At 33.7% G+C, this 930225-nt stretch overlaps 3 protein-coding genes and 4 long non-coding RNA genes across 29 annotated transcripts; 5 read left to right on the top strand and 2 right to left on the bottom strand.

The window, feature by feature from the left end:
- Positions 1 to 24876: 24876 nt before the first annotated feature.
- Positions 24877 to 796121, bottom strand: LOC126741664 (voltage-dependent calcium channel type A subunit alpha-1). 15 transcript variants are annotated; one of them, XM_050448203.1, is made up of 39 exons: positions 795945 to 796121; positions 553494 to 553721; positions 479624 to 479729; positions 457933 to 458072; positions 436735 to 436835; positions 411403 to 411558; positions 411121 to 411344; positions 399514 to 399617; positions 398883 to 398998; positions 388936 to 389097; positions 367960 to 367992; positions 349335 to 349550; positions 343304 to 343518; positions 343019 to 343231; positions 320447 to 320662; positions 320185 to 320387; positions 319831 to 320133; positions 307493 to 307759; positions 293250 to 293393; positions 290263 to 290464; positions 284949 to 285113; positions 195416 to 195526; positions 174883 to 174966; positions 174288 to 174317; positions 125829 to 126011; positions 125649 to 125737; positions 125446 to 125596; positions 116970 to 117097; positions 116706 to 116908; positions 105570 to 105763; positions 104779 to 104811; positions 83050 to 83231; positions 76917 to 76926; positions 75549 to 75667; positions 66025 to 66176; positions 65171 to 65383; positions 46350 to 46540; positions 41717 to 41988; positions 24877 to 33220 (listed from the first exon to the last, which is right to left on the bottom strand). In XM_050448203.1, exons 1-39 carry the CDS (start codon positions 796097 to 796099, stop codon positions 33181 to 33183), a joined length of 6054 nt encoding a protein of 2017 aa, XP_050304160.1. In that variant the 5' UTR covers positions 796100 to 796121; the 3' UTR covers positions 24877 to 33180. The 15 variants fall into 15 exon arrangements, with proteins under 15 accessions (XP_050304160.1, XP_050304146.1, XP_050304145.1 ...); XM_050448189.1 differs by lacking the exons at positions 76917 to 76926; positions 83050 to 83231; positions 104779 to 104811; ... (1 more) ...; positions 553494 to 553721; positions 795945 to 796121 and adding exons at positions 154387 to 154431; positions 232826 to 232936 and having other exon boundaries at positions 479624 to 479734; XM_050448188.1 differs by lacking the exons at positions 76917 to 76926; positions 83050 to 83231; positions 104779 to 104811; positions 553494 to 553721; positions 795945 to 796121 and adding an exon at positions 154387 to 154431 and having other exon boundaries at positions 479624 to 479734.
- On the top strand, positions 143567 to 147263 carry LOC126741676 (uncharacterized). The gene is made up of 2 exons (XR_007662269.1): positions 143567 to 144068; positions 146834 to 147263. It is a non-coding gene; the product is annotated as an uncharacterized LOC126741676 (long non-coding RNA).
- Positions 234768 to 264907, bottom strand: LOC126741677 (uncharacterized). Of its 9 annotated transcripts, none has more exons than XR_007662271.1 (7): positions 264702 to 264907; positions 259013 to 259378; positions 256142 to 256507; positions 248793 to 249158; positions 246288 to 246653; positions 243107 to 243472; positions 234768 to 235134 (listed from the first exon to the last, which is right to left on the bottom strand). It is a non-coding gene; the product is annotated as an uncharacterized LOC126741677 (long non-coding RNA). The 9 variants fall into 9 exon arrangements; XR_007662270.1 differs by lacking the exon at positions 234768 to 235134 and adding an exon at positions 237471 to 237641; XR_007662272.1 differs by lacking the exon at positions 234768 to 235134 and adding an exon at positions 238513 to 238683.
- Positions 481007 to 483547, top strand: LOC126741683 (uncharacterized). Its single transcript, XR_007662283.1, has 3 exons — positions 481007 to 481314; positions 481604 to 481806; positions 481866 to 483547. It is a non-coding gene; the product is annotated as an uncharacterized LOC126741683 (long non-coding RNA).
- Positions 520958 to 544203, top strand: LOC126741672 (uncharacterized). Its single transcript, XM_050448211.1, has 3 exons — positions 520958 to 521393; positions 538753 to 538942; positions 543681 to 544203. The coding sequence occupies exons 1-3, from the start codon at positions 521238 to 521240 to the stop codon at positions 543923 to 543925; spliced, it is 591 nt and encodes a 196-aa protein (XP_050304168.1). The 5' UTR covers positions 520958 to 521237; the 3' UTR covers positions 543926 to 544203.
- Positions 796122 to 916393: 120272 nt separating the features above from the next.
- LOC126741673 (uncharacterized) lies at positions 916394 to 917606 on the top strand. Its single transcript, XM_050448212.1, has 3 exons — positions 916394 to 916437; positions 916517 to 916812; positions 917308 to 917606. Exons 2-3 carry the CDS (start codon positions 916722 to 916724, stop codon positions 917568 to 917570), a joined length of 354 nt encoding a protein of 117 aa, XP_050304169.1. The 5' UTR covers positions 916394 to 916437; positions 916517 to 916721; the 3' UTR covers positions 917571 to 917606.
- Positions 917607 to 928211: 10605 nt separating this feature from the next.
- On the top strand, positions 928212 to 928782 carry LOC126741684 (uncharacterized). The gene is made up of 3 exons (XR_007662284.1): positions 928212 to 928328; positions 928369 to 928627; positions 928692 to 928782. It is a non-coding gene; the product is annotated as an uncharacterized LOC126741684 (long non-coding RNA).
- The last annotated feature ends 1443 nt before the right edge of the window (positions 928783 to 930225 follow it).

The following is a 930225-nucleotide window of genomic DNA, read 5'->3' as shown; positions in this document are numbered from 1 at the left end:
TTGGATTGCTTTAAAAATTCTGCATACCTTTTATCAAGCATTGTCTATACCAAAACTTACCCGTTTGTAAGATATTTAATATTTTATCAAAAAATCGACGTTTGCACGTCTCCACAAAAACAAAAATAATTCACTAATTTGGGATCCTATAAGCCAAATCTTTTGTAGGTTGTTAGTGCATACTTACACTTACTTTATGGTCCTATGAGAATTCGATATTATTCTACAGGGTGTTCGCAATACTCTATCCAAAACCAGAAAATGTAAACAACCATATCTAATTTTTTTCAAATGGAATGACCCATATTTTTTTATTTTAAAATGTTCATAATGTGATAAGCTTTCTTTTTTGTTAAGCATGTCCTGTACCTATAGTTATCGAGTTTTTTACACTTTTTCCTAATTTCGCCCTTAAAATCCACAATAGTCGCGTTTTAATTTAAAAGAAGTTTGCTTAGTTGGCCATGGAAATAACAATTGCACAAAAATCAAGCAATTACTTTGACAGAAGATTTAGTATTGTCAGTTTATCACTAAAGCGAAACATTTTTGCATTAAAAATGAATTTTTCGAAAGAGGATATGGTGACAATGATTGACTGTTTGGGTGCAAGTGAGAAAAATTGTTTACTGGCAAGCAAAGCTTATGCACAGAGATATCCGGATGCGGAACGACATCCAAATCGATTGACATTTGAAGGACTAAAGGAGAGATTTGAAAGAACTGGAAATTTAAATTATGAAATGTCACAAAGACAAAAAACAGGAGCAAATCCACAAAATGAAATGCTTGTTATGCAAGACCTAGTAGAAAATCCGCATGTCTCTTGTAGGCAAATTAAAAGTCAGTTGGACATTAAAAAATCCACTGTTAATAGAATCACCCAGAAACATAAATTTCATCCATATCACGTACAGCTTGTACAAGAATTAAGCGATCAAGATTTTGCTAATCGCCGAAACTTTTGCCGCTGGGCTTTGCATCAAATCCAATTGCAACAGGACTTTTCTGACTTTGTGTTGTTCACTAATGAAGCGACATTTCATAAAAATGAATTTGTAAACCGACACAACTTCCATTATTACAACGATGTAAATCCAAGGCATGTGGATACCACTGGATCATAAACATAGATGGTCACTTAATGTATGGGCTGGTATCATTGGGACAAAGCTTCTTGGACCATATTTCTTTGATGGGGCAGTGAACGGTCAGAACTTTCTACATTTTTTGCAAAATGAATTCGAAGAAGAGCTGGATGATTTACCGTTACAAACAGTAAGACGAATGTGGCTACAATTAGATGGAGCGCCTCCTTATTTTAGCCGTGTTGTGAGGGCCCATCTAAATGACCATTTTCGAGATAAATGGATTGGCAGGAGAGGACTAGTTGCTTGGCCGGCCAGATCTCCTGACCTCACAAAACTCGATTTTTTCTTGTGGGGGTTTGTGAAAAATCGGGTTTATCAAAGGCCTGTTACCACCAAAAACGACATGAAGCAAAGAATTCGAAATGTTTTTCAAGAAGTAACTAGAGAAATGTTACAGAAAGTAAGCAGTTCTTTTGTTAAACGCATTCGTTTGTGTGATCATCACCAGGGTGGACATGTAGAACATTATTTATAGTTTAATGTACATACCTTTTTTTGGTTTCGTCATTTGTTATTGTTATTGTTCACAATTTTAATTTTTTTTATTTAAGGAATATTTTTTTGTTGATTTTTCGATTAGTTTTAAGATTTTATTATTTGGTAAATTTTAAACAAAATTTCTTTTCTGTACATTTTGGTATCATTAAATTTGTTGTAATTTAATAAAATGTCAAATTTAAAAATGATTTTCAATCCGTTCCGTTTACTATTTTTAAAGTTTAAGGTTTAATAAATTGTTTTTTTTCAAACGACTTTAAACGTTTAGCAAAATCTTTATCAGATAATTCTTGCATAATCTGTAGATACCTACATAAAAACATGTGATTCTGTTAACAGTGGATTTTTGAATTATCTAACTGTGCTTGCCAATAAACAGTAAAGTTACCTCAATTGCATCCAAACAGTTGAAACAGTATGGTGAAAATATCCTCTTTCGAAAAATTCATTTTTAATGCAAAAATGTTTCACTTTAGTGATAAACTGACAACACTAAATCTTCTGGCAAAGTAATGGCTTGATTTTTGTGCAATTGTTATTTCCATGGCCAAATAAGCAAACTTCTTTTAAATTAAAACGCGACTATTGTAGATTTTAAGGGCGAAATTAGGAAAAAGTGTAAAAAACTCGATAACTATTATAGATAGGTATAGGACATGCTTAACAAAAAAGAAAGCTTATCACATTGTGAACATTTTAAGATAAAAAAATATGGGTCATTCCATTTGAAAAAAATAAGATATTGTTGTTTACATTTTTCGGTTTTGAATAGAGTATTGCGAACAACCTGTAGAATATTATCGAATTCTCATAGGACCATAAAGTAAGTGTAAGTATACACCAACAACCTACAAAATATTTGGCTTGTAGGATCCCAAATGAGTGAATTATTTTTGTTTTTGTGGAGACGTGCAAACGTCGATTTTTTGATAAAATATTAAATATCTCACAAACGGATAAGTTTTGGTATAGACGATGCTTGATAAAAGGTATGCAGAATTTTTAAAGCAATCCAAAAATGCAATAAAATATAGGGTGTTCCATTTAATTTAAAAAAGTTGTGTATCATATCACATTTATGAATCACCCTGTTAATCCAAAAAATATTTTTATGTCGTGCAACTTAGACAGTAAAGTAACTTTGTAGAAAATTTTTTTTTGTATCACTGTATAAGGAGCTATCGTCCGTTATCGCACTAATGGGACACCCTGTATATATATATTTATTTACATTGTATCAACTCACTAGGTTAAGTTATCTATTATGTACATTTATTTTGTAAAATAAGGATTCCCGTAAATTTAATAAATTAATAAATAAGTTATGTGATCCCGTCTTCTTAACCCATAAACAAAGCGAATGCAAGAATTTTGTATTTTTTGCAGTTTGTACCTACTGTGAACATCAAGACATGGTATACAAAATTAGAATAATTACAATGCGATAAAACGAGAGATAAGATTTACTTCCGTGCTGGGCATATACCAGGCGGCCAATGGTAATAAATCTCGGTACTATTACAGTCTTCAATTAGAAGAGGACAGGTCTACATACTAAATCATTTTGTTTTTAAAGTAAGTACTTCTATAACGCCGTCCTGTCCAGGGTATACTTCGGTTACTCTACCTAGTACCCACAGCAACTAAGGTGTTTATTATTTTTAATTAAAAGTAAAGTGTTTTAATGTATGTTTCTATTAGATTCGTTCCAGTTTGAACGTTGCTGCAATGAACGCAAATAGCCGCCCTGTCATCTCTTCCAGAAATCCCCGTGCATTTTTTGTACTTTATTGATTTAGTTGATTTGATTTTGAGTGCGACAGGCCTGGATGTGGAAGGGTATTCACAGCCTGTATGAACAGAAAATGCATGGGAGTTAATGAATTTAAATTATTTGGGTTGGGTGAGATGAAGGAACGTGAATTTAAGAGAGCGTCCATCTGGGTTAGAAATGTATAAACCTCATCATATGTCAAAATTTGTTCGCCAACTACCCTACAAAAATATGTTTAAACCGACTTAAGGCCAGCTCCAGATAGACCATTAAAATGAAGCGCTCCAGGGGGACTTAATGCCAATTTATTAAAATTGAAAGAGCGGCGTACTTTGAATGTTCCCATAAAACATTTTTCTACCTACAAAATGGATAACTTGAAGAATATATGTGCGTCGCCGAGCGGAATATAGGAAAACCCATGTAAATTTTAAGGGGGTCAATTATTGGCTTCCCTGTACATTTTATAGAAAACATGTAAAATAACTTTTTGAAGAGACCAATCTGGCAAACCCTTGTGCAAAGTTTCAAAAAATGTTAATAAGCAAATCTTAAAATATTCAATTAAATGTAATTGCAGAATAAGGAAATTTTCGGTTCAGGTAAAACCAGTCACCAGCCACCAGCAAACAATTTGTTATAAGGCTTTGTCAAATCTGACGTACAGCCGAATACAAGAAAAAATCATTGGCTAACAACATTATTTGATAGAATACTTTAGAAAACAAAATATGGTGATTATCTTTCACTTCTAATAAAATATTCAATCTTGAATTTTCATTAATTTTTGGACGACCTATACGATTTTTTACTTTCCATGTTTCTCTTAATTTTCTTTCAATTTTACTTACTGTACAAGAAGTAAACGGCCTGTCCGGATATTTTGCATTAAATAAATTACAAACTTCTTCTTGAGTAACTTGTTTATCTCCGTATGCAATAAAAATTTAAATTTAAATTCGTTGAGTTTCATTTAAAAGAACCATATTTACTTTAATACATATTTGACAATTTACTTACCATGACAATATACCGTTTATACCTTAGGTAATGCTTGTTTTTTTATTAGATACTTACAACAATTTTAAGTGCATTTGTTGCATATTTTTTGACATACCGGGTGGTGCGGCGCCGAGCGGAATATAGGAAATTCCATGTAAATTTTAAGGGAGTCAATTATTGGCTTCCCTGTACATTTTACAGAAAAAATTTAAAATAACTTTTTGAAGAGACCAATCTGGCAAACCCTCGTGCAAAGTTTCAAAAAATTTTAATAAGCGAATCTTGAATTATTCAATAATGTTTTTCCTGTTTTGCAGAAAAACAATAATATGTACATCTGTGATATAAACGTAAATGTACAAAATAAATCAGTTGACCAGCAACAAATAACAAACCTCAGCATACGATTTTACCTACCCTAACAACCCTCGCAAACTAAAATCACCTCAAACAAAAGGGCGGCATTTTTCACAGTGCCCGGGACGACAGTTTTCACTCGACTGTCCATTTGGCATAAATAAGGGATAGAAAATGGACAAAGCGTATTCTGGATTGGAGATCGACGCACGAAGCCTGTAGGAACAGGGGCAGACTACTAACAAGATAAACGAACGATATTAAGAAAATCCGTGAAAATCGCATACAGGAAGCACAAGACCAAAAGAGGTGGTAGACACTAAGGAAGGCCTTTGTCCAGCAGTGGAGGCGTACGGCTGTTTGATGATGATGAGTTGAGGTTGGCTCTATAGGTGGTGAATTAAAGTAGCAAATTCTCTTGTTTAAATTTAATTAGGTTTAAAGCAGAAAAATTTACTTACTCAGATAAACCTCCTTTAAAACCTTAAGAATAACTAATAATTATAGGCATAACTGTAGTCTTTGCTTCTAATGCATAAACTGTTATACAAGGTGTCCAAAAAGGGTAGTAAGCAATGTGATGTTTGCATAAACCAAATACACCATATTTCTATGAACATTTATTTATGGCAAATTAATGTACAGTCAATGGAAATTTATGAACCAAAAACAATGTTGTCTAAATGGTGTTCGTTGCGCTGTATGCACTCTTCAAATCGAGAACGAAGATTACTGAAATTTTACTTTAATTGATTTACGTCAGCTGGATTATTCTCGTAGACCTTACTTTTGAGGTAATCCCATAAGAAATAATCAAGTGGCAACAGGTCCGGGCTCCTAGGAGGCCAGTTAATATTGCCTCTTCTTGAAATGACTTTATTGGGGAATAATTGTTGAACAGCTTCAATTGCCCGATTTGACGTATGGCATGTCGCACCATCCTGCTGAAACCATGTTTCTAAGTTAAAACCTTGAAACTGTCGGAGAGATAGTGCAAGAAAATCTTGTAATATTGCACAATACCGCTCGGTATTAACGATAAGGATCCGTCCATTTTGTTCTTCAAAAAAATACGGTCTAAGTATGCCATCAGCAAACATAGCAGCCCTAAGTAGCCCTAAGTAACGACCACTTTGGGGCATGCAGTGGACATTCGTGTTTTCTGCGAGGATTAACGTCAAACTAGTACCTGCAATTTTCCTTATTTACGTGGCCATTTACATGAAAATTAGCCTCATCACTAAATAAAATGTTATTGACATCGACGAATCGTTCCATCATTTCATTGACAAATTCTAACCGTATATTGTATGTAATCCCTTGGATTTAATTCTTGCACTAACTGTATCTTATATTCATGCAGATGCAAGTCTTTGGTCAAAATGTTATGTAAAAATTATCTTCATTAAAAATGTAAAATTTAAACATGAATGTAAAAAAATGTAAAAAAAGTAAAATAGTAACTTATGTAAAAATTATCTTCTTATCTTATTTGAGAGTAGTCGTGTGACTTCGCTTCCGTACAGATAAGGTTGGATTCTCTCTGATTGATCTCGACTGATTGACGTACTCGTTTGATGTTTTCTGCACTTCTTACGATTCGTGGGCCGCCTGGATTATGAATTTTCATCCAACAACTGTGGATCCAGTAGCTTCAAACATTCTGATTCATTTTCTAATAACATCGGGGCTAGGTGATAATTGAATATCATGTAATTGGTAATGAGCGCGATGTAGACGGCGTGCTGTCACGATTGAATTATTGTTTTGGTAAAATGCACGTACACAAAAAGCGCGTTGCTCTCCGGTAAACGGCTCCATTGCAACTGAAATTCCTTGAACCCGTTTACATTTTGACTCCTACCGTAAGTGGCGGTGTTGCCACGTCTGAGATTAAATGCACAAAGTGCTGATACCCTATTTGGACACCTTGTATATAGTTTTTTAATGAACGTTTTTTCCTAATGGTTTTTTCTCCAAAGTGATAAACCAAATATTTATAGAAATAAAGAAAGGACTATTAAAACATCTCTAAGTAACAAACTCTAGTAGCAGATAAGGTTTATTATTTACAGTATTAAATTTAAGGCATTACCTTGTAGAAAAAAAATGCCTAATACTAAAATTACATATTAAAAGCTAAAGTATAATAATATCGCTAATAATCTCCCTAAAGGCAAAAAAATATTTAAAAAAAAGGTTTTGTAATTTAGGCAACAAGAATTTATTAATGAATGTGAAATATTTGCACAAACAATAAATATTTGAGTTTTAATTCATAATGTTTACATTTTGGGTTTTCTGCAAACCATGACGCACAAAATCGTAATAAGGATCTCTATCTTAATTAGTTAGAAATTAAAACAACAAAGGTAACCTAAATATGTTATGGGAAACTTTAAACAAACTAAAAATAACCGGTATTTGTTGTTAGTTTTACAATTATATTCATATCACAGAACAAATTTATATAGGTAACAGTAACAGCTCTAATGCGTATCTAAAAAAATCACTCAACAGCAAAAACAAATAGTAATAGTTAGTTGATTATTTTTGGAGAATTTTTTTTAGGTCCTAAATTATATGTTCATATAGCTTCTAAAATAAAATAAGAATCACACAGTATTTTTAGCATTTTTTGTAGTTTTTAATCTTTTAATTGTTTTCAAGGTATAACTTATTAAGTAGCAAAAATGTTTTGTGAACATAAGTGTGCAAATGCTACTTAAATTTAATAGTATTATCAGGACGAAAATAATATTACTATTAAGATTATTTTATTTACTAACAAATTAATATCACTTATGAAAATAACTAATTATAATAATTATTTAAGGTCTCCGACTCTAATCACATTAAGTACGACGAGTGCCATGAACATTTGTTTCATTTGTTATTCCTAAGCAGTAATTCCCACAAATTATTCTCATGTATAGTTTTTAAAATGAAGAATACATGCTGGTAGTATACGGTTACTGTAACGGAAGTTGCAGCAGTGATTAAATATCCAGTTGAACCGAAATCAAACATTACGTGACAGATGGTTATTGGGAACAGTTTTTAATCACATACAATGCATCAAGTGATGACCATAGTGTAATACTGGATAGTTTTGATTGATTACCATCAATTAGGGTTTGTAGAATTTTATTCGTCACCATAACATCACTTTGTTTAACACGCTTTATCTATAACCAGTCATTCTGTGATCATATGAAGTTCTGAAATTGACACATTACTCGACGTAAGATGCTGTTAATAGTTTAACGTATTTTTGAGAGCTCTAAAAACCATAAACAGCATTTAAACGGAGTTTCCAACACCTTGATTTGGTGAATGTTTGAAAGGGACCAGCTCGTATGTGTGGTTAAAATTTATTTACATGCTGCAATTTATCTTAACTTAAAAAATATTCGGCTTTAATGACAACCGATACGATTGTAATATTACGATGCATAATCCTACAATACAAGAGATGTAACTGAATTTTTAATTAAAACTTTTTCTGGATATTGGATTAGATGAAGATACTCAGTTTTCTCGAGCTTTTGCTTACCGCATTTAAATTCCTTGGAATTATAGAGACATAGAAAGAATCTTTGCAAAAAAATCGCTAATGATCTAAGTAATAACCATCATATTAATGGAATCAGTCACATTATCAAACGGGTTAGATGATTATGACAACTGTAAATGTGGAAATCTTCACAATCATTGTGTAACAATATTTTAGTATTATTCTGTTAAGAGAAGTAGACTTTAAGTAATTATAACAAGAATTATTACAAAACGCTATTATAAGAAGAAAGAAATATGAAATGCTTAATTCATGTCAGATATTGAAAAATTGTGGTATTACTTTCAGATTTAAAATGTTTGTAATTTACTCTTTAAGCTTACTATTTTTTATGATGATAAAGCGAGATTTGCTTTATTGGTTTCACATATATATGAAAACAAAAATTTGCCAGCAAAATAAAAACAAATAATAAGATTAAAAAAGTAAAGCACTATATCCATTTAAGTTATGCGTAATACACTGTTAAATTAATAAGTTTGAAAAATTGGAAAGCACATTCTCGATTTTATTAAAACTTATAAAATAAATATCACCTCTTTCTTCTCCCCTGAGAAGTCTCCCTTTGGAAAGACTATTAACTTGAATAGGTTCAGTTGACTACCTGCTAGGCATAGGAAAGGGTCTAGAAATAGGTTTCTTATCTAAATATTTTATTATATTAACTAGTTAAGTTATCTATAATATTGACATAACAAAATAAAAAATATTAGCCCTGGCTTTAATTAAAATAACAGACTAACTGATACATATAATATTATAGAAAAAAACTGTGCTTAGAATATGGTTATAGCAAAGCCAAGTCAAAAAAAAAATGAAATATACAAAAAAATTAATTGAAATATTTGTATTAATTGATTAGAATTTGAACTGTAAAATCCATACCAAATTAATAAGAGAACATTTGGGCAGAAGCGAATTTATATATTAAAATTGGTAAAAGATGAAAAATATATTTTCAAAAGTGAACATTTTCTAGTGAGAAAAACGGCATACTTTGACAAACACATTATTTGACATTTGTGTATAGTCTGACAATTTATCATGGTAAGATACACGCTTGATTCAAATACTGTGCTTGCAACTCGTTGAATTTAGGTAAAAATTGAATTACCTACGACCAAAAACTATTACAGCCATAGAAGAAGTAAAAAATTCGGATAATATTGTTAATGTAACAACAAGTGTGCTAGTAAATTATTATTCTTGAGAACTCAACTTTTTTAATTTTTGAGGAATAATTGCGATCTGCGTCCTTATCTACAAGGTTATGCCGGCCATCTGACCATAATTGAAGCAAATTGAACATGATCCTAAGTCTTTTAAGACAATAATTTTTTTCAGATGTAACTAATTTTTGATTCAGTTATATCGACATGATATACTCTAGAAAAGTTGGCATCTACAAAATTGGATTATCTAGTTTGCTTTATAAGGTGGTGGTATCATCCGACCTTATTTTTTTTTTAATATTGTTATAGTTGAAAAATATGTTAACGGATTAGTGGACCCTTAAGCGAGCTATCAAGAAATGGATAGAAAGAATTGCCTAAAAATAATATAAACAAGAATTGCATTCCACTAAGACCCTGCGACAAAGCCAAAAATTCTGTTTCGCCATGTGTTTTTTTGTCGTTTTTTCTTTGACAATGAATTATTAAATTTGATAATTGAAGAAAGGAACAAATACGCAGCACAAAAAAATACTGAACTAAATTTAACAATATCAGAAATTCATGTGTTTTTGCGTATAATGTTACTATATAGTTATGGAAACTACCCCAACAAACGAATCTACTGGTCAAGTAAAGAAAATGTTCCAAAAAAAGTTCTGAATAGTATGCAGTTGAAACGTTTTAAGACAATATTAAAATTTATTCATTTCAATGATAATTCCAAATTGCCATCAGATGGTAGGCTGTACAAATTGCGACCGCTCATAGAAATGCTTGATTAAAGTTTCAAGTCACATGGAGGACTAGATGAACACCTTTCATAAAAGCGATAACAGTTATTTTGTGCCTGTGCATGGTGCCTTATTACTGCAAGCATTATGCGAAACAGTTGTTATAGTCAAAACCCATAAGATTTGGCCACAAAATTGGGCTATGTTCCAGTAATGGCTGCATGTACAAGTTTGATGTATATATCGGAAAAGACGCGAAAAAACAAAAAAACTTTGGTTTGGATGGTGACGTTGTTACGTTTCTACTAGAACAGGTAGGTGTACCAGAAAATCAAGGATTTAAGGTTTAATTTGACAATTTTTTATTGGTTTATCCCACAAAAACTATTGTGCTGTAGGAACCATCCGTGAAAACCGTTTAGAGAAATGTCCAATTAAAGGAAAAAACACTGCACCAATTTGGAAAGAGGGGCATATAGGTATTTTAGAAACAAGCAAACCCTTTTGGTCCAATGGAAGGACAACAAGCCTGTGACGGTCGATACTAATTTTGAAAATAATACTATTGTAACTACTTCCAGGTAGAATCGTATCTCTAAAACTAAAAAAACTAAAAAAACTAAAAAATTACAGCCAAAAATGGTATCAATACATAATAGGAGCATGGGAGGAGTTGATACGCTTGGGTATTAAGTAGCTGCTTATAGAACTAGAATACGGCAAAGAAATGTTATTGGCCATTAGTTGTCAATTTTTTGGACGTGGTAAACGGTTGATTGCTTATGAAAAATCTTCGACACGATGACAGACACGCGAACAGCCTATTAGTTTTTAGAAGATATATTGCTTTGATGTTTTAAAAATTTTTTGGTATAAAGTCATACTAAGGAAGAATTTCACGTCCTCTGTGCATTTGAAGAACTATGCACACACAAGTATTGAATTACCTAAATCTGAATAATTTACTTCCAGTTCATCAGTCAGGCTTTAGGTCTGCTGATAGTACTACTCCTACTCTTTTGAACTTAACTGACAACATAATAGGAGCATAAGATAAAAAATTGCGGTTCTTCTAGTCTTCCTGGACTACACTAGGGCTTTTGATTTATTAGATCATGATTTACAATGTGTGTTAAACTAAGATATCCGGGCTTTGATGAAACTTCTGTCTCCTATTTTAGGTGCTACCTCACCGATAGATAACCGCGCGTACAAATTGGTAACAATTTTTTTTTGCTGAGACATTTATATCTGGGTCTATATTTGGACCACTTTTGTTTCTTCTAAACGTTTTTGACACATTCCATTTTTGCATTATTTTAACCCCAATAAAGCAGCAGAGGCTGAAGCATATCTTAATGAGGATCTTAAATCTATAAATCATTACTCAAGTAAATATAACGATAAATCCTGACAAAACAGACGTACTGCTATTTTGCATAGAAAAACGAAGAAAATTGCTAAAAGATAGGTTGCACTTGAAACTGGGTATACAAATTTGGAATTTGCTACACATACGGATGAGTTAAGGTTCAGGGATTATGTGAGGAGGTTAGTTCAAAAAAGTTATGTGAAAATGAAAGTTCTTTATGTTAACAGATTTATTTTAGACTTTAGGATAAAGAAAAAACTGTGAATCTATAGTTTTGCCAATTTTCTATTATTGTTATATAGTGTACTACCCCTGTTAAGATTTAATTACAAAAAATTTACTGCAAGTTATACAAAATAACTGTTGTCACTTCATATTTGGTCTGAGGAGATGTGATCATGTTTCAGCAGAATTTAAACAATTAAAGTCGTTAAATATGTCGGGTGTGGTAAGACACCATTATCCTACTTCTCTAATAAGGTTGTTAATGTCAAACATTTCTATATATAGAAAAATTTTTTATTCCTAAAAGTTAGTTTTTCGAACATTCTTTCATAACCGTGAACTTCGTTATGGAATTCATCTTACTATGCCGCAAAATTATACAGCACTATTTCAGAAAGGTTTTACCTATAATGCGGTATCTTTGTATAATGCCTTGGATCAATATAAAAGTTTTTGGGTTTTAGTTTAAGACTTTTGAGTTTAAGTTTGAAAATTTGCAAAATTTGCAAAATACTTAGTAGAATTTTGCAAAATTTTAGTTTTTCTTTGATTTTGAATAAGAATGGTTAAGTGTAAGAATAGCATAAGGCTCGCCATTTGTATTATTTAGCCTTTTTGTATATACTTAGGTAAATAGATTAATGTATATGCATGATTAATAAAAGACGATTTGTTATTATTATTATTATTTTTATTATAATTATTATTATATCCGTCCTATGTGCATTTTGTGGAAAAACAAATAACTTTATCTGCCTAAAATGTAATGTGGTTTTGGATCCAAATACATTTTTACAAATACCATACTGCGTAGGTTTAATATTACAAAATGTTTAATTAGAATTATAAATTAACTTGAAGTTTAGTTCGTTTTTTTTTCCAACAGGATGTTGCCACAGAATAAGAACTGGTAAAAGCAGTGACTATCAAAAGACACATTACCTGAAGCCTCCTGATCCAAGGAGAACAAAAATATTAAATATTGGATGCTTGGTCTTTATGAAAGGATTACTTGACACCATTAAAGTCATTTTTTAGATCGATGATTTATTCGAATAAATCACATATTATTTGATGATTAAATTTATTTAAAACAAACTAAAGATAAATTCTGAATTAGGGTTAGAAAAGAGAAATACTTTCAAATTATCGATATTTCTTTATTTTATAACAAATCAGCCAAGTTTCAATAAAATCAGAATATAGAGTAATATACTTTTAAATCTTTCAATTAAATACAGAGGGATCAAGGAAACGAATTTTTAAACCATATTTTATTTGAATGGTTATGATTTTTTTAGATGTCTGAAAATTGGGTTTATCGAATGCGCTTTTGCTTTTGTAGCCAAGAAAAAGAGAGTAGTGAATTTGTTGCATTTTTTAAAAAATTACTTTTATCACCAAACCTTTAATTATATATGGTAGAAAAAATATACTCTTTTAAAAGCTTTATTTGCCAGTAAGATTAAAGACAGCATAGAACGAAAAAGAAAACAATATATTCAGCTTTAAAATAGGCTGAGACATATTTGAGACTATAAAGAACACGAAAAATGTAGTGAACAAATTGAAAAGTAAAGAGATACCAATAACGAATTACGAAAATTGAAAATACAGGAACGCTCAAATACAAATAACATGAAACAGCTCAAAATTACAGTTTTATCTTAACCTATGATAACGATCAAGGGATAGGTTCTTGGCAAGGGTGTGCAAGGTGTATGCAAAAATATTTAGTAAGACTAACCGAAAAAGTTAGAAATCCAAAAAAAACTTATTGGCATATATTATTTCATATGTTAATTTAGTTTGTAGAGTAGATTTTTCCTCGAAAGTCTGATCAAAAAGTGTATACTTAAATACTAAAACCCTTGGAAGCAAGTAGTCTAGCATAGAAAGGGTGCAAACAGATAGCGATCTTGATTAGATATTAATCAAGAAGGTAAATTGATACTTTAGATAGATGATTTCAAGATTAAAAGTGATTTAGGCACAATTTAGCATTTGTCAATCAAAGAAATCAGGTAATGTATGTATGTTGAGGTTTAATTTAATCAACCTTATTATAGTTCAATAAACAGATGATTGGGTTCCTTGAAAATCGGTAACGTAGACCTGACAGATTAGATTTTGATAAGTCATATAGAGTAGCATTGTAGGAAAAGCTCACAAATTTGTCGAGAATAGAATAGCCTTAAAGAGTCTGCTCGACTTATTATTTTGCCAATTGTAAAGTTATTTTTAAAAGCTTTAATACTAATGTTGAAAAAATAAAAGTCCCATTTAAGAGACATATTATTTAATGATTAAATTTATTTAAAACAAACTAAAGATAAATTCTGAATTAGGGTTAGAAAAGAGAAATAGTTTCAAATTATCGATATTTCTTTATTTTATAACAAATCAGCCAAGTTTCAATAAAATCAGAATATAGAGTAATATACTTTTAAATCTTTCGATTAAATACAGAGTGATCAAGGAAGTGAATTTTTAACTCATATTTTATTTGAATGGCTATGATTTTTTTATCGGACGTTTTATATATATGTACGTTGTGACGTATTATACAGGGTGATTGATGGTTGATGGTACCTTAGACGTTTACGGAGAACGGAAAATAATTTTTTTTTGAAAATTTGGCAACATGGGTTTTAGCTGATGATCTAACGATTACAAATATTTTTAGCGATGCAGCGTTGCCGCTTATACCAAAAAGTAGTAGCAACTTTGTTATTTTAAATGGAATACCTTGTAAATTTTTTTATTTTCCGATCCGCTATCACTTTATGAGTGGTTTTGTATAAGGTATTCCTATACCTATCTTTAGTGGTTTTCGAGAAATTAATTATTTTCTTTATTTTTTGACCAAAACATAGCTCCAAATAAATTTGTATTACTACGGCACTGGAACGCGCAGAACCTTGAAATTATAAACGTAATTTATGGAAGTATTGTACATTATTTTTCACTATGAAAATTTGTTCTACGGTATACAAGGTTGCTCAAAATTAGTGATTTTACCGATAGATACAAAAATGGTAAAAAGTGCATTTTTTTAAATGGAACACCCTGTATATTATAACATATTCTAAAAGGAAATTAAAATCCCTGTCTAAAGAGGTATTATGTTCCTATATGGAAGTAGTTCAGTTTCGGAAATAAAAGCAATTTTCTGTAAAAATCGGAATATTTTGACATATTTGCTTTAGTTGGCCATGAAAGGTCATGATGAAACAATGCTATGCTATTGATGTTTGACAGTGACATTTAGTTGATTAATAGTAAATACGCTTGGGTGTTTTTTTTAAATAGTGACCTAAAAATTCATTAAAATGGAAAGAAATAGTTATTCAAATGAAGTTTTGATGAATCTATTTATTATTCATGGACAATGTGACAAAATTGTAGCAAGAACATGCAGAAAGTTCAATGAAATGTACCCGAATTTACAAAAAATGGATAAAAGAAAATTTGTGCGAATACAAAATAACTTTATACAATTTGGTTCACAACTTAAAAATGATACAAGTTTGCCCAAGCCTGTAACGTCTGATGAGGACAACATCGTGAATGTTTTAGCCTACTTTCACGCATATCCACAAGCTTCCATCCGGAGTGGAGCAGATGATTTAGGCCTAACTTATTATTCTGTGCAAAGAATTCTGAACGACAATAATATGCATCCCTTTAAATATTCAAAAGTTCATCAGCTGAAACCGGATAATTACCAACGTCGCATTCAATATTGTGAGATATAGTCTGGCAAACGAGTCTGCAACAGCGAAATGAATTTGTACCTAAATTTAAAAATGGCCAGATTTAAGTAGACAAAAGCAATATTCCTCAGCAAAGGATAAATTTAATTTATAGTTGGTTTATAAATTAAAATTAAATCTTATGCCGAGCAATATTGCTTTTCTACACTTCTTCTCCAAATCTGGCCATTTAAAACTTTGGTACACATTTCTTTCGCTGTTGCAGACTCGTTTGCCAGAGTGTACTTCTGACACGCACTCAAGAGGATCCAAACTTTCTAAAAAAAATAATATGGACAGACGAAGCAAAGTTTTCTAGAGAAGGTATTTTTAATAGAAGAAATCAACATTTTTGGGCTAATCAAAATCCACACGCGGTTAAGGAAATGGGGTTTCAAGAAAAATTTAGTTTTAATGTTTTTTGTTTACCAAAAGACAATCAAATAGCTTTTTTTATTTACGACGGGTCATTAAACTCCCATAAATACATTGAGATTTTGCGCTCAGTAGTAGAAGATTTTCTGGAAAATTTAACGCTTGAAGATTATCGCACTTGCTGGTGCCAATTGGATGGGGCACCTGCTCATTGCACTGAGGAGGGGACACGTGAGTTATTTGAGAAATTCGATGACCGCTGGTTTAGGCGTTTGGGACCATGGGACTGGCCTGCGAGATCACCTGATCTTACACCACTTAATTTTTACTTTTGGGGTAATTTGAAGCAAATGGTATACAAGACACCGGTAAACAGTAAACAGGAACTACGTCAACGAGTTATCAATTGCATTGGTCAACTAGATCCTTCTGAAATACAAGCAGCGACAACATATGCTGTACAACGCAGGATTTTAAATTGCTTAGAAGTCAATGGCAATCATTTTGAAAATTTATTGTAAATTACTTATAATCTTGTATCATTTTTAAGTTGTGAACCAAATTGTATAAAGTTATTTTGTATTCGCACAAATTTTCTTTTATCCATTTTTTGTAAATTCGGGTACATTTCTTTGAACTTTCTGCATGTTCTTGCTATAATTTTATCACATTGTCCATGAATAATAAATAGATTCATCAAAACTTCATTTGAATAACTATTTCTTTCCATTTTAATAAATTTTTAGGTCACTATTTTAAAAAAACACCCAAGCGTATTTACTATTAATCAACTAAATGTCACTGTCAAACATCAATAGCATAGCATTGTTTCATCATGAACTTTCATGGCCAACTAAAGCAAATATGTCAAAATATTCCGATTTTTACAGAAAATTGCTCTTATTTCCGAAACCGAACTACTTCGATATAGGAACATAATATCTCTTTAGACAGGGATTTTAATTTCCTTTTGGAATATGTTATAATATACAGGGTGTTCCATTTAAAAAAATGCACTTTTTACCATTTTTGTATCTAGCGGTAAAATCACTAATTTTGAGCAACCCTGTATAACGTAGAACAAATTTTCATAGTGAAAAATAATGTACAATACTTCCATAAATTACGTTTATAATTTCAAGGTTCTGCGCGTTCCAGTGCTATAGTAATACAAATTTATTTGGAACTATGTTTTCGTCAAAAAATAAGGAAAATAATTAATTTCTCGAAAACGCTAAAGATAGGTATAGGAATACCTTATACAGAACCAATCATAAAGTGATAGCGGATCGGAAAATAAAAAAATATACAGGGTATTCCATTTAAAATAACAAAGTTGCTACTACTTTTTGGTATAAGCGGCAACGCTGCATCGCTAAAAATATTTTTAATCTTTAGATCATCAGCTAAAACCCATGCTGCCAAATTTTCAAAAAAAAATTATTTTCCGTTCTCCGTAAACGTCTAAGGTACCATCAACCATCAATCACCCTGTATATACGACACTTGATGTATTAAAATAATTCCATAATAAATTAGGTAGCAATATAACTGTATACTGTAAGATTCTTATTTTAGTTTTAGAATTTTACTTTTGATAAATTTATCGAAGATAAAGGCTCATTGAGTGATTTTCTTTTTTTTTGAAAATATGCTTTCATTTTTTACACAAAGACATACTAAAACTTAAAACCCATAAATTACTGCTTACATCATTTTCTCCGATTTTATAGTGGTATAAAGCACTTAGGGAAGAATTACATGTAAGTATTTATATTTCAGAATTATAACAATGTGTAAATCTTCATTATACGGGATATAGAAAATTAATTTGGGGTTTAAGTATAGTTTGTTATAAACTTTTATCAATATTTTCTGGCTTTATTATTAAGTATTTTTTAAGATTTAATAAAGCAGTGGTTATAAATTTATTAGTCCTTCTGGCTAAATACAATAAATATTTGAAACTTATAGCAGATATTCAACAAGAAGAACACTTCTTTAATTCAAGCATTTACATATATCCCGCATAAGTATGTTTTAACGATTAAATATTAAAGTTTAAATTACTATTATTTGGAATTATTTACAAGGGGTTTTATTAATATTTATTAATAGGGCGGGGGTTTTTAACAATAACCTAAGGGTAATTAAGAGTACTTGGCCCCAAATAATTATTTCATTTACACAACTATATTCTTTCAGTGACATACAGAAGCAATCTTCAGAAGTAAAGAAATATTAGAAAGTTTTAAATTTTGCGTACATAGAAATAAATCGCAAAACATACTTAAAATAAAATGTAAATGCATTAGGTCATGCAGATGATGTGTTGACAAGAATAGGAAATTTTGTATAAGGTCTTTTGGCAACACTGTCAACATTGTAGAGTAAATAACCACTATGCTTACTGGTCTTCTTCTTAGTAAAGTCGCGTAAGTCTTGTGGATAGTAATTGTTCTGATTGTTTTAAATTATATTACCCAAAGTACTTACATTTAGGTGTTAACAACAGTACATCATAAAATAATAAATAGAATAATTTATTATATTTGAAAAAGATTAAATAAAAAAAAATGAAAATAATGTTGAGGTGTGTATCTTGATATCATTTAGCTTATACATTTATGTATTTGGAATACCGTTCTTATCATTGTTTTTAACCGGATCCAGCGCTGCCAAATTTAAAAACAACTAAACATTTTTAGTCTTTTTCTGTCCCTCACTCTTTTGCCTTATTAATGTCTCTTTAGCTAATAAAAATAAATGCCTTAAGACTCATCTTCTAGTTCGTTTTGCATATGCCTTTGTAATTTGCAAAATAAATAAGTCAGATATTTCCCATCAACCTTAAATGCCTTTTTATCCCAGTTGTTTAACGAAAAAAAACAAACATTTCCGAACAAGATAAAACTTAAAGAATTTTAAATTTTTCCTCGAAATTTTCAATTTCCTCGAATTTTTAATTTTTTACAACCTGTTGTTAAGAAGTTTGGATCCTTCGGAGTTTCAGACACAACCTAGGGACATAACCAGACATAACCTACAACATTAATTGTTTTTGCTTGACTCAAATTAATTTCATTATAGCCCAATCATTTGAACCAGATGAAATACTTGCTGCAAAAGTAAGGTTAGATCAGATGATCGTGGTAACTCAAAAAATGTGACTGTTAAAATGAAGGCTCTCAAAGTTCATGACAGAATATTATCTTTACAGTTTTTACTCAACTACTTATTTTACCAATTGAGTATCATCATTCCTGTATTATCATTAGAATCATTACTAAATATGTCAACTTGTAAAATTGGTCACATGCAAACTAAATAAATCAGATGTTTTTCATCAACCTTAAACTACCATGAAGCAGGTTATTAGCATAGATAGCAATGATTTTTCATATTTACCCAGATCCGATCAATTTACTTAAAAACTAATTTCTTAACGAATGAGTTTTTCTTTGACGCCATCAGTCTATATACAGTCTGCAAATAGATCCTCTAATGAAGGTGTTACCCAGAATGTTTCAGATACAACCTTGTAAATGGTTGATAACAGAAATGATATGTCGAGTAATTATTTGTTTAACTAAATTCCATTGTATTATATTAGGCAACTCAAGACGTGAAATATTATAGAGAAAACTCTCAAAATTCTCCAATGAAGAGAATTCTCCTGATATCTTTGTTTGATGTCTCTAATGTTGACACTAAAAACTTAATATATCTAAAAGCTCCTTTCTTTAGGATCATTGCCTGATTACTAAACTTCTGACTTAGTGTCTAAAGAAAAAAGTAAACTATCTGCCTGAACGAGATAATGCCTGAAAACCCATAACCATGTCTAACTCATCGCATTTTAAATATTCCTAGTCATATTACGACTATTGACATACAAGTTTATTGGACATAGATTTAGTCTAGAAACTTGAACTTTAACAAGAATGCCATGAACTTAAACTACTTTATAGGTAATACCTCTGATCAATCTGCTCAAAGAGATTTTTCTCATGGAGTGAATTCCTTCTCGAAGCAATCAGTCTAGTATGCAAAGTCTGCGAATAGAAACCGTTTTTTTAACGATCGTCCTTAAATACCCTACATTAAAAGTTTCAAATGTAACTTAGAGCTTGTCAACAAAAAAGATTCAAGTATTAAAGAGTTTTTTTTGGATTCATGAAATCCAATTCTATTATAGCCGAATTGTTTAAACCAGAAAATCGATTTCTATAAAATTAAGGTTAAATTCAGATAATTGATGATTTAGATAATAGATCAGATTCGAGTATTGAATATGCAACTTAGAAAGTTATTATTATATTAATAATTCTTAAAGTTCTTTGATAAACACGTATTACTAGATACTCAGATCGTAACTTAGGATTTTCTATCTTGGTTGTTTCTGTTTGTTCGATCTGAGAGTTACCATTCTTTTTACTGGCACCTATGTCTTTAAGTTTTGTCACTAGAAATTCTTTTTACTGCATATTTTTTAAAAAATAATCATAATTCGTATCTTACGAGGCTAGCTGATTAATCAAGGAAAATAAGCATATTATTCCTGAGCCAGAGTAATAATCTTTGATGAGATAATTTCGTAGTAAGACATTTCAGCTTATTGGATATATTCCTGTAGGGCAGACAAAATCGTTTTAAATATTTTTAACTGATTTAACAACGGGAATATCATTCCGATTAATGGATAAACTCAGCTCGGAAACAGAATCGGAAATATATCGGAATATCAGAGATTAATAATAGTGTCAATAATATGTAACTGTAAGTAAGCAAATAAAAGTAATTAATAGGTGATACGTCTAAACGAATAAATTGAATTCAGAAACAAAGATTCGTTGATTTTAGATAATAATCTAAAATAGGAAGTCTACTAAAGTTTCAGGATCTACAAGCATGAAAAGTTATTAACCAGTACGCCTTTTACCTATCACTTGCATTGATTTCAGGAAAGACATCTTTAATATGTGTTAAGCGAGAAATCGCCATCTCACCCAAATTTACCTAGTCTCAGGAAAATGTACTATTATGGCAAAAGACTAAAGAGACTACTAGGACGATTAGTCAATATAGCATTTGAAAAAAAATATCCCTGGTCTCATACTTTGGGAGTTGTTAGTGGTCCATCAGAAGAGCCTAAATTAACAGATGTATATGTTACCGGACAAACCCGATTTTAGGATAAACTAGTTTTTCCTAGGCCAAATCAGTTTATCCGAAAAGCGATAGGATGAACTAGCTTATCCTAGCCTAAACTAGTTTTTTCTGAAATAAACTAAGTATGATTAGGAAAAACTGATTTGTCCTACTCTAACTACTTCGGACCGCGATTTAAATAATCCAAACTCGTTAAAAGGTAGCTGCTCCGCTTCTTTGGTTCGCCGATCATAAGGATTTAGTTTGCACACGTACGTTGACTGTTATGGAGCGATCGTATTATTGCAGAATCGTTGGGTATTGTGCATGTGTCTATAAGCTAGACATTTGGAAACATTTTATGATGTTTGTCGATCTAAAGTTCGAAGTGTATTTCTGTTATCATGGATGAGGCTTCATTAAATGGACACGTCAAAGTCAAAAAGAGTGGCGAGAAAGATTCTTGGTAGAGGTTTTATTATCTGAGGATGAAAAATCAACTTATTTTAATGTTTTGATAAAGGAAAAGTAATTGGCACCTATACTACAAGTGGAAGAGCCTAAAAAAACTGAAAAGAAATCACCCTTGCAACAATGAAGCCTGAAAAGATTTGATGTGGTGGAAATCTGAGGTGTAAAGAAACTTACCTCATGAAATGAAGGAAATACAAATCATATAAGGTATTATCTCACGGCTGATGAGTTATATGACGTTTTTGACGCAGCTCACATAGCAGTGGGGTATAGTGGTCGTGACAGAATGTTGGCTGAAACTTCTAAAAAGTATGCGAATATTACAAAAGAAATGATATGTCTTTTTTATCTATGTGCGTGGTATGTCAACAAAACAGTCCAAAAAAAAGAAAGCATTAGTCTCCAAACCGATTTTGCACTCCGAAATGAATAGTTGATGCCAAGTCGATCTTATTGACTCCCAGAGACAGTCAGATGGAAAGTTTAAATTCATACTGGTGTATCAGGACCACCTAACAAAATTTGTTTTGCTTCGTCCATTAGAAAGTAAGAGAGCCAGCCAAACAGGTAGCCTATCATTTAAATGATCTATTTTTAACTTTCGGAGCCCCATGCATTCTACAATCTGACAATGGCCGAGAATTTGTTAATCGTGTAATTTCAGAAGTGACAAGCTTATGGCCAGAGCTCAAAATCATGCATGGAAAACCACGACATAGTCAAAGTCAGGGATCAGTCGAAAGAGTAAACCAAGATTTTGAAAACATGTTAAGTGCTTGGATGAATGACAGTCAGACAACTAAATGGTCAGAAGGACTAAGGTACATACAGTTTATGAAAAATCGGGAATTTCATTCTGGAATTAAACAGTCGCCTTATAAGGCAATGTTTGGTGCAGAACCCAAGGTTGGCCTCTCTACTTCTTCACTGCCTTCGAAACTGCTAAAGAACATTGCAGACGAGGACGATCTTCGGAAACTGTTTGATGGACATGAAAATGAAGGTAGTGATAGGCACGAAGATAAGGATGGAAACGAAGATATGAGTGGAGATGATGATGACATGGATGGAACCTCACAAAAAACTTTAGAAGCACGTTCAAAGTTTGCGTAAAGCCTTGAAAAACAAGCGAAAAAGATGAAAGCAACCTCTCAGAAGTCGCATCCACCAGCAAAAGTTGGAGATAACATCATCATGCCTACTCCTAATGTAGACAGGGCTAAAGGAGATCTTCGGAACGTTATTGGAGTTATGCTTGAAGCATCTGATGATGGATTTTATAAAATTGGGACTAAGCATAGTATCTTACTAGAATTATATTGCAGGTAATTATTTTCTTGCGGTTTTTATTTTATTTAAATTAAATATTTTCATTTCAGAAATGAATTTGATATCTGCGCTCAAAAGTTTTTATTGAAAGAAGAAGTAATCAAAAAAATTGAACTTTCGTTAAGAATCGCAGAGATCAAAAATTCAGTTGGAACAGGCCAAGGTTTCTTTAAGTGTAGTTGCACCAAGAAGTGTACGTCGAATCGATGCCTTTGCAAGAAAAATAACGTTCTCTGTAACTCGAAATGCCATAATAATAGTAAGTAATAATAACAAGTAATAATAAACATTAGTAAACGAGTTAGTAATCATAGTATTTTCTTTAGTTAGTAGTAAAAACGTTACTTTTGTGAAGAGACTGTATGTAGACGAAGATAAATCAGTTTTGCCTAATCACAATTAATTGATTTTAAGACTAATCAGTTTAGACTAGGATAAATTAGTTCATCCTATCGCTCTTCGGATACACTGATTTGGACTAGGAAAAACTAGTTTATCCTAAAATCGGGTTTGTCCGGCAACATATATAACTCCCTCCCATCAAACGACAAGGACATCAAATCTTGACGCATGTTCAAGGTGTACTCTGATTAGGGTAAGGAATTATAAAAAAATCTTCCCTTAAAAATTGCTCTTTTATTATTTTCTATGCCTTTAACTGTTAATTTTTTTAAATTTTATTTTCTTTATTTCCTGAGCAATATTAAAATCATTCATTATAATATAAACATAAAGTGCCATCTGGTCTTTGCATATTTGACTGAAAATTGGTACCTACATTGTCAAATGACAAGAGAATTAATTTATGATATTTTCCTTCAAATGCAAATTCTAGAAAGATGTTCCAATAAATAGTTTAGGATTTGAATGAATTTAGCGCTCTCTTACTTTGACATTGTTACAGTGGTGCCTCTGTGAAATTAAATTGTATAAAATAATGATAGTCCCCCCAAGTTTTGCTATAAAATTGTATGTAAGACCTTCGGTTTCGCTTGAAAATATAATACAAAAATTTTTCGACTATCCCAAAAATGGATGAAGATTAAAAAGTTCAAAAGACCGATGATCCGCGAAGTTAATTTGTCGGTATTCATGCTAGTTAAAAACATACATGAAAATGTTTGAGAAATTATTGTAATATATCTCGTGAACTAATGCATCATGCAAAAATCAGATTTATCTCAATTTAGTAGGTTTTTCAGTTTAAAGAACTTGCGGCAGTAAAAAAATAATTTGTTGCCCCCTAAAAAGTAAAAAAAACTGCGTTTCGGTGATTTTAGCGCCCTCTAATTTTGTTCTCCTAGGTTTTACAGCTTTGTTACATGATACCAAAATTGTAAGAAATTTAAGTCTCTTTATTTCTTGTTCTATAAAATATTCTGAGAGACTCACGGTTCGGCTAGAAAATTGAATCAAAAAACTTTTTGGCATTTCTAAAAAACTAAAAGGGAGAGAATACATATCTGCGAAATTCAGCTTTTCTTATAGACTTTCGACTCCCAACGTATGAGACCAGGGACTATTTTTGTCATTTTCAAATGGTTTTTTGATTGTATTAATAAGAAGCTTTTAAGCGTGGTATTTTTAGTAGATCAAAAGAAAGAGCATTACCTAGAACTAGAAAATAATTCTTTTGAAATTTATTTTTTTGAGCTATTTAAAAAATTGGATCTAGGAGACTGCTGTCAATGACAGTTTTTTAAGCTCAACGTGATTAGGATGTGTTTCCACGGAAAGTCTTCTTGCAGTATATTTCAAATAATGATCTTTGATCTGCTTTTAAAATACAACGGTATACCAAAGTGGAAAAAGCTTTGAAAAAAACAGGTTTTTAATGATTCTTAGGGAGAAAAACACCTTTAGTAAAATATCAAGATTTTTTGAAAAAAAAAAACAATAAATAAAGAGTGTACCAATAAATAAAGAGAAGCATGATTAATAATTCTACAAGAGATCCTTTTTACAAAATGATTTTAAGCAACACTGTCAATATTGTTATGTAGTCTTTCCTATAGAACGTCTGTCAAATAACGTCAATATTGTAATCTGTTTCTTAAAAGGATGATTCAAAACTATAGAATTAAATATTTAAGGGTTATATATTGTCTTAAGAAAAGACATCTGAACATTGAAGCCTATGACTCTTATCCTAATTTAATCATCGTGTTTTTTAGTGCATTTTGTGTCACTAAGAATCAGCAAGTAATTTACATTTAGTATATAGAGCAACCAATTGCAAAGCAAGCAAGCTGCTGCATATAGAAATATCCTGAATACAAGAAAGTTATTACGGTTTATAGATAACAAAATTAAAATCTAAAGCCAACATGTATGTTGGTGTCGAAAGAACAGCAGTCAAGTTTGAAGAAGAGGGACTTCAGCGCGTTAGAGACAAACGTTCAGTTAGCACTCGAAATATTGTCCAGGCTATGGATAAAAAGTCAACCAGCAGACTATCGGATTTAATTTTATCAATAGTTACTTCATAAAATCATCGAGCAACCTATTTTTTACGGTTTGTTCTATATATAAATAATACCTGCTATGAGAGACAATGTTATATTCAATAATAAGAATAACCATATTTGATTGGAAGAGAATCCACATTAGAAATTTTCAAAAAATCATCAATAACACTGGTGTGCATCGTGCAACTTGTAAAAATGCTCTTGTAAAATAAAAATGGCAGTATATAAAGTAAAACATAATGTCCAAGTTACATAAAAAAGGGAACTTAAAGGAAAAGCCCCACAATTTAAACCACAAAGTCATTGACTAGGTTCATCAACTGAAATATGCTTGTTTAGTCGAATATTTGTTCATATCAGAATTAATCCAAAGCATCTAAAGGCTATAATCTAACTGCAAAGAAGAATTACATTGGCATAGGTTGTATAAGGAGCTCTAAGAGGCATCTTTAAGAGTAACATATCTAATCACTTAAAAAAGACCTTCGACCAATTCGTTCTCCCAGTCATGACTTACGGGAAACATTCTCCTTTACCCAGGTCACTGCAACCAAACTCATAGTAGACCAAAGAAAAATGAAAACGTCGGTATTGGGATGACTCTTGGCAAATAATAAAGAAGACAAGCGTTATCGAGCGCACAGCATTGCTCAAGTGAACCTGGACTGGCCATATGAATAGATGCGTGGTAGACAGGAGCTGACAAGGAGTAAAGGCAGACCACACAGTGGACAAACGATGTCAAAAATATCGCTTGCAATTAGCTACAAAAAGCTCAGAACCAACACAACTGGAACAATTTAGGAGAAGCCTATATTCAACTTTGGACACAGAAGGCTGGATGTTGATGATGATGATCCAAAGGCTGCATTACTTGGTATGGTAAAGCATTAAGAAACCAAAAACCAAAGTAATCCGCCATTGTCCTTATATCCGGAAAATAGGAAATAATGTTGGTTCGATTCTTGGTAGGATAATGTAGAAAATCGACCAAAACTCTGAAAGAGAAGACACTTAACAATATTAACAGTTAAAAATGTATAAAATCAAGAAAATATAAGAATATTGAAACTACAAAATAGTCCTTAAGACTAGTCATAGGATTGTTCTCAAGCAGAAGTGGCATAAGCCATATTTAATCCACAGATTTCATAACATTAAGACGTAAGTACGGACATTAAAACACTCTTACTCAGATTTTGAGTCAAATCTATCAAGCGCGGTAGCTTTTTAAGCAAGTTAATAGTATGAGCCTCTTAGATTAGTTTTTGATGTAGATAAACCATAAAAGTTCGACTTTACTTACACGAGACGTCAACAAACTTGAATGCACCCTATTTCTCCTTAAAGTGTAAGATTAACCCCCCTGCGTCTTTAAAGAGTTTAGAGACAGCTAAGTACACAAAAACTAGTTTGTAATACTATTTTGTAATAACTGAATACCAATCATGTTTTGTAAAAAAGTACTATCCTCCGCAAAAAGAAATAAGTTGATGCACATATATAAAAAGGTAATAAGGTTCCAGTACAGAACTCCATACAACCCATAACCATTTGAAATTTTGTGAAAGCAGCTACTGAGGTATTTATCAAGACTTATTAAGCAATTAAATACTTAGGATCATTTATCTATGATGTTCCTTTAAGAAAATCTTGCCAGAACTAGTGAACATCTGTCAGTACACGTAGTTGTGGCATAATAGCCTACCGATAGATTGTTCTGAATAGGTTCGCTGGTATTTAAATACTGGATTGGCAAAAGAGGTCCAGTTTCTTGGCATCCTAGTTCACGTGATCGATCACCTCAAATAGTTTTTTACAAAAATATGTAAAGTCTCTAGTTTATAAATCACCAGTAGAAACCGATGTCTGACAGATGATAATTTAGCAAAGTATGCTATAAGCAAGTGCGTCGTTTAAATAAGTTTAACATACTTAAAACTGATACCTTGGTGGTAGTATGTAAAATAAAGTACACAAATATAAAATTAAGGATATTATTTCCTTAATATCAAAGCTGCATAGGGTTGTAATACTCTCCAGGACTATTTTCAAGAATTGCTTCCTATACTCTAGTGTCTTAAGTATCTTAAAGACATAAATAACCCTCAAAAGATTGATCCTCTAGTTTTAAATCGCCCGTGTACAAGTAATATACCGGTTCCTAAGGTTTATAATATGCTATAACTAAAATGTTTGTGTCAACGAATCAAATTTAAAAAAGAAAAGTACTGAAAAGGATTCTGAACATTACAACCTTAAACCAAATATCTTTTATATTATATATTATTAAATTTGTAAAATAACTTTGTTAAGATAAAAGCAGTATCGAACATGAACAACATTGGCACGATTGCAAAAAACCCCTACCACATATTTCAAATACGTATAAACTAGTTGCTATTATTAATAGTTGATCTTAACTAATACAAAGACAAAAATTTTTCAATATACATGGAAATGTAAAATTAATTATACTAAACTGTTAATAATAACAACTAACCTATAAAATGCTTTACATAAGATCGAAAATAATAAATCTAGCTTAATATTAAATAATTAAAGTTAAATAGATTGGCAGTAGTTAAAATTTTAATAATTTTAAACTGTCTTTTTATAAATTATATTTATACTCTTTCGCGCGCTCAGCTATCAAATACTATTTATAGTTCGAAACACTGGGATTATATTACATTTTTAAACATAGGGTAATGGTGCCCCAGAACAATATCACAAAACAGCTAATAATCTAAACAATAAATTATTTATGTTATAACCAAATTTACCTAAAATGTAAAATTAATTTAGTTTAATAAGTATATAATAACATTAAGCTTTGTAGCATTTAACACACATATTTTTTTTTTAAATATTTTTAAAGGGTTTCGAAAGGCAACATAAAACTTAGAACATAAAAATTTACATAGATAATATACAGACTGATGTTGAAAGCGAAACTTTAAAAAGTCATTGAAAGGTTTTACGAGTTAGTTAAACTTCTCGGAACTTAATATTCTCTGTAAATGTATTAATATTTTAATTTATAGATGACTTATATTAAAGTTATGCTTTAACTTAAAAGAGATTCTATGAACGTTTGAATTTTGTTTGGTGAAGTCAGAAGATAAAAGCGCAGAATAAAGGCGCCCATCTTGGTTTGTAAGAAAAGAAATCATTAATAAAAGGGCTATGGAAGGCTAATGCCTATTTTATAAGATGTCATACTCATATAATTATGGTGATTAGATTTTTCAGAAATAGAGATAAAAATGAGGCGCTTCGAGCTTGCACTGAAGTGTATAAAGGCCCTATTATTTATGTATTTTTTATGGCCCGATTTAGTGTATCTGGGAGCCTTGCTATTAGTAATGCTGGTAATGAGGAAGCAGATGTCCTTGCTAGACTTCGATCTACGAAGCTGCCGGTATGTCCCGAACCTATAATCGACATAACCTCATCTCTTATCATTAAAAAGTGTGCTAAACAGAAAAACCCTCTGAAGATCTCAGACCCACCTGATATGAGATAGACTAAGGCAGAACTAATACGGGACTAGAATGACTAGACTAGAATGCATTATTGGCTTGTTTAAGACTATTGATCTCTGATAATTTCGGAGCAAAATAAAGTATCATCACTAGCTCCCTTAGCTGTCTACTGATCCATAATTTAATTCAAATACGCTTTGTAAACTCGACCCTCTGAAAAAGTCAATTCATCAAACTAGTTATCGTAATATTTTGGGAATTTTAGTTGAGTATATGCCGTATTTTTCACGAAGTTTAATTATTATATTATTATGTGCAGAGAATATACTTCCTTTTTATTAATCCTGGTGGATACTATCAGAGCGGTCAAGAATCCTGATTTTGCGTCACACTTCCAATAAACCTTTCTAAATGCAATTAAACTTTATCATACTTGCTCATAAGCCTTCGTAGAGAAATTCTTGCTTATACCACATTTAGCCTCGTATTAAATATATTTTCTAAAATACGAAAAATATTTGCTAAAGTTAAGGTTAAGACAAGAGAATCAATTATATACAAGGCATTTACCGAGACGAAATGTTTTGCAACAGCTTTATTAGCTTAGTTCAAAAATAAATTCATTTCAATTTTGCTTTACATCAGCACGATTAGCAAATCTTTGGTTAGTCACGTCCGTAGTTTTTGAGTAATAAGTATTGTTCTAGTGAAGAGATTCTAAAATTACCATTATTTGACGTTTTCAACACAATGCCACTAAAAAACTTTTAAATATTGAAATAATCAACCTTGTTGGTCTTAATCCAGCAATAGTAGTAGCAAAATAAAATTGGTTATGAAATGACTGATTTTGACTAAGATTCTTGGAACCAAGTTGGCTTTTTTAGTTTAGTTCTGAAACAATTCATTGCACAATTGTCAATCATTTTTCAAATATGACTCTATTTGTTCAATTATGCTTCACATTAGCACCATCAGCAGAAATCCTTGCTTATTCAGGTTCGTAGTTTTTGTTTAATAAGTGTGTGCTAAAACAAATATTATTTAATGGTTTGGCCTTTCCACCGAAAAAAAACACCGTAACCAGAGAGGTTAATAGACCAATGGTAAATAAATAGGTTTGGTTAGAAAGTGACTAATTTTAAATAAGACTCTAAGAATCTTTGCGCCATCTGCACTTTGTTTCTGTTTCTTGAGCTCGGTGAAAAATACTCGCCGAAACAGTTGTTAATTTTGTATAATGACTTTAAAATAACAATTTTTAAATGTCTATACACATGATTTGTAAATGTGTATTTTGATTAAGTCTTTAGACAGGAAAGAAGCTTTCTGCTGAATTCAGTGCGTTAATAAAAACTCTCGCCCTTGTTTCAAAATGAGTACCTGTGGCGCAATCTAACAATCATACTTTAAAATAATAATTAAGGTATCTGGGACTGAAAAGGTAAATACTTTAAAATATATAAATTGAAAAAAAATCAAAACTTAATTGATAGTCGTACAAAAACAATAGTCTATAATATCTGAGGAATTCAAAATTTTACAATAGCAGCTTTAATTGCTTAACGGCTCACGCAACTTCTCTATTCTTGTATAATTATTCTATTCTTGTACTTATTCCACAATTCTTATGACATCTTATCACTCAACGGAATTTCTTTTTTTTAAATTACCTTAAATGATAATTTGCTTAAATAGTTTTTTTTGCTATTGAGTATTAATCATGGCGCAATTAGTTATCTTACGACATAGAAACCAATCAAAACTAAACAATAGTATAGGATAAAAATAAGAAAGCTGAATGGTTTAATGCCATCTATAACTCGGGTTACATTTTTTTTAGACGACTGGCCGCTATCAACGTATGTAAAGCTACTAAAGAAATCATCTGCGAACATCTGCATCACGTGCGAGGATTTCTGGACTATCAGCCTTATGAGTCATGCACTCAAGACTTTTCCAAAATTATACAAGCTAGGATTTACCAAAAATGCAAAGAAGACATCGATGAAATGCAGCTTGGAATCTGCAATTCCCTAGATACACGTAAAGCCCTTATCACTCCACAAGTTCTGACCTAAGAAGGCTGTAACGTCTACATTTGTTTCTTTGACTACATCAAAGAGGTTTAACGTTGTCAACATTGAAAGCTGATCACCGCCCTGAAATAGGTATAGAATCATCAAATAACCATAGATTTAGACTGGAACTAGCATGCGGAAATCAAAGTCTAGGATCTGTGTGGTAGGACTGTATGCTCTCATTAACTCTCTTTAACATATATACGCTGAAGCCTTCAGCTTGGACCTGGGAATACCAATAAACGGCAAATACATCAACAACCTCTGTTATTCTAATAATACTATGCTGCTGGCAACCAGCCTAGGAGACCTATGGTCAGACCGTGTGATAAGTGCGAGCAGGAAGTACGGCCTAGACCTAAATATCAGGAAAACCAAATTCATGAAAACCAACTCAGACTCAGAGGTACTACTGGCAGGAAGATCGAGAGATTCGTGTACCTCGGAATCATCTTCAGCTCGCCATGCTGAGGAGATCAGGTCCCGGATGTAAATTACACGGTCCATACACTTCAGAATAAGACCCTGCGGAAATCTGATTTTAGACACCATGATGTGGATAGTGAGATGTTCTCTTGCTGCTACTATGCAGAGTCGAGATCTGGACCCTGACGCAGGCTGACTGAAAAAAAGATCGAAATTTTCAAGATGTGGATTTACAGAAAAATATTTTGAGTGGAACGTGTCCTCGCAAAATATTGCTTAGGAGAGTAAGATCGTATCTCGTGGCTAAAGAACTTCCGACAATAGCTTGGAGAGCCCTCAACAAAATTATGATAGCCTTGATGATCGCCAATACCAGCACCGGATAACGCAGCGTAGAAGAAGAAGAATACTTATTTTCTATATAATGTTAAATATGTTAAACACAGTTTTGCTGCAGGCTTAACAAACTAAAGACAGAAGCAGAATTCTAATCGAGATCGATTTAAGCTCTCCAACCGCCTACCAGCCTAAACCATTGGTTAAATATGATAAACTTAACAAACTCTATCAAAAAAGATATTAATCATGTAGTTCGAAATGAACCTTACAAAGTAGGTCTGACATCATTATCACATTAAATAAATAAAACATAAAAGCTCTCATGGAAATGTACACTAGACCCTTCATACTATCGTTTCGCAGACATAAGATTAGCCTAAAAGATAATTCTAAGTCTAAGTTTTGTCCCACCGTGAAAAGAATTGGACAAGCTATCCTCGGAACTACTTCATCCCAAGCTGAAGGTTTCATAAAGTGTAAGTCTGGACTACAATAGTCTAATAGTAAAATGGAGGGCTGTCCGAATAAACCATTGTTTTAAAACTTAACCTGGGTATAGGAAACGTATGCTATACTTGATTTTTTGTACAATATGAATTACCACTATTGTAAAAATATCTTTGACGCATATTGAATTTCCTTTATATTTATAATAACCATACTTTTTTGCAATCTTTTGATTCAGATTAGAAAGTCTATATGTGATTTTTAATGACTTGCCTAACTATGTCTAAGACTATATTGCCTAACGAATTACCCAAAATACCCGAATAATGTGCTATATATTACCGTTTAAAGCATAAAAATATTTATTACAATATCTATTTTAAGAATGAAATAATGGTAACAAGATATTAAAACTACATTTATAATAGAAACTTAACAAAATGCCGCAGACCTGTAAGCAACGGTTAGTAATTTTATTTATAAGTGATACGAACATGCTTTTTACATAAATTAAATGGCTTTTTGAGCAAAACTCAAGAAATTGTATAGAGAACTGGACAAATTCAATTGTAAATACAGTGAAAATAATCATTTAATTTATTTAATAAACATGCTCGAAACGAACAAAATAGAATTTACTACAAAAGCGATTCACAATAGACGCCAAAATTCTTCGCTTGAGCATTTAAAGCAAATGTTCTTCAGGTTTTCGCTTGTAAGGCGTTGATTCAATTCCATGGCCGAAAAAAATCAATAATGTTAACCATATAGGGCTTTGAGTAGGTTGAATTAGAACAAAATAGACCTTATACTAAGATTTTGTTCTAATCTTGTTTAACTCAGACACCATAAAAACGCACTTTACTATAGATAGAATTAATTTTTAAGAGTTTTTGGGTTTAACTATTCACGCACACTAAATTCAGAAATACAAAACACGACCGCGAACAAATTTTTGTTACTCTCAGAGAGTATTCAGTTTCTGCTAGCACCAGTCGTCATCGTCCGAATCGGAATGGCGCGACCTGAAAATAAAAATATTATTAGAAAGTTTTATTATATTCCTTCAGAAATTTGCATAGTCAATAGATTGGTGTCAATTATTGATATGGCAGAAGTAATTTACAAAAAAATACAATTATAAAAATTAATAACGAAGTATATACAATGGAGCAGCTAAACGCAAGGGATGTGGATGAGGATTTGGGAGTAGAGTAACTCAACAATCAGTAAGTTACAGTTGGTTTACAAAATGACCTGGACACTGAATCAATAACTGCACTTCTCCAAATAATTCAAAATTTAGAATCTGAGCCAGCTAGTAAGTCTGTGTAGTTATGCCTATCTAGATACATCACCCCAACACAATACTTACACACGTATTATGTGCAAAACATGAAAACCAGCCAAATTTAATTATGAAACAAGAAGCGGACGTAAGCGAAAATTTATTGATTAGGGCAGAACCAAAAAATTTTGACCAGGCGGGAGATAATGCTAAAAGTTGCAACGGCTTAAAGATAAAAAGAAGCTGGCAAGAAACTGCAATCGCACGAAGAGGCAGAAAAAAGAAAGAAGGAAAAGCATGAAGTCAAACACGAGAAACAAACAGTTCCGCCAAGACCAGCTTAAGTTCTGACAAATCCTCTTCTAGAGGGCAGTTTACAGGGCAACACCAAAACCTCAACCAGCAGGAAACACCGCAGAAGTTGCCAGCTACTGAAGGGGCGTAGACCAGGCAAGGCATACAAGGCGAGAGGCGAAACAGCTGAAACCTTTTACCCTAGCCACGGCTCCTCTCGTTGTCAAGAAACCACACGCTCAGGAGACCCAAGCCGGGCCATCAAGAAGGTGACACACACCACAGGCGGTCCTAGCAAAAAGAGGAAAAGCATAAAAGATACCTCATAAGAAGGCCTAAGCCTAGGCAATAGGGCAGGTCTATCCCTCAAAAGGATGACCAGACACGTGTGTCTCCCCTTCTAAGGAGGTACACCCAAGGCATATATAAGGGAGAAATGACCCACCCATTTCTGGCTCCTACAGCGGGACAATCAACAGAGTAAACCCTCAGCAGGACTCCGTGCCAAGTGGATATCAACCCCTTGCTTTCAATAGTCGCTATCGATATTTCGTGGCGATAGTCACGTGGGTTTGTACTCTGTGTCACAATCGACAGCCGTTCGGATATATTCTGATATTCGACTAGGAATTTGGTGATTTCTAAAGAAATTTTACTTTTTGTTTGGTAATTCCCCTAGATATTATACCAAAACATTAAAAATTATTCTTGTTTATCTTCGTGGGGTTTATATTTTTAGTTTCTATCTGTTTCCTTTAAAAACAAATACGGCTTTTTATTATTATTAGCTATACTATGTGTATTAATTAATTTAGGCCGTATACTTTAGGTAGGTATACCTTATTAGTATACTTTATTATTTTGATAATTGTTTTTGCTTGTATAGAGAGAGAACCTTGCTTGTATGTTATTTGCAATACTTATTTTTATATTGTAGTTTCATTACCAATTTTGCGACTTGAAATGTAGCTAACATATTAGCTGCTAAAGAGGAGGAGCGGTTGGTGCAATTAAGCAGCAAATTGGCAGAGACGTCAGATGAGGGAGAAAGTTATTCTTTCCCTAATCTATTTAGAGTAAAAAAAAATGGAACAATTTTTATTAAATTATATTTTGCCCCATCGAACGCCATCGAACAAGGAAAAAATCTTATATATGGCAATTCTAAGTCACATAAAATTTTTATGCCACAGGAACCTACCAAAGGGTTTGAGGCCGAAGCCATAATAAATAAATTAAAATTTAGATTTATTTTACGTTTATTAATTTTTCTTTGGCCTTCGGAGTAGTTTAGCAATATGTTCCTAACCTTAAACTAGACGTCTCGACGTATCGCTTTAAAGCGATCAATTGTGTCGCGTTTTGAGGACATTTTTCGAGCATAGAGTTCAGGACGTATGGAATAAAATCAATCAGTGAACTTCTATACGCTACAGAATCCCGCTGTAGGTTAGTTTTAGGTCGGCCAGAGAAGGTGGGAATATAACCAAAGAGGAGGTGCCTGAGGCTTATCTCTGAGATAAGGAGGACCAAGGCCGAGCTCCACTTCCGAAACTCTGGTCTTACAGAGACTAGCTGGTTTCTGGTCACAGCAGAGGAGAAGCCTTCGAGAGACTGGCTTCTGAGCTCCTGCCACCACTGATCGAGGGCAGCCACATCTTCACTGCGGTAAAATCATCTGACGCCCTATGGCCGGTGGAGATCTCTTCTTCACTCTAAGGATACTGGAGCGGCCAGATTTAAAGTATGTCAGGGAGATCCTTGACATACAAAAAAAGGGATTAAACTCCCCAGCTTGCTACATCTGAGGACGAAAGGGGAGACCAGAAGGTTTAACCTTCACTTTATGGTAAGCAGGAAGGTTGCTACTTGATTCGAGAAGGCCAGGTGAACACTCTTCTTCGAACTGGTCACTGTTCGAGCTATCTCAGCCGAAACCTCCAAGCCACCAAAAAGGAACCTTAAGTGAGCTATCCCTACATATACATAACATAATCGAGATGCCGCCGCCGAATTCGCGCGCATTATGACTGGTAAGATTGGATAAATTGTATTAATACAAGAGCCTTACTTTTTTAGGAAACAAATAAGAGGGGCCAACCGGATTAAAAATCATAGCCTCTAGCGTCTAGGGAGCTTCAACTGACAGCTTTGCCACAAGTATATTCTAAATATACTGCGGCAGCTCGGCCTAGAGTACATGGTAAGCGACACAAAATACAAGTTAATAATATGTAGTTTATATCTTCAGTATGAAGTTCCCCTGACGGAAGAATTAAAAATGTTAATAAGATAAAATAGATATAGCATTTTTCCGCTAATAGCAGGAGGTGCCGCAAATGCGCATCATTGTATGGGGAAGTATTGTAGACACTAAAGCGAGAGATACGGCATTATTAGAATATGTAGTTTTGGAAAATCTTGAGGTAGCAAGCGCAATTGCGAAACCGACTTTTTTTAATTGAATTAAACAAGAGATTATCGTCATAACGCTGGTCACATGGTTATTTGTGCATAGGGTCAAACACTTGGGGGTATCACAGGACATAGCTATGTCCGACTATAGGATGGTCTGATTCGAAATCGCCTCAGATAAAAATCTCTTTCACACACAGCTCGATTTCTGAAGCTACTGGGCTCTGACAGAAACAGGAAAACGGAGAAAGGATGCTTGGAGAAAGGTGAACGATAGACCTCAAACAAAGAAAACACTATCGAGCTTCTTCGCAAAGCTCACTTTTTTGGAGAAGGAAATGTTGGCTTATTGCGAGGAACTAGACTAGAACTTCACCAAAATATTTACAAACGAAGCCATAGCTTGGGCAGTGGATAAGTTTAGTCCATATAAGGCTGCGGGGCCTGATAGAATCATACATATGATGCTGCAGGTAGGCTTTAAAACTACACTCCCATACTTAAAGAGAGCTCTTGAGGCCAGCATTGCGATGGGGTATATTCCATTAGAATGAAGGGCGGCTGATGTGGTCTTTATTTAAAAACTAGGCAGGAAAGATTACCGCCAACTAACGTCCTTTAGGACAATAAGCCAGTCAGTCATTTATAATGAAAACTATAGAAAGGCTTATAGACAAGTATATAACAAAGGAGATTCTAAGAGAATCATAACTACATAAAAATCAGCATGCCTACATGAAAGGAAAGTCGACGAAAATGGCACTTCTTAAAAAAATGATAATAGAGAACTAATAAGAGTAAATCATCTACTTTATATGGATGACTTGACAATTCTTATGGCAATACGAAATCAACTAGATCAGATAGACTAGATATAGAAATGACTTTTGGACTAAATAAGTGCCGAAATGTGAACATTATTAAGGGTAAACTACAACCAGGTGATTTTTAAACAGAAAACGGTCAGATAATTAATGCTATTGACGAAGAAGAATCTTACAAATATCTAGGAATGAAGCAGGCGCAAAGAATAGACCATAAAGAATGAGCTGACTACTAAATTCACGAAAAGAATACGACTCCTTAAAACAAATTTTAATCGCAGAAACTTATTTAAAGCCATTAGTACATACCGAGTGGTGCGTCGCCGAGCGGAACATAAGAAAACCCAAATTTTAACGGGGTCAATTATTGGCTTCCCTGAACATTTAACAGAAAAAATGTAAGATAACTTTTTGAAGAGACCAATCTGGCAAACCCTCGTGCAAAATTTCAAAAAATTTTAATAAGCGAATCTTGAATTATTCAATTAAATGTAACTGCAAAATTAGCAAATTTTCGGTTCAGGTAAAACCAAACGGGCACCGGTAAAATGAATATTGTCACTCACGTGAGGAAAAGTGTCAATAAATCAGTAACAGTTGATATTTGAAAACAAGTATGAATTATTCAATCGACGAAAAAATAGCCATAATTAAGTAGCACTATGCAAGAAACAGTTTTAGAGTAGTATCTGAAATGTTTTCAGTTTATTTCCCCACTAAGCCCATTCCGTCCATTTCAACTATTAAACGTATTGTCAATAAGTTCGAGTCCAAACGTACCGTAATAAATAATTGTGAATGTTCAACTCAGGATATCGAAAATAGAGCCGAAGAAAGAGAGAACAGAGATATGAATATTCTACTGAGTGTGGAGGAAAATAAGATGCAACAAGACAACAAGATACAAGGTTAGTACGAAGGTTCTTGGGCAAGAGATAAATAAACATCTTACAACGGTATTGCGCACTAAAAAAATACAAATATTATTCGTATAAATTCGAAAAACATCAAGAGCTGCAGGAAGGAAATGAAGAGCGAAGAATCGCATTTTGTTTTGAATTGATGGAAAGAGCAAATAATGATAGGATTTTTTTTTTAAATATTTGTTTTACCGATGAATGTACATTTACACTCAACAATGAACCAAATGTTCAGAATTGCCGGTATTGGAGCCAAGAAAATGAACATCGCTTTGTTCATACTCGGACACAATATCCCCAAGAAACAAATGTATTCGTGGGAATTATCGGACACCATATCATTGGACTCTTTTTTATGGAATATAACCTAACAGCTGAAACCTATTTGGACTTATTTCAGAATCAAATTGGACCCGCCTTGGAAGAAGCTGTTCAGGAAGATCAAATGATCTGGTACCAAATGGATGGTTGCCCGGCCCATAATTTTAAAAAAGTTATTGCATTTTATTTTATTTTATTTTATTTTATTTTTCCACACTTAGTAAAATATTAAGAGTTCTGTTCTTTTTTTTTCGGATATATTTTTGATCTTCTTAGTTAAACATTTACAATTATTTATTGCAATGTCTTTGAACTCGAATTTACTAACAATAGGTTTAATGGTTGAAATGGACCAGATAGGCTTGATGGGAAAACAAATTGAAAATATTTCAGATACTGCTATTGGTTTAATTATATTCTAAGTATGATAAAATTATTTTTTTATAATCGATAATAATAATTGTTATTGGTTTAACTTCATCGTTATATTAAATAAAAGTTTAGATAAAAAAGTAATGTTAACGTGTCTTACTTTGAATGTATGGTTGTGAGATTGATAAAACGAAAAAAAAGCATTTCTTGTATTCGGCTGTACGTCAGATTTGATAAAGCCTTATAACAAACTGTTTGCTGGTGGTTGGTGTCTGCTTTTACCTGAACCGAAAATTTGGTAATTTTGCAATGACATTAATTAATTGAATAATTCAAGATTCGCTTATTAAAATTTTTTGAAACTTTGCACGAGGGTTTGCCAAATTGGTCTCTTCAAAAAGTTATCTTACATTTTTTTCTGTAAAATGTACAGGGAAGCCAATAATTGACCCCCTTAAAATTTACATGGGATTTCCTATGTTCCGCTCGGCGACGCCCCACCTGGTATAGATTTTATTATATGTAAATCTTTGCTTTATTATAAACCACTATTTGTGCTTGTATTATATATACCTCCAAAATAACCGGTGAGAAGTTTGAAAGATTCTTTGATATGCTATTACAATTAGACATAACTGGCGACTTTCTGATAATTGGCGATTTCAATGTGCCCAAAGACACCTATGTTAATTAATTTTTTGAGTTAAAGTAATATGTTAAATTAGTCTAATACGCTGTTAGATTTAGTGTATTGTAGTGTTGAATGTAGAGTCAGCCAAGATGAATTACCAATTCTCGGTTATTGAGATTTAGGTATACAAATATAATATATTCTATTTTAGGGTTATTAATTTGTGGTTGCTTATTTTTATACAGTGACTGCCTAAAATTCCGCATAAATTCGATAAAAATTAGAGACATGATTTTTTGAGAAAACACTTGGACCCATCGATTTTTATTTTAAGTTGCGTATTATTGTTATGTATAGGATAGTTCACATAATATGCTTTCCTTTATAAGGAGCATGTGAAGCGGTTTTTTTATAATCGATGAACTGTCATACTTTTTTTTTCATAAAATGTATTTTTTTTCTTATTTTGACAAATAAACGATTTTGTATTTGTATTTGTATTTCACATAAATTTTTGTATACAGGGTGGAACAAAAAAAATATATGACGTCATCGGTCATTTTTTTAAATGGAATGTTATTTTTTTTATTGCATTTATGAAATATAGGCGAAATTTCAAGCAAGTTTCGTACAACACACCTTATCTCAAAACTCAACTGTTTCCGAAATATTTACATTTAAATAACAAGAAAGCAAATAAGTACGTCTATTTACAAATTAATGTCAAATCGTGGAGAAAATTAATGTTATAAATACTAATAATTGTTTTTATTTTCATGGTTGCACTTGTAAAGAATCTCCATTTTCGAATGTCACTGTCAGTTCGAAAATTAATAGTTTTTATTAGAATAGCTTATGGCTAATTTAACGGAAACCCAACGAATTGAAATTTTGATGATGCTAGGGTATGGGGATCGAGTGCGCACACAAAAAGAAGTAAGTAAACTGTTTAATGCCAAATACCCAAACCATTCTATTTCTCAGTGAACAGTTAGTAGAATAGAGCACAAATAACTTCAGGACATGTTAGGGATTTGCCAAAATCAGATCGTCCAAAAATTTCTGAAGAAACAAAATAAAATGTTCTGCTCTCCGTCGAAGAAAATTTAAACAATGCAACTTTAGAAATTTCAGTTGATAATAATACAGCCGGATTGTCAGTAAGACGCATCTTAAAAGCAAATGAATACCACCCTTATAAAATTAGACTAATACACGAATTAAATGAGGACGATCCTTATCGAAGAAACCGATTTTGCCAGCAAATGATGAATATTTGCAATAATAACCGTCAGTTTGTGTTACGAGTTTTGTTTTCGGTTGAAGCAACTTTTTGTTTAAACGGTGTCGTAAATCGCCAAAATTATCGGTACTGGTCAGTGTCAAATCCACAGTGGGCAACTGAGGCTCATACACAGTATCGTAAATCTATTAATGTTTGGGATGGTATCGTGGAAAATAAAGTAATAGGGCCATACTTTTTCGAAGAAAATTTAACAGGACAACGCTATTTAAACTTTCTTCAAGAAGATCCTTGCTTTGGCTGCCCTATACCCAGACGAACAAGACCCTGCTGTCCCGACAGATAATTTGTGGTTTCAGCAAGACGGCGCACTGCCACATTTCTTTCGAGTTGACCGTAATTACTTGGATACAGTGTTCCCAGGAAGATAAATAGGACTAAGAGGGCCAATAAAGGAGCCGGCCAGGTCACCAGATCTAAATTCCTGCGACTATTTTCTATGGGGGTACTTGAAGAGTAAAGTTTATATTGAAAAGCCAAACAACGTAGAAGATTTAAAAAATAGAATTAGATATGAAATTAGACGTATATCATCCAAAATAATTGATAGTGTTTTACATGAGTTTGTAAACCCTCTTGCTTTCTACCAAGAATGGGGATCGGTTTGAACACTTCATACATTAATAAGAGTTTTCACAGTTTATAACATTATATCTTTCATGTTTTCTTAATTTATAAATAGACGTACTTACTTGCTTTCTTGTTGGTTAAATGTAAATATTTCTGAAACAGTTGAGTTTTGAGATAAGGTGTGTTATACGAAACTTGCTTGGAATTTTGCCTATATTTCATAAATGCAATAAAAAATATAACATTCCATTTAAAAAAATGACCAATGACGTCATATCTTTTTTTTATTCCACCCTGTATACAAAAATTTCTTTTCTTAAAAAATCATGTCTCTAATTTTTATCGAATTTATGCGGAACTTTAGACGGTCACTGTATAGGAAGCTTAAAATTATTGCTATAAATTGTTAAAATATAGTTTATACTATGATGTCGCGGAGAATATTTAAGTTTTAATTTATGTATGTCTTTATTATATCTTAAAAATTGTTAAAACATTATTGTAACCTTAAGCTCTGTAAATGGTTTATACTGTTGGGCTGTACTGTTAAAAAATAAAATAAAAATAAAAAAATAATGCTTACCGTGAAACTTTGGGTTTATACCCATTAGGCACCGGACTAGGCAGCATTCTACCTCCTCTCCCCAGCTGAACCGCTTGCTCGAAGCTGAGCGGCACTTGGGGATTATCCCCCACCATAGTCCTGTTATGGGGATTACTAGTGTTATGGGCGGGGCCGGAGAGGGGCGCCATCGGGGGAGGCACAACCCAACCAAACTCCCTTAGAGGTTCTCGATCCCTCGGGAAGCTGTGCGGGTGTGAGTGTGGGGTGGCGTGCGCCGAATGAGTTTGTATCTGTGACAAATGAGTTATATATTATACTAGTTTTAGTTCTTTTTTTAAATTACATGCTATTAGGATAAATGATCTTTTTTTAAGAAATACAGTGACACTAAAGGCCAAACCCTATGGTACCCGAGTAGTGCCAGTGCTACGAAGGTATTTGTAGATATTTTTTTTTAAAGTTCTGCAAGATGTAATATTCGGAAAAAACGTGCTATAATAGTTGATTCCACAGACTTTCACTTCTCTATAAATATAGCAACGCTCTAGGAATTATATCGGTGAGTTCGGAAAAGCATTTACTCTAATAGTATCGATATCACATATGGAGTCAAAACTTCTAGTTATCTCTGGTTCTCCGATAAGAAATAAGGTCCTCTTCTGGACCAAATCAAGCAGCCTTAAGTGTGTTTTGGTGCAAAGCTTCATATGTGACAGCAACACGCAAAGATGGACAAATCTGAGTTACGGTGTATATAGCCTTTTCCTTTTTAAAGACAGCATTAAGTTTTTGGGAAACCCCTTTTGCTATTCCTACTACATGATCATGAATATACATATTGCTTTCAACCTTCACACCTAACAAGCGAACTGACAAACATAGCGGAAAAGTAATCCTGAATAATAAGGCTTGGGGCGAATGAGGTAGCCTATTTTCTAAATACAACAGCCTGAGTCTTAGCTGCGTTAAACTTGATTGCACTCACCCCATTCCAAAATGATATTAAGATTGGAATTAATAGTTGCTACCTGGTGACGCACCGCGAAATAATTGTGAATTTTTTAAAATGCAGGTATAAGAGGCAAAATTCGATAATCACTTCTCACGTATTACCAAACCTTCATGGTTGAGGTAAGTTTACGTTACGTCTAGCTTTGTAGGCATTGCCTTGCGCAATACTGTACACAAAATGCATATCACATATTTCTCTGTTACTGTAATTTATTTGAAATGAAAGTTTTAAGAACTCTCACGTATAGAAAAGTCACTATAAACTGGTATAAATTACCTACTAACATTAACCAAACTAATATTTTATTTACTGGAAATGTGTACAAATACGCAACGATATCATTAATAAAAATTTGACGGTTGAGTGTATTTAAATTTTGACCAACAATCGACTTTATTTCTTGCATTCTTTATCTTTTGATATGTTTTTCTTAGGCAACAAAATTTAAATAAAAGTTCCCATATTTTTTTGAAGTTTACTTTTTACTTTTCTGTATTTTTTATTCTTTTTGGCATTTTATAAGCATTTTCGGACATAGGTTTATAGGAGGTATACTGATACATTCCTTAAGAAGATCTGTCACCAACGATACACAATCACCTGGGGGGATGCTTGGGAATAGGTTAAAGACGTCAAACGAGACTAGAAAGATTGCGGGTGGTAAAGGCAGATCTTTTAATTCATCCGCTAATGGTGAAGAATTTTTTATTGAAAAGGAACTCTTAAAGTAAGTGAAATAGTTATCACTTAGTAAGTGAAAATTTTTTATATCGGCCAAACAGTAAAAGTAACATTGTAAAGAGATCGAAAAGACTAGAAAACGCAATCTTTGCCCTTCAAATATAAAATCTAATTTTGCTAGACACATACAATTTCAATAGCCATAAATTCGATCCTCTTTTAGACAACAAATAATTACATTTTTGCCATAAAAGTAATAAACTAGATTTACTAGAAATTTTAGAGATAAATAGAGCGATACAGAATAATGGTATTACATGTGTCAATGATCAAACAAATCATTCATCCACACAATTTTTTTAATTCTCTAATTTTTAATGCTAATTTATAACGCCTTTTCATTCTCTCATATTAAAGAGTCAAAAACATTTATATTTTATTTTTAAGTATTATTCCAGTACCGCCATCTGTAGCCAACTTATTAAAATCTATTTTTGCAAATTACGTGTACCATACTTTAGTAAGGCGCACGCCATCGTTTGAGAATTGATATGGTTCTTTCGTTCTCATTTCTTGTTTATAAAACAATTTTCGTATTATAATGATATAATTTTAAAGTTTTTGTAAATCCATGTTTGGTTCCATTCTCACGTATCTTAATGTAAGTTTTACGTTTTCAACGTCCAATTATTTATTCGTTAATTAATTAAGATTTTTATCATTATTGTAGATGCCATTTTTATTAATTTTTAGTCGTTTTAAACTTTTAACCTTGTCTTTAGTTACCCATGGACTTATATAAGAAGTTAGGATTTTCGTTTACTAAGATTAAAAGCTATTGGTAAAAGTTATTCTTATTTTAGCATCAGTACTGAGTACATCCTAAACAGACTGTAGGTGACATGCATGTATGTGGTCTTTTTTTATTGTTTTCAATACTAAACTAAAAAATTGTGTAAGTTAATTTAGCTTGCTTTTTCTTTTTATGTAGTCAAGAATATCTATAATACATGATAAGGCAGATACAGTTTTTTTCTGGAGACATCATAGCTTCTGCTTATAAATAACGCCTTTACATAGCAAAGAATTTTGCTTGATAACAATACAATCAAGCTTTACTATAGCAGACTGAATGCAAATGTTCAAATAGTTTGCTTTTGTATATATATTCTAATAGTTTGCTAGGATAGTTCAAACTCTTAGAGAACTTATAGTTGTTCTGTTGTTCCGTAGCCCAAACTAATAAACCAGTGTATTTCTGCCAGTATTTTCCCGGATATACTTAAAAGAACGAAAGTGGTTTCTATATTTATGGATACGAGAGGAACTAACAAATAACTGCCCAATTTCTCTTCTTCCCATAGTTGCTAAAACTTTTGAGTCAATTTCAAAAGATCAATAAACCATCTATTTTGAAAAAAATTATCTATTTACAGACTCTTAATTTGGTTTTAGAAATCTAACATTGGCAATAGATAGACCCACACAAAATATCACGGAATGATAAGAATTGGGTATGGATTGATATACGTCTTTTTACGACCTCACCAAAACAATTCATTATGTTCCTCATGAAATCCTTATTATATCATTTGAATGTTAATAGTGTGAGACTAATTGAGTCATACCTTCAGAGTCGTTGCCAATATGTTTATTTTATGAACAGTGTGTCAACTGAGAGGAGCATGGGTCATGATGTTCCACCGGTTTCTGTCCTTGGTTCTCTGTCATTCCTTATATACATTAATGCTCTTTCAAACGTTGCAGATGATACGAGTACTGTTCTTGGGTACTCCGCTTCTGATCCTGTATTGGACATGATAAACGATAGGCCATATATAATAAAAATCTTCATAAATGCTTTTTAGACTTTCCCTAAATGCATCGAAGACCAACAAGTTAAATTTTAGTTTAAAAAGAAATTCACTTAATATACTAGGTGTAGTCTTACACATAAAATTTCTAGGAGTTGTTTTAGATCATAAATTAACATGGAGAGATCATAATATATATCACCTATCAGGTAGCCTATGTAGAATACTTGATGATAAGATCTTTAAGGGCTATTACATCCTCGTCTACTATTTTGTCTGCCTACTATGGTTACATTTCTGCAAATATGTGCTATGCAATTCTGAACTAAGACAGTTCTACCAATGCATAGGAAATCTTTAGGCTTCAACGAAGATGTATCAGGACTATGGTTGGGATAGAGTTATAGGGATTGTTGTCGACAGTACTTCGGACACCTCCATATACTTGCATTTCCTTGCTCCTATATCTATCAATGTTTGGTTTACATTGTTAATACCATGTCACAGTTTAGAACTTATTTAGATATACACCATTACAACACCAGACATAGTAGAAATATTATCACAGACTATCATAGGCTCCCTAGAACCAGACGAGGCTCTGACTACTGTATCCAGTTCTTTATTGTTATTATGTCCATATAAGAAATCTTAATCTCAAAACCAAGATATTTTTTAGGAAAATTAAAATATATTTGGTAAATGGTGCCTTTTATTCTTTTGAGGAATACTTGGAAAGCAATTTTAATTTTCTTTGACTGATGATTCTATACGAAGGTTTGTTCTCTTACAGGTGTTCTGTTTGTTATATTTTATATAAATTGTGTTTAGATTTTAATTATGTTTTATATTTATTTGTATATATATTTTTAGTCATTAGACTTATTATATCTTGACTTGTACAAGCACATACTATATATTATATTAATAAATATTTGATTTGATTTGAGTTTTCAAAATTTTTCTTACGACCAGAATAAAATATGGGGTAAATATTTTTTTCTAGCTATCGGGAAAAGGTAAGCATGTTAATAATTTATTAAGAACTATATGAAGAAGCACAGTTTTTCAACAAAAAATTTGAAAGTATGGATTTTTTATATTAGTTTTTTTTTGATAATAAAATATTAAATATTATACTCACATGCGTCGGACTGGCATTGAGTTTCGGAAAATTGATGGTCCCTGGCTTCAGTTGCAAAGTGGACGGTTTAGAAGGCGTTGGTGGGAGTCTCCTGCCCTGCCCCCTCCGGCCGCCTAGCACCGGATGGCTATGCTGAACTGACCCCTGGTGAGCTGCGCTATGCTGCATCGGTATACCTACCACAGCACCGGCTGTAATATTAGAGAAAAAGCGGCTGGTGCGGTTAGAGTTTTGGGTTGTGCACATTTAGGGTTAAATTAGTATGAATTACGTGCAACTAGACAGCTATGCATTATCTAAATAAGTGCGCATATTAAAACATCTAATCACCATATTATATTACAAGTCAATCTATCAATAAAATTACAAAGTATTATTACAAAAGTCAAGAATCAAAAAGAAAATATATTACATATGGACGCATCTCTTAACATATACACGAATTTTATAAATATACCTGGACTGCTAATGCATATGGCCACAATACTCAAAAATGACCACCGCCTTGTGTCCTTTTGATGTTGGTCACTCTGAATATTTTTAGTGCTGCCAACAAGAAATATATTAAATAACGGTAATGAAGTTGACAACGCTGACGTTTGACGTGTGAGTATAGCGAATTGCCTAGTTTTTGGCGATTTGTAAACGACGCTTGGGCATATCTTCTGCAACAGGCGATATAGCTTCCTCCTTATTTAATACGCGGATAATGTATCACAATCTTTATTTGGTTCACTGTTTCTCAAAACTAAATTATTGTGAATTGTCTGTCTGTGTTTATGAAAGAATAAACAGTTTTCGAATGCATATGTTGAGACGCTTAACATAGACGTAAACGTTATCTTAACCGCTGTTTGACAGCTCTCCAAAAAGTGTTTTCGAAATAGGTGATACGTTTACCGCTAACCAAACATCAACAAAAAACTTTATTTCCAAGAAATTCGTTTTCATTAAATCAGGCAAAAATTATTGTGTATTATGTTCTATTTTGCTGGATCAACATAGGGATTATTTGCTAGGGCGTCCATTAGAAGTATTTAGTCATCTTCATCATTAAATCTTGACCTACTTCTATTGAATTTTGTCAAGACACTGGAATTTAGATTTGGGTTAATCGTGGTCATACAAAATAAAAAAATAAACAAATTTCATTTTACTTTTTCAGACAAAATGAGACTATAAAGTTGAATTACTAATTATTATTATTTGACAATAATGTAAACAACATTAATGCGCATGCCTTTCGCTATGTTAGGTATTAGGATTTATAAGATTCACGATTATCAGAATAAAAAACAAATATTTTAAAGTGCATGAATCTATCCCAAGTTAGTTGAAACTTTGTCTCATTTTAGGTGAGGATTAGTTTCTTTTATTCAACGTTTAACGAAATTCTTAAAGAGGTACAAGAAAAATCACAAATCTAACACCTCAAATTCTTAACTAAATGTAACCTTCTATTTTGTATTTTTGTAAACATAACCTCTAAAAAACTTTAATTGTTATGTTTCCCTACAATTGGCACAACTAAAAGTGAGTGACCAACATCAAAAGAATACAACCACGCAAAATGGGGGCCTCTTAGTAGTGGCCATTTACTTTTCATTGAATTGGCAGTCCAGGTATATTTATTAAGTTTGTGATTTTGACTAACATCTATATTTCTTTAACATTAGAACTGAGGTACTTTTAGAAAGAGTAAAGAGCCTTATTATCAATAACCAAATAGAAGTGACACAGCGTTAAAAACATTTGGATTTAGAGAGCCAGCAAGGGATGGACCTTTAGGAGTTGATGAAAGCTACGCCCAATATTTTTGCATAATTTGGGTAGATAAGATAATCATATCGTTTATCGTTTTGCAAGTGAAAAACATGACAGTTTGATACTAATAACACAAGAACCAGGAATACCCAAAGATGCAAACGGAAAGCTAGGATACAAATCAGAAACTAAGAAATTGGACAGAATATATCAATAAGTTGCTTAAAGAGAATACAATAGGATAAATAGAACCTGTAATGGAAGGTGGAGAGTTTCTAAATCTTTTAAAAATATAATTAAAACATACAGCAAACATGGGAAAGAAGTAGGGTCGGTTGAAACAAAAAAAATCAGTTTCCAGTTGAAACAATAAAACAGGTGAACGACGATACCTTGGATATACTACTGGATTTACTTAACGAAGTATACAAAACAGAACATATACCAAAACTGTTGTGAATATAAAACATTATCTTTTATAACTCAAGGTTTTTTAAAAATAATATTTGGATGCAATAATATAAAACTAGAAAAAGGAATAGATGACAGTCAATTTGGGCAAGCAAGAAACAGACTAGATACCAGAGAGGCGTTATTTGCACTAAATATGTAAGCACAGAGGAGTCTTAAAACAAGCCTTTGCTAAGGTAAAACACAAAAGACTAGTTAAAATTCTTAAAACAACAGAGACTAAATCTTTATTAGAATCAGCGCGCACAGATAATAGTGATCAATGAACGAAGCTCAGAAATAGAATTAAGAAGAGGAGTGAGACAGGGATGTGTTGTTACTCCTGCTCCTCAATGTGTACAGTGAAGCAAGTTTTGAAGAGGCACTATCATCTAAGGGTTAAGGAATATTAATAAATGGGAAAGTAATAAACTATATAAGACTTGCGGAGTGAGTGATTTTGGCAATTGGGCAAGCTCCGCGGAGGGAACCAGTACATTTTGCGAACGCTCAGACCAATAGCAGATATACAGGGTGGCCCATTAGAAAATTAATTTTTCGTTGCGCCGTAGATCGTACCTGTGTAGTGGGAGAAATGCGACCGTAGAACTGTCGTATAGCTCATATTTGGGAATTTAGTAACTTTGCCGCAAAACACGGGAGAGCAGCGTGTTTTTTGCGTTCGGGCGTATTATGAAAATAATCATGCGTACGTAGTTGTTCGTCGAATTTTTCGTCGACATTTTAGACTGCATGACATTAATGAGGCTCCCAGTTCAAATCTAATTAAGCAGCGGGTTAGAAGATTTGAGAAAACTGGTTCAATACAGAAAACTCGAGCTCAAGGTCGACCAAGGACTACACGAACCGTCGAAAATGTTCAACGGGTGACTGAATCGGGACGTGCTACACCAACAATGTTGACTCGCAAACGGTCTTCAACTCTAATGATTCCGAGGACGAGTCTGCAACGAATGTTATATCTCGATTTGAAACTACACCCTTATAAGATCCAGCTAGTCCAAGAATCAAAAGCTTCGGACCTGGAAGCAAGAATGACTTTTGCAAATGTAATGTTGGATACTTTTCAAGACTTTGAGAGTATGCTCTTCTCCAATGAAGCTTACTTTCATCTAAATGGATTTGTGAATAGACAAAACTGTCGTAATTGGAACTCCGAGAATCCGCGCGTGAAATATCAAAAACCACTTCAATCTCCGAAAGTTACTCTTTGGGCTACAATTACTAAGTGGGGAATTATTGGACCTTTCTTCTTTAAAGATAATCGAGGCCGAGCCATTACTGTGAATTCGGAACGCTACACAGCAATGTTAAGGAATTCTTTAGCCACATATTTGCAAAACTCGCACCACTATAACCTAAATACGTGGTTTCAGCAAGATGGAGCTACTTCCAACTTGAGTATTGCAGTGGTAAGAGAAATGTTTTCCGCAAGACTGATTTCTCGCAGAGGCGATATTTCATGGCCTCCTCAAAGTCCGGACCTTACTTTAGCTGATTTTTTTTCTAATGGGGACACCTTAAGAGTAAAGTGTATTGTAATAATCCTACAACTATTCCTCAACTTAAGAATAATATCCGACAGGAAATTGGATTAATCTCACAAGAAATCCTTATTAAGGTATTCCAAAATTTCCGCACACGATTGGAGGAGTGCCATCGCAGAGGACATCATTTGGACGATTTAATTTTTAAAACATAAATTCCCATATACTCTCTATATATTTCAGTCAATAAACAATACCAAAACATTGTCGTTATTTTTTACTGAATTTCTTAAAAATTAATTTTCTTATGGGTCACCTTGTAATAAGAAATATAATGATAGATTTAGAAACACAAAAAGAAGTGTTGGTACAAGAATTTCATGGTTAAGAAATTTATGGGTTACTTAAATTTACTAAGTGTAGCTCAATCGAACTTTTAAGAGTCGCGGCAAATAGAGTAGAACAGCAATGATGATATCCAACCTCCGATAGCAGATGGCACTAAAAGAAGAAGAACGAGAGATAATTGTGCATGTCATTATGGGAGCGGTAAAGGACCAAATTATTATAGGCATTATAGACTTGCAACTGCGCAAAATTATTTCTACAACATTCATGATGCTGGGGCCCCGTTATTATACATACACATTTACGCTGGAAATCAGTCAATATATGAACAGTGCCCCCACACTAAGAGTGAATGAGAAAGTGGAAAAGGGATACAACAGTAGCATAGACTTATTCTGAAATTCTGAAAGGTTCTTGACTAAGTTTTTCCATAGCTTACTTATGTTTGAATCAAATTATACCAGCGTCAATGAAGACTCCAAGGAAAATTATAGAAAATTCTTCACGTTTAGCCACGTGATAGTTCATTGTCCTCGATCTAGCACTGTTTAATGATAAAAACCAGAATCAGTTGCTAGATAAAAGTTTGTTAGATAAAAACCAAAATTTCACTCTAATATAGATGTCGGCGAATATTATCATGTAGTAATATCAACTTGTAGTAGAATCACCAAAAGAGTTTAGCAAAGGAAGTAACATCGAGCATCGACAATGTCACGCACTTAAACTCTCAGGATGAAGATTATCAAATTTTCGTCGAAGCATATAATATAATACATACAAGACACCAGAAATCAGTGAGTAGTAGATCTATCTACCTGACGACTAAACTTATTTTGAAAAAAATGATTATCGAATTCAGAAAATTTGTTGATTTGTTGATTAAGTAGTTTTTTAAATAAAATTCGATAAATCGAGATATGTCAAAGAATATATTTTTATTTATAAGAAAAATATGACGTAAAACTCACTTTTACTAAAATTTTATGTATTATACTAATAATTTTTCTACTCTATTTATGGTGATTCTAAGCTGCTACGCATAAATTTGGGATTTTAAAGCTAAGAACAAATATGGTTATTAATACAGTACCTCTTTTAAAGGTTGTTTGGCTTAAAATAAAGTAATAGATAAAGCAAGGCTCAAAGCTGCCTTATTAAGCCGCGAAATTAAAGCCGCAAGTATTGACAATAAAACAATTGTTCTCAAACTAAGCGAATTTATAGGGTAACCAGCATAAATAGTGTAATACTTATCACCAAATATTCAATATTATACTATTGGAGTACTGCTCAGTTGTGTGGTCACCATATTTTCAAAATCACACAGTTTCCTTGGAACGTGTTCAACATAAATTTCTTTGAGTATGTGCTTTTAGGAAAACCATGATTACAGAATGACGGTACAACGGTTAAGCTTGCCTTAACTTAGTGCTCGCAGAGAGATATTTGGCATACTGTTTATGTTTAAACTTGTTAAAGGCATGTTGGACTGTCCTATTCTCTCAAATTCAATTGGTGTTAATGTAGCGTACCAATGGCTAAAACATCAGCCAATATTCTATATTCCCTTTCATAGAACCTTGTATGGTGTAAATAATCCTATTGATAGTAATTTGACCCTGATAAATTATCTTGATATTGATGTATTTAATTTATCTTTAAATCAGCTAAGGGATTACCTTAATCCAACAATTAAGGTTATATATATTTTATTGTTAATGATTAAATTGGATAGTATTTAGGTATAGGTCATGTACCAGGTTACCTCTAGAAGGATTTCTATTTTTTGTTTTCTCATTAGTATATCAATTTATTTTTTGTTATTTGCTTTTTTTAGATTGTTATTTAAATGTTAATCAAACTTGGAATTTTTGTAACAGCTAATGGGGTTTTCATAAATAAATAATAATTTTCTATTTAAAATTTAAAGTAAATTATTGCATATGCATCAAAATTGTCACTAATATATTAATATAAAGAAAATAGTTAAAAATAACCAGACGTAAAGGGTACTTCAATAAGATTCATAACACTCTAGTTGCGAGTTATGTTTGACAGTCATACATAATATGACATGGTTATGACACAGAAAATCTCCCGGTAAAAATGAATCTCTTATAGAAGCATGCTCTTGGTGTGTTTAAGCTAGTTTCCTCTCAGACAATAGGTGCCGCCACTAATTTTCCTGTGAATTGAGATTGATTTTCCCATCTCATAGAGATAGAGCCGTTAAAATGTACAGTATGTGCCGTACATTTGATATTTTTTCTGATTATTATATTTAAATTAGTAGGCTCGAGTCGTTCTACCGTCTGCCTTTACAGTTCAATTTGTTTATGTGACTAGTGAAAACAGGCAGAAACAATAATAACAGGATTCGAATCTGAGATCGCACGATCGCACACCTAGCTAGTTATCTCACCGTTCCACCAGAGTAAGCGTTCCTCATTATTTGGTATTTTATGTTTCTTTATACCATTACAAAAACATATTTTGAGAAATGCCTGATTCTAATGATAAAAATAATAAATTTCAAATCCAGCAAAATCATTTCTTCTCGAAAGAGAACGCTGCAAAATGTAGCCTAAGGTGGTAAATTGGGATTTTATTTGGAAACATGTTTACTAATCGTAAAACACTAATATCAAAATGGCGAAAGTTTAATTGCCATCATTCGTAAAATGCATCCAATGTTGGGCAGAAATAATATTCCTAATCTTATAATACTTGTTCTCCTTCAAAACAAAACATCACACATTAGTTCTGCTTTAAGCAAGAAGTTCCATACCAACTTCGATATAACCCTGGTACAAGGATTTGCTGATTATTGTAGACTCTTCTATTATTTTCTTTCACACATTCGAGTATTGCAAAGATTTATGTCTATAGGACCGATGCAAAATTCCCTAACATGAAGGATGGATGAAATAGCTTGTCTTTCGTTGGTCTTTAATCAGATCAGTTCTCCACAAATCTTACGGCCTCTGTCGCTTCACTTTTTTTAACTTCGAAGAGGGAATGAAAGTTATATCTGAGAATTATGTTATCTGATTTAATTTTTAGTATTTTCTCGTCATAGATTACCTATCCCAATTCTTTAATGTCGACCACTATTTTTTACTAAAAAATTAATTCTTTTGTTTTAGATCCCTACTAGAACTGCCAAGTATAATAACGACAAAAAAGGCTCCCTGAGTATTGCCACTGCCTCTTAACTAGATCTAAACTGATTGTTTTTTTTTCTCAGATAGCTTTAATTCAGTTACCAAAAGTGACTGGGATTGATGCGTTGCTAAGTGATATGATTAGAACATCAGGACGATTTCTTTCTTATCAAGTGGCTTTAATAGAAGTCTATTTAGGTCGCTTAAGGTTATTTCACCATTTCCTATAACCTGCTACAATAAACGTTATTATAAATAGCACTAAAAAAGGTTTGGAGGTTGCATGTCTGTAATTGATTTATCAAGGGCAGTGAATGTCATCATTCTTCAATATGATGGAGCCCATATTTCTTTAACTTATCTGCAATTTTCTTTTTTTCCTGCATCCGCGACTCTATATGTGTAGATTGCATTAGAATATATGGCTGATGCCTCTTCTGAGCGTTACCAATCTGTTCTCTTGAAGTCCTTAGCATCTAACTTTAAAGATGTTAGCTTTAGAAATTGCGTATTCTAACGGTTTCATTCCATTATTCTTTTTGGCACTAATAATTTTTTTATGTATATTACTAATGAAGCTATCAAAAACGAATATCTCCAGACAAAAACAGAGTACCAGAAAAAAAAACACCAAGATGCAAAAGACAACAACAACAAGGTTAATTGAATAAAAGTAAATACAAACGACTAAGTAAAAAATCATACACCAACAGCAAAGAGAAGACTTTACAGGGGCATTACGGACCAAACACACTCCACACCATAATAAGCACGCCAACTACTACATTTCCAAGGGCTTTCTTAAATACATAAAGAAGAGATATAACCTATGATCAGCTTCAGCGATTTTTTAACATCGGAAGTTGCTAAATTCATATTAAGCATTATCCAACCATTGCAGGGAAACACGAACTTAACTGTACGAAACTCAGCTCATTTCGTCAAACTCTTTTAGGCCACTGACGTTAGACTCAGCAATAGGATAGCTTTTATGTTGAGAGCCTATATACATATTTGCTCATCGGAGAATTCCGTAACAGTATTAGGGAAATACTGTTAAGGAATGGAGCGAGTGTTTTATAGATTTGTTTTTGTAACTCCTACATTCAATTCAAAAATAGATTTTGTGCTCAAGACGAAGGACCTTCAACGGACTCATCGTTATCTTCAGTAATAGCCAACACAACATGTGTTGGTTATTATTATTCGCTCGATTACGATGTAAATGAGGATGTACTCCGTCTACTGAACCAGACTGATCAAACCCGTAGTTTATTCTGGCTATTGTTGAATGGTAGATGTTTTTACCAGGATGTCTCCTGTTAAATTCTGCTGCAGCTTCACGAAATGTTCTAACTCCATCGCCAACTAGCCGCACTACTTCAACTCTTTCGTTTAAATTATAATAACCCATAATTGTTCGACAAGCAGTCAAAATGAACTAAATGCATGAAAACTTTGACAAACTGTCAGGAACATTTTCTTTTATAGCATACCTGGGTAAAATTCCCACAAAATAATCAGCGAAATCGAGTTTTAAAGTGATAACAATTGGCGCAGTCGGTAGGATCCGTAAAACGTCAACAGAACAAGAGAATTCTAACTGTTAACGGCGGATTCCAATCCCTTAAACAGATAACGGACCATCTTCAGGACTCCCAGAGAACAAACAAGGCATCCTTACTCATTGGCACAGGCAGTGGAACATCGTTGGAAAACCTCTGTTTGTTCTGACCAATAGAGAACAAGACAACTCCATACATCTGGCTTTAATATTCTGCGCCCTGTTCGCAATTTCCTTATCCCAAACATTCCTTACCCCTATAAACAACACCATAGGAATCTTTCTCCATGAAGAGGGAAACATAAAAATTTCAAATAACAAATGGACTCTTTTAGTCTATAAAGACTTACTTCCAATAAAAAAAGCAATATCAAAGAACGAAATTATTTAAAACCATCTATTAGATAATTTTTACAATGTACAGACCCCTAAAATGACTATTTTTAAAACAGAAGTCTAAACGCACATAAGTCTTCTTAGACAAATTTCCGACTTAGTAAATTTAAAATTTGAGGAAATCATTGGCGACACCAAAAAAATATTTCTTCATCGAAAAACGTGGTTTTATAAACGAAATTGGTACCATCTGGAAATCCATTACTGGTAACCTAGATGCCTCTGATGGTGAATACTTCAATAGTTGCATCGAAAAAATTGCCCGTGATGAAACGCAAACTGAGTCCCTGATAAAAAATCAAATATCGGTTACTACTTCTGTATTTAAGAACTTTAATTCAATAATACAAAAGTTCCAGATCGACGAAGAAACGTATAACAAAAATTCTAAAACCGTCAAAGATTCTATCGCGAATCTTACTGATACTACGGGTTATTATGCCGCGAAAATAGAACTTCTTGACACCTGTGAATCTCTTATGGAGAGCTATGCCTTTATTGAACACTCCTTAAATGATATTCTAAATGCCATCACTTTGCCCGACTAAAAATTCTACATAGTTCCATTATCACACCAATTGATTTGATCAGCTCTCTTAAATAAATCTCTCAAGCAATAAATAAAAACAATCTAACCTTACCAGTCTATTCATCTAATACTGCTCAATATCTCACCATAATTGAATTAGAAGCATATCAATCTGACTCGAAAATAGTTTTCATTCTTAAAATTCCTCTTGTAGAACCAGAAACTTATACCTTATTATTATGTTATAGAACTGGATTTCATCACATCATTTCAACAGCACAGAAACATATTGCGCGAGATGATGATTTGATGCTTTACGTATCTTTGCAAAATTTGGAACACTGTACAAGCTTAGGACGAAGCCAGAAAATCTGCCTGGACACACTACCTCATCCAATCGATAGAGATGCGATTTGTGAAGCACAACTCTTGAAGCAGAACGCCCAACTATTACCAAAAACCTGCCAAGTTAACGTTCTCTTAGCCAAAGGTTATAACGTCCAAAATATAGACCAAAACTTATGGTTAATTTCACTGTCTGATCCACCACTCCTCACCATTAAATGTATAAGAAGAGAGCCCTCCTCTAGTATCGCTAATCTAAATAGTATGCTGCAACTTCAACCCTCTTGTACAGCCTTCATTGGTAGCACCAGAGTTCAAGCAAAATATATTATTGAAACGTATCAAAATATCATCTATAAAAATCAGCCTGTACTTATTCCTTACAAATGTTGTGAGCATTTTCCAATTGTCCTTTCACCCTAATTGTCATTTTCGTTGCCATTTACATTTTGATAAAATGTAAACGCGAGAGACAACCGATGCTAACGATGAGTACCACTTCGACAGGTGACTTTCCATCTACCTCGAGAATTCACAACCGCAAATTTCAAAGCTTTAGACTCAGCGACATCCTCCCCAGAAGAAGACCTGCCGTTCATCCTGATGACTCCCCCGAAGACTCCACAAAGTTGACCTCATAAGAATGGGTTTTAATTAATTATAAGTAGAAACTAAGGAATAGGTAGTCACCGTTAGATTGGGTTTTAAAATATTTTTTTATTTATTTTATTCTGGTCCGTGAGCAGAAATAATCCGCTCGGTGAGCGATGATGCAGACGTCGCTTTAAGCTTACTCTTTCCAGTTCGGGTTGACAGTTGTATTTTTTAATAACCCGCGGTTTCTGGGTCAATTTGATCTTGAAAATTTCCTTCTCCTCCAAATCTTTACCGTATAAAGATGTTCTTATAATCCAAGTCTAAGTGTAAACTCTTTTTTTAGGGACCACGTGAGTCCATCAGTAATGGGATTTAAAAAAAGATGTTACGGTACCCCTAATTGTACCATTGTATTGGGGCTGTGCTTTTGTATCAGTTTTATTTGGTTTCCCCTAAGCCCTTCGTTGTGATATGTAGGACTTGGTAAGTCACCACGTGCAATTTTCTTTCTAAAGTACATCTTCTTACACTTATCAACCTCCTAGGATTTCACCGTCTACATCTAACTACAACAACCGCTAGTTTCGAGTCGAGAAAGCATAAAATAGCTGTGTGAACTTATGTCGCACGTGTAACTAAATTTTTTACTATAAGCTAGAAGGGCTTACCATGAAGTAGAAAAGGTATGTTCTTTACTTGTATTAATGTTTTTTTTTGTTATTTCGACCATTTAAGAAGTATTTACATTTTTCGTTGACAAAGAATCAAGAGGGGTATTAAAAATCTGTGTAGTTTATTTTAATTTGGTTATTCGGATTTCTACTTTTGCGTATCGTATCCTAAAACACAATAACCTGTAGGATCGACATACACATGCTCAAGCTCCAGCCATGGTGAATTTTACCAGCCAGCCACCATTGAACCACCCGTAGTATCAAACACCAGTAACAAATCACCAACTACCAACTTACAATTTTCACAGGACAGCGCCAATGGTAACATCACCATAGGCCGTTACAGAACTTCCGTCAACAAAATTCATAAATAAGACCTAATTCAAGTACTTACAATTGATTAACTTAAACTTCGAGGAACTTTTTTTATTGTGTATCTCTTATTGGAAACTTTCGCAACCATTTAAAACTATTGTGCTAATGTAAAACTTTTGTAACTCTCGAAACACTGTTCATTTTCACCCTGTAAATAAAATACTGCTATTGTTTTTTTTATATTGCCTTTTATTGACAACCCTACTAGACAAATTTGGAGTGAAAATCGAGTAAATATAACGTATTTTGCCCAGTCTCATGCAGCGACTTAGAGTTTAACTTTAATTAGCAAGCTAGCCATAAATCTTTTTTCATCTAAGTCGTAAGACATCTCGTCTTAAACATCACCAAAGACTTACTGGAGAACGGGGATCTAAGCAAACCAATAAAGACAACTATTAGGAAAGTCGCAGAAACCACAAGAAAAGAGTCACAGCAACTGGAGGATCATACAGAATTTTTAAAAACTTCGTACATCAAAGGAACTTCGAAGAAAATCGGAAAAATTTAACATGAATACTGCCTTCACTTTGAAGGCAATTATACAGAATGCCTGCTACATCAAGAACTAAGAATACCAAGTCCCCTCCCCCTTTGAATGTAGAGAGTCATATATAAACGCGACAGTGGCCACTGGAAGTCAAGACAAAAGAACATAAAAGTGAACACAAACTGGAGAGGTTTTTAGCATGTTTAGCACAATACGTTTGGTCGATTGGTTTCCCCTAAGCCTTCGTTGGGATATTTTTTTTATGGTAAACACAAGCACAAGAGGAAAGTCCTATGTCACTGTTGGAGTGGTGCTTGCGCGAAGATATTTGTGGGCATTTATTTTGAATCGCTGTAGGTTGTATGCGTCGGGAAATATGTGAGGTGGAAGCCCGTTCCACAAAGAAGATGTTCTCCAGATGAATGAGTCCCGATACAGCGACGTCCTTGAGATAGGCAGGTCGACTCGATGTTGCTGAGCCGCAACTGCTAGACGCGTCCTTCTTGCCGGAACAGCCCTGGGTGGAATCAGGCCTGCCAGCTCAGAGGAGCACTTACCGTGATAATAACGGTAGAATAAACAGAGATTGGCCACCTTTCTCCTATGCTCCAGACTATCCAGAATCTTTGTCAGTTCTGTCGATAAGACGAATGGCTCTCTTCTGTATAGAATCCAGCAGGTTCTATACAGAAGGTTCCATACAGGAGCTCCAGACATGCGAGCAATACTCGAGGGAAGGGCGTATTTGAGCCTTATAAAGAGTCAGCAGCTGTTCTGGTGTATACAGTTTTTTCGTTTTGAAAAGCACTCCGAGTTTTTTGGAAGCCGCCCTGGCGACCTCGGCAACGTGGTCATGCCAGGACACACTGTTGGTGACCTCGACTCCTAGAAGATGTAAAGATGATTTCATTGGCAATGTTTTCCCTGCCATAACCAGCTCCGGGCCACCAAGGTTAGTCTTCATCATAAATACTGCAGCCTGCGTTTTTTTAGCGTTAAAATTGACCAAATTGTTATCGCCCCACTCCAAGATTGCTCTAATATCGTTGTTGGTCGAAGCTACTTGTTGCTGCCTAAGATTCTGAGAACTTGCGGCTGTCGTTGGTTTGGCGGACTGAAATGTGCAAATAAGTGTGCTATCGTCCGCAAAGCTGTAGATTGGATTGACAGTGATGATGTCTTGCACTAATTTCCTCCGGTCTAGCTTCGGGGCTCTTGCCGGTTTCCTGATTTACTTTGTTGTTGATGTTTTTTTGGCGCCTATCTTTTCTTTCTTGGTCGCATCTCTCTTGTACTGCACTGAATTTTGTCCGGTCTAGCTGCGGGGCTCTTGCCGGTCTTCTTGTACTGCACTGGATTTGTCCGGACTAGCTGCGGGGCTCTTGCCGGTCTTAGGTTTGTTACCTACTCGCTATTTTAGGCGCCTATCTTTTTGTTCTGGGTCGCATCGAGGTGCATCAGAGTTGTTGACGGCCCGGGTCGAGAGGATTGACTACACGGGATTTTGGTGTGCTTATATTTATAAGGTAGGAGGTGGGCTGCTATTGGTCACGAGTCCAGCAGCAGTCTCCGCCCACCCAGAACGATCTTGATGCGGCCGTCTAGAAGCGGTCGGATTAGGATACCCTTGAGAACGTTTAGCGTTTGATTTACAAACGGAGCGTATTTTATTTTCTGATGGGTGTGTATGCGCCCGGTTAGTCTTTATGCCACCGAGCGTTCACTCAATCGCGGTGTTAAGGCTAAAAAACTCCCTTCCAGGGTTTGTTTTCGCGCCATTTCAATAAAAATTTGCGGATCTCAGGATGGTCGAGAGCTTTAACACGTTCCTTGAATTTTGTGTGTCTGGCGACAATAAACTCCTCTATGGTACTCATTTTAAGGTCAGTTCTTATATCTGAGTTTCTAATATATTGCGGAGCATTTGTGATCAGCCTAAGCGTCTTATTTTGAAATATTTCTAGGTAAGCCATAGTTGATTTAGGGATCTTTGAAAGGACACAAGACCCATATAAGAGCTTAGGTCTGATCACCTGCTTATACAAGAGGAGTTTATTGTCGAGAGACATCTTACTTTTCCTGCCCAAGAAAGGGTAGAGGCTTTGGACTAATCCATTGCACTGATTTATTTGGTTTTTAATATGATAGACAAAGGTATTTTTATTGTCAAAATGTACTCCCAGGTACTTCACCTCACTCTTCCAGGGGACCATCCTGCCCAGCACCGTTAAGTTCGGAATATCACGGTCCCATTTTTTGGTGATAAGGATTGCCTCCGTTTTATCCTCATTTATTTTAATTTTCCACCTCTCGGCCCATACCGCTATTTTATCAATGTGGCTCTGAATATACGCTGTTATTTGGTCCAGGTACTTGCAGCTCGCAAGGACACAAGTATCGTCCGCAAATAATGCCAGCTTAGAATAGTGATCGTTCTTTGGGATGTCTGCCTGGTATATATTGTACAGGGTGGGTGCCAAGGGGGAGCCCTGTGGGACTCCAGCTCTGATTTTTTTAAAATCTTGAGTGGTGTTATTAATTTGTACTGTGAACTCCCTGTTTTTTAAAAAGCTTTGAATAAATTTAGTTATACCCGGAGACACCCCAAATGTCGCCATTTTGTATATCAACCCGCCATGCCACACTCTATCGAAGGCTTTCTCGATATCGAGCGTGATCATGGCAGTTGAATACTTGGAATTGAACGAATCAACTAAACTTTGCTGGATCCTTGCAAGCTGTATTTCTGTTGATAGGCCCTTCACAAAACCACACTGTTCTGCCGGGATTATTTTTAATATACTTATTTCGTCTATTAGTTATTTATTATCTTGGTCGCATCGAGGTGCTCTAGCTTTTGATGGCTCGGAACGCGGGGAAAGACTGAATAGGATGAGGAAGCGTTGGTTGTATTTATGCACTGGGTGGGCGGCTGGGATTGGTTGGATACACTGGTTTAGGACACGCCCACCCAGCTCATCGGTTTTGGGCCGGTGTTGTGTTTTATTTATTTATGTGTTTTTTTTTATATATGTTTTTTTTTTATTTTATGAAGAAGTAAAAGTTTAAATTAAAAATTTCAAGAGAGTAATAATTGTAATGCTGGGTTTGACGTTAATTTATTTAGTTTAGAGATTAGATTATTTATTTTAAGATTTATTTCGTCCTCCGGCAAGGATAAAAGAGATATTAGAGTATTGTGCTGTACTGGTATTTCAATCTGTTTGGCCCCCAGGTCGGGTTGTTTTGTTGTTTCTGTCCTCCCGGACACCGGGCCCGATTTTTCTTACTGTTAATATAATTCGGATTTTTGGGGCAGCGCCAATAGCTAGCCGGGTGGTCGCCGCCACAATTGCAACACTGGGCCGGTGCTGCATGTTCTTTTTTGCATTCTGTGTATATATGATAGCCTTTGCACTTGTGACATCTCAGCCCCGCATTGCAATTGCTCGCGGCGTGACCAAATTCTTGACAGCGATAGCACTGCCCCACCTGTCTTATATTATTGACTTTAAATGTTCTTAGGTGCTCGACACGGACCCTTATGTTCAGGAGGTTATCGATTTTTTAAATGTCTTCTTGGTCTTTGCTGATTAGGAACCGGATGAGATCTGTTTTCCTTTTTCGGCCTGGGCCGGTGTTAAACCAGCCCATTTCTTCAGGCTCAAATCCCATCCGGTTTAGTGCCTCTTCTATCTCTCTTAAGTCGAAGTTCCTGTCAAATCCTCTCAGGATCAGGTTCAACTTCCTGTCCTCCTCCAGGAAGAAGGAGTGGAACTCCACCTCCCTTTCCCTGAGGAGAGCAGTCAGGTTTATGTGATCCCGAGCCGTTTTTGGAAAGAGTGCCAAACCTAGCCTCTCTTTTTGTACCTTTAATATATTAATTTTATTTTCCATGATAATTTGGTACTTTTTTGCCCAGTTAGTAGTGTCTCTGATGACAACTTTCGGTATTTTTGGGCTGCTAGGTTTAGCACTCGTCCCTCTTCCTGCAATTGAGAGATTATTCAAAGGCATATAGAGAGGATTCTTTTCAGGTAGTTTGTCCCGCTTTCCCAGATTTTCATCCGCCGTGTCATCTGGGAGCGCTAAGGGACCAGGTTCTTCGTCTGAGTCTGTGTCTGTGTCTTCTTGTGACATCTCCTCCCCTTGCAGGGAGGAGACGCCTGTATCATCTTTAAATCTTTTACTAGGATTTTCTTCTTCTATTTTGTTGTCGTTTTGCTGGTCCCTCAACACTCCCAGCTGCTCGGCAAAATTTTTATTTTCATCTTCCAATTCTTCGTTTATTTTGAGTATTTTTTCCATATTATCATTCATAAGTTGCAGTTGGGAATTGAAGACACGGTTTTGTTCTTTAAGAATTTCTATTTCTTCTTCAGTGTTTTTAAGCTTGATTTTTAGTTGTAAGTTTTCTTCTTCGAATTTTTTGTAATCTTCAATTTCCATCCGCAACACCCTGATCTCCGACTGGAGGCCATCACAGATTGTTTTGTAATTTTCTGAATTTTTGTGTTTCTCTGTTTCAGTATTCTGATCGGGATTGTGGGATGGGGATGGGGTTTTAGAATATCTTCTTTCAAGAAGAGGTTTTTGGAAGGGGTAAGGACTGCCTGCTAGAGACTTACCCCGCTCTAGGTTTTCTTGTTTTCCTCTTTTCTCCGTTTGTTCGGTGTTAGAGGGCTCATTTTAGATGGGTTGACATCTCTGTCTTCGGTGGTTTGGCCCCCCACTGACTATGGGGGGCAAATTGACGCTGTTGTCCGCCGTTTTGGAAGGGTTTTATTCTTCTTTTGCTGCTCAAGTATGCTTCTGACGCTTCGTTGGCAACTAATGAACTAACTCATTCACAGTGGTTCCTAGCAAATCGTTGATATATACCAAGAAAAGGGTGGGGGATAGAATGCATCCTTGAGGGACTCTAGCGTTAATGTTAAATTTGTCGGAGAGGTATCCATCGACGGCTATTTGGATTGTTCGTTGTTCAAGAAAACTTTTGATCCAATTTAATAATGAGTTTTGTATGCCGATTGAGGAGAGCTTGGTTAGTAGTCCCTCATGCCACACTCTGTCAAATGCCTTGGAAATGTCAAGAGCTACTGAGCGGGACTCGCCGTGCTTCTCCATGGCCTCCGTCCACAAGTGTGTGACGTAGGCCAGAAGATCGCCGGTGGATCTAAGCTTTCGGAAGCCGTATTAATGATCGCTGATTAGTCCAGATGATTCCAGATATCTTAACAGTTGTTGGTTGACTGCTTTCTCCATAATCTTCGATATTACTGGAACTAGTGCAATCGGGCGGTAATTGGAAAGCATCGTCTTCTTACCTTTTTTGGGTACAGCTTGCACTCGAGCAGTTTTCAAGCTTGTTGGAAATTGGCCCTGCTTATACGACTTAGGACTTGATAAGTCACTACGTGTAATTTTGTTTCTAAAGTACATCTTCTTACGCTGATCAACCTCTTAGGATTTCACAATCTACATATAGTTACAACAACTGCTAGTTTGGAGTCGAGAAAGCATAAAATAGCTGTGTGACCTTGTGCCGCACGTGGCACGTGTAACTAATTTTTTTGCTATCAGCAAGAAGGGCTTACCATGAAGTAGAAGAGGTATGTTCTTTACTTGCATTGGAGAGGTTTTCAGCATAATACGGTTGGTCGAATGGCCACAACATACATTGGAAAGAAGCAATGATTTTGTATCAGAAACAATTTACATTACGCAAAACCAAGTCCTGCAGCCAGGCCAGTGATATTCCTAACATCTGGACACCCCTACTATCAAGATCTAATACTTCACGCACCTCTAGTATATAGGCAAATTTCTTATTGTTAGCTCACACCTGATAACGGTTGGAAATGCTTCTCAACCGAAAGGGCGTACTAAATTAAAAGTAAAGATAATGTTCAATTCAAGTCCTTTGAAAGTCAAATAAGTTTTCATCTATTCGAAAAATTGGGAATCAAGTGTTATTGTATGATAAGAAAAGTAGTGAAAATGTTAAAATGTTTTGCTTCACGTACTCTGATGCGTTACTAATTGAGGTTTTGTATGTCACCATTTGAATTGATAGATTGAATGGTTGTACTTTACCATCATTAAAATATAGTCATCATGATTTTGATAAACACATTTTTATTCTTCCTATAAATATTTTTTGTTAAGTTCCTTCCATGAGGCTTTTGACAATATTATTTAAGTATTAGTTAATATTTGTAATTACTAAGCTGTAACTTCCCAAGTTTATGCGTAGAGGTTAATTACCTTAGTTTAATGTTAAAAGCTACAACACATACAAGATACTACACTAAATGCCTATTACTCATACATGGCTGTTAATAATTATCAGCTATGAACATTTTCAACTTAATTATCCTATAATAAAGCAAATAATAATAAATACTTAACTCTAGTTCAGTTTTATTAACAACCTGTATTCAAATTACAACACAGCCAAAGCTACCTAATATCAAGGCATTGTGGAACAAAGGCCGAGATGCCAAGGTCGAGTTTTGCATCTGAGAACCACTATGTATTACCATTTCGCGTTGTCAAATTTACAAAGTTCATTAAAAGGGATGATTCATAAACATTATTGGGTCAAGAAATACCTATGAATGGCGGCCCTTGATGATGATGAGTGGGATGCGTCGGACTCGGCGACCTCGACCTTTGACACAGACTGGTCGTTCCGTATGCCCCACCTCTTCTCGAGGACCTTAAAGGTCCGTATCTCGGATTTTGTCGCCCGTACCCCCCGTTGGTGGGCGAAGGCAACCGCGCGGGACTTGTTGAAGCTGACCAGGAACCTAGTGCAGAAAATTCTTAACGACACCTTTATGAAAATCCTTCTTCCATTCAATTTACGAGGCAACAGAGAACTTTAGGTATAGTTTGTTGGAGTAGTCCATCAAAAAACCTAAAACAATCCTGGTTGCCTCGCTTTAATCAAGTAAAGATAAAGATTATTCCAAACAGTCCAAAAGTCCTAGGACCAGAACGGGCTCTTAACTTAGAAACAAAAACTTGAACAGATTTTTATTTTAAGGTCGTTTCCAATACATTTTAAATAAATTAATTTTATTTTCACTAAAACCCATATATCAGTTTTTAAACGACGTCATATTGGAAGTTCATTTGCTGTAAAGCCGTCAGAACATCATAGGCTGTCATTGATCTTATTATATCGGAAAAAAGCAGAACAGTTGTCAAGACATTATTTTGCTGCTTAGGGGTTGTTCATCTTATTCATTTCGGTTCTTTTGCGCTCTAATAATAGAATCATTACGTTTCAGTTGTTTAGTAAATTTGGTCGTCCTTCCGATTAATATAACATTATTTACGTAACCCACCAAATCTATATTTATTAAAATCAATGTTTGGGACGTTAAAATTTCAAACCGATATACATATTTTATAAATTTTCTATAAAACTACCGTAAAATGATAATCTATATAAAAATACCTCTAGGAATTCTCTTTGAAGAATGCCGCTGATGTTCGTTTTTCACAATTTCCACCACGGTATCAGAAAATCCAATGTCGTGGTGTAACTGCCCAGTTTGGTGCCTTTTCCTCGGTGAAGGACTACGTTGCAGTGATGGAGAGTTTCCTCTTCTGTAATGATATAATTCATTTACTCCAAAAAAAAATGTCAAAAAAATTAAATAATATAAGTCTTCAAAGGTTATGTTACTGACAAAAAAAATTACGTCATAAAATAACCCAATTTATTTATTTGTAGATACTCATATTTATTTTGTAGAAACAAGCCAAACAAAGGTTCAAAACCGATCTAAGAACAAGCAAAAGAATCAGCTGGTGCAAGTTTCGTGAAGTCAGACTGATTATTTAAGTTCGCCAGACTGGTAAAGCTTTTAGGGTCAAATAGAACACTAAATAAACACTAAAGAGGAGATACTGTAGCATCTCCTTATAAAGACGATACGGCATGCATTATGCCGAAAACTAATTTAAAGTAAAAATTAAACATTATTTGAACCGAGATACCGCGAGCCCTTTGAGACAGCCTACTGTATTTTGTCCAAATAGAATAAGTCCAATAAGACGTTAGTTGGGTCTAGATGTCATTCCTTCTCCAGTTGAAGATTATCTTCCCAGTCATACGTTCCACAGAAATAGAGGTCAGCAAATCTGACAAAAGACTACAGCTTTCTTTAAATCTTACAGGCTTACTAGCTTAACGCCCGTAATAAAAACTTTAGAAAGAATAAATGATATTTAAGTCTATGCAAAAACTTTTCTCTTAATACTAGTGACATTAAGAGACAAGTTCCTGCATAACAAAAAAGACGCAAATTGTATGCTGTAATGGAAAAAATAGAAAAAAAGATTTTTTTTGCGGTGCTTTACAGAGCACTGTATTATAGCACGCAATTCTAGACTTGCGACCAATGTACGGTTCTCATTGAATTTGAATGTATTAATTTTTAAATTTAATTAGGTTACTATTTTTAAATAATTTTTCTATTTCGGAAATCGTCATAAACAGCACTCCTACGGTTTTAAATCGTATTCTTACCAGAACTGTTGCCGCTAGAACGACTTCTACCTCCAGTTTAGAAAAAGGAACAAAAAGCAAAAAAACAAAATAAAGGTATACATTATTTTTTGCATGTGAACAGAATAAGCCTTAGTTTAGTAAACCTTAGTTTTAAGATAAGTTTTTAGTTTTTTTTCTGGTTTTCTTTTGTCTCACTTCAAATAATTGTTTAGGGTAGGTACAATATGTCTTTACGTATTTCTCAAATTAATGTTAGATCACTAGTTCCGCATTTGGACGAGTTTAAGACTACCATTTTCAACAATAATTTCGACATTGTTGGTGTGACTGAAACTTGGCTAGGTCCAGATATACCAAACAATAATATAAAACTAAATAATTATACCTTAAAAAGATGCGATAGAGCGTATGGCCGCGGGGGCGGTGTGGCTCTTTGTATTAGAAATCAATTTAAAACTGAAATTCTCTTTTCTGAGAGTCATGAGTTTTTAGAATGTATCTGGGCAAAAATTACAATAAAGAAAGAACATTTTGTTATTGGAATAATTTATAGACCACCTAGATCAAATATTCAGCAGTTTTTAAACAGAATGGAGGACCTTGTTTCTAACTTGTTTTCTTTGTATAACAACATATTTTGTATAGGAGACTTTAATATTGATATGTTACAATGCGATAATCTTTTCACAAAAAAGTTAGTTTCGATGTTTGAGCCCTTTAATTTGAAACAAGTTATAATGGAGCCAACCAGAGTCACGAAATCTTCTAGTTCCCTAATTGATTTAATAGTCACTAATTATGACCAAATTAAATGCACTGGTGTTATCAATTCTAATTTTTCCGACCACTTCGTAGTCTATTGTGAGATACAAATGGCCAAATTAAATTATAAACCAAGAACTATCATTTCTAGAAATCTAAAAAATATAAACTATAACCTATTTAAAAATGACCTTCAATCGATACCGTTTAATAATGTTTCCAATATCGTTGATGTCAATAGAAAAGTCGTATTTATTAACAACGCTATAACTAGCCTATTGGATATTCACGCTCCTCTTAAAACAATTACATTGCATAAAAAATCCTTCCTACCCTGGATTACAGAGAATATTAAGAAAATGCAAAAATTAAGAGATGCAGCTCTTCAGCAATTGTGAAATTATGAGGTATTTAACATAATTAAAAAAATAAAAAGTAAAGCCTTTGGATCAGACGGTCTTAACATAACTCTTCTTGAGCTTTGCTGTCCTCATATTTGTGAATATATTACACACATAATAAATAAATGCTTAGAAACTAACTATTTTCCCAATTGTTGGAAGGAAGCCATTGTCTTACCCCTTTCAAAAATAAGTAACCCTACTGACTATACACATTTTCGATCCATTAGTGTGCTACCAACTATGTCTAAAATATTAGAACGCGTATTGGATGTACAAATAAGGAACCATATTAATAGATTTTCAATATTACCCATTAAGCAATCTGGATTTCGCAGTGGATATAGTTGCGCAACAGCAATGGCAGATATTACCGATGACATTTTTCGTGCCCGAGATAATAACAAAGTAACCGCTCTGGTATTGCTAGATTTTACTAAAGCCTTCGATTTTTTAAATCATCAAATATTGGTAGCCTTACTGCACTACAAAGGATTCTCAAATCATGCTATAGTTTAATAAAGTCATTTTTAAGTAATAGGTCTCAAATGGTAAAAATTGATGCAACCTTTTCAAGTCGTCTTTCAGTTCTTAATGGGGTGCCTCAAGGTAGTATATTGGGGCCACTACTATTTAGTATTTATACAACATGCTTTCCTCAATATCTTGAATACTGTAAGTATCACTTCTATGCAGATTATACGCAGTTGTATCACTCCTTTGCACCTTCTGATTATTTAACTGCTTTGAACCATATAAATGCTGATCTTGATGCACTTGTTAAAGTCTCTAGTAAGCATATGTTAAAATTAAACCCTAAAAAATATGTAGTTATTCTCTTTGGAAGTAACGTTCAAATAAGGACTATTTATGAAGAATTTTCTTTGTTTGTTGGACATCAAAAACTTCAAGTAGTTGAGAGCACCAAGAGCTTGGGTTTAACACTCGATTCACAGCTAAAGTTTAGTGGACACATATCAAATAATCTTAAAAAGTCGTATTGTGCTCTAAAAACCATGTACCCTCATCGACATTACTTAGATCTGAATATTAAACGTGAGCTATGCGACTCTCTTGTGTTGTCAAATTTTAATCATTGTGATGTGGTTTATGGACCTTGTCTAGATGGTCAAGACTCCTATAGAGTTCAAAAAATGCAAAACTCTTGTATTCGTTTTATTTATGGCATTAATAGGCAATTAATATGCGTCATGTATCACATAAGCTTAATTATCTTAAGTGGCTTAAAATGTTTAATAGACGTAAGCTACATTCCAGTGTGCTATTTTATAAAATTATTAAATACCGCAGTCCTCCCTACCTATACAACAAAATTACATTTCGGACAGACATTCATCACTTAAATTTAAGAAGTAAATCTTTAACTATTCCTAAACACAAAAATCAATTTTTCAAAAAATCATTCTCTTATAATATTTCTCATATCATGAATGCGCTACCACCCGATATAACTGATATTTCGAATTCCATTTATAGATTCAAAACAAAAGTAAGGCAAATCTTATTGGATAATCAGTGACATGCATATTAGAGCTAGAAGATTTATTTTTCATTTTTCTTGTTTATAAATTGTAATTGAATGGCTAGTATTAGATATATTCTTCCGTATTTAATTGTTGTATTGTTGTAATCTGTACCAAATCATCAACTACCTGAATGTAATGTATGTACATTATATCTAGTAGTTAGTTTAATTTATTAGTTGTTAGTTTAATTCGTTAGTTTTATTTAAAAAGTAGTTTAGTTTAAAAAAAAATTTATGTTGTAGCTATGTAGGTAGAACAGAACCTGCATTTTCAATGCAGGAGTCTGATACATTAGCTTTTATTTACCTCAATTATTGAATACACCTGTAAGTTTATATTCTATGTAATTTCCATGGTAAATAATAAACGTTATTATTATTATTATTATTATTATTATTATTATTTATAAAATAATGTTTTTTAACAACCTGTACACACTCGGTAGATCATTCTCGACAGAGGCATTCACATCAATTCAACGGAATTAAAGTCATTTTTTTTTTTGTTACATTTAAAACATTATCAAAACATCAAAATCTTAACTTTACTTTATCTTAAAATGCGGTGGCATTTAGTTTATCTTTTGTACAACTAGAATTTAATTTGATTAGTGTCAACCTCTTTTTCTTCTTCAATCCATAAAACCCTAGTGGATCATTAAACCCGCCTTCCTTTCACCTAATACAAGAAGTGTAGCAGAAACCCGACCGGCTAAAGAGTGTTCATCCAGAGAATTATAAGTACCCTTAACATACTTACATAACATAATATCACACTACGTACAGTACATCATAATTAACAAAAATACAGTACACTTTTCCCTCCTGATATACGTATCGAAGCTTATCAAAACGATTTGACCAAGACATGTTGATTAATATACTAAAAGCCAATGTTTCTGTTGTAGGGAAGATATTGAGCAGACTATGTCATATAAATATTAAGGACATGCAAAATATGCAAGGCAGGGATAACCAAACTTATGAGCTCTCTCGTCACATATGATGAACCTGGGTAGCCTTTGGTAAAAGAAATTATATATTTAAGGCGGACTTGCCCATGTAACTCAAAAGGAAAACCTTTAATCAATGTGTGCTGCCAATTTTTAATTATTGCGCAGAAAAATTGACACTTATAAAAGGTTGTAGATAAGCTCCACGTAACTTAGAGGGTTATGGAACACCAATTGTTAGGTGTCTCTCTTATACGTGATCACAGATGAAGAAATACACATAGAACAGGGACAATCGACTCTGTAGAAACGATTGCCTTATTAAAATAGCATTGGGTCGGACACATTACCAGATTATCTCTCAACAGATGAACAAGACGTATTGTCGAGTAAAGGCCAAGACAAGAAGATTTTCGCAGTAGAGGACTCCCACCTACCAGATGAACTGACGACCTGAAGCGTATTGCTAGCAGTTGGATGCAGGACGTACAAAATAGGGACAAATGGAAATGACTGAGGGAGATCTATGTCCAGCAGTAGACACTTGTGGGTTGACCACGACAGGCTTACAACATGCTAGTTTCCTTATTGAGTTGGATCATCCGCCTCGCCAGAGAGCAATGCCGGCTCGACTCTCGGAGAATGTCGAACGAAAGATTGAAATAGAAAGTAGGTGCCCAAAAGGAAGCTGGCTGTTGCCAAGACTCTACCGTCTGATCACGGACGATCTTCAATATACGACGTTAAATACTAAGGCTACATCTGGACAGTAAACTGTCACTGAACATAACTAAACATATAAGCTAAGATCTGAACAAAGCTATTGCCGTTATGTGGCAGCCGCGAAGGATAGTCTACAAGAAGTGGAATACTAAAATAAATATCTTGCAATGGTCTATGCTTATACTGTCATCAGATTTAGAATCATTTTCGATTCGGTAGTATAATAGCATGAACTACAGTTTAAAAGGCAGCAAATACTTGATGCTAAAATACTAGAAACTAAGGCTCGACTTCAAACGTCCATCTTTGCATAATAGGAGCAATAAAACAAATCTCTGATGCAAAGTCGAACGTCCTGCTGGAGTTTCCGAAACTCTTGGGAATTCATAGTGGTAATATTAAATGACAAGGTCCTGAACAAAAATCAGCCCACAAACCTTAAGGTCGGGTCAACGAATTCCCTGCATGTTGTAATTAAAAAGGTAGAGGAAGTTGCGTTATCTCTTTGTTGTGTGGTGCTCTACAGGCTAGGAACATACTAGTTTCCTTGATGAGTTGGATCAAATCTGCCTTGCGAAAGAGGATCGCCAGCTCGACTTTAGAAGAGTATCAAACGAGAGATCGGAATAGAGGGTAAATGCCCAAAAGGTAGCTGATTGTCGCAGAAACTTTGGGGTCTAATCATGAATGATCTTTTAAAACAACTCAAGGGGAAAAGATTTAATTACAGGGATATACTGACGACGGTTTGGTTATAGTTCCAAGAAGTCAACTGAAGTACTTTGTGAATCCATGCAAGGTCATTTGAATCTGGCTAGGAAACCGGATTCGGAAGATACATTTTATAAACAGGAGAAAACTTAAGAGGGATTATGATAAATGCTATGTAGCAAAAACATCTTCAAATAAAAAAGGAGGTTAAATACTTAGATGTACATTTGGACAGCAAACTGATATGGAGTAACTACATAAGGTAGGTTCTAAACAAAGCTATTGCTGTTATTTGACAATGTTCAAAGAATAGTCCCCAAGAAGTGAAATATCAACCTAATATCGTAATGGTCTATACTGCTGTTATCAGATCTAGGATCATTTAAGACTCAATGGTATGGTAGTATGGATTACAGTAAAAATAGCAACAAATGCTTAGAAACTGGTCATACTTTAAACGTCCGTTTTTCCGTAACAGCAACAATAAGATCAACTCCTAATGCAATGCTAAACATTTTACTAGCAACGACTTCTGCAGCTTTCTCTGTAATTTCATATTTTAGGCTCTAACACCCTACGTAAGAATGAAAAACAGCAAGGTGTAAGAATATTGAAAAGGACCCATGCTAGTTTCAGAGGTCCTTCTCGGTCGAGAAGTCGAGAAGAGAGGCCACGGTTTAAACTTAAGAAAAAGAAGGTCAATTAAAGTAGATATTTTTACTATAGAACAACGTATAAAAGGGCTTAGAAATCTCGTTTAATGACGGCTTTAAAATAGCTTGTAAAGAACCCATGATAAACATATCAATGCAGCAAAGGCTATTCCACTAGTACTGGCCATTGTAGAAGTGCTCTTATAGCCATGTATACTCTCACAGCCAAATATGCTTAAATACCTTTAAAGGCTATAATATAAGTACCAAGGGAGAGTGACGGACAAACTTCTCAATTGCCCAAAGGGATCAAAATCATTCTGGTCTGTAGCAAAAGCAGTTGGTCAAGGTTTCTGTAGGTCAACATTTCCACTATTGAATAGGGAAGGTGATTCTATTGCAATGACCTCAATAGAATAGGCAATTGAACAGACTTGTTGGGTCTGATATTCACCTGAACTTTACCGTGGACGCAAACCATCGACTTTGAAAAAAAAATCTTTTTTGATGCCAATAATAGTCTTTCGACGCAAAGATCTTAAAAAAGTTCTCAACGGAGAACATTAACATTAACAAGGCCATCGGACCTATTAATGTTCAAGAATACTTGAGAATACCGCCATTGGTATTAAAAAAGTGTGCGGTCGTGCTGTCACTACCGTTGTGCAAAATGTTTTCTCTTTTAAACAGAAAAGGTCTCTTGTCTAGAGACTGCAAACTTGGGCGGATTCAACCGATACCCAAAAAAGGAAGAAAGACGGCGCCCATCAATTACTGTCCGATTGCTTTAGTCTTGGGAATCACCAAGGCAATGAAGAAACTTGCCAACCAGCAAATTTTGAAATACCTGTAGTCCACCAACATCATTAGCAACCGACAGTATGGTTTTCGAAAACGCAGGTGGACTGGCGATCTATTAGCCTACGTCACTCATGTTTGGCCTGAGGCTATCGAGAAATATAGTGAATCTCGTGCAATCAGCACGAGATGGTTCTTATGGTTTGCCACTAGCTATCGTTGCTAGGTTTGGAAACTTCTTCGAGAACCGATCCATCTAGGTTGTCGTTGATGGACCCACCTCATCAAGGTTGTAAACTAACGCCGATGTTCCTGTTATATATCAATCACCTTTTCCACAAGACTTATGACAAGACTAAATCATAGCTTTGCTGATGACAGGACATCCGTGTCTTCCTTCAAGTCGCCCAACTAGATGATTTCAGCCGATACCCAGTGCGATAGGCGTCGCCAGGTAATAACTCTTAATGTCGACCTTAATATTATTTTGGATTGGGGTGAGTCCAATCTGATTAAATCTAACGCTGTTGCTATTATTACAGAGAAAGCTGCCTCAATCCTCACTTTGCCACTGTCTTCGTCAGTTTGCTTGTTAGGTGTGGAGGCAATATGTCTTGGCATGATTATGTAGCGAGAATAGCCAAGCGAATTTTCAAAAACTTATGGCTCTCTTAAAAACGAAAAGGCTGTATACACTGCAAGAGCTTTTAACGCTTTACAAGGCTCAGATTTGTCCATCTTTTGAGTTTTGCTCTCATATATGGACGTTTAACGCATAAAGAGAAGATAGCGACCCTTACTCTGTTTTATCGATACCATCACGGTAAATACTCTTCCGAACTGGCTCATAGCATTCCACCTAGAGCTATACCTCTAAGATCTACTCGTTAGACAGATGCGACTCATGAATATCCCGTGCATTTGCAGACGCCTAAAACATTGCTATCTTAAGACTCCTTTTTATGGAGAAGTGCACGTCTGTTGAATCAACTCACAATGCACGTCTTTCCCGCACATAACAACTTGCAGAAGTTTAAGAAAAATATCCATCCCTTTTTAGTATTGGCGCAACTCGTGATACTTGAGTACCATAAGGTTTGTCCTTTTGCCAGTGTATTCCGTAAAAAAAAATATATATATAGCAAAAACTTCTTCAAATAAAAAAAGGGGTTAAATACGAGTCCATCTAAACAGTAAACTGGCATAAAGTAAACATGTTAGCTAGGTTCTGAACAAAAACGGTTCGGAGCGGAAGTAGTTTTCTAAAAGTACCAACAAAGAACGAAGTAATAAAGAGCCTTGCATGGAAAATAATTATATACTCTGGCAAGTGGCCTTAAAAGCTATATAACTACTAAGAACTAGTTCACAGCTGATAGAAGAGTGCAGGAATATGCCGAATGAGCTAGAGAGAAGATAATTAGTTTGATTATGCTAGATCCCAAGACCCAATAGATGAAGTGGAACGAAAGAGTATTAGTTCACAAGACTTGGACTAGCACGTTATTCGCTAATATAGACCAGAAATAGCAAGTGCAAAGAAGCCAAGAATTTATTGTCAGACCCTTCTAGACCTAAATAATTTCTAGCGGATCTGATTAGAGTTATCAGAAGTTACAATAGACTTAACCCTTACCGGCTAAAGGTGAACTAGGTTAAGGAAAGATATATGAGTAGCTTTATCTGGAAGGGATTATCTTTTTTCTGGCTGCTTAAGAAGCATGAATGAAGATCACCATTCAATTATATTCAATCAGAATTATGATGACGTTAGAGGGATTAGTATAAAGGGACTTTAGCTCAACATATTACTACAATATTCATTCTGTAATCAATTTTATGTAGATAGTAACATTCCTTTAGTTATATTTTTAAAGATGTACAAAGCACCATATATTTTAACTAAATGAGGATTTACCTGATACTGGGACTTCGGCGATGCGAATTCCCAAAAGCAGAAGGGTGAAGGTGTTGCTGGTCGCCTGTACTATCACACGAAGGTCTCCGTGAGCCCAGTACATCCGCCAGCTCCGTCATCTATTAAAATCGAAAAAGAAAATAACAAAAAATGACCAAGTACTTTTTTCTTTGTACCTTTAATAGGTTTTAGCTCAGAAAAATAGAAACTTATGTATTTTATATAAAAATCTGCAAGAATTGCTTCAAAAATTTTGAACATTAATAAAGTTCGATTATTTTTATTAATTTTTTTGTTTACTTTCTACACTTATAAGCTAAGACTATTTAAACAGATTATTTGCTAGATATAATCGAATTAAAACCTCATTCATATAACAGACCGCTTGCATGTGCAAAAACTTTTTTAAAAACATGCAATAAATATAATAAAATGAGTAAAAGACATGCAAGTTGTGTTTTAAAATGTTTTAAAGTCAATGAGAGGTTTATAAGTTTAAATAAAAACCTTAGATTTTATAAATCTCTCAAAGAAAAATAATCGTGTAAGAGATGGTAAAAATAGTCCGGTGCTTATACAAAATTTAATAAAACATAGAATAAAAAGAATTAACTACAATTATTAGTTAGGTGCATAAAGTTAGAAAAGGTGAATTTTATACTCTAACTAAACCAAATACCACATATATATTTAAACATGATTGTTAGTAAATATGTTGTGTAAAATAAGTAGGTTATTTTGTTTTTCGTTAGTATGTTAATAAGAAATATCAATCGAGATATCAGCATGCACAGCCGTAGGTTCTCTCTATTAGTTCAGTTCCAAAATGCGTTTAATTCTCACACGCATATGCTAAAGATTGGTGTAGTGTGTTACGGTTGCATACAACCCTATTACAGCGTCACTCTTTTTCTTTTAAAGTCTTATATTATCTTATATTCTATTCATATTGTAGGGAATGTTTCCTAAAAAACATTTTAAATAACAATATTTCTAACCTAAAAGATCTACAAAACATTATCTAAGATACTCTAAACACCAAAAGCGAGCGCTGTAATAAAGATTGCCGGTGAGATTAGTAGGTAAGTATTGAAAAACATTTAATACGGCACTGGCTATGCTTTCTCACTAAATAATACCTTCTAGGACTTGTTCTAAGACTATTACATCAGTTTTCTGATGGATCTGTAAAAAATTATCAGCATGGAGCATTTATTTCTGGAAAACACTATTTTATATTATTAATCTAAATTTCGGCTATATCAGCACTATCTATAATACAGAGAATTCTAAACTGTTTTTCTATTTATTTTTTAAATTAAAACTTGGCCTAACTATGTTTACCATATATTTGCTCAAGATGTTCACCTTTTTGTTCCTGAAACAAACAAAAACAATAATGAGTAAATTAATTCATTTTGCAATAGTTTTTATTTTTATGTATTGCATGGGGTTTATTAAATTAATTATAAAATATAGAATTATTAATATTCTTTAAGTATTTTGCTCTAATTTGCACTGGACCTATAAAAGTAATACATCATTTGACGAAAGTTAAAGATATTAGAATATTTAAATAAAATAATTGTTGTATGAATACTAAATGTCTTTTCTCAGACTCATCTGGACCCATTTTATAGCAAATCTGATTGGGTCTGACTGGCACCTGTACGTATTAGTGGTTTGGTGATAGAAATGGATCATCACCTGATAGGAAAATGCTAGGCTGAGGGAAAACACCTTAGGATTCCCATTTCTAGAAATGGAGAAATTGGGTAATTTAAGCTAGGAAGGCTCTCTTTCATTAAAAAAGAATAAAGCTAGACAGGGTGGTTGAAGGTCGTCGAGTTATAAAGAGTATAGCGATGGTGTTACCGCGGTTGATGTAAAAGAACTTTTAGGGACACGCTAAATGAAGCTAAAGAAGAGAGGTTAATTCAGTTTTGCTTAAAGAATGGATTTTCCAAGTAACGCCATGTTTTTGCAACACCCTTATCTATATACTTGTATATCTCCAGATGGTAAATATTGGAAGACTGATTATATTACAATAAAAAATCGTTGGAAATTATCCATGAGGTTGTGTAAGACGTTACCAGGCTCAGATTGTGGCTCCGATCATCAAGTCCTTATTTATTTATTCAATTAAAGTCTTACAAAAACACCAATTCAAAGGTAATTACACTATAAAACTATACTTAAAAAGGGAAAAACATGCAATAGAAAAACAAAAAAAATTTTATATAGTATGATTACTATTAATTTTTACAGAGATAATTGCAGATTAATAATTTTATGTAGACAAAGTTATTAAAATAATTAAAAGTAATAGTTTCAAAGATATAAGTTTATGTGGTAGATTAAAAACTTGCTAAAGATAGAGTCATTGGGTGGAATGCATAAAAAGTAGTAGATGCTAATGCTTCGCTAAAAAAGATTCTAAAAAGTTCTCAAAATTGACAAGACACTTGTCAAAACTCGTTTTTCTATCAGTGTGTCTATTAGTATTAAGTGTGTTCATGTAATTCGGTTCGGATTCAAACTTTTTAAAAGTTCAGTGATTATAATACTGGTTTAACTATGAGTGATTCTTCAGATTCCGATGCAACAAAAGAGATAGGACAAGATAAAAACGAACAAGTATTATTTATTACTCTACTTGAAAGTAATCAAATTTTATTTGATAAAAAGATGACACCAAAAATTAAAAACGAAAAAGAAGATGCACTAAAAAAATTAACAATGGTTTTAATAAAATAATGGGAAAAAACCTAGACACAAAACAAATTTTGAAAAAGTTTAATAACATGAAAACAAAAGTTAAGAAAATAGTTGACTTGAAAAAAACTGGAAACAAAAGAATTGTACTGACGGAATGGCAAAAAAAAATCTACGACTTATGGAATGAAGGAGAAAACCCAGTTCTACACAAAGTACCAGGTGCATGTTAGGCCGGTGTAAGCAATGAGATTGATGTTTTCTTCCAAAACAGTGAAGATGACTTCCACAGTTCTAAATCTGGCTCCAAACAAGTTAAAGTCATGACACCTAAAGGTTCTAAAGCAGCTGATAAGGAGGAGACACTTATTCAACTACAAAAGACCTGTCTACAAAAACAAATTGAAGCAGCCGAAGCCCAAATTTCTGCTTCTCGAGCTCAACAGTCTTCAGCCGAAGCTGAGGAACGGGCCGCGATTGCATTGGTAAATTTTGCCAAAGCTGGTGGGCAGTTAGTTGACCATTTAATTAGACGGGACATGTTGGATTATTAACAGGAATATAAAATCTACGTATAAACCCATAATTTAAATATAATATGAGCTGTAGTATCCATTTATTTCTTTTATAGTTTGATATTTTGTCACAAACTTAAAATTGAAATAATTAGTTTATTTAGTTGTTACTTTTTTATACTAAGTTTATTATTGAACATTTCATAAGTTACCTATTTAATATATAATTATCATAATATTAATAATAACTTAAATTATTAGGTATGTTAGTTATCATTACGAAATAAAAACTCAGCAACTTCATTTCTGCGCTGTGTACCTTGATTTCGAATTTGTGCTTGATTACCCTCTGGCATTAGTTCATTTGGATGCTGAACTTCCATCTCAATTCGATCAAAATCATGGTATGGATCTTGTAGATATTTAGCTATATTGTGAAGTACAGATGCACTCACAATATGTTCCGGAATGTTTTCAGTTTTTAGGCGAAAAGTATACTGGAGCATTGGAAAACGCCGTTTTAACTGACCAAAGCAGCGCTCTATGACACATCGTTCCTTTGCATGAATTAATATATAATTTTCTTGCATTGGTGTAGTTGGATTTTTATATGGTGTCAATAACCACGGGGCAACACCATATGCTTCATCACCTAATAAAGCTGCTTGGTGCACATTATTATACATAATTCCATGCACTATGAAGTTTCGCCAAATTGGACTATCGTGTACGGCCTGGCCAAAATGCATCCACACTTGTAAACATTTCTCGGGCATTACAAGTAGCTTGAACATTTATTAAGCATACCCCTGTTCTGTTCACGTATTCATCACCGTGAATAGATGGTTTTCTTATTTTTACATGGGTACAGTCAATAACACCTATAACTCTGGGCATTCGCTCACCACGTGCTCCCTCATTAATAGCAACTCTATGCAATTCCTTAGTGTTGGGGAACTTTATCCAATTGTTTCTTTTTGAATAAATTGCTTTAGATTCCGTGGCTAAAGTTCTGGAAACAGTGCTTTGATTGGCGTCTAGATAAACAGCAACTCCTTGCTGAAATCCAGGATCTCTTGTAAGAAAAGTTATTTACATTTTTCAAATTACAAAGTCAATTTACTAGAAATACCTAAACTTCTCAAAAAAACCTCAATTTTCGGTCGGTGACAAGGCTCTACCCCTTGTTTCCACCGATTCATCTTGGAGAAAATAATGTCCAAGTTACTCTACATTTTCTCTGTTAAATCTAAAATACCAAAGCGTGATTAGATGATTGGGATAGAAAAATCTATTAAATTTATGGTAATTACCTAAATAATTTTAGATATAAATCGTCATAAATCGTCATAATTATATTCTCTTCTTTGTTTGTATACTTTTTGACGATGAACATTCATAAAAACTGCCATTTTTTACTAAAACACTTTGATTGCTGGAGCCAAAGTTTGTCAAACAGCAACTTCATTTAAACTGTAGTAAAAAAAAACTGTAATAACTAGTAAATACTTCCAAAGCATAGCACCTTCTTCTTCTTCTATGTATCGTGTACATAGTAGTATATGCTACAGAAAGTAGTAAATGCTTCATTAGTGTAGTATAAACTTTAGATATATAGTATATACTTGAAGCATTAGCATATACTACTTTTTATGCATTTTTCTACTACATTATACTACTTTTAATGCATTGCAAATTTCATTAGTAAGCCAGGACTCAGTAATGAGAACAATATAAAATTCTTCTGATAGGTTGCTGGTATAAAATTCCTTAGTTTCTGTCCTTAGTCCTTTCATGTTTTAATAATATAGAGATAGACAATTATTATATACTTAAAAAAACTGTAATTTAATATTGTTTTTATCTTTTTTGCATTTTAATGGGGATCGACTTCTTAGCATACGTTAAAAGACGAATATGCCCAGCCAATGAGAATCGAAGATGGGACCGAAAACCGATTGATACCTTCGTTTACGTCCATGAAATTTCGCGTGCGAATTGCATATTACTTTTGTTTTGTTATCCCTTACCTAGATTGCACATTTTATTTGTTTTGCTTCCTGAATGATTTACTTATCATCGATAATTATTATTATATCGATTTTGCGACTATTTGAGTGCTCACAATAATCATAGTGTTTGGTGTTATCTATAATATTCGGTTCTATGCTAATTTTGAGTTAAAAACAAACATTTTAGTGTTTGACTTCCAATTTCTAATAAATTTTCTAGTGATTTTTTTACTATATGATTTCTTTTTTAGCTGCTGCAGTATCTGTTTACGATAATTATGGCAACACTAAAGTAATATATAATTTTTTTAGTTCTAATCTGAATTATGTATTTTCTAGTCAACATGTATGCAATCTGCAAAGTCTGTGAGAAGGAATTTTCAAGCATATCGGTGAGAAACAGATATCTTAAGAAGTTTCACCAAGAATTTGTTGAGCAGGAATACAAGAAACACATTACATGTCCAATGTGTACCAACAGTACCCAAGCATTTTCTTATATTAATAGTTTAAACAAACATTTGCTTGATATTCACAATAGAATGATTAAACAATTATTTTTACATTTTAGGAATTTTGAATAATATACCTCTTGGAGGGCGTAAAGTAATAGGGAGATCGATTCTGATTGTCAGACCCGAAATAAATTTAAGAATGGAGAAGAACATATATTATACAACAGGAGCGACATTAAAAGTAGTTTAAATTCTTAGTCATCAGACATAATTGAATATTTTGTTGTTTACTTTTAGGATTCAATAGCTCATGTAAAAAGGGAAATGACACAATAGAAAGGCCAAACTTGGTAACAAGATGTAACATGACATATTTGATAAGGAAATATAATGTTGACAAAAAAAGATAGCGTTATGATATGGTAGCCACTGCTTTAAAAATGAATGGGAAAGGAAAAAATGGCCAAGGGAAATATTATGCATTTGTTTTCAAGAGAATTAGTATGTGTATATGTACAAGGTGTCCAAAAAGGGTATCAGCAATGTGATGTTTCCATAAACCAAATACACCATATTTCTATGATCAGTTATTTATGACAAATTAATGTATAGTCAATGGAAATTTATGAACAAAAAACAATGTTGTCTAAATGGTGTCCGTTGCGCTGTATGCACTCTTCAAATCGATAACGAAGATTATTGATAACCCGTCCACACATTTCCCTTGATATTAATCTTATTTGCTCTTGGATATTATGCTTTAATTGATTTGTATCAGCTGGATTATTCTCGTAGACCTTACTTTTGAGGTAACCCCCATAAGAAATAATCAAGTGGCGACAGGTCCGGGCTCCTAGGAGGCCATTGCCTCTTCTTGAAATTACTTTATTGGGGAATAATCGTTATACAGCTTCAATTGCCCGATTTGACGTATGGCATGTCGCACCATCCTGCTGAAACAAGGTTTCTAAGTTAAAACCTTGAAACTGTCGGAAAAATAGCTCGGTATTAACGGTAAGTGCCCGTCCATTTTGATCTTCAAAAAAATACGGCCCAATTATGCCATCAGCAGACATAGCAGCCCATACGATTACTTTGGGGCTATGCAGTAAACGTTCGTGTTTTTATGTAAAGATGATCTTTTGAGAGTAGTCGTCTGACTTCGCTTCCGTACAGATAAGGTTGGATTCTCTCTGACTGATTGACGTACTCGTTCGATGTTTTCTGCACTTCTTACGATTCGTGGGCGGCCTGGATTATGAATTTTCACTGTGGATCCAGTAGCTTCAAACATTTTGATATATTTTCTAATAACATCAGGGCTAGGTGATAATTAAATAACATGTAATTGGTAATGAGCGCGATATAGACGGCGTGCTGTCACGATTGAACTATTGTTTTGGTAAAATGCACATACACAAAAAGCGCGTTGCTCTCCGGTAAACGGCTCCATTGCAACTAACATTCCTTGAACCCGTTTACATTTTGACTCCCACCGGTGGCGTTGCCACGTCTGAGATTAAATGTACAAATAAAGTGCTGATACCCTATTTGGACACCTTGTATAAAGATTACAATTAATACTTATAATAAATTAGAGAGTTTTGGGAGTTTTAATAATGATGTAAATAATGAAAGGCCATGATCGCCTTATTTATATTTTTTTAGTCTTATTACATTTTTTGTAACTCTTTAGGTACTTATTAAGCACCATTATTTCAACTTAATAAGTATAATATAGCCCCAGTACAGACATTATATAAAAACAAAAGCAGCATTTAGGATAATTTAAAATACTTACCGTAAAGATCTATTTCGCTTCGTGCTCCGCCTGGCTAACGAAATTAAGGTGTTTTCCTCTTGATGATCAGAATTATCTTGGCCCCCCATTAGGGGAGCACCTTCAAGACTAATGGAGCCAGCTCTAGAACCTCCCAGATGTCCAGCCATAGTATCCATGAGACAATCGAATAAAGATGCTTTCTGTTTTTGAAAATTTTATAGTTCAATAATAACTGTTATTTTCGTCGGTAATGAGGATATTTTTCTAGTCAAAAAACCTATCCTAATAATTTGTAATTTTGCTAATTAAAAAACGCAAGCTGTTATGTAAAAGTTACTTTTTAAAGGGTATGTTACCTGAATATTTTTAACATTGTCGCAGAAGATTAAATATATTTATTAAAGATTCTGTGCAAAAAATTGTTGTGTGTGATAAAGGATATAAGTAATAATGAAAATTTGTATTTTAGTGCTTAATTAGTAAATATGTGTTTCTATTTTAAATGCAATATTGGTATATATACACAAGATAAATATTTTATAAAGAGTAACGAGAAAAAATATTAAAAATATCAAAATTAAACGAGAGTTATATTTTATATTTACCTAATTCAAATTATACATATTAAATAAATGTGAATTAGTCCAAAAAACATAAATATCTAAGGATCTCGGACAACCATCTTTTTATTTAATTTATAGCATTTAGTGGTCTATTTATACATATGGCTTAAAAACAAAATTTGAAAACTATGTCGAGGGTGGAAATAATTCCAAAAAAGCAGATCCTAGTTTTCCTTATAAACTAACATAATATATAGTGTATATCAGCCAAATTGAATAAATTCCATAATAAATAAATGAGCGTATTCTCGAAAAAAAGCTCAGACACGTCAATAGGTGTTTTTACTTACCTATTTTTTTCAAAAGAAAAATATATAGGGTAAATATATTTCCAACTGTTTCGGAGATATTAGGTATTTTCCGATTTATTGCAAAAATTCGCTACAACACACTCAATACTTATTTCTCATTTCAGTTTTGGCAATGGGGACGTAAATATAAAGCATTCCAATTTTTACTTATATAAGATTAAAAAAAATTAAATAAAGTTATGTTCTTTACTTTGATTGAAAAAGCTTGGCCTTGGAAATTATTGACTATTAGCAATAATTATTAGTATCACAGTCATTTCAATTTCGTTAACTGCTTATCAGAAGAATAGTTCATTTAACAGAAACGCACAAAATAATAATTCTACAGATGATTGGTTATTGAGACAACAAACGAACAGGAATGCAAGTTGTCCGCCTATTCCATAAAAAATTTCCTTCTACATTTTAAGAGGTGATTAGTAAAATAGAAAAGTAGTTTCGCATGTAAATGAAAATCCACATACTTCTGGTTAAAAAACAGCGCCAAAATTCAATGTTAGCCATTCATCAATTATTCGAACATTCAAATAAAATAAAATGCTTTCCTATAAACTAATACCACCTCAGAAACTGATAGTATATGATTTTGATGAGAGAATGGATTTTTGTGAATAAATTATGGCAAAGTTAGATAACGATGAGATCCAATCAAAGCCTATTTTGTTTTCTGATGAGTGCACCTTTACACTTGGTCATGCTAATTAACAAAATTTCCAATATTGGTTGAAGGAAAATCCTCACTGGATGAGAAAACAATATACCCAACAGTCTGAAAAGGTTAAAGTCAATGTGGGCAGGAATTGTTGGTCATCATATCATAGGTCCGATATTTATTGTTAGCAATTTGAATTGATTCATGATAATTATTTTAAACTGCTTCAAAATAGTGTGGTGCCAACTTTGAAAAACTGATATCACTGGTTTAGTAAACTCACAAGTTTCAGCTACTAATATCATATGATTTCTACAAGATGGAGCACCCTCCTCCATTATCAAGTCAATGTCCGATGGTCCGATGGCAATACATCAACCGAATATTGTTAAGTCAGTGGATAGGGAGACGAGGACTGATGGAATGGCCAGCACGATTCCCTGATCTGGCACATTAGAGCTCTTTTTATGAGCATACTTTCAAAAAATTATATATAAAACTAAATACTCGACTTAGCTGCCTTAAAAAGACGAATAACGGTTGCGATTAGTTCAGTCACGCCTAAGATGTTGAGTAACATTAGAAGACATTTCTATTTAAGATTAGGACGTTCGTGGTAAAGTTCATATTGAACATCTTCTATATTTACATTAATGTTTTTTTTTTGTTTAACTGACAGATAAACTTTATTACATATTAGTTTTTGTGGCTGTTATAATGAATTTATGTAACCAAATAATTTTTATTTTATTTTAATATTCATTTTTGCAATAAATCGGAAAATACTTAATATCTCCAAAATAGTTTAAAATTAGTATAGGACATTCTACATGAAATATATCTAGAATAGTCTAAAGAATCCAAAAACTGAGTAAAACATACCCTGTATTTTTCTCACATTTAAAATAAAAAAGCTGATATTGATTTGACACCACTGTTATACGAAGTATCAAAAGGCTTTTTCGAAAATGTCCCTATTTACTTATTATGGAATTTATTCCATTTGGCTGATACACACTGTATACACAATGTTTGCAAGAAACATTAATTAGATTTATTGTATGCACTTCTTAATGGAGATCTTTCTTAATGCATATGACCTAAAGACACTAAGAAATAATTATCAGTGAAAGTTATTTATCTTATACCTAGAATATGCTGATCTTGCAAATAATATCCTTAATCCATTCGGGACGTAGGTCGAAATCAATAGTTACTTCCTCTAGCCAGAGATGCTAATGAATCGGATTTTTTGTTAAGAATTTGGCATTTTTTGGCTTCAAAAATTTTCATATAAACAAAAAATACTAACGGTCTGCAAACTGGAAAATGCTAAACGTACCTGTACGGCATACGTCCTGAATGGGTTAATATGGCTCATTTAAATAGGAAACAGAAATAATTCAAATAGCTACTATCAATCAAATCTTTTTTTAAAGCCCAAGAAAGCATAATTCCTATTACTAAGCTCTAGTTGGAATGATCTACAAATAAGACCTTCGACATAGTTTGATTTGATACATTCTTTTAAAATATTTAGTTAAAACCTAGATTTGGAAAACGGCCTTGGTTCAAAATTCAAATAAAAAATTTACGCTAAGAAGTACATCCGGAAAATAACTGCACTTAATTTTTGTAGGATTAAAAAAAAACATTTTTATAAGAAGAGCTTTCGAGATATTTGACTTGTACATGAGTAAAAAATTCTTCGATATAGTCGCCATTTTTCTAGGCAAATCAGAAGATAATTTTTATATGCTATATCTACCTCGAAGAATGTTTCCGCTAGCCCTTTTGCTCTTTTCTTCACTTCCTTTTGACTTTCCCGTTTATTAAAAACCTATTTCAATCCATGTTTAATTTTAAGGAAGTAAAAAAAAATAAATAATAGAATGTCCCAGATCAACGGAATATGGGACGATGGTTCAAAATGTCCTATTAAAATAAAGAAAGGTCAAAATTTTGAGATAAAAAAAAACGTCTAATCTTGTTTAGCTCGCGGCAGTTCTTGTACGTACTCGTACTATTCCATCAGCAAAGCTTTCGCGTCATTAAAAAATTTAATGGCGCAAGGTTTGCACTTGGAAAGAGATTGCATCAACGTAGAAATACTTTTGCGACAAGAGTTTCGAATATACTGACTTTAAATAGGACTTATTTTAAGCTAGAGGACACAAGATCAGTTGCTAACATGCAGAACTCACTTTCACGACTTCGTAGACATGGTATTCCTTAAGATAAAATAATACAAACACATAATGACGATCTCCTATGTTTTATACTTTATTAGGTGAATTAGAACCTTAAAACCATAATAAAATTTGATCAGTTTTCTAATCCCTTCAAGAATCTTAGTTTAGCAATAATACTAATCAGAATTTAAACCTAAGCATTACTTAATTGTATTTAATAATAATTTACCTTAGAAGCCCTTTTGACTGTAGTTCTTTAAATTCCTCTCTAAAAGTTATGATTAACTTCAAAGCACTCCTTATTCTAGGAAGTCATTTCCAATCTCCTAGACGTGGTGCTACCATCTATTTCCTAAGCCAGACCGTTGTATTTATTTCATCTAACAGACTACGGTTTTTCCTTTACTCTTATTTACATACTATACCTTTGTACGTAAAAACTTATACCTGTATAATTTTACCTCGTCTATTTACTTCTCAACTCCAATGCACTAATTGTTCTTAAGGCGGCCAAACACTTTTAAGATATTAACTTTTTTGTATTTAATGCGTAACTGCTTCTTTTATCGGAATTGCCAAATTATGAAAGCCTTCGTTTGAAAAAACGGTGATAAACTCACTTAATTAGAAAACTCGTGTGATGTTGGTTTATTTAAATATACTACTGTATAATTGCTACTTTTTGTCATGTTTCTGTACTCCAGACACCATTTGTATAGCTAAATTAATTCCGGTACCTATTCATATTTTAAGTATTTTCCTATTCAGCTCTTCAGGTTAAATATTTGCAATGCTTTTATTTCAATTAATTCTAACTAGAATTTATCATTTTTTAAATACGTATTTATATTCCCATGGTCCTTTTTAGCCCCTTTTCCAGTGATTCTTTAGAAATTAAAGCTCGTGATGGCTTTCTTACTCCATTGGAATCCTTAATTGTTTCTTTTGCTGGAACATTGACTTGTTTTGTTTACCAGTAATTCATTTTGTTTCATATTAAACCTTATATCAGAGAATTCGTTGAGATCACTAAGAGGGCCAGTGCTGTCCACCATTTTCCTGTTAGTTTTTATGGAGCTTTTGGTACGTAATAGATTAGCTATCTATCTTTTAGAGATTATAGTTTAAATACCTTAGAGAAATCTGTAACAACCGTTAATCAGGCCTCGAAGCTTTAGTGAAATTATTTCGTCTTAGGGGCAAACTTCTTACTTTTCTATGAAATTGTTGTTTCATCGTTTAAGACATTTAAGAATGAATGTATTTGGGAAACGGCCTTGATTAGTTTATACTTATGAAAGAATTGAATGTCAAAATAAGGTGAATAATTTACTGAAAGTTACTCGTGTGGGGAAAAATGTGTAAATAATAAACCCCTTAAACTTTTATGCAATAATTCTAAAATTGTTCCCACAGTCATTCGTTCGAAGCGAAGATTAGACCCTAATTCCTACAAGGTTGGTTATGACTCAACTAAGATGCGATAGACTGCCTGCCTGTAAAGTTATTCGAGTAGATTTTGAATAAAAAATTATATCAGAGAGATCAGGAAAACTAGAGAGCACCCCATTACTCGTTTATTATCAAAATGTGGGAGAACTTCGTACTAAGCTAGATTCTTTAAAATTGGTTGTCAACAGTTCAACGTATAATATGATAGTATTAGTAGAGAGTAACTTAGGTAGTGTTTTTTTAGATAGCGAATTAGAATGTGCTGTTTATCATTTGTTTTGTGCTGAAATGTTTCGCATAACTAGTAAGAAATTAAGGGAAGAAGGTATTCTTATGTATATACGTAAATCTATAGAACATAGGAAAATGTTGTACAGCTATTTATTTTATGTAATGTTATGAGGGTTTAAGATTCTTAATTGCTGGGCTTTATATTCTACCAGAGATGCCAGAATTATTTTATAGAATACATTGTGAATCAGTGAAGAATATACTACATCCATCACAAAATATCTATATCTTTGGCTCATTGGAGTAATGATGAATATGGCTTACAGTTTGAGTGGCCGGGAACGTCTAATGAAGTATTATTAACGCATTATTTTGGATTTTTACAGCTATGTCAGTTAAACAGTTTGCCTAATGAGAGAAATGTTTTTCTTGATCTTGTTTTTTCAAATAACAGAGTGCAAATGTATGCACTTTATCGGTGGATCCAATTTTGACTGAATACATCATTATGGTTATGAATGCTCGGCAAATGTGTTATTTGAAAGAAAAAGTTCTGACAATCTCTTATTTTATGATTTTTACTAGGATTTTAAACATGCAAACTATGTAGGTATTAACAATTTTTTAGGTGGCGTTCGCCGAGTCCTCTCTTTTAGCGATATTAAGTCTCATTTGAATTGTTCTTATGATATATTGGGAATGGGAAATGCTCTCTTTGTTCCTCTGTGTCCCTAGCACATATCCTAATTTATTTTCTTTTAAATTGAGATACTTGTCTTCCAAAAAGAGAAAGTTAAGATACGAGTGTAAAAGAAAGAGAAAAGTTTGCTGGTCTCAATGATGTTCAACATTGATTTAGAGTTTAAAAATAATCCAAAATATTTCTGGAAATATGTTCGAGACTTAAAATCCACTCAGAATCTTTCCTCAGTCCTTGTTTTATAATGGAAAATCTGCAGATGATGGACGATCCATTGTTAATGTTTAAAAGTTACTTTAAAACTGTCTATACAGGGTGTTCATTTAAAAACTTCCCACCACGGATTTATCAAAAACCACTGTTTAAAAAAAAAACGCCGAAATACGTCAAAAGGTTTGTTAAGGGGGACAACTTTCTAACCTAAAATTACTTTACCCCCTTTCACCCTCTGCCCCCTTAAAAATTTTAAATGGCAAGGGGTATCGAGTAATAGCTTGTTTAAAAAATCTTTTGAAGTCTTTTATTCTGACGTTTGATTTTTTTAAATCGGTCGATTCGTTTTCGAGAAAATTAAAAAAGTCTTTACTTATCTTAATTTGTTTAGATAGAAAACAAAAACATGAAAATATCAGTTTTTATTTCAATAAGGGTTCAAAATGTTGCCCATTAGGGTTTGCCAAATCTACAATTCGTTTATAATTTAAAACGGAAACTACCAACATAAACAGCAATTCCGAAGATTAGACGTGGAAAAAACTAAATAACAACCTGAATTGTTTTCCGCATTCTTTTCATCAACACAGATATCCTGGGCGAACTGTATTTATTTATGTTATACCTGCTAAGTTATTTATAGTTGCTGAGAAAAATAAAAAAAAATATTTTGCAATCAGTTACATTTGTGAAAGTCTTGGAATAGTGAAAATTTATTTGTTGAATTGAAGATTTTACTTCCAAAATGGTTTACAAACTAGCCGAAAGAGTGGAAATTATTCTAATTTATGGTACCCAAAATCAATGTGCTCGGCAAACGGCCTTCATATTTAACGCCAAACATCCGGAGAAGATAACTTCGCATAGGTATGTTTTGGACCTTGTTACTAAGTTTACGAAACTTGATCTGTTGCAAATAAAAAACGTGATCATCGGCGAATTTTGGATGAAGCCGCTCAAGTTGAAGTTTTGGGTCATTTTGGAATAAATCCTAATACTTCATTACGCAAAATTGTTGCTGCCACTGATATTTCATTAAGCTCTGTTCACGCAGTTACCAAACTTCATAAATTTCATCCATTCAAAATAAAAAAAATATTGCAAGAGTTAACCGAAGACGATTTCGATAGGCGAGTTGAGTTTTGTAAAAAAATGACTGAAGCGATTAATGATAATACTATTAATGTAAAGAATATCTGCTTCAGCGATGAATGCACATTTTATCTAAATAGATTTGTTAATAAGCATAACTGTAGATATTGGAGCAATGAAAATCCTCATGCATTTGGAGAAGGGCATACCCAGTACCCTCAAAAAATGAATGTATGGGTAGGCATTTTAGGAAATAAAGTAATTGGGCCATTATTAATTAACGGAAATTTAAATGGAGACATTTATTTGGATATGTTGGAAAATACCATCAATCCGCTTATCACGGAATCCATTGAAAACCAAATCGATGATGATGGAAACCCTATACTTGATGAGGCTGAAATATATTTCCAGCAAGACGGCGCTCCTTCTCACTATGTTCTTCCCGTTCGGCAATGGCTAGACGACGAGTTTCCAGATAAATGGATAGGGCGAAGGGGGCCTATAGAATGGCCTGCTAGATCTCCTGATATAACGCCGTTAGACTTTTTTTCTATGGGGTCATTTGAAATATATTGTGTTTACTCCCCAACCTGAAAGTTTGGATGAATTTCGTCAACGCATCATCGACAGCAGCTGCCATGATATCCCACAACATGTTTTTGAAAATGTCCATCAGGAATTTGAACATCGCCTATGTCATTGTTTGGCCAAAAACGGGCAACATTTTGAACATTTATTGATATAAAAAATGATATTTTTATGTTTTTGTTTTTTATCTGAACAAATTAAGATAAACAAAAATTTTTCTAATTTTCTCGAAAACAAATCGACCGATTTAAAAAAGTCAAACGTCAAAATAAAAGACTTCGAAAGACCTTTTAAATAATAGCAATTACTCGATACCCCTTACCATTTAAAATTTTTAAGGGGATGACCCTGGGGGGCAGAGGGTGAAAGGGGGTGAAGTAATTTTAGGTTAGAAACAGTGGTTTTCGATAAATCCGTGGTGAGAAGTTTTCAAATGAACACCCTGTATAAGGAGCAGCAATAAAAATTTTGGAATGAATGTTAATGCATCAACAAGAAATCTTTGTCAAAATTTAAATTTTGCAGCAATTTAAGTTCGGGGTATTTTCAATAGGATTTGTTGCTTGCCTAATGGATATACTTTGGGTCCTAATGGCAAAGGTACCAAATGTGCTTTTAAAAAAGAGTATTTGCACAATTGTTAAACTTCTCCACATTTTGTTTAATATGTTATTGATAACGTCTGTATTTCCTGACATATGGAAAAATAGTTTTGTAATGCCTGTTTTTAAGAATGAGGAAAGAATTTAGTCAGCTATTTTCAAACTCTTTGATAGCTGGGTAAGTGGTCAATTGAGGTGGATGTGCCGAAATTTAGTCAATATGCATCCGCGTGGCTTTTTTTCGATCGACAGTCACAAATTTGTTGTTATATCAAAATAGGCTAATCAATGCCTTGGAGGATTTTAAACAGGTTGACTCAATTTATACGGATTTTTCAATGGCTTTTCAAAGGATCATGGGCTTTTTTGTGTAGGTTGTTTGATTTGGGTTTTGGTGCGATTAATCTTGATTGGATAGCTAGTTTTGTGTTGGGTCATTTGCATAGGGTGAAACTAGAATCTTTTTTGTCTGAAGCAATTTTTGTTACATCAGGATACCTCAAGGGGGACATTGTTCTCCAATTTTCTCTATTTGCAAATACTATTTTTAAGTGCTTTCAGAACAGTTTTACTTTGGCTTTTCGCAAAAATACTTTATCTTTTTATACTATATTTTGGATTTATTCTCAGGTATTGTAAGAATTTTTCACTGAATACTATAAAGAGTGTAGTCATCATGTGATCATAGAGCTCGCTGAATTGTTTTAAGCTAGAATATGTCTTCATAGTTTGGTCACCTTATAATACACAACTATTTATTGCTGATAAAAATTATGCATTAATTGAGAGTAGTTCACATCTGGTTACGTTGGCGGAATATGTCGGGAATGATGTTCGTACAGGGTGTCCCATTAAGAATGTTCCTCGGCTGTATCTCAGGCCCCAATAATCGTAGAGCGTTGAGAAAAAAAATTAGTATAAAAGTGGCCCAAAAAAAATAGCTGGAAAATATTTTGAAGTTCATTGGTCAACCGCTAGAGGGCGTTCTAGCTACTTAAAAAGTTTAGAGTCTATTTTTTCCAAAAAACCTTTTATAACCTGCATCCCAAAATATTATCGAAATAATCTACAAAGTATTCCTGACAAAAATGTTTTGACAACCATTTCTGTCAAATGTCAAATAAAGTGGTGGGGAGAATTTCTATCTTAAATGAGAAAAATCGTAAGAAGTAGGCTTTGGCTGCACCGATTTTTTTAAAACAACTTTTATTTAAAAGCTCTTTTATTGCTTTATTTTTCTATCAAAAAGATATTATTGGAAAATTTTCTTAAAACCCGCTAGGGGGCGTCTACTTCTAACTTACGCTATTCGACTGATTACTTTAAGAAACTCAAATGCAACCGTGTGTGTTTTTTTACGGTGTTAAGAGCGGAGAATAAAGCTTAATAATTTAGTAAAAACCGCATTTTGATATCACGTCTCTAACTAAAGTTACAAAAAAAAATGTGTTTATTAGAAAGTGAAAACATCAAATATGGTCGTTAAGTTCTATTTACCAGCCGGGTTAAAAAAACTGGTATCTAAATGAATCTTTGTGTAAAGAAACAATCTTGGTATAAGAGCTCTTTATTTTTACACAATTCCGGAAGGTGGCGTTGATTTACACTTCTTTATAAAGGAGTTTCAGCGGGAATAAATCTATTCAGTATGGGAAAACTATGCATAGGAACGTTTTAAATTTTTGGACAACGTAGCAACAAATAATACAACATGGTGTGCTAAAATAAGTTAAAAGACTTATATTGAAAACAATACAGCAACATATTAGTTGTGTTCATAAAGGAACTAAAAATTAAAGTTTATATAAGACTATCGGTTAGTACTTTATTCGAGTATAAATACACAGGTAATTAAATTATGCCAATTTTAATAATAAGTTGGCTTTGCATTTGTTTAAAAAACATAAAGGCCGGTGACAACTCTGTGACAGCTACTTAAAAGTATTCGGTGGTCTTATAAATTTAGTTATTTATTTCGATCAGAGTTTATTCTTTGACTTTAATTTAAAATGCGTCTGTCTTTGCAAGAGTCGGTAAATGTTATCAAAATTTTTTATGAATGTTTTGAAAATGCTACTATAGCTGCAAGGCTGTATGCTCAACGTTTTCCTCAAAACCGGCGTCTGAGTAGAGGCATATTTATTCGTTTGGCCCGTCGTTTTCGAACAACAGGTAGTGTAGTCCATCCAACCTACCGTAGACAAGGTCGCAGGAGAACGGAGGAAAACATAATAAATTGTTTGGCCTATGTAGAATTTGATCCGCACTTAAGCATCAGAACTATTTCAGGCGATTTAGGCATACCTCATTCTGTAGTTCACAGAATTTTGCAGGAACACAGGTATAACACAATTTTAAAAAAATAAGTGCCTAGATACTTACTTAATTTATTTTTTTTTGCATATAGATTTCATCCATTCCATATGGTACTCCACCAGGCATTAAATCTAGAAGACTATGACAGAAGACTAGATTATTGTCATTGGATGGAGAATATGTTGCTCGAAAATCCAAATTTTCTCAACGAAATTTTATGGACAGACGAAGCAACGTTCAATAGTGACGGAGGAGTTAACAGACATAATATGCACTATTGGTCTGAAACTAACCCTCGTTGGATGCGCGAGATCCAGCATCAGGGAAGGTGGAGTGTTAATGTCTGGTGCGGTGTAATAGGATCTCAGGTTATAGGTCCATTTTTATTTGATGAGAGCCTAACTGGAGAACGATATCTTGGATTTTTAAGAAATGAGCTCCCAGCATTATTAGAAGAGGTGCCTCTGAGTATAAGAGCCAACATGTTTTTACAACATGACGGATGCCCGGCTCATTTCGCGGTACAAGTGCGAACGTTCCTTAATCAGCGGTACCCTGATCGGTGGATTGGCAGAGGTAGCTTTTTCCCTTGGCCGGCAAGGTAATTTTATCGTTATAGAAACATTATTAGATTACATTGCATATACTTGCACATCGCCAGATTTAACCTGCCTTGACTTTTATTTATGGGGTAGAATAAAAGCCATTGTATTTTCTTCAATTCCTACCGATAGAGAAAATATGAAACAGCGAATAAGGGGCGCTATTCGGAGTTTACCAGCCGCAGAAATAGAGGCAGCCGTGGAATCAACCCGACGAAGAGTTCAAAATTGTATAGAACAAGACGGACGACAATTCGAATACCTCGGCAGGCATTAGATTAGTGTAGGAATTAAAATATTATTATTTTTTCTTCCATTTAAAATAAGCAAGATTTTTATCTTTTTTCAGTTTAATCGGTACCAAGTGCCAAAACTATCAAAATATTTTTGTCGTGTTACAATGACGCGTCGACGTTGATAAATATTTAAAACGTTCCTATGCATAGTTTTCCTAGTTTTCCCATAAACATTGATTTATTACCTGATTTATTACCAATGAAACTTCCTGTGTAAAGAAGTGTATAAATAAACGCCACCTTCCGGAATTTCAAAAAAGCTGGTATACCAAGATTGTTTCTCTACATAAAGATTCATTTAGACACCAGTTTTTTTAACCCGGCTGGTAAATAGAACTTAACGACCATATTTGATGTTTTCACTTTCTAATGAAAACATTTTTTTTTGTAACTTTAGTTAGAGACGTGATATCAAAATGCGGGTTTTACTAAATTATTAAGCTTTGTTCTCCGTTCTTAATACCGTAAAAAAACACACATGGTTGCATTTGAGTTTCTTAAAATAATCAGTCGAATAGCGTAATTTAGAAGTAGATGCCCCCTAGCGGGTTTTAAGAAAATTTTCCAATAATATCTTTTTGATAGAAAAATAAAGCAATAAAAGAGCTTTTAAATAAAAGTTGTTTTAAAAAAATCGGTGCAGATAAAGCCTTCTTCTTACGATTTTTCTCATTTAAGATAGAAATTCTCCCCACCACTTTATTTGACATTTGACAGAAATGGTTGTCAAAACATTTTTGTCAGGAATACTTTGTAGATTATTTCGATAATATTTTGGGATGCAGGTTATTAAAGGTTTTTTGGAAAAAATAGACTTTAAACTTTTTAAGTAGCTAGAACGCCCTCTAGCGGTTGACCAATGAACTTCAAAATATTTTCCAGCAATTTTTTTTGGGCCACTTTTATACTAATTTTTTTTTCTCAACGCTCTACGATTATTGGGGCCTGAGATACAGCCGAGGAACATTCTTAATGGGACACCCTGTACATAACCTAATTAATGGTTACATAGATTGTTGATTGCAGTTTGTTGGAGTGCATAAAGTTAGATTTACCAGCTAGGATTAGAAGGGGGCTCTTTAAATCTTTCCGTATTCCGCTTTACCTTATTAATTATGGTCAAAATTCATCCATAGATCGTTACTGTAAGCTCATAAATAGTTGCATTATTAAAGTGTTTGGCCTGTTAATAAATTTATTAAGGAAGCAATTGAATAATTTTGTTATTTAGTTTTAATGTTTGAATCTTTTAAAATTATATCTCGGTTTATATATTACATATTTTTGTAATTTTATTTTTTTTTTGTAATACTACTAACTTTTGAGGATGAATTTTGGGTTGGGTTGGGTTGGGTTGGTTTGAATTACTACTTTCTCGTAAGTTAGCTTGTAGAATGCTGTTATTATATTGTTAATTTATGTAATTGGATACCCCGTCATTAATAAATAAATAAATAAATAAAAAATAAATAAAACAGAATAAAATATTTATTCAATACAAAATTTACATTTCCTAATAACTCAAATATATGAAATGATACATAAAAGAAAAAATTATATACAGGTTGGGGAATTGAAGATTACATATTAATTAAAATAATGGCAATATCGCTTCCTCCCGTCGATAAGGAGGACCTAGAAGCAAGAAGGGGATAAGTCGCCATTTTATAGTCGTTATAAGTCCCATGAACTTATACTATTATTTAATTATACTATTGTTTAATGCAAGAACGGGATGAGTATCTTCACAAACAACGAAGTTGCCAGCACCTTTGAGTTATCTCCTTCATTAATTTATGGCAAAAATGGGATAAGTCGCAACGCCATATCTCAGTAACAATGCACCAAATAAACTATTATTTTTTTTGGGCATGGCGGTTGAATAGTGGGGTGATATCGGGCAGTATGTTGCTCTACGCGTGGCAATGTAGTGCATATTAAACACAATAAGAGCACCGATCGCTTATTTGTATCATGCCTTTACTGGTTGCTTATAATGTCAGGTTATAATTCAAACGCGTCTGAGCCCTTCCAGGATTCAGGAAGTGAGTACCGACCTAAATCTTTAGACAGCGAGTCTGTTGCAGTACATTTAGAGGGATCTAATTAGAAAAATAAGCAATACAAATACTGCAAATAGGCGATGAAAGAGGCAAAAAGCATTAAGGACAGGCAAAGAAATAACAGAAAAACAAAACGAGCAGACGGCGAAGCCTGCGTTAATACTAAAGGGCACAAGTTCAAATCAGGCAACAAAAGCTGCAAAAAGGCCTGTTTTGATAAGTTTACTACCGAGGAAAGTAAACGAATTTTTGACTTAATCAATGGATTAGGTAAACAAGTCGCAGCATGGCTACGGAAACAAAATCCTAAAAATCGAGAAATAATTTTTAGAGACAAAGTGAGTCTGCAACAAACATTTCATTTCATTTTCTATAGGTATTTGTATTTTTTCTAGATAAAGCTGCCTTTTTCTGAAATGATAGTATGTAAAATAGTGGTATTTCATCTACATGGAATTGGCAAAAATTGGCTATAACGCATCCGTTTCTACATGTCTGCAAGTGTTACTGAACCACCCAATTTGCAAGGAAAACATTATCGCAGGCAAAATGTGATCTCAGAAAATATTATTCCATATGTGAGTAACCACATAAACACTTTTCCAAAAATACAATCACACTACGCACTATAGCCGAGTAAAAAATAAAAGTTCGATCTATCTTTAGAACTAAATATTAAAATAAATATAAATTTAGTATTATGAGTTAAATTAAAATAAGTTAAAACGTACTTTAGATGAAGAAGAAAAAAAAATTGCGAAATTTTATTGCAAATAATATAATTACGTCCAACAAAGTCGCATACTAACGTCGTACTGATAAATAAACGATGAACCAGGTGAGTAGCAGAGTGTACGAAAACATGCGTACGCATTAACATATTATGCATTTAAGCCTCTCTATACGTAGTGATCGATTCCCCAACCTGTATACATTATTTTATTCATAGATTATTTGCTGTAATTGGGAGCAAAACAAAAGCAACTTCTGCAACTACTCCCAACAAAGTCTATGGGGAGACTATTATGTTAATAATAAGTAAAACTAAATTAAAAATAATAATTATAATACAAAATAAAAGTAAAGTAAAGGTTTATAATAAAAAATCAAGTATAAAGATGCAACGATAAAAGTAAAGAGTGGTAAGCTCATAAAGAAGGATAAAGTTGCATGGCATAACAAATGTGCAAGAAAAATGGTTGTCTCGAGATCCTCGATAGAAGTCTTTTCTCTGGTGATGAATCAAAATAGTATGCATTAGTTATTTTTAATAAAAGTATTGCATTCATATTATGTTTAAAGCGAATTATACCATAAAATACTTATTTATGATTCAGATCAAATTCTAGCAGTAGAACTGTATTTGTAGTTTTAAAATGAGTATGTCTGTAATGGTTAGGAATGTAATATAGCCGCATGCAGAACTTGCAATAAGTAAGTGGGAACCATACTCGACTAATATATTTTTAATAAAGTAAGCTTAAATGTGTAAAAGTTAGCCAACGTACTAAATAAATATGACCAGATTGCTATTAGAAGTGGGAATAAAGAGAGAAAAAGTAACTATATTACTCATGCTAGAAGTAACTATATACTCACTAGAAGAGTTAAAAAATCTAATTAGGAAAAATACCTAATAACATACGATTTATAATCATGCAAACAATGTTATAAACAAGAAACAAACATACTAAATATCTAAAGAAGGCTAAGTAAAAAATTTTATAATATTGATCATTTAAAATGCAGCAGTAGACTTAGGAAACCTAAGCCTTTACCTTTACTGTAAAAATCATTTTAATTTTTTAAAATAATTAGTACTCACTTTATTTATTATCAGTAGATTTTAGATAATTATTTTGGTTAAATATTTATAGGTTCGATGAAGATGACAGATCAGGAGAGATAAGAAAACGAGGTAAAGAGAAAAATTATACAATCCTATAGAAGAGTAGTACAGATTTTTTTAAAATATTGCTATTTTTCGACTTTTTTTACTTTTATAAATTCAACGTTGGAATTCTAAAAATGAATATCTAGGATGGGTAGCTAAAATTAACTGTGAGTGTCATAAGCTTCAATTTCTAGCAAATATTTTAATGATATAATTTCTAATTGTATTTGAAATAGGTTTTGCTAATCTCGAACGTTGTGATTTTTATTAGATACAACATTATTTTATACATCAGATACTGGTTTATCCAGTAATTTCGTATAAGTTCCATAATTTTGTCTATAGTTTTAAAGCAAGACTAGTTTCACCCACTTTACCTAATTGCTCATAGACCAACAAGATTTGTGATAAATCGCGGAACTGCAAAAGATACAAGGACAAATATTAAATATGATGGAACCAATAGAGGAGGCTACTTATGGTTTGCAAGCTGTAAAAAGATTTTTGACAATGTTCAATAATCAGAAATACGAAATATACTACAGGGAGTATCAACGCGCTTGACTGTTTTTATTAAAATGTTCTACTAAGATAGTCCCGCACAAGTAATAAATTGTTAAGGTAATATTGGAGAAACACAAGATCATTATCAACAAAAATTTATAGGTCTTTAGGTTAAATAAAGTACGACAACACTCTGAAAACTCCCTACTTGCGCTTGTCACTGACACCGAACATAAACTAGAATAGAAGGATCACTCTAAGCGCCGCCCAAAATGTTGCCTTTCTCACTCGCTTTCTGATGCTACTCTTTTTTGCTGCCCGGTGGCGACTGCGTTATACAGGGGCGTCTTCAATATTAGAACTATAATAGCGTTGTGCGGAAATTTTGTACTTTAAAAATGCCGGTGATATGTTGCGTAGATGGCTGCAGGAGTAAAAGGGGATATATATTTTTTTTAAAATAAAAATGGATTAGTTCACAGAAAAAAATACACGCTTTTCTTCAGTATTTCTTAAATATCTCGGAAAATTGAGATCCTACAAAAAAATCTAATAAACAAAAGTTGGTTTAAAAACAAAAGATTGGCTTTTGTTTGATTTATCTAGGTGCTATAGGCGCTAAGATACAACTGTGTGAACATAACCCCTTTTTTTAGATAACAAAATATAATGACGTAAAATAATAACGTGAAATAATTAAAAAAAAAAACGTTTTTTAGACAAATATCTAGCACATCTTTTTCAAGTATGTACTATCAAAAACTTAAAAAATAAACTTGATTGTAAGTCATTAGCATAAAAATTAAAAAAGTTAGGAATAAAATAAAAATAATTAAAACTGCATTTTTTTCATCATTAAGGGTTGTTTTTAAGGGTTTAAGTTTCAAAATATTGATGTGTACTATAATCCCCAATGTAAAACTATATTTATCTTGCATATTTATATGAATTCTAGGTTGTAAAACACCTATTTTCGTTTTATTTTAATTTTAGTGGTTTGTTCTTTCATCCCCTATTTTAAAAGCAAATAATTAGGCATTTAATAAGTTTTTTTTATTTAACTGCCTTTTTATATTTCACTGTTACCGAGTTCCATATGCTAAGTGTTGTTATCACATTATGTAAATTTTATTAAATATTTAAAAAATGGCTATATGAACGAAGTTATTATTAATTAAGTGTATGTAATATTAGGTAGGTAGTATTACACGCTGCCCGCCGCGATGTATGGAAATATTCCTTATTAAAAATGTTTCAAACACCCCCCGTATCGTAAAGGAATGCCGCCGAAACTAAATAATGATTTACGACCGGGTAAAAAAAGTCGGCACTGTTTAGAAGTCCCTACTTCAAACGGCCGCAAGAGAGTGAACCTACTGTCTTGTTCTTTATACTGTGTCACTGACAACGAAAATGCGATAGTGCGGACTAGGAGATACGCTATCATTCTCTTATTAACTAGATATATTTAAGATGTGATGCAAACGTCGAATTCTTATAATATCTTGGACGGGCAAGAAAAACAAATATTTCAGTCCTAAGCAAGATTAAACCTGTAACATATATTTTTAGGAAACAATCCGAGCCGAATGGACTGATCTAGTTTTCAAGTTAATAAGAAAAATACAATTGAGAGAGAACTGACGCAGATGGCAACCAATTATAAGAAGGGTGGTCAATAACATGAATAGGGAATGAGATATTTAATAACCACCATGCATTATTGGGTGTAATGTTGAACTAAGAAAAATCCTAAACACGTCAAGGCACTTATTATTGGCAGGTTGAGCTTAACATGGAGTAACGTAGGAGTGAATTGAAAGAAGTATCCAAAACATTAATAGGAAAATTATTGATCTTGTTAACCAGCTTTTAGTAGTAATTAAAGTTTATTAAGAGAAGGTTTTGTGATTAGGTGGAAATATGTGGTAACATCTTACATTTTGTGACATATTTTCACATTGCGTCAATCTTAGTATTTGGCATAACTGGGTACAAACATTACTCCAAAAATTGTTTTAAGTGAAGCAATTAAATCGGGGTTTATATGCAAGAACTACAGGGAACTTACAATAATTGTGGAGTTAACATTACACTCGTACTTAAAAAACTGCAGAAAAAGAGCAGTTATCTTATTGTTAATTCATGGTTTGAGTTGAGAAATATTTTAACAACGCCCTTTCTTGAATTAAACTAATTTCTTCTGAATTCATTTTGACGTCAATGCCTAGAGGTTACCGTTAAAAGCTGATACCATATGCATAAAGTATAAACTCCGATTAAATTTCGAACCCTTAACTCTTTGACGCTGATCCTTCGAATTTTTTGATCCTTAATCCTTACTAAAATCCATTATTAATAACCACTTTTGAAAACTCACTAAGTAAACTACCGAGTAACAAGTCACATAGTCGCGTTTAGTAGTGACAATTAGTTGAGTCGTCATCCCAGATGTAGTAGTAATTTGATTCGCGCATCGTAGTCGCAGTCGAAGTGAGGAGTTGCTCATTAATTATCCCTGTTCTTTTTTACCCCTTACATCTTAATATTAGGCTCCCGTTCTCTCTCTCTCGCTTTTTCTCTTTATAATTACAGGCCCAAGAGTTGTAATTGTGTCAATCTAAGTCTTTGACTTAACTAGATATAAATATTACTAAAAAATTATAGTAAAGTAATTAAATCGACGTTTCAATAAAACATCTATGGAGATCTTTGCTTAAAATAGTTGTGCAGCTAATGATATACTGGTACTTTAGAAATCTAAGAAGAGTTATGCATTCCTAGAGGTTACTAGGGCACCCGGCCAAATTTAGTTTTGATAGTCTAGTTGAGACGTCTTTACATAGATGTAGTAGTCTCTTACCACTTACATTCTTATGCCAGATGTTTCCCTCCATCTTCAGAGGGTCCAGATGTCTAGCATACTCTTCATTAAGGCAACTGCTATACATTTAAATATATCGATTTTAAGTTTAGGCCCTATCGGGCGTTTCTCAGATCCCAGTCTAACATGGAAGTCCACCTTCTCGTTTCCTGCATGGCCTAAGTACCCAGGCTCTCACAGCAAAAACTTCAGGCAGAAATATAGTAGTATGCTCCCGCAGCGATTATGCCCTGCTGGTATTTGGTAACCTACCGCAAAGCTCTGCACCAGATATAGTTCATGCTGGAGTTATCTGTAGACCAGATGGTCTCCTTAATTAGCAATATAGGCCCATTGGAGGGCTACCACTCTTCTCAGCCTGCGATGTAGTTCACAAAATACTTGCAATGTACAGTCTCAGGTGCCATACAAGTCACTGTCCATCAGAAGGAAAAGGCACTCCTGTACACCAGATTTTTTATGACCAGTCTCACCAGCCCGTATTTCACCAAGGCCATATAGCCTATCCGCACTCCTCATTGCTTCGAATTGCACCACCCTTTCCAATGGCGAAAGAGCCAATAGCATCTCTATCGCTCTAGTTGCATAAAACCTGTTATACTGAGTCACGCAAGGTGTTGGACTCTATCCAGTTGGGCCCGGATTTTGCCTTCTCTGTGAATGACCTCCAAACGATAGCCTCGTATGTGAGAAGAGGTTTGACAATATATCAAATGAATCCACTTAAGAGTCTTATGGGACAGATCACAGGTGTTGCGGAAAACCCATAATCCGCAGATGACCTTCTTAATTCTAATATCTACGTGATCGTACTAGAAGAGTTTGGAATTTAAAGTGATTCTCAGAAATGGAACTGTCACAACAGATGGTGCGCCAAAGATCCGTCACTTCGTTAAATAGTAGCAGCTCTGCGTTTTTGTGGTTGATCCTCAGACCCTCCGAGAGACACTATTTGTCTACCATATGTAGAGGCACCATTTGTCTACCATCATGATGTGGCGGCGTCCTTCCACTGGCAAAGGATTACCAGGTGATTAGCGTAGGTCTATATGTATAGATCGGTCCTGTTTAAATGTTCGATTAAGCTGTCGACCACTATCCAACGTTTTGACAACCTCGCCATTGAGCTAAACAGATACATCATGCTTCTTGCCTTTATCCAACTCACCAAATAGGGCTCTGAGCTATGGCACTTGAGTGTTTGGCAGATAAGCGAAATGGGCATTATCAAACGCTCCTTCAATATCTAGGAACGCTCCCAGGCAGGCCTTACCAGTGCCTAGAGCACCCTCCACCATGAGATAGACCTATACCATCTTACGAGGTGATGTAAGACCAGGTTCGTGGATTTTCCTGTCTGGTAAGCGTATTATCCACAGTGGTATTTTGACCAATATGCTTTCTTTTAGATATATGTCAATCAGCCTCTCTAATATATTTCGCAGAAAACTGGAAAGCTGATTGAACTGTCTATCTCTTTATATTCTTAACACCAATAATTGTAGGTCCAAGAATTGCAGTCGCAGTGGATGTTGGTCGTTGTCGCATAGATGCAGTGTGTAAATCGAATCCCGAATTGTAGGCGTTGTCGAAATTAGTTGAAGAAGTTGCTCGGAAATATCTTTAGTTTACCTCAGTTCCTATGTCCTAAGATAAGTATATATATCGCTGTCTCTACTCTTGGTAGCCAGCTACAGATCGAAGTGTTGCAGTCGCAGTTGAAATAAATTATGTCTTAGTTGCCGATATCGAGTGAATAAGTTGAGTCGCGAGTCGAGTCACAGTTGCAACCAAGTTGAGAAGTTGCTCACAAATTCTCCCTATTCCCTCCTATCCTTTATAACCTAAGATGGATGTCTTTATCTTATGCGCATGGTTACCAATTAGAATTCCATACTCCCTAATATCGCAAAAAAAATATAGAACATTAGAACCCTCCATAGCCATAATTAAACCATTGTGTACCACTCTATTCGGGAGATAGAATATATATTATGTACCACTATACTGTCATGACCTTATATCTTTTAACAGATCATAGTGAATCTACCAATTAGTATTAGAATATATTATAATTTTAATGATCTCAAAAAAATGAATTGCAAAATTCTGTCCATAAATCTGTCATCCTCTTTTACTCTCTTCAATGCGTTTTCAAAACTTTATAAAAAAAGTGCTATTTAATTACTTTATTGTCAAAAAAGTTAAATTATGTGAAAATATTAAATTTATACAAAAAATAGCCTTTATGTACTAACAAGAACTCCAAATAAAGTAAAACACATCTAACAAAAATAACTACGGACGGATACTGTACTATGAATGAGAATCTTGAATTTTCTAAGAAAAAATACAAATTAATGGTCAAATACGTATACGAATATCTTAAATTATGATTTAAATGATGTGCCAAAGTTCACACATATAACCAAGATGCATAGAATTCATACGAATGTGACCATTTAAATACTTGAAAAACTTGTGAAAAGTGTGAATAAAAATAAAGTGAGTTTTAATAATTTATACTACCGCAACATTTGCAGATGGGCTATTTCCAAATCCCTGAAATGAAACAAAAATGACAAACATCTGTCTGGTAAAAGTAACTTTGTGTTTGGAAATTGGTTTCCATCTGTCTGTAACAATTGTGTATTGGTTTCTCATTTATAATACTTTATATACTTTTAAATATTTATTTCTTAGATCAAAAATGTTTTGTCTTAAAATATACATAGGAAAATATTTTGATCTAGGAAACTTTATATGAGACACATCGATTCGAGCTTATAAATGGGGGAACTACTAGACATAAGTTATTTGTGAAAGATAGAATGTCTAACTCTAAAAAGTGTTACTAACTTTAAGGAAAGCTATACTAGCAAATTTTTTTTCATTTAATTATTAAGAACATAATATTCGGGAAGTTTTCTGTCTAATATAGCTTTCACTGCTAAGGATTCTTTCTATTTTTTTTTTCACAAAAGTGTTTTGTCTAAAATAATCCATATATTTTTTCTATGACGGAAAGAGTCACACAAAAAAACACATATAATAAAGAAATCATATCATAGGAGAATGAAAACCATGAAGTGTGGTATGACATGTTAAATTTGATAAAGTAAATTAGCTTATTGTACAATAACATTAATTAAACAAATAAGTATATAAGATGTTTAACTAAAAATGTAGCAGTCGTACCTGAAAAAAAGTTTATTTTTTGTAAAGATATGTGTTAAAATGTGAGTGAATCGAAAAAAATCCTATTGATTAATTAAGTTATAGTATGCTAGGTCTTAACGGATTAATAATAGTTAACTGACCTGTCCTCCAGTTCGTGCACTTCTCCAGGTATCCAATATGAGAAGTGCAGCGTATATTTTACCAACTGTCATTTTTCCTGTATTCAAATCACAATTGGGCGGCACCAGTATGTTCACCATGTTTTTAGCTTGCAAGGGCCAGATATTTTTGATTGTCTCTCGAAGTTCCTTGTCAGCTTGGTCCATCTCTTCCGCTAAGTTAAAGATTGAAGGTTAATATTTTTTAAATAAAAAACATATTAGATTAATGTAATTAGATATTTGTTTTTAAGGCAAACTTAAATTGAACGAGATGAACATCGGCTGTCACAAGAACGGAAGAAATATAAAAAATAACAGAAGACTTCTATCGATGACTATATGAAAGCAAAGTCACTCTACTGCGAGGTGAATCAAACAGAAAAAAACCTTTTATAAAAGGTAAAAACACAAAATCTACAGCATCACAGAAACATTTAATAAACTGACAAAGGTTACATGTTTCGCTCGAGTAAAGCTTCTTCAGATCTATAATAATTAAGATGATGTAGTCCGAAGAAAGGAAAATTCAACAAAAAATTACCATGTCATACACAAAACACCTAACATATAACTAAATAAAGCTTCCAATAACGTGGCACTATATATGTACAAAGAACTTACCTAAACAATCAAATCACCTTATACATTTCATAATTAAGGTTATTAAAAAATAGGTGGCCATCAAATTTAAACCTTTCATTAACACAGGACAGATCTGGGCTTTTAAAACCTCCAGCAAGTCTTGTTTTTTACTTTTATTGCACTGATGAAGTATTTTTATATTTTGGTCAGAAAAATTATGTTTGGAGTCGAGGAGGTGATTAGCAAAAGCCAATCTGGTGACTGTGATATCGGTATTTTTAAATTTATAATATTGGGCCTTGGGTTCACTAATCCTAGTAGAAATCTTCCTACCAGACTGGCCGACGTAAACTGCAGGGCACTCTTTACACCTTATCTTATAAACTCCCGGTAAAGATAGCAGGGGTAGTTTATCTTTAGTTTTAGTTAGATGTTTTTTTAATGTATTATTGGTTTTGAAAGCTGGGGTTAAGCCAAAGGGAGAAAAAAAAGCGGGATAGTTGAAACGAAATTGGTCCAAAATAAGTAAACGACCTAAAACTATTAATATAGTTTGTTTTTTGTTGGATTAAATTAAATGATGATTTATACTTATTCACATACTGAAAATACATTTTATATATAGGTTTAAGAGGGAAAAAGTTACTGACTGCTAATTGTTTAATTGTAAAAAATTCTTTTTTAAAAGCTTCACGAGAAAGTGGGATATTAAAAAGTCTGTAAAACAAACAAAGGAAAGCAGCAAATTTATGTGAGGACCATGATATTGAATTATATTGTATGATATTATCTGTTGTTGCTTGTTTTCGGAATATTTCAAAGGATATCTTATTTATTTCCTTTTTAAGTAATAAATCTAAGAATGGTAAGGTTGTCTTGTGTAACCAAGTTACAAAATTTTCTGTATTTCTTTTATTTATCTATAGAATTACTTGGTTCTTTTTCCAACTTAAATTAATAATTTTCAAGATTCCTATTGACAACTAAGCTTTGCTCAGTAAAGTTAGGAAAGTTTCTATTTTGTTTATAAATGCGCGACCGCGTTAATTATTAATTTATCACCGCGTTAATACCTCAGCACCGTTCGTGTCCGTACCACCACTACTGTTACCGCGTTTACTAAATACCGCGCATGTCTGTGCTCTATATAACGCGATGCGGCAGTCCGTTGAGTAGCAGATAGTTGGCAGTTGGCAGTTAAGCATTTGTCGGGTCGACGGCAGTTAGTTGGAGTTGGCAGTTGACCAGATCAGCAGTCAAAAACGGCAATCCTACCAAGCAGAATACCACAAACCACCCAGAAACGGCGGACAACAGCGTGAACTCGTCCCCCATAGTCAGCGGGGGGCCAAACCACCGACGTCAAAGACGCCAAAGCACAACCGAAAATGAGAAGCGAGAAGAACTAGAGCGGGGTAAGTCTCTAGCTGGCACTCCTTACCCCTCCCAAAAACCTCTCCTGGAACGGAGATACTTAAAAACTCCTTCCCCTTCCTTAAATCCTGTCCATATCATGGAAGCAGAAAAACCACCTTTCAGTGCAAAGGTGTACAAAGACATCTGCATAGGCCTCGAGATCCAGATAAAAACCCTTCAATCGAGCATTGAGGACAAGAATTTTAAATATAAAGCTCTGGAAAGTGAAAATGAATCACTTAAAAATAAACTAAAAACATTGAGGAAGAGTTCGATCTCCTCAAGGAAGAAAATTCTGTTATCAATGCTCAATTGAGGGAAATGAATGACAACATGGAAAAAATTCTTGAGATAAATGAAAAGCAAAAAAAATACAATAAAACTCTTGCCGAGCAACTGGTAGCGCTGCGGGACCAGATAAACGAAGACCAAAAAAATCCAGAAAAAGATCTAGAAAAGATGCAAACATCTCCTCCCCGCGAGAGGAGGAGATGCAGCAGTCTGAAGAATCGGAACCAAACACCGACACCGAAGAACCTGGTCCCTCAGCGCGCCCAGGGGCCGCGGCGGGACGTGACACAAGACCTGAAAAGAATCCACTGTTCATGCCACTTAACAATCTATCTATTGCAGGAAAAGGGAGGAGTGCTGACCCTAGCAGTCCTAAAATTCCCAAGGTTGTCATTAGAGACACCACAAACTGGGCCAAAAAATACGAAACGATAATGAATAATAAAATAAACATACTTAAGGTACAAAAGGAGAGGCTGGGTTCAGCACTCTTCCCAAAAACTGCACAGGATCATAGAAACCTGACTGCTCTCCTCAGGGAGAGGGAGGTGGAATTCCACTCCTTCTTCCTCGAGGAGGACAGGAAATTAAATCTTATTTTAAGAGGTTTTGACAGAAATTTTGACCTTAGAAAGATAGAGGAGGCACTGAACCGGATGGGATTCGAGCCAGAAGAAATGGGCTGGTTTAACACCGGCCCAGGTCGAAGAAGGCAAACGGATCTCATCCGGTTCCTGATAAACAAAGAACAGGAGGATGTCTACAAGGTCGACAACCTTATGAATATTAGGGTCCGAGTGGAGCGCCTCAAAACTTTCAAAATCAACAACATAAGGCAGGTGGGACAGTGCCATCGCTGTCAGGAATTTGGGCACGCCGTGAGCAATTGCAACGCGGGGCCGCGTTGCCATAAATGCAAAGAAAAACATATTTACACGGAATGCAAAAAAGAACGAGCAGCACCGGCCCAGTGTTGCAATTGCGGCAGCGACCATCCGGCAAGCTATTGGCGCTGTCCCAAAAACCCCAATTTTATAAACAGTAAAAAAAACTACGCAGATGCGCTAAAAAGAGAGCCCACATCGGGCCCTGTACTCAGGGGGGCAGAGAATACAAAACATCTGGGTTTGGAGGCCGAACAGGTGAAAACACCTCTGCAAAATAATACTTTAATAACTCTTTTATCCTTGTCGGAGGATGTAATAAACTTAAAAATAGATAATCTAATAACTAAAATAAACAAATTAACTTCTAACCCGGCTTTCAAATTGCTATTATAAAATCTTTCTCTTTTCTAAAAAACATTAAAAAAAAAACATATCTAAAAACAAAGTAAACATAACTGGCCCAAAACTGACGAGCTGGGTGGGCGTGTCCTAGATCTGTAAATCCAACCAATCCCAGCCGCCCACTCAACCTATAAATATAACCAACGCTTCCTCATCCCATTCAGTCTAGTCCCACGTTCCGTGCCATCACAAGCTAGAGCACCTCGATGCGACCAAGAAAAAAAAGATAGGCGCCAAAAACATCAATAACAAATTTTATCAGGAAACCGGCAAGAGCCAGCGAAGCTACGCCGGAGAATTCAGTGCGAACAAGCAAGAGTAGCAGTCCTCTGAGAACAGTCCGACCGAGAAGACCTACCGCAGCGCCAACAGTAACCGACCGAGGTAAGCCCCACAGTACCGTACAAATAATAGAAGAAATACTACCACAAAATATACGAAGCCCTAAAAAAATTAAACTTCACGAAATAAAAGACCTTATAGCATTACAGCTAAACAGAAAAGCACCAGGTTAGGACAATATAAATAATAAGATGCTAAAAAAGCTACCTGACAACACACTAATGGATTTATTAATAATATATAACCAATGTCTTAACCTGTGCCATTTTTCTGAAGCTTGGAAAAGGGCAATAGTGACAATGATACCAAAACAGGGGAAAAACTTAGCAAAACGGGACAGTTATCGACCCATCAGCCTGTTACCAATAATTGGGAAAAATTTTGAAAAAGCGGTACTTAACAGGCTGAGAGAGGAAACGGAAGAATTAAAAATAATCCACAAAGAACAACATGGCTTTGTCACTTAACAGAGATGCAGCTGGCGAGAATTCAACAAAGGTTAGTAGACTCATTTAATGCAAGATATTCAACCGCCATGATCACACTCGACATCGAAAAAGCTTTCGATCGGGTGTGGCATGGCGGATTGATACACAAAATGATAAAATTCGGTATGTCCGCCGGTATGGTGAAACTAATTCAAATTTTTTTAAGAGGAAGAGCTTTTACATCCAAAATTGAAGATAAAACTCTACCATATAGAGAAGTGAGAGCGGGAGTGCCCCAGGGCTCCCCGCTCTCTCCAACACTTTTCAACATTTACCAGGCGGACATACCGAAAAACGATCATTACAATTAGCATTATTCGCTGATGACACCTGCGTTTTCGCCAGTTGCAAATACTTGGACCAGTTAAATGCTTATATACAAAGCCACATAGATAAACTGTGCCTATGGGCAAAAACATAGAAGATAAAGATCAATGAAGATAAGACGGAAGCAATTCTAATCACAAAAAAGCAAGATCGCGACATTCCAAACTTGGTGGTATTGGGCACAGAGGTTCCCTGGAAGAGCGAGATTCGCTACCTAGGGGTTTTTTTGATAAAAGAAATAATTTTACTTTTGACATAAAAAGGCAGCTTAATCAATGCAATGGCCTGGTACAGAAACTTTATTCCTTTTTGGGTCGAAAGAGCAAGATGTCGATTGAGACTAAATTCCTCGTTTATAAACAAATCATCAGACCTAAACTCCTCTATAGCTCATGTGTGCTAACAAATATCACAAAAACAAACCTCATCAAACTAGAACGATTTCAACATAAGACACTAAGAATAATTACAAATGCACCTATATACGCAAGAAATATAGACATAAGAGAGGACTGCCGCATCGAGACCATAGAGGAGTTTATAAAAATGAAACATATTAAATTTAAAGAGCGCATAAGGTCCCTCGAGAACGAAGAATTCAAAAAATTCCTACTTAAATGGCGAGAAAACCGACCATGGAGAGGCGTTTTCTCTTAAACGAAACCCAAAAGGTGACCCACAAATGTAAATAGCTCACCGCATAATCGACCTCATCCAAAATGCCATTTGACGGCAAAACCCAAACGACACCGTTTAAAATGCTATGTTTTCTCCGCTACTAACTGCAAAGTAAACGATCATCAGCTTTCGCTTCGGGGAGGCGTGGCCTCCGCTTGGGCGAGCCACCAATCCGAGAGCGATCCAAACCTATAAATATAACCCACCTTTTCACATCCCGACAGTCGATTCCCATGCTCCGAGCCTTATAAACCAAAGCACTCTGATGCGACCGCATAAACAAAAGATAGGCGTCTAAATCTCGGAAAATAAATAATCAGAAGACCGGCAGGAGCCACGCAGCTAGTCCGGAAAACACCAGTGCCAAGATGATGATGACAATACCGTACATCGCTCCGCCGCCGCCAGCTCCTTCACTCCGCCGCTTTTGTCAGCATGTAAGTATAATAAGTAAGAAGGTAGGCAAATCCTTTTTTCCTATTCCTAGTGTCCACAGGATATATGGGGTTGCGTGCCGGACCGTTACGGGGTAACACTGTGTATTCCTTAAAAAGTGCAGAGGGCTACGTGTCGGACCGTCACGAGGTATCACCCTGCTTTGGATATTATCCCATTATTCCCAACCTGACAATATTGCCAACTTCTACTTACATAATTAAGACCGCGTCTACCGACATTTTAAACAGAGTTAGCCAAGGTTACGAGCGACCGCATTTATTTTCCATATTAGACCGCTTAATTAGCCTGTGGTTGACTTACCGCTTACCATTCCGATTAATACCGACCGTTTCATGCTTTATTTTCTCTGAGCTGTATCTGATCCGTTTATTCACTGCCATAAATTACCATACCGCATTTACATTTTGCTTACCGACATGGGTTCTCTTCATTGCACTCCTCCTCTTCTCGCACCGTGTCGTATTGAATTTGGCCGTATATAAGGCTTATTGAGAAGTTTTAGTAAGGAGATGACATGTTGGGTTTGGGGATGAATAAATGTAATTTTGTTTCAATGTTGCCTATTGTTTTACTCACACAGAAGACCCTGGATTACTCTCCACTGTTTAAAGGCTACCCGATAGGCCGTGGTCCCTCATCCACATTAAACTTGAGGGTGGCGCCCGAGATAATGGTTGGACAACCAACTACAAACTTTATAAATAACCCAGAAGATCAAGAGGGGATTTAAAAAATTAGTAAGCGCCAGTAAATACCGTTACACCTGTTCCTGTTCGATTGTGAACTGAATTTTAGAGTGAAGAGAGTTGACATAATTATGGAAATTTGTAAGCTCTACCTCACTTCTATTCCAAATCATACACATATCATCCATATACCGTTTATAAAAGATGATGTTACTTTTTAAATTACTGCTCATTATTTTTGTTTCTAAGTTACTAAGAAATGGCGATAAATAAGAGCCCATTGCTACTCCTTCTTTTTGTTTAAAAAAATGGTTGTTAAATTGGAAAAAAATTTGATCTAACACAGTAGAAAGAAGTAAAAGTAGATTTTCCATCAAGAGTGAATCAGGAACCTCGAGACCCTTGAGAAGCTCTTTGACTAAAACCAGACAATCAAATGCTTGGAAATAAGTTTTTCACGTCTAGCGATATAAGTTGGGCTGTATCTGAAACGTGAACATTCTGAATGCTCTTGGTAAAATTCACTGAATTTATTAGAGAATATGGCGCTTTGAAGTTTGATACATTTCTAAAAAAGTTATTAAGCCAAGATGATAACTGGTAACAAAGGAAGTCAACAAAACCAAAGATCTAATTGGCATGCTAGTTTTATGGACTTTTGGCAACCTATATAATAGAGGGGTCTTAGGGTTCATGGTATATAGTTTTTGTCTTGTGGAATGAAAATATTCTAAGGTTACCAAGGTCATGTCTAAGACTTTTTTAAATTTATTAAAGAATGGACCTGTGGGATCTCTCCTGATCCTTTCAAAGTAATCTGTGTTTAGAAAATCCAATATTTTATTTATGTACTCGTCCTTTCTTAACGCAAGTATGGCTTTTGTAAAAACTATAACGTTGTCCCTCATTTTCTTTTTTATTGATCTTAATATTTTGTTATTGTTTTGATGTATTCTTTGTCTATTGTTAAGGAAGCAATTTTGATTTAAAAAGAAAATTACTCTTGATCTTAAAATGTTCTTGCTTAATATATCGGTTGACTGCTGAGCATTTTCAGCCTCTATAGCCAATGTTTCCCTAATGCACCCTACAGACTTCGTTCTTTTTCATCCGTTCACATCGCCGCGATTCAGAATGTCATGTTGAATCGCTGAATTTTGCTAGCCACACACTGCGGGCAATCCTGGCAGTAAATTTGTGTTCGTCTTGTGCTCAACGTAATTCACTACGTCAAGAAGAGAAAACAATTATTAGCAGTGGCAGCGGCGATTGCCGTTTTAAGTAAAGAAAGTGAAAAGAAAAAACGAAGATCAATTTGGGTGAAAAAATGGCTTTTAAAACAAAGGACTTTTTCGCATGTTAACTTATTATCAGAACTTAAATTAGCACCCACATTGGTTTAGTTACTTAAGGATCGATAAAGAAACATACTTAGAATTGTTGGGGCTGGTGAGTCCTTATATTATTAAACAGGACACCCAGTTAGGGGAAGCCATTCCTTCACACGAAAGACTAACAGTAACTTTGCGTTATCTCGCAACAAGAAGATGATATGAAGATGCAAAACATGTAAAAATAGTTTTCCCCCAAATAGTGGTTCTTTCTATTATATTTACAAAGGAAGTAACAGTCTCGTATTAATGGCAATAACAAATGCCAATTACGAGCTTATTATGGTTGATTTTGGAACAAGCGGCAGAGTTTCTGATGGTGGAGTTATTGAATATACTGAATTTTACAGAACACTATTAAATAAATAATGAGTTAAAAATACCTGAATCATCTAAACCACGTAATACTGACAAGTTACATCCTTACGTTTTTATTGGCGATGAAGCATTTGCTCTAAGGAAAGATTTCTTAAAGCCCTTTAATTAGAAAGAACTAGAGAGGAAAAGACATATATCTGATTATAGATTATCTCGAGCATGACGTGTAGTGGAAAATATTTTCGGAATAATGGCTGCAAGATTTAGAATTATTCTACAAACTATAAATTTGAAACTGGAAAATACTGAGAAAGTAGTTATGGCTGCTTGTGTTCTACATAACTATTTAAGGGAAAAAAGAGGTGACTATTATACACCTCAGCCTGACCAAGAAGGACTAGAAGTTGCTGCTGCAAAGGATTTTCCAAATTTACAGAAAAGTCACAACAGACACGCGTCAGATGCAGAAAAAGCAGTTCGTGAATTGTACAAAAACTATTTTTGTAGTGAAGGTGCCGTTCGATGGCAAAATAATAGAATTAAAAAAAGTTATATATACACCCTGTATATATATATATATATAGGGTGTCTCACGACGAATAGACGCGATCAATATCTCAAAAACTAATTTTTCAAAAATTTTGAAAATTTGGCAACAGGGCAGAGTCGATGGGGGCCACACAACTAAAATATTTTGACAGTTGTGACGTTTCCGGTTATACCGGAAGTAGGTGTCAACTTCGTTATTTTTAATGGAACACCCTGTATATTTTTACATTTTTGGCTTCCACGTGAAATTCTAGGTATTTTTTGTGTATAATGTCCTATACCTAAGTGTAACCGTTTTTAAGATATTTTTAATTTCATGTGAAAAACTATGTTTATAAGCCCTAACATAATTACCGATTACTCCCTTTTAGTAGAATTTATTTATTGGTTAGTTTTGACCGACGATGCAACACAGCCTTACTTCGGTTTTTGTTAGTTTTGGAACGGCCGACGGTACTAATCGCGGCGATGTGAACGGATGAAAAGGAACGAAGTCTGTGGGGGGCATAACACATCGGTCGGTTCTAGCACAGTCTAACATCTATATACTTTGAAAATACTCTTATACGTTGAAATTTATATACTTTGGTTCTAGTAGGAAGATTATATTTTAAACATTTGTCGTTAAATTTTAATTCGACTTCGGAAAAAGAAACACCACTAAGGTTCATAAATCTATCGTGAAAAACATGACTAAAATTACTTCTGCGATATTCGTCGAAATCATTGAGTCTAAGAGAAGTTATATATTTGTTTTTATGGTTACTTAATTTTTTTATGTAATCTATTAAAAATAGTAGAGCCGAAAGTTGTTACTTCATCTCTGAATTTACAATCCAAAGAAATAAATTCCGCATAAATTAATACATTGTTAAGTTTGAAAAATAAAAAGTTCAATTTTACATTGACGTAGTTTAAGTTCCTGTAGTGGTCTTTGATTTCTTCTTTCAGCCATTATTTTCTAGCCAGGTCTAAGGCTTTTCTACCTGCATAAGTCCTTGTTCTGCATCGCAAAGAAACGAAATTTGGCGTAAGGTGAAAATGCAATTATTTCCAAGCATTCCACTGGCTGATTGTCTGGTCTTAGTCAAAGAGCTTCTCAGGGAGAAACTTGATTCACTCTCGGTGGAAAATCTACTTTTACTTCTTTTTACTGCGTTAGATCAAATTTTTTTTCAATTTAACAACCAACCTTTTGTTTTAAACAAAAAAAAGGACTAGCATAAAAAACTAGATTTGCTGGAGACAATGGAATTTAGTAGAGCTTTTAAAAGCCCAAATTTGTCCTGTGTTAATGAAAGTTAAATTTGAATTTGATGGCCACCTAGTTTTTAATAACCTTAAATAATTCTAGACTTTCTTATTTATATGTTTATTTATATGTTAGGTATTTTGTGTATATGGTAAGTTTTAGTTAAATTTGCGTTTATTCGGGTTACATCATCTTAATTATTATAGGTCTGATGATGCTCTAGTCAAGCGAAACATGTAAACTTTGTCATTTTATTAAATATTTCTATGATGCTGTAGATTTTGTGTTTTTACCTTTTATAAAAATGTATGACCAGCATCTTTAGGAGAATGGATAAATTTTTCGAGAGAAAAAAATATATTGTGGGCTTAGAAGTCTGAGGTATAACTGTGGAGTGAGTGTGAGTGGAGAGATTAAAACAGCTATATCGAAAATGCCAAAAGGAAGTTGTAAAAGGCAAAGATAGGATCATATTGCAAATGTGATATACTGATAAGGGATTATAATCGATCTCCTAAAGATACTTTAGAACAAGTGCCCGCAAGAAGGTGATGTACTTGATGTGAAAACAAAACTCAGTAATAACACATCAATTAGTTTACTATCTGTCATATATAAAGTGTTTATAAAAATATTAACAGAAAGACTAACCAAAAAACTCCACAGCTATCAACCCAAAGTGAAAGCTGGTTTTAGGAAAGAATTTAGCACTTGAGATCATCTACAAGTTATAACAATAATCATAAAAAAGGCAAATGAATACAACCTTTCTCTTTGGATACCTTCTATAGATTGACTCCATCGAAACAGGGGATAGTCTTAAATGCGCATAACTGTCGAGTAAATTAGGCTTTAATTGAGCTTTAAAATATTGAGTATGCTCTAATCTATTAGTTCATGGGATAAGTTGGATATGTGGGAATATTTTCATTAAACAGTAAAGATAATTTAGCAGCAGTACGCACTGTAATTTTATTGCAAATGAATAAGAACTGCTATTGAACTATTGTGAAGGCATTTATATAACTATATATAAAAAATACGTACCTGCTCGCATTTTTATGGCCAGATTTTCCCTAATTAATGCAAATAAGGTGGTGGTAAAATAGACTTTCCCGTCGTCATCTACAGGCATATTCATGCGAATGAGCTTTTTGTACGCCAGCCGATTTGGACACTTGTTGCCAAACCCCAATGGTGGATCCATGTTTTTTAACATATCATACATTTCAGTGAAATGAATTTTTCCCCTAAAACAGTTTGCAAATATAAAAATAATAAATAACAAGGAACTTAATTAACGATACTTACGTAGCATTTGGATCATATTCTGCCCATATTCTTACAAATTCATCTAAATGATGTGCCCCCAATATCGACGAGTCTCTTGTTAAATAGTCAAAATTATCCATAATGACGGCAACAAATAAGTTCAACATCTAAAAACGTAATATAAGTTATACTAATCGATCATGGAAAATAATGACAATTATAGAAGATTTTGTTTATTGTACCTAAATTTGGATTTTTTTTATACGTTGAAAGACAGTAATTCTCATAGATGTCATGCTTGTTGCTCATTATATTTAAGTTAACCTCTATGGAATTCTCATTAAACAAAAACGCATTTCCACTACTACTTTCTTACAGATTTTATTAGCTCCAAATCTAATACGACTGATATTTGTTCTGCTCTACAGGGTGTTTCAGAACTATGGGATCAAACTTCTGGGGGTTGTTCAGTGCAATAGAAGAATCCATTTGAGTATAGGAACCCATGTCCGGAAATGCGTCACTACGCCACTACGGCCCTAAGACGCGTTAAAATTTGTAAAAAATATTAATTTCCTAAATAGAATCTGCTGCATTTATTTTTACCTTTTGTACATGATACATAACAACAATTGTTTAAAATCAACGCTTATCAATGTCAATTCTCAATGTCATGTTTAAAAATTTTATAGCTTACAATTTTTAAACATTTATTGCTAATGGAAACCTTTACCAATCAAGAATTGGCGGATATGCATTTGACATACGGAGCAACAAACTGCAATGCACGAGCAACATCGCGGTTGTATCATGAACGTTATCCAGAACAACAGCATCCTAGATACAAAAACTTTATTGCGGTTCATCGGCGGCTCGCTGAGACAGGCATGTTTAAGACCAAGATACATGATACTGGTGTTGCTTGAACCGTAAGAACAGTCGAATTTGAAGAAGAGGTGCTTCAGCGAGTTGCCGATGAACCATCAAATAGCACACATGACGTCGCTAAGAATATGAATACGAGTAACGCTTGTGTCTGGCGGGTACTACACGAGCAACAACTCCATCCTTACCACTTCCAGAAAGTTCAAGGTATGACTGCAGCCGATTATCATCCTAGAGTTCAATTTTGTCGGTGGCTTCTGGATCACATTATTGCACTACCAAATTTTTTACGATATGTTTTGTGGACCGATGAAGCCTCTTTCACAAGAGACGGTCTTTTTAATAGTAGGAATAGCCATGTTTGGGACGAAGAAAAGCCTTATGCAATTTTTCCAAGAAAACATCAGAATCGTTGGTCTGTCAACGTATGGGCAGGCATTGTTGATGATTATTTAATTGGGCCATACCTTCTACCGAAACGGTTAACAGGGCCTATTTATCTGCATTTCTTGAAGAAAGTTCTCCCAGAACTCCTTGAAAATGTTCCACTAAACGTTAGACAGCAAATGTGGTTTCAGCATGATGGAGCGCCGGCTCACTTTGCTTTACAAGTACGCGAGTATTTAACTCAGCGGTTTGGGCACCGTTGGATTACCAGAGGTGGAGCAGTTTCTTGGCCTCCTAGGTCACCCGATTTAACGTCGCTCGATTTTTTCTTGTGGGGACATGTAAAGTCTTTAGTCTACGAAACTCCGGTAGAATGAGAGCTAGACTTAATTGGACGGTATTAATAACAGCAGCATTTGAAATCATTCAAAACGAGGATCAAATTTTTAGTGTAGTCCGCCGAAATTATGTGCGGCGTTTAAATCGGTGTATTGAGGTTGGAGGAACATTTTGAACAATTGTTGTGATGGTATTATTTTATTTATTTTATTTTATTTCAATTACACCACTCCACAGAAAAAATTCCAATTATTGAGTGGGGGAAAAAAAATACAATATTATACAAATCACAATCCAAAACTAGAGAAAAAAAAAGAATACATTATTAATAGCAATAGTTTCCTACAATATTATACAATACTTGAATAAAAAATAATTTTGTTTATGTCTACTATCTAGGAGAAGCGTACTCTTTTAATTTCGGACAAACTGCAGTTGAATATGTCACATTGATCCTGAACAGAATTAAAAGTGCCACATGCTCTAGGTCTAGGTCTAGATAGGTAAAATGTGTCAGAATTTCTAGATGATATGCAGGGCACATGTCGTAATAAGTCTGGCGAATCAATTTTATTATTAAGAAGTTTAAATAAAAATTTCAGATCAGCAGATTTTCGCCTCTCCTCAAGACTACTAAAGGAGTACCTTTCTAGTAGGCGTTGATGTGAAAAACCAATTTCTGGGTACACTCCGTCACATTTATATGAAAGGAACTTTAAGAATTTACGCTAAACATTTTCTAGTTCATGTATATGATTCATATAAAATGGTGACCACACAGAAGAAGCATATTCCAGTATTGATCTCACATAAGAAAAATACAAAATTTTAAGACTATAGATATTATTAAAGCTATGTGCGTTCCTAATGACAAAACCCAGCATTCTGTAGCTCCGATTAACAATGTCCTGAATGTGTGGCTGAAAGGAAAGGGTGCTGTCGAATGTCACCCCCAAATCCTTGAACTCCGTTGATCTCGGGACAGTCTCACTGTCCATAGTATAGTCATACATAATCAGGTTTTTCTTCAAAGAGTAAGAAACAACTTTACACTTGGCAGCATTAAGAGGAAGATTGTTATTTTTGCACCATGCATTGAGGAGATTAATATTATTTTGCAATTCCATACAATCTAAGATACTATTGATGCCATAATATAATTTTGTATCATCCGCATATAACAAACTATTTACAGTGAGCTGTTCCGATATACTATTAATAAAATAATGTGTTGAAGAAGAGCGGCCCCAATATGGAGCCCTGTGGAACTCCAGACGTTGCAACTATCTGAGCCGAACTACGGCCATAACATTCCACGTGCTGAAGACGACCCGTAAGATAAGAGCTAAAAAAGTGTATTAGGTGAGAAGAAAAACCGTAGTTTTGGTCAAGATTATTTAGAAGAATACCATGATCCAGTCAAAAGCCTTCGAGAAGTCTGTATAAATAATGTCAAACTGTGACCTGGCATTTATTGACTCAGATATATGTTCTGTAAGACAAACTAAGTTTATGGTGGTAGATCTACCTTTCATAAATCCATGTTGACGATGATCTATAAGACCCCTCATTAAAGGAAATAAGGCCGAATGAAGAACACGTTCAAAACATTTAGAAAAGTTGTTGAGTATTGTAATTGGCCGATAGTTCTCGATGAGATTTTTATAATTTTTTTTGTGTACTGGAATTATCTTTGATGACTTCCAGAGGTTCGGGAAACATTCTTGTTTTAGAGCCAGATTAAAGAGAACTGTTAACGGTTTAACAAAAATACAAGCACAATCATATAAGAGAAAAGCTGGTATTTTATCAGGGCCAACTATTGATTTTGGCTTGATAGTCTTTAAGGCTAGTAAAACATCATTTTCAGTGAAATCAGACAAAATTATGGACTGTACATAAGGCTTTTGAGTTATATCAATATTATTTTGCGGCGATTCACCAGTAGTGTAAGAACTCTGGAAGTAATCGGCAAATGCATTGGCAACACCCTGAGGGCTACTTAACAGCTCTCTTCTCTGATCAAACATAGATTGTGGTAACGAGCTATTTTCTTTTGAGTTCTGATTTAACTTCCAAAAATTATGAGGTTTTATTTTTAACTCATCTTCAAGCCCTCTACAATATTGCTTATAAGACAGATCAATATCTCTTTTAATCTTAGAACGTAATTATTTAAATCTGGCTAAATCTTGAAGATGACCAAAACGTTTAAATTTTTTCCACTTGTTATGTTTTTCTTTTAGGGATTTCATTATCTCTGCGATAAACCATGGCGGATAGGTTCGTGATCGTTTTACAGTTTTTGGAACAAGCTCATTAAGACAGGAATAAATTTTTTGATAAAAGAGCTCCAGGGCATTATTGACATCCCCAGCGACTCCCAAATCACTCCAATCAATTCCGAGGAAGCTATCATATAAAACTCTAAGATCAGCTCTCTTAAAATTATAGAAAATATTTTCTACTTTACAAGTATTACATTTCTTGCTCTTGACGTCATTAATTCTTATGAGTAAAGATGGATGAACTGCTTCCTCCTCCACCAAAGAATCAGAGCAACCCTCCACTGTGCAAAGCTCAGAATCAGACGAGATGACAAGATCCAATATCCTACCTGAATTCCTAATAGAATTAATTTGATGCCAGTCGCAAAATTCCAAGAGGTGAATAAACTGACTTAGTCTACTGGATGAGGCAGAATTAACTGAATAAGAAGTAAACTCGGGGATATTAAAGTCACCCAAAACAAGTACTCTTTGATTATATAAATAGGTTAAAGTAGATAAATATTCAAAAATATCTTCATATACCTGGGAGTTGAGTCCGGGCGGTATATATGATAAAATAATAAACAAGACAGAAAACCAAGGAATCAACTTAGTTCCTACAATCTCGACCATATTAATAAGATTTTGAGGTAGCTTTAAATTTAAGTTAATGACTGTAAATGTTTGCTTCACGGCGAAAATAACACCGCCACCCCTCTTCTCTCTCATCTCTGCATAGTTACGATCACAGCGGTATACCGAATATTCATTTGGAAATAGTTCTGACGAAAAAATGCCATCATTCAGCCAAGACTCCGATATCGCAATAACATCGAAGTCCGTCGATACAACCGCGTTAAAAAACAACTTAGTTTTTGAACGAAGTCCCCTGGCATTCTGATAGAATATACGAAGGTCGGTGGTACATTCGCTCTGTGATTCCTCAACCGACTGCAGCCGATGACGCTCACGAGTGTCGCGAGAGGAGGAGGCCGCGATGTCCGTCCTCGGTAATTGCTACAGGGTGCCCCCAAACACATCCGATTTATATTTCGCATTGGCTTGTTTGAATGCGTAGCAGGTAGAATAATTCCACACTGCATGATTAACTGCAATATTTAATTTATATTTATTTTTTATGGAAACGCAATTATTATATTTGTAATTACTATCGATCGCTGCGACAGAACAAGCTTTAAGTTCATGTGCCCCTGCGCAAAGTGGACAAACTGTATCACCCCTGCAAAATTTCACAGAATGACCAAAACTGTTACATTTAAAACAGCGTGTTATTGATGTTGAATCATAAATAATGCAATTGTCGAGACCTACAACGATTTTTTTAAGATCTATCAACCGCTTATATGTAACATTATCCAACTGCAGAACAGCTTGGAAGATAATTGCATTTTTTCTAGTAGGCCATATTTTAAGAACGCTCATCCTAGATGTATTATTAAAAATAAACTTATTTTGAGATTTTAAATGATTTTTAAGAACTTCCTTAGAGTAATCTTCAGATAGACCAACCAATCGTACTAATGGCATAGTCGCTTTAATTTCACGAATCTCATATTCTTCAGCGAGTTTCTGATTGGCCAAAGTTTTCATTTTGTCTGCATTATTCGCTTCAATCGTAACAAGAAGACCACCATTTGAAATGTGCTTAACATGACTGAAGGTAATATTTTTATCGGATGGCTTGATGCGATTTAAAATATCCGTCTTCGTATGACTGTTATGTTGTTCAGCATTTTTGGGTTTTATGATAAGCTTCCTCTTTTGGTTGCTTAGCGCGTCGGCGTACGTGACTTGGTTGAGTTTCGGTGGATTGAAGAATGGTAAGTTTATCTTCAACAATCTGCAAGATGGATTCTTTGAATGAGGAGATATCAGTCTCCATGGACTCTCTGATGGTATTTTTAATATCATCCAGTGGAAAGTGGCGGCAAGATGGACAACGCCAACTCAATCCGGGAACCGTAGTTATAAGATTTATAGCGTCACCCGGTATTCGCATGCATTCAGCATGGTACCGTCGCTGACAGGGACCTGCACAGCCTATAGGCGGCTTGTTTCGAGACGAGCCCGCCGCCAAGTTGCAGAAACCACACAAGGACATCGCCCAATGTGTGTGAATTAGAACATTGTTAGAACATACAGTAGCGGCCAAAAGTAGAGAAACTTTTGATTATTTTTAAAAAAATATTGATAGATTACTTTTTAAAAATATATTTTATTGTTTTAGGTGGAACACAAATACAACATAAAAAATAAATAACTAGTGTATAAGAAAATTATTTATAAACCCACAAAAAATTTTTTTTTAATTTTTTAAGCGGTCAAAAGTAGAGAAACTTAAGCAAAATATTACAAATACTTAAAATAAACCTAATATTTGGTAGCAAAACCTTTGTTTTTAATAACTTCTGCACATCTTCTGGGCATCGACTCGCAACAATTTTACAATTTTTTCTTCTGGTATTTCCTGCCAGGCCTGCGATAATGCGCAAAACAGTTCTTCTTTGTTTTTAAATTTTTCGGGATATTTACGCCTAACATCTAACTCCAATTGTTCCCATAGGTTTTCAATGGGATTTAAGTCGGGGCTTTGTGGAGGCCAGGCTAAAACGTTGAGCTGTTCCTCCGCAAAAAAATCTTTAACAATTTTAGCTGTATGTTTAGGATCATTATCCTGTTGAAATTTCCAAATTAGTGGAAGGTTTTCTTCGGCGTAAGGTATCATATGATTCTTGAGGATCTGTAAATATTGATATCTGTCCATAATACCCTCAACTTTTATTAGCGGACCTAGTCCATGCCCAGAAAAAGAACCCCATACCATGACATTACCTCCACCATGTTTTATGGTTGGCCTAGTGTATTTAGGATTGAATCTTTGATGTGGGGGACGCCTTACATACTTTATTCCATCCGACCCAAATAAATTAAATTTACTTTCATCGGACCAAAGTATGTTTTTCCATTGGTTATAAGTCCAAGTGGAATGTTCTCTAGCAAATTTTAAACGAGCATGCCGATTTTTCTTGGAAATGAATGGTTTCTTTGCCGGTCGTCTGGCTTGGAGGTTTCCTTCGCCTAAGCGTCTTCTTATGGAACGGATGGATAGTGAAATGGAAGGGTTTCCTTTCTTAATATCCACGGCAGTAAAGAAAGGATTTTTTTGGGAACATCTTCTTATTACTTTATCATCTGAAGGAGTAGTCTTTCGCGGCCTTCCGGTCTTAGGTTTAATTAAAGAACCTCCACGTTCTTTGTACATCTTGATTTGTTTAGATATAACACTTTTATTAAGCTTTAAATCAATTGCAATTTGATTTTGTTTCAATCCATCTTGATATTTTTTTATAATTAGTTCTTTTAACTGAACTGACAAATGAATACCTCGTGGCATCTTACTCGACTAATACTAACACACGACTAAAATATTATTCTCTTTATTCAAAAACTGTTTGTTTAGGAATGATCGGAAAAAAAGTTTCTCTACTTATGGCCGCAAAAAAATGAAAAATATTTAGGTATTTTCGTCATGTGTTAAAGAATGTGTTTATTTTTATATCATTATAAGTAACTTAAGGTACCCAATGATTTAGTGATGAAATTAAAACTTTTTATTTAACCTATTAATTAATTTTTTAAAAAATTAAAAGTTTCTCTACATTTGGCCGCTACTGTATATTTAGGCAAATAAATAAACCACGTAATTTGGGTTGAATATGTATGAGGAAAGTGATAGCAAATCACTTACCCATTAGGAGTGGTCAATACTTAGATTTTCTACAAAAATCTGTTAACCATAAAACACTCGCACAGGCTTTACTTCCTTATTATTATTATATTAATCATAAACACGCGTACTACGCAAAGAAAATTTTGTTTGTATATACAAAATTTTCTAAAAATTTTCTTTCTTTTTTAAATTTTTTAAGATTTGTATATACAAAAGGTAAAAATAAATGCATCAGATCCTATTTAGGTAATTAATATTTTTTCAAAATTAAACGCGTCTTAGGGTAGTAGTGGCGTAGTGACACATTTCCGGACATGGGTTCCTATACTCAAATGGATTCTACTATTGCACTGAACAACCCCTAGAGGTTTGATCCCATAGTTCTGAAACACCCTGTAGACCTAGTCTGATCAGTAGGATACTAGTTTGAAGGAAAGAGGTTCAGATACAGAACAAGGATTAAAAGTATCCCGAAGAATTTATATATCTTATATTTATAAGAATATTTATATTCTCGTAGTCGTGAGTGATCGCATTTTTGTAGTGAAGTGTGTACATAATTTTTTTTGACTATTTGCGATTGTTTTAATTTACACTAATGAATGGGAAAAAATACTACGATATATGATTTTCTGATTAATATCTAATCCCTTATTAAGTTTAGCAAAAAAAAATAATAATAAGAATATAAATATATATTCCTGGTTAAATTCTAGGTGAGAGCAGGGTATTTTTTATTAAGATGATATAATAATTTTCCAGAGTACGATAGTAGCAAAAAAAAATTTTAAGCTTTTAATATATTTAATATTATATATATACATCCGAGTTTTGCTACTGCCTTTCAAGGTTTTAAATGTAGTTTTACCAAATTAGTACTTACCAGAAAGGAGCAGAAGAAGATAAATGATACAAAGTACATATATGCTAAATTGGATCCACATTCTTTGGGTCCTTTGCCAGTATCTGGATCACAGTCTTGTCCTTTTACACATGAAAGCATTATACTAGGCCAATTTTCTCCTGTTGCACACCTGGAATAAATTTCATAAAAAATTTGTTATTTGCTACTTAAAAAACATTTACCTGAATAGTAACATAAGTCCCTGTATAAAGTCTCGAAAATTGTTGTGGCGGGTTATCGATTCACTGGGCAGGTTAATGTTTCCGAAAACCTATTAAATTGGATTGAATGTGAAAAGTAAACATAAAAATCTTTCACTTTAATAATTTCAAAAATAAACAACAATAGAAACATATTTGTACCTGCATCCCAATTATGGCATAAATAAAGAACAGCATTGCTATTAGAAGACAAACATATGGAAGAGCTTTGAAGCTTTGAACGAATGTCCAAAGTAAAATCCTAATCGTGTATCCTTGACGAAGGAGTTTTATCAACCTGGCGGCGCGAAAAAGTCTTAAAAAACCTACGTTGATGAAGTTGTCCTGAAAGTTAATAAGATTGGTTAGAAAATGAATCATTAAGGCAAACTATCTCAGAATACAGTTTTATATTAAATAGTTTCAAAAGTTTTGTTTTATTTTTTTTTTCTAAAGCTTGTACTTTCTAAATAGGTCCCTAAAATATTCTACAAAAATACCTACATGAACTATCTAAGAAAAACTTCAGAAATAAGCTAAGATAATTTATTAGATTCTATTTAATTGGACTATTTTTTATACATTATTAATAAAATTGGGCAAACGTTAATTTTTTTAGGGACGTTGAACTGGTGGATGATGTAAATCTTTTCAGGATAATAAAAATTACTGTAATATACACATGACAACGTCTATTTTAATTATTCCGAATTGAAAGGTATAACTGGAAGTAGATTTTAGAGACAGTTTTAAATCACGAATCTTAAATTATTATGGCGTAAAGTTTAATATGTTGAAGTACCACTATTATATATCATTTCAACGACGCTGAATAATACAGGAACTCTATCACAGTCAGGGAAACTCAATGAGTAGTACAAGTAAACATGATATTCACTAACCATTGACATCTTGATATTTTCTTAAACTAGGACCATAACAGGCTTTATTAGGAGGTATTAACTGAAGTGCTAAACTTGTCAACCTAGAGTGCTGCTTTTTGAAAACTGTTAAGTCATTATTGTCCGCAAAAGTTTTGAGAATAAACTTAGTCTGACAGCAATTTACGTTACGAAATTGAATCTGTTCGATGATCAGCAATGGAATGCGGAATAAAACTCTAAAAACTCTTCTTAGCACACACTTCTTCAGTTATAAAGAACTTAGGTTGCTAACTTTAACCTGTGCTAGACCTATCTAGACTAAGAAAGTTTGAACTGAACATTGATCTCAATGAAAGAAATTTGTATTCTTACTGCAATTCTGCATTCTGAATGCATTACTCAGTAGGCTGGAGCGAAATTTTTTTTTCATAATTCCTTAAAGCCTATGTGTAGAAAAGTTGCCTTTTACTACCAGTATTCACCAAAAAAAATCTCAGTTCAATCAACCTAAAACTTCTACTGCCCAAACAGCTTTAAAAATTGGAATTTTCCCAATAGTAAAATATATATATATATAATTTTTTATTATTTTTAATAATATCTTATTAGTAATTATTACTGGATATTTACGTAAAGAAGGTATTACAAAAGATTCCCAGAACCAAACAGCAACTCAATATAACGACCCTGAAACAATACTACATGTTCTTTGACACCGCGTTGCGCCGGCTAAGTGCCAACGAGGCAAACAAAGATTAAAGTAAGATAGTTAAAAGATAAGGGAATAATTACTACAGAGAATTCATCAAAAATTGTCGACCGCAGTAAAATTCGAAGAGAAAGGGCAAAATCTCGATCTGACCTCAAGAGAAAAGATAAAGAAAAAGGTTCTGAATTCGTATATGGAATATATTTCGATGGAAGAAAAGACCAAACGTTAGTTCAAACTAATGAAGAACGAATTTCGTCCAACAAAACGAAGATTGAGGAGCATATAGTCCTAGTTCCAGAACCAGGATCCAAATACATTGGTCATTTGACACCTGCATCTGGCAATTCGCAAAGTATAAAGAGAAGCATTCTAGAATTTTTGGAGCATAATTTTGACATTTCTAATTTATGGGCTATAGGTTGTGATAGTATAGCAGTAAATACTGGTAATAAGAATGAAATTATTAGACAGTTTGAGCTCTCGCTAAATCGATCCCTACAATGGTTTGTTTGCCTATTACATGTAAACGAACTACCTTTAAGACATTTGCTGCAACATTTGGACGGAAAAACCACTGGCCCCTAAAGGATTTCGTGGCGAGATAAAGCAATTAGAAAAATGAGAAACCTTACAACCTACAAATTTTAAAAGGATACAAATTACTTTGCCTGAAATTAGTGCTAATCAACTTAGCACCGACCAACAATACCTATATGAAATTTGTAATGCCATTTCAAAAGGTAACATCTCTTTGAACTTGTCGAAAAGGAATCCTGGTAAAATGGCTCATTCCAAATGGCTTACGACCGCAAACCGGATTTTACGAATGTATGTCTCCACAGAGAAACCATCACAAAATATAAGTATTCTAACAGAATATGTCATGAAAGTGTATGCCACCACATGGTTTTCAATCAAAATCCAACCATTATGTCGTCATGGGAGCAAGCATCTATTTGGTATGATTGAAAAATCAAGATTTTTACCAGAAGATTTAATAAAAATCATAGACCCAGTAATTCAAAGGAACGGCTATGTTGGTCATCCTGAAAATCTCTTATTGGCTATGTTGGTTGCAAAACAGTGAGAGGTCTCAGAAAATTATTCAAGTGTAGGAAAACAGCAAACCAACAGGAAATTGGTTTCAGAAAATAGGTTTGATTTAAAAAAAAAAAGTGTCAGTTGCTGTATGTGGAAATACAGCAAGGGATTGATTTATAAGAGCACGAATTGCTTCTAGAGCTAGTTTGCCAGTATTCGAGTCAAAAAGTCAATACCTTCAAGTTTTTAATGAAAATTAATCACAAAAGTACAAATAAGGGTGAGAGGGTGGTGGAACTCGATATGCAGCTACCTCCACGAGGTGAGTTCTGGGTTACTTCTATCAAAAATAACAGATTTTTGATAAAAATAAGCGAAGAGCTGCATCACGGCTATAAAAAATATTTTCTTTAACTAATGAAATTTCAAGGTCAAATGGGCAGTAGAAGATGGCAATATTTTAAGCCACTTATTTTTTCTAGAATAGACCATTATACTAGGCAACTTTTTCACATATAGGTCAACTGATTTAAGGAATTTTTTTTTCGATGCCGTTTTCACTCAACCCTATTACTCAGCCATTTTTTGAATCCTATGGATTTTTCCTAAATTCTCACTAAGAAATAGTATACACCATTTTAGAATGGTGATACAAGTCTTTTGTATACCATTTACGTCCTCAAGCTGTTATTTCACTGGCAAATGCTGTTTTTAAAAAATTGTGTTTGTTAAAAGTCGCACGATTTCAATTCAGGAAATTATTGGCAGTGATCGATGTATTAAAAGCAATTGTTGGTTAAAAACCGATGAGAAGTATAGGTCAATGAGGTGGTCGATATCGTGTAGCAAACGCCAAGTTCCCTCGACGAACCAAAAGCGTTAAAAAACTAAAGTTAAACTTTTCCAAATTTGGTTTTTCTGGGAGCCTATACTCCCTCCTTAATAATATATTTCGAATGATGAATTTTCAGCAATTTTTGATCGTGTAACTTATGTGTACCAGTCATATCCACATACCGTCATTTCAAATGAAATAATTTCTCTAGCTATTCAGCGCCGTGACATGTAAACAGCAAAGGCTATTTTAAATAAGTTTTCTGAACTTTGGAACAAACCTCGTATGTCGTTTACTATGATTAATTTACGATAAGCAGATAATGCACTACTTTTTGTAAAGAGCACCAATTTTCTTAAGAGTTATCAAATATAATCATTATGAAATAAACTTAGATACAAAAATTGGATACAAAAATTAAATAGTTTAGCAAAATTTAAGTTAATCTCATTTTTTGTTAAAGAAATTTGTTAACAATATTTATAGGACACCCTTTGTAGTGAATATTAAAAATAATATTGCAAATAACCGGAATAAATTTTGGAATTCTATTAAGAATCAATTTGTAATATAACTGAAAGATTTGTAATACACACATTCTTTTGCGGACTATTTTCCAAGATCTTTTTCACTCGCGAGATACTCGCAGCATTAAATAAATTGAAGCAAAAATTTACAACTGGTTCGGATCTCATTACTGCAGTTATTATTAGAGATTGCAGACATATTTTCACTAAGGCTTAAATTATTTTGTTTAACTTGTCTTCTTACATGCTCTCTCCCTGTTTTATGGAAAGTCTCCAAAGTATGCCCTGTATTTAAAAAAGGTGATAGACGTGATAGGCCTGCATCTATTATTTGTAATTTCTGTAAGGTTTTCGAGTTTCGATTTCATAATATATCTTATGGTATTCAGAAAATTGCCGAAGCCACAAATATCGATGGTCAAGTTGATGTCAACTACTTTGACTTTACAAAAGCTTTTCGTCAGTTGGATGGTAGTTTACCTTTGAGTAAACTAAGTAACCATCTGTGCTTAGGCCATTATTCTTTAATTATTTTATTGATAATATGGTGGAAAATCAGAACGCTTTAGGATATTATAGTATTTTCTTAAAAATCCTAAAAGATCTTCCTGGAAATTCTCTTTCTGCACTGGTACTTCCCCCTAACTCCTCTTTTGCTAGAGGAAGTTTTCCCTTTTGGCTTAAGTTTGCCAATATAATACTCGTTCACAAGGGTGGTGACTCTCGTGATCCGTAGAACTATAGACCAATTTCATTACCTTCCACTCTGTCCAAAGTAGTAGAACGTCTAGTTAACATACGGATCACAAAGTTTTTTACTGACTTCAGCATCTTAAGCAAAAATCAGTTGAGCTTTGAATAGCAAAACACCACTGCAGATTCTGTATTCCACTTTACGAGGACTCTTCTTAAATCCTCGAACCAGCGCATGTCTGCGGCAGCGGTGTTCTCTGATTTATAAAAAGCGTTCGATTATGTCAGTCACAGAATACTGCTGTCTTTGCTTAATAAGTATGGCTTCCAAGGTGAGCTTGCATGGATTAAGTATTATCAAGTATTATCTATCAGACAGGACATAGTCGGTCTCTATCAAGGGCAGAGCATCGGGTAGCAAAATCAGTACTTGTGGTATTCCTTAGGGGTCTGTGTTAGGCCCAACTCTCTTCCTGATTTAAATCAATGATTTGCTAAACCTTGATAGTTCAGGAGTGATTGAAGCGTTTGCTATGGTCACTGGACGTGAACAACCGCGTCGATCTGCAAAATATTATTGCTCTTGACGTTCAAAAAATGGTGTGATGCTAATCAACCAGCTCTTAACCCAAGGGATATGCGCTTGGAAAGTATTGCCATTGAGACTAAAATTTTGAAGGTTGTTAAAGATTCTGAACATCTGTGCTTAAACATAGATTACACGTTAAAATTCGACTCCCATGTGAGCTGGCTCCTGGTTGCTATAGCGTAAAGGTAACTGCAAGGGAACTTGGTCCCGTTATTGCACAAACTAGTTATTTTGCCTTGGTGCAATCACATTTAAAATACTGTATTCCATTCTGGGGTTTCTGTACATAATAGCTTTTTAAATGCTTTTTTGTAGAACAAAGAAGGGCTGTTGGGTCATTGTGTCTGGTTTATCCACATTCCCATTGCAACCAACAATTTACTGAAAATAAAATCCTCACCCTAGCAACTCTTTTTGTTTTGGAAATAGTGTATATTGTTCAAACATTTTTTTTAAATGGCAGATCTTATTAAACACGACAGGAACATGATTTATGTTTGCCTATTCCTCACTTTAGTTACATAAAGGACACCATTATTTATATGGGCATTAAAATGTATAACCACTTACGCGTTCGTTGTATTAGGAATTTGAAAATGTTTTGACAGAAGTGCAAAAACCATTTAATTGACCATGCGTTTTATTCTGTTGATGAATATTTTTTGTTTAATCTCGAGTAGCATCTAGTCTCTATTAAGCTTTTAAGATTCTGTAATTTGACTAACAATTGTATTATTTCTGTCATTGTTAAATGCTGCTGTCCTTGTGAGTTCTATACATCTATATTGTTTTATTGTATATCTTATAGAACTTAATATTGTAGGTATGTCTTTTAAGCTTTGTCAATAAGATGATATAGGTTGTAGTTCTTGAATATTCAGTATATCATCTATCTTTCTCTCTAATATGCAGTGCTTTCATTTCAAAATAAACCATCCTCAATAGCTTAAGAAATATGAGCCGGTATTTTTCGTCAGTGAAGAGGTCACAGTAATGTACTGCAAGGGCAAATTGTGACAAATACTGAAATAAGATCATGGTTTCGAGATAGTCGAAGAACCTCTATGTACGACGGCGCATTTTGGAATTTCCTATTGAACCAGAAACTGCTCCTATTACGGGAGGGATGGTTTGGGATGACCTAAGCTTAATAAGCCCAGGTTAATTATAACATTGCAGTTACTTCGAGATGCAATGTCAAAAATGTCCAATGTCCTACGCGCGTTTGCCCAATATTTTCTCTCTTCCTCTGAAAATCATGGATTCAAACAGTAGTACAACCGTGTTCCGAACATAAACGGAATATTTCGTGGTTTGGTCATTGAAGTCAGCAAGAATGAGGATTTGTATCATCCTGCCTTGATGTTTTCTGTGCAAGCTTCTCTACCTCACATTTAAAATACCACAATATAGAAACACAATCTGCCTCAATTTAACTTTGGGACGGCCAACTTTCCACTTCTGTAACATCTAATATTGACTGGTCTACGGTGGTATGTCGTAAAAATGTTGATGCATGCTATAGCGAATTTTATGATATCCTTAACAACACCTTTGGTGCATTAACTCCTTTGAAGCATAATTAACAATATTTTTAAAAATAGTTAGTAATCGTACTGATAGCTATCGCCACAAATTTAATACAAAACAATAAAATATTAAGCTCGAGAGGCATTCAAAATCTATGTCATTAGAAGCAATCTCTAAGGACCCTCTCTCTTTTTGATCCTTCAGAGCAAGGAGAAGCCAGTCTTTAGTGGGGGTACTGCCAATATTATTTCAATATTTGCATACGTATATTTGCGTATAAAGATTCTAATCGAGCAGATGAAACCTATTCTTACTCTTATTCCTCGGATTATGTTGAAGTTTCCCCGTCAATTTCTGCTGATAAAATTGCAGTTGCAGATGAAATATTAAAAGGCAAAATGATCGCTGGCCCAGATGAAATTCCCGGTTTCATAGCTAAAGATTGCATTTATTCTGTGTAACCCCTTATAACATCTTTTTAACGTAATCCTCAGAACTAGCCAGTTTCCTTTTATTCTCAGTTTCCTTTTATTTTATTTAAACTGCCAAAGTACTTACAACATACAAGTTACCATATACAAGAAAGATGACCTACAGAATATTGAAAATTATTCTCCCCTATCTATTTTATGTAACTTTCCAAAATCTTTGAAATAATCATGTACAATTTTACATTTCTTCAGTTCAACCGAAACTATCGATAGATGAACATGGTTTCTTTACCAAAATATAACCAATAAGTAATCTTTGTACCTTGTTCCGCTTTCTCTCCTCTGCCCTTGATGAAAAAAGTCAAGTTGATATAATATACCGGGTGGTGCGTCACCGAGCGGAATTTTAAGGGGGTCAATTATTGACTTCCCTGTACATTTTATAGAAAAAATGTAAGATAACTTTTTGAAGATTAATTGACTTTAATTGACCCTCTTAAAATTTACATGGGATTTCCTATGTTCCGCTCGGCGACGCACCACCCGGTATACTGACTTCAGTAAAGCCTTTGACCAAATAGATCACTAGATCTTATTGGAAAAGTTGAGAAAACTGTTAACTGCTTTGTTATCATCCTATCTCATTGGTCGTCAATAATTTGTCGATATTGAAGGTTACAACTCAAAATTCTTTATGCCTACCTCTGGAGTTCCACAGGGGTCAAATCCAGGTACACTGCTATTCAACCTGTATGTCAATAACGTGATTTCAAGTATCTCTTGCTGCAAACTAGCCTATGCTGACGATTTGAAAATCTTCTGGCGTGTCACGGACGAGATGAATTGCTTATTGCGGCAAAGCAATATTAACCTGGATAAGGATTGGTGTGATCGCAATCATCTAAGCCTTAACGTTTTTAATTGCTATGTTATCTCTTATCATAGAATCACAACTCCAATAATATTTAACTATACCATTGCCAATCTCACTGTATGCAGAACGAAATGGTTTACGGACCTAGGAATTCTTTCCTAGCAATCTCTGGTTTGGTATACATCTTAAGAATGCCATATTAATTTCCGTAAATATATGCAAAGGTACTTTTTACTTTTAGAGAGGATTGTGCCTATCCGGTTAGTGGTTATAATCACAAACGTCTGTTATCTTGGTTGAACTTAGCTCTTGTTTTGAGGAGAGAGACTCACTCTGTGGCATTCTTCTGGAAATTGCTTGCAATGGTCACATAGATTCTCCAACTCTTCTTGGTCATATTTCTTTGCAGGTGCTGTGCCCTTCCTTTAGAACAAATATTACTTTTGCTCTTGACCGTGCTAGAACCAACGTTAAATATCTAGATCCTATTTTTATTATGTGTAAAAACTTCAACAATACAAATTGCTTCCACCTGTAAGATCTTTTAATGCTTTCTGAGGCAACTAGTTTTACAAGTGATCTTGAGGATTGTTACACAGTGATTGTAGGTTAGGTTGATGTTATCTCTTTGAATAATTGAGTCTATAGTATAGTTTTTTTGGTTAGTTTTTAGTACTTTGTGTGTTATAGTTTACCATTGCTAATTTTGATTTTCCTCTTCTCTGGCCTGTTGGAAAATAAAGATAAATAAATAAAAATAAATATTTCGCCCATCGGACACCTTTAAGATTAAAAGGTAGGAATGGCCTTAGGCCCTCCAATGAAGGCATAACAGTTGAATGATGCTCTGCTGTTTACCTGGGATGATTTACCTTAGAATCAAATCATCAAAAGCAAAAAAAAAAAAAAAGCAATCAAATCAGAAAATGGCAGTGACAACACATTGTTAGATTTGGTTCAGAGTTCTAAAAATCCAGATGCTTGTTATTTAAATTGGTAGTAGTGCATTATCAATGGTGATTTTGCTTGGGCTATATAAACCTGGAAACTTGTTAACAAAATGGTAGAAAGATGGCATGCATTTTAATTTAGAATATATCATGAAACTTTTCTTGAAATAAAGGAATTTTAAGTTAACTGAATAACCAAAAAAATATAAATAAGAAAATTCAATTGAAAGTATAATCTATAAAAACTTTTAGGATGTTATTTAATTTCTTTCTAACAATATCTTAATAAGAACGTCCTCTCCTTTTAAACGTGTTGCCCCAATTCTCTTAATAATGTATGGAAAAATATTATTTGTTGCTTATTGATGGTACTATTAAGGAATAGTACTAGAGAGGACAAACGAATTTTTAAAATGTTTGAGTTATTTTTAGTTTGATATTTAAACTTAAAAAGAAATTCAGATTTTACGAAAGAATTATGACTGAAAGTACGCTTTATTAAATAAAATTTGTTAAATGGCCAAAAGTCATTACATTTAAGAACTGTACCTCTTTTAAAAAAACTTATTCTTATTAATAAAAAAAATGGTCATTAATTCTTTACCATAAAAGCAGCATGCTAGTATACTTTTGACGTCTTCAATAACGAGAAAATATTGCTGCAAATTCTCTGAGATTATAGAAAATACTCGATGAGTTTCTCTTGATCAATATTTATATTCTTCATAACATTTAAACGTGTATGTTATAACATTTAAGTGACATAAATGTGGGCCTAGGTAACCTCCATTTTGTATTCCTCTTATATACTCTTATATTAGGATTATTATATTAGAGCATATCATAATAGGGTCATGTCATCCGACTGCAACACGAAGGAGGGAAACAAGACCTTTGAGTTCCTTTCCATTGCACAGTTTTTTGAATGTTTTAATGACATGAATGTTCAAATAGATATAGCAAGTGACTCTACGGAAGACACAAGACATTATGTTTTATTTATTAACAATCTCCACGCGAGAGGATGAAATGAAATGAAACATGTCAAATAGTTTGACGTCGGCCTTGAACAATGCCTGACCTGGCATTGGTCAAGGTCCTGGTGAGAAATACACCTATTAACGCCGTAAACGTCAATAGATAATTTTGCCAACAGTATTACCTCTTCTCTGGATATTAATTTATCTGACTTTCCCTAATGACTAGGCTCAGAGTTTACAGAGTGTCCAAACCAGGGCCAGTAAACTGAAAGCCCACTAAGTGTAGCGACCCAGGAATGGCTGCCAGATATGATTTATTGGAGGAGAATTTGATACAGCTCTAAAATCAGGGGTTAATAAAGCAACAGTGCTTTTAAATCAGCAAGCAAAGCTCTGGCAAGAAAAAACATCTAATGTCACCAAAGTATAATTAGGGCATAAAACCTCTACATTGTCCACACTTGCAAGTCTTGCAATATACACATATCTCTGTATCATCATACTATTGGTGGTCAGGTTAACAATCTTACTCCGACTTTCGTATTCTATATCGCCATTGTGACCAGAGTAGAACTACATTTTTATAAGGATCAGTTTCTATGTCTTTTTTAATATAAAAAAGCTTTTTCTAAAATAACCTTATTTTGACATGAAACTTATAATTAAAAATATACTTTTTAAAAGCTTTATAGAACCAAATTTATAATACTTTTTGGAAGGCATTGTGTAGAATAGGATAAAGTTAATAAAATAAACATTATTATGGTAGATTTGCATCATTTTACATTGGAATCAAGTTTTTCCATGTTATTGTATTATTAGATTTAAAATCTAAGAATGATTCACTTACTGTTTTCATAATGTTTATCTACTCTATAACTTTTTTCGGGTGGTAAACGGTGCTAACTCGATGACATGATAGTGAGTGATTCGCAAGCACAGTCAGTTTCACAGCCTTTTCTTGATTTTTACCGACCTTAATGGCATCTTTGTTAAAGTTGTGATTCACTCGACTTTTGGTAATTTGACTTAATTTATAATTCCATTGTTCATTCATGGAAATAATTTTCGGTGGTAGGTTTTAACTAAAGTTTGGACTTAATACTTTTTCGGTTTGTTAGGGATTATACTGATTTGCTAGTTTGCTGGCATACATTTTTACTATATACATATAGATGTATATACAGTGCGAACGTAAAGGTTGGAATAAATTCATTTAAAATTCAGGGGTATGTTCAAAAAAAAACGCTCGGACATGTCGATTTTTATTTTTAACTGCGGGTTTTCTTACTATAATTTTATGTATACAGGGTGGCCCAAAAATAAGTTACGGTCATCAACGTAATTTTTTTAAATGTAAACACTTATTTTTTATTTTAGATTTAGGTTCTACATCAAATTCTAAGTACATTTCATGTACCATGTCCTATACCTAAACTCGACCGTTGACGATTGAACACAATAAAAGGCTATTTTTGGAAGAGTTATTTATATCAAGCAAGAATACATAAAAATATTTTAGTTAATTTATTAAGTGTTGAAAATGGCTGCCACGAACCTCTTGGCAATATCCCAGTCGATGCTGAAATTCTTGTAAAACGTTATCGATAACAGAAGGTTCTATCAATCTTATTTCTTCCGTTATTCTAATTTTTAAGTCTTCAATGTTGTTTGGCCGATTAACATAAACTTTGGACTTAAGATACCCCCACAAAAAAAAATCTAAAGGAGTCAGATCCGGCGATCTGGCCGGCCATTCAATTGCACCCCTCCGACCAATCCAACGTCCAGGGAAAACGGTATCCAGGTACTGGCGCACGGGACGAGTGTAATGGGCTGGAGCTCCATCTTGCTGATACCATAAGGAATTATCTAATATATCCGGGTCTTCTGGATCGGGGTATAACGTGGCAAGGCATGGAACCAAGTCATTTTCTAAAAACTCTAAATACTTCTTACTATTCAAGTATCCTTCAAAGAAAAAGGGCCCTATAACCCTGTTTTCAATCACCCCCGCCCAAACATTTACTTTTTAAGGGACTTGGCTGTGGCACTCCATCATCCAGTGCGGATTTTCAGTAGCCCAATATCGGCAGTCTTGCCGGTTTACACTACCATGAAGACAAAACGTTGCCTCATCAGAAAATACAATTTTTTTTGAAAATTGTGGATTAGCATGGCACAAGTCCATAAGTCTCTCACAAAATTCTAAACGCCTATCTGGGTCATCTTCATTTAGTTCATGAACCAATTGAACTTTGTAAGGGTGCAATTTATTTATACCTAAATACTTAACGACGGATGTCTGGGATATCTGATTTTCTAACGCAATATTGCGAGTCGTTTTATGGCAATCTTCTTCAACTGCCAGCAAAACATTTAGTTGCTTCTCTTCTGATATACTTGACCGACCTTTCGTATAATTATCCCTGACATGACCCAAATCCCGATATTTCTGTTCTATTTTACTGACAGTACTTTGAGATATACGTGGCCTATCAGGATACTTGGCATGATAAATTTCACAGACTTCCATCTGAGTGCGCATCCTGTTTCTGTAACCAATCATCATCAAAATCTCTATTCGCTCTCGCTCACCACTAAGACGTACCATTTTTTGAAATTTTAATTCTATCTTTTGATAAACTTAACACAAGCAAAACTTTGCTTAGGCATCTAAATCAAACTAAATTCACTCAAAATTATTTGATGTCAACAAATTGTGAAATGTTAACAATCAAAAACACCAACCACAAATGTAAATAACCAAACAATAACTGATAGGTTGCTTGATATAAATAACTCTTCCAAAAATAGCCTTTTATTGTGTTCAATCGTCAACGGTCGAGTTTAGGTATAGGACATGGTACATGAAATGTACTTAGAATTTGATGTAGAACCTAAATCTAAAATAAAAAATAGGTATTTACATTTTAAAAAATTACGTTGATGACCGTAACTTATTTTTGGGCCACCCTGTATACATAAAATTATAGTAAGAAAACCCGCAGTTAAAAATAAAAATCGACATGTCCGAGCGTTTTTTTTTTGAACATACCCCTGAATTTGAAATGAATTTATTCCAACCTTTACGTTCGCACTGTATATTTATCAAATACAAATTCCTGTATGTTTTCCTCTTTTATAATAAATGACTCTATCCCAATATATAAATCCTTTAACTTATTCATTACATTACATATTATAAGAATGGAATATTATTTTTTTTATATTTTATCAATATTGCAAATTCAATATAAAATATAGCAGCAATATAAATGAAAGATATAAGTAATATTACGTGAGTATTACTACAATACAGCACATTGATGCAATATTACAGTAACATACTCCATGAAATATTCCTATAATATTTCAGCAATGTTGCGGATGCAATGAAAAAAGCGGACATTAAAACATTACTGCAAGACGCAATATTGCAGATGTAATATTCCTGCAATATTTCTGCAATATAATTTGCCGACAGGGATAAGTGGGTTGCATCGAAGGCTTGTGTTCGTTAAATGTTAGCCACAATAATGTTTTTTTTTTATGGAAGTTGTCTAGTCTGCTTTTGAATCTTTTTATTGTCTGCACTCACAACAAGTTCTGGAAGAGAGTTCCATGTACTAACAACTCTACTGATAAGTAAGTGTTTTCTTTGCAGGATAGTAAATTTTTCTGTTTAAAGTTTTTTGAAGTGCTGTCTGGTCCTGTCTGTTCCTGGTAACTTAAATGTGCCTTTTACAGCTCCATAATAGTTGCCCTGGAAGATTTTATAAGTTTCTTTATCTTTTTTTTCAGAGTTGTTAAATTGAATAGTGTTTTTAGAAATCAATCATCGTGTGACTCAGACTCTTTCCAAGAGCTCTGTGTCTTCAGGTTTTCCGTTACTACAACCTCCAAGTCTCTTTGCTCATTTACAGCTCATATATCTGTGCTGTTGATATTATAAATAACTTTTGGGGTTGCTTCTTCTTATATGCAGAATAGTGCATTTGTCGGTGTTGAGTTTTATAGGCCAGTTTTCAGTTCAGGATTTTACGGTTCGTATGTCGGCTAAGAATTTGTCAAAATCAGTCAACGGATTGCAGTAAAACTTCCTGTCATCTCTAAAGGCTTGACTATTAGTTTGCTACTTTTTATCTAGATCCGCATTTTAGCATTTAAATAGGACTAAACCCTAAACAACGCCACTAAGTACTGCCTTTTGCTCTGAAAGCTATCTATTGACCCTTGCTCTAAACATTTTAAATTTGTGTGTGCCCTCCATGAATGTCAATATTCTAGCAGAATGATTTAACTTGTGAAGGATCATCATAAAGCATGCCTAGACCCTCACTCGGAAAGTTCACTACGTTTAAGCCCCAACAGGTGCTTTTTTTTAATATCGCATAATAGAAAGCGGTAAAAGAAGTTAAAACTCGAATCTCAGGTATTCGAGACCAGTGGATCAAACCTGCTCCTAGTTTATGCCGACAATTAATGCGTCATATAAGTAAAAGAACTATTTTACGAGGTCAAAACAATATATATGCATGTTTTAAGAGTAGGCGGAGCTAGGAAAGGACAAAATATGACCATGGACTTTAAAAATATAAAACATTTTAAATACTTAGGGTCCAAATTTACCAAAAGTAAGCTAACAGGTGCTTATACGCTCTAAAGGATATACTAAAGTCCAAATACGTGATCAGGAGAATGAAAATCAAAACGCACCAGACCGTGATAAGACCCGTGATGATGTATGACTGCGAAACCTGGACTCTTACAGTGAAAAATGAGGAAGTGATTGGAAGATTCAAAAGAAAATTGCTCAGAACATTTTTCGGATCGATAAAAAACCAAGATACGCAAACCTACTGAAGCTTAAAAAAATATTTAATTAGTCAGATCTGATCTTCAATTAACCTCATAAAGGCCTAAAGGTTTATATGGCACGTACTAAAACAGCCAAATGATAGAATGATCCCCTTAATATGAAACAGAGCATAAAAAAGAAGACGACAACTTAAAAGACCGAGATTAAGGTGGTTTGATGATATAACATAGGACCTCCGGAAAATAGGCATCGGGAATGGCCTGTAATCTACAAAAAACCGAGACAAATAGAGATAACTTCTTGCTTCAGCGAAGTCCAATCAGTGGCTGGTAGCTCTACCGAGTAAGTAAGTATGTAAGATGCACTCTATGTACTCCCAGGCAACACTCTAAGATTAGCTTCCTCCTCTTCAGATTCGGGCAACCATATAATTTTTTTCTGTCACTATTCAAGCATTAATTCTGGGCCTGGCAAAGCAGAAATTTTACTTTTCAAATAGCTGCCATCTTACCGACCCACTCATACTATTATCCTATACTATACACATTGACGGAGGATATGTTTCCACAAATATGTAATGACCATCGTACCGTAAACGGATATTCATTATCCGTTTGTCACTACATTTATTACCGTTCCTTTCATTGTATGCTGGGTTTCATAAAAATTATTTACCGCTCTTTCTTTAATACACGTTAAGATACCGTCATTTGCGGACTTTGCTTCATTCTCTTCAAATCTGTATAAATTTTCACATTTTATTTTTTCAATATTTAAATCATTTATTCTTAATTCTGTATATTTTATTGAGGAAGTGTTTGAAAAACTTGTGATAGCCTATTAGGATAAAATTTAATAAAAAACAAAATTTAAAAGATAGAACAATTCATCTTATCGAATAAAATTAATTGTGCTATTTTTATATAAAAGTATTGAAAGATACTAGTCCTAGTACAAATTTGGTTACCACTTGTACTACTACTATTAGCAGAAAAAAACGTCACCACAAACCAAGGCCCTAATTTTATAGTCACTTTAGACTAAAGAATTTCCATCGACAGATACCCCGTATATGTAAACTGTCTTAAAATTATATTAGTCTGACCAGGATATTAATAAGATATTTTTGCCTCAAATTAGTAAATCTTACATCTTCTTTCTTGAAAGAATTTGGCCATTTAACAAGTTATTTTAATCGATATCCTGTAAAATATTCAACTAAGTAAATTCTATCTAGTAACTAAATCAACTATTCTAATCTACAAAATAACTAAAACATAGAACTAAAAAGTTTTTTTTTATTGTATTTACATAAATAAAATGTGTACATAGTGTTTTGGTGTAGTTTGGTGTTCTTTTGTGAGTATGTACTTACCAAAACACTCGTTATTCCTTACTTTTTTATGAAAACTATCAGAGATAGAAATGAAGAAGACATGCATCATGCAAATTACTGATGTTACAGTTTTGATTCCAAGATTTCAAAACAGGCATTGCAATTATTTTAGAACATAACGAAAATATCAATAATTTGTAAAGAGTATAGATTATTATATATACCACTGGCTAATTTCTTTCGCAATACCCATACATTAGGATGCAATAGAAATTCATAGTTAAAGAAAGAACGATAATGCTTCACTAGTAGTTGTTCGAGAAGAAAGTACGAAAAACGTTATCGTTCTTCTTTTTAACTTGTGACTTAGATATTCGATTATGATATTCGATATATGATTTTCACACCTCAGATCTAAGTTAGCCAGACGTCGATACCCATCCTAATGTACTAATAAATAGTTTAATATAATTTTTATTGCTAATTAGATATGTATTTTATATACTCGCTCTACTTAACTTAAAGTTCTTTACTTCTAAATACAAAAAAATCAAATGTAAAGTATTGATAGACCTTATTCGATCCAACCTAAAAGTATTACAATAATTTCAGATTAATAAATAAAGATTCTAATTGTGAAGAAGCAATCAAAGCTATTTCCAAATGTAAGAAACAGATTCCTCGTGCTTGAAAAAATTCAGGCACTGTTCTGTACTTAGTACCACAGTTAATCAATTTTATTTTCTTAACTTCTTTCTGTAGTTAGGCATTCTGTATCTTAGGTATTAGTAATCATGTTGGAAATTGACACAAAATAAGTTATTTATCTTGGTTACTCTAGAATTTCCGCTACCTAAATTTGTTCACCTAATGAAAAAATATCAGGTGTTCTATGTGATAAGCATTATGACGGATTGACTACAAAAAAATACAGTATGATGATGTCACTGAAATACATCCACAACCTATTCCTTGTACCTAAACCATCAAGTTGTTTAAGACAATCAAAGCAGACCTAACATATATTTCAATAGTTTTGACACAGCATAAAGATACCAGCAGTCGCACTTCAATAAAAAATACATTGGCTTGAATAAGCGAGTTCGCTGCATGTGTACTAACGCAGGCGCGGCATAGTTGCTTATAGTAGGGATGCCGCTGATACTTGCCACGGTCCACGCGGCTTTTGCCTTGGCTAGAGCCGGACTTAAACATTTTTTTAGATATTATTATCTTGTAAAATAAAAATACCTACATAGTACAAATATTTATTTTTTAATATTAATAAAGTTCATACATTAACAAAATATTTAAACAAAAATAAACCTCGCATTTCTACATCTACCAACGACGATATAGAAGAAACGAAGAAAAGAACGTGCAGGAAGTTAATTAGGTATGTACCATAAATTTAAGAGACCATTCTTTGAGTAATTTCAAAACAAAAAGTTCATATAATGGCATGGCTAAAGATGCTATTAGTTCGCTTATATTTTCGAGCGGAGTGCGACTGCTGGTTTCTGTATGCTGTGGTTTTGATTTGGATTTGTTAATTAAAGTTGGCAGCATGTGTAAAAAGTCTTATTAAGCATCAACTGTCAGACTGTCATTTAACTTCATCTCTATTGTGATCTCTATGGCATATTACCCCGACTACAGTTGGTTTGACAGTGCTATATTTTATCACCCTAAAAATCTCACTGATGTATTAAAAAAAAACAAATTTAGTGGTAAAACCGCTAATTTGGCAGCATTGGCTAAGCTTCCACGCGTCTCCAGAGATATCGTGCGGTGTGCCTACTTGCGTCAATCCGGAAAAACGAAGAATAGCTGATTTTCGCAGCGTTGCCTATATCGTTAAAATAATTAGGAAATTGTTGGGGTTTTATTTTCACTTATTATTGGCCCAATTATTTTAGTTGCTTATTAATGGCGCAACCGCAAAGAGCTCCAATATAAAAGTCCTTTAACCTCTCATATCCAAACGTCAAATTTACTCCATCTGTCAAATAAAAAATTTAGCGTCCTTTTTGGTTTTTGCGTCTAGCCGAGCCTCGTTCCAGAATTGTTAAATTTAATTTGATCTAAACAAGAAAAATAATCGCAATGCCACGCGGAAGAAAGTTTGATATGAATTCGTATTCACTCAAAGATCAAGTTAAGGTTTTTGAAGCAGTCACCACTTTGCTAAATAGCCCGTAAGTTAATATTTTAATTCAGAGTTTTTTGACAGGTCAGAAAATCATGCGTTATACCAATATTATTATTATTATTATTATAATTTTTGCCTTGCGGCAATCACACTCCCGTTTTACGGGGAACATTCACTTATCCCAGATATCTAAGATATCAAAAGGATTAAGCTCTGAGGGGACCCTTTCCAGGTTGTCGGGCTCTGGATGGTGTTCGGTCTTCTGTACCCATGAACTTTCTGACGACCCGTGCTGTCCCCAGTACCACCGCTTTTTGCATGTTTTTATAGTGGTGCTCACTTAGTCCCAGTTGTTTAAGGTTCTCTACAAGGGTTTTTGGTATAAGTCCATTTGACGAGATTATTATCGGAATTATTTGAACATGCTCCATCTCCCATTGCCGTCTGATTTGCCCTTCAAGATCTCGATATTTGATGATCTTTTCGTTGTATTTTTCTTGAAGGTTCTTGTTATTAGGTATAGCAACGTCAATCAGCGTGGTTCTCCTTAGTCGCTTATCCACCAGGATAAGATCTGGTCTATTGTTGACAGTTCTTTGGTCGGTGAGAACAGTTCGGTCCCAGTACAATTTATACTCGCCATTTTCAAGAACTGGCTCTGGAGTATAATTGTAATATGGAACTTTGTCCGTCCTCAAGAGGTTCAGTTTAACTGCAAGTTCTTGGTGCAGTATTTTTCCCACGCAGTCATGACGTGCCTTATACTCAGTTTGGGCAAACGTTTGATATCCTCCCGTTATGTGTTATATGGATTCTGTCACTTGGCATCCATATCGACATTTGTCACTCTGTACTGAAGGATCCGAAATAATGCACTTCAAGTAGTTTCTAGTTGGAATAACTTGATCTTGTATGGCCAAGAGGAAACCTTCCGTTTCGGGAAACAGTTGTCCTGAAGCTAACCGGTAGTTCGACGCGTTGGTGTCGACATGTCCCTGGCTAACCTCGTTGACGTGTCTCCCGTGCAGTGGTTTTTGTGCCCATGATCGATGTTTTTCTTCATCAGTGATGTGGTGACTTTCGATTTCGCGATTCTTCAGCTTCAGAGGTGTAGAGTCATCGACCTCGCATATAGCACGGTGCAGAGCGGACGATCTAGCCTTTTCATGAAAGAAATTTCTCAGAACTGAAATATGTCGGTCTAACTGTTTGCCAATGTCTGCCAATCCTCTACCTCCCTGATGTCTTGGTAGCGTAGTTCTTTCTGTGGCACATCGAGGGTGGTGTTTTTGAGCCTTAGTCAATAATGTTCGTGCCTTCCGTTGCAAGTTCTGGATGTCCGTCTTGCTCCATCCCACAATTCGAAAGGAATATGTTAGTGCTGTACAGGCATACGTATTCAATGCCTTAAATAGATTCTTACTGTTGAGGCTCGTTTTCACTATGTGCTTTACTCTTGTTGTAAACTCAGCAGTGAGTTTATCTTTCATTGTTCGGTGGTCTATTCGCGCTGCCTGCACCATTCCCAGGTATTTGTATGTATCACCCTCTTCCATGGCATGTTTGGCCATCCTGCATCTCGAAGGATCCCGGCTGCATCTTTCCTTGTACAATGTTGTTAATACGACACTTATCCAGCCCAAACCTCATTCCGATATCAGCAGAGAATTCCTCCACGATGTTCAGCATCTGATCCAGTTGATTACTAGTGGCACCCATTAGCTTTAGATCGTCCATATAGAGCAAATGATTGACTCTTGCGATTTCCTTACTATTCTTCTTAATAGCAAAGCCGTAAGAGGTGGAATTGAGTCGAGATGATAGAGGATTCATGGCTAAATAGAACCAAAGTGGACTCAGAGAGTCGTCCTGGAATATACCCTTACGGATCGGTATTGTGTTTGTCTCAATACTCTCTCCAGTAGGAAGTTGTAGATGCATAGTTGTTCTCCATATCGCCATTGTGCTCTCCAGTAAAGTCACAATGCGTTCATCTATTTTATATATCCTAAGGACATCAATAATTATATCAATATCATATTATTATTATTATTATTATTATTAATTAGTTGCCGCCTTGCAATATACATGCATAATATCGATATTTTTAAATTATGATGTCGATATACTTGCGTATATGTACAATATTGTACAGCGATATTTTAATACTTTATTGGATCATAATAATATGTTGACATATACAGGGTATATTAAATATGTAAATGAAAATACAGAGGATATTACAACATTATAAACAATTTCTTATTTCGAAAATCATATAGAAGAACATAATCATATTGTACCACAGAAATTAATAGTTTAAATTTTCCAAAATTTCTAAAAATGAAATACCAAAAAAAATTAACTAAATCAAAGTTTCAATAAAAAAACTTATTTATTTTGGTGACGCCGTCTAACTTTGGCTCTTCGGTGTACAGGATTACTCTTGAAAATAAATTAAAGAAAATTTAATTACATCCATTTTTGTGTTTCACTTACTGTGTAGCCAGAAAATTAAATTAAAAAAATGGCTACAGAGAGGGATACAAATTTTTGTTTTTAAGCTTTCCTCATAGACCACTATAACTGACAAAAAACAACATCTATATGGATTTTTTAAAATCATAGACCTTTTTAGGTGCCAGATTTACTCTAATTGTTTAGAAACTTTTGAAAATACTGAATATATAGGGGAAAACTTATAAAGTAATAAGATTCTCAAACTAAACTCAAAAATAATAAGATTCTAAAAATTAAAATAACCCATTTAAATATGTTTTTTAAGATATTAACTTTCTCTATACTTTATAGGGACTTCCTTGCTCAATGCTATCCTGACGGAGGGGTAAGACTAATGGAGGTGAGAAGAAATCTTGAAAGGGCAATCATAGCCAAGCAGAATGCGAAATGTCCTAACACTAGGATCCATCTCATGGAGTTGACGGTGGATCATTCATTTCCAAACCATGGAATACGCTGCAAGTGTAGCGCTGAACTGGCCGAAGAATTATTCAAGACCATGTTGAAGACCACAGAAGTGAACTTCATTAACAGATTTGTGGAAGGGCCCATATTTGGAGGCATATTCTATGGCGTGGCCTTCGTTTTCTACATGTTCTGCATTTATTGGATCGTTCGCTGGTGCAGGTTCATTTACGGCATTCAATAAGGAATTCTATTTAATTGAAATTCAATTTATTGTTATTTGTTTATTAAGATATTTATTATACTGCTCTGGTTACTTAATTGTTTCAATTATTTGTAATCTATTGTTTATTTGTTTATGAAGATAATGATCTGGGAGTTCAGTTGAACTTAATTATCTAATTTAGTCAATATATAATCACGTTATTGAGTTCGTGTCATGTTTGAAAAAACTTGTGAGGTTTTCCTGACATGATAATTATCGTGTATTGAAACTTTAAAAATAAAAACAAATAAAAATATTTATTGCTCTTATTAAAAGATTTTAGTTCTATAAATTTATGAAATATACACTGTTTTGTAACCAAAAGATGCTAGAAATACTTATTTGTAAGTTATAAAACTTTTTTTAATTTTAAGAATGGACTTATAGGAAGTGAAACTTGTTTTGCAATATTCCGAATAATTTTTAATTCTTACGTCTTTATCAATTCGGTCCGTCTAATAATTGACGATTGCTATGGTTGGTCAAATAATAAGCCCCTCTAAAATTCTGCGATTTGAATCTTTATTGAGATTCGAATTTTACGAATGGTACTAAGTTAAAGATTTGTATTGGTACTAAATCTAAATGTTTGACGTTAAGTATCAAGTTTATAAATTTCCAGATTCTTTGAATGCGCAACAACCTAACATAAATGTGGGTGCAGAATCCATAATGTGAGAGAAGACTTTTATAATAAGATGTTTTTTTATCAAGTGGTAGGAGGTAAGCTTTTTGCAACATTTTTTAAGTTAAGTCTTAAACGGGAGACTTTATGTCCTAACTGCATATTGATGCAGTTAGGACATAAAGTAGACACAAACATAAAGACAATAAGACATAAAGACATAACTACGGTACGAAACTATACAGGGGGAATCGTTAGGTCGTTTTATGAAAAAAAGTTCCTATGAACGTATGTCGGAAGTTGCTATGTTTCTGAGATACAGAGCGATAAAAGTTCAAAAAAATAACGGTATTTTAAAAATACTATAACTATCCTTAAAACGATTTGGTTGAAATTTGGTGCAGTTATTTGAAGTTATAAAACGCTTATTTAGCTGTAACTAGATTGAAATTATTAGGTCCAGTGGCGTGTCAGTGGGCCACCACATGCTTATTGTTGAGAAAAAAACAAGGCCAATAATTGTTTTGCAGCTTTTTATTTATTTTTGTATTAAGGCAACTAAAAATACAACTTTTTCGTATCTTATATTATCTTCATATTTGGCTTTGTTTTCAAAAGAAAAAATTAAAGTATCTTTAACTCATTCTAAAAATTATCCATGGACGACAACATGAAATAAAAACCAATTAATTTGATAAACAATTTCGACCTTAAAGTAAATGAGCAAAATACATGATTGCTAACGATTTATCATTGAGTATCTGACACGCTCAAAAATACCTGGAGTATCCCTTATGATATTGCAATTGACAATTATTCTGGCTTGATTGTTGTCAAATTTACGATTCAACTTCTGTAACTCGTTGTTTCAAATGTAATAATTTTGGGCATTCTAATAAATTCTGTAAAAATAAAATTGTTTGTCCTCTATGCTCAGGCTCACACGAATTTAAAAAATTGCAATGTCTCAGAAGATAATTAGTAAGTACAAGTGTAGTAACTGTAGTTTTGTAAAAGATAGATTTAAGTTAGACATAGACACCAAACACGCTTCTTGGAATTACAAAAATTGTTATTCATATAAGCAAATTAATGCAAAGTATAAATTTGAAATATTTGGGTCCACTCTGTAGCAATCATCAGGTTCACACCGCTCTTCCTTCTCGCTTTACGACACTCTCTCGCTTCAACTTAACTCTTATGGCTGCAGTGGCTTTCAGTCGATCGAGACCCGGCAGCAGCAGCGTACTGACGACCTTTGCATCTATTATCAGAATACCAATGGCCTTCCCTCGAAAACAAAATCTTTTTTCAATTCTGTACTAACGTGTACATATGATATTATCGCTATTACAGAGTCTGGGCTGAATGATGAACTTTTTCCGAACGAATACACAGCATATCGCTGTGACAGAAACTACGCCGAGATGAGTGAGGATAAGGGGGGTGGTGTTATATTGGCGGTTAAACAAACTTTTTCTGTAGTAAACCTAAAATTGGTTCTTTCTAACGATTTGCGTAGCATCATAGAAATCATTGGCCTAAAAACAATTATTAATCACACCAATCTTTTTATTATCTTAACTTACATCCCACCCGGACGTTTTTCAGAGAGTGTTTCAGAGGATTTTGAGAATGTTTTTGATTACATTTCAACGCTAACGTACCTTTACAATTCAAAAATTATGTTTCTAGGAGACTTTAATATTCTAGAGTACATTTTGTATTCGAAAGGAGCTAATCCGTCATTTAGAGTTAACCAACTTAATAATTTGTTAGAATTTTTTGATTGGAAACAAATAAATTTTATTGAAAATATCCAGGGACGGTTCTGGATCTCGTTATAACATCTCGATCAGATCTTTGTAAAGTACAGAGATGTCATGATTTCTTAGTTAAAGAAGAAGATATTCATCCAGCCTTATTGATTGAGTTTAGATTTAACCTTGACAAAAAATAAATAGCGGTAAAGTTGTAAATATTTTTTATAATTTTAAAAAAGCAGACCTAAGAATTTTATATTAGAGCTTTCTTAACATTAACTGGAATATATTGGAATCTGTGAATAATATCAATTCGGCCGTCGAACTTTTCTATAATAAAATTTATAATTGTCTTGATAACTGTGTCCCTAAAACTGCCAGGCATAAACGATCTTATGCACCCTGGTTTACCTCTGAAATTATTGAATCAATTAGAAATAAACATAGCTCGTGGAAGAAATATAAGCGTTTTCATCAACAATATGATTTAACTAAATTTAGAGAGCTGCGATCGAAAATCAAAAAAGATATTGAACTGTCACACAGACAATACTGTGTTAATCTTGAAAATAATTTATTTTCCCAACCAAACAATTTTTGGAAGCTAATTCAAAGCTCACAAAATAACAATTTGTTACCTCAAAATATGACTGACCAACAGGGAATGATTATGTATGATCCTCAAGCTATTGGAAACGCATTCGCAGATTTCTTTAAAAGTGCGTATATTTCTTCTACTGCTACACAACCTGGCAACAATGCTCAAAACATATTTGCAAATACCATCATTATATCCAGATTCACGGAAGATAAAGTATTACGAGCTCTTAAAATGATTAAACCAAAAGCAACTGTTGGACCCGACAAAATTCCTGCTTTCCTTCTCTGTGATTGTGCCATAGCTTTTGTTAAACCATTAACTTTACTTTTTAATTTAGCGTTAAAACAAGAAAGCTTTCCTGATCTTGGGAAAATATCTAAAATTATTCCTGTACACAAAAAGAGTGACAAAAATCTTATAGAAAACTATCGCCCTATAACAATAATTAATAACTTTTCTAAATGTTTTGAGCATGTTCTACATACTGCTTTATATCCATCAATGAAACATCTGATTGACAGTAGACAACACGGTTTTATGAAGGGCAGGTCTACCACAACAAATCTAGTTTCTCTTACTGAATTTATAACTGAATCAATAAATAACAACTCTCAAGTCGACGTCATATATACGGACTTTTCTAAGGCATTTGACCGACTCGAACATGGCATTCTCGTTAACAACTTCGATCGAATTTATGGATTTTCTTCCGGCCTAACGAATCTTTTTAGATCCTACTTGAGTGACCGCCCCCAGTACGTAGAATGCTATGGTCTAAGCTCGGCAAAGATTGTTGCCGCCTCTGGAGTCCCACAGGCCTCAATTTTGGGACCGCTTTTTTTCAACTCATTTATTAATAAAATATCTGATGAACTTTCTGTAAATAGTCTATTATACGCGGACGATAAAAAAGTTTTTTATAGAATTAACAGCATTTTGGACTGTATTTTACTTCAAAGTGACTTAAACAAACTTAATGCATGGTGCAAAAATTATAACCTGCCTCTAAATGTTGCTAAATGTAATGTTGTTTCTTTCAGTTTAAAGAAAAAAATAATTATTTATGACTATACCATAGACAATGTCACAGTCCCTAGATCAACAGTTTTGAATGACTTAGGTGTAACATTTGATAGCTCTCTTTCTTTTCAGCCACATATTACAGATATTGTCAAACGTAGCTACAGAATGCTAGGTTTTGTAATACGTAACTCTCATAACACTGCACAACAAATCGAAGGTTATTTTATGTTGACTGAAATATTTTTATTGTTGTTTACTAATTCGAGGCATCTGATTTCGAATCTGTCGTCAGTTTTACTCTAACAGCTCGAGTTGTTTAGATATAGCTACGTTCTTCTCATTTATCTTTATTTTTGGTTTTTTATCTATTATAGTCGCGTTTTAGATAAATTATTGTAATTTTCATCATGACTTCGCTAAGAAGGGTCTGCATTAACGATCCGAATTGTTTTTGTTATATTTGTGGTGAATATGTTTTTCAAAAATTTCGATTGAATATGTCAGACTTTGTGAAACGAGCGTATTTAGAGTGTTTTGGTTTTCCTTTGGAAACAGATAACAAGTGCTGGATGCCCAATATTGTGTGCAAAATTTGTGTTGAAGAATTACGTTTATGGGCCACTAAGAAGAGACTCTCTTTTAAATTCCAATCCCCAATGATTTGGCGTGAACCTTTAAATCATCACGATGACTGCTATTTTTGCGTTGATAATATAAAAGGAATCAACAAGACGAACCGCTCCAAATGGATTTACCCCACATCAACATCAGCTGTGAGGCCTGTAAGGAGCTCAAAAGATACATCTTTACCATTACCATCTACATCTACAGAAAGTTCTGATGAATTGAATGAACTGAGTAGCATGAGCGATGACGAGTTTTTTTCAGAAAATCTCTTTGAACCAAAACCATTCGATCAAAGTGCACTTGATGATGTAATTAGAGACCTTGGACTATCCAAAACTTCGTCTGAATTATTGGCCTCCAGATTAAAAGAGAGAAATCTTTTAACTAAAGAAACTAAAGTTTCTTATTACCGCACTCGAGAAAAAGACTTACTTCCCTTTTTCGCTGAGGAGGATAATTTTGTATTTTGTACTAATATTTCTGGTTTAATGACTGCCATGGGCTTGCAGAAATATGAACCAATCGATTGGCGTTTATTTATTGACTCGTCAAAACGGAGTTTGAAGTGTGTACTATTGCACAACGGAAATAAACTAGGCTCCATACCAATAGCACATTCAACTAAAGTTAAGGAAGAATACCCCACAATAGCACTGGTCATGAACAAAATCAAATATAACGATCATAAATGGGTGATTTGCGTTGATCTTAAGATGGTGAACTTCCTTTTAGGACAACAAGGAGGCTACACTAAATATCCTTGTTTTATGTGTTTATGGAATAGTAGAGCAAAATCAGAACATTGGTCAAGAAAAGAATGGCCCTCTAGGGAAGCACTACTTCCAGGTAGTCTTAATGTTATAAATGAACCTCTAGTGCCACTAGATCGTATCATATTGCCACCCCTGCACATTAAACTAGGTTTAATGAAGCAATATGTTAAGGCATTAAATAAAGATGGTGAATGTTTCAAATATATTTCAAGGAAATTTCCAAGTCTAAGTTCAGAAAAACTCCAGGCAGGTATATTTGATGGTCCACAAATTCGCAAGTTGGTAAACGATCCTAATTTCACCAGCTCAATGTCAGAAATTGAGAAGAATGCATGGGATTCCTTTGTTTGGGTTATCCAAAATTTCTTAGGTAATAGGAAGGGTGATGATTACATTGCGCACGTCGAAGAGATGTTGTCACACTTCCAGCGACTTGGATGTAACATGAGCATCAAAGTGCACTTCCTAGACAGCCATTTACACCATTTTCCTGAAAATCTCGGTGACATGAGTGAAGAACAGGGTGAACGATTCCACCAAGATCTTCGAACCATGGAGGAACGATTTCAGGGTCGCTGGGATGCACATATGTTGGCCGATTTTTGCTGGAGTATTCAGAGTAGCAGTTCATTCAAAACTAGTAGAAAATCATATAAAAGAAAATTCCTGAGTGTATAGTTCTTGTAATTAAAAATGTTTGTACGTTGAGTGTATTTTTAATTCCCAAAAAATACTCCCTCCTTTTAACTCAAAAACTAGAGCTGACACATATAAACTGATGACATTATTTAATATCAGCATTAAAAATAAGCCTAGAATCATAAAAATATTCCATGCAACATACATGCTGTTGGGCGGTGTAATTTTAATAATATCCTCAGCCTAAAAATCTTATTCTTCTCATATGTCAGATCCATACTTAAGTATGCTTCTCAAGTTTGGTCCCCTTATTACCAAAACCATATAAATGAGATTAAGGGTATACAGAGAAAATTTCTAAAATTTCTTTGCTATAAATGCGATGGAGTGTACCCAGAAACCGGTTTTCCACATGCACGGTTACTGGAAAGATTTTTCTTTCATTCTTTAGAAGATAGAAGAAAATCTGCTGATTTGCAGTTTCTATATAAATTAGTGAACAACTTAATCGACTTGCCAGAATTATCACAAAATATGTATTTTTTTTTCCCATTCAGTAATTGGATGTATTTCTGTTGAATGGCGTAAATAAAATAAAATAAAGAGCCGCACTGTATACTTATACAACGTTAATATCTTTTCTATGGTTTATAAGTGGTCTGTCACTTATGGTAATTAAATGATAATTTAGAGTTATAGAGCCAGCAAAGTTAAGAGCAGATGCAGAGGCAAGTATACAATTTCAATACTTAATCTGAAGGAAACTATAAGATGTTTGTGCTAAGTGAGCTCAATCAAAGATTGTATCTTGTCCATTATCTCACAGAAGCTTAACAGATTTTTTCAAAGTTACCATTATAAGATGAGTTGGCTATAGACATGTATCTTTAATATTAATTTTTTTTCTTTACCTAAACTTTTCAATGTAGTAGTAACTAACTCGACAAATCAAAAATATAATATAACCTTAATTCGTGCATACCTTCATATTAAGCTCTAATAAGTAATAGTATACCATATATAAACTTTAATATAATATAACTAATATTTACTATATTATATTTAATTTACGTTTTTGGTTATGTTTAAAATGCAATGCCTGTCGAAACCAGAGAAAACAAACCTTTAAAAATTTTCCAATAAGGGCTGCGACATCTAGCTCTTTAGTCTAAAAATATAAAAACACTATAAATCTAAAAGTACTATCATTGTGACTAACATTATATCTACTATTAGTGCAGTTCAAAAAAACTGACATGCTAAGACTATACCTTGATGACATTACGTATCTATAGGATTTTTACCCAACTTTCTAGAGTCTAGTTGTCTATTACTGGCCCAAAGAAGTATATAGATATTGTCAAAAATATACTGTTTAATTAAAAAACACCTAAATTCTATGGGAAAAACTGTAAAAACAAAGGAAGATAGATTGCTAGAGTTGTAAGACTTCTAAAATTTAATAGGTTTGCCTAAAGGTGGTAATTTATTTTACAGTAACTTAAATTAAAAAACCAATAAAAAGAGACAGTCTTAAAGTATTGGTGATTTTTTAAAGATTTAAAAGTCTAAAATTATAATAAAAACCACTACTGTCAAAAATAATTTCTTAGCCAAAAAGGTAATATTTGACTTTGCTTCTCGCATTATCCCCAAAGAAGTAATTAGAAATTAGCTAAATGTTGAATGAAAGTGTGTTGAATATAATATATCTTCACTGTAAGTTCAAAGAGGGACTTAATTCAACAGATCTTAAAACGCAGAGGAACTATGGTTTCCTAGAGAATCTCAAATATCCCTATTCGTTCAGTTGTTAGTATCATATATTAATAAAAACGAGTCGCTAACAATACTAGAAATTTTGTTTTCAAAAACGTTCATCAACATGATATTTTAAGGTGGAAAATACGTTTTACGAAAAAACGAATTCTTGATTGAATTCATCAAGTGCGGAGATTTATGAAAAAAGGTAAACGAGGAATTAATTTTGTAATTTGACTTGTTCTAATTATTGATTTGACTGGATATAGATTTCAAGTCAATAACACTTAAAATAACAATTATTCATGTGTTTGCTTAAACAATATGGTAAAAATATCTTTATAAATGTACAATCGCTAATAAGCAATCTTTGACTATATGTATACAAGCATTTTAATTTAATCATCTGTAGGTATTTTAAGTTACAGTCTGGAGAAACTTATAAAAAATATATTTTTTTCTTTTAAAAACTGTTGACATAAAAATAAATATATTTCCTAAAAAAATTATTTGTTTTATTTCTCCTATAAAAATAACTATTATAATCCTTGGAAATTCCAATATCTTGCATAAAATTATACCGAATCCTTAATAAGGGCAATAAAACCCATTTATGGTCATAATCTCATGATAGTGCTACCAAAATGGCAATAATATTATCTTATATAAAATTTCAGGTACTTTGCGCTATAAATAATCGAACAGGTTTCTCAGATCAGGTATAAAAGGACCCACCCTTTGGCAAATCCAACTATATCCTCTGTAACAGTCCAGCAGTAAAAAACCCTTTAAGATGTCCGACGCAATTACCTTTAACAATAGTTTTTTAAATGTGAATCACCACACCTTTAAAGTTAGTGCAGTGAGATTCAACGGAGACGTGTGTTGGGCTTGTGTCAGAAAACAATGTCCGGCCAGAATTGAAATCGACAGAAACCATCGGAAGTTCGACTGGAAGAATTACCACATTCATCTGGTGATAGTCCCAAAGAGTCAATTGATGGTGCAATATTCATTAGCCAGGGGACTTAAAAGGAAAAGAAGTGAAATGGAGGGACAGAGCAGTCCGGATAATACGAAGGGAGAAGAGAGTGCAAAGAATACAGAGCAGCAGAAACAATATTGGATGGTTCCGCAAAGACCCAAGGCAGAAAACCTGAGGAGAACCGTGCTACGACTGAATTTTTATAAGGAAATAATGAGAAGAAAGTATGCCAAAAAATCGTAGTTTCTTTCAAGAGATTGTTTTATTAATTTTTTTGTAAAAGTCGTTAGCATGTCTCAAAGGAAGCAGCCTGGGATATTCAATGCAGTATTAAATAAGCAGAATGTTAAAAAATTATTGTTTGTACAAATGTTAATTAATTAGTTGTTGTTAATAAATTATTTGTCTAAGAAAAACTTTTCGTTTTAGAAAAATCCCAAGGTAAGCTTGGGGGAATCGTGGTTATGATTGAATTTTTTCTATAAATAAGAATTAGAAAATAATACAAAATTATCTAACAGTGCATTTACGATGAAGGGAAGAAATCTATTTAAAATTAAGGTGATTCTTTCTTCTTTTATTTTTCGGACACGTCGATTAGTATTGTCACTTGCGGGTTTTTTTTACAATAAAAGTTGTCTATACAGGGTACTTCAAGTGGAAACTGTAGCGTCAAAATTAATTTTTTTAATGGAACAATGTATATCTTAACATTTTACAATATTCTACGATATATTCTGTATACTTTTTGTATAGCTTACCATATCTTACCAAGTCAGCGGTTTGTTAAATTTGACGTAATAAACTAATAAAACATACGACATTAACAAATAAAAATGTATTCAATATTTGTTGCAACTGAATTTGTTGACCATTTAGTCTTATTTCTTGTCGAATTCTTTGCGTTAAATCATCAACATTATTCGGTGTATTCACATAAATTTTGGACTTCAAAGAGCCCCATAAGAAAAAATCTAATGGGGTTATATCCGGTGACCTTGGTGGCCACTCAATCGGTCCTCTCCATCCAATTTACCTGTTAGGAAAAGTTGCATCAAGAAATTGTCGAACGGCTATGGGAAAGCAGGGAGGTGTCCCATCTTGTTGAAATCGTATGTCAGCATCTTGGAATATTGAATGCACTAGAATAAACATTGGCTGCTTTGGATTGAGCGCAACATCTACACAAGGGCAGAGAGGATATTTTGTTGATAAACTTAGTATTCCATGTTGCCAGTGATTAGTAAATTTTAACAGAAGAAAATAAAGTGATATAATAAATTATTATAATTAGGAGAATTCATTCTTTATTATAAAGCACAAGAAAAAGTGAAACTCGATTTTCTACTATATTTAGACTACTAATAATTAATATTTTTAATTTAGATTCTTTAAATCACCAAATGTTCACACACAGCGGCCAAGTGCGCTCGTTTACTTTTGGATGGTGCACTTTTCGTACTGTATTGGTATTACAAGGACGTTTTGAGTGGTTTCAGTGAGTTTTTTTAATTAATATTAAAAGTAAAAACTCCCTTTTTGCTGAAAAATTAAAAAGAATTCTGAAGTGAGTCACATATATTGGAAAAAAGAAAATTCAAATCGTTCCTTGCACAGGCGAGTTATGTGTCAATGGTGTAATCCTTCTAGTTCTAGGTTATAATATTATAAAACACGGCATATTTGTGAAGTATCTATTAAGTATTGGATACCAAAATATTAGTAAAAATGTGTAATAAAGTATATCATTATAATCTAGCAAATTTATTGCCTATTCAAATCCGAAATGCCGCAACATTTATGTGTGCGAAAATAAAGGTAGTAGCAACCAAAATCGGGAACGCAGCATATGTCGTTTGCCAGCATCATATTTATAGTCGTCGCCCATTAATTATTTAATCAATATAATGCTCGTATCTCCTGGAATTTCAAAGGAGTTTTAATAATTTTTTTTCTAGATATTAACAATGGATAACTAAATCGGTTTATAGTGGGTATAAACCGCGACAAACTTTTTTTTTGTAAAAATTAATTAAAAAGTTGACTTTTTTCTGTTATATATAATAAATATTTAAACGGATCTGAGATGGTTGCAAACCTTACAAACGAAAGTTTTTTTATTAAAAATTATTGAGTTAGATATTATAAACGGTTATAACTGCCACATGATATGGTTAAAACTTTTCCTTATAGCCGTTAAATAGCCCTTTATATTTTTTAACATCTAACAATTCAATAATTTTTTACTAAAAAAATTTTGTTTTTAGAAGTTTGCAACCATCTCAAATGCGTTTTTATATTTATTATAGAAAAAAGATTAATTGAAATCTTTAGGGAGCCTTTTTAATTTCTTTAACATTCGTAAGTAATATTCAACAAAAAACTTTAGCTTGTAGAGTATATATTAAATTATATTATTATATATACTATAAATCGATTTAGTTATTGATTGGTAATATCTGCAGAAAAATATTAAAACTCCTTGGGAAATTCAGGAGATACGGCCATTATATAGATTAAATAACAGCGGCTGCGGACTATAAATAGGTTGCTGGCAAACGAAGCCGCGTTCTAAATTTAACCGCGTTACTGAATATCGATCGGAGCGATTCAGCAACTTCACAGATCTAAAAAAATATCTAGAAAAACAACACAAAGTGGCAACATCGGATACGTCCATTGTAAACATAGAAGTATTCTACGTTGCCAAGTAGCTTTTTTTTATTAACTTTTTTGTCAGGAATCTTTGTTGATTACTCTCAAAGTATATACGATTATTCAGTAAATAAACGAAACTTTCGAAGAGTAGATTTTTTACCTGTTACAAGATACAACACATTAAAAAAATATGTAATGGATTAAGAACATTATATGATAAATGAAAAATTGGAATGTCGATTTGATATCATTGTCTGAAAGATGGTGAACTCAATCAACCTCGCCTATGGTTTGCAGCTAGGCTTATTCTAGGCATTCAATGTTCAAAGGTGTTGATAGTTAACGTTAACATGAGGCCTCCTTTTGTTATTTTTAAGCTCGAGATTTGTTTATTTCGTCTCTCTATACTCACATCGCTTAGATGTATCCACCTTCTTACTTCTTTTCAGGAATACACGGTGGGTTGATCGCCGACTGACAGTGGCACAAATGATGATTTTTATAAATTACGATGCGGATTGTTGACTTTAAGATGTCGCATTAATAATCAATCAATAATTAACTGCAAATAATTGGGTTTACCTAATCTGTAAATAGTAGGTCTTTTTATGGTTGGTTTGAGTAATCTGTGCAAACTATGATCGGGATATTACTATAAATGGGTTGTATCACCCTCATTAAGGGTTGGGTCTGATTTTAAGCAAGATATTGGAGTTTCCTTTGAATATAATAGTTATTTTTGCAGAAAAAAGGAGTAAATATAAGAATGTATTTAAAGTTATGTAGTACGAGGTGAACGGACCCAGAAGTACTCGTGCCCCCAACCCAACTCAAGCCAACAAAGAAAACGCAAAAAACCAGGAAATAAATTATTTTATTTTAAAGCTCTATACACTATTCCTAGCGGTGTCTAATAAGTTTAATACCCCTGTCATATTAAAAAAATGTCTTACCCCTCAAAACAGCCTTTTACTGCTGATATCACTTCTCCAGTGTTGGAAAATCTCTGACCACTCAGCCATTTTTTGAAGTTTAAATACAAAAAATAAACCGAGGAAACTCAATCTGCTAAATAGGATGCATGAGGTAGCAATTTAAAATTTAATTCGTTCATTTTGGCCATTGCAACAACGGATTTTTTGCTTGCAAATGCGACCATTTTAGCTCGTTTTTCGCTCAAACGTGGCAATAAGTTGGCATAATACTTGCCGTTAATAGTTTCACCCTTCTTATGATAGTCAAGGAAAATTATCCTATGCACATTCCTACAAAGAACGACGCCATGATTACTTTGGTTGTTCTTTTATCTCGGGTGTAAAATGATGGACCTACGTTTTATCCTTGGTTATGGCACAATGCAAAAATTTTGCTTCGTTGCTGTGAAAATTCGCGAACTGAAACACTTAATTGAAACATCTTTACAAAATTCTTTTTGCTCGAGTGTGAACAAACGCGGCACCCATCTTACTCATAGCTTTTTCTTGTTTTATTGCACTTTTTGAAAGGCATTCTACGTCTGCTAACTCGCGCACTTTCAGTCGCCGATCATCCAGTATGACTTTGTGGATTTTCTTTATCGTTTCTGGAGTCGTTACCTCATTTAGACCACTGCGATGCTCGTCTTGGCAGCTCGGACAGCCTTGTTTAAACTATGCAACCAATATTTTATTATGACAGACGAAGAAGCAGACTCACCCAGAGTAGAATCCGGTTCAGGTTTTATATTAATTGGGCTTTGAAATAAAAGTGTTGTACCACACAACGATGACCAATTTTATCACAACGTTCACTATTGATGGCTGCCAAACAAATACTAAACAACGTGGCATCTTAAAACTTGAAACATATGCTTCTTGGATTGTGTACTAATACAGTAGCTAGCGCTATCTTTAGATCAGCTCGGGCACTTCTGGGACCACCTTCGTAGGCCACGTTAATACTGACTCGCTAGCACTGCTTTCCTTAGGTTTTTTTGCCTTGGGTCTTTCCGGAAAATTCTAGCAAATATTGCTCTCTATTCCGTTACTTGCTTACATGGTGCTGATCTTAGAACATTGAATGCACAGAGTACACTAGAATAAACAATGGCTGCTTTAAATTGAGCGCAACATCTACACAAGGGGCAGATATTTAATTGATAAACATGCTTAGTATTCCATGTTGCCAGTGATTACACAATGTTAATAGAAGAAAATAAAGTGATATAGTAAATTAAAGTAATTAGTAACTATATTTACATTAAACACTAATAATAATTAATATTTTTAATTTGACTTCTTTAAATCACCAAATTTCCACACACACACAGCGCGGCAATGCTGTAGTATTTGGCAACTGCGCTTGTTGTTTACTTTTGAATGGTGCACCTTTTCTCCAGTATTAGTATTAAAAGGATGTTTTGTGTGGTCTCAGTGCGTTTTTTTAATATTATTAAAACTAAAAACTGCCTTTTTGCTGAAAAATTCTAAAGAAGTCTGAAGTAAGTCATATATATTGGGAAAAAGGAGATTCAAATCATTCCTTTCAAAAGTGTCAATCGTGTGATCCTTCTACCTCTAGGTTATAATATTATAAAAGACGACATATTTGAGAAAGTATCTACCGAGTATTGCATACCAAAATTAAGCTTTTTCTTCTTCATTTCTTTTAGGAAAATATTAATAAAAATATGTAATTAAGTATATTATTATAATCTATCAAATTTGTTGCTTATTAGAACCCGAAATGCCGCAAAAATGAAGGTAGTGTCTAGTCGATATCGAGCAACCAATCGAGAACGCAGCATATCTCGTTTGCTAGCAACATACTTATAGTCCGCGCTCATTGTTATTTAATCAATATAATACCCGTATATCCTGGAATTCCAAAGGAGTTTTAATAATTTTTTGTCTAAATGTTAACAATGGATAACTAAATTGATTTATAGTGGGTATAAACCTCGACAAACTAAGGTGTTAATAAAATTAATTAAAATGTTTACTTCCAAAAGATTTGAATTAAACCCTTTTTCTGTAATACATAATAAATATCTAAACGGATTTGAAATGGTTGCAAACCTCTACAAACGAAAGTTTTTCGATTAAATCTTATTGAGTTAGATGTTATTAACGACAATAATTGCCAAAGGATATGGATAAAACTTTTCCTTATAGCCGTTAGGAGTTATAGCCCTTTATATTTTTCCACATCTAACAGTTCAATAATGTTTTACCGAAAAAAACCTTTTGTTTGTAGAGTTTTCCAACCATCTCAAATGCGTTTACATATTTATTATATATTGTTAAAAAAAAGATGAATTTAAATCCTTTGGGATTGACGTGTTTTTATTTCTTTAAGATTCGACTTCTTAAGTAATTTTTTACACAAAAACTTTAGTTTGTAGAGGTTTATAACTACTATAAATCGATTTAGTTATTGATTGCTAATGGACAAAAAATTATTAAAATGCCTTGGGAATTTCAGGAGATACGGGCATTATATCGATTAAATAACAGCGGGCGCGGACTATAAATAGGTTGCTGGTAAACGACATATGCTGCGTTATGGATTTTGGGGTGTTGGATATCGATCGGACGCTAGCTTCACACATATGAAAAAATATCTAGAAAAAAACACAAAGTGGCAACATCGGATACTTGCATTGTAAACATAGAGGTATTTTACGTTGTCTGCGTCAATTTTGTTAGGAATCTTTTTTTTGTTCTGAAAAACTTGTTGATTACCCTTAAAGTATATGTTATTAGCCGGCAAATGAACGAAACTTTTAAAGAGTACATTTTTTACCTGTCACAACATAGAACACGTTAAAAAAAATATGCAGTGGATTAGGAAAAATATATATTAGATGAAAAATTGGAAAGTCGATTTGACATCATTGTCTGAGAGATGGTGAACTCAAACAACCTCGCCTATGGTTGGTAGCTATACTTATTCTAGATATTTAATGTTCTAAGGTCAGCCTCTTTTGGATTAGGAAATAAAACAACTAAAGCAGGGATAAGTTTAAACTGTAGAAAGTCTAAGTAGTGCATTAATTTTTTGAGACCGCCGGGTATGGTACTCTTGGATCCAATGAAGATTTTCGGTTGCCCAATATCTGTAATTTGGTCTATTAACGTGTCCATTTAACGTAAGGTGGCCTTATAAAAAAATATTTCGAATGAAATTGCTATTGTCAATATTATCTTCCAGAATCTGCTCACATAACTGCATTCGGCGTTCAAAATCGTCTTCTAACATTACACGTATCACTGGTACTTTATAAGGATTATATTTATTTGCACGAAGTATTTTTGCCACTGGCCCTACTGATAAATTCCAATTGCTGGAAACCGTGCTAATCGCAACATGAGGATTATTCTTCATTTCTAATAGAACATTCAGAGTAGTATCTTTAAATACAATTTTGCTCACGGTGGTTCTAGTAATTGCAGGACGATCAATTGCATCAATTGCATTAAATGGATTACAGACTTTTTGTTGTGTATGCACCCGGTCCCCAAAATCATCATGACATCAATTCGTCCTTTCTTAGATAAATGCATTTTATTAAAAAATTATGCGTGAAATGACAAGTAATATGACAATTGTACTCACAAATGCATGACAAACCGTTATCAAGTAGGTTCTAAAATTGGAAGCTGTTCGAAAATAATATGGTTTACTGTATAGACATTTTTTATTTTAATAAACGCGCAAGTGACAATAGTAATGGAAAAATAAGAGAAGAAAAAGTACCTGAAATTAAAATGAAAAAATTAAATTTAATATCTTATGTTTCGAGTCTCTTAATGTAGTCTGCTAGGTAAAACAACAACTATTTTTCCAGGAAATTGCAATATCTTGCATAAACCCATTTATAGTATTAATCCGTTTATAGTTTGCTTATAAGGGTCAATGTCTTTACTCAGGTACTATTAAGATAAAAAAAAAATTTTATATAAATATTTTGCTCAAACTAACTATAAAAAGACCAATATTTCGGCAATTTCAATTGTTTCTTTTGTATGCGTCCAGTAGTAACAACCTTTTAAGATGTCCGGTGCAATTACGTTTAACAATGCTTTGCCTTGGGTCTGTGATAAGACACAATAACTGTGATAGAAATGACAAAAACATCACATCACATGTATCTTACAATAGTTCCACAGAACCTGCTTATAGCGACATTTTTAAAAGGGGGAGGCATTGAAAGGAAGAGAAATTAAATGGATGGACATAACAGTTTGGACAATACAAAGGAAGAGGTGAGTGTAACCACAGTCTATAGATTACAACAAGTCAGACCACTCCCCGTTCCTCACCTCGCCATGCATCGGCTGGGTAGAACCCAGGTTTAGTTTTCGCAAGTACGTTAACTTGTGTGCATCCGTTTTGCGAGAGAGTTTTTGCTTGTAGCGTTTTAGACAATAATTTGGTTACATACTACTTGTATAAATATAATTACCCAATAATAAAGTAGTATGTATTTCATCCCTATATGTTAAACATTTTGTTCTGTATTTTGTGTTTTACATTTTTATGTAAAACATTGTAATGCTTTTGCATTACAATCTTAAAAAATAGTTTATTGTTTATTTTCTCCCCCTAATGTTACTGGAATAGTTTTAGCCGATTTTACAACCTATTATCCCAAAAAAACACACTTCACTTCTTTTTGTCGGCCACCAATGTCGGCGTTTAAGACCCAGTAAATTTTGATATTTTAACATATTTTATATATATTTACTATATCCACAAATGAATACAAAGTATATAATTTACAAAACTACTTATTTAGCGCTTATTATGATAATTGTTTGTTATTCTTTTGCACTTTTGTATTTTTAAAACGACCTATTTCAAAAATTAAATAACCCATACCGTATTAAAATTATTTCATATTTTTTAGTGCGGTTAAATATGTTTTTTAATTGTTTATTTATTTTAACTTTAGATTTATTTTTTGAATATTCATCTCTAAAATTTCAACAAATATTAAGTAAAAACTTGTATTTTTTGATAAGACTCCTAAAAATGTAGCAAATTTAAACAATTCAACAAGTAAGGTTTTTTTCAAATTCACTTTTTATATATTATATTTGACTTAAAAGGCAGCCATTTTGAATCCGCCATATTAAACGCTTCCAATTTATTTAAAAGTTCAAATTCATTGAACTGATCAAAACTTCTAGATACACCAATTTTAGAAAAGGGAAACTCAAAAATATTTTAAAAACTGTCCTTGTTATCGAAAGCCAAGCACCTACAAAATTTGAAAACAATCTGACAAGTAGAAGTTATAGTTTAAATAGAATTCTTAGATTTGTTATATACATACATACAAACATTGCTACATAAAGGCAAAGAAGTATAGCTAATATAAAAAATGTGTAAAAACGTTAATAATTAAGAAACACTGTCATATAAACACATTCTATTCCAGTCCTATAAAAGAAGTTCTTATTTTATGACTTAAAATACTTTTTATGAATACTCCTCGTATAAAAATAATCAGCGCGCCTCAGAATTTGCTTTCATCGATATTTACGATAAACCCTGGTAAACGCTCGTACGCAGCAAACAGCGGGATTCAAGGTCAATTTTGCTTTAACACGGGCGGTATAGGAAGTGGTCTGACTTGCTGTAATCTAAAGACGGTGGTGTAACCAAGTAAAGGAATAGTAGAAGCAATATTTGCTAGAATTTTCCGGAAAGACCCATGGCAAAAAAATCTAAGGAAAGCAGTGCTAGCGTGTGTAGCGTGGCTTACGAAGGTGGTCCCAGAAGTGCCCGGGCTAATCTAGAGATAGCGCTAGTTACTGTATTATTAAGTACACAATCCATAAAGCATATGTTTCAAGTGTTAAGATGCCACGTTGTTTAGCATTTATTCGATAGCCATCAATAGTGAACGTTGTGATAAAATTGGTCATCGTTGTGTGGTACAACACTTTTATTTCAAAGCCCGAATAATATAAAAGCTGAACTCGATTCTACTCTGGGTGAGTCTGCTTCTTCATCTGCAACATTAAAATTATGGGTAGCATAGTTTAAACAAGCCTGTCCGAGCTGCCAGGATGAGCATCGTAGTGGTCGGCTAAATAAGGTAACGACTCCAGAAACGATAAAGAAAATCCGTAAAGTCATACTGGATGATCGTCGACTGAAAGTGCGCGAGTTAGCAGACGTAGAATGCCTTTCAAAAAGTGCGATAAAACAAGAAAAAAGCGGTGTCTAAGATGGGTGCCGCGTTTGTTCATAGTCGAGCAAAAAGAATGTTGTAAAGATGTTTCAATTAAGTGTTTCGCGAATTTTCATAGCAACAAAGCATAATTTTTGCATTGTGCCATAACCAAGGATAAAACGCAGGTCCATCATTTTACACCCGAGATAAAGGAACAACCGAAACAATCATGGCGTAATTTTTTGTTGGGATGTGCGTGGAATAATTTTCCTTGACCATCATGAGAAGGGTGAAACTATTAACGGCAGTTTTAAGTATTAGGTATTATGCCAACCTATTGCAACGTTTGAGCAAAACAATAAAGCTAAAATAGCCGCATTTACAAGCAAAAAATTTATTGCAATGGCTAAAATGTCCTAAACTGCTTTACGCCTGAAACATTTTCTGGAATACCACGAAGACGAACATCAGAAAGCTTTAGGTGTTTCTGCCGAATTCAAATATATTCACTAAAACAGTTCTTTTAGTATCTAAGCCGACTCACTCAAGCTTTATTTTTTTCTGCGAGTAGTGGGGCTCGGATAACTGGCAACCTTTTCCCGAAGCGTAATTACTCTTTCCTATATTGAAATAAGTTAAAAATCCTTTAATCCAACCTCAGTACCCATATGCTACAGAGAAAAGAAGTATATGAGCCAAAAGTACCATAGCACGCAGTTGCAACTGAGAAGACCGGCAAGAGCAATAACAGCTAGTCCGGAAGAAACTAGTGTAACAAAGGAATGGCTAAAATGAACGAATTAACTTTTAAATTGCTTCCTCATGCACCCTATTTAGCAGATTTAGTTTCCGCGGATTATTTTTTGCTTTTAAAAAATGGCTGAGTGGTCAGAGATTTTCCAACTATGAAGAAGAAGTGATGTCGGCAGTAAAAGGCTGTTTGTATAGAGCTTTAAAATAAAATACTTTGTTTCCTAAATTTTTGCATTTTCTTTGTTGGATTGGGTTGGGGGCACTGGTACTTCTGGGTTCATCCTCTTACATAAATTTAAATAAATTTTTTATCTTCTCCTTTTTAATGCAAAAACAACCATTATATTCAAAGGAAACTCCAATATTTTGCTTAAAATGAGACCCAACCCTTAATGAGGGTGATAACACCCATTTATAGTAATATCCCGATCATAGTTTGCACAAATTACTCAAACCAACTATAAAAAGACCTACTATTTGCAGATTAGGTAAACCCAATTATTTGCAGTGAATTATTGATTGATTGTTGTTGCGACATCTTAAAGCCAACAATTCGCATCGTAATTTATGAAAATCATCATTTGTGCCATTGTCAGTCGGGGATCAACCCACCGCGTATTCCTGAAAAGAAGTAAGAAAGTGGATACATCTAAGCGATGTGAGTAATGAGAGGCGAAATAAAGAAATCTCGAGCTTAAAAAGAGCAAAAGGAGGCCTCACGTTAAGGTTAACTATCAACACCTTAGAACATTGAATGCCTAGAATAAGCCTAGCTGCAAACCATAGGCGAGGTTGATTGAGTTCACCATCTTTCAGACAATGATATTAAATCGACTTTCAAATTTTTCATTCAATATATAATTTTCTTAATCCATTACATATTTTTTTAATATGTTTTAATTTGTAACAGGTAAAAAATGTACTCTTCAAAAGTTTTGTTTATTTGCTGGCTAATAATATATACTTTGAGAGTAATCAACAAATTTTTCTGAACAAAAAAAATTCCTGATAAAAAAGTTAATAAAAAAAGCTACTTGGCAACGAAGAATACTTCTATGTTTATAATACAGGTATCCGATGTTGCCACTTTGTATTGTTTTTCTAGATATTTTTTCATATCTGTGAAGCTAGCATCCGATCGATATCCAGCAACCAAAAATTTAGAACGCAGCATCGTTTGTCAGCAACCTATTTATAGTCCGCGCCCGCTGTTATTTAATCGATGCACCGTATCTCCTGAATTTCCCATATTTTTTTTTTAGAATTAGAATTTTAATAGTTTTTTGTCCAGATATTAACGATCAATTAACTAAATCGATTTATAGTTTATATACTACTATAATATAATATATACTCTACAAACTTAACTTTTTGGTGAAAATTACTTACGAATGGTTAAGAAATAAAAAAGGCTCCCAAAGGATTTGAATTAATCTTTTTTTATGATTAATATAAAAACGCATTTGAGATGGCTGCAAACCTCTACAAACAAAAGTTTTTTAGTAAAAAATTATTGAATTGTTAGATGTTAAAAAATATAAAGGGCTATTTAACGGCTATAAGGAAAAGTCTTATCTATATCCTGTGGCAGTTATAGCCGTTTATAATATCTAACTCAATAATTTTTAATAAAAAAACTTTCGTTTGAAAGGTTTGCAACCATCTCGATCCGTTTAAATATTTATTATATATAACAGAAAAAAGTTAACTTTTTAATTAATTTTTACAAAACAAAAGTTTGTCGAGGTTTATACCCACTATAAACCGATTTAGTTATCCATTGTTAATATGTAGAAAAAAATTATTAAAATTGCTTTGAAATCTCAGGAGATACGAGCATTATATTGATTAAATAATTAATGGGCGACGACTATAAATATGATGCTGGCAAACGACATATGCTGCGTTCCCGATTTTGGTTGCTACTACCTTTATTTTTGCACACATAAATGTTGCGGCATTTCGGATTTGAATAAGCAATAAATTTGCTCGATTATAATGATATACTTAATTACATATTTTTACTAATATTTTGGTATCCAATACTTAATAGATACTTCACAAATATGCCGTCTTTTATAATGTTATAACCTAGAAGGATTACACCATTGACACCAAGCTCGCCTGTGCAAGGAACGATTTGAATTTCCTTTTTTCCAATATATGTGACTCACTTTAGAATTCTTTTTCATTTTTCAGCAAAAAGGGAGTTTTTAGTTTTAAAATTAATTAAAAAAACTCACTGAAATCACTCAAAACGTCCTTGTAATACTAATACTGTACGAAAAGTGCACCATCCAAAAGTAAACTAGCGCACTTGCCAAATACTTTTATCGCGAGAATCTTTCTGGGCAAATTTACAGCGTTGCCGCTGTGTGTGAACATTTGGTGATTCAAAGAATCCAAATTAAAAATATTAATTATTATTAGTGTTTAGTGTAAATATAGTATAAAATCGAGTTTCACTTTTTCTTTTGCTTTATAATAAAGAATGTAACTCGGTTTCTCCTAATTATAATAATTTATTATATCACTTTATTTTCTTCTGTTAAAATTGACTAATGAGTGGCAACATGGAATACTAAGTATGTTTATCAACAAAATATCCTCTCTGCCCCTTGTGTAGATGTTGCGCTCAATTTAAAGCAGCCATTGTTTATTCTAATGTATTCTGTGCATTCAATGTTCTAAGATCAACACCATGTTAAAGTGCTATCCAGAAAAAAGCATCAATGTAAGAAAGAGATCATTATTCCGAGTCTCGGACTCAAAGAACCGCTAAGCATGATTGAACTCAGCTGGGCCTACTGCAGGAACGAGTACTCGATCCAAAGAAACCGCGGGAAAGGCAAACAGGAAAGGGCGGTATTTCCCCGAAAAAATCAATTTTGTTATAGTTGGATCTTTCAGCATCTCCAGATGAAAATCTAGTTTTATATCACACTTAGGATAATAATATTAAAAATCGTAAAAATTTTGATAGATATCTATAAGTCAAACACTATCTCCATCAAATACATCTTAATTTCTAAAACCAAAACAATATCACAAAAATTTTAAAAGAAAGACTGGGCTTGGCGTGTTTTCTCAAAAGCCCGTAGTATCACAGACATCTAACTAGCATCTCAGGGAATGGGGAATGAGAATGAAAATATTATTTTCGAGGATAGAAAATTAAATATCATTCTCAGAGGTTTTGATCGATATTTCAAAAGAGAGGAAATTAACGAGGAACTAAATTTGATGGGTTCCGAGGAGATAGGGTGGCTAAACACAGGCACCAGCCGCAAAAGGACTAATAACCTAATTAGATGCCTAGTCCCCAAAGGCCAGGCAGTTATTACTATTTGGAACTAACTAGCAATCTTTATTTTACAACTTTAACCCATTAGCGCCCAGCATCATCATTTGATGATGCCAGAAATTGGTGGAGATGAGAGCGCCCGAGTAGGTTGGCGATTGCCGACGGCTGTCTAAAGCATTAGAGCAATGCCTACGCAATATTCTGCAGGTGGTATTTACTAGTATTTGTGTTTACTTGTCCGGCGAAAATTACGTTGTTTCTTAAAGATTTTGACCAGAAAGACCTTCTATAGGCCCATAGGTCATATTTCCTTTAGTAGTAGGGGTAAGATACATTCTTTAGTGTGCTTTACAACCAAAGAGATAATATGATATTTCTAGTTAGGTTATTACATATTTTTTTAAATTATATAGACATAGTTTTAAGAACTTAGACGATGCGGTGGAATATCTCTATTCTAACCAAATAGATGCTGATATTGCGCTATTACCTCCCGAGGTCGATGAATTGACGGACGTAGACGATATCGACGATGGTGACTTAGGGTCGATTGATATCCAGGACGTTCCAGGGGTTGTGGAGATACAGGTAGAAGAACAAAATGATCGAACAAAGAACAAAAGAATCGGAAGATGATCTACCGCTATCAAATTTCATAAAAAGGAAAAAGGTTGCATGCAGCACTAAATCCTGGACACCAAAATGGACTAAGGAAGAACCCATGTATGAAAATATTGAAGAACGTTGTGCCGAAGCTTTCCACAAAATAAAAGAAGAATTCCAGGAATTAATACCACTACCAATATTTGAGAAGTTTTTTGATGACGATCTTTATAATCTTCTTCAAACAGAGACCATGAGATACGCCCAACAGACGCCCAACAACTTCGGAGGACTTCAAAAAAATTTTTTTATCAGGGTTTTGATTTTTTCTGGCTATCATGCCTTACCAAGTGAAAGAGACTATTGGTCTGAAAGAGAAGATTTGGGTGTTCCTCTAGTGAAAAATGCGTTTTCCAGAAATGCCTACAAGAAAATAAAATTTTGTCTTCACTTTGCTGACAATTCCCTTGCAAAAGATAACAAAGACGATAAGTCATTCAAAATAGGGCCATTATTTGGGGGAATAAATACTAAATTTCAACAATGAGGAGTTTTGCATACATTTCTATCGATTGATGGGATGATTGTAAAATATTTTGCACACCATGGCCTAAAGCAATTTATCAAAGAAAAGCCTATACGGTTTGGATACAAATTATGGGCACTTTATAGTGATAATGGGTATTGCTACAACTTTTCTTTGTACTGCAGCAAGGATAATAAATCAACAGCAGAGCCGAAGATTCCTCTAGGGACAAGAGTCGTAACAAGTATGCTGGAAACTGTAAAAAATCTTGAAAGACACATTATTTTCTTTGACAACTTTTTTACTAGTTACAACCTCTTGTGTAGCCTAAAAGAAAATTGCTTTCGAGCTACAGGAACCATAAGGGAAAATCGATCAATCAAGTGTCCCACCAAGTCATCCAAAGGACTTGAGAATGAACCGAGAGGAGCCTATGACTGGCAGTTTGACAGTAGCCAAAAAATTCTTGTAGTCAAATGGAATGATAACAGGTGCGTTTCGGTGGCAACCAACTTTGATACACTTTTACCAACCACTATTGTACAAAGGTGGAACAAAAAAGAAGGTGGTCGTGTTCCAGCTGCACAACCTCTTTTGATTGCCAACTACAATAAGCATATGGGAGGGGTGGAACACCATGTGGTTGCTTCAAAAATATCACATATCAGTACGGGGCAAAAAATGGTATTAGTGCCTTTTTACTCGAGTGATAGACATGTCGACCGTAAATAGCTCAATTCTCTATAATATGATCTATACCGGAAAAGAAAAAAAAACCATAAAAGAATTCACGATGGATGTGGATTTTCATACCTAAAGATTGGTCATGGAAGAAGAGTAGCCTTTAGTCGTCCCTTGAGTTTCAAATACGTCTCGAAGTAATGTTACAGAAAACGTAAAATATGATGGCAAGAGTCACTTTGTAGCCAAGAGAGAAAAGCAAAGAAAATGTCAATTTAACACATGCCAAAGTAAACCCCGCACATTTTGTTCAAAATGTAATGTCACGCTTTGTGTACCTTATTGTTTTAACAATTTTCATTAAAAAAAAATAGTTTTTTAATTCATGTTTCATAAACACTTCTGATTTTTTTATCAGTACATTAGTTTCATCTTGTAATATATGAAGTTTTTGTATTTACTTATTTGTTTTTTTTTATATTTCAATATGGGATTACATATATTATATAAGCCCAGCGTCCTCATATGGGACGGTCATGAGGACGGTATGAGACGGTCATACATGAGGACGGTCTATTTTTTGACCCAATGATCAAAAAAATTACCCAAAAATCAAAAAAAAAAATTTTTTTTTTTATTTTTTTGAAACAAAAACAAACATGTTAATCAGAACTCAAATAGAAATTCAAAAAAAAAAAAGTTGGGCCTTAATGGGTTAATTATTCTTTCTTTCGTTTCACCTCACAATTTTAACAATAATTCTTGTTTTTTAAATAAATAATAAGTAAATAAATCAATAAAGAGGCCAAGTTCAGCCAACCTCCTCTGTTCGTATGAATTTCATGGGTCACAAAACTTTTCGCATTCGGACTTGTATCCAACCCCAGACCGCCACCAAGTAGACACGTTTAAGGTTAGTTCAGGGAGATATGTATTAGGCCTCTGACAATGTCCTACAAGAATTGAAATCAACACAAAGAACTTTAGGAATTTTATTTTAACGTACAAATTTTAAACAACATTCATCTTACGATACCTCTGCAAAACCCACTAATGATGACATATCTAATAGAGATGAACGGAGCATTGCAAACAATACCGAGCAGCGAAAATAATATTTTCTGGTTCCGGAGAAAACCTAAGGCATACAACCTGGGGAAAGCAGCGCGATGATTTATTTTTTATACGGCAATGCTGAAAAAGAGGCCTGCTAAGAGAGGAGTGGCAGGAATGGGCCTACATTGAACAAAAGAACTTTTTAGTATACATAATAGTCAACAGAGCTGGTGCAGGGTTCTGTGGTGGGGCCATAACTGTCTTCCAGGCTGGAGTCTTTGCTGTATTAAAATGCAGACAGAAAATCCTGAATTGCGGACACCGCAATACCGTGAAATCAATCTGCTTGGATAGCAGGGTTGCTATTAAGGCTATTACGGCTAAAAAGGTGAGCTTTGAGCTCATACTAAAGTGCATAAGGGTTCTGGAAGAACTGGAAGATGGGCTGCAGGATTCAGTTCAAGGTTTGCATGCCTGACCACTCATAGTGTACTGAAACGAAGAAGCGGACTCTCATGCTATCATCAGTATAGCCAAATGAGTAGCTGTTGCATTAACAAAGAGTCCGCTGGAAAAGTGAACCCTCTGCCTTAGAATTCAATGTATTTATTCATTATTTTTTGTAAGCATTGTGTATTCTTTTATTTTAAAAGTAACATCTTGACAATCAAACCTAATCACATCCTTAATCACAGATTTCAGAAATGCGATTTCATGAGACTGAAAGTCTTCTCGAGACCGGCTTATTACCAGTCAAATAGAGCAATTCCAGAAACATTTCGAATATAAATGGACGCATTTAAGCTGATTTATTTTTAAAAAATTAGGTTTTATTCCTAAGCAAAATCGATACATTAACAAAAAGCAACGTAGCAGAGTAGATAAATGATTTGTAAGTGAAATAAAGGCTACGTAAGCATAAAATAAAGTCTACGAGCTACATCGGTACAGATTTGGAACAAATTTGTAAGAAAATGTAAAAAGGAAAGAATGTAATGACTAAGTGGATCAAAACATCAGAAACACAAAATACATATACAAAAGGATTTATTGCTTATTATAAATATAATTTTTTACATAATAATATAATAGAAAATTTTATAGAATATGTTATCCTTAATTCTAGAGGACAATTGACTGAATTGGAAAAGATTCGTATACAAATCAGTAGAAAAGGATAATCCAAAACGAAAAAAAATATTAAATTTAAGTAGGATTGGGTTTATGCGAGATGCAGGCTATTAAATGATTACCTTGTAGGCTAATAATATAGGAGTTAATTAAAAATGTAGAAGGTAATAATGCTATAAGTTATCTGAAGCCTTTAATGTACCAAAGTTTGGATAATCGTTATCTAAAACATACTATAAAACAATGTATTTTATTTATTAATTAGGATTTATGACGCACAAAGTTACTGTAAAATATTACCATGGAAATGTAGGTACTGAGAAATGTTAGAAGATCAAAGTTAATGAATGTTAAAAATACTGTTAATTATATTTTTAAAACGGTTGATAATGTAAACGTACCCTGTCTTTTGTCATTCGCTCTGCTCGTTCCTTGAAGAAAAGACACATTTAGTAACAAATACACAAAAAATCATAATATAATATAATACCATGTAAAACACAAATTAAAACGATTTTAGTTTAAAGAATTGTTTTCCAATATTAGCCATTTAGACACTCATTAAAAATTGATAAAACGAAACAAGTCTTTAAACCTATTAAAATATATGTTGTGCAAAATATCAATAAACAAATTTTCAAGGACATTCCAAAAATGCATGTTATTAAAGAAGGCTGCTACTATTTTTTTTTTTAAATGTTAAATGTTTAATACAAAAAAAAAACATTATTAGCAGCAGCCATCTTTCAAAAGTATTGCTCTGTTGCCATTTTGATTGCAAAGTGTGTGCAGGACGCCGTGAGTGCTCAGCAGCGCTGCGTATCCAAATGCTATATCACAAATATGACGTTTTGTACCTTCCATATTAGACGGCCGTAAATCTGTCAGTGTCATAATGGGTGTCAAATAGTGGCATATTGTAAAAATAAGTAAAAAAATTCGTTGGATTATAGTATATACAAAAAAATGGCTCTAACGTTTAATCAGTATACTTACGCCGAACTCGACGACCATCGCGTCTACTATACTGCCAATGACGGTGACAAAATCAAAAGTATTCCATGGGTCTTTGAAGAAATTCTGTTAAAAATAAATAAATTTTTAATATTTTTATTTATAATTATTATAATTAGCTAATATAATATTATAATAGAGGCAAATTTGTAAAAAAGTTATGAAACTTTGATGCTAAATATGTAGTTAGTTTTATAGTGTTAAAAATCCATAAAAAAATTAACTGAATAATAAAATATATCTTTGCGTAAACTCTCCAATACAAAATTTCTGAGAATGCCTAAAATAGTAAGAAAGCGTTCCAGGAACTATTTTGCAAGTATGACGATCGCGGCGCGAAATTTAGTGAGTCTGCTAATTTTGATTTCGGGAAGCACATCGGTCGTTCTATCAACCTTTGTTATTTCTTTGTCACGTAATATTATCGTGTAATATATCGTATTTTCATATCTTCAGTTAAACCATTAAATTTGTTTACGAAACAGCCCGAGAGTTTTATTTGTTAGTTTATATTTTTGGTGCCGAAACCCGGGAAATTTGTGGTTTGACTGAAGTATTTAATGAGTTTTTGGTAAAAATTAAAGGCGCTTTTTGGACTTTTACGGCATAAAGTTAAATAAAAATGGGTCTCGAACTTCGTAAAACGTATCGTGCTAGTTTAATGGAGCTTTCAAGCACTGCGAAAGCTATGCTGGCTTTCAAGGACTTGTTACTTGAAACCTTAGTGATGCATCGATTTTTACTGAACGAATTAACCCTTAACAGACGTTGTGGAGTCCCAGGGATTCCCAGAACTATAATACCACGTATTCATCTTTAGCCTTTTATCCTAGCGCGGCGCGCTTTTTAGTAACTTCCTACTATGGCCTCAGCAACATCATGTTAGCGCGACAAAATTGTCAGTCACTCTTGAACCTGCGAACCAAGCGCGTGGTAGTCCCTGGGACCTCACAACGTAGTTTTCGTAACTTTTTTAAGAAATGGCAACTCGTCGGAAAGTAGTGCAATTGGGTGATCTCGAGTTTGAATAGACTGTTCAGGCGTGGTATGATGAATTGGGCAGCGATTCTTCTGATCTGGAAGAAGATAGTATCGAAGATGGTGAATATGTTTTCAGTGCACATAGTACAGACAAAAGGCTTCCAATGAGAATCGCACTAAATTTAGAGACACAACGAAATTAAGATTTATGTATTCCTTAGTCTCTTGTACTTGATATCTATATTCAAATCAAGTAACGAAAGTATAGAAGCTATGTTCGTCACAGATGGAACTGGAAGGGAAATATTCCGACTGGTTTTTTCAGCCCGTAGGTTTCAAGTGCTTCTGACATGTATTCGATTTGATACACGCAACGAAACAAAGGAGCGAATGAAAGTTGATTCAGTGGCTGCAATATCAGAAATGTTCAACAATACAAAACAAACAGAAAAATTTCAACAAAAACTCACAGGCTGCTTATATTTTGGGTGGAAATGTTACGGTAGATGAAATGCTTGTGGGTTTTAGAGGTCACTGGCATTTTAAAATGTACATACCCAGTAAACCTGAAAAATATGGAGTGAAGGTGCAATGCTTAGCTGATGCCAGAACTCATTATGTGTACAACACCTATATATATTGTGGTAAAGGTATGCGACACTTCATAGGACTGATGGAGAGAAGAAGCTGGTTATTCCTACGCAAGCTGTTGTTCGCCTTTGCAAACCAATCTTCGGGACCAACATGGAATGTCACGGGTGACAACTGGTACAGTTCAATTGAACTAGTGTATATTTTATTAAAAAATAAACTCACACACTAAATAAAAATTAGCGTGAAGTACCTCCTGAATTCCTTTCTTTCAGAACAAGAGAAGTAGGGTCATGTCTCTATGGCTTTATCAAATCAATAACTTTATTATCAATCCTACCGAAGAAGGGCAAAGCTGTTATCCTCCTTTAATCCATGCACCACACTAAAAATTTTGACCCAAATACGGGATTGCAGGAGATAAATGAATTTTACAACAACACGATATCAGATGTCGATGCCGTGGACAAAAAATATTCCAAGTATTTGTGTAGCAGACGTACAAGATGATGGCCAATGGCGATATTCTATAGAATTGTCGATATGAGTGGATTGAATGCATACATAATTCATCAATCTCATAAAAACAGGTAGGTGTTATTAAGACTTGAATTTCTAAAACTGCTGGCTAAACAACTATATGTTCCTCTTCTTAATCAAAGAGCCGCCAACCCTCATCTACCAAGCCAAGAGATAAATATATTTATGAGAGAGATATATAAGTATAGATTAGATAAATATATAAAGATATTTTCTTTATTTGTTTTTTTTTAATAGAATACCCTTTTTGTTTTATGTTAAAATAAAGTTAATTTTCTTCATAAGTTTTTTTATGGAAAGACCTTTTTACCCTAAAATAACAAAAAATATAGAAGAGTGTTGCTAACTGTCATAATCGGTTGTTAGAAAACTGTCCCAGGGAGAAATTGTTGGAGTCCCAGGGACCCCACAACGTGGTTTGTATCCCAAAAATCTCATCACGTCAGTTAAGGGTTAATGCACTTGATCGGAATTTGAATTGTGTATACCAACGGCTATTCTCAACGATTACCGACTCTGACATTGACTTTGAATGTGAAAAAGTAGCAGAATATCAAGACTTGGCTATAAAGAGTGTGGCAGGTATGGAATATCGCCTAAAATTACAGAACGGGGTGGTATCCGAGCCCGCTGCAGATTTCCAAGGACCAACGCAACAGGAAAATTGTACATTGAGTGTGGACGGTAACGCTCAAAATACAGGAATGCTCTCGGTAAGGTTGCCTAAATTAGAGTTACCAATTTTTAACCTCCTCAGACCCCAGGTATCATATATGATACCTGAGGATTTAATTTTTTTTGCGGCGCGCTGAAGCAATTAGCCGCCATTTCCTAAATAAATAAATGATACATAGCCAAATATGCGCACACATTTTTATTTTACCGACGCACGCTGTAGTGGTGAGGTTAGGCTAGTGTATTGTTTACATTTGCAAGTGCACGTTGCATCATTATGCCTTTTGACCAAAATAAGAGTAAGCAATATTGTTCTTGCTTTTTTATTGTTACATATTGACGGCAGGTAACACATAGAACATGTGTAATAAAAAAATTCTCTCTTAGTAATCTAATCGTGCCGTAAATGGTAGCCTTAGTAAAGGTATCACTAGTGATATCTTGGGTCTGTAAAACTACAAAAATAAATGAATTGCTAGGAATTTGTGTGTTAAATATAAAATCATATTTTGGGTTTTTTTAATTATTTGCCTTGTTGAACATCATTATTTCGTCACTCGTCTATGAAATAATTTTTAGGGGCCTTAACCAGCTTCGAGCTAGAAGACTTAGCTCTTAATCTGGACTCAGACCAATCAGATATCGGCGATTTATCGTCGGAGAGTGGGGATGAAGTAGATGTGGACTTGGATTTGGTTAATATTAACCTTGATCATCAGGATGGATTAGAAAGTATAGAGGATATGGAGATGGCAGAAAATATGAGTGATTCTTCGAATGACGAGCCTCTTGCCCATTATTTACCAAGCTATGAAAAAACTTGGTCCCGTGTCCGGGAATTTGAACCATTCCAGTTTAACTTTAAAAACGAGAACATTTCCATTCAATTAAATCAACCAATTATGTACCTAAGAAAATACATTTCTGATACTTTCTTTGAACAAATGGCACTTTTCACAAATATGTGTGAGGTTATTGAGACAGGCCGTTCCCTTGAAACTTCTGAATATGAATTGCGAAAATTCTTTGGAGCTTCCATGTTGATTGGAATTTATGGTCTACCGAGAATAAGGATGTACTGGGCGCGAAGTACAAGAGTACCCATTGTTTCAGACACAATTTCAAGAAATCGGTACTTTATATTGCGATCACGGGTAAAACTTGTAGAAGATCAGAGGGTTACCAATGAAGAAAAAATAATAGATAGATTCTGGAAAGTAAGGCCTTTATTGGACATGGTGCAAAGAGGATGCCGTTTAAATGAACGAACGAAAACAGTGTCAATAGATGAAGAAAATATTCCTTTTCATGGCCAAGTACAAATGCGACAATTTGTTAGGGGTAAGCCAAATCCAGTGGGATTAAAAAATTTCGTCATGACAACACCGAAGGGAATTCCGTAGGACTTTTATCTCTATGAAGGAAAAGGATCATCGCTATTTAAAACACCAGAAAAACTAGACGTAGGTGGCAGAATGGTGCTGAAGCTGACCGAAACTTTGCCGATAGGAGTATCAGTGTATACTGACCATTATTTTGCTTCAATATCTTTGATTGATGTTCTTTTGTCAAGACAAATAACTTTGGCTGGTACAATAATGGCTTCTAGAATTCCCAAAAACGCAATTCCGCAAACTGATAATCAATTAAAAAAATTGGATCGTGGATCACATGACTCAATCACATGATCACTCAAGAGAGGAGATGGAAAAATTATTCTGACTAAATGGCTTGATTCGAAACCAGTGCATTTTGCTTCCTTCTGCTCTGGTATTGAACCCCTGGGTAGTTGTAAAAGGTGGCCAAAGACCAAAAATAAATACATTAGAATTAATCAACCCGCAAAAGTTGCCGATTACAATGAGAATATGGGAGGCGTCTATTTATTAGAAAAGGTCATTGGAAAGTATGCAATGCGTGGACGTTCCAAAAAGTGGACAGTACTTACAATTTATCATTTTTTGGATTTTGCCGTAGCTGCGTCTTGGCTGGAATACCGACAAAATGCTATTGCAGAAGGCTTGCGGAGAAAAGAAATCTTAGATTACCTTGACTTCAAATTATCAATTGCCAAAACTCTCGTTTATACTGATATTCCTCAAGCAGATTGCGAGCAAAGTGATTCTGATGAAGAGCAGGTAACGCCCCGAAAACAAAGGAAAATTTAGCCTATTCCAGATAGAAGAGAGAGGAAGCAGGGAAACACTCATCTACCAGTATTTACCAAACACGACCAGAAATCCAGATAAAAATGTCGATATCCGAAATGTGGTAATCTGACATTTGCTAAGTGTGCCTCATGTGACGTATATCTTTGCTGCTCCGTTGAGTGAAACTGTTTTGCTCTTTTTCACCAATAAAGTTTTTTTTTTGATACTTTTTTTGTATTTATTTAAACCCAAGATATGAAATATGATACCTTACTTTTTACAGTAAAAAATAAAAAAAAATATTTTTTTTGATATTTTGTTGTTTTTTGGGCCCAACACTTTACAAAAAAGTACCTGTTTTAAAAAGATATGTTTTCATTTTACCTTGGGTCTGAGGAGGTTAACGGTAATATTACTACTTGGCCTGTATTTTGGGAACAGTTTAAAATCGCGGTGCATGATATGATATGATGAACCTAAATACCCAGGCAGTTCGTGACACCGCCGCTACCTTTTGCGCTTTCCCCGAATCGCCAGCAACAATCCAACACCAGAAATATCTTTGAATCAGCTGTTCAAAGTAGAGAGAGGTTGATACCGCTAAAACTTCCTCTTCTTCCTTGTTTCCTAAAAGAGCAACGGCGGAGAAACGTCACTCAAACAATGACAACGTAAACATAAACAATGAATTAGCTGGGACTAGGAACTCTGGAGCAACGGATGTTGGGGGCGACCATCTGCAACAGGGATTTACTTTTGGACAAAATCGAAACCGTACAAATACAAATCGTAATCGGTTTTAGTAGAAGCGCACCTTCGAGGTCATTAAAATTTTATAGGTGCAGTAAATAAGGAATATTTTTATCTGGGACGTGTTAAAATGGGAGTGACCCCTGGTTTTATTGAAGAGCACATTAAAAAGTGGTGCCCTCAGATTAGAGACCTTAAAGTAGAATTGTTGCCAGTTAAGGGTGAGACTATTTCTTTTAAGATAAGCATCAATGGCGATTGGAAGGATGATCTTTTAAGGCCGGATAACTGGCCTAGAGGGGTTATCTTGCGAAAATTTTGGTTAAATAATAAACGCAAGATAAATTTTCATCAAAATCAAATGAATCAAACCATAATTTAGTGCGGGATGGCCCTTCTGGTTCAGGTGTTTGCGTGTATTATGCTAATACAGGTGGTATGAGAACTAAAATAAAAGAATTTTAGCAGGCACTTAGTTACTGCTGCTATGATATTATTATGATTGCAGAGACTTGGTTAACATCTGAATATTCAGATGCTGAAATTGGAGTATCAAACTATGATTTATATAGATATGACCGTCAAATCGGTACGAATCCTATCAAGGCTCGTGGAGGTGGTGTATTGATTGCGGCTAAAAAGAGTTTATGTACACATAGAATTGCTATCCCACCTGTTGATGTGGATGTTTATCAGATCTATTTGACTTTCACAATAAATAATCAAAGCTATGTTGTTGGTTTCATTTATATACCATGTCCATCTTCACTTCAAGCCTATTTAAGCCATTGTGAATCCGTTGAACATGTATATAGTAGATATTCGAGTAGTTTGTTTGTCTTGGCAGGTGATTACAATTTACCACATGCTAGATGGGAGAATGATGATCTTACTTTGGTAGTTGTCTGGAAAATGATTTCTGTGCTTTCTCTGGCCAACTGCTTTAGCTTCTATAACTTTTCTTAGGTAAATAAGGTTTTAAATACCAATGGGGTTGCCTTGGATCTCGTATTTAGTAGCTCAGATTTAATTAGTTCAAACGTCCAATAGACAAGATTTTTGAGATTAGCTTACACCATATAGCAATTAGTTTTGACCTTTGTTATGCAGAAAATTCTGATGATATGATATATAAGAAATATTTTTATAATTTTAGTAAGGGATATTACCTGGCAATTAACTATTGTCTTGCTGGGATAGACTGGAATCAATTTGGAAGAGATATCCATTGATGTCATATAGGTACAAAAGTTCTTCTTTTTCATCTTGGTTTTCTTTAAAGCTTCGCAGTTTGATTATAAGAAAGAAACAAATTCACAAAAAGTGTAAAATTAGTGGTCAACAGCAGGAATATGATGAATTTGTATTTTTGAGACATCAATGTGTACTTAAGAGAGTTGTGCTATCAACAATACAATAATAAGGTGGAAATGAATCTCGCTGGCAATTCGGGGTTCTTACTGGTCATATATTCAGAATAGAAAAACTGGTTTTAGCCTTCCCTCCAGAATGACATACAATAACAGGATTAGCATAAATATCTCGGATACTGCAGATATGTTTGCAGAATAGTTTTTATCCGTCTACTCGGATGAGCAAGTCAATGACAAACCATCTTTGGATTTTGATAAATCAATTTGTCTGAGCACTTTACCTCTGTCAACGCAGGATGTTTATCAAATTATTACTTTCTCTAAGAATAAGCTCTGCGCTAAACCCGATGGGATTCCGGCATTCTTCCTAAAGAAATGTGTTTGTGTTCTTACGAAACCGATACTGTTCATTTTTAATAAATCTCTAGATACTGGTTCTTATCCCACTCTCCTTGAAGTTATCCAAAACCCATTTTTAAATCTGGTAGTAGAAATAAAATTTCCAGTTTTTTGAAACTTCCAGAGTTTTAAATCTTTATTTAATCCTAAGCAATTTGAATTTATAAAAGACAGATCTACTGATGGTAATTTAGTGCTGTATGTCAACTACCTCTACCGCTGCTTGGAGAAGGGACTTCAGGTTAACTCGATATATACATATTTTTCCAAAGCAAAAGCTTTCGGATTAACCATGGGGTACTCTTGCAGAAGATCAGTAGATCTACAGTAGATCTCGAGAAAAAAAAAAAAAAAAAAACAAGATTTTTATTGTTGTTTTTTTCCCGATAACGGGTAATTTTTTGGTTTATTTGGTGAACGTATATGTTTTTTGTAATGTTCTGTATCTGATGATGGCTGTTTACACAGCCGAAATGCATAATACATTTACCTAAGTGTCCCACATGCATTTTTCTTGGAGATTAAGACTTCCCCTATTTGTTATCCTTTGACCTTAATTTGTTTTTTGATTAGTGCCACTTGAATAGAATGTCCCTTAATATCAATAAGTGCCATAAGATTACTTTTTATAAGCAAAGAAACCCTATTTCTTTCCCTTATAAAATAAACAATGTAGCATTTGGTGTCAAAACAGAGGTTTCTGACTGAGGAATATTTATTGACTCTAGGTCGTCTTTTAAAAGTCACATCAATCAGGTGACCGGTAGGGCAATTAAAATGCTAGGTTTCATCCAGCGGTCTACAACTGATTTGTCTTTGTTTACCTTTAGATTACTTTATTGCTCTCTTATTAGACCCATCTTGAAGTATGGCTCAATTGTGTGGTCCCCCTCATATAACTGCTACATTGAGCAGATTGAAAAGACTTAAAATAAATTTTTAAAGGTGGCTGCTTTTAGATGCGGTTACAGGAGACAGGAGTATTACTATCAGTGGGTCAGGGATAATCTGAACTTACCCACATTAGAGTCATGAAGAACATTACTCGACTTATGTTTTATGCATAAGGTTTTAAATGCTACTATAGATTGTGCCGCGTCTTATCTCTTTTTAAACTTAGGGTGCCTTCCAGATTAAATAGACAATCAGAAATATTTTCAGTCCCATTCCACCATACCAATTATGGTATTAATAAACCAATTACACGAATGGCTCGAATTGCTAATGGTCTGTCGAGACAGGTAAGATTTTTCGACTCTAAGATTACATCTTCATGTTTGTATGGGTATGCTATGAAACAATTTTTTAAATGGATTTCGTAAATAAATAAATAAATAAATAAATAAAATATTGATAATAATAGTATAAAGGATTCAACGAAATTGGCATATTTAATAAGTTATCTTTCTTTTTGACTTGACGCACTTGAGTTATTTCTACTTGACGCTACAATTATCTATAAAAAACTAGTATGCACAAATGTGATATTCATTACTCAACAAATTTGCCTTTATTATAATGATAACATAAAATAATCATATGGACCAAAAATCCTCTTAAGAATGTGAGCTCTTCAGCGAGGTTCATTTACCTAAAAAGGATATTAAAAGTTGAAAACTTAATTCAAATATTTCATATATAACGCATACTTTAACTTATTACTTTAAAAACTTGTAAGCATGTATTTCTGGGTTTAAAATAAGTTTTTCCTGTGCTTCCTTTAAATTCGTTAGTTCTTTTATGCATCAAGAATATGATAAATTTCTTGATGTTGTTAGCACGCAATCTTTAGTCAGTTGTGTTATTACTGTTATAAATGCTATTATTGTTTTTTTTTATAAATTGAACTGAAAGTTTTGAGCAAGAGGTGTGTGGCTTAGAAGTAAGCCATATAACTATGTGGAGCTAACTCCCTCATCGGTTTCCAGTAACCATAAACGCGAGCGCAACATATGTGTATTGCAAGCTAACCGGCTATACACCAAACATCAAAATTTGTTTTAAACATTATATTATACTCGCCATCGATAATTGATCTTGGTCACCTGCCAAAAACCAACTTTCCACCTGTCAAACAATGCTGTTTACATTGTTTGACAGGTGGAAACTTCGTTTATGACAGGTGACCAGAATCAAATACCGATGGCAGGTACAATAATACACTTGCCATGCATTTAGTCAATACCAAACAAAAAATTCCCTATACTGATCTTAGTGAAGAGTACCGCCCTAGCTGCCCTCACTGTACATCCACCTATATTGATAACGATACGTAAAGTTAAAACCAGAAAAAAGAACTTAATCAACCTTGTTATTTACTTATCTGTGCACACTGTTATTTGAAAATAATATTACCCGTACCTCCTAAAACTGTCAAGGGATTTTCTTAAATATTTGTCCGGATATTAACAAATAACTAAATTAATTTCTGGAAGTTACAAATCTTTACAAACGAAGATTTCTTTTGTGAGAATCTAATAAATAGTAAAATATTAAAAAGGTCTCAAAACTAAAAAAAAAAAATTCGTAAAAACAGCCTCTCACTTTAATGATGTCAAATTTACTATTGACATTATGTAGATTGATATTTATGTAGATTGATTTATGAGGGTTACAATCCTTCGTTTATAGAGGATGTCATGCAGGAAGAAAATTCTTTGTAGTATATATGGGTCAGTGGAAGACTAGAAAAGCACCAATTCATAGAAAACTGGAAAACATACACCGTCAACCAGTGGTAAAATTAGTATAGGAGAAGAATCAAACCGGCAGAAAACACCTTGGAAGACACAAATTGCGCTAGAAAATTAACCTGTCGGCATACTTAAGAACCCTAAATATCTCCAATGCCGATCAGCTTATGTTGGACAAAAACCAATGAAGACAAATCAAAAAGATCCATCCGGGGTTGTTAAAGCTACAGAGAGAGAAAGAAATTTTGCAGTAGTTGCGTCAATTGTAATCGTTCGCAAAAAAATTGTTTTTTTTTTTTTAAATAGCAAGTACCCGAAGCTGATATTTAACTCGCTACTCAATACATGACTTATATGGTACCTTTTAAAATTCAATATCCTTTTTTTTCAAAGGATAAATGAGATGCTTGCCCAGGTCTATGTGATAAATCAATGGCGAGGGCTGAAAGTGATCTTTATTCCAAAATTAGGACTACACGGACCCCATGCGCCATAGATCAATCAGCCTCATTAGTTTTCGGATTACCGTCTATGCAACAATACGCCTCGTGAGGAATGTGCAGGCTGCTCTGGGAAATATAAAGATTTGTCTTGGTGCGTTTATGGATATTAAAGGAGCGTTTGACAAGACTGCCGTACGCTCGAAAACCGTGGCTTAGAATCCTGTTTGGTTAGTTGGACAGAGTATCTGATTAGATGGACACCATATGCCCTTGAAGACCTATTATCTACAAAGGGGTTTGAGACCCAGATATCGGGCAAAAAGGAGTGACAGAGAGGGCTCCAATAGGTCTGCATTTATAAACAGGGTAACAATTTGATACAGAGATGGTTCCAGAATGAACGACTGTGATACTAAGATTGCTTTCTGAGGTCTTATAAAAATGGCGGTTAAAAAGCATATGAAAATTGGGAATGAAAAGTTGCAAAGTAGGCATTTTTTGATACGTATTGGAATAAACTGTCACCAATAAATTTGGTATGTTGGACTTGATCATTAAAGTCATCAACACTTCTTAGAGCAAAAACCATTCTACCTATCTTCTCCTTGTGTATTATTATTCTGGTCGATATAATAAACCATCTCTACAGCAAAAGGGTCTACCGCCAGTAACAGATAGATAGTGGTGTCATCAGCAAAAAGGATTTAAAATTTGTTGGAGCCCACAAGGAGCAGATTATTTCCTGCTTTGTTGACTCCACACCACTACAGGGTGTCCAAGATAAGAATCCTAAGCATGGGGATCTCGGTACCTGTTGGAGATACAGCTTCGGTTAAATTAGGAAAAAGTTGTGCACTTTGAAGCGTATTTACATGCCGTCCAGAAACTTCAAAAATTTCCATGGCCTGCTGAGATATTTGGAAAAAATGGAAATTTGCTAATATCGATTTTATTTTTTCCTGGCTTTATTTTAAAAGATATCAAAAAACTATTGACACTTTCTCATTGAGACTTTTGAAGTAGTACGTGATGGCGCTTTTAAATTTTATATCCGACGTTTCGTTTCCGAGAAACCACCATCAACTTTATTTTTTTAAATGGCGCGAAAAGAAAGTACACCCTGTATCTGATTCCATTTTTTATTACAAATTCAACGATATATCACATGTTACATTTTTTTTGTTAGTTAAAAGGAAAAATACAATTTTTCTTTTTTTTTAAACGTATTATTAAGTAGGCTTTGGAAAGAAATGGTTTGATACTTTGACGTAAATACCTTTTACCCTGTCACATATTTTTTATTAAATATTAATTGCCGTTGTTGTTACCGTGATTGTCGAGGTGTTGTTTGTTGGGTAATTATTGTTATTATTATTTACTGTTGTCGTTATTATTGCTAAAATTGTGTTATTATCTTCAAATATGCCTGGTGGTCATTATAGTCATGAAGAGAAGTTTGACATGCTGTCGTGCTACATTTTGTAATACAAAAATACTGTAAATACAGCAGCAATGTATCTTAATAAATTTCCAGATAGAAAGCAACCATGTAAATCCATTTTATTAGAGTTGGCTCGAAATTTAAAAGAATATGGTTCGTTTAAAAAGCCTGTTTTATCTCGAAAAAAGGAATCTCTTGAAGAAACTCAAAATAATGTTTTACAAGCAGTTATTGAAAACCCGAGATATCAACCAGGCAAATTGAAAAAAATGTAGGAGTGGCAAAATCTACAGCTCAATTATTTTACGTAAAAACAGATATCACCCCTACAAATTTAGAATTTGCCAAGGACTTAAACCTGGGGATTTCGAATGACGTCGGCATTTTTGTGAGTGGTATACACGTGCCTGTGAAGAGGATTTTAATTTTCCATCAAAAATAATATGGTCCGACGAAAGTATGGTCACTAATAATGGTATCTTTAACCGCCGCAATAGTCATTACTGGGTCCAACAAAATCCGCGTGTTACGAAAATATCTAGACATCAACAGGGTTTTGGGTTTAATATGTGGTGTGGAATTTTAGGAACCAAAATACTAGGTCCATTTATTTACCATTATTCATTAACAGCAGAACGATATCTTAATTTATTGCAAAATGATTTAGAAGACTGCTTAGATGATTTACCTCTGAAACAAGTCAATAGCTGTTGGTTTCGACAAGAGGGGCTCCTGCACATAATTCTGGGCAAGTTCGACAGTACCCTTTGCAGCGTTTTCCTGAAAAGTGGATTGGAACCTCCAGTGAAGTGTCTTGACCAGCGCGATCCCCAGACTTAACCCCTTTGGACTTCTTCCTTTGGGGATTTATTAAAAACCGAGTCTATCAACGTTCTTTTGGAACTGAGCAGGAGTTACGAGAATGTGTGACGGCCGCTTTTCAAAGTATTACGCCAGAGATATTGCGTGATGTTTTAACTGCTACTGTAAGAAGATCATACTTATGTCTAGAAAATAACGGAAACCTGTTTGAACACCTGTTTTATATCAAATTTATAAATTGCGTTAATTTATTTGCTTTTTTCGTTATTTTTAAAATGTATTCATTATTTGTTGCATATCGTTAGAAAAATCATAAAACATTTATCTATTACTGGTTACATTTTTTTACTTATAAATAGTACAATGTACAACGCAAATCAATGCTTCATTTAGCTTCATCACTCTGTAAATAGATATTAAGAAAAATGTGACAGACTTGGTAACAGGTATTTACATAGGTCAAAGCATTTGTTTCCAAAGCTTACTTAAAAAATATGCTAAAAAAATAGAAAATTTGCATTTTTCCTTTCAACTAACAAAAAAAAAGTAATAAGTGATACATCATTGAATTTGTAATAAAAAATGGAATCCGATACAGAGTGTACTTTCTTTTCGCGTCATATAAAAAAATAAAGTTGATGATGGTTTCTCGAAAACGAAACGTCGGATATAACATTTAAAAGCGCCATTACGTACTACATCAAAAGTGTCAATGAAAAAGTGTCAATAGTTTTTTGATATCTTTTAAAATAAAGCCAGGAAAAAATAAATTCTATATTGGCAAATTTCCGTTTTTTCCAAATATCTCAGCAGGCCATGGAAATTTTTGAAGTTTCTCAACGGCATGTAAATACGCTTCAATGTGCACAACTTTTTCCTAATTTAACCGAAGCTGTATCTTTAACAGGTTCCGAGATCCCCATGCTTAGGATCCTTATCTTGGACACCCTATATCGGACGCTTTGATACCTGTCACTGATGCCTGTCAGTAAAGTATAATTCTAAGAGTTGGAAACTCTTTTGATTAAAATTATAGAACTTAAGCTTATCTAGAAGGATTCGATGGTTAACACAGTCAAAAGCGTTGCTGAGATCACAGTGATGTATAGTTTAAAATATAAGTATAAAATCGAATATTGGTGCTATTCTGTTACCATACTATTTGAAAAAAACAGTTTTTGTTAAACGTATATTGATGTCATGATTTTTTTTATATAGTTACCTGCTTGCAGAGAGACCGAGACAGTTTCACTACCTCATGAGATGAAAATTTCCCGTAACTAAATTTTTATAGAGGAAGTAGCCCCAAGCATATAAACTTTTTTGAATATCGAGTTTTTCTGATCCACATATATTTATTCAAAAATATACTTTATGATACATTAGTTAGAATTATTCGTGAATATAGTGCCCAATTTATACTCGTATTATCAGCAAATTTGCTAAAAGTTGAACTTTTGCTTAAAAATTAGCTGTTTTTGCAAATTTGCTTCTTACTTATGAAGCAAACAGCAACATAATAAAAATTCTTAGCCAACCAGATTTCTTTGTTCTAATTAAACGTTTGACCGAAGGAGGGTGGATATTATTAAGGTTTATAATGACTATGTTAAAACGCGTTTTTAACTAAAAATTTTAAAAACTATCTAGTGGAGGTATGATATTTAACTATGAGAACTATAGGAACTTTTACATTTATTATACCATAATTTAGAGTTATATTTTTAACACAAGTAAAAATATTATAGTATGCTCAAAGAAATAGATGCATACGAATTTATATGATTCAATACTTCATAAGTTATTTAAGCAAAATATGCTATTTTTTCTAGGTAATTTGTAATGGAGCGAGTATATTGGAAAGGGTGGATTTTATATATCTTTATAGAAAGATATATAAAAGATAATAGATATTTATAGAGGGATATCTTTATAGAAAAAGAAGCTTATTTTAAACCCAGGAGTACATCCTTAAAATTTAAATTTTGTATAAGATATTTAGGGTGTCCTGATTTGTTCGTCCTCCGATAATATCTCAATAAACTGTCATAGACCAGTCGGGAAAAAATATTTATTTTAAAATGATCATAATAAAAAGCTGGAAACAACTTTGTTTTAAATTTTGTATGTTTTTAAAAGTTCTCTTTTTATATTGATAGCCAAAGTATTAGAATGGTTACAAATATATTAATAAATATTTAACTTATCCTTATCTAAAATTTTTCCATAAATCCCCATAATTAATCGCAACATTATCGTGGAGAAATTATATTGTTTTTACTTGAAGAAGAATATTAACCTGACTAAACCTTTATATTTATTAATTACACAATATATTTTCAAAAATGTTCTATAAATATAACAATGAAACCATAATCTCAAATCACATATTAGCAAACAATCAAATCTACCAACGATAAGCCACCACCTACCCTTAGGAGGAATTGCATTTGCAGGTTTTTAATTTTCTCAACCTACATTCGATAATTTAGAAGGGGTACAGGTGCATAAGGGAAGCCATGTTAGGACTAACCCTCATGGCGGAAAAGATTCTGGGATGTAAAGATAAAGTTATTCGTATGATATGTGAACTACAGAGAGACCTTCGACCGGATTCAACATGAGAGATTAATACATATTTCGTAGAACACAGGACTAGACAACCACGACATAATGACAATTCGCAACAAATACTGAAATCACTGTAACTGCAATCGAATAACAAATGGCAATACATCTTATATTAATATTGAAAAGAAAGTAAGCCGAGGTTGCCTCCGTTATTTGCATTGTATATGCAAAATATGGTTAAATAATCGTTAGAAGACCGGTATCATAAGAAGATCGGTATCATAAATAACATCATAAGGTGTAGGACAGTGTAGTCATTGGAAAATCCGAGGAACAGCTGCAGGCATAAATTTAACGCCTTTGAAATCTGGATTTACAGACGAGTGCTCCCTATAGCCTGAGCAGAATAATGAATGCAGAAGTTTTAACTGGAATTAACACCCGCCCTCAGTTGACAAGTTTTATGAAGGTACAGAAAACAGTAAATCCGGAACATGCAACTAATGCAGCATGAGGAGTATGAACAACTACAAGTAATACTAACAGGAACAATTGAATGTAAACAAAGTACAAGGTGTTCAAATAGGGTATTAGCACTTTATTTGTGCATTTAATCTCAAACGTGGCAACGCCGCCACTTACGATGGGAGTCAAAATGTAAACGGGTTCAATGAATTTCAGTTGCAATGGAGCCGTTTACCGGAGAGCAACGCGCTTTTTGTGTACGTGCATTTTACCAAAACAATAATTCAATCGTGACAGCACGCCGTCTATATCGCGTTCATTACCAATTACATGATATTCAATTATCACCTTGCCCTGATGTTATTAGAAAATGGATCAGAATGTTTGAAGCTACTGGATCCACAGTTGAAATTCATAATCCAGGCCGCCCACGAATCGTAAGAAGTGCAGAAAACATCGAACGAGTACGTCAATCAGTCAGAGAGAATCCAACCTTATCTGTACGGAAGCGAAGTCGGACGACTACTCTTAAAAGATCATCTTTACATAACATTTTGACCAAAGACTTGCATCTGCATGCATATAAGATACAGGTAGTGCAGGAATTAGAACCGAGGGATTAGAATACACGGTTAGAAATCACTGAAAATCACGGCAAGCATGATGGACCGATTCGTCGATTTCAATAACATTTTATTCAGTGATGAGGCTCATTTTCATGTAAATGGCCACGTAAATAAGCAAAATTGCAGGTACTGGTCTGACGTTAATCCTCGCAGAAAACACGAACGTTCATAGCTGTTCAACAATTATTCCCCAATAAAGTCATTTCAAGAAGAGGCAATATTAACTGGCCCTCTAGGAGCCCGTACCTGTCGCCACTTGATTGTTTCTTATGGGGTTACCTCAAAAGTAAGGTCTACGAGAATAATCCAGCTGATACAAATCAATTAAAGCAAAATATCCAGGAGCAAATAAGACTAATATCAAGGGAAATGTGTGGACGGGTTATCAATAATCTTCGTTCTTGATTTGAAGAGTGCATACAGCGCAATGGACACCATTTAGACAAGATTGTTTTTGGTTCATAAATTTCCATTGACTACATTAATTTGCCATAAATAAGTGATCATAGAAATATAATGTGTTTTTGGTTTATGCAAACATCACATTGCTGATCCCTTTTTGGACACCTTGTATATAGAGAAAGAAAAAGTGCTGGCTAAGAAATATAAGGGACTGGATAAACATGGTTGGTAATACCCTGATCCACTGAACCCAACATAGAGAAGTTTCCATAGTGGTAGCCAACCCCAACAGAGACAGCACCTGAGAGGATATTCGATATTAGAAAGATCCTACGATAGAGCTTTAAGATAAATTTACTGATTGTTGGTTTAGTATTTAACCAATGCTGCATTTTGTACTACCTAAATACAATAAGATCCGAAGAATAAGTGAGTGGCCTTTCTGGTCATAGAGGAACGATTCAACACTGTTTGCTAAAGTCTTTTTAAGAACTTGCTCTGGTAAGAGAGAACAACCAACACATGAATGCTGAAAGAATAACTTCCCTTCCTACAAGAGGAGATAAAATTGAGGCAAAGTGTAGAACTGCGCTAAATGCTCATAAAAAATTGACGTTTATTCTCTTCTATGGTTACTTTTGCTTTGATGGTCTAATAGGTAGTCCTTGTGCAGAAAGACTTTAAGATTCTATCTCTTTGGGCCTCCAAGAGATGTTAGAAATCATAATTAAATGGTTGGAAAAAGAAGAAATATTTACTAACCTTCAAAAAAATTAAGAAGCCACACATGGCTTCTGGAACTGGCGCATATTCTGCATCAGCTCCAGAATATTTTAAAGTGTGTGCAAGTGTGTGTGGCTGTCAAAACAGCTTCAGAACCAGAAAAACTAAAGAAGTGAGGCAATAAAACGATAATTCAGTTCAGCACTGAATCAGGAACTAGGAACCAGATAAGGGAACCGCTTTACCTTAAGCGGAAAATACAAAAAAAACGTTTCTCCCAATCAACTGCTCTATAAAAATTAGAAGAACTTGTACAAAGATTATTTACTTAACGTTATATTTTTATAAACTTAAAAAAACTTAGTCTAAGTACTGTATTAATAAAGGATTTAGGTAGGGTTATGTAAGGATATAGCGATGTTTGTTTTCGTCCATATGTCGTCTATATCAATAATATATGAGGGGCTTCACGCATTGGAGTAATTTAGGGAAATTAGATTTTGTGGTTTTTGGAACAGAAGCCATAGACCAAAATATCTTAAAGAAACCATGAATTTTAATTCAATAAAAATATTTAAAAAAAATTGATCATAATGAGGTAAGTTTGGTGAATAGTATCAGCGATTGTTCTACAAAGTTTTACCTTGTACTTGATCTGTAGTAAAGCTAAATAGCCAAGTTAAAACTGAACCTCTAACACCCAGATGTTGGAGATAAGATCAAAGTAAGGGATTAAGAAGCCGTTCTGTCAAAGGCCTTCAAAGAGCCCTAGTATAGACATGTAAGTTAGCAAATATAATCCACCAATAAAAATTCAATCTTTCTTAGCAGGACCGCACTTATTATAATGGTTTTCGCTACAAAAAATCCATGTTATATTTTACCTATTTAAATTAATCAGAATTCTAAGGAAAGCGGAATATATTGGGATTACTCTGGACAAAACGCTAAACTGGAGCTCACATTTTATCTCAAGAAAACAATCAAGAAGTCAAAATTATCACCTTAGGAATCCTCCGAAATAAACCTAAAAGCATAAAACTAAAGAGCCTTTAAAGACTGGTTTCCCTTACTATAGCTATGGGTGCTTATAGAGGGACACCAACAACTGCCATAGAGGAACTAAGTATTTCCTTCCAATTCCTCCTACTGGAAGATGCTTTTAGCACCACATATAGGCTATACTATGCATCAAATTGCAACAAGAAACATAGGACATTGAATTGTATGCAAGGTGGCTGACAAATCAGCAACAAAACCTTCATATTTACTCAAGTAGGCATAAGAAACCATAATACATAGTCTGTTATTATGTGACAATAATGTGATTGTCCAGCACTGGTGAGAACTGGGCAAGTTATCCTTCTCCTCGCGCAAAAAAACACTTTTCTCAATCAACTGCTTAAAAGAACTTGTATAGAGAATACTTACTTAACGTTAAATTTAATTAAATCCAGGAAAACCGAGTCGCATAGCAGATGAATGTGTTACCAACACAGGATTTAATCGGGGTTGGGTTGCAGGGTTGTTTTTCGTCTTCATACACTTAACTCTTGTCAATATCGTGAAGAACGGAATAATTTAAGGAAATTAGCAAAAAATTTGTGGTTTTTACAACAGAAACCATTAATCAAAATATCTTGATGCAAACACAAGTTGTAATGCAATAAAAATTTGACATTTCAAGTATTAACTTAATCCAGTGGTACTTAACAAGCAGAAGTCAATATGTCCATTTTGAGAGTGGTAAGTCCCAGAGTTTACTGATGACACTTGGCGTACCGAAGGGGTCGGTCCTTGGGCGCATTCTCTTTCTGATGTATGTCAATGATCTTACCAGCTTGATCTTAGTTGCTAATTAGTCATGTAGGGACTTAGGAAAACAAAATTTAAAAAAATTATACCATAATCAAGAAAAGGATTGAATCATGAGGACTGATTTGACAATGAGGTTCATCTGGTGGATATTATTAGAGATTGTTCCATAAAGTTTTACCAATTGAGTTCGATCTGTAATAAAGATAGACAGCTAATTTAAAACTAAACCTCCAGCACCCAGTTGCCGCTGCTTAGATTAATACTATGGTTAGTTCTATGAAAGGCTTTTAAAGAATCCTAGTATAAAAATTCAATTTAATAAATACAATCAATCAATACAAATTTATTCTTTCCTAGAAAGACAATATTTACTTTAATGGTTTTTCCTACAAGAAATTCAGGTTCTTTACTTGTTCAAATTAAATAAAATTAAAGTACCACTAGAGGGTGGTAAGACTATCAACTTGAAAATTATTTCCATTCATTATAATGATCTTTCCCGAACGCGTTACAATAAGAGGCTAAGGAGATAGTTGGAAGAGGAACATAATGGGATACCCTGTTTAAATTTGCCCAAATTTGTCAAAAAATAAAACGAAAGTCCATCTGCATCTATAATAAGCAAATCATTTCAAGAAGTAAAATACATGACGGACTTTGGTTTATTAAAGTAACTACAAAAATCAAATATTAATCGCAAAAAGCCTTTCCTGTACTTTTTTTAACAAATATTATTCTTTTTTCAACAAATCGATTAAATTACATGAAAAGAGTAGAAAATCAACAATATAATCAAACCTATGTATATGTCTACTTACTATGAAGGAATTAACATAAAGTATAGGGTAACTATTGGCAGATAAATAAATCAATTTAAAATATAAAATAACTGCCTAATCTCAATAAATTAAATAAGCAAATTTTAAAGTTAAATAAAACATCAAATTTGAAGATACAGTTACTGCTAAGTAAATTTGCGCAATTAAGAACAGCATCTAAATAGTACTTCATCTAAAAAAATCCACAAATAAATTAAATAAGAAAATATTTACCTTAAATCCAAAGGCGATTAGCTTCAATATGGTCTCGCAGAGAAAAAAGAACGTAAAAAGTATGTTCATTACGGCCAATATGTCGGACAACAGTGGCGGGGACTGATGGTACTACAATAAAAAACTTGAAAATGTAGCGCTTTCTCTAACTACTCAAAAAAAAAGCGTAAAAACTGCCTACCTTTGAGACAGGAACTTATTGTATAAAAGTCGGCAACTCATCTGAGAGTCCTGATTCCAAAAGTGTTGTGTTATGTGTGAAAATGGTTTTATTTCCCAAATAAGTTTAGTCTTAAATATAAATACACAAGAAAAATCTACTTTTCTTAATTTACTCTAAAACTAACAAACATTTTCTAAATAATCTTTGAGGTAAAATGAAAGTCCTTCAGTCTCCCTCCACATATTTATTAAACATCAGTCAGTTACTAGAATTCACGACCTTCGGACACAGCGGTGTCGGTCATCAGGGGGTACTGAAAGGAAATATATTTTGAACAAAGAAATAAAAAAAACAGACACTGAAGAAAACTTAAAATTAATATAAGGTACACTTACAAAAGTTTGAAATTGATATAAGTTATACATGCCAGGTTTTAAGTCCATGTCAAAAAACGCTAATTTTTATTTATTTATATTCTATTGTTGGCAAGGATAAAAAGAGATGCCAATAATTGGGCCGAATAGTATGATTAAAACTTTTCCAATTGACATTCTGTATATTATACAATGTAATTTGAAAGTTATTCCCTCCTAAGGAGCTCCTTCGAAAAAAGCTTGTTTTAAATATGAGTTTTCTTAATTTTTGAAAGAAGGGTCAATTTTCTTGAAAATGTACGTAGAATATACGTAACGTACGTAAATATACAGTGCAAGTTTTAAAGCAAAATTGACAAATGAAAATTTCAAGATGGCTGCTGGGCACCATGTTGAAAAAAAAATTTAATGGAAAGGGTGGTCTTGTGGCACATCATTTTGAATCTCCTGACGAGTAGTTTATAACCCTACAATAAATATTCAATATCTTTACCTACTACAAAATGGTGGTACATTTAATAATTACCTGAATACATTAACATTTAACTTGATATGTCGAATAAATACATTGAGTTCAATTGGGAAGATGCTGAAAAAGGTTGCCTTGTACTTCTTGACACAAGAACATTCATCCGAAATTTCACACCGAACATTTTCAAATACACTAACATCGATATTTCTACAAATATTCGTTATTGTCTGTTGTAAATTCAATACTAAAGCAGGTTCAGTTTCGTACACCGTTTGCTTTAAATAGCCCCATAATAAAAAGGGTAGAGGTGTCAGATCTGGCGAGCGAGCTGGCTATTCTACAGGTCCTCGACAGCCAATCCAACGACCGGGGAAATTGTTATCTAAATGGTTCCGAACTTGTCTGGAGTAGTGTGGTGGAGCTCCATCTTGCTGGAATACAATATGCATATCGAATTCATTAGGATTCGTTTCGACAATTTCGGTGATTAGAGGGTCAATAGTATTTTTCAGCATATCCAAGTACAATTCCCCTATTAAATTTTGTTCGATGAATAAAGACCCTACAATATGGTTTCCCAATATCCCTACCCAAACGTTTATTTTTTCTGGATATTAAGTACGAATTTCCCGGGAGACGTGAGGATTGGTGTCACTCCAATGACGATAATTTTGTCTATGAACACTACGGTTGAGAAAAATGTACATTTATCACTAAAACAAATACTATGGAGATAGGTAGGATGCCGTGCAATGGTTTCCATCATAGTTTCGCAGAATTCTGTTCTTCGATGATATTTATTTCTTTTCAAAAGTCTCCATACAGTAGAAGGACAAACCTCATGTTTATTCACAACGGAGGAAGTTGAATGTTAAGGTTTAACTATCATCTCACCAATTATTTGAATTTGCTTTTTTCCGAAATGGGCAGAGATCCTGGGGGAATTTGTTGTACTACCAGAAGTTGTAAATTTAGATACGAGTTCCCGTAAATATTTTCTAAAAATAAGACGATTCGGGAAACGATCGTTGAAAATCCTTCCGGTTTTGTGAAAGTTACGCGTCGCACCGTAAATAAAAATCGCTTCGATTTTTTCTTCCAATGGACGAGAATTGACCATTTTAAACTAATACCACTAAAACCGAAAACTAAATGAGAATATTTTAACTGCACAATGATATTTGTTTTCGTATTGATATTTTTATCACTGTCAACAAAAAAAAAACCAAACTTTTATCGAAATTATCGCTGTCGCTGTACATACCACAGAGAATAATAATTATTTGTAAAGATATGCATGTCAGTGTTTTGGTATTCAGGTAATTATTAAAAGTACCACCATTTTTTAGTAGGTAAAGATATTGAATTTATATTCTAGGGTTACAAAGTACTCGTCAGGAGCTTCAAAATTATGTGCTACAAGACCATCCTTTCCATTTAATTTTTTTTTCAGCAGAGATATTACTGAAGGTAATACCAGTCTTATTTATTAAACGTCTTATAGTAGCAACAGTCCCTACAGACAGGAATGTTGCTATAAAAGTAAATGCTAATAAGTACCTTGAATCTCCTTCAGCCTTCAGAACAGGAAATCTGCAGGTTATTAAAACCTTATCATCAGAAAACTCTGTTGAATATAGCAAACCGCTTATGCTATAAGACACAACAAAATATTCAATGCACTTACTGACTACCGAGATGACAATAGATACTCCTCTTATCCTACAACATATCTACAACCATACAACTTCAAGTGTAAGAGTTACGAGAAGACCAATAAATTGCGTGGCACAGACTTATGTCGCTGCCGCGTCTCTTCTATATCATTTAGTTGTCCAACGTACACAGAATCGACGTGGCGCTGACAATCGCGATCTTGCCCTTGCCATGTCGTTTTCCAATCTCTCATGGCGTAACAGACGTGTATTACCATTTATATATAATAATTTTCTTTATATGGAATTAGGGCACATTCTAATAAACACATGGTCAGGTACTCCCTGATACACTCCCTGATACTTTTTGGATTTGAATTATTCGTCCTCGTAACTATTCCATCCCTTCTGTGTACATACATTGATATACATACATGAAAATTCCAAAATGGCGCCCAGCAGCCATCTTGAAATTTTTATCTGTCAATTTTACTTTAAAACATAGTATTCATTCATGAATCGCATTATCTTAAGTTTCAATATTTTGAATTAATCCGTTCAAAAAGTAAAGAAGTGGAAGACATTAAAGAAAAGCACTGTATAATAACGTTTTGCTAACACATTTAAATTTCTACTTCTTTTAACCCAACCTAAGTCGACCACCAATTTGAATGCGTACAAAAAAAAAAAACGATTTTTAAACGAGATTTAAAACTGAAATCGCATATGACATTAAGCTGCATTGGCAACGTCTTTGAGTCGAATAAATAGAATGAATAGATGAGACCATTTTACACGAGAAGAAAAGAAGAAGATTTTGTTTTGACATTTGAATTTTTTTCTCATGAAAGTCTAATGGAAGCACCTTGTCACTCTACTTGGTGTAGTTTTCTCCCAAGCAATAGATGGCGCATTGATAAATTATGGTAGACAAGGTGCTTAGCTGCCATATCTCTGTTCGTAAAATTAAAATTTCCTTTGAAACCGTGACTTTATGTTAATTCATGTTTGTTTATAACAGTAAATGATAGTGATTTTTGCAAAAACTGCTTTTTATTTTATGCTATTTTGTCCATTTTTGTTGCATAATTCGCCTAAATTTAAAAATATATTGTGCAGAGTAAAGACTATTAAAGAATAATGTATTTCTTTAAAAGAAAAACTCTCTGTAAACAACAGTCAAATTTTAATCCACAAAATATAAACCTCTAAGCTAGCGCTTTCGCCAAAAACCAAATAGTTTCCTTTTAGCCTAAAGAGGGCACTGCAAAATACACACATCAAGATGGTCTACGATACAGGGAGAGAGAGCCGTTCTATTTTTAGACAAAAAAAATTGTTTCCAAGATAAATCGTGATTTATTATTTGGTGGAAATTTCTTTCAATATACGTTATTACATTTATCATATTAAGTTATTTATATTGATATTAAGTATATAGTTAAGGCGTATAGTATAGTAAGTATATCTTTAAGGCGTATTTGGAAAAATTAAAAAATGTAACCAGTGCAATTTTTGCTGCAGTGCTTGGAAATTAATTCAATTGTACATGCAACATAGATAATATGCAAAGGCAACATCTTGCTGTTGCATCAATAACAAGCTGTTGGTATGATAGAGGGTGACGTCGCAACAGCTGCAAATTATACCAAAACCATTATAGGAAGGTGATGTGAGAGAAAGACATACCAGTCCAACGAGAGCAGCAGAATCTATAAATGATAAGTTTATTCGCCTTCAAGTATACAAAACTTGAAAAATTATTACCAACCAGCTAAAAAGTGAGCATCCAAATGTTCATGGTATAAGTGTCACTGCTAAAACAATAAAAAATAAATTTTGTGAAAACCATGTCTTTGTCAGACGTCCCATTAGAACTTCAGTACTAGAAATCTTTACCTAGAAATCGCGCAAGGAGATTGAGATGGGCCGAAGAACATCAGAGTTACGAAGAGCGTGTTTGGGCATTCTATTGACCGCTGAATCAAGGTTTACGTAGTAATTTGAGAAGGGTAAAGGTGTGGTCTGGCAATACATCTCGTCTGCAAACTATTTAAGAATTTGACAGGTACCGACGCAAAACTTTGATGGTTTGCGCTTGAATTTTTATCGCTTTTCGAATTAATCTGGTTCCCATTGAAGCTTTTTTATTATCAAACGAATATCGGGATCAAATTCTGGAACACATTGTTACAGAATTAGGTAAAAATTTTATATTTATGCACGACAATGAACATCCGCATGTTGCGAGAACGGCTAAAATGTTTTTGGAGAAGCACAACATTTAGGTTTGATATGGGCTGTACATTCCCTTGATTTAACTACTATCAATCACGTTTGGTGTATGTTCAATAGGCATATTTTAAATTAAAGGATAGTGTTCCAGGTAAGGTAAGAGTTGCAGAAATCTAGGTTCGAAAAGAGCAATGGCTAAAAATTGATCAAAACGACATTGACATTTTTAATAGGAGCGTGCCAAGCAGATGTTGAGCTGTTATCAATAGCAGGATGGGCCACAGGCTCTAATAACAAAAACTTTTTCTCTTTTACTCTCTTTTTTTTGCACCTTTTAAAAACCAACATTATATCAGACATATTTTCTTCAATCTACATCAATGTGTACAAAAAATATTTGCGAGATTACCACGTATAAGTAAAATTACACAATAACTTCCCTAAATAAATATATAATAAAAGAAATTCACAAAATTTGTAAATATTATAATCATGTAGTAGCGATGTGGTTAATAATGAATCAAAACATAATCGTCTCAAGTACCCTAAACTAAGCTGTCATTTTAAACTCAACCTACTCGAACCAGTGTCTTACTTTAAAGGAATCAAACCCAACCAAGTGCAACCTAATGATGATAATTCAATACTATGCTGGGCCAGTCTAATATTATTTAAAAAAAAACTAACTATATAGCGAATAATATATAATTCTATTTAATAAAATAGAATAACGGCTATGTACTTGTATAAAGAGGAAAAGTACATATCGTCAGATATTCTTTTCTTGATAAGTACGTTTCAGGCTACGCTCTTTCAGAAGCCAAGAGAGATTAGAAGTAAAGTAAGTTATGTATAAAAATTTCTACGTGGAGTAAAAATTAATAGTGACTATATTACATTAATAACGAGATGACCAAACAGGAATGAGTTATTGAGATAATTAAGAACTCAAGAAATCTTAATCATCTTGAAATATCAGTGCTAGACAATTCAGATCACGTGACAACTTTACTGTCTACAAAGTTTGGCACAAATTGAACAAAATCTTGACCTAGCCTTTGCGCAACCGAGATTCGCAATAATTATTAACTTCCCTGTTTGAAAACCAGACAACATGATATTAGACCAAAAAAAATAAGCAAAAACATACAACATTAATATACTGAGTAGAGCACCAAGGTAAAAACGTTTTAATTTGAATGGTGAATACCGTTTTAATTTGAATGGCACATACTCACTCGAATTCTAAAGTGTGAATTACTTCCTGTAAGACTCGAAATGTAAGTTCGAAAGTCAGTTTAATCAATTATTCATACAACATGCACATTATTTTGCATACGACTTGGATTAGAACAATTTGAACCTGGACGGCTAACTAATAACTAGTAATTCTTGTTAATAAATTCATTATCTAGATAGTACTAGTTGTAGAAACCGTATTAACCAGCCTTAACTCAGTTGTGGCTCCACCGGCGAAATCGAAATTAGTGTGAAAGCATGACCTTATTCCATTATTTCTACCAGTTTACCGAAGAAGATACGATAGGTTTTTGAACTTACTGTGGAACAAGAAGTAAACCAGAAAGATGATCCAAGGCCAATTAAATGTCCATAAAGATGTAGATTTAAGATACATTCGTTTCAAAAAGAACATGTCCGGCCTTTTATTACAAACTTTAATGTAAGTTTCATGAAGATGTCATTATCAAAATATCTCCGAAAGCTTGTATTTTGGCCCGATCCTTTGAACATCGAATACGTTTGAGATGTGATGAGTAGAATGATAGAACTTGTTCCGCACTCTACAAGGAATTGATGTCAGCTGCCCAAAAGGAAATACCTCAGAATTCAGTAGTATACCTAATCAGAAATATCAGTACGATTGAATTGAAGGTTAACAGGAATTTGTAATGGTTGGAAAGAACGTTTAAAAAAAATATTTTTTTTTTATAAAAGACAGCTGCAGCTTATTAACACGTTGACTGCTACTGATGAAATATAAGGCTAATTCAATAACCAAACGATTATTAGAATTGTTCGAGGTCTTTGTGAGACGCCCAGAAACTAACTGAGGCAAAGTCTTCACTGCCGAGTAAAATTCTTATTTAAGGTCCATACGTAAATGACGCATATGTACGCCATGGCCGTATGGTAACAAACTATAGTCGGCTCGTTTTCCCTAACGTAACGGATTATCTCGGAGTATAAGTGGACCGGTTAAACAATGAATTTCTTATCGCCGTATTATTCACTATTTATATTGAGTACCCAGAGGTTAAAAAAGGATTTTAAATTCTGGGAAATGTACTTAACCCAAATATAGTGCCGAAAAAATAGGTTAAGCGGATTATTGTACCTGAAAGGTGATAATTTGCCTCATTGGACAAATAAATACTTTGGTGGTCTATTCTATTCCTTTTGATATTTTGAAGTAATATTATCAGGCAATTAATTAAATTTACTTTGTGATTTTTTAATTTTTAAATTATAGATTCGCAAGAAGATAAACATATTGCTAAATATCGGCTTCTATATTCGGGTGAATGTCGTTTAGTTTTACAAGTACAAAATTATTTTAAACAAGAAAAAAATAACATGACATCTGTTTTGGCAATAAAAAAGCGGACATGGGATGCATGCCAGATCTCAAGAAGCACTTTACATAAGATTTGCAATATGGACGAAGAAGAACTGGACAAACCAAATAGAAGAATCTGTCGACATCCAAAAAGTCTGGCCTACCCCAAACAATTAAGAGCGAAATTACAACCATTATTTATAACATGTATAAAAGTAAACAATACGTGACGATGGCTGTCGTACTACAAATAATAAAGGATAAAGAATTCTAAAGAATTTGGAATTTTCGTTACAAAAAAATGAATAATCTGACAGTACCGTGTGAACTTTCACATGTAGTGACAAAAAGATCAAATTTTCTGACAAAATATCTAAAAAATAAAAATTTGAAAGATCCCAAGCAATTTGTGTTTCTAGATGAAACTTGGATTTTTGCCGAGGGGAACTCAGCAAAATCATCATGGCAAGATGGTAGCACGCAATGCTATCCCAGCAGCAGTTCTAGTTATGGAAAAAGGTACATTGTACTACACGCAGGAAATGACGAGTGCTTTATCTCCGACGCTAGTTTGATTTTCTCTTCGGCGAAAAAAACAGACGACTACCACGGAAATATGGATGCCGATATTTTTGAACATCTGTTTGAAGAAAAACTCCTCAAACGGTTGGAAAATCATTCTATTATAGTTTTGGATAACGCCTCATACCATTCCAGAGTAGAAGAAAAATTTTCCACTAGCAGTTGGAAGAAAGAGGAAATAAAAACGTGGCTAGAGCAAAAAAATATTGCTCATGACGATATATTCTTAAAGGCTGATTTTCTGCGGAGATGTAAAACGTACAGGTATGATAAGAAGTACATCATCGATGAGATTGCTCTTCAATATGGGTATGAAGTTCTGCGATTACCGCCTTACCTTTGCCAATATAATCCAATTGAGTTGATTTGGGGTATAGCAAAAAACTATTATGATAAGCACGCTTCCAAAACAACCGATGAAGCCAGTGTCCTTAATTTATGGAAAGAATCCTTACATCAAATAAAGGAAGAAACGTGGAGAAAATCTATAAATCACACAAAAAAAATTATAGCTAAAAAGTATCAAACCGAGCAAGTGATAGACGAGGTACGACCCCTAATTATACGCCCAGACGACTATTCAAGTAGAAATGAATCTAATTATTCTAACACTGACATATTAATGAATTTAGTTACAGACTAAACTTCCTTTAATGTTATAATTTTTTAATGTTTATATTTTTGCTCCTCTGTTTATATTTTTTAACGTTTTTTTTAAATATAATGAGTCTTTTTAGCCTATTTAGGTCTTTCTTTTAATTATTTTAGTAGAAAATAAAATATTATTACTTACACCCATAGAAATTAATACTAATACCCATCAAATTAAAAAAAATCTTATAAAAAAATAAATTAAAAAATTGTTTGAGAGCCGCTGGTTTCTTAACCGAAGGAACTTTTATTACTTATGTGTAGGGTAAAGCGTGCCGACTATAGCATGACGTTCAGGAACGTCATGGGCGCTCAACGTGTTAAGTTCTGTTACCTGTTCAGAAGCTTAAATCGAAAACGCAATAAAATTTGGCTAATGTTGAGAAATAGTATGATGGTAATTCTTGTTGTATTTTAGACGCCGATAATATAACCAATAAATGATACATCTTATGCAATACTATAACCAGTTGTCCCTAATGATTATCGTTTATTTAATACAATATTTTTCCTCTAGGTAAATTTTGCCGTATAACATCCTTTAATTAATAATTTACTAATATACATATTTTGTGCCAATTTTACAATTTGCGATTATATGTCAACCAATAATACTCTTAATGTCTTAGAAACCTAGGAATGCTTTATGAAATTCATGATCACTTGTTTAGTTTGCTTGATCTGCTATTGTTTGCCTCTTTTTCTTTTACAATTTACTTTTTTGATGAAAAGTCTTTGACTGCCTGCCATTGTTTGTATGATTTTATGCTTATTATTAGATTTAGAATATCTACTAGATAATAAATGCAAACTAATTATGAGAGAAAAAAATCTCTCACTCGCTTTTAAAGAATAAGAAAGATACCGTAATTTGCGTAATTATAATGAAAAATATCGTAATAGAATTTCTTTTCACTCCAAGAGATTTCAAATAACTAAAGAATAAAATAATAAAAAAAAATCTAGTAAGATAATAGGCTAGATGAGAGAATAAATATAATAAGGGTTTTGTAAGAACAGTACTTTGTAATAAATTCCGAGACCGTTTTACCACTATAAAATATAATATATAGTATATAATTTATAATAATATATAATTTATAATCAAAACTCTTTATTTTACTTTCGACATGTATTTCATTAACGATAAAATACGCGTTCATCAGAATATTAAAAATTTTAATCTTCTCTCTAGAAGAAACCCAAAGAAGCACGTGAAAGTAAAATAAAAAGTTTTGGTTAATAGTGAAACTGTTATGTGATTTGAGTGTCACACCAAAAGTTCCAACCATAGTACTACGTGTAACAAATATTTAAATAAAGGTATATTTGGAAGTTTATGAGGAAGCAATAGCTAATTCTAAAAAGTTGATGCAAAGCAAGTGGTATTAGAACTACGAGAATAAACAGCTATTATTTAAATAGTACCGCGCGTGGACCGCTCACGCGAGTATATCATGAGTATTCGCAGAAGATACTAAGACCGGATGCATAGGATCAGAAATATTATTTGTAATGTTATCGATATAAAAGTTGAATCTTAAGTGCACTGTTAATTGAGCACTAGTGCGATACAAGAAATATGACTATAGCTGAATAGCCGCTTTATGATTTCACTTTACCTGGCACAATTCCTATTTCTACTCGTGGAAAATAAAGAACCCGGACAAGATTAATCGAGACACTGGGTTCTATCTTTTACTTATAAGCTTTTAGCTCGTAAGCATCAAAGCTCCGCTCACCAGAGGTAAGAACGCCCCTCGGTGTATATTTTCAATTTGCCAACAAACACCTATTCACGCTCTGCTAAATGCTAGCAAGAGGTCTACAAGATCCACCTCTTTTATCACTCCTGTTTGAACTTGTGCGACCTTCACGAATAAGATTAACCAGACTAGACGAGACAATAACTTTGCTCAGGTGTGCAAGGCTATCTACAGCATTTATTGACATGGAGAGACTAATGGAGACTATAGGTTAATCCGGGAAAACACAAGCGATCATTTTTACCAAGAGTCGAAATCAGCACCACGGTAAACACTGAGATGGAAAGATGTTCATCTAGACAAGTGAAGTACTTTACATCGCTGACTAGTTGAGACAGATAAATAGAGACATATCAAAAGCAGTTCGAAAAGATGTAAAGGATTATACCAACAAATGAATAACGAGGACTAATTAAATAGTATGCAAGCATGAAAATGCTTAAAAAAAACTCTTTGGAAAAACGGAGTTTAATAAACTGGAGAATAAATCCACTACAAATTAAAAAAAAATCATGTATATCATAAAAAACTTTTATTATAGCTGTACAGTGAAAAATCAAATAAAAAGGATCTCCAGACAATCCTTAATATCCTTAATTAGGAATCAGAAAAGCTGCTGGAAATAATTACCTTGGAATGTAAGAAATAATTATTAGATATAAAGAACGGTAAAGCTCCTGGTGAAGATGGCATTGTGATCGAGGCAGTCAAGGAAGTGATCAAGTCAAGGAGCAGAGATATTACTGAAGGTAATACTAGTCTTATTTATTAAATGTCTTATAGAAGCAACAATCCCTACAGACAGGAATATTGCTATAAAAGTAAATGCTAATAGGCACCTTGAATTAAAACTTAAGTCCTATTAGCCTTCAGAATAGGCAATCTACAGGTTATTAAAACCTTATTAGAAAAGCCCGTTAAATATAGCAAACCGCTTGTGCTAGGGTTTTTGGACTATGAAAAAGCCTTTGACTCTATAAGACACAAGAAAATATTTAATGCACTTGCTGACTGCCAAGTTAACAATAGATACTCTGCCATCCTACAACATATCTACAACCATGCAACAGCAAGTGTAAGAGTATATGAGAAGCCCGATAAATTTAAGGCTCAATTCACACTGGACGTTAGGCGAGGACGTGCCACAGACTTAGTGTACGACCACTCATAAAGCGGGTAGCGGAGAGAAAGGCGGAGAGTACTTCGGATACTGGCTACTCATGTCGCTGGTTTAGTAGCTTATTTTAATTGTACTTAACCAAAACTCAATACGAAAAAACCTAATACACGCGAAAATATCTCTACCGAAAAATCCAATGAAATGGTAGGACTCGATACATACCTGTGGTTCCCCGCGCCTTTAGGTGGCTCATAATAAATCAAATTCATTAATCTATTATGCATTTGGGGTATGACAAAACACTTGACAAGACCAAGGAAGGTGTTTTGCAAGTAAAAATTTTCGTGAATTCGGTATATCACAAAATATAAATTTACACTTACTAGCTACAGGGGTCATGTTGAGCTAATGGTCAAGTGGAGCGCGTCATGAGTACTCTAGAGAAATATGCTAACCGTTGTTGAAACTAAGCAAAGATCTTGGCAAGATGCTATTGGTGAGATCCAGCTGGCACTGAATTGCACGATAAATGGCGTTACTAAGGCTAGTCCATTAGAATTGTTAGTTGGTAAGTTAGCACAACCACTAGAATAAAAATCTATTAATAAGGAAGATAAAAGTGAAATAGATCTTCAGGACACTCGAGACCGTGCCTCAGAAAATATGGTTAAAGTAGCAGCTTATGATAAGATTAGATTTGATAGTAAAATGGCTAAAGTAGTTGGTTATAAAGTGGGAGATTACGTGTTACTTAAAAATAAAGAAAGATGCTCCGCTACCACTCGTCTTTTCGCCATGCGCTCTGCTGTATGTATGGCCATACATATTCAATTTAAGGCAATTGAACGCTCTGCTGTCCTCGTCGATCTGCTATCCACCTTATGTGTGGCCGCACACTTATGTCACTGCCACGTCTTTTCTATATAATTTAATTGTACACAGAGTCGACGTGGCGCTGACGATCGAGATCTTGTAATTGCCATGTCGTTTTCCAGTCTCTCGTGGCACATTCTGATAAACACATGGTAAGGTACTCCCTGATACTTTTTCATTTGTATTATTCGTTCTCGTAACTATCCCACTACTTCTGTGTATAGGGTGTCCCATTAAGAATGTTCCTCGGCTGTATCTCAGGCCCCAACAATCGTAGAGCGTTGAAAAAAAATAGTATAAAGTGGCCCAAAAAAAAAAAAAAAAAATTGCTGGAAAATATTTTGAAGTTTATTGGTCAACCGCTAGAGGGCGTTCTAGCTACTTAAAAACTTTAAAGTCTATTTTTTCCAAAAAACCTTGAGCATACAGCCTTGCAGCTATAATAGCATTTTCAAAACATTCATAAAAAATTTTACCACCTTCCAGAATTTCTAAAAAGCTGGTATACCAAGATTGTTTCTCTACATAAAGATTCATTTAGACACCAGTTTTTTTAACCCGGCTGGTAAATAGAACTTAATGACCATATTTGATGTTTTCACTTTCTAATAAACACATTTTTTTTTTAACTTTAGTTAGAGACGTGATATCAAAATGCGGTTTTTACTAAATTATTAAGCTTTGTTCTCCGCTCTTAATACCGTAAAAAACACACATGGTTGCATTTGAGTTTCTTAAAATAAGCAGTAAAATAGCGTAAGTTAGAAGTAGACGCCCCCTAGCGGGTTTTAGGAAAATTTTCCAATAATATCTTTTTGGTAGAAAAATAAAGCAGTAAAAGAGCTTTTAAATAAAAGTTGTTTTAAAAAAATCGGTGCAGCCAAAGCCCACTTCTTACCATTTTTCTCATTTAAGATAGAAACTCTCCCCACCACTTTATTTGACATTTGACAGAAATTCTAGACAAAGTATTCCTGACAAAAAAGCATTTTTGTCAGGAATACTTTGTAGATTATTCCGATAATACTTTGGGATGCAAGTTATTGAAGGTTTTTTGGAAAAAATAGACTTTAAAGTTTTTAAGTAGCTAAAACGCCCTCTAGCGGTTGACCAATGAACTTCAAAATATTTTCCAGCTATTTTTTTTGGGCCACTTTTATACTAATTTTTTTTTTCAGCGCTCTACGATTATTGGGGCCGGAGATACAGCCGAGGAACATTCTTAATGGGACACCCTGTACATACATTGATATACGTTACGTCTCGCGACGTCCGTGCCATATCCTTGCCACGTCTTCGCGACTGTTCGTTTAGTGTGAATTGCGCCTAAGATTCAACGTAAAGTTTGACAGGGAGACACAATTTGACCTAAGCTGTTTACCACGCTTTTGGAATATATGTTCAAAAACATTGAGCGTGAGATTCTAGGTATTATATATATCGATGGAAAAGATCTTAATCATCTTAATCACCTCCGATTTTCCGACGATATTGTATTTATATTAGCTAGGTAGAATGATTGTATTGATATTGCCTAGGTAGAACTGAAAAGATGCTGTCAAAGATGACATCTGCCTTATAACTGATTACTGTAGACAAAACAGCCAGCAAAAATATCTAGAACCTACATTAACAATTTCAAAATTGTATGATTTATACCTTACATATTGTGCAGAAAATATCTTCAAAAATCCAGTTAATTGATTAATGTAGAGGCACATCTTTTGTATTAATTTTAATTATAGTTTTCGCAAGCCTAAAAAATATGTTTGTGAGACCTGCGCTACCTACTATTTGAAAAAATTTGAAAATAGGCTGAATCTCACAGAAGAACCTATGAAAAGACACATTGCAGAAAAAGAAGCTATAAGAAAAAAAAACAGAATGATAAGAAAAGTGGCCATCCTGTTTTATGTTTCGATCTGAAAAATGTAATTACGTGCCCAAAATATTTTATTAAAAACTATTTTTATCTGCAAAAGTTGACTATGTACAATTTAACCGGTCATTTATCCACAACAAATAAAGCATATTGTGCTCTGTAGATTCAAACCTTTCAGGGTCGAAATCATAATTGCCTGACTAGTGCATTTACAAAAATTATCGAAAAAGTTGTCGATATAACTTTAGTACTTGGAGTGACAGCTGTGTGACCCAAAATAGCAACTTCCATATTTATTTTTTCGTTTTAAATTTACTTAGAAATCAACCAAATCTTCAATGTTTAACTATGAAGTTTCATATCTGGACATGAAGCTGTACAGAAGCTGGATATTATTCACAGCCAAATTGGGAGGCACATGGCACAAATTTTGCTTTTAGATTTTATAAGGGAACTGAAGGAGAAAAAATTAGTGCACTTCAGACCACACGACTGAAGTAAAACTACTTTACCTTCATTCTTATGTATATTCAAGCACAATTTCGTTACGTAATTTTTTCTTACTTGATGGTCCTGGAGCACCACTTTCATATTCAGAGTCTGTATCACTTCCTGCCATAATTTCCTATTATTTACCCGAAAATTAACAAAATATGAACTTTAAAATAAATTTATAATTTTATTCACTTTAAACGTAGAATAATTAATACATTGAACAACAAAAATTAATTTATAAAATTGTTCAAGAACCAAATGAAATTACAGAATAATCAAGAAATCACCGTTCGCGTAATGCTAGCAAATTCGCAAACGAACTACTGATTGAAATATATATGAATCTATATTTCAGAAACCTTCTAACGACAAGGGTTGTTGTAGTTGTTGAAGTTGGTAGTATTAGGAAGTTTTTATTGTTTTTTGGTTATTAAATTGTTCAATCAATAGAAATATATTATAATGTCGAGTAGTTCGGACGAGGAACCTGTTACAAAATGTAGGAGAGGTATTTCGCATGAAAATACTTACCAACGGAATGTTATACGTGAAGCACGTGTAAAAGTCGAATGCTACGTAACATAAATACAGGAAAGCAAGTCCCAAAAAATCTATTCCAAGTACGATAACACGTAATTGCTCCAGCAAATGTTACTTACTTTGAAAGAAGAGATCATATACCAAATCTGGAATTACTTTTTTTTAATGGAAAATAAAAATACCCGAGATACGCATCTTCAAGGTTGGACTGAAGTAAGAGAAATTAAGCGTAGGCGTCCAGGAAAAGGCAATCCCTCCATAGAACAAGATGATCAAAATATAGTAGAAGAAGATCTTTCACATGTAAATGAGAGTGCACCAACATTCAAAAAAGTTACTCCTACTGCTATTAGAATCAATAGCGAACTTAAACGTGTGCGTAAAATTGTTTTTTTAAAAGTTCATGAAGTTTCTGCTGATCGAGTTTTTAGTTGAAAATAGATCTCCTTCTGATATGCGAGGTAAAAATCGCAATGAAAATGCTATTCCAGGGGACATTTGCATTCAAGCATATAAGCCTGTTTCAAAATTTGAAGTAACGGTAAGTAACTCATTATGGAGGAACTTTGAGAAAATACTTAGATGCTAGACTTAACATTGTGAAAATGTATAAAATTTTTACAAGCCATAACCCTCACTTAAAAGTTATTGTGAAATACAATTTTTATTATCTTTACTTTAAAGAAAATGTTGGTTATTCATTTAGTCGACCACAATTAAATGTATGCAGCAAATGTGGAAAGTGCCAAATTAAAAGAATAGGTTTAAGCGGAAATGCCGAAAGGAATATGGCAGCAGACTTAACGTCCACATGATGAAATTCTATACCAGTCTAAAAACGGCAAGTGAGAACCAGGACCATAATGTAGTGGATATCTTTTGTATACACGATTTAAAATCGAATAAAGCAAAACTTTACTATACCATGAAGAAGAGGCTAATAAATCCCCTGATGAAGTGTATTCATTTCTGTTACATTACATACTAACTATAGTACCTAATACTGTCACAAAACTTCTTCTATTTAGTGATGGAGCGGCAAGACAAAACAAATACCACACAACTATGCGATTTCTAATGAATTTGTGCGACAGACGTCAATTTGAAAAAATCAAACATTATTTCTTTGTGCGCGGCCATTCATTTCTGCTATGTGACCGCGACTTTGGATCAATAAAGCGTCTTTTAAGAATAACCGACCGAATATATACACCTAAAGAGTACGCAGATCTTATTGTAAGAGCTAGCAAAGTTGGTCGATTTTCTATACATGATGGTCCGCACTAACGAAATTATTATTTTCAAAAATCAAGGGCCACAGTCATATAAAAAAACAACGAACTCCAATGAAACTTCTGGAAGGGGAATTCCTAAAGATCAAAGAATACCTTTCAAGATATCAGCATATAAAGAGCTTGTCTATAGCATGGAAACCCCCGGAAAAGTCATCGCCAAGCCAATTGATGGTATTACCTGTTCCACTTTTACTCTCCGATAAAGTAACTCCACTTCAGAGCTGCCAACTCAGAAAGCTTACCTTGCTGGTAAAGTTTCAATAAATAAGAAAAAAACTTAATGACGTGCAAAAGCTTATGGAATACATCAAAGGATTTGAACATTTCTATGAAGAAATTCTTAGATGGCCGACTACAGAAGCTGAATGTGCCATGGACTCAGAACGTGAATATGAATAAGGCCTTAGAACTTAATGATTTTTTAAAAATATATTTAAGTCAAATTTATAACTGTAAAATTAGGAATAAGAAAATATTTTTCAAAAATAAAAGAGTTCTAATTCATTTATTGCAAAAACTCACTATAGTCTTGGACCATTAGTAAAGGAACAGCGTTGATTGAATATTTGGGAAGATACGCAACATTATGGGCTAAAGCGTGACCGCAAATATGCGTGAAAAATATATGGCGATTCTCTCCAGTATGCGCGAAAATAATTTCGTCCGTCGCTTCCAACCCCTATAAACTGTTTATCTATGGTCGCTTCTCATTAGTAATCGGCCGATCATCCCTGAGTCGTGTGGGAGAGTTTTTGCACAGGTTCGTGTTTGCCGTATTGCAATTTGGTAGTTGTTAAAAAATTTTCTTGTATATCATAATCACAAATAGATAGATATATGTAAATGTGTTTAGTTTGTGAGGAAATGGCTCCTTTAGGCAAAATTAATCAGTGTGCGTATCGTGGGTGCAGTAATGTAAGAAAATGTAAAAACAACGTTCTCAGTTTTTTCAAATTTCCGATTTTAAAACCAGTGTTGCTTAACCAGTTGATAGAAAATATAGGCAATGCGGAAACATATGTTATGGATGAAAATTTATTAAAAAACAAAGTGGTTTGCGAGAAACATTTTGACAAAATATATATTGCAGTAAGTAATAAACGAAAGAGACTTTTAAAATCAGCTGTACCAATTTCATGGAAAGGTATTATTTTTGATATTTAACTGTTTCCTTTAAAATTAGTGTTATAAATTTACTCTAAATTATAGAACCGGCCTCTAGAAACACAATTTCTTTGCCTGATACCTCATGTAACGCTCAAAGCCTTGAGAGTTTAGATGCAAAAGTTTCATCAATAAATTGAGAAAATGGTAAGTAAAGAATATTATAATATTACTTAAACTTGACACTTTATTTTTTACAGGCAGATTTTTTTTTACTGTTGTATTAAAAGTACATGAGTGGGTATACTTTTAATGCTCATTCTCGTGCTCGCATTACTGAAAATATTCCTGTTTGCCCTTTTGCATATTTTCAAACCCTTTTACAAGTTGGTGACAAACCTTACCTATTACGACAATAAGTATTATAATATTATTATAACTATAATTATTATTATATATTACTTACATATAGACAGGATAACTCTTTTAATGCATAAATGTAAATGGACGATAGATCTCATCATTTTAGGATAAAAAGTTTGTTTGTTTTTTAGCAAAATTTGGAAATGCCTATTTATTTTAAGAAAGCTTCGCTTTTCAAAAAAAGTTCTACAGCAAACAAATATTTCAAATTTAACAGGCCACCTAATTTGCTAACTAGAAGATGTTAAGGACGTAAAGATGCTTTTTATAGGATATTACTTTTTATTTATAGGGTCCGCTAATTATTTTTTGGTTTGAAACTTTTTTAAAGATTTTAGATATTAGAGTAAATGTTTCAAAAAGCAAATTACAGAAATGTAACGTTACAGGGAAACAATACAGAAATTTTACACAAATAAATATAAGCTATTTGCAATACTCTATCCTTGTAATGTTTTTGTTTTAGCGGACACCATCAAAACTTATTCCAGAAAGAGAAATCCAGCAGTTGACGATGATAATGATGAGGTAGATATAAATTTATTTATTTATAGTGTTAAGCGTTTATGTACCACCCCCGAAAACCCTGTAACTGAAAGAAAAGAATTATGTAAAATAACAAGCCCAGAATGACAGGCAAATAAACTATGTCAAATATCAAGTCCCTCATCCACAAAATCCGATACAAAAAAATAGTTGGGTGCTGTAAATTTTAAAATAGATATTTTAAAAAACCAAATTAGGGCTAAAAGAATGCAACATATCCGTTTAAAAATAAAAAGAAATGTAAATACAAATATTTTTAGGGTTTAGGGGAGTTGCTCTAGAATGGTTAAAATTTTGTTTTGTTAGACAGAAAAAAGTTTCTTTGGCCAAATGGCAGTTTGTCTGAACTTTGTGTAGTAAGCAGGGTTCGTTTCTCGGTCCTATTTTATTTCTATTGTATATAAATGACCTGGCGTCTCTCCAGATAAGAGGATTCTTCACTATTTTTGCAGATGACACCACTATCTTATGGGCAGACAATAATAAAAGCACATTAACAAGAACAATTTCTAAAGATTTACTAATGATTAAACAGTGGTTTGATGCTAATTTGTTGTCTTTAAACATAGATAAGACTAAATTGTTAAGTTTTTATGTTCAGGGCAGTTCATGATTCCCAACAAAGAATTGGAAGTGAATAATTTTAACAGATTTCTTGGAATTATTATCGATCATAAACCTAAGTTTTATGGAGATATGTCAGGAGGCAAAAACTGGCTATACTCTATTTCAGAAGTGTGTAGAGCAATAAAACCTCATTAGGTATGCAAAAGTGGTACCTGGTGATCCACCAATATTTTATGGCACTACCTTTGTTGGGTATTAGTTTCAATGTAAAATTCTTTCTTTTCGTTGATTGCAGGTAGTTCCACCCGGTTTTGGGTCAATTTATGAGTTTTGCCCATTGTTACCCACTGATAAACATTGAAAACGGTTCGCCAAAGGCGTGCAACTGGGACTTGTTTTTTACCTTATAATTAATGTACTTAAATGCTATTTTATTTTAGAAAGTTACTTTTGTTTAAATGGAATAATATATTTTTTTCACAAATTTATTGAACATAATATGTAGAGTCAAACAGTTGAAAATGTCTTACGAAATGTCTTACTAAATGCTTTACGGTTATGCTTTTCCCAGGCAAAATCCATATTTTTTAAAGTTTTCCATAAAAGTTTTCTACTTATCAACGGAATACTGTCATCTCGGCCAAGCTCCATTAAAATTTTGTCTAGGGTGGGTATTTCCTTTTTAAAATAAAAAGAGAGAACTTTTCTTCGAATTATACATTTAGCATTTTCATCAAGGACTTTTGTAGGTCGTCCTGGCTTTTGCTTGGGAGATTCCACTTGACCTGCTACTTTTCTTTCCCGCAACAATTTGAAAATGGTGGACTTTCCAATTCCACTCATTCGAGAACATTTTTCAACAATTTCTTGCACAGTAAAACTAGGGTAATCGTGTTTTATGCAATCATGTATATTTAAAATAATAACTTTTTTACTCAGCGATAGTGGAGAATTTTTAGTACATCTTTTCGTTGGACTGAATACCTCCATTTTTTAAATATTGGGATAATAATATTGTGATTACACTACAGCGTAGCAGTGACTACTAACGTTTAAAATATGATTTAAAAGTGTTTATAGTCTGTATATATTACCTGACCCCATTTTTGCATGTTACAAAGCGTTAAAAGATAGGTACCTATACAAAAGGATTAAAAGTATTTATTTAGTATTTAATCTCTTTCAAAATAAAGGCATTTAATCCGTGAAAATTAAATTCATAAATATTATAAGTACCTGCGCCTATGAACTACCACGAAATGTAGGCAAACAGAACGGAATTCCCCAGTTTATTGCTCTATACACTTCCGAAATAGAGTATAGACGATGTTATGTTGTTAGAGTGGTTTTAAATGAACTGAGATTGATATCTGCAAAAACGGTCTATTTTTTTTTGTCGAAAGTTGGAACTTACTTTCATACAAAAATACCTACACTATGGAATAACGTTTTGGAGTTGCATTAGTAAACGGCTTTTTGACTCGATGTTTGTTTTTAAAAAACGAGCCATTAAATATATGTGTCATAAATCTCCACAGGACATGCAGACCCCTATTTAAAGATACTTTCCTTGTGTTGCTTGTTTATTGTTGAGTCCGCTTGCCTAATATACAAAAAATATAAATTGTATCTTCAAAATAATGGCTCCTTAAAACATTATAATATCAGAAAAAATACAATATTCCAATGCCCATCCCGAAAAGTGAACTAAGAATTCTCTTATTTACTTGAGCATAAAAATTTTTAATAATTTTCCAAATGTCATAAAAGTCTCTAGAAGTTCTCCTCGCTTTAAAAAGTCCTTAACGAAACTTCCTAAAAGCAAGTATTTTTATAGCATTAGAATTTTTTCAAGATAGTTAGGAATAGGCCAATAGTATATAATTAATTTTTAGTAAAGATGTAAAGGTTAGAATTTGTGATGTTACTCTAAAAAAATTTTAAGTCGTCTTGCTTTGAAATTGAAAATACATTTTGTGTTTATACTAGTATGTTGAACCCACTATTGTGTATTGTTTTTAAATTATGTGTTAGTAATATGTCGATTAATGTGCCTATTTTATATTATAGAAGTACCATGTCAACAAGTAGGTACCATGTATTTATGAATAAAGTATGTTTTGAATTTTTTGAAATTCGAAATTGTATTTAAAAGAGAGAGAGGTATATAATATTTAATAAGGATGATTCCAACTACTCACTAGAAATTACCTCGTTGAAAAAGTAATTAAAAGGGTTATTCAAAACTGCAAGTGGCCAACATGGCGTCGACAAGAAGAAACAAAGTTGATTATGACTCTCTAAAGAAGGAACGTCGTATTTAAAAGTTAAAAATGTTAACTTGTAAATGAGAAAAAGTGTTTACAACAATGTATAAATGATTTTATTTTATATTTTTAAATAACGTCAGAAAAAAATAAAAAACCATTTTGCCAAATTTCACCTTTTTCTTGAATATTAGGAAGTATTTGGCATTTTTCCAATTTTTAGATTGCATTTATTCAATCATTGCATTTATATTGCGCAACTCTCGCCTAATTAAACCATTTACTGCTTATCCTTATTTTAGACATCCAGTATAATCGCGATGAGACCCTTCATACTGTTAAACAAAATATTTGTTTTTTTTCTTATTAACTTTTTCTAGTTTTAAGAATTAGTAATTAAGTGTTTGCCTGTATTGCAAATTAAAATATGGCCTATTCTATATATTTTATAGTGTTGTTACACCCTTATTCAAAACCTTTTAAATTTTGCGATTTTATTTTTATATTAATTTCAGTTAAAGGTATCTATTTTTCAATATTTTTGTCCAAAAAAACTGTACTTCACAGATCTCACTACCCTACACAATTTTTGAGATATTGGCTGGTTTCACAAACCCGTATTGTCAAAAATCACATTACGGGCTACTTTTTGCAAAAAATTATTGACTCTAAAAAACTATAGTACCGTATATAGATATTAAATCTTTAATTATTTAATTTACTCTTTATATTTACGTGAAACCTACCTATATCATTACCTTTATTTAATATTTTTGTTAATTTTCTAATTAATAAATAAAAGCTTCTTGAATTTTTGTTTTGTTTTTATTTATTTATTTTTGTCTGAAAAAAGGATTTTGGTAATTAATTTATTATTTGTTAATAAAATTTAAGTTGTAAGAGATAGCACCTTCCAACAATACATTACTTGACCACCACATTTATCTAGTTATTTTTGCGAGATCACAGCGCATTTAAATATCGGCAATAACAAAATAAATAAAACCGCTGTTATCATCATAGCCCTTGTCTTAAAAAAATAACAAAACGGCCGGGCGCCCAAAGATTCCCGCGTCGTTAAACTGCAAATGGTCAATATAGCGCCGACAAAGAAAAACAAAGTTGATGATGGCTCTTTAAAGACAGAACGTCGTATTTTAAATTTAAAGGTGTCATCGTATAGGCGAGAAAAAGTGGTCACAATAATTTATTCATTTAATAAATACTTTTGTCATATATTTTGAAATAACGCCAGAAAAAAAATAAAATGATTTTGCCAAATTTAGATTTTACAAAGTATTTAGATTTTATTATAAAAGGACACTATATTGCTCAACTTTCCTCTAATTATACCACCTCTATTGACGTCCTGTATAACCGTGATGCGGGGTCTTTAAACAAAATGTTTTTTTTTTGTTACTAGGTATCTTTTTATAGTTTTATGTATAGTTGTAACAACTGGTAATTGAGAATTTTCCTGTGTCGCTTAAAACTTAGAATGTGGCCTATTTTCTATTTCTATTAACATCCTCACTCACAACCCCTTACTTTACAGATCTCACTACGCTGCACAATTTTTCAGATATTGAATCACATGATAAAATGGGTTACTTTTTACAAAAAATTATTGATCAAGAAGTTATATTACCATCGGTATTAAGTCTTATGAATTATTACAATTATTCTTTATAATATTTTTGTGAAACCTACTTATATCTTAAAATTTGTTCCATATATTTTTTGTATATTAGTTTTTAGTTAATTAAGTGCAACGGGCCTTTTATTTAAAAACTTGACTCTCTTGAATACAAAATGGAGGAAAAATAATGTTTGTTGGAATTATAACTTGTATTAAACTATGTTCGTAGTTTTGTAAAAATAGCTTTTTATATATATTTATGTATTAATTTTTGTCTCAAAAACATATTTTGGTAAGTAATTATTTGTTTATAAAATTTAACTTTTAAGAAATTTCAATATGCCTCCCCCCTAAGTATATCACTTATCACTTGACCACCACATAAATGACACCGTGTTGTATGTTCAAAAAAATAATAAAAACATAGTTGACAGCATCATCCCATATCTTAAAAAAATATCTAACACGGCCGTAACCGGAGATTCCAGCGTCGTTGAAAACCTGACTCAAAGAAGCCAAAAGCCAAGTCCACGCAGCTAAAATAAATCGTTCCTAGATTTCCTAGACGAAACTGAACGGCAATCCGATAGTCGACCGGGTACACTTTTTAACACAGGATTGCGTATCTTTCCAAATATTCAATCAACGGGAACAGGCTTCTAAGTAACATCAAAATTAAAAAATAAAGAATAAAAAAGTTCTTAGGGCGTAAAATACTTTTTTATTATACTTTATTATCTTAAAATGTAAGATTTTGAAAATATAAGCTTTCTGAAATAAATAATTCATATATTCCATGCACTGGTTATGAGAGAAAGAGAAAATAAAAATATGCGCGAATACGGCTCTCTCTTGCTCCTACAGTAATATACAAACCATAACTATCTCTTTCTAACTCCACTAACTCATATCTCCTTCCCACTACCGTTCGCCGATCACACTTTTTCTAACACATTCGCCAACTTACTCCCCAACTCAAGCGTCCGTAATGACGTTTTACATCAAAAATCCATTTGCAATCATTTTGATGAAAGAAAAGGACTTTATGGATTATGGAGACTTTTCGAAATAACTAAAGTATACATTCAAAAAGTTCGTTTTAAAGAAGTCATACAGACAATGAATTTGTAAAAGTTTAGATTAATTCCGATGTTCCTTGTCGACGAAGCAAAAAACTGCAGCAATAAAAGCTTCACTTAAAATTGTAATTCTTACGCCGAAAATTCTTTCAAGCAAGAAAGAAATCATTAAAAAAAATAGCAGTATTTTTTAAAAATGATGCCCTCAATGCCACAGATTGACCAAGATTTTTATAAAGACATATTAGGTATATAAATTTAAGTATTCAGTTTTAAATTTTTCGTTTAATTTACATAATTATATGTGTATGTAGTTATTATTTTGCAAAGATTAATTTCACAAGGTTCTATCTGCATTTATGATGTGCAGGTTTTAGTACTAGATAAAGTTTTATCCAAAATAGTTTAAAACTATATTTTATTTAAAAAAAAACCCAATTTCTCCAATTTAATATAATGAATTTTACTATTAATAGAAACTTTGGCCTCGAAATTGTTGACTGTACAGATACACCTTTGTTAATCTTAGGTTAAGTGCGCGAGATGCGATAGAATGATTGGTTGTTTGAAGTGGAATTGAGATGCAAGAATGACACAAGAAAAATAGACCAAAATATATAGAATAGCGACCCAGAGAACAAGCCTTCAGAAACCAGGTACGACCATCAACCAAATGATGTAAAACTCATCCAGGACCGGAAAATTGGAAATTATTGAAAGAAGCGTGTGTTCAGCAGTGGACAGCGCAAGTTGTTTGATGACGCTCGATGGGCGTGATATGCACACATACAAGTGGCAAAAGAAAAAAAGCAAGTTCGCCAACTGCTCTTCCTTAAACATAGATCTTTCCGTATCTTTTCTAGGCAGGTGAGTCAAGATTGTTTAAGATTATTTTGGTTTATTATTATATTAAGATTGTTTAAGGTTTTTTGACATGGAATTAAACTTTGGGGCGTATATCTAATACCAATTTTAAACCTTTTATCCCCTTGATGATGGACACCACTGTGTCCGAAACATGTCGGGAATTTCAAAAAACTTAATGTTTAATAAATAAGTGGAGGGAGATTGCAGGATTTTCATTTTACCTTAATCTACGATTCCACTGCAAGTAAGGACTATTTGTTCACTACTAAAACTTAAATTGTTTATTTTAAGATTTGAACATAAAATTATTCAATGTGGTTAATTGGTGGGGCTAAGAAATGTAAATTGAGCTTACTGGACACTGAAATTAACAGCTCACCTTGCCCTTTTTCTAAACTTGTAGCGTCATTCCAGACATTTGTAGGTAAGTATTCTAACCTTTAAACCTAACTTGACTTTTAGGGTAAGTTCCATAACTTAACCGGTTCCTCCGGTTGTGCCGGTTATTGTTCCATAACTATACAATTTCTGAAGTTTGGTGCAGTTATGAAACGCGGTTCCTGAAAATTTGTTGCACATGTCAACCAAAACGACTGATAATATTTTTCGGTACCTTTGGTTATTCCTACAGATATCGTGGATTAAACGTATGAGTTTAATCTACGATATCCGGAAATCCTGTTTTTGTAGGTAATGTTATGAAGTTTTGGTTTAATTTTTTCGTGTTTTTTCCTGTTTATGAAATTTGATCATTTGATTATTGAATGTTGAATACACTTGACTGCAATTCAAATCCATGATTTGATCTTTATATAATGGAGCTATGTAACTATATATATATTTTTTTAAAGGACAAACTCCCAATTTTGAAAAAACACTTACGCACAGGACCCATTTCTTCATCATCCCTACTACTAGAGCTTTCATCACTGCTTAGAAGCAGAAGCTTAAATGTACCAACAACATTTGCATTTGCATTCATTATTGGTATTATAAATTATAATAGGTACCTATAACACAAAAATGGAATTTATAACCTAACATCAACCAACGAAAACAAGACCAAGAACCAACAAGAGATCAGAGCGTTCCATTTTAAACCGATATTTTCATAAACCGTAAAAATACCGCTTCTAACCGACGATTCATCAAAGTTCTTTAAGTTCCGTAACCTAGGAACTTACCCTGAAAGAACTTATCAGATAGTTAACCAACCCACCTATAATTTAAAAGTATGCTATTATGTGTTGATTATTGTTATAATTATGTTTTCTCCAAAAAATAGAATATTTAAAAAAAAAATTATAATCTTATAAATATAATAAAATTGATATGACTTAAGTGATTATTTAGGATCACCTTATAAATGGAATTTATGTCTGAGGTGCGGTTAGTATCACCTTTTTTTAAAAGCCAAAGGTGCCACTTTCTCTTCTAGAGCAAAGAAAAAATATATTTTCAGATAGATTGTTATTTGACACCTAAGACAAAGACAAGGGATTTTCCAGCCTCGTTGTGATCTAGGCATTCTTTATTCTCTTATCTTGTTATTCATTAGGATCGAATGTTATTTAGCACTTAAAGTGAACCTGGGGATGACAAATGGGGTATCTACTTATTTCCTCTCAGGGTATGTTTTTTTTTTCTTATAGTAATCTATTTAATTACATTTAAAAATAATGTATAAAACACTAATACAGGGAAGAAAATAATTGCATGAATAAATACTAACCTGTTTGAATGATGTAGAAAAGTAGTATCTTTATCAATAACTTATTTTATACCATAGACTAAATAGATATGAATTAATTTAAATTCTATAAGCGTTCAAATTTTATAACTTTATATTTAAATTATAAAATTTTAAATAATAACGAATTTTGAAGCTTATTTGGGAAATTAAATCTGTGTAAGCGTACAGCTGTAAATTAAATTTTTATAACATACAATTTTAGTGAGTACAAATGAATAAACAAATAATTTTAAAATTAATCAATATACATACAAAATATTGTTAAATCGATAACCATCTTTGCAACTATACACTTTTAAAAATGTATAATTTGTAAACCTTATAAATACCTATTTATCTGGTGTTGGTGTAGAATGTACCACAAATTGCGCATGCTCCAATCAATACCAAAAAGCTGAAAAGAGTTAAAGAAGAAATACAAAGAGCGGCTACAAAGCTGGTGGCTAAAAGCGAAAGTGCTTAAAAATGTTTTACAAACATGCTCGGCTACGTTTGCTTAAAGCAAAATTAAAAATGCCAAGGGTGCCGGAATAAAGGTTTTATACTTTTATACTAGGTTTCGTTGAATAACTTTTTACTTTTATTTGGTTTATAAGATTTGTACAGGTTAGGCTTTGAACTTCAATAGCTAAGTACAATTGATTATCTTTAATGCTTTTGTTTGCCAGCAGTAGAATACGGAATTCTTATTAACGCACTAAATGCAAAATAAAAACCAAATATATCCTACAAAATTATGCAAATAAAAAAATAAGGTAAATATTGTTAATTATTTCAATATCATAGTAGTTTTAATCATTCCGGTTAAACAATTTTAATTTGAACTAATATCAAATTTATTTTAAGGCTCTCTCCTTTAAATTCCTTAGTTTTGTGCTAGTTACAGTTTATTTTATATAATAGTTACATTAAATTAGACCAAATAAAAAGTCGGTGGAACCGTCCCAAAATTTTGCATTTTAGTAAAATGGTGATAAGTGTTTCGACATACATAACATCATTAGACCTCATGAACTTGTTTAAGCGCAAAAAAAAAATAATGAGGTCTGATGACAGAATGGTGACGGAGGACTGAAATGCGTCCATATTTGAATTTTAAATCGTTAACAAACAACTATTTTGGTTTAATTTCCTTAAATATTGAATATCGAGAAATGAAAATAAGCATTGTTTAAATAATGCTTCCACGCTATTATTACTGTTTAAATAATGCAAGCTTATGACATGTTAACATAGATTTAATAGAAGAATATTTAATTTAAAAACGCAAGCCCGTAAACATTCTTTAAACATTTCCAAATCATTACTGTCGTTTTTGTAATATAGTCAACATACCGAGCATATTACAACCCAATACAAGATTTTAAATGTTCTATAAGATATGTTAGTTCCAAATATTTAAATCAATCCTAAGCTAAAGATTACAAAATGGGAAAGTCTTTATTTCCAAGAAAAATGCATGTAGGTCATTTAGTTAAATTTATTATGCATTTCGTCATCAGAAACAAAACATCACAAAAAACATATATACGTTCAACAAATAAAACTCAACAAAAAAAAAACAACTTTTATTGTTTGGTTGTTTTTATTCCCGATAACGGGTACTTTATTTATTTTTTTTTTTGAGTTTTATTTGTTGAACGTATATGTTTTTTGTAATGTTCTGTATCTGATAATGGCTGTTTACATAGCCGAAATGTATAATACATTTAACTAAATGACCTACATACATTTTTCTTGATGATAAAGACTTCCCCATTTTGTAATCTTTATATACACATTCTCCTACAAAATATGGACTTCTATTCAATTATTAAATCCTAAGGTCCCCACGATGATGATTGATCTAATATGACACGAAAAATACAATTTGCTATTTAATGAAACTTTTATGTCTCCTGCTTTGCTTACTCTAGTTAGAGTTAGCGATGACATAAAACATATTTACAATAGTCAATGGCACCCCAAGTCAACATCATGTTGGAGTAACTTAAATCTTCAGAAGCTTTTACTTTAATAAATATTCTTAAATTATCAGCAAACAATTAAAATATTGTTTAATAAGCAATCCAATAATAATAAGAAACTATCTTAAAGAAGGAAACATAAAATAAGATTTCCTTTAAGCTAAAGTTACTAATTCACTGGATCTAGTTACTTAGAAAAATAGACAGAAAAATAGAAATTCAATAGCATACACTTTTAGTTATACTGAACGGGAAATTATTATAGCATACACCGTTTATCAGCGCACCGCTAAATCATAATTGTTAAAATCTATTAATCGCGCATGTCCTACACATATTTAATATATTCTGGGCTAATATTTACCGGTAAGGTGAAGCAGAGACGATTGACTAGCAATCAGGTTAAGAACGACGCGAGTGCCGGGTCCTAACTATTTTACGAAACCTAAAATAAGGACCTTTTAATTTGTATTTGGTTGTGAGTGCAAGGCTTATAAAGTTAGTAGTTATATAAAGGGATGTTCCTATCTACAGTGAAGACAGAAGATCATTGGTAAGTACCATTTACTTCAAACATTTAAAACCATGTGTCTATACAATTTCTTTGAACCATTTCATTTACTAAAAATACAGTCAACTATCAGATTTTCTTATTATATCTTCATGGTCGTGCATTAACAACAGTTGAATGGCTAAATAAGAAGCCAAACTAGATGTCTTAATACTTTACTAAACTAGAAATGTAAAGCACGGCGCCCACTGAATCGGCATCGACCGTCTCGGCACGGTCGGTACAATCGACCGGATTTGCTTCACATGTATTTAAATGGGGCCGCGCGCACTGAAATCGGTTCGGTACGTTCGGTCGGTTCGGTTTTCTCCGGCGACGATCTCATATTGTGAGGTGGGCAACTTTTACTGATTGCACCGAAAGCCTGCGACTATTTTAGCATTTTTTCGCATAGAGTGAGGAACTGTTTCAAAGAATTTTAAAAACCGTTGATTTGATAAATATGTCAAACGAAATTTTAATTGAACCTGTTCGCAGTTTTAGAATATTGTATGATAAGCAAATCATATATTATCATGATAATTTAAGGAAAGAAAACGCTTGGGAGGAGGAATGCAAATTAACTGGATGTTCTGGTAAGTGTCATTTATTATATCTTAAATCGGAGTTTTCGTTATTTACTGTTTACTAAGTTGACATCATTAGGATTCAGGAGATTTTAAAACTCTGTTTTAATTATCTGAGGATGCCAACTTGGTCGGCGAAATGTGCGAGTGTGAAAGTTCTTGTTTTGGTGTTAACTGGTGTACAACTCTTGCTTTGAATATAATTTATGTTTTTACAAAAATACAGAAAAAAGATAGCTTATTATATAGTTCACGCATTTAAGTGCACGTTGGAATGTTATGTAATAATTTATTTTATTTGACTCTATATAGGGTGTCCTACAACAAATGCCGGCTATCTATATATCGTAAAGTAGAGTTCAGAAACTTTTAAAATTTGACAGTATATCAATGTTGAGGCGCAATTCAGCTAAAATAATTTTGAGATGGTGCAAAAACCAGTTCTCGTAATGATACAACCATCCTCTTTAAATTATTTTCTAAACAGTGGGATATCAAAAAATTAAGAGGGCGGAGGCATGATACCATACAAAATCACCCTGAACATATTTTCATTCTAAAATATTTGAAAAACATTGCTTCGTCCTTCAGCAAATCATAAAAGAGATGATGATATTCCCCGAAATCTCTTCTTTTCAAAAAAATATGTACCCAAAATCTCCTACACTATTCTATCGCTTCTGCTTCAGCACAGGCTACTGCAATCATAACATCCTATTCAGAATCTCAGGAACTGCTCATTTTTTTTTTTAATCCTTAAACGGGAGCTTAATCACAATACTTCTATATGCTCGAATAGTCGAACCACTTTTAAACGTCGTCGTGTCTTCGTTCTGCCGATTGTATGAGCACTAGTTACCGACTGAACAGACCGAACGTGCCGAACCGACCGAGCCGATCCGATTCAGTGGGCGCCCTCCTTAATACTTTCTTTACATTTCTACACCATGACTAATGGAAATTAGGATTATTGGTCAATTACTGACTGTATGCCAATCTGGCTTAAGATGAAAATTGAAAATTTTATTACCGAAACCTCCTAAGCTTTCAAATACAGCAACTGCCGTAGTTTACGATGAATATAATGGTTATATGTTCAAGATATAAAGAAGATTTCAAGAGCTCCATCTGACAGGTGCAAGAAATTCTGACAAAACTTCCTCGGTATTAATCGTAAACCCGTTTCCTTTTATGTCAATCAGAAAATTCAAATGAATTTCAAATAACTACGCTAGCTTTGTGCGGTGTTTTTATTAGTTCGCCTTGAAAATTCGATGCATCAAATGTCATTAGCGATAAATTTATTGCTTTTTAATATTTTAAGATAATTTTTTATACCTGCTAATAAAAATAATCGATTCAAACAATATTTTCCTAAGCCTACCCAAAATTTGACAACATGACCTGATTAACGCTTTATTGTTTTGTCCCAAGAACGAAAGCAATTCTTTCAAGTTAAAATTGTTTCGTGCAACTGCTCGTAGAAATTGGATTTGTGTCCACCAACTTCTCCATCAGAAGAAATTCCTCATAGGATTCTTTCTTAACCGTTGCTTATTAATAAATTTATCAATCATATTCAAACCTTCCTAGATTTTGTCAGCCATAGGGAATTGGTGAAATTTGTAATTCAATCTTTGAAAGACCCATCTTTATTTAAAAAAAGGAAAAAAGCGACTTGGCTACACCCCGACCCACCTCGCCTTCTAAAATGCACCTATGCGCTAAACCCTACATATAACTTCGCCCTCTAAAAAATAATCTCTTAAATAAACTAAGATCCACATCTATCAAATCTATCTATCCTAGCATCACGTATTGAAGCTCTCGAGGATTCTAGAATATATTATACCGTCTTGTTAACAACAAATCTTAAACACCTGTTAACAATAAGAGTGTAACGAATATGGACTAAAAACTAACCTAAAGAAAACCAAGCTAATCGTAGTTACAAAATTGCCACCACACGCCTAATATAAAGTATTATTTTATTCTTAATATCCCAATCATACACATTCATGTCTCATAAATAGGGGTATAACTCAAACATTTCTTGGGCTACAAAAGTTCTTCGTATATGAAATTATTTATGAGGAATTGCTCTAACTGTAGGTGGAAACCTCGTTCAAATGCCTGGAATAGTTTTTTAATTATTCAAGATAGAACCTAACTCGGCAGTATCTTGATTGAGTTGGGTGTCTTGATGCCCAGGCAATGTACGAAATGCCCCATTGAGTTTCTCGTAAATATATCTGGTAAATTTGATCCTTAAGAGAACCTCGGCCTGTTCGATAAACTGTTCTTAGGAAAAACCAATTTGCTTTCTATTAAATAATAGAAATGATTTACTGATTAAAGAGATGTGTTTCGGTTTTCATAGAGCATGCACGAACGTTTTCACGGTTTAATGGTCACACCTAATAAACTTTTAATCCGGCAATTAAATGAGTAATTTTTCATACTCGAAATTTTTCATTCTTAATTAAAAAAAGGTTTTTTAATAAGTAACCATTATCATAGGATCCCATAAATATAAAACTCTCACTGCAACCTTGTGGCGTAATGAGTTTAATTACACCTATTTCTAGTTGTGTATAAATTACCGTCCAATATACATAGAATTATAGGCGACGGGAAAAATTGTAAGGTGTATTTTGTACGTCGATCATTATATAACGTAGAGTTATACAAATAACAGCTTTGAATATGGACATATCATCGTATAATCAGACAGATGGATAATCACACTACACTAGTCTAGTTAGCAGAGTAAAGACTCTTGACTCGCATGTCTAATGTTTGCAGATGATTTTTTAATCTCTATCTAATAGAGGGGATGTGACTGGGACATTCTGGGACACCGTTGACGTCTATTTCCTTTAGAATTACTACAGGATGAATTCAATAACTTCTTTCAGGCATTTGACGTCATCGAACTCTGTCGGTTACTTCAACTTCCTGTAAGTAACTTCCTGAACCATGCAAACCCGACTTGGGCAAACACATCAGATAGAACAATCGGGTGACCAAAAAGAGTTATAAAAATGAAGATAGAGATAGCCAGATCAACATTTATGAAAATGAAAAAGTTATTCAGAATGTTGCAAATTGCAAAAAATTACATGAACAAATTACAAGCCTTTAAAGTGTGCTGCTATTGTAAAATGTAACATATTAGCTGGAACGAGAAAGTCACTAATGCCAAATTATAAAAACCAAAGCAGCATTAGTGCAAAATCATAAGACATTATAAAAAAAAAGAGAGCTTCAGTATCTGGGTTATATAATGAGAGGACAGAAATACAGATGTCTCCAACTGATAGTCCAAGGAAAGATTTGTGGAAAGTGGAGTATTAGCAGACGCCGTGTATCCTGACTAAAGAACTTAAAAGAATGGTTTGATTATAGCAATGTGCAACTGTTCAGAGCTGCAGTCAACAAGGTGATGACTGTGTGATGACAAGGCGATGAGAGCCAACCTTTGTTAGAAGATTACAAGAAGAAGAAGAGGATACAAATAGAACTACAAGCAATGAAAACAGTTATTCCTGGCGTAGCCTTTATTATTATGAGATATCTCATACGGGCTTAAGGGTAATACTCAACTCACCGTTTACTCAGTTCCCTAAAAACTATCAAAAACCTGAATCGCCTGGACAAATAATGACCCACAGCGCTATCAAATGGGCAGCGAGTGAATTTGGTCCATACAAGACAGCTGGGTCAGACGGAATAATCCTAAAGATGCTGCAGTATGATCGGAACTCAACTGAAGCATATTTTCTAAGTCAGAGTAGTAATGGAATATATACCCAAGACATAGAGAGCGGCGAATGCGGTCTTTATTTTCAAAAGCCATATTTTATACGCCTATCAATCAAAGTTTAGAGAGCATGATTGACAAATATTTAACTGAGGTAATTTTAAAGGCAAATCCACTTCATAGGAATCAACACTTCTATTCGGAAGAGCGGTCTATTGACACTGGTCTACACACCTTAGTTGCAAACGCAATAATAAGGAGGTCGCATTAGCCTTCTTCTTTGACTTTAAAGGAGCCTTCAATAAAAAGAAAACCAAGGAGATCTGCAAGGCCCTATAGACCTGAAACATACCGGTTTCATTAGTCGGTTGAGTCAGATTAGCGCTGCGAGAGAGGACGCAGCTCAGCTCTGGGAGATTAACGGGCAGAGATCGTAGTGGATGGTGGGTGCCCGCAAGGGAGTTTCCGGTAGCCAAAGCTCTGGACTCACAGGCAAATTCATTGAGGGAGTATGTGATCGCATACAAGATCATTCAAAGATAGTACCTAAAAACGGGCCTGGATACTTTGCAAAAAAAAAGAAGAAATCTTGCCTTGGTAGAAAATGAGATATAAAGACTACTATCCTACACTAGCTATATACTGCTGTGATCAGACCTCGATTAATATATGGTTCAGTGGTCTGGTTGACGGTAACTAACTCAAATGCTCAAAAGCTAGCTAGTCTGCAAATGCTAACCGATCTCAGAATTACAGATGCGATCAGAACCACACCAGATAGGGCACGGAATTTCCTCCTAATTTTGCCTAAACTGCCACTGTGGATCGGGAGGCAATGGCATCCTATGTAAGGATAAAGGATAGTGTCATATGGCCGCATGATTCTAAAGTAGCAAAGCATATATTCATCGCTAAACTGGTGAAGAAGCAAATACCAATTCTGCTGCCTCTCAATGCAATGCCAGAGGACACTATATAGCTAGAAGGAAGAATGGACTAACACAAAGGCTCGATCTCAAAGAATTTGTAAATATAATACACAGACAGTTCAAGAATGGCTCACACACAGCTATTAGAAATTGGAGTATATCGCAGTGATGCCGATCTAGAAAAAGGCTATTTCGCTTCGAAAATAATCGACAGTCTTCAAGAGGAGATGTTCGCCATTCTAAAGGTGGCTACAACGAAAAAAATGAAAAAGAAATCATTTACTCCAATAGCCAGGCTGCCTTAAAGGTCATCCAAGTACCCAGGATCAGTTCCATGCCAGTCCAAGAATGCAGGGATGCGCTGGACACATTGGGTAGAAGGAAGGCAGTCCGACAGTGTTAGGTTCCGAGGCATAGCGGAGTGGAGGGCAACGAGCGGGTGGATGAATTCCAGACTCGGATCATCTCTTCCACCGATCAGCCTTGGGCCCTACCTTGGACTAAGTAAGAGACACTTTTTTCATATCCTGGATCACTGGGCATGAAAGAAATGAAGAAAGGGCTAGAGAAAGTTAGAGTAGGAACAGCGACCAGGCTAAAGAAGCTGCTATCAAGTCTAACTAAAGCTAAAATGGAGGTAATAAGGAGACATAACAGGTCACTACATATTTTAAATATGATGCTCATTCCACTGTGCCCTAATTATGTCGTATCGGAGGAAACGGCATATCATTTTAGAGAAGAATGCGAATTTTGGCCTAGAATCAGAAGAAAAAGCATGAGTTCCGCCTTCCTGCCATGAAACGAACTAAAGGAGCTTAATTGGAAAGGCCCTCTCTTTTTCATTAGGAGGAAGGGTCGCCTGCTTAGGGAGACTAGGGATGCCAGCGGTAATGACGGGGCTTCAGTAGTTGGCGGAAAGGAACTTATAGGCCTTTCTGTTGGATACTGTTCCCTCACATAGAGTGTTATCCACTACTAGGTAACACTCTCCATTGGGCCTATCTTGGACTACTTCAAGACCTTACAACCGTAATAAATTAATCAACCTAAAAGTGGATAGCTATAATTTTATTTCTAAAAAACTACTTCCAGGGCTAGAGAAAGTCTTGGAAAAAACATCCAAATATCTTTTCCACTCATTATTTCAAATTTAATTAAAACCACTTATGCCCGAGGACATTAAATGTGTGAGCTTGTACAAAGAAACCATGCTCAGTTAAGAAGTCAAAAAGATTTTCTGCAGCGTATCGGATGGGTATCGGAACTTGGCAACAAAAAAAAACAAACTTCACCAGATGACTGCGAAAGTTCATCAAGATTCTCCATAGTTTCCATAGCTTTAAAACAAATTCCAAACAGATGGCGATAAAGATTTTTTCAATAATTCAATGTCAGGAGTTCAAAAATACATGGCCAAATAATCTTTATTAGCCAGAAATTCGAAGACCAAGATCTAATAGAATCAAATGTGAAAAGTCATTGAAAATAATTCCAAAAAAGTTTTTTCTCAACAAAGCTTACTAAATTTGGGTTACGAAAGAATTTAGAGCAATATAATTTAATATATGTTTACAATAAATAGGCAATGATGAAATAAGAACTGTCCATTCTCTTATTTAAAAATCCATAAATAAATTCGCATTAAAATTTCAACTTTAGGACAAAAGTTATTTGGAAAAAAGTCATAAAATCTGCTAGAGATAACCTTTTTTTGTATTGATGTTTAAGAAAACTGTGTTTACACCTATTTCAAATATCTTAAATATAAACCATCGGAAGGCAACTTCCTAAAAGGTGCTTACGTTAGTTAATTATTGGATCACATAAATGTGCATTATCCAGTATTTAGTTCAACAAAATAGATTAAAAAGGTTGAGAAAATTCCTTTTTTGAATATCATCTTTAATATAAAGCTATGCATTTGTTGCTATTTTAGTCAAATTCGTAACATACGTACAACGAAGTTTGCAATAATGTCACAAGAATTAACAATAATTTTTTTATTTATTATACCGCATCTTAGAAAAATAATTTTTATTTTCTTTAAACAAAAATATACACGACTGATCAAATTCTTTGTTGGGCGCCAAAATGCATTAATAAGCAACTGAAATTTATAGGCAAAACCTGAAGTTAAAGAAAGAACGGCAAAGCTTCGGTGATTTCCCATTTCCTTACTTGGGCGAAAGAGGAAATGCAATACTACGCACGTATTGGCCTTTTCTATATTCGGTTTTGGTCGAACCTCTAATAAAGGGGTAGTAGTAAAAAGACTATCGTTCTCTCTTAAATTTGTATCTTAAATTTCTTAGTGCAAGTTAACACGTTTACTTCCGCACTCGAGATTTAAGACGGCCAGACGTGTATACTTAGCCCATGTAATACGAAATTTAAAATTTAATAAAAAAATAAAGCAAAGATTTACGATAAACGTAATTTTCAATTCAAGATAAATATAAATCAAGAAATATAGTATAAAAAAACTAAAGCAAGTTCTATGTTAATTTAATAAACTCTAAAAACATTGTAGCTACACAAATAATAGTTTAATATTTAGAACGTCATAGCTCGAACCTAAAAACTAAATGATATAAATAGATTCATTAAAAAACGAATATGAAAACTGGCAAAAAAGCATTAAAGTTAATCGATTACTACGGAGCGCATAAGGCCTCTAATTCTTACCCTTACTCCGAATGCAAGTATCTTCAAAAAGCATTCTACCGTGAACATTCCGGTGAATCCCCAGTTCAAATATTTTAGGCTATGGGTGTATGTGTCAGACTGATTGTTAAACTGTTGACATACATAAAAAACATAGCAACATAAATTATCACATATCTAGTATCTAAATTGATTTACTAAATGGTTAGGCTACTCGATTGTTCGATTTATTCGATTCGTTTGCTCTAAATAATAACTTACATCTATTTACATAGAATAAATGTAACTAAAAAATAAAACATCTAAGTATCCTTTCTTTAATTTAGACAAAGATTTTTTAATTTTATAAATACATGCGATTAGCATACATATAGTAGCACAATTATGACAATAAAAAAAAACAGGAATAATTGAACTTTTTCAAAAGCTCCACCATAAATGAGTACCCTTAAAAAGTACTTGTAACTCAAAATTAAGATTCTTCCTTGAAAAGTATCTACCAGAGTCTAATCTAATAGGCTGAGAGGCAGTGTTATGTAAATATGCTTTCTGAGGCCTTGTACACTTTTGATGACCTTAATTCTTTTAATAATATAAAAGTTTTTGATTTAAATAAATCTTACATCAAGACTGGATTAAAAATTAAAAATAATGTTAAGATTACCAATTTGTTTTCTGTCTTTCGATTTTGATTAAAACAAAACCATAAATAAGCAATTCTAACTACGTAGGATGGTTCGTAGGAGTTTTAGCTGCCTATTCGTTGACAATGTGTTACTTATACTAAAATAGTTTTACAAATTAATCAAACTAGTTGTAATGAAAGCAATTTATTTTTAGAAGTTTAGCAGAGCGCTTTCGGCATATGAGTATACGTAAAACACTACAGTTAAAGGTTTGTACTACCACTCTGACAGATTCGCAAAATATTGATTTTAAAGTGAAGTTGACTGTAGATTAACCTATTTTGACATAGTATTTCCTGCAATCTAGGAACCACAATATAATGTAATTAAAACACAAAGGAGACTAACGTGCTTCCCTTTTTAAATACTGTTCGTCCTGTTTAGTGTTCTGTATAGTCTTAAGTGTATCTAAATGTACTATTGTTCCTTACAATAATTTTCATACCACCAAATGTGTTCCCACTATGGAAAACTTCTGGGCTTAACTGACAAGTGAGTACATTCCATTCATTCACCTTTAACTATAATGTTTTTTACGCATATAACACCCAACTCATTTTCAGTTAGCACTGATGATTGCTCATACGTCGAAAGCGCTCTGCTAAGCTTCTAAAAATATATTGCTTTAAATACAACTAGTTTAATTAATTGGTATTATCCTTCGAGCAACACAGCTACTTACCTCTTCAAAAATAGTTATGGCATGATTCATGTGTAACTTTCAATAATTTCAAGTGGCGACATCGCAGTTGACTTCGTCATAAGAATGAGTAAGACATGATCTTGGAACTAAACACCCATTAATGAAATAATCGAAAAAAGTCAAGAATTATACCCTTAGTTAAAAAGGTAACAATATTGTACAGGGTGGCCATTTTATTAGGGGCCTATACCTTTATTCGGAATCTACAGGATGTGCAAAAAAAATTTCTTACAGAAGCGTTTTCGTTTTAAACGAATTGTTTGAATTTTCCCGATAGTTCCCATAGAAGCCGAGATATAGACCTTCAAAGTTTGGGTTTTTTCATTTTTCGGGTATACCCCCCCGTATCGAATTTTTTCACCAAAAATTGATTTTTTTCGAAATCAAACTAAGTATACCAGCGTCTTATTTGGGTCACCTAGATTACGAAAACACCGGGTTATAACAGGATCCGAGCAGAACTAAGGGAATGAGAGCACTTTGAAAATCCTGAAAAAGTCGTTTTCGACGTCCGTTTTTGAGGCCAAAAATGGGTATCAAAAATGCCATATTTCGGCTACTGTAAGAGCTACGACCTTGCGGATGGTCTCGTTGGATTCAGAATGACGAAACTAAGACAAAACCGTTGGAATTTTTCCGATAGCTCCCATAGAAGCCGAGATATCGACCTTCAAAGTTTGGGTTTTTTCATTTTTCGGGTATACCCCCCCGTATCGAATTTTTTCACCAAAAATTGATTTTTTTCGAAATCAAACTAAGTATACCAGCGTCTTATTTGGGTCACCTAGATTACGAAAACACCGGGTTATAACAGGATTCGAGCAGAACTAAGGGAATGAGAGCACTTTGAAAATCCTGAAAAAGTCGTTTTCGACGTCCGTTTTTGAGGCCAAAAATGGGCATCAAAAATGCCATATCTCGGCTATCGTAAGAGCTACGACCTTGCGGATGGTCTCGTTGGATTCAGAATGACGAAACTAAGACAAAACCGTTGGAATTTTCCCGATAGCTCCCATAGAAGCCAAGATATCGACCTTCAAAATTTGGGTTTTTTCATTTTTCGGGTATACCCCCCCGTATCGAATTTTTTCACCAAAAATTGATTTTTTTCGAAATCAAACTAAGTATACCAGCGTCTTATTTGGGTCACCTAGATTACGAAAACACCGGGTTATAACAGGATCCGAGCAGAACTAAGGGAATGAGAGCACTTTGAAAATCCTGAAAAAGTCGTTTTCGACGTCCGTTTTTGAGGCCAAAAATGGGCATCAAAAATGCCATAGTTCGGCTACCGTAAGAGCTACGACCTTGCGGATGGTCTCGTTGGATTCAGAATGACGAAACTAAGACAAAACAGATGGAATTTTCCCGATAGCTCCCACAGAAACCGAGATATCGACCTTCAAAGTTTGGGTTTTTTCATTTTTCGGGTATACCCCCCCGTATCGAATTTTTTCACCAAAAATTGATTTTTTTCGAAATCAAACTAAGTATACCAGCGTCTTATTTGGGTCACCTAGATTACGAAAACACCGGGTTATTACAGGATCCGAGCAGAACTAAGGGAATGAGAGCACTTTGAAAATCCTGAAAAAGTCGTTTTCGACGTCCGTTTTTGAGGCCAAAAATGGGCATCAAAAATGCCATATCTCGGCTACCGTAAGATCTACGACCTTGCGGATGGTCTCGTTGGATTCAGAATGACGAAACTAAGACAAAACCGTTGGAATTTTCCCGATAGCTCCCATAGAAGCCGAGATATCGACCTTCAAAATTTGGGTTTTTTCATTTTTCGGGTATACCCCCCCGTATCGAATTTTTTCACCAAAAATTGATTTTTTTCGAAATCAAACTAAGTATACCAGCGTCTTATTTGGGTCACCTAGATTACGAAAACACCGGGTTATAACAGGATCCGAGCAGAACTAAGGGAATGAGAGCACTTTGAAAATCCTGAAAAAGTCGTTTTCGACGTCCGTTTTTGAGGCCAAAAATGGGCATCAAAAATGCCATATTTCGGCTACCGTAAGAGCTACGACCTTGCGGATGGTCTCGTTGGATTCAGAATGACGAAACTAAGACAAAACCGTTGGAATTTTCCCGATAACTCCCATAGAAGCCGAGATATCGACCTTCAAAGTTTGGGTTTTTTCATTTTTCGGGTATACCCCCCCGTATCGAATTTTTTCACCAAAAATTGATTTTTTTCGAAATCAAACTAAGTATACCAGCGTCTTATTTGGGTCACCTAGATTACGAAAACACCGGGTTATAACAGGATCCGAGCAGAACTAAGGGAATGAGAGCACTTTGAAAATCCTGAAAAAGTCGTTTTCGACGTCCGTTTTTGAGGCCAAAAATGGGCATCAAAAATGCCATATTTCGGCTACCGTAAGAGCTACGACCTTGCGGATGGTCTCGTTGGATTCAGAATGACGAAACTAAGACAAAACCGTTGGAATTTTTCCGATAGCTCCCATAGAAGCCGAGATATCGACCTTCAAGGTTTGGGTTTTTTCATTTTTCAGGTATACCCCCCCCGTATCGAATTTTTTCACCAAAAATTGATTTTTTTCGAAATCAAACTAAGTATACCAGCGTCTTATTTGGGTCACCTAGATTACGAAAACACCGGGTTATAACAGGATCCGAGCAGAACTAAGGGAATGAGAGCACTTTGAAAATCCTGAAAAAGTCGTTTTCGACGTCCGTTTTTGAGGCCAAAAATGGGCATCAAAAATGCCATATCTCGGCTATCGTAAAAGCTACGACCTTGCGGATGGTCTCGTTGGATTCAGAATGACGAAACTAAGACAAAACCGTTGGAATTTTCCCGATAGCTCCCATAGAAGCCGAGATATCGACCTTCAAAGTTTGGGTTTTTTCATTTTTCGGGTATACCCCCCCGTATCGAATTTTTTCACCAAAAATTGATTTTTTTCGAAATCAAACTAAGTATACCAGCGTCTTATTTGGGTCACCTAGATTACGAAAACACCGGGTTATAACAGGATCCGAGCAGAACTAAGGGAATGAGAGCACTTTGAAAATCCTGAAAAAGTCGTTTTCGACGTCCGTTTTTGAGGCCAAAAATGGGCATCAAAAATGCCATATTTCGGCTACCGTAAGAGCTACGACCTTGCGGATGGTCTCGTTGGATTCAGAATGACGAAACTAAGACAAAACCGTTGGAATTTTCCCGATAGCTCTCATAGAAGCCGAGATATCTACCTTCAAAAATTGATTTTTTTCGAAATCAAACTAAGTATACCAGCGTCTTATTTGGGTCAACTAGATTACGAAAACACCGGGTTATAACAGGATCCGAGCAGAACTAAGGGAATGAGAGCACTTTGAAAATCCTGAAAAAGTCGTTTTCGACGTCCGTTTTTGAGGCCAAAAATGGGCATCAAAAATGCCATATCTCGGCTATCGTAAGAGCTACGACCTTGCGGATGGTCTCGTTGGATTCAGAATGACGAAACTAAGACAAAACCGTTGGAATTTTCCCGATAGCTCCCATAGAAGCCAAGATATCGACCTTCAAAATTTGGGTTTTTTCATTTTTCGGGTATACCCCCCCGTATCGAATTTTTTCACCAAAAATTGATTTTTTTTGAAATCAAACTAAGTATACCAGCGTCTTATTTGGGTCACCTAGATTACGAAAACACCGGGTTATAACAGGATCCGAGCAGAACTAAGGGAATGAGAGCACTTTGAAAATCCTGAAAAAGTCGTTTTCGACGTCCGTTTTTGAGGCCAAAAATGGGCATCAAAAATGCCATATCTCGGCTATCGTAAAAGCTACGACCTTGCGGATGGTCTCGTTGGATTCAGAATGACGAAACTAAGACAAAACCGTTGGAATTTTCCCGATAGCTCCCATAGAAGCCGAGATATCGACCTTCAAAGTTTGGGTTTTTTCATTTTTCGGGTATACCCCCCCGTATCGAATTTTTTCACCAAAAATTGATTTTTTTCGAAATCAAACTAAGTATACCAGCGTCTTATTTGGGTCACCTAGATTACGAAAACACCGGGTTATAACAGGATCCGAGCAGAACTAAGGGAATGAGAGCACTTTGAAAATCCTGAAAAAGTCGTTTTCGACGTCCGTTTTTGAGGCCAAAAATGGGCATCAAAAATGCCATATTTCGGCTACCGTAAGAGCTACGACCTTGCGGATGGTCTCGTTGGATTCAGAATGACGAAACTAAGACAAAACCGTTGGAATTTTCCCGATAGCTCTCATAGAAGCCGAGATATCTACCTTCAAAAATTGATTTTTTTCGAAATCAAACTAAGTATACCAGCGTCTTATTTGGGTCAACTAGATTACGAAAACACCGGGTTATAACAGGATCCGAGCAGAACTAAGGGAATGAGAGCACTTTGAAAATCCTGAAAAAGTCGTTTTCGACGTCCGTTTTTGAGGCCAAAAATGGGCATCAAAAATGCCATATCTCGGCTATCGTAAGAGCTACGACCTTGCGGATGGTCTCGTTGGATTCAGAATGACGAAACTAAGACAAAAATGGGCATCAAAAATGCCATATCTCGGCTATCGTAAGAGCTACGACCTTGCGGATGGTCTCGTTGGATTCAGAATGACGAAACTAAGACAAAACCGTTGGAATTTTTCCGATAACTCCTATAGAAGCCGAGATATCGACCTTCAAAATTTGGGTTTTTTCATTTTTCGGGTATACCCCCCCGTATCGAATTTTTTCCCAAAAATTGATTTTTTTCGAAATCAAACTAAGTATACCAGCGTCTTATTTGGGTCACCTAGATTACGAAAACACCGGGTTATAACAGGATCCGAGCAGAACTAAGGGAATGAAAACACTTTGAAAATCCTGAAAAAGTCGTTTTCGACGTCGGTTTTTGAGGCCAAAAATGGGCATCAAAAATGCCATATCTCGGCTACCGTAAGAGCTACGACCTTGCGGTTGGTCTCGTTGGATTCAGAATGACGAAACTAAGACAAAACCGTTGGAATTTTCCCGATAGCTCCCATAGAAGCCGAGATATCGACCTTCAAAATTTGGGTTTTTTCATTTTTCGGGTATACCCCCCGTATCGAATTTTTTCACCAAAAATTGATTTTTTTCGAAATCAAACTAAGTATACCAGAGTCTTATTTGGGTCAACTAGATTACGAAAACACCGGGTGATAACAGGATCCGAGCAGAACTAAGGGAATGAGAGCACTTTGAAAATCCTGAAAAAGTCGTTTTCGACGTCCGTTTTTGAGGCCAAAAATGGGCATCAAAAATGCCATATCTCGGCTACCGTAAGAGCTACGACCTTGCGGATGGTCTCGTTGGATTCAGAATGACGAAACTAAGACAAAACCGTTGGAATTTTCCCGATAGCTCCCATAGAAGCCAAAATATCGACCTTCAAAGTTTGGGTTTTTTCATTTTTCGGGTAACCCCCCGTATCGAATTTTTTCACCAAAAATTGATTTTTTTCGAAATCAAACTAAGTATACCAGCGTCTCATTTGGGTCAACTAGATTACGAAAACACCGGGTTATAACAGGATTCGAGCAGAACTAAGCGAATGAGAGCACTTTGAAAATCCTGAAAAAGTCGTTTTCGACGTCCGTTTTTGAGGCCAAAAATGGGCATCAAAAATGCCATATCTCGGCTATCGTAAGAGCTACGACCTTGCGGTTGGTCTCGTTGGATTCAGAATGACGAAACTAAGACAAAACCGTTGGAATTTTCCCGATAGCTCCCACAGAAACCGAGATATCGACCTTCAAAGTTTGGGTTTTTTCATTTTTCGGGTATACCCCCCCGTATCGAATTTTTTCACCAAAAATTGATTTTTTTCGAAATAAAACTAAGTATACCAGCGTCTTATTTGGGTCACCTAGATTACGAAAACACCGGGTTATAACAGGATCCGAGCAGAACTAAGGGAATGAGAGCACTTTGAAAATCCTGAAAAAGTCGTTTTCGACGTCCGTTTTTGAGGCCAAAAATGGGCATCAAAAATGCCATATTTCGGCTATCGTAAGAGCTACGACCTTGCGGATGGTCTCGTTGGATTCAGAATGACGAAACTAAGACAAAACCGTTGGAATTTTTCCGATAACTCCCATAGAAGCCGAGATATCGACCTTCAAAGTTTGGGTTTTTTCATTTTTCGGGTATACCCCCCGTATCGAATTTTTTCACCAAAAATTGATTTTTTTCAAAATCAAACTAAGTATACCAGCGTCTTATTTGGGTCACCTAGATTACGAAAACACCGGGTTATAACAGGATCCGAGCAGAACTAAGGGAATGAGAGCACTTTGAAAATCCTGAAAAAGTCGTTTTCGACGTCCGTTTTTGAGGCCAAAAATGGGCATCAAAAATGCCATATTTCGGCTACCGTAAGAGCTACGACCTTGCGGATGGTCTCGTTGGATTCAGAATGACGAAACTAAGACAAAACCGTTGGAATTTTCCCGATAGCTCCCATAGAAGCCAAGATATCGACCTTCAAAATTTGGGTTTTTTCATTTTTTGGGTATACCCCCCCGTATCGAATTTTTTCACCAAAAATTGATTTTTTTCGAAATCAAACTAAGTATACCAGCGTCTTATTTGGGTCACCTAGATTACAAAAACACCGGGTTATAACAGGATCCGAGCAGAACTAAGGGAATGAGAGCACTTTGAAAATCCTGAAAAAGTCGTTTTCGACGTCGGTTTTTGAGGCCAAAAATGGTCATCAAAAATGCCATATCTCGGCTATCGTAAAAGCTACGACCTTGCGGATGGTCTCGTTGGATTCAGAATGACGAAACTAAGACAAAACCGTTGGAATTTTCCCGATAGCTCCCATAGAAACCGAGATATCGACCTTCAAAGTTTGGGTTTTTTCATTTTTCGGGTATACCCCCCCGTATCGAATTTTTTCACCAAAAATTGATTTTTTTCGAAATCAAACTAAGTATACCAGCGTCTTATTTGGGTCACCTAGATTACGAAAACACCGGGTTATAATAGGATCCGAGCAGAACTAAGGGAATGAGAGCACTTTGAAAATCCTGAAAAAGTCGTTTTCGACGTCCGTTTTTGAGGCCAAAAATGGGCATCAAAAATGCCATATTTCGGCTACCGTAAGAGCTACGACCTTGCGGATGGTCTCGTTGGATTCAGAATGACAAAACTAAGACAAAACCGTTGGAATTTTTCCGATAACTCCTATAGAAGCCGAGATATCGACCTTCAAAATTTGGGTTTTTTCATTTTTCGGGTATACCCCCCCGTATCAAATTTTTTCACCAAAAATTGATTTTTTTCAAAATCAAACTAAGTATACCAGCGTCTTATTTGGGTCACCTAGATTACGAAAACACCGGGTTATAACAGGATCCGAGCAGAACTAAGGGAATGAGAGCACTTTGAAAATCCTGAAAAAGTCGTTTTCGACGTCGGTTTTTGAGGCCAAAAATGGTCATCAAAAATGCCATATCTCGGCTATCGTAAAAGCTACGACCTTGCGGATGGTCTCGTTGGATTCAGAATGACGAAACTAAGACAAAACCGTTGGAATTTTCCCGATAGCTCCCATAGAAGCCAAGATATCGACCTTCAAAGTTTGGGTTTTTTCATTTTTTGGGTATACCCCCCCGTATCGAATTTTTTCACCAAAAATTGATTTTTTTCGAAATCAAACTAAGTATACCAGCGTCTTATTTGGGTCACCTAGATTACGAAAACACCGGGTTATAACAGGATCCGAGCAGAACTAAGGGAATGAGAGCACTTTGAAAATCCTGAAAAAGTCGTTTTCGACGTCGGTTTTTGAGGCCAAAAATGGGCATCAAAAATGCCATATCTCGGCTACCGTAAGAGCTACGACCTTGCGGATGGTCTCGTTGGATTCAGAATGACGAAACCAAGACAAAACCGTTGGAATTTTCCCGATAGCTCCCATAGAAACCGAGATATCGACCTTCAAAGTTTGGGTTTTTTCATTTTTCGGGTATACCCCCTCGTATCGAATTTTTTCACCAAAAATTGATTTTTTTCGAAATCAAACTAAGTATACCAGCGTCTTATTTGGGTCACCTAGATTACGAAAACACCGGGTTATAATAGGATCCGAGCAGAACTAAGGGAATGAGAGCACTTTGAAAATCCTGAAAAAGTCGTTTTCGACGTCCGTTTTTGAGGCCAAAAATGGGCATCAAAAATGCCATATTTCGGCTACCGTAAGAGCTACGACCTTGCGGATGGTCTCGTTGGATTCAGAATGACGAAACTAAGACAAAACCGTTGGAATTTTCCCGATAGCTCTCATAGAAGCCGAGATATCTACCTTCAAAAATTGATTTTTTTCGAAATCAAACTAAGTATACCAGCGTCTTATTTGGGTCAACTAGATTACGAAAACACCGGGTTATAACAGGATCCGAGCAGAACTAAGGGAATGAGAGCACTTTGAAAATCCTGAAAAAGTCGTTTTCGACGTCCGTTTTTGAGGCCAAAAATGGGCATCAAAAATGCCATATTTCGGCTACCGTAAGAGCTACGACCTTGCGGATGGTCTCGTTGGATTCAGAATGACGAAACTAAGACAAAACTGTTGGAATTTTTCCGATAACTCCCATAGAAGCCGAGATATCGACCTTCAAAGTTTGGGTTTTTTCATTTTTCGGGTATACCCCCCGTATCGAATTTTTTCACCAAAAATTGATTTTTTTCAAAATCAAACTAAGTATACCAGCGTCTTATTTGGGTCATCTAGATTACGAAAACACCGGGTTATAACAGGATCCGAGCAGAACTAAAGGAATGAGAGCACTTTGAAAATCCTGAAAAAGTCGTTTTCGACGTCCGTTTTTGAGGCCAAAAATGGGCATCAAAAATGCCATATTTCGGCTACTGTAAGAGCTACGACCTTGCGGATGGTCTCGTTGGATTCAGAATGACGAAACTAAGACAAAACCGTTGGAATTTTTCCGATAGCTCCCATAGAAGCCGAGATATCGACCTTCAAAGTTTGGGTTTTTTCATTTTTCGGGTATACCCCCCCGTATCGAATTTTTTCACCAAAAATTGATTTTTTTCGAAATCAAACTAAGTATACCAGCGTCTTATTTGGGTCACCTAGATTACGAAAACACCGGGTTATAACAGGATTCGAGCAGAACTAAGGGAATGAGAGCACTTTGAAAATCCTGAAAAAGTCGTTTTCGACGTCCGTTTTTGAGGCCAAAAATGGGCATCAAAAATGCCATATCTCGGCTATCGTAAGAGCTACGACCTTGCGGATGGTCTCGTTGGATTCAGAATGACGAAACTAAGACAAAACCGTTGGAATTTTCCCGATAGCTCCCATAGAAGCCAAGATATCGACCTTCAAAATTTGGGTTTTTTCATTTTTCGGGTATACCCCCCCGTATCGAATTTTTTCACCAAAAATTGATTTTTTTCGAAATCAAACTAAGTATACCAGCGTCTTATTTGGGTCACCTAGATTACGAAAACACCGGGTTATAACAGGATCCGAGCAGAACTAAGGGAATGAGAGCACTTTGAAAATCCTGAAAAAGTCGTTTTCGACGTCGGTTTTTGAGGCCAAAAATGGGCATCAAAAATGCCATATCTCGGCTACCGTAAGAGCTACGACCTTGCGGATGGTCTCGTTGGATTCAGAATGATGAAACTAAGACAAAACCGTTGGAATTTTCCCGATAGCTCTCATAGAAGCCGAGATATCTACCTTCAAAAATTGATTTTTTTCGAAATCAAACTAAGTATACCAGCGTCTTATTTGGGTCAACTAGATTACGAAAACACCGGGTTATAACAGGATCCGAGCAGAACTAAGGGAATGAGAGCACTTTGAAAATCCTGAAAAAGTCGTTTTCGACGTCCGTTTTTGAGGCCAAAAATGGGCATCAAAAATGCCATATTTCGGCTACCGTAAGAGCTACGACCTTGCGGATGGTCTCGTTGGATTCAGAATGACGAAACTAAGACAAAACCGTTGGAATTTTTCCGATAACTCCCATAGAAGCCGAGATATCGACCTTCAAAGTTTGGGTTTTTTCATTTTTCGGGTATACCCCCCCGTATCGAATTTTTTCACCAAAAATTGATTTTTTTCAAAATCAAACTAAGTATACCAGCGTCTTATTTGGGTCACCTAGATTACGAAAACACCGGGTTATAACAGGATCCGAGCAGAACTAAGGGAATGAGAGCACTTTGAAAATCCTGAAAAAGTCGTTTTCGACGTCCGTTTTTGAGGCCAAAAATGGGCATCAAAAATGCCATAGTTCGGCTACCGTAAGAGCTACGACCTTGCGGATGGTCTCGTTGGATTCAGAATGACGAAACTAAGACAAAACCGTTGGAATTTTTCCGATAACTCCCATAGAAGCCGAGATATCGACCTTCAAAGTTTGGGTTTTTTCATTTTTCGGGTATACCCCCCCGTATCGAATTTTTTCACCAAAAATTGATTTTTTTCAAAATCAAACTAAGTATACCAGCGTCTTATTTGGGTCACCTAGATTACGAAAACACCGGGTTATAACAGGATCCGAGCAGAACTAAGGGAATGAGAGCACTTTGAAAATCCTGAAAAAGTCGTTTTCGACGTCCGTTTTTGAGGCCAAAAATGGGCATCAAAAATGCCATAGTTCGGCTACCGTAAGAGCTACGACCTTGCGGATGGTCTCGTTGGATTCAGAATGACGAAACTAAGACAAAACCGTTGGAATTTTTCCGATAACTCCCATAGAAGCCGAGATATCGACCTTCAAAGTTTGGGTTTTTTCATTTTTCGGGTATACCCCCCCGTATCAAATTTTTTCACCAAAAATTGATTTTTTTCAAAATCAAACTAAGTATACCAGCGTCTTATTTGGGTCAACTAGATTACGAAAACACCGGGTTATAACAGGATCCGAGCAGAACTAAGGGAATGAGAGCACTTTGAAAATCCTGAAAAAGTCGTTTTCGACGTCCGTTTTTGAGGCCAAAAATGGGCATCAAAAATGCCATATTTCGGCTACCGTAAGAGCTACGACCTTGCGGATGGTCTCGTTGGATTCAGAATGACGAAACCAAGACAAAACCGTTGGAATTTTCCCGATAGCTCCCATAGAAACCGAGATATCGACCTTCAAAGTTTGGGTTTTTTCATTTTTCGGGTATACCCCCCCGTATCGAATTTTTTCACCAAAAATTGATTTTTTTCGAAATCAAACTAAGTATACCAGCGTCTTATTTGGGTCACCTAGATTACGAAAACACCGGGTTATAATAGGATCCGAGCAGAACTAAGGGAATGAGAGCACTTTGAAAATCCTGAAAAAGTCGTTTTCGACATCCGTTTTTGAGGCCAAAAATGGGCATCAAAAATGCCATATTTCGGCTACCGTAAGAGCTACGACCTTGCGGATGGTCTCGTTGGATTCAGAATGACGAAACTAAGACAAAACCGTTGGAATTTTCCCGATAGCTCTCATAGAAGCCGAGATATCTACCTTCAAAAATTGATTTTTTTCGAAATCAAACTAAGTATACCAGCGTCTTATTTGGGTCAACTAGATTACGAAAACACCGGGTTATAACAGGATCCGAGCAGAACTAAGGGAATGAGAGCACTTTGAAAATCCTGAAAAAGTCGTTTTCGACGTCCGTTTTTGAGGCCAAAAATGGGCATCAAAAATGCCATATTTCGGCTACCGTAAGAGCTACGACCTTGCGGATGGTCTCGTTGGATTCAGAATGACGAAACTAAGACAAAACCGTTGGAATTTTTCCGATAACTCCCATAGAAGCCGAGATATCGACCTTCAAAGTTTGGGTTTTTTCATTTTTCGGGTATACCCCCCGTATCGAATTTTTTCACCAAAAATTGATTTTTTTCAAAATCAAACTAAGTATACCAGCGTCTTATTTGGGTCATCTAGATTACGAAAACACCGGGTTATAACAGGATCCGAGCAGAACTAAAGGAATGAGAGCACTTTGAAAATCCTGAAAAAGTCGTTTTCGACGTCCGTTTTTGAGGCCAAAAATGGGCATCAAAAATGCCATATTTCGGCTAGTGTAAGAGCTACGACCTTGCGGATGGTCTCGTTGGATTCAGAATGACGAAACTAAGACAAAACCGTTGGAATTTTTCCGATAGCTCCCATAGAAGCCGAGATATCGACCTTCAAAGTTTGGGTTTTTTCATTTTTCGGGTATACCCCCCCGTATCGAATTTTTTCACCAAAAATTGATTTTTTTCGAAATCAAACTAAGTATACCAGCGTCTTATTTGGGTCACCTAGATTACGAAAACACCGGGTTATAACAGGATTCGAGCAGAACTAAGGGAATGAGAGCACTTTGAAAATCCTGAAAAAGTCGTTTTCGACGTCCGTTTTTGAGGCCAAAAATGGGCATCAAAAATGCCATATCTCGGCTATCGTAAGAGCTACGACCTTGCGGATGGTCTCGTTGGATTCAGAATGACGAAACTAAGACAAAACCGTTGGAATTTTCCCGATAGCTCCCATAGAAGCCAAGATATCGACCTTCAAAATTTGGGTTTTTTCATTTTTCGGGTATACCCCCCCGTATCGAATTTTTTCACCAAAAATTGATTTTTTTCGAAATCAAACTAAGTATACCAGCGTCTTATTTGGGTCATCTAGATTACGAAAACACCGGGTTATAACAGGATCCGAGCAGAACTAAAGGAATGAGAGCACTTTGAAAATCCTGAAAAAGTCGTTTTCGACGTCCGTTTTTGAGGCCAAAAATGGGCATCAAAAATGCCATATTTCGGCTACTGTAAGAGCTACGACCTTGCGGATGGTCTCGTTGGATTCAGAATGATGAAACTAAGACAAAACCGTTGGAATTTTCCCGATAGCTCTCATAGAAGCCGAGATATCTACCTTCAAAAATTGATTTTTTTCGAAATCAAACTAAGTATACCAGCGTCTTATTTGGGTCAACTAGATTACGAAAACACCGGGTTATAACAGGATCCGAGCAGAACTAAGGGAATGAGAGCACTTTGAAAATCCTGAAAAAGTCGTTTTCGACGTCCGTTTTTGAGGCCAAAAATGGGCATCAAAAATGCCATAGTTCGGCTACCGTAAGAGCTACGACCTTGCGGATGGTCTCGTTGGATTCAGAATGACGAAACTAAGACAAAACCGTTGGAATTTTTCCGATAACTCCCATAGAAGCCGAGATATCGACCTTCAAAGTTTGGGTTTTTTCATTTTTCGGGTATACCCCCCCGTATCGAATTTTTTCACCAAAAATTGATTTTTTTCAAAATCAAACTAAGTATACCAGCGTCTTATTTGGGTCACCTAGATTACGAAAACACCGGGTTATAACAGGATCCGAGCAGAACTAAGGGAATGAGAGCACTTTGAAAATCCTGAAAAAGTCGTTTTCGACGTCCGTTTTTGAGGCCAAAAATGGGCATCAAAAATGCCATAGTTCGGCTACCGTAAGAGCTACGACCTTGCGGATGGTCTCGTTGGATTCAGAATGACGAAACTAAGACAAAACCGTTGGAATTTTTCCGATAACTCCCATAGAAGCCGAGATATCGACCTTCAAAGTTTGGGTTTTTTCATTTTTCGGGTATACCCCCCGTATCGAATTTTTTCACCAAAAATTGATTTTTTTCAAAATCAAACTAAGTATACCAGCGTCTTATTTGGGTCACCTAGATTACGAAAACACCGGGTTATAACAGGATCCGAGCAGAACTAAGGGAATGAGAGCACTTTGAAAATCCTGAAAAAGTCGTTTTCGACGTCCGTTTTTGAGGCCAAAAATGGGCATCAAAAATGCCATATTTCGGCTACCGTAAGAGCTACGACCTTGCGGATGGTCTCGTTGGATTCAGAATGACGAAACTAAGACAAAACCGTTGGAATTTTCCCGATAACTCCCATAGAAGCCGAGATATCGACCTTCAAAGTTTGGGTTTTTTCATTTTTCGGGTATACCCCCCCGTATCAAATTTTTTCACCAAAAATTGATTTTTTTCAAAATCAAACTAAGTATACCAGCGTCTTATTTGGGTCACCTAGATTACGAAAACAACGGGTTATAACAGGATCCGAGCAGAACTAAGGGAATGAGATCACTTTGAAAATCCTGAAAAAGTCGTTTTCGACGTCGGTTTTTGAGGCCAAAAATGGGCATCAAAAATGCCATATCTCGGCTATCGTAAAAGCTACGACCTTGCGGATGGTCTCGTTGGATTCAGAATGACGAAACTAAGACAAAACCGTTGGAATTTTTCCGATAACTCCTATAGAAGCCGAGATATCGACCTTCAAAATTTGGGTTTTTTCATTTTTCGGGTATACCCCCCCGTATCAAATTTTTTCACCAAAAATTGATTTTTTTCAAAATCAAACTAAGTATACCAGCGTCTTATTTGGGTCACCTAGATTACGAAAACACCGGGTTATAACAGGATCCGAGCAGAACTAAGGGAATGAGAGCACTTTGAAAATCCTGAAAAAGTCGTTTTCGACGTCCGTTTTTGAGGCCAAAAATGGGTATCAAAAATGCCATATTTCGGCTACTGTAAGAGCTACGACCTTGCGGATGGTCTCGTTGGATTCAGAATGACGAAACTAAGACAAAACCGTTGGAATTTTTCCGATAGCTCCCATAGAAGCCGAGATATCGACCTTCAAAGTTTGGGTTTTTTCATTTTTCGGGTATACCCCCCCGTATCGAATTTTTTCACCAAAAATTGATTTTTTTCGAAATCAAACTAAGTATACCAGCGTCTTATTTGGGTCACCTAGATTACGAAAACACCGGGTTATAACAGGATTCGAGCAGAACTAAGGGAATGAGAGCACTTTGAAAATCCTGAAAAAGTCGTTTTCGACGTCCGTTTTTGAGGCCAAAAATGGGCATCAAAAATGCCATATCTCGGCTATCGTAAGAGCTACGACCTTGCGGATGGTCTCGTTGGATTCAGAATGACGAAACTAAGACAAAACCGTTGGAATTTTCCCGATAGCTCCCATAGAAGCCAAGATATCGACCTTCAAAATTTGGGTTTTTTCATTTTTCGGGTATACCCCCCCGTATCGAATTTTTTCACCAAAAATTGATTTTTTTCGAAATCAAACTAAGTATATTAGCGTCTTATTTGGGTCACCTAGATTACGAAAACACCGGGTTATAATAGGATCCGAGCAGAACTAAGGGAATGAGAGCACTTTGAAAATCCTGAAAAAGTCGTTTTCGACGTCGGTTTTTGAGGCCAAAAATGGGCATCAAAAATGCCATATCTCGGCTACCGTAAGAGCTACGACCTTGCGGATGGTCTCGTTGGATTCAGAATGATGAAACTAAGACAAAACCGTTGGAATTTTCCCGATAGCTCTCATAGAAGCCGAGATATCTACCTTCAAAAATTGATTTTTTTCGAAATCAAACTAAGTATACCAGCGTCTTATTTGGGTCAACTAGATTATGAAAACACCGGGTTATAACAGGATCCGAGCAGAACTAAGGGAATGAGAGCACTTTGAAAATCCTGAAAAAGTCGTTTTCGACGTCCGTTTTTGAGGCCAAAAATGGGCATCAAAAATGCCATATTTCGGCTACCGTAAGAGCTACGACCTTGCGGATGGTCTCGTTGGATTCAGAATGACGAAACTAAGACAAAACCGTTGGAATTTTTCCGATAACTCCCATAGAAGCCGAGATATCGACCTTCAAAGTTTGGGTTTTTTCATTTTTCGGGTATACCCCCCCGTATCGAATTTTTTCACCAAAAATTGATTTTTTTCAAAATCAAACTAAGTATACCAGCGTCTTATTTGGGTCACCTAGATTACGAAAACACCGGGTTATAACAGGATCCGAGCAGAACTAAGGGAATGAGAGCACTTTGAAAATCCTGAAAAAGTCGTTTTCGACGTCCGTTTTTGAGGCCAAAAATGGGCATCAAAAATGCCATAGTTCGGCTACCGTAAGAGCTACGACCTTGCGGATGGTCTCGTTGGATTCAGAATGACGAAACTAAGACAAAACCGTTGGAATTTTTCCGATAACTCCCATAGAAGCCGAGATATCGACCTTCAAAGTTTGGGTTTTTTCATTTTTCGGGTATACCCCCCCGTATCGAATTTTTTTACCAAAAATTGATTTTTTTCAAAATCAAACTAAGTATACCAGCGTCTTATTTGGGTCACCTAGATTACGAAAACACCGGGTTATAACAGGATTCGAGCAGAACTAAGGGAATGAGAGCACTTTGAAAATCCTGAAAAAGTCGTTTTCGACGTCCGTTTTTGAGGCCAAAAATGGGCATCAAAAATGCCATATCTCGGCTATCGTAAGAGCTACGACCTTGCGGATGGTCTCGTTGGATTCAGAATGACGAAACTAAGACAAAACCGTTGGAATTTTCCCGATAGCTCCCATAGAAGCCAAGATATCGACCTTCAAAATTTGGGTTTTTTCATTTTTCGGGTATACCCCCCCGTATCGAATTTTTTCACCAAAAATTGATTTTTTTCGAAATCAAACTAAGTATATTAGCGTCTTATTTGGGTCACCTAGATTACGAAAACACCGGGTTATAATAGGATCCGAGCAGAACTAAGGGAATGAGAGCACTTTGAAAATCCTGAAAAAGTCGTTTTCGACGTCGGTTTTTGAGGCCAAAAATGGGCATCAAAAATGCCATATCTCGGCTACCGTAAGAGCTACGACCTTGCGGATGGTCTCGTTGGATTCAGAATGATGAAACTAAGACAAAACCGTTGGAATTTTCCCGATAGCTCTCATAGAAGCCGAGATATCTACCTTCAAAAATTGATTTTTTTCGAAATCAAACTAAGTATACCAGCGTCTTATTTGGGTCAACTAGATTATGAAAACACCGGGTTATAACAGGATCCGAGCAGAACTAAGGGAATGAGAGCACTTTGAAAATCCTGAAAAAGTCGTTTTCGACGTCCGTTTTTGAGGCCAAAAATGGGCATCAAAAATGCCATATTTCGGCTACCGTAAGAGCTACGACCTTGCGGATGGTCTCGTTGGATTCAGAATGACGAAACTAAGACAAAACCGTTGGAATTTTTCCGATAACTCCCATAGAAGCCGAGATATCGACCTTCAAAGTTTGGGTTTTTTCATTTTTCGGGTATACCCCCCCGTATCGAATTTTTTCACCAAAAATTGATTTTTTTCAAAATCAAACTAAGTATACCAGCGTCTTATTTGGGTCACCTAGATTACGAAAACACCGGGTTATAACAGGATCCGAGCAGAACTAAGGGAATGAGAGCACTTTGAAAATCCTGAAAAAGTCGTTTTCGACGTCCGTTTTTGAGGTCAAAAATGGGCATCAAAAATGCCATAGTTCGGCTACCGTAAGAGCTACGACCTTGCGGATGGTCTCGTTGGATTCAGAATGACGAAACTAAGACAAAACCGTTGGAATTTTTCCGATAACTCCCATAGAAGCCGAGATATCGACCTTCAAAGTTTGGGTTTTTTCATTTTTCGGGTATACCCCCCCGTATCGAATTTTTTTACCAAAAATTGATTTTTTTCAAAATCAAACTAAGTATACCAGCGTCTTATTTGGGTCACCTAGATTACGAAAACACCGGGTTATAACAGGATCCGAGCAGAACTAAGGGAATGAGAGCACTTTGAAAATCCTGAAAAAGTCGTTTTCGACGTCGGTTTTTGAGGCCAAAAATGGGCATCAAAAATGCCATATCTCGGCTACCGTAAGAGCTACGACCTTGCGGATGGTCTCGTTGGATTCAGAATGACGAAACCAAGACAAAACCGTTGGAATTTTCCCGATAGCTCCCATAGAAACCGAGATATCGACCTTCAAAGTTTGGGTTTTTTCATTTTTCGGGTATACCCCCCCGTATCGAATTTTTTCACCAAAAATTGATTTTTTTCGAAATCAAACTAAGTATACCAGCGTCTTATTTGGGTCACCTAGATTACGAAAACACCGGGTTATAACAGGATCCGAGCAGAACTAAGGGAATGAGAGCACTTTGAAAATCCTGAAAAAGTCGTTTTCGACGTCCGTTTTTGAGGCCAAAAATGGGCATCAAAAATGCCATATTTCGGCTACCGTAAGAGCTACGAGCTTGCGGATGGTCTCGTTGGATTCAGAATGACGAAACTAAGACAAAACCGTTGAAATTTTTCCGATAACTCCCATAGAAGCCGAGATATCGACCTTCAAAAATTGATTTTTTTCGAAATCAAACTAAGTATACCAGCGTCTTATTTGGGTCAACTAGATTACGAAAACACCGGGTTATAACAGGATCCGAGCAGAACTAAGGGAATGAGAGCACTTTGAAAATCCTGAAAAAGTCGTTTTCGACGTCGGTTTTTGAGGCCAAAAATGGGCATCAAAAATGCCATATCTCGGCTACCGTAAGAGCTACGACCTTGCGGATGGTCTCGTTGGATTCAGAATGATGAAACTAAGACAAAACCGTTGGAATTTTCCCGATAGCTCTCATAGAAGCCGAGATATCTACCTTCAAAAATTGATTTTTTTCGAAATCAAACTAAGTATACCAGCGTCTTATTTGGGTCAACTAGATTACGAAAACACCGGGTTATAACAGGATCCGAGCAGAACTAAGGGAATGAGAGCACTTTGAAAATCCTGAAAAAGTCGTTTTCGACGTCCGTTTTTGAGGCCAAAAATGGGCATCAAAAATGCCATATTTCGGCTACCGTAAGAGCTACGACCTTGCGGATGGTCTCGTTGGATTCAGAATGACGAAACTAAGACAAAACCGTTGGAATTTTTCCGATAACTCCCATAGAAGCCGAGATATCGACCTTCAAAGTTTGGGTTTTTTCATTTTTCGGGTATACCCCCCCGTATCGAATTTTTTCACCAAAAATTGATTTTTTTCAAAATCAAACTAAGTATACCAGCGTCTTATTTGGGTCACCTAGATTACGAAAACACCGGGTTATAACAGGATCCGAGCAGAACTAAGGGAATGAGAGCACTTTGAAAATCCTGAAAAAGTCGTTTTCGACGTCCGTTTTTGAGGCCAAAAATGGGCATCAAAAATGCCATATCTCGGCTATCGTAAGAGCTACGACCTTGCGGATGGTCTCGTTGGATTCAGAATGACGAAACTAAGACAAAACCGTTGGAATTTTCCCGATAGCTCCCATAGAAGCCGAGATATCGACCTTCAAAGTTTGGGTTTTTTCATTTTTCGGGTATACCCCCCCGTATCAAATTTTTTCACCAAAAATTGATTTTTTTCGAAATCAAACTAAGTATACCAGCGTCTTATTTGGGTCACCTAGATTACGAAAACACCGGGTTATAACAGGATCCGAGCAGAACTAAGGGAATGAGAGCACTTTGAAAATCCTGAAAAAGTCGTTTTCGACGTCGGTTTTTGAGGCCAAAAATGGGCATCAAAAATGCCATATCTCGGCTACCGTAAGAGCTACGACCTTGCGGATGGTCTCGTTGGATTCAGAATGATGAAACTAAGACAAAACCGTTGGAATTTTCCCGATAGCTCTCATAGAAGCCGAGATATCTACCTTCAAAAATTGATTTTTTTCGAAATCAAACTAAGTATACCAGCGTCTTATTTGGGTCAACTAGATTACGAAAACACCGGGTTATAACAGGATCCGAGCAGAACTAAGGGAATGAGAGCACTTTGAAAATCCTGAAAAAGTCGTTTTCGACGTCCGTTTTTGAGGCCAAAAATGGGCATCAAAAATGCCATATTTCGGCTACCGTAAGAGCTACGACCTTGCGGATGGTCTCGTTGGATTCAGAATGACGAAACTAAGACAAAACCGTTGGAATTTTTCCGATAACTCCCATAGAAGCCGAGATATCGACCTTCAAAGTTTGGGTTTTTTCATTTTTCGGGTATACCCCCCCGTATCGAATTTTTTCACCAAAAATTGATTTTTTTCAAAATCAAACTAAGTATACCAGCGTCTTATTTGGGTCACCTAGATTACGAAAACACCGGGTTATAACAGGATCCGAGCAGAACTAAGGGAATGAGAGCACTTTGAAAATCCTGAAAAAGTCGTTTTCGACGTCCGTTTTTGAGGCCAAAAATGGGCATCAAAAATGCCATAGTTCGGCTACCGTAAGAGCTACGACCTTGCGGATGGTCTCGTTGGATTCAGAATGACGAAACTAAGACAAAACCGTTGGAATTTTTCCGATAACTCCCATAGAAGCCGAGATATCGACCTTCAAAGTTTGGGTTTTTTCATTTTTCGGGTATACCCCCCCGTATCGAATTTTTTCACCAAAAATTGATTTTTTTCAAAATCAAACTAAGTATACCAGCGTCTTATTTGGGTCACCTAGATTACGAAAACACCGGGTTATAACAGGATCCGAGCAGAACTAAGGGAATGAGAGCACTTTGAAAATCCTGAAAAAGTCGTTTTCGACGTCCGTTTTTGAGGCCAAAAATGGGCATCAAAAATGCCATAGTTCGGCTACCGTAAGAGCTACGACCTTGCGGATGGTCTCGTTGGATTCAGAATGACGAAACTAAGACAAAACCGTTGGAATTTTTCCGATAACTCCCATAGAAGCCGAGATATCGACCTTCAAAGTTTGGGTTTTTTCATTTTTCGGGTATACCCCCCCGTATCAAATTTTTTCACCAAAAATTGATTTTTTTCAAAATCAAACTAAGTATACCAGCGTCTTATTTGGGTCAACTAGATTACGAAAACACCGGGTTATAACAGGATCCGAGCAGAACTAAGGGAATGAGAGCACTTTGAAAATCCTGAAAAAGTCGTTTTCGACGTCCGTTTTTGAGGCCAAAAATGGGCATCAAAAATGCCATATTTCGGCTACCGTAAGAGCTACGACCTTGCGGATGGTCTCGTTGGATTCAGAATGACGAAACCAAGACAAAACCGTTGGAATTTTCCCGATAGCTCCCATAGAAACCGAGATATCGACCTTCAAAGTTTGGGTTTTTTCATTTTTCGGGTATACCCCCCCGTATCGAATTTTTTCACCAAAAATTGATTTTTTTCGAAATCAAACTAAGTATACCAGCGTCTTATTTGGGTCACCTAGATTACGAAAACACCGGGTTATAATAGGATCCGAGCAGAACTAAGGGAATGAGAGCACTTTGAAAATCCTGAAAAAGTCGTTTTCGACATCCGTTTTTGAGGCCAAAAATGGGCATCAAAAATGCCATATTTCGGCTACCGTAAGAGCTACGACCTTGCGGATGGTCTCGTTGGATTCAGAATGACGAAACTAAGACAAAACCGTTGGAATTTTCCCGATAGCTCTCATAGAAGCCGAGATATCTACCTTCAAAAATTGATTTTTTTCGAAATCAAACTAAGTATACCAGCGTCTTATTTGGGTCAACTAGATTACGAAAACACCGGGTTATAACAGGATCCGAGCAGAACTAAGGGAATGAGAGCACTTTGAAAATCCTGAAAAAGTCGTTTTCGACGTCCGTTTTTGAGGCCAAAAATGGGCATCAAAAATGCCATATTTCGGCTACCGTAAGAGCTACGACCTTGCGGATGGTCTCGTTGGATTCAGAATGACGAAACTAAGACAAAACCGTTGGAATTTTTCCGATAACTCCCATAGAAGCCGAGATATCGACCTTCAAAGTTTGGGTTTTTTCATTTTTCGGGTATACCCCCCGTATCGAATTTTTTCACCAAAAATTGATTTTTTTCAAAATCAAACTAAGTATACCAGCGTCTTATTTGGGTCATCTAGATTACGAAAACACCGGGTTATAACAGGATCCGAGCAGAACTAAAGGAATGAGAGCACTTTGAAAATCCTGAAAAAGTCGTTTTCGACGTCCGTTTTTGAGGCCAAAAATGGGCATCAAAAATGCCATATTTCGGCTAGTGTAAGAGCTACGACCTTGCGGATGGTCTCGTTGGATTCAGAATGACGAAACTAAGACAAAACCGTTGGAATTTTTCCGATAGCTCCCATAGAAGCCGAGATATCGACCTTCAAAGTTTGGGTTTTTTCATTTTTCGGGTATACCCCCCCGTATCGAATTTTTTCACCAAAAATTGATTTTTTTCGAAATCAAACTAAGTATACCAGCGTCTTATTTGGGTCACCTAGATTACGAAAACACCGGGTTATAACAGGATTCGAGCAGAACTAAGGGAATGAGAGCACTTTGAAAATCCTGAAAAAGTCGTTTTCGACGTCCGTTTTTGAGGCCAAAAATGGGCATCAAAAATGCCATATCTCGGCTATCGTAAGAGCTACGACCTTGCGGATGGTCTCGTTGGATTCAGAATGACGAAACTAAGACAAAACCGTTGGAATTTTCCCGATAGCTCCCATAGAAGCCAAGATATCGACCTTCAAAATTTGGGTTTTTTCATTTTTCGGGTATACCCCCCCGTATCGAATTTTTTCACCAAAAATTGATTTTTTTCGAAATCAAACTAAGTATACCAGCGTCTTATTTGGGTCATCTAGATTACGAAAACACCGGGTTATAACAGGATCCGAGCAGAACTAAAGGAATGAGAGCACTTTGAAAATCCTGAAAAAGTCGTTTTCGACGTCCGTTTTTGAGGCCAAAAATGGGCATCAAAAAAGCCATATTTCGGCTACTGTAAGAGCTACGACCTTGCGGATGGTCTCGTTGGATTCAGAATGATGAAACTAAGACAAAACCGTTGGAATTTTCCCGATAGCTCTCATAGAAGCCGAGATATCTACCTTCAAAAATTGATTTTTTTCGAAATCAAACTAAGTATACCAGCGTCTTATTTGGGTCAACTAGATTACGAAAACACCGGGTTATAACAGGATCCGAGCAGAACTAAGGGAATGAGAGCACTTTGAAAATCCTGAAAAAGTCGTTTTCGACGTCCGTTTTTGAGGCCAAAAATGGGCATCAAAAATGCCATAGTTCGGCTACCGTAAGAGCTACGACCTTGCGGATGGTCTCGTTGGATTCAGAATGACGAAACTAAGACAAAACCGTTGGAATTTTTCCGATAACTCCCATAGAAGCCGAGATATCGACCTTCAAAGTTTGGGTTTTTTCATTTTTCGGGTATACCCCCCCGTATCGAATTTTTTCACCAAAAATTGATTTTTTTCAAAATCAAACTAAGTATACCAGCGTCTTATTTGGGTCACCTAGATTACGAAAACACCGGGTTATAACAGGATCCGAGCAGAACTAAGGGAATGAGAGCACTTTGAAAATCCTGAAAAAGTCGTTTTCGACGTCCGTTTTTGAGGCCAAAAATGGGCATCAAAAATGCCATAGTTCGGCTACCGTAAGAGCTACGACCTTGCGGATGGTCTCGTTGGATTCAGAATGACGAAACTAAGACAAAACCGTTGGAATTTTTCCGATAACTCCCATAGAAGCCGAGATATCGACCTTCAAAGTTTGGGTTTTTTCATTTTTCGGGTATACCCCCCCGTATCGAATTTTTTCACCAAAAATTGATTTTTTTCAAAATCAAACTAAGTATACCAGCGTCTTATTTGGGTCACCTAGATTACGAAAACACCGGGTTATAACAGGATCCGAGCAGAACTAAGGGAATGAGAGCACTTTGAAAATCCTGAAAAAGTCGTTTTCGACGTCCGTTTTTGAGGCCAAAAATGGGCATCAAAAATGCCATAGTTCGGCTACCGTAAGAGCTACGACCTTGCGGATGGTCTCGTTGGATTCAGAATGACGAAACTAAGACAAAACCGTTGGAATTTTTCCGATAACTCCCATAGAAGCCGAGATATCGACCTTCAAAGTTTGGGTTTTTTCATTTTTCGGGTATACCCCCCGTATCGAATTTTTTCACCAAAAATTGATTTTTTTCAAAATCAAACTAAGTATACCAGCGTCTTATTTGGGTCACCTAGATTACGAAAACACCGGGTTATAACAGGATCCGAGCAGAACTAAGGGAATGAGAGCACTTTGAAAATCCTGAAAAAGTCGTTTTCGACGTCCGTTTTTGAGGCCAAAAATGGGCATCAAAAATGCCATATTTCGGCTACCGTAAGAGCTACGACCTTGCGGATGGTCTCGTTGGATTCAGAATGACGAAACTAAGACAAAACCGTTGGAATTTTCCCGATAACTCCCATAGAAGCCGAGATATCGACCTTCAAAGTTTGGGTTTTTTCATTTTTCGGGTATACCCCCCCGTATCAAATTTTTTCACCAAAAATTGATTTTTTTCAAAATCAAACTAAGTATACCAGCGTCTTATTTGGGTCACCTAGATTACGAAAACAACGGGTTATAACAGGATCCGAGCAGAACTAAGGGAATGAGATCACTTTGAAAATCCTGAAAAAGTCGTTTTCGACGTCGGTTTTTGAGGCCAAAAATGGGCATCAAAAATGCCATATCTCGGCTATCGTAAAAGCTACGACCTTGCGGATGGTCTCGTTGGATTCAGAATGACGAAACTAAGACAAAACCGTTGGAATTTTTCCGATAACTCCTATAGAAGCCGAGATATCGACCTTCAAAATTTGGGTTTTTTCATTTTTCGGGTATACCCCCCCGTATCAAATTTTTTCACCAAAAATTGATTTTTTTCAAAATCAAACTAAGTATACCAGCGTCTTATTTGGGTCACCTAGATTACGAAAACACCGGGTTATAACAGGATCCGAGCAGAACTAAGGGAATGAGAGCACTTTGAAAATCCTGAAAAAGTCGTTTTCGACGTCCGTTTTTGAGGCCAAAAATGGGTATCAAAAATGCCATATTTCGGCTACTGTAAGAGCTACGACCTTGCGGATGGTCTCGTTGGATTCAGAATGACGAAACTAAGACAAAACCGTTGGAATTTTTCCGATAGCTCCCATAGAAGCCGAGATATCGACCTTCAAAGTTTGGGTTTTTTCATTTTTCGGGTATACCCCCCCGTATCGAATTTTTTCACCAAAAATTGATTTTTTTCGAAATCAAACTAAGTATACCAGCGTCTTATTTGGGTCACCTAGATTACGAAAACACCGGGTTATAACAGGATTCGAGCAGAACTAAGGGAATGAGAGCACTTTGAAAATCCTGAAAAAGTCGTTTTCGACGTCCGTTTTTGAGGCCAAAAATGGGCATCAAAAATGCCATATCTCGGCTATCGTAAGAGCTACGACCTTGCGGATGGTCTCGTTGGATTCAGAATGACGAAACTAAGACAAAACCGTTGGAATTTTCCCGATAGCTCCCATAGAAGCCAAGATATCGACCTTCAAAATTTGGGTTTTTTCATTTTTCGGGTATACCCCCCCGTATCGAATTTTTTCACCAAAAATTGATTTTTTTCGAAATCAAACTAAGTATATTAGCGTCTTATTTGGGTCACCTAGATTACGAAAACACCGGGTTATAATAGGATCCGAGCAGAACTAAGGGAATGAGAGCACTTTGAAAATCCTGAAAAAGTCGTTTTCGACGTCGGTTTTTGAGGCCAAAAATGGGCATCAAAAATGCCATATCTCGGCTACCGTAAGAGCTACGACCTTGCGGATGGTCTCGTTGGATTCAGAATGATGAAACTAAGACAAAACCGTTGGAATTTTCCCGATAGCTCTCATAGAAGCCGAGATATCTACCTTCAAAAATTGATTTTTTTCGAAATCAAACTAAGTATACCAGCGTCTTATTTGGGTCAACTAGATTATGAAAACACCGGGTTATAACAGGATCCGAGCAGAACTAAGGGAATGAGAGCACTTTGAAAATCCTGAAAAAGTCGTTTTCGACGTCCGTTTTTGAGGCCAAAAATGGGCATCAAAAATGCCATATTTCGGCTACCGTAAGAGCTACGACCTTGCGGATGGTCTCGTTGGATTCAGAATGACGAAACTAAGACAAAACCGTTGGAATTTTTCCGATAACTCCCATAGAAGCCGAGATATCGACCTTCAAAGTTTGGGTTTTTTCATTTTTCGGGTATACCCCCCCGTATCGAATTTTTTCACCAAAAATTGATTTTTTTCAAAATCAAACTAAGTATACCAGCGTCTTATTTGGGTCACCTAGATTACGAAAACACCGGGTTATAACAGGATCCGAGCAGAACTAAGGGAATGAGAGCACTTTGAAAATCCTGAAAAAGTCGTTTTCGACGTCCGTTTTTGAGGCCAAAAATGGGCATCAAAAATGCCATAGTTCGGCTACCGTAAGAGCTACGACCTTGCGGATGGTCTCGTTGGATTCAGAATGACGAAACTAAGACAAAACCGTTGGAATTTTTCCGATAACTCCCATAGAAGCCGAGATATCGACCTTCAAAGTTTGGGTTTTTTCATTTTTCGGGTATACCCCCCCGTATCGAATTTTTTTACCAAAAATTGATTTTTTTCAAAATCAAACTAAGTATACCAGCGTCTTATTTGGGTCACCTAGATTACGAAAACACCGGGTTATAACAGGATTCGAGCAGAACTAAGGGAATGAGAGCACTTTGAAAATCCTGAAAAAGTCGTTTTCGACGTCCGTTTTTGAGGCCAAAAATGGGCATCAAAAATGCCATATCTCGGCTATCGTAAGAGCTACGACCTTGCGGATGGTCTCGTTGGATTCAGAATGACGAAACTAAGACAAAACCGTTGGAATTTTCCCGATAGCTCCCATAGAAGCCAAGATATCGACCTTCAAAATTTGGGTTTTTTCATTTTTCGGGTATACCCCCCCGTATCGAATTTTTTCACCAAAAATTGATTTTTTTCGAAATCAAACTAAGTATATTAGCGTCTTATTTGGGTCACCTAGATTACGAAAACACCGGGTTATAATAGGATCCGAGCAGAACTAAGGGAATGAGAGCACTTTGAAAATCCTGAAAAAGTCGTTTTCGACGTCCGTTTTTGAGGCCAAAAATGGGCATCAAAAATGCCATAGTTCGGCTACCGTAAGAGCTACGACCTTGCGGATGGTCTCGTTGGATTCAGAATGACGAAACTAAGACAAAACCGTTGGAATTTTTCCGATAACTCCCATAGAAGCCGAGATATCGACCTTCAAAGTTTGGGTTTTTTCATTTTTCGGGTATACCCCCCCGTATCGAATTTTTTTACCAAAAATTGATTTTTTTCAAAATCAAACTAAGTATACCAGCGTCTTATTTGGGTCACCTAGATTACGAAAACACCGGGTTATAACAGGATCCGAGCAGAACTAAGGGAATGAGAGCACTTTGAAAATCCTGAAAAAGTCGTTTTCGACGTCGGTTTTTGAGGCCAAAAATGGGCATCAAAAATGCCATATCTCGGCTACCGTAAGAGCTACGACCTTGCGGATGGTCTCGTTGGATTCAGAATGACGAAACCAAGACAAAACCGTTGGAATTTTCCCGATAGCTCCCATAGAAACCGAGATATCGACCTTCAAAGTTTGGGTTTTTTCATTTTTCGGGTATACCCCCCCGTATCGAATTTTTTCACCAAAAATTGATTTTTTTCGAAATCAAACTAAGTATACCAGCGTCTTATTTGGGTCACCTAGATTACGAAAACACCGGGTTATAACAGGATCCGAGCAGAACTAAGGGAATGAGAGCACTTTGAAAATCCTGAAAAAGTCGTTTTCGACGTCCGTTTTTGAGGCCAAAAATGGGCATCAAAAATGCCATATCTCGGCTATCGTAAGAGCTACGACCTTGCGGATGGTCTCGTTGGATTCAGAATGACGAAACTAAGACAAAACCGTTGGAATTTTCCCGATAGCTCCCATAGAAGCCGAGATATCGACCTTCAAAGTTTGGGTTTTTTCATTTTTCGGGTATACCCCCCCGTATCAAATTTTTTCACCAAAAATTGATTTTTTTCAAAATCAAACTAAGTATACCAGCGTCTTATTTGGGTCACCTAGATTACGAAAACACCGGGTTATAACAGGATCCGAGCAGAACTAAGGGAATGAGATCACTTTGAAAATCCTGAAAAAGTCGTTTTCGACGTCGGTTTTTGAGGCCAAAAATGGGCATCAAAAATGCCATATCTCGGCTATCGTAAAAGCTACGACCTTGCGGATGGTCTCGTTGGATTCAGAATGACGAAACTAAGACAAAGCCGTTGGAATTTTCCCGATAGCTCCCATAGAAGCCAAGATATCGACCTTCAAAGTTTGGGTTTTTTCATTTTTTGGGTATACCCCCCCGTATCGAATTTTTTCACCAAAAATTGATTTTTTTCGAAATCAAACTAAGTATACCAGCGTCTTATTTGGGTCACCTAGATTACGAAAACACCGGGTTATAACAGGATCCGAGCAGAACTAAGGGAATGAGAGCACTTTGAAAATCCTGAAAAAGTCGTTTTCGACGTCGGTTTTTGAGGCCAAAAATGGGCATCAAAAATGCCATATCTCGGCTACCGTAAGAGCTACGACCTTGCGGATGGTCTCGTTGGATTCAGAATGACGAAACCAAGACAAAACCGTTGGAATTTTCCCGATAGCTCCCATAGAAACCGAGATATTGACCTTCAAAGTTTGGGTTTTTTCATTTTTCGGGTATACCCCCCCGTATCGAATTTTTTCACCAAAAATTGATTTTTTTCGAAATCAAACTAAGTATACCAGCGTCTTATTTGGGTCACCTAGATTACGAAAACACCGGGTTATAACAGGATCCGAGCAGAACTAAGGGAATGAGAGCACTTTGAAAATCCTGAAAAAGTCGTTTTCGACGTCCGTTTTTGAGGCCAAAAATGGGCATCAAAAATGCCATATTTCGGCTACCGTAAGAGCTACGAGCTTGCGGATGGTCTCGTTGGATTCAGAATGACGAAACTAAGACAAAACCGTTGGAATTTTTCCGATAACTCCCATAGAAGCCGAGATATCGACCTTCAAAAATTGATTTTTTTCGAAATCAAACTAAGTATACTAGCGTCTTATTTGGGTCAACTAGATTACGAAAACACCGGGTTATAACAGGATCCGAGCAGAACTAAGGGAATGAGAGCACTTTCAAAATCCTGAAAAAGTCGTTTTCGACGTCGGTTTTTGAGGCCAAAAATGGGCATCAAAAATGCCATATCTCGGCTACCGTAAGAGCTACGACCTTGCGGATGGTCTCGTTGGATTCAGAATGATGAAACTAAGACAAAACCGTTGGAATTTTCCCGATAGCTCTCATAGAAGCCGAGATATCTACCTTCAAAAATTAATTTTTTTCGAAATCAAACTAAGTATACCAGCGTCTTATTTGGGTCAACTAGATTACGAAAACACCGGGTTATAACAGGATCCGAGCAGAACTAAGGGAATGAGAGCACTTTGAAAATCCTGAAAAAGTCGTTTTCGACGTCCGTTTTTGAGGCCAAAAATGGGCATCAAAAATGCCATATTTCGGCTATCGTAAGAGCTACGACCTTGCGGATGGTCTCGTTGGATTCAGAATGACGAAACTAAGACAAAACCGTTGGAATTTTTCCGATAACTCCCATAGAAGCCGAGATATCGACCTTCAAAGTTTGGGTTTTTTCATTTTTCGGGTATACCCCCCCCGTATCGAATTTTTTCACCAAAAATTGATTTTTTTCAAAATCAAACTAAGTATACCAGCGTCTTATTTGGGTCACCTAGATTACGAAAACACCGGGTTATAACAGGATCCGAGCAGAACTAAGGGAATGAGAGCACTTTGAAAATCCTGAAAAAGTCGTTTTCGACGTCCGTTTTTGAGGCCAAAAATGGGCATCAAAAATGCCATATTTCGGCTACCGTAAGAGCTACGACCTTGCGGATGGTCTCGTTGGATTCAGAATGACGAAACTAAGACAAAACCGTTGGAATTTTCCCGATAACTCCCATAGAAGCCGAGATATCGACCTTCAAAGTTTGGGTTTTTTCATTTTTCGGGTATACCCCCCCGTATCAAATTTTTTCACCAAAAATTGATTTTTTTCAAAATCAAACTAAGTATACCAGCGTCTTATTTGGGTCACCTAGATTACGAAAACAACGGGTTATAACAGGATCCGAGCAGAACTAAGGGAATGAGATCACTTTGAAAATCCTGAAAAAGTCGTTTTCGACGTCGGTTTTTGAGGCCAAAAATGGGCATCAAAAATGCCATATCTCGGCTATCGTAAAAGCTACGACCTTGCGGATGGTCTCGTTGGATTCAGAATGACGAAACTAAGACAAAACCGTTGGAATTTTTCCGATAACTCCTATAGAAGCCGAGATATCGACCTTCAAAATTTGGGTTTTTTCATTTTTCGGGTATACCCCCCCGTATCGAATTTTTTCACCAAAAATTGATTTTTTTCGAAATCAAACTAAGTATACCAGCGTCTTATTTGGGTCACCTAGATTACGAAAACACCGGGTTATAACAGGATTCGAGCAGAACTAAGGGAATGAGAGCACTTTGAAAATCCTGAAAAAGTCGTTTTCGACGTCCGTTTTTGAGGCCAAAAATGGGTATCAAAAATGCCATATTTCGGCTACTGTAAGAGCTACGACCTTGCGGATGGTCTCGTTGGATTCAGAATGACGAAACTAAGACAAAACCGTTGGAATTTTTCCGATAGCTCCCATAGAAGCCGAGATATCGACCTTCAAAGTTTGGGTTTTTTCATTTTTCGGGTATACCCCCCCGTATCGAATTTTTTCACCAAAAATTGATTTTTTTCGAAATCAAACTAAGTATACCAGCGTCTTATTTGGGTCACCTAGATTACGAAAACACCGGGTTATAATAGGATCCGAGCAGAACTAAGGGAATGAGAGCACTTTGAAAATCCTGAAAAAGTCGTTTTCGACGTCGGTTTTTGAGGCCAAAAATGGGCATCAAAAATGCCATATCTCGGCTACCGTAAGAGCTACGACCTTGCGGATGGTCTCGTTGGATTCAGAATGATGAAACTAAGACAAAACCGTTGGAATTTTCCCGATAGCTCTCATAGAAGCCGAGATATCTACCTTCAAAAATTGATTTTTTTCGAAATCAAACTAAGTATACCAGCGTCTTATTTGGGTCAACTAGATTATGAAAACACCGGGTTATAACAGGATCCGAGCAGAACTAAGGGAATGAGAGCACTTTGAAAATCCTGAAAAAGTCGTTTTCGACGTCCGTTTTTGAGGCCAAAAATGGGCATCAAAAATGCCATATTTCGGCTACCGTAAGAGCTACGACCTTGCGGATGGTCTCGTTGGATTCAGAATGACGAAACTAAGACAAAACCGTTGGAATTTTTCCGATAACTCCCATAGAAGCCGAGATATCGACCTTCAAAGTTTGGGTTTTTTCATTTTTCGGGTATACCCCCCCGTATCGAATTTTTTCACCAAAAATTGATTTTTTTCGAAATCAAACTAAGTATACCAGCGTCTTATTTGGGTCACCTAGATTACGAAAACACCGGGTTATAACAGGATCCGAGCAGAACTAAGGGAATGAGAGCACTTTGAAAATCCTGAAAAAGTCGTTTTCGACGTCCGTTTTTGAGGCCAAAAATGGGCATCAAAAATGCCATATTTCGGCTACCGTAAGAGCTACGAGCTTGCGGATGGTCTCGTTGGATTCAGAATGACGAAACTAAGACAAAACCGTTGAAATTTTTCCGATAACTCCCATAGAAGCCGAGATATCGACCTTCAAAAATTGATTTTTTTCGAAATCAAACTAAGTATACCAGCGTCTTATTTGGGTCAACTAGATTACGAAAACACCGGGTTATAACAGGATCCGAGCAGAACTAAGGGAATGAGAGCACTTTGAAAATCCTGAAAAAGTCGTTTTCGACGTCCGTTTTTGAGGCGAAAAATGGGCATCAAAAATGCCATATCTCGGCTATCGTAAGAGCTACGACCTTGCGGATGGTCTCGTTGGATTCAGAATGACGAAACTAAGACAAAACCGTTGGAATTTTCCCGATAGCTCCCATAGAAGCCAAGATATCGACCTTCAAAATTTGGGTTTTTTCATTTTTCGGGTATACCCCCCGTATCGAATTTTTTCACCAAAAATTGATTTTTTTCGAAATCAAACTAAGTATATTAGCGTCTTATTTGGGTCACCTAGATTACGAAAACACCGGGTTATAATAGGATCCGAGCAGAACTAAGGGAATGAGAGCACTTTGAAAATCCTGAAAAAGTCGTTTTCGACGTCGGTTTTTGAGGCCAAAAATGGGCATCAAAAATGCCATATCTCGGCTACCGTAAGAGCTACGACCTTGCGGATGGTCTCGTTGGATTCAGAATGATGAAACTAAGACAAAACCGTTGGAATTTTCCCGATAGCTCTCATAGAAGCCGAGATATCTACCTTCAAAAATTGATTTTTTTCGAAATCAAACTAAGTATACCAGCGTCTTATTTGGGTCAACTAGATTACGAAAACACCGGGTTATAACAGGATCCGAGCAGAACTAAGGGAATGAGAGCACTTTGAAAATCCTGAAAAAGTCGTTTTCGACGTCCGTTTTTGAGGCCAAAAATGGGCATCAAAAATGCCATATTTCGGCTACCGTAAGAGCTACGACCTTGCGGATGGTCTCGTTGGATTCAGAATGACGAAACTAAGACAAAACCGTTGGAATTTTTCCGATAACTCCCATAGAAGCCGAGATATCGACCTTCAAAGTTTGGGTTTTTTCATTTTTCGGGTATACCCCCCCGTATCGAATTTTTTCACCAAAAATTGATTTTTTTCGAAATCAAACTAAGTATACCAGCGTCTTATTTGGGTCACCTAGATTACGAAAACACCGGGTTATAACAGGATTCGAGCAGAACTAAGGGAATGAGAGCACTTTGAAAATCCTGAAAAAGTCGTTTTCGACGTCCGTTTTTGAGGCCAAAAATGGGCATCAAAAATGCCATATCTCGGCTATCGTAAGAGCTACGACCTTGCGGATGGTCTCGTTGGATTCAGAATGACGAAACTAAGACAAAACCGTTGGAATTTTCCCGATAGCTCCCATAGAAGCCAAGATATCGACCTTCAAAATTTGGGTTTTTTCATTTTTCGGGTATACCCCCCGTATCGAATTTTTTCACCAAAAATTGATTTTTTTCGAAATCAAACTAAGTATATTAGCGTCTTATTTGGGTCACCTAGATTACGAAAACACCGGGTTATAATAGGATCCGAGCAGAACTAAGGGAATGAGAGCACTTTGAAAATCCTGAAAAAGTCGTTTTCGACGTCGGTTTTTGAGGCCAAAAATGGGCATCAAAAATGCCATATCTCGGCTACCGTAAGAGCTACGACCTTGCGGATGGTCTCGTTGGATTCAGAATGATGAAACTAAGACAAAACCGTTGGAATTTTCCCGATAGCTCTCATAGAAGCCGAGATATCTACCTTCAAAAATTGATTTTTTTCGAAATCAAACTAAGTATACCAGCGTCTTATTTGGGTCAACTAGATTACGAAAACACCGGGTTATAACAGGATCCGAGCAGAACTAAGGGAATGAGAGCACTTTGAAAATCCTGAAAAAGTCGTTTTCGACGTCCGTTTTTGAGGCCAAAAATGGGCATCAAAAATGCCATATTTCGGCTACCGTAAGAGCTACGACCTTGCGGATGGTCTCGTTGGATTCAGAATGACGAAACTAAGACAAAACCGTTGGAATTTTTCCGATAACTCCCATAGAAGCCGAGATATCGACCTTCAAAGTTTGGGTTTTTTCATTTTTCGGGTATACCCCCCCGTATCGAATTTTTTCACCAAAAATTGATTTTTTTCAAAATCAAACTAAGTATACCAGCGTCTTATTTGGGTCACCTAGATTACGAAAACACCGGGTTATAACAGGATCCGAGCAGAACTAAGGGAATGAGATCACTTTGAAAATCCTGAAAAAGTCGTTTTCGACGTCGGTTTTTGAGGCCAAAAATGGGCATCAAAAATGCCATATCTCGGCTATCGTAAAAGCTACGACCTTGCGGATGGTCTCGTTGGATTCAGAATGACGAAACTAAGACAAAACCGTTGGAACTTTCCCGATAGCTCCCATAGAAGCCAAGATATCGACCTTCAAAGTTTGGGTTTTTTCATTTTTTGGGTATACCCCCCCGTATCGAATTTTTTCACCAAAAATTGATTTTTTTCGAAATCAAACTAAGTATACCAGCGTCTTATTTGGGTCACCTAGATTACGAAAACACCGGGTTATAACAGGATCCGAGCAGAACTAAGGGAATGAGAGCACTTTGAAAATCCTGAAAAAGTCGTTTTCGACGTCGGTTTTTGAGGCCAAAAATGGGCATCAAAAATGCCATATCTCGGCTACCGTAAGAGCTACGACCTTGCGGATGGTCTCGTTGGATTCAGAATGACGAAACCAAGACAAAACCGTTGGAATTTTCCCGATAGCTCCCATAGAAACCGAGATATCGACCTTCAAAGTTTGGGTTTTTTCATTTTTCGGGTATACCCCCCCGTATCGAATTTTTTCACCAAAAATTGATTTTTTTCGAAATCAAACTAAGTATACCAGCGTCTTATTTGGGTCACCTAGATTACGAAAACACCGGGTTATAACAGGATCCGAGCAGAACTAAGGGAATGAGAGCACTTTGAAAATCCTGAAAAAGTCGTTTTCGACGTCCGTTTTTGAGGCCAAAAATGGGCATCAAAAATGCCATATTTCGGCTACCGTAAGAGCTACGACCTTGCGGATGGTCTCGTTGGATTCAGAATGACGAAACTAAGACAAAACCGTTGGAATTTTTCCGATAACTCCCATAGAAGCCGAGATATCGACCTTCAAAGTTTGGGTTTTTTCATTTTTCGGGTATACCCCCCCGTATCGAATTTTTTCACCAAAAATTGATTTTTTTCAAAATCAAACTAAGTATACCAGCGTCTTATTTGGGTCACCTAGATTACGAAAACACCGGGTTATAACAGGATCCGAGCAGAACTAAGGGAATGAGAGCACTTTGAAAATCCTGAAAAAGTCGTTTTCGACGTCCGTTTTTGAGGCCAAAAATGGGCATCAAAAATGCCATATCTCGGCTATCGTAAGAGCTACGACCTTGCGGATGGTCTCGTTGGATTCAGAATGACGAAACTAAGACAAAACCGTTGGAATTTTCCCGATAGCTCCCATAGAAGCCAAGATATCGACCTTCAAAATTTGGGTTTTTTCATTTTTCGGGTATACCCCCCCGTATCGAATTTTTTCACCAAAAATTGATTTTTTTCGAAATGAAACTAAGTATACCAGCGTCTTATTTGGGTCAACTAGATTACGAAAACACCGGGTTATAACAGGATCCGAGCAGAACTAAGGGAATGAGAGCACTTTGAAAATCCTGAAAAAGTCGTTTTCGACGTCGGTTTTTGAGGCCAAAAATGGGCATCAAAAATGCCATATTTCGGCTACCGTAAGAGCTACGAGCTTGCGGATGGTCTCGTTGGATTCAGAATGACGAAACTAAGACAAAACCGTTGGAATTTTTCCGATAACTCCCATAGAAGCCGAGATATCGACCTTCAAAAATTGATTTTTTTCGAAATCAAACTAAGTATACTAGCGTCTTATTTGGGTCAACTAGATTACGAAAACACCGGGTTATAACAGGATCCGAGCAGAACTAAGGGAATGAGAGCACTTTGAAAATCCTGAAAAAGTCGTTTTCGACGTCGGTTTTTGAGGCCAAAAATGGGCATCAAAAATGCCATATCTCGGCTACCGTAAGAGCTACGACCTTGCGGATGGTCTCGTTGGATTCAGAATGATGAAACTAAGACAAAACCGTTGGAATTTTCCCGATAGCTCTCATAGAAGCCGAGATATCTACCTTCAAAAATTGATTTTTTTCGAAATCAAACTAAGTATACCAGCGTCTTATTTGGGTCAACTAGATTACGAAAACACCGGGTTATAACAGGATCCGAGCAGAACTAAGGGAATGAGAGCACTTTGAAAATCCTGAAAAAGTCGTTTTCGACGTCCGTTTTTGAGGCCAAAAATGGGCATCAAAAATGCCATATTTCGGCTACCGTAAGAGCTACGACCTTGCGGATGGTCTCGTTGGATTCAGAATGACGAAACTAAGACAAAACCGTTGGAATTTTTCCGATAACTCCCATAGAAGCCGAGATATCGACCTTCAAAGTTTGGGTTTTTTCATTTTTCGGGTATACCCCCCCGTATCGAATTTTTTCACCAAAAATTGATTTTTTTCAAAATCAAACTAAGTATACCAGCGTCTTATTTGGGTCACCTAGATTACGAAAACACCGGGTTATAACAGGATCCGAGCAGAACTAAGGGAATGAGAGCACTTTGAAAATCCTGAAAAAGTCGTTTTCGACGTCCGTTTTTGAGGCCAAAAATGGGCATCAAAAATGCCATATCTCGGCTATCGTAAGAGCTACGACCTTGCGGATGGTCTCGTTGGATTCAGAATGACGAAACTAAGACAAAACCGTTGGAATTTTCCCGATAGCTCCCATAGAAGCCAAGATATCGACCTTCAAAATTTGGGTTTTTTCATTTTTCGGGTATACCCCCCCGTATCGAATTTTTTCACCAAAAATTGATTTTTTTCGAAATGAAACTAAGTATACCAGCGTCTTATTTGGGTCAACTAGATTACGAAAACACCGGGTTATAACAGGATCCGAGCAGAACTAAGGGAATGAGAGCACTTTGAAAATCCTGAAAAAGTCGTTTTCGACGTCCGTTTTTGAGGCCAAAAATGGGCATCAAAAATGCCATATCTCGGCTATCGTAAGAGCTACGACCTTGCGGATGGTCTCGTTGGATTCAGAATGACGAAACTAAGACAAAACCGTTGGAATTTTTCCGATAGCTCCCATAGAAGCCGAGATATCGACCTTTAAAGTTTGGGTTTTTTCATTTTTCAGGTATACCCCCCCGTATCGAATTTTTTCACCAAAAATTGATTTTTTTCGAAATCAAACTAAGTATACCAGCGTCTTATTTGGGTCAACTAGATTACGAAAACACCGGGTTATAACAGGATCCGAGCAGAATTAAGGGAATGAGAGCACTTTGAAAATCCTGAAAAAGTCGTTTTCGACGTCGGTTTTTGAGGCCAAAAATGGGCATCAAAAATGCCATATCTCGGCTACCGTAAGAGCTACGACCTTGCGGATGGTCTCGTTGGATTCAGAATGACGAAATCAAGACAAAACCGTTGGAATTTTCCCGATAGCTCCCATAGAAGCCGAGATATCGACCTTCAAAGTTTGGGTTTTTTCATTTTTCGGGTATACCCCCCCGTATCGAATTTTTTCACCAAAAATTGATTTTTTTCGAAATCAAACTAAGTATACCAGCGTCTTATTTGGTTCAACTAGATTACGAAAACACCGGGTTATAACAGGATCCGAGCAGAACTAAGGGAATGAGAGCACTTTGAAAATCCTGAAAAAGTCGTTTTCGACGTCGGTTTTTGAGGCCAAAAATGGGCATCAAAATGCTATATCTCGGCTACCGTAAGAGCTACGACCTTGCGGATAGTCTCGTTGGATTCAGAATGATGAAACTAAGACAAAACCGTTGGAATTTTCCCGATAGCTCCCATAGAAGCCGAGATATCTACCTTCAAAAATTGATTTTTTTCGAAATCAAACTAAGTATACCAGCGTCTTATTTGGGTCAACTAGATTACGAAAACACCGGGTTATAACAGGATCCGAGCAGTAATTTTTTTGAGTTTCGTCAATAGAGGGTGTTCAAAAAATGCTAAACCGACTTTAACACCAAAATTTTAAATGGGACATCCGTAAATTTTTATATTCTTAGGTTCCTTGGGAGAAATAAAGGTAATTTTCATAATTACTACCTATCCGAATTTTGTATAGTCTAAACAGAAATTAAACTTGTATTTTTTTTTAGCAAATTTATGTCCTCAGCATACAGTATTTTGTAATGCTGGTAATTAAGATTTTTTAATCAAATTCCTACCACGATTTAAGACTACCTCGTATTGATCGACGATGAGCGGGTATTTTTAATTTATACAGGGTGTCTTAGGTAATAAGATATATATTTAAATTTTCAATTCGCAATATTTCACTTTCTTTAAATTAAGAAAAAAAAAACTATTTACTTCTGTGAAATATCTATAGTAAGCCGAGACACAGTAGTCTAATGCACTCAAGTGCCTGGAATTAAATTAAAGATTCTTCCAGGTAATTAAGTTGTACTCTCTTATTCTCTGTTTATCTCTTTCTCAGATGATTACATGCACTCAACTACCTGGAGTAAACAAAAGTTTTGTTTTAACTTAATTTTTTCTCATTTTCTCTTTTTCTTATGTGAAATGCATGAAAAAATTTAAAAATTCTTCCAGGCAGTTATCTTGGAGTTTCTTACTCTCTCGCTTTCCCTTAGAGAATTAAGCACACTTAATTGCTCATCAGCTTGAAATAATTTTTTAAATAAAAAGGGAAGTTTTCCTAACGGTTTGATAAAACTTTGCCTAAATTTTAACAATTTTTGACGAAGTTTTAAACGTTCTTATGCTAAAGGTGAAAAACTGGAAAATTGTTACGATAATCTTTGACGGCCCGTAAAAAGTTCTCTAGTTGTTCCATCCACTTAAAATACACTTTTAAATAAACAGTGAAGTTTTCTTAATGTTTTGGTGAAACTTTGAGTGAAAACATGAAGTGAAAAATTCTTCCAGGCAGATAAGGAGTTTCTTACTCTCTCTTTATTTCTCTAAGAAAATTAAATACACCCAATTGCCTAAAATAGTTAAAAAAATTGTTAGGCAAATGGGTTGGAATTTATTACTCTGTTCTCTCTCTGTCATGTAATCTAATGCACTCAAGTGCCTGGAATTAAATAAAAGATTCTTCCAGGCAACTAAGTTAAAAAAATTAAATGATTATAAAAATCGGTTATACATGACATGAGTGAAAAATAATCATTTTATTAGTTCCATAAGTCTTTGTGAGCAACTTTTGTAAACACATTGACAGACTTCCAAATAGTCGGAAACTTGCAAATTCTAAACGCTAAATTGAACTACTTAGGGCTATTAACAATAGGAGTTTAATCAATGTTATGGCCTGCTTACGTCAATAATTATTGTAGAAGAATAGGTAAAAGCGTATCAAAATTTGTTATATTTGAAATGCATGTTTAGATCTTGACTTTCTAAACGAAATTGAAAAATTATTAAATTTTATCCCTACAGAACCTACCACACGGGTCAATCTTGATACCAAGTACTTATTACAATGCAACAGGTTTCCACGGAAAACTCGATGTTCAATTTTCACCATGGTAGCTTTTCTAACATTTATTGGAATCGTGAACATGAAAGCAAAGTGGTAAAAATTACTTATCAGTCAAATAATACTTATGTATATATTTTAAATCTTTTAATCCAGCCTTGTGTATAGAACTTTAAGCGAGTTTAAATTTTAAAAAGCATTATATTTTTATTTAAAAAAACCCTTTTATAATATAATCTTAATAGCAAAGACAAGCATAGTTACACTTGCCAATGGTTTTATAGATTTGATGCAAAATTATGAGAACTTAAATAATGAGTGCACGATTCGCCAAGGTCACAGAGGCATTCACAGCTGTGTTTTGGTGTCCTATGTTAACCTTAACTCTTTATATTAATTTATTTGTGTTTGGTGCATACAAAACTTCAAATTAAATAACCATAATAATTAGGAAATAATGGGTTAAGTTTTAATATTCAAGAAATATCTGCATATATATTTCTTACGTCCGCATGTATAAGTAGGTTATGCAAATAACGTTTCTAATCCAAAAAAGTAAAATTAGTTTAATCTAAAAATACTGCAAGCATTTTATGTTTTAAAAAGTTAAAAATTACAATGTATGTTTTCTCTTATATACCTATGCCTTAACTGGAAACACAAAATACAAAATATATCCTCGTCCTAATTTTTGATAATATTTTCAAAAGAGAACCAAATAATTTTCTAAGATCTCTCGATAGCATATTGTAAAACATCTCTTATTAACTAAACAACAGTTAGCCGAGTTAAATTCACTGACATAAAAAAGTAAAAGGGGAATAGTAGATAAGTTTATTGACTTTAATCTTATTAATAGAAAAAAAAGACTCCCAAAAAAAATCTTGGAATGATGCAATTAGTTAGTGAGTTTTAGTTAGTGAAGCAGCAAAATAAGAGTTTGATATTTTTGCTTTATCTTGACATAATCTACATGTTTCTGTTTTTCCTCATTTTCTTGAGACGATATCGCTAAAGGCCAAGTCTTAGAAAGTCGACAATCACTTCAATCTCGTTTTTCTGCCTTATAACGATTTTTTGTGTAATTAGGCGATTAAGAGTTTTTTTACCTTTTTGTGTCTCAGTAAATTCATCCAGTATGACTTTTTCAGCCTTTTTTTCGATGTTCTGAGTCCTACAGTGATGCCACAGAATAGTTTAAGGCCACAGAAGTCGATTCTCCACCTTTGGCAAGCTTTTATGTAAATTCGTTGATTACCGCGCCTTGATGTCCTTATACCCATAGTAGGGCAAATCTGTTACTGTTTGCTAATTGTTCTGCGTAAGTTAATTTTGCAGGATACTAAACTAAACCCGCGACTCCGCCCACGTGGTACTTGATTATAGTGGCATGTTAATTTTGAAAGGAATAGGAGAAGCTGATGAAAATTAATCATATGCTCGTATTCGATTAAGACTATGCCTAAAGTGCCCCTGGGGTTAAAAAAAAATTACGTCAATCCTTGCAGCTCAGTGATAAGTCCCCACACGAACAGATATTTACTTTTATTTAGTAAGGGTATCCCGAAAGTAATGGGACATAGAACAACAGTAGATTCCTTACGTCAAAAAAAATGTGATTGAAGTCAGCTTGCCTTATCCTAACTTTAATAGTAACTGAAATACAGGGTGTCCAGTTGACATACTGACATGAAATTTAAAATATACGAGTTTAAAAAGAAAAATAACATTTCTTATACAGTTTTCGTGTTTTCGGTAGAGGACGCTCGTTGCGTTAGTTTTTACTTTTTTAGAACCCCTAACTTTTTTTCAGTCCTGTATATCGGTTTAAAAAGGATAAAAATAAATTCCTTTTTGAATTTTACATAAAAAATCTATACTTTATTAAAGTCGCTAGGAGCAACCATTTTCGATATAATTACCATTTTCCAAAAAAATATTAAGAATAATATATACTTACTACTTTAAAAATCTTTGGCAGTTGGCGTTGGAGACAAGTGTTTGTATTATTTATGACAAACTTTTTGAATGTCATATAAAAGTTTTAAAACAAGTAAAAAAGTTTTTCTCTTAAGTTTAATCATTTTAAGTAATGGCTAGGCATAATTTATTTACCGATTTGGACATGCGTGATATGCTTTGTGCTTACGCGTAAATTTTAATAAACATGCAAGACGCAGGCATCGGGAAATATTTCCAGATAGACTACAACCAAACCATAAATTATTCCAAAGAATTTATAGCCGACTAGGAGAAACTGGATCATTTCGGCCAAAAATTCGGCCTGTTTTGGACAGAAAGAAGAAATTTTAGTCCGCGTAGCAGAAAATCCCGAGTTAAGTACTAGGCGAATAGCGGCAGCTACGAGTGTAAGCAAATCATGTGTTGGGAAAGTATTTTAGAAAGAAGGCCTCTATCCATACCACTTTACACCAGTTTAGTGTTTGATCCCATCAGATTTGCCAGCCAGAATACAGTTTTTTTAACTTTAGAAATGCTCAAATGTGAGATACTGAAAACCCGCCTTCAGTTGTCAGTCGTCATTTCCAGCATGAATTTAAAGTTACCATTTGGTGTGGTATTATTGGAAACCATATAATAGGCCCCCATGAACTACTACCTAATTTGATTGATACTCTACTTTCATTTTACGGACACTACTTTTGCCAGCGCATTTTTTTCGACAGGTACGCAATTACCTTGACGAAAAATATCCCGAAAATTGGATTGGCCGTGGAGGACCTTTGCTTTGGCCTGCGCGTAGTCCAGGCTTAAACCCCATGAACTTCTGTGTTTGGGGATACTTGAAATCAATTATTTATGATAGTCCTATAAATAATCTAAATGAACTAAATGTAAAAACTGTAAATTCTGTAAATATGTTAAAAAAATTATAAAAATCTTCTTTTTAAAATACGGCAGTCAAACGTATTTCAAAATGCATTGAAGTTAATCGAGGGCATTTTGAACACTTGTTATAGGAGCGTTATTTGTATGTTTCTTTGCTTATTATTGTTTTTGGTGTATTTGTTTGAAAATAAAATATAAAAAAATAAATAAATATCATTTACTTTGGTTATGATATAAGAATTAACAAAAAAGTCATAATATTTTTTTTTAATTATTAACTATTCTAATTTTACATCAATATCTTAAGGTATTAATTTTATTTTATTTAGGATTGCATTGCTAAAAATCTAGTAAACTTCACATATTATGAAAACCTTAAAGTGCGATTATTTCGAAAATGGTTGCTGCTAGCGACTTTATTAAGGTATATATTTTTTATATATTATTAAAAAAGGAAATTAGTTTGTTACTTTTCAAACCAATATACGGAGCTGCAAAAAAGTTAGGGGATTTCAAAAAGAAAAGAAAAAGAAAACACGAAAACTGTATACCAAATTTTATTTTTCTTTTTAAAAGACTCGTATGTTCTAAGTTTCATGTCAGTATGTTATTTGGTTCAGGACCTGTGAGAAAAAAAACGATAAATCAAATAATATTTTGACACCCTGTATTTCAGTTAATATTAAAGTTAGGATAAGGCGAGTTGACCCCAATCACAGTATTTTGACGTAAGGAATCTACTGTTGTTCTATGTCCCAATACTTTCGGGACACCCTGTATAGACAAGCGCTTTTAGGGCATCTTGGCTGTCTGAAAAATGGTATATTTTTTAAGCACATTCAGAGATATTTTTATTGCTAGCGTGACTCCTACTTGAAAGAACGTGGAAGAATGCTCTAGGAATGCTGATATGTTACACCTAGATCTGTTTTATATATTAATAGTTTTTGTCCTATACAGAGTAACGATTTGAAAACGAACAGCATTGCATAATTTACATATCAAGGATGACAATTTTTGAGGCATTTGTTCGTATTACTTTCACCCCCTGACCATCAGTGCACCTAACACTAAAATTTTAAATGGCAACCTCTATTTCTTTTAATATTTTTGTGTTCCTTTTAATATTTTACATAAACTGCATTTTTTTTCAAAATCGTGACTTATCCTCACAAATGAGTGAAATGTAATGTAATATCTAATTTTATTTTAACCTTTTAGTGGTCGCGCGCGGACTCTCGCTTCATTTTAAAATGTTTTTGGTTATTGACTAAAAGTTACTGCCCACCTCGGGCTGCGGTTCTCAGTACCTTAATGAAATAGCATTATTAGTGTACCGCTAAACTCGGGAGCGTTCAGTTGTAGTGCGTTAGAGAGATATTTATATTTGCGGAGTATCAGTCCGCAGTGACTAGCGACGTGTCAAAAATCGTTTTTAGTAAATAATTATTTTATTGCTTAAAGGTATGTAAATATTGCCTATTTTCAATTTATTTACTAATAGTTTACTTTTGTTTAACCTTCAGAATGGTTTTGTATGAAAAGGAGCAAGACAGACTAGAAAAATCAATGCAGGAATGTTTGGAAAATGACTTTGAAGACGAATTGCCTCTGGATAAATCTGATGATGAAGAAGAACGCGTCGTCGAAACAGAGGTTTATGATCCTGATAGTGAACAGGATATTTCGGATACTGAAATTGAAGTAAATGAATACAATAAAGTTCCCTTTTTTATAGGCAAAGACAAGACCACAAAGTTGCGAAAGCATTGTCCTTCAAAAGCGTTCCGAACACCGGCCGAAAATTTGGTTACGCATTTGCCTGGTCCCAAAGGAGATTTAAAAAATCAAAAATCTCCAATAAAAATATGGCAACATTTGGCAGCCAGACAAGTTGGCGCTAATAAGGGCTGTCTTTGATAACTTCGTGCAAAAATGTAAATCTGGATTTACTCCATTTCATTATGTTACTGTGGATGAAAAACTAGAAGCCTTTCGCGGTCGGTGCAGTTTTCTCCAATACATACCAAGCAAACCGAATAAATATAGACTAAAAGTGTTCGCTATGTGTGACTTAAAGGTGTTTTATACATGTAAAATGGAAGTTTATGTGAGTAAACAACCTGAAGGCCCTTTTCAAGCTAGCAACTCTCCAGATGCTGTTGTACAAAGATTGTGTGAAACAATTAGAGGTACTGGTAGGAATGTAACAACTGATAACTGGTTTACCAGTTACAGCCTTATAGAGAATTTAAAGCAAAATTTTAGACAAACTTTAATAGGAACAGTAAAAAAAAATAAAAGATTCGAATTTTCACAACCCATAAATCGTCGAGAAAAATCATCAATGTTTGGATTTAATGAAACATGTACACTTGTATCATATATAACCAAGAGGAGTAAAAATGTTTTGCTAATGTCCAGTTTACACAAGGATGATGCTTTGGATTCTGAAATTGGAAAACCGGAGATCGTTACAATGTACAATCAAACTAAAGGAGGGGTCGATAGGGTGGATAAGTTATGTTCAGTTTATAATTGTGCCCGCGCTACTCAAAGATGGCCAATGATCATATTTTATAGTATGTTAAATGTTGCCGGAATAAATTCATTAGTTGTGTACAAAGCTAATGATCCAGATGCAAAAATAAAGCGTAAAGAATTTTTACGACAACTTTTATTTAAGCTTATTGAAGCTCAACTTAAAGCTCGTGTAGAGATTCCAAATACATCAAAAGTTACCAAACTTAGAATCCACGAGATCCTTGGAACAGAGACTTCAGAAAATCCAGTTGAAAATGTACCAAATCGACGCGGACGTTGTATTTTATGCGACAGAAAAAAAAATCGTCCTACCCGATATTTTTGCAAAAAATGTAATGTAGCTGTATGCTTAGAGCATGCTATCACCATATGTCCAGATTGCTTTGAAACAGCTGAGTGGGAAAATTGACCTTTTAGTTTTAGGTTTTTTTAATCTCGTTTATTTTTTTTTTCTTATATAATTACTCGCCAATTATGTTAAAATAAAAAACAAACAGTTGAAATAAATGTTACTAACGTTAAAATGTATTTTTTATTCAAACAAAAAATATTTTTAGTTTTTAGCTACAAGTGGTTGCTGCGAACTCTGAATCCGCAGCGACCACTATTTTTTTGAAAATGGGCGCGACCGCTAGGTTAAAACGGATTACATTCATCGCTTCATAGCACTTCGTTTAAAAATGTTTTTACTTACCAATACTATGTTATTTTCTGACTACTAGTGTTCATTATTTATTTCATGTTCTTCTAGAATCAATGAAAATATCTGTGAAAGTTAATTTGATAAAATGTTATTTCCATAGTTTAAAATTATTAGTGTAGGTTCTTAAAATCATTTACACTATTGTTAAACGCGTAAAAATGATTTTCATTTATGAAGCTCAAAATCATTGCTTTGCAAGAACGGCAACCATATTTAACGAAAGACATCATGAAAGAAATGTTAGACACAAGTACATCGGTGAATTAGTAGCTATATTTGAGGAAACAGCGAGAAAACAGCCTCATGAGCCAAGACTGCTCAATGAGGCCGCTTAGATTAAGGTGAAGCTTCTTGGTGAAGTTGCTTTGACTCCCACTACCTCCCTTCGTAAAATTGCAGATCAAACTAGACTGTCGCGTGAGTCAGTCAGGAAAGCATTGAAGCTTCACAAATTTCATCCATACAAACTTCCAATTACTCAAGAATTAGGGCATAATGACCCAGATCGACGTATTGAATTTTGCGAAATTACGACGGACAAGATTATTACTCAGCCCATGTTAATAATAAAGAGTATCTGTTTTAGTGACGAATGCACTTTTTACTTAAATGGCAAAGTCAATAGACAAACCTGTCGTTATTGGAGCGACTTCAATCCTCATATTATTAGAGAGGAACATACGCAATAGCGTCAAAAATTAAATGTTTGGGCGGGTATATTAGGCAATAGCATCATCGGTCCCTTCGGTCTACATCAATGGAACACTGAATTGTAAAATTTATGCAGAAATGTTAGACACACTATAGAACCTCTTATAGTTCGTGAAATGGAAAACAGTTTGAATACTGGCTGTGCTTGTGCTTGGAGAAGAATAGAACCCGTTTTGAACAATTCATAAAGTAGTAAATTTAAGGTTTCCAGGATTTCATTATTATTTATTATTTTATTTTTTAAGGAGTTACATTATTTAAATGTACATAAAATATATTTCACTCATTTGTAAGGTTAACCCATATTTTACCAGGGCATGAAAAAACATAGCAATATTTATTATGTACTAAAATAGGTTAGAAAAGAAGATTATGACACAAAAAAACAGTTACATTCAAAAACCATAAAAAAAGAGTATGTTGCGTTTTCGCATCATTGGCTAAATATATGAACAAAAAAAACGTAATTTTACTTTTTATGGTAACGCTCAAAACAATCGGTATGGAGGGGCACGTTGCATTTTTTACATAAAAAAATCGTTTGACTACTACATATTTTGCATCTACGTCTGGGGTCGAGCGATTTACTGATAATATGACCGATATTATCATATCTTTCCTCAAGAACTGCCCTAGGGGTAGTAATAGATGTACGCATGGAAGATTCAGTTTTTATTAGGCAAAGAGCAATGTACGATTTAAAGTCTAGTTGACTAATATTTTTGTCACTGACAATGTTATAAACCTTCCAACAATTGACTAAAGTGCTATCTATAGTGTTAACGAACAAAGGCCACCACTACTTTTTTCCAGATATCCCTATTCTATAATTGGCTATTCCGTTATCATGGAGATCTAGTCCCCCCATGAATTTGTTGTACATCTTGATAACATTAGGTTGCTGAATAGAATTGTCTTTTTTTGCTTTACGGTCATACCTTTTAGCTCTGTATAATGGTTCGTCATTGTAATGGTTACTTATTACTGTGACCACTGAATTATCGTTCCATCTAACTAATAAGACCCCACTGACAGTGTCATGTGCGGAAATGTAGTAGCCGCGTTTTTATTTAGAAACACTTTTGGTCCCTTCTAAAGGACAGCGGAGGGTTCTGTTTTCCCTTATAGTTCCGCTCGCAAAATAATAATTATCGGTAAGATATGAAAATATTTGAAACGAAGAAAAATAATTATCAAAAAATACTTGATGCTTCATTGAATCATTCACTATAGACAATAAATCAATAACAACTTGCCCACCCATACCTAATACAGATTTTTGTTTATCTGGATTTGCTCCTGCGTACTCCTGCGTATGGAATAAACTGATATAAATAACCGTCTGACGAACAAATACACCATAATTTAAAACCAAATCTAACGAGTTTACCCCTAATAATAATAAACATTTTGCAGGAGTGCCTGCCAAAGAAAGGAACCATTTGTTCGTTAATGGACAGACAGTGTGAAAATATACCAAACTGCAACATTTTCTGATTTATGAGATCAAAAAATGGCCTAAGCTTACAAAACTTGTCATTTTTATCTAATTATGCGTTATCTGACAAATTGAGGTTTTTTTTATATTGTAAAATTTATTTCGACTCATACATTTTTTCACAATCTCTATCCCCTTGTCTTCATCAGTTGACCAATATAGTTGTGTTTGTGGTAGTTTATGATAACCTGTAAATATTAACAGTCCTATAAACTTCGTAATTTATATTTATCCAACTCAAAATCATGTCGATTATTGTCTTTTGCATATTTTTCCGAAAATTTTACAATAAGATTTAATACTGGTCATCAAAGAAAAAAAAGAAAATGTCTAAAGGTGACTTTCCGTGGAGTAAATCTACCAATTTCTCAAGCGCAGGGCCTTCATTCGAAATAGGCTGGAACATCATAGGAATTGAACCCTTTTTCCATTTTGGTTCCCTACTTTGAAATTGGCTGGTGTTAGACCTTTCGATTTTCCGTTTCTTTTTTGCCAAACTCTCATCATCAGACGAATCCCAGTTAAATTAATTATCTTGTCTTATCTGTAATTCAAATGTGCCCGCTATGTCCACATCATTTTGGCTGTTTTTTTCGTTTACAGCAATAACATCGTCATCTATATTTTCTTCGTCAGTCAAGCTATGTGGTTCTGGAAGAATATATACAGCATCAATTTCAACTAAAATAACTTCCGTCTACATAACAGGCCTAACAAAATACTTAGTAGAGCTTACCAACATCTCCGGAATGTTCTGCTTCCAATTCATCTACTACTTCATATAAAGCACTCTCCAGCTCTTTTTGCGTAAGAAATTTAGGCATGTTTTTCGAAAATACACATACACTTAGCACCGATTAAAATTCAATATTACTAAAAACTTTCTTACACACAAACCTAAACCGCAATATCTCTAGCTGATACCGTTGGCAACTCAAGCGCTATTTCGACCAAAATACAGATAACGTATTAATTTGGAGTCAAGTATTTTGGAATTTGTAACATTTTTTTGTTGTCAGTAAAAAAAGGTAAATACACACATGTATTAGCAATACGATTCAGCTAAACAAATCTCGCCTGTATTATGCTTACCAATAATAAACAATAATATTCGAAAGTATGTTTAGGCATTAAAATTTTGCTTGAATTGGAATAAAAATTTAAAAATCAAAACACTGGTTTATTTATTGAGTGTATTAAAAATATTTTTAATTCAACCTTAGTAAATACTATAGTAACGTTAGATATTTCAATTTTTATTTTGTTTATATTATAAAAAATTAATATGACTGTTGCGTTTTCGCATCATGGGTAAAAAATGGGTTAAGTCAGGATTTTCAAAAAAAAAAGTGAATTTAGTTTATGTAGAATTTTATAAAGAACACAAAAATCATAAAAGAATCGTAGAGGTTCACATTTAAAATTTTAGCGGTAGGTGCACTGGGGGTCAGGGGGTTGAAAGTAATACGACAACAAATTCTTCAAAAATGGTTCCCCTTGATATGTAAATTGACGTGTTTCACTTAATTTTCATACTATCATTGGTAGAGGCAATATTACATGCTGTTCGTTTTCAAGTTGTCACCCAATATGTGGAGGTCGACAAACATCACTATAAAAGACGAATCAGATTGGAATTCTGCTTTAATTGTATCAGTTAGTTTTGTCATAACCTCCATCTGTATGAAAGAAAAGAAGTTACTTTCCTATCTAACTGGCAAACTTATCCTATTATCTGCCTGTAGGTCTTTTAGAAACTTGTGATGACCAGACAAATTTCCTGACTTTGAATTGCGTGACTATAATTGCACGTATCCAAGCATTTTGTTCTATGTACGAGTATATGCTTGCAGCCGAAGAGATCAAATAAAGCTTTTATCGCTCCCATTTTTTTCCTGACAAGCAAGCCTTTTTAATAATGCTAACTTTTGCTAAACTGTTATTTCCTTTTGTAATTTCTTTTATTGTTTTTGTTGGCTAAACAAAATTACCTTCTGATAGGCTTTTTAATAATTTGGTAGCATCACCAGATAATAAGTTTTTAGAACCCCATATTTTACCAAGGAAATGTCAACAGGCTCATACTGCTAAAGCAATAATAGAACTCTTGAGGACATCTTTTTACAACTCTGACTAAGGCGGAGGTCTCATGAACATCAATGGAACTAGTTAATACTGATTTAATCCATTGTGGCTAAGAATAAAGAAGGCTCTTGATAGCCCAGTGAATTTAAGCCGCAGACAAAAATAATAGAAAATTACAAAAAAGAGAAAATTACGGATACAAACAACATAGAAGAAGTATAGAGGCAATACTGCAAAAAACTGTTTTCTACTGATAAAGCCGAAAAATATAGCTTACTAAAAATTGATGAGGTAGAAAAAAAGTCCCCAATCTTAAAAGCTAAAGTAGAAAAAACCATAAGCCTTACAAATCATCTGGTGATAATGACATATTCACCGAAACAATCAAAGCTATGGGTGAAATTAGTGTTGATGCAATTTGCGAATATATATACCTGATTAAAAGCACTTTTTTAAAGAAACAACAATATACGATCAAATATCAAATAATTCTAAATTAAAAGTTTGATTTCTAAGCCCACTACACTACCAACTCAGTTGATTTGAGGCATCATGGATTTAGAGGTTAAAAATAATAAAAAGTGATATAATATTGTTGGAAACCTACCAAATTATTATAAGAGATTTTGTTTACTAAAAAATAGAGGATAAAAGAGCTGTTTGAAAATTTTATATTGCTTTAAGTATTTTTTAATTAGTAAATCATTAAGAGTGCCTGGACGTAGCCAGTTGGCAGATCTCCAACGTCTAAGCTAGTGATTGGTTAAATATCAAAACCTAAAAATTACATAAATTAGTAAGTAAGTTTTAAAATAAAACTTAACACAATATCTAAATCATCAATAGAAAACTACGAAAAAATTGAATATAATAAAACTTGAAAACTGATAGAATCTCCTTAGTAAACTAGTTAAAAGACAAAATCAATTAAAACTGTAATGAGTAAGAACACTGTAACATCAAAATATTATTTGCATAACCTAATAGAATATGTTAACCGTTTCGTCTATAAATATTAGTATGAATTGTTTTGTATGCATCTAACACAAGCTGCCGACTTTTTATATTAAAACCCTAATTTATCAACGAAATGAAATTACTTCTATTATGATGTAAAAGAATAAATGCAAAACTTACCTTCATCATAAGTAATAAAGTATTAAAAACAATAAGCATCATAATAAAATACTCAAATGGTGTTGACACGACTATCCGCCAGATTTTGTACTTTAAACTGCTTCTTTTGCTGGGCATGTACCGTTCCAGGGGCCTTGCCTGGATACAGAAGTCTATGCAGGATTTCTATGAATAAAATTTAATAATTATTATATAAATCATATAAAAATTTAAATAAAATGATTTATGATGGCTTCCAACAAAAATTTTGAACTCTTCAGGATATTTCGTAAAAGAAAGTAAAAAGTAAGCAAGCTAGCTTTCTGTTGTATATTTCTGCTTATTGTCTTTTTTAGGATCAGGCGGTCAGAACAACATTTTAAATTTACATGCCAAACGAAGACTAGCAAATAAGAAATATTCGATCTAAAGATCCAGTTCTAATTATATGTTATTTTAACTTTAAGATAGAATATATAAAAAACAATAATATTCAAATTGTAGGTGTAGGCTATGGTAAATATGGGTTAGGTATTAGAACCAGCCGAGGAGAACATCTAACAAATTTTGCAACCGAAAACGATATGGCCATTCTAAACATAATGCCCGCTGTTTTTTGATAAGGACCAGCTCAGACAGACAACACAAAACCAAATCTACTATAAGTTCATTAAAGATAGAAGAATACTTTACAAACGTAAACGCAAGACCAAGAATACAATGTGGATTCGATCATAAATTGTCATGGCCTTGTTTTAAGTTAAAACTAAAAAGGATCAAGCCTCAACAGACCCACAAAAGATTGAAGATTTTAAATCCAGAAATAATTAGAGTCATATATATATATATAGCCATAAAAGCCTTTGTAGAAAGAACTAGAATCGAAAAAGATCCTTAAGAAAAAGTACTAGTAGTATTTTTGTAGAGAGAAGGCGAATCAAATTTATCATACATGAGAACGAGAGAAAATATCAAAATGTTAAGGTTAATCAGAGAAATAAAAAGAGCAATTAAGGAGGAAAAAAATAATTATATAAATGGAGAATGCGAAGAACTAGAAAGGCATGCAAACTGTTCCCATAATCCCATAAGCTTTATAATAAGGTCCGATATCTAACCAGAGAATTTAAAGTAATTACACAAACAATAATGCGACTAAGATCCAAAAGAAATTTAGTGAATCACCTATTAGTATGCAAGAGATTAAAGTTAATTGGGAAGTTTTCCTGAAGAAATATGACATTCTTAAGTTGGCACATAAGGATGCTTAGAAGATTAGGAGTACATGAAGAAATACCTACACTTAGATCTCAAGTATGTTGAGCTAAATAAACCAAGTGAGTCACAAAGTAGTTTATTCAGTGAAGCAGAACCTGCCACGTAAGCAAAAATTTATCTTGCTAAATATCCAATTTAAAGTTTGCGATATCGTTTTGGTCACGATTGCTCCTAGGCCCAGACATTAATCCAGGAGACAAGATCCACTACTTACTGCAGGTCACTGAGAGTTTTCCAGCAGTAGGGGAAAATGAGGAGCAAATTGTAGGTTTTTTAATTTCTAGGTTTGGTCGTGAAGACCTACAATTTGAAGTATACCTATATAATAGAATTGCTTAAGTTGATTTCAAATAATGTAATATCAGTTAGTAAGTTATAGCTGCTTTATATGTTAAATTAAAAACTCAAATGCGTGCATTAGAGGATATTTTACGCGTTGGGCAACGTTCGCCGCGTAGTTCAGATTTTACATCCCCACAAGGTAATTTGGAGGGAAATCAGGAACATCCAGAAATGGAAGTTAAATTAAAAAGTTTAATGTCATTTTTACAGAATAAGGTCGAGAATGACCAGAGAATAAAATTAGCTTCTGAGGTGTTTGGTATAGAGATCACATCGAAGCTTAGAGTACAGTTCTATAGTAGTGTGCCCATAGCAGCAGGTCTAATAAATGTTAAACAAGAGTGTATTTTTTATGAAGGTTTTCATGAATTTTCTAATGGTTTTAAAGGATAATAGTTTTTATTTGAGAAAAAAAAGTCAATTTTGTGTGAAAATATTCTTGTCTTATTTGTTTGAGGCTAGAAAATCAAGCTTGACGATGTAGAGTTCGTGTAAAATATGTCGTTTGCAGTAAGCAGCATTTTTCTTTCATGTGTCCTAGTTTAGAATTAAATGCAGGGGCTTAATGGTAGAGTTTTGTTAAGGGCATTGATTGACACGGGTTGTCAGAGGTCATTCACTTTACAGACTACAGCAGGATCCTCTTACATTGTCTTTTTGTGGGTTCGTTAGCAGAGCAGCTTGATCATTGTTATAATATTACTAATTGAGTAAGGGCAATTTCATCTTAGTCAAGAAGTTTTTAGACCAGCCAGTCATATGTCCTTATATTATCCCAGTGTTTTATCGCTACTGGATTAGGAAGCTAAACTCAAAGGTTATAGAGTTATCTAATCAGCTTAGTAATCTGAATGATAGTTATAAAATTAATATGTTGATAAGTTCAGATATAGCGGATATTCTTTTTACTGATAGAAAACAAATGTTATCTTGTGGTTTAGTGGCAGCCGCAGTCTTTCTGGGTTGGACCTTAATTGGTAGTGTTCCTGTCTCTAAAGATATCACACTTTTTCCTAGGGACGTAAGTTTACCTCAACTGTGGGATATGGATGTTATAGGTATCAGAGATCCAGTTGAGAAGAAGTCACAAAAAGAAATGGCCTTGGCTACAAAAGTGAACTTCTTAGATACTATAAAAATGAATAGTGACGGTAGATATGAAGTTCGATTGCCATAATTAAAAGGTCATCCTCTTTTTCCAACTTTGTACCGGGTTGCTAAATCTAGATTGCAAGGTACTGTGAGAAAATGAAAAGAGAGCACTTTGGTCGCATAATTATAGCAAAATTTTTGAGGAATAGTTAAGTTACCATATATTTTAGGAGGTGTTCATAGTCACTTTGTTGGCACCCAAAATTATTTTCAAAAACTTGATTGGCATAAGATTATCGCCTCTTGTAGTATAGATAGAATTAAGTGGTATTTTAATCCGCCGTCTACTAGTTGGTGGGGCGAGCTTTCGGAGCGAACGGTGGAAGTTTTAAAGCCAATTTTTCGTAAATCCTTGGCCCAGCTTGTCTAAACTAGGAGGATTTGATTACATTACTTTGCGACTGTGAGTTAGTTTGATATCAATCATCGACCTTTTACGTATGTTTCGAGTGATGTTGATCTTGTTCCTTTGACACCTATGATATTATTCTCGAGGGAGATTATAAGCTGTGGCGTTCCGGATGTTGACATTGTCGATTCTGAAGCATTACGTAAGAGCACGACTCAACCAGGAGCTTTGAAATGATCTTAGATTGAGATTTAAAACTGAATACTTGGGACAGCTAGGGTCTTGGAGCTCTACGAAACCTAGCAGGCAGATTTCTATAGGAGAAGTAGTTTTTGTGCAAAATGATTTAGGCAAGCGGATCCAGTTGCCATTGAGACGAATATTCGTAGATGTTTTCCGGATGAATGACTTTCGTAAAGGTGCAGTGAAATGTCTGGAACCTGTTGGCAATTTTAAAATATTTATATATTAGTTGGATAAGTCCACGGATTAAATGTAGAGATGTCAACTCATTAGGTTTTTAAGGCATATGAGCCATTCAGCGGAAAAGTGGTCTAACTCCCTTAAAGTAGAAATTTAGAAAATTGATATTTTGCATCTGGATGAATTAAAAAATCACAGTAACATATTCTTTACTTTTTTGTAGATATTTACAATAACCCTGTACTAAAATTTTATATGGTAAACATTTTTACTGATTGCGCCCATTAATTACATTTTTGCCGCCCAATATCATTCTTCCAGTAAGTTTTTTTCAAAAACTTGGAGAGTTATATCACTTTTCCTCGTAAAAGTTAACCAAATTTCACAAAACTGATGAACCAAAGAAAAATAATAGCTGTAGTATGTTTAAAATAATATCTATTACTGATAAAAGTGTTCAAAAAATAAAGAGCTTGAAAAGCAAAACATTACTACTACTTATCTTACATACTAAACTTACAATAAGGAGAGTAAGAACAAGTTATTAAACAAATTAATCTGCATCAGAATCGGATAATGGACCACTGTCAACAGCATCTTCTTTTGTCAGTAAGTCCAGGAAGAACTGACGCTGAATCGGGGGAATCCACTGAAGAAGTTCTATCATATCTTTTTTCTTAGCTACAGTAACTGATCTACACACTACGTGCCATAACACTAAAAAAAACCTGACTAAGCAAGAAAAAGCGAGTTTAATAGGACCTGGTGGCGCGACATCGGAACAGCGTGGTGCCTTGACTTATACCACTATTCCAGCGAACGAATCCATTATGTTGAGAGGAATAACGTTCGGAAGCTCTTATCTTAGCTAAGTTAAAATTTTGACTTATATCAGTTTTCGACTGAATTTATTAGTCCAGTAGAAATATAATTAATGGTATAACTCAAAAATTAAAAAATATTGACATATACCACTTTTCCTCTGAGCGGCTCATATGAGTGTCTGGGTATATGAGTACCTTTTTATGTTAAAGCGTAATTCAGGTGGGAGGATATTAACTCCATCGACTGTTTCTGTGTTGGTTTGGGAATCGACTTCCAGATCTGGCGGTGATGGCGAGAATACTCATAAATAGAGAACACTAATAAATCATATCTATGAAACGTGTTATTTGTGAATAAAAGCGGTTTTAAGGTAAATTTAGACTCGGTATTAGAACTTCAAACAGGGAGTTTGGTTTTTTGTGCAAGTGTATTTGCTCGAGTTTTTAAATCTGTACAAGATAGGGAATAAAGAGAGTAAAAAAGTAATCGAGTCCTTTTATTACACGAACCAGCGATTGCAGAAGTTAAGACAAGTAGTTTTAATGGATGCAACAGTCACGATGGAAAAACTGATAATCGAAAACGGAGTTGAAGAAGAAAGACCCATGCGAAGATCTTTAAGCCGATGGGTGGATCAAACAAAAATACTGATTAATCAAGGATTACACGAAGCGGATCAACAAATCAAGGACCAAGAAGGAGAGAAGGGAATTATAAAAGAAATATAAGAATTTGATGGTGTCACTACATCTTATTAGGACTAGGGAGGGGGAGTCAGGAAACCTTAACACACGAAATCAGTTCCAAAGAGTCTAAAGAGAATTATGGTCGGCGGATGTTTCCATTTTTTTTTTACTTTCTTTACTTGCAAAATATCACGAAGAGCTTCTTCTTTAATAATTTTTATAGATTTTTGTAATTTCTTAAAGTTAAACTCTAAGAAATATCTGTGCATGTATACTTTACCTGGTTCTTATCTATTTCTCCACTCTGCAACTCAGCCTCGCCTTGTTCTTGAAAGGTGATGATAATTAAGGCAACGAAGATGTTAACGAAGAAGAATGGAAACACAACGAAATATACAATGTAGAAAATGGACATTTCTATTCTAAAGTTTTGGATTGGCCCTTGGTCGCTATAAGTGGCAGCCATGGAATTTTGCAGTACTCTAGAAAATAATTATAAAGAATTAAAATAAGAAGTAAAGCTTTAATAAATAGATGAATTACGTAAACATTATTACGGATTCTTATCATATTTCGTTTAAGTATGGTATATTGTATACTATTTAAAGACGTCTACAAAATACGCTTAATATAATGAGCTTCTAAACGAATATACATACCATCAACAAACCGTTGAATTTTTAGTTATAGAAAACTCTCAGATCTACAGGGTGTTAAAAATGAAACAAAAGTTTTTTTTTGATAACTTAACTACTATTTTATGCATCAGGAGGCTTTTTTAAACGTACAAGAAAAAATAATTTTTGCAGTGGCGTTCTTAAGGGGTTTATGGTAAATATTATTAAAAACAGTACGCCACTGCTTTGGGCTGCTTACTATTTGTCAGTGTATATTCATTGTTGTACTTGGACTTAAAATAATTTGTGTCTTTCTTACTACAATTTATTTATAAATAGACAAATCTATTTTTCATTTAATTTTCTACAGGATGTTATAACAGGGTGCAATTGTACAGATTAGTTCATCGATTTCCTCAATTGTGGATTGGAAGAGGAGATGCCGTTATTTGGTCTGCAAGTTTTTTTTACGGAAATACACTGGCACAAAAAGGCAAATTCAATACTGTAGTGCCAATGCTACGAAGGTCTCTATGGATATTTTTCTCAGAGTTCTGCAAGTTGTGATGTTTGCGAAAGACTATATATATCTTTTATAAGACGTATGACCCTCCTTTGAATGAAATCAATTAGCTTAAAAGTATGGTTGGGTGCAGAGCTTCATATGTAAGAGCAATACTCACAACATGGACGAATTTGAGCCTTATAAAACGTTAAAGGTTGTACTTTTCATTTTAAAGCTAGCTTCAAGTTTTTGAGAAGTTTAATTTTAGCCATTTTAGCTATTCCTGCTGCATAAGTATGCCAAAACATATTACTTTCAACCTCCACACCTAACAAGCGAACTGGTAAAGACAACGGCAAAGTAAGCCTGCACATAATAAGGCTTTGGGCGGCAGAGGTAGGCTTCTTTGTAAATACAGCAGCCTGAGTCTTAGCTGCGTTTAACTCAATCAGATAGCCCTCACCCCACTCCAAAAGTATGTTAAGGTCAGCATTAATAGTTGCTACCTGGTAATGCCTATAGTACACTGTCTCGGCTGAACTTAAACGAAGATAAAAATGTTATCAGCAAAGCTGTAAATTGGATTAGAAGTTTTGTCAAGAAGATCGTTGATATATAGTAGAAAGACAGTAGGGGATAAGATGTATCCCTGAGAGACACTAGCGTTAATTTCATTTGAGAAACTTTAAGGTGTGTTCATCAACAACAACCTGGATGGATCGGTTATTAAGGAAACTTCCAAGCTAAGCAAGTTGGTGGTAAATTATAAGAATACAGTCTGTTTCAGAGGTTTTCATTCTGGACCCTATCGAATGCCTTTGAAATATCCAGTGATATTGCACAAGATTCACCATATTTCTCAATATCTTTGGTTCAAATATGCGTGACATAGGCCAATAGGTCTCCAGTAGATCTGTGCTTTCGAAAACCATATTGACGGTCGCTAGCAATGTTGGTGAACTTCACATCTTTCAAAATTTGCTGGCTGACATTTGGGTGCATCCGATCTTAATTTTTTTTTCTTGGTAACTCTATACAACCTTTGGTGGGTTCTCTATTGGTCCAGGTCCATCATAATCTCCTTCCAGTCATATGTCTGCATTGTCTCTGGGTCTTTTAAAATGTTGTCCCTCCATGTTATTTTCGGCCGCCCCAGCGGTTTCTTCCTTGCTAAAATTCCTTCTTCTACCTTGAGCAGTCGGTCATTAGATGGTATTTGCGCATGTCCAGCCTATCTCAGATGCTAGAATTTTATTGATTTTCCTTATGGGATGTTGTTTGGATTCTTGACGGGGCCGAATATTCTTTTCAGGATTTTTCTTTCAGCCCGCTTTTGTACAAGCTCATTGTGTTTCATAAGGGTCCACGTCTCACAGGCATATCAAGTGATCGGTTTGATTACAACCTAATACACCCTCAGTTTTGACACTCTGGATACCGTTCTGGACTGCATGGAAAAGTAACACCTATTGCCACATACGTGCTTTAATCTTTTCGTTTATGTCGTTGTCTGAGCATATCGTGGCTCCAAGGTACTTAAACTGTTTGACCCATTTAAAGTTACAGATCTCAGTCATTAAATATTTTGTTCCTGGTTGGTTATCAGGTAATGCGCATGTATTATTTTACTGTATTTACTCGATTTCTTCTTTGATCTTAATATCCCAGATTTCTTTTCTTTAGGATTATCTGAAAACTTTGAGCTGAAGCTGTACAAGCCAATAAGACTAAGTGATCCACAGAAAATAATTCGAAGGATTCCAATGTGATATAAAAGTTTAAAATTGTTTGCCTGGCAGCTTACGCATTATACAGTCATTCATTGACCAAGACACTTACGATTTCTGTATTCAACATCTTATATTTTTAATACTAAAATGAAAAATAAGCATGACCTGTCCTTCGAATCTGAGACAAAATGATCATTTAAATACACTTTCTAATATTTAACAAGAATCTAAGGACATATCGACATGCTCTCCGTTACTCCCAGTATTAAGAATTTCATTTAATTGCGATATTTAATAAAAAAATGATTAATATAAATGTTTTATCTTTAAAGTTGATTAAAAGTATAAAAGATTTACCCTTTAAAGTTGACTCTAACTGTTTAATAAATATCATGTAAAGTGAGATAAGACTTACTGGGGCCATCCTTCTCCAGTCTGTACAGCAAATAATGTTAACATCGCCATGCCGACGTCGTCGTAGTGGAATTTTTGTTTTAACCAAACGCGCTCCTCTACCCTTGGAACGTCACTATCGTCTTCGTAAACAAAAAATTGCCCTCTAAAAAGAAATTTATTTGTTAAAAGCCTATCCTAAGGAAAATAATGTTGGCTTTATTTATCTAACATATCTTAAATATATAAAAAATTAAACTTATATTGACCAGTGAAGTCAACCGAGACTGCTCTGTATGCTTTGGTTGAAAAGTTCTGGTTGCTGTGGGTGTCGCATTAATTAAAAAAGAAGTTGCTTTAGCTTTAGAAGGTTTTTTTCAAGAAAATTATCGAATGGAGATCAGAGCAGTAGCAGACGTTCACAAGAAAGCTGCCTATTTTCAAAGCTGTGGTTTCTTCTAAGACAAAATACATTCAGACTATTCAAATATAGAAACAGAGCTAATGATCAATCTTGATAACATATAGCTCAAAGATAGGAAAAACCTTGATGGCTATAAGGTATGTAAGCCTTTGCAATTAAGACAGAAAGTTTATTATTTTGAAAAGAATAAGTTGAACGTAAAACAAATACATCAGAGAGGCCGAGGTAAATAAATCCTTAAGCATCATCACCAAACCTAACATCCTGCCCTGGCTCTATACTGCTGTTATCGGGCCTAAGCACTTACGGCTCGTTGGTAAGATGGAGGCAGTAAAAACGGTGATAATACTATCGAATCTACTAATTCTATTAAGGTTAGAATATCTTCATAATAGGAGAAATTAAATGTACTACTGATTGTAGCACTGAACATCCTTCTGGGGTTTCCACGCTTCCTCTATTAATTTAAAAGAAGGCTTCAGAATTTTACAAAGAAAGAGGTTTATGATCATCTACCCTGGGAGAGGAACACAGTTTTATAGCCAACGTGGTAGTAAAGATTCTGATTTCAAAGCAGTCGAGTCCAGGCATCAACATTTACCTTCTTTACAGTAGGAATACCAAGCAAAGAAAAATAGCTCAAAGTAAAATGCCAGCGTTGACATAAGCTGGTAAACCGATGGCTCATATAGAACTGTATCAAGAGCCGAAGCGATATCAAATGAGCTGAAGATCTGTTATCTAGAGCTGTGATTACTTGGTTGCTTACTCGGTACAGAAGAGTTATAGCGGATCTGATTGCAGTCATAAGAAAAAAGTGTGAAGTCAATCGACAACTACATTTTAGGAGTGGTGTGCCGCTGGTTATAATCTCCTTAATAGATGATTACCATATTATAGGCGAGTGCGAAGGGTGAGCTAAGCTAATAAGAATAATTAATTTGGAATCTGCATTTCTAGCAGAGGAAGAAGTAGATAACATTATCTGAGAAAGCCGGCGTTCTTATTCAAAGATAAAAATAGATATTCAGTTTAAAAGAAATATATATTTGGACAAGATATGCTTGATTATTAACATGATATTATACAGGGGGGTGAAGTCTAGATTGATACAAAGCCAACCGAACTGCTAACCTCATCTGCTTGAGTGGTGACAAGCTTTTGTCATCCAGTGAAGAACCGTTAAAATAAGAGCTGAGCAACTTCAATATTAAGCAATTTGTTAGCGTGTTAAAGTAAAGGCCAAAATTCCTGTTTATGTTATGAAATGAACACAGAAAGCGCAAGGCCTTTATGTTACCGGCAACCCACATTTCTACAAACAAGTAGAACGAGAGCGCAGGTAAAGGGGTGTTAAGGATCCCCAAAGTGGATCAGGATACCGAAAGAGACCAAGGCTGTAAATAATCACCTATCATATCAGAACCCTAGCAACGACTTATAAATAAGGAGAAACTTAAATTACCCTACAAACGCAGGCTAAAGAAGTAATCGAAAAATTCTACTAGACCGTAATTATAGATGTTAATGCTAAAATTGGGGCAAAAGCAAGATAATTGTAAAACTTCACTGGGAGATCATGGGTTTGGAATAAGAAACAACAGAGGACAGTCACTGGTTAACTTCATGCAATAAAACAACTTATATGCGATTAACAGCTTCTTTCAAAAGGCTCATTAGAGAAAATGGATAACAATGAGCCTATCTCAGGGCTAGCCTGTGTCCATTTACAATTATAATTTACATTAACGAATAACAAATTTTAGTCATGGCAAGGTGATGTCATCTTTCTCAAATTATTCATTAACCTTTTGGAATACATTTTTAAGCGTGCTAAGACAAAAACTTTGATATTAACATTAATGGCGAGAGATGAGCTATCTTCGCTTATTAAGTGCAGACAAATTCAATAATGTTAAAGAAACTGGAACTAGCATCCAAAGCAGTTGAGTTGAATATCAACATCAGCAAGACCAAGTTCATGACAAATTTAAATAGCAGTGAACATCTTAAATATTGAGCAAATATGGTCCTATAACTACCTGTGTCCCCGAAAAATGATTGAGAAAAGACAATCGAACTTGTAAAATCGGGAGAAGAGTAGTTCTTACCTAAGCAGCCTTTGGAAACTAATAGCTCTAGATTTCAAAAGAGTAGGGTCTATAACAAGTGTATGTTAACATATGGAGCGGAAATCCCGACTCTCATACAGCAAACGACAAACAAAATAAGGGTGACATAGAGAATCATGGACAGAGTTATGTCGCGGCTCTCTTTGAAAAATAGGATTCCGAATGCGGAGGTCAGATGCAAAAGTAGAGCTACGAATGACATGGTAAGAATATCGAATCCTAAATAGATCTGGGTATGCTATGTGGCTAGAATAAACGATGGCATATGGACGACAAAAGTAACCGAATGGAGACCTAGACATCTTTGCACTTTGCATTTGAGGCAGACCGCTCACTAGATGATTAGACGATCTGAAGTATGTTACAGGAATTGGATGCATGCAGCACGGGATAGAGAGAAATGCAAATATTTACGGGAGGCTTATGTTTACCAGTAGGTGATTAAATGGCTGTTTGATGATCATGATGATAAAGGGAGTTCACTATTTCAAATAAGTCAGTAACATAAGTGTATGGCTATGGCAAATCTTTTACGGAGGGTAGTTTCTCTTTTAGATAGATACGAGTGGTAAAACATGTTTTTAGATATTACATTTAATTCATGAAGGTAATTATTACTTTTTACTATGCTGCAGATATCGAAAATATCCTTGACGTAGTTTTTAAATTCTTTTTTTGGCATAGGATATTGCTTTTTTTTTTGTTTTGTCATCATCTTTCATTTCCCTACTTGGGAAGAAAAAGATCATAAAATGCTTAATATGGACTAAAAACAGTCCCAAAATTTAAAAATTAATACTCTCTTTAAAAGCGTAATATTTAGTAGAGAAAACAGATTATAATAAAATTAAATTATAGTAATAATAGGAAATTCCATTTACACCAAAGGGACATTTGCGTTGGTCATCAAAGGGAGGATGTTCCAAAAATACGTTGACGTTAAAGACGAACAAGATTAATTTTTAAGTAAGGAATCATCTAGATCAAGCCTTTTGGATTTTTTGTGTTATGATACTTTGATAATGCCATGATTTTGTCATAATCTATAAGATAAGATCTCTAGAATTTGCTGTATATTTTATAAGCTAAACTTGCCTTTTACTTATGAAAGATCCAATTGCTTGTAAAATCAAAATTGGACTTTAATCTTTAAGAGATCTCAGGACTGGGTTTTGGATAGGACGTAAAGTTCCTTTGGTAGAAGGACTTAGATAAATAACTAATAAAGTTTCTGTAAGCTACTTCGAAAGGTGCTCTGAGCCCTTGGTTTTAGATCATAAATGAAAAATACTAAAAGATTTAAATCTAATTTAATTTCAGAAATTTATATTAATAGGTATGACTAATTAAGAATAATTTCTCTATCTGCATACGTGGATTATAATTGATATCTGTGAGAAAATGTAAAACCTATTAGGATTATACGCGGAAGTTAATTAGACATTATTGGGTAATTGTTTAATTAGTTTAAGTAGATGAGGGTGAAAGTTAAATTATAAATAAGTTTTCTGCAAAATAGGACTTAGGTATAGAGCTTCTAGATAAAAAAAAGAATGTGGTGAACCTTATCGAATACATTTTTATTTTTAAAATGTTTAGTTTAAGGAAAATCATGCAGGACTAAATCAAGGCCTTTTTTAAGTCTTCAATTTGGTTTAATAAGCAGTGGAAGGTTTCCACTAATGTTCTAATAGGTGATGCAGGTGTTTATGTCCAATATATTGAACATATGACATTAAATTATTAGTTTACAAGATCTCTAAGAATAATTAGCACCAATGACTTCATCAAAAATATTTCAAAGATGTGAGAACTATCTATGATAGCATAGCTTAGTAAACTAAATTTAAAAAGGATATCAAGATTCACGAAAAATCTGTACCGGCATCAAAATGCAAAAGCAAAGGTTGGAAATGAAGTAACAAGCGATTAAATTTTAAAAATAAGTGAGACAGAGTTTTTTTAATTAACCTTTTCTCGGAGGCTTTTTTTAAGAAATAAGAAGTACTTGAGGATGCAGAGATTGGGATCAGAGTGATTGACACTTAATAATATTCGATATGCTGATGACGCAGTTTTCACTGCATAAATTACATAACTCGTCAGCATAGTAGGCCAACATAGTAAAGCCATGTGGTTAAATATAAATAGCAAGAAAACTATATTCATGGTAATAAGAAGGGATGAAAACGCTTTTACACTTCTCTAACTTTTCACTAACTTTTGATGGAAAATCAATAGAATGTGTGAAAGGTTTTACATATCTTCGAACATGGCTATCGAAAAAGTATACATCAAACGCTATATAGAACAGGCTCGCGCAGCATTTATAAAACTGTAAAAGATATTTACGTGCACGGATTTTGATCGGGAGCTTAGGTTGACATTCGTAGACTGTTACATCTGGCCGGTTATTCTCTAAGGAGCTGAGGGTTGAACTCTTAAAACAAATGTGATTAGCAAATTAGAAGCATTTAAAATGCGGGTGCATCACAGAATTCTCAAGTTTAAGAATGATAAACAAAGCCACTCGTCATTCGTTGTTCGACACTATTAAAAAAATAAAAACAGCTTATGAAAAATACAACTTCCTACAATTAATTATCGAAGGCAGATGAAGAATTGGGACAAAGAAGATATTATAGCTTCTATATGTAAGACAATAGATAAGTTTACATAAGACTTCAAAATATGTGGTCAAATTAGTTTCATTATTCTTGGATTTCTTGAACAAAACAAAGATTGTCCCATGGTTGCACCTTTGGTGTAATACTAATACTTTTCCCCATATATTGACCCCCATTCATAGTTAAAAAGAGCCGAATTTTCTGATTTCAAATATATATAGTTTAACTATGTTTTATTAAACCGTTTCGGAAATATCGGGCTCCAAACTTTAAAAAAATTATATATTGAAGATCTTGGTAAGCGCTGCATTGTTATTGTTTGGCGTTTTTTTTTTAAGATAAATGAATTGAGTAGAAACAATAAAAACAGAAGATTTATTATTACTAAGGTGATATTTAGCATCTTTTTGTTGACAAGGATGCATTATTTTAACAATTGTTAAAGTTTAATTTAGACGTAATTATAACTATAACTGCTCTATATGATCACCACCATTATCAATACAGTTTATATAATCCTGCTCAATTTTGTGTATTGTATTCCTTATAAATTGTCTATGATTTTGATTGATATCATCTATCGCGGTAATAATTTTTCTGCGGAGCTCCTCGACATTTTTAGTTCTCTGTTCGTAAACTTTATTTTGCAGGTAACCCCACAGAAATGAATCAAGAGGTGTCAGGTCTGGACTGTTTGGTGGCCAACGAATTGGCCCAGTTCGTCCAATCCACATGTTATATCCTTCATTTAAAAATCTCAAAACAGGTAACACATTATGCGGTGGGGCACCATCTTGATGCCAAACTATTTGCTCGTATTGCCTTATGGGTAGATCTTCAAGTTTAGCTTCAATTTGATAAGTAAGCATGTCAAGGTATCTCTCTCCCGTCATGTTGCCGTTATAAAAAATAGGTCCTATGACCTGGTCATTTAAAATTCCACACCATACATGTAGAGATTGCCGTCCTTGAAACTTAATTTCCCTTGTTATTCGGGGGTTTGTTCTTGACCAAAAGCGAACATTTTTTCGATTGTAAATGCCCGCGGTTGTGAAGGTGCACTCGTCGGTCCACAATTTTTTTTAAGAAAAGTTATTATCTTCTTCTTTTAGCACTAGCATCTCTTGACAAAATTCCATCCGTTTATTTCTTTGCTCTACACTTAAAGTTTGAACAGGTAATATTCTATAAGCAAAATATTTATACTTTTTTAAAGTTGAATAAATTTTTTTGGCCGATCGATCAAAGTAAATTCTGGCATCTTCTATGGAATTATTTGGGTGTTCTAAAAAGAAATTCAACATTTTTGAAGGGCAATTTGAGGGAGACAAAGGCCCGAACATGATAGCGTAGATCTAAATGTATTCAAAAATTAGTAAAAACTTACCTACCTTCGAAATATAGCAAAATATGTAATTCTTCTTCTGGATCGACAAGAACTGTCCGAGGTTTTCTTCGTAGAGTTTTTCTGATGCAAAATGCTCGTTCTATATTTTTAAACGTATTTTTTGCCGGAATGGCACGTAAAGGAAAGGTCCGACGATATTCCTCTCTGGCGGCATTTGCGTTATTATTATTTTTATAAAATATACGGACGATGTCACATTTTTCTTCATCACTGTACGGCATTTTTTAATATTTATGGGTCAACAAACAAGAAATGACAATGTCATCTGAATGATTTGTTTTTTAATAAATGTCAAACAATAACAATGCAGAGCCTACCAAGATCTAAAATATACTATTTTTTTAAAGTTTGGAGCCCGATATTTCCGAAACGGTTTGATAAAACATAGTTAAACTATATATTATTGAAATCAGAAAATTCGGCTCTTTTTAACTATAGAAGTCATATACAGGGTGTTCCATAAGAAAAAACTGATCATCTGTCAAAATTTGACGTTCCTAAACGAAAAAAAAAAATTTTGACATCGGATTCAAAAATTTAAAATAAAACCCTAAAAGTTTTGTATTAATTTTTTTTTTTAACTTTTCGCATTACCCCTGTAGGGGGGGGGTCAATATATGGGGAAAGTCCCTGTACAGGGTGGCCAAATAAGCGAGGTAAGCGGCTGTATCTCAGGACCTGTACATCTGGCAACAATGGAATTTTTGTTATTATTATAAACGTGGCTGTGAGAAAATTCTGGAAATTATTTTTAAGTTCCGTATTTCACCGCAAGAAGGCGCAACTAAAAATTAAATAAAAGAAACGTCTGTTTCTCCGAAAACTTAAGTATTAACTTATACTTTTGATATTATTTTTAGTAAGCCTAGATAATTTGCTATAATTTTGGTTTTATGAATCATTGACGTACGAACGATAGTAGGGGTGGGGGAAGCTATTGAAAGTGGAATCATGTAATGTGGAATCATAAATGTAATCAAAATCAGTGTAAATTCTAAACCACTTATTCGATTTAAGCGATTGAAAATTTATTTGCAGGATGAATGTAGCTGCTTTAAAAGTCTGATCTCATCGCTACCCTATAGTTCTTAATAAAACCGCCAGAGGGCGCAATTTGTAACAATTCCAGTTTTTTTTATTTTGCTCCAAAAATTCAAATCGAATGGTAGATTTTTGACATCATATTTAAAAAGTAGATAAAATTTGCAAAAATACTGTGAAAACCGCACGATGATATCTTTGCTTGTTTAAAAGTTATAGCGAATTAAAGTCTTTTACGCACCGAGTCCAAGCTTATATTAATATAACTGATGAGGTTGGACAGGGGTGATGCAATGATTTTAATACAGCTTGATTACTCTAAAGCATTTGATATGCTAAATCATGAACTTTTGATTAATATTTTACATTATTTCGGTTTTAATACTACAGCTACTAAATTAATTTTATCTTTTTTAACTGATAGAATACAACGAGTTTTAATTGGAGAAGATAAGTCTAGGGTGGCAAGAGTAAGGTCTGGCGTCCCACAGGGTAGCATTCTGGGTCCTTTGTTGTATAGCATTTTTACGTCGGCTTTTATGGATAAATTGCAATTCTGTAAATACCATCTCTACGCCGACGACACACAATTATATTTGTCATTTAATGCTAGTAATATTGAAAGAGCTAATTTTTGTTTGAATGCTGACCTTGCCCTAGTAAATAGAGTCTCGATAGATCATTCTCTTAAATTGAATCCAGCCAAGAGCGTGGTAATGTTATTTTGTGGTGATAATAGCAGAAGGGCGGTTTTGGATCATGTCCAGCTAATTCTTAATGGAGAACTTATCCCTTTTCATGTCTCAACTAAAACTCTAGGCCTAATCATAGACGTCAAGCTAAAGTTCACAGATCACATTACAAGTTGTCTTAAGAAAGGATTTTCAATGCTAAAAAAACTTTACAAGCATAGATCTTATTTGTCAAAAGAAACAAAAAAAATTTTATGCGACTCATTAATTCTATCCCATTTTAATTATGCAGATACAGTATATGGACCATTTTTAGACTGCGCTAACTCTGCAAGAATTCAAAAATTACAGAACTCGTGCATAAGGTTTATTTATGGAATTAGACGTAGGGAAAGGGTATCACATAAATTAGTCGATCTTAAATGGCTTAATATGTTAAATCGCCGAGAGTTGCACTCCATATGTTTTTTTTATAAAATAATAAAATTTAAAGCACCACCATATCTCTATAATAAGCTCAGATACCGTACTGACGTTCACAATATAAATATTCGTAGACATGACCTTTTGTCTATACCTTTACATAAGAAAGAAATCTTTAAAAAGTCATTTTCTTACAATATTGTGTCCAAAATTAATAAATACAAAATTTGGGATTTTTCTAAATCTACATCGGCTTTTAAAAAATCGGCTTTTAAAAATGGTTCTTTCATCTAAACAAAATAATATTTAATGCATTGAAATAATTTATGTTATTTCTTTTTAATACTGACATCAGTATATCAGTCAGTAAATCAGTCGCCCTGGTTTTGCTCTCTTTTGTGTCGGGATTCCGTGTTTGGATCTGGCGCGCGTTTGGAAATATAAATTTTTATATGTATATTTTTCTCTACTATAAGAGTCTACAACAGAAATATAGTTAATATACCTGTACCCCTCGTTCCTCCTTTCCTGCCTCCTATTAGTAAATAATAAGTAAGCTAGGATAATTTAGATTTCTTTTCTTTTCGGTTAGTTATGGATGTAGGGTATGCATGCTACTCGTACAGTTTATAATGCGGTTCGCGATATTTTTTTTAAAATTATAAGTGTAATATTTAAGGTCTTAACAGCTCCTTCTTCTGAGGGTAGCTGAAACATGACCTTTATTTCCTCTTTACAGATACATGTTGAATTAATATACACTGATGGATTTCTTTTTCTTTGTATTTATATTCTAAACTTATTTATATCTATGTGAGCATATGTAATATCTTATGAGGAAATATAAACAGTCTATTATTATTATTATTATTATTATATACCGCCATCTAGCGCTCGGCCTTAGAATGGAATGTCTAGTTAACGTATAGTAGGCGGCAAAAACAAAAGAAACTTTTAAAAAGGATTGTATGGAAACGTCAAATATTTATTAGACGGCCAGTTTAAATCTGTTTTCAATTATCTTTGCTCGATTTTTCTCTTGCTTGATTTTTTGTAAAATGCCTTTAACAAATAATGAAGCTGTGGATTTGATTGCGGTTTTCTTTGAGTGCTTTCAAAATGCAGCAATAGCTAAAAGACAGTATGCCCTTCGCTATCCAGATCGCCGTCATTATGGCAGAAGAATTTTTCCATGGTTGGTACAGCGACTACGCGATACTGGGAGTTTTAGGCTCAAATTTAGAAGGCGTCGCTCTACTGGAAGAACTGAAGAAAACATTATTAATGTGTTGGCCTACGTAGAGTTTAATAGGCATATTGGAACTCGTGCGTTATCTTTAGATTTGGGAATAGCTCGAACTACTGTTAAAAATATACTTAAAGACCACAGGTAATACATCTTTTTAATATAATTTTCTTCTCGAATATAGGCATTTCTTTTTATTTTAAGGCTACACCCTTTTCATATAATCCTACACCAAGCTCTAAACGAACATGATTTTGAGCGCCGAATTGATTTTTGCCAATGGATACTAGCAATGATTCGCGAAAACAGGGTTTTTTTATCACGGATTCTGTGGACCAATGAAGCCACTTTTTGTAGCGATGGGGAAGTCAACAGGCATAATATGCATTATTGGTCGGTTGAAAATCCTCGTTGGATGCGAGAAGTCCAGCACCAAGGCCGCTGGAGTGTAAACGTGTGGTGTGGCATTATCGGAATGAAAATTATTGGTCCTTATTTTTTTGATGGCACATTATCCGGTAATGTTTTTTTTACAATTTTTAACAAATTCCTTGCCTATTTTAATGGAAGATTTGATATTGGAAGTAAGACGGACCATGTATTTCCAATTGGACGGGTGCCCAGCACATTTTTCCCGTTTGGTGCGGCATCATATAAATAATTACTTTCAAGGGCGCTGGATCGGAAGGGGGAGTCTATATCCTTGGCCGGCCAGGTCACCCGACTTAACATGCCTAGACTTTTACTTATGGGGTCGTTTAAAAGATATTGAGTACCAAACTCCACCTACAACAAGACAGAATATGGAAAACAGAATCCGTGGTGCAATAAATGAAATATCAGCTGCTGAAATCGAAACAGCATTTTTATCCACCCAAAAAAGGTTGGAAGCTTGTTTGGAATGTGATGGAAAGCAGTTTGAACACCTATCGAGGCATTAAATATTAAATATGTTTGGGTTTAAAATCGGTTCTTTTCAGGATCATAATTTAAATATAAAAAGAAATTCGTTAATAAAACTATTCGCCTTAAGAAAGTCACATAAACTTCCAGTCATTCTGTGATACATAGGTATTATTAATTTATAATTTATCAATCAATTATTACTTTCATAATTTATTAACTATAACAACATCAACAAATTACAAACGATTAAGGAATATAACTTTATCAGCTATAAGAAAAGAGAAAAAAAATTACCTGAGTTTGTTGTGCAATAGAAATAACCCTCGTCAACTTTGGAATGCTGTTCGTGATCTGAATGTAAGATCGGGCCTGTATAATATGATTCCTAAACCACTATTGAATCCAGAAGATATTAAAAAATTTTTCGCCCCATTTCTTCAAAATGTATCATGTTGTGACGAAAAGAGTGATTTCTATGAAAGCAATAAATTTAATGAGAACTTTAATTTTACTTTTAGATTGGCAAAAGTTTCTGATATTAATAATATCTTAAATAACATAAAAACAAATGCAAGTGGTGTAGATGGAGTCTCTCCTTTAATGGTAAAATATTGTAGTCCTTTCATTGATAAATATATCACGCACATAATAAATTGCTGCTTGGAAATAAATTATTTTCCTAATCAATGGAAAGTATCTATTGCCAAGCCTTTGCCCAAGGTTCTTAACCCCACTGACTTTAACGACCTTCGACTTATAAGTTTGTTGCCAACTCTATCAAAGATATTTGAAAGATTTCTTTATAACCAAATGTATAATTATTTTATTTCAAATAATATTATTCCCAGCAGTCAATGTGGGTTTAGAAAGGGGTTTAGTACCTCTGTGGCTTTGGCCAATGTCACTGATGACTTATTCCGCGCCTCAGACAAGCAAAAGAATAGCCTGCTTGTACTTCTAGATTTTTCTAAGGCGTTTGATACAATCAATCATCGGCTTCTTGTATCTAAATTAAAGTTTTATGGGTTTGATTTCCATTCATCCTCAATTATAGAATCATATTTGGATAACAGGTTTCAGAAAATTAATTCAGATAATACTTATTCAGAAGAAGTAAAAATTTTATCAGGTGTTCCACAGGGGTCAATTTTAGGCCCACTATTATTTTTGGTTTACACATCTGATATTCTTAAAGCAACTAAATATTGTAAAATACAAGCATTTGCAGATGATACCCAAATTTATTGTTCTTTTAAGGCTAATGATTCTGCGGTTTTTAAAAGATTTGTCAATGAAGACTTACATACCTTGAGTGATTTTTGTAAACAACATAATTTAAAAATAAATCCTGTTAAATCACATCTTATGATATTTGGCAATAAAAGTAAAGCATTTTCTTTAAAGAATAATCTAAATATTTTTTTAAATGATAATAAATTATCTTTTGTCGACTCTGCTAAGCATCTGGGATTGATATTGGATAGTGAACTTAGATTTAGAGAACATGTCAAGAAACTCATTCAGAAGTCTTATATGGCATTAAAAATACTTTATAGTAATAGACATATTTTAAATTTTAATTTAAGAAAAATGTTATGCGAGTCACTTGTTCTGTCTACTTTTAATTATTGTGATTATATATACGGATTTTGTTTAGATGTTAGTAGTAAATATAGGATACAAAAAGTGCAAAATTCTTGTGTTCGACTTATATATGGCATGCGCAAATTTGAATACATTTCTCCATTGTATACTGCTTTAAACTGGCTTAAAATGGATTATAGGAGAGTCTTACATTTTTGCATTTTTTGTTTAAAAATAGTTAATTATATTGACTCACCTAGTTCCCTTAAAGAACGAGTTGTTTTTCGTCATGATGTCCACAATGTCAACGTGTGATTTTCAGATAGATTGTCTATGCCACATCATCAAAGTGCAATTTTTCAACGCTCTTTTACTTTCAATTTTGTAAAATGTTATAACGCACTTCCAGTGCCTCTCAAGACAATGAATATAAAAAATGTCCAGTTGTGTAAACTAAAGCTAAAAACCTACCTTTTCGACTTGCAGGATAGTGGTTGTATATTCCCGCCTAGATAGTCATTAATATTTTTTTTTTAAAACTTTATAATATATCAAATCTTAGACTTTTTAAATTCAAATTGTTAATTGGATCTCCATTCTTTGTGCTTTGAATAATGTTGTTTTCTATTTTTTTTATTGAACTCTTCTCTGTAATTTTAATTAAGATACTTATTTTATTTTTATCACGCTAGTTGTCTTTAACTCATTTACTGTGTGCGTATGTGGTTCAGTAGAGTAGCTAATACAGCTAGACTGCGCCACTTATGCATACTTAGTTAATAAATTTATTTGTAAATAATGTTTGTAACTTTTGGTAATATAAGACATTATTATTATTATTATTATTATTATTATTATCATGGTATCCTAGTTGTGGTAATACTAATTAGAGATTTTTAGGCGAGACACTAGATGGCGGTACGTAAGTTTAGGCTCGGTGCGTAAAAAACTTTAATTCGCTATAACTTTAAAACGAGCAAAGATATCATCGTGCGGTTTTCACAGTACTTTTGCAAATTTTATTTATTTTTTAAATAGGATGTCAAAAATATACCATTTAATTTGAATTTTTGGAGCCAAATGAAAAAAACTGGAATTATTACAAATTGTGCCCTCTGGCGGTTTTATTAGGAACTGCAGGGTAGTGATAAGATCAGACTTTTAAAGCAGCTATATTTATTTATCTTGCAATTAAATTTTGAATTGCTCAAATCGAATAAGTGGTTTAGAATTTACACCGATTTTAATGATTCCACTTTCAATAGCTTCCCCCACCCCTACTATCGTTCGTACGTCAATAATTCATAAACCAAAATTATAGTATTTAGGCTTACTAAAAATAATATCAAAAGTATAAGTTAATATTTAAGTTTTCGGAGAAAAAGACGTTTCTTTTATTTAATTTTTAGTTGCGCCCTCTTACGGTGAAATACGGAACTTAAAAATAATTTCCAGGCCACTTTTATAATAATAAAGAAAATTCCATTGTTGCCAGATGTATAGGTCCTGAGATACAGCCGCTTACCACGCTTATTTAGCCACCCTGTACATCAAAATTATTATAATTAGCGAGTATGGACAGAGATCAATTTTTCTAGAGCAGATCTTAAATCGAATTTTTGACTTTGATAAATTATTTGAATCTAGAAACATAATATTTCGAAAACGTATAATCCTTGATAGGAGACCCGTTATATGCAATACTTATTTTAAATATTTTTCCTAAATTTTTATATCAAGACAAAGAGGTTTCAGTAATTTAAAAATATTAGGTATACTTACTGGCAAGTCGATCTAGTAATTTTGCTACTATCTGTACAGTGAAAAAACTTTCCGTTAAAGAGTTGCACGGCGATGACCGCGAATATAAATTGGAATAATATATACACAATTAGAATATTTATCACATTTTTTAAAGAGTTTACTAAACAGTCAAAGACCGCTTTAAGTTTCGGCACTCGTTTTATTGTTTTTAAAGGCCGCAACACGCGGAGCACTCGGAGCGACTTGATTGTTGAGAGGTTGGCACCTGCCGCTCCTCCTCCGCCCCTGCAATAAAATCATATAATTAGATCTTAGTAACGTCTTAATTAAATGTTATAATATTAGTGAAGCATAAGAATCAAATGTAAAAAACATACAAAGCAAATAATTGCAAACATCTAATTAGGTTTTACATCAAATTCAAAAAAGTAGTCCATTTTTCTTAAAGAGACCTCTTAATAACAAAATTCAGAGATTGGAGGGACACAAAGTCAATGGTCTCAGATTATGTTTATTTTTTAAGAACTACGTGTTTCGCCCTAAAGCATCATCAGATCGGTAAAGCTATTCGTTTAACATCACAAACATTTAAGTTAAAACACAAAATAAATACATAAAAAAAAAATTTTGCTGACGTTCACATTAAATCTGGTTTCAAAAATAAAAAAAAAGGTTTAATGTGAACGTCAGCAATATATTTTTTTTATGTATTTATTTTTTGTTTTAACTTAAATGATTGTGATGTTAAACCAAAAGCTTTACCGATCTGATGATGCTTTAGGGCGAAACACGTAGTTCTTAAAAAATAAACATAATCTGAGACCATTGACTTTGTGTCCCTCCAATCTCTGAAGGTTTTACATCAATCTACTCGTTTTATAAATATTTAAAAAAATAAAGTATTCAGGGTGGCTCAAATTATAGCTTCATCATTGTGCTCTTGGAGACCGTAAAGATTCTTAGAATGGAGTCTGTTTCAAGACCAATGATCCTTCAGAGGTGATTTTGGCAGACATATTCCAAACACATTAAAACGCTCTTTAGGCAGCAAACCGTGTTTGGATAAAAGTTGCACTAAGGCAGTCAACAAAAAAAATGCTGCTTATCGTAAATGGCGTTAAGCCCTGCAAATCGTGTCAACTTTGTTGCCTTGAGAAATGCGTACAAGCATACGATCGATACCTACAAAGAAAAATATAATGAAAGAATGAAGAACAAACTTCTGATTTGCCCAGATTGATCAAGCTCATTTTGGTCTGTAGCAAAAGCAGTTAGTCAAGGTTTCTGTAGATCAAAACTTCTATCATTGACTAGGTAAAATATTTGTGAAAGTTTGTAGGGTGAAATGTTTGCATCAAACTCTATCGTAGACCTACAAGGCAAAACACCACCAACTTTGTCAAGAAGGGCATCTTTGATTTCAGTGGTAGTCTTTCTTGACAAAGTTTTCACAGACTTGAACATTACTTTACATTACTTCCATTAGGTCACTAGCCCTAATGGAATACCGCCAATATATGTATGCGATCGTACTGACACGATCGCTGTGTATTTGTGTGTCATCATCATCATCAAGATATTCCTTATAATACAAGAAATCCCCATTTGCTTAGAATTCCTTTACATAGAACAGCAACCTTTAAAAAATCTTTTTTATATATGGGCATTCGGATGTGGAATGAACTACCTATTTATATAAAGGAATGTTCGCCTAAAAAATTTATTATAAACTTAAAAAAATATCTCTTAAACACGCAAATTATGGTAACCTAATGTGACCGTATTTTATAAAATGGTATTTTTGTTTTAATTAATGTTCTGCACACCTGATCTTGCTAATTGCAAATATTTACATTAAAATTAAATTCTCACTTGCCTGTTATCTACCCTTCGTGCTCGCCCCTATACCGTTCTCGCTCGTCTTTGGATTCTTTTATTTTTTTTTTTGTTTTTCTTTTTGCCCAGCTTCATAGCCACTCGCTAGTTCATTGTAAAATGCATATATTGTCCCTTTTGATTTTGGTATGGACCTTATTGTAAATACATAATATTACGTTTTTTAGAAAATAGTTTATTTAGGAACACGGGTTGTACAGCACATGTACAAGTAATCTATGTACTTGCATGTGTATCGGTTTTTTTTTTATAAAAATCGCGTTGCACTCCGATTACCAAACAAATTGTTGTAATTTTGAATTATTTGTATATTCATGGAATTTAGTTTCGTATATTCTGTAATAATGTTTAATAATTTTGAATGGTAATAAAAGTATTTTTTTTTTTTTTTTTTTCACCGTTGTGTAAACTGATTTCTCTTTCATACAGAAAAGATCTTTTCCCTGGAGACTAGAAACTTGCGCGGCTTCAACCGATACATAAAAAAGGAACAAAAGGTGGCCCATCAATTATTGTTCGAAGTTCCGGCAATCTTGAAGGTAATATAGAAACGTGTTAACCAGCAATTGAAATACCTGGAATCCGCCAAGATCATTAGCGACCAATATGGTTTTCGAAAATACAGGTCTACTGGCGATCTGCTGGCCAGATCATGTTTGAATCGAAGCTACTAAGAAATATGGTAAACCCCGTGTAATAGCTTTCGATATTTCAAAGGTATTTAATAAGATCTAGCATAAAAACCTCTTATACAAACTGTATTCTTATGTAGAAACGTATCATTCCTTTTTCTCTAAGAGACCAAACAAAAACAAAGCAAAGGTAAGAACACAAAGTCACGGTCTCATCAAATACATATAATTTGTTCAAAGCTACACGTGTTTCGCTCCTATCGTAGCATCATCAGGCCTAAAAAATACATTAAGATATTTTTCACAAAAAGAACGCTTATAAATTATGATAAAACTCATTACCTAGACCTACACAGATCACATTACAACTAACAACAAAGGAAAGCTAGGTTAAGTTAACAATTCCCACCATAGATAAAAATGTATGCTTAAAAAATAAAAAGTAAAAATGTAAAATGTCACCAGTGGGGAACGATCCAGCAACCTTTAGCTTTAGTTGTTTTTTTCCAGTCCAGTTTTTTGCATTTTGAGCACTCATGCAAAATATCCGCTGCCTGAGTTAAAGAAAAACCATGTGAGGAGGCCAATAAATGATTTGCAAACGCCGATTTAGTTTCAATCATGTCAGTATCCCTGTACCTGTCCACCAAACTTGTATGTTCCTTTATTCTGTTTTTTTTTTAGGAAGTTTTCGAATGAACACCCTGTATAACAATCTTAATATTTCCTTTTACTCATGTAAAAGGAAAGGGAGATGGGCGCGGGATGGCGTACGAGTAAAACAGTAGTGATAGTCGCTCCGTGAATTTTGCTTTTAAAGTGCAGTTTTTTAAAGTACCTAAGTGTTTATTGGGAAAAACTGTGTTGGCCTAAGCATCCCTTGTTCAGTGATCCAAGTTTTAGTTGGTAAACTATAGTATTGCAGCTCCAGTGCTATTTTTTTATTATCTCTTGCCAAAATGGTTCTTTCGTCGACAGATCTACGTGAAATTAAGTCAGTTGTTGCTGCTGTTTTTACTGAAAAATTCCTCTCTGATATAGCAGAAAAAGTTCTCACAATGGTTGAACAACGTTTTGATGATAGATTGAAAACTCAAAAGGCCGAAATTGAGAAAATTAGAGGTGGTCTGATAAAGTTACAAAATGAAAATGCCAATCTTCGACAACAAATAGATCAACAAGAGCAAAGTGTGCGCAATGACAACATCCGTATTTTTGGTTTACAGCCTGAGGAATCCGAAAATCTGCCCAATAAAGTATTGGATTTATTTAACACTAAACTTAAATTAAAAATTGGACACAATGACCTGAAAAAATGCCACAGAATTGCTTCTAAAATTCCTAGCGACTCACCGCCGGCAGTTATGGTGCGATTCTCGTCGGAGGCCGCTCGTATAGCCGTGCTTAAAAATCGAAAATATCTAAAAAATACGGGTGTGCAAATTAAGGAGGACCTAACTAAATCTCGGTTAGTGCTATTCAAAAGTGCTTCTAGTTCATTTTCACATAAAAATACATGGATTTTGAATGGTAATGTGTATGTTAGAGCGGAAAATGGTACAGTGCACCGCATTAACTCAAAGATGGATATTCATTCAATTAAAAATTGACGTGATTAACAGGTACATTTAAAAATTAAAATTGGTCATTTGGTTTACTGTACTTTTATATAAGTATATGGCTACATATATTATTTATAATTTCATGCGCGTTTACGCTTTGTGTTTATAACGATAAAATGGTAGAATTTGTATTTTTTTTTAACTTTGTTTTTATAATTGTTTCTTTGGTAAAAACTTGTCTTAGGTATTAAAAATGGGAATGAGAGCGACTCATTCATCATTCATCTGTGGTTCTTAACCTCTAACCATTTACTTTTTTTATGTTAAATAATTTTTATTTGTATATTATTTTTATATATTAATTTTTTATTTTTTATTAATTTTTCTCTTTTTGGTATAAAAAGATATATTATAGTGTCTGTTATAGTGAGGTGTTATATATTTTATAGGTAAATGAGAGTTGCACATTTAAACGTAAGATCATTGCATACAAGGTTCAATGAATTTAGATTCCTAATAGAACATCAAAATGTAGACATTATCTTTTTATCTGAAACATGGCTCTCCAATACCGATAACTCATTGTTGTTTCAAATTCCGGGATACCAATTTTTTAAGAAGAATCGCCAGGGTAGAGGCGGGGGCGTGGCGGCTTATGTAAGAGACAAGTATAAAGTTAATATTGTTTCATTTGACTTTAATATTAATGCTCAATTGGAACTTCTTTTCTTAAAAATAAAAATCAAAAATAAAAATTATGCTTTTGGTGGTTTTTATAAGCCCCCTACTCTTAACTTTAATAGCCTAATTTCTGATTTTGATAATATATTTTCTTTTATATACCCGTGTGTTGACGAAGTTTTCTGTTTAGGAGATTTTAATATTAATCTTTTAAATTTTAATAATCCTCTTACATCATTATTTGAAAATTATAATCTCACTCAAATAATTGAAGACCCAACTAGAGTCTCAGCTACTTGCAGCACTCTTCTTGATGCAATATTTGTGTCTAATGTGTCTCTGATACATAATAAAGGGATCATTTGCGCAGACAATGTCTCAGATCACAATTTGGTTTTCTGTGAACTAAATTTAAACAGGGTACCCATAGTTCCTAAACTAATTGAGTACAGGTGCTTTAAAAATTTTATTAACCAACTTTTTTTACAGGATTTATATTTCCTACCATGGGATAGCATTTTATATCAAAATAATATCGATAGTAAGCTAGTAATTTTTAATAATTTAATTCAAACACTTTTTAATAAACATGCTCCTTTTAAAAAAGCAAGAATTACTAAACCTAAAGCTCCTTGGCTAACAACTGAGGTACTTCTTTTCCAAAAACAACGCAATGAGGCATTAAGGAAATTCAAGGCAACAAGGGATATACAAGATTGGGAGAATTATAAATTTCTGAGAAATCATACTCTGGCTACAATTAGAAGAGAAAAAAAGAAGCACCTTAATCTGTTGAGTAACGAAAAAAATAAACGTCAGCTTTGGTCGTCATTAAAAAAGTTTAACATTTGTAGAGATAAAAATAATACCAATATTCCGGAACACCTGTCTGATCCAAATCAAATTAACATCTTTTTTTCTCAATTTCTTCAAAATTCTGCGAATTGTGATGAACAAGTTCAGTGTTATAATAATGGTGTATTTGATAATAGCCTGCATTTCACACTTAATCTTGCAACTGTTGAAGATGTAAGTAGAATTTTAAATAGTATTAAGTCTAATGCGACTGGTGTGGATCAGATTTCACCAAAAATGTTAAGGTATTGTAGCCCCTTTATTGATAAGTACATATGCCACATAATAAATTGTTGTATAGAAGCTCACTATTTCCCCGATCAATGGAAAATTTCGATTGGTAAACCCTTATCAAAAGTTGCTAGCCCAGAAAATTATAACGACTTGCGCGTTATAAGTATACTTCCAGTACTTTCAAAAATATTTGAAAAGGTACTTTACCATTAGATGGTTTGTTATTTTATTGATAATGACATTATTCCGGCTACGCAATGTGGTTTTAGGGAGAACTTTGGTACCTCTGTAGCTCTACTAAACGTACTGGATGATATAATGGACGCTATTGATAAGCAACAGATTGCTGTTCTGGTGCTTTTAGATTTCTCTAAGGCGTTCGATACAATAAATCATGCTTTTTTACTAGCTAAGCTTAAATATTATGGCTTTTCAGTGGAGTCTATATAGTTAATTGAGTCTTATTTGAATAATAGATTTCAGACAATATTTACAAATAATTCTTATTCTAATCAGGCTCACATTTTGTCTGGAGTGCCCCAGGGTTCTGTCCTGGGACCTCTGCTTTTCCTTGTATATACAGCAGACATTCTTAAGTCCTTAAAAGTTTGTAAGGTGCAAGCGTTTGCTGATGATACGCAGATATATACAACTTTTAAACCTGATAATCTTAAAGAAGCGGAGATTGGTATAAACAATGACTTAAATATAATAAATCAATTATCTAAAAAACATAATTTAAAATTAAATTCCTCAAAGTCTTGTATTATGGTTTTTGGAAATACAAATAAAATTACAAATATTAAAAGTGTAATAAATGTTCATGTGGAGGGCTCTAAGCTTTCGGTTGTTGAAACTGCCACAAATTTAGGCATTGTGATGGACAGTAAGTTGAGATTCAAAGAGCATGTTAAAAAAATTGTTCAAAAATCGTTTGCAGCTTTAAAACTCTTATATAGTAATAGAGATATTCTTAATCTAAGTCTTAAACGCAGCCTATGTGAGGCCATGGTGCTCTCTAATTTTAACTACTGTGATTATGTTTATGGTTCTTGCTTAGATAATGATTGTAAAATGCGCATACAAAAAATTCAAAATGCCTGTATCAAATTTGTTTATGGCTTACGTAAGTATGATCATATTTCGCAATATTATAAAACAATTAACTGGCTTAAAATGGACAATCGTAGAATTCTTAATTTTTCCACTTTTTTGATAAAAATCATTAGCAGCCCAAAGGCACCTGCGACTATAAGGAATAGATTGTTGTTTAGAGCAAATGTACACAGGTAAATGTTAGAGCTAGAAATAAGTTAACCATGCCGGTCCATAGGAGTTTTTTTTTCATAGAGGTTTCAGAGATCGTTTTCTTACAATGCTGTTCAGTGCTACAATAAAATACCTACAGAATTTGTTGACCTTCGTGCAGATAAATTTAGGAGGAAATATAAAATTTTTCTTATGAATATTCAAAATATGTATCAAATTTGCTGTTTTTTATAGAAGAAAACTTTTTTTGTATTATATTATAATTGGGAATATTTCTTTAGATATAACATGTTGTTATAATGTTACTTCAAATACACCCTGATCTGGTTCAGTGGAGTAGCTATATAAAGCTAGACTGCGCCAGGTTCAGGTACTTTGTTTTTTTTTTCATCAAGTTTGTAATGAATTTGAATAATAAAAGACATTTATTATTATTATTATTATTAATGGCGAAACTTAAAAATCTTAAGTACCATTCCTTTGCTCAGAGTGTGTATAGATGGCATTGGGTACTGGCTATCTAATAATGGTTTCAGCCAACCATCTACGCATTGTGTTTAAGGTCTTTACTCTTTATATTGTGATGCGGCAATTGTTAAGATAACTATGTATTTTGTTATTTAGATAAGAATTGATTTATCATTATTACTAATTTTGTATTAAGTATCACCTGAATTGTGTGACCTTATGATAATGTTATTTTGTAGGTATTTTGTTATCCTCTATTTACAGAACCTTACTTGGAATCCTATGCCATTCATCGTTATTTTATAATTTTAGTAAACAATAATATTTGTAATTTTAAAGTGACTAAATTCAGCTTTTCTCTCTTTACCTTGGCTGCAGAGTGCATATTGCATATGCTTCAAAAGGTTTGTATGAACATTTCACTATACGTTTATATTTTATGTTAGTGGTAAACTTTTTAAGTATTTTATGATTTTTCAGTATCAATATTTCTCTTTAATTTCAATAACTACAATTTCATCTATGAAAAAAATGAACAAGAAGGATTTAAGACGGGCTTTAGTACTAATGACCAGTTAAAACCCCTTAAGAACACTAATAAAAAAATGTGTGGAATAGAATATACCATAACATCTGATGTTCGCCTATTTCAAAAAAGGCTTTCGACCCCGTAAAATTCTAATCAATATTTAAGGGACTAAACAACGCAACAGTAAAATGCCGGCACATCACTCTATCAAAAGATATCTATAAAAATGCCACCATGCACGCTAAAATAGACGAAACAACATCGATAAGATAAATACCACTAGAAAGAGTGGTATTTTCGTGTGATGCAGGTTGACGTTACATCTCCTAAACTTTTTACTTTAGCACTAAAAGATCTGTTTAAAACATTTAATTGGGAAGAAAAGGGAATAAATAATGATGGCAGAGGTATATGCGCTTTACAGATGACATAATTATAATAAGTGAAAGCGAAGTTAAAGTCAAACAAATGATTACCGATCTTTCTCAAGACTCAAAGACCGTAGGACTACAGATGAACTACGTAAAAACAAAAATTATATTAGGCAGCTAAATACAGTATCAGATAAATTGCCAACGTATAGAAAACAATTATACAAGAATACATTTACCTCGGTCAGCTCACGAAACTAGGAAAGTCTAACTAAACTTCCGAGATAACAAGGCGGATTAAACTTAGATGGTCGACTTACAGAATGATAAATTACGAACTCAGAAATCAAATAATCCCGATAAGTTTTAAAAAAAAAGTGCATGGCATGCTAGTATTCTACATATTCGAACTTTCGGTACTGACGTATGGAACAAAGACGATACACAATATTTCAAAAAAATTCAACTGAAACTGTCAATGCTTGACATAAGTCTCAGGGATCAAATAAGAAATACAGAAATTAGACGTCGCAAAAAGGCCATAGACATCATAGATATAATTGCAAAATAAAAATGGAAATGGGTCAAATATACACGAATACACGAAGAAAATGTCTAGGGCAGTGGGTAAGCAGACTCATATGATAGCTACCTAAAGTATTAAAAAGAAGTAAAGGCCGGCCACAAAAGAGATGGTCAGATGAAAAACGGGAAACAACCGCTAGAAATTGGCTATAGGTTACACATAATAAAAAGATTTGATCTAGAGGAGGCCTATGTTCAGCAGTGGATGAGAAAAGGCTATAAGAAGAAAATGAACTAATGAAGGAGACATGCAGCATTATCCACTTAACAGAGATAATGCTAATAACCAAGAAGCATAGTCTGCTTAACAGTAGGACTCTTCGCAGATAAAACTAGGAAACGCTTGACTTGAAACAGGATAGCTGGGTTCTCTTCCTTATATTCGGTTAGTCTTTTAACTGGCACTAAAGGGACCATCTCCATATCCTGGTTTTCCAGATAACCTAGAATGCCCTTGATATTGGAAGACCGAAACCTTAGACCACTTCCTATCGGAGAGTACCAGGCATATGCACGCGCAACAAGTTCAAATATCTGCGCAATATTTACAGTATACCCAGCGATATCAGACTTCTCAGAGCATACGCAGATTTGATTTTCCGTCAATACGCGACATATATGCGGTAGGGAAAACACACCAAAAATCTTGCGGCAATAAAGGATAAAGAACGCTGAAATTTAAGTAGGAGAAACTTAAATATTATTAGGTCCTATACAAGAATCATTCCTTTTATGAAAATTTGTTCATTATCCGATTGGTTGTTACCTAACTTTTTATTTGTAGCAAAGAATATAGGTTGAAATAATTTTTAATAATTTAATTCAATAAATGCAAAACTGCTATAATACCTTTATGGTCCTCGACTCCTTAATACTAGAATAACAGATACATCTTTGCCAATTTAAGTTTATCTAAGAGGCTCGATTAGGGCAAAAGTCGTACCATGTTCTTTCCTGAATTCAGAGATTTAGGTAGAAAACTATTGAATTCTTTGAATTAAAAACTATTGAATTTGCGTAATTAAGAAAAAAAATTGTCCTTTCTGAATTATATGTTTATTGTTAAAGTGTGTAATAAATATCCTGACATGAGTATTTAATATGAAGATCAGTCTCGCCATTATCAATTCTAAGTCAAGTCCATTATATTCATCTTCTTTGTGCAATCATTATCTAATTATTTTGACTTAGGTAAATACTTATACGAGTATATCACCAATTTGTGTCAGTAAACTTTTAATTGACTAGACAAGCTCTAAGCTCTATTCCACTTTATTGCAGTTTGATTTTTCTTTTGATTCTCAGTTTGATTTTTCTTTCCACTTCAAGTACCAGGGTTTACGAGAAAAATAAATTTACTTTATATTTTTAAATTATATTTTCTGTAATTTAAAGTAGTGTATCTGATTGATCTTTTTTTCATTGTCAAGTTTATGTATGAAAGGAACATGGTAAATACAGTGACAAACGGGTGATAAATACTGGGTATGATGGTTGTTACATGCTTGTGGAAATTAATAACGTCTATCAATGTGTAATATGATAATTGAATGCGTGGGTCGGTTAGATGGCAGATATCTAAAAAGTAAAACTTCTACTTTGCCAAATCCAGGGTAAGTCCTTTAATAGTGACATAATTGACTGATTCTTAAGAAGAAGAGGCTTTTTTAGAATATTATCTAGGAGTCTTATCAGGTAGAAGGCACCTGGTGGAACTTAAACAGAGTGAGTTTCAGACTGAGGGACGAGTTCTGGCGACCGATCGTTGGTTGTTTAGGCTTGCTTAGTAGTCTTATTATTGGAATCGCCTGAAAACAGTTGTTATACAGAAATTACTGGAGAACTGTATAATATGACTGAATTAATAATTCCCATCAAGCGATTACAAACTGACACGGGTCCACTTGATGAATTTAACATTTTCTTCTGTAATATTGTTAAAAATGTTAATCAATATTTTTCATATGTCCATTTTTGAAGTGTAGTTCTATTTTTAATTACTGTGTTCATATTTAAAAAAAAATCAGATATTCTAGTATTATTTATTGACTTCTATCTATTTTCTTGTTTATTTTTTTATATTTTAATGGAATAAGGAAGATGGAGTTAAAATGGATTTTCCACCTTGTTCCTCCTAGACTTGCTTAATATTTTGCTTGCTTTCTGACGCATCTTAATGCAATAAATATTACTTTAGAAGCGAGTGGCAATCAATATACTAATTATAAGGATTTGTCTAATTAACATATACAAACTTGGTCTAACTAAATCCATTTATCTGCTTTCCACCCTATTAATAATATTTTTATGGTTTTATGATCTGTCAAAGGCGTTTGACCTCATTAGTCATAAGATTCTGCTTAGGAAGACTTAGTTTAGTTTGATTTTAGATTATTGGTATACGTTTATTATAAGCGATTATCGTCCGAGTTTTGAAGTACATCGTTTTTCTGAATATTAATCCTTAGTCTGGGATCTGGAAAGTGCCACGTGGTTCTGTTTTGATCTCAATACTTCTTATCTTGCATGTTAATTATGGTAAATGAATATGATAGATTCTTCAGTGATTTTACCTAAACTTAACCATGACTCTTTGTAAATAATCTTGCTGATAAACTATCAAAGGAGAAAGGACTAGCTCTCCTAATAAAAAATACTGGTTAAATCAGTTCTTGACAATAATACAGTAGCGGAACAAATATTTGACCTGACTATTTTTAGGGTCAAGTTAGCAATTATCTTATAGCCACGCTTTTTGTATTATACAAACAAACTCTTTTCTGACAGGAAAAATTCAAAAAGGTCCTCGGAATTTGTTTAGAAAAAAGAACAGGTAAGTTTTTATTTATGTTGTGATTGGCACACATTGCTTCTTCTGGTAAGTCTTTTAAGGTAATTGCAGGAATGCATGACTTGCTAGCATGGAAAATTACATTTTCGCCATTAGCAACTATGGGCCTTAGTAGTTAGGCATGTAGGAATATTCATCGCGACGAACATTTTCCTTTAGTCCTAGATTAAGATTAGCAACCATCTCCGTTTCAATTCATAAGGTCATACCAAGCATATAACGAATAGTTTTTATGGTTAAGTAACGGTTAAAAATTTTAAAAGTAATGAAAGTAATATTGCTATCATTAGTTTAGACTATGGAAAACGTAAATTTAAAAAGGCAATACAGCATAAAGCAGCAGGAAGTGAGTAAAATCATTAGAAAAAATATAGATACTATATTAACATGTAATCAAAAAATATACTTCTTATGCCTACTTACATAAAATCAAACACCATCGACACCAAGGCACAAACGACAACTACTGCATCCATAACGTTCCAAAATTCCCTCAAATAAGAGCCAGGATGTAAAATGACTCCCAAATCGATGACCTTAAGGAACATCTCGATCGCAAACACGCCAGTAAAGGCGTAATCGAATTTGTCCAAAATGGTGTTTCGGAACGAATGCTCTTCTACAGGATCTTCGGCAGCCAATGCGGCCGAACTCAAGCAGATGACGATCATAATAAAAAAATCGAAATAACGAAGATTAACAACCCAGTGAGCACCTCGGCGGATTCTGAAAAAAACCATCAGTAGTATAGAGTGTTTTATTATTCATCTAACTTACGGGTTTGTAGAAGATAGTATAAACATGCTAGAATATGGCAGCATTGGTTTTGGCCCGACGATTTCTTCTTCCTCTTCTGGTTTTTCCTCCTTCTTTTTTCTTCTACTAGTGGTTGGACTCGGTGAATTCACCTCCACCCTCGGAGTACTGCCTTCCATTTGTAATGCCTCCATCTCCTTTTCTAGTTCTAAAGCTTGTTTCTCCTAAAGAAATGAATTTACATAATAGATAAATACGATGAAGATATAATATAGAATATTACCTTGTTTTCCTCTGCTTGTTCTTCTTCCGCAGCAGTGAGCTCTTGTGCGTTTGCCAAATTGTCGACGGCGATAGCCAAGAATACGTTCAGCAGGGTGTAGTTACCAAATAACATAAGAATAATAAAATATAGAGAATATACCATGCCTCCTTTGGGACCTCCAAGGGCATTAATTCCATTGTACATAACTTCATTCCAGTCTTCGCCAGTTAAAATCTAAAACAGTTATATGGACATTGAAAAAAAATAAGAATTTATTTTTGTGTTTATGTATTTTAACAGATTCAACATTTCTATATTATAAATATGGTAAGCTACACAGTTACTAGAATATTATTGCTATTGTTTTTTGTCTATTGTCTAATATTTTATTAAAAATACCCTTTTTAGTTACCCTATAGCATTTTTGGAGTTTATGTTGTTTAGACTGTATAGTAATATTTTCGTGAAATAACCATATACATTTGGAAATATTATTTCTTAATATAGAACGTTTTAGTGTTAGTTCACTACTTGACAAGTGTGAAACAAGCAAAATTTTAAATAAATAGAGAGATTTGTTGCTCGAATCGTTAGCTCACGAAAGTGAAAACGGCTCTACGAGTATAAAATTTTTAATTTCTTATATGTTCAAATTCAAATTCAAATTCAAATTCAAATTCAAATTCAAATTCAAATTCAAATTCAAATTCAAATTCAAATTCAAATTCAAATTCAAATTCAAATTCAAATTCAAATTCAAATTCAAATTCAAATTCAAATTCAAATTCAAATTCAAATTCAAATTCAAATTCAAATTCAAATTCAAATTCAAATTCAAATTCAAATTCAAATTCAAATTCAAATTCAAATTCAAATTCAAATTCAAATTCAAATTCAAATTCAAATTCAAATTCAAATTCAAATTCAAATTCAAATTCAAATTCAAATTCAAATTCAAATTCAAATTCAAATTCAAATTCAAATTCAAATTCAAATTCAAATTCAAATTCAAATTCAAATTCAAATTCAAATTCAAATTCAAATTCAAATTCAAATTCAAATTCAAATTCAAATTCAAATTCAAATTCAAATTCAAATTCAAATTCAAATTCAAATTCAAATTCAAATTCAAATTCAAATTCAAATTCAAATTCAAATTCAAATTCAAATTCAAATTCAAATTCAAATTCAAATTCAAATTCAAATTCAAATTCAAATTCAAATTCAAATTCAAATTCAAATTCAAATTCAAATTCAAATTCAAATTCAAATTCAAATTCAAATTCAAATTCAAATTCAAATTCAAATTCAAATTCAAATTCAAATTCAAATTCAAATTCAAATTCAAATTCAAATTCAAATTCAAATTCAAATTCAAATTCAAATTCAAATTCAAATTCAAATTCAAATTCAAATTCAAATTCAAATTCAAATTCAAATTCAAATTCAAATTCAAATTCAAATTCAAATTCAAATTCAAATTCAAATTCAAATTCAAATTCAAATTCAAATTCAAATTCAAATTCAAATTCAAATTCAAATTCAAATTCAAATTCAAATTCAAATTCAAATTCAAATTCAAATTCAAATTCAAATTCAAATTCAAATTCAAATTCAAATTCAAATTCAAATTCAAATTCAAATTCAAATTCAAATTCAAATTCAAATTCAAATTCAAATTCAAATTCAAATTCAAATTCAAATTCAAATTCAAATTCAAATTCAAATTCAAATTCAAATTCAAATTCAAATTCAAATTCAAATTCAAATTCAAATTCAAATTCAAATTCAAATTCAAATTCAAATTCAAATTCAAATTCAAATTCAAATTCAAATTCAAATTCAAATTCAAATTCAAATTCAAATTCAAATTCAAATTCAAATTCAAATTCAAATTCAAATTCAAATTCAAATTCAAATTCAAATTCAAATTCAAATTCAAATTCAAATTCAAATTCAAATTCAAATTCAAATTCAAATTCAAATTCAAATTCAAATTCAAATTCAAATTCAAATTCAAATTCAAATTCAAATTCAAATTCAAATTCAAATTCAAATTCAAATTCAAATTCAAATTCAAATTCAAATTCAAATTCAAATTCAAATTCAAATTCAAATTCAAATTCAAATTCAAATTCAAATTCAAATTCAAATTCAAATTCAAATTCAAATTCAAATTCAAATTCAAATTCAAATTCAAATTCAAATTCAAATTCAAATTCAAATTCAAATTCAAATTCAAATTCAAATTCAAATTCAAATTCAAATTCAAATTAAAATTCAAATTCAAATTCAAATTCAAATTCAAATTCAAATTCAAATTCAAATTCAAATTCAAATTCAAATTCAAATTCAAATTCAAATTCAAATTCAAACAGTTTATTGTCCAACAGGCAAATTCCCAATTAAAAGACAATCGAAATAATTAAAATTAAAACAGTACAAGGTATAAGCACCTTAAATAAGTAGTACAAAAAAAATAATATAAAAAAATAATATAAGATCCAATATAGAGTGATAACAAAATTTAAAATTTAAAACAATAGCATAATTGTAAGAATATAAGACACACTAACCAAATGATAACAATCACAGAAAAATAATCAGGTATCATTCAAATTAAGAGAGGAACACACCTTTTTTTTTAAACATATTCAGTGCTGCTAAAGATGTCGACATCTATAGCATTCATCTGATTATGCCATGTACAAGCACGGCACAGTGGAGCTTTGCTGGACAGATTTGTTAAGTTAAGAGAGGGATAAAATATATGGTGCCTCCTTGTATTGGCAGGAGGAACAAATAGAGGTAGCCTCTCTAAGAGCTCAGAACAATCAATTTTATTATTGCAAAGTTTATATAAAAATATCTGACTAGAGAGAATAGTATTTTGCTTTAGTGACAAATAGTTGAATCTATTCAGCAGGTACTCCTGTTCCACACCTCTTACTAGATATACTCCATCCAACTTAACAGAAAGTAACTTTAAGAATCTGCGCTGTACATACTCCAGTCTGTTAACATGAACATCATAGATGGGGAACCACAACATAGAGCCATACATTAATTTAGACTTTACTAATGAATTGTACAATTCAGTCAAGCTAGATATATTCTTAAATTGAGAAGTGGACCTTACTATAAACCCGAGGGATTTTAAGGCTGAACCAGTGACCTGTGCTACATGCTGGTTGAATGTGAGCCTCTTATCTACTTCAATGCCCAAATCCTTCACTGAAGAACAGTCTAGCAACTGAGAACCACTCAATTAATATGGTTATAAAATTTTTTCATGAAGAATGGAAATTGTCATTTTTTTACATTTGTCACAGTTTAGGGGTAGTTTATTTTCTTTCACACCATTCAAAGACCCTATTCATGTCCTCTTGCAGCTTCAGGCAGTCCAGCATAGTATGAGTGATACGAAACAACTTCAGATCATCAGCGAATAAAAGACAGAAACTCTCCATACAATCAACTAAATCATTAATAAATAGATCGAACAGCATTGGAGCGAGGTTACTGCCTTGGGGCACACCACTTGAAGCCACGTAATACTCAGACCCAAAACCATTAAATTCAACATACTGAAGCCTGCCAGCCAGATATGAGATGAAGAACTCCACCAGACAAGGATGAAATCCAGCCAAAGTCAGCTTCCGTGCCAGCAAACCGTGATCCAGCCGATCAAAAGCCTTCGAGAAGTCTGTGTACAGCACATCCAACTGGCTTTTCTGATTTATACCTAGATATGCTATTTCCAAGAAACAAGCCATATTAGTAACAGTAGATCTTTTCTGAAAGAAACCATGCTGCTTTTCTGTAATTATGTGCTTAATTTGAGGAGACAATTTATCGTGCACACATATCTCAAAGGCCTTCGAAAAATTAGAGAGAATTGACACCGGTCTGTAGTTCTCTATTCTGCCATGGTCGCCACTCTTAAACACTGGACATATTTTAGCCTTTTTCCACTCTTCCGGAAATGTATTGGTCTTGAGTGATAAGTTGAAGATTTGTAAGAGTGGTACAGCCAGGGCCGATGCACAGTCAGGACCCGCAGTTTCTTTGTTTTTTAACTTCTGTAAAGCTTTTCTTACATCTGCCTCAACCAAAGATTGGACCAAAATGTTGTCTGAACCATATGTATCAGATTCTTTGGGCTGAGCAATAGAGGACTCAACATAAACACTCCTGAAAAAAACAGAAAAAGCATTTACAATACTTTTAGGACCCACAACAGTGGTATCTTTATAGCTCATAGAACCTGGAATGCGAGAGTTGTTTCGTTTAAGGTGAATGAACCTCCAGAATTGCTCTAGATCACTCCGAATAGCTGACTCAGTCCTGGATATATACTCGTGATAAGCAAGATCCATTTTTGTTTTTACTACCCTCCTAGCAGCTCTAAAATCCTCATAAGCAGCAGAGCACCGCGTATGAAGCGATCTCCTATGTAGCCTAGACTTTAATTTTAATAATTTCCTAATTTCATGAGTGTACCATACAGGATATGAGTATTTACTATTAGAGGGTCGAAAACGAGGAACAGCTAGACAAAAAATTTCATGGAATTTGTCATAAAAGGTTTTAACTGCCTCATTAACATCTGACTGGGTGCGTATAAAAGTCCAATCCACATCAGAGATAAGCTGGTAAAGATAGGGAAAATTAGCCCTCCGAAAATTATACTTAGGACTCTCATTGTTGGAGGGGAAATCTGTAACACTCTCGAATTTGACAAGATTCAACGAGATATTAATAGCAGGGTGATATGCATCGTCAGTGACAAGAGGTTGGTCATCCCTATCCACAGAACACTGGAAGTTGGAGAGAACTAGATCAAGCAAATTAATGTTGCAGTTAAGGGCATTGTTAAATTGAGAGAGATTCAAAAACGCCATAAAATCCCTTAGGCCAGCAAGTTTAGTGTTACAATCATAAACATTATCCTGTATAAACCTCATATTAAAATCCCCCAACAACAAAATATTTTGGTTCTGAATTGCCCTAAAAGAGGAAAGATAATCAAAGAGAGACAAGTAATTTTTTAAAGGCGAGTTTGGTGGTATATATATAACAAAAATATAAACACTTGTCTTGTTTACAGACACCCTGCAACCCACAATATCCATAGATGGTAGTATGACCTCCAAGTCCTTCAAATCAACCCTGACAGATGCCAAGTCATGTCTAACAGCAACAAGAACTCCACCTCCTCTTTTGACTCCAAGAGCCTCGAGATTTCGATCCTTACGATACACTAAATAGTTATTTTCAAAAAGTTCCCGATCCCGTATGTTATAGACTATACTTTTTGTAAGACCATTTAGTTGGCTTTTTGTAAACTAAAATTTATATTTTGTTTAGATAGGTCCTTCTTAAGCCTCCTTTTTATAACGCCATGGTATAAAAGTGAAAACAAAACACACAACTTGCTTTAATGGTTTACATTTTCAGATCAAGTGACCTTAATTCATGTATTGAAGCATGACTCTTATTAGATGGCACCACGGGTACTTATTCTTAAAATCTTGCACTGATAAAGACAGTAATGCAATTTATATTTCAGAACAGTATTTAAAAAATATATATACAACTTAAAAGAAAAAAAATTCTTGACATCATAATACAATATTTAAATTTATATTACAAACCTTCTGGCTTTTAACTCATTTACCAAAAGCAGATCTGATTACGCTTGGATAAGTGCGTTTTTTAACACCATTTTTCTATAGCCTTAAGAACATGTAAACCAGTAATTTAGGCCAGTTCATGTGTGAAATATGCATTAAAAATTATTATCACGTAATTGGTGTAATTTTTTGATAAGCCACAATTTACAGTTCATGAATAATCTATTTTAAGCAACAAAGAGGCAAAATAGAACATACATTCTAGTACTTAACAAAAATTCTAAATACCGGATTTTATCTATGTATAGGGGCCGGTATTATAAACATTTTTTGAGAGTTAACTTTAACTTTAACACGTTCAGTACCATCGACGCCGTACGGCGTAATTTAGCTTCTCTAGGTACGTGACGTGAAAGGTGACATCTGGTGACAGAAAGCAGGACGGCGTCCTAATAAACATATCAGCCAATGTTATTTGGATCCCTACTCTCACGTATTATGGAATCATATATACCTTAGTGTCATATATTTGCTAATTATCCCCTCCCAATTGCCCTAACCACCTGATCTCAGTAAGCTTGGCCTTTGGCTCGCATTACGCCGTCTCAGTGCCATTTGAAAAGCGTTGCTAATCAGTGTCTGTTTAAAAAAGAGTTTGTTTAGAAAAAGTTTTTTGTATCAAAGCAACAGAAAAAAGTACCTACATATTATTTTTTCAGGTTAGAATTTTGTGGCATTGGTGTTTGGTGAAAAATTGCTTTTTTTTGTTGTTTCTCTATGATTGTTCTATGTGCAATCTTACGATTTCTACATTTTTTTTCTTGTAAAGAAGCCAAAAGGTCTAAAGAATGAAATACACGTAAGCGTTGCATTTTGTCCGTTTTTTTAAATGTCAAGTCACCCACTCACTATTTCGAACATATGGGTGCAATGCCTAATTTTCAACAATTTTATAAATAACTCAATACTTATTTGAATTCCAGATGGATGCAGGTGGCAAACAACCGATCCTTATGAGAGGGAGCAACGCAGATTGAAACGTTTGTTTGATGAGTTATATTCTGGATTTGAACATGAAGAATCAGATCTATATGAGGATGATGGAGAGAATGGAGCGGATCAAGTGAAAATTCTTTAGAGTCAGATGTGGAGAATGATGATGCAGGTTTAAGCGCCAATTCGGAGTTGTTCTTATAGTTATCAAGACCTTTCTCGAAGCTCATCGCCTACAGTGTTCGTGCACCAAGCTCCAAACAATGGAGACAGCGACTGGGAGGACACAACAATAAATATACCAGATTTTGACTTCGATGAAGCTAGTAACTATTTGAAAATCATCCTTGATGACAACTCCAGTCCACTTGAGGTATTTGAAAAGCTTTTCACTCCTGATATACAAGAATGACTATGGAAATAGCTTAATCAACATCAACAGACCAAAAACTAGATATTGTAGAGACGCAAATTTTGCGCCCATTGATGAAATGAAGCAATTTCTTGGCTTATGCTTGCTTCAAGGCTAGATATCTACAAAAAATATAAAACGCTACTTTTCTTGTTCTGAGCCGTTGTATTATCATCCAGTTTTTAGTTTCACCATTTCTTGAAGACACTACCAATAAATCCTCAGAGTTATTTGCTATTCCCCTCCTGGTTCGAGATCCAAAGACAAAGTGCAACCACTTCTCGATATGTTGATCTCCCATTTCCAGAGCCTGTACGGTCCAGGCAAGGAACTTTCTTTGGATGAAAGTTTCTTATTTTTTCGTGGAAGATTAGGATTCAGAGTGTATATAAAATAACAAGAAAAGTTGATATAGCATCAAGTTCTTTAAGGTAACCACTTCAGATGGGTATCTTCTTAACATGGAAATGTACAGTGCTGCTCAGGCTACAGAACTTGATAATAGTGTTAGTAGAACCAAGAACCACCGTTTTTTTTACAAAGACTGCTGACACCCTATCTTATGAAAGGACATCACATTTTCATACACAACTACTATAACAGCTACGAGTAATCAAAGAAACTTTTGAATTTCAGAACACACAAAAACGGAACTCTAAGGATTAATCAAAAGAACAATCCCTAGAAAGTTGGCATTTAAAGTTAAAAACGGGGATCATATCTGGTGACGCAGAGGAAACGTATATGTCTCTAAATGGAAAGATAGGAGAGATGTTCTCGTGATTATAACTCGGAACCATCCACGCTTGGAAGTTTGAAAAAGAATATGCAAAGCCTGAAGAAGTTGTTACATATAATGATCATATGTCCGGGATCGATAGATACGATTAAATACTTTTAACATACTCTTCTCCACGCAAGACGCTTAGATGGTACAAAAAAGTTCTGTTTCATCTATTGGACGTGTCAGTTTGGAATGTATTCTATCTTCACAGAAAGTATTTCAAAGGCACTAATAGAAAATACTCTTATCTTTAATTATGTTAATTATTAATAATTTGATCAAGTGCCTCATAGAAAACATCGAGACAAAGAGCTTAATAAGAACAAGCTGACACAGTAACAGAAGATTTCAAAATTCCGTACCACAGAAACGTAGGTCACTGGACCAAGAAAATTCCTGGTGTCCCAGGACCTAAGTTTGGAAAGAAGTCCGTTTTTCTGAAGTGCAAACTATGTACTATGAAAAACACACGCCGCGAAATTAATTTCCGATGCAAGGCATCCGATGACAAACCTTTCTGCCTTCCTGTTATGAGAAGTGGCATAACCAACAGATGTAACACTTTTGTTACAATGTAGTTGTAATAATAGAAGTTTTTTTATTATGATTAGAAGCGCTTTTATTTTTAAAGAAAGTTTTTTTTACGCTTTTTATTTGTCTTTAGTTATAACGCCGTTCAGCGTCATACGAAGACAAATGCTAATATACTTTAACAGTGTGACCGGATGCTGATCGGCGTCATCAAAAAATAAAAAAAGAAACCAACATTATATTTTTATACATATATTTAAAGCAATAAAGAATTTATTCCCAAAAAAAAAAGTGGAATTTCGATATGAGAACAGTCATTGAACGTTTTAACCGTTAAGTTACCCTTAGCAATAAAATTCCAGTTTTATAAACGTTCCATTTCTTCTTCTTCGTCTTTGAGACGTTATTAGGACCATGTGCTACTGTCAAAAAATTAATTTTTTGTAACTTTATTTTGGCCTGGCTTGGCCGTAGATATACTTCTAGAAAGAAAGCCTCTACAAGATAAAGAACTATGAAAAATTGCGGCATTATATATAACATGTTAGATGCTTAACAGTGTGGTAGTCTCAAGGAGATAATTTCGTTTTTTTTACCGCCATCTATATGTCGAGGAATAGAAGCTATTTCAGTGATAGGTAATGTTCCAAATTATTGACAGAATATATGCCGAATACCAGGATTTTTTTATAAAGTTAACTTTAACTGATACCTCATTCACCAACTTCTACATTTTGAAGTTAACTGTGACATGTGATGTTGGTGTTCATGAAATATTAAATAGCCGTCACAAATAAGATAAACATCATTGAAATTTGATGATTGATTGAATTTGATGTGTAATATTGCAGCCATATTGTAACACTTATGTAAAATATTTAATGATTGATTAAATAGTTGATTAATTACACAGGTATCTGCTAAATTTTGCAAACAAATGTTTATTAAGAGGGTTTCAATGAAATATAATACTAATAGTCGAAATATATAGATAGTGCAATTATTTATCCAGGTGTATAAATATATATTTAACAAAAAACGCAATTACTTAAATTACACAATTTAAAAACTTTATTCCTAAACTAATTGATAATATTCTAATGGCACTCTTAATTTATACTCACACATTTGTGTGAAGAATGGGAAAAGTGACGTAAGTTGTATCACTGTAAGGTAGTTTTAAAATTTTACATTGTACATTTTCGCAGAGCCATAAATGTATTTCTATACTTTTTTTACATACGTCCATACCAAGATCAGAAGAGTTAAAACTCCCAAGTTCGTATAAACTATGTAAAACTTCCAATTCTTTGACAATTACAAAATTTTAATCTTCTTTACATGCAAAATTTATTACATCTACTATAGTACCATCATACATACGAACACAATTGTTTTTCACATCCATAATACTAACAACATTTCCATCTTTTTTTATAACCTGATATTGCCTTGAAAATTTTTCTCCTTGGTGTAAAATTCCTCGTTCGTGACGCTTAGTTAGAATAATATTTTTCTCTTTTTTAAGTGGTTTTTCCTCAAATTTATTGATTTCAGTAACTTTGTGATGATTTGCTGGAGTGGGCGTTCTCCTTTCATAACAAATCTTACAAGAGTACCTATGCAATTCTCAAAACGAAAGGCACCAAAGTGGTCGATGTTTCCATGTTTTCTAACATCATGGGCAAGATGTAATGCACATTATGAGAGACGTATTTACTGCCATACAATTGATCAAACTCCGATACAAAATGGGACAACAATGCTTCAGCGTAATCAACGTTGGGTTTATTTTTAGAGAGTGTAGGACTCGCTAAAATAGTTATAGCAATGTACAAAGCAATGAAATGGTCATATAATTCTTTTCTTAGAATTTAAGAGTTAGAATGAAATCTTTAGGAAGAAATGTTGCTATGTTCAACAACATCAAGGAAATATTATTGACTTTTTTTGCAGATAAACGAACATTTTTAGAAATAGGTCGCCTTAAAAACAGCATATCAACTGCATGTAATCTAATAGAATACATACATTAATTTTGTTATATCTTATCAATATTGCAAATTTAATACAAAATTATTATAAAATATAGCAGCAATAAAAATGAAAGATATAAGTAATATTACGTGAGTATTACTACAATACAGCACATACATTAATGCAATATCACAGTGACATACCCCATCAAATATTGCTATAATGTTTCAGCAATGTTGTGGATGCAATGAAAAAAGCGGACATTAAAACATTGCTGCAATATGACTGTAATGAACTAGTAATATATGTGCAATATTTCTGCAATATAATATAATTTGCCGACAGGGCTATATCGTACAAAATAACTAAAAAATGGAAATACAAACATAGCAACATAGCATTTTAGTCTTAGAATTTATAGCTCCAGGCTCAGTTCTTGACAAGAAAGCAGAGAGCCGTAAAAAGTACTATATCGTCTATATAATGGAAATTGTCCAGTGGAACATTTCTTTCCACCAGCATCATTTTCCAGAGCTTTGGCAAAATATATATGTGAGTAGAGATTAAAAAAAGTACACCCTTATTTCTCAGATCATAGCTATAGCTATAGAGGAGGGACCGAAGAGTCCGGCTCATAGATATAAAAGTCTCTTTCTATCAGCTCCTGAAACCCCGTCATTACCTCACGCCACCCTCCCTAGTTTCCCTAAAGAGGGTCCTTCTAATGAAGAAGAGCAGGCCTTCCAAGTTAAGATCCTTTGGTTCCTCTTGTAATATGAAGGGTAAACTCATGATTACTCTCCTGATATTAGCCCATCCTTCGCATTCTCCTATACGAGTAAAATGATATGTTGTTTCATTCGCCACGCCACAACTAGGGCACAACAGATTGAGCCCCACGCCTAAGATGTCCAGATGTCGATTAAGTCTACAGTGACCTATTAGGACTCTAGTCAGGCCTGCTATAATGCCAGAACAGCAGCCACGCTATCCTAGCTTTAGCTAAATTTGATAAAAGCTTTGACCTGTCGGTAACCGCTGTGCTTACTCCAATTTTCTTAATTCTTTTCACATGCACAGTTGTCTAGGATATGGGAAATGTTTCTTTTACTTAGTCCAAGAAAGGGCTCGGAGCTGATCGGTGTGAGAGATAATCCGAGCATGGCGAATTCGTCCGCCGTTCCACTCCCAGAACCTAATACAGTTGGACTGACTGTCTTTCTCCTACCCAGCGTGTTCAGTATATCGCTACACTCTTGGACCAGTTTGAAAATATCCAGGATCCTATGATGGCTTTTAAAGCAACCTCCCTGTCTGTTTTTTAAAACATATTTTTCATATTTGTAAATTCATTCGAAATCAAATCTTTGTGTGAAGCAATTCTTCCTTGCTTGATAGGTAAACTTTACAGGAATCTCCTAGCCAGAGAGTCTTCTCTGGCTTTGCATTGAGAGGCAGCAGAATTGCCAATTTCTCTCTTGACATCGCAACTTATCTCCACTGACGTCGTTACTTTAGATTGATTTACCAATATTTGCTTTTTTGTTGAGGTCCAGTGCTTCAGCTATTTGCGGCTTATGTCTCATTTTATCAAAACGTTGTAGTGCGATACTATACAGCTAACTACTATAATGTATAACGGCAATATAATTGTGTTTACACGAAATGGGTAGTATCTTTAAATGAGTTAAAATATCTATGGATTTCTGTACACCCCAGACTGTAAAACTGATAGTAACAAGTCCAGTCCTAGTTAAGTCCAGTATGTAATCAAATTTTAGAAAGAGGCTTTAAGGAAATGCTAATTTGCATAGTGAACAAAGGCCTTAAATGAATAAGTGAAGGAGGGCTTTTGAGTACAGCTTAAGATGTTTAGGTGATGGCTCAGCCACCCACTAAAAAGCTGGCAAGTGAAAGAAATGGTAGACCACGTTTTTTGGCACTCATGGATAGCTTAGGTGGTTTAAATATCTGGGCAACTAATACACTTTTCCTAAGAACGATAAGCATGGGCATCTTTGTTGCTTTTCCAAGGTCTCTAGAAACCCTCAGTGATTCCATCAAGGAACCATGTGTGCTACAGTCAATGGTTCCTCGCTACAACTCAACTTGACAAGTAATTGCTAGCATGCAGTGATTGAATTAATAGAAGACATTGCAAGGTGCCAACATTCAAGTTGCTGAAATTATTCGCCTATCCACCATAATATAAATACGAGCAATACGCAGTTTTAGAAACACCAACAATAGTAGTCCTATGATTGGAACCTTTGGTGTGACACTTAAATCACGAGGCCACTAACCAAAACTATTTATTTTACTCTTGACACGTGTTTCGCTAACGATGTTCTTCGGGAGAAGATTAAAGCTGTTACTTAAAGTTTTAGTCTCCTGCCGAAGATGCTCTATCGACGTAGTAGTGCCATTGACTCACAACCTCAGCAAAACTGAAACCAAAAAAAATCACAAAATATGAAAACCTGGCTCCAGAACTGATGCAAATCTGGCAGTTGAACAAAGTCTCTACAACTCAACCAATAATAATATTAGGAGTTTACGGGAAAAATAGGTTAAAAAAATATAATGGGTGGCTCTTGTTGATGAGAAAGTAAATTATATAATATTAATTAATTGTATTCTTTTAAAACCTGTTTTATAAAATCTCAATTCTGTAAAGATATAAGAGCATAATGATATATCCAATTACAATTCAATCCCCCCAAAACGAATCTGAAAAGAGCCCTTTAAAAAGCTCAGAGGCATGTTATTTATTCCATTATTTTCCAGAATACTTGGAAGAATCGTATGATCAGCCGTATCGAAGGCCAAGTCCAAAATTACAGAAGCTATTTTGTGCACCACCATCTAATAAAGAGTACAGTGTACGTTTTAGATCCGTCAAATAATCCTCGGGTGATCAACCCTTTTTAAATACATACTGACGATTTGAAACTTCTGATTTTTCCATTAATAATTATAGTAAGATACTTAATGTTTTACAAACATTTCTTAATAAATATAAGTATATATATATTAATTACAAAAGTTACTTTATTCTAGAAGTTAGTCTAGTTGTCTCAAACATATTACTCGTACTTATAGTTTAACTATAGTGGTTTGAAATAATATTAACACGATATCTGACTATAAAATTCTGTTGTCTTGTGTTCAAATATAATATTAGATTATAGGGAGACTTGTATATATTATAGTGGCAATAAGATTATTGACTATAAACTTATTTAAAAACAATAAAATTATTACATGCATATTAAAAAAATTGAACGTTACTTCATAAGGAGGAGATTCTTAATAAGTTAAATACAAAGAATGGCTTATCTTGGACCATTAGTATGACATGCCATAAGTTAAATTTTACATAAGCTTATATAGTCTAAATCTTCCATCAACCCACTTGGATTTTTAGTCAAAGATGCGAGATTTGGAATTGTGCAGATAGCCAGAAAGAAAAAAACATATTTTGATAGAAAATCAAAGAATTTCGGCGAACTGTAAGAAGAGAAAATAGGAAAAGGTCATGTGACTCCTAAGTATTTCTTCCACGCGCTTTTTGAAGTTAAATTTAGAATCGAAGTAAAGTCGAAGCTCAGCAACAGTAGACCTTCTGAAGTCCTTAGATGATATACAGACAGATTTTTTAACGATAAAACACGGAAATTCGAATATTTCGAGAAACCCAAGACTTTAAGAAAATATTCTATGCGTTGGAAAATCTTGCGACAATAGGCCAGGCAATCCTTGCATTAGAGAGTATTGCAAGGATTGGTAGGAAATATAAGGCAACGTCTAATGAATCTGAAGAGAGCGCGCAGAGTGCCAGGAAATGAGAAAGTTGATAAAGTTGGAAGAAGAGAAACTCACATCATTAGACCGTAACCTAAAAGATGTTCAACATCATTGCATGCACAAAAATTATTTCCTGGTTAGGATTATTTACTCCGATTAACTATTACACAGGATATTTCAGGACGAATGATGGATATTTGGGTATGTTGTAGTATCCATAATTCTAAAAAGAAAACTTCATATAAACATGTATCTTAATCTCAATAATTGCTGAGATACCGCTATTTGAATTTAATGCTAGTGTTAAAGTGTTTCAATACAAATAAATGAAGATTCGCCGGATGGAATGGTTCGAAAATCTCACCGCCAACTTCAATATACTTCTCAGCTCTAGGAATAAGTAGAGTTTTTTGAAGGGCATCAACACATTTCTTAATGCGGGCAGCACAATGCATAATCTTAAGCATTAACTCGTCCTGCGTATTTACTTTTTCTTAATAAACTCAATTTTTCAGCCATTCCCACAATCCAAAATCTAGGGGAGTAAGGTCAGGCGAACTTGGTGGCCAACTGATGGGACCGCGGCCGATCCAACGTTCCGGGAAAGTTTGATTCAAGTATTCTGTTATTTGGCGGCTGTAATATACGAAATCTTCTTCTGAAAAATCATATTTATTCTTGAATTCAAAGGAATAACCTCTATTGGCTTATTGTTTTGTAGAAAATTTAAATACCCGGGTCGAAGAAACGTTCTGTCAATAATTCAGTGTCACACATTTACGTAGAATCAATGTTGGAAATTTTATTCAGCGGCGGCATGTGGATTTTTATGAGACCACCGATGCCAGTTATGGGTGTTGTTAATACCGTCGCAAGTCAAGGTTGATTTATCAGTGAATAGTATTTATGAAATTGATTGACGGTGAGCCCCAATGATAAAAAATTCCAGTGTATTAACGAGATCATAGGGTTCCAGGAGTTGTACCCGTTGTATTTGAAATGAAGCAAACCTTGTTCATTTATATCCGCCATACCTTTAAGTGCAGATCACAGATACGTACAGCAATTCTCCATGTATTCGTACCAGGACTACGTTCTAAGAACTAAGTTTTGTTGATTTGCACATTCGGATTTAAACCTGCTGGGTACACTACCAGTCTCACACAGTTTGGTGAAGACACGAATAAATACTGTTCTCGGTAATCGTCTGTTCAGAAATCGTCGACCGTATTCTCTACAAGATGCTTCGGCACTTTCGTTGCAGGCACCACAAACGAACACTACTGCATTCTTAACACTTTGATGATGATAATACTGTAAATGCTAAGTGATTAATGTAACTGTCACCAATGACGACATCTGTTATTTACCGCCTACTTAATCACGTATGATCGATTTCTTTCTGCTACGTTAGATCAACTTCAAATAGCTGTCTCTTAATATAATAATACTAATCTCGATACATGTTTATATATGTCTCGATACATGAACTTTTTCATTCAGATTTAAAGATACTGCAACATACCACAATATCCACCATTCCTCCTGAAGCACCCTGTATATGTTTCGTTTAAAGTGAACTGTGATATTTAAGAAAACCCTCAACCCATCATATTTATACTTCCCATATATTATTCTGTATGCTGCAGCTTCAATAAATCTACTTTGAACGCTTTTATGAATATCAATATGCCCAGTGTACAGTAGTGACCGCAGAGAACTAATTATTCTAATATAGACCTCACTATTGCAGTATAGTGTTATTAAAGGTATCTGCTACGGTTTCACAAATGAAGCCTAAGATTCTTGTATTCTTTGAGACAATATGATTAAATCTTATAATTTCAGACAATGTACAGAAAGTTATCTATGTTCAATCATCCTAAAATAACCACTGATTGAAAGTATTTATATTCAGTTGCAATTGTTTTAAATCATGATACAATAAGATTTGATATGGTTTAACGTCATTCGCAAATGACAGAAACTGCTCAAATCAAATATACAGAATAAAAAAAAGTCTATAATAGAAATCTTTAAGCACCCTAAAAGGATCCTAAAAGGATAATAAAAACATGAATCATAACACTTTCATTTGACTGCCATCAGAATGTCAGTGAACTTTTAAGTAATAGACTCCTTATGCAAAAATAACTAAGTTTCTTAATAATCAGAAAACGATTGGGTTAAGTTGAGATGGGTCCTAAAATAAGCCACATCCTAGGACCCTACCACAGGCTGTACAGAATATACTTTTTAACAGTTCTAACCCTTTCAGAGACAAAGTCAATGACTGTCGTAGAAAATAAATTCTACTATAGTTGTCTTGTTTACTAGGTTTACAAAACTATTTTTATAAAAAAAAACATATAAAAATATTTATGTTGAAAATTAAATTAAAACAAAAATATATGTAAAATAATTAAATTTATTTTTTATAAAATATAAAAAAAACAGTTTCTGGCTTTTACCAAACATGAGTGTACATTACATTTAATGCAAAAATGGCCATAGCCATCATACCTAAAATTCACTCGGTGGTTTTATTTCAGTATGAGCACGAATAATAACTGAATTTTCATTTAAAGACGGCCGTCCACGTTTGGGCGGGTCCTTATAAAAAATAAGATATTCAGCCACTTTCTGTCTAAACGCTAAAAGATCTAATATATATATACTTTATGATATACTCTAACCACAAATTCACTAATGCCAAATCAAGAGCATGTATTATCATTCGTAGGGTATACTTTTTAAATCTTAGATGGAAACGATACAAGCTCAAAAGAAAGCCTAATTTACCGACTCCTCTCATATTCATTTGTCCAAACGACGGCGCTTATCAGAGCCCTTCACCAATGAAATTAGATGCAACAATCACTGATTTATTGTCATACCATTTAGTTACAACTACTCCATCTGAGCTAATGACAGTTTTACAAGAGCCTCGTCCGTCCTTCCTCATTGCAGCATCTGATGGTAATGGCGGACTAGAAAACAGGTTGATTCTGACAGTACCAATTTTGAATATTGACCTCTGAATATTGTCCGATATTGAAATAATTGATAGTTACTGAAATAATTATCAAAGAATAGTCCATGATTTTTAGAATCTATTCTCTCACTTAGATGCATAACAACCGCAGCACTTGAGCCTAGTGTCAAAAACTCTGGTTGAATTTCGATTGTAGAACCTTGATATATAAGGAAGTACTATATGCCAATTTGTCGGATAGAATATAACTTTTAATACCCCATTTCTTCGGCTTATTTTTTATGTATTGTTTATAATTGATTTGTCCTTTAAATGGTACTATTTGCTTATCCACACATAGATTCGTCTCTAAGGGAAGTTCCAGGCATCTTTCTCTAATTAAATCATAAAGAGATCTGACCTTTCAAAGCCGATCTGAATTTTCTTCTGGCCTACTTTTTACATCTACTAAGTGAAGAGATTGGCGCAGTTTCGAGAACCTTTTTTGATTCATATTTTCTTTTATAATTGGGATACCAATTGAACCGTTCCAGTATATTTTTATTCTTGGAAGGTTCAAATTTCTCATAAGAATATGAATTCCAAAAATTTTTTTGAGCTCTATAGCGACAGTAGGAGAAAAGCGACATATCTGTTATCGAGTGTTCAAAATTTTAAAAAATTTGGTCGGACATATATTCTACAAAAAATAAATGTGGTTAATGTGGTTGATCAATTAACTCATTTTCTATTGGTTTTGCCCAATTTATTTTTCTTGTTTCATAAGTTGCATCTTTTAGCCATTTTACGTCTTTTTTATCAGTTAGATCGAATTTTTCATAAAAACTTTTTGTTTTCTTCTTTTGTTCAATTGTTTTATCTCTTTTCTCCTATAATTTTATATTCAATTTCAATCACATGTCCCTTTTCGCTACTTACATCGGAAAGTGATAAGACTAGAAAAAATATATGAACATATTTACAAATAATATGGTTACAAAAATTACCATTATTTTTAGTTTTTTCGACAACAAGTAATAAATTTTCTTCATCTAGTTATTTTATTACAGCTTCGTTCTCATTCTCAACTGATTCTTGATCTAAAAATGAGACAAAAAAAAACTATTTTTCCCATTATTTTATAATATTTTAAAATGTAGGTATACCTTCACCATCCGCGCGCTTTTCGAAAGCATTTTCTAGCTGTCAACCGTCCGCGTATCTACATACTATACTACAGCACAGAGCACCATAGAACTCGGCGGCTCTGCACTGCAGTATAATATGTATGTATATAGTTGAGAAATGACAGCCTGATTCTAGAGCTGCAAAATCTTCAATCATATTGTAACTTTGGGTACTTTCCCATTTTTAAGTAACGCTACCTAATTAAATGATTAGATATAATATTGTAGACCAACTATTAATAAAATAACTATAGTCGCCTTCGCTCTTATCGTGCGGGTTCAAAGGTCGCCACGTAATATGAATCAAATTGAAAAATCAGCGGCTGCCAAAATGTTATTTCCTTGAGAGTTTGACAATACATTGAACGCCGTCATGTGACATATTAAAGCCGCGTATACACCTTAGATCATAATTATTAACTGGTGTGATGCCTTTAACGCCGTAAAAATGTCTGCGGAATACTACGTATCCGAGATTCGACATGTAAAACATACGTTGGTTATTTCCTTTCATGACGTGAAAAAGCCCATAAGTATTATTTCACTTTCATTAAAATTGTGCATGACATACTAATTTGTCGATTTTAGGGTACAGCGTCTAATTTTTAACAATTATTTGATCTTGTCTTCTTCTTTGTTTATGTGTGATTGTGTTTTTTTGTAATAATTATTGTGAAACTATACATTTTGGTATAATGACAAACAATTAATTTGTATTATGTTTGATGCAGTGCAGTCAGAGACCAGAAAACTACTTTCTTTGTTTAAAGGCAAGTTCATATTACAATCTCACTTTTAAAATGACATTTTAATTTTATGATTTATTATTTGTCATTCGACCCAATCTATACGTTGATGCACAGAAAATTAAAAAAGTTGTGTTATCTTTTCTTTTATATCAGTTAAAAGTCAAAAAAAGATAAAAAATAACTAAAAAAAAACTGCTGAATGCGGCGGGCATATTTATCTTCCAGCGCATTCACCAATTCATTTACTTAGTTTTGTTTAAAAAAAAAAAAAATGGACTTTTTAATCATACTTAAGAAAACTAAATATAAATACTAAAGATACTAATTATAACTATCATTATCACTAACAGAGTCGGAAAACTCTTCGTCATTTTCCGAATCTTCTTCAAATGGAGCAATGATCAATGGTTCAACTTGGATATCGAGTACTTTTTCTCTCTTCCACCAGGTTCTAATAATGTTTTCTGTGTGATCCACTGATTTCCGTCAATACGCCTTTGTGATGTGATTTAATGCCTCATTCCAAACAGCTTCAACCTGGTCAGATCTAAACCCAGCACCCAGATGTTTCTCGTAATAAGATTTTGACCCTGCCCATATAAGCTCAATGACATTAAACTGACAATGGTATGGTGGCATCTTAAAACTTCATGGCCATATTCACGTACTATTTCGTCAACAGCATATATTATTGGTCTTTTCAGCGATTTTGCAATTGAAAGAAGTTCAGATTTTAGCATATATAGCAAGGAATTCTGATTTTCTTTCACTAACCATTCATAAATTTCGCTTTTTCTCCAACTTCCATTTGGTTGTTTATTCAAAATTCTTGAATGATACGACGCATTGTCTAATACTATTAAGGAAGGTTCTTGCAAGTTCGGTATTAACTGTTCCTTTAACCATTTTTCAAACATTTTGCAATTCATATTGTCATGATAATCCATACTTTTAGACTTAGAAGAAAAAATTAAACTTGCACCTGGAACGAATCCCGTTGAACACCCAGCATGTAAAATAATAAATCGTTTTCCCTGACCACATCCTTTTTTTCTTTTCATGCTTTTCACAGATTCATCTTGCCAAGATTTTATTCCACTCCCGTTTGAAAATATCCAAGTTTCATCTAAGAATACCACTTTCCTTAACTTTGATTTTCCATTTTGTGTATATTGTCTTAAAAATCCTATTCGTTGGCTCACAATATTTGGTAGTTCACACAAATATCTTCTATTGCAGTCTTTTTTATAGCGAAAACCTATGCTTTTAATTAATTTTGATAAAGCAGAAAGTCCAATTTCCAAAGTGCCGCGTTGCTTTAAAACATCCCTCAGAAATGGCAGCGTTATATTTGTTTTTAGCCTATATAGTTCATAAATCCTATCATTTACTTTTTTTACACATTCACTTAAATCTTCAGTCTTCGGCTTCTTCCTTTTATATTTTTTTCCTTCTTGGGAATAAGATTGTTCTTGTTTTCATATACAACCTTTTGCACCATTCTTAAACTAATTCCAAGCGCTTTAGCTACTTCTTCTTGTACATTCTTAGGCAACCCTTTATTTTTTTTTTCGTTCTCGAAGTAATTAATAACATTAAGTAACATTTTTTTGGCTTGAGGATTTAGAAATCCACAAAAAGGCTTTTTCTTTTCCATAATTTGAAATTTAAATTATCTTGTGACAAATAATGTCATCCGTCAATCGAAACGAGACAGGCTTGTTTGTTATGAAAGTAATTGTTTTAGAACCACTGACATTTATCATTTTATCTTCTTTTGGTACATTAACGCTGCATATATCTGTTTCGTTTATCTGACGCGTTGTAGTTAAAAAACGTTGTTGCGCAAATTGAAATGAAACGTAACTACAAAAGTTTGTCGTTGATAATCCGATACACCCGCACGATAAGAGCGAGTTTGACTATATAGTTGGTTTAATAGTAAATAAAAAATGAGGTTACAAAATTTTAGGGAATAATAATCACAAAGAAAACAATGAAAACGAATTTCTTGGAAATAAAGCTTTTTGCTGTCGTTAGGTTAGCGGTAAACACTTTTTGGAGAGCTGTCAAACAGCGGCTAAGATAACGTTTACGTTTATGTTAAGCGTCAAAACATATGCATTCGAAAATTGTCTATTCTATCATAAACACAGACAGACAATTCACAATAATTCGGATTTGAGAAACAGTGAACCAAATACGTTTAAATAAGGATGGTGATACATTATCCACGTATTTTATAAGGAGGAAGCTATATCGCCTGTTGTAGACGATATACCCAAGCGTCGTTTACAAATCGCCAAAAACTAGGCAATCCGCTATACTCACACGTTAAACGTCAGCGTTGTCAGCTTCATAACATATTACATTAGTTATTTAATATATTTTTTGTTGGCAACACTAAAAATGTTTAGAGTGAGCAACATCAAAGGGACACAACCACTATAAAAATGGCGGCCACCAGGCAGTGGCGATTTTTGAGTATCGTGGCCATATGCATTAGCTGTCCAGGTATATTTATAAAGTTCGTGTCAACAACTAAATGAATATTTTTCACTTTTATACGATTTATAACCTAAAATCGATATGTAAACATGAACTGTTGTACTGGCAAATTGAAACGTCAACTTAGGTCTTAATTATTTAGCGAGAGATGTCGCTCAATGTATTTCTTATGGGTCCACTTCAGTGGACAAATCGGTTTGACAACAAATATAAATTGTGGGGTGTAATTAGGCTATAGGAAAAATCATGTCCACTAGAGTGAACGCTGCGTCTGAAAGGGTTAATATAAAACTAGATTTTTAAAAGTTAACTTTTCGTTCATAGTCTGTATGTATTCAAAATGTCAACGTAGTCAACAGTCTTAATTTAAGACTTTGGTCTCAACTTAAGGTAATTGAATAATCCAAACATAAAATATTTCAGTTATTTAGAGATATCAGATTACACACTGCTCTATAGTTTTTGATTTCTTATGTTGACCTAATTTTATAAATTGATTTCAGAAAGCTACATTTATATATGTGGGTTGGAACTTATTAACTATTAAAAGGGTTGCTAGGAGTAGGTATTAATAATATTTCTTTATGGAAAACGAAGCTATTCAATCTTGTCCAGCGGCTAACTTATTCGGATATTTTTGTACATGATTCACAATTTCATAAGAAGATCAAGATAGAGGCAGATATTAGTAAATCTATCAAAGGAAATTTCTGAGATATAATTGACAGTATGGCTTGAGTAAATACTAGGAAAGAAGTTTGCTTTCTATTGATATTTATTCTATGCAACATATTTTTACATATTGTATTCTTATAAAAATACATATAATAGATTTTTTAAAATGTATAGGGTCAATTTTATAATAATTATTAGTATATTTTAGTCTATTTTATAAACAACAACTGAGAAAATATGTTTTGTAGACTCGTACTTGATTTCTAAGCAAATAATATCCAATAAATGTGTACTTACTATACTCTAATGCTTAGTCGGAAAAGTATTTGTCTAATATTAGTATATAAAAAGTCTTACCTGAAAGACAGTTAACAAGGCAATGGGGAAAGTATTAAAGTTGGCAGGAGGAGTTCCGCCATCAAAGTTAAACTGTCCGCCAAAAAGTTGCATTCCCAGCAAAGCAAATATCAGAATGAACAAGAACAGAAGGAACAACAGTGAAATGATGGAGCGCATCGAATTGAGCAACGAAATGACGAGATTTCGTAACGAAGACCAATATTTTGTCACCTGTAATAAAAAAAATAGGAGTTACACAGTAGCGACGTATTTCTAGATAATTAATAATAATTGAATATATACCTTAAATATTCTTAGCAATCGTAAAGCTCTTAATACAGAGAGGCCGAAAGAGCCCCCTTTCACCGCACTCCATATAACTTCGAAGATCGACCCTGAGATTACTACGCAGTCGAATCGATTAAATGCTGATTCAAAATATATTCTTGGTCCAAGTGCATACATTTTTATGAACATTTCTGACATGAATAACCCCAAAAATACGTATTCTGCATAGTCTGTAAATAAATTAAAGAATAATATATGTTAATGACATGTAAAACATAATTTTCTGTAATATCCTGAATCTGACTGCAGTCCTGTGGAAAATAATAGATTAGAAATTGTATTTTAGTATGCCTGCTAGTATATGTACAATTATGACATTTTATAAAAAGATTGTCAAAATAATCGTGATCCAACTTTTAATAATTTAAATTAGCTCTTTTAGTAAAAGAAGCCTCACATTGGATAGAGAGAAAAAAAGACGCAAAGAAATTCTAGTTTCTCAGGATTTACTAAAATATCGATATCCACCAAGATGAGGCAAAGGGCTAACAGCACTTTAATCACATGGCTCATACATCACCTCTATCACATACCTACTTCATATTAGAGATAACATAAAGATATAAAATTTTTAAATAAACTTTCACCTAATGATCATTTAGAGCTTGAGAAATACTTTGCACCTTGCAGACATGATCTGGGTGGCGTGCAGACGAGCAGTCACGTAAACCACAGCGCACGGTGAGCACTGCTCGAGTATTTGCCTGCAAACAACACTGCTGCATAGTGGACATTATTGTGAATTTACAAGCCACTGCACTAAATATAACACGAATTCAACTTTAACATTTCATATAGGATCCATGCTTACTTTTACGGAGACTCCAGAGAATAGTATAAAAATCTCGAGTATTCTGCTTTACGTCCGTAAAAGAGTGCTGCTGACGTTTACGTGGACCAAGTACCAACCCTTCTTCACTATTCGTGGGTACTGCATGTACTAGAGTACAAGTAAATTTAATCACTTTGATATTGCACAAACTGACTCTCGTCAACAATCGCTTCAACACTCCCCAACCAAGGTAGCGGTCGGAACAGGGTTGAAACAGAGGGTGCTAAGAATACCCGGAGAGGAGCGTGCTACCACAAAGAGCGATAAATGCACATTACTTTATATAACGTGAGAACTATCGGACCAGGAGATAATGGTATGATAGAAAGAACTGGAGACAATAAAGTAGGACATTATTAGCCTCAGCGAAATGAAATGAAAAGGAGAAGACTAAATTTTCCTTAAATACACACATTTATATTATTTTAGAGGAGAAGAAGACATCTTAAATGGTGGAATAAGATTCATTATACACAGAAAACACACCCAGAATATAATCAAAATTAATAGCATAACCCGAGGACTATCTTTCTTGTTTATAAATTAAATAAAAGTTACAGCCTCATAATAATAGAGGCATACGATTCAAGTACTACCCAGCCGGACGACATTTTTTTACGCTAACGTACTACATAGTACACATAAGTGATTTTAATCGAAAGAATTGTTTAATTGAAAGAAAGAATGGATTCCCCCACAGATCAACGATAAATATTAAGATACCAGACATCTATTATGACTGACAAAAAAAAAACAAAGCCAAAATACGAAAGACCTCCTAAATAAAATTGATTGATCAAATCGGTGAATATCTTTAATTTAAGACATAAAAGAAAACCAACACAAACAAGATACCAAAAATAATAGAGGAAAACTAGAGTCTGAAAGTTATGAGACGAAATATAAAAAAAGGCAACAAAATTATGTACAGGATAAAAAACAAAGAAGAAAGCATTACGACAGATAGAATTAATATCCTTAAGGTTGTTGAGTCCCTTTATCGCGAAATGTATAGCAGGGACGATCAAAGCGAAGACCAACCAAATATCCAAGATCATAAACCAGGGATCAAAGGAAATGCCAGAAATATCAATATTTGAAGTAAATCCCTCGGCGACGATGGAGTACTGATTGAAGCAATGCTAGGCAGGAATAAGATCATCCAGACTATAGCCAAACTTTTCACCGAGTGTATTTACCATGAAATAACCTCACCGCATTAGAACAATGCAGTAATTCTTTTATTGCATAAGAAGAAAGACATAACAGATCTGGCAAACTATTGCCCTATCATTATACTGTCACACATATATAAGTTCTTCATAAAAATTATTATTTAGAGACTGGAGGCTAGGCTTAATTTCTATTAGCCCAGAGAATAAGCAAAATTCAGATCGGGGAAGGGCACCAACAGCCACTACTAGTGGTAAAAAAAAATCAACAAATGTTAACAGTATTGACTGAGTGTCGAATAGAATGTCAATACATCAACTTAATTAAATACATCTACCACAGGTGTTTGGATAATCTAACGCCGCAGCTAGCGTAAGATTATCCAAACACCAAACAAATAAATTCTTTATGCAGCGAGGATTTCGGCAAGGAGACATTATCTTTCCAAAGTTACTCACCATTCTTTTGGAACATACTTGTAAGAGGGCAGACCTATTCGAACACTATATTAACGCAAATGGAGAGAAACTCAGTTTTTTAAGATTTGCAAATGACATCGTCCTCACAGCCGATTGTATAAATGATGCAATAGCAATGTTGGAAAAGCGCCACCATGCTTTCTTCGAGGTCAGCCGGAAAATCAATATGACAGAGACATAAATAATGACCAATCTGGTGCTAAACCGTAATGTTCTTGTTGCTGGAAAAGATATTGAGTAGATTTTATTATGTTAATATTTAGGACATGAAATTAGACTAGACATAACCAAACTTTTAAGCTCGCCCATCGCATAGGATTATCCTGGGCAGTCTTTGGTAAACTAAATGAAAGATTTAATATTGACACATTAACAACGAACGAAACAGTGACACTTAGAAGAAAGGTTGTAGACAAGATCCGCCTAACTCAGAGGGCTATGGACCGCCAGATGTTTGGTGTCTCTTTTAGAGACCGGAACACAAATGAAGAAATATGTCATAGATTAGGGACAATTGACGCCATAGAGAGAATTGCTACATAAAAATGGAATTCGGCAGGATACGTTGCCAGATTGTCTGACAACAGATAGACAAGACGTATCGAGTGATGGCCCAAGGCAAGAAGCTCTCCGCAGTAGAGGCCTCTTACCATATGGACTGACGACCTAAAGCGTATTACTAATAATTGGTCGCAGTACGCACAAAATAGTGTCAGATGCAAAGGACTTAGGAAGACCCTTTCCAAAAATATAAAATTATGGGTTAAAGATGAACATCATAACGATGACACTGCGGTGACCTCTGGGTTGGAAGACAGGCAACCTGCGGATCTCTACATATCTCAGGAGCTGTCATACTTAGTTTACGAGCTACAGTGAGAAGATATGAGGTAACAGGATAGCAATCGTCGACCGCAAATATCAGGATTAACTTTTGGGCAAGAAGCAGCACAGACTTGTTCAGGATGTACTGGCCGAGATTCTGAATTTATTATCAGTAACGTCAAGTGGAAGCCCTATTCATTTTCAAGGAGGGTCGTTCTTTGCAGATGACTCCCGATGAAAAGTGAAGAAGAACTGGATTTTTCTGTGAACGCCGCTTGTTTAAAACTATAAAAAGCTAGGCTTTAAGGTATTCTTCCAACTCGGGAAGGAAAGCTTTACGCCCCAAAAAACCTCATGATGAGAAGATTAATAAGGATGGCATAGATAAGCCTGCACCACAATATTGTAGCCTCGGCTGCAACTTGCTGCGTAATAGGGTCCTTTGAATTGACCTTATACAAAATCCTTCGACCAACAAACAGATAATAAAACCAATCCAAAACCAAGAACTTGCATTCTTGTTAAAGAAAATTTAAATATACATAGGTGCCCTTTCTTTTGTTGTAGGAACCTGGTTAAATCGACATACCTTTTATATCTTTGTTCAAACCCACCAACATAGGCTATTAAATTAGTAAGATACTGCAGAACCGAGCTAGTCCTGGAATATGACGCGAACCTACATCATCATACTTTAAAATCACATATTATAGATGAGCCCATTAAGATGACTATATGAAGGAACTGAAAGATACTATTATAAAGTACTACGAAAATAGCTATCGAGAAATTACAAAAAACTCATCCAGGCCAGTAAAATAGAGGCTTTAAAAATATAAGGCAAATAAACAAAATGTAATAAGACAAAAAATTGCAAAGCAAGCTCTTTTTTTACAAGATACACTGACACAAAAGGGCAAAGCCTATGGCAGTCGAGTATCACGAGTAGCGCCAGTGCTACGAAGATATCTGTGCATATTTTTCCTTGGTTTAATGTTCAAGAAAAATGAGCTTTTGAAGTTGATTTCATAGACTTGCCCTTCTCCATAAAAAGAAATCCCGATATAGCGAACTTCTAAGCGTTCTGTAGATTTACTCGATTTTCATGAGTGACATCTGTCGATCGAGTAGATTTTGCATATATAGCTCTGAGTGGAACAACATGGGCCAGTTCGGAAAAGCATTGACTGCGATGGTATCGATAAAACAGAGTCAGATCCATCACTTTCTTTTTATACGCCTAACTATTCAAGCCTCTAGTCATTTCTGGATCTTCTATAGAGTGTAAGGCCCTCTTCTGGATGGAATCAAGCAGTTTCAATGTGTGTTTGGGTGCAGAGCTCCATATGTGAAAGCATGCTTAAGAGATAGACGCATCGGAGCCATGTGAAGCGTTAAAAGCTGCTGCGGTAAATACAACTTTTTTGTTTTAAAGAGGATCTAAAGTTTTTTAAAAACGGTTTAACTATTTCCGCTACATGATGATGCCAAGACATATTGCTTTCAACCTCTACACCCAACAAGTGACCTGACAAAGACAGAGGCTAAATAAGCATAATAAGCAGAGTCAGCCTTCTTCGTAAATACAGCAGTCTGAATATTAGCTGCGATGAACTTAATCACATTGTAGTCATTCCACTTCAAAATGATGGATTAAGGTTGTTACCTGGCGTCGCCTATGGCATTGGGTATCGGATGAAGTCATCTGGTTGGGCGATTTAAAGGAAAACATATGACAAAATACTATGATGATACTATGATAAATAAAGTACTATGATGAATTAGGCAGTCTCTCATAGTGCGCTAGACTTTAGAAGACTTTCTTTAAAGAACAAAAATGCACTGAGTACGTTCTTACAAGAAGGGATATTCTGAGGTTCATTTCCCTTTAAGCATCTTAATGGACCAAATCTTGGCAAAGAGACGATTTAGGCATGAGCCTATCGTAGTACAATTTAATAAATAAGCTAATTTGCAACAATCTCTGAGGCAAAACTCTTTACAACAAGTAGCCTGATTTTGGCCTAATTGGTCTTGAGAAACTGCTATATTGATGAATTACTGATGGTACGACCAATGTATCTAAACTGCAGGAACAATGAAAAAAAGACAATGCTAGATAGCCTTAGATAGCCTATTGACTTCTGCAATTAACAAGTGTCGGTTTTGAATTATCACCTAAATTAAGTACTAGGACATTTACTAAATACTGCTTAAAATAATCGTTTCAATTTTTACAAAGGACTGCAGTCAGAAACTGGCTAATTATTTACTTCTTACAACTAACTACAATCACGTTCGGCATTAATATCTCAAACCGGATGATAAGTAATGGTAGATGTGGCTGACAAATCAGCAGTGACGAAAGATATTTTAAATCATGACAAATTAAATTAAAAAAAAAAAACAAAAAAATAACTGATTAAGAAAAGAAGAATAGGTACAAATATAACTAAGCTTACTTTAACAGAGTAGTAACTTTGCTCGATTTCTCAGTTTTCACTCAGACTTGTTAGATATCAATGATTGGTGAATAATATCGCCCTCCTATTTATTAATATATAGTTGCCAATCGATTTAACACATGTTAGATCCATGTGACATTAATGCCGAACACAACTCTTATTACAAAATAATCTACTTCTTCCTACATCTCGTTGTTACTTGTCATACTCACATAAAAAATCATCAAGCCATTTAGGTTGTCCATGATACTCGACGGCTACGCAAAAGGTATTAAAAAAAACTAACATAATTACAGTCCAATAAAACCACTGCGTTTTAACTGTGTGTCGTATACTAAAACGAAATCGTTTTTCTGCTCTCCAGAATCTGGCACAAGCTCCGTGGCCCTTTGCCCTGGACTTCATGTAGCCGGAGCGGCCAAAGCCTGCTAACAAAACTTTTACTTCAACATTGGATATTATTCAACAATTGTATGTGATAGAGAAATAGTTAGAAAAATCATTATTGATATTGTTAAGTTAATAAATGTTTTAAAGATATAAAAATTCTCTTTTTTTATTAAAAGTCCAAATTAAGAGTATTTAGTAGCATAATAAATGTCATTATTAATCGTTATTTTTGAGGTTGTGTAGGTCACACAAGTTGATAAACAAAATTCCTTTAAAATAAAAATTCAAATTATAAATAAAATATAGAACTATGTTCATAAAACACAACGAAGATTACTAATGAGCAACCTGTAGGGGACGACGTACTCAGTGTTCTTCTGAATATGTTTCGCAATCTGGCTCCAGTACATCCAGCGTAACAACCTCATTGTGGGCAGACCACTGAAGGGCAAAGAAGTAGCAGTTTATGCCTTCTTAGATAAAGAAGATTCAATAATCCTTAGCAAATATAGTCTATGAACCAGCAAAGGGATAAACTAACTTAGCTGTGATCTCATTAAGGTAATACTTGCAAAATGAGATGATGCAATAGGTGAGCGTGCTTCAACACATGATGATGTTCTTAAGACCTTAGTAAAAGGAATTCATCAATCAGTTAACAGTTGCAAAACAGCCATCAATCCAACCCCATTTTACCCAATACAAATTCTCTAGCTATAAGACCCAGTTTAGTTAACTCAGAAAGCTTGTAAAAAAGACACTCAGGGACTCCAAAAGACAGTGCTGGAAGCGGTTCTGTGATGACGTTAAAAACACACCCTCCGCAGCACGACTGTGCAAAGTACTGTCCAAGGAACCTGGAACTAAAGTAGGGTCGTTGTCACTTCCAGATTGCGGCTTTACTACCAATGAGTAAGAGTCACTGAAGGTCATGCTGCGCACTCACTTCCCAGACTCTAACTCATCTCGCGATCCTTCTAGCTGTTCTCGAGCTCCGATTCGCTTAGAGTTCGAGACTGCTAGAAGAATAATTACCTACGAGAGGATGAAATGGGCAATCAAGACATTCCCCCCTTCAAATCTCCGGGCATAAATGGATTATATACATGCCTTTTGCAAAACGGGTAAGAAGTACTAACCCCACACATAGTCAGACTATTCAAGACGTCCCTTGCTCAGGGCTGCGTCCCAAAGTTATGGCGTCAAGTGAAAGTCGTCTTCATTCCGAAACCCGGAAAAAGAGATTTTAAAGATATATATACATACCGACCTATCAGCCTTACCAGCTTCATGCTGAAGGCGATGGAGAGGCTGATTGATCGGTACCTTAAGAAAAGCATCCTGGTCAACAAACCACTGCATGTGCACCAATACGCCTATCAGGCGGTAAATCCACGGACCTTGCCCTACACCACTTCGTGAGGAAGGTGGAGGGTGCTCTGGGTAGTAGCAAGGCCTGTCTGGGTGCGTTTTTAGACATTAAAGGGGCGTCCGACAACACCTTTTTCGCATTAATCTGCCAAGCACTCGAGAGCCGCGGCTCACAACCCTGTTTGGTTAGCTGGATAGAGGCCATGCTCTCGAAATATCATGTATCTGCCCAGCTCAACAACGAGATTGTCGAAACGTTGGCGGCTAGGGGCTGCCCGCAGGGAGGAGTATTGTCTCCTACCTTGTGGTGCTTTGTGGTCGACATCCTGATAAATCTTTTAAACAATGCTGGCCTTTACACACAGACCTACGCTGATGATCTAGTGATCCTTTGACCAAAAAAGCAGAGCTCCTACTATTCACAAGGAGACGTAACTTTGGCACGCCCCCTGTTATATCTCCAGGTGGCGTGCAGCTGCATTACTCCAGGACAGTTCGATTTCTGAGAATCAAGTTAGATCCCAAACCTTCCTGGTACGATCATGCAGACACCAGAATGAAGAACGCCACCTGCGCGCTATGGGCCTGCAGGCGGGCTTTCGGCAATACCTGGGGTCTGTCTTTTCTCACATACGGGGCTATCGTTTGGTGGCCATGTACGGATAAAGCGAACTGGACAGAGTCCAACGTCTTGCATGTCTCAGCATGACGGGTTCTATGCGTACGGCGCCAACTAGAGCGCCGTAAGACTCTGCTGAGCCTTCCGCCTCTGGACCTCGTTGTGCAATTCGAGGCAATGAGGACTGCGTACCGGCTATACGTCCTCGGCGAACTACATGCTGGCGAGATCAGTCACACAAAAATTGGTCACGGGCCATACAGGAATGCCCTCTCCTTCTAATGAGCAGTGACTGCATGGCTCCAGTCACTGTGGACTGCGAGGGATTCGTGACGCACATTGCAGGTAGAGATGAGTGGCTTTCCAACATTGCTAAATAGGGGGACCATCTGGTACACAAATGGCTCCAGAATGAATAACAGAGCTGGATCAGGGCTTTGTGCAGGGATCTCACATACCAGTCGGGCATACTCGCTGGAGAAGCACGCCACTGTCTTCCAGGCCGAAGTATACGCTGTATTAAAATACGGACAGAAAATCCTAAATTGCGGACACCGCAATACAGTCATATCAATATGCTCGGACAGCAGAGCTGCCATTAAGGCTATCACGGCCGCAAAGGTAAGCTCCAAGCTTGTACTAGAGTGCATAAAAGTCCTGAAAAAAACTGCTGCAGGTTGGCTGCAGGGTCCAGCTCATCTGGATACCTGGTCACGCAGGTCATGCAGGTAATGAGAAAGCGGACTCTCTTGCCAGACTGGGATCCGCGAATGTGCCGATGAGCCGGAACACATAGTTGGTATCGCCAAATGCGTTGCGGTCGCGTCAATGAAGGGTCTGCTGGACAAGTCGACCCACCGAAGATGGACTGAGTCCCCTGGTATGAGACAGGCCAAAGCGCACATAGGTGGGCCCTCTGCCTGTATCACCAAAAATCTACTACGCCTAAAAAGACGCGAAATTCGGCTAGTGACAGGTCTTTTAACCGGTCACTGGCACTTAAGAAGCCATCTCTATACTATCGGTATTGCGGACAACCCGGAATGTCGATGGTGCTGTGAGGAGGATGAAACCGTCGGGGAGTGCCCAGCACTCACGCGCACCAGGTTCAAATACATGGAGAACACTTTCGGTGTATCGAGTGACTTTAAGTCCTTTAGACTAGAGAGCCTTATCGGTTTCTCTAAGGCCGTTGGGCTCTGATAACCTTCGGTGGGGCATGACGGGTCCATCAGGATATATGCACCACTGCCTTGGCAGCCCACTGTTTCGACAATTTAACTCATTCAATTCAAGCTTTTTGAGTTGTTGGACAAGGAATTTGTACAAGCTTGTTACTTTTCTGATATGATGACCTCATATGATAAGCAAATCGTCAACATACACAAGACAGTTAGTATACAGGATCGATCGGAATACGAAATGTATACGGAAGATGGTGATGCTGACAAAAACTAATATTCGTTTTCATACTAACTACTCTAAAACCGACTTAGGAATGGAAGCTGACATATAAGGTTAAAAATTATGGATGAGACCATCACATCAACTTTGGAAAACACTCAAACAATATTTGAGTCGAAAATATGCGTCAATGAAATTTTTACAAAGTTCTTGACTGAGGTACAACAACATTTAAATATATCCAAGTAGTCAGGTGGCTGTGGCTAAACACAATATCGATCACATGCCCACCAAGGAAAAGTAATAAGCAAATGTCACCGTAGTCAGGTGCCGAGAAACAGACCGATTTCCAGATTCTAACCTAACAATAACATTTATATCGATTCCAATAAAGGAAGTAGGAAGCACCAATATGAAATTAGGTAGAAAATACGTAACAGTTCGTAAGATAACAGGGCCATATGCATAAAACTAACCTGGAAGATAATACCGAGTACAGATTATATGTAGAGATGAATAAGAGGGTGAACGATTTTGTCAGGTTACTAAGTCCGTTTAAATTTTTCCGTATCCCAAGCTTCAGATTAAAAAAAATCATTAAACTCATAAGAAGGAGATTAGATCTCAAATCTAAAAAAGTGCGAGCTAGACATACCATTAAGTCCAGGTGAGAAATTCAATGATCTGGTTAATACTCCTAACCAAAGTACTAAAACTATTTCATGATTTGCAAAGCATTTAAACTTAAATCGTTATTTTCAGCAAACATGCCACAAATTAATACAAAGTATAAAATTTGTCATATGGTACATGAAAACCATTGGATTTAATGCATAAGCAGATGTTAAACTTGGTGTTAAATAGGTGCTAAACATGGCACATTACTAACAGGTAATAGTGTTCCAGATTTACTCAATATAGTAATAGCTGCTAAGCTAACTACTGGTGCTGCTGTTGTAGGGTTTTCAGTATTATAGTAAATTGAGGCAAACGTTACTGAGGTACTGGATGTAGATATGGAAGTTGTTGTGGCCAAAGTTGGTCTTACTGGGTTTCATTGTATCGAGTTACCTACAGAGTCTACAGCTGTTTTTGGGCAGCAAACTCTTGGCACAAAGAGGCTCTTAAAGCATAATGATTGACGAATGTTTCCGAGGTTAAGAAGAAGCTAAGGACACTCACTTAAATCAGTACAATATCTAAAAAGCAAAACCTACAAAAGTTATTTCAATAGCCTTCGTGACTATATTTTTAGTTATAATATAAATACATGTTTTTATTTTTTGCATGAATTCCAAGCTATAAATTAATTCGATTGATAACATCATCCAATCTGTTTAGTTCTTGGTCCCCTTGGCCATTTCTTTCTAATATTACAAATTTCAGGAACGAAAAAGACTTAATGATGCTGCAGTAAAAAGTATTTTGTATATAAACCAAGAACTATTATAAAATTAGACTTGGTAAACCCAGTATACAGAACACCAACCTTGTGACCTACACCTACCTCTCTTAATAAAGGAAAACAGTAGACTCATTGATGTAAAGCACTTTCCTACTGTGACGTAAAATTAGTTAAAAGTAGTAATATATATTTTCTTAAAACATATATTATAAATATTTACAGTCACTTAGTAAAATAATTGAAAATATTTTTTTATTTCCAATTATTCTTAAATATTTTTTTTATAAACGAAGAAATTTTAAAAGATCAATAAATTATGGTTTAAAGTAACAAATTGAAAATTTCAAAGAACTACTTTCTAAGGAAATTTTACTACAGTACGATCCGCTACTGCTACTGTCATCTAAAGAGTATGAAGTAAGGACAGTACTTTAATAGGTTAGATTAGCATCTATAGTATTATATATTAATAATTATACAGGATGGGTAATTGTTGGCAGGTAAGTCTGATAGAGAATATTTATTAACTGACAACCATAACATAACATATCCCAAAACATAGTTTACCCAATTGGCCCACCCTGCATAGCATTTTAGTTGTAGCTCATATATAAGTAAAAGTATGCTAATTGTACCATGAATTACAAGAAAAATGCCTGAAAGAAGTATTATTTAAAGGGTATCATTTAATTTTATTAAATAGTCGTCGTTGATTGGATTACTATATTAAAAAAAAAAAGCCTTTGGACCATAGATTAATTCTTATTTCCCTAAAATCCAGTTATATGTTTGTTTGTACCTAATTCCCATACCAGTTTTATTAGAAATTAATCAAATTATAAAAACGAGCAAGCAGGCTTGGTAAAAAATTTTTTTTACTAAAGTAGTTTTGTAAATTAAGGAGGAAAAGGGACCACTGGCAACAGAATTTACTCGGCTTAGGTAAGGCTGCTACTCAGTATGGTATACTGCGGCCATTAGAGGATTGACTAGATGGCAGGCAACTTACGCCTGGAAGCAACAGACTTTAGATAGACTATGTTTGCCTGTAAAATAACGGAAATCCAGACCTGTGTTCAACTGATGAGAGAAGGGGCGCCAAGGGGCCGAACCTTCGCAATCATTACAGAAGACCAGGCAGAAATAAACGCTTTGGGACAATTTGAGACTAGGTCAAAGACTGTACAAAACTGCTGGGAGGATCCTGCGGATCTAGCCAAAGAGCAAAACAGGCCAGAGATAATCCTAAATGAAAAAATACCTAAAAATAAAAATATGTGTTTAGTAAGCCTACTCCTTGTAATCCATTCAAATAAATTCTCTTAAAAGCAAGGTTTCATGTACAAACGATGGTATTTCTGCATTGATAATTAAAGAAAATCATATAGCGTTAATGAAGCCCTTACCACACATTATAAATTTAGTACTAAAAACAGGCATTTATTCAAATATTTTGAAAAACTCCATAATAACTCCCATACTTAAGTCTGGTGACAGCCAGTGCGTTGAAAACTATTGGCCTATTGCAATAACGAGTACCGTAAAACGGAGATAAATTGATCATTTCGTTTGTAAATTTGCTTGTAACTCTTTTGATAACTGCGTATCGATATTAAAATTAATCATAAATGAATGTGTATGGATGCCGCAAAATAAGGTGTGATCAACTTCATACCAAAAGGGGGATGACTTTGATCAGTACCATATAAGTGTATTCTTCTTGCAATGCCTTAAAATGGATGCATTATGAACAATTTAACCCCTGCTTAAGTTCATCAATCCGTTTAAAAGTTAAGATAATTCTAGGTTTTGGTGTGAAGTTGATCCATTAGGGGGAAATTGATCAGTCATAAAATTCCACTAATTGGTTATTTTTTTAGGTGAAATAAAAAAGAAACATTGCAGTTTTTTAATACTCTATTAAAAACACTTGTTTAAAAATACAAAAACTTATAAAAGACATTCAAAAAGTAAAGAAACAAATCTTCAATTAATAGATAGAAGCAGTAATGCGTATAGTAAGGATTTACATCTCCTTAATATCTACTGCTTTTTTGAATTGATAAATGATTTGACCTTTGACGCATTCAGCGGCAGGTTCTGGCAAAATAGCAATTATATCTGCCAACTCTATGGAAAACTCGTCGCCTTCTTGTGGTTTAAAAACAGTTTTTCTTCCATCGACAGATTTTAGTCCCAGAACTTTTTCCGTTTTCATTAAAATTTTGAACTGTAGCTATGTAATGATAGCTAACACTTTTTCGCATGCCCCCTAACACTTTCACCAATAAAAATGTCCCAATTTTGATCTCACTTTGACTCACTTCCAAATATTCAATTTCTTCGTTTTCCTGCAATTGGATAAATAGATCGTCGGCGGTCATGTCATCGTCGGAATTATCATTTGTTATAGGCTCTTCAACGTCGCTGTCTGAACTGTTGGAATCATTTTAGGCTGTCACACTTTTTCCTGGCTGAACATTTGTTTGAACACAAGTTTTGTTCTCTTCTTATTTCGTCTTGTTGGAGCATTTGAAAATCTCTGTTGTTGTAAGTAATTTACCAACACGTTCTGCGCTTGGTCTTGATTAAAATCTTCTCTAGGCAGCTTGTCTAATACTCGGTTTGGATTTAAAGGGACTATGCCACTTGCTTCAAAAGAAGAAATAAGATTTCGTTTAACCGCATGAGGTATTTTATCTTTGGATAGTTTACTATCCATTGTACCAAGGTTTTTTGCAACAAATGTGGGAAATCCTTTTTGTCAATTGATGAATGTGTCGGATACGTATTTTTCTATTCTAGCAAGACTTCCCTCCAGGCCATTTTAAATGGCCTGAAAAACCCTACGTCCAACGGCTGACATAAATGTGTCGCGTTCTTTGGCAGGCATACAAATCCAATGTTATGTTCTTCACACAGTCTAATAACTTCTTCTGTATATCGCCTATTAGAATTTTTCGCCCTTGCTGTCTTTTGGCATGTGAAAGAAACGCAGACTTAAACCAGTCATTAAAAGTTTCGGCGTCCATCCACCCATGTGACGTTCGGTTGTATCGTGATCTAGCTGCACAGCATCTGCGCCCACATTTTTTCTGCTCGATAAATTACATATGGTGGCAAAATAACTCCTGCTGCAGAACCACACATCATCACTGAGGTTGCAGATTTAGTAAAATTGCACACTCGTTCAGGGTATTTTACTCCACGGGAATATATTAGTTTTTTGCGCCCAGGGTCGTCAAGCAAATTAGTTTCATCATAATTATATACGTTACACGACGGAATACCATTTAAAGTTGGTTTAAGGTTTTCAAAATATTCAGTTAATGTTTGCCTGGAAACATCAGCACGAGCCCTTTTTATATTAGCTGCAAGCCTTTGAGTTATTACACTGTTATGTCTTTTTAACAGCGAAAATACCCAATCGATACCGGTAAATTGTCCTTAAATTTTGCCACTGAACGACCTTGGGTATCTAGCAGGTTTTTTGCCATATGCCTTAAATCTGTTAAATTAAGAGGAAACCCCCATTCGCCACAAATAGCAACACATTTAAGAATTGATTGCTCTTCATTGGAGCTTAAAACGGTTTGCCCGCCGTTACTTTAAACATGACGCCCATGGTATCTATTATTTAAGGTCCCGTAGGGAATCTTGAACCATTTTGCAGCTTTGCGTAAGCTCCACCCTTCATTTATGACCTTTTCTAACGCTTTTTCTATGAACTCTTGACCGTAGTCATTGTACCATCGTGCCCCAACTTTTCTCTTATAAACTCTCGGCATTATGTCAATATTCTAAATCCAAAAATATTATTTTTACTAGTAGTACTATGCCCTTAAAATTATATAAGCTTTACAATCTGCTAATCAATTTCACCCCATTCAGTTGATCAATTTGACATCCAATAAATCTTAAAATTGGACAAAATCCGGCAACGCCGAAAACTTCATTTTGAGGTTATAAAAATACAAGATATTCAGGATACTAAATATATCACGCACATATCCACAATTTGCATGTATTTTTAAATAGCAGTCAAATTTTTGTATTTTTGTCTAAATATTACTTACATGTTTGAGAGCCGCAAACTCCAAAAAAAACGATTAACTGACAAAAAACATGCATTAAAATGCAAAAAAGCAAAAAAGTACATTAAAATTATCTTGGAAAAACATTTAGAAAATAATAAATTATTGTCAGATTCTCAATTTGGTTTTCGAAGTAAAATGAGCACTGAAGATGCAATTCAACAATTAACAGAGCGAATATTGAATGGTTTTAATGAGGGTTATAAGACCTTAGGCATTTTTGTTAATCTCGCAAGAGCCTTTGACACTGTGGCACACCACATTCTCTTGCAAATACTGGGTGACGTGGGTTTAAGAGGTACTGAGTTAGCACTCTTTGAATCATATCTTAGTGATCGAACACAACAAGTGAAAATTAATAATCTCGTTGGAGAGATGGGTACAGTTGAATGTGGTGTGCCACAGGGTACAGTACTGGGACCACTCTTAATTTTGATCTATATAAATAACCTTACAAGAATTTTACCTGAAATAATTTGTCCTATTATTTTTTACGCTGATGATACAGTAATTTTAGTAAAAGCAAGATTATGGTCAGAAGTGCAAAAGCTAGCTAAAAAATATATCACATTAATTAAACTTTGGACGGATCAGCATCTTCTAACTCTTAATAGTAATAAAACTCACTTTATAAATTTCTCGATTTGTAATAGTAATCAACAAGAAGAACCTGTGGAACTAGCAATATATACTTATCCTTGTTTTGCAAATCAGATGGAAAATTGTAAAAGTTTTATCAACTACGCGAATTTATGCCTCGTGAGTTGTTGGAAGTGGTCTATCAGGCTCTGGTTAAATCCCTTCTAAATTATGTTATAAGGATTTCGGGTAGAGCGTGTAGCACAATGTTAACAAACCTGGTTATCACTCAAAAATATATACTAAAAATAATAAATAAAGAATCAAAAAGATACCCAACAGTTAATTTGTTTTTGGAAAGTGGTGCTCTCACTGTAAGAGAACTTTACCTGAAGAGCACCCTTAACTTTATAAAGAATAAAAACATTTATAAGATTCTACCCTTAATATTACAAGATCTGTCACGAGAGAACATGTTTTTTTACTAAGATAGATTTTACAATTTGTCAACGTCATATTTCTGATATGGGGCCAAGAATCTTTAATTTTATACCAGACGCTTTTAGGGCTATAAGAAAAAAACTGTTTAACATACGCATAAACGAATGGATCAGGTGTAACTATGAAAATGTTTTGTTAAAGCTACCTTTTCTAACGTAAGCAAATGTTATAATTACAGGTATATTCGCAAATATTATTAAATTTATTAATAGAATAGAAGAACGAATTAATTTAAATATTACTTTTACAAATTTAATCTAGTTAAGTTAATTTAATTTGGATTTTATAACAAGCTTTCAAATTTATTGTTAAATTATTATTGTATTCTGAAATACTGTATCCCGACAAGTCATTTGTGATATATGGCACAAACACTAACTTTGTAACAATACTATACAATTTTAAGTAATATATTTGAATTTACTTTTGCTGTCTGGCTCCAAGACGGATTTGCTCTTACTAAAATTAAGACCTATCCTCTTCAGTCCACACGTCCAGCCCGATGTACATTTTTCAAAATATATTAGTACGGGCTCACGACGACTTAACGTGATTTGGAGCCCGCCCGGTAGGGTGGGCCGAAAAAACTTTTTTTTTAATTGTAAAAAGCGCTATACCAAAAAGGGTACGTTTTTTTCTAAAAAAAAATAAACAAAAAATTTACGACAAAAAAAAATCCAGCCGGGCCCAGGGGCACTTCAAGAGGCTTTTTTTTAATATTATTTTTTTAAAGGGCGCTACCGAAAAATACAGTTGATTTAACCTCCTTATAACCCAAAAAAAATATTATAAAAAAATAATAATTTTTAGCCGGGCCCATGACCAATTTTCTAAGCTGAGAATATCGGTCCGTCCTTGTATATAATCTGCTTATTATTTTAAGGTCATTGAGCTACACGCAGTCTCTACTGTAGGCCTCTATTTTGATCGGCGAAATGATAAAACGCTTTCTATGGTGAATAACAAAAAAATTATTCAACAAGAAGAACACATTTCAACTATAAAAGAACCTGGTAATATATATTTCGCACATATATCTACAAAAGGAGCTTCTACTGCAGTAAATATTAAAAATGAACTTTTAAAATGTTTAGAGAACTATCAGACGGATATAAGTTTTTTGTCTATAATCGGTTGCGATAGAAGGAATGTAAATACAGGATGGAAGGGAGGCATTATTCGTCTTATGGGAACTCATATCGGAAGACCCCTTCAGTGGAGTATATGTCTTCTCCATACCAATGAATTGCCTTTACGTCATCTTCTTTAAAATTTAGATGGCGAGACCAAGAGACCTTACAGTTTTTCAGGGCTAGTGGGTTTGCTACTAAAAGACTGCCAACAAATGCCATTAAAGAAATTTAAAATTATAGACACAGAGCTTCCAGAACTAACAGCAGATATTCTAAGCACTGACCAACAATATTTGTATAATATTTGTTTCGCTATTAAAAATGGACACTGTCCGGAAAGTCTGGCAAATAAAGATCCTGGAAAGTTGTCCCATGCTCGCTGGCTTACTACAGCCAACAGGATACTGCGTTTATATGTAGCCACCGAAAACCCCCTATCAAACCTAGTTATTTTATCAGAATTTATTATGAAAGTATATGCCCCTGTTTGATCTACAACGGAGCATGACATTTGTAGAAAGCAATTACTCTTTCCAGAACTTTTCCACCTAAAGTTACTAAAATAGTCGACAATGACCTTGCCGCCACTGCCTATTTTGCCCATTCTGAAAATTTGCTCTTAGCAATGCTAACAGACCCAAGGCCTCATATAAAGACATTGGCTGTGAGAAGAATAAAAAAATGCAGAATGCATCCCAGCAATGAAGTGAGGGTCTTTAGGGTACCTTCGATCAACTTAGCCGCTGAGGATTACATTGATTTAATAGACTGGCAAAAAACAGTAATTTCTGAACCACCCTTAACAGTTGCTCTTAAAAATGAAGATTTGGATAATTTATTAAAAGGTACATTAGTGCCAAACTTTGAGAAATTTCCATGTCACACTCAGGCAGTAGAACGCTGCGTCAAACTAGTTACTGAGGCCTCTACTAAAGTGTATGGCTACGTTCGAATGAAATTAGAAGGTCGACAAATGTTACCAATTTTTGATAACAGGTCGCAATATTTTGAAAAACGTAACGTGACTTAAGTAAGGTTAGAAATATATGGGTGGGAGGGTCCCCAATTGGGAGGAACTCCAGGTGTAGATACCTCCGCGTGGTGGGTTCTGGGTTGATTAGTATAGTTAAATATTTAAAATTATACTAATCAAGCAAAAGGCTACACGAGTGCATGTGCACAATCATACAAATATGTTGATTTATGGTATATATTTGATTTTTTTAAAAATGTCTTCGTTCATGGGGTGGGTTAAAATGCTTACTATTATCTTTAAATTTTTTCTGGGAATATAACAGATTAATTAAAAAAGATTTTAAGGTAGCGCCCCTAATTTTTTTGACAAAAAAATTTTGATCCCTAAAATAGCCCCTGGGCCCGGTTAACTTTTTTTTTTTTAATTTAAAACATTTCCCTGCCTGTATTATAACAAAAGGCACCTTTTTCAAACTAGCGACTTTGAAAAAATCGGCTTTTTTCGGCCCACCTAGTGCATACAGACGCCAAAAAATATTTGGTTAAAAATATTTGGCAACGTTGGATTTTTATCAGTTTTGTTTTGACGGAACAAGTGTTGTGTTGTAAATCATGGCGTCGTATCAGAAACTAGGTAATATTTGCATTATTTTCGATTGTTTTGATAAAATACTGATTAAATTCAAATAAATTGACTGCTATTTAGTAAATCAAGAAATATACGTACAGAAAATGTAACGTCGCTCTACAGAGTGTTCGGCTTTTGATTTTGTGCAGTATTTTGGACGTCGGGACTGTATTTGGTTCAAGTTTTTACTTTTTACCCAAAAATGTTAAATTTTATTGTTGTTATTATTTCGTCTTTTTTTTAAGGTGGTATGCAACCACTGACGGATAAAGATCTTGAAGAGATTCTAAATGACAGTGACTTCTACTTGAGCGATGATGAGGAGGAAATCACCACCGAAAACAGTGAATCAATTGAGGCAAATGATAATGAAGACGACGAGCCGGCGCCGGCAGACGGCATTTGGCTTCTGACGCCATTGTGTAGCGCGTAACTCGGTTCAAACCAATTTATTTCCAACCCGTGTGAGTCATACCTACCATCCAACCACAAAAAAATTACTCCAGTCCAGACGAGCAAATTTTGTTTTAAAAGATTCAGAGATTTGGTGGCCGCCAGCCTTTAGACAGTGGAGAAGGTAGTGGGAGAAATTTTAATAAGAGCGCCACTTGATTTAAATATTTTACACCAAACCCTGATATATTATGATGGTAATATAAGCCCCCTTTAATCAAGAAAATGATGACCTATATTTATGCTTGTACCTAGATCCTAAAAGCTGAAAATAATTTGGGAAAAACTCAAATAACAATCCATAGGTCCACCAGATTGATACAATCATCCAAGAATTTACATAGTCACTTCCATTTATATAAAAAAAAATTAAATTCCACTGAGATATTTAAATTTAGATAATTATTCAAAATGTAATACTGTAGTAATTTTAAATAAATAAAAAAATTGAGAAAAGAATTAAGAGTTACTTGAGGTATGCTTAAGGCGAGGAATTAGTAAAAAAAAAACAAATCCGCACTGAACTACTGTTCAAGGGAAAATTCCAAAACGTGATCACGTGTTGTTTACAAGAAGTATATGTTTGGAGCCTAATTCACAAAACCTCACTAGCCCTAAATACCTTTTACAAACTCTAGTCAAGTCACATTAATCTAAATAAAACTTTTAAATAGTAAGGTTCGAATTTGAAAGCCTATTAATGGTATGTTGGTGCAATAAAACCTATTAACCAACAGCCAACATTATGACTAAATATGTTATTTGTAGCAAATAGCCGATCCCTTACAAGGTGATCCAGGCTCAATGTCAAAATCAATGATGTCGATGCTCGACTCAAATGAAAACCCTCAGGTTAATGTTAATAGACTTAGCAAGAACCCCTTAACGTTTTTGTTTTACATAAAAGAAATTAAACCCATAAAATTCAAATTAATAAATCAACCCCTAACCCTAAATCAAACCATTCAATAAGAGAAAAATAAAATAAAATGTGCAAAAACTTGCGTGTCCTCTAATCTCTTGTGTATTTTGGCTAAAGTAGCCTAACTCGACAGAGCAATCAGTCAGCTACAACCAGGGTAACGACCACATGGGCAAGTCGATTTCAGGCAAGTTTCAATGCAAAATCGCAGAGCCACAGTACAATGCTCAGTCCAGGCTGTGTTGAGGCTCACTTCAGCCGGTCTCCAACAGTGTTGGGATGACCAGAAGAAACCAGAGAATAGGAAGAGACCAGAGAATAGGGGAGAGAATGAGAAAAAGGAGAATCCCATAAATGGTGTGGGAGCAGCCGACTAAATCCAAAAATATCAGGTCAATCCGAAATCCTCTCGGCTACAACTTCCCACTGGACGTTCATCAAATTAAACCCCAAAACTTGGGAGGAATATTGTTCCATTCAACCGAATTACCGGCAAGATGAACTTAAATTTTCCTTTTTTTTTTAAAACCACAAAATGTCGACTGTTCTTTCTGATAACGGGATGGCTACAGGCTGGACAAGGAACTGACAACTAACCAGACAGTGACAGGTGACACTGGCAGTGAACTTGTCACTCTCTCTCTTCGACACGATCTGACCCTGCCTCTTGGTGCAAACTACGCGGAGCCTCACTCGATCAAAATAGAAATTCCGTGATACCACAGCAAAATGATACTACTCGGATATTAAAACATGGAAAACTAACAAAATTTTCCCAACGGGGCTACGAAATTCCAATTTTCCTCTTACGTCGCTCTGCCTGATTTATGACGCTCCGTCATCCTCCAAATGGAAACCAAACTTTAATGGGAAACAGCAACGCTGCCAAACCTCCACAACAAGTGTGTCAATAGTCATAACTGTCAATCGGCTAGTAGGGTTAGAAACCAGATGTCAAGGCACGTTTATTTACTAAAACTTAACTTGAAGAATTGCAGGGAAATATAGCAAGCAAAACTGGGGAGGCCAATTTCAAATCAATTAGGATACCTTGCCCAACATGATTCCGCTATAGAAGAAAGTGTTTGTAAGTTTTCCTACACTAAGAGATCACCATCTAAAAGGTCTTATTTACTCCACTCATAGCGCAATCTGTGGCATAACAGCACCCTCTAGAAGTCCCTCCATACCCCAGACATATACTGGCCTCATAGAAACTCTTGACAAACAAATCAAAGGTCAGAAAGTTCCCAACACCAGGTACATGAATAGGGACTAAGGAAACATAATACGACTAACTCCACAGAGGTGTGCTGACAGGATAGGGTAGGTAAATACATTCCTAAAAATAATCAAACCCCAAAAGCCTTAAAAAAATAAATTGCATTACTATTAAACCCCAAATTCCATTTATAAAACTGTAAATCACACAACCCTTTCAAGCCGATACCAAAACCCATAAACTTTTGCCCGAATTACATGCTTAGGGCAAAATCTGCATGTAACAATTGAAGAGGAGTCTGATGACGATAATGTTCCCTTATCCAGAATAAGAGAGTAGGTTCTCCAGGAGCAAACAAAAAATAAAACCGCAGAAATAAAATGGAAAATAAATGTTTTTGAAAGTCGAGAAGATGTCTACCTTGATCCGGAATGGCAGTTACAAGATGATCATGAGTATTGGACACCCCTCCACTATTTTTATGAATACTTTCCAGATTATTTTTGGGGAAATTTATCAGAACAAAGTAATATTCGTGCCATGCAAGCAAATGAAAAAAAACCATTAAAGTCAACAGCCAAAGAATATCGAATATTGACTGGAATACATATTTTAATGGGCATTTTTGGACCACGGCTGCGGTTGTATTTTATGAAGTGAATTGAAATATCTTGCATTACTCAGCTACCTAGAGACCGTATTTTTAAATTAAAAAATTTTCTACATGTTGTTAACAATCTTAGTGTTTCAAATGAGGTAAAGCAGTCAAATCGACTATGGAAAGTTCAACCTATCATCGATGCGATTCGTAAAAAGTGTATTTCTTTACCAAGGAGTAAAGAATTGAGCATCGACGAACAGATGATTCCCTTCACAGGCCTAACTGCTCTCCGACAGTACGTTAAAAACAAGCCGAATCCAGTAGGACTCAAAAATTTTGTTTTAGCTACACCTTCCGGACTGGTTTTAGATTTTATGATTTATTAAGGTGCAAAAACTTGGCCAGATGGTTCTCCCGATCAAAATTTGGGAATAGGTGGATTGGTTGTAAAGAAGCTTTTAGAAGATTTGTCGCCAGGGCACATAATTTATTTTGATCGTTAATTTACTTCAGTCAAGCTACTGGATCATTTACTAACAAAAGGAATTTTGGGAACAGGGACAATTTTGAACAACAGAATTCCGCGACATCTTAGGAGCAAAATAAAAAATGATAAAGAGCTCCTCTCGAATGGTCGTGGTTCCTTTGATGAGTTTGTGCGAGAAGACAAAAAAATGACCATTCTGAAATGGATGGACAATAGATCAGTAATAATGGCATCAACATCTTCAGGCACTGTGCCAGTAACAGAAGTACGCCGATGGGACAAGAAAAATAATAAGTACCTTCTTGTTTCATGTCCAAACACTGTCACTAGTTACAACCATTCTATGGGAGGAGTGGACATGTGTGATAGATTAATATCTTACTATCGCATTTGTATGCGAACAAAAAAATGGCCGGTAAGAGTTTTCTGGCATTTTGTGGACTTGGCAATTACAAATTCGTGGATTGGATACCGCCAAGACTGCTTCGCTTGTGGAGATAGAAAAACTCTATCATGGATTTACTTGAATTTAAACTGTATATCGGGAAATCTCTTGCCCTTGGGGCACAAGCAAAAGGTTTTCAAGATTCAACTTCTTCATTAGATGAAGAAACAAGTCAATCTGCTAAAAAATGCAAGAAGTCGGAGATGCCACCAAGAGATGTCAGGACCACTGGTAATGAACATCTAACCAATATGGAGTGTTAATAACAAAAATTCCTATATGCGCTGCCGTAATCAAGGCTGTACAAAGAAAACAAGATTTTTTTGTGTGAAATGTAAGCTTTATTTATGCATTTCTCCAGAGAGGCAATTTTTTTTTGAGTTTCATAATTAGAGACTTAAGTCCAATTGTCCAAAACACTGGACATTTTTTTATAATATAAAATACTGGTATTTTTTTCTGTATTAATTTTTTTTTGTAAAAATTTTTTTTTGTAAAAATTTTTTTTTGCTTTTCTTAAATCCTAATAAACCTATTTTATTAAAAGTTTCACAAAAAAAAGTAAAACAATTCCTTGGGTCTGAAAAGGATAAGCCTAATCTCGACCATCAATACCTGTAAGTATTTTTTTAAATTTGCGATGTTGGATCTTGTCGAAAGCTTCTCCAAAGTCTATAAAGTAAACCTACAGATCTCCAAATAACACAGAAACTTAAGGTTAGGAAGAATCAACAGCACTCTGTATATGTTAAATGCATTAATGAGATCAATTAGCCGCCATCTCAACGGGGGTATCTTAAAAGCCGAGTCGACAAGAAAATTGCGAGCGTTATTGCATAAATGAAACTAGAGATAAGACGTTAAACTGCCGAACTTAAGTTGTGCAGTAAGCTCTTCCAAATGGATAACGTCATACTATAAATGCCGTGTTATCATTTGTATGATATTATTTTCCATACTATTCTAGTGAACTACCTTCAAAGGGCCAATTATTCATATTTTTTTACTTTCACCTTTCCTAATTTATATTGTCACGGTCGAAAGCGATTGACAGCGGCCATAGAAATGAAGCAACTTACTAAGGGTTAAACTAAATTCATTAATTTATCGATAAAAACGGGTCTGACAAGGCCAAGTTCATTTGAGACCCTCTGTTCTCAGTTCCCTAGTTTATAGTTTAAGCAATCCAAACAAAGACCATTACACATTTGAAAATATGTAAATTAATGTATTAAAATAGGTAAAACTATACCCTGTAAATAATTTTTGTAATACAAAGTGCCCAAAATATAAAATATGTTCTTTTAAAACAATTAATACATTTATTACTGTCGAGTATAATAATTGGGGCACCTTGCACTGAAGCAAAAGAAGTTATCTAGAAGGAAGATATAGTTTTAATTCTACAGAAGGAGAAGATCTAATGTGGGTACCAGCCAAAAGCCATATAATTTTGATTAATTTATATTTTGTTTTTCTTTCTAAGTATAGAAAAGAAACACAAACATTAGCATAGTACATTGTTTTGTTAGTAATATTTAAAAGCATTCTACAATTTTGTTTACAATATTCTAATTTTGTTATTTTTACTTTATTTCAGCTGCGTACCTTTTAGCTTTTTGTTAGATTCTGTAAGAAACACTGGGAATTAAAAAGGCATATCAGTAAATAAAAAAACTAACATGCACAACGTCCATTTGAAATTAAAATGAACGTTCTGCATAAAATGTAAATTTTATAAATAAAAAATCATAAAGGTTTTGAAAACCATGCATTTTAATAACCATCACATTAAATTTTTTCTAAAATAGTTCCAAAAAAACTATTCTATTCTATCCTTTTTTAAAGAGCTGAGAAATGCGTTGATAATTAGAAACTACACAGTTGACCGATGATGAATATATTAGAAAAATGGTTTTTCAAAAAAATTAAATGATTTTAAAAATCGAAATTTAACTATTTTTATTATAGTGTCAACAATATTCAGCATTAGAAAACATAATAGTGTATTTACTTTTTTTATTCAATACTTATCTTACAATTCATAATGTATTTATTAATTTTTTACAACGGTTCAAAAAATGTTTGCAAAACTTTTAACAAAAATTCTACAACAGCCTGAATTATCTGTTAGGGGCCTACAAGTACCTATGATTTACGCGGATTTCTTAAAAGCATTTGATAGAGTCAAGAACTATTACTGAAAAAGCTGCAGGACATGGTATTAAGTAATTCTATTTTGTGCTGGCCATGTAAATTTGTCACTACTAGAACTCAGTATCTTAGAATACTATAGCATTTTTCCCGGTCATTAAATGTAAATTAAAATTGTAGAAACTAGTCAACTAATTTATTTACACACTTCACTAGAGATATTTATTTTTCCTGTATTTACATATTTAAATCTCGCGCCAATATTCCGAACTTAACTTCCTTGAAATGACAACTAACAACTGACGTACATTGGCGATGCGGTTTCTTATATACTCGGCAGAACGTTCTGTTTTTGAAGGTGGTCAGTCAGTTTATACTTGATAACGGTTGGAGATACTTACCAACCAAAACGTCGTGTTACATTAAATAATTAAGACAATGCAAGTTCGACAAGATGTTTTCGGAAGAACGCTGTTACGGAAGATTTTCGCTAACCTTCGAGACGTCGTGTGGTGTGCCACTTGTATCATTCCGGAATGACGGAGAATCAGCTGAGCCATATTTTAGCGAATATGCGGCTATAAGCGTCTTTAAGACATCTCATTCGAGCGATCAAGTCATAACGTCACCGTATAAGGCGCTTATAAACTCGATATGTCAAAGTCAAAGGGAAACTATACAAACAGTAATAAACAATAAATATTGATATCAATTTTTTGATATTTTTTTAGAGTAGAAGCATTATATTTCTTAGTATTAGTTTAAATTTATTTAATATTAATGTCTCATATACATTAACAGTTAAGACATCCAAACCAAATAAAAATGCAGAAAATAATAAATTATCAAAAGAGCGAATCGATTTGCAAAAAATACATTGAAGAACGTAAAGGTGAGGTTGCGCGGATATTTTTTTAAAATTGATTTTTGATTTAGTTTGTGTTTATTTCTGTGTGAAAAAATATTTGAGTGAGGTTATGTTTACGCCAGTAACTTTTTTGTTTATTGTATTTCCTCTTGATCTGATCCCTAAAATGTATGAGATCAGATTTAGACTCAAAACGTTTTGAAAACTTAGACAAATGGGTGTTTTCATGGTTTAGGTTAATCTCTAAAGCGAATGCAATACCGATGAAAGGTATATCTAATATTTACTAATATTTTTAGACTCTGACAGCTGTTAGACATGACGTCATTCGAGCGCAACCATATGATGACGTAACGCTTAAGACATTGTAAGGCAACCGAGTAAAATGCTTACTCGCTAAAGTATGGCTCTGGTTTCTCGGTATTTACAAGATTGACAGACAATTTTAGATCACACAAGAGATTTGTACATTCAGCTCTACCACAGTATTCATGCTATAGTTTATAATCGTTCTGCTTTTTAGTAGAGATATATCAAATATTTGATAAAGTGTGACTTTCTTAAGGCTTTAGGTCTATTTGAGTATAAATTAATGCAACTTTGGACTAAAGGGGACTAGACTGATGCTATATGTACTGACTTATATGATGCGTTTAACAGTGCCAAGTTAACAGGGAGAGATATTAGTTCTCTTAGGAATACCTCAATGTTCTCACTATGCTACTTTTATCCTTTAATCTGTTTATGAATATCTGTTTGTGAATATGATAATGGTAAGTATGTTTACCGTCAATCAACAAATTTCCGTTTAGAATTTGAATGTTATATGCGGCTAGTCAATGATGGATTTTTTTCGAACATTGATTATCTATCTTTTTATAGATCGATTATAGAAGTATGGTTAGATGAGCATATAAGTTTTGTTAATAATATTTAGAAAGAGATTTCAGGCTAGATAGTCTATTGAGGATGGTGGAATATATGTCGACTACCCTGAAGTGTTTCCTGCATGCTGGATGGATGATTTTAGAACCGTTAACTATTTTGACGTGAATAACTATTTAGCTGGTGTTGATTGGGTTGAGTGTTTTGGCAATGTGAATATTTATACAGTTGTATAATATGTAGTCATATTATGTTGTGTGTGTTGACTACTGTCAAGCAGCAAAAATTTGAGTTAAATTATTGATTTTCTAGAACACATGTTTTTATGTTAAATTGGGTTATGGAATGAAGAGTTTTGTTTTTATGACGATTTTTTGCTAGATCTAAATTGGTGTTGCTTGTTTAGCTAATTAAAATCTTGACAAATTAAGATATCGTTTAATTTTATGTTCAACAATCTTACATGGTGTCAGGTCGGTACGGATTTATTAATTCCAGCTAGTTTTCGATATAACCGTGAGTTAGCCCGTTAAACTGTGATAGGTAAAAATTTAAATGGAAGGCTTGTTTAAACCCACCGAACCCCTAGTGCTTCATGGAAACATTGCTTAGAATTGGGCAAAGTTCTCCCAGAAATTTGATGTATTTTTACAAATAACAGATTTAGCATCAAAGGGAGAGGAAAAAAGGTAGCAGTATTTCTAAACCTCATCGGAGATGATGGTTTAGAATTATTTAATAGTTTTACCTGGACAAATGGTTATGAGAAAAAGATTGAAAAAATCTTTGGGAAGTTTGAGGAATACTGTGCCCCAAAGGCAAACATAACATTTGAGCGCTTTAAATTCAATACAATCTGTCAAAAAGAAGGACAGTCTTTTGACATTTCCTAACAGAGTTGAGCAAAGGTGTCAGAACAACAGCTTACAAAGATAAGGATGATATGGTACAAGATAGAATTGTCGTTGGTATATTGGAGAGAACCACACAAGAACGGTTGCTTCGAGAGAGTAAGTTAACACTTGAGAAAGCAATAGAGTTTTGTAGGGCTGTTAAAGTAAGCAAGGCCAAGCTGAGATGCTGCAACAGGAAGGTGCAGTTCATGCTATATCTAGTTCAAAGTCAGCAAAGGACTAATATAGCAGCAAGAAGGTTTGCAAATATTGTGGGTATAAGCATAGTAAGTCTGGCAAGTGTCCGGCATACAAAAAAACTTGTGCTAAATTCCAAGGTAGTAATCATTTTGCAGGTGTTTATGCTGCAAAGTCTGAAGCAAGGCCTTTAGTCCTTGATGGAAAGAAGTTCAACACTAAATTTAAGAAGAAACATGTACACGAAGTAGAGGCGACAAGTTCTGAGAGCAGTGAGGCAAATCAAGATTGTGACTCGAGTGATGAAGAATATTATGTGAATGTGGTTAAGAAAATTGGTGCCATAGGAACCATGTGGGTGCAAAAAGTAAGTCTTGGCGACTTTAGAGTGGAGTTTAAACTGGATACCGGAGCCGAAGTGAGTCTTTTGCCTTTAAAGATTGCCAAAAAGTGTTTACTAGTAGATAAAATGAACAAAACTAGGGTTACTCTTGTTTCATATGGAAATTGAAATTTAAAAATAAAACCTGTTGGTGAAGTCTCTGTAAATTGCAGAGTTGATAAAAATGAAACTCGAGTTTTGTTCATTATAGTTGATGCCGATGATCAAGTTTCCTTATTAGGTCCGCAGTGGCAAAATTTCCACTTTTAAATCCGACATAGAGTTCAAGTCACTGGATGATGTTGTGAAATTATACCCCGGTGTGTTCAGTGGTCTTGGTAAATTTCCAAGTGAGCACCACATGACATTAAAACCAAATGCGGTCCCAAGTGTTCAACCAGTCAGGAGGGTTCCTAAAGCTCTTCATGAAAGGCTGAAATTAAAATTGGAAGAGCTTGAAGCCGAGGGTGTTATTAAGCAGATTGATAAGCCAACTGAATGGTTAAATACACTTGTATTAGTAGAAAAAAAATGGGTATTTAAGGCTATGCCTTGATCCTAAATATTTAAATTTAGGCATACAAAAAGATCAATTTCTAATTCCAACAGCTGAATAGATTGGCACAAAATTATGTGATAAATCATTTTTTACGGTACTCGATATGAAAGATGGTTACTTTCAAGTTAAAATTAATGATGAGAGTGCTGACTTGTGCACTTTTGGAACTCCGTTTGGACGGTATCAGTTCTGTAGATTACCTTTTGGAATCTCTTCAGCCCCAGAAGTTATTCAAAAGAAAAATTATAAGATATTTGGTGACCTTCCCGGTGTTGTATCATATTTTAATGAACTAATAGTCACAGGGTCAACAAAAGCTAAGCATGATAAAAATTTACAAATTGTTCTAGAAAGAGCCCAAAAATACAGAATAAAATTTAATAATTCAAAAGTTCAATTTAGGTCTTCTAGTGTAACATTTTTGGGACAAATTTACTCAAAAGACGGTATTGAGCTAAATCAGACATATTTTAATGCTATTATTAATCTACCCATTCCAAATAATAAGTCTGATTTACTGAAAATTCTTGGAATGGCAAAATTTTTAGGTAAATTTGTTCCCATTATGTCCAAAGTCACAGCTCCTTTAAGAGATCTTATAAGACAGGATGCTGAATGGAAATGGGAGGATATACATGACCATGCTCTCACACAATTAAAACACCATTTAACTTCAGCACCTATTCTTTCATTTTTTATTCAAACGCACAAACTGAAATTGAAACAGATGCTTCTAAAGATGGCTTGGGATGTTGTCTCTTACAAAATGGTCATCCAGTAGCATTTGCTTCTCTTTAAATCACACAGAAAAAAGGTATGCCCAAATAGAGAAAGAGATGCTAGCCATAGTTTTTGCCTGTCAAAAATTTAATTTTTTTATTTATGGCTTTAAAACTCCAATTAGAGTTTCAAGTGATGATAAGCCCTTAGAGGCTATTTTTAAAAAAGATTTAAATAAAATTTCACCAAGGTTCAAGGTAAAACTCATTCTTTGTAAGAATGCGTTTTAGGCTCCTTAATTATAAGTTAAGTGTCAATTATAAGCCAGGCAAATACCTTAATATAGCGGGCACATTAGCTAGAGCCTACCTCCAAGAAGGAGGTCTTAAATCAGACAATGAATTTGAATATGCCATTCATTTTGTTGAAAAAAATGTACCTGTATCTGAGTCCCGTAAAAATCAATTAAAAAACGAAACTAAAAATGATGCTAAACTTAAACTTGTTTTAGATTTTTGCCTTAATGCTTGGCCTGAAAATGCTCATTTAGTACCTCCAGATATTAAGCAATTTTTTAAAATTAAAAATGATTTGTTTGTGTCTAATAGTATACTCTTTTTTACAAGCAAGATTGTGGTGCCAAGTTCAATGCGTAAGGAAATGCTTGAGCTTTTGCATGTAGTCATTTTGGGGTCGAAAAAAGAAAATCGAGAGCTCGACAAATTTTTTATTGGCCCGGCATTAATACAGATATTGAAAATTTTATAAAAAAAAGTAAAACCTGTGAAAAATTTGCACTTAAACAACAAAAAGAAAGTCTTATTAGTTACCCTGTTCCTGAAAGGCCTTGGGAAAGGTTGGGTTTGGACATATTTACTTATGCGAATGTAAGCAACTTAGTTGTTTATGATGCTTATTCAAATTGGTTAGAAATGCCCATTATTAGAGAGAAATCTATTAATTCTATGTTTTGTGCTTAACAAGATATTCTGTACACATGAAGTACCAGATAAGCTGTGCTGTGACAATGTGCCTTTTAACAGTTATTCTTTTAAATTATTCGCCAAAGAGTGGAATTTTGACATTTTAACTCGCAGTCCAAACTATCCGCGCTCAAATTGACTCGCTGAGAAAGGAGTGGGCATATGTAAGCGTATAATTAAAAAGGCTTTAGATAGCCATCAAGATATTGATGTTGCTTTGTTGCAATAATCGAAATTCCCCTCTGAAAAATCTTGGCTACTCACCATCTGAACTCCTAATGAGTCGAATTTGTAAGACTAAGGTGCTAATTAACTGTGAACTTCTTAAGCCAAAACTCTGCCTAAATGCTGCAGAAAAAATAAGTAGAAAAGAGACATTGTACAAACAGAATTACAATAAAAATTGTAAGGATCTAAAACTGCTGAAAGACAATACCAATGTTGTAGTATTTAATCATGATCAAATGAAGTGGGAACCAGGAAAAATTTGAAATAAACAGCACTACCCTCGTTCTTATATAATTGAGAACTGTAGTGGAAACAAAATTAGAAGAAATAGAGTTGACCTTAAGGAGTCTACATCTAGAAACTTAAATATTCCCACTTTATTTGATGATGAACTTCCTTTGGTTAATGACCCTGATCCCCTTGATGTGTGTAGATCTAATGTAGAATCTGACAATCCGCCCTTGATCAATGATGAGCCAGCTACTACTAGGTCTGGTCGCATTGTCAGAACACCAACTCGTTTAGACTTAAACTCGTTTAGAATAAAACTTAGTGTAAAGGGAAGATATAATATGTAGTCATATTATGTTGTGTGTGTTGCCTACTGTCAAGCAGCACAATTTGAGTTAAATTATTGATTTTTTAGAACACATGTTTTTATATTAAGTTGGGTTATGGAATGAAGAGTTTTGTTTTTATGACGGTTTTTTGCTAGATCTAAGATTGGTGTTGCTTGTTTAGCTAATTAAAATCTTGACAAATTAAGATATCGTTTAATTTTATGTTCAACAATCTTACACAACTACAGAAAGATTTTACTCAATACTTATTGTCTCACCATTTTTGTACCAAGAAAGTGTTTCAAAACATCATCATTTTCCAAATAATTTAGTTTCTAATTTGAGACATTTAATTTGTAAAAAAAAAGAGGCACACAAAATTGTCCTGTATTAATAAATTACTGCGAGTTTTAAACAATATTAATATAGACATTTTTGGTGTTATTAATATAGATATTCGTGTGGCTTTAAAAATCAATTGAACAGGTTAGATTTAGAAAATGTATAAATGTTGCATTACCATTGACATATTTGCTTGCTTTGTTATCGCTACCAATGTGTAAAATATTTTTTTGAGTTCTTTGTTGTTGTAAACTTAAATAAATGAACAAATATTTATTAAATCATTTAAAAAGAACTTTATAGTCGAATATTGAGCTGACTCTGGTAAGACAATCTGGTGAAAGTTCTGAGCTCAGAAAGACCTAAACTAGATTCATTAAAATTAGGTCATAATAAACAAAAGACACAAAAGTACAAAAAAGCAGACACTACATCTTCTTATACCAAACTTCTCATAAGAGAACTATCTGATTAGAGATCTTTCTAAAAATGATTAAAAATATGATTCAGAATTGGCTGGACAAATAGTGACCGATAACGCTATCAAATGCGCACTTAGTGAATTTTGTTCATATAATGCAGTTGGTTCAGATCAAACCATCCCAATGATGTTACTGTCACACCTTGAAGTAACATTTTCCCAACTGATGGCAATTTTTCTAGACAACGTTTCAAGAAGGGACTGCAGTTACTTAGCAAAATCATATAGCCTTATTAGTGGAACATTCTTTCTAATGAAGATCCTGGAGAGGATGGACAAGTGTTCAACTGGTAATTCAACTGGTTCAAGAGGTAATTCTAAAAGAACAACTACTGTGTGAGAATCAACATACATACAACAGTCGACTAAGACTGCTATAAACGCTGTTGTGGAAAAAGTAGAGAGGACCCTCAATAGTAATAGCGGAGTAAAAACCGGCTCGAATTCTCGCGTTTTTTTTTTCGAGGTATAACCAGATAAGTCCTATACTAAATTATTAGGAATATTACTGGGTATCTGAAACAGAGTTCTACGACATCGCTAAGGTGTCCCGATTTTTTATATATTGAAAAAACTTCAAGAATCGCGATAATTTAGAAACTCAACTTTTTGACACATAACTCGCAAAAAATCTCAAAAACCGCTCTAGCTACTAAAATGATTTTTTTTAAATTTTTTAACGCATTACTTTGCACACATATTGCAATAGAAAAAATTGAGGTAGTGTTTTTTTTTGTTATTCAAAAAATTTAAAAAATGTGCTGGTCACCGTTTATGGAGATACTTTTTTCAGCAATCAAAAATTTTTTTTATTTAAAGGAATTTTACCATATAGTCTGCGAAGAAAATGTAGCAGACACATTAAAAAAGTTTTAAATAAAATTGCAACCATTTATCTCTAACAGATTTTGAGTTATCGATTTTTGAATTCGAAGCTCAAATCGCAAGTGATCGCGCGCCAACTGAAAAGGGATTTATTCCACTCACCGCGGGTTGTAGTCACAGACAATTTCTTCTTTTTACTAACTGTACTTTATTACACTGTGCTTAATTTAACTGCACTTTTTACTGCTGTAACAGTCTGTTCAGTTTACTGTAGTACGTTTCTGTCTGACGTGCCGGTTAGTGATTTCGATGTAATACGATTTTAATTAGGATTTGGATTAAATAAAAGGCAGAAAATAAGATTGACAAGGGAAACAAATTCTAAGAAAATGAAAAAAAAAATAGTCGGAGTCGCGTTCTGAGGATAAATCGAAATGAGGGTAGTTCTTATGAACGGTTTGCTCCCATGCATTTGCTGCATGTAAAACTTTTCTCCATAAATAAAAGGCACTCGTTACATAAACACTTCGGGTGGTGCAGCCTCTGTCGGAACAGCAAATTGATAGAGCACTTCGAAGATTTTCCGGTACAGGTTTTTTCGTGGTTAATATAGGAGTCCAATTGTTGTCCACATTGTTCCAACCATAATCGCCAGGATCTTCAGAAGCGGGCTCGGCCAGATGGCTAGTGTACCAAATTTTTATTTGGTAAATGCACCTGAAATATACGATTTTATGAAATAGCTAGGATGTTGTAATTAATAAATTTCTACCTACCTTTTCAAATGCTGCTTAAATGCCTCATCAGTTGGAGGAAGCTCCGCAGCTGTTTGGTTAGTCGTAGTTGCCATGAACAGTCTCAAATCATTCAGGTTTTTGATATTGGCCTTTTTATTTTTGTACAAAAGGAGGAGAATATATTTTGCACTATATGCGATTGCTTCCTTCTATCTCCTTTTTCATTTCCAATAATTTTTTCCCGCAAGTGTCCTTTCTTTTTTCTGATGTCTGAAGTATTGTCTCCAGGCCGGTTTTGGTAGGATTCTGAACTACCAAACTATCGCCTTGGTCTACAGATTTGCCACAAAAAATACATTTCACGTCCATCTCTTCAATGTTTAGAACTACTCATTCACTATATTATACTAACTAAAACACAACCACTCACTATATACTATATGCGCACATTAATCGTCTTTGATTCTTATTTTTAATATTATTTTCGTAAAACAACGCAAGAAGTCATAAAAACAACTAACATAAAAGGGCTAGCGTCTTTGAAAAACTAAAAAAGCACATTTATGTTTTTCCGACTCGCCACTAATCTCAACGAAACGGCGTGCGCAGGATTGCCGGGATGCCGCGCCGGTTTATTTGTATACTACTAGTAGACGCATTTAAAAATATTGTGCATGCCAATTTTTCGAATTTCAAATTTTGGGGTATCAACTGTTCAAATAAATAGGTATTTCAAATTAAAAATTTCAATATAATAAATACCTAGTAAAGCGTACTTGCAGTGCGTGCGGTTAGTAGAAAGTTGCCGCGGGAAAACCTCGAAAGTGTTCCTGCGATTGGAACCCCGAATTGAAAAATCGATAACTCAAGATCTATTAGAGATAAATGGTTGCAGTTTTTTTTTTTACTTTTTTATGTGTCTGCTATATTTTCTTTGCAGACTGTATGGTAAAATTCCTTTAAATAAAAAAGCTTTTCGATTGCTGAAAAAAGTCTCAATAAACGGTGACCAGCACATTTTTAAAATTTTTTGATAAACAAAAAAAAACACTACTTAATTTTTTTTCTATTGCAATATGTCCGCAAAGAGATGCGTTTCAAAATTTAAAAAAAAATCATTTAAGTAGGATCACCTCTACAAAAGGACAAAGCGCTCCAAAAAATTTTGCTCGTGACGTCACGCATTTGGGCCATGCACTTCTGGTTGATTTTCAGGTGAATTCGGCTGTTGACGCTGCCGTTGTTCGTCCACGGAAGGCTGCCAGACTTTGCAGATTGCCGTGAACATTAGGATGCTCTATTACTATCTTAAAATAATTAAATCTATATCTTTAACTGCTCTTACTTTACAATTTAGTTAAAAAAAAGAGTGCATCCTTATTTCTCTTTTCATAATTTAAACTTCCTATTTTTTCAAATTTTATCATTTATCTAATACCTTGTTACTTGCCAATAGGAGTTCTTTCTATATAAATCTGACAGCGGCGCATCTACTAGTTTTGCCACCTGATGAAACGAGAGGTTAGGTTGTTTATATTTATGTTCTGCAGTTGTCGGTATTTATGACGAGATCCGCAGTAAACATAGCTCATTTTTGTGTTTTTTTCTAAAATCGGAACTGTTTATTTCCGCGAAACGCGTATGTTATATTTATGTAAACTCTTCGCGTACTTTTAAATCGCAAAATCGTACTTTCGGACTAGAAAAATCCTCGGAAAAACCGGGTCTCCGGCGCGCCGGCCGGGCGGCGGCGCGGTTTTATTTGTTTATATCAGACTTTAATACTTCAGTTCGTGTTTAATTTAATATTTTTCTCCTAGTTCGGCTTGTAGTTAATATTAGAGTGTAAATATGCCTCAAAAGTGTTGTGTTCCGGGTTGTAACGGAAACTATAAAAACGGACCTAAAGTGCATGTCTTCGGTTTTCCTAAGGATATAAATCTAAGGCGAAAATGGGTAAAAGCCATACACAGAGATGACTTTGAGCCCACAAACAACACCAAAGTATGTGAAGCTCATTTTCCTGAAGGTAGTATAATAAAGAGTACTCAAGTTCAAGATTTCAACACAGGTAAAATTTTTACAATAGAATTACTAAAACCACGGCTAAAAGAAGACTGTACACCATCTATTTTTTTAAATTGCCCTAGTTATTTGTCAAAAATTATAAAAATACGGCCAAGTAAAGATGAAAGGTTTAAAAATATTGACGAGTTGAATTTAGCAAAAGCCCTTGAATTAAGCAAAATTGACTTTGGCGAGCATGAGAAACAAAATAATTTTGACAGTTTTGAAGAGTTTATTGAAAAATTTTCTGCTTTTAAACTACCGAAAGATTGGTTTACTGCTCACAGTGAGTCTCAAGACAGCAAAAAGCTAACAATTTTTAAAATTGAATACACACCTGGTCCATGCATTAATTGGGCAATTGTTTTTAATTTTAATTTAAATGTTGAAACTTTTTTATATAGCTAGCCAGTTTGTGTTTTAACATCAAAATTTAAAACTCCATATACTTCCCATAGTTTAGATGATTTATATGCAATACTTGAAGCAATAGACCTTACTATTATTACCCTGCCTTTGGAGGAAAATGTTACCAATAATGACAACCCCGACTGTGACTTAAATCCAAATACTGCTACCAATACCCTTGGCAATACTATTCTCGATCATGTCAAACCATCAAATGACATAAATAAAATGAAACGTGTGTTTGATTTTGTGTCAAACATACTAAAAAGTTTTAAAAACATTGAAGACAACAAAATAGTGCATTCTTTAGATTTTATTTGTGAACAATTAGCTTTGCTTACAACTGCAAAGGAAAGGTACAGATATTCAAGTAGTACAATAATTTTGACTTCTATAATCTATACTATTAGTCCTCATGCGTACAAGTATTTAAGAGATTATGGATCCCTAATTTTACCACATCCTCAAACTATAATGGGTATTTGTAACAAACACATGACCGATCCCCACATAGATAAAAAAAATGTTTTTAACTTATGCCTGAAATGTGTTTAGTTTACTAAAGGATAATAAGAGATTTGTGACACTACTTTTTGATGAAATTCATATTGACCCTTACATGGACTATAAAGGTAGTAATATCACTGGAACATCAGTCAATAATAAGTCTCTAGCTTCCTCGGCATTTACTTTTATGATTACAAGTGTGTGTTCCAGCTTTAAGGAAGTAGTTCACATAGCTCCCATCTCCAAAATTACATCAGACATACTTCATAATTTTATTAAGACAATTATTGAAAATTTAGAGGAGATTGGGTACATAGTTTTTTCTGTTATAAGTGATAATAATGCCATTAACTGGAAAGCCATGAGTCATTTTTCAACTACAGACCAACTTAGCATTGTTTATCCTCATCCCATAGATAATCAGAGACCATTATTTTACCTATTTGATACAGTTCACTTACTTAAATGTGTATTTAATAATTGGCTTAACTCTAAACCAGACCAAAAATTTTATTTTCCTGATTTTGACACTTTTGAAAAAAAGTGCTTCTTTTTCTGCAATTAAAAAATTACATGAACTGGAGTATGATAAGCTTTTAAAGTTTGGCTATTCTTTAAACCAAAAAGCATTGTTTCCCTCATCTTTAGAAAGACAGAATGTTAAACTCTCTTTAAAAATTTTTAATTCTTTCGTAGTAGAAGCATTAAGGCATTTTGGTAGCCGTATACCATTTTCTGAAGATACTGCTGATTTTGTCCACATAACAACATGGTGGAAAATTGTGAATGTCAAAACCCCATTCAAAGGCAAACATAAACGAGACATATTTCAAGAACCAATTGTTAAAAAACCACTCACTGATAGTGACATAGATCCCAAGATTGAATTCTTAGAAAAATTATTAAGCTGGCTTGATACTTGGCAACCTAGTAATTTTTCTAAAACTCTTACTCGACAAACAAGAACTGCTTTCAGCCATACTGTTTATGGACTGCTCGAAATTACCAAATTCTGTTTTACGGAACTTAACATGAATTATGTTCTTTTAGGGAAATTCCAAACAGATCCTCTTGAAGATAGGTTTGGTAAATATAGACAAATGGCAGGCGGTCATTATCACATGTCTGTACGACAGTTATATGAGACAGAAAAGAGACTTAGAATTCAATCTATATTAACACTTCAGTCTCGCAGTTTTGGCCCTATTAATATTAATAAGTTCTATGAGCTTCCCGATTATGACCTAGATGATAATTGCTCTCCAGAAGACTTTTCCCAAATTCAAACCTTGTTGTCTCTAATTTCAGTAAATTATGATCATTTTCAGAGCATCGAGGACATATTGCCATTAATTACATATTTAGGTGGTTATTGTTGCTATGTTACAATCAAAAAGCTAAAATGTGACAGTTGTAAAGGAAAACTGGTATATAATGAGCAATTTATAGTTGAAGACAATTTTGACCTAATTAATAAATTAAATCGTGGAGGACTGCTATATCCCCAAGACCAAGTTGTAAATATTGTATCTTTGACTTACATAATTTTTAACAGATTAATAAATGAATTTGAGGATATATTTTTACAAACCTATAACAAAAGACAGTTCATGTGTCAGTTAATTTTGAAATATTCTATTGCACAAAACATGTATTACATTTTGATGGATGCACTAGTCATAATACAATAGATGTTTTAAAGATAATTATTAAAAGTATATCCAATACACTTTTAAAAAATTATTGCACTAAGAATAATGATCAATTAAAAAAAAAAAAAAATGAAAAAAAAAAAAAGTGGATACCCTAACGAAGTAGACTATATAATATACCAACCACTAACACTACTAATTAAAATATAATAGTTCTTTATCAAGTTTATCTTAACTTTAAATAGTCTACTTACAAAAAAACATATAAAATATATATTTGAATCTAAAGACTATGTAGGTCCTAGGTAATTAATTTAGTTATTTATCCAATTGATTTACTTTAAATGATTCTAATTAATATGACATTCCTGATTATGACAGTTTTTTTCAAATTTTCTTAATTATGACAAGGTGTGGAATAGTTCAATATATGTATTTATGTGTATATAATAACATTTTTTACTACTTGATGGTATAAAAAAATTATTATAAATACCTAAATACATATGTTGAATTTTGGCGCAGATGTAGGGGAGTTGGGAGTCTGCATTTAATATTACACCATAATATTTAACCTGACATTCAACCAGAACTAAAACATACCTTTGAATGTTTCCTGAACTCTTTTCTATTCCTAGCATTTTTTAAAATAAGCCAAATATTGAGATATTAGCATATGAAATCCCTTGGTTTTTAAAAATCGGTGGCCCACATCGATGACGTCACGCGCCAAGCACTAAGGCCTTGTCTTTGAGTGGGTGTTGCCTATAGACGAGGAACATACCAGTTTTTTGACCAGATTAGAGCTGAGAGAAAGGACTACCAGATCAGCCCTAGTAGTTTACCGGACGGAGATCAAAGTAAGTGGTAGGTGCCCACAAAGCACTTGCCTATCGGTCATGTGGAATAAGATGCGATAGATGGCACTTCGAATTCGTGGAAATACATGTTGCGTAAAAATAATGCCCTAAGCCAGAACTAATTTTCCGCAAAAAAGATAAATCTTACAAAACTAGGCCTCTCGTACTGTATACGAAAACTCTACAAATAAGCAGGAGGTGAAGTACTTAGACATATAGCTGAACTGCAAGCTAATGTGGACTAAAAATGGTAATGAGGAAGTTAAAAAGACAATTGGTGCGTGACCGATTGATTCGACATATGAGAACGATAGCAGAATTAACTTGATTTTTAAAATTAAGTGACTCATGGACAGCAAACTAACTAAAAAAAAAAGATAAAGAACCCTGGGATTTATCAAAAGAGATTGTATCGGGTTTATCCTGTAAGCTATATAGCTCGTAACAGATTTAGATTCTTCAGTGAGGGGTTAGATCAGCTTTAGAATGTTTACCAGTAAATTCCTCGATTTTCTTTTAGAATCAGAGCTGGCACAGTTAGCACAGTTAGCAACTGTGCCAGCTGGTTCTTTTAGTTTTTTCCCAAATTCGAAGGACCACTGAATATTTTTCCCGCATACCTTGTTTGCATAAATAATACACACTTTCTTAACTTTCAAATTAATATTATAAAAATATACAATTTTTATGGACCGGAGAACTTAATTAAAAACGTTGAATTACAAAAAAAAACATATAACTTTTAACTTATTCCCATTAATCACTACTTAAACGTTTACCCGTTGATTGAATATTTGGGAAGATACGCAATCCTGTGTTAAAAAGTGTACCCGGTCGACTATCGGATTGCCGTTCAGTTTCGTGCACCGTCTGGTGCTGCCGCGAAGCGTCATATCTAGGAACGATTTATTTTAGCTGTGTGGACTTGGCTTTTGGCTTCTTTGGGTCAGGTTTTCAACGACGCTGGAATCTCCGGTTACGCGGCCGTGTTGGATATTTTTTTAAGATATGGGATGATGCTGCCAATTATGTTTTTATTATTTTTTTTGAACATACAACACGGTGTCATTTATGTGGTGGTCAAGTGATAAGTGATATACTTAAGGGTGGAGGCATATTGAAATTTCTTAAAAGTTAAATTTTATAAACAAATAATTACTTACCAAAATATGTTTTTGAGACAAAAATTAATACAAAAATATATATAAAAAGCTATTTTTAGAAAATTACCAACAAAGTTTAATACAAGTTATAATTCCAACAAACATTGTTTCCTTCATTTTGTGTTCAAGAGGGTCAAGTTTTTAAATAAAAAGCCCGTTGCACTTAATTAACTAAAAACTAATATACAAAAAATATGTGGAACAAATTTTAAGATATAAGTAGGTTTCACGTAAATATTATAAAGAATAATTGAAATCATTCATAAGACTTAATACCGATCATAATATAACTTCTTGATCAATAATTTTTTGTAAAAAGTAACCCATTTTGTCATGTGATTCCATAGCTAACAAAAATTTGCAGCGTAGTGACATCTGTAAAGTAAGGGGTTGTGAGTGAGGATGTTAATAGAAATTGAAAATAGGCCACATTTTAAGTTTTAAGCGACACAGGAAAATTCTCAATTACCAGTTGTTACAACTATACTTAAAACTATAAAAAGATACCTAGTAACAAAAAAAAAACATTTTGTTTAAAGACCCCGCATCACGGTTATACAGGACGTCAATAGAGGTGGAATAATTAGAGGAAAGTTGAGCAATATAGTGTCCTTTTATAATAAAATCTAAATACTTCCTAAATTTTGCAAAAAACTGAAATTTGGCAAAATCATTTTATTTTTTTCTGGCGTTATTTCAAAATATATGACAAAAGTATTTATTAAATGAATAAATTATTGTGACCACTTTTTCTCGCCTATACGATGACACCTTTAAAATTTAAAATACGACGTTCTGTCTTTAAAGAGCCATCATCAACTTTGTTTTTCTTTGTCGGCGCTATATTGACCATTTGCAGTTTAACGACGCGGGAATCTTTGGCCGCCCGGCCGTTTTGTTATTTTTTTAAGACAAGGGCGATGATGATAACAGCGCTTTTATTTATTTTGTTATTGCCGATATTTAAATGCGCTGTGATCTCGCATAAATAACTATAAAGATAGTTATAGATAAATGTGGTGGTTAAGTAATGTATGAATGTTTGAATAAGGGTTGAAATGTTTTGAATAAGGGTGTAACAACACTATAAAATATCGAAAATAGGCCACACTTTAATTTGCAATACAGGGAAACACTTAATTACTAATTCTTAAAACTAGAAAAAGTTAATAAGAAAAAAAACCAAATATTTTGTTTAACAGTATGAAGGGTCTCATCGCGGTTATACAGGATGTCCAAAATAAGGATGAGCAATAAATGGTTTAATTAGGCGAAAGTTGCGCAATATAAATGCAATGATTGAATAAATGCAATCTAAAAATTGGAAAAATGCCAAATACTTCCTAATATTCAGGAAAAAGGTGAAATTTGGCAAAATGGTTTTTTTATTTTTTTCTGGCGTTATTTGAAAATATAAAATAAAATCATTTATACATTGTTGTAAACGCTTTCTCTCTTTTACAAGTTAACATCTTTAACTTTTAAATACGACGTTTAATAACTCTTAAATCCTTCTTTAGAGAGTCATAATCAACTTTTTTTCTTCTTGTCGACTCCATGTTGGCCACTTGCAGTTTTGAATAACCCTTTTACAACAAGAATTACTTTTTCAACGAGGTAATTTCTAGTGAGTAGTTGGAATCATCCCTATTAAATATTATATACCTCTCTCTCTTTTAAATACAATTTCGAATTTCAAAAAATTCAAAACATACTTTATTCATAAATACATGATACCTACTTGTTGACATGGTACTTCTATGATATAAAATAGGCACATTAATCGACATATTACTAACACATAATTTAAAAACAATACACAATAGTGGGTTCAACATACTAGTATAAACACAAAATGTATTTTCAATTTCAAAGCAAGACGACTTAAAAATTTTTTAGAGTAACATCACAAATTCTAACCTTTACATCTTTACTAAAAACTAATTATATACGATTGGCCTGTTCCTAACTATCTTAAAAAAATTCTAATGCTATAAAAATACTTGCTTTTAAGAAGTTTCGTTAAGAACTTTTTAAAGCGAGGAGAACTTCTAGAGACTTTTATGACATTTGGAAAATGATTAAAAATTTTTATGCTCAAGTAAATAAGAAAATTCTTAGTTCACTTTTCGGGATGGGCATTGGAATATTGTATCCTTTTCTGATATTATAACGTTTTAAGGAGCCATTATTTTGAAGATACAATTTATATTTTTTATATATTAGGCAAGCAGACTCAACAATAAACAAGCAACACAAGGAAAGTATCTTTAAATAGGGGTCTGCATGTCCTGTGGAGATTTATGACACATATATTTAATGGCTCGTTTTTTAAAAACAAACATCGAGTCAAAAAGCCGTTTACTAATGCAACTCCAAAATGTTATTCTATACTGTAGGTATTTTTGTATGAAAGTAAGTTCCAACTTTCGACAAAAAAAAATAGACCGTTTTTGCAGATATCAATCTCAGTTCATTTAAAACCACTCTAACAGCATAACATCGTCTAGCCAGTTTTTGCCTCCTGACATATCTCCATAAAACTTACGTTTATGATCGATAACAATTCGAAGAAATCTGTTAAAATTATTCACTTCCAATTCTTTCTTGTGAATCATGAACTGCTCTGAACATAAAAACTTAACAATTTAGTCTTATCTATGTTTAAAGACAACAAATTAGCATCAAATCACTGTTTAATCATTAATAAATCTTTAGAAATTGTTTTTGTTAATGTGCTTTTATTATTGTCTGCCCATAAGATAGTGGTGTCATCTGCAAAAATAGTGAAGAATCCTCTTATCTGGAGAAACGCCAGGTCATTTATATACAATAGAAATAAAATAGGACCGAGAAACGAACCCTGCTTACTACAGAAAGTTCAGACAAACTGCCATTTGGCCAAACAAACTTTTTTCTGTCTAACAAAACAAAATTTTAACCATTCTAGAGCAACTCCCCTAAGCCCATATCTAGAAAGCTTATCGAGCAATTTCCATGGTTGACACAGTCAAAGTCTTTAGAGAAGTCGCAGAATACCGCTGCAGCAAAGTGACCTTCTTCAAGCTCAAATATAATCTCTCCAGGAATGAAAACATTACTCGACATTCATTTAATATGTTATTTTTTTTATTAGGAAAGCTACCATTCGTACTATAACCAGTTTCTCAATAACTTTAAAGGCTTTTTAGGCTTTATTCTTATCTTTTTCATGAATGAATTTCATCATGAAAACAATTATTGAAAATACTTAAAACACTAAAGACCATAAACATAATATATTGATTTAAAATTTTCTTAAAGTAAAAAAAAGAAAAAGAGAAAATGGCTCTCATAGACATGAAGAGACAGTATTTTTAAGAGTTCGGATTGATTTTTGTAAATAAAATAGATAATTTTCTGTGAGGTTTATAATTAGATTTTTTTAAAGATTTTCTAATAAGATTTTGAGATTCCCATATTAGGTTGTTATAAATCAAAGTCTTAATTAATATACGCACACTGATTAATTTTGCCTAAAGGAGCCATCGTCTCACAAACTAAACACATTTACATATATCTATCTATTTGTGATTATGATATTCAAGAAAAATTTTTAACAACTACCAAATTGCAATACGGCAAACACGAACCTGTGCAAAAACTCTCCCACACGACTCGGATGATCGGCCGATTACTAATTAGTGATGCGAAGAGTCCGGATGAATCGTCCGTTCAATCCGAATATCAAATTATTCCGAATCAATCCGGATATCTAAATCGTCCGGATACACGCCGCCCGTTCGATCGACAATTAAATAAAAGCTTGTACGAGGCTCACGAAGTGACACGAAGTTCCACGTTCCACCGGCTAAGAGAATCCGAATTAAATCGTCCGGACAAATAACCCGGCAATCGGCAATATCGTCGCAGGGCCTTGTGTAAATATTGCTTTATCTATTCTTATTGTACTTATTTATAAACATAAGAGACAATACGAGAACGCCCAAACTTTTTTGTATTTTGTATTTGTAAAGCATTTTTATATTGATATTTTGTATCGTTTAAAATACACTTGATTTATTACATACATAATCAGTTATTTTAGTTTTAACATCATGTAGATATCCGTAAAAACGAAATGTCTAATGGGTTGCATAATTCATACCTTATATTCGAAAAAAAGCTATAAAAAACGTTTATCGGACGGTCGAGCATCGAGCCCGAAGGCCGAAACATGGCATAATTTGCCGAACGGGCGAGACATCGAGCGGATGAATTAATCCGGATGAAAAAACCGAATTTTCAATTCATCCGAATCAATATTGTCCGGATATTGAATTAATCCGGATTTTTACAACACTATTACTAATGAGAAGCGACGGACGAAATTATTTTCGCGCATACTGGAGAGAATCGCCATCTATTTTTCACGCATATTTGCGGTCACGCTTTAGCCCATAAGGTTGCGTATCTTCCCAAATATTCAATCAACGGTTTACCATACATTTGTATCTTAAAAACGTACAATCGGGATGAAAGTCCGTTGTGTAGTCTTTCGAGTTTCGCAATTCGCACCGATCGGCGTGATCGTCTTTTGCCTGGCGGCATCAAAGATAAAACTATTCTAAAAATAGACTTTTAAGAATCGCGAACAGAGGAGCGACACAGTGGGGCTGAAATACCCATATAAGGCAATCGTATAGGAAAACTGAGTATATACGAGGGCGCGTCAATTAATTAAATTAATAAATATAAAACAAATCGCAACAGTAGTAGATGCTGTACAGAACATGTTTCTCCGCTCATATGGTTATGAACAATGTTTACTTTATAACTACCATGATGATAATCACTATTTTTGGGCTTAGAATTGTTACAGGGATGGTTTGTAAAGATTTGCTTAGTTTATTTTACTTTAAGATATTATTTTAAAAAATAAGATTCTTCACTAAGTTTGATTCACCTATTCACCTGTTACTGGTAATTGCCAACTATATTTTATACTATCTTTATTAAAAGTTTTGCTAACATTTTTTAGTTGTAACCGTTGTAATAAATAAATAAAATAAATAATTAAAAAATAACTCTTAACCTATATAAGTTAATCCATTTTAAAAACGTTATTCTTACCATCATCAGCGATGTCTTCCTCTTCCTGCTCTTCTTCTGTATCGGTACTCTTGCTTTTACCAATTTTCTTAAGCTTTTTCTTTTTGGCTGCTCGTCGTCGTGCTTCCATTATATGCATCTTTTCTTCTTCCGTTGTACGCTCTTCAGCTAGGATTACTTCCTCTGTTTGGAAGGAAAAAATACAACAGATTTAGACTCTTTAAAAAACATTTATTGGAATAATGAATAACATTAAAATATAATTATTATCAACATAAGTACTTTGAAGAAATAGTCAATAGTGTTCAGAATTGATTTATGATTTATTATGTTAATACTTCTATGAATTCTTTAGTTTAATAGACCTTAAACATATTCAAACCTTGGTTAAATTTCATTTATCTTGTAAGCTCCAAATTAAAGATAGAATTGATAGGCAATTGACTTAAAAAGTTCACAACCTTTTTCATTCATTTCTTTTATTTTTAATTGAAAAAAAATATCACATGAATAAGATCATATTGATAGAAAAGAAGGACTATATTAGATTTTGAAATAATATTAATAAAACCAGAAGCTAAAACTTTCTTTGTATCTATTACATTCAATGGATATTATATAGACCAGGTTCAATACAGAAGAACCATACATAATTTAAAATTTATATAGTCAGCATATCATATATTTGCCTACTGATGGGACTACTACTTGAGATTCATAAAATAAGCATATCTCTTAATAAATGAGAAATCATATGAAATTTCAATATCAGCAATAGAGACTACCTTTACCAGAGAAGAACCGTCAATTTATAAAATCTACCTCTAATCTTTTTAAATTAGCATGCAATCTAGTTTAGTAGTTACATCCACAAAGCAAACGAAAAACTTGTAAGGGAACAAATATTCGAATGTCATTGCCAAATACATTCATTAAAAGCAGAACTAAATAAAGTCACTGAGAAATAAAATATCAAACTCAAGCTATAAAACAAATGTTTAACATAGTTCCTCAATAATTTCCATATGAAAATTGGATGAAACATGATTAAAACTGTGAAAGCTCTACAAATATGTTACATGAACCTCATCAGAAAGATCCAGTACTTCCGAAAAATAATTAACAAATATTAGTAGATTTACGTCAGTGTGTGTATCACCACTAAGAACTTCAAACCCTATGAAATTCTTAATAAATCATAACAACTTGTTAAGATCATATCACGTCATGAAGCTCCTAATACTACCTGGACCTGTGATCTTGGACGTTTTTAATCCATATAATTGATATCAATGAATAAGATAGCTAAATGATATTTTAAGCTTACTCTATGTTTTATATGTATTTAGTGGTATTATATATTACCAACATGTTAAGATACTAAAATAAAAGTTCAAAAATATATTAAAATGCAAAGAGTTTTAATGGGCCTAATGAGTAAAGTGGTAAAACGACTCTAGATGTAATGCACATGTTAAATAATTTAGAGATATAAAAATAGTATAACTGTATAGAACAATGGAGTTATACACAGTGCAATGTTGTGAGGGTTCGGCTTTTTTTCTTGATAGTATCAGCATGGTATTCCAGTCTTTCTATGATTTTGGTACACTTGATTCATGGTTTAAGTTACTTCGAGATACGAGTAATGAGGTCTCTCTTTTCTATGGGCTAGGTTTCGGCTCATAGTACCCCTGTCCATATCTGACTTTATATTTTTAGTATTTTCTATCGCTTTGACTTGGTTGCTAAATATGTTAATAATACCCCTGTAATCTTGTCATCTGAATCAATGATAGTTATCGCACACTTCCACAACATAGATTCCAACTCCTGATAACTAAAGGTCACCATAGCGGACAAGGAATGCTGCAAATTAAATACAAGGTGTTATAGCAGAAAATGATATCGCTCAAAGTACAGAGGTAAATAGAGCAACATTACTTTTAGAAACAGGTAGTCGGACTGATATTGTCTTTGTTTTCGTACAACACGACGTTTCGGTCGGTAAGTATCTCCGACCGTTATCAAGTGTAAACTAAAGCAATTTCCTATTCTGCAGGCTTATATATGATTGATAGGGTCAATGGGGCGTGAATTCTGATGATGCGTGAAGAGAGCATCTGCTAGAAGAGGTCTCCATATGTTAGGAACATCCACACTGGGTTGGCTAAAGACACCCTGGTTTTGCGTTATGTAGCCAGCATCCTTACTTAGGATTGTTGTTTCAGGCCAGTGAATGTTATGGCCGTTTGTCCAAGCATGTTCAGCAATGCCTGATCTGGCTACTTCTCCAGTACTCGTCCATTTGCGATGTTCCTTGGTCCTAACTGCCAAAGGTCTTTTGGTTTCGCCAACATATGAGTCCCCACACTCACAAAAATCTGGTAGATGCAGTTATTGGTGTCTGCTGTAGATTCTGGCTTTGTTTTGGAAAAAGAACTTCTTATTGTATTGCTAGATCTAAAGGCGGTTTTTAGATTAAACTTCTTAGCAATTCGTCGGATTTTTTCGGATGTACCTTTTATATAGGGGATTGCGAGAAGCCCAGTTGATTCATCCTCTTGCTTGGTTCTGGTTTCCTTCACCATCGACCTCTGGATAGTTTTCTGCATAAGTTTTTTGGGATAGCTATTCTGCTGCAGATCTTTAGTAAGAAGTGCTACTTCCGCCTTGAAGTCTGCATCGTTATTGCAGATGGTTACAGCTCGGTTGTACAGAGACCTGATGATTCCAACTTTAGTCGAACTAGCGTGATTGGAATGAAAGTGTAGGTATTGTCCAGTATGTGTGGGTTTTCGATACACAGACGTTCTTATAATGCCATTTGTATTCTTGACAAGAATATTTAAGAATGGCAGCCTCGAATTTCTCCATCTCCATGGTGAATTTGATACTTGGCACCATGTTGTTCAAGTGGTGCAAGAAGCCCTGAAGTTTGTCTTTCCCTTTAGCCCAGATGATAAATGTATTATCAACGTATCGCAGCCACATCTTTCGCTTCTGTCGTGAGGTGCTGATTACCTGTTCCTCAAACTATTCCATATATATATTGGCTACCACCGGAGACAGTGATGATCCCATAGGCAGACCCTCATCCTGAGCGTAAAACCTTTAAATCTTTTGTAAAATCTTTCACCTGAAAAAAGGAATTACGTAGACAGACCTCCAAAAGTTTCATCACTTCTCCGAGCGAAAGCTTGGTTCGAGACTGAAGTGACGTGTGGTTGCTCAGTTTATCCTGGATAATCTTCAGGGAATCTCCAATCGGGACATTGGTGTAAAGACTTTCCACGTCAAAGCTAACCATTCTATTCTCTGGTCCGATGTTGATAGGTCGAAGTAGATTTACAAAATGACTGGAGTTCTTAACGTATGAATCAGTATTCTCTTGGAGTGGTTTGATTATTTTTAAAAGGAACCTAAAAAGTTCTGACGTTGCTGAATCCCTTGAGCTAGTAATGGGTCGCAGTGACATCAATTCCTTGTGAACCTTCGGTAGTCCATAAAGATGTGAAGGTTTACTGTCATGTGAGGTAAGTCTTGTACGTATGGCGTCCGTTAAGAAAAAGAATAGTTCTTTAGTGTTCTGTACACTCTTCCTTCAATAGTCGCCGTTAGATCTTTTGATAACAACCTGTATTTTCCTTTCTGTAGAACCTCTTCGATTTTGGTCTCGTAGGTATTCACGTCCATTATAACTGTCGCAGTACCCTTATCCGCTGGTAGAATTTTAATGGTTTTGCCCTTCCTCAGATCTTTCAGCGCTCTCTCTTCCTCTCTGCCAATATTTTTATTAATTTTCTGCCTGTTCAGCTGGTCCAGAGTGTTTCTAACCTCATATCTTAGCGACTGAGCGGGGTAGCTGAACGGAGATTGAAGAAATTACATCCAGAAGCTGGATTTTGGTGGATACTGCAAAGTTTAGTCTTCGGCTAAATACTTTTTCTTCCGGGGCAGTAAGAGTACTGTTCGATATATTTATGATGGTTTTTCCTGATTTGTGGTCTTCTGTCTCTTGTGAGGATGGATATATTGTTTTTAGCTTTTTCAACATTGTCTGGTGGTTGATCCTCAATTTGTTTCAAAAGTCATGTTAACAAAAAACTATCATTATTATTAATAAAATTAAATTCTTAATAAACATTTTAAAAACACCCTGGTGTATTTGCTCTACATTTATTAGTTCAGTAGGAATTTTAATGTGTTCAGGAGCGATTTTTAAAGACAATTAAAAGACTTCACAAAAAAGCAGGCTAAGATCGGGCGACCTTGCTAGATCTCTCTTGGTCACCTTTGCCTGATTCCCTATTCAGGAAAACCAGTTAACATCGACTTCAGCAATTAGATTGCTATATTATTAGTAAATGAAAGATCTTTAACAGTACGTCATAAAATAGGAATCGAAAGGTTTATATTTTATTACATTTACATATTAGGTATATTTTTCTTTAAAACTGACGAGAGCTTTTGTCAGATCAGCGCCGCCTACTAATTACCTACAGAACTGTGTTCTATCTTCATGGAATTCCTAAAGAAACTGTACCTTCTATAGGCAGAATTTTTGTGATATTTTGCACACATACTAGATCTCATATATCTGTTTTTCTTAAAACTTTTCTTGTTGAAGTATAGTAGACGCTACCACAAAACTTTCTAGAATTACAATTAACTTAAATTTTGACTGGGTGACACTGGGTAGCCAGAGAAGCTGTTGTGCAGAGGTCTTGGCTATGTCACTGAGCAAACTGCAAGTATTGCCCAGATATTTGAGCATGCCTAAGTACTTTGCACTCCCCAATGACGCGTTCTGCAGCCTCTTTCTCCTCGTAATACTAACGGCACTTTAACCTGACTGCAATACTCAGAATATGAAGGTGGAGCCTTAAGTGCCAGTTTTCAGATAAAAGATCTGCCACGAGCGCTACTTTCGTTTATCTCCAAAGTGTCTTATTTAACGAGCAGACTCTTTAGTGATACTTAACATCTGGCTATGTCAGTTGAAGATTGAGCTCTACCGGTAGTTTCGCAGATCTCAGTCCAGGCAGTCCGGTTGCTCATTACCAATATTATCTCAGTGATCAGACAAGCTAAAGTCTGCAGCCCTCTTTTAGCAGTTCCTCTAGGAACTTTATATACTCGTTCGCATTTTAAGATAGAAAGTACTTCAGCTTGGATGAGAGTAGCTCCCCTAGTGAGTAGACCCTACTGCTATATTAGGCTTCATAAGCCTGCAGTAGCTTCGTTGTTTATTCAGGAGCCGAACCCTGGCGCTCCTCTCTGCCTGCCATATATGTTACGAAGCCCTTATAGTTGATTATTGCAGGTACCACATAGTCATTCCTAATGAAAAGGAAAGGAGCTTGCAGTACGATCCAGGACCAGATTTTAGATTACTCATAGATTACTCAAATTGTATCGCAAAGTCCAGGGGCGGAAAATTTAACTGAGTCTTAAAGGCTTAAAATAGGGCTGTTCGCATAGATCCTGTAAGGTTTACGCATTTCCGAATAAGTTTTATGTGTGCCCGTTTCTCATGGTTACTAAAGTAAATTTAATTTTTTTCCTGCTTGCAGGAAAAAAAATTTAATTTTTCCTTACCAAGTAAAAATTATTTTCAATAGCAATAAGCTGGCTGTAAATCTAGAAGGTAAAAGTAGAATATGCTAATAAGAAAAAGTGATTTAGTTAAAAATTAATGTAAAATCAAAGTATTCCGGAGCTAAAGTAGCCTTCTGTTCAAATCTCCGGTAGGCACTGCCCCCAGATCAGACGTGAAACATTTAAAAGTAATTATATGCAATATAAGAGGTCTGAACACGGACGTAAACGTCGTGCCCTAATATCTACAAACAAACAGACCTTACATTTTACTTCTAGCAGAGACAAAAGTGAACTCGGAAAAAACCAAGTTCTTATGTTGTATCCGGGATCCGAGTTTCAGACCCGATTTAGGTACAAATTTATACTCTCCCTCTTCATTAGACGCCGCATATCTTTCCAGCGCACAAAAGATCAGGAATCCCCTGGGTTCGATGTTATGTGGTTTATAATAACAACCAAAAGTTCTATAAAGTATTTCTTCTTCACTACGAACTCCTTAGCAATGCACACTACAGAAGGCATCAACCTTGCTGATAAAATCAACAATCTGCAAAAAAACTATTCAAGTGCAGAAATCCATAATGATAGGTTGTCGAATCTAAGAGGACTGATGACGAGGGGTGCTAAGCAGAGGACTTCGCGATTAGCCAGTTTAGATAGCGAGAGTCAATCAAAATATCTAATAGACAGAGAGACTTTACTGCAGCATGTTGCAAAGAGGTTGGTCAAGGTTTCTGAAGATGGTCAATAACTCCATCATTGAGTGGGGATGATGGTTCCATTGCAATGACCGCAATGTGAAAGGCAGGCTTGTAGTATCAAATGTTCGCATCAAACTCTACCGTATACCCACATAACAAGACACCACCATTGCCAGCAACTTTGCCAAGAAAGGCTTCTTCGATGTCGGAGATAGTCTTCCATCACAGAGATCTTTAAAAAGTTCTCAAAGGCTTTTCAACCACTTTTTAATTCGATATCTGTTGGCCTATGTCACACATGTTTGGATTGACGTTATCGAGAAATATTGTGAATCCGGTGCAATAGCTCTGGATATTTCAAAGCCATTCGATAGGATCTGATCTTAAATAAACTATGTTCTTGTGGTTTGCCACCAACTCTCATTTTTAGCTTAGAAGCTTCCTTGAGAACCGATCCAGAGGTTTCAAATTAACGCTGGTGTCCCTCGGAAATGCATCTTATCTCCTACTCTCTTCCTGTTATATATCAACGACCTTCTCGATAAGACTTCTAATCGAATTTATCGCTGTGCTGATGACAGTACATTGGTGTCTTCCTACAAGATTACTTCAGCCTACATCCAGTGTTATAGGCGTCGCCAGGTAACTGAAGTGATACTTTTTTTTTTTTTTTAATTTTTGAAGTGAATATTTTAAAGATAATTGCAATCTGATTAAGTTTAACGCAGGTAAGACTGAGAATGCTGCATTTGCAAAAAAAGTTACCCTAAGCCTTATTATGTTAAGGCTTGTTTTGCCGCTGTCTACATCAGTTCGCTTGTTAGATGTTTAGAAGGTTGAAAGCAATATGTCTTGATATGATCTTGTAGCGGCAATAAACCGGCTTCTCAAAAACTTAAGGCTTTCTTTAAAACGAAAAGGCTGTATGCCAAGATTCATCCATCTGTTGAGTATTGCTCTCACATAAAAATATTTGCGCCCAAACAGACAGCAAAGTTGCTTGATTCTATCCACAACAAGGCCATAGGCCTTATAGAAAATCCAAAGATAACTAGAGGCTTGGACAGTTTGGCGCATAAAAAGAAGGTGCGGACCTAACTCTGTTTTATTAATACCATCACGGTAAATGCTATTTAGAATTGACCCATACTACCTAAAGCTATATATACACAATATCTACTCGACAGTCAGATGCGACTCATGAATGTCAACTGCATCTTCAGACGCCTAGAACGTCCCCATATCGGCACGTTGCGCTACTCGTAAGATATATATGCAGCTTTCTGTACTTTTTTTGTAATATAAGAGTTCCAATTTAGTGTGCTATCAAAGTTCTTACTAGATGTACGTTTTTTACTTCAGATGCATAACTTATTGAGTTTCCTGATAATTTGGGGGCCCGAACAGATTTCCTCTTTTTGGTGAATAGCATCATCTCAGTCTTTTTGGGGTTAATGGATAGGGAATATTCTGCAAACCAATTGTTAAAATTTACCCGTTCGCAGAATGACGAAGTCATCCGCGTAGGCTATTGTGTAGTGGTGGTCATTATTAAGCCGGATGATGAGACTATCCAAAATAAGGTTCCACAGTGGAGATGATAGCAGTAAGGCTCTAGATATACGGGTCTTCTCATCTGCCATATTGATCCATGTGAGGCGAGGAGCGTATAACAACAACACGATCTGCGGTGTGAAACATTTCAGTGAGGAAATTTCGCAATTTTATAAGGAAATTGTTTATTGTGGGACTGAGTTTGTGCGACCTCGTCCATTGATCGCAGATCGTAGAAACGTTTTTTTTACGGCGTAAATGCGTTTCGTCGTGACTGCGTTATCACGTAGTTGTGAACGATTTCACACATCGAACTTTGACGGAAAAAATTGAGTGTGGCAAGTTTTAAAGGCTGCTTATTGCACGTTAATTGCAAATCGCCATTAGTGTTTATTAATCCTAGTGTATCAACGCGTAACAAATGTAACATGAGTTTCAAATTGCAGGTACCTAACCTGAGTTAGTTGCACCTGTATTTTGCATATAGGTACTGCTCAAATTGACGTAGGCACATTTGCAAGTAATAAATTAATAATCAATAAACTGACCTTAATAAAGACCACACTCGTTTTTCATCAAAAATTTTTTTCCGTTAAACTTGGGTATGTGAAATCGTCAACAACTACGCAATACGCAATAACGCAGTTACGACCAAACGTTTTTACGCTATAAAAAAACGTTTAGCCGATCTGCGATTAATAGACGAAGTCGCACAAACTCCGCACAACACTGTCTATTAGATGCTTGAAGGCACTCACAGACATCAGCATTTCATCTCTTATATATCTTTCGCACAGCCCTTCGAAAAGGGTGATAGGCTAATAGGGCGGTAAGCTTTGGGAGTTGTATAGTCGAACCACCCTGGTCTAGGAAGAAACACAAGTCTGACTTCTCTCCATGCCCTGGGGGTGTACCTTAGCGTCAAAGACGTTTTAAACATTCTCACCAGATACGGCAATAACTGTTCCTGACCCCACTGAAATAGTGCTGGATAGATGCCGTCAGATCCTGAGGATTTAAATGGAGGCAATAAGGAGAGTGCTCAGTTTATTTTATTCTCGTATATTACCCGATCGGCAAGTAGCCAATCTACCTCCGAAGATAAGTAAGGTACTTGTATTCGATCCGCTGTAATACTGGAAGTTGAATCAGGACCGTGTGTAGCAAATAGCTGTTTATTCATTTAATAATTATCTTAAATTAATAAATTAAAATTACATTAAAAAACAAATTTATAATTTGTTGTTTTTTTTACTTAGTTGTATTTTCAGCAATTAATAAATAAACTATTTTTGAATTAAAAAAAAAATTGTAGCTCCGTGCTTTCTTGAAAATTGGCAGTAAATGTGCCATCCTCCCTAGGTACATTGCCTATTTCCCGATATGGGTCTTTCTCGCAAGCTTTCTAAAGTCAAACAACCCTAATACCGGAGAGAGCTTGAAAGTCTCCAAGAAGATTATTTGGATACCGATTTTGTAATAGCTAAATTAAAACCAACAAACGAGATCAATATTATATGCTAAAAATGTAAGAATTTTTTGGCAGTTTTATAACAATTAATTGACCTAGAAAATAAGATAAAAAAGTGTGTTCCATCAGAATCTCGATCTTGTGGCAGTTACGAAAGATCAAATTGTAGAAAAGTTAAAATTAAAATCTGTTTTTAGAGAGAAAAACAGGTTTTTCATATAAACCACATAAACCCAAACTTTTTGTTAAAGTAAAGTAAGCAAGGATGGTATATATCTGTTTTTGTTTCTAAAGTAGAGTTGTCTTATTGGTGTTACGGCATAAAAATTGTTTGATCGACTTTACCTCAGTTGAAGGTTTAATTTTTTCCTTCAATTATTTAAAAAAATACATTTTACTTTACCAAATAAAAATTATTATTAATGGCAATAAACTGACTGTAAATCTGGAAGATAAAAGTAGAATATGCCAATAAGAAAAACTGACAGTTGTCAGACCATTTTTTAGGAGTATTGCCTCTAGGGCAGCGTAAAATCATAAATAAAACCTGAAAACCTTGACTTCTCGTAAAACACTGCTTTCTACTTTTCAAACTACTTTAAACATATAGCGTGCATTACTAATGTAATTATCCTTACCCGCTTTACATATCCACTGCACATAGCCATTAAGTTCTCGTTCTAGCTGCGCTGCTCTTCTTAGCTTTAAAAACTCTTGTCTATTTTCTACTTTTTCTCTTTCCTTAGCAAACTCTCTATGAAGACAAAGCATTAATTAGCAACAAACTAAAGTAAAGGCTTACTTTCAAAGGATATTTTCAAAACACTACAGACTATATTTAAATGTATTATTAATAAATTAGGCAAATACGAAGAACTAGCTCTAAGCTTTGTATTGTTTTACTGAAAGACAATCGTTCCACAAAAGTAAATATGTTTTAAATTTTAACATAACATTTATTATTTCAGAGCGGGAAATATAACGTAATTGGCCAACTTATATAGCCTGTATATTAAATTTTATTAAAATATTGCCTGGCCTACAAAATTCTAACGCGTCAAATTTAATTGGCACTACTTCGTTTAATTAAACCTGCTTCAGTAATCCATTCTAAATATCTGCCAAAACTTTCAGTAAACATCTTTTTTGATCGGGTTTTATGAAATTCCGCTCTTCTCTCTACCCTTAGTCTTTCATTTGAAAATTCCCTGAATATGTAGATAATAGAAATGAACATTTTATAATCATAATTTTTAAGGTAAAACTTACCCGCTGAGCACACCGAGAACTAAATTTAACATAAAAAATGAACCAAGCACTATGAGAGGCACAAAGTACATCCAATTGTAGAAGCTTCCGACAGCATCGTTCATCTGAAATTAAAAAAAAAAAATTAATAATAATATACAAAGGTATCAAAATAGATATTCTAATAGAATCGTACTATCTAGGCATTTATATAAAGTAATAAGATAGAGAATATAAAACAATATAATTTGAAGAAAGTAATTAGTTTTAAAAAATTGATCATTCCACTCTTAATTAGTGTAATTATAACTCTTTTCAGCTTGACGATTATTTAATTTAATTTCTTCCCTAATAAAATATGTGCCAATAACATAAATACTTTTTTCAGTTCCGTGTTTGTAACCCAATATTGCGAGGGTTGTTGGGTGGGGTCAGAAATAAAACAGAAATCTATTTACTTAAATGTCAACGTTTCGACTTACGAGGGTGGTCCCAGAAGTACCCGGCCTGACCTAGAGATGTCGGTAGTAGTTTGAAAAATATCAGTGTATTAGAAAGTATACAATCTATAAAGTTTCCAGTTTGAAGACGCCACGTTGTTTAGTATTTGTTTGGCAGCCATCAATAGTGAACGTTTTCAGGGAACTTGTGAAAATGGAGAAAATTGTCATCGTTATGTGATACAATACTTTTATTTGAAAGGCCTCAGCCCAACCAGTATAAAAGCTGAACTGGAACTCTGGGTGAGTCTGCTCCTTCGTTAACAACAGTAAAATATTGGGTAGCAGAGTTTAAACGAGGCCATACGAGCTGCCAAGACGAGCATCGCAGTGGTCGACCAAATGAGCTGACGACTCCAGAAATTTTAAAGAAAATTCACAAAGTGGCACTGGATGATCGCCGACTGAAAGTTCGCGAGCTAGCGGACATAGTAGGCATTTCAAAAAGTAACTGACAATTTTGACATGAGAAAGCTGTGCAAGATGGGTGCCGCGTTTGCACACACTCGAACAAAAACAGTGTCGTGAAGATGTTTCAATTGAGTGTTTAGCGAAATTTAATAGCAACAAAGCAGAATTTTTGCGTCGTTTCATAACTACGGATGAAACATGGGTCCATCACTTCACACCTGAGACAAAAGAACAATCAAAACAATGGACTCAAAAGGGAGAACCGGCTCCAAAGAAGGCAAAAACCGTTTCATCTGCAGGCAAGGTCATGGCGTCGGTTTTTTGGGATGCGCGAGGGATAATTTTCATTGACTATCTTGAAAAAGGTAAAACTATCAACGGCGAGTATTATGCGAACTTATTGCAATGTTTGAGCAAAGAAATCAAGCACAAAGGGCCACATTTGGTTAAGAAGAAAGTGTTGTTTTATCAAGACAATGCACCAGCTCACAAATCCGTTATTGCAATGGCCAAAATTAACTAATTGAAGTTTGAATTACTATCTCATGCACCCTATTCGCCAGATTTAGCCTCCTCAGATTATTTTCTGTTTCCAAACTTAAAAAACTGGCTCAGTGGTCAAAGATTTTCCAACGATCAAGAAGTGATGTCTGCAGTTAATGGCTATTTCGAGTCGCAAGACAGTTCTTATTATAAAAAGGGTATCGAACTTATAAAACATCGCTGGAAAAAGTGTATAGAGCTGAAAGGAGATTATGTTGAAAAATAAATACATTTTTTTCCAAAATTTTCGTGTTTTCTTTCTTGGGTCGGGTACTTCTGGGACCACCCTTGTATATTAAGTCATCCTTATTCTGTAATCCGATTTCTGTAATTCGCAAGTTGTTTATTTCTTCAAGTATTCATATGTTTGTATTCCATGATTACGTTTAATATTTTTTAAAAATCCTATGTTATAACAACATGGGATTTTTGGAAAATATAAAACGTAATTATGGAATTCAAACCCATGAATACTTGAAGAAATAGGCGAACATCAGCAGACAACTTGCGAATTACAAAAATCACAAGTGTTTTCTTTTACAATGTAGAACCAACCAGTGTCCTGAGGATAACTTAATTTAAGTCGAAACGTCGACATTTAAGTAAATAGGTTTCTGTTTTATTTCTGACCCCACCCAACAACCCTTCGCAATATTGAACAAAAATACTGCTTACATGTATGGAGTCGAAATTCCAGCCTGAACCGAAATATGAAAATTCAAAACAAGCTTGAACTATTTTGATAATCGCCACGACTAAGATATAGATTTGTTTAATGAATCAATTAGAGATATAAATAAAACTGAACTTCTCACATCTTGTTGGGCAAAAACAGCGATAGCACTATCCCACCAGACATTGATAACTATCACATCCATTAAGTCGTCTTATATATTTAGCTTCTAGTTAATAATTTTAGCTAACGAAGAGTATTGGGACAATATTGGCCATATTTCAACTGAATTAGGTAACCACTGTAGTGGATAGCTCCTCCTGAATCAAAATATAAAAGCCTTCCGTTCGAATCCCCGGATGATCTGGAGAGTCCATCAGGCGTGAAATATCTAGGAGTGGATCTATGTAATATAGAAGGTCTGAACATGAACCTAAACGCCGTGCATCAACATCTGCAAACGGACCTCACATTTTACATGAGTAAAGTATATTTATTGACTTTAGCTGCAAAATATGAAAAACCTCTCTTAAAAATTTCTTTTCTATGTCTCCGTATTGTAACCCTGCTGCTTGAAGAACGCAATAAACGACTATGAGCATCGGCCCTAAATTCAAGTTTATCAAATAAATAGTGTGGTTTTTTTGTTTTTAATAATAAAACAAAAAACATCTATATGCAACTTCCTCCTATTATACATATTAAGTCATTGAGAATGACGCAAGAAGGGTGAAATATGTTGATGACGACGAACCCCATAGATTAGCCGTAAACACGAATTTTGTACTCTTTAAACTCTATGTGACTCAAAACTATCCAAACAAGGACTATGAACAATGTCGCAATGATTAAATTGACTCAATACTATGGATATAAAAATTTGATTTGTTTTTGTAAAAAGTAACGATTTATGAATATGCGTCTGATAGCAGATAATGCCTTTTTTAGTTTTAGGGTTATGTGCTCACGGAAACGCAAATCAGTGTCAATAAACAAACCCAGACTTTTATCAGGTGCGACTATGGGATTTCGAGTGTTATCTATATGCAGATTTAAATGATTTAAAACTAGATTTTTAGAAAGTTCGTTGCCAAATAGAATAATATTAGATTGATTGGGGTTTATTTTCAATTCATGCTTGGAAGAGATTTAAAATATACTTCCAAGTTCTTGGTTAATATGATCCATGGCGGTTTCAAGTTTATCCAACTAGAAAAAATATTTGAGCTGCGTGTCATCGGCATACAGATGGTTTGAACAGAACTGTAGGGACTCTATGAGACTTGAGGTATAAATGGTATACAATAGGAAACCTAGTATACTTCCGTGAAGAACCTTTAAACAGGAGAGGAGGAGGAGCCTTTAAACAGGAAAAGTAAGCAATCAAATCCGGTTGATATTGATTTTTATATAGGAACAATGCAAATAACTCTATACCAAATAACAAGGATCAAAGTAATTTAACGACAGATTAAATAAAAGTTAATATTGCTAAGTGGGGTCTTAAGTTTAGCGGTGAAGCAGAATCTAGTTCACTGGGATTAAATGCATTTTTAGAAACAGTTATTAAATTAAGTGACTCAAGGAGTGTATCAACCCAGTAGCTTTTCAAAAGTGCTGTAGAACTTTTTGAAGGAGAAGCTTTCATTTTTTATAGATCTTTAAAGGATCAAATATCAGATGGTGGTTAGCTGATTTGAGAGCTGAATTAGAGAAGTTGTATTTTGTTGCTTGTTGGTGATTGCCTTGTTTTGTATTTTCAGTACCTATATTTTTTTTAAATGGATAGGTAGGTCAAATGCAAAAAAATAAATGAAAATCATTTTGTAAAAATATTGCATTTATATTAGATTTATTATAAAAAAAAGAAAAACTCCCCCAAAAAGTCCAAGCCTAGCAAGTACCTCAGCCGAGACCTCCTCAACTCATCTGACTACATCTACAGAATCGACAACATTGGAAACAGAAGATCATGTTAAAATTCAAAGTGAAGCCTCCCTGACCTCCCTATTAGCATCTTCAACAAAGAAAAGAAAAACTTCTTCGGTGTCTTATGAAAAGAAAATTAATTGAAAGCTAAACTAAGCTTTTCTTGGCTAGATATTACTAAAGATTTCCTATTTTGCAAATATTTTCAGATTAAATTAATAAGCAGCAAATTCCATTTAACCAGGCATGGAAAAAAATGACTTCATCTAAACCGAGTTAAGGCTGCAGGCAAGACACCTGCAATATCTACTTTTTTGCAAGAGCACAGATTTTAAAGAAGAATTTTCACCAACAGATTTTAATGATAAAGTATGGAAACAAATTAAGTCAAGAACTCAAGGGAACAGGGAGAGTACTGAAATTAATGTAGCCTATATGAATAATCTATTTACTCGTCTTACTGTACCAGTGGAAGATTCAGTTAAACTTAAAATTATTAGGAAAAATTTATTGCCTTACTATCAAAGTCAACTCTTGTTAGTAGATGTAAGTTCTGTCAATGAACTAGTAAGATTGTGTCGAAGAATTGAAGACAATCGTAGAGACATTTTGAATTTTGATCCACCATCTTCAAGTAAAAACATAGTTAAAACTGACTTGTCATATAGAGAGGAAAAATCCTTCTATATGACAAGTAAAAGTAAGTCTATATGACATAAAAGGAAGAAAGAATCAAATATTTTATCCTATTAAAGAACTTGTTGAGACCTATTTGTCAAATAAGATTGTATAAGTCTTTCAGCAGAGTCACCAAACCCGACATAGTGTAATATTGCGACGAAAATAGAGTGATTTAGCATATCCAATGCCTTAGTGTAATCGAGGGGCATTATAACACTAACTTGCCCATAATCTACTGCTTTAGTCAAGGCATCTGTAACATCTAGCATTGCACTTGAGCAATCATATCCAAGGCGAGCGAAACCCGGACTGTCTGCAAGGAACTGATATTATATTTGTCAGCAAAACTTTTTATTTGCCTTTCTAAAACCTTCTCATAAATTTTCGATAAAGATGGAAGTATGCTAACAGAACGTAGATGACTCATGTCAATGGGTTTAGCGATTTTTGGTAGTGGAATAATATGCGGACAGCGCAGCTGTAAGAAGGTAGAATTAATTTGATCCCACCCAAACGCCCTGATCTTAATATTAAATATTATTCTTCTAATTCTTTCAACTTCTTCAGGAGTAGTATATTTAAAGCGGGGAGTATTCGCAATGCCAGGTTTAGTATTAGTTTTATAAAATTTAATTAGATCATTATCTAGCGGATAGGTACGCTAAGCTGAATTTATAAAAATTGAATTTACGCTATTTAAATCCTTAACCAACTCAGGAGGAATAGCTTTTTTATTGCCCGGTTTAATACTTAATTTATTTAGCTCAGCCCTTTTCTTTAGAAGTAGAGTTAGAGAATTTATTTTTAGGTAAGCCTTTTGCTTGGATCTTATTGCACAAGCAGTGTAGTTTCCTAGTTCCTTATAATAAGAGTAGTGCTCTAATGATTTAGAATTTCTATAACGTTATATAATATTATAAAGCATTATTTCTTTTTTTTTATTTTATGTTTTCTTTTATCCAAGGTGCGTATTTATGTTTATCAGGTTGGAAGGTCTTATGGGAGCATGAATATTAAAAAAAAAATAAGCTATTTACATAATATATTTTTTCATCGATATTCTGAATATGAATAATGTTCTCCCAGGGGCTTATATGGGTTTATATTTTTAAGATCTTTGTATTTTACCGTTTTAGCTTGAACCTGCTCAATTAAAAAGTTTAGTTCTATACAGGGTGTTTCAAAACTACGGGATCAAACTTCTAGGGGTTGTTCAGTGCAACAGGAGAATCCATTTGAATATAGGAACCCATGTTCGGAAATGTGTCACTATGCCACTACGGCCCTAAGACGAGTTTAAATTTAGAAAAAATATTAATTACCTAAATAAGATCTGATGCATTTATTTTTACCTTTTGTATATGATACTATCACAACAATTGTTCAAAATGTCTTCCTCCAACCTCAATACACCGATTTAAACGCCGAACATGATTTCGGCGGACTACACTAAAAATTTGATCCTCGTTTTGAATGATTTCAAATGCTGCTGTTATTCGTCCAATTAAGTCTAGATCTGATTCCACTGGAGTTTTGTAGACTAAAGATTTTACATGTCCCCACAAGAAATCAAGCGACGTTAAATCGGGTGACCTAGGAGGCCAAGAAACTGCTTCACCTCTGGCAATCCAATGGTGCCCAAAACGCTGAGCCAAATACTCGCGTACTTGTATAGCAAAGTGAGCTGGCGCTTCATCATGCTGAAACCACATTTGCTGTCTAACGTTTAGTGGAACATTTTCAAGGAGTTCTGGAAGAACTTCCAAAAAACGCAGATAAATAGGTCCCGTTAACCGTTTCGGTAGAAGGTATAGCCCAATTAAATAATCATCAACAATGCCTGCCCATACGTTGACAGACCAACGATTCTGATGTTTTCTTGGAAAAATTGCATAAGGATTTTCTTCGTCCCAAACATGGCTATTCCTACTATTAAAAATACCGTCTGTTGTGAAAGAGGATTCATCAGTCCACAAAACATATCGTAAAAAATTTGGTTGTGCAATGATGTGATCCAGAAGCCATCGACAAAATTGAACTCTAGGATGATAATCGGCTGCAGTCATACCTTGAACTTTCTGGAAGTGGTAAGGATGGAGTTGTTGCTCGTGTAGTACTTTCCAGACAGAAGCGTTACTCGTATTCATATTCTTATTTGATGATTCATCGGCAACTCGCTGAAGCACTTCTTCTTCAAATTCGACCATTCTTACGGTTCGAGCAACACCAGTATCATGCATCTTGGTCTTAAACATGCCTGTCTCAGCAAGCCGCCGATAAACCGCAATAAACTTTTTGTATCCAGGATGCTGTCATTCGGGATAACGTTCATGATACAACCGCGATGCTGCTCGTGTATTGCAGTTTGTTGCTCCGTATGCCAAATGCATATCCGCTAATTCTTGATTGGTAAAGTTTTCCATTAGAAATAAATGTTTAAAAATTGTAAGCTATAAAATTTTTAAACATGACATTGAGAATTGACATTGATAAGCGTCGATTTTAAACAATTGTTGTTATGGTATCATGTACAAAAGGTAAAAATAAATGCAGCAGATCTTATTTAGGAATTTTTTTTTTATAAATTTTAACGCGTCTTAGGGCCGTAGTGGAGTAGTGTCGCATTTCCGGACATGGGTTCCTATACTCAAATGGATTCTCCTGTTGCACTGAACAACCCCCAGAAGTTTGATCCCATAGTTCTGAAACACCCTGTATAAGATAAGATCTATTAAGGTTGCTGAATTAAGAGTAATTCTAGTTGGCTCGTTAATAACCTGACTCAATTGGAATACCTGTGCAATACTTTCCAATTTTTTTGTATATGAGGAAAACTGTAATAGATTAAAGTCAAAATCTCCAAGACATAAAATATCTTCATATTGAGTGCAGCAATGCGTGTTTCAAAAAAATCAAGAAAGTGGTTTATATTACCATGAGGTGGTCTGTATAATATACCTAACACAATTTTATTCCATGTGATTCAAAATAACAACCGAAAGATGTACCTACAAAATACCTGAATATGACCACCAGGCCTAAATATTACCACATTGTGCCAAAAGCAACCCTAGACTAGGACGTGATATTAATGCTAACGAGTCTCCGAACAATGGTGGGAACCTCCCCTCACCTGTTATCAATTACTTGGCACCAAGCGGGGGTTTTCTTTAGTTGCATAGATGTATTTTTAAAAAGAAAGAGCCTGGCAGTCTTTAATATATCTTTGTTGTAAGCACTTGAGTCCTATTTCCTTATATAATTTTGGTCGTTTACACTACGTATGTCCAAAAGTAGAGGACTGTATTTTTCAAAAAAAGCTTTATACAAAATGCTATAAAGCTATACAATTTGCCTTATAATATCCTACAATTTAAAGCAAGCAAATTTAAGTATGCATTAAATTCTTAAATTTTTAAAAAACAAGTAGAGAATTATGATTTAACTCATCACCAGCCCTTTTGCTGATTCCGAAGGATTGACATATGTAAGGAAGTTTATAAGAAATAATTAAGGACTTTATAAGTAATGTAGTTTCATTTATCATGAAATTGATAAGTTATAGTATTGTTATTTATTATACATGCGATTTTTAGCGCAACATGGTTATTTTTTTTTATAATTTACATTAAAATAATTCTCTGTAGGTTGAGTTTGAGAAGCCATGGGCTACACTTCGCCTTCTTGGAATATTATTATAACCAATTTATATTTAATTTATGATATTATATCTGAGAATATCTGAGAATATATATTTAGTTTATGATATTATACCCTGGGCCAGACTCCATTACATTATATAGTTTCAATATTTATTAGTTATAGTTTCATTATAGGTATATAATTTATAGTTCTATAGACTTAAGAATTTGCAAGAATTAAAAGAAAAAATACAGGGACCTATAAGCTTATTAATCACTTATAAAGTATTAATTAAGTCAAAAAAGTTTTGCTATTTTTAACTAAATTATGATAAAAGTGCGAGAGTGTTTTGACTCATTTTAAATTCTGATTTTATTCTTTTTTTTTCATAAATTATTTTAAATAGTTTGATATATTTTATTAACCTGAAAACTTAATTAGTGGACATTTAGTATTTATAAAATATTTATTTATAAAATAGTCTTAATAGTAATATACCGTCCTCCAAATACAAAAGTCTCAGAGATCTTAAGTTTTCTGCACGAAGTCGTTCCTCATATTTTGGTAAGTTCTGATTATTCTGTAGTTACGGGTGATTTAAACGTGGACCTTCTTAAACCAAATTCACTATTCAACACTCTATATAGTTACGGCTATTGTCAGTTGATTAACGAACCTACTAGAATCTCTAATACGTCATCTACCTGTTTGAATCCAAATTTTATTAATAATAAAAAAATAATTCTTCACTCCGGTACAATAAGTTCAGATATTAGTGATTATAATAAAATGCCATTTTGTGTTTTAAATATAAAAACTGGAAAACCTAGACAAAAAATTATTCATATATAAAACCTTCGCGTATTCCGAAATTTTAATCTCGAAAATTTTCAAAATGATCTTTCTAATATACAATGGAATACTATATTTTATATATTATATATAATTATTCTATATTTTATATAACATTAACGATAAGGTTCGTTTTCTTGGAGATCATATTAATTTATTATTTAATATACATGCGCCCTATAAAAGTGTCAGAGAAAGTAAAACGCCGGCTCCGTGGCTAACGGAAAATTTAAAGTTAATTTTCAAAGAGCGAGATAAAGCACTATCCAAATAAAATTATACTATTAATAAAAAGAAAGCAGTTGAAAGTTGAAATCATTATAAGGAAATGCGTAATTTCGCAGTGGCATCTATGGGAAGTGAGAAGGTTGCCTATCTGGCACATTTAGAAAAAACTAAATCCTCTAAAAACTTCTGACAACGCCTGCGTAATTTAAATATTAAGACATCTAAAGAAATTGCAGAGCTTTCTCCCACCTTATGTGATGCCAATGCAATAAATAACTACTTTATAAATATTTTTAATAAGTCTAACAACTGTCAAAATAAAATTAATTATTACTCTAGCAACAAATTTTCCGATCAAACATTTAGTTTTATCTTAGTTATTCAAGATACCGTCTATGAAATAATTCGAATTATTCGGTCAAATATCTCAGGTTGCGATGGCATTACGTTACAAATGCTACACCTTTGTCTGCCACAGATTATTGATCATATAACAAATATGATAAATTCTTGTTTAGAATCAGGCTACACACAGTCTTGGCGTGAGTCATTTGTATGCCCCATACCCAAAATATGTACTCTCAAATCCCTACAGGACTTGCGCCCTATAAGTTTTGAAAAGAGTTGTCTATGCACAGTTGTCATTTTATCTTACTGATAATAACATACTTCCAACTAAACAGTCTAGCTTTTGAGAAGGATTCAGTACAGCTACCACCCTCTTGAACATGATAGACAACATAATAAGGGGCTCTCGATAAAAAACTGGCCGTAATTTTAGTTGCTATAGATTATTAAAAGGCTTTCGATGCAATCGATCATGACTTGCTAGTCGCCAAGTTAAAGTTTTATGGTTGCAATGAAGTTGTTGTTTCTTTTTTTAAGTCCTATCTCTGGAATCGTACTCAACCAGTACGTATCAATAACAATTACTCCGATTCGAAACACATTTCTGGAGTTCCTCAAGGATCGATTCTGGGACCTCTTTTATTCTTGCTATATACTTCGGATCTTCCTTTAGTCGAAAAGAGCTCTGAGGTGTACCAGTACGCTGTTAACTCAGTTAATTCATTATTTCGATCTAGATGACATAGAACAGGCTTCTAAAAGTATAAATAGATAAGTAAGCTTAATCTTGCGCTACTCGAAAGAACACAATCTTAATATTAATGCCAATAAGACTAACGTTTTACTTTTTACCAATAAAAATCACCGTGCTAACGTTGAAAAAAAGATATACATTCAATATATCTTTAATAATAACCCCTTGGCTTTTGCTGAAAGCGTCAAGATTCTAGGTTTAACTATTGATTCTTCTTTAAGATTCCAAGGACATATTAGTGCTGTCTTGCAGAGGTGCTATTCGCGTATGCGTTTGTTCTAGGCTAACAAACATGTTTTAAATTTTAAGACAAGAAAAAAACTCTCAGTATCGTTAGTGTTATCCATTTTAAATTACTGTTTTATCGTTTAGTATCCTTGTCTTGATAATATAACCCAGCAGAAACTGCAACGTGTACAAAATACGTGTTGTCGATTTGTGTGTAATTTTAAAAAAATGGATCATGTGGCTAAAAATGGCATTTCTTTTTAAGTTTTATTTTATTACACTTATGTATCGACTCTATAAAAACCAAAAGCCAAAATATCTGTTAAAGAAATTAATTCCAAGAAATGCGATTCATGATAGAGATATAAGACATAAGAATCTGACATTGCCCCACCATAGCACAGCTCTTTTCTCACGTAGTTATACTTAGATTGCCGTAACAATTTGGACCTAATTTTTCAATTCCAATATCTCGCTTTAAAAATGAATATAAAACTTTGTTCTTGGAGGAACAATTACACAATTAGTTTTTTGTTCTCTGCGGATTTACAAATGTATTTAATTAATTTTTTTTCTCTCAATTTGTTCTTTGGTTAATTCTTATATTACTATTACTGCTTCTTTGTTAAAACATTTATAATTTTTATTAATAGGATTAAGAGATAAAAGTAGCTTTAGCTAATCTTCGCCTTTTTGGGCAAATGTAATGTAATGTGCATTTGATACGAAATAAAGACATTTTTATTTATTTATTATTTATTACTATTTCTCTTCTCAGAAGTTCTGAACCTAACAATCCAGTAATAGAAAACTATGATAAATTCAAAATAGTTTCTTACCCAATACAAAATAGCAGTCCAACCCTCCATCGTAATACACTGGAACACTGTCAACATGGCGAATCCGATGTTATCAAATGAAGTAATGCCATTATTTGGACCGTGCCACCGCTCTAGACAAACGCTGTTACCGTCCCTGCACCAGTTGCTGCCTTGTTTCCTAGCCTCGGTTTCGTTATCGGTATTACATGGCACTTCTTCATCGTTTTCTTTAACTATTTGAGCTGTAATTTTGAAATAAAATAACAATTCTGGAGCTATAGGGACTCTGGTAAAACTTACTTATATCGTATAAACTATAACAAGTTCTGTGTAAGGCTCCGGAGTAAAATTCCAGTCCAATTATAGCAAATATCACAATGGCGAATAAAACTAATAATCCTATTTGCAGCAAGGGGGCCATAGCTTTGATGATGGACTTCAGCACAACTTGCAAACCTAAATTTAAAATATGTGTTTATAACTTTATTGTAGAAGCAAACAATTATGCAATTTGGTTAGCAATAGAAAAAAATCTATGGAATTGCATTTAATAATATATTATAACAGTGATTATATGTGTCCCTCCAGATACAATAATTTATTAATTAAAGTTAAATATATCTCCCTCTTTACGTGTGTGACCTGTAACTCCGCCCTTTTCATGCCAATTCAGGGAATGTGACCCATATTAGATTAATATATGTAATTAATTATATATTGGTATTAGAATTTGCTTAGCAATGCCTACAGACTAGATAATACCTGTTTTAATATATATCTAAATTAACCCTTAATAGTTATTCATTGAACAACTATTGAACTATCAAAAATTTTGCTCACCATCTCCTGACCGGTAACCAACACTATTTTTGCCCGATATCTTTTATTGAGGCTTGAAATCAGGCCTAAATAAATTATGCCAGAGTTTGGTTAATCTAGATTATAAAGCATAATTTAGTGCGGTATGATATACAGAGTCATAATTTTCAAGGTTTCTAAAAATTATGATGATGCCAAACTATTTGTCAACTATTGCAAGTAGAGGTTCATTTGAACAAAGATGTTAAACTTATTAATAAAACCCCAACAATTTTCGCACAAACCAGGAAGGAATGCTGGAAAGTATTATTGCCACCAAACAAAATATATTTTGCTCGCCAGGTGTCCCAAATAAATTATTTCTGACGGCAACTATACACACTAGCTTAATTAAAGGTATAAATTAATTATAAGAAACTTGCATAGTAAATATTACCTATGCCTAAGAAAAGATAAAAAAAACATTTATACTGGTGCTCATAGGGACGACATATTTTTTAAAATATTCTAAACTGATGAATACCATCACTGTCCTTTTTGACTATTAATAGCGATCTAAAAATCAAATTCAAATTGAAACTGAAATTTGAATGATTTCAGTTTCAATTATATATATATATATATATATATATATATTATATTATATTATATATTTATATTATATATATATATATATATATGGCTATATATATATATATTGCCGAGCTCGATTACCGAGTAAAAATAAAAAAATAATCACATTATAAAAGATAAATCTAAACTAAAGATAAAGCTACAGTCTTTGGTGAGTTTTACTACGGCTAAACAATCCTATGCCAGATTTGCAAATCCGGCCACAAACATCACACGGAAATTCCTGCAGAGCCAGTCTTTGGGTTCTTCTAGTCAGTTGAGGAGCAACGCACGTCGCTCTTCTCCATTGGGCACGATTGTTAACTTTCTCTTCCCAGTTTTCAATTCCCAATAGCTTTAAATCATCGTGGACGACATCTTTGAAGCGTTTGTATTGGCCTCCCGGCCTCCTTGCACCTTCTGTTAGTTCTCCATACAAAAGAGATTTTGGTAAGCGCTGTTCGTCCATTCTGTATATATGACCCAGCCATCTCATTCTTGCCTTTCGTACCATAGTGTCAATATTTATACAGTTTGATCTTTGCAGAACCTCATTATTAGATACTTTATGAAACCATCTGATTCTCTTCAATTGTCGCAGTTGCCGTTGCTGAAATTATTCAAGAGCCTTTATATGTCGTCTGTATGGGATCCATGATTCGCAGCCATATAGTAGCGTTGGTACAATTATTGCTCTATATACTGCCGTCTTCGTTTTAAGACTCAAATTATGATTGTAAAACACTCGATCCTTAAGATTCCAATACGCTTTTGATGCAGAGCTAATTCTGTTTGCTATTTCGTCGTCTATGTTTAGTTTTGTACTAAATACGCTACCTAGGTAGTTAAAGCGTTCAACTTGCTCCAAAGTCTCGCCATTGACCTGTATGAGCTGAAGATTATCTGATGCAGGAGTTATAAGAAGCTTGGTTTTTGACGTGTTTAGTTTTAGACCTAAGGCCATACCAAGCCTTAGGCATAAGAAGCAAGAATTTCCTGAAGAGTTTCTGCTGTGTACGCAATCAGCGTACAGTCATCTGCATTCTGAAGATCTGTGATAAAACGCACTCTTGTTCTAGCTCTAAGACGTTATAAATTGAAAAGCCCTCCATCATATCTACAGGGTGTCATTGAAATGGTGTAAAAAAATTCGGGGGGTGATAGTACTCCTAAAAATTTTAAAAAAAGTTCCTATAACTATAGGGCGAAAAATGCATATTAAGGGAGTTAGGGGCACTGAAAGGGTAAATTTAAAAAACGGTTTTTTGAAATTGTAGGCTTAAAAAACGAGATAAAATTTCGAAAAAAAATCCTCTGCCATAAATTTTGACCCAAAATCAAATGGTGATACTGAAAAATAATTTGGAAAATCGGAAAGGGTAGTTTTTGCAAGGGTAGGGAGTTAATTCGTGAATAACTTTTTTTAGGTTATTTTTTTCGCAACGTGGGTTCATTTTTTAAAAACTACATACTTTTTCCTACAAAAAAGGTACTCTTGTTGCACATCGCCCAGAACGATGGTTTTCGAGAAAATTGAAGGCAAAAAGTTTGCTCTGATGGGTTGCTAACTGGTTAAACAACATAAACCTATGAAAGTTATGGGGTTTCAAAAGTAAACACGTAGTTATTAAATAATTAATTAAAAAATCTAAATTTTATGATTTTTAAAACATCGTATTGCTTTAAAAAAACGAAATAAACCAATTACCAAAATTCCTTATTAAATGCATACTTATTTGATTCATTAGCCTAGTTTACACCGCGAGTACCAAATATTCAGTACGCGGACTAAAACCTCTACATATTCTCAAACCTATTAAGTCACAATTTGGAATAATTTACGTGTAAACTTGTCAACTCGAGCACGTTGAGTTTGAGAATAGGGGATTGGGTCCGCGTATTGAATATTTGGTACTCGCGGTGTAAACTAGGCTAATGAATCAAATAAGTATGCATTTAATAAGGAATTTTGGTAATTGGTTTATTTCGTTTTTTTAAAGCAATACGATGTTTTAAAAATCATGAAATTTAGATTTTTCAATTAATTATTTAATAACTACTTGTTTACTTTTGAAACCCCATAACTTTCATAAGTTTATGTTGTTTAACCAGTTAGCAGCCCATCAGAGCAAACTTTTTGCCTTCAATTTTCTCAAAAACCATCGTTCTGGGCGATGTGCAACAAGAGTACCTTTTTTGTAGGAAAAAGTATGTAGTTTTTAAAAAATGAACCCGGGTTGCGAAGAAAATAACCTAAAAAAAGTTATTCACGAATTAACCCCTTACCCTTGCAAAAACTACCCTTTCCGATTTTCCAAATTATTTTTCAGTATCACGATTTGATTTTGGGTCAAAATTTATGGCAGAGGATTTTTTTTCGAAATTTTATCTCGTTTTTTAAGCCTACAATTTCAAAAAACCGTTTTTTACATTTACCCTTTCAGTGCCCCTAACTCCCTTAATATGCATTTTCCACCCTAAAGTTATAGGAACTTTTTTTTAAATTTTTAGGAGTACTATCACCCCCCGAATTTTTTTACACCATTTCAATGACACCCTGTATATCTGATTCCAATCCCTCTACCAGTTAGATTTCTGTCAACAATGATCGATAGCGCCGCAAGGAAAACATTAAACAAAATAGGAGCCAGGACGCAGCCCTGCCTAACTCCCGTCTCAGTGGAGAACGGTTCGGAGAGCTCACCGTTTACTAGCACTTGTGCTTAATTACTTGTATGTAAATTTTCGACCACTGAGACGAATTTATTTGGGATTCCAAAACGTTTTAAAATGCACCAGAGAACCTTTCTGTTAACCGAATCAAAGGCCTTCGCCAGATCTATGAATGCGACATGTAATTGAGTCTGATGTTCTCTCGCCTTTTCTTGAAGTTGGCGAAGTGCAAAGATCAGATCGTTGGTTCCTCTGTTTGGCCGAAAGCCGCTCTGGGTTTCTGGAATAAGTTTCTCCACTACTGGTTGTAGTCTATCCGCTAAGATCTTTGACAGAATCTTTCCCGCTATCGATAGTAATGAAATGCCGCGATAGTTGTTACAGTCATACGCGGAGCCTTTATTCTTGCAAATGTTTATGATATTGGCGTTTTTAAAGTCTTGTGGGGTTTTTTCGCTGAGCCAGATTTCGCCTAAGACAGATTTCAACGGTACAATAATATCGTCACCGGCCGCCTTGTAGATCTCAGCTGGTAAGCCGTCGGGCCCCGCAGCTTTATTATTTTTTAATTTTTTGATAGCTGATCGAATTTCTTCCACAGATATTGGACCATCTAGTTCGTGTGCCGTTTCATATTGTGGAATCATGTCTATCACTTTGAGGTCAACTTTGTTTGATTGATTAAGTACTGTGCAATAGTGTTCCCTCCATCTTAGCATGATATCTTTTATGTCCTTAAGAGTATTGCCGTGCATGTCTTTTACTGGGCATATATTTCGGCGGGTAACACTTCTTTTAGAGCTTGAAAAAACTTTTTGTAGTCTCGGTCATCTTCGAACTGCTGTATTTCGCGCGCCTTGTTTTCCCACCAGTTGTTCTTAAGCATTCGCGTTTCCTTTCTGAGTTCGTTTTTAGTATCTCTAAGCTTCGTTTGCGCAGCTATCTTCTGAGGATTGCTAAGAGCGTTTTCCTGAGCTACGTACTTACGTTCCAATAGAGGTTTTATCAGGAGTTCATTCTCTTTGAACCAGTCTGGCTGATGATTGCGCGGATGGTTCCCAGAATTGAGCTGCTAATGTCCATTAGATTTTGTTTAACTAAAGCCCAGTGTTCTTCTAGATCTTGTGGGAAATTATCGGCATGAAGATTTTCCCTAATTTCGCTACGAAAATGCGAAGCTACTGCTATATCCTTCAGTTTTTCTAGGCAAAGCTTTTTGTTGACTTTCTTACTATTGCCACGCCTATACCTTGGTTTTAAGTTGCTTTTTAAGTTAGCCAGGACCAGGCGGTGGTCCGTCCAGCACTCTACGTCAACTCTGGCTTTAATATATAAGTAAAAATAGCAACTCTCCGTTTGAATTTGCTTTTCCGATTCCGTGGGCACCGATAACCTTTGGCCATATATCAGCTGCTTTACCAACCCTGGCATTGAAATCTCCCAAGAGAATAACATATTCTTTCCTTGGTATTCTTTCTAAGATGTTGTTGAGTTCTTCATAAAATACTTTCTTTATTTCAAGGTCTGCGTCCAGTGTTGGTGCATAAGCCGATATGATGGTAACATAATTACCATTAGCCACTTGGTATTGGAGCAGCATGAATCTTTCGGAGATGCCATAAGGTAGTTGTTGGAATGATTTGACTATATCGTTCTTTATCACGAAGCCTACTCCGTGCAGCCTTCTACCATCCTCTGGATAACCTCTCCAGAAAAAGGTATAGTTCTGTTCGGTTAAAGAATCTTCACTGAGTAGATGGGTCTCAGAAAGGGCGGCTATGTCCACATTAAAGCGGTTTAGTTGATCTGCTATAACTGCCGTTTTTCGTTGTGCATGAGTAGCAGTGTCCGAGTCGTGCAAGGTGCGGATGTTCCAGGCGGCTAAGGATAAGTTTTTGGTTTTAGTTTGTGGTAGTCTTTCTGATAATTCGTTCGATCAGGCACCCTCCCCCGGAGATCCGAGTGGGAGGGTATTTTACCTCCGGATTGTTTTGTGCTGTTCCAACGATTCATCTTCAAATGTAGGCTGCGACTGTGGTATTGTCGGAAACAACCAGATCAGGGTCGCCTGCTGCCCAGTTGCTATCGCATGAAGGAGGTCTATGGATAATCAGGACGCGATGAGAGTCATTTCCTACTCTCTCCTTGAGGGCGATGATGGTGGATTGTCCTAAGGTATTCTGCTTATACCGGCAGAGACTCGGTTGTCTTTTAGTCGCCTCTTACGACAGGCAGACAATACCTTGGGGCTATTTTACAAACGTACCCGAACCCCACACGGGGAATTATATTATTTATTAATCTAGTTATTATTTTTAACAACTTTTATTTAAACCATTTTCCTCTCACACGCACCCCTTTCATTTCATGAGGGCACCCCTTTAAATTTCTGTTATGCGTGTGTTCTTATGGAAATTACAATTTTTTATTTTTTATGGTTTTCCTATGGAAAATAGACATTTTTCTTATTATACTTTTTAGATAAGCTTTTTATTATCAATGTATAGCAAAAAAAATTTTTTGATTTGCTCATCCTTTTAAAATTCTTCAATTTTCCAATCAGTTTATAGTGTAAAATAGCCATAGAGATTTGTCGAGGGATGAATCTTTATCCTACAGAGATTTGTGTACCATAAAAATACAGTATCTTCTAATAGGAATTCTCTAACTTTGATTAATAATAGCGGTCATATTATTGAATTGGACGTTTTTTATTCAGTTTGTTTAGCTGGATTACCACATACGGATATAGCATTCAGCAGCAAGCGCAAATAACAAAATTCTTTTATCAATACTGCTGTTTTTTTGCATGCTTCGCCCATTTTATATTTGCCATATTCGGTTTACCAAAGACTATACTTTTACTATTCGCAATATGGCAGTTAGATTTGTGTCCACTGGTTCAGTTAATTATTACCCAATACTTGCTCATTAGCAAAACGGCAGATCTGCCAAAAATATTGCTGCTATGCGTGGAATTGAAAAGCCAGCGTACTCTAAGTTCTTTGTGAAGACTGCCAATCTAATTTGTTACAGATACCCTCAATTTTAAAAGCTGTTGCAGAAATAAATGAGGAACTACACCTACACCTATCTTAAACACCACTTCTAGCTTTACTGGATTAAATAATGATTTTTTTTTGTTGAACTTCAAGATCTCCAACCGGGTCAAGAATGTTATTTTTTACAACTTTCCTGAGTAAAATAAGAATTTGAACAGTGTAAATGCTCTCTTGAACTGTCTTAATTTGTCCATTATAGAAGTTGAAAACAAAATTCGAATAAAAAAATCTTACAAAAATTGCCACAGGGCTCCTAAAGTAATTTTTAAAAGCCAGAGAAAGCAAGGTTTGTTATTCGTTCCAGAATCAAACTAAAAGATAGAAATATTTACATAGGTCTATATCTGACCAAGATGCAGGTAGAAGTGGAGGCTGCAATAAGATCTGAATTTAGGCAAAGATTATCAAATGAAAAAAGAGACTTACAGATTCGATATTTTTAAGGTCCTAAAATTATCCAAAGAACTAAGTAGGCCAAATTTTCCTAAAAGTTTTTTGTTATATTACCAGAACACTCAAGGCTTAAGAACTTAGTGGGATGTCCTACAAAATAACTGTACCAGTATATACCAGTCTGTCAATATAATTATATCATCTACGTAACCAATCTTCTGTAAATATAATTATAACATTATTATGGGCCTTACTGACTTTAATAGCTACCGCCAGGACTGTTCAAACAATATCAGTGGACAGTGTCTTCAAGACAGGGGGAAAGGGATATTATTCCATACACAAATAAACTATACCTAATAAACGTCTTTTAGATCCTGATATTATTAAACACGCTTTTGTTTCAGTTGTGTATATCCCACTCAATTCGTCAGGACAATTTTACATTGATTTTTTTGAAACATTGGACTCACTCTCTTTTCAAATGTCGGATACTACCGGACATCGGTGATTTCAACTTGCTTCATGGTATATAGGAAAAAGTAGCTTCAGCTCCACAGTAATGGAGCACGACTTGAACAAGTATTAAGTGCACCCGTTATGTCAGATATAAGTAATTTCCATAACATATTTTAACTTAACTTATACCTAACCTCACACAAAAGCCTTCTCGATCTGGTATTGCAAGTAAGCAGACTATTTTTTTGGATCGTCCAGTTGCTCACCCACCGCTTTGCATTACGTTAAATAGTTGATTCGTACAGACCGAAGAGGATCTCGGATTTACTGGATTCTACTGAAATTTTAAGTCTGCCAAGTTTCACAAAATCGTAATATTTTTGGATTAGTTTGACTTCACTTTTTTCGAACTTTCACTTCGAAATGGGTCTCTTTAGTCAACGCTAAATATTTTTTTATGAAATTATTATTATTGCAATTGTTATATTAGTACCTCTGAAAAAATACTCGGCTAGAAAATTCCCAGTATGATTTTCAATTTCACTTGAAAATCGTATTATCGAAAACGAAAAATTGCCGAAAAAATATTAACAAAAACGATCATTTTTCGACTATCGGGAGCTTTCTAAGTTGAGACAGCTATGCAAGGATCTGACACAGGAATGCTGCACACAATATATTTATTGAAGCAGCTATTGGGTCTAGCATAAAGAAATGGTGGTCATTTATTTACCATAAAAGGAAAAATAGTTTTTTTCCAATTACACTAAGATATTAGGACAAGACCAGTTTTACTAAAAAAGAGATTGCTAACATGTTTGCTGTTTATTTTTTCTACAGCAGCATTACTCAAAGTGTGCTCCAAGGAGCTCCGGTGCTCCGCGAAACCTCCAGTAGGGCTCCACCAGCAGTCATAATAAATGAAAGCATGTATTAAAGTGGACCCTATAAGAATAAATTGACCTAAGATAAAAATAAACTGTGTTACTGGTACATATTATATGAAAATTTAATATATGTATTATTAAGTAAATGCTCGACCTATTACATCGGAATGTTACAGCGTTACTCGTACGCCACCATTCGCCCCCCGGACTATAAAGCCGCGTCCAGATCTGTACCACGTCGCGTACTACGATGCGAGCAGAAAACCCACGTTCACATACGCCGTATCGAACAACACCTCGCATTGCAACCGTTTGTGCCATCCATTTTACTGATATTTTAATTTTTGTCAGTAGTTAATTTAGCGTTCAGAATGGATATTGCTGCTGCTGCGTATATTTATATTCATTACGCTTTATCAAGTAAAAAACCGAAACGGAAACAAAGGCGATGGTGGCAAAGAGAAATTTATAGAAATAGACTGAAATATGGTGCGAATAATTTGCTTGCGGATTTAAAGATGCAAAAAATTAGTGGTCAATACAAAAATTTTACGCGAATGTCAACAACAGATTTTGAGTATTTTGTGAATGCAATTGGGCCCAAAATAGGAAAGCGAGATACCAAGTTTCGAAAAGTAATCTCGGTTCAAGAAAGACTTGCTGTAACCCTACGTTTCCTGGCAACAGGAGATTCGTACACAAGTTTACAATATTTGTTCAGAATCTCTAAGCAGTCCATTAGCGAAATAGTTCTAGAAGTATGCAAAGCTCTAGTTGAAGAACTAAAGGGAAATATTCAGGTAAAATTTTAACTCCTAGCATATTTTGTTAGTATATTTTGTATTTATTTATTTTTAAACAAATCTACAAATCAGTTGCGTATCACTGCATTTACAAGGTCTTCATTATGTAGGTTTTTCTGACGAAGGATTTCCAGGAGACACTGAAGGGGAGAACAAAGAGATGAGGGTGAATTACGGTAGTCTGGTGGCGACATAGGATATTGAAAGAGTTGAGAATTAGGGCGTTGGTTCTGGGAATATGACAAATCTTGAGATGTTATTGTAGAAGCAAAAGAATAACTCTATATAAATAAGCAAATTAGTTATCTTCTTTTTAATTTCATCCACCGTTGTATTTAACTTAGAGGATATTTGAGTCCAAGAATCAAATTTTTTATTTTTGTTGTGATAGAATGCATGTTTTGGATTCCATAAGCAGTCATGATGCCTATAGAATGCAATTAAATGAGATATACGCTCGTCAGTCCACTCCATGACACCTGCCGATAGCCAAAATATAATACTAAAATGAAGAAACAAATCGTGTCGTACGGTCTGGTCTCGTCGTTCGTTTCCCGTCCAGATTTGCTTGGCGTCGTCGCGTACCAATCCTTTGATGTTTCGTCAGAAAACCGACTCGCCCTGGATCGCGACGAGCGCCGAGCTGCAACACTTTTTAAGTTTGCGACGGCGTTCGTTTCGACGTCCAAATTGGTTCGCGACGTGGTACAGATCTGGACGCGGCTTAAGCTTCGAATGACCTCGGTTCGTCGCGCTGTTTCTCGTGCTCGTGCGTCGACGCGTACTTCGGAGAAAATCGTCTGGCTCTCCGAAGTTTCTGAGGAATTCGAGATGATTCGATGGTTGCTGGTATAATATGAAGGAGGATTGTTTGGCGCGGAGAATTTATTAATCAAGCAACGTACCGCAAAATTTATTCACACCGCGCTTAGTATTTTATGTTCGCTTGTCTTGTTGTTGTTCGTAGTGGTTGTAAAATCTTGTATTTCGTGCGTAAAGAGATACCATTTGTCATAAAATTGACCAAATCAAAATAGTGTTAAAGAAAAATGGAGCGCTGGCTTAAAGGTGTTGCAAAAAATGTGGTTCGTTTGGATGATGCGTCAAATTCAAATTAAGGTGATATGATGGCGTCAAGTTCTAGTTTGATGGTTTCAAGTTCAAGTAGTAAAACATCTAATGACACACTGAAGGTGAAAAAACGAAAGTATGACGAATCATACATTAATCTCGGATTTGTTGATTCCAACGGCTCACCTCTTTGTATGTTGTGCAGCAAACTGCTCCCTAATAGTTCGATGGTACCTGCTAAGATGCGCCGACATTTAGAAACTGTACATCCCGACTTCAAAAACAAAAGGAAGCAATTTTTTCTACGTAAAAAAAAACAATTATTAAGAAGCCAAAAAACTATGACGTATGCGACTCAGACTGTGAATGAAAAGGCCACGGAGGTATCGTATTTGATTAGTTACCGCATTGCCCAAGCAGGAGAAGCGCGCACTATCACTGAAAAGCTAATAAAACCATGTGTGGTGGCCATAACAAAATGTATGCTTGGCGAAAAATCTGTAAAGCATCTTTCTACAGTGCCGCTTTCGAACGATATAGTTACTCGCTGAATTGGGGATATCGCATCAAAGATAAAACAAGAACTGGTTTCACGGCTTCAAAATAACAAATTCGTCTTGCAAATGGATGAGTTGACTGATTTTGCTGGACTGGCCATCTTGCTAGTAATTGTGCGATATCCATATAAACATTCACTCGAAGAAGACTTGCTTATGTGCTCATCGCTGCCTACTAACACAACCGGAGAAGAAATTTTTAACACGATTAACATATTTTTTGAAGAAAACCAACTCGATTGAAATGATTGCATTAATATTTGTACCGATTGAGCCAAGGCAATGACAGGTAGAACAGCAGGAGTAATATCACGAATAAAAATGAAAGCGCCAAATTGTAGTTCCAGCCACTGCAACCTGCATAGACAATCGCTCGCGGTTAAAAAAATGCCACCAAATCTAAAATTGGTTCTTGATGAGTCAGTAAAAATAATTAATTTTGTCAAGTCACGTCCACTACAATCCCGATTGTTCTCAATATTATGTGAAGAATATGGTAGCGATCATAGAACACTATTGCTCCATACTGAAGTGAGATGGTTGTCTCGGGGTAAAACTTTGACAAGGCTTTTTGAACTAAGAACAGAATTAGACGCTTTTCTTACAGATGTTCTTTTTAATTTAAAAGACCGTTTGTCCGATAAAATCTGGTTATTTAGACTAGCATTTTTAGCAGACATACTTGAAAAACTTAACGAATTAAACCTGTCCCTACAACGAAAACAGACAACAGTTTTCAATGCTAACAACAAAATAACTGCCTTTAAAAGAAAATTAGATTTTTGGATTACTTGTTTTGGTAAGAGAGAAATCGAAAGTTTTTAATTGCTAAGTGAGTTCCTTAGTCACCATAGTCTTAGTGATACAGAAATATTTCAAAATGAAATATTTGTTGAATTGGTGCAATATCTCAATGATCTGCAAGGGACTTTTGAATCTTACTTTCATGAAGAACAGAATACAAAACTGAAAATAAACTCATGGATTCAAAACCCCTTTTCATCTAAATGGCACAAGCCTGAAAATGTGTCAAATCAGATCTATGAATCATTTTTCAAAACAATTTCACTAAATGATTTTTGGTGCAGGGTTCGTGATAAATATCTACAACTTGGCACAGAATATTTGAATGTTCTTCTGCCGTTCCCAACAACGTATTTGTGTGAAACGGGATTTTAAGCATATACAGCTACAAAAACAAAATACCGCAATAGACTGGATGCCGAACCAGACATGAGAATTCAACTTTCTTCAATTAAGCCTGACATTACCCAGTTGATGAGCAATAAAAAACAATGACATGCCTCGCATTACATCAACTTAGTGTTATCATTTGCTTACTAACTCACTACTTACTGTATCTATCTTTTTTTGTATGATTATTAGTAAACAATTCAGATATAGCTGCTTTTGCTTTAGAGTTCCGTTAAAAATTTCGTTTTTTAAAAGAGTTCCGTCACGAAAAAACTTTGAGTAACACTGTCCTACAGAATACTCACACCATAATGTTAACGTCTCCGCTCATGAATTATCCACATCCAATACCCATATCCCTCACCTTTACATTAAAATATCAGATATATTTACTAAACTGTCATCCTTGAATATTAACAAGGCTCTTGGACCAGAAGGTGTGCCTAGTTTATTCCTAAAAAAAATGTCTTTTTAATATTTCCGGACTCTTGTACCACATCTTCAATATCTTCCACCACACTTGAGTATTCCCAGAGTACTGAAAAAAGGGTTGGGTTGGTCCTAAAACCTATCCATAAGTCAGGCCAAAAAACCAGTGCTATTAACTGTCATCCCATCAGTATAATCAGTGCAGTCCCCAAGGTATTTAAAAGCTTAGTATGTGACATCATCACTTCCCTTCCTGAACTCCTACTAATTAATTAGCAGTTTAGCTTTAGACTAGACAAATCTACTGAGCTGCACCTTCTCAGTCAGATGGACCCTGGTTTTTGTTAGATGCCTTGGAGTAGGGGTATCAAATGGATACTATATACGTTGATTTCATATATACGTTGATTCCAAGGCATTCGACAGGGTACCCCACAATATTTTGTTATATAAACCAAAAATGATTGGCATTAATTGTCCTAGTTTTAAAGCTACTTGTCTTATTGAAGCCTGATTGCTAAATTGGTACTCATCTCGGCCCACTTATTTTTAATATTTTTTATTAATGATATAAATGAAAGCTTCAATATATGATCATGTTTGTTGTTTATTGATTATCTTTAATTGAGCTATATAATTAAATCCCCTAATCATTGTGACAAATCACAATATGATTTAAATAACTTTGTAGCAAAAAAATTATATGGAACTTAATCGCTTTTTGGACGCTCCGCTTTGTTAGGCGATCTACTCAAGACTTCACAAATACTGCCGCTTTAAAAATACTCTACTGTGCCCTGCTCCATCCTCATTTGAAGTATGCTGTGCCTGTGTATGGTCTCCTTTCTATGGGGTACATATTGGGGTTCTTCAACTAGTTGAACACAAGTTTTTAAAACAAATAGCATATAAATTGAATATCTTGGCTGACTATAATGACGCAGTTATACTTAATAGGCTAACTATGGCCCCCATCACTACCCGCCATAAGAGAAAAAAACCATATAACTTTTTACAATATACTACGTGGGAAATGTGGAGCTTCGGAGCTAAAAAAATCAATATTCATGCTCCACTGAGAATAACAAGAGCTATTGACCAACATCATAACATTGACCTTTTTAAAACTTATAGTAAATTCCTGGGTCAAGTTTTAGTAAAGTTATAAGTTTCTGTATGTTACTTAAATTATGTATTACTGTTGGGAATTTAAAAGTTTAACACAAATATAATTGAAATTTGCCCAATTATAAATAAATAAATTAATTATTATAGTAGCAAAATCTGATGATGTTACTTTCGTGTTGCTTACAAAAACTCGGCCTTTTGTAGACCACAACTTAGTGAATTTTGCGTGCTTGCAAATGTACAAAATTCAATTAATGTAAGAGCTAAAGGTTAATGGCCATAGGCAACGATGTGTGTTTGCACTAAAAGGGCCCTGGAGCGGTTGGAAACTCATCGTAAATTTTATCAATTTCATGACAAATTTTTTAGCCATAAGGCTCACTTCGATATATGGTCGAATTTTTGACGATACCAGTCCACATAAGATCTAAAAATATCCAGTGCAAAAAAAATCAGTGTTGACTGTTGGCGTCATCGGTCTATATCTCTTTGAAAACGATAATGGCCAGGCTGTTACTAATAACGGCAAATGCTATAGGCTGATAATTACCAACACACGACCCAAAAGGCCAACGTAACCCACGCCTTTGGTCAAATTCAGCCTGAAATATCTATCAGGGTCATGAAAAATTGGACATTTCGGAACAACCCACATTAAGTGTCATCCAGCGAGGCCGCGACGGATATTTACATGATGTTATAATGCATAGATAATAGCATCGATAGGTCTTTTTACGAATAAAAAATTTCCATAATATCTCACACACTTTGTTTTATTTTAGTTCAATTATAGGAAGTGCTTAATGAAAAATACATTAATCGTCAAAAACGCTCGTACGACCAGGTTTAAACTCGGGAATGCAATATTTCACTATTGTAAATGAGGGCGAAGGTTCACCATACAAGGAATGTAACTCTTTTTTGGCTTCCCGAGTTTTTTTCCCTTACAAATAGAGGAACTTTATCACCGCACGATATTTAATTTTATCCATTTGTTTAAACAATTGTCAACTGTTAACTTTGAAAGATTACCATATGTTTTGTACAGAACGAAATGACTTGAAAGACTTTTATGCCATACATATGTAAAGGCCATCTATCGGCAAGCGAGAGATCTCGAATATACAGCGACGTTTTGCTGGTAAGTCCGGGAACTTTTCAAATAACCCTCGTATTTTTAAAACGAAAATCATGACTTGTCTAAAGAGGATCTTCGACTAATATGTACTGCCTATGGAGCTGAAACGTTAGCACTTACAAAGAAAACCGTAAATAAAGTAATTACCCAGAGAAAGATGAAGAGGTTAATGTTAAATGTTGAGCTCAGCGACAGAGTTAAAAACAATAAAATCCGTACCGATCTGAATCGCCGACGTTCTATAAGCATTCTTCCTACCTTATCAAAGATTTTTGAGAAAATAATTGAGAAATCAATTAGGTCAATTACTTGTAAATTTAATGGTATTCCTTCCAAGCAATCTGGTTTTCATCCGGGTTTTTAGGTGCTTCTCCGCTATGGAACATGTCACGAATGATATTATCAAATCCATTGATGATGGAAAGATTACTGCTCTTGTTTTGCTAGATTATAGTGAGGCTGATATATTAAATCACCATATTCTTATAGCAATTCTCCATTTTATTGGATTTAGTATGTCAACTATTGAGCTAATAAAATCATATTTAACTAACAGGTCACAGGTAGTCACATATCCAACATATGTCTTCGGACCGCCTTCTATGTGACACTGGAGTGTCACAGGGAAGGCAGTATATTGGGACCATTGCTCTATACGGTCTATACATCCAACTTTATTAATGACCACAAATTTTGTAACTACCACCTTTATGTGGATGACACTTAATAATATTCTTATTTTTTTCCAAATGAACTAGATTTGAAAGAGTATTGAATTAACATTTGCCAAACATCAACTAAAAATTAACCCTTTAAAGTCGAAATTCATCTTATTTGGTAATAATGTCTCAAGAAAAGCCGTCCTTGAGAATGCTTAAATCTCCAAATCGACAATGTTGTTATTCCTTGTGTGACTCATGCGAAAAGTTTAGGTTTGGATATTGACAGCGATTTGCGTGTTCGGGTTCACATTACTTAAAAGTTAAAACATGCCTATTCAACGCTTCTGCTTATTTACTCTACTCCTAGTCGCTATCTTCTACAAAACGACATAAAAATTTTGTTATGCGATTATCTGTGCTAAGCCACTTTAACAATTGTGATGTTGTTTACGGGCCTTGTCTTGATAATTCTGAAGCAAGACGTATTCAAAAAGTTTAAAATTCTTGTTTACGTGTAATTTATGAAATCCGTAGGCGTGAACATATTACACCTTTTTACGCAGAGCAAAGTGGCTAAATATGTACAATCGTAGAAAGCTGCACACAAATGTTTTTTGTTTTAGAATTCTTAAAACTAAAACACTTGATTATTTATTTAAGAAGCCTAAATTTCTAGGTCGTCCTCTGCGTTATAGTCTTAGAGTTTCTATTTCTAGGCATCGTAAATAAATCTTTAAAAGATCTTTTTCACATACTGCTGCAAAAGCTATAAATTTATTACCGCAAACGTTCCTTGCTTCTTCCTTAGTTACTTTTAAAAATAACTTTTAATCCGTGAACAATCAGGTGACTAGCTAAAGTTAGTAGTTGATCTTGACTTCTTTGCTTACAGCGAATGCCCTTTAAAACTTTACTATCTTATGACTTCAAATGATCCTGGCAGTTGATATACACTTTACTCCCATGTCACTTTTCACATATTTGTTTTACTTTTTAATTTTTACTTTAGTTCTTTTTTCTTTCTTTTTTTCTTACTTCTTTTAAATTAATTATAATAATTTAGAATGTCATATGTACTGTCCAATTTTAAGGGTTGTAATTGATCATAAATTTTAATAACGATCAGTATACTTATATATTTTCCTATTGGAATGATTTGTTGTATTCTGGAATTGTAGGCATTTAAAATTTAGAGTATTATAAAATTTAAGTTAAGTTAGGTTAAAAAGTAAAAGCTTACAAGCTAGATATTAGTTTAATACTGAACTTCCGGCTTAAGCAGTACCCTTAACTCTTTTGTTGTAGAGCATCTGAAGAGCCTTTTAGGACACTTAAATTTTTTTTTAAATTATACAGTGTGTCCCAGGACGAGCGACTTTATAGGAAAAAATTACAAAAAATTTTGTAGTTGAAATTTGACCGTTTGGCAACCAGTCCTGTTTGATTAAAAAATAAAATTTAGCATATTTTTTTTTTTTTTAATTAAGCATGCCTTGATACGAGCATGTTTTAAATTTTATGAGTAGATAAAGTAGTATTTCTGGGCAAGATATAAAAAAAAGTTTATAAGAAAAAGTTGTTTAGAATGCTAAATGATGCCCGCATACCGAATTTCATAACCATAGGCCTACTTTGATTTTTACCATATGTGTATTGTGGTTTTAAAGTCACTTGAATGACCATAAAAACTATTAAAAGCGTTCCGGCGGGAAGACTTATAGACCGGGGCCTGTTTTAAACACATTGCTTTGCATTAAAAGATCGCCAAATCCGCGTGGATTATGGAACAGCGGCAGCGTACGAATCCAGGTATCGATGTTAAAGCACAGCATAAAGAAACCAGCAGTCGCACTTCAATAAAAATACATTGGCTTGAATAAGCGAGTTCGGTGCATGTGTACTAACGCAAGCGCGGCATATTTGCTTATAGTAGGCTATATGCCGCTGACACTCGCTACGGTCCACGCGGCTTTTGCCTTGGCTATTGCCGGATTTAAAAATTTTTTTAGATATTATTATCTTGTAAAATAAAAATACCTACATAGTACAAATATTTATTTTTTAATATTAATAAAATTCATACATTAACAAAATATTTAAACAAAAATAAACATCGCATTTCTACGTCTAACAACGACGATATAGAAGAATACGTGCAGGAAGTTAATTAGGTATGTACCATAAATTTAAGAGGCCATTCTTTAAGTAATTTTAATCAAAATCACAAAACAAACACACAAAAGTTTTTATAAAAAACACTACGCTTTGTAAAAACGCTATCAAAATAGTCACTAAGTACGGCGCTGAACTAGGCGATACACCTATGAACACAGTTCGATAAACAGTGAGCTCCGCATCCGGAGAACATGGCTGCGGCATGGCTAAGGATGCTATTAGTTCGCTTACATTTTCGAGCGAAGTGCGACTGCTGGTTTCTTTATGCTGTGGTTAAAGCATACCGCTTCGTGCAGCGATTCATAGAAATCGGTTATCAAAAGCGGATGCCGCGCCCAGGGCACCTGTCGCCTTAAAAAAAAAGTCGCCTTTGACAAGCCGACTATTTTAAAGTTTTAGGACAGTTGGCAGGTGGCTCTTTTAGTCTTGCTCTGATGTTTAATGAAAGTGTTGTATAAATATTATAATATTTCTTTGTTTTTTAATTTGCGATTTGTTAAGTTTGTGGAATTACATTGTTGTTTATTTCTTTTTTAATATAATTAAATAGTTTTTATTTCCTTGTTAATTCCTATAGTTATTTTAGTGTTGTTATTGTTTTTTTTTGTTTATTAATACGGCTTTCTGGAGACCTTTTGAGGTAGCCGATACAGTATCGACAAGTAGTGTAGCTATACTCTATTTCAGAAGTGTATAGAGCAATAAACTGGGGAATTCCGTTCTGTTTGGCTACATTTCGTGGTAGTTCATAGGCGCAGGTACTTATAATATTTATGAATTTAATTTTCACGGATTAAATGCCTTTATTTTGAAAGAGATTAAGTACTAAATAAATACTTTTAATCCTTTTGTATAGGTACCTATCTTTTAACGCTTTGTAACATGCAAAAATGGGGTCAGGTAATATATACAGACTATAAATACTTTTAAACCATATTTTAAACGTTAATAGTCACTGCTACGCTGTAGTGTAATCACAATATTATTATCCCAATATTTAAAAAATGGAGGTATTCAGTCCAACGAAAAGATGTACTAAAAATTCTCCACTATCGCTGAATGAAAAAGTTATTATTTTAAATGTACATAATTGCATAAAACACGATTACCCTAGTTTTACTGTGCAAGAAATTGTTGAAAAATGTTTTCGAATGAGTGGAATTGGAAAGTCCACCATTTTCAAATTGTTGCGGGAAAGAAAAGTAGCAGGTCAAGTGGAATCTCCCAAGCAAAAGCCAGGACGACCTACAAAAGTCCTTGATGAAAATGCTAAATGTATAATTCGAAGAAAAGTTCACTCTTTTTATTTTAAAAAGGAAATACCCACCCTAGACAAAATTTTAATGGAGCTTGGCCGAGATGACAGTATTCCGTTGATAAGTAGAAAACTTTTATGGAAAACTTTAAAAAATATGGATTTTGCCTCGGAAAAGCATAACCGCAAAGCACTTTTACTGGAGAGCGACGATCAAGCAGTACCGCAGGGAGCAAAAGAAAGTTTTTTATCTTGATGAGACGTGGATTAACGAAGGTTATATAGTCCAAAAAATGTGGCAAGACAAAAATATAACCAGTGCTCGCCAAGCTTTCATAGAAGGCCTGTCTACGGGTATTAAAGTACCTTCGGGAAAAGGAAAAAGACTTATAATCACACATATTGGAAGCGAAGAGGGATTTTTAAAAGAAGGTCTGCTAACCTTTGAGTCGACTCGCACAGGAGATTACCATGAAGACATGAACTCAGACGTTTTCGAGGACTATTTTGGTGAAATGATAAAATTTCTTCCGGCTAATTCGGTGGTGGTTATGGATAACGCAAGCTATCATTCACGGCGAATAGAGAAGACGCCAACTTCAAGTTGGAGAAAGCAAGAAATTATCGATTGGCTGACTGCAAAAGGTATTGCGTTTGAAGCAAATTTGATAAAAAAAGAACTGCTGGCAATAGCAAACTTACACAAAACTCGTTTCATGAAATACGCTGTGGAAGATATAGCCGAAAAATATAATATAACTGTACTGCGCTTACCGCCATATCATTGCGAACTAAATCCTATAGAACTGATATGGGCACAGGTAAAAGGATTTGTAGCAAGACAAAACACGACTTTTAAAATGAAAGATGTTAAGCTACTGTTTGATCAAGCCATTACGGAAGCGACACCAGAGAATTGGCGAAAAGCAGTCCAGCATGTAATTAAGCAAGAGGACAAAATGTGGGATCTTGACAACCTCATCGATCAGACAGTCGATCCTTTAATTATAATGTCAAGAGGTGATGACAGTTCGTCAGATGACGAAGAAGACTACAATCTATTATAATTTAAAATTGTTATACACTGTTCAAAAAGTGCCAGATCCAAAAGTGACATTTTCAACTGTTTTACTCTACATATTATGTTCAATAAATTTGTGAAAAAAATATATTATTCCATTTAAACAAAAGTAACTTTCTAAAATAAAATAGCATTTAAGTACATTAATTATAAGGTGAAAAATAAGTCCCAGTTGCACGCCTTTGGCGAACCGTTTTCAATGTTTATCAGTGGGTAACAATGGGCAAAACTCATAAATTGACCCAAAACCGGGTAGCACTACCTGCAATCAACGAAAAGAAAGAATTTTACATTGAAACTAATACCCAACTAAGGTAGTGGCATAAAATATTGGTGGATCACCAGGTACCACTTTTGCATACCTAATGAGGTTTTATTGCTCTACACACTTCTGAAATAGAGTATAGTGAGCAATCCAGCGAGTTTGGACATAAAGACTTACATGTTCAGTGTCAAAGAGTAATTTTAAATATTTTTAATTGCGTTAGACAAGAAAGTCCGGATATGTCAGAAAATACCATAATTAAACGTATTCATAAATTAACTTTAATTCCGTCGTCGACAATTTATCGCGTTTTAAAAGTGGGAGATGTTAGAGACCATTCTGTGAAAAGAAAAAGAGTCACCCAAAAACTTAGAAGAGTTGATGAAGCTATCAAAGACGTTATCCGGCGTATAGTATACGACTTTTATAAGGCTAACTTGGTTCCATTGGAGCATTGGAAATGATTAGAGAAAAACTTGTCGAGTACCCTGATTATAAATATAAGTGCTTAGCAACACTCCGGTGTATCTTAAGAGAGTGCGGGTTTAAACACCAAAAACTAAATAATAGAATGGTTATTATGGAATATCGGCGCATTGTTGAACTTCGGCAAGAATATTTTCGTATTATTAAGTTCTATCGGGACCTAAATAGACATATTATTTATATAGATTAAACTTGGTTTGATACGCATGACGTAGTTGAATACGGTTGGGTTGATAGTTCAACAAATTGTGTTTTGAATACGCCATGTTCAAGAGGAAAGCGAATCATTATACTTCATGCTGGCAGTACAGAAGGATTTGTTAAAAATGCTTTACTTTTATCTGCTAAAAATATTTCTGAATCGTCGGCTGATTACCACGAAGACATGACTGCGGCATTATTTGAAAAGTGGTTCTCTGAGCAGCTCCTACCAAACATTCCTTCAACTCAGTAATCGTTATTGACAATGCATCTTACCATTCCAGGATATTAAATAAAATACCAAACAACAGCTCTAAAAAACAAGATATCATAACTTTTATAAAAATTAAGAACATTCCAGTCCCTAACAAAATCCCCTTAAAAAACGAGTTGCTTAATACCATTAAAGTTTATAACTTTGAAAATGAGTATGTTATTGATAACATTGCTAAGAATAATGGACACACCGTTTTAAGGTTGCCTCCATATTATTGTATTTTTTAACCCCATTGAACTAGTATGAGGCACATTAAAAAAACAACTCCGAAAGTGCAATAGTTATTGAAAATATCCGCAAAATTGTGTCAGAATTCAAAACTAATAGATGGAAAAATTGTATTGAGCACGTAATTAAAACTGAAAGAGAGTATACCGTTTTGCCACCCATACCCCAAATAATAATTCAACCTGGCCTTGATGATTCTACTTCTGAGAATAGTCTTTCAGAAGGTTAGTTAAGCATTGGTGAGTACTTTGCAATAATATAAATAAGTGTTTAAGTGAATAATCCTAGTCGACTTTGTTATAAAAATGTACCTAAGTAGGCAACATAAAAATAAGTTCTAATCTCAAAAATAACTTGAATTCGTCTAGATAGTTTTGAACTATACGGGCTGTATAGGAGCATTATCATGTTGGAAGATAAAATCTTGCCGATAGACTACACTAATCGATGGCAATATACCATTGTTTAGGACATTGCAATATCATAAGGCGTTAAACCTTCCCTGCACTATTTGATAAACGCCTGGTCCTCTAAAACTAATCCAAGCCCAAACGTTTATACTAAAACGTCCACTTTGATTAGTCTTATATGTATATGTTTCATCATATCTGGTACTAGAAGGCCTGTAAACGCGGATTTTGCCATTATTGCTCGATTGAAAGATTTTTTCATCAGAAAATATTACCGTTTCCCATATTATGTTGTTTTGGTGTGCATATTGATTGGCAAATTCTAATCTTTTCTGTTTGCTTGCTTCAGTCAAAAATATTTTATTTGTTGCATAGCCACTTTTAATTTTCGAATATCTTATTCTACTACGAGCTGTATTAGCAGAACCAGGAAAATGCGTCTCTTCTTTCGCCTTTATTGCTGTTTTAAATGGATTGTTTTTTAGAAAGCCAACTAACTCTCTATCTTGAATGTCGTTTGAATTTTTGGGTCAATCAGAACCTGAATTTCTTACAATAGCTCCATATTTTGCAATTTTTGCCTTAGCTAAGGAAACGGTATTTTTACTAATGCCTAATTCTTCTGCAATTCTTCTTATAGGAACTTAATCCATGAGACGAGTGTATATTATCGGTTTTTGTTGAGGAGATAATGCAGGCATTTTGAAAGAACGATTTTGTTGACGCGGCTGTCGCAAAATTAAATTAACTTTGACAACATCATAATATATTATTCTAATAGACCAAGAGATTTAGGAGATTTTGCTGTCCAAGTTTTTTACGATTCTCCCAGATTATTCACGATAGTACATAGTACGTCTAATTTCACAAGAAAATTTATATATTATATATAACCTTCATTATCAAAACATTCTTCAATATCTTTCCTAAAGATTTGAAAAGAATTTTAAATTTCTTCAATGGAAATTGAACAATAAGCATCTCTAATTCTTTGTTTTAGTAATTCCTTGGTATTTGGTAATGGCTCAGAATAAACAATTTACTTGAGCCGGCCTCATAAATAGGAATCAGAAATGGTTAAATCAGGTGACCTTGGCGGCCACTCAATTGGGCCGCGTCTTCCGATCCATTGATTCGGAAAAGTTCTATTCAACCATTCTGCTACTCGAATAGTGGAGTGCGCTGGACAGCCGCCGTGATAAAAGTAAAGATTTATTCTTTGATCAACTGGTAAAGTATTTTAAAAAAATCTTTCCAAAATTTGAAGAAACGTTTCTTGATTAAGAGATCCTTCAATAAAGTATGGTCCAATAATATCTAAATGGTAAACTATAGTGCACCGTTGACTTTTTGAAAATATTGCCTCTTGCCATGAATTACAAAGTTTGAAGTTTCATTGGACCAAAACCGAAAATTTTGAGATTAAATTTACACCATTTGTCGTGAAAGAAGATTCGTCCGAGAATATTATTTTTTTATGAAAATCCCTGTTCTCTAAAATTTTATGACCTAACCAAGTAGAAAATAAACTACTCTTCTAAAGTATGCAAGTACCTTGGTTTGAATGCTTTAATATTGTTAGCATGATAAATTCTTTGCAATTCAGATTTGCTTATGTTCAGCGCCGCCGACCTAGCTCTCAATGATATCCGAGGGTTCTCAGCAATTGACTCCAAAGCAAGGATTGTAGCAGCATCGTTGTCATCGTATCTCTTTTTCTGCTTTTTTAAATTTCGACACTACCCGTGGCCTCAAAAAGTTTAATTAGTCGTCTCGCAGAAGATATTGCTACTTCGACTTGCGGATATTTTTCACGAAAAGATTAAAAACGTATTTTAACGATATACTATTTCCACTACCATACGATTGCACAATGAAAATTTTCAGCTCCAAATTTAATATTTTTCTCTAAATTCTGATAATATTATTAATAACTTTTATAAGCTTTACAATAAGATAATGACATAAGTACGTTTTTTGTGCATAATTTTGACAGTGACAATGTTTTATAAAAGCTGCCAGATTTAATTGAGAATGTTTACATTTTAAAAAGTTCGACAAAAATTCGTAAATGCAGGAAAAAAAATAACCCAATATAATAAGTGGCATGCATTCCATGAGTAACAAATTCCTACCCATCGTAAAAAGTAAAATATTTATTTGGTTATTGTTAATTAATAAATAATTTAAACGTAAAAATCAAAGTAGACCTAGGGTTATGAATTTCGATATTCGGGGATACTGATATAATTATATTATTATTAAAATGAGGTGAATCTCTAGAGTGGCCGATGCTGTAGAGCGCATAGTAACTTTAAGAGTAGAACTGGGCAGATCTTGGAGCAAAAATCTGTGACCATCGATGGGCACGACAAGTACTGCAGTGGAAACCATGACAAAATGCATATCGCAACAGAGATCTTCCCCTACCAAACTTTGATGGTCCCAAACAAACTGGTTGCATACTCCACCCAACAGAATATGGGGGAAAAGACTACGGGGGACACTTATGTAATAAGACTCTTATTTTGCTACCTTAAACTCAAGTATCTTGATCACACATATGTCGTCAAACAAATTTCAACTGACCTTTGAGCCAACATTTAGTTTTTTTTTTGTTAAGGAGCTGGTGAATACTCGTACTTAAATCATATACGAGCTAGAAAAACTCGATTCGTCTTGTTGAAAATTTTGTCCTACATCTTTTGTTCTTTACTATTTTCAGAATATTTCAGCGTATTTTTATTCAGCGTATAGTAAGGTTCTGAGTTATCGATATTTCCATGTGCAAAATTGGTTTGATGTAGAACAGGTATTAGATTTTTATATTGTTGATCAGAAGTTTATTTCTTTTCTGGTGTTCTACGATTTTTCAAATCTAATCAAATATAATATAATTATGTAATGCACTGCAAACTGATCTGTTTATGATCCATTTAATCAAGTTAATTTATAATTATTTAGCATCTTTAAAATATTCATTTTGGGTGTGGGGCAAATTTTAAAGCCTAAATTTAGTTTTAATAAATAGAATTTTTAGGAAAGATTTAATTACCCAAGAAAATCATATTCTATATTGCATAACCAAATTGCATTCTTAAACCTACTTTCATAATATTACTCTTCTAATAATATAAGTGTTATATGGTGTTATAAGTACCCTTAAAATCGTGTTTATCATCCTAAAATGTGCGTTAATTCTTAAACATGCTCAAGTAATATTAGTATGAATTATCAATAGAATATACTTGTTTTATTAATACGCTAAATATGGAAATAGCCAAACTAAAATAAAAGGTCTACAGCTCTAGAAACAATAATTAGTTACAACTAAAAATTAATAGTAAACTACAAGACTTCTACTTACTAGGGATGCCAGAGACTAGCTTCAAAGGTCTAAGTACTCTGATAGCTCGCAAGGTGCGGAGGTCGACAGCTATGAGATCTTGTGGGAACTGGGTGAGAAACCTAGAAACAAAACTAGCCTCTAGCCCAACTACTGATACTATGTAATTGCTATATAAATTCTAAAGTCTAAATTAAAAACATAAAAAATATGTAATGATCATTTCCGTGTAACCATTAAATATACGACATGTTTTCGAAAGTTAATACTGCAAAACCTAGAAAAAAATCATATAAAAAACTTTAAAAAAATAAGGAAAAAAAATAGTTCTTAATAAAATATTTAGAAAATTTGAAGGCTTTTTCATTGGGTATCCTGTAAGTACTTTGTTTCAATTTTTGATCATAAGATAAAACCTTATGATTGATATAATCCGCTAAGAAAGAACCTGTAAAGATTTACATTTTAGGCAGTCATTTATAAGCAGAAAAATGTCCAAATAAAAGGAGGTAGTAGACAACGTAATTTTAGTATATAGTGCATTTAAGAACGTCATTTAGCCATGTACGAAGGATACTTCACTCTTTATCTCGAATATCGAGTAGAAGGTGATATTGCAGGTTGTTTGGTTTAGTAGGCACCTGAGAGTAACGTGGCCCGTATGGTTTGTAAAAAAAAATCTTAAACAACTTTTGAATATAGATTTTACACATATCTTTATCCATTACTAACACACCTTCCTATAATCTAAAAGATGTGAGTTAGGTTAATTAATAGGCCTCAAATCTTTTGGTTTCTACTTATCCAATTATTGGATAAGTAGATATTAGATTTTTGATTAGTATTGTATTCCTAAGAGTAGTTTGACATCATCGATAAATTGGGACGAATTATTTCACGACTTTAAACGAATTATTTCAAAACTCTTGGGTAAAGCAGTTCCTTTGTTCAGTCGAAATTCCACGACTTTTTGACCAAACAACCAACGGATGTACTCCAACATTGCCAACATTTTTGCCATTTGTGCACACAATACACAATGTAAAATTTCAACAAGGCTCTGTCTGAGTCCTCTCTTACAATAATTCTTCACAGAGTTCTGGAAGCTTTCACCTGTTTTTTTCTCAATAACAAGCTCTAATGGGATCGCAAGCAGCTTAATTTTTTGCTGAATATTCTGCTCTGTGTACACCAGTTACGCCATGATCATACCATCTAGGAATAATTTCCATTCTCACAACTTAAGCAGTTTTTCTATTTTAATCTTAGAATACAGAGTTAAGAAATCTTGACCCTCACCCAGTTCTAACAACATACATCCCATTTTAGCTAAAAATTGTTTTTTTTTTCCTTTCCAGACCTTTATATTTTATATATAGTCACCCAAAATAGGTCACTTTCAAATTTTTTGGAAAACGAGTAATGTGATTTCCATTTATGATCTGGTAATAGGGCAGATGTGAAAAATTATCGACTAATATATATTTTAAATACCATCCCTAAAGTTTTTGAAAATTTAATTACAAAGTTTATTTCTTCCTCTTGGGGATCTCAAATTCTCCAGGAACAATTTGGTTTTAAACTTTCTCATGTATGTTGACATACATACATGTGGTATGCATGGCATGTACCTCGGAGGGCGGTAAATAGATTCGTTCCATTTACACCGACCTTTCTAAGGCATTTAACATGGTGAACCATGAGATTTTACTCAGTAAATTTTTTGGTCTTCGCATATCGAGGTCTCTTTTGGACTGGTTTTGAAGATGGTAGACATTGGTAATAACTAAATTTTCGAATTTGCAATGCCTTTCTAAATTTAACACGACGTTTCAGTTGGTATGTATCTCCAACCTTTTTCAAGTGTAAACTAACAACAACTACTATTTTATGGGCTTGTGATGGGCACAGTCATGTAGAACTTTTGGTGATGCGTGAAATGCATTATATCGTGCACAGTCTTGACAGTAGAGGTCTCCAGGTGTTGAGAATTTCGACATTGAGCTGAATGAATATTCCCTGATATTGCGCAATGTATGTTGCTTCAAGAATTTGTTCTTTTTTCCAGTGTTGTTCCTTACATATTCACTCCACACCACAGCAAACCACCACAGTTCTAAAGACCCAAAATACATAAGGAACAGATGTTGTTTCGACCTATTACTAGCTCCAGAAATTCGCCGAGAAACATCCGAACTTTCTAGATTTTTATTGAAGATCATTAGATCACTGAAAAGGAACACGGACTCATTTGTTAAAAACTCAACCCACTTTGTCGAACTACTTCAGGCCATCAACATCGGACCTGCTGACGATGTTGAGAGTCGATGTCGAGAGACGATGTGTATACGAATGTGCCCATCGAGAACTCCTTGAACACCATTAAGGAAAGGCTCAGGCAGGACACGACCCTTGCTGAACGCACTGGACTACTACTTGAGCGAGGGATGGAGCTTTTGGAACTTCCAATAACTTCCAATAACATCCCCACTATCTCCAGTTATAGCCAATATACATGGAGTGGTTTGAAGAGCACGCTATAAGAACAGCACATTCTAAACCTAAGATATGGCTTTGATACGTAGATGATACCTTCATCATCTGGAGCACCTCAGCAACATTAGACCCAGCATCAAGGTTATGATGGAGTTGGAAGTTTGAGTCAACCCTATCATTTATAGATGTTCTTGTGAAAAATGATAACGAGCGCCTTAAGACTTCAGTCTACAGCAAACTACGCATACTGGTCAGTACTTGCACTATAACTTGAATCATCCGGCGTCAACAAAGTTGGGAATGATCAAGTCACTATATAAAAGGGCAGCCACAATTTGCTACAACAGTGAGGACCTTAAGATGGAAAAAGAAAATATTACCAAGAACTTTCAACAAAATGGGTACCTACTAAAGGTAATCAAACAAAAGCTGCTAAAGCAAATCAAAACTCTGGTCTTGGGCACAATCCTGGACTTCCTTGAAGCTACAGAATTGAACTAAACTTGTGGGACTAAACATATGGGACACAATAGGACTGCTTCTTAGCAGACCGCAGTGTAGGGAGCCATAAGGCACCACCCAGCGGTGTTTTAGTGGGCACAGGACGAAACAGACTCGACACTGAGTCCCACACTACTGCGGGCGGCGCCGCGTAACCAGTGTTCATAAAGAATTTCTCCACCGACCCCAAAAAAAAAAAAAAAAAAAAGGTAATCAAAACAACAATCAAGAAAGCAGCGGTAACAAAAAAAAAAGAGAACCACAAGAGCCAGAGGAATTCTCAGGGTTTTTAACGATTCCGTATATCAGGAGAACTTCAGAGAAATTTGGGAAAATCGCTAGGAAGTTTAACGTGCTTACGTCGAATACGATCATACGAGGTTTAGTGTCGATCGTATTCGACGTAAGCACGTTAAACTTCCTAACATCTGGAGACCTCGACTATCAGAAATCTGCACGATATAATGCATTTCATGCATGACTAAAAGATGCACATGAATACGCACATCGTTAGTATATGTCAGTAGATAGTAGTTGCTAGTTTACACTTGAAAACGGTTGGAGATACGTATCAACCGAAACCTGGTGTTAAATTTAAAAATAAAGGCATTGTATTTTCGAAGATTTAGTTATTACTTTTTTTGGACTGGTTGAAGAGCTAACCTTATTTGTAGAATTCAAATTGGGTGGGTTAACAACTGTACATCTTCCCCATTAGTTGTCTCCTCAGAGGTGCCACAGCCGTCTCAGCTGGGTCCTGCGCTATTCAACTTTGTCATTAATGATATCAAATTCCGTTTTGACCATAGCCATTTTATTTTTAGTCTGGAGCATAAACTATACATTTCAGCGTAAACGTTACAAGTACATTCACTACAGGTTCTACAATGATCAAGAATTTCAATATAAGACTCTCTCCTCATTATTTAATTTTGAAACCTTTTCAGCTAAAAGAAAGCACAAAAACTTAAAAATTCTCTAAAAGTTAGTCCAATCACGCATAGACTCCACATCTCACTTTATATGTAACATCTCGCAATACACGTTCCAACCAAACGTTTCATAGACCTTTATAAAGGATCAAACTATGCTAAAAATTCATTCATTCTTCGAACATTAAAACTAAGCAATGAGCTAGATAGCCTTGATTTCTTTTAACCTTTGAAGACTTTTCTGGGGGTTTCATCTGGCCTTCTTTTATAAACTAAGTTGATTATTTAATTTTGATTTTTGCTACTTGAACTTGTATTTAGTTATTTAGATAATTTTGTATTTTGCTTGGCCCATTAATAAATAAGTAAATATTAACAATATCATCATATCATATAATGTGATTGCGAACCCTAGAAATCTGATACCATTTAATGCACTGTTGTGCATATTTAAAGGACATCTTAACATATTTTAACTCATTTAATTGCATTCAGAACCATAAAAACTTTTTTAAATGATATATAATTATTTTTTTAGGAAAATATCATTATTTGGATATTTGCAATAAAGCCATATTCCGCTGAATTCCGAAAATGTGAACTCCTCGGCTTCAAGTCTAGAAAAACACATTTGCACTTAAATAAATTATTAATTTTAAGAAGTTTCCTATCACCTTATAGATCTGGGCCTCAAATCTTTTTCTTCTCGCAATTAACACTAAATATATTTAACTTAACCCTTAGGCTAAGACCAAGCTTGCGATCTGGTCGCTGCGACAGGCAGAAACGTTGCGATCTGCACGCACTTGTGTGATTCTTATGTAGGTGGCAAGGCTTGCGACCAGTGACAGCGACTGATTTTGATAACGCTTTTATGAACGTTTTTGAGACGCTGCGATAAAAACGCTCTCAATTGTTTTCAATGTAGATGGTCATATTAGCGTTCCAAATGCGGCATTCAATCTTAGAAGAACTATTTCCTATGGAGTAAATAGAGCAGGCTATGGAAGAACAGAATACGTCAATATCAAAGTGTTTATAGCTGTGGAGTTTGCGAGAATACATGTGGAAGGTAAAATAAAATAAATTTTTGATACTGAATTATTTACAAAATAACATTCAAGCACGGCCACCCCTTTGAAATACAAAGTTAAAGAATTAGTCTAATTGAAACATCAAGGGGAAATTAAGGATCGAAATAAATAGGACTGTAGTAAAAAACTGGGATGAACTTAATAATGCTGAAAAAAACAAAGAACGTGTATTACAAATTCACACCTCTGGATGAATACTAATGTTAGATGGATCAATACTGTATTTTCTTTTGTTTCGCTTTTTTTCAAATACCTCGTCACAATAATTGCTAATAGTAAATCATCTTTAAACTCGAAATGGAGTAAAAAAATTCTGTCGCGGGTTTATAAGCGCGGCAACATGCAAAGAATTTGCAATATAGCATCTGGCGCGCAACTTTACTGTCGCAGCGACTAGGTCGCAAGCTTGGCCGTAGCCTTATCCAGTCATTACTAAAGTCAATAAGAGGCAAGAACAGCCCCTTATTGACAGTTACTACAACTCTAAATTCTAATATACTAAATCTTGTCGATGTAATATTTTGTCTTGGCGTGGTTTGGATTGAGAAGTGGTTTTTCTTATCGTTATTTTCTTCTTATTACCCTTTATATGAGCAGCTTCTGACTTTTTCAGTTTCTCTAACGGAGGGTGGTAATCTTAGGATAAGCCAGGTCATCTTTACTTCATGCAGAACGGAGTTTTCTTAACATAAGATTTTTCTTGTCAAAAGCTAAGATTAGATTCTTCCACCGTATATTATATTAGGATTATTTAGAAACCCTTTCAGTAGAAATATCGTGAAGTGAACTGTACTTGAGTAAAGCAGTTCCTTTGTTTTGTCGAAATTCCACTACTGATTAGCTAAACAACCAACAAGAATGTGCTTTTATATTAATAATATCATCCTATAATATTTCCTTTGTGATGTCAGAACTTCCAGTTAAGAGCATACGCATAAACCCTTGAGTTCTGATGCTACTTAATGCATTGTTACGCACTTTGAAGGACATCATGACTCATTTTAACTCATTAAATTGCACTTTAATTAACTTTGTATGAAAATATCATTATTTGCAACTGAGCAACTGTAAAGAATAGGTCAATTATGAACTCCACAAAGGGGGCATAAAAATACTACGTTCGATATCTGACATCGAACATAGTTTTAGTAGTATTTTTTTAGTAGTTTTAATATACAGAATCAAGAAATTTGTATAAATGATCTTGAAACTCCCCGGATTAATGCTGAGCTTACTATTATTAGTGATACTAACCAGGATTCTCTCTGTGGCGTATCCAAGAATAATAACTTCAATCAACAACTTCTCGTTATGCTTATTTCAGATATTAAAAGTATAAGAAGTCAAAAAGTCATCATCTAATTTTAGTGTTATATTGACAAGAAATTTCTTATTGTTTTGTAGTACGAGGTTTGATCAACATATTTAAAGGAGCTGGGTAGTTAAAACGAATTAAAATTAAATATTGCGCACGTGCTTAACATAGTGATATTGTATTGAATAGTTTACAATTGATTTCACGATATAAGAGATATTCAAGGAACTTGCTCACCTTACCTTACCTTACTTGAGGCACTATAGATTAGTAACAGATACATATTATGCGATTCCATAAATAAAGATATTATCATCCAGAGTCACTTTCCAGTTGTTATTTAGCCTATTGATGTAACAATGGCAATCAACAGATTCGTTAGGGATGAATTAAGTATTTCGGCAAAAAGTCATCACTAGCCTAAACTATTTTAAGCCATAATCTTTTTCTTGTCAGTAACGATTTGTGGTTTACTGCGGCTTTATCTGGATATCTCAGTTTCCGATCATATTACTTTTGCAATAATCATCCAGCTAATTACAATTATATTCAAATGATATTATAATAGGATTCGGCCTTAATATATTCTAAACTAGTATTTCAAGAATTAGTATAAAAATATAATTATTCCATAATAAATTAATTATACTTTGGGTCGTCGATTCATTTAATGCAAGTTTGCCCTAAACCATTTCCTTAAAGTACTTATACAAGAACCCACTTGAATATTAAAATTCTCTTGACTATAATCTTTGAAGGTTAAGACAGTGTCGTCCAATAGGGACTTCTACGAGTTTATATTATTAAAAGTAGTTTTCTGCTTACGGTCAAGGTAACTGCTAAGAAACTGCATAACTATCTTATTAATTCTATAAGCTCATAGCTTGTCAAGCAGAATCTCGTGGAACACATCGTCGAAATTTTTTTAAAGATTGCAGCATATTGTATTTACATGCTGTGTTTTCCCAAAAGCCTCCACCATGAACTTCAGTTGCTCCATAATTGCTAGAATTGTAGACGAAAGCCAAATTAGCAGGGTGGAAAAAAGTTTGCTTATTGGTAATCCTAGAGTTTTTCAAAGCAGTTGCAATAACTATATTCGTCTCCTAAACTTGAAATTTCTCTTAAATTTGGGAAGAGGATCTTTAATCTGACAACAAAAGTTCTCTTAAAAATCTTCTGCACTTGCTTACTAGACATATCAGGAACGACTTCAACGGTATATTGGCAACGGTGACATTGCCAAAAGGAACCCGTCGATGCGGTATAATGACACCTAATTGGTTGCTATGCCCGAAATATGAAGAAATACGACTCGCGATTGGACATAGATCCCACGTGGGGGTCATGTTATTTGGTAGTATCTAAAAGTATTGGCTAATATTGAAGTATTCAGTAACGTGGATTTCCGCTTCATTCAGTGTTTTTTTAAGTTTGTATATTTAGTGTTCCATAATCATTCTTATATAAGATGGCATACACCGCTGAGAATTTTATGAATTCCCCTTGCCGATACTCGGAGTATAGTAATTAGATTTTTACACAGGATTTCAGTATTCATGAATATTTTTTCATATATTAATTCATATTTTTTTTTTACTCAAATCAATCAATTACCTGAATGTTCAAGCCTAAAATGTAAATCCTTGATAATAAACTTATAGACTGCATATTTCTGAGAAATGATATAGAGCTTTTTTTCTGATTCCTTTAAAATAGTTTCAAATTTACTTACCGGATACCCTATAAAACATATAACTTATAAAATTCACCATTTTCCGTATCGAAAGCATTTTCTAGTAACTACTGACTCGCTATAGACACTAAAACTAAAAATAATCTTTACTATTCTAGATAATCTAAAAACCTTCGCTAACAACTGGCCAACACTGGATAAGACCTACACTGTAAAACCTCTATAATAATCTGTCTAAAAGTTCAACAAAATTCACGGCAAAACTAACGTCAACCTTGTAGATCTAAAATATTAAGTGAGACAATGCTGCTAGACACTATAGAAGAAAACCGTCTTATGTGACTGTCGACGTTTCGTCTCTTACTTGGTATTCTCGAGACCAACTTCAAGGGCCGTAAGACCCTGAAGGATCGCAGCATCCTCAGATCAACATCCACGTTGGCCTCGGCGAAGACTGTCATTGACCTGTTATTAATTTGTTATTTAAAAGAAATAGGGTTAGGATAAGCTGTTAGAAAGAGGATGGATGCTGAAATTTTACATTATAATTGTAAATAAAAATTGTACGAAATAGGGGCATATTAAAGGTATTCGTTCTAATTTTATTACTTGCAAGATAATCACTGCATCATGATTTTAAGTATTTTATTAGTTTTGGATATTTTATATTTATCGATAAAAACTCGAGAATCAATTGAGGTTCAATTGAGCTTGGCTCAATCTTAAGTTTTTTAAATAAAAGATTTTTTTTATTATATTTATTATTTTGACTTACAGCAATTTTGATTCTTAAATCTAATACATAATCGACTTCTACCTATAAGTGGTAATTATTTGATTATGTAAATATTACTATGTTATGCCTGTTGACTGGAAATACGCATACTTTACACGCATGTCAACGTTTCTATAATAGTTATGTAGTGCATAAAAAAATAAAATAAGACGCTACGATATAATAATAGACGATACAATCAAATGCAAGGATAATATGAATAATAATTTCCAATCCAACAAAAATATTAAAAAGGTGGTTTAATATTAAATATATAATTTAAAATAAAATATGTTATATGAGCGATTTAGACTTGAGTTATATCGAGCATCCGATGGATGATGCGAGGGTGCTAAATCATTCCATTAATCAGAATAGGCAACGTCACTTAGTTTTTAACTTTTCAACTTCGATGAATAACTTGGTATTAAAGTACTATTAGATATAGGATGAATGGGAGCCCAAATAACTCAAAAATAATCTAAAATTTTTCCTTAGAAAAGATAAGTGAACAATAATTTTTTTCTTGTATATCCATCTTAAATCAATCACTTTGATAAACAAAATCTGTTTTTTATATAGGTATATAAAAAACATATACACCTAAATTGCTCCGAAAATAAACAAAATCCAGAGAAATTATTTTGACCAAAGTTACTCAGGATAAAAAAGGAACATGTATCTCTGTTCTCTGTTGTATCTCTGTTGTATCTCTGGAGCTCATTTTGATCTTGAGGGCGTTTTTCAAGGTGAATTTAAGGTTAGAGTAATTTGTTTAAATGGGAGCCTCAATTTTTTGTAGAGGATTCAAAAACAGTGCCAAATTTTATGTTCACAATGATATTTCAAACTTTGTTATTGTAACGTTGAGCTTAAATTAAGGTCAAATTACAAAAAGCTGTTTATCAATGTTTCTGTTTAAATTAACCATTTTAAAAATACTTAAGCAGGTGGATCTCGCAGAAATGTTTAAACCATCTTGACCTTGAGGTTAATTATTAAGATCATTTTCAGGTTTGAGTAAATTCATTCATTCGGAAACAAAGACGTGGACGTAGTAAGCTCTGTTTCCTTAGGGGTTCTTGATTAGCGTGAGTCCCCTTACCTTTCACGAATTTAGCTACAAAGCAAATGTTCGAAGTTGCCTCTATTTGCCTGAAGGCACAACGTTAAAGACCTATGCAATTTGCGTACGTAACAAAGTTTGTCTTGGGATCTCAGAGCATGCTTCACGAATCCAATCTTGCATGTTGTTCCTCATCATAGATCGTTAGAAAACAACACTGTTCAAATAACTCTACAAATAAAAATCTAAAGAGGTCATACCAGGTGAGTTTGCGCTCTAGTTAACCGGACTTTCTTGTCCAATCCACTTTCATACAAAAATGTCTAAAAAGAAGTTCCTCTAAGAAGCGGATCTTTTTAAGGTTACATAGTTTGATAAAGTAGACTTTAAAGACTTTTAAAGTTATACAAAAAATTACTAAAAAAATTAGTCTAACCTTGAATTGACCTTGAAAATGACTTTAACGTCAATTACCTCGACGAATACATGTCTCCCTCTATCCCAAGCAATAATTTGATCTTAAATATTATTCTGTATACCGCCTACTTTTGGAGCAATTTACATTCATATATTACAATTGCGTACCGATATATAAAAAAAGATGTAGAATCTGCTCAGCTTCTATCTATAGAACTATAGATTTTCGATGCCAATTCACTAGCTGCTTCTTCTTCAGCTTTTGTAAATCATATCGCAACAAACGAATTTAATAGGTGTTTCGGTTAATATTGTCGATTTTGCTCGGAGATGGCATTACATGAGATCTACAGCCTTTTGAAGGGAAAACAGATGCGATTAACTACCTATTAATTAACATTGTTCTTTTTTGCAACAAAAATTTCGAATCTTATAATAGAAAAAACAGTTTGCAGGGAAGCCTTATCACAATTTTTCATTTAAATAAAACGGGCGTTAAGAGTTATTAAGAAGCTATGGTAAATATGGTTTAACCCAAAAAATTTGTGACCATTTTATCTGGCTTAGTCAAAAAGGTTTTAAGATGCACATTTGCTAGCATTATTGGATGAAAATACATAAATATTAAAGCAGTTGGTAGAAACACTAAATTATCCACCAAGAGAGATATCGAAAGGCGAAAAACTATTTGAGTAATTTTGCTCGCCAGATAAGACAAAAGGTTTTTACATCGAATTGTTACAAGTGATGCAAACTGGATTTATTTTGATAATCCAGAGTAGTAGATTCGGGAAAGCGATCATATTACACGCAGTATAAAATGCGCCACTTCATGTTGCACTTTTAAACGGACATTTTCATTCTTTCGAAGAGGTAAAAATTTATATTAATAGATCGTTGGCCTCCAAAAAGAAAATGTTTTTTGACAAAGAATTCAATCTGAACTGATAGAACGATAAGAAAAGGTTCAAGGTTTCTAATGACTGTCAATACTTTAAGTTACTAAGATATTCTGTTTCTGTATGATAATAAATACCTAAACTAGACAAAAATCGACATTATTAACTGAAATATTCATATCCTCATAATTCGCCTGCAGGTTATAATATAAAGATGAAAAGAACTACGAACTAAGTATAGATGGAATTGAGAATAAAAATCATATTCAGTTTAAATAAAAGTCAAAACTACAGTTTTGAAAAAGTTTTGGGAAAAGTTCAACGAACAAGCATTAATTGGCTGCTATATCAAAATACTATTGAGTGCATTTTGGAAGGACATAACTTGCAGAAAAATATAAGCTTAATGGCTAGTAGATCGTCTAGTTTATGATCTGGTTGTTCCAGAGATATCCTTTGCATAGTCAATCTTAAGAGGGAATATTTCGAAAGTTTTGGACAATATGTATACCCACACATGAGCGTACTTTCCGCTGGCAGATATCAATCTCCGAAAAACGAATGTTAGTCAGTGGCCAAGTCACCTGTCGTGACAAGATATTTTTGCAAGATATAACATATAACTTTGCTTAGCGTGCTTGGATTTTTCTGAAAGATTGTTGACGGAATTTTTTTCGTGTCTCCTCAAATAGGTGACAATTAGCCTCTCCTCAGGTGTTATGCACTTTCTCATTATAGTGTTTTGTTTTTGGACCAACTAATCTTAATAATTCAGAACAAGCATTCATGTCCATTCTTAGATAGTTTTTTAAATCATTTGGTTTACTAATTTCTAACTCTCTTAAAATATTTGTCACTACACATTTTCTGCTTTAGTAGCCAATTTTTGGACCAACATCTTCTTTTCGTTTTTTTTCTTCAATAATACTTCACTAGTTATCCCAACACAGGCAACAATTTTTTTTTGTCTATATTCCATGAAAACTAATTACAATACTCTTGACACGACACAAATCCTTATATGTAAAAGAAAATGATAAAAATCATAGCAAAATTAAATTAGGATGACAAATTCCTTCGATTGACAATCGCTTATTCATTTTCTAGGGACTGATTTAAAAAATCATATTTTGCGTTAGTGGGATTTGAAAAGATTATTATATTTTTAAGATATAAAGTGACGGATCTACATGAAAAACTAAGGGAAAAGGTCGCCAAAAAAATATTGTACTAGTATATGATAACCGTTTTATTTTCCGCTCAGTTTTCTGACCGGAAAGAATATTAGAGGATAAAATGGCAGTAATGGATTGCCATGTATTGATAGATAAGGCGAAATCATGAAAACTAGTGCAAATGATCTATTTAGATCATTTCATAATTAGCAGGACAAACTTGGAGGGGTTTTAGAGGGCCTTAAAATAAGCAAGTTTGCGCAATAAATCTCTATCTAAAAATCATTAGATCTTGAGGTACAGGGTGATCAAATTTTAAGAAAAAATCTTATTTTTCGCAATAAACTTGACATATTTTTCTGAAAGTTAGTTGGTAGTTTCTATGCATGTAGTACTAATGTCTAATACATAATTTATTTTTTTATTTAACCAGTGGCGTCCTTGCAAGCTAAAATCTAATAAACTCTTTAAGAAAAATGGAACTTTACTGTTTTTAAAAAAAAAAAAAATATTTTTCAAATCCTCATTTAATTTAGAGTAAATTTTGTTTTCTGGATTTGTATTAAATCATTATTTAATATAAAATCTATGATTCGAAATTTATTTATCATTAAAATTTAAATTTTTAGTTTCATCCGTTTTAATAATATTTACAGTATTTATTAAAAGGAAAAAATTACTTGCTTTTATTAATGTGGAATTCGGTACCAAAAAGTAAATTTTTGCTATTATTAATGTTTTATACTAAATCAGTAATACTAATCAGTAACTTAGTAAAGCGACCACTTGTCTGGTATCTGCGAGTTAATATTTTCAGCAAAAAAACAGATAATGAAAAAAAAACAGATGTGGAATATGCTGTCATGCATCTAATTCATGTGGAAGCTGGCGGTAATGCTAGAATAGCCGAGCAGTCATATGCAGAACGGTTTCCAGCACGTAGTCATGCCGAATGTAAAGTTTTTTCAAGGATTCATAAAAATCTTCGTGGAACTGGTGGCTTTCAATGTCAAACGGGACAAGAGCGACCGTTTGCTATTTGTACAGTTAAGTTTGAAGAAGTAGTTTTGAATCATGTCGAGACCAATCCAACTGGATAAGTGTCCGTGCTATTGAAATTGAAATTTGTCAAAACAGTGGGCTGCCAGAGGCAGTTGTGCATATAGGTCTCCTGACGGACCCGTCATGCCCCACCGGGGGTTACCAAAGCCCAATGGCCTTAGAAAAACCGATAAGGCTCTCGGGTCTGAAGGACTTAAAGTCACTCGGTGGTCCGTGCTATTGCATATGATGTGGGAGTGGCTCCAAGTACTGTTTGGCGGAAAGTTCAAGCCATGAACCAAAAGATTACGTACCGCCACGTCGAGCTTATAAGTGGTGTATACCAGTTCCTGCTACAACCAGGTTTTGGCCACGATGTTTTGTTTACTCACGAAGCTTGTTTCACCCGAGTGACGAGTGATCACAGTTTTTTTAATAGTCGCAATAACCATATTTGGATTGAAGATAATCCTCATGCTATATCTCTTTGTAGAGACCAACACCAAATTTCAATAAATTCTTGGGCTGGAGTCGTAAACGAATAAGTCATTAGGCCATATTTGCTGCCACCACACTTAAATGAGCATATTTATGCTCAATTACTTTTGGAGGATGTGCAACTAAATATTTGAGCTCGTATGTGATTTCAACATGATGGCGCTCCAACATATTTTACTTTACAAGCGCACAGTTTAGATGCAAGCTTTCCTAATAGGTGGATTGGCCGAGGCGGTTTCAATGGCCAGCGCGGTCGTCCGACTTGACTCCATTGGATTTATATTTATGAGGTCATGTTAAAACGTTGGTGTATGACACTCCTGTTTTCACTCAAGAAGAGCCTTTGAGATGAGTGATTGCTGCATGATCAGAGATTTAAAATACATTAGGAATATTTGAAAGATTTCGACAAAACATAAGTCGCCGTGCTCATCTTTGCAACGAAAGATTTGGCGGACATTTTAAGCAATTTATTTTTTTTTAAAGAACTTGATATCAGTAGATATTTATAAAACCTAAAAATCAAAAAATGTTGCTGCAATTTTTTTTCTAACAATAAATACCTTCTGTACATATGATTAACACGTTGAGCCCCGCGTGCCGTGGGCATTTGGATTTTACTTCCAGGGACCAAATTTTCATTCTGGATATTTTTTGTTAATAGTTATTTATTTGCAGTTTATGTTGTTTGTGGTTCAATACTCGGTCGACTTTTGGCTGTTTTTGTAATTTTTTTGCGGTGATCCACGGGTGGGCACGTGGTCCCAGAATGCTATTTTACATTTTGGGACCGAATGCCCACCCGTGGACACTAGCTTTGTTTTTTTGTTTCAGAGTTAAGCAAATATAGCTAAGAAATATCTATCGGATCAGGAGTTGGCAAAGGAGCTGGAGAATCTATCCGACGACGAGTCAAGAGATATAATAGAAGACGAAATTACCGGATTTTCATATGATTCGCTCGTAGATAAAGATTTTATTCCTGTTGAAAGTGATCTATCATCCGATAACGATTCATCCGGTAATAATTCAGATAATTCTGCCATATTATTATCCGAAGACGAAGATCTAGACGATAACGTACCTCTAGCGACTTTAACTACTAAGCAAAAATGGGCTCACGTTCAAGGAGACCGACTGTCTTTCAGTGAAAGCCCTCAGAATGTTGGTGTTGTTCCAGCTGTTAGTACAGACTTTGCAGAGAAAGAACCATCTGAATTCTTTACCTATTTTATCGACGATGAAATGATTAATCTATTTGTGACTGAAACCAATAGGTTTCCTTCACAGTGAATTGCTGCGGCAATAGCAGATCCAAACCGGAAGGCCAAGGTGCCGAAATGGATGGATACCAATCCTGTGGAAATGCGAAAATTTTTTGGCATTATATTATGGATGGGCCTTCTTCCAATGCCTCAGTTACGGGATTATTGGTCAACCAAATTGTTGTACCAAAATCGCATACCCACAATTATGAGTAGAAACCGATTTGAAGGTATTTTGAGCATGTTCCATGTAAGTGATAATGAGAAAGACAGACCCTCTGATGACCGACTTTACAAAATATCCGAATTTCTTGACATGCTGCAAAAGAAATTGAAGTCCTCCTACATGCCCGAAAAAGACATTTGTATCGACGAAAGTAACGTCCCGTTTCGAGGACGCATTTATTTCAGACAATATATACCCAATAAACGACACCGCTACGGTATAAAGCTTTTCAAGTTGTGTGTATCTGGGGGATACACCTGGGATTTCAAAGTATATACCGGCAGAGAAAAATCAAGTGAATTTGCAGTTTCTGAAAAGGTAGTCATGGAATTAATGGAAGGTCTTTTGGACAGTGGCCGCACACTTTACACTGACAACTGGTACACGAGCGTATCATTAGCCAAAAGACTGATTGACCGAAAAACGCATTTAGTTGGTACAATTAGAGCAAACCGCAAAGGTAATCCTCAGGAAGTAATAAAGGAAAACTTAAAGCGAGGTGGAATTGTAGCTCGGCAAGATACTGACAAAACTGTAGTCCTGAAGTGGAAGGATAAGAGAGACGTCATCATGCTAAGCACCAAACACGATGATTCTACCGTTACTTTAGTAAAGAAAAGAAAGGAAGTTATTAAACCCAAAGTAATTGTTGACTATAATCAGGGCAAGGCCTTTATCGACTTGTCGGATCAAATGTCAGCATACGCGCCTTTTCTAAGGCGAACTTCAAAATGGTACAAACGCCTAGTGTTTCATCTCATTACTGCTACAACAATAGTAAACGCGTTACATCTTTACAATAAAATAAACAAGAAAAAAATCAGCATCAATACTTTCAAAGAAGAGGTAGTTTCAGGTCTTACTGAAAACGACGAAAAACTTAATACTGTTTCTCGTCCTTCTACGTCAAGAACGCAACGCTGCACGTTGAAGGAAGTGGAAGGCCAAAAACGAGTTACTCGAAAGAGATTCACTAAATGCTACAGCACCATGTCAATGGCTTACAATGCTGCGTACGCCCGAAAAAATGCGAAAAAGGTCAACACAATTTGTGTACCGTGTAATATTCCCCTTTGTATTACCTTTGTATATTGTCAGCAGTTTCTTTGTGGCAGTGTGTATTTTGTCAAACGTTAGATCGTTTTAGTAAGTTTTATTATTATTAGGTTAGTCATTTTTATGGTATTTTAAGTTTTGGTTACATAAGAAAACGACTGTTTTTTTATCACAATTTATTTTTAAGTTTTAAGAGTATTTTTTCTATTTTAAGGTAATATAACATGGTATATTAACTCAAATGTTGTTTTTTTCTACTCTTATAAACTAACTACTTAAACTATCCAAACTGCCCAACTCAATATATTTTTTGGCTCATCCTGGGACCAGACCGTCGTTTGGTATAGGCAGAATCAATGTAATCCATGCTCACGGGTGAGCACGCGGTCCCTGAATAAGCGATGCGATGTGCCCACCGGTGGGCATGTGGTTCCAGAAAGCAAACTCGAAATTCCCACCGGTGGGCACGCGGAGCTCAATGTGTTAAATGGATGAAACTAAAAATTTAAATTTTAGTAAGAACAATATTTTTTATTTTTTTAAACGAAAAGTAAGATTTTATCACCCTGTATCTCAAAATCTAATCATTTTCGAATAGGAGTCTATGGTGCAAACTTGCTCACTTTAAGCCCCTCTATAACCCCTCCAAGTTTGTCTCCGTAATTACGAAACACCCTGTAGAAAACGAAGAATCACGGCTATTATGGAAAATCTGGATCCAAAGCTAACATGAAAATCCCTCGGCACGCCCGTACAGGTCCTTAGGAAGACCATGTTACTATTTTAAGTATTTAAAGGCATGAACGTTCGGGTAATAGCGTTTGCTATCGGAATATTGCAAACGAGTTTTCTCGGAGCAGTTAGAAGGAACCAACATCGATCATCTCTGATTCCAACTGGATGGGATCACCTGCTACACCGCAGGAGATACAATTACTGTACAGCAAGTCTCTATTTCACGAAACGAAAACAAGAATTGATCGCTGCTATTTTTTGTCTAAACACATGCGGCAGTTTTGATACCCAGCATCCATAGTAAGCTGATAATTTTTTAAAATGCTTAACCTATGCCACTCTTGTAGCTTATTAACCGATGCTGTTATTATTTTGTCTGTCTTGAGCAACTAGTATGGATAGATTACAGCAAGATTAACGTTCTATATTATGATCGTATATGTCACTTACAAATCCTTGTTTTCAATTGTTTCATGTAAAATTGAACAAAAAACAAAGCGGTCAGACTAAGACACTAGGAGATTCCATTTTTGTATCAAATTCTATGTTCTCAGTAGTTTTCGTAACCTTAAACTACTTTTATACAATCAATGTTTTTTGGATTTAGGCCAAAGATAAACCATTTATTGACAACCATGTCCTTTAATGTCCATGTTAACCATTTGACCTCCATGAAGACATTCTTAGGCAAATATACATTGGTTGTTAACGTTATTAAATGAAAAACATAGACAAATTATAAAAATATTATTATTTCTTTATTGTCAGCATTATTATTGACCGTTCAAGAACAATTCACGTAAGATCATACTCTGGTAGTAAATTTTTATACATAAACTGTTCCGTTAACACAGCTTTGACAACTTCATTATCTAAAGGTTGTTTGTGTCTAGTTTTTAATGGATAAATGTTTTTATGTAGCTTAGTCTACTTTTTCAAGCTCGTACATATACAAATTATGTTTCTAATTTAGTCTAAAGAGTCAATCATGTTGTTTCATGGATTCAATACAATGTTTTTTCTTCAATCAATTATAAGTGCTACAACAAACTTAGTGCCTTACTTAATTGATCTCATTTAAATAAATTAATTATGTTTACTATACGGTTGTTTGATTGACTAGGTTAATCACAACTTATGATCAACTTTGAGTTAAAATTATTCTTTGTTTCTGTACTAATGCACTTGACTTGCGTTGCATAACACTATTTTTTATATTTACCTGGCGATTAAAATTTGCTAATTGCAGTATAGTAGCATTATTCAATCCGTCGAGAACCTTAGACACTATGCTCTTTCTTAATTAAAAACATCAACAATTTTTTTCAAACTTAACAGCAAAACTAAATTACCAGGAGACTGCATAGGTAGTTGAAACGTGTAAATTAGTAGAGTGAGCATATCATAATTTCAAAATTTAATTTTCTTAGCAATGAAGCATTCTTAAGTTTCAGTCCACTCTATAAATTGTTTTATAAAAATCATATCTCTTATCTTCAACAGAAATGTTTAGTTCACTGAAAGCTCTTGTCACATCTCATAAGCACTTTTATGCATATTAATAGTAAAAGCTTCGTTTTTTTTAGACAATCTAGCTTTAACAGCTGCTGCTCGACTTAAATGGCTTAGAAATATTTAAGTTTTGTTTAAAAAAATTAGAACTCTAGGAAAAAGCAGACAAAGCTTATACGAATCAACTGCTCTTCTTAGTTAGCAGTAATACTGAGACAGCAGATACCAAATAGCAGTAAAAATTGTTGCATTCCTGACTTCAACACCGCAGGAGTAATTAGTAGAGGTGGATGGAGTCATTTATACGTAATAATGAAATAAAAATATTAAAAGTATAGACTCCGAAAAGTAAGAAAAATCGACAGGAGAAAAAGATACAGAGTTCAGGTACTGTCATTAGATTTTATCAAAGCAAAAAAAATACATACAAGAATATTCTTTTATACAAAAGTTATTATTTGTTTTTATTGACACACTTTGTATGCAGTGCATCCCAAAAGTTATGTCTAAATTCATTTAAAATTCAGGGGTGTGTTCGAAAAAAAAACGCTCAGACCCGTCGATTCTTATTTCAAGTTGCGCATTTTTGTACGTGAAGTACAGGGTTGCTCAAAAATAAATTACGACCCTTAACTTCATTTTTTCAAATGAAAGCACCTTTTTTTATTTCATCTTAGAATTTCGCGTGGCATTCTACGTATATTTCATATCATGCATCATACCTAAAGTCAACAGTTATCGAAAAAAAGACGATTCAAGTAACAAATAAAAAAAAAGAACAAAAATTAAGTTAAATGTTCAACATGGTTGCCATTCACGACTTGACAATATCCAAGGCGATCAATAAAGTCTCGTTGCACATTTTCAATCATTTCCGGAGTATGGCGCGCACTTCTCTGCGAATTCTCTCTTTCAAGTCGTCTAGATTATTTGGCCTATTAACAAATACCTTCGACTTCAGGTATCCCCACAAAAAAGTCCATTGGTGTTAGATCAGGCGACCTAGCAGGCCATTCGATGGGTCCTCTCCTTCCTATCCACCGATTGAGAAAGGTTTCATCCAAAAATGTACGCACAGTGGTAGCATAGTGTGGAGGAGCGCCATATTGCTGGAAAATTAGTTCTTCGTCAGGATAGTTTGGGTCCAATGGATTTGGAAATAAAGCTAGTAATGCTGGAACTAATTCAAATTGGAGAAAATCGAGATACACTTGTCTCGTTAAAGTCTGTTCAAAGAAAAAGGACCTATTACTCTTCCGCGCACTATTCCACACCACACATTTAGTTTTTGAGGGTACTGGGTGTTTACCTCCATCATCCAATGCGGATTTTCTGTTGCCCAATATCGAAAATTTTGTCTGTTCACACTACCATTCAAACAGAACGTGGCTTCATCGGAAAAAATTATATTTGTTACTAAATTATTATTTAGATTGCACATGTTTTGTAAGCGTTCACAAAACTCATTTCGCCTATCGAAATCGTCATCAAATAACTCTTGCACAGGAATAACTTTGTAGGGGTGATATTTGTGCTTTTTAACTATTCGGTGAACTATAGATTTTGCCATGTGTAAATTTGCCTCAATCTGCGATAGAGGAGTGCATGGATTTTCTTCCAAAGAAAGCAAAACGTCAGGTTTTTCATTTTCATCTCGAGCAGGACGACTAGATTTCGGCAGATCTCTAACATGACCGAATTCTCTAAATTTAGCATCTATTCTACTCACCACCTTTTAAGATATCGGAGGACGATCAGGATGGATTTCGTTGAATAATTGAGCAGCTTCTCTTTAAGTACGTGTTCTATCACCAAACCCAACCATGCACAGAATTTCTATTTTTTCTCGTTCCGTTTACTTTACCATTGTGAAAACCGCAACTTTGCTCGTACACTTCACACTTGACAATATCTGTTTAGCGTACAACTGTCATACAGTTTCTATGAAAATATACGGTCACCAGCCAACAATAAAAAAACACGAATGAATGGAATTTTGCTCTGTATAAAAATTCTCAGAGATAAGGTGACTCGTAAGGTGAACTTTAATAATAATGTTTGGTCGTCTTTTTTTCAATAACTGTTGACTTTAAGTATAGGACATGATCCATGAAACATACGTAGGATTCCACGCGAAATTCAAAAATGAAATAAAAAAAGGTGCTTTCGTTTGAAAAAATTAAGTTTTTGGTCGTAATTTATATTTGAGCAAACCTGTATATACAAACTTCACGTATAAAAATGCGCAACTTGAAATAAAAATCGACGGGTCCGAGAGTTTGTTTTCGAACACACCCCTGATTTTTTAATGAATTTAGACATAACTTTTGGGATGCACTATATTTTTGTAAAAATCTTTAAGGAAAATATAACTATGGGTCTATACTGTTTGATTTAAATTAGAGCTTGTAACAAAAAAACACTGCGATTTTAGTGAGAAAATAATAAAATACATTAATTCTTAATCTCTATGAATGGTAAAAAAATAATAACTTTTTATTAAATGTACGAAATACTTACCCTGTAAGAACTACAAAGAAATCCATGATGTTCCAGATATTTCTGAGGTAGGAGCCCCGATGCAGCACGAACCCTAATGCTAGAATTTTTAAGGAAGCCTCCACGCAGAAGATTCCCAGGAAGTAGACTTCCGTCTTTTCCTATAAAAAGACATACACGTTTAGGCTTTTTAATATAATTTTCATGATAAAAAAATTACACGACTATTTCTTTCTTGAATGCTGAAATATTCCTTCGTTAACATGCAACACAAAATAATTAGTTAAGTTTTAATTAGGTATTTTTACATAGTGAACCTATTTGGGCCTTATTTTAACGTTATTTTAGTAAATGGGTAACTAATGATACTTCGGTTATCCTCCACTAAATATATTAAAAAATATATTAATCCTACATGTTTCGGACATGGAACATGTCCATCATCAGGGATACTATAAAAGAACCAAGGAAACTTATAAGATATACAGTACCGAGCAAAAGTGGAGAAACATTTTATTTGATAAATATAAAGCCAGAGTAATCGACTATTACCAATAAATAAATACTCACATTATTTCTTTAGGTTCAAAGGAATGCAAAAACATATTTGGTATTTATAAATTCTTGTAACAAAAACAATCTATTTGCTTATCTTTATTTTATGAGGAGCAAAAGTAGAGAAACATTTTTAAAGTTCTTAGCTAAAGTTTACGTCTTTATCTATGGTTCTTAGTTTATGTTTGCTTATTGAAAGCAATACACAATAATATTTGGTTAATTAATTAAGAACCTGTAAATATGCCGCGAGGTATTACTTTGGCGTTATGTATAAAACAGTTGATAATATCAAAATATCAATCGGGTGTTAAGCAAGCAATCATTGCTAAGCAGTTAGGATTAAACCGCTCATTCGTTTCCAAAACCATAAAGTTACACCGCATTAGGAACTTATTAATAAGTCCACCTAAAACTGGTAGGCCTAGAAAAACGACGCCTAGAGTTGACGAGAAGATTAAATCCTTAGCTCTTAAAAATCTATTTAACACAGCAGTGGATATAAAATCTCAACTAGACGATGTAAATATTAGTGTCCATACAGTTCGAAGACGTGTAAGGGACAGTGGCTTGCCGGCAAGAAAACCATCCAAGAAACCCTTCATTTCGAAGAAGAATCGAACCGCCCGACTTCAATTTGCACATGACCATTTAAACTGGTCAGAAGCAAGATGGAATACAGTATTATTTTCGGATGAAAGTAAGTTTAATTTATTATCTTCTGATAGTATTTTATGAGTCAGGCGTCCTAAAAATAAAAGAGTTGATCCAAAGTATACTTTGGGCACTATTAAGCATGAAGGGGGAAATGTACAAGTGTGGGGTTGTTTCTCTGGTACGGAAATGGGCCCCATTGTCAAAATTGATGGGATTATGGATCGGTTTAAATATTTAGAAATATTAACTGATAATATGTTGCCATATGCAGAGGAAAACATGCCATTGCAATGGAGGTTTCAACACGACAATGATCCGAAGCATACAGCTAAAATTATAAAAAAAATTTTTGAGCACAAAAAAATAACTGTTGTTAAGTGGCCAGCTCAGAGTCCTGACCTTAATCCCATAGAGAATCTATGGGATTTAGTAGACAAAAAAATTCGTAAGGAATATCCCGAAAAATTTAAAAATGGAGACGAGTTGTTTGAAGCAGTTGAAGCTGCATGGCATTCTGTACCCAAGGAGACCTTAGGGAATCTGATTGGATCTATGAAAAGGAGATGCCTTGCAGTTATTAAAAATAAGGGATATGCAACTAAATATTAATTTGTTGTTATTATATGTTTTCTTTAAATATGTATTTCTCTATTTTTGCTCCCTGTTTTTTTTTAAATTAATTTACATATGGCTTTATGATAAGTAGAATTATATTGTTTATGATATTTTTATTATCTAATTTGGTGTAGTATTATAGGATAAAAAAAATCTAGTTAACTTTAATAAAATATATTTAAAAATTAAAAAAAAAATTTCTTTACTTTTGCTCGGTACTGTAGATTAAAATTGTTAAATTACAAAAGGTATTAAAATTACTTAAACAAATTAAGGAGTTCCGTCAATACCATCTTACAGATCTAGTGCCTCAGACAAGGTTAAAAGGTTAAAATGTTAAAAATTAATAAAAATGGCATCCACAATATGATAAAAAGCTTAATTAATTAACAAATAATTGGACGTTAAAGACATAAAATTTACAATAAGATACATGAGAATGGGACCAAACATGGATTTACAAAAACTTTTAAATTAAATTTAACGTTTAAACGCTATTGTTTGAAAATTTATATGGTTCTTTTGTTCAAAGTTTTTGTTTACAAAACAATTATCGTATTGTCGTAGTAATGTAATTTTAGTTTAAGTTTTTGTAAATCCATGTTTGGTCCCATTTTCATGTATCTTTATGTAAGTTTTATGTCTTTAACGTCCAATTATTTGTTAATTAATTAAGCTTTTTATCATATTGTGGATGCCATTTTTAATGATTTTTAGTCGTTTTAACCTTTTAACCTTGTCTGAGGCAGTAGATCTGTAAGATGTATAGACGGAACTCCTTAATTTGTCTAACTAATTCTAATACCTTTTGTAATTTAACAATTTGAATCTATATCTTATAATTTTCCTTGGTTCTTTTATAGTATCCCTGATGATGGACATGTTATATGTCCGAAACATGTAGGATTAATATTTTTTTAAATAAATTTAGTGGAGGATGACCGAAGTATCATTAGTTGCCCATTGATCTATTAACTTCACTGCAAGAATGGACTACTTCTTCAACCTTATTTTAGTAGTTTAGTAAAAACTCATCGACTAAATCGGAATCGAATATTTTTAGCCTTAACTTCTTTAATCTTGAAGTGCAAAAAAAAAACATTTAATTGAATGAAATTAACCAATCACTTTCTATACTCATGAATAAAAAAAATAAGTTTACTTCATATATCTAGGGGATATAAGGAGAACAACTGTCATTTCTTCAATTCTGTATTTTTTTGTCATTTCTTTCTGTCACTTTTAACTTATAATGTTATTCTCCGCACTTAAGGTCTGCATTGGCCAGACTGGTATATTATAAAGGCAATTTAAAATTTTTGAGTAATACGATAAACCAAATTACGCTTTTCTGTAGGGTGAGTTGGTAAATCAATATCTCAGACTAACTATAATAAGTAAATTTTACATTATTATTGATGACAAAATAATCATTGATTAGTCGTGTTCTAAACCAATCTTCAAACTCAAACGAGAGTCTTGACTAACCTTTGATGGCATGACGTTAATCTAACCACTCTATTGTTGAAGTAAAGGAAACTCTCTACCATTATCAGTTAGTTAACAACCGGTTGATATATGTATGCATATTTTTAATTCACAGTCTTCTTAATTTTTCTATAATTTATTTTTAAAATAAGTCTAGTTATGCTGGAGCTGAATTTGATGTAAAAACAGCATTTCGCATACTTCCGTAATGACATTCAATAATGCGCTCCTGTTACATTTATGCGAAGACATTTTGAGGAGATGCTTTATGAGATCATCTAGAAGGATTCTAGTGGCGGATTTAAAGGAAAAAATTTAAATATCTGTTAATGTCACTAAATTTTATAAAGTATATGATCCGAATAACCTACTCGCTATTAAATGTTAATAATTTATAAGAGACGCGATTTGAAATTATATTTTGTCTTCACGTCATGGACTTTAAGGTGAAGGATCAGCGGCCAGCGATAATCGCCCTTTTGCTCTAATCGAGCATTCTGTAATCCCCCATGTCTAGGAAATCCTAAGGAACCAAGTAATCTGTACAGTTAATTACTGCATCATAACTCACGTTTGGTGTTTTATTAAAGGGTTTAGATGTATCCGTACCCTTTTATCCATTATATCCCAGATGTGTTCAATGTACAAAAGGTTGAGGAAATGCATGTGCCATGGAAGAATCTTGCTATCGGACTCTTGAAGAAACTGCTATTTAATTATCACTTGGTGTTATCTTTTTAAAATGTAATATAATGCAGCTCTTAAATGTATCAAGCAAACGGCTTCAGAACTTCGTTAATGAACCTTTGGGAATTAAATCAGCGAAATTATAAACGGGTTTAAGGACCTCGACTGCTCAACCCACAACACTCTACTAAGGGCTATTTGGTAACCAAAGCAACAGGTATACAGGAAGAGACACTCTTAACACATTACTTCGGGTTTAATTTTCTAAAAACATGTTAATAGATCAAATACCTGGCTATGCAGCCATATTAGAGCATAACTACACCACATAATATAATCGGAAAAACTGGCAAGTTAAACAAAAACGGTAATTTTTAAAAAGCATATCAAATGGACGATAAACATATTTACTTAACCATAACATCTAGGCCCGCATAATACGTGGATGCCTACAGGGAGAGATTATGTCACCTCTTTTGTAGGGTATGATGATGAACAGGTTGCTCTTAGAACTAAAGAAATAATAGGCTAACTTACCTAATAATAATCTGAAGCCTAAGTGAAACTGATTGTAACATTAGAATAAAATAATTAAGCGTTTGAAAATCACATTTGTAATAATTAGGCGAATGCATTAAGGCCTATAACCCAAGGTGGTCCCATATGGATCTTCACCAAATTAATGCTACCAACAACTACCTATGCAGCTCTGACTAGCTTGTATAAGAATGCTAAAGGCTATAAAAATAACGCTCAAAGCATCCATGGAGATTCTACTTTGACCTGCTAACATTTCATGTATTTCTTTAAGGTGGGACTACGGGAAAGATATAACAAGAGTCAACTCGATTTGACAAGATATCAAAGAAGCTGAATAATCAGCGAAGGCAAAATATTAGAAACGAAGTCGGATAATAACATTTGCAGATATACTTTTTTTCTTCCAAGTGGCATATCCAAAGTAGAAAACAGTGGAATGATGGAGCCCATAGGATTCATGGGGATGTGATTAGTACAAAGACGGATCTATTTATTAGGTAATCTTGAATCGTTTTTTCAGTCAAAAATCTTTGGAATATTCGAATATGCGAGAGAAGATGTAGCAGAACTTGAATAAATAGGGTTATTTTTAAGCTGTTATGAAACTGCCTACTAAAACTAAACCTGAGAAGGCGTAGCAATATAAAACCTATGTGGCTACCGCGACTTATGTACTAGATAATAGAAAGCAGTTAAACTTACTAGAAGGGGATCTGCTAATTCCTTGATTGGGTTCGAACCTGCTTTGGAGGGCTAAAGAGCATATAAACTTGAGACAAACTTCAGTTTAAGAGAACACCAAATCCATTGAACGGAAATACGATAGATGAATAGAGATAACATATTTACGAACTTTTCCATAAAAAAATAGACATTCCAACCTTCAGAAGGGATAAGCCGAGAACATTTACAGGACTCGGGAAGTTTCAAGAAAATGGCACAAATGAGAATTAGAGATCATCTAAATAGAATTGTTATTTACAGCGAAGACCTGATTTATCGTCTCTGCAAAATGAAACTCAAGAAGGGTAAAATAAATTGCCTCTGCATCGCTCCATTTCAATCTACGGAAACGATCAGTATGGATTATAAGGAGTATTAATCTTGCAATAATCAGAAGAGTATTGACCTTGAGCGATATGAACTTGGTCTCTAGAAATAAGCTGAAGAGTGTATGGAATATGAATTTCATGATCTTTTTCAAAAAAATGTTTACTAACGATCTTGAAGTACTATTAATATGTTGATCAATAAATGCAAGTAATCTCAAGTGTCAATATTCTTAAATATTCTTAATAATTCAGAGCCTCTCCGATATTTCCTAACATTCTTCTCCAATAACAAACAATAGTTGCAATATTTGTTTTCATTATTCTTTTATCTATTCTTAGCTTCATTCATCGTCCGTTAACCCCTCAGAGGAGTGTGGTGGCATCATGTAGTAAGTCCATTACTATCTTGCACGTAGTAGACTGCATCTAGCAGGCTCTCTCATATAAGATTTTTCATTTCGTCTACCCATCGTGAGGGTGAACGTCCTCCTGATCTTTTTCCATTTGCTTTTTCTTTTATGATCCATTTATCTGTTGCCTCTGATAGCCTGGCAATGTGTCCATTTTAAATACTTTTGGATGACATAAGTGGATAGTCTGGTTTTGATTCGCAGTAGTCTCAGAATTTATTCGTTGGTGCAGTGTGCTGTCCATAAAATTCGGAGCATTCTTTTATAGTGCCACATTTTTAGAGCATCTATCCAGTGACTGTCACTTCATTATCATATTTTATTGTTCACGTTTCTGCTGCATAAGTCTCTCTGGGAAAAATAAAGCTCGAATAAGCCTGGGTTTGGTCTTAATTGTAAAGGAAGGGTCCTTAAGCTGGGTACACACTAGAAAGCACATGGTTTGAGTACACACGTATATACAAATATATTCGTTGAGCCAAGTCCTGTCGGTTTTTGATGCCCGCTTAAAGAAAACATGCCGCGTATGCGTACTCAGTATAGACGTGCTTCGTGCAGTCGTTTGTCTCGCGTACTTTTATTTTGAGTATTTCTTTTAGTGACTGATTGACTTTAGTTGTCTTTTATTTCTCGATCAAGCCATCAGTTTGCATAAAAATGGAATGCAGTAACGAAATGTGTTTGGAGTTAAATAACATGTACGAGCAGTACCCAGTGCTATGGGATTCTAGTAATTCTTTTTAATACTCCAAAAATAAAAAGAATGACGACAAAAAGACGCGGCAAAACTAAACAAAGATATTAAAGTTGTAAAGTAGAAGATCAGTAGTCTACTGGGTTCATTTCGAAGTCAGAAAAGCAAAGGAAAGAAAACGATTGGTACTAGAATAGGTAAGTATAGTTATTAATACAAAATAGGCCATCGAAAACGTACCGCAAGGAATAGCTGCTAGGATTTTTTTTTTCTGGAAAAACTCAAAAACACGTCAATTTTGTTTGTAAGGGGGACAGCTTTTGCCCCAAAAATGATTATAAAATCTTCAACCCCCTAAGGAAGGTGTCATCCCCTATTTCGAATAGGAATGGACTTTAAATGATACCCCATTAAAAAGTGCTATTAATTTTCTATATGTTGCTGCTTATTTTTCTTAAATCTTAGCACAACTTATTATTAAAACTTCATCCTCACAGTGAGTTTCGCTGTTGAATTTCATGCCATAGCGATACGCCTAAGGATTTCAGTTGCGCAATCTCCGATATTGATAATGACAGATACAAAATAATCAAAATAATTGACCATTTGATAACCAAGGATATTTGTAATGTCAGGGTTATTGTTATAAGCACAGTCAAAAATCCTTTTTTAGTCTTTAAATTATTAATTTCCACTCTGTACCGTCTTTTGCTAGATTCACGATATCATCCGCGTATCGTAGGTTGTTCTTTTTCTGTCGCCTGCTCTAATCCCGTTATAATCCGGGATCGATATAGCCGTCTTTTCGTGATGTAGATGATATACCTATATATTACTTCTATATCGGATGCTTCGGTGTTCCCATATCGGCAGAAATGTTTCAGAGCTTCGAGCATTTTACCTTGTCAAAAGCCTTCTTGTAGTCCACAAAACACATGAGCATTTTAACATTAAATTCCCTAGTTTTTTCAATGATATCTCAAACGTCAAGATCTGTTCGCGAGCTCGTTTTCCTAGAACAATTCCAGTCTCAGGAAATTTTTCAGCCTCTCTTCCAGTATCCGGAGCATGATTTTCCTAGCATTTCCACACTCAAGAGAAACTTCTTATACATAAAGGTAAGAAAATGTAATGGCACCAATGGCCAGATCCCATTCATCCATATCTTCTGACATATGCGGGGTATGATGGATATCCCCAATTTGCCCATGTTTTTCAGTATTTCAGCGGTAATTCAGGTAGGTCTTTAGCTAGAACTGCAGATCACCTTAAAAGAACTCTGTGCAAAACGTCCGCCACACACTAGTAATACTTTTGGTATCCGTGATTTGCCCTCGCTATCTCTGATTCGTATCGTGCTAGGTATTTTACTTTACCACGGAGAATATTGGAGCGGTTTTCTTCTTGCATGTCTCTCAAATTCTACACATATTCAATTTTGTGTCTCTTCTACCGTGATCTCAGCCTAGGCAAGCCAATAATACGACATATTTAAAAATTTCTAAAGAGATTAAACAAACACTCAAATTTAAATTTTTGCTATTATTTACTTTACTCTTAAACTTTTTAACTGATCTACTCTAGTCAAAACATATAAGTAACTAGAGCATAAAAACAAGCTACTTGAAAAAAAATACGCCTGCAAGTTGCTGTCAACCATGTAACAGATCAGTGGAAGTTTTGATAAAAAGGATATTCTTGCAGAATAGTCTTTTTTGACTTGAGAAAACCGTTTAACACTATCACACACATTTTTTTGGTATTCCTTATAACATTTCTAAAGATTATACTTGTTAAACAAATATGGATGTTGTAAAATTCCTCAGTAAAGGGTTTTAAAACGAAAATAACTCTTCATATGCAAAACAGCCTTCAAATTTAAAACCCTGGTGGGAAGGAATGTGAAATCTGGTTGTCTGCCTAAAGTTAAGACTATGTAGGATACTTCTCGGTACCAGGTACTCTAATTAAAATTACAACCTAAAATTAAGGTCAAAGCGAAATTAATATTTTAGAATTTCATGTGTTACATATGTAGGAGTCAGGTGATCAAACTTATCGTCCTCCTTATACAAAGCGCATGCAAAAAATATGTCGAATTACAATCTGTTTGTATGTTAGGCAGAAAAAACATGCAGTTATTTCAAAAAGTACCTAAGAATAAACGAAAAATACAAGCAAGTGGCATACAGGAATCAGATTAAGTACTGCAAAAAATGAAGTGCTCAAGGATTTCGTACTTAATGCAAAACTGTAAATTAAGTCGACTATTTTTATATTTTACTACATAAGTTTTAACATTTTTTATACCTTTTCATAATTAAATTAATTTCTAATTTTGATTTTTTTTTATATCAATTAAGAATTTTCCAAAGACTAAAGCAAAATGTATTCATTTAACTTTTTTTAAATTTATAGATAAAAGGTGCGACTTTTTAATATTTTATATGTTTATTCAACTACTTTATAAAAAAGTGAAACCTTATAGTCCCCCTTGTTGGAAATTTATAGATACTGTAAATAACCCCGAGCTACAAATTGACCGATATTATGAGGTAAAGTAACGTCAAAGGTAAATGTTAGCGTTGATTGAATATTTGGGAAGATACGCAACCTTATGGGCTAAAACGTGACCGCAAATATGCGTGAAAAATAGATGGCGATTCTCTCCAGTATGCGCGAAAATAATTTCGTCCGTCGCTTCTCATTAGTAATCGGCCGATCATCCGAGTCGTGTGGGAGAGTTTTTGCACAGCTTCGTGTTTGCCGTATTGCAATTTGGTAGTTGTTAAAAAATTTTCTTGGATATCATAATCACAAATAGATAGATATATGTAAATGTGTTTAGTTTGTGAGACGATGGCTTCTTTAGGCAAAATTAATCAGTGTGCGTATATTAATTAAGACTTTGATTTATAACAACCTAATATGGGAACCTCAAAATCTTATTAGAAAATCTTTAAAAAAATCTAATTATAAACCTCACAGAAAATTATCTATTTTATCTACAAAAATCAATCCAAACTCTTAAAAATACTGTCTCTTCATGTCTATGAGAGCCATTTTCTCTTTTTCTTTTTTTTACTTTAAGAAAATTTTAAATCAATATATTATGTTTATGGTCTTTAGTGTTTTAAGTATTTTCAATAATTGTTTTCATGATGAAATTCATTCATGAAAAAGATAAAAATAAAGCCTTAAAAGCCTTTAAAGTTATTGAGAAACTGGTTATAGTACGAATGGTAGCTTTCCAAATTAAAAAAAATAACATATTAAATGAATGTCGAGTAATGTTTTCATTCCTGGAGAGATTATATTTGAGCTTGAAGAAGGTCACTTTGCTGCAGCGGTATTCTGCGACTTCTCTAAACACTTTGACTGTGTCAACCATGGAATATTGCTCGGTAAGCTTTCTAGATATGGGTTTAGGGGAGTTGCTCTAGAATGGTTAAAATTTTGTTTTGTTAGACAGAAAAAAGTTTGTTTGGCCAAATGGCAGTTTGTCTGAACTTTGTGTAGTAAGCAGGGTTCGTTTCTCGGTCCTATTTTATTTCTATTGTATATAAATGACCTGGGGTCGCTCCAGATAAGAGGATTCTTCACTATTTTTGCAGATGACACCACTATCTTATGGACAATAATAAAAGCACATTAACCTAGAACAATTTCTAAAGATTTATTAATGATTAAACAGTGGTTTGATGCTAATTTGATGTCTTTAAACATAGATAAGACTAAATTGTTAAGTTTTTATGCTCAGAGCAGTTCATGATTCACAACAAAGAATTGGAAGTGAATAATTTTAACAGATTTCTTGGAATTGTTATCGATCATAAACCTAAGTTTTATGGAGATATGTCAGGAGGCAAAAACTGGCTAGACGATGTTATGCTGTTAGAATGGTTTTAAATGAACTGAGATTGATATTTTTTTTTGTCGAAAGTTGGAACTTACTTTCATACAAAAATACCTACAGTATGGAATAACATTTTGGAGTTGCATTAGTAAACGGCTTTTTGACTCGATGTTTGTTTTTAAAAAACAAGCCATTAAATATATGTGTCATAAATCTCCACAGGACATGCAGACCCCTATTTAAAGATACTTTCCTTGTGTTGCTTGTTTATTGTTGAGTCTGCTTGACTAATATACAAAAAATATAAATTGTATCTTCAAAATAATGGCTCCTTAAAACGTTATAATATCAGAAAAAAATACAATATTCCAATGCCCATCCCGAAAAGTGAACTAAGAATTCTCTTATTTACTTGAGCATAAAAATTTTTAATCATTTTCCAAATGTCATAAAAGTCTCCTCGCTTTAAAAAGTCCTTAACGAAACTTCTTAAAAGCAAATATTTTTATAGCATTAGAATTTTTTGAAGATAGTTAGGAATAGGCCAATAGTATATAATTAGTTTTTAGTAAAGATGTAAAGGTTAGAATTTGTGATGTTACTCTAAAAAAATTTTAAGTCGTCTTGCTTTGAAATTGAAAATACATTTTGTGTTTATACTAGTATGTTGAACCCACTATTGTGTATTGTTTTTAAATTATGTGTTAGTAATATGTCGATTAATGTGCCTATTTTATATCATAAAAGTACCATGTCAACAAGTAGGTACCATGTATTTATGAATAAAGTATGTTTTGAATTTTTTGAAATTCGAAATTGTATTTAAAAGAGAGAGAGGTATATAATATTTAATAGGGATGATTCCAACTACTAGCTAGAAATTACCTCGTTGATAAAGTAATTAAAAGGGTTATTCAAAACTGCAAGTGGCCAACATGGCGTCGACAAGAAAAAACAAAGTTGATTATGACTCTCTAAAGAAGGAACGTCGTATTTAAAAGTTAAAGATGTTAACTTGTAAATGAGAGAAAGTGTTTACAACAATGTATAAATGATTTTATTTTATATTTTCAAATAACGCCAGAAAAAAATAAAAATCCATTTTGCCAAATTTCACCTTTTTCCTGAATATTAGGAAGTATTTGGCATTTTTCCAATTTTTAGATTGCATTTATTCAATCATTGCATTTATATTGCGCAACTTTCGCCTAATTAAACCATTTACTGCTCATCCTTATTTTGGACATCCTGTATAATCGCGATGAGACCCTTCATACTGTTAAACAAAATATTTGTTTTTTTTCTTATTAACTTTTTCTAGTTTTAAGAATTAGTAATTAAGTGTTTGCCTGTATTGCAAATTAAAATGTGGCCTATTTTTTATATTTTATAGTGTTGTTACACCCTTATTCAAAACCTTTTAAATTTTGCGATTTTATTTTTATATTAATTTCAGTTAAAGGTATCTATTTTCCAATATTTTTGTCCAAAAAAAGTGTACTTCACAGATCTCACTACCCTACACAGTTTTTGAGATATTGGCTGGTTTCACAAACCCGTATTGTCAAAAATCACATTACAGGCTACTTTTTGCAATAAATTATTCACTCTAAAAAACTATAGTATCGTATATAGATATTAAATCTTTAATTATTTAATTTACTCTTTATATTTACGTGAAACCTACCTATATCATCACCTTTATTTAATATTTTTGTTAATTTTCTAATTAATAAATAAAAGCTTATTGAATTTTTCTTTTGTTTTTATTTATTTATTTTTGTCTCAAAAAAGGATTTTGGTAAGTAATTTATTATTTGTTAATAAAATTTAAGTTGTAAGAGATTGCACCTTCCAATACATTACTTGACCACCATATTTATCTAGTTATTTATGCGAGATCACAGCGCATTTAAATATCGGCAATAACAAAATAAATAAAAGCGCTGTTATCATCATCGCCCTTGTCTTAAAAAAATAACAAAACGGCCGGGCGCCCAAAGATTCCCGCGTCGTTAAACTGCAAATGGTCAATATAGCGCCGACAAAGAAAAACAAAGTTGATGATGGCTCTTTAAAGACAGAACGTCGTATTTTAAATTTAAAGGTGTCGTCGTATAGGCGAGAAAAAGTGGTCACAATAATTTATTCATTTAATAAATACTTTTGTCATATATTTTGAAATAACGCCAGAAAAAAAATAAAATGATTTTGCCAAATTTCAGTTTTTTGCAAAATTTAGGAAGTATTTAGATTTTATTATAAAAGGACACTATATTGCTCAACTTTCCTCTAATTGACCACCTCTATTGACGTCCTGTATAACCGTGATGCGGGGTCTTAAAACAAAATGTTTTTTTTTGTTACTAGGTATCTTTTTATAGTTTTAAGAATAGTTGTAACAACTGGTAATTGAGAATTTTCCTGTGTCGCTTAAAACTTAAAATGTGGCCTATTTTCTATTTCTATTAACATCTTCACTCACAACCCCTTACTTTACAGATCTCACTAGGCTGCACAATTTTTCAGATATTGAATCACATGACAAAATGGGTTACTTTTTACAAAAAATTATTGATCAAGAAGTTATATTACCATCGGTATTAAGTCTTATGAATTATTTAAATTATTCTTTATAATATTTACGTGAAACCTACTTATATCTTAAAATTTGTTCCACATATTTTTTGTATATTAGTTTTTAGTTAATTAAGTGCAACGGGCTTTTTATTTAAAAACTTGACCCTCTTGAACACAAAATGAAGGAAACATAATGTTTGTTGGAATTATAACTTGTATTAAACTTTTTTGGTAATTTTGTAAAAATAGCTTTATATATATATTTTTGTATTAATTTTTGTCTCAGAAACATATTTTGGTAAGTAATTATTTGTTTATAAAATTTAACTTTTAAGAAATTTCAATATGCCTCCACCCTTAAGTATATCACTTATCACTTGACCACCACATAAATGACACCGTGCTGTATGTTAAAAAAAAATAATAAAAACATAGTTGGCAGCATCATCCCATATCTTAAAAAAATATCCAACACGGCCGCGTAACCGGAGATTCCATCGTCGTTGAAAACCTGACTCAAAGAAGCCAAAAGCCAGGTCCACGCAGCTAAAATAAATCGTTCCTAGATTTGACGCTTTGCGGCAGCACCACACGGTGCACGAAACTGAACGGCAATCCGATAGTCGACCGGGTACACTTTTTAACACAGGATTGCGTATCTTCCCAAATATTCAATCAACGATGTTAGGGTATTTATAGCTCTTCTGCGTAATTATTAAGGTTAATTAATATTTTAACTTTTCGAGTTGCAGAAAACTAATTTTATTTGTGTTTTATTTGTACTTTTCAGATAAATGTTTTTAATATTTTCTAGACTGATCACTATTTTGTGGTCAAAGGGATCACTGATCCTCATCTTAAATGGTACATAACAACTAGTTCTTAACCGAACTAATATAAAAGAACAATAAAACTGAAGAAACAATATAATCTAACAATTTAATCAAAGTATACAAAATATAAATGTACTCTATTCCGTGTGGGGTATAGCTAGATATGAGATATAACTAGATATGGTAGTCCTCCCTGGGCGCTTCCTCAGGTGGTGGCTAGGGGAATGCCTTCCAGATATGGAGAAATTAAGGTATCAGTGAAATTAGATATCCAGGGTGGAATAAAACTAGTAAACTTGTTGCGAATAGCATGTGTAGCTGACAAGCGTGGCATTAATTCTCCTCATTAAGGACACGTAAGATCCCCGAGTCCCCGACGATTCCAATATCCTTAACCAAGGTGGCGGTCATAATAAAGTTAAGAATCATCGGAAAAAGGCCACTGCAATAAACGACAAATGCATGTATATGCTTGCTATGTACCCTAACCCTTTCATCAGAGGCAACACTTACAGAACTAGAAGTAAATAGGACGAAATAGGATATAGTCGGCATAAGTGACGTAAGACGCCGAGAAACAGTGCAAATGACACTTCTGGAAATATACATCATTTTAGAGGAGAAGAAGAGTCGTCAGTGGTGTTGGTTTTTTAATACACGAAAGGCACATACCTAACCTAGTAACTTTATTGTCCGTCCCAGAGCTGTTTTTTTCTTTAATACTAGTTTAATTCTGAAATTAAATTCAAGATATACACTTAAAGTTGTACAGGCATGGGCACCAGCAGTGGCAATCTAGGTGAGGAAATTGAACAATTTTATGGAAACATCATTAGACAGCTAGTAAGAATACGAAAACGCAATATGATGCTAATTGACCACTTTAACGCCAAATTAGGATTCAAAAGGACAAGGCAGAATTACCTACGTGAAACTTTGGATATAGCGGGAGAAACGAGAGAGGTAACAGACTTATTGACCTTTTGCATCAGGAAAGCCTCTGTAAAATAAATTTATTTTTTAATAAGAAGCCACATCAAGAATGGACCTTGATAAGTCACAAGAATATAACAAGAAATTAAATTCACTTCATAATGTCAAGCGGAAAAGAAATAATTAATTCATAATGTAATAGTTTTTAATAGGTTTTCAACAAAAAGCGACCAAAGAATGACCATAGAATGATTCGAACAAAAATAAATGTTAAAATTAAGAGAGAAATAACAAAAATGATAATTAAGGGTAATATTAAAAGATAGGAGTCTACCAGAAAACATAACATGTTTGAGGAAGACATCAGCAGAAATTTACCCATAGATAGTAATATGAAGGAAATAGGCATAGATAAATTAAACTTCATCGTTTAAGCATTAAAAAAAGTAGAAAAAAAGTTGTCCAAGGTTTAAGAAGAAAAACGAAAAATTAAGACAAAACATAATAATTAGAAATATCAAGCGTAATAAATGAAAATAAAAGTTTAAAAGTGCTCAGACAGAACATGTCTTTTGAAAGAAAAAACATCTGCAAGCTAAGAAATAAACAGGGACAGGTTTCTGAAAATCAGGACAAAATAACAAATACCATAGAGAGATTTTACTGCCAGTTGTATGGGAATCAAGAGCATATTCGTAGTCGATCATTGCCAAAGGTGATTAATCAAAAATTTAAGGAAACACAGCATATAACATCAAAATCAGTGAAGGGGATAAAAAAACAGTAGATCTGAAAAATAGGAGAAGCTGAAATGCAGAAGGAGTTGGAATAATAGTGGATAACTTAAAAATTGCTGGAAATAGACTATGGTAGGCTCTTGCCAAACTTTTTACTTGATATCTACAGAAAGGAGTAATGCCATCCCAGTGATAAGACGCAGAAATAGTTTTACTGCATAAAAAAGATGATATGTATTGCGGAACTCAAAAATTATTGGCTCATAGGTGTTCCTTTTTATATATATAAACTATTTACAAAAAAAAATCGAAAATAGCTAACTAACAAGAAATTAACAAATTATAATAGAGAACACGCAGGGTTTAAAAAAATGGGTATGGACCAAACGATCATCTGTTATTAATAAAAAATTATATTGAAAAGCGTTCGAATATAACAAACCTTAAGTATTAACATATGTAGACTATGAAAAGGCTTTTGACACCACAAACCTACAAAAAATCCTAAAAGCGCTGACAGAATGCCGAATTGAACATCGATACGCAAATATTAATAAACATATAAATTAAAACGCCACAACTAGCATTAAAATAGGAAAAAGATAAGCCCAGTGTCACGTGTCAATTTTGATTTTATGAATTTGGTTCTAATTATTTTAATTCTTGATAATGGATATAAATTATTGAGTCATTCTGTCTCATTTATCGCAGTGTTTGCGAAAGTTTATCGAGTCAATGTGAATCTGCCTTTATTTTTGACAGTATGGTGACATGGCACTTTTTTGACCGTGTGACAGGACTTTCACTTTTCATTGGGTTGACGACACGGACTTTATAAAAATACTTGGACTGCCAATTCAATGAAAAATAAATGGCCACAACTTGGTGGCCGCCATTTTGCGTAAATGTGTCCTTTCAATGTTGGTCACTCTGACAAATTTCAGTTGTGCCAGTTGTAGGAAAACAAAACAATTAAACTTTTGAGAGGTTATGTTTACAAATTCAAAATAGAAAAATACATTTAGTTAAGAACTTGAAATAGTTGCATTAAATCTGTAATTTTTCTTGTACTTCGTTAAAATTTGGGAAAAAAAGTAATCCTCACCTAAAAATGAGACAAAGTTTCAATTAAGTTGGGATAGATGCATGCGCTTTAAAATATTTGATTTATTACTCTGATAATCTTGAATCATAAGTCTTAACTCAAACTTGAATCTTTAATTAATCCTAATATCATGAAAACGATGGTCTTTATTTAAATTTTTGCTTGTATTTACTTAACAAATTCAGTTAAAAAAACTTTTATTTTCTTTCTATTTTATCTATTGCGACCTTTACTTTCCTTTTATGTACAGTGTTTCCATATTAATAGATACAACCATCTATAAAAATCAAAATATAGATGATTTTATGAGGGTCTGTAATTACCAAAGGTTTATATAGTAAAAATAAACAACTCTATATATTATTCTATCATAAACAACACATACAGACAATTTACAATAATTCGGTTTTGAGAAACAGTGAACCACACATGTTTAAATAAGGAGGAAGCTATATCTGCTTGTTGCAGACGATATACCCAAGCGTCGTTTACAAATCGCCAAAAACTAGGCAATCCGCTATACTCACAATTGAGAATGTTATTTAAAATCTATACACTCGTACCGAGTGATCGTGTCGAGTCCTATTTGTAGAATTCCATTAATAATTTAAAAACATTGTCAATGAAAAAATAAATTTAGTTCATGACAGGTCACACGTTAAACATCAGCGTCGTCAACTTCATTACCGTTATTTAATATATTTTTTGTTGGCAACACTGAAAATGTTCAGAGTGACCAACATCAAAGGGACACAACTACTATAAAAATGGCGGCCATTTTTGGGTATCATGGCCATATGCATTAGCAATCCAGTTATATTTATTAAGTTCATGGTTGCCGGTGGTTGAACGCCTCGACATTTTGTCACTCGATTTTTGAAGTTTCTGAAGGCTCACCACAGTTCCATAGGGCTCTATTTTGTTGGTTTTACTTATGTAGCTTTATAGCCCTATGGATAGCCGCTTCGTGGAATTTGTCTGACAAATACACCAGAGGTGAGTGTCCCTTTTAGTAAGCCTTTTTCTCGCACCACGGGTAGTATTATTTTTTTTATTGCGTCACTGTCCCTCACAGAAGGTGTCTGAGGTGGGACTCTGTAACGGAAATAGCGATAGATAAACTCTTTGTTCTCTATCTCTACGGTATCTCTATCTCTACATCGCTATCTCTATCGCTATCTCTACGGTAGTTCGTACTCTGTAACGCCGTTCGGGCTTTTCCGTTACAGAACGTATATAGACGACCTCGCTTTCTTAAGCGACAACGAAAAGGACCTTTCTATTGTAAAGATATTATTTTCTTCCTTTTTTAGCGTGTATTGTGGGAAAGAATAAAAAGAAATGAAATAAATAAATATAAAATAATAAAATAAAAGAAAAGAATAAATCTATTGGCTTAATTATTTGGGTTTGGCACCGACTCCCCGTCCGTACGCCGTGAACCGGGAAATTTTATTAGGAGGGAGAAAAAATTTAACGTGCAATGGACGGGAGTCACTACCTGATTTTTTTAAGTGTTATGTAATGATTTATTTTCAGTTTTTCGTTTTTTATTTATATTTGTATTCTGTAATTTAGGGTAAAAGGAAAAGGAGAAATCAAATTATTTTACTAGGGAACTACTCATCCATTCCATTAAGTAAATAATATTCTATGTAAAATTACACCTTGCAATTGATTAATTAACCGGAAGACTTCCGAAAATCTACGGTCCGGTATTGCAAAAGGGTCACTCATGTCTCTCATCACTCGTTTTTCAAGACGATTTTCTTGCATTCGCTGCCGATTTTCTAACTCGTTAATTAAAAATCTTTGCACAGGAAGCATTTTAAAGTTTTAAGTGCTTGAACTAAGCTAGGCGCTAGAACCAATGAAAATCAATGTAAAACAGTAAAACAAAGCCAAAAACTAAGTTCTAAGTTTTACATCACAACAAACTTTTGACATAAGCAAAATAAAAAAAGTCAAAATATCAATATTGTCAATGTCATTTTCTTCCTCTTCTTGTATTCACAGCTGGACTATGCTCAATTGTCTGATGTTTTTAGAATAGATAAGTATCGAGTTCTCTATGCCCGAGCAACAACGAAGTTTATAAGGAAATGTTTATAGAGTGCCAAGGCATTAAGCGATCTTTGTATCTTCGCTTCCTTCTCTAAATAGAGAAAATTTACAGAGTCCCACGCCTGGAGCCCTGCTAAGATTTTTTTAAAGGTATTGCAGCCAAACACCGGAGCAGATTTTAATAATGTGGCAACAAAAATTCAAACTTTATGTTTCATTATTAAGAGTGGGATTAAAAATAAACATTGCAAAAACTTAACCAATGACAAATATTGTTACTAGCAAAAACATGTACGTAAGAACAATAGCCATAGACTAAGTAAGGACATATAAATATCTGGGTCACAAACTTCTGCGTCGTCTAAGGCTGACTTGCATAGCTTGCAACAAGTTGATTTATATTTTAAAATCTCATCTCCTAATATACATGAAGAAAAATACCTTTAACCATTGTGTGATACCGGTGTTAGCTAACGGCGTGAATTTATTAACCTTGACAAGCAGAACGGTGCAGAAGATCCGAGTAGCTCTAAGGGCGATAGAACGTGTGATATTGGAGATTCCTTTAAAAGATAGAATTCCAAATCGTGAAATAAGACAAAAGTCAAGAGTAGCCGATGCTGTTGAGAGAATAGCAACACTAAAATGTTGTTATTCTCTCTCAGTTGGAGAGGACACGTCGCTAGAATAACTCGTAATAAATGAACAAGGCGGATAATAGAGTGGCCAGCAAGGGACGAAGCACATCGAAACATAGTTGCCCACCAAAACCATGGACTTATAATTTAAAATGCTTGCTAAACAAATTGAATGCGGGTAGGACGGATGCGAATAGGAAGTGATGACGGAGATCTATATTCAGCAGTCAACACGAGAAGATTGAGTGAGTGGCTCTTAAAATTACTTTCAGCACTGCCCAATAAATAATTAAAGAGATCAATGTCTTTCATTTGGTAATACATTGACAAAACTTTCCATTACAATTGTACCTTATGCAACAACCTATAGTTAATATTCCCATGAATTACATAACATTTTGCTCACAAGTCACCGAGCAGTAGTCAAAGATATATTTCACAAGAGAACAATATAAGAGTTTTAAGGTCAAAATCTAAATTTATGGAGAGACAAATATTACCCTGAATATGATCTGTAAAAGTCAAGTTGATGTCCATTTGCATCCCAAGGTGAGGCATCTTTGTTTGAATTTTAACTGCAACAATATTAAATAGGTAAATGCCAATGAAAGGAATTTGAATGCAAGCAAAAGTAATATAATTACATTTTTCCTAAAACTTAAAGTTTTTGTCTTTAACGTCAGTACACTAAAGGCACATCAAACAGTTAAGATGATTGATTTTGTGCTTAACCTTTAACTCTGTCCCATCTATTGTTTTTAATTAATATAAGGTAAGAAACATTATACCATTCCTTGGCATTAAGCCTCCGAGATAAGCAGTCCAGCAACGCAGGCTTCTGGTTTTTATTCTTTTATGTAACCAAAACTATATACGCCTCAATATATTCTCAAATAATGTCAAAGCTTTATAGAAGAACAAGAAAAAGCTGTGCCTTATATAATATCTTAAGGTCAGAAGATCACATCTATATATTATACGCTATCAAGTAAATAGATATTTTAATAACGAAGCCTTTGGAGTCTTATTAGAAAAAAATGCTTAAAGAATGAATTAATCAAAGAAAATAATAGTGGCTCAGGGAACCTACTCTGCTATTATTTATTTTTACCTGTTTTAAATTTTGTGTAAATTATTTAAGTAACTGATTTGTCCCCCATCACATCGCTTTTTTGTCAGGGGTACTTGCAAAATCTTATGTGGTACATTGTGTGCTTTTCTCAAATCAAGCATGGTGGTCATACCTAATTTTGAACTAAAAACCGTTTTTTAATAAATCATTTGTGCGGCAACTTTTTTAAAATTCGCTAATATTGCTAAGGTAATACTAAATTATTTTTAGCAAAGGTTTCATGCTTGGTAGTTTAATTTAAAATTACATTATTAAAATACGGGTTATTTGAGCTAGAAACATTATTTTTTAGAAAAAGAATCATTCATTCATCAAAGTCAACTATTAGAAACTATAGTTTAGATTATAAAAAAAATTACCTAGGAATCCAGATCAACTAGGAGCTTTAGAATGACAAGGTTGTCTTGAGCATCTCGATTAATCAAATAAGAACAGTCAGGCTAAGAAAAATAACCTGGTACCCCAGCAAAACTAGTTGCTTACTAAGCACAACTAGAGTCAGGCTGATAAGAACAACCAGGTATTCCAACATCTATGTGAACCAAAGAAATCAGATAAATGCAGCTGCTAATTACATTTATCCGAACTCATTAAATTCTTCATCGTTTAAGAGAAGTTTTACAACTTTTACGGTTAATACAGTTGATATTTCCGGCATCATTTAAATAATCTTCTTTTGTACATTTTCCAATTATCTTCCAGGTGAGCTCAGGCTCCGACTAGGATCCCTCAAGTGAAATAGGAAAAAAGATTTAAAATAATTTGCTTAATTGCATGGCAGATGAGAAACTATCCTACATTTGTTAGAATGCTATAAAGATTTCACTTTAAGAGGTTTCTTGATTTATTAAAGAATTAAGAATGCCCCTTGTGAGTTTTCAGGCAATTTCAATATAGTTTTAATTTGCTCTGGCTTAATTTATACCACATTTTGCTTATGAACTTTATTGCACACACATGCACATGTATTACTCTTAAAAGATCCCAAGTTTAGGTCAGAGCTATAATTTTTCCAGTTTAGTTTTGACCATAGAAGCTTTACTACAATTTTTTAATACCGTATATATTTAAATTTTTATATATAATTTTATGCAAATCTATTAACTTAATTTATAATAAAAATAATGAATACTTACCAATTTTTGTGCTAACATGGTCTTATCGGCACAGGGCAGATGTTCTTCCAGTGCTAGGACGATACAGTTGGCAATGATTGTCAGAAGTACGGCATACTCGAACGGAGTAAATAATCAGTTAAGGATTTAATTCAATATTATAAAAGTCACCTAAAAATAATGCTAAACAAACATGTTAAATTTTAATTTAAATCTGCATAAAACAAGTAAGATAAAAGAAGATAACTACAATTTTAAGAATATAATTATAATTGTAAATTAGTAAGTAATTTGTAATTAGTAAGTAATAAGTAATAAGTAATTAGTAGCAAGTAACTTGGTTTTGTAATATTTTAAAGATAGATTTTGTAATATTATTATTTTTAATAATACTTTTTTTTTATTTGCCCTCAGTAAGACAGAGATCGTCATTTTTACTACAAAATGCATTGATGTGCTAGTCTAATGAATAAGATCTCTAGATTAAGACCAAACACTTGGTGAAATATTTTCGAGTGATGATAGACAGTGGTATGAATTTTGCCGAGCAGATCAGACTCATCGTCGACAGGGATATCAGAAGTTGCATTTCTCAGTAAGCTAATATCTTATATTACTAACGGCCGCTGCTTATGCCAATAGTTGTTTCCATTATCTAGTGATCTCTGCGGCCTTAGGAGCTTTGTAGAGTTATTTTTGTCGATTTGAGAAAATATGTTTCAGGAAAATAATACCTGGGACCAGATAGCAAACTTCATAAAGACAGTGCGCAAGGCTAAGAAGTTTGATCTTGAATAAAAGACTCTTTGATCACGAGTCCTAGAGAGTCAACCTGTGTCTGGTTAGTATCTTCGGAGAATGATAGTTTTTAGTGAATAGTCCGTCTTAATTTGATATTAATCTAGCGGCTATCCGGCTCTACTGTTTACAGAGGTGTTGACTGAGCAGTGTGATTAAACATATCTTTCTCCTTGCCCACAAGAAAAAAAGAAACATATACTATTAATAGAACCATTAGTAAATTAGTAAATAAAGCAAATGCTCGTTGTATAAACCATTCTTTCGACAAAGCTCTTAAAACATTTGTAACATATAGAATATAAATTTGGTGTAACACCAAATCAATTAATATCCTCATCTCCCCATTTTAAAGGTTGCACTTTCAAAACATGACTCCTGTAGGAAAGACAGTTTTATCAGATGCAACCATCTTATTGAAATCAACTAGTGTTTTAAAAAAAACCGTTTTTTTTTAAATCGGAAAAAAACCGTTTTAACTAGAAAAACTGCTTTTTTCCTTTTTTTTTAGCTAGCTATAAATAAAATGCTTGACCTCCAAAGTTGTCATTTTGACCACTAGATGCCTATATTAATTATACAAAACGTATAGTATAGTATAAATTGATTGTTGCAAAAAACTTTAACTGCTGTTTACTCAAACTCAAAATCACATTTTACGCATACCACTTCAGCTTTGAAACCCTCATATTTATTAATGTGTAGAAGAGAAACAATAACAAATCAGTTTATTTTTTACTATTATTGGCATCGAGTATCGACAACATATTTATTTCAATAACGTAGTACTGCTCCTTAGTTGCCCCTTTGATTTATTTACTGAAGGAGGTTGATGAACTTTAAGATAATTGCAAAAATAATCTGATAATCAATTTGTTATTATTGCGTTAAAAGTGTTGTGACGGTTATTGTAGGTAAGTTTTTTATATTTTTAAACTGTACTGCTAAAGAATATTACTGAAACTGTAAAATAAACCTAAAAGTAAACTAAATTTTATGTAAGGTTATGTTTACGTTTCTACACAGTTTAAGAGGAGAGAACCATATAGCATTTTTTTATTTCCTAATAAATCTATTATTAAAATTATTATTATTTTAAATATTGGATTTGGATGTGTAGATTAAATTATAGAATCTGAATAATTTTTTTTAATGGAATGGTAACAGAATATGGCATTATTTTCATTTTTTTTTAAATTTTAGCCACAAGATGCCTATGCAAAAATTAGACTTTTGGAAATATTATAAGACTACTAAAAGTGGTGAAAACAAAAATAAAGTAATTTGCAAGTTTTGCTCACAGACCTATTCGTTTCCAAATGGTACGCGAATGAGCAACCACTTATTAAAATGTTTGAAGTATCCAGAGAAAATTAAGGAATCACTAGGCCCAATGTCTGCACAGGGTAATGACTGTACTTGAGTTTTAATGCGCATTCTTTGCATCATATTTACTTCATTTTAGGTAAGCTCAATCGTGGGTCTTGTAGTAATACTGATGTTTATGAAGATGCTGGAGGCGGTGACAACAATAATTTAGGTCAAGATGATACAAACATTGACATGGAAGTTGTGGATATTGATATTGATACGAGCCTTACATCGCCATCGACAAGTTCATTTAGTACTTTAAGTGGTGTTGATGTTGATGCTGGAGGCAGCACTGGAAACGTTAAGGACATTAATGTTATGACCGGCAGGAAGATCATTAAACACTCACGTATGGAACAATCGAGCATAATATCATTCACAGATCGAATCTCAAAGAAGGAGCAAATGCCGCCTTTGCAAGAGCTATTTATGCTGGGGCCTTACCGCTTTCCATTTTTTCTGAAAACCCTTTGTGGAATGTCGCATTTAATATTTTGCGGCCATCCTATAAACCACCGAACTTACATAGTTTACGGAAACCATTACTAGAAGCAGAATATGCTCGTATTATGAAATTAGCCGAAGAGAAGGTTTAGAACTCTCAATGTTTAACTCTCATATCAGATGGTTGGACTAATATTCGTAGAGATGGAGTAGTAAATTTTCTTTTAGCCACCCCCGACGTTGTATTTTACAAATCCATTGAGCCCGGAGAAAACAGAGAAACTGGACAATATATTGGGCAACAATTCGTTAATGTTATTAATGATGTTAGAAGCGCAAATGTTTTGTTAATAGTCACAGATAATGCTAGCAATATGGGAGTTGCATGGAATATGGTCAGATCTGAGTTTCCTCACATCTTTACGATCGGATGTGTTGCCCACGGGCTCAGTTTATTAGCAAAAGACATTATGAGGATTCCTCGGCTATCCGATTTAAGAAATAAGGCTAAAACGGTTGTAAAAAACATTAAAAACAAACGAGTCTCCCTTGCAGTATTTCGCAAAAAACGAAAGGAAAAGTATGGAAATAAAGCCGTTGCTTTAAAAATGCCAAATCCAACCAGATTTGCAGGAGACGAGATTCTTTTCAGCTCCTTAAAACTTAACAAAGCTGCCTTATAAGAAACTCTAATTTCGAAAGACGTCATAATAGAAGATTCAGTACGAAGAGAAATCCTTTGCAATACGTTTTGGCAAGATATTACTATAGCAGGAGAACTTCTGAAGCCTATTGCCAGGGGTATAAAAGTTTTAGAGGGCGATTCTCCTAATTTATTACTTGTTCCAAGAGTGTTAATAGACATAAAAGTTCAAACAATCAATAGCCTAAAAAGGCAGTCATCATTAATAAATAGCAGTACTTCAAATACTATACTAAAACAAGTAGCAAAAAGAATTTGCTGTAAGAATCTACACAAGGCCGCTTATTTTGTAGATTCTCGATTTAGAGGACAGGGTCTTTCAGACGAGGATTGCCTGGACTGCCTTAAAGTTATTAAACATATTTCAAATCATATTGATCTACCAGCTGATAAGGTGATTGCCAACGCGGCTATGTATAAATCAAAATCAGGTTTTTACGGAAGACCAATTTGGTGGGAAGTTGCAAGTCAAAACGATTGTGATCCAGTATCATGGTGGAAAGGTCTCTGTGCAAACCAACTACTGCAACCAAAAAAAAATTTAATATTTCCTTTTTTTGGTTTTTTTCAACACTTCCTAAATAAAACAGGAAAAAAACCGTTTTTTTCCGTGCTGTTAAAACACTAAAATCAACTGGCATTTACTAAAGAAAATTGCCTAAAATATTTCTTGGGTTACGATTTTAAACCACGGGATTTTGTTCTTAAGTAATAAATAATACTAGAATTGAGTGGACTGTATATATATATATATATAACTTTATATATATATAACTTTCTCACCGCATCTCTGTATACGGCAATGATAAGATGACGCTTACAAGATCAACAATTTGTTAAATTATTATTAAAAAAAGTAGATATTAGCATATCTGAGGATTCACTCTCAAGACTATTGGATCCTTGTTGGGGACACTATACATGTACCGAAAATCATGGCGATTAAAATAAAATCGATGGACCAACTACAACTCAAAAATGATATGGTAATGTAATACTCACAGTATTGCCATTGTTATTTTTTCTATTTTTCTAAATTAAAATAATTTAACCAAATAACTATAGAAAGTCCCAGTTCTTGAATTTTACCAAGTCGGTATTATCATTTCCTATACAATACCACTTCTATTTTGTTGTTATTCACATGACATAGAGGGCGCAAACGATTGTTAAATGTAGGTTTTGTAGTCACCAGACGAGAGATCCTATACTCTTAAACACCAAAATAATACACTTGTTAACGGATAACAATACTTTATTGTACCAATCGTACAAGAAAACAGCTACATAGCTTAGACACGTGGAAGTCAACGACTTTTACAACCAGTCTCTGTCACGACTCTGTGCAACCTAATCCGCCATAATGGATCGAATACATCCTGACAATTGACAGCCTCCACTCCACTCTCGGAGTGAGTGAGAGGGCGATACAAGTCCCCACATAAAAATTACTAAATAGATGGCGCCAGCTCCTGGATACTACCAAGTCATTGTTATAAATACATATTGCTAAGAATTATAGACTGCCCGCTTCTTAAATTAAAAATTCTTAACAAAAAATTTAGAATTCTCACTTGATATTATCGCTAACCGTAACACATAGCCCGTATTTCACGCAATTAATACCTACATATTATGTAATAATAATTTTGTCAATTCAAAAGATGATTGACTGATAAACATATTTAAATAATTTAGTTTTTCCTTAAATTCTTATACCGACAATAATGCTTCCATATTAAACAGTTAAGCGAACTTTACCAATTATTCATTTTCTTGAAACCTACCGAAATATCCACCTTTCCACCTCTATGCTTTTCCGCAAATCTTTTTTTTAATTAAAAAAATTAACAACATCGCATCAATTTAATAATGAATAAACGGTTTCCGTTTTTAAAAATTCTCGCCAAATCTCTGTTCAATCAACGCGCACCATTGTGCGTATGAGCTGTCAGATCACGAGCTTAGACTTTCTCTGGAGAACGCGTGGAACTCTTCATGTTACTCTACTAAAAGGATATAACTGAAATTGAGGCAGACATCAGACATGTTTCCCTTATTGATAAAAAAAATCAAATTATTAAAAAGTCAGAACCAGAAGTAAGACCAAAGAGTTTAAATGATTATTACTGTAATATTCCTCATTTATTGCTCAAGGATGTGAATACTAATATTGATCCTTGCATTTTATCTGCAAATCAGTTTGGATTTCAAACGGGAAAAGGGACTCACGACGCTGTTTTCGGCTTTTTAGAGAGTGTCTATGTGTCCTTAAATTCTGGAGAGTCCGCGGCGGCAGTGTTTTGCGATTTATCCAAGGCATTTGATTGTGTAGATCATGGAATACTGCTGTCTAAGCTCAATTAATAATGGCTTTAGAGGTGTGGCATTGCAATGACTGGAATCCTATCTGTCTAATCGTACCCAAAGAGTTACAGTATCTGGATGTTTATCCGATTTCAGATCCCTTGAAACTGGAGTACCTCAGGGTTCAGTGTTAGGACCACTATTATTTTTGCTCTATGTAAATGATTTGGGTTCATTAAAACTGCAGGGCAAAGTGGTTCAGTTTGCTGATGATACCACCATTTTATGGAATCATAGAGATTCTGATAATGTAAGAGCCCGGGTTTTTAAGGATCTTAAGATTTTATCGGAGTGGTGTGCTGCAAACAGGCTTGAATTTAATGTGGGCAAAACCTTCATTATGGGATTTAAGTGTGACGTTCAGGGCCTTATGTTTAGTGAAAACTCCCCCATGCAATACAAAGATAGCTGTAAGTTCCTTGGTATTACCATTAATGGTCGCCTTCGCTTCGAAGATCATATCCTAAATCTTGCATCAAAATTATCCTCTGGATGCTTTGCAGTAAGAATGGCGGGGCATGAGCCGGGAGGGGTAGTTGCACGTTCAGTGTACTTTTCTCTTATTGAGTCCCATCTTCGTTATGGCTTGCCTTTTTGGGGTTTAAGCAACAAGGGATTATTAAACAACTTATGTTCCGCTGGGTTAAGAGATTCTTGTAAGCCTCTCTTTATATCTCAAAAAATCCAAACTCATTCTCTTTTTTTATCTTAGAAACAGCTACTCTTATTCATGCATGTTCTAAACCTCCCTCTAACGCTGGTCATATGACTCGCCAGGTTAACGATTTTCCCTTACCAATCCCTACATCCTCCCTCACCAAGAACTCACTTATATACCTTAGCAAAAAAAATTACAACCATATTCCTCTATGTATCAGACAAATTTTAGAAGTTAAGAAATTCAAAAAGAAATTAAAATTACTTTTATTATCCAGGGCATATTATAGCCTTGACGATTTTTTTAATGATACCTTTTGACCTGTGCTCTGACATCATTTTGGTCTTTTAGTCTTGTCTCTTCCTATTAAATATTTTAATTTACTTCCTCTAAATTCTGTTTTATTGACAGCTTTACTTATTTTTTAATCAAATTTATCAAAAAAATCCTTTTTTTTAATTTTTTCAATTTGTTTTGTTATAATTAATTTTGGTAATGTGTGTAAATTGTATGGTAAAATGTTTTAGATGGTATGTTTGTTTGAAATTTGAAATTTAAAGTGGATTAGGAATTTTTTAGTTTTAGGATGCTTGTACACAAGATTTTGTTTTGTCTTACGTAATATAGCACATTTTCTTTCTTTCTTTTTTTCTTTCTATTAAAAATCAAAATAAACCGAGATATACTTATTGCAGCCCATACAAAAGACCTAGTTTCTTTTGGGCTATAAGTACTTGAAACTTTTACGAAAGACAGAAAATCCTTTTTGCCTGTACTATCCTGGTGCCACCGATATCGTAGAATACTAGTCCTATGGTTAGAATCTTTGGTGTGAGACTCAAATCACTTGTTAAGTTTTGTTTAGTTTTAAAATTAATTTGTGATTTATCGTAGAACACATTATCTCTTTGGGAGAGTGGAATGGTCCCTATTGTTTCGTATTGTTTCGTAGAATTCTTAGAGGACTAATAGCACAGGCTCTGTTTATTTCCATCTTAAAGAAAGTAAGCGTCATTACTTAAAAAGATATAGACGAAAGTTTTTAAATTGTTATGTAAAGGCGGGAACAGACTAAGCAAACATTGTTGAGCAACAGCTGAACAACTGTTGAGCAAGGGTTGATCAACTGTTGGCAAACAAACGTCGATGATTGTTGGAAAACATCGGCGAACCTTGTTGCTGAAAAGTTCGTTCAGTCGAGCCAAAATGTGCGACGAAGACGATGCTTTACTCGCACGGTGCACGTTTTTATTAATGAACATTAAAAAATCGCGTAACTGCAGAAAGGGACGGTGGTGGCAAAGAAGTATACTCGCAAACAGAAAACGGAAGTTTTTACCAGAACTAAGAATGGAAGACCAAATGCTGTTCAAAAACTTTACTCGAGTTAATGCAACCGCATTTGAAAGTCACATCGTTATGATTGAACCTAAAATTGCAAAAAAAATACTTTCGGGAAGCCATATGCGTGAAAACAAGATTAATGATAACTTTAAGGTTTTTAGCCACTGGAGATTCATATGTCAGTCTAATGTACCGATTTCAAATTTCTAAACAGCTAATTGGTACTATAGTTCCTGAAAATTGCGAAGCCCTTATAGAAGCATTGGCAGATCATATTTAGGTAAGAAAAGAAATCAATTTCTTTTTTCCTTATTTAATGAAATAAAGACATATAAGAACGTAATATAGTTTTTATGAAATGTCCGTAGAGTTATCCGCTTGGTATCCGATTAGGGTGTCAATAAAGCTATGTCCTATGACTATGTCTTGATCAGAAGGATGTTGAATGCTTGTTGATGTATAATAAGGAGATGGAGCTGGTGCGTACGAGAGCGAACTTAAGACAGGTGATACAGTTGGAAGTGGCAAATTCGTTGTTCTTGGAGTAAACTGCCCGTGTGCATGATAAAGTATTTGCATATCAGCATCATGGAGAATGCAATTAATTTTATGATCTACATCAGCTCGAACAAATGCATCATGCGTTCTTAATTTATTTGCCACGTATTCACAATATACTTCAAATCTATCCCTTACTCTTCAATTTTCTGTAAGTGTTTTTATTAATTTAAAAACTTCATCCATTTGAGGATCAGACAAATTTGGGCGCTTTCCCGAGGTTTTTTTTCTTACTGGAATCAACTGCCTTACGGTGTCTCGTTGTGGCGGTTCTGATTCTATTCCAATATTATGAGGATCCGAAGGGTTTAACTGCTTTCCAGAACTGTTCTTTCTTATTGTTGGCAACTGCTTCACTGTGTCATAAGGTGTTTCTGCTTGCTGTAATTGAAGAATGCTTGAGGAACCTTCAGTAAGGATGGTTTCTGATGAATACTCATATTGCGTGTTTTCCAAGTCCTGAAACAAAGTATACATGCCTATAGTATAAGTATAATAATAATATGTAGAGTACATATTTAGATGTTGGGAGGTCATAGGGCACTTAGAGAACAATTGCGGCCCTAGTTGGATATCCTTTTTTTAAATAATGTTTTTTTTTTAGTTACCAGATTCACCTGAAGAGTGGCTCAAAATTTCCAATGACTATGAAAACTTATGGAATTTTCCTCAATGCTTAGGAGCCATTGACGGTAAACACGTCGTACTACAATGACCCTTTAGAAGTGGAAGCAAATATTATAATTACAAGGGTACTTTCAGTATTGTCCTTATGGCAGTAGTAGATGCAAAGTATCGATTTTTATACGTAAACGTGGGATGTCAAGGACGAATTTTAGATGGTGGTGTTTTTAAAAATACACTTTTCGCGAGAAAACTAAATGATGGGACTTTAAATTTACCAGCTGAAAAACTCCTGCCAGGACACCAAGACGGAACAACACCTTTTGTATTTGTTTGCGACGATGCGTTTCCTCTACAGGAGATGGAACCATTTCCCGGCGAATATTTGAAGGGGACGTTCCAACGCTCATTTAATTACAGATTATCGCGAGCAAGACGAGTAGTGAAAAATGCTTTTGGCGTTATGTCGTCTGTATTTCGAGTTTTAGGAAAGCCCTTGCTTTTGCAACCTACTACTGCTGAAATAATTATTCTTACATGTTGCTACTAACATATTTTTTTACAAAATACTAAAACAATCATGGGCTGTGATGCTTCCCCTGGAACCTATGACAATGGAGATGTTTCAACGGGCATTTTGGTTCATGGATCTTGGCGAAATGAACCAGAACCTTCATCTACATTTATGAAGTTAAATAGAATTGGTAGAAAATCATCCAGAGTAGCACAGGAAGTTCGAGAACAATTTGCACATTATTTTTCAGGCCATGGAATAGTGCCTTGGCAAGACAGAATGGAATAAAATAATATGTTTCATTATAAAGAAACAAAAAAGTTTACTTACTTGTTCTTGAGTATCTCTTGTATGTTTTGGTATATTCTTGTCTTTTAAAAACATTAAATGGTTATATCCAAACCAACGGGACACGTATAATTCATTTGTTCCTTGGCCAGATTTTGTGACGCTTTTTGCACATTCCCGTCTAAACTGGGTTTGCAGAACTTTCCATTTCCTCTCAATTTCTTCTCGGGATAGTTCTAGAACGGTCGCTATAATATTGAATGCGTCAGTTCGTTTATTTTTGTTTTTATAAGCTTCATTTTCGGGATGCCATATATTTGAATGTTCCCTTATAAGCTCTATCAAATTTAGAACTTGGTCTTCTGACCAATCGTGCGACATTTTCAAATGAATTGAACGTTACTCTGCCGATGTACCGCTCTCGAATATCTGAATTAAACTAAACGCATATTGACAAGTTTGCACACGTATACACCAGCGAAACTGTTAACGCACTTGGTCAACGTCTCCTTTGATGTACCGCCTCGGGAGCGAACATCATGCAACAGTTTGTCTACAGTTGCGCAACTGTTGAGCTACACGTATAAATTGAGCCAACTCACGAGTTTATCAACTGTTGCTCAACAATGTTTACTTAGTTTGTTCCCGCCTTAACGCATCTACAAAAGCACTTTGAACTAAATAATCCCCAACTTTATAAGCGGCACTAACTGAATTTCGTACCGTACATTTGAAATATTGAGTCACTATACCTACAAATCGCTATTTTTGATAAAAATTGCAAAAAAACACCAAAGATTGCAAACTTTTCTTAATTGTAACCTTATTTTTAAGTATCCAAAATGGCCATGTAAGGAACTGTTTCTAAAAAGCAACATTATTTTATTAGCATTACGTTATTTATTAGGAAAATTTACAGTCAAAAATTAGATTATGTATAATATGCTACTAATATCAGGCACCTTGGAAACAGAATTTCAAGTAGATTATATGTTAATCGATTTTTCTAAAGCGTTCGATAGAGTAGACCACAAAATAATTTATTACATTTGCTGACAAGACCTGCGTAGCTGATTGAACATTTTATTTTGAAAAACAGAGGGTATCCGAATTGGATCATATTGCTCAGGAGTTTCAAAGGTAAAATATTTAGAAAAAGAGATTATCTCTCACCATGTTTAATTAGTGGCAGATCGATAGTTAGTAATTAGCCCAGATATGCCTACTGTACGTTTAATCGAACAGTTTGCAGATCGATATTCTAAAATTTTTTTCATGTGTTCTGACACTTGCGAATAGATGGCATACTAGTAGGCGTGTTTTAGAAGTTTTATTTGTTTACTTGCTAATGTTGAATACGAGTCGTGACTTGTGGTAGAGGTGAAAAAACAATTTCAAGCCAGTTGTGTGTCTCATAATGAATAATCCAATCGATTTGCGGCCTGTCGGGTAAGTAAACTTTACGGTAATTGTTTTATTATTGCATGATATTTTACAAATGAGTAGAAAACATGTTTTTATAAACATTTGTGCTACTATCGCATAATAAATTATGGTTTCGGATTCTGCACAAGTCTCTAAGATCATGTGTACGTTAAAACATACGGTAGGCATATAGCTGAAATTATCAATTTTTTTAATAAATAGTTAAAGACTAAATAATAGGTATTTTTTTAGTGGCCTAACATTGAATAATCTTCTTGCTGAGTTAGAAGAAGATATCCACACGAACTCAACTAACGATATTGAGATAGTAATTCTTCCACCCACAAATGCGAATGATGATTTCACGGATGAAGATTCAGGTGATGAGCAGGAAGATGCAATCAATAACTTGCCACCATCGCAATTACTAGCAGAAGCAGAATTTCGCAATAAGGATCAAGAGAGTGAAAATATACAAAGCCAAGTAGATACAAGCCAAGAAGAAATGGAAAAACGCTAAGAAGATATGTGAGATGAGAGTGACAGTTTGCCATTGTCACATTTTTTGAAATCAAAGTTCAATAAGAAAAAAACATATAACTGGGAAAATCTCGATATTGACAATAACCGAATAAATATTGCTTGGATACCAGAATTGACAGCTGCAAATGAAAGTTCCCCTTCGCAGCTTTTTGCCAAGTTTTTTGATGAAGATGTTATAAAGCTCTTGGTAGAATTTAGCAATATGTATGGCTGATATAAATTGTGATGAAATGAAATCTTTTTTAGGAGTATTATTGGTAAGCGGCTATTCCTCAGTCAGTAGAAGACGAATGTATTGGAAAAATTCAGATGATTCGAGGAATATTTTGATTTCAAATTCTGTAAGTAGAGATAGATTTGAATGCATTATGTCTAACATTCACTGCTGTAACAACGATACCCTAGATACGAGTGACCGTTTTGCAAAAATGAGACGCCTTTTCAACATAATAAATAAGAATTGTTAAGCAAATGCACCACATGTTGAGCAGCATAGCATAGACGAGGCTATGGTACCGTACTTTGGGAGGCATCCAGGCAAATCCAAAACAATTTATAAAAGGAAAACCGGTACGATATGGATATAAACTTTGGGTCGGTACCTCATTTTATGGCTATATCAACTGGTTTGAACCTTATCAAGGCGCCAAATCAGAAATACCGAAATATAAAGAAATGGGATTGGGACCTTCAGTCATTTCGAACTATGCTGATATAATTTGCTCAAAAATAAATGCCCAATATCATCTTTTTTTTGATAATTTCTTTTCAACCATTCCGTTAGTTGAAGAACTGACCAACAGAAAAATAAAAGCCACCGAAACTCTGCGAGAGAACAGACGAGCAAATTGTTTTTTATCATCGAAAACAATTTTTAGAAAATCAAAACGAGGCAGCTGGGATTTTCAATCTACAAACAAACGTTCCATCATAATTGCGTCCTGGAATGACAATAATATTGTAAATGTTATTTCAAATTTTGTAGGACTACAACCAACTCATACAGTTACACGTTTTTCACATGCCGAAAAAAAACGTGTAGGCCTTGAACAACCATAAGCTATTAGAGTATATAATAAATATATGGGGGGAGTTGACCGTAGCGATCAAAATATGAGTTGGCATTGAGTTTGTATTGAATGGCAATTAGAGGCAAGAAGTGGTATTTTCCCCTTTTTTGTCATATGTTGGATTTAGCAGTACAGAATGTCTGGGTTCTACATAAAAAAACAGAGAATGGCAAACTAGATCATCTAACGTTTCGAAGGAGGATCGCTAATGCATTTCTTGAAGGTAATTTGGGCCGAAGCAACCGTAAAAGATCTCGGCCATCATCCCTGGAAAATGTCGATTCAAGATTTGACCGGATTGACCACCTTGTTGATACTCAAGAAAAGCCAACGCGTTGTAGGGTTTGACCTAAAGCAGTTTCTGTGATCTGTAAAAAGTGTAAGGTGGCACTACATATCAGATGCTTTGCGACCTACCATACACCTACTTCCTAAATTTAAATTAGCTAATTTGATAAGGGTTTTTTTTTCTGTATTTTTACAATAAATATTCTACCAAAAAAAAATGTTTTATTTACATTGCCTTTTAGACCTCAAGTGCCTACTGTCCGTTTAAACGAACACCCATTTTATGGTACAAATTGGTATTTTTTAGGAAAAAAATCTCTTTTAATGTGTAAAGGAACTATATACTAAAAAATTAGAAGAAAATTTAAAAAAATGTATTTTCGCATATCTGGGGTAGATTATGTATGGGATAGCAGTGTCCGAGTTCACGGGATCCAATTTGAATCATATCGCTCAAGAGTTTATAATAGCTTAGAGATATAATAATTAAAGTTCTGCAAGGAGCTGATCTATTACTCATGCTACTTGCTTTTTAATTTTTCTAGTATGTGCCATGAATTCAATTCTTATACTGGTTTATTGTTGGCAGACGACCTACCATTTAATCTGCTAAGCAACCCGATTGCTATAAATAACGATCACTTTATTATCTTTTATACAGAAAGTGAACGAAACAGGTGTGCTTATACAATTGAGGTAGTGTACTAATTAAGAGTTAAAGTAGAAAATCCTAATTTTTTTTCCGTTAGATAACTTACAATTGTGCGCTTTATAGTTTTGTACAAAAATTTTCTTTAAAGCATTTATTTTAATGGTTCTTAAGCTAATAGATATTACATATATCTCGTTATTAATTAAATATTATACCTTTCTTTATATTCTAACCTAATATTAATTTTAGATGTATTCTTCTTCAGTACAATTCCAAAGTTAGTTCACTATCTAGACAGACTAAATCGAGAACGTGATTCGCGAAAACGCAAATAGAGCAAAAACGGATTAAAGGCTTTTCCAGAACAGATACCCGAACCTATCGATTTATGCATCTCAATTTCACTTTGAAATGACGCTGTCGCTCTCACTATCAGTGGCAGCTTACATTATATTATAAATAAGCTGAAAGATAAACGTATACTATTTTTAAAATAATATGATGGTTAAAGCATATATATATTCTTTATTCAGCCCAAAAACATAAGATTACAATATATTACAATGTTACATACAATAATCGTAACATTACAAGACCCCAGATGGGATATAGACCGTGTCCTAAATTATTAGCTATAATAGCTTAGAAAAATTTAAAACTTTGCAAAAAAAAATACATTTAAATAAATAAAATAGATAATGACAATTACAATTTCAAAACATCATTGACAGCAATACAACCACAAACAGAACAGAATAAAAACTAAAACTGAATCTAAAGTAAGCCTATTCTAGATCTTTACTTAGTGCTTCATGCATGTCACCATCCTGAAAGACCTCATCAATACCGTAGTATGCCCTGTCCCCCAAAAATGCCCTGAGCCTACAAACAAGCTTACTGGGAGGTAACTGCCTAAAGGAAAGAGGGAGTACATTCCAGATCTTTAGAATGTTAAAGACAATGTTTTTTTGTACAAATGTAAAGTTTGGTTTCTCAATTATTAGATTGTCCTTAAACCTGGTTTCATATTTTTGTTGTCTTTTTCTATCAGAAAAAAATTAAATGTTATTAATTAGAAACTTAATAGATTCCAGAATATAAAGACTATACATTGTAAGATTGCCAGTATCTTTAAATACTCCTCTACAGCTATCACGATAGTCCATACCAAACACAATACGGATGCACCTCTTTTGCAAAATAAAAATTCTGTTCGTATCCAGAGTTGCCCCACAATATTATTCCATATGCAATTTGTGACTGGACATAGGCATGGTACGCTGTAAGCGCCGTTTGCCAACCTATACTGCCATGTATTACCCGGAGAGCATAGCTGTATTTACTGACCCCGGTTGCGACCTTCTGCACATGAGTTTTCTAGTTCAGCTTTTGATCTAAAACTACCCCCAGAAAAGACGCACTTTCAGCCGCTCCTATCACTATTTTCCCGCATGTGAGTGCAAAGTCTGTTTTCTGTTGTGAAAAATGAACAATCTGTGTCTTTGAAACGTTTAAAATAAGGTTATTTTTAATAAACCAGCCTCCCAGTCCATCCTAGGTTTCTTTCATTCTAGGAATACATGCTTCCCGATTGTTCTCACTGAAGTTCAAGGAGGTATCATCAGCATACTGCACCACATTGACATCAGTGGCGCACACAAGGTCATTTGTATATATTAAAAAAAGGAGTGGTCCCAGGATAGACCCCTGAGGAACACCCCAGCGCTATTTGTTTCCGTGACCCGTTGCTCCCGTCCCCGGAGGTATGACACAATCAAGTCCAATGCCACCCCTCTGATACCACATCGTTCAAGTTTTGAGCAAAATACGCCATGGTCCACACTGTCAAAAGCTTTGGATAGATCTAGAAGCATGGTTGTAGTAACCTTGCCATTATTTAAAGACACTAGAATTTGCTTTAAAGCCTGATAAATAGCCCGAACAGTTGATTTTTTTTTCCGAAAACTTTTGTTTATCAGAGATTATATTGTACTGATCAAAAAATCCAATTATCCTTGAACATATTACTCTTTCAAAGATTTTACTTATATTCGAAAGGAGTGATACAGGACGTCAAACTTATCACCCTCACATTTTAATTGGCTTAATAAGAGCTTTTTTCAGTAAGTCTGGAAATACCCCTTTTTCAAGCATTAAATTAAGTATATGGGTTAGTGGCAGGCTTATTATGTCTGCCACCTCCCTCAGAATAGACACAGGAATGTTATCATGTCCAACTAATTTCTTATTTTTTAGAGATTTTACTATTCTAATGACTTCATTTTTTGTAACGGGTTCCATAAAAATACTATTTTGATTAATTGATATCTTTGAAAAATTTGTCGATTCCCCATCCTTAATATAAGGACATATATTAATAAAAAAATCGTTTATAGCATTTAAAATATCCTTTTCAGATTTTTCTGGAAAATGATTAAACAGACTTTATTTTTTACAATTAGAACGAGTTATATTTTTTACTAAGGTCCAAGTAGCTTTTGTCTTATTTTCTGAGGCTTTAATAAAATGTTGACTAGAAATTTTTTTGCCTTTTTTAATATTTTTTTTAAAGATTCCAGTATACTTTCTATAAAATTGAAGTAACGTAACTTCCTCCCTAATTACATTACTCTTTGATATAGAACCCTTTTATTCCTGCAAGAAACCTTTAAACTGTTGTTATCCATTTGTTTGATCTGTGCATTGGTTTTTTAATAGTCCTATTTGGACAGGTTAAATTTAGTTTTTCAGTTGAGATGTGGTTAGATTTACCGTATGCCAGGTTAACATCAGTCGCGTCCAGCACACCATGCCAGTACACACCCTGTAGTTCCTGCGAGAACTGTTGTATTCTAGCCTTTGAAAAAGATCTTACAGAAATGTAGCTGTCTTCCCTGGCTTCAGTTTCTAGTTGACCTATAGAAATACTCTGGGCATAATGATCAGACAGAGCCGACCCAACCACCGATGGATTCCTAAAATCCTTAAAGTTAACAGATATGTTGTCAATACATGAAGCACTCTTTTTTGTGACCCTAGTGGGCTCAAATATTGATTGTTCAAAATTAGAAGAATTTAAAAGGTCAATAAGCCTACTTTTTTCCATATTATCATTTAAAAAATCTACATTAAAATCACCACAGCATACAATATTAAAATTCTTGAATTGCCTATGTAAAATTTATAACACTACTTCTAAATTTTCCAAAAAAATCTTAAAATCACCTAGACATGTGCGATATATGCAAATAATAATTAAATATTTTTTCTTTACCTATAACAGCGCAAAATTCACCTTGACCTTCAATGCTACACTCTCTGATTTTTTTAATGTCTTTAAGTCCTGTGATTTTTTCGTTTGCTAATAGGAATGTCCCTCCATACTCCTTTTTTTCACGTGCATAGCTAGATACTAAGTTAAACTTATCAATTTTTAAGAAATCTACCTCACTTAGTCTTAACCAATGCTCTGTTAGACATAATATATGCTGTTCCTCAACTAAAGTATTTAAAAATAATTCGATTTCATTACATTTATTACGCACACATTGTATATTTTGATGCAATAAATGAAGGTTCTTATATTTGTGGATCACCTGTTCTGGTTGCTGATAGTTAGAGAATCCCTTTTGACTGACCTCATTTGAATATGCAGAAAATGGTTAATGACAGTGCCATTTCCCCATAGTTCCGGATCCATTACCCTTTTCTTCTCTCTTTTCGGTACTTCAAGCTTAAAAGAGCCAATGTATTGTTGCTTCCTGGTCTTCATTTTGTAGCATGTTACCTCAATACCAGTGTTGATTTTTACATGTTCTTGTATCTGTTCTTCCTCAACATTTGGTTTAAAACCGAACACAAAGAGTTAGGACTTTAAAAATTGGATTTGGCCTGTTTTGTCTGGGACCGCTGAAGTTCTTCCGGTTCACCACCTTTTTTAATTTTGAACCCGGACTCATTTTTAACAATATTGCCTGACATACTCCACTTCTACTAAAAATATTTCCAAGGACTTGGTAGCGCAGTAGTTTACATTGCTTAACTGACGTATTTTTAGAGACTAGCAGTAGGTTCGAATGTCGCTTATGACAATAATTTTATATTTTTGTACTTTATCAATTTTAATTTAGTTGTTTTGCTTTTTCACAAACTTGTAGCGTATCACATTCCTAAGAATTTATTTTATTTAATGTGTGTGTATAATGTGACCGTAAAGCATGTACCTACTGTTTATAGTCGATTTTTAAGGTACCAATTTTATCCAACTTTAAGGTTGTTATTGTATTTAGTTTCTTGTTTTTAATTTTTAGGTCTGATGATGCTCTTAATATGAGCGAAACACGTGTAATCTACTGTTAGAATTAATAAATACTTTTGAGTCGGAGACTTCCTGTAGTTCCCTTTATTTATGAGCTTTTTAAAATTTTATATAGGATCATTTCAAAATTCCAAAATTGTAGGTGAGGGTAGCTGCTTACTGCCCAATTTTTCGTAGCAGCGATTTGACTTTTGGCAGAGATTTTGGTATTTCAAGCTCAATATATTATTAGGTAGTCCCATATACACAAGTCAAAATCAATCAAAACATTGGTTGCACTTTAAAACTTAAGAGATCTAAAGTCACACAATACATTTTAAAAACTTAAATCTATGACTGAACAAAACATTAATTAATAAATGCACTGATGAATTATGTGGCATCATAAAAAGCTTTTTCGAGCAGAATTTTCTTACTTTAAGTTTAAATTTAATAAATGAGAGGAGCTTAAGGGCTTGAGGAAGAATATTAAAGAATTTATTTCCAAGGCCATCTGAGCCATTTTGACACCTTCTCAGCCAGTGATGGTCCAGGACAATGAGTTCTCTCTAGTGTGGGGGTGTAACAAAATCCGATGCAAATATTTTATGAGCATATTGTTGGAGTCAAAATAGGACTCTTTTTCCCTAGTCCTTTACCTCCAGTCCACGCAAATTGCTTGAAGAAAATCGATTATTTGAAACACTGACTATAGTAATACGTACAATCTTTAAAAAAATTTTAAGTCGTTTTTATTTTAGTGTTTTTAAAATTTTTTCATCCCAAAAATGGTTTAAACCCAGATTCAGGAGGGCCTACCCTTATAATAGCCCATATTTTAGGTTTCCGATAAGAATTTGGAAAATCTAGAACACCACCTTCTCTCTTTCTCGCTTTCTCGCATCAACGCTGCCTCCCTATCTAAGCTGGTATCCTCATTTCCCATTGAGGGTATATAACTTCATGAGTGTGCATGTCTTTTTTTTATTAATATTTTTCTTAGTGGTTTTTCTTTCTTTTTTTTATGTTTTAACATTCCTATTCAAATATAGGTTCTTTAAATTTTAGCTCATACATATTTAAAATGTATTGCAACTGAAATGTCAATAATAGTTGTTTAAGGTCTTTAAAAGGGTTGTCTCACTTGTACCACAGTTTACTGATGGTGCAGGGAAACGGTTGTTTTAATCGAGAGACACTCCTATTTGTCATAATAATAATACAAAAATGTAACTTTATATTTAAAAACTGACAAATCATTATATTTAAAAACTGACAAAAATCTTTTTGTATTTGTATTGTATTTGCATTAAGTTCGCAAAGAAAAAATTTAAAATTATCGTTTTTTGCATTTTTTCGTAACAATTAATTTGGGTTGACAAAAATTAAAGCAGTCACGGCTTATTTCGTTTTTTCTAGTTTGATAGTTTAATCGGGTTTAATAATGCTCCTCTTTCGTTTATCAGTGATTTCTTAAAAACGGTTAATTGTATCGAAAAAATGCAAGAAATAAAAATTTTAGATTTTTTTATGCCTGACTAGATGGTGACCGCGCTAGATTTTTAATTTTCGTAACGGTAACATAAGATACGGGTCTTCAGAAGTTTAAAATCCCCTAAATCCTTCTCTAAAATTAAATTAACGTAATTTTAAGGATGGAAAATGAAAGAAGCCTCCAAAAAACGGGGACTTGCAAATTTTGAGAAGATTTGACTTATAACTATAGACACGGTTCCAAATAATCGATTTTGATCAATCAATTTACGCGAGCTGTATCTTCAAGGAAGACCATCTTAGGACACACATGTTTATAGAAAAAACAGTCTTATTTGGACTCCAATAATACTCTCTAAAAGTATGCATATGACATTACTAAGTGAAAAAGGGCAACAAGTGATAAGCACTCTGAGAGAGTACGCAGAACAAACAATGAGCTTCTTAATCTACCTGACCTGACACTTAAGATTAAGATTACTTTTAGAAATGATGTTCACCATTTGGGCTTAAGAAGAAACACAATTCATATTCCAACACATAAGACTCAATTATTTAAAAGGTCCTTTTCCTATAATTTTGCATATCAGATGAACGCTTTGGGCATACATTTTGAGTTGGGTTTGGTGTCTGTTCAGACTTTACGCAGGGGAATGATGGTGCGTCTGATGAGCAGTCAGCTGTCTGCCTAAAATATTGAAGGGTCAATATTGTTAGTTTAGGTATGGGTGGAGACTGAAAATTTGTGTTTAGTGTGGGCAACTAATGTGCGTGTTTTTCTTTTTTTTTTTTGTGAGAGGTACTATGTTAATGTTAATGTTCTAATTTTTTTGGGTAGGTGTGTATAATTAAACTTAGTCTGTTACAAGCGCTTCTACATTTTTTTCTAGTTAGTTTTTTTAAGTTTTGGCCACAGTGTTAAAGACCAGAATCTGCCTTGGAAGAATTCTGAATTTGTCGGCCTTTTATTTGCATAAAATAATGAATGTGTATTTCTTTCTCTTTTTTTTATGTAGTTATGTTGAGTTTGCAAATAAAAAATATTTATTATTATTATTTTTATTTATTACTTTATCAATATGGCAACCTCATTTAAGAGTAGAGTCGATAGGAACTTCCGAAAACCTAATACTCTTAGACTCTCCTCATTGACATTGACTCAATCCTTGAGAGCAAAAAGTACTAGTTCAGTTTTTTTGTCATCGAATAATACTTTAATATAACTCCGCACTCGCCAGTGCAGCCTGTATGTGTGTATGTGCTTTCTCGTATGAAGGCAGGTTATTTATATATAAAAGGGAAAAGGGTCTTGAGATTTAAAATCTTGACTACTCTCTTTTTAAACTTTTCCGATTAATTTCTTTTAAGTTACCTGTGGTCAATTGTAGCGTTTTATTTTTCTACTCCTTATTTTTACTAACGCTCCATTGATATTTCATTAATTACATTAATAATTTCAGTCAACTTCTTTTATTCATATTTATTTAAATTCACACTGTCAATAACACATCACTACTGTAACGCATCACTCTCCTGGTTTAATTATTCATGCTTTCTGTTGACAGTCCGTCACTTTTCTGATTGATCTTAATTAATGTTTTCTCTGATTGGCTGTTATTGACAGCTCCGGCGAGAGGTGGGGTCGTTACTGATTTAGTCGGTACTGCGTCCATTTTTTGACGACTTGTTCCCGTGTTGCACGTAGGAACGCACGTAAAAGGCCAGTTTTTTATTTATTAAGTGACTAATATGCTTTGTAATTTATAGTCCTTAATCTTGTTCCTTTAGGGAATCGTTTAATTCATAATTCTGATGCAGGATGCCCAAGATTTTGACAGATAGAGAATGAAACTTAGCAAGGTGAGTGTGTCACATTTTTAACGCCATTCATTCATGGACAGTGAATACAATGGCAACCGCTGTTTTAGGGTTTTACATTTCCGTTTTTTCCTCTTTATTCTTCTTCAATTGTTGATGTCTGCAGGCTTTTGATTTCCCCGGAAAATTGCTGTAAGCGGTGGAGCTTGAGCCAGAGCTAGAGCTAGTATTACAGATTCCCAGTCCGGATAGCTGAGCTACAAATGGCATACATTCACAGCCTCGATTTTGAATGCTAGCCGTTTATTTCTTGGAGGACTATACAGGCCAGTTTATTCCATTTATTTAAATAGTACTAACCATAGATTTGTCCCACTTATTTAAATTTTTATTAATATACCTTTAATTTCAATTTATTGCTACAAATATTGAATCAATATCACAATTTAATACGTCAATTTCTTATCTATAATTTTAGTTATTTTTTGTTCCTATTTTTCAGTACCTTTTTTGGTAGTTAAGTAGCTATAACTCGGTTAAGGCTGATATGCCTTAGGCAAAAAGGTTCATGAACTTTCCCCTGCGTACTACAATTATATACAAAAAACTTTAATATTTGCAATTTATTTTTCAAGTGCTGAAATCTACCTAGTAGTGAAATCATAATTTAAATGTTACTTTTGTCAAACTTATTTTAATCATATCAACATTATTCATATTTTAATTTAGAATAAATTATTAACATTTAACAGATTAGAACATGAGGTTTATATATATCCTTGATGTAAATATAATTTGGTTGTATTGTTAAGATATTTTTTTACCCCTTTAAACCTACTTTATCCAGGGTCATTTAATTGTTAGTTAAATCCTATATACCAAGTCCTTTTCTTAGTTTTCTTTCATTTATAAAAAAAAAACTAAGTGGCGCCCTCTTATTTAATAGTCATAAGTGAACCTTCGAACAATCCCAAGCCTCCAATAATTCTGACTTACCGTCTGCAAACTCTTGGCAAAATAGTAACACTGTAAAGTTAACGCCACACAATATATTGGTTTTGCAGCATTTTTAAATATTTATAAGGATCTCCTCGTTGCTAATTTTTAATGTCCCAAAACTGGTCGATTTGGTTCTCCCATACGCCTTTCTTGATGTTTACAACAGCTCTTATGATCTTTAAATGACATGCATATGTCACTGCTGATTATTTTAACGGTGTTGATTAAAGAGTAGAGAAAGTTTGCTCTGACTCTTTCTATAAAGTTTTAAAGTATCAAATCATCAACGTATAACAAGTGGGATAACTTATGATTATTACTTGTATTGAGCCTGTATCCAATATTTGTAATATGAAGGAAGGTAGTAGATGTTTCAGTGCTTGGCTGAATTATATCGGTGATAAAGAATCTCCTTGGAAAATTCTTTCGAAATTGGAAACATGGAAATTTTTACTTCTTATTATTATTATTATTATTTACAGCCAGTTAAGGCTCGCACTCCCTCTAAGGGGAGGGGGATCATTTACTTATTCCAGATACCTCCGGTATCAAAAGGATTAAGCTCTGTGGTCTGTGGGGGCCTTTTCTTGCCTTAATTGACCAGAAATGTAGAGTTATCTCCTAGGAACCTTCGGGTGCTGTAAGCAGTTCCCAGTAGTACTACCTTTTGCATGTGCTTATATAGATTTTCGCCAGTTCCTAGTTGTTTAAGGTATTCCAGTAGACTCTTTGGTATTACACCCGTTGTCGATATAACAATTGGGATGGTTTGAACATTATTTATTCTCCATTGCCTTCCAATTTGAATTTCTAGATCTCTGTATTTGGCGATTTTCTCAGTGTGTTTCTCTTGCAGATTATTGTTGTTCGGTATGGCTACGTCAATTAGAGTTGTTTTCCTGGAAATTTTATCTATTAAAATAAGATCTGGTCTGTTATGTCTTACATGTTGATCGGTAAGTACACTGCGGTCCCAATATAACTTATATCGATCATTTTCCACTACGGGTTCTGGAGTATATTTATAATACGGAACCTTCTCTGTTGTAGTAAGTTCCAACTTCATTGCCAGCTCTTAATGTAAAATTTTCCCAACTGAGTCGTGCCGTTCTTTGTATTCTGTCGCTGCAAAGGCCTGACATCCTCCTGTTATGTGCTGGATTGTCTCTGATGTTTGGCATCCATACCGGCATTTGTCGTTTTGTACGGACGGATCTCTGACGATGTGCTTGAGATAATTTCTTGTTGGTATAACCTGATCTTGGATGGCGAGTAGAAAGCCCTCGGTTTCTGGAAACATCTTGCTTGATACCAACCAATAGTTCGACGAAGCAGTGTCGACATGATTTTGGCTGATCTCATTAGGATGCCGCCCATGAAGGGGCTTCTCCATCTAGATGCGGAGCTTCTCCTGGTCCGTATGATGGTAGCTGCGCACTTCCTCGCTCTTAAGTTATAGAGGAGTGGAATCGTCTATTTGATTTATTGTGCGATGCAACGTGGAATTTTCTCCTTGCCTGTAAAAATAGGATCTTAAGTTAGTGATTTGTTTTTCAAGTTGTTTACCCAGATCTATTAATCCTTTTCCTCCAAGGTGGCGGGGAAGCATTGTTCTTTCAGTGGCACTTCGAGGGTGGTGGTTGTGGGTTTTAGTAAGTATGGTCCTCACTTTTCTTTGTAGCCTTTCTATGTCACAAACTCGTTAGTCAGTTCGTATTTCATTGTTTGTTGTTCAATCGTTTACGATTGTTTCATACCCAAAATTTCGTGTTCGCCCATGGCCTCGATGGTCTGGACATTCTGCATCTGATATTCTCCTGGCTGAATTTTTCCTTGGATTATATTGAGAGTACGGCAATACTCTATTTATCTAGTCCAAATTAATATTAATATCAAATTATTATTATTATTATTATTATTATTATTAATATAGATTAGGAATATACTACACAAATTTTACAATCATTTCATGGGTTATCAGTAGCTAATTTGCCGGTGTCAACCGTATTAATTATTATTTATTTCACTGTATGTTTATGGATATGTTTTTTTAATATGCTGCTTAGGTAGCTGAATAGTTCGTTTTTGTCACGCAATATGTAATTTTTAAATTTGCTTTGTTCAATATGAATTTATAATATATTTTTAATTATATATATCTAATTTTAATTTGTGTATAATTAATTTGATCAAACATAGTGTAAAAAGAATCTTAACACCAACTTGAACCGCCTAATGCACCTTTAAATATGTATGGCCATTAACTTCACCTGTACCTGTGACCTTTAACGACCTACTCTAGTGAAAATAACTAGTTTAATGTTGTCAATATCAATGGTCTTCACAACGTGTAACCAACGACTTAACCCTCGTGTCACATATTGCTAAAGCTTAGAAACTTAATACGGGATGTCCATTTATAAACTGACACATTTTTACTGCTTATAAGTCGAGAACGAAAAATGACAACAATGTGCGTTTTTCACAGAACTTGATCAATATTTTTAAAGTTTTTTTTGACAGTGATGCCAAGTTTCAAAATTTCTCTGAAATAGGAGGAAAAAAATTGATGATTTTCAAAGGCCGATTTCTCAAAAATTTTAAATGTAACACCCTGTACTTTTTAATTTCACATGAAAGCCTGTTAAATCCCCTTTCCGAAAATGTATAAATTGTCTTAAGTTCATTATTTTTTTTTACAGAGCCAATTTTAGTAAATGACACCTTTTTGAAAATTTTCCTAGAATACATACTCGGTGATTGATGAACATTTTCTGGTAATGGCCTATGTATCGCTTTAGCATGATCATAATTAAATAATTTGCGCTATTGCCATGTCTATAAAAAGTATTTATTCTATGTATTAAATTACAACTATTTACAATAATTTTAACAACAAACAATTGAAGAAATTAATTTTAATTTATAACTAATAAATTAGCTGCTGAATATGACCCCCATTTTGCTCGGAACACAAATGTAGACGGAGAAATAAGTTGCCGAAGGCGTTTTGTAGCATTCGCGGTGTAATTTGGTTGAAAACGTTTACTATGTTGTTGCGCAACGTTGAAACGTTTACTATGGGTTGTAGCAACGGTCTTTTACATATCCCCATATACAAAAATCTGGAATGGTTAGATCGGGAGAATAAGGTACCCACTCGATTGGACCCGTTCGCCCTATCTATCTGTTTCCAAAAGTAATATCTAAGGAGTCCCTTGCGACCCTGGATAAGTGTGGTGGTGCACCGTCTTGCTGGAAGTAGACCGTGTCTAAAATTCCATCCTGCTGAAGTTGAGGATAAAATAATGTTTCCAACATATCTAATTTTAGATTTCGATACTGCACACCAAACGTTCAGCTTAGGAGAATGTCTTTAAAATTCGTTATACCCTCGAGGATTTTCATCTCCCCAAATTCGGCAGTTATGCTTATTTACTCGACCACTGATGTGATGTGCCTCACCAGACATTATTAAATTGGTATCCGGCTCATTTCTAAAAAGATCTAGTAGTGTTTCGCACATTAAATATCTTTTTTCAAGGGTGCGATTTTCTATTTTTTGGAAAGTTTGAATTTTGTAGAGTTTAAACTTAATTATTTTTAGAATTTTTTGTACCTTACTCTTTGACATATTTGGCATTTGAGCTATCTTCCTAATAAATATTTGGTTATTGTTTAAGGACAACACTGCTTTTACCAGCAAAATATCATCCAACAGATTATCTTGTGCATTTAGGTTTGTCCTAACTTTTCTTTTAATTGTTCCCTCCTGGGAAAATTGGCGTACCCAATGAAGTGACGGATTGCGTGAAGGTGAAGCCCTTTTAAAAATCAGCCTAAATCTTCTTCTCGTCTGCGTAACTGATTTGCATTCACTAAATAATAATACGCAACGTGCCTTTTCCCGGGTGGTAAACATATTTAACAGGTTGACTGCCGAGGATTATCACCAAAAGTTTCCCTAGGTGCCAAAACTCATTTCCGGCCAACCATTGCATATAAACGAAACGATATCAAAACGTTTGAATAATTATTTTTCTTCAAGAAGAATAAATAAAAAAAATAGCAGTCATATATAGCCGCCCGGCACTGTAGGGACAAGTCTGCCGCTGTGGCCAAGCGGGCATCGCATCGGCCATCGCGACAATAAGTAAATATTTCCAGGAACCATGCGAACGTTTCTTGTTCGACTGTAACCCAGTATGTTTTGTAGCGTGGTAAAGTGATAAATGGAGGTGAAAGTACAACTGGGCAACTGTTGATCATGTATGAATACAGTTGACGGCGTCGGGCCACGTGTTACGTAAGAATGGAATAGAAACATTTAGTTCTTTCTCGATTTTCGAAGTACGTACAAAGTCTACGTACAATGTCTAGTAGCAGCAAACGAATTTTGAGTTTAGCCTTGAATGCCAAACTAGGTAGATTTATTTCTAAGCTGCAAACATTATCATTTACTTACACGTTCCAAGACATATAACCACTTCTAAACATTTTTTGAAAGCGATATCAGTAGTGAAGACGAAGACGACTCAATCGTCGATTCAGCGTTTTTACCATCAATGAAATGAATATGAGTCACTTTTACAACCTTATTGTATTATTTCTGAAATATACTTACCTTCTGTGCCATAGCGGTCATTCAATCGTATTAAATATAGTAGACATGACCGCCATTCAAAAACCCAAATTGCAAACTGTATGCAAAACTCCATACATTACTCTAGAATCCGAGGCCAGAGCGGCTACAGTTTATCATAAAATACATGCTAACTCATGCCCGCTGGCAACGAAGGCTCGGGTTATTTCGGCGGGCATATATGACCGCTCGGCACTCTGCGATATAGGTAAGAGCGGTCATATATGACCGCTTGGCAGTCAACCTGTTAAACCTTTCAAAATCTTTAAAAAATACAAAAATACATATAGAAATCAAATTATTGGGACTGCCCAACGAATGACGTTAAAAAGATTTGACAGTACTTGAAGCCCATAAAATAAATTGTGCAACTAACAGCCTCCTTGACAAGCTACAATTCTTATTGTTGTCACTTGATAGTGAGAATGTTATTTAATAGGTATTTATTGTAGGAAAATTTTAAAAAAGGTTTCATTTACTAAAATTGGCTCTGTAAAAATGTATTTAAAACTGAATAAGAATAAGAATGTATTTAAGAATAATGAATTTAAGACAATTTATAAATTTTCGGAAAGGGGATTTAACAGGCTTTCATGTGAAATTAAAAAGTACAGGGTGTTACATTCAAAATTTTTGAGACCTTTTGAGGCCTTTGAAAATCATCAATTTTTTCCCTCCTATTTCATGTAAATTTTAAAACTTGGTAACACTGTCAAAAAAAACTTTAAAAATATTTATGAAGTTTTGTGAAAACCGCACATTGTTGTCATTTTTTGTTCTCGACTTATAAGCAGTTAAAATGTGTCAGTTTATAAATGGACACCCTGTATTTCAAAACTAAAAAAAAAATATTTAAGATTCTCCATATCTAAATAAAGAAAATAAAAGCCTTTCAATTTTGTTAAACATAAAAAATCAAGGCAGATTCAATTCATGTTAATTTTGGATTTAATTTATACATAGTAAGCTCTGCTCTACTTTTGCTAAAAACGGATTAATATGATAACAGTAGAACGCCACTGGTCTAGCATGTCCAATAAAGATGGCTGTTTCCTATTAGCAACCCCTATAGCGTAAGCTGATATACATATGCATATGGACAGGACTCAAAGCGGAGCTGTTGACCTACTTTTAATGCAACTATAGAAATCTCGCCAACAAATAAGAGCAAGTTTTGCTGATTTGACTTACAGGGTCGCATGCACTTGAAGGAATATTTTATCTTTCAGTTTAAGTTATCTATGCAATAAAAACTAGGGAACTTAAAGAATGGTTATTTTATAGCAAATGGTATAGGATGATTTGCAAGGCGGTCCTTAACCCATTTGAACCGCTGGTCCTTTTAAAAGGACGAAAAACATTGTTTACGTTTTTGACAGGTAGGCGCATTTCAGCTTCTATTACATAGGTGGCAGTAGTAGTACCCAAAACAGAACACCTGTTAATCCATTATTGCACGTTTTGAGGTTATATTTTGTGTATTTTGTCAGTTGTAGCAAAATTGAAATTGGAGCGAAAATAAAACGCAAAAAAAATTAGTGCATACGAAAGAAGAAGGTAAGTTTATGTTTACAATATGATACCTAACATGTTTTTTTTTGTATAGAAAATTTAAAGCGAACATTGTATTTTTATAATCTTTTGTGATGATTACAAAAACATAGCAAAGTTTGAGTTTATGTGTTCCTGAACTATCTGGTCCTTTTAAAAGGACTGTAGGTTTAAGGGATACTATCCACTTTTTAAACACACTTTATAAGTAAAAAGGTAAAATTGACTAAATGCACTATTTTGTTTTAGATTTTGAAAAAAAAACTTTCGTTAAATCAACTCTTACAAGAAATTGAGGACATCGACAACGTTGCGGATATCCCCGATGAAATTATTCTTTTTCCACCTGAAAACGCCAATGACTATAATACGGACGAAGATTCCGGGGACGAAAATGACGTCGTTTTGAATAATTTACCAGGATTGCAGTTGCGCGGAACTGTAGAAATTCTTATGGGTGAAAATGAAGAAGATGGTGGGGGAAATGGCAATGTGATAGCAGAAGCAGATATAGGAGCTGAGGAAGGTGAAATAGCAAATGTGGTAGAAGGTGAGTGGGATGACGAGGATCACTTGCCTTTATCTAGACTTGTTCAGAGAAAAATTTTCACTATTTGCTTGGCAAAAATTTGAAGGAAACTTTGCCAGCCTGGAGTCCTGTTTCTCACACATAGAACAACAAACCGTTCTCCTGCAAGTCTTTTTAAATCTTTTTTTGATCAAAATCTTATTGAAGGCATTGTTCGGTGTACAAATTTATATGCCGCACAAAAAAATCGTCAAGCGGATATAACAGTTGACGACATATATTGCTTTATTGCAGTTTTACTTGTAAGTAGGTACTGCAGCGTGTTTAGGAAAAAAATGTACTGGCAAAATTCCGCAGATACAAATAACACACTCATTTCTTCTTCGATTTCGAGAGATCGTTTCCAGTATTTGATGAGCAATTTTCATTGCGTTGACAACAATAATTTAGACAAAGATGACCGATTTGCGAAAATAAGACCCCTATTTCATGAACTAAATAAAAAATTTTTAGAATTTGCTCCAATAGAAGAAAACCATTCCGTGGATGAAGCTTTGGTGCCTTATTTTGGGCGCCATGGCTGCAAACAGTTCATCAAGGAAACACCCATACGATGGGGTTATAAATTCTGGGTAGGAACTACTCGTTTGGGATACATAATGTATTTTGAACCTTATCAAGGGTCCACTACCATTTTATCTGAAAAATATAAAGACTTAGGACTCGGCGCATCTGTAGTCTTACAGTATGCAGACATCTTAGAATCTACAGGATTTAGCAATTTTCACATCTTTTTTGACAACTTCTTTATATCATTGTCACTAATAAAAAACTAACATTTAGAAAATTAAAAGCTACTGGAACCATCCGAGATAACAGGCTGCCAAAGTGCCCATTGACCGATGTAAAGGCTTTAAAAAAAAATCTAGGGGTGACTACCAGTATGCATTGGTGGACAACGAATTAGTTATTTGTCAAAGGAACGATAATAATGTTATAACCATTGCTTCTAACGCTTCTAACTGCCAACAAATAAAGTAAAGAGGTTCTCACAAAAAGAAAAACAATACGTCTACATTGATCAACCTAAGCCAATAAAAGGTTACAACGAAAATATGGGGGGTGTCGATCGCAGCGATCAAAATATTGGGCAATACTGCATATCAATAAGAGGGAAAAAATGGTATTTTCCATTGATTAGTCAGTGTATTGATATGGCCACACAGAATGCATGGTATTTGCACAGATTTGATAGGGGCAAACTCGATCAATTAGCATTCAGAAGAGCCGTAGCCGTTGAATTATTAGAAACACACAAGGTCTTGAATAGACGTGGTGCCTCAAGAAGATCAGGGAGTTACAAAGAACATTCTCGATATGATCGAATTGATCATATGGTGGTCTACCAAACCAACCAAAGAAAGTGTAGAGTTTGCCGCAAGAAGGCTAATTTTCAATGTGAAAAATGCGATATTGGACTGCACCCCAAGGACTGTTTTCGTCAATTTCACACTATGTAATTTCTAAAGTTACTTTATTTGTAATAATATTGTTTAAGTCAATAATTTTTTTTTCAACGTTGTTTTACTCTTTTAGACATGTATATACCTACGGTTCTTTTAAAAAGACCCCATTTATTTAAAAAACTGTTATTTGATTTTTTTTTAAACATTTTGCCCCAGCTATTTGCATCATTGTAAACTCACATAATGGGTGTTAACGTGATTTTTCAGAAAAAAATAATTCAGGACTATATGAGTTAATTTCACAGGGTCTTATATGATTTAGTTTTGTGGTTAATAAAAATTGAGATGTATATTAAAATGTATAAAATAATCTCAATCAGCTCGCTATCCAAAAAAACTATTGTTCACTCACCACAAAACAAACAAAAAATAGTCTCACAAATAATAACTCTCTATTTTCCAATAATAAAAATCTTGTGCGTAGATCGTGTGCGTAGATGGCGCTTGGCAGCTAAACATATTTTTGTTGCTCTGGTCTCAATTTTTGTTTGTTTTTACGTGTAAAGCTTACGCAAAAATATTATTGTGGTTAAATATTTGTAGCTCTACTTGTGATACAACTGTGAGCATAAAAATCCTGAAGTTTGGTATATTAAGTATTTTGTGCACAATTCTCATTCCAAACATGGTGCTGAGCCGGTCGGATCTCGAAGCTATTTGAAAGATTTTTGCCGAGAAAGCAAGCAGCGGTGAATTCTATCAAAGGTTGCTTGATGGTGTTTTTAAGAAAATATAGGAAAAGTTTGCTGAAAACCTAACAATGATAGAAAACGAACTTTCTTCAGCCAAGAGGGAGATATCAGATCTGTGCAACAAAAACAAAGAACTTGCTGTGCATGATGGATACCCAGGAACAGCACTCTAGGAGCCTGAAGATCTGCATTTTTGGGCTACAATGTCCCAGCGATGAAAACGATTCCAAATTGCAGCATTCGGTATCAAATTTGCTGCGATCCAAAATGCAAGTTAGTGACCTTCGAGATTCTGACATCAATAGATATTTCAGCGTTAAACAAAACACGTCCGAGCTCACCGCTAAACCGCCGGTCGTAACGGTAGAATTTACAAACTTAAACCAAAAATCGTTAGTGTTAAAGAATCGGAGGTACTTAAAAGGTACGGAGATTATGGTAAAAGAGGACTCAACTAAAATGAGAGAAACGGTGTTTGGTTCGGTTTTCTAAACAAAATGTGTGGATTTCACAAGGCAATCTTTACATAAAAAATCGGGGTTTTGTGCATCGTGTACAGACTGAGGATGGTCTGAATTTTATTTAAAGGTACTTTAACATCCTTACTAATTTTAAGTTCTTGGCATTTGGGATTATTGCTAGCTTTCAAAAGGATCTATGCTTATATCATTTTTATTTTTAAGTAATATAGGACATAGAGCCACATAAGTGAAAAAAAATTTTATTTCATTTTTTTATTTTTGTTTTTATTATTGAATCATCTTCTCTTTTTAGTTTATATGTAATTCAGTTTTATTCTATTTTCAGTGATTTCTAAGTATATATTGCTTAAAGGAAAGTCATATATCTAATCTTTTTTATTTGTTTATTTTTTCTTTTGTGAGTTTTGGAGAATAAGTTGTTGGCCTTCTTTGATTAACTTATAATAATTAACTTTAAGTTTATAATGCCTGAAACCTTAAGTGATGTTAAGTTTGGTCACCTTAACGTGCGTTCACTCTCTACAGGTTTTGATCACCTCTTGGACTTAATTGTATCAGCTGGAATTGACGTTATGTGCATTTCTGAGACTTGGCTTAGTGATGATAGATCTTACAGTTTTTCAATTCCAACTGATAAGTTATTTGTGAGGAATAGGGGGGCGGCAAGGGAGGAGGGGTTGCTATATATATTTGGCAGTCTCTTGAGAGCTCTTTAACCTTCAAGGATTTTGATTTCTCCCATGATCTCGAGTGCTTATTCGTTAAATTACGTTTAGGTAAGGAAATTTTTCTTGTCGGCTCATTCTATAGCCTAGGGGAGATCTACGTCATTGTGTTTGTTGTTTTGACAATATTTTATCCCTTGCATGTTCACAATATGATAATGTTATAATTCTCGGTGATTCCGATGTGAATCACTTTTCAGACAATATTTTGTTGGATTGCTTTTCTGCATATGATTTTAACCAGGTAATAAATGAGCTTACTCGTGTAGCAGCTAACACACAAACTTTAATTGATGTGATTTATTTTAACAAACCCGCGAGTGTCGTACGTTCTTATACGTTGAATGCTGATTTAATTGATCACCATGTAATAGCTTGTGATGTTAGGATTAAGGTTGAAAATCAACAAGTGAAATATAGGTCTTACCGCAATTTTAGGTTTTTTGACAGGATTGATTTTCTTGCTGATCTAGAAGAAATAAATTGGGATAATATTTACCATATTTATGGTCTGGGTGAAAAAGTCGAGTATTTGTCCAGCAACGTTTGTTCATTATTTAAGACACATGCCCCATTAGCTACCTCAAGGATTTCTAAACCTTATACTCCATGGATTACCGAAAGCGTTAAACTCTTTATAAAAGAAAAAATAAAGCGTTATCGAGATTTAAAAAGTCTAACTATTTACCCGATTGGCTATTCTACAAGCAACTACGAAATTCGGTGGCGGAGATGATTAGGCAGGAAAAGAAAGCATATTTGGAACTTTATCAAAAAAGCAGCAATAGTAAAAAACTATGAAAAGCAATAAAAAACCTTAGTCTCAGAAATTCTTCTAACCGTTCTATACCTGAAAACCTTCAAAATCCTGACAATATAAATGATTATTTTTTATCAGTTTATAGTCCTTCAGATGACTGCCCAGAGACAGTCGAATATATTCTTAATCATACATTTAGTCCCGATTTCTAGTTCTCATTTCGCTTAGCCACTGTAGCAGAAATTTCAAAAATAGTTTTAGATCTCAAATCTACTGCCTGTGGTAGTGACTGCATCTCAGCGAAAATGCTCCAACATTGTATTCATCATCTTGCTCCCCACTCATGTTATAAACTCCTGTTTGGAAAGAGGTTGTTTTCCTGATGTTTGGAATACTTCTTTTATAATGTCTTTAGCTAAAATCAGTAGTTCAAAGGACTACTGCGACCTTAGACCTATATCCATTATTCCAGTAATTTCGAAAGTTTTGGAAAAGTTTATTCAGCCACAGATTTATGATTTCTTTATCACAAATAACATAATCCCGCAGGGCCAGTCTGGTTTCCAAAAGCGGCACAGCACCACATCTGCTTTGTTAAAAGTTACTCAAGACATCATTGAGGCTTTGGATAGAGGTGATACTACGGCGCTCGTATTGCTTGACTTTTCTAAAGCTTTCGATACGTTGGATCATAGCCTGCTTTTAGCAAAATTGACTTATTATGGATTCGATAATAATTCATTAAACTTCTTTAGGTCGTATCTTTCTGAAAAAAAGCAACTGGTGATATTAGAAAATCAAGCTCATTCAAACCGCTCTTATATAAGTTTTCTCTCCTCTATGCAAGTAGCCGTTCAGTATATCTAGAGAGCAGCAGGTTAAGCTCAAAACCCCTTCGGGGATAGATTCCATCATCCTTAAATGTTTACATTTAAGGAATCGCCGTTGGACTGATTCTAATAGGTGAATGTGCAGGTTGTAAATGGGAGACCAAATGAGGAAGCTGTAGTCCAGCCTGGATCGTTTTAGATCGTCGAGTTTTGGCCGTGGCAGTGTTCGAAAAAAGTTTGCGATTTCTAATAATAAAGCCCAGCATGCGAGTAGCCCTAGAAACAGTATCTTTGATGTGAGGGATAAAAGAAGATTTTTGGTCAAAGGTGACTCCAAGATCCTTAACATAGGTAGACCTTGCCAGAGACTCTCCATTAACTGAGTAATTAAAGACAACTGGACTTTTGATTCGAAAGTAGCTGGCCACATTACACTTGGAAACATTAAGGTTAAGCCTGTTCAAACTGCACCATTGGTATACAGTATTGATGTTCTCTTGCAGTTGACCACAATCTGCTATAGAGTCAATCCTATGGAAAAGCTTTAGGTCATCAGCATATGCTAACCGAGAGCAATTGCGTGTGGAGATCAAGTCATTAGCGAAAACGTTAAAGAGAAGGGGGCCCAAGTTAGAGCCCTGAGGAACTCCAGAGGGGGGGGTGAAAAACAAGCAAATCTAAAGCCTTCGACCACTACAAAGTCAGAGCAGTCAACTATATAGGAGTTAAGGAGTTTTATCAAGCGATCGGAGAATCAAGCTTATTTAATAGGATGAAGTGGTCAATCTGGTCAAAAGCCTTTTGAAAGTCTGTATAGATAACATCAATTTAACCACTATCATTAAGTGCTTTACACACAAACTGAGAGAAGAAATGCTAGGTTTGTAGAACATGATCGACCCGAAACAAAGCCATGTTGATCGTTGGCCAGCATGGACTTAACCTTGGGAAAAATTAATTTACAAAGAGCCAACTCGAATAACTTTGAGAAATTGCACAGAATGAGCTTCATTGAGCCGGGGATTAGAGACTGATTACGTTTGCTTCGATTAAAAGACCAAAATTTACTCGGATCGGAGGTTATTTCGTTCTCAATACTATGGATGTACGTTTTGTAGGCTTGTGCAGTTAGAGCTTTAATTGTCTTGCCCAAAGATTGAGATATCTCTAGATGATAATTAAACTTAGAAATCTTAAAGTCACGAAATGCTTTTTTCTTTTTATATATTTTACGAACAATGTCCCCCCAATGTGAAAACCAGGGAGGGAAACGTCTTTTACGTTTTACCTTGAACGGTACCGCATAATATTAAGAATCTTGGTGTGATTTTCGAGAAGGACTTGAGATTCAAAATGCACGTTTCTGACGTAATTAAAAAATCCTGTTTTGCGCTCAAGCTATTGTACGTTAATAGAAGTATCATTAACTACAAAGTACGCAAGAAATTATGCGAGTCTTTAGTACTTCCTATTATGAACTACTGTAATATTGTTTATGTTCCTTGTTTAGATAAAGTTACCCTGTATCGTTTGCAGAAGCTTCAAAATCAGTGCTGTAGATTCATTTTCAACTTAAGAAAATATGACAGAGTTTCAGTAAAAATGTGTACTCTTGGATGGTTGAGTGTAGAGAATCTTTATCAGTTGGTCGTTTTTGTGCATCGATTGATTGGTACATCCTCCCCTGCTTACCTTCGTGAAAAATTCAGTTTTCGAAGAGATGTGCTCGACGTCAATCTAAGATGTATAAGTAAATTATCGGTTCCTCGTTTTCATTCTGCCTTATTTCACAGATGTCTTCTTTTTAATGCTGTTTCGGTGTATAATGAACTTCCGAATGCACTCAAGTGCATGTCCATTGCTGGTTTTAAAGTAAAATCAAGGTCGCATTTTCTCACGTTACAGATGACCTCCTTATAATTTAAAGGAAAAATGTGTAATTTTTTTCCTTTTTTTTTAGTTTTATGTCATTGCTTATTTTCCAACTTAAGATAGATTTCATGGATTTCACTGGTTTTCTATTATCTTCTTTCTATAACTGCTATCTATGCAATTTGGTATATATTTTTGTTCATGTAATTAGAGGTTAAGTTGATTAGCCCTAGGCTAGACTTCGCCTTTGTACATTTTGGTATAATAAAGACATTATTTATTTTTATTTATTTATATCACGCATTTTACTATTGGAATATTCATTATGACGTGGCATTTTTTTATTTTAGAATTTTTACTACAAATAAAACACTCTTACTTATTGACAGTAAAATTGTCAAATAATGTCTTCTCTGAAAAAAAGTCAATGTAATAACGGTGGCTTAAGCGAGGTTCTCATGAGGCGACTTTTGTCGGTCAATTTAAAATCGCTCTCGAGTTGAAATGACAATCGTTCCATGAGAACATGTTTTCAATAAAAATCGTTCAATTTTTATTAAACCACAAAAAGTTGCCTGCCCGTCAACTTTTTGAGCCGAGTCGACGAAAATTGCAAGCGAGTTGAAACTTGTTGAACGTGGGAACAGATTAATTTCAAGTCGAAAGCGATTTATCGTTTGTTTTGTGGTATAGATCGTGTACGGCCAAGATGACGTCAAAGTGTTTTAGATGGAATGACGCGTTAAATTTTAAATTTTTGGACTTGTATCAACAGCAACAATGTCTGTGGAACCAAACCCTTAATGTATATAAAAACAAGGATGCTAGAGAGACCGCTATCCAAGCAATAACTGTGGATATAGAATGTTCCCAGTTAACATGTGAAGACATAAAAAATAAAATAAAATCTGTACGCACCATGTACAAAAAAGAACTGAACTTGGTGCTGAAATCAGTGAAGAGTGGAGCTGGGACAAGCGATATTTATAAACCCAAACTAGTTTGGTTCAAAAGAGCAGATGCTTTTCTGAGAAGTGTGTCCATCACTTGAGACAGCACTTCCAACTTGGTAAGTCTATATAAACTGCTCGTCAAAATAGGGAGGACACCTACGTTTTTGGGTCAGATTCAGATGCCTCTAACTTAAAAACTTATTAAAATTTTAAAAATCTTCGTTATTCTAAATTATACAGGAGTTTAAATCAAGTAAAGAAAAAATGCCTTAAGTTTTTGAAGGTGACAAATGATCATAAATTTTTTTGTGGCGTTTTGGTATAGCTCAATAAGTATTAATTATAATATTAATTTAGAATAAAGAAGATTTTTAAAATTTTAATAGGATTTTAAATTAAGGATAAATATACCTATTAAGTGTTGATAACCAAATTTAAAAAAAAAAAAAAATTTTAAGTTACATGCATCTGAATCTGATCCAAAAACGTAGGTGTCTCCCCTATTTTGACGAGCAGTTATTAATTATTAATTATTAATTATTTATAAGCATATATTTATCTCTTTTTCTTTTGTTATTTGAGGAAATTGAAGACATTTTAAAAATTGTTAATTTTATAATACAAACGACATTTTTTGAAGAAATTAAAAAATAAAAGAGGTATTGTGGTTAATAAACTTATATTTGTCAATGAATCATATTTTCCTGCCAAGATACAGCACCATCACCACAGAAATAATCAGCATAATTTTCACGGAGTGTAGCAGCATTCCTTGAAAAATTATTACTTCCAATTCGTCCTATGTTTTTTAATGCTTGATTTGTTTGGCAACGAGATCGCCACGTACCGGGTATAACAATATATGAACTTATATCTTCAACGTCCAATGAACCAAGGGGTGTGTAGTTTTCAGCTGAATGTGTTCGTAACCAATTGTGGAGTCCACAGCAAGCTTTAATGATATCATTGATCTTGTCAATGTTTAACGCTAAAGGTTTATCAAATACCCCAAACCTTGTCACCAAAATTCCGAAAGCATTTTCTACAATGCGACGTGCTCTTGACAACCGGTAATTAAATTTTTTTTGTTTTTTTGTCAGTAGTGCGTTTCTTGCAAATGGTTTGAGAATTTTTGTTGTTACAGGAAACGCATCGTCTGCTACAAATACCCCATTTTCTGGAAAATGTAACATGTTTCTCTGCAACGAATCATTCAAAGATGACTTGGCAAAAACAGCTCCATCATTTGCTCGTCCATTAGTTCCGACATCAATATAGCGAAAACAATAATTTGCATCGACACTCGCGAACAATATAATACTAAACGTTCCTTTATAATTAAAAAAGTCGGATCCGGAATTTGGAACTTTTTTAATAATAACGTGTTTACCGTCAAGGACACCGCAGCAATTAGGAAAATTCCAACGACAGTTAAAATCTTCTTGTATCTTCTTCCATTCTCCGTCTGTTTGTGGTATCTGAAACAAAAAACATTTTTTCAGAGTACAGCAACGGCTGAAGATGGAGATGAGTATGGCGACAATGAATTGAGCGGACACGCAAATGTTACATCTGTGGAAAATGAATGAACACCCGCAGCGAGGAATACCCAGTTTTTGGTTCCATCAGCTCCGTCAGTTTCGACTCCAGAAAACCGTCCACCCTCGCGTCCACCTCAAGTGATTTCGAAATAATCGTCACAAATTTCCCGTAAACGTAAATTGGCTGATATCAATGAAACTATTGACAGGCTAGATGCTGTAGGATCAGGTAATGTTCCAACGGAGGATGAATTTGATCACTGATATCTGAGCCAGTATACCTACAGCGGAAGGACGTTTGAACCTATGGTACCGAGTAATGTAGATAATGAAGATAATATTAATCCCTTTGATATGATTCGAAAGGCGTTTACAAATATTTGAATAGAACACATTATGTATGTAGGTATATGTATTATAAATAAGGCTATGAGTGCAATATCGGACTAACCCACAAAAATTCAAAATCAACCGTATTATAGAATATTATCCGTCAAGTTAAAATCTATTTATTGCACAGTGAACCAAACGACCTATTCCCTTTCGTTACGAGATGGCAGCACTAAACTAGTTATTGAACTTTATTATTAATAAAAGTTTAAAGAAGCAAAGTGGACTATCCTCAGTTAGTCCACTGTGCTGCTAAAAGTAAGAAGTTTATGTGCTAGAGACACCCTAAGAAAACACACTAAACTGGCAAAAAGTGGAAACGCAGCGGTCATCTGTTTTGATCTAATGAAGACTCTTCCTACATATGTACTTACCACAGGCAATTGTTACTATAAAAGGCAGTTATGGACTTACTGCTTTAATATACATGCTATGGGAAGCAATAATTCGTTCACGTTTGTATGGGATGAAAGTATTGCTTCGAAGGGGCCGCAAGCGGTGGGATTTTGTATTTTATATTACATTAAAACTTTATTACATCGAAAAGACTTATAATGTATTCTGACCAATGTGGTGGTCAGAATCGTAATATAAAAATGTCATTGATATGTAACTATATTACTGCATCTCCATTATTTACTATAGAAGAAATAGATCATAAATTCCTTGTAAGTGGTCATTCCTATTTACCATGCGACCAAGATTTCGGAATCATAGAAAAAGAAAAGAAATTCCATCCACATACCTCAAGACTGGCATACAGTCATAAGACATGCTAGAAATGGATACTCGAATAATGAAGAGGTTTATTTTAACACAGGAAAATTAAGGATCTGCCCCTTTTATACCCAAATGGTAATGCCATTAATGAAGCTAAAATAAAGATCTCCTTGAGTTAATGGAATTCATCCCTTGTATATACCAAGATTTTTCTAAAAATCTGAGGTCATCCGCTCAAGCAACTGGAGGTGAAGTAGTTGGCCCAATTGAGGAAGAACAAACTTTACGTATTTAATAACTACCTACTTAATAAAAAAATAAAGTTTCTATATTTTTTTATTTATTCTCGTGGCAATACGAGTAATACAGGTTTTGACGTAATACTTATAATAGCTTAAGTTATAGTAACCCATTAAAAAACCCAATCAATTTTAAATGCAGAGTGGACTAACCCACATAAAAAAATCGAATATTAGCCATATCCAAAAATTTAAAATAAATTCCGCAAATATAAGTAACACTCAAGAACATTCAATTAATCCGATCTACAAAAATGTCTTTTTAAAAGGGTTTTGCGCACTCTCATTTTCGTATTTTTTTAAACCTATTTTTTAGCACTTAATAATATTGGGGTTAGTCCGTTTTTGCACTCATAGCCTCAAATATTATGGTAAATAATTTTTTTTTATTGCTTACCTTGATAAACTCTTCCAAGGCCCTGTATATTTCTTCTAAAACATTTTTCATAAAATTAGAAATTGTATTTTTTGGAACTCTGTAGAGGTAGGCAAGGCTGGAGTACGAATCTCCTGTTGCTAAATATCTTAGAGTGATTTGTAATTTAACTTCTGCTGGAATGGCTTCTCGCATGTTGGTATCCTGTTTTGAAATGTATGGCCGGATTCTAGCAAGAAGTTCATTAAACATAGCCTCGTTCATACGCAGATGGTTCCTGTACTCAGCCTTGTTCTCGATTGCTAGCTCTTTCAGAACTGACTGCAATGCTCCTAATTGCTCTCTTCTTAAGATCCAAGATTCTCACTCTCACCCAACATTTACGTCTTTTTTTGAATATTTCTTACTTCAAAATAATTCTCAATTCGTCAACTAAAACTTTTTTAATCTCACGAATACACGATTGCACAATTTTCCTCGGCGCCATTTGAAAGCAACTGCCGTATGAAGCGATTTCTGTTTCAACCATGAGAACGCAAATCGCTTGCGATTTTTCTTGATCAATTAAAATTTGATCAACTAACTCGCCTCGTGAGAACCTCGCTTTAGGATTCTTTACGCTGAATGTTTAAAATGCAAATAACTTAAAAACTGATAGAGTTGAATGAAATAAACAAGAGTACCTCTTTTATTCAAAATTGAACTGCCTTTTACATGTTCTAATCGTTTTAGCCATAACTGATAAGAGAAAAAAGATATGTTGTAATTTACCTAAGTAACAGGGTGTAACTAACGCCCTGTATAAATAATGCTCAATTCACCATAAATTTCGTAATTTTCATGTCAAAACACATAAAGTCTCCAATTCTCAAGCTTAAAATCACAAAATTATTAAGAAATTTCAAATTAAAATTCCAATTTTAAATACCCTGTATCTCGTAAACCTGCAACATTTGTAGACATAAGACATATTAAGCTCAACCGCTATATTTTGGTGTATAGTATCTCCAGTTCAGAGATTGCTCATTCTTAATGAATACCCTGTATATTGTAAAATTCCTAATCGGAGACTATGAATGATAACCTAAAAATATCACATTGGTTATTTTATAGCGCGATAATAATAATAGTGATAATATGGCATCCGCGCTATCTAATTTTAATTTTCCCCATAAAATTCTCCGTGGCGATGTGATGATGCCGGCAAATGTTAAAATGCCGGCGCACTCACATCAGGCCTGCGTAGGCCGGGCATCGTTGTTACGGCAACCGGCTTAAGTTCACTGTCCCACATTAAATTTGTTTTCGCCGACAAAAATAAATCACTTAATAATTATAAATTATTGTTATTATTTTAATTGTTTTTAAGGCTGTTATCTTGTTTGTGCAATCCGAAGTGGACAAATTGGACTTCAGTTTACGTTGTGTCATCTTTCGGATTAGTTTCGTGTTGGTTGTCGAGTAATTTAATTATCTATAAGGAGAGTTATCGATGTTTACTACACGTGTTTGCGCGGTTGCCGCTGCACTGCTGCAATACGCGCTTTTAGGGGTAACTGGTTCTAATGATATTAAAAACGCGAAGTCTATATACGACTTTAGTGCCAAAGATATTTATGGAAATGACGTGTCTTTGGAAAAATATAAGGTTGGTATTTATAGTTTATTCCTTTCCTTATGGGTTTTTGTTATAATATATCATTCGTGTCAAATAACAAAAAAAATATAGAATATACCCAATACACTTTCAATGAATGCAACGATCGCAATAGACACATCCTACTGCACTAAATATCTCTTGTATTTATGTTTAAATATGCCCGTTCATAATTTTGTTAAATCCACAGGAAACCGGTTGTAAAGTAAATAAATATTATTAAAAAAGGACTCCTGGTAAAATATAGGGGTTTGCAGTGCCAAAGAAATTAAATTAGAACTCTATGCAAAGAGACCGAAACAGAACGAACAGTGATGAATGAAGTGATATTGAAGGTTATTTTTTAGCCTCTTACCAGAGAAAAACAAACCACCGAGAAGCGACAAAACCCGCATTTACCGTTGATTTTCTGGGGTCCAATTTTGGTGCCCTTGAGCGGGCTTAAATGACATATAAAGTAACGGAGAAAAATCGTTTTGGCAATTTAATAGTTCCGTACACGGAGAGAAATACGACAATTAATAAATTAAAAATTTTATTGGGAATTTGAAATGAAAACTATTACATTAATTTACTGTTGGTATAGTTAAGTTATAGGTGTACCTAAACTATACCGTGTGACATAGGAAAAAGGGAACACGCAACAACTTTTTTATTTTTCAAGATAAACAAATGTATGAAAAAATATACTGGGTGTCCCATTTAAAATAAGAAAGTTCTTGTCATTTCCGGTTCAACCGGAAGTGATCAAAAGCAATTGAATACGTCAAAATATGCCTTTATAACCATTCTATTAACATACCAAATTTCATTTGTTTATCTTGAAAAATAAAAAAGTTATTGCGTGTTCCCTTTTTCATGTGTCACCCGGTATAGTGCCAACTATAAAAATTACCATTTAGGATAAATAATGAAAAACAAAAAATCTTCTAAACAAACTTTCATTTTTTGAGGAAATAATATTGGCTCATTATAAAATGAAACACAAAAATACATTGGCAATAATTAAATTAAACCTAGGTACATTTATACATTCCGCAAAATTTTTAGTTTTCGAACATTTTTATCTTTATTTGTTTTTAAGACCCTATTATTATATTTAATGGTGTAAAATATTTTCAACCTTATAAATAATTTTAAGATAAAGGTTCTTGGAAAATGTGCACAAGGGTGTTCATAATTAATAGTTTTCATTATGTTAAATAAATTGTTAGATATTCCCTGGTTTATGCACATTTTCTCAAAATTACAATTGAATATTTCCTTTAATTTAAATATATATTATGAAATAAACTCTTCTGAAGGAGAGCCACCAAAATTACATATATTGGAATTATAAGCCTTAAAATGAAGAAATAATCTATTTATATCCATTTCATCACACATTTTGCCGAAATTGGTGCAAGTATCACAGTTAATATGAACTTCAAGTGCTCTTTTCATAATGTAGCCACAAACATACCGAAAGGCATTTTCTGTGGGAATATGGTCGGTCCTATAACCAGAGAAAAACAAATCACCTAAACCACCAAAAAAAACCACCACATGGTGGTTTGTTTTTCTCTGATATTACCGGACTAACCGACGGCTGGCAGGGGACCGGCAATAAGACAGGTATACCAAATAAGCTCGCACATGCGTAAGAAAAATCGGTCCCGGCTTTGTCCCTTCTCGGTGGTTTGTTTTTCTCTGCTCTTACTTTTCACGCTTTGATATGAGAGGTGGGGGCGTTGCAATTTATATCCGCTAGGATCTCAGTTTTAATGAATGTGAAGTTTCCTAAGATTGTGTAGAAAAGACTATTGAATTTACGTCTAATTTAAAAATAAGTAATTTAAAAATTAATAATCAGAAATATCTTATTGGTTGTATATATCCATCACCCTCGAGAGTATTGATAATTATGTAAATATTTTGAAGGGATTATTAAATGAAGTTATTAAGCCTACCACTTTGGCTATTAAATGTGGCGAGTTGACATTTTGAAGATTCGTCATGTAAAAATTCCTTGAAAATTTTAAATGTTTTCTCGAGTTTTGGGTTGCATAAAACTATTATTGAACATACAAGAATTATAGAAAATCAATTGAAATCTGCTATTGACAATATATTTACATCTGTTAATAACGATGACTTTCGCGTTTGCGTTGTACACGGTGATATTTCTGATCACTTCATGCAGCTTATTTCAGTGCCCTTCCTACCTATTAATATATCATCTTTTTATGAAACAAGGTTCTTTACACGGAAATATAATATTAAAAAGTTTTATTCTATGGTGTCAAATACAAAGTGTTATTATATATTTAATTTGTTAATGTGTAATTCAATTTTTTGTAACGGATCCTCCTTAGATTCTGAGTTTCACAGATTTTTTGAACACTTTTCAGTTTGCTGTATATGATTCCTTTCCTCTGGAAGATGCTATCCTAAAAGTCCAATCACCTGCAGGCCGTGGATGACAGAAGATTTTATTAATGAAGGTCAATTTTTAAAAGATTTGTTTAGGAGCTATAAATATAACACACAATACATAATGAAAATATTTTAAAGAAATATAATAAACTAGCTGAATGCCCGCGGTATTGCTCGCGTGAAAATAAAAGAAAAGTCGAAGAAAGCCTCCAATAATAGTAAATGGAACCTACAATACACAAAAATAAAATAAAAATAAAATCCGAAGCCTCGCCTCATTGATAGTACATGCAACCCACAATTGCCACGCCGTTTTTCTTGAGGTCAAGGGGCGCGATTAATATAATATAATTATTATAAAACCAAGACACAAATAATCTTAAAAATGATTCGTTAGATGCAGAGCGAGCGGTAAGACTAAGTCGAGTCACCTCTCGGGTATCAGTCTCGCATGGATCCGCCTTGTTGTTATGTCTACCAAAATATAAATAATACAGAGGCACTTTTTCAATCGTATTTATTAATCAGTTTTATGCCGCTATGCGATATTTTATCATATCGCTAACAACCCTTATCGGTGGAATTTCGAAAAAATCCGTTCTTATCCGGTGCCTACATTATAAAAGGAACCCGTTTGCAAAATTTCACGTTTTTAGCTATTGTAGTTTGGGCTCTGCGATGATGAGTCAGTCAGTCAGGACAAACTCTTTATATAGATTAAAAAAAACCAAAATAACCAAACGTACCTATTATAATGAACTTTTTGCTAAATCTAATAATATCTCGAAGACAGCATGGCAAGTGATTAAGAATAATACCAACAATTCGGAATATTCCAGAATATTTAACGAAAACGGTTCTAATTTTAGGGATATGCAGGAACTTTTTAACCATTTTTTTATTGAGTTTGTAAACAAAATTGTAAATGATAGGAATTTAGCCTTAACAAATAAATCGCCAAAAACATTAAATAATAAAATAATTTTAAATTCATTATTTTTATGTTCATATGATGAAAGTGAAATACGTGAAATTCTCTTATCTGTCACTAAAAAACACTCGGCTGGTGATGATGGAATTCCCTGCTCTCTTATTAAACACGTCCTTGAATTTTTGGTGACACCGAGTACATATCTTGTTAATCTGTCATTTCAGGAAGGGTCATTTCCATCGGCTCTAAAGAACTCTCTTGTTGTCCCTATTCATATTCAAGAAGGTGATAAGCATTTGATATCTAATTATCGAGGAATTTCACTCTTATCGGTGTTTTCGAAAGTTTTTGAAAAGTGTTTCTCTAAACGTTTGGAGTTTTTTCTACTCAAAGAAAATTTTTTTAGTAAATACCAGTTTGGTTTCAGGACGGGTCGCTCTACACAAGATGTAATTTTGTCCCTATATTCATATGTTTTGTCTAATTTGGAATTAAACAATAAATGTGTAAGCCTATTTTTTGATTTAAAAAGGGCGTTTGATGTAATAAATATTAACCTAATGTTGGACAAATTTAACGACTGTGGTATGAGTGGTCTTGCCCATAATTGAATGAATATATATAATATATATAATAATAAATGAATTTACCAATTTGAATAAAAGCTTGCTTGTTAAAATACATAACAAAACCATAGAACAAAATAAGGTTGTCAAGTACTTAGGAATATTAATCGATGAACATCTTAGTTGGTCTTATCATGTATATATGGTTGTAAAGAAATTATCAATTTACGCCTATGTGATCTGGCAGTTAGATAATAAATTCGATATTGGCCTGATACTTCTTGATTACTATGGTTATATCCAGTCATGTTTGTCATATGGCATAATGTGTTGGGGTAACTGTTCTAGAAGTGGTGAAGTTCTTACGGCCCAGAAAAAAATAATTAGAACTATTTTATTTAAGCCTTATACATTTTCTTGTAGAACACTCTTTCCAGACTTGAAAATTATACCATTTCCTTGCCTATTTATTTGCAACTCGGTCATGCATATAAAGCGTAACCTGTCTGACTATTCTTTGTCTAAAGGTACCCATTGTAAACTCAGGTTTAACTTAAATTTGGATTTACCCAAACATAAATTAACCAAAGTGACAAGCAGTCCAGTAGTTTTACCAATGAAATTATACAATAATCTTCCCATTGAAATAAAAAAAATTGAGAAGGTTAATAATTTCATTGAAAACAATTTTAATTAAAAATTCATTTTATACGGTAACAGAATATTTAAATTGCAGCGTCTCATCCTTACTCCCATAATTCGTATTTGCTTGTTTGTTAAAAACTGTAGTTTTCTTATATTCTTTTTTTTTTAATTTAGGTCTCATAGTTTTATTTTTTGATTATCCGATACTTATTTGTATGAGTCTATGGAAATAAATATTTGAGTATTGACACACAAGTTTCAGTGAAAACAATTTTAATTAAAAATTCATTTTATACGGTAACAGAATATTTAAATTGCAGCGTCTCATCCTTACTCCCATAATTCGTATTTGCTTGTTTGTTAAAAACTGTAGTTTTCTTATATTCTTTTTTTTTTAATTTAGGTCTCATAGTTTTATTTTTTGATTATCCGATACTTATTTGTATGAGTCTATGGAAATAAATATTTGAGTATTGAGTATTGAGTTTTGAGAACGTAAAATAAGAGAGACGTCAAATCATAGCACTTTTCGGTCACCTTATGACACTTGATAGTTAGTAGTTCCAATAGCTAGAAAAGGCGGCGCCACCGACACGAGGATTGGTATTAACATCTGATATTGACATTGACGTAATTGGCAGTCATACCTCTCAATCTTGTCACTTTTCACTCTTTTGCTCGACATTTTTTATGACTCAGCATTTTATATTTTCTGAATTTTATATCCCTTTTCATAAGTTTTATAGCTTTAAGTTTTTTAAAATTGAATTATTAGTAACTGAATTAGTCAAATTCCCGGGAAAAACTCGATTAGATCTTCAAAAAAATGTACAGTTAAGTACATCTTAAATGCTTGTATATATATTTGTATTAATTTTAGATTTTTAAGTTTATTACTTGTAATTGTGAAAAACAAAGAAAACCACTTTCAAGAGACAAATACGCAAGTTGTTATTATTGTTATTTGTACCTTAGAATAATAACCAAATGTTTTGTGTTGACATGTAAAATCATTGCCAAATAGCGATACAGGATGTCCGTTTTCAAATGGTCAAAATGCGACAGTATATACAGGAACCATAAAAAAGTAGTTTGATATAGGACATCGATGGTTGTAAGTGCCTCATTTCCTAAATACAGAGTGTTGAAATTTTTCAAAAAAACGTTTTTTTTTCTCTGTATTAAAAACGCTTTAAATGATTTTTTTCAGGTTTTAAATGATAGGTAGTGAGGCAACTTTTTGAGAAATTGCAGATGAATTGACTTGTGCAGGGACTGACTTGCACCGACAATTTTAGCCAGTTTTTCATGGTAATTTCCATAAAATAAATAATAATTATTATTTATTTATTTATTTATTTATTTACTTCATATATCCACATACATAAATATAATGCATAACATAGACATACTAAGTTATGCACCTAGATAACCGAATCTGCATGTGCTCCTAACTGTTTTTACGAAAAAAAAAATTTTTTTTAAGTATATCCTAACCATTACAAAAATAAAGAGCCACAATAACAAAACATACAAATGAATACACATCATCTTTAAGTTCTGTTCTATTTTCGAAAATAAAGTTTTTACATAATTTTCTAAATGTTTTGAACCTATAAACAATCTTGATGTTGTTTGGAATTAAATTAAAAATTGTTAGTGCAAGATAGTTTAAAGATCCCTTGTTCAAATTTGTGTGAATTGTTTGAGTAACTAAGTGTTTGTTTACGCAATTTCTGGTATTATAAGAATGCATTACATAGTAATTTTTTTCGTTATTTTTTTTAATAAAGCAGCATACCTCTAATATATAGATTTATCGAACATCAAAAATGTCGCTGGAGTATAACAGATTTGTTGAGTAGAGCTTATTTTTTTCAAACCCAACTTTCAAAATATAGTTCAGCCCTACGTTTAAGGAATTTAAAGAGCTGTGATACAGACCTCCCATATACTACAATAATACCATATTTGATTAGTGACTCCACCAAAGATTTATATACGTATATTAATAATTTTGTGCATAAAATTTGCCTTAAGATATAAAATGTTCGTAATAGCTTTAGAATATTCTTAGTTAGATTTAAAATATGTTCGCTCCCAATAACACCCAAATATTTAGTAAAAGAGACCTCTTTAATTACATCTTCATGTTGAGTATCGTAACCTACATCTAAAGAATGGAATGTTGCGCGGTTTGCTTCAGTTAAAGAAAATGCAATATAATTTGTTTTAGATACGTTGAGTGAGAGCTTAAATGTGTCTAACCATATTTTTATTTTACGAATGCCCATTATTGTGCTTCTCCTTACTTTATCCCAAGTGTTATCTGAAAAAATGATTGCTGTGTTATCGGCATAAGATATTACAAATCCGTTCACAATTTTTAGATCTGTTAGTGAATTAATATACAAAATGAAGAGTAATGGGCCCAGTACGGTCCCTTGAAGAAAATCTTCCAATCTTTACTTTCAGGGGATCACTCAAAATATTTTCTATTTTTAAAAATTTTTGTCTACTTGTTAAATAGTTTCTCAATAAATTTAAGACCGTGCATTTCATGCCGCACCTGGACAATATATCAAGAAGCCGGTTATGGGGCACGGTATCAATACCCCAATACACTTTTTATTATTGTCTACTGAATTTGTAATCAATCAATCATATGCTTTATTGTCAAAAAAATTACAAAATTTTGTAGACAAAGCTAATAAAAAAAACATGCAAAAACAAAACAAAACAAAACACACAAAAATAAAAAAAAATTAAAATAAATATACAAACAAAATAAATACATGCAAAACTGTACAAAAACAATGTACCTGGTCAATATACATCATGATGTATAAAATGTCAATAAAAATAAACACAATAGCCAATAACAGTAAATTAATTAAATACAGAATGAAAGTGCAATTTATTTACTAAAAAAAAACTAATAATTATATTCTCTATTTTAAGATATAAAAAGAGCCAGTGTGTGTATGATACCCAAAAAGTTATCCTAGAAAAAAATCCTCCACTGCGTACAAGGCTTTTTCCAGAAAGTACGCCTTCAAAGCAATATGATATTGAGGAAAAGAAGTAATTGATTTAATTTGATCATGCATCTTTTTGGCTCTGTATAGAATAGAGCTTTTTACTAACTCGGACCGAGGGGTTTGCAGATAAAGATCATGCACTGCGTTGCGAAGTGAATAATTGTGAGACGGCCTACTTGGCATTTCTGACTTATGTTTGCGCACTAAGCAAATAGATTCCAATATGAATAAAGAGGGAAGAGTAAGTATCTTATATTTTTTAAAGACTTCTTGACAGTAAGCTCTGCTATTAAGTCCAAGCAGATACCGAACTGCTCTCTTTTGGAGTTTAAAGATGCGCTCAAATTGAAACACACCGCATGTGCCCCAGAATGGAAGGGCGTAACGTAGATGTGACTCAAAAAGGGCATAATAAACTGTTTTTGATGTTTGAAAACTTAATTCCCTGGAAACTGATCTTAAGGCAAAACATGCTGAACTTAAGTTTTTATATAAGGCATCAATATGCAAGTCCCATTTTAGGGAGTAGTCAACATTAAGTCCCAAGAACTTCACAGATTCAACGACGTCCAAACTGGTGTTGTTAAGTACGAAGGGTTGAATAGTAGTTTTATATGATAAGACTTTAGTTTTTGAGACATTTAGGCACAGAAGATTAGAATCGCACCACGATTTAATGGTAATTAAGTCATTAGAAATAGTAGCATGTAGTGCCCTAACATCCGGATTGCTCCATGTAAAGCTAGTATCGTCAGCAAAAAGACAGATTTTGCCACTGATGTTAAGATTGGCCATGTCATTTATAAAGATCAGAAACAAAATAGGGCCCAGGACTGAACCTTGAGGTACCCCACATTCTATTGGTTTGCAAGAAGACTTCGTCGTATCAACCTGATTTCTGTAACTGAGATACGATTTAAACCACTCAAGGGGCGTTCCTCTGAACCCATAGTGATTCAATTTGTCAATTAAGATGTTATGGTTTACACAATCAAAAGCCTCGGAGAAATCACAAAAAATTGTTGCTGTTGAATGATTATTATTTATACTGGTGTAAACACTATTAAAGAGAGAAAACATAGCATCATTTGTGCACTTGTTACTCAAGAATCCAAATTGGTGAGTAGTAAGAATTTTATATTTAAACAGAAACGATAAGAGCCTTTTTTTAACCAATCGTTCAATGATCTTTGATAAAGTGGGAAGGAGTTCGATTGGGCGATAGTTTGAAGCTTGTTGTTTATCTCCTCCCTTATGCAAAGGAATAATTATTGCAGTCTTTAGGCAGGTAGGAAAGACTCAATTTTGGAATGACTTGTTAATTAAGTTTGTTAGATGGATTAAGGTGCAATTTGGCAGATTAAAAAACATTTTGAGAGTGAGCCCATCTGTACCAGATGATGATTTGTTTTTTATTTCATTTATTGTAGTTTGAAGCTCTGTTGTTACAATGGGGGTAAAAAAGAAGGTGTGTAAATTTTCATTTGGGAGATATGAACGAGGATCGTGAGAAGATATTATGGTAGCCATTAAATTTTTAGCTACATTAACACAGTAGTGATTAAGATTCTCAGGTGAAGTAGGGATAGTGCTAGATGAAGTCTTATTTCTTAATTCATTTACAATAGACCATGTTTCTTTGGCAACATTACTTGATTCGATCATCCTTTTATTATAATAAATATCTTTTGCAGCTTTTATAGTCTTATGGTACATTTTTCTATAAAGCTTGACATAGTTATGAAAAAATACGCTGTCTGTAAATTTTTTCAGGTGTGATAATGAGCGCATTTTTTTTGCAGACACAACTAAGACTTTAGTGGTCCATGGCTTATGATATTTAATTTTGATAGGTCTAAGAGGAAACGACTTATCTGCAATACTTGATAAAGACTTTATAAAACTAGAAAATTCACTATCTATATAGTCAGAAAGAAAATCCCAATCAGCCGTTTGGCAAAAGTTCTTGAATTGTAAGAAATTATTTTTCCCAAAAACACGGCCTAATTTACGTAACGTGTTTTTGCCTTTAGAATTTATGGAAAATTTAGTTAATGCAGCTTCATGATCAGAAAATCCGGAATTAAAAACCGTACAATCTACGAATTCAGGAGCAAAAGATGACACGACATAGTCGATGGTACTAGAACTATTTCTAGTTATTCTGGTAGGAAAGTTATTATGCATTACTATATCCATTAAGACGAAAATAGAGTGAAGAGATTCTTGAGCAGCACATTTACTGGAAAAATCAATATTAAGGTCGCCACACAAAATTAATTTACCTTTTAAGGGCAAGGATTCTAGCAAGCTTAGTAGTTTTTGAAGGAAAGTCTGTAAGTCAGCGTCAGGTGTTCTATATACACAAATAATATAAAGGTCGTATGTATTATGGTAAACTATGGAAAATTCAAATACTTTTTCTGATAAAAAGTTATCAAACTTAGTTACCGGTGAAAAATCGTTGTTTATAGACATAATCATAGTGCCCCCATGAGATAAATTAGTTCTATTAAATCTTGCTATTGTAGTGTAATTTTGAACAAAAAGCTATTTGTTTAGTAAGTTGATAGAGGATCTGTGGTACTAGATCCACTAAGAAAACCATATTGGTGTTTGGATATTAAAATTTTTTTCTTTAAATATGTCAATAATCTGTCTTTAAGGCACGTTTCAAAGATTTTTGGAAAATTATTTATTACGCCAATAGGTCGATAATTGCTGATATTTGCCTTGTCTCCGGATTTAAAAATAGGCAAAACAACTGAAACTTTAAATTGTTCAGGTACTTTACCTGTGGCAAAAGTTAGGTTAATAATGTGAATCAGGGGACGAGTTAAAGATTAATGTGCCTTCTTAATAAGTCTAGATGTAAAATTATCAATTTTAGGAGAACTATCATTCTTAAGACGTATTTATTTATTCGTATGATTACTTCGTTTTCATTAACTGCATTTAAAAATAATGAATCAACTACTCGAACAGGATCCTCCAATTAATTATATAATAACATAATAATTATAATAATAATTACAACAAAGTGTGTACATGTTTTTGTTATGTTTAGTGTCGGTGCATACCTACTATCGTATTTTTACGGTATGGGAGTCACTTTTTTAGAAGATCGGATTGGACGTCAATTTTTGCAGAAGATCGAGATACTATACCCAATTGCAAATAATGTTGTCGGGGCGATAACATGAACAAGAAAAAAATTAGTAACAGTAATCAAACAAAAGTCACTTTTATTATTATCACTAATTTAGTAGTAATTAAGCTAATTAATTAATTATTAATTAATTGTCTCTAATTATGTTAAAAGAAAACTGGTAAAAACTAACTGCTTTATATTGACTGAGCTTGCAGATATACATCTTTTATATGGAGAAGCGCGAGGAAATGCTTCGTTGGCACAGCGATTGTACAGGCACCGTTTTTCAGATCGTGAATTGCCCAAACTGGTAAAACTCTGTTTTTTTCCCTGTCGCGTTTTTGTATAATTAATATTTTAAAATTCGATGGCTTTACAGATTGATCGAATAGTTGCAAGGCGGCGCTCGGTTGATATAGAAGAGAAAATTATGGCACGTATTCAAATTGAGCCCAATAATAGCACTCGTAAGTTAGAATCAACGTAAGTAGTTGGTTGTGCCAAAAACACCGTGCTTCGAGTACTGCAAAGCCATAATCTTCATCCGTTTAAACTGCAAAAGGTGCGGCATCTTGTCCCTGGAGACGCTCCTTGTCGTCTTAGGTTCTGGGAATGGTTTCTCCGTCAAACAGAACAAAACGCTCATTTTCCAGGTTTAATCTCTACAATCTCTACAAGTGACAAAAAGGATTTTCGCGCGAGGGGTCAATTAATCTTCGCAATAACCACGAGTGGAGCGACCAAAACCCCCCACGCAAAAACGCAGAGGGTATCAGCATAAATTTCACATGACAAAATGTTTGGGCCGGTATTCTTAATTGAGCGATACATTCTGCCCAATTACCTTGACGGTAATAGTTACTTAGTATTTTTGCGAGATGTTTTGCCGGGCCTAATGGAAGATTAAAATTAGAGGATTTCGCACGAAAAATTGATATTCGTATTTTCCACCGCATCGTATGCGAACTTTTTCGCATGCAGTGTCTCGAGTGGATTTTGAAATCATTCGAGTTTCAAAGTTCGTGTGCGATTTTCAATTTGATTCTGCCACTTGTCTTGTTTTGATTTTAAACTAGCTTTGTTTTTTTTTTAATTGTGTATGTTCGTTAAGTATTTTCGTACTGTTTTTTGGTTGTTTATTAAAAACAAACAACTATAATCGAATGGCAATATTTAACAATTTTGTGCAAAGAAACGTCGTCGATGCACTGGAAGAGACTGAACTGTGGTAGATAGAAGGAATAGGATGTACTCTTCATTTCTTGACCCATTTGAAATGTATTCAAATGCTCAATTTATGAAATTATATAGATTAAGCCAGCCTATTACGATGGAGTTGATGTGCTCTTTATGTGCTCCAGGGAGACTGTGTAATCTGAGGAGTTTGGGTGCAAAACCGGATATATCCACTTTTCAACAAAAATCGTTTTTTGACGGTTTTTGGTCATTTTCGTCATTTCTATAGGTTCATATATTTATTTGGAAGCAAAACCGAATAAATCCCATTTAAAACGTTAAGTAAACTTCGACATTTGGAGCAAAACCGGATATATCCAAATTTTGATAACAAAAGCGGATATATTCAAATAAACAAGTTATCCGTATTCTATTGCACTTTTTATTATCTATTCTAGTAGTTGTTATTTGGACATTAAGTTGTGATTCTACGCGCTTTTAATTCTTGTAAGGCCAGTCAAATAAAAGTGTTCTTTTAGTGTTTTAAGTTCATAAGACATCCAGTCATTACAACAAAAGAAAAATACGTTGAAATATACTCGGAAGTGAGTTTGGTAAAAACACGAGACCTTGACTGGCAAATGTATAATGTTAAAGAACTGAAAAGGTATATAAAAAAATAAAGGAGCATTTTGGGGATGATTGGCGAAACAGGGAAGATTTTTTGTGGTACAAAAACCTATTACATAGTAACAACGCCGGAGCCAATGTGGATACTTCGGTAAATTTTGAAACCCAAGAAGAAAATGAGCGCGATTGCCTGCATGAAGAAAATGCAATTCATATATAATTTTCCTTTTATTACTTTTGTCAAATTAATGAACCTGATTCAGTTTGTTAAAAGAGAAATAAATATATATTTTTGCTTAATTAAAGCTATTTTTTTTAAAATATTACTATTTTTAAATATAAATACACAGAGTGTTTTTCGTGTTTCCTGAAATTTTTCTGAAAGAGGATATATCTGGTTATGCACGTGAACTCTTTCAATCCATTCTGTCCGCTACTTTTATCGACAAGGCTTTTGCAGTTTTAGCTGAAAAATCTTCGACGTGAATGAAACTTCGAATGCTCTTCAAAAATGCAATTTTTAATTAGTGTGCGAATTTTGCCGCTCGACTTTGTTCGCATTCGAAGATTCTCGCATGATTTCAAAAATACAGCCCCAGACCTACAACAACAGGGCGACTGGTAGAGGTGGTCCAGTCCCTTAGCCAGCAAGGTCACCTGATCTGACACCTCTTAGACTTTTTTGTCTGGGGCGCCATGGAACAGCTTATCTACGCAACACCTGTCACAAACAGAGAAGTTGTGGAGTTGTCTAGTTGCTACAGTTGTGGTGGCTGCGGATTTCCTGAGAAACGATCCAGAGGACTTTGGCATCTTGGGTCAACAGGAGCAGAAAATGTGTGAAAATGCATACAGGACACTCGGAGCATTTGGTTTGAATTGTTTATTGTTTAAAATTTTTTTGCCTAATTTATTCTTTTTAAGTTGCTTTTTATTTTTTTTTATTTAAATAGTCTATTGTTTAGTTAAATTATTTATTTTTCATTGTAATGATATTAAACTTTTCATTGTGACAAAAAAGTTTTGAAGGATCCTTGTATGGATTTAATTTTTTTGCACGAAAACGGTGCGTCGGAGCTCAAAAATGCAAGGGATGTGTTTTATCAAAAATTAATAAAATATTTAAAAAAAAACTTTTTTTTTTCAAAAAAACAATGGCATGTCTTTTTTTTTATAAAAAAATTACATACATGTGCTGGAAGTCCGTCCCTGCAGGTCGAATCAAAATCACCATCTATTATTTAAAACCTAAGAATCTCATTCAAATCACTAAAAGCGTTTTTAATACAGATGATAAAAAATCGATTTTGTTTATTAATTTTCATACCTGTATTTTGGAAACGGCGTCAAACGGCGATTTTAAACTACTTCTTTATGGTTCCTGTATATATTCTAGTATGTTTGACCATTTGAAACGGGACACAACATCTAGATTTGGTTAATTTTAATGATTTCTGAATAAATTGTCAAATTTAGAATAATTGCCTTTTAATAGTTTTGTCCTCTAGACCATTTTGATGTATATATGGACATTTTGATGTCGGTGCTATAAATAGTATATAACTAAAAGTTTTTTATCTGAAACTTTATCAACTTCATTAAATATCACGCGTGGCGTATTGCAGATAATTGAGCCCTCGGATATACACAGGTTTACTCCTTAACTAGGTCTGTTTTATTTTTATCACAGTCTTCATCATAGATATTTTAGAGTAGTTTTGGCTTACATCTCAGTTAAGGTTTATATTGGGGTTACAACCAATATCTCTTTGATTAATATCCACGCATGAGTTTTTTCTAACTCTTCATTATTAATATTATTAACTCAATTTTTATGTCTCAGTTGTGTACCTGTGGTAGACCGTCTAGCTATCTACTAATTATAAGGCATCAGTAGTAGAATTTGTCTGTGTGATCCTCATTATCTTTTCTGTTAATTCTTGAGTTAAATACCATACTAAATGTCAATGTTGCTGATTAAGTCTGATAAGAATGAATTTTCTTCGAGAAGATCACCCTTACAATGTTTTTTACATACGAAACCAAGGTGCTATAGAAATTATTTATATATAGAAATTAGAATATATAAAAATTATTAATTACCCCAAAAATTATTAAAAAATAACGTATGTTGTAAAAAAAAAGGTGTAAAACGAATTATTTGTACTCATGTTAACTTATCCTAAAAATTTGACTACAATTTGATGTTTTTAACTATTTAGTCAGGTATGCAAATACATGTTGTATTTTATACATTGACTTTTAGCATTGACATTGATTGTTAGTAATCTTGGACACTTTTTTTACTTCATAATATTTATTTAGATAAAATATATTTACTAAGGCTGTCTGTGGCACCAATAATAGTAATAATCTCATTCTAGATCTTTATCAAATTCAGGATATTTTGCAGACTCTAAAATTGTGCAGAAGTGCTAAGTGTTCTTCAGTGATGATTCATTGTTAAATTTGTATCAGGTTTTAATTAAGTATTATTATAATTTCCTTATTTTGATCTGCGCTGTGTTGGAAAATAGAATGAAAAATAATAGAACCTATATTACTGATTATTATGAAATTTGACATGATTGAAATGCAATTCTGATTAAACTGTATAGTTGTATAACTTATTTTATATTACTCGTTATAATATAAGAAGATATAAATCAGCAAAGTTAAAGATTTCTTATAATGATTAATAGTTCAAAAATCCATGCGGCCTTTGTTTTTCGTCAGCCGTCGTTTACGAGGAAGGTTTAAGAACGAAAATGTGTATCGCTTTCTCTTCTGGTCGTTTATTGGGGAAATCTAAATTTGATTTATTGGCCAAACTATAGGTCGTAAAGAAAATGTATAAAACAAAATGAAGATGATTACATTCTCTATAATTTACCTCTAAGGAGCGCAGTTATACAGCCAAGGGGAACAAAGTTAAAAAGTTCTAAATTTGGGAAAAAATTACTACTGGTAGTAAAAGTACAGCTTCATTTCTGATTAGTAAATTGTCAAGAATTTAATTGTTATTTTTTTATTTCATACATTTTTCTGTAAAACTTATAGTTTAACCAGTTTATTGCTCGAAAAAAATTTCTACTTCTTATATAGGACACCCAATAGGAACGCACGTTTTGAATTGCGCAGCATTCTTTTTTTATCGCAATATGTAAAAAAAACTGAAAAGAATAATGTAAACAGTTTGCATTAGTAGCCATGGAACGATATACGGTCGAACAACGAATTATTATTAACACACTAAATATGGAGAATGTTTTGCGGAAACAGTTCGAAAATTGCGGGGCATTTTTGGTCGACACGATGCACCAAATCACACGACTGTCCAAAGACTAATTGATAAATTTGAACAAAATGGTTCTGTCGTGGATGTAAAAACACCAGTGCGTCACCGTACTAGCCGTTCTGTTGAAAATATTGCCGCAGTGCGTGACAAGTGTTGGCGAAGTGTTGGCGAGAATCCGGGAACATCTATCCGTCATCGTGCACAGCAGTTGCACATTTTGAAGAGCACTACCCACCGAATTCTAACAAAAGATCTTCATTTACATGCCTATAAGATTCAATTGACCCAAGAATTAAAGCCAGTAGACCATGCGACGCGCCGTACATTTTCTTCTTGGGTATTGCAAAAACAACAAATGGATGTCGATTTTTCGAAAAAAATTTTGTTTACCAATGAGGCACACTTTCACCTTAATGGCTTTGTTAATAAACAAAATTGCCGAATTTGGGGCGAAGAAAATCCTAGAGTCATTCATGAGAAGAAAATGCATCCATTAAGAGTCACTGTTTGGTGCGGATTTGGACAGGTGGAGTAATTGGACCGTATTTCTTAGAGGACGAGGCTGAAAATGCAGGTACCGTGAACAGCAAACGCTATCGTAATATGCTCACTGAGTTTTTATGGCCTCAATTGGATGGTATGGATACGGGCGGTATGTGGTACCAACAGGATGGTGCGATATGTCACACTACACGTGAAGCAATTCAATTGTTACAAAGAAAGTTTCCCGGTCGTGTCATTTCACGGAATGAAGACCAGAACTGGCCCGCAAGATCATGCGATTTAACGCCTTGTGACTTTTTTTTTGGGGTTTTTTAAAATCCCTCGTATACGCTAATAACCCAACAATTCCACAGTTGAAAAACGAAATTAGACGTATTATTAGCGAAATTGGGCCGCAATTATGTGAAAATGTAATTGAAAATTTCTCAAAACGAATAAGAGTCTGTCACGAAAGTCGTGGCGGCCATTTGCCAGATATTATTTTTCACGTTTAATTGCGTTTAAAATATAAATAACACTCAGTTTAAAATAAATTATGACTTTTATTTACCAATTAAAACGTGCGCTCTTATTGGGACACCCATTATTTTCTCATAGATGTATACACATGACAAGAGATAAAGGCTGCATAGATGTTTTAAATTTACAAGACTTTTTGGGTGCCTATAAAATGACGAAAAATAAAAGAATAGAAACGCTGCATTAAACCTTTGTATAAGTTGATCTAATTTTAAATGTATTTTTCTTTTCGACAACTGGTTTCTGTCATTTATTAATATTCTACGTCTATTTTTTAAATTATTATTTGCATTTAAAAGTATATATATTTGCTAATTTCACATTTTTAAAAAAAAAATCTAAATAAGTAGAGTGTGTGAGTGAACTTTACGTGGAACATCTATACATTTGACATTATGACATGGTTACAATTAAAATGCTAAATTAAACAAAATAAACACAGGAAAACTTTCTAACGATTTTTATATTTTTTAGGGTCATGTTTGCATAATTGTCAACGTAGCTTCCGAGTGCGGATTGACAAATTCAAATTACGAAGAACTGAACCAACTCTTTGAAAAATATGCAGGCCGCGGATTACGAATTCTTGGATTTCCAAGTAACGAATTTGGAGGTCAAGAGCCAGGAACTAATGAAGATATTTTGAAATTTGCAAAATCTAAAGGTAGAACAAATTTGAATAATCCTTAAGAAAACAGTAGAACTTCACGGTCTCATAAGCAAATTTTATTGGCTACACGTGTTTCGCCCTGTATAAGCAGAGCATCATCAGGCCTCAAACCAATTAAAAGGGGTGTTTAATATACAACCATTTGCATTTATTTATTAAACTGTAGATTATACGTATATCATATATGATTCTGTTTATAAAAAGGAGAAAATTTAGGCATTTATAAGAATTGACACGCGATCTACATATCTAGGTTTTAAACCTGAAATTAAATCACTGTTTTTCGTCCATATTATTCAATCTAAGAATGCTATTTTTATATTTAATATTTATATATAAAATTTAAATGAACAGTGTTATTAAATTAAATATTGTTTTTCATCAACACAACTCTTACCCCCCACCCACCCCAAACATTTGCCCAGTAAGAAAATCTTTTGAAGAATCACCATTTATCATCCATATTTAATAGCACTGTTTTTGTAGTAAATATTTATTAAACAAACAAACTGTTTTATTAGATTAGATACTAACGACGAAACCAGCTGTTATTCATGCGTATTGTTTTGGAAAACAATGATTTTTGAAAACAATTTCTTACTGGTAAGGTATGTGGGGTGGGTGGGGGGTAAGGGTAAGGTTAATGCAAATCGGTTTTTTTGCAGAAAATAATTACGCGAGAAAAAATAGTTTTAAGAAAATTATGTGTAAAAAAATCTATAGTTTTTGTATCTACAATTTTTTTCTCACCTAACCTTAAGGTTTTCGACTAAAACCTGTTTTAGTCGTCCCTTGTTACCTGGTTTAGTAACGCCCTATTTTATTTCTCGACAGTAGTTGTGCCATTTTTTATAGCAAATAAGTGAAAATTCAGTTGTTTTAAGATAAGTCTCAGTTTGTTTTTAGTTTTCGACAACTTTTCATTATCTAGGTTGAAAATACAGTTTTTAAATTAAAAGTATTGGTATATTTATCAACCGTATATGGTCAAGGTATATTTATTAAACTGTAGAATATACGTATCATATATGATATCATACACTGTATCATATACGATTCTCTTTACAGAAGGGAGAAAATTTCGGCATTTAAAAAAGTTGACAAGGGATTATATACCTAGTCTTTACACTCGATCACTACACCTCAAATTAGTGATAAAAGGACTCCGATATCATATGCCACTGTGTAGGATACGATTTACTTTTCATACACGTTTATATCTTATTGTGTAATAATAGAATATCATACAAAAAGAAATCTAGAAAAAACAGGAAATGCCTTAACGTGTATTAAATAATAATTATAGCAAATAATATAAAAAAAACTCGAGAATACAGATTTGCTTAAAATTAAATTTAACTCTAAACTTTATTTTAGAAAAATGCAGTGGTGTACTTTTCTTTTATTAAATAATATTTAGATAAATCCCTTATGGACGCCATTCGTAAAAATTATTTTTTTCTCAACACTTCCAATACAATTGATCCTTTACTCGTCAGATTAAAATACCTTTTTCCAGTCTTCTATGCTCTCTTGCAAATTGTCTTTCTGGAAACGAATTTGTTTATAACTTCAGCTGACTCTTGATGACTCTTTAAGGCAAAAACCATTTTACTACGCGTAGTAAAGCATAACTTGCTTCTACTAATTATCCAGCTTCACAAAATGTAAACTAAGCAAGTAAAAGAAAACATAAAGTGTTTAACTGGATCACTTTGTTTGTATGCCCTATGCGCCTTAACTTGACGGCTGTCCAAGAGATTGTACGTAATGGACTAATGAAATATATGTCCAAACAATAAAAAATAACTTCCTACTATAATTCATATTCAATATGTTATTCCTTTAGTTGAAGTCCAACAATGTTTGCAGTTACAGAGTTCAATTACCTGTGGATGGTAAGTGGTCAGTTCGTCGCGCTGTTTCTCGTGCTCGTGCGTCGACGCGTACTTCGGAGAAAATCGTCTGGCTCTCCGAAGTGTCTGAGGAATTCGAGATGATTCGATGGTTGCTGGTATAATATAAAGGAGGATTGTTTGGCGCGGAGAATTTTACTAATCAAGCAACGTACCGCCAAATTTACTCACACCGCGCTCAGTATTTTATGTTCGCTTGTCTTGTTGTTGTTCGTAGTAGTTGTAAAATTTTCTATTTCGTGCGTCAAGAGATACTATTTGTCATAAAATTGACCAAATCAAATTAGTGTTAAAGAAGAATGGAGCGCTGGCTTAAAGGTGTTGCAAAAAATGTGGTTCGCTTGGATGATGCGTCAAATTCAAATCAAGGTAATATGACGGCATCAAGTAGTAAAACATCTAATGACACACTGAAGGTGAAAAGCATGACGAATCATACATTAATCTCAGATTTGTTGATTCCAACGGCTCACCTCTTTGTGTGTTGTGGAGCAAACTCCTTCCTAATAGTCCACTCCAGTCCAGGTTTCCAATGGTACCTGCTAAGATGCGCCGACATTTAGAAACTGTACATCCCATGACTTCAAAAATAAAAGTAGAGAATTTTTTCTACGTAAAGAAGAACAGTTATTAGGAAGCCAAAAAACTATGATATATGCGACTTAGACTGTGAATGAAAAGGCCATGAAAGCATCGTATTTGGTTAGTTACCGCATTGCCCAAGCAGGAGAATGCACACTATCGCTATAAAGCTAATAAAACCATGTGTGGTAGACATAACAAAATGTATGCTCGACGAAAAATCTGTAAAGCATCTTTCTACAGTGCCGCTTTCGAACTATACAGTTACGCGCTAAATTGGAGATATCGCAGCAAACATAAAACAAGAACTGGTTTCACGGCTTCAAAATAACAAATTCGTCTTGCAAATGGATGGGTTGACTGATGTTGCTGACTGACCATCTTGCTTGTAATTGTGCGATATCCATATAAACATTCACTCGAAGAAGACTTGCTTATGTGCTCATCGCTGCCTACTAACACAACCGGAGAAGAAATTTTTAACACCATTAACATATTTTTTGAGGAAAACCAACTCGATTGGAATTATTGCATTGATATTTGTACCGATGGAGCCAAGGTAATTACAGGTAGAATAACAGGAGCAATATCACGAATAAAAATGAAAGCGCCAAATTGTAGTTCCAGCCACTGCATCCTGCATAGACAATCACTCGCGGTTAAGAAAATGCCACCAAATCTAAAATTGGTTCTTGTTGAGTCAGTAAAAATAATTAATTTTGTCAAGTCACGTCCACTACAATCCCGATTGTTCTCAATATTATGTGAAGATTATGGTAGCGAGGTTAGGTTGTCTCGGGGTAAAACTTTGACAAGGCTTTTTGAACTAAGAACAGAATTAGAAGATTTTCTTATCCTTTTAATTTAAAATACCGTTTGTCCGATAAAAGCTAGTTATTTAAATTAGCATTTTTAGCAGACATGTTTGGAAAACTTAACGAATTAAACCTGTCACTACAAGGAAAACAGACAACAGTTTTCAAAGCTAAAAACAAAATAACTGCCTTTAAAAGAAAATTAGATTTTTGGATTACTTGTTTTGGTAAGAGAGAAATCGAAAGTTTTTCATTGCTAAGTAAGTTCCTTAGTCACCATAGTCTTAGTGATACAGAAATAGTTCAAAAGGAAATATTTGTTGAATTGGTGCAATATCTCAATGATCTGCAAGGGACTTTTGAATCTTACTTTCCTGAAGAACAGAATACAAAACTGAAAATAAACTCATGGATTCAAAACTCTTTTTCATCTAAATTGCAGAAGCCTGAAAATATGTCAAATCAGATCTATGAATCATTTCTAGAAATGACATCGGATACAAGCATGGAATCATTGTTCAAAACAATTTCACTAAATGATTTTTGGTGCAGGGTTCGTGATGAAAATCCACAACTTACCACAGAAGCTTTGAATGTTCTTTTGCCGGTCCCAACAACGTTTTTGTTTGAAACGGGATTTTCAGCATATACAGCTACAAAAACAAAATACCGCAATAGACTGGATGCCGAACCAGACATGAGAATTCAACTTTTTTCTATCAAGCCTGACATTACCCAGTTAATGAGAAATAAAAAACAATTACATGCCTCGCATTAAATGAACTTAGTGTTATCATTTGCTTATTAACTTACTACTTACTGTATCTATCTTTTTTTGTATGATTATTAATAAATAATTCACATATAAGTGCTTTTGCTTTTAGTTTAGAGTTTAGGGTTCTGTTAAAAATTTAGTTTTTTAAAAGGGTTCCGTCACGAAAAAAGTTTGAGTAACACTGAGCTAGACCATTGTTCCAGAAGATTCGCTAACCTTTCACAGGTTCCTAGAGATGTCGCGCGGTGTGCCTTCCATTTGCGCTACTGAGTGGTTTTTTAGAATGACGGAAAACAGCTGGTGTATTCGCGGCGGTTAAGATCGTTGCAATATTATATATTTTATAAAATAATAGTAGTTTGCTTAATTGTTATAATTATATTTTTAGTTTTTTGAAGAACGTGTATAAAACATTTTAGGCAGTAAAATTTAGTACAAACCTTTATTTGAAAAATCTAATTTTTGGTCCGTTTGCTGTTTATGCTATTTTTGCACATGCAAATGCAATTTTCAAATTTCCACCACATTTCCGCTATACAACGCAATATTTTCCATCGTATGTAGCGCTCTCCCTCCCACTGCTTTTACAAATATAACCTCATGAATGACCGGACATTTTTACTTTACATTTACTCTATTTTTAGGAGTCCAGTTCGATTTATTCTCAAAAATCCAAGTAAATGGTGAAAACGCCCACCCTTTATGGAAATACTTAAAATCGCAGCAGGGAGGATTTTTGGTTGATGGCATTAAATGGAACTTTACTAAGTTCCTGATCGATCAGCACGGACAAGTAGTGGATAGATATGCTCCAACGACCTCGCCGAGCAGCATTGAAAAGGATTTACAAAAATTATTCGCTCAACAAGAGATGAAAGGCGAACTTTAAAAGAACCAAAAAATATTTATTAATATTTGTGTGCAAATATTTTTATGAAGAATAGCTCTGATAGATACTATAAGCAAAATAAGTAGTGCATTTTTTTTAGATACTCTGCTTATAAATCTTAGCTCTCATTTTAGAAATTTAATAATGATCTTTTAGTTATAGTAAGTAATATAGCTTTTTGCATCTAAATGTATTGTAATAAAATATATACATCATTTTAAGATTTGATTGTAACTATTTTGTTAAAATTCAAATAAAACAATAACATTTGCTATTAAGTTTAAATTTAGTTTTATCCAACTTACCTGCTGGGCGGACGATTTGTTTTTATAATAGAAATCTTTAGTTAAACAAGAAATTACTTTAACTCAGATGCAAATTTTCCGATCTCATATGTATCTCAATTCTCCCTAGCATCTACAATATAATTGGGTACCAAAGCATCTCATATTTTAGTACGCAATCTTATATCGAGTACTAGAAATATCACTATTACATTTATGTTCGTATAAACCGCGCTTATATGTTTTGATTTATTCGTATGATATATACTATTTTATTCGCTACTTAGTTCAGATCGAATGTGAATTGCGTGTAAACTATCCTTTAAGTGAATGTTTAATTAAATAGTTTCTAACCAGGAGAAAATGCAACTTTAAGAAGTCTCATAAATGCAGCGGCTATTTGTTGAGTTACGCGTTTCGACTTACCGCATCATCAAACCCTAAATTAAAATCAGGTAGCTATAGTTAAACACTAAATTACAGAAGAACCATACTTCTTTTAAGTACAATGATACGCACTATAAGTAAAAAAATACATGTAGAATAAAAATGAAAATATTATCTCCAATAGCGTGTATTGACTAAAATATGAATCTTAAAATATTAAGTATCACTAAAATCCGATGTATTTTATACATATTTCTTTATAAAACATACGAGTAAATATAAACATGAAAAACATAAATAAAAATATTTTTTTAAACTTAATGGTGATAGAAAACTGGGACCTTCGGATCTAAACTTCAAAGCACTAACCTTGTAGCCAAACCGGGTTTTAAAGGACATCGGAGTATTACATTAATTTATGTGAAGTATTGTAATAATGAGATAAAATTTTAAGTTAAATTTATTGCAGGATATTAAATATTTTTTCTCTATTAAACATGAGATTAGGTTCAAACATGTCGTTGAAACAATTTAAAATTGGACTTCTTTTGGCTCTTGTAATCTCTAGCTTTTCCAGGAAATCTAGTTTTTTTGAAAAATTGTGACCAGTTGACAAAAGATGGTTTTTTTTATGGTAAACACAAGCACAAGAGGAAAGTCCTATGTCACTCTTGGAGTGGTGCTTGCGCGAAGATATTTGTGGGCATTTATCTTGAATCGCTGTAGGTTGTATGCGTCGGGAAATATGTGAGGTGAAAGCCCGTTCCACAAAGAAGTTCTCCGTTCTCCAGATGAATGAGTATACAGCGACGTCCTTGGGGTAGGCAGGTGGACTCGATGTTGATGAGCCGCAACTGCTAAACGCGTCCTTCTTGCCGGAACAGCCCTGGGTGGAATCAGACCTGGCAGCTCAGAGGAGCACTTACCGTGATAATAATGGTAGAATACACAGAGATCAGCCACCTTTTTCCTGTGCTCCAGGCTATCCAGACTCTTTGTCAGTTCTGGTTTGTCGATAAAACGAATAGCTCTCTTCTGTATAGAATCCAGCAGGTTTAAACTATGCTTGGGTGGAGAGTTCCAGACATGCGAGCAATACTCGAGGGAAGGGCGTATTTGAGCCTTATAAAAAGTCAGCAGCTGTTCTGGTGTATACAGTTTTTTCGTTTTGAAAAGCACTCCGAGTTTTTTGGAAGCCGCCCTGGCGACCTCGGCAACGTGGTCATGCCAGGACACACTGTTGGTGACCTCGACTCCTAGAAGATGTAAAGATGATTTCATTGGCAATGTTTTCCCTGCCATAACCAGCTCCGGGCCACCAAGGTTAGCCTTCATCGTAAATACTGCAGCCTGCGTTTTTTTATCGTTAAAATTGACCAGATTGTTACTGCCCCACTCCAAGATTGCTCTAATATCGTTGTTGGTTGAAGCTACTTGTTGCTGCTTAAGATTCTGAGAACTTGCGGCTGTCGTTGGTTTGGCGGACTTAAATGTGGAAATAAGTGTGCTATCGTCGGCAAAGCTGTAGATTGGATTGACAGTGGTTTTTAGCAAATCGTTGATATATATCAAGAAAAGGGTGGGGGATAGAATACATCGTTGAGGGACTCCAGCGTTAATGTTAAATTTGTCGGAGAGGTATCCATCGACGGCTACTTGGATTGTTCGTTGTTCAAGAAAACTTTTGATCCAATTCAATAATGAGTTTTGTATGCCGCTTAATAATAATAATAATAATAATAAATGCCTTTATATTACGAAAATAGTTACAAAAGTTATTATCCAAAAATGCGGCGAGATCTAGCCTGGGGCTACTCTATCTAACCGCACTGCTAACTTAACATACGAAAGCATAACAATGTAAATAATAAATAAATTGAATAAGTTTTAAACATTATGAAAAAACATACAGAAAAAAAAGAAAAAAAGAGAAGCCTAAAATTATAAGAAACCTAAAATAGAATTTTGCTTATATCACATGACGTAATTAATTATTAAAATAATTATAATTATATCTAGTTTATAAAAGAAAAAAGTAATTAGTGATATAACTTAAAATTAAATGAAATATATATTTTTTATATTTTAGTTATTAGTTCGCAGTGTTAGAAAAGTAAGATTTGACAGCTTTTCGAAATAAGACAGCCGAGGTTTTAGCTTTAAGGTTATTTGGCAATGAATTATATACCTTAACCGCACTATAACTGAATTGGAATTTGGAAGTTCTATGATTTGGTATCAAAAAGTTTGCAGAGTGGCGCATTTCACGGCCATGTATGCTGTTATGACTGGATAATTTGTCGTATAGATATTGGGGAAGTTTATTATGGAGTACCTTATAAACAAGAACAGCCATATTGATTTTATAACGTTCATCCAAATTCAACCAGCCAGAGGCAAGAAATAACGGGGTGACGTGATCAAATTTTCTTCTATCGTAGCAAAACTTTAGGCAAGCATTTTGTAGCTTTTGTAGGCTTAACTTGTCCTTTTGAGCAAGAGCTGGCCAGAAGAGTACACTACCATAGCTAATTAAAGAGAGAACCAACGAATCACTTAATTTGAGTTTAACATCAGAAGATAAAATATCCTTATGCATGTATAAAATTCTCAATTTATAATAGGCTTTTTGTAAAATACTGGAAATATGTTTTACAAAATTAAGCTGATTATCAAGAAGAATGCCTAGGTTTCTTTCGCAGTCAGATGGTTGTATAATATTTCCATCGATAATAACATTTAAATTCAAATGATAAGATTTAGGCATTCCAAAAAGTAATAGTTTAGATTTAGTACCGTTGAGAGCCAGCCCATGAAAATTAGACACCTGTACAATTTGATTTAAATCGGTATTAATGCGTGCTAAGCCAGTATTCAGTTCATTTATCGGAAAAACTGAGTAGAGTTGGACGTCATCTGCATATTGGTGAGACTTGCAGTTATGCAGGAATTCAGAAAAATCACAAGTATAAATCGAAAATAGTAGTGGCCCCAAAATGCTGCCTTGAGGAACTCCCTGATTAATATTTAAATATTCTAAAAAGGTGGAATTTAAGCGCACTCTTTGCTTTCTATTACTTAAGTAATCACAAAGTAGACTCAGCGCCGACTCGTGTAATCCAAAATATTTTAGTTTGGTAAGAAGAAGAGAGTGATCCAGAGTATCAAACGATTTGCTATAGTCCAGCAGCACTAATGCAGTAACCTCTCTATTATCCAAAGCACTAAAAATATCATCACATACATGCAATAGTGCTGTCATGGTACCATGCTGCGATCGAAACCCTGACTGAGTACTAGGAATTATGGAATTAAGTCTAAAAAAATCATTTAATTGCATATACATGGCCTTTTCCAATATTTTAGAAAGGGTTGGCAATATACTTATAGGTCGATAATGAGAAAATTCCGTAGGGGTATTATTTTTTGGGATGGGCAGTAAATCAGCATTCTTCCATTCAGATGGAAATTTTGATAATACAAGTGCTTTATTAATTATAAAAGTTATATAGGGTGTTAAATAAGAAACTAAAAGTGAAATCATTTTAATGCCCATGCCATCAGAACCAGTTGCAGTAGTTTTTATACTACAAATTATTTTTTCAACTTGCTTTTCAGAAACTTCTTTAAATTGAAATAGTTTCTTAACATTAGGGTGTACTTTGTTGGTATACTTAGTTTTAAGGCCATTATTAGTGCATACCGTATTTACCTTGGGAATGCTATTAATAAAAAAAGAATTAAGTCCAACAGGTGCGTTTCGAGAATCGCTAATAATTATGGAAAGAGAAACTTTAGATGTTATGTTAAGAGAATTCAATGTTTTCCAAAAACAAGTAGGGGTAGATTTAAACTGTTCATTCAAGTAGGATTTCTTTTCGCTACGTACTGCACCCGTTACAAAATTCCTAATTTGTTTGTATTCATTAAGCGCAGCATCAGTTTTTAGTTTCTTATACTTCGTGAGGGCTTTTTGTCTAAGTTTCATCATAAATCGTATATTGTCAGTAATCCATGGAGCATTACTTTTAGTGAACTTGGAGGTTTTAAAGGGCGCATGAATATCAAATACATCAATTACGTTTTTTTGGAAAAAAGTTACCATTTCATCAATATCAGTAAGGTTAAATATATTTTGCCAGTTAATTTTTAAAATGTCATTAAGAAAATCTACGAAAACAAAATTTGAATAGTCCCTGTAAGTACGTAAAGACTTTGGTGTACGGGTTTTTTCAAGGTTCAACTTACTTAATACTAAACAATGATCGGATATGTCATCCAAATTAATAATCTGCACATCCGTGATTAAGCCAGGAGCCGAAGTAACAAGAACATCAATTAACTTGGCTCCAATGTTTGAAATTCGAGTTGGAGACTGAACCACTTGGGTTAAATTATATTTAATTAAAAGACTGTTAACACAAATATACCCAGGGTTGCCAGTATCCAACATATCTACATTCAAATCTCCCCCAAAAACTACATTATCAGAATGAGTTAAAAAACTGACTATAGAATTTTCCAAATCGTCCAAACAAGAACCAAGATTAATAGATGGTGGTCGGTAAAGTGAACCAAAGATTATAACTTTGCCATTAATTTTTGCGCGAAACTGCGGATTGAGGAGAGCTTGGTTAGTAGTCCCTCATGCCACACTCTATCAAATGCCTTGGAAATGTCAAGAGCGACTGAGCGGGACTCGCCGTGCTTCTCCATGGCCTCTGTCCACAAGTGTGTGACGTAAGCCAGAAGATCGCCGGTGGATCTGAGCTTTCGGAAGCCGTATTGATGATCGCTGATTAGTCCAGATGATTCCAGATATCTTAACAGTTGTTGGTTGACTGCTTTCTCCATAATCTTCGATATTACTGGAACTAGTGCAATCGGGCGGTAATTGGAGGGCATCGTCTTCTTACCCTTTTTGGGTATAGCTTGCACTCGAGCAGTTTTCCAGCTTGTTGGAAATTGGCCCTGCTTATACGATGCCGTGAATAGTCTACATAAAGGAGGAGTCAATTCGTCTGCACAACGTTTTAGTATTAGGGCTGGAATTCCATCGGGTCCAGAAGCTTTGTTGGTGTCTACGCTTTTAAGAATTTTATTTATAATTCGTTGGGGAAACGAAATTTCTCCCATCGATGAATTCACCCTTGGCAAATATGGCGGTGTTTTGCCTTGCGAGTGCAGAGTAGAATTGGACGCGAAGAGTTTACCCAGTAAGTTGGCTTTTTCCCTTGCTATTACCGCGATAGAACCATCATCTGCTGTTAGGGGTGGCAAGGCCGACTTAGCAAAACCTTGACTTACGGCTTTCGATATCGACCAGAAAGATCTTGTTTCATTTGGGCAGTATAGCAGTTTGTTTTTGATCCTGTTGTTGTGACTCTCTTTGCATTCATCAATCATTCGCTTGCAGCTATTTCTGGAGACAAAAAAGTTTCTCCGATTTTGATGGAAGGATGTTGACGCCATTTGCAATATGCTGCGTTTTTAGTGTTTACTGCCTTTTTTCAATTCAGGTTGAACCATTGCTTGTTGTTAGATCTGCATTTAGTAGAAAAAGGGATATAAGCTTCCATTCCTGCCAAGATCGTCTCTGTAATTTGGTTTGCACATTCTGAAATGTTATTGGTTCTAAAGCAGGCTTCTTTCCAAGGGAATAAGCGATAAAATTCCCGAAGATGGTTCCACTCTGCTGATTTATAGTGCCATACCTTCCGCGGCATCGGAGGATCCTGCGTTTTAACCTCCAACTGGCAAGAGACTGTTATCAATTTGTGGTCCGATGTTCCTAGGGGGGCATGTACTGATACAGTGTACGAGTCAGGGTCTGAAGCCAAGACCAGATCTAGAAGACTCGCGAACTCATCGTCTCGATCGGGGATTCTGGTAGGTTCCTCCACAAGCTGCGTAAGCCCGCATATGGTGGCAAGTAGCTCAGCTTCTCGTCCTTCATCGTTGTTCTTGTTGCAGAAGCGCAGCCAGTTGATATTTTGAACGTTAAAATCACCCATGACGATGATTTCTGCGCTTGGGTAGTCAATATTCAGATGGTTAATGCAATCAACGAGGTTCAAAAAGAGCCGTCTATATTGGGTATCGCTTGGAGGTCTGTAGATACAGCAGATAAATTTCGTGGCACCACTGGCTATTATTTTGAACCACATGACGTCGAAGTCCGCAGGTTCAAGCGTTTCCTCCCGCTGGCAACTCAAATCGTTCTTGACAAATACTACCAATCCAAAGCTTAGTCGAAATCGGGAGTGTAGATCGTATCCAGGATAAATGAGGTGAACATTTGTTGTTGAAGGTTTCACCTTTGTTTCTGCTAATGCCAGAATGTGAGGTTTATTTGATTGCAGGTGTTGGTGTACTGCATTAATATTAGTGTTTAGGCCTCTGATGTTGCAGAAATTGATTTTTAGGCTTTTTGATCCGCCTGATGGACCCCCCCGACCAGCCTCCACCCGGAGATCCGAATGGGAGGCGAGTTTACCTCCGGAAAGTTTTGGTCGTGAGGGCGCCATCATGCATTTATTTTTCTTCTCCATTTCTCTTTGGAAACCGGACACATCGACATGGCGGCGAAACGTGAGTTCCATGGAACCACTTCAGGCTGCCTAAGTCCTATGTGGTGGTATTGAACCGGGCGATGCAAGTGGACAACATCTACCACAAAAGGGGTTGCTCTTTTAGTCGCCTTTTACCACAGGCAGAGCGTACCGGAAGGCTATTCTACCCTGGCCCTCCCCGGGGTTTGCAATCGTTGACTTTGTTTCTTTATCATCGGTGTTCCTATACTTATTAGAAAGGCTCAGATTTTCTTTTACTCTAATACAAATTATTCTCGCAGACTTATTAACATTCACAGCCACAAGTCAAAGAGTATACCCCAGATTTCAATGTATGCTCCGTTTTACCCTTTGTCTTTACCAGGCGTTTTTTCAAAGTGTTTACAATTTTAAAGGCTATTGTAAATTCAGGGTTATTTTTAAAAAAATTTGCAAGTTAAAGAGATGTTAAACTGAAAATGTTAATGATCCGAATTTAGTAGATTTTACAAAATTTTTAATGTAAAATATAATAGGAGAATGTATCCTTATTTATGAATTAAAAAAAAGTTTTTTTATGGTGGAAAAAAAACATTATTTACTGCTAGTTGCTTAATTATACTTAATTCTTTAAATAGTGGAAGGGATTAAGCCAGCTTTCTGTTCATACAGTAATTGGCCAATAAAATTTGAAAAAGTTTTGCCGTTTGTAATAGGAAAATTGACTCTAAAGAGATTAACCTGGGTATACTAGAATTTGCTATTAATAATTTTATTAGTTGAATGCAGTTAGTAGGTGTTATATTGATAAAAAGGTTTTCGACCTCTAAAGGAATTAAAATTGCATTATCTGGTATATTTATACCTTTTAAAAATTAGCAAATTAAAACTCTCTCAAAACTCAAACATTTAACGAAGAAAAAAGTTTGTACAAGAAGAATCCACAACTACAAGATATCACTTGTTTGATTGCCTGTAGAATAGAAGAGTTTTAAGGTTCATTGAGTGAAGAGCTTCTTTCCACACCGAAAAATTCCAATGTTAATAAAGACCATGTAGGATACTTTTTATTCTGATGGAAAAATGTTATTGTAGGATCCGTAGTCAAACATTGAAACTCCTCGGTATCAAGAAAATCCGCCTTCTTCCGAAAATCTTCTTCACATAATGTGGGAAGATTGCGGAGATAATGAAATCATGTTGGTCGATTTTGGATTTTAAATGTTTAGTATTATAATTATTAAAATGTGAATTGCAATGTTGGTTTCGTCGAAACTCAGGTAAATAATTTTGACTAAATTTTGTCAACTTAGTCGATTTAAGAATAGAAAGTTTCCTACCTAATCTCCTAAAAATTTCACACGCAAATTACTCGACCTGGTCCCTAAGGCTTACATCTAAAACACACAGTCTAAACAAAGATATTACTGAGATTAGGATACAATAGAGAAAATTAAGCTTGGAATTAACAGGATTTAAGTTTTTATAATAACTTTTTCTTTCTTTCCTATGTATCGAATTTTAGTAATATTCAATGATTTAAAGCTCATATTTTATTCAATAACGATACACGATGTTGTAGATAATATTTTTATTTTAGCTAAATGAGGTATCAATGGGTAACTAAAAATGCTTCGGTCATCCTCCACTAAATTTATTTAAAAATTATTAATCCTACATGTTTCGGACACATAACATGTGCATCATCAGGGATACAAATTGAGGGCTTTCGTCAATACATATTAAAGCTATAGTGCCTTCGGCAAGGTCAAAAGTTTAAAACAACTAACTGAATAAAAATGGCCTATTAAGATGCATGAGAAAGGGACTAAAACTGGATCTACACAGTAGGTGTATATGTATTGACGAGAACCCTCAATTTGTAACCCTGATGATGGATATGTCCAAAACATGTACAATTAATAATTTTTAAATAAATTTAGTGGAGGATGACCGAAGCATTTTTAGTTACCCATTGACATATTAACTCCACTGCAAGTATGGACTACTTTTTCAACTTTCAATGAGGTATGTTTTTTCCTGCTCATAATCCAACAATTAAACGCTCTATTTATAAGACTGACTTTAAGTTAAATTTTGTCTTTGTTACATATCTAAGTCTCTTTGAGAATAGTGGATAAATATTTTCAATTAAATAGGTTCTTGCTATCACAGAAACTACATTAATTTAAAAACATTACTCAGTTCATGTGGTTTATCAGAAATGACATTCTCGCGGTCTTAGAAATCGGTTTGTATTTTTGACGGTCTCTCGCATATGGGTTAAAATAATTTCTGTACTAAAAAGTATTAAAAACCCCATTTAGGTTGTATAAAAAAGGATATGGCCACTCGATAATGAACCTGGTGTATCTCCTGATGATGTTCTCTTCGGAGAAGAGAAACAGCGACGAGGAGCCGCCTGCATTTGGGGCCTGCTGGCCGCCCATCGCGTCAGCTGACGAGCTGCGCAGCCCCCCGCCCAAGAAGCTGGTACCCGCCGCCCCTCTGCTTGAATATGCAGATGTGCCCTGCGCGGCCTGTAGTGCTGCCGCCTCGTGGGCGGCGGCCAACCTGAAAATAATAAATATTCTTAAAATTTTCTTAAATTATATTATATAGCATAACACCGTGTGAATTTGTTAATTGAGGACCTTGCAGCAAAAGGGGGACAGCTCCAATTTTGGCCAATTTTTATCTTATACATGCTTAAATATAAGCAAAAAAGACCGCACCGATTGGTGCAAAAAGTAGGCAAATTCAACTCTTACTAGAAAAGGTATACGAGTTTTGGGAGCTGCCCCCATTTTCGTTTGGTGCAAGAAAGATGCAGCTCTGGAGTTGCCTCCTTTTTGCACAATAAGGAGCCTTTGCCAATAAAGAGTACTGATGCTGAAGAAGAAGTAACACAACCTAAGAAAAGACAAGAAAAAGCGTTAATACAGCCTATTGGAAACGTAACGTCATAAAGAGTTACATTGCTCAGGGAAAAAGCTATATAAATTAGAAAGAAAAAGAAATAGAAGCAAGAAAAACAGGACCAGATTGTAAATGTAAGTTTAAATGCTTTAAAATCTAGCAGAAAGAAATATTCAGAATACATATTTAGGAGAACTAATTACGACTAAGAATGTTCAACGGCCTTGTGCCAAACCTGGCTAAGGCAAAAATCAAAGCTGCGCGCACGCATATAGCATTAAACTAGGCAAGCAAACTATTAGGGTTTGCAGACGCGCTTTTGCATCAATATATAAGATATGTGTGGACAATGTCTCAAAATCCTTTCGTGTTAGAGATAACATATCAGCTTCCATTAGCCAACGTGGTATACATTAAAGCAGGGCAAATAGGCTTTCAGAAAGCTATGTTCAAAATATAGATGCCCACATTACAAGCTTTCCACGACGCGACTCATTACAGCATTACAGCAGGCAGAAAAGTGCTTGATTTTATTTGTCTCCAGATTTAAACATAAGAAATGTACGAGTTATACATTGAGAAAAATAAACCGGAGAGGATCGGTAATATTGAGTATAAACCGAGAGTTTCCTACGATTTTTATTTTAGATATTTCAATAAAAATGCAAAAAATGTGGTTTGCTACATAACAAGTTAAAAGACACTACTGTTGACCAAAAAGAAAGAGAAGAACTGCAAATGCAAAAAACTCATCATAAAACTAAAGCTTCAACTTTTTTTGCCGATCTTAAAGAGAAAAAAATAAAAAGAGAAATAGGGAAGATAAGAGTGTTGAAGTATTAACTTTTGATTATCAACAAAATCTACTATTGCCAAAGGTTCCATCAAGCGAAGCATTTTATAAGCGACAGCTTTGGACTACTTCTGTATTCATTTAAGTAAAACCAACAAAGCCCATTTTTTTCATATGTAATGAGACTACAGCCAGAAAATCACCAAATGAGATTATATGTTTTTTATTCTACTATATCAACAATGTTCTTCCCAAAAAAAGATAAAGTTTTCCGACAATGCCGCCGCCCAAAACAAAAACATGACCATAGTACAGTTTTTCCACCTGTTTAATAAATCTACTACAGCTATTGAAAAGAATATAGAAAAACAATTTAAAACTTCCACATATCGTCTTTTTTAGTACAGTAAGGACAATGCAAACGTGATCAGTGTTAGTATATCTACAGGCTTATTTTTATTTTCGCATTTTTCCATTTTAAAGATTGGATAAAATTACCCTACTCTCCAACCAAGTTCTCCAGTATACAAAACACCCTTACCCGTGAAAAATGCGAAATATAAAGATGTGATGCAGCTAGCCAATAACTATGTTTCTCCTGATAAAATGGAATTTTATCGACGTTTAAAAAGCGAAAATATTTCCGAAGAAGCTACAACAGCTCTAGTGTCTGGTACTGATGATGACATTTGAAAAAATCCTAATTAAAAAAAAAATTAAATACCCATTATCTTATTAGTAATATAATTATCTATAGCACCAAAAACGCTTTTTTTATCTCGTATATTTTTTAAAACTTTAAAACAGTTTTTTTTAGTTTCTGAAAAAGCAATAAAACTGGAGCTGCCCTCTTTTTCCTGTAAGGTCCTCAATTATTATAACTTGCCGGCAACATAATAAATTGAGAAGGCAAAGTCACAGATGGAGACACGGTTACCCTATTATTTTAACTATGTCAATAAAATAATCAATTTCTATAAATTACAGTCTCAAATATATTTCAAGTTGGTTTGAAGATGTGAAATGAGTAAAACATAATTTGTTTGCAATTGATCAGGCAGTAAAAGCGTTACTGAGTTGAAAAAAAGCAGACCAATGCATTGGTATTGTAATATAAGTTCACCAATAGTGAAGTGCTTGGTGTGATACGACTATCACGCTATAGTCGATACTATGGGTATATAGCTTAGGATAGCGACTTGGCAACGTGGTTACGTCGTTTTAACCCTTTCCAGCCCGATGATGCCATATGGCATATTTAACTTTTGCGCATTACGTACAGAAATCTGTAATGAAGATTCAGTTCATCTGTTGTCTGGTTGTTTTCCTTTATGTATAGATGGCGAAAGTGCTGCTACTCTTGCAAAATAACCAATAAATCAATACGAGACGATTATTTTGATTTGTTCGGTCATGCCGGTAATTTTTGCAGAGTTTCTGTGAAGTTTGTGTGTATTTTCCAAGGTAAGTTTGAATGATTCTATGACAAAAAAAATAGAAGTAGTTAGTGTATTTATACCAGTATCTGTCACAAATAAATTAACGATTCAATTACTTTTTTGTAAGTCTTAGTGATTTTTTTTTCTCATGATTCCATTTGGCGTCAGTGGGCTTCAAGGGTAATTATGTATTTTTATAGATGTCTAGAACTGGTTTGACAGAGGAATATGAAAAGAGGTTACTGCTGTTACTGGAAGGTGATGAATCAGACGCGGACTTAATAAGTGACAACGATGACCTTGATGACAATGAAATTGATGAAGTTTGCAGGTTGCAACGAATTCTCGAACCAGATAAAGAACAGCTAACCCCACAGACGTCAGAAAATCATAGTCATTTTGAATTAGAAGACCCCGAACCAGACCCTGATGAGCATACACATGAAGAACTATTCGATGAAGAAGATGACATACCATTGGCTGTACTATTCTCTGTCCAGACAAAGAACATTGGTGTAAAAAAAAAAGTCTAAGCCCATATGGAAAAAGAAGAACATAAGTGAAAATAACTAATGCGATGTAAATCATAGTATTTTTGAGGATGAAATTATGGCCCCTTTGAGCTATTTCAAATTATTTATATTTGACGATATGATAAAAAATATCGTAGAACAAACCAATATGTATTCGTTGCAAAAAAACGGTGTATCTTTGAAAACTACTTCTGCCGAAATTTCAATGTTTTTTGGAATGCAAATTCTCACTGGTATAGTAAAAATGCCAAGCTACAGAATGTATTGGGCCAAGGAAACTAAATATCCGCCATTAGGAGATGTAATATCTAGAAATCGCTTTGATAATTTGAGAAATAATATACACTTCAATGATAATACCAAAATGAAGACTAGAGACCAAAAAGGCTACGATAAACTTTTCAAAGTCCATCCTTTTCTTGACGATGTGCGAAGTAATTTTTCCAAGATAGGACCTGAAGAATTCAATTCTGTGGATGAGATCATGATTCCGTTCAAAGGTCGTAATTCGCTAAAACAATACGTAAAAAACAAACCTCACAAATGGGGAATAAAAATGTTCGCCAGAGCAGGCAGCAGTGGATTTGTATATGATTTTGAGGTTTATGTAGGAAAGGGTACTATAAAAAATGAAAGTACTTTGGGCATCAGTGGTAATATTGTAGTGTGGCTGTGTAAGGAGCTACCTAGAAATGAAAATTTTAAGGTTTTTATGGACAACTGGTTTCCTTCATATGACCTTCTATGCCTTCTAAAGGAATTGGGGTTTTTAGCCATAGGAACTGTGAGAGTTGCACGTATGCCTGGCTGTGAGTTTATATCAGACAAAGAATTAAAACTAAGAGGCCGAGGTTCATTTGACTACAAAATGGATAGCAATCAAAATATAATAGTCGCCAAATGGTATGATAATAAACCTGTGCATGTTGCCTCAAATTAAAAGGGAATCGAACCTCTGGAACGAGTGAAAAGATGGTCTGTTGCTGACAAGAAATATGTTGAAGTTGAACGGCCAGCGATAATCAAGGAATACAATAAAAATATGGGGGGTGTAGACCTAAATGACATGCCTGTGGCATTATATCGAATTAGATTCGGTGATAGGAGATATTATTTAGGAATAATATTTCAATTGGTTGATATGAGCATTGTGAATGCTTGGTTGCTGTATAGAAGACACTGTGATCAAAAGAATATATTAACCTTTTAGAGGTTACTGGTATTTAGATCCGAAATTGCACACGCCCTGATATATCAAGACCCTATAATCAGAAAAAGAGGGAGACCTGCATCATGTACATCTGCAAACTCTCCGGTACTTTTTGGAAATCAAACTCCTGAGCCTCCTAAAAAAAAAGATAGGTTAATTTTAATCCAATTAATGACTTACGGTTTAATAACATCAATCACTGGCCCACACATATTGAACCCAAAAGAGATGTCGAAACTGTATCAAGGCTTATAGTAGAGTTCAATGTAGTAAATGTCAAGTTGCTTTATGTCTGACCAAAGACAAAAATTGTTTTATAGACTTTCATACAATGTAGGATGTGCTTTTTGGTTTTTTTTATTATTTTGACTAAAGAATTTAGCCTGTTACTTTTAAGAATTTTCCAAGTTTCTTTTCTGAGATAACAATAAATTGCAAAAAAATGATTGTTACTTAATTTCTACCCATTGACTCTATATGGAATCATATTTTTTTTTTCTTACCAAATATAAGAAAAAATTAATTTTCACTATATTTTATCTAGATACAGTCCCTGTTACATAGTTAAACTAAAAAAATTTTTTTTTTCGAAAAAATTATAATTTGGGATGAAAAAGGTTAAGGCGCAGTTCACACAGAACGGGCGTATGGCGGTGGCGTAGGAGCGCACGTGGCGCGCACAATTCACATAGAAAGGGATTCAATGTGATTATTATCATTTATTTGTTACGTACATAACTGTGTAGTAAAGTAACAATGCTTTCGGATGACGAAGATGATCAAGATACACTATCGGACAAAAGTAGAGAAACTTTTTAGATTTGCGTTTTATTTGAATACTTCAAAACTAATGCAGTTCTACACATAATGAAAATCAACAATAATTGTTAAGACTTAATTTGTATAAAGTAAAATAAATTGTAGAAGAAAATCCTAAGATTTAATTTAATTAAACAAAATATTTATGAGACAAAAGTAGAGAAACTAAATTTTATTCCAAAAGTACAAGTTATTTCTTATTTCTATCTTAGAAAAATTAATAGTAAGTAGAGTATCCCTTATTGGCAATCACCTCGCGGCATCGATTTGGCATGGATTCCAACAGTTTCATAATGGTTTCCTCTCCAATAGAATTCCAGGAATCTTGTAAAACTTTTATAAGATCATTTTTATTACTGATCTGATGTTGCCTTACACGCCGGTCTAGTTCCTCCCAGAGGTTTTCAATCGGGTTAAGATCGGGACTTTGCGCAGGAAAGTCCATAACCCTAATATTTTCCGATAAAAACCAATCTTTGACAACCTTTGATTTATGTTTGGGGTCGTTATCTTGTAGGAATATCCAAGTCAAAGGTAAATTATCCTCAGCAAAGGGTAGCATTACATTTTGTAGGATGTCTAAATACACAAATCGATCCATGATACCCTCAATGATGTGTAATGGTCCTGTACCGAACCCAGAGAAGCAACCCCATACCATGCAGGAGCCACCACCATGCTTTACCGTAGGCTGTGTATATCTTGGATCGAATCTTTTGCCTTGTGGTCGATGTACCCATGAGATTCCATCGGACCCAAACAAATTGAACTTACTTTCATCAGTAAAAAGAACTTTTTTCCAGTCGTTGGTTGTCCAATGCAAATATTTTTGTGCAAAGTTGAGTCGGGCCTTCTGATTCTTCTTGCTAATAAACGGCTTTTTAGCGGCTCTTCTACTAAATAATTCTCCTTCCCTCAGTCGTCTTTGTATGGCCTTAGAACTAACATTAACACCAGGTAATTCACTTAAAATTTTATTTGCTGATTTGTGAGGATCAGACTGGGCAATTCTTTTTATCATCATTTCCATGTGTTTGGTTGTTTTTCTTGGGCGGCCACTTTTTTTAATGCTTTTTGTTGAATTTCGTGTTTTAAAATTAGAAATTGTCTTGCTAACAACGGACTTATGCAAATTAAGCGTTTTACTAATGTCCACTTGTCGTATACCACTCTTGTGTGCATCAACTATTTTTCTACGAAGGTCTTCAGACAAATATCTTCCGCGAGGCATGTTGATTAAAAAAACTATGCAAAACTATCAACAGAACTCACGTAAAGCGAACTAAATACTAAATTTGGACGATTGATATTTAGGTTTCTCTACTTATGTCCATCCGAAAATATTTGAATTCTTTTATTGTAAATAAACAACTGATAAGAGGCATGTAAAATGCGGTAAAAAAACGCAGTTGTTGAGAACTACAATATTTGTAGTAAATATTTAATTTAAATACATGGTTTCCGTAAATCAAAGAATTTTTAGAAGTTTCTCTACTTTTGTCCGATAGTGTATATTAAACCTTTAAAATTTAGCTAACATTCGAAGGCAAAGGAGTTACTGAATACATCCCTTGTGGTTAGATAAAGAAAAAACTGGTGGTTCGTTTAATGTTATGCGGGAGCTCAATATGTTTCCTGAATGTTTTTAAAGTTTCTATCGAATGTCTGTTCAATGTTTTTATGAAATACTAGTAAGGGTTTAGTAAGGGTTAATATTGAGAAGAAACCTACAAATTGAAGAGAATTTGTCAATTCAGAGGAAAGCTTGTTAATAACGCTGAGGTAATTTGAAGAAAATATATGTAAGTGAATCTATTTCTGTTTAATCTAAAACAACAAAAATAACGATAATGTTACCTGAATATTAATTATTGTATTGTATAAATTTACTCAAATTAAATTCATCCGTGTTCTTGTGCGGTACTGAATCTAGATTTCTATTTACCGAATCTTCAATCCAAGATTGAGAACTATTCATTGGGATAGTAGAGGCTTCAGGAATGGTTGAGGATAGTATTTGCTCGACTAAATTCAAAATTCCAATTTTAAAACGCCGCTTCTGAACAGAATTCATGGACTTAAAAACGCCAAGTCTGGGTCAGAAGGATCGATTGTGGCATTCGTTTTCGTGCTGTTTTGGATCTCCAGCAATTGTTGCTTTTTTTTAAAGTACTGGTAAGCTTGCTGGTTGAGCTCATTAATAGCGGTTGAGGCTGCTAACTTTTTTTTCTAAAATCATCTTCTTCCTGTAGTAGTGTTTTAGGTGCTCTCATTGCTATCGGTTGATCATCGATAAATGTACTGGAAGATGGTACAGGTAACCGAGAGAAACTACTGGATAGAATGTTATAAGGTGAGAGTACATCAGCATTGGAGTTGTCTCTAGACTCTTTAGATTATGATCCCGTTTCGGCTGCGTGGTGGCTCGATGATGCGTCGGCAGACTCTTGATCCACGTTGCTCTTACAAGACTTCAAGAAAGGATCCAAAAAGGAGAGATGTGGGGCCAAATAATATTCTTTGACTCGTTTTGTTCCTTATCCTGATTTTATTTTTAATTTGGCTTTATATTTTGAGTAGCTTCCTCGTATGTTTTTCCAGCAGTCTTTACACTCGGTAACTGAAACAAAACTATAATTTCTAATGTAAATACGAGTTTAAACATCTTTTGTTAATAAACACGTACATACTTACCATTTTCACTGAATTTATTTGATATTTTTCCCATGCTTGATCTTGTGCACTATTATTGCAGTAATCCGACCTTTTATGGTCGTATAGAACTGCATACTGTTGCACATCTTCACAGAACTCGTATTAAATAAATAATCATCCCTCATTTTACAAAATAGACAAAAAGAAGCAATATAAACCGCTGTTTGGTATATGGCATTTACCACTAGTGTAGGCCACTCGTGGCGTCGAAGTGACGTGGCGGTGGCGTGACTTATCACACCTGTGCCACGCCATTTCTATCTGTATTGCCCCATAAGCGAATATGCAAGTGGCATATGCGTCTACCACGCCAGTCCCACGCCACCCCCATACGCCCGTTCTGTGAGAATTGCGCCTAAGGTTAGGATTATATTACTTTTTTGGATTATATTACTTTCACATGTAACTATGTATTAATAAGATATAATAAAATAAAACTAAGTTTAAGTAGCAAGATGTGTTGTTATTACATTACATTGGCGATGAGAGAAAAGCAAAAATACTGCAGGGAGTGGGTAGCAGCTTACGGTGGATTTTCCCGAATTCATAATGCCAGGGGGGCAAGGTGAAACTGCAAGCAATGATGGCGAGGCAAGGGGCATTGTCCAAAAGCAACAAGCGGTTTTTAGGGCCACAGTGGGCTCTATGGTAGAGTACAATGTTCAGGAAGACTGGCTAATATCAAGAGAAAGGTTAGAGCAATATTTGAAAGCCAACTATATTGCTGAAGATAAGAAAGTATCTACACTTTTAACCTTAGTGGGTAAGGATGCCTACAGTACACTTAGAGACCTCTGTAGCCCTAAACTGCCAAAAGTATTTTCATGCCCTATGTACTATGTTGTCTGAACAATTTTCAAAAAGATTGTCTGTTTTTAAGGAAATAATTGAATTTTATTTATGTTAAGGCAAAATGAGGGCAAACTTTTGCGTCAGTGGTTGGTTCACTTAAAAAATAAAGCCAGCACATGCAAGTTTGGTGCCTTGCTGGATGAAATTTTAAAGGACAGGTTTGTGTCAGGTTTAAGAAGGGGTCTTCACCGAGTTTGCGAAGAAAGCTATACAAGAAGTTTGAAGAACATTGTTGATGTGGCATTGAACAAAGAAGCGGCTTTGGTCAGTACTCAAGGGTTGGCCCAGAATGTAAACCATTTATATATCCAATCAAAAAATAAACAGTAGGCAAGATCTGAAACTTTTCAGACGGGAGGGTCAGGATCTGCTAGGTTCAAAAAAGTCAAGGAGAGGTTAGAGTGCAGAAAGAAGGCAAAAATAAAATGAAAAAGTTGTGTTTGTGTTGTGATAGCAGGAAGCACTCTGATATAGAGTTTTAAATGTAAAAACCGTAGAAAAATTGGTCATTTAACCCGTTTTTTCCCAGAGTTCTGATATTGGAAATGTCATTATTGTCAAGGTGTTGTTCTGGGTAGCATAAGAGAAGGTTTGTTGTGCGTTTTTGCAAATTTTCCGCATTTAGTGTGCTAATTACTGATTTTTTTTTTAAAGTTCACAATATGGCGTTAAAAAAGTAATTATAATTTTTTTTAGTTTTGATAATTAAATTGTTCTACTGCAAAGAATTTCTTGTAAGTGATGTAATTCAAGATATCTTATATACCCAATACGAATATTATTAAAAGTTACTAAATGATTTGATCATTTTAGGTTGTTCCTATATTGAAACACTGAGAACAAACGGGGACATAATTTTTTTATTTTTATTGTAGATATTACACGACCCAAGAACTAATTGATTTAGTTGAAGATGAGCAGTTTTGGGCTGCAGATGTTTTTATCATACCTCCAAACAATGGAAGGAAGTCTGAAGAGGATTCTGATGATGTTGAAGTTTTTTCAGCTAATGTAAATCACATTAGTGGTCGTCAAATGCAGTCAGAAGCTTGTGCTAAAATAAAGAACATTGATGGAGTAGTTTAAATTGGAGATAATGATCAGGATAAAAATATTGAGGAAATCTTCGCAATCGATTCGGAACCAGGAACCTCAGGCCATTCTATCGTAAACGAGTTATCGTTTTGAGTTATCCCTGAATTATCTGATGGTAATGCAAGTGTCAATAGCGATAATATACCTTTAGCTCGCTTGGTAACCCAAGCTAATATAAACGGAACAAATCTAGAAAGAAGCTAGAAAAAAGTGGAATTGAATAACTCCTTCCCACAAATTGTTTCTCCGAAAGAGCCTGGCACAAACGTCGACATATTTCCAGATGCTGTTGCGTGCTTTGAATCATTTTTTGATATGGAAATATCTGATTATTTAGTAGAAATAGTTAATTTGTAGGCCAGACAAAAAGGCAATCATAATTTTAGTACTAATGCAGGAGAACTAAAATGTTTTATTGGTATTTTATATTTATCCGGACATTTACAAGTTCCAAGATGGCGTATGCTTTGGGAAGTGGATACTGATACATACAATCCATTAGTAACAAACGCAATGCGAAGAAATCGGTTTAAATTGTTAAAAAAATTTGCGCATTATTCTGATAATAATGATTTAGAACAAGACAATAAATTTGCGAAGTTGCAACCACTTTTCAACATGTTGAATGACCGATTTTTGGCTTATGCTCCGCTTAACGAAAAAATGTATATTGATGAAAGTATGGTACCATATTTCGAAAGGCATGGAGCGAAGCAGTACATAAAAGGTAAACCTATTAGGTACGGCTATAAAATATGGTCCTTGTGTGAAAAATCTGGGTACCTAATACAATTTAATCCCTATCAAGGTAAATAAGCAAATAGGCGCTACATGGACCTAGGATTGGGAGGATCTGTAGTGATGACCCTTTTGGAGAGTCTCCCAAAAAATGTCCCATTTAAAATTTATGGCGACAGATATTTTTCCTCCCTAAAATTAGTCAATTCGCTCCAGAAGATCGGAGTAGGATATACAGGTACAATCAACGGGAATAGATTAGAGAATTGTCCTTTGCGCAATAAAATGCAAGAAAAAAAGGGTACAAGAGGCAGCTTTGATTATTCTACAGACGCTAATTCTCAAATAACAGTTAAAGTTAAAAGTTAACATGTTCTAATTATAAGTAGTTGCGATCCGGTGAATCCTGTTGGTCAAGTTAGTCGGTGGATTTCCAGTGAGAAAAAAAAATGCCTGGTTCCTCAGCCTTTTATAGTCGGGCAATACAATAAATATATGGATGGAGTGGACCGAATGGATCAAAATATACACAATTACAGAATTGGGGTTCGTTCCAGGAAATGGTGGTGGAGTCTTTTCGCATTTTGCTTTGTGCATGCATAACGCCTGACAGTATTACAGACTTCAACCAAATGACGAAAAAGTGGATTTTTTAAAGTTTCGAAGAGAAGTGGTGCAGGTATATTTAAGAAAATATGGAAGGCCTAATTCAACTGGAGGACGCCCTAAAACATCAAAACCGTTAGAGGCTCGGAACCATAATCAAATTAGGTACGATGGTTTGAATCATTGGATTATTCCAGCCACAAAACAGAATAGGTGCGCCCTATGTCATAAAAACTCGACTAAGATGTGTGAGAAATGTTACCTCAATTTACATGAGGGTCGTTTTAAAGACTACCATGTGTTCACTTAATAATTATTTTATGATTTTTTAATTTTTAATCTGGCGATGTCCTTCATGTCATAACCTACCTTTAGAGGACATTAGGAGCATCATCAAAGAGTCTACGGAGCACAGCATTTCTTCTGTGAAAGAAATTGCAGACCATTGAAGAAAAATTTCCTGTTTTAAGTCCTACCGAGACACCCTTACCTAAAATTAGTTATGCGGATGTTGTGGTGAACTAGATGACAAAACTTATTATAAAACCTAAGAATGCAGACCAGGATAATAGTCGCATGAAGACAGATATCTAAATCATATTAAACCGGCGGATGAGAAGCTACAAATTGCGAACGTTAAGCATGCTGCCAATGGAGGGTTAATTGTAACTGCTGACCCAACCAGTGCAGATCGAATAATAAATTTAGCTAATGAGAAATTAGCAGAAGAATATGAAATCCGTGAACTTAAATCAACTAGGCCGATGGTACGAGTTGTTGGTTTGACAGAAGACTACTCCAAAGAAGCTTTAGAATATCACTTAAAATGTCAACATAAAAATCTTTTCTTATCTGAGTTTAGTGTACTTAAAGTATGGTCAACAAGGAAATAAGAAAACATTTTTCAGGCTTTGCTACAGATAGATACAGTCACTTTTAAAAAACAGATCAAAAACACATTGTTGGGCTTGATAGTTGTCAAATTTACGATTCAACTTCTGTAACTCGTTGTTTCAAATGTAATAATTTTGGGCACTCTAATAAATTCTGTAAAAATAAAATTGTTTGTCCTCTATGCTCAGGCTCACACGAATTTAAAAATTGCAATGTCTCAGAAGATAATTACAAGTGTAGTAACTGTAGCTTTGTAAAAGATAGATTTAAGTTAGACATAGACACCAAACACGCTTCTTGGAATTACAAAAATTGTAATTCATGTAAGCAAATTAATATCTTGAGACGTTAATATTCCAGAGTACATTTTGTATTTGAAAGGAGCTAATCCGTCATTTAGAGTTAACCAACTTAATAATTTGTTAGAATTTTTGGATTGGAAACAAATAAATGTTATTGAAAATATTCAGGGACGGCTTCTGGATCTTGTTATTACATCTCGATCAGATCTTTGTGAAGTACAGAGATGCCATGATTTCTTAGTTAAAGAAGAAGATATTCATCCAGCCTTGTTGATTAAGTTTAGATATAACCTTGACAAAAAAATAAATAGCGGTAAAGTTAAAAATATTTTTTATAATTTTAAAAAAGCTGACCTAAGAATTTTATATCAGAGCTTTCTTAACATTAAGAATACGATAATATCAACTCTGCCGTCGAACTTTTCTATAATAAAATTTATAACTGTCTTGATAACTGTGTCCCTCAAACTGCCAGACGCAAACGATCTTATCCACCCTGGTTTACCTCTGAAATTATTGAATCAATTTGAAATAAACATAGCTCGTGGAGGAAATATAAGCATTTCCATCAACAATATGATTTAACTAAATTTAGAGAGCTGCGATCGAAAATCAAAAAAGATATTGAACTGTCACACAGACAATACTGTATTAATCTTGAAAATAATTTATTTTCCCAAACAAACAATTTTTGGAACAATTTTTAATTCAAAGCTCACAAAATAACAATTTGTTACCTCAAAATATGACTGACCAACAGGGAATGATTATGTCTGATCCTCAAGCAATTTCAAACGCATTTGCAGATTTGTTTAAAAGTGCATATATTTCTTCCACTGCTACACAACGGCTTGGCAACAATGCTCAAATCATATTTGCAGATACCATCATTATATCCAGATTCACGGAAAATAAAGTATTACGAGCTCTTAAAACGATTAAACCAAAAGCAACTGTTGGACCCGACAAAATTCCTGCTTTCCTTCTCTATGATTGTGCCATAGCTTTTGTTAAACCATTAACTTTCCTTGTTAATTTAGCGTTAAAACAAGAAAGCTTTCCTGATCTTTGAAAAATATCTTAAATTATCCCTGTACACAAACAGAGTGACAAAAATCTTATAGAAAACTATCGCCCTATAACAATAATTAATAACTTTTCTAAATGTTTTGAACGTGTTCTGCATACTGCTTTATATCCATCAATGAAACATCTGATTGACAGTAGACAACACGGTTTTATGAAGGTCTACCACAATAAATCTAGTTTCTCTTACTGAATTTATAACTGAATCAATAAATAACAACTCTCAAGTCGACGTCATATATACGGACTTTTCTAAGGCCTTTGACCGACTCGACCCATTCTCGTTAACAACTTCGATCGAATTTATGGATTTTCTTCCGGCCTAACGAATCTTTTTAGATCCTACTTGAGTGACCGCCCCCAGTACGTAGAATGCTATGGTCGAAGCTCGGCAAAGATTGTTGCCGCCTTTGGAGTCCCACAGGGCTCAATTTGAGACCGCTTTTTTTCAATTCATTTATTAATAAAATATCTGATGAACTTTCTGTAAATAGTCTATTATACGCGGACGATAAAAAAGTTTTTTATAGAATTAACAGCATTTTGGACTGTATTTTACTTCAAAGTGACCTAAACAAACTTAATGCATGGTGTAAAAATAATAACCTAATAAATAATAAATGCTGCTAAATGTAATGTTGTTTTTTTCAGGTTATAGAAAAAAATAATTATTTATGACTATACCATAGACAATGTCACAGTCCCTAGATCAACAGTTTTGAATGACTTAGGTGTAACATTTGATAGCTCTCTCTCTTTTCAGCCACATATTACAGATATTGTCAAACGTAGCTACAGAATGCTAGGTTTTGTAATACGTAACTCTCAAATTTTAATAATATCCTCAGCCTAAAAATCTTATTTTTCTCATATGTCAGATCCATACTTGAGAATGCTTCTCAAGTTTGGTCCCCTTATTACCAAAACCATATAAATGAGATTGAGGGTATACAGAGAAAATTTCTAAAATTTCTTTGCTATAAATGCGATGGAGTATACCCAGAATCGGTTTTCCACATGCACGGTTACTGGACAGATTTTTCTTTCATTCTTTAGAATTCTTTTCATTTATTCATTCTCCACTACGCAGAGCCTGTAACACATAATTCTGTTCAGGGTCAATGTGACTTGTTTAACTGTAGCATAGCAGATATCAAAAAAGTACACTATTCTTAGTAAAACTTTGTTTATTTTTTCTTTACTTTTCTCATTGTTTTTCTTTTTAAGCATTCCCTTATTATTATTGATTGTAAATATATTTTTTCCCATTCAGTAATTGGATGTTTTCTATTTTATTTTATTTACGCCATTCAACAAATGGCGTAAATAAAATAAAATAAAATTAAACTTGACTTCCCAGTGTTTAAAAAATGGAACATCAATTTAAAAAATTAAAAAAAAATATTTAGAAACAAAAAAACAAATTTGCACAGAAAAATATAATTAGTTAACCTAATTTTTTTTCAAAAAATATAATTTTCAAAAGTTTTGCAAAACTCGGGCATAACAGGTAATTTTAATTTATTTAAACTTGGGAAAAAACGGGTTAATTAAAATGTGTCCTCGACAGACAAATTTTGTAGAAGCTGAGAGCTCGGGATCGGAATCAAATGAATCCTTTTCAACAGAAAATTTAGATTTTATTAATATGCACAGTATAAAAGATAATAAAGTTGTGTTGCCATCACAAATAAATGTGTCTGTCGAAGGTAAGTTGTTGACTATGGAAATTGATTCTGGAGCAGAGGTATCAGTCATTCCTGAAGTAATTTATAAGAGAATGCCTAATTATCCATTATGTAAAACACATGTTAGATTAAGGTGTTATGATGGCAGCATTATTAAGCCAAAAGGTGAGATAAAACTAGATACTTTTCATAATGGTGAGGTTTTTACAAGCTATCATTTTGTTGTGAAAAATGGTACAGTTTCACTCTTGGGAAGAGATTTAATTAAATTGTTAAATCTTAAGATTAATTTTTCAGATAGGGAAAATATTATTTTTTTAGATAATAAATTTATTGTTAGTTCTAAGGATTTGAAAAGTATCTTACAAAGGTATAAAACTTTATTTAGTAATTAGGTTGTTATAAATATGGGAAAATTAAATTGGGACTATGGCCCGATTCAAAACCAGGTTGAAAAGATTTAGGGAGGGTTCCCTTAAACCTTTTTTATTCCCTATTAGCCTATAGCAGCCTCACTATAGGTTTACAGGCAAGGGTGGCTTGGCCGTAATAGGTTGAGTAAAGAACCACTTGATTGTAGAATTCAGTACTGATTTATTCAAACAAAACTACAACTATTTATATCAGTCTTAAACTAACAATTTGTGGTAATTTTCAAAACTAAGATGTTTTCTCTTTACAATACTTCCTACATTCCCAATGATGAAACTTTGCAAATTGTTTTAAAAAACTAAACAGTTCGTGATTCGGGTGACAGACCTATGTTTTTATAAACTATACTACGCACCTTGACGGACTAACATAAACAGTTTTATATAATTAAGTAAAAAATAGAATTTTTAAATTAATAAATTTAAAATGAAAAATGTCGATTAGATAAGTAAGCCTAGAACTGTGCCCTTATATTGAAAGAAAAAATTAATAAGTAGTTAGACAATTTAGAAAAACGGGGGGTCATTTCACCCATAGACAACTCTGAGTGGGGTACTCCATTAGTACCTGTTTTAAAAGAGAGTGGCGATATTCGATTGTGTTCTAATTATAAGATTACTGTTAATAAATATCTTGAAGATGTTAAACTCCCTTTGCTATTGATCGAGGAATTGTTTGTAGCACTCCAAGGGAAAGAGTATTTCAGAAAGCTGAATTTTTCAAATACATATAATGAGCTGGAGTTGACAGAAGGCACAAAACTTTTGTTATCATGGAGCCCATATCAGGATATCTATAAATTGAATAGATTGCCATACGGTACGAAGCTGGTTTGTTCACTTTAAAAAAAAATAGTTAAGAAAGTATTGCAGAGTGCAGAAGGAACTACAAATTTCATGGATCATATTGTAATAACAAAGAAAAATAGAGATGATCATTTAAACAATTTGGAAGAGGTTTTCAATCGTTTAGAAAAAGCTGGATTTAAATTAAATATTTCCAAATGTAAATTTTTTGAGCAACAAATTAGATACTTAAGGATGGTTTACATATGGATCCAGATGAAGTGAGGCTCTGGCTAAAATGTCACACCCAGTTAATTAAACTAGAGTAAAAGCTTTTATAGGGATGGTTAACTATTATGGTAAGTTTATACCTCATTTATCATCTGTACTTGAACCTCTTTACAAATTGTTATGCAAAGATGTTAAATTTGATTCGTCAGAGAGTTGTGAAAGAGCTTTTAAGGAAGCTAAGAATGCCATATTATCTGAGGAAAATTTAGTATACTTTGACCTAAAACTACAACTTAAGTTAGTGTGTGATGTTTCGAATACTGTATTAGGACCAGTACTTCTTCAAGTATTTCGAGATCGTATCTTTTATTTCACGTACTTTAACTAAGGCGGAATTGAATTATATTGCCGTTCATAAAGAGGCTTTATGTATTTTCTGGGCGCTAAACAAATTTTTTCAATATTTACAAGGAAATTAATTTACTCTGTGTTCTGACCATAAACCATTATTGGCATTAGTTGGAGAGAATAAAGGTATTCCTCAAATGGCTGCTTGAAGGTTACAAAGATGAGCATTTTTTAAGTGGATTTGTTTATATTTTTCAGTACGTGAAGGGCTCTCAAAATGGGGGTGCTGATGGACTATCAATATTTCCATTAAAGAGTTTAAAGAAAGGTGTCTTACGTAGCCGAAAGATTGAATGCCGAATGATTATTTTATTTTTTTGGTTGAAGATAATGTGCCAGTTAGTGGAGATCAAATTAAGAAAGAACTTAGAGTTAATAGAATTCTTAGTAAAGTTTTTAAATATACTAGAGATGGTTGGCCAGAGGTAGTTTTAGAGGAGGACTTAAAACCATTTAGAACTTAGTATTGATAATGATATACTGATGTTGGGTTTTAGGGTAATAATTCCAAGAAAATTAGGGATCAGTTATTAACAGAAATTCACGGGGCTCACAATAGTATGGTAAAAATGAAGGCATTAGCTAGACAATATTTTTGATGGCCTAATCTGGACGGTAATATCGAGCAGTATGTAAGAAATTGCGAGGCATGTATGATACAACGTAGATTTAACTGTTGTTACAACGTAAATCAACGTCGGAAAGTTTCGGAAATTCAACGTTAATTCAGCTATACCTTGCTACTTGGGTATTAGAAGGAAATAAAATTTTTAAATTTTAGCAGAAAATATTATTTTTTGATAAGGTGTAGCGTTTTATTTTTCTATTCCTTATGTTCACTAACGCTTCATTGACATTTCATTAATTTTAATAATTACATTAATAATTTCAGTCAACTTCTTTTGTTCATATTTCTTTAAATTCACACTGTCAACGACACATTACTACTGTAACGCATCATTCTCCTCGTTTAATTATCCATGCTATCTGTTGACGGTCCGTCACTTCTCTGATTGGTCTTAATTAATGTTTTCTCTGATTGGCTGATATTGACAGCTCAGGCGACTTGTTCCCATGTTGCAGATAAGAGCGCACGTAAAAGGCCAGTTTTTTTATTTCCGAAGTTTGTGAAGCAGGAAGTAGCCAATATGGTTTATAATTTATGGTCCTTAATCTTGTTCCTTTAGGGAACCGTTTATTTCATAATTCTGGTGCAGGATGCCCAAGATTTTGATGGATAGATAATGACACTTAGCAAGGTGAGTGTGGCATATTTTTAACGCCATTCATTTTTTATCGACAGTGAATACAATGGCAACCGTTGTTTTAGAGTTTTACTTTTCCGTTTTCATCTTTAATCTTTTTCAATTGTTGATGGCTGCAGGCTTTTGATTTCCTCTGGAAATTGCTAAAAGTGGTGGAGCTGGAGCTAGAGTTAGAGCTGGTACCTAATAGAGATTCCCACTCCGAATAGCTGAGTTACAAATGGCATACATTCACAGCCTCGGTTTTGAAGGCTAGCCGTTCATTTCTTGGAGGAATATACAGGCCAGTTTATTCCGTTTATTTAAATATTACTACCCATAGATTTGTCTCACTTATTTAAATTTTTATTAGTATACCTTTTATTTCAATTTAATGTTACAAATATTTAATCAATGTCATAATTTAATACCTCAATTTCTTATCTATAATATTAATAATTTTTTGTTCAGTATTTTTCAGTCCCCTTTTTGGTAGTTAAGTAGATATAACACGGCTAAGGCTGATATGCCTTAGGTAAAAAGGTTCATGAACTTTCCCCTGCGTAATAAAAATACATATATACTAAAAACTTTAATAATTGCAATTTATTTTTCAAGTGCTGAAATCTACCTAGTAGCGAAATCATAATTTAAATGTTACTTTTGTCACATTTATTTTAATCATATCAACATTATTCATATTTTAATTCATAGCAAATAATTAACATTTATCAGATTAGAACATGAGGTGTGTACATCTTGATGTAAATATAATTTGATTGTATTGTTAAGATTTTTTTGCCTCTTTAAATTTACCTTATTCAGGGTCATTTAATTGTTAATTGAAACCTATATACCAAGTCTTTTTCTTAGTTTTCTTTCATTTATAAAAAAAAAGCTGAGTGGCGCTCTCTTATTTAATAGTTATAGTCAAGTTTAGATTCTTTAATAGCCAGTCATAAATGAACCTTCGAACAATCCCAAGCCTCCAATAATTCTGAGCTACCGTCTGCAAACTCTTGGCAAAATAGTAACACTGTAAAGTTAACGCCACAAAGGTCCAGTTTTGACTACGTGACATCGTCAACATATCATCGTCTGAAATTCTTAAAGACTCTTTTACTGTAAATTCTCGGTGCTAAGCGCTAAGTTACATAAAATCAATAAAAATATTAATATGAAATCATTGTTCTTTCGTATAAACATAAAAATCATTTGGATTACGCGAGAGCAGCCCAGTCTGGCCATTATCTCGAAAAGCTGGCAACAGTATCCAGACCGAGGTCGGCCCGGCGGACGTCGGGCGCCAAATCACGCCATTTCTGGTCCAAATTTATGGATGGAAGTGAATGGAACGAACAACCGTGGGTGGCAGATAAAATGGGACGAAGGGCCGCCCGCTCGCCCGACAATGTGGAGCTCAAACAGCGATATCCTTTCGATTGCCAAATAAAGCGTGGGAAAAGGAGCTAATAAGACAACGGTTTGCTCTAGATTGGGATTGTTGCGATCTGGAACAATGGTGAACTAATTATGCTGTAAACAGAAATATCCCCAAGATGTTATCATAGAAAAGACTAAACAAACACGTAAAACTGTTTCTTTAATAAAATAATAATAATATTATAATAATAAAAGGCCTTTAATTATTCAAATTCATTACAAACTTCATACAAAAAAAAATAAAAAAAGTACCTGAACCTGGCGCAGTCCAGCTTTATATAGCTACTCCACTGAGTGATCAGGGTGTATTCGAAGTATATAAACCAACATTATAACAACATGTTATATGTAAAGAAAGATTCCCAATTATAATGTAACACAAAAAAAGTTTTCTTCTTCTATAAAAAACAGCAAATTTAATACATATTAAACAGTAAGAGAATTGTTTTGAATATTCATAAAAACAATTTTATATTTCCTCCTAAATTTATCTGCACGAAGGTCAACAAGTTCTGCAGGTATTTTATTGTAGCACTAAACAGCATTGTAAGAAATCAATCGCTGAAACATAGCACTCCCATGCACCGGCATGGTTAACTTATTTCTAGCTCTAACATTTACCCCGTGTACATTTGCTCTAAACAACAATCTATTCCTTATAGTCGCAGGCGCCTTTGGGCTTCTAATGATTTTTATCAAAAAAAGTGGAGAAGTGAAGGATTCTACGATTGTCTATTTTAAGGCAGTTAAAATATTGCGAAATATGATAATACTTACGTAAGCCATAAACCAATCTGATACAGGCATTTTGAATTTTTTGTATGCGCATTTTACAATCATTATCTAAGCAAAAACCGTAAACTTAATCACAGTAGTTAAAATTAGGGAGCACCATGGCTTCACATAGGCTGCGTTTAAGACTAAGATTAAGAATATCTCTATTACTATATAAGAGTTTTCAAGCTGCAAACGATTTCTGAACAATTTTTTTAACTCCCTGAATCTCAACTTACTGTTTATCACAATGGCCAAATTTTTGGCAGTTTCAACAACCGAAAACTTAGAGCCCTCCACATGAACATTTATTACACTTCTAATATTTGTAGTTTTATTTGTATTGCCAAAAACCATTAAGCAAGACTTTGAGGCATTTCATTTTAATTTTTGTTTTTTAAATAATTGATTTATTACATTTAAATCATTGCTTATACCAATCTTCACTTCTTTAAGAATATCAGGTTTGAAAGTTGTATACAGGGTTACTGGTAATTCGATACATTCCTTTGGAGATGTGATAGGGGAGGGGGTAAGAAGTAAATTGAACCCTAATATGTATTATGCAAAAGTTGATAGTTTTCGACATATTTAATTTTTTCTGTTTTTCTTCAAAATGTAGACCTTAGTGGTTTAAAAGGCAGTTTCCAGAAAATCCGCTGTATATTTTTTTAACTTTTTAGTCAAAATACATGCTCAACACAATAGTGTTACGTTTGTAATCGCAAAAGTCCCGCAAATAGTTGTAACCATAGGTAAATTCTCGATGCAAAGTGTAATTTTTTTTTCTTAAATAAAATACTACACTTTCTAGTGGATATTTTTTGAAAAAAAATTATGCTACATTCTTCAAAATTTACGTAAAACTTCCTTATTACCTAAGTTAGCTCACAGGATACAAATGCTTAAAAGTTAGGTGACATGGTTTTGTATTTTTATTATAAATTGTAAAGTAACGCATTTATCAGTATTTACCTTCACAAATCTTGTTCAAAATGAGAGCCTCTATTGCGAATACAGGCTCGGCAGCGCCTTCTCATTTCAGTCTTTGTTGTTCTAGTTGTTATGGTATTCCTGATCTGCTGGGCAGCGTTGGTTATTCTTTGGATAAGATCTTCCCGGGTAATTATTGGGGTTGCATAAACCAGTGCTTTCATTTGACCCCATATGCTATAATCAAGCGGGGTTAAGTCAGGGCTTCGTGCTGGCCAAGCTATTGGACCTGACCTACCAATCCAACGATTCGGGAAACGTTCATCCAGGAACTGTCGAACTGACCGCCGAAAATGAGCTGGACAGCCGTCATGTTGAAATATCATTCGTTCTCTAACGGCGAGAGGAATATCGTCAAAAAAATCTTGTAGGTCATGTCTTAAAAAAATTTCATAAATATCCCCGTTTAAATGGTCTGGGAAAAAATGTGGTCCTATTACATCCCAGCCAATAAGTCCCATCCACACATTTACAGAAAACTTTCTTTGAAAACTGGTTTCTCTTGTTAAACGGGGATTTTCTTCGGCCCAAAAATGAAGGTTATGAAAATTTGTAATGCCCTCATGACTAAACTTTGACTCGTCCGTCCACAAAATGTCGGTTAAAAAAGTTCTATTGTCTGCATCAGAATTTATAATAAATCTGCAGAATTCTACCCTTCTTATCGGGTCCCCTTCTTCCAATCCTTGGACAGGCGTATAATGGTAAGGATGGCTTCCCATTTGCCGAATCGTGGACCAAACTTTCCATTGCGATGATCCTGTTTGCTGCGCTACGGCATTAGTGGATCTGGTTGGATCGTCTTCAAAATGTCTTAATATTTCCTCCTCATCTTCTGCTCGATATACGCGAGGAGCGCCAGCGTCACCTCTTCTTGGTTTTAGGGATAGCTCGGATCCAGTTTCAGCGATAGCTCGGTAGATCGAAGCGAAAACACGGACATTTGGAATGCGGCGGTTCGGAAAGCGACGTTGGTATTCTCGGCGAGACTCCGCGGCATTACCATTGCAAAACCCATAAACAAACATAATATCTGCATATTCAGCGTTAGTAAACGTGGCCATAGCGCAGAAACCAATAGAATACCTTCTTTGAAAACACGAGAAAAATAAACTCGAAACTCGTAATTTAACTACTTTTCACAACAATTATTGCTGTCAGACTATCTACACATCAAATTTTTAACAATAAAATAAAAAAAACAAATTGTTGCTATAGTACTTAAATACCTTAGAAGTAAATACCACTTGGAATTTTTCAAGTGCGTTCTTACTATTAATAATAAAAATACAAAATTCTGTTAAAATTTTTGGTAGCATTTATAGCCTATGAGTTAGCTTAGATAATAAGAAAGTTTTACGTAAATTTTGAAGAATGTAGCATAATTTTTTTTCAAAAAATATCCACTAGAAATTGTAGTATTTTATTTAAGAAAAAAAAATTACACTTTGCATCGAGAATTTACCTATGGTTACAACTATTTGCGGGACTTTTGCCATTACAAACGTAACACTATTGTGTTGAGCATGTATTTTGCCTAAATAGTTAACAAAATATACAGCGGATTTTCTGGAAACTGCCTTTTAAACCACTAAGGTCTACATTTTGAAGAAAAACAGAAAAAATTAAATATGTCGAAAACTATCAACTTTTGCATAATACATATTAGGGTTCAATTTACTTCTTATACACTTGTATATACAAGGAAAAGCAGAGGTCCTAGGACAGAACCTGGGGAACTCCAGATAAAATGTAAGCCTGATTAGAATAAGAATTATTTGTAAATATTGTCTGAAATCTATTATTCAAATAAGACTCAATTAACTGTATAGACTCCATTGAAAAGTCATAATATTTAAGCTTAGCTAGTAAAAGGGCATGATTCAGTCTAGGCGTTGCAGTCGCAGTGTCAACATCATTTTTATTAACCGCTTACAAAAGTATTACTTTTCAAATGTCTTTGGTTGGTTTAATTGCATAATTTCTCTAGGTTTGTTAACTAATCTTATTCACTAAAGGACATTCAACCTTTGAACCTACACATGACTCTTTTTTTTTTAAATCAAATATTCTCGTTATTATCCTTAAATTACAATGGCTGAACGGTGCAAGTCGTGTTCACGCGACATCAGTGATCGTACATACTCGGAGAAGTGCGTAGTCTGCAGTACCGAATCGCACCTCGCCTGTGGCGAATTAAGGATGTTTTAAACCAAGGCGACACTCACGCTCCACTCATACGGTGCTCCAGGTACGCTCAAAATTGATATAATGAAATCAAATAGGCATGTTCACATTACCACTGACACCAAGCTCACGCGCATTCATTAGAGCGCCGCGATTTTTTGCCGAGGATATTTTGAGCGTTGGATTTTATCGTGTCAAGACTTGAGCGCTAGTGTTTTTACCAAAAATGGACAACGTGGACGAGAAATTAATAGAAATTGTTCGTAATAAGCCCGAACTGTATGATCAATCGAACAAATTATACAGTGATAATGTCCACAAAAAAAATATATGGTCAGAAATAGGGAAGGCATTAAACAGAACAGGTAAATACTAAAGATTTATTTTATTAATCTAAAAATAAATGTACAAACAATTTTAAGATATTAAGTTATCAATCAATCAATCAATTAATCAATGCTTTATTGTCAAGAAACTATTACAAGTTGTAGACAAAGCTGTAAAACAAAAAGACACAAAAATACAAACAAAACACAATTAAAAAAAAGAAAAACAAAACTAAATTTAAAAAAAAAAATAAATAAATAAATAGAATAGATTATCTACAATATATACAGATTAATACAATTTAAGAATTGTAAGTAGTCAAAATATTATTATAAAATATACAATTTAATGTATACAATGTCAAAAAAAAAGATCATTAAAAAATCTCTCTACGTTAAAAAAAAAATGTAAAAAATGTTTAAAAAAGTAAAAAATTATAAAAAATCCTAATATAGCTACAAAAAGCAGTATACCTAAACATGTACAGATAGTAAAAATACATAATCAGCTAGTGCGAAATTTCAAATCAATGATTACAAAAAAAAATCGTTAACTGTGTAAAAAGCTCTCTCCAGTAAGAATGCTTTTAATGCTTTACGAAATGCAAAAAAAGATGTGATGGATTTAATTTCCAATGGCAGATGATTGTGCATTTTTTTTGCATTATATAATATGGAACTTTTGACCAACTCTGAATGTGGGGTAGGCAGGTATAGATCATGTTCCGTGTTTCTAAGTAGATAACTATGGGAAGGCCTATCAGATGCTGAACCGTGTTTGCGTATTAGACAAAGGGACTCAAATATGAATAAAGATGGAAAAGGTAATATTTGAAATTTTTTAAAGAAATGCTGGCAATGACTTCCGTATTTAAGTCTCAGTGTATAACGTAAAGCTCTCTTTTGTAGTCTAAAAATACGGTCAAATTGAGTTGCACTACATGTACCCCAGAACAAGTGGAACTTAATTTTCTTGATAAAAAGTCAATATGTGTATCCCATTTTAACGAGTTGTCAACAGTTAGCCCTAAAAACTTTACAGAATCAACTTCGTCAATTGTTGCATTACCAAGTACAAAAGATTGCAAGGTATTTTTATAGGACAACATTTTAGTTTTGCTAGTTGTTTACATGTTACGTTTGACATCTAAGTCATATCATTTTGCCAAGGGACCGCGCCTTCCTTGGGCCAAAAGATCTGTATTGCAAGGAGGGATGAACCCATTTTCTTTTCGGTTTTGGCTCATCTTCATCTAACAGCAAGGCGATCAACAACAACTCTTTATCGGAAAAATTCATTTTATCGAATGAAGTTTACTAGCATGCACCTTTGTTAGGAAAAATCAGTGATCATAGTGTGAACACGCACGAATCTTGAGCGTACCTTAAGCATCGTATGAGTGGAGCGTGAGCTTCATCTTGGTGTGAAACAGCCTTTAGTCTTACTCGATACTCCAACGCACATGTATGAGGCTTGTATGGTGAAAATCGGAATCGTATGTCAGCCATCTTGCTTGGCAAAATTGACAAGGAGCTGACAGACAGTTGTTGACATTGACTGATAAGACATCATTTGTCATTGTTTTTTATTTGTTTTTTTATTTTATTTTTATTTTAGTTTGCTATTTGTCTTAGGGATGTTATTTTAAATTCATGACTTTTTTTCTAAAAAGTTCTCTTTCAATATTGTAAGTAATATTATTTTAATTGATTTGCAGGAAGCAATTCCAGGTTTCTGGTAAGAAAATCTGTTTTTATTTATTACTCTTATGTTATCTTGTATTGTCAATCTTTAGTCTTTAATAAAATCAAATTCAGTTGATTTCTATACTTCTATACTATACTAAGAAGTTTCACTTTTCAGGTATTTAATTTTTAACTTGATTATTATAAATACATATTACAAAATGTCTGGCCTCTCATTTTCTATTCAACAATTAAAAATTAATTAAAATTTTCCTAAAAATTTCATTGATGTAAGAGTATGTATATTTTAAATGGTTCTGAGAAACATAGTAATAAAAGTTTTTTTTTAATTTCCTTTAGTTCCCATTACAAGAAAAACATGGAGAGCGATATAAGCAATGAACAATGTAAATTTTATTAAGACTAAGCTATAGAATTTCGTCTGATCGGTTCTCTCCACAAATTTTAATAATGCTGATATTGCTGTGTTTACACAATACATATTTATTTAAACATTTATTTTGTCTTTTTTTCACATGAATCATTTAGTAAATTGATTTATAAGGTTTGCACTGCCTATTTTTTATTTTATTTTATGCTCATATCATACCACTTCCTGTGTTCACTGAGACGAGACATAGGTATATAGACTAAGGAGATCTGAGCACCTGGAATGGATCACAATTAATTTTTTTTTTACAACTTCTGTTTTTTTAAGAGTTTCTTTTTTATTTTATGTAAACATCAGTCCTTTAATTAAGTTTTTATTAATATTATAGTTCTAAGGTACGTTATTAGTATTATAAGAGACCAACAAATATATATAATACTATTATGAAAATGTAATAGTACCGGGAAAAATATGCGGCCGTGAATGTGAGATGGTAGTGGATACAGGATCAAGTCATACTATCGTGAAGCCGAACATCGTAGCTCACTGTAGGCTTTCAGCACCACCCAATTTATTTCTGGAGTCTGCGGATGGAAAAAGGATCCCGATTCTTGATGTCATATTAGGATTAGATGTTATGAATGCTCAGCAGTTTCAAATGGATAAAATGGAAGTTTTAAAATGTATGTATATAACCGGATATTGACGACGAGAAATGAAGAGATTTTTACGCACGGAGATTTTTATGCACTATATGAAGATAAAGTAAATACCAAAGTCGTTAAGTTATTCAAGGATATTACCATACCAGCAAATTCAGAGGTGGTGGTTAATGCTACAACTGGTGGAAAAGAGTGAGAAACTGTTTTGATTGAGCCCATGGAAAACTGCAAACTATATGGTCAGGGAATTTTTCCAGCCAAGACGTTATCTACGCAGAAAAAATCTACTGTTTTGGTTCGAATAGTAAATTTAAAAGGATATGATTAACACCTGAAACAAGGAGAGAACATTGGCGTATGCTCTGAAGTAGTGGCATTCATGAAAAATGCTGATAAAAGTCGTGTATGTTTACAAAATTTATTTGAATTTGAATTGAAGAATCTTCTGCCAATTTAACCATGGACGAGTGTAGTAAATTGCGACGTCTTCTTGAAGAAAATCAAGATGTGTTTTCCTTGCACGATAATGACCTGGGAAAAATTGATTTGGTGCAGCATCGTTAACACTGGAGACAATGTTTCAATTAAACAAGCACTTCGAAGAATTCCGATAGCTAAACAAGGAGAAGTTTCCTCAATGCTTCAAGAAATGAGGACACAAGGAGTGATAGAACCTTCTCAGAGTCCTTGGACATCTCCAGTTATGCTAGTAAAGAAAAAGCATGGATCCACTAGATTTTGTGTAGACTATCGGCGACCGAATGACATTACCAAGAAAGACAGTTATCCCCTGCCAAGAATTGACGATACCCAGGACACGCTATCAGGTTCACAATGGTTCTCAACACTCGATCTGAAGAGTGGATACTGGCAGGTGAAGATGCACCCAGAAGACAAGGAAAAGACCGCATTCTCGACTGGAATAGGACTTTTTCAGTTTACAGTCATGCCCCTTGGACTCTGCAATAATCCACCTACCTTGAGAGACTTATGGAAACAGTTTTACGTGGAATGACTTGGGAATCATGATTAGTTTATCTGGATGACGTCATCATGCTGGGAAAAACATTTGAAGAATATTTAAAAGGTATTTGTTAAACTCCGAGAGGCCAACCTGAAGCTAAGTCCTAAAAAATGTTGCTTATTTCAAAAAGAAGTTCGATACCTTGGCCATTTAATATCAGAAAAAGGTGTCAAGACTGATCCAGATAAAGTAGAAGCAATTGAAAATTGGCCACGACCCACTGACAAACACCAGTTAAGAAGCTTTCTGGGCCTTTGTACTTATTACAGAAGATTTGTAAGAAATTTCGCTAATCTTGCAAAGCCTCTACATAAGCTCACGGAGGACAAAATGGTATTTAGTTGGTCAACAGACTGTGAAGAAGTATTTCAACGGTTAAAAAGAGCACTATGCACATCTCCAATTTTAACATATCCGATTCCTGGGCAAACTTTTATTTTGGATACCGATGCAAGTAATGTTGGAATTGGGGCGTTCTATCACAAAAATATGAAGATGGCGAGCAAGTGATAGCTTATTTTAGTAAAACGTTATTAAAACCAAAAAAAAAACTATTGTGTCACCAGACGAGAGCTATTAGCAGCAGCAAAAGCTTTTGAACATTTCCATAAATATTTGTATGGTCAACGATTCATCCTTAGAACTGACCATGCTTCATTGAAATGGCTGTCTCAGTTTAAAAACCCCGAAGGACAAATATCAACGTGCTTCAACGATAACAAGAGTATGACTTTACAATAGAACATAGGAAAGGCGAATATCATCAAAATGCCGATGCTTTATCGAGAAGACCCTGTATTGAAACATGTCAATATTGTTTTAAAAAGGAATCAAAACAGCATCCAGAGATATTTACTTGTAATCATATTGGCCTTCACAGTTCTAAAGAGTGGGATGTAGCTGTTTAATCCAAGATCAGTGTGATGACCCAGTATTTGGTCTTATTTACGAACTGAAATCTCGAGAAATTTCAAAACCAGAATGGAAAGATATTTCTGACAAATCTCCAGAACTAAAAGCTTATTGGTCTCAATGGAATTCATTGGCTATAAAAGATGGATTGTTAAAAAGAGTCTGGGAGAGCGTAGATGGAAAAGAAAAGACATATCTGACAGTCCTTCCTCAAAAACGGATTCTGGAAGTTCTTGAAGCTGTTCATGGCGGTGTCGGCGGAGGACATTTTGGAGTTAGTAAGACCTTGGCAAAAGTGAGAGAACGGTTTTACTGGCTGAACAGTCATCAAGATGTTGAACGCTGGTGCCGACAGTGTGAGCAGTGTTCGTCAAGCAAGGGCCCAAGAACCCGGACAAGAGGAAAGATGGTGCAGTATCTTGTTGGTGCACCCTTTAAACGAATTGCCATAGACGTAGCAGGACCCTTTTCTACTAGTAGCTCCAGAAACCGATATGCTCTTTTTGCTATGGATTACTTTAGTAACTGGCTCGAGGTTTATCCGATTCCAAACCAAGAAGCAACGACAGTAGCTGAAGTGCTGTTCCAGAACTTGATTTGTCGATTTGGTGTACCCAGAGAGATACATTTAGACCAAGGAAGGAACTTTGAGTCAAAAATATTCCAACAAGTATGCCAGTTGCTGGGAATCAATAAGATCCGTACAACCCCACTACACCCTCAGTCTGATGGAATGGTTGAAAGATTTAACAGCACATTTGAAACCTATTTGAGGATGGTGGTAAACTCTAAGCAAACCGACTGGGATACCTGTACACAATCATTCCTAGTGGCATATCGTTCTTCTATCCACAAGTCAACTGGAAAAAGCCCGGCAAAAGTTGTCTACGATGATAAACTTCGTTTACTTTTGGACATTATTACTGGAAGACCCCATAAGTCTGAAACCCTTGAGGAGTACGTCGACAATTTAAAAATTGTTCACGAACAAGCACGGGATAAACTTCATCTAGAAAGTAACAGAATGAAATCACGTTATGACATAAAGGCAAATTCTAACGGTTTTATCCTGGGTATAAAGTCTGGTTATACAATCCACGGAGGACGAAGGGCAAGTCACCACACTTGGTAAATTTGGCCACGCCTGTCTACCATTTTGATTGGTCCAATTAGACACGTCAAACTGTCAAGTTAGTTACAACAGTTTCCGTTGCCAAGCGAGAAGACGCTAGTTGATTTTTCAGAAGAACTTCTATCAGTTTGTATGCAACCACCACTTCTCTATATATTTGTGATCTGTGCTCCAACGGGTGGACTAACGCAGCGATTTGCATGCAGGAACTGCTGCGGTCTGGAAACATCGCACGACAAGGTCAGCAAATTTGGGATGAACAACAATCAGTTTGCAGCCATTATGGATCAATTTAAATTATAAAATGCCAAGCTAGAAAGCATACAGTCTTCGGTAACGGAAAATAGGAAGTTGCAATTGTGCGCTGTAAAACCGCAATAACTAGTCTTGAATGCAACTACTCTATGTTGAGAAATAAGGTAGTCAATGTTGAAGCAGGTCAGGTCATGCAGGTCAATGATATGATTGCCGAGTATTCTGATAGAAAAAGGCGAGAATAAAACCTAATTGTACGTGGATTACTCGAGTGTACTGACTCTTCTCAAGATAAAAAGGCTGCCTGCGATTTTATAGGTAGTATTATCTCAAATGCACCTGAAATTATTTGCGCCAAACGCATTGGGCATGGAAATAAGGATCCTAAAATTTTGCGCCTTACTTTTAGTTTTAAAAACGATGTTATCAGAATCCTAAAGAACAAGGGCAATATAGGCAAATCTTCATATCCTACAGCATTTATTAAACATGATCAGATACCTATTGAGATTTAATACTTGAACGATCTAAGAAGTGAACTCGATCGGCTCGTAAAAGATGGGGAGAAGAATTTTACAATTAAGTATATAAATCACAAACCCTCCATAGTAACCATTAAAGAAGCCTGTCCTACACTTCCATTTTACCCTAGCATAATGACTCCAAAAGCATTTTAATTTTGAAGCGTAGAAACCATTTTCTGCTTTTGCATGGAACATGGCGAGCTTTGATAATATTGATGTTTTGGATTTCTCACATTAAAATGACGCAGATATAATATTTCTATTGGAAAACTGGCTTGTTGAACTTCCGCAAGCGACTTCCAATGCCTTTATTAATAATTAATATTGCTCTGTTTATTTAAATCCCATTAAAGAGAAATCAGGTTCTAAATGCTTCACTATGGTGGGTAATTGCACATGTGAGATCTCAGTATATTGAATTCATATTTTTAGGTATATATTTTAACAAAAAACATGATATTGCGCATACCTTAAATATTTTTTATATCTCACTAATGCAAAAAGTTAGACCTGTTGTTCATTACTTTTTAAATATTCTCCGACTTAGAAGCTTCATAATTATTGAGTAATTCTGTTCTTTCTTTTTGTATTGGGGAATGATTATTGGGGCTAGTGCGTAAGTTGTACTTATTTTTCTCCTAACTAAAGGTTCTATAACATATTATATGGTTTTGGTTTATGTAATTATTTATTGGTGCATAATTAGGTTAGTGATTAGTTTATATAGGTTATAACTATAGCCATTTTTTTACGCTACTGTTTTTAGTTTTTTATATTAAATAATTCTGCCTCGCTACCTATTTTTTAACTGTAATCGAGGGGGTCAGAAGCTAAAGGGTCCAAGTAACAAATTGAAAGTTTTGGGAATGTTTGATTTAAAGTTTTAGGTCATTAAAAAATATTCGGTGATAATTTATATTTCTGTTTTTATTAAATATTGTAATTTTAATGTTTCAAAATGCATTTCATAAATTCTAGACATCATTTTTCGGTATATGTAAGGCTTTTTTGCGAGTTAAAACTCAAAGGCCAGTCACTTAAACCCCTTTGCCTTAAAAATAAAATACATAACAATTTACCAAAATAAAGAAATGTTTAAAGTGTCTGTATCCTCTTCTTGGGTGACATTAATTTGTTGTTGTTAAAGCCTTGAGGTTTTTCCTATAACAGATCCTTGTAAAATTTATGATGGACAGGCGGAACAAAAGGTAGTAGCTGCAAGAGATTCTGATACTTGGCCAGTTTGATTTTTGGTGGGGTAACATGCAAATTTGGCAATGCTACAGTGGCTGGCTGATTCCCTGGGCGTCCAGTAATATTCTTTTATTTTAGGTCCATTATATTAAATGCGATTTCTTGGTTGTAGACTTCTTTATAAAACATCTTGTAAGGTTCGGCTATTTCAAAATGCAACCATGGCATCTTACTAAGGCCTACAATGTTTGGTTTTATGTAGCTCTCCATTGGAGATATTGACTTAAAGTCCTGAGGCTGCATTTTAACCACAATAAATTTGCGACTAACGGCACAAAAATGGATTCAATTATCAGGAGTAAATATTTTTGTAAGCTTCCTTTTTGATTTTTCTATAAGGGCAAAATCCAGGTCGCACTCCATAAACGAATGGCCCGAGACAAGAAATTGATGATCTACGCTTTTGATGTGGGTATGTTACACAATATAGGTCCAGAATTTTACTATATTTTAATTTTTATTTTGTCCGCCGCAGTTGTCACTGAAAGCGTCTATATGGGTAATAGTTGGTGGCAGAGACCCTTTCGTTCCTGCCATTCCCTGCCATTCCCTCATGCCACATATACACGTTGCCAGTACCAGTAGCTAGATCATGTATTCCAAGGTTGTATGTCCAAAGTTGACGTAAATTACTTTACTGCATGTAACAAATGGAGTAGGTAGAGTTTCTTGCAGGTCAAAACATATGGCACGACGAGTTTGGGGGGATTCTTTAGCTAAGGTAGTGGCTTGATTCTTTAAGGATTTAACAGAAGACACTTTTCTTAAATGAATCTCGTGGTCGCGGAGTAAGGCTCTCTTTTTTTTTGCAGAACCTGAATCTAGGGTTGAATCTAGGGTTAAAATATCGCAGGTTGAGCAAGTGTCGGTGTAAGGCCGGTGAAAACTAAGGCCTGAACTAAGTGTTAAAAATATCACGGTATTTGCTGATTTTTACAGGATCTGTTCGTCGTTGTGAACAAAAGTCTTTAGACAAACTGTACATTTTTGAAATATTTAATTCTGAAGATAGATCTTTACGGTTTGGGTTATCCTTTCTTGTATAATGGCTAATAAACTTAGGAAAGGAATTTATATGCTCTTTCACTAAATTGATAGCGTCCTCGCTTAGTTTATTTCCAGGAGTATGACGACCTCTTTGATCTGTATGGGCGATTCCTGTTTCTTTATGTTTATTGACAGCGTTATAGAACCACTTCTGAGAAATATCCAACGTACACAAAAAAAAACTTCTTTCAAACGCGATAATTTTTCAACGTTATGATTGTGCAGACGTTTTTTTGAGAAACTGCAAGTCGATTGGGTCGTTTAGGAATATGCTTAGAAACACATGAAACAATGAATGAATTTGGCAAGTCCCAACCATTTTGTTTCTTTCCGAGATCCCAGAAATCTGAAAATATAGACATGCGCACTGCTTCGGTAAAATGTTCATTACATTTTGTATCTACAAATGTGATTGTACGGTTTAACTGATTTTGCTTCATGAACTTCACCCCAACGTACCTTTGGCCAGAGTTACGCTGCTTTAGTTTTGCTTCGGATCGCTTCCACTGTGCCATTTTTCGTGTTCGTTTCTTGGATGTACTTGCTTGGGGTTTTCTTTCTGCTATGCTAAGCCCTGAATCTGAAGAAGACTGTGAACTATTTTGATTTGGGACGTAGTCCATATCAACATCGGAATTATCACTAAACGGATCTACATTTTTTTTTAAAATAACGTCAAGGAAAACATTTTTCAACAAATTATATTGCACTTTGAGAACTTACCATTTTCGTCTTCTTCAGAAGTAACCATTTTGATTAAAAACTATAAAAACTTGCAAAGCTTAATCTCTTTCACTTCGCGCGTAATCTACTAAATGACTGATGCTTGAGTGGCAAAGGGGTTAAAGCACACTTAGTTCCCTATGCCAATTAACAATACGGGCGACTGAATCTGCTGATTTTCTTTATGAACAGTTCATAGAGAGCAGCACTAGTATTGAAACTTTTTTTTTGCATATCTTTACAAAACTTATTTTAGTTTTACAAAACTTTGCCATTATATAAAATAATGTTTCACCATTTAGTTTTTACACTTAGATCGATTTCTAAAAAATTGTCACTTGGACCCCTTGGCTTTTGACCCCCTCAATTATTGTAAACGTTACGTTATGATTCAGCAGATTTCTTTATTTTGTTTCTGTTTAAAGATATTTTTCCTTGTAATGCCTATACTCTATTGCTATAAGTATATATTGTATTACTTCAGAAGCAATAAAATTCTATTGTCTATTGTATATTTATTGTATCGAACGCGAACGTCTTCTAGAGAAATCTCAAAGCAGCAAAACAACAATCTCTTGCTTATCAATAGCGTCCATTATATCATCCAGTACGTTTAGTAGAGCTACAGAGGTACCAACGTTCTCCCTAAAGCCACATTGCGTAGCCGGAATAATGTCATTATCAAAAAAATAACAAGTCCGGTCCTTACAAAACACACCATGTAGTATGCATTTTTTGCTTACTACGCGCCACTATTTTAAAATAACAAAAACAAAATTCCATCTGTGAGACGCCACCCGAAGCCGATCTCATTACGCATTTTAGTGTGCTATGTGCCGGTTATAAGTTTTGAGTGTGTTTTTCTTTGTGTATCATGAATCATCAAAAGGCAAAAATGGCTAGATTAAAACGCAAAATGATGAAATTAGAGAAGATGTTAGAGGATGTGTCTTCTAGTTCCTCAAGTAAGTGATTTTAATTTTTAATAATTTAGGTTATAGCATTTTATGTAGTGGGGGAGAAGGGCCTTTCTCGCTCTTAATTGAGGAGTTTGTATACTCTTAAACGCACTGGCTTTTAGATCTTATCTATTTATAAAGACAGACAGGCCGACCTTTCTCGTTTCCTGTTCTCTATTATCTACCTATAGCAACTTATATGAATTATACTTTTTTACACAGGTGGCCTTTCTCGCCGCTGTGGTAGAGAGAATTCTTAATTTTGTAATCACCTAGGGGTCTTTCTCGCCCCTTAATAATATTCCTCAGTATTTACTTAAAAAAAAAAAAAAAAAAAAAAAAAAAAAAAATTCACCAAGGGTTTTTGTTTCTTGTAGGTAAGACTGAATCGGAAAATTCTGTTTAAATCATCAGACCAAAAAGACGAAGAATTCTGGATTCAGACTCGTCAGAGTCAGAAACTCCAATTCAGATGGAAGAGCCCATTCACTTACCACAGTTTACGGATATTTTAGGCTCTGACCCTTCTGCAGATTCCAGCAAACATATATTATTAAGTCAACATGTGGTTAATCGCTGGTCGAGTTATTTACGACAGGGCTTGCAACCAGATGATAAGACCTTAATAAAATCTAAGTGGACTACTCCAGAAAACTGTTCAGCCTTAAGTGCCCCTGACCTAAATCCAGAAATTAAGGAGATGTTATCGGACACGGAAGTTAAGAAAGACTCCTTTTTATCTCATATTCAGAATGACATAGGAACTGGGTTGACAGCTTTGGGAATGTCTTTGGACATTTTATTAAAGGGAGTGAACAGCAGATGAAACAGGACATCTTACCCGGTTTATAGAGTAGATAGTGCAAGACTCTTATGCAATGCTCACTTTCATTTGTCTATGCATTGAAGACACCAGATTTACTCTAAGTTAAAACCTGATATGCATAGGGTTGCTAAAGAGTCAAACTGAGGTTCAAACTGAAAAACTTTGTGAGAGCGGACATAGACAAGAAGTACCAAAATAGGTCGACACTCATAGGGCGGAACCAACAGAGCTACTACAACAGGGCTCAGGGTCAGAGGTTTCAACAACGATATTAGAGGTAAAGAAATCTAAATATGCCGGAAGATTAAAATATTTCACCCAAACATGGAAAAATTTGACTAAAGATAAATATGTGCTAAACACGTTAAGCGTCAATCTATAAGCCTCGTCTATAAGCTCTCTCCTAAAGCCTCGTCAATCTATAATTCCAAATAAAAACATTAGAAAATCTGAATTAAAAATATATAATAGAGAAATTCGGGAACTAATAAATATAGGCGCAATTCGACAATGTGATCATGTGGCGGGCAATATATTTCATCATATTTTCTTGTCCCGAAATCAGGAAACAAATTCAGATTTGTATTAAACTTAAAACGCCTAAATTGTTTTGTTTCAACTACACATTTTAAACTTGATGATTATCGTACAGTCAAGAATTTAATATCGCAGTCTGCTTACATGGCAACGTTAGACTTAAGAAATGCATATTTCTTGATACGCATTTATAAAAAACATAGAAAATACCTTTGTTTTGTTTTTCAACGAAAGTTACACATTTTAAACTTGATGATTATCGTACAGTCAAGAATTTAATATCGCAGTCTGCTTACATGGCAACGTTAGACTTAAGAAATGCATATTTCTTGATACCCATTTATAAAAAACATAGAAAATACCTTCGTTTTATTTTTCAACGAAAGTTATATGAATTTACTTGCTTACTATTTGGCCTCTCCACTGCTCCATATGTTTTCGCAAAAATTTTAAAACCGGTTACCCAACAACTTCGCTCCGATGGTAACATTTGTGTAAATTATTTAGATGATTTCTTTTTTATAGCTAACACATATACAGAATGTCTCAAAAACGTTAAGGCATCTATTTCGCTTTTGGAGAATTTGGGTTTCATTATTAACTATGAAAAATCTTTTTTAAGTTCAATAAAGGAATGTAAATATTTAGGTTTTGTATTTAATTCCGAAAAACTAAAGATGTCATTGCCAAATGAAAAAGTCAAGAAACGATTAGATATGGTAAAATTGTTTCTTAAACTAAATAAGTGCACAATTAGATCCTTTGCAAGGCTTATTGGGAATCTTATTTCTATTTGTCCGGCAATTATGTATAGTTGGGTTTACACGAAAGTATTAGAAAGAGAGAAATATTTAAATTTAAAGAATAAAAAATATAACTATAATGCTAAGATGTATATTTCACAGGAAATAAAATCTGAATTACAATGGTGGCTTAACGCTATTCCAAAATCAGGAGTGTCTTTATTATTTAAAAAATATGTGAGGGAAATTTATACAGATGCTTCCAAAACTGGGTGGGGGGCTGCCTCTAATGGTGAAACTTGCCAAGGTTTTTGGAATGAGAAAGAGAAGGAGAAACATATTAATTACCTAGAGCTTTTGTCTGTTTTTAACGCCCTTAAGTGTTTTGTAAAATTTAGTACGGGATGTGCAGTACTTTTGAGAGTAGACAATACGACTGCCATTTCTTATATAAATAAAATGGGAGGCATTAAGTTTAAAGAACTTTCGAATTTATCAAGAAAAATTTGGCAATGGTGCGAAATTAGGGGAATTTTTATTTTTGCGTCCTACATAGAGTCTACAAAAAACATCGAGGCGGACAGGGAATCTAGAAAAGTATCTATTGAGACTGAATATAGCTTACATGAGAGATATTTTAATATAATTAAAGATCATTTTGGTGAACCCCAGATTGACTTGTTTGCCGCTAATATAAATGCAAAATGTAAAAAATATGTTTCATGGAAAAGAGATCCGGGTTCATGTGCGGTAGATGCGTTCACTTTAGACTGGTCCTTCAATTTTTTCTATGCCTTTCCACCTTTTCCTTTAATTACCAGGGTTCTGAGAAAAATTATTTTAGATAAAGCTTTGGGTATTGTGGTTGTTTCTTTTTGGAAATCTCAACCATGGTACCCACTCTTTGTAAAATTACCTGAGAGTAATCCAATTTATATTGGCCCTAACGTGAAGCTTTTATTGGATCCTTTCAGAAACAGTCATCCTCTATGGGAGAACCTTACCCTGGCTGTAGGGGTATTATCAGGAGAGCGTATGAAGCTAGAGGATTTCCAAGATCTTCGATAAACATCTTAACCGCATCACTAAGTGATAACACCCTGGCTCAATACAATGTTGCTTATAGAAATGGTGGGAGTTTTGTAAACACAGGGATATCGATTTATTAGATCCATCTGTAAATAATCTCATTGAGTTTTTGGACGAACAATTCAATAAAGGCTCCAGTTATTCCATTTTAAATACATTTCGCTCGGCTTTAAATATCTTATCCACAAAGACAGAAGATCATCTAGTAAATCGATTTCTCAAGGGCGTATTCAGATTGCGTCCGGTTTTCCCTAAATATACCCACACTTGGGATCCTAAAAATGTTTTAGAGTACTTATCAACACTTTTTCCGTTAGAATCATTGAATCTTAAATTTTTGTCATATAAATTAGTTACATTGTTAGCGTTGTGCACAGCTCATAGAATTCAAACTCTTAGTAAAATTAACATAAATTGTGTCTCAAATTTAGGAGACAGGATTGAGATCCTTATTCCAGAGTTGTTGAAAACATCTAAACCGGGTAAAGAGCAGCCTAGATTAATAATTCCATTTTTCAAAGATAAACCTGAGTTGTGCGTTGCTTCAGTTTTAATATTCTATAAAGAAAAGACCAAAGCGTTTAGGGGTGATATTTCAACTCTGCTACTAACTCATCGTAAGCCGTATCACGCAGCATCTACTCAGACAATTTCGAGATGGATTAAAAACATTTTAGGTAAAGCAGGCATAGATATTGAGAGGTTTAAAGTGTACAGTACCCGTCATGCTGCCTCATCGGCAGCATTCAGATCAAGAGTAAGCATTGATACTATTAGGTCCACCGCGGGATGGTCTGAACATTCAGATACATTTTTTAAGTTTTACAACAGACCTGTTATAGTAAACTCCCAGTTAGGGCGATCCATTATCTCATAACATTTTTCTTCTTTAATAAATGTATAATATATGTAATAGAATTAAGAATTAAGAAGGTTAAAAAATAAGTATTATTATTACGGTTTATTTCGTTTATTAATAAATAATTTCATTTCTTTTGTAAGGTTTATACTCACTCGTTATATAACTTTTTTGAATGTTGATATTTTTATAGTATAAGATTATTAAGATTTAGTATTGGTTATGCTGACAAATTACCAAATAGATTTTGATTGTAATCAGTCTTGTTCCACAGAGGTGTTTATTTAATCATAATATAATATATTAAAAAATAAATATAACTAAATAAATAATATAATAAAAAATAAATAAATAAATACCTTTTGTATTTTTGGAAAATCGCTCCTTCACTTTAAACATCTACATGGTGTGTTTTGTAAGGACCGAACTTGAAGTATAATTTAAGATTAAACGACTTACCTGTAAGGAAGTTCAATCGTAATTATACGATTAGTCCGGTCCGCACAAAACACACCCAGCCCTTACAAGAATGTTCTTTAATTACCCACCCTAAGGGTCGCGATTTAGCTAAAACGCGTAATGAGATCGGCTTCGGGTGGCGTCTCACAGATGGAATTTTGTTTTTGTTATTTTAAAATAGTGGCGCGTAGTAAGCAAAAAATGCATACTACATGGTGTGTTTTGTGCGGACCGGACTAATCGTATAATTACGATTGAACTTCCTTACAGGTAAGTCGTTTAATCTTAAATTATACTATTGGTGTATGTTACCAAATACACCATTATTATAACGCTGAATTTGTTCATCACAATGAAGAATTTTGAAGAAATTGAGAAAAAAAGATTCCGTCATGAAAGAAGTTTGAGTAACACTGTTTTAGTCATATGATTTTATTTTATGTGGATAGCTTTTACAGAAATCCGTTAATAGTCATAATTTATAAAATTATCTGGAATTTGATATGGCTAAGTGAGAATAGCAACATTTGCTAGACTTCGCCTGTCAAAGGCACAGAAATATTCTTTTATGTTAACTTATCAATATTTTATTTTTTCCGAGAGAGTATTAAAGAAATCATTCAATTAAAAACATGCCTTTTTATTACTAGTCCACCTACAGGTATCTAAACGAAACGCTGCAGCTGACCGATTTAAACAGTCTAATAACTCCAGACGGTGAAGCTATGTTATTTTAAAAGCTCAATCTATTCAAGCTACAGTTTTTTCAGCTTTCAGTTTCAGGCCGCTGATCAAAGAAAACGAGGGGGAGCAGGGGCTCCATGGGGTGCTGAAATGCTGCAACCAATCGATAATCTTTAGCAGCGTTGCCACGTGGGCCGCGGGACGACTGAATACGTGTCAGGGGGGCAATGACCCACTTTTGCCCGACACGAGAATATTTACCCTTTAGTTGGACGGACGGACGGGACGGCAGGATTCGATTTTATTAAAACGATACCGATCCGAAGCATTTGATATATTTATTTAGCAATTTGATTGCTTACAAGTTTTTTGTAAATCAACCGGTTTCTTTCATATTTCATAGATCAAATTTTAAATTGTATTTATTTTGCCTAAATTCCGTTCATCAACCAATAATTTAGAAAAAAGCAAAGAAAGCTTAGTTGCGAGCTGAGCTTGTCAATTTTGGGTCATAGTCTACTTATTCTAGAAGCAAGATTAGAAAAAACGTAAAACAAAGGTCGCGCTATTTGATCTAGTTTATATTTACGCTCTTACACCACTAGAAGTTAAGGGAATTTAATTGGACCTGAATCTATCGTTTTGCTCTCAACTATCCTTTTAAAAGTTTAAAATTTTTGCATTCTTCTAACTAAGACATTTCTTCAACCTGGCCACCCGTTTGCAACTAATTTCTGTTAGCTGTTTAGGAATACATTAATTACGCTGTTTAATTAGGGAGTACAGAAAATGGAAAAGAGATTAAAAAATACTTATTTTTTTAGTATCAAGCAATATTATTTGTGACCTAATCTTTTTAATTTTGTAGACTCAGGGCCAAATTATGGACCAGCTGATAAAGTTTCTGGAAAAGTTATCCTGCTGGTGACATTAAAAATTTAATTATGAACTTCTTGTTTGTCTTACCAGCGGGATAATTCTTGCTTACCAGTAAAATAAGTTAACAACAGGAAAAAGTAGCGTATGAAAGGTTTACCAGGAAATTTATAACCTCAAAATTTTCAAAGAGTTGGAGCCTGAATAGTTTTATGTATAATATTCTAAATTTTGTTCTTATTCTGTACGAGTATTTTATTTTTCATCTGGTTAAATCTCTCTTTATTTAATATGATAATGCCCGACTTAAGGTTATACCCTTCCCTCACCTGCTCGTCTTTGCTGGTTATGCCACTGTTATGTGAATGAGAAATTACAAGAAAACATACATCTAAGAAATCCCATATAGGTGAACGTCAAATTTAAGCCACCATATTTTGTCACTTACTATCATCATCATATCTTAAAGGCAGTCCCTCAATACTCAGTGTTATTAAATTATAAATTATTTCCTCATAGGTGGTAAGAGGTGTTATGGTTGCACTACCGCCACCAGTTTTAAATATTTTCTGTTTGTTCTTCATTACTTTTTTTCTTAGATCTTTTTTTATACCCTCATACTTTGTTCGATGATTATTTAGGATTCGAACCATTTTACCCAGGCCTGATCTTTTTCTTTCCAAGATGTTGCATCAGTCTTTTTTGATGCAATTGTATCTGCATATTGACATACTAAATTTAAGAGCAAAATAACTTCTTATTCAGAAAAGTTTACCGACCACTTGTTTTTTATTAGGTTATTAAGACATCCTCAAAAAAATTGATTAAAATTTTACCAAAATTACTGCACAGTATACAGTTTCTAAAAACCTGTTTACTGTGATTCACTGGCAAATATACTTTTTATATAGCAAATGCCTAAAGTCAGCGTTTTGTCAAATTTAATGTAATAGATTAGTGAAATATACGACATTAAAAAATTACCATTTTTACCATATTTATTACAACTGATCTTTAATTTCTTGTCCATTTATTTCAATGCATTTTTGAAGTCGGTAAATATTTTCCAATTGCACACTTTCAATTACTTGCAGGTCGATTAGTCTAAGTTCTTGTCGAATTCTTTGCATTAAATCATCAACATTATTTGATCTATCCACATTTATCACACTCACATGGGGCTATTTGAACTTCAAATAACCCATATGAGAAGAAAATCTAATGGGGATTTATCCGGTGACCTTTATGGCCAATCAATCGGTCCTTTTCGTCCAATCCATCTGTTAGGAATAGTTGCAGCAAGAAATTTTCGAACGGCGAAGGCAAAATGAGGAGGGCTCCGTGTTGTTAAAACTATAAAACAACTAAAGTAGGTATAAGTTCAAACCATAGAAAGTCCAAAAAGCGCCCCGTGTTATGTTTCTTCAAATAAAAGGGTCCAAGGATTCGATTTTTGCCCCTCCCACACATAATTTTTTGAGGGCGCTGTGTGTGATATTCTTGGATCCAATGAGGATTTTCGGATTTTCGGATTTTCGATTGTCCATTTAACGTAAAGTTGGCCTCATTAGAAAAAAATATATTTCGAATGAAATTTCTATTGTCATTGTTAGCCTCATTAATCTGCTCACAAAACTGCAATCGGCGGTCAAGACCGTTGTCTAATAATTCATGTTGTACTCTATAAGGATGACATTTATTTACACGAAGAATTTTTCCCACTGATTCTATTAATAAATCCTAATTCCTGGAATTTGCACTGATCGCAACTTGGGGATTATTCTTCCTATCTTTCTAATAGAACATTTAGCGTCGCGCCTTCAAATACTTTTGGAGGTTTTCCTTTAGATAAATTTCTTACATGCCCGCGTTCTTTAAATTTCGAATAAATTTTGCTAACGATGGTTCTAGTAATTGCAGGACGATCAGCATGAGTTGCATTAAATAGATTACAGACTTCTTGTTGTGTACGCACCCGGTCTCCAAAACCAATCATCATGAGTATTTGAATTCCTTTTTTCTTAAATAAACTAATATGACAATTATACTCACAACTGCATGAAAAATCGTTATCAAGTAGATTCTAAAATTGGAAACAGAAAATAATAAGAACTACTTACTTTCAGAAAGAAATTTCAGAATTCAAGACATCACATAAAAAATTAATATTGGCGTCATAGTTTCTTCTTTAGACACCCTGTAATTAAACTTTTTATCGCAAAGGACGCATTAAATCAAATGGACAAATAATTAAACATTAGTTCATTGATTAAAATTACTAAGATACGAAACTGCTGTAAGAGCTAATAGAACACTGAACGTCGAGTGAAAATATTGCGCCCCCTAAATTTCGAGGAGTGGAACTAACCAGAAGTGAAAATAAGTTTGTGACGTCATAATAGTGGGTAATTTAGAATCTGATGATGGCGCCATATTTAAATTTGGCTCTACTGTAGCGTGTGCATCAAATTAGTGGGAAATGGGAGGTTCTTTTAGAAATTATAGTACGAAAATAGAAAAAGTGACAAATTGAGGACTTTATTTAATATGGGTACAAAAAAGTCCCAATTTACCTTAGAACATTGAAAGGCTAGAATTAGTAAACAACAACTTTGTTTGAATTCAATATGTGCACAGGGGCAAGGGGAGTGTTTTTTTTACAAATATATTCATCAATTCTCTGTTGCCAAGTTTACAGCCATTTTCAAAAGAGGTTGTTAATGTTAAATGTTAATTTAACTTATTGATGTTAGATTTTGGATTAAAAATAAAAAGTATAAAAAAATAGATGTTATTCCAAGTGCAAATATCCCATCTTCGAAGTAAAAAGAAAATTAACATTCTTATTCCTAAAACCGCTTCTAAAAAAATTTGAAATGGCAACAACCCACGCAAAGCTGATGTCATCTCGCGAAATGTCATCTTGACAAACGACTTTGTGTTTACATTCGGCATTTGTGAAGTCCTGTGTTTTTTCTTTAGTTTTTGCTTAAAAAAGAAAAAGGCTGAGTAATTTTAGTATTTTTATGAACTGTTACGATAATACAAACTTGTGCCGTCTTTGCCGCACCATGGGAAAAGGGCGATTTAAACTGATCTTTCACAAGTAAATATCAATATTGTTATAAATGTTATGACAATATCAAGGGACAACCGTCGTCATAAACGTAGAATAATAAAACCTTATTATACTCTATTTCAGAAGTGTATAGAGCAATAAATTCCGTTCTGTTTGGCTACATTTCGTGGTAGTTCATAGGCGCAGGTACTTATAATATTTATGAATTTAATTTTCACGGATTAAATGCCTTTATTTTGAAAGAGATTAAATACTAAATAAATACTTTTAATCCTTTTGTATAGGTACCTATCTTTTAACGCTTTGTAACATGCAAAAATGGGGTCAGGTAATATATACAGACTATAAATACTTTTAAATCATATTTTAAACGTTAGTAGTCACTGTTACGCTGTAGTGTAATCACAATATTATTATCCCAATATTTAAAAAATGGAGGTATTCAGTCCAACGAAAAGATGTACTAAAAATTCTCCACTATCGCTGAGTGAAAAAGTTATTATTTTAAATGTACATGATTGCATAAAACACGATTACCCTAGTTTTACTGTGCAAGAAATTGTTGAAAAATGTTCTCGAATGAGTGGAATTGGAAAGTCCACCATTTTCAAATTGTTGCGGGAAAGAAAAGTAGCAGGTCAAGTGGAATCTCCCAAGCAAAAGCCAGGACGACCTACAAAAGTCCTTGATGAAAATGCTAAATGTATAATTCGAAGAAAAGTTCTTACTCTTTTTATTTTAAAAAGGAAATACCCACCCTAGACAAAATTTTAATGGAGCTTGGCCGAGATGACAGTATTCCGTTGATAAGTAGAAAACTTTTATGGAAAACTTTAAAAAATATGGATTTTGCCTTGGAAAAGCATAACCGCAAAGCACTTTTACTGGAGAGCGACAAAATTGTTTGTTGGAGACGACAATACTTGAGAAGTATCAAGCAGTACCTCAGGGAGCAAAAGAAAGTTTTTTATCTTGATGAGACGTGGATTAACGAAGGTTATATAGTCCAAAAAATGTGGAAAGACAAAAATATAACCAGTGCTCGCCAAGCTTTCATAGAAGGCCTGTCTACGGATATTAAAGTACCTTCGGGAAAAGGAAAACGACTTATAATCACACATATTGGAAGCGAAGAGGGATTTTTAAAAGAAGGTCTGCTAACCTTTGAGTCGACTTGCACAGGAGATTACCATGAAGACATGAACTTAGACGTTTTCGAGGACTATTTTGGTAAAATGATAAAATTTCTTCCGGCTAATTCGGTGGTGGTTATGGATAACGCAAGCTATCATTCACGGCGAATAGAGAAGACGCCAACTTCAAGTTGGAGAAAGCAAGAAATTATCGATTGGCTGACTGCAAGAGGTATTGCGTTTGAAGCAAATTTGATAAAAAAAGAACTGCTGGCAATAGCAAACTTACACAAAACTCGTTTCATGAAATACGCCGTGGAAGATAAAGCCGAAAAATATAATATAACTGTACTGCGCTTACCGCCATATCATTGCGAACTAAATCCTATAGAACTGATATGGGCGCAGGTAAAAGGATTTGTAGCAAGATAAAACACGACTTTTAAAATGAAAGATGTTAAGCTACTGTTTGATCAAGCCATTACGGAAGCGACACCAGAGAATTGGCGAAAAGCAGTCCAGCATGTAATTAAGCAAGAGGACAAAATGTGGGATCTTGACAACCTCATCGATCAGACAGTCGATCCTTTAATTATAATGTCAAGAGGTGATGACGGTTCGTCAGATGACGAAGAAGACTACAATCTATTATAATTTAAAATTGTTATACACTGTTCAAAAAGTGCCAGATCCAAAAGTGACATTTTCAACTGTTTTACTCTACATATTATGTTCAATAAATTTGTGAAAAAAATATATTATTCCATTTAAACAAAAGTAACTTTCTAAAATAAAATAGCATTTAAGTACATTAATTATAAGGTAAAAAACAAGTCCCAGCTGCACGCCTTTGGCGAACCGTTTTCAATGTTTATCAGTGGGTAACAATGGGCAAAACTCATAAATTGACCCAAAACCGGGTGGCACTACCTGCAATCAACGAAAAGAAAGAATTTTACATTGAAACTAATACCCAACTAAGATAGTGGCATAAAATATTGGTGGATCACCAGGTATATACATACCTTTTGCATACCTAATGAGGTTTTATTGCTCTACACACTTCTGAAATAGAGTATAGAAAATCTATAATTATTATAACATATTTAATTTCCATAAAAATGCTTTTTATTAGATTTACTTTAAGAAGTACATTTACTTTAATGAAGTATGCATAAATAAAAAAGCGCATAGAAATCATAAACGGTAATATTGTTTATAATTTAAATCATAATCTATTAAAATAATGAATATTTATCATGTAAATATTTTTTGACGACGTCACTGGTAAAAATTACTTGTGTCGGTGGAATCAACAATGCAAACGAGCGGCATTGCAATGTTGTTGCTTTTTTCTCTAATATGCGTTATCTACATGCATTTAACTTCTTTATAAAGTATCTTATCATATTAAAAAAAAAAAGATTTATATTTTATAAAAGATGAATAGTATTGTTTTGCGCATATCACAAAAGTGACAAATTTTTATGATATTATAAAGCGTGTTTTTTTGCCATTTCTACATAAGCATTTGGCATCACTGCATTAGAGATGTTCCAAGCAAACAAACTACCCAGATGTAATTCAAGATATTTTATATATCCAATAATAATATTTTTGAAAGTTACTAAATGAATTGATCATTTTAGGTTGTTCCTTTATTGGTACACTGGGAACAAACGAAGACATTTACAATTTTTTATTTTTATTGTAGATATTACACGACCCAAGAACTAATTGATTTAGTTGAAGATGAGCAGTTTTGGGCTGCAGATGTTTTTATCAAACCTCCAAACGATGGAAGGGATTCTGAAGAGGATTCTGATGATGATGAAGTTCCTTCAGCTAATGTAAATCACCTTAGTGGTTGTCAAATGCAGTTAGAAGTTTGTGATAAAATAAAGAACATTGATGGAGTAGTTTATATTGGAGATAATGATCACGATAAAAATATTGAGGAAATCTTCGCAATCGATTCGCAACCAGGAACCTCAGGCCATTCTATCATAAACGATAACTCCCTGAATTATCTGATGGTAATGCAAGCGACGATAGCGTTAATATACCTTTAGCTTGCTTGGTAACTCAAGCTAATATAAACAGAACAAATTTAGAAAGAAGCTGGAAAAAAGTGGAAATAAATAACTCCTTCCCGCAATTTGTTTTTCCGAAAGAGCCTGGCGCAAACGTCGACATATTTCCAGATGCTGTTGCGTGCTTTGAATAATTTTTTGATATGGAAATATGTAATTATTTAGTAGAAATCTTTAATTTGTATGCCAGGGAAAACGGCAATCATAATTTTAGTACTGATGCAGAAGAACTAAAATGCTTTATTGATATTTTATATTTATCCGGCCATTTACAAGTTCCGAGATGGCGTATGCTTTGGGAGGTGGATACTGATACACACAATCCATTAGTAGCAAACGCAATGCGAAGAAATCGGTTTGAATTGTTAAAAAAATTTGCGCATTGTGCTGATAATAATGATTTAGAACAAAACAATAAATTTGCGAAGATTTTTGTCTTATGCACCGCTTAACGAAAAACTGTCTATTGATGAAAGTATGGTACTATATTTCGAAAGGCATGGAGCGAAGCAGTACATAAAAGGTAAGCCTATTAGGTACGGCTATAAAATATGGTCCTTGTGTGAAAATTGTGGGTACCTAATACAATTTAATCCCTATCAAGGTAAACAAGCAAATAGGTGCTACATGGACCTAGGATTGGGAGGATCTGTAGTGATGACTTTTTTGGAGAATCTCCCAAAAAATGCCCCATTTAAAATTCATGGCGATAGATATTTTTCCTTCCCAAAATTAGTCAATTTGCTCCAGAAGATCGGAGTAGGATATTCAGGTACAGTCAACGGGAATAGATTAGAGAATTGTCCTTTGCGCAATAAAATGCGAGAAAAAAAGGGTACAAGAACCAGCTTTGATTATTCTACAGACGCCAATCCTCAAATAACAGTCATCTTATGGAATGATAACCATCCTGTTCTAATTGTAAGTAGTTGCGATCCTGTGAATCCTGTTGGTCAAGTTAGTCGGTGGATTTCCAGTGAGAAAAAAAATGCCTGGTTCCTCAGCCTTTTGTAGTCGAGCAATACAATAAATATATAATAATAATAATAATAATAATAATAATAATAATAGACAGTTTATATTTCCTCATAAGATATTACATATGCTCACCCATAGATATAAATAAGTTTACAATATAAATACAAAGAAAAAGAAATCCATCAGCGTATATTAATTCAGCATGTAACTGTAAAGAGGAAATAAAGGTCATGTTCAGCTACCCTCAGAAGAAGGAGCTGTTAGGACCTTAAATATTACACTTATAATTTTAAAAAAATTATCGCGAACCGCATTATAATAAAAGTATAAACTGTACGAGTATTATGCATACCCTACATCCATAACTAATCGAAAAGAAAAGAAATCTAAATTATCCTAGCTTACTTATTATTTACTAATAGGAGGCAGGAAAGGAGGAACGAGGGGTACAGGTATATTGACTATATTTCTGTTGTATACTCTTATAGTAGAGAAAAATATACATATAAAAATTTATATTTCCAAACGCGCGCCAGATCCAAACACGGAATCCCGACACAAAAGAGAGCAGAACCAGGGCGACTGATTTACCAGAGATTTATTTATTTATTTATTTATTTTCTTAAGGATACAAACAGGTAAACCCACTACAGTATCCACTTATAAATATAGAAACAATATAAACTTGCAGACACTAAAGTTAAATACCCTTAACAATTGCGAAACCGGAAAAGGACTATTAAATTTTAAATACTAACTTCTAAATACTTATTCTTACACAAAAAACACAAAGTCTGGGATACGAATTATAGTAGCTCTCTCTTCAATATACCTCTCAGGTTTTTTTGGGTTTCAAAAAAGAGATCTATGTTATTATAAAAATTTGATAATCTCATCATTCTGCACAGTGGAGATGACTGACAACTGTTAGTATTTCTGAAAGGTAAATTAAAAAGATCACTAAGTCTTAATTGCCGTGATGGAATATTAAATATCAACCCCTGCATCAAACATGGACAATCCACTCTATTATTCAACAGTTTATGCAAAAATAAAAGGTCTGAAATTTTTCTTCTGTTGTCAAGAGTAAGTATACCAAAATGTTTTCTTATATCACCTAAGTCATTAGTAACAATATTTAAATTATCCCTATAATAAAGACACTTTAAAAATTTGTTCTGCACAGATTCCAATCTATTTTTATAAATTGAGTAAATCGGATTCCAAACAACACACCCAAAATTAAGCTTGCTATAAACAAATGCATAATACAAAAAAATATAGGATCTAGAGGATTTCAAAATTTTAGCCTGCCTATTAATAAACCCTAACATTTTATACGCACTTAACACTAAGGTATTAATATGTTTATCAAAAAGTAACTTCTCGTCAAAAATGATTCCCAAATCCTTCACCTCTTGGGTCCTTTTAAGATCAACATTATTTATATTATAATTAAATTGAATTTTTAATTTATTTTTAGTAAATGAAATAAACTGACATTTTTCAATATTTAAAAAAAGGCAATTGATCCGACAGTATTCAACAAGGCTTTCTATATCCTCCTGCAGGAGCTGGCAGTCTTCGTGTGATTTTATAGGTCTAAAGAATTTAAGATCATCTGCATAAAGCAAAAACTCCGAGTGTTTAAAACATTTAAATATATCATTTATAAATATTATGAAAAAAAGGGGGCCCAAATGAGATCCTTGTGGCACCCCCGACGTTACATTAACTATTTCGGAGTTTACGCCGTTTATGCAGACTGTGAACCTTCGATTCGAGAGGTAAGATTCAGCCCATTTTAAAAGAAAACCACCCACCCCTACCAGAGCTAGTTTTTTTAGCAAAATTGAAATGTTAATTTTATCGAAGGCCTTGCTGAAATCCGTGTAGACGCTGTCAACCTGAATACGTTTGTCCATATTTTTCTTTAAAAATTCAAGATAGGTGAGAAGATTGCTGTCTATAGAACGGTTTGCAAAAAACCCATGTTGTTCAAAAATTAATTGTCTTTTCACTAACTTAAAAAAATATGTATATAAAAGTTTTTCAAATAATTTTGCAAATATACTGAGCTTACTTATTGGACGGTAGTTGGAGATAATATTTTTTTGCCCGTTCTTATATATAGGAATTACATTGGAAACCTTCCACGCATCCGGAAATTGACCTTGTAAAAGCGATTGATTATATAATTTATATAAAGGATATGAGAGTCCTCTAGAACAATTTTTGACAAATAACGAAGGTATGCCATCAGGGCCTGCACCCTTTTTAGGATGCAGATCATTAATTCCTGCTACAACCTCATCCAGTTGAAATTGAATTAAACCTAGATTATCATGTGTCATGTTACTGTTATGGTGATTATTTGATACACTTGGCGCTACAAAAACTGATTTAAAATACTCTGAGAATAAATCGCTAATTTCTTTTGAGGTGGAGGCTTCAGTATTATTATATTTCATAACTGAAGGTAAGCCAGAATTTCCCCTCTTAACAGATACAAGTGTCCAGAAAATTTTATTATTTGTTGATATTTCGTCCTCTAAAAAGGATATATAATTATTAAAATCACGTTTTATTAGCCCCTTAGATCGACTTCTTAAGAGTTTAAATATGTTTAGATCAGATGGGTTTTTATATATTTTCCATTTTTTGTGAAATTTATTTTTTTCCTTAATTACTTTAATAGTAGCTTTTGAAAAATAATAAGGGTAACCACTACTATGGAGATGTCAGTATTAAAGAGAAATAACATAAATTATTTCAATGCATTAAATATTATTTTGTTTAGATGAAAGAACCATTTTTATTGATTTTTTAAAAGCCGATGTAGATTTAGAAAAATCCCAAATTTTGTATTTATTAATTTTGGACACAATATTGTAAGAAAATGACTTTTTAAAGATTTCTTTCTTATGTAAAGGTATAGACAAAAGGTCATGTCTGCAAATATTTATATTGTGAACATCAGTACGGTATCTGAGCTTATTATAGAGATATGGTGGTGCTTTAAATTTTATTATTTTATAAAAAAAACATATGGAGTGCAACTCTCGGCGATTTAACATATTAAGCTATTTAAGATCGACTAATTTATGTGATACCCTTTCCCTACGTCTAATATGGGTAAAGTGAACCGAATGGATCAAAATATACACAACTATAGAATTGGGGTTCGTTCCAAGAAATGGTGGTGGAGTCTTTACGCATTTTGCTTGGACTCGTGCATGCATAACGCCTGGCAGTATTACAGACTTCAACCAAATGGCGAAAAAGTGGATTTTTTAAATTTTCGAAGAGAAGTGGTGCAGGTATATTTAAGAAAATATGGAAGGCCTGTTTTAACTGGAGGACGCCCTAAAACATCAAAGCCGTTGGAGGCTCGTAACCATAATTAAATTAGGAACGATTGTTTGAATAATTGGATTATTCCAGCCATAAAACAGAATAGGTGTGCCCTATGTCACAAAAACTCGACTAAGATGTGTGAGAAATGTAACCTCAATTTACATGAGGCTTGTTTTAAAGACTATCATGTGTTCACTTAATAATTATTTTATGATTTTTTTTAAATTAAACCTGACTTTTGTTCATAAAAATTAAAGTTGGTTTTAATGCACTCATGTGTTCCCACTGTTCCAAAAATGGAACATCAATTTAAAAAATAAAAAAAATATTTAGAAAACAAATTTTCACAGAAAAATAAAATTAGTTAATTTGATTTTTTTCTAAAAATATAATTTTTAAAAGTTTTGCAAAACTCGGGCGTTACAGGTAATTTTAATTTATTTAAACTTAGGAAAAACGGGTTAAAAATAATAACAAGAAGACAAAATTAACAAACGAAACAGAACTCAAAACCTCTGTGAAATCCTCAGCAGGCCATAAATCTTCTGCTGATTACTGATTCTGAGAATGACGACATTTTGACGAAAATGATTTAAGGCACAGGGCAGCACCTCTTAACCTATAAATAGAAAGTTTGTTGTATAGTATGTTTCTAGAACGCGAAAAATTTTATCGTCAGTGTTTCTTGAAACCAAATTGAGGGGTAAAAAGGAGTTTACGTCTTATTAGAAACACCATCTTTTCTAACTAATCGGTTCCTGCTAGTAATAAGGCCTGTCGGGTTATAAGGCCTATATTCAAAAAAACCGCTTTAAATTAATCGCAAGTCAATTGCGTTGGGTCCGCGTCTCCTATTGGTCCATTTACAAACGACATTCAAACGGACTACCCACGTTCCTCGCTTTCGGACGTCAGTAGGTTCCAACAACTTGTGTCGACGGGTCGCCGCGTGTGATATTATAAGGATACAACGAACAAAAACGTAAGTATTTTTAGTATTTATAATTGTATTTTTAATTTATAACTGCAGATATTTTGGTTAGACTTTATATTTTGTGATTTCAATAGTTTATTAGATTAAATTTAGCCGACATAATTTACATAATATTTCGTCATGGATGGGTAATAAGGCCTATAAAAATAAGCTATAGGCCTTATTACCCTCCATGTAGGCCTTATTATCCTCATGACAAATTATTGTTTTTATTAACATGTTATTAAACTTCTAAACTATTCTCGTTTTATTTTCAGTGATTTTTAACATCTTGCCTCCTAAAAGCGCACCTTGGTGCGAGGAGGATTTAATATCAGCAGTTCGATCTGTTCAACGCGGTACTCCGAGTACATATGGGGCTGCGGCAAGGTTTAATATTCCCAGAAGAACCATTAGAAATCATGTTCAGAATGGAATCCTAATAAAAAGACTAGGTCGTAAATCTTTTTTAAAAGAAGAACAAGAAGCTGATCTCGTTAAAAGAATAATAAGATTAAGTGACATAGGTCTAATTGTGACTCCACGGATCCTTCGTCGATTGGTATTCAGATTCTGCGAAGATAATAAAATTGCTCATCAATTTAATACAACTTCAAAACTTGCTGGTAAAGACTGGCTAAAGGCTTTCATGAAGAGAAATCCTGTAATTTCTAAAAGAAAAGCACAGTTTATGAATCCAGCTGGGGCTCAAAAACTTAATAAATTTATAGTTGATGATCATTTTTCAAAAATAGGGAAAATGTATGATGATTTTGATATAATTAATCACCCTGAAAGACTTTATAATATAGATGAAAAAGGATGCCGCTTGACTATTCACCATCAGCCAACTGTTTTAGCTAAGAAAGGGGTAAAACGTGTTCACTTTAAATTATCAGAACATGCAGAGCCATGTCAGTATCCTTGGAATACCAATACCTCCTATGATTATTTTTAAAGGAAAGAGGCTAAAGCCAGAATTACATGATAATTTACCACCAGGAACTCTAGTGGAAAAATTAAGTAAAGGCTACATGACTAACGAGCTTAAAGAATTCCTCAAGCACTTAGTCCGGTACAAAAGTCCAGGAAGGTGCCTCTTAGTTTTTGATGGTGCAGCTTGTCATCTTGATTTGTCAATTGTTGATGTTGTAGAGTAACTTGATATAGATCTCTACAGTTTGCCATCGAATACAACACATGAGCTTTAACCCCTCCACAAATCTGTATATCGTTCATTTGAGCATCATTGGGATAATGAGGTATTATTATTCTTGGATCAGAATCCTAACAAAAAGCTGACCAAATCACGTTTTAACATCATACTTTCAAATGTTTGGTCTAAATGCATGACACATAGTAACATTATAAACGGTTTTAAGGCTACTGGCCTGTTTCCATTAAATCCCGAGGCAATTCCAGAACGAGCATTTGCTCCTATAATTCTCTCAGACGTACCGGCACCGGATGATACCAACAAAGAAAATAGGCGTCCACCTGAATCTCCTCAACCTGGTCCGTCTGGAATGGCATCCAACAAGTCTGGCAAATTTTCCTATTCCAATGTTTACTCTTCTGACTCGGATTCGACTGATGACCATATTCCTATTGCTGAATTAAAGAAACGAACAACATAAGTCACTTCTTTTAATGAGCTTTTGCCCACACCAGTAAAAACTAAAAAAAATCGAAAAAAAGCTCTAAACTACAAAGGAACTCCAGTCACTAGAGATCTTCTTACCGAGGAGAACAAAAGTCATGCCAAATTGAATAAAGATATTGAAAGCTCCAGGGAAAAGTTAAGTACCGAATGGTATTGCCATGGATGTGAGGAAGACAGACAGACCGATATGAGGCAGTGCAGCAAATGTCCTTAATGGTACCATGAGGAATGTGTTGGCTTAACAGTCAGTGACTTGGATGATTTTGAGTGTCCCGATGGCTGCTAAACTTCGCCCAATTAACGAGTTGTGCCATTTTTATGTATAGGCTTTTTTAAACCGCCATCGGATAATAAGGCCGATTTGCGTTATTTTTCTTAATATTTATTTTTTGTTTTCTAGTTTTCTTAGAGATTATTTTTTTAAGTTTGTTAAAATTAATATAACCTTATAAGAACTTTGGTGTATTAAACTAAATACAATAAAACATTACAGTCTTTCACTTTATTCAATTTTTTTCTTAGCTAGGCCTTATTCCTCTCGAATACCTTAGTACTAGTTGTAAGGTGCAAGATGTAAATATTCAATGGAACACATTTATGAATAATTTTAAGAGCCTGTTTAACCAAAGTTTTCCTCTTAGGCAACTAGGTGGTCGAAAGAAAATAGATATATATAAAGATGTAGACATTTTAGAATGTAAGCGTAAACTAGATATTTTATTAGTGTTAAAAAACCAGAATGATACTTTTAAACAAGCGTATAGAGTCGAAAAACTTAAATATGGCAGCTTGTTAGTTAACGCACGTGCCAAAGAATATGAAGCCCGAACTAAGAACTCGGACAACAAATTAAAATGTTTGTGGTCTATTTGCAAGGAAATAAACAATAGTGTAGGAGACAATATTGTTAAATTAGAGGATGAACCAGAAGAAATTGCAAATATGTATAAAACATTTTTAATTTCTGTTATTCCAGATCTATTAAGTTCCCTAACAAAAATTCCATTTAATTCTTTAATTGAAGAAAATTCTAGGTCAATGTTTTTAAGTCCCTTTTCACCAAAGGAAATTAGTGAGATAGCGCATAGGTTAAAAAATAAAAATAGCGGTGGAAAAGGTGAAATCCCTACAAGTATTATTAAAATAGTAACTCCTGAAATCAATAATGTCCTGTGCTATATCACTATACTCTATTTCAGAAGTGTGTAGAGCAATAAAACCTCATTAGGTATGCAAAAGTGGTATCTGGTGATCCACCAATATTTTATGCCACTACCTTAGTTGGGTATTAGTTTCAATGTAAAATTCTTTCTTTTCGTTGATTGCAGGTAGTGCCACCCGGTTTTGGGTCAATTTATGAGTTTTGCCCATTGTTACCCACTGATAAACATTGAAAACGGTTCGCCAAAGGCGTGCAACTGGGACTTGTTTTTTACCTTATAATTAGTGTACTTAAATGCTATTTTATTTTAGAAAGTTACTTTTGTTTAAATGGAATAATATATTTTTTTCACAAATTTATTGAACATAATATGTAGAGTAAAACAGTTGAAAATGTCACTTTTGGATCTGGCACTTTTTGAAGAGTGTATAACAATTTTAAATTATAATAGATTGTAGTCTTCTTCGTCATCTGACGAACTGTCATCACCTCTTGACATTATAATTAAAGGATCGACTGTCTGATCGATGAGGTTGTCAAGATCCCACATTTTGTCCTCTTGCTTAATTACATGCTGGACTGCTTTTCGCCAATTCTCTGGTGTCGCTTCCGTAATGGCTTGATCAAACAGTAGCTTAACATCTTTCATTTTAAAAGTCGTGTTTTGTCTTGCTACAAATCTTTTTACCTGCGCCCATATCAGTTCTATAGGATTTAGTTCGCAATGATATGGCGGTAAGCGCAGTACAGTTATATTATATTTTTCGGCTATATCTTCCACGGCGTATTTCATGAAACGAGTTTTGTGTAAGTTTGCTATTGCCAGCAGTTCTTTTTTTATCAAATTTGCTTCAAACGCAATACCTTTTGCAGTCAGCCAATCGATAATTTCTTGCTTTCTCCAACTTGAAGTTGGCGTCTTCTCTATTCGCCGTGAATGATAGCTTGCGTTATCCATAACCACCACCGAATTAGCCGGAAGAAATTTTATCATTTCACCAAAATAGTCCTCGAAAACGTCTGAGTTCATGTCTTCATGGTAATCTCCTGTGCGAGTCGACTCAAAGGTTAGCAGACCTTCTTTTAAAAATCCCTCTTCGCTTCCAATATGTGTGATTATAAGTCTTTTTCCTTTTCCCGAAGGTACTTTAATACCCGTAGACAGGCTTTCTATGAAAGCTTGGCGAGCACTGGTTATATTTTTGTCTTGCCACATTTTTTGGACTATATAACCTTCGTTAATCCACGTCTCATCAAGATAAAAAACTTTCTTTTGCTCCCTGCGGTACTGCTTGATACTTTGTACAAGTATTGTCGTCTCCAACAAACAATTTCGTCGCTCTCCAAGTAAAAGTGCTTTGCGGTTATGCTTTTCCCAGGCAAAATCCATATTTTTTAAAGTTTTCCATAAAAGTTTTCTACTTATCAACGGAATACTGTCATCTCGGCCAAGCTCCATTAAAATTTTGTCTAGGGTGGGTATTTCCTTTTTAAAATAAAAAGAGTGAACTTTTCTTTGAATTATACATTTAGCATTTTCATCAAGGACTTTTGTAGGTCGTCCTGGCTTTTGCTTGGGAGATTCCACTTGACCTGCTACTTTTCTTTCCCGCAACAATTTGAAAATGGTGGACTTTCCAATTCCACTCATTCGAGAACATTTTTCAACAATTTCTTGCACAGTAAAACTAGGGTAATCGTGTTTTATGCAATCATGTACATTTAAAATAATAACTTTTTCACTCAGCGATAGTGGAGAATTTTTAGTACATCTTTTCGTTGGACTGAATACCTCCATTTTTTAAATATTGGGATAATAATATTGTGATTACACTACAGCGTAGCAGTGACTACTAACGTTTAAAATATGATTTAAAAGTATTTATAGTCTGTATATATTACCTGACCCCATTTTTGCATGTTACAAAGCGTTAAAAGATAGGTACCTATACAAAAGGATTAAAAGTATTTATTTAGTATTTAATCTCTTTCAAAATAAAGGCATTTAATCCGTGAAAATTAAATTCATAAATATTATAAGTACCTGCGCCTATGAACTACCACGAAATGTAGCCAAACAGAACGGAATTCCCCAGTTTATTGCTCTATACACTTCTGAAATAGAGTATAACAACTCTTTTAAATATGGAATATTTCCGGAAAATTTAAAAATTGCCCAAATAAATCCATGCTTGAAAAAAGGGAATTCTGATAATTTTAATAACTATAGGCCCATAAACCTATTACCGGGGTTTTCAAAAAATTTCAAAAGCAGCTATGAGCACAAGATTGATTAATTTCTTTACTTCCAATAACCTGTTTAGTGAATATCAACACGGTTTCTTAAAAGACAAATCAACATAAACTGCTATATTTGCATTCGTTAAAAACATTGTAGAACATTTGGAAAATGATGAAGTTGCTCTTGGATTGCTTTTAGATCTAACCAAAACGTACGATTCTTTGAATAGGGACCTGTTAATAAAAAAAATTAGAGGAAAATTGCATAAGGCAAAATGTAATAGAGTGGTTTAGGTCCTACATTAATAACAGAAAACAAAAATATCAAAGCATGGGAAAACAGGTTATTCTAAATATGTAGTTAATGATATAGGAATTGCACAAGGCAGCATCCTTGGTCCGGTATTGTTCATAATATTTATTAATGATCTTGATCTCCTAATAAATTCACCTAGCCAAAAGATTGTTAAATATGCTGATGACACTAATATTATTATCTAAATTCTAAACAAAGGAAAAACAAATATTATAATGTTTCGAACAAAATATGTTCAAAAAAGATTGATAAGAATTATAAAAAAAAATGGAATTTCTTCGAAGTTGTAGGTCAGACTTTAGAGATTTAAGTATTTATTATGACCTTTTTTTTGTTTCTTTTCAAAAACAAACATCTTTTCCAATAAAAAACAAAGCATAAATATAACACAAGGACATTAAACTTAAGGTATCCAGCTCATAAACTATCACTAACAGAAAAATCTCCACATTATGCATGTAAAAAACTATTTAACTCCCTACCAGAACACATAAAAAGAAATGTATCAGTTGGATAGTTTAATGCTGCAATTTAGGATTTGTTAGTAAAGCTGAAACCCTACTCTTTAAGAGACTATTGTACCTAATCCTAATGCATGTTTTTGTTGACATTATTTCATTTCATGTACAGTGCTTGTAATTGTTATGTGATTTGAAATAAAGAGATTATTATTATTAATATTAATATATTATTATTAACTAAACTTTCGCATCTTTATATATTTTTTTATAATTTTTCCGAGAACTATGAATAAAGAAATGGAACGATAATTCAATGGAAAATATTCTTATGGTTATATTTGCTAAATAATAATATTTTGAAGGAACGAGGAACCATTTTTTAAAATGTAAATAAAGTAAAAAGGCTATTAATTGAAATAATAAAATAGTGCTAAAATAATTGACAATGATTAAGAAAAATAAACGTTGCAAAATAATATTAAAAACTCAAATGTTTTTTGCGTAAAATGTTGCTTTAAAAGAGTTTTTACAGAAATTTGTATACCTAGGCAAATATCTTATAGAGTGTTTACAAATTATTCCAAAAACTTAAAGATATAAAATCATTTTTTTTTAAATATATAATATAAATTAAGTTAGGGTGTAAACAAATTTGAAAATCATCCTTTACCGTAAAATATGTAGAAAAAAAAATCTCGTAGCATGTAATTTCAGTATTATTTACATATATTTGACCTATGTATCGACTAATCTATTTACCCACGTACCTCTTTGTTCCATGCATATATTTATTCTTTCCTAAATACTCATTTATTCACTTCACATTTTTGGCTAGAAAATTAGGTCAAGGGTGAATTTTTGTATGTTTTCCTAGGGAGTTAAATACCCTCCTGAGAATACTTAAATTTCACAAATACACGCACATACACTTTACTAAATATTTTAATAAATACTAACAAACTGGTGGGTATTTTCTTAAGTATTTTTATGGGTTAACGCATGGAATGTGAAATATTATACTAATTGCTAAGTTAAAATATAAAATGATCAATAAAGATTATTTATTGTGTACTACTGTACAGGGTGTCCATAATTCAAGAATGGCGTCTCGGACACTTGAAAGATACGATAGAAATATAACTTAGAGCGTGGTAATCATCATAGTAAAGTTGTATAGCTTGGTGTCTACTAAAACAATTTTTTTCAGAAAATGTTTTAAAAGAAAAACAAAAAAAAACGTTTTTACTCTTTTTTCTGACTTTACACATTATACATATTATAAATATTTGAAAAAAAAGTTAATGAGTTTGTGTAAAAATTGACAACGTCTTTGCAAACACTTTCCTTTATTCTACTTTTTTTTTTTAATTTATCATGGAAATTACATAAAATATAAACTTAGGTGTGTTTAATAATTGAGGTAAATAAAAGCCAATGTATCAGATTCCTGCATGGAAAATGCAGGTTCTGTTCTACCTCAGAGCTATGACATAAAAAAAACTTATAGACTAAACTACTTTTTAAATAAAACTAACGAATTAAACTAACAACTAATAAATTAAACTAAACTAACTACTACATATAATATACATACATTATATCTAAGTAGATAATGGTTTGGTACAGAATACCACAATGTAATTTTGTTGTATAGGTAGGGAAAACTGCGGTATTTAGTAATTTTAAAAAATAGCACACTGGAATGTAGCTTACGTCTATTAAACATATTAAGCCACTTAAGATCATTAAGCTTATGTGATACATGACGAATACAAGAGCTTTGCATTTTTTGAACTCTATAGGAGTCTTGACCATCTAGACAAGGTCCATAATCTACATCATAATGATTAAAATTTGACAACACAAGAGAATCGCATAACTCACGTTTAATATTCAGATCTAAGTAATGTCGATGAGGGTACATGGTTTTTAGAGCACAATACGACTTTTTAAGATTATTAGATATGTGACCACTAAACTTTAGCTGTGAATCAAGTGTTAAACCCAAACTCTTAGTGCTTGCTCTCAACTACATGAAGTTTTTGATGTCCAACAAATAAAGAAAATTCTCCCCCGTTTGGATTTTTTTCAGAATTTTTTTTTTCGAATTCGTACTATTTATACCAGCGGATTGTTCTTATTAAGTAGATTACGAAAATACTGGGTTATAAGGGAATCCGAGCAGAACTAAGAAATCGAGTATTTTTTTGACCTCGTTTTTGAGGACAAAAATGGGCATCAAAATAGCCATTTTTCGGCTATCGTAAAAGATACGACCTTGTGGATAAACTCGTTGTATTCAGAAGGATGAAACTAAAACAAAACCGTTGGAATTTTCCCGATAGCTCCCATAGAAGTCGAGATATCGGCCTTCAAAGTTTGGGTTTTTTTCATTTTTCGGGTATAACCCCCCCGTTTGGATTTCTTTCACAATTTTTTTTTTTTTTTTTTTTGAATTTGAACTTACTATACCAGCGGATTGTTTTCATAAAATAATTTCAATAAATAATTTCATAATAATTATAATCTTATCGATTTTATGCACTGGATGCTTTTCAATGCCATGACTAAGTCTGCGCTGCTCGAACAATGACAAACATATTTTATATTGTCAGTTCCAAAGACATATTTTCTAAACATATTCTCTAGTAAACTGCAACTGAGCCATCCAGTCTGGAAAAATAGTCTTTTTCCGAGACGGCCTGAAAATCATCTCAAGGGCATTCTAATCCTCGTTTTATGGTCTTCATAGGGACAATTGTGCCTCTCTCCATTTCAATTTGGTTTTTAATTTACTTGGACGGCATAAACGAATCGGCTTTTTAATCAACCTTTTAATCAACACAAACCTTTTCTAAGAGGTGTATAAGCTCGAGTGCTTTTGTAATTTGGACCATTCTTATGCATCTTGCTAATTCGATTTTTGAAACTACGTAAAAGCTGTTTATTCCGTTATATAGTTTTAAGCCTCTAAATACGTTATATAGAATGCATGAGTACATTGGAAATACTATTCTATCTAGTTGGGAGCCAGTTCCAGATCATCTAGTGTAACTTCCAGTTTCCAAAAAACGTGTATAAATACGTACATAGTTTTATTTAATAGGGGATGATAACGTTAAGTATTATAATGCTAACGTCTTGAACTTGTCAACTATTTAGAAATAAGAAACATGTTGTTTTATCTGTATGTAAGTTACATCATCTAATAGTAACAAAATGTAATATATTGTAAATAATAATGATCCAAGTACTGATCGTCGCGGTACATCATACTAAATATCTTCTTCATCGCTTAAGATCCCGTCAATATTAACAGGATACATTAATTACCGCACCCATGCCGTCCAATAAAATCACGGATCGCCTTCGGATTTTGTCGGCGTCGTCGAAATAATCGGCGAGACTATTGATGTGGTTTGCTAACCTCACTTTTAATTTTCAGCTTTGAGTTTTTGAACCGTTTTGTTGTTTATTTACAATTTGTGCGACCAAGAGTAACTATTATTACTTATATTATCTTATTAGCTTGTAGATTCAAAACACCACTTTATATTTACATTAATTTAAACACTTTTATTTGATGAACATGGATATAAAAAAGTGCTTTTAAAATTAAGTACCTTTGTAAAATTTTATTGAACAGTATATATTTTTTTAGGGATAATAAATTAATATGTGAAGATTGTGGAAAGTAATTTCCTTCTACTTCAACATTGTATTGCCATATGAGGGATATACATAATAAAAAACAGAGAGCAAACACATTATTTGCTCCCTTTGACTGGACAAAGAGAAGTTTACATCCTATAATTCTTTAATAAGACATTTTCATAGTATTCATAATATATGTACATATTAAAGAATCTGTTTTAAATTTTAGGAATTTGGCAGAGTTTGAAGTTTGGTGGTCTCCAGAAAACAGAGAGGTAGATTATGCTGTTCACCAAAGAAAGAAACCTGCCAATGGAGAAGAATATATTTACTATAATTGTCATGAAAGCGATTCAAAAGGCACCTAGTTAGTTTTATAATTATTTAAGTTAATAATTTTTTAATAATTAATCATGTTTTAGGATAATTATGTCAGTGCATGTTTGCAACGGAATTTAAAGTCTAAAGGAAACATTCGCATTCAAGGAATTTGTCTATCAAGAATAATAGTTAAAATTTTAGTAGATGGCAGGTAGGGGAAAAACATTAGTATTTAATAATATTAAAAAAACATGTAATAGTCTAACAAAAGAAAACAAAAATAAAATTCTAACAAAATTTAAATAATATAATCTTCTTATATCAATAGCTTTTTAACGTAATAGGAAAATACCTAACTCAAATAAAGATAAAGTTCAAAATATGCATTTGTAGAACCAACAAACATTTTATTCGTCGTCTGAGTCACAGTGTTGACATATGTAGAATCCGAGATCACCGGAAGTGCACTCATCGTGTGCCCACTGCTTACATGTTTTGCATTGAATCCATATCCTTCTCCTGGTTTGCTATTAGAAAATTTCTCGCAGCAAACAATGCAAATTGTATCGTCTTCATTAGATTCATCGTCAGAAGACTGAAGAACTTTTCTTTTGGCTGCTTTAACCTTTGGCGACAATGCTTTTCCTTTTTTTACAAGCTTTGCTTTAGTTTCCGACTTTAAAGCCTCCAGTTCGGGCGTATCAGTTAAAACAGCAGACTTTCGTTTTTTCCGGTCTCTAGTTGTCTGTTTTTTTTGGCGCAGACTTTGGAAATGCTCTCACTGCTGCTGGAGAAAAACTCAGCATCGAAGTAATTTCACAGGAAACGTGATTAGATGGCACAGCTTGAGAGGTAGAAGACAAGTCTTTAATTGCAGGTGTTAAACCAGCCAGATGAAGAGTTTCATTCGGAGGATTAGTGGGTAAAGAACTTTGATTTCCTAAGGCACAACCATCATCAGGTACGGGCGGGACATCAGGTGGTACTTCTTCATGTTGACGGTCTTCTTGTACGTACGGTCGATCAGTTATACTGGATGGCAAAAAATCATATTCCCCAAAAATGTTCCTATTAAATGGTTCAATTTCAGTACATTGAAAGCCTTTGGTAATGTTATTTTGTGATAGTGCTAAAGGAAGTGCCTCACGAGCAAGTCCTGGTATATCATATATTGTCATAGATTTTCCAGGATGATTACGCATCCAGGAGTCTTGTTGGGACGTCATATATTTTTTTAAGGGACCATAAACTGACCGGTCAAGAGGCTGGAGGCGATGGGAACAATGAGGTGGAAATGATAATAACACAACTCTATTTTCTCTGGCAAATTTAACAGTTTTATATGCCACGTGAGATTCATGGTTATCCAGTAGTAGTAGGATGGCTTTTTCGGTAGAAGGCCGAATATGTGAAATAAAATGTTAAATAAATATAAAAAAGTCATCAACGGTCATCCAACCTGATCCATTGCTACATCCAATGCACTCTGGCGGACCATCTCAAATACAGTGATCCTGAAAGCGCTTTCGAGGAAATAGAAACATCGGCGGGACGTGGTTACCAATAGGCTTACTGCAATGCATAGAGTTACTAGAACCCCTCTTTCACTGGATGTTATACCCCTAACTTGTTTTGTGCCTTTTTTGGCTATAACTTTTCCTAGTCTTTGAACTGTAGTCAGCCCAGTTTGAAATATGAGTAATTTGAGTAAATTGAAATCTGTCTCGGACAGTAGCAAGTTTGTCATCAAACAAATCAACATTTGTCTTATTAAAGTTTGTCATACGTCCAATACTGGTTGCCTCGGGAACTCAAATGGATAAATTAGGATATTTTTTAAGAAAATTCGTTAGCCAATCTTCGCCCGCTGTCTTATTTTTAGACCATGACTCAGGCACTTTAACTTTAAATGCCATAGCACAATCATAAGCTAATTTTCTTACCTCTTTTGGAGAGAGAACAAAATAAATTTTTGCGCACCGCTTAATACAAAGCTCAAGTTCATTCATTTGGGCATCTGTAAATATTTGTTTGTGTTTACTATACCCAAACTTTTCTAATGAGACATGTGTAATATTATTATTATTATTATGTTAATATTATTATTATTATACCTTTCTCTTAAATTTTCTTAACATATCTGCTAAGTGTTACATGACAAATTTTAAGATCTTTTGCCACCAATCGAATGGATTCATTATTTAAAACTCTGGTTATAGCTTCCTCCATATCTTCTTTGGACGTCTCGCCCCTACTTGTTTTCTTTTTATAGTTTCTCATGCTAAAATTAAACAATAAATAACTATTATCTTAAGCGTTTCAATTTTTGGGGTAAATTGTAACACGTTACAATTTGCCCCGAGCTAAGTATTTCAACTTACCCTAGCAGCCATGTGTCCACTATTTTATTTTATTTCTAAAAAACTAAAAGCTGTAATAATCGGCAACACTGTAAAAGTGCAACTATATACCCTAACAAACAGTACCCCAACTTAAGTTGAACAAATGGGAATACATGCAAAAAGATATTCAAATTATATTCCTACATTCAAATTTTACTTTGACGTCACAATTTTCCTAAACTGCACTTACATTTCAAACGGAACGTACGCACTCTTCGAAAGTTGGTGGTTGACTGAGAGGCCCCAAGGCCTGCTTGTATACGCAATACGAGATTTGCCGAGTAGCGCCGACTTAAAATTCGGCTACTGTTTCAATTTACCCCGTGTTGCAACGTACCCCGGTCTCCCCTATTTATTTGCTTAATAATTATTAAAATAAGGGAATCATATGACATTTTTTCAGGAGTGATTAGAGTAACATTTTTTGAAACCCACATAGGACACCCTGATGAATTAAGAAGCAAAAGGCTAACAAAATCGTAATTATATATAACGTAATTATGGTGGTGAATTGGGTGAACATGATTTAGAAAAGCTTATGGGTGGTTTTAGAAATTTTATGCAAACAGTAAAGCAAAAAAAAATGGTGATGAGTAAAAAGATAAAAATAGAAAAGCAGCACTATTATACAACAAAAGACCTTAATAAATTTATTTCTAACAAAATGTTAATAACTATTTTATTTCAAGGAAGAAGTCCATTCTGAAGTGGAGTCAATATAAAATTGAAAAGTTAGTAGGAGAAGTCTTTTCTCCACAAATAAAACGCTAATCCTCTAATTTCGGGAGTTATGCTTTTCGGCAAGTGTTCTTGACATCATCAGACTTTAAAATATATTTCAAACAGTTCAAAAACTTATACGAACATTTTTTTCCTTGACAGGTGACATCAAAAATATAAATAAAATTATGAAATTGTAAAATACTTACTTGGTTACTTAACACTTACACAAATTCTAAACAATAACAAACAATACTTGAATAGTACATTGCACGACATCTAGTGAACAGTTAAAACTATAATAAAATTGAACAATATGCGATTAGCAGATTTCTACTGAGTACTGGGAGCGAGTGAGAGAGAACCATCGGACTGTAGTGTTAAAGGGTGTGAACAAATAAACAAATAAATGTGTGTTAATAAGTCAGATCAAATCAAATGTCAGTGTTACTGTTAGGATCCAAGGAATTAAAGAAAGTGTTGCTCTCAATTTGAGTTTGCTCATTAACACAAGTGTAAACCGATGATTTGATGGCTTTATTTATTTCCAGGATTTCCAAAAGATCTAACCTTAACCCCTTCTGATAAACATGGAGCACCTCGGTACGAACTCGAACCCATGTCTGGTCTCAATAATATGATTGGCGAAAGGAGAAGAGGTATTGGTTATAAATCGGTTTCTATTCTTTTCAATGAGTTTATTATGTTCTTTGGCTCTTGTCTCGATTCTCCTTCCACTTTGTCCGATGTATTGATTTGCAGTCAGGATGAGAACATTTTAGTCTGTAAACACCAGATCTGTGTGTGACGGGAATTTTATCTTTGGTGTTGACTAGAGACTTAGATAAATTATTCGAAGTTCTGAAATAAACACACAACCGCTCATCGGAGTCCCTCGCCAAACTCTTGGCAACCTGATGGGATATGTTTCCAAAATATTATATGCTTCTGTACATGTCATCGGTTTTGTATATATGTGGCTTATTTAAATGTTTATAAAGATGTTTAAAATAAAGAGAATTTATAATTTTATTAGGATTTTGCTTCAGTACATTGTTCCGAGCAATTTGAAAAATTATATTGAGTTTCTTTTTAAAATGTTTTTGAGAAAGAGGGATATTAAAAAGATGGCGGAGAAGTAAGTTAAATGCGAAAAGCTTTTGATTAACTGGATGGATTGAAAAAAGGGGCCAAAAGTCCTCTGTGCAACCAGTGAAAACTGTAAATATGTCATCGACGTACCTATACCAACATCTTAGGTATATGTTTTTTATACATCTCGCAATTTGAGATTTCGCTTTCAAGAAAAAACATAAACACTTCTGCCAGAAAAGGGGACAAGTTGGACCTATTGTAAGACCAGACTTTTGACAATATAATTTATTATCAACTTGTAAGAAGTTTTGCTTCAGTACACTGTCGATAAGAGAACAAATTTCTAATATGATATGAGTAGGTAGATTGCTTTGTGAAAAGAGAAGTTCTCGGGTGTATAATAAACAATCTTCTGGTGGGATGCTTGGAAATAGGTTAGAAACATCGAAGGAAACAAGAAATGAGTTAGAAGGTATTTCTGTTTTCATTAAATTTTTGGGTAAGTTCATATGAGTTTTTTATTGAGAGTCGGTTAGAGAAATTGGTGAGTTGAGGGAGGATAGACGTTAACCAGGAGGAAAGTTTTAAGGCGGGAGAATCGATATAGGAAACTACGGGTATTACACGATAGTTTTGTTTATGTATTTTAGGTAGACAATAAAAAAGTGGAGTAACCGGATTCATTGGGAGGAGTTTGTAGGGTGAAATAGAAAAATAATCGAAGGTAGCTGTACAGCTTTTAAATAACTGTTTGAGGTGAAGAATAAATTTAAAAGTAGGATTGTAAGGCAGAATCTCAAAATCATCTTTGTTAAGAAAGTCACTGACCTGTTTGTAATATCTTTATATATTTATATAATTTTATGTATTTTCGTTGATTTTAACTTTAAGATCATTTTATTTTATAGAATTTAGAAATTTGTTAACCTTTAAAGAGATGTATTTTTCTAATTAGATCTGGATTAGGTTAGTTGGTTGACTTCAACACTCTTTTACAGTCTACCAGAGTTTGCTCAGACACCGCTGGTCTATCAGAATGGTTAAAGTTGAATTTAAGTCCTAAATTTAATATTTCTTCGTCGTTTTTGGAAAGCTGTATGTTACTTAAATTTATAAAACGGGGATGAAATTGATGTAGAGAAGTTTTTGAAGTTCCATCAGATGTAACAGAGTAGCCACTGTCGTCTAAAGGTTTTTGTTTTGATTTTAATTTTAAGTAATAGAGTTTGTTGTTTAATACAGTATAATGTTTCTCGCTCTCTCGGTTTACAAACTCTTCAATATAGTTCATGAGGGTAAGGAGCTCAATATTGTGAAGCTTATCGGTCAGTAAAAATAAGTAAATTTTAGTTTCTGGTTAGTGTCATTCAAGTTGCTGTAGTTATTCCTTATCTCGTGTTGTACCCATTTTCTTCTAGCTAGTTTAGGGGCCTTTTTGGAGCTATTTGATCTTGAGTTGCTCTTGAGTGATATATAGTTTGGAACCAAATCATTTTTCAGACATTCGTTATTGAACCAGATCTTTTGGCGTATTCTTGTGCGGGCCAAACTAAGTTTTCTGTAATTTCGGACTTGGTGTGCCAGACAAGCTGATCTTATATTAAGGAAGAAGTCCATTCTGAAGTGGAGTCAATATAAAATTAAAAAGTTAGTAGAATAAGTCTTTTCTCCACAAATGAAACGCTAATCCTCTAATTTCAGGAGTTATGCATTTCGGCAAGCGTTCTTAGAGTCTCTACTCGTAACTAGTAACCCAGTATTTTACAATTTCATAATTTTATCTGTATTTTTTATGTCACCTGTTAAGGGAAAAAAATGTTCGTATATGTTTTTGAACTGTTTGAAATATATTTTAGAGTCTGATGATGGCAAGAACACTTGCCGAAATGCATAACTCCTGAAATTAGAGGATTAGCGTTTTATTTATGGAGAAAAGACTTACCCAACTAACTTTTTAATTCAACTATTTTATTATTGCTTTTGTGAGTGCCCTGTATAGATATAATACCAGATTATATCTAAGTGGTGTTGGCTTTATTTTGTATTATGTAATTCGTTGGCTTATGGTAAAAGATACTTATAAAATATATTTTTTTAATTTTAATTTTGCCTTTGTTATAATTAAATATTATATTAGTGTTTGTTTCACATTTATTGGTATGTGTTTGCAACTTTTCTAGGTTGAACCCTTTGTGCTTAATTGCTTAATAGATCAAGTTAATTTAATAAATTTTGAATAATCTGCATCAGTATTATGAATAAACCTAGTTTATTCAAATATAATCTGGTTGTTTTATTCATATTTAATAATCTCAGATCCTGATAGATATTGGTCTTTTTTCATTGTTGAAAGAGAAAAATACAAGAAATGTTTCCATTATTATGGCTCATTTTCATAGTATGCAATTGCATCTGATGTATGGATCACACGAGACAAAAAAGTGTAATAGGTATATCATAATAAAATAATACCTTTTTAAACTTTTTTATTTTAAAATGAAAATGTTAAATAATATAATGGATTACTAGATAAAATTATAACAAAATGTGTTCTTTTTAGACTATTTGATAAAATTATCAATTTTTATAATTAATTTTAATTGGGCGGAGTTTAGAGCTTGAGAATTAATTCAAAACCATCCATTAAGTGCGTGAAGTGAGATAAATTCTATTTTAGTAAAAGTAAAATTAATAAGATCATGTAACAAAAGTATTTTTCGTCATTTGCTGAAAATAGACAATTTCTTTACGTAAGTGTTCCGTATGCTTATTTTTTCTCAAATACCATAATTCCTCTTATAATCAGATTTGAAATACGCGTCCTAATTATCTGATCCAATCACAGACAAAGCGCCGTGATTGGCCCGCATGGGTGCGGAAATTAATGTTCCTAATATTAACTCGCTGATTTCTGCGCGACAAGTAGCTTCTTAAGAAGCCATGAGTCATAGTTCTTATACCATAGTAGTTTAATTTCTAGCAATTAGTTTTCTTATTTTGGTTAAATGGTGTCTTACGTTTATTTACCTTTTCTGAGTGCAAACTGAAGGTCTGACAGTATATTGGGTTTATCGACGAACTTATCTTTCCGTTTCTTTAATAATGTTCGATAAATTTAGAAAAACGATATAATTTTAGTTTTCATTTCTACTACCAGTTTTAAAGAGTTGTTTTACAATCATAGTCTTCAACCAATTAGAGAATATTCCAGTTTAAAGATTTATTAAAAATGTAGAAAAGAATTTATTCAAACTGGCGATATTTTTGTTGATGTGTCTTTCAGAATCTCACAGCTAATCTGATCCTAACATGGAGATTCTCTATTTTGTAGATTAGATATTTCATCTTTGACTTCTTTGGTGTTTATTCCAAATAAAAACATGGTTTTCATAACCATTCCAATATCATTTCAAAAGTTTTGGTGAACATTTGTTTTCTTGGGTATAATTTTATCCAAATTGCAATAGTAGCTATTGCATAGCTTTGCAATTTTCTTTATGTCTGTAATAAAATCCTTGTTTCGGTCTTTGACTTTGTGCAATTGTATTTTTTCATTTGCTATGTTAGTTTATACATAACTTATATATGCATTACCAACGTCCCGTAGAGGGATTTTGTTATGCATTTATCTATATATCCCGATTTTTCTTTTTTAACAAGCAATCTAATTATGTTTTTATATTTGTTAAATCCCTATTTTAAATGTTCGTTGGTTTGGTCTTATATTTTAAATTTAGTTTTGATTTGTTGCTTTTTTAATGTAATTTAATATTTTATAAAAAACTAAGTAATATCTGGTGTAATTTATCCCTTCTATGTTTTTCAAAGATTTTTGAACACGTTTTGTTAATTTTTGATTTTACATTTTTCAGTTTGTTAACTTAACAAGAAAACAAAACTAACAATGAAAAAAAATTTTTAAGAGGTATTATGTTGTTTTTCTAATATTAAAAAGATTCATGCATTGTAATCAATAAGGTTACATAGCATTAAGTAGCAAATTCGTTTTTTCTATAAGGATATTAGAAAACTTGCCTTTTCATCTGGGCGTTTTGCAAACCCTACTTTACCTTACTAGCTCCGGGTTAAGATAGAATTGTGACAAATAATAATTCTAAATTATATTAAGAAGTTCTATGATAAAATTTTAAAGTATACAGGGTGTTTCAAAAGTCATGGTCCAAACTGAAAGGGGGGGTAGAGGAGGCTATTTGAAATCACAATAACCCCCTATGTTGTTATCCGATTTTTGGTGGTTTAGAAGTTATAGCTGTTTTTCACTTTTTTGCTATAATATACTTCTGGCTTAAATTTTTTTTTTTTTAATGTCTGGGGATTTATTTTTAAAATATATTTTTTTAGTATTTTATTTAAAAAATGTCAAGTCTTTTTAATAAAAGTATATCATAAAAAATTTGTATTATTGCTGCAGAAAATCATGTTTAATTTTTTTGTGGTTTCTTTAAAAACAAATTTTACTGTTTTAATGAGGTATCACAGTACAGTAAGGCGCTGCAAGAATTTAAACCAATGTTTTAAAAATTCTTACAGCTTATAGCCTTTCAATAGAAACGTTTAACTTAAAGGTCTTTATCTGTTTAATATAAGTTAAGTAAATTTTTAGAAAAATGGAACGTAAAAGAAATAAAAGCTAAAATAAAACTTCGAATATTTCATTGGCATTTATTTAAAAAAGATGTTCAAAATGGCCGCCGCCGGCTCTTATACACAAACGATATCGTCTTATAAAATTTCTTTTTAAGTTTCTAAATGCTCGAGCATTGTTTCGTAAACTTGTTGCTGCATCTCGCAGTTTTTGACGAAGCTGATTTTCAGTATTATTTTCCGTTTGGTATACAAGTTCTTTGAAGTATCCCTATAAAAAATAGTCAAGAGGATTAAGGTCAGGTGAGCGCGGCGGCCACGATACCAGTCCTCCTCTGCCTATCCAACGATCTGGGTAAGCACCATTTAGATAGTCTCTGACTATTCGTGCACTATGCGCTGGCGCTCCGTCGTGTTGCAGCCACATTCTTGCCCGTAATTCCAGAGGCACATCTTCTAAAAGATCATAAAGTTGGTGTTCTAAAGAATCTAGGTAGCTCTCTCCATTTAATCTGACCGGTAACTCGAAAGGGCCAATCAGCCTACCACCGAGAATTCGTGCTCACAAATTTACACCAAATTGGTACTGCAAGCGATCTCGCCTTATTATTCTCGGATTTTCTACAGCCCAATAGTGAAGATTGTGAATATTAAATATACCAAATCTTTGAAATGAAGACTTCGGACCACAAAATGCAGTCAAAAAAGTCCGGGTCTTGCAGACAGCGTCGAAGCATTTCTCTGCAAAATGCTACTCTTACACGCCTAGAGTCACGGGGTAAGAGGGCTTGAACACGTTGCCCGTGGTATGGATGCTGGTTGTTCCTCCGCAACATGCGATGTATCGTAGCTATATCCAGTAGCTCTAGAAATTCTACGAATACTTGTAGAAGAGTCCGCCTCTATCAAAGCAAGCACCTCTTCATCATCCAACCGCGGTCTGCCTGTTTGTTGTACATCACCAGGTATTTCTCCACGCAAATATGAGTTATGTACACTTATGAACACTCTGTGATCGGGAAAGCGTTTACGATCCGGATAACGATCACGATACTCTCTTGCAGCAAGGCGAGCGTTCCCACCGCACAATCCATAAATGTAATGCATTTCAGCATATTCCCGTGGGGTATACCGATCTGGCATCTCGATGCAGATTAATTATTACTTTAATGGTATAATAGGTCAGAAAACAGAAAAAAAATCGATTAACACGTCAGCTAAAGACAAACAGAAAATAATACAGAGAATACCAACAATAGTGGGTTTGGCTATTTAAAATGGTTCATGTGGGAACACCATTTTTGTTTGTGGCTCTTGATAGCATTCTGAATTCCAATTTGAAGGTCAAGCACACTTAAATAGTACCAAATTTGTGGTATGCAAGCAAAAAATGTGGTATGATTTTATTTCTTTTACGTTTCATTTTACTAAAAATTTTCTTAACATACATTGATCAAATAATAAACACTATACTAGAAATAGTAGGAAGTTTTTAAATATTGGTTTAAATTCCTGTAGGTTTTTGTGTACTGTGTAGTGCTTCATTAAATTGTTAAAATTAATTTTTGAAGAATCCATAAACAAATTAAACAAGATTTTCTGCAGCGAAGCAAAAAAAAATTACACTACACTTTTATTAAAAAGACTCGACATTTGTTGGAATAAAAACAAAAAAATATATTTAAAAAATAAAGCCACAGACATAAAAAAAAAATAATTTTTTAAGCCAGAAGTAAATTATAGCAAAAAACTGAAAAACAGGTATAACTTCTAAACCATCAAAAATCGGATAACAACAATGGGGGTTATTGTGATTCCAAATAGCCTCCCCTACCCCCCCTTTCAGTTTGGACCATGAGTTTTGAAACACCTTGTATATTGCATCAAGATTTGTTTGAATTAATAGATATAATTAAATGAAGAAATGAATCTATAATGAGGAAATCACTTTTTCTTTTATAAAATTAAAGGGATGCCTAAGGGTAAAAGCGTGGTCGTAGGCGTTCACATATATATCTCTTACGATTTAAATTCATAAATGGTTCATCGTTCACCAGATGGCAACGCTATGTAAAAAATAAAAAATCACGAATTCTTAAAACAATTCTGTAAATATTAATAATATCCTTATCAAAAATCTGAAAAATTGCTCTTTTAAAATTTCATGAAATCTGGCATGAAACAGTGGTAGAACATGTGGCTGTTGATATTCAATAAATGTTCTAATAAAATACTGAATGAAAAGTCAAATTGCTGACGAAGTTATTTCTCTTGATGAACCTGAAATATTTACAAAGAAAGACTTTCTTCTAAGTTCTATGTAAACATTAAGTGTAGCAAGGATTATATTGTGCTAAAAGTTTTACCATCTTGATTTACCATATCAAGAATTATTGGTAAAAAGTATCCCGCAATAAAGAGGAAGAGAATTAGAGTGAGAGAAAAGCATTTCAGTCTGTCAAAAAGGGTCAATGTTTATGGTAATCTTTCCTAGAAGGAACATTTAATAGTTTAATATAGAATATGTCATAAGGTGTACTAACCTTTAGTATTCACAAACTAAGAAAACTTATCACCATTTTCATTTAAATAGTATTAAAATCCAGGATTCGAGACCTTTGGTCACGCTCGAGCTCTGCACTATCGAAATTAATAAAAAAACAGCTACTGGTAGCTAACGCTTATTAAGTTGGAGTTAAGAACGCATTTTCATCATATTATAAGCATCTTTCCTGCGCTATCCAAATTATTTGAGAAGCTGTTATAAGAGCGATTTAACTATGTTAATGCACATAACATCCTTCTTCCACATTAATCTGGATTTGAGTTAATCACAGTTGAAACCATAGTAGTAACTGATCTCGTTGATAATGTAGCAATTAACATTCATAAAAGAGGTGTTTCAGTCCTTTTGTCTTGTTAGATATTTCCAAGGCCTTTAATAGCATAAGTCCAGATAAATTTAATAGTTAAACTTCTCCTTACATTACAATATATTGGTCATTTCACCCCTAGAATCTGTACTGGGTCCATTATTTTCTTCAATATTTACCGCATCAATTGTCAAGTACCCTATTTATGCCAAATTACGTGAATTTGCTGCTGACACACAAATATATACCAGCTTTGCTCCCAATAATGCGTTGATAGCAGCAAGTCTCCTAAATAGAGATTTAGACAAAATAAATTAAATTTTGCATTAACACAATTTGGCCCTTAATGCAAATAAATGTCATTTGAGATTCTTTACGAACAATAGATATATATAGAATGAGGAATTTTCTCGAAAATTTCATAATCAGATAAATGGAAAAGTTTTAAAAGTAGAAAAATTATGTAACAATCGTACTGAATAATAAACAAAAATTAAGAGAGCATATCAACTGAATTACTATTAAGGCCTACCTCTCTCTTAAACTACATAATGCATCTCGATATCTCGATATGCACTTGATTTGTTGCTACAAAAATAATGGTCTGCGACTCTTTGGTTCTTTCCTTGTTTAATTATGGTGCAGCAGCTTTTTGTTATTGAAAACACCAAACTTCCAAGTAGAAAACAAATAGTGTCAAATCTATTAGTCCGGCAATTTTTAAATATAAAGGCAAAAACCTGTTAATGAAAATTTAGAGTTTTATTGAGATTTTAAAATTTGCCATTTACCAATAATATAGATGATTAGTATTTTTTAATATTACTTTAAGTCTTTAACATCCCATGCTAGCGTTTCCTTGTTTGGATAAAGCGCAACATATATATGGTGCGCCTGTTAGCGAAGAAAACCGACGTGAGATTTATGAATAACTTTATCAAATTTATAAATAGGGAATTTATTGGATGTATGCATTAAACGGAAAACAAAAAGTAACCAGACAGGTTGGACATCTGACAAAATCATTTACTCTGAATTACACTTGTACAGTCAACGAGAAAAGAGTTGCTGTTTGCTATGTGCACCCTTAACGTGACAGATGTATTTCTACGAGGAGGTCTAAAAAAGCTTTCCTCAAATGGCATAATTAAGAAAAGAAAAATTGAAAATCTATGTCACATAACAAACTGTTAAAAAATTACTAAGATTTATTTGTGAACACATTCTCTCATTCTTAGCCGTCTAATATCTGTAGGTCACGTTGTTACGTTGGAGATGGCAATGTTACGTAATCCCAAATTCAGAGATTCCAATTCAATCTAAACTCATTCAATTAGCCACCGCTTTTATATCTGATGCAATAACTATACAAATTGAGTTAAATGTGTGATTTACAATATAAATCTTAAGGATCGGATGGTCATTCTTGTGTCCAATTAAGTTATATATTCAACCCCTCAATATTCAACTCTACTTACTAAAATTATTTAAAACATCTACACCATCTGATATTCAAACAACCAAATGATCTAAAATATTTTGCCATCTCTTCATGGGGTACGATTTCATACCAAATCAAAAACTTATTTAATTCACATAATATCAATACTACCTTTAAAACTAAACATACATTAAGATCTTTTGTTATCAACTGTAAGGACAAAATCCCCCCAGAATACCAAACAGGAGTCTTTTTGGTATTCTCAGATAGGGTGCTCGAGTGAGAATTGCAATGCATTTTAAATTGGATAGCCGGTTGAAGATTTTCTACACGTAATGAATATTGTAGAGAGATTAAGAAGAGCAAGAACTTAAATATTTGCCCTACAAGCATCAAATCCAACTTTTCAAGACATATTTATACTAGCAGCGACAGTTTTAACCCAGCTACTGACTCAAAGTTTTTTGAAAAAAAATTGATCTGTTGGAAATATTAAAAATAAATAAAGCTACACGAAACAACCTCCTTTACTGTGTTGATGATCAAGCACATCATTCTTGTACTCATTTTTTCAACTCACTGTGTCTTAACTCTTCATAATCTTTTAATACATCGTTCTAACACTTATTAATATGTTAACCGCGCCATTTAATATGTTCTCCATAAACCTTCTACTTATTTTCTTTTGCTTTCATCGACAAGTTTTAGTAACACACCATCGAGTACCCTGGTGCCTTTAGGACTTCTCAACGTAGATCTCACCTAGGTTTGAGGTTAGTATTTTTTAACATACGATTCAGTCCAATTATTGATGTCTTTATTTATCCTTGCCAATAATAGAATGTAAATAAATAAAATAAAAAATAATAATAAATAAAGGAGTTTTTAACATGAACTCAAACCCTGGTATTTATAACATATAACTGATACCAATTTAAAATTTTTGTAAGTGTGCCCTATACTAATTTTAAGTTTATTCTGTGACTGTCTTTTTGTTTATTTATTCAGAACTATTTCCTTTTAGTTTACCCTTTAGTGTCTTCCGATGATGGACACCGCTGTGGAATTATAAAGACTGAATGATGGTAAATAAATAAGTGGAGAGACACTGCAGGATTTGCATTTTACCTTAATCTACGACTCCACTGCAAGTATGGATTATTTCTTCACTATTATTTGTTGACTTAAAACTAGGTACTTAGCTGATGTTAAGCTGCTATGGGGTCGTAGTAAGGTATCGGCTCCTCTTGTAGTGTGTTCCACTCACTATAGGAGCAGTATGTTTAAATCGGTACAATAGCTAACGCATTGGTGAGAATCCAAAATAGTCCAGAATTGAACCCCCAGTCAAGCAAATTACATCAGGTATCTATCTCCGAATGCAAAAAGACAAAAGCATTACCCAAAGGGAAGAGGAACCCGGAGTCCAGGAGAATTCCAATAAAACCAAGAAATCAAGTCAAACAAAATATTAATTGTTATAAAATCCGCTTCCGGGCGAAATTACGGTTCCAAACAAAAGTCTAATTATACCAAAATTTTAAATGTAATTGAATCGCTTTTATCACTTATAAAGGGTTAAATTTGTAAAAATTCCAAAGACACATGCTATTACAATTACAACCTCCAATGAACTGCAAATGTTCTTTTGACTGCCAAAACCTCACATGGAATGCTTAAGGAAATAAAATACAAATGACAAACATCACAAAAAACAAACATCAAATGGGATAAACTAATGCCTCATCAGCCTTAGGTTAAGACCTATCAGTCAACTGTCAATCCAAAATAAACAATGACCGTAATTGTTTCTTTTACATCATATGTATGAAGCTTGTAAGGCTTAGATCAGAAACGTGCGTCAGAAATGACGTTGTTGACATTTACTGAGGATTATTAATTCATTATATATTTTGAGTTTATTTTTCAATTCATTCGGCAAGCGTGGCTTAGATTTGTTTTAAAATGCTGATTTTAAATTAATTATTTTCTTTTTCTTTTTTAAAACCAGAAGTAATGTTTAATTGATTTGCAGCAACTCCAGGTTTCCGATAAGAAACTGTGATTTTATTTATTAGTGTTATATTTTTGCATTGGCAATTTATAGTCTAATAAATTCAGATGGTGTGATCAGAATAATTTTTTTAAAATGCCAATCTTATAAAGACATGTTCACATTATTTCCAATGACCTAAATCTGCTACGCAGTCATTTTGGTATAATTACTCTAAAAAATAGAAGACATGTTTCAGATTTTCTTTTTCTTTACAAATTCTTAAATAATAAAATTGATTGTCCTAATTTAATCCAATGTCTAAGAATCAATATTCCACTACGCCAATTAAGGCACATCAACCATATACCTTTTAGAAACACCAATAGCTGTCAGTCATCTCCTTTATGCAGAATGATGAGATTTTCAAATTCTTGCTATGAAAAAATTAACATAGATTTGTCTTTTAATACTCAAAAGCAGCTAAAGGTTATATTGAAAAGACTTGTTTGTACACTCATACGCATATAATTTGTAAGTGGCTTTGTAATATCACTAAGTTATATTTGTTTTTTCTTGATTTTTCTTTTATGGGAAATTATCATTAAATTATAACTTTATTTGTATAATTATTAAATACTAGGGTACTGTAGTGGGTTTTACCTGTTTGTATCCTGAATATTCATAATTAAAAAAATAAATAATAACATAGCACAGTGACAATTGACATTCCATGAATATTCAAATCAAATGTTCCAAAAGTATTTAAGTTCTTTGAAAAAAACTTAAAGTATATATTGCAAGATCAGTATTTGTATGAATTAATAAATTTAATTAGACATAACGAAGAAATCACTTGAAACATTTCCATCAAAATAGAGGGATGGTTAAGGATGGGCCTAAGGGGAAAAACGTGGTCGTGGGTGAATAACACATAAATCTCCTAACGATTTAAATTCATAAATTTTTCACCAGGTGGCAACACTATTTAAAGAACAAAAGGTCAACTTATGAATTCTCAAAACAATTATGTAAATTTTGATAAAATATTTATCAGCAACATGAAAAATTGCTTTTTCTGTGCGTCAAATTTCATAGCAATCTAGTATGGAGACGGTTTGCCATATCTGTAGATAGAACAGGCAACAGTGGTAGAACATGTGGCAGATATTATTTCTTGAATTTTCTAATAAAATGTTTAATAAATGTTCTAATTGCTGCCAAAAATTATATTCTTAAGGATCCTGAAATGTTCACAGAGGATTCAGGAGAAGTTTGATGTAAACAATTAGTATGTCAAGGATTATATTGTGCTAAACGTTTTTTAGTCAAAGCAAAATAAAAATGAATATTGTTCTTATTGGAACCAAATATTTAGGTCAATTCAACATTTTATAAATATTTTTCTTAATATATGTATTTAATTTTAATATTTGCATAAATTTTACCAATTATTGCTTTTTTTTAAATTCTTTTCCAACATCTAAAGTTTCACAATTGCTTTTAATAATGAAAAATATTTCAGTACAATCATTTTTCCAAGAATTCTTGGTAAAAACTATCCCGCATTAAAGAGGAAGAGAATTAGAGTGAGAGGAAAGCATATCAGTCTGTCAAAAAGGGGTCAATGTTTTAGGGTAATCTTTCCTGAAAGAAATATTTAACAGTTTAATATAGAATATGTAGAAAGGTGTACTAACCTTTAGTATCCAGAAACTAAGAAAACATATCTCCATTTTCGTTAAAATAGTATTAAAATCCAGTGTCCGACACTTTGGGTCACGCTATGTTCGGTTTCATCCGACATCGTGTCCGTTCGAACTCTGCACTATCGAAACGAATAAAAAACAGCTACTGGTAGCTTACGCCTATTAAGTCAGAAGAAAGCATTTTTCCAATAACCCGACCGATTTTTTACTAAAGTTATCCTAAACGACGAAACACTCTTGGTTTTTCGCACCCGCCCGCAGTGACTTCTTTTTAGGGTTGGCAGCGAGAGAAGCTCGGCAAAATCCGGGGTAAATCGTGTACACGAGAATGCGTTGCAGGGAGTCGCAGGAGTAAGGGCAGGCGTCTCGGAAGCTCGTTTTAGTGAGGCAGGACAGGCATGTAAATATTCCGAAAATAAACGGATTTAAAGGGATCCGGATAATTGGTTTTATAATACAATGTTTCGGCGTAAGGCCTTTTAATGATATCGTACATTGTTATAATAATAAAATGTCTTTATACAGAAAATGTTACATTAATGCCTATTTGCTTACAAAGGTGAAGAAAAAAATACAAAAAAAAAAAATTAAATATTATAAAATTAATAAATTAAATAAATAATGGCAACTATACTTATACATTATAGATCAACCAACTTCCATAAACTAGCAGTATCCTAATAAACAAGATACCTCATCCCATTGATTCTTTCAAAAATAAATTTTTAAAATTTATTTTAAATGTATTCAAACTGTCATTAAACATAGGATTTTGACTATTGTAAAAAAGAACAGTATTATACAGGGTGTTTGGTGCATCGTGTGCCAAACTGAATTCAGTGATTGGGGAGGTCTTTGGCTACCTCTTCAGCCCTCATAAAAAAATCTTGCTCGAACAGATTTTTTTATACTGGGTTTTAATGGTTTTGAGTGAACATTTATTTAAAAAACATTCAAAATTTAAAACTTGTTAACTTTTACTAAATTTTATTTTCGACCTTTTATTTGCAATGTTTGACGCTTCTTTTGAAACTAAAATTACCCGCCAGCGAATTTATTTCATCATTTACAAATCCTGCTCAAATTGTTCACCTCTGTTTCGAATGCAGGCCCGACATCTTTGTCGTATTTCTACAGTTGTAGTCCGAAGTCCATTACATGGCGCAGTAGCCATGTAATCTAATTTTTTAGTTGAGACATCATTGCCTCTGCTGTCTAACGTGTGTGCTCTTAGAACATTGAAAGGCTAGAATTAGTAAACAACAACTTTGTTTGAGTCCAACATGTGCACAGGGGCAAGCGGGGTGTTTTGTTTATAAACATATTTGCCGATTCTCTGTTGTCAAGTCGACGCAAATCTCCAACGGAGGAAATTTTTAGCTATATTTTAACAACCATTATACCGTTAATTTAAATTATTTGTGTTGTATTTTATAGGAAAATTTAAAATAAAAAGTATAAATACTACAATTAACCTATTTTAAGAATAAATATAATATCCTTAAGCAAAAAAAAAAAAATATTAACATTCTTATCCCTAAAACTGCTTCTAAAAAATTTGAAGCGACAACACCGGAGCTTAAGCGCCTGAGCCATAGAGGTAGGGTCATCTGTCAAACGGTGTTTTGTTTACATTCAGGATTCGTGTATTTTCTTTCATTTTTGGTTTAAAAAGGAAAAAGGCCACATTTTAGTGTTTTTTTTAATTGTTAGGATGGCAAAAACTTGTGTCGTTTGTGATCGCATTATGATAAAAAGGTGATTCAAGCCGATCTTTTCACAAGTAAGTACCGATACTTTCATAACATCACATCATGGAGTTACCATCATCATAAACGTAGAATAGGGGATCTTATAGATATAAACCTAATAAAAACTTGAATGTGAAAGTGTGCCTAAAATACCAAAATATTTATATTTTTAAATCTAAATATTTTTTGAACATATTCATTTATCAATAGGCTATAAAAAATATAAAACTAAAATTTTGTCCCCGGTTTTATTAAAGGATTTTATGTTTTTTTTGTTGTTTTGGCAAAAAGAAGGCATAATACCCATGTACCTATCTATATATAGTTATGTTTTTTTAATATAGACATTAGGTAGATAGATGAAATTACTAATTTTTTATTGCCTTTAAAGAATTAAAGAAAATCTATGTATAAAGTTAATTTTGTCTTTCCCTAAAATTTGATCGATAATTTTTTTTTGTTTTACCATATTGCAACTTACAATAATATATATAGTAATTGGCACCACATATTAATTTATTACTGTAATTTTTTTTGCTCTTTAATTAAATATCAAATACTTATTATAGATTGCCTAATATATACCCAAAGGGAACAATGGATTTCATTAATGGAAATCAACACAATTAAAAAGAACATATTTGTTCAGATCACATCCTTAGAAGTAATTTTTTATGTAAGGAAGATAATATTATCAGTACGCAGACTTTATTAAAAAAATCAGCTCTACCTCAAAGGTAATTTTTTTTTAAATATATTTTTCTAGTATAAAAAAATCGTCACAAAAAGTATTAGTGTTACTCATATAAGCTTTATTTATACCTAATACTTATTAAATTAGGTATGTGTGTAAAACTATTTTTTTATTAGGATTTCTGATGCACTGGTTAAAAACACAGCAGCCGATAATTCAGTTAATTTACCAAGTGATTTACCCTTCAAAGCTGCAAGGGTAGTTTTCCTGAAGAGTACAAAGACTTTTTTAGCTCCAAAATGGTATATAGTACAAACAGTGAAGCTAATATAGACAAGTATGGATAATTAAAATAGATTAATATTCTTGATACACCAAATTTTGTATAATTACAGATCTGATCATTCATCATCAACAATAACTGCATCTGACATTAATAGTTACCGTGGGGTCTAGATCAACAATTACTATTTCTCATCCAAGCCGTTTTTGTTTAACTGCTACACATTCCCTAACTCTACCAAGGAAAAGGTAAAAATACACTCAAAATAGACTACTAGTTTTATGCCATGTATCATCCTATTCTATATATCTTATTTAAAAGTGATATAGTATTTTATTGTGTTATATTTGTTTAATTAAATGCAATTAATCAAATGTATGATATTACAAAGATTCTTTATAATAACATACATTTTATTGATCAATTGGATTATCATAATACATTTTTTTAATTTTTTGTTTTTAATTTTGGTAATACTATATTTTTATGTATATTATTCTAGGGTAAAATCAAAATGATATCCTGAGAACGTAAGCACTGATGATTCCACCGTTTCAAAAGCTAAATCACTTGTCACCAAATTATGGAAAAAAAATGAAGAACAAAAAATTAAAATTCGAAGATTGCAACAAACAAATTTGCGCCAAAGAAATTGAATTAGATATCTCAAGTCATTATGAAAATACTTAAGAAATAATAACATGATTTTCGAAAAAGCCCAACATATTACATATTTAATCTGACTTGTAAAAGTACTTGTTTGTATATTATTACTAATAAACTATCTAATCTATTGTAGATAGTCTTTATTCTTAGGTAAGCTTTGGTTTTTAGTATAAATTAATATGATATAGTTGGTATTAGATATTATATAGGTCACTGTTAAATGTCTTAAAACCATTGTACAGGCTAAATACTCATAATAAAAATCTTATAACCTATAAAAAACCTGCAACTCCTTCACAATTTGAACATCCTTGTAGTTTTAACTCTTTCCCCTGAAGCAATACTGTCCCTTTGACAAAGTCAGCACCATAGAAGTATATATTATGTGATATAAAGTAAGTGATGTAAAACTGAGTTTTGTCCAATATAACAATAACAATAAAATTTTGCAAAATGTTAAAAAATGTGTGTTTTAAAACATGATTTATTAAGAAATCTATAATATTATATTAATAAAATATTTAATTTCCATAAAAATGCTTTGACAAAAATGATGCCTTTTATTAGGACCTTCCTCTAACGAAGTCCGTTTAAAAAACACATAAATAGCTCATAAATGGTAATATTACTTATACTCAAACTCTATAATAATTAATAAAAATTTATCAGGTAAATATTTGTTGACGACGTCACTGGTAGAGAGTGCTTGTATCAGTGGCAACAACAATGCGATTGAGCGGCGTTGCGATGCCATTACCGTTTTCTCGTTTCTTCGTACTTTATTTTCATTTATTTAACGTATATTGACTTCGATATAGAGTTTCTTATCAAATTTATTTAAAAAAAATGCTTGATATTTTATTAAAAGGGAGCAGTAGTATTGTTTTGAGCCTTCGGAAAACAACAAAAAAATTTTATGATATTATAAAGTGATTTTTGCCATTTCTCTATAAGCATTTGGCATCATTGCATCAGAGATGTTGCAAGCAAACAAACTTGCCCATAGTTCCACGGCATGCTACTTCTAGCCTTTCAATGTTCTAAGTGTGTGCTAGATTTCTGTACTCCACGATTCTTTCATTCGGTTGTATTTTCTCGTTAAGTTTTGTTGTTTTTTGTTACGTTTTATTAAGTTTCTGTTATTTTTAAACTTTGTTGACTATTTTGTTGTTGCAATGGCGACATACTCTAACGAAGAATATGCGGATATCATAATGATTTATGGTAAGGCCCGTGGTGTCGCTCGTGCAGCGCAACGGCTTTACCACGAACGCTTTCCTGGTCGACGATTGCCTGGCCGCAGAGTTTTCCCAGACACATACCGGCGATTACGCGAGACTGGGAGTGTCACTCTCCGTGAACCAAGGGGACATGTTGTGCGACATAATGTTGAAGTGGACGAAAGAATACTGGCATTATTTGAAGAAGAGGACACAAGAAGCATTAGAGATGTGGCGGCACAACTTAATATTTCAATATGGAAAGTGTGGAAGGTCTTTCGACAAAACGAAAAATATCCATTTCACGTGACTCCTGTTCAAGGTACGTAGTTTACGTAGTTATTTGACGTTACCTTTGTTTAGCAGGTAATGAAAATTATGACGCCACTTTTAGCAATTTAATGGATATTATGTTATGACATGACACACTTGAAAATCTTTTAGTGCAATGATTTACTGCTCCAGAGAAATTAAAATGATTTTTGTTTGTTGCAGGTCTTGAGGGTGGTGACTTTGACAGACGAGTTCACTTTTGTCGGTTTTTGTACACACAGATGTGGAAAATCCTCATTTTTTAAAAAGAATACTGTGGACGGACGAATCTAAATTTACCAGAGAAGGGATTCTTAACTTACACAACTTGCACCACTGGGCACCGAAACAGGAAAACCCACATGCCAAAAGAGAGAGAGTTCCTGCAAAATGATCTGCCGGAATTATTGGCCGAGGTGCCCGTGTTTAATGAAGATGTGCCCATAGTATTTCAAAACGATGGCTGTCCCGCGCATTGGCGTTTAACTGTGAGGGAATACCTTGACAATGTGTTCTCCAATACGTGGATTGGGCGCGATGGGCCTATTGCATGGCCGCCACCTTCCGCAGACTTAACTACATTAGATTTTTATGTCTGGGGACGTGCCAAAGAGCTGGTATACGCCACAGAAGTTCCAACGAGGGAGGTACTGATACAACGCATAGAAGCAGCCTTTAATACAATCAAAAACGAAATACGACTTCGGACTACAACTGTAGAAATACGACAAAGATGTCGGGCCTGCATTCGAAACAGAGGTGAACAATTTGAGCAGGATTTGTAAATGATGAAATAAATGTTTAAAAGGCTATTTTTGTTATTTAATGTTATTTTCCCTGCTTTGAATCGCTGATTAAGACAAAAACTTGTTTTTAGACAAAAACTTGTTTTTATTCACCTGTTGAATATTAGAAAATTGCGACTATGTTTAGTAAATTTGAAAATTAGTCATGTTACCAATTACTTTTTATGAGATATTGCACATCATTATAATGGAAACAGACTAGAGATGTTTTTAAAAAAATTGGGAGAGCATGATCACTTTTAGTTTTTTTTTATTTAAACCGAAAGTTGACGTTTAAGCTTATTTTTTACTGAAAAAAAAATGTTTGCAGCGCTGTAAAAAAAAAATTGATGTCGCTGGCGGGTAATTTTAGTTTCAAAAGAAGCGTTAAACATTGCAAATAAAAGGTCGAAAATAAAATTTAGTAAAAGTTAACAACTTTTAAATTTTGAATGTTTTTTAAATAAATGTTCACTCAAAACCATTAAAACCCAGTATAAAAAAATCTGTTAGAGCAAGATTTTTTTATGAGGGCTGAAGAGGTAGCCAAAGATCTCTCCAATCACTGAATTCAGTTTGGCACACGATGCACCAAACACCCTGTATGTTAAAGAACGCGTAAACAGAGCAGTTGAATGGTGCGGCATAGTGAGGGTATGTCTAATATTTCGAATATGTACTCGATTTCTAGGTAAAAGTTTTTCATACAGATATTTGGTGCTTCGAGTGTTATATAAACGGTATAGAAATGGGGACAATAAAAACGTAAATAAATTTACATATTAATAAATAAACAATATTTTAAGCCATTTTAAATTATAAATACCCTTGGAGACATGATCAAACCTTTCTAAATTAAAAATACATCGGCAACAGGTATTTTGAACACGTTGTGAACGGTACTGTGATAAGCAGGTCTGATAAAAACCTACTGATCTAAACAGGGAAAATAAGCAATCATACAATATTGGATAATGGATAAAACAAAAGCTCCGGTAACATTTTTCCTAGTCTCATAATTTAAAATTAATTTGTTAGCATGAAGCATACACATTCTCAAATAACACCTGGACCAATGACCAAAGTCAATCCAAGAACCTTTATATTATAAGGAATTCATGAGTTATTCAGTTGAATTTTAACGAATGAAACAATATTTTTACGAGCATTTTTATTTGAAAATAGTAACATTTTAGTTTTGACTGGATTAATGACTAAGTTATGCTCCTTTAAGTAAATTAAAATTGAATTAAATTCAGCATTGCAATTATATAGTAGTAGAGAATTAGTTAAATTGAGTTAAATTATACAGGGTGATTTTCAACCTATGCCCATAAACTTGGGAAATAATATCTGATGAGTAATAATAAGTAATAATGAAAAAAAAATGTAGTAAAATATTTTTAGTTTTGGAGATATCCATATTTTTTTAAATAAAAAACGTGTATTTTTTAACGTGTTTAATTTAAACTAATTTAAAGCAACTGTTCGAAGTTGTTTCCATTATTTTCGATACAGACTTGAGCTCATCGTATCCATGAAGACGTACATGCACGGGCCAAACCAGGCGAATTGCGTCACTGGCAGCATTTATGCGACGTCGTAGCTCTCGTATCAACCTTGTTTACATACACCATTGTTTTTATATGACCCCACAAATAAAAGTCTAATGGATTAAGGTCAGGCGAGCGAGGGGGCCACCCAACTGGACCATCACGGTCTATCCATCGTCCGGGAAACACACGATCTAAATGTCGCACTGATCGTGAAAAATGTGGTGGAGCACTATCATGAAGAAACCACATGTTCTGCCTAACGTTGAGATTCACATTTTCAAGGAGCACTGGTAAATTGTTACGCAAAAATTCTAAATACCGAGCACCAGTTAAACGATTTTCCAGAATAAAAGGTCCGATGAGCATCCCGTTCAGAATTCCAGCCCATACATTTACAGAAAAACGTTGTTGAAAGTATGTTCTTCGTGTAATATGCGGATTTTCCAAAGCCCAGTAATAAGTGTTATGAAAGTGGAAAATTCCATTGCGCGTAAAATTTGCCTCATCCATAACTAAAATGATCATGATAAAGTTTGGGCTTAACTGCTGGTGATGTAACAACCATTCACAAAAGTGTACTCGAAGCGGCAAATCTCTTGGAAGTAGGGCTTGTACCCTCTGCACACGACACGGGTACAGCAACTTGTGCCTTAAAATTTGCCAACTTGTAGATTGCGATATTCCAAATCGCGCTGCAATTGTCCTAGTGGTAATTCCAAGTTGTTCTTCGATAACTTCTAAAATATCATCCTCCAGATTTAGAATGTGCCTAGGTCTAATAGCTCCTCCATCTTGTCCAGGCCGCGGCCGCAAATTGCCAGTTTCTCTACCCCGCTGAATAACACGTAAGAAAGCCCCACGTCTCGGGTGATATCTTCGGGGAAATCTTTGGGCATACAGATCAGCTGCTGCATTCTGATGCGTTTTTCCGTAAACCAAAACCATGTCGACAAGTTCTTCGTTCGTAAAAATGTGCGCCATTACATTTGATGCTTTTATTTTATTCGTGTGAAAATAACGATCGAAAACGATCACAGCCACTAACAAACTATGTACTGCTAAAGATTCCAAACAACAAATTTCAAACATTATGACTTGTTTACTATCAGTTTTTTTTTTATTTATGGTAAGCACAAGCACAAGAGGAAAGTCCTATGTCACTCTTGCAGTGGTGCCTGCGCGAAGATATTTGTGGGCATTTATCTTGAATCGCTGTAGGTTGTATGCGTCGGAAAATATGTGAGATGGAAGCCCGTTCCACAAAGAAGATGTTCTCCAGATGACATGAGTCCCGATACAGCGACGTCCTTGGGGCAGGCAGGTGGACTCGATGTTGATGAGCCGCAACTGCTAGACGCATCCTTCTTGCCGGAATAGCCCTGGGTGGAATCAGGTCTGCCAGCTCAGAAGAGCACTTACCCTGATAATAACGGTAGAATAAACAGAGATCAGCCACCTTTCTCCTATGCTCCAGACTATCCAGACTCTTTGTCAGTTCTGGTTTGTCGATAAGATGAATAGCTCTCTTCTGTATAGAATCCAGCAGGTTTAAACTATGCTTGGGTGCAGAGCTCCAGACATGCGAGCAATACTCGAGGGAAGGGCGTATTTGAGCCTTATAAAGAGTCAGCAGCTGTTCTGGTGTATACAGTTTTTTCGTTTTGAAAAGCACTCCGAGTTTTTTGGAAGCCGCCCTGGCGACCTCGGCAACGTGGTCATGCCAGGACACACTGTTGGTGACCTCGACTCCTAGAAGATGTAAAGATGATTTCATTGGCAATGTTTTCCCTGCCATAACCAGCTCCGGGCCACCAAGGTTAGTCTTCATCGTAAATACTGTTATTAATAAACAAAATAAGTTCGTCTGATACACGTTCTGTTGATATTTGTTTAACTTTATTTCGGAAACCAAAAATATTTTACTACATTTTTTCTCATTATTACTCATTATTCCTCCCAAGTTTATGCGCATAGGTTGAAAATCACCCTGTATAGTACTGTAGTGGAGAACTTGTATATCGTCGGCATACTGGTGAATTTCTCATAAATTTAAAACCTTTGGTAGGTCGGACGTATAAACAAGAAATAAATGTATAAATAATAAAAGAGGATAGATGCTGAGGTACCCCTGATACTATATGTTTTGACTCAGAACAGTTGGCAAAGGTACTCTTTGTATACGATTCCACAGATATGTTTTAAAAAAAGATAAAACTATATCGTTGCGCCCATAATAATTCAAATTGGCAATAAGTAAGCCATGGTCAACTACAGCCTTTGAGTAATCAAGGGATACCATAATAACAGAAAGTTTCTTGTCAAGCGCTAGAATTATATTATCAGTAATATTTAAGAGTGCACTAGTTGTGCTATTTCCAGTTCTAAATCCCGACTGCTAAGGAGGAAATATATTGTTGGATGTCAGGTAAGTAGCAAACTGTATATAGACCACTCTTTCCAGGACTTAAGAAATTACACTCAATAAACTGACTGGACGTAAATCTTGCGGACTCTTAGGATTAGAAACTTTAGAAATAGAAATGATAGTCGACTCCCTCCATGCTTTAGGGAAATAACCCGTTAACAAACAACTATTTATTATATTAGTAATAGGGTTAATAATATAAGGTAAATATATCTTTACCATTGAAAGAGTAATATTGTCCGGTCCTGCAGTATTAGATTTAATGCCGTTAATTATCTTATTTGCTGAATATTGATCTACAATTGATGTTAGATTTTGGATCAAAAATAAAACGTAGAAATGTAGAAGTAGATTTGTTATTCTAAGCGCAAAAATAACACTTTCAAAGCAAAAACATTCTTATTCCTAAGACCGCTTCTACAAAATTTGAAATGGCAATACAGCAGGCAAAAGCTGATGTCATCTTGAGAAATGTCATCTTGACAAACTGCTTTGTGTTTGCATTCGGCATTTGTGAAATTCTGTGTTTTTTCTTTAGTTTTTGGTTGAAAAAGCAAAAAGGTTGAGTCATTTCAGTGTTTTTGTGAACTGTTACGATAGTACAAACTTGTGCCGTTTGTGCTGCATCATGGGAAAAAGGCGATTTAGGTCGAGCTTTTCGCAAGTAAATATCGATACTGTTATAACATCATATCAGGGGACAAGAAATCTATAATAATCATAAAATATTTAATTTCCATAAAAAATCTTTTCATTAGATAAGTACCTTTACTTTAATGAAGTACCTTAAAAAAACGCATAAAGAGTTCATAAACGCTAATATTGTTTAAAATTTAAAGCATAATCTATTAATAGTAATATTTATTATCTAAATATTTTTTGACGACGTCACTGGTAATGATTACTTATGCCGGTGGAATCAACAATGCGATTGAGCGGCGTTGCGATGTTGTTGCCTTTTTCTCTAATATAGGGACGTTATCTACATTTATTTAACTTTGAACGTTAACTTATACAGGGTGATTCAAAAGTAAGCGGCATCCTTTCAGGGGCGTAATCCTTGTATGAAAATAAGGCAAAAAGTTCATATTAATATGGGTTCGAAATTGCTTCCTAAGGGAGCTACACCCCTTTGAATAGGACCCCTTGAAGACAATTTTTTCTCAATAACTTTAAAACCCTTTAGAATTAAATTTTGAAAATTGGTGTACTGCATAAACATTCTAAGTTCAAATTTTTTAAATTTTATTCAGGTGCGTCACATGCGGGGGTTGGTAAAAACATCCTTTTTCTTTTACTCTTTAGGTTATTGTGATTTTGTTTGAAAATTGTAAAATTTTAGAGTCTTATACATAAAAAAGGTACTCTTAGTTCAATTCGATAGAGCGTACCATTTACGAGAAAATCGACTTTGAAAATTTTCTGATTGCGTATGTTTAATACATAATAAAATTACTGGATACGCATTTAAAACGAAGTTGGCGGTTGTTTTTTGGTTTTTGCCATTTAAATGACTGATAAATGTCATTGTAAAATACAATTTACTTTGTCAAAGTAAAATTAGTTTCATAGAGTGTTTAACAAATTACTATTTATTATTATTAAGAAGAGCATTGATGCCTTTGTTGAGTTTGGTACTTTGTGTTTCTAAGTTTAAAAAGCAAACATGGATTTTACGTATCAAGAACAAGCTGATATTCACATTATGTTTGGAAAAGCATTTGGTAATTGTGTTGAAGCAAGACGATTGTATCATGAGGCATTTCCTAATCGACGAGTGCCACACCGTACGGTTTTCGCAAGAGTAGATCGTAATTTAAGGGAAACAGGTAAATTCAAAAATGTGAGTCATATCGCATAATATCTACTTAAATTTTCCTTAAGGAACATTTCAAAGACAGGAAGTTGTTGGGCGACCAAGAAATTCCAGAACCCTAGCATTAGAAGAACGCGTGCTAGATAGTATTGAAGAAGATTCATCTTTGAGCACTCGCATCATCGCAAATCAAGAAGGGTCGTCTCAGTCAACCGTATGGAGAATTTTGCACGATATGTTACTCTACCCTTATCATATTCAACGGGTTCAGGCTTTGGAAGAGCGAGATTTCCTTCCTCGTGTACACTTCTGTAATTGGCTAGAAGAAAACCGCGTTGCTTTTGAAAATTTTGAGAAGAAAATTTTATTTACTGATGAGGCCGGCTTCACAAGAACCGGAATTTTCAATTTCCACAACAACCACCTATGGACGGATGAGAATCCCCATGCTACGGTACAGAAGGCACATCAGCAGCAGTTTAGTTTAAATGTGTGGGCGGGAATAATCGATGGGAATTTAAAAGAATATTTATGCCGCAACGACTTAATGGACAAATTTACACAATTTTTTTACAGAATGAATTACCACAAATATAAGAAAATCTACCACTTCAATTACGAGCACAAATGTGGTTTATGCACGATGGTGCTCATTTTAGCATTCTCGCTAGAGAACATTTAAATAATGCCTATCAAAACTGCTGGATAGGTCGTGGGGGTCCAGTGCCATGGCCACCACGGTCTCCTGACCTAAACCCCCTTGATTTTTATTTATGGGGACACCTAAAACAACTAGTTTATTCCCGCCCTATACCCAATATTGATGTTCTCAGGCAAAGAATAGAGGAAGGATTTCAGACAATTAAAAACAATCCAAGAATTCTACCACGTGTGCACCATAATCTAATAAAAAGATTAAGAGCTTGCCGTGACGCGAATGGTAATAATTTTGAACACTTTCTATAAATTATTAAATAAAATGTGAGTAAAAAGTGTCTTTTTTGTCGATCGTAATGCGAATTAATTTTCATCAATAAACATACGCAATCAGAACATTTTCAAAGTCGCTTTTCTCGTAAATGATACGCTCTATCGAATTGAACTAAGAGTACCTTTTTTACGTATAAGACTCTAAAATTTTATAATTTTCAAACAAAATACACTACACTACAATAATCTAAAGAGTAAAAGAATAAGGGATGTTTTTACCCTTACCAACCCCCGCATATGACGCACCTGAATAAAATTTAAAAAAATTGAATTTAGAATCTTATTCACAACGAAATGTTTATGCAGTACACCAATTTTCAAAATTTAATTCTAAAGGGTTTTAAAGTTATAGAGAAAAAATTGTCTTCAAGGGGTCCTATTCAAAGGGGCGTAGCTCCCTTAGGAAGCAATTTCGGACCCATATTAATATGAACTTTTTGCCTAATTTTCATATAAGGATTACGCCCCTGAAAGGATGCCGCTTACTTTTGAATCACCCTGTATATAGAGTATCTTATCATATTTTATGAAAAGAAATGCTTCATAGTTTATTTAAGAGGAATAGTATTATTTTGCGCCTGTCTAAATAAGTGACAAAATTTTATGATATTATAAAGTGTGTTTTTTTCATTTCTACATAAGTGGCAAGCAAAATCAAGAACTGGTAAGCAAACAAACGACCCATAGTTCCACGGCAATGCTAATTCTAGACTTTCAATGTTCTAAGGAATTGACAAAAGCATAAATGGGCTGATGAATTAAGGTTTAGTTTAGGTCCTCATTCAAAAAAGCTGAGGGTCTGGCGAAAATTTGACAGCGCATCTCGCTTACAAACCATTCAAGAAGTTGACAGGTAAGGCGGAACTTTGTTGGTTTGGTTGGTTGACTAATCTAGTTCCTATTGAAAAGTTTTAAACGGCAAACGAATATCGGAATATGCAATCCATTGTTTATCCACGCCCAATAGAGTTTGGTAAAAAATCCCTTTTGCAAAAACTTCTGGACAAACTCTCAACTTTTTGGAGCCCAACAATATTTAAATGTTACTATGGCCTGCACCATCCCCTGACTTAAATCCTATCGAGCATATTTGTGATTAAACTCTACAATGACCTACCAACTGAATTGTCAACTTTAGATCAGAAGTCATTTAAATCAAAGTTTAAGAAATATCTTTTACATTTAACCTTTAACCCGTAATTTAGGCCTTTAATTATTTATTTTATTTTTGTCAATTTTTTATATTTAGCTATTTATTATTCATTTAAATTATATATATATTGTTTTTTATTTGGGTATTTAATGAATTTAATAGAGTTAATAATTATATTGTAGCTTAAGTTTATGACCGTTGAGTAGGGTTCAGTAGAGTAGCTGTCTTAGCTAGACTGTGCCCTGCTTCTCGGGTACTTAATTATAGAATGTTATTATTGTCAACTATATGTAAATTTTGAATAGAAGACATTTATTATTATTATTATTATTATTATATGTTAACAAGGCGTGTTTTAACTCAAGAAATAGCGTTTCAGATAAGGGAAGAGTTTCTGAACTGTATGCTAGAGCAATGGCCAAGTGAGCAAAATGACATCGACTATTTAAGGAGAAGCATGCCAAACAGATGTCAAGCACATTCAGTTAAAATCACAAATTCTACTAACAAGAAGTTTTTCTTTTATTTTAACTTTTATTCAAATCCGGTTTTTTTGAAATTTCGATATTTAATTTTTTATCATGCACAGCTTATGAAAGCGTAAATCTATATCCATAAAACATTGAAAAATAACTATTCATTAGCACTATTTGATATTTATTACCAGATGCCGAGGGAGAAAGGGGTTTTGTTAAGTTTTGAGGCAACGCACTCAATGTGCAGACTTAATTGGGCTTCTAGATCAAAGACAGCCTCAAAGAATTTAATATGGGATGATTTAAGCCATTAACATCTCTTTGAGCCGATGTATCAGACTTTCTTTTGCTCAACAACAACTTATTAAAAATAAATTATTGTTCTCCCTCCTGTGACTCGAGGGATCCCGACAAAGGCGCCTCAAGGATACTGCTAGTAACCTATGTACTCCATCAGCAAAAATAGTGTAACTTTTATTAGGGTGTATAAGAGGAAAATGATTAATGCAAAGTAAAAATCGTATTGGATTAAGCATCGAGCCCTGGGGTCTAATTATTGACTCCCTGCTTTGATAACATTATATCTCTGGACAAGATTCTTTGATACCTGTAAGTTAAATATGATTCCAAAAGTTGAATACTATTGTCATTAGTGTTATAAGACCGAAGAGTTATGCACAAGAGCATCTTTCAGGCAATTTGAATAACAGTTTTTCCTAATACAGAAATGATAATGAGATCTTAATAAATTTAAACCCTTTGACATATATGCCTTTCTTAATTTTATGTTTAAGTTGGCTTGACATCTTAAACTGTATTAAAATTAACTTTCTTTTATTTCCAGCTAACTGAGCTCCAGTTGATGATTGTTTATTATTTTGAGCTGATATATTTTTAACAAAGAATTTGCAAAAAATGATTAGCAATTTCTACTTTATCTTTTAGTTCTTTTAGAGAACCATTTATGATATATGTTTTATTTTTTGTTTTACGTATGTTATATAGGTATTTCCCTCATTACCTGATTTTTAACATAAATTAGCACCGTTAGAATATCAAACTTAAACAAAACGACACAGCCTCTCTTACAAGCCCTAATGCTACATACTCAGTTGTTGATTGACCTACAACGTTCTATTTTTAAAATTTCCATGTCACTGGACCATTATATAGTAGAAAAACACATTCTGTCAATTCCTTTTCAACCTGCATAATCTGCATCAGTATAACCTCGACCAAGTATTTAATTTATTTGACACCACTTTATTTAATAATGACTTGTATGGCTAAGATAACGGAAAATTCTTTTGACAGATGGCCAATGTTTGTCACTCCAGTTATTGTAAAAATGGCTTATCTGGTTTACTATATAAACAATATCGGGCCGGCTTAGTGATGTAAGAAAGTGTGGGCTTCGGGTTATCCAGGGTTATCAATCTCTACTTATTCTCTAGCCTTTAGTGATTGTTGAAGATTTATTATGACTTTGCCATGTTGAGATAATTTTTAGTCATTATCATCATGTTTTTGTAAGGTATTTTTCTAGATTTAATAATCCTTCATTTTTATTTGATCTGTGATCAATACACATTTTAAAGTTATTTTTTCTCTTGTTCACTTGCACCATTTACAACACTAATATAAAGCCTTGTGATATAGCCTATCAATATACAGGGTGTCCCGAAATTACATCGTAATATTTTACCAGCCGCATCTCTGTCTAAAAATAAGACAAAAAGTCCATATACAGTATGGTTCAAAAGTGCATGGTTTTTAAGTTACCGGGTGTTTTATGAATCATATTAAAGATAGTTTTTTTGTCAATATATCCGGAACGCCTAGTTGTAATCTTTTAAAATTTTTAACATTTACTATTGGTTTTATTAAAAACTGATATTGCAACCACTTTTGCCAAAATGTATACAGGGTCGTGTAAAATAAGTGGTCGGTAAAGTTTAAATTGTTAAAATTTTTTTCTAGCAACTCCGTGATAATTTTGTTATTAGAATTGAAAAGAACAGACATTTTTACATAAAAAAAGGTGCTTTTGTCTAATTTCGATAGGAGCTTCCGTTTTCGAAAAAATTGGATGTAAATGTTTTACAAAGAGAACGCATAAGTTATTTTGGTAACAGTTAATAAAATTAAAAAGCATCTTAAAAATCCGTTGGGGATAAACATGACCTAAGACTATCACAAATACTTTATTTAAGATCAAAAATTGTTTTTCGAGTTCAATTGTTTTTTTTTAATGTAATTGAATAGGTAAAAAAAAGGAACAATTAATTTATTACGTAAAAAAAAAACATAAAAACACCAAACAAAAAAGCACAAATTACAACAAATGTTCAAAGTGGTTTCCATTTTGCTAAAGACACAATCTTGCCCTACGCGTTATTGCGCGAGTAGCCCTTAAAACAAAAAATGGATTTCTCTTTATTTCATTAACAGCCCAATTAATCCCTTGCATCAGTTGTTCACGGGTATTTATCTCCACGGCATATACCAACTCATTTAAATGTCCCCATAAATAATAATCTAACGAAGTTAGATCTGGAGATCGAGGAGGCCAATTTATAGGACCACCTCGACCAATCCAACGTTCAGGAAAATTGTTATTCATCCACTCACGCACATTACGACCAAAATGAGCAGGCGCTCCGTCTTGTTGAAATGTTTTGGCGTAAGATAAGAGGAACTTCTTCCAGAAGCTCCACAAGATTATTTTCCAGCATATGAAGATAATTCTCCGAAGTTGGTCGATTTGGTAATTCTATCGGGCCAATAAGTTGGTCCCCGATTAACCCCCGCCCACAAATTTACCGAAAACCTTCTTTGAAAATTACTACGCCTTATGGCTCTTGGATTTTGATCTGCCCAAAAATGCATATTATGCATGTTAAATGAACCATTTCGTGTGAGAGTGGCTTCGTCCGTCCATAAAAAGGAAGGAATTAAGTTTGGATTATTAATTACCAATTGACAAAATTGGATCCTCAATGGAAAATCGTCTGGCTCTAAATTTTGGACCCGCTGGTAATAAAACGGATGTAACCCTTGGGATCTTAGCATTCTTTCAATCTAATAAAAATTAAACTACTATCGTAACAATAAGTAATTTTTTTAATTACTTACTATAGAGCGAGGGATATGTGTGGCTCTTGACACATTTCTTATACTTGCCCCCGGATTTTCTTCAAAAACATTTCAAACATTTACTAAATTATAATCTTCTTGTGGTCTGGCTTGTCCACGAGCTCTTTGAAAACTTCCGTTATTGCATAAATTTCGGTGAATGTTTATAAAAACTTGACGATCTGGAACGTGTCTTAGGGGAAATCTTCGGCGATACTCACGGACAGCCGCTAAAGAACTGCCATTACACAAACCATAAACAAAATGCATGTCAGCTAACTCTTGATTTGTAAATATATCCATAATTTTTGAAAAATAAACCACAAAAAAGAACTAATTTACTTTGCCAAAGCAAATTTAAAAAATGTGAAATGTCAACAAAACGTTAAACAAAATTTAACAAATAAACTAATTGTCAACAAACACAGCCAACTATTATTTTACAAGATGTTATTTGTAGTTACTTTTTGAAATACCAATTCATGATTTATTAATAATTGATTTTATCGAAAACGGAAGCTCCTATCGAAATTAGACAAGAGCACCTTTTTCATGTAAAAATGTTTGTTCTTTCCAATTCTAATACCAAAATTATCACGGAGTTGCTAGAAAAAAAGTTTTAACAATTTAAACTATACCGACCATTTATTTTACACGACCCTGTATACATTTTGGCAAAAATGGTTGCAATATCAGTTTTTAATAAAACCAATAGTAAATGTTGAAAATTTCAAAAGATTACAACTAGGCGTTCCGGATATATTAACAAAAAACTATCTTTAACATGATTAATAAAACACCCTGTAACTTAAAAACGATGCACTTTTAAACCATACTGTATATGGACTTTTTGTCTTATTTTTAGACAAAGATGCGGCTGGTAAAATATTGCGATGTAATTTCGGGACACCCTGTATATGCTGACATATTCCTACACACTAACATTAGATCAAATCCTTACGTCAAAAGATAAAAACATTTTAAATATAAAAATGATTATTAAAACAAAGTGAATTAATTTTAATATAAAACTCAAATTTAGACAGAATTTTAGGTGAAAATTGACAAATTTACATTTAACAATGTAAACCATTTTAAATTAGGATACGTTTTACGCTGAAATCTTAATAACCTAATATATACTAATGCCACTGACTTCCTTTAATTGATAAATTTTAATTAAAATATGTATAAAGTTAAATAATAATATTAAAAAAAAAATTAATCGTCGACGAACATTAAGCTTATATAAGCAAAAGTAGGTAAATTTTTTCACTTGGGGCACCTCAAGACAAATCTTAATCCTACTTTGGATATAAAGTTAACCATTATCACTGCACCTTCTGTCACCCAAAAACTAATTCGGTAATTAACTTACTAATCTGATATGTTCCGAGAGCGATTAATCTTTTCAAAAACTTGGAAAAGTCAGTAATCTCGTCCTGTGGTCAACAAGAAAGTTTGTCATTGTGATTAAATCTAGGCTATTTATCAATTTCTTTACAATACCAGTTTAAATATTTAAGCATCAGAAAAGTTAGGAATATCGATGATTCGGCCATTAAAGCTATTACTGTTAAAAAGGTAAACTCCACGCTTGTACTGGAGAGTGTAAAGGTCCTAGATGAACGGCAGCACCTGGTATAGAAGCACATAGATGGGGCTGTATGTCTCACTAAACATAAAACGCAGTTTCATAACTGCGCTTAAAGAAACGTGAAAACCGACTAGTGACTTCGCAACTTAGCCATCGCAACTTATTCTAGATATCTAACTTTATTTCACATATCTGGCCAATATTCTGATATACTTTCAATACATGTTTTTAACATACATCAAACAATTTTTTTCTTTGCAAATTTACACACTCCAAAGATAAGTTACAACACTATGTAGACTTCTTTATTTAAAATTTTGTGTATTTTTTCATAGCCGGACATTAAATTTGTGTATTGCTTTATATATGTTTTAGAAAATATGGAAGTGCTGTGATCATTTAAGGTGTCGTTAATTTTATATGCAATTCTTTTAATAACTTCCTACTCCTAACTTCATATTTGACAAGACAAATTAGATTATAGGTGTGGTTGTATATTGTCAGCACAAAGTAAAATCACAATAGTTTTCCAGAATTCTGTTTTGGGGCCATTAACTTTTTTTTTAATAAAAATTACTGATTTACTGTTTGGATTCTTTTATATTTGTTTATATTTGGTATTGTCATTAGTCATTAGTGACATTTGTTTATTGCCATAGTCACAATGATCTATATGCTGGAAAGGTAAGAAGCTCGATATACCTGTATACCCTGCGATAACTTACTTCACATTCTTCTGAACGTGTTATTTCAAACGATATATTTTCGAATTTTGCATCATATTGGCTTCATCTTATTGGCGTTAGAATATAGGTTAGGTTTAAGCGATGACTGTAGACACGTGTTATCCTAAATACACATTTAGACATAATACACACAATATACACATATTCTTTATTCCTTACCGTCGCTATACAGGTTGGCAAATAGAAGACTACACATAGGCATTATCAGCGTTTGGGTTTTCGTTTTGAACTGCTTTGTCATGGGAGTATGGACTAAAGCGACGAAAGCGAGGATTTCAGCTGCGTTGCCATTTCTTTTCCATATTTTTGATAAGTGCAGTTTCCCTTAAGAAAACCGAGAAAAACCTATTTGGTGCACTTAATAAATACTAGCATTAAAAAAACCTTGAGTTACTGATTATATTGGGTATTACGTCACTTATAGCAAAAATCAATTTAGAAATTTTTATCTCACACGCTCAACAATTATTGAAAAGAAGAAGAAAATAGACTTATTCACGTATTTAAAAGAAATATGAACTTAAATCTGTAACGATACCGTTCGATATACTTAATTTAATTTAAGTTCAATAAGTTTTAAATACAATAATTTACTTGAGGTATAATAGATTTTTTTATATACCTAGGAGCTGAGGTTCAATCTATTAATCTCTGAGCTCGTTTCTTCTTTTCAATATCCTACCTAACTTTGTTATGAATATTATAATTAAAAAACGATAAAATACAACAAGAAGACCTACTTTTTTTTAAAAATAACTAATTTTTCTTGATATTTTAATTAAAAAGGATTTACAAAATTTTGAAACTAGAATTTACCGTAAACCAACTCATACTAATAGATATCTTAATTTTAATTCTAATCATCCAATAATGGTAAAAAAAGGAATGGTAAAAAGTTTATATGATCGTGCACACATTATTTGTAATAATCAATATTTAACAACTGAAAAAGATTTTATTAAAAATATCTTAATTCAAAATAATTATCCCAAAGAATTTTTAGAAAATTGCTTTAAAGAGTTTGATAATCCACGTATAAAATTGAATCAACCACTTTTTACGACAAATCTTATTTTACCATTTATTCCAGGTTTTTCTGATAAGATAAAAAGAATTGCTAAAAAATTTAATATAAGAACTATTTTTAAATCACAAAACACATTACGATACTTATTAACAAAAACTAAACCTTTCAATGAAAATGAATTTAATAAAAATGTAATCTATAAAATTCCTTGTATTTGTGGTAAATTTTACATAGGTGAAACCTGTAGACCATTACCAAAAAGAATTAATGAACATAAATCTTACATAAAAAACAATGATTTTCAAAAATCAAAAATTACACAACATGCATTCGACAATAACCACAGAATAGACTGGAATGCTTCCTCAATTTTAGCAAAGGAACCAATTTCAAAATTACGTAAGCTAAAGGAAAGTGCATTTATAATGTTAAATGAAGATAAATGCTTAGCTACTTATTCGGTTGATTTTCATAATACATGGATTCCTTTGCTAAAGAGAGAGGCAGATCAGGGTATTCTCAAAATTAATTAATGATTTAAAATATTTGATATTCATGTATTTTCTATGATTAATTTACATTAAGATCACACCCCTTTAATTTTTAAAAAAGTAACCTTTGAAAATTTTGTTATCTTTCAAAATAGTTTGTCAAACTATTAATAAACCGTCAAATCATATAAAAAAGTATATAAAGTATTTTCGAATTAGGAAGAAATTTTGATGAGACTGGATTACTAAAAATTTGAAAGATAAGTATATTTTATTTTTAATTTAATTTAATTTTACTTTAATTACCTTGATAACGGTAGTAGATATAACTACCGAAACGTTGGTTCAAATTAGGTATTTTTAAAAAAAAGTAGGTCTTCTTGTTGTATTTTATCGTTTTTTAATTATAATATTCATAACAAAGTTAGGTAGGATATTGAAAAGAAGAAACGAGCTCAGAGATTAATAGATTGAACCTCAGCTCCTAGGTATATAAAAAAATCTATTATACCTCAAGTAAATTATTGTATTTAAAACTTATTGAACTTAAATTAAATTAAGTATATCGAACGGTATCGTTACAGATTTAAGTTCATATTTCTTTTAAATACGTGAATAAGTCTATTTTCTTCTTCTTTTCAATAATTGTTGAGCGTGTGAGATAAAAATTTCTAAATTGATTTTTGCTATAAGTGACGTAATACCCAATATAATCAGTAACTCATTATGAATTCGTCACAACAATACAGATTTTACTTAAAAAAACCTTAACACAATTGCCTATTGTTAAGCAGAATTGCAATATCCTTAATGGAATTTGTTATATTCTCACACTAAATATACATTAAGTTGGGGGGGTTGCGTGTTACTAGAATAATTGTACTAACTCCTGTACACTGGTATAAGTGGTGTAGTATTTTTCTCTACCGTTATATTATTGTGGTTGTAATTGCCGACATGCCCGCTGAATGTGATAAATGCAATATCTGTTATAAAACATAAAACCTAAAGTGAAGGATGATGAAGAGGGATTGCTATATGAAAAATGTAATATCTGGAAGCATCGAGTATGTCTTGCCATATCTCAAAAGACACACATTAAAATTAGTAAGGATTCAGAGCCTTGATTCTGTCCAACTTCCGTGGCGACAAACTACACCTTGGAAGCCGTTATGGCAAAACTGGAAGATATGGATAGGAAGTATATTAACCTTTTTGAAAAATACACTGAGCATATACGAGTTAATGAAGAACTACGCAATGCAATAGAAAAAATAAAAAAACAGCGAAACAGAAGGGATCAAGCGGAGCTTAAAAAGTACCATACGAGGATGGGGAGAATGTCAAACGTGGTGAAAAAATAAGAGAAAATGTTGATGTTCTCCTTAAGTAGTTTACCTCTATACGTCTGGGAAGAACTAATACTAATAAATGACCTATAAAAGTCACATTTGAGGATGAAAACATGAAGACTGATCTTCTAAGACGATCCAAGAACAAAATGTTTTTAAACGCCAAGGACTTGGGCTGTAGACAAAATAATAAGATTTATTTCAATCACGATTTGACTAAGTCAAATGTAGAACTGTTTAAAGTTGCTAGAGAGTTTAAAAAAGAGCATAGTTTTAAATATCTCTGGATTAGAAATGGAAATATATTTTTAAGAAAGGAGGACAACTCTAAAATATGCTTAATTGAGGACCGTGCGTGCGGATTTATTATTAAACTAGAGACAACCCAACGCAAAACAAAAGCTTGTTATAAGAATTGTCAAAGTATTAGAAATAACATTGATCTGGATCTGGTGAAATGTTTTGTGGTTGAAAGTAAGTAGGATGTTCTTGTGGCAACAGAAACATGGATAAAAGAAGGTGAGCAGTTTATGTTTGACATTGATAATTTGAAGGCGGTACATTCATGTCGGACAAAAAATGAGGGCGGTGCGGCAATTTATATTAGGGAAAATATTAATTTTAGAGAGGTAGAAAAAAAAGATAAAAATAAAACACTGTCTTGGTGAGCAAAATTTAAAAATTAGTGCTTTGTACTAAGGAAAATGCCACAAGAGTTACAGCTAATACTAGGACAATTATAGATCACGTAATTACTGATAAGCATAGTAAATTAAATTGTTTAGTTGATGTCGAATTTCATTCTCGTTCAGATCATAGGATTTTATCAATTAATTTAGACTGTAAATTTAAGACCTATAACCCTAAGACTAAATATGAAAAAAGGGAGTTAATTATAAAAAAATGCAAACTTTGTTTGAGCGGGAAATTGTGCATGTGAATTGAAGAAAAATATATGCGTAGTATTTTAAATTCGTTGGATTTGGGATTCAACATGTCGCGTCGCCTTTTGACGAAAATCTTTTTTAATTTTTTTGATTGTATAACGACAGCCCTATTCATGCGCCGAGGGTTGTTTGTGTTAGCATTTCTAGGCGTTGCTTTCCGGAGATGTTTCGGTCGCGTGGTGAGGGAACGGCAGAAATTAAAACCCAGCCATCGAGGGTACTACTTTAAAAAAAATTATTGAATCGTATTTAATTTGTGTTGAAGTGGTTTTCTGAAGATTTTCTATAGGTTAGTAAATTTAAAACTTATTAGTTTGTTTTTTTTATTGGCAATGTGTATATATATAATTTTATTAATGTTTATAAATTTAGTATTTTGCGTGAATAGGAGGAAATAACTTATGCATGTATTTATCTAAAATTGTTTCATGCTGAAGAGAAAATTAATATTTAAAGTGATCGACTGAGATAATTATTTACTGAATTTTAGGTATATTTTCGAAATTAGTTTTTTTTTTATTATTTGTGTGTTTCAAAAGTAAGCTAGAGCCTTGTTGAATCTAACTAACATTTCGACCCTGACTGGGTGAATATTCAGACGTAAATCATACCACAGATAAATAAAAATATGTTTCGCGAATTTGTCCGTTTATCTGTGATAATACCTAGAATATTGACTTAACTATTCAACTCATAGCTGGGTAGCCTTCCGTATGGGACCTCAGTACCTTCTAGTGATGGCTGGATAACTAACCCAACTCTCTTCAGTTTTAAATGAATAGTATGTATGAGGAATTAGAAAGGAACAGTAAATAAATTATCTTTTTTTTTTTTGTTGTAACCGAAGGAAGAACTTATTATTCAGCATGATTCGATTTTTAAGGAATTGAGATCGAGGGTTTCTCTGCCGTGCTCTTTCCCCTCGTGAATTCCAGGCTGAGTACGGCATTTTTTTTACATAAATAAACTAAGTAGGTGTATTATCAAGACTGCATTTTCTTTAATACCATTCTAATAATTCAAATTTCCCTAATTTTGCCTTGTCAAGCGCATCCGAGATAAGTAAAAGAGAGAATGATTCTGTTACAAAACACAACGTAGGGAGGTATTGGTTTCTTATTTATTTATTTTTTTCTCGTTCGATCTTTTTCTTATTTATTAAAAAAAAAACTTATCTCATCCATTCTTTATGGACGAACCTGGGTTTGTTATACTACAGAATGTCTCATCATTTGGGGATTCAATTAACTTAATTTCAATTGCAAAAAAGAAAGCGCAATTTTCCTACGTTATATTAGCACGTGAAAATAATGCCTGGATAAATCAAGAGATTCTCCAGACGATGAGACAACGTGATAAAATTTATAAAAAAAAAACTTCTAAACGTGGGTAATGTGGAGTTACACAAAGAATTCAAAAAACAATGAAAATTTATTAAAATTTTTTTTGGTAAGGGTCCTAACAAAATTTATATTGATTCGTTAGGAACAGATGATGGGAAAATAACTAGCATCGTTGAAGTAACAAATAAATTAAATGCCCATTTTGCTCATGTCGGTGTGGGCATTATAAAACAGTTGGAAAATTACGTTAGGTATTTAGGAAAAAACATTTCATTTCTTTAGATTGACTGTAATAATACTGCTTTTGTAGAATAAACAACTGAATTCGAAGTAAATGAAACCATACTAACACTAAAGAAAAATTCTGCGGTGGGACATAATGGCATATCGGTATACGACATTGTTAATCTGAAAGAGAGTATTACTGCGGCTCTGGTGAGGTTTACAAATATTATTTTAACTACTGAAACCTTTCCAAAAAAACTAAAAATAAATAGAATTTCTCCAATCTTTAAGTCAGGTAATAGGTCTTCCATGAATAACTACAGACCAATTTCGGTAATAGGTGTTTACCTACAATTATTGAGAAAATAATTAAAAAAAGGATGATGTCTTTTATTAATAAATATTTACCTCTTGATGATTACCAATATGGGTTTCTTGAGAACAGTAATACCGTTGATTGAATAATAGGTCATATTCTTAATCAACGGTAATACTCTTAGCGCAACAATTGATTTTGTAGATTACATATCGCGAGCATTGGATAAAAAAGAATTAGTAGTGGCATATTTGTCGACTTGCAAAAAGCATTTGATGTTGGGGTTCTTTTTAATTTACTTAAAACATTTCTCGAAAATAGAAAGCAATATGTAAAATTAAATGATACACGTAGTTCAGTGTTAGTTAATTCTTATGGCGTCCCACAAGGTTCGGTACTCGGACCATTGTTTTATTTCTTGTATGTATTAAACTTAATGCTTGCTAATCTTACTGCGAGTTATTACTTTTGCCGACGATACTGTGTTAGTTTATACAGGTTAGTAGTAGTTTATACAGGTATAGCAAGGTTGTTCTAAAGAATAACATCAATGCCGATCTCAAAATATACATGGACTGGTTGCATTTTTAAAAATTAATTCTAATAACACAAAAATCTGTTATTTAAGCAAAAAAATACACAAGTTAATTACTTCAATATCGGTATATATGATTTCCACATTCAAAAAGTTGATAAAATTCGGTATCTGGGCTTAATAATTGATAACGCATTAACTTGGCGGGCACATATCTGCAGTGTTGTTGAAAGAGTAATGCCAATGATTGCAGTTATCTATATATGTCGTAAATATTTAACTGTTGAAACTAAAAATAATTTGTATAATGCATTCTTAATGTCTCGCACCTTAAGTATAGTAAGTTTTTTTAATTACGATAGGCTTACTCATACAGATACACTTTATTAAAAATTACATCTTAATAAGTTAAATAAAATACTAAAAATAGAAAAATATTAACTAGTATATAAAATTATCCACAAAAACCAAAAATTTAATATAAACAATTCTTTTACGCATATGATACATAATTATCTGACAAGAAATGTAAATAACATTTATCAGAACTATATAAGAACTAACATAGGCTTAGGAAATCTTATTACAAAAACTTTTAGGGTATTTAATAAATTGCCAGAAAATATAAGATGTGATCAACCACTTAGTAGTTATTACAAAAAAATTTAAATATTCTTTGATACTTAGTTGAGGGTTTATAGGTTAGTTTTTTCTTTTTTTGGGTTTTTGTTTGTTTTTTTTTAGGCATAGGCTTACTGTACAGAAGTAAAATAGTTACTCTCGTGACCAATGCTTGCATGCATTGATTAGAGACTTTTAATTGTAATATACACATGTAAACATTATTGAAGATAATAAAGATGTTTTCAAAAAAAATATATTTTATTTTTTATAACATATTTAGCATTTAATAATAATAAATACAATACTGGTATTATTTTTTGTTATTAATTACTGTAGGGTGTAGGATAAAAGTATGCGACTTTTAGATACAATTTAAGGATGTAATTGAACTAGAAGTAGATATAAAATAATTAATTCTTTTAGTTACTTTTTAGTCTTTTATTATCATTCATATAAGGTAAAATTAAATTATTTTTATAAATAAAAAAAACAAGTAAATAGTCTTACTTTTATCTAAAAAAAGAAATATCTACATATAACATACGTGTAAAGAAAAATATATTTTAATTCGTAATACTACTAATTAAAGGCATGAATTTAGAAAAACTATGTAATTTAAAATTTGAACAATAGTTTACCTCTTCTTTGATTGATCTGTCCTGCTTTTGAAAAAACCCTCTCTGAGGGAACAGATGTGCACGGGACACGTAAATTATTATATAATATTTCATTGCCATGGTATACAATTCTGGCATTATTAACATATTTTTTTCCAGAAATCCAAGGTATTTTTATTCCTTTTTAATAGCGGCATCTCTAAATATTACCTTACTATTAGAGTAGCAATTGAAGACGGAGTAGTAAAAGATTTGACTGATGTCACTTTTTTATCAAAATCAGACTAAATGCTCTTCACTTGTTGTTGCCTATGATAATGATACGAATGTTCTCCCCGTTTCTTAGGAACTTCTGCTTCAATTTCTTTTATTACATTTTCCCTCTCTTTGGATACTAATATTTGCATCAATTCGTGTATCACTAATTTTTGAGCCATCTCTATATTTTCGTCAAAGCCATATTTCTTATCCAATGTCCAATGCCTTTAATGTTGACTCCTCAGAAATGCTGCAATTTGCGTCCACGTAAAAGAGGAATAATTACAGATAGTGTAGGATACTTATCACCTGACACACTTGTTAATTCATTTAAAGGTTTTAAAACCTTACTACAATCTTTAAGTGCCTTCCAATCTTCCGAGTCAAAAAATTCAGGAGCTCTTGGCAAATTTGCTACCGGTACACATAATGGATTTCAATTATAATAAACGTGCTGTTCAACGCGTTGCGATTTCCTGTTCGATTTTTAGAAGTGGTAAGTTCATTTGTTCTTAAACGTTTTTAAGTTTATCATTTGCAACATTACTATGTTTAAAATAACCGACGATAACCCTATATTTTTTTAGGAAAATGCTTAATTTCTCTACCGACGATACAACTTCACTAATGCATAAGTGTAGCGTATGAGCGAAACATAGATGGTATAATTTTTGAAAATACTCGTTTACTGCTTTTTAATATTAGTGTCATTCTCAGAAACTACAGTAACAATTTAATTTCCTATATCCCACTTGTTCAAAATATCTTTTGATTTTATGGCAATACTCGCACTTCACATTTATCTTTATGAATAAAATGGTTGATAAGTGACAGTTATGTAGGCTTTGTAACTGTTCGAGGTCCAGATATCCGTCGTTAAAATAACATATTTTACTTGATTTAAAATTAACTTTAATGAAGCAGCTTCGTTGTAATATTGCGGAAGTAACTCATATGTTAAGTTTTACCTATTTGATGGTAAGTATCGAGGCTCAAGTTAGACAAGTAAAAGACAGATAAAGTTTGGTAGTCTTTAACTATAGTTTTAATTAACTTGTGATTAATTTTTGAAATTTCACTTTCTGGTAGATCGTTTGATGCTTTTGAACCATGGTCTAATAGATTTTTTAGGTAACAGCATGGAAGTAGTTTACGAGGAGATGGAAGGATGTATCAAGGCATCATCTGGCTCTAGCTAAGGCTGTAGCAACTTCTAGCAATAGTGTTGGATGTATTCTGTGGTTCCACCAAAATATTTTAAAATTTTCTAGCATTTATAAGCTTATATATATTTATACTTATTTTGCATTGAGTTTCTTAAAATAATCCCCAATTACTGTTTTTTTTTTATTTCGGTTATCATCGTAAACATTATTTATTATTTATTGTAATACTAACTTCTCGGAGTTTTTCAATAATTCCCAATTAAAAATATTCAACACTGTAATCATCAAGGAACAAAGAAATACAAAACTAATTATTTATCACGAATTGATCAATCAATCAATCAATCAATCATATGCTTTATTGTCAAAAAATTACAAAAGTTTGTAAACAAAGCTAATAAAAAAAAAACATATAAAAATAAATATACAAACAAAATAAATACATGCAAAACTGTACAAAAACAATGTACCTGGTCAATATACATCATAATGTATAAAATGTCAATAAAAATAAACACAATGGTCAATAACAGTAAATTAATTAAATACAAAATGAAAGTGCAATTCATTTATTAAAGAAAAAAAAACTAATATATTTTCTATTTTAAGACATAAAAAGAGCCAGTGTGTGTGTGTGACCCAAAAAGTTATCCTAGAAAAAAATCCTCCACTGCGTACAAGGCTTTTTCCAGAAAGTATGCCTTCAAAGCATTATGAAATCGAGGAAAAGAAGTAATTGATTTAATTTCCAAAGGCAAATGATTATGCATCTTTTTGGCTCTGTATAGAATAATTTTTTTACTAACTCGGACCGAGGAGTTTGCAGATAAAGATCATACACTGCGTTGCGAAGTGAATAATTGTGAGACGGCCTACTTGGCATTTCTGACTTATGTTTGCGTACTAAGCAAATAGATTCCAATATGAATAAAGAGGGAAGAGTAAGCATCTTGTGATTTTTAAAGATTTCTTGACAGTGAGCTCTGCTATTAAGTCCAAGCAGATATCGAACTGCTCTCTTTTGGAGTTTAAAGATGCGCTCAAATTGAGTCACACCGCATGTGCCCCAGAATGGAAGGGCGTAACGTAGATGTGACTCAAAAAGGGCATAATAAACTGTTCTTGATGTTTGAAAACTTAATTCCCTGGAAACTGATCTTAAGGCAAAACATGCTGAACTTAATTTTTTATATAAGGCATCAATATGCAAGTCCCATTTTAGGGAGTAGTCAACATTAAGTCCCAAGAACTTCACAGATTCAACAACGTCCAAACTGGTGTTGTTAAGTACAAAGGGTTGAATAGTAGTTTTATATGATAAGACTTTAGTTTTTGAGACATTTAGGCACAGAAGATTAGAATCGCACCACGATTTAATGGTAATTAAATCATTAGAAATAGTAGCATGTAGTGCCCTAGCATCCGGATTGCTCCATGTAAAGCTAGTATCGTCAGCAAAAAGACAGATTTTGCCACTGATGTTAAGATTGGCCATGTCATTTATAAAAATCAGAAACAAAATAGGGCCCAGGACTGAACCTTGAGGTACCCCACATTCTATTGGTTTGCAAGAAGACTTCGTCGTATCAACCTTTACAATCTGATTTCTGTAACTGAGATACGATTTAAACCACTCAAGGGGCGTTCCTCTGAACCCATAGTGATTCAATTTGTCAATTAAGATGTTATGGTTTACACAATCAAAAGGCTTGGAGAAATCACAAAAAATTGTTGCTGTTGAATGATTATTATTTATACTGGTGTAAACACTATTAAAGAGAGAAAACATAGCATCATTTGTGCACTTGTTACTCAAGAATCCAAATTGGTGAGGAGTAAGAATTTTATATTTAAACAGAAACGATAAGAGCCTTTTTTTAACCAATCGTTCAATGATCTTTGATAAAGAGGGAAGGAGTGCGATTGGGCGATAGTTTGAAGCTTGTTGTTTATCTTCTCCCTTATGCAAAGGAATAATTATTGCAGTCTTAAGGCAGGTAGGAAAAACTCCATTTTGGAATGACTTGTTAATTAAGTTTGTTAAATGGATTAAGGTGCAATTTGGCAGATTGGAAAACATTTTGAGAGTGAGCCCATCTGTACCAGATGATGATTTGTTTTTTATTTCATTAATTGTAGTTTGAAGCTCTGTTGATACAATGGGGGTAAAAAAGAAGCTGTGTAAATTTTCATTTGCGAGATATGAACAAGGATCGTGAGAAGGTGTTATGGTAGCCATTAGATTTTTAGCTACATTAACAAAGTAGTGATTAAGGTCCTCAGGTGAAGTAGGGATAGTGCTAGATGAAGAAGTCTTATTTCTTAATTCATTTACAATAGACCATGTTTCTTTAGCAACATTACTTGATTCGATCATCCTTTTATTATAATAAATATCTTTTGCAGCTTTTATAGTCTTATGGTACATTTTTCTATAAAGCTTGACAGAGTTATGAAAAAATACGCTGTCTGTAAATTTTTTCAGGTGTGATAATGAGCGCATGTTCTTTGCAGAAACACGTAAGCCTTTAGTGCTCCATGGCTTATGATGTTTAATTTTGATAGGTCTAAGAGGAAACGACTTATCTGCAAAACTTGATAAAGACTTTATAAAACTAGAAAATTCACCATCTATATCGTCAGTAAGAAAATCCCAATCAGCCGTTTGGCATAAGTTATTGAATTGTAAGAAATTATTTTTACCAAAAACACGGCCTAATTTACGTAACGTGATTTTGCCTTTAGAATTTATGGAAAATTTAGTTAGTGCAGCTTCATGATCAGAAAATCCGGAATTAAAAACCGTACAATCTACGAGTTCAGGAGCAAAAGATGACAAGACATAGTCGATGGTACTAGAACTATTTCTAGTTATTCTGGTAGGAAAGTTAATATGCATTACTATACCCATTGAGACGAAAATAGAGTGAAGAGATTCTTGAGCAGCACACACACTGGAAAAATCAATATTAAGGTCGCCACACAAAATTAATTTACCTTTTAAGGGCAAGGATTCTAGCAAGCTTAGTAGTTTTTGAAGGAAAGTCTGTAAGTCAGCGTCAGGTGTTCTATATACACAAATAACATAGAGGTCGTATGTATTATGGTAAACTATGGAAAAATTCAAATACTTTTTCTGATAAAAAGTTATCAAACTTAGTTACCGGTGAAAATCGTTGTTTATAGACATAATCATAGTGCCCTTATGAGATAAATTAGTTCTATTAAATCTTGCTATTGTAGTGTAATTTTGAACAAAAACAGGTTCATCAATGTTTAGCCAGTGTTCGGTTATAGCAACAATTTTTGGAAAATTTAGCTCTTCTAATAAAAGAAATAATTCATTAGTTTTGTGTCTTAAGGACTGAATGTTAAGAAGAAATACGCTAAGCTTGCTATCATCCGATTTATCAGAGGGTGCTTGATCCTCTGGTCGCGTCACGTTATTTAAAAATTTTTGTTCCTAGATGAGGAACCACTGGAAAAATAATTAGATTGACTTTCTCGTATTTTTTGAAGCTTTAAAATTTTTTCTGAAGAAAAGAAGGATCTAAAAGCGGAGAGGTCTTCTTCCACTTTGGCTGCACCAATTCCATAGACGTCGTGGAAACGGATATACAAGCGTCGGAGGGAGTCTATGTTAGTAGGTAGGCCCTCCGAAGCTAGCATTAGCTTGACACTGGTCTTGGTGTGGCCTTCGAGACAGACGTTGGAAGGCTGGTCATAAAGGTATGCCAAGTAGAGCCTAAGAGTTTTTAAGATGGTGGGGTCTCTCAGTCTAGCCAACAGGTATCGTCCATTTTCCGCATCAGATTTTTGGGATAGTCGCACTACTGGAGGAGTCATCGGGTCCATATTATGCAGTCCATCATCATCATTGGCCTTCTCCACAAGTTTGAAGCTGACATTTTCTTGCCCAAATGACTTAGATGCAGCTATCGCATCTTTATCTGAACCAATTTGAAGCATATTGAGCTGATTTGAGACAGGTTTGGGAGTTAAGGTTTTATTAGCTGCCGGTGGAGAATTTAACGGTGGTAATGGACCCATCCTCCGTCCATTCACTACAGCACCAGCCGGCCATACGTTCGTCTCTTTTAGCCGGCTAAAAAGATCCTTTTTTTGGACACCTACTTTAAAGCTGGAGTTCACACTGTCTTCATTTTGCGTGAAGGGAAAACATCGAATAAAAGCATTAGTCTGGAGCTTATCTTTAACGTAGTGAGCGAGCCGGTTTACTGTATAGTCAAGAGAAATATTAGAGACGATTAGGTAATGCCATTCTTCCCTAGTTATGGTTTTCTGAGGTGAAACCGTTATTCTTTTTGTAGGGGGCGAAACTTCGGGTTCCTGATCGGTCTGTATAGAAATGGAAATGGATCTTTTTGCTATTGTTGGAATGTATTTAGGGATTTCTTTTTCCTTAACTGTCAACTTTTCCATTTTAAGGGCCATTTGATTAATACTCTTTCGTAAATCTTCCATTTTCTTGGCAAGTTCTTGTGTTTGGGGGAATCATGAATCTGGATCTTGACGGATTCGTCGTGATTTCCCAAAAAAAGTGAAGACAGGTTAAAAAGCTCTTGTTTCATATCCCTGACTGAGTGAAACATTGACTCTTGACCATTTTCAGATCTACTATTGGCAAGCAAGTTGTGAATGTCATCCATTTTCTCGAACAAAACCTTCCATTTGGGATCATTTTGACTCAAGATGTCATATAGTTCTGTAATGACAGGGTAGAGATCCGTATTCTTTTTGAGACATGAACCCAAAGCATCAACAATGTCTAAAGAAATCTGCGCTTTTTGTAACTGCGAAACCTTGTCGTGAAGGTATTTTAAAGTAGGAGAGTCACAAACATTGCAGAAGAATCTAATGTTATGGTACTTTTGATTATACAGTACCTTTGTTGTGGCCTTATCCAGCTCAGACCTTTATCAGCTGATAAAAAGTGCTGTACGTCAAATGTAGTCTTATGATTTGCAATGTTGCAACATATACACACGAGTGATTTTAAATTCGAAATATAATTCGATTTTGAAAATCATTCATAACCTTATAACCGGAGTATCCAAATAATGCGATTTTTCCCATCACTAATCAAATTTAAAATATTGAGCCCGAACCTCGAACAACAGTATACTGTCGCGGCGGCGTTGCAACCTTTCACCTGTTAGGAACTTTATATGTGTAGTGATCTATTTGCCAATCTGTATATTCTCCATAATTTTTGTAGGTACATAAAAATAAAGACAGGCTTAGGGGTCATGGGGTAATTATTAAATTAGTCCCAACTTACCAGAAGCTTAAGCTTTCTAATAAGCTTCTATACTAATTATTAAGCCTATTAATAAGCTTATTATACTAATTTAGCATAGCTTCGCCTTAAAACTGAAATTATTAGATTTTTATATTTTTTATATTATTTTAGTAAATACACTGGCATAAAATTAGCCTATGATACTTGATTATCACGAGTAGCGCCAGTGCTAGAAAAATGTCTGTGGATATTTTTCCTAAAGTTCTGCAAGTTGTAGGGTTCGGGTAAGACGTGTTTTGTGAGTTGATTCTACAGACTTGCACTTCTCCATAAAAAGGAGTCACATTTAACGGTTGAGTAGACTTGCATGTATAGCTCTTGATGGGATCTTATGGGCTTACTTTCTTTTACTTCGTAAGAGCATGTACCATCATGGTATAGTTAAAGTCCGCCACCCTCTTTCTATGTGCTAAACAGTCCAAGCTTCTAGTTATTTCTGGATCTCCTATAAAACGTGTGGCGCTCTTCTGGATGGAGCTAGAATCTGGATGGATGAAACTTGGGTTCTTGAATAAGCTTTCAAGCCAAGCAACGAGAATTGGTGGCAAATTATAAAGTACAGTTTGTTTAGGAAATTGTTATGTTAGAATATCGAATTACTTTGAAATAAGTAAAATCTGTATGTTGTGACGAATTCATTATGGGTTACTTATTTTATTGGGTATTACGTCACTTATAGCGAAAATTAATTTAGAAAATACTATCTCACACGATCAAAAGTTTTCTTCTTCTTTTTAATTTTTGAGCATGTGAGATAGTATTTTCTAAATTGATTTTTACCATAAATGACGTAATATTCAATAAAATAAGTAACTCTTCCTTTGAAATGTCCAGAGCTACTGTGGAGGATTCACTATATCACATTCACTAACACCTGGTGTTTCTTTAATCTATTCAGAACATCACTTAATTTTTTTTTAATAATAAGTTTTTATTTTAAGCATAAGTACTGATGAGTATCTAGAAAAATGATTTTATATTTCTTTAATAAAAAAAAATAGGTGTCTGCTAATACAGACAATGTCCTTATATATCAAAAAATTTTATGTTAAAAGACACACGACTGCTACTGCAGACGTATAGTAGTAGAAATAAATTTTGTCTAAAATAAATAAAAATGTACTTTCATATAATTTTTATTATAAAATTATCTAAAAAAACTGGTACATTCTTAGAAAAACTAAAAAAAAAACATCAACGAAAAAATAAAACTTATTTTTTTTACAAAGCTTCCTGCAAAAATTTATCTATGAGTGAAAATTTTTTCCAAAGTATATTGTAACGTAGCTATAGATTTAGGAACGATTGATTTTAAACATCCTATTGGATTATTTATCGACCCAGGTTTGATTAGTTTTCAGCCACTTTTTATATTTGGTGAAATTCCAAGTAGTCCTTTTATGATATCTTCTTGAAACTTTAGAAGGCTTGTTTTTGATTTAATTATTTCCCAATAAAAAAGGAAACTGTTGACAACAGTAATATCAACCAGATGGAACATTAATTTTTTGTACCATCGTATAGATTTTCTTGGACAGCTATAATAAGAAGTTAGCTGGTCACTACTGTCAATAACTGCCATATTTAGGTTATATTCTGAGACTTCTCTTGGCTTAGATTTAATTTGATTATAAGAATTAAACTCGATCATTTCTGGATGAAATTTGGTTAAAATCATTAATACCTCACGCTTATCTTTCCATTTGGAAACATACACTTTCCCCTTTCGCTGCCATTTATGCTACCTTTCTTGAGCTTTTTGGTGGTAATATTTTTGATATTTCCCCTGCGATTCGACCTTAACTGCGAAATTGTTGTCTGAGTTTTACGTTCAAGTAAATTGTTGAACGCTGTTATAATAATTATCCATAACAGCGTGATGTCCCTTATCAAGGAAAGGTGAAAGAAGCCTAAACACTAGAGACTGTAATTTTGTCATATTGGCTTCTTCAGCTTGTTTTTCTTTATAAATGTCGATGTTACAGGTATACCCTTTTGTCATGCACAGCTCGTAGAATTTTATTCCATATTTTGCTTTTTTCCCCTTGATGTATTGCCGGAAGCTTAGCCTTCCCCTGTGAAGTAATAATGACTCATCTAAAGACAGGGCTTCCTCAGGAGCATAAGCATTCTGATAGTTACCAAGCAAAATTTTCAATAATTCACTTACTTTATTGAGCCTATCAGTATTATTTTTTTCGTTTCTGCAGTTGAAACATTTAAGCAACTGCTCATATCGGCGTCCCGACAACATGACAAAGGAAAACACAGGATGATAGTATAATGGATCATACGAGAAAATTTTTCGCAGAATTGGGAATCGAATCTGTCCTTGCAATAAAGAAATCATAATAAATTTATAAAGTTTTTCTTTGGTAGTTTCAAGAAAATTGGTTGTTCTGGAACGTTTAGCTTTTGGGTGATTTGAGACTTTAAGTTTCTGACCATATCCATTGGTACTAGGTACAAGGAGATCCATTATTTCGTCAGTTCAAAGCAACTTGAAAACTTCAAGCGGTGCGGGTTCATGGTCAAAATGTAACTGTACACCTGCAGCAGCATGATCAAACTGAAAGTTTGGTACGTTGTCATATGTTTCTTCCCATTCATTACTTTCATCGGAACTGGAACCTTCCGCATTTGCTACAGTTTGATTCACGATAGGTGGTGAAGTTGGAATGAGGTTAGAATCGTCAGATGAATCAGCAGAATAATTCTCATTTGTGGGTGAAAAGTCTAGGCCTCTATTATCTGATCCAGCATAGGGATTTTCCTTGCTGGTACTGTCAATCGCCCGTTCATAATTTTAATCCCATGACTCAGTTTCACTTTCATCCTCGGGCGCAGTTTCAACTTCATCATAAAGACTGAGCAACCTGCGTTTTTCTTTGGGGTCCATGTTTTATAGCCTGGAACAAGTACTATAGTCATTATTATATTATTATCTACTACAACAGACAGCCTTTTATCTCACAACAATCTCACAAGTAATTTTTTTTTATAAATAATGGCTACTCTCCAAACTCATTATATTTCAAAGATAGGCCAAACGTAAAAAATAAAACAAAAAAAATAAAAGACAAAACGCGCGTTGGCGGAAAATAAAACGTAAACGGTAATAATAAAATACTAATGTATTCGACTAAATTTACTTACTTACCTCTGTTTCAATCAATAATATTCAAAACATTCGCAATTATAAACACACTTAATGACCTCACTGTGCAAACGTTACGGAATGACTGACTACTTTAGCAGACGCGATGGAATGAGTACAGTATCTAAGAGTGGGAGACGCGGTGAATTCAAGGTCAAATAAAATGCCTTCATGGGACACTTGATATATAGGGACAATAATATTTACCTTTCGGGTATTCTTTATGCGAATTGCGCGATTTTCAGTAGCCCAATACGCGTCTGCAATTGCAGACCTATCCCTACACACCCGGCTGCAATTACTGACACGATATGATATTTTTCGATAGCTTCAGTCTAAATATAGGCCAATAAATCGCCAGTAGACCTATGTTTTCGAAAACCATACTGACGGTAGCTAATAATGTACTCCAAGCATTTTAAAATTGCCTGGTTGAGAGGTTTCTCTATTACCTTGGTGATTGCCAGGATATAGCAGTAGAACGGTAATTGATAGGAACTAAACGGGTATTGATAGGTTGAATACGGGAAAGTGCCAGCATCCAGGGAAAATACCTCTTCTGTATAAAAGAAAAACAGTTTGCACAACGGTGATGTAAGTACGACCGCATACTTTTTGAATGCTATTGGCGATATTCTATTAGGGCAGTATGGTTAGTGTCTTTCAAGCAGCGGCGGCTCGTCAGGGTAGGCAAGGTAGGCGCCGCCTACCTTATAAAATTCACTTGTAAATTTGAAAAAAAATGACCATTATAATTTATATAATATAATCATTCTTTTTAATGTAATATTAAAATATCTGATGAACCTCCTAGTCTAATGTTAATACGCATGCATCTATCGCCACTTTACGTGAAACCTGAGCTAGTCTAAATCGACTCGCCTCATAAAATCAAATGAATACGATATTATATATGGGAAGGCGATATTTCCAACCGCCTGTATTTAATGGTCTCTACGGCGGCAATCTCCCATACAAAACTTACAGCGGCCGACGTGAAACAAAATTATTCTATGCGACAAAAAGTGCACTGTTAATAGGCGGACAATTCGGCCGCCTTCGACCGTCTTCGTCAATTCGCTCGAAGCGCTCGTTCGTCGATCCATAAAGGGGAAAGGGCTGGTGATTTTAGAGTACGATTGTACTAAATCTAGCACAAGTGGAAAAAAATTTAGCACGCAATACAAATTCTGTTTTCTTACTTAAACGTAAAAAATATTAAAAATGTACATTTTTCATGACAGTCTAGGTTTTTTGTTGTAAATTTTCAAGCAATGACTACGATTTTTATAACGTATTTAATTTTTAGTACAATTGGGTGAGTTTCAGTATGATAATTAAAGCACGGATGAGATGAGCCCTCGTTCAATGGAAAATCAATGGTGGGGACTGGGGCGGGATTTTGTGCTGTGTGGCGTCTTTGTTGCACTTATTTAAAACTACATAGGAGCAATAAAGATGGTGATGGTACTAATACTAATAATATGATAGGAGGAAAATAATTCCAGATTTTTCTTGGTGGAGTTTTGTTTTTATTCATTAACGGTTTGTGGCTGGTTTCTTCCGTTTCTTTCAGTTTTGAACGATTTTTCTGCTGTCTTACGTCGTATGGTTGCTTCTCCATTGAATTTTGAATTTGGTTTATATTAGATAAGTATAAGTATATTAGAATAATAATTGTGCTATTAAAGTTTGTAAAGGTAGTAGAGGTACCTATTAAGGGGTTGTATATTTTTGAGAATATTATAATATAGAGTAGAAAGTAGGTAATTTTTGCAGAAGTAGAGGTGCATACCTAACCTAGTTGTTTGATCCTTTTACTATTTTTTTTTAGAATGGCCAATAATCTCGCCGAAACCCCTGTGCATGATGTAATTTGTTCTTTACAAGAAACCCCATTTTCCCGCCTAAATAAAAATGATCGTAGGGAAATAATTTCTATTGGTCGCCCTACACCCCCCATTTCAATTTTAAAACCTGACAAAAAGCAAGGCCAAGCATTCTCGCGATCCTTTAAGACCCAGTGGTTCGAAACCCATCAATGGTTATGTGGTAGTTTTTTAAACAAAGTTTGTTTTGTTGGCCTTGTATACTTTTAGGAGGTAATAGAAATAATGTTTGGGTGTCTCAGGGTTTTTGCGATTTAAAAAATCTGTCAGCTAGCATAAAAAAACATGAATCGTCAAAGGAGCATATGAGTAGCTACCTTAGTCTAAAGCGCTTGCAAAAAAATAGTAGCACTATACAAGATGCATTAAAAATACAGTCTTCTTTGTTTTTAAAATCCTATAACGAGGATGTAAGAAAAAATAGAAATTTATTGAGCTATTTGATTGATGTCACTTGTCATCTTGCAAAACAAGAATTATCTTTTAGAGGCCACAATGAAAAATCCGATTCTTTTAACACTGGCAATTTTCGTGAAACATTTAACTTGTTAATTAAACGTGACATCGAAATGCAAAACCATTTAAAAAAAATAGGCAATAATTTTTCTGGTTTGTCTAAGACTATCCAAAACGATATAATAGGTTGTATCTCTGAACACCTTTTGGAGACAATACATAAAGAAATAAAAGAAGCATTATTTTTTTCTGTACAAGCTGATGACACTACTGACATTTTAGAAAAATCACAATGCGCTATTTCGGTCAGATATGTAAACCAATCTGGTGACATTAAAGAGAGATTTTTGGGATTTTTTGATGTAAGTCAAGATAGAACGGCAGACGCGATGTACGAATTAATTGTTTCTGTTTTAAGTCCTTTCGATTATAAGAAAAATTTAGTTGGTCAATGTTATGATGGCGCTAGCGTAATGGCTGGTTCGTTAAATGGTTTGCAAAAAAAAATTAAAGACGATGCTCCATTAGCTTTATTTACACATTGCAGTGCGCACCGATTAAACTTAGTTCTACAGAATGGAGCAAAAACTATTAAAAATTGCCGAATTTTTTTTGCGAGCGTAACTTCAATTCCCGGCTTCTTCCATCAATCTGCAAAGCGAACATTTATTTTGGACTCTATAGTTGGAAAAAGGATACCGACTGCTGTAGATACCAGATGGGCTTCACGTTCAAAAATCGTTCATCTTTTAGATTCAAAATGGAATGACTTAAAAAAAGTTTTTCAAACAATTATTGACGATCAATCTTCATCATCCGAGCCAATTAACGGGGCAAAGGGATATCTTAGATTTATGAAAGGTTTAGAATTTTCTTTTTTAACCGCGGCTTACAAAAATGTATTTGATATTACGGATCCACTATTTAGTATTTTGCAAAAAAAGTCTTTAGATATAGCTTATTGTCAAAAACAGGTATTTTTAACAAAAGAGCGTCTACAGTCCTTGCGGAATGAATTAACCTTCGAACAATTTTTTGAAGAAGAAAAAATTAGAATTTCAGGCGATATGATAGATAGCGTGGATAATCCTACACCATCAAAAAGAATAAAATTATCAAACACTATCAAAGGGGATGAAAAGTCTTCTTTACGAATTTTATTTTATGAGATTATTGATAATATTTCGACGCAATTACAAATAGATGTTCGGTTTGCAGATCTATCGCAGTTAACTTATTTTGCATTGGTTGATTCTTCTAAGTTCCAAGAGTATAAGAAAAATTTTCCAACTTCTTTAGTTACAAGTGTCACCAACCTTTATAAAAATATTTTTGACAAACAGCAACTAATTAATGAGTTAAGTGTAATTTTTCACGATGAAGAACTAACAACATTAAATGTAGAGTCGATTTTAAAACATTTTATAGATAATGGTCTTAAAGAAATATTTCCCCAAGCTTTTACACTTTTTACGCTTATTGCTACAATACCAATCACAAGTACATCAGTTGAAAGACATTTTTCATGCCTTAAACGCATAAAAACATATTCCCGAAATAAAATAGGTAATGAGCGCTTATCATCACTTGCTTTAATTTCCATCGAAAAGGAACTCTTTTGCTCTTTACAGGGATCTGATAATTTTACAGATTTAATAATAAGTAGGTTTGCACTTTTAAAGGACAGAAGAATAAACCTTATTTATAAAAATTAGTTGTTTTACAACTAAAATAAAAAACTAAAAAAAAAAAAAAAAAAATTAAAAAATCAAAAATTAAAAACAAAATCTATGTTAAGTAGAAGAATATTATGATATCTTTTAGTTATATAGTATTCAACTTTAATCTTTTTTAGAAATAGTATTAAAAAGAAGAAAACTACATAAGCTCAAAGGTGCATAATTAAATAACCATGCATTTTTGGTAAGTAAGTAAAAAAGATCTATGTTAATAAAAATGAATTTATTTGTGTTTGTTTATAATATAGAAGAATACTGCATCTTTGCATCTTATAGTAGGTATCTGTCAATAACAGTAGGTAGTGTATATATCTAAGGATTTAGTGAAATTAAATGAAATATGGATATAACACAAAAATTACGATCATAATTTAAATTCATACAACTTTGTAAAGGTGTGTTTCATTTTGTTTTTTTTGTTTCCACATTTTTTTTTGTTGATTGAAATCTAAATTTTAAAAAAATATTATTTTTAGGTTATTTTTTTTTAAAGATTTCGAAAACGTTATTTTTTTCTTAATTTTAGTAAATTATTAATGAAAAGTGGCCGTGGCACCACATTTTTTTTTTTAAATCCCGAAAAAGCGGGGGGAGGGGGAGCTCGGGCTACTCGGTGTGCGCACTGTTATAATAATATGTCGCCTACCTTAGATTACAGGGCGCGAGCCGCCACTGCTTTCAAGCCTTTAAGAACGTTTTTTCTCTATGCCAAAGGCTATTCATGGCATCGAAGAAGCCTTTCTTAACAAAGTTAGTAGTGTTTTTCACTAGGTCTAGAGTAGAGTTTGATGCAAACATCTGACCCAGCAAGTCTGTCTTTTCCGTTGCGGTCCTTGCAATGGAATCATCTTCCCTAGTCAATAGTGGAAATTTTAACTTACCGAAAACTTGACCAATTGCTTTTGCTACAGACCAGATCCATTTGGGCAATTGAGAAATTTGATTTTCACTTTATCATTATATTTTTCTTTCCAGGTATCCATCGTCTGCTTGCAACCATTTCTCAAGGCAACAAAGTTGATATGATTTGCAGGGCTTGGATCTTGGCGCCATTTGTGATAAGCACTATTTTTGTTATTGTATGCTTTGGTGCAACTTGTATTGAACCATGGCTTGCTGTCTGAAGAGCTTTTCAAAGTGATCGGAATATATAAGCCTCTTTTTAGAAATTTCGCTTGCCTATGCCACAGAATCACTGGTGCTGATACCATTCTAAGGAAATTAAGATTGGAACTGTTTTAAATGCTTCCGGTTAGCTGATCTATACTCTACGCGACATGGATCCTGACTTTTTATTTTTATTTCACAAGTTGCGGTTAATAATTTGTGATCTGATGTTCCTAGTGGTGCTTATAGGGTAATATTATACGAGTCAGAATACGTTATGAGAAACAAATGCAAGAGACTAGCAAAGCCTCTCTTTCTATTGGCGCCCCTCGTCATCAATCCTGTTAGAATACGTTAACGAGTTGACATTATGGACTTTCAAGTTGGTTGTTTCCGAGTTCACTTCACTTTGGTCTTTATTAAAGCTAAAATGTGAGACCTTTTTGTTTGCGTTTTGGTGCACGGCATTGGTGTTCGTGTTCAGACTTCCTATATTACATAGATTCACTCTTAAATATTTGGCGCTTTATGGATCTCGCAGCTCAGCCTCCACCCGGAGATCCGAACGGGAGGCTATTGTATCTCCAGAATATTTGATCCAGGAGGTGCCATCATGCAATTTTTTTTTCCTCGCCATGGAAGCCCAACACATCGGCTTGGCGACAAAACTTGACTTTCGTAGGGCCAATTCACTTCGCCTAAATCATCTACCATACCTAGGTCAATATTTAGCTCAACTACGTTTTACTTCAATGAAGAATTTTGAAATTTCAATTCTTTGATTTCATGTCACTGAAGCAGATTCTGTAGTGCTCTTAAAAAGATTAAAATCCATAAAAATTAATTTTTGAAATAGAGACTTTATTAGGTTGTTCATTTTTTTACTAAAACTTTAATTGTATAGTTTCACCTATTGGTTTTGATAATTAGCGATGTATTATTGCGATTAACAAAGAGTGTGTAGTCGCCCTTAAAACGTAAACATTTAAGCAAAGTTACTCTTTCAAAATTTCAAGTATTACGGCGTTAATTTAAAAATTAAAATAGTGAGAAGCCTATTAAGAAAAACTTTAAGTGAAACTAAAACCACTGGAATTTTTTTAGTAAAAAATATTAAAACAGTATAAAAAAACCATAAAAATAATTTAGAAGTGGGCAGATAAACAAACTATATTATTCATTTTACTGTTATTATAGCGGCCTCTCGAGTAAAATTCCTGAGATTAGAAACGATACAGGTGGTTCATACACTTGACGATTTTACCAGACAATGGATCAAACGGTTTCAAAGGCTGATTTATACAAGCTCATTCAAACTTTGGTTTAATCGAATGTAGATATTAGAAATAAACTGGAGGAAAACAAAAAGGAAATTAAGCAGGAAATTCAGGACTTGTAAACTAATGTTTCAGAGCAGTTCGAGACTATTAAACAGGAGAATTACGAGTTAAAAAATAAAAAAATGTTTTAAAAGTGGAGCAGCTGGAAACAAATACTTAAAAATCCAATCTAGTTTTTTATGTCTTAGAAGAAAACAAAGACGAGTAGTTAGACCTGCAACACTACTTACAAGTCATTAAAAGTAAAGCACAAATCGACTGCGAATTTCCTGGGATAAGGAACTTTTTGCGTTTGGGAAAAGCAGAACCAAATAAAATACGACCCGCACTGGTTAAATTTACAAATTATTTCCTAAAGCACGAGATATTGAAAAATCATATCAAAAACGTCTGCGTGTGAAACGATATACACAGACAGAAAATATTTAGGATCACAGCTAAAGAATGCTAAAGGAAAAATATTCAAAACAGAACCTTAATCCTGAACGGGAACGTATTGAAAATAGATATTGCTAATCAACGTAATTTAAAAAAAAAGTCTAACCATAAATGGAAAAACTCCTCAAACATAGGTGGAGAAATAGAAAATCCTACAGAGAAATCTTGAAGAAGTCGAAACAAAGAATATTATAACCAAAACATATTTAAAAAAATATCCTAATTTTTATTTTAATGTTTATGTAAGTTTTATTTGTAAAACTACATTTAAAAATAAGGACGTGGGTTTGTTTTATTTATTTTGATTTCAGTAAATTTGTCACAACGTTTTATTTTTAAGCTTGGTGTAACTAAGTGGTTTGTGTATAAATGGATAAATACACTCAAAATTTTAATTATTTAACGCACACTAATGAAACTCATGCTTCTGTAGCTGACTATCAGAGAACTCTCAAGCAGGTATTATGTAACAATACATTCGAAATATTTCATAGCAACATTATTAGCCTAAATTGTCACTATAATGAATTGATTGTCACTCTGGAATCACTGCAAAGAAATGTTGACCTCATGGTTTTAGCAGAAACTTGTAAATTGGCCAAGTTATTACTGTTGAACAACAAACTACAAACTAATATATAAATTTGAGGCTTTTAATAAAAATTGGTTATTCATATTAAAAACGAGCACAATTTTACTTTCGAAGTTAAAGCCTTTTATAATAGCAAAATTATTAATTTAGCAGCTTTTAAAAATTGAAAAAAAAAATCGGGTAATTGCGCTCTACAGATCTCCGTCAACAAACGAAAATAATTTGAATATTTCCTTATACAACTATATGCAAAAAATACACAAAGTTATAATATGTTTTTGGGTGACATAAATATAGACTTTTTAATACGTTCAGATATCCAAAATGAATATGTCAATTGCCTGATAGAGCATAGGTATGTTTCCACTTTTAATAGCGCTACTAAAATAACTGTAATAGCAGAGTCTTGCATAGATCATATGTCAAATTAAAAGAAAATCTGTACTTCATCGTAACTCATTAGCTTTCCAAACATCAATTTCTGACTATTACTCACAAATACTTCAAATTGAGTAATTTTTAAATAACAATAATAATAATGTCAAAAATCAACGTTATAAAAATAAAACCTATCTAGATCATAACAAACTCAAAACGAAAATACAAAAAATTGATTGATAGAAAAAATATAAATATAGGCGCAATTAAGAGATTAAAAAAGCTATTACCCATTATACGCAAACTAAAAAATTAAAACACAATGATATAAAAAGATCAAAATATATAACAGACTCGCTAAATAGATTGGTAAATTATAAGAACAAGCTTTTTAATAGAATGAAAAATTTGCCGCAATATTATAACATAAAAGAAGAATTTTCTAAATATAAAAAAATACTTGCTCAACTCTTAAAAAATGTCGAAATAGAATATTTCCAAATGCAGCTAGAAAAAAATAAAAATGACCGTAATAATTTATGGAAAACTTTAAAAACGTAGACAAGAAAGCAAAAATGTTAAATGTGAAGATGGACAAAAAATTATCAAATGATAACAAAACAATTGCTAACGGCTTTAATAATTACTTTAGTAGTGTTACTGCTCATTTAGCATAGAACTTAAAAACTGATGAAACAATTAATTTTGAAGAAGTTACAAAATTTCCTAAAACAATTAAATCTTTTAAAATGAATAAATTGCCTGGAAAGGATCTTCTTACATCAGAGATATTAATAACTATAAGTCAATATGTTGTAAGACGCCGGACATATCTTATAAATAAGTCAATACAGGAAGGTATTTACCCTGATATTTTAAAGCAGGCAGTAGTAAAATAATTATTTAAGACGGGTGATAGTTGTAACATAGCAAAGTACAGGCCAATAGCATTGATTAGCAGTATGTCAAAAGTTTATGAAAAAATAATAAAAATACGCATTGTTTATCACTTGGAAAGTAATCTTGTCGGATTGCCAATATAGATTTCGAAAGGGGCCCAAGTAATAATTTGCAGTCACCTAAGTTGAGATTACTCTTATTTTCACTAGTTGCAACGTTGTTTTCAGTGCAAAATTTAGTTGGTTTTGCAACGACGTTTATTTTGGACTAAACTTCGACTACTATACCTATATCGCAACTGTTTTAAAACATTGCTGTTTTTATAACGCATTTTTTTACTATAGATGGTAGCAGTAGTAATTTATATATTTATAGCACAATTTTTCGAATCAAAAACCCAGTAAGAACAACGTTTCCTTATCGTTAGCGAATGGGTATTACATTGACTGATCGTCTGTGTTGAGCATTTTTTGCTGTCGAGGGAGCTTTTTGACATGTTAAGAGTTTTAGGTAGAAGATGAAGAACAAAGGTAGAGGGAATAAGAGGAAGAAAAAATATTCAACTCAATATAACCTACTTAATCTATATTTCTATTTTTATAATTCATTTTTTGCTTGGAAGTATTGTGATTTGATATTTTCATTTTGCTTCAAAAAATAAAAAGATATAAAGACTTTAAATATTCTGCAACTTACTACAGACGCAAAAAAACGTGCTGCATACGCGCAACAAACTGCAAACAATAATTGAAATATTAAAATTTTAGATTAGGTCCATCCGTTCTTCCTCTTGCTTCAGGCCAACCAGGAACAACGACAGCGGGTTTCTTATGTAACCAATAAAAAAATTACTTATTATTTATTTTTTCGAAATCCGCTATAAATTCAGGGCGCGCGTTTTATATAGGGCTAAAATAAATAAAGTAAATAAATAAATCAACTGGCCTTTATTTAAAAAACTATACAAGTTTATGGCGAAGTCTAGCAACACTGCTATTCTACTTAACCACAAAAATTGAGAAGAATAGAAACAATCTTATAAAAACTTATTATTAGATAAAATACACACATTCAAAAAAAAAAACAGAAAAATACAGGTACCCTTACACTAGCTAACCTAATAACATTTTAAAACACATTTCACCATTGTAAAAAAGAAAAAATAACAATCATCACAATTTTTAAATTTTTTATTTTTATTATTTTTTTTCCCTTTTTTTTTCCTTCCTTTCTTTTTTACTTTTATTTTTATTTTGGTGGCAACAGAAACATAATTATCGAATTATATTATCCAAATAACGTTAACAGTCAGTTAAAGCTTTGAGAAATTAAAGAAAAAAAAACTTTTATTTTAGCCAAGTTGTTCAGTAAATAAAATTTCTCTAAGTTTATATTTAAACTTTAAAATGTTGAAAGACTTCATGTTTTCAGATAATAAGTTAAGCAAAGTAATTGAATTATACGCAAACGATTTTCTAAAAACGGAAGTACGGAATTTGAAAATTGTGTATTTATGTTTGCGCCTAATGTTAATATTGTGAACTGCAGACCTAGTAAGAAAAAGACAATCTAACTGAGTACTATTTATTGATAAATTCATGGTCTTATGTAAAAAACTACCCAAAAGAAGTCTCCAACGATTTTCCATTCTGAGCCATTTAAGCTGGTTAACCTTATGTGATATATGATCACGTCTACTCAAGCCAAATATCAGTCTGCAACAGGCATTTTGCATGACTTGTATCTTATTTTTTTCAAGATAAGTAAGACATGGAAAGTAAATAAAATCACAATAGTTGAATCTTGATAGTACTAGTGATTCAGATAGCATTTTTGCAAGATTTTTATTGAGATATTTACTTATTTATTTAAATAATATCTTTTTACAATAAACTATGTTCCGTTTATAAATTAAGTGCTTGTAAATCTTTCAAAACGTATAATTCATTATTTTAAACTACATACAAAACAAATATTAATAAGGACTGATCAAAAGATGGATTAAAAAGATTATTTTTTTTTTTGAAACTGATGTAAAACGGGGTTGTCTCTACGGTTAAGACAACGTAACAATGCAAAGTTGCGTTGCAATTTGCAACATTGTCACGTCGAGAAATTGCTAATTGGGGGGAGATCAACAAAGGATACTAGGGCGGATTTGGTATCAAAAATATATGATTCAGTGGATAGAGATAACCCAACCATCTGCATGTTGATAGACCTTTCAAAAGCTTTCGATGCTATATCACATAAAATTTTACTTAAGAAATTACAAAATATTAGTTTTTATGATAATTCCCTAAATTTAATACGAAATTATTTAGAAAACAGATTACAATGAAATGAAGTTAATGATGCTTTTAATGATCCCTTGGTTACGTATGGTATTTCTCAGGGAACTGTTTTAGGCCAATTTTGATTAATATTTATGTAAAGGACCTATACAGAGTTAGAAATAGCCAAATTAACCAGCTTCGCTGACGATACGAGCATTCGCTGTACGGCTGCATCATGGGAAGCAACTAAAACCCTAATTCAACAAGATTTCCCAAAATATATTCATTGGTTTAATAATCATCAGTTGAGTATTAACATTTCCAAAACATTTTTTATGCCTTTTTCTAGTTATTCTAGCGGTCTACATAACTTCAATACACTAATGGAAATAATTTTATAATTATTTCCAAGAAATTAAAATAAGTCGATGCACAAAATTTAAATATTTGAGAATTTTTATTGTTAGTCATCTTAAATGGTGTCATCATATAGAGTACGTAAATGGAAAGCTTAGGTCCTTATTACTCTTATTTCAATTTTATCATAGTGTGTTTAATTTGCAGCAACTTATTGCTTGCCGCACATTGAGGGTAGCGTAGCCTAGCACAGCACAGCGGAGCATAGGAAGCCTGTTTGTAACGTACATGAACAAACGCGATGCCGCAAATTGCACATATTAACTTGTAAGTTCTAAGGACTCGACAGAGAAGAATTTTTCCTCTTCCTGTGCTGGCTTCTCTGTCAAACGAACACAGTTTTTCGAGACTAGGCGTAAAGATAGTATACTTAAATTTTTATTTTTTATATTTAGGAATTTTAAAATCAAAATGGAGTTGCTATTTGAAACTGTGAACGCAAATAAGGTCTTGTACGACACTAGCGACCAAAATTCTATGAAAACGGAATATAAGGGTGAAATTTGGAACTGCAAGAGCACTTAATAATACAAATGGTAAGTTGTATATACTTTTTTTGTTACTATTGAATTGAATTGAATTGTCAAAACAGTGGGCTGCCAAGGCAGTTGTGCATATAGGTCTCCTGATGGACCCGTCATGCCCCACCGGGGGTAACTAGAGATAACGCTCTCTGGTCTGAAGGACTTAAAGTCACTCGGTACACTGAAAGTGTTACCCAAGTATTTGAACCTGGCGCGCGTGAGTGCTGGGCACTCCCCGACTACATGGTCAACGGTTTCATCCCCCTCACAGCACCATCGGCATTCCGGGTTATCCGCAATACCGATAGTATGGATATGGCTTCTTAAGTGCCAGTAACCGGTTAAAAGACCTGTCACTAGCCGAATTTTGTCTTTTTAGGCGTAGTAGATTTTTGGTGAGACAAGCAGAAGGCTCACCTATGTCCGCTTTGGCCTGTGTCATACCAGGGGACTTAGTCCATCTTCGGTGGGTCCAATGTCCAGCAGACCGTTCATTGACGCGACCGCAATGTATTTGGCGATACCAACTATGGGTTCCGGCCCCATCGGTACATTCGCGGATCCCAGTCTGGCAATAGAGTACGCTTCCTCATCACCTGCATGGCCTGCGTGGCCGGGTATCCAGACGAGCTGGACCCTGCAGTCAACCTGCACCAGTTTTTTCAGGACTTTTATGCACTCTAGTACAAGCTTGGAGCTTAGCTTTGCGGCCGTGATAGCCTTAATGGCAGCTCTGCTGTCCGAGAATATTGATACGACTATATTGCGGTGTCCGCAGCTTTTAACCAGGATTTTCTGTCCGCATTTTAATACAGCGAATACTTCGGTTTGGAAGACAGTGGCGTGCTTCTCCAGCGAGTATGCCCTATGGTATATGGGATCCCACCACAAAGCCCTGATTCAGCTCTGTTATTCATTCTGGAGCCATCTGTGTACCAGATGGTCCCCCTATTTAGCAATGCAGGTCTGTTGGAATGCTGCCACTCCTCTCTACCAGCAATGCGCGTCACGAATCCTTCGCAGTCCACAGTCACGGGAGCCATGCAGTCACTGCCCATCAGAAGGAGAGGACATTCCTGTATGGCCTATGACCAAATTTTTGCATGACCGGTCTCGCCCGCACCTAGTTCGCCGAGGACGTATAGCCTGTACGCAGTCCTCATTGCCTCGAATTGCACAACGAGGTCCAGAGGCGGAAGGGTCAGCAGTCTCAAGCGCTGTAGCTGGCGCCGTTCGCATGGAACCCGTTATGCTGACATGCAAGACGTTGGAGTCTGTCCAGTTGAGCATGAATTTTCGCTTTCTCCGTACATGGCCACCAAACGATAGCCCCGTATGTAAGACGAGGTCTCACAATGTGCGAGTAGATCCAGTGGAGGATCTTAGGAGACAGACCCCAGGTATTGCCGAAAGCCCGCCTGCAGGCCCATAGCGCGCAGGTGACCTTCTTCATTCGGGTGATCGTACCAGGAGAGTTTGGGATCTAACTTGATTCCCAGAAATCGAAATGTCTGGAGTAATGCAGTAGCACGCCACCTAGAGATATAACAGGGGGCGTGCCAAAGTTACATCTCCTCGTGAATAGTAGGAGCTCTGCTTTTTTGGGGTTAATCCTAAGACCCCCCGAGAGGCATCATATGTCCACCATACGCAGAACTCCCATCAAAGGGCCCCGCATTGAGACAGCGTCTTTCCCCGGGCAAAGGATTACCAGATCATCAGCGTAGGCCTATGTGTATAGGCCAGCATTGTTTAAGAGATTTATCAGGCTGTTGACCACAAGGCACCACAAGGTAGGGGACAATACTTCTTCCTGCGGGCAGCCCCTAGCCGCCAACGTTTCGACAATCTCGTTGTTGAGCTGGGCAGATATATGACGTTTCGAGAGCATGACCTCTATCCAGCTAACCAAACAGGGTTCTAAGCCGCGGCTCTCGAGTGCTTGGCAGATTAATGCGAAAGGGGTGTTGTCGAACGTCCCTTCAATGTCTAGAAACGCACTCAGGCAGGCCTTGCCACTACCCAGAGCACCCTCCACCTTCCTCACGAGGTGGTGTAGGGCCAGGTCCGTGGATTTGCCCGCCTGAGGCGTTTTTGTTACTATTATCTATTAAAAATACGATACCAAATGCAGTGGCCTCAAACTTAAAGCTGAAGTAAATGGGGATATACAAAGTGCTAGTTTAATATTTTCTTTATTTAAATATGTAATTTGTAATAGCAAAAAATCGTTTATAATTAATTAATAATGCCCACGTTGAACTGAATGTTGCTGCTATGGTAAAGATCCAGATAAAGAATTTAGGCAGTATCTGTATTTCTATCTGACTATACATGCCTCGTTTGCACTTCGTATTCTATTTGGCCGTATGGGAAGTAACTGCGAATCAGAGAGCGGCGTATCAGTTTCTTCTTCACAAATATAGTTTGTAAACCCGCAAAGAAAATTGTGAAGAACGCATGTTGCTTTGACAATATCATCCACGGTTTCAAATTTGCATTCAAAAGGTCTTCGAAATCTGGCTGCCAGTATTCCAAAGGCGCATTTACAGTTTGTCGAGCTCGAGATAATCTACAACTAATTTTTTCAATGAACAGGGGCCTTGTGTATAATTGAACATTTACATTGAACCTACATCAATAGTAGTGAATCGATAATTTGTATCTACAGTGGCCATTAGGACGATTGAGTAGTACTGCTTGTAATTAAAAAATGAAGATCCGCTTTGACCCGGTTTTTTTATTGTTACATGTTTACCGTATATTTTTGTTGCAGTTATAAAACTGCCATTTTCTTTCTAATTCCGCTGCAATTGTCACCCAAGTATTCGTTGTAGGATGCGGCATATATTGCGACTGCAAGCATTCTCACAGTACTTTACAAACTTCATTAAATATTTTTGATACAGTCCTTTCTCCTAGCCTATAAGAAAAGGAAATAGTTCTAAATGTATCTCCTGTAGCCAAATACCTAAAAAATTATGTAAGTAAAGTAATTATTATTTCTAGGTCAAGAAGTAAAAAAAATTTGAAGAAAATTGGAGAAAAAGAGCGGAGATGCTGCAATGGCAACCCAAGTTATGGACTTTTCAAAAGCAGATGGAATATTATCTTCTTCTGTATATGGCTAATAGAAATACATACGGGGAACGTTGATATTTCGGAAGATGAAAGAAGCAATGCTAACTGATAATACGGTTAAAGATAACTTGGTTTCGCCTGCATTGCAAGACATTACTGAAGGAGCAAGCGAAAACAGTCAAGATGATCATGTAGATTAGGCGAAAGAAACACAATATATTAAACGTTCTAAAGGCAATACAGTCAATACTCCCGAGACACCAAATAGGGGTGCCAAAAAATGAAAAATTGATGTTATGTTACAGGATACCTTGGAAAATCATGCCATATGAAGAAAAGAAAGGGACGAAGAACAAAAACGTATATTATCATTATTTGAAAAAAATGCGGGTAGTGAAAAAAATTATACGATACCAAGAAAATGTCAAAAATATGTCAACTGCGAATTAAAAGAAAAATTTTTGAAGTTGTGCAGCTTAAAGAAGAAACAAATTTAATGTTGGATTTTCCTCAAGCAAGTAGTGCATGTATGCATCCACAACAACATATTAAGGAATAGCGTTACCTAGCCCTTCATCACATGGTACTTCCATATACGAACAATCATCAACAATGCAGTCACCACCACATCTGAACTACGAAACACTTCGTCCAGCTTCAAAGGAATCCTATAACATACCGGCAACTTCTGTAGATGCATCTCTTCCAAACTACTTCGAAAATTTTAGATATGATCAAAATGGATAATTTTGGCATAAAAGTATTCATACCTTAAACATACTGCAAGTTTAGTTTCAGTTCCTATAGGCTGCTGTGCGTTACAACCTATGCCTTGTATTTTAATTTTAATCATGTTATGTAGTACTTGAAACTGTTTTACTCGAAAATACATTCTCATTTGATTATCATTTAGTTCATTTAATAAATTGAATTTCCCGTGAGTGCTTCTTCTTCTTCTTAAATAATCATTCTTCCATGTTGATTTGTCATGCCGTTTGAAATAACTGTATAAAAACACAATATTTTCTATTTCCGATTCTGATTCCAAATCCAAAAGTAAGCTTAACTGAGCGGCTGGATCCATATTTTCTTATAAACTTGACGGAAACACACAGGAACACGCAAAAACAATCGACGTTCAATATGCGGACACCGCTGAGGCAGAGCACAGGAATAGTTTTCCTCTGTAGTGCCTCTGCTGTGCTGTGCTAGGCTACGCTGCCCTCAATGTGCGGCAAGCCTAAATGTCTTTACTACGCTTTGGCACAGCCACATTTAACCTATGGTCTTATTGCATGGGGAGGAGTTCTACAGTCACATCTAAACTCTATAGCGGTTACTTAAAAATGGCTCCTAAAGATCATTTTAAGAAAGGATAGGATGTACACTTCAGACTTGTTGTTTGTTAAAGTGGATATTTTTGATGTAACATTGTTATTTTTTAAAACTATGACTATACGAGTTTTTAAGAAAAAAACTGTCTAATAGAATACTAGATATAGACAAAACGCAGTGTTAAAGCACCGAGTTAAAAGAACAATTGGACAAAGATGCTTTGAATATTTAAGCACTAACGTTTATCAAAGAGTTGCTCATATTATTGGAATTGCGCAGTCGATTTTTACTTTTAAAAAAGCAATTTAATTCTTCTTAACAAGTGAAATCACTAGGAAAGAAGTATATGCCCTTTTAGACGAAAAGAAAACCTCAAAATATTGACAACTATGATCTCGAAATGTATTTATCCTGTTTTTGTGGTTTGTTAGGTTTATTTTTTAAAGTTAGTTTATTGGCGTTCTAGTAGAGTGAGTAAAACTTTGTTCATTGGGATAGATACTTAGTATATGTTTATTCTTCCACGCGCGAGTTTTCTCTTGTGGCTATGCTTTGGGTTTATTGTAATGTTAAAAGGTAATACTAAAAAAATTATTTGTATGTTTACCATTATTGCAATAAATGCCAGATTATTATTATAAGTAATAAATTTATAACTCCGGACCTGTGTAAAATTACCTTGTTGTATATCGTAGCGCGCGCACCGGAAACTCCGGGCATCATTCCTCCACGCCGGAGCTCGCTCTTCTCGGTCATTCATGTTTTCATGCTGCACTACCGATTTGGGCGTCACGCAATCCTACGTTATCCAAACATTTTCAGCAAAAAAAACTTTAATTTTCCTTTTGACAAATAGCATAATAAATTAAAAAAGTTTGTGCTATTACCCTTAGTTAGCTCTATTAGCGTAAAGTAATAAATTAAACGATCTGAAACATGCTTTTTCAACGTCTTATAAAATATAAGACATACCTATTAAACAAATATAGCAGAATAAATAAAATTTGAAGGGAATGTTGAAAATTATAGCTTTGAAACATCAAAAGCTATTATTTGAGTATTGCCAAAATGGCTCCATCTATCACTCAAGTGAACACTTAACCAAGTATTTATGCCATTGATTTCAAATATATTTGAATTTCAGTAATAAATCTATTTAACATTGGTAATCAATAATGGCCTTGCTTTCAATATACTCGTATTGATATTTGAATGGGAATCTAGAGCAGCAAATGGCAGCAGTTGGTTATCGATTTTTCGCCGGCCTTGTAGAGGGCTCCAGTCAGGCTTCATCGATTTTTAAAACGTGATGGGGCGGCCTTTCACTAGATGGAGCTGATGAAGGTGAGACCAAAACACATTAAAAAAGACACAGATTTTAGTTTTTTCACTTTGAAGCAAAACAATTTTGTAACTTGAATACAAATTGGAAATTAAGCATTTTTTCAGAACCAGTTGGCAATAATGGACATTTTTGGTAAAATAATAAAAACTGTTTAAAACGTTATAGAGCATTAATTTGACATTTCTTTATCATAAAGTTTTGAAGTAAATAGTGTAATTTTTAAATTGCACGATAGAATAAGCGATTGCGAGCTTACAATTGTTACGGTTATTTTTTTTACAAAATCATCGTTTGCCTAGGAGTTAATATTAGAATGGATTTAATACTTATAGTGTTATTATTTTATGCAATAAAATAAAAAATAGAAGTCCTATCTATGTTAGCAATTTATTCTAAATAAATAGTTGGCCTTACAGAAATATGGTTGTCTCAAAATACTTCTTCTCAAATATATGTATAATACCGGCTTAACATTCTTCAGAAAAGACATAATTGCTCGGGAGGATGGAGTGGCTGTATATATAAATAAGAAACTGCAATTTAAGCTGGTTAACATGACATATGATAGTCTGGGGCTGTTTGAGTCTTCAAGCATAAAATTTAAATTTAGAACATTGATTTTTGTTTGTGTGTGTAGATTACTTTTATCTAATTCACAACAATTTTTTTATTTAAAAATAAACATAACCTACGATAACTATAATATTGTAGCAAATTTCACCATTAATATTTTGCACAATTCTCCGCAGAAAATATATCCCGAGAGCATTGCGGAAAATTTTGAAAATGTCCAGAGATAACCAAATATTAAAACAGGAGGTTTCCAGGTTGAACAGTATCGTGGATGAGGACCGGAACTTAAAGTAAAAAAATATATGTCTTACTGGGATTTTTGAGAAAAATGAACCTAATAATAACATTAATGAGATAGTTGTTAAACTGTGTAAAAATCTGGGAACTCAAGTTTCAGTATCTGATATTGAGGCATGAAGAAAATTTCACACAAAAGGCGGTTCAAGGCCATAATCACTCTAAAATCCTGGGAAATGAAACAGTCAATCATGCAAGTCCACTTTAAGAAAGGAAAACATACCTTCAGTAACACGGGTATTGGAAACTCATCTAAGCCTATTATATCGATAAAGATCTGGGCTTTGAAGAAAATTGGATTTAACTATATCTGGTACAGAAATGGCAGAATTCTGGCGAGGAAAACGGATGGAGACCAACCAATTGCAATTCGCAGTGATTTCGATTTGGAGAAACTTCTATAAGGTATTTATTTTATATTTATTTTATTATATTTTTGCTTTGGTTAGTCAGGTTATGCGCAATTCAGCTTATTTTTATCTATGACCACAATAATATCTAACAACGGTTAAGAATTGGTCATGTTAATGTTAGATCTTTGTTACCAAGTATAGATATAATTAGAGAAATTCTTTTAGACAGTTTAAAACTGGATATTTTAGCAATTTCAGAGAGTTGGCTGAATTCAAATATCTTGAACTCTGCAGTTGCCATTAATGGATTAAGTTTTTATAGATTGGATAGGAAAACGAGAGGTGGAGGTGTTGGTTTGTACATTAGGCATAACTTGATTGTTTCGAGAATTGTTACTGGAGAAATTCAGAATTGCCTTGAGCAACTTTGAGTCAAATTAAAAATTGGGGGCGACTCAATCGCAACCGAGGTATTTTACAGACCGCCCAAGGATAGCGTGTTATCTGCATTAAATGTCTTAGAAGCCACCTTTAGCAATGTTGTTCCATGTTGTGATGAAGTTATTGCCTTAGGAGATTTAAATTTAACTCTATTCGTTAGTTCTAGTGTACCTCAGCATTTTGACCGCCTGTTGGAAAGTTTCAAATTCAGACAAATTGTCGTTAACCCAACTCGTTATGAGCGTCAATCAGCATCTTTGATTGATGTGATATTACTGTCGGGAGATAAACTGTTAAAAGATAATGTTGAGCATTTAAATCTTCATGGAACGACGGACCATCAATTAGTTTAATGCAGTTTACACGTTAAAATTCCAAAAATTAAACCTAAATTTATTCGTTATAGAGATTTTAAGCACTTTGATGCCCACAACTTTAACCATGATTCATTAAATACTAACTGGGCAGCCATTTTAAATTGTGCGGGTGTTGATCACAAAGTTGATATATTAACATCTAATATCTTAGCGCTTTTTGATACACATGCTCCACTTTGGACAGCTCGTCTCACTAAACGCAAGGCCTCTTCGTTTACAGAAACACTAAAAATTATGAAAAAGAACGTAGTTTTTTTCTAAATATAAACGCATAAAGAATATAAGCGATTGGGAGGATTACAAAAGAATGCGAAATATTTTTACCCAGGCTATTCGTGACGAAAAAAAGGCTTATTTGGAATTTGTGTCACGTTCGCAAAATCAAAAAGTTATTTGGAAAACACTAGATAAAATGGATGTTTATAATAACAAAAAAGATAATCATTTGGGTCTACCTTTGTAATTTAAGGATGCAGAACAAATTAATAAATATTTTATCGACAGTGTTCGTCAGGTTGTTCAACTTATGTGATCTGACCTGCCTTAGATCTAACTGGTGATGAGATTGGGATTGTTATTCGTAATATAAACTCCAATGCATCTGGTGCTGATAGAATTTCGCTAGAAATAATTAAGCTGTGTGAATCAGCCATAATTCCGTACATGGTACATATATTTAATACTTGTATTTTAAACTTGGAATTTCCTTCCAATTGGAAGAAGGCAATTGTTAAATCTCTGGCCAATGTCACACAGCCTGATACGTTTTCTGATTTAAGACCCATCAGCCTGCTATCTACAATGAGCAAATTTTAGAAAAGTTGGCTTATCAGCAAGTGGTTGCGTTCTTAAACGAGCCTAGTCTCATTCCAATTTATCAGTATGGCTTCCGAAGGTCCTATAGCACAACTACAGCAATAATTAAAGTACTGGATGATATTGTAGGCGCATCAGATATTGGTAAAACCACAGCTTTGGTTCTCTTGGATTACAGCAAGGTATTTGACACCATTGATTATCGAATGTTATATGCAAAATTGTCTTATTTATGTTCAGATGCCACTGTGCTGTTTTTTAGGAGCTACTTGAGCAATCGGTTTCAAGCTGTTGAAATTGATAACAACATATCATAATTTTTGCCGCTGGATTGAGGAGTCCCACAAAGCTCCATTCTTGGTCCTTTATTGTTTATTCTGTATACTAGAGATATTGAACAAGCAATTAAAACATCTTATGTACACCAATATGCCGATGATACTCAATTGTATACCAGTTTTGACAAAGAAGAACTACCTGCATCTATAAAAATACTTAATAACTATTTAAATTCCATATATTCTTACTCAGCTAACAATGAACTAAAATTTAATCCTAGTAAATCGGCAATTATGTTTTTTGGCATTAACAGGGACTGAGTTAAGAATAATGTTATAATAACTTAGAAATTCAAAATACCGGTTCAAAAAATACAAAATGCTTGTGTACGGTTGATCTTTGGGGTGAGTGTAAGAGAGCATATCACTCCAAAATATTGGAAACTTGGTTGGTTGAAAATATGCGATTGTCAGAGGCTTCACCTGAGTTGCCTAGCAAAACGGTTACTTGATAGTTCCTGTCCAGACTATCTGTTAGATAAGCCTTATAAAAGAAATACTCTTCATAACAGAGACACACGCTTTACTGATTTATTTGATGTTCCTATGCATAGAACAGAACTTTTCCAACATTCGTTTTCCTATTTGTTACCTAAGTTAGCCAACACTGATATTTTTCGCAAACTGTATGACCTCCCATTTTTGACATTTAAGAAAAAATATAAGCAACATTTACTTAGCCAAGTTTAAATTGTTCGTTGGTCAAAGAATGTCAAAATTTTTTCATGATTTTATAAAATGTCATTCCGACGCTTGTTACTTCTCTATACCTTTATAATTACAAAAGTATCATTGCTTAGTTAGTACCTTAAGTTGACAATATGTAAATTTAATCTGATATATTTTGTATGTATTCTCGGTTATAACAGCTATGCTGAACTTCGCCGATTTAAAAATAAAGGCCTATTATTATTATTATTATTATTATTATTATTATTATTATTATTATTATTATTATTTACAGCCAGTTAAGGCTCGCACTCCCTCTAAGGGGGGGAGGGGGATCATTTACTTATCCCAGATACCTGCGATATCAAAAGGATTAAGCTCTGTGGTCTGTGGGGGCCTTTTCGGTGTCCTTAAGTGACCTGAAATGTAGAGTTATCTCCTAGAAATTTCCGGGTGCTGCGAACAGTTGCCAGTAGTACTGCCTTTTGCATGTGCTTATATAGATGTTCGCCAGTTCCTAGTTATTAAAGGTATTCCAGTAGACTCTTCGGTATTACACCCGTTGTCGATATATCAATTGGGATGGTCTGAACATTATCCATTCTCCATTGCCTTCCGATTTGAATTTCTAGATCTCTGTATTTGGCGATTTTCTCAGTGTGTTTCTCTTGCAGAAAATTGTTGTTCGGTATGGCTACGTCAATTAGAGTTGTTTTCCAGGAAATTTTATCTATTAAAATAAGATCTGGTCTATTATGCCTTACATGTTGATCGGTAAGTACACTGCGGTCCCAATATAACTTACATCGGTCATTTTCCACTACGGGTTCTGGAGTATATTTATAATACGGAACCTTCTCTGTTGTAATAAGTTCCAACTTCATTGCCAACTCTTGATGTAAAATTTTCCCAACTGAGTCGTGCCGCTCTTTGTATTCTGTCTCTGCAAAGGCCTGACATCCTCCTATTATGTGCTGGATTGTCTCTGATGTTTGGCATCCATACCGGCATTTGTCGTTTTGTACGGACGGATCTCTGACGATGTGCTTGAGATTATTTCTTGTTGGTATAGCCTGATCTTGGATGGCGAGTAGAAAGCCCTCGGTTTCTGGAAACATCTTGCCTGATACCAACCAATAGTTCGACGAAGCAGTGTCGACATGATTTTGGCTGATCTCATTAGGATGCCGCCCATGAAGGGGCTTCTCCATCCAGATGCGGAGGTTTTCCTGGTTCGTATGATGGTAGCTGCGCGCTTCCTCGCTCTTAAGTTGTAGAGGAGTGGAATCGTCTATTTGATTTATTGCGCGATGCAGCGTGGAATTTTCTCCTTGCCTGTAAAAATAGGATCTTAAGTTAGTGATTTGTTTTTCAAGTTGTTTACCGAGATCTATTAATCCTCTTCCTCCAACGTGGCGGGGAAGCATTGTTCTTTCAGTGGTACTTCGAGGGTGGTGGTTGTGCGTTTTAGTAAGTAGGGTCCTCACTTTTCTTTGTAGCCTTTCTATGTCTGTCCTACTCCAATTAATTACCCCAAAAGAATAACTAAAAGCTCAACATGCGTAGGAGTTAAGTGCCTTAAACATATTTTTGCTGTTGAGATTGGTTCTCAAAACTTGTCTTACCCTTTTCACAAACTCGTTAGTCAGTTCGCATTTCATTGTTTGTTGTTCAATCGTTTGTGATTGTTTCATCCCCAAGTATTTGTATATTTCGTGTTCGCCCATGGCCTCGATGGCCTGGACATTCTGCATCTTATATTCTCCTGGCTGAATTTTTCCTCGGATTATATTGAGAGTACGGCATTTATCTAGTCCAAATTGCATGCCGATGTCATTGGAGAACTCTTCTACTATATGCAGCATTTGGTTTAGTTGGTTCCTAGTTGCAGCCATTATTTTTAAATCATCCATATACAGTAAGTGATTTAACTTTGCAATCTCGGTGTTATTATCTCGTATGCTAAATCCATAGTTGGTAGAGTTAAGACGGTTCGAAAGAGGATTCATAGCAAGGCAGAACCATAATGGGCTCAGTGAGTCCCCTTGGAAGAATCCTGTTCGAACTAAAATGTTATTTGTACTTACTGTGCTTTTACCCTGTACTTCGAGCTGGATCGTTGTTCTCCAACTTGTCATAGCGCTCTCTAGAAAAGACAAAGTATTACCATCAACTTTATGCACTTTTAATATGTTTATAAGCCACTCGTGTGGTACTGAGTCGAAGGCTTTCTTATAGTCGACGTAGGCAGTAAAAATATTTCTCTTGTTGTGATATGCCTGGTTGTTGATGACAGAGTCGATAATAAGTTGTTCTTTACAGCCCATAGACCCTTTAGCGCATCCTTTTTGTTGTGCGGCTATGATGTTGTTTTCCTTACAGTGTTGATAAATGCGCTGTGTTAAACATGAAGTGATAATTTTATACAAAGTAGGTAGGCATGTTACCGGTCGGTACTTAGACGGATCTTGTGTGTTGTTCTGGTCTTTAGGCAGTAGATAGGTTACTCCTTGCGTTAGGAATGCTGGCAATTCCTGTGGGTTAAGAATAACGTGGTTAATTAATTCTGAGAGTTTAGGATGCACGCTCCGTAGTTTCTTTAGCCAAAAGTTATGAACTCCATCTGGGCCAGGTGATTTCCAATTATGCAGTTTTTGGATAATCTTGTTGACTTCCTCGATAGTGAATGGTTGATGTTCCATCTGGTTATATTTATTACTGTTTTGTTTCTCTTCAGTAACCCAGCTTGCGTTGATATTGCATGTTGTTGCCCAAAAATCTTGAATTTGTTCTTTCGTGGGGTATTGCTTATTTGGGTGATTTGATTTTGAATTTAGCTCTCTATAAAATTGTTTTTCGGCCTTTTCAAAATAAAGATTGTCACGTTTTCGGTTATTACTGGTCTTTTATCTTCGTAGGCGCCCTGAAAATAAGGAAAGTTTCTGTTTTAGAGTATCCAGGCATTGTTGAGCTGTATTATTTTCTGGTTCATGCTGAGTGTGGATGTTGTTTCTTTGCAAAATTTCATCAACTTTCTGTTTTAGTCTATTTGTTCGTGTACCGCTCAGATATTCTGTTAGTTGGCCGATATCTTTTCGAAACTTCTGAATTTTTCGTTGAAGTCTGGTCTCCCATGGCGGTATCGGGAGCTCGGTTCTTGCAGAGTCATTGTGGATCCTTATCTTAATCCTCATGGTTTTAGCAACGGCAGTTGCTGCGCTATAAACTAAAAGGTGAAGAGATTGCATGTTATTAATATTTAAAAGATAAGGTGGAAGAATTTTGGTGTTTAAAAGTTCCATAATTTGACCTAGTTTTTTTGAAGAGTTTACTTTTGGAAATTTGGGTCTTATCAGTGGCTTGGTTCCCTCAAATTCTAGCATCGCACGTGCCATTTCTGCAGATAGTTCGTGATATAGCTCAGAATTGTCCTCTTGGGTGTTTTCGGTAGTGTTAAGTTCCTGTGTGTTATTTAATACGTTTTCTATTACAGGTTGCTCCTCAGCTGGTTCATTGTTAGCGGGGTCTTGTTCGTTGTTAGTTTGCGCTTGTATTTCTTCTTTAATGGTATTGAGTCTTGTCTCTGAAATTAGGTGATTACGCAGTATTACCCGATACTGGTCTGCTACTCTCTGTTCGATAACTTGGAGATGTGGATAGTTATTCCTAAATTCGGCATGTAAAGGTTGTCTGTAGCCGATCATTTCTCGTCCCAGGTTGTTCACTTTATAAAAACTGCGCATGAGTGTTTCATTCATTGCAGATGTCCATTTCATGCGCTCTCTTTGTATTCCCGCCTGAGTGAGCGCTGGCTGAATTTCCTGCGCAGCACCTTCAGCGAGGGGGGCTCGTTATGGTGTTGGGCCCTCCTGGTCGTTTTGTTGTTGAAGAGGAGGAGGTGTAGTTTCTTGAATGACAGGTTGCCGCCTCCTTAACTCGCTGTTATTATTATTATTATTATTGTTATTATTATTATTATTATTATTATTATTATTACTATTATTATTATTATTATTATTATTATTACATAGAGCTTAGAACATTGAAAGGTTAGAATTGGCATTGCCGTGGAACTATGGGCAGTTTGTTTGCTTGCAACATAAATGCTTACGTAGAAATGGCAAAAAAACACACTTTATAATATCATAAAATATGTCCCTTATTTTAACAGACGCAAAAATAATAAAACTATTCCTTTTTAAAAATATTAAGCAGTTTTTTAAAATAAAATATGATAAGATGCTAAGATACTCTATAAAGAAGTCAACATTCAAAGTTAAATGAATATAGATAACGTACATGAGAGAAAAAGGCAACATCGCAACGCCACTCAATCGCATTGTTGATTCCGCCGACACTGGTAATCTTACCAGTGACGTCGTCAAAAAATATTTACATGATAAATATTTATCACTAATAGATTATGCTTTAAATTATAAACAATATTACCCTTTATCAACTCTTTATGCCTTTTTTTAACGTACTTCTTTAGAGTACAGGTACCTAATATCTAATAAAAATCATTTTTATGGAAATTAAATATTTTATAATTACTATAGATTTCTTAATAAGTTTTTATTATTCTACGTTTATGATGACGGTTGTCCCTTGATAATTATGATGTTATGACAATATCGGTATTTAGTTGTGAAAAGATCGGCTTAAATCGCCTTTTTCCCATGGTGCTACACAAACAGCACAAGTTTTTATCATCGTAACCGTTCACAAAAACAATAAAATGACTCAACCTTTTTTGTTTTTCAAGCAAAAACTAAAGAAAAAAATACGAAACTTCACAAATGCCGAATGTAAACATAAAGCTGTTTGTCAAGTTGACATTTCGCAAGATGACATTCGCTTTTGATTGCTGCGTTGCCATTTCAAATTTTTTAGAAGCGGTTTTAGGAATAAGAGTGTTAATTTTTTTTTTGCTTTGAAGATGTTATTTTGCGCTTAAAATAACATACATCTATTTCTACTTTTTATTTTTTATTAATATATAATGGATTATAATTCATTACTTATAATCCAAAGTCTAACATCAATAGGTTGAACTAACAGTATTATATGTGTTGGTATTAAGCTAAAAAATTCCTCTTTTCAAATTGCATATAAACTTGACAACAAAGAATCGATGAATATGTTTCTAAACAAAATACCCCCCTTGTCTCTGTGCACAGGATGAATTCATGCAAAGTTGTTGTTTACTAATTCTAGCGTTTCAATATTCTAAGATATATAGATTATAAGAATATAAGTGAAAATACATTTTGAATCTGATGTTTTAAATATTGTATAATATAAATAAATAAAAACAATACATTTAAAAATAAAAAGTTTCTTATTTAAATCAAGCATATCTTTGTCAACAGACACTTTAAACTCTGGCCTTAAATGTAACAACACTTCATAAAAGAAGACATAATAAAAAACAATAAAATAGTAGTTTCTTTACATACCTAATAACCTCACTCAACTAACTAATAACCTAACTCTCTACTAAATCACTAGTTGTTAAAAGGCATTAAGGAAACATGCTTTTCAAAAATATTTTGTTTTTCTTGTAACAGAGATACGCCGTATTCAAAAAAACTATCTGAGGTGTTAACTTACGTATTAAAGTAAAACTACAAATTTAGAACAAAACACAAATTTAATCTTAACTATCAAAAGCAAAACAACAAATTTAATACAAAAATAACGTTCTCTATCGCTTATTATCCTCTTAGGAGCCTCAAAGAACTTTATCATGTCATTTAACGAGTCCTCCAGAGATGAGAACTCTGTGAACTTGTAGATGTAATCGCTAAAGGAGGGGTGGAACTCCTGCCTTGGTCAATCATCCCATGTCGCCGTCGTTTGTTTTCATGCACATCGCGAAAACCACTTCGCGAGCGGCTACGAGCACTAGGTAACGACCGATCCCTCCGCCTATCAGTTATATTCCGATGACGATGCATTATTGTTATTGTTTGGTTTCAGTATAACACTTTTACACGAACAGGCACTGAGTTTCTATCCCACTTCTGATGTTAACTTATTGAAGTAAAACTACTAATCTAGAACAAAACACGAATTTAATCTTAACTATCAAAAGCAAAACAACAAATTTAATACAAAAATAACAAAAGCTTTCTCACAAAAACTATTCTTTTAAACCCCGCAGCAGTCTAAAAACAAGTGTCCGCCTTTGCATTCGAGTACCTGGCTCACCCCTCGTAAATACCCCTGATAAAAATACCAGTTTTGGGTCGCTTTCTTCCATGCCTGGTTCTTAACGTTGTGCCGACGATAACAGAGACTTAAAAAATGTGGTCTATTTTTTTTGGAAAATAACTACTTTTTGGTAAAGTCTCATATTTAAGGAAACTTGAAACTTTCTGAAAACAAATCTTGTCTAAATTATTAAAGATAAACCATTTCATCAGATTATTTAACTTGTTCACAATTCTTTTTGAAGAAAAGTGAGACTTTTCTAGTCGCAACACTTTTAGTTTTCTTCTAGAAGATCCCCTTAAGTCCATTAAAATTATAAACATTTCACTTTCTTCTTATCTTTTTTTCTATATTACCATGTTTGCCATCCGCACTCATGGGTGTATATCTAGTTCTAAGATACCGGATGGTTATTTGATAAGGAGGCCCTGTGTCAATATTCACTTTTGTTACCGACGCACTATAAAAAACGAAGTTTTTGTTTTGACTAGTGTAGTTGTTGTACAGCTCAATTCTGTCTTTTGGTAATACTAAATCGGTTGTTGTGTGAAAAGATTATTTTTAAAGATGATTGCTATATTATCGTTTTAAAACTACAAATCCCACGATAAAACAAAATTACTATGTCGCTTTATGGGTAGTTGTATTTGCTGTTTTTCACGGGTTTTTGGTTATTCTGTAGGTGGTTACTATGTTTGGACAAGATTAAAAGTTCGTATATTTTTAACAGATTTTTATTGTTGAAATACAGAAATGTAGAGCATGACGTAATAAGTATAGTTACAATAAAATAAAGACAAAGAACTTTATTGGTGCTAACACAAAAACTGGTAAATATACATATTATATACATAGGCTAATTACATACTGGCCAAAAGCAAAGACACACTTACACAAGCTTAAATCTAATGTGATGACAACTTATTATAAAACATGGGACCATAAAAAGATATCCCCGTTTTTATGCGATGAATTCTATGAAATTCTATATGAATATTAGTGTTGTTTCTAGTGAAATGTGAATGTGAATCTTCAAAAGTTTCATAGTTATTAATATTGGCCCTGACATGCGATAGACAATAATAGATATATAAACAGGGCACAGTTAAAATATTGAGTCTTGAGAAATGCATTCTACACTTTGCCCTTCCAGGTTTTCGAGGATCCTAATGGCTTTTCTCTATAAGGAGAAAATATAATAATAATAATAATAATAGTAAGGCTTTTATTCCCAACAGTCACCCACTTACAGGAAATATAGAAAGAATTGTGTACAACAGGTTTAAGGTTTAATATTAAATAATACAATATAATATTAAGCTAAAGGAAAAGTTATGGAAGAGGCTTATAGGCTAATAAAAATTTTAGAGAACATAAGTTTACTCAAAGCATTACCTACCTACAAAATCTCTAAGAGAAATTCAAGATTTGAGATTATTATTTTAAAAATCCTACTAAAAAAGACATTGAAGCAACAAAGAGGTCCAAGTTGTGGTTACAAAGAGTATTAAATAAGTTACATATTAATTGCTCTATTACACTGAAATCTTCGAGAGTTTCTAGAGTTTAATCTGGGAACAACAAAGTAAATTTGATTTAACAATGAGCTACAGTCGATTTTATAATCAACTAACTTATTTAAAAAACCACGTCCGCTACCACACGGCGGTCGGCTAAGGCTTTCATGTTAAAACGTGCAAGCATTATATCTTGACATGTTCCTCTTGCTGGATAAACACCATCGGTCTTGTACATTAAATATTTTAAAAATCTACGCTGAATTGACTCAATTTTATCAATCTCCACCTGATATACTGGATGCCATATAATTGAAGTGTACTCAAGCTTGGACCGAACAAATGAGCAATATATTAACTGCACCACCTCAACTTCATCAAAATTGCGACAATTTCTAATTATAAAACCCAGAGATCTGGATGCTGCAATCACTGTATTATGAATATGATTTTTAAAGTTGAAATTTTGGTCAAAAGTAACAAGTCAAATATTAGTCAAAGGAAAATTTTGTATTTCATAATTATGCTCAATAAAATTTTTGTTTCTACAAAAAGTTACCTGAAAACACTGACACGGTAAGAAAAAGTCTGTTATTCCGACACCAGTCATATATATTATTTAGTTCAGATTGAATCAGTTGGCAATCAGATATGGTTTCTATTTTTCTATAAATTTTTAAATCGTCTGCAAAAAGCAGTTTAAGACATAAAATAGTCAGTGCAAAATTATTGATAAACAACATGAAAAGAAGCGGTCCCAAGTTTGCACCCTGTGGGACACCAGACCTTACGATGTATTGATTGGAGCGAAAACCATCGATTTCGAGTATTTCGACAAACTGCATTCGGTCTAGAAGGTACGAAGAAATTAATTTTAATACAACCCAGATAATAAAATTTTATCAATAAAATAGTGATATCTACTTGATCGAAAGCCTTCTGAAAATCTATGTACAGAACATCCACTTGATTTCTGTTGCTTAGGGCTTGACATATGTATTCGGAAAGACAACATAAATTAGTGATTCTTCCGTAATTCATGTAGTTTTATGGAACTTCGTTCCATAAAACTATGTTTATCGGGCGATATTAGTGTACTTACTTGTTTGTGTAATTGTTTGTGTATACAAATTTTAAAAAGCTTAGAAAAATTGCATAGAATTGATATCGGTCTATAGTTTCTAATTTCTGACTTGTCGCCCTTTTTAAAAACTGGAATAACTCGCGCGATCTTCCAACAAGACGAAAACGAACCTGTTTGAATGGATAAGTTAAAAATGTGAGCTAATGGTTTCGCTAAAGGTGTAACGCAGTCTTTAACTAAAAAGCTTAGAATAGAATCGGTACCACATGTTAATCTGTTTTTTGGATGCTTCGATTATATCGGACTCTTGAATGCAGTAAAGTATAAGGAACAAAGTTGCTTGCATCTGAATCAATGAAAACGCTCTGGGAGAAATTAGCAAAAGCCTCGACTATTGAATTGGGATCCGAGAACTCATTAGTGCCATCTTTCACCATATCTGGTATTCTGGAGTCGCCCTTCTTCATCTGTATGTATGTCCAAAATTGAGAACTGTCAGCGTGGATATTATCTTGTAATTGACGTAAATAATTTAGAAATGTACTATCAAGTAGTGTTTTAAGAATTAGTCTAACATTTCGAAATATTTCATTGTAATGGTCAGTTTTGTGTTTTTTATATTTTTTGTGAGCTAATTCTTTATTTTCAATCAAGCGAATGATTTCAGAAGTGTACCAAGGCGGATATCTTCGTTTCCGATTTATTTTTAATGGTACAGTGGTTTTAAAAACATAATTAATTGAGTTATACAAAATGTCACAGGCTTTGTTAACGCCTGTGCATTCAAACAATTGCTTCCAAACAATATTCAAGATTAATTCATATAGAAGGGGAAAATTTGCCTTACGAAAGTTAAATGCCTTAGAAGCAGTTTTGCATAACCCAAAAGGAGACGATTTCTCCATAATTAAATTAAACTTTAGGTGAAATTACGTCAAAATTTTAAAATGGCAAGAGGGGTCGAGTCATTTTAATGTTCTTCACGTCTTAGCACACTTCTGCATACTTTTAATTGTTATGCTATTAAAGAACTGTTAATTGCATTATTAAACTCAAAACTCAATAATTAACAAAACTCAAATAATTTTCTTTGGTAAATTGTAAGAAACTATTTTATATGATAAGCGTTTTTCAATGGTACTAAATGGCATTCCGTTGAGCCCAATAGACACTTGCAAAAAAATTAAAATGCATGACTAAGTTCCTAAGTTTGATCATATATAGTTGCATCTGGCTTATTATAAGAGAGAGGTATCAGTTACATAATTTATGTTTGGTCTTTAACATCAGAACAACTTGCAGCCAACACTCTTAATCTTAAGGAATCAGAGCTTTTTTAATGATATTATTTAAATAACTGTGGAAAGATTACTTTTTTCAAAACATAAAAGCACATTCACTTCTACCCTAAATGATAAGTGAATTAGGTTGACGAGAATTGCAGTACGTAAAAAGCTAGGCTTCGCTTTTTTTTCTTTAAAACAATAATGCAAACTTCCTAATTGAACTTTCTATTCCAGTCTATTTTTTTTAAAAAGCTTTAAAGCTGTTTTAGTTTTTAATTCTAAAATATACTAAAAGGCGTTAAATTCATTTTACTGGAAAAAAACACATCAGTTTAAAACTTGAGATGAAAATAAAAAAATGATGCCCACAGGCTTCGCAAAAAAACACGGCACCATTTAAAATATACGTGGCGAACAATCAATTTGAAAGCTAAAATAAATAGGTTTAAGCTAGCGTTTAAAGCAACCTTTAACCATAAATTCATTTGGAACACCGACATCGGGCTTAAACTGTATTTTGATATATTCGAAGGTAAATCGATGAAGAACGTGGCACGCTACGTCCTTTAAAGTTATAAACCTTTTAAAAGTAAAGTGAACAGCCCGGATTTGATGGCTTAATGAACGGAATTTTAAGTAAATTGCAAACCACATAAATAAATAATTTCTAGTTGCGTGCAATTTGAGGAAAACAATTTAGTATGGACATTTAAAATTTAAATCAGTTAGGACTCAGGTATTATAAAAGATCTGATAAATTAAAAATTTATCTTTTTAGAAATTAATGTTGCTCTTAGTTTTATTTTTATATATTTATTTAAGTAGCTCTTCTAGTTATCTTTAAATTACTTTCCATTAGAAATTATTATGAACAGTAACTAATACTCGCAATTATATATTTAAGTAACAAAGCACGGAAGTTATCTTCATAAAATCATTTAATATGTTAGTTTTAATAAAGCTCTCAATAATGTCATCCATATTGACAGGAAGTATTAAATTTGAGTATTTTACCTGAATATTAAGGAGAAGCTTTAACCTACATCTTTAATTTTATTTTTAAAATTTACAAAGACATTCCTAATCTACTTTTTTATTAAGAATTTTATGATATTTTTTCAATCGCATCGACAAAAAGCCATTCTCTTTTCCTAGCTGCAGCGAATTATACATTACAGAATTAGAATTAACAAGGATTTTTGCATTCATACACAATTAGATCAAACGAACTTACCTAAGTGATGTTCGATCTTAATTATATCCAGGTCTCAACGAAGTAAATATAATATGTAGTATCCCAGCGGAAGCGCAGGCCACATACTTTAAAGCACAAAAAATCGATAAAAACCTCGGTACCTACCCGTTGCCAGCTCGTCCCAATCATTATTTTTAAAGCTATAAAAATTGTTGTATAACTACGGGGAAAGATTCTTTATATAATCAGTATTTTAAAACGTATAAAAACTAATTAATAATTAGGGTTGGGTGGGAAGTATTTACTTCGTCGAGACCTGGATATAATTAAGATCGAACATCACTTAAGTTCGTTTGATCTTCTAATTATATTTCAGGTCTCGACTCGTAAATATAATATGTAGATGTTTAAAGCAAAATTCAACAATTTTTATATTATTTATAACATAATGTATGATAATTTTTAATCCACTAACACCAAAGGTAACACAACCAAGAAGAAAAAAGTAAATACATAACAAAAATAAGCTAAACATATAAAAGAAACGTACCTAAATATAATAAACTCAAAGAAAAATATAACTATCCACATTAATGTATCTTATCTAAGCATACATATTCAAAATTATAACGAAACTTATCTACTTTCCAAAATACTAGTTGCAAAATTATTCTTTATAATAGGTCTATTATAAAACTGGCCGAAAAGAGATTTCTCTGACCAGCCAGCTGAATGCCTAATCGTATCAATACTCACACCCCTGTAGGCTGCTGCTGATGTAGCAGCATGCCTAGTACTATGGGTCGTAAAAATATCTGTATCTATTCCACAACGTTTTAATATACATTTAACCCATCTAGATATAGATTGAGTAGAAGCGTTTTTATAAGGTTTCTTGAATGTAATAAGTAAATTATTCGCTTGGGATCCTCTCAATAGCTGTGTTCTTTCTAAATAAATATTAATAGTGTTTGCAACACAGAGTTGTCTGTTTGAAAAATATGACATTTTTACATTAGGCTGTACAACATTTTATCCCGAAGTGTTTTCTCTTTTAGGAATTTTAATTGTAACACCATCCGATGACTTATGTATATTGCAAACCTCAATATTCGCTATAGTTTGGACACGTTGACCCGTGGACAAAAGTAAAAGTATTGTGAGTTTAAATGTTAAATCTTTTAAATTTATTTTTTCACTGTCCCATTTTTCAAATACATTTAAAACAATTGACGGATCCCAAATTGAATTATATTTTGGCTGACTGGGTCGTAAATTATAAATTCCTTTAAAAAATCTTTTGAGCAGAAAACCTCTTTGAAACTCCTCACCCGCTATTTGCCCAATAGCAGATCTGTAGGTATTTAATATTCCATAGGAACAACCTTTATTAAAATGAATTGTTAAAAACTTTATAACATTAATCTGTGAAATTGAAAAGACATCTAATTTTTGTTCTACGCAGTAAGTCCACCAAAGCTTAAGGCCACTATTATATTGTTTCAAAGTAGAATCAGTCACAGACGCCATGCAAATATCTAAGGACTCGTTCGGGGCCTGCCTTCTTAGGAGGGCTTGGCGGGTAAGAGCCCTGCAACCAGGGTAATTTGGTTGCATAGTTCGTTAGGATTCCTATCAGAGAAACAAAAAATCAAATTTTCATTAGGTTGAAAATAAATAGGATCAAATTTTAAAAGAGATTTAAATTGTGGATACCACAGCTGAGTAACCCAGTTTGGAACGACCAAAATACCTTCTGCTTGATCGGTTACAATTTTCTGTAAGACTGTTAAGATATGAGAAAATGGTGGAAAAGCATAAAATTTAAGTTTGCTCCAATTTAACCTGAAAACGTCTACTGCAAAACTGTCAGGATCCTTACGCCATGAGACAAATAATTCGCACTTTGCATTGCTGCGACTTGCAAACAAATCAATTTGGGGTTTACCAAAAACCTTGACAATTTTTTGAAATATGACTTTGTTTATTTCAAACTCTGTCTCATCTTTTAAGGATCTGAACTATTTATCAGCCACTGTATTCTCTAAGGATTTTATATAAGAAGCAAACACATATAATTTTCTCTTTTCACACCATTTCCACAAATCTCCAAAAATCTTATTCAATGTGGGAAACTGTAAAACCCCATACGGTTTATACATGCTATAGCCGTAGTATTATCTATGCGACGAAGAATAGAACTATCAGACAAATTTTTAGCATAACATTTTAAGCCAAAGAATGCTGCTAATAATTCAAGGATGCACATAAATTCTGTGCAACTTTCTTTCTTGCTCTGTCCAATACCCATGAGTCCTCTGTCCATTACAGAATATTCCCCATCCTGTATTTGAAGCATCGGAAAAAATCTCTATGCAAAAAATATGCGGTTTTAACGAACCTGCAAATGAAACGTGAGATTGCCACCATAAAAAATCTTCTGCTAATTCTGAAATTAAAAACATTCGTGAATTATAATTATCGCAATTCTTTTGAAGGATATTACCCAATTTATAAGACATGATCATCTTAATAAAGAGGAAAAGTCAAAAGTTTTTAAATTAATCAGAGAATTCTCAGACATTTTTCATAAAGAAACTGAAAAACTATCATTTACAAACAAAATCAAACACGAAATTAAAACACATGATGAAATCCCAATACACTCAAAATCATACAGATACCCTTTCATACACAAGGAAGAAGTCCAAAAGCAAATCAACAAAATGCTGAAAGATGGAATTATAAGACCCAGCCAAAGTCCATGGAGTAGTCCAATATGGATAGTAAGTAAAAAACCTGACGCAAGTGGAAAACAAAAATGGCGAATTGTCAATGACTACAGAGGAGTCAACTCTAAAACAATTGATGACAGATACCCTCTGCCAAACATCAATGATATACTAGACAAACTAGGAAAGTGTACATACTTTTCCACAATTGCTTTATCATCAGGATTCCACCAAATAGAAATGGCACCAAACTCTATTGAGAAAACAGCGTTCACAGTGGAAAATGGCCATTATGAATACGTAAGAATGCCATTCGGATTATTCAACAAAACCATTCACGAAATGCCTAAAGAAAGGAGCAGTAATAAAACACACCCCTGAATACATACAAGCCTTTGAAACATGTAAAAATTTGCTATGTAACGATCCTATACTACAATACCCAGACTTTAGAAAACCCTTCGTTTTAACCACAGATGCCTCAAATATAGCAATAGAAGCCATATTAAGTCAAGGAAAAATAGGACAAGATCTTCCAATTGCATACGCATCTAGAACGTTAAATCAAGCCGAATGTAATTACTCGACCATAGAAAAGGAACTTTTAGCCATAGTATGGGCTACAAAACATTTCAGACCTTATCTATTTGGCAGAAAATTTATAATCGTCACAGATCATAAACCCCTACAATACCTCTTCAACCTAAAAGAGCCAAACTCTAGATTGGTACGATGGAGACTAAAATTGGAAGAATTCGACTATGAAGTCCAATACAAAAAAGGAACACAGAATACAAATGCTGATGCTCTATCCAGAATAGAGATTAACATGATAGAAAATGATTCTATACTTGGAAGCCCTGGAGACATCATTAAAGAAATTGATCAATACATTGAAAATGAAAATGCTACTTTAGATGATTTAGACCAATTACCAGATCTATTTAACCCTGTTTTAGATCTAGAACCAAAATCGAATAAAATCAAAATTCTTTCTGATATACAAATATTACCCCCTCGTGACCAACGTCCACAAAATGGAGATACAATTCACTCAGCAATAGATGACCCAATATTAAATATACCTATAACAGAAAATTGTTTAAATACTTACAATTATCAAGTTCTGATTACCCACAATACAAATAAACAATATTGTGCCTTTAAAACAAAACATTTTGAGAACAAAATTAGATATCACTTAACTTTGACTAGCAACTATGTAAACGAAATCGTATACTTTTTCCGAGAATATATCGATCCTAAAGTTGTACACTGCATGTATATTCAACAATCTGAAATTGACAATTTAGGAAATAAAATAGGAGTAATCTTATCCAAAACATTTAAACATAACTCTTATAAATTAGTAATCTCCAATACATTCTTAAACGATATAGTAAATGTAGAAATGCAAATGAATTTAATAAAGAACCATCACGAGAAAACTTGCCACCGAGGTATTAATGAATGTATGATGTCACTGAAAAAATTATATTACTGGCCCAATATGAAATTAGACCTCACCCAGTATATAAACAATTGTGACATATGTCAACAAGCCAAGTATGACCGCCATCCTCCAAAAATAGAATTTTCATTAACACCCACACCTCGAGAACCTATAGAATCCATCCACATGGACACTTTCCAAATTTCTAACGTAAAATTCCTAACTATAATAGATGTTTTTTCACGTTACGCCCAAGCTTACCCCTTAGAACCTAGTTGCAACGCAATTACAGTTCTAGATAATTTAGCAATTTTCATAAGTCATCATGGACTACCTCATCAGATTACCTGTGATAATGGCACAGAATTTAAAACTTCCCTATTAATTGATTTTTGTAAACTTCACAAAATAAAAATTCATTTCACTACTACCGGAAATTCAAATAGCAATAGTCCTATTGAAAGAGTCCATTCAACCTTAATTGATCACATTAGAGTTTTAAAACTTAAATTCCCAAATGCGACAATGAAACAACTAATGATTTATGCGATTACAGGTTACAACCTCTCTGTACATAGTGTTACTAAACAAAAACCCTTTGATGTCTTAAATGGACGTCCAAACGCTTTAGACCCTTTTGATCTTACAGATGAGATCATATTAAATAAATACGTTAACGATCGTAAAGACCGATTGAAAATTATCTATGACGAAATCTATAATCAATCTCTTAATACTAAATTACGTTTAAATGAAAAACAAAATAAAAATAGAGAAGCCCCTATAGATATTCCATCAGGATCAAAAATATATGTAACAGATAAATCCGCTTCGAGAACTAAAGATAAAGCGCGTAAGAAAATAGAATACGTTCAAGAAGATATCGGTAATAAAATCATTACTAAAAACAAGAAAGTTGTAGATAAATCTATGATACAAAAACCTAAAAAACACTTTCTTTTCCCTAGAAATAATGAACCTCCTGACACTTCGGAAGAGCTTCGCAGTTCTCCTACAAGTATTATCGACAACAGTGATAGCGACTAATCCTATCATAACCCCAATCAAATCCTCTTTATTCCCATTTCATTTAGGAAATGCGAGAATTATTGAAAGTAAACATACTTTCCTCCATTAGGTAGAAATTAAACCATTAGCTATAGAACTTACTAAACTAGAAGATAATTTTAGAATTTTAATTGCTGCTTGTAATGAAACAAATATTATTAACGCTTTGCTTTTACATCATATTAACACATTAGATATGCTTAAACATGCTAGCTACTTTATTAATGAAATTAAAACTAAACCTAATAATATTAAACCACATAGCCGTGAAAAACGAGGCTTAGTAAATATATTAGGTAAAACGTCAAAATGGCTTTTTGGTACATTAGACTCCGATGATGGAGAAAGATATGACAAAGCAATTGAAGAATTACGCTATAGTCAAAATACATATAAAAAAGAAATAAATATGCAAATGTCATTAACAAAAGATTTAATTAACAGTTACAATAACACCATACATACTTTAAGTAAAAATCAAAACTCTTTAAAAAATCATGTTGACCTTTTCAAAAAGCAAATGAATAAAACAATTAATGATCTTTCTATATATTTAAAACTTCAAAATACTATAAGTCAATTAATTATAAATTGCCAGAGTTTTATTACTTTCCTAGACAATTTAGAGGATGCGATAATGTTTGCTAAACTCAACACCTTACATAGTACCGTAGTTTCAGCTATCCAATTAGAACAAATAATTTTGAATCTAACTACCCTTTATGGTGAGGAAAGACTAATATCATTTAACGACTTAAATTATTATTATCAATTAACAGGACTTCAAGTAAGTTTTTCAAATGATAAAATAATTTTTGCTATTCATTTTCCTATATTTATAAAAGAAACTTTCGAACTTTTCCACTTGTTTGCTATTCCAACAAACCAAACCATTATAATTCCCAAACTTCCTTACCTTATAATTGGCACTGATCTACACCAATATCAAGAAGAGGCCTGCCCATTGATTGAAGACCTATACGTCTGTCAAAATGCCCTAGGACCCCAAGTGGATGACTGTACTACGTCCCTCATAAGAAAAGCAGAAAATCTAAACTGCAAGCTGCTTAAAGTTAACGTCACTACCCCTATTATCCATCCCATAAATCAGCAATATGTTCTAGCTATTCCTGCTAGCATCAAAATAAAAGCACAACAAACGTGCCAAAACAAGCAAATATTCTTTATTGATACACCTAGTTTAATAGAAATACCATATAAATGCGGTATAAGCTTACTAGGATCACAATTCTGGAATCAAGAGGATATCCTGAGATCCAACCCTTTTCATCTACCGGATGTAACATTTAATGACTTGGAAATGCAGCTGCCAGAGGAAACAATCCAACTAGATTCAATCGACTTCAACCACATCAGATCGTTAGCAGAACGCTCCAATATCTTGAAACCCCTTCCAGAGGAAGAAGAAAGAATTCACCCTGCAGCCTGGAGCTTTAGTATAACTCTTGGAACCATACTAGCCATATGCTGTATAGTCTTCGCTATCTACACACTTATCCAAAAGAAAAGGTCTACCGAAGAGGAACTAGAACTTCAAGACAAAGAAGAAGCTGAAGAAAAAGATGCTACCCCTGGTACCTCGAAAAACAACACACCATCCCTGTTGTTTTCGACTTAGGCGGGAGGAGTTATGTACACAATTATGCCACCCTATATATAATATTTGCTTATGTATATGCTTACTCAGTTATATTGTATTTCATGCTTTATTTGCATTATTTAGTCTATATAATCACTTGTAATATTAAGTTAAGTTAATCTTCGTTCTTGCTTAGAGTACACTGTATCGCGGCTTGTCAAAATAAAAGTTTTTTAAAACGTTATTAACGTGACAGAAAACATAACTAATTAATAAAATAATTGAATTCACTCATGACTTTTGATCGGTAAAAATATCAGTGATTGTTTTTTTTTACTGCTTATTTTATACAGGATGCTCGAAATTACATCGCAATATTTTACCAGCCGCATCATCTAAAAATAAGATAAAAATTTCATGTACAGGAATCTTGAAAAGTAAATCGTTTTCATGTTACAGTGTTTTATAATTCCTGTTGAAGATGGTTTTTTGTTAATATTTTCGAAACGCCTGGTCGTTATTTTTCGAAAATTTTATCGTATACTACTGTTATTGTTACTAACTGATTTTATAACTAAGTTTTAACCCTTAACCCGCCATGTGGCGTCTGACAGACTAAATAATGATAGACTCAATAAATTTAATTGATGTTATTTCTTAAAACGGACCGCCCCCAAAACTTGTCATCCCACCTAATCCTACTACTATTGGTCCATTATATATCGCCTGACTGGCATTGTTTTATGCCCATGTGCAAATAAACTATTTCGGTCAGTTAATTCGGCGCAGTTTCCGAGACGCCACATGTTCTTTTGTGTTAGAAACATCGTGTGATCTGATATGGCTGGTCCGTCGAAAAGAATTCGTTTTGAGAATAATAAGTTTGAAGATGATTCTGTTCTGATGATCTGAACTGTTCTACAGTGGTATAATGAAGTTGATAGTGATGTGACTGATGTTGACAGTGCGCCAGAAGATGAACTTATTAAATCTGAACACGACACGGCTTCTGAGTTTTCTGAAGAAGACTGTAATGAAAGTGATAGTGATGAAGACAAAAATACTGCTGATTCTGCAGTTATGGAAGGAGAAAAGAAATATTTTTATAGAAAAAACAGTTTTCAGGTAGTACACTAGTAAGGTAATTCCTTCGTCGCGCGTAAGAAAACACAACATTAGTCATAAAGGTTCCAAGTCCTATCTCGATATGGAACCTATTTTTCTCCGACGATATTTTAGAACAGATAATTATATGGACAAATCACAAACTCTTCCATACACGTTCAAACTACAAGGATAAAAACAGTATCAGCCATGTAAGAGATTTAGATAAAATTAAATTCAAAGCTTTCCTAAGTTTGTTGCTTTACACATCGGTATTCATATCGAACCATGTAAATATAAAAACAATTTTTGCTACCGGTGGATCGGGCAGAGATATTCTGGGCAGTAATGAGCCAAAATAGATTTGCAATTCTATTAGCTGCTCTGAGATTTGATAACCCTGAGACAAGAATTTATCGTAAGGAAGAAGACCCAACAGCAGCAATTTCTAAAATTTTTACGAAGTTCATTAAAGACTGTCAAGACTGTTATGGTATGGATCAATGACAATTGATGAGATGCTCATTAGTTTTAACTCATTTCAAAATGCACAACAAATATGGCATAAAGCTTATGTGTCTCAATGATGCTAGGACGAGTTATCTTTGTAATGCTTATATTTACTGTGGTTGTGTATTTATATTAGAAAGGATCCGATGGATTTGGATTAAGCGCAGAAGAACAGAAGTTTTCTAAACCGACCCAGGCTGTTATACGCCTCGCTAAACCTTTTTTTGGGAACAATCAGAATGCAATAATATATATATATATATATGCATATATATATGCAGAATATATATGAACAATCAATATAACAGCTGATAATTGGTTTACCTCCATGGAGATTGTAGATGTTTTGCTCAAAAATAAACTTACCTACGTCGGAACAGTTAGGAAAAATAAAAGAGAAATTCCAACGGAGTTCTTGCCGAACAAAAAGAGAAAATTAGGATCATCATCAGGATATCTCCTAGATGGCGCTTTAGCTGTTTGTTGTTGTGTGAACGTGCTTCGATAAAATTGTAAAGTTCCAGGCTAAATACGGTACAATAATTATTATTTTTATAGTAATAATAATATTTAAGCCTAAAGTTTCTCTAGTGTGGTGTGTTTTTGCTAGTATTACATTTCTACAATTGACTATGCCACTTAAAACCAGGTCCAATTACATCGACAAGATGGAGGATATCGCTTTTGTTGTCAAGGCAGAAATTGAAAAAGTCTTTAGTGGGGACCTAAAGGATACGCTAATAAGTGCTATTACTAAATCATTAGAAACTAAATTTGAAAAGTGAATAGTGGCACTAGAAGGTGAAATTAATAATTTAAAAAGTCAAAATCAAACCCTAATCAAACAAATGGATGCACAGGAACAGCATCTGCGACGGAGCAACATACGCATCTTTGGTATTAAACAAGATGAAAATGAGTCAGTAATAGACAAGGTGGTCGATTTGTTTCAAAATAAACTTAAAATCAACTGTCCTATAAATAAAAACCAAATAATTTCATGCCGTCGCATTCATTCAAAAAACCCAACAGCCGATAACCCACCGGCAGTGCTAGTTGAGTTCGCAGATCTAAACGTCCGTAGTGCTGTGCTAAAATCGAGAAAAACGCTCCGTGGTACTAAAATAAATATTCAAGAAGACCTAACAAAAGAACGGTTGCGTGTGCTAAGTGCGGCAGTAAACAAGTTTACGTCAAAAAACGCATGGTGTTATGGTGGAGTGGTGTATATAAAAATAAACAACAAAGTTCAACGTGTTGACAGTATTTTTGATGTATTATAGGTTGCAATTAGGATTAAATTGGCAAGTACTTCTATTTACTTTTATAATAATTTATGATTTAAATGTATTAACTATCAATATAGTTTATAAGTGGATTTTTATTGTTAATTGTACCTAACAGTAAAATATAACATAATAAATAGTTGCGGTGTATAGTATTACGATCTGATGGAACTATGTGCCGGGGCGGTCGTATAGTCTGGGTTATTTTAATTTTTTAGTTAGTTTAGTTAATACATTAGTTTTAATATAAATTTAAATTGAGTGAAATTTAGTAGAAACAATTCAACTGGGTTTAATTTTCTCTATTTTTTTTGTGTGGGTCATATAATTTTTTATCTGGCCTGGATCAAACACCGGTATTTCTTGTACAATGCATGTTTACATACAATTAAGACCTGTTTATATCTCGGTTTTTTTTTCTTCTATTTATTTAATTGCTATATTTAATTATCTTCATGATGTTGAAGGCTGGTCATATAAACGTAAGGTCGCTGCTTGGTTGCTTTGATGGGATTAAGCGTCATATATATGAATATAGTTATGATATATTTGGTGTTACTGAGAGCTGGCTGTCTGGTGATGTTCTTGATGATGTAGTTTATATTAAAGGATATCAATTGTTCCCTTAAGAGAGTTGAAAGTTCAGAGACTTGATAGACCCACACGGGGAGGCGGAGTAGCTATTTATATTAAAAATGGCCTTAAATTTTCGGTCTGTAAAAGCGAGAGTTTAGGATATATGGAACACCTATGGATTAGCCTGCTTATTAATGACAGCTCCCCTCTATGACTCTCCCCTCAGCTTATCTTGGGTGTAATTTATGGGCCTCCTAATAATAATTGTAATGAATTTTTATCCTGCTTTGAAGACGCTTTGTTGCACTTTTACACAACTTATAATAAACTATTGTGCCTCGGTGATTTTAATATTAATTTTTTAAATGAATACTCTACTAATACTGTGGCCTTAAATAACATCTTGGAAACATTTAATCTTACTCAGTATATCTCTAAACCAACTAGATTCACTAAAAATAGCGAGAGCTTAATTGACTTAATTTGTTTTAATAGTGACCTTAGAATTAGTGTTGAGGTGAAAGATATTAATATTTCTGATCATTATCTTACAACATGTACACTGCTTGATCAGGATCTGATTACATCAGACAGTATTAATGTAACTTTTAGAAATTTCAAAAGGATTAATATGAATCAATTTCAGCAGGACTTGGAAGCAATTGAGTGGAATGCTATTTATATTTTGGATACAGTGGATGAAAAAGTTAATTTTATTTCCACTAAATTAACTACCTTAATTAATAAACATGCACCTCTTAAAATAATAAAACAAGTTGGTTCTAAACCATACTGTTCGTGGTTTACTGATAATCTAAAATTACTAAAAAGTCTAAGAAATGATACACTAAATCGATTTCGCCTTACACGTTTGCCTCAACATTGGGAATATTAAAAACAGCTTCGTAATACTTTTACAACAGCATATCGCGCAGAAAAAAAAGCATACCTAAATATAAAATTCCAAAGCTGTAACTCTAGACAAAAGTGGGCTGAATTAAAAAAAATTAATGTTGTGAATAGAAAAATAAAATCACTTCCGATTCATTTAAAAAAAACCTAACGAGATCAACTCACATTTTGTTAGCACAACAAATTCAAACTCTGCTCCTAACAAAGACCTTTTGTAATTTTACAAGAATAATAAAAAAGTCAATCAGGAATTCTGTTTCACTGAGGTAACAGAGGATACAATTTCCAATATTGTGCTTGGGATGAAATCTAAGGCTTCTGGAAGCGATGATATTAACAGTACTATTTTAATATTGTGCTGCCCCTTTATCATTTCTTATATTAAACATTTAATCAATTATTGTTTACGATTATCAACATTTCCGAGTGCTTGGAAGTCGGCCATTGCTATTTCTTATCCAAAAGTAAATCAGCCCAATGACTATGGACAACTAAGATCTATTTCTATCCTACCAGCTATGTCCAAAATTTTAGAGAAAGTTATGGCAATGCAAATTTCTGTTTTTATCTCAAGTAATAATATTTTGCCAGAAAAGCAGTCAGGATTTCGACGTGGACATAGTTGTACAACTGCGTTGGCTGAGATTACAGACCGTATTAATGGGGAATTGGATAACAGCAGAGCTAGCGTTCTGGTACTTCTAGACTATTCACGAGCTTTTGACTTATTAAATCATGATGTTTTGTTGACTATTTTGGTTTATATTGGTTTTTGGTTTAATGCTCAATCTATGATTCAATCTTTTCTAAGTAACAGGACGCAGAGGGTATTAGTTGATGGGAAGTACTCTGAGGTAATGACTTTACACTCAGGTGTCCCACAGGGAAGTGTCTTGGGCCCCCTTCTTTTTACAATTTACACGTCTAATTTTATTAATTCTATTCGCCATTGTGATTATCATTTATATGCCGACGACACTCAAATTTTATACTCTTTTAAGCCAGAAAATGCGACAGAGGCTAACCTTAGAATAAATACGGATCTTTAGGATTTATTCTAAGTGATTTATTTGAAATCGGTGGCTTTATTATTTTGTAATGATAAAGTATCGGAAACGCTAATATTTCTTTTAAAAATTCCACTAAAAACCTGGGTTTAATTTGTGACACTAAACTTAAATTTACCGAACATATAACAGCTGGTATTAAAAAATCCTACTGCGCCCTTAAATCTCTTTTTCCTCATAGGCATTACTTAGAAAAGAAAACCAAAATTGAACTATGTGACGCACTCGTACTATCACACTTTAACTTCGCGGATAGTGTTTATGGTCCTTTTCTGGATACAACACAGGTCCGGAGAATGCAATAGGTTCAAAACTCGTGCATACGTTTTATATGTGGCATAAGACGTGGACAACACCTATCACATAAGTTCAAAGAACTTAGCTGGTTGTCAATGTTCAATAGGCGTGTACTGCACTCGGCTTGTCTGTTTTATAACATCATTAAATTTCAGTATCCTATCTATCTCAGTAGGAAAATTGTTTACAGAACTGATGTTCATAATATAAATATACGTAGAAAGCACATCCTTACGATCCCCAAGCACAATAAGGAACTTTTTAAAAGAGGATTCTCTTCTAACATAGCGTCAACCGTAAATAAATTTCAAGTTACTTATTTTAACACATCTTTATCCTGTTTCAAAAGAAGGATCAGACAGCGGCTTCTCAGTGAATGAGTTTTTATGGGCGTTTATATGCATTTCAGAAAAAATAAGATATTATATACATACAATTTTCTTTTATTTTTTTCTGACCAGAGCTTAATAGTTTTACCATGTACTATAGAGATAGTACCGTTTAACATAATGGACCGAGTCATCTAACTTCATTAATGTATTGGGTTTTATTAGGCTTAGGTTAGGTAAATGTAAGTACGGCTTAGAATTTGTCTACGGCTTTAACAGCCTCTCCTTTTGGAGAGAAGCTGACTATCAAGGCCATTTGTTTCATTTATCTATTTGTTTTGTATTTGCAAAATTGTTATAATTAATTGGAACAATAAAATTATTTGTTATTATTTATTATTATTATTATCAGTATACGGATTTCGCGAAGAGGTCACGATGGTTTCCCATGTGAGTAAGTCTGGAAAATCGGTAGTCTTAGTTTCTTCTATGCATGATAAGGAATTTACCGATCCGGAAACACAAAAGCCAGAAATCATTGCCAATTATAATCGGAACAAGGGATGTGTAGATACAATTGACGAGAAGTGTTCTAAAAGTTCTTTAAGTCGACGCACCCGTAGATGGCCGCTTGCGATATTTTTCTGTATACTTGACATTTCTGTAGTAAATTGGTATATTTTACACCAATGTTTTAAGGACAACGTAGCAGTTCGGGAAAAATCAGTGTTTGCAAAAGAACTAGCAGCTAACATAGTTCGGGAAAACATGGAGAGGCGCTAGAAAAATCCTCGAGTACTTCGTTCTATACGCAGCACTATTAGTAGAATTTTGGGAATACCGGAAGTAGATCAACTACAAGCAGAAGAGGATCTAGTGCTTTAAAAACGCAAGGGATGTTACTTATGTTTACGAGCAAAAACCGTATGACAAAATATTTATGTGTGCAGTGTAAACGTGCAATTTGCTTACAATGTTCGAAACCATTATGTGATATGTGTATAAACAAACGAAATATTTAGCTCTAGCTACAAGGCAACTTGGTTAGGTTTTAATTGATTTTTAAGTTGGATTGTATAATATACTACTTTTTCAACAAAGTTGTCCAAAAATATTACAATATTTTTACTTTTTTTGTATAAGCCGAATTTAGATTTTCTTTATAGTAAATATTGTGTTTAAGTTTATTACTATTGCTATAATTGCAAGTATCGTTATTTTTAGTAGAAGTAAGCTCAATTGTCACTACAAAATTCCAAAAATAAAGTTAAAAAAAAAACGAGCGTCGTTTTGTATATTTTTGATAAGTAGTCTGTCAGACGACACATGGCTGTTTATGCAAAAAATTCTCACATGGTGGGTTAAGTAAATCATGACTTGGTATTGAAAGGGTAACTATGTATAAAATAAAAAATAGTAGTTGGCAGTGCTTGTTGACAATTTGTTTCTTGCTTGAATTTTGTTTGACGTTTTGATTGCCATTTTAATTATTTTACATTTACCTTTGGTATAGTTAAATAGTTCTTAGTGTAAATTATTTCCTTAAAACTAGATGGATAGATTTACGAATCAAGAGTTGGGCGATGTGCATTTTGTGTATGGTATGGCAGCTCGTTAGCTGCTACCCATAAGTATCTCCGAAAATTTCCCCTCAGATGAATTTCAGATAGTCAAGTTTTCGTTAACATCCACCGTAACTTATGTGAAAATGAAAGTTTTCGAAGAGCTCGTGGATAAGACAGGCCACAAGCAAAATATAACTCGAAAAACGTCTTAAACTATTTCGAAAAAAATCCTGAAACAAGCATCAGAACAGCGTTACAAGCCACACATATCCCCCGCTGAATTGTAATTATTAAAAAAAAATACTGGCAACATAGGTAATAATAAAAATAAAAAAAAAATTTTTTAGATAGAAAGCATGGTGAGAATTCAAGGCTTACATCCCTATTATTACCAGAGAGTTCAGAAGTTGGCACCAGACGATTTTGTACTGAGGGTATAGTTTTGTAAATGGATAATAACCCAAACTTCTTTTATTCTATAAGTTTCTTTTATTCTATGGACTGACGAAGCTACCTTCTCTAGAAATTGTTCATTTAATATGCATAACATATATGTTTGGGCAGATGATAATCTAAGAGCGATACGCCGTATGAACTTTCAGAGAGATAAAGTTATCCAACGATAGAGTTACTCAACCGTCTTACCTCTGAAAAATATTTAAATATGCTGGAACATAATCTTAGGCAGCTTTTGGAAGACGTTTCTTTTAACATAAGACATAATTTAATATTTTAGCACAACGGAGTGCCTGCTCATTTTGGACGTAATGTTCATCAATAGATGGATATCCATTTTGCTGAAAGTTGCATTGGTCGGTAGTCCTATATATTGGCCTCCTCGATCTCCAGATCTAACTTCAGTAGATTACTATTTATAGGGTCATTTAAACGAATATGCGGTTGAAATTAATACCTTAAAAATTCATTCGAAAGATTAACTGGATAGTTAACGAGATGGGAAATCCATTATCTATTTTAAGTGCTACTCGTGCAATAAGGCATAGGGCAAGATTATGTCTCCAAAAAAACCACTTCGAACATTTGCTATAATTTGTTTTATTTTGTTTGTTCGTTCGTTTTGTTTGGTATTTTTAGTTGTTTTTTTTTAGCTAATAAGTTAATTGTTTTAATTTTTCTCAATTATTTACACATTTTTTGCAATTTTAAAATAAAATTTTAAACAAAGAAAACAAATTTTGATCTTAAAATGAAGTATTTGTTATAGTCTTGCGTCATGTTTATACCTGATGATTTGTAAGATACCTTTTTATTTTACTAAACGTGATCAAAAATACTTTATGAGTGTAGGTTGCAAAACATTTATGTCTGATTATTTCAAAAAACAGGCGCTCTTATCGAAATAAGACAAGAGCAATTTTAATTAAAAATATTGATTTTTTTCGATTTTATTACCAAAATTATTAGAAAGTAGCTATAAAAAAGTTTTGACATTATTAACCTTGCTGACCACTAATTTTAATCAACCCTGTATTTATTTTAGCATAAAATGTTATAAAATCAGTTAGCTACAATAACAGTAGTATACGACAAAAATTTCGAAAAATAACGACCAGGCGTTTCGAAAATATTAATAAAAAACCAACTTTAATAGTAATAATAAAACACCCTGTAACATGAAAACGATTCACTTTTCAAGATTCTTATATATGAAGTTTTTGTCTTATTTTTGGACAAAGATGCGGCTGGTAAAAGATTGCGATGTAGCGAGTTTCAACTTTGCCGTTTAAATCTGTTACAAGCATTTTGCCTGAATGATAAATCTTCTTCTTCTTATAGTTTCTATTTGTTTCAGATGTATTGGTATTATATAGGGCTATCATACATGCTATCTTAACTTGTATTAACAGCAGCCTAGAACAACTTGGTTGTACTTATACTAAACCAGGTTCTAAGGTTTTTTAACCATTAGTTTCGTCTTCTACCTACACTTCGTTTTCCTAGTACTTTTTCTTGCAATAAATGAAATCTGTTTTCATTTTTCATTATGTGTCCCAAATACTAGACAGTTTTAACCACTCCCTTTTTCTTGCGCAATCTGCTAGAAACCTTGATATCCATTATGTTATTTTTATTATTCTACGAGATAACTATAACTTTAAAACTTCCAATTTCTTTATTATGACTTTATTCATTCATGCTTCTACCCCGTAAATCAGGACAGAGAACACGTAACAGAGTCTTATCTTGGTGTGCAATGTTATGTGATGGCTTGTGAACAGATGTCTCATTTTGCTGAATAGAGTCCTGGCCTTTTCAATTCTGGTTCGTATTTCCTGTGAATGATCTCACTGCTCGTTCACCAGAGTTTCGAGATAAGTAATACTGCTCACTCGTTCTGACGGTCTTTGGTTGATTATAAGCTGACAGTTATTAATATTACCATTGCTTATGTTTAGTAATTTAATATTTTTAGTATTATTATCCAGGCCATGTAGTTGACTGCACTCTATTATTCTACTCACGAGATTTTGCAACCTCTCTAGGCTTCTGGCACAAACCACCCTAACGTCTGCATAACGAATGTAGTTCACTCTTTCTCCATTCACGAATAATCCTGAATCTGTGTGTTATCTGAACAAATCTGACAAATAATATGTGTGAATCTGAATAATAATGGAAAGATAATGCAATCCTGCTTCAATATCTTCATTCCCTCTGTTGTCTTATTTCCGATTCTGGCAAAAACTGATTGATTCCAGAAGTGGTTGACTATTATGTTGATTTATCCAAATCTACATTTTCAAAATTTTAACCATTTTTTAATGTTTTACTCTCCCAGAAGCCGAGTAGTCAATAAAATATACAAACAGGCTTAAACATATATTCCCGAAAGCCTTTATTGAACATATGGTTTTGTCAGGTAAAAGCTTGACAATCAGGCAACACCCTCCCCCAGTCGTTTTTCCTACACTACTGACTTATACTCTTGATAATCTTAGAGCTTGACAATCTCCAAGGGCGATGCTGGCAATGCGAGGTGTAATAAGGAATTTCCTCTAATAAGGTCTTTCTCGATGTTGTGCGTGAGTATTGTTATGTTCACAAACGTGAGTATGAAATTGCTTTGTTTATACTAGATGTACCTCAAATAAAAATCGCTTCATAAAATCATACTGTTTATGTAGTATTATTTTAAGCTCAGGAAGCTTCTCGTCTACTGTTGCAATTGATTTTTGGTTTAGATATGATGGATTTAAAGTTGCTTTATTTTTAGGGTATATTTAATAAGCAATACATGTTAAGCTGTTTCTGTTTATGTATTATTATCGTGTCCGCTACCTTTAGTGCAGAATATGCAATGAAAATCTTGATATAGAAATAACGATATAGACCTTATCGGATTATATAGGCCATAATATCGATATTAGGATATATTTTATAGTAATACGCCATTACTATCATAATAATACGCCTCTTCAATGTAATTCATCATTCTCAGGGTTAACAAAAACATTTACATATCTGAAATATCCATGAAATTTACTGCCAACAGTACTATTATTAATGTTAATGTACTCTATGGTTATAATTCCATTCAGATTACTGGAATAATATAAATGATTACTTCTATAGGTAAAGTCTATATCCATTATGGCCAAAGTAAATATCAATTAATCAAATTATAATTGTAATTATTGATTGCAATGATCCAAGTGCCGTAATAATCGTCCGAAAATTTGAGGTTTTTGATATGGCGTTTTATATTGAACCTGATGGGTTTAAATTATTTTAAAGAGTTGGTCCTTATATTTGTGGAAAGTATGTAGTAGATCTATAATGATTTTTATAAGGGTAGCAATAAGGTATTTAAAGTCAAAAATAAATGTTTAATGTAAATTAGTGAACTTTGATTTCGATTACTTTGCAGAATACCCCTACAGTTATGCATTTTAGCGTCCTTAGGCCACATCGGGTAATCCCTTCAGAATTCCGCTCGATTGATTTCGATTGATATTTTACTGCAATATAACTGCAGATGCAGTTTAAGTTTCTAATTGATTGATTTTTAAAGTCATAGGCGCGTCAGTGACGAGATTATTTAGGGTCCTTAATTTTATTGATTGTATTTTAGGGAAAAATTTAAATATTTGTAAATATAAATAAATACCTGTAACTAACGTATACGCATCTTAAAGTACACAAGCAAATTTTTTTTATCAATCTCAACTTCTTAAAATTTAAACGAGCTCAGCCTAACTGGCATTTTCAAACTCGAAGAAATAGTTAATAATTTCTCAAAGAGACCGGCTTAATATAAATATTAATAAACAAAACTCCAAGTCAAAGGATTACAACTGTTTCGCCTATACTAGGCATCATCAGATCTAAAAAGAAGAAACGGAAATAATAAACCTTACGAACACTCATTAATAAAACCTAATTTATAGGAAAATTACAAACTAATAACTAACTATAAATAAAGTATTAATTAACTACATACCTCGTGTGTTCTACATACAGTACTTTCATTTCCAAACAAACTATCAACTTCGTAAAACTTCGTAAAAAAACACGCCGATATACAGAGTTATACTAGGGATTTTAATTAGAAGGGACGTTTAATTTTGTATTTTAAATGCCTGTCCTAAGTGTGATACATCATTTTAAAGGGTGATACGTCATTCAATATCCTATCTAACCAAACAAAAAAGAACAAAATCGGTTGAGGTAAAAGCAAACAGTAAGCAAAAATGTGAACAAAAAATTAATTGAACAAATTTATTTAGACCTCGCAAATACACTATATCTTTTAACCGTCGAATCTTTGTAAAACCAAGTGGATGAAAATGGTGTTGGGACACTAATCGAATATAATTTATATTTCCACCAAGATGCCGCTCCCCGTACTACGCTTTGACAGTTTGAGGGAGACGTAATAATTACTTTTCAGGGATATTGATTAGTAACTGCCTAGGATCGACCCTTGTGGGACACCAGAAATAATATTTTTCCAAGGAGAATATTCATTATTCACCCTCACTTTCTGGGTTCTATGCCACAAGTAAGTTTTAAAAAAAGGACAAGACAACCTCACTACAGCCAAAATTTTTTAGTGTCGCTACAAGCAAATCATGATCGATGACATCAAATGCTTTTGAGAAATCAAGAGCTATCATAATGGCTGAAATCTTTTTGTCAAAAGCTTGCATATTATCGGTGACGTTTAGAAGTGAACTAGCTGTATCGTGATGTTTCCTAAAACCAGACTGATGGGAAGGAAGGATATTTTTTGACATTAAAATGATGACAGCTGCATATAGACTATTCTTTCAAGAACTATAGAGATTACGGGAAGCAAACTTATCGGACGCAAATCTTGAACACTTTCAGGACTGGAGGATTTGGGAATCGGACATACCACTGATTCACGCCAGGCACTGGGAAAATATCCTACCTCCAAACAACAATTTATAATATGAGTGACATGATCCAGAATATCAGGGAGACATAAGTGTAATATACGTCGAGTTATGTTATCCATACCAGAGGCATTGGACCTAATATTTTTTATAGTTTTTTCGACAGTATTTTGGTCTACTAAAGAAAAATGAAAATTATCCTCGGTAAATTTATTACTGGAGTAGAAGTTAATTTTGTTTACACATTTATCAGATTTATTAAAGACGCTTACAAAAAAATCATTTATTTGATTTGGATCAGATATATTAAACGGCAGCTCGTTATTATTCTTGGTTATTTTGATATTTAAAGTTTCTAGACCTTTTCAAAGTTTTTTATCAGTTTTGTCACTCTTCAAGCTTGCAAGATATGCAGCGTTTTTTCGTCTTATTGATGCTAACGCAAAATTACGGCACTCCGTGTAATATCTCCAATTTTCTAAACACTTGTGATTTTTGTATTTAGTCAAAGCCTTATCACGTTCCCTTAAAATAAGTCTTAACGTAACGTCTGTCAACTAGGGAGCTAGCTTTTTACTGACTCTTATAGTTCTGTAGGATGCATGAATATTAAATAAACACTTAATATTTTGTTCTAAATATTGAACTTTTTTATTTATGTCCTCAAGATAATAAATATTATCCCAGTAAATATGTCATAAATCGATCCTAGTATTTGTTATACGAGTTGGTTTATTTATTAATTGTTCATACCCAAAAGAGTTAAGCATATAATATAATGAAATGTACTCCACACAATGTGAAGATGAACAAATATTCCAGGAACTGTTACCACGTAAATCAACATCTAACAACGAGGACATTGGACAGGTGCGACCATTCGGCAACATACTTGCCAAAGCTTGGCAGCTATCAAAATAATTGCGTATTTGTTTAAAATAAAAAGTTGAAATAAAATAAAATTAGAATTATTGTATTATTTGTTTATTTAAACTCACCTTAAGGTATTTATTTACGGCCTCTATGATTGCTCCCTATACTTTAGGGATAAAATTACTTATTGCTGGTTTTGAGACATGAAAGAGATGCTGTTAGCTATTGTAGCTATTGCTTGTTGTCATAAAAGTAATTTGTAATTTAACACGTTCTGGTATTGCATCTCTTAAGGTTGTGTCAAATTTCTAAATTCGCGGCGCAATTAAATTCAGCAATATTTCAATATCCGCAAGTCTAATTCTCAAGCTCTTCTATAGCCAATTTCCTTAGCAGAAGATTTGCAGATTCTCTTAATTCATAAACTCTCAAAATTCAATTCCTTACATAAATTCTTTTTTGCCTATTAGTTTCTTCTTTTAAAATTTCCTCAAGTTTATTTAATAATACAGTTGCAGTTTGCACTAATCATTTTTTAACTGCTTGGTAATTTTACTCAACCTGCATGTTCATTTTGACGCACTATCTCGAATTTCCTTTTTAATTACTAGCAAATGTGAGTTACTCTATCAAAATGAGTAGAGATTTCTAGGAAAAAAGTAGGCTACTGAACTCTACTACTTTTTCTTCACGTGTAAACCAGGCCTAATTCTAAAATAATTTACTGCCTCCCAAGTAAAGTATTATACGTTTTTATAATGCAGAATTGTCATCAAAGTCCTCTCTATCTGCTTTGGGCTGGGATTCTAAAATCACGATTCGACACGATTACTCGATATGACTGATTCTAAGTAAAATTTTCAGTCGTGAGTGTCTTGCGGATTGCCTAGTTTTTAACGATTTGTCGACGACACGCTTGGGTATATCGTATACACCAGACGATATTGCTTCTACCTTTTCTAATACGTGCATTATGTGACAGCATCCTTTTTTAAACGTACTTGTTTCATTTATTGTTTACCAATAGTCAGGTTTTCATTAGTATATCAAGAAGCTTTCTTAAACACAACGACTTATAGATTTAATTGGACCCTATTTTTCACAATGGGCAGTTTTAGTGTGTGTTAAGATTTTATGCCACAAATTGTTACCAAAGAAGCATTCGACAAGATTTTAAATTTGGAATTAGCGAAACTACCACAAGTCGTTGGATCCAACAATTGACAATCTATCAATTACTGACCAATTCATTAATTTTTCAAATATTAGAGATGAGAGACAAATTAATAAATTAACATTTATAGAGAGATCCAATTTCTCTTGTGTTATAGGTCCTATTGATTGCACCCATGTTGTCATATTAAAACCAAAAGTGGATAAACACAACAAGTTTTTGTGATTTTCCATGAATTCAATTATTATTTTCCTATGAGTAGCGGTGGTTTTAACCGACATTTTTTTTATTTTAAAGAAATAATATGGGCATTTATTTAAATAAAAACACACGGAGGCGAAAAAAATTAACAAAATATAAATTCTTAGTGTTTACCAATAGAAAAGGCAATTGACGTTTCCGTCTGTCAAATATTAGGAAAAATAACAAATATATACCAAGAAACCTAAATCAAATCGAATAAAACGAGTTAAGCCGACGATTGAAATTTAGAATCACCCTTCTCGGCACGACCGAGTCGCGATCGAATTCGAAGTCTTGATCGTATCGAGATCGAGTCGTGATTTTAGAATCCCAGCCTTGAATGTAGATCCACCATTAGGGATAGGTGTATAAAGGTCCTGTATAAATTATTAACTGAAGGCTATAAGATACAGCTTATCTGAGTGCCTATCCTTGTAGTTTTTTTTTGTAATTTTGAAACTATACTAAAAAAGTAAAAATATCGCAATATTTTTAATGTAAAAAGTTACTTTAAGTAAAATTAGATAGAGACGGAAAAATCCGAGTATTATCTTTGACATGGAGAAAATTACGCCTTTCCTTACGAGAAGTATCTTTCCTTTAGTTACTTATACCCGCTCTCTTAGAACTCAGCGTCTATGCTGATTAAAGCATTAGTCTAATTTATAATTCAGGTTCCCTCAATACTGGTGGTGCTAATCCTTTTAATAGATCGGTGGCTATTTTTTTTATCAGGTGGTCGGTTTTATTTTGCTTGTTCCATATCCATCATCAGTATCTTAAAATTTTTTAATTGGGATGTTAACATTCAGTCCCTCACAAAATGTCCCATATTCAACTTTTCTTTTTCCTTTCAAGATCCTACGGGTTTCTGCTTTTGTTTCCATCATATTAATATAATTATCCATATGGTAATGGCCTCTTTTTTCCTGGTAAGAGCATTGTTTATCCCATTATGGATGGTCATATAACCATGTATAAACTTTCCAGTTGTTTTTTTTGCATCTAAATATTTTGCTGTTGTTACATGACAATTTCTGGTCAGTGAATCGTTTCATAAAAATGACGTTAAGAAAATTCGCTACTTTAAATAATATTAAAGTTTAATACATTTTTTGACCGTACGAAAACTCCTTCTTCTTGCGAAAAGAGCCAGACGGTTTTCCGAGTATCTTCTTCCCGGCTTGAAAAATAATATTTTGTACGTATTTGGTAATTTAGTTAAGTTTTGGTTGTCGATTAGTATTCGTTGCGATGACATAAGTTTAAGTCCGTGGCCGTCGTGGATTTTAATGATATTTTATATCAACAGAATTTACTTTTTTATGTGTTTTAATACCGTGATAGATGTTAATTGAATTAGTGATGTACAGTCTGTGTTTTTAACGAAATAAAAATCCGATTAAGATAAATTTGAGTTGCTTTTATTTCAAACATTTTTGGTCTTCGAGCTCGGATTTTTTTATTTTTGGGTCCTTCCATGTGAACTTTTAGTGTTTTCGTGCATGGTGTTGCACGATTGGTTCTTGGATAAAACGGTATTAATTGGTAAACACAATTTGGGGATTGGAAAGTGAATTTGTTGTGTGAATTCCAGTGTGGACTTTCCAATCGTAAATAGTCAGGCCCGGACTTGGAATTTTGTTAATTTGGGAATTTGTCTATTGTGAGAGGCAAGTTACAAATAGCTGGCTTATTAAGCGTTTTGCTGTGGATACTAAACGCGTTGTGAAGAGCTGTACGCTATTTGAAGGGTTTATTTGTGGGAACCCAGGAGGTGTTCGTAGCTGGTGCTGGTGGCCTTATTCCTTATTGTGTGGGCTCTTAAGCGGCAAGTGGCTTAAAAAAGTGGACTTTTTTTGGACATCGCTTCGTAGTGTGGAGTGTGGCGAGTAAGATTTGGTGAAAAATAGTAAAGAAGAGGTAACATAGGTTAAGAATTTTGTGGCCTCTATATTACTATAAATATTGGTGCATATTTGTGTTTGCGTTACGTATTAGGATACAGGGCTTTTATATAGAATTGTACAATGGAGGAAGAGCTTAAATTGTTAATTAAAAAGCGAGGGGCTGTGAAGGGGCGAATCACTCTTTTCAGAAAATATTTGGCAGAAATTGAGGATAAAGTTTCTAATTTGGGGAAAAATGAGGTTTTAGATGAAACCCTTTTTATAGAGTTAGAAACTAGATGTAATAAAATTGAGGAAATCTTTGGGGAGTTTGAGGGTTATCAAACTGAGATAGAATTAAATTCTAATGAAGAAGATTTTGAATTGATGCTTAGTGAGAGGGATGCTTTTGAAAATGATTATTTTAAAGCGGTGAGTAGGGCAAAAAAGATATTAAAATCTCGTAAGGACGGAGATAATAAAACCGATATTTCCAGTGTATCTGAGGCACCCTCAAACATGAATTCTGGGGCAAGTTTAAATATGCACAACGCGGTTCGCAATGTGGTTACGGAAAATCTTTCAAATAGTGTTAAATTACCGTTAATTAATATTCCAACTTTTGATGGGTCTTATAATAAATGGCTGGAATTTAAAGACACATTTGAGAGTTTAATCCATAAAAATCAGGGTATAAGTGAAGTACAGAAATTTAATTATTTAAGGGCGCAGTTATTGGGGTCTGCTAAGCAAGAATCGAATCTATTGAGTTTAGCGCCGTAAATTACAACATAGCGTGGGAGTCATTATGTAAAAGATTCAATAATAAAAGAATACTTATCCAAAACCACATTTCGGGACTTTTTGAGGTTTCTCCTTTGCGACATGAGTCTTCTGAGAAACTTGTGTGATACGGTGTCGAAACATTTGCGGGCATTAGAAAATTTGGGTAGACCGGTGCAATCTTGTGCACCGGGATGATTTAATAATTCATCATTTAGCCTCTAAGTTAGATCGTATTAGTTTAAAAGAGTGGGAGAGTCTTAAGGTTAAAAATGAAACTCCTTTGTTGTCAGATTTCAAAGAGTTTATTAAAGGTAGGGTTGATCTGTTGGAAACTCTAGAACATTCTAGGAGTCCCAAGCTAGAGAAAGATCACATTTCAGGTAACTGGCGTAAACCCAAGGAACAAAAGGCATTTTTAAGCGTTGGTAAGAAGTGTCCAGTGTGTAAAGACCTTCACGAACTTGTAAATTGCAAAAGGTTTTTGAATTTCCCTGTTCCAATTCGAGTTAGTATTGTAAAAAGAAATAGGCTTTGTATGTGCTGCTTTTCCTCTAATCATTTAAGTATGAAGTGTACTGCACCTAAGTGTGCAAAATGTAGTATGGATCATCATACATTATTACACTACTCTAGGGCCTCCTTAGAGGGGAGTAGTGCTCAGGTAAATAAGGGCCAGGAAGTTGTTGTTAGTACTACGAGTGGAGGTACAGAGCAGACCACTATCACTATGTCTACGAGTAGCGGTAAAAATGGTGGGTATCGCGGCCAACAGGTTTTGCTCTCAACAGCGGTGGTCAAGGTTAAGGATGTCTATGGTGAACTACATGAATGCAGGGCTTTATTGGATTCGGGTTCGATGAGCAACTTTCTGACTGAAAAGATGTATAATAGGTTAGGGTTGCAGGGTAAACCAGTCGACGTTTCTGTGGTAGGGATTAGTCAAAGCGCATGCAATGTAAAAAAAAGGTGTGAGGTTAAATTTTTGTCTAGTTTGGGTAACTTTAAGGCTTCAATCTCATGTTTAATAATTCCGAGGATAAGTGAGGAACTTCCACTTTATGAGGTCAATTTGAAGGCACTGAATATCCCTGGAAATATTCAGCTGGCAAATCCAGACTTCCATATCCCAGAAGAGGTTGATATGCTGATTGGGGCTGGATTCTTTTGGAAACTCGTGCGAGATGGGCAAATATCGTTGGGCAATGGTATGCCATGCCTTCAAAATACATGTTTGGGTTGGATTATTTCTGGAGAGTTCCAAAATAATATATCTGCTGGGAAAAATTCTAAAACTATTTGTAATTTTGCAATGGATTTGGATGTGCAAAATCAGTTGCAAAAGTTTTGGCAATGGGAGGAACCAGGATTGACAAAAAATGAGAATTTGTCTTCTGAGGAGGTAATGTGTGAAAATTTGTTTGTTTCTACAACTTCTCGTGGTGAGGATGGTCGATTTGTGGTGACTATTCCTTTAAAAAATTCTGTAGATAAACTTGGAGATTCAAGGCAGATGGCTTTGCAAAGATTATTTTCCTTAGAAAGAAGGTTTCAAAAAAGTGAGTCGTTGCGTAAGCAATATGGCGAATATATGGCCGAATATGAAAGAGTGGGCCACATGACTAAGACTAGTGATTTTCAGGAGGATGAGGTGTCTTTCTTTCTTCCACATCATGGATTAATTAAAGAGGATAGCTCTACCACAAAATTAAGAGTTGTGTATGATGGGTCGGCACAGTCAAGCAGTGGCGTCTCCATTAATGACTTACAATACGTACACACGTATATTTGTTGTCGATTCTGTTACGATTTAGCATTTTGCGCAGATATTGCGAAAATGTACAGGCAGATTTGGTTGAGGGATGATCAGAGGTCATTACAAAGGGTCTTGTGGCGAAATGATCCATCTGAAGAGGTTGAGATCTATGATTTAAACACGGTGGTTTTTGGTTTAACATCTAGCCCTTTTTTAGCCGCCAGGTGTCTAAAGCAGCTTGCGTTGGACTACCAGGCGAGTCATCCGAATTCTTCTAGAATGATTAATGCTGATTTTTACGTGGATGATCTCATTTCCGGTTCGTCATCTCTAGAAGAGGCAATAGAGGTGTGTAAAGAGACTTCTAGTATTTTAATATCAGCAGGTTTCGAGTTAAGAAAGTTTTGCTCCAATAACAAGGTTTTTTTGAGTCAGATGGGTCCAGATAATCCAGATATAGAAGGGCATAATGTTGTTTTGGATCTAGGTGAAGGTGGAAAAACCAAAACATTAGGATTATTTTGGAACTGTTCTTTGGACGTTTTTACGTATAAAATTGGATCTTCGTTGAATAATGATGTGATAAGTAAAAGAAAAATACTCTCTGACATCGCTCAAATATTTGACCCGTTGGGTTTGCTAAGTGCCAGTATCATAATTCCTAAAATCATCTTACAGAAACTGTGGTTGCTTAAATTGTCGTGGGATGATGAAATTCCAATAGAGTTAAGGAATGAGTGGTTAAGGTTTAAAAGTGAAATGTTGGAATTTAATAGTCTTTTAATTCCCAGATTTGTGTCATGTGAAAATCCAAAAAGGATGGAATTGCATGGGTTTTCTGACGCAAGTCAAAATGCATTTGGGGCTTGCGTCTATATCAGAACCGTTGACAGTTTAGGTTATTTGCAGGTTAAATTGCTATGTGCTAAAAGTAGAGTGGCACCAATAAAGGCTTTAACTATACCAAAATTGGAACTGTCAGCTGCATTATTACTCTCAAAACTGGTTCAGGAGGTTTTAGAATCAAAGGTGCTACATTTTGATGAAATGATTTTATGGTGTGATTCAACTGTAGTGTTAAGTTAAATTAGGTCGCCGGCAAATCAGTTTAATCAGTTCTTATCAAATCGAGTGGCTCAGATACAAACTTTGGTAGATTGTGACAAATGGCGATATGTAAAATCTGAAGATAACCCAGCTGATCTGGTGTTCAGGGGTGTCTTTCCATCTAAGTTAAAAAACAACAAGATGTGGTTTAATGGTCCTGATTGGTTGGGACAGTTGGAATATTTTGTTAAAGATGTAGGAATTGTGAGTAGTTCACCTCATTTTGGAGGCCTTTGGGAGGCAGGCGTCAAAACTGTCAAATATCATTTAAAAAGGGTAGTTGGCAATCATAATTTAAGTTATGAAGGCTTTACAATGATTTTGTGTCAAATAGAGGCCATTGTCAATTCACGTCCTTTAACTCCGATGTCATCCGATCCTCGCGATCTGGATGTAATTACCCCTGCGCATTTTTTAATAGGTAGGCGGCTTACCTCGGTACCTGATAAGAACTTACTTAGTGTTAGTAAAAACAGGTTAGCGCGTTTTGAAAAGCTGCAACAAATGCAGCAAAGCTTTTGGTCTAGGTGGTGTAAGGAATATGTGGCTGAACTTCAAAATCGTGTCAAGTGTCAAAGTTTAATACATTTTTTGACCGTACGAAAACTCCTTCTTCTTGCGAAAAGAGCCAGACTAGGTTTTCCGAGTATCTTCTTCCCGGCTTGAAAAATCATATTTTGTACGTATTTGGTAATTTAGTTAAGTTTGGTTGTCGATTACTATTCGTTGTATGACATAAGTATAAGTCCGTGGCCGTCGTGGATTGTAACGATATTTTATATCAACATAATTTACTTTTTTATGTGTTTTAATACCGTGATAAATATTAACTGAACCAGTGATGTACAGTCTGTGTTTTTAACGAAATAAAAATCCGATTAAGATAAATTTGAGTCGCTTTTATTTCAAACAGACGTGCATGCGCGGTTGTAGAAGTGCCATTCAATGGTAATGGTGCTAAAGAAAGAAAAAAATATTATTAACTATGATAATTAATTTGTGTTTCTAAGTTTATTAAGAAACGTTAAGTTGTAAATAGGTATGTTGGAAATTATATATAAGAAAAGTAAATTATTTTAACAAATTTTGAGTTGACTTAAAATACAAGTAACCCTATTAAAAAAGAGCCTTAAAGTTACTAATATTATATCAATCGAAAATGACAAAGTTCACAGAATGATGAGAATTTTATTAGTCCTTCAAATTATTAAAATCGTAGACGTCACGATAACGAAATTGGTTTCCACAGACCAATAAACACAGGCAGTTGACGTTATAAAAACTTATAAAGAAGATGAATCTAGGGTTAACTTATGGGTAGGTTTTGAAAAAAATATCTGACTGTACAACGAATGGTTCCAAGCGTACTGGACCATTTTAACACAGTCAAGGCACGCTAAATCAAAATTCAAATGTTTTAAGACGTGTGTAAACCGTTCAGACCCACGACCGACCTTCGAGCGGCTGTCAGAGTTTTAGACAATCAAAAATCTGCAAATTTCGAGAACTGTAGTGACTCAAGAGCTTGTAAAATAAAATCAATATTTTCTTTTAGGTAGTTAACGTTATTAAAGAATAGAAAGAAAACAGATGGCCGTGCTAGATTATCAGATAGGAATCAACAGATTGAGGCCATGAATAATAAGGTTGATGTGATTTATGATCCAGGTTACACTCAATTGAGGTTGTGTGTTTTAATCCAAAATGGATCCTCAGGTGAAAGAGTGAAGAAGAGAGTTGCTGAATTTATTGAATTTGTGGTACTTAAAAGCTAGACTTAAACATACATGATCAATAATGCCTAAAAACAAGATACGACTCACACCTTATGGTCTCAATAGAGAAGTTAAGTTTTCTTGTGTAATAAAAGACGATACCAAATTTAGGCAAAATTTCAATTCCTATAGATTTGCAACTAAAACTTTGATAATACCGCTAGCAGCATTATTCTCCATGAATAAAATACAAAAACCGTATTTGTTTAGTAATTTAGGAACAAATTTGGCTTAAGTTTATGAACAGGAACATCAGTCGACTCCCACGGGCAAGATTTTCTATTAGGCGGCATAGCGGTGAAAGCGATTTCCACGTTAATAGCGTGCTAATTACTTGTTATTGTAATTAGGGTTCAGTGTTACCACAGGTATAACGACTATCTGTGAACTTTGTCATTTTCGATTGATATAATATTATTAAGTTTAAGGGTCTTTTTTAATAGATTTACTTGTATTTTAAGTCAACTCAAAATATGTTACCAATTTACTTTTTTTACACGTAATTTCCAACGTACCTATTTACAACTTAACGTTTCTTAATTAACTTAGAAACATAAACAATTTAATATCATAGTTTTTTTTTTCTTTTCTTAGCACCTTTACCACAATTAAAAACGTTTAGAAAGATTTTAAGATACTGACGACAGATATGGAACAAGCAAAACAAAGCCGACCACTTGACAAAAAATAGCCATCGATCTATTAAAAGCATTAACACCACCAGTATTAAGCCTCAACAAATGTATTTCTAGAGTCCCAGTCCTTTACAATGGACGAACTAAAAGATATCCTCCTTAGAAAAGACGGGATGACTTATTTCATGATAAAGGAGATGTCTGAAATTTATCTCGTTCTTGTCTAAGGCATCATTAGAATGTCAACGAGAATTCTTTAACAAACTACAAAATTAAGAAAACACAAGGATTCTTAGTAAAAAGAATACTTCATCAGAAATTAAGAGTGCCAGGAAAAGAAAAAACAGTTCCGGTATTGCTAGACCTAAAGACAGCCTACAATAATGTTATAATCTATAAGCTAAAAAGAAAGTTTTGCAAAATAGGAGTGCCAGAAGACATGACTGAACTTGTAATAAAGTTACTACAATTGAGAGAAATATACATAAAAGTCAATAATAATTTAAAACTATTAGTTCAGGGATCACCACTGAGCCCTATACTCTTTAACATATCTTGCAATAAAATAGAAAATGTTTCCACCAAAAATGTTGAAACAAGTTTGCTGCCGACATCGCCTTACTAGGGATTAGGGACAAGCTAGAAACTCTAATAATCCAAATAAATAACACCATAGCAGCAGTAACAGACTGGATGGTAGAGCATGGGTTGACTATCTCACCACATAAAACTCAAGCCAGCCTTATAGCAAAAAGGAACCTTAAGCAAAGACTAAGGAATATAGTAAATAGTTTTTAAAACAGGATGGAATCAAGAAGTGATAAACCTTGGCATGACCATTCATAGGCAGATGAAGGGTAAAAGTTAGATAGGTACATGAAAACTCATAAAAGTGCTTAGTGGAAGATGAGCTGGAGCAGATTTGACCATCCTGTCAACCTTCTATTAAAAGCTAAGCATATATTAGAACACATCACGACCAGTATGCAATTTACTGCAAAAAATATATTACAAGACAATGAAAAAAAAATTGGACGCTCTACAGTTTATAGGGTAAAGGATTGTGTTTGGCGCAATAAGAATAATTCCTACTAACATACTACTGTCAGAAAGCGGATAGACTCCACTGAATTTGCGAAGAAATTATGGTTTTTCTCAAACAGTCATCCAGTACAAACCGTAAAGTAAATATCATGGAACGAAGCCATTTCTTGGTCTGCCCGTTCACCTGACCCCACTGGATGTGACTTTTTCTTATGGGGATACCTAAAAAGCATAGTTTTTGAAGAAGTTTGGCCTCGCACTCTTGGAGAACTTAAGGCGAGAATTTGTCAGGAAATCGAAATAATCGCCTGCAAGAATGTATCGATCTAAATGTAAGATATCTAAATAATGTTATTGATCAATGAGTATAGCTTTTTATATGCCTTTCAGCGTAAATTAACATAGTATCAATAACAGTTTTTAACAGCAAACATATTTTTCAACAGTTATTAAAAAAATGCAGGTTTGACTCCCTCAACAAACCAAAGTCAGATTTTTTTATAAACACTAAGAAAAACGTGTTCCAAATATCCTATAAATAAATTTATACCTACATACATAAGACAAAAAACATTCCTCGAAAGTTTACAAAAGAAGTTTCTAATTGAGGAGTAGCTAGACATGTCTTGAACAGATACCAAGTACATTAGATTCCAGAGTTGAGTTTAACCAACTTTCAGCCCAAATGGACCTGGATTTCAGGAATATCCATCAGATTACCTACAGAAAACCAAAACCCTACTCAAAACTAATTTTTTTTTAGAGCAGCCTATCCCAGAAAAAGAAGACTTATCATTTAAAAGATATATAATTTTCATGGTCCCTATTTGCAGCATTCTAATATAAGCATATTTTAGACCGAAATCCAGTATTGCCTCATTTAACATTTCCATTAATGAAGTTAAACTATTTGTATATCTAAAGAGAAAAAATTACTTGATAATTAGTTTATGTAAATAAATATCTTCAAAATCTTAACAGTTGAAGTTTTTAGAATTTATCTATTCAAGATTTTTAAAATTATACCAGGGTATAAGGCTGTGATTGGTGAATTTTTTTGTTAAATTATATATTGCACCCAAAATCATCAGAACGAGGTTATTTCTAATAGAAAAAAGTCCCAATGGCAAGAGATCCAATACTAACTTAAAATAGGAGATAAGAATATCTTAGTTACTTTAATATAATTTAAAATAAATTCATCTTAAGCTGACCATAATACTGAAGCACCCTCTGAATAAAGTCTCACAGTGCAGTGTAAAACTTTTTAGTAATGCTCACATTTATAAAGTTATTATTTCTTCAAAGTCTATTAATTTATATGCTTTATTTGAAACATTATTTTAATAGACACTAATTTAAAGTTTGGATTAGGTTTATTAATTTTAAGATTAATCTGGATTAGATTGTTTGGATCCGATATACATAGTATCACGTCGTGACAATGAATTAAACTGACACCTGATGATAAGAGATACAGATTTACAAGAGATTTTACTGTCTACTAACATTCTTCTATGTTGACTTAAGCACCCAAGTTACATCAGGTTTTATTGGATATTTTATAGTATTTTCCACTGTTCATTGAAGCGTCCAAATTATTTTTTCATTCAATAAAATAATCAAACTTCATAGTTGATGATTTTTTTGGATAATGTGTCGGTAACAAGCCCTTCTAGGAAAACTTTTAAAATAGTAAAAAAAAATATATATTTTTTACCATTAATGATATTATTACCTACAGTATCGGACAAAAATTCAGCGACGCTATAATATTCCTAAAAAACTTTGTGACTGTACCTCGTATAATTAGGAACAATTTTGTAGTATAGTCAAAATCGCTCTTATCGTGCGGGTGTACCGGATTATCAACGACCAACTTTTGTAGTTACGTTTCATTTCAATTTGCGCAACAATGTTTTTTAACTATAACGCGTCAGATAAACGAAACAGATATATGCAGCGTTAATGTATCACAAGAAGATAAAATGATAAATGTCAGTGTCTTCTAAATCAATTACTTTCATAACAAATGCCTGTCTCGTTTCGATTGACGGATGACATTATTTGTCACAAGTCATTTTTAAATTTCAAATAATGGCAAAGAAAAAGCCTTTTTGTGGATTTCTAAATTCTCAAGCCAAAAAAATGGTACTTCGTGTTATTAATTACTTCGAGAACGAAAAAGAAAATAAAGGGTTGCCTAAGAATGTATAAGAAGAAGTAACTTAAAGTGTTTGGAATTAGTTTAAGAATGATGCAAAAGGTTGTATATGAAAACAAGAACAATCACCACAAAGTGTAAAAGGAAGAAGCCGAAGACTAAAGATTTAAGTGAATGTGTAAAAATGGAAGTAAGGGATAGGATTTATGAACTATATAGGCTAAAAACAAATATAACGCTGCCATTTCTGAGGGATGTTTTAAAGCAACGCGGCACTTTGAAAATTGGACTTTCTGCTTTATCAAAATCAATTAAAAGCATATGTTTTCGCTATAAAAAAGACTGCAATAGAAGATATTTGTATGAACTACCAAATATTGTAAGCCAACGAATAGGATTTTCAAGACAATATACACAAAATGAAAAATCAAAGTTAAGGAAAGTGGTATTCTTAGATGAAACTTGGATATTTTCAAACGGGAGTAGAATAAAATCTTGGCAAGATGAATCTGTGAAAAGCGTGAACAGAAAAAAATGATGTGGTCAGGGAAAACGATTTATTATTTTACATGCCGGGTCTTCAACGGGATTCGTTCCAGGTGCAAGTTTAATTTTTTCTTCTAAGTCTTAAAGTATGGATTATCATGACAATATGAATTGCGAAATGTTTGAAAAATGGTTAAAGGAACAGTTAATACCGAACTTGCAAGAACCTTCCTTAATAGTATTAGACAATGCGCCGTATCATTCAAGAATTTTGAATAAACAACCAAATGAAAGTTGGAGAAAAAGCGAAATTTATGAATGGTTAGTAAAAGAAAATCAGAATCCCTTGCCATATATGCTAAAATCCGAATTTCTTTCGTTTGCAAAATCGCTGAAAAGTCCAAAAATATATGCTGTTGACGAAATAGTACGTGAATATGGCCATGAAGTTTTAAGATTGCCATCATACCATTGTCAGTTTAATGCCATTGAGCTTATATGGGCAGGGTCAAAATGCTGGGCTTAGGTCTGACCAGGTTGAAGCTGTTTGGAATGAGGCATTGAATCACATCACAAAGGAGTATTGGCGAAAATCAGGGGATCACGCAGAAAACATTATTAGAACCTGGTGGAAGAGAGAAAAAGTATTCGATATCCGTTGAACCATTGATCATTGCTCCATTTGAGGAAGATTCGGAAAATGACGAAGAGTTTTCCGACTCTGTTAGTGATAATGATAGTTATAATTAGTTTCTTTTTTTAGTCAAATTTGTTACTTCATTTTTACACATTCACTTAAATCTTCAGTCTTCGGCTTCTTCCTTTTACACTTTGTTTCCTGCTTGGAAATAAGATTGTTCTTGTTTTCATATACAACCTTTTGCACCATTCTTAAACTAATTCCAAGCGCTTTAGCTACTTCTTCTTGTACATTCTAAGCAAACCCTTATTTTCTTTTTCGTTATTAAAATTATTAGTTTTCTTTTTGCATTCCGTTTATTATTTAGGTATGATTAAAAAGTACAATTTTTTTTTAAACAAAGCTAAGTAAATAAATTGGTGAATGCGCTGGGAGATAGATATGCCCGGCGCATTCTCCATTTTTTAATAGTTAATTTCAATCTTTTTTTGCCTTGTAACGTGAAAATAAATAAATATTCATAAGAAAACGACATTTTAAAGAACTGTCGCAGCTTCCCTCGTATTTATCTTTTTAAAAAAAGCTAAGTAAATAAATTGGTGAATGCGCTGGGAGATAGAAATGCTCGCCGCATTCACCAGTTTTTTTTTCAGTTATTTTTTATCTTTTTTTGACTTTTAACTGATATAAAAGAAAAGTTAACACAACTTTTTTAATTTTCTGTGCATCAACGTATAGCAACAAATAATAAATCATAAAATTAAAATGTCATTTTAAAAGTGAGATTGTAACATGAACTTGCCTTTAAACAAAGAAAGTAGTTTTCTGGTCTCTGACTGCACTGCATCACACACAATACAAATTAATTGTTTGTCATTATACCAAAATGTATAGTTTCCAATAATTATTACAAAAAAACACAATCACACATAAACAAAAAAGAAGACAGGATCAAATAATCGTTAAAAATTAGACGCTGTGCCCTGAAATCGATAAAATAGTATGTTATGCACATACATAGGGTCATGCATCACGTCAGTTAATAATTATGATCTAAGGTGTATACGCGGCTTTAATATGTCACATGATGGCGTTCAATGTATTGTCAAATTCTCAAGGAAATAACATTTTGGCAGCCACTGATTTTTCAATTTGATTCATATTACATGGTGTCCTTTGAACCCGCACGATAAGAGCGAAGGCGACTATATCAGTACATACCTTTGTTAATCGTATTTAAACATTTTTTGCCTCTTGTGATGAATAGCAAGAGATTAGTAAATTGTTGTAATGTTTTTATGCATTTTTTCATGGACAAAAATAAAGCGACTTGATCGATATTGTTTATACCATTGGTAGAAAAACATCGGTTTTGGTCGGTATCAAATCTATATTTTGTTAAAAAATGCCTCGTGGTAAAAGTTTTTCTATTGATCTTAAAGAAAGAATTATTGCATCGTATAAGATGGGAACACTACAATACATAATAAAACAAGAACTAAGGGTTTCAAAATCTGTTGTGTCGAGGACCATTCAGAACTATCGAATTAAAGGAAAAGTAGTTAACCGAAAACAGACGGGTAGACCGAGAAAAACTTTAAAGAAACTGGATAGAAATGAAAAGGATCTCCTAGGCAAATCCTTTTCTGTCAGCAAAGCAAATTTTGGCTGAAGCTGGAGGCTCTTCCTCTCAAACGATACAGCGCAGACTAGTTGAAGCAGGCTTAAAAGCATGCAAACCTGCCAAAAAACCGCTTCTTAGTAAGAAGAATATTAAAGCACTGGACACCAGAGCAATGGAAAAAACTACTTTTTAGTGATGAGTCAAAGTTTAATTTGTATAAAAGTGATGGTGTTCAATATGTTAGTCGTATTGCAGGTAAAAGACTTAATCCAAAGTATGTCCAAGGTACTGTAAAACATGGAGGTGGCAACGTGTTAGTGTGGGGTTGTTTCTCTGGCTATGAAATGGGACCAATTTACCAAATAGAGGGCATTATGGATAGCTTTAAGTATAAATATATCCTTGAAAATGTCATGCTACCTTATGAGGAATGGAATATGCCACTACGTTTTGTTTTCCAACACGACAATGATATAAAACATACAGCAAAATGTATAGAAGAATGATTTAATGAAAATAAAATAGCCATTCTTAAATGGCCAGCCCAATCGCTCGATCTTAACCCGATCAAAATCCTATGGGAAATTGTGGATATGCAACTTAGAAGTAAAACCTATAAAAACAAAGAGTATATTTTGGAAGAAATTAAAAATATATGGAAAAATACTGATCAAGATTGATAATTTAATTTCTTCCATGCCTCAAAGATGCCGCCAGGTAATCGCAAATAAAGGCTTATGGACTAAATATTAAGGGCGCAATCTGGTAATGTTTTCTTTTATTTTTATTATAAGCGTCGCTTAATTTTTGTCGCATAGAAATATTTAACTTTTCTTTTTCTTTTTATGATCTTGTTTATACCGAAGAATTATGGTATTTTATGTAATAAATATATGTTTATTAATGAGTGTATTTGTTTTATTGAGTTTTAATTCTTTTTGCGTTTTTGTTTTTTTTAATTAAAGAAAAAAATGCATCGTCGCTCTATTTTTGTCCGATACTGTATAAGCTCGAATTACTCAGCAGACTATCTTTTGGAACTCATTGATATATGCATGTTAACAAATATAAACCATAATTTATTTGTTATAAGTTAAAAGCTTAAAATTTCTAAAAGATCCGGGAAATAGACTAGTAGAAGTAGTGATGGAGGAACCAAAGATTAAGTCTAAAATTCCTTGTCTGTCTATCTCAGACACTCTCGTCATTACTATCAACCTTTTTATCTTATCTTGACCAGCCGAATTATCCTCTAATAAAGAGCTTTTTTCAAAGTTTAGGTTTCAAGTTCCTCACGTAGAAGAACTGGACAAATGTTAGTTACTACTCTCAAACTAGAGAGACGCAGATCCACAAGTAATGCAGGTGTCATTCTCTTATACCGATCTAGCAGCCAAGCTACGTTAGCTTCATTGGTTTTGAGAGTATTTTCTTGCTCTGGACACGCTGTTGATTTGAAGAGCAAAAAAGTATGTTTGATATTAGTGTCAAATTGGTAAAAACTATTAGAAGTTTGATAATAAATCAAAATTAATTAGTTCTTGCATTAAAGTCACTAATTTTCCTAAAACCATTCTCAAAGAAGCTTTTGTTACTCTAATCAGTATGGAAATAGACATGGAATAGCCCCACAATTACTGACCAGAGTCTTTACTTCCCATAATCTCGAAGATCATAGAAAAATGTACATCAGCGCAAACATCACACTTTTTGGAGTTCAATAATTGCTTTTCTAACTAACTCTCAGTTGGGTTTTAGTAGTGGCAAAAGCACATTTTTGGTAATTATCCACCTAATTTCCCATATAACTCAGTCATTTTACAGGTATATGATCGGCTCGGTCGGTTCGGCACGTTCGGTTCGTTCAGTCGGTAACTAGCGCTCATACATTCGGCAGAACGAAGACACGACGACGTTTAAAAGTGGTTCGACTATTCGAGTATATAGAAGTATTGTGATTAAGCTCCCGTTTAAGCATTTTTAAAACAAAATTAGCAGTTCCTTAGATTTTGAAGAGGATGTTATGATTGCAGTAGCCTGTGCTGAAGTAGAAGCGGTAGAAAAGCGTAGCAGGTTTTGGGTGCATGATATTTTTTTGATAAGAAGAGATTTCGGAGAATATCATCTATTTTCTGATTGGAGGACGAAGCAATGTTTTTCAAATATTTTAGAATGTCTGCGTCCAAATTCTATGGACTTTTGGAAATTCTGAAACTTGGAAAACAAGAGACAAATTTTCGGAAATCGATTCGGCCGGAAGAACGACTTGCGAAAAATGTAAACTAAATCAAGGAAGTTTACATTTTTTTTTCGACTTTTAAAAGAAAATCATAATGACAAATATGTATTAAGTGTGGACTATTTTTTATGTCTCCCTGTTCAAATTAGAAAGAATTTTACAATATGTACCAACAAGTTTTAAAATGCAGTACAAGGCATACGCCAATTTTGATCAATATACATAACACTAGAGGTTGCAGTCTCTTAATGGCATCCATCGTGATAACTTCCTATGTTATTTAATTTGAGCCTTGTGTTTTCTTTAAATTCTCATTTTACATTTATTACAATGGTCATATCTCTAATAAATAATCGTTAAAAAAATGAAAAGTGTGTTATAAGGGTGCGCGGATTTCATTGTAATTGGAGGGTAATTCCGTTATTTTTTAAGTTACCGGAATGCAGTTTTTACGAATTGTTGCTTTTTAGTAATATTTTTCTTTTTAAAACGGTAAATGGCGTATTGACATGGCGCTGGTCAACGCCACCTTTATATTAAGACACACCTGTGCACAATGGGAACTTTTTAGTTGGATCACCATGGTGATTAAAGCACAATAAAAATATGAATAAAATAATACAATATGTTCCGATGTTACTATTAAATATACAACAAAGACTTTTATTGAAGGTCGTAAAAAAATAATTTTCATTGTCTATTGGGGATGAACATATTTTAAGTAGATTTTTTTCTTTTAAGAAAACACAAATTTAATTTAAGTCCTGGATTATGTTAATATTTTCATACTTCTTATATAATATTTACTTTTTAATTTACAACACCTCGTAAACATACTTGAGTTGAGAGTGCTTCTTCTGAACAGTCCTAATGAGACGATGAATATTGCACCTGATGGAGGAAAGTTGGCCCAACAGTCTCGAAGGATTGTCTATTGATTGATGATTGTTGCTGTATACTTGTAATTTGATTTTGGTTTATATTGGAATCTTGGTGCATGAGATTCTTTAATTCGTACTCGCTAAGCAGGCTTGAAATTTTTGATTTAACTTCGATTTGTAGTAATGGTGTAAAGGTTCTAACTATCTCTTCTGCAGATTCAAAAATTTTTTTTGGGGGTCCACCTCTTTTGTAATTTTAATTGCTTTTTTTCTTGAAAATAATTGTTTAGTACTTCTGACATTTGTAGAAATGGTTTTTTGGTAAAAGATGACTGAGGTAACTTGTCTGTTTGAGTTGATAGGGGACTGTTAGATGACTTATATGGCGGGTCAGAAAATGTGGATGTTTAACAGGATGTTTCAGATAATTCGTTTTGTATTACCATATTTTCAGTTCCTATAGTCGAAGATATGCTTGATGGAGAAAGAAGTGAGTTAATTTGGATACCTTTTCCCAAGCGTTTTCTCTCCTTAAATTATCATGATAATATGTATTTTGCTATATCATACAATATTCTAAAACTGCGAACAGCTTCGATTAAAATTTCGTTTGACATTTTTATCAAATCAACGGTTTTTAAAATTCTTTGAAACAGTTCCTCACTCTATGCGAAAAAATGCTAAAATAGTCGCAGGCTTTCGGTGCAATCAGCAAAAGTTGCCCTCCCCACAATATGAGATTGTCGCCGGAGGAAACCGAACTGACCGAACGTACTGAACCGATTCAGTGCGCGCGGCCCTACTTAAATACATGTGAAGCAAATCCGGTAGTGATGTGCAACGATTATTTTTATAAGTATCGAGTAGATACTGATATTTTATATCTAAGTATGAGATACTTTGTATTCGTTACAAAGTAGTCTATTATTTGTATACTTGTTAGTGAATATACAGGCGTTAGTGAATTTAGGGCTGGCTTTGGTGTTTGTTATATTTTTTGAGTATAATAGAGGTTTGTCAAGTTTTAGTAAGATATTACAAAATGATATCTTAATACTTATGCTAATAAAAAGTAATCAAGTAATCGGGCACGACGGACGAATTCAAATACTTTTACCTAGAACAAGGTATCGAGTATCGAAGTATCAAGCAACTGCATGGCGACTGGCGATAACGCCAGGTAGGTATTATTCAATAATTATTGTTGGGCAGATCGGCGGCGGTTTATTTCATTTTATTAATAATATTGCCATATTTTACTTATACAATATATTTAGTACGCATAAGCAGCCACCGGTGACGTGGAAATTTAAGATTTAAAAAAGTATTCGAGTAACGAGTAGTTGGGGTCGAAGGATTCGATTATTTCGTATCTTCGCATGTATCAGATATTAAAGTATCGAGTAGATACTATCTGCACATCTCCAAAATTCGGCCGATTGTATCCGGCCGACCGTGCCGAGACGGTCGATGCCGAGTCAGTGGGCGCCGTGGTTAAATCTTACATATCAGGTTTTCTAGGTTGCTGGGAGTCATCAGATCATGTGCTTAACATAGGTGTCCCACAAGTTTCAGTTGTTGGACCTATTCTATTTTTATTATATATATGTCAATGTTCAACCTTCCACATTGACAAACTGGGTGGAAAAAAAATTAAGCCAAACAGTTTTTTTGCTTCGAAACCTAAGGACAGTGTTTTAAGAGAAGTGCATATTTTAAAACATTTCTCATTTATATAATATCCTAGTCTGCGGGCCTTCCTTTCCTTCATTCTTCAGAAACACGCTGAGTATTTCGTCTGTAAAGAAAGGCTATAAGAGAGCTATGTCAGGGCTTGGGTTTCGAGACGACTGCAGACATGCATTTAAGTCCTTAGATATGTTGTAGATAGAGCATATTCCTTCTGAATTTATCTTCGTAGACCTCATATACGTTGGACAGAATGCAGGTTGTTTTAGAATATGGGGGGTTGTGCATGGTAAGGATACCAGGGGCAAGCACCACTTTTAACTGGTTTACAAGAGACTAAAGCGATGTTTGAATGGTCGAATTATTATTAAAATTATAGAACAAAATTCCAATAATGTGAGCCAGAGTGGCCACCGAAATAATTTGGAAAGGGGATTAAAGACTTTATAATTTATAATTGTTTCTTTACAGTTGATGAATTTTGGTTGTATGTATTTTAATTTGATTTAAGTTTAGTAATAATTGATTTTAAATGTAACTACCAAATTACTATTTGTATATTCTATATTTATAGTTTGGTGTTCACCTTAGCAGCACCCCAAATTTTGTAAAAAAAAATTCTGTACCTATTATTATTAAGAACTAGTACCGCATATTGACATTTCAATCCATTTCTCAGTTGACGTGTTTTGGCGATTTTTTTTTAGTTTTTATAGTGCCTATTTGTCACTCTTAAAAAAAGGTATGAAAATAAAAGTTTTTTTCTGTGTAGTTTTAGGTAAAATTTACTGGTCCCATTTGAAAGAGCAGAAAAATTATATACTGCCTAAAAATTTTATGTCAATTAAACAATAAATAGTCTAGATATAAAATTTAAAAATTAGCAAAAACAGCAAGTTTTTCACGATTTCTGCAAAATTAGGCGATTTTTATCACTTTTAAAATTTTATATTTAGACTATTTATTGTTCAATTGCCATGAATTTTTCAGGGGATATATAATTTTTTCTACTCTTTCGAATAGGACCAGTAAATTTTAACTAAAATTACACAGAAAAAACTTTTATTTTTATACCTTTTTTTAATGGTGACAAAAAGGCACTATAAAAACTCTTAAAAAAATCGCCGAAACACGTCAACTGAGAAATAGATTAAAGTTTCAATATACGGTATTAGTTCTTTATAATAATTGGTACATATTTTTTTTTTACAAAATTTTGGGTGGTGCTATTTATGTGATTACGAGTGTATTTATTGACCTTCGTAAACATATTTTTATATACTAGCTAGCATGAATGTATTTAAGTAAGTTGTCAACATTTTGAACAATTTCTGTAAAACATCATTTATTTGTTAATTAAAGAAGATTCGAAATAAGTAAACAGCCATTTAATTAATGTGCCCAACAATGGATATAAAATAGGTTTTGTGCTCTACAGCCGAAACAACTCGGATATCGTCAATAAACAAAAATATTTATTTTGATGTCTCCTAACACCCCATAAATCTTATCGATATCTTTTCGGAATTACTGTATTCTTCCTTAATAAAAGTACATTGTTCTTTAAGCTTTAAAATCTTGATTTAAGACCCTATAACGTTTAATCCTTATGGACTTTTTTCCAATTTTATACAAGAATGTCCAAAGGTGCACTAAAAAGTTTAAGGCCATTTCAATAAATTTTACGTAATCAACCGGAAAATTTAAATTACTAACTGATTGAAAATAAAATGAGGTTTACAATTTTGCGAAGTAAGGAGCTTATTTGGTGCTCAACACATGGAAAATCGGATATTAAGTCAAGCGTAAATATACCGATAAAGCTGTAGGATTCCATTATTATTACATCATAATGACAACGTAAGTCTTGAACAAGTATTTGAATTGCTAAAAGGGGTGACACTAACTGTTGTTATAACAGCCTAACACTTTAGTTATGCATATTTTCAGTTAAATATGTAAAGGTGTTGGAAACTACATCAGACTTAGTATATAACATTGTTTTAGTGACCCAGTTTAATTATCTTATTATGTAGGTTTGGTGGGTTATAGGGTGAAATAATGCTAGTTTTGTAGATCACAGTATTAGTAGGTAGTCATATGCACAAATTATATGTCTTCCTTTCATGTCGTTATTCTCATTAACGAATAGTCACTAGCCTCAAGAAAGGTACGAAATACAAGTAACGTAACTACGCTATTATTGACGTTTTATGTACAGGGTGTCCCAAATTCGAGGGTGACCATTGGGATCTCGGAAGCCGTAAGAGTTACGGGATCGGCTAAATGGAGGCAAAGTTGCGCAATTTGGAGCTTAATAAAATGACGTTTAAAAAATTTTAAAATTCCGGATGGTACTTCCGGAGTTATCCGAAAAAAATAGAAAATTGGCAAAATCGTTTTTACCTTCTACCGACTTTATTTAAAGAGACATGTTCTACAACAGACATGTTCTACAACATGGCGCAAAAAAAATTACCAGACGTTTCGGTTTTTTTCGCTTTTCATCAACTTTATTTTTTCTTATGGGCGCCATATTGGATTTACTCATTTTTAAAAAGTATTTTTAATTGTCTTCCTATCCTAATATAATCCTAACCTAATATTTGGATTTTTTTAAATTTATATAGTAGGCCATGACAAAATGACATTATAAAAATTACATTTTTTTACATTATAAAATGACATTTTTTTTATAGCCATTAAACTTAACAAAATAAAAGGATACATTTTCATTGAATTGGTTTAAAAAAAAACTATATCAAATACAGAGTATTTAATAGCTTCAGTTTATATAAAATCAATTTATTTGGAAATCCCATTGATATATCTTTCTCTCGTGCACTCATGGAGTTCTTTTAAGGCGCGTCCACACTATGCCAATCGGCATCATTTGGCTTATGCCGATCGACAAAACCGAATTAGTGTAGACGTACCGTCGTACCGACTTGCCGAAGGCTGGCCCGAATCATGCCGAATTCAACCCGACTAAAGTCGGTCTCCTTTAAAGAAAACCGAACCGAATGAAATCAAAATCCACAAGTGTGTACATGCCGGGCGGCTTTAGTCTCAGTCGAAGGAAGGTCGCATGCGTGCAAATTTATTTTATTTGTTTTTTAAATGTTTAGAGTTGGTGACAGTGCGTTATTTTATGCACTGAGTTCGGGGTTTTACTTTTAGTTTAGAATTATGACGTGGACTGATGAAGAAACGTTGGCCTTTATTGATATGTATCGTGTTCGTTCTTCATTATGGAACAGTTCAAATTCCGATTACAAAAATAAAAATCGAAGACATGACGCTCTCACGGAAATTGCTGTTTAATTTGGTATAGAGAAGCAGGAGATTGAGCGAAAAATCAAAAATTTACAAAGCCATTTTTCGAGGGAAAGAAAGAAAGAACTCGAAAGCAAAAAAACTGGAAGTGGTACTGACGAAGCGTACGTAAGCAAATGGTTTGCGTACCAAGCTGTGTTGTTCTTAACCGACAAGAATAAACCACGAAAAACAGTAAATAATGTTGAGGTAAGTTCATATTTTTATTATTAAAATTTTTCGATTTGAAAATTCAAGTTTGTCCGTTAGTAGGTCAACCTAAAATAGCCCTGTGATATCAATATAAACAGCCAAAACAAAAAAAAATATTTTTTTTCACGATTTTTTTACTTCAAAACTATGGACTTTAATTAAAAATTTATTAGAACAAAAAAGTTTTAGAATTAGTCAAGGAATACTCTTGAATTTTTTCAAAACTTTTTGTCAACTTTTTTGAAATTTAAAATTTTTAAATTTTCCAAAAATCAAAAATTTTGTTAAAAAGTTTTGAAAAAATTTGTGAGAGAAAGTGAAAAATTTGTGTGAAAGAGTGTTCCTTGGAAATTTTAAGACATTTTTATTCTTATAAATTTTTTGCCAACACCTCAACTTTTTGAAAAAGAATCATCAAGTTTTCACATCCAGATGGCGGCTTTACTACCAATGAGCGGGAGTCACTGAAGGTCATGCTGCGCACTCACTTCCCAGACTCCAACTCATCTCGCGATCCTCCTAGCTGTTCTCGGGCTCCGATTCGCCTAGAGTTCAAGACTGCTAGAAGAATAATTACCTACGAGAGGGTGAAATGGGCAATCAAGACATTCCCCCCCTTCAAATCTCCGGGCATGGATGGATTATATGCCATGCCTTTTGCAAAACGGGTTAAAAGTACTAACCCCACACATAGTCAGACTATTCAGGACGGCCCTTGCTCAGGGGTACGTCTCAAAGTTATGGCGTCAAGTGAAAGTCGTCTTCATTCCGAAACCCGGAAAAAGCGATTTTACAAATCCCAAATCGTACCAACCTATCAGCCTCACCAGCTTTATGTTGAAGGCAATGGAGAGGTTGATTCATCGGTACCTTAAGGAAAGCATCCTGGTCAACAAACCACTGCATGTGCACCAATACGCCAATCAGGCGGGCAAATCCACGGACCTGGCCCTACACCACCTCGTGAGGAAGGTGGAGGGTGCTCTGGGCAGTGGCAAGGCCTGTCTGGGTGCGTTTCTAGACATTGAAGGGGCGTTCGACAACACCCCTTTCGCTGATGATCTGGTAATCCTTTGCCCAGGGAGAGACGCCGTCTCAATGCGGGGCCCTATGATGAGAGCCCTGCGTATGATGGACATATGGTGCGTCTCGGGAGGTCTCAGTATTAACCCCAAAAAAGCAGAGCTCCTACTATTCACGAGGAGACGTAACTTTGGCACGCCCACTGTTATATCTCTAGGAGGCGTGCAGCTGCATTACTCCAGGACAGTTCGATTTCTGGAAATCAAGTTAGATCCCAAACTCTCCTGGCACGATCATGCAGACACCAGAATTAAGAAGGCCACCTGCGCGCTATGGGCCTGCAGGCGGGCTTTCGGCAATACTTGGGGTCTGTCTCCCAAGATCCTCCACTGGATCTACTCGCACATTGTGAGACCTCTTCTCACATACGGGGCTATTGTTTGGTGGCCATGCACGGAGAAAGCGAAAATTCGTGCTCAACTGGACAGAGTCCAACGTCTTGCATGTCTCAGCATAACGGGTTCCATGCGGACGGCGCCAACTAGAGCGCTTGAGACTCTGCTGAGCCTTCCGCCTCTGGACCTCGTTGTGCAATTCGAGGCAATGAGGACTGCGTACAGGCTATACGTGTATCGGCGAACTACGTGCTCGCGAGACCGGTCACGCAAAAATTTGGTCACGGGCCATATAGGAATGTCCGCTCCTTCTGATGGGCAGTGACTGCATGGCTCCAGTGACTGTGGACTGCGAGGGATTCGTGACGCACATTGCAGGCAGAGAGGAGTGGCAGCATTCCAACAGACCTGCATTGCTAAATAGGGGGACCATCTGGTACACAGATGGCTCCAGAATGAATAACAAAGCTGGATCAGGGCTTTGTGGTGGGATCCCACATACCAGTAGGGCATACTCGCTGGGGGAGCAAGCCACTGTCTTTCAGGCCGAAGTATTCGCTGTACTAAAATGCGGACAGAAAATCCTAAGCTGCGGACACCGCAATACAGTCGTATCAATATGCTCGGACAGCGGAGCTGCCATTAAGGCTATCACGGCCGCAAAGGTAAGCTCCAAGCTTGTACTAGAGTGCATAAAAGTCCTGAAAAAACTGGTACAGGTTGGCTGCAGGATCCAGCTCGTCTGGATACCTGGCACGCAGGCCATGCAGGTATTGAGGAAGCGGACTCTTTTGCCAGCCTGGGATCCGCGAATGTGCCGATGGGGCCGGAACCCATAGTTGGTATCGCCAAATGCGTTGCGGTCGCGTCAATGAAGGGTCTGCTGGACAATTGGACCCACCGAAGATGGACTGAGTCCCCTGGTATGAGACAGGCCAAAGCGCACATAGGTGGGCCCTCTGCCTGTCTCACCAAAAATCTACTACGCCTAAAAAGACGCGAAATTCGGCTAGTGACAGGTCTTTTAACCGGTCGGAAGATAGGAGGATGAAACCGTTGATCATGTAGTCGGGGAGTGCCCAGCACTCACGCGCGCCAGGTTCAAATACTTGGGTAATACTTTTAGTGAACCGAGTGACTTTAAGTCCTTCAGACTAGAGAGCCTTATCGGTTTCTCTAAAGCCGTTGGGCTATGGTAAACCCCGGTGGGGCATAACGGGTCCATCAGGAGACCTATATGCACAACTGCCTTGGCAGCCCACTGTTTCGACAATTCAATTTAATCATCAAGTTTAAAATATAAATTTTTTGTTTCGGCCGCCTCAGTTTTTTTTAAAAACTGTACAGCAATAATAAATATGTGGGCATTTATTTATTGTACTGAAAACTCACTTTGCCTTTAGCAGAGACAAAATATTCCGCGAATTCATCAGCTTGAGCTGTCGCCCCACTTCTTCTTGGAACTCTTGGGAGGTCGCTTAGTTGAGAAGAAGAAGTGTCTTGCCTCCAAAGTCCAGGAGTAACTTCCCCATCTCGTGCAGATTCAAAGTCGAATATTCTGACAGGGTTGTAGACAGACCTCGAAGCGCTTTTCCGCAAATAGTTATGAAGTTGAACAGCAGCCATCGTTACTTTCGTTGCTGTTTCAGGTTCCAATTCCATGGGAGATCTAAATACACGAAAACTGGTCGATAGTGCTCCAAATGAATTTTCTGAAACTCTGCGTGCCCTGCTTAATCTATAACTGAATATCCTTTTCTTTGTTTTTCAAGTTCTTTTTTAAGTTCTCTTTAAGTCCTTTTTTAAAAAATGTATTATTGAAGACGCCACCATCGGAAATTCTCCCTTGACAACCCACATTCACATATATAAAATTGTAATTTGCGTCTACTACAGCGAGTAATACGATGCTAAAAAAACCCTTATAATTGAAAAATTCCAATCCAGAATGAATCGGAGCCTTCACAGCGATGTGCTTGCCATCTATGGCTCCGATACAGTTCGGAAAGTTATCTATTTTTCTTCATATTGTTTGGCGATTTCTTCCCATTCTTCTTCTCTTTGAGGCATCTGAAAATTTAAAAAAAATTTTTGTTTTAGGATTCAGTGGATTATGATGAGGGAGAAATAGATTTACAATAGGAAGACGCTGGAAATGGAGGAGAAGTTCAAGGCCAAGTTTCAACTCAACCATCAACTTCCCAAGAGAAACACGAGATCCATGCAGTGAAAAAGAGTGAACAACAAAGATGAATATTCATTGTTTGGTAAACAGGTAGCGATGAAGATAAACAGACTTGCTACACCGCGAATCAGATTTTTGGTGCAAAATGCCGTAAACCAAACACTGTTTGACGCAGAAATAGGGATGTATGAACAATACAGTGCACCAACTAGGGCTGCATACAGTAACAAGTCACCTTTTACCTCAAACATTCCAAGTCATGTTTCCCCATGACGTACCACTTATCATCTAGCATGGCGCTCAATCCGACTCATACAATGATGCAATCACCTGCATATTCCCAGTCGCCGTCGCCTGCATGTTCTCAAGCGCCGTCACCTGGATCTGTTTTCTCTGATGGCTTTATGGACAACTACTCCCAGCAGCACTCTCAAGAACGATCCAGCCATGAGGATAACTCTACACACTTAACGCTTCTTTCTGGCACATGAAGATCTCTACCATTTTAGATTATTTTTTCAAACATCATTTTTCTTTTTCTAATTTTGAATTATTTACTTTTCTTGAATTTGTAAAACTATTTTTCAGTACTCTTTTTCTACTAACACGTATGGTTTCTTAAGACAATTTTAAAAGAAGAAATCTTTAACCACCTTGTTTTTAGATTTAAAGGTCTGATGCCGGACAGTGTTTGTCTAATAATACATAATGTAGTCTTATTTTGATGCCTTTTTCCCCAGTGTCATAAATAAATCAAAAGTTTTTTTTTTAATTTTTTTACTTTTCTTACCTTGACGTAATTTTGAAGAGCTTCGACAAGGGCGTCAGAAACTTCTGGCACGAAACGAGAAATAGCTTGCTTGGATATCTTCATAGTGTACATCAATGAATAGTACGAATCTCCAGTCGCAATAAAAACGCAGTGTGGCTGCAAGGCGTTCACTTGCAGGAATAGCTTCCCTGAAGGATGTAGTTTTTTTAGAGATTTTTGGTCCAATCATATTCAATAAAACCTCAAAATCAGAAATTTTTGTTCTGAAAAAGTTGCTGAACCCCACGCCGTTTCTGTACTGAAAATTTAACTCATCTACCTCATCAAGTAGTAAATCTTTCATAAATTCACTAGCTGTATACTAGCTTCTATACTTCTTTCTACCATTGAGGATACTGGGGCGAATTCAAAATCTCCGAGGGCGAAAGCAACGACGTTCACTAGCAACTACTCCAATTATGATTGCTGCAGCAGCAGCTAAAACAACGTCTTCGTCGTCACTCATGATTTTAAAACACTTTTAACATACGCAGATGGGAAAGCGACACTACTACGTTCCAAACGCGGTGCACTAATAATGATTCGGCAGCCGGCACCGGTCGGGACGTCCACACTACAAAGTAATATAGACGCAATGCCGAACCGAACGTGCTGAGCGGCACAGGCCGATCGGCCTCTTTCGGCATAATGTGGACGCGCCATTATGGGAAGTACTAGAAGGAGTAATTGGATATGCAAGTGCGATGCCTCATTTTAAATGAAATTAAAAATACTTTTTAAAAACGAGAAAATTTAATATAGCGCCCATAAGAAAAAATAAAGTTGATGATGATCGAAAAGAAACGAAACGTCAGATTAATTTTTTTTTTGCGTCATGTTATAGAGCATAAAAAGTGGCAATAAAAAACTGTTTTTAATTTTCCGATATCACTTTAAATAAAGTCGGTAGAAGGTAAAAACGATTTTAACAAATTTCGTTTTATTTTGGATATCTCCGGAAGTATCCGGAATTTTAAATTTTTTTAAACGTTATTTTATTAAGGGAACTTAATTGCAATTTTGCCTCCATTTAGCCGATCCCGTAACTCTTACGGTTTCCAAGATCCCAATGGTCACCCTCAAATTTGGGATACCCTGTATATCTCCTTAGTTCCTTGAAATAAAATCCTGGAAATGGAATAGGATCTCTCTTGTATTTTTTGGAAAGTAATCCATAATACCTTTGCAAATACGCAAAATTTAATATAATAATAGAGGCTTTAAGTTATGTAATATTATTTAGAATTAAGTTTATCATATATAGTAGGTTATTTAGCATATAGTAGGTACCTACTTACGTAATATTGTATGTTACTATAATTACATATATTAAGTCAATAGCTTAGTCAGGGTTCATGTCAGTTCATATGCAGAAGTATGTCAAATAATGTAGAAATATGTTTATTAATAATTGTTTTATGTGTAATAATTTAGCTAAGCAATTTTTTGATTCTTTGTACTAAACTATTAAATTAAAATACAGACTTATTTTAGACATGAGAGAAACAAGTTGTTTTAATAAAATATAATTAAACCTGCCGTTATCACATTTATGCCTCTAACTGATTGTTTGGAAGTAAATATAGTATATCCAACATAAAATGGGCGGTCAACAATCAAAAGAAGAAGTAATTATTGCACAAGCCGGCAATAGTAGAGGACAGACCAACATGACAAAGACGAGTTTTGGATCTATTCAAGATATTTTAACCGTAATTTTGCTGATCTTGATGATTGCTTTTCTGGGATGGTGCATATTTATCCGTTGTAAAAAGTCAACAGAAAGGAAGATCCGGAAAGAAATATCCAGGAGCCCAGAAATGGTTTAATCTTTTTTTAGGTTTATGAGTTAATAAATTCTAGGCTGTAAAATTATAGTATTATGTATGAAGTATAATAATAATTATGGGACTAAAATAATATTATAAGCTTATATATGAGATGTTAAAGGAAAGAGATGAATTTATAAATTTGCTGAAATTTACCGAAATTTAAAAAACGAATAACACAGAACAACGAAGCAATATCGAGGTAAGAAATAAGAAGAAAAGGAAAAATGATAGTATTAGGTCAAATTTTAATAGTATTAGGAATTATTTCAATAGTAAACTGCATGCCAAAGATATTTAATTCAGTTAAATTATTTGTAAATGAGATAGATAATTAATTTTAATGCAATTGATTGTATTCTTAACGATAGATTTAAACAATTTAGTTCTACCACTATAAAATCTACAGCAGATTTTAAACTTAAATCATCCGATTTTAAAAAACGTTGAGAAGTGTTTTAGAATCGGATGAATCAGATGAAGAATAGCGTTGAACATATAACTAAACAAATAATAACCGCTATTGAAATGTATGATTCATTCTTAGATGCTGATGGAAAAAAATTGCTAACGAATTATGTACTAAAAACACCACTTTCTGAAAATGCAAAAATTAGACTACAACAAACATATGCTTCTAACGCTCTTTTAATTCAAGATTTTAAAAAATATTTTATTTCAAAAAAATCGGCTGCAAGACTATCTTTTAAACTAAATAGCGAGTGGCAAAAATCAAAATCTATAGATGAATTTGGAAAGTCACTTAAGTAGTTATTAGTTGATCTTACTTTTAACACAAGCTGATGGTAACGAACAAAATATGCGAGTTTTAAGACCCGTTAATGAAATAATTGCAATTAATCCTTTTGCAAATGGATTAAATAATCATGAATTAAAAACCATTATTAAAGCTCGAAACTATTTAACTTTAAATGATGCCATCAGCAGTGCTATAAATGAAGAAATATCTTTGACTGGTTCTAAAGAAATTTTTCATTTAAGACCAGCTTATAATTTAATGTCTCATAGATAGTCTAGTCAAAAAATTTAAAAAAGGCCCCTGTTAAAGTTTTAGAAGCATTTCGTATTACTTTTTGGCAAAGAGTGTTTTTTTACTAACTTGACCCCGCTGAATCCGAAAATGCCGATTGCCAAAGCGAAATCGTAACCGGAAGTGAGATATTCAAGATGGCGTCCGAAATGACCTTAAAACCGAATTTTTTAGCTAAATCTCCTTTGTTCGAGGTAGAAACGCTACCAAAGGGCCTTTTTATGTTTTCAGACATAGCATGAGTAAGTTAAAAACACAGAATAAACTTAGTTCACATAAAAACATATTTTTAATTAAAAAAAAACGACAAAAAAATTTTTTTTCCTCTTATTTTTTCTCTTCTTTTTGGTATTTATTTTTTGTGTGTGTTGTATATCGTAAATTTATTTATTATGAACCAAGGTATCTCCAGAACGTTTCTACATGTATTTATAAACCTTATTAGTTTTCACCATCGCAGGTTGGTAGCACTGCAACGCGTGAAATTACTGCGCGCTCGTCGAGCTGCGGTCTTTCTGTCTATTCGCATACCTTTAGTGTGCATTAAACCGTCTGGATGTGTTGTGACTGTTGTGCTGTGTTATCGAAATTAAAATAAAACTATTGTGAATCCGCTTAGGAGTAGTGTTTTTTTGTGAATACCAGGGAATTGTGCTTTTAAAGGGTAAGTTCAATATCACCATTTGATGGGATGGGAATCTGTAGCTTTGGTCAAGCTTTGATGGATGTACATAGACATGGTCTTGACTTTACTCATGTTTACAAGAGGTATGGAGGTAAGAGGTAAGAGGTACGGGGTGGAGATTGGGAAAGCTATCGTGGTGCTCTCTCGGACATGCTTCCTTATATAGCTCTCTATGATCATGGAAATTACCTAAAATCTCTATCAGTATACATTGCTGATATGAACCTATTGCCACCTGAAGTAAAGGCCGGTTTTCGATCTGGCGATTTTGCTGTGTTAAGAACTAAGAAAACATTTTGCCAAGTAGATCCAGATCATGCACAGGAATGGGTTGTTGGCACCTGCAAAGATGCATCCGGTGGCATTCTAGGCATAACTCAAGACATCAGAACACTACAGCGATGGGCTCTGTCTCTTCACTGGAGAAGCAAAATATCGGAGCAAACATACATTTTATTTAAAAAACCCCCAAGTGAAATATGTCATAAAGAAGAAATACGTGGAAGACGTTCTAGATATGCACATGATGAAAACTCAATTTTACAGATTATGGAAACATATAACCTTGCCACTATAAATGAATCTAATGTGCTAAACAATATTGCGACTAAATATGTAGCTACTAGCTTTAACGATCTTGAAGTAGTTACCTCCGTGGGGCTTTACTGAGGAAGAATATGTCCAATCTACAAATGCGAGTCGAAATGTTGAAATGTTGACTACCTCAAATCATCACACGAAGAAGCTGACACGCGCATGGTTCTTCATGCCGTTCACAGCACTGCTGATGAAATTGTTGTGATGACGAAAGATACAGACGTTGTGCTTCTTCTTATCTACCACTTTGCTAAAATGAAGTGCTCGCATTTGTGGGTAAAAAGTGGGTACTGCACGTGATACTAAGTACATTCCTATACATGATATATGCAGGAAGCTTATGCCGAAGCAAGTTTCACATCTTCTTGCTTTCCACGCAATAACGGGCTGCGATTCGACGTCAAAGTTGCCGTCTATTACAAAAATTGGAGCATGGAAGGCTCTTTGTGGGACAAATTGCGAGCTTCTGGGATGCCTTGGACAGTGGCCACTGGAGGAGGACGTCCTTAAAAACATCGAGAAATTTGTCGTCAAACTGTATAAGGTAAAAGAATGCACATACAAGATTTTTCAGCTAGATTAAAATAAACTACACCCAGAAAATCTGTTTTTATATTCGGGTTTCAAGAGAAGCGATACGCACTCTGGTGGCATCAATGGTGAACTAGTTTCTGCCACATAGTTTCCTAACCGCACTTTTATATGGATTGTTTTCAATGTGTTTTTATTAATTTTTGCCTCTTTCTTACGTTTTTTATTGTTTTTTTCTTTTACCGGGCTCGTTATAATCTAGTGTTAGAAATTCTGTGACGAAACGACCGCTTTAAGCATGGCTTCTAATAACGATTATTGTTGTGTTCCACAGTGTAACTCCTGGGCCAAAAAAGACACTGAAAAGATATTAACTTTTCATAGATTTCCTGACGTAAATGCTAGACAGGTTTATATAGAAAATGAGATGGGAAAGCATTTAGTGGACCAAAGAAAAGCTTGGATTTTAAAACTAAAAATTGGGAAGAATGTATCCAAATCTATGAAAGTTTGCTCCCTTCATTTTGTAAAGGATGATTATTTTAACAAAGGTAATTAATAAATTACTGTTGCAGTCCTGAAAAACTCCTTAGCTTTTATACAAAAATAATGTAAATACCTATGATAAATTAAAAACACAAAAACTATAAATTTTAAAAATGTGCTATAAATAAGTTAAAAATATTATTGAAGTGTCAAAATTAAAATATTATATTTACTCAGGATTTTACAAAACTTACATTTCTGCATAATTAACATCTTTGATTTTAATTTTTTTGAGTTAAAGAAAATGTTTCTATTTAATTACAGGGGTAGCCACACAAAGAGGTCGAATTTTGAAAAAGACTGCAGAACCTTCTCAAAATCTTCCTATTTCTACAGTTAGTTTTGCAACGTCTGCAGGAACATCATCTGAACGTACTGCTAGGTATAACAAAAGAAAAATATCTAATCAAAGCAAAACAGATTTATGTATGAGCACAAATGAAGATCCTAAAGACTCTAATTCTGAAGAAAATATTCAGGTTGCAGAAAACTTGATGAAATTACTGAATTCTACACCAGATATTAGTGAAAATGAAGTAAATAGTGTGCTTTTAGAAAAAGGTAAAGTGATAGTGCGAGATTCAGAAGTGCAAGTAAACACACATAAAATTAACACACTGAGTGATTTGTTAAAAACAAATTCTGCATTAAGAAGTTTTACAGGAATTAATAATTTTCAAATTCTGGACTGTATTGTGAAAATGATAAAAATATATTGTGTAATAGATACAAGATCACATCGCCTTGATGTACGAGAAAGGGTTCTTTTAACAATGACGAAATTAAAATTGGACTTGAGTTATGTTACTTTAGGTGCATTATTTAATATATCAGGCCAGCTCTGCAAAACGTATTTTTTAAATTTTTTAACCGTGTTAAGTCAAGTACTTAAATCTTGCATTTATTTTCCTTCTGCAGAGGAAATTTCAAACAATATGCCTGCATGTTTCAAAAATTTCAAGAATTGTAGGGTTGTTTTGGATTGTACCGAAATCTTTCTTCAAAAATCAAGCTGCCTGTGTTGTAGAATTAAATTTTATTCACAGTATAAAAAATCTACCACTGTCAAATTTATGACTGGAGTTTCTCCTGGAGGACTAATAACTTTTATCAGTAGATCTTATGGCGGAAGAGCTTCTGATAAATTGATTTTTGAGGAAAGTGATCTTATCAAAAAGTTAACACCTAACAGAGATTCAATTATGGTTGATAAAGGTTTTCTTATTGATAATTTTTGTGCTATGTATAAAATTAAGTTAATAAGGCCACCATTTTTAAGAAACAAAAAGCAGCTTACAGCTGAAGAAGCTGTGTCTAATAAAGATATTGCGTCAGCACGAGTCCATATTGAAAGATCTAATCAGAGATTAAAAATTTTTAAAATTATTAGTGGAAATTTACAATGGTCATTAGTTCCAAAAATTGATGAAATATTTTTTGTGAAAAATAATTATCTGTGGTATAACTAATCTTTCAGCCCCTATTCTATCTGATGAAAGATTTTTATAAGCATAGTTTTATGTTTTTAATTACTATTACTTAAGGTTTAATTTAATACACCTATTTTTTTATTACTTTAATATTACATAGTTATGAGGAGGTTTCTAGTTTTAAAAATCAAACAAAGCTTTTGAGGACTAAACAGTTAGCCATCTATTTATCCTCACATACTGAATGTAACATTTTATAAAAATAATTGTTTTTAATTTTTTCCAACATCGTTCTTGAAAATGTATAATCATATTCCACTTCCATTATGACACAATTGTCATCATAAGAGGCATATAAACACAGATAACATTTTTGTAAATTAAGTATGCTCATTCCTAGTTGAACCTGTCCATAGTATTTATGTTTTGCCTTTAGCATATATTTTCCATTTGCTTTTAAAATAAAATTACATGATTGTAAGGAATCTTCAATGGACATTGTGATACCTATAATAAAATATATATTTATAGTTTAATTAAAAAGTATGTTATTTTATTTTTAAACATTGATATATGATAAAGAAAACGGTTAGGTACCTGAATATAAACACTTAATTTCCAATAGTGCTATTGGCTTCCTATCAGTATTTAACACCACACCGTCTGAAGAAAAGCCTAACCATTTATTTTCTGGAGATGTTATCATACCACATTCTATCACCTTATAACCCGTTTTAGATACAAAACACTCCCTCGCTGGTTTTTCATACATTTGCCCATGCTTTATGTACTTGTTGGTAAAGGACTTTGGCCAAAAGTACTTTTTACTTTTCATGTCCCAATCCATTCCTTTATAGGTGTAGATCTCATAACATCTAGAACCCGTAATTCTATATTTTCTGGCTTCATGCCATTCGTGTGAATTTTGTTCGAGGTTGAATAATAGGTCCTGCTTTTCGTTCATAATACCCCGATAAAGAGTTTCACAGCAACTTGAAAAACTAATCTTTAAATTGGCAATTTCCATTAAGACAACAGACTGTGCGGCATTATTTAAAATTTCGCTGCCTACTTCATCCAAACTGATGGCTTTGGTCATGCTTATATCATTCTCATTTTCAATAAATTCCAAATCATTCTTGACACGTCCTTTCCTAAAACAAAACTGTGTAAAGAATGTTTAGTGACATCCTGTATATCATTTATCTAATTGCAGTTTTTCTTATAAAATATTATAAGGAATTAACGCCTTACGTACATACAGTACTATACTGAAACATCCTGTATAGGTAATATAATATTATTTTTTAATACTTACGAATGTTTTGCAATAGCAGAATCTGGTAAATTCTTAATAAAAAATTCCAACATGGATTTTTGGTCATCTATATTTGGTAATACAAGCAGGCCACCAACTTTTGATTTAATGCAAGGCATTTCAAGTACAGAAATAGCCTTATATTTATCCTGCACTATTTTTTTCCTACCAGACCAAGCACAAGAAAGTTGTGTTTGTGAAATATCTTCTAACTCCAACAGATTTTTCCTTGAAATGAAAAAAAGAAAGAATTTTTAACCTATAAAATATAAAAGCATTTAAAAATATGTATGTATAATTAAAAAAAAATACTACCTGGTCAATAGTATTAAAAAAGCCGAAATATGTTTGCATTTTCCTCCAGCTCCAGCTTTACATGTGCAGTACATTTGTTTAATTACTGCAAACCCCTTAGAAATTGTTAATTCTCCATTCATTTCATGAGGATCTGACTGCAAGGCACTAGTTTGCAAGCAAAGAGCAGAAAGTTTTAGGGAAAAGTCGGACAGTTCATTTTTTCCGTACAAGATTATATGCCCTGCATTAACAACTTCTTCCCCTTCACTCACTGCCCTTGAATTGACATTACCACCAATGTAAGCTATGTATTCCATAAGGCTAAGGGTTAGTTGAGCCATATCTGTTTTAAAAATAACAGAAAAGAAAAGTAAATCAAAAGAAATCAAGTATTTATTATTGTAAACTTACCCAACAATGCGAATGAAACTACTCAAAACAACACAATTTGCAAGTCTTTTAAACAAACCACAATAAAAATACACAAATACTACAATAATATAATAACAAATAAAGTTATATACAATAAAAAGATCTTGATAAAAAGCTAGAAAAGAACAAATCAACACCAAAATTCACAAAACAAAAGTGAGGTTAGAAAATAATGTGGCAGAAACTAGTTTCGCTAACCGCCACCTGGCGCTGGGATCTTAATTTGAATTGCCAATAGGTGGATCCCAGCATAACAAGCTCAAATGATGCCCGGAGTTTTTTGTTTGGAGCTGTCAAAAAGGCAAAATTCCTCCCTCTAACAACCGATGCACTTCGTCTGCATATCAAAAGATGCAACTATCAGGTAAGCGTACCAAAAACACAATTGACAAAAATAAAAATAAACTATATTTTTGAAAACAGGAGTGTGTTTGGGAAAACGCCCATATCCCCAAACCGTCACTCCCTAGGCTACAGGACTGTGGTTGGATTGTGCAGAGGGAACAAGTTGTCCCTCTTTTAATGACTCTGGATCCCATTCCAAAGAAGTGCGAGGAAATAATAGTTTGTCATTGTAAAGGACATTGCAATACAAAAAATTGCAGTTGCCGAAGGGCGAATGTGTCTTGCCTCAAACTGTGCACTCCTTGTAAACGTTCTTGCATAAACTCTGGAGACACACCATAAATATTTCTTAAGTCTTTTTTTTTAAACAAATAAAAACACAATTTTTTTTTACACAAATAATTATTTTTTTAAATGTTAACATTAGTCCTAGTATACTTGCACAGTTTGCTAAAAGCCAAAAAGTGCAATTTTAACCTTGTGAAGTACTTTTAAGAAAATATATTTAACCAACATGCTTAGTTTATGTGTTTTTGCATTCCTTATGTCTGAAAATATTAAAAAAACACTTTGGTCGCGTCCCAACCTCAAACAAGGGAGTTTTAGCCACAAAAAAACGGTTTTAAGCCCATTTCGGACGCCATGTTGCATATCTCACTTCCGGTTGCGATTTCGGTTTGACAACCGGCATTTTTGGATTCAGCGGGGTCAAATTAGTAAAAAAACAGTCTTTGCCAAAAAGTAATACGAAATGCTTCTAAAACTTAAATATTCCAGAAATTTGTCTGAACTAATATGAAAGAACTTTTCAGAAATTCAGCCATGCTGAGGGATTGCCAGGTACTTTTTTAGCGAATATTTACATTATGTGTAATCTTTAATTAAGGATATCTGACAGATATTCTGGTTCATGAAAATTTTCATTTTCAATTTTCTGGATTTTATATTTATTTTGTTCAGTTAAAAAAGGACCAAGCAATACTAAGCACTAAATTCTCTGTAAGGATTTTTTTTGTACCAGCAAGCAAAATATTCTTAAATTCATATAATGACTTTAATTTATAATATGATTGTTGACAAGTCTTATTCTAGATACTTTTATTTCTTGAAAACAGGATTGCTGTTGTGTTTTACCAGAATTAATAAAAAGTGAGTTTCTGTCAGCCCAATCAGAGATCCTCTGTAAGTCAGCATTAATTAAATCCAAGGCTTCAGGCAGGCAACCAACCAATGATGGCAGATAAATTTGCAAATCATCTGCATACTTGTGATACCTGCAGTAAGTTATTTTATGAATTAAGTCAGCCACAAATATTATAAAGAGAAGTGGTCCCAACACCGACCCTTGCGGGACTCCCTGAGTTACATTTTCTTACCTAGAAGTTACCACACCCTCGTCATTAGTCAGCTTTACAGCCTTTTTTGAAGGTAGCTTTTAAACCATTCATTTGCCTAAATATTGTAGTGCCTTAGTTTTAATAAAAAATTGAGAGTATCAAAGGCTTTTGTCATATCTATCAAAACAGAGGGACAACATTGTCCATAATCCAGAGATAGCAATATTTATTGTTACTTTTAGAAGAGCTGTCGTACAGCTATAATTTGGTCTAAAGTCAGACTGAAATTTTGGGATAATGTTTCTGCTTAATAAATAATCCAGTAATTGACCTTTTACAATTTTTTCAATTAGTTTAGATAAAGTTGGCAAAATACTAATTGGTCTTAGTTCATTAATATTGGTTGGATTGTTCACTTTAGGTACTGGAGTAACAAGGGCTTTTTCCAGATGTCAGGGACACATTCAGAAGATATAGAAATATTAATAATGTTCACTAGAGGTTTTAGACAAATAGGAATGCAAGCTTTTAAGATTTTTATAGAGATCTCATCTACTCCAATAGCATTACTTCTAATACTGTTTATGGTTTTATAAACTTCGTTTTCAGAGACTAGTTGGAAAAATGAAACGACTCCCCATCGATTGAGGAATTAAGAAATGAATCCAAATTATCTGGATCAATTTGTAAGTGTTGGCTCTCTTAGATTAAAAGGAATTTTTGCAGGTGCATTATTATTGACTTTCCAATTAGAGATTTTTTTCCAAAAGTCCTTAGTTTTATGTGGCCCTCGTCACTTGTTAATTTCATGAGTTTAATATGCCTTTTTTTCTGCCTTTTATGACCATTTAGGTATTTTGAATGTTTTTAAAATTTATTGGCACTTTACTGGTCCTTAAGCTTATTGGATTTTAAGAACGGAAAAGACCTTATTTTTGTTTGTTTTGTTAAGTGTTTCCATATGCGAGATTATCTGGCATTTCGTTAGGCGAAATAAGGGTCGCCTTTCTCTTTTCGGTAACTTAGATAGTGAGTTAAGTAGTAGACAGACAGACTTCAGCGAGGCAACAGCATTGCTCTTTAGTCTTTCGATTCCGTTTTTCATTCTTTGTAACACGTAGTTTAAGTTTATTTGAAATACATTTTTTTTGTCTGGTTAATTGGAAGTGTTCTGATTTATTCTGCTTGAACCCTAATATTTAACATTAAGATCGATGTAATACTTTCTACTGTCATCAGCCTTTAGGTAAAAATATTTTTTAAAAGCTTTATGCTTTAACTCTATCATTTTTTAAAAATTCTGTGTTAACCACAATGGTTTAGACCCTCTTTGTTTTAGTGGTTTTAAGGGACAGTAAACATCAAACAGGGACAGGATATATTCATTGAATATTTGAATTTTTATATTTATATAATTTGAATAGTATAGGTTATGCCAATTTACCAGTTGTAAACTTGCCCTAAAGTCATCAGAATATGCCAGTCTTAGATCTCAACCTTTTATCACAGAATTGTTACTTATTTTTAATTTATCACATTTTAATATACAAAATACTGCTTCATGACCTACTGAAACTGGATAGGTGGTACAACACCAAAACTTTTGACTAGATTTATATTAACTAAAATTATGAGATCAATTAAAGTTTTATTATTATGTGCTATTCTGGTTGGTTTCTGAATTAGCTGAGTTAGACCAAAACTTTTTAAAATATCATTAAAAAATTTTACAGATTTGTCATATAAAAAGTTTACATTCAAATATCCAGTACATACCAAAACATTACCATTACAAATAACCGCAGCAAAAACTTTATATAAGCAACATATCCAAAGTTGGTCAATTCCATTCTTTAAATTAGGAGTATCAATGAGTGTTGACTTGAGCTTAAACTTAACATATATTGTAACTCCACCTCCTCAAAATATCTAATCTATCTATCGAAATATCTGAAAAACCCGTGGCCTATTTTAGTTTATAGTCAGCCTAATTAAAATAAATTGATCATTCTTAATAGCAACCAATCCTCAAATATTATAAATCATCAAGTTTACATAAAAAGAAATTTGTCATATGCTATTTATTCAGGTTCACGCAAAACTCACTCAATATATCTGGGATTCAAATTATTTCAAAGCGAAACATGCGATATGATTTGAAACTCTTATAAAGCGTGAAGATGATAGAGATTCGCTCGAATTTATGAAGGAAGCAAAAAAATACACGAATAAAATCAAAACTTTTTGAACTCGATATCAGTCGTTATTGCTTTACAAAAATGTTTTTTTTCCTGGAAAATCGTTTTTAGCATCCTTTGAGATACCCCTCTTATATTTCGATAACAAATTGCTCTCCTGTTTACATTCATATGGTGCTTGTTTACTTTTATCTATATTACAATTGATCACAGAAGTTTATAGTACAGTAATATGGAGTGTTACCAGTTGTAATATTAATAAGTGTTTTTTTTATGTACAATTTAAAAGTACTTATGAACTTGAATACGAGTTGAATAAGATACGGAGTGTTAAAATTTTTGTATAAACTCATGATTTATTTATGACGATTTAGTTATCAAATCGGTTGAGATATGCAAATGAAGTTTAATGTGTTTCGAGAGAGGACAATTATGATTTTAATTAATTTAATAATTATATATTCGAGTTTTATTTAATAAAAATTAATGAAATAAATGAAAAGAAATTGTCAGTTTATATTTAAATTAATTAGGGTATATGAATTCTATTTAAAGTTACAAGAATTTTTATGAAAGCAATATAAAAGCCAAATGTTACAAAATCCTCCACTGACATGTTTCAATCTCTATGGAAATATCAACTGAAAAAGTTAACGATAATATCCATAGCCTTCGGTGCCCGTTTCAAAACATAAAAATGTAACGTAAACGAACAAAACGAAAGCTTAAAAAGACACAAAGACTAATTTTGTTATAAGATGGGAGGTTTATGATGCTTTAAAATTCATAGATTTTTCAACAACTCGTATAAATAAAACTGTAATTATTGATTCATATATTTGTGTGTATAACTAAAGTATAGAGGGTCCTGTAAAAATAATAGCGATCAACATATTTATGTATATAGGTTGGTGAGTTGAAGATTACGCATTGTTCAAAATAATGGCAGTCCCGCTTGCTCTCTTCTGGTCATCTGATAGGTATTTGCTGTTTTTAGTAACTTCTACTGTTGTACTATTTGTATAAAAATAAAAACCTTATTTTGTTGTATGACTGCACACTGCACTGTTGTATTTATAAAGGGAAAAGATTTTTTTTTCAACTGATTATGGTTGTTCATGCTGTTCATATTCCTCCCGGAAGAGTTCGATATATTAAGTGGTCTTCTGCAGGACAATCGGCAGTGAAATGTAGGGATTTGTTCTGAATTATATTTAAAAATAGACCAGTTCCATGCAAAAGAACAATTTTAAATGTGATTTCGAATTTTGAGTTCAGGAACAAGAACAATTGGAAGAAATGGTTCGTAGTGCCCTAGAAGTGAATTCAACACAATCAAGTAGATTTTTTATAGAGGAACTATATAGAGTATCAGTGCTTGAAAAAATATGGATACAAATGAATTTCGTGAAACCGTGATGAAAAAAGCAAATGAAAATGAAAATTTTTTTACGAACTATTCTATTTTCAGGTGAATCTTCTTTTCCATGATATGGGCAACACAATTCTTTCGTAATTCTGATCTGACCCTGCCTCTTGGTCAAAACTACGCGGAGCCTCAATTTACTAAAATAGAAATTCCGCAATACCACAGCAAAATAATACTGCTCGGATACAAAAACATGGAAAACTAACAAAATTTTTCCAACGGGGCTACGAAATTCCAATTTTCTTCTTACGTCGCTGTGCCTAATTTATGACGCTCCGTCATCCGCCAAATGGAAACCAAACTTTAATGGGAAACAGCAACGCTGCCAAACCTCCACAACAACAAGTGTGTCAATAGTCATTACTGTCAATCGGCTAGCAGGGTTAGAAACCAGAAGTCAAGGAATGTTTAATTACAAATTAGCCGACGTTTCGACGTTTATTTACGTCTTTTTCAAGGCTTAAAGAGATACAATTGGTACAAAATGGTGAAAGCAATAGTTATTGATACAATAGTTAAGAAACCACCCAAACAAAAACACAAATAAACGGAGACTAAAGCATCAAAGTTAAAATTAAGACGACTTATCAAATTTACATTAGAGGTTTACGTAACAACTAAAACCTAGTGACATCTTATGATGGAGATGCACACACACAGATACAATCGTTATATATTAAAATACGCAGCACAACCACTAAGCAAAACCACTAAGCAAAACCAAAAAAGAAAAAAAACACACAGCATAAATAAACTAAAATTGGCTTATGTCACAGATTGATTCACAATAAATAAGTAGTACGTATAGTAATTATAGTAAATAATGGCACCTTCTAAGTCAGTGTTTAGCAGTAACTGTACGCAGAATTTGTTGTTATAAAGCAGAAATGAGACACATTCTTTTTATGTCTGTAAAATAGGGTTAATATTACCTGGGCTCGTTGAAAAGTTAAGTACTTAACAGTTTCGATTTATACAGCTTTAAGATGTGATTATATTGTGTACTTAAGCCCTAAGTATCGGTTCGGTGATTAACAGAATTATGTAATTGGATGTGTATCATTTCACTGATATTGCGTTTAAGATAGTGCCTCTCTCTATCAACTATGCTAACATCATCAAAATTGAAGTTATGCCCTGTGGAAAAGTGATGTTGTGCTAAAGCGGTCTTATCTTTTTTGTTCATATTTATGACTCTACAATTATATTGATGCTGATATAGTCTGTTCTTTAAATGCTGCCTAGTGATACCTATATAACACTGTTCACAATTACGACAAGGTATACGGTATACCAAACCTGAGCTTAAGTCAAGGGGAGTACGATCTTTTAATTGGGAAAACAATACACTGCCTGAGTTTATGTTGTAAAAAGCCAGTTTAAAATTGTAATTTTTTTCCCGGATGTGTCGCTGGATTTGTTCTGAAAATGATTTTACATATGGAAATCTGAAATATTTTGTTTCTTTACTCCTTATCAGTTGTGTATCTGTTAAAAGTTTAAAATTGTTGATAACTCTATTTACCAATGTTGTGGGGTGGGGTAATTGTTTTTTCTCAAAAAACCTTTAATTTTCATTGTATTAAATTCATGATACTTCGGGCTACTCAATTTATAAGAGTTAAACAATAGGTTTTTAATAATTCCTATTTTGTTTGACATTGGATGTAACGATAGGTAATTAATTACTCTGCCTGAAGATGAAGGTTTTGTGTACCAATTAGTTGTTAAAGTCCCATCGGTGTTCCGTTCTACCATAATATCCAAAAATGGTATACAATTATTATTTTCTAATTCCATGGTAAACTTAAGCTTGTCATGATAATCATTAAAATGATTTAAAAGTTCATTTGTTTTGTTAGATGGGCACGCCAAAATTGTGTCATCAACATATATTTTAATGAAAGTCAATTTAAAAGGTAAATTGGGAACTATGTTAGTTAGGAGTTTGTTCATCACCAAATTTGCCAAAACTGGGCTGGCAGGGTTGCCCATAGCTAAACCATCCAGGTGTTGGTAGAACTGACCACCGAAAGAAAAGTAACTGCTATCGAATAAATATTCAATAATTCTCAGTAAAAGACTTTTAGGTATATGTGTGTAAGCGGATATAGTGCCCCATTTATTTTTTATAATATTTAAAACTAACGATTAAGGAATATTTGTGAATAATGACGTAACATCCAAGGGCACTAAAATATAGTTTTCTGGTATTGACACACTTTGTGAGAATTCTACAAAATCAAAAGAATTTTTTATGTTAAAACAAAAAGTTGATGTAACTTGGTTTAGGATACCATGAACAAAGACAGCTAAATTATATGATGGAGAATCAATACAACTAACCACTGGTCTCAAGCTCAAGTTTGGTTTGTGCGTTTTCCGCAAACAATAAAGTTTAGGGAACACACTATTATTTATGCGTAACTTTCTGAAGAATGACTCATTAATGTAATTGTTGTCTAATAATTCTTTAGCGATTTTATTTGCTTGATTTTGAAACCTCATAGTAGGATCAGATTTTAAGGTTTTATAAGTATTGTCATCACTCAATAAATCACGCACACCTGCTAGATATTCATTCTTATACATGACGACAGTAGAGCCACCCTTGTCAGAGCGCATAACAACTATTTCGGGATGTTGTCTTAAAAAATTCTTACACAATGTAAAATCCTTCTTAATCTTATTTAACCCTTTATAGGGCAGAACTCTGGGGGCTACATAATACAGACAATTTTAAAAAATATCTTCTAAGTATGTTCCTTTTGAGAAATTTTAAGTATGAAAAGAAAGTATTTTTGATTTTATTTTGAGTTATGGGGTGGTACATAGTTGTACCAGAGAGCCATTCCGTAAACTTACTAACCAATATGTTTAGTGGTACATATGTGTACCACATAATATATTATAAGAAATTATTTATAATAAATGAAACATAATGCATTTGCTTGTATCTGATTTATTTAACAAAACTTAAAATAGCATTTATTATTTATTTAAAGTTAAAACAGTAAATAAAAAAGTTAATTCTTAAAGAAATACATATTATTTTGGTATATCATCAGACTTTTTTCATATCAGGTTATATTCTAATAATACATAAAACCAATCTCCATCTATATTATAACAAATAAAACCTTATCATTAGGTAGTTATCATAAAACAATATTAATGTTTTTTAGAGCATTAGAGTAGAGATATTAGAGTTTAAGTATTCGAAAATGTAGATAGAGGCAATTCGTCATCAGCGTCTGAATCACCTTCAGCTTCTGAATTTATGACCATGTCATCATCTATGACCGATAAAAGATACTCGACAACATTGGGATTTTCTAGATTGAATTTAATTTTTTTATCCATCTAAAAAAATACTTTATTATGGTATATGTGTATAAATTATATAAAAAAAAGATGTTATAGAACAAGATTTTCAATAAAAATAAGCCTAATTTACGACTTTTGTGCCAAAATACGTATCTTCAAAAAAGACCTGGCAAAAACATGTTTATTATTATCATTCATATAAAAATAACAACAAAAAACAAAAATAAACAAATTTCGTTAAGAGTTATGTTTAACGCTTAGTGGTACAAATATGTACCACTTTTGTTTCTTGGAAAAAACATCGTAGCGGCACTGATATTTCATCCGTGGTTGGAATAAATATTTACTATGGTATATACCACACTACTTTAAAGTAGTAGAAACTCGGTAATAAGTATTTCCTACAAAATATATCAGGTCATTGAAAATGTTTATTATAACCTAAAAATAAACATTTACCAATATTCGTCGTAAACAAGGATTATTTATACTGACATACTAAAACTTTTAAATTAATCTATAACTAACTAGTTTGTACTTACCATCTATATCAAAATTTCCACTGAAAAACTTTTACCACATTTAAAAAAAAAAGCCGAAAACTCTAAGAAACTCTCTAAGAGCACTGTAGTTTTTAGAAATGCCAGTGGTATATATTTGTACCACTTTAGGACGAATAGTGTACTTATTTTGTAAAAGATGAAGCTGAGAGTAAATGTGGTATACAAATAGACCACTGCTCGCTAGTAGATATTATGCCTAAATTTTAAGAAGCATCATACACCTCCATCTATTAATATTTTGTTGAAACATCAAGTGGTACATATATGTACCAGAAACCTATAAAGGGTTAAGTATGGTTGTTGATTAAAACAAGAACCATTTGTAGATGTTATAAAATTGGTTAGACTATGGATATACTTAGACCTTAAATCTTCTTGTTCTTCTTCATTTAAATTTAATGATTGAACACAAAATTCCAAATCCTTTATTATAGTGGGTATTGGGACCTTATCCCGATTTACAGGCAAAGAAAATTTAGGGCCAGCACCTAGGATTTTTTTAACTTCATTCGGTAAGTCAATATTCGTATAATTGTAAAGAAAATTATCATATGTACCTAGTTCAAACAATGATTGGCTACTACTAAGTGCAGTAATTTTTTTGATATGATTTTGTTTGATAGTGTTAAATATTTGTTTATATTTGTTAGTACATGTTTCATTAAAACTATTGTATATATGTGTAGGTAACAAGCTATATGCTTTGGTTTTAACAATGGTAAGTTCGTTTTCTAACTTAGTCAATTTCCAAACCGTAATCTTAATTTCCAAATTTAGAACCCTTTGTTTAAAATTAAATAAAACATTGTCAACATGATTTATATTCGGGTGTTTATCTATAGTATCCATAGTCTAACCAATTTTATAACATCTACAAATGGTTCTTGTTTTAATCAACAACAATACTTAAATAAGATTAAGAAGGATTTTACATTGTGTAAGAATTTTTTAAGACAACATCCCGAAATAGTTGTTATGCGCTCTGACAAGGGTGTCTCTACTGTCGTCATGTATAAGAATGAATATCTAGCTGGTGTGCGTGATTTATTGAGTGATGAAAATACTTATAAAACCTTAAAATCTGATCCTACTATGAGGTTTCAAAATCAAGCAAATAAAATCGCTAAAGAATTATTAGACAACAATTACATTAATGAGTCATTCTTCAGAAAGTTACGCATAAATAATAGTGTGTTCCCTAAACTTTATTGTTTGCGGAAAACGCACAAACCAAACTTGAGCTTGAGACCAGTAGTTAGTTGTATTGATTCTCCATCATATAATTTAGCTGTCTTTGTTCATGGTATCCTAAACCAAGTTACATCAACTTTTTGTTTTAACATAAAAAATTCTTTTGATTTTGTAGAATTCTCACAAAGTGTGTCAATACCAGAAAACTATATTTTAGTGTCCTTGGATGTTACGTCATTGTTCACAAATATTTCTAAATCGTTAGTTTTAAATATTATAAAAAATAAATAGGGCACTATATCCGCTTACACACATATACCTAAAAGTCTTTTACTGAGAATTATTGAATATTTATTCGATAGCAGTTACTTTTCTTTCGGTGGTCAGTTCTACCAACAACTGGATGGTTCAGCTATGGGCAACCCTGCCAGCCCAGTTTTGGCAAATTTGGTGATGAACAAACTCCTAACTAACATAGTTCCAAATTTACCTTTTAAATTGACTTTCATTAAAATATATGTTGATGACACAATTTTGGCGTGCCCATCTAACAAAACAAATGAACTTTTAAATCATTTTAATGATTATCATGACAAGCTTAAGTTTACCATGAAATTAGAAAATAATAATTGTATACTATTTTTGGATATTATGGTAGAACGGAACACCGATGGGACTTTAACAACTAATTGGTACACAAAACCTTCATCTTCAGGCAGAGTAATTAATTACCTATCGTCACATCCAATGTCAAACAAAATAGGAATTATTAAAAACCTATTGTTTAAATCTTATAAATTTGGTAGCCCGAAGTATCATGAATCTAATACAATGAAAATTAAAGGTTTTATAAGAAAGAACAATTACCCCACCCCACAACATTGGTAAATAGAGTTATCAACAATTTTAAACTTTTAACAAATACACAACTGATAAGGAGTAAAGAAACAAAATATTTCAGATTTCCATATGTAAAATCATTTTCAGAACAAATCCAACGATACATCCGGGAAAAAATTACAATTTTAAACTGGCTTTTTATAACATAAACTCAGGCAGTGTATTGTTTTCCCAATTAAAAGATCGTGTCGTAATTGTGAACAGTGTTATATAGGTATCACTAGGCAGTATTTAAAGAACAGACTATATCAGCATCAATATGATTGTAGAGTCATAAATATGAACAAAAAAGATAAGACCGCTTTAGCACAGCATCACTTTTCCACAGGGCATAACTTCAATTTTGATGATGTTAGCATAGTTGATAGAGAGAGGTACTATCTTAAACGCAATATCAGTGAAATGATACACATTCAATTACATAATTCTGTTAATCACCGAACCAAAACTTATTTGGAAGTACCATATAGCTTTTATGATAAGTTAATTTATAGGTTAGCCAAAGAAGGAGATCTATTTGAGCCTGGTATTCTAATATAATAATTTTTAAGAGTTTTAATTTAATTTTTGCATTGTGCTTACATATTCTACTTTTACCACAGTATATATTTAATTTTTATTAGATTAACGATAGAATTTTTATTATGCAATATATACCAAAATAAACATTTTGATAGTACAATTCAATGTAGGTTATACACCAATGTATGCAAAGCCTGCATCATAAAATATGTTAAAAATTCCTGAAGTATCACAAAATATTATGCAAAATTTTATTACGAGTAATAAAGTTACTCCCCTCATACTCAGACGTTTACTAACATCGAGTGATACTGAAAAACAACGTCGTAGCAATCGAGTATCGGAATACACGAAATACATGCGTGCTCGTTGCCATATTTCGTTTTTAAGCACCTTTCTATGTGTAATAATCGATTCCCCAACCTGTATACATTTCTCTTAAAAAATATTTCATTAATTATTTTTGTACTTGGGATTAAGCTTTCCTCCAAGGTTTTGAATAATGGTTAATGAATTTCAATTTAATAATTACCAAAAAGGTTTTCGAGAACCTATAATAGAAATTTTCTGACTCCAATTCAATTCGTTTTCTTTAAACACAGACTCTAGCTGAAGCTATATCGAAAATTGCAGGAGACAGTCGTTAATTTAAATTAAATTCTTAAATTAGTCAAAACTTAATGTAAATTATAAAAGTAAACTTAAATACTGCATTCTACTTCTTTACTCTATAATCTCCACTTCATCTCCCTTTATTCAAAGTTTTAATACGATTTGTTTTTTATAAATGACACACAATTTTTTACAGTTAATTTAGCAGATGCAGAAATTTAAATTAAAAAGTAGACATTCAATATCTAATTTTAAAAATACTGATTATTAAATTCCTGTTTATTAACATTAGTGTACTGCTTGTTTATTGACAATAAAACTAAAACTATATTATTAATTCTCTACTTTCAAATGGTTGATAATAAATGGCTAACCAAATGTCAAAAAAATTTGCAATTTAACGTGTTTAAAAAAAATCTAATCCAAACTTTTTTATAAAAAAGAAGGGGTTGGTATCATAAAAACCAAAGTTTCACAATTTTTGTTTTGTTTTATGGTCTGAAAAGTTTCCGACATTAGGATAAAGATAGCTGCACTTGTCAATTAAAGCTAGTGCATATGTTTGCCTATCATTTGATAGGTAGTCATCAAAATGTGCAATTTTTGTGTAACAACCGCTTGTGCTGTATAAAGAGACTCTTGGGCAGCTTGGAATACCATTCACTTTTGAGACGCTCAAAAGTTTCGGTTCTAATTATTATTATTAATAAACATAGAAGAAACGTGAACTCATCAAACTTATAGAGCAATACCGAGAATGCCGATTGTGTGAATCCGACAATGTGTATTGGATGAATACAACAGGATTTAATATTAGAAAGTGTGGAGAAAATCAGAGAACATGAAGAATATAAGATGGCAAGCTAGACCAAGCAATAAGAGAGAGGAAGATACAGGGCAGAAAAGCAATATCGATTTTGAACGGAATTTTATAGCACCAGAACGTATCTAAAATAAATAGGCAAAGAATATACAGGGTGGCTCATCAAAAACGTACCGCAAGGCATTACAGGGTGGGAAAAACTTTTCGACAAAATCCAAAAATACGTCAAATATGTTTGTCAAAGGGACAACTTTAGACATAAAAACCATTTCAAAAAACTCAACACTCTAAGCGGGGGTGACATCCCCTAATTTTTTTTAAATGAGACGGGAGGTCAAGTGGTCAAGTATTTCTTTAAAAGAATCTTGTCATTTCCTATACAACGCTGCTTAGTTTTTAAAAATTGAGTCACTCGTTCAAGAAATATGGGCTCTTGAAAGTTAAACAATAATGTGCACGAAAAATGCAAAAAGCTATTTAATTCTTACCATCTTAATCAAGTAAATGCTCGAAGTGCTGTCCGCGAACGTTCATACAGTGATTCAAATTATCTTCAAACCGTTGCCGCAAGCATTTGCGGTGTTACTTCGCGACATACGTAAATAATTCTTCTTCGCAACTATTCTAATGTAGCAGGTGGAGTTTTGGAAACTACGAACTTTATGTGTCCCCACATGAAAAAATCTAAAGGACCACTTAATTGCGCTCCCTCGTCCTATCCAGCGTCCTGGAAATCTGTCATTTGAATAGTTGCGTACATTTAGTGAGAAATGTGGAGGAGCTCCGTCTTGTTAGAAAATCAATTCCTGATCATTGTATGCGCGGTCCTTTTCTATGATATCTGTTAGAGCTGGGTCGATAGCATTTTATAACGAATCTAAGTACATATCGCCTATTAAATTTCCAAAGAGGAAAATTAAAAGGGCCCACAATGGAATTTTTAAGAATACTAGCCTATACAACTTCTGGGGGGTTGTGTGTGTATTTCGTAGAAAATCCTTGGATTGCTGTCAGCCGAATAACGGAAATTGTGGCGATTCACTAAACCATTTAGGAAGAAAGAACACTCGTCCGAAAACACAAATTAAATATGAAATTATTATTATTTAACGCTCGCTTCCTCAAAACTTCGCAAAACTGCAAGCGACGATCAAAGTCGTCTTCATTCAATTCTTGCACTAAACGAATTTTATAGGGATGGAACATGTATTTCTTCCCTTGGATACTTATTACAATACCCTTTGGACACTTATTTGAGACACACCTGTTGCAATGGCCAATTGTTTTGTTTTTAGCGTACTATCCATTGCAACTTCCCCAATACTGCAGTCCCCATAGCTTCATGAAACCCTGCATTTTCAGTATTCCTCTTTTTGTTATGAACTGAACCTGTTTCGCGAAACTTTGCAACCAATTCCCGAACAATTTTCCCAGAGAGATGTTTCTCAGGATGCCGTTCATTAAATAAATCCGCGACCCAATTTCCACACTCATTGTTTTTAAAAAAAAAAAGCAATCTCTACTCTTTCTGCAATTGAGTACACCATAATTGATAATAACTTTAAAGGTCTAACAATTCTTAAATACTTTAACCACAAAACAGGTATTTAGCAAAACTACTTGACTTAATTTAAAGGGGAAGCAAGAAACCGGATATTTTTAATTACTAAATGTGAAAGAAAGAATTTGCTGCAAAAACGACAAGTTCATTTAAAAGACAAAAAATTGTTTCTCGCATCCTTATCTTTTGCTTACTTGAAATGATTAAATGAGTGTTTCGAGTTAAAGATGCGTTCTATGTTCACTCTGGGTTCAATCTCACTCTCTCAATAAATTTTTAAAGATATCGTCATACATTACTGTTCAACTTTCAAGAGCCCATATTTCTTGAACGAGTGACTCGATTTTTAAAAACTAAGCAGCGTTATATAGGCAAATGGCAAGAACTTTTTAAGGAGGTATCACTTGACCCCCCGTCCCATTTGAAAAAAATTAGGGTCACTCCCGCTTAGGGGGTTGAGTTTTTTGAAATGGTTTTCATATCAAAAGTTGTCCCCCTGACAAACATACTTGACGTGTTTTTGGATTTTGCCGAACAGTTTTTTCCCATCCTGTAATGCCTTGCGGTACGTTTTTGATGGGCCACCCTGTATAATACATTAAATCGAAGTATTAGAACGTATGGTAGTGAAGTATAAGAAATAAAGAAAAGAACAGAACGAATGTTGAATGCTACGGAAATGGATTATTGCCGAATATCTTTAGGAAAATCGACATAAAAAATGATAGCAAATAACCGTATCAGAAAAATTATGAAAGTAGAACAGTCAATAGCAGATGACATTAGGACGAAGCAGTTGGTATGATACGGCTATGTTTAAAGAATGACAGATGACAGACTCCCGAAACAAATAATAAACTGGGCATAAATTAGGTGGAAGAAGAAGCTGTAGAGAAAGCATCGATAGGGAGATAAGAGAAAGAGGTGTTGAAAAAGACTAGGAATCGGAAGACGTCGTAGAACATTATAAACCGATGTATACATACATACAAAAAAAAATTCAAAAAAAGTGCAAATATCAGTTAAAAGTTTTTTTTATTAATTTAGTGGTTTTATTGTGTCCTAAAAATAAAAGTGGTATAGTCAGATTAAAAATTTTCGTTGCTATATTAAGATCCAAAAATCATTTATGGGAATGAAGTTTTCGTCAAGCTATTGATGAAACATGAGTGGTATAAGAATTAATCAATACAAATAATAATTGTATTAACAATAGCCCAATATAAGAGTTAACAATGTGACTGGGAGGATTCCACTCCATTATTGTAATTTGGATTTATGTGGGTCATTCTCTGTTAAGAGACTTTTCTCATTTATTTTGGTTTGTTTGATTTGTGTTTTGACTCATTCTCCAAATTTTTTTATGAGCTGTTTATAGTTGATAGGATACAAAGCTAATAATATTATAGAAAAGTTTAGCTTTAAATGCTATGCAAAAAAGTACTACAATTATTTTATTTGATGTAACAGTCTTTTGCATCAAAGTTGCTTGCAAAGGGACTTTAGATCGCATTTAATTTATCGCAACAAAAAGTACTGTGCTTAAAAAAATTTCTATCCCTACTGATTTAACACTGACAATAAATTATATGTTGTCTTTACGAAACTAGAAGTAGTCCGTCCACATTTAGTTTGTGAACGTCCAAATAGTTTACATTTTTTCTTTTTATAATATTTCTTTGTTTTTCTCTCCAAATTAAAACTACCATTTAATTTAATTTAATTTTCTCCTATTATTTTAACCAAATTAATTAATATTTTCTAAGTCTTAACAACAACAAATCTGCGCGTGTACGATAGCCTTTACATTTCCAAATTCCTTTGGTTTGTGCTGAACGGTGACCAGAGAAAAGACCACTTCCTTGTTAGCACTTTTTCATTGCGCAGTGATTCCAGTGTCGTGATCTATACGTTTATTTCCGCAACTGTTGTCTCAATCTTACCGCATCATAGATCGTGATTTACTTATCAAACCCGCAACCACTCTTAGTGATTAAACCCAAATTAGAAGACCTAAGAAGTCCAGAGCAGGCCTGCTGAAGCCGGATACAGACACCTTAAGGTAAGGATCCTTAAAGGCTGATTTTTCGACCTTTCCACATTTACTTTTAACCACACAAATACAGTCCACTTTAAATCTCTCCCTGAATTGTCTAAATCCCCCTTGTGCTTAACTAAAAATATAAGTAACAATTAAAAAAAAAAGAGAAACAAAAGAAAAAGTTTTTTTTTCTTACCAGAACAACCATTGGTCCTTCGAGCCGGATAATTAAAAAAAAATACATAAACTTATTTTTTTTTTAAGTAGTTGTTTGGAGGCGAGGAAAACGAAGGCTAGCTCTGCATTATAAATACTCTTATTTAATATTCTATACAGGGTGTTTCAGAACTATGGGATCAAACTTCTAGGGGTTGTTCAGTGCAACAGTAGAATCCATTTGAGTATAGGAATCCATTTTCGGAAATGTGCCACTACGGCACTACGTCCTTAAGACGCGTTTAAATTTAGAAAAAATATTAATTACCTAAATAGGATCTGATGCATTTATTTTTACCTTTTTTATATGATACCATCACAACAATTATTCAAAATGTCTTCCTCCAATCTCAATACACCGATTTAAACGCCGCACATAATTTCGGCGGACTAGACTAAAAATTTGATCCTCGTTTTGAATGATTTCAAATGCTGCTGTTATTCGTCCAATTAAGTCTAGCTCTGATTCTACTGGAGTTTCGTAGACTAAAGACTTTACATGTCCCCACAAGAAAAAATCGAGCGACGTTAAATCGGGTGACCGGCGCTCCATCATGCTGAAACCACATTTGCTGTCTAACGTTTAGTGGAACATTTTCAAGGAGTTCTGGGAGAACTTTCTCCAAGAAACGCAGATAAATAGGTCCTGTTAACCGTTCCGGTAGAAGGTATGGCCCAATTAAATAATCATCAACAATGCCTGCCCATACGTTGACAGACCAATGATTCTGATGTTTTCTTGGAAAAATTGCATAAGGATTTTCTTCGTCCCAAACATGGCTATCCCTACTATTAAAAATACCGTCTCTTGTGAAAGAGGCTTCATCGGTCCACAAAATAAATCGTAAAAAATTTGGTTGTGCAATGATGTGATCCAAAAGCCATCGATAAAATTGACCTCTAGGATGATAATCGGCTGCATACCTTGAACTTACTGGAAGTGGTAAGGATAGAGTGTTGCTCGTATTCATATTCTTGGCGACATCACGTGTGCTATTTGATGGTTCATCGGCAACTCGCTGAAGCACCTCTTCTTCAAATTCGACCGTTCTTACGGTTCGAGCAACACTAGTATCATGCATCTTGTTCTTAAACATGCCTGTCTCAGCGAGCCGCCGATGAACCGCAATAAACTTTTTGTATCCAGGATGCTGTCGTTCGAGACAACGTTCATGATACAACCGCGATGCTGCTCGTGCATTGCAGTTTGTTGCTCCATATGCCAAATTCATATCCGTCAATTCTTGATTGGTAAAGTTCTCCATTAGCAATAAATGTTTAAAAATTGTAAGCTATACAATTTTTAAACATGACATTGAGAATTGACATTGATAAGCGTTGATTTTAAACAATTGTTGTTATTGTATCATGTACAAAAGGTAAAAATAAATGCAGCAGATCCTATTTAGGTAATTAATGTTTTTTAGAAATTTGAACGCGTCTTAGGGCCGTAGTGGCGTAGTGACGCATTTCCGGACCTGGGTTCCTATACTCAAATGGATTCTTCTGTTGCACTGAACAACCCCCAGAAGTTTGATAACATAGTTCTGAAACACCCTGTATAACTTAATTGCCTGAATTGTTTGGAACTTTTAAATTGAAAATTTTTTTGAAGAATTTATATTTAATTATTATTTTAAAATTTATCTCTCATATGCAAGATATGTTAACTAGTGAAATTAGTTAAAAGTCAGTGCATAAAAACTGGACACTTCCCGAGGAAGAAAGTGGAATTTCAACCGCTATTGTCGAATTTCAAAGTAGATTTCGCTAAGCAGAGGATAAAGGAGACCGTGTACGATCGGATTTTAATCAAATTTTTAAACTTTTGTTGTATATTTAATTTTTGATTTTTTTTTAACTTAATTTCATTTTAAGCATATTTCTTTTGCAGCAGTTATCGCCCACGATTCACTTTACAAACTTATTTTATTGCTTTCAAACTTTAGTTTTGATCAATAGAGGTCACTTAAAAAGTTTTTTTTTTTACACCATGGCTGATAAACTTAAAAAACATCAAGCTTTACGCCAAACGAAAATTAAAAGAAATGCAGTCAGTTGCACATAATGTTAAAAAAGTGGATTTACAATTTATCGAAGTTTTTAAACCTGGGTCACTTGTTGTCATAAAACAAGAACCAATGGTTGTTCTGGTAAGAAAAAACACTTTTTCTTTTGTTTCTCTTTTTTTTTTAATTGTTACTTATATCCATCTAGACCATATGGTTTGTTGAAAGCGGGTTAATAACTGCCAATGAGATAACCGTTTAATAGGAATATTTTCCAAACTTGGTTCAGGGGGCGCTGTTAGAGGTTCCAACAGCAGAAAATGACCGGGAATAAGAGCGGTTAAATCATTAGGGTCCAGACCCACAGAAGTTAATAGTCGAGAGTTCATTAAAGCTTCAACTTGGGTAAAGACAGTATAAAGCTCTTCGTAGGTCAGGATATGATCTCCGATGACTCGAACTAAATAAGTTTTAATTGATTTAATATTAGCCTCCCACAAACCTCCAAAATGAGGTGAAGAGGGTGAATTGAAATGCCAACTAATCTGGTAATTAGCGTAATTTCAGTAATTAGGTAATTTCGGAGACTAGTTCTAAATGAACGGCTTTAACAGACATACAAATGAATAAACACAAATAAGGTTTAAGTGTTTTAGAGCCTCGAGTGCGTGACATCGTGATAGTGAATGGACCAGCATAATCAATCCCTACATGACGAAAGGGTTTAAGTTGACTAATGCGGGGAAGCGGTAAATTACCCATTTGGGGTGAAGTAGATGTTGGATTGGTTTTCCAACAAGTAATGCATTGACAATACTTAAATACATATAGAAGACCGAATTATTGACATCGTCGAAGAATATGTATATTTGGGACATTGCATTAAATTGGGCAAAGAAAATCAAACTGCCAAAATAAACAGACGTGTTCGTTTGACATGGGCAGCCACGGGTAAACTATCACACGTCTTGCAAAAATGAAACTATTTTAATTAATTTGAAAAGAAAGGTCTTCAATACCTGCTTACTGCCCGTGATGACTTAACAACAAGCTTACTAACAAGCTTAGGACCACCCAAAGAGCCATAGAGCGGATAATGCTAGGAATAAGCCTGAGGGACCATATCACAAATGAGAGTATTAGACAAAGAACTAAAGTTGAAGACGTCATAACACGCATAGCCCATCTGAAATGGACGTGGGTAGGACCTGGGTATGGAGACCTCGCATACATAAATGCAGCGTTGGCAGATCACAGTTGCGCTGGCTCGATGATATCAAAAACAAAGTGGGCAACAGATGGCACCAACTGGCACAGAACAAAGAAACATGGAAGAATATAGGGAAGACCTATGTCCAGAAGTGGACTGTAAAGGGTTGCTGAAAGAAAAAAGAAGAATGCATTGCGACAATGTTCTTCGGATCGTTCGTTTAGCAGATAAGATCCAAAAGCTTTGAAGCACTAAAAAATTGAACCGTTGGACGCCAGCATGGAGATATTGAATATGAATAGATTTAATCAGTAAATCTGTTAAACGAGATTTAGAAGGCAGAAGGGCAGGAAACTTTCCGTCATACTCTTTAGATGTGTGGCCTAGCCGACCGCCAACTTGAAGAATATTGTCGGTATCTAAAAAAGGTGATAGTTTCAAGAAGTTTTTAATAATTTATAATTTTTGACCTGTTTGAAGAGAATGAATCTCATTGGCAAAAGAAAGCTCCTGATTACGTTTAACAAAACACAGGTTAGAGCAGTATAGCTCATTAAAAAAAAGCATATCCAGGCGCTTTTGTGATGAATTTTTGCAAATATAATAAAACCGACGAATATAGGCCAAAATGCGTACCGATGTAGAAAAAGATGAATTTCGATAAAGAAGACTATCAAGAAAATTTGACTTTACGACAGTAGGCAAAGTTGTGACAGTGCGTTCATCAAAAAAGACATCAGCAGAAGGTAATGTAGTTTCAACATGATTGTGAAAAGAAAATTCAGAATTTTGTAAAATAGGAGCGGTCTACCATAAAGAACAATTTGCTAGTTCGGAAGGCAGCATCTCGCGGAAGCCCACGTCAGCAGGATTGTCTGCAGATGGACGTAATGCGAAAAACAAATATCCAAAATAACTAAAAATTTGAGTAGCAGGGGAAAAGCAACGAAAATACACAACACTACAGAATCCCTTTTCAGGAAGTATTAAAGCATTTGATTCTAATTCTGAATTTAAATGAAAAGTTGAGAAGAACGAACAAATTCTGAATAAAAAAGAGGATAAAGTTATTGAACTGCATGATTCTAATAAACTAGCTTGGCTTTGAGTGAGATGTTTGAATCTTACAATCTTAGTATGCAACGATCTACGTGCCCACCCGTGTCATAGTTCAGTCAGAAACACTTTTAGACTATGTTTATTCAACTTATCATAACACAAAGGTTATTCGTAAAATGATAAATCCTAGAGTGTCCGACCACTATGCTGTATTGTTCTCCTTTCTGCAAACCACTAATACTGGTACAGGTTTTTGATTTAGCTTTCCCCTTAGTTAAAATTAAGAAAAAAAGAAAAGAAAACCCTGGTACACTAAAGGACTGCTAACTTCGGCTAAAAATCTCAGATCGTTGCATTACATGAGAGAATTTGCAACTGGTAATGCATCTTTTGGCTTTTGTATTAATGAGTACTGCAGGATTTACCGAAACTCTATTAAGCTGGCAAAAAACTTATATTACTTTGAAAGAATTGAACAATCATTCAATAAATCTAGAGAGACTCGGAAAATTGTTGAGGGGTGATGTACGGTGTGATCTTGTTTCTGAAGCTTTAACAGCTGAGTCCCTTAACACTTATTATTAGGATAGTTCCTTGTATCTCTCTGAAAATTTATCCCAGCGTAATATTGATCCAGTCTCTTATATTACTAGCATTCAGGTCCCTGAAATAATTTTCTTTGAAACTACAGATCCAAATGAGATTCAAGCTGTCCTGCTTCATATAAAGATTAAGAATTCTGGTGGGTGAGATAGAGTTTCGATGAGAATACTTGCTGCATTACCACAAACCTCACTTTCTGCACTTTCTCTAGTAATCAATATTTAATTTTTTTCATTTAATTTTTTAATAATTTTCATCTGGATCTTTTCCTTATTCTCTTTAGGAGGCTTTGGTGATTCCATTGTACAAGGCAGGTGATCACAATAGTCTATCAAATTTTAGGCCAATAGCTCTTCTTCCCACTCTTGGCAGGCTGATTGAGAGACTGGTTAAAACTCCTGTGATGAACTTTCTTAAAAGGTATGGACTTCATAGCGTCTATCAGTTTGGTTGTTGGGAAATAGTCGGCGATGCTATTTTCAACCTCTACTTGGGATTGAATTCTAGTGAATGTACGGCAGCTGTTTTCTGTGACTTATCCAAGGATTTTAATTGTGTGAGTCACAGAATTCTGCCGAGAATTTTTATGGTTGCTTTTAATTGGTTTCTTTCGGGTAGAACTCATAGAGTGCTCTTTGGTACTAACACTAAGTCTGGTAGGCTACTCATCGATGCTGGTGTGCTTCAGGTCTCTGACCTCGGCCCTATTTTGTTCTTGTTATACGTCAATGATCTGCCTCTGGTCCCTGTTTCTGGAAAATTTACACTTTTTGCCGACAATACCATTATACTTTAATATGATAGCGAGCCTGAAAGAATAAGAGTTGCCATTGACTGGGATCTTACCATTAGTAAACTGTGGTTTTATGCTTTGATCTAGAGGCAATTACTTTGCATAATAATTAAATCAGTTCATCGGTCGCAAGTAAATTTTTAGGTGTGACGATCGATAAGCTTTCAAAATTTGAGGGCCACATCTCTTACTTGCAAAAAAATTTCATCTAATTGTTATGCTGTTAGAGTAATTGCTAATTCCCTCAACTTTGTTGTAGCCAAAAATGGATAACGGTGCTCTTATTAAATCTCATCTTAGATATGGAATTGCCCTCTGGGGAGTTTGTTCCCAGTATCTGTTTAATTCTTTATTTATTATGGAGAAGAAGGTAATTTGCTGTCTGCCATGTCTCTTTTCGCACTACTTGTCGGGATCTTTTCGAGGCATTCCATCCTAACAGCTTGTATTGTTCAAAAAAAATACAAACATTAGCTTAATTCTCCATCTGAGTACAATCTTCGTAACACATTATCTATGTCTCTTTCTATTTCAAGAACCGAGAAGGTAAGGGCCTCGTTTGTATACACGCCAGGAAGCTTTTTAATGTTTAATTTGAGGAATACTGGATGTGACCTTAAGTTTAGGGAAAAATTAAAGACATTTTTACAAAGTGAAGCTTTTTACTCATTAGATGAATTTCACGCCAGACACTTTTAGTCATATTGTTTTGTTTTATACGTTATTTTTATTATTGTTTTTCACTGACTAGTTTGGATTGAATCTTTACTCATAATGTTTCCTTATTCTGTCTTAGAAATATTTCCACTATTTTCTCTTTTTTACAGCTTTGATAACAACTTTTAGGTTTATAACCATAAAGCAATTTTTGAATTTGAAACTATTATATTGAAAAACAGTGGAATCGGCTCGGAAAAGCCAAGGACTATTTTTTTAGCTGGAAAAGTGATGGTAACTGTTTTTAAAGTATTTATAGAATTACATTAATTGATTGTGCGGAAGGACAGGAAAAACCGTGATGTTCGTGATTAACCAAGAAAATAACTTTAGCGATTACTGTCCACGAATAACGGTTTGAGCTATTTGACCACACTTCTTACTCACCAGATCTGACTGCAAGTGACTTTTTGTATTTCGTGTGCTAAAAATTACCCCCGGAGGACCAAGATTTTCTTTAAACTAGGAGGCCGTCATCGATGAGAGATGCCGACTACTATTTGGATGGGTTAAAAAGATATTTGAGAAAGACAGAAGGCCTACAACCAGAATATGTAGAAAAATAGAAATTAATTTAGGAAAAAAATTCTCCAATTTTAATACAGTGAAAACTTTTCAGATCGCTTCTTTAGTGTCACATTTTTTACTTAACTTTCAATTTGGATAATAACTGTTTTACTTTATTGAACTTAATAAAACGTATTATTTTATTTTATTAAGGATACTTTAAAGAACAACAAAACGCTTTTTGTGTACTTATTGCAGAAAAAGTAATTTTTTAATCTGGCAAGCGTTAATTCGCTGGTGCAAATAAAAATATCTTGCCGACGCAAAATATGTTAATTAGTTTCTTTTTGCTTGCAGGCTGACTTTATTAAAACACAACAGCATTAACTGAAATGACAAGAGAAGTCTGAATATTTTAAAACTTTTAAATTTTAATATTATTTTAGGTACAGCCCGTAGAGTTAGAGAGAGACGGAAAGAGAAAAATAATTACTTCATTTGTAATCCAACGATTTTCTGGTTGCCGTGTTATGAAGAAGCCAATAGGCAGAAATCCGTATAAACCAATATAAAACTTTTTTTTTCAAAGCTTCTAATATTAATAAAATTAGTCTTAAACGTTTATACTAGAAGTGTAAATAAAAAAATACACGACGAAGTAGTTACAATATTAATTTTCCTGTAGTTTCTAATTATTCTAATCAGAATTATTTACTATACAGAAAATTATGAGTGTTTTAAAATGTAAATATTATATTTTTTAATATTGTTATATACAACATACAAGGTCTATTATTTATAAAAAATATTTACATAAAAAAATAACAGGTCAATAATATCTAAAATATAGAAGTTATTACCAGTCCTATCTACTGGTAACTTAAACTTAGATTATGAATTGACATCAGCAAAAAGTTTGGGTTTTTTATTAAATATTATCGTTGACTAATGGTCTCTTAATAGCATCTGATAATTACGTAATAAATTGTGGCAAATAACCTATATTGAAGATATCTGTTGTTTTAGGATAAAACTGCCTCAGTGAAAAATCATTGTTTTGAGAAATTATCAAATAATTGTTTAAATTATAGTTAAAATAAACTTATTTGTTAAAACTACTACTAGTATTATATATTTCTTTATGTCTGATATAGGAGATAATTTACGAAAAAGTATATTTAAATTAACTTAGGCGAATTTGCTCCACACTAAAGTATAGACTTGGACTTATTTCAAAGACTTTATTTTAAGTGATAACATGTGAAGCCTACACGGCAAAAACGATGAAGGTCACTTTTATTTCATTTGCCAGAAAACGAATTCTAAAGTTTAAAGACTAAATTTGGAATCATATAATTCAAATTTTAAATCAAAATGTTTTTCAACGGGTTACCATTTATCATTGAAAACGATAAAATTATTCTTAGACTGTTGATCGAAAGTACACAAAAAAATGACAAAAACGTTGTATGTCATTAAAAAAATAACAAAAACGGTGGAAAAATAAATTTTTTTGACCACCACAAGTCAAGTAAATAATACTACGAACTATTACTACAACAAGGTAAATACAAATAAACATTAATAGTAAGAAATTTACGTCATAAAAATAGGAATTATCTCTTCTATTTTATTTTTTCTTAGCGCATTTTTTCGCAGCTTTTACTTTTTGTCTACAGTTTTTCGTTCCATTTGCTTCTTAACTCTTAATCCTTTACTTGTTGCCTTGTGAGCATCACCACAAAACTGCTTCAGTTGTTGCAAGTCTTTCCACTTTTCCAGATTTTTTCCAGAATTGGCAATAAATCTGAAAAAAAAAGTAATCAAGAAACGCTAGTAGGTATAAATATAAATTTATTACCTGTATAACTTCTGTCGGGCAAAAAAAATTCTTGGGTTTCTGCTATATCATCAGTTGGGACAATAGCGATGGTACGAATCACAGAAGTTTCGAAGGGTCCATTGTAGTTTGTTCTTAATGAAATACGAGGCATGTCCAGAAAATAAGTGTACTAAATTTTTATAGGTTATAAATTTTTTTATTTGAACAAAAAAATATCTGTTTACATTAGTACATATCTAAACTATTTTTCGACATAGTCACCATTCCTCTCAATGCAGGTGGTGTACCGGGGTATCAGTTTTTTGATGCCCTCCTCGAAGTAGTTTCTCGCCAATCCCTTCGTCCACTTCTCCACCTCCTCCTTCACCTCCTGGTCGGTTGAAAACTTTTTTCCACCCATGTGCAGCTTCAGGGAGGTAAAGAGGTAGTAATCTGACGGTGCTAGGTCAGGGGAATGCGCAGGATGGTCCAGGACATCCCATTTAAACGAGGCGAGCAGGTTTTTCGTGGCGTTAGCTGTGTGTGGTCTGGCATTGTCGTGCAGCAAGCAGACTCCCTTTGTCAGCATGCCTCTCCTCTTGTTCTGAATTGCCCTCCGTAATTTTCTTAGAGTCTGACAGTATCTTGCAGCGTTGATGGTCTCCCCTTGAGGCAAATATTCAATAAGAATTATGCCTTGACAGTCCCAAAACACGGATGCCATGATTTTCTTGGATGAAATTGTCGTTTTGAACTTTTTGGCAGAGGGTGAAGAGGTATGACGCCATTGTTGAGACTGCCTTTTGGTTTCTGGTGTGTAGTGGGCAACCCAAGTTTCATCTCCAGTAACGATGGAGCGGAGAAATTCATCGCCATGCAGTGTGTAGCGTCTCAAAAACTCTTGCCCGGCCTCAACTCTATTCAATTTGTGTTGGTCTGTCAGCTGTTTTGGGACCCACCTCGCCGACAGTTTCCGATATCCGAGGGTTTCTGTGATGATTTCGTGTACCAGAGATCTCGAGATTTGTGGAAACATTGCAGAAAATTCATCCACGGTCAATCTGCGATCGTCACGGATCGCATTTTCGATTTTTTCCAAAATTTCTTCAGTCACACTTGAAGGCCTTCCGCTCCTCTGATCATCATGCACAGATGTACGACCATTTTTAAACTCGCGACACCACTTAAACACACTTGTACGATTCATAGCTCTATCACCATATGCAGTTTGTACCTCATTACAAACCTCAACCGGAGTTAATCCCTTCCAAACGAGATAACGGATAACGCCGCGTATTTCACACTTGGCGGGAGATTGGATTGACATTTCTCACTAAACGTGTTGCTGCGTCTATAGTTCTTAACGTACTGACCTCGAAGCGGTCTTGTTGTGGAGGGGAGAAATCACGCTATGCGGCAGTGCAGCCAACATGTGGAAAAACAATTCCCTACCGCCGTGACAGGCTCAGTACACTTACTTTCTGGACATGCCTCATATATTGAGGATGAATGGCTTCACACACTATTTCGCGGATAGGTCTGACAGCAAATGGGCATTTTGTTTTAAAACGCGGCGAAAGAAATTGAGTTCATTGGCGAATTAAGGACTGATCTACTTCTATTATGACTTTAAATGGGCTAGGTTTTGTGCGGGCTCTCCTAAATTCGTCCGACCAATCTTTAACAGTTTCAGCTTTGGTCCGCTGGTTAATGAGTCCCATGTTCCTGTCACACTCCAAATAAGAATGGCCTCTTATTGGAAAAATCATTTTTATGCTGTCAAGTCTTCGTGTGGAAATAACTACGTAATGAATGAATTTAAAAAGATTATAGTTTTTATTTGGACCTCCAGATGAGTCGCAGAATATTACTAAATCCCTTACACTTGAGTCTAACTGCGAAAATATAAAATGATGCAAAAATGAAATAACTTCCTTTGATCCCTTAGCTGCGATATTTTCGGGGTAACAATAAAAATAGGAGTCGGCAGTAGACAGCACGTGAATATTAAACGAACAGAAAGTAAGTTGTCGTTTATAATATACATCGTTGGTTGTAATGTTTGGTATAGGGAGGTTTTTTTGGAAATCCATCGCTATTGCTTCGAACTCTTTACTCTTCATACTTTTCTTTCTTCCTTTTTTTTACGATCATAGAAGATTTCGGCCTTTGGCAAATGCAGTTCATGTTCTATCATTCGCATCAATTTCTGACGTGGTTGTGTCGTTTTTAATCTTCAATAGTGCTGTTGTTTCTGCAGTATATTTATCGCGAATGCTGCAGGTATCACTGCGTGAATATCCAAATTTGATATTGAACTCATTATTAAAAACTTTGCGATAAAATTCATATGAAACATCAGAAAGATTTAAAGCCTTATACATATTGTACATTTTTCTTATTGTTAGATTGTCTGATAAATACACGACTGTAGATTTTTTTCGACTGTAGTAGCTCTGCCTGCCCCTGAAGGCGCAAATATGATCTTTTACGGCCGCAGATGTAGTCGAAGGCTTTGCACAATGTACGTGTTTATATTTACCTCTCATATCTTTAGGCGCCTTACCAGTTTTCTTTAGGGACTCCTAAATTGTTTGTGGGCGACGTTCAGTAATTCCATTTAATGAAACAAAACCCTTCATGCAAACGGGCACTTCAATACAGCTACTATGGTTATCAACCTGTCGCTGAACTCTTACTTTATAAAAAAATGCTTTATCGTGAAATTTGGCATAATTTTCCTTTTTTCTTGGCCTACGATTCTTTATGGAAATCATGGATACAAGACCAGTTAAGTAACTGTTCTGCTCATCTCTGCTTAACATGCTATTAAATTCCTTAATAATGGTATTTCTTTCCAAAAGTCCAATATTTTGAAATAATAAAATATTTTTACCTGGAACACTTACAGTCTGGCCCTATTTCGTGTGATCTTAACCTTAATTTTTTCATAACATCACATACTCTTCAAAATTTTTTTCTCTTCTTAGATCCCACGTTTAAGTTCTGCACAGTACTTTCATCACTGCTTTCACGATTTACAGTCTCTGCCTTTTTCTCCATCACAAAATTTTAAAAAAGACACTACTTGTATGTAGATAAACATAAACACAACAAACACAGACTTGAACCGGACCCGTTTACGTGTATGCGGGAACTGATCTTTTTAATCGTCGTGTTGTTTAGCGACCGCCCAAAAGCACCTACAACGTTTTTGCTGTATTTTGCATCGACTTTCAGCGTTTTTGTCGTGGATAAGATTATCTGTTTCGTGAATAACTTTTAGACTTTTAGCGATATTGCCAAGCATCCCGGACCATTCGATTCTACTTTTTACGCGCAGTTTTTTGGTATTAATATTGTCTTTTACCGTAAAAATTGACTTTCATCGTTTTTGCCGTGTAAGCTTCATGTGCTTTATTTAAAACAATAAATTATTGTTTACACAGTCAATAAAAATACCTAATTTACCTATAAATAATAAAACAGACAGCACTCTAAATTTTTCTTTGTAAATTCAACGTCACATATTAAAATGCAGAAAAGAATAAAAGTAAATACATAATATACACATAATTACTTATAATTAAAATGAAAATGAATTTTCATAAAACACCAATAAAGAATAAATATGCCTTCCCCACTAAGAGTGTACGCAGTCGCCGTCTATATATATTAATTGACGTTGTCTCTTTAATGTTACATGGTAGGTGATTAAATACCTTTATGCCTTCATAGATGATAGATTTCTGCGTCAAGGTAGATGTAGGGATAGGCAGATGCAAGTTGTTTGCTTGACGTGTCACGTACCTGGGATATTTCTTTTTTCTATAGCCATGAATTTATGAGGATGTTATCTCAGATGCTAGCCATCTCTAGAATATAGATACTCATGACGGTAAGAACACTCTCTTTGATGAACAAAGGTCTATAAGACTCTAAGACTCTCTGGGTTTTGCCCTGAAAATGTACCAGAGAGCGCGTTTTTGCAGAATCAGGATTGACTGGATAAGGCAAAGGCTAGCATTTCTCCAGAAATAAATCAAAGCAAAATAAACAAATCTACCAACCGATGAACTAAGTTCTTCAGTTGTTAACCTTACCGCAAAACATCTTAAAGATATCTTCTTAGCAAGACCAACAATAAGCTCTCCAAAAGCAAGATTTTTACCTATGGTCAATCCAAGGAACCTGGTTGTGCTGTGTTGCTCGATCGTAATACCCCCAAGAGATACCCTCTCCAGAGAGCCTTTAAAGCTGATATCCTTAGTTTTATCTGCATTTAACGATCGAAAATTCGAATCAAACCAAACCTTTAATTGCTGTAAATCTGTTTGCGGAGAAGAGTGCAGAGACTTCCTGTCTAAGCTGTGCTATAAAATCGTAGTTTCATCAACAAATATAGTAAATTTTCCCTGAACGTCAAGGTTTGCTTAATCATTAACTTACAGAAGAAAAAGCACTGGACCTAAGACAGATCCCTGTGGGATTACCTGAGTCATACCCCGAACAAACAGAACTAATGAACACACGCTGACGCTGATCTTTTAAGTAGGAGGAAAACCAAGCTTGCGCTATACCCCTGAAGCCATAGAGTTAGAGCAACAGAACCTCATGACTAACAGAATCAAATGCTTTTGACAAATCTCAAAAGACTTTTACGGAAACTCCACCACCATTTATTAGACTATACAGATCGAACAGAAAGTTATAGATACCATCATCGGTGCCTATCTTTTCTTGGTATCCAAACTGAGACCTGCTAAGAATGTTATTTAGTTTTAAAAACTACCAATTTGGACAATAAAGAATTGGGTCTAAAATTTTCAGGCTCACCGGGATTTCCGTTTTTTGTAGATGGGCATTACCTTTGCAGATTTCAGGCAGATTGGAAATATTTTTGAAATATGTCTAATATGCATTGATCGAGTCGACTAGTGTTGAAAATGCTGGTAGCTTTGAGCATCAGGTAAGTTGAGAAAGATTTTTGCTGATAACCCATCTTCAAAAAAAAGTCAAAATCAAGTTTATTGTGCATTAATATAGCATACACAAAAGGTGTTATTCGCGCAAAACGATCTTCGATAACACCATACATCATATATACAATTACGGTACTATTAAAAAAAAGAGAACTTAAACCTACTAACACAACCCAGACGTAGAGTATTGGGAAGAGAAAAAAAAAGTTACACGATAAGCAAAACAGTTTTCAAATTTTGTTGTGGGATGAAAGGGGATATCAAAATTAGACACATTTCTATGGTTAAGATTATGTAAAGTGCCCCTTGCAGGCAAGTATTCTGTTAGATAAGATGGAGAGTTGTGTTTTACAATTCGATATACAAACATAGCAAAGTGGAGGTCTCCACGAGAATTGTATTTAAAATGTTTATTATTGACATATAATGGAGTAATATGGTTAAACTTACGACCTCCATAAGTAAAACACATAGACATATTTTGAGCCAATTGTATTTTAGTTTTATATTCTTTTTGTAAGCTGTAGTAAATCGAGTTATAGTAGTCTAGCTGTGGCAGGATTGAGGATTCCACCAAGAGGTATTTAATTTGGTCAGAAAGAATATATTTAAAATTATAAAGGATCTTCAATTTTAAGTAAACAGAGCACAGCTTCTTCAAAATATGCTGCCGAAAATTCATCGCAAAATCCATTATAAGGCCCAGATTTCTAGCATATTCAACAAGCAGGATAATTACTCCTTTTATATGAATGGTTGTAGAATTAAACTTAGCCCTGACGGCCTCGGACCCAATAATCAGGTGTACACTTTTTTTGGCATTAAGCAGCAAACCATGCCCAGAAGACCAGTCGGAGACATTGTCCAGATCAACATTGACACCGGCAAGTCATCCGCAAAAATCTGCAGGATAAAATGAACATAAAAGCTAAGTGTCATTAGCATATAGATGTGATGAGCATTGATGAATCTGAGGTGGTAAGTCAGCAGTAAAAAGGGTAAAAGGTACGGGACCAAGAATGACCCCTAAGACACTCCATGTTAAAGATATTGATGTCAGACCTAGTCTCATTAAGGTCTGCTATGCTTTAGATATGATGAGAACCAGCCACAAGCTTGATCAGAAAATCCACAAAAGTGCAGCTTAGCAATCAGCATATCATGGTTAATAAGGTCAAATGCCTTACTATAAACTAAAAGTACCAGACAAGAGACCTTTAATTCATCCATGTTTTTAGATATGCAACTAGTAACCCTGCTAAGTGCTGTCTGTTGCTGTGCTATGACAAGCTCTAAATCCAGACTAAACATCTGGCAGTATGAGTTGAGAGTGAACAAAATTGTTCATCATAGCGGAAATCAGTCGTTCAAGCATTTTCCCAAGGATCGTCAAGAGGCTGATTGGTCGTAATTCATTCAGACTACCGACATGTGTAGTCTTGGGCAGTGGCTTTACTCATTTCGTTTTCTACATGATAGGATATTCGCCATTATGTAAACAGTTATTGTAAATAGTCATTATCACAGGAGCCAAAAAATCAATGCTAAACCGAAGCATATCATAACTTATCTCATCAATACCCATAAATTTTTATTTAACCTGCGAAAATGATTTATAAACATCATCCTCTGTAACAATTGATAAATTAAAGGTGTTATTCAATAAAGGTAACATACGTGTTGGACGAATAATATTTGACCAGCTCCGGGTAGTAATTTTTATCAGATGAAGCAAGTGAGCGCTTCTATCTATTATATGCTTTTTTATTTAGTTTTATAATTTCTTTGTTGTGTCAGTTATATATGGTTTAGATCGTGTTCTAAGCTTTATATTTTAAGGCGCAAAATAATCAAAGATTTTGATTAGTTGCTTTTTTAGAATTTCGACGGAGTTGTCAATAGACCAGTGGGTCAATACATGGCCAAAATCAGTATGACTCATAAAAGCATTAAGAAAATCTTTATTAAAATGTCTAAAATTTCAAAAAGTTATGAGTTATATCGAGGCTTAAGTTCAAGAAAGAATAAACAAGCCTATACTCTGTTACATCGTACATTTCCATTGTTCCCGACTTATAATATGACCTGCATATCATATATTTTCATCAGAACTGTTAGATGAATCCCCTGATTCATCTAATGAAAATATCGAACTTGATATTCCGACCTCTTCCCCTGCTGACAGTTCAATTGTGATCTGGAAAGAAATTGATAGTTTTTTACCCCAGTATAAGGTCCCAGAAAAGGCCAACTGTACAATAATAGCTCAATCGTGGAAGTATAGAGCTGGATATTTTTCTTAAACTAATGCCACCTTCTTTATTTATTTATATTGCCCAGTGTACCAATGAGCGCCTAAAAATTCTTGAAGAGGTTCGAAATAAGAAACAAATTCTAACTGATTCACACAAAATAATGATTATAACAGGGTGTTTTATTATAATGGCTTATAATAAATTGCCCCAAATGCAGCATTATTGGGCTTCCCATAAGTCTTTGGGCAACCAGGCTATAAAAGAAGCTATCTCTAGAGGTAGATTTAGACTTCTGGTTAGTAAACTGTATTTTAACCATCCACAAAAGCCAAATAACGTCAGTAAAACTTATTATATTGAAGATATTGTTGCGGGGCTCCAATCGACGTTCCCAAAAGCAAGAACCGAAAGCAAATTTCAATCCATAGATGAGTCTATGACAAAGTTTAAAGGTCGTTCATCATTAAAACAATACTTACCATTAAAACCAATCAAAAGAGGCATACAAATTTGGGAACGCTGCGACTCTAATACGGGTTATGTTAATGATTTTAATATTTATTCTGGAAGAGAACCAGGTACCCTTGATGGCACCCTAGGTGAACGAGTAGTAAAAAAATTGACAGAAACTTTAAGAGATAACCAGGTACTTATTTGTTATGACCGTTTTTTTACTTCTGTAAATTTAATTACACTTTACCTTTCCCTCAAGTTGGAACTTGCATAGCCACTCGAAAGAATAGGCCGAAATTTGAGCAATTTAATAAAAAGACAGTGAAAAGAGGAGACATGCAGTGTCTTTTCAATAATTAGGGTACAATAGTATTCAATTGGATGGATACTAAAGAAGTAATGGTCCTAAGTAACTGTCATACTGATCATGTAGTTGAGGTTGCAAGGACTGGTAAAGATGGTAAAAAAATGACACTAAGTTGTCCCGAAGCAATACACACATATAATTCCATATGGGGGGCGTAGACCTGTCCGATCAACTTACAGGCCTATATGACATTGACCGCAAGTCATTAAAATGGTGGAAAAGAGTTTATTACAAGCTATTGTTAACCACAGCAGTTAATGCTTGGATAATCTTCAAGGAACTTCGTAACAGAGATACTCCGTTTCTGACATACTTCGTAAATCTAGCAGAACAACTTATAGGAATTGGACGTGAAAATACTGCTTTTATTCGCAAGAGATCATTTGGTAGGACCACGCTATCCTCTAAAAATATGATTAATGTTGGAGACCATGTACCTATCCTTTTAAAAACCAGAAGAAGATGCCGTCGTTGTGCCCAGTAAAAAGGACGGTCATGTTATGCTCCGCCTGTGACCTACCACTATGTAATAAATGTTTCTCATCTTATCACTCCTAATGTTGTATTTCTTTGAAAAAAATAAATAATATGATTTTCTTGATCTTGGTTTATTTTACTATTGGGACATATAAAACTCAAACAAATATACGGCTGGGACATATATAGCCCACACTATACTTACGTTAAAAAAATAAACTTAAGCTATTTTTGTCATTGCGATAGGTACTAATAAAGAAATAAATTAAAAGACACTAAAGTTTAACAAATAAAAAAAAGCGCATTTTCAAAACCAAATTTTTGATGGGACAAGTATGTCCCAATCGACGCGAGAGGGATAAACAATTTTGTTTTATTGGCTCTTCGTTATATTTTTTTTTTGTTATACTTACATTTTTGAAGTTAATTTTTTTGTTACCTGATGATAATAAATCACTTTAGTAAAAATGAAACCTACTTTGCTTTTTTTTTATCCCAGGCAACGTTTTGGAGGTTACTTAATTGAAAAAGTTTGGTTGTTGTATAAATAAAATAGATTATTTTTTATATTTCCAAGTACGTGAGTGCGAAATTAATTATGTAAAACATGCCATATGTAGCTCAATGTATAAGCTTCATAATAGTTTTGGTATGGTTTAAATCGATTAAGTATAAAAAGAGTAGTGATTTTTGTACCGTATTCCCATATACTCGAAGCCTTGTGCGTCCTAGTTAACGTGATTTGATTCTGCTTCTCAAAATATCAAATTCATTACCAAATTTTTCCTATATACTACGCAAACATGATTTTACCGCTTAAATCTATAAAAATATTCTATTATGACTTTACAAAAGCACTTTTTTTAAACTAGTGATTATTCACATAATTATTCGAGGATCGTCCAGAAAGTAAGTTTAACCACTACTTCATTATTTCAATTTCAAATTTTCAATTACAAGACGACAGTGGTACACATTTCTTTCATCGAATTGAACTATGTAACTGTTTCGTCATAGAGAAAAGATAATAGTCCCTTGAACCAAGTTTAAAGAGTAGGTAGGATGCCGTAGAAATTGCTGCAATTTTAATACTTTTCACTTGATCACCATCCTGCAACCCTTTTTGACCGTTAAAGAATGTTGTTTTCATGTTGTTGTCAACAGGAGTTTCAAGCATCATACACCGTACACACTACACAATTCTGAGAACATTTCTGTTATTAGCATATCGCGATTAGAAAATGTATTACTTAACGACTCGAACATACTCACTTTTGAACGCACTTTCGAACAGCGAATACATAACGTTCTCACGCACATACTTGATGCTCGATTTTATTTCTTTTCACGACAAACTACTCAGATGTGACGCGAGTTTCATGGTTTACGTTTTTCCCGCTAGTAAACAGTGGATTTTTTAAACTTACTTTTTGAACGACCTACATATGTCGAGCAACAATCATGAGGCAAATATTGAGCCTGAACACTTTAATCAATTGAAAAGATACTTTTTTTTTTAGGTGTCAGTATATAAATAAATAAAAACTTACATGATATCACCCAGCTTAAGCCTAGTCTGTATAAGCGCACAGCTTTTGTGATCAGACGTGGTGACTGCTGCCCTACGCCTCCGCGCATATCTGCTGACTGGCACCTGCCCATCTTCCCACTTAATTGCTGGAGAGGAGCCCCTTCTTCTGGACATGTGGCGTCCCGCCACACCTCCAAGCATTCTGTAAAGAAAAATTGTAAATTAAGCATGTTGGGCAATTTCGATGGACTAGTACTTTATAATCAATCTACAGAAGCAAAAAGAATTTCACTAAAAGTCAGACTGCAAGTGTTTTATAGCCCTTCGATAATAAATAAACCTGTAAGAGCTGAAATTAAATTCTTATACAGGGGTGAGCCATTCAAAACGAAACAAGTAATTAAATTCTCTTTTCAATGGCTGTTTTTTGTAATTGTATGCAGCTATTTTTGAGAAAATAGGGAAAAGAAAATAATTAAGAAGCGATTTATCTTTATTAAATGTTTTTTATCGGACAAATCTTTTGTGCTTTATTTTAAAAATAAATGCCTCACTGACCTCACGCAGGGATGAGCTGCATCCCTTAAATGAAAAAATGGTTACACTTCATGTGATAGCTCAATTTAGTGGTCATCAAATACTCTTCTCTTTTTAACTTTTTTCTCTCTCTTTTTAATAGGTCCAACAACAAAATAAAGAAATATTTTCTACGTTTCTCATTACATTTATCACTAAAGATATGAAAAAAAAGAAAAAAATTACAGAAGATGTAAATTTTGTTTTTAATTCAATAGTGATTATGACAATAAGTGCGTTAATTGTTGGCCTCCTGCATCCAAACAATAATAAAGATTTTGTCCAAAATGGCCCTGGACAATGTAAAGCATCTCTGGTATAATAGCCCGACATTCATCAATGATCCGCTGGCGTAATGCATTTATTGACTTCGATTTAAATATTCAGTATCTTCGATTAAATATGGGAATAGCAAGAGTATAATAAGGAGGTGCAGCATCTTGTAGAAATCTTAACTCTTCGGCAATATAATTATTATTATTTTCTTATGTTTCTGTCAATGCCGGATTCATTGCGTTTTTTAATAATTGTAGATACACTTCACTACACAAACGCTTTGAAATATTAAATTGAAATAAATAAACTAAATCTAAATAGTCGGAGTTTCTAAGAAACAAAAAAAACGCGAATTTGTAAACACAAACAGCATTCCACAGCAGAAAAAAACTAAATTTAGATTTTATATTAATAGTTTATTAATAGTTTATATTATTAGTAATAGTAAATCTAGACATTATTCATTTTTATGTTGGATGATATTGGATCTGTTGAAAAGAGAATTGACGACCAATAAATTAAGGTATCACATGAAGTTTAACCCTATTTTCATTTAAGGGATGAAGTTTACCCCTGCGTGAGGTGAGTGACGAAGTTGGAAATAAAGTAAAATAGACCTATGAAAATTTACGGTTTTTGACATTTTTGAAGAAGCAATAAATCGTTTAATAAAGAAAAATTTTTGATTATTTTTTTTTTCTATTTTCTCAAAAATGGCTGCATGTAATTAAAAAAAATACATTAAAAGGATAATTTAATTACCTTTAAAATAAGGAATTTACTTAATACTTAATCCTATTTAAGATTTTGGGGTTGGAGCTCACCGAGATATTACCAGATATTAGATTACCAAAAACTGACAGTCTTGGAAAAGTTAATGAAGCGCTCTGTTCTAAAAAAGATTGAGGTCTGCAGCTTGTTCCTCCTTTTAGTACCAATTCATACCACTAGGCACCCCGGGTGGCCCGCAATACCAAAAGCCTGGTGGAGATGTTGTGCCAGTGTCCAACTAGAAGATGCAAAAGGCACTTGCTAAATTTTGCATCTCTTTCAGAAAATTCCTTGGTAAGATAGACGAAGGGCCCAGCAATGTCTGACTTAGCCTTGACTCTATTCCTTCAGCACCTTCCATCCATCTCCAGAGGATTATTCTGTCCAGTAGTCCCTTTTGTGATATGATAACTACACATTTGGCTATGAGTATAGATTTGTAGTCTACTGGTAGTTTTGCAAATCTTAGTCGAGAAAGTCCACTTTGTTATCAGTATTACGTGAGTTGGCAGGCACCTAGACAAGAATCATTAACTGAATCTTGCAGTTTTTCTTCAGTAGTGCCCATAGGACTTTATTACTCTCCAATACAAATTTAAGGCTTACCTTTTCTTTAACCATATACCGGTTTCCATGATTTAAAATATTTTAGCCACATTTCGTTCATTGTGCAGCCATCTGTATATCAGATGCTATCATGTTTACTAATACAGGCCTATTAGAATTTTGCCCTTTTAATCTACCGTCGCATTGTGTAGCTTTCTTCATTAAAAAGACTGGATATTGCTGTTCTAATTTTAGCATCGACAGGTTCACCGGCTCGTAATTCATTAAAGCGTGTGGTCTACGCACTCCACCATTCAGATGCACTTCTTCCAGACATACAGTGGATGGTTTACCAAAGATATTTTAGGGTTTATAATGAGAAATTGCAGATTATTTACAAATATCAAAACCCTTTATATACTATTTTACTCATTGTTCCGTTTAAGGCTTGAGTATTGCTGCCTGGAATAGTATCCTATTTACCAGGTCCATATTGATGCCCTGGAGTGTGTCCAAAGAAGATTCCTCAAGTTTTTGAATTTCAGAGAGAGTGATATTTATCCGCAAAGATTAATTGATAATACCATTTTGCTACGACAGTTTAAAATTGATGAAGTTGATTCTTCTTATTTATTATCGATGTTAAGCTTGCGGATACCACGCATGAATTCTCGACTTCCCACAACTTTCTATAATAGGACCAATATCTCCTAGAACCAATATCGGTAGAAAATCACCTGTTTTTATAATGACCACAAATTTTAATAATATTTCTCATTTGTGTGATGTGGATTTCTGTACTCTTAAGTAACTGGATATTACTGTTAGGCAATATTTAGCTTAGGCATAATTTTGATATTGCATTGTTTTTTGTTTTCTCTTTCTTGTAATTGTAGTTTTTATTAGTTTTATTCTCATAGATTAAATATGGTTCTGTAATTGGTTTTTACCGCTGAACAATGAAATAATAAATTAAATCAAATTAAATTAAATTAAATAAACAAAGTTTTGTCTCCTTATTATATCTAACAGCTCTGCTTTACTAAGATATTTTGATTATTTAGACTACTGAATAGGCCGTCGACTACTAGATACCATAGAGATGGAGACAAAAACTTTTGCTGCCTTGTGGGCAGCACCTAGCGACTATTTTAAGAACCTCACTATTAAGCTTAGCAGATATATAGTGCTGTGCCAGCATAGTCTCTAGCAATCATCTAACCAAGGGAGTATTATCAAATACTAAAGAGCAGTCCTCTTATTTCCTAGAGCAATCTCTAGCTTTCTTACAAAGTAGAGTAGAGTCAGGTGCATTAATTTGCCACTCTGATAAACATTTACATATACTAACATTTCACATGCATTGGATATATCCTGTCCCTTTTCCTCGTTCTGTTCTAGACGTTTTTCATTAACGTTAGATTTCAACTGAATTATTTGAATCAAAAGAAAACAACAGTCTCGGTCTCGGTCTGAAAAAAAAATTGTTTGTTGTTCTTTTTTGATTTATTTACATCAAAGTCTCTTTGAGAATATGGACGACTTCTTTGAATTAATTGGCCTATCAAATTCGGTTCAATTTAATCGGGTACTTTAATAGTCTACGCTGCGAATCATATTCTGGCTCAGTTTCATTAATGGTTAACTTGTTCCTAGGATGGTTTGATACACACTGTGTTATTAGCTCATGAATCTATTTTTTCTTTAAATATTTATAAGATAAATTTTTAGATCTCTAAGATCTATTTAATCAGTCTTTAGCTAGTCTTTCTCTAAAAACTTTAAACTACACAAACACTAAACGTTAACATAAGATCAAATATAATTAAAACATATTATTCTATTAAATTATGCACTGTTTGATCTTTTGCCCTTAAATACAGAAATACATACTTATATAAATCAGGATATTTACTTATTATCAGGCAGAGGCTTGTGAATCAGGAAAACATAGTTGTTAGTATTGTATACCCTTTACCCCTGTCTTAATGGGTAATACGGCCTGGAGAATTCATCTATACCAGTTGGAGGTTTGGCTTTTATTTAAGTGAACAATAGTTGTTTATTAAAGGGATTTCTGTATATTACTCTTATTGGTAGTTGTCTTACTCGTTTGTAGTATGGCCCCCCTATCATTTAAACTACAATCAAAGCCTTGAAAGAGTTCAAAATAAGTTTCTCAAAACCTCTGCTTGGAGGCTAAATTTACCAAATTTATCTATAATGGACGTTGGGTCGAGGCTAAGTTTACTTTCGCTTGAGAAATGTATGACCAGGTGGGATTTACTTTGGCTGTCCTGAATTATTAAGACTTGTCATTTTAGATGCAATACCAGATATCTCACAGAGATGCCCCTATTTTTAATTAAATAACATCATACAATTTTTGATAAGGGGTTTTCTGGGTTTAAGCGATGTTTGACTAACTTTATTAAAAATAGATAACTGTATATGTACATAGTGTAAAATGTTTCTTAATTAGATCAAATTTATTCTTAATTTATTAATTATATAGTCCATAAGAAAGAATGTTTATTAAGGAATATTGTTTTTTTTTAATTGTTATGGTTAGATTATTTATGTTATGATTAGATGATTGATATAGATTATTTGTTGTAATTTATTCCGTTAATGGGGACATCCCATATATAAATAAATAAATATTCCTAGCAATAAAACATTAAAGGCATTGGATATTATAGTCGAATCTAGAGCAATTTCTTTACTTGTAATATTTTCCTTTGAAAAATATCTGTTTTCATATATTTATAGTCCTATACTTGAAATCTTTGGTGTAACATTCTTTGTTTTGTAATTCATTTATGTAGATGATCTTCACGTTGACTTTTCGTTCTCATAAACCCAAGTAAATATTACATCTGATCGCCAAACCGTACAGTTTTAAAAGAGGTACTTATTTTATATTTACAACATGTTGGTGAATCGTCTGCAAATTTAGAAAGTTATAACTAGTATCCTATATATCGATTTCAAAACTAACTAGTTAATAGGCTTTTTATTTAGATTTTTGCTATAAATTCCTTAAGTACCTTAAATTTAAAAAAACAAAATTAAATAAGTGAGAAACTGTTGTAAGCTTCAAAAAAAACTCATTCCTAATTCGACTTAAAAAAATTCTAATTAATTTTGTCTTAACAGCAAATTTTAAGGAAATTCTTTAAAAAGGCTTTAAATTTGATTATTTAAAAAAATATTAAAATGTAATATATTTATTTAAATTAAAAAAAAACAAACTGTGTTATCTTATGCCTTGCATCAAACTTAGAGAGGAAAAAGTATAATAAAAATTGTATTGTTTAATTTTCAGGTTTTGTGATTGGTCCCTATTATATGCTACAATAAAGTATGTTTTATTTTAATCGCAAAACAATTTTAATCCTTACTATCAACATTGTCAACTTGTATATTTATGGTGGATCTCATTAAGAAATCGGTATGTGTGGAAAAATTATGATATTAGTCCACTAATATTACAAAAAAATATAGAGTAATTGATGACTAATGGCAGGTTAGAATTATATGACAAACGGGAAATTTAATTGCTAAAACAAAATAAAAATCGGGAAAACACGGTATTCATGTTAGACTATGAGAATTTAGCGTGAGCCATTTACTTTTTAATGCTCCTGCCTCTTTTGAATGCCTAATGGAAACGATTTTAAAAGAACTGTCTTGAAAGACATATCTCGTTTATCTTGGTGAAATTTTTTTGGAAGGAAAATAATTTACTAAAGAAAGTGTTTCTTCTAAAATTTAGCACAAATAAATGTCCAAGTGGTGTCCAGTATCTGGGTCACGTCGTTTCAACTCGAAAACTTGCAGTTGGCAAACCAAAGGTCTAGGCTGTCAATAATTCGCCAGTTCCCAAACACAAGCATGAGCCACCCACGTCCCTGGAATTAGGCAATTATTAACGAAGTTATGTGGGGGCATTTGCCAACATCGCAAAATTATTGACCAGAGAACGAAAATTCCAATGGTCTAAAGACTTTTAGAATACTTTTGATCGCCTAAGAGGCTCTGACAAACGCACCTATCCTGAGCTATCCCTTACTTGGAAAGAAGGAAAAGATGTACCGAACATCGACGCTAGCAATATGCCTGGCCATAGAAACTATGCTGTCTCAAATCCAGGATAGTCAAAAAGAAAAAGTTATTGGCTATTTTAGTAAGACGCTGTCCAACACAGAATATTACTATTAAATCACCCTACTTGTCAAAGCGATGGAACACTTTGATAAGTGCCTTTATGGAAGAAGTTCTTACTGACTTAAAATCGATCATGGAGCTTTAAAATGACTCGGGTTTAAAAATCCAGAAGATCAAGTGGCAAAATAGACAGAGTGGCGACAGAAGTTTGTGGAAATATGGATTCTTTATTAAAAAGCTCATTTATTAAGAACGCAAATTGTTGTGCCTAGTAACCATTGCTATCTTGTAGATCTATTTATTTGCAGCAGTTCTTTTCTTACTAGGTTTAGTTTTTCAAAGTAATTGACAACACGTTGCTGCAGCTCCTTAAACTTTTAGACTTTTTCACAAATGAAAATCAAGTAGTGTAAAATTGGATAATTTAGCAGCCAAGTGCCATGATCGTAAGTACCTAAACTACTGATCAAAAACCATTTTAAACAATGCTCTTGTTATTTTATTGATGCGATAAGATGGTGTTTGATCGGGTAAAAACCGTGAGGTCTTTTGCAATAGCACATTTTCCAAAAAGTATTCTATTACTGAGCTTAAAATTTATTTAGTAGATTTATATAGTTTACTCTAAATTTAATATTTCACTCGATTGTCGACACAAAATGCATTTAACATGAGAATTAAATTATCATATCATTCAAGATATATTTTTTAAAAACTTATTTATTACGCCTCTAGAATTAAATCTAGATTTTTAGTGAAGAATCAAGAGAAGTTATAAAATAAGGCAAAAGCAATATAAAAACTTTCAGCATAATCAAGTGTAATGCAAAAAGAACGTTAAAGCAAAGCTGAATATCGGATGCTATAATGCAGGTGTATTTTTTATATTTTTAGGGTTTTTGGTACCATTATTATGGAATTTATACTATCAGTCGAAGATATTGTAATGATCTTAACAGCCGCGAATATGTCAACTGTTCTCCGTCATTCGAGAACCATTTCGTCTTCACTGAAGCATCTCGGGACATACGTAGAAAATTGGCGAAAGTTCCGGAATAATTCGTCTACGTAATATATAAGGAGCCCTCGTTGTTAAATGGAAAGTTAAACATTTACAAATAAAGCAACTTTTAAATCATAATAAATACAGTGTAAATAAATGTTTCTAGTAGTCTTAGGTCATTTTGTTTATTGTGTACGTAAAAACTAAATTAGTTCAATAATTTAATATTTTAATTGACACCTAAATGAACAGAAAAAACGCTTAAATATAATATTTTAGTATCTGAAAATTAGAATATAGTTCCTAATATAACGCAGCATTATAGAATATCAATAAAGTTCCATCGAATAATTTCTATAAGGTTAATAATTAAAATAATACCAAGGATTCATGGTAGCGCCCCTATTATCAAGAATTAAGTACTGCCTAGGGTCATTATTAAATTTGCCGATGACACTTAAGTGGATAAATCTGCTTTTAACAAAGAATCTCTAATACAGCTAATTAGCCAAGCATGCAATTGCATTCTCATAATTCATATACAAAATCTATTTTAATGAAAAAAGTGTATCTAAGTTTAATCGCTATCATGTAAAGTGAAAAAAGTGGCCCTGAAGGATGGTTATGTAGGGTTTCAAATATAGTAACTCTCAACTTTCTGATATGTTCATTTTTCCCTTTATGTCACTTTTCATTCACCCCTTTAATATTTATTCTAATCAAAAAGAAAATAAATCAGTCCAGCACCTTATACTTTCAGGGAATATGAAAGTTTAATATTTAATAATTATTTTAACAAAATATCTCATTCCGTAAGATCAATAGTACGTATTAAATCATAAAAGAATCCAACACTTAACCCAATTGCAATATGGGTGGACTGTTGTTATACTTTCATACTAGTCTCAGAACTCAACAAACTCAACTTTTTCAATTTAAAGGAAATAACTCTAATATTTATAAATTTTTCAAATCAATATTAAAGTAGCAAAATCTCTCAAATTTCCAACAGACTACTGTTGCATTAAAGGTTTAAAGTTAATATTTTAATGAAAGACATATAAAAGCCAATATATTAATTAAACTTTATATCGTAACTAAGCCCGGAGCTTATACCTATGAAGCAATGTTTAGCTTCATTCGTGTGTTACCAGAATTTCATTATATGAAACTTTACAGTTGCATTCAGGGCATCTCTCCTGGATTATTTTATCTATATAGCAGCATTATAAGGGAACAGGGGTGACACTTTTAGAATAAAATACGTATAAACTTAAATACTTGTTTATGTACTTGTTTACGTAAGTAGGTTTTTTGTGACAGTAAAAAGTGTAACATGCATCAAGATAAATAGAATAAGTACATTGTCACAGTTTTGTCTTTTTAAGACAATATTGTTTAAGTAATTTATTATATAATGTAATGAAAAGACTGTAGGAGTTTATTGTGGAATGTGCATTAAGCATAATCGAATTTTCTCTAAAGGTTAAAATTTTCCCAAACCTCATAATTTTTACAAAGAGAAAAACAAACTTGATTGCACACATGAATTCAAAGCAAACAACGATAAGTAATATGACTTCTATGGGTAATATAGCTTCTTCCTCCTCACAAGATCAGTCACATTCCTGGTTATCTCAAATGATGTGTGTGATCATGCTAAGTGTATGCATTGATGAGACATATTCGTATTTGGCTTTGCTGATTATAGCTTGATTAGCTATTGAGCTTATCTAAGTGACCTGACAAACTAAACTCTGCAGCACTTCTTTATAAGTTACTCTAGGATCTTTATATACCCCAGTGCAAGTTAGAGCTTACATTTTCGTTCGTAATAACCTTGCCTTGGCTGAAACATGCACTGGTTCTGTTGTTAATTTTGGAGCCGTTTGTATGCATATTCGTTTCGAATGTTGGCGATTATCCTGGATATTATGACGTTGTTCACGGCTGCTTTAAATAGTTCGGAAATCATTTTTAAAAACTATGATCTTAAGCCATGATATTCTCCTTCTTTCTGGTGGTCTTTTGCCATAAAATTTCCTTTGACGGGCGGACTTTAAGGTTGTAAAGTATAGCCATGTGGATGAAGACGGCTCCTGTTTTCTCTATTCTACCCCAGATCTCCTGGGACTGACCCCAATTATCATTGATCATGGTTCCCAGATAGGTAAACTATATTACTCTGTATATTATTGGTGTGTTGTTGATCGTTAAGCCATATCGTTCATTAGTTTTTCTAATGATTACCATGAATTTGGTTTTACTAATGGTATTTCTAAGCCATGGTTACTGCTGACATCCTTTATTTTATTTATTAATTCATAAGTTGCTTATAATTCATAAGTGATAACCAGGGTATTATATGCGTTTTCCATTCAGCAAATATCCTGTTGGTAATTTCAAGGCCCTCTTAAAAGATTTTCTCAGAGTAGAGATTAAAGTAGTGCCAATGTTTACTATGTTGGTTTACTTTTCCATATACCTATTTATTAATATAGGTTCACTAAGGTTCCATCACTGCTCTGCCAGCCACATTAGTTTCGTAGCCCTTATAGCCCATGATCGTAGGCATATAGCTACTACCCATCAGAAGGAGAGGACATTTAGGTGCGGCCTGCGACCAGGTTTTAGCATAATAATTTATCAAGAACATGTAACCTGTACGCAGTTTTTATAGAGGAAAAAAGTTTAACAGTGTCTTAAGGGCTCTAGTTGGGGCCGCATACAAACTGTGATGCGTAAGCACGCAAGGCGTTTGAAACTATCCATTTGAACTTACATATTTAGTTTTTGCATACATGACTATTAAACCGTAGCCTCATATATGTAAGACGTGAATTTATTTTACTTATTATATATTATCTGGTTCTTGTCACATCAAAAATAAATGCAAAAGGCAACGATAACCGATAGGAATGTTAAGAGTGGACATGTAAAGTTAAGGGCTGTTTGTAAGACTCTTTAGGCTTTATGTCTTAAGAGGTTCTTTGGAGATGACAAAATAAACAGGAATAGCACTTATGTAGGTCAAAAAGGTCACTTCGGTGAAAGTTATAATGTGTTGGAATGTTGGTCTCTGTAAAATATCAAACGCATAGACGATGAAAGATATTTACCAAGATTCTTGTAAGGAATATTTCGAAAATGATTCTTTCTAGAATTCAGTTTGACCGTAATTTTACTCGAAAACACTCGCGTAGTAGTGCCCACGTGTTCTCCCCTAACTTTTCCCTAGTGTTGTGGTTAGTGCCTTTATTGAACTACTTATACCTGTCAACTTACAAAGGTAAGAGCTTTCACTGAGCAATGTTTCACCTTATGTTTTACCCACTATTTTAATAATTATCAGTATAAAGAAAGTAATATTTAAAGGCGCATCTTTTCGTACTAAGTGTAGCTGATACCTTGGTACGTAAAACAACGCTAGCTAGCAGTGTGTAGAGTGGTGTGTGGCACTAGTGCAACCCAGAGTTTTGTGGCACCTGGGATTATTTTGTAGACTGTGTAATTGGCCATTACAATAGTGTATTGTTTTGTGGAGTGTTTGGGAGCACTGTCCCATCAGCTTGATTTCTAATGCTGGACATCAGGTTTTGTTCCACCTGGATTGGAGAACAACTCTTTAACAAGGTCTACTGATGTATATAATTTGAAGGATGTTAGTCCTATTGATAGTTTTATGGAATTGTGTACAGGTGCTATAAACCTGAAATGGCCTTGTGTAAACCTCTTTTACCTTTATTGAACATTCACAATAACTAGGGTAAAATATTTGCTATCATTTTGTGGTCTTACACGTTCATAACATACACCATAAGTTAATGTTTGCATGTAATGTATACATAATGGAAGTAATATAATACACCCACTCAAGAATTAAGGCTTTGAGATATATAAGTAAAACGTTTAATAATAGATGAGTAGACTCACATCTTATGGAACAGACCCCAATTGCTACCAAAAGTCCTCCCGCAAACCCAAATAGAACAGGGGGCCTTTTTAATTTTTTTATCTGCATGATCGTACTAGGAGAGTTTCATATCCAATGTAATTCCAACCTATAAATTATACCTTGCAGTAATTCGGCTTTACGCATTGCAGAGATATAATAAATGGTCTGTCAAAATAACGACGCCTTTGGAAAAGTATGAGCTATCGGACCCTACATTGTGGAGGCATTCTTTCCTAGGCAAAGCACTACCATCGTTAACATGCCCTGTTTAAGTGATTGACTCGGCCATCGATTACAAGACACAGTTGCCTTAAAAACTATTTTTCTCTCTTACTATAAAGTAGGTTATTTAGGTCACAGCACTACTTTGTCTAGTTTTATTGTCTTTTAATGTTATCGTCATTAGTAAATTATTTTTTTTATGGTACAATGATATAAACAAAAAGTGGTATTTCCAGTGGTATGAATCCAATCTTTGCGAAATTTGCTTAAGCGACATTAAAAATTATTAGATAAATTGATATGTACGGGGTCTGGCTACTAAATAACGAGATTATGTGAATAGAACATGTCCTAGAGAGGAGGGAGGAAAATGTGAATACAGAGTTGGATAACTGGAAATTAAAGATAGCTGGGTTAAAAAAAACGTTGACAAAGTTCTAAAGGCTGTTAAAAGAGGCATATAGTGAAAATTCTCTAGCTTGTGTTCATGTTTTGGAATAGTATAACAGTTTACAAGGCTGATATACTAAGAGCACCGGAGATGACCAATGGTCAGAGATCATTTATAAATGTTTTAAAAATTACTGAGACTGATGTAAATTTAAAAAAAAAATCTGTCAGAAAAATGTTAAATGCAAAGTCAGTTTCAAAAAAACTTAACTTCTAACTCAAAGCTTGTATATCAACAGATCTGCTAAAATTTCATCTTAAAAAGCTAGATGAAGAGAACATCATCACTTATAATAAAGTCTGAATATTTCAATACGATGTTGAGTTTCAGAAAACCAAACTGTTTTTTTTTACCGAATTTACTATTTGAAAGCTTTGGCTTGAAATTGCAAAAATATGTTTGTAAAAAACCGCCGGAGTTTTAAAAGTCGCATTGCTTTTAGGTATTCGTCGAAATTTCGCTCTGCTGCTACCAGCGTTGTGCTTGCTAATACAATTGTACTAGATCTATTACAATTGGACATTGGCTATTACGCTATTATTATAATAGCTAAAATCCGAATAATCTATTAAATATTCACAAGCATTGGTTTATCCAATACAATCCAAGAACACAACAATCCCAATAGGCTAGTAAACTAATATTTAATATATACGACTTAAAAATTTTGATTTATGGGCCCTCAGAGTAGTTGGAGAACTCTCTATTCGATAAATTTAGGTGAGATTACGTGGGGAATCACGGAGGTATCGAGTTCCTGCTTCTTTTAATAATTTTTTTTGTTTACAACAGCAGTTGTGACGCTGCATTCAGCATTCATGCAGTCCATAAGAGACTATTTGTTTGTGTTTCTCTGTATGTTTGTGTAACACTATTTGGTTAACTATAAACCCAAACAAAAAGATGAATTTTTCTGTAAAATATCCTTAAAAGCAATTTCGGGTGGAATTACTCGGTAAGAATTAAAATTAAAAATGGCACGTCAAGTGGAATGTACGAAGCTAATTAAAAATTTTTCGACGAAAACAAAATTTCTCACAAAAATCTATTAGGCTGCCACATACAATCTTAAGACTGTCTCAAACAAGGTGGTTAAGTCTTCAGTTGGTAATGGATAGGATCCTGGAACAATAGGCAGCTTTACAGTTATTTTTTATTAACGAGGCATTAGTAGAAAATATTAAAAAGGCCAAAAATATATTAAATGCTTAAAACAATCACACTTTTAATTTGTATTTCTCTTTTTTATCATATATTTTAGATATTGTTAATAAAATGAACCTAGAATTTGAATTTAAAGGTTTTAAAATGCATGTTTTGCTAAATAGGATTAATAACTTTGTAAAAAACTATTCTTAGGAACTTTATGAATGGAAGACTGTTAAATCAATTTTCTTTTTATCCAGAAAATTATTTAATGCTGGATGCAATCCATGTAGTATACTATTTTACTAGAAAACCACATCCCTGATATTGAACTGATCCAATTTAAAACATCTTGCTTAAGTTTGTTGGTGGAGCTATGTTCTAAAATTGAAAAAAGATTCAAGTTTGATGACCCAGTACTAGTTTTTGCAAGAATTTTGGATCCAAAAATAGTGACAGTTTAAACTGAATCCATTGTGTCAATATAATTATGTAAGATTCAAACCTTCTCTCCCTGATATACATATAGAGCAGCCAAGTAGGTAATGGAGAAGCATTGCTGCAAACAACGTTTTATTAAAAAACATTAATAAATCTCTAGAGGAATTCTGGACTCTTGTATTTAAGATGAAAAATTAGTCGCTGGTACATTCTTCAGCAGCTGCTGAGAAAATTCTCCGATTTAAATTTAATAAAGACAAAAAATAGAAATAAATTACAAATAAAGATATGGAATGCTCTTTTACATTCTAAGGCTCTTTTAACGAATAACAATAACAAATGCCATAACTTTCAACCCTCAGAACGTTTGTTGAGCTTAAATACTAAGTCAAACCCACAGGATGAAGAACATGAACCTGAGGATATTACATTTTAAATTTAAAGATACTCTAGTCTAAACTAAATCAAATTAATTATGTATTATGATTAGGTATTAAATATGTATATGTTACATTATTTTCATTATGTAGGTACAAACATACAATAGAAAAAGTTTTTTTAATTAATAAAGTTTATGGTATGTAGTATTCAAAAATTGTTTTAATAAAAAATACATTCGGTAGATTAATATAAGCCAACAATTTATATCTATATATATCTATCAGAGATCCTTCTATTCAAAGAATCAAAACCAATCCTAAAAACTTTTTAATCAAATCAAATCAAATCAAATCAAAAATGGTTTATTTGTCAAAATGTACAGTTTTATAGGTCAATAAAAATTACAAAGAAAAAAAAAATTACATTGACAAATAGGACTATTCTCTCGATTATAAAACCGTTTTCCCTTGTTAGCACAAGCAAAGAAGGGATGAAAAAGCCCTTTACAATTTACAGAAACAATTTTACAAAAATAAAAATAACGTTTTTACATAGGAATGCAAAGTAAGATATAGAATTAATTAACCTAAGATTTTAAGACAGGCAGCGGCAGTGCGACAACGGACGAGCGCAAGGAGAGAGGACAGACGAGGCGAAAAAAGACCCCAAAAAATAACCCCAAGATGCGTGCATCGGCCTAGGCTAAGCCTAGGCTCTTATGTCTAGTACAATCTAATACATTTTTGGGAACAACATCAAAAGCACACGCTGGCTGCTACTGTCAGTACCACACGAGGTTTCGTTGTGTTCGGAGCGAGTGACAATCGATTTACGTACGTGGGGTCTCGCAAGGACTCCTCATGGTTATTTACCGTTGCTAAATTTGCTATACGGTTAAAAATATTTTTTTTTTTTGTTTTTACCAAAAATGGATTTTAAGAATCATTGGGAACAGGCACGCCCCTTGTCGGAAAGGGGCAAGAAAAACTGGCTGATAATCTAGATTTTGTAAGATTCCGCTTTAAAAAACGTTTACAAAAGCGAAAACGACCGAGAAGATGGGGATCAAAATATTTTGGAGAACGTTTCTGAAACGAAGGAGAGTAATAGTGAAGTCCAATAGCGAACCAACTGAGGTAGAAAATATTCCATTTTTTCCATAATATTTCGCAAAGTCTGACATGTTATGGGAAAGTCGTTCGTTTGTGATATGTAGGAGAATACAATGAACGCGTCCTAGACTTATGCAATATACTCAAGGTGCTAATACAATTTTGGACTTTTCAATATCTTTTTGACCGCGGAAATAAAAAATATTATACTTCAATATATCAACGAAGAGGCTATGCTGAGTGAAATAAAAAAAATCCTCAAGAGCAAAAGGAGTGGAGGGTATTAGAAATGGATGAATTGGATAGTTTCTTAGGCGTTTTGATAAAAGCGGGCGCGGTAAGGTGCAAAAAAGAATTTATACAAGAAATGTGGTCCTCTGATGCTTCTATTAGATGCTCCTCCTACTACCATATCCCGTAATAGATTTGTAGAAATATCATCATATTTAGGTTTTGATTACAAACAAGAGGATAAGTTAGCTGCCATAAGCCAAGTGTGGTATGTTTGTATTGAACTATTAAAATGCCTGTGAGCCATACGAAGTTCTGACTGATGATGAACTACTGGTATATTTTTATAGCAAGTGTTCATTTCAACATTATATAAAGTCAAAGCCCGAACGGCATCAAAATTTGGGCCTCTGCTGATTTTAAAACCTCTTATATATGCAATCTTCAGATATATATATAAAAAAAAAGAACGAAGTCAAGAGTTCCGTGTTGGAAAAGACTTACGGCAATTGGCGCAGAAAACAACGAACAACTTTTTTACCAGTGTATCGCTCGCGAAATATTTGCTAACAAAGAGCATTACTTTACTTGGAACTCTTAGGAAAAATAAACCAGATACACCATTACAACTAAGCCTAAAAGGGAACCCTATTGAATCCTCAATGTTCGCTATTACTAAAGATGTTACGATAGTATCCTACATTTTAAAAAAAATAACAAAATAGGAGAGTGCATATGCTTTCAACTCAACACAGTAGTGACTCGGTTTGTCAGGAAAAGCAAAATAAACCATACATGATATTGGACTATAATTATAAAGGTGGAGTGGATAATGCTGACATGGCTATAGGTTGTTCGTGAATAGGTTGGACATTTGTGCCATGAATGCCTTTACATTGAACAAAATCTAGAGTGAAAGAAAAATATGCCATGGCGACAAAGGTTTTTCTTACTTGAGCTTAGCGATTATCTTCCTCATAAAAACGTGAAAACAAGACCTAAATATAAAACATAGATTGTGTGTGATGACGGTTCTAATAGGGTGTGGTATAGATTTAAGTCCTGCAGAAAAAAAGTAGTTACCGTTAACCGCGCCAGCTAGAAAACGAGAAAGATATTATTGAAAACAGTGTTTTCGAAGAAATGACAGAAAAATAAATAGAGTTTACAGTTTTTGTAGGAAATTTGTTTGAAAATACATAAAGAAAAAAACAAATTATTACATGTAAAAACTGTGTTTCGAATAAAAATGTATATTTTTTTTATAAAACCTAAAATATTATATATGTATTCTACAAACAAAACATTTATTTTACGAAACGTTTGTTTCGTTTGTTTTAAGCATTATACGTTAACATCTACGCTTTTAATACTACTTCGGGGACTGCCAGACAGACATAATATTGTAAAAAAATTTCATGCTATGCAGGCTGGCTTACTGGCATGATAAATATTCTTAGAAAGTATTTTGATTTCAGCTGAGTTCTCTTTTCTATTGCATGATAAACACAATCCTTCCATTGTTCGTTACTGGTCTCAGGAAAAGCAGCCTATTTCTAAGGAGGCTCTAGTTTCCTTAGGAATACTTTGATAAATAATGTTAAAAGAAAAATATTGGCTTAAGTTTTAGCTTTTCTTTACTTAATATTCTTTCTCAATAAAACCATGTTTCACTACGGCTTGTATTCCTCTTTTTGCTTCATTGACAAATCTTTTACTATTTCTTAATTTTCATATCCATTGATCTTCTCATATCAACACAGTATGCCCCAGTAGCTGACAGTAAATATCAGCGCTGATATTTTCTAGATTTTTTTTGTTTGAATATCATTTTACTATTTTCTGCTCTTGCTCTTATGTTATTTAGTACTATATGATCAAAAGTTATGTATATTTTAACAATCATAATCATCTTAGTTCTGGCATAAACAAGATTTGAATTTTATAACCAATACAACCGAAGAAATTATCTATTAGAAGATTTACAAGTTTTGTTGGTACGTTTGTGTTACTTAGCTTCTTATTTCTGCTTTAAATAATTATTAGAAAAGTCATCACTTAGACGTCCAGAAATGCTATTTAATCCGGAATCAAAGACTTACTTAGTTTCGTAAGAGAAAATATCTTTATAAATATAAATTTCTAAATAGTTTATGATGACTATGATGATATAGATCACTTTTATCAAACAAATTTTGAAGGAATTAAATGGATTATGAAGTAAACATAGTTAATAAATACAGAACACATGTTATCATTAAACTTTAGAATAGAAGTGTTGACGCAGTTACCAAATAACCGAACTCAAACTTCGACGTAAGATATAAATATCAAGAACTTAGTTAAGTAACTCTTTCTCTTGTAAAAACTAAGCTAGGATTTTAGGTATTTATTTAATAAACAATTACATGGCTTATATCATTAATAACCTAAGTATATACAGATTGGCGAATGGATCACTACACATATAAAGTTCCTAAAAAGGGAGATGATTCGAGCTCGAATATTTTCAATTTCATTTTAATACGTTAGCGTCTGACGTTGGTGGGGGCTATATCTCTTGTGGCAAAATATAAAAAAAAAATTACGCGGCATTGGTATAATATTTTTCTAATGAAGGAATAACATGTGTAAAATCCGCATAGATTGGTAATTACATTTTTTTATGCTGCGCATTTCATGTTGAAAACTAAAGCGTTGTTCTTAATAAAATAAAATGAAATTGAACTTTAAATTCGTTGACCTACTATTATGATGATCTTGGAGGCCATTTAATATTCCCTGTCCCACTAATAAGACGGTAAGAAAAAGTATTTGTTAAAAATTCTTAACTGCATTATTAGCAGGACAGCCATCTTGTTGAAAATAGACTAAAATCAGGTCTATATCAGGGAGAAGGTGAACGGCAGGAAGAACTTGGTTTTGTAGTAACTCAAGGTATTATTCGGCGTACCATCAAAGAAAAATAGCCCAATATGGTTGCCCAAAAAACCAGCCCAAACATTCAACTTTTGAGGGTACTGAATACGAAACTGAAAACTTCTATGTTCGTTTTCCTGAGAGCAGTAACGAGCAATGGGAAGATTGTGTTTACCATGTAACGGAAAAGAGAACTCATCTGAAAACAAAATACTTTTTACGCAATTTTTATTATCATTTGCCTGTTCTATCATGGTTTCACAAAATGCCATTCTTCGCTACTGGTCTTAACAAACAACTCCTGAGACTGAAAGTCTTAAGAAACAAGTCCTGAATTTTGAAATATTTCAAACATTTGTATACATGTTTTTTCCAAATACTCGTCACAATCTTATAAGCCATACCCAGTTCCTCTCCAACACTGCTCCCTTCCCCTTTTAATAGGTGATTCTTGAGCTTTGACGTAATAATTTCTACATTTTTGGAGGCAAAAAGATGTGTTAACATTTTAAACGACATTTAAAATAGTTTTCTTACAAGGAATCAGTCTATTTTCAAAACCTACTGAGAATAAATCCCCGCATTGTACTGCCGAATTGCCTCCATAAAACCATTTAATCAACTGAATTTTTTCGGAAGGGGTATAAACAGCCATAATGATAAATAATTAAAAAAAATCTAAATAGCGCCTTAAGACTCAACAGTGCAGTATGCAATTACACAGTAAATAAGCTCTGCTGATTGTGCCGTATCAACTTTTTAGTAAATCAGACGATCGGAATGCACCGGGCCTTTTATCAATCAGAAAGTAAGCGAAAAGCGATGCTGCCATTTATAATGCCTATGTGTAGTTTTTTATTCGCCAACCTGTATATAGTTCCATATAAAATAAAAGAAAAAACCTTGAAGGGTGAAATGTAATAAGTTAAGAGTTATTTATAATTAAAGCACGATTATTTTTCACATACTTCACCTCTTAACATCCTTTTTTTAGGGTCTTTCGTGGGTCAAAAGGGGTGATCAAGTTACCACAACAATAAAACAAGTTTCGATTACACAGTTGTTAATGTATATAACAATTAATTTATTTATCACAATTGTACTCTCGGTTGTAAAATCTTTACTAATTACTTGCTGATGAACTTCATGATAAAGTGAATAATTTTATGCAAAACTCACAATATGAATTATAACAATGACTATTACCCCCAGCATAATGTATGCGCGATTTACATAGATTTTAAGCTATAGATAATAAACAACAAAAATATAAAGTACCTATTTTATTGTAGTTACTTGAATTTATATGTAATGTTATGTTGTTAACTCTAAGAGGTTATGGTTTATGATTTATTAAAAAAGCATTATTTTTTCTATTAATGAATTCTTATAAATTCCTGTAGTTTTCTTTTCGTGATATTGTTGTCCGCAAAATAAAGGGTAAAGTACATCTTACTCAGTAGTTATCTAAGCAATTATTGGTAAGTATAGGTCAGTCCAGTATAGACAATGCAGAAAATATTCAGTATTGGCACATGACATCAGGTACATTTGATCAAATTGCATAGTAATGGAGAAATTATAAAGTATATACAACAGAGAGGAAAAAGCAAAATTACGGGAAATAGTAGTGGACTAGAAGCCTAGGATTTAATGGCCCATTGATGTTAGGTGGACATAAAGAGCTTAGCTTACGTTGAAGGATAAGATAGTGAGCTCTTCCTGTGTGTCAAATTAATGCCGGTGAGGAAGGTTATGTAAACCCAACATTCAATCTAATTTTATTTTCTACAGAAATCCAGAAATCTATTTGGACATCACGAATATGATCCGTTTAGGCAATTCACCTTATAAGGGAAAATAAGAGATGGATGTTTTTAAAATCCGATATTTCGGGAAAAATTAAGTGACATTGACAAGCAACAGTCATTTCGAATTAACAGCTGACAACCAACTTGACAATCCAAACCAGAGAATAATAACTCATTCAGATGAACCACCTAAGCAAAATAGTTCTGTAAAAAGTACATGAAGGCAAGCCCACACCTGCAAAACGCAACGGACTGATGTGATCGGTCGAATCAATAAAACAGGTTGGATAGTATTTTCGATATAATACCTATATTTAATTGGTCGATATATTGGAACACAAGTTTATTTTAGAGTTGTAAATATAGAAGATTTAATTATATTCATTAGTATTCTTTTTATGACTAGTTTTATTGACTTGACCAAGCTCTCAATGAATACCCTCGCTTCAATGAAACTTAAAAATTAATTTTATTGATTAATTAGTACTTTCCAAATTACTCTAGCCCAGATGAAGAAATTCCAACCTAATATGTATTTGGTTTCTCCATTTCATCCACACTGCCATAAGGTACCAGAGCATTCCATATTTTAGCACGGTATCTTACATCAACTAATAGAATGATCATTATTTTATTTAAATTTACAATAACATGCGCTTATATTTCGATTTATTCGTAAGATACTTTTCTGGTTCTCAGTTTAGATTGATTGTATTTAAGTGAATAGTTATTTAAATAGTTTTGTTCTATCACACCAATTACACTATTTTTACGTTTCCTTAATTCAAATAAAAACAATAGTCAACGTTTATGCAATTTGTCTGCTGCCGCTTTTTCCCGATCAGAATACTCGTCACTATGCGGATAAAACTTGTACTTCCTTTAAAATTTTTAATGGTTGATTTTTACTTTAAAATATTTAATAATCGCTTCCTGTCTAAAATACACAGTCTGTATAGCTAAAAGCTTGCATGATGACTTCATTGTACCTTCTTAAGCCAAATATTTACTCAACCTAGATGGAAACCGTTTATATAAAGGGCTTTAAATCTTGGTGTTAGGCAGGAATACATTAAATTTATCTAATGGCTTTTAGGACATGACCGTTTTATCAGCATTAAATATTATTGCACTACAGAGTAATTAATATTAATTGAATATCTTTCCTACTTTTTTTATTGACACTTCCACACATCCAGTTTTTAGTTTTTATTGGAAGACCTTTGGGCCTTAAATTTAAGTAATTTTATTGTAAGTGTGTATTTAAGTCCTTGTAGTTTTACATCACTGCTGAAATTAGAGGATTGGCATTTTATTTGTAGAGAAAAGACTTTCCCTACTAACTTTCAATATTCAGTAATTGTTAAATATATTGGCTCAGCTTTAACTTAGTGTCCTTCTTGGGTTTACGACAAAACTTCGTATAGTATTTTCTTATACAAAGTTTCAGTTGAATTAGAGGGGTTTCATCACACAGACCTGTCCATCTGTGTATTTTTAGATAGAGATCTTGAGATCATTTATTGGAATTCATCAAGATGTTCTAGGTCTTGCCTTATAGTAGTCTTTTTATTTTTAATATTGCTCTTACTATCCAATAATCACTTATTTGGCCTAGAACTCTTTCTTCCTGTACTATATATTTCTAATTATAATTAACTTAATTTTATTCTTTGTTTTTCCATCAAAACTTATGCAAGTCTATCTTCGATTTAAAATATAAGCCGTTTTTTAAAAGAAAGTTTAATAGAGTTTGTCCCCGTTTATTTCTAGTGCCATTCCCAAAGATAATTTTATTTCACGGTATAAAGTTCTGTTCTCGCCTTAAAATCTTCACTTAGTGTGACGGTAATATAAGTGCGAGTTTTTCTTATACCTCTCTGAGTATAATAATTATAGAAGTTGTTATTTTTTTCATTAGAGTATGTACTAGTTCAGGCGTGCTTCAGAAGGTTATTTGATGAACTATATTTAAGACTACTTTTAAAAACGAGTTCTTGTCGCTGAACTATAGAGCTTTCCCTAACCAAAAAATACAGTGTCAGAGTAATGCCTCTAATACGAGTTCATGGAACTCCAGTCTTGGCTTGACTCATGTTGATATCTTTTTTTTTCTCAAATTTCTCTCTAAGTATATTTTAATAAATATTTTTTCGGTAACCGCTTATAATTCTTCTGAAATATAAACTTTTATTTTACAGACACTTTTAACTTTGTTTTGTTTCATGCTTAAACTTTTAATAAACGATTCAAATTTTTTTAATATATTGGCAGTTTTAATATGAATTTCGGATATATCTGGTCTAAGCCTGAATAGGCATTAGTTATAACATGTTCTCACTGAAACACTAAAAGACAATTAACATTTACCTAACGCCTTCCTTTTTGACGGTAGGGCGAAGTCACGATCACTTTTTAAATTTTACAATGACTGTAGTTAAATGTTGAATTGAGCTGTTAAACATAAGTATTTATCTGCAGTAAGCCCCACAGATAAGCCTGTAAGATTATCCGAACTTCTAGTCTAGGAAGAGGACATTAGAGTTTACAATAACATTACATTTCATAAATTTACTTCAAAGTCTTTTTGGCTTAATATAATATTTGCTATTTATAATCTTGTAATTGTGGTTCCTTGTAATATTCTCTTTCAGGTTTGTACGTATAGTATTTCCCGCTTTCACAGTTATTAAGATCTTTTTATTCATGCGGGATGAAATTGGTGATTTCTTTATTTTGAATTATTAAAGATTGAATCCATCTTACCCTACCAAAATTTTAACTAGATCACCTAAACAGCTTCCAGTATTTCCATACTTCTCATTTTTAATATTGCTACTACATACTTCTTCCTTTATGTTTTATTTAATAAAATATACCGCTTTTCTATTATTTTTTTTATATCATATTGACTTTATATACGATTTAAGACCGTTAGTTAGAATTCGTCTGCAAAATAAAATAAATTATGCTTCTTACTTCGCCTTTAAAATTGGCATAACCTTGTACAGGTGTTAAAAAGTTCAATATTCTTGGCCATTCTGAAACCTCACCAAACGCTGTCAAAAGGGCACTAATCTGTCTGGAAACCTGGTGTTCCAGTGGCGAACTTCGAATTATTAGACATAAACGTTTACCGAAGAATCAACTTAAAGAAACTAAGCTAAAAAAAGCTTCCCTATAGCAAGCTCTATAGAGTAGATCCTTCAGAATCCTAATTACCGTTCTTTGTCATTTAGAAACACAGTCAGCGGTGGAGTACATATCCTCAGCAAACAGTTTAAAATATATCGTTGTCAGTGTATCTATTGAGGCTTAATCAGATAAAGAACAAATCTAGCAGAATTGAGTTTTGCTCCTATTTTATAAACATGTTGATTCTAGCGTTGCAGTTTTTCTAGTTGGTCTCCTAAAATTATTAGCCTTAACAAGTTGTGTCTTAATTTGTAGATAATATGACTGTAAAAGTTAAATAATTTCATTTTAAAAATTATGTTTTTTTAGTTTCTAAAGCAGAACACTATATCTCATAAAATCAAATGCTTTTCTCACCTTATAGAATAAAGCACTGTATATTCCAAGTTGTAAAAAAAGTCTGAAATGCAACACCCGATCTAAAATTGTCAATGTATTATATATTTGAACCCAAGTTGCCATTTACCATATATTTAATTTCTCTGAATTCAAATTGGCAATTTCCATGTATTTAATTTTAAAAACATTCTTAGAATGTTGTATTGAATTAAGGATTAAAGTAAATTTAATCAGGAAAGTTCAATATCATTTGATATCTATTTAATTTGATATATTATGTCCCTTTTTTTTTTTTGGCCTATATGCATACACAAATATTGCTGTATTACATTTTATTTAATTAATTACTGTTTACATGACATTATTTAAGCCTTATATCATGATTAATGCGTGCCCTATATGTGAATGTAGATAAATTATAGTAACGGAGAACCCTATCCACTTAAGTTATGCCAAGCTTAAGCAAATTTGCATTTTAAAATTATATTTTTGCGTTTATTCTTAAGAATGTGGCATTTATTTGCTTCCATGCCCAATAGTAAGATATTATTTCTGTTTCATATACAAAATACAAGAAGTAATATTTGCAATATTTTATCTTAAAACACTACCAAAAAAATTATAAAAATATTTTTGGTTTTTTCGATACTAAAAAGAGACAAAATATTTTTCATAATATTTAAATCCTTATTATGAATATTCACAGGATATTCAAGAGTATTTTAAATATTTAAAAAGTTAATTCATTAATTCATTTTTAATTAATATGCGGAAGATGTTTCTAATAAAGTCCTAAATAAATATTTGTTTTTAATATCATGGTTTATAAAGAAAATTTTCCAATTGAGCCTAAGGGCCTTCGTACAGTGAGAAGCGTTCTTTAACTCTGTTAATATTCATACCAGCTCCTTAATTTTTTTAATCATCGTACAGTATATTTATATTAATATGAAAAAATTTTAATACGTAAATTATTCTCCTATTTTTTGTACTATTTTATTGGTATTTTGTAGTTCAAAGTTGATTAGTAGCGTTTATTTAGGGTTCTTCTTACGTCTAGCTTAATAATTTCATCTGTAGTATCTATTTTTTAAGTAGTTTATCTTGTTTGAATTTCTTATTATAGCCCCAATTTAGGTAACTTAATATATTATTGAAAATCCCTTTATTTTAAATTTTCTTGTATTTATATACTTGCTTGCTTTAACTGTCAGTATTCTCTCAAAATTATTGGTCTTTTTTGGCAAAAACAATCAAGAAAATTCTAAACATTTCTAAATTGTTTCATTGGTCTCTAAACATTTCTATTTCTTATAATTTATTTAATTTTTAATTGTTTAGTCAGTTTTTGCCTTGGAAACAAATAAACGAGAGTCAACGCGAGTCAGGTTAAATTTTTTGAGGTTGCCTATATATATATATATATATATATATATACAGGGTGGTCCATCTAAGTTGAGACATCGCAATATCTCGAAAACTAAACATGTATCCAGAAAATGTTTCATGTGAAGTTTAAATGGTTTCCAGGGGGCCATAAAATGACCATAAATGGAGTGGACGTCTTTAAGGTCAACTTCACTTTTTTGCATAGAAACTCTATTTTTTAATAGTATCTGATTTAGCGTTAAAAAATAAGTAACTTTCATCTGACACTTTTTTACATGTGACCTCTCCTTTTCAAGATATTAATTCTTGATTTTTTACGAATTTTTTCTTTGACAATGACATTTGCCCTTGTAGGTAGTATCTGATGATCTATCAAAAGGAGTGAAAGTATCTTATGATAAAATTTTATTATCAACAAAAAAAGGAATAAAAAACTTGAAAATAAAACATACAAAGTTCAAATAAAAGAAATTGAAACAAATAAATTAGAAAATTATTTCAATAAATGTTGAAAGTGTTGACCTTCCACTTCTATACATTTTTCGTTTACCTCCGTGATTCGCAGCTTCATATTTTCGGGAGTCGTTGGTGGATTGCGATAAACGATGTCCTTCAAATAACCCCATAGAAAAAAATCTAAGGGCGTCAAATCAGGTGACGTGTCGGCCAGTGGACTGCTCTACCGCGACCTATCCAACGTCCATTGAAGTCACGATTCAACACATGGCGCGCAACGCGTGAATAATGTGCAGGAAAACCATCATGCTGGTACCACATATTTAGTCTCACTTCAAAACACACATCTTTCAAAAATACTGATAGAATCTCCAGCAAAAAATTACGGTATTTTTGGCCTTTCGTAAGGACCGTAAGGACCATCAATAAAATAAGGTCCTATGACATTCATAGACAATGGCCGCTGATGCTCTATCGCTCGAAGCCACCTGGGATTTTCAACTGCCCAATAATGCATGTTATGACGATTAACTACACCATAGTTTGTAAATGAAGCTTTATCGGTGAATAAGACGCGCAGAAAGAAATTGTTATTTTCATGCAACTGATTTTGGGCCCATTCACAAAACAACACTCGATTTTGGAAATTATTCCCGTGAAGCTCTTGATGTAACGACAACTGATACGGATGAAACTTGTAGCATTTCAAAATTCTCAGGACACTTGTTTTGGTGATTCCAAAAGCAGAAGAAATTGATCGTGAGCTGACTCCAAGATTTTGGACAACTGCAGCTAAGACGGCAATTTCATTATTTTAACTGGTAATGCTTCTCTTTCATGATCGATTTATGGTTCTCACACTTCCATCTTCTATAAAGTGGTTCACTACACAATAAAATGGTGCTCGCGATAGAAGTCGCTGTTGAGGATGTCGCATGGTATACAGTTTAATGGCTCTATTAATATTCCGTTCAGATTCACCATAGATAAGGACCATTTCAACTTTTTCATTTATTGTTAGGCATTCCATAGTCACTCAACAAAATAGTCAAATAGTTGATAATTGAACGAATACTGTGAGCCAAAATAATCTCTTATTTACTTTATTCAACAGTATTTGTTTACAATCGCCTGAAATACCTGGGATAAACACGTGAGATCTGTTCACTGCAGAAAATTTTCGCATCATAACAACTTGCATTGATCATTGATCAATAATGTTTTGTCACAACAATACTGAAGAATTGCTGAACCAAAGCTATTCCTGTTTCTAATGTCATTGTCAAGAAAAAAATTCGAAAAGAATCAAGAATTAATATCTCGAAAAGAAGAGGTCGCGTGTAAAAAAGTGTCCGATAAAACTTAATTATTTTTTAACGCTAAATCAGATACTATTAAAAAAATAGAGGTTTCTATGCAAAAAAATTAAGTTGACCTTTATTTGACCTTGAAGACGCCCACTCAAGATCAAACCAATGACGTCATTTTATGGCCCCCTGGAAACCATTCAAACTTCACATGAAACATTTTCTGGATACATGTTTAGTTTTCGAGATATTGCGATGTCTCAACTTAAATGAACCATTCTGTATATATATATAACTGTATATAATATATGTATATATATAAATAAAAACAAGTCAATAGCAATGACATGATTATACTTATATTGGAAAAAAGAAGGAAAATATAAGAAAATTAGCGAAGAAATTAGAGGCTTTACTGCAAAAAAAGGGTACAAAAGAGCTTAGTTGTTATAGCAAAGCATATACAAACCGGTAATTTTCTATGAGGCTACTTTAAGGAAAGAAGCCAAGAGATAATAATAAGGGAAACCCATAGATGTATATTTTGTTGAATATGTGTAGCATACCGAACTAGTCTTTAACAAAAGTATTACAATTATAACAACAATAAAATACGTGAGTTACAAATATGTTGCGATATATACGCGGTAAAGGTTTTCTGAGGCGATATCATTTCTTTGCCCAGAACTCACAGAAGCTTTCCATACACAAAGAGCTCAAAATAGGCGTCGCTAATTTACAGTCAATAAAGAGAAAAACTTAAAACTATGCAGAACAAAATTCTTAGTTGCGGCGTCTCCTACAAACACCAACGTCTCACTGATTTTATAAATACCATTTCAGAGTGTACCTCAAAACTGACTGAAAACCCTAATCAATTCAATTTCGTTAAAACTATATCAAGCCAATATTGCAGCAATTGCCAGTTTTGTTGACGTTTAAAGGGTATTTGACGCTGCAAGTCATGATATATTAATTAATATATTTGGTATGTATGGGTAATATACAGCGTGTTCATTTAAAAACTTCCCACAATGGATTTATCGAAAACCACTGTTAAAAAAAACGCCGAAATACGTCAAAAGGTTTGTCAAGGGGGACAACTTTCTAACCTGAAATTACTTCACCCCCTTTCACCCATTGGCCCCCAGGGTCATTCCCTTAAAAATATTAAATGGTAAGGGGTATCGAGTAATAGCTTGTTTAAAAGGTCGTTCGAAGTCTTTTATTTTGACGTTTGATTTTTTTAAATCGGTCGATTGTTTATCCTAATTTGTTCAGATAGAAAACAAAAACATGAAAATATCAGTTTCTATTTCAATAAGTGTTTAAAATGTTGCCCGTTTTTGGCCAAACAATGATATAGGCGATGTTCATATTCCTGATGGACATTTTCAAAAGCATGTTGTGGGATATCATGGCAGCTGTCGATGATGCGAAGTTCATCCAAACTTTCAGGTTGAGGAGTAAACACAATAGATTTCAAATGACCTCATAGAAAAAAGTCTAACGGCGTTGTATCAGGAGATCTAGCAGGCCATTCTATAGGCTCCCTTCGCCCTATGCATTTATCTGGAAACTCGTCGTCTAGCCATTGCCGAACGGGAAAAACATAGTGAGGAGGAGCGCCGTCTTGCTGGAAATATATTTCAGCCTCATCAAGTATAGGGTTTCCATCATCATCGATTTGGTTTTTAATGGATTCAGTGATAAGCGGATTGATGGTATTACGTATGTGTTACAATCGTGATATTAATTGGAACCAAATAGGATACCTTCTAGGAGTATCCAGGTGTATCTTCGTATCTAGGCGGCGGACGAGATGATTCCCAAATGCCGGAGAACAGCTGGTATATTCGCAGTTGTTAAGATAGTTACACGATAAAATTGTTATGCAGAGGCTTATAGTCACATTAAAAAAAAATTAAAACTAAAAAGCATTATGAGAATTGTGCACATTTAGTAAATAGAAACTGAAAGCCTTTATTTATATTTGGTATATTTGGATTTTGTGTTCATGGTACTTATCGTATTCCTAGGTGGTCTTTGGGCTTTATTTTGTGCCACCGTAAGCTACTGTTTTTCTTCTCTTTGTGTCTCCTACGGTTGTAACACGTCGTCTAATTCTTTTTCTGAGCTTTCCTGATTTTTTCGTTTAACTTTAGGAGTGAGAGTACAATGTACCTAATAGTAATTGATAATTTGTAAACAATATAGACAAATTATGCAGTTAAAAGAGTTCTAACTTGCATACAAGATAGCTCTAAAGCACTAAGCTTTCAACCATCAGGTTTCTTATAATTATTTGGACTTCAAACGCCTAAAAAAGTTAAGTTAATTACTCAAAATAAAGAAAAGGATGTTCTAGGTAATGATGATAATCCTGAAATGATATCCAACACCATCAGGAATAATTACTGAATTGAGATTAAATTAAATTTTCTAACATATCCAAATAAATATCTCCAGTTAAATTTCCGTTAATAAATAATGGCCCAATCACTTTATTTCCTAAAATGCCTGCCCATACATTAATTTTTTGAGGGTACTCGGTATGCCCTTCTACAAATGCATGAGGATTTTCATTGCTCCAATATCTACAGTTATGCTTATTAACAAATCCATTTAGATAAAATGTGCATTCATCGCTGAAGAAGATATTCTTTACATGAATAGTATTATCATTAATCGCTTCAGTCATTTTTTAACAAAACTCAACTCGCCTATCGAAATCGTCTTCGGTTAACTCTTTCAATATTTTCATTTTGAATGGATGAAATTTATGAAGTTTGGTAACTGTGTGAACAGAGCCTAATGAAATACCAGTGGCAGCAACAATTTTGCGTAATGAAGTATTAGGATTTATTCCAAAATGACCCAAAACTTCAACTTGAGCGGCTTACAGTTCGCCCAGGATATCTGTGTTGATGAAAAGAATGCGGAAAAAAATTCAGATTGTTATTTAGTTTTTTCCACGTCTAATCTTCGGAATTGCTGCTTATAATGATACCTTTCGTTTTAAATTATAAAGGAATTGTAGATTTGGCAAACTCTAAGGGGCAACATTTTGAACACTTATTGAAATAAAAACTGATATTTTCATGTTTTTGTTTTCTATCTGAACAAATTAAGATAAACAAAGATTTTTCTAATTTTCTCGAAAACGAATGGATCAATTTAAAAAAATCAATCGTCAAATTAAAAGTCTTTGAAAGACCTTTTAAACAAGCTATTACTCGATACCCCTTGCCATTTAAAATTTTTAAGGGGACTGACCCTGGGGGGCAGAGTGTGGAAGAGGGTGAAGTAATTTTAGGTTAGAAAGTTGTCCCCCTTGACATAACTTTTGACGTATTTCGGCGTTTTTTTTAACAGTGGTTTTCGATTAATCCGTGGTGGGAAGTTTTCAAATGAATACCCTGTATGTAGGTATTTTACTGAATTTAATTAGTTCTTATCTTTAGATAGTTGAAATAGTGACATAGCAATAAACAATTATAGAGTACCGCAGGTCTCTGTTCTGGAGCCGCTACTTTATACTTTGTTTAATCTAACCTTGAGTCTAGCGGATTTAAATGCGTTTGCAGATGGCACAGTGCCTCTTTATACTGGAAAAACATATGAAGAAGTAGTAAATTTGGTCAAAAATTATTTGCAAATAATAGTATGAATAATACGTGATTGCTACAAAATTATCTAAAAATTAATCTGTAGAAAAGAAAAATATATTACCTAAACAAAAAAATTAAATTGAAATTAAGCAATAACAGACATAAATATAAAAATTATTAATATAGGTTTACAAAAAACAGACATTATAAAATATTTATGACTTTTGTGGATGAGGGCGGTTTTTTAACGGATTACTAGAGAATGGCGATGACCTGGATAGCTTTGTTCTTGCTGATGCAAGCGATATTGGTCAAATGTTGCAATATCTGGAAGCCAAAGTGCTAGAAAATTCTGCAAAACTGAAAGAAAAATCTGCCATATTAAGAAAAAAATATGCCAGAAAAGATTTTGGAAAATAAGGTCAATTTAAAAAGTGAGTTTAGAGAAAAGCTATAATTCTGCCAGGTTGAAGAAAACATTTTACAAAATAAGAAGTAATTATATAGACCTTTAGCAGTTGACAACAAAGCTGAGGCGTGTGCGGAATCGGTTGGACTGACGGGTGTCAAACCACCTTAAGTTCATTGTACAGTATTGTTCAGTACTACATCAAGAAATATTTATCAGCGTCCGTTTGAAGCGGATGCAAGCGCAAACGGTTGGTCACTTTGAAAAAAGGCTACTACCCTTACGTTGACCTTGAGACAAAATGCTGCTGCTGTTATCCTGCAAGGAATATCCACAACAGCAAAAGGTCCATGATAACCTGATGAGGCATTTGGAGATGCTTTATGGCCAGTCATACCTGGAACATGTTTATTACAGACAGTTGAAAAATCGGTGGGGGTCCTTACAATAATTCGAAGCTCATATTACACGTTTGGTTTGAATGACATATTTAAAAATTTAAGAAAGGATCAGGGAACCTTTGGCAGATCAAGCATTTTTGGATGGACTTCGCTATAGTGAAATGAGGCAAGCCTTACTACTAGTACATCTATCTAAGCTAGTAGATGCACTTACACCAACTTTTTAAATTCAAAGCTGTCAAGAAGACAAACAAGGGTGAGGCTCGTCTCCGTCATGTATTTCCAGGAGAGGACCACTTTGGCAAAGCAGATTACATAAAAAGACACTGTCCAGAAAACGCTGGTTCCATATCCACCAATCCGGTTAAACTAATGAAGGTTAACATGCAAAGGGGCCATCTTCGTCCAGTATTCAGAAAACCTCAGTAAATATGGCTTAGGTATTCTCTAAGCGGTCTTTACTATTTCCTGGCTGCAGCACCATACCAACAGTGTTTTTGTCGATGTATATTTAGCACTGGGCTGCTAGATACCAGTGCAATAAAGACAAATATAAGGATCGACATTACGGTTCAGAAATTAAAATGCCATCTACGAATAGTGATGGGAGATGGAGCAGATATCTAACAACTAGGTGAAACAAATGACATTTTTACCACCGGAAAAGCCTAATTTAAACATCAAATCAAATCGAATCAAATCAAAAGTAATTTATTTGCCATAAAGAGTCAATACATCCCTAGAAATAAAATAAAGATAATATATTTTATATTTTAAATTACATTTTCTCTCGGCAAAAAAGTCTGTCTGATACTCTTTAGCTACTGACAAAAGAAACCAAGAGTGGGACAAACCCGTCAACTTATAGTTAATAATTAAGGAAACTAATAGAAAAAAAACCACAAAAAAAATCATCAAACTAAATAAATTCTTACAGAAAGTATAACAGCACATTTGCACGAGTGTGTGCTAAAAATCAATATTAGTAATTAATATTTTTATTTATAATATAATTTTTTCATAATAATTAATTATAAGCCTGAGGCTAGAGGGAGACGGAAAAAAGGACAAATGGCGGGAGACGGATGATGGACGGTCCAGACAATTTTTAATAGTATTTACTTGTATTGTTAAAAAGACAAAGACAAGAAAAACCAAAGACAAGAGTAAAACAAAAATGTATGTACATATTAGTTAGTTGCGAGCCTATAGTTGAGTCTGCAGGATATCACATGCTTTCCCAGTCTTGATTATTCTATAGACAAAGCAGTACATATCAGGGTTTCTTCTATTCTCCATAGTTAAAATTTTGTTATTATTTAGATGTGAAGTTATATGATCTCTATTGGGGATGTTAAAAGAGAATCTCACGCATGTGTTTTGCAATTTCTGATTTTTTTTTATATAAACTTGTTATAGAGTCGGAGTATACCACATCTCCATAATCACAAAGGAAGTATTTAATTTTTTAAGGTAGACAGTTTTTTAGGTGATATACATTTTTTAGGCGATAGTAAGCTGCTTTTAATTTATTGTTGATGTGTGTTTCAAATTTTGTTGTTTCGTCACTAATTATGCCTAGGTTTTTACTTCCACTAATTTGTTCGGAGATGAATTTTTCAATAACTTTTGACAGCCGGTAGTATGCTGATAGGTCTAAGATTGTTAAGATTAGCCAGTTCTGCAGTTTTTGAAATCAGCCTAACTATGTTCTTCTTCCAGATATCTGGAAATACACCCTGCAATAGATATGAATTTATTATTTGCTAAAGGACCTATTATGTATGGAAGGCATATTTGAAGATCTCTATCAGAAATTCCATCCTCCCCGATAGCTTTGGTATTTATTCGGTTTATGAGTCTTTCAGTCGTTTCCAAGTTTATAAGTGTAAAATCAAAACTTCGACCTGTATTATAATGTTTATTAGAAAGAGCTTGATTTTTCATCTGATGTCGTGACCCTAATATGTATACTTGATAAAAATATTTATTTATTTCGGAAGGGTTTTTAAGATGAAGTGGCAAATCATGATTAATATTCTTGTTAGTTAATTTTAATTTCTTAGCTGTTTGCCAAAATTCTTTTCCTTTCTTTAAAGAAAGTTAGTTAAAATAAGCGGCCTTTCCTCTTAATATTAGATGTTTAGTATAATTTCTTAATTCTCGATAATACTGCAGTTTAGGTTGAGTTCTATTCTTATTGTAGGCTCGTCTAGCTTTATCGCGAAATTTCATTAACAACATAATATTTTGAGTAATTCAAGAAGTGAACGGTCTCTCTTCGTTTGATTCGTTTGATTTATAACGGAGCATGTTTATTTATCAAATTATTAATATGTGTGTTAAGCAGTTCAATCTTATCATTAATATTTGGTATTCTGTATATTTGTTGCCACGGTATAGTTATTGCATCTTGATTAAATTTATTTAGATCATTATCATTATAATTTCTAAAATATGTCAATTCAGGTTTTGCTTTCAGTTTGGGCAGGTTAATAGTTACATAAGTTAAGTTATGATCTGTTATTTCTTTAGAAATTTCGACAGAGATACTATTTATGACTTTTAGATTCGAGCTTGTAATTTTATTATTAGGTTTATTAAAGTTGCAGAGTGATTATTAATCCTAGTAGAGCTATCAATTTGTTGAATAAGACTGAAGTTATCTAAGATGTTTTTTACATTTGAAGTGTGTACTGAATTTTGTAACTGAAAGAACTCGTCCATTATCTCAAAGAGACCTACGTAACTAGATAAAAAAATGAAAACTTTAAACCTCGGTCTCAAAATATCTTTTTATATCTATTAATCAGGTAACATGTTTCGCTAATAAAGCACCATCAGACCTACAATAAACAGAAAAACACACGTAACTACAATAAAACCTTACACTAAAACATTTTTTTTTTCTGAATTTTGTAAGATACTTATGTTTAGGTCTCCAGTGATAATGATATTTTCGTATAGTGGAATTAAAATAGTTAGTAAGTCTTCTAGTTTGTGTTTAAATTGCGTAATGTTATTCGACGGAGCGCGATATATACATGCTAAGAAGTATTTTTTTGAGCAAAGCACAAACTCAATGAACATAATAATAAAAAATCCTATGATAGTGGCTGAGATTGAGGAGGAGGTAATCATCGGGACGGACATGATAGCCACCAAGGGCTTCGAGCTCGTGAGCTTGAAGTAGAGTGCCCTAAAGATAAATGATGAGAAAGTTGTTTTACGTCATGAGAGGAATTACAGTGTTCGAGTCCTACTGAAACTTTGATACCAGAATGCAGTAAGATTATTTCGTATTGCTACGTTGATAGCAAGATTACACAGATTGAAACACTCTTGCACTTCTACCTTGCAATGTAATCAATACATGATTTGGCTGAGGGATAGCAAGAAAATCTGAAAGACCATTGTCCGTGCTGGAAGAAGTATTCCGGTGAGGGTAATGAATGTTAATTATTATTCTGTATTATTAAAGAAGGGTACAGAGTAAGGCCACTGCTCTACAGTTTTAGCAATACTTTGATAAATTGCGGCTGTAAAATCTAACCAGGAAGATATTCCGAAAGAATTAGAAGAGCTGGTATCATCGTCAGGCGCTGGTCTAAGACCAAAGAAGGAGGATGAAAGAAAAATGGAAGGACCAATATAAACAGCACAAAATCAATACAGAAAATACTCGTTCTATCCGGCAGACAGCTCGAAGTCTACCACTGGCCAAGGGAGAGAGAGGAGTTCAGTTCAAGTCGGAATATTGGCGCGACTTTTAAATCGACATAAATAGTAGTAAATGAATACAATGTAAATAATTATTTTTAGTAGTCTTAAGTGATCATAATTATTGTGTTCATAATAAATCAGTTGACTATTTTTATGCATAAATTGTTTTAATTTACACCTGCAATTTAAATTTACTGCTGCAATATTAATAGTAAAAGATTTTCATTAATTGAAGCACTTAACAGACATATTTTTTAAATAGACATGCAATATCGTGCGCGTTTTCTTACGTTGACGTAATTTTTTTGTTATTTATTTTTGACTTTAAGATAAAACGTTAAGTTTACTTATTTTATTTATATTAAAAGAGGAACATATGGAAGGTATTGCCGGCTGTGTATTTTAAGTATTGATTAGGAGCTTTTCTCAATTAAAATAAAAAAAAAGGAATGTGTATGTCAAAAAGTTGCTAGGAACATATATTCTAAACGTCTTAGCTTTTGAAAGACAGAGAGATAAAATATAATAAATTTGGTACCTGCTGAAGATATTTTTCGTTATGTTTAGGCAATATTTAATTATTTAATTATAATAATAGTTTTATTATATTTCATTCAAGAAACGCATCCCTGAATTTTGTTGCAATATTAAAAAAAACCCTTTATATTCGATTATACCAGAGAGATAAAATTTTCAATTAAATTATCGGATACTACAATCATAGAATTATCATAGACCTGACTTTAAAAATATTAAATTCTCCCTAGATAATTTTTTCAATTTTTCTGAATAGATCTAAAATTGCATTCTTTGGAAGAAAATTACAATAAAATGGTTTTCAATTCACCCTTAGGAGCCAGAAAAATCACCATGAATATATTTACCCCAATTCGTTGCAAATCAGCTTCCTATAAATACATAAAATCCGAAAAATTTTACTTGGTGAAACCTAGCAACAGGTCGATATAATGGAATTTTAGTATTTTCCAAATTTTGTTGTATAGGACTATAAGGCTAATGATAAACAATATGCAAAATTACTATTTAAAATGAAAAGTTAACAATTTAATCATATACTTTCAAAGGTATATGCGAATATTCGAGGTATATGTTGCAATATTCTTTCAAAACAATAAATATTTTTTGTTGTATAAATTTAAGAAATTTATTATCTAAAGAACTTATAAAACGCCCAGAAGTAGCTAAACTATTTAAGAAAGCTAATAACAATAGAAAAAATTGAAATAATTACATAAAATTAACACAAGATGGCTCTATAGCCATCAAGAATAATAAGTTTCAGATAGGGTGGTTCCTAAATAGTTTAACTTTATGTAGAGTCAAGTAGAGGAAAAACTTTCAAAAAGCACCTAGTGCTGTAGACAACAGCAAAGAAATAATGGTATGATAGTAACTTATTTTTTTTAATATGGATACTAGATGTTAGGCTAGAGGAAATAAAGTATCAGATAGACTAGCCAAGCTGGTTAGTAAGAAAGCTTAGTTCAAATTATATATTAAAAAGTAAGAATCAATAGCCTTTAAAAGGAACTAGCTAGGCTATCGTTAAAACTATCTCTCCCAAAGCAGAAAATAGAGCAAACGCTTTCTACAATCAATAAATAGAACTCCTGCTTTGAGAAATCTGAGCAATATGAGCCACATTAGACCAGTTGAGTCGCAGTAGAAGGCTGCCTATTTATCTGAAACCTAATATAATCTACGATTTGCTGAAGCTCAAGCATTCGAAAATGATTTAGTGCCTGACGATGACATAGATAGTAATCAAAATGATACTGTCAACAGAATAGTCCCACATCTCATAAAGCAACTATCCGATTTCTTGGTGACTCATTAGCTACCATTTTTCATAGCAAGCTGAATCTCTTACATTTTCTTCACTCAATTCCGTTACCTAAAACATAAAGTTGCTTGAAATTTAATGTCTGTTGATTAGTTGAAGTCAATGTTGATCAGTTTATTTAAACAGTGAGTAGGAAATTTGATAAAAATAAATATAGACCATCCTAATCATGAAATATAGTTGTCACCATTATAACAACGTTTTCAATAACCTGTTAATGTGAGAAAACGATATACTAATGCAATAAGAGCTTACGATATAACAATTTAAAAAGGAAAAGATACAGCATCTACACTTAGGAAGCATAAGCTACCTAGGTGCTACAACTTTAACAGGAGTCAATAAAGTGTTCAAATAGGAAAGTTAGCATGGAGAGTTAAGTGATAAAACGATGAGTTTGTCGGAAGGCAGAAAGCAGAAGAAAAAAAGGTAGTACCTGCTGATAATTATTTCTGCATTTTAGCTTCTTTCCAATATTCGGGAACACTATGAACAGTTGCTTTACTACTATATAGGGTAACATTTTCATTAATTAATAAGATAAAATTTAATACTAAAATTAAGTGCTATTTTGACACAGCCTATCCTGGACTTACTGGAGCAACGTAGAGTGAAAGGGGTAATCTGGTATATGAAATAGAAGAAAAACTAAGGGTGTGGCAGAACTGTATCTTCAAGCTATTCAGTGATGATTCTGGTCTCTAAAAAAGAGTATTTTTAAATGCAGAAGGGTCAGATATAACCATTTCAGAAATCCAAAGCACAATCATATGAAGATTTTAGAACAATTAGCTGAAAGTGTTCTTAAAAATAATTCATGCCCGTATCCACAACAAATGTAAGTCGAACATCACTGAGACTTGGTTTTCGTAATAGCCTTGGAACACATGAGGCACTCCTTGCAGTACAAGTGCTGTTTCAGTGATGCAGGGATATTAACTGCAACGTATACGCATGTCTTGTAGACTATACTAAAGCATTAAATGGATGTCAACACCATAAAATGATGGAATCATTGGAGCGCGTGGAAATCCACGCTAAGGATAAGCAGATCATCAGCAATCTTTATTGGGCACAGAAGGCAATCGTACGGTTGGATGAAGGGAACTCTAAACCTGTTGATAATCGTCGTGGAGTTAGACATGGATGTACATTGTCACCTCTTTTGTTCAGCCTCTACTCTGAGGATATCTTTAAGAGAGCGCTGGATGGAGTTCACAGTGGAATAAAAGTCAATGGAAAAATATAAACAACATTCGATACACCGACGACACAGTCTAGATAGCCGACAGCCTGGAAAACCTGCAAGACCTAGTAAGTTCTTTTAATGGTACCAGCAGAGAATATGGTCTAGAACTCAATGCCAAAAAGACAAAGTACATGTTAATTAGCAAAAGTCCAATACCATATACAGAACTGATCTTCAATAATGAGGTCGTCAAAATGGTTAGCAAATTAAACTATTTAGGAACCGCCTTATCTGAAACTTGTCATTCTTGATCATTCTGTGGAGATGAAATATCGCAGAGAAAAAGCACCAAGTACTTTCACTACAAGAAGAACAACAGCTTATCAAAAAGGTCTCACTTTGGAGTTAAAAAAATGAATAGTAAATTTCTACATCTATGTACCTGGTACTCCTATACGAAGTGGAGAGCTGAATAGTTTCTTAGGCTATAGAGAAACGAGTTGAGGCCTTCGTGATGTGGGTTTATAGAAGAATCCTAAAGATACCTTGGACCGACTATATAACAAATAATAAAGTACTAAGCAGAATGAGTGCCAACCGCAACTCTTACTCTAAATTAAAACACGAAAACTTGATTACTTAGGGTACGTAATGAGAAATGAAAATAAATATCGTCTCCTGCAGAACATCATATAGGGCAAAGTAGAAGGAAAAAGAGGTCCGGGTAGAAGAAGAATTTCTTGATTGGCAAATCTCCGCAAATGTTATAGTGTAACCTCCACTAACCTGCTAATGTGTAGATGTGCTGTCAATAAAGTTCGAATAAATATGATAATCGCCAACATTCGTAATGGATAGGAAATAAGATATAAGAGGAAGAAGTGCCATTTTAAAGAAAATTAATTACTCTTTTAAAAGATGTACCATAACAAATTCTATTTGAAAAACTAACGATAGGTGGTGTCTCCGCTAAGCAATTTGTGTACGGGAAAATCATCGAATATTAAAAGTTGATATTATACCTTACTCAATAGAGATAAAAAATTATAGTATCTAATTGGTTGGTCACTTAAAAATAATAAGTACAGCGATGACACTTTAAACCATTTTAAACGTAAATAATATTTAATTTTTTCTTCTTAGTTTTGTTTCATGGTTATTTAAATCGTTTACCCTTAGGATTTCAGGTATCCTATTATTCTGTCTATTTATGCTTATTATCACAACTGTTGATGTCTGATCGCGCCCTAGTATAAAATGTAGAACATGATTCACTTGTTCGTTTGAGTGGTTAATCAGATCCAGTGACCCTAACTAGAGCATGTCTATATGGCGCTTCAGATACTTATTCCGAAATAAGTTAGTAAATAAATATTTTTATAAAGTCAAAAGAACCGTCTAAAAAAGTACTTCAACATCCTTCAAAATAACCTTAATGACTTAGGTGTTACCATTGAATATTCGATATAAGTTGCATCCTCATTTCGCACAAGTTACTTAACTGCAAATTTTCCAGACAAGTGGATAAGATGAGGTGATCCTGCCACTTAGCCATTCCATTTACCAGATCTTAACCCACCAAATTTAATTATTGGAATTATGTGAAACCTTAATGCCACCAGTAAAAGTAATTTTACTTTTCATATTTTTTGGACAAATTGTAGAAAAAGTTTGATACAAAAAAGTTCGGCGAAAAATTTCCCAGTTGTTAACAAAGCTATATTAGAAATAAACTATATATGCAAAATCTACGTGGAGTGAGAGTTCATAAAAAGAATGTTTTAGTCTAACTTCTTTAGAACGCACATAAAGTTCGATTTTCGCGTTGATGAGTTAAAGGCAAAAAGGTCCAAAGATTTATGAATCCAATCAGTCTGAAAAGAGATAAAAGATAATATTTGTTTCGAACTCCTAATACTTTATAGAGTTGATACTAATAATAATATAGTTTCTTTAAATGCAATGTACTTCGCAGCGCACATTGTTATATAGATCCCTAATACCGTTGATTGAAAAGGGAACTCGCCTCTTCAATCAACGCTAATAACTAATAATCAAGGTAGGGATAGATAAGCACGAGCATTATAATAATTCAATGGTGTATAATACTTAACAAAACTCAGTAATCGGAAGAACTTCTAATAATTGAAAGACAGCTGAATTAAAACAAAGCACATAAGACAATTGCTCATCTAGAATGATTCCAAGATCCTGAAATTAGATAAGAATTGCTATAGGCAATTAGTATGCCAAGAGTCAATAAATGGCACTTACCAACATCAACAATCTAAACTATTTTGCAAATAAGTTGATATGCCATTTATATAAACAAATAAATACAAAATTAACAAATAAAAAGATTCGTGGTGTTCTGCCCGAAACGCAGCTAATTCTTTAGCCAATATAAAAGAGTTCCATACATGTACAGCCAACATTCAACGTTATATAGCAAAACCCTACGGTCACTTAGTCAAAGGCATTTAATAAATCGGTATATAGTGCACGCACCTTACATATGAAGGGGTTAGAATCATAAGGGTCTAAGTGACAGTTAAAAAAAATATTAGTTAGACCCATGTTTGCATAGTTAAATGTATTGTTTATTTGGTGGCAAAGAGATTCAAGTGATTCTCAAACATTTGGCGCCATCTATTATCCGACCAAGAAATGTACTAAATTTTATTATGTTAATTCTCAGAGTCAAAGGGATCTAAGCGCACTTGGATCTGTTTGCCGCTAAATTTTATTATAAAGTTTTGTAACATTGATTCAATATTATTGACACGTGTATACCGGCTATTGTGTTTTTTTTAATATTTTGTGCATTTTAATATGAGTAAACGGAACATAAATATTTCCGGTAAGTGATTCATTATATATTCATATATTGTATTCATTATATCATTCTAAATAAAAAAATAACGATTTTTCGGTTAAAGAACATTTATTTTTGTCTTTTTTGGTTTCCAACCTATTTTTCTTGTAATAGCAAAAGCCGCTTTGAGTTCAAATTTAAGCGATAAGGAATCAGATCCTTATGCAACGGATGAAAATAGTGATTATTACCCTAGTAGCAGTAGCTCCTCAACTGATGAAGAACAACTTATAGAACCAGAATTATTTGATAATAATCCAAGCACAAGTGGTGATGTAACAAGAATTCATGGTAAGTACATAATACACTGTCTACAACAACAATCTTGGTATACATGCATACTTCTTTTGTTTTTTATTTCTATAATAAAGCATATTATTTTGTTTAATAAATATTCACTATTAAAGTTTACTCAAGAGGGTTCTTTCAATATGTAACTTTCTTGTCTAGATTTCTGGTGGGGATTGATACAATTATAGTGATTTTAATAGTGAATTATATGAAACTAGTGTCAAAAAGTGTTACAAAAATGTCTTTACTTGCAGTTACTCTAAAACGAGCTAAAAAAAGAGCAAGAAATGTTGATGAATGGAAGAGAAATAAAATAAAACATTTGAGAAGACAGGGAAAACAATATGAGACAGTAAGATGCAAAAAAATCGCGGAAAAAAATTAAAACCATATGACCATAGTTGCAGATGTGACTGTAATAAAATTTCAGATGAACAAAGACTAACTCTATTGACTAAATTCTATAACATGCGAACGAACAGACAGTTTCTGCTTGAAGAAGGATAGCCACGGTCTTATAGAACTTGATAAGCGAGGTCGTCACGCGCCAGCGACAAAAATTGATGAAATTCAACGTAAAAATGTATTAAAACACATACAAACCTTTCCGCGTTACAAAAGTCATTATTCCATATCCCAAAATGCTAATACCCGTTACTTGCCTGAAGGCTTGAATGTTTCCAAAATGTACACCCTATATGCTGAGTGGTGTGCTCAATTAGATAAAGAGCCTATAAAGCAGTCCTATTATAGGCACAAATTATGTAAAATTATATAAACCCCATTCGGATACATGCCATACATGTGAACTTTTAACCAATTTAATAAAAAACGGGTCGGAGTCCCAGAAACAATATAAAATAGAATACGACTTACATCTTAGAAAAGTTGAAAGTGTCAAAACTCAAAAAAAAAACTTGATATTGAGTATGGGATGCAAAGTTTAGGAAAAACTCGAGTGGTTTGCTTTGATTTGCAAAAAACCTTACCCACGCCAGTAGTTACCACGAGCAAGGTGTACTATTTACGACAGTTGAAATGTAAATACGTTAATTATTCTGCTAGTTTTTGTACAATTTTATTAGTATTCTGTAGTTAAAGTTGATTCGTAGGGTTTCTTTAGGGTTCTACTTACGTTTGGTTTATTATTTTCATCTATAGTGTTTAGTTTTTAAGTAGTTCATCTTGTTTGAGAGCCCCATTTTGGCCCCAATTTAGGTTATTTAGGTTTTATTATTGTAAATCCCTGTAGTTCTAATTTTCTAGAATTTGTATACTTGCTTGCTTTGACTGTCAGTATTCTCCTAAACTTATTGGTCTCTTTGGGCAAAAACAATGAAGATAATTCTAAATATTTCGAAACTGTTCCATCGGGTTTTAAAAATGACGCGCTTCGTGACAAATCATTCAGTTTTAATTGTTTAGTCAGTTTTTACCTTGGAAACAATTAAACGACAGTCAAGGCGAGTTAGGTTAGTGTTTTTGACGTTGACAATAAAAGTGTGTTCCCGAATTTCGTTACAACGACAGTTGTGGACGTACAATTTTTGCATCCATGATATGGTTAGTGGAATATCACAGATGTTTATTTGAATGTTTCATTTCAATAGCTCAGAGAGGTTCACAGGAGATCCCGCTTACTTAAGGTGAGTTTTGCAAAATAATATTATAAAAGTAGGTCATTGGCTATTATCCTGTTTTTTTTGGTATGTTAAAAGTCTTCAAATACTTCAGTCTGTCACCCATTTAATCTGCTATAGTGATCAATGTGGGGGCCAGAACAAAAACAAAAATATTGCAAAATTGTTTATGTATCTGGTGCAATCTACCTGCCTAGAAAAAATTGATCACAGGTTTTTTGAAATTGGGCATTCATACATGGATTGCGATCACCCATTTGGCCGTATTGAGAAAGTTAAAAGAACTTTTGTATCCGTTTTTGTTCCACAAGACTGGACCAAAATTATAAAAAAAACATCTAAAAAATTCACTGTGTCCGAAATGCAAGAAACTGATTTTGTTTTATTTGAATATTTTAATAGTCTAATAATTGACCCAAATAAAGACACTGAAAAAAACCGATAAAGTGGCGTGAGATAGTGTGGTTCCAATTCAAAAAAGAAAACTTTTTTTGTTTTTTGTACAGTAATGTAAGAACTTCTTACATTCCTATGAGTTGAAGCGAGAATTGCTCAATGCTTAAAACCGGAAGACCATCTTGGTCGCTAAATGACAAAGTATTTAAGAGCCTATATCCCACTCCATTGAAGATTCCGTACCTAAAATGGGAAAATTTAAAGCAACTTCTACCTTTTATCCCACTCATTTATCATGATTTTTATTTAAATATGCCACAGGAGATCAAAGGAAAGAAAAGCTCTAAGAAAAAAAGTCAGAAGACGGTTCTGGTTAACGATGAAGAAAATACAGAACTGGATGAAGACAACGACAGCATCATATCAGATTACAATGGTTAGACATATTTTAGTTAGTGTTTGCTGTAAATTTCGATAATTTGTTGTATAATAAAGTGTACGTTTTTATAAAAATAGAATTGTAGCTTTTTTCCTGACTAAAATTTTCCAAAGTGCTCAGAACCATAAGGATCAAAGTGACATAAAACCAGTGAACTTTAGATTTTTTTAATCTCTAGTATACGGTATTTAAAATAGGTACATAAACCACATTCTTTTATACAAAAACCATTTCAAATGCATTTAAATCAAATTTACAATAATCAATTAACTTTAACCTTAATTATCTCAAGACAGTGGCAGACGCACTTAGACCCTTATGATTCTAACCCCTTCATATATTATACATAGCTTCAGTTGAAAAGTTTGTGCATGTAAAGAAATTAGGTAGTCTGGTTTTTCGTTCAGCAAATGGTTTCTAAGAAAACCATTTTTCTGATTAATGAAATAATAATAAATTAAGTACAACCTATGATGTTTTTACTTTTAATTTTACTTTAATACTCAATAAAAATATTCCTAAGGATTTGCCTTATTGATGCAAAGGGTTTAAGCTTTTTAAAAATGCAGACTTTTATGTGTCACAATTAACACAATTTTTTTTACTAAATGGCAGATATGTTTATTTTTCTAAAGTTAGGTTTAAAAAAGCTTTAATATTGATTTAGAATGAACTCCTTTGTTTAGTTTCCTTCTGAACGAAATTTATGTTATATTTGACTTGGGTTTTGTACACATCGATCACCTCCATCCTGTTTGTTTTGGATGAACCTTTTACGGAGAGGAACAGCTCGCAAATAAACCGTGATTCTAGACGTATCGCTTGGGATATCCCATATTTACGGTATTTACATTTTCGATTTTTTTAATTTGAAAAATATATTTTTTTGAGTACTTAGAAACAAACAGTAACTAATTATAATAGTTGACAAAGTTGATTTACAATATAAAATATTTACTTTATGTAAGGCGAATACGCCTCAATTTCGATTCATTCTAGTTACATAAGTTAAGTTAGAATTTTGTCATTTGTCTATTGGTTCACATCTACTTAGAGTTTTCCCATCAAATTGGTCCATTTGAGGAGTTCTAGGGTTAATTGTAAAAAGCGTTTTAATATCTCCGGTTAAGGTGAGGCAGTCTCAAAATGACTTGTAAAAACCTCTTCAGTGTAGGACAGTAATTTACAATATGTGTCATTGTTTAATTATTCGTCATAAATAAACTGCAGTCAGGGTTGTTTTTCACCAGTTCCACCTCAATTTTTAATGTTGGACATGAACACTTTTATGTGGCTCCCGGTTTTGGTTTTTTTTCGTCATATTTTTTCCGTTCTGGTACAAATAATAATTTTTATATGCAATACCTAAACCTAGTTCTGAACTTATTGAGTCTTTTTAGACTCCAAACTTTACTAGACTAATAGTCTTTTCATTTCTTTTTCAAGTCCAATTTGTTTAATTTTTTTTGAAACTACAGTTATGGAGATTTTTAGATAAAAAATCAAAATTTGGCAAAAAAATATTGTATTTTAAGGGATATAAAAACCACTACATTTTAAGTTGTGTCAATAGACTATCATCGACCAAAAAAATATTAATAAAAGTTTCTTATTAATGATTTTATGAGACAATAAGGTTTTCTTTTTTTACCCTTTAAGAGCTCAATGATCTACAATAACCAATTAGTTTACTTTCATGTGTCAAAAGGCTTTGGAAAAATACTGGACCACCAATTTAAAACTTTTATCTCAAAGAACACAAACCAATCGGGCTCTATAAAAGACTATAGTTTTACAAGGACTGCACCTTCCAAAGTGACGATAAATCAATAATATTAATGGCAGAATCATTGCCAGACCCACTGGAAGCGTTTACAAGCGGGCTCAAAAATGCTTACAAAGTTGCTCAAAAATGGAGTAAGGGGGTGAAGTTTTTGAGCATTTAATTTAAAATGTAATAACAAAGTTAAATAGAAGATAGTTTTTACACTGAATATTTTTCCTATAAAGCAATATAATGACAATTAATTTAAGATAATAAAGATGACGGTGCCAGTTAATCCTGTGCGTTTTTTTTGCCTAATATTTGGAAAGATGACAAATGTCGAGGCACTACGAAGCTGCATGTTGCGCGCATAAAGAAATTTACAAGAAAAATAGTAAAAGGGCGATTCCGCTGAAGACGATTTTTGACAAAGAATTCTAAATCGCAGTAAATGATATTTTTTTTAATGTCAGTGCAAAGAAGAAAGTCTATATTTTCTAATAAAACTACTTTTTCGGACTATTTATTTCATATTTAAATTTTTTGCTCGTTAAGAAACACTTACATTCGGATTTGGTGCAAAACAGAAAGAAACTGCTTCGCAGAAATATAGGAGAAAATTAAAAGAAAATGCTGAACTTCATGCAGACCATCTCCGAAGAGAAAGGGCCCATGATTCGAATCGAAGAGAAGCAATGAAAAGAATAGAATCAGATCTAGAGAAAGAATGCAGGCGACTAGAAAGCATCGTAAAGAAGAAAAAAATAAAAAAACAGGTGCTAGCTACAGTAGTCCTCGCACATTGGGAAAAGCAGTAGCAAAAGTGAGGCGTAATCTACCAGCAAGCCCAAATAAAGCAGTGACAGACTTCGCTAAAAAGCCTTGGAAAGTGACAGATGAAGTCAAGAAACAGACTTGTGATTTTTTTGGCAGGGACGATATTAGCAGACAAATGCCTGGAATAAAAGATGTAAAATCCATAAAGTCAAATTCGGAAACAAAGTTGAGAATCCGAGAGGCCTTTGAAGTTTTCAAAACTACTTACCCGGACACATCGATTGGTAAAACTCTTTTTTACAAAGAAAGACCGGCTCACATTCTGCCTATCAACGATACGCCTCAGAATGTATGTGTACACACTCAAATTATATTAACCTTCTTCTCGCAATTTCAAAATATGCAACAGACTTCCCAAAAGCACACCGAGAACTACTGAACCAGGTATCATGTAGTGTGGATAATGAAGATTGCATGTCCAACAGTTGCCATGTTGGCAAGGAATCAAACATTTGGGATATTACCGTAGATTCAAATCCTAGTGTTAATTGGAAAGCATGGATTTTTCTGTACCAGAGACCAAAACAGATCGTAGTTAGCAAACCTTTTGATGCAGCGCTAGATGAACTACGTGATAACACCGCTAAATTCAAGCTGCATTTTTTCGTTAAAAATGTTTAGTCCAAATATTTTCAAAATGCAAAACAAAACCTAACCAGCGAGAAAGCCGTTGTACAAATAGACTTTGCCGAGAACTATGGGCTTGTCAGTCAAGACGAAATACAATCAGCACATTGGACTCATGGGCAAGTTACGTTTTTTACGTGCTGTATTTGGACTTTCGACAAACTTCATTCCGTGGTCATAGTAAGTGATGAATTAAACCATAGTAAATACACAGTGTATCTCTTTCTACAAAAAATTTTTGAGTACATCAAGTCAATTAACGAGAATATTAAATCTATATATATGTTCAGCGATAATTGCGCAGCTCAATTCAAGAATCGGTATGTAATGGCAAGCTTAAATACACTCAAAGTAGAACATGGATTCACTCACCTCGAATGGAACTTTTTTGCTGCGTCACATGGCAAAGGTGCTGTCGATGGAATCGGGGGAAGTGTCAAAAGATCAGTGTGGAGTCCCGAAGAGCTATCGTAAACAGTGCCCAAGAATTCTATGACCTTGCGCGCAGTCTCTCTACCAACATTTATTTTATATTTGTATCTAAGGAACAAGTTGAAGCTAAAAAGGCTATTTTAGGTAAGAGTTGGGAAGGGCTAAAGAATATACCAGGCATTCAATCAAAACATTTCTTCAAATCTAAAGAGGGCAACAGCATAACTGTGTCGCGAACTTCTCAGTCTCTTGTTCAGAACACACTGGTTTTAAAATCTGTCTCAGAAAGGGAAAGTGATTTGGAGGAAGATTTAGACCCTACACTTCTACTTTCAGCAGACAAAGAAACTCTGTGCTCTGATGTTTCTGCCACTACTACAGAAAGTTATTGGGACGATGAAGATTTAGAACCTCTCATACGTTTGGTTCCCGACAAAAAATTGTGTCCTAATGTATCTGTGCCTTCAGCATCTGATCAGACAACATGCTTCACACCACATAGGACAAAACTCAGCGTTTGCGATGTTTATAGTGAGTCCGATGAGGAATCTTGGGAAGATGAAGCTCCGACCACGTCTGTTGCCTCGAGATTACCAGCAGAAACATTTCCTGAAAGTACGACTAGTGCTGTCACTGGTCTCTCATCAAAAGACATTTGCGCTGGTTTGTATATACTGGTACAGCTGCCTTGTAAGCCTGGCAAAAATGTTATACAATATCGCTATGTGGGTGTGTGTCAGAGCGATATAGATGAAGATGGAGACGTTAGAGTACAATTTCTGAAGACGATTGATGGCAAACGCTTCAGTGAAGTCGTAAATGACATAGCAGACGTTCAATTTAAAGACATTATCGCAAAATTAGAAGTGCCAGAAAAGAAGCTTGATGGCAATGACATTTTAATAGAATTTTCGACGAATATTGACGTATTTGAAAAGAAATAGTAACCTTTAGTAACACGTAAGTGTGCTAGGTGGTAATACATATTATTCTTATGGTTTAATTCTGCCATATATATAATTATAATAAGGTTTATGTTCACCTATGCTAGACATGTTGCACCCGCGATAATTCAAGGTTGCACCCGCGATCGCTTTAAAAGTAAAAAATGTCTTGCTAATTTAAGTTTTGTATCATTTCAGATTAGTTTGGTTAATTACTGCATCGGCTTTTAAAATATGAAGGCATAATATAATAAAAGTTTAATATTTAACAGAATTTTGTGTTTTGTTCAGAATCTTGAAAATGGTGGGCCAATTTGGTTGCACCCGCGATAGCTTTTTAAAAATTCCTAGTAATTATTTATGTATTTCAATTGAATTCTTATTAACAAATCAAAATAAAACAGGTTAAAATGTTATCCTTTAAAGAAGGATTTTATTAAAATTTTATTTCATTTTACAAGTAAAAAACTTTAAATGCATTTAAATGTTGCACCCGCGATAACGGAATCGCCCAAAAGCAATAAGAGTAAGAGAAAAAGATGTTGTATACATGTTATGTAGATGATATGTACACATGTTAATACTACGCTATAATTACTACGCTATAAATGAGGTGAGGTTCAAACGTAAAAATATCGTAAATAATCTAAAGGTTGCTGGATCGTTCCCCACTAGTGACATTTTACATTTTTACTTTTTTAATTTTTAATTTTTTAAGCATACATTTTTATCTATGGTGGAAATTGTTAACTTAACATAGCTTTTCTTTTGTTGTTAGTTGTAATGTGATCTGTGTAGGTCTAGGTATGAGTTTTATCATAATTTATAAACGTTCTTTTTGTGAAAAATATCTTAATATATTTTTTAGGCCTGATAATGCTCCGATAGGAGCGAAACACATGTAGCTTTAAAAAATTTATATGGATTTGATAAGACCGTGACTTTGTGTTCTTATCTTTGTTTTGTTATTCTTACCTTATGTTTGTTTATACTACATGTCTCATTCTGCCTGCAATGACGCAGACTCGCGGCACGTGAAATCTATCCCGGTGTCGCCGCCATTATTGCATGATATTGAGAAATCATAATATATGGTTCGAAAAGGTCTACTACAGTCTACTAAACTAAAGAGTTAATAAAAATGAACGGTAAAAAGTTTATATGTTGGAAGGTAAATACGGGGATTCTAAAGTTAAGCCGAATTTACACCTGTCAAGTAGCTAAAGCAAGTTACTAAATTTAGTTACTTGTATGGTGTAAACAACTTGATTTAGTACTTGCGCAAGTACCTAATTTAGTAAGATGTTTAGTCAAGTAAATAGAAATAATTTCTATTTACTTGAGCAAGTTGTCTCCCCCACCTTTGCTTTCTAGAAACTAAACCGCCGACTAAACAAGTGTAGACAGGTTTTTTAGTCGAGTTCATAAGTACAGACTGCGACGTTGATTTTTCTTTTATTTGTGGCGTGTTTTAAAAATGTCTCGTTGGAGTGAAGAAACAACAATAAAATTTGTAGAAGAGTATCAAGAAAGGCGATGCTTATGAGATACAAGGGCTACCATTTAGAAAATTAAACAAGCCCGGGACTCGGCGTTTAAGGAAAGTGAGGAGATCATGAAGATAGAAGGATTCGGAGTGCCTGAAATCAAGAACAAAATACGGGCGTCGAGGTCAACTTATTCTTAAGAAAAAAAGAAAATAAGAGACTCTATGAAGTCAGGAGCAGGATCGGAGGATATTTATGTCTCCAGTGTAAAATGGTTTAAGGAAATGGACACATTTTAACGTAACGTAGAGGATAATAAGAGGTTTACGCAGGATAATTTCAATGTAAGTGTATTGTAGAAGTGTTGATATTATAAGTAATTAATCCGATATACTTGTTTTACCGTCCCATAACCCGAAAGTATCAATTTGTTTATATAAAACCCTATAAAAAAAATAATAGAAAATCATTACTTAAAACTCTCTTATCATAAGGAAAACACGTATACCGAACAATAATTTCCATATTATTGTGGGTATCATTTATTTTTAGTTTAAATGTTTCTTTTAGTTTTAAGTGCAATAATAATTTGGTTTGGTATATTATTTGACTTAATCTTTTGCAACGCGACAACACTGTTAAATCAACAGCGGCACAGTTCTGACGAAATCGTTAAAGGAACGAGTACGACGACACGACGTAAAAAACGACGAAAAGCCGGAAAAGACGTGAAAACGCAAATCCAGACGGGGTTTGTTTTTCTTAAAGAGTATTTTAAGTGAATCCAGACGGGGTTGCTCTTAAAATTAGTTTGTTCGCGCCGTTTTGCACCTAAATTAAGTTGTAAACAGAACTGTCCAGTTCAAGGTTTTATACAATATTTACCGCCGAGTTTATTTGTGAATTAAATCAGTGCTTACATATTAATCGGGTCGTTTTATTTCATCTGTATTGCTAAGAATGGACCTAGACACGAATAAAAATTTACATTATATTATTTATATTAAAGTACAAAATATCATCCGTTGCTGCCATGGCACCGCACCTTCGCCCATAAAGTACTGGCAGAGTCGATCTCGTAGTTCTCTTGCACATCTTAAAGAATGATTACCCCCTAAGGTTTTTATTGACGGCAAGGGAGTATTAGTTTCATTGCTCCACGAACCTAGTCTAACCTGATCGCTTTCTATATCTTCTTCATCTAACGATCCACTTGGTGTGTAAGTGTTATGAGAAGTGATTCGCAAATAATTGTGTATTGCGCAACGGCCTTAATAATTTTGTCCACAGTTTCTGGTAAGCATGCCATAGGATTTTCAAAAATACGGAATCTGCTAAGCAGAATTCCGAAAGCATTTTCTACCATTTGTCTTGCCCCCGAAAGGCGGTAATTGAATATTTTCTGATTTTCCGAAAGTGCTACTTTTGAATACGGTTTTATTAAATACGTTTTCAGTGCAAATGCATCGTCACCTATAATGAAACCACCAGTTAATAAACCATTCTCTAGGGCTTCAATTAGAGACGATTGTTGGAAAACTTCACCATCGGATTGTCTTCCAGGACATCCAACATTTATATAGGAAAAACAATAGTTGTCATCTACCAGAGCTAACAAAATAATGGTGTTAGTACCCTTATAATTAAAGAATTCACTGCCACAATTTGCTGGTGCATGAATCGTCACATGTTTACCATTAATCGCACTGTAACATTTGGAAAAATTCCACTTCAAACGAAATCCCTTCTCAATAACGTTCCATTCTTCTTGGGACTCCGGCACCTAAAATAATATGAAATTTACTGCTGATTGTATTATCAGTATTACCGACAAGTATTTGAGTTTGGCCAATACGGTACAAATATTTTTTTCTATTTCAGATACAACGCGAAGAAGAAGTTAATGAACAAAAACGAGAAAATGAAGAAGAAATAATTGCTGCAAGTAACGAACCGTCTCAGGAAGTACCGCAGAAAAAAAGTAGAACTACGTCAAAGTTAAGGCAAGTTACTGCAGTAGTTAACGAGCTAAAAAAAAATAAGCGAAACTATGACACATGAACCTGCCAATGAGCATGAATACATAGCTTTTGATCGCAGTGTTGCGGCACCATTAATGACGTTAACTCCTCTTTCCGCCATACAAGCACAGGAACGCATTCAGTCTGTTCTAACAAATTTTAAACTACAAAACCTCCAGGCCCAGAGTAACCAGTACGACACATATGCAGATACCAGTAGTGCTCACGCCTCATCTTCCATCTATACACCATTGCAGTCCCCTACATATTCCCACATGCATTCTTCGCACAGCGATGAATCCACAAATATAACTCGTGCAGAATCAGTTGCCGATGATATTGTACGATCACAGATAATAGCAAAAGCTTTTTTCAACATTTAACATATTTTGTTCATCAACCACTTTTTCGTAATAAAAATATTTAAAAATAATACCTTTATATATTCTTTCAGACTTTCATAAATAGCATCACACACCTCGGGTATAAATTTGGAGATTGTAGGTGTTGACACACGAAATAACCTCTGTAAAGTTCTATAACTATTTCCTGTGGCAAAATAAGACAATGTGATTTCCAATTTTATTCTAGTTGGAATAGCTGATCTCATTACAGTGTTCTTTTTCGTAATTTGAGGAGTAATTTGAGCCAACAATATATCAAAATATTCTTTAGACATCTTCAGCCAATTTGTATATTCTGGTACGTCTTCAGCTGTTAATTCTCTTAATAAAGTAGATGAGGCACCATATATTTCTCTTTGACTCAGCCATTTTTTCACCCAGCAACGTTTCTTTTTGGTTTTGTTCATTTCTTCTGCAAGTATTTCGGATAACTCGCCACCAACACATACTTTTAAAATCCAGTTCCGCACTGTTGCATGCGTAACTTTTCCGGCCATGCTTTATCAACACTAAACAACTAAACAACAAATCATGTAAATGCTCACAAAAACAAAAGGACTAAATTTTAGGTACTTGATTTAGTAACTTGCTTTAGCTACGTGACACGTGTAAATTCGGCTTTATTATAATAGCAGCCTAATAAAAGAATTTTAAAAGTTCTTAAAGTAATTGTAAAGGAAAAAAACAACAAAGAGAAAAGTAATTTTATCAAAAAATGTTATGTTTAGTTATTCATCTGGAGCTGGTTTATCTATAACTGTATTCTCTAAATTCTGTGACATTTTTAAAATATTGCAATAAATGGTGCTGAGATACCAAGTATCACTCCGTTTATTTATGATTTATTTATATACTTTCCATATACACATGTGGTACCAATTTTATAAAAATTCTTTTATAATAAGAGAAATTCTTCTCCAAAATCTTGGCATCATTTCAGCCTATTGTGTGGCTTTAGAAGGTGGACCCTTCTCACGGCGACTGTTTACTATTCTCCTAAATCTATTTTTGGTACAGTTATGAGGTTCTTTATGGGGCTGCGAGATTTACAATTATTCAGAAAAATTTAAATACTGTATTTGACATGTAATATTTTAGATTTAACTTTAAAACCACAAGGTGGCGTCGCCAGCGACCGGCATAATGCTCCATCCCCAACCATATCGATGTCATTCGATTCCTGTTGCTGTGCGCTAAAGTACCGCATTTTGAATTATCTTTTAATAGCATAGTGAGACAGTATTTATTTATTTATTTATTTATTTACAGTCAAGGCTTTCTAACAGACAGGCACAGCTGTCCAATAATAAGAAAGCACGTTATATCACAAATACAAATTAGTAAACAAGTTCTATATAATAATACTTACAACTACAGAGAATTAATTCTTAAAATTACATCACAATCTAGAAGGAATTACTTATGTAGTTTAATCAGGAAGCCGTCTTAGGTGTCGTTTAAAGGCATCAAAGCTCAAAAAAAATTAGTCAATATTAGGATGGTTTAACTCCAAACTATTATACATACGGGTACATCTAATAATTGGAGAATTCGATAAGTAATTGGAAAAATACCTGGATACTACAAAAGTTTGTCTATTACGAAGGATGTAAGGACTGATGTTAAAATTGAGTTTTTCTAAAACAGATGAAGAATCAATAAAGTTGTTTACGGCCTTGTACATAAATATTAAATCAAAATGTCTTCTTTGGATCTCCAACGATTGCATATTATAAAATTTTAAATTATCATCATAACTAAAGAAATGCCGTCGTCTGTTAAACCTATAATTTAAAGTGTTAACAAATTTGCGCTGCACACTCTCTAGTCGGCCAATATAATTGGCGTACATTGGATTCCAAACTGTTGTTGCGTATTCCAGTACAGGTCTTACTATACTATTGAATAAAATTGTTAAGGAATTTATGTTGCTAAATCCTTTTGTTGCTCGAAAAACAAATCCAAGATTTTTAAGAGCCTTTTGTACAATATTTTCAAGATGCTTTTCAAACAAAAGCCTAGGATCCAATGTCACCCCAAGATCCTTAATATAATCCAAATATTTAAGCTTAACATTATTTAAAGATCTTAAGATCTTAAGATCACATTTAACTTGCAGAGGAACAGGCCTTTTAGAAAACAAAATACAATTACATTTATCCAAATTGACAAAAAGTCTATTCAAAGTACAGTAATTCATAAAATTAGATAAATCGCACTGTAAAGTAAAGTAATCAGCAGCCGAATTAATAGTTTTTGAGATTTTAAGATCATCTGCATATAAAGCATAGCTACTATGTGAAAAACATTGCTCTATATCATATAGGAAAATGATAAACAGCAGAGGACCCAAGTGTGACCCCTGAGGCACACCTGAAGTCACAGCTGTACTCTTCGATTTTTGGCCATTTACAACAACATACTGAGATCTTTCACTTAAGTAACTTTTAAAAATTTCAAACAATGCCCCATGTACCCCGAAATTCTCAAGCTTTATTAAAAGAGTTGGGTGGTGGACCTTATCGAAAGCTTTAGAGAAATCGGTGTACACTGTACAAGTCTCAGAACCTCGCTCCATATTCTCAGATATGAGTTGAACGTAAGGCACAAGGTTAGTCAGTGCCGATCTTTTTTTAAAAAAGCCGTGTTGGTTTAAGTCAATCGATCCCCTAACAATAAAAAATAATTGATCCAAAATAAGAGACTCAAACAGTTTCCCAAAATGGCTCAAGAGAGAAATCGGTCTGTAGTTATTGATAGCGCTTTTATCTCCTGATTTAAAAATAGGCACAATTTGGGCCACTTTCCAAAGCTTAGGGTATTTACCAGTTGAAATACATTGATTATACAATAAATATAGAGGCTCACAAAGATTAGGACATGATTTCAGAAATATTGAGGGAAATCCGTCTGGCCCAGGACCCTTTTTGGGATTCATAGAGCATAATGCTTCTCTAATATCGTCTTCTCGAACATGATTAACAGTAAAACATTCTCTTGATTGGACAACATCAATTAATGATGGAGTATTAGATGGTTCAAAAACACTGCTAAAAAACTTTGAGAAAAGTTCACAAATGTCAGAGTTATTCGTAGCATATTGATCATTAAAGGTCATTTTTAACGGCAAATTTTTTGTATTCCTTTTATTATTAATAAACGATCAAAAGTACTTTGTGTCATCCTTAATATTTTCCTCTGTTTTAGTAATGTAAACTTTTAAAGTCTTTACTAATATTTAGTTTTACAGTTTTACGTAAATTTGAGAAAATATCGTAGTCAGACTGTAGCTTGTATTTTTTCCAGTCTCTGTGTACCTGCACTTTATTCTTTATTAAATTAATAGTGTGCTTAGAAAACCATAAAGGATATTGGGGCTTTTTAATTTTTATTTTTGATATTTCAGAATTCATAATATTACTAGTTCTGCGTAAAAACATTCGATGTTGTTATCTACATCACGAGATAAAAATAAATCCTTCCACTGAAGAGAACGAATTTTTTCATTAATAACTGCATAATTTGCCCTAATGAAATTTACCTTTTGATAAGAATTACACACGACTTTTTTTCATAATTTAACTTAATATTTACCTCCAACGACATATGATGACTGTCCTCAGGCACTAATGGGTAATTACATTTAAGTACCTCGGTTATTAAAGAATTAGTACCTACAACTAAATCCAAAATTCTATTCCTTGAATTCAAAATATAATTAAATTGTTTTAAACCATTAAGGAAGTAAAAATCAGTAAAGCATTTGCTACATGGGTCAGTGGCGTTATCAGAATTTAGTTTGTTATTACGCGACCAGGATAAATTAGGCAAGTTAAAATCACCTAGCAATAAAACTTTCCCATTAATGTTGTTACTTAGTACAGACTCTACTTTTGACATGAAATGTTTATAGTTATTCGAAGATGCGTGAGGGGGGACATAGACAGTACAAATTAACAATTTATTACCTCCATTTAAGACGACACTGACCCATATATCTTCAATTATATTATTTCTGTTACATAATCTTGGTATGAGTTCGGCACAATGAATATCGCGCACAGCTAGCATTACTCCGCCACCATCACTTTTTCCACTCACTAAAGCACTACGGTCCAATCTAAAAACATTGTAGCCAGGAGGAAATAACTCCGAGCTCAGCACATCAGGCTTCAGCCAGGATTCAGTTATTGATACACAGTCAAATTGAGCAGCACACATAGATTCGTAAAAATCAACAGTTTTTGTTCTAAGTCCTCTGGTATTTTGGTAATAAATTGAAAATTCAGCGCATACAGACATTTAAATAGAGATTATACATAGGAGATAGACTAAAGTATTTAAACATAAGAAGAAAAAGAATTAAGTACTCAAAGACGACAAAACTTGTTCATTGGAGATATGAAAAGTCCTACTATTATCCTCTTTTTTAATGAAGATCTTCGAATCCTTAATCCAGCAATATGTATAGTTTGACATTTTGCAAAACTCCCGAGCCCTTCTGTGCAGCTGCTTGAAGTATGGAGAGAGATGTTCGTTGACAAACAACCTAGTTTCCTGCTCAAATCCCAAGTCAGAAGCCTTCAAACCACGGTTTCGACCTAACTTAACTGCACTTAAAAATTCGTTTCTCTTCGACACGGAGAAAAACTTTACTATGACGTTTTTAGGATAATTATTGCTGGTATCCGACCCCTTGTTAAAACGAGCAACTCTATGAGAAGCGGCTATATCATCATCATGAATTATGGTTCCAACAATGGAGCCTATTTTTTTTACCATTGATACTATATTCTCATTCCTTTTTTCTGGGACGCCGCAGAGTTCAATATTATTTTTATGACTCTCTTGTTGTAGCACTTCGATTTCCGTTTTTAAGTGCAAAGACTCTTTACGAATTTCGGAAATTTCCTGCTGCATTTCATTTATCGTTTTAGATAATTTTTTTACGTTCTCCATTTGACTGGTAAAGTCATCGATCTTTGCTCCAAAAAAAGTAAGCGATTCAGTAAATCCCGACTGAACGGATCTGAAGGCAGCCAAATCAGACATTACCGTATTAACCTTTTCAACAAGCTCCCGCAAAACTTTTGAGGTGTCCCCCGTAAAGCGGTCAGTTTTGGTAGTGCAGTCTTTACATCGCCAAACGATGCCGGAGTCTGGTTGTAAATCTCCGATAGCCGATGGTAATTTCACGCATTTAAGGTGATATTGTCGATCGCATTGACCTTGGCAGAAGATGCCTGGGTTTGTCCGACTGACGTTACTAGCACATATGGAACACTGGGCTGCAGGCATATTCGAAACAAACAAAAATAAGCTTCTGGTTAAACTGGGAAACTTTTTCGGTTTTTTTTTTCCACAATAAATAAAAAGGGGTATTTTACCGGTTATAATGTTTGAAGAAAAAGTGTTCAAAAACGCCAAATTAATACCCGAAAACTCACGAAAAGACGGAGCAAAATTAATACGTGTGTACTTGTTCACTCGTCGCGAGACAGTATAATATTTTGTTTTGATAATTTTGAGTTATTGGGTCTCGGTCGCGTATGACGCCACCTTGTATTTTGTGCTAAAAAAACTGTAAAGGTCGGTATTAAGATTTAGTGCGTGTTTTAAAGGATTACATGAATTTCTTTTATTTTAAGTCTAAGTTATGCTTAGATGGAGTCCAAAAAACCTACATTAGATAACCCTAGAATAAATTCTGGCATGTATGAAAGAAAACGCGCTTTAGAAGATTCTGAACTTCAAAAATACCTGTATGAAGATGTAAGTGACTGTGAAATATCATTAGGCGAGTGAGACCAAGGACTTTACAGAAGTTGATGATGTTCATAATGATGAGATTGGTGCTGCAATTCCAGGTGAAGACCAAAGTTTATTTAAGCCCACTTTACAAACAAAACATGCAAAAATAGTAGAACTTCTCAAAAAAATATAGTTATTCATTTACCAGGGTCAAAAGGTAAAGCTAAAAATATTACGGACCCAAGGGAAATATGGGATTTATTTTTTACAGATGATATCCTAGGTATTATTTTAAAAAATACTAGTGAAATTGAAAGGCAAAAAACTCGTTATAAATCTGAATAATGGTATCTTGGATCAAGTCGTGTTGATTCAAAGTAAATGCGTTATTTGGACTTATAATATAAATAATATTGGACTTATAATATAATAAATAGGTTTGAATTTTTATTTAACTGTTTTAGGTTTAATAACGAGGAAACCAGAGACGAAATAAAAAATCGGATAAATTTACCGCTGCACGGGATATTTGTGGCACAGTGCACAGTGCAGGCAGAGCTATACGCCATCAAAATATGTAACGAAAGACAAAACACTTTTAGGATTTAGAAATCGTTGCCCATTTAAAATGTATATACTAAATAAGCCAGATAAATACGGTCTTAAATTGGTTACAATGTGTGATGCTAAAACATCTTGCATGTGTTCTGCAAAACCATACATAGGAAAAGAAATTAGAATAAGCTCGTGCTCTATGCCCACATAATATGTCCTACAACTTAGCTCAAAGATCTATGAGACAAACAGAAATTGCATGGTGGATAACTGGTTTTGTTCCTACGAGGATGTAGAAAAATTGTTGGAGAAAAAACTAACAATGATGGGAACAATCAGGAAAAATAAACCCGATATTCCATCAGAACTGGTGGAAACCAAAGAGAAATCTGGAGAGTCTTCTTTGTTTGTTTTTGATGAAAACTGTACGATGGGTTCATTTGTACCGAAAAAAACTAAGTCGGTGAAATTACTATCGAATATGAAGAGTCTAAGAATATGATATATTATGAAGAGTCTAAGAAACTGGAAATAATATTATTTTATAATCAAACCAAAGGCGGTGTTGATACATATGATTAGCTATGCCATTTAACAACAGTTGCAAGAAAAACTAGAACATGGCCACTTCCAATAATGTATGCTATGTTAGATATAGCTAGTATAAATGCATATGTTACTTACAAATGTAACACGAAAGGCACAAAAGTTATAAAGCGATCCGACTTTTTGAAAAACTTTTCATTTTCTTAGGTAAATGATTTTTTAAAGAATAGAATGGAAAATGGCCGCTTACCAAGAGAAATAAGGAGTAATATTTGCAAAGTTTTGAATTGCGAAGAAACACAACATAGCAGAACCTTCAGCGGACTCTCAAGGCCGATGTGCATTCTATCCTTAAAAAAAACCGGCAAACTCGAAACAAATGTGAACACTGCCATAAGGGGGTATGTGCTGAGTATCGTCTTAGAATTTGTGTTCCCTGTAAATATTTTTTTATTATTATATATAAATATATGTGCAATAGAAAGATGTGTTTTTATTTTTTATATTTTACACACAACATGAAAAATATAGTTAATTTAATATATACGACGCCACCTTGTGGCTATTGTTACAATATTTCTACATACCTTGTGGTTCTAGGGTTAAAAACATGGTTATGCGAACATGAAAATGAGTTTGAAACTACTAACTAAATATATTTCCAAATCACTTTGATAAATTACACTTGCTTATATACATAAATTTTTCAGAAATCATTCTTGCGCTTGGCAAGTGGGAATTTACAAAATATTCTTGACAATTTATAACGTAAAGCTCTTAATATTTGAGCAAATTTAAAAAAATATTTTGTGTCACATCGAGGAGGAAAGGTAACTTGGCAAAATAAAAAAATAAACGCCGGTAGAATAAAAAATCAATAAACAAATTATTTTTTAAATTTAATATAAAATATTTATCATTTTAAAATACGCATTTATATTCTAGCTAGATGAACATTCACAATTATTTAAAATACAAATGTAAACCTTAGTCTAAGTCAAAATATATTTTATTTACTAAGTTTACAAACTTGTGCTAAAAGCTTCCTAACCCCAGAATTTATACTACTAGTAGTTATTTGGTTATACAGCATACATAATCGATTTTGATTGTACATAGGAGCACATATTATATAATAAAAGAAATAACTAAAAAAGAAGAAAAACAAAGGATTATTATTTAATCAACAGATATATAATTAATTTTAAATATTAAAATAAGTCGTTAAAATACTTTTCAAGACTGTAGTAAGCTTTTGGTAAGATTAATTTCTTTAGTTCCCTCTAAAACTTTTTAAGGTCTGTAACAGTCCTAATCAAAAAAGGAACATGATTAAATATTTTACGACTAATAAATATAAGAGAGTTTCTCGTAAGTGAGAAGGTGGGGATTGGAAGAGATAAGTTGGTTACTTGACGAGTATTATGACTGGTGCAGGATGGCGGACTAACGGACTTATGTATAAGTATAGAAATTTCCAATATAAAGAGTGAGAATACTGTTAAGATTCTCTTAGCTACAAAAGAGGTTTACAAGAGACTCTCAGACCAACACCATACAGACATCTTAAAGCTTTCTTCTACATAGTAAACATGATGTTAAGGAGTCTCTTGGAGCACAAACCCCAAAATGGCAACCCATAACGGATATGAGAGTATATTAAGGCAAAATAAACTGAAGGACCAAACAACCCGCCCAACTCATGCCCGGCAACCCTAACTGCAAAACAAGCTGAAGAAAGTTTAGCGGCGAGGCCCAAAACATGATTGTCAAACCGTAAATTCTCAGCAATGAAGAGGCTTAAAAATCGACAATAATCCCCACCATGTAGTGGGCTCTGCTCATCAAACAAAAAACCCTCTACATTACACTTAAAGCCCAGAATAAAAGTCTTATCAACATTGAATACAAGCTGATTGCAGATGCACCACTCTTTAATTTTGTCAATATCCTCTACTGGGAGAGATCTACTACTTTGTTTTGCCACAGAATTGTGGTATCATTGGCAAACTAAACCACTAGTCCATGCAGTGGTAGAGAGCTTAAGTCATTAACGTATAATAAAAATAAAATACGACCTAACACTGACCCTTGAGGTACACCCCATTTAAGGTGTGCTATCCCTGAAGAAAATCCAGATGCAACCATCCTCTAGGTACGATCAGACAAGTATGAATTTAACCACTTCAAAGCCACTTCCCTAAATCCGTAAAAATCAAGCTTTGACAGCAGTATCCTACGAGCCACCCAATCAAAGGCCTTGAACAGATCACAGAACACCGCTGCTGCAGCCTCCTTGGAGTTCCTAGATACACATTTTCCAAGAATCTGAAAATGGCATCCGGCGTACCATTAGATGACGGAAATCCATGCTGATTAGGGGACAGCACATTGTAGTTGGTCAAAAAAGAGACAAATCTCTTTTTTGCAAGCCGCTCAAGAAGCTTGGATAGGATAGACAAAATTGATATGGGACGGAAGTTAGAGGGTCAGTCTAAGCTACCATCTTTATGAACAGGGAAAATCATAGCCTCCTTTAAACAGGATGGAAACTCGCCCTAAAGCAATGACTGATTGATTGCCCAAATCAAAGTACCTAAAGCGCTCGCAGGCAGAAGTGACAGCAGACGTGAAGAGATACCATCGGAACCCGAAGACCTATGATTCTTCTAACTTCTCAGCAATATTAGAAAAATAGTCATTGAAATCATCGGGCCTCAAGTCTGGTTCAACCAACCGCCGACGAGAAGATGCCTACTTTCGTTAATGATTTACCAACTTTCCTTCTGTCTGTTACTGGCCGAGTCTAAGCGCTCATTATAATGCAGTTCCCTTCAGACTTTTATCAGACGCCTATAAATTTTCCGATAATCCTGAAAAGACCTGATGAATTGATTGTCAATCGATTTGCGAAGTCTTGCTAAGAATCGCAAATTTTGGGCAGCTGTTTTTAGCTCCGCGGTGATGGTCTAATCAAGGGAAAGCAGATATTTATTTTATCACGCAATGCATAATAAAAGGAAGAAAATGATTGTGGAGCAGCTTGAATTGTATTCAAGTTAACAGACGAAACGAATTGAGAAAATAAAATCAAATTGTTTCCACTAAATACTCTTTCAATGGGGTGGCCAGATTTGTTTTTAAAGTCACCAGTTAATGTTTAATTTTTTAATTTAATATTCTCGTTTGTTTTCTTTCTTTAAAAAAAATTTCCTATTTATATATTTAAATTACTTTTTTTGTTAGAGTCCCTACGTTCTGGTTCTGTCCATTTTCAATTTAATAATTAGTTAATAACCAAAACGCTAATTTAAAAAATAATAATTGATATTGCGGAGGGTTGTTGGGTGGGGTCAGAAATAAAACAGAAACCTGTTTACCTAAATTTCGACGTTTCGACTTTAGGTAAACAGGTTAAAAAAAAAAAAAAAAAAAAAAAAAAATAATTTTATACTGTTTTATTTTTTATAAAAATTTTTTTTAACGGATTGTACCTGAATGTAACTTTAACTGTGTCGTGGTTTTTGTTTTTTGTTGTTTTAATTTTTGTAACTTAAAGAACATTTATTTTAATAGTATTTTAATAATGTACTTGAAATTACTTTGTTTTATCTCTGTAATTACTTGAATCCATTTCAGTGTCCTGAGGATGACTTAATATAAGTCAAAACGTCGACATTTAGGTAAACAGGTTTCTGTTTTATTTCTGACCCCACCCAACAACCCTCCGCAATATTAAAGATATTGGGTCACAAACACGAAATTGAAAATAATAATTGATACTTACCAAAACTGTGAGTTAATTTAGATATCTCTAGCCAAGCGTTATCTTTTCTAATATAAATATCATAATACATCCCTTATTTGTCATACAATATTTTATAGTCTCAAACAGCTTCAATTAGTGTGCGCTCTCCTTTAAGCATTATCATTGTAACCTAATGATCGAGTAATGGTAAAATATGGGATGCTCTGTATCTAATTGTCTTATGGACGATATGGCAAATCAAAATACGTATCTGGTTGGAACTTTCGCATCCGAATTGAAGTAATTTAAAAAATAATTGAAATTACGACCCAAAACTAGTTGTAGTACTATCCCAAAAAAGTATACCCAGCTCCTAATTATTTTCTAAAATTACACAGAAAGTTACAAAAAAATAGTGCGCTTGCCTATTTCTCTTACCATTTTTGTATTCCTTACAAAATTCTACATAAATTGCATTTATTAATTTTTTTGAAAATCGTGGCTTAACCTCACAAATGGGTAAAATGTAATATAATAATATAATTTAAAAACGGATTGCATTCATCGCCTCATAGCACTTCGTTTAAAAATATTTGTATTCACCAATACTATACATTTCAAATTCTTTTATTTATTAACATTTCGTCTTCGATATCGGCAATACAAAATATAAATAAATTTAATTATTTTACCGTTTTCGACAAAACAGATTCTAGTTAGTTATATGCTACCACCCACATACCCTACCATTATGGGAACTACGCCTACATATGAGTTCCCGTGGAAACCCCTGACGAAACAAAATTATGCAAGCACATTTATTTAATATTATAAATACCATTATAACTCATTTAAAAGAGCCTTATTTTCTCTTGACTATCTATATGTAGAAATAAAGTCGTGATAATTTTTAAACCTGTCGTTTTTAAAAACGCTCTTTTCGCGTTTGATCGTAAAATTCGTTTTACTTATGCCTGCTATCAAATGATAAGTAGGTACTTGTTCTTTATTTTGCGACTCCTAGTGTTCATAATTTATTTCATGTTCTTCTAGAATTAATGAAAAAATCTGTGAAAGGTAATTTCATAAATAATTTCAATAGTTTTCAATTACTAGTATCGTTTATTAAAGTGGTTTACACTATTGCTGAACGCGTAAAATTTGATTTTCGTTTATGGAGCTTAAAATCATTGCTTTGCAAGAACGGCAGCCATATTTAACGAGAGACATTGTAAAAGAAATGTTGAAAAATGAAACACATCCGTGAGATAGTAGCTAAATTTGAAGAGAGAGGATCTATTGGCAATAAGAAAAAATATGAGCCAAGACTGCTCAATGAAGCCGCTCAGATTGAGGTTCTTGCTTAAGTTGCTATAATTCTCACTAGGTCCCTTTGTAAAGTTGCAGATTAACCTGGACTGTCGCGTGAGTCAGTTAGGAAAGTATTGAAGCATCACAAATTTCATCCACACAAACTCCTAATTGCTCAAGAATTAGGGGGTGATGACCCAGACCGACGTATTGAGTTTTTCAAAATTATGACGATCAAGATTATTACTCAGCCCATAATAATAAAAAATATCTGTTTAAGTGACGAATGCACTGTCAGGGAACAGACAGTCGAAAAGACGCTTCTAAAACATCGACTCGAAGCTATACTTTTGAAAAAATATGTACTATGTGGGGAATGAGTTCACGGATGCAAATCTGGAGGGCTCCATTAAATTAGCAATTGCAAAAAAGAATAAAAAATATTTTCGATTATTTTGATTTATCGTAAAAAAACAATTTTTAGTGTTTAACTCGCGATTGTGACGCCGTTTTTCAATATTTTTTCAAAGTTCTTGCAGCATTAGAAAGCCTAATCATTCTAGATTTCAACGCAATAACAAAAAAAAATATTGTATTTATACAGAGTTTTTCAGAATATTTAAAAGGAGGCGCGGTACCAAACTTGAGGAGAACATTTCAACATCGAGCAAATTTTTGAACGGTTGAAGAAAGAGATATGATTAATTGACAAAAAATGTGTCAAATGGAATGGAATAGTTTTTGGTGAAAAAAAAATTATCTACTGGTAACGGTTTGCGACGAAATACGATTTTTTTTGTCAAGCGCTGAAACATCTACTTCACCAGAGTCTAGTGCGATGGTGCGACGCGACTCGGCGGCGTATATCGTCTCGGATATTAAACATACAGACAGAGCTATAATGTAGAATGTTGTGAATATTTTGGCCTTTACCGGCAAGAAAAACTTTTAGTTGATAATTACTAATTTTGATCTAAACATCGGGAAATACAAACAATAGGGATTAAATTGGGTGAATAGAGATACAAATATATTTATTTAATCTAATAATTTATATCGACACTATTCATTTGTATATTATAATAAAAACAACTATAGGATAATGATAACACAAAAATAAAAAATACATTTTCTTCGGAGTAGTTACGTTATAAACTATATAAGGCTAAAAAAATATATCAATATATTTGGGTAACTAAACTAACTTAATTTAAATTTAAAGAACACCCACCCTCGCAATAACAACCCATTATACAATCTAGCCCTGCTTTTATAAAAAATCAGTAATAAAATTGAACAGTCTGAATGGAATTAAATTTGTGGCTTCATCATGTGACATGGTCAGTGATGTCGGAATTTCAGCTTTTTTGTCTATGATATCTCTTTGAATTACTGTAGCTGTGTGAAAAATATTCGCAGCAGTTTTATGCGGAGATTTGGGTATTTTAAACATTTGTTGAGATTCTGAATCGCTTGATTCTTCTGAAGAGTTTTCACCATCACTAATATCGATCGGAGCTTCACTGTCGTCTACGACAATGTGTTTCTTCATTTTCATAATGATCGAATTTGCTAAAAAAACTACAGATGATAGCCCTCGTCTTTCTAGAACCACAATACTTTCTCCATATTTCATTTTCAAGATTGCTATATTATCTAACGAACGGGGATATTTTGGGGAATAAGACATATTATGGAGTAATGCGTTTTCAAGAATTTTTTTCCTAATTCAACTAATGGCAACGCCTTTTTGTTCAACCACTAATATATTCTTAAGGTCATTAAAAGGGTAGAAACTTGTGACGTTTGGCGATTTTGTCAATGTCGCCTCTTTTTTATTTAATTATCTAGTCATACAGAGTTGGTGATATTTGAAGTCTTTTGCTATCATATCCACACACGAATCACCAAAACCGTCAATTTTTGTTAGCATGTTTACGTCATTTAAGTCCTTGGCTTTCTTCCAAATTTCGTTCTGTAGCGAAAATGAAGAAATGTTTATCAATTTTCTACTACCTTTAATATCCCGCATTTTTTGACAGACAAAGCATAAATCTTGCTGTAACAGTTTTTCTCGAGATAGTTTCTCTATCTTACTTTTTTTATTTACCTTTGTAACATTTTCTTTCGATTTATAATATTGCATATTATATTTTCGCCGATATTGAGCATGGTATACAGGATTTTTTGGCCATAAATTCATCCTCATTCGTCATTTCCATTTTTAGTAAATCTGAGATATCAACAAATTTCAACGTGGCTGAATTAAATAATGCAGGATAGCCTTGTCTAGTCAATTTCTGAATAGTTTCGTGGGAAGTTTCTTGGCATATTATGCACAGGTTGTAATTGAGAGATTCTAGAATATAAAATGTTACAGGAATGTTACAAAAATATAGAAGTAATATAATAATTTAATTATACCTTTTTCAATACTATGTGAACGCTTCATTGCTTATTTTGGGTTAACAAAGGAAATTAACTATTGTACTTATTTTATTGCCTACAGCTGGTAAACTTACTATCTGGAAGCGTGTCTTTTCACACCCAAGGGCATAACACCTTCACACATAACACCTTCGGCGAACGAAGCGCGACTAAAAAACAAAAAAGGTTGCGGCCGCGAGGATGATGTAATACGTCGCGTTATACCGTGGCGGGCCGCGGAGTTGATGTTTCAGCACTTGACAAAAAAAATCGTATTTCGCAAACCGTAACCGGTAGATAATTTTTTTTTTCACCAAAAACGTTTCCATTCCATTTAGCACATTTTTCGTCAATTAATCATATATCTATCTTCAACCGTTCAAAAATTTGCTCGATGTTGAAATGTTCTTCTCAGGTTTGGCACCGCGCCGCGGCCTCCTTTTAAATAATCTGAAAAATTCTGTATAAATACAATATTTATTTTTGTTATTGCGTTAAAATCTAGAATGATTAGGCTTTCGAATGCTGCAAGAATTTTAAAAAAATATTGAAAAACGGCGTCACAATCGCGAGTTAAACACTAAAAATTGTTTTTTTTACGATAAATCAAAATAATCGAAAAATATTTTTTATTCTTGTTTGCAACTGCTAATTTAATAGAACCTTCCAGAGTTGCATCCGTGAACTCATTTCCCACATAGTACATATTTTTTCAAAAGTATATCTTCGAGTGCACAGTACATGATCGAATTTCGGGGTGCTGATTCCCGACTATTACTTAAATAACAAAGTCAATAAACAAACCTGTCGTTATTGGAGCGACTTCAATTCTCACATTATAAGAGAGTGAGATACGCAATACCCTCAAAAATTAAATGTTTAGCTAGGTAAATTAGGCAATAGTATCATCAGTCCCCTTTTCATCAATGGAACCCTCAATTGTAAAATTTATGCTGAAATGTTATAGACACAACTGTAGAATCTCCTATAGTTGATAAGGTGGAAAATCAAAGAAACGCCAATGGAAATCTTACTCCAGATGAACATTTGCTGCTTTTCCAATACAACGGAGCGCTACCGCAATATGTCGGCCCAGTAAGAGAATGGCTGGATAATTATTACCCAGAGCAGTGGATTGGTAGAATAATTGGTACCCATAGAATGGCCAGCTAGGTCACCAGATCTGACACCGCTGGATTTTTTCTTATAGGGTTACTTGAAATCAGGTACAGGAATGTAGAAGTATTTCACCTAAAACTCTTCAAATCGTCATAGAACAGTTTGAATACTGGCTGTACTTGTGCTTGGAGAAGAATGGAACACATTTTGAACAATTTATAAAGTAGTAAAATTAAGGTTTCCAGTATTTCATTATCATTGTTATAATTTTTTAAGGAGTTGCATTATTTAAATGAACATAAAATGCACTTTACTCATTTGTGAGGTTTTTGAAAAAAAATTACATGCAGTTTATGTAGAATCTTCTAAAGGACACAAAAATAAATAAGTAAAAGAAATAGGAGGTTGCTATTTAAAATTTTCGGCGTAGGTGCACTGAGGGTTAGGGGGTTGAAAATAACACGACAACAAATGCCTCAAAACTTTTTCTCACTTGATATGTAAATTGACGTACTTCGCCCAATTTTCATACCATCATTGGTAAAGGCAATATTAAATGCTGTTCGTTTTCAAATGGTCACCCGGTATATATTTGTATGCTCCTACAGTAATATACTAACCGTATCTCAATCTTTTAATCTCCAGTAACTCATATCTCCCTCTCAACTACCGTTGACCTCACCCGATTACACTTTTCGTAACGCATTCGCCAGGTTACTCAAGTTGTACTTCAAAAATTACGGATCTTTCAAGAAAATCATGGAAGAATATAACTACCAACATACTATGAGTAACAAATGCTTTTTCCTTAAATATGTTAAAATATGATGTCTAGATATGGGGACGTTGAGACCAAAGTACGCGAGAAGACCAAAAAAGCGGCTAGAACTGCAGAATGTCTTAATAACACATTCATGTTAAATAAAGATATGGGAGTAGAAACAAATTAAAGAAAGAAAACCGATCTTTTAATTTGTGACACTGTGTATAATCGAAGCATAGTCCTATTTATCATGTATAATAATGAAAAACTTATAAATTTATTACTGTCTATGTAGTGCATTTGTTTAGAATTTATAATTACTATAAATGTATATTTTCATTTCCCAAACAATTATGCTGCACAACATTTCCCACAACAAAAAATTACCATTAATATTTGAATCTGGTTAAAAGCGTCGGTGTCGACGGTAATAAAAACGAATTATCGTTTAAAATATATATTAAAATATTCTCCCAGTAATTTAAATCGCAAATACACATATCCAAATATGAGACAAGGAAAAAAGCCATTTTATTTGTAGACAAATTTTTTCCGCTATATATTTGTTACACGTTCCTTTGAAGTTTACATTATTACATTTTATTCTTGTCGATAGTAAAACTAACAGTTTAAATTATTTAAAGCGGATTTGGTAAACAGGAAAATATAACAATGTAGTCAATATGCAAAGGCAAAACATTGATCATGAAAATGATCAATGGAAGTCGTGCAAGGAGATAAAGATTAGTCGAAGAACGTCGAAATTATTGGCAAGCAATTAATTAATTATTGGTTTAATCTAACTCCTCATTAAAAAAGGTTGGGGGTATGGCAAACACCTAGCAATGCGTCTCTCTTATAAACCATTCAAGAAAGTGACCGGTACCAAGGCAAAACTTAAGTGGTTTGCAGAGTAATCTGGTTCCCATGGAAAGGTTTTTAACAGCAAACGAATAGTGGAATCAAATATTCGAATTCATTGTTAATTTAAGCGCTACAGAATTTATTGAAATGTTTGTACTTATGCACGACAATGCAGGTCCGCATGTTGCAAGAATCACTAACAACTTTTTGAAATAGCACAATATTAAGGTATTACCATAGGCTGTGTAATCTTCTGATTTAAATCCTATTATACACATTTGAGATATGTTAAAATTACATGTTTCAATCAATCAATAGCATTTCAAACAAGGAAAGAACTGTCGCTGAACGCTCATAGAGAAGCATAAAAGTTACTTGGGCCAAATTTATTCTCCAGAAGACTCGTTTAAAGCTGTGCAAAAAAGCAAACTGGTAAATCCATTCGAAGTAGTCGTTACTGGTTCTGGAACAAAGTGATTTTTTTTCTTTTGCAAGCATCTCTATAGCAAAGAAAAACGTTACTGATGATAAAAAACCTTTACATTTTAATAGGGTACTATGTTTCCGCTTCGAGTCTTAAAATCCGAATGTAATGTTGGTGAAACATAAACTAAACGGTAATTTTAAACCATGAAATATCGGAAAACGCGGAAATAGGCTTTGCCAACAGACCTACGGAATTTTAAAAAACTTGGAAAAAAATATGATAAGCCTGTAGAGCTACAAAGTAAGAAAGTAGAAGACTTGAAGAAACTCATGCAATATATCCCTCCCGTGAACCAAACCTTCTACCTACCTGAATATTTTGAAAACAGCTTCTAATTCTGCTAATGTGGATGCAGGAACAGAAGAAAATGACGTGGAATGTGTTGATGGTGAACCCAATAATCTAGATTTTGACAAAGAGTTTTAGAAATAAAGTTTTTTTTTATTTTTTAAATCAGAATCCAAGTTTTTGTTCACGTTTTTTGTGTACTACTTGCATATCTTATTCAGATGTTATTTGTGGCTACTTAAAATATTTTATTGCTATTAAGATGTGGTTCTATGTATTTTTATTTCAAAAATATAGCATATATTTTTTGGAAATATATTATTTTTTAAAAACAAATTACCAATTATTTTTTTTTAAATTAATAAATAAACCCATCTTCCATAAAGATCACATAGAACCGTTTGCTTAAAAACATATCTCTGATTTCAGGATTTAACCAAAAGTTTGATTTGAACTTTTCTCAATAAAGGCCAAATGTGGCTTTTGTCCTTCTTCTTATGTCCTTATTCCCCCGAGCGCTTCATATTATGTTAAGGTGCAGCATTACAAGCAGGGATTGAAGGCACAAACAAAATTGAAGACTATATTTCACAATAGTTGCGAAGAAAAAATGATGTTTTTTTTGTATTTTCTTAAACGGTTATTTTTTGTTGTGGTTTTTTAGACATATACATTTTTATTTCATTTTTTTATAATCAATATAAATTTAGTTTTTATAAATGACTTATTTTTTCCCAAATACATTTTACTACACAAAAAGAGGATTCATGTAAACATCCTAGATCCGCCATATTATATCCAATACCTACATGACGTAAAATGTCCTAAAAGTACGTAGATATGACGTAAAATCCTGCGGAAAGTGAATATCCTATATACGTCTATTGTATCTGTGCTGTTTGGGATATGTATTTCATATGGCACTAATGAATGCAATAATTATTCCTATTTTTTAAATCGGGACGGAGTCAAAGTTGACAATTATCATCCTGTCATCGGTTGGTTTACCAAGGCTCAATTTTACGACCATCTCTTTTTTATTGTTTGTAAATGATGAGTCTGTACCACAGAAAGACACATAAGATATGGAAGTAAATACTTGGCATGAGATAGGTTAAGGCAGTCCTAGCTGGGTCGTCTGCCTGTTTCATCAGACAATTACTACGCTTAGAGAAATGACTAATAATGGGTCTCCAAAGAGATTTAATCAATGAAAACTTAACTAATGATGTCGTCCAACTGGATACTGGCACTTAAGACCCGATCTCCACATCCTAGTTATTACGGACAATCCGATGTGCCGTTGGTATTGGGACAAGGAAGAAAGACCAGAATACCTCATTAGCATTTCAAACATGACAGGTCTCTGGTAACCTTCTGAGAATTTGGGCATGACTTTTACCTCCCAATTCAATGCAAATTTGTTATATTTTAAATATTGCTGGTAAAAATAAATATTGTTTTAAACTAAATTTTTTGTCGGAAATCTGCGGTAAGTCGGAGGACGAGTCTACGCATTTTTTTCTGCGTTTTTACGAATTACGAATCTTAATATTTCCCATATCTATATGCATTATTCTAATTTTTCTTGGGAACATCATCTATAAACATTATATACCAGTTCATATGAGTTTTATAAATATTTTTCTTATTAATCTTATAGATTTAAATAAAAAAAAACTTACACTGATCTCTTAGACATACTTCTCCCGACGTTAATAACAAAATAGTAAAAGATTTACACGTTACACCTTAAATATTACGGTTACTACTACATTGAAAAGCATGAACTAAATTGGCTAAATAAATAAAGTAAATTGCTTAAACCCTTTATAAGTGACGCCATAAAAAATAATTTAACGCCGTAACGTTTATCTATTATGATCATAGTATCTGAATGGCGGTGCATAATAAAGGACAAACTGGTCAGGCTTATTGTTTCATTTTCAAACAGTGGAATTAAGAAGTACCATCGTTCAGATTAAATAAACTCGTTTAATATTTAATAGTTTTTTTATTTCCATTAAATGAACAACAGTTAAAGTCATATAAATTTGCATTCACTAGTGAACTTAAAGTTTATAAAGAAGCCACTTTTGTTTTCTAAATGCTAATTGCGTTGGTTTTGTTAAGGATTTTAGGACTTTTATCACATTACTTTTATCACATTATTTTAAGTAATTTCAAAAGACCTTTTTATTATTTAGTTATTAATAACATAACATTGATCATACCCAACCTAAAAATATCACACATTTTTTTAAAATACTTTTATATTACTCAAAAATATTACAAAAAGAGTGTACACAAAAATTGTATTCAGGTATATAGAAGTAAATTGTAAATAGATTACTGTAAATAAATTTCAGAAAAATAGCCACACAATTAATTCGATTAAATAGAAAAGTATTTTTTAGGTTTCATTACAAAATATTTAAAATTTTGAATCTTTCTCACATTATGAGGTATGCTTTAGATACCGAGTACATTGGGCTATTCAATTCAATTATCATTCTATTTTACATGATATATAAATTTAACTGAACTCTGGTATTGTGTCTATGAACGTCATTTAAGAATGTAACAGTTGTATTAGATTTTAATTTTTTGTTTATAATTTTATACATGAGTTTACATTTTTTAAACAAATATCTGAGGTGGGACAAGAAAAAGGTATTATAGATATTAATTTTTGTATTATCTGTTAGGTAGTTTCGGCTTCTTTATAGAGGGTATCATTGCATTTATTTTGGATATTATCTTGTTTATATGAGTTTGCCAATTTAATGACTGCTCAATATTCAGACCGAGATATTTCATAAAAGTAGCTTTCTCCAGGTTGATTCCATTTATGTTTAGTTGAATATTACCTGTTTTTTTGTTTAAAGAGCATATATTTGGTTTTGTCTATATTAAGTTTTAACCTGTTGCAAACTAGCCATTTATAGTACAAACTCAGATCAGCATTATTAAGTTGTGCCAACTCTTGTTCATTTCCTCCTGCATATACCGGATGGGCAAATAAAAATGTTCACCGGCTATATCTCAGCGGCTAATTGAGATAAAGCGTTCCGTTAAACATTTTTTTACAAAAGTGCTTAAAAGAAAATGCTGGCAATTATTTTCGGGATTGTGGCACAGGCATGACCAAATAGAAAACTAGTTATTTCTACGATTTTTTTCAAAATAAGTGGTATTTATAATATATGCATTTTAACGCTTTCTTAATTACCTTTGTCTTTTGTTGTAAATTTTTTTCTATATTTCTTAAAATAAAGTGGTGAAGGGAAGTCAAAACTTTTTTTTATATTTAGAAATTTTTCTGGTTTGACTTAAGCGATTTTAACCAATGTTAATTTATTTTAAAGAACATGTCCCAACCTATAAACTGCGCTTTTCGAATTGTGTTGATAGTTTTTACGATCTCCGCTAGAGTACGTTAAATGAAATGTTAGCAAATTCTATGAATTTTCTCTTAAAATTTAAATGCAATGATAAAACTATTTTAACATCATCAAATGACAAATTGAATGACTAGTAATTTGGTGAAAAAATCACGTCGATAGCGTTTTTAGAACCGGAAATATTATCAAAAATGCTGATTTTATCTCCTTTATGATTGTGTAAATACTATAACACTATCGAAAGTTAGGATAGAGTTTTATGACTAGCTCGGGTATTGTGAAGCCCAATAAGGAAATTCTTGAACTTTTATGAGTCAAAATAATTTAACAACATTTAAATAAATAGTACTTATTTTAATAATTTTTTTAAAGAATCGTGATTGCATGTTGAAATCCAACTGTAAATAATATAATAAATCAAAAACGTCGAGAAAATATTGCAAGGCAGCAGCGCAACAAACAAAGGCCCCACAGTTTCATAGAGATTTAGTTACTACTAAACTACTTAATCCCAAATAGCGCATAAACGCCACCGTCTACTTCGCAATGACCAGGGAGTCGATGATGCATTGTCATTTTCTCTTTAACTTAAGGTCTATTATATGGTTTTCTATTTCATGGTAATGATTAGGTATTTCTGCACCCAAAGAGAAGGTCGACTAGAGCCGTATATGTTATTCGCAATTACCGAAATCGGTCACTACACGATTGCCAAAAACATATTCCGAGTATGGTAATTTTCCTACGATGTTTTAATAAACAGAAGGTAGCTCGAGCGGGCTGTAAGTTATTTGAGTATTTACCGTTTTCAGTGTAGATTATCATATTTTACTAAGGTATTTATGTCTATTTCTGCATCTAGATTTACGTAGAGGCAAAGGAAGAAAATGAAGTAGATAGATATTATAAATCAACATTATTGCAGCATTGCTAGTACCCTAACGCAGGATATTCCTTATGATAAGAACTTCCTTACTCTCTTAAATTTTATGTTGTTAGGGCCAATGAGCTGAGAAGACTATCCCTGTCTTTAAAAAAAAAAGAAGATCAAGTCTTGCAAAGAGGATGAGGTTTCCCAAGAACTTTTGATGAAACTGCGCACTAACGCTCTTGTGACCCTCTGTCCTGTTATAAACAATTCTTTTGATAGGGGCTCTTTTCCTGGTTATTTGAAATGGTCTTTTATCTTTACAAAGGAGGTGGTTTAAATATTATATATTTCTTTTATTGACATTATCTTATAGAAAAGTCTTATGGTCATTAATCAAAAAACGAATGTAACATTATTTGATAGGATTCAATTAATTAATTGACTTTCAGGCTACAAATGGAATACATCACTTATCACTTGAACACATATTTTGACTTCCAACAACGTCTATTTTATACTTTATAGTATTGATGCCATTGCGACAATATTTGGTGATTTATCTTTAATTATGTAGATCAAGAAATTCTGCTACCTAAGATCGAGAAGTACAGTTTTTGAGTGAGTATATTAATATGGTTTGAGACTTTTTTAGAATATAAACTGTGGTTTTTCTCAAGGGTCAGTCTTGATTGATTCTTTTGATTTATATTTACAACCTAACACGTCTAAGAATTATAAAATTATTTATTTTATTTGTGTGGAATTTACATAATTGGAGTAATGCTAACAACTTTCGTTTTAGTTTTAAAAACACAAATATTTTAGGTTTTAAGTGTGACCTGCACGTGAATCTGCGTAGTGATGACCCTGTTACACTAAGGAAAGAATAGATTTTTAGAAGTTCATGTAAAAATATCTTTTAGATGTTTTGTATCAGACATGGCAAGGACGGTAAGTTTTTCATTGTATGAGTCTAAAGTGAGGTATTTGATTCTATTTTGGTACGATTCTAGTGCGTACCTACTGAGCTTGCTTTTTTAACAGGACATTTTTTTTTCTCGTATTTCTTAAATTATAAAGCAAAAGTTAGTTTTAGCATTTCTATCCTTATCGGACCTCACTGCAGATTCTTCTATCAATGTGCTTTTAGAAGCCATGCTATGTTCAGGGTTTAAGCATGGAATTGTTATGAGATTATGTCTTGTAAAAACAAATAATAGGGTTTTTCCGTTCTTGTTTTCTTGTTTCTAATTTTATTTCTGTAACTTATTTTTTATACAATATTAAATGATAGATATCTTTAATTAAACGCTTTATACTTTTGTATTCAAATATTTCTTAATTTTTATTCTTTTATAAGACTATAATGAAAAATTTTACTACTAATATATATTCTATTAAAGATTTCATTAATATATACCACTATCTGGTTTTAACGATATAAAGTTTTAAAGCGTTCACTATTTTATTCTACGATTTTAAATAATAAGTAACATAACAATACCAAAATACTTAGTATAAATATGTACTATGTATACGTGTAAGTATAAATAAGTACCCAGAATGAGAATGAACGCTTTAATCTCACTCGTCAATTTTGTTCCAGATCTTCCACTTCTTTCACGTTTGAATTGCTTATGATTTACTTATTTTTTATTGTTAAGACTTTAAGGGTTTTTAAGACACTCGAATAATTTTTTCGTGTCACTACTTTATAACAAGTGTATAAAAATTAACAGTCAATGAAACAACAGAACATTAAAATTAAAAAAGCAAAAAATGCAATCCTAGAACGATTGACTAATAAATGCGGATGCATCTGTTATGGTCCGTCTCCATATATTGCGTGATGATGATATCGATATAATTTTACCTTCTGAAATATTTAATGAACTCACCAAATCAAATTTTCATAAAAAAAATAAATTAATAAAAATATAGACTAGAATTATTTATAAGTAATTAAAAGTAAAACTACAGTATACCGTGTAGACAAATTGATTAATTCAAAATGTCAATCTGTTGACAACCTCAATATAATCTAAAATTTCTAAAACAAATTTTTACAAAAAATATGCATCTTCTAGACTAAAAATCTCTAGAAAATGGATAATGACTCTCAAAAAAAAAAATTTTAATTCAACACTTACAATCAAATATTACGAATAGAGAGATGCTCAAAAAGGCTCTCGCAGACCTCCTTCTTTGTCTAAACAATAAGTTAACCTATCATAAAAGCCATTTTATACTTGCAAAAGAAATTCTTTGTGAAATGAAATGGTTAAATTGAAATGAAATACTTAACAATTTTCTCTCGCCACTCCTTTAAATCTGTTAACTTACCTAATTCATATTATCCCCAAAAATTAAAGTCATTTAGGGACAAACCTGTAGATAGCCATTTAATATCGCCAATCTCAGGTATTAAGTCTTAAAAGTACGAACGACACTTATAAGACCTAACCGTTGAATAGGACGGATGATATTTGTTAAATATTCTTTTACCGTAACCTGCATTATGAGTAAGTCAGCCATTTTGTTGAAAATAAACAGATTTCTGCTCTAAATCAGGGAGGATTTCAATGACAGAAAGAACTTTAGCAGGTTTTAAGTATTTTTGGGCGTTTAAAGTACCATCAATAAAAAATAGCCCTAAAGTAATACCAGTTCAAACATTTGATTTTTCAGGACCCTTAGTATGGAATTGAAAACTACTGTATGAATAACATAAGGATTGTGTTTACCATGTAATAAAAGTAAAATATTTTATATAGATTTCTTATTAATTTTATTTTCATAATAGTTTTACAATGTTCCATTCTTTGCCGTTTGACACTGGTCTTTGGCAAATATCTTTTGGGTCTTGGACTATTTGAAACATTTGTAGGTATTCATGTTTCTTCCAAATCCTGGTAACAGTTTAAAAATAATAATTCTTCAAAATTTAGAAGTGCAGCGTGCATTCATACAGCAATCATACCGATATTATTATTGTTATTTTGTAAAAAATAAAAACAGCAAAATATCTATCAGACGACAAAAGGCGACCGCTCATCGACGAGAGAAATTGGCCACTATTTTGGACAAAGCGTAATTTTCAATTCCCCAGCCTGTATTTTCAGTTCTCAGTGCAAAATTATATGACAATAAGTAGCTAATGTGCATCTAATTAATAAATTTGTAACTAAATAAAACCCGTAAGAATATACGTATCAAATAAGTTGAAAATTATGGGTGTGGCCATTATTTTGTGAATTTAAAATGATTATTACCTATGATATCTGTGGTTCATGCCTTGCTCTTGCCCTTGTTTACAACTTAACAACCATGGTATTTACCGGGTGTGTCTTCAGTAGTGATTGGACAATATAATTAGCCAGAACTCCACCACAGTTACAATTAGCCAGAAGTCCTATGAAGGACGACAGGATATCCATGAGCACTGTATCAAGTGGGTATGACGGGGTTCGGACAATGGGCTTAAAAAAATCCATTAAGATTTCAAAATATGAGTGGCAAAGGTCACACGGAATGAGAAAATGGATAAAGCAACATTTGAACAAATAGACCAAGAGGTTCAAATGTTAGTTACAAGAAGTAGTTTAAAAGTTTGAAAGCATCGTTCAAGGCCTAAAAAGGAAACCATACCTGACAACTAACCGAGACATTTTTCGGGTAACCAAAATATTTTTTAATAAAATTTCGCTTTAAAACGTTAAAGAAATGATTTTAAAGGATGTTTTTATTATATTTAAATTAAAACCAAAAGAAACACAAATATAGAAAAAATTGACCATGTGCCATGAGGAGACTTACCTAAGTTGAAATGGGACCTTTTTATGGAATTCTTATTAGAATAAATTCGAAGCAGCATAAAGCAAAACTATTTAGAGTCTTCAACTGTCACATGAAAAATGTTCGTTAACACAAATTTTCCCAGATTTTATTATATATAACCCATCTGTAAACCCTGATACCTTTCCAAAAATGTAGACAATCGATCGTAAGTCATGGGTGCAACACTTCTCATGTCAGTGAGTATACTAATAAACATTACCTTCGATAAAAATATTTAAAAAAAAGAGCATCAAATTGCCTATTGCAAATCTAGCATCTTATGAAATCTCATTTCAATTTTCGAAATAACATTGGTCAATGCAAACCAAATGACATAGGTATCTGTAAAACTTTCGAACTAAGCAATATCGACGTACCAACAGCATCAACATAGTCCAAATTATGCTTTAATAGTAATTTTACTCTCAATAATTAGTTAATGTTATTACAAAAGATGTTTTGTATAGAGTATAGACATATATTTGCCTTCTAAATCCGTATTGTAAATAAATAAAAATATTTGCTAAACTGATCAACATTTTATCCATAAAGTTGATATAATTAGGATTTGTTTTTTTATGAAGATTTTTCCTTATAATCCTAATTTATGCTTTATATTTTTAAGCCTATTAGCTTGAAATTATACTTAAATATTTTAATAAATTGAAACTTTATGTTAAAAAAACCGTAACATTTTTCAGTATAATTTTATATAAATTTCTTGCTGAACAATATCCTAATATTTCGTCTAGCATGCCTATACAATTAATTTCGAAATATTAGTTTAATCTTTTAGAAAGGAAAGTTTTCGTGTCGTAGTTTTAAACTGATTTGCAATTTCTCTGGTGAAATATGACAATGCCATCGTCTTAATAACTTTGCGGTAAATGTTAAGTTTGTTTCAGTTAGTACAAGTTTGATAGTTACGGCACTTTTAAATCGACCACTCAAGATTGCCAAGCAATGGCGAAATAATAATTCACAGAAACGCTTATGGAAATATAGATTAATTTAGACCTATACAGATCATTAAATATCTGCGATATGTATTGGAAGTAATTAAATTTTTATACTGTTGATGTTTATAGTAAAGACAGAACCACTCTGCGACGATTCTCTTTCTGCTGCAAGATAAATTAGGTTAAATTCTTCAAGGCGTATTTGGTAGGCTGAAAAATGTATTCATTACAGTTTTCAACTGCCAGTGTAGTGATAATTTGTCTTCATTGTTCGTACAACATAATCAATGTAACGGCAACATCTTGAGCGTGATAAACAATTACGAGCTTTTTGTATAATACAGGGTAATATAAATAACCGCGATGTCGCAAAAGCTATGAATCAACTAAGAACACTATAGATAAACGTTGTAACAGAGATTTAAGATTAAGAGTCGGGTAACGTGAGAAAAAGATATAATGGTACAATAGCACTAGAACTTATACATGATAGATTTATTTACTTTCAGGTATTACGAAATTTCAATATTAGTGACAATTAGCTAAGAAGTGGGCTTAAAAACATTTATGCCATTAGCCTTACTAGTCGAAAAATAAGAAATAGGTTACATGAACACGAAACAATATTTACAGTGCTGAGAGCTCCAGTACTATCTCGTGGAAATCGTACAAGGAGATTAGGATAAGCCGAAGAATATTATAATTGGCAAGTGTAGAAAGTGCAAGAATGTGAATGCATACACATTCTTTTTATCGATAAATCAAGGTTTAGTTTACGTCTTAATTCAACTAAGGTGTGGCAAACATCTGGCAACACGTGTCGCTTGCCAACCATTCAAGAAGTTGACAAATATCAAGGCGATACTTTGATAGTTTGGGTTGGAGTTTCCATTGATTTTAGGACTCATCTGGTTCCCAATGGAGGATCTTTATTAGCATACGATGAACCTCTTTATTAGCATACGAAGTTCTGGAATCCACTATTCATCCACGTGCTGCAGAATTAGGTGAAAATTTTGCACTAATGCAGAAAGTTCACCTAGCTTAAACAATGCACGTTCGCATGTTGTAAGAACCGAGTTATGTATCCCCATTCTACTTATTGTGCATTTATTTAGCTTAGCTAGCATTAGTATTTTTCTATTGTTTATTCACTATTATAAATAGATGTAAATTAAGATTAGAGTCAGTTCTTTCTGTAGAGTTGATTGTTAAACTACTTAATAAAATTATTTTTTAAAAAGAGTTTTCGTCTTATCGACCACGTAATTGGTGCAGGTAGGAAAATACAAAAATATACCGAAAAAGTCGTCCGATCGTTTGTCTTAACAATTAAAAACAAGTCTATCAAATCAACGAGGTATCCATAAGACGAGTCAACCAAGAATTAACTCACGACCAGGGGACCGTGAACAGAATCGTTCAGAGCCCTGTTGGCACAGAAGGAGGAAAAAATCGCCAAATTCCATAATTAATCCAGTATCCATGTTAAAAGCACTGCTGCTTTCATTGTAAGTAATCCTTTATTTTTACCAAATATCCTTATTTATTGATTTATTGATATAATATCTGATTTGAATTCTATATATTTATTTCTATTTAATATTTAACTTCAAAAAACTGGAAGATACTTATTAAGATAGTTTAGTAGAACTTTTTGATAGTCTAAAATTAAAAATTTTTTAAAATGGCACAACCAAATTATCAATTGATACGTTATCAAGATGATAACATTCCAAGCTATGATGGAAATTCAAAAACTTTAAATAGATTTATTTCTTCATGCGAACACTTTCTTACTAATCATCAAAATTGTACAGAACCTAATCACCTTATTAACATTTGCCTTTTTGACACAATAATAGGAAAACTAACAGGCAGAGCAGCTGAATTAGTAGCTCCTCGAACAGAATTAGATTCTTGGCAGAAAATTAAAGATGTTCTCATAGTTACTGGTCGTTTAGAAAACCAATTTTTTTTTTCTTTTTAATTAAAATTGTTACTTATATTTTTTATTTAAGCACAAGGTGGACTTAGACAATTCAGTGAGAGATTTAAAGTGGACTGTATTTGTGTGAATAAAAGTAAATGTGGAAAGGTCGAAAAACCAGCCTTTAAAGATCCTTACCTTAAGGTGTCTGTATCCGGCTTCAGCAGGCCTGCTCTGGACTTCTTGGGTCTTCTAATTCGGGTTTAATCACTAAGAGTGGTTGCGGGTTCGATAAGTAAATCACGATCTGTGATGCGGTAAGATTAAGACAACAGTTGCGGAAAAAATGTATCGATCACGACTCTGGAATCAATGCGCGATGATCAAGTGCTAACAAGGAAGTCGTCTTCTCTCTGGTCTCCGTTCAGCACAAACCAAAGGAATTCAGAAATTTAAAGGCTATCGTACACGCGTAGATTTGTTGTTGTTAAGACTTAGAAATTAACTTGGTAATAAAGGAGAAAATTAAATTAATTGAAATGGTAGTTTTAATTTGGAGAGCAAAACAAATAAATATTATAAAAAGAAAAAATCTAAACTATTTGGACGTTCACAAACTAAATGTGGACGGACCATTTCCGCCCGACTAAAGCGCAAGTTTATTCTACCGGCAGAGGACAAAGTTTGACCGCGGGCCTTTTAAAAGTGCCAGTAGACGTTTTAACTTTAGCTACTCTTACAACTCCATCACTACCCGGGTAAGTCTCCAAAATTCGCCCTAGCGGCCATTGAAGTGGCGGGATTTGGTCTTGTTTTATGACAACAAGTGACCCAGGTTGTAAAGAAGGGGAAGACTGATGCCATTTTGTGCGCTGGTGAAGAGTATGAAGATACTCGTGAGACCATCTAGACCATATGGTTTGTTGAAAGCGGGTTAATAACTGCCAACGAGATAACCGATTAATAGGAATAGTTTCCAAACTTGGTTCAGGGGGCGCTGTTAGAGGTTCCAACAGCAGAAAATGACCGGGAGTAAGAGCGGTTAAATCATTAGGGTCCAGACTCACAGGAGTTAATGGTCGAGAGTTCATTAAAGCTTCAACTTGGGTAAAGACAGTATAAAGTTCTTCATAGGTCAGGATATGATCTCCGATGACTCGAACTAAATGAGTTTTAATTGATTTAATATTAGCCTCCCACAAACCTCCAAAATGAGGTGAAGAGGGTGGATTAAAATGCCAACTAATCTGGTAATTAGCGGCTGCATCACGAGCAAATGAATCGAAAATTTTACGAGCTTTTACAAAATTAGTGCCGCAATCACTATAAATATGTTCACATCGGCCTCGCCGACTAGTAAAGCGTTTAAACGCTGCGACAAAAGCTTCAGCAGTTAAGTCGGAGACTAGTTCTAAATGAACGGCTTTAACAGACATACAAATGAATAAACACAAATAAGCTTTAAGTGTTTTAGAGCCTCGAGTGCGTGACATCGTGATAGTGAACGGACCAGCATAATCAATCCCTACATGAAGAAAGGGTTTAAGTTGACTAATGCGGGGAAGCGGTAAACTACCCATTTGGGGTGAAGCAGCTGTTGGATTGGTTTTCCAACAAGTAATGCATTGCGACAATATTCTTCGGATCGTTCGTTTAGCAGATAAGATCCAAAACCTTTGAAGCACTAAAAAATGAACCGTTTGGACTCCAGCATGGAGATATTGAATATGAATAGATTTAATCAGTAAATCTGTTAAACCAGATTTAGAAGGCAGGAGGGCAGGAAATTTTCGGTCATACTCAATAGGTGCGTGACCTAGCCGACCGCCAACTCGAAGAATATTGTCGGTATCAAGAAAAGGTGATAGTTTCAAGAAGTTTTTAGATAATTTTTGACCTGTTTGAAGAGAATGAATCTCATTGGCAAAAAAAAGTTCCTGACTGCGTTTAACAAAACAAAGGCTAGAGCAGTATAGCTCATTAGAAGAAAGCATTTCCAGACGCTTTTGTGATAAATTTTTGCAATTATAATAAAACCGACGAATATAGGCCAAAATGCGTACCGATTTAGAAAAAGATGAATTTCGATCAAGAAGACTGTCAAGAAAATTTGACTCCACAACCGTAGCCAAAGTTGTGACAGTGCATTCCTCAAAAAAGGCATCAGCAGAAGGTAATGTTGTTTCAACATGATTGTGAAACGGAAATTCAGAATTTTGTAGAATAGGAGCAGTCCACCATAAAGAACAATTTACCAGTTCGGAAGGCAGCATCCCGCGGGAGCCCACGTCAGCAGGATTGTCTGCAGACGGAACGTAAAACCATGAACAAACATCCGTGTTTTCTTGTATAAGAGCAACTCGGTTACTTACAAATGTTTGCCATTTGTGCGGAGAAGATTTAAGCCAACTTAGAGCTATAGTGGAATCGGTATAGCAAAAAACTTGAGAAATGTCAAGTTTGCCAGAAAAGACTTTTAAAACAAAAGCTGAAAGCTGAGCGGTTAAAACTGCGGCACAAAGTTCAAGTCGCGGTAAGGAAATTTTCTTTAATGGAGCAATTTTGGACTTAGAACAGACAAAATAAGTAAAAATTTGAGAAGCAGGGGAAAAGCAACGAAAATACACAGCACTACAGAATCCTTTTTCACTCGCGTCGCCAAAACAATGAAGCTCACATCGAGAAGATTGCGATAAAACCATAGAACGACAAAGATTAAAATTATTTAAACTAGAAAGATCGGTAGCGAATTTATCCCAAAGCCGAAGAATGTCAGCAGGCGGTTCCTGATCCCAATCAAGTTTTAATGTCCAGATTCGTTGAATTATATGTTTAAGTAAAAACGTAACCGGGGACAAAAAACCTAAAGGATCAAAGATTCGTGCCAAGTGAGATAAAAGATTTCGCTTGGTACAACTTCTGTCGACAATGTTAACTTTAAATTGAAAATTATCTGTTACAGCATTCCACTGCAATCCTAGGACCTTTAAAGATGCTTCATTTGCATTACAAGAATCAAAATTTACCGGATTTATGGCTACCTGATGAGGTAATAAATCATTAAGAAGTTCCGGGCAATTAGAAGACCATTTTTGAAGTTCAAACCCTCCCTTTAGCAACAAAGCTGTAAGTTCAGTTTTAAGGGACAGCGCAGATTCAAGCGATGACGTTCCCCCGACGTAATCATCTACGTACATGCTAGAGCGAATAGCTCCAGCTGCCAATGGATAGGTAGCTTCTTCATCATCGGCCAATTTTAATAAAGTTTTAATAGCAATATAGGGAGAACAAGTTAAACCATAAACCAGTCTTTTGATACGGAAGTCCTGGATAGGTTCATCTGGAGAGAATCGCCAAAGAATGCGTTGATAGTCCTGATGATCAGGAGCAACAACAACCTGCCGATACATTTTAGAAATATCAGCAGTAAGAACAAATTTGTGGTAACGAAAACGAAGCAAAATAGACACCAAATCGTTCTGCAGTTTTGGACCACAATACAAGGTCTCATTTAGAGAGGGTAGGTTGGGCAAATGAGCAGATCCATTAAAAACTACTCGTAATTTTGTAGTTAAGCTCTCAGGCCTAATTACACAATGATGTGGAAGATAAAAGCAATTAGATAACGAAGGAGATACCGACTCCATGTGGTCTAAGTCAAGAAACTCCTGAATAAACTGACGATATAATTCATAGGTTGGACGATGTTTTATGAGTTTGCGCTCTAAAGAATAAAACCTATGGAGAGCTAATGAACGTATATTACCAAATGTAGGATTTTCCTCTTTAAAAGGCAATTTGACAATAAATCTACCAGAGTCAGATCGTTGGTATGAATCTAAAAATATCTTTTCACACTGAATCTCGTCTGACGATAAATGATGTTGTTGAGGAATTTGCTCAAGGTCCCAAAATTGTTTAACTTGAGATTCCAATGAAATAGGATCATCAATTTGGCAAAATAACGTGGTCACTGATAAAGGTCCGGGGGTTGAAATAGGTCCCATTAAGATATAACCAAAAACAGTATTTACAGCATCAGGCTGACCTGATTCACCCCGAATGCGCCCATCTAGTAGCAGCTTAGAAAATATATCAGCTCCTAGAAGCATATCCACAACATCTGGGCAATGAAATCGTTTATCAGCCAATCGAATATTAGAAATATGTGACCAATTTTCAATATTAAGTCGATGCCTGGGTAATTCTTCACAAATTTTGGGAAGAACAAATGCATCAAGGTTAAAGGTAGGATTAGCTTTATGCAAAGGTCGAAGAGAAAGAGTAACCGCGTGGTAAATGCGAGATTTCATAGAGCCGAGTCCATGTAACTGCACTGAACTTTGCGTGGGACGGAGACCTAATCTTTTGACACATTTGTCAGTAATAAATGAGGTCATGCTTCCACTATCCAATAAACAACGTAGCGGCTGATAAATACCACGATTATCGAGAATTTCCACGCGGGCGGTAGACAAAAGTATGCTAGAATGAGATGAAGTAAAACCTGTATGCACAATAGGCAACGAAGGCTCACTTGAGGATTGAGCTTGCGAAATTAGAGGAATATTTTGAGAATTTGAAGTCGAAGTTGATACGGGTAAGCACAAGCCTGAGGAATTTCGTGAAAAATGTAATAGCGTATGATGACGTTGATTACATTTGTGACAATTTTTATCAGAGCGACAATCAGCAGAGCGGTGACTAGTACTTAAACAATTAACACAGCTTTTATGTGTTTTAATAAGCTGATAACGCTCATGAGGGGTTTTGGATAAAAAATCTGAACATTTAAAAATTTGATGATTGGATCTGTTGCATATTTTGCAATTGGATGTTGTTGAATGTTGGGGGTCAGTTTGGAGCATTAACGACACAGGGCGTGATGGAGTTTTAGAAGTATAGTCGGGTTTTTTATATTGCGGTTTAAAGGAATTTTTCTTTGCAGATAAACTTAAGTTGTCAAGAGCCATGCAGTTTTTTAAAAGAAAATCATATAATATTTTATAGGTAGGCAGCGAAGTGGAATCATCATAGAATAATTCAAATCGAGTAATTACGGAAATATCTAAACGTTTTAAAATCATTTGTATTAAAACAAAATCCCAAGAATCGGTGGGAAGACCTAAATTCTTAAGTGCGGCAACGTTTTCTGAAAAAATATCCAATAAATTCCTAAGTTTGGTTGGATTGTCACTAATAACCTTAGGCGCGTTTTCTAGATTATTCCACAACGTAGAAGCCATTAATCTGACATTTTTATAGCGTTTTATTAAAGTTTCATAAGCGATTATATAATTTGAAGACATTACAGGCAAATGTTGTATTGAATTTAAAGCAGGACCTTTAAGTGAGGAAATCAAATATGTAAATTTCTCACAGTCAGACAAATTCGAATTTTGATGAATCAGTGCATCATACATGTCAATAAAGGGTGGAAAAGAAATTATGTCTCCGTTGAAGGTAGGCAAATTAATTTTGGGTAATTTAGCTGAAGTTACATGATTGTTTGATAATGGTGATAAAGACGTGCTAGGGATACATTGAGAATATAGAGATTTAATTTCATAAAATGTAAAATCGAAGTCCTTACGTACAAGATCTTCCCTATTAAAAGCTTCATTATCAGCAGAAACCAAGCAAATAATTAAATTATGATTTTCATAAAAAGTTGCGTAAATGGATTCAATAGTTTCAAACATGTATTTAAAAACTTCAATAAATTGTAAATCCCCTTTTTTAACATTATTCGCAACTGACTGCATTTCTTTTAATTTTTGGATTTCAGTTTGGCGTAAAGCCTGATGTTTTTTAAGTTTGTCAGCCATAATGTAAAAAAAAAACTTTTCAATTGACCTCAACTTTCTATTGATCAAAACAAAAGTTTGAAAGCAATAAACTAAGTTTGTAAAATGAATCTTGGGCGATAACTGCTGCAAAATAATTAATATGCTTAAAATTAAATTAAGGAAAAAATCAAAAAATTAAATATACATCGAAAAAAGTAAAAAATCGGATCGTACACGGTCTCCTTTATCCTCTGCCTAGCGAAATCTACTTTAACAATACGACAATAGCGGTTGAAATTCCACTTTTTTTCTCGAAAAGTGTCCAGTTTTTTATGCACTGACTTTTAAATAATTTCACTAGTTAACATGCCTTGCATATGGGAGATAAATTTTAAAATAATAATTAAATATAAATTATTCAAAAAAAATTAATTTGAGAGTTCCAAATAATTCAGGCAATTAAGTTATATAGAATATTAAATGAGAATATTTATAATGCAGAGCTAGCCTGCGTTTTTCTCCAAACAACAACTACTTTAATTAAAAAAAAACAATATTATGTATTTTTTTTTTTTGAATCATCCGTGCTCGATTTAGGACCAGTGTGGTCGTTTAGAAAACCAATTTTTTTTTTCTTTTTAATTAAAATTGTTACTTATATTTTTTATTTAAGCACAAGGTGGACTTAGACAATTCAGTGAGAGATTTAAAGTGGACTGTATTTGTGTGAATAAAAGTAAATGTGGAAAGGTCGAAAAACCAGCCTTTACAGATCCTTACCTTAAGGTGTCTGTATCCGGCTTCAGCAGGCCTGCTCTGGACTTCTTGGGTCTTCTAATTCGGGTTTAATCACTAAGAGTGGTTGCGGGTTCGATAAGTAAATCACGATCTGTGATGCGGTAAGATTAAGACAACAGTTGCGGAAAAAATGTATCGATCACGACTCTGGAATCAATGCGCGATGATCAAGTGCTAACAAGGAAGTCGTCTTCTCTCTGGTCTCCGTTCAGCACAAACCAAAGGAATTCAGAAATTTAAAGGCTATCGTACACGCGTAGATTTGTTGTTGTTAAGACTTAGAAATTAACTTGGTAATAAAGGAGAAAATTAAATTAATTGAAATGGTAGTTTTAATTTGGAGAGCAAAACAAATAAATATTATAAAAAGAAAAAATCTAAACTATTTGGACGTTCACAAACTAAATGTGGACGGACCAGTTACCTTTTCAGATCAAAGATCAGAAGATTGTTTAGTTCAAGATATAGTTAACATGAAAATGGATAGAAATGAAAATCGAGCTTCTTTTGGACAAAAATTACAAGATGCTAGATCTTTATTGTTTACTAAAATTAATAGCTCTAATACAACAGCAGAAATAAAATTACTAAAAATTACTCAATATGATAATTTATGTCTAAAAACTTTTATAAATTATCTTAATTATCATATGCAATTAATAGTTAGATTAAAAAACCCAGACTCTTTAGAACAAGCACTTTAATTCGTTAAAGAAGAAGAAAACTTTTTACAATTTAAAAATAGAGCAAATAATTTAAATATTAATAGTAATCAACATAAAAATAATAATAATCCTTCAAACTCTCAAAATAAAATTAATAAACCCGTTATTTTACCTTTAAGCTATAATGATTCTTTTAAATGTTTAGCTAAAAACATGAATAATTATAATAATTTTATCAAAGATTTAATAATCAAAATAATAACTTTAGGCAGCCAAACTCTATGCAATATCGCCAACAACAAAATAGATTTATACCTAATACAATGTATCAACACCAAAATAATAATCTTAGAACATTTAATAATAATAACAGAAATGATATCCCTGAACCAATGGATAGATACATACTCTTCAAATTCCAGAATACGATCTATCCAAAGACCGAATCAAATTTCTAATCATAATGTCGAATTAAATGAGGAAGAATACTCACAAAACAATGATCAAGAAATTTATGACCCATTCAAGAACTATGACCCTAATTTTGACTATAATCAATATTTCTTTGAAAAACATTCAATCAGAAAATTTAAATGAGAATAATATAATAAATGATCAAGATAAATATGAACCTAATGATGAACATGAAAATTTTTCGTTGGTCCTGAACTCCAAAGAACACATATAGTATTTCTAAATACTCATATAGCCACTAATTTACCAATACTAAATATACCAGAATTAAACGCAACTTTTTTAATAGACACTGGCAGTGGTAAAAGTTTTACCAAACCCTCAATTGTTTATAATATTTATCCAAATAATATTTTTAATGAATATTTTACAGTTAAAACTGCACATGGAAATTCAATTCATCATGAATTGTTTGATATTCCAATTTTCCCATGTTTCAATATTAACAAAAATCATAAATTTTATTTATTCAATTTTTTAAAAAAATTCGATGGTTTACTAGGTATAGATTTCTTTATGGATATAAATGCCATAATTAATTTTAAAAATTTAACCTTAGAAACACCCACTGTAACCTTGCCTTTAAAATTCGATACAGCAAACAAAGCAGATAACCCTAAACGCGTCCTTGCAGATACAACAAAATTCATTATCTTACAACCTCGAATGCCTCAAAAGGTTAAATTACCAGTAAAACAAAAAGATGGCATAGGCATATTAAGTTATAAAAAATTTAATGGAGCAGAAATGCCAGAAGCTCTTGTTACAATAGAAAATTATTAATTAAACAACAGTTATGACCAATACACAAGAATTTCCTATTAAATTAGAAGTTTCAAAACCTTTTGACGTTGATATTATTAAAGAAACAGAAAACATGGAAACTTATTTAATAATTAATCCTGAAATTGATAATAAATTATAAGCTAATTTAAAAAATTTAAGATTAAATCATTGTAATCAAGAAAAATATAATGCAATTCGTAAACTCTGCTATGAATATAGAGAGGTATTTTCTATTCAGAAGACATACCTTTAACATTTACTAATCAAGTTAAACATAAAATAAAACTTACTGATGATTCACCAATTTTTACTAAAAGTTATTAATATCCAGAGATTCATAAAACAGAAGTTAAAATACAAATTAATAAAACGTTAAACAATAATATAATTCAACACTCAAATTCGCCCTATTCTAGTCCAATATGGATAGTACCAAAAAAATTAGATGCAAGCGGTAAAAAGAAATGGAAAATAGTTATTGATTATCGCAAATTAAATTTAAAAACCATTGATGATAGATTTCCACTTCCTAACATTTCCGATATTCTTGATAAGTTAGGTAAAGCACAATATTTTACTACATTAGATCTCGCAAATGGATTTCATTAAATCGAAATGAACCCTAATGATATTCATAAAACTGCATTTTCAACTGACACTGGAAATTTTGAATTTAAAAGTTTTAAGAGGTTTACAAAACGAAATCTGTTGTGTATATTTAGATGATGTTATAATATATAGTACTTCTTTACAGGAACATATTGAAAGGTTCAAATAAATTTTTGAACGATTTAGACAATCAAATTTTAAAATACAACTTGATAAATCGGAATTCTTACGTACTGAAGTTAATTATCTAGGACATTTAATTACTCAAGATGGTGTTAAACCTAATGAAGACAAAATCAAAGCTGTAAAAAACTTTCCAATCCCCAAAACCCAAAAAGAAACTAAATCATTCTAAGGACTAGCCGGTTATTACCGCAGATTCATTAAAGATTTTGCTAAAATATTTAAGCCCTTAACATTATGTTTAAAGAAAAACGCTCAAGTAAAACATACACCTTCTGTTCTACAATCTTTTAATCACTTAAAAAATTTACTAATTAATGCACCAATCCCGCTAACAATAAGATATTTTACCATTAGCTAAAGTGAAGGTCGCTATTATCCTAACCAATATATCGTTTGCTTAGTATTAAATTTGCCAGTCTAGTTTTGTCTAATGTTATTGAAAAGTGACAGCACTTGCATACTAATTTATTTTTAACAAAAGTAAAATAATTTGGTTACACTTTCAACCTGTGTAACCGTACGTTGGTATAACAAATAAAACTTTGATATCTTTAGAAGAAAACGTCCTGTCAGAGCTTGTTATATTAAATTATTATGTCACCGCTTTGAACAAACTTATTCACAGATCTTATTGCCAATTCGTTTTGTAAGATTTTCTAATAAAGCAGTGTATTTCATGAAAAGCTTTGTCCCTGATAGGAAACAAAGGTTTACTTGAAGAGCAATTATTCAGAGGTTTTGGATCCCCTACTTTATTCCAATTATATGTGTCATCTTGCTACGTGCTTAAAACATTAAATATCATATTTATGCCAATGACATTAAGTTTATTTTTTCTTTTGATCCTAAGTATGGAAACAATTGTTTAAATGAAAACCTAAAGATACTGTATGTTTAAACCTAACGGCATTATTTACAGCTAATTTTAAAGAAGTCTATTTCCATTACACTTTATTAAAAATTACATGTTAAGATGGAACCCTCCGAATTGCATTTATTTGCACATCAATGATAAAGCAATTTTAGTTCAAAGCGTAAGTAAAGTATCTTGGTATATACTTGGTTTGAAATTTTCTTCTCATATAACAAAAAAATTACAAAATTTAATGCTAAAATTTCCTTAGTCCTAGAATTATGAGTGAAATTAAAAAGTTATTGTGTGACTCTAATTCTTTCACGTTTGAATTTTTGTGATACTTATATGAATTTTGGCCCTTGCCTTGATTATAGAGATACAAAGCATGTGCAAAAGCTTACAGAGAAAAAAAGTTTCCGACATATATAGAGGATCTTTTTTTTTTTTTTTAATTAAATTTACGGAAATCCCCATTTTACAAAATAAATGTACAAGATAGATTATTACATAATAGATAACTCAACCTAGTGAGTTGATACAATGTAATAAATATATATATATATATATATATATATATATATATGTAATAAATATATCTAAGAACTGAGTTGACACCATTACAGCCATAGTCTGCTCAGGCTATTCTTAAAAACGGGCAGTGAACTACTACATAAATCAATGTTATGAGCGTTTAAGACACTCATAGATCTCTCCTATCGATAGGAGAATGAGGGCCATATTCAGTTCTGTGCATAGGAACGTGATAAAGGTCAAAATTGCGTAGAGTTCTATTTGGAACATTAAGACCCACTTTAGAAAGAAGGTCAGGAGCATTAATCATGCCATTAACCAGCTTAAAGACAAAACAAAGATCAGCGTTCACACGCCTTTTGGCCAATGTGTCTAGGTTAAGTCTTACTCTCATGTCCTCACGATGGTACTCGTTAAAGCTTATGCCCATTCTAAATGCAGCACACCGTAAAAATCCATCTTGCACTCTCTCAATCATATCTGAATCTCTCAATCATATTTGAATCTCTCAATCATATCTTGAATTCTAATATAGAGGAGACCACACTACTGAAGAGAATTCAAGATTAGATCTAACCAGTGAGACGTAAAGGCTTGCAGCGACAGATGTGAACTATACCTGTTTACAGCACCCAACACTCTTAATCCCTTTAAAGTTATTTTAGAGATGTGATGAACAAATCTCAGATGCTCATCGAACCACACGCCCAAATCCTTGACTACATTCACATACTGCAAGGACTTACCAAGGATACTATATGTAGAATTGAATCTCTTTGAACCTCTATGAAATGATATGTAGCAACACTTGGAAATATTGACCCTCAATCCGTTCATCACTGACCACTCACACAAAGCATCAAGGTCTTCCTGAAGTTTGGCTATATCATTCACCTGCTTAATCTGCATGTAGAGCTTCAGGTCATCAGCAAACATACTTACAGAACTATGATTGATCACATTAGCAATATCATTCACAAATAGATTGAAGAGCCTGAGGAACCTCTGAGACTACATTCGTAGGTGCAGAAGTACAGCCATGCACCTTCACACTCTTAGTTCTTCCTATCAGAAAACTCTTTAGCCATTTTAAGAGGGAGTCATGATAACCAGCACTTTCCAACTTGGCCAGTAAGAGACCAAAGTTCACCCTGTCGAAGGCCTTGGAGAAGTCGGTATAGACCGCATCAGTCTGAACCTCCCTCTCCAAAGCCCCCAACAGATCACACTCGTATTGAACCAAACTGCTGGTTGTGGATTTCCCAGAAGAGAATCCTGACTGTTTTTCACTAATGATTCCTTTGCATTGCCATTTTAGCTGACCGCAAACCAAACTATCAAACAATTTGGCCAATGAGTTTTGAATACATACTCCACGATAATTGGCAATATCCCCCCTATTGCCAGCCTTAAATATCGGCATGATGAAACTGTGCTTCCAAGCTTCTGGGAAGGTAGAGTCCTGTAAAGGCATATTAAAGATCATCTGGAGAGGCCTACTAATGGTATAAATACAGTTCTTTAAAAAGACATTAGGTATATTACCTGGCCCACAGATAAACGTGTTAGGTAATTTCTGGATCTTAGAAGATACCTCCGAGAGAGTGAAGCGTCCAACAATAATATTCTGGGAACCAAATTCAAGAGAATCAAGAGAATAAGATAAGTATAGTTGTCGTAAACTGTAGCAAAAAACTTTGCAAATAAATCAGTAATTGCTTCCCTAGACTCTGCCATTTCCTGACCCAAAAACATTGAATTTGGCAATGCATTGCTTTTTCTTTTGTCATTGACAAACCTCCAAAAGTAACGACTATCATCCACCACTGACCTCTCCACTTTACCAATATATTCACTAAAGCAACGACCGTGTCGAAAAACGAGTATAAGAGTCAGGTGAGGGAGTAGACGTATATTTTCTGTGTGCAGCCTTCTTTTTACAAATTAAGTCTTTAAATAAAGAACTAAGCCATTTAGGAAAAGATGAAGACTTTAGTCTCTCTTTAGAAACTTACAAATCAAGGCAATCCTGTAAAATATCATTTAATTTACCCGCAGCACCATCAACATTCAACCCATCAAAATTCATACTCCAATCAATAGCCCCCAAATGAAAGTTAATAGCCCCAAAGTCGTCATTCCGAAAATCTAAATAAAATTCATTAAGGATTAGTGAAGATGAGTCAGTTTGAAAATTAATATGATAAGAAACGTGGTGCAAACTATTACTAAAAATGCAGTCAACAGCAGCTGAAATATTAACATTATGCAAATCAGAAAATACTAAATCTAAAACTGTGTTTCTGTTATTTGGTACGTTATTGCATTGAAACATATTATGATGAGAAAACATTTCAGCTAATACTCGGGCTGGATAGTGTTGAACACCAGCACCGATGATTGTTGGTAGCTTTCACAGATTTCATGAACTGACATTCCATGTAACTCGTACTTATCGCATGTAGCATTTGGTAGAATATACACTCCGCCAAAAACAAATGACTTCTTGCAAACATTTTATTCTACATATACTAGCTGCACTGAGATGTAAGGAGTAGCAATTTTTCTAGAACTAAATTTATTACTAAGTGCTATAAGCACCCCACCACCTCTAATCTTTGTACTTGATTATAGGCTACGGTCAGTGCGGTAGATGATATACCCAGGCACAACGATTTCATTGTCAGAGATATCCTCATTTAACCAAGTCTCAACTAGGATTATGACAGTATAGTCAAACAGCTGCACTCCGTGATGAAATTGTTCAATTTTAGTGCGCATGCCACCAACATTTTGGCAGTAGAGGCTTAATCGTTTTTTGAGTTGTTATCACCATCTTGAGACCTCACATTTTTCAACGGCACGATCTTGGGACCTCTAATGTACTTGATTCCCAGATTTTCTTCTCCATTATTAAGGCGATTCGAAAGAGTAAACTTTAGTTCCTTAAGCTGCTTTCTCTGAAGAAAAGTCTGATCAGGACCTAATATAACACTAGTGTCACTATACACTCTGCTCCTCAAAATCTTCAATGCCACTTGTTCCTTAGCAAGAATAGCCTTGATAGGTCTCACTCCTGTACCCCTCTTCCCAACACGAAAAACTTTACTAATTTGATCCTCTGGTCTGTCCTCCACCACGTTCTGAAGCAAGCTTCTAACTTTGTTCGTATCAAATGCCACTCTCTCTCTAGCATCCTCAGATATCAACTCAGTCATATTGTACAGCATGTCTAATGCAATTAATAAGTATAAGTATATAAGTCTCATGCAATTCAGTTCTCTGATCAAGCATAATATTGAGCATATTTGAAAATAATGCAAACATCTTTGGCGTTCACATTCTGTTTGTTCAGAAGAGATGACATCTGGTCCTTAACTCCATCAAAGGGAGAGGTCAGGGAACCGCCGACCGGGGCTTTGAGGAAATTGCTATTGTTGCGTCTTGTCCCATTGGTGACAGTCATGTTGCCGCTGTTTGAATTAGATCTCAATGGTTTAGTAGAAACCTTGGGTTTAACACCCTGCAAGCTACTTGTACTAGGTCCGCAAGCACCCATGGAGACTCTCCTGACTTCAGTTCTGGCACATACTTTACATTCCCAATCATGTGCACCCGTTTTTTCAAATGTCGAAAATATCAAGTCAAATTGTGCATTACTCAATTTTGTACATCCCTTGTGAATCCATGTGCAGCACTTTTTGCACTCAACAGCATGTTGATTTCGTCTGCTATCACGTTCACAAATCGAGCATACATATCGATTCGTCATCCTGTAGTTAAAACCCACGATTGAGAAACTGGACCCAAGTGTAACCCTGCTCACAAGTGTAAACCCAGCTTTAGATGCTCGTCTGACATGTGAACTCATGAAGTGCGGCCCAAGTTTAAAGAGAGAGAGAGATTGACTGGAGTATTTCACTTAACAATCAAAACAAACTAAAAAAGTGACAGGTCCAAAGTCCAATGAAAACATGCTGGAAAAAATTAATAAGAAAATAGCAATTTTCACCTTAATCAGTGGCGGAAACTTAACATATTTATTCACAGTAGACAAACACACCTTCAACTTCACTTTTCAAAAGTTCTCAGGATAATCAAACTTAATAGAGTTACAAAAACAGGTAAAACAGCGGGACAATGTTAACGTTCTTGCACCACTTGTGACTTGTCTTTTTAATTTTAATTTTAACGAAATTCTTAAAGAAATACAAGAAAAATCATAGATCTAACGCAACCATCTTAAATTCTTAACCAAACGTAACTTTCTATTTTGTTTCTTATTATGTAATATTATAATTTATTTATTATGTTATGGCAAGGCTAATAATTCGATTTTATATATTTATTTTACATCTTAAATTTATATGTTTCTTGCCTTAAAATTATGTGATCATTGTATGAATTCTATATTGTGATGAATAATGATCTAGTTCATGATCTTAATTTTTTATTACTATTATATTGAGACAGTAGATTCAAAAACTTAATGAACTGCCAAAAGGTTATATAAACATACTGTAGGAAATTCATCTAAACTTTTATGTTCGTACTGTAACATAGTTTTAGTTTGAGATTTGTACGTACATAATATAAAACTAAATAAAAATAACATACATCCTCAATATAGCAGTATTCCATATCCAGGTATGAATGAAACTTTACAAAACACTTTTATCTTTTCTTTACACAATAAGCATTTTTTTGATGTAGTGGCTTTATCTGCTTTGCGCTCAAAAAGTAGAACATAAAGGGACTGTATTTGTTTAACGAAACCTCCTGAATAAGTAATTTCCGAAATGAAATTTTAGGCATAACTTAATTGGATATGATTCTTTTTGTTATTGTTAAAATATAAAGAAATATTTTCCCCTAATAATAGGATTTATTTCTTCTTTATAATGGTAATAATTTGGTTAATGGAGTCTTACTATTAATATAATTAAATTACTATATAATACATAAAAAATCTTCGGAATGAATAGTAATAAAAGATTAGGTAACTCACTAAAAAGGTTTATAGGACGAATTTAAAAGACTTGTTTTAACTTTATTACTGATTTTACAACACTCGACTCGCACGCCATATAAAATGTTGAATCAGCTTTAAAAATAAAAAGAGACTACAAAAATTCTACCAAAAAATAATTTATGTGGTTATCGCTCAAATAAAAATTTATATAATTAACCATATTTGGTAAATATTTATTTATTAATTTCATATATACTAGGACAAAAAATTAAAAAAAGGTTTTAAACAAATTCCAATTTTATCTGTAGTCCACGATGGTCAATTGCAAGGCGCTATTTGAAATTTGTTGTTAAAGATAACTAATCACCATTAAAAGAGTGATGATTTGGGGTCAAATAACCCTAAGTGACTACTTAAAATGCTAAAAGTGCGCTGTTGAACTTCAGTTATTTTCGTTTTCAATGTTAAGACTTTTGGTGAAGCAAAAATTCAATTTCAGAGAAGTGGTATTCTAACTGGCTATGTAGTCGACATCCTTTAGTATTTTTTTAAGACCATGTAAATGCCCAAATATTCACTCCTATTTGAATGATGAATATTATTAAATTCCAGCATGAAAATGCTCCGCTATGTACAGCAGCGGCACATAATAATAGTTTCTACAAGATGCCAGTAATATTCTCTCATGGACCAAGTATTCGTCCGAACTTTCACACATTTTACAATCCTGCGCAAAACAAATGCTGGTGAACTGTCTAGTATATCTTATTAGAAGCACAGCAGTTACGATATATTGTTAAACATATTACCCACTCTGCAGATTGTAATAGGAGGAACTAGGATTGACTTAGTAGATGGTCTTGCAAAAGTTAGTAAACAAATACATAAATGTAATTGCCTTAAAAAAAAAACTAAAAACTAATGCTATTATTCTTTTTCAATAAAAAAGCGCTTGTAAAAGAATCAAAAATTGCAAAGCCCAGTAAAATATTAAATTTGTTTTCTAAAAAAGTTCAATACTTACAATAATATATTATCTAACATCTAAATATCTTAATTTTAATATTTCGCCGAGATTAAGAAACATTGACCAGGGAAAAGACGTATGACCTTTCAAAAATGTACGTAAGCGTATTTTGTTTTTCGATTTTCATCCAAAATTTTATATAAGTAGTATAGTATCACAGACCTCTATATCAGACAGTTAATATTGACAAGTACTTTTATTTTTATTAATTTTTGCTTTAGGTTTTAGGTACCAATGTTTCTTTAACTTTCGGTTTAATTTTCGGCGTAGCTTTAAGTATATATTTATTCTATCTTTTATTTCTAGGTCATTGTTGTCATTGTTTTGTATTATGTTTCGTAGTTCTGTCTGTCTGACTCTGTTTTATTCCGTTAAATTTTAAAATTGTTATATTCTTCTTCCAGGGGTTGTTATACTAAGAAGGAACGTTTAATGGTAAGAACACAGTCGAGAGCGCCTATGTTCTTACGGTTTGGGATTAGAGCGCCAAGCAGTAATAAACAAAAATAATTCCATTAAATACTGCATAGGCACAGAAATAAAAGCCTTATTTACGAAAAACCTTAGTCAAGCGGATATACATTATGATAAAGCACGATTTTTTCACTATGGTTTGCAAAATTATAATCCTCAGTAAAAAAATGTATTTATGGGTTTTAGTATTATCGCTCAACTGGTTAACAAAAATGACAATTTAATTTTGACACTAAGCTTAAATTAAATTTATGATCTCAAAAATGTAGAAAAGCTGGTACATTCGTAGCTTCATAAAAGTTCGGAATAATATTTATAAATATCCTAAAACAAGAATATCACAATGAAACCCTAACGTACTTAATAGCATATTATTACTTATCTTGTAATACTGTTTAGAATAAGTGTGTTAACAATTATCCAATAATAATTTAATAAATTCCCTAGGAAAGTTGAGTGCCACTATTTCAACAGCTAATTAAGGTGAGAGATGCAACAACGTAATCATAATAGGCGACTTCGAAGTTAAAATTGGTAAGAAATAAGAGGAGTCTGAGAATTTCATAGAAAACTATGATTTTGGCAATCTAAGCGAAAGAGCAAAAACTCTTTTTAATTTTATGAGAGAATATAACTTAAAGATGATGAGTTCAGTCTTTAAAAAACCTACATCTCGAAAATGGACCTGGATCAGTCCTAATAAAATAACAAGGAAAGAAATTGATTACGTTCTTTGCTCCAAAATACATACATTAGAGAATGTTATGGCGCTAGACTAATTCTATGTAGGAGAGGACCACCGATTGGTTTGAACAAACGTTGCCTGGGGCAAAAAAGAACAAAGAAAATACATGTATTAACATAAAACCACTCGAATATTGTATAAATAACTTGATAAGAAATTGGACCATACTTTATAATAGCGGTAGAGAAGAGTGGATCTCCCCCTGAGTGAATCACTAACTTGATATTAACGATATAAATAATAAAATGCAAAGAACCCTCAAAAGACCGCATTCAGGAAGTAAATAAGAACAGCTTAAATACAAAGGAGAAAATTAATAAGAATTCAAGCATCTGCTACAAAAACGAAGGTAGCGGCATGGAGAAAAGAAAAAGAGTACAATAGAGTATAAGGAACTAAATGAACTAACTAAAAAATAAATAACGGATAATAGAATAAAGAGGGAGGACCAACTAATAAATGAAATCATAGTTAAAGACAATGGCATGAAATGTTTAATATCAAATCTGGGGAAAAAACAAATTTTCTCCCAAACTGATAATAAAGGTAATATTACCACAAACTAAAGTCAAATCTTAAAAATCGTTCAAACAATATTATTCAGACCCATAGGAAACAGATATAGACCCATACCAAAATACAAGATCCAAACGATGATTAAACGAAGAAGGTGAAAGTGAGAAACGTCGGAAGAATTACCAGAAGTAACTAAGGAAAAAGAAGTTATTTTAAGCACCCGGAAAAGATGATATTATATCTGACATGATGATTGAATAATGCCAGTAAACTAATAAAACTGATAACAAGCTTAATAAATGAATGTCTTTAATAAGGCGAAATCCCAAATACCTGGAAGAATGCTAAAATTATACGTTTTCATAAAAAGGGAGATCAGAATTAATTAATGAAGTACCGTCCCATAACTCTACTATCGCACCTGTTTAAATTACTAATAAAAATTACTACTACACTTCCAACGCAAAGATTGGATGAGTGACAGTCAACGAAACATGCAGGCGTTAGAAAGGGTTACTTAACTACGCACCACTTGCTTGCCATGAAACTCTTGATTGAAAAGTACAATGAATACCACTTTCCTTTGAATGCAGTCTTTATAAACTATGAAAAGAACACGGTTGAATATTGAGCCATTTAGCAGAAAGCATTATGAAATTGCATGATCAATAGTAGATACTCACAAAAATACAAGAAACTGGCCATTTTGCAAGACGTGTTAAGGAAACTTGATTGGTCAGAATGAACAACCACAACTTGGGCCACTTACGTTATGCAGATGATATAATCATAATGGCAAAAGATCCTACAGAACTTGAGAATATGATAAATAAACCAAATAAAGAGTCTCTGAAAATTGGACTGAGGATGAACATCAGTAAAACTACAATAATGCCTATAGAGGAATACATATATTTAAGTCAAAATATTGTATTTGGTACAGAAACCAAACAGTGGCGATACAAAAAAATATATAACAATAAAAAGCTTAAATCAGTGATCAGAAGACGCATCACAAAGGGTAGTGCTCATTGGCAGTTCAACTGTGTCTCTCTCTAAGTTTAAACTCGTTATTTCTTTTATAAAGCTTTCCTCCTATTATAATCTACAATGTACTTACGTTTCTTCATTTAGGTGTTTTGTGAGAGATGATAGTACAACAATATGCATCTCTTTCTCTTTTTATCTTTCTTAGACAAATTCAACAATGTGTCGTAACCCCTTTAAAGCTATACATTTTGCTATTTGCCTGGCTATGATTCTGATAAGATGTCCTAGGCAATCATAGGGGTCTGTAGAGCATCATCCAGCTGCTAGTTTTTTTGACGGAAATGAGGTTCAGTAGCGCACCTTTAGTATTTTAAGTAGTAACTTAGGCCTATTTAACCCCAAACCATCACTCTTTTAATGGTGGCTAGGTATCTTCTTAATGGTTAATCTTTAATTTTTTGTCCTGGTTTATCTTTAACTAACAGGTAAATATTTACCAAATAGGGTTAGTTATAAGCTTTTATTAGATAATACCCACATTAATTTTTCGATAGTACGGTTGCAGCCTTTTCTTATTTTTAAAGCTGATTTTATATTTTGTACGGCGTGCGAGTCGTTGTAAAATGAGTAATAAAGTTTGAAATAAAACACGTGTTTTTATGAACTTTATAATAGTTTAAGTCCTTACTTGTAGGTTGGAGATGGAATAAATAAAAACGATCTACTACAATATATAAAAATTCTACATTCATTACATTTATAGGCTGTCATATCGTATTTACCTGATGATACCAATTTACATTATAAATAATCCTATTAATAGGGAAAATCCTTTTTTTTATTTTAAAAGTAACAAAGAAAATAATATCCATTTAAGTTATGCTTGCAAATTCATTTTCGAATATTACTTATTCAGGAGGTTTTGTTAAACAAATACACTTCCTTTATGTTCTACTTTTTGGGAGTAAAGCAGATAAAGCCCTTACATCTAAAAAAAGCGTATTATGTAAAGAAAAGATAAAAGAGCTTGACTTTGGCATAAAGGTTTTGTGAAATATTATTCATACCTGCATGAGGATCAAATACAACAATGGTAGGGATATACTTGATTTTTATTTAGTTTATGAATATTATTTATTGAATCATGTATATATATATATATAAATCTCAAACTAAAAATATGTTAAGGTCCGATTATAAAAATTCAAATAAATATCTGTCTCTTTATGTACCCTTTTAGCAGATCATTGAGCTTTCCAGTGTACTGTCCTCAGAGAATAATAATTAAAAAGAATTAAGATCAGGAACAAAATCTCTGAAATCACAAACTCTTGCAGCCCCAGTCATGGAATATAGCATCGGTACTACCAAATACAAAATTAATAGACAAATACGTAAACTGATAAACATCGCACTTCATCCAATAAATATGTTAGCCCTTTCGGCCCCAATGGGACAAATAAATCCCAGCATACATTTCATAACATCTGCTGGGCGCTATCTGTCCCGTTTTTAATGGAAATTATCATTAGCGGGTATTTCAAGTTTTTAACAATTTTTCGACAGCGACACGCTTTTTGGAGGTTATTCTGATTGTAAACGCCGAAAAGCGAGCACGTTGTTGTTGTTTTTGACACTGTTTTTTTACAAATTTAATAGTTTTTGTGTGATTTTTGAAACAATCTGTTTAGGTAAGTTCAGCATATATAATAGCAAAGTATTTTGATGGTTTTTTTGTTTTGGTTTTTGCATTTTGCGTGTAATATTTGGCTATGGGATATATGTATCCCAGTGAGTTTTCTGAGAGGGTGATTTATATCCCAATGGTATTTTACAGTATGTCAAGAAAGAAGTTGACTAGGCCAGAGGTTCAAGATTTTGCTGACAATTTAGAAGAGTTGTCATGCGGAGAAGAGGTGCAATCCTCATATGAAGACTCTTCCTCAGAACAAGACCCATTCCATAATAGTGAAGAGTCCGACGAGTTGTATCAGCCCTCGGACACTTCGGACGAAGATAGTGGAGACATTGAAAGTGATGCAAACGAGAACCTAACCCAACCCAACGACGGCGTTATTTCTGCTGAAAATTTAGATCAAGAGCCTGAAACTCCTGTTACAACTGGTAATATAATTTGGTCATTACCTACAAATACCTATGTCCCAAGACTTAGCATTCCAAATGAACGTCAATATATCATACATCCTTCAGTTGCTGCAAATGCCTCCCCGCTAAACATATTCACTAAAATTTGTCCTCGAAGTTTATTTACTTTTATTGCTGAGTCTACAAACCAGCTAATCAAAATTTACAAATGAAATAAAGAAAAGCAGACAACTTTCACTGATGCAGGGGAGATTATGATTACTATTGGCTGCACATTAGTTATGTGTTTTAATAAGGTGCCAAAACTTCGCCATTACTGGTTATCGCATCCATCTTTGGGAAACAAGGCCATCAAATCGGCCATATTCAAAAACAGGTGTTTGTTTTTACTATCCAAGCTTTATTTCAATAATTCAGTCAAGCCAGAAGGGGCCAGTAAGATTTACTAAGTACAAGAGCTTCTATCTTGCTTCAAATATACGTTTCAGAAATATCGATCCGACAGTACAAGTCAAAGTATTGACGAGAGCATGGTGGGCTTCAAAGGAAGATCTTCACTGAAACAATATATGCCACAAAAACCTGTGAAAAGAGGCATAAAATTATTGTCTAGATGTGATTCCAAAACAGGATATACATACGATGCAAATGTATATTGCGGCAAGGACGACGTTGAAAGGGGCGGAACTTTGGGCGAAACTGTTGTAAAGAAATTATGTGAAACTATACAAAATCCAAACGTAGTTCTGGCCTTTGATCGATTTTTTACATCAGTCCGTTTAATGGATTCCTTTCAATATCCAGCTGTGGGAACAGCCATTATTACAAGAAAAACGAAAAATGTCTAGGGGTGAATGAGAGTTTTTATCAAATCAAACAAACTCTATTGCGATCAAATGGCAAGATACAAAGCAGGTTATTCTTCTGAGTAACTGCCATACCCCTGATATGACCTAAGTGAGGAGAAAAGACAAGACTGGGCAGAGAGAGACGTACCATGTCCCACTGCTATTGCATACTACAATGAAATCATGGGTGGTGTGAATCTGGCTGATCAGATGAGTGGTGTGTATGACTTTGGCAGAAAATCATGCAAATGGTGGAAAAAAGTATTTTAACGACTTTTGATGATTGCTGTTGTTAACAGCTGGGTAATATATAATGACTTACGTCGTAACCAACAAAAGATACCATTACTGGAATTTTTATTTACCTTATCAGAGGACCTAATCGAAGAAGGACAACAGCAAACTTCAGTCAAACTTCGAAGAAACAGTTGTGGAAGGCCATCAAAGAGATCAAAAGTAATGAAAAATGTAGGTGATCACCTTCCATTAGAAACATCGAAATGGCGAAGATGTGATTGTTGCGCTCTTCAGTAAAAAGAACGTAGAACCACTATTATTTGTGCAATGTGCGATGTAGGGTTGTGCAAGCAATACAAAAATGTGTTTTTTTGGCCCCTAGGGATATTTATAACCCACCTAAGAATCCCGCTGTGATATATTTGTTCCACAATTTTTTGCTCTCCCTGTATATATTTTTTAAATTTTAACTAGTATATATTGTCAAATGATCTCTTAAAATACCATAACTCCTTAAAATCATTAAAAGAAAAATTGGGTCCCAAAGGGTTAAAACCAGAAAGGGGACACTACGCAGTTTAAATCAAATAATCAAAGCAGGTGTGGCTTAAAAGGTTCTTTTAGTTATTATATATATATATCTATATTTGTTTTACCATTCCTGTAATATCCGTTATCTATGATTAGTACTGCTTCGACGAAAAAAGCTGTAATTTAATTTCGTGAGGATAACGTTATGAAGGTCGAAAGAAACTTTAGTTTCATTGGATCTGTATCCAACAATCTTTAATTTTTAAAACTCTTCAAATCCTTACTTTAAAAAATTCTCGATCGCAAAACACACTTGAGTAAATATATAAAGTCAAATTATCAGCCTCGCTATAACATAATTAACAAATCATAATATTACATAATGGCCTTGGCACTTCAAAATTAGAGCAAGGTAGTTAGGAGCCTCTTTCTTGAATCCATCGTATTCACACATGTTGCAAGATTATAAGAAAAGCTGCGTTGTCTTTTCCAGATTAGAAGTTTCCACGATACAAACACCCATTTTCACAACATTGAATTACCCAAGCTGACCTTAGACTTAAATGTTCGCCCTAATGCTATTGATTTACAGCCCTTTGAACTCAATAGCTTAAACTTCGATGAACTTAAGAACATTCAAACCATGATGGACATCCAAACCAAGAAAATGGAAGAAACCAGCCAAGGACCTGTCCATATAACAAATGTTAGCGTATGGACCATCATCCTGTATATGCTGATGACCACTGTAGCCGCCTTCCTGTTGCTAAGAAAGACAAGAAAATTAATCCAGATCAAAAGAAAACATCCCAACCAAACCACCACCACGACCAGTGACGATGAAGAAACCCTACAGAATCCGAGCCATATTGTCATATAATTCACCCCTGGGCTCATTTCTTAGGAGGGAGGAGTTACGGGTACCAACCCGCCACCTTATGCCGACCCTGCATACTTTATTTAGAAATAGCTTAGTTTGTATTGTCATCATTTTTAGAACCTATAAATATAATGTAATATACAAGAGCAATAACAATTAATATAGTAATCGATGTAGTCATTATCTATCAATCAAGTTAGTTGTAAGTTAGTTAGTCCCTGTTCCCAATAAATTTGTTTTTTAAAAAAGCAAATGCCGGTTGTTGTCCTTTAACTGAAAAATTATTATACTATTATTATACAAAATATTATACTTGGAAGAGAAATCAAGTGGAGAGTCAAAAAAGAATATAGCAATCCTGGAAGGTATTTGGCAAACTGAGTTGTGTACCCATAAATATACAAATAACCCTAAAGAATAAGAAAAAAGTAAATGATATGTACATTTTGCCGATAATGTGCTACGGAGCAGAACATTGGAAAATGACATCAAATATTCTGAATAAGCTGAGAGTAACGCAACATGCAATGACTTTAAATGATCTTAAAACAAACGAATGAATTAGACAAACAAATAAGACAAAAAATAAAAGATGTAGTGGAAAGGGCGATGAAGTTTAAATGGTCCTATACTGGACATGTGGCAAGAGCTGGTGCTAATAAATGGCACAAAATAATTTTAACCTGGTGATCTTATGCCTTCAAGAGACCTCGAGGACGACCACCGATGCTGTGGTATATATCTTTTGGTTATTCAAGTTTTATGGTTTAATAAACTTAGTTAAACATTTATGTCTAAGAACATGATATGTCTATGAAATTAACTTCCTAGAACTAAAAGCCTATTATCATGACACTTTTAAATAATGAATAAAATATTTTAGTAAAGTTGGTAAAGACGATTTGGCTTGAAGTCCACATCAAAGGTTCCATTCATCCAGAATTAAACCTTTAATATCCTGGAAACAAAATTAAAAATATAAAAGTAGTCCGAGTTTTTTCCCTATACATACCAATCTTTTTTCCTGTAATTAATAAAAGCAACGCAAAGCATATTTATTAAGCTTAAGCTGCTTGGGGAAATATTCAAACAGTTAAACTTATTGAATTTTATTTTAATACTGATTTACTGTTGGCAACAAATACAGATAACGCATTTTCTTTAAATAAAAAGTTATTTGTATTCTTTTCAAAACTTTTTTACGCTGCTAAAAAATTTAAGCTTTACGACTTGAAAAATAGGCATTAATCTTAAACGATTTTATTCTTTTCTTTGTTACTTCTTAGCAGTCCTTTATGATCGGTTATTAATGTTTCATTGTAAATATCTGACAAAGCATATGTATGAAGTGGCATTTATTCAACATTTTAAGTACCCTCACACATTTTAAGACACTTTTTATTTTCTGCGGTAAATACCATTTTGCAGAGGTTTCACTGTTATATTTCAGTTTGGTTTTTATTTCTATAAAAGCATATAGAATTATTAAAATTTAAAATAGTAAAAACAATAGTCTCTGTGAGTTACTTTAAAAAATCTAAACAAAAATAGTTTTATAGGAATTATTTCAATATTTTATAAGGACTATTCAAATAATTGCTTGGATCTTTCACTTGAATGATTAAAAGTCCAGAATTTGCGTAGGTAATAAATAAAATATTTTAAGCATTGTATGTAAAATATCTTGCATTTAACCCTCAGCTACTATCGATGGGTCCTGAGGACCCAACGAGTTTTTTATTTTGTCATATTTCTTAGGAATTTTATTTTTGCGGGTTGTCCGTCCCTGTACTCAGCTACTATATGAATTGTTTCGCAATGCAAGTAAACACGCGTCAGTCAGATTTAGCGGTGCTGAGCAGTAGGTCGACTGGGTCCTCAGGTGAGTAGTGAATTTGTGAACATAGTTTTAATAATTTATCTCTTAGTTTGTGTCAGAACACGGTGTTATTTTTTCAGTGTTTGAATATTGTACAGGTAGGTGATTTTTTTGTTCTACATTATACGGGTAAGGGTTAAAAAATTGGCTCAAAACTATTACACTAACCTACATAGTTATTTCAAGTTTTTCATATACAGGGTGTTCTGGACTCTCTAGGTTGTTTAGGTTTTTTTTTGTATAAAGCAATGAATGATGGATTATATGGATGGGCCATGTAATATTAAAGGATCTATATACAGGGAGCGTAAATAGTAAAAGAATATGGTATAATAATATGAATTTGTAAGCATGTGCTTTTTTTGCACCATATGTCTGCCTCTCATAGATTCTTCATCCAAAATAAATTAGTATCACGTAAATTTTTTTTATTTTCAGTATAATGGCGTGCAGCTCACAATATTTGTCAAAGAAACAGTTGGAAGAAATTTTAAACGATGAGCAGTTTTGGGAAGAAGATGCTGTGGATGAAATTTCCGACCAGGAGGATGAATCGAATAATACGGTTTTGAACGAAGTTACTATATTGGAAGAACTAGAGACCTTTGCCGATCAGAGTGACCTGGATGATAACGAGGAAATTTTCAGCGACCACAACACTGCCAGTGAGCAAGAGATTTCAGACTCGGACGAAGAAGAGCTTCCAATTAGAAATGCTTGGTATAGGAAAGATTTCACCAAATGGTCAAAAACGCCAATTATAAGGGGGCGCACGGCAGCTCATAATTTAATTACTGTTTTACCAGGACTTAAAGGGACTGCTCGAAATGATCCTCCGTCAACACCCCACGAGGCTTGGCGTTTACTGCTAACTGATGATATGCTGAGAAAAGTAGTTACTTATACTAATATTAAAATAGGTATGTGTCGAGAAAAATATCGAAGTTTCGAAGATACCCATATTCAAAAAAAAAAATGTAGACCTGCATTTCACCTTATCCGAGATAAGAGCATTTTTGGGCCTCTTATATTTACAAGGAATTTTCAAGTCCGGTCATGAGGACATTAGATCAATGTGGGCGACAGATGGGACTGGGAGGCCTATTTTTCGAGCCACAATGAGCCTTGCTCAGTTTTCATTTCCATTAAGTTGTGTTAGGCTTGATGACGTTACCTCTAGAAAAGAAAGGATTAAAACAAATAAATTGGCTGCAATATCAGAGCTTTTTGATGAACTTGTAAGAAATTCTAAGTTATCCTTTAGCCCCGGATATTATCTAACAGTTGATGAGATGCTAATACCTTTTCGGGGTAGATGTTCGTTTCGAATGTTTATTCCCAACAAACCGGCCAAATATGGCATTAAAGTTCAAATTTTGGCAGACGCAAAGACTCATTATATGGTGAATGCAGAAATATATTCCGATGCTGATATAAAAACCGTTGAACCGGAATCTAAGCTATCCAATCCAACAAGAGTTGTTTTACGACCAGCGCAGTGTATTGAAGGCACTAAAAGAAATATAACTGGGGACAACTGGTATAGCTCAGTTGAACTTCTTGAAGCACTTAAAGACAAAAAATTGACATATGTTGGGACATTAAAGAAAAATAAAAGAGCCATACCTCCTGAATTTTTTCCTCATAAGAACAGACCTGTTCATTCTTCAATTTTTGGATTTTCTTCATCTAATACCATAGTCTCTCACGTACCAAAAAAAGAAAAAAGTGTCATTTTACTTTCCAGCATACACCACAGCTCTTCAATAAACCAGGATACACTAAAGCTAGAAATCATTCATTTCTATAACGAAACAAAATCAGGAGTAGATGCTTTAGATGCAAAGTGTGCATTATACTCAACATCGAGAAGAACAAATCGGTGGCGAGTAGCCATTTTTCATGCCATTTTAATTATTGCCAGTGTCAATTCTCGGGTAATATACCAATTTTCAAAAGGTGGTGAAGAAACTCCACGATATAACTTCATCAAACAACTTGGAATGCTGTTAATTGACGAACATTTGCGTTCTAGAATGGACAGCCCTAAGGTGCCCTTGAAAATCCGCAATCTTATAGCTGATATTTTGCACATCGAAATTCCAATTGAAGAGGTAGTCACAGAACCTACAATCAAGAGCAAACGGAAAAGATGTAGCATTTGTCCCGCCAAAAAGGACAGAAAGACAGCCATTAATTGTGATGTTTGCAAAACACCAATTTGTAATCAGTGTTGCAAAAAAATTTGTCCTAAATGTTTAGATAAGTATGTTTAGATAAGTTTGTTATTTTTTTATGCTAGTAGGTTTGTTTTACTATTTTCGGTAATAAAAATTAAGATTTTTTGCATTTTTTTATTTTTTTCATGTAGTGGGTCCTGCGGACCCGTCGATAGTACCAGTGTAATTACAATTGCTCGATAGTAGCTGAGGGTTAAATACGAAACGAAAACTAAAATATTTTAAATGCCAAAAAAGGTTTAATACTAACCAAAACCCTTTATTTTATTCTCGACACGTGTTTCGCATGAAGTTGGCATCTTCCTGAAATAAACTCAGTTCTAATCTTGACTTATTGCGAACCACGTTTCGAGAATAAAACAAAGCTTTATTCTCTTTCTCTCTTATTTTTACTCTCGATACGTGTTTCTCAATCAAATCTTATGTAGCTAGTTGTTCTTTAGGTTAAGGAAGTGCGCGGAAACAGTGAGTCTAAGCGACTTTAGTGTAAATGAAGCCTAATAAGCATAAGGTGGGCTTAACAGTGGCTAAACATATGTAAGAACAAATGACAATTCAAGTTGGCAAAGTGATTATGACGTGTAGACAAGGTTAGGTTAAAAGAAATAAGAAAAAAGAACTAACCATTCGACGATTGGCTTTCGTGGAGGCTGTGTCTTGGTTTTTCCTACTAATCTTTAGTGTAGTGTTGGCATCTCAAAAAGGTGAGTTGAGCTTACTTCGAAGTGCAAATCTTTTGTTAAACGAATTTTTGCTTCAACTCTCATTTTTTACATTTCTCATTTTTATATATAGTTTAGTGCATGCTTGTATTAATAGTTTCTCTGCTTTAAAACAATGAAAGAAAATGGGGGGGGCGGCCTCCCCCAAAATACGCTGCTCATACCTACAGATAATCAGACTAGCAATGTAAATAATTTCAGCATTTCTGACAAAAAACCGGTCTTTTTTTCAAAACAGGATCTTGGACCATTTATAGTTTATTTAGAATCTACTGAAAAACTAGGTTTCAATGTTGGCAGATACAATAATATTAAGATTGCTAGGGACATATTTAACTTAAATCTTACTGATTTAAAAAGTATTAAAAACAAAGGTCTGAATAGGATTTCAGTTGAATTTATAAATTTTCAAGCAGCCAACAACTTTATGAAAAATAAAACTCTATTAGACAAAGGCTATAAAATATTCATACCTTTTAACTTTGTATCATGTAAAGGGTTAGTAAGGCAAATTGACCTCGAAATAGGTGAGGATGAACTACTAAAATGTTGTAAAACCAATAGTCATGTGGAAATATTAGACGCCAAGAGGCTCAATCGTAAAATTATTAAAAATGGCAAAACAAATTATGAACCCACAGGAACTGTACTTTTTACATTTAAGGGTGTGTATTTACCTAAATCAATAACCTTTTATCGACTAGAAAGACCAATTTCCATTTATATTTCACCAGTTACAAAATGTTTTCGATGTCTGCGTTTTGGACATACCCGCAATAATTGCAAGGGTAAAGAAAGATGCTTTAATTGTGCGAAAGAAACAAATGAAAATAGTGAAGAAGAACATTCTACTTGCAATACACAATGTTTATATTGTAAAGACAATCATAAATCAACAGATAAAAAATGCCCGGAGTATATGCGACAAAAAAATATTAAAGAGTTAATGGCATATGAGAATATAACTTTCTATGACGCAAGTGAAAATATTAAAAAAACATACATTCCGAGAGATGAATTTATCTATCGTCCAAATGACTTTCCCAATATAAAAAATAACAATAAAAATAAAGGTTATTCCCAAGATAATTTGATAACCCCCTCACAAAGACGAACTGAACATTACAAATCGGACCCAATTAAACGTTCTTTCCAACAAGTATTAACTGAAAATTCTAAAAAAAAGAGAATAATGCATAAAGGATATGACAAAAAAACTCATGAAGAAAATCTGATTTTTCCCAACTCAAGACCCCAAAAAGAGGATAAATCATAAAAACAAAATATGACAGCTTATACACAAGCTATGACAAACTCACCAATGCCTAGCACTAGTGCACTTCACAATCAAAGTAAATTTGAATCGCATACTTCTACATACCCTGAAAATATTGAAAACATCATACATACTATTTTAAACATGTCAGAAAAAAATAAAAAAACTATTAAAGACATTCTTTTTAATCCAAATTATGAAAATCACATGGACTTAGGCTCCGACTCACACTCAGATTCGAATTATTAAATAATGATAATAAAAAATTCAAACAAACACCTCATCAACTCTACCTTAAAAATCATTCAATGGAACTTGAGAAGTATTAAGTCCAATAGGGAAAATTTACTGAATTTAATTTTTAAAGAGAATCCTGACATTCTGCTCTTAAATGAAACCTGGCTAAAATCAGAACATCATTTCAATTTAAAATCATATAACATAATAAGACAGGATAGACATGATGGCTATGGAGGTGTAGCAACTTGCATTAAGAAAAATATAATTTTTAAAACTATTGAAACCTATTCATCAGATTATATTCAATATATCATAGTGGAAATAAGTAATGTCCAGTTGACTAATATATATTGTAACTCACATATCAACTTAAATTTAGACATTTTGAAAAAACCCATATATAATAATCCAAAAAATACCATCATCATGGGAGATTTAAATTCTCATCACCCCTTATGGGATAACTGTACTCCCAATAAAGGTGGAAACATAATAAATGATTTTGTATTCGAGAATGAACTAGTGATCATGAATGATGGTTCTAGGACTCGTTTTCAATTAGCAGAAGATTTATCAAGTGCTGTTGATTTAACAATGATCAGTGCAAATTTAGCGTTACAGGCCAATTGGTATACCACCATGGATTGTGGTAATAGTGATCATTTCCCTACCTGCCTTATAGTCAATAATGACAATAACAATTTTACTCACAATTATATTGTAAATTCATTTAATGCTAGGAATTTTCATAAAGCCGACTGGGATGCATACCATGACAAAATTGTGTTATCTATAAGTAATTCAAGCTATAATCTAAAATATGATGAATTAATTGGCATCATCAATGTAGTAGCAGACCAGGTCATTCCAGTGAAGCAAATTGGCTCAATCATTAGGAGAGGGAACTCCTGGTGGCATAGGGAATGTTCATGCTGGGTTGAAGAAAGGAAAAACGCAATTTTGACATTTAACCAACTTCCAACAATTGAAAACTATATTAAGGCAAAAAAAATCATAAAAGCTCTAACTAGGAAAAAACTAAAAATCAAAAAAAGAGAAAAATTTAAAACATTCTGTGGAACCCTAAATAGAACCTCGAAAATTAAATATGTCTGGAATAAAATAAGAAATTTCAATAATAACTATAAAACAAATAAATTCAAAATGAATATTCCAGATAATCTCAAAAAATCTATTCTCAGAAATATGTCGGTTATAAATATTGACCCCAATTTTCAATTAATGCCCCCAAATCAAAAGGAAACCATTTCCTTCTTTACCCTAACCGAATTACATTATGCATTGAAAAATAAAAAATCGTCTGCACCAGGCATGGATAACCTTTTATATGAAATGTTTTCTAAGTTATCTTTTAAAGCTAAACAAATCCTCCTTAACATATACAATAAAATTTTACAGGGAGAACCTTTACCAGATTTATGGAAACAATTTCACATCATTTTCTTCCTTAAACCTAATAAAAACCCTAAATGACCCGAAAATTATAGGCCAATTACTCTAGCATCATGTGGGTCTAAAATCATGGAAATCATGATCAAGACTCGCCTAGATTGGATGTTAGAACATAGAGTAGAATTTACTAATAAACAGACTGGATTTCGAAAGGGGAAGGGAATTTATGACAACATAGCTTTTTTAACATCTTAGGTTTTTAATGCCTTTCAATCTTCAGAATCGGCCTTAGCAGTTTTCTTGGATATTAAAGCAGCCTATGATAATGTTAACATCTATAAACTATATAATAAACTGCGAATGTTAAATACTCCCAATTATCTGGCATATACCATTTTTAATCTACTCAAAAATAGACTTCTATATTGTAGGGGCAATGACGGGTCATTTTTGGGACCAATATTAACTACAACAGGATTACCACAAGGATCCCCTTTAAGTACGATCTTGTTCAACATCTATATTAGAGAAGTGTTTTTTTTTAGATCTGGAGGATGTTGAGTTGACAGGATATGCTGACGATTTGGTCATTATGGTAAAAGGAAAAAATGTGTCCATTATGGTTGATAAAATTACTCATGCTATTAAAAAGATAAATATATTTTTAAACGAAAATAGCTTAGTGCTTTCAATTAATAAATGCGAAGCAATGTGGTTTACTAGGGGAAAGAACAATATTAACCCTCCACCAATTGTTATCAACAATGTTGTTATCCCCTTTAAACACCGAGTAAAATATTTGGGCATGTGGATACAGAACAACCTGAAATGGAAGATACATATAGAAAACATAGTCAACAAAGCCAAAAAATCACTCAGTGTTTTAAGGGCATTATGTAGAGTATGGTGGGGTGCAGATCCAACCACTCTTTTAGTAATCTTTTTTGCATTAGTTACATCTCACCTAGATTTTGGATCCACATTTATTAAACCCTGTAACAGGACGGTACTTAACATGTTAGATGTTGTATTCTTTGAGGGTTTGCGAATATGTTTGGGATGCATGAAATCCACCCCCAGAGCAGCACTATTAGCAGAGGCATCCATGATAGACTTGGAACACAGAAGAAAACTTTTAGCTATGAAACTGATATCGAAGTTCGTAACTATTACAAATCACCCCATCACACAGCTTTTAAATAATACCAGAATGAAGCTAATACATAGACCGGAATTCTGGCAACGGGATAAAACTCCCTATTTAATTCTGGCACTTCAGGAGTTTCGACCATATATTAAATTAATCAGTAGAGTAGCAACCTTCCCATGTTACGAATGCAACTTTAAAATATTGACTACACCCCTAAAATTAATTAACCTTAACATAAGAAAAGGCGACATTTCAACAAGCCAAAAATTCATTGAAAGATCAAACAAGTTTAAAGAGAAAGGATATACTTTTATTTTTTCCGACGCCTCTAAACAGGGTAATAGGGTAGGGTTCGGAATATCCATTCCCAGTTTAAATTATAAATTCTCATCAAGGTTACCAGACTGTCTCAACATCTATAAAGCGGAAATTATTGCAATTTATGATGCGGTAAAAACTGCAATAGAAAAACAAATAAAGAAAGCTATCATCTTTTCGGATTCATTGAGCGCAGTTACAAAACTTAGAAGTAATCTTTTATCTGCAAGGATAGATCGCTGGATTATCATAACAAAGCAACTAATTAGTACAACCAATGAAAAGGGCTTTGACATCCAGCTTGCCTGGATACCGGGTCATGAAAATATACTGGGAAATTCAGAAGCGGATACTTTGGCGAAGATTGGATCCAACCTAAATGTCCCCAGAAAAATGCTCATTGACATAAATGATATTCTTAAGGTACTCAAAAATAAAATAAAAAATAACTTTTCAAACAAATGGAAATATTTAGTTGAGACTAAACATTATAATTATAGTAAAATTCAATTTGACTTCCCCTACAAAAGATGGTTTGCCAATATTAAATATGTAGATAGAAGACACATCACCACCATTATCAGAATGCGAACTGGTCATTGTCTTACTAACTCACATCTATTTAAAATAAATATCAAAGATGATCCTTTATGTGACTGTGGAAGGTATGATGACTTAAATCACATCTTATTTGAATGTCCATTAAATTCTATAGACAACATGGACATGTATAAAATTTTTGTTCAAAGAATGAAATTATCACCATTATCCATCCATGATATACTTAAGGTGTCAAATAGCGAAACTATAGAAACAAACATGCATTTCCTAAGTAAAAATAAAATCAAACTTTAAAGCTCAACCTGCTTATTTCCCGCATATTCCTGAATCCTTAGTTGTATTAGTGATATTTATGTTTCCTCTCTTGCCTTTGTTGTTCTACTAATGCCCTCCATTTTAGCTTATTTAAAACGTTTATTGATCATAGAATATCAATATATTTTTCTTCTTGTTTTCTATATAAGATACAAAGAACAAGGCTTATAGTCTGAGAATAAGTCGGGAGATCCCTTAATGGTTCCGAGCCAGACGACAAGGGACCCCACACAAATCGAGCTGGCAATTGCCTTGCAGCAAAGCTATCAATAAGAATAAGAATAAGAATAAGAATAAGAACTAACCATTTTAAGCACGAAATGAAGTAAAAGTTGTCGAGAAGTTTTGTAGTTTTTAGGGCACCTAAGGATGATATTTTCGTAATAAAATGTTTATAGACAATAAATTTGTTTTTGAATGAAAAGTAATCTAAGAGAAGACGTAATTATCTACAATTTATAAATTATATTTATTATAATTTATTACTTTTCCGCTTTTTCCGACCTAATCTCGCGATGTTATACAACTCGTACTGATGAGATGATTGGCACCGAACACCTCCAGAAACTTTTAAATATAATATAGCCTTACGAGCGTGAAAAGGCACTATGGGCATAAAGCAACCTTTCCTCTCCACTCGTAGGTATTTTTGAAAAGCAGGAAAAAGCCAAAAGCTTAAGAAAGGAATCTACTAAGCTGAATAATAATAATAAGAAGAAGAACTTAAATTAAAAGGGTTAGATGCTCGCTTACTAAATTCGATTTCTTACAGAAGACAGCAAGCTTTACGATTCTACCAACTTCTGAGAGTCAATCTGAAATAGCTAAATCCGATTATCTCATCAATAAGGCCGTCATCCTCCCAAGAGAACTTACGATGAGATTAATGCAGATATGTCTACACCGCAGAAGAATAGTATCTTTTCATAGTCCAAGGCTGTACAATAAAGTTCTTTGACATTGCCCATACACCAGAGCCTTGGACCAACAAACATGCACTTATTGCCTGATCACTCCAATAGAGTGACCGAAATGGATCCAGGTTACTTACTTAGCGTACGACACATTAAAACATAAAGTCAATATAATTAATAAAAACGACTCTTATTAACCTTTAAGTTACAAAAAAAGAAGATACTTAAGCACAATGGAAACAAAGAAAAAATGTGTGTAAACTTTAAGGGCGAAGTCTAGCAGCTGCTATTCTCACTTAACCCATTTAAGGTTCACCTAAGATAAAATATTTAAGTGCGCGCTGTTCTTGACATATGTTGTGTATTTATTTTTTTAAAAAACAAAAATAATGCTCTGTCGGTTCATGGCTGTACCCATGTTAACAATAGACAATCTATCCCCCAAAGTCGCAGCAAAAGCATCGAAGGCACCCCGCGCCCATCGCAGGTCATCACCGAGGACTTCCTTGCATGTTCACACTTGTCTGTCCATTATTAAAAACTGTCAAGATTTGAATTTATTTGTATTAAGAATTTTAAAATTACCTAGTATGAGATTGTATATGCTGATGGCGTTGAAAATAAAAGATCTTCGAAACATGGCCGTTTTATGTTGTGGTACAGTAAAAGCATGGCGTGATCTAACATTAACGATGTGAATTGCTGTGCGTGGTAAAAATTTGGATTTAAGAAGTTGAGATGCTTTCGCTTCAGTAAGCAAGTTCTTCGGTTTTTCATATTCAGCCAGTTGCATTCAGAGATCAAATGAGAGACATGGTCACATTTACGTATTCCATACAAAACCCTACAGCATGCATTTTATACTTTTTGAATTTTATATTTATCCCCCGTACAGAAAGTCACAATAATTAAAATGCGATAAAACAAGGCTATCACACAACATCTTTTTTAATGGAAAAATTAACAGTTGTCGGTTGTCATAAATTAATTTAAGAGCATAAAATCATTTTTTAATAATCTTCCGTACATGTTCATGAAATCTTAGATCCTCATCCACTATTAAGTCCAAATTATATATCACAACAAAATCATTACAAACGAACTTCCAATAAATTTCTATACTATATTGATTCTGGAGTCACTAATAGGAAGTCTTCTGGTCTGCCGTTATAAGCCATTTCATGGAATTCCTCCACGATATATTTGTGTAAAGCATTTCTCATGCGGTGTTATGATTTCATTTAGCCTGCAACAGGTTTTGCTTGGTCAGTCGAACCTTAGTGATGTGTTGGTAACAATATATCACTGTTTTGTGTCGAAGTCAAAATATACGTAAGTCCCGCATTTGGTAATTGTGTACGTCGCTCTGAAAATAAATTTTTTCTGCGAACCTCCTGGTTATTGAAACATTTCACATAATTAACATTTTGAAGAGAATTACAGCCGCAGAAAAAATACCCAGATCGATAAATGCCCTCCGCAGTCCTCCCGGAAAGACCTACCTACCATTTTTACACCATAACTCTATGGATCTTTACATGGTAAAACAAAGCATAGTATGCAGAGAGTAGAACCTTTTTAAACAAAAACTGTTGCAACCTCTAAGGTAGAAATACTATTTTTGTTAGTTTTCCAAAAATTGTTTTAGATGAATCAACGAGTAAAATCTTGAATCAAGATTTATACTTTAAAACTTGAAAGACCCTTGATCCTGATAACCCAGATCCCAAATTTTCTAAGTATTGTCCGTAGTTTATGCCTATTATAACCATTGTTCACCGTCCAATTTGCGGTAATAAAGTTCTGGGAGTTCTATTTTACATTTACAACTACATATTTTTTTTCCGGTATATGCAAGCTCTCTCTAGGACGTAGCAGCTGGCGTATTCTTATACGTGGGGGTTGGTAGCCCCAGCCAGCTTGCGCCCCATAAAGCTGACTAAGTTAATTCCTTGGGCCTGTTAAAGACTTGGGGCACTGACTTTTAAAGTGCCCCTCCTCATAAAAATTCCAACATCAGATGTTATCTTAGGTTTCTTAGCTAAGAATTACTCAAGCTTCTTCAGGTAGTCTTTGAGGTCACTCTCCGAAGTTCTGGTTTATCTTATCCAGGTCTGCCTTCTAGTTGCTTCAAAATCTTTACCATATCTCATCTCTGAAATACGCACTGATACTTTAAAATTAATTTAATCTTCAAATAGTACCGTTTTTATTTCTGTAGCTTTTCCTCTTAGGCATATTTTAAAATTGCTTGCCTTTTCTTCATTATCTCAGAGCTTTTAGTTCAAACTTGGTTATTGGTTGTTTCTGTTTCATCTCCAAATATTCTCTAAGTTGTAAATATCGTACTTATTGTTTTCTGTCCTGTTCGCCCTGCTTCTTTCAAATTCTCAGTCTTCAGAAAATCTTTTAAATCAAGTAAGACTCTTTTCGTGGTGTTTATAAATTGTTTTTTGTTCTGTTTCGCACTTCATTGTTGTTCAGGTCGGATTTAATTGTCTTTTATAAATCATTCTACTTTTTTATTTGGATGTTCTTGCTGTTCCATCTGTTTATGGTCTCATTCTTCTTGTTCTACTCTCTGTTCGTCTTACTTCTTTAATAGCTTCCACCGACCTGCATTGACCGCCGTTTAATTAACTAAACATAAATAAACTGAATTAGTCAACTTTAACTACAAAATAAGAGCAAGACAGTACAAAAAACCATAAGAATAATCAACTGCATTTATATTTTTAAAACTTTTTTGTATTATTTATTAATTATTATAAAATAAACTCGATTAACTACAGGTTCTCTTTTCTAAAGGTTTGCCAAACCCGGGAAACTTAATAGCATATTTTTGAGAATATTAGGTCCATAAACTTTAAATGGATGTAACTTTGTCGAGACAGAAGTGACGGTCGCTTTGGAATATATGTATAATACATGCAACCTGCTGTCAACGGTTATTTTGTAATTCAATAAAACTTCGGTACTTAGATACAGACTTGAAGGGAAATTCTCGATAGTTCTTGGGAAATTTGTTCTAATACAATGTACGTATACGTATAGCGTTTGGTCAGTTTTTATTAAGTTAATATACGTTACAAAAATGTCATGTATAGTAAAAAGAGATTATTTAACAAAAAGCAAGGGGTCTGAAGAAAGATACGCCATTTTATTCTTAGGAAAATGCTGCTTTAAAATACCTCTGATGGAGATATCCGCAAAAAAATTATACGAAAAATTAATCAGATTTTATTATTCTTATTATATTTTTAATACAGCGTGGCATTATAAGATTTTTAATTTTTTCGAAATCTTTTAATGTAAAAGCTTTCCCAATAGGAATAATATGTTTTGAAATATCCGTAAAATATTCAAAAATTCTTCCTAATCCATAATTTTTGTTTTATTTCAAAATTTCTTCGATAGCATTTAGGTTTTAAATAAAATATTATTCAAATATCCACTGCGAGTATAAATGCAAAAGCCAATTCGATAAACCCAATTTTTGGTCACTTTAGATCTTAAATCTTCATTAATGCCACGAATGCAGCGCTATATGCTTGTTTTTAGGTTCTGTGTTATTTGCGGTTTGTTTACATAGGCCAATGACGAAACCCCATAAAAAATTATCAAATGGTATTAAATCGCAGCTCCTTGAAAGACAAGCATTTGGTTAAAATTGCCCTCTTCGATCTCTTGCATAAAGTAAAATCAATGTTGCAGGGAACTTTTCTTTCAATAAATCATTGCTTCCACGAGAGGTGTGATATCCGATATTGGAAAAAATAAAGTCCGATAATGCCGCCATGCGCTAAACCACACAAGACTATGACTTTTTCTGAATACAAAGCCTAGTCAACAATCTCATGGTGGAATATTTTCATTATAAAAACGACAGTTTTGCTCATTCACATCACCGTTTATCCCAAAAAAGAGCCTTATTAGAAAAGATTATTTTTCTTTAAAAAATCAGTAGAATAATTTTCCAGGTTTTTCTTGAGCCCAATTGCAAAACTAACGAGGTCAAATGATTTCGGTTCTTAAGTCAACACCATCTTGTAAGGGTATAAAGCACAATCCCGCCTTAACATTCGCCACGTTCTCATCCTTGAGAAATCAAGTTTTTGGGAGCGACGATTTACCGACCCATTCGCATTCTTGGCAACACTTATCACAGCAATATTGACTGGATTTCGTGCAATTTATCGTCGCTAGTGTTTTCCTATCGTGTAGAGTAATTTCACTCTCACACTTTTTTAGGATTCGATGAATCACAGTGGAAAGATTATTTCTTCCGAAATTTTCACGTACAGAGCGACTGGTTTGAACAAATTAATTTCTAAGTAAGGTACCTTCAGGGTAATAAGGCCTATATTCAAAAAAAACCGGTTTAAATTAATCGCAAATCGATTGCGTTGGGTCCGCGTCTCCTATTGGTCCATTTACAAATGATATTCGAACGGACTACCTGCGTTCCTCGCTTTCGAGCGTCAGTAAGTTCCAATAACTTGTGTCGACGAGTCGCCGCGTGTCATATTATAAGGATACAACGAACAAAAACGTAAGTATTTTTAGTATTTATAATTGTATTTTTAAATTATATTTCGCAGTCTCGTCTCATATTACAAAACACCCTGTAGTTGCAGTTTGCTGCACGGCCGGTACGACGTTAAAAGCTGAAAAAGAAAACATGCAAGCCCACCCCTCTTATCTGACACATCCATTATGCATCCCAGGCCGCGGTGACGCGGCACCTCGTCTACATCGTCACAGTTGTTTGTCGTACGGAGCGGTATAGACGTTTTGTTTTGTGTTGTGATTTCGTGTCAAAATTTTTGTGTTAAAATGGAAAAAAGGAAGCGTAATAGCAAGAAAGTGGAGAAGTTGTTGAAGAAATTACGTCAGGAGTTGGTAGACAGCACGTCTGATAGTTCAAGTAAGTACTTAAGGCTATTAGATAATCGTAGATTCAACTGGTGGTATATGTTTATCGATTTTGGCGTATTAGCAGCCATGTCAGGTTTAATTGTTCTATATACAAAATTATAAGATTGAAAAACGGAAGATAATATATTACAAACAGTGCGGCCACTTATTGTGTGCTCAGATATGGATTATACTTTATTTTAGAATACATGTATATTTTATGGCAAAATTTTTTTTTGCCTCTTGCACTGTTGCCACTTATTGTGTGCTTTGGTTTTTCTCAATTAAGTATAATGGATTACAGTGTAGGCTGCCACTTATTGTATGCAGGAATCTACATATTAACTATATATATACTATTATAAAATATTTAATAATAATATTAAAAGATTTTTGTTGAAAAATAAGCACAGTATTGTTGCCATTTATTGGGGGCCTAGAATTTATTAATACTTTATTGGGCACAAGGCATATGCCTAATTTAGTTTATGTCTTTTGTTATTAGGCATAGAAAGCTCTTCTGAGGGTGCTGATAGCTCGCCTGAAGATTCGTTTGGTGAGACGGGCATGGAGCACAACACCCAGAGAGACCTTGAGGAGCAGTCTGAACCTGGGCCCTCAGGTGTTAAACAGTTTTTGCTTCAAGATCCCTTGGGTACGGTTGCAAAAGGACCTTCTGTTAACACTGAGACTGCTGAGTATTGGAAAAACGACTGGAGACGTTCAAGAACTCCAGCAAGATACAGAAGTATCAGAGCCAGAGAATGAGGAAATAGAGGTACAATATGCATGTAGGGTGTCAAAATTTGTAGAAAATTGGAAAACTGTTACTTGTAATCCAATCATTATTGATTGGATTAAGGGATACAATATAATCTTTAGTAATGTTCCTAAACAGCATCATAAGCCAAAATCTATTAATAAAGGTAGAATTTGCAAGAAAAAAGTTAACAATAAAATAAAGGAATTGTTGCATATTGGGGCTATTGTTCCATGTAAATATTCCGGGAATCAATTTTTATCAAATTATTTTTTGATAGAAAAAAGTAACGGTACAAGCCGCTTTATTTTAAATTTACGCAATTTAAATAAATTTTTAAATCCTCCTCATTTTAAATTGGAAGATTATAGAACTGCTAGAATTTTGTTATGTCAGGGATATTATGTGGCAAAAATTGATCTTAAAGACGCATATTTTTTAATAAAAGTTGGAAAGAAGTCCCGAAAATATTTGAGATTTGAATATAAAAAACAATTGTATGAATTTACATGTTTACCAATGGGTTTATGTATAGCACCATTTATATTTACAAAGTTAATGAAACCTCCTATTGCTAAGCTAAGATCTGAAGGCATAGTTTGTACAAATTTTCTTGATGACATTTTAGTAATGTCCGATAGTTTCGAAAAATGTCAAAATCATGTTAATAGAGTCATAAATTTATTGAAGTCATTAGGGTTTTTGATAAATGAGCAAAAAAAGTGTTTTAGTACCATCTCAAAAGTGTAAATATTTAGGGTTTAATTTTAATTCATTGGAAATGGAAATGACGGTACCTGAAGAACGAATTACAAAAATTAAAAATATATGCAAAATGATATGTAAGAAAAAATATCATTCTATTAAGATATTTTCGAAAATGTTAGGTTTGTTAGTGGCAGCATGTCCAGCAGTTAAGTATGGATGGGCTCATACTAAGTTCTTGGAGAGAAGTAAATATTTGGCTTTAAAACATTTAAAAGGTTGTTACAAAGGAAAGATAAAAATTACAAAACCAATAATTTTGGAAATAAAATGGTGGCTATCGAATATTAGAAAGAGTAGTTTTTCGATAAAAAACATGAAATATGTATTTCAAATATTTTCTGATGCTTCAAAAATGGGATGGGGAGGAGTTTGTAAAGAGAAAATAATTAATGGTCTTTGGAATGAAGAGGAAGCAAACCAACATATTAATTATTTAGAGTTATTAGGAGCGTTTAATTGTTTAAAATATTTTACAGAGAATAAGACAAATGTTAATATTCTTATGCGAATTGATAACACTACTGCTATCGGATACATTAATCGTGTGGGTGGTGTTAAATACAAGTCACTTAATGAAATCACAAGAAAAATATGGGATTATTGTGAGACTAAAGGTCTATACATTTTTGCCTCTTATATCAACTCGAAGGAAAATGTAATTGCTGATCGAGAGTCTAGATTGGGTTATTTGAATACAGAGTTTGAATTATATCAGTATGGTTTTGAAAAAATCTGTAAAGAGTTTTATCAGCCGAATATAGATCTTTTTGCTACAAACTTAAATTCTAAATGTAAAATATTTGTAAGTTGGAAACCTGATATAGGCTCTGTTTTTGTGGATGCATTTACAATTTCTTGGGAAGACCTAAAGTTTTATGCTTTTCCACCTTTCTCGTTAATTGGAAAAGTCATTCAAAAAATTAAAACTGAACAATCTGAAGAAATTTTAGTTGTCCCGGACTGGCCGGGGCAACCATGGTACCCAGTTTTTTGGCAAATGCTTATTGTAAAGCCTCTTTATATGGGTCCAGATAAAGATCTTTTAACTTCTCTTTGCAGGCAGCCCCATCCTATGTGGAGGAAGCTTATCCTAATTGCAGGAATTATATCAGGGAAGTGTTTGTAAGAAGGTTGTTTCCAGAAAGCGGGGTTTCAGTCCTTATTGCTTCTATCAGCGAAAATACTTTTAGGCAATATGATAGTGTATACAAGAAATGGTGGCATTTTTGTAGCAACAAGAAGTTAAATCCTTATGAATATGTGTTAAATAATGTTATTACGTTTCTGCAAGAAGTTTTTGAAAGTGGTTGTTCATTTTCAGTAATAAATACGTATAAGTCGGCCTTAGCATTAGTGTTATCTATAGACAAGGATGATGAAAATATTTTAAAAAGGTTTACGTAATATTAGACCTCCAAAAGCCAGATATTCAAGTACATGGGATCCACATCCAGTGCTTGAATATTTGGAAACATTTTTTCCGTTGGAAAGCTTGTCTATAGAAAAAATAACCTTAAAACTTGTGACTTTACTAGCATTAATTTCGGGCCACAGAATGCAGACTTTTAGTAAGATTAAGTTAGAGAATATACTAAGGCATGAAGGTTATATAGAAATTTTTGTTGATGAAAAACTTAAAACATCAGGTAGCGGTAGACACCAACCAGTTTTACATATTCCTTATTTTAGGGAGAAACCAGAATTATGTCTAGCATCCACATTGGATATCTATATTGACAAAACAAAAGATATTCGTCCGGCAGGCCTTAAATTTTTAATTTTAACTATTAAAAAGCCTATACACGCAGCCACTTCTCAAATAATTAGTCGCTGGATAAAATTAATTTTAAAAAAGAGTGGCATTAATACGGAAATATATTCAGGCTATAGTATAAGACACGCTGCAGTATCTTCGGCTGATAGAGCAGGGGTTAATATCGAAGTAATTCGGAAGGCAGCAGGCTGGTCGGAAAAGTCTAATACTTTCGGCTCTTTTTATAAAATGCTTCCGCCCAAAGATAGTTTTGCCAGGGCAGTATTTAGTGGGGCAGGTATTAATATATAGGAATTTGTTGTTATACATATGTAGAATTAGAACATTAGTATTTTTTGACTAATTTGTACCAATTAATTTAAGTTGCCAAGAGAGATTTAAATTAAATTATGTCGAATAATTTAGGATATAAGATAGTTAATTAGATTTGCCCGATTAATAAACAAATATCTGTAATTTGTAAAGTTGGTCTCAATTAAAATAAAAGGGCTGTTCAATTGAAATTTGTATTCTAATTCCATTTCCGGAAATTTGACCACAATTTACTTTAAACATCTACAGGGTGTTTTGTAATATGAGACGAGACTGCGAAATATAATTAATTGATCAATCGACTTACCTGTAAGGATGGTTGATCATAATTATATGAGCAGTCTCGTCGAAATATTACAAAATCCCACCCTATTTATTTGTTTGGCTTTGAATAAAGCATTGGATAAATCCCACCCTTGTGGCCAAATTTAAGATACTTTCAACTGTGACGATGTAGACGAGGTGCCGCGTCACCGCGGCCTGGGATGCGTAATGGATGTGTCAGATAAGAGGGGTGGGCTTGCATGTTTTCTTTTTCAGCTTTTAACGTCGTACCGGCCGTGCAGCAAACTGCAACTACAGGGTGTTTTGTAATATTTCGACGAGACTGCACATATAATTATGATCCACTATCCTTACAGGTAAGTCGATTGATCAATTAATTATAATGCAGATATTTTGGTTAGACTTTATATTTTGGGATTTCAATAGTTTATTAGATTAAATTTACCCGACATAATTTAAGTAAGTTTACATAATATTTCGTCATGGATGGGTAATAACGCTTATAAAAATAAGCTATAGGCCTTATCCTCATAACAAATTAATGTTTTTATTAACATATTATTAAACTTCTAAACTATTTTTGTTTTATTTTCAGTGATTTTTAACATCATGCCTCCTAAAAGGGCACCTTGGTGCGAGGAGGATTTAATATCAGCAGTTCGATCTGTTCAACGCGGTACTCTGAGTACATATGGGGCTGCGGCAAGGTTTAATATTCCCAGAAGAACCATTAGAAATCATGTTCAGAATGGAATCCTAATAAAAAGACTAGGTCGTAATCCTATTTTAAAAGAAGAACAAGAAGCTGATCCTGTTAAAAGAATAATAAGATTTAGTGAAATAGGTCTACCTGTGACTCCACGGATCCTTCGTCGATTGGTATTCAGATTCTGTGAAGATAATAAAATTGCTCATCAATTTAATACAACTTCAAAACTTGCTGGTACAGACTGGCTAAAGGCTTTTATAAAGAGAAATCCTGTAATTTCTAAAAGAAAAGCACCGTTTATAAATCCAGCTAGGGCTCAAAAACTTAATAAATTTATAGTTGATGATCATTTTTCAAAAATAGGTTAAATGTATGATGATCTTGATATAATTAATCACCCTGAAAGACTTTATAATATGGATGAAAAAGGATGCCGCTTGACTATTCACCACCAGCCAACCGTTTTAGCTAAGAAAGAGGTAAAACGTGTTCACTTTCAATCGTCAGAACATGCAGAGAGTGTGACAATTGCAGGATGTGTCAATGCTCTTGAAATACCAATACCTCCTATGATTATTTTTAAAGGAAAGAGGCTAAAGCCAGAATTACATGATAATTTGTCACCAGGAACTCTAGTGGAAAAATCAAGTAAAGGCTACATGACTAACGAAGTTTTTAAAGAATTCCTCAAGCACTTAGCCCGGTACAAAAGTCCAGGAAGGTGCCTCTTACTTTTTGATGATGCAGCTTGTCATCTTGATTTGTCAATTGTTGATGTTGGAGACTCACTTGATATAGATCTCTACTGTTTGCCATCGAATATAACCAAAGATAATACTACTACGAAAAGATAGTTCATTTAAATGAGGCATTGTGAATCGGTCCGCAGATATCAATGCTCGCTTAACTGCGAATGTAATAAGACGGTAACCCTCGCAGAATCCGCCGCGAGAGCGAAACGAGCCACTTAGCTGTGCGCAACGTTGCCAATTCTTACAAATAGGTAAGTTACGAAATAATTAATTTTAGGTTTAAAATGTAATCAAACAAAATAGTAACACTCGGGTTTTTACTTATGAGGTAGGATTGATAGAAAGATTTTACAAAAAAAAAAGTATAAACATACATAAATTTTAATATTTTGTATATAAAAATTGTTGTTGAATGTTAATATAAATGTATAGGCTTAGTAGTTACCTATAAATATTTAACAAAAAAAGTGTCATATATAATTTTCTAATGGAGGTATGAATTTTATAATTTTTATTAAGTAAAACTAACGGCTAAATTTATAGGCAGGTAAGTTATTTTATCTGATTAAATGAAATATTGTTGATACGAATGTAATATATACCCTTTTAATGATGAATACTCCTGTGCAAAACCTACTTGAATTTTTATTTAACAACTTAACTGCACTTTTATAGGACACTAGTTTAACCATAAAAAATAAACATGTTACAAGTTAATACAAGTTATAAGTTAATACAAAAATGTAAATATTTGTACAAAAAAAAAAAGATGATTAAAAAAAAAGATTACTAACTTAATAATAAAATTAAAAACTAATAATAATGCTAATAAAACGTTTCTAGAGTTTTTATGTTTCTATGCTTTTAGAAAGATATTAAATAGTTTTATGAAAATACTCAAAACTAGATGCCTCGGTGGACATTTCTAAAAAGTCTAAGAAAATACGAATTACTAGCCCAAAAGGTGTCTGGACGTCGTCGTCGGGACCTCTTCTTAAGTTATTAATTTTAAACGACAAAAAAAAATTACAAAAACTATTTGCAAAACTGTATTGATATCTAAGATTTTAGTCACATGATACTTATTTATTCTCTAAGTTTTTAAGTTTTTCAGTGTGTGTTTTTTTTGGACATTTGTACCACTTGCAAAATTTAAAAATGTTTGTGATAACTAAATGTTCAATTAGAAATGTCTTGTGTTTATAACATGGATCATCTTTATTTATTCTATTCTATTCTATTCTATTTCTATTATATAGATCAACTTATTATATAGTTTCTCTTTAATTTTTTGACATACGAATTCTGCGGATTTAAAAGTTTCGAAATGTTGCTTAAATGCTAAAAATGAGCTTTGAACTAATTTAGTAATTTCATCAGAGGACACTATCAAAGATATTGCATTTTTCCCGCCAAAATTTTTATTCAATAAAAAAAGTTGTCTGGAATCCGACAATTCTGAAACAAACTCAGTGGACTTTTGAAAGGCTGTCAAGCACTTTTTACAATTAAACTTATCACCAACTCTCTTAACAAGATACCCGGCATAATAAGTAATGGCACACTCTTCCAATGAACCCATTGGATTAACTTCATCGCTAAATAAACTCTGTGATCTTGAAGAAGGCAGTGGGGATTCGGCAATGTCAGAATTATTATGATCTGTATTAATACTATTTGAATGGTCCAAATTTGAGTCTGATAAGTAAGTATCTTCACATTGCGTATTAGATGAAGGCAACAGTAATAATTGTTGGTCTAAATCTTCTTCACAATTTGAAGACTCTGACGGTTTGATTAAATCGGTAATGGTTTGAATACGAAATGAAAGCCTAAAAGATTTAGCAGATGGATTTAAATTCCAACCCCCCCGCTGCCTGACTACCGAAAAAAAGTTTTCTAGAAAATCTTGGTTAAGTCTGTTTGTTAAAATAAATGTATTGTTATGTTTTTTTTCTTCTTCAAATAAGTTTAAAATGCCATTTATGGTTTGAATAAGTCCATTGAAACAGGGGGGTCTAGATTCTTTAAATTTAAAAGTTTGTGTTTTTACATCGAATTTTTTTGTTAATTTTTTTAGTACCGTAAATATATCCTTTGCTTTATTCAGAATCTCGATTATATGAATATTTTTATTACAAAGACCACAATTAAAAGGGTTTTTGTCATATAGTCTTTTAGAGTTTAATGCATCGAATAAATTATTTAAAGTCAAAATAAAATCTGCAGTGTCGGATCCCTCTTTGCAATTATTAATTTGTTTATTTTCAACGCATGTTTTAATAGCAGCTGCCATCGTTTTAGAAAATAATTGGAGTGCCAATTTGCATGACATTTTTTCGAAAGAGTTGGGATTAATGTGTTTTTCGGTTATCTTTGTAAGAGCCCTAGCAGAACCTGAAGATTTATCGATTTCAAATGTCCTTTTAACAACATCAAAGTTAATTATTTTGTCGTCTTGTTTAAATACGCCTGTCAAAAAATTATTTCTTATACTTTTAAATAAATGTGGAGTGTCGAAAAGTCCAAAAATTTGGGTATTTTATATATTATATTATTGGGTATATTTAGTTTAAAATATGGTATCTCATTTGTGATTTCCAGAAGTTTATATGCGCCGCGGTTGTTACTTCCCTGATCACAAACTAAGGCCCTAGGTACAAAACCAATATCAATTAAGTTTTCCAAATTGCTGATAATAAGTTTTTTAAGCTGTTGCTGGCTAATAGAACCATGTGAAAAATAATAGAAAACTGGAATCTTCCAGTTTTTAAATAAACCCCGGATAGAAAAAACAACTGCATGAGTGGATGTTCTTGCAGTTCTGCCTAAAGAACCCAAGTCCGCAAAGCCTTCTATTAAATCCAGTTTCTTATTATATTCCACTAGTTCTTTTATACTTATTTCATCGAATGCCAAAATGCATTTTTTTTCATTATCAGTCATTGTCTGACATTTAACTGTTAAATGGTTTTTTATGCCTTCATCCAGACCCGTTTTAAACAAATTTCTACCTATCCATCTTCGAATGGTGGCAACCGAGGGCAATTTAACGCCTTTTTTGCGTAAAAATAGATAGGCTGTTGGAGATTTATAATAAAAGGATATAGCTAATTGCTTTTCTTTAAGGTTCCAAGTATTTTTAAGTCCTCTTTTTAATTGCATTAGAACAAATGTTCTGGCAAAATTTGACAAAAACGTCAATAAAGGCATTATTCGGAGCATTACGTTGTTATTATTTTTAATTTTTTGTTTTAAATTCATAATTTTTTTTTTATACCTAACAAGCTTTGAATTTTGCATGCAAATACGCTTTTTTAATTTAGCTTTTCGTGGAGTCATTTGTCCAAATGGAAGGTCCATGATTTCTTCGAGTAATTGTGAATTTTGATGTTCCAGCTCCTCATTAAAGGCGCGCTTTTTCGAAGCTATCGGACTTTCAAAAGGAATGGTGCGCTTTTTCATAGAATAGGTCTTGGTGGGAGTTTGAACCTTTAAATTGCTTTGATCTTCATTTTGGTCAAAATACTTTTTGGGAACAGCGTTCAATTTCAAATAGTGCTTTTTCTCAGTTCTGTAATCATCGTCGGAAAAATGTTTCTCACATAAAAGTTTTGTCTTCAGGACATCTGGAGTTAAGCCCAAAAGTTTGGAGTTTCCTAAGGAATAAAACAATATTGCTTATGCTTGATAGAATACTAAATTATAAAATAACCGTCTTCAAATATGTCAAAAAAATTGGGGGGGGCGGGTCCTATTTAAAATAATAAAGTTTGGGCCATTTCCGGTTAAACCGGAAGTGACAGAAAACAACTGAATACTTCAGCCAATTCCAATTTGGCCGCTACTCCCACTTATCAAATTTAATTTTTTTACTTAAAAACTAAAAAAGTTATAGGGGTGAACCACTTTCCTAAGACACCCGGTATACTTATGTACATACATATTCTAGGATGCCTTAATTCCTACATTTAAAGCGTTGACTTTTAAAGATAATTTTATTTTTGTAGGTACCTAGGTTTTCTAGATAAAAATTATAGGTATGTGTATATAAATCTGGTTTTGTTTCTCTTATAAATATGTATTTATATTTATCAATTTAAAAAAAAGTTAAAATCTACCTATGTGGTAAAAATGTTTGTTTTTTTTACTTACCAGAGTTGATAATCCAACGTTCACATAATTCAGAGTTTTTATAGGGAAATGTAAATAACTTTACTTTATCTCGTCTCCTATTTGCTCTACAATTAAAGTATTGGCATACCTTGCCTGACATCGTATACTTGCTTACTTTAAAACACTATGGAATACCAATTTTTAAAAAATAAACCCAAAAAGCAGTAACCCCATAAAACCGAAGCAAGAAAAACAATAAAATTCTATTCATCGAAGTAGTTATGGGTACACGCATAGTAGGGCACCGATATGCGATGATAGGGCGACGGCGACGCACGGGCAAGAATTACATTCGACGAACATGTGTCGCGGCAACGCTGTTTAACGCTCTCTCGATGGACATCGGCTCGCGGGAGCCAAAGTCCATCGAGGGTATCAAAATTTTAACATTGTATAGTTTATCTTCCCGTAGTAGTATTATCTTTGATACAACACATGAGCTTCAACCCCTCGACAAATCTGTATATCGTTTGTGGCAATTTCTCTACCCTATGGATATTTTTTTTTTGCCTCCCTTTTTATAGTTACTGATTTCATCTTTGGACGCCACTTAATTTAATTAAAGTTTATTTAAATTTTATAATTAAAGATGTTGTTTATAATTAAGTAAATCAAGAAACTTAATTATGTTTTTTTTTTCAAAGCAATAGCACTGCATAAAGAAACCAGCAGTCGCACTTCAATAAAAATACATTGGCTTGAATAAGCAAGTTCGGTGCATGTGTACTAACGCAGGCGCGGCATATTTGCTTATAGTAGGGATGCCGCTGACACTCGCTACGGTCCACGCGGCTTTTGCCTTGGCTAGAGCCGGAATTAAAAACATTTTTTTAGATATTATTCTCTTGTAAAATAAAAATACCTACATAGTACAAATATTTATTTTTTAATAATAATGAAGTTCATACATTAACAAAATATTTAAACAAAAATAAACATCGCATTTCTACATCTAACAACGACGATATAGAAAATTTTGTAAAAACGCTATCAAAATAGTCACTAAGTACGGCGCTGAACTAGGCGATACACCTATGAACACAGTTCGATAAACAGTGAGCTCCGCATCCGGAGAACATGGCTGCGGCATGGCTAAGGATGCTATTAGTTCGCTTACATTTTCGAGCGGAGTGCGACTGCTGGTTTCTTTATGCTGTGGCAATAGTCTGGACTGGTATCAACTTCAAGTGAAACGGTTTATTTTAATTTTTTAACAAAATTTATTTTATACCCTAGATGTCAACTGAAACATTCCATTCCGTGCGGTCAATAAAATACTTACAACTATTTACAAATGGTGGTGTGATAGTGATAAAAAAATTGATAAAAAAGATACTGAAAATAGTGATAGTAACACTCAAATATCACAAAGAGAACGTGTAGCTCTATGGGTTTATATTAAATTAAAATAGGAATATGACATTAATTATATGACGTTAAACCTGGGGAAAATTCATGAATTCTCTGCGCAGGAAAAAAGGATTAAATAGACAGTACGCACAGGGCTACTTATAAATCAAAATATGTGTACCAACAAAAATAAATACCACAATCAATCAAAATAGAATAAATAAATCATTAATCCAAGTTCATATAAGTATGATGAAATTTTACCAACTCCGCCACGCAGCTTAAAGACTTCCTGCTCAGCGTTACTGCGTAGGAATGCTAGGGAAGCATTATCCAGCGATTGACAGGCCTGAAGGCATGGCCTTAGATGGATGAGGATGAAGGTCAGCAGTCTGGAAGCAGCAAGGGTTGAAGGCAGGGCTCGGCGTTGAAAATGGCGTCAAGGCGTTGACTCGGCCTTGAGCGTGATGTATGACACCGTCAACTGTATGACAGCTATCAGCAAAGATTGAAGGCAGGGCTTGGCATTAAAAATGGCGTCAAGCAGTATGGCAGCAATCAGCAAAGATTGAAGGCAGGGCTCGGCGTCGAAATTGGCGTCAGGCAGTATGGCAGCAATTACGTGGTTGGGGCAGGTAAAGTAGACAAAATGACATAAGGACTAAGGACTAAGCAATAAGTAAGAAGGACCCCCCAAAAATATCAATCAAAGATATTTTGTGGCGTAGAATTATCAACCTTCGTTAAAGTTGATTGGGCAGAAACGCAGGACGAAGGAATCTCTAAATAAAGGAAGGAATACCTGATTTAAAGACACTTACAAAGGAACCACGTGCTACTTACGTGATGTCATGGGAAAACTCAAAAATCACAAAATCAGATAAACCACGCCCGTCAGCAAAAGGAAAACTACATCGGTAGATGCAGTGCGAAAAATAAGTAAGTTTAAAATATTAACACATCCCGAAATGGAAAACTCTACTTGATTCGCCCTTTTTTCTAGGCAAAATTAGAACGACTTGTCAGATCTTCGGTCGCACGCCAAAAAGAAAGATGGATGGGCATCAAGGTTCACCTTGGTGCTTGGTGACCTCCCACCACCAAACCATTGCCGTTGTTGCCAACGTACCTTTTTCCAGGAAAAGGAATAGAGCTGCTAGGAAATCTACATAAATAATTATGTACGACTGAAGAACATAAACCAGGACCTATCAAAATCCTTCAATAATGATATGATTCTCAATCAATAATGATAATGATTTTAATTCATTTTGAATATTGAAAATAATAAGATCAGCCGCTTTTCCGTTCCAGCACAATATGGCAACTCTGAACCTTAACCCGAAGATCGATATGCGCTGATTGTTTAAAGCAAGGTCAAGTTAGACTGGATTTTGTTTATGCATTTTTTGATAATAAAATACTTAAATACAAACGTAAACTGTGTTGTTAATAATAAAATATGTAACACAATATAAAAAACAGGTTTAATGATGTCGAAATAAATTAAAAGTACTTCAAGAGTCCATTTAATTATTTAAAAGTCCCTTGAGCTTTTAGGTGTAATGTAGTATGAAGTAATTTTAATATAAATAAAATCATCCGGTATATTATTAGAATTAATTAATATGCTAGGGTAATTGTTATCGTTATAGTTTTATGCAATTCTGCAAAGTAAGCAAGTGCAATGTCCGGTCGATATACGACCCATATTGTGATTAAAATAGTTCAATAAACTATGTAGAAAGGTTGAATTTTGACTATTATTAATGGCCTCTAAAAACGAACCTAAGACCTGAGTTATTACATAGGCAACACACAGTACATACTTTGTTTAAATTACGGATACCTCCGAAAGCGATGTTGCCGAGATTAACATAAATAAATTAGAATAATTAATAAACAATATTCTTTCCAAATTAAAGTAAACTAAATAAAAAGTATGTAGTATTTTTTTAAGATGATGCTAAGGGAAAAAAAATGCTACACGTTCATTTGAGCATCATTGGGATAATGAGGTATTATTATTCTTGGATCAGAATCCTAACAAAAAGTTGACCAAATCATTTTAACATCATACTTTCAAATGTTTGGTCTAAATGCATGACACATAGTAACATTATAAACGGTTTTAAGGCTACTGGTCTGTTTCCATTAAATCCCGAGGCAATTCCATAAACAGCATTTGCTCCTTCAATTCTCTCAGACGTACCGGCACCGGATGATACCAACAAAGAAAATAGGCGTCCACCTGAATCTCCTCAACCTGGTTCGTCTGGAATGGCATCCAACAAGTCTGGCAAATTTTCCTATTCCAATGTTTACTCTTCTGACTCGGATTCGATTGATGACCATATCCCTCTTGCTGAATTAAAGAGACGAAAAACAAAAGTCACTTTTTTTAATGAGCTTTTGCCCACACCAGTAAAAACCAATGAAAAACCTAAAAAAAATCTAAAAAAAGCTCTAAACTACAAAGGAACTCTAGTCAATAGAGATCTTTTTACCGAGGAGAACAAAAGTCGTGCTAAATTAAA

The sequence above is a fragment of the Anthonomus grandis genome, chromosome 10 (assembly GCF_022605725.1).
Source record: "Anthonomus grandis grandis chromosome 10, icAntGran1.3, whole genome shotgun sequence".
Classification (NCBI taxonomy): domain Eukaryota; kingdom Metazoa; phylum Arthropoda; class Insecta; order Coleoptera; family Curculionidae; genus Anthonomus; species Anthonomus grandis.
Note: the sequence above shows the minus strand (reverse complement) of the source record. Positions and strands in the feature narration are given on the sequence as shown.

Excerpts from the sequence above, each read along its gene's own strand:
- LOC126741664 (XM_050448203.1), bottom strand. The coding sequence starts at position 796,099 with ATGTCCAGAAGAAGGGGCTCCTCTCCAGCAATTAAGTGGGAAGATGGG. Across the intron at positions 293,394-307,492 it reads ATTACTAGATCGACTTGCCA|AGGGCAATTTTTTGTTTACG; the intron begins GTAAGTATACCT and ends ATTTCTTTTTAG. Across the intron at positions 46,541-65,170 it reads TCAAGGGCCGCCATTCATAG|CCGGTGCTGTGGTAGGTATA; the intron begins GTATTTCTTGAC and ends CTAATATTACAG.
- LOC126741672 (XM_050448211.1), top strand. The coding sequence starts at position 521,238 with ATGTTTACTACACGTGTTTGCGCGGTTGCCGCTGCACTGCTGCAATAC. Across the intron at positions 521,394-538,752 it reads TGTCTTTGGAAAAATATAAG|GGTCATGTTTGCATAATTGT; the intron begins GTTGGTATTTAT and ends TATATTTTTTAG. Across the intron at positions 538,943-543,680 it reads GAAATTTGCAAAATCTAAAG|GAGTCCAGTTCGATTTATTC; the intron begins GTAGAACAAATT and ends CTCTATTTTTAG.
- LOC126741673 (XM_050448212.1), top strand. The coding sequence starts at position 916,722 with ATGGAAAAAAGGAAGCGTAATAGCAAGAAAGTGGAGAAGTTGTTGAAG. Across the intron at positions 916,813-917,307 it reads CAGCACGTCTGATAGTTCAA|GCATAGAAAGCTCTTCTGAG; the intron begins GTAAGTACTTAA and ends TTTTGTTATTAG.